Consider the following 1153433-nt stretch of genomic DNA (forward strand, 5'->3'; position numbering starts at 1 on the left):
TACCCTGACCCTGCCTGGGTCCAGTTCTTGAGTGCGTGCTGATCTTTTCTGTGTCGTGTGCCGGTTTTCATCAGAATGGTCACAGCTGGGCGGGTGTATCCATGACAGAGAATTCCCATTCTGTTTGCAAGAGTTCAAAACCCTCTCTTTGTGTTCACCTTCCTCAGCTGCACTTATTCTTGTTGCTAATCTGCTGCTGCACAGACCCGCGTGGTGCCGGGACTTGAGGAGGTCTGCTTTCCTCCGTGCGCCCTTTGCGGGCCGGCCTCACCTCTGCTGAATGGCTGCTCTTTCCCTGCGGTCTGACAGTGGGAGGGCTGACAGGGCCCACCTGATTTCTGGCAGGGCAAGAGCAACTTCTAAAGCAAGTTGCTATAGTTACCAAGTCTTCCCCAGTGCATAGCAGTTGCTGACTCTGTGCTCCCTTTTTTGCATTTCTCTATCAGGCACTCTCCTTGGTACGGCAGCTTGGGGTTTTGTGAATAATCACTTCATGCCCACTTAACACGTGGGCCACGCACAGAGTGAGATGCCCAGGGACTCTATTATGGGGAGCACACACATGTACACCCACATGCCCATACATGCATATTTCAAGTTTGACATGCCTTAAATCACAGATGTTTTCAACCAGGATTTCTTGCACTGAATCCATTTTGGAAGGCTTTCTACAATGATAGCATATTGTATATGGAATCATTTCGTACATTCCAGAGAAATGTTTGTTTCTATGTTTCTGAACACAAATTATGTGCGTGGAAAGTTTCCCCAATTCTCTTCACAGTAACTATCTATTCTATCTCTAGAAGAAAAATAAAATAAAATAGAAGTTGATTGTAGATTAAATGATTCATTTGTGAGCATTTTTGAAAGTTAATGTTTCAAATCAGACCCATTGTTGAGCACTTTCCATTGTTTGTGCACGATGGTAATTACTAGAAATGGTGACATTTGGAGCCTAATTGAGCTCCTCTCTTATCTGGCAGGCACAAATGTTCTAAGTAGAAATTCAGAAAACTAATGTGCTGGGTGATGAAGATTATATGACCATTATAGAGCCTTTCGCTTTACCCAGCTCTCAAGGAAAACACACACCCAGACCCCTATCTGGAAGTGGAGTTAGTTAGCCTCTCAAGGCAGCCATGGTGCCAGGGCTGTGTGTGCTCCTGGATCTCCCCTCCCAGGCTTCCCAGCCCCGTCCTCTCCTGTCCCTCCCAGGCTCCCTGGCCTGGCAGGGCACATGTGCTGCTAAAAGTGCACAGGCCACCAGCCCACCCTCTGAGCTGACTTTCTAGCCGCAGATTCCTGGCTTTGTATCACACTCAGGTGGCACTGCTGAAGTGAGGCATTGGTGGCAGCCCTGGCTCTTAGGCTCGTCATTCATGTGTCCCTCCTCCTGCAGCTTCCCTGACGGCCCAGCTGGTAAAGAATCTGCCCGCGATGCGGGAGACCTGGGTTCGATCCCTGGGTTGGGAAGATCCTCTGCAGAAGGAAATGGCAACCCATTCCATGGACTGTATAGTCCCTGGGATCGCAAAGAGTCAGGGACATGACTGAGCAACTTTACTTTTCACTCCTCCTCTGGCAGATTGACTTAGGGATCACTTCCTCTGTCTGAAAGTGAAGGCTTTACCTGTCACCGACTCTGAAGTATGCCAGCTGGGCCACCCACAGGGAAGGTCAGCCTGAGGACTGCATAAATCACGACATGCTTAAGTGACTGGGAGGGGAAAAAAGGCAGCTGTGTCTCTCTTCCACAGGGGTGGGGGTCTGCATCTGGAAGGTGGGCTTCGGAGTCTGGCGACGGGGTTTCAGTGAGCTGTCTCTCACAGGAAGTTAAAAAACACAGGTGTGAAAACAAAAAACAAAACACAGGCGTGATGTTGAATTTCCAAGATAGGTTTCTCCAAAGACAAGCCTGGATAAGAGTGACCCCAGCAGGGGAGGGGAGGAACCTGCAGTGGCTAGCACCCGAAAGTTCCAGGCTCCTCTGTCTATGGAATTCTCCAGGCAAGAATACCGGAGCGGGTAGCCATTCCCTTCTCCAGGGGATCTACCCAGGTCTCCTGCATTACAGGCAAATTCTTCACCAGCTGAGCCACCAGGGAAGCCTGAATGTCTCAAGGGAAGGGGTGGAGTAAATCCATTCAGACCTTGTCGTCCCTGCCCAGCCCCTAGCTGTCAGGGAGGCTGGCCCTCTTTCCCTCAGACTTGTACTCTGCAGTCAGAATGGGGTCCCTCTGTCACTCTCCCATCCAGGCTGCATGCCCCATTTTTACTGGCTCACTAGGCTACTTTTGAAGCTAGTTTCAAACTGTCTGCCAAGAGTCCCCCAGCCCCCAGGAAGGCCCCATGTGAGACCCAAATTTCAAAGCACTTCAGGCCCTCTGGAGGAAGAAAAGGAAAAGACCAAATCAGTCTCCTCAAACTCTTATTCCTGTTGCCTGCGCCAGGAAGACCATCAATGTCTGCTCAGGGTCCCCCTCCCTGCTCTGCAGCCTGGAGCTCTCTTCAGGCAGCTGACTGCATCACACGTTGGACTCACCTCCTGTATTTCTCCTCTCAGGGATGGCTGCCCTGCATTGCCTGCTTTTCAGTGTCTGAAAACCATTGTTTCATGTACCTTGCCTGTTTTAATAGGGCTTTAAGGCAGGGGGACGATCTGGACCTCACTGCAGTCAGAATCAAAATCCTCTTCTTCATGAACACATTCTTTGCCATTGGATTCTGTGACCTGACATCCTCTTGCTTTGACTCCTATTCTCTGGGAGCTCCTCTTAAGTCTTCCAAGCAGGCTCACGCTCCCCAGCCTGCCATGAACTGTTGGAGCTCCTCCATCATCCAGCACCCTCTCCTCTCCTTCCACTCTAACTGCTCCCTGGACAACCTTGTCCAGGCCCAGGGATTTGGTAACCACTCATATCACAAATGAGGTTCCTAGTCCAGAGCTCCTGTCACAAAAGCCCAACTGCCTCTGACTACACAACCTGACTGTCCCCTCAAATTACATGTGTTTGAAATGTACTAATTACCTTTTCTCAAACTTGATCCTCCTCTTATTGTATAACCAGTTATGAAGGCAAAACCCATGTATCTCCCTTGACGCTTGCTTCTCTCAATCCAAATCTCTCAAATCCACCAAGTGTTTGTTAATCCTTCTTCCAAAAGATCTCTAATACCTCTTCCCTCTTCCTCATCTGCACACTGTGGTCCAAAGTGGTAACTCCTAACTGACCTTCACCATCTCTTCCTATTTTATTCTCTGCTGCAGGCAATAGTGATTTTTTTAATAATGTAAATCTGCTTCAAATACTTTAAAGACTTCATTGTTCTCCCCATCTGGCCCCTCTCTAGCTTTGGCTCACAGCACACCTGTCGGTCTCCCCTTCCCACTCTCACTGGCCTTCTTCCAGTCCTCAGAAGCCTCACTCCTCCTGCCCCTGCTGTTGCCTGCCCAGAACAGCCCTCGCTCACTTTGCCTGCTACTCCTCCAGAGTCAGGGCAGCCTGACTAGATCAGGGCCCCTGTTACATGCTCTCACACTTCCACCTACCTCCTTTTCCTGGCACTTGGCACAATTATAACTTTGCTTTTATTGGTTAATTCTGTGATCAGTGTTGATCTTCTCCCCAGACTTGATAAGTTCCATGATGGTTTTTAAGTCTTCCCTCCCCCCCATCACTACCAACATGGTACATCCCAGCTCTAGTGCTCAGGGTTGGGACTCCGGAGTATTCTGTGAGGTGCCCGAGTGCAATGGTGAGCGCCCAGGACGCAGGAGGAGCTGCCCAGCTTCCGCGCCCGGGGAGGGACTCTGCGGGAAAGTCACAGACCAGGGTAGAAGGACCACAGCTGTCCACCAAGAGGAAGAGTGAACAAGCACCCTGGGGAGTATCATGGTCTGGGTGAGGGTTGGAAAAGAATTTCCAGACAAGAGACAGAATGAGAGGGAAATAACATTTATTAGAATGGGAGTCGCTGTTAGCGGGCCAGTTCAGTGGGGAACCGAGGTTGAAGAGGAGTCCTTACTCCACTTTTATAGCCAGGGTACAAGGAGTGGGATAGGGGTCTTGTGGGTCACGTGCTGTTTGCATGAGGCATGTATACTGGGTAGGGGGAGGAGTAAGGCAAATACCTTCTCCCTATGGGGTAGGAAGGGAGACAGGGTATACTGCTCAGGAGGACCTGAAATCCATTAGTAGTTATAACTTGGGGGAGGGAAGGACGATAAGGGTTTGGTTTTTCCATTCCTGCATTCCAAGACCCTCTGGGTTTTATCTGCACTTTCTTCCTTGGGTCACCACAGGGAGGCCAGGGCACCACAACGTGCTGCGCCTCAGACACTGGTGGTGTGTTTCTGCTATGTGACAGAACTCTCCTAAGCTTTCAAGGTGATGTCTTTGTCTTTGTCTTCCCAATATTTTAATAAAACCTTTAGACAAAAAGGAGAGAGAGAGAGAGAGAGAAGGCCAGGCTCGACAGCTGGAGCCATCACCTCAAAGACTCTCAGAGCAGGCTGCCACGGTGGTGAGCTGCGGGCACGTGGCTGGCACAGGGGCAACACCCACCGGCTGCCAGTGCGGAAAGCCGGGCTCTGGCTGCGATTCCTCTGCTGACTGACTGCACCTCGCCGGCCCCGCCCGCTCTCCTCCTCTGCCCTGTCACTGTTCCTCTCGGGGGGGAGAGGAACCGAGCCAAGCACCCGGTCTGAAACGGCCCAGGCCCGAGACCGAGAAACCACACACAGGCCCTGGGTAATGGGGGGCCCATTGCAAGAAATGAGCCACACGGTTTGTGCAGAGCCGGGGGTTCTTTGCATTTTCTCCTTGATGCCGCAGCCCAGCAGGCTTTTGCTGAGGGAGAGCCGCAGGCCCTCTGAGTGAGGTGGGGTTGACCTCACTGCACAGGGTGCCTTTCTGACAGCAGGCAGGCTCAGGGTGTTTCTGCGATAGCAAAGAACACAACCGCCTCTTTAAAAGGTGCTAGGCAAGGACCTTACACTTCAGAGGATATTTCAGCGCACAGACATGTTAAATGTGGCCACGAAGGGGGAGGGAGGGGGTGTATGTTACAATGAAGGCCCCAGAGGGAGCGTTATTAGCTCTGCTCTGACAGCAGATGCCATTTGTTCTTAAAGAACGCACCAGTTCCTGACTCTGCCTTGGAATCTGAAAAGCAGCACGCCGCCTCCCGCCAGCCCCCCCAGCTGTGAGGTTTTCAGGAATGGAGAAGACTGAGGTGGAAGTCTAGCGAGGAGAAGGAGCCCTCCTGGGACAGCCATTCCCGGAGCCCAGCTAGCTGCCCTTCCTCCTCTGAACCTGGCAGGGGAAGCACAGCCTCAGCCCTGAGGGGAGTGCCAGTCAGCCGCAGCCCTCTTTCCCAGCCCTGGAGCCTGGCCTCATGCCACTGAAATTGCAAAGGCATTTGAAGCGTACCTCTGTGGCCTGCAGCTCCTCACTCTCTTTGGGAATTTTCGACATGGAAGAGATGGTAACCCTGGTGCAGAGGCGTGTGTGTGTGTGTGTGTGTGTGTGTGTGTGTGTGTGTGTGTGTGTGTGGTGTGATGTAACTATAGTTTTGGGGCATGGTAGGGAGGACCTGGGAAGAACAGTTGAATGAATGTTATTACCACACATTCCTGTCCTCACTGGACAAAAAAATTACAAAGGTTTGGAATCAGACAGATTTCTGTAATCAAATATCATGTTTACTATTCGACCAAGTTACTTAAGCTCCTGGAGCCTGTTTCCACATCTACAAAGTATGAATATATGCTATCTATCTCACGGGGCTCGTCTTAGGAGTTGGTCTGTGAGGCCAGGGTGAGAAATTGGGGCCATCAGCCCCAAGGTCTTAGCTGGTTCACAGGGAGCTCCAACAGTTGGCCTTTCAGAGCTGTACCATCTGAGTCAAGAGGGCTAGGCCCTCATATCTAACCCAGATCCCTCATCAACCAGCTGCAGGACACTACGGTAAGGAAAGTGACCCAAATCTGCCTTGACCTCACTACCAGCTTAGGAGGACCTGAGCAATGAACTGTAGCAACTGCTAAAGGTGTAGACATAGCATCTATATAATAAGGTAAGAAACATAAATAAACAAAACCTAGCAGGTTCATCTTTTCCCAGCCTCATCCTTGGAAAAAGTAGCCTTGTGTCATTAAAGTTCTGAGTTGTCCTCCTGAAATTCAAAACCCCACAGGGGAGAGAGAGAGCTTTTATATTTCAAATTCATTGAGTAATAAGATGACAGAGCATCTTTTGACTAATGAAGCAACTTCTGGCAAGCTCTTAGATAGCTTCTGGATGGGGACTGGTAGCCAGAAAGAAAAAAACCTGGATTAGAAACTTGGAACTTTGAACCTTACTCCCCAACCTCCAAGAGGGAAGAGGAGCTGGAGTCAGCCATGTCCAACTCTTTGACAGTATGGACTGTAGCCCGCCAGGCTGCTCTGTCCATGGGATTCTCCAGGCAAGAATACTAGAGTGGATTGCTCTGCTATCCCCCAGGGGATCTTCCCGACCCAGAGATCAAACCCAATACTCTTTATAATAAACTGTATTAGTAAATACAGTATTTTCCTGAGTTCTGAGTCATTCTAGCAAATTATCAAGCCTGGGAAAAGGGTTGTGAGAAACCTCTGACTTTGTAGCCAGAAGCTACAAAGCTTCTTTGGACAGAAGCGTGAGTATCCTGGGAACCCAAGTCTTGTGACTAGCATCTGAAGTGAGGGCAGTTTCTGGGCCTAAATCCTTAAACCTGTGGAATCTGACTAACTCTGGGTAGTTAGTGTCAGAATTGAATTGTAGGATGCCTAGAAGGTGTTAGGGAGTTGGAGAAGTAGTGTTGGAAAAGACTCCACGTATTTGGTGTCAGAAGGAAAAAACCTCTCTCACATAAAACCCAGAACTAAAATTCTATCAGCATGGTGAAGGGGGAACAGAGTGGGAGGGAGGCCAAGAGGACATGAGATTATGGTAAAGTAAGGTGGGGACAGATAGTGGTGAATTGGGGGAAACTTGATATATGCAGTAGAACTGAGGAACAGAGAAAAGAAAGTAGAACAAATAGCAAATAGTCAACAACATGGATGGATCTTGAGGGTATTATGCCAGTTAGTCAGAGAAAGACAAATACTGTATGATCTCATTTGTATGTGGAATCTAAAGAAAAATGAACAGAGAACAGATTGGTGCTTGCCAGAGGCAGATGAAATGAGTAAAGGTGGTCAAAGGAACAAACTTCCAGTATAAAATAAATCCTGGGGATATAATGTACACTGTGGTGATTGTAGAAAATAAATAAATAAGATAGTGGAACTAGAACAGCAAAAAGGTTAAACTCACCAAAGGCAGATGTTCACAGAGTGTATTAAAAAACAAAATATGATACAAAAATATGTAGTCTACAAAATTTATGAAAAAATAAAGTCAAAAATTAAAGTAGATTAAAAATATATACTAGGTAATTATGAATGAAAAGAAAACCGGAGTAGCAATATTAATATCTTACAGAATAAGGCAGAAAATACCACAGAGGACAGATGGTAGTACATCATATATGCATAAAAGGAATAACAGAAAACAAAAAATGATCTGTCCACTATGAGCATACATATACCTAATAAGAAAGCTTTAAAGAATAGCAGAAAAAAATAGATGATCCCACAATAGGATTTTTTTCAAGTACAAACCTGACAGGTCTCTGGCAAGACTGATCAAGAAAAAAAAAAAATGAAGATGACATAATTTTTAAATATAGGATTAAAAAGAGAAATAATATAATGGAGAGGTTAGAAAAGCACATGGACACATATCTACCACTAAATTTGAAGGTCTAGGTGAAAGAAATGAATTCACAGAAAAATATGAACTGTTAAAATGGGTACAGGGAAAAATAGCTTTAACTACATCAACAAGTATTAAATTGAGGAAAAGGTCAAAGGTCTACCTTCCAAAAAACCCCAGGCTCACACACCTTTCACCAAACTTTCAAGAAACAGATATTCCTATCTTAACACAAATTGTTCCAGAAAATAGGAAAAATGAAAGCTGCCTCATTTGTTTTATAAATTTATAAATTTGATTGCAAAGACAGAAGACAAAGAAAATTATAGACTCATTTCACTATGAACATAGATACATAAACAGAGAGTAAAATATTCACTGATACATCAGTTTATTTAAAAGAACTATACGTCAAAATCAAGTGAGGATTATCCTAGGAATAAAAGGATGGCTCAACATCAGAAAACTAATCAATGTAATTCCCCACATTCCACATATATAAAGGAAAATTATATAATTATCTCAGTCTCTGCAGGAAAAAGCTTTTGAAAAGGATCAATACTTATTTATGATTAAAAACTCTTAATCAAACTAGAAATGGAAGGAAACGTCCTTTAATTGATAAAGCTTCCATAGCAAAATCTTAAAGTAAATGCACACTTATGTATATTATAAAGAAACTCTAGATACAGTTCCTTTCATATAGGTATCAGAGCAATATCCCTTACATACTAACAAAGACAAAAATGAAGACTACTGCTACTTTTAGTACTGATACCCCCAATACTACTTTACAGAGGACTAGCAGTCCGGGACAATATTGGGGAAAAATACGTATGTGTAAAGATTAAAAGGAGGAGTTGAAACTTTCATTATTCTCTGTAGATATAATCATCTTTCTAGAAAAATAAATAGGAATTTACATTGTTGGCAGTACTAAAAATTTAGCAATACTATGGGATAAAGATCAACCTGTAAAAACTAATGGTATCTCTTACACCATATAATTAGAATTGAGATACCATTCGTAATAGAAACAAAAAAGTCATTAAGTATACAGGAATTCTTCCTTGACCAAAGCTAAATGCTAACTCTATGGAGAAAATGTTGAAACTGTTAAAAACACCACAGAATATGTCAATAAATAGAGATTACCCATACACTTAAATAATGTGATATGGTATTATAAAGATGTCAGTTATTCCTCAAACTAAGTTATAAATCAAATACAATTTCAATTAACATTCCAGCTGAATTTTTTTTTTTGAGGAATTTAGTTAACTTTAACATTTATATGAAGAAAAAATTCATGACTAATCAACCTTAAAAAAGAGAGTAAAGATAGGGAGGAAGAGGCTAATTCTACTAGACACTGGCATACTACAAAACCAAATTATTATTTTTTTAAGTTTAGATTTGGAATAAAAACAGACAGATCAAAGGAGCAGAATGGAGAACTCAGGGACAAATCCAGGTGTATGTGAAAACTACAGGATAGAGGTTAACAGTCAGCAGGCAAACGACAGACTGTTAAGTAAAAGCGTGTTTGGCGATCTGGTTCATTTCCTAAAGAAAAATAAAACTGGATTCTACCCAATGCCATATCACTCACTGGTGGACTGGAGATAAGCTAAAAGTGAAAATATAAAAGATAAAATTATAAAGGGGATCCAAGATAATACAGGAGCTATCTTCATGACCCAGAAGCAGGGAAAACCTTTTTAAGCATAACCTTAAAAGCACAAATCATGTTGCAAAAATAACAAACAACAAATAAATGAATTGGATTAACCCCAAGTTAAATGTTACTCTTCAGTGAAAAAATTAATGGAGAGGTGGTGGAATGAGAGCAAACAGTTTCAAAGTCTAAACTAAATCTGGGATTGACATTTAGCCCATACAAGAACCTTTGCAAATAAAAAGACAGAAGCCCCAGTAGAAAAATGGACAAAAGATAGGAACAGACATTTATAGCCAACCAGAAGATAATCATCTAACACTGGGCAATATATAGGAAGTGAAGCTTCAAATAATCAGTAATCAGAGAAGGCAAATGAAAACAATGAGATATTACTTTAACTGGGTCTTCCCTAGTAGCTCAGCTGGTAAAGAATCTGCCTGCAATGCAGGAGAACCTGGTTTGATTCCTGGGTCAGGAAGATCCGCTGGAGAAGGGATTACTTTAACTAGCTTGGCAAAAATATGAAGTTGGATAATGCCAGATATTTTTAAGAATGCAGGAAACCTTATGCACTGCTCAACAGAAGGAATGATTGGTTCATTTTTTCTGGAAAGAACAGAAAGAAGGTTTTTCTGTCCTACTTAGAAAAATGCAGCATATGCATTACTTATGACCGATCGGCTTTCTCCTGGGTGTTTATCCCAAAGAAACTCTCACCAGATCCATAAGGAGATTGCTCATTACAGTATTGTTTGTGGTGGCCAAGCACTGGAAATGAACTCAGTGTCCCTCACAAGGAAAGCAGAGATAAAATGTGATGGGGGTACTGCCTGGGTTAACTTTGCAGCAGTTACACTCATCCAGGTTACTTCCAGAGAACAAACTGGATGGATATTCAAATCAGTGCAAACAAAGCAACTGAGAGTGTGCTGTGGAACACAATATCACTCACTTAAATAAAAGTCCAAGTATATGGAACAACATAAAATTTATAGAATGCAAAAATACATACATGGAAAATATTAGAATGTTTGCCTATGTGAACGTGATAGGAGGAAAAATGGGTGTGGGTTATAAGGAAAGAGGAATGAATGTTTAAAATCAAAGTAACAAGGAAATAATATGTGGAACTCATAACCACTTGGGTAGAGGTTATTTTAATAGACACATTGCTAGAGACATTTCTGCTTATTAATGTCAATTTTGATAAATCTGCTTTGTGCAAAGATAAAAGGAAAAAATCACTATCACTTCCAATTGTTCCCAGGATGCCTCAAGATATCTCATATGATGAAGCTTAAAGGGTAATTCTAAACACAAAATTATATGTTAATCGGTTTAATTGAGATATAATTCTAAAAAAAATATACAGTATCTAAGAGGGAAAGAAAGAAAAATCACCAAGTCAAATGATGATAAGACAGCCCATCCCAGTATGGTGAAACATTTAAAATAATTACTGTCATCTGTAGTTTTTCCCTTATATCCTTTATACATTTCATGCTAAAATGTAAACTCATTTGTTCTCCTTTAGTCCTCTGCAGAAGGTGCTCAGCATTTATAAGAACACCAACATGTTTGACTTCTGTTTTAATCACCTTCTGTTTTAGTCTTGCTCTCTCAAGACTCCTGTCTGGGACGAAGCCCTGGCCTCCTGGGAAGGCAGATCAGCCTCTGCCCCCACCCGTCTGCACTGACTGCCGATTTCTTGAAGGCTTTTTTTGTCTCCACGGATCCATTAATAAAATGCAAATTGCTTTTTGAAGGGAATTCTTAGTCGAAGCAGACTGGCCAATCATCTCTCGTCTCGTGTGTGCGGATTAGCTGGAAGGCAGCCAGCAGCTGGACAAACGGGGAGAGGAAGGGGGAGGATTAGGATGGAAGAAGGAAAACACATGTTTGCCTCCTTACGACTTTTTCAGAGGCTGGTCATCTCCCACTAAGCTTCAGTGGCATTTGAAAGACTTGAGCCAAGTACATCGTCCACTGTGCTGACTTGACGGCTTAGCTGGGTCCGAATGAGGTTGATGTTCCTCTTTTCATGGATTCCTTGGGACCTTGCTTCATATCTTTCTTCCCTGAGGTGGGAGCTCACTCAAGTCACACTAAGGTTTGATGGTGCTGAGGGGGACTCACGGGGAATATGGATTGGATTGGGCTGATTCATGCATCTGGCATTCAGCTTGCTTCTCTGCAAGGGCTTGGCCCTGAGGAGAGATTTCGATTTGAGATGGACTGCTACCCAGCTCCTTTTTTCACCTTCTCTATACACATATTTACTAGCATCTGGTCCTCCTTTCCAGACTCTTCTCTCACTTTCCTGATTTTGCAATAATAAAATACATGACTCCCCTTTCTCTCACACTGCTGTTTTCTGCATCCGCAAGAACTGGGGAGACCCTCCCAAGGCTTTCTCAGGGGTATGTGTGTGAAAAAAACAACTTGTGTTGATGTTTTTGCAGATTATTAACACAATGTTTTATTTTACAGAGAATATTTTTTTACTCAGTATATACACATGTAGGAAAAATTTCTCTTTTAGAATTCATCAGTTTTGAACATGAGTTTACATTGCAGAGATGTGCTGGGTGGGGGTGGGAGTGGGTCTGCCTCTTGCCAGTTGCACATTTCTCTCCAACTCCCTGCTCAGTAACATCACGGTCACTTGAAACTGGCCACAGCAGAAGTATTTACACCTCATATATTGGTAAACACTGCATATCAGGGCTTCCTGGTTTGCAGGGCTCCAAGAATTACTTAATAGGGACTTGGAGAGACAAGATAGAAACCATGAAAAAGAGACTCTCATTTGGGGAGAATATGTCTCCAACTCTCACGTTATCACTGGGTGAGTCTTAATTGAGAAGAGAGATTTTCTGTTGGCAGGTGTGGCTGACAGGTTATTCTAACGATTGGAAACACTGAAGTCTGAAGCATAGGCTAACCAAGCCCAATTCAAAGGACATCTGAGGATGAATTAGGTGAAATAAGTAAACACATTTAAAAACTGAAAGATGTGTTTAGCGAGCATAGCAGTATTTTGGAAATTTTATAGGATAGGTTCTTTTTCATTACAGTAACTTAAAATTATTTTCTTATTTTGGCAAATGCTTAACATTTTTATTTGAAGAGGTACAAATTTTTATTAGTACATGTGACTGACTGTACATGAACCTCTGAACCCACTTAGTTCTCCCATTTCTGAAGTTGATTGTCCAACCTGCAAGGCCCTGTTTTACTAGGTGTGAGAAAAAGCCCCAACTGGTGCCACAAACCCTCAAAGCTCCAGGGCCATGTACCAGGGTGTTCTGGACACTATTTCTTCTTCCTATGGGGAAGCCCCAGTTCCTGAGCTCTCTGGAGGATCTGGGCTCCTAGTGGCAGCAGTAGCCATGGGTAGTTTGAGCACACCCTATCTTCTATTTGAAAGGTTGGGAAGGCACAGTTCAGAGAGGTGTGGGGAGAATGGGTGTGCAGCCATTTCCAGTCATTCTCCAGCTTGGAGGCAACTCTTTAGCATAGACCCAGTTAATTGTTGCAGAGTGGTAATGACCGACTGTGGAATGCCTCAAAGAGAGCTCTATTTATTTTTTATAAACCGAACTGTTGCAATATAATTTTTGATGTTATGCTTGATTCAAAAAATTCACTTACAATGTCTTGTATGTGTTATTAGGTACCCAAAACCATGTAGTATTGGAGTTGCAAGTCCCCACTTGCCCCCACCCAGCAGAGTGCCTATGAGGGGAACGCACTTGCCCAGGCCACAACTAATCAATAGTCAGGTGAAGAAAGAGCCCAGAAGCTCAAGACTCCTTTACTCCTCTCATCCTACATAACTTCCATAAATGTACAGTCATCCCTTGATATCTGCTTCTGGTTGGTCCTAGGACCCCGAGCAGATACTGCAAATGGTCCAGGCTCTCACAGTCCGCCCTCTGTGGGATGCTGAACCTGCAGATGTGGAGGGCTGACTGTGTATGAAATGGGCACAATGATTTTGAGAATACGGAACTAGAACTGAAAGGTATTTTTAACCCTATTTACTAGTTATTTGTGTAAAATGAACACATTGGGCAGAAACATAAGACACTAAATTTTCTGAGTGTCTAGCACAAGTAAAAGGCTAGAGTAATACTTATAAAACATGTGATAAAGGAAATGCTTGCACTCAAACAGGGATTCTGGTTGATCAACAGGTGGCAGTATTTCCCTGCCCAATACTGTTCATGCACCTCTGGGTTAAATGCTGATAAAGAGCTTTAGAAATGCTAGCAGGCTGAAAGGATGAGCTACTACCAGACAGTGAGCTGGGGGTGCCCCTGCACCTACCTGCCTGCATTGTAATAGAAGGGTCACCTGGCAAAGTACCCTCCGCCGAAACAATTTGCCCTCATGTCTCTGAGGTGAAAGAATTGAGGAGGAAGGAGAACAGTGCTGACTAGGCTAGATCGTTAGTTCAAGTGTAATTTATAAAATACTTTGAAATATATCTTTTCCATTTGCTTTTAATTTAAAAATGCAATGGGGCATACTTGAGACAGGAGGTGAGATTTGGGCAGGTGTTCCCAGTGGTGGCTGGTCCAGTGTGGGGGGCCACTGTCTTGTGACCAGGATGGAGCCAGCAGGGTCACTGGCCTAGAGGGGCAGGTTAGGCAGAGAAGGACGAAGGAGGACAAACCACACTATTGCACACATATCATTGCATCCTGCTGTGTGCCCCAGCCAGGCAAAAAAACTAAAAATAGCAAGAATAATAGTAAACACCTACTGCGACCTTTCTATGTGCCAGGCATTGTTATAAGCTCTTCACATTAACTGTCTAATTTCTCACAACCACCTGTGAGGTAGATACTGTTATTAAACCCATTCTACAGATGAGAAATTCAAGTTTCAGAGACAGACAGTTGACCGTGTAACTAGTAATGGGGCCAGATTGTGAATGGCAAACTCAGGGAGTCTAATTCTGAGCTCTGCCTCGGGTTGGCTGATTCCAGCTCTCTGATCCAAGGAGACCTTCAGGCCTTGTGGAGCCCAGGTCAGCTGCATCATTCAGGTCAGTCCCTGTTTCTTTAGAAAGGGTAGTGCTGTCTGTTGGAGGAGGAACTCTGTGGAGTTAACTTCCGGTGCCCAATCAGGGCTGCCAATCCAGGAGTATCATCACTGGTGAGAATTACACTCACCTTTTGGAATAACAAGCACAGATTCTTATATTTGCACTAAATAGCAGGGGTCTATACCCAGAGTAAAAGTGTTCTGTGTTTTGTGGGCAATCCCCCAGGGATGTATGTGATCCCCACTATCAAGGAGGCACCAGAGGAGCAACTGTCTAAGCTTTAATTTAGTGTAAACAACACTGAAACCATTTCAAGCTTGAGGAGCTCTTGTGAGGGTCTGCGGACTGAGAAGCAGCATTCTCTGGCAGACACCGATGAGCAGTGATCAATCTGGATAAAACACCTCACCTTGGTATTTGGGTTTTTTGTGCCTTATCTACTCCACCGAATCGGGTTTAGCTCTTCATTCATTCATCATTTTGAAAGCATTTACATCTTAGGCACCAAGCTCTGTGCTCAGCATGAGAAGAATAATAACAATAATAAGCAGGAGCAGCAACTAATATTTATTAAATGCTTATTATATACCAGGTCCTGGACCAGGTGTCTTTAAGTATTATTAAGCTATGTCTGCTCTGCTTTCATAGTGGGTGGCTATGGTCTCTCTGAATTCTTAGCAAACCCTGTGAGGAAGGCACTATTAGTATCCTTATTTGCATGTGGAGAAATTGAGGCCCAGAAAGGTTAAGTAACATGCCCAAGGTAATGTTGGCAGAACATATGGATCTAGGACTTGAGCTCAGTAGTCTGAGTCCTTGGGTTCAACCACTGAACTCTTACTATGCTGAATATGTATGGCATGTGAATGACTGTCCCTTAGGAAGGTCTATAAAGTGGTTATCAAAGAAGATGAATAGCAATCATCAGAAGAAAGCTAGAGCCATCTTTGTGTAGGAGCCAGGATTTGAACTCAGATGTGTCTCACTCCAGAGGCTGGCTCTAACCAGTTGTGCCATACTGCCTAGTGGAATGTGTACCAGGATGCAAGTTTGGGAACTGCAACAAAAGCTGGAATGAGCGTGGAAACGCAAGCTAGCAGTTTATTTCTCTTACATCACAGTCCAGGGCTGTGTGGTGGTTCTGTGCTGGTGGTGGACACTGGGCTCCTTTCATCTCAGCATACAGCTACCCTCAAAACTCTGCTTCCATCTTATGTGTAAGCTGCTCTAATACCAATGACCAGGTTTGTGTCCCAGCTTTGGGAAACGAGGAAGGGGAAGAGGAAAGCAGTCTCCTTCCCTTTGAGGCTACCATCTGGAAGTCGTTCACATCATTTCCTTTAATATGACCATTGTCAGCACTTAGTCATGTGGCTGTGCCAAACTGCAAGGGAGGTGGGGGCATACAGTGGGAATAACAGCTGAGGGTCTGTCAGAAGACTAGAGCTTAGAGAACTTGAGGCAGCCCGTAATATATCCCTAATAGATTATTACTATGTGCTGGAGACACAATGCAGTTTTGGAGTTAGGCAATGTGCCGTTTTTTTTGACCGCGCGTCTTGCAGGATTGAACCCAGACCCTTGGCAGTGAAAGCACTGACTCCTAACCACTGGACCACCAGGGAATTCCCAATAATCTGCCATTTTCTATCCGTGGGGGCTTGGTCTTTTTTAAAAAAGAAAAATTTATTTAGTTTCTTTCTTTTGCATGGTGTCTTCGTTGAGGCATGTGAACTCTTAGTTGTGGCATGTGGGATTTAGTTCCGTGACCAGGGGTCAAACCCATGCCTGCTGCATTGGGAGTGCAGAGTCTAAACCACTGGACCACCAGGGAAGTCCCAGGAACTTGGTCTTGATATGCCCTCTCTGAGAGCTTGTTTTCTCACTTGGTGAAGTAGGAAGGTGGGTCTTCAATTTCAGGGTCTCAAATCCCTTCAGAAATCCCAATTCAGAAATTCCAGGCTGGACCTCAGGAGTCTGTGTTTTAAGAAGCCTCCAGGTGATTTTGGGGGAGGTGATCTGGTGGCCTCAGGCTTGCTGGCCCTGCTCAGAGAAGCCAGTGGATTTTTAAAAACATAAGCATTGATTTCATTTTATTTTATAATAATTTTTAAAACTAGTAACTAATAGGGGACAGAGTAAGCCACTGGTCATGTAGAGCCGTCCCTGTGACCCAGTGAAAGTCCCAGTCTTCAACACTAACCTGGGCACCAGCCCCCTTCCCAACCTGCAGGAGTGTGGGCTTGTTGATTTGATTTTTTGTTGATGTTTCATGTCCCTGGGTGAGGAAGATCCCCTGGAGGAGGGCATGGCGACCCACTCCAGTATTCTTGCCTGGAAAAATTCCATGGACAGAGGAGCTTGGCGGGCTACAGTCCATGAGGTCGCAGAGTCGGACAGGACTGAAGCAACTTAGCACACATGCAGGCATGTTCCCAAATATAAAATAACTTGAAAAGAAAGGATGACTTACTTCTGACTTCACACATTTCAAACCTCAATTCTCCTTCACTACCCTACTCTTCCAGTGTGTGCTCACATTGCTACATAGCTCCTGACCTTGCACTTCTGTGTTAGGAGGGCAGGGGATAATGCCCAGTGAGCAGTGGCAGATTTCCTGCAAGCCCTTCCTCAGGGTAGCTAGCAAGAATCTAACAAGACATGGAAGCAACTGTGGACCACATAAAATGTCCCATGAAGCCCAATTAAATGTTTAGCCTGGAGCCCAGGACAGAGGCCCACCTCCTTTGCTAAGAGGTAGGAAACACAAGGGGCTTCCCAGGTGGTGCTAGTGGCAAAGAACCCTCTTGCCAGTGCAGGAGATGTAAGAGGTGCAGGTTCGATCCCTGGATTGGGAAGATCCCCTGGAGGAGGAAATAGCAAGCCACTCCAGTGTTCTTGCCTGGAGAAACCCATGGAGAGAGGAGCCTGACTGGCTGTGGTCCATTAGGGTTGCAAACAGTCAGACATGACTGAAGGGACTCAGCAGGCAAGTACAGGAAACACAGGCTCTCAAATAAAAACAGCTTGGGAAAGGGCTGTCTCCCCTTTATGGCAATTTCTGCCCCCAGGAGAAGGAAGGCAAACTCTCTCATGGTCCAAAAGAAGAGTGTGTGAGAGGAGGGGAGTTGGGGCCTGAGGTCTAGTGTGGGCTGGTATCACCGTGGTCCAGCCTGACAGCTCTAGTCTTGGGACTGGTTTCTCAGCAGAGCTGCCTGTGTCAGGAAATTACTTCTTGACAAATTAGAGGTGATAATGGGAGAATACCTGGCTGCGCTTTGAGAGCACTGAGAAGGCAGTGGGACAGAAGAGAGAATTTCTTTGCTTGTCTCTGCCAAGCCAAGAATGTAGGTCAGATTGGCTTATGCGGAAATTGGGGTTTAGGGAGTCACAAGGAGACATCCTGCTCAGGGGCTCAGTATTATATTTTACGTTTTGGGGGGCTGCAAATTGGCTGTTGGAGATGAAGAGTCAGGCTGGCTGGTTTGTAAGGTCCCTCCCAGGGCTAACTTTCTGGAATGATTGTGTGTGGGTTAAAGCACAGACCCTGCAGCAGGGCAAGGATCCCTGGGAGGGGTAACACAGCATCCCACCACCTTTACTATACACCGTGGTGAGAATTCGCTCATCAGCTCCATCCACAGACCAGGTGCCTGGAACTATCAGGAGGGAGACCAGCGCTGGCAAGTGTGAGCCGGTACAGGATGGGAGAGTTCAGAGCTCTGTCCGTGCCCTCTCCCCTTTTCCCTCAAGGCGAGGGGCCCCAGCAGCCTGTGAGGATCAGGAATGAGGGGCAGCTTAAAGTGGGGTGAAGTTGTAAGCGTGTCAAAGAGAAATTTTGTTACAGACCCACCCGTGTCAGTCCCCAGCAAGGATTCTCCTGCCCAGCGGTGCCTTCTCTTTGTGCCAATAGAATGAAACCAGGCTTCATTCCGAAGCAAAGGAAAGCTTTATTGTCCAATCAGAGAATGAATGGAGAGATGTGAGCCTGTACTGCAGCACAGGCTCTCCCCATGGGTCACGGGCAGGGCTACTTTATAAGGCTCTTGGAGCCATCAGTGGGGAGGGGGCGGGGTAGAGTTCTCGCGCCGCTGCGCTGCATCGCGATACCAGGCGCAGTGTCTCTGCCCGCTGCCGCCGCCATGTTGAAGTGCTGTGTTGTGCCCAGCACCTGTGTACACAACCTGCCTAGCTGAGGTGCTGGGCGCAGCTGGTTCATACTAGGAACTGTGGTCGGAAGCGCGGAGTGCACTTCAAGTGAAACTACACAAGCGCAAAGGAAAAGAAAACAAGGTTAGACTTTATTTTATTACCCAGATCCTATTTTTATAATATTTCCCAGGAATTGCTAATGTGCTTCACCGATGACAAATTCAGTTGTTTCATGAACTGGTCTACTGCTGACCTGGAGTCCCCTCAAGTCGTGTATAGCTTTTGTTGCCAGAAGCCTTACTGAGGTGGGAGGAAAGTGATGCCGGTTCCAAGATCTGGTGCTAACGTGACTGTCCTCAGGACTCCCCAGGAGCTGGGCCATCTCAAGAGGTAGCAGCACAGGCAGTGACCATTCAGTGCTCCAAGCTTGCCTCTTTCTTTTCCCCACGCCACATCCTTCACGTTTCTTTCCTTCCTCAAATATGCGTCGAACACCTGTCACTCTCCAGGTGCTGGGGGACAGACGTGAACACACACACACCGAATCCCTGTCCTCAAGGGCTTCCATTCACAGGAGATGAGATTCACAGACAGACTCCTTACTAGGTATTTGTCTCGAATCCTCCTAACAACTCTGCAAACTGGGATTACTATTTCCATTTTACCAACAAGGAAATATTACCTAGGACACGGTCTAAAGCATATTCTTATTCTGCAGGATGGATGAGTGAATAAACTACTGAACAAACAAATGAATGAACAGAGACAGCAAAGATGTAAATGGCTGACACAAGACCACTCAGCCCCTGGTGACATAGCCTTGGGCTGGCTCCCTGGCTGGCCTTTCAGACCAGGTGGGGGTAGAGTCGCTGATTCTGGAAATGAAGGCAGATAGACATCTCCCTGCTGAGTTCATTAATGATTTCACCCGTCCTTCTCCTTTCTTTTTGTCAATGTCTCCTTCTTCCTTCTTCTTTCCTGTTCCCCGTCCATTTCTTCGTCTTCCTTTCTGCTGCTCGGCCAACAGCACGGCTGTCCTTCCCAGGAGTCTTCAGGCCTATAGAATCAGCTGCCTCCTAGACAGTGGTGTGAGGGGATGAGGGAGCCAAGGAGAAGGAAAGAGAATCCAGTCATTCTCCCCTTGGTCCCACATACCCAAGGAAAGGGCATGAGACAAGGCTTATGAAAACTGATAGAACGGTTGGACTGGAATATATCCCCCCAAATTTACACATTGAAATCTTAACCTCTAGTACCTGAAAATGTGAATGTGTCTGGAGATTGTGTTTAAAGAGGTGATCAAATTAAAATGAGGCTGTTAGTGTGGGCCCTAATCCAATATGGTGCCCTTAAAAGAAGAGGCCCTGAAGACACACAGAGAGACTCCAAGGGCATACGTGTATGTAGTGGTGACCATTCTGCAGAGGCAGCAAGAAGGTGGCTACTTGCAAGTCAAGGAGAGATGTTTTAGGAGAAACCAAATCTGCCAATACCCTGATCTTGGACTTCCAACCTCTAGAAGTGAGAGAAAAAGTCTGTTGTGTAAGGCACGCAGTCTGGGGTGCCGTTTTGTAATGGCAGCCCTAGCAGACTAACATAACTCTCATTCTCACATCCTCAAATAGCTTATCTGTAGAATTAAGTGTCTGAAGAAATGACCACTCACACACACTCTTTGAGGCAGACATTCAAACTGAGCAGTTCCTACAAGTTTCATGTACTGGGAGCAACTCGTTTCTCATCTCAGCTTCAGATAATTGCATGAGTGCTGCTCACACTTCAGCAGACACTCCAGATCCCCCTGGAGGGCTTGATGAAACTGAGATTCAGGACCCAGTTTCTGATGCAGTGGGTATGGGGCACAGCCTGAGAATCTGCATTCATTCCCAGTTTCCAGGGTGCTGCGGGTGCTGGTGCTGTGGGCTGGGTACTTTACTTGGAGAAGCAAAGAATTGTATTTTAATTCTACCATTCAGTTTTTAAGTGGCTTCTGCTTGTTTAAAATGTCTCAGAGGACAGTTAGGAAGCCTTCTTCCCCAAGTCCTCTAGTGGGGAGTGGGCACTGTGAATCAGCATGCATAGCTGGGTGGTCTGGGACCCCATTTATCAGACCCCCTGGCCCTGCCCACAAGAGAGGGTTGATAGATGGTGTGGTCATCTGAAAGGGCAGGATAGCAGGGCCTGGGGGGCCCAGGAACAGGGTAAATGGCTGTCATGCATCCATGACTATTCTGAGGCCGGGAATTTATGTAACTGGAACACAGAGTCTTAACTCTCAGGGCCAGAGAGGGATTTGGGTCAACAGGAAGTTGAAAATGGAACTAAAATGAGCCCGAGGAGCTCCACTCACGTGAAGCAGAACTTTCTTGGCCTCCAAGTGGACAGTATGAACTAGGAAATAATTAAATGTTGTTTGGTGTTCATGCAACCTGCAGGTTGGGACATTCACTCAGGAGTGAATTCAACTCAGCTGGGAGCAGCTGCCAGCAGCAGTCATGTTCATTTCATGAAAGTTCTGACTAATTGAAATAACAGCTTATTCCAAGGTCAAAAACTTTTTTTCCATTTTGTTGCATATGAAAAGGAAGTTTACAGAGGTGTCATTTTTCAAAAACCAGAGGGACACTTAGTGCTTTGGTTGAATCTTTCACTGGTAAAGAATTCACTAATACCCCCATCTTGCTCCCCTCCCCAGAGGAAGCCACTTCTGGAGTGTTTCTTTTCAGACCTTTTCTATGCATTTGGTGTAACTAGTACCGTTAGAATATTTTTTGCCAGGCTGTGAATTTCTTGAGAGTATTAGCATGTCTTATTCATTTTACTGGACCTAGTATGAACTAGGTGTTCGACAGCGTGCCTCAAATGAGTTGAGTAAAGAAATATATGAAATGAGCTGATTAATTTTTAGCGAAGTGGGTAGGAGTGAGGCCAACAGGACTAGCTACTAAGAGGCCAGGAAGCATAGATACTCTTTCCTACTGAAGTAATGTTGATGTTAATTTCATTCAAAACAAAACCCTGACATTTGTAGAGCTTCACAGTGCACCTTTTCTTGTTGAAGAGGCCTGCCACTATTTCCACATCTCACAGACCCCTTTGTCACAACTTTACCTCATATGTGGGTCTGAGAACCACAGACGTGCATCCCAGCTTTGAGTGTGGCTCTGTCTGAAGCAGGTGTGAGCTGCCCCCCTCCCTCAAGTACTTGTCTTTTGGGGGGTGACTTTGAAAATGAGAGCTAGATTTCCATTGCTAACACCCCACAACAGCTCCTACTCAACCCTGTGACACTTTCACCTGGTGGAGCCAGAGATGTCTGACCCAAGCTCTGGTGGCCTGCATGTCTGACGTGCTTTGGTTCAGACGTCGGGCACTCTTGAAAGTTTCCTTTCTGTTCGGTGTGTGTTAGTGTGCATTTGTGTGTGTGTGTGTGTGTGTGTGTGTGTGTTTTATTATTTTTCTGACCAGTTTTCCTGTCGTGACAGCTTGCAAATACCTGTGGGTTAAACATGCCTGCTCTCTTGTGTTCTTTCAAAACACACAAAATATCAGGGGTGGAACACATGTTTCCCTTTTCTGCTTGTTCCAGGTTTCCTGCTCCTTTAATACAGAAAGGCTGCCTTTTATACACTCCCGGCAAAGGGATTAGTCTTAACCCCTTGTGCTGATTTTTCTTGAAGGCAAACATTTTGTGAAGGTAGGTGAGACTGCTTTGCATTTTAAAATCATTTTAAGAGCCATAAATCACAGGTGTGTGCTGGCCCAGTTTTCTTTCCTATTTTTACATCAGAGTGAGTTGAGGAGCCCATTTTTCCTCCACTGGTCTCCGTAAAGAAAGGGGACAACCAGCCAAGGGTGCAAGGGAGTGGGGTCCTTGGTGTCTCCTCTCTGAGATTTGAGTCTCTCTAACCGCATTCAATGGGCTTCCCGGGTGACACAGTGGTAAAGAAACTGCCTGTAATGCAGCAGACACAAGAGACATGGATTTCATCCCTGGGTTGGGAAGATCCCTTGGAGTATGAAATGGCAACCTGCTCCAGTATTCCTGCCTGGAAAATTCCATGGACAAAGGAGCCTGGTGGGCTACAGTCCATGGGGTTGCAAAGAGTCGGATGCAACTGAGCAACTTGAGCACAGCACAGCTCAGCAACCCCACTGAATAAATTCCCTAAAGGCAAAAGAAGCTGTAGCATTTACAGGCTAGCCTCGGCAAGCAAGCAAGGCGTAGGTAATAACCAAACTCCTGGAATACTTGCTTATTTAACCTCTTAACCAGTGCTTGCTGAATTCAGTTGAGCACCGAGCAAGACAACTCACAGGCACAGGGCAAGCATGCCTCTTCCACACAGCCCTCCCTGACTGCCTGTTTTCCCTATTCAGTGTTATTTCTCCTTTCTCCTCTCTGCTCTCAGAATGCTCTGCCTGCTCCCCCATTAGAGCTTGTACCATGCGCTATCCTGAGTTGTAGGTATTTGTTACGTATCCTATCCTGTCCTTGTAAATCTCTTAAGAGTGAAGACTATGTCACAGAGGACATACATTTGCAGCATAGTAACTGCCTGAGGTTTACTGAATTGAAATAAATTTTAAATTTTTACTATTTCAAATGCTTTTCAAAGCCACTTCCTGGGGTTCCTGGTTAGGGAGTGGAGAAGAGCTTCCAATACCTGGGAGCGGGGGGAAGGGGGTGTGTGGGTGTGGCTGGTCTAGCTTCACCAGTGTGTATGTGTCTGCATGTGTGTGTGGCTGGTCTGGCTTCACCAAAGGGTCTTCAGCCCCAGGTGGAAGTCCACCCTTATTTCTTCCTCAGGGATCTGGACTCACCCATGGGTTGCCTGCCCAGCAGATTTTTTCTCTTTCCCTGCTCTTCTTGGGAGCAAGGCTCCATCCTTGCCCTTTCTAGCGTCTGCCACGTGCTGCATGAGGCTTCAGACAGCACAGGTCTGTTTTTAGATTTCTGCCTCACGTGTGTTCAGTTAACTTAATGAGCTCTCTATAGGGGTAGCTTTCTTGAGAGACCGTTGCTAAGGGCCAGTCACATGTTTCTCACTGTGTTGTGATGGAAACGTGATGAGATGCTGATCCTAGCTTGGCAGGATCTGCTGGAGTGTTTGGTTAGAGTGGCCTCTTCTGCAGTAGCCTGTGGGATTTCACAGGCCAACAGATGCAAACTTGTGATTTCAGTGAAGGGACAGAGGGTGGTAAAATGCCAGGAGGGGGTGGCACAGGAAGCCTTCAGAGCCAAGCTGTGTGAGGGCACATGTCCACTTCACCTGCTTTGCCTGAGTGCCACCTGTGGTGAGCACCCAGAAGCAGGAGCCTGTGGCCTCTGCCCTCCCAGAGCATGGGAACTGGTTGGAGAAGTGAGAGTAGACAGAAATAGTTGGCAATCTGCAGATACACGGTCTAAGTGCAGAAGAGGGGGGAGTGGGGGGGTTGTGGATCCCAGAGCAGAGAGAGCATGGAGGGCTGGAGTGGTCAGGAAAGGTAGTCCATGAACTCGAAGGGAAGGATGGGCAGGATGGATCAGAATAAATAGTAATTGGAGGTGGTAGTGAGTCCCTTGGCAAAATGATGGTGATGGTCATCAGTCACTGACCTCTGTCTCTGGGCCAAGCCCCCTTCTAGGTATTACACCTCTTTCTGTCCTCATGCCCGCCAGAGAAGTTTGTGCTATTGTCCTGATTTTATAGGTGAGAACTGAGGCCCAGAGATTACATTCACTGTCCATGGTCACACAGCTGGTAAGCAGCCATCTGTAGTTAACCTCAGGTGTTCTGACTCCAAAGCATGTGTTGGGATGAAAGGGAGTATCTGGGAGACCTGTCTGAATGAGGATGAGACCTGGGAAAGCATGGAGAAGGTGACAAGTCCGTCTGTGGAGAGCCAGGACAGCCCCTGGGGGGCTTGGCCTGGATCCTGTGGTTAAGCGGTCTCCAGAGGAGGGGTGTACCTTCACGTGAACCACAAAAAACCCCTGGCATAGAATATATTAGAGTGTAAATACAGATTATACACACCAAATATAAAACCTGTTAAAGAGTGAGGGAAAACTCTCTCTCTCACACACACACAAAATGTATCCTTAAGGTGGAATTCTTAATGTAGAACATATAACAATGTATATTATGTAATATGTGAAGTGAAGTAAAGTGAAAGTTGCTCAGTCATGTCTGACTCTTTGAGACCCCATGGACTGTAGCCCGCCAGGCTCCTCTGGCCATGGCATTCTCCAGGCAAGAAAACTGGAGTGGGTTGCCATTCCCTTCTCCAGGGGATCCTTCCCAACCAGGGATCAAATCTGGGTCTCCTGCACTGCAGGTGGATTCTTTACCATCTGAGCCACCAGGGAAACCCTATATAATATGTTCTAAATATTAAACATATATTATAGAATCCTATAATTTATAATTTAACACTTTCCATATTTTTGTGCTTTATGAAGTATACAATATACTGCTATAGTACTATGACTTACATATAGTTAAATGTGCATATATTGGGGGGCACAAGTGCACAAATGTTTTACTGATGGGGTTTCTGATGAAAATGGTTGGGTATCTGCTGCTGATGTTGATTAAGGTGTGAAGTCAAGACGTGTCCCCATAAGTCTCAGAAATTTACACCTCACAGAACCCCAGAGGGAGGTGGAAGCTGCGGGGGTGGGCAGTGTGACTCCTTCAGGCCTGGAGTGTGGTGAGTCACGTAAGTACGAGGCTGTGGGCAAAAGGCCAGGACTCGGAATAGGATCCAGGCCCTAGCTGGGGAGGCAAAGGCCAGGAGGCAAACCCTGGAATCCCACTGGGTACTGTAATGTGTTCACAGCCCCTGCTGTGGCTCCGAGATGTCCAGGTGCAGGGCAGTGTCACACAGTGAGGTGGGCAGTGGGGTTGGGGATGGATGTCAGGACAGAGCAAGTTTCAGTCATGGGTTTGTGTCCAGGCCGGGAGAATCAGTAGGAGCAGAGCAGAGCTCCAGGCTCAGTGTGCTGAGAATCCTGGCAGCATCAGGACTGGAGCTAAGCCATGGATTTGAGGGTCACAAATGGTATAGCAAGTGGGTGAAGAGAGGTCATGTGGCCTATGGTTAGAAGCATGGCTTTAGAGTCAGAGCTGTCTGGGTTTTAAACCCAACTCTGCGTCTTGCAGCCTGCATGAACTTGGGGGAATTCCTCAGCCTCACTGAACTTCACTTTCCTTACCTGTAAAAGGATTAATGATGCCTACTTCACAAGGCAGTTGTGAAGATTGAGTGGAATCTACTGTGTGTGTGGTACCATGCAGTAGATGATAACTGCTATGATTATTTTAGAATTATTGTTATTTTAGTGAGTTTTGGGGGTAAGACAGCAGCCTGGAGATCATGACTGAGGCAAAGGCCAAAGGCAGGCCTGCCACTTGGGTAACTGGACACCAGTCCCTTCAATTCCGTTGGCCTCTGGTCAGGGGAAAAAGGAGGATCACAGATATAAAGTCCCAGTCCTGGTGTGACAGCAACTCTCTAAAACCTGAGTGAGCATGAATTGTGAGGAAGTTTTATATATATATATATATGCACATATACATATATATATAAAAAACTCCCTGATTGCAGTAATCTCAGGGCCCACCTCCCCTCTCAGGGTCTTTGCACTAGTTACTCCCTCTGTCCAGTCTGCCTGGTCTTTACCAAGTTGGTTCCTTTTTTGTCACCTTTGCATTATAGCTATGAAAACTGAAAGTGAAAGAATTAGTTGTGAAAATGAAAGAATTAGTCTCTTAGTTGTGTCCAACTCTTTGTGGCTCCCGTGGACGGTAACCTGCCAGGCTCCTCTGTCCATGGAATTCTCCAGGTAAGAATACTGGAGTGGGTAGCCATTCCCTTCTCCAGGGGATCTTCCCAATCCAGGGATCAAACCCGGGTCTCCTGCTTTGCAGGCAGGTTCTTTACCATCTGAGCCATGAGGAAAGCCCCAGCTTTAACTATGACTGTCCTGGAAAAGCCCTTCCTGAGCATTCACCCTAAAGCTGCTGCCATTTATAGAGCACCCCACCCAATTCCAGCAGAATACTCCTTTTCAAGTACATGTGGATTTTTCACCAAGTTTGGCTGTATGCTGGCCATTAACCAATAAATTCAAAGGAAAAGAAGGAAAGTCATGTGAGGGCTGGGTGGAAACACTGAGTAGCACTGACCATTGAAGTCCTGTACCCAGCAGGAGTGGACTGCAAATTGACTTTGAGCTTCCTAGCAACTAAAGAAAAAAGGGAGCATAATCGCAGTGGATATGAGAAAAAATTAGCCTGTTGCTAAAAATGGTATGTTTATCACATCATCTCTCTGGGAAGAGTTGTCAGGCAGAAAAGAGATTTTTTGATGTTAACTTTTCGAGGGTCTGTCAGGGAATCTGAATGCTTATTATTATCATCATAATTGCTTTAGACTTTGTAAAAATTCTGTCTTAGTCTGTGTGTGAGTTGGATACCATGACTACTGAATGCTTAGTTTTTTTCAGCTCCGAATCAAACTGAAAATCATAAACTTGGCAAAAGGTTTTGAACCCAGATTTCACTGTCCCTTGGTCTCAGAAGTATCCTTTTCTCCCCCAGCTTTAATAAGATACAATTGACGTAGATCATTGTGAATGTTTAAGGTATATAAAGTGGTGATTTTATATATGTATATGTTGTATATGTATATATATGTATATATGTATATGTATGTATATGTTGTATAAATATATGTATATATTTATATATGTATGTGTTAACTAACTTTATTGTGGCAACCATTTATACAATAAGGTTAGTTAACACATCTGTGACTTCACATGATTATAGTTTTGTGTGTGTGTCTATGTGGTGAGTAATTTTAAAATATACTCTCTTTCCAATTTTAAAATATACAATATGGTATCATTAACTATAGTAATCATGCTATATATACATCACATCCCAGAACTTACTCACCTTATAACTGGAAGTTTGTACCCCTTGACCACCTTCTCTAATTTCCCCCCCTGGCAATCAACAGTCTGTTCTTTGTTTCTATGATTTGGTTCTTTTTAGATTCCAAATATAACTGAGGTCATTCACTATTTGTCTTTGTCAGGTTAATTTCTCTTAGCATATGTGTTCATTTCACATCAAAAATGGCTGGGTATGTAATCTTCCACTTTGTCTGTGTATGTGTACCACATTTCTTTATCCGTTCATTTGTTGGTGAACACTTAGATTGATGGGACTTCCCTGGTGGCTCAGAATCCTCCTGCAATGCAGGAGACCCAGGTTTGATCCCTGGGTCGGGAAGATACCCTGGAGAAGGAAATGGCAACCCACTCCAGTATTCTTGCCTAGAGAATTCCATGGACAGAGGACCCTGGTGGGCTACATGGGGGTCCTAAAGAGTTGCTTCCATATCTTGCAGCTTTTGTAAACAATGTCACAATGAACACAGAGGTGCAGATAGATATCCCTTCAAGATTGTGACCTCATTGCCTTTGGGGATGTACCCAGAAGTAGGATTGCTAGATCATATGATAATTCTATTTTGAGAAACCTTCATACTGTTTTACATAGAGACTACACTAATTTACATTCCTACCAGCAATGTATAAATGTTCTGCTTTGTCCACACCTTTGCTCGCATTTGTTCTCTCTTGTCTTTTTTATATAGCCATCCTAACAGTTTTGAGGTGATATCTCATTGTGGTTTTCCTTTGTGTTTCCCTGATGAGTTGTGATCTTGAGTACCTTTTCAGGTACCTTGATGATTTGACCATCTTTGGATCGTCTTTTGGAATAAAATATATTCAAGTCCTTTGCCTGTTTTTTGTTTGGATTGCCTGATGGTATTTTTTGTTTGCTTTTTGCTATTGAGTTCTGTGAGTTCCTTATATATTTTGGACATTAACCCCTTATCAATGTGGTTTGCAAATGTTTTCTCCCATTCCTTAGGTTTCCTGTTCATTTTGTTGGTTATTTCTTTGGCTGTGCTGAAGCTTTTTAGTTTGATGTAGTCCCAATTATTTATTTTTGCCTTAGTTGCTTGTGCTTTGGGTGTCATATCAAAAAAATCCTTGCTAAGACCAGTGTCAAGGGGAGAAGTACTTCCTTATTGAAGTGGATCCCAGAGAAGAATAGACCTCTTGGTCTCCAATGCAGCCGAGCAGAGATAGCCTCTCTGGCATCTAGCAGAGAGTGAAGGATTGTGGGAATCCAGAGCTGGGGCACTGGATTCTTTCAGGGCATCATGAGCCACAGAAGGTATTCCAGCTGGCCTTGGTGGGAGAATTGGCATTCATCACTCAATTCTTCATTCTTAAAAAGATTTGCAATTTAAAAACCATATTAAAATGGACATTAATTCTAGGAAAGAGATCTTCCATTTTGCATTTTAACTTAATAAAAGAATAAAAAGTAGTAACTCAAATGAGTACTGATGTTCTCATATTATATTCCTGAGAAATCTATAATCCACAATGTTAGAAGATACCTGCATTTATTAGCTATAAAATTTTAAACTTTTAATTGCATTGACAAGATATCATTATCTATAGTTGCTAATATAAAATGGAAAAAAATTCACCCAAAATATTTTCACCACAAAATATCAAATTGTTTTCATTATTTTGTACTTGTATGCTGCTTTTATGGGCTTCCCAGGTGGTGCTAGTGGTAAAGAACCTGACTGCCAAAGCAGGAGATGTAAGAGATGCAGGTTCAATCTCTTTTTTGAGAAGATTCCCCCTGGAGGAGAGCATGGCAAGCCACTCCAGTATTCTTACCTGGAGAATCCCATGGAAAGAGGAGCCTGGCAGGCTATAGTCCTTGAGGTCTCAAGGAGTTGGACATGAGTAAGCTTTTTAGCATTGCATGCATGCTGCTTTTATGCTGAATGTCAGATCATATAAACATTTAATATTTGTACAAAGTATTGTCTTTTTAAATGATAATATTATATTAATTACACATAGCATGAGTTGATTAATTATTTCTATGCCAGTGTACACGTTGGTTGTTTCCAGTTTTTCACTATTATAGATATTGCTGCCGTAAATCCATTTTTTGTCTTTTGAAATAGTTCCCTCAAATGGTATTTCAGAGTGTTTTGTATTTTTTTATGAGATGATCAGTCATGTGTGGCCACAAGAGGAGAGAGGCTCAAGGTAAAAGAAAATGTATTATACTAACAGGTCGTAGAGACAGGAAGAACAGCATGCTGCCCCAAGACATGTAGAAAACACCAGCAAAGTGTTGATCAGGAAGCAAACGATGGAATGGAGGAGGATGCTTAGGCTTCAGCCTTCATTGGGGTTTCTAGGGGAAAGGCAAGGCAGGGCAGGCTGAGAAAGGTTGCTTTCTTTTATGGGATGGCAGGGATATCTCAGGCAGAATACCTAGCTAGTGCTGATCAGATGATTCCAGATTGACTGTTTTAAGATTCCATTTCTGAAAGAGGCTGAAACTATAATTAAGTCTTGATTTTGTGAAGTGGGGCTTAGCATAAGCAATGCCATTTTGGGCCTGTTGTCTTGTTTTTTAACACTTTGATCATTTCATAGCTTTAAGTTAATCCCTCAGAGATCTGATAATCACTCAGTTTTGTTTTCTGCTAGTTTTTCTGTGTGTTATGAGAACTGTTTAACTCTTTAGCATGCATATGGGAATTTATTTTTAATGTGCGGTATGAAGGGTTAATCTAAATTATCTTTCCAAATAGCTTATTCTATCCCAATAATATTGGAAGATTTCTTTTTTTTTTAATCATTATTTTGTGATGGTTCCTTTATAATATATTACTTCTCACAAGCAGAGTAAGTCTCCAATATACTCTATTCTCTATTTATTTACACATCTATCCTTTTCTCAGTAACCTGTTGTTTTTACTCATTGTTTTAAATCATACTTAAATACGTGGTATAACTAGTGTTCTTTGCTTCCCTTTAAAAATATGTTTTGTTTGGTTAAAATTAATTGATGATCATAATATATAATGAGTACTGACCCTGCTGTTGATATGAACCTTTCCATTTAATCGTTGCCATAACTCCATAAGGTAGAATTATTACTATCTTTAGTAAAAGCACAGTTGGCATTTTATTCATGATCTAGCAGTCCTCTCAGGCCCAAATTTGGGGCTTATATGAGGCCTCTTCCTTTGTCTGTCATAAAATCTCTTTGTTGTCTTTATACAGGTCTCACACATGGCATGCCAGACTTATTTCTCAGTACATTCTGTATTTTGTTGCTTTTGTGAGTAGTGCCCTTCCTGCTGCAACTGCATCACAGGATTCCTCTGGTAACAGCACCCCTCACACGTTTTAATTTCCACAAATTGCAGGCCCACACCAGGATCAGAACCCACCCGTGCATGACTCTAGCCTTGTCACAGCCAGGCACCCTTTCTTTCCATACTGACATAGATATGAACACGAATTATGTTCCTTTCTAATTATTAGGTTGGTGCAGACATAATTGTGGTTTCAGACCATGAATTTTAAGTCATTATAACTAGGCTCAAAGCACGTCTTTATTAATCAAAATGGGCACCATTTTTGCCAATGAGAAATAAGTTTGTTTATTTCTGTAGAGTAAATATCAATGCTCTGGGATTCAGTGGTCTCTTGCAAAGCATCTTCTGCCTCCTGCTGGTTGTAGGGGCGTTTTCCCTACAAAAAGTTGTCGAGATGCTTGGAGGGGTGGTAGTCGGTTGGGGAGAGGTCAGGTGAATGTGACACACGAGGCCAAACTTTGTTGCCCAATTCATTCAACTTTTGAAGCGTTAGTTGTTCGATGTGCGGTCAGGCGTTGTGGAAAAGAACTGGGTTGTTTCTGTTGACCAGTGCCAGCTGCAGGCATCACAGTTTTTGGTACATCTCACCGATTTGTTGAGCATACTTCTCAGATGTAATGGTTTCTCCAGGATTCAGAAAGCTGTAGTGGATCAGACTGGCAGCAGATCACCAAACAGTGACCATGACTTTTTTTTTGGTGAAAGTTTGGCTTTAGGAAGTGCTTTGGAGCTTCTTCTCAGTTCAGCCACTGAGCTAATCGTTGCTGGCTGTCATATAAAATCCTCTTTTCATTGTGCATCACAGTCTAAGCAAGAAATGGTTTGTTGTTGTATAGAATAAGAGAAGCTGCTGCTGCTGCTGCTAAGTCACTTCAGTCGTGTCCGACTCTGTGCGACCCCGTAGACGGCAGCCCAGCAGGCTCCCCCGTCCCTGGGGTTCTCCAGGCAAGAACACTGGAGTGGGTTGCCATTTCCTTCTCCAATGCATGAAAGTGAAAAGTGAGAGTGAAGTCGCTCAGTCATCTCTGACTTTTTTTTTCATCTATTTTTATTAGTTGGAGGCTAATTACTTTACAATATTATAGTGGTTTTTTTTTTTTTTTTTTTTTTTTTTTTTGGTTTAAAATCTTTTTTTTTTTTTTTTTTAATTTTTATTAGTTGGAGGCTAATTACTTTACATCATTACAGTAATTTTTGTTATACATTGATATGAATTAGCCATGGATTTACATGTATTCCCCATCCCGGTCCCCCCTCCCTATAGTGGTTTTTGCCATACGTTGACATGAATCAGCTGTGGATTTACATGTGTTCCCCATCCCGATCCCCCCTCCCACCTCCCTCCCCATCCCATCCCTCTGGGTCTTCCCAGTGCACCAGCCCTGAGCACTTGTCTTATGCATCCAACCTGGGCTGGTGATCTGTTTCACCCTTGACAGTATACTTATTTCAGTGCTATTCTCTCAGAACATCCCACTCTCGCCTTCTCCCACAGAGTCCCAAAGTCTGTTCTGTACATCTGTGTCTCTTTTTCTGTTTTGCATATTGGGTTATCATTACCATCATTTTTAATTCCATATATATGCATTAGTATACTGTATTGGTCTTTATCTCTCTGGCTTACTTCAGTCTGTATAATGGGCTCCAGTTTCATCTATCTCATTAGAACTGATTCAAATGAATTCTTTTTAATGGCTGAGTAATATTCCATTGTGTATATGTACCATAGTTTCCTTATCCATTCGTCTGCTGATGGGCATCTAGGTTGCTTCCATGTCCTGGCTATTATAAACAGTGCTGCGATGAACATTGGGGTGCACGTGTCTCTTTCAGATCTGTTTCCTTGGTGTGTATGCCCAGAAGTGGGATTGCTGGGTCATATGGCAGTTCTATTTCCAGCTTTTTAAGAAATCTCCACACTATTTTCCATAGTGGCTGTACTAGTTTGCATTCCCACCAACAGTGTAAGAGGGTTCCCTTTTCTCCACACCCTCTCCAGCATTTATTGCTTGTAGACTTTTGGATAGCAGCCATCCTGACTGGCGTGTAATGGTACCTCATTGTGGTTTTGATTTGCATTTCTCTGATAATGAGTGATGTTGAGCATCTTTTCATGTGTTTGTGAGCCATCTGTATGTCTTCTTTGGAGAAATGTCTGTTGAGTTCTTTGGCCCATTTTTTGATTGGGTCATTTATTTTTCTGGAGTTGAGCTGCAGGAGCTGCTTGTATATTTTTGAGATTAATCCTTTGTCTGTTTCTTCATTTGCTATTATTTTCTCCCAATCTGAGGGTTGTCTTTTCACCTTGCTTATAGTTTCCTTTGTTGTGCAAAAGCTTTTAAGTTTAATTAGGTCCTATTTGTGTATTTTTGCTTTTATTTCCAATATTCTGGGAGGTGGGTCATAGGTGATTTATGTTGGAGAGTGTTTTGCCTATGTTCTCCTCTAGGAGTTTTATAGTTTCTGGTCTTATATTTAGATCTTTAATCCATTTTGAGTTTATTTTTGTGTATGGTGTTATAAGGTATTCTAGTTTCATTCTTTTACAAGTGCTTGACCAGTTTTCCCAGCACCACTTGTTAAAGAGGTTGTCTTTTTTCCATTGTATATCCTTGCCTCCTTTGTTGAAGCTAAGATGTCCATAGGTATGTGGATTTCTCTCTGGGCTTTCAATTCTGTTCCATTGATCTGTATTTCTGTCTTTGTGCCAGTACCATACTGTCTTGATGACTGTGGCTTTGTAGTAGAGCTTGAAGTCAGGCAGATTGATTCCTCCTGTTCCATTCTTCTTTCTCAAGATTGCTTTGGCTATTTGAGGTTTTTTGTATTTCCATACAAATTGTGAAATTATTTGTTCTAGTTCTGTGAAAACTACCATTGGTAGCTTGATAGGGATTGCATTGAATCTATAGATTGCTTTGGGTAGTATAGCCATTTTCACAATATTGAGTCTTCCAATCTATGAACACAGGATATTTCTCCATCTGTTTGTGTCCTCTTTGATTTCTTTCATCAGTGTTTTATAGTTTTCTATATATAGGTCTTTCATTTCTTTAGGTAGATATACTCCTAAGTATTTTATTCTTTTTGTTGCAATGGTGAATGGTATTGTTTCCTTAATTTCTCTTTCTGTTTTCTCATTGTTAGCATATAGGAATGCAAGGGATTTCTGTGTGTTAATTTTATATCCTGCAACTTTACTGTATTCGTTGATTAGCTCTAGTAATTTTCTGGTAGAGTCTTTAGGGTTTTCTATGTAGGGGATCATGTCATCTGCAAACAGTGAGAGTTTTACTTCTTGTTTTCCTATCTGGATTCCTTTTATTTCTTTTCTGCTCTGATTGCTGTGGCCAGCACTTCCAAAACTATGTTGAATAGTAGTGGTGAGTCATCTCTGACTCTTAACGACCCCATGGACTGCAGCCTACCAGGCTCTTCCATACATGGGATTTTCCAGGCAAGAGTACTGGAGTGGGGTGCCATTGCCTTCTCCGAGAATAAGAGAAGACAACACTTGAAATGATTTTTTTGACTTTCAGTCAGCTCATGAAGCACCCAGTTATCAAACTTTTCACCTTTCCAATTTGCTTCAAAAACTGAACAGCTGTAGACATTGAGTTCTTGGGCAACTTCTTGTATAGTTATAAGAGGATCAGCTTCGATGATGCTCTCAATTGGTCATTGTCAACTTGTGATGGTCAGTCACTATGCAACTCATCTTCAAGGCTTTCATCTTTGGAAAACTTCTTGAACCACCACTTCACTCTACAGTCATTAGCAGTTCTTGAGCCAAATGCATTGTTGATGTTGCGAGCTCTCTGCTGCTTTACAACCCATTTTGAACTTGAATAAGAAAATTGCTTGAATTTGCATTTTATCTAACATATTTCCCTTAGTCTAAAATAAACAGCAAGGAATAAGTCATTAGCAACAAAACATAAAGTGAGAAATGACATTAAAATGATGTGTAGCATAACATTTATTTAAGAATGTATTCCAATATCAAACAGCAAAGTTCAACAATGCAAAACCGTGATTACTTTTGCACCAACCTAATATTTCATATTATGGGAAAAGCTGGTTTCCAGGCCGCTATGAATAGAGAACTGGGGAAGGTGTGGAGTGGGAAGAGGTGGAAGAATGGTGTTTTACAACCAATGCAGAAACGACTCCAGGTACCTCCTTTTGTAACCAAGGAAAACAGAGTGGTCCACGGACCCACTCCGCAGAGAAGGGAATGCTGCTTTTGTGTGTGCACTGGGCTAGTTCCTTGCTAGCATTCTAGATACAACCACTTATATTTGGCTGGAAGAGTCATTCAGTCAGAAACATTATGGAGCCCCTTTTCTGGTACCTTTTTTTTATTGTTATTTAGTCACTAAATCATGTGCAATTCTTTGTGACCCCTGCGGACTGCAGCATGCCAGGCTTTCCTGTCCTTCACTATCTCCCAGAGTTTGCGCAAACTCGTGTCCATTGAGTCAGTGATGCCGTCTAGCCATCTCATCCTCTGTCATCTCCTTCTCCTCCTGCCCTCAATCTTTCCCAGCATAAGGGTGTTTTCCAACGAGTCAGCTCTTTGTATCAGGTGGCCAAAGTATTGGAGCTTCAGCTTCAGCATCAGTCCTTCCAATGAATATTATGGGCTGATTTTCTTTGAATTGACTGGTTTGATATCCTTGCAGTCCACGGGACTCTCAAGAGTCTTCTCCAGGACCACAGTTCAAAAGCATCAATTCTTCGATGCTCAGCCGTCTTTATGGTCCAGTTCTCACATCTGTACATGACTACTGGAAAAACCATAGCTCTGATCATCTGGTACTTCTTAGGTACAACTTAAATGCAACTACTGTCCTCACAAAGAGAATCTGCCTGCAATGTAGGAGACCCAGGAGACATGAGTTCGATCCCTAGGTCAGGAAGATCCCTAGAGGAGGCAATGGCAACCCACTCCAGTATTCTTGCCTGGAAAATTCTGTGGACAGAAGAGCCTGTCAAACTGTAGTCCATGCAGTTGCAGAATTGGACATGATTGAGCACATGGCACATACTTTTGTTTTCTCTCTCCAGGGAGAGAATGGATTTTAATGAACAGTCTGGAGCATCTACAGCTCTTCAGACCCTTCCCAGGAAGACTGTTTATGGTAAAATAATGAATATTTTTTAGAGCAGAAATCCTTTTATCATTTCACATTAGAAAGAGCAACAGGAAGCCAAGGGTGGACAGGATGTTAATAGTACGCCTTTTACCCAGGCCAGGACTACATAGGGTGAAGACCACCCACATCACACCCAAAACTCCAAAAGAATCAAAACATGAATTTGCCACACTCATGGCAAGCATCACACATGGACTTTGTGGAGACTCCATTCAACTGTGGTGTCTGTCACTAACACGGTAACTATGGCAAGTTGGTTAATTTGGATGAGTCTCTGTTTTTTTTAGGTGTCAAGCAGTAAATGTAAGAAATTATAGCAAAAAAAAAAAAAAGTCAGCTCAAGTGCCTGACTGACAGGAATTTTGAAGGCTTCTATCCACTTTAAGAGGCACTAACATTTTAAAGTTGCACTGTCCAATAGAGTAGCCGCGAGCCATATGAAGCTATTTAAATTTTACTTTTTCAGTCCCACCAGCCACATTTCAAACACTCAACAGTCATGGTGGCTTGGTGCTACCGTATTGGGCAGACACACAGTATTTTTTATCATCAAAGAAAGTTCAATTAAACATTGAACAGCATTGCATTAAAGCAGAGGTCAACAGACTTTTTCTACAAAGGGTAAATAATATTTTCAGCTTTATGCATCATAGGTCTCAGCTGCAAGTATTTAGCACTGTTTTTGACTGAAAATAGCCATGGATAATATTATTTTTAAATAGGCATGGCTGTGTCCCAATAAAATTTTATTTATGAAAGTTGGCAGCAGGTCAACTCCTGCACCTGAAGAACTTTTGATTCAAGCCTCTTTGTAACCTCTAGTTCAGCTTTCTTACACTACAGATGTTTTCACACAACCCCCATTGATGGAATTCGTGGGCTGAGGTGATAAGTCACATCTCTAAGGAGAGTCACCCCGACTATAGTTCAGTTGAACTCATATATAACCATAGGATTATACAGCTACTTGGTGGCCTCATTTCTGGCCAGTGTGCTAGGGTTATTGATTGCTGAATAGTCAGTGCTCCCCTTGAGAGACATTGTGGCTGACACTGCTAGACACACACTCAGTATCTGTTCTCACTCCTTTTCTTACTGATACAGAATCCTTATACAAGGTGAAAAGAAGTCACTTCCCTCTAAATGCAGCATGAACAGAAGGTGGTTTTGAAGTCACACAACTTGGGTTGGGACTCGAAACCATGGGCTGGGACTTGAACACATGGTCTTTTAACTGAAATTGGCCATTTGGCCTCAGGACTTAATAAAGCTCAAGTTCTTTATGTATTGCTGTTGCAGAAAGAATTCAGTGACAGATAAAGTGATAGGTAAGAATTGGATTTATTTAGAGAGATGAACACTCTGTAGATAGAATGCAGTCCATCTCAAAAGGCCAGAGTGGCCCCAAAATATGAGGTGGTTGGCTTTTACGGGCTGACTAATTTCACAGAGCTAATGAGTGGGAGGATATTCCAACTATTTGGGGGAAGGGGCAGAGATTTCCAGGAATAGGGCCACTGCCCACTTTTTGGCCTTTTAAGGTCAGCCTCAGAACTGTCATGGTGCCTGTGGCTGTGTTGTTGAACATGCTAATGTATCACAATGAGTGTGTAATGAGGTTCAGGTTTACTGGGAGTCAAATCTTCTGTCATCTTGGGCCTAATCAATTCTAACCAGTTTTTGCTGTATCCTTAATAGCTATATCATGCTTTTAAAGGTTGTGCCCTGTCTTCTCCCCTCCTGATTCAGTTTGAATCCTGGGTTTGGATCCCAAATCTAACTCCTAGACAATTTACTCAATTATTGAGCCTTAGTTTTCTCATCTAAAACTTATTAATACAACTAATAGAAAAAAAAAGTCAGCTTAAGTGCCTGATTGACAGGGATTTTAAAGGCCTATATCCACTTTAAGAAGCACTGACATATTATCTTCACAAGATTTTTGCAAGAATCAAAATAAGATCATGCAGATTTTAAGCATATAGAAACTGTCATGAACAGTATCTCTCTTTTAAAGACACAAAAATTCTTTCAAAGTATTACCAAATTAAATCCAGCAACATACAAAGAAGGCCATCATAACCAAGTGGAGTTTATCCCAGGAATGCAGGTTTGGTTTAACATACAAAAATCAGTCAATATAATCCTATGACATTAAACAGACTAAAAATGAAAAGCAGTATGTTCATTTTAACAGATCTAAAACATTAAAACAATCGGGTAATAGTCAATACTGATTTGGTGAAGAAAAAAAAAGAAGCACCTCACAGTAAATAAGACATAGAAGAAAATATTCTCACCAAAATAAGGATTGTCAGCAATAGAAAAAAAGAAAAAACAAACCTATAGCTAACATTATATTAGATGGAGAAAGACTGAGTGCACTTGCCCTAAGATTGGGAACAAAGTAAGGATATCTACTCCTATCACTTCTATGCAACATTGTACTGATCCTCACCAGTCTAATAATAATAAGATTAGAAAAGAAATAAAAGACATACACATCATAAAGGAAAAAATAAAACTATATGTACAGATGACATCATTATCTATGTAAGTAAATCCTAAGAAAACTACAAAAAATCTGTTAGGATTAATAAATGAATTTAGCAAGTTTGTAGGATAAAAGGCCAATCATCAAATTTTTGTATCTGATCAATGAATAATTTAGAAACATATTTAATAATACTATTTATAATGGCATCAAAATTATGAAATATTTAGGAATTTAGCAAAATACATGGAAGACCTGTACAATGAGAGAAAATTAAAGAGGCCTCATGGGTTTGAGTAAACTCCAGGAGTTGGTAATGGACAGGGAGGCCTGGCATGCTGTGATTCATGGGGTCGCAAAGAGTCAGACACGACTGAGCGACTGAACTGAACTGAAGTAAATAGAGATGCATGCCATACTTATGGTGGAAAGACTAAATGTTATTATCATGTCCATTTTCAAATTGATCTATAGATTCAAAGCATTTCCAATCAAAATCCCAGAAGGAGTTTTGTAGAAATTGGCAAGTTAATTTTGGAATCTATAGAGAAATGCAAATGACCTAGAATAACAATAATAATTTTGAATTAAAAATTTATTTTGATTAATAAGAATGTATTTGGAGTTCTTTATTTATACTGCATGATTTTATAATTTAATATAAAATTTTAATCATGACAGTGAAAATATAGAAAAATTTGTAGTTCTGACAACTAGTGCACCAAGCATTCAGGAGAAAGTCAAATTGTGTGGGCTGAGGCAGAGAAGTCTTCATGGACCAGCAAGGGCAGGGAACTGGAGGAGGATACACACCCTATATCTAAATCTGAGTATCTGAAGTACCTAATAGAAATTCAAGGTGTAATTGTCTGGATTATCCAGAGAAACAGAACCCACAGAAGGTGTATATATAGTTATGGAGGCTGAGAGTCCCAAGATCTGTGGTCAAAAAGCTGGAGACCTGGGGAGAGTTGCTCAGTGGTGTCTGACTCTTTGCGACCCCGTGGACGGCAGCACGCCAGACTTCCCTGTCCTTTTCTATCTCCCAGAGTTTGCTCAAACTCATGTCCATTGAGTCAGTGATGCTATCCAACCATCTCATCCTCTGTCACCCCCTTCTCCTTCCTCCTTCAATCTTTCCCAGCATCAGGGTCTTTTCCAGTGAGTCAATTCTACCATTCAGGTGTTCAAAGGATTGGAGCTTCAGCTTCAGCATCAGTCCTTCCAATGAATATTCAGGACTGATTTCCTTTAGGATGGACTGGTTTGATCTCCTTGTTGTCCAAGGGACTCTCAAGAGTCTTCTCCAGCACCACAGTTCAAAAGCGTCAATTTGGGCTTCCCTGGTGGCTCAGTGGCAAATAATCCGCCTGCCAATGCAGGAGACACAGGTTCCATCCCTGGTCCAGAAAGATCCCATGTGCCGCAGAGCAGCTAAGCCCATGTGCCACAACTCCTGAGCCTGTGCTCTAGAGCCCGGGAACCCCAACAACTGAAGCTCATGTGCCCTGGAGCCTGTGCTCCTCAACAGGAATCCCCTGCAGTGAGAAGCCCGCCTACCTAGAGAGTAGCCCCCAATTGCCACAGTTAGAGAAAAGCCCTCACAGCAATGAAGACCCAGCATAGTCAAAAATAAATAAATAAAAGTATTTTTAAAAAAAGCATTGATTCTTCATTGCTCAGCCTTCTTTATGGTCCAACTCTCACATCCCTATGTGACACCTGGGAAAACCACTGCTTTGACTCTATGGACCTTTGTTTGCAAAGTAACATGTCTGCTTTTTAATACACTGTCTAGATTTGTCATAGCTTTTCTTTCAAGGAGCAAGCATCTTTTAATTTCTTGCCTGCAGCCACCATCTGCAATGATTTTGGGAGAACTGATGATACAGTTCCATTCTGAGTCTGACAACCCAAGGACCAGGAGAACTGGTCATGTAAATTCTAGTCTAAGACTAAAGGCAGGAGAACACTGGTGTCACAGCTCAAAGATAGTCCAGCAGAGAGAGTGAATTCTCTCTTTACTCAGCTTTTTGTGTCCTATTCAAGCCAATGAATTGAGCAGACACCACCCCCATGAGGGAGGGCAGTCTACTCAGTCTACTGACCCTAATCTAGTCCTAATCAAGAAAATTAGAGACAGCCAAGGAAACATTTCATGCAAAGATGGACACAATAAAGGACAGAAACAGTATGGACCTAACAGAAGCAGAAGATGTTAAGAAGAGGTGGCAAGAATACACAGAAGGACTATACAAAAAAAGATAATGACCTGGGAAACTGTGACGGTGTGATCACTCACTCAGCCAGATATCCTGGAGTGTGCAATAAAGTTGGCCTTAGGAAGCATCACTACAAACACAGTTAGTGGAGATAATGGAATTCCAGCTGGACTATTTCAAATCCTAAAAGTTGATGCTGTTAAAGTACTGCACTCAATATGCCAGCAAATTTGGAAAACTCAGCAGTGGCCACAGAACTGGAAAAGGTCAGTTTTCTTTCCAATCCCAAAGAAAGGTAATGCCAAAGAATGCTCAAACTATCACACAGTTGAACTCATCTCACATGCTATCAGGGTCATGCTTAAAATCCTTCAAGCTAAGCTTTAACAGTCCATGAACCGAGAACTTCCAGATGTACAAGCTGGATTTAGAAAAGGTAGAGGAACCAGATATCAAGTTGCCAACATCCATTGGACCATAGGGAAAGTGAGAGAATTCCAGAAAAACATCTACCTCTCTTTCATTGACTACAGCAAAGCCTTTAACTGTGTGGATCAAAACAAACTGTGGAAAATTCTTCAAGAGATGTAAATACCAGACCACCTTACCTGTCTCCTGAGAAATCTGTATGCAGATCAAGAAGCAACAGTTAGACCCGGACATGGAACCACGGACTGGTTCAAAATTGGGAAAGGAGTATGTCAAGGCTATCTATTGTCACTCTACTTATTTAACTTACATGCAGAGTACACATGCGAAATGCTGGGCTAGATGAAGCATGAGCTGGAATCAAGATTGCCGGGAGAAATATCAATAACCTCAGATATCAATAACCATCCTTATGGCAGAAGGCAAAGAGGAACTGAAAAGCCTCTTGATGAAGATGAAAGAGGAGAGCAGAAAAGCTGGCTTAAAACTCAGCATTCAAAAAACGAAGATCATGGTATCCAGTCCCATCACGTAATGGCAAATAGATGGGGAAACAATGGAAACAATGACAGATTTTATTTTCTTGGGCTCCAAAATCACTGGGGACCATGACTGCAGCCATGAAATTAAAAGACGCTTGCTCCTTGGAAGAAAGTGAAGTGAAGTTGCTCAGTTGTGTCCAACTCTTTGCCACCCCATGGACTGTAGCCTACCAGGCTCCTCTGTACGTGGGATTTTCTAGGCAAGAATACTGGAGTGGGTTGCCGTTTCCTTTTCCAGGGAATCTTCCCAACCCAGGGATCAAACCGGGTCTCCCACATTGCAGGTAGATGCTTTGCCGTCTGAGCCACCAGGCTATGACAAACCTAGACAGTGTACCAGAAAAGAGAGACATTACTTTGCCCACGAAAGTCTGTATAGTCAGAGCCTTGGTTTTTCCAGGAGTCATGTATGGATGTGAGAGTTGGACTATTAAGAAGGCTGAATGCTGAAGAATTGATGCTTTCGAACTGTGGTGTTGGAGAAGACTCTTGAGAGTCCCTTGGACAGGAAAGAGATGAAACCAGGCAATCCTAGAGGAAATCAACCTTGAGTATTCATTGGAAGGATTGATGATGAAGTTGAAGCTCCAATACTTCGGCCACTTGATGTGAAGAGCAGACTCGTTGAAAAAGACCCTGATGCTGGTAAAGACGGAAGACAGGAACAGAAGGGGACGACACAGGACGAAATGCTTGGGTGGCATCACTGACTCAATGGATATGAGTTTGAGAAAACTCTGGGAGATGGTGAATGATAGGGAAACCAGCCGGTTTGTGACCAGTTCTTGGGGTCACAAAGAGTTGGACACAACTGAGCAACTGAATAGCAACTGATTCAAATGCTAATTTCATTCAGAAACACCCTCACAGACACACTCAGAAAAATTTTAACCAGATCTGGGCACCCTGGGGTCATTCTTACAAAAAATGAACCACCACAGAAGGCCTTGGCTCTACCTTGGAAAATTCTGTTTCTATGGGTCTTGAATGAAACCAAGGAACTATATTTTTTAATAAGTTCCCCCAGTGATTCTGAAATGCAGGTGTCTTTAACTTTGGTTCTCAACCAGGATGCATAAGCAATGTGAAAAGTCAGCACTTGGGAAGGGTTCCTGCACGGATAAAAGGATAGTACTCACATCTGGAGATTAGTGAGCTTGATTAGACTGATCCTTTGTCGGAGAGGAGGAAAGAAGAAATGAGAATTGCTGGAAGAGGGATCAGATGATTTTTAAAATTTTTTGTATTTTATGCTTTGACATCTTAGGGCCTTGCTATTCCCAGTGTGTGCTTTCCAGGGCTAGCTAATTCCTAAAGAGAGTAAACAATTTGCTTGTGAGCATACTTTTCATATGCACATCAACCAATCCAAAGCCCATACCTCCAGTTACCTCCTTCATTAACTCACACTGGAAGCCAATATTCCCTCTACCCTAGGTCACCCAGGGACAGTTAGTAGACAATTCAGGACGAGACTATAGCCCAGATTTTTCAAACTAGCCAATCCTACACTGCTTACCTTGCTCATCCATTCCTTTCTATGAAAACCACAGTAAAGTCTTTTGTCTATGCTTTCCCTCACTCCTGCTGCCTCCTGACCAACCCTTGGTGCTTCCCTGTGTGGAAAGCTACACCTCCTGCTTGTAGGGAATTGTGAGGAAAAGCTTCTTCCTTCATAACTGTCATTTCGGTGTATGTCTGTCTTACCATACCTGTTTGGAGTAAATCTTAGGTACATTTTAAAACACTGTGTGTATAGACTAACAGGGAAGAGATCAAGTGTTTCTTTGCTAACACTCTGTTTTGATTTTTGTCTTCACAAGCTTTATGTATGAGAGGGAACCTTACCAACAAAGAAAGCCAGACTCAGGGTGGGCTGAGAGCAGTTATCACTATGGGCCAAGGACACAAGCGTGGACTCCTACTGGAGCATGCTGCTTGTATACCCAGCCAGACCCCTTATTACCTTTGTTGATGTTATAATGCAAGTGCTAAATTTGAGAAAGTGTTGGGGGAAGCTGTGCATAATTCTATCAGCAGTTAAGGGGCTTCTGACTCTTCTGAAAGGCAAGAGACAGACTCTTCCTTCACAAGAGCTGAAGATAGCAGGAAGACACACTTTTTATTTGATTTTTATTTGAAGCCGATTTTATTAGGTGACTGATTTAGGAGAAATAGAATGTAATCTCAGGCTTTTGTGACAATGAGTACATTAGATGTGCTGCTGCTGCTGCCCCAGAAGTAATCATTTGCCAAAGCCTCCAAGAGGTAGGTTAGGGGCTGTTTGTTCAATGCAGTAAAAAGAAATCTATGCTAGATAGTTGAATGTTAAGATCATTAAGATTTATGAGTTTTCCTCTCTCCTTCACTCTACTCTGTCTTTCAAATCGTTTTGAGCTGATACTGAATGAATACAGTTAAAAAACTTTTTTTTATTAGAGTATAGTTGACTTGCAATGTTGTGTTAGTTTCTTCTGTACAGTGTGTGTCCACTCTTACCTATATTCTTTTCCCACATAGGTCATCACAAAGTATTGAGAAGAGTTCCCTGTGCCATAAAGTAGGTCCTTATTAATCATCTCTTTTGCATATAGTGTGTATATAACAATCCCAGTCTCCTAATTTACCCTTCCTCTCTCTTTCCCCTTTGGTAACTATAAGTTTATTTTCTACACCTGTGACTCTATTTCTGTTTTATAAATAAATTCATTTGTACCATTTTTTTAGATTTCACATATAATCAGTATCATGATATTTGTTTTTCTCGTCTGACTTCATTTAGTATTGAATACAATTTTGATCTATGTTTTTGTTTCCATGGTCTAATTATTTTTAATAACTAATTGCATCGGTTCTCTCTAATATGTTTGGCTTGCTCCAATGGAACTTCGCTATTACAAGAAGAAATTTTTCCTTAGAGATAAAAGGCTCTAAAATCCACAGTGCTTGGAAGTGAGTAATGTGTGGATTGGGGATACTTTGCAGAGTTTAGATGGCAGCTGTAGATGGTGAGCTGAAAGTCATCTTAAGGTTAAAAATGAGTTGTCTTTGTATGAAGTTCTCAAAGACATCCAAAGTTTTCACTGCAGTTATTCTGTAGAAGTTACCTCATGTGTTTTCCTTTCTCTGCTTCCCCAAGGTATACAGAAAAACATCCTATAAAATGTTATTCTTTGAGAAGTTTGACCAGTTCTATCAATTATTTCCTTTGTAGCTTTGATACAAATTTGTAATTGGTAATTTGTATTTGCCTCTCTCCTTTCTGCTGTGAAATTTCTCAGTATTTGCAATGTCCACTTGAACCGTTTCCAAGTTGTTCTAATTTGATGAGTAATGAGAATAAAATGAGGAATTTTTCAGTTTGAGGATGCCAAGTGAATTCGCTGATTCTCTGCAGAATTTGGTCCTCATAATTCAAACCTTTCCAACCTTTAAGAAGCCCTGCTATAATGTCCCAGGCTTCACAGATGGTGCTAGTGGTAAAGAACCCGCCTGCCAATGCAGGAGACATAAGAGATGTGAGTTTGATCCCTGGGTTGGGAAGATCCCTGGAGGAGGGTACGGCAACCCACCCCAGTATTCTTGCCTGGAGAATCCCATGGATTGAGGAAGCTGGCAGGTTGTAGTCCGTAGGGTTTCCAAGAGCTGGACACTCAGTTCAGTTCAGTTCAATTCAGTCGCGTCTGACTCTGTAACCCCATGAACCGCAGCACGCCAGGCCTCCCTGTCCATCACCAACTCCCAGAGTCCACCCAAACTCATGTCCATTGAGTCAGTGATGCTATCCAACCATCTCATCCTCTGTCGTCCCCTTCTCCTCCTGCCCTCAATCTTTCCCAGCACCAGGGTCTTTTCAAATGAGTCAACTCTTCGCACCAGGTGGCCAAAGTATTGGAGTTTCTGCTTCAACATCAGTCCTTCCAATGAACACCCAGGACTGATCTTCTTTAGGATGGACTCTAGGGAGTCTTCTCCGACACCACAGTTCAAAAGCATCAATTCTTCTGCAGTCAGCTTTCTTTATAGTCCAACTCTCACATCCATACATGACTACTGGAAAAACCATAGCCTTGACTAGAGGGACCCTTGTTGACAAAGTAATGTCTCTGCTTTTTAATATGCAGTCTGGGCTGGTCATAGCTTTCCTTCCAAGGATTAAGCGTCTTTTAATTTCATGGCTGAAATCACCATTTGCAGTGATTTTGGATCCCCAAAAAATAAAGTCAGCTGCTGTTTCCACTGTTTCCCCATCTATTTGCCATGAAGTGATGGGACCGGATGCCATGATCTTAGTTTTCTTGTCCCTGGAGCTGGCTGTGTTTCTCTGATTGTAAACCTCTAACAAGTAAGAAACTCTTTCTCTTTAAAGATTCAAGTTTAAAGATTCAAGCTGTCTGCTGGCCTTGGTGCCCCTCCTGTAGCCCCTTCTCTGGAAATTGCTCACTAGTGCTAATGAGTCAGTGAGGTCTGGCTGTCCACTGTGTATTATGTGAGGATGGGCAAAGAACTTGCTTGTTGGGCTACATAACCACCCAGCCCACTAACCCACTCTGATTATGGAGTAGATATAGGACTGCATTGTATATGTTTTCTCAAAGAAGAAAACAGATGCAGGCATTCATTTTCCAATTTGGAACATTAACTGAAGTCTAACAGGGCACTGCTTTTGGGTTTGTTCAGTTTATGGGGTGTCAGTTCTGTGACCCGAAAATGCCCTTCAACCGGTAGGTGGGCTCATGCGCCACCACGGTGGTTACAGCCGGGTGATTTAGTCACTGCTTGCTGGCCCCCATCCCTAGTCTGTCCTTGGCCCCTCCCCTTGCGTGTTGCCGGGTTACCTGCAGCGTTCGCTTTCTCACCCTTCTGTCCTTGCCACTCTGGCCTGACCACTCCACCTGCCCTGGAGTCACTGATCAGTCACTGTCTGCACTCAGGCATTATTTTCATGTCACTGTCCCTCCAGATGCAGAGTTGACTCCCGGTGTTGACTCTCATATAACTTTTCCTCACCTCGTTTCTCTCCTTTTCCATTTATTTGGTTTGTGTCAATCCATTTTTATCCTTTTGTTGCCCAAAGGCCTGGAGTTCAATTTTCCTCCAGATTTTATGTTAAGGGAGTGGTATTAAGCCCTGTGAAACTTGCTTTATATGAAATAATAATTCTTATTCATGTCACTAAGGTGTTTTTGGTCTAACTGCATGATTTTGTTTCCTGTAAAAAAATGTAGCAACTTATGAAAATGTATTTTTATTAAACTTTAAAAGATAATCTTATTAAGATATTATTCACATACCATGCAATCCACCTAATTATAGCGTACAATTCAATGATGTTTAGTATATTCACAGATCTGTATGACCATCACCACAGTCAATTTTAAAACTTTCATCACCTCAAAAAGAAAACCTTCTAGAGGACTTGCCTGCTGGCCCAGTGGTTAAGAATCTGCCTTCCAATTCAGAGGATGCAGGTTCTATCCCAGGTGGGGGAACTGAGATCCCATATGCTGTGGGGTACCTAAACCCATGCCCCACAGCTAAAGAAAAGCCCGTGCCTCACAATGAAAGATCCTGCATGCCTCAGCAACTAACAACTGATGCAACCTTGAATAAGTAAATATTGAAAAAAAGAAAAAAAAAAAAAGGGCCATCTATACCCTTAGTGGGGCTTCCCTCGTGGCTCAGATGTTAAAGAATCCACCTGCAATGCGGGAGATGTGGGTTCGATCCCTGGGTTAGGAAGATCCCCTGGAGGAGGGCATGGCAACCCACTCCAATATTTTTGCCTGGAGAATCCCCATGGACAGAGGAGCCTGGCGGGCTACAGTCCATGAGGTTTCAAAGAGTTGGACATGATTGCGCGACTAAGCATAACACACACATACCCTTAGTTATCATCTCCTCATCTCTCCATCTACCCATCTCCCAGTCCTAAACAACCACAAGTCTATTTCTCCATAGACTGCCATTCCGTGGGAATGGAATCATGTAATATGTGGTCTTTCGTGATGGGCTTTTCTCACTTAGCATAATGTTTTTAAGGTTCATCCATGTTATGACATGAATCAGTACTTCATTCCTTTTATGGCTGAACAATATTTCATCATATGAACAGACCATATTTTGTTCATTTATCAGCTGATGGGCACTTGGATTGTTTCCACCTATTGGCTATTAAATTTTTTAGACACTTAGGGAGTCTAAGCTGGAACTGAAATGGTCTTTGAGATTGGGAATCCCAACCCTTTACTTTACAAACTAGATGCCAAAGGCTCTAGGGGTCCCAAGTTTAAACCAGACTTTTGTCCAAGTTCACTCTGTGACTCCCTGACAGCCCCCCCACCCCCCAACTTCCAGGTTGCTGTATATCCTCTTTCTGTGGAAATAAATCTGTTAGAAAAAATTGAAAAATTACTTAGTGTTTCCCAAAGCAGTTCTTGGCTTTGCAAATGTTTTGACTTCTACCTCCTTCCAACAGTCATTAGGAATGGTTGAAAGAAGTTATCGTTTTTTATGTGTATTCTTTCTTAACATTGTCACCTTCCATATTGAAATCAAAACTTGTATCCAGTAACTGCTTGTTCTGTGATGAAATGGAATAAGGATAAAAGTACTACTGGAGAGAGAACATCTGCTTTCATGCAATGCTTCTTCATTGAATTTACTTTTAAAAGGCCCCAAAATGGTTTTATGAAGACAAAGTACATCTTGAATAGAATCAGATAGGCCTCCTTTTACTGTGGCTTCCAGATCTTTCTCTCAAGGGTATCTTTCATGGTTCCCCCCTGGTCCACCCCACACACACCCCAACAAGCTCATCCCCTACCCTCTAGGACATCTCACAGGATCTAGGGTGGGAAGATAGCTCCTCTTCTCCCATGGAGGGTCAGGTAATCTTGATTTAATTCTCACAGAGTTTCTGCAGGAAAGGAACAATTAATTAAAGATGAGAAACAAGCTGCTTCTTGACTTCCCTTTTTCTTCTGCCGGCTATGGGAAAACCAGATCAGTGAGCCATGGAAATGACACAGTTCACACCGGGCAGGACAATGACACAAGAAAGCAAGACTGGGTTATTCTATCCTAGTGTGAAATCATGCAGTTTAGAGTGAAGAGGACGGGGCCCATTCATACAAGTACCCCAAATGATAACTTTAAGTAAATCCAAAGGTGCTAGTAGTTATTTTTACATGAGAGAGTAAAAATAGGATCAGACTGTTTAAACCCTGGGGATGTTAAAAAATACATAGGTGGAAATACTGAGGTTGGGTGGGGAATATGCATTTCTCAAACTTCCCAGGCGAGGCTGAGTTTGCCAGTCAGGGGCCACACTTTGAGAACTACTGGTCTGGAGAATTTTCCAGCCCCTGGTTTTCCCTTTGTTGTTCCCGATCTTTCCCCCTTTCTTTCCCAATAACAATATACTAGGGAAAGCAAAGAACATGCCCTCTTCTTTGAGTTGGCTTTATAAAATCATCCACAAATATTTCCCCCACATCTTACATTTCAAAAGGGACTCGTTACATGCAAAAACAAATCCAAAATTGTTTGTATTATCAAAGTGTTTGTAGTAAAATCAGTACCAGTGGAACAATGTAGCCTCTACTAAAATTTGCACCTTTGGATATAAAGGTTGTTTGGATAATGCTAGTAAAAAATTAGTAAAATAAAATCCCAGGGCCCATTGTCTTATAGTTCCTTCTTGTATTTAGTAAGCACCTTCCCTATTCATATGGGTGTCTCCAGAGAGTAGGGGCTGCATAGACTGATTAATCTCTGCTCTCACTTCTTCTGGCATCTTCCTTTGAACTCAAAAGCAGTGGGAACTGAATGAGGAATTGGGTGTATGGTTAAGAGGAGTAAGAGAGGGGACTATTTATTTTTACTTTCCAGTTCACTGGATGTTTCCTTTTCCCAACCTAAAAGCTCATTGGGAAAGAATGAATTTGTAGCTGATACTGAAAGAATTTTTATTTCTCTTAAGACTCAAAACCTTCGCTTTCAGTCATTTGTTTACTCATTTACAGGGGATAGAGAGACAGGAAAACCTGAGAAAAGATTTGTCCCCTTTGGCCTTAGTAATGGGGTGAGGTCACAACTGTGTTCTTAATTCAGGACACTCGTGAAGGGCGTGCCTGTTTGCTCCCCAGTCTCTGGAGGAGAATACACTGCATTTGACCTTGACCAAAAAAATAATAGTTCTAAATTATTAAAAAAAAATTTAAAACATCATGAAAAACTTCTTAACCTCAAACAGGAATTCATTTTGGTCTGAAAAGATGGGAATGTGATGAATTCCCCTCTTCACCCACTGATGTCTCGAGACAGTCCTTAGGTGAGCCTGGGTGGTCACACTGTCTCAAAATTGGGACTTCACTGGGTTCACATTTCTTAAAGGGCCTGTCATGCCTCCTAAGCAGGAAGCATTCACCTCTGAACAGAAATGAGGGCGGGGGAGGCTTTGTTGGTGATGTAGCTGTCATATCCTATTAGTGCATGGGTGGGTCTCACCGGGTACAGGAGGTATGTCATTTATAGACAGAAATTGCATAATTAGGTTTGATAGAATTTTGACGCTTTCTTGGCAGTGCAATTTGTTCATCAGGTAAAAAGCCTCTGGGAAGTTGGTCACATGGAATTTAGAACTCCTGAGTTCAAGACTTGGTGGAATTGGGAAACTCAGGCACTGATTTGATTTAGAGCAATCATAAAGGCTTCCAGAAAGACCCACTTTTGCCTTTGGCTTCTGACCTCATACGCTCAGGTTTCAGTGGGAAAAAGGACATAGAAGAAGCCAGATTTCTTTCCAAAATTGTTTGAGAATGTGGACCATGTGCATTGACTTTGGCTCCTTCCTATTAATATTTTTACTGAAGTAAGGTTGATTTACAATATTGTGTTAGTTTCAAGTGTACAGCACAGCAATTCAGTTATTTATGTGTAAATTCATATATGTATTCTTTTTCAGATTCTTTTCCCTTATAGGTTGTTACAAAATATTGAGTATAGTTCCCTGCACTATACAATAGGTCCATGTTGGTTATCTACTTTATATATAGTTCATTAATTAAAAAAAATCTTTTTTATTATAAAGTATAACTCACATACAGAAAAGTACAGCAAGCCCAAAATGTATAGCCCAGGTAATGACTGCAAAGTGACTGCAGTGTTTCTACCATTGGTAGAGACTTTTGAGCTTCATCATACAAGCAGACACAAACAACATGCAGTCTTTTTTGTCCAGCTTCTTTCATGAAGCACTGTGTCTACGAGATTCATCCATGTTGTTGTCTGTTGAAATAATTTTTCATTTTAATTTTTGAAATAGAATTCTATTCTGTGACTAGGCCTCAATTTTTTCCCATCCTACCATTGATAGACTCTATAGTTTCCGCTTTTTGACTATTACAAATAGTGCTGCTATGGACATTTTTGCATCTGTCTGCATATCTGAAGCATCTGATAGCATTGCAAAGCCTAAGCTCTGCTTCAGAAAATTCCAGTTCTGTGGCAGTGAAAATGACTGAGGTGTGGAGTAGGCATTGTCCCAACTTTAGTAGATGATGCAAAAATACTTTGTAAAGAAAGTATAACAATCGATCACCCAGTGAAGTAGCTGTATTCAAGATCTAACATCTTTTCTTACTAGTCAGGTCATTTTAGGATCATCACCACCAGGTGACCACTGATAACATACCTCAGGATATATGTGAAAACTCTTGCTTAGTAAAAAGACCTAGTTCTGCCTGCTTCTAATTATAGACTTTTAGAAATGTCTCCAGAAGAACTTATTGGAATGGCTTTGTTACAATAAGCAAGCAGGGGGAAAGGGTAACATCTGATATTTCACCTAGGATTTAAAATACCTCAGTGGTTTTCTAGAATTTGGCCATATGCAAGTTTTTATTTTTCTATAGACTGATAAGGAGGAAAAAAGTCCTGTTTTGAATTGCAACAGACTTAGAGGAGAAAAAACACACATTTCTGGCAACATGTTATTAATGTTGTGACATTATACTTGGCCCTTTTAAAACCTTTTTATGTATTTTATCCAAACAAAGAGTTTTGAGATAAGAAAGCAATAGAGCTCTGGGCATACCTGGTTCCTGTGAGAGCTGTCATTCGTATGGGGAAAAGACCATAGAGGTCTCCATACTCTGTCCTAGCAGATCCAGATGTTGATATTGGCATAGATGAGTTTACACAGCAGTTCTATGCAGAAAGCGAAAACGACTCATTCTCCTCTACACACAGTCTCAACAGTATGCACAGTTCCAACAACTGTATGCCAACATCAAACAAAAAAGCCAACAGCACTTTTGAATTCTCAGGGAAGTTGTGCTTTTTTGCCTCTGCATCTTTTTGGATGAGAAAGAGCGAGGATTTGTGCTTTGGCATCCTTGCATGCTACCAGCGATTCCTTAGCAATAGGAGCATTCACCACTTCCACGTGAGCTTTGGGCACGTGACTGTGTATACCCGTCTTCCAGCTGGCATTTTAATTTAAGATTATATGCCAGCCAAGGTGGAAGAAATCCAAAAGGCAGCTTGTGAAGAGGAGGAGGAGGAGGATTCTTCAAGTGGTAGCAACACACCTCTGAAGACTTTGAACAAAGCAGCACATTGACCCTGTAGCCCCCAAGCTGGGTAAGACCATGATGGGATCTTTTCTAGTGCCAGGAAGTTGCTGAATAACCAGATTGTTAAAAACATCCTAGTGTTTGTAAAAGCCACAGCACTGTCATGGATAAATTAATTGAGCTTCCACATTCTCAAAAGAGAAAGTTAATAGAGTTTCTTAAAATAGATTGCTGAACTAAAGAACTGCTTTTAAATATTTAGCAAACTCCGTTTGAGTTAGAGTACAATCAATTCACCTCTCAATTTGGTTGAGAGTACAATCAACCAACAGTGTGTATGAACAGCTCTGGAGGTGGGATGGTTCAGTGTTTCAGAGAACAGGCTCTGGAGTCAGATGCCTGGGATAGGGCCCTAGTGTTACCACTTCCTAGCTTGGGTGACTTTGGTAAATGCTTTAACTACTTTTTGCCTCAGTTTCCTAAGTTATATCTTCTTTATAGGGGTTGCTGAGGATATTAAAGGGTGAAGCTAGTGCCTAACACATAAGTAGGTGTTCAATAAATGTGAGGGTATTATTAATTTTAAACAATTATTAATACTCACATTTATTGAGGGTATGTATATTTGTATTATATTATACATAATATTTATTAATAAAATATTAATGTTTAATGCAAGAGTAAGGATGCTGTCGGCACTAAGGAGGTCATGGTCATGATCCAAAGAACGGCTTTTCAGGGTTACTTACAGCCTGGATCCCTCAGAGTCAAGTTCATGTTGATTATGTAGGACCCAGGTGACCTTGGGCTTTCCGGGTGGCGCTAGTGGTAAAGAACCTGCCTGTCAGTGCAGGAGACACAAGAGAAGCAGGTTTGATCCCTGGGTCAGGGAGATCACCTGGAAGAGGGCACAGCAACCCACTCCAGTATTCTTGCCTGGAGAATTCCATGGACATGGGAGCCTGGCAGGCTTCTCAGTCCACAGGGTCACATAGAGTTGGACACGACTAAAGCAACTTACCGCAGCACAGGTGACTGTAAATAATGTAATGTTTTCTGGCATCTTATTGAGACACCCCCAAACGCCCAGTGACTTCTTGGATGATTACCCCTGGGGCTGTCTGCCACGGGGCCGTTCTCACAAGTCTAGTGAGACTGTTGGCCTGTCGTCACTCAGAAAAGGGACCCCAACCATCTTCCCTCTGTGCCAGGGGGCTCTCTCTTCCTCCTCTGATCTCTCATCCCTTTAATTTCAGTAATTTCAAATCTCCCTCCTTTCTTTGCTCTGACTTGATAACCATTCATTTCGGTATATACTGGGCACTAACAATGTTAAAGACAGTGAGAAGTACTGAGGATACTATAGTGGGCTTTGCATTCTTGTGAGGGAGACAAATAAAGCCCCAGTTAACAGATAAATAAATAAAATAACAATAAAAGATGGGAGGTGCCATACTATGAAGGAAGCCAGAACGTGATGGAGAGAAATTTAACAGGAGAGCAGAGGTACGTGAAAGTGTTAGTCCCTCAGTCATGTCTGACTCTTTGCGAGCCCATGGACTGTAGCCTGCCAGGCTCCTCTGTCCATGGAATTCTCCAGGCAAGAATACTGGAATGGGTTGCCATTCCCTTCTCCAGGGGATCTTCCCGACCCAGGGATTGAACTTGGGTCTCCTCCACTGCAGGCAGATTCTATACCCTCTGAGCCTCCTTGATGGGAGGTGTCATACTATGAAGGAAGCCAGAAAAGGATTGAGAGAGATTTAACAGGAGAGCAGAGGAAAGGAAAAGCTGATTAAGATGGTCAGGAAAGAGTCTTTCAGAGAGGTGACAGTGATGGGCTCCTCCAATCAAGAGAGGTGATGTTTTCAGAAAGTGAGTGGGGTTGGGGGTGCATTCCAGATGGAGGGGACTCCTGAAGTGGGGACAAGAAAGAGAAAGGAGCCAGTGAGGTGGGGGCAGTATGAGTGTACAGGGCACAGGTTGTGGGGCCTTGGAGCCACAGAAAAGGGATGCATTGTTCTTAGTGTGGTTTGGCTGCCTGACTCTTCTGGCAGGGCATCTGCACTGTTTGTTTTCGTGTATCCCAGACCTCTACTCTCACCCAAAACTGGCCATATCACCTAGCACAATGCCATGGACTTAGCAGGTACAATAATACTTGCTGAATGTGATGGTAACTTCTGGTAGTTTGGTTCTGCATTAGTCCAGAAACAAGGAAAATGAGAGTTGGTAGAGCTCCTAGCTGATGATTTGTCTTTGCACTTAGTTTTTTTTTTTTTTTTTAGGAAAGATTTTTTATTTATTTATTTATTTTCCATTTATTTTTATTAGTTGGAGGCTAATTACTTTACATCATTACAGTAGTTTTTGTCATACATTGAAATGAATTAGCCATGGATTTACATGTATTCCCCATCCCGGTCCCCCCTCCCACCTCCCTCTCCACCCGATCCCTCTGGGTCTTCCCAGTGCACCAGGCCCGAGCACTTGTTTTACATTTGGAAATTTCTCTTTCGTAACTACGTGGCCTTGTCTAATGCAGGAGATAATTTCCTGAGTAAATTTTGTGTAGATTTAAATTCTATTTTACATACAGTAGAGGCACTAGCAGATTGAAAAAAATTCAACTTTGGATCATTTCTATAATTGAGATCTACTATGAAACGTGAATAATGAATTTTCCATCATTCAGATACAAGTTTGCATTCTTGTACATGTTCAATGCATGACCTGGGCCCAGAGTGCTTGAGCTGCCCTCACTGCCCAATTGATTATTAACATCTTTCACCTGAGCACAGCTCTTCTTGACCAAGGATGGGAGGGAGTTACTGCCTTTCATAGCAAAAAGGTAGCAGGGATGAGAATTTTTACTTATCACCATTTAGGGAAAGCACTGGGGATCTACAGACATCGTATTAAATGCATTGTATGCATTCTTTTTTAAATTTCTTTATTTTTTAAATTTATTTTTTTTCCATTTATTTTTATTAGTTGGAGGCTAATTAGTTTACGATATAATCCATGGCTGATTCATGTTAATGTATGGCAAAAACCACTACAATATATACATTCTTTATTTCATCTTCTGTTTAACAGATGAAGAAACCGGTGCTCTGGGAGATGAAGCGTTACTTCATACTTAATATTTTGGCACAAGCATGGACACACAACTCATAGTACACTATAGACTTGGCTGGAATGTTTAAGTGAGTCTATGCTATGAGTTGAGGGGAAACAGAAGGGAAATAAACACAGATAGGAAGATACTATTATTAGTTGTTTAGACTTACAAAATATAGATCACTCATCTTTAGTTCATAGTCCCCTAACTAAGTGATTTCCACCTAGGAGAACTTTATAAAAAGACAGATTTCCATCCCACCCTTAGAAGTTGGTCTCTAAGACTGGAGTGCAGCCTGCAAATTTGCATATTTAAAAAGCTCTACAAGGAATAAGATGTGATGTGAAAGAAAAATATTGCCTGCTCTATCAGTAAGCAGTGATGTTAAAGCCATCAAGCCATCACCTTACAGCTGCTGGCCCCATCAGTGAGCCCCGAGGGAGCTCAGGATGAAGAAAGATGGGCTGCCCACTGCCACGCCCTCATCAGTGCAACCACCCCCAACTGTGTACCCTGAGGGGATTCAGGATGGAGAAAAGCAGGTGATACTGGCCCCAGATAGCTGAGGTGCATATCACAGGAATGATTTTAGTGAGCCCAGACTTCCATTTTTCCATACACAGAAAAGTGCTAAGTTCCTTAACTGAGATATCTAGTTTTCTTAATTAACAGTAATCTTCTAATGTTCTTTCTTGGGCTTCCTTGGTGGTTCAGATGTTAAAGAGTCTGCCTGCAATTCGAGAGACCCAGGTTCCCTGGATTGGGAATATCCCTTGGAGAAGGAAATGCCAACCCACTCTGGTACTCTTGCCTAGAAAATCCCATGAATGGAGGAGCCTGGTAGGCTACAGTCCGTGGGATCATAAAGAATTGGACATGGCTGAGTGGCTTCACTTCACTCACTCTGATGTTCTGGATCGTCTTTGTTGCAAAAACTCCTATATATCCTGGCTCCAACCCTTGCCTCTTTGGAGCTGTCTCTCAGAGTTATCTGAGATGCTGTGCCCCAGGTTTGAAGTCCTTAGAATATCCACCAAATACAGCATAATTCTCAAATGTTTAGGTTGTGCATTTTTCTTTCAGTTGGGAGTAGGCAGGTTTAAGAATAGGAAGTAACTTGCTTGCTGCTCGGTCCCAACCTGGTGCACTGGGAAGACCCAGAGGGATCGGGTGGAGAGGGAGGTGGGAGGGGGGACCGGGATGGGGAATACATGTAAATCCATGGCTAATTCATTTCAATGTATGGCAAAAACTACTGTAATGATGTAAAGTAATTAGCCTCCAACTAATAAAAATAAATGAAAAAAAAAAATAAGAAAAAAAAATAAAGTATACGCAAGTTTTCTCTACAATCCAGACCATTCTCAAAGAACTTTGGACCCCTAGGGCACCTAATTAAAGAGAAAACAGAATTTCTCCTCCCACTGGCATCCTACTTGTTGCTAAGATCAACTTCTTCCTCAAGGAAAATAGCATCCATCTATTAGTCCCTAACCACATTTAAGTACAACGCAATCAAACCAACATTCAAGCAAGAGGCATATGCCAGAGCTTGGAACTAGGCATTGTAGTATCATCACAGACCAAAATCTGGAACATCCCAACCTCCTCCCCTTAACCAGAAATTTCCTTCCTGGGCTCCATTCACTAGGAATGCTGCTTTTTTGCTTCTGAGGCTAGCAAACTAGCCACTGAATTCTGTTACATCATGGTCAGCGATTCGAATAGCTGTTTTCCTTAGATGGGGTTTCCCTGGTGCCTCAATGCTAAAGAATCTGCCTTCAATGCAGGAGACGTGGGTTCAATCCTTGGGTCAGGAGGACCCACACAAATAATTTGGAGAATTATCTCTCGTCTGCATGATTAAACTCACTTTCTAGGCTATTTGGGGGCTTCCCTTGTAGCTCAGCTGGTAAAGAATCTGCCTGTAATGCAGGAGACCTGTGTTCGATCCCTGGGCTGGGAAGATCCCACTCCAGTATGCTTGCCTGGAGAATCCCCTAGGACAGAGGAGCCTAGTGGGCTACAGTCCATGGGCTTGCAAAGAGTTGGACACGATTGAGTCCGTAAGCACAGCACAGCACAGGCTATTTTAAATGGCTCTTGAGGGAACTTTATCAGTGACCACGTTTACTAACTTCTCATTGCCCATTGGTTAATCTACTAAGTGTTCCCAAGCTTCTGTAATGAGAATTACTCTAGTGATAGGACAAATTGCAAGTCTCAGGAGCACAGTGAGGGTGGGGACCAAGACTTAGGCATCCTTGACTTTTCAACAATGAGTGCCTAGCACTGATAGCTCTTCGTTAATGTTGGATGAAAAATATAATGAGGTTATAATTCCTCACTCTAGGTTAATTTGGTTTACAGTGACTTCCCATGGTTTCCCTGGTCCCTGAAGCCCTCTGGCTGGAGATATTGTGCCTGGAGCATGCCCTACCCTGATGTTACCCAGGCAGGTCAGGCTCTAAATGCCTGCAGATTGGTCATCCACTTGCAAAAGAATGAAACTAGCATACTTTCTAATACCATACACAAAAATAAACTCAAAATGGATTAAAGATCTAAACGTAAGACCAGAAACTATAAAACTCTTATAGGAAAACATAGGCAAAACACTCTCTGACATAAACCACAGCAGGATCCTCTGTGACCCACCTCCGAGAATATTGGAAATAAAAGCAAAAATAAATGGGACCTAATTAAAATTAAAAGCTTCTGCACAACAAAGAAAACTATAAGCAAGGTGAAAAGACAGCCCTCAGATTGGGAGAAAATAATAGCAAACGAAGCAATGAACAAAGAATTAATCTCAAAAATATACAAGCAACTCCTGCAACTCAATTCCAGAAAAATAAATGACCCAATCAAAAAGTGGGCCAAAGAACTAAACAGACATTTCTCCAAAGAAGACATACAGATGGCTAACAAACACATGAAAAGATGCTCAACATCACTCATTATCAGAGAAATGCAAATCAAAACCACAATGAGGTACCATTTCATGCCAGTCAGAATGGCTGCCATCCAAAAGTCTACAAGCAATAAATGCTGGAGAGAGTGTGGAGAAAAGGGAACCCTCTTACACTGTTGGTGGGAATGCAAATTAGTACAGCCACTATGGAAAACAGTGTGGAGATTTCTTAAAAAACTGGAAATAGAACTGCCATATGACCCAGCAATCCCACTCCTGGGCATACACACTGAGGAAACCAGATCTGAAAGAGGAACATGTACCCCGTGTTCATTACAGCATTGTTTACAATAGCCAGGACATGGAAGCAACCTAGATGCCCATCAGCAGAAGAATGGATAAAAAAGCTGTGGTACATATACACAATGGAATATTACTCAGCCATTAAAAAGAACACATTTGAGTCAGTCCTAATGAGGTGGATGAAACTGGAGCCTATTATACAGAGTGAAGTAAGTCAGAAAGAAAAACACCAATACAGTATACTAATGCATATATATGGAATTTAGAAAGATGGTAATGATAACCCTGTATGCAAGACAGCAAAAGAGACACAGATGTGTAGAACAGTCTTTTGGACTCTGTCGGAGAGGGTGAGGGCGGGATGATATGGGAGAATGGCATTGAGACACATAAATTATCATATGTGAAATGAATCGCCAGTCCAGGCTTGATGCATGAGGCAGGGTGCTCAGGGCCGGTGCACTGGGATGACCCTGAGGGATGGGATGCGGAGGGAGGTGGGAGGGGGCTTCCGGATGGGGAACAGATGTGCACCCGTGGCTGACTCACATATGGCAAAACCAATAGAATATTGTAAAGTAAGTAAATAAAACTGAAAAAATAAATAAATGCCTGCAGACTAACAGAAGAATTTCAGCCAAGCAGGATTCAATTTATGCAGTTATTATAAGAGGGTGTGATAGGGTAATACTCCTGCTTGTAGTGCTCAAACAAAACATTTTTTTCTCCAGTTTTTAAACTTTTGGATGGTCAAAGTCATCTTTGGAGACTTTGCTCCTTTTGCTTTAGCAAGGAAATTGCTTCCTTCTACTTTCTGATTCTGAGGCTTCTATTGATGATGGGTGATGAGATGATCAAGAGAGGGGGTAGACTCACCTGCAGCAGAGAGTGTATATGAACAACTGGACTTGTATGTGTAAATTTACAAGCTATGGAACCCTGTTTTCATGACTGAAAACAATCTGAGGAGTCCTGAATTGAGAATTTGAAGTGGATGTCACTGAGGAAAAGCAAAATACTTAACAAGACAACTTTTCTGATCTTAACCACATTTTAGTCAAAAGCAAATTTAACATTCTGTGTATAAATAGGACAGTTTCTCATCATGAACTTGAACAAAAGGGTCTCATGACAAGGTGCTTGCCTTTTCTATGCAAATATAAGATAAATATTCATGAAGCTTTATTTTAGGGAAAGAAATTTTAAATGGCAAAACTAATTTAAGTTTTATTTCACATGTGCACAAATATCTTAAATCCTTCTGGGAACAAGGTAGGGGTATAATTATACATTCTTAAATGTGCAGGTGTAGGTGTGCTTGTACATATATGCCCACTTTCAGCAAGAATCAGGTATTGAATCACGTTTACTGGGTTAATTCTTATTCAGTGAGGGGCCTGAGAACTTGGAAAAATCACAGAATTATTGTTATATGGAAATCTCATAGTATTCACCATGAATTCCTTGGCCCTACTAATATCTGGGTGACAGGTGGGCTGAGGGATCACCCAGAAGCTGTGGAAAGGGGACCTCAAACTCCCAGCATTCTGGGGATTGACTCACCCTTGCTTGTGTGGTGAGTACAGCGGGTCTGAAGACTCAGTTCTAGACCAAGCTATAGAAAACATCTGTAGATATTTGCAGTATAGACAGTAAAGATGTTAAAAATGAAACAAGGCTAACTAGCTGCAATTCAGCTTGACTTTTCCTTTTCTGATGCTAACTTAGTAATCAGTTTTGTTTTCTTTCTACTGTGTTTGATATAAAGTTCGTCCTTTTTATTATGGAAAATGTCAAACACACCAACAGTGGACAGAAGAGTATAACAAATCTTTATGTATTCAGCACCCAGCTGAATGTCAACTCATGGCACATCTTTTTCATCCGTCATAATCCACCTCCATTCTCAGATTAGTTCAAAGCAAATCTCAGATACATATAGTATTATTTAGTCAAAGTTTTTGGTTTTAAAATCAGTATTTCAATAACCAATCATTTAGAAATCAAAAGTACTAGCCAGTTATTATCTAGTTATAATCTATTGGACTGACCACATCCAGTTGCTAGAGAAAACAAGAAATAATTGTTTGACTGAATTTAGTTTCATTTTCCTAAATAGTTTGTGTAGTCAGACACAACCTCTGTTTATAAACTTTTCTGAACATAAAGTTGCAAGATGCTAAATAAGCTTTAAATTAAAAAATGTTAAATACTAACCCTAATCTTCCAGATACATCTCCTAGGAGACGTGTTCTACATGTTTTATCTATGTGAGCCACTCTGGGACTTCATTTACCTTATGAGACATTTGCAAACTTCCATGTCTGTAATTTCAGTCTTTCATCTGTTGTTTGTGATTTACAGTGTATGAAAATTGTTTTCCCAGTGTTTATAAATTAGACTATAGGAGAAAAATTAGGGTAATTGCAAACATTTGTGAAGCTTTTGTTAAGTTTTTCTGGGTGTTGAATATATTAGAGCCTGTTTCTCAATTTAAAATGGTGCTTGATCTTATCAATTTAGCGAAGAAAGGTTTTAAATATAATTTGTCCAAAGTGGTAATTGTGCCTTTTTAAAACACCATTTTCATTTACTCAAATAGCTTGAAAACTATTTAATTATTACTGATTTGATTATAATACAAGCCACAAGGGAAAAGAAAAAATTTTTTATTAATTTGGACACTCTTAGGTAATCAGTCTAAATTTTAAATATGCTTAAAGAAATATAATTTTTAAAACTATTTTTTATGTACATAAACCAAAGCTGAGATTGAGATGTTTCCACATTATAAACAGAAGAAAATAAATATTTGGGTAGCTTCTAATTGCATAGAATATTTCAAAGGACTTTATATTTTTTGATAAGCAAACTAAATATCTCTATGTTTAATTTGCTTGGCAAACACTTTCTTCGTAAATTAGACAAAGGCAAAATTTTAGTCAATCCAGCTGGGATTCAAAAATTCTAAATGAGTAGAATGCAAATTAATGAAAATTTAATTTACAAAAAAATCATAGATATCTGAATACTAGAAAGTCAGTTAGAGGAGCCAAGTTTGCTTGGCTCTCGGGTCGTTGAGGTTTCATCCCTTCAAGCAAGTTAGAGGGAAGTGGGAAACTTGTCTTAATCATCATGAAAGCCGGTAAAAAAATTAACCCATACACTTCCCTGTTTTCTTAAAGAGAATTAATCAAACATCATTTGTCCTTTTCTGTGTAATTCAAAGCTGATTTTTTTTTAACTTTCTATTTTATATTGGAGTGTAGCCAATTAACAATGTTGTCCTAGTTCAGGTGGAAAACAAAGGGACTCAAAGCTAATGTTTTGAATAACAGTTATTTCAGAGTTGTTCAGAGGACTCTTAAGAGCCTGGGGTATTCTTTATCCATTCAAATCAAGTCTCAGAAAGCATGTGCATATGAGTGTACCTGCTCACTGAGACTCCTTCATACCCCTTCTGCTCCAGGCCTTCACTATTGCTGCAGTCATGGTATCCACCTACAGAAAATTATTCCACACCACATGCCCCAACTTCTAACTCAATACTTCTGTCACCTCCTGTCTCCTTGGGAAATCAGATGATCACGTTTATTAGAAGGCATCTAAAGTAAAACATTGTGGCTCTGTGTGAGGGCCTATGGGTTCTCCTGTGAATGGAGTGCAGGATACTAAATGGGAATCTTTATAATCTCCTGTTTTGGATGCTCAGAGGTAGGCCCTATGTACTTCCTTGTTCTTAACTGGGTCCCAGAAAGGTGTGGGCTGATATTTGTCTTTCTCTGACTTATTTCACTTAGTGTAATAATCTCTAGGTCCATCCATGTTGCTGCAAATGGCATGATTTCATTCTTTTTGATGACTGAGTAATATTCCACCATATATTTATACTACATCTTCTTTGTCTATTCATCTGTTGATGGACATTTAGGTTGTTTCCATGTCTTGGCTATGAACACAGGAGTGCATTTATCTTTTCAAATTAGAGTTTTCTCTGGATGTATACCCAGGAATGGGACTGCTGGGTCATATGGCATCTCTATTTTTAGTTTTTTGAGGGACCTCTGTACTGTTCTCTGTAGTGGCTGCACCAATTTATGTTTCCACCAACAATCTAAGAGGGTTGCCTTTTGTTCACATCCTCTCCAGTATTTGTTGTTAGTACACTTTTTAGTGATGGCCAGTCTGACTGTTATGAGGCGGTACCTCACTGTAGTTTTGATTTGCATTTCAGAATAGTATTCTTGTATTTACCACCTTGTTGTTCCTCTTTAAACTAACAGAAAGGATGTTGACTAGAATCTTTCATTTATCACACACGTTGGAGAATGTAGTAATGGTAAGAAATTCTGAGTCCTTGGAATAAAATAGATTCATTACTAATCAAGTCAAGAAGATCCAATTTAATAATCACTTTAATTTAGAAACATATATTTTAACACTTAGAAAATTCTTGGCCTTCATAGCTATGAGACAAATGGTGATTTTATTTAAAATTTTTATCTCTCTCAGAAAAGTTAATGAAGCTATTAATAGCTATTAAATAGCTATTAAAATAGATGAAACTCATTTGAGCACTTTGGGGGGCATGTTATAGTATAACTATCATATATCACAGATATTAAAATTCTTTTATTAACTTAAAAAGTTTGCTCTCTATATTTTCAAAAGTTTTGAGTTGATAGCTGCTAAAGCTGGGTGATGAGTATACATAGAGATTTGTTGTATTCTTCTGTCCACTTTTGGTGTGTTTGATATTTTCCATAATAAAAAGGACAAACTTTATATAGAAGACAGTTGAAAGAGAATTTTGGTATAGTGTCATCAGTTGAATAATTCCTTCTCCTTCTCAAACATGTTTATGTCCTTGTCCCTGGGGCCTGTGTTTGTTACCCTACATGGCAAAAGGGACTTTGCAGATAACGATTAAGTTGAAGATCCTGAGATGGGAAGATGGTTGTGGATTATCTGTGTGGACCCAGCGTAATCCTTCCCAGGGTCCTTCCAAGTGGGAGGCAGGAGGGTCGGAGTCAGATGGAGAGGGTCATGTCGTGAAGGAAGCAGAGGAAAAGGAGGTGATGAGATACAGAGCAGTGAGGCAAGGAATGAGGAAATCTTCTAGAAGCTGGACAAAGCAAGAAATGGATTTTCCCCTGGAGCCTCTGGGAGAAAACAGCTCAGTGATTGTGGACTTTTGGGCTCTAGAACTGTTCAGAGAATACGTTTATGTTGCTTTAAGCCACTAAGTTTGTGATGATTTGTTACAGCTCCAATAGGAAACAAAATACACATAGGAAGTAAACATACTAAGGCCCTCCTGCTTAAAAATAAGCAGATATTAACTGAATGTGCAAATAATGTAGTTAGCTCAGATTTTACATCCTTATTCTGTTTATTCTTAAACATAATGGTAAACATGAGCTTTCTTACCTTTTTCAATTTCCAGATTCTTAATTTAGAATTAACATAACAGAAGGAAACATTCTCCTTAAGCCTTTTAAACCTGCGTGGATAAAAGCTGGCTTTGCCCTTCAGCAGGCTCCTAGGCACTGCGACTTCCACTATTTTATTGGTATGACTGTATAAAACTCCACCAGCAAGCGTATTTTTGAGTGAGTCATTCCTAGTCCTAAAATGTGTTGCGGGGTGGCTGTTCTTACAGAGAGATGATTGCTGCAGGCCCACGCCATCCCAGCTCTCGCTATGATGATTAAGAGTTGATTAAGAGTTGACCTTGCTGCTGCGTATTAAGAATCCTGGCAGGAAATTGAACTAGAAATTTGGAACAAGAGGCCAAGTGCTACATTTTTAACTTTTGTAAGAAGGTCAAAATACTATGTTGTCTTTAATAACTAGACAATATAGCCTTCATTTTATGTTTTCTTTACTACAAACCAATATTTCTATTATTAAATTTATGTGCTTCATCAAAAATAGTTTAAAATACTGAGAAAATAAAATCAAATGTGCCCCTAGCTTGACAGAACCACTCAGCGTTTGGTGTATTTTTCTTTAGCTGCCTTTGAAAATCTAAAGACCTTGGTTGCAGTAATGAAAGTGAAAGTGCTAGTTGCTCAGTCATGTCCAACTCTTTGCAACCTATGGAGCCCTCTGGGCTCTTCTGTCCGAGGAGTTCTCCAGGCAAGAATATTTGAGTGGGTTGCCATTACCTTCTCTAGGGCATCTTCCCGACCTAGGGATCGAACCCAGGTCTCCCACATTGCAGGCAGGTTCTTTATCTGCTGAGGCACCAGGGAAGCCCTGGCTGCAGTGTGTCTTTATGTAAATACTGTTTAATGGACACCTTGCTTCTGTGGACATGTGCTATTCATAAAGATTACAGTTAAAGAACCTTCAGAAACAGGTGTGTTTCTCAGGCTTCCCAGCTGGCCTCCTGGCTTCTCTCTGCCTCTGGGACTCCAGAATTTTCCCAGGAGTGTGTGATTTAGCCATGCTGTTTGCAGCTGCTTGAGGGCACTCTAGGATGCTGGCAAGGGAGGGGGAAACCTGCTATCCTAGGGCCTTAGACAGTTGGAAATTAACTTGATTAACGTGTCATGGGATCAAAGTGAAAAGGGTTTAATGCCCCTTTCATTTACAAGTTGGAAAGAGTCTCTTTCCCCTTTTTAACTAGTTATTTGATCAGCTGAGCCATTACCCTCTGCTGTGATGTGCTGACAGCATCTCATAACATCACTATCCCCGCCACCAAGATGGTTTGGAGCCCCATCTGCAGCCCTCCCAATTGCCACCAGACATCTCTCCATCATTTAGCTCTCAGCTGATTAAGCCACTTAACTAGATCATTTTCAAGGCTTCTGGGCCAATCTCCATAGCAGTGCCCAAGAAAGAAGGTATTTCTAATCATGAAGAGGAAGCAAATGCATTCCTTATCCCTCCTTCAACATGTATGTTTTAAATACCTTTTAAACACAGGGCTTGTCTCAGACCTTGAGATATGGTGGTGACAAGATGGACAGGGTCCCTTGGAGCCAAGAGTCTAGACAGGAGAGGCACTTTAGAGAAATAACTGCCAGAAAGAGTGAAGAATACCAGGGTGGAGGGTGCTCAGGGCACTTGGAGAATGGAGACCTAATCCTGTCTGAAGGGGAGCAATGTGTAAGCTAGGACCTGAGGTATTACTCACGAGTTGGGAAGAAGGTGGGAGGGCAGGGGTTGAAGGTAACAGAACATACAAAGCCTCGGAGATGGATGAGAACAGCATGTTCAAGTACTATAAGGCGTTTGGCTTGGCTAAGGAGAGGTCTGAGGGGAAAAGATGCCAGGGATTAGATGATGAAGGTTTTGGCTGGTCATGTGAAGGAGTCTGACTTTAGTGGCAGTGAGGGAGCTACTGAGGGTTTAAGCAGAGGAGCTGACAAGAATAGCTCACTTCTTTGTTCTTTATACACCTTCTTCTAATGCCATTGGAACCCTGTGGTCAACTTTTAGAACATGAAATTCCACTGGTTTTCAAAGCAATTTTGCCTTAGTCAAAACCAGAAAGCACAGAGCAGCCTCTGGATACAGTGAACCCTGCTCAAGTTATTTGAGCAAGGGATTCCCTGAGGAATAACTAGACAAGCTAGTTCTCAGCCAACACAGCATTTCTCTAAGCCCCATCACAGATGGGATCTTGGCTGACCGGCTGCTCAGAACAGAGTGGCAAGGCTAAAAGAGAACTCAGAACTTATCTCAGTCCAAACCCCTCATTTTGTAGATGAACAAGCTGAGACCCAGAGGGGTGAAGGGCTTCATCTGAGGTCTCATGGCCATGCAAAGGAATATTCAAGGCTGAGGCCTAAGTCTGACTCCCAGAGTGCCAGCCCCTAGTGAACAGAAATTATACCCTCTTGTAGTACAAAGGTCTTCAAAATATATTAGAACTACCATTTGAAGACTTTAGATGGGTCTCCATGTCTAGGGCTTTTGTCCTCTCTTACATCCTTGACACCAAAGATGGCTAGAACAATGATTCTAAAGGATAGGATATAGTTTAGGGTGGGCTTACTATGTGGCAAGGCCATCTGCAAAGAGGGCTATCTGAAACTCTGGCCCAGCCCAGCCCTGTGTGGAAGTGGGGAGAATGGGTCAGAGTCGTGGGGAGGTGATCAAGTGAAGTCTGGATGAAGATGCAGAGGAGAGGTGGCCCATCTCCACCCTTGTTCTAATGACTGGTGTCTAATGTGTCTAGCAGAACTGTTGAAATCCTCTTTGTACTTTTCTATGGCTCTGTTGCCAGCACTTTCCACAATGTGGAGGTGTTGGACCTGAACATTAAACTATGATTAAAATAACCAATAAGAACCTCAAATAAGAAGACTGAAAGAGAGACAGTGTGTCTAGATAGGTCCTCAGCAGAGCACAGGATGATGGACACTGACTCGAAAGGTCCATGTTCAAAGACAAAAGTGCAAAGTGAGAAGCTGTGGGGAAAGGAGAGAGAGGAAAGAAGGAACAAAGAGGAGAGGCTAACAGACATCTTAAGAGCTGACAGACCCAGGAATAACCATGGTGCCTCCATCCTACCCTAAGAACAGAAAGCAGTAACTATGCAGAGCAGAATGGTCCTTAAGGTGGGAGAGAGAGAAAACTAGTTGCTAGAGCATCATAGCTCTCTGGGGGCATTTTGTTGTTCAGTCGCCCAGTCATGTCTGCCTCTTTGCGACCCCATAGTCTCCAGCATGCCAGGCCTCCCTGTCCCTCACCATCTCCTGCAGTTTACTCAAGTTCATGTCCATTGCTTCGGTGATGCCATCTTAGTGTGTGGCAAACAGCCCTCTACACGCCTGAGAGCAGCACCAAATCAAGGCAGATTGCAAGAGATGATAATTGTAATGATGCCATTAGGTTAACGACAGACTAGGCTAGGGTCAGCAAACTTCTGTGAAGTGCCAGATGGTATTTTACACTGTGTGGGCTATACTCTAGCAACTCTATCTTCGTAGTACAAAAGCAACCACAGACAAGATATAAATGAATAAGTTGTCTGTGTTCCAAGAAAACTTCATTTACAAAAATTAACGTGTTCTATTTACTAAAGCAAGAAAATAGGCTATATATTTTTCTAGGAGCTATTTGGTTACTAGAAAGGTAGCTATTTAAGTTAGGTAAAGTCAGTTTTTTTAGAAAAAGAATTCAGTAGGTCTCTAACCTTGCAGACATCCAAAATGGAGAACAAAATTCAGCCAGACCGACAAGGACCAGATGCAAGGAGTCAGGAGATAAACTGCTTCTTCTGTTTCTAGTGCAGCTATATATCAGCTCCAGTCACTGCTTCTCTCTCTCTCTCGACTGATGCTCCCTGCTTAGTATCATTGCAAACGTTTTGTTAAATATGGGTGAAACACAGACGTTCTGACTTTAAACTTTCAGTTCAGGTGTCCACCACCTTCTGAGTGTTTCAGCGTCCCTATCCCAAGTTTTTGGTATAGAGCTTTGGTCAAGTATCTAGTTGGCTCAGCAGGGTTAAGGGTTCCATCCTTGTCTGATTAGCTGTGGCCTGTGGGGACAAGTTCATGTGGTAAAAGTAAGGAGGCCAGAACAGGAAGCAGGCGTGTGCATTTAGGGCAGATGGAAGTGGGGTGAGGACACAATGATTACGCATCACTACTGCATCCATTTTGCTTTATGGAAAATTTCAAATGCTCACACTTCTGTGATACTGGGCAATTAATATAGAGATAAAACCATTATGGAGAACAATAGATACTGCTTAGTCAATGTAGAACTTGTTTGACTCAGAAATCCTGGGTCAAGTGATCTAGTAATTCTACTCCTGAGTTTACATAGTCCAGAGAAATTCTCAATGGTCAATAAGGTGTGCCATTCCTGGGAGACTGGAATGTGGTGGAAGAGTACTGTGAGATTCAGCAGTCAGTAGCACAATCTGTAGAGTCTACCCAAGGGTCGCTCAAAGGCATGGCACTCAGAGAATAAGGTAAGAAACACAAGGGGCTCTCACACCACACAACACCACTAATGTAAGTTTAAAATACATGTACAGGAAACAGATAAAGCATACATTCTGCAGGAAAAACTTCCAAACAAAATGATGCTCATTAAACATACATGAGGAACTTCTGACTATGACGGACTAGCTTGTAAGAAACCAATTCTTCCACCGAGAACAACTGCAAATGTTGAATAAAATACACATTTGAATGTGACTTTATTTAGAAAAAGGATCTTTGAAGACATAATTAAGGATTTCAGTAGATGAGATCATCCCAGATTATCTGGGTGAGCCCTAAATCCAACGAAAAAGTCCTTGTAAGAGACAGAAGTGGAGAAGACACAGAAGAGAAGAACTCGTACAGATGGAGGTTGAGACTGGAGTTATGCAGCTATGGGCTAGGGAACGCCTGGAGACGCCAGAGCTGCAAGAGGCAAAAAAGGATTCTCCCCAGAGCCTTCAAAGGGAGAGGCCCTGCCAAAACCTTGGTTTCAGACTTTTGGCATCCAGAGCTGTGAGAAAATAAGTTTCTATTGTTTTTAAAACCACCCAGTTTGTAGTAGTTTGTTATGGCAGCCACAGGACACTAACACAGTACTCTTACCATTTCCCAAACAATGCAAAGACTGTTCATTTTCTCCATCATACAGTTTTTTCCTAATTCATAAATTTCTTCTCATACAATGAAATATTGTGTCTCACATTTTACTTCTACATATATTTCAAGGTCAACAAGACATTGTGGTTATTATTTTGTTGATGTCTGATATTTTCATTTAAAAAAGTACCTGACTTGCTAGATGTAACACAGCATCTTGCTATTTTATTCACATTTCTTGGGTAATATATTTAAACAGTTCACCTTCCTTTTTGGAATGTATTTCATATTTTTGTCGAATTTCCTATTAGCTTTGCTTGATTGAAAAATTCTTCAAATGTAAGGGAGTAACCCTCCTTTGTTTTATATATATATATTTTTTTCCTTTTTTAATAATTTCTCTACTGTGTTCTTTTTCTTTTAGTTTTTTTTGTGGCCAATGTGGCACATACTTTTAATTTCTTATGTACTTTTGTGACTTAGTTCATTACTTTCAGCTCAAAAGTTCTCCCTCCTCCAGAGATGTCCAAGATGGGTACTTGTATTTTCTTCTAATTTTTTAATAGAATAAAATTTTAACTTTAACTCACTAATCTATATTAAGCTAAATTGGAGAAGGTAGAAAACGCTTTTGACTCTTTAGGCTAAAACTTCACCTAAAGTCTTTAGTGGGCTTCCCTGATAGTTGGTAAAGAATCTGCCTGCAATGCAGGTGACCCTGGTTCGATTCCTGGGTTGGGAAGATCCCCTGGAGAAGGGCTTGGCTATCCACTCCAGTATTCTTGGGCTTCCCTTGTGGCTCAGCTGGTAAAGAATCCACCTACAATGCAGGAGACCTAGGTTTGATCCCTGGGTTGCGGCATGATTAGTGACTGAAGGTGGTATTTCACACATAAACAAAACACAGAACAAATCCTGGACTGAATTATAGGGCCCAGAGAGTTTGGCTCTGGTGTTTACAGCTGACAGCTTGTCTGCCAGTCCATTGAATGCTTAGCCAAAGATTGTCCTCCACAACAATGGAGCTGGGAGATGCCCCCAGACTGCTTCCTGGGTAGTATTATCCTGTCTTGTGAGCTCCAGTGAAAAGAAGAAAGGCAGTCCAACTCTGAGCTTTGGGAGAATAAACAGAGTTCAGGGTCAAAACTGCCTTCTTCCTCCACACTGTGGGGCCAGGGTCCTGGAGTGGTGGGACCATTCACTCTGAGACCGGACTTTGCAATTCAGAAGAGAAAGTGTCAGGCTTTGCAAAAACCTCCACCAAGTACCCTCCTTGCTGAAAATCCAGCCTGAATCCCCAATCCTAACTATACTCAGAGCTTTAGTCTAACTAGAGTTGGCCTGGAGTCCTGGTCCAGCTGCTTCTGGGTTGTAAGAAGGGGACATCTCTGAGAACAGAGGGAGGGGCAGAGAGAGGCTGACAGAGTGCCGAATACGTCCCGTGACAAGGAAGGAAAACGGGAAACCTGGGTAAATTGAGTTCAGATGTCTTCCCCATTTAAAGCTGTGCAATCTTGGGTTAACGACCCCTTTTCTCTCAACTGAATCCAAAGACAATATCACTATCTGAAACCTGAAGGACTTGGGCAACATGGTCTCTAAGGTCCCTACCAGGCCTGATTGGCACAGATGCTACAGCCAAAACCCCCAACAGGCCCAGTTGGCTCCCTTGACAACTGGAGAGAAAGGAAATCACAGATAGCCACAGGCTCCAGGAGTTAAGTGCAATCTGCAAAGCCCAGGCAGATTAGTTTTCATGTGCACACTGCGTGATATAGAAAGTTCTGTTGGTATGGTACCAGCCTGTCCAATGACACCAGTCACACACCGATTAAATTTCTCAGCAACAAAAGATAATGTTATCAGCTGTCAGTTGTTTCAGTAATAAAGTGGATGTGCATTCATAATGGTGGAAATGTAACTTATCAGTAAGTTATGAAACATGACTATATAACTGTCTTTACCTTCTGCTATCATTTTTACAAGCACCTTTGTGTTTTTACAAAACACAAATTGGCAAAACACAAGTTAACACACTTCCAGTGCAGGAAAGAATACTGTTTCATGTTTATTTACTGTGTGCTCCCATTAATGATAATCATGAAAATATCTAGGAGCAATTATTCTTTTAATACAAGGTTCACTGGAATATTATAGTAATACCCCACTACCAGGCACTGTAGTCATTCTTGAATTTGGTTTCACTAAGACTTAACCCAGCACATAGGAAGGCTTCCAGGACATGGCTCTCACTTGCATACTCAAATGGCCATAAACCCTTTTCCCCCAACACAACATGCCCAGACTGATAAGTAACTGTACTCGGAGGATTCTCTTCGTGACTGTAGGTCCTTCTCCCCACTTCCTTCCACTTACATGCATGTGTGTATTCAAATGTGTTCAGCCAGTCAATATTCTGAAAACGTTGGCTCCGTTTTACACCTCTGGAGTTGATCCAAATAATGCATTTCTTATAGCTGCATTTCTCTAGAAAATAAGCCAGTTCTGCAGAGCATCCTGGATCACAAACCACTTCTGGGTGTGTAGTATATCTTTCTAGTGAGTGAACCCTGCTAAATTACAGAAAATAGAGACTCCCAAGTGTGTATGTGTGTGTGTGTGTGTGTGTGCAGTTTGATTTTTTGTTTGGTTTTATGTACAAAAAATCTTGGTTTCGGGAAAGCAGAGATGATATAACCAGTATCAATGTTGCTTTGTTCAGGTATTCCTAAATATAATAATTCTATTTGAAAATTAAAGATCAATATTTTTTGGCAAATACATAGATTTAAACATTCACTGGAAAAAAAGGACATAATGCTGATTTGAATTGCTGTTTTGGTGAAAAATCTCAACTATGTATCAAAATGTTATATAAATAACATATGTTGTATTCGAATTACTTTCAAAGCAGTAACTAAAGATATTGAAATGGCACCTTTTGAGATTTGTAGATTACTGAAAACAGATAACATATGAAAACTATTTTATGGGTGCAACAGAAGGAAACTTGAAAAGCAGAATGCACTTCAGGATTGTACAATCTAGACTAGGTGAATTCAGTATTCATGAAGTCTGTTTCACCAATAGTGATAACAATAGCAGTTAAGGCATATATGGTGCTACCAGGTGCCAGGTACTTCTGAACTTTTTGTGTGAACCCATTTAACCTTTACAACAACCCTGAAAGGTAATTACTACTGTGATTCCCCACTGAATGAATACGAATTTTCCCAAGGTCTGACAGCTAGTTAAAAAGCCAGACAACTGCATCATGGAAAATGCTGTTTTCCTCACTCTCTCTCTCCATCTTCTTTTCTCTCTGCCCTTACTTTGCAGGAGCGCTGATCAAATTGGTTCATCTGGTTAAGTGGCCAAGTGCAGACTCCCTTCTTTCTGGCCGGAGTAGAAGGGACAGTACTGCTCCTTGTCTGGAGGACTGGCTAGTTCCTTCTGGATATCCTCTGAGGCAACCAGATTCAGGCTAATTGGCCACTGGGTTGGTCTCCCCACCCCACAGCCTTTTCTCTCTTTTTCTTTCTGATTCTCTTCTCATATCTGAAAGTTTCGTGTTGGTTTCGTTTTGTTTTGTAACCGGTAATGACAAGGTCTGAAACCTGGGTTTGTGTATCGAGGGCTTAAATTGGGCAAAGAAATCAAGCTTTGAACTGAGGCAGTTTACACTTGGTTTAAGAGAAAAAGACAATCTGTGCGACCCAGCTCAGTTTGTAACGATGCTCTGCATTTAGGTTATGTGCCAAAACCACAGCTCAGTCACAGCTAACTTCTCTCATCCACCCTTCTCTTGAACAGCTAATAATTTTGACTGGCTATTGTCCCTCACTATTTCTCTAGGGCTTCCCTGGTGGGTCAGATGGTAAAGAATCTACCTGCAATTCAGGAGACCCGGCTGCACAGTAAGTTTGTGGTAGAGTTCAGATATTTATGGATTCTCTGATCACTGTCAATTAGCACTCTGTTTCTCAGTTTTTCCCACAAAAATATCCACAATACAACCAAAACATGAGTTTGGGATTATTAGCCTGTTTATGGAGAAGGGTTTGTGCTAAACCTTCACAGTTCTCTGCTCCTGTGTGACCAGGGTCAAAGTCCGACTGAGGTTAGAAAATCAGGCTCCAGTCTGGAACTGCATTTCCTTCATTCTCACTTCGAGTCTTGACTGTTTTACACTATGTTCTACCAAATGAACTCAACAACCCCATAACATAAAGTTTTATTAAAGGAAAACAAACTTTTGTCTAGTCTTAAATAATTGAAAATTTGGGTCTGAATCTTGTAAACCTCTTCTGTCTGCAACTTGATGTTCAGTTTGGAATGGCGTGGACAATGTAGTTCCTCTTGAAATCTTGAATTTTTTGAATTCACCCATTTCTGATTTACCTTTCTTTCTGAGTATTCAGCATTACTATCTTTCCCCATGCCCTTATAGTTCGATGGGCTAGATGATTAGCTGTGCACATTGGGCTGTGAATGGAAGTGTCATTTATGGGCCAAAGCATTTCATTGCTGGTTTGAGTCCCTCCAGTCGTCTCTTGCTCTCGTGATTAGAGACGACCTCATTTTGTGGAGACAGAGCCAGAAGATGGATGGCTCCTCCGCTGCTTATGCAACAGCTGTCTTGGGAAGTTGCCCAGGCAGTGCAGTTAACCTTATGTAAGTGAGAAATCTTTGCTGTGTTCAAGTCACTGTGATTTGGAGGGATTGTTGTTACTGGAGCATAACTTATCCTGATTCATGAATCATGCCATGTTGGAACTTTACATTTTATTTTCATATGGTATTATTTTTAATTAGATTCTATTTTCCTATGGTTCTTTCTCTGACACATATTTATTACAGCTTTATTGAGGTATAATTGATGTATGGGGTTGCAAAGAGTCAGACACGACTGGGCGACTAATTCTGATGTATAATGTACATATTTAAAGTATATAACTTCATGAGTTTTGACATATGTATATGTCAAACCCATGAAATCATCATCACAATTAAGATAATGAACCTGTCTATCATCCCAAATGTTTCCTTGTGCCCCTTTGAGATCTCTGCCTCTCTTGCTTTCCCATCCCTGCTCCCCTAATCCCAACCACTGACCTTCTTTCTGTCAGTATACATTAATAAAAATGGAATCTTACAATATGTGTTCTTTTATTGCCTGATGTCTTTCACCCTACATAATTATTTGGTGATTTATCCATGTTGTTGTGCATATTAATGGTTCATTCTTTTTCATTTCTAAGTAGCATTCTATTGTATAGATGTACCACAATTTGTTTATTTTTATTCACTTACCTATAATGGACATTTGAGTTGTTTTCAGTTTTTGGCTATTGTAAGTAAAATTGCTATAAATGTTTACGTGTAAGTCTTTATATAGACATATGCTTTAATTTCTCTTGGATTAATACTTAGGAGTGGAATGACTGGGTCATATAGGAGGAGTATGTTTACCTTTTTAAGAAACCACCAAACTTTTTCCCAAAGTGATTGTACTATTTTACACCCCCGCCATCAATACAAGAACATTCCAATGGTTCTGCATCCTTGCAATACTTGATATGCTCTGACCTTTAATTTTGATTAAATGATTACACTATTCCAAGTTCACAGCTTTGTTCCCAATGCTATCAACTTAGGTTCTTGATACTTCTTGCAGTAGTCTTTTACCTGGCACTCCTCCTTCAGATAAATTGAGGGTGTCAGAGAGGAACTTTGTGAACTTCCTCCCACCATCTATAAACTTAGCTCTATCATTTCCACTCATTCCCACCTTGACTCCTGTCAGAGCAGAGGAGTCATGTCTCCACCTCCTCCTGTCTAAATCCCTCTCTCCCCCTCACACTACATTTTGGACCCCATTCTCCTGTGAAGGCTTCTTCTGGGAGCTTTCTCTCTCTGCTAGCTTCCACCTTTCCAGTTACAGGGTACCAGTCTTATATTCAGTTCTTGCCCATCTTTAAAAAACAAAACAAAGATTATCTTGTGACCTTATCTTCCCTCAAGCTACCACCCTATTTTTCACCTTCAATTTAAAGTTAAATATACTGAAAAAAATTAGAAAATTCCTATTGCCTCCACAACTTACTGCAGTCTAGCTTTTAACCCGCTTTCCATTTAAATTGCTCTCACTTAGGTCACCAATGACCACCATGTTCCTAAATCTTAGCACATTCCAAACTTCTGTTACGTGAACTCTGGGCAGCCTTTGCATAGCTGATCACTTCCTTTTTCTTTTTTGGTCATGCCCCTCCTCTGGCTTGTGGGATCTTATTTCCCCAGCCAGGGATTGAACCCCAGGCACTACATAGCGCAAGCACAGAATCCTAACCTCTGGACTGCCAGGGAGTTCCCAATCACTTCCTTCTTAAAACACTTTTCCTCTTGGTTTTCCCAGGGTATCCCCTCAATTCTCCTGCTTAGTTGTCTTTTCTCCTTTGCTTTCCTTCACTGTACTCCCATATGTTACTGTGTCCAGACCATAACTTTGGCCTTTTCTCATTCCGTCCTGTGGCTTTATTCTGATGTCTGACTAGCTCAGTTGGTAAAGAATCCGCCTGCAATGCAGGAGACCCGATTTGATTCCTGGCTCAGCAAGATCTGCTGAAGAAGGGAATGGCTACCCACTCCAGTATTCTTGGGCTTCCTGGGTGGCTTAGTTGGTAAAGAATCTGCCTGCAATGCAGGAGACCTGGTTTGATCCCTGGGATGGCCCCTGAAGAAGGGAATGGCTACCCACTCCAGTACTCTGGCCTGGAGAAATCCATGGACTGTATAGTCCATGGGGTCGCGAAGAGTTGGACATGACTGAGTGGCTTTCACTTTCATTTTCTTGTGGCTTCACTTACACCTTAAGGTCAGTGATTACTGAAATTCTGTTTCCATTCATGCCATTCTTACTAGCTCCAAAGCCACAGGGCTACCTGCCTCCACTTGGATATTTCCACAAATCCCAACATTTAATATGTAGAAAACTTGATTCACTACCCTCTTTGTCAAATCTGCCTTTCCTGCTATATTCCCATCATAGTGTATCCACCCTTTGAGCATCCTTGACTCCAAATTGTTGCTTAATTCCTACACTCACTCACTTAGTCAGAGACACTCTCTTCTTTGAGACCTCTTGGATCCATCCCCTTCTATGTACCTCCTTTGCCTTCTTAGCTGATGTTGACATCACCTCTCACCTGGATTGCTATAACTGGTCTCCAAAATAGTCTTTTGGCCGCCAGTTTTTCCCACCTGCAGTCCATTCCCAACACTGCTCTTTGTAACTGGCTCCTGCCTACCTCTCCAGACGTATCTCCTATTACTTCCCCTCTAGATTCTAGATCTTAAACACTCCAGCTGTGCTGAATGGCCTGCATTGCCCTGAATGGGCCACACTTCTGTGCTTCCTGTTGTCCTCTTGGTCTGGAGCACTCCCCTTCAGTGTCCTTTGCCTTGAAACTTGCTTTTTGTTCTTCTTGACTCTGCTCAGTATTGCCTTTCTAGTGGATTTCCACAGCATTTCCCTGACCTTCCTATGGTATCCTTACTCTCTATCTATGCCTTTATTATTGCACTTTTCATTAGTACTGTTCTCAGAGCTGTGACTGTTACCTTACATAGCAAAAGAGACTTTGCAGATGTGATTAAATCAAGAATCTTGAGATGGGGAGGTTATTCTGGATTATCTGGGCAAGTCCTAAATACAATCACAAATGTTCTTATAAAAGGGAGGTAGAAGGAGATTTGACTACAAAAGGAGGCAGTGTAAACCACTTAAGCAAGATAATACATTGACAGTTTTGAGGATGAAAGAAGGGGCCACAGGCCAAAAAAGCAACTCTAAAAGCTGAAAAAGTTAAGGAAACAGGCTCTCCCCCTAGAAGCTCTAAAGAACGTGTAGTCCTACTTAAATCTTGGTTTCAGACCAATGAAATATAGTGCAGACTTCCGCTCTTCATAATTGTAAGAGAATAAATATGTATTGTTTTAAGCTACCAAGGTTGTGGTCATTTGCTACAACATCAATAAGAAAGTAATATCTTGGGCCAAGTGAGGCCCAGCCCTGGGCCTCATGCTACAGAGACCTCTGTTCTATGCCCATTCCAGCTGTGGGGGTGAGAGTCTATGTCCTCACTTCCAGACCAGGCACCATGTACCCCAAGACTCCCAAATTCCTTACTAAAGAAATTCTCCCTCAAGACCTATTTATTGAGCCTAAATGCCTCTTCCCAAAGTTGGTTCTTTTGAGACAGACTGTACTGCCAGTGGGCTCATGCTCTGATCTGAAGGATAGTCAAAGGAGCAATTATTTGTGGGATGAACCACTATATAGACAATAGACTGAAGGGCACAAGAACTGAGGCTAGGAGACCAAAGAGAAGGCTGCCACAGTAATTCAGGTAAGAGATGATGATAGAGATGGTGAGAAGTGGCTAGAGTCTAGATATATTTTAAACATAAAGGCAACAGGCATCCATGTTGGATGGGAGGTATGAAAAAAAGGGAAGGGTGTGATTCCAAGGTTTCTGCTCTGAACAACTAGAAGGATGATGTTGTCATTAATTTAGATGGTAAAGAAGGGAGAAACAGTGCTTACTGAGGTAAAGATTAGTGGCTTTATTTAAATGTATTAAATTTAGATGCCTGTTACTTATCAAAGTGGGGAAGGTGTTGGATGTTGGATCTTTCTTTTTTCAAAGACTGTATGCTTCCAGTAATTATCTTGGGGTCTTAAAATAGAGGTTATTAATAGATGGGTCAAATGAACATGTGACATTCCTTCATAGAAATGTTTCAAGACATACTCACAGTTTTGTATCCTTATATCATCAGATAGGTGAAGATCCAGCCCATTGACATTACACAGCCTGACAAGCTGTGTAAGCCAGAGATATTAACAGCCTGGTTGTTTAGTATCTTCTTGTTCTTGGCTCTTTCAAACATTTAGGGCAGGTATTGAATATTGATACCAAGTGGATTGAAGTCAGATCCATGGTCTGTCTTACTATCTTAGTCTTGAACTTTCTTAATCTGCTGATTGCAAAAATTTTTCTCTGAAATTTTAACATGTATAATAATTTGACTTTGTTCCACCTCGAAATTATGTTGTTTTCCCTACCACATGTTTGGAAAGTTTACAGCCAGAGCTTTTGTTATTTCAGTCCCCTTGAATGCATCCTGGATACTAATAGGGCCTGAGAGAGTGTCTGATGTTGCTGAATAGTCTATAAAGGTTGTTCATTAGAAAATGTTCATTTGATGAATGAGCAATAATGCTGATCTTCCTGGGTCTCAATTCATAGACGCTATAAAACAATAAACCTATAAATCTTAGTGTGGTTTGTAGTGTTAAAAAGGTCACAGCTCTGTTGCAAGATATTGGAGACTAGATTGTTCATACATTTTCTCTTGTGCATTCTGTAATCAATACCCACTCCTCCCTTCATTCTCCTGAAGTTTCTCTTGTCAAGTTCGCCAATGATAGTCACATTACAAAATCAATAGTCTTTGTTTTTAATCCTCATTTTACTTACTCTCTCAGCAGAATTTGACCCAGTTGACTACCCCCTCCTGAAACACCTTTTCTCCTTTATTTTGGATCACTGTGTTCTGCTGGTGTGGTGGTTAATTTTACGTGTCAATTTGACTGGACCACAAGGTGCCCAGACATTTGGTTAAACCTTATTTTGGGTGTGTCTGTGAGGGTGTTTCTGGATAGGATTAACACTTAACTCAGTAGACTGAGTAAAGCAGATTGCCCTCCTAACTGTAGGGGGGCCTCATTGAATCAACTGAAGACCAGAAACAAACAAAAGAACCAAGTCCTGCTGCCTGATTGGCCTGAGATGGAACGCTGGTCTTTTTCTGCCTTTATGTTTCTAAATGAAACAACAGTTCTTCTTGAGTCTTGAACCCGAGGGCTTTCCTGGTTCTCAGGCCTCTATACTCAGATTGAAACTACACCATCAGCACTCCTGGGTTTCCAGCTTGTTCCTATTAACTGTAGACCTTGAGACTTCTCAGCCTCCATAGTAGCATGAGACAATTCTTTATAATAAATTTCTTCATATGTATTTGTTTGTTTGCTTGTAAACTATCTCCCCCACTAGAGGACAATGCTATGAGTAGAGACCTTTTGTCTATTTAGTTTGATTCTGTATTCCCAGCATTGGAACTGTGTCTAGCAGATAGTAGGCATTAAATAAGTATTTGTGAACTGTATAAAATTTTTTGTCTGTGTATATTTTCCTAAGGCCCAAGGCCAGTGACTACTTGTGCTTGTGTGCATATGTCTTCACAGGTGCTCAGAATTTGTCCACATATATTATTTATCCTCACATGACCTGTAGGAAGGGAAGGGGGGAACGATTTAACTATGATTCATACCCATTGGTGGAATGGGAAAGTTTAGTTCTTGAGGTTATTAATTTAATGCCCTGTGCTTTGCAGATAAGAGTGCCTCAAAGTGGGCTGCTGGGCTTACCTTCACTTACCTCATGAACACAGTATATCTTGAGGTCTTGTCTTTGAAGAATTTATTTATTTTATAAGGCTGTGCATTTTGCTACAACACCTGGCCAGTGACAATATACTCAGTCAATATGAATTTTCAGCATTTAAAATTCACCTAAAATCTGTGGCTTGAGGGTTTACAAGCACACATGTGGTTTGGTTTCAGACATCCTTTGGAGCTTGTCTTCCAAACCCAGTAACCAATTTGTACTGATATACAAATAACCCTTTAGTGGCCTGTGAATGCTATTATGTGAGTATTCCCTTCCTGACTTCCCCAATAATCTGGATTAGGTGTTTCAATGATAATTTATGAGCAAGTGTGTATGATTTTTTACATTAAGATTTTCACAGGATGGAGATGATACTTAATAAACTTTGAAAGTAAATTCACTAATAATTCATCTCTTAAATAGTAATTCTATCACCAGCCACATGCCAAAATTACATTTTTATAATGTGTTTATTTGTGTACAAAATATGTTGTAATTTACTGATGTATATGCAGCAAAGTATTCTATCACATACAACAAAAATACACTTTTTACCCCCTTCCCCCTGCCCTTGAAAATGGCAACACTGTTTTGGCAGTTCAGCAGCTAAAAATAAAGTGCTGTAATTAAGCAGTATTGGAATGTCTTCACTCAACAAATGTGATGTACAATTTGAGTATACAACCACATTTTTGTTAGTTTTTTTCACAGAACAGGAAATTCCACATCCTGAATACCTCCAGAAGATACAAATATTTGTATATATATGTACACATGTATACACTGTATATGTAAAAGTGCCAACAAGCCACTTTGTCTCTGTGAGTTTATTGTGTTTATGTTTATTCTGGCTTTCCAAAATCAGTCACACTATTGGGATCTCAGAGTTCATCAGCAGGCACTGAGAAGCTCACCAGAGGCTGGCTTGTTAGGGGTGTGGTGTTGTTAGAGGGTGGAGGGAGTCATCAGACCTCACTGGGGGACCTGGAGCGGAAGGGCACTTTGGACTGGAAACAGCCACAAAACAGGAGCCACAGAGCGCGTTGGATCTCCTGGTTGCGGAAGGCATAGATGATAGGATTGATCATAGAGTTGTAGGTGGCGGGCAGCAGGGTGGCGTAGGTGTAGACATCTGGGTCTTCGTGGCTACCTACCACGCAGTAGATGGCAAAGGGCAGCCAGCTGGCACCGAAAGTGCCCAGCACCACTGCCAGCGTACCCACACCTTTTCTGGTGGCAGCAAGGTGGGGCGGCGCCAGGCAGTGCTGCTGCAGCGCGATCTGGTGTGCGTGCCGCCAGACCACCTGGCAGATGCGCACGTACAGGTGCAGCATGATGCCGAAGACCGCGAAGAAGGTGGCAGAGAGCAGCGCCACGTGGCTGCGCGTCAGCGGGCGCACCACGCTGCAGGCGGCGCGCTCCGCCAGGCAGTTCCAGCCGAGCACTGGCAGCAGCCCGAGGCCTAAGGACACCGTCCAGGTGGCAGCAAGGAGGAGGTGCACGCCCAGCAGGGTCCGTCGCGAGTAGTAGGTGAGTGCGTTATAGAGGGACAGGTAGCGGTCCACCGTGATGGCCAGCAGGCTGCTGACTGAGGCAGCGAACGAGGTCACAAGGAAGCCCACAGTGAGCAGGCTCACGGTCTCTGAGGGCACCACGTATTGGAATACGAAGTGCAGGATGAGACCGCAGCCCGCCAGCAGGTCGGCGGTGGCCAGGCTGCCCACCAGCACGAACATGGGCGTGCGCAGCGCAGGGGTAGACGCGATGAGCGCCACTACCAGGGCATTTTCGCCTGCGATCACCGTCCCAGACACGCAGAGCAGTACGTCCCATGGATTCACTGCGGACAGCAGCAGCCCCGGCGGCCCCGCTGGCAGCTGCGAAGACAACTCCAGCGACGCGTTAGCTGCGCCGCCGCTCGCCAGCGCCGCCGCCGCTGCGGCTGCCGGGTGTCCCCATTCACCGGTGTCCCGCGCTCCTGCTGCGGTGGCCGCTGCCGCCGCACCCTCGGCCGCCGCTGCCACCACCTGGGAGTCGTTGAGCGAAGAGACGCTCGCGTTCATCGCGGCGGGACGTTACACCCTGCGTGGAGAGGGAGAACAAGTGTCAGGTGTGCGGTTCACTCCGCCAGGGTAATTCCTCGGGCGCTGCTGCCCCGCTCGTACTGCCCATCCCGCCCCAGAGCAGAGCGAGAAAGCAGTGGTTGAGAGCCAAAAATAAATAAACACCTGTTGAGTGAGTGAGCCAGTAAGAGTGAAACGCACAAGGGATGCCGCACTGGTATCTGAGTTTTTGCACAGATAAACACACGAAGGACATGCACTCACATTCACACAGATCACGTAAGCGTGCCCGTATTTGCAACCGCATCTTGTGCACCAGACTATTATTGGCGGCCCCAGCGAGTCCTGCCCCGGCTCTGACCCGCTTGATCAGGCGCTCTCCTCAACTAAGCGGCTGGATCGCTGTCCGCGGTGCTGAAAGAGAAGTTTCCGCGCTCGGGGAGCACAGCGCACCCCGTTGGCCTCAGAGATCCCTAGGAAAGGGGTTTGGGGGGAGAGAAGCTGAAATGTCTTTTTAGGTGGAGAGTGTGGAATCAGCTTGGCTCCATTTCTCCGGGGTGAGAAGGATTCATCCCCTGGCCATCCTTCACCCCTTCCCCTCTGCACACCCTCAAAGTTCCTTTAGAGAGCCCGGTTGCTCACCTGGGGAGTCAGGGCTTCAGGAAATCGCTGATCATGAGAGCTGCGGTGTGGCGCCAGGCTGCGCTCCCCGCGCGAACTGAGCCGACTCCAGAGGAGGTGGCCGGCCCGGCACGCAGAGGAGTGCCGGGAGCTTGTCGCTGTGCCGGTGCTGCGGAGAGTGAGAGATACAGTCAGTAGAAGAAAAGGTGGCTAAGAGCAGCGCGCCCACTGGAGATTGACAGGCAGGGTGCGGTGACGTCAGGTTCCTGGCTCCAGGGTGCAAGCCAGGCACTCGCTCTTCTTGCCCGCCCGTCAGCTACCTCCCTCACCATATACCCTCCCCAAACGATGTTTCAGAGGATTCATAGAAGGAGAGGTCGGAGGGCCGCCGCCAGCTCGGAACCTCCAGGAATAGATGGGAGAAAGAGGCAAAGGAGAAAAGAGTGAAGACTAAGGGAAGGCAAGGAGGGTGAAGAGGGAGGGGAGGGGTGGGGGGTGAGCTGCAGGCCAGGCAGCAAGACCCGGGGCCGGAGGTCACCGAGGGGGCCAGGTTGAAGAAAAAGCCCTGGAGAAGAGGGAGCTTGGTGCAGAGAGGTCCAATGAGAGAGGTGCTATCTTAAAAACAAACAACCAAACAAAAACTTAGGGGACAGGAATGAACTGGTGTGGAGGGGACAGTGAGGATTTTTAAAAGGATGTGTGTGGTACCCTTGTCAGCTGAGTGGAGCTAGACAAGAAAAGCTGAGTTGTGGGGAACAGAGAAAAGATGGGACATTTGAGGAAAGCAATATCTTTTGAAGGTTACCTGTGCAATCAATTCTTCTCTCTCCCTCCATTTCTTCCTCTCTCTCACTATCTATCTTGAACTCTGCACAGAGGGTTTCACCATGATCTTCCCAGCCAAATGTTCCCCGATTGCACTAGCTGATAGTGCTCTTGGAACTTGCTCTTTAATTAAAGACCAGGTCTGTGTCTTGTTAGAAAAGAAGAAAACAGCAAAATGTGATTTACTTTCCTGGCAACAGACTTTGCCCTGTTAATTAGTACCCTATAAAACAAATTACAGGATGAAAATAGTGATAACTCAGCTGCACCAGACTTCAGTAGGCAGGAGTTTTATTTTCAACTTGGATAACTCATCCTTTTGGTTTAAAGGTGTTTTGTTTTGTCAGTAAAATACAAGTATTAGACTTCTCCTTCTTTTTCTTTTTTTAGTTAGCCAAAATCTCCAATAGCTGTACTTGGGGGGGGGGGGGGCGGGGAAAGCTAGAATAGTTGACTCCACCTAAGGCTATGGAATAAATGATTTCTTATTGGCATGATGGCATTATATCAGAGCCACAGACATGATTTTCAGGGGCCATATGCTCTAGGCAAGGTGAAATAGACATTTGTTGTTGGTGCTTCCTCTATTTTTCCCTGTGTAACTTCTTCCCTCTTCTGGCTTCACTTTGCCTCAAAAAGAAATATATATATATTCAAACTTGTCTAAAGTCTGGAGTGGAAGGTAGATTTTTATCCTGGCCTTCTCCATTTAAATATGCCCCCTCAAGTCCAGACTCATCTTGCCCTCCTATCTCAGTTCAGCTGTACTTAACTAGAAAAAGAAGGAAAATTATAGGCCCATTCAAATCTTTAGCTGCAATAGCTAGTGTGGGTCCATAGAATGAATTTACACACAATTTCTCCATTGGGAGAGTTTGTAAAATTCTCATGAACTTGCAATTTGGCTAAAGTTCAAAGTGTCATTTTGAGTTTCAGTAGAAGATTATCAAGAATGTTATTTCAGAGCTGTCAAGCAAACTGTCAAACCGCTGTAATCACATGTTAATCGCAAATTTTCCAAACAATCAGATGAAAATCCAAGGGGAGGAGGATCTTTCTTAGTATCTGAATGTGTTACATTTTTATATGTCACAATGCAGCAGAAAGCGTGAGGTTAAGATTAAGCAGAGATCCTGTGTTTCAGACATTTTCAAGCTGTCACCATCGCCAAGAATGGATTGGCTTTTCAGTAGTTTCAGGAGGAAGATGATACATGTATATTCACATACATTAATGCTGCTTGTGAGGGTTTGTAGACTGTCTTTCAGTCATGCCAGTCTGTGGTTACCTGTCTCAGGTACTAAACTGGGTCCTGACAGCAGACAGGGCATTCTTTCAAGCTCCACCTTATTTCTCCCATATTCACCTGTCTCCTGGGAGGCAGAAGATGGGAAAGAAAAAAGGTGTGTAATTCATTGTTTATGGTCAGAAATTAGATGTACTTCACTGCCTTACTTTGCCCACAGTTCCCCTCAAAAGCTTGCCCTTCCAGTAGTCTCCTAGAATGTTCACCCTGTGAACTTTGTGACAATTTCCACTCCTGGCCCAGCTTATGGAAAGAGGCTGATGCCTGACCCAAGGTTAGACCAGATCAGCCATCATTCACTGGACCAGTGACTGGACATCATTCAGGACCATTCCTGAAAATTTAATGAAGAAACATTGTGACAGTTGTCAGTCAGTGCTGGGCTCTGGACCTGAAAGAGCATGAAAAGTTAGGGCTGGATCACTCATGTTGACTCTTGTGTGAAGTGAGAATCAGAGGAAGACAGCTGTAATAGAAGAATGAAGCAAATGTGTGGAGAGGAAAAGAGATAAGGGAGATCAAATGACTGAGATGTGGAAGGAATGACCTCAGTCCCTGAGTGTCTGATTGCCAGCTCTGGGAGTCTAAATCCCTGGGTCCCTTGAAGTTGCTGTTTGTAGTCTCTACTACAAACCTTTCAAACCTTGAGGTTCCTTGGGTGGGTTTCTAGTCTGTGAATTGTTGATACTTGACTCAAGCACACAACTAAATGTATTATGCATCCACCAGGTTGTCTGATCCAGGTTATGTTTTGTGGTGTGCAGATTTTGGTTTTCAGCTTATAGGCACAGTTTAAACTCATCATTACCACCCCCATGACAAACCCAACATATCCTCTGGTGCCTTTGTATTATAGCAGTATCCAAGCATGAACACAAGGAAATTTTCCTTCTCTAAGATTCTGCTCGGGAATTACAGTCTCTCAAGCACAACTCTGTCTCCCTTGGCTATTTCTTGCCTGTCTCAGTCTTGACCAGTGGTTCCCAATCCTGGCTGCATGTCCAAATTACCTAGAAAGCTTTTTAAAACTCCTGACTCCTGGATCTTTCACCCAGAAATTCATTTGATCTGGAGTGAGAACTTAGGCATCAAATTTCCTGAAGACTCTGATGGGAAACCAGGGTTGAGAACATTCATTTAAGTAATCATACAATCTCCTTGTGAGTTTAGCACGCAGTTTAGATTGGACTTTGGAATAGTTCCAATAAAGGAATTGTAGCAACAACCCAACTTCAAATCATTTGGTGTAATTTCATATTCAGGACACTAACCAATCCTCAGTAGACCTTTAATTTTCCACACTTACAAGGACCACCTTTACAGCCCAACACAAAGGCTGACATGTGGTCCCCTTTTGGCCCTGACAAATTCAATGGCTCCATCAAGGAGCTCTAAATTCTGGTTGCCCCAGAACCTCTGTTTTTCTGTAGCTTTCAGGTATTTTTCCTGTTCCTTCTTGTGGGTTCACAGCCACTTCCCAGGTGTGCCTTCTCATGGCCCAGATCTTTGCAAATCAATTATGTTTTAGAAAACCAGAGTTGAAGTCAGCCAAGCTGTCTAGACCTTATAAAACTAGGATGGAAAGACCCATACCAGCAATTCTGGTCTCTCTCTCTGAGCATCTACACAAATACACACACATTCCTTCCCCTTGGCTCTTAGAGACAAAAAACACAGTTTTCTACTGGGAAGTATAAGTCTGTTTGCTGGTATACAGATACTTGTGCTGACAGCTCAGGAAGAGAGCAGGTGCTTAGTGAGATATATGAAGCTGTTACTAAGAAAGATTATTGCTGAAAGAGGCAAGAATCACAAAGGGCCACTGAATACACTGTTTGGCCTAAACCAGGGTGTTGGGTGGAAATAATCTTTTGGAGACATATGCTGAGGCAAATAAATGATATTTAAAATATCTCCTTTTCTCTGCTTTCACCAGTCCACACGCTTTCCTCTCCCCATAAGGCATTAACGATGGATCATAATGTCCAAGGTACCTACTTTCTCAGCCTGTCCAAACACATCAGAGATGCTCCTGCTTCACGCCAGGTGAGCAGTCTTCACTTCAAAAGGCCATTACCCTGGGATCTCAGCATCACCTGATATTCCCACCAAATTTAGAAAAAGAGCAGACTACATTACTATCATTACCTGTCCATATGTTGCAGAACATTATGCAAGACAGTTGAAATGTTTTATTTAATTCAGTTGGTGAGAAGCACCTCTGTTTTTTGCATGAGAGAAAATCAGGAAAAATAATAACATTTAAAGACATATGTTTTGGTGGTCCAGTGACCAAGACTCCACGCTCCCAATACAGAAACCCCTGGTTGGATCCCTGGTACGGAAACTAGATCCCATGTGCTGCAACCAAGAGTTCACATGCGCACTGCAAGAAAGGTCAAAGGTCCCTCATGCAGCAATTAAGACATGGCACAACCAAATAAATATTTTTTTAAATAAACAAAATGAATGTTTTTGATAATATATATATATATATATATATATATATATATATATATATGTTTTCATATATGATGAAAATAGCTATTAAGTTTTGTGGAGATAGGTGTAATCTTGCAACTTAGATTACCTGCTGGATATGAGAATGATAAAGTTGGGTCTATTGGTATATTTGAAAAGTAACAAGGAGACAGTCTTTTAATCTGCTGTGCCCTACATTTTCAGAGTGCTTTGAAGCTCATACAGCGGGTTCAAACTCATTTTCTCATTTTATTCTTTGAAACAATTACATGGAGTTTGGGGTTATTTTCTTTGAAGATTGGACAACTGAAGTTCAGAGAGGTGAAATAAGTTATCCAAGGGCACACAGAACACCAAGTGTTTTGTGCACAAGACATCAACAGCTTCACAGGAAAGCAAACAAACATGGACTCAAGGTGTGCAAAGGTATGTAGACTCCAAAACTCAAAGATGCTTTACCTTGGATAGGTGTAGCCAAAATGAGGTAGTTTATAACTTGAAAATTACTATGAAAAGCATTTATAGATGACTTTTTCTGTTTTATAAGCTGCTTTTTAAAATGTATTGTTTAAAAAACTAAAGGGAATTTTGAAAGAAAAATTTTCACCCATATTCCCTTCAGCTAAAAAGGATTGCTTTCTCCACCCCAACAAGATTGTAAATTTCTTGAGGTGATACACAAGTTCTAATTAATCTTCCCATCAGTATGATCTGTCACAGAGGAAGTGTTCAATACATGCCTCATGAATGATTATTCCCAAAGCTTTTCCACATGCATATATATTTGATGTAGATGCATATTATTTGATGTAGATATATTGCCTAGTATGCATGTACTATATGTACAGTGCACAATTTCAGCTTTTACTTTGTAATTAAGGGTGTGTTGTCAATTTTTCTGTATGTTGTGTTATAATTATTTTTCATACTTTTGCCTAGCCATTCATTCATTCAGTATACCCTTATTGAGTACCTATTATTAGCTAAGCATTGTACTAGAAAATCAAGATGCCATAATAGTCTCTTGTTCTCAGGAACAAGTAAATGGATTCTGTGGGGAAAAGCGTGGTACATATTATAAAAAGAAGTCATCACAGGGGTAATGAGGGCACTTGGGAGAAGACTATCAGCCAGCATAGAGAAATCAGGAAATGCCTCTCAGAGGTGATGATGGAGATGATGCCCAAGCTGAATCTCAAAGGATGACTCACAGACATGGACGGTACGGAAGACATGGAGGTTTTTCTAGGCAGAGGGAGCTGCCTGTGCAAAAGCATGAGGTCAGGTGAGGCTGGTGCAGGTTGCTGGGACCATGGGCAGTTATTTGTGGCTGGCATGTCAGAAAAAGAGGGCAGGAGCAGAGACACAGTAGACAGGTGGGCCAACTCATAAAGGCCTCCTGTTTCATGGCACTAGTTGGATTTTATCCTGAAGGTAATATGGGGGGCCAGTGACAGATTTTCTTAAGCTAGGCAGTTGATATAATCAGATTTGGTCCCTCTTACAACTTATGGAGGCCCCACCAACAACTATACAGTGAATGGAGTAAAGAAAAGCAAGAATGGGTTTAGGTGAACCTGTTAAGAGTCTATTGTGGCCATCTGTACAGGAGATTATGAAGACTTAACAGTGGGTAGTGATGGCGGTGATTGGAGAAGTTGATGAGTCCTTCACATGTTTCATACATTATATTAAAGCATATCTAGCTGCTAAGATTGATAGTTCTACAAATCTTGGAGGCATAAGATACTAGAGGATTGTCCCTTACATAAAATTCAATACAGGTTTTCTGATCAGCAGACAGGCCTTTCACATTTTCAGTCAGAGACCCAGCTCCTTCTGTCTTCGCTCTGCCCTCCTCTAGGACTTCAGAGTTTTTAAGCATTCACCATTCTGGGGACTGGGAAATGAGCTTGGAGTATTTTGTGGGACATACCCGGAAGTGGGGAGGTAGAGAGACACAGATAAAAGGAGAAAAGTATGAAGGATGACTTCCAATTTTCATGTGTTGACAGGATTGGACTAGAGAAGGGCAGAATGGCTAATGTGATTATGGACATATCGAGTTTAGGGCAGACAGTCCAGTGCAGGTTCCCAGTATGACATCAAGCAGAGAGATTGTGCTGAAACTTAGCAGAGTCTAGATTGGAAAAGCTGATTAAGGTGCCATATACTACTAATAATGAGGCTGTTTACTGACACATCACCAAATGTGTACCATTTGCTAAGGTACCCTATGGAGTAGACCCTATTATTGTCCTCATTTTACAGAGTAGAAACAGGATTAAAGGGCAAAATGAGTTTCCCACATGGTTGGAAAGTGAAGGAATCAGAATTTGAATGTCATTTCTCTTGACTCCAGTTGAAGGGAACTAGTAAACCTAAGCGAAGAGAAACAAGGGCGGTCCCTTGAAGAGAGCAGTCTGTACAGTATGCGCAGAGGACAGGGTCACCACAAAGAAGTTGAGGTCAGAGAGGCAGGACATGTCATGGAAACCTAGCCTCAGTCAGAGAAAAGAGAGTGGGTATGGAGATCAAAGCGAGAGTGAGTTTCAGAAAGAAAGTCAAATTACACCCAGGGAGGTCAAATGAGGTAAGATCAGGGAAGGAAAATATTACCTGAATTTAGCCAGAAAGTTTTCAGTGACTTCAGTAAAAAGGGCAGGAATAGCAGGCAGCCAGGTGAAGTGAACAGGTTGTAAAGGAGAGGGGGAGAATGGGGAGTGCAGATGTCTCTAAGAAGTTTGGCTGGGAGGGGAGTGGTTGGCTAGTGATGTGAGTTCACGCTTTTCCTTTAAAAATGGGAGAGATTTGAAGGGGAAAGAGATGGCTGAGAGGCCAGGGTTGATTTCACAGAGAGTTGCTCTTTGAGGGAGTGAGATGGTGGAGAAGACGCAGACAGTCTGAAGACAGTGGAGAGATCAGCCTGAGAAAGGGACAGGACAGGAAGGGCCAGGAATGCAGGTGGGGCCATACATGTGAATCTTAAGTGGGGAGCTAGGGAATCAATGGATTGCCTCCTAATTCGTTGTGAAATTTGGGGAGGAGGACATCAGCTAATAGTGAGTTGACAAATGGAAGGGACTCTACAGTTATCATTTTGATTGCTGCGCAATATTATATACATTGAGGACATTGAGCAACATTTAACAGATGAATTCTCCTGTTAAACGACATTCAGACTGTTCATATGTTTGCTACTGTACAAACATATAATGATTACTCTCACACATATGATTGTTTTTATTCGTATGATTATATTGACATGAAAATTGTCAGCCGAAGGGCAGCAGCGTTTTCATGGCTCTTGAAATGCACTGCCAAACTGCTTTTCAAAAGGACTGTAACCAGGCCAGTAGTGCTTTGTCAGCATACCAATTTCTCTGCAGTTTTTGTAGCACTGGGTTTTACTATTTTAAAATGCTATTTGAACTCAGTGGGCATTTGTGGTACCTCATTAATGACTTAAGTTATATTTGATGACCACTAAGGTGATGGGGGCTTCCTTCATAGCTCAGTTGGTAAAGAATCTGCCTGCAATGCAGGAGACCTGGGTTCAATTCATGGGTCGGGAAGATCCCCTGGAGAAGGAAATGGCAACCCACTCCAGTGTTCTTGCCTGGAGAATTGCATACCAGAGGAGCCTGGCAGGCTACTGTCCATGAGGTCACAAGAGTTGGACACGACTTAGTGACTAAACCACCACCAAGGTGATGGAATTCCAGTTGAGCTATTTCAAATCCTAAAAGATGATATTGTGAAAGTGCTGCACTCAGTATGCCAGCAAATTTGGAAAACTCAGCAGTGAGCACAGGACTAAAAAAGGTCAGTTTTCATTCCAATCTCAAAGAAAGGCAATGCCAAAGAATGCTCAGACTACCACACAGTTATACTCATCTCACATGCTAGCAAAGTAATGCTCAAAATTCTCCAAGCCAGGCTTCAACAGTAAGTGAACCTTGAAATCCCAGTTCAAGGTTCAAGTTGGATTTAGAAAAGGTAGAGGAACCAGTGATCAAATTGCCAATATCCATTGAATCATCAAAAAAGCAAGAGAGTTCCAGAAAAACATCTGCTACTGCTTTATTGACTATGCCAAAGCCTTTGACTGTGTGAATCACAACAAACTGTGGAAAATTCTGAAAGAGATGAGAATCCCAGACCACCTGAACAATCTGTATGCAGGTCAAGAAGCAACAGTTAGAACTGGACATGAAACAACAGGCTGGTTCCAAATTGGGAAAGGAGTATGTCAAGGCTGTATATTGTCACCCTGCTTATTTAACTTATCTGCAGAGAGCATCATGAGACACGCTGGGCTAGATGAAGCACAAGCTGGAATCAAGATTGCCAGAAGAAATATCAATAATCTCAAATATGCAGATGACACCACCCTTATGGCAGAAAGCAAAGCACTAAAGAGCCTCTTGATGAAAGTGAAAGAGGAGAGTGAAAATTTTGACTTAAAGCTCAACATTCAGAAAACTAAGATCATGGCATCTGGTCCCATCACTTAATGGTAAATAGATGGGGAAACAATGGAAACAGTGACAAACTTTATTTTTTTGAGCTCTAAAATCACTGCAGATGGTGACTGCAGCCATGAAATTAAAAGATGCTTCTTGGAAGAAAAGTTATGATCAACCTAGATAGCATATTAAAAAGCAGAGACATTACTTTGCCAACAAGGTCCATCTAGTCAAAGCTATGGCTTTTCCAGTAGTCACGTCTAGATGTGAGAGTTGGACTATAAAGAAAGCTGAGTGCTGAAGAATTGATGCTTTTGAACTGTGGTGTTGGAGAAGACTCTTGAGAGTCCCTTGGACTGCAAGGAGATCCAGTCAGTCCATCCTAAAGGAAATCAGTCCTGAACATTCATTGGAAGGACTGATGCTGAGGCTGAAACTCCAGTACTTTGGCCACCTGATGGGAAGAACTGACTCATTGGAAAAGACCCTGGTGCTGGGAAAGATTGAAGGCAGGAGGAAAAGGAGAAGGGTTAGGATGAGATGGTTGGATGGCATCACTGACTCAATGGACATGAGTTTGAGTAAACTCCAGGAGTTGGTGATGGACAGAAAGGCCTGGTGTGCTGCAATCCATGGGGTTGCAAAGAGTCGGACATGACTGAGAGACAGAACTTAACTGAACTGAAGGTTGACCATTTGTCTCTCTCTCTTTTAAACAATCTGTATTTTCTTTTGTTTGAATTATCTATTCTTAACCTCTATCTATTAGGACTTAATGCTGTTTTTATATAGCTGACAAAGTCTCCAATAGATATTAATCATTTGCATATCCAAGTTGAGGGAAATTTTCTCCATTTTTCCTTTTTAGATTTAGTTTTGATTGTTTAGAGATATTGCATTTTTATAAAGTTTTTTTTTTACAGTAATGTAGACACATACATGGCTTTGTAGTAGAGTTTTTCTGTCTTTTATTAGGAAAGAGAGAGAACAGAGATTTTCTGGGGAGACAGAAGGTTCTGGGAGGGGAATGGGCCCTGAGGCAGGCCTCTGAGTGTCAGAAGCCCACCCTCAGGTAAAAGCCTGTATGATTTACTGCGGGAGGGTGTTGGCACATGAGGATGGCAGAGCCTTGGGCAGAGCTGGGAAACCATGGCTCTCAAATTTTGGCACAGATCTCTGCAGGTGTGGTCACAGGTTAGGGCTTCAGCTGCAAGGGAGGCCAGTAGGCTCTGGGCAATGAAATAGTCCAGTCCAGAGAGAGTGATACAGACCAGCCCCAGTAACGACCCAGTTGGAACACAGCCTGCTGCAAACTCTGAGAGAAAAGAAGCCCGAAACAGACGTGATGGGGAAAGGAACATCACAATCACTTAGACCCTTGCCAGGGGTCAGGCCCATAAACTAGTTTTACCACTGTGCAACTGTGGGACCATTTTTATTATTCCCATTTAACTTACCAGGAAGCAGAGGATCAAAGGGGTTAACTAACATTCACTGTTACCCAGCTTATGAGAGTCCATCTGGTTCTCAAATCTCGTGTTCCTAAACTAGGCCTCAGCTCTGAGAATGGGGCCTTAAGTGGCACTGGCATCAGTACAGTGTGTGGCCTGGGGAGAAGAAATCAGTCCAGTCGGTGAGCATCTTCTGGAGGATGCAGTCAGTCAAGTGGAGGAGTTTGGTTTTGGTGAAAGAGGAAATGGAGACCCAGAGGAGGATTCTCAACAGAGAGTTGGTTTAAGCTGATATTTTAGGAAGACAGTAGGGAGTGAAGAGCAGAAGCACGCTGTTTTTCTGTGCCACACTTGAGGACACCAAGTAAATATAGCATCCTGCTCAATGAGAGCAAGTAGGAACTTCTGAGTTGCTGCTAAGTCACCACTCTGGATGCCTATCTGAACTGTAATCCCTTCATCTTTCAAGAAGGATTCTGAAAATGAGGAGAGGTTGCTAGGGGAGATAAAGCTTAAGTATCATAAACAACAGAATCTATAAAATAGTTTTCCCAAATGAGCTCAATTCTCAAGCCAGGAGCAGTTGAGTGTTTGACAGGAGATAAGGAGGAAGCCAGCAGGGATCTGCCTTGACCCCCTCCCTCAGACTTTCTTCCCAAGTATCACAGAAGTAAGTCCTCACCAAGAGTCTTCTTCCAACCTGCATTCTCAGGATATCTACAGCCCCAGTGTTTCTTCAGCCAGGGACCCAACCCTCTCATAGATTTGTAAACTCTCCTGGCTCTTTACTTGATGTAGATTTATATCCCTACCCTGAACCCCAAACGGAATGAGTCTTCAAGCAAGAATAATTGATTTAAATGACTTACATAATATGCTTATTTTATAAGTGGATTAGATTTTTATTTTGAGCTTTTAAAAAAATAGATATCCACATTGGGACTTCCCTGGTGGCTCAGTGGTAAAGAATCCACCTGCCAATGCAGGAGATGCAGGTTCGATTCCTGGGTTGGGAAGATCCCATGGAGAAGGAAATGGTAACTGACTTCAGTATGTTTGCCTGGGACATCCCATGGACAGAGGAGCCTGGAGGGCTATAGTCCATGGATCACAAAAGAGTGAGATGCACTTAGTGACTAAACAACAGCAAAGAAAACTACATATAGCCATAAAAAGACATTCACAACACAAAAACACAAAAAGAGTGTATGCAATGTGAACTCAGTTTTATAAAATAAATTATATATATTTACATGTATATGCTATGTATCAAAGTGTTAATTAACAGTGCTTACCTCAGAATGGAGACTATATTCTTTTTTTTTAATGTGCGGCAGAAACCACTATCTTCCAATATCCATTCTTCCTTTATTCTATAGTAATAGGACCTCCAATTTTAGTTGAGCATCTAGAATAACTAGCATATATTTAGCTACTGTATGAATAGCCACCTAGAATAGATAGCATATTTTTAAGCCTCTCTTACAGCTAGATGTGGTCATAGTAACTGTTCTGACCAGTGAGATATATTAAGTGGATGTGTTATTTATCACCTTCTAGAAGGTGTCCTTGAAAGGAACAGACATGCCTTCTTCTCTTTCCTCCTCCTTGCTGACTGGAATGTGAGCATGATGGCTGGTGCTGGAACAGCCATCTTGGACTCTGAAGTGGAAGCCATAATGCTGAAGATGTTGGAGCAATTTAGAGAAAAGAAACTGGGTCCTTGATGACTGTGGGCCATTGCGCCAGACCTGGATGCCCTATATCTACCTGAGAATTATTTTTCCTCTTCATCTTATATAATTCACTACTATTTTGAATTTTCTATCACTTGACAGCTGAACCAACTCCTAGATATTTTTGAAAGCTGAGAAATACATCTGGGTATATTGAAAACTCTGGTCCAAAATCTTATACATGGAGTGATCTTCCTAGCTGTGAAATCTTTCACTGAAACCACTTGTCCGAAGTTTCACTCAGATCTTCTCTCACACTCCATTCAAACATATCGCATCTTGTCAACACTTAATACTGTGTTTAGTTTTCTTTTTTCTTTTTTTGGTGGAAGGGACACATGGTCTCATCCCTAGTCCATAGACTGTCTTAATTTTAATTCAAAAGTTTTCACAACTCTCCTGAGAATAAGGTATTGATGTAGCTCCATTGCAACAACTTGGGAATATTTGTAGTAGCCTCTTGGGCTCCCCTCTTGGCTCAGTGGTAAAGAATCCCCTGCCAATGCAGGAGACGCAGGAGACATGGGTTTGACCCCCGGGTCACGAAGATCACCTGGAGTAAGAAATGGCAAGCCTCTCCAGTATTCTTGCCTGGAAGTTCCCATGGACAGAAGAGCCTGGTGGGCTATGGGGTTTCAAGGAGCTGGACATGACTGAGTGACTGAGCATGCATGCATGCAGTAGCCTTTTAGGTTATTAGAGACCTGTGAATGGAGATAAAACCAAAGTTGAGAAGGTTTAGGCAGCCCTTTCCAAGCCCAAGTGAGCTGCTTCTATAACATATTGAGACTGTGGCCTGTGAAGACCAACAGGAACGCCATAGTGTGTGTGTGTTGCCCATGCTTTACATGGGTGTGTGGTGCTCATATGTTGTGTGGTGCTCATATGTTGTGTGGTTTTAACATTTGGGTGATAACACATGTGTTTGTGAGGTGTTTGTGTGTTCATGTGGTTTTGTGAGCTATGAATTTGCGCAGCCTATGTGTTATATAGGGGTGTGTATTCGTGAGGACATATATTGTGCTTCTGTGCCACATAAGGATGAGTGTGTGTGTGTGTGTGTGTGCATGCATGCACGTATATCATGTTGACATGTGTTTGCAGTGTCTGGATGTGTGATCTTGTGCTTGCACACACACATGTGTAGTCCTGTTGCATAACAGTGACAGAAGTCATTAGTGGGTCCTAAAGAAGGTTGCGGTTGTTTTAGGAGACATGCCAGAACCAGTCATATGGAAGAACCTCCACCTCCATCGTTCCACCTCCTCATACAGTTCTAGATCCTAGGTGTCCCCATTCATTCCTATTAATAATAGAGTGTTTACATTACATTTGATTACGTAAACTGCAGGCAGGCACCAGCAATTTAATTTTAAGTTGGCTTCGATTCAGCTGCTGCTTTTGCTTTTGCTGCTCGAAATGACTAAAAGCCATTTTAAGTTAATTTTTTCCCAGGCATTTGCTTACACTGTGAAGGGAAAATTATTCTGAAACATAAGGAATACTTAAAATAACAAAATAAAAGGGAGATATCAGATGAAGAAAAACATGTTAACGAAATATAGTGTTGACATTTTAGCTATTCTCATACTCTTGGTGTGAACAATATTCTTCGGCATCTTACTCGTCACTACTGTATCTCCACAAAGATTCCACCATTTCCTGCTCTCTGATTCACTCACTATGATGACTGTCATTCCTGAGCAGGTCTGGATTCACAGGATCCCCCTAAAAGGGGAAAAACCATGCCCGTGGGAATATTTACAGATTACATCTCTATGTACCTAGAGATCTCTGATTCTATGGGATCATCTGACCTCTTGAAGTTTTTCTCACACAGACCACAAAGATGCTCATGGCCTTGGAGGTTTCTGAGGAGAGGATGCCCAGACTCTGCATTTCCACTTTGTGCCAGGAAGGGCCAGGTGCCCCCATTGGTGGCGCTGTTGAGCACTGTCTGGGAGGGGCACTTGTCCCACTTCGCTGTGGGGAGGAAATGGGAGCCACAGGCAGGCATTGGAGGGTTTCTGGAGCCTGGTGTTCCTCCTGGCTGCTTTTGGCCACATCTGAGAATGTGCCTGGACTGCAAACATGGGATCACTGGCATGTGGCCATTATGCATACAACCCTGTGAGGGATAGACTGTTACCCTTATTTTAAACAGAGGTTGAAATTCCCTTGTCTAAGGTTATTCATGTAGTAAGCGTCCATAATGGGATTTGAATCCAGACAGTCTAGTTTCAGAACTCTGCTCTTAATTCAAGCTCCCTCCTGAACACTTGTAACATGACCCATGCAGAAACCGGGTGGAGATGGAGGCACAGATTTGCCACCTGTTCTGAGCGGTTTCGAACCAAGAACTTCCAGATGTCTGAGCTGGGTTTAGAAAAGGAAGAGGAACTAGAGATCAAATTGCCAACATGCACTGGATTATAGAGAAAGCAAGGGAATTTCAGAAAAACACCTATCTCTGTTTCATTGATTGCGCTAAAGTTTTTGACTATGTGGATCATGATTAACTGTGGAAAGCTGTTAGAGAGATGAGAATACCAGACCACCTTACCTGTCTCCTGAGAAACCTATTTGTGGGTCAAGAGGCAACAGTTAGAACCCTTTATGGAACAACTGATTGGTTCAAAATCAAGAAAGGAGTGTGACAGGGCTGTCTGCTGTCACTCTGCTTGTTTAACCCATATGCTGAGCACATCATGAGAAATGCCATCCTGGATGAGTTACAAGCCGGATTCAAGATAGGTGGGAGAAACATCAACAACCTCAGATGTGCAGATGACACCACTCATATGGCAGAAAGCGAAGAGAAACTAAAGAGCCTCTTGATGAGGGTGAAGGATGAGAGTAAAAAAGCTGCCTTAAGACTAAATATTAAAAAACCAAGATCTTGGCATCTGGCCCCATGGCAAATAGGAGGGGAAAAGGTGGAAGTAGTGACATTTCCTTTTCTTGGGCTCCAAAATCACCATGGACAGTAACTGCAGCCATGAAATCAGAAGATGATTGCTTTGGCAGGAAAGCGATAACTAACCTAGACAAGTGTACTGACAAGCAGAGACATTGCTGTGCCAACAAAGGTCCGTATATTCAAAGCTATGGTCTTCCCAGTGGTCATGTATGGTTGTGAGAGCTGGACTGTAAAGAAGGCAGGACGCCACAGAATTGATGCCTTTGAACTGTGGTGCTGGAGAAGACTCCTGAAAGTCCCTTGGACAACAAGGAGATCAAACCAGTCAATCTTAAGGGAGATGAATATTCACTGGAAGGACTGTTGCTGAAGCTGAAACTCCAGTATTTTGATCATCTGGTGAGAAAAGATGACTCATTGGAAAAGTCCCTGATGCTGGGAAAGATCAAGGGCAGAAGGAGAAGAGGATGTCAGAGGATGAGATGGCTGGACTGCATCACTGATGGCAATGAACCTGAACTCTGGCAAGCTCTGGGAGATGGTGAGGGACAGGGAGCCCTGGCATGCTGTAGTTCATGGGGTCACAAAGAGTCAGACACAACTGGGTGACTGAACAATGACAAGTGAGAGGTTGAGCTCATGAGTTGAGCTTGGTCAACAGCCTAGCAGCCTGGTATGATGTTGTTCATTTATTAGGAATAACCTTGTGAAATTAAGAAAACTCTCTTTCTGGAAAGTGTTTAAAATGTTGCCAGGTAGCATAGGGAGAAACTTAGTTCTCTAGAGAGGATTTCTGTCCGCTCTCACAGATAATGAGAGAAATCATCGGGACATCCTTTGGACTCTACTTGCAAAAGAGAACCGGAAACTGAACACTTCTCACCTCCTCTTTGGCTCATCCTTGAGCACCTCCATTCTATTCTCAACACTGAGGACAGAAAGAAGCTCTTTTAAGGTGAAAGTTTGATTCTGCCCCTCCTCCACTGTGACGACTCTATAATTGCACCTAGGACTCCCACCCTCTGATTTCCCCATTTCTACTTTTTCCTGCTCTGTATTTCCCCCCAGTCCTAATCGACTTCCAACATACTGTATAATTTCATTATTGGGTTGGCCTGTAAGTTTGTTTGGGATTTTCCATACGATATTACAAAAAACCCAAACAAACTTTCTGGCTAACCTAGTATTTATTATGTTATTGTTTCTTTTCCCCTCCCGCTAGAATGTAAGATCTTTGAGGGCAAGGATCATTGTATTGCTTACTAATGTATTCCAAGTGCCTAGACTAGGCTGAAAATAGTGGACCAGGGGACCCTTGATGTTTCTTTTGAGGAAAGGAAGTGCCAACAAACATGGACATGAGTTATGAGAGATTTATAAATCTAGAGTTCAGGGAAGGGCTCTGGGCTGGAGATATACATATGGGACTCACCAGCTTATAGGTGGTGTTTGAGGCCACAGGTCTAGATGGGATCACCAGGGCAGCAGAAGGTTATGGACAGAGAACAGAACTGGTACAGGCCTGAGCCATAGGACTTCCTCTGTTAAAAGGCATAGCGATGAGAAAGAAAGAACAAGGGAGGCTGAGAAGAAGGAGCCGGAGAGGTAGAAAGAAAAGTGGGAGAATGTGATGTGCTTGAAGTCAATTGATGGAAATGTTTCAAGGAGGAAATGATCAGCTACATCAAATGGGTTAAGTGAGGCAAGGACTGATTACTAGAGAGAAGAGTTCATTTGAGACGTTGATAACCTAGTCACCAAGTACTCCTGTTCTTTCTCCAAATTTTCTCTCAAATCAACCCCTGCTGCTCACCCTGTTTCAAGCCACCATCTTCTCTTGCCTTGAAATTGCTGAAGTCCCTTAACCAGCTCTGCTTCAGCCTAGACCTGCACTTTCCATTACAGTAGCCATTAGTCACATGTAGCTACTGAGCATTTGAAAATGAGGCCAGCATGATTTGAGATGTGCTGTAAGTATGCACTGAATTTTGAAGATTTTGGGGGGGAAAAAGAAAGAATGTAAAAATATCTCACTAGTAATTCTTTACATTCATGCTTGTCTTGTTGAGATGATAATAATTTGGGGTTTTTTTTAGTAAAACAAAATGTATTCTTAAGATTATTCCTGGATTTTAAATTTTTTGCATTTTTAAATGTGGCTGCTAGAAAATTTAAAGTTACATCTGTGACTTGCATTTGTGGCTCTTATCATTTCTAATGGATAGTGCTGGACTAAATCATTTTCCACACTGTACCCGTGGTAATCTTTTAAAAGGACAAATGAATCATGTCACTGCCATGCTTCTCCCCTTCAGTAACTTCCCACGGCTTTTAAGATAAAACACCATGTCTTTAACATGTAAAGCTTTGAGAAGGGGCCCTGCTCTGTTGCCCCATCTCCAGACACTCTCTCTCTTGTCGGGGCTCAGGGCACATTGGCCTTCCCTCCCACCTGAGGTCTGCTCAGATGCAGCTCTCTCTGACTGAAGTCCTCTTTGCACTGCTAACGCATCTCCCTAGACTCAGTTTAAATGTTTCCTCCTCAAGAATCTTTCCCTAGCCTCAGTCTAGGTTAGGTACTCCACTTCTCATCTCATGCCTCCCTCCGGAGCTTGTCTCATACAGCGCTGGTTTAACTTGCCCACCACTATTTGCATAATCAATTTTAATCTTTCTCCACCAGACTGAACATTCATTATTTTGTTTGCACTTAACACAATTAACAAAATTGAGTTCCGATGTTTTACATTATATTGATCCACCTTGAGATTACTTCTGCTCTGTCTTTTTTCTCTCATGAAAAAAAAACCAAAACACAGAACTTTATTTTAAAGCAGTTTTAGGTTCACAGCAAAATAAGAGGAAGGTACAGAGATTTCCCATATACCCATTGCCCTTACATGTGGGTAGCCTCCTTCATCATCAGTATCCCCCACCAGGATGGTACACTGTTGTAACTGGTGAGCCTACCTTGACACATCATTATCACCCAATGTCCACAGTTTATATTAGGATTCACTCTCGGTGTTGTACATTCTATGGGTTTAGACAAATGTTTAATGACATATATCCACAACAGATTTCCCAACCTGGGGGTCTGGCAAAGGGACTGAGAACCCCCAGGGAATTTGACTTTGGAGGACAGTGGGATTTGATTACAGAACTTACACAGGACTGGAGATAGAGACTCTTGGGGGGCACAAACAAAACCTTGTACCCACCAGAACCCAGGAGAAAGGAGCAATGACCCCACAAGAGACTGACCCTGACTTGCCTGTGAGTGTCCAGGAGACTCCAGTGGAGGCATGGATCAACAGTGGCCTGCTGCAGGGTCAGGGGCACTGAATATAAGACATTTTGAAGGAGGTCGCCATTATCTTCATTATCCCTACCATAGTTTGGTCTTAGGTCAAAAAACAGGGAGGGAACACAGCCCCACCCATCAACAGAAAATTGGATTAAAGATTTACTGAGCATGGCCCCACCCATCAGAACAAGACCCAGTTTCCCCCACAGTCACTGTCTCCCATCAGGAAGCTTCCATAAGCTCTCTTATCCTTATCCATAAGAGGGCAGACAGAATGAAAACCACTATCACAGAAAACTAACCAAACTGATCACATGGACCACAGCCTTGTCTAACTCAACACAACTATGAGCCATGCCGTGTAGGGCCACCCAAGACAGATGGGTCATGGTGAAGAGTTCTGATAAAATGTGGTCCACTGGAGAAGGGAATGGCAAACCACTTCAGTATTCTTGCCTTGAGAACCCCATGAACAGTATGAAAAGGCAAAAAGGTATGACACTGAAAGATGAACTCCCCAGGTTAGTAGGTACCCAATATGCTACTGGAGAAGAGTGAAGAAATGATTCCAGAAAGAATGAAGAGACAGAGCCAAAGTGAAATCAACACCCAGCTGTGGCTGTGACTGGTGGTGGAAGTAAAGTCCGATGCTGTAAAGAACAGTAGTGCATAGAACCTGGAATGTAAGGTCCATGAATCAAGGTAAATTGGAAGTGGTCAAACAGGAGATGGCAAGAGTGAACATTGACATTTTAGGATTCAACTAAAATGGACTGGAATGGGTGAATTTAATTCAGATGACCATTATATCTACTATTGTGGGCTAGAATCCCTCAGAAGAAATGGAGTAGCCCTCATAGTCAACAAAAGAGTCTGAAATGCAGTACTTGGGTGCAATCTCAAAAACAGAATGATCTCTGTTCATTTACAAGGCAAATCATTCAACATCACAGTAATCTAAGTCTACGCTCCAACCACTAATGCTGAAGAAGCTGAAGTTGAATGGTTCTATGAAGACCTACAAGACCTTCTAGAACTAACACCAAAAAAAGATGTCCTTTTCATCATAGGGGACTGGAATGCAAAAGTAGGAAGTCAAGAGATACCTGGAGTAACAGGCAAGTTTGGCCTTGGAGTACAAAATGAAGCAAGGCAAAGGCTCACTGAATTTTGCCAAGAGAATGCACTGGTCATAGCAAACACCATCTTCCAACAACACAAGAGATGACTCTACACATGGACATCACCATATGGTCAATACAAAAATCAGATTGATTATATTCTTTGTAGCTGAAGAAAGAGAAGCTCTATACAGTCAGCAAAAACAAGAACACGGGCTGATTTGTGTCAGCCACAACCACATGATCTGTGGTTCAGATCATGAACTCCTTATTGCAAAGAAAGAAAGGTTAGTCACACAGTCGTGTCTGACTCTGTGATTCCATGGACTGCAGCCTGTCCTGCTCCTCTGTCCATGGAAGATGTCCTGCTCCTTTCTGTCCGCTCCAGGCAAGACTACTGTATTGGGTTGCCATTTCTTTTTTCACAGGATCTTCCCAACCCAGGGATCAAACCCAGGTCTCTGGCATTGTAGGCATATTATTTTACCAGCTGAGGCACAAGGGAAGCATAGACATAACCTTAGGAGTGGGTTCCACTGGGGATCAAAACCAGGACCTTCTGCATGTAAAGCAGATATGCTAACCACTACACTATGGAACCATGAGCTATTCAGAGTTAAATTGAAGAAAGTAGGGAAAACCACTAGACCATTCAGGTATGACCTAAGTCAAATCCCTTATGATTATACAGTGGAAGTGACAAATAGATTCAAGGGATTAGATCTGATAGAGTGCCTGAAGAACTATGGATGGAGATTCATGACATTGTCCAGGAGGCAATGATCAAGACCATCCCCAAGAAAAGAAATGCAAAAAGGCAAGATGGTTGTCTGAGGAGGCCTTACAAATACCTGAGAAAAGAAGAGAAGCTAAAGGCAAAGGAGAAAAGGAAAGATATACTCTGAATGCAGAGTTCCAAAGAATAGCAAGGAGAGATAAGAAAGCCTTCCTAAGTGATCAATGCAAATAAAGGAAAACAGTAGAATGGGAAAGTCTAGAAATCTCTTCAAGAAAATTAGAGATACTAAGAGAACATTTCATGCAAAGATGGGCACAATAAAGGTCAGAAATGGTATGACCTGACAGAAGCAGAAGATACTAAAAAGAGGTGGCAAGAATACACAGAAGAACTATACAAAAAAGATCTTCATGACCCAGATAACCACGATGGTATGATCATTCACCTTTAGAGCCAGACGTCCTAGAATGGGAAGTCAAGTAGGCCTTAGGAAGCCTCACTACGAACAAAGTATTAGAATTCCAGTTGAGCTATTTCAAACTGTAAAAGATGATGCTGTGAAAGTGCTGCACTCAATATGTCAGCAAACTTAGAAAACTCAGCAGTGGCCACAGGAATGGAAAAGGTCAGTTTTCTTTACAATTCCAAAGAAAGGCTTTGAAAAAGAATGTTCAAACTGCCACACAATTGCACTTATCTCACACACTAGCAAAGTAATGCCAGACTGGATGAAGCATGAGCTGGAATCAAGATTGCCAGGAGAAATATCAATAACCTCAGATAGGCGGATGAGACCACCCTTATGACAGAAAGCAAAGAAGAACTAAAGAGCCTCTTGGTAAAAGTGAAAGAGGAGAGTGGAAAATTTGGCTTAAAACTCAACATTCAAAAAACTAAGATCAGGCATCCAGTCTCATCTCTTCATGTCGAATAGATGGGGAAACGATGCAAACAGTGAGACTTTATTTTCTTGGGCTCCAAAATCACTGCAGTTGGTGACTGCAGCCATGAAATTAAAATATGCTTGCTCCTTGGAAGAAAAACTATGACCAACCTAGACAGCATATTAAAAAGCAGAGACATTACTTTGCCAACAAAAGTTGGTTTGGTCAAAGCTATGGTTTTTCCAGTAGCCATGTGTGGATGTGAGTTGGACTATAAAGAAAGCTGAGCCCCGAAGAATGGATGCTTTTGAACTGTGGTATTGGAGAAGACTCTTGAGAGTCCCTTGGACAGCAAGGAGATCAAACCAGTCAATCCTAAAGGAAATCAGTCCTGAACATTCATTGGAAGGACTGATGCTGAAGCCAAAAGCCCAATACTTTGGCCACCTGATGTGAAGAACTGACTCATTGTAAAAGACCCTGATGCTGGGAAAGATCGGAGGCAGGAGGAGAAGGGGATGACAGAGGATGAGATAGTTGGACTGTATCACCAATTTGATGGACATGAGTTTGAGCAAGCTCTGGGACTTGGTGTTGGACAGGGAATCCTGGCATGCTGCAGTCCACGGGGTCACAAGGAGTCAGACATGACTGAGAGACTGAACTGAACTGATTCCCCTTTTAGTATCATACAGAATAGTCTCAATATCCTAAAAATTCCCTATACTACATTTAGTGACCCCTACCTCTCCCTGGTGGCTCAGAGGTTAAAGTGTCTGCCTGCAATGCGGGAGACCCTGGTTCGATCCCTGGGTCAGAAAGATCCCCTGGAGAAGGAAATGGCAACCCACTCCAGTATTCTTGGCCTGGAAAATCCCATGGACGGAGGAGCCTGGTGGGCTATAGTCCACGGGTCGCAAAGAGTCGGACAGGACTGAGCGACTTCACTTTCACTTTCACCTCTCTTTAAACCCCTGCCAACCATTGATTGTATTTTTTTAATTAATAACTTTTCCCACAGTTTTGCTTTGCAGAATGCCATATATTCAGAGTCATATAAAATGTAGCCTTTTCAGATAGGCTTCTTTCTCTTAACAGTATACCTTTAAGATCTCTCTGTGTCTTTTTGTAGATTGATAGCTCGTTTCTTTTTCAGTTCAGTTCAGTTCAGCTCAGTCACTCAGTTGTTTCCGACTCTTTGTGACCCCATGGACTGCAACATGCAAGGCCTCCCTGTCCATCTCCAACTCCCAGAGTTTACTCAGACTCATGTCCATTGAGTCGGTGATGCCATCCAGCCATCTCATCCTTTGTTGTCCCCTTGTCCTCTTGCCTTCAATCTTCCCCAGCATCAGGGTCTTTTCAAATGAGGCCAAAATATTGAAGTTTCAGCTTCAACATCAGTCCTTCCAATGAACATTCAGGACTGATTTCCTTTTAGGACGGACTGGTTGGATCTCCTCGCAGTCCAAGGGACTCTCAAGCGTCTTCTCCAACACCACAGTTCAAAAGCATCAATTCTTCAGCACTCAGCTTTCTTTATAGTCCAACTCTCATATCCATACATGACTAGTGGAAAAACCACAGTCTTGACTAGACGGACCTTTGTTGGCATAGTAATGTCTGTTTTTTAATATGCTGTCTAGGTTGGTCATAACTTTTCTTCCAAGGAGTAAGTGTCTTTTTATTTCATGGCTGCAATCGCCATCTGAAGTGATTTTGGAGCCCAAAACAATAAAGTCTACCACTGTTTCTCCACCTATTTGCCATGAAGTGATGGGACCCGATGCCATGGTCTTAGTTTTCTGAATGTTGAGCTTTAAGCCAACTTTTTCACTCTCTCCTTTTTCACTTTTATCAAGAGGCTCTTTAGTTCTGCCATAAGGGTGGTGTCATCTGCATATCTGAGGTTATTGATATTTCTCCCGGCAATCTTGATTTCAGCTTGTGCTTCATCTAGCCCAGGGTTTCTCATGATGTACTCTGCATAAGTTAAATAAGCAGGGGGACAATATACAGCCTTGACATACTCCTTTTCCTATTTGGAACCAGTCTGTTGTTCCATGTCCAGTTCTAACTGTTGCTTCCTGACCTGCATACAGATTTCTCAAGAGGCAGGTCAGGTGATCTGGTATTCCCATCTCTTTCAGAATTTTTCACAGTTTATTGTGATCTGCATAGTCAAAGGCTTTGGCATAGTCAATAAAGCAGAAATAGATGTTTTTCTGGAACTCTCTTTTTCGATGATCCAGTGGATGTTGGCAATATGATCTCTGGTCTGCCTTTTCTAAAACCAGCTAGAATATCTGGAAGTTCACGGTTCATGTAATGTTGAAGCCTGACTTGGAGAATTTTGAGCATTACTTTGCTCATGTGTGAGATGAATGCTATTGTGTGATAGTTTGAGCATTCTTTGGCATTGCCTTTCATAGGGATTGGAATGAAAACTGACCTTTTCCAGTCCTGTGGCCACTGCTGAGTTTTCCAAATTTGCTGACATATTGAGTGCAACACTTTCACAGCATCATCTTTTACAAATTGAAATAGCTTAACTGGAATTCCATCATCGCTGCTAACTTTATTCGTAGTGATGCTTCCTAAGGCCCACTTGACTTCCCGTTCCAGGATATCTGGCTCTAGGTGAGTGATCACACCATTGTGATTATCTGGGTCGTGAAGATCTGTGTATTCTTGCCACCTCTTCTTAATATCTTCTGCTTCTGTTAGTTCCATGCCATTTCTGCCCTTTATTGAGCCCATCTTTGCATGAAATGTTCCCTTGTTATCTCTAATTTTCTTGAAGAGATCTCTAGTCTTTCCCATTCTATTGTTTTCCTCTATTTGTTTGCATTGATCACTGAGGAAGGCTTTTTTATCTCTCCTTGCTATTCTTTGGAACTCATTTCTTTTTAGTATTGAGTAGTATTCCATTGTCTAGATGTACCACAGATTATTTGTCCATTCACCTACTGAAGGACAGCTTGGTTGCTTCCAAGTGTTGCCAGTTATGAATAAGTTTCTTATATACAACCGTGTGCATGGTTTCCCACTCTCTTTTCCAGGGGATTTTCCTGATCCAGGAATCAAACCCGGGTTTCCTGCATTGCAGGCAGATTCCTTACCATCTGAGCCACCAGGGAAGCCTTTTGGTGTGTACATAAGCTTTCAATTTCTTTGGGTGAATTTTTTAAATATTTTTAAGTTGGAAAGACTTGCTTGCTGCATTGTATTGGTTTGGTTTGGAGACTTATTTTTCTTATTTGTTTCAAACTGAAGTTATATTTGCACAGACAGAAATGCACATATATTAAGTGCTTCATCGACTTTTGACAAATTTGTACATTCACATAATTAACATTCCACTCAAGACATTAAATATTTCTGTCACCCGCACAAGTTCCCTTGGGTTCTTTACAGGCAGTCCCTGCCCTCTGACACAACCACTCCCTGATTTCTACTGTCATAGACTAGTGTTACCTCTTCATAATTTTCCTATAAATAGACGCATACAGTAATCCTTGGCTTATCTGTTTGTTTGTTTTTTCACTTGGTATCATGTTTTTGAGATTCATTCATGTCATAGCTTGAAATCAGTAGCTTGCACCTTTTTACTGCAGAGTAATTGACTGGAAATATTACAACTTATTTATTATTCACCCCTTGTTCGATATTTGGATTATTTCCTATTTGGGGCAATAATGAATAAAGCTACTATAAATAATCATGTATAAAATTTCACAGACATTATCATTTTCCTAGTAAATACTTAGTAATGGAATGACTGGATTATATGGTACTTATGTTTGACTTTATAAAAGGCTGTCAAAACAACATATGAAAGCTTCAGTTCTCTGTGTCCTCATCAATGCTTAGCATTTTCAGTCTTATTAATTTTAGTCATTCTGATGAATGTGGGAAATCTGATATCCTAGGATATACCCCCTGGTCATGATGTATCTTTTTTATATATTGCTAAATTCTATTTTCTAATATTTTACTGTGTTCATTTTTGCATCTATGTTCAAGAGGATTATTGATTTATAATTTTCTTACAATATCTTTATTGGATTTTTGTATCAGGATCATGAAGTTCTCTTAAAATGAATTGGGAAGTGTTTTCTCTGTATTTTTTGACGGATTTTGTTTGATGCTAGTAACATACGTAGAATTTACCAGTTGAACCATCTGGGTGTGGAATTTTCTTAAATGTTTGTAATTGTAAATTCAGTTTCCTTAATTTAGGAACTATTCCATTAAAAAATTATTTTTGCCTGTGTCAGTTTTAGAAAATGTTATACAAGGAACTTATCCATTTAATCTAAACTGTCAAATTTATATAGTGATACAAAATTGTTCATGTGTGTGCTTAATTGCTCAGTCATGTCCAACTCTTTGTAACCCCATGGACTGTAGCCTACCAGGCTCCTCTTCCACGGGGATTCTCCAGGCAAGAATACTGAAGTGGGTAGGCTATCCCTTTCCAGGGATCTTCCCAACCCAGGGATCAAACCCAGGTCTCCCACATTGCAGCCAGATTCTTTACCAGCTGAGCTATCAGTGAAGCCCAAGAATACTGGAGTGGGTATGCTATCCCTTCTCCAGAGGATCTTCCCAACTCAGAAATCAAACCGGGGTCTGCTGCATTGCAGGCTTTACCAGTTTACAGGGAATTCCCCTGTTACTCTTTTACTGTCTGTAATGTTGTCCTGCTTTTATTTCTGATACTAGTAAATATCCCTTGCTCATTATCTTTATCTCTTCCTCATCAGTCTTTTATGTTTTAAATTTTATTTATTTTTGGCTGTGCTGGGTCTCTGTTGCTGTGCACAGGCTTTCTGCAGTTGTGGTGGGTGAGCAGGGACTACTCTGGTTGTACTATGCGGACTTCTCATTGCAGTGGCTCTCTTGTTGTGGACTACAGGCTCTAGGCATGCCAGCTTTGGTAGCTGTGATACACGGGCTTAGTTGCCCTGTGGCATGTGGGATCTTTCCTGGCCAGGGATCGAACCTGTGTCCCCTACGTGGGCCGGCGGATTCTTAACCACTAGACCACTAGGGAAGTCCTCCTCATCGGTCTTCTAGAGGTTTACTAACTTTATTGAACTTGGCAAAGAATGATCTTTTGGCTTTGATGGCTTTTGACTTTTTTTTTGTTTTTTGTTAGTTTTCCGGTTCACTTTTGCTCTTATTCCCACCTTCTATTGTTTCTGGTTTAACTTGCTTTTCCCGAGTTCAAATGGAAGCTTAGGTTATTTTTAGATTACTTATTTTAAAACTTTCTTCTTTTCTACTGCAAGTATTTAAAGCCACAGATTTCTTTCTAAATTCTGTTTTAATGATATACCACAAATTTTGGCATGTTGTATTTTCATTAAGTTTGAAATATTTTCTAATTTATCCTGTGATTTCTTCTTTAGCCTAGAGGAAAGAGGTAAATTATTTAGAAGTATGTTGCTTAATTTTCAAATATTTAGGGAGATTTTCTAGATAATTTATTCTCATTAATTTCCAATTTAATTTTGTTGTGGTTAAAAAAACATATGTTACTGTTTCATTCCTTTGAAATTTACTGAGACTTATTTCATTATCCAGCAATTGATTTATTTTGTTGAAGATTCCATGTACACTTCAGAGAATGAGCATTCTGCAGTGGTTGATTGTAATGTTTATAAATGTAAATTTTGTCAAGTTGGTTGCTAGTATTATTTAAATATTTTATATTTATACTTTATTTTTTTAGTATAGTTGTCCCACCAATTAGTGAGAGAGGAGTGTTAAAATCTCTAACTGTAATTGTGAATTTGTCTGTTTCTCTCTTCAGTTTTGTCGTTTGCTTCATGTATTTCTAAACTCTGTTATTAGGTACACCTCCATTTAGGGTTGTTATATTTCCCTGATGAATTGTCCCTTTGTTCATGTGAAATATTTCTCTTTACCTCTGTTGCACGCTTACCATGAAATCTATTGCATTGTTTTACTAGGGCTGTCATAATAAGGTCCTACAGACGGGGTGGTTTAAACAACAAAAATCTATTTCCTTAAAGTTCTGGAGGTTTGAATTCCAAGTCAAGGTGTTAGGAGAGTTGGTTCCTTCTGAGGTCTCTTGTCTTGGCTTGCAAATGGCTATTTTCTACCTGTGTCTTCACATGGCCTTCCCTCTCTGTCCTAATCTCTTTTTATGACATTGGTCAGATTGGATTAGACCCATCTTGTCGACTTCATTTAACTTAATTACCTGTTTAAAGACTCTCCAAATGCAGTCATATTCAGAGGTTCTGGGGACTAGGACTTCAGTATAAGAAGAGTTTTTTGGCGGGGAAGGGAGGTGACACAATTCAGCCCATAACATCCACTTGGTTTGATGTTATAGCCACGCCGCTTTTTTATGTTTAACTGTTTTGCATGGTGTACCTTTTTCCATCCTTTTACTTTCAACCTGAGTCTTTGAATTCAAATGTATCTCTTATGGATAGCATATACTGTATCTTGGTCTTTTATCCATTTCTGACAAGCTTTGACGTAACTGGAGTATCTTGTTTTTTAACATTTCTTGTATCTGTTGGTATGATTGTGTCTGAGTCAGTCTTCTTGGTATTAGTTTTCTATTTTTCCCATTTGGTGTTTGTGCCTTTGTCCTTTTCTGCCTTCTTTTGGGTTAATTGGGTATTTTTACTGTTCTATTTTATTTCTCCTTTTGGTGTTTTAGCTATACATTCTTGTTTTCTTAATAGTTGTTTGGTAGTTTTAAATATTCATCCATAACTTACCACAGACTACTTAGAATATCATTTCATTTCACTTATAATGTAAGAATTTTACAACAGGATATTTGATTTTTTCCTACTTCTGTCCTTTATGTTGTTGTTATCATATATTTTACTTATATTTTGAACTGTACAAAACATTGTAATTTTTCTTTAAATAGTCATTTGTCTTCTAAAGAAGTTGGGAAAACGAAAAGGGTGGTCTTTTACATTTGCCCACACATTTGGCTTTCTAGTAGCTCTTTATAGATCTGAATTTTTAGCTTATATCATTTTCTTTAAGTCTGAAGAACTTCCATCAGCATTTCTTTTTTTAAATGTATTTTTAATTGGAATATAATTGCTTTACAGAAACTACAATTCTGTTAGTTTCTGCTGTACAAGATGAATCAGCTATAGTGAAAAGTGAAAGTCACTCTTCTTCAGCCCAACTCTTGAACTGATCAACCGTAAGTATGCATATAATCCCTCCCTCCAGAGCCTCCCTTCGACTCCCCTGTCCTACCCCTCCAGTCATCACAGAGCACTGGGCTGAGCTCCCTGCGCTATGCAGCAGCTTCCCGCTAGTTACCTATTTTACACATGGTAGTGTGTATATGTCAGTGCCACTCTCTCAGTTCACCCCACCTTCTCCTTATCCCCATGTGTCCACAAGCCTGCCCTCTATGTCTGTGCCTCTATTCCTGCCCTGAAAATAAATGTGAACCATCAGTAGCATTTTCCTAGATTTCATATACATGTGTTAACGTATGATATTTGTTCCTCTCTTTTTTCCTTACTTTACTCTGTATAGGTTCACCTTCAGCATTTCTTATAGCACAGTTCTGCTGGTGCTTAATTCTCTAAGAATGTTTTTCTGAACTTTCTGAGCCTTTATTTCCATTGTCTTTCTGGACTTCATTGTTTCTGATGAGAAGTCAATTAATATTCTTATTATTCCTCTGTATATAATACATCTTTTACTTCTGGCTGCCTTTAGTATTTTCTCTTTATCTTTGGTTTCATTCACTTTATTATGATGTGCTTAAGTGTGTGTGAGGAGTTTGGTTTGTTTTATCATAATTAATTAAAATGGGGTTAAAGAATAAAGTAAATCACATTTATAGTGCATCTCCTTTTGACAAATGCCACATCATGTCCTGATATATAAATGATCTTCTTTAGTCCTGTCCTTACATTATCCACAGCTCCTCATTGAGGCATTGAGGCTAGAAATTCTGTATTTAACCACAACAGAATGACTGACAATGGACTTATCTTCTAGCCATGAACAACAATACAATTGGACAAGAGGATGAAAGCAACTGATTCCCAGGAGACAACACAGTGCGTTCTGGAGGGAAGAGAAACACCCAAAGTCAGCTCCATGCCCCCCCCTCCCCTTCTTTCTGCTTGGGCGCCTTCAGACCTTGGCACAGAGAGGGGCAGGATGAGTGCAAAGCTAGATGGTCTAGTTAGGGGAGGCAGAGCTCAGAGTTCGGGCTGCCGAGTGGGGATAGAATATGCACACAAAGGGAGTGCCCTTGGGCCCTGGCTACCCAGTGCTGGAGGGTGTAGGATAAGACATCACCAGGTCTAAAGAATCCCGTGCTTGGGGGCTGAGGACTGAGTGTGGACACCGAGGCTCACAGTGCTAGGAGACACAGGAGTGTGAGCCCAGTCGGGACAGAGAAAATGTCCTGAGAATGACAAGTATTCAAGTGAGACCTAAGAAAGCTTACACCTTAACAGAAAGTACCATTTTCAGGGGTAAGGACTCTGCCCTAATGACACAGTACAAACCTGACACAGACATGTCCATTCCCCAAACTCAGCTGTTCTCCAAGTCTCCTCTTCTCCCTCTTTCTGTGCATCTAATCATACTAATAACAGCCAGAATTTGGGGGGTGAGGGTTACCATGAACTAGGCAGGCTCTTACAAGTGTTACTTTTGTTGGTTCATTTTTCACCCCAAGAACACTGTGAAGCAAGTAATATTTTCCTCTCCATTTCATAGATGTGGAAACTGAAATACCAAGAGATGAAGCAATTTGCCTGGTGATTTGAAGTTAATAAGGAGCAAAACTGGGTCTTGAACCCAAGCTAGCTTGATACAGTCTGAAAAATCTCTAGTTCACCTTTTCTTCATGTCCTGCCACCACAACCTTAGTCAGACTCTCTTCACCTCTTGCTTAGATTTTTATAATGATCTTCCTGTAGAGTTCCCTGCTTCTATGTTTAATCACAGAGAACTTCTAAATTTGAAAAGTTGATATACAATTTTTTTCTGCTCAGATTCCTTCAATTACATCACCTATAATCAACTATGATCTGCTGTCCACCTGTCTATTTAGAGTTTTTCCCAGCACTTTCTCCCTGCCTCTTTCTTTCTCTCCCTCATTCTTTATTCCCAGCTTTTATGATGTGTAATTGAAAAATAAAACTGTAATATGTTTTAAGTGTATAATGTGATGATTTCATATGTTGCTGTTCAGTCGTTAAGCCATGTCCGACTCTTTATGACCCCATGGACTGCCACACCTCAGGTGTACTTGTCCTTCACTATCTCCCGGAGTTTGCTCAGATTCACGTCCATTGAGTTGGTGATGCTATCTAACCATCTCACTTTCTGCTGTCCTCTTCTCTTGCCTTAAATCTTTCCCAGCATCAGGGTCTTTTCCTATGAGTCAGCTCTCTGCATCAGGTGGCCAAAGTGTTGGAGCTTCAGTTTCAGCATCAGTCCCTCCAGTGAATATTTAGGGTTGATTTTTAGGCTTCGCTGGTTTGGTCGCCTTGCAATTCTTTGGCAGATTTGATACTCATGTACATTATGAAAGGGCTTCCTTGGTGATGCTAGTGGTAAAGAACCCACTTGTCAGTGCAGGAGACTCAGGAGAAGCAGGTTTGATCTTTGAGTCGGGAAGATCCCCTGGAGGAGGACAGAGCAACCCACACCTGTATTCTTGCCTAGAGAATCCCATGAACAGAGGATAAAGTCCATAATGTTGCAAAGAGTTGGACACAACTGAAGCGACTTAACATACACACACACACTGTAAAAATATTCTCACAATTGAGTTGATTAGTGCACTCATCACCTATTTACCTCTTCTTAGGGGGAGAAGTGGTGAGAACACTTAAACTCCACTCTCTTACAGAATTTCATTTATAGTTAAATTTCAGTTATTATCAACTCTAGTGACCACATTATACATTGGATCCTCAGACTTGATTCATCTTATAACTGAATATTTATATCCTTTTGCCAACCTCTCCCTGTTCCTCACCCCAACCCCCGCTCCCCAGCCCCTGGCAACCACTGTTCTACTCTTGGCTTCTATATGAGCATGACGTTTCTCTCCTTCATTCTTTCCCACTTCAGCAAGACACACCTATATGGTTAAAAAATCATGTTATTTCACTCCACTCACATTGCTCCCTCTGCCTCAAACACTTTCCCTACTCATCAGCCTGGGTGTCTCTCCAGCATGAATCTTTCTTCCACCGCAAAGAATGAACATACATCTCCCGCCCCACCCCAGCACAGAGCGTGGCAAGACTCTCAGTCATGTTTTACTTATTACCCAGCACCTGGCACATGATGGGCACCTAGTAGGCACACAGGAAATGTGTGGTACATGTTTAATGTGGTACATGGCAAACTTCTACACAAGCTGCCCTCAGGTGGACGGGAGTGAGGGTGAAGGGTGTTTTGAGAAACTCAAATAAGCCAGGAAAGGAGAGGAGGAAGATGGCAGAAAGTTTGTTTTGCTTCACAACCCTCCATGGCCCTGCTTTATTAGCAGAAGGCCAACAGCCCACTTGGCCAGCATTCTCACAGGAACTAGAGATTTCTCCGCCTCGTTTTTAAACAAAGCTGAGTTCCAATTGACGATTTCATTGTTCTTTGCCTGCCTCTTTTACCTAATTGTTTCTCCTAGGAATTGTCTTTGTCTTGGGAGAAGGTTTTCACAAAACACAGCTCATCACAAAGAGCTGTGGACTAGTTCCTTGGGCGGGGGAGGGGGCGTCGTGGCCCTGCGTGTGTGGGTGGAGGAGCCGCGCGGTCCTGGAGTGATTCCTCTTGCCCACGGTGTGCACCTGATGAGGAAGGGAGCTTTGTTAACAGAGGTGTAGCTGAGCGAGCCAACTCTCCTTTCCACTCGACCTTGCCAGAAAATTATGTCCGTAGAATAACTATTGTTTTTGATCTTTAAAAACAATTTTCATCTTTAAAGAATTTTTACTAAGTCTCTGAGAAAGCGACTGTTTGAACAACATTCAGCTTTGGGGAGATGTGAGTATTTAACTTATATGCAGAGTACATCATGAGAAACGCTGGGCTGGAAGAAGCACAAACTGGAACCAAGATTGCTGGGAGAAATATCAATAACCTCAGATATGCAGATGACACCACCATTATGGCAGAAAGTGAAGAGGAACTAAAAAGCCTCTTGATGAAAGTGAAAGAGGAGAGTGAAAAAGTTGGCTTAAAGCTCAACATTCAGAAAACTAAGATCATGGCATCCAGTCCTGTCACTTCATGGCAAATAGATGGGGAAACAGTGGAAACAGTGGCAGACTTTATTTTTTGGGGCTCCAAAATCACTGCAGATGGTGATTACAGCCATGAAATTAAAAGACGCTTACTCCTTGGAAGGAAAGTTATGACCAACCTAGATAGCATATTAAAAAGCAGAGACATTACCAGACTTGGCAAAGCAGACTTTGCCAACAAAGGTCCATTTAGTCAAGGTTGTGGTTTTTCCAGTGGCCATGTATGGATGTGAGAGTTGGACTGTGGAGAAAACTGAGCGCTGAAACATTGATGCTTTTGAACTGTAGTATTGGAGAAGACTCTTGAGAGTACCTTGGACTGCAAGGAGATCCAACCAGTCCATCCTAAAGGAGATCAGTCCTGGGTGTTCATTGGAAGGACTGACGCTGAAGCTGAAACTTCAATACTTTGGCCACCTCTTGCAAAGAGTTGACTCATTGGGAAAGACCCTGATGCTGGGAGGGATTGGGGGCAGGAGGAGAAGGGGACTACAGAGGATGAGATGGCTGGATGGCATCACTGACTTGATGGACATGAGTTTGAGTAAACTCTGGGAGTTGGTGATAGACAGGGAGGCCTAACGTGCTGCGATTCATGGGGTCACAAAGAGTCGGACATGACTGAGTGACTGAACTGAACTGAACTGAGGGGTAATCAGCAGACCAACCTTGATGACCGGTGGAGGGGCAGGAGCCCTAGCCAGGACTTGTCCAGACCAGTTTCACTAAAGGTGTGCTGTCCTGGGGTGAACGGTCGTGGACTCAGGGTGCTTTCTGCCGAGGAAAGCCAATCTGTCATCTGACCCCACTAGTAATCTCCAGGTTCCTCTGACTGCTCTGCAGGGAAGCTCTCTGCCCTCAGCCCAGGTCAGGTACACCACGCATGGCCTTCTGCATCTGTATTTTCCCTCCACAGCACTATCAGTTTGCAAGGTGTGTTTGAAGGCTTCTCTTATTGACTACCTCCTCCATTGACCTTGAACTCCATAAGGAACAAGTGTGTCTGTTTTATCTAGTCTCCAGTCCAGAGGCACATGGCATGTGTTGAATAAATGTTGTTATGCAACCTTGGCAGCTCTTGGGGTTTTACAAAATTCTTTTCTCATGATGCATTATTCCTCATTCACTAGCATAACAAATCAGACCTCACCGGTTGAGACAAGGCCCCTTCTGAGCTGCATGTCCAGGAATGAAAGTAGTTGGCATTGACAGTCACAAGCTCAGTCTAAGCCAGTTTTCCTTCCATCTTTGCTGCGGATTGTGCCAGCCATTATGGCAGACTCCTGGTCAAGGCCAAACGGTGTCCCCTTAACATTCATACATTGAAGCTCCAACCCCCAAAGTGACTGTATTTGAGAATAGGGCCTTTACAGAGGTAAAGTTAAATGAGGTCATATGACCTAAATCAATTCAATACGGTCCTGATCCAATAGGTCTGGAAAGGCCATGTGAGGACAGAGAAAAGGCAGCCATCTGAAAGGCCAGGAGGAAGGCTTTAGGGGAAACCGAACCTGCCAACACCTTGATCTTGAATGTCAGCATCCAGAGCTGTGAGAAAATAAATTTCTGTTTTTTAAGCCACTTAATCTGTGATACTGTTACAGCAGCCCTAGCAAGCCAGTACAGGGCTTTACTATGAAAATAAGTGAATGGTACGGAAATGTAAGGGAGGGAAGCATTGCTTCTATGGTATCTTGGAAGTCTTTGAGAAGGAGGTTATGTTTAAGCTGGTCTTGAAGAAATGAAGGAACTTTAGCTGATGACTGTGGAGTGTCTTTGGGTACTAAGCATGACCAGAGGCTTTATTTGTGTGACCTCCCTTGGGGGTGGGTGACAGCATCCCTGGGAGATCTCTAATCTCCTCTTTAAAGGAGGAAATTGAAGCTAACTGAAGTTAAGTAATTTGTCTAAGGTCAGAAACCCACTCCAGTATTCTTGCCTGGGAAATTCCATGGACAGAGGAGCCTGGAGGGCTCCAGTCCACGGGGTCACTAGAGTTGGACATGACTTAGCGACAAAACTGCCACCACCACACCATTAATAAGTAATAGAATCATAGTTTGACCCCAGAACTAGATTATACCAAAGCTGCTACTCTTTCTATTACACTAGGCACAGTGTGTATCAGATGGTAATAATAACACCTACAATAACTATAAGCCTGGCATGCACATACATTATATGCATTATCCAATTTAACCATTTCCCAAAAAATGAGGGAGACACTCTGATTATCTTAATTTTATAAATTACAGGGGAAAAACACAGAAAGGCTTAATAACTCATTCAAAATCATACAATTAGTAAGGATCTAGGAATTGGACCCAAGCTGTTTAACCATTTCATTTAATTTTTTCATATGTGTACATGTATGGAGAGTTGGGGGAAGGGAGGAGTGGGACTGAATGTTGCCAGTTTTATTGTTTGGGGGCTGAAGGTCTTTTAGGATAAGGATTGATTGGCAAAATTCTGTATGAGCTGCAGTAATAATAGTAATAATCATTAATGTTAAATAGAGCCAAATATTTGCTTTCTCTGGGGAAAGCAAGGACAGTGTGTCTCCCTAAATCACTTCCACTCCCTTGAGTGGGTGCATCATCTCTAGTGGGTCTAGGATGGATTGAAACATCTGGTCTCAGTTCCTAGAGGTGGGTGCTTTGGTGACTAACAACCTCTGAGGACACTGCAGATCTCTGGGCCCTCAGCCTCACAGCTGTGTTTGCTACCAACTCTGTATCTAATAGTCATCCCTCAGCTTGGGAGTGAGAACCAGGTTGGAAGCCTAGGCTTCCGGGAACCTGAGGTTCAGGGAAAACCAAGCCTCAGTCTTATTCCTGCAGCAGCAGGCAACCTGTGAGGTTAAAGGAGTAGGACAACCACCTTTTGGCCATGGCAACTGGTAAACCTTCAGTGTTCTATCACTGCAGATTAATGGTCAATCTGTGTAGGATGGGCAGAACTTTGCTTAGCTCCGTGTGCAGAGTTCCCTCACAAACAGGCCCAGGGTCTCCCTGGCTTTCTATTTCTGCTCTCCTTACCTCTGCCACACCTATGGGCAGTACCTATGAAAGCCTGGAACAGTTGCTGGGCAGCAAATCATCTTGACATTCTTCTTGTAGTTTGTAGACTTCTCCTCTTGGATCCCCTGTCTCTGTGTCTGTCACCCCTGCAGCAGAATTGGCCAGACCTGGACCAGAGACTTGGCAGAATCCCATGCTCCCTCCAAGAAGATCCTCCCTGAGAACCAGTCACTGTCCTTTGGGAGCCTCCACATACCAGCATGGCTAACGTGTCCACTTTATCACATTAAAGTATGTGTATTCCAGTGGCAACTCTTTATGCGAGGGTTTACTAGTTCATCCATGGATTATCTGGAAGTTTTCCTCTTCTCACTCATGCTGTTATATTCTGGCCATTTCCTGCTAGGAGTCAGAGGTCTCTGGGTAGAGAAGAGAAATCTACGTGCTGCGATTTGGGAGTGGCAGGGACTAGAGCATGCATGACACCTCAAAATACCCCTCTTTGGCTTAAGGGTTATTTTGAGCTGAAGGCAATTGGAGAACCGCAAACATGGGAAAAGTTCTAAAAACAAAGCATGTTTCTCTTCTTTAAGGGAAGTTTTACATTTGTAAATGCAATTTGACTTCATAAAGGTGTCTCCCTCTCCTGAAGTAGGAAGAGAAGGACTCTTAATAACCCATCAATGGATAAGGCAAGGACTAACATCTGCAGAACAAACCTTTCCAAACAACCCTTGTTTACCTGCTTTTCCTGGTTACATTTCCAAACCTTATCCCCACTGCCCAGAAGCCCCAAACTTCTCTTTCTTGGGCTAGCTTCTTCTCCACACAGTTACCCTTTAGGGTGGTATATAAGCCCCTACATCCTAAACTCCTCCCTGATAGCAGCCATTCTGACTGGCCCACAATATTATGAAGTAATTAGCCTCCAACTAATACAATAAATGAAAATACATAAATAAATAAGTAAACTCCTTCTTGAGCCACATTTCCCTTTGTGAACTTCCACTATATATACACAATTAAATCTTTTTTTTTCTCTTGTTAATTAAAAAAAAAAAAATCTTTTGGCCACGCGGCATGGCATTCGGGATCTTAGTTCCCAACCAAGGATTGAACCTGTGCCCCCTGCCTGCATTGGCAACACAGGGTCTTAACCACTGGACCACCAGGAAAATTTCTTTCTTATTAATCTTTTATTAGTTTGACTCAAGGGTCCCAGACATTGAACCAGGAGGGGTTAGGAAGAATATTCTCCTTCTACTACAAAGCAGTGGTTGAGATACCCAGCTCACTCTGGAGGCTACAGCTGGAATCTTGGGATGTCAGACCAAGTCAGCAGAAGTCGAAAACTCTCACTACATTAAGACGCCCAGATTTCTGCCTATGGGGTTCAATTGATAGAGGGCAGCTAAGAATCTCTTCATGTTTTCCTTCCCAAATTCAGATTATCAGGAGAAAAATGTTGGTAAGAATTATTTACATTGTGACTCATGTGAATTTTGTTTTGAGTTGGGCTTCCCCGGTGGCTCAGCAATGAAGAATCCGCCTACCAGTGCAGGAGCCACAGGAGACCAGGGTTCAATCCCTGGGTCGGGAAGATTCCCTGGAGGAGGGCATGGCAACCCAGTCCAGTATTCTTGCTTGGAGAATCCCATGGACAGAGGAGGCTGGAGGGCTATAGTCCATAGGGTCACAAATAGTCAGAATTACTGAAGTGACTCAGCATGCAGGCATGCACTCATTGGTTATTGATTCTTTCCTTCTTAGGGACATTTACAATTTGTCTTGCTCCACATCCTGACAGCTTGGTTTGGCTTTCTGTGTACCAGTGGGCATAGGTTGGTAGGCCTGTGTCTGTAGATGGCAAACCGTTAGGTTGGAGGCCCTGAGTATTTGTAGATGGCCGTACAGAAATGTAGGGTACACCCACAGTGTGACTGATGTCTTCCTGACAGTTGCCTGTTCCAGAGAGTTCATGTAAATCTTTCTTTTAGTTATCATTGGGAGAGCCTCTGGGTCATGTGAGATATATCTTTTGCACTATCTTTGGGAACATGTCTGTGTCCCTGGTTAAGTTATGAAAAGGCTTATTGGTTGTCAGAACTAGAATAGGCATACTTTTGTTCTGTTTTAGAGCCCCAAATTCCTTTTCTTTAGTCTAGCCTCTTTTCCATCCTCTTTTACCCTTTGGAGTGGCATATAAACCCCCAAATCCTATCTCTGCACATAATTTTTAAAAACCATTTTTTCTTGTTAGTCCTTTGTCACTTTTAATTTCCAGGGCCCCAGATGGAGAACCCAGGAGGGCAGAGGGAAAAGTTTTTCCCCTCCCCTACAGGAGGGAATGTGTTATTGAGTATACTAAATTTTTTTTTCTCAGTTTTGTGGTCAGAGGTGAATAGTTTGCAGAATTACAGAGTGAAATATTAAATAAACCACACTCACCCCACCCCAGTCGTCTTCCTCTTCATGAATAGGAGGCATGTGGCAACTCCATGCCAAGACTGCCCAGTGCTGCTTCATTCCTGGTCAGTCTTTATTTAGTGTCCTCCTGTCCCCCTGGATTTCACACCTTGCTTCCACAGATCTGGTGGAACTATAAGCAACACAGGATTAAAGAAAATGTCAATTAACTAAGAAAGTGCTATTCAGCAGCCTTTAAAGAAGCCACCTGGAAGATTTCTACCAAAGATCCCAGAACATGTTCACGGGTCTTTTCTGGCTGGATGCCACCCAACACAAACCTCACCTCAAAGAGCAACATCCTTGGTGTCCACTGTCCCTCTTCTCTCCCACCCTGCTCATAAGGAAGCTCTCTTCTCCCCGGATTCTTTGCCTTTGTCTAGGGAGTCTGTCCTCCTGAGGAAGGTGTGGCTTTAGGACTGGAGTATCAAGGGGAAGAGAACCAGAGTGCATGGAGGATTACCACTGGCCAGGCACTGAACTGGATGCCTTCTTTACTTTTTGTACTAAATCCGTTCAGTAATCCTACAGTGTAAATCCTGTTTTAGAAATGAGGACTCTAAAATTCAGACAGATTAAGGGATCTCTGTTCACTGCCACACAGCTGGTAAAACCCTCAGCTAACTTCCCCGTACTCCAGTCAGTTTTTCCACTCAGGGTAGAGTCCCCAGAACAACAGGACCTTGCTAATCCTCACAGCTATTCATGACAATCTCATGGCTCAAGCATGCAAACCAAAGGAAATGGAGAGTGGCAGCTGGTGTTTCAAGCCCAGGTGCTGACACTTGCCATTAGCGGGAAAACAAAACAGAACTGATCAGAGAGCCCAGAATAACCGGTGTGTTAATGAAAGCCATCAGGAATGAGCAGGTTTCAAACCTCTTTCATTCCTTGGATGTCCTTGAAAGAGTTTAGAAATACTGCTGTGAAGACCTGGCTGTGTTTTCTGAACGGGCACATCTGGAAGCTAAGTGGAGGTTAAGGTATGCTTAAGAACATGATCATTTCCTTTTCAAGGAGAGCTGTGGTCTGAAGAAGAAGAACTCACCTGCTGCATTCTGTGATCCAGCAGGAGCAGCAGACTTGAACTGCCATCTGTTCGTTGCTATGGGAACAATTTCCTACACATTTACTGAAACACTCAGGTCTGGGTAAATGCTGCCATTGTCAATGCATGTCCTTCAGCTGTCTCATTCGGAGAAAGAATGGCGAAGTGGTGGCGTACCAAAGACAGAGCCTGAAGACTTCTTTCACCCCTTGAAAACTGATAGCCCCGTTTTTCTAATCATAGGGGTCCCTGCAGGCTCTGCCCTGCGGTACATTCAAACTTTCCCCTTGGGCTTGTTTCCTCGGTGAGCACTGGTTGGTGAAGGAGGTGCTGCTAGTTCAAGTCAAGGAATGCATACTGGTGACTCTCATCCTAGGAGCCGTGGTTCAGTGCAAGCACAAAGGAGCTATGGATGAGGAGTGGTGTGTGCCCATACTCACTCACACACCACACACACACACACACAGAGCCCAGTATAATTATTTTGTGCTCTGCTGTGTTCCCTTCCCAGAGGTCACATCACATTTGGTCAGCAGAAATCCACCAAACATTAGTTCTCAGGAAAAGATTGCTTCTTTCTGCATTGAGACCCCGAGTCTGCACACTATTTTTACTTTGCATTGCTGTGCAGGATATTTACTTTTTCTTTTTGGTTGCACCACACAGCTTGTGGGATCCTAGTTCCCAGAACTGGGATTGAACCTGGCTCCCCTACAGTGGACGTGTGAAGTCCTAACCACTGGACCACCAAGGAATTCCCTGGACATTTGAATTTTAAAGGAACATGAGGACATTTTGCCCAGGTTTGTTTTTCAGTTGCTGAGTTATGTCAGACTATTTGCAACCCCATGGCCTGCAGGACACCAGGCTTCCCTGTCCTTCATCATTTCCTGGAGCTTGCTCAAACTCAGGTCCATTAAGTTGGTGATGCCATCCAACCATCTCATCCTCTATCACTTCCTTCTCCTCCTGCCCTCAATCTTTCCCAGCATCAGGGTCTTTTCCAATGAGTCTGCTCTTTGCATCAGGTGGCCAAAGTATTGGAGCTTCAGCTTCAGCATCAGTCCTTCCAGTGAACATTCAGGACTGATTTCCTTTAGGATGGACTGGTTTGATCGCCTTGCAGTCCAAGGAACTCTCAAGAGTCTTCTCCAACACCACAGTTCGAAAGCATCAATTCTTTCCACTTAGACTTTGTGATCCAGCTTTCACATCTGTTCTTGACTACTTGAAAAACCATAGCTTTGACTCTATGGACCTTGTTGGCAAAGTTATGTCTCTGCTTTTTAATATGCTGTCTAGGTTTGTCACAGTTTTTCTTCCAAGGAGCAAGCGTTTTTTAATTTCATGGCTGCAGTCACCATCTACAGTGATTTTACAAGCCCAAGAAAGTAAACTCTGTCACTGTTTCCATTGTTTCCCCATCTATTTGCCATGAAGAGATGAAACTGGATGCTGTGACCTTAGAATTTTGAATGTTGAATTTTAAGCCAGCTTTTTCATTCTTCTCTTTCACCTTCATCAAGAGGCCCTTTAGTTCCTCTTCACTTTCAGCCTAATGGGTGGTGTCATCTACATTTAGTTCCTCTTCACTTTCAGCCTAATGGGTGGTGTCATCTACAAATCTGAGATTATTAATATTTCTCCCAGCAAACTTGACTCCAGCTTGAGCTTCATCCAGCTCAACATTTCACAGGATATACTCTGCATATAACTAAACAAGCAGGGTGACAATATACAGCTTTGATGTACCTCTTTCCCAGTTTTGAACCAGTCCATTGTTTCATTTTCATTTCTATTGCTTCTTTATATATATATCTTTTTATTTTTTAATTGAAGGATAATTGCTTTACAGAATTTTGTTGTTTTCTGTCAAACCCCAACATGAATCAGCCACAAATGTACATGTATCCCCTCCCTTTGGAACCTCTCTCCCACCTCCCACTCCATCCCACCCCTCTAGATTGATACAGAGCCCCCGTTTGAGTTTCTTGAGCCATACAGCAAATTTCAATTGGCTATCTACTTTACATATGGTAATATAAGTTTCCATGTTACTTTTTCCATGCATCTCACTCTCTCCTACCCTCTCCCCATGTCCATAAGTCTATTCTCTATGTCTGTTCCTCCATTGCTGTCCTGTAAATAAATTCTTCAGTAGCATTTTTCTAGATTCTTTATATATGCATTAGAATACAATATATATCTTTCTCTTTCTGACTCACTTCACTCTGTATAATAGGTTCTAGGTTCATCCACCTCATCAGAACTGACTCTAATGCACTCCTTTTTATGGCTAAGTAATATTCCATTGTGTATATGTACCACAACTTCCTTATCATTCATCTGTAGATGGATATCTACGTTGCTTCCATGTTCTAGCTATTGTAAATAGTGCTGCAATTAAAAATGGGATACATGTGTCTTTTTCAATTTTGGTTTCCACAGCATATATGCCTAGAAGTGGGATTGCTGGGTCATTCCTAGTTTTGTAAGGAATCTCCATACCATTTCCCGTAGTGGCTGTATCAGTTTACATTCCCACCAACAGTGCATATGTGTTCCCTTTTCTCCACATCCTCTCTAGCATTTATTATTTGTAGACTTTTTGATCTACTGGCTATTCTGACCAGTGTGAGGTGATATGGTAGTTTTGATTTGCATTTCTCTAATATTGAGCAATGTGGAGCATCTTTTCATGTGTTTGTTAGCCATCTGTATGTCTTCTTTGGAGAAATTTATGTTTAAGTCTTTTTCCCACTTTTTTTTATTGGGTTTCTTTTTTTTCTGGCATTGAGTTGTATGAGTTGCTTGTATATTTTGGAAATTAATCTGTTGTCAGTTGTTTCATTTGCTATTATTTTCTCCCATTCTGAGGGTTGTCTTTTTACCTTGCTTATAGTTTCCTTTGCTGTGCAAAAACTTTTAAGTTTAATCAAGTTCCACTTGTTTACTTTTGTTTTTATTTCCATTACTCTAGGAGGTGGGTCATAGAGGATCTTATTTTGATTTATGTCATCGAGTGTTCTGCCTATGTTTTCCTCTAAGAGTTTTATAGTTTCTGGTCTTACATGTAGGTGTTTAATCCATTTTGAGTTTATCTTTGTGCATGGTGTTAGGAAGTGTTCTAATTTCATTCTTTTACATGTAGCTGTCCAGTTTTCCTAGCACCATTTATTGAAGAGGCTGTCTTTGCCCCATTGTATATTCTTGCCTCCTTTGTCAAAATGAAGGTACCCATAGGTGCATGGGTTTATTTCTGGGCTTTCTATCTTGTCCCATTGGTCTATATTTCTGTTTTTGTGCTAGTACCATACTGTCTTGATGACTGTAGCTTTGTAGTATAATCTGAAGTCAGGAAGGTTGATTCCTTCAGCTCCATTCTTCTTTCTCAAGACTGGTTTGGCTATTTGGGGTCTTCTGTGTTTCCATATGAATTGTGAAATCTTTTGTTCTAGTTCTGTGAAAAATGCCATTGGTGGTTTGATAGATATCCTACTGAATGTGTACATTGCATTTGGTAGTATCATCATTTTCACAATATTGATTCTTCCTACCCAAGAACATGGAATATCTCTCCATCTGTTTGTGTCATATTTGATTTCTTTCATTAGTGTCTTACAATTTTCTATGTACAGTTCTTTTGCCTCCTTAGGTAAGTTTATTCCTAGATATTTAATTCTTTTTGTTGCAATGGTGAATGGGATTGATTCCTTAATTTCTCTTTCTGATTTTTCATTGTTAGTGTATAGAAATGCAAGTGATTTCTATGTATTGATTTTGTATCCTGCAACTTTGCTAAATTCACTGATTAGCTCTAGTAATTTTCTGATACTATCTTTAGGATTTTCTATGTACAGTGTCATATCATCTGCAAACAGTGAGCGCTTTACTTCTTCTTTTCTGATCTAGATTCCCTTTATCTCTTTTTCTTCTCTAATTGCTAAAGGTAGGACTTCCAGAACTATGCTGAATAATAGTGGTGAAAGTGGACATCCTTTTCTTGTTCCTGACCTTAGAGGGAATGCTTTCAGTTTTTCACCATTGAGAATAATGTTTGCTGTAGGCTTATTGTATATGGCCTTTACTATGTTGAGGTAGTTTCCTTCTATGCTCATTTTTTGAAGTGTTTTAATCATAAATGAGTGCTGAATTTTGTCAAAGGCTTTTTCTGCATTTACTGAGATAATCATATGGTTTTTATCTTTCAATTTGTTAATATGGTGTATCACATTGATTGATTGTGTATATATATTCCTTGCATTCCTGGAATAAACCAAACTTGATCATGTTTTGATGTGTTGAATTCTGTTTGCTAAAATTTTGTTGAGGATTTTTGCATTTATGTTCATCATGATATTCGCCTATAGTTTTCTTGTTTTGTGTTGTCTGTCTGGTTTTGGTATCAGGGTGATGGTGGCCTCGTGAATGAGTTTGGAAGTGTTCCTTCTTCTGAAATGCTTTGAACTAGTTTTAGGATAGGCATTAGCTCTTCTGTAAATGTTTGATAGAATTCTGTGAAACTATATGGTCCTGGGGTTTTGTTTTTGGGGAGATTTTTGATCACAGCTTCAAATTCAGTGCATTTAATTGGGTTATTCATAATTTCTATTTCTTCCTGGTTCAGTCTTGGAAGATTGAACTTTTCTAAGAATTTGCTCATTTCTTCCAAGTTACCCATTTTATTGTCATATAGTTGTTCATGATAGTCTCTTATAATCCTTTGTATTTCTGCATTGTCTGTTGTAACTGCTCCTTTTTCATGTCTAATTTTGTTGATTTGATTCTTCTCCCCTTTTTTCTAAAGGCTTGTCAATTTTGTTTATCATCTCAAAGAAACAGCTTTTAGTTTTATTAATCTTTACTATTGTTTCTTTCATTTCTTTTGCATTTATTTCTGCTTGATCTTTATGATTTCTTTCCTTCTGCTAATTTTGCAGTTTTTTTTTTCTTCTTCTTTTCCCACTTGTTTTAGATGTAAAATTAGGTTGTCTATTCGATGTTATTCTTCAGGTAGGAGTGTATTGGTATAAACTTCCCTCTTAGAACTGCTTTTGGTGCATCCCATAGGTTTTGAGTTATTGCGTTTTCATTGTCATTTTTTTTAGAAATTTTTTTATTTCCCTTTGATTCATTTAGTAACCTATTGGTTATTTAGAAATGTGTTGCTTAATCTCCATGTCTTTGTGTTTCTTACATTTTTTTTTCTTGTAATTGACATCTAGTCTAATAGGCATTGTGGTCAGAGAAGATGCTTGATATGATTTCAATTTTCTTAAATTTACTGACGTTTGATTTGTGACCCAAGATGTGGTCTATCCTGGAGAATGTTCCATGTACACTTGAGAAGAAGGTGTATTCTTCTGCATTTGGATGGAATGTCCTGAAGATATCAATGAGATCCATCTCATCTAATGTATCATTTAAGATTTGTGTTTCCTTATTAATTTTCTGTTTTGATGGTCTGTCCATTGGTGTGAGTGGGGTGTTAAAGTATCCTATTATTGTGTTATTGTCAATTTCTTCTTTTATATCCGTTAGTGTTTTTCTTATGTAGTGAGGTGCTCCTATGTTGAGTGCATAGTTATTTACAAGTGTTATGTCTTCCTCTTGGATTGATCCCTTGATCATTATGTAGTGTCCTTCCTTATCTCTTGTAATCTTCTTTTTTTTAGGTCTATTTTGTCTGATATGAGGACTGCTACTCCAGATTTATTTTGCTTCCCATTCACATGGAATATATTTTTCCATCCTCTCACTTTCAGTCAATATGTGTCCTGAGGTCTGAAGTGGATTTGTTGTAGACAGCATATATATGGGTCTTGCTTTTGTATCCATTCAGGCAGCCTGAGCCTTTTAGTTGGAGCATTTAATCTATTTACATTTAAATTAATTATTGATATATATGTTTCTATTCCCATTTTCTTAATTGCTTGGGGATGATTATGTAGATCTTTCCTTCTCTTGTATTTCTTGACTGTATAAGTCCCTTTACCATTTGTTATAAAGCTGGTTTTGTGGTACTAAATTCTCTTAACTTTTGCTTGTCTGAAAAGCTTTTGATTTCTCCATCAATTTTGAATGAGATCCCTGTCTGGTACAGTAATCTTGGTTGTAGATTTTTCCCTTTCAGTACTTTAAATGTATCTGCCATTCTTTCCTGGTCTGTGCAGTTTCTGCTGAAAGATCAGCTTTTAAGCATATGGGGTTTCACTTGCGTGTTACTTGTTGCTTCTCCCTTACTGCTTTTAATATTCTTTCTTTGTGTTTAGTCTTTTTTAGTTTGATTAGTATGTGTCTTGGCATGTTTCTCCTTGGGTTTATCCTGTATGGGACTCTTTGTGCCTCTTGGAATTGATTGACTATTTCCTTTACCATGGTGGGGACATTTTCAACTATAATCTCTTCAAAATTTTTCTTATGCCCTTTCTTTTTCTCTTCTTCTTCTGGGACCCCTCTACTTCGAATGTTGGTGCATTTGATATGGTCCCAGAGGTCTCTGAGACTATCCTCAGTTCTTTTCATTCTTTTTACTTTATTCTACTCTTCAAAAGTTATTTCTACCATTTTATCTTCTAGCTCACTGATTTGTTCTTCTGCTTCAGATATTCTGCTATAGGTTCCTTCTAGAGTATTTTTAACTTCACGAATTGTGTTGTTTGTGTGTGTGTGTTTATTCTTTGATTCTTCTAGGCCCTTGTTAATTGATTTTTTCATTTTCTTCATTTTGTTTTCAAGGTTTTTGACCATCTTTACTATCATTATTCTGAATTCTTTTTCAGGTAGTTTGCCTATTTCCTCTTCATTTATTTGGAATGTTGGCAATCTGACCTCTGGTTCCTCTGGCTTTTCTAAACCCAGCTTGTGCATCTGGAAATTCTCAGTTTACATCCTGTTGAAGCTTAGCTTGAAGGATTTTGAGCATTACCTTGCTAGCATGTAAAATGAGCGCAATTATGTGGTAGTCTGAACATTCTTTGGCATTGCCCTTCTTTAGGATTGGAATGAAAACTGACATTTTCCAATCCTGTGGCCACTGCTGAGTTGTTCAAATTTGCTGGCATAGTGAGTGCAGCACTTTCATCTTTCAGAATTTGAAATAGCGTACCTGGAATTCCATCACCTCCACTAGCTTTGTTTTTTCAAGGTGAAGTTCCCCAAGTAGTGGCAGCGTCAACATACACTGAAAATAAGACTGGAGTAAGACTTGAAAGTTTTATCCAGCCATTGATCTAGCTGTGGGACCTTGAGCAAGTCAAATGGCCCACATGGATGACATTTTTCTCATTTGTAATTAAGAGTGACCAAGCCTCCTTCACAGCCAGATTGATACAGTTAAATTAAATTGGTTCATCCATTGAACAATTGCCTAGAGCTGGAAATATCTCAAATGCACATGAGACAAAAATCTCTCCTCTCATTCTAAGGTACATACATAGATGAAAAATAATAAATAGGGTGTAACTAGTATGCAGTTGAGCTATTTCAAATCCTAGGATGCTGCTGCTAAAGTGCTGCACTCAATATGCCCACAAATTTGGAAAACTCAGCAGTGGCCACAGGACTGGAAAATAGATGGGGAAACAATGGAAACAGTGACAGACTTTATTTTTTGGGCTCCAAGATCACTGCAGATGGTGACTGCAGCCATGAAATTAAAAGACGCTTGCTCCTTGGAAGAAAAGTTATGACCAGCCTAGATAGCATATTAAAAAACAGAGACATTAATTTACTGACAAAGGTCCATCTAGTCAAAGCTATGGCTTTTCCAGTAGTCATGTATGGATGTGAGAGTTTGACTATAAAGAAAGCTGAGCACCAAGGAATTGATGCTTTTGAACTGTGGTGTTGGAGAAGACTCTTGAGAGTCCCTTGTACTGCACAGAGATCAAGCCAGTCAATCCTAAAGGAGATCAGTCCTGAACATTCATTGGAAGGACTGATGCTGAAGCTGAAAGTCCAATATTTTGACCACCTGATGTGAAGAACTGACTCATTGGAAAAGACCCTGATGCTGGGAAATATTGAAGGCAGGAGGAGAAGGCACAACAGAGGGTGAGATTGTTGGATGGCATCACCAAGTTGATGGACATGAGTTTGAGTAAACTCCAGTAGTTAGTGATGGACAGGGGAGCCTGGCCTGCTGTAGTCCATGGGGTCACAAAGAGTCAGACACAACTGAGTAACTGAACCAAATTGAACTGACATAGTATGCATATGAATAAACAGGGGAGTGTGGAAGAAGGCACTGGACATTTGCTTTAGACTGGGGTGGAGGTAGTCAGAGCACATATCTCTGAAGAAGTAACGTTTAAGCTGAGTTCTGAATGACAGGAAGGGACCATCCAAGCAAAGCTGATGGGAAGGTCAATCAGTAGAAGACACATATATTTCAAAGGTCCTTTTACAGTAACGAAGTATTCCAGAAACTATAAAAGGGCATGGCTGGAATGTGGTGAGTAAAGGGAAAGGGGAGTCAGGAGCCAGAGTCCTGCAGCCCTTTGTAAATCCAGGTAATAAATTGAGATTTTTTTTTCTAAAAGATACAGGAAGCCATAGGAATATTTTCATGAGAGAGGGGATATCATGGTTTTATTTTTGTTTTAAAAATATTTCTATGGTCACTCTGAGGAAAGTGAAAAGCAAGCAGAAAGAAGAAAAGTCAGGAGGCTGTTGCATGAGTCCAGGTAGATGATGATGATGAATTGGTCCAAGGTGATGGGAGAGAGATGGAGAAGAATAGATACTACTCAGTTATGAGCCTTCTTGATGGATTGGATGTGAGGGGGAAAGAGGAATAAAGGTTAGGTCAGATTCTTGGTCAGATTTTCTCTTGAACAGCTGGTTGAGTGAAATAGGGAAGCCTTGGAAAGGTACAGGTTTGGAGGGATCCGTAATTCTTTTCTTTTTTTAAGACATTTTCACTTTGCAATGTCTTTTAAGTATCCAAGGAGAAATGTTAGTCAGGAAGCTGGATATAGGGATCCAAAATTCAGGAGGCATGTAGGAGATGGAGATAGAAATGAGGAATTCACAGCATGGAGGAGTTGTTTAAAGCCATGGAGCTGGATGAGTTACCTAAGAGAGGATACACAGGGACTGAGCCCCAGAGCTCTTCATCATTCAGATGATGGTGAGGATGAGGATGCAGCAAAAGAGACAGAAGCAGTAGTCACTGAAGTCAGAGGAAAAGCAGAAGACTGCGGTGTCCCCGAAGGCAAGAAAAGAATGGAGTGTCTGACCAGGAGTGAGTGGTCAGCTGAGAGGCCAAGAGATAAGAAAAGTGACCCTGAACCTGACATTGTGGAAGCAGTCTCATCAAGCAGTTGAACAGGATGGAAAAGAGCTTTGAAAATCATGAAATGCTGTCAGTGCTTCTTCAAAGGAAGAGGTACCCAAAGAGAGCTTTCTCAAAATACACATGCCTGGACTCGGTCCCTGATTGATTGAATCCAAACCATCGGGTGCTTTTAAAACCTCTGAGGCCTCCCTAATAATAGCTTCCATGTAGCCAACTGTAAGTTATTGATTCTATTACCTCTATGTCTCCCTCCCAAGTATATTCTGTGTCACTCTTAAAAACCCTTCCTACAGATGTGTTGGAGGCATCTCTATGGAAGGACAGTTTACATTCGTATCACTAGTTATACTGGCAATATAAAGCAATCATGTTCAGTGACCCTACTGAGATATTTCACATACAAGAATTCTTTGCATTGTCCAAATAACCTTGGAGCTCTGGAATTAATAACTAAAGAATTCATAGTAAATTTTGCAGATAGGGGTTTCTAAATTGGTTAATGAAACCTCCCCTGTCAAACATGAATTCAAGTTGGTTTAGATGAGAAAATAATTGGTAATTAAAAACACCGTAACAGTCACTTTCAAGGCATGGCAAACAAGGTATGTTCCAACCCATGGCAGAGAGTCATTGGTGACCAGTGGCAGGAGGCTTGCTTGCCATTCCTATTCTCTTCATCCAGCTCTGTACTTTTGACTTTGTTTTCATTTTCTTCTGTTTTAGGGGCTCTGGATCAATGAGAAGATGTGGAGAGGGTGGGACAGTGAAGGGAATTTTTTTAAAAAATCTTTTAAGTGCTTTATTGATTTTAAAAATATGGTTTTGAGAGTAATAATGGTATGACAACTGCTTCTGAAGAGGCTGCTGATCTTCTGAGGAAATGGTTATAAACACATTATTATGTCGATTATCACACAAATAATCAAATGGCCCTCTTTTCACATTTATACACCTAGACGTGGCTTAGGCAGGCTGTCACAGGAATCTGCTTTGCTGTGATATCTTCATTAATGAATAAGAAGCAGAGGTAAACACTGAGCTAATTAAACCTACTGTGGATACTCATCTGGAAGGCACAGCTAGCCAGGGAGAAGCACAGATGTCACACTAACTCACTCTGAGCTTTTAACTATGTGGAATGAGAACAGCAAAATGAGTTTTGATGATAGAGAAGGAAAATGAGGGGGAGAATATCCTAAATGCAGACTATCAGAAAGATAATAATAAGAAAGGAATAGCAATTATTATCATATTTCACCAGGAACCCTGAATTAGCATGGCCTTGCCCATAAACCGAATCTCCAAAGAAAACGGAAATATTAGTTGGAAAATTAGTTTTCAAGGACAGGAAAGAGGAAGCCAGGTGGTTTGAGACTACGTTTACAGAATGGGGGTTATTGAGGTGTAATCACTTGAGCCCTACTAGAAGTGGAGTCCAGTGGAAGCACCCACCTTAGTGGGAGAAGCCCAGATGCAGTTGAAGGAAAAGAGAATTGTTAAGACCTCTTTCCCTCAAAATCGAATGGGTAAATGGTCAATAGGAGTCTCCTTGTGCAGAGGTTGACATAATGACTTCCCCAATGGCTTGGTGGGTAAAGAATCCACTTGCAATGCAGGAGACACAGGAGATGTGGATTCCATCCCTGGGTTGGGGAGATCCCCTGGAGAAGAATGACAACTCACTCCAGCGTTCTTGCCTGGAAAATCACATGGACAGAGGAGTCTTGTGGGCTACAGTCCATGCAGTCTCAGAGTCGGATATGACTGAGTGACTAATACACTATGGTGATTGTACCCAAGAGGGAAAGGGAAGAAATGCCTTTACTCCCCTGGTGATCTAAGCCACTTTTCACCTTTTCTTCCATTTTCTCTTAGCATTATTCCCCTCTTCTGTTGACTTTGGGCTTGGCCTCAAGAATGAGTGGGAAGAACATATTCACAGAAACCAGGAGAATTAACCTAACTTCTTACGTGCTCCTAGTAGTGCTTGCTAGGTCTAAGGAGACAACAGGTCCCTTTGACACACAGTTGGGGGTTTAGAGAAACTGAAAACATCAGCTCTTACATGGACCACTGTGTCCAACCTCCTTGGATGTGGAAAGTTTAATGGATATGGGGCCCACAAGAAAGACATGAGCCCTTCTCAGTAAGGACCACATTCACTCACTCATTGTCATTCTGTACACATTCAGTGGGCAAGTGCCACAATCAGGGTCTGTGTGAAGATCTTGGTGAGTAAGAACAAATCAACAAACCACCTCAACATGCAAAGTCAATAACTTGTCCTAAGAGTGTTATGGCACCGAAGAGGGTGTAAACCATTCATCTTTGGGCCTGAAGACCATCAGGGAGGGCTTCATGGAGGAAACAAATTCTAGGTTCCAAAAACCAAGTAGGAGACTTTCCCAGGAGATGTGTTGGCAGAGAAAGAAAGGCTAGGAGAAATGAGAAAGGAAGGAGGAGAGAGGCATTCCCGAGAGTGAGAACAGCGTGTGCAGAGGTTCAGAGGCATTTCACGGCAGGGTTTGCTAAGGAGGCCACAGCACATTGTGGATATTACTGCTGTTTAACAGTTTCTGGCTCTCTTTTCTTCCCTGAGCACATGAAAGGTTACACTTCTCACCTCCTTTGTGGGTATGTGGTCCCACAAGGGACTTGGCGTGAATAAGAAGTACATGTCTGGTCTGTTAAGCCACAGAAACTGGCAGGGATAGACCTTGGGGTGGGGAATTTGGGAGAAGTTTCTTTGTGTGCTGAGGAGTTTGGATACTCTAGTCCATGGGGAGATATGAAAGGTACTTAAAAAATGAGAGCGACATGATCAGGTTTGAGGGCTGAATGGAAAGAAGTGATAGGAGATAACTGAAGCAACTGAGTAATACCAAAGACTTGAACTAAGGCTATGGAGGTGAGTTGAGAAAGAATTAATATGGTGAAGCTAAGAGGGCTTAGTGACTGCTTAGATGAATGGAGAAAAAGAAAAGGAAGAATGTAGAATGACTTTCTGGTCTTTGGCTTGGGTGGATATGTGACCACTTCATCATTAAACATAGTTCAGAATGGTGGACAGGTTTGGATGATAGATTATTTATTGTTTTTTTCCCCTATAAATTTCCCAGAAGAGCTTAGCTTACCCTCAGTAGAAGGTTACTTAGTTACCTAGTTAGTTACTTTACTTAGTTACACTCAGTAAAAGGTTAAGTCCACAGGTTCAAGCTTCCATGTTCTTCCTCTAAAATGTGTCCCAACCACATCCTGGGTCCAGTACCACAAGCAGAATTATTCCTAGGAATCTTTCATAACATTGATGGAGAAAACTGCCAAGATATCCCTCCAGAATGTTAGGCTGTGAAGTCAGGGTCTACTCTGCCTTCACACTGCACACTGTGACTTCTGGTGAAATACCATTTGGAATAGCACGTAGAAATGATCCAAATGCTATTAGAGTCCAAAACCTTGGAAGGCAATGGCTGAGGAGGACAGCGCAAGCAGGGACAAAGGATGATCTCTGGGACTTCAATGAGAAAAATGAACCCATGGCACAAGCTCATCCCCCCCAACACCCTTTCTAGCATCCCCTTCCCCAGAGTGAAAAATACATGAAAATTAGAGGGTACAATGATTACCAGACCCTTGGAGCTTGTCCCCCTCACAGGCTTTGGATCTCAGTACAGGAGTTAAAGGCATAGGTTGACTTCACTACTTTCACAATATTTGCAAATGAGTCCATAACCTACACTTTTCTGAATCTTGTGTTTCTCACCTAGAAAGTGCAAATAATCTGCCTCATAGAATTATTGTTATGAGGATTAAATAAGATAAGTAGGGTAAGCGGAAGATTCCTACTCCCACCTATAGCTTCATGTGAAAAAGTGATCTAAAAAATGGAAAATGGGAGCACCTACCTGAGACAGTTTTTAATGATAGAAGATGAACTTGGAAAGCAAATTCAGGAAGGAGCTGGGAGCCATGGAGTTGGACTGTAAGGACTGTATACCTCTAGCCTCCTCCCAACTACAAATCTCTAGTATAAGCTTCATCAGCGTCTGTACCCAGAAATACTGATTCAGTTGGGGTTTTCTTTCATTCTTGGTTGCTGTGAATAAATCCCACCTGTGTGATAGATTTTATGTTTGGAACCATCTGTCTACCAGGCCTTTTATTGTTGCTTAGTTGCTCAGTCCTGTCCAACCATTTGCAAATCCATGGATTACAGCATGCCAGGCTTCCCTGCCCTTCACTATCTCCTGGGGTTAGCTCACACATGTATATTGAGTCAGTGATGCCATCCGACCATTTCATCCTCTGCTGCTCCCTTCTCCTCCTGTCCTCAATCTTTCTGAGCACCAGGATCTTTTCCAATGAGTTGACTTTTTGCATCAGGTGGTCAAATGATTGGAGCTTCAGCATCAGTCCTTCCAATGAATATTCAGGGTTGATTTCCTTCAGGATTGACTGATTTGATCTCCTTGCTGTCCAAGGGATTCTCAAGAGTCTTTTCCAGTATCACATTTTGAAAGCATCAATTCTTTGATGCTCAGCCTTCTTTATGGTCCAACTCTCACACCCATACATGACTACTGGGAAAACCATAGCTTTGACTATACAGACCTTCTTTTGGCAAAGTGACATCTCTGCTTTTGTCATAGCTTTTCTTCCAAGGAGCAAGCATCTTTTAATTTCATAGCAGCAGTCACCATCTGCAGTGATTTCAGAGCCCAAGAAAATAAAGTCTGTCACTGCTTCCATTTTGTCCCCCACTTATTTGCCAGGAATTGATGGGACCAGATTCCATGATCTTAGCTTTTTAAATGTTTTAAGCCAACCTTTTCACTCTCCTCTTTCACCTTCATCAAGAGACTCTTTTAGTTCCTCTTTGCTTCCTCCCTAATGAGTGGTGTCATCTGCGTATCTGAGGTTATTGATATTCCTCCTGGCAGTCTTGATTCCAGCTTGTGCTTCATCCAGCCTGGTATTTAGCATGATGTACTCTGCATATAAGTTAAATAAGCAGGGTGACAATATACAGCTTTGATGTACTCCTTTCCCAGTTTTGAACCAGTCCATTGTTTCATATCTGGTTCTAACCATTGCTTCTTGACTTGCATACAGGTTTCTCAGGAGGCAGGAAAGGCCTAACATATAGATATTATCTCTAGCTACAGATCAAAATCTCACTGGGTTGGGAAGATACCCTGAAGAAGGAAATGTCACCCCACTCCAGTATTCTCGCCTGGAAAATCCCATGGACAAATGAGCCTGGTGGGCTATAGTCCATGAGGTGACAAAGAATCAGACATGACTTAGTGACTAAAGAACAAGAACAAGCACAACTGTAGATGCGTTTGGCCTTTGACCTAGTCACCCCACTTCTAAAATTCTAACTCAAAGATGTTAGAAAAAACTACTAGATGATACATACATAAAACTATTCACTTAGCCCAATGTGTAGTAGCCAAGACTGAAAATAAACCAAGTGTCTATGAACAAAGAATTGGTTGAAAATCTGTGGACCATCCTTACAATAGAATACAATACAGCTGTCAAAGAGAATGCTAAAGATCTCCATAAACTGCTATGGAATAATATCTAGGACATACACAGACACACACACAACTGACCCTTGAACAGCACAGGTTTGAACTTCAAGTGTTTACTTATTTGTGAATTTTTTCCATGATAATACCATAGTAATTCTGTGGTTCACTGAGTTAGAGGATGCAGAACCTTGGATAGAGAGGATCCATGGATATGGAGGGCCATCCATAAATTATAGACAGACCAGGCCCAAGGTAGGTACCCCTAATCTTGTGTTATGCAGGGATCAACTGTAATTGTATATGATGATGTGTGTGTATCCACACATATAGGACTTCCAAGGAGGCACTAGTGGTAAAGAACCCACCCACCTGTCAATGCAGGAGACATGCAAGAGACGTGGATTCAATCCATGGGTAGGGAAGATCCCCTGGAGGAGGGCATGGCAACCCACTCCAGTATTCTTGCCTGGAGAATCCCATGGACAGAGGAGCCTGGCAGGCTACAGTATGTAGGGTCACTCAGAGTTGGACACGACTGAAGCAACTGAGCATATGTACATATAATATGTGTCACACATACATACATATATACACAAACACAAGCATTCATTTTAGAAAAAGTTTGAAGAGGAGAGAGAATCAGAGGCAAGGGAGTGGCTTGGGGACTTGGGGACATTGAGACCTCTCTGAAGGCATCTTGTTTGTGGTTTGATTTTAGAACCAGTAAATGTTTTATATAATTTTTCATCAAATAAAAAGAATCCCCTGAAAATGGACAGAAAACTGAAAGAAAAAGTATTTGTGTACTGGTGGGTGGCACAGCCACTTACTGGAGGCTTATTTCAAATCACTTTAAGTCACAGTATCTTCACTACACACCTCTAGTGGGACCTATCACAAGGACCTAAAAGAACCACAAAGATGTCAAGAAACCTGACTCTGCATTCAGTGGTAATATTGATATTATTATTTTCGAAAGCAGGAAATAAGATGAAACAAATATGTTTGCTCAAATCTTGTTAGGAAGGAGCCAAGATTTTCCATGTAAAAAGATGAAACATAGACATATAAATGAATGAAATCAGGAAGTTTAAATAAAATCTTGTAATTCTTCAAATTGAAAATATTAGTATTAACTCACAATTTACTCTCCTTTTTTCAAAACTTTGATATTTCCTAGTGACGTCCACTGAAAAGATTTAGAAACAATGGTAACTCAATAACAAATCACCGCTAGTCCTTAGATTGTAGTCTCTAGATTCCATTTCCCGCTAAAAGGAACAAGACCTTCTTGAGCTGGAACATCTTGTCATGCCTGAAAGCAAGGAAGCTGTCAAAGATTACTGTCACATCAAAATGGCATGGTAGCTAACCTGAAGGGGCCCCCCACTTACTAAAGATAAAACAGTTTGAACTTCAAGAAAAAAAAAAGACCCACGTTGAACAGATTGAAATACATTCATATGTAAATATCCCTGGGTTCATAATGATACTCCATACCCCCTATATACACTCCATACCCACTATATACACTTCATACCCCCAACACGCACTCCATACCCCCTACACACACTCCACACCCCCTACACACACACACCCACCACTGCCACAATAGAGGAAACCTCTTGAGTTACTTTGGAAGTTACCAGAACACCGAGTCATCATTCTGAAAATTGATAACGAAAGAAAAGGAATCAAGTAGTCATCCTCGAGCCTCGTGGTTTGTACCTCACAGCAACCAAATATTTGCTGTAGGGAAGTTCTTTATGTAAGCAACACAACTGGTAATGCAATAGGAATGATAAAATTGGGATCTCACCAGTGTGAAAATCCTGACAAAATAACAGTTCAATGTGACAGTCACCAATGGCAGCGGAAGCTGTTAGGTTAAAGATTGATGGGGAATTCAGTGACCCTGTTGACACCATCTGGACCCAAAGACCAAGGCTAGATGAACCAGGTGTTAGATTCATCCTGATGTGACACAAATGGAAGTACACAGTATCACCTATGAAGTTTTGTCCTCCATCTCCCCCAAAACAAAGAACCTGAATGTAATCAAACTCTAGATCTAATTCCCAGTTCTCAGGAAATATGGGACAAAAAAGGAACACATTAAATGACACGATGAGTCATTGAATCAGAAACATTAAGTGTGTGAAATTTTACAGGTTAAATCATGTAGTTTAATTCAAAGATAAATTATCCTTTTTTAAAAAGAAGTGAAACAATTGTAGATAAAAAGAGATTTAAGACATATCAACTTGAAAGATATACAAGTGTTCATTATAGTATTCTTTCCACCTCTCTGTTCAATTTTTTTTTAGAAATCAAAGGGAGAAAAAGACCTATTAGCCAAATGAGATGTGTGGCTCTTGTTTGGAGACAAATCTGAACAAATTTTAATTTAAAAAGATATATCTGAGACAACCAGGGAAAATGGAACATGTGCTTTATAGTAAATTATTGTTAATTTTGTTGAGTGTGAAAACTGTACTGTGATTATGGTTTTAAAAGTCATTATTAACATATATAATGTAACAGTAATAAATGAAAACTTATTGATACAGAGCTAAGGCACTAGGGTACAGGAGCAAGAGCATGTTAGGTGTTGTTAGAGCTAGGATTTGGGCTCAAATTCTCATCTTTCCACCTTTTAACCAGGAGGTCTTACTTGAGTTTCTTGAGTCTCTCTTAACTGTTGTTTTTGTTTAGTCACTGTTTCCACCAAATACCACCTTCCTTGTAGGACTTTAAGAATTAAATGAAATAATGTTCATGATAGTGCCTTACACATAATTGATATTTAACAGCACTTAAAAAAAATGCCGTTATCCCTTACAGATGGATTTGCACATAACCAATGTCAATATCTTTATCTAGTGTCTCATGATAGATTTTCAGGCATTCACTAGAAGCTAATGACTAAGTTACTCCTTACATCACATGATGCCTGTAGTTACTGGTCCTGAAAGAATTATATTATAAAGGGGAGAAATCAAGGAGAGATTTGAAGGAATGGGCAGTCCCTTACTGGCCATATCAATGAGGTGCTCATAGAGGGGTCAGATAAAGTGAGTTAATGCTTATAAAATGCTTGGACAATGCCTGGCTCATAGTAATATAATAAAAACAACAGTCAGTAATAATAATAATGACCTAGCAGAATACAAGCCAACTTCTTCAAATTCCTCCTTTTTCTGTTTCTCTGAACTCCCTCTCAGGTACTGAGGTGACAATCTATAAATTGATATATTTTTCCTAGGCTTAGAAAAGATGACTCAATCTCTTAATTCACAGATTTTGCTCTTGTCTTGGACTTGAGCCATTTTGAATTTCCATTTTGACTGCATTATCGCTAATGGGTCTTTGGCTCTCATAGTTAACAACTGCCTTGACCATAATGATGAGGGAATTGTGGCACCATGGGGTCCTCCCCCAGCCTCGTCCTGCTCCTCCAATGGAAGCCAATGCTCCTCCAATGGTGCTTATTGTAGCTGGTGGTAATCAGGGATAGAGACACTAGTCCTTTGCTAATATCCCTGAGAAATTCTCAAAGAAGAGCCTGGGCTAACTACCACCCTAGGAAGTCGGCCAATTTGTATCCTTTTTGCTAGAGAGGAGATTTCTATGCATTTCAAATTCTTCCCCTGACCATGGAGACAGTCTAAGTCTCCATGTAACATGTACTCAGTGAGTTGCTCTATGGATGTTCACTTTGGGCTTGGAGATGATCCAAACAGTGAATGTGGACTTAGAAATGTGACCTGTATAAGAACTTTGTGACATTGGTAAAACATCCAAAGAGAATTTGCAGTGAACCTATGGTCCTGGATCACATCAACCTTGGAGTAAAACATTCCATTGTGTTTATGTCAACCTGAAATTGCAGGAACCTCAGCCCCCTAGAGCTTCCCTGGAGGTTCAGTGGTAAGGAATCTGCCTGCCAATGCAGGAGGCGCAAGACACATGGCTTTGATCCCTGGATCGGGAAAATCCCCTAAAGAAGGAAATGGCAACCCACTCCAGTATTCTTGCCTGGGAAGTCACATGACCAGAAGAGCCATTGACTGAGCCTGTTACAGCCCGTGGGGTCATGAAAGTCGGACACAACTGAGTGACTCAACAACAACAAACAGCTCCCCTAGAGCCCACTGCATTCCCAGGCTACATCCTACTCATCCTCACAGTCCTAGCCCTCGTGGCAGAGTGGTGACCATTCTAGCCTCTTCTCTCTCTGGGTTCTCACCACAGTTCTGCGCTGAGGCCTCTCCTGCTCACTGTGGAGTGGGGGTGGAGATATCACTACAAGGCCTCCTGAAGGCCACTCTCCTGCTTCCTCTGCGCTGTGCTTAGTTGCACTCTTAACCTCAAGGACTGTAGCTCATTAGGCTCCTCTGTCCATGGGATTCTCCAGGCAAGAATACTGGAGTGGGTTGCCATGCCCTCCTCCAGGCGATCTTCCCAACCCAGGGATTGAACCCAGATCTCCCACATTGCAGGTGGATTCTTTACCATCTGGGTCACCAGGGAAGCCCAAGAATACTGGAGTGGGTAGCCTATCCCTTCTCCAGGGGAGCTTCCCGACCCAGGAATTGAACCAGGGTCTCCTGTATTGCAGGCAAATTCCTTACCAGCTGAGCTCCTGGGGAAGCCTAACTCTGATGCCGGCTGATCCTCTGATATCCCTTTGTTTTATTTATTTTTTAAAATATTTATTTTTTTGTTTGGTTGCACTGGGTCTTAGTTGTAGCACATGGGATCTTTGATCTTTGCTGTGGCATGTGGGATCTAGTTCCTTGACCCAGAAAACCTGGGCCCCCTGCGTTGGGAGCATGGAGTCTTAGCCACTGGACCATCAGGGAAGTCACCTCATTTTGCTTTCAATTAACAAGGATACAGGTCAGGTGAGGGGTTGTGTTGCCAGGTGGTTACTCCTTGGTGGAAAGCTTGTGGGTAAGATGACTGGGTGCTTACCCATCAGCTCAGCAGTAAAGAATCTGCCTGCAATGCAGGAGCCACAGGAGACATGAGTTCAATCCCTGGGTTGGGGAGGTCCCCTGGAGAAGGAAATGGCAACCCACTCCAGTATTCTTGCCTGGAGTATCCCATGGACAGAGGAGCCTAGCAGGCTCAGAGAGTCGGGCACAACTGAAGTGACTTAGCATGCACGCATGCAAGATGACTAGTTGGTGAGGTTCAGAGGCAGCGGGCCACACTGTCAGTATTGACTGATGAGGCCAGATCAGGGCTTGAGTTTCAGGGAGACAGGTCAATGGGAACGAAAAAGGACTTTGAAACAGAGTGAGGACTTCTTAGTATGACCCAAACAGCAGCTAGCAATCCTCTACTAAGAGAAGTCTAGCAGAAGCCCTCTGCTTGGGCTAAAGTTACCTGGCTTGGGTTTTCCATCCAGGACCCATTTTCTAGAAATGGACAAATCTCTTACCATGTATCACGCTGCATTTGTCAGCACCTCACATTACTTCTGTTTCATAGCTGTAGTCACACAAGTGTTGTTCACTCACTTGTGTCCGACTCTTTGAAGCCCCATGGATTGTAGCCGGACAGGCTTCTGTCCATGGAATTCTCTGGGCGAGAATACTGGAGAGGGTGGCCATGTCCTTCTCCAGGGGCTCTTCCTGACTAAGGGGTCAAACCGAGGTCTCCCACGTTGCAGTCAGATTCTTCACAACCCAAATGCAAATCCCAACTCTGCTACTTAACATACATGTCTCTAGACCTGTTATTTAACCTCACTAAGCCTCATTTTCCTCATATTTGTTTTAGGATGTTCCTTTCCTCAAGTGTTTTTTTTTTTTGGAACATTAAACGCTTGTAAAAATTCTTGTGCAGAACCTGGCACATGGTAAATATTCAACAAATATTTTGTATCATCACCACCACCACCACCACCACTATGATCACAACCATCAGCATTTTTATGAGCCCTAGAATTCTGTACAGTTTTGTATCTGACATTAATAAAACCTCACATGACCCCTTCTCTGCATGGATTTACTTATTGTCCAGCAGCCAATGTTAAATATAAAGGTATTCAAATACTTATTCACATTTTCTGAAGATCATTAAAGCCTGTATCCCACCACAGTGCTTTCCAAACCCTGCTTCCTATCCCACCTTGTTCCCTCACTGCCACCAGCTTCTCTAGAGCCTCTTCCTAGCAACCAACTCCCTGACCCTTTCCCCCATGAGGCAAGTTAGTCTTCTGTCTCCTTCCCTCCCACCCCTGTCTCTTTTTCAGTCTCTGCAGCCTCTCAATACAATGCATTTGAACTCTGTTCTCTCTCATAAGGGATGTAGACAAGAGATGCTTAGCAAGAGAGAATTCTCCTTGGGCAACAGCTTGGGGGATTCCTCAAAGAATAAAAACAGTAAAAATAATGTCACTGGACATGTACACAGTACTTTAACATGTATTATCTCTTTTTTTAAATTAATGTATATATATTTAATTGAAATATAGTTGACTTACAATGTTTTAGATGCACAGCAAGATAATTCAGTTATACATATACACATATATTATTTTTGAGATTATTTTCCATTATAGGTTATTACAACATATTGACTATAGTTCCATGTGCTATATAGTAAACCTTTGTTGCTTGTTGCATATCTATTTTTTAAAATTACAAATCTAACATTCTATTCATACTAAGTCAAACAAGTGGAATCAAAATGTCATAAATTTTTTAGTTAGGCAAAAGTTCGTAAGTTTTCTAAAATATATATACTATACATACTATTTAAATATATGTATGCAAAAGTTTTTCTACTATGCTTGATAAAGGCTTGAGAAATAACATAAAAAAGAGATGGAGAAATTAAACTAAGTGAAAACATAAATGAAATGGGGGCACTGAATATGAAATAGAAAAAATGAAGCATACTAGATAAAAATAAAAGGTCATCATATAGTCCAGCTGTTTTTAAACATGACTGCTCATTAGAAACATATTTGGAACTCTAGAGGAAAAAAAGGCAATACCTGGGCATTTGTATTTTTCAAAAAATTTCAAGATAATTCTGATATGCATCTGGATTCTAAAAAGTGATTACATGTTTTTCTATTAAATTGTAGTTTGGGTGATATCAGTTCAGTTCAGTCACTCAGTCGTGTCTGACTCTTTGTAACCCCATGGACTGCAGCACACCAGGCTTCCCTGTCCATCAACAACTCCCGGAGTTTACTCAAACTCATATCCATTGAGTCAGTGATGCCATCCAACCATCTCATCTTCTGTCTTCCCCTTGTCCTCCTGCCTTCAATCTTGCCCAGCATCAGGGTCTTTTCCAATGAGTCAGTTCTTCCCATCAGGTGGCCAAAGTATTGGAGCGTTATCTTCAGCATCAGTCCTTCCAATGAATATTCAGGACTGATTTCCTTTAGGATTGACTGATTTGATCTCCTTGCAATCCAAGGGACTCTCAAGAGTCTTCTCCAATTCCACAGTTCAAAAGCATCAGTTCTTCAGCACTCAGCTTTCTTTATCATCCAACTCTCACGTCCATACATGACCACTGGAAAAACCATAGCTTTGACTAGACAGACATTTGTTGGCAAAGTAATGTCTTTGCTTTTTAATACGCTGTCTAGGTTGGTCATAGCTTTTCTTCCAAGGAACAAATGTCTTTTAATTTCATGGCTGCAGTCACCATCTGCACTGATTTTGGAGCCCCCTCCAAAATAAAGTCTGTCACTGTTTCCTTTGTTTCCCCATCTATTTGCCATGAAGTGATGGGACTGGATGCCATGATCTTAGTTTTCTGAATGTTGGGCTTTAAGCCAACTTTCAGTCTCCTCTTTCACTTTCATCAAAAGACTCTAGTTCTTCTTCACTTTCTGCCATAAGGGTGATGTCATCTGCATATCTGAGGTTTTGATATTTCTCCCGGAAGTCTTGATTCCAGCTTGTGTTTCCTCCAGCCCAGCGTTTCTCATGATGTACTCTGCATATAAGTTAAATAAGCAGGGTGACAATATACAGCCTTGACGTACTCCTTTCCTGATTTGGAACCAGTCTGTTGTTCCACATCCAGTTCTACCTGTTGCTTCTTGACCTGCACATAGATTGCTCAGGAGGCATGGAAGGTGGTCTGATATTCCCATCTCTTTAAGAATTTTCCAGTTTGTTGTGATCCACACAGTCAAAGGCTTTGACGTAGTCAATTATATAGAAGTAGATGTTTATCTGGAATGCTCTTGCTTTTTCTATGTTCCAGTGGATGTTGGCAATTTGATCTCTGATACCTCTGCCTTTTCTAAATCCAGCTTGAACATCTGGAAGTTCATGGTTCACATACTGTTAAAGCCTGGCTTAGAGGATTTTGAGCATTACTTTGCTAGCATGTGAGATGAGTGCAATTGTGTGGTAGATTGAACATTCTTTGGCATTGCCTTACTTTGGAATTGAAATGAAAACTGACCTTTCCAGTCCTGCAGCCACTGCTGGGTTTTCCAAATTTGCTGGCATATTGAGTGCAACACTTTCACAGCATCATCTTTTAGGATTTGAACTAGCTCAACTGGAATTCCACCACCTCCACTAGCTTTGTTCATAGTGATGCTTCCGATTCAGAATTCTGTTATTTTTCTGTTGACCAATCATGACACAATGATATTAAGTGAGTAATATTTACATAATCACAATAGTAAAAGATGTTTATCAATTTTCACACTCAATTGCCAGACAAAAAATGAATGATATTACAACTGAAAGCCATGATAGGAACATGATTAACCTAACAATATAAAATGATTACATACAATTTTGGAGGTCAAGCAGAGTGATGTGGTAAGTGGAAGTGCATCTGGGCACATGTTTTCATCTGCCCAGCCAGTCTATATCTTTTGGTTAGTGCATTCAGTCCATTTACATTTAAGGTAGTTATTGATATGTGTGATCCTCTTACCATTTTCTTATTGTTTTGGGGTTTATTTCCTGTAGGTCTTTTCCTTCTCTTGTGTTTCCTGCCTAGAGAAGTTTCTTTAGCATTTGTTGTAAAACTGGCTTTGGTCCGCTGAGTTCTCTCAACTTTTGCTTGTCTGGAAAGCTTTTGATTTCTCCATCAAGTCTGAAGGAGAGCTTCGCTTGGTTGTAGGTTCTTCCCTTTCATCACTTTAAATATATCATACCATTCTCTTCTGGCTTGTAGAGTTTCTGTTGAGAAGTTGGCTAATCACATGATGGGAGTTCCTGTGCATGTTATTTGTCATTTTTCCTTTGTTGCCTTTCATATTTTTATCTCTAACTTTTGCCAGTTAGATTACTGTGTGTCTCGGGGTGTTCCTACTTGGGTTTATCCTGCCTGGGTCTCTCTGTGCTTCCTTACTTGGTTCACTGTTTCCTTTTCCATGTTAGGGAAAAGTCATGTCCGATTTTGCGACCCCATGGACTGTAGCCTGCCAGGCTCATCTGTCTATGGGATTCTCCAGGCAAGAATAGTGGAGTGGGTTGCCATTTCCTTTTCCAGGGCATCTTCCTTACCCAGGAATTGAACCCAGGTCTCTTGCATGGCAGGCAGATTCTTTACCAACTGAGCTACAAGGTAAGCCCTCCGTTATAAGGGAAGTTTTCAGCTATTATCTCTTCAAATATTTTCCCAGGTCCTTTCTCTCTCTCTTCTCCTTCTGGGACCCCTATAATGCAAATGTTGGTGTGTTTAATGTTGTCCCAGAGGTCCCATAGTGCAGTCTTCATTGTTTTTTCTTTTTTTTTTTTCATTATTTTTTTCTATATTCTGTTCTTTGGCAGTGATTTCCACCATTCTGTTCTCCAGGTCATTTATCCATTCTTCTGCCTCAGTTATTCTGCTGTTGATTCCTTCCAGTGTATTATTCATTGCTGTCTGTTCTTTTGTTCCTCTAAGTCTTTAGTAAACCTTTCTTGCATCTTCTCCACTGTTTTCCTGAGATGCTGGATCATTTTAACTATCGTAATTCTGAATTCTTTTTCTGAAAGATTGCCTATCTCTACTTCATTTACTTGTTCTTCTGGGGTGTTTTCTTTTCCCTTCATCTGGACATAACTTTCTGTTTTTTCATCCTGAATTACTTTCTGTAATGTGGTTTTGGTTCTAGTCACTGTGGGATCATGGTTCTTCTGTCTGCCCTTTGATGAAGGAGGCTAGGAGGTTTGTGTAAGCTTCCTGATGAGAGGGACTGGCTGTACCAGTTTCTATTTGGGTCTTACTCTGGTGGGGAGGGCCTTGCTCAGTAAAGATTTAATCCAGTTATCTGGTGATGGGTGGGGTTGTGCTCCCTCACTGGTAGTTGTTTGGCCTGAGGCAACCCAGCTCTGGGGTCTACAGGCGCTATGGTAGGGTTACTGGTGACCTCCAAGAGGACTAATACCAGAGGGGAACTTCCAGGACTGCTGCTGCCAATGCCCCGTCCCTGTGGTGAGCCCCTGCCAACCCATGCCTCCACAGGAAACCCTTCAACACTAGCACGTAGTTTTGGTTTAGTCTCCTGGACTGGTTCAGCAGTGGGGTCACTGCTCCTCTCCTCTGGGTCTTGGTGCATGCAAGATTTTATTTGCGCCCTCCAAGACTGAAGTCTCTGTTTTCCCCAGACCTGTGGAAGTCCTGTAATCAACCTTCACAACAATGGGAGAACTTCTTTGGTATTATTCTTCTCCAGTTTGTGGGTCACCCACTGGGTCACCCACCCAGTAGGTATGGGATTTGATTTTATCATGACTGTGCTCTTCCCACCATCTCATTGTGGCTTCTTGTTTGTCTTTGGATGTGGGGTATCATTTTTTGGTGGATTCCAGCATTCTTCTCTCAATGGTTGTTAACAACTTGTTGCAATATCTTTTTGACTTTTAATTTAATTCTGAGTAAATTAGTGATTCTGATTAAAGCAACATTCTCTTTAATGGACAGGTAGAGAAGACAGGAAAAGTCAGAAATACCAACAGGTATTTGGCCCCAGGAATGTATGAGTCTTCCCTGAGGCCATCACTGATCAGTCTAGGGTGGGTATTTGACCCCAAATTTTCACCAAGGGCTTTCAAGGGACCCTTGAACTTAGGACCAAGAGAGATTTTGAGTTCGAAATCTGATTTTGAAATCTGAAACTGTAGATGGTAAAACTGAGAAACTTTTATTGAAATCATGCTTTTTCATCAGTTTTATTGAAGTTGTATTTGTTTTGCCATGAAAATAAGCTAACACACAGCAAGACAAAGCATGAAGCACAAGAAAGGAAGTAGGCAGAAGTAAGCCGGTGGAAGAGTGCCCCTATCTTCCGGTGCTTCCAATCCATTGAGGGTCCTAAGACCCTCAGTGATGTTCCTGTCCCTTCTTTCCATAATTTCCTCCTGGTATAAACATGTTTGAGCTTTGCTTCTGTCCCTTATAACAGAAAAGTCTTCACCCCCACCCCTGGACTGAGTCATGGCCTGAAACACACAGGGGTTGCAGTGGGCAGGCCTCAGCTATAGGCAGGGGATCTGTCAAGCCAAAGTGAAGGATGATAGTGTCACAGGAGGCAGCAGTAAGGCAAGAAAAGGCCTCAAGTTTTCTTGAATGTGATAATGGTGACCAGCAACTTTACTTGTGGTGCTGGAAGAAGGCCAGGTTCATCTGAAGCCTCAGCAGAAGCCAATACTGAGCCGTGCACAGGGCGGGGGCGGGCCTGGGAGGGCAGTGAGAACCACAGCATCCACTCAGAGCCGGGGTGCAGGCTGTCCCCCCTCCAACCCCAGCCTCAAGCCCTGCTCCAGTCTCCACAAATCCTTGTTCTTCCTGCCTGCCTCTGCGGCAGCAGCTGGCTCCAGCAAGCATTTCCCCTGCATGGGGTTTTTTCCCCTGCCTCCTAGATCAACACATGACTCCTGCTTTCCTTCTCTGCCCCTCCCAGGCACTGAGTGGACCCTGGGCATTTCAAGGGTGTGTCAGGCAGAGAGCCTCTTTTGAGTCCAAGCAGAGTCCCTGCACATGTAAAAGTACGCTTGCCTGTGGCCTCCTGACCTGGCCCTCCCTCAAACTCTGGGAGTCTCCTAAGGGAACCTGCACACCCACTCTTCCAGCCATCATTGTCCTGTTTGAATGTGAGATTTGAGAGCTAAGCTAGGAAGCTCAATTTTCAAGTCACTTCCAAATATTGCTGTCTTTGGTTCAATCTGGGGCATGTTGTGAGTAATAGTCATTTATTCCTGTAGGTGTTACTATTAATTATAGAGTTTCCGGTATAGGAAAAATGAGTTTGACAGTCTGACTGTGTTTAATGATTTAGGTAAGCAGTACCAGCTTGATTCTACAATTGAGGTCACCAATCAGGAGTAATAAAAAGGAATAAGTAATGCTAACCAGGCGTATTTTAGACTGTGTGATTTAGACTTAATCTTTTAGAGCAGTTTTAGGTTCACAGAAAAATTGATAGGAAAGTACATAGTTCCAATATAACCCACCCCCCATATTCTACCCCCTACAGTCAATAACCCCCACCAGAGTGGTACATTGGTTATAACTGATGAACCTGCATTGACATATCCTAATCACCTAAAGTCCACAGATTACATTAGGGTTCACTCTTGGTATTGTGCATTCTGTGAGTTTGGACAAATGTATCATGACATATATGCACCATAATAGTTTCATATAGAACAATCTTGCTGCCCTAAAATTCCCCTGTTCTCCATCTACTTACTCTTTTCTCTTTGAACCCCTGGCAAGCACTGGATTTTCCACAGTCTCTGTAGTTTTGCCTTTTACTGAATGTCATGTATTTGAGATAATACAGAATGTAGTCTTTACAGACTGGCTTCTTTCACCTAGCAATATACATGTAAGGTTCTTCCATGTCTTTCCATGACTTGACAGCCCAGTTCTCTTTAGTGCTGAATAATATTCTGTTGTCTGAATCTCCCAGTTAATTTATGCATTCACCTGCAGATGGGTATCTTGGTTGATTTCAAGTTTAGGCTGAAATTATGAGTAAAGCTGCTATAAACATTCATGTACAGGTTTTTGTGTGGACATGTCTTCAACTCCTTTGGGTAAATACCAAGGAGAACAGTTGCTGGATCATATGGTAAGAGTATATTTAGTTCAGTAAGTGTCTAATACACACTTCTGGTTTTATCCTCGGGGTAAAGCTCTAATGTCACTTGGGTGACCCTCATGTTTAATGGTTTAGCAAACTGAGACTCCAAGAGGTGAAGTGACTTCCCCAGATCACCAGATTTGGAACCACAAATCTGTCTGGGAGGAGAACTCCTTCACCACTGCCGAGTCTCAGCCCCGGCAGGTGTTGGCCCCTGGCAGGCAGACGTCCCTGCTGGCTCCCTCCCCGATATGCCTCCTGGGCTGTGACTGGCCAGGATGCCCAGAAGGGGATGGTTCAGTGAACCCTGCTGCTCACCTTTGAGTGCTTGTAGCAAGTCTTGTCCATTGCTCACTGCTCCCTCCCCAACCCCATACTCCACACTCTTGACTTTTGGGGAACAGGATATGATTTTGTTTCTCAAAGGTTTGGGGAGCTGCCAGCTCCACAAGTATGGTTTGTCATTGGTTCAGACCCGTTTATCACGTAAATGGTAAAGGCCCTTATCTTATATCTGAGTCCCTGTAGGCCGTGTCGTTCTGTGGATGCCCAGGGCGTTCTCCTGTGAGAACCTGTGTGATGCCAGGGAAGGAGGCTGAGTAGTGAGAAGATGGTCTGTGGCCATCATGAACACGCTGAATGGCGGTAGGAGGGAAGTTTGGATCTGTTTCGTCCTTGAAGGACAAGCAACCCGCAGCAATAGGCAATCAGTTGCCTTGTGGGTTTCTCTCCTTTTTGAAAAAAAATTAAAAACAAAAAACTTTTGAGCTCTACTTTTCAGCAATTATTTGTTTAAAATCATTTCTTCAGAATTGCCTCTTTGTACTCCCCTAAACGTAGCATGTTGTGTTTCCTGTACTGTGTGTCCTCTTCAGGGGACACAGGGAAGCCGTACAAATAAGGACTGTGCACATTTTGTTGTTCTCTTAACAGATTATTTCATGCCTGAGAGGACAAATCACTCAGAACCTGGGAATTTTCTATTCGGTAAGATAGATGGGAAATTGCTGGTGGCGTGATTAGGATTGTCTTTTCATAATTATGACTGAGATCAATTTATCCAGCCTGGGTAGCTATAGAAAAATAGGAGGGACAAGCTGCCAAAGGACACAGCCCTTCATTTCTTCTTCACATCTTAATTTCTTATTTCATGCAATAAGGAGGCAGATACAAAAGAAGGCAACAAAGTGGCTTTTAAACATTACCTAAGCATCAGGTGTACCCAACTCCACAGGGCCAGAAGCTCCAGTACCCTCTCATGCCCTCAGACCTTGCCCTATTCCATTGGGTTCTTCCTGAGCTGTCCTTTATAATGAAACTGTATATGTTTCATATATAATTAAGCATCAGGATATGTTGACCACTCAGATGAGGGTGGTGAATATTTTTAATGTTCCCTTTGGGCAACCATTCCAGTGATTCAGAACTCCTAGAAAGCTGATGGGTAAAGCAGAAGGCAAGGACAGGGACAGTGAGTGACCAGCCTTGACTGTTCATCTGTCATCATGACAAAGCATCCTGCAGTGTGCAGATGTGGCACTGTGACTGTGAGTTGGGAGCAGTGAGCTCCAAGTTTTTGACAACATAGGTTCCTCAGGGCTGGTGACAGATGTGGGACTTCTGTGTGCCTACGTTCAGGGGAGCAGGAATGCTAACAATGAACTCCTTCATCCAGGGATCCAGACATCTGTGGACTCAGGGGCAAAGAAAGGACTGAATAAGAGACGCTGGGAGATTGGGTCTGAGAGGGCTTCGTGGTGGAAGTGACCTTTCTCTAGGATCTTAGTGCAGAGAGTTGGGACAGAGAAGAGGAGAAGGCGTCTCAGCTTGTGCTCAGGCTGGACATGCATCCTGGGATGCTCTGTGATGGGAGGAGTTTATGAAGCTATCTGGGCTGGAAGGAGAGATCCAGGCTGATGATGATCTTGTGGGAAAAGGGTGTCTGGAATGGAGTTAGATAGTGATGAGGGAAAGTGAAAGCACCGCCGTTCGTACCAGGTGAGCAAGTATCTCCGTCTCAGGCCTGGAACCTCCACCGCTTGAACATGCTTTGCAGATGGTAAAGTGAAATCAGACTCCTGCTCTTGCCCTCAGCCAAAGCTTTTTCTCAGACAGCACAGGGGGATTTTCTGCCCTTCTCTACTTTCTTTCTCCCACTGACTAAGAAAAATGTGATATATTCAACTGTGGCCAGAAACGGGTCTCTCTGAAATGAGACTCCTTGCCCCCTGTCTCTAGGAAGTCTTAACAATGTTTTTTAAACCTTCAAAAATGTAAGAATGATTCTATAAGAGAGCCTTTCAGGATGCTCATCTTAGTGGATATTTGTTTCAACAAATATTTATACAGACTTATTGCACACAAGGTGCACTGCTGGGTGCTGGGAACACGGGCACCCAGGGACTGGAGTGGGAGTCGGGGTGTGCACATACCTGCAGGGGGCAGGACCACCGATGCTGGAATGTGTGGACACCAGAGTGTCCTGGACATAGGGGAGCCACCTCGGCGCCTTCTCCTCTCTGGTCCTTCCCTGCTTCTATTAACTGACTCCAGGCTCTCCCTGCAGGAAAGAAAAATCCTCTCAATTCCTCACTCAAGACAGCACTGACTCTTCACCCCTCAGCATCTGAAAAATGGAGATAATAATGCCCATCTCCCAGAGTTGTGAGAGTTGAATAATTGAATACACACAAAGTAGTCAGAACAGTGCCTGACACATAAGAAGCATCCAGTAACCACAACTATTGTTATTAATTCAGTCTTGGGAGGGAGTGGGAGGCTAATGCATCTACTCAGACCATGAATCCTGAATCAGAACCTAATCAGTAACAATTGCCATAGAGACAGCACATGTTAAAGTCTTTAAAAAGCAGGTTATTAAATAGTAATTTTGTTGTAGTTCCTAATTTGGGGAAAGTGTGTATTTTTACAGAAAGATTAGTAGATGTTATGGGCTGGATTGCATACCCCTAAAATTCACATGCTGAACCCCCATACTTCAGAACCAGGTTTGGACTGTATTTGGAGACAAGGTCTTTAAAGAAGTAATTAACATGAGGTCTTTAGGATGTGTCCTAATCCAATATGACTGGCATCTTTAGACGACGAGGAAATTCAGACTCACACATGCACCCACACAGAGGAAAGATCATGTGGGACACAGAGTGAAGACACTCACCTGCAAGAAAAGGAGAGGTCTCGGGTCTCAGGAAAAACAAACCTGCCTGCATCTTGACCTTGGGCTTCGAGTCTCCAAGACTGAGAAAATAAATGCCTGCAAGAAGATCAAACCAGTCACTCCTGAAGGAAATCAAGCCTGAATCCTCATTGGAAGGACTGATGCTGAAGCTGAAGCTTCAATACTTTGACCAACCTGATGCAAAGAGCCGACTCACTGGAAAAGACCCTGATGCTGGAAAAGACTGAGGGCAGGAGGATAAGGGGATGGCAGAAGAGAGGTGGTTGGATGGCATCATCTCCTCTATGGACATGAGTTTGACCTAACTCTGGGAGATAGTGAAGGACAGGGAAGCCTGGTATGCTGCCATCCATGGGGTCACAAAGACTTGGACACAACTGAGCGACTGAACAACAATAACAATTTAAGCTCCAGTCTATGGTACTTTGTTATGGCACAGTCCTAGCAAATTAAAACAGTGGAGAAAAGTTTGGAAGAATCTGCTTCTAGTGGTTATTCTCAGAGTGGAGGAATTTCAGCAGATTTCAGTTTAATTTATTTTAGAACAACCTTATACTTCTCATACATGTTTTCACAAAGGATTATAAGACAAAGCAATGCCCTCAAGCTGAATTCACCTGCATGGTTAGATTTCAAATCGCTGTTTGCTGCTCCCGTGTCCCATGACTCTGTGCGGCATGTGTGCTGTGGACCAGCTGCTCCATTGACTGACCTGCAGGCAGCCTGCCATGGTCTGATGCAAGCACTGTCACAGAAATATTAAGGATCCGAATCCATAGGCTTTTACTGGAAATTGAGCAGGATTTCTGAAGATAATTCCATTCAAAAGAAAAGAGGGTCTCTTTTTACTTAATGAATATTTGAGTCTTGGTCACGTGTAAAATGTTAACTTTTCTTACGAAAATTATCCAAAGTGCTACCAGAAATCCTCCAGATCCCTGCATAGCCCAGCAATCTGTCCCAAGAGTTGATCAAGCTCCTTTGCCCACACTGATGATGGGTTTTCTATACCTGGTCCGTGGCTGTCACTCCAAATGAAAGAATTTTAGACTCTGAAATCTCTCCACTCTCAAAGCTTCCAGCTGCTTTTGCCTTCTTCTTCCATGAAACAACTCTGGCTCCTAGCTACCTGTGGCAATGGGACTTTAGACAAATGACAGGGGGAAGAGAGGGGGCAGCCAGACAGGAGGAGAGTTTTATCCCAGAAGCACAGCCAAAGAGATGAAAACAAGTCTGCGTGGAAGGGAGAAAACAAGAGCGCAGTTCTCGTCAAGGGCTGGGCCCCAGTCTGCTGCATTAACACCTTCATGAGGCAGCACAGAGAAGGACTGTGCTGGTAACAGATACCCCCCTACCTGCTCGTTTGCCCCTTTCTCGAGCTGGCAGCTCTCCCAGCTTGTCAGCAGTAGATGCACAAGGGGAATCTTCCCACCAGGCAGATCCTTCCCAGGGAGCCAGCCCCAAGGAGGGACACTCAGTTTCTAGCCAGTAGGGGGCACTGGAAGGGTGTGACCGGCTCTGCTGACCTTGCAAGAACAGGGCCATGATGGGATCAGAGGGGGTAATAGGAAAGGCTGTCCCAAGACAAGGCTGAGGCCCTGTGCCCCTCCTCCTGCTCACTTCTGGCCCAGGGCCCCAAGGGTGCTGCTCAGGGAGAGTGGGAAGAAGCAACTACTGAGCATTGCCTTGTGTCAGACACCCAGCTGGGAGTTTCCCACATCATGTCCTGTGGCCCCTGCGCTGGTGCTACTGTCCTGAACTCGCAGCCTGAACTTGTGACTTAGGCCGAGTCCTCAAGCCCTTGCATCTTCTGTAAAATATGAAAGCTTCATTTTCTGTAAAATACAGCTAAGAATGTATGTACCTCGTGAGTCTGTCATGAAGATAAATATTCAGTTAATTAGCCATGATTAGAGAGAATAAGGCAGAGTTATACGTACCAATGTGAAAACAGCTCTAAACTATCTTGTTTAAAAACAGGAAAGCGAGGAGGAGAGAGCAGCACAAGACTGGTGTAGTATGCTGCTTCTTGCATGAAACAAAGGCCATATCTGGTTATGTGTGTGCTTGTGTGGCTGAGGCGTAATTGGAGATTTTAACTTGTTTTCTGTACCCGTATGTTTTCCTCCTTTGCCTTGGGCTTGCCAGAAGGAAGAGCCGAATTGTACCCGGTGAAGGGTCCCCACCTGGAGACACCTTCAAGGCCCTGGAGCCTGGGGTGGGGTGGGGGAGTGATGACTCTGCCTGTAGCTGGTGGCTCAGTTGGTAAAGAATCTGTCTGCAATGTGGAAGACCTGGGTTCGATCCCTGGGTTGGGAAGATCCCCTGGGGGAGCACATGGCAACCCACTCCAGTATTCTTGCCTGGAGAATCCTCTCGGACAGAGGAGCCTGGTGGGCTACAGTCTATGAGGTCGAGAAGTGTCGGACAAGACTGAGTGGATTAAGCACAGCACAGCAAACCCATCAGAACCACTACGGCTATTCCTTAGGCCAGCAGCCTAGAAACAGGACTCCACTGTGTCACGGCCAGGTGCTCACCCGTCAGCCCCGGCAACTCCTGGCTGGGCCCCACAACTCCTGGCTGGACCCCTCGACTTGGCTCCATCTCTGACTAATTTAATATATACATGTATCCCTCATGCCCCTGCAGTGTCCCAGCAATCAATCAAGAAAAGTCGGTGGGACCTGGATACTTGGGGAGGGACGCTTGGATGCTCCCTCTTCCAGCTGTGGAAGGACATGAGGACCTCTCAGCTGTGGTTCTCTGGAATGGGGTGCCTGGAGCTGAGGGGGAAGAAAACTGATTATTGAAACCCCCACATCTTAGTCCTCCCCTTTTTGGCCTGCCTCCTGGGCGCCACCCTCCCCTGGCTTTGTTCCTCCTTCATCTCACAGCTGCTACATCCTAGCAGACGCTGAGGGCCTGATGGTTCTTGGTTTGAATCTCAGCTCCATCACCGCTGTGACCATGAGCAAGTCGTTTAATCTGCTCTCGTTAGTTTCCACATATATGAAATGGTGAGAATTATAATACCCACTTCACAGGGTGGTAGTGAAGATTAAATAAGGTAACATAGGTAAATGCACAGCACAGTGGCATGTGCATAGCAAGCACTTAGTGAACATTAACTAGAATTACTGAGGAGGAATCATTAAACTAAAGGGAATAGTTTAGTTACAAGGGTAATAAAAGATAGTAGACCCCTTATAACATTTGTTCTCTGAAAAGCAAGCCGATCATTGTCCATCAGAGACTGGCCAAAATAAGAGCTGAAGTTATTCTCCCACGGTACTCCCAACTCTCTGCTACAATGAGAAGGAAGATGGCCTGGCACAGAGCAAGTATTTAATAGCTTTTTATTGGATAGCATTGGGGAAATATAAAACAAGCAAAATGTCCTCTTAACCCAGAAAACCCCTCTACAAGAGTAGTAGAGACAAAACAAAGAAAACAAAAGTTTTGTTGTCGAATAAGCATTACACCAGAATGTGATGCACATCGAAGAGGGTCAGAGTATGTCACCCCAAAACATGTCACTCTGGCATAAGGATTATCTTGAGCTGGAGGCAATTGAGAAAAAGGAGACACAAGAAAAACTGTGCCCCCTCCTTCCTGCTGGGACTCAGCTGGGGCATGTGGGACCTAGTTCCCAGATCAGGGCTTGAACCCAAGTCCCCTACATTGGGTTTCCCATGCGGCACTAGTGAGAAAGAACCCGTGAACCAGTGCAGGAAATATAGATGTGGGTTCGATCCCTGGGTCGAGAAGATCCCCTATAGCAGGACAGTCACCCACTCTAGTATTGTTGCCTGGAGAATCCCATGTACAGAGGAGCCTGGAGGGCTGCAGTCCATAGGGTCACAAAGAGTTGGACACGACTGAAACGACTTAGCATGCATGCATGCATGCCCCTGCATTGAGAGCTCAGAGTCTTAGCCACTGGACCACTACAGAAGTCCCTAAACCCAAGCCCTCTTGATGTGTAGATTTATAAATAGAGGGACAGATGGATGAATTGAACATGGGAGGAAATGAAGAGTTTTTAAAACTGCAAATGAATTTGAAAATTGATGCAGGATGCTGTGGGAAGTCTGCAAGATATTATGCTTGTCGGAAGGGAGATATTATCTCTAAGTTCAGCAAGGTAATTCCTTCTCCATGCCCTTTTCACTCCAGTGTCTGGGTTCAGTACACATCATCTCAAAAATTCCAACATTGATAACAGTTTTTTATTCATTTCGATAATAAAATTGCAAAATCAAATGATTGCCGATTTTAATTTTTGCTCACAAGTCATGCCTTCAATGATTTGTTTTCTGTGTCTTCCCCAACCATCCCACTTTTGGAGGAAGAAGCTCGTGTGTTTCCCAGCACACAGTCTGTTTCCAGGAGACAAGTGCTGAGATTTTACTTTAATGCCCCTTTCCCTTTAACTTCCTTTCACCATCATTCAAAACCTTGTCAGAGGACTTTCTGGAGGGAAGAAATTTCCTCCCTTTCTTTTTCTTAGAAAGATGGCTCTGCAATTTGGAATGTTACTTTTAAAATATTTTTATGATTTAAAAAAATTTTTTTCCAAAGAACATAAGATTTTCTCAGTAGCATTCTGATATTGTGCAGTGTAGGTGGTAAAATTTTAGAATTGTGTCTAATCCTACCCCCAGGCTGGCGTTTCCATGCTCACTTAACCTGATTTACTATGAGAATTTTAGGGATACACACACACATGCGTGTGTGTATAATACATGTAACACAACTAAAATGCATTTACTAGGGCCCCATGGACATGAAAGGTTGCCATGGACTTGATCCTGAAAATCAGAGGAGTCGCTGTCCTGTCTACTCTCTCACAGGACAGTCATGCAGAAGACAGGCTGAGAGGGAGAAGAGGAAGGGCTAGAGGAAAAGAGAATGAAAAAGTGAGCCACTTTGCCAGAGAAAACACAGCCCAGTCACATGGACATGGCTTTAGAAATCAGCACAGGCAGAGCCTATTTATTGACATGGTGGACTGTTATAGGTAGAATTGTGTCCTCCTACTGGAAAAAAAAAAAAAACACCCTAAATTCCTAATTCCCCAATACCTGTGAATCTGACCTTATTTGAAAATAGGGTCTTTGCAGATTTAATCATGTTCCAAGGAGGTCGTTAGAATAGACTTTAATCCAATGTGACTGCATCCTTATAAGAAGAGGGAAATTGGACATGAAATGCAGGGAGAACACCATGTGAAGACACAGGGACATACAGACACAGAGGAAAGACTCCGCATGAAGATGGAGACAGACTGGAGCTCTGCTTCCACAAGCCAAGGAAGCTCTGGGACTACCAGGAACTGGAAGAGGAAAGGAAGGCTCTGCCCCCGGAGGCTTCAGAGCAAGCATGGTCCTGCCAGCACATTGATTTTGGATGTCTGTTATAGCAGCCTGAGGAAACTAACACGTGGATCCTGTAGGGTATAAGCAAAAACCAATTTTATTTTCTTCCCTCTACGGCTAGACCATTCATGCCCATCCCTGGATGAACTCGCTAGATCTCAATGCTTTTTCTGGTCATTTTGAGATATGAGTAGTCCAATTCCGTCTAAAATCAAAACTTCAGTCTTCATTCCCAATTGTAGACTTAACTCAAGGTCAGGAACCTGCAGTGGTAAAAGACAGCTAGCTGGCTTCTTCACTGTTTCCCCACTGATGGGCCACCTCGTTTTCTCTTCATTCATTTTATCGCCTCTGGGGTTGGAGTAAGGGGGCAAATAAATTGGGAACAAAAAAGGGCTTTATTTGATGTGTGCACTTATTATTAGATGGTGAACTCTCTAGATATAAGTCAAATGTTCAAAGTCTACGGAGTGCAGATTATAGTAATTCCAAATAATGAATCTACCCTGTAGACCCTTGTAAGGTAGAACCTTCTTGCTTTAGGGTACCCTACTGTGGAGGATGTTCTCTGAAGATCATTTATATCCTATGTCAGTGATGCACCACCAACCCCTACCAAGTGTGGTCACCTCTCCCCTTGCAGGAAGCCACAAAAGACAAAACACTAGCCACCTGTCATAGGCAAAGATCTTACATGGGCAGCCCTATAAAGAAGTGTGGTGGTGGTGGTGTAGTCACCAAGTTGTGTTCTACTCTAAAGAAATATATCACTGGTCAAAAAAGAAAAGAAGCAGCTTCTTTATCCATTCATTTGTTGGTGGGCATTTAAGCTGGTTCCACATCTTACGTATTGTGAATTGTTCTGCTGTGAACATAGCGGGTGCATGTATCTTTTTGAACTGTAGTTTTATCTATATGTATGCCCAGGAGTAAGACTGCTGGATTACATGGCAATATAATTGAAGAACCTTATACTGTTTTCTAAAGTGGCTGCACCAACTTGCATTCTTGCCAACATTGTGGAAGTTTCCCTAAGGAAAAGAAATATTTATTTCTTGATTAATTTAATTATTTCTAGAAAAAAACTAGTTTTGGGGTGTTTCTATAGTTACTAAAAAAACAAAGCAAAAACTATCTGTATGGATCAGTTCTGTTTTTAATGCTCTATTCTGAAACAATCATTTGCCACAGTTGCCAAAAATTCCTCTTTATAAGGAGGCAACATCTAAGCAATTCTGCCAGTTGGCTCATTCAGTTAAAATATCAGCTAAACAAAAAAGAGTCAATGAGTAAAATTTCTAAACATCTCACCAAAGATATACAGATGGCAAACAAGCATATGAAAAGATGCTCACCATCATATGTCATTAGGGAATTGCAAATTAAAATAATCATGAGATATCATTACCCACCTATCAGAATGGCTAAAATACAAAACATTGACAACACCAAACGCTGACAAAGACGTGGAGCAACAGAACTCTCCTTCATTGCTGGTAGAATGCAAAATGGCACAGCCTCTCTGGAAGACATTTTGGCAGTTTCTTACAAAATTAAACATTCTCTTACCATACAATCCTGCAATAGAGCTGCAATAGAGCACCTCAGTATTTACCCAAAAGAGTTAAAGACTATGTCCACACAAAAATCTGCACACAGATGTTTATAGCAGCTCCATTCATAACTATCAAAATTTGGAAGCAACCAAGATGTCCTTTAATAGGTAAGTGTATAAACAAACTGATACATGCATGTAATGAAATATTACTCAAAAATAAAAAGGGATGAGTGATCAGGACACAAAAAGACGTGGAGGAAAATTAGATGAATGTTGCTAAGTGAAAAATGACTATGCAAAGTCTACAGACTTTATGATTGACATTTTTTTTTAATATTTGTTATATTTTTCACTCATGCTGGGTCTTTGTTGCTGTATGCAGGCTTTCTCTAGTTGCAGAGAGTGGGAGTACTCTCCAGATGCCTTGTACAGGCTTCTCATTGCTGTGGCCTCTCTTGTTGTGGAGCACAGGCTCTAGGGCACTTGGGCTTCAGTAGTGGCTGCACGTGGGCTCAGTAGTTGTGGCTCAAGGGCTTAGTTGGGATCTTCTCAGACCAGAGACTGAAACGGTGTCCACTGCATTGCAAGGTGGATTCTTAACCACTGGACCACCAGGGAAGTTTTCTATGACTGAAAAAGCAGACTATGGAGACAGTTAAAAAAAAAAAATCAACAGTTGCCCAGGGCTGGCACAGGGGATATTTAGGGCAATGAAACTATTCTGTAAGATATTGTAAGGGTGGATACATGACATGCGTTTGTCAAACCCATAGAATGTGCAATATAAAGAGAATCAATGTGAACTATGGACCTTAATTAGTGTAACAATGCTTGTGCTTAGTTGCTTCAGTCATGTCTGCCTCTTTGGGACCCCATGGACCACAGCCCGCCAGGCTTCTCTGTCCACAGGATTCTCCAGGCAACAATATTGGAGTGGATTGCCATGCCCTCTTCCAAGGTATCTTCATGAACCAGGGATTGAACTTAGGTCTCCTGTGTCTCCTGCATTGCAGTCGGGTTTTTTTATCACTGAGCCACTGGGGAAACCCCAATATGATGATAAAAATTAATAATATATAAGTCTGTAACTACAATAAACATAAATACATAATAATAAATAGTGAAAGAACTAAAGAGCCTCTTGATGAAAGTGAAAGAGAAGAGAGAAATAGTTGGCTTAAACTCAGCATTCAGACAACTAAGATCATGGCATCTGGTCCCATAACTTCATGACAAATAGATGGGGAAACAGTGGAAACAGTGACAGACTTAATTTTTTTGTACTCCAAAATCACTGCAGATGGTGACTGCAGCCATGAAATTAAAAGATGCTTGCTGCTTGGAAGAATAGCTATGACCAACCTAGACAGCATATTAAAAAGCAGAGACATTACTTTGCCAACAAAGATCTGTCTAGTCAAAGCTATGGTTTTTCCAGTAGTCATGTACTGACGTGAGAGTTGGACTATAAAGTTGAGCGCCGAAGAACTGATACTTTTGAACTGTGGTGTTGGAGAAGACTCTTGAGAGTCCCTTGGACTGCAAGGAGATCAAACCAGTCAATCTTAAAGGAAATCAGTCCTGAATATTCATTGGAAGGACTGATGCTGAAGCTGAAGCTCCAATACTTCACATGATCTGAAGAGCTGACTCATTAGAAAAGACCTGATGCTGGGAAAGATTGAAGGCAGGAGGAGAAGGGGACGATAGAGAATGAGATGGTTGGATGGCATCACTGACTCGATGGACATGAGTTTGAGTAAGCTCCGGGAGTTGGTGATGGACAGGGAAGGCTGGCATGCTACAGTCCATAGGGTCACAAAGAGTTAGACACCACTGAGGGACTGAACTGAACTAAATGTATTACAATGACTCATCAATTGTAACAAATGGGACATGCTGTTAGTAATTTGGGGGAAGCTTTGTGTAGGGAAATGGGGAATGGAAAACTTTATTTTCTGTTTAATTTTTCTGTAAACCTAAAACTGCTATAAAAATAGTTTATTAGTTAAAAAAAAAAGAATCAAGCCAGCTGTTTCAGTAAGTTGACTCTCAGAAGACAATATCCAGTGTCTTGACATGGTCTTGGAGTAACTGTAATCTGTGGTACGTTACTGTTTTTCTAGGACCTTTGATAACGTGACTCTGTATTGTTAATTCTGTTGTGAAAATATCCACAAGTTTGCAGTGGTAAACTGGGATGTTTTCAGGACCTGCAACAGTGACGATAAGTGATTTCTCTTTGAATGCTTGGTCCCCAGTGCCAAGAGTCTCAGTACCCCTATGCCCCCTCCCCAGCACTCCATCCCATACTAACAAAGCCTACTCCTAGTGGTGGAATGGCATTGGTGTCTCTGCCCCCAAAACTTTTGAGCTTTTTTCCTCTTTTTCCTGTGCAGGAGAAAGAGTATTAGAGTCCTGCTTAGTTCCTAGTTCCTATAAAGACAGTCTGCTCCCACCCCAGAGTGCATTCATGCTGAGCAGAGAGTTGTAATTGTGCATGCCTTGGCACCGGGCAGCCCAGGAGAGTACCCAAACTGAGGGTAAATCAGAGCTCAGAGTGAACTGTAACGCTAATGGCTTCACAAGACGCTGTAAGACTGGACCTTGAAGAAGGGTCAGGGAGGGATGTGACAGTACTATCTGTGCAGACACATTGATCCTGGGCTTCCAACCCCATACACAGGCCACATCCCACTCATCCAATAAGACTAGGTCAGCCTGCCGGGGGGTCGAAATCCCAGACAGTCCTCACTGTGACAGCAGATGGCAGAAGACATGTGGCACATTCCTGGAGTTTTCCCCTCAAGTGTACCAAGCCTTTCCCAACGTCTTGTGCTGCTCTACAAAGACTCCCTGCCAACCTGGTTTTCCACCTACCCCTCCCACCTTTAGCTGTTCTATAGGTAGAACTGTTGTTTTTATTTCATTTATCTGTCTGTGTTGGTTGCAACACTCAGGATCTCTTGTCACATCATGCAGGATCTTTCGTTGCAGAACACTAACTCTCTAGTTACAGCACTCAGGCTTAGTTGCTCTGCAGCATGTGGGATTTTATTTCCCTCACCAGGAATCGAACCAACATCCCCTGCATTACAAGGTGGATGCTTAACCACTGGACCACAAGTGGAAGTCCCAGTAAACTGTTCTTTAGCTCCTCTGTCTTTTTTTCCCTCATGTAGCTCTTTTTTTCTTTTACAGTTTTCTAATTTAGAAACAAAAATTATAATTGGGAAGAAGACATTCAAGAAAGTTCACCTTATCTGAGTGAAGCTGACAAGTAAAGCAGAACTCAAAAGTGGTCTCTTAGCAAGGATGCCTCCCCTCAATGTGAATCAATGGCTTCACATGCATCAGAATCCATACTTGATGCAAAAGACAAAATAGTGCATGAGAAAATGCCCTCAAGAAGCTCATAGTCCATGGTAGAGACAGACACTAAAGAGGTGATTAGAATTCCAGCTCCAGTATCTATGCATTAAATCATTCCCATTTGAGGAAATTTAGATTCAGGAAGTAGAGAGGATAGGGCCTGAGGATGGGTGCAGACAAGGGAGATATTGTGAATGGTGAAGCTAAAATGGAGACATTTTTATTGCAACGTTGGGAGAGAGAGCAGAGAAACTGGGAGTCTCTCAGGAGAGAGAGAAGTGAAGATGTTTACCAGATTGGTGATCAGACAGGAAATGCATGAAGTTATCATGGACAGAGCAAAGGCTTTAGCCTTCTGCAATAGTGAGGAAGTTGAGATACTTCTATGTAGTCAAGCTTCCCAGCCCTCCAAGCTATTTTGAATTAATGAGAGCTGGAAGTTAGGAGCCAATTTCAAAATATAAAATCAGAAAGCCTTTGAACATTTGGGTAGCAAAGCAAACACAGAAGAGAATCCTTTTTATTGGGCAAAATATCTATGAGAAAGTAAAATTTTCACTTTTAAGGGTTTCATTGAAACAGCCAAGGAAAAGAGAGCTTAAAGATTTCTCTCTTAAATTAAAAACAATTATTGTATATTAACACATATATGTGAAATCGGAAAAAAAAATGGCCCATATGATTTTATTTACAAAGTAGAAGTAGAGACACAGAGGCAGAGAACAAATGTATGGGTACCAAGTAGGAAGGGGTGGTGGTGGAATGAACTGGGAGGTTGGGATTGACCTATATACACTATTGATACTATGTATAAAATAGATAACTAGTGAGAGCATACTGCACAACAGAGGAAACTGTACTTAGTGCTCTGTGGTGACCTAAACGGGAAGGAAATCCAAAATAAAGGGGATGTATGTGTACGTACAGCTGATTCACTTTGTTGTACAGGAGAAACTGTTGTTTAGTTAGTCATGTCTGACTCTTTGCGACCCCGTGGACTGCAGCATGCAAGGCTTCCCTGTCCTTCACTGTCTCCCAGGGCTCAAACGCATCCAACCAATGTTGGTGATGCCATCCAGCCATCTTGTCCTCTGTTGACCCCTTCTCCTGCCTTCAATCTTTCCCAGCATCAGGGTCTTTTCTAATGAATTGGTTCTATGCATCAGGTGGCCAAAGGATTGGAGCTTCAGCTTCAGCATCAGTCCTGCCAGTGAATATTCAGGGTTGATTTCCTTTAGGATTGACTGGTTTGATCTGCTTGCTGTCCAAGGGACTCTCAAGAGTTTTCTCCAGCCCCACGATTTGAAGGCATCAATTCTTTGTTGCTTAGCTTTCTTTATGGCCCAGCTCTCACATCTGTACAGGACTACTGGAAAAACCATAGCTTTGACTAGACAGACCTTTGTTGGCAAGTCACTTTTAATTTCATGGCTGCAGTCACCAACCACAGTGATTTTGGAGCCCCCCAAAATAAACTCTGCCACTCTTTCCACTTTTTCCCCATTTATTTGCCATGAAGTGATGGAACAGGGTGCCATAATCTTTGTTTTTTGAATGTTGAGTTTTAAGTCAGCTCTTTCACTCCCCTCTTTCAGCTTCATCAAGAGGCTCTTTAGTTCCTCTTCACTTTCTGCATTAGAGTGGTATCATCTGCATATCTGAGGTTGCTGATATTTCTCCCAGCAATCTTGATTCCAGCTTGTGATTCATCCAGCTCAGCATTTCACATGATGTACTCTTCCATATGGGCTTCCCTGGTGGCTCAGCTGGTAAAGAATCCACCACCATGAGGGAGACCTGGGTTCAATCCCTGAGTTGGGAAGATCTCCTGGAGGAGGGAAAGGCAACCCACTCCAGTATTCTGGCCTGGAGAATCATTCTGCATATAAGTTAAATAAGCAGGATGATAATATTGATGTACTCCTTTCCCAATTTGAACCAGTCTGTTTTTCCATGTCCATTTCTAACTGTTGCTTCTTGCCTCCTGCATACAGATTTCTCAGAAGGCAGGTAAGGTGGTCTGGTATTCCCATCTCTTTAAGAATTTTCCACAGTTTGTTGTGATCCACACAGTCAAAGGTTTTAGCATAGTCAATGAAGTAGAAGTAGATGTTTTTCTGGAATTCTCTTGCTTTTTCTATGATCCAGTGGATGTTTGATCTCTTGTTCCTCTGCCTTTTCTAAATCCAGTTGTTCTTCTGGACATTCTCAGTTCATGTACGCTTGAAGCCTGTCTTGAAGGATTTTGAGCATCACCTCCTAGCATGTGAAATGAGCACGATTGTACGGTAGTTTGAACATTCTTTGGGGTTGCCTTTCTTTGGGATTGGAATAAAAACTGATGTTTTCCAGTCCTGTGGCCATTGCTGAATTTTCAAAATTTGCTGGCATATTGAGTGCAGCACTTTAACAGCATCATCTTTTAGGATTTGAAATAGCTCAGTTGGAATTCCATCATCTCCACTAGCTTTGTTTGTAGTAATGCTTCCTAAGGCCCACTTGACTTTGCACTCCAGAATGTCTGGCTCTAGGAGAGTGACCACACCATAGTGCTTATCCAGGTCATTAAGACTTTTTTTTAATAGTTCTTCTGTATATTCTTGCTACCTCTTCTTAATTTTTTCTGCTCTGTTAGATACTTGCTGTTTCTGTCCTTTATTATGCCCATCTTTGCATGAAATGTTCCCTTCATATCTCTCGTTTTCTTAAAGAGATCTCTAGTCTTTCCCATTCTATTGTTTTCCTCTATTCCTTTGCCTTGTTCACTAAGAAGGCTTTCTTTTCTCTGCTTGCTAGTTTCTGGAACTCTGCATTCAGTTGGGTATATCTTCCCCTCTCTCCTTTGCCTTTTGCTTCTCTTCTTTCTTTAACTATTTGTAATATTAACAGGAGAAACTAACACAACTTTGTAAAGCAACCATACTCCAATAAAATTTTATAAAGATTTTTCTCTTAAATATATATTAATCATAAAACATATATTACTATTAAGGCAGAATGTTATTAATACTCTGTTTATCTAATATCCCATCTTTATTATTCTGTTTTAGTGAATGTAATAAATAGTGTCAGGGAATCACTTATAACCTCCACTACTCTATCTATATTTTCAAATAAGGTGGTAATTTCCTAGCTCTTGTATTCTCTAGGGGTTGTGGGTTTCTGGCACCTATGTTACAGAGCTGGAGAGCAATTTTGCAGTAGATACTATTGGAGAAGAAAGAAAGGCAAGTCCATGTTGATCTTGAGAATTCAAAGGTATCTTCACAGGAGGTGATTTTTTTAGTCTGGGTTTTGAAGGATGAGATAACATTGCCAGGAGACAAAGAAGTAGACATCATAGCCTTTTTCACATCCGGTCTTTTTCTTGGTCTCCTCCATAAGACCATTCTGCTCATTTTGGGTTGTGTCTCCCATGTTAGAGAGCTGAGTAGGAGTGTCAGAGAGTAGTAGGATCAATATTAACAAATCACCTGTATCTACATAACCTCATGTGAGCTTCACAAAACCCTGTGCAATAAATGCAAAAAGCTCAATTTGTAAATGAGGAAACAGATGCCCAAAGAAGCTGAAAAACTTGCCTAAAATCTTGCAGATAATAAGGAATGGAGCCAGGGTTTCAACCAGGTCTTTCAGTGCTCAAACCTATATACTTTCAATACTGGTTTACTGTTACCCTACACATGTCAGGAGGAATACACCATATCAGCATGGATGTGTTCTATTATGGCCAAAAAAACAGCTAGACGACATTTGGAACTATTTTGGAATGGAAAAATCCATTATTTGAAGTCTTAAAAAAAACATATTTTGACGTAAAAATGACTCCAATAAATGACGGTAAGCAAGGCAAGTGGGGAGAGAGACAGGGCTAATGCCAGCATTACATATTTAGAATAATGCTAGTTGAACCAACTTTTACAAACACCAAGGAAAAGTAAAGAGAGCATCAGAAATCAATAACACAATTTTAGTGTCAGCTGCATTTAAGTGAGACAGCTCTGACTCATTCAACATGTGATGTCAGGCCAAGCAGGTTACAAGGGGCAAAAATATATTTGGGGGGAAAGTTGGAAAGGGAATGATAAATTTGAATATACTACCTTGCAACTCATCCCTGTGGACAGAGATAAAAGAAATCATGAGATTTTCTTGGAATGCTGAGGAATCCGTATCCTTTCTTAAATCTTCAGAGCAGGACAGAGCAGTACCCATTGCCCTGTGTAGAAAGCCAAGGCCATTTTCAAATCACTGATGACAAAAAGAAGATGACTTCTAGAAAGCCAGAAAGGGAGAAAGTCCTAGGGACCAAAACAGGAAGTGTTCTTAAAGCCCCAGTACCTTTAATTCCTACAGGGAAGGAGTGATCTACAGCAGCACAGAAGGAATGTCTTAAATGCCAGGAAGAAGAGGGTCTCTGATGGTTCTTAGTGGTCCAGTCCACAGTTGATAATTTTTCCCTCAGGAAGGATCTTCTGTTATATCAAGTTAATCCCTTGTTATATACAATTGAACCAACTTTTCTCTGCCCTTGGAGTCCCCGATTTTTCCTTTCTCATCCTTTGTCTTCTTGATCTAACGTCTGTGGCAGGATCCCTTTGGTATTGCTGTTGGGAGACAGGGTTGACTTTATATCACAAAACTGATGTTGCTCTTCTACTCTGTTGTTGTTCAGTCACTCAGTAATGTCAGACTCTTGACATCTCCATGAACTGCAGCACGCCAGGCTTCCCTGTCCTTCACTATCTCCCAGAGCTTGTTCAAACTCATGTCCATTGAGTCAGTGATGCCATCCAACCATCTCATCCCCCGCTGCCCTCTTCTCCTGCCCTCAATCTTTCCCGGCACCAGTCTTTTCCAGTGAGTCAGCTTTTTGCATCAGGTGGCCAAAGGATTGGAGCTTCAGCTTCAGCACCTGTCCTTCCAATGAATATTCAGAGTTGATTTCCTTTAGGATTGACTGGTTTGACCTCCTTGCATTCCAAGGGACTCTCAAGAGTCTTCTCCAACACCACAGTTCGAAAGCATTAATTCTTCAGTGATCAGTCTTCTTTATGGTCCGACTCTCACATCCATACATGACTACTGAAAAAAATCATGGCTTTCACTATATAAACCTTTGTTGGCAAAGTAATGTCTCTGCTTTTTAATACACTGTCTAGGTTTGTCATAGCTATTCTTCCAAGGAGCAAGTGTCTTTTAATTTTGTGGCTGCAGCCACTGTCTATATTGATTTTTGAGTCCAAGAAAATGAAATGTGCCACTGTTCCCATCTATTTGCCATGAAGTGATGGGACTGGATACCATGATCTTAGTTTTTTGAATGTTGAGTCCTAAGCTAACTTTTTATTCTCTTCTTTCACCTTCATTGCCGGGAGCCAGCAAACGAGATCCCAACCATGACAACGTCATGAGGAGAAGACCTGACAAGCAAGGCAGATCAGGACCTCAGGGATTTCAAAAAGCTGCCCGGTGCTCACCTTAAAGATGACATCTGTCTTTCTTATGCTTGTTGTATTAGACTACTCCCTAATTTCTGTGACACAGATAGAAGGCCTTCCCCAATCTCTCTCCAAGCAGAATCAACTTAGAACTTTAATTAATATGTCCCCGGACGGTGGTATCCTATAAGATTATCCAGGATGAAAGGAGTGTTTCAATTTAGACCCCTTTGCTAGCATTCTAGCCTGCTTGGCAAATGCGTACTAATGCACATGACTACTCACAACACCTTAATCATAAACAGCATAAAGAACCTGATCACACAAAAGGCCCTAATAGGCACAGAGCCCTTTGGGGGTGAGGAAGCCCTATTAGAGAACACAAAAATATTATTCTAAAAGTGGTTATAATTAAAGATTTAGAAAAATAAGAGTTTAGAATTGTTCATTTTAACCAGGAATGCTAAACAGGAGCTGCCTCACTGGAGCTGCAGAGTCTTTGTGTGGTAAACCTTTTAGATAAATTTAACTGATAACTTCTGCAAAAGGACTGACCTTTGTGTTCATTAAACAATAGATTACAGAAAACAGCTTTGCATTCACCTAGGTCATAAAATGTCAATAGGCCCCATGGCCAGAAGATAATGTACAAGACTCTCACAAAGAAGTATGCAGAGAACACCCTGGTTTCATGAAGGATAAGCAGATGTAATATTAAACTATCTTCCCCTTAAAAATGTACTAACTTAGAATATAAAAGCTACAGCAAAAAATAAAGATTGGCCAGACTCTGCTGCACTCCCCGTCTGGTCACTCTCTCTCTCTCTCTCTCTCTTTCTCTCGCCGACGCAGTTCATCCTGAGGGTACCCCTGGATCCTGTAGAGGCTGGACCCCAGCACTTCATCAAGAAGTTCGTTAGTTCCTTTTCACTTTCTGCAATTATGTTCTACTCTAGAGGCACAATTTGACCCAAGACTCTCTAGAGCCATGTGACAGAAGGTATAGGTTTTATTGTTTGCATTTGTTGTCATCCTTGAATAAAATGATGCTTTATCCAACAACATTCATGAGTTTCTTCCCTAAGTTGTAAAAATTTCTGTTACAAAGATTACTTCTCTATTATTTCTCCCTGCAGAATTTCATGAAGCTCATATACTAGAAAAGCTTGTTAAGATGGGCTATGAGATTCCAGCAGGCCAGAGAAGATGGGCTCCAAGGCAAAAGATAGGTGCGCATGGTTTGGTTTATAACTAAATTTATAGCAAATTCTGAAGCTATGTCTCCAGGTACTGGGAGCCCCAGGCAGGGGAAACTTTAGAATGGGCACTTTGCTTCCTCAGAGTGAACCAAGCTTAAGTCGTTGCTGGCTCCCAATGTGCCTTCCAGCTATAAAGTGCCTGCAAAAGGCCATAGCAACTTAACTACATCAGTAACTGCCGGGGTTATTGAGCCAGTGAACTCAGTGTCCTTGTGATGCTTCCGTGCTGACAGACCAGGCCAACTGGGTCTTCTTACTTTCCTACTTTCCTACTTCTTACTTTCCTTACTTCTTACTTTCTTACAGGCCATCTTCTAACTTTCTAAGCCATTCAGGCTTCCTATCTCCAACACCCTCTTATTAGATAACCAGGGCCTTGGGTGGTCATGAAATAACCAATTTTATTTTGGAATTCATTCTCTCTTATTATCTAGGAAGGGGCAAACCCTTCCATATTTGTGGTTCAGGCTCTCAGGAGACTGGGAGTGATTCATCTCCACTGTAAAATGAAGAGTTCTGCAGGATATAAAATACTGTTGTTCAACCAGAAAAACCCTAGATTGTTTATTCTCTTTCACTTTATTGAATTTTTTTAATACAAAAGTTACCCGTGCTTGTTTTTACAAAGCAGACAGGGAAGAAGCTGCCATTTGACAGCTGGGTCCCCACCTCCACCTGACCCATCATCACCTTGTGGTGAAGTCTGTCCCAGCCTGGAGTGCATCCTTTCATGTCTTTCTCAAAGTGCTCCCACATACACACCAGCACTCAGACATCAGTGCAGCAGTGGACCATCAGTCTACCTCTTCCCGCGGGCATCTCCAAACTTCCCAGTTTGAAATCAAGTTTTTTACATTTCCTTCATCCTATGCATGTCCAGAGTGCTCAGCATTTCTGTCAGTATCCAATCTGCTGTGGAAATAGGATGAAAAGTGGTAAAGGAGACCCCATCCAGGGATGGGCTCCTGGAGTCAGTGCTCTCTGCTCCCTGAGGGGCCAGTGGCCAAATAAATCAGGTTGCTGAGTCCCTGTCTGGTCTGGGCTTGTTGAAGGTGTGAGGGCTGACAAAATGAGATAGCTCTGTTGACCCTGGTACAAAAAGCAGAATCTGGAGACTTCTGAGCCAGCAGGAGAAGCTGGGGAGAGGATGGTTGCTCTCCTTTGGTAGCTGGTTCTGGAATATTCTGCAACAGTGAGTGGATTATTCAGGACTCTTACTTCTCCACCTGAGTCTCCAGCTGAGGCAGTGCCAGGGCTCATTAGCACTTCCACTAGAGGCGAACCCTTGCTGCGAGAGGAGGTGAGAGCAGTCAATTTTGCCACTCATTAGCAACTCTGGACAGATGGGAAGTGGTGGGAAGGTTGAAGCTATTGGCGAAATGAGAGTCTGCTTCTCTGGGGGCACAGTTATCCGTTCTAGTCCTTTTGCCATCAGCTGGTCTCCCAGAGTTGACTGTCCGCTAGTCTCACAGGGCAATGAGCAAGGCAGTCCTTTTTTAAAGTATTAGTTACTTTATATAATAACTCAGTGAGTCACCAATATCTTAATCCTTTAGGTAATAGTGAGCTGCAGGAGGAAAAATATCTCTTGTAAATCAGACATCACAACCATCCTAGTTGTTGTCTTATTGTTCTGGACTAAAGGGCAGATTGTATTCAGAAATAGTTTGTGGTAAACTATACGTAACATAAAACTATCCATTTTAACCATTTTCAAGGGTACAATACTGTGACATTGCATACATTCACAAGGTTCTGCAACCATCAGTATCATCCATTACCAGAACTTTTTCATCAATCCAAACTGAAACTCTGAGCCCATTAAACAATAACCTCTCACTCCCCCTCTCCTCAGCCCCTTGATACCACCTGTTCTACTTTCTGCTCTATGAGTTTATCTCTTCTAGTTACCTTATCTATGTGGAATCAGAAAATACATATCCTTCTATGTCTGCCTCGTTTCACTTGGCATAGTGTTGTCAACTATCAATGCCACCTTGGGGCAACCAATTCCCTGAATGTAGGGTTTGCAAATAAAATATAGGACACCCAGTCAATTTTAATTTCAGATAAGCAACTAATGCATTTTTAGTATAACTAAATACAAATTTTTAGTATGTTTATACAACATTCTATTAAACATACCTATACTAAGAATCTATTTGCTGTTTATCTGAAATAAAAACGTTTCTGGGTATGCTGTATTTTTATCTGCTAATTCTGACAGCCTTGCTTGAATGCAACTGAGGGATACAGGTTGTAAGTGCCAGAACTCCTCAGAGAAGGGAGAAATCATGCTCAAACTCATGTCCATCAAGTTGGTGATGCCATCCAACCATTTCATCCTCTGTTTTCCCCTTCTCCTCCTGTCCTCAATCTTTCCCAGCATCAGGGTCTTTTCTGATGAGTCAATTTTTCACATCAGGTGACCAAAATATTGGAGTTTCAGCTTCAGAATCAGTCCTTCCAATGAATATTCAGGACTGATTTCCTTTAGGATTGACTGGTTTGATCTTGCAGTCCAAGACTAGCGAGTGGGACACTCTCTGTCCCCCTTCTGATGTCTATGTCAGAAGCTTTTGCTGTCCTTTTTCACTGTAATAAAACTTCTGCCACACAAAAGCTCTGAATGATCAAGCCTGGTCCCTGGTCCCGAAGTTAAATCTTCTTTGGAGATCACGAATCTGACACCGTTCACCATAAGCTATCAGGACCAGATGCCATGATCTTTGTTTTTTGAATGTTGAGTTTTAAGCCAGCTTTTTCACTCTCCTCTTTCACCCTCATCAAGAGGCTCTTAAGTTCTTCTTTGTTTTCTGCCTCAAGGGTGGTGTCATCTGCGTATATGAGGTTGTTGATATTTCTCCCAGCAATCTTGATTCCAGCTTGTGCTTCTCGCATTACTCAATTCCCGTCATTGCTCATCTACCAAACTGATATTGTAAACAAGAATGTATGATTTCTAACTGTATTGTACGTGTGCTTCATTCTCCTGTGCAGAATTCTGGTAGCAAAATATTACTAAAGACTGATATAAAATAAGAAAAGATTTGGAAATAGGCAAAAAAGATCACTGGCTATCCTTTCAGTGATGTGCTGGGCCCTGTCTAGTGGACTTGTGTCTCTCTAATGATCAAGCAATTTCACAACCCCAGTAGAAGTAGAAGTTAAAGAAACCTGAGAGTAATGGTTCTTATCCACAGCAATGCAAATGAATATTGTCCTGTAGGGCTAAGTTGCTTCTGCATGTTTGTCTGTGTCTGTGTTCTTCAGATTCACCTTTGAGCCTGTTTTAACATCTTCCTGGTACCCTAGCTAATTAAAATACCTAATGTGTTCATTTCAAATCTGTATGAAAGTGTGATTTCATCTTTTTGGAAGTTATATCTCAGGAAGTTCAACTCGAATTCAGCTAGCAGTTAAACCTCCCAGGCTCCACAGTGAATTCTCCCGTCTCTGAGGAGCTCTGGCCCTTACAACCTGTATCCCTCAGTTGCATTCAAGTAAGGCTGTCAGAATTAGCATAAAAATTCAGCATACTCAGAAACATTTTTATTTCAGATAAGCAGCAAATAGATTCTTAGTATAGGTATGTTTAATAGAATGTTGTATAAACATAGTAAAAATTTGTATTTACTTATACTAAAAATGCATTAGTTGCTTATCTGAAAATAAGATTAACTGGGTGTCCTGTATTTTATTCGCAAACGCTACATTCAGGGAACTGGCTGCCCCAAGGTGACATTGATAATAATTAAAGTGAGAAAAAGCTAACATACATAGCGTACCACATGCACTGCTAAGCATTTTTATCCTCTTAACAACCCTATAAAGTGGGTACCATTATATGTATTTTACAGTAAAGTAACCAGTGTTGATAGAAATTTAGTGATATGCCCAATACATAGTCAATGGTAGGTCTCTGGTTCCAGAGTGTCTGCCCTTCACCACCATGTTAGCTGCCTCACTAACCCTCTCTGGAGGTACTTAAGCAGCAGAGGGATGACTGTCCATCAAGGGGTGATTATCCATCAAGGGGTGACCAGGGACCGGCAGAAAAGTTGCCTAAATCCTTCAGTTTAACTATTCTGTCACGTGAAGCCTTGCATTCTGTCTTTTCTTCTGTATATTTTCCTCTTGTCTTTGAGGATCACAACCATATCTTTGACCTCTTGTGTTCATAGAGTACCTCTTAGATATTGTCCAGTATCACTGTTGAATAAAAATACTCTGACTACTAAGGAGAAACAAGAATGTGTATGTGTGTGTGTGTGTGTGTGTGTGCGCGCGCACGCGCGCAAATATGTGCAAGTACACATGTGTGTGTATTTTGCAAAAAGAAACACAAGAAAAATAAAAACTAGTGAAATTGGTTACTTACAATGAGGGATAGATAGAAAGGAGCAGAAGAGGTATACGAGGGAATAATGTTTCTCTGAGTATAGCATTTTACCTAGTTTTCATTTTGAAAGTGTGCTAATGTTTATTTCTAACTAAAACAACAGGGATGGGAGTTGGGGAAAATTGAATTCAAACAGAAACAAATAACTAGGTTTCAAGTGAGTAATGTAATCACACAGAAGAGAAATAAAGAACTAATTCAATTAATTTTTGAAGGCAATATTTTAACTATATATCCTCAGTCTAAAGACAGAGAGATGCCTGGTTAGTACTTGGATGGGGGGGAAGACAGAGAGATGTACAAACAAATCTCAAGCTCTCAGTATGTTTTTTGCTGGTAGAACTAAGGATGTAGCAATTCTGAAATTATTTTGTGTATATTGTAGAACTGAGCAAAAACATAAATATTTTGATTTGGATGAAGGATTCAGTATTATCACTATGTGATACCATATTTTCAGTGAATGTTCAGTGTTTACATTATTTTGATTACAAGGCTGTCCTTCACTGCAACCCAAATTGTAAAATAAAATTCAGTGTACTTTCTTGTACAATTTTCTTGTTTTCCCAGTATTAATTATCTTTTTCTTTTTTAACTTGGTTTTTATTTCATTATCACAACTTCTTCAAAAACTCCTCTAAATGCTATTTTCCATATAATTAAATCATTATGTACCTCATTGTTTCTGCTAACATTTTTAATGCTGATGAGTTTTATATCATTCTCCCAATTTTCCTTTTTTTTTTCTCCTTTTGGTCCTCTGCTGCTAGATTTAGTGCTTTATGTACATTATATAGATGAATCTTCTCTGCAGTATAGTTATTATCACCACTTTGTAATGATGAGGAAATGGAGGTTCAGAGAGGTGAAGCAAGTAACTTAAGGTCACACAGCTAGTACAGGCCAGAGATGAGTTTGCTTTTTCAAAAATATTATAGTAAACACATGAGCACACACAACGAACTCTACCCTCTTAACAGTTCTAGTGTACAGGACCAGTACTATTAACCACATCTACATTGTATGGCAAATCTATACAACGTTTTCACCTTGAGTGACTGAAACACTATGTTCACTGAAAGCGGCTCCTCTCATTTCCCCCGACCTCTGGTTTCTGGGAACCATCATTCTCCTTTCTGCTTCTATGGAGTCTGACTGCTTTAAATACCTCTTAAAAAATGGAATCATGCAGTGTTTGTCCTTCTGTGACTGGCTTATTTCAATTAGAGTAATGTCCTTAATTTTCATTTATGTTGTAGCATATGACAGGATTTCCTCCTCTTTTAAGAATGGAAAATAATCCTTTGTATGTAGTTTATGCCACTTTTTATTCATCCATATATTTGTCTATGGACATTTAGTTTGCTTCTACTGCCTGGCTATTGTGAATCACATTCCTTTTTAATAGCAAGTTCTTTTTGGCTTAGGGGTGCATTCTCTCCAAGCTATTAAGATTTTTTATTTTTAGTTTTCCTATCTCTTTCTGTTGAATTTGATTTTTGCTATTTACTTATTTTGAATTCCATTTTTTATGTTAAAACATTTCTCCAGTGTCTGAGTGCACTGGTTTTCTGTTTGTTTGTTGTTGGCCACAGGACTGGGGATCTTAGTTCCCCAACCAGGAATTGAACCCGAGTCCTCAACAGTGAAAGTCCTAACCACTGTATCGCTAGGGAGTTCTCTGAGTATGCATGCGTGTTCCATCCCTGCAGTCATGTCCGACTCTTTGTGACCCTTTGGACTGTAGCCCATCAGGTTGCTGCATCCATGGAATTTTTCAGGCAAGAATACTGGAGTGGGTTGCCATGTTCTCCTCTAGGGGATCTTCCCAACCCAGGGATCGAAACTGAGTCTCTTATGTCTCCTGCATTGCAGGCAAATTCTTTACCCACTGAATCCTCTGGGAAGCCCTCTCTGGGTATACTGTTCACTAAACCCTACAAGGTTGATGGAAGCTCTGTGTGTGTATTGGGGGAGGGGCTTGTCCATGTATGTGTAGACTTTAGTGGGGGATCTGTAGGACAGTAAAGTGATTCAGGGAGGACTTGGATTTCTTCTTCCCTCCCCCTCCCTCCGTCACCCCAAACGCCATCTGTGCCATCCGCACACCTGGTGCCAGCCTCCTGGAAGTGGGGACAGAGCACGAGTGTGGGGCGTCCCTCGGTCTGGGTGTAGATGTTCGCCGTCAGAACAGCACTTTCCCCCACTCTCTACTGTGCTGCGGCCCCTCTCTGTCCTGCTCTCCAACGGTACGTCTCCTTCCCTCTTGGGTGGAGATGGGTGGCTCTCCTCTTAGCTGCTCCAGCTGGCAAGTGACTTGAGATCTAATTTCTCTTCAAACAGAATTTCAGTCACACCTCTTGTTTTTCACCACCACTGCCTAACACAGAAGGCATGCAGTAATTCTTCATCCGGTTGAAAGCAGCTTAATTTACATAGTTGGCGCTGCCCCAAAAGCTAGGAAATAAATGGCCCCTTAAGGCCTCAGTCACCATCCTCCCATTTTGTGTTAAAGATAATCTTGGTGAAAGAAGGTTTTCAAAGTTGAAGCAGAAATCGCAAACTCCTGTTCATATAGTAGTTTGTTTACAATATGTACAATCTTTTCTGACTCAAACAAGTGCTTGTTTTACTTAGAAGTCATTGCTTTTCAAAGCCTGGCAATTCTCATTAGTTAACAGGTGAGTGACTGTTAATAAAAAACATCTGCCTAAACTAGGAAAAGCAACGGAACAAAATGTATAGTGGTTTTTTTTTTTTTTCCGACCTTGCAAACCAAATAGCTCCTGCGCCATACATATTGAAAGAAAATTGACATGGATTATCTAAGATGTATTTTTTCCATGCACACAAATAGAAGTGGGCATGCAGAGGAGAGACCTTTGAGATCCAGAAAAGAGCTGTGCTGAGGAGAGCATTTCCCTCTTACAGAGATGTAATGGCGGCATCGCTTCTCTGCTTCCGGGGAAGACTGTGGAAGCAGCCTGGATGAGTTTCCTACGGCTGCTGTAACAAATTATCACTAACTTGGTACTTTAAAATATCAGGCTTATTTTCTCATAGTTCAGGAGGCCAGAAATCCAAAACTGAGATGTCAGCAGGGTTGGCTGCTTCTTGGAGGTTCTGAAACTCTATTCCCTGCCTCTCTCCTAGCGCCTGGTGGTGCCTGGCTGTCCTTGGCATTCATTGGCTTATAGATGTATAGTTCCCATTTCTGTTTCCACCCTCACATGGCCATCTTCCCATCACGTGTGTCTCTATCTCCAGATCTCCCTCTTCTTATAAGGACACCAGTCATTGACTTCATTGTTGTTTAGTCAGTAAGTTGTATCTGACTCTTTTGCAACCCCATGGACTATAGCCCACCAGGCTCCTCTGTCCACGGGATCTCAGGCAAGCATACTGGAGTGGGTTGCCATTTCCTTCTCCAGGGAATCTTCCCAGCCCGGGGATCGAACCCTCATCTCCTGCATTGCAGGCAGATCTTTACCACTGAGTCACCAGGGAAGCCTCGATGCCAGTATGATTGCATCTTAATTTGATTGTATCTTCAAAAACTCCCTTTCCAAATAGAGTTACATTCTATGGTTCCAGGTTGACATAAATCTTTTGGAGATATTATTCCATTCAGCATAAAGCTTGCAATCTTTGTCTTCCTGCCACCTACTTTTAGTATAGTTCGGGGGACTATGTTTGTAATCAAATACTTTCAGACAATTTATATAGGAAAAGACACAGGAAACTCCCACAGAAGGTGCAGGAATAATGAGGCAAACAGGCTTGCAGGTGGGGCTCCCACCCAGGGGCTAGGGTTCTTAACCTGGGCTGCACATTGGAATCACTCTAGGTTTTTACTCCTTTTGCCCGATATCAGTTGGTTTTAGAGCATCCCAGGTGTTTCCAATGTGCACCCAGATGCAACCTCTGCTCCAAGCACTCTTCCTCAAACAGTTGTTGATGAGGCTGCCTTATCTGAGCTCCACCATCCTTTGTTGAAGCAGGTCCAGCAGGTGTGTGCTTTTGCTGACTGCTGGGAATTTAGTACTAATGTATGTGGCTTTCATTTCTGCTCCATCATTAGCTTGGAAAGAGAACAGCTTCACTGGTAGTGAAAATTCAACAGTTAATAAGGAAAAAGAACATTTGTGGGGGATGTGAATAGGAGGGAAGTTAACATTTAATTTTATTTTTCAGAAATAATTTTTTACTTATCAAAATAAATATTAATAATGTGTCCTTATAGAAATGTAAGAACTCCCAAAAACACTGTGAAGAAAATCACTTATGATTCTGTCCTTCTGGGAAGACAATGATGTGAATGTTCCTCTAATGATTTTTTTTCTGTGAATCTATAAATATCAAATATGTATTTTACAAACATGGGATTATGTGGTTTTGGACATTTAAGTTCTTCATTTAGCAAAAGCCATTAAATATATATCAAATGCATTCAATAAATATTTCCCATTAAGTAGTCTTCAGATTTCAAATAGTTACTAAGAGGATTCTGTGCCCAATCCCCAATTTCAGTGTGTAGATGTATCGAGGAGTGTGAGTTGCCTGTGGCCAAGTGGATGCTGTGGAAGGAAGCCAAGCTGTACTGCTTTTCTGGATCCCTGCCCAGGGGATGACCAGCAGCAAGAACCTGGGGCTGGACTTGGAGTGGGGCAAGGTCCAGTGGAAGCACATCTTCATGTGGGGTAACTGTTGAGAGGAGGCAGCCCATAGACTCTTGAAGAACTCACCACATGCTCAACAAGACAGCGAGCATCTGGATGCCCAATACCCAGAGGACAAAGACCACACCAAATACTAAGACTTTTGCTCCTTGTCTCTCTTTTGCACAGCTCGCCACCTGCTGCTCTGGAGCACCTGGAAGCAGCAGAGTGTTGAAAGAGTTAATTGAATTCTTAGGTAGGTTGATAAGAAGTCCAGGGTCCCCAAGTCCCACGACTGAGCGACTCCACCACCAATGATTACACAACAAAAACACTCATCTTGCTCAAGGGTATGTTTTTCCTTAAGCTCTGTGAAAGAAAGTGAAAGTGAAATCGCTCAGTCATGTCCCTTTGCGACCCCATGGACTGTAGCCTATCAGGTTCCTCCGTCCATGGGATTTTCCAGGCAAGAGTACTGGAGTGGGCTGCCATTTCCTTCTCCAGGGGATCTTCCCGACCCAGGGATCGAACCTGGGTCTCCTGCATTGTAGGCAGACACTTTACCTTCTGAGCCACCAGGGAAGTCAAGCTCTGTACTAATGATTATATAACAACATCGAATCTTGCTCAAGGACATGTTTCTCCTTAACAGGAACCTTCTGACTAATCTTGATTATCTTATGTGGGAGTGGGTCTGGTAAGACCTTTCTGTTGTTAGTTCTAATCTTGTTAATTTAAGATGTATGTTGTGGGAGTGGGTCTGGTAAAAGTATATAAGGCCTTGATAAGACTCTCGAGGGGCACACTCTCCTTCCCCCTTCTGATGTCTATGTCATAAGCTGTCTGTGTCCCTTTTTATACTTTAATGAAACTCTGCTACACAAAAGCTCTTGAGTGATCAAGCCTGGTCCCTGGTCCCAAAGGTAACTCTTCTTCAGAGATCACGAATCCAGCATCGTTCACCGTAAGCTATGAGTGTGAGGGAGGAGGAAGCAGGAGAGAGCAGTACAGGCCCTCTCCCCAGGTGGGTCCCCAAGCCTTGGAGGAGAGCGGACATTGAATTAGACAGTCAGTACAGGAGCTTGTTTGTGTGAATCAATAACAGCTCTTAAAATATGCATGGTCCCTGATCCAGCAGATCCCTCTCTAGAAATTTATCTAAGAGCGTAATCAAAGATGTATAGAAAGATTTATGTAGTAAGAGAAATGCCATATATAAAAAATATTTCACCATATCCTTTAACGTGTTTTTAAAATTTATTTATTTTAATTGGAGGATAATTACAATATTGTGATGGTTTTTGCCATACATCAGTATGAATCGGCCATAGGTATACATGTGTCACCCCCATCCTGAACACCCCTCCCACCTCCCTCCCCACCCTATCCCTCTAGGTTGTCCCAGAGCACTTGGTTTGGGTGCTCTGCTTGCTTCATGCTGGAACTCACACTGGTTGTCTGTTTTACATATGGTAATATATTTGTTTCAATGCTGTTCTCTCAAATCATCCCACTCTCACCTTCTCCCACAGAGTCCAAAAATCTGTTCTTTACATCTGTGTCTCCTTTGCTGCCCCGCATTAACATAAGTTTTTACATTAAAAATCATCTGTTTCTTAATAACAGCTAACAGAATTCTGATGGTCTAATTTGTATGTACAGTTGCAATATACCACAGTGCTAATAATAAACAGAATTGCTCAGAATCAAGAATAAATGTTTTAGAAAGCTGACCATTAGAGTTAAGGACACCGTGCTCCAGCTGGGTGCTGGGACTCTGAGGGGGAAGAAGGTACAGCACCTGCTCTTGAACAGTTCTGAACCTTGTGGAGAGAAAGGGAATAAAACACATTTCTTCAAGGCCTGTGAAATATGCATCCTACTGGGACTCAAAGGAAGAGTGACTAACTGAGCTAGGAAGCAGGTGCTTGTGGAATTGTTTTTCCACTAAAGAAGAAATTACTTACTTGTTAACATTTGCCCTACTGTTCAGAAGAGTGCCATAGGGGTTTTATCATCAGCCTACTGCTCATAAAGTAACTGCTTCTCACATGACTATAGGAGCACAAGGCATTTGCAAGTCAAGGGTTGGAAAATCTGATTGGAATGAATAGAAACACTTGACAAACAGAAGTGATCTCTACACAGCTTCTTCAGAATAGGCAATAAAAATGCAGAAAGGCCCTTGGCATGTGAGGATAGTTGGGTTGTGTGTTTTGCACAGGGAGTAATGTGTATACATCACACCATGGACCTGCACGTAGGAGCGCAAAGGAGGGCCCGTACCCCCCAGGTCTAACTCTGCGGAAGTCATAAATCAAGCTCATTAACTGCCTTCTCATTTTGACAAATATTCTTCATGATGGCTTGGAAGGACCAACTTCACATTTAGGATCTCAGTGCGGTGTCTGAATGTGGTGGGACAGCAAGGCCTGCGTATGGCACACCCTGTCCTGTTGTGCCGCCTATGTCTCCATCTCCACACAAGCGGCACTTCAGCCAGCAGCTACTCTGGGCCACCCACCAGGCCCCTGGGAGACAAGTGCCAGCAAAGCAGATGGCTGCGGGACAGCAGCCTGGGGCAGAGGCCCACTCAGGGCCCAGCAGGGGCTCGGGGACTCTGGGGTAGTGTCTGTCTGCTCGGACTGTGCTAACAGAACACCATGGACTGAATGGCTAGGTCAACAGACATTTATTTCTCATACTTCTGGAGGCTGTGAAGTCCAAGATCCAGGTGCCAGCTGATTCAATGTCTGGTGAGGACCCTCTTCCTGGTTTGCAGAAGGCCACGTTCTTGCTGTGTCCTCACATGGTAAAGAGAGAGTTTTTCCCTCAAGTCTCTTGTAAGGGCACTAACCCCATCATGAGATCTCTCTCTCTCTCTCTCTCTCTCTCTCTCATAACCAGTTAATTAACTCTCAAGGACTTCACCTCCTAATACTATCACATTGGGGATTAGGGTTTTATCATATAAATTTGGGGGGACACAAATATTCAGTCTATAGCAAGGAGGGTATACTAAGTCCTGAATACCCAGGGCCTGGCACAGAGCGGGAGGGCCTACGACTATGAGCAGGTTCCCCTCCATGACCCATTGGGTTCCTGGCCCAGGGGGAGGAGCACAGTGGGACCCGGGCCGGAGCTGGGCCCTCTAAAGCTCAGCACCCAGGATGTGGGAAGGGTGTGGTACCATCTAGCCCACCATGTCTCCAGACACTCACTCACTGATTTCAGAGCAGATCGAGAGACCAGAGATGAGGCTGTTTGACAGAGAGATAGAGCAGTTTCTGGGAAAGCCACATTTAAGAATGAGGTCAACTTCTGCTTATTGTACTTAAGTATCCCTTAACACTGCTAATGTCTTAAAACATAACTGGTGTTTTTGTTGTGATTGTTGTTGTTTTTAATCTCACATGGAGACAAGGTTGTTTCCAAAGCAATGGTTTAATTCTAACTTTTTTTTTTTTAAAGCATCTGGCTGACAGCCTGTTAGTAACTGTAAAGATCAAGCCTTTTTTTTTCTTTTTTCTTTTTTCCCCACTGAATTTCCTGAGCTCAAACCAGCATCACTCACTGAGTCAGAGACTTTACAGGTTTTTGTTGCTGTTCACTCACTCAGTCATGTCTGACTCTTTGTGACCCTGTGGACTGCACCACGCCAGCCTTTCCTGTCCTTCACTGTCTCACAAAGTTTGCTTACACTCATGTCCGTTGAGCTGATGATGCCATTCCAGCCATCTCATCCTCTGTCGCCCCCTTCTCCTCCTGCCTTCAATCTTTCCCAGCATCAGGGTCTTTTCCAGTGAGTCAGATCTTTGCATCAGGTGGCCAAAGGATTGGAGTTTGAGCTTCAGCACCAGTCCTTCCAATGAATATTCAGGACTGATTAACTTTAGGATTGACTGGTTTGAACTCCTTACTGTCCAAGGGACTCTCAAGAGTCTTCTCGAGCACAGTTCAAAAGCATTAATTCTTCAGCGCTCAGCATTCTTTATGGTCCAACTCTCACATCCATACACGATTATTGGAAAAACCATAGCTTTGGCTATATGGACTTTTGTTGGCAAAGTGATGTCTCTGCTTTTGAATACACTGTCTAGGTTTGTCATAGCTTTTCTTCCACGGAGCAAGCGTCTTTTAAATTCATGGCTGCAATCACTGTCTGCAGTTATTTTGGAGCCCAAGAAAATAAAATCTCTCACTGTTTCCATTTTTTTCCCCATCTATTTGCCATGATGTGATGGGACCGGATGCTATGATCTTAGTTTTTTGAATGTTGAATTTTTGGGGAAAGATTGAGGGCAGGAGGAGAAGGGGACAACAGAGGAGGAGATGGTTGGATGGCATTACTGACTCAATGGACATGAGTTTGGCGAAACTCTGGGAGTTGGTGACGGACAGGGAGGCCTGGCATGCTGCAGTCCATGAGGTTGCAAAGAGTCGGACACAACTGAACAACTGAACTGAACTGAACTGAGTTTTATGCCAGCTTTTTCATTCTCCTCTTTCACCTTCATCAAGAGGCTCTTTGCTTTCTGCCAATAGTGTAGTACCATCTGCATATCTGAGGTTGTTGATATTTCTCCCAGCAATCTTAATTCCAGTTTGTGATTCATCCAACCCAGCATTTTGCATGATGTACTCTGCATGTAAGTTAAATATATGGGTGACAATATAGAGCGTTGACATACTCCTTTCCCAATTTGGAACCAGTCTGTTGTTCCATGTCTGGTTCTGTCTCTTGCTTCTTGACCTGCATACAGGTTTCTCAGGAGACATATAGTTTCTAAACTTTACAGATTAGAAAGTCAATTTATCCAAACTTCTGACCTACTCAGAAGTTTTTGAGAAATTTTGATGCTACAGGCAATAAGAAGCATGCCTCATTCAGTCCTGGATTTACCCTAGCTCCCCAGCTCCCAGCTCAGGCTACCCTGAAGGACCCCCTGGGACACTCAGAAATGCTGGTGCCCAGGCCCAGCCCCTGACCAATTAACAGAGTCCGGGGGCAAAGCCAGGGCCTCAGTATTTATCAGAGCTCCCAGCTGGTTCTCACTCGCCTTTTTCCACTCCCCCCACCCTGCCCCCCAGCTACCAGGGTCATGAGAGCAGATACTCTCTCATTTTGCCAAGGAGGACAGTGGATATCTCACAGGACCAACTCAGAAGCAGAAGCGCCCTGTTAGCAGAGGGGGCAAGTGCTACCCGCTCTGCTTTCAGCAGGGGGATTTGCATGAACCTGCAATTGTGCAATCAGGCTGGTGCCAGGGATTCTTCACCAGCTCCTCCTCCCAGCACTGACTGCTCTTGGATAAATAAAATATTCTAAAAACAAAAATTCACAAAACTATTCTTAATGGCAGCAAGCAAACTGGTAAACAGGGAGGGGAGGGAGGAAAAACACCTCTGAAGCAAATATAAATCTAGCTCACATGAAAAAGCACAGCTAAGATCAGTTGCTGAGACAGAAAGTTGTTTTTTTTTTTGTTTTTTTAAGGTTACAGAGATATGCATAAAGCAACAGGACAGAGCGGAAATTCAACTACTTAACTGCAAGCCATTTTTGGAAAAGAAGGTTTTGAAGAGAGTGCTGAAATTGAAGAATAAACTCTAACCCATAAATTAATAGCAAATCCAGCTAATCTCAGAGATTGAAGCTATCTTCTTTGATGAAAACTTTTCCTGAGACTGCAGAGTGAGTTGCTCAATCAGAATCTTCTGGGAAGTAAGATTTTTTTCAGGGTCTGGAAGCCCAGCCAGAGAAAACCTGTGGATCAGCCATCAGCCACTGCTCTGTGCCCAACAGTCCACACACAGGCTGAGAACAGGTGAGAGTTCGGGGCCACAGCCCACAGTCACCTGCCTCTCCAACTGCACCTCTAGAACAACCACTGGTCACACACTCGTCCACACACGTTCCTTGAAGGCCTGTTACATAGCAGGTATGGGTTATGTGCTGAGATAGATACAAAGAAATAAAACCAAGTCCCCCTAAAATGAAGTTCTGCTGAGCTTACCATTCTTACACCTGTTCCCCACAGACTGAGGAGTATCAAAGAAAAGGGGGGATTGAAACCATGTGGCCCTTCCAGATACAAAAGTCTTTCCATGTGCCCCATTTCTTGTTTAGGTGACAGCCTTCAGCCTTCTAGGCCTTCCCTTAGTTTCAAAGGGCAGGACCGAACAGTTACTAATTACGGAAGGGAGGGAATGCAAGAACAAAGGAAGAGCAGTCACCAAACAATAGCACAGCTATGGGGCAGGGTCCCGGCTCCCTCCAAGGAATACATAGAATAATACATCTTTGAGATCCTCTATAGGAACTAAGACCTTCCCACGTGAAAGAGAGAACTTCAGGCTGAGCACAAGGACATGGACCCCAGATTGTTTAAAGTCTGAAGGCTGATGGTTGAGATCCCTGGAAACTGGTATCTCACCCCCAACCAATCAGAGGGAGGTCACAAACCCTGCAGCCCTTCCCCCACCCCGCTCTGGCCCCACGGTGACTGGTTCCCATCCTCGGTGCAGCGCTGTTCTCAAAGGTGGAATCAAGTCCTTTTCCTGGAAGAGAAAAAAGTTAGGAAGGGCCTGGATGGGGCACGAAGGTCTTGGGAAGAAGAGATGCCTTCAGTCATTTGGGACTTCATGTTCCTTGTATAGTCAATTGTGTGTGTGTTTTGCTCTATTCCTGTGCTTTATGTGACAATACAGAAAAAGGTTTTTTATTCGCCCTGCTTTTGTGTTACTGGACCAAACTTGGGTCTGCTCTCCCATGTGCAGTAAAGTCATCTACTGACACCAGACTGTGAAGGAAAGCAGGACACCACACAAGGAGTCCAAGACAGCTAGGGTTGAAACGCCTGAACTCCAGATGGATTTCAGCAAAGCATTTTTAAAGGCCAGGTGAGGGAACAGCATCTCAGCGTGTGATCAACTTGTGCACAGTTCTCTGATTGGTTGATGGTAAGAACAGGGCAGGGTCACAGGAGTGACCCTGGATGATATTTCATCCATCCTCAGGCTCCAGTATGTCTGGGGACTACGTGTTCACGATCCTGTGAACACATAGTCAAGTAGTTAGTTAACTTCATCCACTTGGTCAGAGTTTTAGCATCTGTAAAACAATTCAGAAAATGTGTATCAGATACTGTTACCTTTTAGAGAGGAGCTAAAGCAGAGGATATGGGGGAGGGGTCTGTCCTGGGAAGGCCCAATAGGGTTCTGCTTGGTTCCATTTGGACAACTGAAGTCTTCAGACCCTACTTGAATGTTCGGCAGAATTTCCCTGCACACACAATTCCTGTTCCCACCCAGGAGTGTGCACACTGCCATGTTTAGAGCTGAAGTGCTCTGGGTGACCATCAGTGGCTCATGGGAATATCAGCTCCAGGCCACGCTCTTAAAGACCTGTCCCCCTTGCTTTTCTCTCCCTCTTTTGCCTTTCTCTTCCACCACACCTGCCAGCTCTAATTTTATATATGTATTTCCCACACTTGCCAGCTATAATCTTATACTCCCCCTGCCCCAACCCAATGCTGGGAGGTCAGAAGCTAGATCACCCATCTTGGAAATACCTCCCCAACTCTAGAAAACGTGGTGTGCTCTGTGGAGGGGAGCTTCACCCTCAGTAGCCATGTGGACACAGTAACCATGTGTCAATATCATCTTTCTCCATGCTTGTTGGTTCACACATTGCATTATTCATGAAAAAAAAAAAAATTAAAACTCATCATCTCCCTCAGAATGAGGCTGCAGAATTACAAGAATCAGAGAAAGCAATGACATTTTAACTATCATATTTTTTCCTAAAGGAGTTTTACCTAATTTGATACAGTGCTTTAAAGCAGCATTTGAATTTTTTCCCCAAGTGAAGCCAGAGCTGGAAAGTCACTGCATAAGGTTTTGAGCACCCAGGTAGCTGTCTGATGTCAGAATCAAATATCAATTTTTTGTGTTACCCTCTACTCTGATTGTTTTGCTTTGTTGTCTCTTGTTAATGGTTTGGCCCAAGTAAAATATTTCCCTTGACTTTGTCCCAAACAGAACTAGAGAAGCTCACCATGTTCATCTCAAAATGGACTCACCCACAAGTTCTCTGACCAGAGGCAGCTGCAATATGATATTCAAATGAAAAATTTAGAGAACTGAGCATGAAGATTAGAGGGAAGTAAAGTTTGCCACCTCCAAAATGGCACATAGGTTATTTTGATCATGAAAACAATCAGCATTCAAAAGACTTAGAAAGAACCTTTTAACCTTCCTTCTAACTCCTTAAAAAAGTTTAGATAGAGGGCCATTTCTGGAATAGAGCTATCACCAGAGATGTCTGCGAAGAATATAGGCTAGGTGTGGCGGGCGGAATTCTGCAGGTCCCAGAGATCAGGCAGAGATCAGATGGGACCTAGAGATGCAGACAATCTCTAGTCTGTCCAGACTCAAAGGGAGGGTACATAGACCCCACCTGTCTTTGGGAAAACTGTCACAGTCACATCGTAAGGACAGCATGTGGAATGGGGGACATTGCTATGGTGGAACAGCTTTGAAAACGATAACCTGCCACAGCTGCTCTCTCCAGGACCCTCCAAAGCCTACACTTGCTTCCCTGTCATTTTTCCTGTGTGTGTGTGTGTGTGTGTCTGTGTGTGTGTGTGTGTGTGTGTAGAGCGGGCACGAAGCCCACAGTGGGGAGGGGAAGCAAAAGAGAATTTCCGCTTTTTCAAAATCATCAGGCATTTTGGCAGCTCCAACAGCCCTCTCCTCTCTCCCCTGTCACTGGCTCAGGGACATGCCGAGAGAAATGCTCCCATCATTTCCTTCGTCATGACTGTGGTCCCTAAATGGCCTGGCTGTGAGGAAAGAGGAGAGTAAAGAGGAGTGAGCAATCAGGGGAGAAGGTTATTCTCCCTGAATATTCTCCCACGTGGAACGTAATGATTGTCTCACAGACTTTCTGTGAGCATTCTCGTGAGAGCGTATGCAGAGGCCTGTTAATCAAACCTGCACGGCACTTGCCTGCCTGTTTGCTCTGCAGGGACGGCCCCTAGCCCAGCAGGACCCGCCCTCAGAGTTGCTGTCTGTTGCTGGGCAGGGTTGACTCGAGGAGAGTGAATTAAGATAAACCTGAGCTTGATGGTAGGGATACCTAAGTGGTCCTTTAAGAGCATCTGGAGAGGGAAAAGCTATTTCCTCAGGCCCTTTATGGCTCTAAACTGCCTCTCCAGCTCTCCGAGTCCATTCCACTGACCCACTTCCCGGGGCCCCAGAGTCCCTCCAGCAGCTCCTCGCCTCAGACTAGACTGTCTGTGTGACCTGAGGGGAAGCATCCTCTGGGTGCATTTGGCCAGGCTTGGTGCAGAGTGAGCGGTGCTTCTTCAAATTCAGTGTCTGAATATCCCCAAAGAGTGGAATCTTCAAGCAGTCCAGCCTGTGAGGTGACTGCTAAATACCACCCCAGAGGACCAGAAACATAAGAACCCCCCGTGGTAAGGAGAGGCCTCCCCGCCTCAGGCTGCCAACCTGCAAGGAGGCTGTGGTCCTGGGCTGTGTTTGCACAGGGCTCCAGCCCTGAAAGTTTTTGTGGATCATTTGTTGCCTGTAGTACCAAAGAATGTTAATACCTCCTCTGCCCTTTCTTCAGAGAGCAGGAGTGAAGTCAAACTCTCACAATGAAAACAGTTTTTCAGAAAATGTATAGAGAAATCACTTTGTCATTCATGGCAAAAGAGGAAGTTTGATTAAACCCTTTCATGGGTTAGCTTTACCCTCTCAGACCAAGAGAGTGGCGTGTGATGGGCTCAGACTAGGTTGTTTGTTGTTACCGAGGCTGGAAGCAGAAAAGGCAGTTCCTTAGCTTCTCTGAGTCTTAGACGATAATGAAGCAATTTTCAGTGTGTGTGTGTGTGTGTGTGTGTGTGTGTGTGTGTGTGATCCCAACAGTCTTTATAATACCAAAACCTTTGGTGATATATGTAAAGGTGTTGAAACGATAACAGTGCAAAACTGGTCAATAATCTTTGCAAAACAAACCTTCCCATGACACAGCCTAGTGATTGTCAGATTCCTGTCATTCCTCCACAGCGGCCTAGTGTTTGAGCAGAGCGATTGCTGCCTGAGCTACCTGTCCAGGGGTCTGGGGCCAGCTTCTCCTACAGCCCATGTGCAGGAGCTCTCCCTTTTGAAGGGACTGGACTGAGCTCCACCTCTGTCTCTTACCTGCAACAGTGTAACCACTCCACACTGTGTCGCCCAACCAGCTGAGCCCCATTTCAGTCTGATAACACAGTCCTGCTGCCTGAACACTTGGGGGCCAATGAATGAGTTGGACACACTGGTTAAAAATCAATAGCACATTGGTGAAGGGACTCCTGCACACTGATGGGGAACCGATGGATAAGGTGTCCACATAAAGTCTTTTTTAAATCTTGTCTTTACTTACCAAGCAAAGTCCTGCTGGCCTGGGTGCCCTCATTTGTGCCCTCCCCGATGCCCTGTACTTCCAACCTATACCACAGTTACCATTACAGATCCAGGGTGCCCCTGTCTTGCCTCTATTGTTTACAGACTATAAATTCCTTGAGGAAAGAACCTATGTTTTGTTTGCCAGTATATTTTCAGTCTCTAGCAAAGAGCTTAAATGGAGCAGGTGGTCAGGTCTAATCCTATAATGGTCCTGCTTTGCCATATAGCAAGCTGCCTTTTCCTTTCTGGCAACTGGCAGACACACTTGGGGAGACCTGGCCCCTAATTCTACACTATACCTAAGTCTCTGTGCTTCTATCCAATCTTGCACATGGCACATGTACCAAAAAAAAAAAAAAAATGTTGACTGAATTAGCTGGAGATGTGCTTAAACCAAGGAATAAGTGAATGCATACATTTTAGTTAGGCAGCCACCTTCTCATAGCCTTTGGAGGCCTCAGTTGGAGGAGGGAGGGAGCTTTTAAGACAGGAAGAGCCATATAAAAGGTTGGTGGTTATCTGGTTGCGGATGGCAAGGATCAACGGCCAGAAGTCTTGCAGCTCACTTCTAAGGTTGAGGATTCACTCTGGAGCTTGAGCATCTCTATCTGTGCTCCTTCCCAGATGGGGGCTCTCATCAGCCTGGATGTCAGGGCTCCACCTTCTGCAGGATTCCTTCCTTCCTGTCTTTGTCCTAAATCCCCACCCCAAGGCTGGGCAGAGTTCCTCTTTCTATGTGGGCCCCAGAGAGCACTGCCTTCTAACTGAAGAAGGAAGCCCTACTGCATGGTCCTCCATAGGAAATGTTTGTCCCACTAGAGGTTTCAGTGGACTATTTCTTGAACATATTTCCCTAATAAAGAAACAGCTATCATTATTGGCCCTGGAAGTTCCAATCAGAAAACTTTCTCATGTTGAGGAATGCACACCTGTTTTTTCAAATATGAAGACCCTGTTTAATTTGAAACCAACCTCTGTGCATTATTATATATAAAATAACTGCCTCCTAATCAGGTTTTACTAAAAACCCGTAGTGTTGGCATGTATTAAATGAAAGAGTCACAAAACCAGGCAACCTCAGCCTTTGGACAGTGCCAGCCACCATTTCCCTGCTCCTACTAGTGCAGAGGCTAGCCACAGCCATTCTAGGTCCAGATCTCAGCCCATCTCTAGTTCAATCAGATTCCAGTTGCTAAAGGGGGAGACAAATAGATATAACTTTAAAAATGACCTAAAGATTTTCAGCAATAGGGTTTTCTGGGCACCAGAAGACCTTACCTTCAACCTTAACAGAATTACTTTATTTATTTTTGGATGCACTGGGTCTTCATTTTATTGCTGAGTGTGGGCTTTCGCTCATTGCGGTGCACGGGCTTCTCACTGCAGTGGCGTCTGTCGTTGCAGAGTCCGGGCTCTAGAGTGCTGGCTCAGGAGTTGTGGTGCACAGGCTTAGTTGCTCCTCGGCATGTGAAATCTTCCCGGGCCAGGGATTGAACCCGTGTTCTCTGCATTGGCAGGTGCATTCTTAACCACTGGACCACCAGAGAAGTCCAATCAAATGACTTTTTAAAAGGAAGATGAGGTGGTCTCTTTGAAGTGTTGAATCAAGTGTGCCTGGTGTGCATTCCTGCTCCCCTTCTCTGGTCTCTATGACCCTAGGCTTAGCTTTGCCATTGTCGGCAGCCTGGGCTTGCTGGCCTCCTCCAGTTACTCTGTTACTGGGTTGCCCTGCCCCCACCCCCAAAAGAGAAGCTGTTTTTCTCTTCATATGCACACACCTCCCCAGGAGTTGGAATCCTTGTTTGCTGAGCTGAGGTTATTCTTATTCCTCTCAGTCACCTCTTCCTAACTTCTCAGCCGTGCACGTCTTGGTGGAAAGGGCCCATGGGGCAGACCGCATCCTAGAGACTGGAAAGCATCTTACTCTGTCCTATTGACATAACCTTCTGTGTTACACTGTCTCGGTCAGAATGGAGACCAGGTCATTTGAAAGTCATCAGCAACCTAACAGCTGAGTCTAGGTATGTCTGACCAACAACATACCCTGAAATTAGAGTCCGCTGGCACTATATGCGACTGCTCCATGCTGCAACAGGATTATTTCCTCATGGTTTTCTTCCCTGCTCAACCAAACCAAAAGGTCCTGAGTGCAGGGGTGTTAGTAGGTGTTACTCACTGTTGTAAGTCCCCGCAGTGGCACAATCATGGGTATTTGATAAATGGTGCAGAACCTGCCTAGTGGTGACTGGTAGCCATGGAGGTGCACCATTCAGACCTCCCTTCAAGAAAGAGGGTGCCATTCAGTTGTGAGGACTATAGCTGGCTGACACCCTAGTTATATCAGGGTAGCGTTGGAGCTGAGATCTTGCTGCTGGTGGATAGCTACCAGCCAATGACAGGGCAAGGTGAGGCTGCTAAGGATAAATCATTTCCACTCAATGAGGCAATGGCTTTCTTTTTATGGAGCTCTGCATCAGGTTGGGGTCTTATCAGCATGGCAATATGATGTTCATTGTCCGGTGTTTTGTCTTTCACAGACCTGTCCTCCAGTAAACCGCTCACATTTCTAACACAGCATCTGCTTCCTAAAGAACTTGAATTGACAGAGTTACCAATCTGTTGCCATAAACCCTGAGAAAACGCACCATTCAGATCTCCTGCTATGTCGGGCATACTTGATTGACACCTCAGCTACTCCGCTCTGGGACCACTGCATTTGTCCTATGGCCACGTTCCTGCAGGCTGCTCCCAGATGGTACTGAGCAGGGGGAGGGGAAGTTACTTCTGAAGAGTGACTGGCTTAGGACTCCCCAGCAGCCTGGCCAAACCTTCCTCAAACTGTGCAAAGTCTGAAATTCTTCCTACCTGATCCTACTCCCATGTCCCCTCTCCTTCACAGGTGCTGGAGACTTCGCTGGGCTCCTCTCCTTTATCTTTTACAAACGTGTTCCCAATACATCTCTGCTGCTTCCTGGAGAAACTGAACCAACACAAGTGGTATCAGGAACATGGTTGCCAAATTAGCAAATTAAAATACAGGCTTTGTTGTTTTCCGTCTCTAAGTTGTGTCTGACTCTTTGTGATCCCATGGACTGCAACACACCAGGCTTTCCTGTCTTTCACTATCTCCCAGAGTTTTCTCAAACTCATGTCCATTGAGTCGGTGATGCCATCCAACCATCTTATCCTCTGTCGCCTCCTTCTCCTCCTGCCCTCAATCTTTCCTAGCATCAGGGTCTTTCCCAGTAAGTCAGCTCTTCGCATCAGGTTGGCCAAAGTGTTGGAGCTTCAGCATCAGTCCTTCCAATGAATATTCAGGGTTGATTTCCTTTAGGATTGACAGGTTTGACCTCCTTGCTGTCCAAGGGACTCTCGAAGAGCCTTCTCCAATAACACAATTCTTCAGTGCTCAACCTTCTTTATGGTCCAACTCTCACATCTGTACGTGACTACTGGAAAAACCATAGCTTTGACTATACAGACCTTTGTCAGCAAAGAGATGTCTCTGCTTTTTAATATGCTGTCTAGGTTTGTCATAGCTTTTCTTCCAAGCATCTTTTAATTTCATGGCTGCAGTCACCATCTGCTGTGATTTTGGAGCCCCCCAAAATAAAATCTGTCACTGCCTCCACTTTTTCCCCTTCTATTTGCCGTGAAGATCAGTAGATGTCATAATCTTAGTTTTTTGAATGTTGAGTTTTAAGTCAGCTTTTTCACTGCTCTTTCATCCTCATCAAGAGGCTCTTTAGTTCCTCTTTGCTTTCTGCCATTAGAGTGGTATCATCTGCATATCTGAGGTTGTTGATTTATCCCAGCAATCTTGATTCCAGCCTGAGCTCCATCCAGCCTGGCATTTCACTTGATATACTCTGCATACCTAGTCACATTTGAATTTTAGATTCACAATGATTTTTCTTAGCATAAGTATGTCCCAAACATTGCATAAAACCTTACACTGAAAAAAAAAAATCCTCATTGTTAATCTGAATTCAAATTTAACTGGATATTCTGCATTTTATCCAGCAACAGTAGAGGAACAACCTAAGAAAATAGGCATTAAGTTGAATTCATATACCTGATAGGGGGCAAAGAGGACACTGCACCCCACACTCCTGAGCAGTGCACAGTCGCTAAAGATGTCATTAGTGGTGACCTGGGAAATGTCCTGGTAGACTCAACTGTCCTTGCAGATGCCACAGTGGAGGCCTTTGCAAGGCATGGATAGAACAGTGTCTCCAAGGACAGTGATGTTAGTTGGTTATTGCTCAGTTGTGTTGATGCTCTGTAGAGGGCCAATGAGAAAATGTAAGACCATGAACAAGCCATTTAAGTCTAAATATGAGCACCAGAAGGCCTCTTGGGAGGAGCTAAAAGGAGCCCCTTCTCTTCTGCTGTAGAGAGTGTGCACAGTGGCGCAGCCTGCTGAAGACTGGAGAGTTGAGTTGAGCCACAGAACTCCAAAAATGTCAAAATGCTGAGTCAGGGCAGGTTGGTTATGCTAAAGTCAGAACCCCAGTTGAGAAAATCTGGACTCTGAACTATAGGCTAGGGATATCTGGATGGATGCCCCTGAAGATACCAGCTCTGCAGACCGCCTGAATGCACAGAGCTTGCAGGACTTACTCTCCTTGGTAAAAGCTAGCACTTCCCCATTCTAGAAGATGCTGCAAAAGCCTCTCCTTAACAAGGCAACTAGCAATCCCTCATGGGCTACCCCTAAAGTTTCTGGCCTGCTCACCAGGCTACATACAACAAGGGTTAGTCCCAGCATAACCTGGCTGGGGATGTGCTAGGCCGGTAAGGGAGGAAGGACAGTGTACACCAAAGGAGCTGTAATAATTAGCGTGTGTGCATGGCTGGAGCCAGGAAAGTGCCTAGGATTGGATCCTGATTCTTATATCATCACATCTGCAAAGGCTTTTGCCCCTCCCGCGTGGCTGGTCAAGAGGCTGGAATGTAAGACTGGGTAAACAAGAATACATTGACTTGGGGATACTTTATTGAGATACAGGATTTAATACCCTGGCAAGAATCCTATACAATGAGACAAAGTTACTCAGGGTGGTTATCAGAAGCTCAGGGAAGAATCAATGATCCATGTGCTGAGCAAAGTGGAAATACTTGAATTGCCCTGGCAGTTGTTGGAGGAAGTGATAAAGAGGCTGAGGGAAGTGAGAATGCTGGCATGTATTCATTATGTGAGGGCTGAAGACATACCCCTCAGCAAGACAATCAGGAATGCATGAGTGAAGAGGCACCAGCCACATTCAGAAGTTCCGGGAGGGTCTCTTCTGCTGGCCAGTGCTTAGTGTTCACAGGAGAGGTGGCTACAGAGCTGGGCTTCTTGATAATCACAGGGACAGAGGAGACCCATCCTGCAGAGGTCAGGTCCTGCTACAGCCAGGAAGCTACTAGTGCTATGCTTGCATGCTAAGTCGCTTCAGTCATGTCTGACTCCGTGTGACCCCATGGACTGTAATCTGCCAGGCTCCTCTGTTCGTGGCATTCTGCCGGGAAGAATACTGGAGTGGGTTGTCATTTCCTCCTCCAGAGGATCTTCCTGACCCAGGGATTGAACCCATGTCTCTTGGGACTCCTGTATTGGTAGGTGGATTTTTTTACCACTAAAGCCATCTGCACTTCCCTGCCTAGCTCAGATGGTAAAGAATCTGCCTCCAGTGCAGGAGATCCGAGTTTGATCCCTGGGTCAGGAAGATCCCTCCAGAGAAGGGAATGGCAACCCACTCCAGTATTCTTGCCTGGAGGAATCCGTGGACAGAGGAGCCTGGTGGGCTATAGTCCGTGGGGTCACAAAGAGTTGGACACAACTTAGCACACACGTGTATACGTTTTTTTCTCTCTTATTAGTGCTGTGCTGTGTTCTGTGCCTAACTGCTCAGCTGTGTCTGGCTCTTTGTGACCCCGTGGACTGTAGCCCGCCAGGTTCCTCTGTCCATGAGGATTCTCCAAGCAAGAATACTGGAGTGGGTTGCCATACCTTCCTCCAGGGGATCTTCCCAACCCACGGATAAAACCCAGGTCTCCGGCATTGCAGGTAGATTCTTTACCATCTGAGACCAGGGAAGCCATACTAGGGCTGAAATGAGCACTCAGTTGGGACAAGGACAAGGAACCTGACCCACAAGGTGAAGATGATTTGTAGAGTGTGGTGTTCCTTGGCGGAAAATGGGCAACCAACAAGAGTGCTGCTTAACAACCAGAGTGAGAAGGAAGAAGCAGGAGGCTGAGGACACCCTAGGAAAAAGTCACAATCCCTTTGCTCAGTTCCCAAACCTGAGCAATTTTCACATCGAGCACCTACCAGCTGAAGAAAGTGAAAAAGTGAAAGTCACTCAGTTGTGTCCGACTCTTTGTGACCCCATGGACTATACAGACCATGGAATTCTCCAGGCCACAATACTGGAGTGGGTAGCCTTTCCCTTCTCTAGGGGATCTTCTCAACTCAGGGGTCAAACTCAGGTCTCTTGCATTGCAGGTGGATTCTTTACCAGCTGAGCCACAAGGGAAGCCCAAGAATACTGGAGTGGGTAGCCTATCCCTTCTCCAGGAGATCTTCCCAACCCAGGAATCAAACCGGGGTCTCCTGCATTGCAAGTGGATTCTTTACCAACTGAGCTATGAGGAAAGTCCTGCCAGCTGAAGAAGTGCACAGCTATATATCCTGTGTTGATTCCCCTTGTCTTTCCCTAAAGTGAACTATGGCCATTTACATCAATGACTAGACACTGGGGAAAGGGAACTACTCAGACATTTCAACAACCCTTACAGATCTGAGTTGACAGTGATTCCTGGAGATGTTAAGTCTAAAGTTTTCCCTGTTGGAATGTAGATTCCCAGAGGTCAGGTAACAAATAGAGAGGGCCAAGCTATGGTGGCAAACTGTGGACCCAGTGGGTCCATGGTGTTTTTCCAGACCCTGAGCATATAGTTGGAACAGGTATACTTGGTAGTTGGAGTAACCTCCACATTAGATTCTTGGGCTGTGAGTTAGAATTCTCAGAGTGAGGATGGCCAAGTGGAAACCCCTTCTCAAGGGCCAGAATTGCAAAACAAAAAATATCACACCCAGGGCATAAGGTAGAGATTAGTGCCACTATTAAAAAATAGTTTTGTGCAGCCCTGGGTTGTTCCTGGTGCCCTAGAAATGATATCTCCAGGGTAAGTGCAGGCATGAACAGCCAGTTCTGACCCAGGTCCAGAGGACCACCTTCAGGATGGCCTCCAACACCCTGCAAGTGGATTTTGTTAAGAACAGTAATAAACTCATCCTTGTAATTTTGTCAAACAAGAGCCCTTAGAGCAGGTCACTATTTGAGTTTCCTAAATAGACATTTGTTTTTAATGCAGAAGACTCTCCGAAGGTTCACAGAGACATTTAATTCTACTATCCCAATGATTTAAATCTTTGTCCCAAAAATTTCATGAGAAAAAGATAAAATAGATTTTTTTACACAAGCTTAATTGACTTGAAATGATGGTTAGAAAGGTCATATACTTCCATTTACTAAATGTTTTCTGTGAACAAGCTGACCTGTGAATTTCTGTCTCCTTAGATAAAGACAAAATTAAATGTTTTATTGAACTGAGTTAAAGATGACTTCATAATCAGGGAAGAGAGATTCATAAAGGTTTTACCCCACGTGATTTGCCAACATGTGGTATCTTTTCTCAGCTTGATTTTTCAGAGGCTTTAGATTTTATTGAGTCAAAACCAGACTTCACAAAATGGTTATCCGTATCTCGGAAAAAAACCAGACCCCTGCAGCTAGTCATCTGGAAGTGGAAAGTTACATTATGATTCTCCACAGTTAAGTGGGGAAAAAAGTATATTAATATAATTTCTAGTCTATATTACCCTGCTAAAAAGCCATCAAAAGTCAATAAAAAGGGATGGAATAGTACTAAAAATAGTTAAGAATTTTTAACGTTATCAATACAATTTTTAGTATATTACAATCACCAAATCCAAAAAACCTAAGGTTCTGCACTAGCTGATCATTTTGGATGTGATAAACAAAAGCAAATTCTCTATTCACATGAGTCTCTTCTCCAAAAAAGCAAGGCATATTGTCTGTACTTAGAACATCCCTGGTTGGTAGCAGACAGTCATGAAACAGGTTGAGGTTAAAAGAAGGTACAATCAGCACTTCCTAGGACAGCTTTTATTTTGTTATTTATTTAACAAGAGAAAAGGCAGAGTTTTATACATATGGGAGTTCACGAAGAAATATGATCCAAAGTTCCAGTTAGAATCAGAGGGTTACATACCATCTTAATGGGCTTCCAGGTGGGGCTAGTGGTAAAGAACCCACCTGCCAAGGCAGGAGGTATAAGAGATGCAGATTGGATCTCTGGGTTGGGAAGATCCCCTGGATAAGGGAATGGTAACCCACTGCAGCATTCTTGCCTGAGAATCCCGTGGACAAAAGAGCCTGGCAGACTATACCCTTAGACAGCTTTGTAAGAAGGAATGAGCTTACACTTTTCTAAATGGGCTAAACACTCCTAGGCTAGAGGATGATTCAAGTTACCTGCTGGTTCTGAGCCGCCACAGTATCACAATGCAGCCAGACTCACCCTCAGAGCAGTCAGGTGGCAGTGGTTATGAAGTCCCAGCTGGGGGGGGCTCTGGACTTTGAGGTGCAGCTGAGTGCAATATGGATCTCTCACAGGATGCTGTCTTCTTGGGGACACAGGTACCCAACACACCCTGCAGAACACCATGGTAAGTACTGTAAGAAGCCCAGATGCTGTGAGCGCCCCAAGGAGGGCATGTCCAACCAAAGCACCTCTTTAAGACCCTAGTGGGGCCAAACTGTCCACTACTGACCACCTGAAGCCTGTAATCTCTCAGTGCAATAGTCTCAAGATGCAGGGTGAGACTTCCCAGGACCCGTGAAAGGAGTTGGCCAAGTCAAACTCTTCTCATCCTGATACTAGGATATAATCTGCCTCTCTCACTGTGTTAACACTGATGCTGATGGTACAAAGGCAATGGGGATAGAACTGCTAGAGCCTCCACACCCATCCAGGCAGGAGGGCCGTCTGTATCTTCGGGATGGTGTGCTTCACCATCACACACTCTCAGTAAACAACCAGCTTCACTTGAGTGTCCCCAGTAAAGTAGCAAAAATGATTCATTGTAGTAAATCTCCACCCTTGAATACCGTCTTTTGAAGTAGTGCATGTGATGATATGGGAAGTATACCTAAAGAACAATGGTTGTCTTGAGGAATATTGCAATTGTTTGAGTTGTGAGCTGACCTAGCCCCTTTTCATGGAAGACCATTTTTACTTGAAAGAAGGACTGTCAAACAAACTATAATTATGAGGCTTGAATATTTAGCAACTTCTCTCCCCCCCCCATCCCTTCTTTTGAAAATGAATAAAGGGAGCCTGCCTGTTATTACTTAGAAAACTGGCAGTATTTGTTGCCAATGATAACATTTGAGCTTTCAAGCAGAGATTAGAATTTTGGGAAACTTGTATCTACACTACGGGCTTGGCAATTTCCCAGTGCTTAAAAGCTTTTCTAGAGGATTGGTTGGCTGTAAAGGAATATGTCAATATTTGGAAGCTCTGCCTAACTCAGTGAGCCAGTTCTTCCCAAATAAGCAATGCACAGTGTTACAAAATCAAGCGTGGATAAAATAGCCATCCTAAGTGCAAGACGGACCGATGGATTTTAATGTCACAGACTGAAAACTTCAATTACACAATTTCAGATTCCACAGTGTAACTAATCCTTTAAGACGTGAAAGTGTTAGCCCCTCAATCACATCCCAGCTTGCTGTGACTCCAGAGACTGTAGCCTGCCAGGCTCCTCTGTCCATGGAATTCTCCAGGCAAGAATACTGGAGTGAATAGCCATTCCCTTCTCCAGGGGATCTTTTGGACCCTCAGATCAAAGCTGGGTCTTCTGCACTGCAGGCAGATTCTTTACCATCTGAGCCAACAGGGAAGCCCAATCGTTTAAGAAAATATCACTTACTGAGTTTTGGTATAGTAAGAAAAAATATCCACAATTATCTAAAAAGATGGTTAAAATATCCCTCTTTTATCCAAATTCATATCTGTATGAAGATTGATCTTCTTCATAAGCTTTAGCCAAAACAATTTATCAAAATAGATTGAATTCAGTAGAAAACACGGAATCCAGCTGTCTTCCATTAAGCCAGATGTTAAAAAGATTCAAAAATGTAACACAACGCCAATCTTCATTAAGTATTTTGTTTGTTTGTTCTGGAAAAGTTAATTTTCATAAACAATGCTGTTTTTGCTAACATCTGATGGTTTTGTTATTAAGGTTTTTTGTTTTGGAAAAGTTATTTTTTCATAAAAATACACTGTTTATGTTATGAAGATGAGATATTGTTGCTATTTTAATGAATTAATTAATGAATTAATGAATTTTCACTTTTGATCTCTAACTGCAGTACATACTGATAGACAGCTACTCATATAAACAAAAGTTCTTGGGGTCTTCAATAATTTTTAAGATTGTGATGGGGTTCTGGCAGCAAAAGTTTGAGAACCACTGCTTTAGCCTATTAGGCCCTTCCCCATCTTGCTTGACCTGTCTTTCCAACTTGATTTCCTGCCTTCTCCCTTCCCTTCATCTCCCCCTCCTTCCTCAACTGTTCCCATTTCTCACAACGTCTGATGTCCCCTAGGCAGACAGTACCCCTTATTTCCATGGTTCTTTTGAATACTGTCTCTGCTACCCTTATGTGTCAAGTTCCTGCTCATTCTCTTAAAACCAAGCTCAGGAAAAATGTCCTCATTACCCTAGAAGTTAGTAGTGGGCCCCTTCTCAGGGCCCCTGCGGCCTGACGCAGTTCCATGACCTTGAGAAATCATTTTGTACGAGGTTGTTTACACATCTGTCTTTCCCTTTATGCTTCAGGCTCCTCAGGGCGAGGAAGGCATTCCTCCCCCTATACTCATAAACTCTAGGAGCTAGCACGGCCCCCAGCACACTGGTGATGTTCACTAAATTCAAGAAAAGGAAGAAAGGAGGGGTGGAATTTCATCTCATTGCCCTGCCCTGACCTAACAACTCTGGGGCAGAAGGAGGGATAGTGGCAGTTGGTATAGGGTGGGGCACCCCTCGGAAGGAGGGACACACTAGACAACACATCAGGCACACACTGACTGCTCAGCGCACACACACACCTCCTCGCTTCCTCCAGCCACTTCTAGAAACATCTGATATACACCAGAGATCTCCCACATAAATTTAAGCATGCACTCCCTCCCCACAGGAAATCACCCAGAGCCTCATCCAGCTACTGTAACCAGAGGCATGTCACTATGCCATCTCCATCATTCCCTGAATGCAAGATCTCTGGGATGTTCCTGCCTTAGATATTCTGCTTCCCTGGAACCAGACAGTTAATTTTATCATAAGCCCAAACACATCTCAATTATAAGGATTGGAGGATGCAGAGAAGGGCAAGGGAGATAAGAACACTTGGTTTCAAATTATAATTCCCATTTTAAAAGACAAAAATAATCATGTTAGGGGAATGCCAGAATGACTTGCCTTTCAGCAGTTATTAATTTTAAAAATGTAGATTGAGGCATTTCCTTTTTTCTGCAATCAAATCTTGAGGCAACAGTATCTTTGATCCTCTTCCTATCATCCATGCCATGTCTCACTTGCCTTTGACCAGCATCTTGACTGCTACCTAGTTTAGCAGCAGCTATTTCCCAGTCCTTTTCTCTCTTTATAAACTAACACTTAGTTTTGTAATTTTCTTTGTGACCCAAGTCTTTGCTAACTACAGAGGATCAATTCAATTGATCCAATTTTATTTACCAATTGGATGGCTATTACATGGGAGTCCATTCAGATGAATATATTGAGGAAATGAACCCCAGAAATATTTTGTGTGTGGGTAGCAAGAGTTAAATGATAGCTTACTGTTCTTTATTAGTAAATGGCCCTCCAGCTTCTGGATATGATAAGGAGAATCAAGAGCTGATTGAAAAAAGCTGCTCGTGTGCACGTAGAGACCCCTGACCTACCTGGGAGCACATGGCCACACGTGCAGCTTCCAAAACAATCCATCACCTCTTCCAAAGGGAGGGAATTAAGTCTCAGTAAGGAAGTAAAACAGATCATTCTTCTTTCAGTGAAGGATTTATTCAGCTATAACAATAATAAGTTAGCTCTATTGTTTGTCAAGCAGGAGAGATTCTGACAAGCCTACTTATCTCAACAAAACAAATCAAAAATGCCACGAGGACAAACCAGTGGAAGGAAACATATCTTTAAACTCATTTTAAAACAGCAAAACGTGATTTCGAGAACAACATGTTTGGAACACGAGGACAGCTTCACCTTCTCTGTCCACTCTAGAAATTTCATTCTGAGCAGCCAGCCCCAAAGGCACACATAAGGACAACTGTGACGCACGTTTTTTGAAAGAGAAAACACTCCAATTCGGCATCAGGTAAACTCTAGGAAGGAGAAAACTGAGTTGGGGAAGAAGCCTTTACTGTGAGACATGGTGAGGTACAGAATGATTCTGGACTTCCCTGGTGGCACAGTGAATAGAAATCTGTCTGCCAATGCAGGGAACACAGGTTCGATACGTGGTCCAGGAAGATTCCACATGATGCAAAGCAACTAAGCTGGTGTACCACAGCTTCTGAGCCTGCACTCTAGAGCCCATGAGCTACCGCTCTTGAAGCCTGAACACTCTAGAGCTGCACACTGCAATTACCAAGCTGGAGAGCTGCAACTACTGAAGCCCATGCGCCTAGAGCCTCTTCTCTGCCACAAGAGAAGCCATTGCAATGAGAGGCCTGCACAAGGCGATGAAGAGCAGCCCCTCACTCGCTGCAACAACTAGAAAAAGCCCTTGCAAAGCAATGAAGACCCAGTACAACAATCACAACAACAACAACAAAAGGATGTTTTTCAAACTCTCCACCTGCAGAACTAAAGTTGGCATCTCATTTTCAAGTGGCAATTAATTTATTCACATGTAAGAAAGAACAACTTCAGAGAGGAGTCACTATTTGAATTCAGAGAGGAGTCACTTTTCTATGGAGAAATGAATTTCATGTAATTTCAATTTGTATTCACGTAATCTAAAGTTAAACTCTTCTGAGGACAGATTCAGTTCAGGTCATTCGCTTAGTCATGTCCTACTCTTTGTGACCCCATGAATCGCAGCATGCCAGGTCTCCCTGTCCATCACCAACTCCCAGAGTCTGCTCAAACTCATGTCCATTGAATCGGTGATGCCATCCAACCATCTCATCCTCTGTCATCCCCTTCTCCTCCTGCCTTCAATCTTTCCCAGCATCAGGGTCTTTTCCAATGAGTCAGTTCTTTGCATCAGGTGGCCAAAGTATTGGAGTTTCAGCTTGAGCATCAGTCTTCCAATGACTATTCAGGATTGATTTCCTTTAGGATGGACTGGCTTGATCTCCTTGCAGTCCAAAGAGACTTTTTTTGGGGGGGACACAACCCTACACATTTTATTCTCGCACCACATAGAGGAAAAATATTCTATTTCTTTTAAAATAAGTTGGTTCCCATACAGATAGCTATTTTTAAATGTACAAGTAAGGTTCAAGAGATAAAATCTAGCTCTGGGTCTGGCGGTGAGGGAAGAGGAGATGGGGTGTCTTGGTGAAAGTTCCCGGAGTGCCATTTGGTTGGGGGGCACCAGAGAGGATGCCCCACCCCCCGCGCCAAAAGAGGTGGGGCAGCGGGACCCACTCCTGGTCTCTGGCTCTAACCCAGCTCCAGCCAAGTCCAGCATAGCCCCAGGTGCCCCAAGAGTCTTCTCCAACACCACAGTTCAAAAGCATCAATTCTTCAGCACTCAGCTTTCTTTATAGTCCAGCTCGCACATCCATACATGACTACTGGAAAAACCATAGCTTTGACTGGACAGACCTATGTTGGCAAAGTAATGTCTACTTTTTAATATGTTGTCTAGGCTGGTCATAGTTTTTCTTCCAAGGAGCAAGCATCTCTTAATTTCATGGCTGCAGTCACCATATGCAATGATTTTGGAGTCCCCAGAAATAAAGTCTGTCACTGTTTCCATTGTTTCCCCAACTATTTGCCATGAAGTGATGGGACCAGATGCCATGATCTTAGTTTTTTGAATGTTGAGTTTTAAGCCAGCCTTTACACTCTCCTTTTTCATTTTCATCAAGAGGCTCTTTAGTTCCTCTTCACTTTCTTCCATAAGGGTGGTGTCATCTGTGTATCTGAGGTTATTGATATTTCTCCTGGCAATCTTGATTCCAGCTTGTGTTTCATCCAGCCTGGCATTTCACATGATTTACTCTGCATATAAGTTAAATAAGCCAGGTGACAATATACAGCCTCGAAGTACTCCTTTCCCAATTTGAAACCAGTCCATTGTTCCATGTCCAGTTCTAACTGTTGCTTCTTGAGCTGCATACAGATTTCTCATGAGGCAGATAAGGTGGTCTAGTATTCCCATCTCTTTCAGAATTTTCCACAGTTTTTTGTGATCCATACAGTCAAAAGCTTTGGTTGTAATCAATAAAGCATAAGTAGATGATTTTCTGGAATTCTCTTGCTTTTTCTATGATACAGAGGATGTTGGCAATATGATCTCTGGTTCCTCTGCCTTTTCTAAATCCAGCTTGAATATCTAGAAGTTCACGGTTCACATACTGTTGAAGCCTAGCTTGGAGGTTTTTGAGCATTACTGTGCTAGAATGTTAGATAAGTGCAATTGTGCAGTAGTTTGAGCATTCTTTGGCATTGCCCTTCTTTGGGACTGGAATGAAAACTGACCTTTTCCAGTCCTGTGGCCACTGCTGAGTTTTCTAAATTTGCTGGCATACTGAGTGCAGCATTTTCACGGCATCATCTTTTAAGATTTGAAATAGCTCAACTGGAATTCCATCACCTCCACTAGCTTTGCTAGTTGTGATGCTTCCTAAGGCCTACTTGACTTTGTATTCTAGGATGTCTGGCTATAGGTGAGTGATGACACCATTGTGGTTATCTGGGTCATGAAGATCTTTATTGTATAGTTTTTCTTGTCATCTTAATATCTCCTTAATATCTTCTGCTCCTGTTAGGTCCATACCATTTCTGTCCTTTATTGTGCCCATCTTTGCATGAAATGTTCCCTTGGTACACCCTTAGGAGGGTCAAAAACAGTGAAAGTGGATGTCGCTGAGTCATGTCAGACTCTTTGTGACGCCATGGACTGTACAGTCCATGGAATTCTTTAGGCCAGAATACTGGAGTGGATAGACTTTCCCTTCTCCAGGGAATCTTCCCAACCCAGGATTGAACCCAGGTCTCTCGCATTGCCGGCGAATTCTTTGCCAGCTGAGCCACAAGGGAAGCCCCTTGTGGAGGAGGGTCACACTGTATATTAATGTGAACATCTCACTTGGCTCTTAGGTGTGATGACAAAATTTTATTTCATAGGATTTTATCATTACTTGCTGATATTTTAATTTATCATTACTATGTTTCAAGGTTCATTCAGATTGCTTCTTTTAAAGGATTTAAATATTCAATATCCAGCTGAAGTAGGAAGGCTTCTCCTTTCTCAGTGACTAGGGCATGGTGGGTGGATACGTGGTCCTGGTTTGAGATGATGCTCAGGCACCAGGTTGTTAAGTGCTGGTGATTACACAATATTGGTGATCTTTTTAAGCTGAACTTTAGTGAATGTTTACTATGTGATAGACCATGCTTTATAGGTATAAGGCTATTTCTTTCAACAACTCCTAGATCAGATGAGAAAATTGAGGCTTAGAGACACTGAGTCATTGTTCAAAGCCCTGTAGCAGCTTGTAAGTGATGGAGGCCACATCTCATGCTTTTAACTTTTAACCATTAGATATCTCTCCTCTTTGGGTCTGAAAATTGGAGCAGCCTCTCTACTTTCTATTGCATGTCAGCTTTTTAGTGCTTGCATGTATACATTCTTTCCATTTATATGCTCCTTGAGGTCATTAACTTCTTTCTAGAGGTTAAATATTGTATTTACTTTGCTATCAATTTATAGGGGCTTCCCTGGTGGCTCAGCAGTAAAGCATCCACAAGCTAATGCAGGAGGTGTGGGTTTGATCCCTGGGTGGGGGAGATCCCTGGAGAAGGAAATGGCAACCCACTCCCAATATTCCTTCCTGGGAAATCCCATGGACAGAGGAGCCTGGCAGGCTGCAGTCCATGGGGTCACAAGAGAGTCAGAGAAAACTTAGTGGCTAATCAACAAAATTAGTTTGTAAGGGCTTCCATGTACAGCTGAAGTTGAAATAATCTGAATTAATGCCAAAGTTAATAGTTCAGATACCATCTTATGTCAAAACCATGTTACCTATGAGGACACAGGCAGCTGCCTTAAGGGGAGAACACCAAGGTGTTCATAGAAAAGCACCATCATTGCCACCACCACCACTGCCCACCACTGTTGTATCAACAGCAACTATCCATTCAACTAAGCATTTATGTGCCAGGAACCACAGCCACCTGTTTTACACACGTTACCTCAAAACTACATTATACTAACAGAGTAGAGTTATTATCCTTACTTTACAGCTAAAAAAAGGCTATGAAAGAAGACTTGGGTTCCAGATCTTCATGAAGCCTCCATTCTTTTCATAAGGAGATGGACCCTGGAGAAGCCATGTTAAAAATAAATTTTAAAAATGAAGATCCATGTTTGGTCTATAACCTGACATCTCCTTGGCAACTTGGGAGTATTCTTGGATTTAGGGAGACTAGGGTGAGACCTCACACCATAGCAGCTATTACAATATCTATAGCTATTCCAATATCTATAGCTATTGCAATATCTACTGCTTGTAGATATCTGACCAGGCCACCCACGATGGCTGTTCTCTTGCTCTATGTACATCTCCTGCTTGACCAGCACCTACTTCACCTACATTCTATTCACATGACTGACCTTCCTACATACTGGATTGGCCAAAAAGTTTGTTCAGATATGTCATGGAAAAACCTGAGGAAATTTTTGACCAACCCAAATCTTAACCCTGACCCTGCCTCAGCTGGTGACTGTTCTAATTGAAAAATTAGAACAGCTCCACCTGATAGCTTCTCAAAGGGCTGGTGAGGGGCCTGCCCCTCTGTTAGTTTCCTTGGTAACCCATGAGCCCAGCTGACACCAATTCCCCCTATAATAGGTAACCTCCTCCCTCCAGCTGAAGGTAACGTCTGCCGCCATGTCTGCCTTGTCTGCTATCTGCTGCTCACAGTGTCACTCCAGGACCTTGCTTCAGACGTGTAAGTTCCCCCATCCGTGAAACCATTGATGTCTCCGTCACGGACTTCAGGCTCTTTCTTTCATCTCAAAGCTGCGGTGTGCTGCCCAGGGGACAGAGAAAACTTTCATGAGCACTGAGATGCTGGGAAATAAGGATGGGGAATGGAAAGCTGTGGGGATGTCCACTAATGTTTGGGGCCTAAAGGTTCCACGGGAACCCTGGAGTGGCCGTCCGCTAGTATGTGGGGCCCTGGTGTGGCTGTCCTTGATGAGTAGGGGTGCCAAGAGAGTATGGAGAGCTCATAGACACCCCTAAGGCTGTCTTGGAGATACTGGCTGCCATTATGTTACTGAATTAAGTTGCAGGGACCCTGCTCAGGCCCTAACCTGGCCGAGGCTCTCTGTCTTGGCAAGGAGAATTTTTTTTTCCATTGAAGTTTGAGTAGGCGAATAACAAAACTGAAGGTGAGATGGACACAGCACAGGCTTTATTCAGTGGCCAAAGAATAGAGAAGCGGGAACTAAGTTCACCTGGAGAAAGGGGGTTAATTTTAAAGACTGAAAACAGAGGAGGAGTGAGGTCAATGACGGGGCATGTGTGTGTGGTCAGTCGCTAAGTCCTGTCCGACTCTTTGCGACCCCATGGACAGTGGCCTGACAGGCTCCTCTGTCCATGGGATTTCCCAGGTAAGAGTACTGGAGTGGGTAGCCATTTCCTTCTCCAGAGGATCGTCCCCATCCAGGGATCAAACCTGCATCTCCTGCTTGGCAGGCGAATTCTTTACTGCTATACCACCTAGGAAGCCACGTGCCAAGCAGATGGGGAGGCACACACACATTAGTCTACTAGGGAAGGGGCAAGGCTTTCTCTGAGGCAGTGGGGTCCCACCCCCTTTTCATCCTATTTTGGTCTTTAATGTCCAATCATGGCCTTTGGTTAGATGCGTCATTTAATACATGAATGTAGTAAAATCAAGGTATTATAAGACTTGGAGTCTGTTAGAAGTTAGATTCGTGGCCATGTTGGTCCCAGCTGGTTCTGTCAGGGTTGTTTTTTTGTTTGTTTGTAACTTCATTATCTCTGGACCCTTTAAGATTTATGTTAACTCCTGCTAAAGGTGGGGTGAGTGGTTGGCAGGTTTTGAGCAAAGGCCTGGAGCAGCTCTGGCAACAAAGTCTCCCTGTTGCACCTCCTCATTCTTGAGGGGCTCTAAGGGTGAAGGTCTGGCTTCTGAAGCTGCTCTCTGTTGAACATGAGTGTGGTTTTTCCCTGGTTAGAGGAGCAGAACTGTTTCCTGACTGGCCTAAAATAAGTCTGATTGTCACCCTGCTGCAGCCCCAGTTGCTGGTGCCCTTGTGTTAGTATGATCTGAAGTCTGATGGCTTCAAGCTATTTGCTAATGAAGTTGACAAGGCTGTTAAAGAGGCAAGGCCCCCAAATAAGCAGGATAATAGCAATTAGTGCGACTAGAAATGAAAGAAGCCAAGTTAAGATGGAGAGGCTCTGTTAGACTGTATTCCAGATGGATCTTGGACCTGGACCGTGTGTGTCATATCTATGTAACCATTGAGCTTGCTTGTATATCTTATTTATTTGAGTATCACACATGCGCAGTTGCTTTACAACGTCGTGTTGGTTTCTGCTGTACACCAAAGTGAATCAGCCACATGGATACACATGTCCTCTTCCTTGGATTTCCTTCCCGTTTAGGTCACAAAAGAGCATTGAGTAGAATTCCCTGTGCTATACAGTCAGTTATCATTAGTTGTCTACTTTATCCATAGTAGTGTATATAGGCCAATCCCAGTCTCTCAACTTATCCCCGCTTCCTTCCTTAGTCTCCATATATTTGTTCTTTACATCTGTGTGTCTATTACTGCTTTGCAAATAAGTTCATCTATGCCATTTTTCTAGATTCCACATATATGCCTTAATATACAATGTATATTTTTCTGATTTATTTTACTCTGTATAACAGTTTCTAGGTCCATTCACATCTCTGCAAATGACATAATTTTGTTCCTTTTGTAACTGAACAACATTCCCATGTTATCCTTTGTAGTTATGTACCACATCATCTTTTTCCATTCCTCTGTTGATGGACATTTAGGTTGTTTCTGTACCCTGGCTATTGTAAACAGTGCTTCAGTGAACATTGGAGTGCATGTATCTTTTTGAATTATGGTTTCCTCTGGGCATATGCTCAGGAGTGGGATTGCTGGGTCACATGGTAATTCTATTTTTACTTTTCTAAGGAACCTCTATACTCTTTACCATTTTCCATTGTTAACTACACAGTTTACATTTCTTCCAATAGTGTGCGAGGGTTCCCTCTTCTCCACACCCTCTCCAGCATTTGTTTGTAGAATTTTTGATGATGGCCATCCTGACCAGTGTGAAGTGATACGTCACTGTAGTTTTGTTTTAGTAATTTTATTTATTTATTGGTTGTACTGGGTCTTCATTGCTGCTCTCTAGGCTAGGCTAGCGAGGCTATTCTCGGGTCGTGGAGAGTGGGGGCTAGCCTTCATTGCAGTGTGTGGACTTCTCATTGCAGTGGCTTCTCTTGATGCACAGGCTGTAGGCACACAGGCTGCAGTAGTTGCAGAATGTGGGCTTGCTAATTGCAGTGTGCAGCTCTAAGGTGTGCGGGCTTCAGTAGTTGTAGCGCACGGGCTCTAGAAATGGGCAGAGAAGTTGTGCATCAGCTTAGTTGCTCCACAGCATCTTCCCCAAACAGGGATTGAACCCCACTCTCCTGCATTGGCTGGTGGATTCTTTATCACTGAGCCATCAGAGAAGCTCCTCACTGTAGTTTTGACTTGCATTTCTCTAATAATTAGTGGTACTGAACATCTTTTCATGTGTCTGTTTGCCATCTGTATGTCTTCTTTTGAGAAATTTCTATTTAGGTCTTCTGCCCATCTTTTGATTGGGGTGTTTGGTTTTTTGATACAGAGTTTCTTGAGCTGTTTGTATATTTGGAGATCAACCCCTTGTCAGTTGCTTCATTTGCAAGTAGTTTCTCTCATTCTGAGGGTTGTCTTTCCATCTCGTTTATGGTTTCCTTTTGTGCAAAAGCTTGTTTATTTATTTATTTTGATTGCACTGGGTCTTGATTGCAGTGCATGGGGTTTCTCTAGTTATGGTTATGTTTGTTGCTCAGTCATGTCCGACTCTTTGTGACCCCCATGGACTGTAGCCCCCCCCAGGCTCCTCTGGAATGGAGGAATTTTTCAGGCAAGAATACTGGAGTGGGTTGTCATTCCCTTCTCCAGGGGATCTTCCAACCTGGAGATTGAAATTGGGTCTCCTGCGTTGCAGGCGTATTCTTTACTGACTGAGCCACCAAGGAAGACCAGAAATTCCAATACAAAGAAGTTCTTGGCCCTAAAACAAAAGTTTGACAGATGAACGTACACTTCTACATTATGTTAAAATGAAATCTCTGTAAGACACCATATTTACATATGTATGTATGTGTTCTGCCCATAGTCCGAGTCCCCCGTCGGGAAAGAAGACTCCTCGAAACAATGCAACTTGCAATAGGGGAATTTATCACTGACTCGAGCCAGGGCCTCCCGCCCTCACCAAGGATGTGAGGACGAAAAGGCCCCAAGCCCCAGTTCTCTCCGGTATTTATTAGGTCAAAAAAAGCAGCAGGTAGTTGGCGCAAGCGGATTGGTTAAACAGCGGGTAGTTGGCGCAAGCGGATTGGTTACACAGTTGCAAGGCAATTTTTGTTGGCCCAGCGTGGGGCTTTCAGCTTTCCCCTGATAGGTTCCCTTTTTCTTGCTAGGCATATGCTGATTGGCTAGCTCCAGGAGGCCTGGTAATTATGTTACCCCGGGAAACCAGGCCTCCTCCTAATCTAGGCTGCCTGTCATGGCGTTAGCCCTGACAGCCTCACCATACGTATCATTTGAGTCCCACTTAATGGGCTTTTTTACCTGATTGAACAACTGTTCATCCGAACAGCGAGCAGGGTCTACTCTGTTGTAGTGCACAGGCTTCTCATTGCCGTGTCTTCTCTTGTTGTGGAGCACAGGCTCCAGGGCATGCAAGCTTCAGTAGTTGTGTCACATGGGCTTTATTTGCTCTGTAGCGTGTGGAATCTTCCCAGACTAGGGGTTGAATCCACGTCCCCGCATTGGCAGGCAGATTCTTATCCTCTGTACCACCAAGTACACCTGCTATACAAAAGCTTTTAGGTTTCATTAGGCCCTACTTGTTTATTTTTGTTTTTATTTTCATTACTCTAGGAAGTGGGCCAAAAAAGATCTTTCTATGTCAGAGTGTCCTGCCTACGTTTTCCTCTTAAGAGTTTTATAGTGTCAGGTCTTACAGATAGTCTTTAATCTATTTTGAGTTTATTTTTGAGTTTATTCTTAGGTATGGTGTTAAGGGGTTTTCTAATTTCTCTAACATGTAGCTGTCTAGTTTTCCCAGCACCATTATTGAAGAGACTGCCTTTTCTCCATTGTAGAGTCCTGCCTTCTTGGTCAAAGTTTAGGTGACCATAGATGTGTAGGTTTATCTCTCGACTTTCTATCCTGTTCCTTTGGTCTATATTTTTTTGTGCCAGCACCATTCTGTCTTGATTATTGTAGTTTTGTAGTATAGTCTGAGGTCAGGGAGATTGATTCCTTCTGCTCCAATTTTCTTTCTCAAGATTGTTTTGGCAATTCAGTATTGCTTTGGAAATTCAAGGTCTTTTGTGTTTTCATACAAATTGTAAAAATTTTTTCGTTCTAATCTGTGAAAAATGCCATTGGTAATTTTATAGGAATTGCATTGATTCTGTAGATTGCTTATAGTCATTTTCACAATATTGACTCTTCCTACCCAGGAACATGGAATATCTCTCCATCTGTTTATGTCATCTTTGATTTCTTTCATTAGTGTCTTATAATTTTCAGTGTACAGTTCTTTTGTCTCCTTAGGTAAGTTTATTCCTAGATGTTCTTTTTGTTGCAATGGTGAATGGGATTGATTCCTTAATTTCTCTTCCTGATTTTTCATTGTTAGTATATAGAAATACAAGTGATTTCTGTGTATTGATTCTGTATCCTGAAACTTTGCTAAATTCACTGATTAGCTCTAGTAATTTTCTGATAGTATCTTTAGGGTTTCCTATGTCCACTGTCATGTCATCTGTAGACAGTGAGAGCTTTACTGTGTCTTTTCCAGTCTGTATTCCTTTTATTTGTTTTTCTCCTCTGATTGCTGTAGCTAGGACTTCTAGAACTATGTTGAATAATAGTGGTGAAAGTGGACACCCTTGTCTTGTTCCTGATCTTAGGGGGAATGCTTTCAGTTTTTCACCATTGAGAATAATGTTTGCTGTAGTCTTACCATATATGGCCTTTGCTATGTTGAGGTAGGTTCCTTCTATGCCCATTTTTTAAAGAGTTTTAATCATAAATGAGTGCTGAATTTTGTCAAAGACTTTTTCTGCATTTACTGAGATGATCATATGGTTTTTATCTTTCAATTTGTTAACATGGTGTATCACATTGGTTGATTTGAATATTTAAAAAGTAATTTATTTATTTTAATTGGAGGCTAATTACTTTAAAATATTGTTTTTTTTTTTTTTTTTTTGCCATACATTGACATGAATCAGCCATGGGTGTACATGTGTCCCGCATCCTGAAACCCCCTCCTACCTCCCTCCCCATCCCATTCCTCAGGGTCATCCCAGTGCACCAGCCCTGAGCGCCCTGTCTCATGCATCAAACCTGGACTGGTGATCTATTTCACATATGATTTTCCTATTTTGAAGAATCCTTGCATTCCTGGAATAAGCTCAGCTTATCATGGTGTATGAGCTTTTTGATGTGTTGCTGAATTCTGTTTGCTAAAATTTTGTTGAGGATTTTTGCATATATGTTCATCAGTGATACTGGCCTGTAGTTTTCTTTTTTTGTGTTGTCTTTGTCTGATTTTGGTATCAGGGTGTTGGTGGCCTCGTAGAATGAGTTTGGAAGTGTTCCTTCCTCTGTAATTTTTTGAAAGAGTTTTAAAAGGATAGGGCATTAGCTCTTCTCTAAATGTTTGATAGAATTTTCCTGTGAAGTCATATCGCCCTGGGCTTTTGTTTTAGGGGAGATTTTTGACCACAGCTTCAATTTCAGTGCTTTTAATTGGGTTGTTCATAATTTCTATTTCTTCCTGCTTCAGTCTTGGAAGATTGAACTTTTATAAGAATTTGTCCATTTCTTCCAGGCTATCCATTTTATTGCCATATCATTGTTCTTAATAGTCTCTTGCAATCCTTTTTATTCTGCATTGTCTATTATAACTTCTCCTTTTCCATTTCTAATTTTGTTGATTTGATTCTTCTCTCTCTCTCTTTTTCTTTTTTTCTGATGAGTCTGGCTAAAGGTTTGTCAATTTTGTTTATCTTCTCAAAGAACCAGCTTTTAGTTTTATTAATCTTTACTATTATTTCTTTCATTTCTTTCTCATTTATTTCTGCTCAGATCATTATGATTTCTTCCCTTATACTAATTTTGGGTTTTTTTTTTGGTTCTTTTTTTCCAGTTGTTTTAGGTGTAAAGTTAGGTTGTCTATTTTTTTTTCATTTATTTTTATTAGTTGGAGGATAATTACTTTAAAGTATTGTAGTGGTTTTTGCCATATATTGACATGAATCAGCCATGGATTTACATGTGTTCCCCATCCTGATCTCCCTCCCGCCTCCCTCCCCATCCCATCCCTCTAGGTCTTCCCAGTGCACCAGCCCTGAGCACTTGTCTCATGCATCCAACCTGGGCTGGCGATCTGTTTCACACTTGATAATATACATGTTTCAGTGCTATTCTCTCAGATCATGTTTTTTTTGTTTCTTGGGGTAGGATTGTATTTCTATAAATGTCCCTCTTAGAACTGCTTTTGCAGCTGGAGATAGAACTGCCATATGACCCAGCAATCCCACTTCTGGGCATACACACCAAGGAAACCAGATCTGAAAGAGACACGTGCACCCCAATGTTCATCGCAGCACTGTTTATAATAGCCAGGACATGGAAGCAACCCAGATGTCCATCAGCAGATGAATGGATGAGGAAGCTGTGGTATATATACACCATGGAATATTACTCAGCCATTAAAAAGAATTCATTTGAATCAGTTCTAATGAGATGGATGAAACTGGAGCCCATTATACACAGTGAAGTAAGCCAGAAAGATAAAGACCATTATAGTATACTAACACATATATATGGACTTTAGAAAGATGGTAATGATAACCCTATATGCAAAACAGAAAAAGAGACTCAGATGTGTAGAACAGACTTGTGGACCCTGGGAGAAGGCGAGGGTGGGATGTTTCAAGAGAACAGCATTGAAACATGTATATTATCTAGGGTGAAACAGATCACCAGCCCAGATTGGGTGCATGAGACAGGTGCTCGGGCCTGGTGCACTGAGAAGACCCAGAGGGATCGGGTGGAGAGGGAGGTGGGAGGGGGGACTGGGATGGGGAATACATGTAAATCCATGGCTGATTCATTTCAATGTATGACAAAAACTACTGTAATGATGTAAAGTAATTAGCCTATAAAAAAAATAAATTAAAAAAAAAAAGAACTGCTTTTGCTGCATCCCATAGACTTTAAGTTGTCGTGTTTTCATTGTCATTTGTTTCTAGAAATATTTGATTTCCCTTTTTATTTCTTCACTAATCTGTTGGTTATTTAGAAATGTGTTGCTTAATCTCCATGCCTTTGTGTTTCTTATAGTTTTTTTCTTGTAATTGATATCTAGTCTCATAGTGTATGGTTGGAGAAGATGCTTGATATGATTTCAATTTTCTTAAATTTACTGAGGTTTGATATGTGACCCAAGATGTTGTCTATCCTGGAGAATGCTCCATGTGCACTTGAGAAGAAGGTGTAGTCTTTTGCATTTGGATGGAATGTCCTCTTGGGTATCAATGAGATCCATCTCATCTAATGTATCATTAAAACTTGTGCTTCCTTGTTAATTTTCTATTTTGGTGATCTGTCCATTGGTGTGAGTGCAGTGTTAAAGTATCCGACTATTATTGTGTTACTGTCAATGTCTCCTTTTATGTCTGTTAGTGTTTGTCTTATATATTGAGGTGCTACTGTGTTAGGTTTATAGATATTTACAAGTGTTATGTCTTCCTCTTGGATTGATCCCTTGATCATTATGTAGTGTCCTTCCTTATCTCTTGTAATCTTCTTTATTTTAAGGTCTATTTTGTCTGATATGAGGATTGCTACTCCAGCTTTCTTTTGCTTCCCATTTGCATGGAATATATTTTTCCATTCTCTCACTTTCAGTCTATATGTGTCTTGAGGTCTGAAGTAGGTTTGTTGTAGACAGCATATATATGGGTCTTGTTTTTGTATCCATTCAGCCAGTCTGTGTCTTTTGGTTGGAGTATTTAATTCTTTTACATTTAAAGTAATTATTGATATATATGTTCCTATTGCCATTTTCTTAATTGTTTGGGGTTGATTTTGTAGATCTTTTTCTTCTCTTGTGTTTCTTGACTATATAAGTCCCTTTAATATTTGTTGTAAAGCTGGTTTTGTGGTACTGAATTCTCTTAACTTTTGCTTGTCTGAAAAGCTTTTATTTCTCCATCAATTTTGAATGAGATCCTTGCTGGGTACAGTACTCTTGGTTGTAGATTTTTCCCTTTCAATGTAAAAAGCAGAGATGTTACTTTGCCAACAAAGGTCTGTCTCGTCAAAGCTATGGTTTTTCTAGCAGTCATGTGTGGATGTGTGTTGGACCATAAAGAAAGCTGAGCATCAAAGAATTGATGCTTTTGAACTGTGGTGTTGGAGAAGACTCTTGAGAGTCCCTTGGACTGCAAGGAGATCCAACCAGTCCATCCTAAAGGAGATCAGTCCTGAATATTCATTGGAAGGACTGATGTTGAAGCTGAAACTCTAATACTTCGGCCACCTGATGTGAAAAACTGACTCATTGGAAAAGACCCTGATGCTGGGAAAGATTGAAGGCAGGAGGAGAAGAGGACGACAGAGGATGAGATGGTTGGATGGCATCACCAACTCAATGGACATGAGTTTGAGTAAACTCCGAGAGATGGTGATGGACAGGGAGGCCTGGTGTGCTGCAGTCCATTGGGTCACAAAGAGTTGGACATGACTGAGCAACTGAACTGAACTGAATTTAAAAATATCCTGCCATTCCCTTCTGGCCAGCAGAGTTTCTGCTGAAAGATCAGCTGTTAAGTGTATGGGGTTTCCCCTGTATGTTACTTGTTGCTTCTCCCTTGCTGCTTTCAATATTCTTTCTTTGTGTTTAGTCTTTGTTAGTTTGATTAGTATGTGTCTTGGCATGTTTCTCCTTGGGTTTATCCTGTATGGGACTCTTTGTGCCTCTTGGACTTGACTATTTTCTTTTCTATGTTGGGGAAATTTTCAACTATAATCTCTTCAAAATTTTTCTTATGCCCTTTCTTTTTCTCTTCTTCTTCTGGGACCTCTATAATTCGAATGTTCATGTGTTTGATATTGTCCTTGAGGTCTCTGAGACTGTCCTCAATTCTTTTCATTCTTTTTACTTTATTCTACTCTTCAAAAGTTATTTCCAACATTTTATCTTCCAGCTCACAGATTCGTTCTTTTGCTTAAGATATTCTGCTATTGATTCCTTCTAGAGTATTTTTGATTTCAGTAATTGTGTTGTTTGTCTGTGTATGTTTATTCTTTAATTCTTCTAGGTCTTTTTTAATTGATTGTTGCATTTTCTCCACTTTTTTTCAAGGTTTTTGATCATCATCTTTACTATCATTATTCTGAATTCTTTTTCAGGTAGTTTGCCTATTACCTCTTCATTTATTTGGACTTCTGTGTTTCTAGTTTGTTCCTCGATTTGTGTAGTATTCTCTGCCTTTTCATTGTTTTTTTTTTTTAACTTATTGTGTTTGAGGTCTCCTTTTCCCAGGCTTCAAGGTTGAACTCTTTCTTCCTTTTGGTTTCTGCCCTCCTAAAGTTGGTCCAGTGGTTTGTGTAAACTTCTTATAGGGTGAGATTTGTGCTGAGTTTTTGTTTGTTTGTTTTTCCTCTTATGGGCAAGGCTGAGTGAGGTGGTAATCCTGTCTGCTGATGATTTTTCGTTTTGTTTTGTTTTTGTTTTGTTTCTTGTTTAGATGAGGTGTCCTACACAAGTAGGTGTGGTACCTGTGGTTGGATGATGCCGGGTCTCTATTCAGGTGGTTTCCTTTTGGATGATGCCGGGTCTCTATTCAGGTGGTTTCCTCTGTGTGAGTTCTCACTATCTGATGCTCCCCAGGGTCAGTTCTCTGAGTCTAGGGTTTTGGAGTCAGTGCTCCCGCTCCAAAGGCTCAGGGCTGATCTCTGCTCAGGAATGAAGATTCCACAAGTGATTTGTTATGGCAATAAGTGAGATTAAAACAAATATCCAAAGACAAGAAACCAAAGATGAACCTGAGACAAATGGCAGTTACAAAATCAAGCAAATAATAATTAAAATAATGGAATATACACATATACATATACTCCCATGAGCAAAGTGAAAACGGTTCAACAAAAATACAGTACAGCAGAATGACCCAGCAAATAAAGTAAATCAAAAATTATATTTACCAGTTAAGAACAAAACTAACTAAAGCAAAAACTGGAAAACAGAACTAAAGGAAGGTGCCAAATGGGGAATAAAGCAATGAAAACAAAACTAACAAATATGTTGTGAGGAAAGGAAAGAAAGAAAAGAAAGAATTGATATGTGAATTTAAATAGAGGTAGATGAAGAAGATTACATACATTAAAGATTAACTGCAAGGGGAAAATAACAGGAAAGACAAAGGGATAAATGTAGAAAAATATAATAGGTTTTTAAAAAATTAAAAATATAAAGAGAAAAGAAAAAAGGGGAAAAGAAAACTTCACAGAACTGCAAAAGCCCAATGTGAAGGCAGAGGTTTATAACAATAAGAAAAATTGTAACTGAATATACACATATACATATACACCCATAAGCAAAATCAAAACAGTCCAACAAAAATAAAGTACAATAGATTGACCCAGCAAACAAAGGAAACCAAAAATTATATCTACCAGAAAAAAACTAACTAAAGCAGAAACTGGAAAACAGAACTAGAGCAAGGTACCAACTGGGGAATAAAGCAATGAAAATAAAACTAACAAATATGTTGAGAGGAAATAAAGAACAGATATGCAAAGTTAAATAGAGGTAGATAAAGAAGATTTATATACATTAAAGATTAACTGCAAGGGTAAAAAATGGTAGGAAAAGCAAACAATTGAATAAATGTAGGAAAAAATAGGTTTAAACAATTAAAAATTAAAATTAAAATTAAAAAAAGTTAAAAAAAAAAAACCTGGCAAATTCCACAGAACTGCAAAAGCCCAAAGTAGAGGCAGAGGTTTATAGCAGCAATAAAAAAACAATGTGAGGGAAAAAAGCTCAAAAGCCTAATTAGATTTCATAGTGCCAATAAAATCAACAACTACAACAGAGGGGGGAAAAAAGGAAAAAAGAAAACATCCAAAAGAATCTACAGAGCAGGTCAAAACATAAGAATAATAAATGTTTTTCTTGAGTCACTGCTGTCAGAGTCCTTTCCATCACTGGGAGTCACAGTCACAGTCACATCACCTCATCTCCCGAGGATGCCTTTCAACACTGTGCTGATCTCCGGACCTGCTGTGGGGGCAGCTCAGATTCTAATCTTGTCCACTCCTATGTGTTTTTGCCTTCAATGTCCACAGCTCTCAGAACCAGTGTGTTTTCTTTTGTGGGCGTGCTCAATGACCTTTCATATGTATTCCATAGACAGTCTGCCTAGTTGATTGCGTGGATTTATTCTGAATCTTGTACAGATGGTGGGAAGGTTTTGGGTCTTCTTCCTTAGCCACACTGCCCCTGGGTTTCAACTGTGGTTTTATTTCCACCTCTACAAGTGGGTCGTCCATTGGGGTTTGCTCCTGAGGCTGCCCTGGAGGACACGGGTTTGCAGGTGTGGAGGTGGTGCAACTGCTTGGGTTGCAGAGGTTCTGGCAGCACCAGGTACTCAGGAGAGTTGGCAGCTAGGACAGCAGGAAATACAGTGCTCTAGGAGTGTATGGCAACAAGTATTGGCCAATACACTCTAGTATTTTTGCCTGGAGAAACCGCCTCCTTGACAGAGAAGCCTGGCAGGCTGCGGTCTACAGGGTCGCGACCCTGAATGCAGATGCAAGACTTTTTTGCCTGTGGCAGCTCTGCCAGTAAGTGTTGAGCATGAAGGTGGTGTAGCTGCTTGGGTCGCAGGGACTCTGGTGGGCCAAGTGTGCAGGGACATGGACTGCCTCTGCTACGGAATTATGGCCCTATCAGAGTCTTTTTTCGAGCCTCTTGTTGCTGGTGATCAGAAGACCTCTTTGGCCAGTCTTTCTCTGTAGCTCCGCCCTTTCAGGCACTTAGAGGGCTCCCTTGCCCGGGATCCTTCTCTTTTGTTTGGTGCCTCAGGCACATAGAGGGGGCCCCCCTGGCTGGGGTCCTATTCTGTAGATTGGACCATCAGGCACTTAAAGGGGCACCCTGAGTGGGGTCCAGCTCTGTAGTTCAGTGCCCTTAGGTGCGTTTGATGGGCCAGCCTCTCTGTTGTTCGGCTGTGGATGCTGGCATGTGGGGAGAGCGAGGCTATGGTGATGGTTCCACCACCTACGCATTACTTAGCAGTATCACCTTGCTTCCTTGGCTGCCCGCCTTTCCTCCACATGCAATTCCCATCACAGTCTCCTCCCTCCCCTCCCCTTGATCCATCTCTCCAAAGTCAACAGCAGCCTTCACCCTGGGATAGCTCCACACTTCCCAAACTCTAGCTCCCAGCCGCTGCACCTTCCAGGGGACCCTCATCCCTGTCCTGGGCATGTATGGCTGCAGCAAGGATTATCTGATTCTCATTCCATTTAGGCTGCCACAGATCAGCTGTTTCACTCTCAGCCTTAAATGTTTCTCCTCTGACTCAGACAATTGCCCTGATGTGGGGACTGGACCCCTGCTTCAGTACCCCCCCAACTGCCGCCACCACCGAGGACAGGCCCAGTCCTACTAACACTCCTGTTCCCCCCACCTAGTTCCTTCATTCTACCAAGTTTTACATGATTCTATATATTCTTTTCCTCTGGTCTGATACTCCTGTCCACTCTCAGCTGCTGTTCTGCATGTACTTCTGTGTCTGAAGGTGTATTCCTGATGTATCTATGGAGAGAGATGTACTCCACATCCACCTACTCCTCTGCCATCTTGTTCTCAAGGCGGATTCTTCCACCAGCTTGTTCTTGCTGTCCAAGGGACTCAGGAGTCTTCTCTAGCACCACAGTTTGAAAGCATCATTTCTTTGCTGCTCAGCCTTCTTTATGGACCAACTCTCACACCTGTACTTGACTACTGGAAAAACCACAGCTTTCACTATTTGGACCTTTGTCGGCAAAGAGATGTCTCTGATTTTTAATACACTCTCTAGGTTTGTCATAGCTTTTCTTCCAAGGAGCAAGCAGCTTTTAATCATGGCTGCAGTCACCATCCACATTGATTTTGGAGCCCAAGAAAATAAACTCTTTCACTGTTTCCATTTTTCCCCATCTGTTTGCCATGAAATGATAGGACCATATGCCATGATCTTAGATTTTTGAATGCCGAGTATCAAGCCAACTTTTTCACTGTCTTCTTCACCCTCATCAAGAAGCTCTTTGTTTCTCTTCACTTTCTTCCATTACCACCTGTAATATTTCTCTTGGCAATCTTGATTCCAGTTTGTCATTTATCTAGCCCAGCATTTCACATGATGTACTCTGTGAACATGATATAAGTTAAGTAAGCAGGATGACAATACAAGGCCATAATGTACTCCTTTCCCAGTTTTGAACCAGTACATTTTTCCAAGTCTGGTTTTAACTGTTGCTTCTTGATCTGCATACAGGTAACTTAGCCCAGTATTCTCATCTCTTTAACAATTTCCTACCGTTTATTGTGATCCACACAGTCAAAGGCTTTAGCATAGTCAATTAAGCAGAAGTCGATTTTTTTGGAATTCCCTTGCTTTTTCTGTAATCCAACAATGTTGGCAATTTGATTTCTGGTTCCTTTGCCTTTTCTAAATCAAGGTTGTACATCTGGAAGTTCTTGGTTCACACACTGCTGAAGCCTAGCCTGAAGGATTTTTTTTTCCCTAGCATCTTTGGCAAGCTACTTTTTAAAAAAATTTAATTGAAGGATAATTAATTGCTTCACAATATTGTGTTGGTTCCTGCCATACATCAACATGAATCAGCCATAGGTATACCTATGTCCCCTCCTTCTTGAACCTCCTTCCCACCTCCCACCCCTTCCCACTCCTCTTAGGCTGTTACAGAGCCCCGATTTGAGTTCACATTGGCTATCATATAGCAAATTCCCATTGACTATCTATTTCACTTATGGTAGTGTATATGTTTCTATGCTATACTCCCCATTCATCCCACCCTCTCCTTCCTCCCCCAAGCCAACGTTCATAAGTCTGTTCTCTATGTCTGTGTCTCCATTGCTGCCCTGCAAATAAAGTTCATTAGTACCATCTTTCTAGATTCCATGTATATATATGCATTAACGTATGATATTTGTTTTTCTCTTTCTGACTTCACTCTCTAGAATAGGCTCTAGCTTCATCTAGAGCCCATCAATTCTGATGACAGAATTGACTCAAATGCATTCCTTTTATGGCTGAGTAATATTCCATTGTATATATATGCCACAGCTTCTTTATCCATTCATCCATCAATGGACATCTAGGTTGCTTCCATGTCCCAGCTATTGTACATAGTGCTGCAATGAACACTGGGGTACATGTGTCTTTTTCAATTTTGGTTTCCTCAGATTATATAACTAGTAATTGGATTACTGGGTCATATTGTAGTTTTATTCCTAGTTTTTAGGGAAGTCTCTATACTGTCTTCCAAAGTGGCTGTATAAATTTACATTCTCACCAACAGTACAAGAGGGTTCCCTTTTTTCCACACCCTCTCCAGCATTTATTGTTTGTTGGTTTTTTGATGATGGCCATTCTGACAGGTGAGAAGTGATATCTCATCATAGTTTTGATTCACATTTTTCTAATAATGAGCGATGTTGAACATCTTTTCATGTGTTTATTAGCTATCTATATGTTGTCTTTGGAGAACTGTCTGTTTAGGTCTTTTGCCCACTTTTTGATTGTGTTGTTTGTTTTTCTGGTATTGAGTTGTATGAGCTGCTTGTATATTTGGAAATTAATCCTTTGTCAGTTGTTTCCTTTGCTATTATTTTCTCCTATTCTGAGGGATGTCTTTTCACTTTGCTTTTAGTTTATTTTGCTGTGCAAAAGCTTTCAAGTTTAATTCGGTCCTACCTGTTTATTTTTGTTTTTATTTCCATTACTCTGGGAAGTAGGACTTCGAGGATCTTGCTATGATTTATATCACACAGTGTTCTGCTATGTTTTCCTCTAAGAGTTTTATAGTTTCTGGTCTTACATTTAATCCACTTTGAGTTTATCTTTGCATAGTATATTAGAAAGTGCTCCAATTTCATTCCTTTAATGTAGCTGTCCAGTTCTCCCAGCACCACTTATTTCAGAGACTATCTTTTCCCCATTGTATATTCTTGCCTCTGTTGTCAAACATAAGGTGTCCATAGGTGCATGGGTTTATCTCTGGGCTTTCTATCTTCTTCCATTGGTCTGTATTTCTGTTTTTGTGTCAGTACCATACTCTCTTGATGACTGTAGCTTTACAGTGTAGTCTGAAGTCGGGAAGGATGATTCCTCCAGCTCCATTCTTTCTCAAGATTACTTTGGATACTCAAGATCTTTTGTGTTTTCCTATGAATTGTGAAATTTTTCATTCTAGTTCTGTGAAAAATGCCATTGGTAATTTGATAGAGATTGCATTGAATATGCAGATTGCTTTTGGTAGTATAGTCATTTTCACAATATTCTTTCCACCCAGGAGCATGAACTGTCTTTCCATCTGTTTATGTCACCTTTGATTTCTTTGATCAGTGTCTTAATAGCTTTCTGTATACAGCTCTTTTGTCTCCTTGTTGTTTTTCACTTGCCCAGTCATGTCTTAACACATTGTGGCCCCAGGGGCTACAGCATGCCAGGCCTTCCTGTCCCTCAGCATCTCCCAGAATTTGCTCAAGTTCATGTACATTGCATTGGTGATGCCATCCAGTCATCTCATCCTCTGCTGCCCTCTTCTCCTTAGGTAGGCTTATTCCTAGGTATTTTATTCTTTTTGTTGCAATGGTAAATGGAATTCGTTCTTTAATTTCTCTTTCTTATTTTCCATTGATAGAGTATAGGAATCCTAACAATTGCTGTGTACTGATATTGTATTCTGTAAGTTTACTAAATTCACTTACTAGCTCTAGTAATTTTGTGATAGTATCTTTCAAGTTTTATATGTGTAGTATCACGTCATCTGCAAACAGAGTTTTACTTCTTTTCCAATCTGTTGTTGTTGTTCAGTCGCTCAATCGTGTCCAACTCTTTGTGACACCATGGACTGCGGCACACCAGGCTTTACTGTGTGCTGTCCTTCACCATCTCCCAGAGTTTGCGCAAACTCATGTCCATTGAGTCAATGATGCCATGCAACCATCTCATCTTCTGTTGCCCTGTTCTTCTGCCCTCAATCATTCCCAGCATCAGGGTCTTTTCTAATCAGTTGGCTCTCCCACCATGTGGCTACAGTATTGGAGCTTCAGCTTCAGCATCAGTCCTTCCAGTGAATATTCAGAGTTAGTTTCCTTTAGAACTGACTGGTTTATTCTTCTTGTTCTCCAAGGGACTCTCAAGAGTCCTCCAGAACCATAGTTCAAAAGCATCCATTCTTTGGCACTCAACTACTTTATGGTTCAACTCTCACATCCATACGTGACTAATGGAAAAACCATAGCTTTGACAATACAGACCTTTGCTGGCAAAGTGATATCTCTTCTTTTGAATTCACAGTCTAGGTTTGTCATAACTTTTCTTCCAAGAAGCAAGTGTCTTTTAATTTCATGGCTGCAGTCACCATCTTCAGTGATTTTGGAGCTCAAGAAAATAGTCTGTTACTGTTTCCATTTTTTCCCCATCTATTTGCCATGAAGTGATAGGGCTGGATGCTATGATCTTCATTTTTTTTGAATGCTGAGTTTTAAGCCAGCTTTTCCACTTTCCTCTTTCCTCCTCCTCAAGATGCTCTTTAGTTCCTCTTTGCTTTCTGCCATTAGGGTGGTGTCATTTGCATATCTGAGGTTATTGGTGTTTTTCCTAGCAATCTTGATCCCAACTTGAGCTTCATCCAGCCCAGCATTTTGCATGGTGCACTCTGCATGTAAGATAAATAAGCAGGGTGACAATATACAGCCTTGACATACTACTTACCCCATTTGGATCCAGTCCATTGTTGTCTGGTTCTAACTATTGCTTCTTAATCAGCATACATGTTTCTTAGGAGGCAGGTAAGGTGGTCTGGTGTTCCCATCTCTTTAAGAATTTTCCAGTTTGTTGTGATCCATACAATCAAAGGCTTTAGCATAGTCAATGAAACAGAAGTAGATATTTTGTTTTTGGAATTCTCTTTTTCTATAATCCAAAAATGTTGGCAATTTGATATGTAGTTCCTCTGCCTTTTCTAAATCCAGCTTGTACATCTAGAAGTTCTTGGTTCATGTACTGTTGAAGCCTAGCTTGAAGGATTTTGAGCATTACTTTGCTAGTATGTGGAATGAGTGCAATTGTGTGATAGTTTGAAAATTCTTTGGCAATGCCCTGCTTTCATATTGCAATGAAAACTGATCTTTCCCAGTTCTGCGGACACTGCTGAGTTTTCCAAATTTGCTGGCATATTGAGTTCAGCACTTTAACAACATCATCTTTTAGGTTTTGAAATAGCTCAGCTAGAGTTCTATCACCTGCACTAGCTTTGTTTCTTAAGGCCCACTTGACTTGACACTCGAGGATATCTGGCTCTAGGTGAGTGATCATACCATTGTGGCTATCCAGGTCATTAAGACCTTTTCTGTACAGTTCTTCTGTTAATTCTTGCCACCTCTTAATATCTTTTCCTTCTGTTAGATCCATATCATTTCTGTCCTTTATTGTGCCCATCTTTGCATGAAATATTCCCTTGGTATCTCTAATTTTCTTGAAGAGATCTGTAGTCTTTCCTGTTCTATTATTATCCTCTGTTTCTTTGCATTGATTACTTAGGAAGGCTTTCTTATTTCTCCTTGCTATTCTTTGGAATTCTGCATTTGGATGGGTATATCTTTCCTTTTCTCCTTTGCCTTTCACTTCTGTTTTCTCAGCTCTTTGTAAGGTAACCTCAGACAACCATTTTGCCTTTTTGCATTTCTTTTTCTTGGGGATGGTTTTAATCACTGCCTCCTGAACAATGTAACGAACCTCCATCCATAGTTCTTCAGGCACTCTGTCTATCAGATCTAATTCCTTGAATCTATTTGTCACTTCTGCTGTATAATTGTAAGGGATTTGATTTAGGTCATACCTGAATGGTCTAGTGGTTTTCCCTACTTTCTTCAATTTAAGTCTGAATTTTGCAATAAAGAGTTCATGATCTGAGCCACAGTCAGCTTCCAGTCTTGTTTTTGCTGACTGTATACAGCTTCTCCATCTTTGGTCATATTCTTTGCAGCCAATCTAATTTCAGTATTGACCATCTGGTGATGTCCATGTGTAGAGTCATCTCTTGTGTTGTTGGAAAAGGGTGTTTGCTATGACCAGTGTGTTCTCTTGGCAAAACTTTGTTAACCTTTGCTCTGCTCCATTTTGCACTCCAAGGCCAAATTTGCCTGTTATTCCAGGTATCTCTTGACTTCCGACTTTTGCATTCCTGTCACCTATAATGAAAAGGACATCTTTTTTGGTGTCAGTTCTAGAAGGTCTTGTAGGTCTTCATAGAACCATTCAAGTTCAGCTTCTTCGGCATTAGTGGTTGGGGCATATACTTGGATTACTGTGATACTGAATGGTTTGCCCTGGAAACAAACAGAGATCGTTCTGTCATTTTTGAGATTGCACCCAAGCACTGCATTTTGGACTCTTTTTATTGACTATGAGGGCTACTCCATTTCTTCTAAGGGATTCTTGCCCACAGTAGTAGATATAATGGTCATCTGAGTTAAATGTGCCCATTCCAGTCCATTTTAATTTACTTATTCCTAAAATGTCAATGTTCACTCTTGCCATCTCCTGTTTGACCACTTCTAATTTACCTTGATTCATGGACCTAACATTCCATGTTCCTATGCAATATTGCTCTTTACAGCATCAGACCTTGCTTCTATCACCAGTCACATCCACAACTGGGTGAGCTTTGGCTCCATCTCTTCATTCTTTCTGGAGTTATTTACTTGTCCAGTAGCATATTGGGCACCTACCGACCTGGGGAGTTCATCTTTTAGTGTCATATCTTTTTTCCTTTTCATACTCTTCATGGGGTTCTGAAGGCAAGAATATGCAACTGGTTTGCCTTTTTTTTTTTTTCCCCCCCGGTGGACCACGTTTGGTCAGAACTCTCCACCATGACCCATCTGTCTTGGGTGGCTCTACACAGCATGGCTCATAGTTTCATCGAGTTAGACAAGGCTGTGGTCCATGTGATCTGTTTGATTAGTTTTCTGTGATTGTGGTTTTCATTCTGTCTGCCCTTTGATGGATAAGGATAAGAGGCTTATGGAAGCTTCTGATGGGAGAGACTGACTGTGGGGAAACTTGGGACTTGTTCTGATGGGCAGGGCCAGGTTCAGTCAGTTCAGTTCAGTTCAGTCACTCAGTCATGTCCAACTCTTTGCAACCCCATGAATCGCAGCATGCCAGGCCTCCCTGTCCATCACCAACTCCTGGAGTTTACCCAAACTCATGTCCATCGAGTCGGTGATGCCATCCAGCCATCTCATCCTCTGTCGTCCCCTTCTCCTCCTGCCCCCAATCCCTCCCAGCATCAGGGTCTTTTCCAATGAGTCAACTCTTCGCATGAGGTGGCCAAAGTATTGGACTTTCAGCTTCAACATCAGTACTTCCAATGAATACCCAGGTTCAGTAAATCTTTAATCCAATTTTCTGTTGATGGGGGGTAGGGGCTGTGTTCCCTCCCTGTTTTTGACCTGAGGCCAAACTATGGTGGAGGTAATGAAGATAATGGCGACCTCCTTCAAACGTCTGCACTTAGTACTGCACTCAGTGCCCCCAACCCTGCAGCAGGCCATCACCGACCCACGCCTCTGCTGGAGACTCCTGGACACTCACAGGCAAGTCTGGGTCAGTCTCTTGTGGGGTCACTGCTCCTTTCTCCCAGGTTCTGGTGCACATGAGGTTTTGTTTGTACCCTCCAAGAGTCTGTTTCCCCAGTCCTGTGGAAGGTTTGTGATCAAATCCCACTGCCCTCCAAGGTCAAATTCCCTGGGGTTTCTCAGCTCTTTCGCCAGATTCCCCAGGTTGGGAAATCTGTTGTGGGTCCTAGAACTATCTTAACAGTTTGAGAATTTATTTGGTATAATTGTTCTGTGTTTGTGGTTCATCCGCTCAGCGGCTCTATGGTGGGGTTAATGGTGACCTCCTGCAAGAGGGCTTATGCCACACCCAGGAGACTCTGCTGCACCCAGAGCCCCTGCCCCTGTGGCAGGCGACTGTTGACCTGTACCTCCATAGGAGACTCACCCGCTCAAAAGCAGGTCTGGCTCAGTCTCTGTGAAGTCTCCTGGGGCGCACAAGGTTTTGTTTGAGCCCTCCGAGTGTCCCTGGCGGGTATGGGTTTTGATTCTAAATGCAATTTCACCCCTCCTACCATCTTGCTGGGGCTTCTCCTTTGCCTGTGGATGTCGGGTATCTTTTTCTGGTGGGATCCAACATTCTTCTGCTGATGGTTGTTCAGCAGTGAGTTGTAATTTTGGAGTTCTCAAAGGAGAAGATGAGTGTGCATCCTTCTAGTTTAGGCTAGTCAATTTTCATCCTCCCATTAGATGGCCTTGTTTTCTTCTCTAATTTATTTGTGAGAAGGGAAAAGTGAAACAACTTCTTTTATTTAAAAGAAAAAAGTATAGTTTATAATAAGAGCAAATAACTTGTGTAAAACAATCAGAAAATAAAGAAACTTATAGTAAAGTAATGATCAAAAGTCTCCCAGCCAGGCTTCAAGAATATGTGAACTGTGAACTTCCAGATGTTCAAGCTCATTTTAGAAAAGGCAGAGGAACCAGAGATCAAATTGCCAACATCTGCTGGATCATCAAAAAAGCAAGAGAGTTCCAGAAAAACATCTATTTCTGCTTTATTGACTATGCCAAAGCCTTTGACTATGTGGATCACAAATGGAGATGGGAATACTAGACCACCTGACCTGCCTCTTGAGAAATCTGTATGCAGGTCAGGAAGCAACAGTTAGAACTGGACATGGAACAACAGACTGGTTCCAAATAGGAAAAGGAGTACATCAAGGCTGTATATTGTCACCCTGCTTATTTAACTTATATGCAAAGTACATCATGAGAAACGTTGGGCTGGATGAAGCACAAGCTGGAATCCAGATTGCTGGGAGAAATATCAATAACCTCAGATATGCAGATGACACCACCCTTACGGCAGAAGTGAAGAAGAACTAAGGAGCCTCTTGATGAAAGTGAAAGAGGAGAGTGAAAAAGTTGGCTTAAAGCTCAATATTCAGAAAACTAAGATCATGGCATCTGGTCCCGTCACTTCATGGCAAATAGATAGGGAAATAGGGGAAACAGTGGCAGACTTTATTTTTTGGGCTCCAAAATCAGTGTAGATGGTGACTGCAGCCATGAAATTAAAAGATGCTTACTCCTTGGAAGAAAAGTTATGACCAACCTAGACAGCATATTAAAAAGCAGAGACATTACTTTGCCAACAAAGGTCTATCTAGTCAAGGCTATGGTTTTTCCAGTAGTCATGTATGGATGTGAGAGCTGGACCATAAAGAAAGCTGAGCGCTGAATAATTGATTCTTTTGTCTTCTCAAAGAACCAGCTTTTAGCTTTGTTGATTTTTGCTATGGTCTCTTTTGTTTCTTTTGCATTTATTTCTGCCCTAATTTTTAAGATTTCTTTCCTTCTACTAACCCTGGGGTTCTTCATTTCTTCCTTTTCTAGTTGCTTTAGGTGTAGAGTTAGGTTTTTTTTTTTTTTTTTACTTTTTTCTTGTTTCTTGAGGTAAGCCTGTATTGCTATGAACCTTCCCCTTAGCACTGCTTTTACAGTGTCCCATAGGTTTTGGGTTGTTGTGTTTTCATTTTCATTCGTTTCTATGCATATTTTGATTTCTTTTTTTATTTCTTCTGTGATTTGTTGGTTATTCAGAAGTGTGTTGTTTAGCCTCCATATGGCGAAATTTTTAATAGTTTTTTTCCCCTGTAATTGACACCTAATCTTACTGCATTGTGGTCAGAAAAGATGATTGGAATGATTTCAATTTTTTTGAATTTACCAAGGCTAGATTTATGGCCCAGGACGTGATCTAGCCTGAGAAGTTTCTGTGTACACTTGAGAAAAAGGTGAAATTCATTGTTTTGGGGTGAAATGCCCTATAGATATCAATTAGGTCTAACTGGTCCATTGTGTCATTTAAAGTTTGTGTTTCCTTGTGAATTGATGCTTTTGAACTGTGGTGTTGGAGAAGACTCTTGAGAGTCCCTTGGACTGCAAGGAGATCCAACCAGTCCATCCTAAAGGAGATCAGTCCTGAATATTCATTGAGAGGACTGATGTTGAAGCTGAAAGTCCAATACTTTGGACACCTGATACAAAGAGCTGACTCATTTGAAAAGACCCTGATGTTGGGAAAGATTGAAGGTGGGAGAAGGGGACGACAGAGGATGAGATGATTGGATGGCATCACCGACTCAATGGACATGAGTCTGAGTATACTCCGGGAGTTGGTGATGGGACAGGGAGGCCTGGTGTGCTACAGTCCATGGGGTCGCAAAGAGTCAGACACTGAACTGAACTGATACAGAGAACAAACCGTACAAATACTTGGTGTGCCCACCCTGACTGGTCATCAAATATCAAACCATGTAATGCAACTGCTTACCACAAAAGCTATGCAGAGGAACACAGTTTTAATGTTTTATTTTGATCTAATTTTATATTTACAGAAATTCAAAGAACTTGTGTTTTGCTCTTTTTCAGATTTACCAATTATTAACATTTTGCTGCATTTGCTTTATCATGTGTTCTTTTTTCCTGAACCACTGGAGAGCACTTTGTTGACATCTTGTCTCTTTATCTAGAAATATTTCAGTGTTTATTCCCTAAGAACAAGTGCTTTCAAAATAAATTTTTATAAATTTTTATCAACACATAAAGTTAACATAAAAACCGTCAAAATAAATTTTAAGAAGTGCTAACTACAAAGAAAAATACTCTGCCTTCGTTTCACACAGGAGGAAAATCTGGATCTGTTTTGCTTACTGTGATATTCCCAGACCTGCCGAAGGGCCTGGCTTTTTTTTTTTTTTAAGAGTCATTTATTTTTGGCTGCTTCGGGGCTTTGTTGCTGGGTGTGGGCTTTCTGTAGTTGATGTGGTTGTGGGGGAGCTACTCTTCATTGCAGTGTGCAGGCTTCTCATTATGGCAGCGTTCTTGTTGCGGATCACAGGCTCCAGGGTTGGGCTCAGTAGTTGTGGCACATAGGCTTAGTTGCTCTGCCGCATGTGGGATCTTTTAGACCAGGGATTGAACCTGTGTCCCTGCATTGGCAGGTAGATTCTTCACCAACTGACCACCAGGGAAGCCCCACAGCAGGTCTTCAATAAATACTGTTAACATCTACATGTGATGTTGTGATACTACAGTAACCACATTTCTAAGCAAAGTATTTCTAAAATAAAGCAAAGACAATGATAGCATAATATTCAGTCATTTCTTTATTATTAATACCAATGATTAGTAAGTAACCAGTTATAAAAGAGTAAAAGACTTCCAATGTAAAGGACTGATGGGTACCTTTTTAAGATGAGACAAACAGGTTAGAATGTAAGTAAGTGGGATTTTGGTCCCCCTCTGGGCCACCTGCGGGGACCTGCTCTCTCCTCACAGGTAGCGGTTCCTGATGTATTCTCGATACATGGAGGTGTCTTCTTTCCCCAGGGGCTGCATGATACCTTGACTGGCCTGGATGTGGGCATGGAAGATCTCTGTAGACTTTCGGTCTACTTTTGGAGGCTGAACCTCATAGATGTTGTCTTGGGAGAAAGCAGAGATGGGTGTTCTGCAGAAGAGAAGGGAGGACAGAGCAACATTAAAGAAGATAAAGGACCACAGGGACCTGTGACCTCGAGAGAATTTGAGGGCCACTGACCTTGAACGAGTGGACTTAGCAACAAGCAGTGGTAGTGACCTCTTGGCTGGCTTCCTCCCCTGCGTGGAGGACAGCAAAAACAGTGCCTGCCCAGGGAGCTTTCCCCTGTGTAGGCTGGGTGGGCCCCCCTCCTCTGTTCCTGCAGCACACCCATGTCTGTGTGCCCATCTGCCTCTCTCCCAGGACTCAAGTAACTTTAAGTGGGGGCTGGACAGACTTTTTGCTCCCTTTCCCTGGTATCTGGTATGTACCCAGTAGTTTGTTTTTTTTACAGAAGACTTAGGAGGAATCAGTGAAGTATGGGATACTAATGTTTTCTACCTCACACATTGATGGCAGCAGTAAATGAGTTTATATCAGTAAAGTTCTCCCTTAGCCTAGTGCCTGGTACGCTATTAGTGCTCAGTAAAAGTAAACTATTGTTAACAATGACCAGTGCATAATTCCTTATCTGCAATCCAGAAATCCTCAAAGCTGTAATAACCAAACATGACTTTGCCAGCAAAACCTGAGCCAATTGAAACTCATCTGGCAATACAACATGCAAGTCATTCCATTTCATGTGAATATTAATGTGTTTAGTTATCAGCCTCAGATCATGCAGGGGATATTCTTATAAGGTTGCTAACACCCCCCAAATTTTGAATTCTGAAACACATCTGGCTTTAGGCTTTTTAGATGAAAAGTTGGAAATCTGTAATAGGCAGCTTCCTTCCTTTCTGGGATGATTTGAAAAGCACCCAAGAACCTGTCAATTCAAAAGCATCCCTCTATTCCTGCCCCACCTAGCCTGCCATAGTGCTTGAAATTTCCATCCACCCTTGGGGAAGGCACTATCTCCAAAAAAGACATTGTCAAAGTGTAGCTGGGTGCCTGACACATCCTCAGTTCATTGCAGTGTGAACACCTGCTAGTTACTATATCTTTGGCTGGGGGCAGGCCCTCTAGGAATGAGTCAACCACCAAATTAGGTGTGCTGCAGAGTAAGTGTGCATGGAAGGTCAAGATGAGGCCATGGGTAGGCGAGGATGGTAAGCTAGACTTTGTGAGGGACTGGGGGTACAATGACAACACACTCCACCACTTAGCCCAGGGCTGGCCCTGCAGGGGGAAGGGATAGTTCTCCACTTCAGAGTACTAAGATAACAGAGAAAACATCTGGAGAATCTGTTCTGCTGAGCTGAGACCTCAGCCATGCTCATGCACATCTTATCAGGGGAACAGAAAGGCATCCCAGATGCCTGGCTGTTGAGTTAGCTGGGACCCTTGGAGCTGGGGCAGTAAGGCGGGATTCCCTGCAGTCAGAAGCAGAAATGAACCTCAAGTGCAGCTAGGCTGTACTTGCAATGTCAGCATTTTGTGGGACACTAGGCAGGTGCAGTGAGTGACACACAGTCGGAGATAAGAGTTGTTTGTAGTAAAGCCAAACTTGGGTCTTTCTTACTTGGGGCTTCCCTGGTGGCTCAGATGGTAAAGAGTCGACCTGCAGTGTGGGAGACCCAGGTTCGATACCGAGGTCAAGAAGATCTTGGAGAAGGAAATAGCAACCCACTCCAGTATTCTTGCCTGGAAAATCCCATGAACAGAGAAGCCTGGCAAGCTACAGCTCATGGGGTCCCAAAGAGTCGGACATGACTGAGTGACTTTATTCTCTTACTCTTCTAAAAAAGTCATGTTATCGCTGTACTTTGCCTTTAGAAAACTTAACACATCCTGCCATGGCTGGAGACTCTGCTTTAAAAATGGCTTTGAAATAAAATATAACTCAAGGCGGAATGTGCTTTCTGGAAGTCAACCTCAACTGTTTGACCTTGGGGGTAACACAGTTAAACTCAAATTTGGTAAATGGTTTATGAAATATTCCCATTTTTCCAAAGCACTATAATAATTTCACACAATCTTAGACTATATCCTTACATAAGAAAATAAAAACCAAAGGATATAGCGATTTACTTAAAATTAAAAAAAAAAAAGGCCAAGGTGAAAGAATCTTGAGATGTCTGAATCTCGGTTTGAATGCCAGCTTGGCAGCAGTGCTTTTCTTCAAAATACAAGTTAGTTATTCAAACATCTGTGGTTAACATGAAGAATAATTGGGATGATTAATATGTGAACTCTTCTCAATTTTCCCTCACAAAAACATAGCAACTCCTCAGTCATTTACACAATTCAAAGCAAGATGCTAAAATCTTTTAACAGTTGATAATATTCAAGGTCAAGCCATTTTAACCTGAGCCCTTGAAAAAGGGGTTCCATTAGTGGTTTTAGAGATTGCCATCAAAGTGCCAGCCACAGCAACACCTCCTGCACCACACCATCCACACCTGTCTAGCGTCTACACCCTCCATTGTACAGATGAGACACTTGAAGTCAATTTAAAAATGGAACTAATGGCTTCTGATGAAGCCAGACCTTTGCTGGAATCCTGTGTACATTAACCAAGAGCTTTCTGGCAGGCATCACACCAGAGAGGTACCATCTGGGAACTAAACCTTAATGCAAGTGAGAAAGGGAGAATCCAGGTCATTGTTTTGTCCTTCAGAAGCTCAGCCGAGTACCCGGGTGGGCAGGCTGGAGGGAGAGCAGCAGAGCCGGGTCAACCATGAATGGGGCCACAGAACAGCCGCTTCCACCCAGTGCAAGGGTTTATCAGGAGTCCTCACTCTACTCAGTGAACGGTATCACTGCCGTGTGGAATAATGAAAAACGCATTACAAAGACTCGAAATGTGAAATGTCCAACCTCAGCTTTTAATGGTATCAGACTGAGTGGCAGACGGGTTTAGGGCTCCAGCACTACCTCAGTGTAGTTTCCAAAACAATGTAGGGAGTCAGAAAATCAGCCCTTTTGTCTTTTTCATTCAGACAAGATTCAAAATCTACATTAAACAATAAAACTGTAATGTTAGAATGTTTATTATTGGATTTGGGTCAGAAAGAAGCTTAAGACATACCCAACACTTTTGACATGATCAGAAAGAGGAACAGAAAGAAAGGGATTTACAAAAAACCCTTTGTTTCCTCATTGTACTTGAACATCAAGAAACCTATCCCAATGAGCTGCTCCTGGTCTTAAGGCAGAGGTTCTTTAGGAATGCTCGCCAGACCAGCGGCGTCTGTGTCACCTGGGAATGTGTTAGAAATACAAATTCTCAGGCCCTACTCCAGGCCTACTGAATCAGAAACTCCGGGGATGAGGCCCAGCAAAGGTGTTTAGTGATGGGCCCTCCAGGTGATTTTGCTACTCATTATTTTTTGGGCTCCAAAATCACTGCAGATGGTGATTGCAGCCATGAAATTAAAAGACACTTACTCCTTGGAAGGAAAGTTATGACCAACCTAGATAGCATATTGAAAAGCAGAGACATTACTTTGTCAACAAAGGTCCATCTAGTCAAGGCTATGGTTTTTCCAGTGGTCATGGATGGATGTGAGAGTTGGACTGTGAAGAAAGCTGAGCACCGAAAAATTGATGCTTTTGAACTGTGGTGTTGGAGAAGACTCTTGAGAGTCCCTTGGACTGCGAGGAGATCCAACCAGTCCATCCTAAGGGAAATCGGTCCTGGGTGTTCATTGGAAGGACTGATGTTAAAGCTGAAACTCCAATATTTTGGCTACCTAATGTGAAGAGCTGACTCATTTGAAAAGACCCTGATGTTGGGAAAGATTGAAGGCAGGAGGAGAAGGGGACAACAGAGGATGAGATAGTTAGATGGCATCACCGACTCAATGGACATGAGTTTGAGTAAACTCTGGGAGTTGGTGATGGACAGGGAGGCCTGGTGTGCTGTGGTTCATGGGTTGCAAAGTGTCAGACACGATTATGACACTTAGCCTTAACTGCTTCGCAGTGGTAAAGTACCCACCTGTCAATGCAGGAGACATGGGGGTTGGGTTGGGAAGATCCCCTGGAGTAGGAAATGGCAACCCACTCCAGTATTCTTGCCTGGATAACTCCAAGGACAGAGGAGCCTGGTGGGCTACCGTCCATGGGGTAGTAAAGAGTTGGACACAACTGAGCACGCACACACACACAAGAGAAACACTTTAGGCAGAAATTCATTAGACACACTACATGTTTTTAAAGAAGATCCTTATTGGTGCCCTTTTTTGCTCTATCTTCTTTCTTTCTAAAATATCTTTATTTGGCTGCTCTGGGCCTTAGTTGTGACACACAGGATCTTCAATTTTCACTGTGGCATGTGGGATCTAGTTCCCTGACTAGGGATCGAACATGGGCTCCCTGCAATGGGAGTAGGGAGTCTTAGCCACTGGACCACCAGGGAAGTCCTTATGCCCTTTCTTAAATATGCTGTGACTTGTTTGCTTATAATGTGACCATGTACTAAAATATCTGTATCTTATACTTGGATGTGTAACTACTGTTTGAGTCCCTTTAAAAGTTCCTATTGATGACTTTTCTAACTTAAACATATTGAGTACCCACCAATACTTTGGCCACCTGATGTGAAGGGCTGACTCATCTGAGAAGACCCTGATGCTGGGAAAGATTGAAGGCAGGAGGAGAAGGGGATGACAGAGGATGAGATAGTTGGATGGCATCACCGACTCAATGGACATGGGTTTGGGTAGACTCCGCAGTTGGTGATGGATAGGGAGGCCTGGCCTGCTATGGTTCATGGGGTCGCAGAGTCAGACACGACTGAGCAACTGAACTGAACTGAAGCATTTGCTGATTTGACAAGAAAATATTTAACTGGTCAGATTGAAATGTTTTCTGGATTTAGTAATGTCATGATGATTTGTGGTTGGTCATAGAAGAATTAGACAATACTTGCATAATTTCAATAATCTTATACGTGTGATACTTTTCCAATACACTGAAATCTTATACTTTTTCTACAATGAGCATTTTGTCACACATCAAATCCATTTGGCTTTTCCAGAAAATTTAGTAATGGTTCTAAGCACACGATATATTCCCCCCTGTTGCTACCACAAACACCAAGTTTTCCCAAGTTGCTATTTTCACATCACCAAATGGTTCTCTGTTGTTCATGACTGAGTGACAAAATTAAAAGAATATTTCAGTTGAAGAGGCCCTTATGTAAGACCCTGTCCAATGTCCAACAGCCTTACTTGCAGACAATGGCCATTAGGTCATTCATTAGGTCATTCCTCTCATTATTTTCCCGTTATCTACTTTCTGAGAGAAATCAATCATAAGGGCAGGATCAAAGTTAATCAGATGCCTGGTCTCAGTGTGGCAAAAACCTCAGCAAGTGTCTTAAGAGAATAAGAAAGCACGAATCCTTTCTTATTCTACCTCTCTTTCTGCCAGCTTTGTAATTTTTTTTAGGAAATAACATCCCTTATCATCCATCTGGCAGAGAGGGGCCTATGGCACACATTGCCTTGCAGTGATTTTCTCTCTTTCAAGCTTTTAATACTGCTCAGAGCCTTTAGCCTTCAGTTTGTGGGTACCATTCTAGCATCTTTTTGTGACCATACATTGCTTCTCTTTGGCCCCCTCATTAGGTTGCTTGATCTTGTACCTTTCCAACTAAGTACTCAAACACTGAAGTCTAGTCATGAATCTATTCTACAAAGATGATACAGTGAGAATGTGTTTGGTTCTTTGAGTTAAAAAAAAAAAATCAAGATACTGCTGCATATTACTCCCATTCTGTGTACAAGTATAGACACCTAAGTCCAAAATATAGCTCTCAAACCATGACTGTCCAATATGGTAGCCATTAGCCACATGTGGCTATTTACATTTAAATTAAATACAACTTAAAATTCCTCAGTAGCAATAACCACATTTCAAGTTCCTTAAAACCACATGCAGCTAGTGGCTACTGCACTGGACAGTAGAGTATAGAACATTTCCATCATTATAGAAAGTTCAACTGCACTTTTCTAGAAACTCTTTCCTGTTATTTTTTTTTCCCCTCGGGAATTCTAAGTATCTCTTTCTAAACACGTTGCCCTAATGTCTCTGCATAACACTTATCACTATCTGTTCTTTTATTGTTTAATATACTTTCAAGAATGTGAATTCTATCTTGTTTACCTCTTTATCCCCAATGCCCAGAAGAGTATCTGGCATATAGTAAACATTCAATAATTATTCCCTGAATGCATGAATGATGTCTGGTTAAGGAAGATGATTTTATCTTGAATTTCTAAATTCAGAATCTGAATGCAGTGTGATTTGGTTTACTCTGGATGATAGGGAGGTAGGATTCCCCAACAGAAGTCTGGCAAATTGTAAGTTCCTTTCCTCAGATAACCCATAAGGTGAGACAGGGGCTTTATGTCCTATCTAGGACACTGTCCACTTCCCTCAGGGGAAGTTGAGGTGCTGTCTAGTGGCACAAAATTATCAATGTTCAAGAAACAAGAGTGAGGAAGGAGAGGTGTGTTCTAATTGCCCATAAATCGACCATTTATGTTACTTATTGCATGCTAAGTCACTTCAGTAGTGTCCAACTCTTTGCAACCCTATGGACTGTAGCCCACCAGGCTCCTCTGTCGGTGGGATTCTCCAGGCAAGAATACTGGAGTGGGTTGCCATGCCATCCTCCAACAGGGATCCCATCAGGGATCCCATCAGGGATCATCTTGAGCCAGGGATTGAACCTGCATCTCTTAAGTCTCCTGCATTGGCAGGCGGATTCTTTACCACTAATGCCACCTGGGACACCCATAACAATGACTTAGAGAGATTAACAAATTCACTAAATGGTCTGAAATCAAGAGGAATGCATCAATCTTGAAACCACTTGTAATAAAACAAAAGGCAAAAGATGTCCCTATACCCTTGGGAGGCAGGCTCTGCCTGTGAAATTCACTTGTAAATACCCTGTCAGGCCACGTTCAGTGTTGGAGGTATGGGTAAGCACATTTGCTTCCTTCCCCTCCACAGGTTTCCCTCGTGGCTCAGGTGGTAAAGACTCTGCCTGTGACGCAGGAGACCTGGGTTCAGTCCCTGGGTTGGGAAGATCCCCTGGCGAAGGGAATGGCTACCTACTCGTGTCCTAGCCTGAAGAATTCCATAGCCAGAGGAACCTGGCAGGTCACAGTCCATGGGGTCACAAAGAGTCGACTGAGCGACTGACCCCAAGGGCATTTTCATGCATCTTTGGGTAGACATACATGAAATCACAAAGTTAAGGCCACAGGCTTGAGGGGCAAGCACTTATCTATGCATTAGGACATGAAACCATGTTATTAACTGCTGATAACATTCTAAACATCATCAAGGTAAAAATTAAAAAGGAATTATTTCTTGACAACAACTCTATCTCACACACACAAAATGCTATGAACCTAATGCATGACTTCCCCAAAGTCCAATTAAATTTTCAGTCTCATTATGCCGTTGAGAGTTGGCATGAACTTGATACAGAATAGTGTACAAATCTGGTTCCTTCAAATCCAAACACATTCCAAACCCTTTTAACAGCTGCTAATATAATGGATGACTGGACTGTCCTCCAGCAGGGACACTGGAAGGGAAGTTAGAAATTTCACAAGCAGGTTAAAATGCATTAAAGCAAAGATGACAATAATGCCAGTCCCTAAACAACCCACCATTAGAAGAAGCAAGAGGCATGATGAGAAGGAAGTGGAGAATATAATCTGTGATGATGAAACATAAAATGTACAACCTTGCAGACCCAGGGAGCAGGCAGCACTGTCTGTATATCAGGCCCTTCAAAGGCTCAGCAGTAAGGAATCTCAGCTCCTTAGACAGACTAGGTCTTTGTAGATTTTGATAGGAGAGGAGCAGGTGCCATTGGGTATGGAGTGTGAGGACAGCAGAACTTACTGTGTTTTCTCTCACACTTCTCTGCCTTCAATGTGTCAGGGAGGCGTGTCAGTGACAGGCCAGCCAGAAAAGCACTGCAGTCTCACCAAAGTTAGGATTTTATGCCTAAGCCTAAAAGCCACATCAACAAAAGAGAGAAGTTGTTTATAGGTCAAAGTACACAGGGACCTTAATATATCAGAGAAATTCATGCATTTGAATGTCTAAGGCTGCTAAACTCGTTTAAGGTACTGTTGATTTCATCAAATCCACTAGGTGAAAAAAAAGTATATAGTGTGTACACAGACACATATATGCTATGTACATAGATATATTCAATAAATAATATTTATATGTAACATTTATGCTTATATATATTAATATATGCATATGTTTTCTTTAAACATAATGCTGAGGAAAGGGCTATGTGTGTGTATATATATTTTGTATATATATTTCAACACTCCCCACTCATACTTCAAATGAGTCCATGGAACCTCATTTTTACAGTGTCCATTCCACTGTGCAGACACTGGAACAAAAGTATAGTTGATGAGTATTTAGGGTGCTGTGCTCAGTCACTCCATCATGTCCAACTCTTTGTGACCCTGTGGACTGTAGCACGCCAGGCTCCTCTGTCCACGGGATTATCCCAGCAACAGTACTAGAGTGGGCTGCCATTTCCTCCTCCAGGGGATCTTCCTGCCTCCGGGATTGAACCCGCATCTACTGTGGCTCCTGTATTGGCAGGCAGATTCTTTACCACTGCGCCACCTGGGGAGCCCCCTCGATAATGTATAACACTTATTCTTAGAATTGGAACATCTTGCTTTTAAAATGTGACTTTCTATTTTACACCGCTATACATAAGGGCCTTAGAGGCTGTTACAAGATTGTGAGAGTGAAGTTTTCGGTTGAAATGCCATTATATCACTGCCACACATGCATGTTAAAAACAAAAAGAACAAGGTTTATCCAATATTTATCATGAAAAACTGCTGTGCTTTAAATCTATCAATGCTTTTCACCTTTTTATTGTAAATAAGACATATAATAGAAAGCCACTCAAAACAAACACACAGAATTATTAGAAGGTAAACATAAGTTAGGTCAAGAAGCAGAAATTTCAGCAGCTGACCCAGAAACCCCTTTCCATGTGCTCCATCCTCATCACAACACCCTCTCTCCCCTTATAAGGAGCCACCAACCTGACTTCTACAGTATTCACTTCTTTGCACTTTAAAAAGATTTTTTTCATTCACATGTGCATCCCTAGACTATAGTTTAATCTTGCATGAGTAGCCTTTTCATCTACAGATTCTCCCGCCTTTCTTTTCCTTAACAATTTATCTGTCAAAGAAACCAGGTTGTAGAATTCCTCTCAGTCTGGGTTTCTAGGTTTTGCTGATGGCAAACTCATGATACAGTTTGAAAATGTTCCTCTATTCTTTATATTTCCTGCATGTCAGCAATTGGATCCAGAGGCCTGGTAAGATTTACAATTGCTATGGTGAACACACCGGAGGTAGAGTGCTGTGTCATCAGAAGGGCCACAGTGTCCAGCTGTTTTTTTATGACTTCCACAATCACTGATGCGTTATGCCTAGATCAACTCATCACACTTAAAAAAAAAATGTATTTATTTATTTGGCTATGCCCGGTCTTATCTGCAGCATGTGGGATCTAGTTTCCTGACCAAGGGTTGAACCCAGGCCCCCTGCACTGGGAGTGTGGAGTGCCAGTGGATCACGAAGGAAGTCATATGCTTGATTCTTTCACTTTATTTGCCCACTTTCCAGATAATGAAATAGTTCCTTATTATCCTTATAAGGTGACCATATTTTTAAAAAACTAATCATAAACTCATGGATTTAAACATATTTGAGTTCTATTCTATTGCAATTACTATTCTTTTTGAAGTTCAAATGGTCCCATCTTTGTCCAGGGAGGCAGCATCACTAGAGTATCATAGTGCATACCACTAGCCCAGGAAAAGATCAAAATTCAAAATTTGAAGCACAGTTTTCTGTTGAATGAGTATCACTTTCACACCATCGTAAAGTCAAAAAATTAACCATTGTAAGTCAGAGACCGTCTGCACTCCATTTTTTTTTTTTTTCCCTGACATAAAGCGTTGCATTTTAAAAGCCTGAGAATAATCCGACTTTCTTTCCCTTAAAAGACACTTTATCTTTTAGATGTCTAAAGGAACTTTTTCCTTTAAAGTCCAGTTAACTTACTACATGGTATTATTTGGGGTCAGTATTCTCAGGTATATGTTGTGCTCTTTGAATAAGTAGTTTTCAATTCCAAGAAAAAAGTTTTTTGGCATTATTGTTTTTAGTATTTTTTTCAGTTCCCTTGCTTTGTTTTTCTTCATCAAGCCTCCTCCTGTCCATGCTAAATCTTTCTTGCCTATTGCCTACATGTGATATTTTCTCTTACATCTTTTTAGTATCTTTCCTTATTATTTTATTTTTGGCTGTGCCGGGTGTTCGCTGCTCCAGGCCTTTCTCCGGCTGCGGCGAGCGGGGGCTACTCTCCAGTTTTGGTGCATGGGCTTCTCATTGCAGTGGTTTCTCTCGATGCAGAGCAGGGCCTCAGGGCATGAGGGCGTCAACAGCTGTGGCACGTGGGCTCAGTAGGTGCGGTTCCTGGGCTCTAGGGGACAGGCTCAACAGCTGTGGCACACAGGCCTAGCTGCACGTGGAATCTTCCCAGACCAGGGATCAAACTCGTGTCTCCTGCATTGGTAGGCAGATTCTTAGCCACTGTGCCACCCAGCGAGCCCCTCTCATTTCTTTTTGAATTTTAGAGTTTTATATTTTAAGCTCATTTTGAAATACTATGCTTCAGTGTTTCCTTTTTTAAAATAAAATTTTATTATTTTTTAACATTGAAAACATTTTGTATTGGGGTATAGCCAATTAATAATGTTGCGATAGTTTCAGGTGAACAATGAAGGGACTCAGCCATACATATACATGTATCCATTCTCCCCCAAACCCCCCTCCCATCCAGGCTGGCACATAACATTGAGTAGAGTTCCATGTGCTATACAGTAGGTCCTTGTTGGTTATCCATTTTAAATATAGCAGTGTGCATATGACCTTTCCAAAGTCCTTAACTATCCCTTCCCCCTGGCATCCATGAGTTCATTTTCTAAGTCTGTGAGCCTCTTTCTTTTTTCAAAGTAAGTTCATTTGTATCATTTCTTTTTAGATTCCACATATAAGGGTTGTCATATTTCTTCTCCTTACTCAGTATGACATGCTCTTGATCCGTCCATGTTGCTGCAAATGGCCTTAATTCATTCTTGTTGATGACTGAGTAATATTCCATTGTGTTTTTATATACACAAGCACACACACCCCCATGACTTCTTTATCCATTTCTCTGTTGATGGACATTTAGGTTGTTCCCATGTCTTGGCCATTGTAAATAGTGCTGCAATGAAAACTGGGGTGTATGTATCTGTTTGGGTCATGTTTTTCTCTAGATATATGCCCAGGAGTGGGATTGCAGGCTCATATGGTAGTTCTATTTTTAGTTTTTTAAGGAACCTCCTTACTGTTCTCCATAGTGGCTGTACCATTTTACATTCCCACCAACAATTATGCTTCAGTTTTGACCTCTTCCATCAAGTTGTCTTTCCAGCATGCTTTCGTCAGAAGGATGTCATTCTGCTCCGCGTTCTTTCATCTCCCTAATACCTTTTTATGAGCTTGGAAGTCGATACTTTTCTGTTGCTAATTATGCAAAATTAGCTTTTCTGAATAGTTAGAAGGAAGTGCAGTTAAAGAAAATCTCACTAACTTGATGGAACTCCCTCTTTGGTTATCACCGTGAAGTGTTTAAAACCATGGCCTCTTGCTTTCTGATATTCCCTGCTGTCGTTTAATCATTAAGTCACGTGGACTCTGCGACCCCATGAATTGTAGCCCACCAGGCTCCTCTGTCCATGGGATTTCCCAGGCAAGACGACAGGAGTGGGTTGCCATTTTCTGTATCTCTTCCTTTTCCCCACTTTTATCTGGACTTCCTCTTTCCCTCATGTCTCCTGACACTGTTGTGCTCAATTCTGACTCCACTGGCAGCATTTTCTCTTCAGACGGAGCCCTGGCCTGGAAGAGGACTTTGGTTTTAGGGTTCAGGAGTTCATGTGGCCCAGACTGCCTGAGTTCCTTTCAGCACCCACCAAGAACCCTTGGTACTCATCTGGCACTGAATTGGGTAAAACCCCTCCCAGTTGCTACTGTCTTTTTCCCAGAACCAATTAGGCACATCTATCTTCAAAGTCTATTTTTCACCCATCCCCAAAGCTAGTCCCTAAATGCGACATTCTGCTGCCTCATGGCCATACTGTCTTTGCTGCTGAAGTAGGCATTGCCACACCACTGCTCCTTACCCAGGGCTTTTCTCAGAGAATCTATCAGAGACAGCTGAAAACTGCAGGGCCCAGATGTGGCTGCTCTCGTAGTGATGCAGAGACTGGGGGGAAGTGGGGAGAACATGATAGAGCCTATAACCTTGTGGTTTATCTGCATTTAGCTAATCAAGCATTATTACCTCAGTGGCAGCAGAAAGAAGTATAAGAAGAGATAGGAAAATTAAAAAAAAAAAAAAAAAGAATGCCTATCAGCTTTACTTTTGTTGCAGCAAAATGGCTAGGATTTGGGTCATTGGCTTAACAGAATAAGGGAGCCCTTCCGCTGGCTAGCCAAAGTCCTCACTCTATCATGCAAGCAGGTGCTTTCACCATTCTTGCCTACTGGAATTTGATGACTGCTAATACAAATGAAAATTGTATGTTTCCATTTTCTCCCTTCCTGGAGACCTTCCATTTTCCTTTGCCTCCAGTGTACACTGACAGCAGACAGGCCATCTTTTAACTTACAGGTCACTAGGTCACAAGCAGCCTTGTCTGGACTTGATAAGGAGAGCTGCACAAAACCCAGATATCCTGGACTCTGAGTGGGATGCAGTGATGAATGGAGGAGGGAGCTGGTTCTACTTATAGCAAGAGGAATGTGTATGGATAACGAGAGGGGCAGACTGTGACAGATAACATAAATTAGATTCCTCAGTATCCATTTGAATTTCCTATCCTACATGCAGAGGTTGAAAAACAAACAAACAAAAAATAACATCTCAGACACCCTTGCAATCGAGGTTCAAAATGTGATTTAGATTCTAATCACCACTTACACTCACAGGAGTCTGATTTGGAATAGAGTCATACAGGAAGAAGCAATATGTAGGGTATTTATTTTGCAGACTGTGGCAAAGGCAACATGCTCTTGAGCTGGCCACCACAGTGGCAGCTTCCTGATTTTAGCTGAAGTGGCTGGTTTGTGGCCAGCAGCCGCTGGGATTCCTTCCTGACCTAGGCAGATGCAGCAGCCACGCTGAGGATTTGCCATGTGGTTTGGGAAATCATTCCTGGCAGCCTGGTCTACAATATGTCTCTTTAGCCCTCCAGGGATTCTGAAAGCCACTGAAAATCCTATGAAAATCACTTTTTGTTTAGTCTACCTAGAGTGGATTATGTTTTTTGCTACTAAACTCTGACCCACATAGCCTGCCAATGCACAAAGCAGAGGCAGCTCCAGCTCTCCTGCTTTACCCAGGTGCCTAGGTAACCCCATTTCTGGATGCTTCTAGCAACAAAGGGGATAATTCTTGCAGTTGGGCACGTGTTTTTGCTGCCCTAGGAGACAGGAGGGAGACAGTCTGCCACAAGCACATACAAGAGTGGCGATGGTGGTGCTTTTGATGTCTGGGCCATAGCTGTTGGTATTTTTATTGGTATGGGAGAATGATTCTCTTCTACATTCTCTCTGAGAACTGTAAAATGAAAATGTTTGTATTTTTTATTTTTAAATTAATTTCTATTAGAATGCAGTTGCTTTACAACATTGTGTTCGTTTCTACTGCACAGCAAAGTGAGTCAGCTATATGTCTACATCTATCCCCTCCTTTTTTTTTTTTTCTTCCATTTAGGGCATCACAGAGCACTGAATAGAGTCCCCTGAGCTACACAGTAGGCTCTCACTAGTTACCTATTTTATAGATAGCATCAACAGTGTATACATGTCTATCCCAATCTCCCAATTCATCCCACCCCCACTCCGCCTCCTTGGTGTCCATATGTTTGTTCTCTACATCTGTGTCTCTATTTCTGCTTTGCAAATAAGATTGCTTTGTGTTTTTTAAAAGGACTTTTGGCTTTAGACAAAGTAAGATGTGTCCTTCCAATTCAGGACACAATTTATAAATTGTAGGATTTCCCGCCCATTTTGTAGGATATGTTATCTGTCCTAGAATAAAAAGAAATGTCGTTTTTCCTCTGTTTCAGGCGTGTCTATGATTACAGACACGAGGGGCGCACCCAGAGACAGGTGGCTGCACGGTTTTGTAGTCTCTGTAGGTTTTTGTAGACCTGAACATTGTCAGCTGTTGTTTGATGAGAGCACTCTTGGCTTTGAGCCACTGGCCACAGGGACTGGTTACCGTGCACAGCACTGGGTCTGCTCTGCCAGTAAAGGTTGCACATCAGGCCCGTCACAGCTGTTCTCAAAGGGCAAAGAATACAACTGCCCCTCCCAGGGGCATCCTTCCTCCCTGCCTGTAAGCAGGCCCTCGGGGCAACTGGTCATCTATGGGACCTTGCGCGGGGACCTTTGGGAGCAGTCTGTCCCTTCTGCCCTTATATTTCCTGGAACAGCAGCAGCCCTGGGCTGTCACTCCTGGAAACGCAGACCAATGGGCTGCAATAATGGCCCTGTGTCTCACCTCCCACATGGAAGTGATGACCCCGATTTATATCCTTCATGCCTATTTGAATACTTTCATCTTTTCCTGATGATTTACAGAGTGCTATAATCGAGTTTGCCACATCACACCATTACATCCCCCTGTAAACTGCATCTTTTTTCCTAACACTTTTTATTGTAGAACCTCTTCAGATTGACAGAATTCTGTACAGAGTTCCTACATACCCCACACGTACCCCAGTATTCCCTATTAGTGATGTCTTCCATCAGGATGGTATGTGCTGCTGTCCTGGGCTTAGTTGCTCAGTTGTGTCTGACTCTTTGTGACCCTTTGGACTGTAGCCCACCAGGCTCCTCTGTCCATGGGGATTCTCCAGGCAAGAATATTAGAGTGGGTTGCCATGCCCTCCCCAGGGGATCTTCCTAACCTAGGGATTGAACCCAGGTCTCCTGCATTGCGGGCAGATTCTTTACCCCCCGAGCCACCAGCAAAGCCCAAGAATACTGGAGTGGGTAGCCAATCCCTTCTCCAGGGGGTCTTCCCGACCCAGGAATCAACCTGGGGTCTGCTGCATTGCAGGTGGATTCTTTACCAGCTGAACTACCAGGGAAGCCCCTAGGATGGTATATTACTTGCAAATAATGAACTGATGTTGACATTATTACTACCTCAAATCCACACTTCACTTTAACCCAAAGTCTTTTTTCTGTTTCAAGACTTCATCCAGGATACACTGTATTTAGGTGTCATCTCCCCTTAGGGTCCTCGTGGCAGTGACAATAGACTGTCCTTGTTTCTGATGACCTTGACAATTTTGAACAGCATTTAACCTGCATCTTTTCAGAGTTATCCTTCACTTTAGTAACAATAAGAATCAGAGAAAACTGATTTTTGGAAGGAGTTATCAGTAGGATCAAGAGCCCTCAAACCAAATCCTACCTGTCCTGAGTTTTCAGAAAGCGCATGTGGTTTTATCTCTATCAATGTCCCTCTGTGATGGACGGCTGGGTGCAGGCCCAGTGGATATTCAGACAGCTGCTGCAGGAGCCGGAAGAGTTGGTGGAGTGAGGGGTTCCCCAACCTGGCTGATCATTACAGTCAGTGGAGAATGTTGTAAAGCACAGATGCCCAGGCCTTAGCCCAGGTGTGCTGAGTCAGAATCTCCAGCCATAGGGTCTGGAATTCTATATTTTATATTGCTTAAAAAATAATAATCTTGCTAATTATGTTTTTAATATAGAAAATTATAAAAAAAACATGGGCCATAATTCTATGAATATACATAGAAGTATAAATGTAGAAAATGTAAAGAGGAACCAAAAGTCTAAAATGAAAAATGAAAGCCTCCCTATAATTTATATAACTATTTTAAGGACGTTTCGGTTTCTCCCTGTTTTTAGTGCTGTCTTTTGTTTGCTTGAGATTTGTATTTTTGCAAGCTTCCAAGGTATTCTGGTGTAACCAGAAATTTGGAACCCACTACAGATGAGATTCACAATTCACCTGGCCAGGGGTGGCGCAGGGAGAGAATGTTCCTTTCAGTGCTGACATCCATTATAAAATCGCAGAGGCCTACTCTTCCCCTTTCCCTCCCTGAACAAGTCAGCCCTAAAGCCATCAGTTTGGGCAGAGCAAGGGGAGGCAGCCTGTGACAGCCTGTCGGAGCCCAACTGGATGGCCTCCTACAGAGGACAGATCCCGCCTGCGGAGTTCAGGCCTGAGTGCGTGAGGCCGGCATCCACGGGTAGAGGCAGGCTGAACAGGGACCAGTGGGTGTGAGTATCCGTGTGGAGGGGTGGCCTGGGGCCCAAGGGTATAAAGAAGGCATTCGTGAGGGTGGTGTCTCTGAGAAGGAGCCAATGGCTGAACAGAGAGCGTCTTTGGCTTCCCTGCTGGTTCACATGGTAGAGTCTGCCTGCAATGTGGGAGACCTGGGTTTGATTCCTGGGTTGGGAAGATGCCCTGGAGAAGGAAATGGCAACCCACTCCAGTATTCTTGCCTGGGAAATCCCATGGACAGAGGAGCCTGGCGGCCTACAGTCCATGGGGTCACAAAGAGTCAGACACGACTGAGTGACTAATACTTTGTGGGGGGAGGGGTGGATGCAGTGATGACGGGAGGCTGGTTATACATGTGGGAATGAATTAAAGAAATATAATAAGGGGACCATGTTTCTTCTCACTGTTGGACAAGGAGGTCACTAATATGCAAAGGGAGAAGGACAGAATAAACCCAGAAAGAAAGTGAACTCCCTATACAGTCCATGGAATTCTCCAGGCCAGAATACTGGAGTGGGTAGCCTTTCTCTTCCGCAGGGAATCTTCCCAACCCAGGAATCAAACCCAGGTCTCCCGGATTGCAGGCGGATTCTTTACCAGCTGAGCCACAAGGGAAGCCCAAGAATACTGGAGTGGGTGCCTATCCCTTCTCCAGGGGATTTTCCCGACCCAGGAATCGAACCAGGGTCTCCTGCATTGCAGGCAGATTCTTTAACAACTGAGCTATGAGGGAAGCCCTAGAGTACCCTACAATTAGAGATACCGTGTGAACTTGTGGATTTAAAGATATAAATCTATATTTATATTATACTTTCATTTATGTTATAGAGTATATAAAATATATGTGGTATATATTTGTAGATACATATGTGTATGTTTGCATGGTTGTATATATTTACATATGTGAATATATTTAAATGTATATATGTCCTTTGAGTGGGCTTGGGAGCAATGATATTCCATTGGTAGTAGGTACACCCAGTGCCCACTCCTTGGCTATAATACCATTATCCACCAGAAAGAACCAGAGGTCCTTGGAGAAATGACTGATTTCAGGGCTGGGGCAGGCAGAGAACATGATGAGTTTAGTACATCTTGTGCCAGAAATCAAAGACATACTTAAAGAATGATGAGGACATGTCCAGAGAACACAGGAGCCAGGCTGAAAGGACTCAGGGGAAATTTGAAACAGTTTGAACATTAAAACAAATAATGACAGTAACACACTATATCCCATCCAATAAGATAGAAATCCAAGACCTCATACTGAGAACAATAAATGAAACTTTGAAGGAATATTTACATCGTTTCAAAGCATCTCCCACAAAATATTCATTAATTAAAAGAGAGGAAAAAAAAGAGCAACTTCACAATGAAAATCCCAGAAGATTCTACTTTAATCAAGGGACTAAAATAAAGATGACTAGCACTGAGAAGCACCCGCCATCACTTCTATGATATTCCTGCCTGTACGCATTATGTACCCAAAGCCAACAAACGTTTATTTTGTCACAGTCTCTGGGGTCAGGAATCTGAGAGTAGCTTCATTGGGTGACTCTGGTTTTAGGTCTATTATAAGGTACAAGTCCAGCTGTCGAGCGATAGACATCTTGGGGTTTAACTAGGGCTGAAGAATCCATTTCCATGCTCACTCACATGGCTGGCAGGCCTCAGTTTCTCCTGGCTATTGGCTAGACACTTCAGTTCCTTGCCATCTGGGCCTGTATGTAGGGCTGCTCACAACATGATGTTTGCTTGCCCCAGAACAAGTGATCCAAGAAATCACTTCTATAACCTAACCACTTTGGCTCTATGCTCTTCCTTACAAAGACCTACTCTGGTACCATGTGAAAGGAGACTCATGAGGGTTTGAATAACAGGCATGCATGTGCTAGGTTGTTTCAGTCATGTCCAATTTTTAGTGACCCCATGCACTGTAGCCTGCCAGGCTCCTCTGTCCATGGGATTCTCCAGGCAAGAATACTGGAGTGGGTTGCCATGTCCTCCTCCAGGGGACCTTCCTGAACCAGGGATCAAACCTGCATCTCTTATGTCTCCTGCACGGGCAGGCAGGTTTTTTACTGTTAGTGCCACCTGGAAAATCCTTAAATAACAGGAAGTGGGGCCAATTTGAAGGCTGGCTATCAAACTGCCAAAAATAATCATGACAAACTCAGATATGGAGCTGTTCTACAAAATCACTGATCTATATTTCTTCAGCATGTCAAGGTCATAAAAATCAAGGAGGAGACTGGGGAACTGTTCCAGAATGGAGACTAAGGAGACATGACTACCAACTGCAACGTGAAATGCTGGATTAGTTCCCTTTGAGATTAAGGACATTGGAGGACACTCGCAAAAGTTTGCATGGGGTTGAAGGATTAGCTGGCAGCCAATGCATTAATATTAACTCCCTGATTTTACTAGATTGTACTATTATTTTATAGAAGAGTGTTTTTTATAGAAAACACCCATTCAAACATTAGGGAGAGATAGGAAATCAGGTTTGTAACTTACTCTCAAAAGGTTTGGGGCAGGAAGTATTCTTTATTTTTTTTACTGCAACTCTGAGATAAGTTTGAGATTTCCAAATTAAAAATGTATATGCACTTTTTGCCCTTGGCTCTGAGGAACCTCAGGCAGCCACCCCCATGGGCACATGCCCAGGTGCTGTTCCTGCCCTGGGCTCCCTCCCTCTGCCTTTAACTTCTCAGCTGCCAAGATCCTGGAAGGCTGAATATTCCCCAGGTACTCCAGTTGTTCCTTATGTGAAGTTCAGAAGCCCCACTCTTATGGTTGCCATCCTGTGGGAGTGCTGATCCAGTAAAATTTTTGAAGAATGAATCAGGATTTTCATGACTAAGTGTCAGAGAAGACAGCCTTTTCTTCTCAGTTTCTGCTTTTTGTGGCCTGAAGTTGAGATCAAACCCTGAGCCTTTGGAGTGAGAGCACTGATTCCAAGACCCTAAACTACCAGAGAACTAACTCTAGGGAATAACAAATAGTGAGAACTCACACAAAGGAAACCACTTGAATACAAGACCCAGCAACACCCGCTGCAGAATGCCTCATCTAAACAACAAACAAAACAAAAATACAAACCCAATCATTAGCAGACAGGATTACCACTTCACTCAGACTTGCCCATCAGAGGAAAAGCAAACAAAAAGAAAAACAAGAAAAACTCAGCACAAATCTCACCCTATATGAAGCTTACCAAAACCACTGGACTAACCTTAGGAGGGAAGAAACCAAAAGGAAGAATGAATTCAACCTTGATGCCTGGGAAAAGGAGACCTCAAACACAGTAAGTTAAAAAAAAATAATAATGAACAGGCAGAGAAATACCACACAAAAGAAGGAACAAACTAGAAACACAGAAGTCCAAATAAATGAAGAGGAAATAGGCAAACTACCTGAAAAAGAATTCAGAATAATGATAGTAAAGATGATCAAAAACCTTGAAAACAGAATGGAGAAGATGTAAGAATCAATTAACAAAGACCTAGAAGAATGAAAGAATAAGCATACACAAACAACACAATTATTGAAATTAAAAATACTCTATAAGTAATCAAGAGCAGAATATCTGAAGCAGAACGAATCAGTGAATTGGAAGATAAAATGGTGGAAATAACTTCTGAAGAGCAGAATAAAGTAAAAAGAATGAAAAGGACTGAGGATAGTCTCAGAGACCTCTGGGACAATATCAAACATATCAACATTCAAATTATAGGGGTCCCAGAAGAAGAAGAGAAAAAGAAAGGGTATGAGAAAAGTTTTGAAGAGATTATGGTTGAAAATTTCCCCAACATGGAAAAGGGAAATAGTCAATCAAGTTCAAGAAGTACAAAGAGTCCCATACAGGATAAACTCAAGGAGAAACATGCCAACACACATAATAATTAAACTAACAAAAACTAAAGACAAAGAAAGAATATTAAAAGCAGCAAGGGAAAAGCAACAAGTAACATACAAGGGAAACCCCATACATTTAACAGCTGATCTTTCAGCAGAAACCCTGCAGGCCAGAAGGGACTGTCAGGATATATTTAAAGTACTGAAAGGGAAAAATCTACAACCAAGATCACTGTACCCAGCAAGGATCCCATTCAAAATTGATGGAGAAATCAAAAGCTTTTCAGACAAGCAAAAGTTAAGAGAATTCAGCACCACAAAACCAGCTTTACAACAAATGTTAAAGGGACTTACATAGTTAAGAAACACAAGAGAAGAAAATAGATCTACAAAAACAACCCCAAGCAATTAAGAAAATGGCAATAGGAACATAGATATCAACAACTACTTTAAATGTAAATGGATTAAATGCTCCAACCAAAAGACACAGACTGGCTGAATGGATACAAAAGCAAGACCCATATATATGCTGTCTACAACAAACCCACTTCAGACCTCAAGACACATATAGTCTGAAAGTGATAGGATGGAAAAATATATTCCATGCAAACGGGAAGCAAAAGAAAGCTGGAGTAGCAATCCTCATATCAGACGAAATAGACCTTAAAATAAAGAAGACTACAAGAGATAAGGAAGGACACTACATAATGATCAAGGGATCTATCCAAGAGGAGGACACAACAATTGTAAATATCTATGCACTCAATGTAGGAGCACCTCAATACATAAGAAAAACACTAACAGACATAAAGGAAGAAATTGACAATAATACAATAATAGTAGGATACTTTAACACCCCACTCACACCAATGGACAGAGCATCAAAAGAGAAAATTAATAAGGAAACACAAGTCTTAAATGATACATTAGATGAGATGGATCTCATTGATATCTTCAGGATATTACATCCAAATGCAAAGAATACACCTTCTCAAGTGCACATTAAACATTCTCCAGGATAGACTACATCTTGAGTCACAAATCAAACCTCAGTAAATTTAAGAAAATTGAAATCATATCAAGCATCTTCTCCGACCACAACACTATGAGACTAGGTATCAATTACAAGGAAAAAACAATGAGAAACACAAACACGTGGACATTAAATAACACATTTTTAAATAACCAACAGATAACTGAAGAAATGGAAAGGGAAATCAAAAACTTTCTAGAAACAAATGACAATGAAAACACAACAACTCAAACCCTATGGGATGCAGCAAAAGCACTTCTAAGAGGGAAGTTTATAACAATAAAATCCTACCTCAAGAAACAAAAAAGACATTGAATAGACAACCTAACTTTACACCTAAAAAAACTGGAAAAAGAAGAACAAACCCCCCCCCCCAAAATTAGTAGAAGGAAATAAATCATAAAGATCTGAGCAGAAATAAATGCAAAAGAAATGAAAGAAACAGTAGAAAAGATTAATAAAACTAAAAGCTGGTTCTTTGAGAATATAAACAAAATTGACAAACCTTTAGCCAGACGCATCAGAAAAAGAAGAATCAAATCAACAAAACTAGAAATGAAAAAGGAGAAGTTACAACAGACAATGCAGAAATATAAAGGATTATAAGAGACTATTATGAACAACTATATGGCAATAAAATGGATAACCTGGAAGAAATGGACAGATTCTTAGAGAAGTATAATCTTCCAAGACTGAACCAGGAAGAAATAGAAATTATGTTCAACCCAATTACAAGCACTGAAATTGAAGCTGTGATCAAAAAATCTCCCAAAACCCCAGGACCAGGTGGCTTCACAGGAGAATTATATCAAACACTTAGAGAAGAGCTAATGCCTATCCTTTTAAAACTCCTTCAGAAAATGCAGAGGAAGGAACACCTCCAAACTCATTCTACGAGGCCACCATCACCCTGATACCAAAACCAGACAAAGACAACCACAAAAAAGAAAACTATAGGCCAATATCACTGATGAACATAGATGCAAAAATCCTCAACAAAATTTTAGCAAACAGAATTCAACACATCAAAAAGCTCATACGCCATGATCAAGTTGGGTGTTTTCAGGGATGCAAGTATTCTTCAATATACAGAAATCAACCAATGTGATACATATTAACAAATTGGAAGACAAAAACCATATGATCATCTCAATAGATGCAGAAAAAGCCTTTGACAAAATTCAGCACCCATTTATGATTAACACTTTTCAAAAAATGGGCATAGAAGGAACCTACCTCAACATAGTAAAGGCCATATATAATAAGCCTACAGCAAACATTATCCTCAATGGTGAATATGAAAACATTCCCCCTAAGATCAGGAATAAGATGAGGTTACCACTTTAACCACTGTTATTCAACATAGTTCTAGAAATCCTAGCTGTAGCAATCAGAGTAGAAAAACAAAAGAATCTTCTTCAGAAAAGAAGAAGTAAAGCTCTCACTGCAGATGACATGATATTGTACATAGAAAACCCTAAAGATAGTATCAGAAAATTACTAGAGCTAATCACTGAATTTAGCAAAGTTGCCAGATACAATGACAATACATAGAAATCTGCATTTCTATACTATTCCATATATACTAACAATGAAAAATCAGAAAGAGAAATTAAGGAATCAATCCCATTCACCACTGCAACAAAAAGAATTAAATATCTAGGAATAAACTTACCTAAGGAGAGAAAAAAACTGTACACAGAAAATTTTAAGATACTAATGAAAGAAATAAAAGATGACATAAACAGATGGAGAGATATTCCATGTTCCTGGGTAGGAAGAATCAATATTGTGAAAATGACTATACTACCAAACACAATCTACAGATTCAATGTCATCCCTATCAAATTACCAATGACATTTTTCACAGAACTAGAACAAAACTTTCACAGTTCATATGGAAACACAAAAGACCCCAAAAGCCAAAGCAGTCTTGAGAAAGAAGAATGGAGCTGGAGGAATCAACCTTCCTGACTTCAGACTATACTACAAAGCTATGGTCATCAAGACAGTATGGTACTGGCACAAAAACAGAAATACAGACCAACGGAACAAGATAGAAAGCCCAGAAATAAACCCATGCACCTATGGGTACATTATTTTTGACAGAGGAGGCAAGAAAATACAATCGGGCAAAGACGGCCTCTTCAATAAATGATGCTGGGACAATCGGACAGCTACATGTAAAAGAATGAAATTAGAACACTTCCTAACACCATACACAAAGATAAACTCAAAATGTATTAAAGACCTAAATTTAAGGCCATAAACTATAAAACTCTTAGAGGAAAACATAGGCAGAACACTTGATGACATAAATCAAAGCAAGATCCTCTATGACCCACCTCCTAGAGTAATAGAAATAAAAAGAAAAGTAAACAAGTGGGATCTGATTAAACTTAAAAGCTTTTGCACAGCAAAGGAACTATAAGCAAGGTGAAAATACAACCCTCAGAATGGGAGAAAATAATAGCAAATGAAACAACTGACAAAGGACTAATTTCCAGAATGTATAAGCAGCTCATACAACTCATTATCAGAAAAACAAACAATCCAATAAAAAAGTGGGAAAATGACATAAACAGGCATTTCTCCAAAGAAGACATACAATGGCTAATAAACACATGAAAAGATGCTCAACGTCGCTCATTATGAGAGAAATGCAAGTCAAAACTACAATGAGATACCACCTCACACCAGTCAGAATGGCCAACTCCAAAAAGCCTACAAACAATAAATGCTGGAGAGGGTGTGGAGAAAAGGGAACACTCCTGCACTGTTGGTGGGGATGTAAAGTGATACAGTCACTATGGAAGACGGTATGTTAATTCCTTAAAAGACTAGGAATAAAACCACATGACCCAGTAATCCTACTCCTAAGCATATACCCTGAGGAAACTAAAACTGAAAAAGACACATGTATCCCAATGTTCACTGGAGCACTATTTACAATAGCTGGAACATATAAGCAACCTAGATGTCCATCAACAGATGAATGGATAAGGAAGTTGTGGTACATATACACAATGGAATATTACTCAGTCATAAAAAGGAGTGCATTGGAGTCAGTTCTAATGAGGGATGAACCTAGAACCTATTATATAGAGTAAAGTAAGTCAGAAAGAGAAAGATAAATATTGTATTCTAATGCATATATACTGAATCTAGAAAAATGGTACTGAAGAATTTATTTTCAGGGCAGCAGAAAAACAGACACAGAGAATAGACTTATGGACATGGGGAGAGGGGAGGAGAGGGTGAGATGTATGGAAAGAGTAACATGGAAACTTACATTACCATGTGTAAAATAGATAGCCAACGGGAATTTGCTGTGTGGCTCAGGAAATTCAAACAGGGATCTGTGTCAACCTAGAGGGGTGGGATGGGGAGGGAGATGGGAGGAAGGTTCAAAGGGGAGGGGATATATGTACACCTATGGCTGGTTCATGTTGAGTTTTGACAGAAAACAACAAAGTTCTTAAAGCAATTATCCTTCAATTAAAAAATAAAATTTTTAAATATATAAACTTACAAAGTCCTATGAGAGAAATTGTCTAAGTTAAGGTGGAAAATCCAAATTCTTTTAGGTAGAATTATATTGCCACAGATGTTTCTGTAGGTCAAAATGTATGCATACTGGTAACTTCATATGATTCAACTTAATATGAGAACATTCCAACAAACTACAAACTAATCAATAATGGTAATGCCATTTTCAACTTCAATAAAAAGGCAAAACAGTTCACAGTCCCCTTTTGAGGATCCTTCTCCTGCAGTTAACTACCAGCATCCCCAGAATCTGCCCCTCTGCTGACCCGCATCTGTCAGCACATGGAGCAACTGCTGTAGTAGCCCCTATTTTAGAAATGAGGCCTTGACTTCATCTCCTCCAAAGGCAGTCCTGCCTCTCAGCACCCCTCCGCAGCAGTTTTGAAAGAATGGTTTCTTCTCCGTATGTTCTCTTACTCACTTCCCAATGTTTCCTAAATTCACTGGAGAGGGCTTGCAAAGCTACCACCCATAAACAATTGCTCATCAAGGCCATCAATACCTCCAAGATAATTTTTCCCTATTCAGTAATTTTTCCCTATTCAAGACTGCTGCCTACTCTTTCCTTTTTGAAATATTTTCTTCTTTTGGCTTCTGTGAGACCACACTTCTCTTGAGTTTCCTCCTATTCCCCTCTTTGCTTACTCCCTGGCCCCTACAATTCACCCTCCAGACAGCACCTGGAGTCACCTTTGAGATACAGCATCAGAGCATGCCACTCACTGAAAATCCCCGGCCACCCCTAGACCCCATGCTTCTCACTGGATAAGTAACAGCTAAGCTCTGGTGAGACCTGGCCCCTATCTATGCCTTACTCCATCCCAAAGCACAACCCTCTGTGCTTCTCACTTGGCTTTGTTTGCTTCTTTTTTTTAATGCAATATTTTTTCTGTATTTTAATCTATATGCTTTTAAAAAACTAAAGTATAGTTGGTTTACAATGTTAGCTTCTGGTGTACAGCAAAATGATTCAGTTTACACACACACACACATTCTTTTTCAGATTCTTTTCCATTATGGTTTATTACAAGACATTGAATATATAGTTTCCTGTGCCATACAGTAGGACCTTATTTACTGTATATATTATAGTTGTTTAGTTGCTAACTTGTGTCCTACTCTTTTGCGACCCCCATGGACTGTAGCCCACCAGGTTCCTCCTGCCCATGTTATTTCCCAGGCAAGAATACTGGAGCGGGTTGCCATTTCCTTTTCCAGGGGATCTTCCCGACCCAGGGGTTGAACCCAAGTCTCCTGCATTGGTAGGCAGATTCCTTACCACGGAGCCAGTTGGGAAGCCCTATGTATAACTGTGTGTACCTGTTAATCCCAAACTCCTAATTTATCCCCCCTCCCCACTTTCCCCTGTGGTAACTGTAAGTTTGTTATCTATGTTTCTATTTTGTAAATAATCTCATTTGTATCATTTCTTTATATTCCACATATAAGTGATCTATGATATGTCTTTCTCTGACTTATTTAATATGATAATCTCTAGGTCTATCCATGTGGCTGCAAATAGCATTATTTCATTCCTTTTTATGTCTGAGTAGCAGTCTGTTGTATATATGCACCACATCTTTATTTATTCATCTGATGATGGACATTTGGCTGCTTCCATGTCTTGGTTACTGTAAATAGTGCTGCAGTGAACACTGGGTACATGTATCTTTTCGAAGTGTGGTTTTCTCCAGATATATGCCCAGGAGTGGGGTTGCTGGATCATATGGCAACTCTCAGTGTTTTTAAGGAACCTCCATACTGGCTGCACCAATTTACATTCCCACCAACGGTACAAGAGGGTTCCCTTTTCTCCACACCCACTCCAGCATTTATAATTTGAAGACTTTTTGATGATAGCCATTCTCACTGGTGTGAGGTGATACCTCAATGTAGCTTTGATTTGCATGTCTCTAATAACTACTGATGCTAAGGATCTTTCCACGTGCCCACTGGCCATCTGTATGCCAAGCTTGTCCCTGCCCTGGTCTTCCACACATGTTCTCTCCACTTTGAACACTCTTCCCTAGTCTTCTCAGGACAGATGCCTCCCTTGCATTTAGGTCTCAGTTCAAACCTCAATTCCTCAAAGACTCCCTCAAAGCCTAATCTAAAATGACTCTTGACCCTTCTCTGCCCTAACCACTCTCTCCCATCATCCTGGTTTGTATTCCACAAGGCATGTATACTAATATGAAATTGTTTTGTTTATTAGTTCAGTACTTGTCTGCCTACCCTAGAACATTAGTGCCTTAAGAGACCTTATCAGTCTTGTTCTTTACTGTATCTTCAGTATCTAGAAGAGTGACATATAAGTGCTCAATAAATCTGAATAAATCATGTACTCTCTGCTAATAACCCCAGCCAGCAGATGTCTGATGGCTGTGATAATAATTACAGAATCCTAGAGATGACCTTCCTTCCAAATAGTCTTATCTAAACTCAGATTACACGAAAAAAATTCTCCACTATACTGCTGGTAGAAGGTTATCCAGCCTCTATTTGAGGACTTTCAGTGATAGAATTTGTGACTTTTAGTAATGGAATGTTTACATGTCATTGTTGATAATTGCTGGAAAGATTTTCTCTTCAGTGACCCTAAATCTTCCTCCCTATATATTCTACTTATTGATCCCAAAACGACTTGAAAAAGGCCTGCTTCACCTGATAGTAATTCAAATACTTCTTGAGGGAATGATCACATGATTTTAAGCTCTGAGATAAATTCTCCCAGCTATCTCAACACTTCATGTGTCATGAAAAATTAACCAGCCCGGCACATGAGAAAAGTCTGCAAATGTTTAGCAGCTTGGTTTAAATAAATAAAGCCTTTCTAAGCATCTTATCTGAAAAATAAAACCTAAGTGTGCCTGTGGGTATTCAGAGAACATGGTCTCATTTCTCATGGCTGTCTTTCTGTTCTCTTAACAGCCTGTTTCTCTGCATCACACTCTTTCTGATGCTGAGGGAACTGCAACAATCACAGATAGGCCCGTGAGCATCTTCCCTGAGACAAAGACTTATCTTCTGCAGAAGATACTTGTGAGTATATGTCCTCAGTTCTGAATATATTTTGTATTTCAATAAGATGGAAGAGAACTTTCATGATGTAACTGTTCGCTAATGAGCTTTGTGGCAAGTGCTCTTTGCCAAAGGCAGTAAATTTATTCTACGAGTGAAAACAGTTTGGATCTTACACCCCTTGGGGCTATCAGTGTGCGTCGTATAGGAGGAAGAACATCTGTTGTGATTAAATGGGCAACATTCTAGTGCATATTTGTATCCTTCCCAGTGACTTCCGCAATAGAGTAAGCACTCTATGTATTTTAAAAACTTTACTGGAGGGACTACCCTGGTTGTTTACTGGTAAAGAATCCGCCTTCCAATGCCGGGGACATGGGTTCCAGCCCTGGTTGGGGAACTGAGATCCCATATGCTGAGCAGCAACTGAGCCCATGGGCTGCAACTACTGAGCCAGGGCCACAAGTACAGAATCCGTGCGCCTCCTGCCTCCCACGTGAAGCACCCATGAGCCGAAGCTAAGACTTGACACAGCCAAATAAATAATAAAATTTTTATTGGAGTATAGTTGATTTACAGTGTTGTGTTAGTTTCAGGTGTATAGCAAAGTGATTCAGTTATACAAATACATACATTCATTCACTTACAGATTTCTTTTCTTACATAGGTTATCACAGAAAATTGGAGGTTCCCTGTGTTCTACATAGGTTCTTGCCGGCTGGCTGTCTTATACATAGTAGTGAGTGTATGTTAATCCCAAGCTCATGAATTATCTCTTCCCTTTAGTAAGGATAAGTTTGTTTTTAGTATCTGTTTCCGTGCTGTAAATAAGTTCATTTGCATCTTTTTTTAAAAAGTCAGATTCCGCATATGATTGATACCATTATTTGTCTTCCTCTGTCAGACTTACATCATGTAGTATGACAATCTCTCGGTTCATCCATGTTCTGCAAGCGGCATTACTTCATCCTTTTTTATGGCTGAGTATTATTCCATCCCATATATAGGTATGTACCATACCTTCTTTATCTGTTCATCTCTCAATGGACATTTAGTTTGCTTCCATGTCTTGGCTATTGTGAATAGTGCTGCTATGAACATCGAGTGCATGTATCTTTTCAAATCAGTTTTCTCCAGATATATGCCCAGGAGTGGACTGCTGGATCATATGGCAGTTCTATTTTTAGTTTTTTAAGGAACCTCCATACTGGTTCTCCATAGTGATTGTACTAATTTACATTCCCACCAACAGTGTAGAAGGGTTCCCTTTTCTCCACACCCTCTCCGACATCTATTGCTTATAGATCTCATGATGATGGCCATTCTGACTGGTGTGAGGTGATACCTCACTGTAGTTTTGATTTGCATTTCTCTGATAATTTGTGATGTTGAACATCTTTTTGTGTGCTTTTTGGACCGCTATATGTCTTCTTAGAACTGTCTATTTAGACCTGCCCATTTTTGGATTGGGTTGGTGGTGGTTGTTTTTGATATAGAGCTGCATGAGCTGATGTATATTTTGGAGAATAATTCCTTGTCAGTTGCTTTGTTTGCAAATATTTTCTCCCATTCTGAGGGCTGTCCTTTTGTTTATGGTTTCCTTTGCTGTAGAGAAGATTTTAAGTTTAATTAGGTCCCACGTTTGTTTATTTTTATTTTCATTACTCTAGGAAGTGGATCAAAGGAGATATTGCTGTGATTTATGTCAAAGTTTTCAGCTTATGTTTTTCCCTAGGAGATTTATAGTGTCCAACCTTACACCTAGGTCTTTGATCCATTTTGAGTTTATTTTTGTGTATGGTGTTAGGGAATATTCTAGTCTCATTCTTTTACATGTAGCTCTCTAGTTTTCCCAGAACCACTTATTGAAGAGACTATCTTTCCTGCATTGTATATTCTTGCCTCCTGTGTCACAGATTAATTGGCCAGAGGTGTGAGTGGGTTTATTTCCAGGCTTTCTATCCTGTTTCATTGATCTATATTTCTGTTTTTGTGCCAGTACCATAACTAGCTTTGTAATGTAGTCTGCAGTCAGGGAGCCTGATTCCTTCAGCTCCATTTTTCTTTATCAGGATTGCTTTCAACTATTTGGGGTCTTTTGTGCTTCCACACAAATTTAAGAAACTTTTTGTTCTAGTTCTGTGAAAAAAGCCATTGAGTGAAGGAGTGAGTGAGTGAACAAAGAAACCAATGAATCAGAAGGCATCAGAACCAGTGCTCTAGTCCAAGCCCTCATGTTACAGAGGGAGCAGGGTCCTGCCAGGGACGGACCCATTCCTCAACAGTGCCAGCTGTGGGACCAGGCCCCAGGGCTCCTGATTCTCACGCTTAGCATTCTCTCCACTGGTTCACACTGCCTGTCTTACTGGGCACCTGTGAACATTTCCAGTTCACTAAGTACAAAAGGATTGTTTTGTTTTCCTTTTTAATAACTAAGTCATTGTGGATAACTTCCTTATATCCATGTCCCCCAACTGGTTATTTTACACCAGTCACAGTAAGCCCATGGATGCTGGCAGTGACAAATTTAGGGACTGGCATGTGACCCAACTCGGGCACTTGAGGCCCGAGAAGTAGTCCACTGGGCAGATTCTGACTTTTGTTCCTGAGGAGGAGTCATAGGGAAAACGTCCCTCTCCTCCCTCATACGCTACTTTGTCTGACTTGTACTTGGACCTGCTGCAGCCATCTTGCTGCCAGTCTGAAGATGGGAGAGCAGAAAAAAGGAAAGAATCGGGGTGCTTCTACATCAGCAGCTCTGGAGGCTGCCCCATCTGTAGTCTTTTAGTGAAACAGAAAGATAAATTATCTTATTTAAACCAGTTAAGTTAGATATTCTGTTATTCAGAGCTGAAAGTATCCTAAGAGGTTCAAACAATTTCCTTTTAAAGGTTTCTATATGCTTCCTTAATTTCTTAAACAATAAAAACAATAAAAAACTATAGAAAAATGAATATTTCTCCAAATAGGAATATCATTCAGCTGGCAAGGCTATAATGTAGTGTTGCCTTGATGCTAATACTGACATAAATTCTATGTCTTTTCAATCTATCTTATACCTTTATATTCTTAAAAACACTATTAAGGACCTCCACTAAACTTTGATTTATTGGGCTGTATTTATTGATTACTACTGTATGAGAAATTTTAAATTTCTATTATTCCATTTAAAAATAATAAGAAACCTAATAAATACTATTTTCCAAAATAAAACAATTTAAAAGGAAGCAGTGCTTTACATGTTAGGAAATCTCTTCAATGTTTGGTATTGTTGTTCAGTCACTCAGTCATGTCTGACTCTTTGTGACCCTATGGACTGCAACACGCCAAGCTTCCCTGTCCCTCACCATTTCCTGGAGCTTGCTCAAACTCACGTCCATTGAGTTGGCGACGCCATCCAACCATCTCATCCTCTGTTGTCCCCTCTCCTCCTGCCTTCAATCTTTCCCAGCATCAGGGTCTTTTCTGATAAGTCAGTTCTTCGCATCAGGTGGCCAAAGTATTAGAGCTTCAGCACCAGTCCTTCCAATGAATATTCAGGGTTGATTTCCTTTAGGATTTACTGGTTTGATCTCCTTGCAGTCCAAGGGACTCTCAAGAGTCTCCTCCAGCACTACAGTTCAAAGGCATCAATTCTTCAGTGCTCAGCCTTTTTTATTGTCCAGCTCTCACATCTGTATATGACTACTGGAAAAACCATAGCTTTGACTATACAGACCTTTGTAGGCAAAGTAATGTCTCTGCTTTTTAATATGTTGTCTAGGTTTGTCAATACTTTTCTTCCAAGGAGCAAGCATCTTTTAATTTAATGTTTGGTATAACAAGACAGTTGAATTCTCACATCTGTTTCTAGCTGAATTGGTCTTAATACATTGTTTTGGTTGAAATGGACATATGAGGAACATCTGAACTCAATGTAATTGAAAAGAAGTGTTTTAACAGTCTTTCCAGATAACTGAGAATATTTTTCATTGATACTACACCAAAACTTGACAAGTTTCTTAAAGGTTAGTTGCAATCTAGGATCTGAAATAATATCAATGAACTCTTCACATACTTTAATCTTAACACATTATTGATCAGGGGATTTTTGCAGAAACTAATGCCTGTGGCCAATGATTTGTTATGTAAATAATAAACACCTGTGTTTGAGTAAATATCAACTTTTTTTGCACTTAATGTACTTATTTGAAACTCTGTACATGTCTTACACTAAAGCATTCTAATACTTCTTTAGAGTGTGACAGGCAATATAGCAGGCACTTCTGTGCAGGAGAATAGAACATCTATTACAAATATACTGTGTTTCACTGCACTTTTCCCTGGCAGAACAGACCCTACACTTTCTAGCAGCATTTTGTTCTTTCAGTCCTGTGAGTACTATTTCCTCTAGGATATGTTCACTTATTTCATCTAGTAGTTGACAAGGTAGGTCTTTGTCAGGAGTTTTTTAAGAAATGCCACAAGAAGGACCAGGTATGAGCCTACAGTCACCAGAATGGTCAGTTACCCATTCTCTAGCTACTGCTAACAAAAACTGTCATTTTATTCTGTGCATTAAGGCTACAGTAAATTTGAAATGCATTGAATAAACCACAATTACTCAAAGAGAAACCCACTTTTTTATACCACCTTTTGAGTTTTCCAGAGGATATTGTCGTTTGCCAGGTATTGATGGGATCAGTCAACTTCTTTCATGTATTTATTAAACCCAAGTATAATATACAAGTGGGCTTAGTTATGTGATGGCCAGTCCTCCTGTCTTCCGTTCTTGTAGATGCTATGGAGGCAACATGAATAGTTGCCACCATGCAGACTAGCCTCTATATAAGAATAACCACTTCTCCCTTCTGTAAAAATGTCAATTCTCTTCCCTGTAGATTTTTAGATTTCTCCTTCAATTGGTTTGTAGAAACATGATTCTCTCTCTTATAGTCCCACAGACTCTGGTTTTAGTTTTCAACAATATTTCAGATGGACACTGTTGTAATATAATAATTGTCTTGGTAACTATAGTGCCAAGAACCAAGATAAGGTTGTAGGACCAATAATACTGTTTCCTACAGTTTCTTTCTTATACCTGTGTGAATCTCAAGGTTGCATATATATCCAGTTTTCACTTTCACTAAACTTCCTGACCAAAATTCCATGTTCTGTAAGTTTTCCGGGATTATAGGTTTTTGATCCTCTCCACTTTATCATTGCCTCATCAAGTAATGGCTCTTGTTTGGGTATATGTATATCGATTGAAATTTTGGTAGAAAATAATCCAAAAGAGGTTTGACTTTTGAAATTCTGTCTCCAGGAAGTGGAGTTTCTGAGTTACCATTAAAGTAAAGAAATGTCATTATTTGCTCAAACCTTCTCATCATAAATCTTTCAAAGATCAAATAAGGAATCAGTCGACCAATATTCTTTCCAGGGTGGCTTTATTTGTCCCATCAAAATTATTAATCTAAGAAACTTTTTCATGTCACCATTGGTTATATCAGTCCATTTTAAAGCCTTATACTTTTTATATGGTTTTTCACTCTGTTGGTTATACAAGTTTGTTTGAGAAGCAACCGACTCGAAAAAGTCATTAACTCTGGTATTTTACTAAGACTTTGTTGGTTATTACATCCAATAGTTACTTTACACTGACACAGCTGTAAAGTTTTATAATTTTCATGAAATGTTCTCTTCAATCCACTCTTTTGGGGAACCAAAATAGCATAGAGATAGAGATCACTGTGAGTTTCATTTTCACTTTCCATATCAGAATCAATCACTAAGGTTTTTTGTCTTTTTATTGGTTTAATATTCACACTGTCTGTATCAGAACTATATTCTGAGGAACTATCATCTTCTAAGACACTAGTATATATGTCGCTTGGACAACCAAAGAAAGTATCTGCATAAAATTCACTGAAATATTCTTCACTCAAAATTTCACGATGCATCATTTTTGAAAATTTTATGGTTAAAAAACTTGCATTTATAATATGAACAATGTTGGAATAAAAAACCTAATGGAGGATATGGGTAAACCTATGGCTGATGCATGTTGATGCTTGGTAGAAACCAATGCAATACTGTAAAGCAACTATCCTGCAATTAAAAATAAATTTAAAAAACCTAATGGAGCAAAATGTGAACAATGACAATCATAAGCTCTATAATGAACTCTTGATTAATTTTAAGCTTTAAAAACTTTGCGTGGTGATACAGTTAATGTGTCAGTCTCTAAAAATGTATTGATATGCCTCTGATCAGTAACATTTGGGTAACAAAAGATGTATTACTATGTCTCCAGTCAATAATGTGTTAGAATCCATTGGTTCATCTTACACTTGGAATAAGTTTTCTTATCCATGGATGATATTTTTTTAAAAGCATGCATTGGTCATTTCAATAATACTGACTCACTGAGTTATGAAGATCCTCCAAGTGGTAAGACATTTCATTATACAATATAAAAAAAAAAAATTCACGTTGGCTAAGATCATTACCAATCTCATCTCACCAGAAAAAATTTTTAAGTATTGCTCATGATGGTGGATACAGGTTTTCCAAAATTCTGATTTTGGCTTGAAATATCTAATATTATCACTGGTAACAAGTACTTTCAATTGTTTTTCTTGAAGTGACAGGCTTACTATATTCACTTTTGAAAACCTAACTGCCAAATACTCAATTCTGAAGACCCACGGTTTGTCTCTCAGTCATTATCTTAATTAGTGTTCCATGAAAAAAGCAATGGGTTCAGCTCTCATATGTGCTTTTCCTTGAGAAAATCTCCATATTTTGATACACAACAGAATTCTTTCATGCACATCTCCCATTTTGCCACAAAGCATATTAAAAAGACATGCATTCAAAGGTTGATACTTAAGTTTGATGAAGCACTACAAATTAAGTGGAACTAGCCTACCTGCCTCTCACTCTTACACACACACACACACACACACACACACAGACAAACACAGACATACACACACCCCTTGACCCTTCCCTCAGGGCCCCTCCAATCCTGAAGGCCTGGCTCGGGATAAAAGTACATTCATTTTAGGAGCCAGGCCAGAGAAGGACTTGACTCAGTGGGGGCTGGAGGATTCCCTAGGAGTTTGCAGACCACATCTGAGCCTCACTGTTTTATGCTTTTTATAACTTTCTTTGGTTTCAAGGTGCTAGTTGTCCCTATTTGTTACTGTCCATGCTGCCAGTGGTAGGCTCCTCCACTTTTAGATGCATCCAATAGGAGCCTGGGTTAGAGAAATTCCAGCTGCCTGGCTCAGGATTTCATGTTTTTGGACTTTGGGTTTAAGTCCCTAAGAAATGAAGTTCGAGTTCCAGATTCATCATTTAAGAATTCTGTAATCGAATGAACTGCAGATCCTCTGCAGGCCTTGTTTTCTTAGAAAATCAGAGGACTGAGTCCAGTGATCTCTAAACATCTTCCAGTCCACAAACGTTATGGTCCTAATATGCTAAACACATGTGTAAACAAATGGAACATTCTGAGTACGCTGTCTTGTTCCCTTCCTCACAACTCTGACTGTATTTCATATTTCTAGAAGTCATTACAGACAGGTTTTGGGAGGAAAGAAGTATGCAAAGAGTTCAGATGACATCAGCTGATTTTCTCATGATGAGACTTGGGAAATATCCAAGATCCCATCCGTAAAAACAGAAATTAAATGCTAAAATGAAATAATAAACTAGTAAACAATAAATTCAATTTAACTGTATCATCTACATGATATATAAAACCAGTAACTGATTTCATTACAGCATGAGAAAATGCAATTAAGAGTTAATACATACTGAAATGTTCAATGATATGTGCTAAAACCATTCAAACCAAGTAAAAGCAAAATATTTGTGCAAGAAAGAGTAATAATGAGTAGAAGAGAGTATAAAGGATGAAGTTATTGGTTTCAGAAGCTTCAAATATAATTCTATTTAGAGTTCCCAAAAACATACCTAAAGTTGTATTTTTGCTCTTTTTCTATCTACTAAATATTTACTGATGTTTTTGAGATGATCAGAATTTTTTCCCTAGCTCTGTTCTATTATTGAAAGTAAATGTATCTGAACATACTAACTCTATTTAGTCAATTTACTTCTCTATTTTCCAACCACATAATAAAGGAACTACTAATTTAGCTATTCATCTTTTGAAATAAGTCTAAGAGTTTTATATTTAAAGAGGTATAACTTTGATGTACAATGCTTAAAAAGCACTAATTGACTTTATTTTGACATTAAGTAATGAACTTCTAACGCAATTATAAATAGTAAAATAAAATGGTTAAGAAAGTCAAGATAGTCTCAAGGCCTTTTTTTTTCTGCATGAGGAACAAGATATATTTTATTCAGATATTTTGGGACTTAATTAGTGTTTTGGTGACATCACACATACAGAATAGAAATTGTGACCCTTTACTAACAGATGTAAACCATCTTATACAGAGTGTTTTTGCAAGCAAATGGAAAGTGGGTTTGAGAGGGAAGATTTTTTTCAATGTAAAAAGTTTCCTTCTTTGCAATTGAGATCAAACTGCCATCATTTTTTTTTTAATTGTAAGGTTCTAAGAGTAAGTTGAAAATAAAAAAGAAGCAAAACTTTCAGAGTTTCTCGTATTTGGAAACAACAGGCAAATGGAAATCAAGAAATCATGATTCAATTCTAGGCATATTGATCAAGGGATTCTTTAGCTTCAGCAATCTGAACTGAAAATAAGAAAATCACGGATCAAGATGGCAAGGCAGGTTGTCCCTAAAGTCACCCCCCTCACAAGGTAGGTACTTAAACAAGTTACTGTTGTGAACATTCCAGAACCCAGGGGGTGAGATTGGAGCACCCCCTTGGACCTACAGAGACCAAGAAGAAAAAGCATTACAAAGGTAAGAAGAATGTCTACACTCCAACTGCATTGCCCGTTCTCTGGATAGTTACAGGGCCACATGAGATGGCCCCTGGGCCTATAGCTTTTTGGGGGTGTGAGGGAAGGGGACAAGAAGGAACCCAAAGTAAAAATCCAGCTCCCTAGCACTGCAGGGTGCTTCCCAGAAGGTCCACTTGGGTTTCCCCTCACAGGAGTTACTGGGGAAATCTGTGGGGCTTGACCATGAAGACTCAGATAGACATGGAGAAGGGGGGCCAGGTTTATAGTAACCATCACTCAGATATTGGCAGAACACATTCCTCCTTGCAGCTACAACTGATCAGAGATTGCAGCCAGAGGCTCTTTGCATCTGCATAGCTGTGCTGGTAGCCCTGTCTGGCCAGGTAACTTGGTGGGCAGTGGGAAAAAAAAGGATGCTAATTTAACATTTCAAAAACCTATGAATGTGTAAATCTCAGTGGTAATAGTAAACACATGGTCAAAGTCAGATTCTCTAACATTGTATTGGTGGTGCATAATTCGCATGCAACTCTACTTTAAATGTTAAAACGTATTAAAAACAACCATAATTAGAATAATTTGTTATTGGGCACAGTGAGTCCCCTACATACAAACCTTCAAGTTACAAACTTTCAAAGATGTGAATGTGCATGTCCAATCATGTAAGTCAGTTCACGTGTCTGGTGTACACTGTCGTGTGCATGTATCCTCTACAAGTGATTGTGATTTTGTCTATTGTACAGAACCGTACAGAATACAGTAGTACACTACCTTTATTTCAAGCCCAGGATGTCCAGAAGCAGGTGTAAAAGCAGTGGTGATATAGCTGATACTACTATACTCTTCAAGGTACTGTGTTGTACTGTAAGATTAAAAATGTTTTCTCTTTTGTGTTTATGTATTTGTGTGAAAAGTATTATAAACCTAGTATAGTACAGTACTATATAGCCTACTGTGTTACTTAGATATTCTAGGCTAACTCTGTTGGACTTATGAACAAATTGGACTTATGAATGTGCTCTTGGAACAGAACTCATTTGAATGTAGGGGACTTACTGTATATAATAAAAAGATGTTAAATGGTATCATCCGCAGCCTAAAACACAATGGATGGTGGGGTAGATATAAAAGTACAAAGTTTCTTTATGCTGCTGAAGTTATTATCACAAATATATTTTATGTAAGTTTCATGGAACCATAGGGGGAAAAAAGTGGTCACAAAAAAGACTGAGTAAAGGAGTCTGAGTATATTGGTATAAAAAGTCATCAAATCACAGAGGAAGATATCAAGAGAGGAAGCAAGGAACAAAAGATCTACAAAACAGAAAACTATGAACAAAATGGCAATAGTAAGTCCTTGCCTATGAATAATTTCTTTAAATGTAAATGGATTGAATTCTCCAGTCAAAAGATACAGTGAGTGAATATATTAAACAAGAAGATCCAATGATACACTGCCTGCAAGAAGCTCACTTGAGCTTTAAGGATGCACAAAAGACCCCAATCACCCAAAGCAATCCAGAAAGAAATAAACCATACTAGCATAAAAACTGACACATTGGTTTATTTCTGAGCTCTCAATTCTATTCTATTGGCCTGTGCATACATGGTTGAATAATATTTGACTAGGGAGCCAAGAATACTCAATGGAGAAAAAATAATCTCCTCAATAAATAATGCTGGGAAAACTGGATATTCACATTCACAAAAAGTGAAAATGGACCCCTTTCTTATGCCTCACACAAAATAAGAACTGGACTAAAGACTTAAATATAGACCTGAAACCATCATTTTCTTAATAAAACACAGGAGATAAGATCCTTGATATTGGTCTTGTCAATGATTTTATGGATAGGACACCAAAAGCACAAGCAACAAAAGCAAAAATAAATGGGGCTAAATCCACCCAAAAAGTTTCTGTAGAGTAAAAAGTGATCATGAAGAGGCAACCTATGGACTGGAAGAAAATATTTGTAAACAGTGTATCTGATGAGGGGTTAACAGCCAAAATATAGAGGAACTCAAGCCACTCAACAGAACAAAAACAAATAAACTAAAATATGGGCAAAGAATGTGAATAGATGTTTTTCCAAAGAAGGCATAAATGGCCAACAGGAATGTGAAAAGGTTCATTGGTGAAATGAAAACCAAAACCATGATGAGCTCACCTCACAGCTATTAGAATAATACCAAAAAGGACAGATGACAAGTGCTGGCAATAACACGGAGAAAAGGGAACACTTGTTCATTATAATGGGAACATGAACTGGTACAGTCACTATGGAAAACAATATAAAGGTTCCCCTAACAAAAGGAGTACGTCAAGGCTGTATATTGTCACCTTGCTTATTTAACTTATATTCAGAGTACCTCATGAGAAATGCTGGGCTGGAAGAACCACAAGCTGGAATCAAGATTGCCGGGAGAAATATCAATAACCTCAGATATGCAGATGACACCATCCTTATGGCAGAAAGTGAAGAAGAACTAGAAAGCCTCTTGATAAAAGTGAAAGAGGAGAGTGAAAAAGTTGGCTTAAAGCTCAACATTCAGAAAACTAAGATCATGGCATCTGGTCCCATCACTTCATGGCAAATAGATGGGGAAACAGTGGAAACAGTGGCAGACTTTATTTTTGGGGGCTTCAAAATCACTGCAGATGGTGACTTGCAGCCATGAAATTAAAAGACGCTTACTCCTTGGAAGGAAAGTTATCACCAACCTAGACAGCATGTTAAAAAGCAGAGATGTTACTTTGCCAACAAAGGTCCTTCTAGTCAAGGCTATGGTTTTTCCAGTGGTCATGTATGGATGTGAGAGTTGGACTGTGAAGAAAGCTGAGCACTGAAAAATTGATGCTTTTGAGCTGTGGTGTTGGAGGAGACTCTTGAGAGTCCCTTGGACTGCAAGGAGATCCAACCAGTCCATCCTGAAGGAGAAACGTCCCGGGTGTTCACTGAAAGGACTGATGATGAAGCTGAAACTCCAATACTTTGGCCACCTCATGTGAAGAGGTTGACTCATTGGAAAAGACCCTGATGCTGGGAGGGATTGGGGGCAGGAGGAGAAGGGGATGACAGAGGATGAGATGGCTGGACGGCATCACCGACTCGATGGACATGAGTTTGGGTAAACTCTGGGAGTTGGTGATGGACAGGGAGGCCTGGCGTGCTGCAATTCATGGGGTCGCAAAGGGTCGGACATGACTGAGCAACTGAACTGAACAATTAAAAATAGAACTACCATATGATTCAACAATCAAAATTCTGGCTATTTATCTGAAGAAAACAAAAAACACTAACTCAAAAAGATATATGCTCCCCCCTGTTCATTGTAGCATTAGTTACAACAGTCAAGATGGGAAAGCAGCCTCAGTGTCCATCAATGCTTGAATGGATAAAGATGTGTTATATATACACAGAAAGGAATATTATTTAGCTATATTAAAAAAAAGGAAGTTTGCCTTATGTTAAATGGATGGAACTTGACGGCAATTTGCTAAGTGAAGTAAGTCAGACAAATACCATATGATCTCACTAATGTGTGGAATCTTAAACATCCCCACCCACCAAAAAACCCCAAACAGATTAGTGGATGCCAGAGGCAGGGGCTGAGGGATATGGGAAATGGATGAAGGTAGTCAAAGGTAAAAACTCCTAGTTATAAAATAAATTCTGGAGATGTAGTATACAGCATGGTGATTATAGTTAATAATACTGTTTTGTACACTTGAAAGTTGCTAAGAGTAATTTTTAAATGTTCTCACCACATATACACACACACACATAAAACTGTTACTATGTGAAGTGATGGTTGCATTAACTAACCTTATTATGGTAATCATTTTGCAGTATATACATCAAATGATTACATTGTATACCTTTAACTTACACACACTATATGTCAATTCTATCTTAATAAAGCTGAAAAAAATTTAAAAAGAAAATCATGATCCTATTTTAGCCTGTCATACTAACATATAAATTAATAAGAACATCAATGGTTTGTCAATTGAGACAATCATGAGAGAACTGCCAAGAACTCTGTGTTGTTACATCTAAAACTGAAAATATACTATAATGAATGAAAATTAACAAATATTTATCATTTGTCTTGCCATTTGCTTCAATTTGTTAACCCTGACATTTCTTTTTTTTCATCACACTTAACTATTGCATGACATTCCTTAAAGAAGTTAAACTACTGAATATTACTCATTCATAATTTATTTAATGCTTACTGCATACCAGGTATTATGCTATGAACTGCAAACACAAAGGCAGGTAAGCCTTGCCCTCAAGTAACTTAACAGTTTTTAAAAAAATTAATCTCAGATTAAAAATACCACAGTTTTTTTTTCATTCAAGGACTTTCTGTTCCATTAAATTGGGAGGGATGACAGAAGGATGGTTATAAAATGAATGGACCTTTAATTTTGAAAACATAATGCAACTGATTTCTATGGTAGTATTTCTTAAATTTCTTCATAAACCATATGAAAAATAATATTAAAATGCTAAACACAGAAAATTACTGATCCAACATTAAGACTATTGATGCCTATTGGTGGATTCTAAACACAATTAGGACTTAATGGGATTTGTACTTTATTTTTAAAATCATGTGTAAAAGCCCCAAAGGGTTCTGAGTCACACATAGGATGACAGATCTATATTTAAATATAAAATTGAAATGCTTTTATCTTGTATTGGAACCAAAATTTTATCTTAGCTGGAAAGACTTCTTGCAGAAGCTCAGAGAAGAAAAGGGCAATGAATACATCATACCTGGGCCCACATCGTCATCGTGCCAAAGGAAAGGCTGTTAGGAAGGCACGGTGACATAGCACCAGGCTCAGTAACCACTCCATCTGTCCACAACCATCCCACTCACCTTCCATCCACAGAATTGATGGTAATTTAGTAAACTAACAAAGTAACAAAAGGTTAGACAGTTACAAAATGTGATTCTTTATGCAGAGCTAAGAAAACCAATGAGTAATACTCTTCACTGTGGCCATATCAGATATGCAGATCTGTCCCCTCAGAATTAACCTGCTTGTTCATGTGAAAAAATTAGTATTTTCAGGGCTAAAAATACATTTAAACCCCTAAATTCTTCATTTCTATCAGTAATTGAAGGGTCCCCCTCCCTTTAATAGGACCATGAATCTCCAAAACATTTAAAAAGCACATATAATAATCTATTTAACTTGGATACCATCGAAGAAAGATACAAAATTTAACTTTCTTTTAAAATCAAGAGCAGAAAACAAACCAACCAACCCCACAAAATCATTGAATCTCTGTAAAACCTCTTGCTGTTGTTCAGTTGTGTCGACTCTTTTCAACCCCAGGGCTGCAGCATGCCTGGTCTTCCCTGTCCCTCACCATCCCCCGGAGCTCCAGACAAATCACCTGATCCTATCATTGTCCCAAACATGCATTTGTATTTTCAATTCTGGTGACCAGATCTACTCAACACAGCTAGAACACTCCTGCCTCTAACACACTCCTCATACCTAATTAGTTACCAAATTGTACCATGTCCTACAGAATCTACCTTTACAAAATAAATCCCTTATTTCAGCAGCCAAAAGCAGACTCTGATCACTTAGATGTGCTGTTTATCTCTTGGCCTCCAATCCATTCTCTATTGCTATTTCCACAGTACCTTTTATCGCTTCCCTGATTAAAACAGGCTTCTAGGACAAGGGTCACTCTCTCTAACTTAGCATCTCTTTCTGATTGTTCCTGTTGGTCTGTGTCTCTGGCCTCCTCACTGAAGATCCGCTTGCGTTAGACACTGAATTCTGTATGGGTCTCCAAAAGTGGTGTGTGGTATTGAAACTTTGCCCTTTCTGCCTTCTTCAACCAGATAACTCCATTTTCCCTTAAAATTTAGCCTGAGGGTGAAGCCTGCCCAGGAATCTGATTTGGATTCTTCTTTGCACTCCCACAGCTTCCTCTTCACACTACCTCCCACCTTCACAGCACCTCCCACCGCCTGGAATTTCCTGACACCAGGGAAACCCTCAGAAGCAGAGACACACACACTCTCTCTCTCATTCAACTATGTATTAAATGTACATATACCTAACCTGGCATATAGGGAACAGTCAATAAATACCTGTCCTTTAGTGCCTATAAGGCCTTACTTACAAAAGTATGCCTTGGGCTTCCCAGGTGGCGCAGTGGTAAAGAATCTGCCTAACAATGCAGGAGATGCAGGCTTGATCCCTGGAACAGGAGGATCCCCTGGAGGAGGAAAAGGCAACTCACTCCAGTATTCTTTCCTGGGAAATTCCATGGATAGAGGAGCCTGGCAGGCTACAGTCCACGGGGTCGCAGAGAGTCAGACCCAACAGAGCACATACACAAGTATATTTTACCTTATAGAATAACTAGCTAGGTTCTTGGAAAAAAAGAAAAACCTATATTGGTGGGGTGGAGACTCAAGTCCTCATGTGAACCTGCAGAATTTCCATAAATGGTATGCTTTGTAGTCACCAAAATAAATAGTCAATATACTACATTTTTAAAATATCAAAGTTATTTTAGCTACATTAATTACACAGTTACCTACAATTAAATTTCCATTTATTATTCCTTACATGCTAGAAACCCTTCAGGATAGCCTTCTCTGAAAGATTCAAAAAATTCACTGTTCCATTAAATTTTCTTGTTTAACATAGTATGCAGGTGGTATAATAGATGATATTCAGAATGCAGGTACTATTATAGATAATATTCAAAGAGGCATTCACTTTTCTGTCTTCCCTTTATACATCTAATAGCTTTTCATTTTGACTTTCAGCTGGAGCTTCCTGCTACCTCCTTCCTTTGCATGGGCATCCCAGTGCTCAACTCATTGTAAGTAATGAGAGTGTATTTTTCCAAAGCCTGCATTTACTTTACCCACTTTGGATACACCACAGAAAACCTCTTACACCTCTTTCTGATCCCTTTTCTTCCTGATCTCTCTCTTGTCTATTCCAAACAGAAATTATTCACACATGTTCATTCCAACAACAAACACTCATTAAGTGCCTGGATAATGGGAACAGTTAAGATTTTTAATTCATTTGGTCTCAGAAAAGGTGCATACATATAAACTCAATCTGTGACTGTTTTCCACCGTGAGAAATGCATTTTGCAGTGGCAGATTGGTACACAATGCTATATTTATGTATAGAAATAAAATTTCATGAAACAAGACTTAACCCCTGTGCCATGCACTAGAGCCTTCTACTGGACTCAGTTCAGTTTCGATTCTTTTCATTTTGTTGTGTGGAAGCCTACTAAATTAATTTCATGGCCCACTAATGAGTCTAGAATTACAATCTGAATAGCACTATCCTAAAATACAGGAAAGCAATTTGTGTTTTGTAGAGATTACTGCATTTTAAAAACTAAACAGAGTTAAAAATACCCTGGAGGGGTTGGAGAGAGGATGGCAAAGGAAAAAAGAGGGAGAAAGAGAGGAAGGTAAAGTAAACAGGGGGTTGGGGAAGCAGAGAGAGATAATTAGAAAAGTATATATAAGAAAAGCCAGAGAGGGTTAAAGAGAGAAAAATAAAGGCCTGAGTCAAAGAGAAAGAAAGATTTCTGTGGTAATTTCTGGGGTGAGAGAAAAGGTCACAACCTAGTTTCCTTGGGCTGAGGAATTGTCACCATCATCTCCCTCCTATGGAGCGAATGAGCTGCTAATCATTGATCACTGCTTCCCACCTGCTCTAATCCTTAAACTTTTAAAGATTGCACCCCTGGGTGTTTGGAAAAGATAACAAGAGTGACCCATTAAATACTTTTTTAGCCTGTAGCGGAGATGAGAGTATTATCTGCTAGGACTAGATGAAATCAATGGTGGGGTGGGAACCCCGGAGTGACATGTATATAGAGACACAGCATTGAAAATGACACCATGGAAAGTCAACAAAGTTGAGCTAACCATGGCCTAGTGTCATGCTCACTTCATGGGTGTGAAAACATGCCCTGACTCTGTGTAAGAGCATCCTCTGATGAGTGAGAGGATCCCCTAGCCGAAGCCGAAACCCAGGGGCATTCCCTCTAAGGTCAGCAAATGTTTATTGTGAGATGTACTTAGCAAATAAATTCAACCTATGGTCCTAATACAGTAACAAGTTATTTAGCTCATTCTCCACTGGAAGGATCCTAAATTAGACAGTTTTTACCAAACTCTATGTATTATACTTTGAACCATTTCTTAGAGACAAATGTTTAAACAAATGAGAGATATACCTGGAATAGATGAGCCGTGGAATAGCAGGCACTAATAATACACATGTTCATGTTCTTCTTAACTTCCACTGATTGGCATATATTGCGTAGTTAAAAAGTGCTGAGAACTGGGAGTGTACGAAGAGGGCAGGGCGGTCCTGCATGAACACAGTGCCCCACCTGCCCGGGCAGAGCAAGCTCTTCCCTGCAGGCCTGTCTCGCTCTGCATCCGGTCACGGGTGCAAGTGGAGGCAGGACAGAGAGGAAGAGATGTTAAACCCTTGATGTGTTTACTTTTCTCCTCTCTTAGAAGGCAGTAGGGAAACAGGAGAGGGCAGAGGGTCTGTGAGCAAGAAGCAGAATAGGGGAACAACAGGTGATCAAGGATGGATGAGGTGGGCTGAGAGAGATGCTCACGGCACCCCACGCATACTCGGATAGTAATGGGGGCGGTGAGAGTCAGTACATCTCAACAGACATTTACTGAGCACTCAGTTTAGGTACAATTCAAGAGGCAGCAGGGGAACTTACAGCTTAGGATGGCAATGACCCTCAAGAGCAGTAACACTGTTCCCAGGACGTCTTAACCTCCATACCATGTTATGAATCAAGCAAAGTGTGCCTGCCCAGGAAGCAAGTCTACATTTGAGACAATATGCTTGGGACCAGGAAAAGAATAAAGGCATATTCTCTTTAGATATTAAAAAAAAAAAAAAAGTTCAAGCTCAACAGGGCAGAAACACTATGTTTGCATCTGGAGCTGCCTATAAACCAGATCATGTCAGAGGATCAAAATAAAGTCTGTTCACACTAATAACCCAGTATTTTTACCACTGTGGTTATAAAAGCAGTTGGTAACACTAGGCATTTACAGCTTAGTGATGGACAGCCAGCTCGTCTGGGTTTGAATGTCAGCTGCTGTTTGACCTTGGGCAAGTCATTTAACTTCTCTGTGGGGTTTTCCCACCTGTAAAATGAAGACAATAGTTAAGACTGACTTCCTAGAGTTACTGTGAGAAGTGAGTTGATACAGGTTAAGGTACTTAGAACAGTGCCCATCACACACTGCTCAGAAAATGTTGCCTGATGTCATTTTTCCCTAATCACCACCCACACACTGAGGGAGTGCCATGAGTCAAAGGGAGGGTCACACTCAAAGAGGATGTAACTGTGAGTGTTTGGGCTGACAGTGCAGACACTGACCAGTTTGGGGTTTAAGATCCACTCCTAAGAAATGTCCTGCGAGAGCATGGGTGACCATGTTCAGCGCCTCCATCCAGTTTTCCATACCCCTGCTTCAGGAGCTCCTGGTCCACTGGCTCCTTGACAGTTGTTCACTGTCAATATATTTTATATTGGTTGTTACATACCTCATTTAGAAAAGAAGTACTGGTTTGCCTCATAATTTCAAGAAAAACTGATAAGATTATGAATTGTCCAGAGATCAGTAGGCACAAATGTATATAAACTTAAAATAAACTTGCTATATTTTAAAATATACTAGAACCTGAACCATAACAAGATGAGAATTTGGAGCATCTCACATAAATCTAATTTCTCTTGGTTTTGGCACAGCTTTAAAAATCTAAAATTGAATAGCTGACATTTTAAGAACCTAGTTACAGAGTTTCAATTTAAAGCAAGTGCACACACCGCATGCGCACACACACACACCAAAAAACAACACTCTTGAGCAGTTACCATGACAACATAATACAAAGCCTACCAAGCTCTTTGTTATCCTGCTGAAGATGCTGTGCAAAGACACTCATGTTAGATTCTTTACTAATTAAGTAGAAAAGGTTAAAAAAATTCGAGATCCACGTGGTTTTTTTAATCTGTGCTAACACTCAGAAAGGCAAATACTAAATACTGTAAGAAAAAGAATTTAAAAGTAACGTATTAGCAAGACCAGTTACAGATCAAAGTAGATAGACACAATGTTGATGGAAATGGGAAAATGTTTTTCTTTTATTTTGTATGCTATATTCCCTTCAACTAGACCTAAGAGAGAAAACCTGTTTCTAAGTTAATGAGCTCTTATGTTTTTAAAAAGAGAAAAAAAAGAATAATGACAGAGGAGAGAAAGAAGGGATAAATAGACCTTTTGGAGGCTGTGATAAAATAATCTCGGTTTTCCTTCCCCTTCTCTGATTAGCCATCTCTGTGTCTCTTCTCAGTGTTAAACCCAGATCCCCTTAAGATTCACCTGTAGATCTTCTCAGTCTGCTATTCTCTTAAGTGGTGTCATCTTTGACCAATGGCTTCAGTTACCATCAATATGCATTCACAATCCCAGAGCCTCTTTTCTGAGTTCAGTTGATTCAACTGCCTCCTAAACATGGCCACTTTGGTTCCCCCTTTAAAGGCAAATGGGGTTCTCCTATAGTGCTCTTTATCTTGATAAATGGCAGGTCCTAATAGGTATTAAGTACCTATTTGCTAAGTGAATGAATGAATGAATCAATCAATCAAACCTACCGCACAAACCAAAAAACCTAACGACCATCCTTGGTAAGGCCTTTTTTCCATATTCAACTCCTCTCTATCTATTTCACTTCCTAAACATTTCCAAGAGTCATCCCATTTCCAAAATTCTCCCAGCCACTACTCTCTAAGCCACCAATCTTTGCCTGGATCACTATAGTAGCCTCTTAACAATCAGGAACACACAGATATAGTACAGACAGAAGTCGGGCAATCAGTATCAATGGTTTATTAAACTAACTGACAAAGTTGGACTAAGAAAAGGGAAGAGAACATTTACTAAATGTCAGCTCTATGCCAGACACTGATCTAGATGCATTACATATTCCACCTCACTTAATCACCACAGTGACCCATTTTCATAAAAGAAACTCAGCTGAGCACACGGCATTAGGGAGCCACTCCTGGTCACAACCCCTGCTTTGTTTGGTCCCAAAAAGCAGAGAACAATGATAAATACAAAGAAGAATGTGATGATGGTGATGATCACAACATAATGAGATCACATTCCAGACATGGAGCTAAGCACTTTGTATGCATTATCTCATTAAACGTGTCACCACCCTCCTATGAAGCAGGAATTATTATCACATTTGCAGATAAAGAGACTGAGCTACACAGGACTTAAAATTACTTGCTCAAGGTAAAAAAAAACCAAAAAGTGGCAGAGTGTTTATTTAATTTACTAAACAGCAAGTTAAAAGAACTGGTGAAGATACAGTGCTAGAAAAGACAAACCACTCCTGCCCTCAGCGGTCTTGTAGTGAACTTGAGGAGCTTGACTCCAGGGTCAGAGCTGTTTTTTCATCCTGGCCCTACCCACTGGAGGGAATCCCCCAGCAACTTCAATCCCATTTCTAAAGGATGTATTTCAAGCACAGGTCAGGCTGCCAGCCTCTTCCGCATCCCCATAAATACCCAGTTCTCGAACAGGATATCAGGAGGAGACGCTTTAGTGCTTATACTGATTTGGTCACAATATTTCTCTTACAAAGTCTTAAAGTCATGAATACAAAGATTATTTTTACAAGGTCTGACCTAGTACTTACAATTTTATAACTCCATCTGGGCACCTGGAACAGAACTGCTGGCTGCTCTTGTCTTGTTTATGTTGACTCTGCCCCAGCTGCACAAATCTACAAATTATAAAATGTAAAATACAAATGTATAAAAAAGTAAGCTAAAGGAACTACCCGCCACAAATTCAGTAGATCACACAAATTGTACGGGTGTGCGAATGACAGTAATATACTTCTATCAGAAAAGCTGCGCCACAAGATGTGCTTTGTAAATGACTGCCCGATGTCAGAGCGGGTTTATGAGACGTAGAGGAGGAGGAGCTGCTGAAAATTTAAGTCATGACCATGGATGTACAAATGAAAGAAAACGTTTACTTTGCTGCATTCTGTTTACTCGAACGTGATCGAGAACCCGAGCCGAAATGTTCCTGAAGCCAGGAAGATGATCGTAAGCCCTTGCGTATCTGAGGGTGACCGCAGCAGGAAGCAGAGGGAAACAAGGGGAGGGGGATGGTGCTTGCAGTGAGACAAACGACAAGGAAACGGCAGGATCCAGGCTAGAGATCCATCTCCTGAAGCAAGGATGCTGCTAAGAACCCAGGACAAGGACTTGGTTCCTCAGGACCACAGGAATCCCCACGCATACACCAGCCACTACTAAGGGTACTTTCAACAGAGATAGAGGGGACTGAGGAGACCACCTGCTGAACATCACTGGCCCACCAGCCCTCCTTAGAGAAGCCTCCAACAGCACTAATCTGGACTTGCAGCTAAGGGCCAAAGCAGACCTCAGGCCCACTCAGCAAGGTGAGAGGATGCCCACTTAGCAATGGGCCACTGATATTTCTCAAGTACACCCATCTGAAGTGTGGCCTGTACTCCATGCATCCATCTTACTCTCAGGGATGCAGCCTGTAGTTTTTATTAGGTTTTTTCAAGGTCAGGAAAAGTGCTTCAGAAATTACCAATTATTAACTCATTACAGTGCTATGAAAAACTTTTAGCTTAGTCTTGTCCAACTTTCATCTTCAGCAACTGAACAGCAAGTGACATGTATACTTATGCTCTCTGCAGTAAGTAGTGTCATGTTAGTCACTAACTCCAGATAATTCATTCTTCCAGACCATGTTGCTTACAGAGGTCTACTTCAACTACTATGAAAGTTGAGTGACAGAGTGTGACAGCTATTGTGAATGTACTGTGTGTCCAGGAGTGAGGAGGGTGTGGCTGAGTTCTGACTCAGTTGACTTCCAGTAGGACAGTGATACATAGTTATACCAGTGCTTCTGCAGTTAAGAAATGCTATATATTTCTATATTTTACATATTCTACAGCAGATCTTACTAATTTGAAGTAGAAAAATAATCAGCTCAATGGATTCTGCAAAACAAATACCCTCCTTAAAAAAGACCTGAAGACTAGTACTCATTCATATTACATTTTATGTGAGCCAAACTTATATAAGTGGGACCATGTTCATTTGAAATAATTAAGAATTCTTAATACATATATTAATACTAGGTTGAGAGGGTGTTTAAATGGGTGTTTAATCCTCAGGTTTTTGAGGATTTGGGGGTTAGGAATTCTTTAGAGAATCTGATAACTATTAATCTTCTCTGCAAACACACACAGACACATTTTTATGTACGTGATTTTATGGATACCTTTTGGTAGATTTCCACCTTTTAGCTAGATGTTCATAATAAAAGTCTATAACACTCTGAATTGGTCCCTTTACATCACTGCTTCCTTTTTCCTCCTCAGTCACCACTCTCACCAGCACCACATCCTCACCCTCCGCCCACCCCAAGCTAATTGAATACAAAGTCCTCAACTGCCAATATCCCAGGTTCGTTTTGTAAGAAGGTACTTGATCTTGAGAATTCGTTAATGCAGGAATGCAGAAATGCATGTGAACTTCAGTTTGCAGTTTATATTTGGGCAGTGAAAATACGTGTTAAGTATCATAAACGTTTATCATTCAGAGGCCCAAGAGTCTCAGGCAGTAAGTAGGCTTTTTAACTCCAAACATAAGTTGTTTCGGAATCTGACCTAAATGCTACTATTCCAAGTGGAATTCACTTCCTTCTGTATGGTTGACTACTTTCAATTTTTAAAAGTTATATTAGACATAAGTTATTATAATACATTTGCATTTGTCCTTAATTTCTCTTGAAAATACCTTACCTTAAATAAATGGAAAGATCTTCTTCTGAGGGGCCATCTGAGAGGTTGATTCCATACACCTCTTTCATGGGCTGCACTACATGCTGGGGTCAAAAAATAAGGGAGTCAGGAAGAGTTCTTAGACATCTAGCACATTAATAATTTCCAAAAATGAAGAAACGACCCTGTGAATTTTCCCATAAAAACCATCACAATGTTTCTTCAACATATTCATTAAATTTCTCAGTTAATGATTTTTTTAAAATTATATTTCATTTTCACTAAAATATTTTATGATAAAAAACTATTTGGTAATTACAAATTGCTTTTGTATAATGCAAGAGTTGGCAAACATTTTCTGTGAAGGGTCAGGCAATAAATACTTTAGGTTCTTTGGGTCACATCATCTCTGCCACAGCTGCATAATTCTGCTGTTACAGGGTGAAAGCAACCATAGATAACATATAAACAAATTGGTATGGCTGTAAATAGGTATGGCTGGTTGTAAATTAAACTTTACTTAGAAAAAATGGCAGCAAGCTGCTTTGGCCAATAGGCTGCACTTTGCCAATGCCCAGAATAACGGACTTAGTTCCCATATCATTACATCTTATTTGTCATGTCTACCTCAAATGACTTCTGGCTCTTTCTAGAAATCCAGTTCCCCTAAAGCTTAATTTGATTTTTCTATTATTCACTTGCCTTTTGTTTTCCCTCAATATACTGTCAATATCAAATTCAAGAGGATGAACTTCCCACTGGGATTAGGTAGAGACTGTGAGGCCCAGGGGCAAACCCTGCATTCCCGTAATGTGCTGAGCAAGGGAACAAATGGACCTCGAGTGGATGGGTTGCTCCAAGAGGGACAGGATTCTCTATAAGAATTCTGAAGTGACAAGAAAGTTACTATTACACGTGGAAGCAAAAACACCGATTTCAGAAACCATTTTCAGTAATATGTTTGCCAAATGCACTCGTCTCTGCAGCACCTCCACCACCGAACGTGAGGACGGTGGAGTGAGGTGATGTGCCTCTTGCTGGCTCTCAGCCTTTCAGCTGAAAGCGGGATTCTGGAGCTGGCTGTCCAGAGCCTCACTGGACCCTCACCTCTGTCGCTTTGGCGCTGTCGCCCGCGTCGGTCATCTTCACTGGCGTGGAGCGCTGGGACACGGAGCCCTCCTCCTCCCGGTCGGTCCCCGAGTCGTCCTCCGAGCTGCTGGACACGGCCTCCTCGCTGGGCGGCGGTGGGGCGCTGGCAGCCGTCTTCCGCTGTAACACAGCTTCTTCCCTGTTGCTCTTGTTTCTTTAAAAAGAGGAATGTGGGTGTGAAGCATCTGTAAACTGAACCCTCAATGCTCACCGCCTGTCACTCTGACCCAAAGCCTCAGTCCTGGAGAAGTGTTAAGAAAATTACTGTAGAAGCGAGCGCCTGGATTCAAGTTGTGCTGAAGGGAAAAGTTTAATATTTTATCATGTACATGTACTGACCTGTGAATTTAAGCTTTGCTATGAATTCAGAAAATAAGCAAGTATGTGCTTGCAGTGTGCAGAAAAGCCTTTCTACCACTTGGCTACTGTGTCTTCCCCTTTGGTAACTGAAATCAGGATTTTCAAAATTTATAGAACAAGACTGTTATGTTTGGGATATTAGTGAAATTACCTATAAATTGTAGAAGCATCAAGAGATGGTCAATAGCCAAATCCATGTGTATTTCTGGCCTCTCTATGAATTTTTATCAATCAAAGTGGCAGCGGATTACTTGCACCAAAGTAATGAGCAACTGATGAACATAAACTAAGATTTTAAACTGTTTTAAAACAATTAGTAAATAACTATGTTTGCTGAAGATATCTTCTAATAATAGGGAGTGGATGGGGGGAACAGAAAAAAGTACACATTATTTGCTTTTATTTCAGTGCCAAATTTGAGAGTAGTCAGAATACTGTTTTTTTCTTAATTTAAAAAAATATATGGTAATATTTTTGGCTTTTATGAAAAATATTTATTTAATATTCTTACTTGAAAAAATTCTCTGTAAGTGACTTGAAATATAATATTCTACATTTTCTAGAAAATAAATATGTAATACTATCTAACCATGGGTTAGATATTACAGAAAATAAATTCATTTCTGACTTTATGAAACTGAAAATTAAAGTTGATACATTTCAGCACTATACACTAAAATAAATGGTCATTTATGTATTTGTCCCAGGAACTCTATAAATTCTAAATGTCTTGAGGATGTTCCTTCTTTTAAATTCTTCATAGCACCTGGTCCAGGACACATATTTAAGCCACATAAGTGGTGTATCTGGGAAACAGTAATATCAATATATATCTCACTGTATAAATCACACATGTAGTCAGAATCCAATTAAGACCCTGTACACACTCCCAAATACAATTAGGACTCAGAATCCACAGTCTGGCCAGGGCCTAGGAGAATGCTCATCACTGGGACCACTCAGGTCAGCTGCAGTAACAGAGATGCATACACTAGGACACATTTCATTCCAGTCTCAAAGCATAAAGATTTAAACATGGTTTCTGCTCCTCCTCATACTACTGTATACAATAAAATAACAGTCATCCCCCGCACAATGTTAACGTAATACACAGAAAATCCATTAAGTCCTCTGTCTGAGCATTTGCTTTAATGTTTTCTCAGGATGCCAGCAAATAATAAACACAAATGAATATACATTTTTACATAAGTCTTTTATGTTGTGGGAAACAGAGGATGTGGAGTTATTAAAGGACATACATAAACATCTGTTACCTAACTTTATGCCATCTACGAAATTCCTAATTTAAGTAAAATGTACTGTGTTGCAAAAATTCCCATAAATTCAACTTTCAGTGTCAAACATGTTTTAATAATCCCAGTGCTATATATAAGCTACCTGTATAGATGCAGTGGGCTTCTCAGGTGGTGCTAGTGGTAAAGAACCCACCTGCCAATGCAGGAGACAAAAGAGATGCAGGTTCTATCCCTGGGTCAGAAAGATTCGCTCAAGGAGGAAATGGCAACCCACTCCAGTATTTGTGCCTGGAGAATCCCATGGATGGAGGAGCCTGGCAGGCTATAGTCCATGGGGTCACAGAGAGTCAGACATGACTGCAGTGACTTAGCACGCCCATAGATGCAGTGTATGTATCATGCTCTAAACTATATGACTTTAAGTTATTAGTTTTGGGTGAAAATTATATTGAAAGTGCTACATTATTTTGATTTGAATCTTTAAAATTTTATTCTACAAGGAAATCTTACCCCAATACTGATTTTCCAGTTTCATCTGGCTTACGTACAGTAAACGGACTTGGATCAATACCAACGGTCTTAGGCATGAAGTCACTGAAGAAAGGGGAAAAAAATTCCATGTGAATCACTGTTCATCCAGATGATATCAGCTTCCCTCTCTATCCACATTCTTATACTATTCCTTCTTAGCCTTCAGAGGTATGTGTACTCTAAGTGAAATACTCAAGGGACTTTAGGTGATCCGGGCCATAAGACCCCATGAATTAATGGCACTCGGTAACTTCAATGTTGGCAGTCTTCACTGTGAATTTTCTCTGATTAAGAGGCCCAACATTTTGAATTCAAGATTTTGTTTTCTGGAGCAGAGTTGGTATCTGAATTACTACTAAGATGCATCTCTGGTTGTATATCATGATTCATTTTCAAGTAAAATTAAACTCATAAAACTGATGGCAAGATACTAAGCTGCTCGGTTTTATGGACAATGTTTTTATTACACTATACCACCTACGGAGGCAGACACAGTTATCAAAAACACAGTGGTATGAACTGAAGTATCAACATCTGTCTCATTAGTCTGGAGTTAATTCATTATAACACTGGAACACTTTAAATAGAAACTGTTAATTTACCACTTACTGTGATAAGCTGAAGCTACTTCCTCATGATACAAGGGCCACCTTACTATTACTGCTGAAGCCATACAAAACTCCTTAATAGATGCCAAAGAAGCAATGGTTACATGATTTATGCAGATAAGACTCATAACTTCTGGCAAGGATACTGCTCCAAGCATGTGACTCAATATTACATTTTTTGAAGGAAAAGAAAGTAATATTGAATCTGACTCAAAATGCCTATGTAACAGTTTGAAAATGTTCCTTTCAAATGTAAGTGGTTTAATTTTTCTTTCTTTTTGAACTACTCAGTTGATCCTCATGATTTATGGATGATATATTTGAGAATTTGCTACTCACTAAAATTTATGTATAACCCAAAGGAAAATGACAATAACCTCACAGTTAAAACTGCTAAACTTTAACAAGTATAACTGAAAATCAAGCAAGTAAAAATTCCAAACTTTCTGTCTGAAACCAAAGCAAAACGTAGAGTGATTTCTAGGAAACAAACCATGCAATATGTTTCAACATGTACTATATTAAGTTTAGGCACACATATATCACATTTGAAGAAAATGTGAAACACAAAAGGTAAATACAAGAATGCAAACTTTAGTATAAAACATAGTGATCAAAAGCTGATTTTCTGAGCCTAATTTTCTTAATCTAGACCCATAATTTTCCTAAAAGGCCCCATTAAAGTCCAAAAGAGACAGAAAAATGACATATGTTCAAAGGTAACAGACCAGGATGGAGAGCTGTCCAACAATAGAAGGACTGTCTCCTGAGTAATGGGCTCCCAATTGCAGAAGGAATTTCAGAGGTTGGACAACCACCTGTAGCAGGCATGCAGAACAGTAAAGGAAGACATAGCTAAACAAACTAGGAAAACCACAGTTCCCAATGCTTCCAGTTTCAGAGAATTCACAACATACCGTGCTGAACTCGTCATAGCCAAGCAAAAGGTGTCATCAAAGCTACTCAGCTCGTATGGTCGAAAGAACTCATTGTGGATGTCAATCTCCTCTTCATATTTGTGAAATTTCTTCACTACTAACTTCTTTAAGTTTGCAGCACAGATAACTGAGAGAGATACTGCCTGTTACTCTTAAAAGTCTTCGGATTACATCTCATAAACATTTCTGTAATGTCAACTATGTTCACAGAGAGTACACTGAACAAGGCTCAGACTGTGCCTCTGGCACTTACACGCCTGGAACTGAAACCAGATGTGTGCACGGAATATACACTGCAAAGCTGAGCAAGACAATCTCTAAGGAGGCAGAAACCTTTGGGAACTGGGGTGGGAGTGGGAAATTATTTAAGAAATTGAATCACTCAATTCTTTAAATTCCATTTCTCTCTTCAATAAACACCCTCTGCCTTAGAGAGAAACATTGTGCAGCTATTTTATTAAATTTTCCACTATATTTCAAATCTTCTTTATTATGGGCAACATTAGGTTGTTAAATTCCTATCTTTTTTCCCAGAACAACTGAATCTTCTTAGCAGCAGTATGATTTATGATTTTGCCCAGAATTTCAAGGTTAACAAATGCTTTTTAAAAGCTAATTAATAATTTGTTAAGAACTCATTTTCAATCTATGGCCTTCACCATACCATCCAAAAATGGGATGGTCAAACGTGACTAGATGGAATCTTCAACTGGAGCGTTCCAGATTGGCAATAGATCGTCATATCCTTTCACAATTGAGAAAATTGGCTTGTCCACGGTCGGAAGAATCAATAATAGAATCAAAAATAAACTATTTCAAACTGGTCAATTATTCAACTTTGGAAACATTGTTCTAATATGTTAAAATACATTTTAAGGTATTCTTTGAATGTAAAAACTTCAAACTAATATATAATATAATATACTAATATATATATATATAATATATAATCTTCAGTGACTAAAATATAGTTTTATACATACATCTGTACCTTTTTGCATGGCTTAGATATAGGGAGAGTTTTCATTTCTCCTTGTGAATGGGTCCTCACTTCTTCTCCCTATTCCCCCCAAATATGTAGGAATATATTAAGTACTAATTTTAAATGATAAAATAATATATCCACTAAACATCTGAGTAACATACCTGATAACTGGTAAGACACAATACAAGGTATTGGCCTATTTAGACAAAAGAAGTATAATACAATCTCTACCCTTTAAAAAAAGCTAAGATGTTATAATCCTCCTATCTATTATAACATCAACATAACACTGAATAGTCTTTCATTTTTTTCTAATAAAATGTTATATGAAAAGAATGCTTCAAGATCATTTAAGAATAATTTCTAAATAGACTGGCATACAAACTAAAGGAGAAACAGCGTACCTACCTTCATCATAAGGCAGTGGTAAATGTTTTATTACCTCTGGTGTCCACCAGTAAGTGTAACTATTTAAAAAAAAAAAAAAAAGGATTAAAATGGGCCAAATGTAAATGTTGGTTTTCTACAATTCACTAGATAAAATGTGTTATCTAGACAAATGAACTATGGTGGGGGGTGGTTAGTACTAGAATAACAGGAAAGGCTCCTAAAGTTCTGCTTGAGGCTGAAGTTATGCTTTAGAGCAGTGCTTCTCAAAGGCAGCATACACAGGTATCACTTGAAAATCCTGTTAAAAGGCAGATTCTAATTCAGTAGGTGGGGCCTGAGATTCTGCATTTAAGACAAGCTCCCGGTGATATCAAAGGGGCTGGTCCTCAGACTACTTTTTGAATAGCAAGGCTTTAAAGCATGGAGGGGAAAAAGAAAAACAACAACAACAACAACAACAGAAAAGGGATAAGTCTGCTGCTTACAAAGAATTCATTCAGTCTTTCACCATTTATTAAGCACTTACTGTGTGTCAAACACTGTTCTATGCTTTAGAAATGCCATGTTGAAAATAAAGAAAAAGTAGAGCTACAGGATTGTTTCTATCTTCACCAGCACAAGTTTCATGCTGGAAAGAGAGATACACAAGATAAGAGGGAACTGTGCACAGCCCAGGAGGTGGAAGGAAACAGCACAGCATCTCTAGTAGGAGCACTCAGAGGTCCTGCTCGAGTTCCGATCAATACTCTTTTTAAAGAACAGAACTGACACTGGAAATGGGCAAATGTAGTTTTGATGTTCAAAAGTGAGAGGGTGAAAGACTCCAAAAACTATACAGCAATGAGTGTGATGTCAATGCAGGCAAGATAACTAATCAAGTATTTACTAGAGATGGGAGTAACCTAAGAAGATGACCAGTGACTTCTATGAATTAACATCTATTCGTAAAAACAAGCCACACCAGGCTATTCTCATTTCCTTTTCTAAAAAAATCAGATTATCAGATCAAAGGAATGGAAAAGACAAGGGCTCACTCATTTAAGAGGGTGTTTGTGTGTTAGACAAAGAACTCACCCACGAGGCAAGCACAGGCATAAATTCTAATGATGGCAGACAAAATTGTCAGTGGAGGAAAGCAGAGAAGGTATCAGCGCATATATAAATAAATTACTAAAAAATGGTTACTTAGGAAAAAGAAGAAAACATTATAAAGAACATGTTTTAACTCAGAATGCACCATGTGGAGAAAAAGAATTAAGACAGAATTAAGAGATCAGGCCATAAATTAAAAAAAAAATTACTAAACTGTATCTCCTTATACAAAATAAAGCTTAACAATACTTTTCAAAAAAGCTACAGTCATCAAGACAGTATTGTACTGGGCACAAAAACAGAAACATAGACCAATGGAACAAGACAGAAAGCCCAGAGATATACCCACACACCTACGGGCACCTTATCTTTGACAACAGAGGCTTACAATGGGAAAAAGACCGTCTCTTCAATAAGTGGTGCCAGGAGAACTGGACAGCTATGTTAGAAGAATGAAATTAGAGCACTTCATAATACCACACAAAGAAAAACTCGAGATGGATTAAAGACCTAAATGTAAGACCAGAAATTATAAAACTCTTAGAGGAAAACAGGCAGAATACTGTATGACATAAATAATAGCAAGATCCTCTATGACCCACTTCCCAGAGTAATGGAAATAAAAACAAACAGGTGGGACCTAATTAAATTTAAAAGCTTTTGCACAGCAAAGGAAACTATGAACAAGGTGAAAAGACAATCTTCAGAATGTAAGAAAATGATAGCAACTGAAACAACTGACAAACAATTAATTTCCAGAATATACAAACAGCTCATAAAACTCAATACCAGAAAAACATCCCAACCAAAAAGTGGGCAACTATGGAAGATGGTATGGAGATTCCTTAAAAAACTAGGAATAAAACCACCATATGACTCAGCAATCCCACTACTAGGCATATATCTTGAGGAAATCAAAACTGAAAAAGAGACAACACCCCAATGTTCATTGCAGCACATTCACAATAGCTAGAACATGGAAGCAATCTCGACGTCCGTTGACAGATGAATGGATAAAGGAGCTGTGGTTAATATATACAATGGAATATTACTCATCTATAAAAAGGAATGCATTTGAGTCAGTTCTAATAAGGTGGATGACCCTAGAGTCTGTGATACAGAGTGAAGTAAGCCAGAAAGAGAAAGGTAAATATTGTATACTAATGCATATACATGGAATCTAGAAAGATGGTACTGATGAGTTTATCTGCAGGTCAGCAATGGAGAAACAGACATAGAAAAGGACATGGCATGGAGCGGAGGAAGGAGAGGGTGACATGTATGTTGAGAGTAACATGGAAACTTACATTACCATATGTGAAATAGATAGCCAATGGGAATTTGCTGTATGGATCAGGAAACTCAAACAGGGGCTCAGTATCAGCCTAGAGGGGTGGGATGGGGAGAGAATGGGAGGGAGGTTCAAGAAGGGGACATAGGTATACCTATGGCTGATGCATGTTGATATTTGGCAGAAAACAGAAAAATTCTGTAAGGCAACTATCCTTCAATTAAAGAATAAATATTTTTTTCTTTAAAGGGGGCGAAAGACTTAAACACCTCTCCAAAGAAGATACACAGATGACTAATGTGCTAAGTCACCTCAGTTGTGTCCAACTCTTTGTGACCCTATCGACTGTAGGCTGCCAGGCTCACCTGTCCATGGGATTCTCTAGTAAGAATACTGGAGTGGGTTGCCATGCCCTTCTCCAGGGAATCTTCCTGACCCAGGGATTGAACCCGTGTCTCTTAGATGACAAATAAACACATGAAAAGATGCTCAACATTGCTCTTTATTAGAAAAATGCAAATGAAACTACAATGAGATATCACCTCACACCAGTCAGAATGGCCATCATCAAAAATCCACAAATAATAAATACTGCAGAGGGTGTGGAGAAAAGGGAACCCTCTTGTATTGTTGGTGGAATGCAGACTGATACAACCACTATGGAAGACAGTACAGAGATTCCTTTAAAAACAAGAAATAAAACTACTATATGACCCAGCAATCCCACTACTAGGCATATACCCCGAGGAACCCCAAATTGAAAGAGACACATGTACCCCAATGTTCACTGCAGCACTATTTACAATAGCCAGGACATGGAAGCAACCTAGATGTCCATCAACAGATGAATGGCTAAGGAATTTGTGGTACATATATAGTGGAATGTTAGCCATAAAAAGGAATGCATTTCAGTCAGTTCTAATGAAGTGGATGAACCTAGAGCATATTATACAGAGTGAAGTAAGTCAGAAAAACAAATATTGTATATTAACACCTATGTATGGAATCTAGAAAGATGGTACTGATGAACCTACTTGCAGAGCAGCCATGGAGATGCAGACATAGAAGAAAAGATTTATGGACACGGACTATGGGGAGGAAGGAGAGGGTGGGATGAATGGAGAGAGTAGTGTGGAAGCATATACAACGACCATTTGTAAAACAGATGACCAACGGGAATTTGCTATATGATCCAGGGAACTCAGACCGGGACTCTGACAAGCTAGAGGGGTGGGAAGGGGTGGGAAGTTCAAGGGGGCTTCAAGAGGGAGGAGACATATGTATACCTATGGCTGATTCATGTTGACGTACGGCAGAAATCAGCACAATATTGTAAAACAGTTATCCTTCAATTAAAAGTAAGTTTTGTTTTTTTTTTTTTTTTTAAAGTCCAACTCTTCTAAGTGGGTCTCAGAAGGAAAGAAACCCAAAGAAATACCTGCTCTGGGGAAGCTGGGCTGAGATGGATGGAGGAGGAGAGCATGTGAGAGGACCGAGCCCATGACTGGGAGGCAGCACCTCCCCTACCCGCACATTCACCCAGGGGAAGAGCCCCTGCATCGGGACAGAGATCTGCTTCCGGACCAGGTATCAGAGGACAGGAGATGGCAGGTGGGCGCCACTTCCTCCTCTGCATACACACCTAGCAAGTCGGCTCCTTTTCTCTGTTTCACTCGCCAGTATTAAGAGTGTTCAATTCCATTGGCTCACATAGAAAGGTTAGGAAGATTTTAAAAGGCTCTTTAACTCCACTAGTAAACTTGGGAGCTCTCTGAAATAACATATATGGATCTGAGCAAAGCAACTGATATACATGAACAAGACAGAGACGTGTGGGCAGGATGACAGGACAGTCAAGTGTTGACAGCATGGTTAGTTACAGCTGCTGAAATGATTCCAACCAAAAATCACATAACGGTGTCCAGGTTGAGGGAGTTGTTGGGTGGTATCCCACATGGCTCTGCTATCCACCCTCTTCTGTTCAAGGACTCACCCTACTCATCAAGGACTTTCATTAGGATCAAGACAGCCAACTGATTAATTCTGAAGAAGCTACAAAGCTAGAGGAAATAGCTAATAAATAGGATACTTGTTTACGTATTTTTTCTGGAAGCAGGCAAAGCATATACAAGCATGACAAGATGGCAGAGATAAGGCACGGCAATAAAAGTTCTAGTGCATAGAAAGCCCAGAGAATTAACACTACGGTAGCATTGCTGAAAACAGTCAATATAACTTTGTACTTCATGATAAAAAAAAAGTTACTCAGGACAAGGGGAATGATGGTACCAATGGTCCCACACTTGGCACAAATTAGACCAAACTCGGGCTACTATTGGACCCAGGTTTGAATTCCACAGTTTAAAAAGAGCACTGACATAAACTGGAATATGGAAGAAAGCCTTCTGAATGCTAAACAGACTTAAAACCACAGTATAGGAGAAACAGGTAAGGAAGTGGAGCTATTTAACCTAGAGAAGAAGAGACTTTGAGAATGTGTGAACCTGTCTTCAAATATTTAAAAGGCCATCAAGTGAATGAGGAAACTGTGTTCTTAAGGTCTCGGGGGGTTAAACTAAGATTAGTAGGTAAAGTTACAGACAAACGGATCTCAGCATGATATGAGAAAGAGTAGTGTGAGTGAACTGTCCAAAAACGACTACCTCCCAACCTGACAGGTGCTGGCTGACAAACCAACGCCAGTCAAGCGCAGTATAGCTGAGCCCCACTCGGGAGGACGCAGAGGGAACTCGTACATCAGACAGAAAACAGTGCCAGGAAACCTCCCAACTCTGAGTCAAAGAGATAATTAATGTATAACGCCTAAAAATACCCTGGTGACTTTGTTAACACTGATTCAAAAATGGCATCTGAGATGATATATGACATATTAACCTATTTCAGAACAAAGCTTCAATCAGCAGTTTTGAACAGATTCATAAACATGGGATTTTTGAGTCACAAAGTAGTTATCTCGAGAGAACTGGTTTGGATGAATTCCAGGCAAAGCTAGTTTATCCCCCCTTCCTTTGTCATTTTATAAAAATACTATTTCAGAATAAATCATTGGTAAACAGTGTAAAATATAGATGGTCACAAAGTTTGGAAACAGACAAATACACAATAAAGTGTTCACTGACAGTATGTTATAAAACAGATCTTAACCATTGGGATAATCATGATGGTATGGTCACTCACCTAGAGCCAGACATCACAGCATGTGAAGTCAAGTGGGCCTTAGGAAGCATTACCATGGACAAAGCTAGTGGAGGTGATGGAATTCCAGCTGAGTTATATCAAATGTTAAAAGATGATGCTGTTAAAGTGCTACACTCAACATACCAGCAAATATGGAAAACTAAGCAATGGGCAGAGGACTGGAAAAGATTAGTTTTCATTCTAATTTCAAAGAAGGGCAATGCCAGAGAATCTTCAAATTACTGTATAGTTGCACTCACTTCACCATGCTAGCAAGGTAATGTTCAAAATCCTTCAAGCTAGGCTTCAATAGTACATGAACCAAGAATTTCCAGACATACAAGCTGGATTTAGAAAAGGCTGTGGAACCAGAGATCAGATTGCCAACATCTGTGGGATCATAGAAAAAGCAAGAGAATTCCAGAAAAACATCTGCTTCTGCTTTGACTGTGTGGATCACAACAAACTGTGGAAAATTCTTAAAGAGGTGGGAAAACCAAACCACCTTACCTACCTCCTGGGAAACCTGTGTGCAAGTCAAGAAGCAACAGTTAGAACAGAACATGGAACAATGAACTGGTTCAAAATTGGGAAAGGAGTTCACCAAGGCTGTACATTGTCACACTGCTTATTTAACTTGTATACAGAGTACACCATGTGAAATGCTGGACTGGATGAATCACAAGCTGCAATCAAGATCTCTGGGAGAAATATCAACAACCTCAGATATGCAGATGATACCACCCTAATGGCAGGAAGTGAAGAGGAACTAAAGAGCCTCTTGATAAAGGTGAAAGAAGAGAGCAAAAAAGCTAGCTTAAAACTCAACGTTCAAAAAACTAAGATCATGGCATCTGGTCCCATCCCATCACTTCATGGCAAATAGATGGGGAAACAGTGGAAATAGTGGCAGAGTTTATTTTCCTGAGCTCCAAAATCACACTGCAGCTGTGAAATTAAAAGATGCTTGCTCCCTGGAAGAAAGCTATGACAAACCTAGTCAGCATATTAAAAAGCAGAGACATTACTTTGCCAACAAAAGTCTGTATTGTCAAAGCTATGTTTTTCTTTTCTTCCAGTAGTCATGTACAGATGTGAGAACTGGACCATAAAGAAGGCTGAGCACTGAAGAAGTGATGCTTTTGAACTGTGGTGCTGGAGAAGGTTCTTGAGAGTCCTTTGGAAAGCAAAGAGATTAAACCAGCCAATCCTAAAGGCATTCAACCCTGAATATTCATTAGAAGGACTGATGCTGAAGCTCCAATACCTTGGCCACCTGATGCAAAGAGCCGACTCATTGGAAAAGACCCTGATTCTGGGAAAGATTGAGGGCAGGAAGAGAAGGGACGACAGAGGATGAGATGGTTGGATGGCATCACTGACTCAATGGACATGAATATGAGTAAACTCTGGGAGATAGTGAAGGGCAGGAAGCCTGGCGTGCTGCAGTCCATGGAATCACAAAGAGCTGCACACGACTTAGTGAATGAACAACAAAAAATAAGTGATAAAATAATATTATCTAAGTCTCTATACTTAATGGTCATTCTATATGATTTTTAATAAGTATTACAACTAAGGAATGTAGTCATTTTAAAGAACACTAACACACTGATGAAAGAAATCAAAGAGGACACAAACAGATGGAGAAATATACCGTGTTCATGGAGAACACGTTCTCATGTGACAACATAGGCAAAACACTCTCCGACACAAATCACAGCAGGATCCTCTATGATTGACCTCCCAGAATACTGGAAATAAAAGCAAAAACAAACAAATGGGACCTAATTAAACTTAAAAGCTTTTGCACAACAAAGGAAACTATAAGCAAGGTGAAAAGACAGCCCTCAGATTGGGAGAATAGCAAACGAAGCAACAGACAAAGGATTAATCTCAAAAATATACAAGCAACTCCTGCAGCTCAATTCCAGAAAAATAAATGACCCAATCAAAAAAATGGGCCAAAGAACTAAACAGACATTTCTCCAAAGAAGACATACAGATGGCTAACAAACACATGAAAAGATGCTCAACATCACTCATTATCAGAGAAATGCAAATCAAAACCACAATGAGGTACCATTACACGCCAGTCAGGATGGCTGCTATCCAAAAGTCTACAAGCAATAAATGCTGGAGAGGGTGTGGAGAAAAGGGAACCCGCTTACACTGTTGGTGGGAATGCAAACTAGTACAGCCGCTATGGAATACAGTGTGGAGATTCATTAAAAAACTGGAAATAGAACTGCCATATGACCCAGCAATCCCACTCCTGGGCATACACACCGAGGAAACCAGATCTGAAAGAGACACGTGCACCCCAGCGTTCATCGCAGCACTGTTTATAATAGCCAGGACATGGAAGCAACCTAGATGCCCATCAGCAGACGAATGGATAAGGAAGCTGTGGTACATATACACCATGGAATATTACTCAGCCATTAAAAAGAATTCATTTGAATCAGTTCTAATGAGATGATGAAACTGGAGCCCGTTATACAGAATGAAGTAAGTCAGAAAGATAAAGACCATTACAGTATACTAACACATATATATGGAATTTAGAAAGATGGTAACGATAACCCTGTATGCAAAACAGAAAAAGAGACACAGATGTACAGAACAGACTTTTGGACTCTGTGGGAGAAGGCAAGGGTGGGATGTTTCAAGAGAACAGCATCGAAACATGTATATTATCTAGGGTGAAAGAGATCACCAGCCCAGGTTGGATGCATGAGACAAGTGCTTGGGGCTGGTGCACTGGGAAGACCCAGAGGGATCGGGTGGAGAGGGAGGTGGGAGGGGGGACCAGGATGGGGAATACGTGTAGATCCATGGCTGATTCATGTCAATGTATGACAGAAACCACTACAATATTGTAAAGTAATTAGCCTCCAACTAATAAAAATAAATGGGAAAAAAAAAAGTAAAAATACGGAAAAAAAAAATAAAGAACCCTAACAATACTAATATCTGTTGGACTACTATGTGCTAAGGATTTATATGATCTCATCTGATTCTCAGAAAAACCTACAGGTCAGACACTATCACTATTTTACTGATGTGGAAACTGAGAACTGAACCGGTTATATGTCTTGCTTCCAGTCACACAGGTACCAACTGTAGGCAGTCCCTCCAGAGCCTGGCTGCTTCCAGACTGTGTGGATCATGCGTCAGACCCAGTAGGAAGTACTTCCCATTCATATTTTATTTAATCCTTAAAGTGACCTGTGAGGTATGTGTAGTCATTTCCTTTCTATAATTGGGAAAACAAGATTTCCAGAGGTTTAGAAACAGGTCTAAGGTCACACACCTGCAGAAAATCCAACCCAGCTCTACCCTAGTGTCCATGCTCCAGTCTGGTTATTGCCTCTGGCTAATTCTGAGAATCAGCATACGGATTTAACCATCATAAAAATAACTAGTATCGGTGGGTGACTAGAAAGGCCAAAATAAAGTACTGAAATTTATCCTACAGTCTTTATTAGTACAGTTGATAAGCAGTTTCAGTTGTTGATGCCAAAAATCAATTTTTGGAACGTTCACATTCTAGAGAAAAAACAAAACAAGGAGACCAAGTCGACTGTGAGAGTCACAGTACCTACTTTGATAAAAGTTTATTCTCAGTGGGAGGTGTTTAGTTGATTTACTTACTGTACTGTCTAATCAGCTGCATAACCTCAGTCAAGACAAATTTTCTCTGCAACTCAGTTTCCTTTTTTTAATTTTAAAACTGGGAATGTAACATCAGCTTCGTTTTATTCCCACAAATAAGCACCAACACTGCCTGTCTCAGTTATGTAACTCTAGGTTTAACTTATGCTTGTAATTTACTAGCAATTTAATTTCAGCAACAGAAAATCAAGTTTTGCTTGTTCCCCAAGTTGTATCTTAATAGCTTCAATACTTTAATATAAAGTTGCAGAAAATCAACCATATTTACCCATAGTCAATTGCATCAACAAAGCTAAATATAGGTATTTACACTTATCTCTCATCAAATAAACATAATTAGCTCCAGATTTTTTTGTCAGCAAAAATTCATGGCAATCATTTTATTAATATAGTGGAAAAATCAGCACTGCTTCATTTATAGGGAAAGTAAGGTCAAGCATTAAGCTGGTTATTCCAAGAAAATGTACTTAAAGGAACAAAACTGAGAAACATATAAACTCTGACATTTTCTTAATATTTGAAATATTCCTGAAGTAACAGAGAACTTGGTAACATCTGTAACATTAGCACTTGCTAATTCACGAGTTGTTTGTGGTCTGTCCACACAATTAGCACAAACCAGCAATGAACCCTGGAGTGTTCCCAAGGCACTGGTGCACAAAATGAGGGATAGGTCACATGGATGCTTGAGAGGAGAGCCTTAGGAGCAGACTTGACATCTCAGGCCTTTGAGCAGAAGGGACCAGGCTCAAGTCTCATATGTGAAAAATGGCGCCCATTATTAGAACATGACTCTTCAATTAACAGTGGTAGAGAGTCCTCTCATTAAACCCTTACAATGACTCTGTAATGTGTATCCTGTCATTTACATTGTGCAGGGGAGGGAAATGAGACTTAGAGAGGTTAAATAACTAGCCCAAGGTCACACGGCTGCAGAGACGCCAGCTCAAGTCCCCTGACCCTGCAGCCTGCGCTACACAGGGAGTCCTGTCTAATCCTCAGGACACAGTTCATTTATTTGGGGACTACTGCTACCAATTTAACTGTCATCAAAACAGTCCACACAGTGAATGACTCCAGAAAGCCCAGGCTGAGCAACAGGCTGCTGGGACTGGGACCTGCCACAAGCACCCTGGCTCTAGCTTCCTGTCCTCCCCAGTGTCAGCAAGAGTTCCCTGTGCTTCCTGGAGGAAAGAACACTGGAATTCCAAAGTGAGGCTGCCTAGACACCACACTGAAACACCAAACGCGATTCCTTACATGTTAAGAGTTCTTTATCACCCCACATTTGTAGGAAGCACTCAAAAGTTATGTTACTGGTTTGCTCCAATGGAGCTTCAACCTAATGTTCAATGACGAACCTCTGAAACTTTGTATCTTATGAAAACACAAACCAACTGCATTTGTTAATGTCGATTTCCCCGATGTTGAAGCTGAAACGCCAATACTTTGGCCACCTGATGCAAAGAGATGACTCATTTGAAAAGACCCTGATGCTGGGAAAGATTGAGGGCAGGAGGAAAAGGGGACGATGGAGGAGGAGATGGTTGGATGGCATCACCGACTCAATGGACATGAGTTTGGGTAGGCTCCGGGAGTTGGTGATGGACAGGGAGGCCTGGCGTGCTGCAGCCATGGGGTCGCAAAGAGTCGGACATGACTGAGCAACTGAACTGAACTGAACTATAAGGACATCAACAATACTAAATTCCTCCTGGCAAACATGTAGCAAGGCTGACTACTTTAGCCTATATAATCACTTCTCAAAAAGAAAGTTCTCTCATATTCAAAATAACATCAAAGCTGAGTTTAACATAGTAGACCAGGAAGAAAAATACCTTCTTCTTGTTGGTAAAAGTCTCATGGTATTTTTATGATGCAAATAAAAATCTGTCGGGAGTTCCCAGAGATGAGGTTTCCCTTCAGTAGGATGGAAAACTCCCAGGAAGAGATTAATGGAATCTTGTCTGTCAGCATCTAAAAAGCAAAAATACATAATTCAGGAAATCCATTACTCACATAAGCAACCCAGGGGAATGCTTTCTTAGGAGGATTAAGGGTACATCTGGGATCTCATAGAACACTCCTCTGAAAATAATAGCGTTTATACTGTGAAAGTCATACACAACATCTAAAACACCCACTAAGATTTCGAGAATTAAAATCTTAGTTCAAAATGTTTCCTTTTTACTCTATACGTCTCATAACATAGAGAATAGTGAACATAAACTGCTTCTTGAATTTTGAGAGACTCTTAAAAAGTCTTTAAGAACTGCCCTAGTTACCTTAGTGATTGTATTTTTAGAATAAAAACATTCTCACCATTTGTTAGTTTACCTGAAACAAAGAACATCTTCACTTTATGGCAAAGACAGAGGAGAAGTCAGACAAATAAAGCAGTCCAATTCCTACCCATATCCTGTTGCACATCCTTGAACAAGTCAGTTTTCAAGTTTCTGCTTTTAATCCATGAAAAGATACTCCATTTCTTTAGGAGAGACAACGTTTACAACATTTTCCCCCTACAGCTGTGTTTGATAATGAAGGCAGAGTGTGCACACGGAAAACAGTGTCACTCTAACCATTCAACCTCTCTAAAATTACCTTTTCAACATAGACTACAAACTAATAAAACTGACCACACAGACACACACACACACACACATACAGTCTCTCCTCTTTTTCTCAATTGTATTTGGGTGAAAACGATAAGCACTGAAATGGTCTCCTGAGCCATCCTTCCCGTCCCGTCCTGCACAGCCCCCTCCCAAGCAGCCTTCATTCTTTCCATTCTGGTCTCTGAGCCCTTGTATATTCAAGTTAGAGGCAGACATCCACATTATAAATAATAATCTCTTTCTGAAATTGAGCACAGAACCAAAAAGACAACAGAAATGACTGCTTTTGAAACAGGATAACATCATCATAAAATCAATTTTCTTCCAACAGCTATAGTGAACACAGAAAAATCTGAAATTACTGTACTCACTGGGCTATTTGGTCATTTTGGCAGAAGCAATAAATGAAATTTGGTACATTAAACATGGTTTCCAGTTATATATTTTGACAGGAAGCATTCCATTAAAACAGCACTCACCTTTTATGCTACAAGTAATATATGAAAGGGATGTGTTTATATGATGAGTATACTTGGAGCCTTTTTTCCATTTGTTGAGAGAAAACATCAAGTATTAAATGATGCAGGCATTACCATCCCAATTTGCACCCTCTTAACACAATATGAAAGTAAACATACTGCTTTTATAGTAATTATATTCTTTATGGTTCTTGAATAGCCTTAATGGCACTTAATAATTCACACTATGCAGTACCTCAAAATATCTTAATTCTATCTAAAGAAGCTTTCCATTTTTCAGCATGTTTTCAAGGAGTTTCTTTTATCCCTAATTAAGCCTAGTAGTAGTTCCTTTAATTTTTAGCAAGTATGATAAAATGTAAGATTGAGAAACCGAACCAAATAACAGATATGCCTTCAAAGGATCATAGTGGAGAATCTTGAATGTACTGCTGTTCTTACAATGTATCTATGGTATTTACCTCACCTACTACGCTTGGAATCTAAGCCAGCCCTAATGAGCCTCAGGATCTTTTCCTGGCTACTTTTGACTGCAGATGAAGTTTTCGCCCTCTGGAAGACAGCAGTACTTTGGACACAGACAAAAGCTTAAAATAGGTAGGTTCTCTGCAGTTGCAGATAACAAGAGGGCAAAATAACTACCTACTTTTATATTCAATTGTGCTTTAAAGGAAAAAGGAATATGCACCTTTCAAACTCCATCCAAATGGTTAATCACTAATGCACTGTATTTCAATAGGTCAGACTTGAAGATAACAGTTCTTTTTAATTAGCCAAACGTTTTTATTTGGAAACTAGAATATTTGTTGACCTAGTATTAAATTAAGTCCATGATAAAGTGGCCTCTTAAATCAGTAATGAATTGGGATGCTATTCGATAAACAGTACTATTTAACCAGGGTGAGGAGCAGACAGTGAACTTAGTCCACTATTTCCTACTGTATGTTGAAATAAATACCAATTAAATGTAAGAAAGACAAAGATCAACACCCTAATAGAAAAACATGCAATTTTTAAAAGAAACAAATAGATGATAAACATTCAAAAACTCAACTTTACTATTATTCAATAAACACTGCAAACTGAAAACAATGCAAACCATTTTCTACTTATTAAGCTGGCAAATACTTTTCAAAATAGGCACTCCTATATTCCTCTGAGAGAGAAATGATTGCTACATCCTTTCATTAAGGTTATCTGGCTGTGTGTGTGTATATATATATGTGTGTGTGTATATATGTGTGTGTGTGTGTGTGTGTGTGTGTGTGTGTGTGTGTGTGTGTGTATATATATGTTTTTAAAGATCCTGAAAATATCTATACTCTGACCTAATAAATATGCTTCTGAAATTTTCATAAGATAAAAAACATGCAAAGAAGATGTTCGTTTAAAAGAAACATAAATGCATAATAAAAATAGGTAACCTCACTATGGTGCTTCTAAAGAAGCAAGCCGCAAGGCTACCAGAAATTAAGTTGTAAAAGAATATTTAGGGTCATAAAAGATTACTCACATTTATCTAAAAGGGCAAAAGCAGATATACATTACCTGTACAGTAACTAGAAGGATCATGTTCTACTAAATATGAACAAGTTGCTATCTCTGAAAGGTGAGGATTATATGATTTATTTGTGAGTTATTTTATACTTTTTATAATTAGCATATATTACCTTCATAACTACAAAAAAAAAAAAAGCACACCATTCATTCATCCAAGAGCCTACTATGTCCCACACTAGGGATACGGTCTATACATAACTGATTATCTGGCTTTCACGGGGCTTACATTCCACAGTGGGAAACAAAAATAATACTCAAGTAAATAAGGTACAGGGTATTTTCAGAGAATGTCAGTTCTATGAAAAAATAAGAGTGACATGAGAGTGATGAAGGACACTTAGGTCGGGTGGTCAGGGAAGCAGGTGGAGGCTGCACAATGTCAGGAACAGCACGAAGGTGGCGGGGGGAGCGGGGGGCTGGAGGTCAGGGGGCAAAGAAAGAGCAGGACTAGGGAGAGCAAGCAGACCACACACGGCCTCAAAGGTCATGGCAAAGAGTCCGATCTTAAATGTGATGAGAAGCCCTGGAAGGGATTTCAGAGCGGGGAGTGATATGATCTAACTCTCGAAAGGTTCACTGTGGCTGCCGTGAAGAGCAAGAACAGAAGAGGGGAGGCCGAGGGAGGAATCAGGAGGCACCGCAGCTGTTCAGAGCCACCAGCTGTCTGCACCAGCCCGGCCACAGTGAGGAGGAAACACGGAAGGATTTGGGATATACTCTGGAGGTGGAGCCAACCAGGTTTGCTGAGAGATGAGACCGGGGAGGATAAGGAGAATAAAGAAATTAAGGATGATTACTAGGATTCTGAACTGAACAATGGGAGCAGAGGGGAAAAAAGAAAAAAAGTAGAGAAACAAGTTTGGGGCAGAGTCAAGAGTTTCTGCTGGAAATGATTAGTTTGAGATTCTTCTCAGATATCTGTGGAAGGAAGAAAAGTTGACCTCATGACTTTCCCTCCATAGTTTCTCATGAATATTTCATCTTAGATGAAATATTATGAATATGAAAGGTGCAAAATATATTATTATGAATATGAAAGGTGGAAAAGTGCCTTTGTAGATGTAACTGAAATGACTAATCAATGACTTCAAGGTAGGGAAATTATCATGTCTTACCTGGATAGGCCACTGGAATCACAACAATCCTTTAAGGGCAGAAGAGGAAAGCAGACAGATTTGAGGCACAAGGGCTGATGCACCATCGTTCGCTTTGAAGATGGAGTGGACCACAAGTCAAGGAAGGCAAGCAGCCTCTCAAACCTGAGAATGAGCCCCAACCAACAGCACATGGGCACAGCAGTCCGAGAACCACCTGGGGTTCTGCCAACAACCTGAATGAGCCCGGAGGCCTCCGGATCAGAGCCCACATTCTGACTTCATTGCTCTCATTTGGACTTCGGCCAGGTGAGAGCCTAAGCAGAGAACACAGCTGGGTAATGCTATTCTCAGACTTCTGAACCACAGACACTGGGACATAATAAACGGGTGTTGTTTTAAGCCACTGAGTTTGTGATAATTGGTTACGGCACCTGTAGAAAACTAACACAATATTCAGGAGGAGATGCCTGCAAGGTAGGCATTTAGATAAGTAAGTCTGGAGTTCAGTGGAGGAGTCAGGGAAGAGATATATTTGAGTGTCAAACATATGGTATTTAAAAGTTGGGTGAGATGCCCCTAAGGTAAAAGTGTAGAAAGAGAAGAGGAGGGTTTAGAAATAGGGCAGGAGATGTCACCAGCGAGACAGAGAGGCAGCACAGAGGTGAGTTTCCTGAAAGAGGGAGTGCTCCACCGTGATACAAGCTGCCGATACGAGCAAGGTGAGCGTGATACGAGCAAGGTGAACATAGGAAAGGAGCCCCTGGTTTGGCAGTGGGACACTGTGGGTGATGGTGACAAGCCCAGGTTTGGGGACATGACAGGGCAGAGGCTCAGTGAAGCAGGTGGAGAGAACAGGCTGTGAGAGAGGGGACAGGTGTGCAGATAACTCTTCCAAGAGGTTTTGCTTTAGGAGAGCAGAGCTTCTGTGAGCAGTGGGTGTGGTTAAGAATAGAAGGAAAGGTTAGATGGAAAACATAAGGTGTTGAGCATATGATGACAGGGGTTCAGTCCCTGGGTCGGGAAGGTCCCCTGGAGAAGAAAATGACAACCCACTCCAGTATTCCTGCCTGGGAAATCTCATGGACAGAGGAGCCTGGCGGGCTACAATCCATGGGGTCACAGAGCTGGACATGACTGGGCAACTAAACAACAACAACAACACACACACACACACACATATATGTGTATATACACTTGTGTATATATATGTATATACAGCTGATCTGTTATTAACTGTGCAGGTACCTTATCTTTTTTTTCTTAAAATAGGATTTCAATTCAATAAGCTTCAGAAAAAAATATTCAGGTTTACCTACATATAAATATAAAAGAAAATTAGAGCTTGACAAGGAATTACAATTATAAACTTCCTCCCAACATCCAAAGAGAATGCCTAGGTACTTGTTCTTTTCTTACTGACATCCTACAACTGCTTATGTAGCCAGTTATAAGAGAAACCAAAGGACGTTTCCTAGAAAGAAACCCCAGAACATGGTAATAATATGTGAAAACTCAAAACAGTTTTTAAAATGAACCTGAAGGGGAGTCAGTTGGGTTACCCACACAGTATTCATCTGTCTATATGAACCAAGGATAAAATTCTTAACAACCTAATTTCAAGTACCTTCCTGTCTACCTCAGAGACATAACATGGGACTGATTCACAAAGTTATCTTGAGTGCTTAAAGAAAATGGCTCTATTAACATATAACCATTATATAATATCCATTGTAATTTAAAAGTAAGTTGTACACCCCAATGGCACCATGCTTCTCAAAATAAAGAAGTCTGTTTTAGCCATATTATTCATAAAATAATTCCTTTCATAATAGTTCCTCTTTCAGTTGTGCATAATTTTGCATTACCTTTCCATCGTGTGCACGTTACTTACTTATGACCACCTTATGTCTTTTAATTGTTCTCCTTTCATTTTTAATCAGGCACAGCTACACATTCACTCTCTGTGCTCTAATCTTACTGAGAAACACATGACTTGGTCCTTAAGTGTCTCCCGCACTGGAGGCAGACGCTTTAACCTCTGAGCCACCAGGGAAGCCCTAAGTGTCGATAACGACTCCCAATTCAGGAACAGCCCTGAACAGGAGAGGACAGCAGACTGGATGACCCTTTCCTCAGGGTGGTTTAAAGCCTTGTTCATGATAACACAGACCCAGAGGTATATGTACTTGTTGGCAGCTGTTGAAGCTGAACTGTGGTGTTAAAAGTCTTAAGCCCCAGGACCTGTGAATATGACCCTATTTGCAAATCAAGTCTTTGCAGATGTAGTCCTGTTAAGATACAGCCATGCTGGAATGGGGCAGGCCCTGCATCCAGTGTGACTGGTGTCTTCATAAGAAGAGACATGAGCACCCGGGGAGGAGAACAGCACAGAGACACAACAGGAGAGGAGAACGTCATGTGACGCCAGAGACAGAAATGAAAGCCCCCCAGTTTTAACTGCCAGACAAGGATCAGCAGCAAACCATCAGAAGATAAGGAGCAAGGAAGGCGCCTCCCCCAGAGCCTGCAGAGGCGCACAGCCCTGCTGACATCTGGGTTTCTAACTTAGAGCCTCCAGTGCCGTGAAACAGCACATTTCTGTCATTTTAAGGCACCCAGCTCGTACTGCTTTGTTAAAGAAGTCCTAGAAAACCAGTACAATAATAAAGCATAGCCAGTGAGACTGCCTCTAGAGAGACTACCTTAAAACATTCTAATTTACAAAAACAAGTGAAACCACATGTTATTTTTAGTGTTTTAGCTATTTATAATAATCATTTGCAATAATGTTGTAGCCACTTGGAATATATCAATATATATTAATATCATTGGGAAATACAGCAATAAGTGTAATAAAGGATGATGGGAATACTTCAATATTTTTGCTTTAGAAATCTAGAATGTCAACTTACACCACTGACCTGAATTTCTAAATTTGACTTTCCTAACTCTTGATTTTTGTTCAGATTAATATGCTTTGATTGTAAAGTTCCTAAATCCAGCTCAAGGAGTCATGCATACAGAGTAATATCCAAACACTCTAAAGGTCTATAGTGGCTTTGTGGTTTATGTTATGCATTGAGCTTTACCATCTGTACAATGGCCATAATAATTCTTAGTGAATTTGAAAGACATGATTTGAGAAGTCTAAGAGCATTACTGATAAGCTACATGTTATTAGTCTGATATACTTAGCCCTGTTGATTTCTGAATTCAGGGAAAAGGGGAAGCTGGGGAGGGCATAGGTAATGAATTAAATCATGTGCCATGAGCAAGGCGGCAGGGACACCATAGTGAACCAGTAGTAAATAAGATGCTCATGAGCTCTTGGGTCTCATGGCGGGGGACACGGGGACACACAACACAACTAATAGCACAGTTAAGGATTTAAGTGCAATTGTGCCAAGTGCGGCAAAGGTACAGAATGATACAAGAACAAAACCTGGAGTACCTTCCTTGCGAAAGTGAAAGCAGAGTGAGCTCTGAAAGGCTCAGAAGGCTGCAGTCTTATGTTCCCAGTTCCAAGGGGTAAGGAGGAACCTCTGGCAGAGGAAGCCTAACCTAGTCAGGAAAGAGAAGGTCCGTGTGCCTGGAGAGCCGTGGTGGGGGAAGGGGATGGCATGAATGGCAGAATGGCAAGGAGGCGGGGCCAGACCACACAGGACCTCTAGGTCTGTCCTGCACGTCCCCCCATACCCACCAGGCTGCCAACCAGCTTCTGACCCCTCTGCACGGAAACAGGGATGGTCCTACTTCATCTTGACTCCAAAGTGACTCCCACGCTCCTCACTTCCTGCTGTTCATGCTTTCCTGTGATAGATATCCTGGGTTAGGTAGTGAATTGTTTCTCTCTAAAAAGATATACTGAAGCCCTAAACCCCAAAATCCATTAATGTAATCTTATTTGAAATGAGGGTCTTTTCAGACATAATCAAGTTATGTGTGCTCAGTTGCATTCAATTCTTTGTGACCCCATGGACTGTAGCCCACCAGGCTCCTCTGTCCATGGGATTTTCCAAGCAAAAATACTGGGATGGGTTGCTATTTCCTTCTCCAAAGGATCTTCCTGACCCAGGAATCAAACCAGGTCTCCTGCGTTTCCTGCATTGGTAGGCGGATTCTTTACCATTACACCACCTGGGAAGCCTGAATCAAGTTAAGATAATGCCATACTGAATTAGGGTAGACCCTAATCCAATTAGGGCTTTGCAGGTGACACTAGTGGTAAAGAACGGGCCTGCCAATGCAGGAGACGTAAGAGCACGGGTTTGATCCCTGGGTCAAGGATCCCCCAGAGAAGGAGATAGCAACCACCCCAGTATTCCTGCCTGGAAAATCCCATGGACAGAGGAGGCTGGCGGGCTGTAGCCCATGTCACAAAGAGTCGGACACGACTGAAGTGACTGAGTGTGCCTGCGTGTGCCTGCGTGCTAATCCAATATGACTGCTGTCCTTACAGGAAGAGGGAAACTTGACACAGACCTAGACTCAGAGGAAGAAGACCGTGTGACAAATGGAAGCAAGACAGTTGCAAGCCAAGGAACACTGAGGACTGCTGGCAAAATATCAGAAGCTGGGAAGAGACATTCTCCTCTATGGACTTCAGAGTGAACTTGGCTCTGCTGACAACTTGACACCAACCTTCTACCATTGAACTGTGAGATAAGTTTCTATTGTTTTACATCACCTAGTTCTTGGTATTCTGTTGCAGCAGCCTTAGGAAACTGTCACAGATTTTGCTTCTGTGTGAGTGGGACCATGATTTGCTTCTGAGCAATGGTTATGGCAAAGTGATGGCATGTCACCCCACAGTTACATTATGTTATATAAGACTGTCTTGCCAGAAGACTCATTCTAGAGACCCTTTCCCATGCCAGTGATGAAGACGCAAGCTGCCATGAGCTCTACAAGGAACAAGTCCACAACGAACTGAATTCCCCCAACAAGCACATGAGCAGGGAAGCAGATCCTCCCCGAATGAGGCCTCTGGATGAGACCACAGTCTGACTGACATCTCCACTACAACATGGTAAGACCCTCTGCAGAGAACCTGGCTAAACTGTGCCTGGAATTCTGACCCAGAGAAATCATGAAATAATGAATAAATGTTTTAAGCTCTCAATTTTTCAGTAATTTGTTAGATAGCACAGAAAACGAATATGCCTGCACAGTAGTGTAGCAAATCACCTTTGCATTCTCTCTGGGCACGGAAAAGGCTGAAGGCTGACTCTTTTGTGGATGTTTTCATGTACTCTCCTGAGGTTTCCAGCACTGGGGACCCCTGCAGTTCCCTTGGTGTGGGCATAGGCATCTTCTCACAGCAGGCATTTTCCTGCGACTCCTTCCTTGGGAAGCCAGTGATCAATCACCTCCTGGTTCCTGCTGCTATGGTCCCTCTGGCCAGGACCTAGGCCAGTGCCATGCCAGCACCCTCCCCCACGGGGCCCACCTCTGGGCATCTGGTAGGCCTAATGATCCTTTGGCTTAACCAACTCTAAGAGGGGAGGCCATTCCCAACATGGCAACTCAGCCCGTGCCTCTGCTTCAGCTTTGCTACACAGCAGCCCGAAGCCAACAGCTCCCCCGGGTCCCTCCAACGAAAGAACACTACATCGAGCCTGCCCAGAGGCCGGTTCTCTCCAGGCCGGAGGTAAAGAAGCAGGGGTGGGGGACAGTCACTGCGTAGCGAAAACTCAAAGAATCTCTTTGCCGATCTCTCTTCTCTACATTTTGTAAACGTTTTTATCTTTAATCTAGTTCAAGAGTCCAAGACTCACAGAATCAACCTGAGCTCTTCCTTTAAAAATTCTGTGCATTGGACCTGTCTCACAATCACTTTGGTGGGTGACATCAGAATGGAGGCAGAAAAAGTGTCATTTTAACCACCTGTTGCTGTTAGTACTCCCAAGTCATAAAATAAGAAGAGACTAAAATTTAGTGTTAATGTTACTTCCCATTTCTAGCTGACATTTAAAAGAATCAGTGATATTCACATTCTTAGACAACTGTTAAAATGATGAACTCTATTTAAAAATAATGACTCAACACTCTTAAATTGATCTATGTATTACCAGGGCTTCCTGGGTGGCTCAGCTGGTAAAGAATCCGCCTGCAATGCAGGAGGCCTGGGTTCGATCCCTGGGTCAGGAAGATCTCCTGAAGAAGGAAAAAGGCTACCTACTCCAGTATTCTGGCCTAGAGAATTCCATGGGCTGTATAGTCCATAGGGTTGCAAAGAGTGGGACACGACAGAGTGACTTTCATTTTCATTATAAGCAAAAACTAGGAATAAGGCAGAAGCCAAGGAATTACAGTACTGAAGTATATAAAAGCTCCAGTTATGGGTGGCCCAAGTGCCCTACTTAAAATACAAAGCTTATTCATTCATTTACTGCATATCTACTGAGCACCTCCTAAGTGAGAGATTCTGTTTTATTTAAACTTTTAAAATATTTAACTTTGATATTACTTTTCCAGTTAGCTTTAAAAACAGGGATATGTAAAAGAGAAAAATATGCACCAGGATAAGTCTCAGAAATGCATATAACTCCAGAATTACCTGAAAAGGCATTGCTGTAATATCGAGATAGGGTCTGCATGATGTCTTTTGAGTGCTGGGTCCACGGTGCTATCTTTCTGTAGGTTTTTACACGATGAACAAGTTGGGAACCACCATACTGAAGGGACAGGGTATCCCCATGGTCTTCATAGAGTTCCTCAAACAACCTAAGAAGCCCAAGTAAAACACACAAACACTAAAGAATTTCATCCAAAGTATCATACACCTTATTCACTTAGCTACAAACTCAAAACAAGTCTTTTCCTACATGAATTCCTCTGAGCCTTTCTTTTCAAGTAGACTCTTCAACATCTTGAAGATAAATGCATATGCAAAATGTATTATATTTTATAGTAATAGTCCAATAAGCAACAAAATCACAGAAAACTCTAAGGAAAAAAAAAAAGCAGGGGACCAGAAAGGTATAACCCCACCCAAGCCTAGACCAAGGTGGTTCTACTCTCTTAAAAGACTCCTAACTTTCTGCAGCCTGCCAGCTCAATTTACCTCCCATGACAGAATTTCCTGTTCTCTCTGAATTGCCTTTGGAAGAAAGGACAAGCTCTTGTCACATCAAACCATATTCTTTCCTAGAAATACATGTTTGAAACTTACGTTTCTTCAAGTGCCTGTTAAGGTTTTTTAATGCAGTGATGGCTGAGATCTGGCCATTTGTGAGCTGAGCACTCTTTTGGACAGAGCCTTGACGACTATCTCAGAGGACTGATAATAGCCATCACTGCCTTTCAAGAAACAGTACTTCATGCACTGTCATGGACCCAATGGGCAGTGAAATAACAGTATTTCTTACCGAAGAACCAATCTTTTATCTATCTTACCTGTTTAATTCAAAATATATGAAGACATATTACTTTTTTCCTAACACAGTCTGAGATCTTTTTTTTTCTTAAAGAAACTCACTAGTTTGGATTTATCTAAAGTACACAGTGTTTTTTGATAATTAACATGAATAGGAAAACAAAACCATGGCAACAACACACAGGGCTTTAATAGAAATAGATGTTACCAAATTTAAATAACATCTTTTAACAACATAATTTTTGAGAAGCCAAAGGGGGAAATAAGTTCATAAAAGTCCTTTATGATTAATCAAGTTTGCTTTCTGTCATTACCAGCATTTGAAAGGCAAAAAAAAATAAGGCTTACCTAACTGCATCTGTATCAAATTGTAGATTCGGTTTGTCAATTAAGCCCAAGGAGTACAGTTGATAAGCCAGAGCACACTTCCCCACCATAAACTGTGCTGTGTTGGTGCGATCCAAACAGTCCACACAGTTGGTTCTAAGAACACCAGTCTAAAGAGAAACACCTTAAACGGTCAATCATTATTCAGTCATCAGAACTACTTCCATCCTACTCAAGATTTCTTTAAGACAAGCTGCAAGTAGGGTGTTATTCCTGAACAAATAATGAAGCTTTTTTTTTTTTTCATTATAAAAGGTTATATTAAAAAAAAAAAAGGTTATATTTGCTATTTACAATATTGCTCCAATAGCATCATTATACCTTCTAGTCTATATTTGAATTTTTCTATATGAATTTTTCTATTTGAATTTTAACAAGATAAAACAAATAGCTAACATTTTCCACATGTACCAATTAGTTAAATATGTGCTTTTCCTCCTGGTCTGTCTCCTTTACTGTACAAACCAAAATATTTAGTGACTGAGGGGCTGTTTCATTCTTAAAGCATAATTAATATATATAGTGATTATCTGGCTCATTTTCCAAAGTCCTTCTAATTTATTCTTTACACATTTCTGTTTATGTTTCTATTTCCAATAATTTTATATTATGTAAAAAAAATCTATGAAAGTGAAAGTTGCTCAGTTGTGTCTGACTCTTTGTGACCCCATAGACTATACAGTCCATGGAATTCTCCAGGCCAGAATACTGGAGTAGGTAGCCTTTCCCTTCTCCAGGGGATCTTCCCAACCCAGAGATCAAACCCAGGTCTCCCACATTGCAGGTGGATTCTTTACTAGGCTGAGCCACAAGGGAAGTCCAAGAATACTGGAGTGGGTAGCCTGTCCCTTCTCCAGTGGATCTTCTCAACTCAGGAATTGAACCAGGGTCTCCTGCATTGCTATCAGGGAAGCCCCCCCCAAAAATCTATGGGCTATTATTATTTCAGCCACACATTCTTTCCAAGAGTTAAACACTAGCTGTAAGGCATTAAAACTTGTTCTCAAATGATTAATAATGTTGCATTCAATAAGAAGTATCTCTCTCCATGGTTGCTTTCAGAAAACATCACACACAGTGAATACAGATTCTGTTCATTATTAACACAATGTCATCTATACCTGCAGGCGACCAGTGGGAATCACGCATCCTCCTAGTTCATTCCACCTGTGTTTAAAAATACATGCTTTAATTTTACAATATTTAATAACATAATCTATATTCATATTTGGTACCAGCTCTTTATTAAGAATCAAAGTAATAGGGCTGAATGCCCCTGAATAATCAGTTGATTCAGTTTACTTTCTTAGTAAGTGAATTTGCAAATAACAAAGATGGAATGCTACCCATGCTCTCCTCAAAGGGAGGCCAGGAAAGGAGCATCTTAGCCTGCTTCAGCCCCACACACTAGCATTTTGTCACCCACATTCATCCAAAATCTCTTACTTTAATTTAAGCCCATTTCCTGTTTGGTCTCTATAGACATGAATAATAATTGCAGATCAACTTTATAATACAATCTACCAGGCCTGATCCTTCTTCCCTCAACTTTAGGAGGTTCTACTTCCTTCAGCTTTTCTTCGTGGAGCTTTGCTACAGTCCTTTCATTGCTTTTACAAACTTCTTTATTATTTTCCTTTCCACGTGTTTTCTCCATGTGCCAATGAAGGCATGAGGAAATATTCTATTATAAGTACTATGTAATGACATTAATATTTTAATTATTTTAAAGAAGGTGCAGTGCAAAAAAAGAGTTAACACAGCAGGCCTGACTGCTATCCTCAGAAAGGCCCGCTTACAAGGCTGGCCCTTGGCTGGCGCTGGGAACTTTAATTTCCACCATTCCCAGAACAGACAAGCACGGCTCGTGGTGCCTAAGCTGTTTGTAGAAACAACGTGGTTTGCTGAACAGCCTTTCCTTCTGGGAGCCTGAAATTTTGGTAGCTGCCAGGCAGAGCTGCCTGCGGGACCACTTCTAGTAAAATCCCTGGCACCGAGTCGTTAATCACTTCCCCTGGCTGGTAACACTTCACGCTCGCTGTCACAAGTTGCTGGGGGAATTGAACATGCTCCGTGAGACTCCACCAGGAGAGGACTCTGGAAGCGAGTGCCTCATTTCCTCTGGACTTTGTCCCATGTGCTTTCTTCCTTGCCTAATTTTGCTCTGTTCTGCGTGTTCACAATAAATCATAGCCAAGAGGACACCACCACACTGCGACCCCTGAGTTCTCTTAGGAAATCACAGAGCCCGGGAGGGGTCTTAGGGACCCTGGTCACAGATGCCCTGCAAGTCAAACTATAACAGAAGGACTACTTGCAAAGATGTACACATTAATAATTGGTGAGGTGGTTTTTTTTCTTGCTTTTTGCATGTTTTTTCTTTACCATTATAGTTAATTTTGTTAACTGAAAATAAAATGCTGGAAATACATAATATTGGTTCTTTAAAGATAAATTAAGCACAGATGCTTGATCTGAACAAGCTCACAAAGTAGTAATGAAGAAAGATTTGTGAGCAAATAACTACAATACAGTGATAAATTTCATTAAAATGTTAGCATAGACTGGTCTGACTCTTTGGGACCCCATGGACTGTAGCCCACCAGGCTCCTCTGTCCATGGGATTTTCCAGGCAAGAATACTGGAGTGGGTTGCCATTTCCTTCTCCAGGGGATCTTCCTGACCCAGGGACTGAACCTGGGTCTCCTGCAGGCAGATTCTTTACTGTTTCAGCCACCAAGGAAGCCCCAATGAAGAAAGATCTGTGAGCAAATAACTAATACAGTGACAAATTTCATTAAAATGTTAGTATAAATACTAATCTATAGACAGGTGCACAAGAAAAAATTTTCCTGCTACTTAGTACTGAAACACAGAATTCATTACAGAAAGTTTTATTTAACAGAAATACTTTATGTAACATTTATTCTAAGAAACAAGAGATTCTGTGGCTTCTATCTCAAGGTATGTAGCTGCCAGGAGAATCTCCCACCCTCATGAATGTTCATTCCACAAACACATGGACAGGGTGTCGTCTCCCCAAAGGAATAAAGTCATCTATTTTCCTAGGAGTACAAATTGCTCATGTCTAGAATACTTTTTGTCTATAAGAGCTAACTTCTTGATATCTTTTAGGTTTTAAAACACCATACGTACTTTTCATCTGGCCGCAGAATGCTACAGTAAGAATCGGGACGGTTTACAAAGAAGCCTGTTTTCTTCACCACGCTTTCTGCAATCACATTCAGGCGATCTAGAACATTACACAGCTTGCTGAGAACAAGGAGGAAGAGTAAGAGAAGTGAGAAGGGCCCGACTCTTAACATGCACCTATGTTTATCCCTAAAGCAAAGGCTACAGTAATGACACTTGGGAATGTAATTTTTTAAATCTCTGGTTTGTACTCAATAGGGACATTGCATGAATTAATTTCTAGAATGCAAGGTGTACTCAATAACTAGCAAGATTTGGCACAAGAAGGGCCTGTAACTCAATAGCAACTGTGAGCAAGCCTTAAGCTTGGCACATGGCATCTCCCAGCAAGAGCCTTTTCCAAAGCCTTTCACTCCCCAAGAGTGGAGTCAGTGAAGTCAATATGCAGTCATGAAATGTGAAGAGAGCACAATGCTCAGTGCAGCTGTTCAGGAAGAAAACACTGGTAAATAAATTACTATGAATGGCACCAACCAGTAACCAGGCTTATACTCTGGGAAGTGTGTGTATGTGTGTGTGCACGTGCATGGATCTAACTACATAAAATGATTCAGAGAAAAGTACAATGAGTCAAGTGCAAAACAATACAGTGACATTAAGAAAATGAGAGAGAGAGAACTTGATGTGAACCTAGAGTTTGTATGACGCCCAGCAAGTGAGTCAAAGGACAGTGCAAGGTTAATGAGAGTTCCTTGGAAGAGATGAGTTTTGAATCAGAACTTGACGGTAAGAGAGGTGGGAAAGCAGCCTGGGGAGGAGGGAGGAGGCGTGGAAGGAGAGGAAACAACAGGAACAAAGGGTCCAGAACTGGACTCTGGCTGCTACACTGGAGACAGAACATGACGGTTAGCTTTTCAGAAGCAGAACAGCCCTGGGAATAAAGCAGTTATTACATTCTGGAACCAACCAGATGCTGGGGCTTTCACATTACACCAAGGGGTCTGGATTTACAATAAATGGTGGGAGTTAGTGCTGGCTCACCCATGAGTGAGAACATCTGAAAGTGGCGTCTGAGAAAGGAAATAAACAGGGAGATAGAATGAAATAGAAAAAAAAAAAAAAAGGTGAAACTAATGCCTTTGAGGAAAAGCAGCAGAGGAGAGGTGTTCTGAAGTCACTAGATACTTCAAAGAGAATTTGCAACTGGTAAAAATGGTGGGCAAAAAGAGTTTGATCAAGTAATTTAAGCCCTCTAATTATACACCAGCAGTTAAACAGCCCCTCAAGCAGGTTCACAAAGGAAAATAAGAGTAACTTTACAGGGGAGGTTGCTTCCTGCTATCCTATATCACAAGAAGAGGAAAACCTAAGCAGACAGACGAGCATCCGCTCACCTTTTGGTGTACTTCGCCATGTCCCACGGAATATAAATAATCGTGTGCTCGGGAGGCAAAAACTGGTTGAGGTAGGTCACAGCAGCTACAAGCTCTTCGCTCAGAATTCTCTCATGCTTCCTTTTTTCTCGTTCCTTTTCCAAAAATTAAACATTGTCAGTGTTCAAACTGTCTTAAATTGGAGGAACAAACTTTTAACATAACTTTGCCACTAAGGCAAAAGATGAAGTGCTAAATATAAAAAAATGAAACCTACCTTATTAAGGTTAAAATAAATGCAAAGAAATAAATATGCCACTGAATTACGATCAACAATGAGCACTTAAGGAGATCAGATTTCTTGCTCGTAATCTCCTGCAGTCCCAACAAGTCCAGCTCAGCCCACACAGGCCTGTCCTACACCCCCCACACCCCATTGTGGCAAAGGAAAACTCCCCAAAGACCAGAAGAAAGGACCCCCAAGCCCCAGCCAGCTAAGGACCAGACAGAAATCAACTGGGCTTGGATGAATAATCCCCAAACTGGCAGAGTGAAGAGCGCTTTCATAGCCTTCATATGCTTTTAAACTTGACTCTCATAAAATCCCCTGGAGGTAGCCAAGGCAGCCATGTCTTCCCCTTTTACGCTGTGGCTGAATGCACTGAGGCTGAGAGGCGTGAATGCGACTACATCTGAGCGGTCCACCTCCTCGCCTGCCTGCTGTAGCTCTGGAGAGACCACACTGCCTCCCATTCAAGAGGGGCTGGTGCGTTACTACTCAGCTGTGAGCTTGGAGCTCATTTTCTGCCTCCTACCAGCCAGTTGAGACCCTCTCAACTTTTCTGAATTTCCTCATCTATAAAATGGGTAACAAGAAGAAATACAGATGGCTAACAAACACATGAAAAGATGCTCAACATCACTTATTAACAGAGAAATGCAAATCAAAACCACAATGAGGTACCATTACACGCCAGTCAGGATGGCTGCTATCCAAAAGTCTACAAGCAATAAATGCTGGAGAGGGTGTGGAGAAAAGGGAACCCTCTTACACTGTTGGTAGGAATGCAAACTAGTACAGCCACTATGGAGAACAGTGTGGAGATTCCTTAAAACACTGGAAATAGAACTGCCATATGACCCAGCAATCCCACTCCTGAACATACACACTGAGGAAACCAGAACTGAAAGAGACACGTGCATCCCAGTGTTCATCGCAGCACTGTTTATAATAGCCAGGATATGGAAGCAACCTAGATGCCCATCAGCAGATGAATGGATAAGAAAGCTATGGTACATATACACAATGGAATGTTACTCAGCCATTAAAAAGAATTCATTTGAATTAGTTCTAATGAGATGGATGAAACTGGAGCCCATTATACACAGTGAAGTAAGCCGGAAAGATAAACACCAATACAGTATACTAATGCATATATATGGAATTTTAAAAGATGGTAATGATAACCCTATATGCAAAACAGAAAAAGAGACACAGATGTATAGAACAGACTTTTGGACTCTGTGGGAGAAGGCGAGGGTGGGATGATCTGAGAGAATAGCATTGAAACATATATATTATCAAGTGTGAAATAGACCACCAGCCCAGGTTGGATGCATGAGACAAGTGCTCAGGGCTGGTGCACTGGGAAGACCCAGAGGGATGGGATGGGGAGGGAGATGGGGATGGGGAACACATGTAAATCCATGGCTGATTCATGTCAATGTATGGCAAAAGCCACTACAATATTGTAAAGTAATTAGCTTCCAACTAATAAAAATAGATGAAAAAAATAAAAATAAAATAAAATAAAAAGGGTAACAGCAGCACCTCCCTTAAAGGATTAATGTGAGGTTTAAATGAGATGAAACATCATAATTTCTTAACAGAGCACCTGATGCATGGTAAGTATTAATACAAAACAGACCATTTGTATTATTATTCTGATCAGGACTTTACTCAGAAACAAACATGCAAACAAAAAGTAACTCAGCAATACGGACTATTACTGGCATCAGGATAGGTCTACGCTGTTTTCAACCATGGTGGTTACTTTTCAACTGTCATGAATTTAATTATATAATCACCAAGGAAACAAAAGAAAATGTATCTATTTTGCACAACTGTATATATCAAATGGAGGAATTAGAGTTAGGACCAGTGATAAATCAGTTTTAGGTGAACAAATATTAGCTTATTTTTACATCTGAGAAAATTAAATTACATACCTGGAATTTTTCTCAAACGTATTTTAAAGCAACTAGAGAAACAACAAGTTTGTGAATTTCTTATGTCAAATCTGACATTGAAGGAGATGCAGAGGTAAGGTTATTTCATCAACTTTGGATCATCTCTATGCAAAGAGCCTGCTTTATGCAGTCTGCCCACAGTGGATTCGTTACTGAATTGTCTAGTCAACTGCCTTTGGGTCACAGACCATTTAACAACCAGATGAAAACTACATAAGAAAGTGACTTTGTACATCATTTCAAAGGGTTCAGAGATCCTCCCAATAGCTGTCCAAGGCCCCAGATTAAAGTCCTCTGATGGAGAATGACATCAGACCCTTGGTTGGCTTCCTATTAATCATGAGCAGCAGCACTGACAGTGTAAGGATTGCTGCAAAATTTTTGTCAAGCAGTGTCTCAAACTTACACATGGCGGGGGAAGCAGGTGGGAAGGAGATAGTTCACACACAGGACCAAAGAGAAAAATCAAGAAAGGTGTTCCATTTTAGATACTTCATACGGAGGCAGAACAAAGAGTGACTATCCCTTGATCTCTACACACACACACACCCAGACACACTTTGACTAGTTAATATGGACTTCTTCCAAGTGAACTGAATAAACATCTTCTTCTATCCTATGAATAAAGTAACTGATGACAAAAAGCAATCAAACATTTTTTCTATTCTACAAAACAGCAACTTAATCTCCAAAGTATTTTCTCGTTATTGTCAGGATTTGTATGACAATGGAATAATAAACAAAAATGATTTTAAAATCTATTGACTGGCATTTAAATATTAAGAAGTAAATGTTCATTTGAGAAATCTGGGCAGGAACACTTTATGATCACATGTATCTGATATTATATTTTGAACCTGCATACTTAATAGAGAAATAATTTATTTCATACATCATGAATTTCCATTTAACCATAGCTTTTAACTACACTACAAGGACTCTATAATATATGAAGAAAATTCACTAACTTAGGCTGACATTTATATTCTAGTGATAACTTTTTAATTCAGTGCTTCAGCAATAATTTATTTCTATACAAACAATATCTTATTGCCTATACATTTATTAGAAAATTGTTCATGAAGGTTCTTGTTAGTAGAGTTTTGTTTCTTGAATTTTTTTATGTTTCTTATTGCTACTGTGTGATATCAGGCTGAGGTTATGGATCATCCAGCTATTGTGTTATATTATTCTGAATTGACAGCAAGAGAGATAAAATTTCTGAACTGATGTGAACAAAAGTCTAAAAAGTGATGTATTTAATACTTGATTTATTTTACAAAGTCAATCCCTGATTGTCATTATATATATAGTCATTATATTATATATTATTATATTATTTATATTATATTATAATTATATAATTTAATTAAATTATATTATTATATATATCATTAATATAATAGTTGATACATAATATATATTATGTTAATAATATAATATATATTATATATTATGTTAATAATATATAATATATAATATAATGACAATCAGGGACTGACTAAAAAAATCAAGTATTAAATACATCACTTTTTAGACTTTTGTTCACATCAGTTCAGAAATAATAATCAATAATTATTAATATTAATATAATAAATGTTATGAAATAATAAAATAATTATTAAATAAAAATTTGATATAAACATTAAATAAATTTATTTAATTAAATAATAAAACAATGGATAACTATTAATAATTAATAAAATAATAGTTATTTATATTATATATAATAATATTACAGGAGTTTTGGGTGTTGGCAGTCACCTAATTGAAGCAGATCAATAATTTCCTAAGCCAAAGAGCAACAAAGGGAGAACTAAAGCTTCCTGCCTCACTGTCCACGGCTCCCCTCCTCATCACCTTCCTCCTCTGACACACACACACAGACACACAGACACACACACACCCCCCACACCTCTGAACCCACGCACTTAGTTCTCTGGCCCTCTCCCAGCAACTGGCTCACAGTTTGCATCCCTAGCCCACGCTCTGCCTCCACTCTGGCCAGGCCATCATTCCCACCCTCACCACTCCAGCTCAAGCCATTCACCACAGGTAACTCCTCTGCCCTCACCATTTCTTACCCGGAACCTCTTTTATTTTCAGACAGCTTGTTTTAAACACCGCACCTCACAAGAACCCCAGCCCACTGACAGCTCTGCTTTCCCCACCACCCTCTCCATGATTCGCCCTCCTCCAGCCCAGGTTGCACGGTCCGCTTCAATTAGATGACTGCCAACACCCAGGACCCCTCTGATCTGTCCTTTATGTCACCCCTGTACGGCAAAACTAAAGGAACCCAATTATCTACGTCCTCTGTGTGTCTGGGCTTCCCTCGTAGCTCAGCTAGTAAAGAATCTGCCTGCAATGCAGGAGACCCCGTTTCAATTCCTGGGTTGGGAAGCTCCCCTGGAGAAGGGACAGGCTATCCACTCCAGTATTCTTGGGTTTCCCTTATGGCTCCGCTGGTAGAGAATCCACCTGCAGTGTGGGAGACCTGGGTTCGATCCCTGGGTTGGGAAGATCCCCTGGAGAAGGAAAAGGCTACCCACTCCAGTATTCTGGCCTGGACAATTCCATGGACTGTATAGTCCATGGCGTCACAAAGAGTCGGACACGACTTAGAGAATTTCACTTTCTGTGTTTATACCCATTCACTAGCACTGCCAGGAAAAGTCAGGCAATAGCACGACCTAAAAAATCCTGGAATTTGCCATCACCAACCTGGAATTTACCCTTAGCGTTGCCTGGAGGTCTCTGGTCAACCCACCCTCCCACATATATGAAGGTTGTGAAACTTCCACCACCCTCAAACTTTTGCTCTGAGCAGGCAACCTTCCCTCTGACCTTAAGGACAAGTTAAAGCCATCAGGAGGGGAAGTAAGTGCACGTACATGCATATACAACACACACACACACACACACACACACACACACACACACACACACACGTACCCTTACGATTCTGTCCTCCCATTAAAGTAACGCCTCCCTCCAGGTTTCAGATTTCCTCCTTTCCTCTCAAGTACATTATGCCCTGATCACCCCTTCTCTTTCCTGTATTCTTTCCTCTCCTTAAGGCTCTCAAACGGATCCTTCCCGAACACTTTTACACACATCACTATGATCTCTTCAAGAAACAACAACCAGATGAAAACACCAACTCTTCCACATTTCTCACTAGGTGCTTCATTTCTCTAAGAGGATCAAACCAGTCCATCCAAAGGGAAGTCAGTCCTGAATATTTATTGGAAGGACTGATGCTGAGGCTGAAGCTCCAATACCTTGGCCATCTGATGCAGAGAACTGACTCACTGGAAAAGACCCTGATGCTGGGCAAGATTGAAGGCAGGAGAAGGGACGACAGAGGATGAGATGGTTGGATGGTATCACTGACTCGATGGACACGAGTTTGAGTAAGCTCCGGGAGTTGGTGATGGACAGGGAAGCCTGGCGTGTTGCAGTCCATGGGGTCGCAAAGAGTCGGACATGACTGAGCGACTGAACTGAACTGAGCTCAGTCCATCCCACTCAGTACCCCTGGTGTTGGGAGTATCAATGAGTGTATTTTCTGTTTTCATCTTACCTGACCCATCAGCAGCCTTTGCCACTGTCAACTGCTTACTTGCTTCATCACAAAACATGCTTTCTCTTAGCTGTCATAGCACAGCACTCACCTGGTTTTCCTCCCACTTTTCCATCTGTCCTTTCTCTAACTCCTTTACGGATTCACCCTGTTCTACCTGGACACGAGGAGCTGGAGGTTCTCGAGTCGAGACCAGAGGCTCTTTGCTCTTCTCTCTTGGCAGCCTCGGTTGGGCATCCTCTCCACACCCACGTCTTCAAATATCGCCAGGACTCAGACGGGCCATAATATCACATCTCAGCCCAGACCTCTCTCCTGAGCTTTCACCTCACATAGCTACCACCTACTTTCCATCTCCTTTGACAGGACTCAACCCATCTCAAACCTCAACACATTCAAACCGCACTGACCACCTTCCCTCACAGACAGTCTGTGTTCCCTGGCTCAGTGAATGGCATCGCCACCCATCCACCTGAGTGAGTCAGAAACCGCAGGATCCAATCTCACCCCTGCCTCTCCCTCCTCTCAGACCCAGCTCATCACTGAGTCCACTGCCTGCGTCCACTCCTCTCCACCTCTACCACACCACCCTAGCTGAGGCCAGTTACCCTGTGCTGGATAATTATAACAGCCCTATGGGGTCTTCCAACATCGATTATAGGCTGTACCAGTCTATTCCTTCTCTACCTTGAGGCCAGGATAATCTTCTCAAAACAGAAATCTGATCACCATCTTCGCAACTCTACAAAACCTTCAATGGTTTTGGAAAGTCAAGACCAGACCTGACTCATTAACACACCCTACAAGGCTCTATAAGTCTGGCATAGCTAACTCTTCAGTCTCTTCTCACAACAGGCTCTCCTGCCCGATTCTCTGGGACCCAGTCAGAGAGGTTTTTCTTCCTCAAACGCACCTTATGCCCTCCCGTCCCAGGGCCTTTGTACCTGCTGCTCTCCTTCCTCTTGGCCCTGTAAAGGCCTCTTCATTCAGAGGCGTTGCACTGACTCATCACTTCTTCAGGGAAGACTTCTTTCCCGCTATAAGCTCTCACAGCGTCATAACCCTGTCTTGGTACCCCTGCATCACTTTACCATCTCCTGTTAGACTGTGAGCCCAGAGAAGGCAGGCACTGTTTTTACGATTGCCTTGGCACAAGGGAAACCTTCACAACTGTTAAACGGTGGCTTAAATAGATGTAGGATTCCTTGGTTTCTAATTAAATTGGATTATGCTTATTATAATTAATGATCTTGGTTATCCAGGTCATACAGTCAGCAAAAACAAGACTGGGAGCTGACTGGGACTCAGATCATGAGCTCCTTATTGCAAAGTTCAGACTTGAAGAAAGTAGGGAAAACCACTAGGCCATTCAAGTATGACCTAAATCAAATCACTTACAGTAGAAGTGACAAATAGATTCAAGGGATTAGATCTGATAGAGTACCTAAAGAACTATGGACAGAACTATGGACATAACATTGTATAGGAGGTGGTGACCAAAACCATCACCAAGAAAAAGAAATGCAAAAAGGCAAAATGGCTGCTGAGGAGGCCTTACAAAGAGCTGAGAAAAGAAGAGAAGCAAAAGGTAAAGGAGAAAAAGAAACATCCATCTGAATGCAGAGTTCCAAAGAATAGCAAGGAGAGATAAGCAAGTCTTAAGTGAACAACGCAAATAAAACAATAGAATAGGAAAGACCAGATATCTCCTCAAGAAAATTAGAGATACCAAGGGAACATTTTATGCAAAGATGGGCACAATAAAGGACAGAAACTATGAATAAAATAGAAGCAGAAGATATTAAGAAGAGATGACAAAAATACACAGAAGAGCTGTACAAAAAAATTCTTAATGACCCAGAAAACCATGATGATGTGATCACTCACCTAGAGCCAGACATCCCAGAGTGCAAAGTCAAGCAGGCCTTAGGAAGCAATACTATGAACAAAGCTAGTGGAGGTGATGGAATTCCAGGTGAGTTATTTCAAATCCTAAAAGATGATGCTATTAAAGTGCTGCACTCAATACGCCAACAAATTTGGAAAATCTAGCAGTGGCCACAGGACTGGAAAAGGTCAGTTTTCACTCCAAACCCAAAGAAGAAAAATGCCAAAGAATGTTCAAACCACCGCACAATTGTACTCATTTCACATGTTAGCAAGGTAATGCTCAAAATCCTTCAAACTAGGTTTCAATAGTACGTGAACCTAGAACTTTCAAATGTACAAGCTGGATTTAGAAAAGGCACAGGAACCAGAGATTAAATTGCCAACATCTGCTGGATCACAGGAAAAATAAGGGAATTCCAGAAAAATATCTACTTCTGCTTTACTGACTATGCCAAAGCCTTTGACTGTGTGGGTAACAACAAACTGGAAAATATTAAAGAGATGGGAATACCAGACCACCCTGCCTGCCTCCTAAGAAACCTGTATGTAGGTCAAGAAGCATCAGTTAAAACCAATTTCAAACTAGGAAAGGAGTATGTCAAGGCTGTATATTGTCATCCTGCTTATTTAACTTCTATGCAAAATACATCATGTGAAATGCCAGGCTGAATGAAGTTCAAGCTGTAATCAAGATGCTCAGAAGAAATATCAACAACCTCAGATATGCAGAAGCCACCACCCTAATGGCAGAAAGTGAAGAAGAACTAAAGAACCTCTTGATGACGGTGAAAGACGAGAATGAAAAAGCTGACTTAAAACTCAATAGTCTAAACACTAAGATCATGGCATCTGGTCCCATTACTTCTTGGCAAATAAATGGGGAAAAAATGGAAACAGTGACAGACTTAATCTTTTGGGACTCCAAAATCACTGCAGACAGTGACAGTAGCCATAAAATTAAATGATGCTTGCTCCTTGGAAGAAAAGCTATGACAAACCTAGAGAGTTTATTAAAAAGCAGAGACATCACTTTGCTGACAAAGGTCTGTATACTCAAAGCTATGGTTTTTCCAGTAATCATGTATAATAGATGTGAGAATTGGACCATAAAGAAGGCTGAGCACTGAAAGGTTGATGCTTTTGAACTGTGGTGTTGAAGAAGACTCTTGAGAGTCCCTAGGACAGCAAGGAGATCAAACCAGTCAATCCTAAAGGAAATCAGTCCGGAATATTCATTGGAAGGACTGAAGCTGAAACTCCAATACTTTGGCCACCTGATACGAAGATCTGACTTTTGGACAAGACCCTGACGCTGGGAAAGACTGAAGACAGAGAAGGGGGTGACAGAGGATAGATGATTGGATGGTATCACTGACTCAATGGACCTGAGTTTGAGCAAACTCTGGGAGATGGTGAAAGACTGGGAAGCCTGGTGTGCTGCAGTCCATGGGGTTGCAAAGAGTCAGACATGAACAAGTGACTGAACAACAACAACAAATACTTATAACCAACTTCTCAGAATAATCTCAGATACTAGAAAGTGCTGGCCAACTGCCATAGTCATAATATAGCAAAACACTTGCTTTTCACATCCAGGGTTTTCCTAGCCACAGAATGAGATTCCTCCACTTCATTTGGTTGCAATAGACACAGATATAATTTCCTACCTGGTCTCCCACCCTCCACGCCAGGCTTTTGACCTGGCTGCCTACTCATATACACAAGACACGCTGACCAGACAGTGTACTCTGACATAGAAGCACAGAATTATGAGACCAGGTCACCACTCTGTCCACCAGATTCCTGAGCCACAACTGCACCCCAATTTCTGAATCTAGTTCTTAGATCCTATTCCACATATTATCTTGCCCAGCAGATCTTCTGGATTGTCAAGGGAAGTTACTCTATCAAGGCTAGCCTGTGGGTGTTTGATCTCCATGCTTCCTTCTCCCAGATGTCCTAGAAACTGAGGCAGAATTTCACCCATACCTAGTTCACCCCAGGAAAGTAGAAGACAGACATGCTCATTTCTCTTTCCTAAGAAACCCACCACAGAGTCTGAGTTACCCAGGGAAAAGGCCACATGGACTCTGAGGCCAAAGGATAGAGGTTCAGACAGTTCAGACACAGTGACTCGTCACAGCACGATCCACCCACAACCCTCTCCTCCTTTAAAGCAGGCTAGTTAAGCCCCTTCATGTTGTCTAGGGTGATCAAATTTCATAACCAAACAGAGAGCATGTCATACCTTCACTAAATTCAAGACAATGATGGGCGAGCCAAACCTCTGAAGCATCTGGTCAAAGTGAAGGGCAGCCACGTGGGCAAACGGATCTGCCTGATCCACTGGGAGGAAAAAACAAATAAGTACCAGAATGAAAATTATACAGCAAGAATAAAAGCTGCACAGGGTCTTGTTTCACTTTATAATGTTTATAGAAATGTAAGTCAATTGATCTTCTGGTAGTTTCAGGTCTCAAATTCCTCTTAAGCGTATCATTCTTCATATATTCATTGAATTAGAATGATTCTTACATTTCTGAATATAATTAATTATATTTACATATTTTAAATATAAATAATTTTCTAGTGGCCAAAATTAAAAATAAATGTATATGAAGTTGTTGCATAAAAATATCAGTAGTCTTGATTCTAAAGTATCTACTTTTCAGTACTAAAACTCCATGCTTTTATGAAATTTCTGTTGGCAGCAGTTTACTCTCTAATGTGAGTAAAGGAGAGTTACTATTGAAAAGACTGTTCCACTCACATGTAATAGGTGGCTTAGGCATCATAGTTGAAATGTCCTGCGACCAGTATAAGGGAACTGATCCTCTAACTTGTACATAAGAAGAATAACTTCCTGCAGTGAAAGACATGACAGAAGCATCGCAGAGTATCTGTTCAGTTTCCACTTCATTTGCAACATCACCCTGGAAAGAAAGGTGCATTCACAGATGTTTTATATTCTCAGAATTTTTTAATGGAAAAAATTGTCAAGTACTGAATGAAAATATAATTCCTATTCTTAGAATATTTTAAAAGAGGTAAGTGCTGATCAATATTTGATGCACATATTAAAAAAGGAAAATCATTAAGATGCAATAAAGGAAGGCAATTAAAAATAGCATAGAATAGACAAGGGAAAAATCAAATTAAATAGCTAATAATACAGGTAATAGAGTGCACAGAAGGCGAGAAAAGGAAAACAATTACAAGATATTACAGGAGATTAGTAAGACCAGTGAAATATAAAAATTCAATTCTGAAGACCAAGGAGGAATGAAAGGACAAAAAGTAAGATTCAAATAAAATGCCTGATGGACAGAAGAAAAAAAATCTTGACAGCTTTACTTATAAAGTATATGAGGCTATAACAAAGAATAATTTTAGAGGTATTAACAACATGCCTGTTTAATTACCCTCGATATATCCAAAACTACATAACAGAGCTGCGAAACTCTGTTCTTCTCCAGTTGCTCAGTCGTGTCTGACTCTGTGACCCCAAGGACTGCAGCTCACCAGACTTCTCTGTCCACCACCAGCTCCCAGAGCTTGCACAAACTCATGTCCATTGAGTTGGTGACGCCATCCAACCATCTCATCCTCTGTCGTCCCCTTCTCCTCCTGCCTTCAATCTTTCCCAGCATCAGGGTCTTTTCCAACGAGTCATTTCTTCACATCAGGTGGCCAAACTACTAGAGTTTCAGCTTCAGCATCAGTCTTCCAATGAATATGCAGGACTGATTTCCTTTGGGATTGACTGGTTTGATCTCCTTGCAGTCCAGGGGACTCTCAAAGGTCTTCTCCAACACCACAGCTCAAAAGCATCAATTCTCTGGTGCTCAGCTTTCTTTATAGTCCAACTATCACATCCATACATGACTATAGGAAAAACCACAGCTTTGACTATACAGACTTTTCTTGGCAAAATAACGTCACTGCTTTTTAGCACGCTATCTAGCTTTGTCATAGCTTTTCTTCCAAGGAGCAAGCATCTCTTAATTTCATGGCTGCAGTCACCATATGCAGTGATTTTGGAGCCCAAAAAAATAAAGTCTATCACTGTTTCCATTGTTTCCCCATCTATATGCCATGAAGTGATGGGACCAGATGCCATGATCTTAGTGTTTTGACTGCTGAGTTTTTTTTTTTTTCCATTTATTTTTATTAGTTGGAGGCTAATTACTTTACAACATTGCAGTGGTTTTTGTCATACATTGAAATGAATTAGCCATGGATTTACATGTATTCCCCATCCCGGTCCCCCCTCCCACCTCCCTCTCCACCCCATCCCTCTGGGTCTTCCCAGTGCACCAGGCCTGAGCGTTTTAAGCCAACTTTTTCACTCTCCTCTTTCACTTTCATCAAGAGGCTCTTTAATTCCTCTTTGCTTTCTGCCATAAGGGTGGTGTCATCTGCATATCTGTGATTATTGACATTTCTCCCACAATCTTGATTTCAGCTTGTGCTTCATCCAGCTCAGCATTTTGCATGATGTACTGTGCATATAAGTTAAATAAGCAGGGTGACAATATACAGCTTTGATATACTCCTTTCCCAGTGATATACTCCTTTGGAACCAGTCCGTTGTTCCATATCTGGTTCTAACTGTTGCTTCTTGACCTGAATACAGGTTTCATAGGAGACAGGTAAAGAGGTCTGGTACTCCCATCTCTCTAAAAATTTTCCACACTTTGTTGTGATTCACACAGTCAAAGGCATTAGCATAGTCAATGAAGCCAAAGTAGATGTTTTCCTGGAATTCTCTTCTTTTTCTATGATCCAAAGGATGTTGGCAATTTGATCTCTGGTTTCACTGCATTTTCTAAATCCAGCTTGAACATCTGGAAGTTCTTAGTTCATGTACTGTTGAAGATTCGCTTGGAGCATTTTGAGCATTACTTTGCCAGCATGTGAAATAAGTGCAATTGTACAGCAGTTTGAATGTTCTTTGGCATTGGGATGAAAACTGATCTTTTTTCAGTCCTAGGGCCACCGCTGAGTTTTCCTAATTTGCTGGCATATTGAGTGCAGCACTTTAACAGCATCATCTTTTAGGATTTGAAATAGCTCAACTGGAATTCCATCACCTTCACTAATTTTGTTCACAGTAATGCTTCTTAAGGCCTACTTGACTTCACACTCTAAGATGTCTGGCTCTAGGTGAGTGATCACACCACTGTGGTTATCTGGTTCATTAAGACCTCTTTTGTATAATTCTGTGTATTCTTGCCACCTCTTAATATCTTTTGCTTCTGTTAGGTCCATACCGTTTCTGTCCTTTACTGGGCCTGTCTTTGCATGAAATGCTCCCTTGGTCTCTCTAATTTTCTTGAAGAGATCTCTAGTTTTTTCCATTCTATTGTTTTCCTCTATTTCTTTACATCGTTCACTTATGAAGGCTTTCTTATTTCTCCTTGCTATTCTCTGTAACTCTGCATTCAGATGGGTATATCTTTTTTTCTTAAAGCAACAGTTATAACTATGTTCATTGTTGATATGATTTTAAGAACGAATGTTGCTATATTAAGGCAGGATCAAAACCCAATGTCTTGCTCAGTCTATCTACTCGATTACACATCTGTGTAAGGCTCCAGTTGTCTGTTGCAGAAAGAGACAAAACACTCAAAGCAGGCTATATGACCAAAGGTAGAACAGATGAATATATATATATATATATGTTTTTTCCTAGGGATGAGCAGAGTCTGTCTTGAGCCAAACTGAAGCAGAGGGAAGTGGGTAAAGGGTTTCCAGGCCTTGTTCTACTCAGTTTTCTCATCAAGGATGCTTTTCTAAAGAGCGCTCCCTTCCATTTATTCTTTGGCTGGAGGTGCTTTGCTATTTTAGTCTCTCCACTAAATATGTACCGCATTTTTAAATCTATTACAGAAATGGCTCATCCTCCAAAACATTAGACATTTCATAACTCCCTAAGGCATTGCATAACACTAAGATAGCTGACTTTTCAGAACATCTGTACATTAGTCATATTCCTCACAAGTTTCAGAGACTCTAGAGAATTCATTATTCTCTTGATAATGTCCCAAACTAAGAAATTCCACTTTCTAAAATTCCACTTTGCTTTATCTGTCACCAGAGCTGAAATAAAAATTTAAATTGCCAGGAGCAATCTTACCTCACAGTTTGCACCTCTTTTGAGAAAACGGGTCCCAGCGAACTTACTGGATCTTCTAGCTATTAAAGTGACATACACAGGTCGTCCATAGATCAACAGCTCTTAGAAATCTAGTTAAAGTTGTTTAGCATTCATGACTGTCACACTCAACCAAGAGAATCATTCTACCTTAAATGTATTTTGTCTAGTAGGTTAAAGAACACCAAAAAGCTCCACCCAAGAAATGGAACAGCACTGGGTCTAACTGCTCTTTCAAAGTATGCAGATATTAAGGCAAAACTGAACCTCACTAAAGAGTGGTTTCCATGAATTTCAGAGGAAATGGTAACCAGATGTAGGGTCATTGGTCAAGGGAAGACCTGTGGTCCCTCCTTGCAGCCAGGTGAGAATGTAAAAGGTACAACTAATCCTTCTTTGTCTTCAGAGGCCATACACCTATCAAAGTGAGCACCTCTCCTTTAATAGGGTGTTTAAATTATGAAGCAATAGCTGATTCAGAGGGAATGGAGTTAGTGCAATACAGTGAGAGCACCCAAATTTGTCACCTAACTGCAAAACTGAACACTGGGAACTGTTTAACCAAAATAAAGTTTATTAATATTGTCACCTTAGTTAACTTTCTGAGCCTCAATTTCATCTTCTGTAAAATGGTGAAAGTGCAAAAAAAAATAAATAAATAAATAAAAGTAACCAATTTTATTAGGTGGTTGGGATGACTGGGTTAGGTAATGTGTGCCTGGCTTGTAGCAAATGTTCAATCAACAGCAATGACTGTTATCATCATATAGATTTCAGAATTCATTAAATGCTTGTTAACTGGGAGACTGGATTCATCATTTCAACTAATGAGCTTTAAAATTATAATCTATGGTGCTATTTACTACTTTAAAGAAACAACCATTTATTGTACTTAATACATACCAGGACCTGAGTTAGCTCTTGAGAAATAAAAGACAGTTTAGAATTACTTTTTAGAAACTGCCCTTAGAAACTGTAGCACCTTCTGTTTATAGAGTCCTTGGTGGTAGAAAGCATGTGTTTTTTTCAGGTTGATTCTACTTTTGGAAAAATATATAGTAATTTGGGGCCAAATCTCATTATTAGTGAATGATCAAGCAGATAATACCACTCACTGGTTGAAAATGAGTATAAGGTAACGAGCCATTTCATGTGTAACACATAAATCTCACCATCTTCATTCCAAAAGTCCTCTGCATCTTCATCTAGCCTCTTCTCACTCTCACTTGCCACAAAGGAGGCAGAACAGGTCCTCTCCAAGGCCAGCCTCTCCAAGTCTACCCTTTGACTCTCTGACCTCACTCCTGTCAATGTTCTGGTGCAAGAAAGCACATTATTGGTTAATCACATTCACCCACTCAGTGTTCTCAAAACAACCACTCCTTTAAAGTGTTCACTCTAGGTTTTTAACAAACCTAAGACACAAGGAAGAATGTCAACTAGAAAGCATGCTAGGTGTACAAATGTTCTTCAGGATCTCTAAAAGGGGCAGGAAAAAACTTAACACCACTTCTAAAAAGTAGACATTGCCTTCTTAAGGCTCATAAGAACACATTCAATATAGCTACAAATCAAATAAAATGACAAAAGATATTTATAAGATTGATTTACCAGCTTAACACCAAGCTCTATCCATGTCTATTTAATCTATTATGACTCTTCCCAATCCAGATCTTCATTACATTATGCCTGAACCACTGCAATCTTGTCCTAATGCATGTCCCTTGGTCTAGGGTGGATCAGATGGTAAAGAATCTACCAGCAATGCAGGAGACCCAGGTTTGTTCCCTGGGTTGGGAAGACACCTTGCAGGAGGAAATGGCAATCCACTCCAGTCTTGCCTGGAGAATTCCATGGACAGAGGAGCCTGGAGGGCTACAGTCCACAGGGTCACAAATAGTGGGACATAATGGAGTGACCAACACACTTTGAAAATGGTTACCCACCCAAGCTTCCTAAGTACTAATTTGCATGTTATCCTCTTGAAAAAAACTTTCAAAAATTCTAGCACCAAACCCAAAGTCCTTCATCTGACCACCAGAGTAATCTGGTGATTGGCAGTCTGACTCCCCCCAACCTATCTCCTCCCACTCCACTGCACTTCCCAGGCATTTTATACACAAACCACAAGTACACTCCCATGAACTTTTTCATCTCTGCACTCATGATGCTTCTCCAACCCACAGTCTCACTGCCGAGGCCTGCTTCTTGATCAAGTCAAGCCAAGTTCAACTCTTCCTATGAGCCTGGCCCCATCCTCCCCTCCTGTTAGCGATTCTGCTCCTGCTCTTAGGTAAGAATGACACTTGCTACCTACAGCACTTTCTGGGCACAGAGCATTTTCTTCCTTGTTATTTACCTGTCTATAGACATAATAGATCTGCATTCCTCATTGTATTTCAACCACAAAGAATGCATAATTGTAATCTATCTGGTGGATGCACACATAATTGTAATGATCTTATAATTAATATATAGCTTTCTACAAATTGGTATAGCATAAATTTAATAATATGTATCTTAATGTTTAAAAAAAGGATACTTGACTGCCCACAGAATCCATGAATAATGTATAGCAGCCAGTCACGATGGACAGTATTTTTAATTATATCTAGAAGTTCGCCGTTCCACACATACTTCATGTAAGGCTCACTAGAGATCCCAAATACACCTGAAAAAATAAGAGTTGGTATCAGGAAAATAAGGAAGTTGGTTGACATTCAATTCATTTTTAAGCTCTTAAACTTTTTTTTTTTTAATTTCAAAATGTCTGATAAATATCACTGCTGTTTTCAGTGGATAGAACACATCTCATTGCCCAGAACACTGTGCTGATTCTGTACAAAGTTCAAGAAAAAACACATTTTCTGATCTGTGAGAGTTTTTAACCTAGAGAAAAGCAAACAACTGGGAAATTAAGGACACACGTACAAATACATGAATAAGGCTGACAGACAGCAGGAGCAGTAACTAGGAGCGTGGGTCTGGTGTCACAGTGCCTGGGTCCACATCTGAGCTCTGCCTCACCAGCAGGTGACAGGTGTGACCAAGAGAGTCACTTACTCTCAGCGTCCCGTTTGCCTACTTGGGCCCCTTTCATGGGACTGTTGTAAAGGCAAGTTGATAATGCACATGAAACGCTCAGAACAAGTCTCGTGTCTTACTCATAATTCCATAAGTGGTAGTTATTATTATATCAAGCTTTTTTGATATGACAAAATTAATTTCATCAGCATCATTTCAGGATATCCAAATAAATTTACTAAATATCAATAAGTTTTACAAAACTTATATAAAGTACAAAATAAGTATAAAATAATGGCTTAAAAGATTGTAACAGTTCTGCTTAGAGACAATCAATACTATTTTTCTTCTCAAAATATGTATGTTAAGTGTTTATATACACTACGACAAATACTGTTTGGTTTTACTTATAAAAAATAAGCCTTCTCTGCCCCTTCAATGACATTACATTGAGCATGAATAATGGATAGGAGTTCTGTCTTTGTCATTGACCAGCTCTGTGACCTTTGGCAAGTCACATAACATCTCAGAACCTCAATTTTCTAAACTGTAAAATGATGATACCACTCACCTCAGAGATATAATTCAGATTTTTAAAAAATATAATATATGCAAAGTGACTAACATGCTGCCTGACACATTAGAGACTTTTTTAAAAATGTATTATTTTCCTTTTCTACCTACCCAGACAACTTTTGCCTTCGCTTTCTCTTTTCCTATCAGTTTCCTCCTATATAGTAGGAGGATAATGCGTCCCTTTCCCACAGAAAAAATATCTATGTTCTAATCACCAGAACCCATGAGTAAGTTATGTCACGTGGCAGGGAGAAATTAAAGCTGCAGATGGAATTAAGGTTGCTAACTAAGATGGGCGGACTATTCTGAATTGTTCAAGTGGGCCCACTCTAATCACATGGGCATTCTGAGTGAAAGAGGGAAACAGAAGTCAGAGTGTCAGAGTGATGTCTAGTGGGCAATCCTCAGCCAGCCATTGCTGGCTTTGAAGATGGAAAGGGTAAGGAAATGGCTTTTTCCTTAGGGTCTCAAGAAAGAAACGCAGCCTTACCAACACTCTAACTTTAGTCCACCAAGATCTCTTTTGGACTTTTGACTTCTCTAAGATAATAAATGTGTATAGTTTTAAGTCACTGAGTTTGTGGAAATTTCTTATGGCAGTCACAAAAACCTTATACACAGTTTATTCCTATCTATCAAGTAGAACTGTTCGACCAATAGTAAAAAGTTAGGTAGCTTTTGGAGTCTTAATTTGGATCTCAGTACAGATATTCACATTCAAATGGGAGGTTACACACAGTGCATATTTACTAATGCTTCTAGCTTTTCTATTATTAAGCATAATATTTAGAAGAAATGATGTGACAAATATTCAGGTACACGTTATCTTACCCCCCACCTGCCTCAAGTGGCACAGATTACAATTCAGATGTACCATTCAGATGAACCACAGCAAATTTCTGTGATCGAGATGTTCTGGGGTAGGGAGGGTGCACAGGGTTTTGCTTTAGCTCAAGTGATAGTCAATCTAATAAACGAACAAGAGTAAAGGCAATTAACAGAGATGGCATTCAGTTGAAGTAAGTCTCAAGTCTTCTTAGAGTGGACCAGAACTTCTGGCAAAAGGCTAACAGAGCACAGCCTCTTCCTGAGTGTCCTGCAAGGACAAACCTTCTGGAACTTACCTTCGACCTCTGCACCCGCATCTTCATCACTGTCACAGAAGTGGCACTGAGGAAGGGACCCTAAGACACTACAGACTTTTTGTTTCCACAGTAAGGCCAATTCAGCTGAACTGTCTTAACTTTACATTTGAAGCAATTCCTTCACAACAGTCATTCTGGCAATGTCTCTGGCCTTAGAGTGCTAGACCAATCCCTAAATCTAGGGATAAAGATATCCATTCTGCTGTGTGGCTGGTTAGTCCCAGATCCCCAGGGTCACCCTAGACTAGTCACACACAGGTCCTGCAGTAACCCCACAACAGTCCTGACAGAAGCAGGGTGTGGGAGGGACAGGTGGTCAAGCTGAGACCAATCAAAGTCAGAACAGCCTCTGACCTCCTGCAAACGTTCCTCTGGACACTGGCCTTGTGATCTTAACCTCTAGGTCTTGGCCTCCTACTTAGCCTTTATTTATTTGAAAGCAGCATTATACCTACTGAGTAGTCTTTTATGAGGATTAGAGATGTGATACATAAATGTCTAGGCTGCAATAGGCAACCCAGGGTAACTTTTTTCTACAATTCAACTCGCACACAATTGGTCTCTATGAAGAAAAATAGGTGGTAGTGTGTATTCTTCAATATTTAAAAAGAAAATTCTCCAGCCCAAGGCTAAAGCTGAATGTACTCCATAAAAGGTGCATGAAATTTTGCTAGAAAACATCAGCATACAATTTTCTGGCTTGCCCACAAATGAAATCAGTTTGGTGATATATGATCTCTGGACTTCCCTCGTAGCTCAGGCAGTAAACAATCTGTCTGCAATGCAGGAGACCCAGGTTCAATTCCTGGGTCGGGAAGATCCCCTGGAGAAGGAAATGACAAGCCACTCAGGTATTCTTGCCTGGAGAATCCCATGGACAGAGGAGCCTGGCAGGCTACAAGTCCATGGGGTCACAAGAGTCAGGCACTACTTAGCGACTAAACCACCACCATGATCTCTATAAAAATGAATTCGTTACGTTCATATATCTGAAGCAACTTCATGAAAGGACAAAGAGCAAATAGGAGAGGAGAAATATGAAGGAAATGTGAGTAAATTTAATGAGATGCTGTTTCATAGATGTCACATTAACATATATTGGATGTGCTGAAAACCACCTACCATTTCCACCCTGTGTAATCAATCCTTCATCTTCAAAGATGTCGAAACTCTCCTGGCGAGTCTGGGTGGTTTCTGACTTTAACATCTCCAGGGGCATTCGCAAGACTGTGAGATTATATTGAAGCGAGTGGGACAAATCATAGCTGTAACTGAGAAGAGAAAGCTTAATAAGAATTAGAAAAGCAAAACATATTTCATAATCTTGGCTCCCAGAAGGAATTAAAACCTATGAACTGAATTAGTTAGCACCTAATTATGAACTAAATTAGTTAGCACCAACAACGGAGGCAATGTTGTTCAAATAAGCACCTCAAACATAGTAAATCATGAATATAATTGGAAATTTAAAAATCATTACATGACTTAGGCATTTGCATAACTAGAAATGCACAATAAAATGTTAGTAACCTACATTCATTGATTTGCATATGCACTTTGTGCTTCATACTGAAATTAATCTAACTTCATAGTCTTGTATAACAAAGTCACACTTTTATATGTATCTGAATGGACTATTAAAAATGCTATAATATCCACTCTAACAGTATTATACAAGGTCTGTACTCTAGTTTGCCTATGAATGAAAATAATTATATTAATTACTAATGGTGGCACCATAACTTATTTAGTAATAAGAATAAGCAAATAACACAAACCACTAGAGTGAAACATGTTTGAGAAGCATGTCATTAAAAAAATTATAACAGTCTGTGCAATAACATTTGCACAAAATCAGCAACTTTTATAAGTATCTTAAGCTATATATTTTTAGCAAAGAATTTCAGACAGTGTCTAGAATTTCTTAAATTATACAAATTTGAAAGTATTATGCTATAGTCATACTTTAAAATGGTTACAACTTCAGAGGTTCTCACACATTATTATTTCTTCTTTAGTTTATTAATATAATTTGAACTTGATTTTTATTTAATCTGTTAAATTTAAATGTATCACATTTGCTTCATAGAGCCATTAATTTTATTAGCATCTGATCTCAGAGAGATAAAAACTGTATTAAGAAGTTGGTTTCTCAATCCCATATACAAGAGCATAAAAAAATCTTAGGAATAAATTTAACCAAAGAAGTAAAAGATCTGTATACTGAAAATTATAAGATATGAATAAAATAAATAAGACACAAATAAATGGAAAGATATCCAGTGTTCACGGAGTGAGAGTCACTCAGTCGTGTCCAACTCTTTGTGACCCCATGGACTATATAGTCCATGGAATTCTCCAGGCCAGAACACTAGAGTGGGTAGCCTTTCCCTTCTCCGGGGGATCTTCCCAACCCAGGGATCGAACCGAGGTCTCCCGCATTGTAGACGGATTCTTTACTAGCTGAGCCACAAGAGAAACCCAGTGTTCATGAAACAGAAGAATTAATACTGTGTAAATGACCATGACATGATCCTCTACATAGAAAACCCTAAAGACTCTACCAGAAAATTACTAGAACTAATCAATGAATCTAGTAAAGTTGCAGGATACAAAATTAACACACAAAGAAATCCCTTGCAATCCTATACACTAACAATGAGAAAACAGAAAGAGAAATTAAGGAAATAATACCATTCACCATTGCAACAAAAAGAATAAAATACTTAGGAGTATATCTACCTCAAGAAACAAAAGACCTATACATAGAAAACTATAAAACACTGATGAAAGAAATCAAAGAGGACACAAACAGATGGAGAAAGATACCATGTTCATGGATTGGGAGAATCAATATTGTGAAAATGACAATACCACCCAAAGCAATCTATAGATTCAATGCAATCCCTATCAAGCTACCAACGGTATTCTTCACAGAACTAGAAAAAATAATCTCACAATGTGTATGGAAATACAAAAAACCTCGAATAGCCAAAGCAATCTTGAGAAAGAATGGAACTGGAGGAATCAACCTGCCTGACTTCAGGCTCTACTACAAAGCCACAGTCATCAAGACAGTATGGTACTGGCACAGAGACAGAAATATAGATCAATGGAACAGAATAGAAAGCCCAGAGAAAAATCCATGTACCTATGGACACCTTATCCTCAACAAAGGAGGCAAGAATATACAATGGAAAAAAAGGCAACGTCTTTAACAAGTGGTGCTGGGAAAACTGGTCAACCACTTGTAAAAGAATGAAACTAGAACACTGTCTAACACCATACACAAAAATAAACTCAAAATGGATTAAAGATCTAAATGTAAGACCAGAAACTATAAAACTCCTAGAGGAGAACATAGACAAAACACTCTCCGACATAAATCACAGCAGGATCCTCTATGACCCACATCCCAGAATATTGGAAATAAAAACAAAAATACACAAATGGGACCTAATTAAACTTAAAAGCATCTGCACAACAAAGGAAACTATAAGCAAGGTGAAAAGACAGCCCTCAGAATGGGAAAAAATAATAGCAAATGAAGCAACAGACGAAGGATTAATCTCAAAAATATACAAGTAACTCCTGCAGCTCAATTCCAGAAAAATAAATGACCCAATCAAAAAATGAGCCAAAGAACTAAACAGACATTTCTCCAAAGAAGACATACAGATGGCTAACAAACACATGAAAAGATGCTCAACATCACTCATTATCAGAGAAATGCAAATCAAAATCACGAGGTACCATTACACGCCAGTCAGAATGGCTGCTATCCAAAAGTCTACAAGCAATAAATGCTGGAGAGGGTGTGGAGAAAAGGGAACCCTCTTACACTGTTGGTGGGAATGCAAATTAGTACAGCCACTATGGAGAACAGTGTGGAGATATCTTAAAAAACTGGAAATAGAATTGTCATATGACCCAGCAATCCCACTCCTGGGCATACACACCAAGGAAACCACAACTGAAAGAGACACGTGTACCCCAATGTTCATCGCAGCACTGTTTATAATAGCCAGGACATGGAAGCAACTTAGATGCCCATCAGCAGACGAATGGATAAGGAAGCTGTGGTACATATACACCATGGAATATTACTCAGCCATTAAAAAGAATTCATTTGAATCAGTTCTAATGAGATGGATGAAACTGGAGCCCATTATACACAGTGAAGTAAGCCAGAAAGATAAACACCAATACAGTATACTAACACATATATATGGAATTTAGAAAGATGGTAATGATAACCCTATATGCAAGACAGAAAGAGAGACACAGATGTATAGAACAGACTTTTGAACTCTATGGGAGAAGGCGAGGGTGGGATGATCTGAGAGAATAGCATTGAAACATATATATTACCAAGTGTGAAACAGATCGCCAGTCCAGGTTGGATGCATGAGACAAGTGCTCAGGGCTGGTGCACTGGGAAGACCCAGAGGGGTGGGATGGGGAGGGAGGTGGGAGGAGGGGTTCAGGACGGGGAACACATGTAAATCCATGGTTGATTCATGTCAATGTATGGCAAAAACCACTACAATATTGTAAAGTAATTAGCCTCCAACTAATAAAAATAAATGAAAAAAAAATAGTGTGTAAATAACCATAATACCCAAAGCCACCTACAGATTCAATACAATCTGTATCAAAATTCCAATTACATTTTCCCCAGGAATAGAAAAAAACAACTCTAAAATTTGTATGGAACTACAGAAGACTCCTAATAGTCAAAGCAATCTTAAGAAAGAACAAAGCTGGAGGCGTCAAACTTCCTGATTTCAAACTTCATTACAAAGTTACAGCATCAAAACAGCATGTTACCCAGATAAAAAAGACACCCAGACCAATGGAACAGAACTGAGAGCCCTGAAATAAAACCACTCAGATACAGTCAACTAATACTTGACCAGGGAGCCAAAAAGACAAGTGGAGGAAGGATGGGCTTCCCCTTGGTGGCTCAGACAGTAAAGACTCTACCTGCAATACAATGCGGGAGACCCAGGTTTGATCCCTGGGTCGGAAAGATCCCCTGGAGAAGGGAATGGCCACCTGTTCCAGTATTCGTGCCTGGAGAATTCCATGAACAGTGTAGCCTGGCGGCCTACAGTCCACAAGGTCTCAAAGAGTTGGACACTACTGAGCGACTGACAACCATTTTCCCAAAAGACAAATGGAGAAAGGATAGTCTCTTCAATAAATGTGTTAGGAAAACTGGACAACCACATGCAGAAGAATGAAACTGGACCCCAGTCTTACACCACTCACAAAAATTCACTCAAAATGGATTAAAGACCTAAATGTAAGACCTGAAACTATAAACTAATAAAAGAAAACACAGGGAAAATCTCCTTGACATTGGTCTTCACAAATACTATTTTTGGACATGACACCAAAAGTGCAAGCAACAAAAGCAAAAACAAACAAATGAAACATCAAAATAAAAAGCTTTGCACAGAAAAAGAGTGAGTGAGCAAAATAAAAAGGTAACTTTTTGAATGGGAGAAGATACTTGCAAACCATCTGTTAATGGGTTGACAGCCAAAATACATAAAGAACTCATACAACTCAACAACAAACAAACAATCCAATTTTAAAATGGGCAAACGACTTGAATAGACATTTCCCCAAAGAAGACATACAAATGGCCAATAAATGCATGAAAAGATGCTCACCATCACATTGGGAAATGCAAATCAAGACAACAATGAGATACCATTTCACACCTATTAGAATGGCTATTATTAAAACAAGAAATGGCAGGGTTGGCAAGGATGTAGAGAAAAGAGCTCTTTGCACTGCTGGTGGGAACATAAATTGGTGCAGCCATTATGGAAAATAAAATAGCAGTTCCTAAAAAATTAAAAACAGAACTACCATTTGATCCAGAAATCCCATTTCTGGTTATATATCCAAAAGAAAAAAGATCCCCATCTCAAAGAGCTATCTGCACCCCCATGCCCACAGCAGAATTAATCAAAATACCCAGATGTGGCAACAGCCACAAATGAACAGATTAATAAATTAGCAAAGGAACAGATAAATAAAATGTAGGGTATATAAAAAAAAATGGTAGTTGCCAGTGGCTGGGGGAAATGGAGAACTATAGGTCAAAAAGTACAAACTCTTAGACAGAAGATAAATAAGATCTGGTTATCTAAGGTACAGCATGGTAACTGTAATTAACAATACTGAATTATATGCTTGAAATGTGTTAAGGGAGTAAATCACGTGTTATCAGTACACACACACAAAATCACAACTATGTCATGGGATGAAGATGTTAACTAACACTGGGGTAATCATTCTGCAATACATCCATGTATCTAATCATCACCTTGTACAACTTGAACTTACAGATGTCAGTAATTCTCAATAAAGCTGGGGGCGGGGTGAGAAACTTGGCCTTTAACAGTCAACTTTTCCTATTTAAAACAACTGATTTATCCTAGCTGAATCTGAAGAATGTAATATAACCTTTTTTAAAGTCTTTAACCTCATATTCTTTACTTATGGAATAAGTTGATAAGAACTCAGTATGAGAATGCAGAAGAACTTGAGAAACATGAAGGAGAAATCACTTCTAACAGTCAGCTCCACTGAGCTTCAGTAATACCTCAGAGAGACTATAAACAATTAAGCAATAACGGCTGAAAAGCAAATGATGGAGGCAAATACAATGGAAATATACTTTCTATAAACATTCGTGGAAGTGAAAATTATTTCTTTAGAAGCCCTTCACTATACTACTGCTAAAGTAATTAACTTTCTTCAGTTTCACATCAATGAAGACATACTCCACTCTACATAGTAGACATGTTTTTCTTTCATAAATAAATAAATGGTTAACTATATTAACAGTTTAAATATAAATTTACAATAATGCAAAGCACCCTAACAGTACATAATGCCAACAGCTACAACACTCTGGGTCCTCTGCTTAGTCCTATGACTCAAGTCCATTGATATATGCTATTTGTGTTCTACACTTTACTTTGGGCATTGTAAGGGACGGAATTTTCCGTGCATCACAAGAACTTGCCATCTACCTGGCCTACATATCGGTCGCTTCTGTGATGGTATAACACTCTCTCAGGGTGCTCCGCTATAATTTACTTGCTTATTTTTCAATTCACCATATTTGGGTTGTCCCTGCATTGGTTGGTTTGCTTGTTTGGGCCATGATAGAGAAGCTATCTGTAAAGCTAGTGCCTTTACAAACAGGCACTAATATTTTCCCTCCTGATTTATTTTCTTCAGATATATTTTCATACATACTTGATGCTACATTCCTCTCCAGGAAAATTATTAATTTACAATGCCAACAACAATATGTTGGTACTGCAACAGTTCTCCCTATTTTGAGTTTATTTTTACCTAATTTTCACTAGACTGTCAACTGAAAACTGTGAAATGGTTACAAAACTCTGTATATAAACTTTTTAACAATTTATTTATTTTAATTGGAGGATAATTACTTTACAATATGGCAATGGTTCTTGCCATACGTCAACATGAATCAACCACAGGTATACATGTGTCCCCCACAACCCTGAATCGCCCTCCCACCTCCCTGTATATAGACAATGCAGATTTAATTTTTGTAATTCAAAATTATAAATAAGCCATTACAGTGTATTGAGTAGAGATCCCTGCGCTATACAGTGAGGTTGATTAGTTGTCTATTTTATATAATAGTGTCTGCACGTCCATTCCAATCTCCCAATTTATGCCTCTGCTCACTTAACCTTAGCGACATTAAGTTTGTTTTCTGTATCTGTGACCAATTCTCTGTAATGGCCTATATGGGAAAAGAATCAAAAAAAACCAGAGTGGATGCATGTATCCCCCTTCCCCCATAGAGCTGACTCACACCGCCGTACAGCAGAAATTAACACAACACTGTAGATCAACTATACTCCAATAAAAACTTTAAAAAATGTGCAGAAATGGACATGATTTGCAATATTTGTTTTGTTAATGTTTTATAGTTTGGCCCTTAATTAATTCAACAACTGTGTGTTTATGTGTTAATCTCTAGATTTAGTATCTTGTGACATTTTCCATTTGGTGTGCTAGATGAAAATGTATATTTGAGAACTGGCAATAATTATTTTTAATAGAGTGCTTCTTGCCAGTCCTACAGGAGTAATTTAATTTCTTCAATCTTTAATTTGCTCTTCTGTAAAAAATAAAAGATCAGTGTATAATTTTAAATTATTATTGCCACTCTCATTTGAATAAAGGATGCAGGAATTTTAAAATTTCCTGTTTCAGAGATGATGATAATATTGAAAACTTCAGAAGTAAATATCTTCAAACTCAAAAAAAATTACAAAAGTATTTCTTTAAAATCATAATGAAAAGATGATTTTTTATAGTAAGAATAATTACCATTTAATTTATCCATTCAAAATTTCAAAAATTTGATTTTTTAAAAGAAGGAATACTTGTATTTATATTATTTCAGAGGAAAAGATTTGGCTATTTTTTAAAAAAAGAATAATCAAAGTACTACTGTGTCCTCTGATTCTGGTTTTACCCTGTAGGAAATAATATAAACATTTAAGAGACTGACAGGAGCAAAACTAAGCTCAAACTTACCTAAAGTAAAAATTGCTGGATAGGTCCACATTTTGGAATATTCGTAGATACCTTAAAAAAAAAATGATTACTATAGTTAACAATATGATGACTACAGTTACCACTGCTATGATATATATGAAAGCTAAGAGAATAGATCCTGAAAGTTCTCATCACAGGAAAAAAAATGTTCTTCTTTTTATTGTGTCTTTATGAGATGATGGATGCTAACTACACCTATTATGGTTATCATTTCACAATATACATAAGTCAAATCATTATGCTGAACACCTTAAACGTACACAGTGGTATATGTCAATTTTATCTCAATAAAACTGGGAAAAAATGACAGTAAACTACATAAGATATAATTTTTTTCAGTTAGTATAAGACAAAATTCAACTTTATCTGGTAAACTCTACTTACTCTTGTCTGAAACAAAATTGTTTTTTTACCCCACTTCCCAACATCAAAGATGGTGTCACAAAGTTCCGGAAAACCACTATCTAAGAAGGTTTTTTTTTTTTTCCTAAGAAGGTTTTAAGCAAGAAAACCACATCACCTTTAAATTCTGGTTCATGTTCTAGAACAACACTATAAAGGTACAAAGTGTAATTTTAATTACACTAAGCTGCTATCTTCCCTAAAAACTCATAAACATGCCTAACTTTGTTCCATTTTGAGTCTTTATAATATCAAACCAACTCTAGCATTTTCTCTATCAATTTATTATTTATTAACAGTCTTTCTCCATATGCCCAAGGTTCCAATAATTTCCCCAAAAAACTTTTTTAAGCTTTCAAACACATAGAAAAATTGGGGGGGAAATAGTATAATGAATAGCAGTATGTCCTTCACCTGAATTCACTGTTAAATATTTCTCCTTATACATATATACATTCTCTCTCTTTAAATACACAAGTACATTTTATTTTTCTAAACCATTTACAGTAAGCAGCAAACATGATGACAGTCCTAAATGTTATGTATCTTAATATTATGTATCTACTGTGAACGAGGACAATATCCTAAATAACCAGAATGTCACTAATACACTCAAAATTTAACACTGACCCAACACCCCCTAGTATACAGTTCACATAAAACCATTCCGGTAAAGTCCGTTACAGCTCTGTGCCTATGTGTGTGTTCCCATTGTGTACATATTTTAATCCAGGATCCAACAAATTCAAGTGCTGCACTTTGTCATGTTTATTCTAAAATCTAACTCTCCGGCTCTTCCTGTATTTCACGACACTGACATCCCTGAAGGGTCCGGGCCAGTTGTCTTACAGAAAGTCCCACATATGATCTGTCTGATTACTTTACTCGTGCTTAGATCCAATTTAAATATTTTTACTAAGAAAACTACACAGGCTACTGGTGTCCTTTCCACTGCTTCATATTAAGAGGCAAATAATGTCAGTTTTGTCTCATTATTGGTGATGCCAAGTTTGATCATTTGGTTAAATATGTTTGTCATTTTTTTCTCTTTGTTAATAATAAAAATATTCACGGGGTATTAATGAAGTACAGTATGTCAACAATAACCTCTCACCTAATAGTTTTAGCAGCCATTATTGATTCTTGCCCAAATCAATTATCATAATGCAGGGGCTTCAATAGCGCTTGAACAAAAGCTGCAGCATTCTGAGCCAGTATTTACATTTTAACATTTATAATCTATTGACTATGTTTTGCTTTTCAATTGGTCTACAGACACAAAAACAGCAGTTACCACCAGTACATACCTAGCTTCATCAGGATGACTAATCCGTACAGAATCATTGGGTATATAGATCATATTTGTATCTTCAATCTTATATATTGCATGACCTCCAATATCTGCCATCTTCCTCCTTTTGGTTATTAACACAATATAATAGCCTTCTAAAAACCTGACAAAACCTACACAACAACAACAACAACAGAAAGATAAATACATCTTCTAAACTTAGTAATGTTATCAGATACATATTTAAAAGGCAAAAAGACTTTGGCTTATTTCCTGCTTTATTATTTCTCTAATATATAGCCATACAAATTTTCAGCTGTTTTAGAATTATTCTCTAGAAATGTTTATCTCACTTAAAAATACTACTGTGAACAATTTGATTATAGGAAGACCGTATGTGTTAAGGTTCAGTAACACTAAATTCCCAACTACACACTAGTTACCATACAGTCTTGATTAAAAATGTTCTGGCTCCCAGAACTTTTGCTTTGGGAGTTAAAACTAATTTTCTTGGTGGTTGGGGGAAGGGAGAGGGGCACACGTCTGAACCAGCTATGTGAGGAGCTCAGCAGACCCTCTCCCTAGTGGCTGGTGAAAATTATAAAACCAAAACACTGACAGTTTCTGGAAATTCTCCTAATGGCATACAGCAAATGGAGAAACATTTATTTTAAAAAATCTACTAGATCTTGGAAAGACCAGCCAGTCTGTGGCATCCGAACCATAGCTTGCTTCCCTCCTACACCCTTCTCCCAATTCAGTGTGATGAGTGTCTACTCCCAGCAGGTGTCCCCAAAAAGACAGTACCCCCTCTTCGCTCCCCAGCTCTCAGTCTAGGGCCCTGGTTTCTGCTCAGGAGGTACAGGCCACCAGCGTTTCTCACCCCCTCAGCTCTGTGCTGCAAATTCTTTATTCCAGGCAAGCACATCTGAAACTGGGGGCTCCTTTTTTCTACCCGTTTCTTACTCATAGAGTGAGGCTCTACCCCAGCACAGATACTGGATCCCAGCACCCCAGCTCACTCACTGTGGGAGTCAGATACGGTCACACACGGTGACTTCCTACCAAAAACAACGGAGGCCGTAAGGCTGTGGGATAACTTATTCAAAGCACTGAAAGAAAAGCTCAACCAAGGATCTTCCATATACAGCCTAACATTTTTTCAAAACTAACACTCTTGTGTGCGTGTGTGGGCCTCCCACTTACACTTGCCCTCTTTCTCTCTCTCCGAGTGTTGCACTCTATAGTCTGAGCTAGGATCTTGGGGCTAAAAATTTTTGCTCTAGAATTGGCAAATATCCATAGTCTATGCTGTGTTAGTCTTAGTTGAGATTAGCAATTGAACATACTAATGTAAATGAGCCAAAATATTTAAGATAAAGATACCATAAGGATTTTAATGAACCACGTTACTGCTATTAAAACAATGAAAAAATACTTACATTCTGGACAGCCACAAAGCATATTTTTAAAAAATGTTCATCTGTGCTCCTCCCCACTAGAGGGAAGTGGCAACCCACTCCCCATAGGAGCCTGGTGGGCTACAGTCCACGGGGTCACAAAAAGTCAGATGTGACTGAGTGATGCATCTGGGCTACTTCCACTTGGAGACTAGCCCCAAATTCCCTGACTAAAGCTAAAGGACATAAAATAGGGAAAAAAGTTTAATGTCAATCTCATTAAAAGCAAGTTAGGAAGCAGTTATCCTTTAAGAAGGCCAAAACCTACGAAAGCAAGGGTCTTGAAGCAGCATAAACACCCAAAATGGGAATCTAATTGAGTTTAAGTAATAAATATTTCCAAGACAAATAAGTTTTCCTTTTGTTCTTGTTATGTAGTTTTTATATAAAGAAAAAATCTCTTTGTAATAATTTGCCCCAACCTGAATTCCAATTGAATTTTATGTTTTCAGTTCTAGACTATTTCATCCTACATATATATCCCTTTATATTTTTAATAAAGCAAATATACTGTATAAAAGAACACTCTCTACCAGCATTAAGTGCTTTTTGCATATTATGAGATTATTTTCTTTTTACTACCAATTGGAAATGTCACTCGTTTTTTTAAAAGGTTCACATCAAATACAGCCGACAGTTAAAAGGCTTCAGTCTGGCACAGACCTCTGTCAAAAGTCAGCCTCATCATCATTTTAACACATGAAAGACCAGGATGGGTTTTTTCATCTTCATTCTGTGCACTTCTGATCCCAGACCAACTTCCCCAAGTCCTTCCCAGGAGTCTAGACGACAGTCACCATGCAAAAGTGGCTTTTTTCTCCAAGTAGAGAAGGCTGTGTCGTTTGTGACGGACCCCAAGCAAAGTCCATAACCAGGGACAGTGAGAGGATGGGTGGTGTGGGGTTCCGGTGGCCGGAGAGCATCCCACAAGCTCACCAGCAGGGAAGAGGCAGCATCCTGCTGGGTCATCCTGTCAGCTGTCACTGTCTTCAGAGCCCCTCTGCACGCTGACAGAGAGGTGTCAAAAACCACAAGGGGCCACAGTGACACCCTAACACCAAACCTGTCATCCCCGCACGAGTCGAGGCCCACGTGCCACTGCCGTTTTCCCTTTCTCTTGGATCTGCAATCTAAGGGTGCTGCTTTAAAGAACAACCAAGCCCATCATTTAGTCTACTATGAAGACACTTACTCTACCACTTCCCTTCTACCTACTAGCAGCTTACAAGAGTGTCCTCTCACTGGTGACACAGGCAGAAAAAAGACATGTATCAAAAGGAGCTGGATGGTCAGAGTACCGAGAGTAGTGAGGACTACAGGCCTCCACCCGAATGTCTCAGGACCACATTAAAACCTGGGTGAGAGCGACTGACACTTTTCACTGTGACACAGTCTTGTAAACACTGCTGAGATCAACATAATAGTTCCATCACCCCAAAAACATTCCCTCAGGCTCCTTTGGTGTCCATCTACTCTTCCCACCCCCAGCACCTGGCAACCACTGATGGATTTTGTGACCCTGCAGATTCGCCTTCTGTAGTATGTCATAGAAATAGGCAGGAGCATAGAAACAAAAAAAAACTGGGTGAGCGAGGCTCATGACCTATCTGGTGGCCTCCCAAACCTCCTGGCTGTCAAACCACAGGGGAACAAGTCATAAGTGGGCACCACAGCTACGGCGCAGACTCAATCCATGTCTAGGGACCAGAGATGGTCCATAAGCTTTCAGTACCAGTCCGTGAAAAGAAACACAAACAAACTGAAAGGAAAGGGTTTAGGAACAACAGAGTTCATGATCAACGAACCTGTCTTGAACAGACAAGACTAGTTTGGATATTATGAACTTATGTGATGAGTCACATGTGGTCCAAGCTGATGACAAGTTATGCCCAGAAGGCTCTTGTGTTGGTCTTGACACATTTCTGGAAAAAAGACTGGTCCTTTACTATAGACGGTTGACAAGCATAGCTCTAGATTCTTATAGATTGTGAATTAAATTAACCATGGTAACCATTCAAAACAGTTCAGCAAAATTACTATTCAGAAATTGGGCATGCTGAAAAAATTGAGAGAAAATACTTCAGCCGCAGAACAGAAGACAATCATTCAAGTCCTTTCACACATGTATTATTCTGACAATCAGACTACGTATTTTTCCAAGGTAAATATTTTGTGTTTTGCTATTTCAGTTGCCCTTATTTTGTGTTTTGCTATTTTAGTAGCCCTCATCTGTCTAGCCAATACTAGACAAACCATAGCCTTTTATTAAGAGTCCTTATTTACTCTTCAAAGATTCTAAGCATGGTTGAATTAGAATAAATAAAGTGCATTTCCACGAAAGTAATAAATGCTTACTTAGTACATTACTGTGTCACTTTACCGGCAAGTCAGCCTTATAGTGACTTCACCATCCAAGGAGAGTCTCAAAGGGGCCTCAAATTGTGACAGAAATGTACCACAATATCTAAGAATGCCACCTAAGAGAAACATGGCGACACCTTCAGTCCTCATCCAAAGTTTATTAATAGCTATGTATAAAATGAGCATTTGTCTATAAACTTGGTAATCTGTGGATTAAAATTAAGCTATGGTTTTACAAGCTTAGTTATCAATATATTTAAAATGAGGCAAGGAATATTGCTAAAAGCAAATATGCCCAGAACAATGAAGAATGATGAAAGTACCATTAAAGTGCATGCATGCTAAGTCACTGCAGTCGTGTCCAACTCTTTGCAAGCCATGGGCTGCAGCCCATCAGGCTCCTCTGTACATGGGATTCTCCAGGCAAGAATACTGGAGTGGGTTGCCATGCCCTCCTCCAGGGGATCTTCCTGACCCAGGGATCAAACCCACATCTCTTATGTCCCCTACATTGGCAGGCGGGTTCTTTACCACTAGTGCCACCTTCGAAGCCCAGGAGAGCATCTAGAGGCCACTTAATGTAAAAAGCAAACTGCCCAATACAATTCTAAAACACCCAAGGGCAGCTATGTTAAAATATAGTTCAATGGGCTTCCCAGGTGGCATTAGTGGTAAAGAACCCGCCTGCCAATGCAGGAGACATAAGAGATGCGGCTTCGATCCCTGGGTGAGGAAGATCCCCTGGAGGAGAGCATGGCAACCCACTCCAGTATTCTTGCTTGGAGAATCCTATGGACAGAGGAGCCTGCCAGGCTACAGCACACAGGGTCACAAAGAGTCAGACAACTGACGTAACTTCGCACACACACCCACAACTGATCTTCAACTCATTATACTTAATTACCAAGGAAGGTTCAAGTTTGAATATTTAACTCTGGCTAATTAGGCATTCAATATTACATATACCTTAGGAAATTTACATTTTTCAAAAGTTGTAATAAAGTATTTAGCATTTAAATACTATAAATAAAATATAGCATTTAAAGAAATGAGTTTAACCTATTAAGTATCTAATTAAGCCTAATGTATTTAAGAGACTTTTTTATTTCTAGATTTTTTCTTTGATTAAGAGTTAAGTAACACTTAAAGTGGAATTTAACATATATGGAACATATGGAATTGAAACACAGGAACTCACCTGACACACACTAACATGCACACGTTATCCATTAAACGCTACCCATTAAACACTTATCCATTAAACATGAAACCTCAAGGGATTTGTCTAGACTAAGCAGAAGGTACACAGAAGGTGCCAGTCCTATGCAGAAGAAGCTAATCATACTGACCACTCTCGACCTTCCCTGGCAGCCACCTTAGACACAAAATGGACCTAAAGGGATTCCACATGAAGGACTATGAGAGCACATCTAGAAAAACAAACTTCAAACACAGCAGAATACGCATAATCAAAGTCTCAACAAGTACACATTCACCAAATAGAAAGTGCTAATCAGAAAAATGAACATCCGAATATGAAACTATATAGCACAGGTCAGTCCATATTAATTTTGTTAACATCTACAGACATCACTAAGTAAATATTACAGACAGTTCAGGTTTAAGAAGCAGAAAGATAATTTTGTGTTGGGGGGAAGAAAAAAAAGACTTGCAATATGGCCATGCCGACAGGGAAGCTGAGATACAACTGCGCTCTGCTTGACCTCCAAGGCCCCAGTTATCTGGCCTCACCAACCGCTTGCCAGCATTCCAGGACCCGTAGGCATCTTCATACCGATGCTTCTGCCGTCACCCCCCCCGGAGCTCTCTCCTCCCTTCCCGACATCCATCCAAAGCTTGCTTCTCCTCCAGGGTCCAGCCTGAGTCTTATCTTCTCCAGGAAATCTTTCCTGGCCACTCCAGGTCCAAGGAGTCTCTCTCTTATGTAATCTCCAGCATTTACTACTGACTACACAACTGGGATCCAAATTCCAGTCCTGGAGTTGTTTCCTGGGCACTGGGCTTTGTCCCCCCACCCCACCCCGGTCCAATCCAATCATCCTAAGACTCCCCGGGACAAATCCAGGAGCAAAGATGGGTTTTCTGAACCACTGTCACAAGAGACAGCGCACCAGAACTGCGGGGCATCGCCCAAACGCCCCACAAGCTGGACTCCTTTAAAGGCCGAGGCCACGTCTGCGCTTGTTCATGAATAAGTAAAGGCGTTATTATAGGATTTGGGAAAGAGATTAGGTAAAATTGAAATGAAGAGCCTCAAACCAGAGCAAGACTGAATGTAAAGAGATAAACATCAGGTCTGGACTGTGAAGGGACTCGGGGCCTCATTTCCTTGAAAGCAATAAAGTGAACAGAGCCGCAGTCGGCCGCGTCCAGAAAGCTCTTATCTGAGGCTCCGCGCGCGCCTCGTCAACTGAGGCTGCCTTTCTGCGTCAAAATGACTTAGATCATCCAGGCGACGGGGGCATTTTTCTCTCACTGACACGATTTTAAAGAGCAAAGTTTCCAACTGTCTGATTTTAGAGAACAAAGTTTCTCTGAGAGTAAGAAAGCAGTTGTCACTCAGAGAAGGGGCTCGGGACACTTCACACTGCAGCGTGTCCTTGAGAGAAACTCCTCTAATTTAAAAGCTGCTTTTACTTGTACCTGTTTTTCCAGCTGATGTTTACAACTCCAAGCCAATTTCCACTTTTTCATTTCTTGCCAAGCCAGACTCCTTAGAGGTCCAAACCATCGCTACATTTGTTCATATCCTACACGAAACTGGCCACAGTCCTGAGTGTATGGCAGATATTATATAAAGGCTGTTTGATACCTCGTTGATAGATGATGCAGTTTTAAATAACCAAAGTCACAGAAAGTGGGTCACATTTACAAACCTATATAAATATGAGCCTTGCAAACTATCTTCAAGTAGTCTATATAGGAAAAAAAAAAAAAAGAGGTTGAAAGAGGGAGGCATCTTTCTTACCTACAACACCAAAAGCTGAAACAGCTCGAAATAACCCAGAGGAGCCTTTCTGTCCCATCTTTGTCCTGTTTCCTAGATCCAAGCGCCCAAGAAGTTCTCGCACTTCTTGTTGAGTATATACATGCTAGAAATAAGCAAATTAATCTGTAAGGTTGAGTTTGATTTTTAGATTATTTATTTACCTCTGAAAATTAAAAGTTTCCTACAGCTTTACATCATTAGCTATTTCACAGAGAAGCATATAAAAGTGCAGGACTAAGCTACAATTCTAAAAAGCTGACAAATTTTTTTAACATTAGCGGTTAATTAAGGGTGGTTATGGGATCACATGTTGCTGTACTTAAAAGGTATACCAAAATCGTATCTTCTGTATCATAGATTCAGAGGTATGAGGAATCCAGAGACAAGTTTCAAGAAATCTATAAACTCCTTAAAATTGTATGCAAAGTTTTGGTTAAACGTGCATATGTGTATTTTTATGAGAAGGTCCATAGCTTTTCTTAGATTCTCAAAGAGATTCCTGATCAACCACTCCTACCCCTAAGTTAAGCCACGTATCATTCAGTTCAGTTCAGTCGTGTCTGACTCTTTGCGACCCCATGAATCGCAGCATGCCAGGCCTCCCTGTCCATTACCAACTCCCGGAGTTTACTCAAACTCACGTCCATCGAGTCAGTGATGCCATCCAGCCATCTCATCCTCTGTCGTCCCCTTTTCTCCCTGCCCCCAATCCCTCCCAACATCAGGGTCTTTTCCAATGAGTCAACTCTTCACATGAGGTGGCCAAAGCAGTGGAGTTTCAGTTTCAGTGTCAGTCCTTCCAATGAACACCCAGGACTGATCTCCTTTAGGATGGACTGGTTGGATCTCCTTGCAGTCCAAGGGACTCTAAAGAGTCAAGTATCATTACATCGTATTAATAAATACTGCCAGATGGTATGTGTGTGGGCGAAGGAGGACCATGATACCCAAAAGTATGGGAAGTCACAAACACAATATATCCAAAATTATTATAACATAGAAATTAGTTTTCCAAAGAGCCTAGTGAAAATGAGTTCCAAACTACAGCTATTGATACCTTTGAAAAACCAGGAATCCACACGGATTCAGAAATATTCAGACAGGAACTTCAACACAAAGTGTTAGTTAGCTGCTCTCACCTGAGAGTTAAAATTAACTGTTCAATTCCACCTTACTATATTTCTCTTTTGACTAAAAGCCTCATATTTTTGTGCCACCTGAATTAAGTCCCAACTCTGAATAATATGACATGTGGATAAGAACAGCTTAACATTTCTCTAGCAAGTCATCAGAAGTGACCCTACCGATCACTTTTAGCAGTATAATAAAAAGTGCAATAGCGAAGTCCTTGTTGACTTCAAGGAGCTTCATATTAAAGAAGAAGAATAAATAATCTCTTTGGTGGATGCAATATTGAGAGTTATATCAGATCCTTAAAATGGCAACCCTGTAAGAAAATATATTCATTATCTTATCCAAAGAGTTTGCTTCGTAAAAAATCAAAATGAAGGACAAAGTGTAATTCTGGCAAACTTTCTGACTTCAGTAATTTTAGAAACCAGATTAGAAATTAAAAATTCTAGCCAGCCAGGAAAAACTGTCATTTTTAGATGTATGATAAAAAAAGTATACATCACTAGAAGCTGTAAGGATATTTCATATCCATTAAATAAGAAGTACAAAGGTTTCTGTCTGTATTCAGGTTGTCAAGATACTTACCCTGTCATCAATGACAACCAAATCTTTTGGTTCTGTTCTGTCAATTTTCAAAACACGGTATTTTGTTTCTGCATGATTGCTCCCAACTAGGAAGTATCTCTATAAAGAAAAAGAAATGTCATTAGTTTAAAACAGCTTGCCTTATACACATTTTATAATAACTTTGTTTTTTTATCATTAAATACATTAATTAAGTCAGGTTACTTTTAAAAAGAAATATTTCTGTTAAGTACTACTGGCAGATTAAAGAAAGGCTGATTCTAAAAGGTCAACTTTAAAATTGAAATATTCATCGTGGTGACATGATTAGCAGTCTGATATTTAAAATGTACCCAGTAACCAGGTCAGATGAATTTAATTATATTATACAGAGATTAACCTAACTGGGGACTGATGTTTAAACTTTGCCAGGAAACAGCAGTTCTGGTAAGAATTAGAAAGCTCAACACATAATTAGGAATGCTTAGACAATTATAGCTATTAAAATATTGATATTTTATCAAATAAACCTTTATACATTTTCTGTAGAAGACTAAAAATGACTTTAATATAGCAACTGTTAAAATCAACTGCAAACTCCCGATAAAAAATTAAAATGAATGTACTTTCCGAAATGGCTTTTTATAGATAAGCTACAGGAAATAATTAATATTCTTTCTTTTCTGAAACACTTCCTTGGAGCATTGTACCTGAACACATTAGTCTTCTTAAATGAATACTGAGAATAAAATGAATAATAAAAATACAGAAAAACAATCATCCTACATTGAAAGAAAATGCTTTTCAGAAAACCTAAACCAGATGAATAATTTTCATCTGTGTTTAAGAAAATATGTAAAACTCCATTAGGAAAAATATATTTTAAATATTTTGCTTCAAAAAAGTCCTTTAAAGTGACTCTTTTTCAACACTGCAAAAATTAAGAACACATTGCCACCATCAACTGGCATCCAACCATCTCATCAGTCACATAAGACACAGATAGACAAAGCAATTAAATAACAAATAAGATTCTTTAGATTAATGGCCAAACTGAAGTATAGGTACTGAGAGCAGGAAAGATTAATGTGAGCTACTAAAGATGCAGAAAACCTCAGAGGACTTAGGACTTAAAGTGAGCCTTGAAGGTTGGAGAAGATTTTTTAAGGTAAGATTTTATAATAGAAGATAGGTATAACAGAAGATACATATGTGCTCAGTCGTGTCCAACTCTTTGTGACTCCATGGACCCACCAGGCTCCTCTGTCCATGGGGATTCTCCAGGCAAGAATACTGGAGTGGGCTGGCATTTCCTACTCCAGGGAATCTTCTCGAACCAGGGATGGAACTTGCATCTCCTGTGTCTCCTACATTGGCCAGTGGACTCTCTACCACTGCGTCACCTGGGAAGCCCCATAACAAAATGAGAACTTGGTTATATCATTTTAATACTAAAGCTGTAAAAATGGATGAGCTTTTAAAGTAAGTATATATCTGTTTACAAAAGTATGATCTAGACTTTCAGATTATAAAGAACAAAACTGTATGTTAAAAGATGATAGGTTAGGGACTTCCCTGGCTAGCCAGTGGTTAAGACTGTGATTCCACCGCAAGGGGCATAGATTCGATTCCTGGTCAGGGAACTAAGATCCTGTATGCCACAAAGAGCGGCCAAAATAAAATAAATAAATACAATTATGTTCATTAAAAAAAAAAAAAAAAAAGATGATGGGTTAGCCCATGCTTAAGGGGAAAACTGACCAAAATACTGAACCCCTTGTGTTCTATGGAGAAATACAGTCTAGATGAAAGTAATCAGTTATCATGAGGAAGAAACTGAGCAGTTATAATAAATTAGTAAACTAAAACAGGACATCCAGTGACCAGGATGCACTGGAGGAGCAGCTGGAAGGGCAGGGACCCAGCAAGAGGGAGGAAGTCTAAGTTCTCAGGCTGGCCTCAGTGAGTTCCTCCCCGAGACCCTACCCACCACTGGGAGGAAAGTGGGGTCACCGGCCTAATAAACTCAACCACAGAAGGATGGCCTATAAACTACATGTTTGTTAGCAGGAAAGGAAACGACCTTCTTGATCACTTGAGGAAAAACAGGTTCCCAGGAAAAGAAACAGTGAGTGCAAAGACTAGAACAGCGAAGAAGCTCGCCGAGTCTGTTAGAGGAAGAAGATTAACGGAGACGATGCTTATAAAAACACCTAACACAGTGAAGTGTCCAACACACAGAAAGGCACTCCATGAGGGTTACTTTTCTTTGCTTTACTTTTTAAGATATTAGCAAGTCTATGTCATTGTATTTGAGAAAAAGACTCCAAAAAAAGGAAAAAAGAGGTAGCCCAGAGGGAAAAAAAAACATGCATGGGACCAGAATGGAACCAGAGTGGGGAAAATACACAAGTCTGTTAGTAATCAGTCTCTGTCCTCAGGAGAGAAGAGCATGCAATGTAACAGCCACAAACAGCGCGCTGTAACAGAGGTCTGAACTGGACAATGACGACACACGAAGGGCACTTCGCTCACCTGCGGAGGGACAGAGCAAGCGGTCCAGACAGGCTGGTGGTGTCCTGATGCTAATGGACCCTGGAGGATCTCTAAACAGGACTCCATGTCCTGAGCCAAGATAGAGCAGGTAACATTCCCTGCCCCCCACTCCTGCCCCTACCAGAGCTCTGTTTTGCTCAGAGCACTTCCTTCTGAGCGCACCGCTGAATTTGTTTGGGGCCACTCTATCCCATTCGCCTATTATAAGCACCTCTGGAGTCTGACTCCTGTGGTTTTTTAATTCTAGTCCAATAGTGCAATCTGGTTCTGCAGGCATTGAGTACGTGTTAAATGGAAGAACACTCACTCACCACAGGCTAACCATTTAATCTGCTGGGTAACTTTCTACAACATTCACACTAAGCCATCTTTCTTGGTAAACTGCACAGAAAGACAGTCCTTCTAAGTCAACCACGTCATGGGATTCTCCGGGCAAGAATACTGGAGTGGGTTACCCCTCCCTTCTCCAGGGGATCTTCACGCCTCAGGAATGGAACCTGCGTCTCTTGTATTGCAAGTGGGTTCTTTACCGTCTGAGCTATATATAACTGAATCACTCAGTAAAGAGCCACATCACAGCTTTAAGAGAGGTGAAACCGTTGAGTGAAATTCCTAGAATTTCAACAGATCCTAGGATACCTAAAGATGAACTGCGGTAGGACCATGACTTGGCAGTTTGTAATAAAAAGACTGAATTCCTGGGGCGGGAGTAGACAATGCACTCGGCCTTTGGAGCGCACACAGGAGAGCGGACCTGCACCCCTCTCATCCAGACCCTTGCGTGAAGTCTACTCCAGGAAGCGGCGGGGCCAAGGCAAAAATCCACAGAACTCAGAAGCAGGTCGGAGTGGGAAGAAAGAAACGGGAAGCGGTATAACTATCCACATTCTCTATTAAAGGGGTCCAAGAAGCCTGAAAACGTTTTGTGCAGAGAAGAGTGACCTCTTGTGGAATCAGTTATGTGGGGAGAAACCCGCAGCGCTCAGCAGGGAACAGAATGACGCTCCTGCACTGCCCCCTGGTGGGCGAGTCGCAGGCTTTCAGGCCAAATTTTTAAGAGGTAACTTTTCCAGAAAGGCCTTAATTTTACTTGGTTTGATTAACTATACAGAGACACACACACATATACATATATTTATCCTTAGGCTTTATTATATTTAACATCATGCTTCAAAATTAATTTCAGCATTTTGGGGCTTAAAAATAGCCCCAAAATATCTTTTCCTTAAATTCTTCTCCACTGTTGATTTTTTCTAACTTTTTTATTTCAAAAAATTTTCAAACCTACAGTAAAATAGAACGGTAAAATGAAAACCCACATTCCACTCAGCTAGATTTACGCATGGTTAACTTTGTGCTACATTTTTTTCTCCCTTCTTTCTAGAGAGAAGCTTTTTTTTTTTTCTTTTGAACCATGTGAAAAACAAGTTGCAGGTATCATAACACATCATCCCAAAAGCCCTCAACTTGTATTTTCTAAATACAAGGACATCCTCCCACACAATCATAGCAGCCATTGATACAACATTACCTATAATCCATCAAGTTTCCCCAAATGTCCCAATAGTATGCTTTATGTGCTAAGTCCATTCAGTCGTGTCCGACGCTTTGAGACCCCATGGATTGTAGCCCACCAGGCTCCTCTGTCCATGGGATTCTCCAGGCAAGAATCCTGGAGTGGGTTGCCATGCCCTCCTCCAGGGGATCTTCCTGACCCAGGGATGGAACCCGCATCTCTTAAGTCTCCTGCATTGGCAGGTGGGATCTTTAAGACTAGCGCCGCCTGAGAAGCCCAGTATCCTTTCTAGCTGGCTTTAAATAAAAAAACAAACATGGAATCCAATCAAGCATTCTGTATAGCACTTGTTACCAGGCCTTTATAAAATATCTTAATCTAGAACAGTCGCCCTGCCTTTACTTTCAAAGACTGTCTTTCAGAACATGTTAAGAGAGTCCACAATTTTAACAATTTTCCTGGCTTCCTATGGACATCACTCATCTGCCCATGTACCAGTGAATGCCTCCTGTGTGCCAGGCACTGGACTAGATACCTAAGGGCAAGGATACACTGAAGCTGTATTTTAGGCACATGCCTTGCTAGTGGATTAGACTGGGGGAAAAAGGAGTAATCAATCTGATTACTTTTGCTTGATGAGCAACTAGCTAGATAGTGGTGCCATGGAGGGTTGACTAGAGAAGGAGCAGGTTTGAGGGGAAAACCAAGACTTCTGTTCACACCATTCCCAAAGGGATGAAGTGGGAAGTAGAGTCTGGAGCTCACAGGAGAGATCTCAGAGGGCACCATCAGCACATCGGCGGTATGTAAAGTGAAGTCAGGGGACTGGACTAGCCAACCAGGGACAGCAAAGACACGAAGACCCCTTCTTCCCCGCAAAAAAAAAAAAAAAAAAAAAAAATCACCGAGCCTGAGGCACTCGAAATAAAATGATTTAGAGGCTGAATATGGAGAAGGAACCTTCTGGAAAGGCTTAGAAGGACCAGTGACGGAAAACACCAGGACAGCGGGAGTCATTACAGCAAGGGGAGGAACAATCTGGAAGAGAGGGCAGTGGTCACTGCCCATCAAACGCTGCGGACAGGGCCCACACAGGTGGGGTTTGAGGACAAGATCTTGAGAGTAGTCTTTCTGGGGGCAAGAGGCTGTCTCCACAATGGAGAGGGGGCAAAAATGCACAGCAGAGCTGGGTGATGAGCAAATGGGTAGCCTTCCAGGCAAAGAGAGGAGTGGAGGGCTCAGCTCACCCCTCCAAACACCTCACTAAAATCACAGTAAAGTTTTTTATGGCCATTTTCTTAGGAGCCTCAAGGGCAAGAGAAAGAGAGAAGCAGACTGCAGGGGGAAAAAAAAAATCATTTGAAACTGAAAAGTATACCCAAGAAAGAAAGCAGTAGCAAGTCAAGAAGCAATCCAATTTGCACTATAGAACCCCCAAAGGCAGGAAAATTTGTTGCAGCTCTTATCTCTGGAGGGAGAAGTGTAAAACTTCAGAAAACTGAAGATTAAAAAGGAGCTAGCACAAGCTTCTAAGGAGGGAAAAAAGGCTTCAAGCTAAAGATCAAGAATAGCATAACACTAGAAATTCTCGACAGCAAAACTGAAGGTGGAAGACAGGAACATAATGCCTTCAAATTTTTAAGGGAAAATTAATTTCAATCTTTAACTCCACATTAGGCCTATCAATCAAACCTGAGGGCCTAATAAGGGCATTTTCAGATATTGTTGTTGCCGTTCAGTCACTAAGTTGTGTCTGACTCTGCGACCCCATGGACTGTAGAATGCCAGGCTCCTCTGTCCTCCACTACCCCCTGGAGTTTGCTGAAATTCATGTCCATTGAGTTGGTGATGCTATCTAACCATCTCATCCTCTGCCTCTCTCTTCTTTTGCCTTCAGTCTTTCCCAGCATCAGGGTCTTTTCCAATGAGTCGGCTCATCGCATCAGGTGGCCGAAGTACTTCAGCATCAGTCCTTCTAAGGAATATTCAGGTTTCCTTTTTGGATTTATTTCCTTTTGGGTTGATTAGACTGATCTCCTTGCAATCCAAAGGACTCTCAAGAGTCTTCTCTAGCACCACAATTCGAAAGCATCAATTCTTCAGAACTCATTTTTTTTTTTTTATGGTCCAACTCTCACATCCTTACATGACTACTGCAAAAACCATAGCTTTGACTACACATACCTTTATCAGCAAAGTGCTATCTCTGCTTTTCAATACACTGAGTTTGTCATAGTTTTCCTTCCAAGGAGCAAGCGTCTTTTGTTTTCATGGCTGCAGTCATCATCAGCAGTGACTTTGGAGCCCAAGAAAATAAAATCCATCACTGCTTCCACTTTTTCCCTTTCTATTTGCCATCAAGTGATGGAACTGGATGCCATATTCTTAGTTGTTTAAATGTTGAGTTTCAAGCCAGTTTTTTCACTCTCCTCTTTCATCTTCATCTAAAGGTTCTTTAGCTCCTCTTCAACTTCTGTGATTAGGGTGGTATTATCTGCATATCTGAGGTTGTGTTGTTGTGTCGATCTTGATTCCAGCTTGTGATTCATCCAGCCCAGCATTTTACATGATGTATTCTGAATACAGGGTGACAGTATATAGCTTTGTCATACTCTTTTCCCTATTTTGAGCAGTCAGTATGTCCAGTTCTAACTGCTGCTTCTTGACCTGCATACAGGTTTATCAGGAAGCAAGTAAGGTGGTCTGGTTTTCCCATCTCTAAAAATTTTCCACAGCTTGCAGTCCACACAGTCAAAGGCTTTACTATAGCCAATGAAGCAGAAGTAGATGTTTTTCTGGAATTCTCTTGCTTTCTCCATGATCCAACAAATGATGGCAATTTCATCTCTGGTTCCTCTGCCTGTCTGGAACCCAGCTTGTACATCTGTTTTCAGTTCATGTATTGATGAAACTGAGCTTGAAGGAGTCTGGGCATAACCTTGCTAGTACGTGAAATCAGCACAACTGTGCAGTAATTTGAACATTCTTTGGCATTGCCCTTTCTTAGGATTAGAATGAAAACTGACCTTTTTCAGTCCTGTGGCCACTGTTGAGTTTTCCAAATTAGATTTCAAATATGAATAGCTCAGCTGGAATTCCATCACCCCCACTAGGTTTTTTCACAGCAATGCTTCCTGAGGCCCACCTGACATTCTACTCCACGGTGTCCAGCCCTAGGTGAGTGACCACACCATCATAGTTATCCAGGTCATTAACACCTTTTTCTGTGTGTGCAGGTCTTCTGCATATTCTTGCCACCTCTTTTTAATCTCTTCTGCTTCTGTTAGGTCCTTACTGTTCCACACATCTATGGATTCAAAAAGATTCCTGCTGAGGAACCCTTCTTCATGAAGCAACTGAAGGAGCTGCTCCACCAAGATGAGGGCATAACTCAAGAGAGAAAAAAACAATCCAGGATCTGGGAATGTAAGGAAATCATCACCGGAGAAGTGATGGGATGGTAGTTAAGGGAGATCCCAGGATGGCGGCTGAGCAGGAGGCCGTGGGAGCAACCAGTCCAGATCGGAGCCACTGCTTCAGGAAGATGAAGCCAGGAAGAATACCTACTGTGTGAATGTGCTGACAGGGGACTTACATATCTGGAAAGTTGGGCTGAAACCATTATAAATTAGGAATAACGGGGTTTTAGGAAGAAGGAAAGGTCATCTCAGGTACCTGCAGTCTGAAGTTCAAATGGTGAAGGTGAAACAGGAGGTAAACAAAATGCCCAAAAGCAACCAAGAGAAAAAGCGAGCAGTAACTGGAGTGTTCGGGCCTTTCATAATCGGGCACACGTCAGCTGGACTGCCTGAACGCAGGCACACACGTGGATGAAAGGAATCGACTCTGCTGGGGACCATCTGTGTGTGTCAGTAGATTCGCTGAGGGGCAGAGGGTTGGCAAGAACTGGGGTAGAGAATCAGGACACCAAAAGAAGCTGCCTTAAGATGCCCATTAAGACAGAAGATGCTCTGAGCTGACTTTTCCAAGTTACGTATCAAGAAAAAGCCTAAAATTTCACGATGCAACTTTAACAGTGGTGACTTGGTTTAAAGATGAACGTGTTTCTAAAATATATACACGAACTCCACACAAAATACAGAAGGTAATCCACTTAACAGGAAATGCAGTTATCTACTAACATTATCATCTTCTTTGATAATGACAGGCTAATTATTCACTCAGTTTTCAGCTGAGGGAAGAAAATCAGCTTTCTTGAAAGAGGAGACATTTTAGGTTGTCCTGACAGCTGCGATTAATGTTAAACTGCACTTGAACTTTCAGAATAAAAGGTATTATTTTTAAAGATCATCACAAAGTCACTTCTCACAATCTTTAACAGTCTTACAGGCCTGCCACCTCGCTGATCCCAGCAATCCTACAACCAGTAACACAGCCCAGGAGGAGAAAGGAGATTCTGACAGTCAGAGGGATGTTGCCAAGTTCATTCTTCATGGCGTCAGGGCTTTGCTGATGGGGAAGCATTAAATCTCCTCTGGAAACAAGTGGAAACTTTGTCACCTCCAACCACATGTTCTAAATCGGCCATCATCACCATGATTCTCTTTCCAACTTTACATCAACTGCTTCCCAGTTCCAGTCCCTTTAGGACCCACATCCTGTGATGTCCTCTCCTGTCCTCTAATTTCCAAATCAAAGCTAATTAAATGAGCTGCATTCCTCACAAAGTGGTTCATACATACTTAATTCTATTTCACGTGATGGGATGGAAAGAAGGGAAAAGTTGCCTTAATCCTTTTAGAACAAGGCAGGACTTGAAATAAACACAAACACGCATACATATACAATAATAATTTTGAGCTAGCAAGAGTAAAAATTATCTTAACAACCGTATACCCACAAAACACATAGGCAGAGACAAAAGCCTACCACAGTTCTGTTCAACTATCAGTTTTAAAGTTAACCACTATAATGTTCCTTCCTTTGTTATAAAATGGTCACTTATTGCAATGGTAAGACCCCCAAGGGTATTATGCATGAAGCAAGGACTAGACACTGGAAATCACCTAAGGTAAGCTAGTTTCTTCCCGGAAAGTAACAGGTTGGTAAGTCTCCAAGAGGAAACTCCTAGTTACACTGGGGTATATGAGCATCAGGGTGAGATATAGCCCAAATTCATCTGTAGGCCTGGGTCACAATGAGCTAAAGGAAAAATGAAGGTGCTTAGTGACAAAAAGAACAGGTGAGATTCTGGAGGGAGTAGAACCAGGCCTAAAGTGTGTAATCTATCAACATATCTCCCTTGCTACCCAAACAGTCCTCAAAATCCATCGTTATACACAAATAACAACACCAACATAAACATAACCTCAGGAACAATTCTACCCAGCTACCATTCTAAATGAAGGCTCAGGACAGGACTCTATCTTGCCCAGTGCATCTCTTCAATTAAGGCATCTCACCAAAGAATACACTGCCACCACCCAAAATAAGAATTCCTATTACATTCAGACACTTGTAAACAATAGCTTTGGTCAATCATTGCATCGATGCATATCTAACAAATGAAAACTAAAAATCTATTTTCATATTACTGCTGTACAATGGACCCAGCTATAATCATACTGAGGGAAGTAAGTCAGGAAAAAAAAAAGACAGACACCACAGGATGTCACGTATCATTGGACAACTGAGAATGGATACCCATGAAGCAACAAACGAAACAGAAAGAAACTCAAAAAGTTAGAAGACAAAATTGCGGTTACCAGAAGGGATAGATGGGGGAAGGGATCAATTAGCAAGGTGGGGAGGGGGCTAACTAATCTACTATAATACATATAAAATAGGTAATCTAAAGGAGCTGCTATAGATAGAGAGCAAGGGAGGGCTACACAACACTCTGTGATAACCTACACGAGAAAGAACCTGAAGACGAATGGATATATGTAGAACTGGAAAAGATTCCCTACATCTACAAAAAAAATGACATTTTAAAACTTTAAAATATAAAAATAAAATTAACTTTAAAAAAGACAAATAATGAGACACAAGCTTCTGGGTGACTGTGCTGGCATACTCCACACTCATTTACAACCCAGGAACACCACCACGTCCACTAAGGCTCTGATCTCTGTAGTAACTGGAAATGGGTGTGAAGTCCTGCTGCCTTATGGGCATCTCCCAAAGCAGCAATGTAAATCCATGGCTGATTCATGTCAATGTATGACAAAAATCACTACAACATTATAAAGTAATTAGCCTCCAACTAATAAAAATAAAGAAAAAAAACCAACAATGCTTACACTCACACAATATGCACAAGGATTGCAGGGCTTAAAGGACGTCTGCAGTCACTAAATGTCCTAAAGAAGGTAATCAAAAAAAAAGAAAAATCAACATATGGCCCACTTTCAAAGAGCCAATATCAACAAGTAGATTTTATTACAACCATTAAAACAAAAATGAACCCATGTGATGATGCACAAAACGCTCAAATCACGTGGTATACAAATCAAAACTACCAGGACTCAACTCACCCCAGTCTGACAGGCCATCATCGGTGAGCTGTCAAAGAACACTTGGTGGAGATGGCCTGGAGAAAAAGACAGCCTCCTGTGGGGCTGGTGGGATGGACCTGGTAACACTCTCTACACAGAAGAGTGTGCAGGGTCTGGAAACAAAAAGGAGAGCTACCTATGACCCTGCATCAAACGCCTAAGAGAGTATCAGGGGAAAACCAAAATTCAAAAAGAAACATGCTCTAAAGCTGCTGAGGGGCACAGTTACAATAGCAAAAACCTGGAAACAAAACAAAGTGTCCATCGAGAACAAGTTCACAAAGAGGAACTGCTACACGTCCACCATGGAACACATCTCAACCACGCAATGGAATGAAATAACACCAAAGGCAGCAACCTACATGGAACTCGTTCTAAGCAAGATGAAAGCGGTAACTCAGAAGAGATATCATACGATATCACTTATGTGAAACTGTTAGTTGCTCAGTTGTGTCCAATTCTTTGCAGCCCAGGCAAGAACACTGGAGTGAGTAGCCATTCCCGTCTCCAGAGGGTCTTCCCAAGCCAGGAATCGAACCCACTTTATAGGTAGAATATAAAAATTAATATCAAGAAACCAGTTGACTTAAAAGTAACAGACTCACAAGACTAGAAAATAAAATTATATCTAACAAAGGGGGAAGATGCAGGAAAGAGACAAATTAGGAGGCTGAGATTAACAAATTATTACTTATGAATACAGAATCAATAAGGAAAAAGGTATATGATAGGAGCTCTACTAGACTTTGTGGAATAACAGCTATGGGAAAATAATGAGGATCTCTCTATATATGTTTATGTGTAAATGTAAAAGTTCTGTAGACATACAACACATTTATCATTTTATGTTGCTGTGACTCCAAGCAAAATGACACATTACCAAGAAGTGATGAGACCTAAGCACTGGGGTGTTGCATCTGGCACATTACAGGCTAATTTATACCCCACACCACAACTTCCACTGAAGCTCTGTCTGCAGAGGGAGCCGAGCTGGGCTGTGCAGAAATGCTGCTGCCTTGTGACCATTTTCTGCAACAGCAACTTAAATGCAACAAGGCAAAATGGTTGGGGAGGCCTTATAAATAGCTGGGGAAAAAAAAAAGAGAAGCAAAAGGGAAACGAGAAAAGGAAAGATATACTCATCCAAATGCAGAGTTTCAAAATAAGAAAGCCTCCTTAACGGAACAATACAAAGAAATAGCAGAAAACAATAGAACGGGGAAAACTACAGAGATCTCTTCAAGAAAATTAAGAGATATCAAGAGAACATTTCATGCAAAGATGAGCACAATAAAGAAGTTTTATGGACCTAACAGAAGCAATAGATACTAAGAAGAGGTGGCAGGAATACACAGAAGAACTGTTAAAAAAAAAAAAAAAGGCCTCATGACCCGGATAACCACAATGCTGTGATCGGTCACCTAGGGCCAGACATTCTAGAGCATGAAGTCAATCGTCCCTAGGAATCACACTACAAACAAACAGTGGACGTGATGGAATTCCAGTTGAGCTATTTCAAAACCTAAAAGATGATACTGTTAAAGTGCTGTGCTTAATATGCAAGCAAATTTGGGAAACTCAGCAGTGGTCACAGGACTGGAAATGTTCAGTTTTCATTCCAATCCCAAAGAAAGGGAATGCCAAAGAATGTTCACACTATCACACAATTGCACTCATTTCACACGATAGCAAGGTAATACTCAAAATCCTTCCATCCAAAATTCAACAATATGTGAACCAAAAACTTCCAGATGTACAAGCTGGATTTAGAAAAGGCAGAGGAACAGAGATCAAATTGCCAACATCTCTTAGATCATAGAAAAAAGCAAGGGATTCCAGAAAAACATCTACTTCTGCTTCACTGACTATGATAAAACCTTTGACTGTGTGAATCACAACAAACTGTGGAAAATTCTTCAAGAGATGGGAATGCCAGACCACATTACCTAACTCCTAAGAAACCTGTATGCAGGTCAAGAAGCTAGAGTTAGAACGGGAAATGGAACAACGGACTAGTTTCAAATTGAGAAAGGAATACGTCAAGGCTGGCTACTGTCACCCTGCTTACTGAACTTCTACGCAGAGTACATCATTTGAAATGCCAGGCTGGATAAAGCACAAGCTGGAATCAAGACTGTCGGAAAAAATATCAACAACCTCAGATATGCAGAATACACCACCCTTATGGCAGAAAGTGAAGAAGAACTAAAGAGCCTCTTGATGAAAGTGAAAGAGGAGAGTGAAAAAGCTGGCTTAAAACTCAACATTCAAAAAACTAAGATTATGGCATCTGGTCCCATCACTTCATGGCAAGTAGATGGGGCAAAATGGAAAGAGTGACAGACTTTATTTTCTTAGGCTCCAAAAATCACTGCAGATGATGACCTGCCATGAAATTTAAAAATTCCTGCTCTTTGGAAGAACGACCACAATAAACCTAGACAGCATATCAAAAAGCAAAGATGTCACTTTGCCAACAAAGGTTCATACAGTCAAAGCTATGGATTTTTTAAATCTAGTAGTCATATACAGATGTGAGAGTTGGACTATAAAGGCTGAGCACCAAAGAATTGACGCTTTCCAACTCTGGTGCTGGAGAAGACTCTTAAGAGTCTTTTGGAGAACAAGGAGATCAAATCAGTCAATTCTAAAGGAAATCAACCCTGAATAAATAATTGGAAGGACTGAATCTGAAGCTCCAATATATGGTCACCTGATGTAAAGAGCCAACTCATTGAAAAAGACTCTGATGCTGGGAAAGATTGACAGCAGGAGGAAAAGGGGACAACAGAGGATGAGATGGGTTAAATGGCATTATCAACGCAATGGACACAAGTCTGAGAAAATTCCAGGTGACAGTGAAGGACAGGAAGCCTAATGTGCTCAATTCCTGGGTGCAAAGAGTCAGACATGATTGAGCAACTCAGTTCAGTTCAGTTCAGTCCCTCAGTCATGTCTGACACTTTGCAACCCTATGGACTGCAGCACGCCAGGCTTCCCTGTTCATCAACAACTCCCAGAGCTTACTCAAACTCCTGTCCATCGAGTTGGTGATGCCATCCAACCATCTCACCCTTCACCATCTCCTTCTCCTCCCACCTTCAATCTTTCCCAGCATCAGGGTTTTTTGAATGAGTCAGTTCTTTGCATCAGGTGGCCAAAGTATTGGAATTTCAGCTTCAGCATCAATCCTTCCAAGGAATATTCAGGACTGGTTTCCTTTAGGATGGACTGGTTTGATCTCCTTGCAGTCCAAGGGACTCTCAAGAGTCTTCAACACCACAGTTCAAAAGCATCAATTCTTCAGTGCTTAGCTTTCCTTATAGTCCAACTCTCACATCCATACGAGACTACTAGAAAAACCATAGCTTTGACTAGACAGACCTTTGTTGGCAAAGTAATGTCTCTGCTTTTTAATATGCTGTCTAGGTTGGTCATAGCTTTTCTTCCAAGGAGCAAGCGTCTTTTAATTTCATGGCTGCAGTCACCATCTGCAGTGATTTTGGAGCCCCCCAAAATAAACTCTGCCACTGTTTCCACTGTTTCCCCACCTATTTGCCATGAAATGATGGGACCAGATGCCATAATCTTAGTTTCCTGAATGTTGAGTTTTAAGCCAACTCTTTCACTCTCCTCTTTCACTTTCATCAAGAGGCTCTTTAGTTCCTCTTCACTTTCTGCCATAAGGGTGGTGTCATCTGCATATCTGAGGTTATTGATATTTCTCCCAGCAATCTTGATTCCAGCTTGTGCTTCATCCAGCCTGGTATTTCACATGATATACTCTGCATATAAGTTAAATAAGCAGGGTGATAATATACCTCCTTGACGCACTCCTTTCCCAATTTGGAACCAGTCTGTTCTTCTATGTCCAGTTCTAACTGTTGCTTCTTGACCTGCACACAGATTTCTCAGGAGGCAGGTCAGGTGGTCTGGTATTCCCTTCTCTTCAAGAACTTTCCACAGTTTGTTCTGATCCACACAGTCAAAGGCGTGGATGTAGGCAATAAAGCAGAAGTAGATGTTTTTCTGGAACTCTCTTGCTTTTTTGATGATCCAATGGATATTGGCAAATTGATCTCTGGTTTCTTTGCCTTTTAAAACTTGTGGTTAAGGGGATTAATATTCACAAGGAGAGTCTGGCTGTAAGATACCTATTGTAAAAATTTGCTGCAAGTAAGTTTTCTTAAAAAATAAAAAATTTTACAAAGGGCAGAATTTCATCAAGACAATAGCAAAAGGTAAATACTACTCATTATTTTCTTTAAAAAAGAACATGAACTAATGCAGACACATATGCACAAACTATGAGAGACATGCAAATCAAGATTACAATGAGGGATCACCTCACAGCATTCAGAATAGCCAGCATCAAAATGTCTATAAACAAGAAATACTAGGGTGAAGGTGGAGCAAAGGGGACCTTCTTACATTGCCAGTGGTATACAAACTGTCAAAGCCAAAATAGACCATAGAACAAAACTGTTTTTCAATGGGAAAAACAGAGTTGCCATACACATTTCCGCAGTCCTATTCCTAAGAGGACCAGCAAAGATAATCACAAGAGAAACTTGCACCCAACTTTGTACCACAGCACCACTTCCAAAAAAGCCAGGATCCAGAAGTAGGCAAAACGTCCAAAAACACATGAACACACAAATAAGAAGTGGGATGTGTCCACAAAATGGCATAATACTTAGTTACAAAAAAGAAAGAGACAATTCTAACTGCAATAATGTACATGGACCTTGTTGTAATTGTACCGAGTCAAGTAGGTCAGGGGAAAAAAAAAAAAAGACAAATACCATTATTGCTGGAATCATAAAATTGATGCCCATGAACCAAGTTAGCAAAGAGAAAAGACTCACAAAATTAGAAAACAGATTTAGGGTTACCTAAAAAGGGGAAAATGGGGAAAGGTAACAATTAGGGGGTTGATATTAGCAAATCCACAATAATGCATATGAAACAGGTGATCAACAAGGACCCGCTGCAGAGCACGGGAGGCCTCCACAACACTGTCACCCCCTGTGCACACAATCAACACGTGATGAACAGACACATGTAGGACTGGCAACGATTCTCCATACCTATACTAAACACGACATTTTAAAATAATTTATTACATCAAAAAATAAATTATTAAAAAAATTAATACATGGGACACAAGCTTATGGGTGTTGTGCTGGCACAGTGCACAAAAATTCACAACCCAGGACACCACTTCCCTTAAGACTCTGCTTTCTCTAGTAACTACCAGTTGGCAGGTGGAAACACTGCCACCATGTGGCTATTTTCTGAAACAGCAACTTTAAAACCAACGCTTACGGGCACACCTCTATTCTCAAGGACTGCCAGGCTATGACATCTGCTATCACTAAATGGCCTGAAGAAGGTTATCAAAATAAATTCAACACATGGCCCACTTTCAAGGAGCCAATTTCAACAAGTCACTTTTATTACCACCGTTAAAAAAAAAAAGAGCAAGCACATGAAATTGTGCACAAAAATGACTAGTTCTTCGAGACATGCAAAGCAAAACTACAGCTGAGGGGTCACCTCACCAAAGTCTGAATGGCCATCATCAAGGAGTCCTCAAAGAATCCACAGTGGAGAGGGCCTGGAGAAAATGACACCCTCCCAGGGTGCAGGGTTGAAATTGGGAACACCACCCACACAGAACAGTACACAGCTGTCTTTCCCAAAAAACACTAAAGCTACCAAGGATCCAGTATTCCCTAGCTTAAGAGAATCACCCCAAAGAACCAGAATTTGAAAAGAAACATGCACCGAAGCTGCAGTGGGGCACGGGTACAACAGCAAAGACCTGGAAACAAAGCGTCCATCAAGGAGAAATGTGTAAAGAGGAACCGCTCCATGTCCACCATGGAACAGACCTCAGAATGAAACAATACCAAAGGCAGCGACCAGCATGGACCTATTAATGCTTCTAACCATGAGAAAGGAACTCAGCATCAAAAGGCACAGATCAGATGATAAGACCTATAGGTGGAATCTAAAAATTAATACCAAGAAACCAGACAGACTGACCAGACAGACTCACAGGAGTCGACAATTATCGTTAGCAAATAGGAAAGGTGCAGGGGAGGGATAAATAAGGAAGTAGTGATTAACAAATAGAAACAATTTCATATGAGATATAAATTAACAAGGACATAGTATACCAAGAGAGCTCTACTCAACATTTCACAATAAGCTCTATGAGGAAATAATTTGAAGATCAATACATATATGTATATGTGGAAGTGTAAAAGATTGTGTACACAAACAACACATAGAACACTGTATATATCAGTGCTACTCCAAGCAAAACTATATATTAAACTGACAAAAAAAAAAAAGTGAAAAGACACAAACTTCGCGGTGTTGCTTCTGGCACATTCCACTCTAATGTAAAACCCCAAACCAGGACTTCCCCAGGCTGTTTGCCAGAGTAAGCAGAGCCCGGCTGCGAGGAAGTGCTGCCACCTCGTGTCTGCTTTCTGCAACAGCAACTTGAAAACTATGTCTTCCGGGACTTGAATTCACCAGGAACGGCTGGGCTATAAAGATACTTCTGAAAAATTTCCAGAGGTAAGTGTTCCAAAAGAAATCTTTTAAAAAAAAGGCTAGAGTTTCATCAAGCAATAAGGAAAGGCAGATACTACTGACACTATTTTTTTTAAGCACATGAAGTGATGCACAAAATCACTAATTATTAGAGACATGCAAACCAAGATTCCAAAGCAGGATCACCTTGCAGCAGTCAGAACTGCCATTATCAAAATGTCTACAAACAATAAATGCTAGAGTGGGGGTGGAGAAAAGGGGACCATTTTATATGCCAGTGATATTTAAATGGTAACAGCCACAGACAACAGTATAAAATTGTCCTTAAAAGGTAAAAATAGAGCTACCATATATTTCAGAAGTCACACTCCTAAGAGCATATTCAAAGGCCACCAGAATTCTAAAAGAATTTTGCACCCAAAGTGCACCTTAGCACCATTTTCAATAGACAAACTTTTGGAAACAATCAAACTATCCAAGGGTAGATGAATGCATATAGAAGTGGTACATGCCCCAAATGGCAATATTACTCAGTGGTGAAAAAATGAGAAAATGCCAACTGCAGCCACATACACGGACCTAGACATAGAAAAAGACAAATTATACTTATCAGTGGAAGCTGAAAATTGATGGAAAAGCCCATGAACCAACTGACAAAGGAGAAACAGACTCATAAAATTAGAAAACCAAATTAGGACTACCAAAAGGGGAAGCTGGGGGTAGGGATCAGTTAACAGCTTGTGTAACATTCCACAACAATATGTATAAAATAGGCAATCAACAGGGACCTACAATAGAGCAAGGGAGGTCTACACAGCACTGAGATAACCTCTATGAGGAACGTGGCCAAAGGGAACAGATATATACAGAACTGAAAAAGATTCTCTACACACACAAAAGCAAAACATTTTTTAAACAACTCACTAAATTAAAAACTAAATTAATAAAAACAAAAGGTAATGAGACACAAGCTTATGGGCGTTTGTCCTGGCACATGCCACACTTATTTACCACTCAGAAACACCATTTTCACTATGGCTCTGCTTTCTGTAATAAACAGAGTTGGGCATGAAGAAATCTTGCTCCCTTGTGGCCATTTTCCAAAACAGCAACTTCAAAACCAAGTTTTGCATGCACGCATGCTGCATGCTAAGTTGCTTAGGTCGTGTCCGACTCTGTGAATCTATGCATCAGAGCCCACCTGGCTCCTCCGTCCATGGGATTCTCCAGGCAAGAATAGTGCAGTGGCTTGCCATGCCCTCCTCCAGAGGATCTTCCCAACCCAGGGGTCGAACCCATGTCTCTTACATCTCCTGCATTGACGGGGGGGGGGGGGGGGGGGGGGGGGGGTCTTTATCACTAGCACCACCAGGGAAGCCAAGCTCAATGCTTATAGGCTGGCAATACTCACAAGGAGAGCAGAGCTATAAATGACACCTGCTGTCACTAAATGTCCTGAAGACATAATCGAAAAATTAAACACATTGCCCACTTTCAAGGAGCCAATTTCAACAAGTCAATTTATTACCACTTAAAAAAAAAAAAGCCACATGAAATGGTGCGCAAACTTGCAGGTTCTTAGAGACATGCCAATCAAAACTACAAAGAGGGTTGACCTCGCCCCAGTCTGAATGGACATCATCAATGAGTCTTCAAAGAATACATGATAGAGAGGCCCTGAAGAAAAGGAAAGCCTCCAAAGGAGCCCATGGGATGAAACTGTTAACAACCCCTACACAGAACAGTATGTGGGTACCTGAAAGGGAAACTAAGCTCCCTTTGAACCAGCAGTCAATACCTAAGAGAATATCCAGGCAAAACCAGAATTCAAAAAGAAAAATGCACCCAAATCTGCAGTGGACCACCAGTTACAATTGCTAAGATCTGGAATCAAACAAAGTGTCTGTCCAGATGAATGCATAAAGAGAAACTGCTACATGTCCACCAGGAACGTGACTCAGCCAAGAAACAGAATGAAATAATAACAACGGCAGCAACCCACTTGGACCTGGTTCTAACCACGCTAAGAAGGGCAACTAAGAAAAAAAAAGACAGATAGCACTTATAGGTATAGTCTAAAAATTAATACCAAGAAACCAATGGACCAAAGAGAAACAAACTCACAAAATTACACAATAATATTATTGTTATACAAGGTGAAAGATACAGGGAAGGGATAAATAAGGAAGTTGGGATTAACAAATAGAAACAATTTTTATAAAATACATAATTAACAAGGACAAAGGTATACCAAGGGAGGTCTACTCAACATTCTGTAATAACCTCTATGAGAAAAAAATTTGCAGATCTATATATCTATATGTGCAAATGTAAAAGATTGTGTACACATACAACATATACAATACCATATATCAGTGTTACTCCAGGCAAAACTAAACATCAAACTGACAGAAAAAAAAAAAAGGAGTAACGAGATCCAAGCTTTTGGGGTGTTGCTTCCGGTACATTGCAGTCTAATGTACAATCCCAATCAGGGCATCCACTGAGGCTGTTTGCAGAGTAAGCAGTATTGACATCGAAGAAATGCTGGCACCTTGTGGCCACTTTCTGCAACAGCAACTTGAAAACTGTCCTTAAAGGGACTTAACAGTCACAAGGAGGATTAAGCTATAAGATATTTGTCCTCAAAAATTTTCCAGGAGTAACTATTAGAAAAGAAATCTGTACAAAGACAGTTTCATCAATATATATGAAATGGTAGACACAACTCACAATATTTGAGGGGAAAAAAATGAACATGATATGATGCACATAATCAGGAATTATTAGAGACATGCAAATAAAGATCACATGAGGGAGCACCTCACAGCACTCAGAATGACCATCATCAGAATCCCTGCAAACTAGAGGTCACAGTGGGGTCCGTGGAAAGGGGGCTCTCTTGAACTGCCTACGGCATGCAAACGCTAGGAGCCACAACAGCAGAGTATGAAGCCGTCTCTCAAAGCTAAAGCGACCCACACATTACAGCCGCCCCACTAGGAGGAGCAGATCTGAACGCCACTAGAATTCTAAAAGGAGCCTGCACCCAAATCTGCACTACAGCACCACTTCCAATAGCCAAGACCTGGAAGCAACCAAGATGTCCAAACTGATTGAATGCAGAAAGAAAAAGGGGTACATGTCCACAATGGCATGCGGCTCAGTCATGAAACAATGACACGATGCCAAATGCAGTAACACATAAGGATTTCTTGTAATTATACTGAATGAAGTCAGTAGGGGGAAAAAAAAAGACAGCGCTTATTGGTGGGAGCTTAAATCATGCCCATAAACCAACTGAAAAAAGAGAAACAGACTCATAAAATTAGAAAAAAAGTTAGGGTTACAGAAGGGAAAGGTATCAACTAGAAGGTCTGGATTAACAAATCCACAATAATACAGATAAAATAGGTAATCAACAAGGACCTGCTGCAGAGAAAGTGGGGCCTATACACTGTGATGTCACTGTGATGACCTTTATGAGAAAAGAACCCAAAGATGAAGATATATATAGAACTGAAAAAGATTCTCTACACTAACAGAAGAAGATTTTACAATAACTTTTTACATTAAAAAATTAAATTAATAAAAAATTGCACATTCCACACTAATAATGTACAACTCAGAACACCATTTCCACTATGGCTTGCTTTCTGAGGTAAGGCAAAGAAATAGAGGAAAACAATAGAATGGAAAAGACTAGAGATCTCTTTAAGAAAATCAGAGATACCAAGGGACATTTTATGCAAAAATGGGCACAATAAAGGATAGAAACGGTATGGACCTAAGAGAAGCAGATGATAGTAAGAAGAGGGAGCAAGAACACACAGAAGAACTATACAAAAAAGATCTTAATGATGCAGATAACCATGATGATGCGACCACTCACCTAGAGCCAGATATCCTAGAATGCAAGGTCAAGTGAACCTTAGGAAGCATCACTACAAAAATCTAGTGAAAGTGATGGAATTTCAGCTGAGCTATTTCAAATCCTAAAAGATAATGTGTTGCACTCAATATGTCAGGAAATTTGGAAAACTCAGCAGTGGCCACAGGACTGGAAAAGGTCAGTTTTCATCCCAATCCCAAAGAAAGGCAATGCCAAAGAATGTTCAAACTACTGCACAATTGCACACATCTCACATAGTAGCAAAGTAATGCTCAAAATTCTCCAAGCCAGGCTTCAACAGTATGTGAATCGTGAACTTCCAGATGCTCAAGCTGGACTTAGAAAAGGCAGAGGAACCAGAGATCAAACTGCCAACATCTGTTGGATCATTGAAAAAGCAAGAGAGTTACAGAAAAATATCTACTTCTGCTTCATTGACTATGCTAAAACCTTTGACTGTGAGGATCACAACAAACTGTGGAAAATTCTTCAAGATATGGAAATATCAGCCCCCCTTACCTGCCTCCTAAGAAACCTGCATGCAGGTCAAGAAGCAACAGAACTGGACATGGAACAATAGACTGGTTCCAAGGTGGGAAAGGAGTACATCAAGGCTGTATATATCACCCTGCTTATTTGACTTACATGCAGAGTACATCATGCAAAATGCTGGGCTGGATGAAGCACAAACTGGAATCAAGATTGGCGGGAGAAATATCAATAATCTCAGATACACAGATGACACCACCCTTATGGCAGAAAGCAAAGAGGAACTAAAGAACCTCTTGATGAAGGTGAAAGAGTAGAGTGAAAAAGCTGGCTTAAAACTCAACATTCAAAAAACTAATAAGATCATGGTATCCGGCCCCATCACTTCATGGCAAATAGATGGGGAAACAATGGAAACAGTAACAGACTTTATTTTCTTGAGCTACAAAAATCACTGTGGACGGTGACTGCCACCATGAAATTAAACAATGCTTGATCCTTGGAAGAAATGCTATGACAAACTTTGACAGAGTGTTAAAAAGCAGAGACATCACTCTTCCAACAAAGCTGCATATAGGCAAAGCTATAGTTTTTCCAGTAAGTCATGTATGGGTGTGAGAGTTGGACCATAAAGAAAACAGTGCTGAAGAATTGATGCTTTTGAACTGTGGTGCTATAGAGGCTCTTGGAGTCCCTTGGACAGCAAGGAGATCAAACCAGTCAATCCTAAAGGGAATCAACTTGAATATTCATGCTGAACCTGAAATTTCACTACTCTGGCCACCTGATATAAACAGCTGACTCACTGGAAGGGTCCCTGATGCTGGGAAAGACTGAGGGTAGGAGGAGAAGGGGGCAACAGAGGATGAGAGGGTTGGATGGCATCACCGACTTGATGGACATGAGTTTGAGCAAACTCTGTGAGATAGTGAAGGCCAGGGAAGCCTGGGGTGCTGCAGTCCACGGGGTCACAAGGAGCTGCACACAACTTAGCAACTGAACTGATGGGTTAGCAGAATTTACAAGGACAGTAGAGCTGTAAATAACATCTGCTGTCACTAAATATCCTGAAGAAGGTGATCAAAACAAAAATTCAACATGGCCCACTTTCAAGGAGCCAATTTCAACAAGTCAATTTTATTACCAACCTTAAAAAAAAAAAAGAAAGCACTCATGAAATGGGTGAACAAAATCACCAGTTGAAAGAGACACGCAAATCAAAACTACAACAAGGGCGTATCTCGCCACAGTATGAATGAGCATCACCAGTGAGTCTTCAAACAACACATGGTGGAGGGCCTGGAGAAAAGGAAAGAAAGCCCCAAGGTGCTGGTGGGATGAAACTGCAAACAGCCCCTAAACAGAGCAGTACGCAGGTGCCCGAAAGGAAAACTAAGCTCCCTGTGAACCAGCAGTCAATGCCTAAGAGAATATCCAGGCAAAATCAGAATTCAAAAAGAGATATGTACCCAAATATGCAGTGCACTACCAGTTACAACAGCTAAGATCTGGAAACAAACTGTCCGTCCACATGAATGCATAAAGTGGAACGGCGACATGTCCACCTGGAACATGATTCAGTCATGACACAGAATGAAATAATACCAACTAGAGCAACCCACATGGACCTAGTTCTAACCACCTAGAGGGTTAGCAGCTAAGAAGAGAAAGACTGATAGCATTACAGGTGGAACCTAAAAATTAATACCAAGAAACCAACGGACCAAAGAGAAACAAATTCACAAGGCTAGAAAATAGAATTATCATTGTAATAGGGGAAAGACTTGGGGAAGGGATAAACAAGAAAGTTGGGATTAACAAATAGAAACAATTTCATATAAAACACATAACCAACAAGGACATACAAATAACAAGCGGCATTCTGTTACAACCTCTATGAGAAAATAATTTGAAAATCAATAGATATATGTATACTTGCAAACGTAAAAGACTGTGTACACATACTTGCCTGGAGAATCCCCATGGACAGAGAAGCCTAGTGGGCTGCAGTCTGTGGGGTTGCAAAGAATTGCACACGACGGAGCAACTAGTCACAGCACAGCTCAACATATACAACGGTGTATATCGTGTTTCTGCAAGAAAAACTATAAATTAAACTGACAAAAAAAAAAAAAAAAAAAGCGACAAGACACAAGCTTTGGGTTTTCAGTTTAATTTCCAACCCCAAACCAGGGCGTCCGCGGAGGCGCTGGTTGCCAGAGTACCTTGCGTCGGTACTGGGGAAATGCTGCCGCCTCGTGGACGTTTCCAGCAACAGCAACGTTAGAACAAGGAGAAGGGAATGGCTAACCACTCCAGTGTTTCTGGAGAATTCCATGGATAGAGGAGCCTGGAAGGCCCCAGTCTATGAGTCAGAAAGAGTCGAACAGGGCTTAGCAACTCACACACACACTCAGGAAACTGGGCTTCCCCGGTGGCTCAGACGGTCAAGAATTGGCCTGCATGGCGGGACACCCTGTTTCCACACTTGGGTCAGGAAGACCCCCTGGAGAAGGGAATGGCTACCCACGCCAATATTCCTGCCTGAAGAATTCCATCATCAGGGGAGTCTGGCGGGCTACAGTACACAGGGTCTCACAGGATGCAACACAACTAAGAGACTCACACTTTCACTTTAACAGGGCTAACATATTCACAAGGATGGCTGGGCTGTGAGATACCAGTCCTCAGGAACTGTCCAGGGTAAGTATTCTAAAAATAATTTTTCTTTTTCTTTTTTTTTTTTTACAAAGGGCTGAATTTCATCAAGAAAATATCAAGAGGTAGGCCCCTCTCGCACTACTTTTTTAAAAAGCACATGAAATGATGCACAAAATCACAAATTATTAGAGCGGAAATCAAAATTACAACGAGGGATCACTTTGCAGAAGTCAAAATAGCCTTCATTAAAATATCCGCACACAATAAATGCTAGAGTGGGGGTGGAGAAAGGAGACCTTCTCAGATGCCCGTGGTATACAAACGGTTACAGCCATAAAACAGAACAATAGGGAACCGTCTTTAAAAGGTTAAAACAGAGCTACCATCGATTTCAAGTCCCATCCTAACAGGATATTCAAAGACAACCAGAATTTTAAAAGAAACTGGTAGCCAAATGTGCCTACAGCAGCACTTAACAACAGCCAAGGGCTAGAAGGAAATAAAATGGCCAAGGCCAGATGAATGCTAAAGAGGTGGTACATGTCCATGATGGCATATTACTCAGTAATATGAAAAATATGAAAATATGAAAAAGAACGAGACAATACCAACTTCTAGGCACCAATACACATGGGCCTGGTTGTAATCATACTGTGTGATGACAGTCAAAAAGAAAAAAAAGACAAATGTCACTTATCTGTGGAATCTGAAAACTGATGCCCATGAACCAACTGAAAAAGAGAAACAGATTCACAAAATTTGAAAACAAAATCATTGTTCCCAAAAGGGAAACGTGGGGGGACAAATTAGCAGGTGGGATTAACAAATCCACAACAATACATTTAGAACAGGTAGTAACCAGGACCTGTTGAAGAGGGAGGGAGGCATACACAAGATTCTGTAGTAACCCATATTATAAAGAAAAAAACCTGAGGATAAATAGATACATATAAAACTGAAAAATATTCTCAACACATCTAAAAAAACAATACATTTTAAAACAACTTTCTATATTAGAAAATAAAAATTAGATTAGTAAAATTAACACACTAAGTCATGAGATGCAAGCTCAGGGGTGTCTGTGCTGGCACCTTCCGCACTAATTTATAGGCGAGGAACACCACTCCCATCAAGGTTCTGCTTTCTGTGGTAACTAGAGCTAAGCATGAAGAAATCCTGCCGCCTTGGTGGCCGTTTTCCAAAATAGCAATTTCATAACTCAGTGCTTACAGACATGCAATATTCACAAGGACTATAGGGCTGTAAAAGATACCTTCTGTCAATAAATGTTCTGAAGTAGGCAATCAAAAAAAAAAAAAAAAAAAAAAAACATCAACACCTCAACACATCAACGCTGACTTTCAAGGAGCCAATTACAACAAGAAGTCCATTTTATTATCATTGTTTAGGGGAAAAAGAGCACATAAAATGGTGCACAAACTCACCAGTTCTTAGAGACATGCAAACTCAAAACTACAATGAGGGCTCACATCACCAAAGTCTGAATGGCCATCATCAATAAATCTTCAAAGAATCCATGGTGGAGAGGGCCTGGAGAAAAGGAAACCCTCCCTAAGGCGCAGGTGGGATGAAATGGGTGCACTCTCTTTAGAGAACACTGTGCAGGTGCCTTTAAAGGAAAACTAGAGCTACCTATGATCCACAGTCCCATGCCTATGAGAATACCCCAGGAGAACCAGAATCCAAAAAGAAACATGCCTCCAAAGCTGCACTTCAGCACCATTACAAAAGCAAAGACCTGGAAGCCAACAAAGTTTCCATTGAGAGATCAATGTGTTAAAGAGGAAGCGGTACATGCCCACAATAGAACAAGACTCAGCCATAAAACAGAAGGAAATAATGCCAACGGCGGGAACCCACAGGGACCTAGTTCTAAGCATACTAAGAGATGTTACTCAGGAAAAAAGACAGATATCATATGATATCACTTATAAAAATTAATACTGAGAACCCAACTGACCAAAGACTCCCAACAGTCGAAAATAAAATTATCATTAATCAAGGGGAAAGATGTAGGGAAGGGATAAATAAGGTAATTGGGAATAACAATAGAAACTACTACATGTAAAACATATAATCAACAAGAACTTAAATATACCAGGGAAAGTCTATGCAACACTCTGTAAGAATCTCTATGAGAGAATAGTTGGAAGCTCAATAGATATATGTATATGTGCAAATATAAGAGATACTGTACACATATAACACGAACAACATAAATCACTGTAAATCAAAGCAAAACTATACAGCAAACTAAAAAACAAAAAAGGAGTGACGAGACCCCAGCTTTGAGGTACTGCTTCTGACACATTGCAATTCAGTATACCACCCTAAACCACGACTTCCACTGAGGCTCTCTTTGCAAAAGGATGCACAGTTGGTCTTTGAAGAAATGCCCCATCTGGTGGCCGTTTTTCCACAACAACTTGAAAACTGTTGCTTAGGGAACAAATATTCAAAAGGATGGCTGGGATGCCAGATATCTGTCCTCAAAAAATTTTCAGGAGGTAAGTATTCTAAAAAGAAATCTTTACCAAGGGCAGAATGTCGTCAAGACAATATGAACAGGCAGCTACTACTGACATTAGTTTTTAAAAGCACATGATATGATGCACAAAATCACCAATTACTGGGGACATGCAAATCAAGATTACAATGAGGGATCACCTCCAGGTGGTCAGAGTGGCCATCAACAAGCTATTTTACAAATGCTCAATGCTAGTGTTGGTGGAGAAAAGGGGACTCTCTTATGCTGCTAGTGGTATGTAAATGGTAACAGCCACAATACAGGACGATGAAACTGTAAACGCAGAGCTACCGTGTATTTCACCAGTCCCAGTCCTAACAAGGTATTTGAAGACAACCAGAACTCTAAAGGGATCTGGCAGTGTGCACTACAGTATCACAGCAAATAGCCAAGACCTGGAACAACTAAATATCCAGAGGCAGGTAACTGAATAAAGAAGTGCAGGGACATGTCCACAGTGGCATGTATCTCATCAAGAAAAAAAAAAATGAGACGATGCCAACTGCACCAAAATACATGGAGCTTGTTGTAATCATACTGAGCGACATCAACTGGGAAAAAGAAAGACAAATATCACTTCTCGGTGGAATCTGAAAATTCATGCCCATAAACCAACCGACAACAGAACAAAATTAGAATTACCAGAGGAAAAGGTGGGGGAAGGTGCCAATTAGCAGGGTGGGATTAGCAAGTCCACAATGATACATATAAAATAGAATAAAATAATACATAAAATACAGCATATAAAATAAAAAATCCAAAAATACCTGCTGTAGGGCAAGAGAGGACTATTCTATACTCTGTAATAATCTAAATCAGAACATAACGCAAAGATGAATAGGTACATATAGAACTGAAAAAGATTCTCTACACCTACCAAAACCACTTTTTGAAACAACTCACTAAATTAAAAAATTAATTTAAAAAAACAATAAATATTGAGACACAATTTATGGGGTTTCTGCTGGCACATTCCACACTAATTTACATCCAAGAACACCACTTTCACCAGGCTGTGCTCTCTGTTGTAACTAGAGCTGGGCATGAAGACATCATGCCTTCTTGTGTCCATTTCCCCAGAGGGCAACTTTAAAAGTCAATGCTTCTATGGGCATACAACATTCACAAGGACTGCATGGCTGTCAAGTGACACCTGCTGTCACTGAATGTCCTGAAGAAGATAATCAAAAAAGAAAACTCAATACACGGCCCACTTTAAAGGAGCCAATTTCAACAAGCCAATTTTTTTTATCACCGTTTAAATAAAAAAAGAGCACATGAAATGGTGCACAAATTTGCCAGTTTTCAAGAATCATGCAAATCCAAAGTGCAATTAGGGCTCAACTCATTCCAATCTGAATGGGCATCATCAATAAGTCTTCAAAGAATACTGGTGGAGAGGGCCTTGGACAAAAGCGGAGCCTAGAAGGTGATGATGAGATGAAACTGGTAAAAGTCTTGACACAGAACAGGATGCAGGTGCCTTTAAAGGAAAACATGAGAAACCTATGATCCAGAAGTCCCACGCCTAAGGGAATATCCGAAGAAGATTCGAGAAAGGAACATGCATCCTAAGCTGCACTGCATCACCAGTTATAACAGCAAAGGCCTGGAGGCAAACAAAGTGTCCATTGAGAATGAATGCATAGAGACAGTTGTACAGGTCCTCCATGGTCCATGACTCACCCATTAAACACAGTGAAAAAACAACAATTACAGCAACCTACATGGAATTAATTCTAACCATACTCAGATGGGTAGTAAAAAAAAAAAAAAGCCATATTACACGTTATCAGTTACAGGTGGATTCTGAAAGCAACCAAGAAAACAACTGATCAAGAGAAACAGTCACAAAATAGAAAATACAATTACCATTAAGAAAGGGGAAAGATGTGGGCAAGGGGTGAATTAGGAAGCTGTAGGAACAAATAGAAATCATTACACATAAAAAACACAAGGAAGTTTGGATTAACAAATAGAAACTATTGCATATAAAATATATAATCAACAAGGACCTAGGTATACCAAGGGAGGTCAACTCAACATTCTGTAATAACCTCTATGGAAAATAATTTGAAGATCAATAGGTATAAGCATATGGGTAAATATAAAATTTTCTGCACACATCTGACATTGTGCATCATTGTTATGCCCCCAAAAACATAAACATTGAATTAAAAGAAGAAGGCACAAGACACAGGTTTTCGGGTGCTGCTTCTGGCACACTGCATTCTATTTTCCGACTTCAAACCACCACGTCCACGGAGGCTCTGGTTGCCAAGTACACAAAGTGGGCTGGGAAAATGCTGCCACCGTGTGGTCATATCCTGCAACAGCAACTTGAAAATTTTTAAACATAAGAGAAGGCAATGGCTACACACACCAGTATTCTTCCCTGGAGAATTTCATGCTCAGAGGAGCCTGGCGGGCTACAGTCCATGTGTTGCAAAGAGTCGGATGGGACAGCAACTAACACATACACACAGGGTACTGGGCTTCCTCGGTGGCTCACACGGTCAGGAATCTGTCTGCAACGTGGCAGACTCGGGTTCCACACCTGGATCAGGAAGATCCCATGGAGAAGGGAATGGCTACCCACTACAGTATTCCTGCCTGGAGAATTCCATGGACAGGGGAGGCTGGCGGGCCACAGCCCAAGGGATGGCCAAGGAGTCAGACAGAACTGAGCAGCTAACACCTTCGCTTTAGGTGGAGAAAAGAGGACACTCTCAAATGCCTGTGATATATAAACTTAACAGCCACAGATATAACAATAGGGAACTGACTTTAAAAGGTAAAAACAGAGCTACTATCGACTTTGGAGTCCAACCCTGATAGGAGATTTGAAAACAACCAGATTTTGAAACATGCACTCAGACGTGCACTTACAATAGTCACCTGCTTGGAGCAACTAAAATGTCCAAGGACAGAAGAATGCTAAGGAAGAAGGGGGACATGTCCATGACGGCATACTATTCAGTCATGAAAAAGAATGAGGATGAACAGATACATGATTTGCATGGCTGAGTCCCTTCGATGTACACCCGAAACTGTCACAAATTGTTAATCGGCTATACCCCAATACAAAATGATTTTGGGGTTAAAAATATAAATTAAAATGTTAATAAAATAAAAAATAAAATTAGATGCTCAGTTTGAATGCTTAAAAAAAGATAAAGAATGAGACAGTGTCTACTATAGCAACATACATGGACTTAAGTGTAATCATACTGAGTGATGTCAGTCAAAACAACAACTATCACTTATCTGTGGAATCTGAAAATTGATGCCCATGAACCATCTGACAATAGAAAAACAGATGCACAAAATCAGTCACCAGAAGGGAAATGTGAGAGGAGAAATGAGCAGGTGGGATTAACCAATCCACAGTAACGCACATAAAGTAGACAGTCAACAAGACCTGCTGCTAAGCAAGGGAGGTCTACACAACATTCAGTAGGAACCTATATGAAAAAAGAACCCAAACATATATATATATATATATAACAGAAAAACATTCTCTACACTTACAACCAACTCAACATTTTAAAACAACTTTCTCCTTTAAAAAATAAAAATTAAACTAACAAAAAAACAGTAATTAATGAGACATGAGCTTAGGGGTGTTTGTGCTGGCACGTTCCACACTAATTTACACCCCAGGAACACCACTAGCACTAAAGCTCAGCTTTCTGTAGTAACTAGAGTTGGCCAAAGAATTGATGCTTTTGAACTGTGGTGTTGGAGAAGACTCTTGAGAGTCCCTTGGACAGCAAGGAGATCAAACAGTCAATCCTAAATGAAATCAGTCCAGAATATTCATTGAAAGACCTAATGCTGAAGCTCCAATACTTTGGCAACCTGATGCAAAGAACTGACTCTGGAAAAGACCATAATGCTGGGAAAGACTGAAGGCAGGAAGAGAAGGGGATGAGAGGATGAGATAGTTGGATGGCATCACCGACTCTATGGACATGAGTTTGAGCAAGCTCTGGGAGTTGGCGATAGACAGGGAAGCCTGGCGTGCTGCAGTCCATGGGGCCGCAAAGAGTCCAACACGACTGAGCAAATGAACTGAAGAGTTGGGCATGAAGAAATCCTGCCACCTTGTGGCCATTTCCCAAAACAACTTCAAAATCAATAACCTATATAGAAAAGGCAGAGGAACCAGAGATCAAATTGCCAACATCTGCTGGATCATCGAAAAAGCAAGAGAGTTCCAAAAAAACATCTATTTCTGCTTTATTGACTATGCCAGAGCCTTTGACTGTGTGGATCACAATAAACTGTGGAAAATTCTTAAAGAGATGGGAATACCAGCCCACCTGACCTGCCTCTTGAGAAACCTGTATGCAGGTCAGGAAGCAACAGTTAGAACTGGACATGGACCAATAGACTGGTTCCAAATAGGAAAAGCAGTACGTCAAAGCTGTGTATTGTCACCCTGCTTATTTAACTTATATGCAGAGTACATCATGAGAAATGCTGGGCTGGAAGAAGCACAAGCTGGAATCAAGATTGCCAGGAGAAATATCAATAACCTCAGATATGCAGATGACACCACCCTTATGGCAGAAAGTGAAGAGGATCTAAAAAGCCTCTCGATGAAAGTGAAGGAGAGTGAAAAAGTTGGCTTAAAGCTCAACATTCAGAAAACTAAGATCATGGCATCTGGTCCCATCACTTCATGGGAAATAGATGGGGAAACAGTGGAAACAGTGTCAGACTTTATTTCTGGGGCTCCAAAATCACTGCAGATGGTGACTGCAGCCATGAAATTAAAAGATGCTTACTCCTTGGAAGGAAAGTTATAACCAACCTGAATAGCATATTAAAAAGCAAAGACATTACTTTGTCAACAAAGGTCCGTCTAGTCAAGGCTATGGTTTTTCCAGTGGTCATGTATGGATGTGAGAGTTGGACTGTGAAGAAAGCTGAGTGCCGAAGAATTGGTGCTTTTGAACTGTAGCGTTGGAGAAGACTCTTGGGAGTCCCTTGGACTGCAAGGAGATCCAACCAGTCCATCCTGAAGGAGATCAGTCCTGGGTGTTCATTGGAAGGACTGATGCTGAAGCTGAAACTCCAGTATTTTGGCCAACTCATGGGAAGAGTTGACTCATTGGAAAAGACCCTGATGCTAGGAGGGATTGGGGGCAGGAGGAGAAGGGGACAACGGAGGATGAGATGGCTGGATGGCATTACCAACTCGATGGACATGGGTTTGGGTAAACTCCGGGAGTTGGTAATGGACAGGGAGGCCTGGCGTGCTGCGATTCATGGGGTTGCAAAGAGTCAGACACAACTGAGCAACTGAACTGAACTGAACTGATGGGCATGCCATATTCACCAGGACTACAGGGCTGTAAATGATACCTTCTGTCACTAAATGTCCTGAAATAGGTAATCAAAAAGAATTTTTTTTAACTCCTGGTCGACTGTCAAGGAACAAACTTCAATAATTTATTTCTACTGATAAGAAATAGAAAAGAACACATGAAATGGTGCACAAATTCACCAGTTCTTAGAGACATGCAAACCATAACTACAACAAGGGCTCACATCACCAAAGTCTGAATGGCCATCATCAATAAGTCTTCAAAGAATCCATGGTAGAAAGGACCTGGAAAAAAGGAAAGCGTCCGAAGGTGCAGGTAGGATGAAATGGGTGCACTCTCTTTAGAGAACAGTATGCAGGTGCCTTTAAAGGAAAACTAGAGCTACCTATGATCCACAGTCCCATGCCTATAAGAATATCCAGGGAAAAACAGAATTCAAAGAGAAACATGCCTCCAAAGCTGCACTTCAGTACCAGTTACAAGAGCAAAGACCTGGAAGCCAATAGAGTTTTCATCAAGAGATGAATGCATTAAAGAGGAAGCGGTACATGTCTACAATGGAATGAGACTCAGTCATGAAACAGAAGGAAATAATACCAAACAAGCAACCCACATGGACCTAGTTCTAAGCATACACAGATGTGTTACTCAGAAAAAAATGGACAGATATTGCCAAGAAACCAACTGACTAAAGACAGACAGACTCACAACAGTCAAAAGTAAAATTATCATTAATCAAGGGGAAGGATGTAGGTAGGGATAAATGAGGAAATTGGGATTAACAATGGAAACTATTACATACAAAATACATAATCAACAAGGACCTAAGTATACCAAGAGAAGTCTAATAAACATTTTGTAATAATCTCTATAAGAATTTGAAGATCAATAAGGAAATGGCACCCCACTCCAGTGTTCTTGCCTGGAGAATCCCAGGGACGGCGGAGCCTGGTGGGCTGCCGTCTACGGGGTCGCACAGAGTCGGACACGACTGAAGTGACTTAGCAGCAGCAGCAGGGCTTCCCTGGTGGCTCAGAGGGTAAAGAATCCGCCTGCAGTGCAAGAGACCTGGATTCGATCCCTGGGTTGGGAAGATCCCCTGGAGAAGCGCAAGGCTGCCCACTCCAGTACTTTGGTCTGGAGAACTCCATGGACTGTACAGTCCATGGGGTCGCAAAGAGTCGGACACAACGGAGCGACTTTCACTTTCAGACATATGCATATGTAAAAGATTCTGTACACATACAACTAAAAAAAAAAGTAGTGACGACACCCAAGCTTTGGGGTATTGCTTCTGGCACAGTCCGATGTGCAACCCCAAAACACAACTTTCACTGAACCTTTGTGTGCAAGAGTAGGCAGAGTTGGCTTCAAAGACATGCTGCTTTCCTGCGCTGTTTTCCACAAACACAACTTAAAAACTGTTGCTTAGGGGACTTACTATTCAAAAGGGCAGCTGGGCTACAAGATACCTGTCCTCAAAAGTTTTCAGTGAGTAAGTATTCTAAAAGAAATCTTTACAAAGGGCAGAGTGTCATCAAGACAATAGGAAAAGGCACAGACTACTGACACTATTTTGTAAAAAAAAAAAAAAAAAAGAAAAAAAGCACATGAAATGGTGCACAAAATCACGTTATTGGAGACATGCAAATCAAGATCATAATGAGGGATCGCCTCCAGGTGATAAGAATGACCACCATCAAAATGTCTGCCAACAATACATGCTAGACTGGGGGTGGAGAAGAGGAACCTCCTTATGTTGCCAGTGGTATGTAAATGATAACAGTCACTATATAGAATGATGAAACTGTAAAAGCAGAGCTACCATATATTTCAGCAGTCCCACGGCTAACAGGACAGTCAAAGACAACCAGAATTCTTAAAAGAATCTTGCACCCACAACTGAACTACAGCATCATGGCAAATAGCCAAGACCTGGAAGCAACTAAAATGCCCCAAGACAGATGAATGCATAAAGAAGAAGTGGTTCATCTCCACAATAGCATATCATGCAGTCCAGAAGAAAGTGAGACAAAGCCAACTACAGCAAAATACATGGAGCTCGCTGTAATTATACTGAATGACACTGATCAGAAAAAGAGAGACAAATATCATTCCGCAGTAGAGTCTGAAAATTCATGCCCATAAACTAACTGAAAAAAGAGAACAGATTCACAAAGTTAGAAAACAAAATCAGAGCTACCAGAGGGAATGGTGGGTGAAGGTGTCGATTAGGAGGTTGGGATTAACAAATCCACAATACTATATATAAAATAGGTAATCAAAAGGACCTACTGCTGAGCAAGGGAGGGCAACACCACACTCTGTAATAACCTATAGGAGGCAAGAACTCAAAGATGAGAAGATACATACAGAACTGAAAAGAATTTTCTACACCTACAAAAAAAACTTTACAAAACAACTTACTAAATTACAAACTAAAAATTAAATATATTTTAAAAAACAAGTATTGAGTCACAAACTTCTGGTTGTTTCTGCTGGCACTTTCCCTACAGATTAACACCCAGAAAGACCACTTCCTCTAGGTTCTGCTGTCTCTAATTACTAGAGTTGGGCATGAAGAAATCCTGCTTCCTTGAGGCCATTTTCCCAAACAGCAAATTTAAATCAATGCTATGGGCATACAACATTCACAAGGATTGCAGAGCTGTAAATGACATATGCTGTCACTAAACGTCCTAAAGAAGGTAATCGGAAAAAAAAAAAAATCCAATACATGGCCCACTTTCAAGGAGCTAATTTTACAAGACAATTTCATCACCAATGTTAAAAAAAAAAAAAAGCATATGAAATGATACACAAAATTACCAGTTCTTAAGAGCTATGCAAATCTAATCTACAACAAGGGCTAATCTCACGAAGTCTAAATGGCCATCATCAATAAATATTTGAAGAATGCTGGTGGAAAGGGCCTGGAGAAAAGCACAGCCTCCTAAGGTAATGGTGAGATCAAACTGGTAAGAACAGTTATGCAGGTGCCTTTAAAGGAAAATAAGAGCAACCTATAATCCAGCAGTCCCACACCTAAGGGAATATCTGGAGAAAACCAGAATGTGAAAAAGGAACATGCACCAAAGCTGCACTGCATCACCAGCTACAGCAGCAAAGAGGTGGAGGCAAACAAAGTGTCCATCGAGAATGAATGCACCAGGAGACAGCCATACAAGTCCACAATCATACATGACTCACCCATTTAATAGGATTAAAAAAACCCAAAAAACCAGCTGCAGCATCCTACAAGGGTACAGTTCTAACAAGACTCAGAGAGGTAACTAAAAAAAAAGAAAAATACATATCACATATCTCTCACATGTGGAGTCTAAAATATAACCAAGAAAACAACTGACCAAGAGAAACAGTTACCAAGTAGAAAATAAAATTATCACTAAGAATGGAGAACAAGATGGGGAAGGACTAAACTAGGAAGTTAGAGAAACACATAGAAATCATTATATATAAAATACATGAGGAAGTTTGTATTAACATACAGAAACTATTACATTTAAAATATGTAATCGAAGGACTTCCCTGGTGGCTCAGATGATAAAATATGTAATCAACCTGGTATACGAAGGGAGGTCAACTCAACATTCTGTAATAACCTCTATGGAAAATAATTTGAAGATCAATATATATATATATATATATATATATGTAAATATAAAAGTTTCTGTACACATCCTACATTATACAACATTGTTACACACCAAAACACTAAACTTTGAATTTTTTAAAAAGGATGCAACAAGACACAAGTTTTGGGGTGTTGCTTTTGGTATATATCAGTCTAATTTCCAACCCCAAACCAAGATGTCTACTGAGGCGCTGGGTGCCAGAGGACAGAGCTGGGCTTGGAGAAATGCTGCCACCTGTGGACATCGCCCACAACACCAACTACAACCTGTTATGGAGAAGGGAACGGCCACCCACTCCCATATTCTTGCCTGGGGAATTTCACGCACAGAGGAGAGGAAGAAATCCAGTCCAAGGGCCACAAAGAGTCAGACACATCTGAGCAACTAACACACACCACAGGAAATTGGTCTCCCTGGTGACTGGGACAGTAAAGAATCTGCCTGAAATGCAGGAGGCCTGGGTTCCACAGCTGGGTCAAGGTAGATCCCCTGGAGAAGGAAATGGCTACCCTACCCACTCCAACATTCCTGCCTGGAGAAGTCCATGGACAGAGGAGCCTTGTGGGCTACATTCCACGGCGTGACCAAGAGTCAGACACAACTGAGTAACTAGCACGTTTCACCTTAAGGGACTAACATTCCCAACGATGGCTGGGCTATAAGGCATCCGTCCTCAAAAACCCTCCTAGGTAGGTATTCTAAAAAATTTTCCTTACAAAGGGCTGAATTTCATCAAGGCAATAACAAGAGGTAGAAACTACTCACACTATTTTTTTAAAAAGCACATGAAATGATGCACAGAAATCACAAATTATTAGAGACATGGAAATAAAAATTACAATAAGGGATCACATTGCAGTGTCAAAATGGCCATCATCAAAATGTCCACAAACAATAAATGCAAGACAGTGGGTGAAGAAAAGGGCCTGTGGTATATAAACTTAACAGGCACCAGAGATAACAATAGGGAACTTTCTTTAAAAAGTAAAAACAGAGCTACCACTGATTTCACAGTCCCATCCTAACAGCACTTTTTTTTTTTCCATTTATTTTTATTAGTTGGAGGCTAATTACTTTACATCATTACAGTAGTTTTTGTCATACATTGAAATGAATTAGCCATGGATTTACATGTATTCCCCATCCCGGTCCCCCCTCCCACCTCCCTCTCCACCAGATCCCTCTGGGTCTTCTGAAAACAACCAGATTTCTGTGAGAAACATGCCCCCAAAAGTGCACTGCAGCAGCACCTGCCATTGCCACCAGCTGGAAGCAACTAAAATGTCCAAGGAGAGATGAATGCTAAAGAAGAAGGGATTTGTGTCCATGATGGCATAATATTCAGTCATGAAAAATGATATGTATGGCTGAGTTCCTTCACTGTACACCTAAAACTGTTACAAACTGTTAATCATTTATATCCCAATATAAAATGTTTTGAGGGTTAGAAAACTAAATAAATCTTATTTAAATAAAGAAAATAAAAATAAAATTAGAGGTTCTGTTCGAATGTTAACAAAAGAGAGTATGAGAATGAGACAGTGTCTACTGCAGCAACAGACGTGACCCAGGTCTAATATACTGAGTGATACCAGCGATGTCATCAACAAGGTCCTACTATAGAGCGGGGGAGGACTACGCTCCACTCTGTAATAACCCCTATGAGAGAAGAAGCCACAGAGGAATAGATACACATAGAGCTAGAAAAGATTCTCTACACAAGTAAAAACATTTTTTAAAATAATAAATTTAAAAACTAAATTAATAAAAAACAAATATTGAGCCACAGCTTATGAGTGTTTGTGCTAGTACACTCCACACGAATTCACACCCAAGAACACCACTCCCACTAGTCTCTGCTTTCAACTAGAGTTGGGCATAAAGAAATCCTGCCTCCTTGGGGGCTTTTTCCCAAACAGCAACTTTAAAATCAATGCTCATGGGCACACAACATCCACAGGATTGCAAGGCTGCAAATGACACATACTGTCACTAAATGTCCTGAAGAAGGTAATCAAAAAAATTCAACACATGGCCCACTGTCAAGGAGCCAATTTCAACAAGTCAATTTTATTAACACTTTTTTTTTTTTAAATTTTAAATTTGCCAGTTTTTAGGGCCATGCAAATCCATACTACGATGAGGGCTCACTTCATCCCAATCTGAATGGCCATCATCAATAAGTCTTCAAAGAATACTGGTGGAGAGGGCCTGGAAAAAAGCAGAGCCTATAAGGTGATGGCGAGGTGACACTGGTAAGAGTCCTGACACAGAACAGTACGCAGGTGCCTTTAAAGGAAAACAAGAGCAACCTATGACCCAGCAGTCCCACGCCAAGGGAATATCCAGAAAAAAACAGAATCACAAAAGGAACATGTATCCAAAGCTGCACTGCATCACCAGTTACAGCAGCAAAGACCTGCAGGCAAAGTGTCCATCGAGAATGAAAGCACAAACAGTGGTCCAGATCCACAATGGTACATGACTCACCCATTAAACAGAATGAAAAAATGCCAATTACAGCAACCTACATGTTGAAACTCCAATAATCTGGCCACCTGACATGAAGAACTGACTCAATGGAAAAGACCCTGATGCTGGGAAAGATTGAGGGCAGGAGGAGAAGGGGATGACAGAGGATGAGATGGTTGGATGGCATCACCGACTCGATGGACGTGAGTTTGAGCAAGCTCGGGGAGCTGGTGATGGACAAGGAAGCCTGACGTGCTTCAGTCCACGGGGTCTCAAAGAGTTGGACACGACTGAGTGACTGAACTGAACTGAACAGAGAAGTATTTCTAACCATACTCAGAGAGCCAACTCAAAAAAAAAAAAAAAAAGACACATTACATGATATCACTCAAAGGTGGATTCTGAAAATTAACCAAGAAAAACAACTGACCAAAGAGAAACAGTCACAAAATAAAATCATCATTAAGAAAGTGGAAACATATGGGGAAGGGGTAAACTAGGAAGTTGGTTTAACAAATAGAAATCATTACATGTAAAATACATAAGGATGTTTAGATTAACAAATAAAAATTATTACATATAAAATATATAATCAACAAGGATCTAGCTATATCAAGGGAGATCAACCCAGCATTCTGTGATAACCTCTATGGAAAATAATTTGAAGATCAACAGACATATGTGTATGTGTAAATGTAACAGTTTTGTACACACCCAGCCTTGCACATCACTGTGACACCCAATAAAACCTAAACACTGAATTAGAAAAGAAAGACGTGACAAGACACAACTTTTGGGGTGTTGTTTCTGGCACATTTTGGTCTAATTGCCAACCCCAAATCACGATGTCCACTGAGGCTCTGTTTGCCGGAGAACCGAGTTGGGGGTTGGAAAATGCTGCCGCCTGGTGGCTATACTCCACAACAGCAACTTGAAAATTGTTAAGGAGACGGGAATGGCTACACAATCCAGTGTTTTGACCTGGAGAATTCCATGGCAGTGAAGCCTGGCAGGTTTGAGTCAAGGGGTCACAAAGAGTCGGACACAACTGAGCAACTAACACACGCACACACAGGAAACTGGGTTTCCCTGGTGTCTCAAACTGTGAAGGAATGGGCCTGCAAAGCGGGAGAGCCGGTTTCCATACCTGGGTCAGGAAGATCCCATGGAGAAGGGGAAGTGCTACCCACTCCAATATTCTAGCCTGGAGAATTCCATGGACAGAGGAGCCTGGAGGGCTACAGTCCATGGGGTTACAAAGATCGAACACAACTAAGCGACTAACGCTTTCACTTTATGAGGACTAACATTCACAAGGATGATGACTAATGATAGGAGTCCTCAAAAATTGTCTAGGCTAAGTATTCTAAAAAAAAAATTTTTTTTTTTTTAGAAACGGCTATATTTCATAAGACAATATCACATGGTAGATACTATTCACATGATTTTTTTTTAAAGCACATGAAATGATGCACAAAGTCACAAATTATTAGAGACGGGGAAAGTAAAACTACAAGGAGGAATCACTTTGCAGCAGTCAAAACTGCCATCATCAAAATGTCCACGATAAATGTTAGAGTGGGGGTGAAGAAAATTCCAGTGGCATATAAACGGTAACAGCCACAAGACAGAACAATAGGGAACGTCTTTAAAAGGTTGATACATGGCAAAAACCATCACAGTATTATAAAGTAATTATCCTCCCATTACAATAAACTAATTTTTTTTTAAAGGTGAAAACAAAGCTACCATAGATTTGAGAGTCCGATCCTAACAGGATTTTCAAACAGAACCAGAATTCTAAAAGAAACTGGCACCCAAATCTGCACTACAGCAGCACTTACAATAGTCAAAATAATAGTTATTAAAAACTAAATTAATTTAAAAAACAGTAAGTAATGAGACACAAGATTAGGGGTGTTTGTGCTGGCACGTTCCACACTAATTTACGCCCAGAAACACCGGACCTCTATGGCTCTGCTTTCTGTGGTAACTAGTTGGGCATGAAGAAATCCTGCCACACTGTGGCTGTTTTCCAAGATAGCAAGTTTAAAATCAATGCTTATGGGCATGCAATAGTCACAAGAATTGTAGAGCTGCAAATGATAACCTTCTGCCAATAAATGTCCCGAAGCAGGTAATCCAAAAAAATTCAACACCTGGTTGACTTTCAGGGAGCCAACTACAAGTCAATTTTATTATCACCATTTAGTTAAAGAAAAGAACACATGAAATGGCGCACAAATTCACCTCTTCTTAGAGACACGCAAATCAGAACTACAATGAGGGCTCACAATGCCAAAGCCTGAATGGCCATCATCAATAAGTCTTCAAAGAATCCATAGTGGAGAGGGCCTGGAGAAAAGGAAAACCTCCTAAGATGCAAGTAGAATGAAACTGGGTGCACTCCCTTCAGAGAACAGTATGCAGGTGCTTTTTAAGGAAAACTGCAGCTACCTATAAGATCCACAGTCCCATGCCTATGAGAAAATCCAGGGAAAACCAGAATTCAAAAAGCAACATGCATCCAAAGCTGTACTGCATCACCAGTTACAAGGTCAAGGACCTGGAAGCCAGCAAAGTTTCCATTGAGAGATGAATGAGTTAAGAAGAAGTGGTACATGTCCACAATGGAACGAGACTCAGCCATGAAACACAAGGAAACAATACCAATTGCAGGGACCCACATGGACCTAGTTCTAAGCATACTGAGAAGTTACTCAGAAAAAACAGATATCATATATCACTTAAAGGTAAAATGTAAAAATTAATACCAATTAACCAACTGACCAAAGACAGACTCACAACGCTCAAAAATAAAATTATCAACATAAGAGGAAAGATGTTGGGAAGGAATAAATGAGGAAATTGGTATTAACAAATAAAAACTATTACATATAAAATACATAATCAACAAGGACTTGAGTATACTAAGAGAAGTCTACTCAACATTCTGTAATAATCTCTATGAGAGAAGAATTTGAAGATCAAGCAATATACGTATATGTGCAAATGTAAATGATTCTATACACACAGAACACCGTACATCACTGTTACTCAAAGAAAAACTATACATCAAACTAGAAAAAAAAAGGAAACAAGATCCAAGCTTTGGGGTGTTGCTTCTGGCACAATCCAGTCCAATATACAACCCTAAACCATGACTTTCACTTAGGCTCTGTTTGCAAAAGGAGGCGGAGTTGGGCTTCGAAGAAATGCTGCCGCCTTGTGGCCGTTTGGCGCAAAAACAACTTGAAAACGGTTGCTTAGGGGACAATATTCAAAAGGACGGCTGGGCTGCAAGATGCCTGTCCTCAAATTTTTCAGTAAGTATTCTAAAAGAAATCTCTACAAAGGGCAAAGTGTCACCAAGACAATATGAAAAAGCAAGTACTACTGACACTAATTTTTTAAAAATCACATGAAATGATGTACAAAGTCACAAATTATTAGAGACATGCAAATCAAAATTACAATGAGGGATCATCTTCTGGTGTTCAGAATGGCCATCATCAAAATGTCTACAAACAATAAACGCTAGAATAGGGGTGGAGAAAAGGGGATCCTCTTACATGGCTAAGTAAGTAAGTAAGTAAGTAAGTGTTAGTCACTCAGTTGTGCCTGACTCTCTGTGACCCTATGGACTGTAGCCTGCCAGGCTCCTCTGTCCATGGGATTCTCCAGGAGTAAGTGAATGATAATGGTACAATACAGAACTATGAAACTGTAAAAACAGAGCTACCATATATTTCATCAGTCCCACTCCTAACAGGATATTCATAGCAACCAGAATTCTTAAAAAAAAACGAACAACAAAAAAAAATCTTGCACCCAAATGTACCCTACAGTACTACTTCCAATAGCCAAGACCTTGAAGCAACAGAAATGTCCAAGGACAGATGAATATATTAAGAAAGAGTGGTACATGCCCACAATGGCGTATTACTCAGTCATGAAAAAGAATGAGCCAATTCCTATCGCAGCAACATGCATGAAAGTAGTTGTCATCATAACGAGTGATGTAAGTCAGAAAAAAAAGACAAATATCACATATTGGTGGAATCTGAACATTGACGCCCATGAACCAACTGACAAAAGAGAAACAGAGTCTCCAAATTAGAATACAAAATTATGGTCACCAGAAGGGAAAGGTGAGGGAAGGTATCAATTGGGAGATTGGGATTAACAAATCCACAATAATACATATAAAACAGGTAATCAACAAGGACCCACTGTATAGCAAGGGAGTTCTACTCAACACCCTGTTGCAACCTATTTGAGTAAAGAATCTATATGTTGAACTAAAAAAGATTCTGTACACCTACAATAAACACAACATATTAAATCAACTTCATTGCAATAAAACATAAAAATTAAAATGAATTTTAAAAAAGAAGTAGTGAGATCCACTGTACCTGAGTGTGATGAGAAAAACACTATTTTGAGTTGTTCCTAGGCATTTTTCAGTATTCTTCCCTGCTCATACCAACAGTGTGGACGTTTAGACAAACGAGTGAGCTGAGGAGTCCTACCATAAATTCCTGGTTTGCTTTTCCCAGAACACCTTTTAGAATAGCCACTTAGAGGTCAGCCCTCAATAAGTTAGTGACCTCCACTCCAACCACCTTAAACATACTAGTGTGTCTGCTACCCTGCTTTCTATCTCCCGTCTGCATGTGACCTGAGACGGAGGACAGCCCTTCCCCTGGTTCATATTGCTTCCCTGGCCTACACCTCTGACACATGTAAGTAATAGACAACAGTCTAAATGTAGTAACATTCTAAGTCAATATTGTTAAAGGATAAACAAAGCTGTGGAATATGTATACAATGGATGAGTACTCAATGAGAAGAAGAAACTAACTACTAATACAACATGGACAAACATCAAAGACATGATGCCAAGCAAAAGACACTAGACTCAAGACAGTATGTACTGTACAGTTCTATTCATACAAAATCCTTTAACGGGCATATCTAATCTAACACTTAAAAAACAGAATATTAATTGCCAGGAAGGGAAAGGGGCAGGTGATGGATATGGACACAAGGGAATTTTCTGTGACAACACATGGGTGTGGTTATACATGTATGCTTCTGTCCAAATTCTGTAGCTTAGATTTGCACATTCAATTCATGTAAATTTTAGAGAAAAAGAACCACATAAAATAATATGTGGTGGGTGGGAAGTGGAACAAGTTATAGGTAATAGAGGATGACAGAATGTTGGTAATTTTGGAACTGGGTGATGGCTAGATGGGAGTTTATTATTCTGTTTATTATTCTGTCTACTTTGTATTTTCTTGAAATTTCCATAATAAAGTTGAAAACAAAAAACCAAAGACATTATCCACAAGCCCTATATTTATCTGATTCACCTGAAATATAATTACTCTAATTGCTGTAAAAATTTCTAGTCATTTACTCTCAATTTATATATGCAATTTGTTGCCATCCAGTTATACACTATCTACGCCTGGCACCAGTTACCAGCCCACACCATTCAATGTCCTAACCTTTCTTTGCCTCATTTTTTCATTCACCAAATAATAATAGTAATAGCAACAATATTTGCATCAGAAGTTTTATGAGGATTAAATAATGAACTATGTAGAGTGTTTTGACCAGTGCCTGGACTACATAACTCTTTCAAGAGTATTAGCTATTATTCTCATTAATACAACCTACCACCATTTTTAAAAATTTCTTGGATCTATTTAGTTGCCAGTAACTAAATGGCAACTTAAGGAATGCAGAGTTTCCTCTCCTCAGAATGGGAGCCACTGAAGTTTCTGAGCAGAAAAGCCCTATAATATGAATTTTGCTTTAGAAAGAACATTCACATATCAGCCAGTTCTCAGGCATGCTCGGTTTAATCGGCTGAAATTGATGTGTTTTAAACGTGGTATGTATGTTTCTAACTAGGGACATTGATCAGCATTTGTACAGAAACCAGCAGCTTTTGTTTCAAAATGATACTTCTCTATGGCTCTCCTCAGGGGACAATTGAAGGTATCTGCAAACACAGTATATTAGGTAAGTTCATCTTCTGGTCTGGATCTAATCAGAAGAAGCTGTCACCAAAATTAACTAAGGGTCAACATTGTTTCTACATTAATGATGGCCTCAGGTAGACATGGCCTCTATTATAACCAAGAAAGTGTTAGGATAAGTACCTTCTGATACTCTCCTAATAGAGACAACCTACGTTCGACTGATGTTGCCTAAAGTTTAGGGAACTAGTAACCTAAAAATGAGTCTGCTTATTCTACGAGTAACTATTTTCATGGCGATTTGATGAAATAAATAAAATCAAGGGAAAGGCAAAACAATGTTACCCAAACAAATCAACTGTCTTTATTTTTTTTTTCTGGAAGAATAAATCAAAGTCCAACATGTGGAGGTGGCTACCGAGTCAACAACAGTAACGGCCTCTACCTGGCCCTTCTTTTCAAATCAAAAGAAATACGTCAGCAAGTACAGCGCACGAAATTAACAGCAATCTCAGCAATGCTATGCCATGATCAAAAATACTCTCCATACCGCTACCTGCACTGCAACCAGTAACTGCAGAACTCTTAAGCCTTTCTCCAAGTTGAAAAGAATTCAGTAACTCGTATAAAGCTCCATTAACAGTTTCTGAGATACCACAAACACCTGTTGCCCGCGTGCTCCGACCGTGGCTTTTTAAGTGGAAATGTTTGCATGCAAAAGCAGCAGTGCCCTGGGTGCGATTACAAGGCGAAGACCGCCCCTACCCCCAGCCCCAGCCCCGGACACACACCCCTCTGGGGGGATGAGGGAACTGAGAAAACGGGGGACAAGGGGGGAGAATGCTGTCTCTGCCCCACACCTACTCGGCCGCATCCTCCCGCCGGCGCCCCACGGCGCGGGGTACTCACAGCTCTAGTCTCGTACAGGACCAGCTTCTGAACCGAGCTGATGATGGGGGCAGCAGCCGCGGGCATGGCTCGAGCTGATATGGGGGCCCCCACGGCAGGGCACCAGGCCGCGGCCCAAACTGCGGCAGCCTCTGGGCTGCCCCTGAACGATTCGAAGAGAAGACGCTTTAGAAGTTGGACGCCAGGTTCAGCCGGGAAGAAACACTGCCTGGACGCTAAATTTATAAGGGATTAGCTAACACGGTTCAGGTGTTTCCGGATCCCTACGCCCCACCTCCAGGCAAGCCCCGCCCAAGACGCCCGGGGGCGGGGCTGGAGGATTTACCAAGGAGAGGCGGGGTAGCTTTCCGGAACCTGCGTGCTGCCGGGGGAGGAAGCCAAGAGCGCCATATTTGGTGCTGGCAGGAGGAAACGTGGGCGGGAAAGAGCGTTCCCGGTTTAATTGAATTTCTCGCTTCTGTGGTCCTTTTCTTTGAAAAAGTGGATAATTTGGGACTGGATTGCTTCTTTTGAAGCGGTTCTCCGAGTTGCCGACAGATTCATTCCCAAGTTGGTCTGTTTTCCCTGCCTACTTCCACTTCATTGAGTGTCTGTTTTTCCTTCCCATCTTTTTGTTGTCTATTTTTACCCTTAGGAGACTCAACAGAATTCGTACTATCCAGAGGGTGTGTGGTTCAGATAATGTAATCACCCAAAGTTGGTTTCCAACTTTGCCACATATTTGTTTGTGCATAAGTTTAACCATTCCTAAATTCTAAAAGTGAATTGCGGAGTGTAACGTAGTGCGATGTAGCAATGGCTTTGGAGTTCTGCGTTAAAATAAGATTTCTTTCTTTTGATGTATGTGAACAAAGACAATGCATGTACCCTCCTTGATCATCACCTTCGATATTTGTGAAAAGGAGTTTATTATAATTATGAATACAAAATTGGGTACAAAAGTGAATATTTAATAAAAAGAGAAAATAAGTCAGTAAATCATAGACCCCCATCCATAGGTCCCGCCCCCCCAAGAGGCTTTGCGCTCTTCTCGGCCTTGGGTTCCCTCGGCAACCGCTCAACAGATCCCTAGGCAACCGCTCAACAGACAGTCCGGGGAGGCGGCTGCGGCCAACCGGTGGGGTCTGCCGGGGTCTGCCGGGGTCTGCTGAGGCCAGGTAAGTAGGGGTCAGAATTCACCACTCAGATGCATGTTGGTGTCGCATGAATGGAATCCCACCTCCTGCGGGGACGCCAAACCAGTGCCTTTTCTTGCAAAACTAAACTTTGGGATTCCATAAATCCCGCTTTTTACCCACTTCCCTTTTCAGGGGATAATGTCTTAATTCCGCAAATATTTACTGAGCACCTACTGTGAGGTGTTAGATGCACTGGAATGGCAGCTAACCTAGCCTAGGTAGAAGTGCTAGGTTTCCCAGCAGATGGGCCCCCTGTTAATCGCAGAACTCACTGCTAGAGGATTTTCCAACTGCTAAATGTGTTCCCTTCAGTTGCTCAGTCGTGTCCGACTCTTTGCAACCCCGTGGACTGCAACACGCCAGACTTACCTGTCCATCACCAACTCCCAGAGCTTGCTCAAACTCATGTCCATCGAGTCGGTGATGCCATCCAACCATCTCGTCCTCTCTCATCCCCTTCTCCTGTCTTCAGTCTTTCCCAGCATCAGGGTCTTTTCCAATGAGTCAGTTCTTTGCATCAGGTGGGCAATGTATTGGAGCTTCTGTTTCAGCATCAGTCCTTCCAATGAATATTCAGGACTGATTTCCTTTGGGATTGACAGGTATGATCTCCTTGCAGTCCAAGGGACTCAACAGTCTTCTCCAACCACCACAGTTCAAAAGCATCCATTCTTCAGCACTCAGCTTGCTTTATGGTCTAACTCACATCCATACATGACTACTGGAAAAACCCCTGTCTAGCTCTAACTAGACAGACCTTTGTTGGCCAAGTAATGTCTCTGCTTTTAATATGCTGTCTAGGTTTATAATAGCTTTTCTTCCAAGGAACAAGTGTCTTTTAATTTCATGGCTGCAGTCACCATCCACAGTGATTTTGGAGCCTAAAAAATAAAGTCTGTCACTGTTTCCATTGTTTCCCCATCTATTTGCCATGAAGTGATGGGACTGGATGCCATGTTCTTAATTTTCTGAATGTAATTTGGATCTTTTTGCAGTCCAAGGGTCTTCTCCAACACCACAGTTCAAAAGCATCAATTCTTCTGTGCTCAGCTTTCTTCACCATCCAACTCTCACATCCATACATTACTACTGGAAATGGTCCAATATTATGTCCTATCTGTCTGGTTTTTGCAGAAACTCAAGACTACAGAATTAAACAGGACTGTGCATCTTTTAAGGGCTTCTCTGGAGGCTCAGTGGTAAAGAATTCGCTTGCCAATGCAGGAGACACAACTTCGATCCCTGGGTTGGGAAGATCCCCTGAAGAAGGAAATGGCAACCCGCTCCAGTATTCTTGCCTGGGAAATCCCATGAACAGGGGAACCTGGAGGGCTACAGTCCATGGGGTCACAAAAGAGTCAGACACGAGTAAGCGACTACAACAACATGCTGCTGCTAAGTCACTTCAGTCATATCTGACTCTTCGTGACCCCATGGACTACAGCCTACCAGGCTCCTCTGTCCATGGGGTTTTCCAGGCAAGAGTACTGGAGTGGGTTGCCATTGCCTTCTCTGATACAGCAACATGATGCATCTTTTAAACAGTTTGGGGGTAGCACTCTTCCATTTCATTCAGGATGATTTACTATTGTTTATCTTGGCCAGAAGCTAAGGAGTGGGTATGCAGTTTCAGGAGTTTCCACTTGCCCTTTTCTACACAGTGGCCCTAACTCTACAGTTAGGGAACCCCAGTGAAGGTTTTACCAGCTGCAGTCCCTGTTATGCACTCAAGAACCATGAAAATAACCACTGAGTGATCCTGCAAACACCTTGGATGCACTGTAAGATAGATTTGAGCCACGGCCCCATTTATCACTGGTTCTCCATTTGCCCTCATTCTCACAGGAGGCTATGATGGCATTTTGGATCTGCTGGTGTTGATGTCAGCTCAGATCCTATGTCCTATAGCTTGTGAAAGAGGAGAATATTCCAGAGTGTCTGTTTCTCTGGTTAATTGTTGTAGATTCTGTTAGAGAAAGTCTGGGGAATACCTATCATCAGTACTTGTTATAGAGTTTGCAGGCTCCATCCTCAAGAGCTCCTTGCCTTCCCTTCGGTAAATTGTCTCTGGAATCATGAACAAGGAATCATGATTTCCACCTCGGCTACTGACATCAGCCTTTGGTTCATTTGCCTTGTGTCATTTTAGAAATGTAATCAACATTTCAATTGACTGTGTATCTGTCTCACCCCTAGAAAGTCTGTGTTTATCAACACTGCCGCAGATCTCTGAGAGTCCTGCTTGTTCCCATTTGGGGCTTGCTGCCAGTATAGTAATTATACCTACTTTGTTTCTGACAGCCTATTGCTACCACCTGGCCTCTGCTCTTTCAGACCCTGTCAGCCCCTTTGACACATGAGAAACCAGTATCATAGCAGCCTCTCCTTTACCTTAAATCCTGGCCCCCAAAAAGGACAGCCACCTCTGAGCTTCTTAATGATGACAGTGTCCCCTTACCAGCTCATTCTTTAACGTCATAATGAGAAGAGTATACTCTGGCCATCCCAAAGAGTAGAGTTGGCTCATGGTTCTCTGGCCTAACATAAAAAATCGATTTAGCATGTCACTTCCATGAGTATTTAACACCTTTCTCTATGCCCTGCTAAGGCAGTCTGGCACTTTCACCTCGTTCACTATAGTCTATTGGTTTTTTCCAAGCATCAAGTCACCTTACCAGCAGTGAAAATTAGGACTTTCTTTGGGTGTCCTAGCTAGGATGTTAACTATGAGTAGTGTGAGAGAGCCCACATATCAATCAGCTCCTATCCAGTCTACATTCCCCGCACCTGACACCCTCAAGATCTTTCCCAGGCATTTTCTCCTGGTTCCTGTTGGTACATCACAGTCAGGCCCTGGAGCTCTTTAGTTGCATAACTTTCTTCCTGTCCAGCGCCTCCTGTTTGGCTGGGCTGACACTTAACCCCAGCTACTGCTCTAGAAGTTATGAGAGAAAATAAAGGTAGACCTTGTAAAGGTCAAGCATTGTTTTCTGAGGCATCTGCCTCAAGTGAGACAAGGAGAAGCCTCTCTTTTCCAGATATGCGAAAACTACTTCTGTTAAGGCAGAGCGTTTGGGGTTCAAGACGCAAGGTACTTAGGCATCCATCGAGATATCTCCATCCCAGGCTTTAGGGCCCTGACTTTACTGTATATCATGGAGACTCCCTAATAAATGCATGATCCCTTAAAAAGGTTTAGATGCATTTCCGCCTCTACAACTACATTTTATACTAATTTTCATGGCATTTTTTTTTTCTAATCTTGAAATTTCAGGCCTTTAGTTCATGAAGTTTTCATCTCAGTTTTTTAATATACTAGTAATATTTCTTACTACATCTTGTTTCATATTGTCATCTTAAAATAATATTGGTATTTTAAGCCTATTCGAATATTCTTAACTTGCACAGAAAATGTAACCATATCACATTTACCTGGAAGTATATAGTCCCCTCTGGCTTCCGCGGTGGCTCAATGGTAAAGAATTTACCTGCAGTGCAGGAGATGCAGGAGATATAGGTTCAGTCCCTGGGTTGGGAAGATCTCCTGGAGAGGGAAATGACAACCCACTCCAGTGTTCTTGACTGGATAATTCCATGGACAGAGGAACCTGGCGGGATACAGTCCACGGGGTCACAAAGAGTCGAACACAACTAAAGTGAACGGAGCGCATACACACACACACACATATTCCCCTCTAATCCATTTTTCATGGTTCCATGAGCAATTTCCCAGACCACTAGGACAAAGTTTTGGTCCATCTTTCATGGAAAGTCTGCTTATTAAAATATTTTCATAAGGTTTTATAACTTTTCCATAAAGGGCTTGTATATCTTTCATTCTGTTTAATCCTAATTAAATTATTGGTTTATGTTTTTGCTGTTAAGTCATATTTATCTTTGGTTACATTTTCTAGCTATTTTTGATTTATAGAAATACAACTGAATTTCATATAATGATTTTGAATTCAGCAAACTGGGCTATCTTATTAATTCTTAAAATTTATCTGTGGTATATTTGAGTGTTCTATGTAAACAACTATATCATCTGGAAATAATTATAGCTTTGTCTTAAAAAAGAATATTTTAAGTATTTAATCATTAGATATAATGGTTGTCTTTTTGTCTTACACTGTGCCAATAAAAGAACTTCTATTCTTAGTAGGTAAGAGGTTTATCTTTTAGTGATCATTAAAGGGTGCTGAATTATTTCATACTTCTATTAAAGTGAAAGCGAAGTCACTTAGTCGTGTCCGACTCGTTGCGACCCCATGGACTGTAGCCTATGACGTTCTTCCATCCATGGGATTTTCCAGGCAAGCGTACTGGAGAGGGTTGCCATTTCCTTCTCCAGGGGATCTTCCCAGCCCAGGGGTTGAACCTCCAGCATTGCCAGCAGGTGATTTTACCAACTGAGCTACCAGGGAAGCTCTACTTCTATTAAGATGATCATATAGTTTTTCTCCTTAAATTTATTTTAATATGAAAATTAATTTTCCCACATTAAACTGTCCTTGAATTCCTGGGGAAACCCAACTTAGTGTAATGATCTTATCTTCTTCATATATTGCTAAATTCAACTTGTTAACTACTTTGATTAGGATTTTTAAGAATCTTGTTCATGAATGAAATTGGCATATAATTTTGCTTTTTTGCACTATTCTCTGGTTTAGGTATGGAGGTTATATGAGACCCATAAACTGATGTAAGAAGTCTCCACTTTATCATTTTTCTGAAAGACTGTCTATATAATTTTAAGACTTGGAGCATTTCAATAAAACCATCTGGTTTTCTTGTGGGAAGACTTATAGTTACTGATTCCGTTTCTTTAATGGTTATAGAACCACTCAAGTTTTTCTCTTTTTCTTAAGAAACTGTTTTTTCTAGTAATTTGTCAGTTTTGCTTAAGTTTTAAAATTTATTTGGGATAACTTTATGATAGCATCTTATCTATCTGCAGCATTATTTTCTCTGTTTTGCTTCCTTCTATGTCTAATCTTGTTAGATCAACAATAAATCAGTAAGCATTATGGAAGACTTAACCAATGAAATTCACAAACTTGATGTCAACATTTAAAGAATACTACATCAAACAAATATAAATTGTTTCTTCTTCTCAAAGATTTAGGGAATTTTTTTGAAAATTATCATGTGCTAGGCCATAAGACAAGACTCGACAAATTTCAAAGAATTATTATAACATGGAGAACATTCTCTGACTACAATGAAAGAAATAAAAAACAAAAACAGGAAAATCTTAGCTTTGAGATGCAAGAAAACACACCTCTAAAAAATTAATGTCTAATATTGTCTGTGCTTTCTATCTTCTGTTCTTGATCAATCTTGATAGGGTTTTCTATTTCTAAATCTTTTCAAAATACCACTATTTAGCTTTGTTGACCTTCTTTGTATAATGTTTATTTTCTAATTTATTAATTAAAAATTTTTTTTCTATGTTTACTATTTTTCTTTTTCTAGCTTCTTAAATTGTAAGCTTATTTATCTTGTTATATATTAGTTTCATTGTTTTTCAGTTCTGCATGTTTTCTCATTTCCATTAGGATTTCTTTTAGAGCCACTAGTAGGCCCTACATACACACCCATAGACAAATTTTTTTGTGTATATACATATAGCATTTAATTTTATTTTTTTAAGTGTCTGCTATTGAGCTTTTTTTGGGTGATTGTGTGTACACTAATTTGACCTTTAATAGATACACACATCAAAACATTCATGTGTATATGTACATGTGTGTATTTTTTCCTTAATTTAGTCTTTCAAAGAGACTTCATTTTAGCTGTCTTTTATGTAGCATATATTGGCTTTTGCTTTCTGTCTCAAACTATGAACCAAGTATTGTTTTAATAAGTCAGTTAACTTATTTGCCATTACTGGCAAAACCCATCTCTCAGTGGAGTGGAATGGCTTCTGAGCTTAGTAAATTCACAGAATATTCTAGTTCTCCCCAACCTGCCTGTCTATTTCTCCTAAAATAGGCACTTTAACAATCTTACTCTTTCTTACTATAGTGTTTTGTATTATGACTTCTCAAGAGAAGACAGAAAAGCATCCTTTTTTGGACATATTTAATGAAGATGAAGCTGACATAAACTTTATGTTGTCTAAACCTGTTTGCTTTGTTGTATTTGGGAAACCAGTAAGTTATCTCTTCTAACTTATTATTTAATATAATTTAAAATTTTTAAAGTCATAATCTAATATTACCATATAAGAATGAAAACCACATAATGTGCTAATTTTTTGAGTGTTTTTTAGACTTTCATTGTATGACTTGAACTCTGATATAGTATTAGTTGTAAATTACAACTTTCTCTCCTCTTGTGCACTATTACTGAAAAGGAGCCTATGTTGTATTTATCTTTGCTTTTATATTATGAAAAAATTAACCCATCAAAGCACTGCTCCATGACAATTATTAATAGTATGTGATCCAAAGTTATTTCACACTCAATTTTCACATAAAACTTCTGTGAAATTTGTTGTGAGGCTCTCTGGATATGTGAAGGCAGAACACTAAAGAGACAAATGGAAGATTCTCCCATCCCTGTCTAAAGCTCCTGAGAGGGAATGTGCTTCATCTTCCCCCACAGTCTGTTAGTGGACCTATGTATCAGTTTTCCACAAAACAGGAAGAAACCAAGAATGGCTGTTGTAAGATAGCTTTCCTTCCTAGGCGGTTCTAGTAAGGACCTCTAGATGAGAACTGTTTTCAGCCACTGAGCTAGTTGGTGGCTGCCATTAAAGGGCCTGAGGCGGTTAATATAAAAGCCTCTCTGGAATAGCAGAGTCTTAGGACTGAACCCAATTCTTGACTTGCTTTTCTACAGACCCTGGGACAGAGTCAAGAAATGTTTCCAATAACTTTTATTATGTTTCTAAAAACATAATGGAGTTTTAAAAGTCAACAATGGAAGCAATCAGATGTAAACGTTACTTCATTAAAGTGAGCTTTTATCTTTAAACGATGATATTTTTCAAAGATATCTATTACGAAGCAAGTTTTTGCTCTTGAAAGTTACTATATGGAAGTCTTTACATTTAGTCATTCACAATCGTAAACTTTAGGAAGGAAATAAAATGATGAATCTCAATATTATCACAGTGATTTGTATTCAGAATTATAAAATTTAACAATTGAAGAGTGCAATAGCTAGAATACCATTACAGTACACCTTCCTGGTTTCAGGACTATTTTCTTAATTAAAAAAAAACAAATCACTTCACAAAATGTGACAAGTGGGACAGTGAACACAGAAAAATGAAGCTATAAATATTTCATACCTGGGGTCTATTCTTTATTTATTGTATGGAAAAAATTTTACTTGATAATATTTATGTAATTGCAGTACCTATTAATATAATCTTTAAAAATTGTGTTTTGTTGGCAAATAGCTATTCTCTTAGGTTTTACATAATGTCTTTCTTTTTAAGGGGGTTGGGAAGACAACATTAGCCCAACAGATAACACAGGCATGGAAATGTATTCGTGTAGAAGGTAAATTTTACCTTTCCCCCCAATATTTTATTATGAAAATTTACAAATATGCATTAAAATGTAAAGCATTATACAATGAACACCCATACGCCCATCTACTTACTATCTAGAGTCTATGATTATTTGCTGTATTTGCTTTATCAGACATCACTACCAACCCCATTTAATATTATCTTTAAAATAGCATCAAACATGTTTTGCCCTTCTGTTAGTCTTAATTTTGGTCATAGAATTTAAGATGTTTATGAAACATCTTTGACTTCATTCTACTGCCTCCAGTTCTCTGATTGCATAATTTAGAACGAATGGGGATACGTGTGTTGTGGGTATCTCCCTATGAAAGATGAGAAGAGAGGGAACTCTCACAGCTTCTCATGGGAAGATTTCCCAGGACTAAATTATCTTCAATGATTAATTTTATTTTTTGTCATTTGTAATTCGCTTTTCATTCTTTGCAATATATAAGACAGGGATTTGTATCTTTGTACATACATATTCATTTAATCAATAAAACCATTTATGCCTTAAAAGAAAAATAAGCAAAAAAATGAATCTAAAATTCATAAAAGTAGAAATAAAAATGGACAAATACATGAAAAAGAGTTTAACTTTGTTATTATTCAAAGAAATGCTAATGTAAATAATCTGATCCATATTTGCTGAATAGATTGGCAGTGAATCTTTACAGTTTCTACTATCATTGTTAGCAAGAATGTTATCAAATGAGCATTTCACATGCTGTTAGTGCAATGATGATCTGGTACAACTTGGGAGGGAGAACAGTTTGTTAACATGTAACACACACACACACAAAACTTTTAAAATGTCCCCTTTTTCATTATCAAAATAAAATCCACTTGTAGGAAATCTTAAAAAGCACCAAACTTATCATAGATTAACAGCAGATAGGGACATCATAGGTTCCTGGGTCCTCCACTAGGTTATGCCCCTGTCATTTCTGTCCTAGAATATCTTTCATGATGGGATTAAATGTCTCCTCTTGAAAAGGAACCAAGTTATTAGAATTTCACCCTCAGGACCCCTTTTTCCTAGATTAATTTCAGAGTTTTATCTATTTTTAACATTTCTTGATGTATAATTTCCTTTTATACAATCTGTGCAAAATTAATGGGCTGTAGATATAACTATGCATGGTTATAAAAGTATCTGAACTAGTAATGTTAGTACTAGTGTATACTTTGTATAATTCTTTCTAATTTCCAAATCATTGTCATTTGGAACCTCATTTCATATACAACCTCATTTCATCCGTATTCCCTGGTATACTACACAGAGCACAAGCATGCAAGACGCAAAGGTGTTTGGGAAGTTAGCTTCCCCAGGATCTTTTAGCTGGGTGAATGTCAGAGAGAAGTTGTTTATGGAACACATTCTGCTACCTTGTACTTTAGATAGGCTTAAATGATATAATGAGTGTAAATGTGCTTTGTAAACTCTAAAGTGATACAAATCTCAATCTGTGTTACTAGTTAAAAACATACAAATATGTTTCTTACTTGAAAATTCTCAGAACAATTTATGCTAATATTCTGAATTCATATTTTAGCTTTACCAATTTTGGAAGAACAGATTGCCAGTGACACTATAACAGGAGCTATGGTAAATCTAAGTTTCAAAACTGTTATGATTTCTTTAAAAGCTGTGTATCGCATGTACATTATACTGTCATATACAATATCTATGCTTGTTCTTAGTTGCAGTCACTGCTGGTCAGTGGCCAAAGCATTCCAGATGAACTTGTCACAAAGTTAATGTTGGAGAAGCTGAACTCCTCAGAAGTCTCTCACTTTGGTATGTTTCTCTTTTTTTTCTTTTTATTATTATTATTTTATTTATTTATTTATTTATTTATTTATTAGTTGGAGGCTAATTACTTTACAATATTGTAGTGGGTTTTGTCATACATTGACATGAATCAGCCATGAATCTACACGTATTCCCCATCCTGATCCCCCCTCCCACCTCCCTCTCCGCCTGATCCCTCTGGTTCTTCCCAGTGCACCAGGTCCGAGCACCTGTCTCATGCATCCAACCTGGGCTGGTGATCTGTTTCACCCTAGATAATATACATGTTTCGATGCTGTTCTCTCGAAACATCCCACCCTCACCTTCTCCCACAGAGTCCAAAAGTCTGTTCTATACATCTGTGTCTCTTTTTCTGTTTTGCATATAGGGTTATCGTTACCATCTTTCTAAATTCCATATATATGTGTTACTATACTGTAATGGTCTTTATCTTTCTGGCTTACTTCACTCTTATAATGGGCTCCAGTTTCATCCATCTCATTAGAACTGATTCAAATGAATTCTTTTTAATGGCTGAGTAATATTCCATGGTGTATATGTACCACAGCTTCCTTATCCATTCATCTGCTGATGGGCATCTAGGTTGCTTCCATGTCCTGGCTATGATAAACAGTGCTGCGATGAACATTGCGGTGCACGTGTCTCTTTCAGATCTGGTTTCCTTGGTGTGTATACCCAGGAGTGGGATTGCTGGGTCATATGGCAGTTCTATTTCCAGTTTTTTAAGAAATCTCCACACTGTTTTCCATAGCGGAAAACAGTACTAGTTTGCATTCCCACCAACAGTGTAAGAGGGTTCCCTTTTCTCCACACCCTCTCCAGCATTTATTGCTTGTAGACTTTTGGATAGCAGCTATCCTGACTGGCGTGTAATGGTACCTCATTGTGGTTTTGATTTGCATTTCTCTGATAATGAGTGATGTTGAGCATCTTTTCATGTGTTTTTTAGCCATCTGTATGTCTTCTTTGGAAAAATGTCTGTTTAGTTCTTTGGCCCATTTTTTGATTGGGTCATTTATTTTTCTGGAGTTGAGCTGGAGGAGTTGCTTGTATATTTTTGAGATTAATCCTTTGTCTGTTGCTTCGTTTGCTATTATTTTCTCCCAATCTGAGGGCTGTCTTTTCACCTTGCTTATAGTTTCCTTTGTTGTGCAAAAGCTTTTAAGTTTCATTAGGTCCCATTTGTTTATTTTTGCTTTTGTTTCTGAAATTCTGGGATGTGGGTCATAGAGGATCCTGCTGTGATTTATGTCGGAGAGTGTTTTGCCTATGTTCTCCTCTAGGAGTTTGATAGTTTCTGGTCTTACATTTAGATCTTTAATCCATTTTGAGTTTATTTTTGTGTATGGTGTTAGAAAGTGTTCTAGTTTCATTCTTTTACAGGTGGTTGACCAGTTTTCCCAACACCACTTGTTAAAGAGGTTGTCTTTTTTCCATTGTATATCCTTGCCTCCTTTGTTGAAGATAAGGTGACCATAGGTTCATGGATTTATCTCTGGGCTTTCTATTCTGTTCCATTGATCTATATTTCTGTCTTTGTGCCAATACCATACTGTATGATGACTGTGGCTTTGTAGTATAGTCTGAAGTCAGGCAGGTTGATTCCTCCAGTTCCATTCTTCTTTCTCAAGATTACTTTGGCTATTTGAGGTTTTTTGTATTTCCATACAAATTGTGAAATTATTTGTTCTAGTTCTGTGAAAAATACTGTTGGTAGCTTGATAGGGATTGCATTGAATCTATAGATTGCTTTGGTAGTATAGCCATTTTGACAATATTGATTCTTCCAATCCATAAACATGGTATATTTCTCCATCTGTTTGTGTCCTCTTTGATTTCTTTCATCAGTGATTTATAGTTTTCTATGTATAAGTCTTTTGTTTCTTTAGGTAGATATATTCCTAAGTATTTTATTCTTTTTGTTGCAATGGTGAATGGTATTGTTTCCTTAATTTCTCTTAAAAATAGGGAATGCTTCACGAATTTGCATGTCATCCTTGCACAGGGGCCATGCTAATCTTCTCTGTATCGTTCCAATTAGTATATGTGCTGCTGAAGCAAGCACGGTATGTTTCTTTTTATACATCAGTGGCTCTCAGAGAAACCTTAAGACTCATGGTTTATCTGAGGCACAAATAATTCCTGGAGTTGCACCTTTTATTTTTTCCCCTGGCGCAGGAATCCCAGAGGCTGAATTCAATTGAGTGACTCTGATAGTTTTATTTGCTTGTTTACTTGTTTTTGTTCTTCAGAATCTACATTTGTTTTCAAAATTTAAGTTTATGTGATTCAACCTTCTTTTAGCAACGTGTTACTCAGCAAAAGCATCAATAATCTGCTGTGGTCCTTCATGCAGCGCTGACAGCCTGTGCTAACTGCTTTCCTATTTGCCCTGAGTTTTATTATTAAGTCCTGTCAATGGTTAGGTTCTCTGCATTAATCCACAATCATAAGACCAGAATGGGAACTAGAATGACACCAACTTATCCTCTGGCTCCAGATACTTGCAGGCTTCAGCCTCTATCCAGTCTACCCTCTGGCTCTGGACCTGAGAAATCTCTCTGCGCTCAAACAGATGCTGAACTGGGACTTTGGACCTAATTTCCCAAGACAGCCTACTTAAGTTCAGAATGACTAAAAGGAAAAGGGCAAACTCTATGGCATTTGCCAAAGAAGGAAGAATAAAGATATGTTTGGGAGAAAATCATCCACCTGAAAGAGATTTACTGAATGAGAGAAAAAAATATAGAGATCTGCTTTATAGTCTCAGTACATTAACAGAGGGCGCTGTGACTATTAAGAATACAGGGGCACAAATAAAGTGCAGTACAATGAAAATCAATAGTGGAAATAGCAACAGCAGACTTCTCACTGAAGACTATATATGTGTGTGTGTACTATATATGTGTGTGTGTATACATACATAGTTAGTTGCAGTTGATGCTGATCAGTGGCCAAAGATGTAGATTATTATATATATATATATATAGTCTATATCTATATGTAGAAAGATCTATATATACAGAATGAACTATTTAATACATAAATATATTAATATATCCACATATCATCTCTTTTATTTCATATAAATACACTTCATCCATTTAACTATCTGCTACTGCTAAGTCACTTCAGTCGTGTCTGACTCTGTGCAACCCCATCCCTGGGATTCTCCAAGCAAGAACACTGGAGTGGGTTGCCATTTCCTTCTCCAATGCATAAAAGTGAAAAGTGAAAGTGAAGTCGCTCAGTCATGTCTGACTCTTTGCGACCCCATGGACTGCAGCCTACCAGGTTCCTCCGTCCATGGGATTTTCCAGGCAAGAGTACTGGAGTGGGGTGCCATTGCCTTCTCCGATTTAACTATCTAGTGATCAGTAATAAAGAGAATGTGTTTAGTTGCTCAGTCGTGTCTGACTCTTTGTGACTCCGTGGACTGTAGCCCGCCAGGCTTCTCTGTCTGTGGGGGTTCTCCAGGCAAGAATACTGGAGTGGGTTGACATTCCCTCCTCCAACAAAGAGAATGAACTTAGGAAAAACACTCAGAATGAGGAAAGTAAAATGAATAAATAGGTAAAAGAAAGACAATCACAGAATTCCAGTTTAGGTCATTAAATTACCTCAAAAAGTATAATGATTGAAACTGAAGAATATATATAAAGGTATATAGGCAAATATCTTTTTGTTTATTCTTTACTTCACCTTACCTCTTAATAAAATTTAGGGTGACTTACTCGGTCACAAAAAGATGGCATAAATTGTTAAGTACTGGCAAAAAGAGAAAGAAAAAAAAGAAATATTAGAAAAATAAATCTACTCAGCTTGCCATTCACAATGTTCATAAACTTTTTAACTTATTATGGAAAATGTCAAATGAAAGTAGAGAGACTGGTATAAAACCCCCCATGTGTCTCTCACCCAGATTCAACAATAACAGCTCTTGTCCCGTCTTTATTCACACTTCTGACTATACCCCTCCCCCAACCAACTTTACTTTGAAGCTAATCCATATCATATCATCTGTAAATGTTTCAGTTTGTATCTCAAAAAGATAAGGATTCCTTTAAAACTTATCATATTACCATTATCATACCTAAAAGTTAATAATAATTCATCTACTCACCCGTCTGTGGTCAAATTTCACCCAGTACCTCATATATTTTTTTTTTCTAGTTGGCTTTAATTTGCTTGTTTGTTTGTTTGTTTGAAGCAGGATCCAACCAACCAGGTTTCACATATTGCTATTGCTTTTTGTGTCACAGTTTCCTTTTATCTTTAAAATGCCTGTGCCTCTGTCTAGCATCTTGTGTTTTTTATGCTGAAGAAACTGGTTATTTGTCTTTGAGTTTCCTAAGCTTCTGAATTTTGCCAGTTATACCCCCTGGTATCATTTAATGTATGCCTCTTTCCCCTAGACTTCTGGGACCCTGGTACTGGTCCTGGGAGCTGGCAGAGGAAAAGTCAGTTGTATAATAATTCTTGAGCCTGAGGGCCACACTGTCAGCATGCAAGTGCATGGCCTCAGTCTAGGCATGCCCAACTGGGCTCATTTAGGGCTACAGTGAAGGCAGGATGTCAAGTCCCTTCTACCCAGCCTCCCTTCACCCATCCTACAGCAGCCCCAGAGAAATTTCTTTGGAACATAGCACTTTGCTAAACTGCTAAACACAGTTTGAAACTCTCTGCTAAGCAAGGATTCTTCTTGATGTTTGGTCTTATCCAGCAGCCTGGTAGATGGTAGAAGCGATATTGAAAGTGAAGGGCTTTCAAAATAGAGATTTTAACTTGGGTCAGGGCCTGGGTGAGGCTGGGTGATTGATGATTCCAAAATCCCTAAAGATGGATATGTGCTGCCAGGAACCCTGCACAGTAAAGTATTGTCAGATCCAATCAATGTTTTTCTGTACCAGAGCCCTTTTATACCTGGAACTTCTATCACTATTTAAAAAAACTTTACATTATCTATAGTTATAAACCTTTTATTCACAACCTGTCGTGCTGTGTTGGCCTTGAGCCAAAATCAGATGCCATGAGCTGCATCCTCACCTGAGACAAAAAGGAAGAGTCAATTCCTGGGTACCCTAAGAAGCCCCTCCCTGCTTTCTCTTTCTATATTCCAGAAAAAATCATTTTCCCAAGTGACTGATGGACAGCCCTGGTCTGGGCAGCCCCTGCCCCGGTGTGTCATGTTGTAGATGGTACTCTAAGTCATTGGTCACCAGTGCGTCCATTCATGTCAGGCTGGCATGAGGTGAGGTAACTATCAGGGCTGGCTGGACGCTAAGCCACCTGATGTCCATGGATCTCTCAACACTTCAGTCTAAGAGCAGTGGCGTGCCATCTTCAGTTTTGTGGGAATACCTTCTTCCCACTGTGCCAGAAAGTGGTGGCAAAGTGATGCTACAGGCCAGTTGGCTTCCCCTGGGCAGTGGTGTGGACAGTCTGAGTTGTTCCTTGGTGGGGGTGATGCAGGCTGGGCATTAACCTGCCTAGTGCCTATCTTGCCTATGATGGTATATGCAGAGCTTCCCAGCAAGGAGGGGGTGGGGTCTACCATTCTTCCATCTTTAGCACGGGGTGCAAGGGCTTAGTAATGGTGTCAAGGAAAGGTGGGATGGGATGATGGAATCCTCATCTATGCTTCCATCTTTACAACACATCTCTGGGATTAGAGAGGTTAACAGTGGGCTCAGTCGCTCTAAGAAGTATCCCCTTGAGATCTTCCCAGAATTGGATCTAGAGAACTAAGTTATTCCTCTAAATCTTCAATGGTGAGACAAGCAACATAACTATCTCTGCCACAATTCTTCCATAAATATATTTCTGGAGTCTGGATATGATGATACTGGCCACCTCTCAGTGGGTAAAGCCCCCAAATCCATTGCTCAGAACACTGAGACAGAACACTAAGAGCCAGACCCCATGGAAACAACCTGCTATTTCTGCTGGTCCCACCTTCCTGCTGGTTCCACCAGGAAAGAGACCAAGTAGGAAGTTCATTCGAATATACATGTATACGCAAGGTTTGGCATGCCTGCAGACAGTCAGGCTTGGAATGCCTGAGAAGCTCTCTGAGCAGTGGCATTGGTTGTGGTAGCGGGCAGGGTGCTAGAGAGCAAACAGAGTGCCAAGCATCTTTCTGTCATGCACTGCAGATTCACAGAGGTGAGCAGTGCTGAGCAGGGGGATGGGAGGGAGGTCTTGTGTAATCCCTTGTTGCTTAGAGTTGGCGGGGGGGTGGGGTGATGATCTCTGGGGACTGACTGGTCTCTGGATTTATCTGATCAGGATGGGTCAGCTGGGCCACGGTTGAATTCAGTCTAGGGCTAACTCATGCAGTCACCTTCACCACAGCACCCAGCCCTGCAGGGTGTCAGTCCAAGGGGTTAATGCCAGCCTTCATGTCCCAGAGGAGGCACTGGTCAGTCTTGACAACCTCACTACACTAACTTTTTATAAAATGTGTACCAAAAATCAAAGGTTAATAACCATAATTTGTCAGTTCCTCCAAGGAAAAAATATTCTCTAAAACAGCAGGAAAACTTGTCGAAGGCCTTTAATTTCCAGTGACAGAGTCAAGACTTTATTCTGTTCTATTAATAGAAAGGATTTCTGTATGGATCAGGAAACTTAAACAGGGGCTCTGTATCAACTTAGAGGAGTGGGATGGGGAGGGAGGTGGGAGGGAGTATATGTATACCTATGGGTGATTCATATTGAGGTTTGACGGAAGCAACAAAATTCTGTAAAGCAATTATCCTTCAATTAAAAATACATAAATTTTAAAACAGAGTAAGGTTTCTCAAACAAGAGAGTGACATATTAAATAAATATATTAAGGAAACTAATATGATAATGGTATCAAGGGTGAATTTCAATGGGCAGATATAGGTTTTGGGGTAGGGATGCAAGCCAATAAGCATACTAAGCCAAAATCGTATTAATAATGTTGTTTCTTAAACTGTATGAGGGTTACATGGATTTTTTTTAATTCTCTGTAACTTACATAAACACTGTATATGTATATTCTATTATGAAATATTAATTCAAGAAAGAAAAATAATATACCATGCAACCCCTACAATTTACCTTTACCACTCACCATATGAGTTTTCCTAAGATGAGTTAAAGAATTAATAGCATGGAATTTCCTTCTCTAGGCACCTCTTGTGCCTAAAACAAATTGATTTGGAATTTTTAAAGATGTCTCCTTTAGCCCAATAGTTTTATTGCCAGAGAAACATTATTCATAGTTATACTTCATGTGGCAATAACCTTAACTATTAATTTTAAATGTCAACAGATATTTTAAGATCAGCATTAGTATTCATCAATAAAGAAATTATGTTTTTATAAAGTAATAATAAATCCACTCACTCAGATATTGATAATATTATAAAACTTTTAAAATTATGTTTCACTTTACAGGCTATATTATCACTGAAATACCATCACTTTCACAGGATGCCATGACTACTCTGCAGCAAATAGAATTAATTAGAAATTTAAAATTGAAACCTGATATTATAATCAATATTAAGGTAAGAATATGTCTTTTTTTTTCATTTATTTTTATTAGTTGGAGGCTAATTACTTTACAACATTGCAGTGGTTTTTGTCATACATGGAAATGAATTAGCCATGGATTTACATGTATTCCCCATCCCGGTCCCCCCTCCCACCTCCCTCTCCACCCGATCCCTCTGGGTCTTCCCGTGCACCAGGCCCGAGCACTTGTCTCATGCATCCAGAATATGTCTTTATAGTATAGAGTATATAAACATTCTTTTTGATAGTAGTTAAATTCAAAGAATGTTATTAATTTTTTAAGAAGCTAAGAAAAAATAGCTTATGCATCAATTTTAGGGACTGAATTGTATTTTCTCATACCTCCGTTCTTTTGCTCCTGTAGCTCTGTCCACAGGAAATACCTTCTTGGCCTTTCACCAGGCTTAATCATAGTCATTCTTTGAAAGTCAATTCAGGCATCATCTCTACAGAACATTACCTGATGACCACCCCCTTCACATTAACACAAACGTTAACTGACTCATTCCTGTGCTCTCTCTCTCTCTCCTTACACCCCACCCTTTACTTACCACAGAAAAGTTAAATATTGTCTGACAACCGTTCATGTTGCTCTTTTCTATCATATTATTAATACTGCATTCTATTATAATTGTCCATTTTCTTCTAGACAAATGCCTTGCTTGGAGGCAGGAACCATGTCTTACTCCTGTAAACATCAACTAGTACAATAAATGGTACCTAATTACTCTGCCAGTTAAATAAAATGAAAGGATGAACAAATGATTCAGATGTATGAATGTTAATAATATTGCTAGGTTGGTCCCAGTTCTTTCCTTTAGCAACTATAGAACTTGGTAAATCACATTTAGGAGCCTCAATTTCCTCTTCACAAAGATGATACAAAGATAGCTGCCTCATAGGGTTGTGGTAAGAATACAGTGAGGGTGAGGATCACTAGTTTATAAAATGAATGATAACTGTTTATAATAATACCCTGCCTGGTCCCCCCACTCAGAATAAATAAATCAGATGGTTCTCAGCTCAGGTGCGGGAACTCAGTGGTGTGTTTGGGCCAGCCGTGAGAGACAGGTGGCATCCAGTGCTGGGTGTGGTGTCATCTGCAACCCCAGCCACAGATTATGGTTAGGGGCCAATCAACACCCCTTTGTGACTTTCAGAATGTCACCCAGGTGTATAATGGAGAGAAGAAAAATAATCTCAAAGATTTAACTGAAACCAAATATAAAGTCTAGGCCATGGAAAATAGAGAGTGTATAGGAAATTAAGACTTAGTGGAATAAGAACACACAGATATACAGGCAATAAGGCCCCAAATGCTCACTAAATTTGGGTCATGAATTTGGTTCTAAGTTTGGCGGGCCAAAGTAGAAGGGGAAATGTGACCAGTTATATAAAATTCACATTGTCCTTGAAAAGATGAGGAATTCCTCAGGAAAAACTAAATGAGAGATATATCTTAACATGGGTTCAATATAAGCGTTGTACTGTGTGTAGAGAATGGAGCCCTTAACCCCACTGATACAAGTGTGATGGTAGGTGTCCATGGCAGTTTCTATAGGTAGCTGGAGTGTAATCAGAGGACCTCGTGTGAAACAGAACTTCAGTACAGCACACACTTCTCTGATGGTCTGACTTTATTTGGGAATGGAGTCTGGGATTTCTAGACCAGAAGTTCTAAGCCTGGGGTCCAAGAACACTTAAGCACCCATGAACCATCTGAAATTATATGCAAATTTTATGTGTATGGGCATTTTCCTGAAGCAAAAGCTTATGGCGTTCATCATATTCTAAAGAGGTCTGTACTTAAAAAAAGAAAAAAAGCATTAAAGGCCAGTGATCTACTACAGCAGTGGTCCTCAGGGTTTGTTCCTAGAGCCAACTGCATTAGCAGCACTCAAGAAGCTTGTCAGAAATGCAGATTCTCAGGGAGCAACCCAGAACTACAGAAACTGGGGAGTGGCATCCAGCTGTCCGTGTTGAAAAAGCTCTCCAGGTGACACTGATGCTGCTGAAGTTTGAGGGCTGCTCTGAGGCACAGCCTCACCCTAAGATTGATAAATCACTTCCTGTATGTGAAAAGGACCATCTGGTCAAAGCTATAGTTTTCCAGTAGTCATGCATGGATGTGAGAGTTGGACTCTAGAGAAAGCTGAGCACCGAAGAATTGATGGTTTTGAACTGTGGTGTTGGAGAAGACTCTTGAGAGTCCCTTGGACTGCAAGGAGATCCAACCAGTCCATCCTAAAGGAGATCAGTCCTGAATATTCATTGGAAGGACTGATGCTGAGGTTGAAACCCCAATACTTTGGCCACCTGATGCGAAGAACGAACTCATTGGAAAAGACCCTGATGTTGGGAAAGATTGAAGGCAGAAAGAGAAGGGGAAGACAGAGGATGAGTTGGTTGGATGGCATCACTGACTCGATGGACATGAGTGTGAGCAAGTTCCAGGAGTTGGTGAAGGACAGGGAAGCCTGGTGTGTTGCAGTCCATGGGGTTGCAGAGTCAGACACGCCTGAGCAACGGAACTGAACTGATGCGTGAAAACAGGAGACGGCTAAAGGCAATAGTCTTTGCCAAGGACCCACAATGTGGGTATTTTAGGTTGCTGAATGAGGGCAAATATGCATATGTTTTTTTTAATTACCAGTATGAGTTGAAATCTTTTTTGTGTGTGAAAAATTAGAAAGCCTAAATAAAAGTCTTGCATCAATAAATTCCCATCCCATATAGAAGTAATCTGAGGAAATCAGAATATGAGCATGAAAAGTTCTAAAGTTCCTTGTCCCCTTTCTTTCTCACATGTGTGGTGCATAAACTGTTGGCATCAGAATCACTGAAGATGTTTGTTAAAATGTGTGCGCCTCACTCCAGACTTAATAAATCACAAGCAGAAAACTTTATTTATAGTCCTCTATATAGAGTTACACTCTGATGTTTTAAAACCACTACTAGAGAATGTCATCTGGAGGTTTTTATCCTGAAAAATATTCAGAGCAGGCTTTACAGCCCCAAGCCTTAGTTTATCATTAATAATGTGTTACAGAGCATGGGCTATGGAGCAGAAGGCCTGGTCTCAGGTTGTAGTTTCCCCTCATGACACTGTGACCTGATGCTGCCAGAGCAGTCCTTCTCTGATCTGAAAATGGTTTGAATCCTGATATTGTATTACTTCTCTGACAGGGTTAGTTTAAGAACCGAGTGAAATATTATACACATGGAAGCACTTGAAATGAAAAAATCACTCATAGACTTTGGTTTTGGCCTTTTTTGCTATCTGGATTCAGTTTTCTCATTTGCAGATGATATGGTTAGACTAAATCAGGTGACCTTTCAGATCCCATTCACTAATACTATTTTATGAAATACTTCATCCATAGAGCTGTATCTCATAGTAAATACTATAAATACATGATCTATTTTTTTGTTGGAATAATGTGGCTATCCCACCATTTTCATCCATTCTCAGCCTTTTCAAACTAATCTGACAAAGTCCTCCTGTGTACCTCTGCTAACTAAACAGATTTTCTATTCTACTTCTCTAGCTCTTTCTACTGTTATTCTAACTCTTTTTTTATTCTACAGCTTCTGAAACTTTGTCATATGTATTACTTTTGGGTAAAGAAACTTGTTGCCATAACATAAAAGTTGTATCTTGTGCATCTCTTGGCATGTGATGAAATCTGATTCAAAATACCGTTTATAGTCCTGCATTTGCTCAGGGTTTTGAGGAATTTGGGGGTTTATATATTGCATAATATATGAACAGAAAGTAAAGGTATACTCAAAATGTTTTGAGTAATGATTAATATTGTTCCTTAGTGCCCTGACTATGATTTATGCCAAAGAATTTCGGGGCAAAGGCAGCACAGTAGTACAGGATACATATACACAAGAGATCAGTGGGATCCTGAAGTCATTGAGAATCGTCGGAAAAAGAAGAAAGAAGCCCAAAAGGAAGGAAAAGGAGAAGAGGAGGGGGAAGAGGAAGAAGAGCAAGAAGAAGAAGAGGTAATATCTGTATACAAGATACTTTACTTCTAAAATTCCTGGTGCACTGGGAAGACCCAGAGGGATGGGGTGGAGAGGGAGGTGGGAGGGGGGACCGAGATGGGGAATACATGTAAATCCATGGCTAATTCATTTCAATGTATGACAAAAACCACTGCAATGTTGTAAAGTAATTAGCCTCCAACTAATAAAAATAAATGGAAAAACAAAAAATAAAAAATAAAAAAAAATAAAATTTGCTATAGGGACTTCCCTGGTGGTCCAGTGGTTAAGACTCCGCACTCCCAATGCAGGGGGCTGGGTTAAATTCCTGATCTGGGAACTAGATCCCACATGCCACAGTTAAGACCTGGCGCAGCCAAATAAATTAAAGTTTTTAAAAAGAGAAATAAAAAACACCTTGCCTGCTATATTGGTTTCATTTTTAAAAATTACTGTAATTAAATGACAAAATATGAATATTCTATACAGAAAATTATATTTTCCTTAAGGTTTGATTCAGTTAGAGGAAACAGCAAAAATATTTCATGTTTTTAAGAACTATTAGATCATAATATAAAGGTCATCAAGTTTAAGGTCATCCTTCTTGTCAGTGTGGAAGTCCCTCCATATCCTGACAGCTAATCTGCTTCATTTCATAGCAACAGAGAGTTACTGGTCACCTGCCAAGTGTCAAGCACTATGCAAGCTAGTGGGAAGAGTCAGAGCAACAGAAAACGTATGTAATTTGAGGAAGAAGGTAGCCCAGGTAGAATCCAATTTCTGAAGTTAACATAACCCCGATTCCAAACTCTGACAAAGAGAGCACATGAAAAGAAATCTATATCCGAATTCCACATATAATAACAATCCTAAAGTCAATACTAGTAAGCATAATGCAACAGGACCTCAAAAGAATCTTATACCAGACTTAATGAGGAAAATTTGATACTAAGTGTCAGGAAGATCCACTGGAGAAGGGAAAGGCTACCCACTCCAGTATTCTGGCCTGGAGAATTCCATGGACTGTATAGTCATGGGGTCGCAAAGAGTCTGACACAACTGAGTGACTTTCACTCACTCAAGAAGTTTGTTAATAGGTAATGGGCTGGATTTAGCCCACCGGGGTGAGTGAGACAGGTCATAGCTTGCCAGTCCTTGCTCTATTGAAATATACCTGTGATTTCTATTATAGATTTACTTATTTATAATGTTTAATAATTTTAAATAGTTTCTATAACTTATAAATTATCATGAATAAATACTATTTCTATTAGGGCCTAGACTTTGTTAAGTCTGATGTTAATGTAGAGAAGGATACATTGCAAATCATTTGTCTAGTAGAAAAGATAAACCCCAAAGGCAACAGTTTTATTGCCCTGAAGGATGTTAAGGATATTAACATCAAACTTTGCACTCTGATTTCAGTAATTATATATACTTCAGTTTTGTCACCCTGCTGTTTCCCTCACTAGTGGGTTAAATGAATTTTTGGCATTTGTTCTTTCATTTAAGCGCAGATCTTAAAAGTTCTCATCACAAGAAAAAAACTGTTACTATGTATGATGATGGGCTTCCCCAGTGGCTCAGACGGTAAAGAATCGGCCTATAATACAGAAGACCTGGGCTCGATTCCTGGGTCAGGAAGATCCCCTGGAGAAGGAAATGGCAACCCACTCCAGGATTCTTGCCTGGAATCTCATGGGCAGAGGACCCTGGGAGGCTACAGTCCATAGGGTTGCAAAGAACCAGACACAAGTGAAGTGACTTAGCATGCACACATGTATGTATGATGATGGATGTTAATTAGACTTATTATGATCATTTCACAATAAGTACAAATACAGTTGATTCTTGAACATCTCCAGAGTTGGGGCACTGACCCTTTGTGCAGTTGAAAATCCAAGTTAACTTTATAGTCAGCCTTCTATATCCATGGTTCTGCATCCTACCAACCACAGATCATGTAGCACTATGTATTTACTATTGAAAAATATCCTATCAGTGGACCCACACAGTTCAGACTCACAGTGCCCAAAGATCAACTGTATTGAATCATTCTAATGTACACCTGAAACCAATGTAATGTTATATGTCAATTATATCTCAATTTTAAAAACCTATTAATGTAAGAATGCCCATTTAAAAATATAAAATAATCTTCCCTGTGCAAATAAGGCATTAGGTAAATAACCAGCAACTATTCTAGGTAAATATTCTGAGAAAACCTCATAGCAAATAGGAATAAATATGTGTCATTTTAACATGAATAAAGCATACCATCATAATTAGTATAATAAATATGTGCGTGCATGCCAAGTCGCTTCAGTCGTGTCCAACTCTTTGCAACCCTATGGACTGTAGCCCACCAGGCTCCTCTGTCCATGGGATTCTCCAGGAAAGAACAATGGAGTGGATTGCCATTTCCTCCTCCAGGGGTTCTTCCTAACCCAGGGATTGAACCTGCATCTCAGTCTCCTGCATTGGCAAGTGGGTTCTTTACCACTAGCACCACCTGGGAACCCCAAATATGATGATAATAATGGGGTAATAAATATGATACAAATGTCATTTTTTTCTGTGAACCCTTTCATAACCACCTTCCCCCATCACTCTCCATCCCTTCTCCCCTGCCATTATCTTTCTTCTTAGCTCTTACCACCACAGCCTAACCTGTGATGTATTCATTTGTCTACTTGTTTGTGCTCTGTCTTCCTCAATTGGGATGTGTGCTGTCTAAGCCCCAAGCCCTCAGTTTTGTTCTCTGTTATACTTCAAGCTCCTAGAACAGTGCTGGCATGGGGTAGGCACTTAAGCTTTACTATTAATAAATGAATGAATCAATAAGTGAATGAACTACAAGCTCAGGTACTTAGAGAAAATCCAGCTTCTTTATTTTGTCTCTAAAAAATCTAGTGTTATTTCCATACTCTTCCCTACTCACTGGGGGGCAAAAGAAATGAGTAAGTATCCAAGTCAATTTAAAACTTTATTCCATCTGATAAAAGACCTTCAGGGTATTCAATCTCTCTAAAATAAAAATCCTATTTCCAATCTCCCCTGTACCCTGCTTCTTACCCCAAAATGACATGCAGGTATAGGGAGAGAAGAATATGACTTGCAAATGAAGTAATCATTAACATAAAGATATTCAACATAACTTCTTTTCCATTTAGGCATTTATTGCTGAAATGCAGATAGTGGCTGAAGTTCTTCAACACCTCGTTCAGAGACCTGAGGATTATTTGGAAAATATCGAATACATTGTTAACCTTTATAAGGAAATAATTCTTCATCCTTTAGAAGTAAGAAAAAAGATATATTACTGAAAAAGAAATGTTGATATTTGTGTTTTGCGTGCATGTGTGCTAAGTTGCTTTGGTTTATGTCCAACTCTTTGTGACCCCATGGACTGTAGTCCACCAGGCTCCTCTGTCCATGGGATTCTCCAGGCAAGAAGAGTGGAATGGGTTGCCATTTCCTCCTCCAGGGGATCTTCTCAACCTAAGGATCAAACCTGCGTCTCCTGCATCGCAGGCAGATTCTTTACTGCTCAGCTGCCAGTGAAGCCCTATTTGTGTTTTATCCCTGGTTAAATAGCTTTCACATTTCTTCACCTTGTGTATTATCTGCTTCTTTCTCCTCCTCTTGAGCTTGGTAAAATGCTATCAGAATAAGATTGCATTCCAAAGGCTGTTTCACAGAGCAACATTATTTTACTCTTACAAAGCAACAATACTGCTGAAAAGTGATAAATGAATTGCATTTTTCAAAAGTCATTAGGGGAATTTATTTATGGTTGGGGATTGGAAAGTCCATATTAAGACATTGTTTTGTGAAAGCATTTTGAATCCAAAATGTATGGGTTTATAAAAACAAATGTACACTTAAGGTGCATCTTTTATTCTGAAAGGAACTGTTAATTTAATTACAATCTAAAGAAAGCCATCCAAGATTGGTTTCTCAAGGTATCCTATTCAAAGTTTGTTATTTGTAAATATGATAAGGCTATTATATATTGTAACAGGAAAGTTATAATTAAAAGAATTAGCATTTTAAAAGGATAATTACTAAAAAAAAAAAAAAAGATCATTACTGAAAGTATGATTATTGAAAAGCATATTTTTATGGTTAAAAATCCAGGGCAGACTCTGCCCAATTTCTATTGGAGATTTATTCAACAAACATTTATTATATGGTATTTGGCCAGATACCATGCTAAGCAACAGAATTACAAAGACAAATGAAAAACAGTCCTCAAATTGCCTCTTTCCATCTGATGGAGAAATTAAAAGAATTTGTTTCATGATGTTTTATAATGTTTATGTATTTTTAGAGACAAGTGAATCATTTTCATTCTCACTGCCCACCCCCTCAGTGAGATCCAAATTGTTTTATTTTTTAAATTTATTTACAGTATTGTGTTAGTTTCAGGTAGGCAGCACAGTGATTCAGTATTTTTGTTTTCTTATGTATGACTTTGATTCCTCCCTTCTTTCTCTTCTATCCCTGGCCTCTAAACATAGCTTCTGAAGGGTAATTTACATGTTTATCTATAACATTCTTTCTCCTTCAACAAAAATATTCTACATATTCCTTAAGCGGCTGGCATTGGGTATGAATAAAGCATAATTAAAATCAGATTCAGAAGATTATAAAATTATATTCATGGGCAGGGAGTTGGGAGTGGAAAGCAGAGGTAGTCTCTTCAAGGACGGGCACTTCCAGCATCATCAAAGTCCAGTGCAGTGCCCAGAGTTTGGCAAGTGGTAAATGCTTGACAGATGTTCAGTTGAACAATTGATTAGATCACAAAAGAAAAAGAACAGCTTCCATTTCATTGCATGTAAATTTCTGGACATAATTTTAAAAATCTTTACTCAAAAAGAAAAATATCCACATCGACTATGATAAAATATTTAAAGCTTTAATATGTTGAAAGGTCATAGACTCACAGACATAAAGAACAAACATGGTTGACAAGAGGACAGTGGGTAAAGGAGGGATGGATTGGAAGTTTGGGGTTAGCAGATGCAAATTAGTATTAATATATATAGCATGGGTAAATAACAAGGTCCTAATACATAGCACAGGGAACTATATTCAATATCCTATGATAAACCACAATGGAAAAGAATTAATACATGTACATATATAACAATCATTTTGCTATACAGCAGAAATTAACATAACATTGTAAATCAACTATCCTTCGATTTTTAAAAATGTAGGAAAAAATATCATAGATACGATTTTTCTAAAACCTGTAAGGTCTTACCCTCCAGATGATAAATGGGTAACAAATATGAGCAGACAATTCACAAAAATTAATGACAAAAGAGTAGCAAGTCTATAGAAAAATATTCAGCTTTACTGATAATAATTAAATGCTAAAGAAATATTTCCTCAATTAAATTTTAAAAGGTGGACAAGGAAAAAGAATTCCTAATTCTAGCAAGTACATATGGTAAAGCAAACACTCCCATGCCCTGCTGAAAGGAATATAAATTAGTATGGTGGTTTTTAGATAGCTTGCCTGAGAAAAGCACAGAAGTGGAGAATTTCTATGCCCTGCAGCAAAGCATAGATAAGAACTGACTGCTCAGATAAAAATTTCTAGGCCAGGAACCTAGACTTCAGGTCTAGTGATGCTTGCTGAATAGTGTATAGCTTGCCTTGTATGGTAATTCCAGGGTGCTGGTATGTGTGGAGGGAGGTCAGGAAGAGCCTTGAAAGGCAGGAGCCTACAATTCTAGTCTCTGATCTGGCTGAGATGTGGATTCACTTGGGAGGCCAAGACCACCAAAATTCAGTGTTCCTCTAAAAGACATGAGGAAAGCAAGTAGGAGAAAGTAACTGCATCAATGTCTGATTTCTATCCTGCTTCAGGAGTAATCCAAGGCCAAGTCTTCATTCTTGCCTCTCTTCAAATCCCAGCTTGACCTGGTGTTTGTGTCTTTAGCCTTAAGAGTCTTCATACCTCTAGACTTAGTACACTAACTTCATTCTTAAGAAGCTAGCTTAGGACTTCCCTGGTGGTCTAGTGGTTAAGACTTTGAGATTCCACTGCAGAGGTTGTGGGTTTGATCCCTGGTCAGGGTGCTAAGATACCACATACTGTGTGGTACAGCAAAAAAGTTTTTTTTAATTTAAGGTAAAAAGGCTATTAAATAAACAGAATCTAGTTTAAGGAAAGCATTTTCTGAAATGCAGAAAAGCATAATGTACATCCTTGTTTAGAACATCGTAATGTATGGTTGGATTCTTGTATTCTACTAGAAGAATTGATGCGTTGAACTGTGGTGTTGGAGAAGACTCTTGAGAGTCCCTTGGACCGCAAGGAGATCAAACCAGTCCATTCTAAAGGAAATCAGTCCAGAACATGCATTGGAAGGACTGATGCTGAAGTTGAAACTCCAGTACTTTGGCCGCAGCACTTTGGTCAGATGTGAACTGACTCATTGGAAAAAAACCCTGATGCTGGGAAAGATTGAAGGCAGGAGGAGAAGGGGACGACAGAAGATGAGATGTTTGGATGGCATCACTGACTCAGTGGAAATGAGTTTGAGTAAACTCTGGGAGTTGGTGATGGACAGGGAGGCCTGGCATGCTGCAATCTGTAGGGTTGCAAAGAGTCAGACATGACTGAGTGACTGAACTGAATTTATGGTTAAACGATGCAGGCATAATGGTCCTTCTGTCTAGAAGTAGAGAAACACTTAGAACCTAACCTTGCACTGTATTATGAAAGACAAAATGTACTGGACATTTAAGTAGGTGATTTTGTTCAAACTATGGCAGCAGGGAAAATATTCACTAATGAGGACTTTATCAAAGAGAGGGGCTAGGGTTTTATGGAGGCAAGTAAATAAGGGTCTTATGGAAACCATGAAAAAAGATGGAGATGGATCTTATCCGAGTCTTTGAGGAAGGGTAGAAGTGGATCTTATCTCTCCACCATCCCTACTTCATGGGAATGGAAGGAAATTTATAAGAATATTAATCCAAAAAAAAAAAAGAATATTAATCCAACCTTGAGATACAGAAAAATCTAATTTAAAGAAGAAAGGAAATTCAGAAACAATGATAACAAATTTCATCATAAATATATTTTATAATACAGTAGATACCATAAACAAAGTCAAATGGTAAATCATAGCCAGGTAAAACATTTGCAAACCATATGGCAGATAAAGGTAAAGACTTTCCATGAATGTTAAGGAAAAGAAAGGTCTAACAAAATGCACAGAGGTTATGGTTCAGTGGTTTACAGAGATGGATTTCTAGATATTGAACATCACCCACAGCCAAGGGAATAAAAAGTGAAACAAACCAAGACCATTCTTTACCTAGCAGTTTGGCAGAAATTATTCTATGAAAATATGCAGAGAGATGGATGCCCCCAAACATTTCTTCTGGGAAAGACTGGCTTCACTGTAGAGAAAAACAGAAGAAACAGAAAGAGCAGAATTCATGGTATGACTAGTTTAGGCTTTTGGAAAAGTTCTCCTGAGCACTGAAAATAACACCAGTATGTCATGTATAAAGCAAATAATTTAGCGTTAAAGATTTCTTCATGGTCTATGAAGACTGAACTTTTGCCAATGATCCTGAATGATAAGGCCTCTTTTTGATTATCTGCAGGAAGTAATGGCTGAACATGATTCCCAGTATCTCATTGAGCTAGATGGAAATAAGCCCCCAGAGGAGCTGTTTATGGTAAGTGCAATGCTCAGTAAGAATATGTCACAGTTTGGAAAATAAAAAAAGTGTTGACTGAATGATACTTATTTTCATATCAGAAATAGATTTCTTTTGAATACCATTTTTTAATTCATTTTGACACTTAAAATTTGATATGACATTTATTCATCTGTCCATATTTAAATCAAAACTACATTTGAATTTAAAACCTCTGTGTGACAAAAAGTATCTTGAAAAAAAGTAAAAGCAAAGAGCCATAAACACATGATACAATGCTTAACATGAGTAATAGGGAAATGCAAAAGAGCTATAAGGAGATATCACTTCAAATCCACTAAGACGACTAAAAAAGAAAAGCAAAAAAACCCAGATAATGAATAACAAATGTTGGTGAGGATGTAGAAAAATCAGAACATTCATACACTGTTGTGGTAGTGCCATTAAATCATGTCCAACCCTTACAACTCCATGGACTGTAGCCTGCCAGGCTCCTCTTCCTGGACAAGAATACTGGAGTGGGTTGCCATTTCCTTCTCCAGGGGATCTTCCTAACCTTGGGATCGAACTGGAATCTCTTGCGTGAGAGTCTCCTGCACTGCTGAGGCACCAGCAAAGCCCAATATACATTGTTGGTAGGACTGCAAATGGTGTGGCCACTTTGGAAAACAGTTTGGCAGTTCCTCAAAAGGTTAAATATGGAGTTACCATATAAGCCAGCAATTTAACTCCTAGGTATATGCCCAAAATAATTGAATACAGGTGTTTAAATGAAAATTTGTATGTGAATATTCATAGCAGCACTATTCACAATAGCCAGATGGTAGAAACAACCCCTGTGTCTAACAATTGATGAATGGATAAATAAAATGTATATTCATACAATGGATGTGTTAGTCGCTCAGTTGTGTCGGGATGGGAATGGGCAAATTTAATTCAGATGACCATTATATCTACTGCTGTGGGCAAGAATCCCTTAGAAGAAATGGAGTAGCCCTCATAGTCAACAAAAGAGTCTGAAATGCAGTACTTGGACACAATCTCAAAAATGACAGAATGATCTCAGTTTGTTTCCAAGGCAAATCATTCAAGTATCACAGTAATATAAGTCTATGCTCCACCCACTGATGCTGAAGAAGCTGAAGTTGAACAGTTCTATGAAGACATTTAGGATCTTCTAGGACTAACACCAAAAAAGATGTCCTTTTCATCACTGGGGACTGGAATGCAAAAGTAGGAAGTCAAGAGATACCTGGAGTAGCAGCTAAGTTTGGCATTGGAGTACAAAATGAAGCAGAGTTTTGCCAAGAGAATGCACTGATCATAGCAAACACCTTCTCCCACCAACACAAGAGATGACTCTACACATGGACATCACCAGATGGTCAATACCGAAATCAGATTGACTATATTCTTTGCAGCTGAAAATGGAGATGTTCTATACAGTCAGCAAAAATAAGACCAGGAGCTGACTGTGGCTCAGATCATGACCTCCGTATTGCAGAATTCAGACTTACCTTGAAGACAGTAGGGAAAAATACTAGGCCATTCAGGTATGATTTAAATCAAATCCCTTATGATTATATAGTGGAAGTGGCAGATAGATTCAAGGGATTAGATCTGATTGAGTGCCTGAAAAACTATGGATGGAGGTTCATAATATTGTACAGGAGGCAGTGATCCAAAACTTCCCAAGGAAAAGAAATGCAAAAAGACAAAATGGTTGTCTGAGGAGGCCTTACAAATATCTAAGAAGAGAAGTGAAAGGCAAAGGAGAAAAGGAGAGATACACCCATCTGAATGCAGAGTTCCAAAGAATAGCAAAGAGATAGAGCCTTCCTAACTGAACAATGCAAAGAAAGAGAGGAAAACAATAGGATGGGAAAGATTAGATATTTCTTCAAGAAAATTGAAATTTACCAAGGGAATATTTTATGCAAAGATGTGTACATAAAGGACAGAAAAGGTATGGACTTAACAGAAGCAGAAGATATTAAGAAGCGGTGGCAAGAATACACAGAAGAACTGTACAAAAAAGATCTTAGTGACCTGGATAACCACAATGGTATGATCACCATTGTGAGCCAATACCTAGAACCAGACATCCTGGAGTGCAAAGTCAAGTGGTTAGGAAGCATCACTACAAACAAAGCTAGTAGAGGTGATGGAATTCCAGTTGAACTATTTCAAATCCCAAAAGATAATGCTGTTAAAGTGCTGCACTCAATATGCCAGCACATTTGGAAAATTCAGCAGTGGCCACGGGACTGGAAAATGTCAGTTTTCATTCCAATCCCAAAGAAAGGCAATGCCAAAGAATGTTCAAACTACCACACAGTTGCACTCATTTCACATGCTAATAATGTCATGCTCAAAATCCTCCAAGCTAGACTTCAACAGTATGTGAACTGAGAACTTCCATATGTACAATCTGGATTTAGAAAATGCAGAGGAACCAGAGATCAAATTGCAAACATCCATTGGATCATAGAAAAAGCAAGAGAATTCCTGAAGAACATGTAATTCTGATTCATTGACTACGCTAAAGCCTTTGACTGTGTAGATCACAACAAACTGTGGATAATTTTGAAAGATGGGAATACCAGACCACTTTACCTGCCTCATGAGAAATCTGTATGCAGGTCAAGAAGCAACAGTCAGAACTGGACATGAAATTACGGACTGGTTCCAAATTGGGAAAAGAGTATGTCAAGGCTGAATATTGTCACCCTGCTTATTTAACTTAAATGCAGAGTACATCATGCAAAATACCAGGCTGGATGTAGCACAAGCTGGAATCAAGATTGCCGGGAGAAATATCAATAACCTCAGATGCAAATGATGCCAGCCTTATGGCAGAAAGCAAAGAGGAACTAAAGAGCCTCTTGATGAAGGTGAAAGAGGAGAGTGAAAAAGCTGACTTAAAACTCAACATTCAAAAAATTAAGATCATGGCATCCGGTCCCATCACTTCATGGCAAACAGATGGGAAAACAGTGGAAACAGTATCAGGCTATTTTCTTAGGTTCCAAAATCACTGTAGATGGTAACTGCAGCCATGAAATTAAAAGATGCTTGCTCCTTGGAAGAAATGCTATGGCCAACCTAGACAGCATATTAAAAAGCAGAGACATTACTTTACCGACAAAGGTCCATATAATCAAAGCTATGGTTTTTCCAATAGTCATGTATAGATGTGAGAGTTGGATCATAAAGAAAGCTGAGCGCCAAAGAATTGATGCTTTCAAACTGTTGTGTTGGGAAAGACTCTTGAGAGTTTCTTGGACTGCAAGGAGATCAAACCAGTCAATCCTAAAGGAAATCAACCCTGGATATTCATTGGAAGGACTGATGCTGAAGCTAAAGCTCCAATACTTTGACCACCTGATATGAAGAGCTGACTCATTGAAAAAGACCCTGATGCTGGGAAAGATAGAAGGCAGGAGGAGAAGGGGACAACAGAGGACGAGATGGTTGGATGGCATCATCAACTCAATGGACATGAGTTTGAGCCTGCTCCGGGAGATGGTGAAGGACAGGGAAGCCTGGGATGCTGCAGTGCGTGGGGTTGCAAAGAGTTGGACACAACTGAGTGACTGAACAACAACACTTGTGTCCAATTCATTGCAACCCCATGGGCTGCAGCCCATCAGGCTCCACTATTCATGGGATTTCCTGGAAACTGGAATACTGGAGTGGGTGCCATTTCCTTCTCCAGGGAATCTTCCCAACCCAGGGACCAAACCTGAGTCTCCCACATTGTGGACAGATTCTTTACCATCTAAGCCACCAGGGAAGCCCCACAATGGATATTATTTAACAATTTAAAAGAATGAATTATTGGCACATGCTTCAACATGGATGAATCTTGAACACAGGCTAAGTAAAAGTTATCAGAGATCATACATCATATGATTCCACTTATTGAAATGTCAAAAATAGTCAAATCTGTATAAAGACAAAAAATGGATTAGTGGGAGGGGGTCATGGTGGTGGGGTACGACTATGGGAGCTCCCAGGATAAATGTGAAGTGACCCTAATGGGTAAAGGGTATCTTTTGGAGGTGACAAAAATGTTCCAGGATTAACTGTAGTGGTGGTTGCACTGATTTTACTAAAAACCATTTACTTATACACTTTAAGTGGCTTATGAATTACAATCCAATAAAGCTGTTTTTTAAAAAAATATATATGCATATTTGAAAATACAATATTATTTTCAGTATTAAAAAAGCCAAATGACAATGAGGGGAAATAGTTCCCATACTTATTATAAACAAATGTTGAATATCTTTTGTTATTTAAATATTTTAAAAATTCTGATATTTCAATAGGAAAAAAACAAATACAATACAGGAAATAGGCAAAGGGCATGAGCAGGTAATTTAGAAAGAAATGTTTAGTAATTATTTTTTAAACTACTGTAATCCAGTTGTGGGGCTTCCCAGGTTGCACTAGTGGTAAAGAACCCTCCTGCCAATGGAGGAGACATAAGAGGTGTGGGTTCAATCCCAGGGTTTGGAAGATCCCCTGGAGAGGGCATGGCAGCCCACTCCAGGCAGTATTCTTGCCTGGAGAATCCCACAGACAGAGGAGCCTGGTGGGCTACAGTCCATTGGTTTGCAAAGAGTCAGATATGACTGAAGCAATTTAGCGATCAAATTATTATTCAAAGAAATGCAATCAGCATAAAAAATAAAGCAGCATTTTCTTAGCAGTTTTAACAAATTTATCCGATATATAGGATTGTGGGGAGCATTTGCAACATGCTTTCATGCCCTTTCAGTAGAAGCATGCAGGGTACAATTTTCCTGAAAAATTATAGGGCACATATATATCCAAAAGGTTTTTTTAAATGTCTATTGTCTGTCCAAAGACCCCCAACTTCTAGTAATTTATTCTAGATTTATTCTAATTTATTCTAGCCCAAATTGAAATATAACTGACATATAACATTATCTTAGTTTCAGATATACAACATAAAACTGAAATCAGGAAAGAATGAGGGGACAATACTACAGATAGTACAGAAATATAAAGGCCTATAAGGGAATTCCATGAATAATTGTAGGCAGAACAATGGTTCCTTTCTCCCCAAATAAGTCTTTGGGCTCCCCTTGTGGCTCAGCTGGTAAAGAATCCGCTTGCAATGCGGGAAACCTGGGTTTGATCCCTGAGCTGGGAAGATCCCTTGGAGAAGGGAAAGGCTATGCACTCCAGTATTCTGGCCTGGAGAATTCCATGGACTGTATAGTCCATGGGGTCCAAAGAGTCAGACATGACTAAGCGACTTTCACTATCACTATCACTATACAGCATAATGATTTGATATTTGTTGAAATCATCAGCACAGTAAGTGTAGTTAACATTTGTCACCATACAGAAAGTGTTACAGAAATTTTTCTCTTGTAATGAAAAATTTTAAGATGTGTTCTCTTAGCGACTTTCAAATAGGTAATATAGTACTATCAACTATAACCACCATTCTGTACACTATATCTCCATAACCTATTTATTTTATAATTGAAAGTGTATACCTTTTGATGTCCTTCAACCATTTTGCTCACCTCCCATCCTCCACCTCCCACCTCTGGCAGCCACCAATCTGCAATGTGTATCTATAAATTTGTGTTTTTTTTAAAAAAAATCTTCATTCTGATTCTTAAAGTCATACACACTCATTGTTTTAAAATAACCAGAAAGTACAAAATACAAAAATAATACAAAATAATTTGCATTATAAAAATTATAAAATGCAAAAATGTACAGTATAATACAAAATAATACAAAAGTCATAACGTATTTCTTAGATGGGTAGCATTATGATAAATTCTAAGGATACACATGGGAAGGGGTCAGATGAATCCCTTCCCTCATGCTATATTTAATATACTGGGGGAAAATAAGTATTTAAAGGACAGTTTGTGTTTTGATCTGGGAGGTACAAAGTATTGAGTTGGCCAAAAGTTTCATTTGTTCATATTTTTTCTGTAAGATGTTATGGAAAAACCTGAATGAACTTTTTAACAAAATCCCAATACTATAAGAAGAACTCATGGCAGAAGGGCAGGACCTAACCTAGTGAGGAAGGCCATGTGTCTGTAATTATTTCTAAACTGAAACTATAATGTTGAGTAAGAATCAGACCCTCAGGGCTGGGAGAGAGAAGGGAGCTGGGACAGTGTTCTAGGATGAGGAAAGAGTCTGTGTGAAGCCCCAGAGGACAGAAAGAGCATAGTGAGTTCTAGGTACTGAATGCAGGATTAGAAGATGGAGGAGTTTTTAGGGAGCTGAAGTAGGAGGGGTGGAATAGTGCCAGAACTCTAGGAATAAGCAGGGGTTGAATCAAGAAAGATCTTATAAGCCTCACTAAAGAGCTTACACCACATCATGAGGGAGTGGGCAGCCAGTGAAAGGTTTTAAGCCCAAGAGTGAAAATGGTACTACTTCCCTTTAAGAAAGATCACTCAAGCTGCACAGGAGAAAATGAGAAGCAGATTGCAGTAGATCAGTAGATGGTGGCCTGACCCAGGGTAGTGATTGTGGGAATGGACAGAAGTGAGTGAATTAATCTAGGAGGACAGGGAGAGAGAAAAGTCAAAAGCAATGCCCAGATTTTTAGTTTGATATGATTGGTGGCCACATAAATAATAAGGCTGGTGGTGTAATCAGATTAGGGAGAAGCTCCTCACTTAGAATACACTGCTGCCAAGATCATCTGTGATCTCCTGACCTAAGCCAGTGGTGACTATTACATCTTCATCAAATTCACCTAGAAGCAACATTTTTCATCATTTCTTTTTTCTTGCTCCTTTCTTCCTTTGTCTTCTGGGCTCTCACACTATTATAGCTCATTCTGCTTCTACACTCCACATCTCTAACCACTAGAGTTGGAGGATCCCAGAGCTCATTCCTTGAGCACTCTTCTCTATCTACCCTCATTTCTTGAGAGACTTCTCCAACCCAATGGCTCTAAATGCTTTCTAAATGCTGGCAATTCTTAAATTCATATTACTATTCCAGACCTTTCCCCTGAATTTCACACTTGTATAATCAACTGCTAATCAACTGCTACTAAATATATCCAATTGGATGTCTGATAGTCAGTTCAGACAGTTAAAACTTCTGACCTAGAACCTCCCTGGTGGCTAAGACGCCACACTTCCAATGTAGGGGGCCCGACTTTGATCCCTGGTCAGAGAACTAGAGTTTTGCCAAGAGAATGCACTGGTCATAGCAAACACCCTCTTCCAACAACACAAGACTCTACACATGGACATCACCAGATGGCCAACACCGAAATCAGATTGATTATATTCTTTGCACCTGAAGATGGAGACGCTCTATACAGTTAGCAAAAACAAGACCGGGAGCAGACTGTGGCTCAGATCATGAACTCCTTATTGCCAAATTCAGACTTAAATTGAAGAAAGTGGGGAAAACCACTAAAGCATTCAGGTATGACCTAAATCAAATCCATTATGACTATACAGTGGAAGTGAGAAATAGATTTAAGGGACTAGATCTGATAGACAGAGAGCCTGATGAACTATGGACGGAGGTTCATGACATTGTACAGGAGACAGGGAGCAAGACCATCCCCAAGAAAAAGAAATGCAAAAAAGCAAAATGGCTGTCTGAAGAGGCCTTACAAATAGCTGTGAAAAGGAGAAAAGTGAGAAGCAAAGGAGAAAAGGAAAGATATACCCATTTGAATGCAGAGTTCCAAAGAAAAGCAAGGAGAGATAAGAAAGCCTTCCTCAATGAGAATTAGAAAGAGAAAGACTAGAGATCTCTTCAAGAAAATTAGAGATACCAAGGGAACATTTCATTCACAGATGGCTCAATAAAGGACAGAAATGGTATGGACCTGTCAGTAGGAGAAGATATTAAGAAGAGGTGGCAAGAATACACAGAAGAACCGTACAAAAAAGATCTTCACGACCCAGATAATCACGGTGGTGTGATCACTCACCTAGACTCAGACATCCTGGAATGTGAAGTCAAGTGGGCCTGAGGAAGCATCACTACAGCATCACTAGTGGAGGTGATGGAATTCCAGTTGAGCTATTTCAAGTCCTAAAAGATGATGCTGTGAAACTGCTGTAGTCAATATGCCACCAAATTTGAAAAACTCAGCAGTGGCCACGGGACTGGAAATGGTCAGTTTTCATTCCAATCCCAAAGAAAGGAAATGCCAAAGATTGCTCAAACTACTGCACAATTGCACTCAGCTCACACACTAGTAAAGTAATGCTCAAAATTCTCCAAACCAGGCTTCAGCAATACATGACTCGTGAACTTCCAGATGTTCAAACTGGTTTTAGAAAAGGCAGCGGAACCAGAGATCAAATTGCCAACATCCGCTAGATCATCGAAAAAGCAAGAGAGTTCCAGAAAAACATCCATTTCTGCTTTACTGACTATGCCAAAGCCTCTGACTGTGTGGATCACAATAAACTGTGGAAAATTCTGAAAGAGATGGGAATACCTGACCACCTGACCTGTCTCTTGAGAAACCTATATGCAGGTCAGGAAGCAACAGTTAGAAGTGGACGTGGAACAACAGACTGGTTCCAAATAGGAAAAGGAGTATGTCAAGGCTGTATATTGTCACCCTGCTTATTTAACTTATATGCAGAGTACATCATGAGAAACGTTGGTCTGGATGAAGCACAAGCTAGAATCAAGATTGCTGGGAGAAATATCAATAACCTCAGATATGCAGATGACACCACACTTATGGCAGAAAGTGAAGAAGAACTAAAGAGTCTCTTGATGAAAGTGAAAGAAGAGAGTTAAAAAGTTGGCTTAAAGCTCAACATTCAGAAAACTAAGATTATGGCATCTGGTCCCATCACTTCATGGGAAATAGATGGGGAAACAGTGGAAACAGTGGCTGACTTTATTTTCTGGGGTTCCAAAATCACTGCAGATGGTTATTGCAGCCATGAAATTAAAAGATGCTTACTCCTTGGAAGGAAAATTGTGACCAACCTAGACAGCATATTAAAAAGCAGAGACATTACTTTGCCAACAAAAGTCCATCTAGTCAAGGCTATGGTTTTTCCAGTGGTCATGTATGGATGTGAGAGTTGGACTATAAAGAAAGCTGAGTGCCAAAGAATTGATGCTCTTGAACTGTGGTGTTAGAGAAGACTCTTGAGAGTCCCTTGGATTGCAAGGAGATCCAACCAGTCCATCCTAAAGGAGATCAGTCCTGCATGTTCATTGGAAGGACTGATGTCGAAGCTGAAACTACAATACTTTGGCCACCTGATTTGAAGAGCTGACTCATTTGAAAAGACCCTGATGCTGGGAAAGATTGAGGGCAGAAGGGGAAGGAGATGACAGAGGATGAGATGGTTGGATGGCATCACCTACTCAATGGACATGAGTTTGGGTAGGCTCCGGGAGTTGGTGACGGATAGGGAGGGCTGGCGTGCTGCAGTTCATGGGGTTACAAATAGTTGGACACGACTGGGTGACTGAACTGAACTGACCAGGGAACTAGATCCTACATGCCACAACTAAGAGTTAGAATGCAGGAACTAAAGATCCTACATGCTGCAAGGAAGACTGAAGATCCCACGTGCCACAACTAAGACCCAGCACAGTCAAATAAATAAATAAAAGTATTTTCAAAAAATTCTGGTCCACGATCACCACCACCTTGCCCCAAATACACTCCTCCCACAGATTTCCCCTCTCAGTAAATGCCACATCCGTCCTTCCAGCTGCCATTTTTCTCATATCCCACAACCAGTCTGTCAGCATACACAGCCGGCTTTTTCTTCTTCAAAATACATTCAGAATTTGACTGCTTTTTACAACCTGGGAGATACTTTCCTCAAGGGAAAGGGCAGAAGTTCCAACAGGTCTGGTTGAAACTCACCAAGATTGTTAAGGCCCCAGCTGGCATTGGCACCCTGGTACTTCTGCCTACAGTTCAATGGCCAGAACAAGTTACATGGAGAAGCTCAATACCAATGAACTAAGTATTCTCACATAAACTAGGGCATTAATAAGGGAAAGGAGGAAAGGATGAATTGTGAACAAATAATACAATCTACCATAGATTACAATACAAAATCAAGACCTTGTCTATCTTGCCATCTCTTGTCTCAGACTCTGTTTCATAGTCTTCCACATAGTATATTAGTCTCTTAGTGCTTCCATAACAAAGTACCGCAAACTAGGTATTTCACAATGACAGATATTTATTACAGTTCTAGAGGCTAGAAGTCTAATATCAAGGTGTTGGCAGAGCTTCACTCCATTCGAAGCCTCTAAGTGGGGATCCATCCTTGCCTCTTCCAGCTTTTGGTAACACCAGGCATCACTTGGCTTGTGGTAGCTAATGCTAACATCTGCTTCCATCTTTACATGGCTGCCTTCTTCCCTCTGCCTGAAGACATCCCACAGTGTTAGACCTCAAAGGGCATGACTATTTGAGGACCGAAGGGCAGATTCTAGTGGGTTGAATAGTTTCCCCAAAAAAGAGAATATTGAGGAGCTAAACTTCAATACCTATAAGTGTGACCTTATTTGGAAATAGGATCTTTTCAGAAGTAATTAAGTTAAGATGAGGCCACAGTGAATTAGGATGGCCCTAATCCAATATAGCTAGCATCCTTTTAAGAGACTTATGAATGCAGGGAGAAAATGGCTCACAACAGAGGCAGAGATTGGAGTGATGCAACTACAAGCCAAGGAACACTAAAAATTGCCAGCAATCTACCAGAAGCTAGGAAGAACAAAGAAATATTCTGCTCATGAGCACATGACTTTTTCAAAATATTTGAAATATTCAAATGCCGATGCATTAAAAGACTTATTTTTTAAATTTAGACAGTTGTGGATCGACTTAAATATCTGAACCTAAAAAGAGCAGCTGTTATAACCAAACTTCAGAGTACAGAGGAAGATATTAATGACACAATGGAAAATGTAAGTTATTTTTAACTGTTTGAAAGTCTACCCTTTCCCTCTATGTTGTGCCCTTAATTTGTATCCTTTCAAGATTTAAAAGAGTCTCAGAATACCTTTTATAAAAGTAGATTTTTCAGAAGCTATAATATTGGCACAATATCCTTGTAAACACTAAACAAAAGTTTTGAAACAAAGAAAGACAATAAATCAGAACAATTTAATAAGTATAATAAGAAATAAAGAAACCCAAGTTTAGTTTTAAAAAATTGCAACACCAAAGACATACAACCCTCAATTCTTTAAATATTCATTCATTCCCTCCATCATTCAACCAATTTTTAAAATAACTACTAATAAGTGATGTATTGTGGATGTAACGGTCATCAATTATAATTGCCAGGTGCTAAAAGGGCCACCAGGACTTTTTAGCTTGAGGATTTAATCTATTCTGGGAAGTTTAGATTCACTTTTTAAAAAAAATAGGAACTGAACAACTAATGCCAGAATTGTAAGTGGATATTATAATTCAAATAAAATGATCTTTAAGGATAGAGGTTATTTTGTTTTCCTGTACTGTGTAATCCCTAGATTTTAAGGAGTGAACATAGCTGGGAATAGGTAACAAGAATTGATACTGAAGAGGAGGAAAGGTGGGCCTGATGCACACAGAGAGCCTGTACTGAGCCTCTTCTTCTAGGTCATTATTGAAGGAAAATTTTTAAGTATTCAGAAAACCTGGACGTTTTTCCAGCCTGCAGTCCCCAGGGTCTCGGCGTTAGGGAAAGGACGATGGCGTCGAGGAAGGTCCAAGCCAGGATAGGGCAGCTCCGGGCACCGCTGCAGCTCCGAGCATGGTGGGCGGCTGGCCACTGTGGCTAGTTCTCAAGTTCTCGCGGGAAAAGAATGAGAATGAGCCTGAGAGGCCCTGGGAGAGTGAACCCCAGGAGAGGAGGGCGCTAGCGAGGGAGAGGGCTAGTGGAGGGTAGCTTCACAAGGAGAAGCCAAATGGGCTTAAGCTTTCTCCTCTTTTGGTTCAGCCTCTCCCAAAGGTAAGCATCCAGGCTTTTGGCTGAGGTCTTCTGAAGAGGCAGTGGCTGACTAAGGGAAGTGGGGTGCAGCCCTGCCCACTGGAACCTCCTCTTAAAGACTCTCAGCCAACCCTGTCTTCTGCTGTCCATTCCTCCCCTTCAGAGGTGCCTGCTGTCAGGTGCTGAGCCTTTCTGGAACTGTGCAATGACTTGACTTGCTTCTTCTTGTCCTCAACCCATCCTCCATCACCCTCCCTGCCACCACTAAGCTTTCGCTTTCCTCTGACCTCAGTTACCACTAGTCCATCTGCTTTTTAGTTTACAGAAGTATGTAGCTGCAACTGCCCAGCTGTCAGCTTTTCTGGTCTCTTCTCTCCTGTTTCTCTGTCCATTTCTCATGAAATGAACTCTGCTATGATTTTCGCAAGGTTTTAGGAAATCAGCAAACCCAAATGTGTGTGTTCAGTCTGCCTTGTTTAACCAGAGGCAGTCCTGATTGTTTTTAAGGCTGTGATATCAAATTCATTTGAAAGCTCATCTTCTCATTTCCCCAATAGATACGTGGCCCAGAGACTTGAAAGGGGGGCATGGTCGGCTATCCAAACACTTTCCCCAAGTTTGGACAGGAGATAGGGATGGTGAGGAAAAAGCAGCTGCTTCCTGATGACTGAACTGTGTACCAAGGAAAAGGCTACCCACTCCAGTATTCTGGTCTGGAGAATTCCAAGGACTGTATAATCCATGGGGTCGCAAAGAGTCAGACACAACAGAGTGACTTTCATTTTCACTTTCCATCCCTAGCTCATTGTCTGTTGATTCATGGAGAAGGGTGGTTGCCCAGTGTACCACACTAACAAAGTTCTCAGTCTCCTGCAGCTCGCCTAAGCTTCCTTCAGGTTTAGCTTCTTGCAGCCTGCAAGTGGGGACATCCATGCAGGATCTCCACAACCGGCATGCCTCTTTGCTCTCTGATGCTGCCACAGTAGTGCTTAACTTCTTTGGAGGTGATGAATGGAAGATTACTTTTATATTTAAGAAAAATGAAAGAGCTAAGTCAGTACAAATCTGCCTATGACATCTTACTATTTTAAAACTTAGATAAATTAACTAATGTAACTATTCTCAAAACTTTTCAATAACAATTTTTCAGACTTTCCTGAAATAGATAATAAAAAACACTTTATCCACCTTATGCTCATTCTACCCTACAAGAGAAAATACTTGGTAAAATTTAAACAAGGTCTTAAAATAGAAATAAAAACAATTTATCTAAGTAAATGTTGGACAAGTGCAGATGGCTGCAATTAAGAAAAAAAAATTTCCTGTCCTAATTATTTCTTAAATAGTAGAGCATGGTCAAATAACAAATGAAATAATAAAGTGAATTTCAGCAAAAACTTATGCCCACATGTTTAATGTTTGTTACTAACAGGATGAACTGTTCCGTACTCTCGCATCTTGTAAACTTATTGCACCAAGATATAGATGGCAGAGAAGCAGATGGGGACGTACATGTCCTGTAACTTTAAAAGAAGGTAACATTTTTCAAGGATTGCCAGATTTTTCTGTGAGGTAGGTAAGATTTTCAGAATTTAATTTTAAAATTTGCCCATACTTCTTTTCAGTTGTTTATGATAATGACATATTTTTAGTTTTCTAGGTAAAATGTACTGTCTTTCATCAGAAGAAGCATTAAAAACATTTCTATTGAACCCACGTCCCTATCTTCTTCCACCTATGCCAGCACCACCATTTAAAGTATTCATATTGGGACCTCAGTCTTCAGGGAAAACAACACTCAGCAATTTGCTTGCAAAACATTTCAAAGGAAAGGTAACTACTTAGTTGATTTAATTTGCATTTCCCTTATGACTAATGAAGTTCAACATTTTTTATATGTTATTCATGTATTCTCTTTTAGAAGTGTGGGTTCAAGCTTCTTGCTCATTCTTAACTTTTTTCATCATTATTGGCAGAAGTTCCTTATGTTGTATACATACAAATTTTTTGTTATAGGCATTATGAATATTTTTTACTATTCTGCTTTGCCTTTTCACTTTGTAAATGAAAAATGTACCATAATATATTCATTTAAAGTAAGTCATTAAGTCCTGCCTAACTGAAGAAGATGGGAATTAGCCTTTACCTTCTGAAGAAAAGAGTATTAAAGGATTTGTGGATATATTTTAAAACCATCACAGTATGTGTCAGACAAAAGAATTATAATTTTAAAATGTAAAGCATTTTTACAAATCAATATTTAAAAACCCCAGTGGAAAAGTTCAGCAAACAGGCAATTCATGAAATAATTGATCCAAATAGCCTTTACACATGAGAAAAGGATTATCACCTTAATAATCAGGGAGAAGCCAAAAAACCTGGAGATACATTATGTCAACCTCACTGTTGAAAAATCACCCAATACTGATGTGTGGCTAGGATTAGGAAAGTACACTCTCATACATTGCTGGTTAGAGTGTAACCATTCTGGATAGCTATTGGACATATCTATAAAAGTCTAAAATCAATGCATATCCTTTGAACTATAGATTTTTCTTGAAGAAACTATCAAAGATATATACATAGCCATAGCCTAGTTTATAATAGGAAAATCATGTATATCTGAATATGTATTATTGTTACTTTAAATAAGTTGTAACATTTTTATCTAATATAATACTTACATCCATTAAAAATGATAGGGCATATATTCATGCATATTTAATGAATCTAGAAGAATGGTACTGATGAACCTATTTGCAGGGCAGGAATAGAGATGCAGACATAAAGACAAGACTGGACACGGCAGGGACAGAGGGTGGGGCAAATTGAGAGAGTAGCAGTGAAACATATACATTACCATATATAAGCCAGATAGCTAATGGGAAGTTCTGTGTAACACAGGGAGCTCAATGTGGTTCTCTGTGACAATCTAGAGGGGCAGGATGGGGTGGGGGGTGGTAGGGAGTTTCAAGAGGGAGGGGACATATGTATACTTAATGGCTGATTCACATAGTTGTGTGGCAAAAGTCAATACAATATTGTATTAATAAAGCAATTATTCCCCAATTAAAAATAAAATTTTTTTAAATTAATGGATTAATTTAGCTGTGTGAGTTGGATGGTACATCTCAATAAAGCCATATTTTTAAGTTAAAAAACAGTGGTGTGAAGAAAATGATGGTGTGGATGTATTTTTATTGGCATAAAATAAAATAATACAAGCATATTGAAGGAAAAGAAAAATGGAATCTAGAAATATGAAAATATTATTTAAACTTAAAGGGCATATATAGAAATCTAACATCCCAATATTCAGTATTAAGTATATTATCTACCAAAAGACTTATATTCAAAATATATGTAGAATTCTAACCTAGTTTTTTAAAAGTTGAACTGCTTAAAAACATATGGGTAAATGAACTACCAATACACTCATTAAATTGTTAGTGATAGGGATAGTTAAATTTACAATACAATGAGATTTCTCACCAACTAGGGTGGCTAAAATGTAAAAGATTTACAAAATCAAGTGCTAATGATGAGGTGGAATAACTGCAATTTTAATACTTTGCTGCTAGGAATATAAACTAGTTTCACCACTCTGGAAACAGTTCAGTGGTTTAGTATAAAGTCAAACATACACTTATCATATGACCTAGTAATTCTACTCCTCGCTGTTTATCCAACAGAAATGAAGACATAGGTCCACCAAAAGACTTTCTCACAAGTGTTCATTGCTTCTTTATTTATAATAGCCCAAACTAGAAACAACCCAAACGTCCATGATGAATGAATTAAAAAACAACATATTCATACAATTATACTGCTCAAAAATACAAAGGAATAGATTACTGAGACATATATTTATATTGTTGAACCTCAAAAACATTATGCCAAGGGAGAAAAGCTTGGGGAAGATTATATACTGTTTGGTTCCATTTATATGAAATTCTAGAAAAGGCAAAACTTATCTGTATTTGATGGAAATCAAAGGGGTTACTAAGGGCCAGGCACTGACTATAAAGGATGATGAGGAGACTTTAGGGGGTGATAAAAATGTTCTATGTTTTTATTGTAGTGGTTTTTATGTATGTATTTGTAAAAACTCATCAAACTCTGTACTTAAAATGGGTGCCTTTTATTGTATGTAGACTATAAATAAAATGTTGATGTTTAAAATATATACGTAATTTGAATACATATTACATGATCATACATATATAAATATATATACTAGCTTTCTTTGAAAGCTAGCACTTAAAAATCGGTGAATTCTGAAAAATAACATACTTCAAGCAGCATTAAGATTTTTGAGATACATAGGTATAGCTGTAGAAATAGATGTTGATGAGCAATGTGCTTAGTTTTCAGAGTAACTTGTGCTTATATTGATTTTCTCAAATATTCTTTGCAGGTAATTGACTATGATAAAGTAATTCAACCACGTTTTGATAAAGCCCTTGAAATGTTAACCAGAAACACTATAGCGGAGGCCACTGAAGCAGCCATTAAAGTTGTCAAAGAACGGCTTCTCTTAGAACTACAAGCTAAAAGAGGTGAGCCATTTTTTTAATGTGTGTTTTAGCAGTAGTTAAGCCTGGCTACCTGAGGGCAAGGTCTTGGTTTGTTTGTCTTGATATCCCTGGCATCTTGCCCACTGCAGCCTCAGAATAAGTGGTTGAAGAAATGAGCATACACTGAGAAAAAGATTCCAACTCTGGACTTCTAAGGAAAGGAATCACAAAGAGCTTTCAAATTTAGATTTCTTTTCTTTTATGGATCTGCTTCCTGGGCAGAATTGACACCTTTATTTACACCAGTGGCGATGACAACAACAGTTTGTCTGACTCGTGGAGTTTGTGTTGCTGCTGCTGCTGCTGTTCTAGGCCTCTGTGTCAGCCTTGATTGTAATTCAGTGTTTTTATTTGGGGAATATTATTTTCAGATACAAAACGTTATACATGGAAAAGTCATCGATGAGGAGACAGAAGATGGTGGCATAGCTAAGACATGAACATCCTCTATTTGTCAGAATCTGCTATCAGGATTTCACTAGCTTTTTACATACACTGGAAAGCTTCCCATCATTTCCTATGCTTGAAACTATTTAAAGATCAAGGAAATTACTTCTTCTTGCATGGCAATATTGAGCTTTTGCTAGGAAAGAACACAGGTTTTGCCTAATAAATCTGCCTCTCTTCTTTCTCATTAACCTATAATTAAGTAAGAAAGTCCAACCTGATGCCTGGGAGATTACAAAAAACAACCACAAAAAGACCAGCACTGAAATAATATGCCATCCAAATGATCATGGATCAGTGGTAAAGAATCCGCCTGGAATGCAGGAAACGCAGCAGACACAGGTTCAGTCCCTGCGTTTGGAAGATCCCCTGGGATAGGAAATGGCAACAAACTCCAGTATTCTTGCCTGGGTAATCCCATGGACAGAGGAAAGTGGTGGGCTACAGTCCATAGGGTCACAAAGAGTCAGACACAACTGAGCGATTGAGCACAGATAATAAAGAATGAATTTATCTGTTTATCATATTATCTTCAGAATTAATACCAAAATTAAAAAATACTCTTAGACAACCTGGAAATATTGATCCAAACTTGGCTTGTCATTCAATTTTGAATAACAGAAATGGATAACTGACTCAAAAATGAATTTTTGAATTCAAAATTGAATATTTTGAAATGAATTCAAAATTCATTAAAAATGAATAATTTTTAAATTAAAAATGAATTCATTCAAAAATGAATAATTCTTTCAACAAACACTTGAGCACCTTCTTATGTTAGATATCATTCTAAACATTGAGCTACAGAGGTGAACAAGACACCTGAAGCTCCTGTCGTTGAGGTAGTTACATGTTAATAGAGGGTGTGTGTGCCCAGTCCTGTCCAACTCTTTGCAACCCCATGGATTGTAGGCTGACAGGCTCCCCTGTCCATGGGATTTTCCAGGCAAGAATACTGGAGTGGATTGCCATTTCTTCCTCCAGGGGATCTTCCCGACACAGGAATTGAATCCACATCTCCTGCATTGGCAGGTGGATTCTTAACCATTGAGGCACCTGAGAAGCCCTTAACGGGTACAGGGTAAAAATAAACCAAAACACATGTAACACAGTAATGGGACAGGTGGCAATTGGGTTATGGACACTGGGGTGTTAGGATGATCAGGAAAAACCTCTCTGAAGAGGGAAGAACATTTAATTGAAACCTGATTGGACAGAGGAAGCAAGGCTCCTTAAAGATGAACGGTGATCTATAATGTTTTTCAGAGTCTGTAGTGATTCCTTTCACATCAAATTGTGGCATGATATCACAGATTTTACAGCTTTCCACAAATTGTCTTTTCTCACCAGAATATAGAAATAGATGATATCTCTCATATGCTGCAAACCAAAATCTCTTTTCTTTTTCAAATTCACTAATTATTCCAAATCTGACAATAAGGTCAGTGTTAGTCACTTAGTCGCGTCTGACTCTTTGTGACCCCAGGCACTGTAGACCACCGAACTCCTCTGTCCGTGGGAGTCTCCAGGCAAGAACACTGGAGTGGGTTGCCATTCCCTTCTCCAGGAGACCTTCCCAACCCAGGAATCCTGCATTGCAAGCAGATTCTTTACCATCTGAGTCACCAGGGAAGCCCCCAGACAATAAGGTTAACCCTTCTTAAAATTTAAAAAATTGGATTTTTTTGGCCAGGGATTTTACTCCAACATATTTTTTTAAGAAGTTTTGTCAGTGGAAAATATTGAGGCTTTTTAACATAGAAAGTTATATAATATAATAATACAGAAGATGGCAGCTAACTTGGAGCAGGCTTCCAAGTGTGCCAAGCCTTTTCTATGTTCCTTGTTGACACCCATCATCTCATTTGATGTTGCAACTGTGTTTTTAGTTGAATGATCCTCTTTTTGCCCAGTAAAAATTGAGACAGGAAGATCAAATGATTCCAACTGAGACAGGGAAAGCAAATGATTTGCAAAAATCACATTGACTCAGAACTCACATGCTCAAGGTTGTCTACCTGCCCCCAGCTACCCTTTGCTAACACAGTCAATTACTGTCTTACAGCTCAGTCAATTTCAAAAGAACTTCAAGAAGAATCTGAAAGGAAGGAAAGGGAAATCCCAAAGGATGGATATAGAAGTACAGAAGAATTGCAGTCGTCACTTGATGAAGATGGTAAAGAAAATGTTGCTAATGTTATTGGCCAAATCTTTCCTAGTATAAACAGATTAGCTGATAGAGTATATTATTCTTTCACTGCAGTGCTCGCTTTTGAATCCCAAAGAGAAAGCTCTTTAGAAGACAGTGAAGAAGCCAAAATGAAGTCAGATGATAAAGATGGTAACAACATGAGCTGCTAATGCCATGCTCGTGGAATTTATTTCCATTTATTTCATATGTTATCATGTTTATATTGAAGCTTAAGCTTATTCTCACCTCATCCTCAAATTGGAAACTTTAGGAGTAAAAGAGTTAAGTTTTCCTCTTACAGATTTAAACTGACCAACTGTAGAACAGAAATAAATCTACTAGAATGAAGAAGAAAACAGAACACAAGTCTAATACTATTGGAATGCTCTCTAAAGTTTTTTGTATCTTTCCAAACATGATACAATCATCATTGTACAATAATAAATTCTTTCTTAAAAGCTCTCTGCTTCCTTTAATGGATTGGAATCAGAGCATCATAAATCCAGAGTTGTAGCTGTGAAATGTTTATCATTTAGTGCTATTTACCACTCCAGTATTCTTGACTAGAGAATTTCATGGACAGAGGAGCCTAACAGGCTAATTGTCCATGGGGTCACAAAGAGTCAGACAACTAACACTTTCACTTTACACTCTCCTAAAACTTTTCCATTTATATTTTAACATAATCAAGAGCATACAAAGTAAACTACTTTTATTTTTTATTTGTGTTACATTTAATTGTATAATATCATTAGAAAATAATTTAACCATCATTTAAAATTATTGCATCATTTCTTTACTTAGAGGTATTAGTTTTAACTAGTTCATTTCGCTACTACAAAAAATTCAATGAATTTTTTCCATTGAATTTTTTACATAAAGTTTTGCCTGCATGTTGACACAAATGGAGTTACTACTTTAATGAGTAAGAAGTAACAGAAAGTCAAATTGCTTTGCATAAAGTTTCAATTTGTGTTCCCATCAGGAATATGCAAACTACATGTCCTAGTTTCCTCAGTATTTTCTCTTCTTAAATATTATTTTAATTTTTATTTGACTATTTCTGAAGTTTAGTGTTGTAATACTGTGTTAGCTATATATATTTCTTCTTTTCTGAGGTGACCACTTTTGTCTTTTGCCCATTTTTCTAAATTGTTGTATCAATTATATGGTTTTAGTATAAATGTTCTATATCAGTCACTTATTTTTCATATTTTTTTCCAAATTGAGTGGTTTGTCTTTTAAGTTGCCTTGCTGACTTTGAGGTAGCAGAGTTTTTCACATTTTCATAGTCAAATAATTACTTTCCATTTGTTAATTTCTTCCATTTACTTTCCAGCTTAAAAGTCTTCCTCTCAACCAGAGATTTCATATATACTTTTTTTTTAAAGTTGGCGCTGCCTTTTTGTATTTAGCTTTCAATTCCATCTACAGTTTATTGTGTTATATAATGTAGGGCTGATCTTTTTTATTTGGTTCCTCCTCCTGATCAGACAGATGTGTCTTTGCCTTGTGTTTATTTCAAGCTGAGTAGGAATTGAACTGGGCACTGGCAGAAAGATATACGGCATCCTCCTTTCCCAGCCTGCATACGCGCACACACACCCACACACTTCACAGAAGGACCTGGACATTAAAATTTTTGCCAAATGGCATCTGGGAACCCCATCTCTGCTCCTGGAGAGTTCTCAGCACTGATATGTACACAGAGAAGCTCCCCCCCACCCCACCCCACCCCCGCCCCATACTATCTGTTCCCTTTTTAGGGGAAGCTGTCCAATGTAGAAACATCATCAGTACCTCTACTCACTGCCAGAGGATTGCCAGCACTGCCGGCGTGCCATGGTAAAAGACAACCTCTCTCCCCCATGCGTCTGAGATAAGCACAGCTTTTCTTGGAGCCAAAGAGTCTGTTGTGACATCAGGAACGGAAAATTTTATTTTTTTTCCAATTTATACCCACTGGCATCATATGAAACTGAAATTACTCCTGGTTTTGTTATCTGACTTTCTACTGCTGATAAATATGTCTACCTATTTGATTATTATGGTTGTTATTTTAATTATTTAAGAAATTAGGAGCATTGAGTCCTGGGTCCTTGGGCCCATACCACAATCTTCCTTAGGAATCACCTACAGTTTAAGTACTGTTCTTTATGTGTTTAATAGAGTTTTATTTTCAGATGAAAAACAAATAAATGAAATGTTTACACTTCAAAGAAGTCAGCAAGACTCTAGTCGAGATCTAAAGAAGGATTCCAGAAAAGGTAAATTATTACTAGGGTGATTTGGTTTTCTTAGACTGTGGTAAAAATCACAAATAGTTCCTTCAGAATTTTGAAGGATAACCATGTACTTTTTTATTTAAAAATCTTATTAATATTCACTTACTCTATCTTAAGTCACTTGGTCATGTCCAACTCTTTCCCCACCCCTGCCCCATGGACTATACAGTCCATGGAATTCTCTAGGCCAGAATACTGGAGTGGGTAGCCCTTCCCTTCTCCAGGGGATCTTCCCAACCCAGGAATCAAACTGCGGTCTTCTACTTGCAGGTGGATTCTTTACCAACTGAGCTATCAGGGAAACCTTTACTCTGTCTTAAAGACTACTATAATATGAACAGTTGGACATGCAGTAACACAAATAGAAGAATATGTGATATACTGTTTTCATGAACAAGAATATTGGAAAGATAGGATATCTGTCTTTCTGTTCTGTCATTCCTGGCATGTGGCTGCAATAATAGTTCACAAGATGGCTGCTAGTATGCCAGTTATTACATCAATGGGCAAGAAGAGGGAAAAGGCAAGAGACAAGAAAATAACACTCCATCCAGCTGAGTTCAGTCAGTTCAGTTCAGTTCAGTCACTCAGTCGTGTCCAACTCTTTGTGACCCCATGAACTGCAGCACGCCAGGCCTCCCTGTCTATGACCAACTCCCGGAGTCTAACCAAACCCATGTCCATTGAGTCAGTGATGCCATCCAACCATCTCATCCTCTGTCGTCCCCGTCTCCTCCTGCCCCTAATCCCTCCCAGTGTCAGGGTCTTTTCCAGTGAGTCAGCTCTTCACATCAGGTGGCCAAAATATTGGAGTTTCAGCTTCAACATCCGTCCTTCCAATGAACACCCAGGATTGATCTCCTTTAGGATTGACTGGCTGGATCTCCTTGCAATCCAAGGGACTCTCAAGAGTCTTCTCCAACACCACAGTTCAGAAGCATCAATTCTTCGGCACTCAGCTTTCTTTATAGTCCAACTCTCACATCCATACATGACCACTGGAAAAACCATAGCCTTGACTAGATGGACCTTTGTTGGCAAAGTAATGTCTCTGCTTTTAATATGCTGTCTAGGTTGGTCATAACTTTCCTTCCAAGGAGTAAGCGTCTTAATTTCATGGCTGCAATCACCATCTGCAGTGATTTTGGAGCCCAGAAAAATAAAGTCAGCCACTGTTTCCACTGTTTCCCCATCTATTTGCCATGAAGTGATGGGACCAGATGCCATGATCCTAGTTTTCTGAATGTTGAGCTTTAAGCCAACTTTTTCACTCTCCTCTTTCACTTTCATCAAGAGGCTCTTTAGTTCATCTTCACTTTCTGCCACAAGGGTGGTGTCATCTGGATATCTGAGGTTATTGATATTTCTCCCGGCATTCTTGATTCCACCTTGTGCTTCTTCCAGCCCAGCGTTTCTCATGATGCACTCTGCATATAAGTTAAATAAGCAGGGTGACAATATACAGCCTTGACATACTCCTTTTCCTATTTGGAACCAGTCTGTTGTTCCATGTCCAGTTCTAACTGTTGCTTCCTGACCTGCATACAGGTTTCTCAAGAGGCAGGTCAGGTGGGCTGGTATTCCCATCTCCTTCAGAATTTTCCACAGTTTATTGTGATCCACACAGTCAAACACTTTGGCATAGTCAGTAAAGCAGAAATAGATGTTTTTCTGGAACTCTCTTGCTTTTTTCGATGATCCAGCAGATATTGGCAATCTGATCCCTTGTTCCGCTGCCTTTTCTAAAACCAGCTTGAACATCTGGAAGTTCATGGTTCATGTATTGCTGAAGCCTGGCTTGGAGAATTTTGAGCATTACTTTACTAGCATGTGAGATGAGTGCAATTGTGCGGTAGTTTGAGTATTCTTTGGCATTGCCTTTCTTTGGGATTGGAATGAAAACTGACCTTTTCCAGTCCTGTGGCCACTGCTGAGTTATTCCTCTTTAAAGAGAAAACAACAAGACTCAGCCCCAAAAAATTCTTCTTGCATTTTATCTACCAGTGAAACTATCAATATAAGGGAAGTTAGGAGATATAGTGTTTTTAAATAGCTAGGCACATTGCTGACCCTAACAAAATCAACATTCTATTACTAAGGGAAAGGAGAACTGGATATTGTGTAGGCAAGTAGTATCTTCTGGCACATTTAGTATTTTTGCCTGGCTATTTCTGCTTCCTCATGTCCCCTTTCACAGGCTATGGGAAGATCTTGGGTTCTTGCCTCTGACTATCCAGGAATTGCTGGTTTTCTGTATCTCTGAGAACAGACTTCTCACTTCGTGACAGGGAGGGCAGCAGGCAGCTGCTCCTCAAAAGTCCTTTTGGATTTTTTCTGGGAGAGGATCAATTAGGCTCTGGCGGGAGACCCTGATGGATGGAGCTCAGAAAGTACTACTGGAAAGGCCGAGGTAGAAGAGTCTGGTGGAGCTGCCAATCTCTTGTCCTGTTAGACACGTGGATGAATGTTTATATTACAGTGCAGCCTATAAGCCAGCTCAGCTACGTAAGAAAGCATTCAGCACACGGTGAGGCAGGAATCAAGGCTAACACCTGAAAACCCAGCCTAAGCCACGTATGCCTCCCATCCTCTTGCCCACCTCCTGTCCTTTTATTGTCCCATGTAGTCTCATGCATGTAATTTAGGGCTTCCCTGGTGGCTCAGTGGTAAAGGACCCGTCTGCAAGTGCAGGAGACATGGGTTCAATCTCCGGTCTGGGAAGATCCCACATGCCGCAGAGCTACTAAGCCTGTGCACCACAACTATTGAACCTATGCCCTAGAGCCCGGGAGCTGCAATTAATGAGCTCACGTGCTGCAACTACTGAAGCCCACATGCCCTAGAACCCATGCTCCACAAGAGAAGTCTTCACAAGTAGAGAAAAGTCCCCACTAGAGCTCTTCCCCAACTAAATAAAAGCCCACACAGCAACGAAGACCTAGCACAGCCAAAAATAAATAATAAATGCAATTATTAATTGAAAGTATTTGTTTTGTTTTCTGACTCATTCTTTAGTTGGCTGTCTTTTAACTTGACTCCTGGAAGCCTTTGGTTCCTACCTCTTCTCCCTGGTTTTCTAAGTTTTTACTGCTGCCTGACATGAGTTTTTTTCTTGCCTCATATGCTTTCATTCTGATGCACTGGCTTTAAGCCACTGTTTTACTATTTTGTGATTCCAGATTTATTTCCTCCCTAGTCTATTTCTCCCTTTTTCTGGCATGTTCAGCAGTAACACCAAGAGTGCTTCCTTGGGTTAGGTATTTATGATCATGTTCTGTTGCAAATAACATTGTCTACTAAAATTATTAATGGCATTAGTTTATTGATTTATTTTACTTTAGATGTAACGGACTATGAGATAGAAGAGGTAACTGCTGATCATCCAGAAGTTCTTTCCATAATAGATGAAACAGTAAAAATGGCAAAGGATATGAACTTTGAACAGCCACATGAAAAAATTGCTGAAATCTTAGATGAAGTTCTCCAAGAGGTAAGAAATCCAGAATCTTTATTTTTATCTCTGATTTAACAGTATCTGAGAAAATGTTAACCTGGTATATGTACAATTATTTTTGAATCCCATATGACAGTGTGGAAATCTATAGCCTTCTAATTCATGTGCATTTTACAGTAACACTGTTAGTATGTAATGTACCCTAGTTGCTTATAAATTTTCCATCAATGCATCTGCATGCTTAGTCATGTCTGACTCTTTTCGACCCTTTGAACTATGGCCCACCAGTCTCCTCTGTCCATGGGGTTTTCCATGCAAGGATACTGGAGTGGGTTGCCATTTCCTTCTCCAGGGGATCTTCCTGACCCAGGGATTGAACCCACGTCTCCTGTGTCTCCTGCGTTACAGGTGGATTCTTTACCCACTGAGCCATCAGGGAAGCCCTTATCAACAGTTTTACAATATAATTGCATAGCTGTGATGTTTCTTCTTCAGTAACTTTTATTATCTTTAATTCAGCTTAGTTGGTTAAAAGATAGTGCATATTAAGCAAGTATCGAAGGTAGACTTTTCATCTATGAGCTAATTATATGTAAACCAACACAAATTTTGTTCTATAGCTAACTAATCTCTTCCAACCATATTGAACATGTGTTCATGGAAGAGATAGATGGACACACCATTGATTTTCCAATCTAAGGGGAAAATAAAGCTTCAGGTCCTATGTCCTACCCATGGTAAATCAGAATACTTATGAAGACTGTATGGATCCGTTTTGTACAGAGACCTTGTGTAAGCATTCAGAGCAAAAGTCAAAGAGAACAAATAACTTTGGGTCTTTCAGTAAACTTCTTCTGTATGTCTCTGTAATTTGAAAATTATATAATTTGAAATTATGACACAGTGGGTAAAACCCTCAAGCCCCAGGCTATATCCAAGGCAAGCTGTTATTCCCCTCTGAGCTTCCCAGAGAGATCTTTCAACCTCTATATTTCTTTCAGTTGTGCTGTCATCAATTTATTCCTTTAGAAATATTCTGAACACCTGCTGTGCTAGAGCCAGGGGATATGAAGATGAATTAAACAAAGCTCTTCCTGTTAAGGAGCTATAAGTCAGGTAGGGGAGGTGACATAGAACCCAATAATTAACTATCATGTGCTCAGTGGTAACTAGATATGTGTGTATGTGTGGTGAGAACTTTCAAGATCTACTCTCTTAGCAACTTTCAAATATACAATACAGTAATGTTAACTGCTGTACATTATACCCTCAGTACTTATTTATCTTTTAACTGGAAGTTTGTACCTTTTGACCATGCATGTGTGCGTGCTAAGTTGCTTCAGTAATGTCCAACTCTGTGACCCTGTGGACTGTAGTCTGCCAGGCTCCTCTGTCCATGGGATTCTCTAGGCAAGAATACTGGAGTGGGTTGCCATGCCCTCCTCCAGGGGATCTTCCTGACCCAGGGATCAAACCCGCATCTCTTGCGGCTCCTGCTTTGCCAGTGAATTCTTTACTGCTGAGCCACCGGGAAAGCCCTACCTTTTCACCGTTTCACCCATTTTCCCCCACCTCTTCCTCTGTCTCTGTCAGCCACCAATCTCTTCTCTGATTTTATGAATTTGGTTTTTCTAGATTCCACAATAAGTGAGGTCATATAGTATTTGTCTTTCTTTAACTTATTTCACTTATACTACTTCATTAGAGCTTTTCCCTCCTAATTCTCTTATGTGAAACTGTTCAAAGTGTTTAAAATTCTTTATTTTTTTTTCCAAAATACTCTTCATTCACATGGAAATTTCAAAAAGCTGGTAAATCTGCATACGCCAAACGGCTACACTGGTCCTCTCAAGATTTCTTTCCCTTGACTTCTAATATTCTATGACTTCCTGATTGCATACAGATTTGTTTAAAATCTTCAGAATTGGTGTATTCACAGATCCACATCACTAATCTCCACATTTGTATTGAAGTTGTTATAATTGGGTGGCAGGTGGGGGATAGTTTAGCAGAACTCACAAAGCACCTGCAAGATTTGTTTTGAACTAGTTTCTTTCTACAGCTGTTAGTAAACATCTCAGGACCTCTCAGCTCTCACATTAAAGGCTAAAAATCTAAAGGGAAGTAAAGAGCATTGTCACTTAAAAAGGCAGGCTGAGCACGGACCTGGTGACTCAAAGAGTATACCAGGGACCATTGTCACCTGAGACCATGTTAGAAATACAGACTCATGGGCCCTACCCTTGACCTTCTGAATCAGGACCTAGGTTCTGTAATATGGAATAAGATATAGCAAGCATGTTTTGTTATATTTATTTAGCAGAGGCTTTTGCTTCTTGTTCTTAATGTACAGCTTTAGTGCTTTCAAATTGTTTCTCTTTTAAAATTAAGTGGCTCTTTTTTTTTTCTTCTGAAAGTCAGAAGAACTCAAAAGATACTTGGTTAACATCCAGGAAAGTGATGTATCAGGGTAACGTCCTTGACTTGGGTACCTGTGATGGTAATTTCAGAGTGCCATTTTTCACAGGTAGCTGAAGAAAACAGGAACAGGTTTTATGGTGCCCCCAAATATGGCGGATGGATAATAGACAACTTCCCTCTTATGAAAGACCTCTGGATGGCCTTAGTCGACAAAGGAGTTCTACCCGATTTGGTCATCTGTTTATCAGACACAGAAAACAATGGTTGGTAAATACTTATCATGTCCATTCAGAGTGAAGTTTTTACTGCTGATAATATTTTTAGTTTATATTTTTGTGAAATATAAAATGGGAAACTCTCCACCTTCCCTGGGTACAACAAATACCACCCCCGAAGTCCCTTCATGACCTAGAGGTACACAAAAGGAAACATCCCACCACTGAGTAAGTGGCCACGGGTGATATGCTAGGTCACTGGATGCTCCAGCAGGCTCTTGTCATTATTCCTTGGGACTGAGGAGTTAACAACCCTCTTCCCAGTCAGCATTATAACTTCTGAATGAAAAATATATAAGGCTGAGGGCAAAGCTATCTGTTAATCCTTTTTCCCCTCAAATGGGAAATACTAAGTACATAAAGATAGCAGAACTAAATTTTAAGTATTCTGTCACTGTGTGTAAAGCTATAATAATAAAAGATTATGGCACTACCAGAAAAAAATGACATAGACCAGTCAAACTGAATAAAGAGCCCAGAGATAAACTCACACATATATAGTCAACTAACCTTTGACAAGGGAGCCAAAAATATTCTGTTATTTTGCATCTTAAGGAAATAAATTTGAAAAGAAAATTTCCAGGGGGGAGGCTATATTATACTATTTTTTATGTTTTAGTTACTTAAAGTATGTCAACATATACCTTTTTAAAAGGATTTAAGATGGTCTCAAAAAATCTGGGCTCTATTTAGATAAATACTTAAAGGAAAATATATTTGGATATAGACAGAAATAATTTTTCATTTCTAATTTCCAAAATATATCTCACTATATTTTGTAGAGCTTCAAAATTAATATTACTCTTTATCTCTATTTCAGGAAAATATTTATATAATAGACTGTATTTAAAGAATAAACAAGAAATTGACTCTAAGATTTTAGAAAGATTATTAGATGAACTACTAAAGGAAAGAAAAGAGGAAGAAGCAACAAGGTAATCTGCCTGGGAAAATAAATGAGATTAATTAACCTCTTACAACTGTTAAAAATCTACTTATAATTTATATTTATAAAATGTCTTTAACATCAAAACGGGCCTACTAACAAGATCCAATTCTAATTCTAAGAAAAATAGTAATTTCACAAATATTGCCAGAATCTCTAAAGTATATAGCTGTGGATGTTTTTACAGTCCCAAGTCAGATATTCTAAAGCAAATATTTACCTTCAAAAGACTTTGTGGAAAAAATGGCCTGGTGGTCCAGAGGCTAAAACTTCGAGTTCCCAGTGTAGGGGGCCTGGGTTCGATCCTTGGTCAAGGAACTAGATCCCATATGCCTCAACTAAGAGTTTGAATGTTGCAACTAAGACCCAGTGCAGTCAAATAAATAAATATGTTTTTAAAAATGAACATAGAGGGCTTTGGGTGCAGGAGGGGGTGGAGGAAAAAAAAAAAGAAAAAAAATAAAAAGAAAAAATAAAAATGAACATAGAGAAAGTATAGTTTTTCTACTGTATTTATCTGTGACTTAATTTTACTAACTAGAATCCACAGGTCAAAGAAATAATATAAAAAGCGAAAATACACTTGTGTCATGTGACTAAAATTCAAAGCTTGACTAAGTTCTACATAAGGTAAAGAATAAGACTAGTTATTTATAACTAATAGGTTCAACATCAAATGCTTATTCTTGGGACTTCCTGATGGTTCAGTGGCTAAGACTCTGAGCTCCCGATATGGAGGATGTCAACTCAATCCCTGGTGGAGTAACTAGATCCCACATGCCACATTAAGACTTGGTGCAACCAAATAAATAAATAAATAAAATACTTTGAAAAAAATTGGTCAGAGATGCAATGCAACTTGGTTGGAAAAGAGATAAAATTCATAGGATTTAGAATTATATTTTTGGCCAAATATCTACAGACATGCTGATTCTACATGTTTTCCAGCATCAGTTTCCGAATGTGCTGGTCAAATGCAAGATAATTTCTTTTATCACCATTTGTCTTTGATCTCCCCAAGTAGTATATGGAAGTAGCTAGAAACTGGCAGCAAAATTCTTCCTCCTCCTTGTCAGATCTTAGATTATTAGCAGCAGCAACATATAGTATCCAGGTTTTGAATGAGGAAAGCATCACAAAAGAGCCCTACCTAACTAGGATAAGTAGAAGAATTGCCAATTCACACGCTATCAAGTAGGGAAGGCATGCAGAAATAATGCTCAGTAGTCTCAAAGGTCTGGGTCATGAACAAGAAAACTAAAATTACACTAAGACTTCAGTCTGGATCACAGGGTCACAGGGTTTAGAATATAGTGAGACAATACTTCCTATTAACAAGAAACAGGATTTGTGGTCCAGTGGTTACGAATCTGCCTGCCAGTTCAGGGGACCACCGGTTCAATCCCTGGTCTGGGAAGATTCCACATGTCTCAGGGCAACCAAGTCCATGTACCACAACTATAGAACCCACAGTCTAGAGTCTGTGAGCTGCAACTACTGAAGCCCACACACCCTAAAGCCCATGCTCTGCAACAAGAGAAGCCACGTCAATGTGAAGCTCAAGCACCGCAGCTAGAGAGTAGCCCCCTGCTTGCTGCAACTAGAAAAGAGCCCGGGCGCAGCAACAAAGACCCAGCACAGCCAAAAATAAATAAAACAAGATACACATTGTTGGGAGGAGAGGTGTAGTAATATATTTGAAGAGACTATGTATAAAGATTTTCAAAGGAAGGGGGAAAGGACACCAAAAGAACACGGAGTAGGAGAGAATGACCCACCTACAGAACAGTCTGAAGAAGACTGTCCAGAGTGGCCTACTCATGACTGGGCTCTACTCCCCTTAACTGGTCCCCTGTTGGTGACTGCTTGATACAGTTTTTTGATACTGTTTTTAAAGATGCAGTCAACATTCTTATACATGTTTCTTTGTGTAATAGTATGTCAATACCTGAGGGCTAAATTCCTAGTTCTTCAACCCTAATGAAAAACAGATTCCTTATCCCAAATGTCTTAAAATTTCATCATTACTTTGTTGAAAAGAAAATAAATTAATTTTCTGAATACAAAGAAAATTTGCAAATTTTCTACTTATTCATACAGAAAAAAATTTAAAGTGCAAAAAATGTGAAGTAAAATTTAAAAACTATCAGAATGCCACCATCCATAGATAATTGCTATTAACAGTTTGATTTGCTATTTTAATTAGTTTGCTATTAATTTAGTTAAGTTGGTATTAACAGTTTGATTCATTTTATTCTAGTCTTTTAATCTTCATTTATATACATTTTAAAGAAAAAATTTGTATTATACATAGTTTTATACTATACCTTTTTTCACTTAACTCTATGTTGTGAACATTTCTCATTTAATCAGAGGGAAAATGATACAAATTCTCCCAGCTTAGAGTTAGACAATCCTTTATTACTTTTTCCAGGTTTCCTAATTAATAGCCAGAGTTTTAAAAAATACATTTTAATTTTTCTTACCAAAAAAAATCCCCAAAACACACAAAAAATTCTGAAAATTAACTAGCCTCAATATGAGTAAATTAAATATTTATGTGGTAAAGTAAAAAGTATAGTGAATATTATAAATGACTTATTCTTTATTTTTACCATTATAAGCCTTAAAATCTATGATATTGTAAGATATTTGAATTTCCAAAGGTAACTACATTTTGGACCTTTTCATTTCAGAAAAGTCAAGGAAGAGGCATTGAGAATAGAAGAAGAAAATCGAAAGCTATTGGAAGCTCTGGCTGCAAAAGCAAAAGGCAAACACAAGATTATATGATTAATAATGTGTCATTTGATTTTGTATTGTGACTGCAAAGTTGCAGTATTTACAGAGAATTATAAACAGAGTGACCATATTTCCCAGTTTGCCCATTAGAGTCCAAGTTTATGCCCAGGTTCCTGAAATATTTGTTTGACTTCCTCTCTGTCTCATTGTGTTCCAATTTGGATAATACATTGTGTGGTCACAGCAGTAATGAATTCATAGAAAATGGATTCCTGACAGAGACACCTACTCATCCACCTTGTAAGATGCATACACAGCAGGACCAGGATGTACAACATGTCTTTAAACTTTCTAGTAGGCACATAAAAAAATAAAAAGAAACAAATGAAATTAATTACAGTCATCCCTCAATATCCATCAGGAATTGGTCCCAGGACTCCTGCAGATACCAAAAATTCATGAATTCTTAAGTCTGTTATATAAAATGGCATATTATGTGTGTATAACCTAAACACATCGGCATATACTTTAAATCATCTCTAGATAACTTATAATGTCTAATAAAGTGTAAATGCTATGTAAATAGTTGCCAGCATGCAGCAAATTCAAATTTTTCTTTTTGGAACTATCTGAAAAATTTTTTAAAAATATTTTAAATATGTGGTTGGTTGAATCCATGGATACAGAACCTGAAGCTTCAGAAAACCAACTGTATATTTTACTTAATATGGATTGGGATGGGGAACACATGTAGATCCATGTCTGATTCATGTCAGTGTATGGCAAAAACCACTACAATATTGTAAAGTAATTAGCCTCCAACTAATAAAAAATAAATGAAAAAAATATATACATACTATATCCAAATTATTATTTTAACATAATGCAAATTATGTTAAACTTAATTAACATTGATTAATGCATATAATCAATGCAAAAACTAGTGATATATTTTTATATTCAGTTTTTCACACTAAGTCTCTGAAGTCCATTGTGTATTTTACACTCACCGCACATCTCTGTTTGGACTAGCCACATTTCAAGTGCTCAGTAGCCACATGTGGCTTGTGGCTATGTAACGGAGAGTGTAGGAATAGCCATTCCCTATTAAATGGAGTGTGGAAAATTCTGAAAGAGATGGGAATACCAGACCACCTGACCTGCCTCTTGAGAAACCTGTATACAGGTCAGGAAGCAACAGTTAGAACTGGACATGGAACAACAGACTGGTTCCAAATAGGAAATGGAGTACATCAAGGCTGTATATTGTCACCCTGCTTATTTAACTTATATGCAGAGTACCTCATGAGAAATGCTGGGCTGGAGGAAGCACAAGCTAGAATCAAGAATGCCGGGAGAAATATCAATAACCTCAGATATGCAGATGACACCACCCTTATGGCAGAAAGTGAGGAAGAACTAAAGAGCCTCTTGATGAAAGTGAAAGAGGAGAGTGAAAAAGTCAGCTTAAAGCTCAACATTCAGAAAACTAAGATCATGGCATCTGGTCCCATCACTTCATGGGAAATAGATGGGGAAACAGTGGAAACAGTGTCAGACTATTTCTGGGGCTCCAAAATCACTGCAGATGGTGATTGCAGACATGAAATTAAAAGATGCTTACTCCTTGGAAGGAAAGCTGTGACAAACCTAGACAGCATATTAAAAAGCAGAGACATTACTTTGCCAACAAAGGTCCATCTAGTCAAGACTATGGTTTTTCCAGTGGTCATGTATGGATGTGAGAGTTGGACTATAAAGAAAGCTGAGTGCCAAAGAATTGATGCTTTTGAACTGTGGTGTTAGAGAAGACTCTTGAGAGTCCCTTGGACTGCAAGAAGATCCAACCAGTCCATCCTAAAGGAGATCAATCCTGGGTGTTCATTGGAAGGACTGATGCTGAAGCTGAAACTCCAACACTTATGGCCACCTGATGTGAAGAGTTGACTCATTGGAAAAGACCCTGATGCTGGGAGGGATTGGGGGCAGGAGGAGAAGGGGACAACAGAGGATGAGATGCCTAGATGGACATGTGTTTGAGTAAACTCTGGGAATTGGTGATAGACAGGGAGGCCTGGCGTGCTGTGATTCATGGAGTCGCAAAGAGACATGACTGAGCGACTGAACTGAACTGACTGACTGATTAAATGGATATTTGGGCTGTTTCCTGTCTTTTGCTATTATAATATTTGTGACTGCTGTATGCTATGGCATATATTTGGGAATATATTTTATATTCCATTTTAATAGATATAACATACAGAGACTGTATCCCTCTTTTTCATTAAGCATCATGCTCCAGGGGTTGTTCCCAATTAAATATCTGCTGAATGAAACTAAATAATTTATTTCTTCTCATTTTTTTCTAACAGCAGAAGAAGATGAAGCTGAGGCTTTTGAGGATATTGAAGGTGAGGAGTCTGAACTTCACGAAGGGTCTGAGGCCCCTGAGGTTGCTGAGGAGACCAGGGGGGTCTTACACAAAGAGTCTGACATTTTTGAAGTCCCAGAAACAGAACGCGAATCAGGTTAGACTTTTATTAAAGAGTGTGTCCTTAATTCCACTGCTGCCTATGGGCATGTTTGTGTGCATGTGTGTGTATGTGTGTTGATGTGGTATAAAGTGGAAGCAGGCTGAGATTGCAGAGATGTGCCCCCAGAGAGCAGCAGGTGGCTAGAAGTATAGTAGGAAAGCTGAGTGCTCTGCCCTGGTGCTGGCACTCTTGTCAGGGTCTGCTATATAATTTGGGGGGCACAATGTTCAAAAATCAGGAAAAAAGACAAATTAAAAGTACAAAAATATAAAGCTCTTTCTTTCCTTCCTTGGTCTCTCTTAACTTGTCATAGTACTTTATGTTTGCTGTTTAAAGTCATTCTAAGTAAAGAAAAATTAAAATTTTAAGTTCTTAAGCATGAATTTTACCATTCATCTTTATGTTGCCCCAATGCCACTTTTAAATGCAAACCTAAGAAAGGATGTGATGAGGTTCCATGGTCATTCATGCCTCTTTAAATGCCATTACCTTCATTCTGCATCTGGAGCAAGTTCTAATTTGAAGGGGAACCATGGTCAGGCCTGTCAGCATCTTCCCATCCCCAAATCACTAAGTCACACTTATTCCCACACATTTTGGGTCCTCTTAGAATTCTGTGCTCATGATGGGGTATCAGGAACGCTCATGGGAATGAGATGGCAGAGAATGGCGCAGATCGCGCGTATCTCTGCTCACAGGCATGCCCTATTGTCCCGCTGGAGTCCCTTCGGATTTTGCTTACAAAACTCAAGTCAAAGACCAAAATGACAACCAAAGTGCTTTAAAGTATGGGGCCATTCTGGGCAAGAGTTACAGGACACCCGCGCCACTTATATACCCATGAAGCCAGCCTCCTCAAATGTCCAGTTCGGTGGGTTGGGACAGGGCCAGAAGGAGTCAAAAAGGCAACAAAAATCACTCTCAGGAAGAGACTGGACTTAAGCAGCAAGATTGGGCACTTCACCGTGGGGGAAGCGAGGCTCTTAAATACCTTGAAACACAATTAGTATTGAATTACTCCCTCTTCTCTTGAGTATTAAACATTGTAGATTCTATAGAAAGAGGACCCAACTATTATTTTAGCTAACTTGCAGGACAGTTTTCACAGTTTTACGGAATGGCTATATATAGATTTTTTAAGTATATATGTGTGTGTGTGTGTGTGTGTGTGTGTGTGTGACACACAAAACTTGTGTCTCAGAACTAGGAAAGACTAAGGGGAGAAAAGAAAGATAATTAGTCCTTCCTTCCCTGAAACTATCTACACTAGATCTGTACGTGAATCATGTCTTTTGCTATCCAGAAAAGCAGTTGTTGATCTGTATCTTCAACAGTGCTATTAGTTGAGATTCTCCTCAGTTTCATCACAGCTACACCCACAACTGAGACTTTGGCCACTTTATGGTCTTTTTCATCACACCTACACCCACAACTGAGACTTTGGCCACTTTATGGTCTTTTGGAATATCTTTATGGGTATCTCAAGAAATTAAAAGAATGCTCAGGCAGTTTTGATGCCATGAACAGAAGTTTGAATGATATTTAACAACAGTTATCAGAACTGTATGTATCAATTATTATTCTGGTCAACGTCCTTTTGTGTATTTAAGAATATTCTTCATTTTCTGCCTTATTTTATTGTGTATTTTTATGCCCCCCTGGAACTGAACAGTGGGTTCGTGTGTTTGCAGTGTAGAAAACTAAACTCTGACCACAGATGTCTGCAGCAAAGTAAGGGCCTAGCGGTAGGATGCCAAGCAAGGGAGTGGGAGACAAGCCTGAGATCCACTCCAATTTGGTCTTTGAGTTGGGGGGACTTAAGGAGGAGAGGGCTTCCCAGGTGGCACTAGTAGTAAAAAACTCACCTGCCAACGCAAAGGATGTAAGAGACATGGGTTCGATCCCTGGGTCAGGAAGATCCCCTGGAGGAGGGCATGGCAACCCACTCCAGTATTCTTGCCTGGAGAATCCCATGGACAGAGGAGCCTGGTGGGCTGCAGTCCATAGGGCTGCAAAGAGTTGGACACGAATGAAGCAACTTAGCTCATGCACAAGGGGGAAGAATAAAGAATCTGCAGTTAATCATCATCCTGTGACATTTCTTTATCATTGTTTTGGGGGTCAGGATGCCTAGAGTTTATGAATCTTTTTATGAGTATCTGGTGATTCATGATCCAGGGATCTGTTAGCTCATCTTGCCCTGGAGAAACAACCTGAATATGTACATTAATGGTGTTATCTGATTCTGGTTGATTAGTGTTCACCTAGCACAGAAATGAGGTCAGAGGGGACAAGAAAGGGAATAACATTTTGAATAAAGAGATTAATCATAAACTCAGCAGGGGAACTCGGTTTTAGGGGAAATCAGTACTTTACCTAATTGGAGAAGGTACCAGAGACCCACTCCAGTACTCTTGCCTGGACAATCCCATGGATGGAGGAGCCTGGTAGGCTGCAGTCCATGGGGTCGCTAAGAGTTGGACATGACTGATCGACTTCAATTTCACTTTTCACTTTTCGTGCACTGGGGAAGGAAATGGCAACCCACTCCAGTGTTCTTGCCTGGAGAATCCCAGGGACAGAGGAGCCTAGTGGGCTGCTGTCTATGGGGTCGCACAGAGTCGGACACGACTGACGCGACTTAGCAGCAGCAGTACTCTACCTAATGAGAACTGTATTATCAATTTGACATAGTATATACAATTTAAACTTTCAAAATTTTCTTTGTGCCAAAATTTTCATAAAGGAATAATGTTTTTAAAACTCGAACACTAACTATTAGATATTTTTTTAAGTATCTGAGCCTCCTGAGGATGCTACAGTTGGAGCAGAATTTCCAAAAGGATCCGGAGAGGGCCTGGAAACTAAAGAATTACCTGAAACAGGTTAGATTATAAAATAAAAGTAGTGCATAGAAGTGCTTTTCATATTCTCTTACAATTTAGGCATAAAACCAATTTCCTACTTATTTCTTTCTATGCCAGTTGTATGCAGGTTGATGTGTGTTATATTTATCTGACTTATTATGTTAAAAGTGTATCTAGCCAACTTATAACAGTTTTTCAACAAATTTTATGTTCTACTTTTATTAACAAAGTTGCCATATGAAATTCATGTTAATTATCTAAATAATTTGGATTTTATTTATAAGTAACAATTCATCTACAGCCAAAACAATGAACAAAGCATAGTTGAAATATGAATTTATAAATGCATATTATTGCTTAGAACTCTAAGTTTATTTTTTTCAAATGTTTAAAAAGTATTATAAATTATTTTGGCAATATAGCTAAAGATATATGCTTGAAGGCTCTTTTTTCTTTTAACCTTTACTCCAAAGTTCTACTACCTGAATTTCCAGAAGATGGTTATCCTGATGTTCCTGAAATGGATTCAATTAGAGAGAATGTCAGCTCTTTCTATGCTGCGTGGAAACAGGTGGAAACAGCTATCGGTGACTCTTCTACTCAAATTTTAAACCTGGAGATTGCTGGCAAAACTCCAGAGGAACTACTTCAAAAAGTCGTTGAAATTATGGAAAGTAAGGGCTGCAGTAATCATAACACTTATTGTCATGAGCAAGCCATATTATGAAAAGTACTGTGAAAGTTTAAAGCCTATGGTTTATGAAGTAAAACATTCAGGATACCCAGGGATGATATTTAAAATATTTAACAACTGTCCTAGAACACCCATCAGATTAGCCATGAGACACACAGCACTGACCAAACTGGCCACTCGTCATGTAAAGAATTTGTAAACGCCTGTTTGCCTACACATGTAAGCTAAGAGACCAGCCCTATAGTTAATTTTCTTAATCTTGCTACCGTAATATGTTCATATGCTTTTATCCTAAAAATGTCTTCCCAGCTGTTTGTTTGTTTGTTTTTGAAAGAACCCTTTCACCATGCTGGTTGGGAGTTAACTATGGAAGATTATGATGAAGAAACAGAAGACTATCAGGCTGAAGCCGATGTCGATGAGGAGTTAGAAGAGGAAGAAGAGGAAGAGGAAGAGGTGGGAGGCTTTTCTCCTGCTCACTGCCCGTGGTCACATCACTGAAAGTGCACATATCCAGAGTGGTAACTGGCACTTCTAGACTTCAAGAAAACAAGCAGGCATCTTCAGATTTGTAAACATTTTCAACACATTTTGCCTCCACTCAGCTTCCTTTGACCTCTGAAATGCCAGAGCTACTTAGACAGTATGTTACACCCATGAAAAAAGGAAAGAGAATAGAAAAATCTATACATATTAGAGATAGAAATATTTTATACATTTAACAGAAGTGGGTGTTTTATGTAAAATACAACAGTGGCATCTCTGAAGGGCTGCTGGCATGAAAACGAGTAGTTTTCTCAAAGAGGAACAACTCATTTTAGGCACCAATCTACTCCCTTGGCACCACAATTCTGATAACTATTTTCAAGTGATAGCCTCCTAGTTAAGGCATCTGTCAATAATAAAATAGGAAGTGATTTTTTTAATTCTGGTCTTTATCAATAAAGCAAAATAATAGGTTAGATAAACACTCATTTGTAATTAACTTGTTGCTTGACTTAAATCCAAATACGTATGTGTCAAACAAAAAATGTTATGCAGTGTGATTCTGCTAATAGCTTTCAATACATTATCCTAAGAAAATGCTGAGATTCTCAGGGTGGTTAAAGGGTGTGGGTTTTGTCCCAGTAATGTTCAGACTCTCTTTTTTCAATCAACCTTCTGCTGCCATTCTTCTGTGACCTGCTGTGGTCTGCAAGAGCATGGTGTCTTTCTTACACCTGCAGACAGTTCTCAAGCTGTCTGTAATGTTCAAAACTTAAATTTTTAAGTATGGTCTTATTGATAATATAGATAATTTTCTATAGATATTATCTATAGATAATATAATAATTGTCCTCACTTTTACTCTTCCTAATTTGCCATCCCTTCTTCCAGTGTGTGTTAGGCTTCCTGAGAGGGGTGGTTGTCTTCTTTCTTTCTTTTATTTTCTTTTCTTTTTTGGCTCAGTGGAGTTCAGAACTCTTGCTGGGGTGCTTTAGGTGACAACATTCTCAAAATTTATGAAGGGCAAACTGATTTTTCTCCTCAGCATTCAGGAATGTAGTGCCAGATAGGCCACCTATTCGTTGCTGAGGCCTGAGACAAGCCCAGTTACCGGAATTGCTCATACTTGTGCAGACGCAGGGTCAGGGGAGACTCTCCCACCCTATACCTTCTCCTTGGTCTCTTGCAGGCCACAGAGACCACCAAGTGTGGTGGTTGCTGACGCTAACATTCCCCAGGAAGTCCACAGACTTCTACAGGAATAATTCCTCCTAAGACTTGCCATCTCAATGCTCTGGTCCCCGTGATGCTTGTCTCCAGATACTCATCCAGACCATAGTGGTAAAGAGTGTTGGATGGTTGTCTGCCCTCAGACGTCTACAGAGGCCAACCACCGCCTGCTGTAGCAGTTGACACTGAGGAGGTGGAAGAGAAAGGAGGAGAGTCTTTAGAGCACCATTTTCCCAGAATCCCTTGCTCCAAGACCCCCCCCCCCAACCCTTATCACTATTACACACATACCTCACATTTTTTTAACTGAAATTCAAATGTAACTGGTGAGCCTTCATTTTTTTATTTGCTAAAAGTCTGGCAACCTTACTTTAAGTGCATTTATTGAAAAACAAGAAAGACTAGAGAAATTAATTAGGCATTCAAGTCAAGAACCTAGAGAACAAGAGCATAACACAATAGACCAAATAAAGTAAAAAGAAGGAAATTAAAGGCAAAAAATTAATGAAATAGGGAAAAAAGACCAAATAAAAGCAGTAGGCCTACCTTCAAAAAAATGAAAAATCGGTTTACTGATAAGAGCAATAAAATAAACCTCTGGCAAGTAAAATGAGGTAAAAAGAAGGAGTAGTAAATAACATTTGAAACAGAAATCAGATTTTGAAAGAGGTTCATTTTAAATTACAACTTTATACTAACAAATTTTAAAGTCGAAATGAAAAGCAGTTTCAAAATACAAATTACTAAAGTATGATTAAGATGAAAGATAAAAGCTGGACAAACAAAAATAACTGTAGGGAGTTATAGAGCTTTTCTTGTTGGTTAAATAAGTCTTATGTTATAAATTTTCCATAGCATAGAAAAATTTCAATACTTTCCAGCTCATTTTGAAGCTTGCATAACCCTGACACAAAAATTGAATGAGTGACACAAGAAAAGTAGAGATTAGTTTTGCACACTTACAGAAAGTTGTTTTTTACATCTTGTTTGGGGGGAGAAAAAGTGTGTTGTACAATAGTCATGCAAAGTATTATTTCATTGTTATCTTAAAAAATAATGTATTTGTGCCTGAATTTGTGTCTTTGTATGTACATATGTAAGCTATACTGAGAAAAATGTGTCTGAAAGGATACACATAAAATGATTAAGTGTTAAGACAGTACTGGAAGAGAAAGGTGAGAGGAAATGGTCACTCTTCATGCATTGTGGTTACGTTTTGAATATTTTTACAGCAAACATGCATTGTACAACACAGAAAATTATTTTTAAAATATACTTTACTTTAAATATAGGGCTTCCCTCATAGCTCAGTTGGTAAAGAATCTGCCTGCAATGCAGGAGACCCCAGTTCGATTCCTGGGTTGGGAAGATCCCCTGAAGAAGGGAAAGTCTACCCACTCCAGTATTCCTGGGCTTCTCTTATGGCTCAGCTGGTAAAGAATCTGCCTGCAATACAGGAGACCTGGGTTTGATCTGGGTTTGATCCCTTGGTTGGTAAGATCCCCTGGAGAAGGGAAAGGCTACCCACTCCAGTATTCTGGCCTGGAAAATTCCATGGACCATCCATGGGGCTGCAAAGAGTCGGACACAACTGGTCATCTTTCACTTTTACTTACTTTAAATACATTGCAAGAGTCCCTACGGGACTTTACACATGGTTTCTTCACCTATTGCATTCCAATGGAACAAAACAAATTTTTTTCCAAATTATTTGATTACATATCCACTAAGTAGGAAATAAAGCAAATCCTGAGACATCTCCCATTTTTGTTTTCAATGAATAAGAAGTTGTGACCCTGACTCAGCTTTTACTTCTTGGAAATAATTTTATTTTAGAAACTGACTTCACAGTGACCCTGCATCCACACATTATGGGGTTTTTTATTACACACTTGTCTATAGAGGGCTCGGGACACCGTCATTCTCAGTGCTGCTTCATTTTCTTTATACAACAAAGACACTTGGGATTTGAACTCAGAGGAATATAAGAAACCAATTTTTTGATGAATTCAAATAGTATAAAAACTGGTCTTTTGTGGATTGTTTTAAAGGGATATTGTTATGGATTAAATACTATTCAAAGATGCATTTTTATAATTCCCTCTTTAGTATTATGAGAACAGTGCATTAGTAGTGTTCTTCAAACTCTGAATGATATTTCTAGAATGAAGATATAATTAAGGAGAAGAGAAGGCATTTGGGAGATACAAAGCACTTCTGTCCAGTGGCTCTCAAAGAAAACTTCGTCCTACAACCAGGCAACCCAGAAGAAGCAGCTAAATATCGAGAAAAGATCTATTACTTTTCAAGTCCTGAGGCTAAAGAAAAGTTTTTGGAGCAACCTGAGGAGTATGTGGCTCATGATGAACCATTAAAGGTGAAAACAATATCCCTATCCTGACAACTGGTCCTGCATCCTTGTTTAGAGACTTGCTACCAGTCTCCACCATTTTACTCAATAGTGAAGTCACCGATATAATAAAACAGTATGGTGGCAGTATCTAGGTTTTAAGAACAACTTTTTGGAATATAACATAATCTAATTATCTATGTGATATCTTCAGTAATGCCTTACATCAAACCAACACATATTTTTTTAGCTGAAGTATTTAATAAGAAGTCACAGTTGAATTTATTGCTTGTAATTTTATTGGATTTATTTTATTGCCTAATCATTTTGATGTACCATTTTAACATCTAATTTCTTGTTAGACTTTTTTCTCCACAATATTGTGATTTTTGTCATTGTGGATATGAAATAGTACTTAGGAAATCTTTGGGCATATCATTCTTTCTTTCTCTTAATTATTTTATTAGTATAATTCCATTGGGATTACAAGATCAAAATTATAAATCATAGTATATTGTCATGGGGCTTCTCTGGTGTCTCAGCAGTAAAGAATCTGCCTGCCAGTACAGGAGAGGTAGGTTCAATCCCTTTGTATGGAAGATGCCCTGGAGAATGAAATGCCAACCCACTCCAGTATTCTTGAAAATTCCATGGACAGAGAAGCCTAACAGGCTACAGACCATGGGGTTACAAAGAGGTGGGCACGACTCAGCCACTAAACATATTGTCAAGACTTTCAATAATACTGATGCCTTGCTAAACAGAACATGTAAAACACAATTTAAACTCTTCCAGATAATTTGGACCATTTTCATGGCTATTGCATACACCTTTAAACTCTTCTCTGAACATTTCCTTCACAAGGACAAAAGGTGATGAGGCTGTGCTTGCTTCCCTTTGCTGCTCAAAATCCACTACTGCCAGCCCCTTTGAGGCTCATTCCATCCAAATATATCACCATCTCCCACTCCTGCTGTCACCTATAAATATCAGAGTCATTGCCCCACATTTACAAAAGATTTATCTGCTCCTTCATCCCAAACCTCATCATTGTTCTTGACCAGCTTGAGCATCAATGGACAGTCCATACACCTGGATCTCTGTGGATTCTCTGGTTTGGGGGCTTCCCTATCTCCCATGGACAGAGGAGCCTGGTGGACTACAGTCCACACAGGTCGCAAGAGTCAGACTTGACTGAGCGACTAACACTTTCACTACTTTCACTTTATCTCCAATACAGAGATTACAGATTTAATGAAGGTACCTCTAACATTCCTGTATCAGTGGGCTTTTTGTTTGGTAGAGAGGTTTTGGTGGTGGTGGTGGTGTTTTTATCGTACTAAGAAAATGTCTTTGCATTCTTCCATAATTCAAACTTTTTAAAAGAAACAAAATTAATTTTATTTTATTAAATGTCTTTTGGCACTGGATCTCAAGATGCTCTGTATTTGTTGATGCTCCCTGAGGATCATGGTTGATGCCATGAATCATGTTAATTGGTATCCTAATGTCAAAACATCCTTGAATTTGTGAAGTAATAATTCAGTCTTAGGGAGAGCAGTTAATAAGCCTTAGGTTCTCTAAATTCTTAAAGCTGCTTCTTCTTCACTGTTCCTCTCCTCTACTCCCATCTTTGATTTATCCCCTATTTCAGGCTCCACCATTAAGAATATGCCTTCTCGGCCCCCATGGCTCTGGCAAAACTGTCTGTGGAAGACAGCTGGCAGAAAAATTGGGCATTTTTCATATTCAGTTTGAAGAATTTCTTCAAGAAAAACTAATGCTAAAAACTGAAAAGAAAGTTGGACCTGAATTTGAGGACGATTCTGAGGATGAACAACTTGTAAAACAAGAACTTGAAGAGCTTGCAATTAAGGCCAATGTTACAATTGAGGAAGAAAATACAAAGAAGCTGGTAGGAATATTAATACTTTCATTGCAGATAATTGTGCTTACTGGTGTTACTTTGAGGGAGTAGAATATAAGTAGTATAAAACTCCATATATAAAATTTCGAAGAAGTAAAATAAAAAATAGCCCATAAAAGTAATTTAAGAGTCATCTTCTCAATATATTAAATACAGATCTTGCTACTCATCTAGAATATAGAGTACTGAGTTTTACATGACTCCAGTGAAAAACAGAAAAGTGTTCCCTGACAAGAGTGTTGTATAGCATTTATTTGGGGCTGTTATTTGATGGACTACCCAGATGGGTAGTCCTGCATGAGATGCAGGTTCAATCCCTGCATCAGGAAAATTTTCCTGGAGAAGAAAATGATAACCAACCCCAGTATTCTTGCCTAAGAAATCCCATGGACAGAGGAGCCTGGTGGACTAAAGTCCATGGAGTTGCAGAGTCCAACACAACTTAGTGACTAAGCAACAATATTATTTGAGATGTCTGATCTAGATGATAAGATTTCTGTTATTGTGTTCTGTTTTCTATTTACTAATAATACTATAAAAAATCTGCCCCCACACCAGTAGAAATCTCAAAATATTAATTTCTAATAATCCCTCATAAGAAAGTTTTTATGTATCTTTTCTTTGTTCTTCAGCACTCAGTCGTGTCTGACTCTTTGCAGCCTCATGGACTGCAGCATACCAGGCTTCCCCGTCCTTCACCATCTCTCGGAGTTTGCTCAAACTCATGTCAATTGAGTCAATGATGCCATCCAACCATTTCATCATCTGTCACCCCTTCTCCTCCTGCCCTCAATGTATCTCTTAGGTGGTTTCTATCTGGGTGTATAGAGAAAGTTCATTATTTTAACTCGCCTTTTAATCATTTCTGATATATCTGAACCCTTTTTTTCCAAATGATCTTCTATAAATGGACACATGTACAGACTATATTAGATGACTGCCTGCCTGGTCCATTCTCTAATCAGGATGTAGAATGAGTAGTTATAAGATAGGTGACAAAAATCAGTTAAGCTTTATAGGTGTGTGATATAGACTGATCTTGGTTTTAGTAAAAATGATGAGACAATCAAAATTAGTCATGCTACTTGCTAGTAGCTCCTCTTAGCAATAATAAATATAATTTCATATCCATCCTAAAGGAAATCAGTCCTGAATATTCATTAAAGGACTGATGCTGAAGCTGAAACGCCAATACTTTGGCCACTTGATCCAAAGAACCGACTCATTGGCAAAGACTCAGATGATGGGAAAGATTGAAGGGAGAAGGAGAAGGGGACAACAAAGGATGAGATGGTTGGATGACATCACCGACTTAATAGACATGAGTTTAAGTAAACTCCAGGAGTTGGTGATGGACAAGGAGGCCTGACGTGCTGCAGTCCATGTAGTCACAAAGAGTCGGACATGACTGAGCGAATGAATTGAACTGAACTGATATTAAGTATTAGTTTAAAGAAAAGAACTCAGATTTTTAAATGCTTACAAACAACAGTATAAAAAATGACCTGAAAAAAACAGGTCTTATATTAACTATGTAACATATTACTATTTATCAATATACAATTTTAAGTTTTGCTTGTTTTATAATTTTTGTTTGTAGCCTCAGGAAGTGCAACTTACAGACGAAGAAGAAGCAATCAGATTAAACCTAACAGAAAATGAGCCATTGCCTCCTGAAATCCTTGAAGCAATTCTTTCTGAGTGGTGGTTTAAGGAACCCATATGGTATCTTAATTTATATAGACTTTTATACACCTATTGACTTCCATTTGCTTTATTCTTAAAAGTTAAAAATGTAATCCAACATAAAGTTAGGAATTTTCTCCTTTAATGTAAACTAGTGATTTCACACATTAAAAACATCTAGGAGATTATTTTTAAAATACTGATGCCAGAGACTCCAAACAATTGAATTAAAATTTGAGGTGCAAGGTTGGGACCTAGGCATTGGAGCCTCCCAGGGGATTCTAATGTGTGGTCGTGACTGTGTGTGTATGCTTAGTAGCTCGGTCATGTCTGACTCTTTGCAACCCTATGGACTATAGCCCATCAGGCTTCTCTGTCCATGGGATTCTCCAGGCAAGAATACTTGAGTGGGTAGTCATTTCCTTCTTCAGGAGATCTTCCCAAGACCCCTGACCAGGGATCGATCCCAAGACCAGGGATCAAACCCAGGTCTCCTGCATTGCAGGTAGATTCTTTGCCATCTGAGCCACCAGGGAAGCTCAGTCATGATTAGGAAATACATGCTTAATACATGTATTAAGCATACATCTTGATAAAAAGATTACTGCTAATCACGAAGAACAAATATCCCAAGTTAATGATTTTAGTGCTTTCTCTACGTATGGGAAAATGCAAGAATCTGGGGTCATTGAAATCCTTCCTGAGATATGCAGTCTACTATCTAGGGGCCCATTTATCCAATAGACAGAATGCCTCACCCTATTTTTTTCATTCTGAATTCTTCTCAGGGTGCATTGTCAGTAGGTGACTGCAGTGGGTTGTGATTTAACCCCCATGTTACTGGTTGGTGAGCAACACTCTTTGTTTATGTTTATTTGTTGTTCACATCACTTAATAGCTGTCCATAGTCTTATACCTTTACCAAAAGCCAGGAACAACTTAATCCCAGACAGAACAAATTTAAGAGTTACAGGTCACCTGAATGTAAAACTTTGCCTCAATTTTCTAACCACAATTGATATCCACCAGAAGAAAGTGAAATGATATTTACAGTACTGCTAATAGCAAACACATATATGGAAGTTACTGTGTGTAAGATACTGTTCTTCTATATTGTATTTATATTAATTTCCTTGATCCCTATAAATACCCTATGGGACAGGAACTTTTATTTTCTCATTTTGGAGATAAGGAAGCTATATCAATGAGAATTAAAAAAACCTAGCAGGTCCCAGTGCTCCTCTGGTCATTCTCTTTTACTTAGTACCTGATCTAACTGAGTAAGTGAGATTATTAGTCATTTTAATTTTAATTTCTTATTCCCTTAATTAGATCAATAGTTGAGGTAAACTTAGGCATGTTGCTTGCAATAACATAACCATGGAATGTTCTTTATTAACTTAGCTCTTAATCTCACATCATACACACACACAAAAAAAAGACAAAAACTTATGGATTGAAGAAAAGTAAAAAGTGAAATTCTAAAAGCCCAAATAAAATAGCTGAACATTAGCGCTACCCTCAAAACTTAATATAATGAAAAGTTTGTAACAGCATGAGAAATTTTAATATATAATGTTAAACTAAAAAAAGAGGATACACAGGAATTACTTATGATTCTTTGCCATCTGAGCCATCAGGGAAGCTCAGTCATGATTAGGAAAGATGTATTTGTTGAACAAATGAAGAACAAACTAGAAAGAAGCAAAACAAAATGTTGATAACCTCTTGGATGTGAGATTATTAGATAATTTTGTCCTTTCTTTGTGCTTTTCTTTATTTCTTGTTTTCTATCGTGAAATATATTGCTTTTATAATTAGGAAAAAATCAGCACATTTTAAAAAGGCCTCAATCCTAGAGAGAGCTTATTAGTTACTGAGGTATAGCTAATTACATTACATTACTGAGGTATAATGGTAGAAATGAAAATGTTGATTCAGAAAAGGGTTTGCCGAGACGTAGCTACTGTATGTGAGAAGCAGGAGGGAGTTGAAGGGTGTCTGAAGTTTGGCCCCGGACACTAGTGAGTCAGAGGAAGAGCCATGTATAAGGGTAACAGTGAGCATGATTTTTGATAGTATGATGCATATGTAACTCCTGAAGGGCACTCAGATAGAGAACCTAGGCAGTTTGTAGAAAATTCTAAATAAAAATTAAAAAAAGAGCTTGGATGTAGAGGTAAAGATTTAGATGTCATTAACAAAGAAGTGACAACTCGAACAGAAGAGATTTTGCTGAAGGCATCTCTGAAGAAAAGGAAAGATATCTTAAGGCAATATATATAAATTTGCCCATTTAATTAGAAAGGATACAACATTTCTAAATGCCAGTTAAGAGCTAAAACTATCAAATGTTCTTGAAAACCCTATTCATATGAAGAAGAAAATGTATATTTAAATATAAATAATTAAACCAAATTTTAGAGAGACAGAATAAGTTCATTCAAAAAGGGACCAAACTAAACCAAGCCAAGTTCTCCAAGCCTGTGTATGTGTTCAGTCACTGATTTGTGTCCAACTCTTCGTGACCCCATGGACTGTAGCCCACCAAACTCCTCTGTCTGTGGGATTATCCAGGCAAGAATACTGGAGTGGATTGCTATTCCCTCCTCTAGGAGATATCCCTGATCCAAAGATCGAACCCATGTTTCCTGCATCTCCGGCATTAGCAAGCAGATTCTTTCCCACTGTGCCACCTGGCAAGCCCTCTCCAAGCCTGATTGTATTATAAATATTCCCTAGTGAAAATGTGTTAACATTCCAAGTTATTTTCTTGATTCTTAAAGTTTTATCATACTTGGGCAAGTTTGATGATCCTATTTGAATATAATCGTCCTACACATATGAGCTAAGAAAACATTAATAATTGTCACTGGTTACAAAAAGAGTGAGGGAAGAGGGTATAAATTGTCTCATGAAAAGGAACATCATTAGAAGAAAAATGACTAAAAGAATTCTCAATAAAGAGGGGTGGGGGTAGAGAGGCAGCCAAACAAACTCTTTACATAAAGGGTGACACCTTCATTAGGCTGGGCACTCATCCCAAGCAGGGAACTTACTTTCTCCTTCCCTGTGATCTTCTCACAACTTTTAGTAAGCTTGTATTTAACAGTAATTGTCTATAAACTGATTGAAATTTTATACTATAAATATCAAATATTATAACTTTAATTTGATACATTTGGGAGAAGAAGCAGCATGTTTATACAAGTAGAACTATTAAAAGAAATAAAAGATACTACAGTAAACTAAACTTTTTAAAAGTTTCATTGGACATCTAATATAAAGTTGAGATTTAGCAGTACTTTTTTTCATTTTTAAATCAATATTTATAATAGAATAGTTTAAGCAAATAAAGTAAGTTATGAAATTTCCACATAGTTCCACAGGTTTTATATTAGATGGTTTCCCACGGTATCCAGATGAGGTCCAGTTCCTGGGGGAACATGGGCTTTTCCCAGATGCTGCTGTGTTTATACAAGTTGATGATCAAGATATTTCTGATCGCCTCCTTCCTGTCCAAATTGGAAAGTGGAAAGTGAAACAAAACAAGAGATTGGAAAGGAAAAAACTCATCAAAGAAATGAAGGAGAAAATCAAGGTATGTATCCATTTGAAAAAGCATGAGGGTAAATGTGTTCAGCAACTATCCAATTTCTAAAGTGACCTTTACAAAAATGTAGTTTTCTGATTTTAATACCACATTCAGTATGCAAACTATTTTTATCAAATTTTGACAATTTATCATGAAAGAGTTAAGAATTATTTGAGGCTTTTGTGATTATCTACATGTTAATGCTTCTCTCTTCAAGGCAAATAAAATTAAAGATAGTGGCTGCACCAAAGTATCCTTGTATTAGACATGGGAGCACAGTGAACGAGGCAGCAAGTAGAGCAAATCTTAAAACACAAAGACAAAATTTTCATTGACTTTCATTAGCTCCTGGAATGTTGATACCAACCATCAAGGTCATTTTAGTCCATAGTGAAATAAATCCAGGTATTAGCTTAGAATATCTTTTCTTAAACTGTATTCTGAGAAGTTTCCATAAAATGTTCAAAAGTGTCATAGGGAACCTATGTGATTGCACTCCTAGGAATCTATGTAACAAAAATGAAAACAGTCCATGTAAAAATGTGTTTGTGAAAATTTACACAGCATTGTTCATGATAGCCAATAAGTGGAAACAACTCAATGTCCATCAGCTGATGAATGGATAAACAAAATGTGACAAATATCCAGATAAGTTCCCTTGGGTTACAACTCCAGGTGGCAACATAGGAGTCTTCTGAACTCAGTCTACTCTGAAAGAAATCCAGAAACTAGTTGGAGAAACTAGTCTAGGAGAAGCTAGATTCCTGCATATTGGGTAAATGAGAAAATACCCACATCACCTATTAATACATCAAAACAGCTACTACCTGAAGATCTTGGCTTCCTATCAGTTTATACGGACTGTGATCCTCCCGTTTGGAACACTGATAGGTCATGGCACACCCTTAACTACAGGAACTGCTGAAAACCAAGAAGATGGCTTACACAAGCACAAAGGCTTGAGAGATGGCCAGGACCTCAGGCCAACCTGAGCTGTATTCATCTGCTACACACAAGACCAGAAGAGGTGGCTGCTTTATCTAATGTGCAGAAACCAACACAGAGAGTCAAAGAAAATGAATAAACAGAGGAATATATTCTGAACAGAGGAAGAAGATAAAACTCCAGAAACAAATCTTACTGAAACAAAGATAAGTGATTTATCTGATAAATAGTTAGAAATAATGGTCATAAGGATGCTCACCAACGTCAGAAGAACAATGCATAAACAAAGTGAAAAACTTCAACAAACAGAAAATAAAGGTACCAAACAGAAGTTATAGAGCTGAAGAATATAGTAACCAAACTAAAAAATTCAGCAGAGGGATTCAATAGCAGACTCTAGACACATAAAGCAGTGAAACAAAGTAGAAAGCACAGAAATAATCCTACGCATATATTGTCAGTTAATTCATGACAAACTAGCCAAGAATGTACAATGGAGAACAGATGGTCTCTTCAATAAATGGCATTGGAAAAACTGTACAGCCATATGCATAAGAATAAAACTTGACACCTATCTTATACCATACACAAAAATCTACTCAAAGTAGATCAAAGACTTGAAACACAAGCCCTGAAACCCTAAAACTCCTCTAACAAAAAGGGGTAAGCTCCTTCACATCAATCTTGGCAATAACTTCTTTTATTTGACACCAAAAGCAAAAATAAATAAGTGGGACTACCTCAAACTAAAAAAACCTTCCAAGCAAAAGAAACCATCAACAAAATAAAAGACAGTCTAGGAAATAGGAGAAAGTATTTGCAAATCATATACCTGATAACGGGTTAAAGTCCAAATTACATAAAGAACTCACACCACTCAGTATCAGAAAACCAATTACATGGAACTCCGCTCAATGTTATGTGGAAGCCTGGATAGGAGGGGAGTTTGGAGGAGGATGGGTATATGTACAGCTCCGTCCCTCTGCTGAAACATTGTTAATGTTAATTGTTAATGTTAACAGCATTGTTAATTGGCTATACACTAGTACAAAATAAAAAGTTTAAACAGAAAAAAACTATGTGAAGGACTTATATAATATTTAATGCATACTAAGTACTCAATATATGTTCATTCATTCTTTCATTCATTGAACACATACTGTGGAACACTTATGAGTCAGGCTGGAGATAAATAACAGTAGACAAAGCAGACAAAAATTCTGTGTTTGTCACAATACCATTTCAATGAGAGATGAATAAGTAATAAATAAATTGAAGTCTTATATTCAATTGTAATAAGGGAAATAGAGAACAGTAAATTGTGGGAGGGGAATAGGGAAGAGGGAGTTGAGAGAGAAAAAAAAAAACAAGCAATCTAATTTTTTAAGTGGGCAGATGAACTGAATAAACATTTTTCCAAAGAAGGCATGACCAACAGATACATGAAAAGGTGCTCAACATCAGTAATCATAAGATAAATGCAGATCAAAATCACAATGAGATATCACCTCTCACACCTGTTAGGGTGTCTAAATAAAAAAAGAGAACAGAGATAAAAGCTGATGAGGATGTGGAGAAAAGGAACCCTTGTACACTGTTGATAGGAATGTCACTATGGAAATCAGTATGGAGGTTCCTCAAGTAATTAAAAAATAGAATTACCATATGATCCAGGAATCCCACTTCTGGGTATATGTGTCCAAAGGAAACAAAGTCACTATCTCAAAGAGATATGTCTTCTCCCATGTTCATAGCAGCATAATTCACAATAGTCAAGGTATAGAAACAACCTGTGTCTGTCAACAGATGAATGGACAAAGAAGATGTGGCATATGTATGTATACAATGGGATATTGTTCAGCCATGGGAAGGAAGGAAATCCTGCCATTTGCAACAACACAGGTGAAGCTTGAGGGCATTATACCAAGTTAAACAAGCCAGACAGAGAAAGACAAATACTGCAAGGTATCACTTGTATGTGGAATCTGGAAAAAAAATCAAACTCATAGAAAGTATAAAAGTGGTTGCCATGGGCTAGGGGGTGTGAGAAATGAGGAGAGGTTGGTAAGATGATATAAAAAAAGTTCAGTTATAATATGAATAAGGCCTGAGGATCTAATGTATAACATGATGACTATAGTTGATAATATTGTACTGTGTAATTGAAATTTGGCAAGAGAGTAGAACTTAAATGTTGTCATACACACAGGATAAGTATGTGAGGTGATGGATGTATTACTTAACCAAATGGGAGAAGAGTCCTTTCACAATGTATACGTACATCAAATCTTTATGACACACACATTAAATAGCTCCCATTTTTACAAAGCTGGAAAAATAATAAATATAGTATATTTATATAATGGAATAGTACTCAGTATTTGAAAGGAATGAACTATTGATACTCCCTACAAAAGATCATTATGCTAAGTGAAAGAAACCAGGCAAAGAAAATAGTATTATATGTACTCTATGATCCATTCCATTTATATGACAAGTCTTGAAAGGACTCATTTACAGATCTGGATTGAGTAGAATGAATGGAACTTTCAAATCTGGAACTGAGAAGACCAAGATGAGGCATGAGCACAGTGGTAAATTATGTGATAGTCTTCTATACTGAAGAGAAATTGTTGTGTTCCATGTGGCCATAGGCAAAAGAAACAGCACTGGTAGGAGAAAGGTACAGGAAGATGTATTTCACTTTTAGTAAGACTTTCCAAAAAGAACAAAGACCGAAGGCAGTTGAGCTACTTATCGAAGGCAGATAAGCATAGACTAAGTAGACATTTGGTAGGGAGAATATGGAAGAAAGCTCTCTAGTGTCAGAGAGTTAATCAGTTAATTCCAGTTCTGAGATACAATGAGTTAAATTATTGGATACATTATCACAACCCAGTACACATTAATGCATTACGTGTTAAAACCATGAAGATCCTCTTTCACTGCTCAGACACAGTTGTCAAATTCTTTACATCCTGGACTTAGTTGGAGGAAATACCTCTAAAGGCATTTCCATCCATCCATTTGCACCACCACAATAAGACCGCATGCCCTGGAACTAAGATTGCATGCCCTGGAACATGGACCTGGTGATCCAGTGGCTAAGACTCCACGCTCCCAGTGCAGGGGGCCCAGGTTGGATCTCTGATCAGGGAACTGGAACCCACATGCTACAACTAAGAGTTCATGTGTCACAACAAAGATGGAAGATCCTGTGTATAGCAACTAAGATCCTGTGAAGCCTCCCCCCCAAAAAAAAGGATTGCCTGTCCCAGGCCATCCGTGGCCAGCACAAAATCAAGGCAAGCCCAGCTCTCAGTCTTCCAAGAACTATGAAAGTAAGGAGGGAGATGTGGAGAGACCCCAAGCTTCACACACTGCTGTGTGACATCCTTCGCTTTTCTGCTGCTGATCTCTGAAGGAAATGGGCACAACTGTCTGCTAAGCAAGAGGCTCTGTAAGCTTGAGAATGGAAAAGAGAGCAGAGGGCTTACCAAAGCACAGATGCTTGTTACCTCCCTGTGGCACCCGGCACCTCTAGACCGGTGTTATCTTAGAACTCTCTGCTGAAGGAAATGTTCTGTCTCTTCACTGTCCAGTACAACAGCCACTAGCTTTGCTGCTATCAAGCACTTAAAATGTATTTAGTCAGTGAGGCTGAAAAAATCAAATGTTTAATTTTGTTTAAATAGAAAAGAGCTGCAGGTGCCTTTGTTGTTGTTCAGTCGTTAAGTCATGTCTGACTCTTTGTGACCACATGGACTGTGTGTAGCGCACCAGGCTCCTCTGTCCTGCACTATTTCCCAGAGTTTGCTCCAATTCATATGCATTGAGTTAATGATGCTGTCCAACCATCTCATCCTCTGCCAGCCCCTTGTCCTTTTGCCTTAAATCCTTTCGCAGATGGCTAGTAGCTGCCCTATTGGACAGAGGAGCTCTAAAGCAATCAAGCCCCATCCTAGCCATCACATGCCCTAAAATTTGTAGAGCATGTAGAACAGGAAAGAGCAGATTTCTGGAGCTAGTTCATAACCTTATGCATTTGCTCCTTTCTTTTCACACTCACAACTCAGGCAAAAGAGATTGTATTTTTATAGCTTTACAGTTAAAGTACCTATGGTAAAACTTTGGTTTAAAAAAAGGCAATAAGAGTTTTTATAATCCTCACCTTCTGAAAAGCTACAGAATCTCTCTGGGATTCATACATGAAATTAATTTGATTTCATTTGATTTTACAATTCTTTCTTGAATGTCAAGCAAACATACATTATCTGGGATGTACACTCAGTAACTGCCAGATAAAAGGAGCAAGGTGCTACTGGCCTAGACCAGAGCCCCCAGGGCATGTCTTTAAGGCACCTCTCTGATCTCTGAGTATTTAAAGGGACTATAATTTCAAGAGTCATGAGCCAATGAGCCCCAAAACCCAAGGGTAGCTGACTAGCTTTCATGCAAACCTTAAGGTCACATCAGAGGACCCATTCATTGCGTTAGATTTAGAGGCCCCCAAAAAACTAGAGGACTACCCATATACCATATGTGTGAAAGTATCCAAAGTACAAATTCTTTCCTCATAAGCATATGTGGTTTTAGGGTTCTTTAGACAATTACATCTTAATAATATGATGAAAAATTATCAGACATTTTCAACAAATAGCCTCCCTATTTCTTCATGTGCAAAATCCACCTCTCCACCAAGGCAAACAAATAAGTAATACATTTTGAAAAGGGATTCTAAAATTTGAAGAAAAACTGACTGATCCCAGCACCACTTATACCTCTGGAGGGAAACAGCTGATCAAGAGGGCCAGAGGTCCAAAGATACACATGACGTAATTATCAACATCACAATCTTTTCTGGAAAGTATCCTTCTAACCAAATGTAATTCCCATTTGGGAAAAAATATTAATACATAGAATGTAATTTTATTATTATCTGTTGACATTTTTAATGCTTCTTTCTTTAACAGGATGATATGATTGCTAAAAGAAGGGCTGAACTTATAACTGAGAGAGAAAAAAGAAGGAAAGGAGGAGTGGTAAGTAAATAAAATGGCTTTTTTCAAAAAATAAAATGGACACATACACACACAAACACCCACACGTATATAAAATATGTATTTTACATATATATTTATATAAAACCTCAACCATGTAAAATGAAAAGATGCCTAGTAGTCTTTTTTAATTTTTATTTTATATTGGAGAATAGTTGATTTCCAGGGTTATGTTAGTATCAGGTGTGCAGCAAAGTGATTCAGATATACATATACATATACCTATTCCTTTTCGGATTCTTTTCCCATACAGTTTATTACAAAGTATTGAGTAGGGTTTCCTGTGCTACATAGTAGGCCCTTGTTGATTATCTATCCTTCATATGATAGTATGTATCTGTTAATCCCAACCTCCTAATTTATCCCTCCCCTAAACCTTTCTCCTTCGCTTACCATAAGTTTGTTTTCTAAATCTGTGAGTCTTTTTCTGTTTTGTAAAGAACTTCAGTTGTGTCACTTTTTAGATTCTGCATATAAATGATATGATATTTATCTTTCTCTGATTTACTTCACTTAGTGTGATAGTCTCTAGGTCCATCTCAGTTCAGTTCAGTTCAGTTGCTCAGTCGTGTCCGATTCTTTGAGACCCCATGAATCGCAGCACGCCAGGCCTCCCTGTCCATAACCAACTCCCGGAGTTTACTCAAACTCATGTCCATCGAGTAGGTGATGCCATCCAACCATCTCATCCTCTGTCGTCCCCTTCTCCTCCTGCCCCCAATCCCTCCCAGTATCAGGGTCTTTTCCAGTGAGTCAGCTCTTCACATCAGGTGGCCAAAGTATTGGAGTTTCAGCTTCAGCATCAGTCCTTCCAATGGACACTCAGGACTGATCTCCTTTAGGATGGACTGGTTGGATCTCCTTGCAGTCCAAAGGACTCTCAAGAGTCTTCTCCAACACCACAGTTCAAACGCATCAATTCTTCGGCACTCAGCTTTCTTTATAGTCCAACTCTCATATCCATACATGACTACTAGAAAAACCATAGCTTTGACTAGACGGACCTTTTTTGGCAAAGTAATGTCTCTGCTTTTTAATATGCTGTCTAGGTTGGTCATAGCTTTTCTTCCAAGGAGCAGGTGTCTTTTAATTTCATTTCTGCAGTCACCATCTGCAGTGATTTTGGAGCCCAAGAAAATAAAGTCAGCCACTGTTTCCATTGTTTCCCCATCTATTTGCATGAAGTGATGGGACCGAATGCCATGATCTTAGTTTTCTGAATGCTGAGCTTTAAGCCAACTTTTTCACTCTCCTCTTTCACTTTCATGAAGAGGCTCTTTATCTAGAAAGATTAGGAAACATCAAATTAATCAGAAGATTGCAGGCAAGAGATAATGAGAGGGTAAACAGTAGAGCAGGACTAGAAAGGAGGAGAGAGTCTTAAGTACTCTGTCCTTGGAAATGAGATGTACAATAATGGGGAGTGAGGAGTTGAGGTAACTCCCAGGTTTCTGACTGGAAGGCAGTTTTCCAGTTGGGTGGGACAAGGACTACTTCAGGGCAACATGCCAGGAGACAGTGCAGGAGAATAAATAGGATAGGATTCAGTTTTATGCAAATTGAACCACAGTACTTAAAGCCTCTACAATACCACTTAGTATCAATATCCTGTCACAGTCTTTAATAATCATTTATCTGTTATTCTTGTGTCCTAAGATAAGCTGCAGCCTCCTCAGGGGCATGTACTATTCTATTAGAACAGTGCTTTATACAAAATGACAATAATATAATAGCTATAATAACTTAATAATAGGAATAATAGCTATCATTTGCATGCTTACCAGACAGTTTTCGAAGGGCTTTGCATGTGTGAACCTATTTAACTCTGCCAACAATCATGTGAGGGAGGTCCTTTCATTATTCCTGTTTTATAGATGAGGAAACTGATCTTGTCCACGCTAACACAGCTTGGAGTGTTTTATACTCTTTGAGTTGCATGAAACTTTGTTGCTGAAGACAATGAAAAACATGTAATGTTCTGATGACCATAGCACTAAGTGTTAGAAGCTAATATCTTGTCTATGTATTTATCTAGGGATCACTGTAGTGTTAGTCTTGAAGGCATTACATTTCTGGGTACCAGATGTTTGAAATTTTACTGTATCAGTTGATGAATGTTACATACCACACTAACCAATATCCACTTATTCCATAATATCCAGATGAGTAGTTATCCGTGACATTTGTTCCATATTTCAGCTTTATAGCAAAGGGGAATATTTTCTTCCTTAGACTGTTAGAGAAGATGAAGACATGAGTGAGGAAGAACCTGATAACGATGAAGATGATATTGATAACATTCTCGAAGATGAATTTCCAAAAGATGAGGAAGTGATGAGTGAGGAAGAGGAAGAACAGGAAATTGATGCTCTCGAACGCCTAAGGGGTGAACTCGGAGAAAAATTTGAAGCAGATATGAGTAATTTACAAATAATACAGGTTATTACTTTTTCATAATTCAAAAATTAACATGTGAGAAGGAAACAAAAGCAATTTGGCTTATTCCTTGGTTTCTTTTCAACATTTCAAAAGAAATTTATATTTTTAGGGGTTAAGCCCCTCAGTACCACTTACAGTTATAAAAACTAGTTAATAAATCAAGGGCAACACGGAAACCATAGAGGGTCAAAAGTTTTAGCTGCCACCACAGAGTCACCTGGAAGTTTAAAAATATTTGTTTTCTAGACTGAAATAGTCTATGCACTGTGACTGAATACCACCAGCCTCCTTCCCACTAAAAATATTTGGTTTTATGATTTTTCTGATCAGGAAGAATTTGAGAAGTTTTTGATACCAGTAATTCTCATTAATGGATCTCGAAAAATCCACATTGTCCAATACACATTGAATACAAAACTGAAACCACTGGTAGAGAATCGTGCAAGCATTTTTGAGAAATGTTATCCAATATCATCACGCCTTGCCCAGAAAATGCTCAGCTTTACCTACAAGTATATAAGCTCATTCGGCTACTGGGACCCTGTAAAGGTAATGCATCTGAAAGTCACATTTCTTCTTTTATTTCTTTTTGAAGTATGTCTAAGAAGACAGTGAATAATTTTAAAAAACTGTAAACATTATACAGTATTCTTAAATAGCTATAAAAATATGTGTTGTTGTTTTGCCTTTCTGAAGTAGGAGATAATTCAGTTCCAACTTGGTTCTAACTCTGCAGCAGAAGTTCATATTAAAAATATTTTCAAACAAGACATCTAGTGAGCTGAGCTTCAGCACTAATTTGCTATTTAATTTTAGGCAAGCCATTTAAATTCTTTGATTCTGTTTCCTGACCTTTAAAGTGGGAAAATGCCATCAGGCCAATGTGATCAAATGCAAGAATTTGAAGTCCTCTGAAAAGTGTGCAATACCAAACAAAATGTGCCTTTAATGTTCATCACAAACTTACTGCCAAGTAGGATATTTTTATGTAGTGTGGACAAACAGATTTGATGTAATTGGAATTCAGTGACTTCAAATGTGGGATGATTTTCAACAACTTTTAAATAAGAACCTTGTAGCTGCTGTTCCAGTCCCTGGGAACAGAGCAGTGAACAAAACAGGCAAGGTTCCTTTTGTTGTGGGCTTTATATGATAGCTGGGTTGGAGAGGATGAACAGGCAATAAATAAGTAAACAAATAGGTTCTAGTTGGGTTTATTAAGTGCTATAAAGACAGTGAAGAAATGCCTTGTAAAGGTACACTGGCCCTCTCGACAAGCGTACCTTCGTATTTCCATCAGTGCGGTGGCGCAGTAGTACAGTGGAGAAGACATGGCTTCTGGGGTCAGGCTGCCGGAGCTTAAAACCACTGCTTCCTAGCTGAGTGACCTTGGACAAATTCCTGGACCTCTCTGAGCCATTCCCATTTGCACAATGGGAATAAGAATAGTTCCTACCTCACAATATTATTACAATTATTAAATCAGTTAATTATTGGAAAGTGCTCACAACCATGCATGGTTTATTGTGAGTGCTCAATTAATATAAGCTGTTATTATTAATGGGCTTCCCTTGTGGTTCAGCTGGAAGAATCTGCCTGCAATGCTGTTATTAATATATGTTCATTACATATTGGTGGTTGAGTCGCTGAGTTGTATCTGACTCTTGGGAACCCTTGGGCTATAGCCTGCTAGGTTTCTTTGTCCATGGGATTCTCCAGGCAAGAATACTGGAGTGGATTGCCATTTCCTTCTTCAAGGGATTTTTCTGACCCAAGAATCAAACCCAGGCCTCCTGTATTGCAGGAGATATGTATATAATATGTATATAAAATTATATAATATACATATTTATGTGTATAAGTAATACATATATAAAATACGTAAAAGTAGCTCAGTTGGTAAAGAACCCACATGCAATGCAGGAGGCCCCAGTTCTATTCCTGAGTTGGGAAGATCCCCTGGAGAAGGGATAGGCTATCCACTCCAGTATTCTTGGGCTTCCCTTGTGACTCAGCTGGTAAAGAATCTGCCTGCAATGCAGGAGACCTAGGTTTGATCCCTGGGTTGGAAAGATCCCCTGGAGAAAGGAAAGGTTAACCACTCTAGTATTCTGGCCTAGAGAATTCCATGGACTGTATAGTCCATGGGGTTGCAAAGAGTTGGACACGACTGAGTGACTTTCACTTTCACTTCATAATATGTATGTAAAATATGTTTATAAAATTACATATTATAATGTATAAATACATACAACATTATAATAGTATAAATACATTATAACAATATAAATACAACATTATAATAGCAATATATATAATATATGTGTAATATAAATATATATATGTTTTATATATATATAACATATATAATAACAAAATATACAACAATAGTATGAATTATAACATTATAACAGTATACATCCAACATTATAATAACAATGTTGTTATTAATATGTATTACTCTTATTGGTCACTGATAAAAAACATTTTGGAGGAAGGGATCCAAAATAGAGCCATATGCATATTACTTGAAACCTTCTTGGTTGATACTGATACAATCATTTTCAGTTCTACTTAATTGTGATATTAATATCTTCTTTACTTAACCATAAGGGTGTCAAGAGAAATCTTTTTAAATATCATGCTAAAATATAGAAACACTATGAAAAGTCCCTCCATAAATAATCAGATAAAGTTAAGCATGTATTAGGATCGCTTAGAAAGCTTTTGAAAAATAGTCACACGCTAACCGTCTCTTTGAGATGGGCAATAGAGGGGAAGAAGCAGGCAAAGTCCGAACCCTATTCAAGGGTCCATGTCTGAACATAATTAGGACTGCACAAAAATGCCTTGTGAGTAAATGAGTGCATGGTCATAGGAAGGCTTTAAGCATATAAATAATCATTTTTTAGGGCTGCTGGGAATCTTTCCAGGTGCCCGACAACTTGATGTTTCAGATTTGATGACACCTTGGGTATTCTGACCTATAGAGGAGAAAGATACATGGTAGATATTTTGGGAAATAGCAGAAACCATTGCAAGAATTCATAGTTAATTTGGGAATTTGAAATGGAATCATTAAACTTTCAGCTTTTCTTTTACTACCAAATAAGAAATAGAGCAGACATTCCCACCCCATCCCTAAGCTTCTTCTTATTCCTAGCATTTACACTTAGCTGTGAACATCACTCCAGCCCAAAAATGATGATGCTGATAACTCCATTTACCTGTGACAACTGACCTGGTGTAACTCTCGGTGTGTGTGTTAGTCGCTCAGTCGTGTCCGACTCTTTGCAACCCCATGGACTGTAGCCCACCAGGCTCCTCTATCCATGGAATTCTCTAACTCCTCTGTCCATGGAATACTCTAACTCTAGGGGAGAAGCAATATTACCATACCATTGCCCACCTGCTCTGTCAAGTCCAAGGATGACTGATGCTGGGCCATCTGATGATGTAAAAAAAGATATCCATTAATTACCCATTTATCATCATTACCAGTGCAAAGATGTGGGACCAGTCCTTCCTCTCCATTCCATACCAACACGTTAGGCTGCTGTTTTGGTGAATTTTTCCCTTTTGTGGCTGCTATTCATATTTATGTGAGTGGGATTTTGTCTGTATAAAAATGTAAAAGAGAAGTCAGTGAGATTCATCTGACCAGTATACTCCCAGAGATATCCCAGGACTCCACCTGCCATATTGGAATACCACATACTTTAGTCTATCCATGCTGTCTTCCTGGAATGACATGTTTGGACAGCATATTGGAATGCTGTGTTAGTCTGCATTTGCTACCATGTTGGAATACCACAGACTTTGTGACTTAAATGACAGAAATGTATTTTCTTACTGTTCTGGAGGCTGGAGTCCAAGATCATGGTGCCAGCAGGGATGGTTTTTCTGGTGAGGCCTCTCTTCCTGGTTTGTAGATGGCCATTTCTCACTGTGTCCTCAATGCTTTTCCTTTGTGCTCAGGCACTCCTGGTGTCTCTCTTCTAAGGACACCAGTTCTCTTAGATTAGAGCCCCATTCTTATAACCTCATTTAACCTTTGTCATCTCCTTCAAGGTCCTGTCTCCAAATATAGTCACTTTGAGGGTTAGGGCTTCAAACCATGATTTTAGGAGGGCACATTTCCATACATTACACCACCTTAGGAATGGACCTGTTTATGAAGATAAATTGGCCTGTGAATATATCCAAACACCTTTACACTCCTTGGCAGAAACATTCAGTATACACTAAACACATTAAAAAGGAAATAGAACTATAATCATCAGAAACTGAAACCCATTAAAGAAAAATATTTATTGTATGTGAGTATAAAATAACTTGCTCTTTTTACTGTTTCTTATCAATATTCAATTATAATTAGTTTTCTTGTTCTATAAGAAAGATTTTACAAATTTGTTTTTAGAAATATATTTGGGGGAAACGCTGTTTAAAATAAGGCTAATTTGTTAATTCAATTGTGTATATATTGCAGCTAAATGAAGGTGAGACCATCAAACCAGTTGAAAATTCAGAGAATCCACTTCATCCTGTAATCCATCGTCAATATATTTATTTTTTATCTAGTAAGGAAACTAAAGAAAAATTTATGAAGAACCCAATCAAATATATCTGCCAACCCAAACCTAAGCCTACTATCCCCATTAGGATTGCAATTCTGGGGCCTCCAAAATCTGGAAAAACTACAGGTAAGAGTGTGTCTGCCTTTGCTATCTATCCTTAAGCATACAAGAATCTCCTGAAAGTGAGGACTACTTTTTTTTAGGAAGCTATCGAAACTGACTCAGTAAGAGGCAGAACAACTAAACAGACCAATAACCACTGAAGAGAAAGCATTCAAAAATATAACCCCACTCCAAAACAGGCCAGGATCAAATGGTTTTGAAGGGAAATTATGTCAACCTTTCAAAAATTAAAAATTCAAGAGATACTTCCTGTGATTTTATAAGTTTTTCCAGAGCAAGGGAAAAGAAAGTAAGCTGTCCAATTTATTTTCAGTTTTTTAAAATTAAGAATATAGTCCATACAATTAAAAAGGTATAAATACAAATTCATTTTTAAGTCAGCATGTCCCTGATATAAAAACTAAATAAAGATAATATAAGAAAAGAAATTACAAACTAATATTATTTATAAATATAATATAGTCAAATAACAATATATTAAGATTTTATTTGCATAAAAATTATATTTAAAATTTATAAATATAATCTACTGTATTAATAATTTAAAGAGTGAAAATTCATTATCTTAATCATTGTTGATAAAGACATTTACTAAACTATAATATTTGAATTTTCTATATTTTTTTAAATTTTTAAAAAAATTTTTTCATTTATTTTTATTAGTTGGAGGCTAATTACTTTACAATATTGTAGTGGTTTTTGTCATACATTGACATGAATCAGCCATGGATTTACATGTGTTCCCCATCCCAATCCCCCCTCCCGCCACCCTCCCCATCCCATCCCTCTGGGTCTTCCCAGTGCACCAGCCCTGAGCACTTGTCTTATGCATCCAATCTGGGCTGGTGATCTGTTTCACCCTTGATAATATACTTGTTTCAATGCTATTCTCTCAGAACATCCCACCCTTTCCTTCTCCCACAGAGTCCAAAATTCTGTTCTGTACATCTGTGTCTCTTTTTCTGTTTTGCATATAGGGTTATCATTACCATCTTTTTAAATTCCATATATATGTGTTAGTATACTGTATTGGTCTTTATCTTTCCGGCTTACTTCACTCTGTATAATGGGCTCCAGTTTCATCCATGTCATTAGAACTGATTCAAATGAATTCTTTTTAATGGCTGAGTAATATTCCATGGTGTATATGTACCACAGCTTCCTTATCCATTCGTCTGCTGATGGGCATCTAGGTTGCTTCCATGTCCTGGCTATGATAAACAGTGCTGCGATGAACATTGCGGTGCACGTGTCTCTTTCAGATCTGGTTTCCTCGGTGTGTATGCCCAGGAGTGGGATTGCTGGGTCATATGGCAGTTCTATTTCCAGTTTTTTAAGGAATCTCTGCATTGTTCTCCATAGTGGCTGTACTAGTTTGCATTCCCACCAACAGTGTAAGAGGGTTCCCTTTTCTCCACACCCTCTCCAGCATTTATTGCTTGTAGACTTTTGGAGAGCAGCCATCCCTGACTGGCGTGTAATGGTACCTCGTTGTGGTTTTGATTTGCATTTCTCTGATAATGAGTGATGTTGAGCATCTTTTCATGTGTTAGTTAGCCATCTGTATGTCTTCTTTGGAGAAATGTCTGTTTAGTTCTTTGGCCCATTTTTTGATTGGGTCATTTATTTTTCTGGAATTGAGCTGCAGGAGCTGCTTGTATATTTTTGAGATTAATCCTTTGTCTGTTACTTCATTTCCTATTATTTTTCTCCCAATCTGAGGGCTGTCTTTTCACCTTGCTTATAGTTTCCTTTGTTGTGCAAAAGCTTTTAAGTTTAATTAGGTCAATAGGTGAGTGTGGTATTTCAAAATGACATGATAATCACATGAATAGTGGTTGGTCACAATGAGAATAAAATGGGAATGGATAGATACCAGAAATATTTAAAAGGAAAACAACAGGACTTAATGACTGACGGCATAGAAAATGAAAGAGAGGGATGAGGTCAAATATTGATTTGTTACCAGAAATAATAAAAGAGAGTTTCGTGTTTTAGCTCTTCAGATGAAAAGTATATTTTAATGTATATTGACATTCAAAATAAGATCCTCCAACACAGCAAAACATAACATGTATACAGTACAATCAGATTTCTTGGTCTTTGTCAAAATAGAGGCTAATTTTTTAACAGAATCCCAAATTGTAAAAGTTTGTTTTTATAGCTGAAAAATAATGGGTCTGACCCTAGTGTTTGTGGCAAAGTTGAGATGAAGGCTTGCAGCCTTCACAGGGGCATCCCTCCCAGTGGCCCTAACTATGGCCAGTTAACCTGTATTCCCATGAGACCAGGTGATTCTCAATGTCCTCTATACACCCTGTCTCCAGACCATGATGAGGCAGGGTTTGTAGACTCCATCAGAGCACACCTGCATTTAACAGTAACTGGAAACCACTGGGCTTCCCAGACGGTGCTAGTGGTGAAGAATCTGCCTGCCAATGCAGGAAACATAAGAGACGGGTTCCATCCCGGGGTTGGGAAGATCCCCTGGAGGAGGGCATGGCAACCCACTCCACTATTCTTGCCTGGAGAATCCCCACCGACAGAGGAGCCTGGAGGGCTACAGTCCACAGGATCGCAAAGAGTTAGACACGACTGAAGCAGCTGAGCGCCCCCACACAGAGAAGCCGAAACTATGGCCTCACGTAGCAGGAACAGAGGCTGTGGCCGAGTCCCCTTTCAGCCCGTGGCAACATCTGTGTGCCCTTGGACAAACCATTCCACATCAGTGGGCTGCAGTTCTTTTACCTGTAAAACTGGAATTTCAATACCCGCTCTCCACACTTGATGGAATAGTTGAAAATATCAAATAAAGTCACAGAAGAAATACTGCCTTATAAACTGTAAATTATTAATAAAGTGTCAGATACACTCTATAATATTTAGAAAATAAATTTTAAAAATTATGTCCTAGAGGCTTAAGTGCACTTAATTGTATAGGGTAAGTTATCCTGATTGCAGCCTGAAGGCATAAATGTATAGATAGGGAAATGGGTTAACCCAATGACACAAGAACATTGAATTGTTATTTTGGACATAAAACGACCAAATATTAATAGTACACATAGGACGCCTTATGAAGCTCTCAAAATTTTTGCTACCTTGTACATCACTTCATGGGAAATAGATGGGGAAACAGTGAAAACAGTATCAGACTTTATTTTGGGGGGGCTCCAAAATCACTGCAGATGGTGACTGCAGCCATGAAATTAAAAAATGCTTACTCCTTGGAAGGAAAGTTATGACCAACCTGGATAGCATATTTAAAAGCAGAGACGTTACTTTGCCAACAAAGGTCCATCTAGTCAAGACTATGGTTTTTCCAATAGTCATGTATGGATGTGAGAGTTGGACGGTGAAGAAAACTGAGCGCCGAAGAGTTGATGATTTTGAACTGTGGTGCTGGAAAAGACTCTTGAGAGTCCCTTGGACTGCAAGGAGATCCAACCAGTCCATCCTAAAGGAGATCAGTCCTGGGTGTTCATTGGAAGGACTGATGCTGAAGCTGAAACTCCAATACTTTGGCCACCTCATGCAAAGAGTTGACTCATTGGAAAAGACCCTAATGCTGGGAAGGATTGGGGGCAGGAGGAGAAGGGGATGACAGAGGATGAGATGGCTGGATGGCATCACTGACTTGATGGACATGGGTTTGGGTAGACTCCGGGACCTGGTGATGGACAGGGAGGCCTGGCGTGCTGCGATTCATGGGGTCGCAAAGAGTTGGACACGACTGAGTGACTGAACTGAACTGAACAGAAGGAAAAAACACTTAAATGGTTTGGTTATGGAAAAACCTAACATAGTTGGCCCATTAACCAGATCTGTAAGCCACATGCCTGAAGTGCTAATAATGACTGACCTTTGAATAGTATTAATTCAATGAAGTGAAGTCAAAGTGTTAGTTGCTCAGCCATGTCTGACTCTTTGCAACTCCATGGACTGTAGCCCACCAGGCTCCTCTGTTCATGGAATTCTCTAGTCAAGAATACTAGAGTGGGTAGCCATTCCCTTCTCCAGGGGATCTTCATGACCCAGGGATTGAACTCAGGTCTCCAACATTGCAGGCAGATTCTTTACCATCTGAGCCACCACCAGAGAAGCCCATTAATTCAATAAAATGTAGCTATTTTAATTTTTGAAATTTCTTTGAAGAATGTGAAGATTAACTTGCTGTTGTTGTCAATTAACTAGAATCTGAAACTAAGGTTAACAGATGGGTTTGTGAAACAGAATAAGTTTAAAATTTTAATGTTTTTCAGTTGCCAAAAGTATTTCAAGTGAATATGGCTTAAAGCGTTTGTCGATAGGAGATGCTTTGCGTTATGTATTAAACAACCAACCAGACACAGAGCTGGCACTTATGCTAAATTGGCATCTTCATAAAGGAATGACAGCACCTGATGAACTGGCTATTCAGGCCTTAGAATTATCTCTGATGGGAAGTGTATGTAATACTGCAGGGTAAGTGGGGGCCTTAGGGATGGGGAGAGAGCGGGAGGGAGTTAAATCTTTAAGAAATTACTCATTGGAATTAATTAAAATACCTTAAACAGAGTTTAAAGCTGTTGTAAAGGGTGTGTGATCTGCTTCTCAAAGACTGTGCACTGATATGGTTGCATATCAATAATTTGATTTTCGGTCAGGCTATAATTTGGCTTAAACACTCACAGGCCAACTTCACTCCCTGCAGCAACCCCTGAGTTGTCCCAGTCTCCAGGTTTACACAGTCTATAAGAGACCCATGTGACTTCTACAGCCCAGTAGAACTTCTCACTGCCCGATGGAGTGATGGAGATGTGGCCTTCCCCTGCCCCCAGATGGTACTGGTCCAGTGGAAACAGTCTTTCACCAGTCCAGTCTCTGCACAGGTAGCAGCGCCCCTCCCTTAATGCTGCGTTTGGACAGGAGAGCCCTGTGCTTGGACTGGTCTTCAGTTTACACTCCTCCACTCAACCATGACTGCCCCAGCATAGCCACTGGTCACATCCAGTAGATAGTAAGTGTGTTAGACTCTCAGTCGTGTCTGACTTTTTGCGACCCCATGGGCTGTAACCCGCCAGGCTCCTCTGTCCATGGGATTTCCCAGGCAAGAATACTAGAGTGGGTTGCCATTCCCTTCTCCAGGGAATCTTCCAAACCCAAGGATTTAACCCAGGTCTCCTGCATTGCAGGCAGATCCTGAACCACCAGGGAAGCCCACAGGGAAACCACAAAAGCCCATAAAACCTAAGACCCTGCTCTTGAGCCCAGGCCATTGACTCTAAAATCTTGCCAAGTCACGCAAAGCTGTTTTATGTCAGGAACCTCCTTGCCCTTCCCTACCACTGGTCCTTAATCAAGTCCGTAACAGTTCTCCTAGTTCCTGTTATGGTGGGGAGAGATTCTGGAGTGTCAAGTATCCACCCCCACCCACACCCCCATCCCACCAAACCCCCCCATCCCCCCTGCAGAGAAAGTCCTGGGACTTTCTAGCAAATTGAGTTACCTCCTTCCTGACATTCAGCTTTGCATACGAGAGATCTTACTGAGGGCTACTGTGGACTCACAAAAGTTTTATTTCACTTTAATACCAGGACAGTGACTGCCCAGTCACCCTGAAGTTCCCTAATCCCGAGGGCCTCCCAAGTGATCCTGCACAGGACAAAGAAGTTGAGCCATTAAAAAACCAACAATGGCAGCTGCATACATTCTCTGGTTGGCTTTGGGGCTATGTTAATTTATAGTCCTCTCTGCCATGGAATGTAGAACTAGTTAGAGCCTAAATCTGGAGAACACCAAGGTAAAATGAACCAGCCCTTCCTGGTGACTGGCAGCTAGCATGCCCAACTGGGCCACCTCAGAGTCAGTTTCCTGACTTAGAAATTTGCAGATAACCTTTATTCATCTTGTCAGTTTGCTGATGACACTCATTACCTTAGACTGTTGGACTAACAAATTCCCTATCATTTTTGCCTAGAGGCCTGCCGGGTCCAGATGAAATGGTTCTCTCCAGAGACCACAGGGCTCTCTCACCAGCTCCTTATCTCCCCTGCCACACCCAGCTTCCTTATAGAATTTTACTACAAAAGCAAGTTTAGAACACAATGTTTCCCATATTTGCTTAAACTCTTGCTAAAATACTATTAATTGTGCAGGGTTTTTTAAATTTTAAAACATTTTAATGCACTTAAAATCTTGATTTACAAGACGTCTTATCTTACACTGACCTTTCTATACAAAAATATTTATACAGTTTGCTATAAAACTACAATATTAAGATCAGAGTTGGGTAATTCTTCCCATGCCAGGCATTCTATTATAAGGAATGTGAATTAGTCTGCTAATTGCTTTACACACTTGATCTACAGTCTTTAAGGTAAATCTAAGGGTTAAATAGGGCTTCCCTGTTGACTTAACTGGTAAAGAATTTGCAAGCCAATGCAGGAGACGCAAGAGACACAGGTTCAATCTTGATTCTGGAGTTGGGACGATCCCTTGGAGAAATAAATGGGAACTTGCGCCTGTATTCTTGCCTGGAAAATCCCACGGACAGTGTAACCTGGCGGGCTACAGTCAATGGGGTCACAAAAAGTTGGACATGACCAAGCACGTGCATACACACACAAAGGTTAAATATCATTATTTTACTAGTATTTTTAGTATTCCCTACTTTACTGAAAACTGAGGCTCAGAGAGGTCAGACCTGGTTTCACATTTAAGTCTCTGTGCCTCTGAAACCTATACTCTTTCCACCGTCTCATGCGAAGACTAATGTGTGCTGTGCTGTGCTTAGTCACTCAGTAGTGTCTGACTCTTTGCAACCCCATGGACTGTAGCCCACCAGGCTCCACTGTCCATGGGGATTCTCCAGGCAAGAATACTGGAGTGGGCAGCCTGTCCCTTCTCCAGGGGATCTTCCGACCCAGGAATCGAACCAGGGCCTCTTGCATTGCAGGTGGATTCTTTACCAGCTGAGCTACTAGCGAAGCCCCTCTTCCCACTGTTTCATGCTTAGAATAATAGCACCAATTAAATAACACAAGGTTCAAGGTATTATGTGTAATATCTCTCAAAGTCCATCAAAATCTAGCTCTGTGATGCTAAGTATTTATGAGTCAGCTGTATGTATGCAGCCCTCTTCTGTCTCTTGGGCTGACTGGGGTTAAAAATATAGAGATAAAGGGAGTTCTCTGGTGACCTAGTGGTTAGGATTCCAAGCTTTCACTGCCAGGGCCCAGGTTCAGTCCCTGGCTGGGGAACTGAGATCCTGCAAGCTGCAAGGTACAGCCCCCTAAAAATATATATGTATATATAAAAGAGGGCAAGGTGACAAGGTAAATCAAGTTATGGAAGGAATGGAATGGGGCTAATCCTAAAGACAGACTTTTTCTGGAAGACAGAAAGGAAGGTCTGAGAGTAAAGAAATCTGGAATTTTTATTTTCATGTTTCTCCTTACTAGTGTTGTCATTGATGGATACCCTGTAACTAAGTATCAAGTGAGTCTCTTAGAAGCTAAGTCAATCATCCCCATGATTATCTTTGAGTTGGATGTGCCTTCCAAAGAGATTTTCAGAAGATTGCTCCTGGAAAAAAAAAAGGAGTCAAGGTAATGTATGTGATGAAAACAGCGATAAAAGAGTGAACAGTAATCATCCAGAAGAAGAAACAGGTTTTTAACAGCTTTTTCCATTCCTTCTCTGTTCCTCTCTTAGTTTGCCTTATCCATTGCACAACAGCTCACAGATTATAGCTGTCAAGAACTCAAGGTACCACAAAAATATTGGTGAGATTAGGCAATATTATGAAGTACAACATCAGAACTGGTATGTGATTGATGGCTTTCACAGCAAGTGGTGGATATGGAATGAAGTCATTAACAAGGTTAAAATGGTGAATAAATACATGCAGATATATATGGAAAGAATAAAAGCAGGTAAGAAGACCTATAACTCTGAAAACAAACAAAAAAATGTGAATTTGAAGTCCACGCATGCCTGACTCATGTTGCCATAATTCATTCAATTTGAACATTTGTTCCCTTAATCAGTATTTAATGAGCCTTAACCAGTATTTTAAATATGTATTATTTCCAAGTTATTGTGGGCATGTACATTTGTCCTAATAAATGACTGCCTCTACTCAAGCTGTCATAAACTGAATGTCCATGTGAACCTATTACATAAAATAATACATGGTCTCTCACTAGAAAGAGTTTATAGTGTTTGGAATGCCACATGAGAAGCTAGTTTCAAGAATGGTAGTTATATGAGGGGAGGGGTCTGTGGTGTTACACTTGGCAAAGTTTTGTTTAGGAATCTAGAATTAATTATTTTGAACTATTTACATAATAAAATTGTATTATTATATAAATGTTGATTCTCTTAAAAAATTTTACTTGATAATGAGCTCCAGTTTCATCCATCTCATTAGAACTGATTCAAATGAATTCTTTTTAATGGCTGAGTAATATTCCATGGTGTATATGTACCACAGCTTCCTTATCCATTCGTCTGCTGATGGGCATCTAGGTTGCTTCCATGTCCTGGCTATGATAAACAGTGCTGCGATGAACGTTGGGGTGCACGTGTCTCTTTCAGATCTGGTTTCCTCGGTGTGTATGCCCAGGAGTGGGATTGCTGGGTCATATGGCAGTTCTATTTCCAGTTTTTTGAGAAATCTCCACACTGTTTTCCATAGCGGCTGTACTAGTTTGCATTCCCACCAACAGTGTAAGAGGGTTCCCTTTTCTCCACACCCTCTCCAGCATTTATTGCTTGTAGACTTTTGGATAGCAGCCATCCTGACTGGGGTGTAATGGTACCTCATTGTGGTTTTGATTTGTATTTCTCTGATAATGAGTGATGTTGAGCATCTTTTCATGTGTTTTTTAGCCATCTGTATGTCTTCCTTGGAGAAATGTCTGTTTAGTTCTTTGGCCCATTTTTTGATTGGGTCATTTTGAAGTAAGCCAGAAAGAGAAAGACCATTACAGTATACTAACACATATATATGGAATTTAGAAAGATGGTAATGATAACCCTATATGCAAAACAGAAAAAGAGACACAGATGTATAGAACAGACTTTTGGACTCTGTGGGAGAAGGCGAGGGTGGGATGTTTTGAGAGAACAGCAGTGAAACATGTATATTATCTAGGGTGAAACAGATCACCAGCCCAGGTTGGATGCATGAGACAAGTGCTCGGGCCTGGTGCACTGGGAAGACCCAGAGGGATCGGGTCGAGAGGGAGGTGGGAGGGGGGATTGGGATGGGGAACACATGTAAATCCATGGCTGATTCATGTCAATGTATGACAAAACCCACTACAATATTGTAAAGTAATTAGCCTCCAACTAATAAAAAAAATAAAAAAAATTTTACTTGAACATAGAATTTTTTAAAATCTATATTTGGAATCCATGAAAGAAAATGATTGTATACTCCTAGAAGTTTCTTGATTTTTCTCCAAAAATGCACAAAACAGAAGGAAAGTTATCAAAAAAAAAAAAAAAAAAAGGAAAGTTATCTACAACTCATGTCTCTAAAAAGAACGATGACGCCAAAGACTTTGTCTGGAGGGCTTTCACAGACATCTGATGACTTTGACTTTGGAAAATAGGGAGAACGTATACAGAGGTATGAGGGATCAACGTGACAAAGAGAATATTGTACGAGGAAAAACGCAGTGAGAATTCTGATAATAATGGCAGCGTTGAATCTTGATTTGCTTCATTATTTGGGCATCCCCAGTATCTCTGGTTCCTGTTTGCCTGCAGATTATAAGGCATGAAGATAAGAGTGCAAGTGAAAAGAGAAATGAGTTTAGAAGCCCATTCCCAATAAGTTCTGGATAGCATCACACTAGTAAAACATTCCACAGCTGACTTGGAAAGAAAAACTTGTGCCTCATTCATCTTGCTGTTACCTTGCTTCACCCTTCTTGCCTCAGACTTGGCTGCCTGAGAAGAGACTCAGGTTGAAAAGTTGTGTGCAGAATCTTTATCAGGAAGTACTCTCAGAAGTGGGCTTCCCAGCTGGCACAGTGGTAAAGAATCTGCCTTCCAATGCAAGAGTCACAGGAGACGGGGGTTCAATCCCTGGGCTAGGAAGATGCCCTGGAGGAAGAAATGGTGACCCACTCCAGTATTCTTATCTAGATAATGCTCATGGGCAGAGGAGCCTGCTGGGCTACAGCCCACAGGCTCGCAAAGAGTCAGATATGACTGAGCATGCATGCACACTCAGGAGTAGAGTTGGCAGATTAAGCAAATAAAAATATAGGATACCCAGTTAAATGTAAACTTCTGATAAACAACAAATAATTTTTTAGTCCAAGTATATCCCAAATGTGGTATGAGACATTTTTATACTAGAAACTGTTCATTGTTTATCAGAAATTCAAACTCAATGAGGCATCCTGTGCTTTATCTGTCAGCTCTAATTAGGAGATACACCAAGGCTAGTAGACCTGGCAGAGGGAGGCACTAGCCTGCAGTATGGTGGAAACAGAGGCCTTGGTAGGCCCTACAGGGAAGCACTGGAGCTAGGATGGACCTTGAGAATTTCCCAAACTGAGGGGAGAGGCCAGGCTTTTATCCTCCCATTGACTTGTCTAAACGTCCCTCTGGAAGGGAGTATATACTGTAACAGGGGCAATTACCAGTGCAGCTACAAGCCATCAAAACAGATATTTCCAGCAGCTGGGGGATGGATGCATCAGCCCTGACAAGGGATCTGGATGGGGCACCACTGTATCCACCATGTTATTCCAGATACACGTGCCTCTGCCTGGAAGAGTTTGATTAAAACTGCCCTCTTACTTTTCTGCCTCACCATCTACCTGGCAAGCTGTATCTGACTGTTTGAATTTAGTGTTGATTTAGTGACTAATTTATTATCACTAATGAGATAGAACGAGGTCAGGGCCAGAAAACCAAAGAGATTCCTCCTCATTCTGTCCCTTTCCAGAAAAGGATAGATAGACATTGTCAGATGTCATCAAGAATACCCCAGGAATCAGAAAAAGATATTTGAGTGTCTTTTAAGACTTGAAATGATTTGATTCTAAATGACCTTGTCACAAAACCTATGAGATGGGGTCAGCACATCTGAGCTAAAGAGCAACACACAATTGTAAAACTATAGTGCCATATAGTAGGATATTATAGCACTATACAATAGTGTATACTTTACCAACACTATTAATATACCATAATACTGTGCATTATAGTACTTTCAGTCCAGTTCAGTTCAGTTGCTCAGTCGTGTCTGACTCTTTGCGACCCCATGAACCACAGCATGCCAGGCCTCCTTGTCTATCACCATCTCCCGGAGTCCACACAAACCCATGTCCATCGAGTTGGTGATGCCATCCAACCATCTCATCCTCCGTCATCCCCTTCTCCTCTTGCCCTTAATATTTCCCAGCAGCAGGGTCTTTTCCAATGAGTCAGCTCTTCACATCAGGTGGCCAAAGTATTGGAGCTTCAGGTTCAGCATCGGTCCTTCCAATGAACACTCAGGACTGATCTCCTTTAGGATGGACTGGTTGGATCTCCTTGCAGTCCAAGGGACTCTCAAGAGTCTTCTCCAACACCATAGTTCAAAAGCATCAATTCTTCGGCAGTCAGCTTTCTTTATAATCCAACTCTCACATCCATACATGACCACTGGAAAAACCATAGCCTTGACTAGATGGACCTTTGTTGGCAAAGTAATATCTCTGCTTTTTAATATGCTGTCTAGGTTGGTCATAACTTTCCTTCCAAGGAGTGTCTTTTAATTTCATGGCTGCAATCACCATCTGCATTGATTTTGGAGCCCAGAAAAATAAAGTCAGCCACTCTTTCCTTATCTATTTGCCTTGAAGTGATGGGACCAGATGCCATGATGTTAGTTTTCTGAACGTGGAGCTTTAAGCCAACTTTTTCACTCTCCTCTTTCACTTTCATCAAGAGGCTCTTTAGTTCATCTTCACTTTCTGTCATAAGGGTGGTATCATCTGCACATCTGAGATTATTGATATTTCCTCTGGCAATCTTGATACCAGCTTGTGCTTCATCCAGACCAACGTTTCTCATGATGTATTCTGCATATAAGTTAAATAGGCAGGGTGACAATATACAGCCTTGACATACTCCATTTCCTATTTGGAACCAGTCTGTTGTTCCATGTCCAGTTCTAACTTGCTTCCTGACCTGCATACAGGTTTCTCAAGAGGCAGGTCAGGTGGTCTGGTATTCCCATCTCTTTCAGAATTTTCCACAGTTTATTGTGATCCACACAGTCAAAGGCTTTGGCATAGTCAATAAAGCAGAAATTGATGTTTTTCTGGAACTCTCTTGCTTTTTCGATGATCCAGCGGATGTTGGCAATTTGATCTCTGGTTCCTCTGACTTTTCTAATTCCAGCTTGAACATCTGGAAGTTCACGGTTCACATATTGCTGAAGCCTGGCTTGGAGAATTTTGAGCATTACTTTACTAGCGTGTGAGATGAGTGCAATTGTGCGGTGGTTTGAGCATTCTTTGGCATTTCCTTTTTTTGGGATTGGAATGAAAACTGACCTTTTCCAGTCCTGTGGCCACTGCTGAGTTTTTCAAATTTGCTGGCATATTGAGTGCAGCACTCTTACAGTGTCATCTTTCAGAATTTGAAATAGTACTTTAGAATAACAATATCACACCATTGTAGCATTATAGTAGTATAATATTCTTTGTAGGAAAGAACCATCTTAGCCTTTTCATCTGTATCATATACAATGGATGGAATCATGGATTCTTTTGTTTATTGCTTCATAATAAATTATTCCAAAATTTAACAGTTTAAAACAACACATACACACTTCCCTCACAATTTCTGTGGGTCAAGAGTCCAGGCACGGTTTAACTGAGTCTTCTGCTTCAGTGTCTCTCACAAGGCTACAATCAAGATGTTGGCCAGGATTAAGGTCTCATCTGAGGGCCCTACTGGGGAAGAATATGCTGTCGTACTCATTCATGTACTGCTGACAGGATTTTGTTCCTTGAGGGTTGTTGGACTGAGGGCCTCAGTTTCTTGCCAGCTGTTGACCAGGGGCCACCTTCAGTTCCTTGCCATATGGAGCTTTCCAACATGGCCGCTGGCTTTACCACGTGAACAAGACAAGGCAGAAAAGAATGCCAAAAGAACAGAAATCATAGTCTGTTGTAACTGTTCTAGTTACCCAAGGCTGCCATAGCAAATTACCACACACCGGATAACTTAGACAACAGAAATGTATTCTCTCACAGTTCTGAAGGCTAGAGGCCCAAAATCAAGGCATTGGCAGGGCTGTACTCACTCTGAAGATTCTAGGAGAGACCCTCTTCCATGCCTTTCTCTTCATGTCCAGCATTGCCACCAGGCCTTTTCATTCTTTGGATATAGACACATCACTGCAATCCTAAGGATCACTTTTATGCTTACACTGTCACATAATCAAACTAAACTATGATTTATGCTTCATAATTTGAGTTAGTGTTAGATGTTCCTTGGCATAATGTTTTTAAAAAAGAAAATTTTCACTGGTGAAAAGAACCATTAAGAAAATATATCAGGATCAAAATTTACTCATTATAACTAAGATGTATAAAGAAGTAATTTTATTTTCTGTAAAATCTAATATTGTTTTGAAGTCTCCATTCTAGTGGAGTCCTGGTAAGACAACTCAAATTTATCCATTGAATGAACTTGGGCCTTTTTTTTTAAATAGACTCTTTAGGGTAAACCCAGTCACTTTTGGATTAAATGTTTCTTTCTCTTTCTTGGATGTCATCAGGGAATAGGGAGAGTTTTATGTCAGTAACATTATGTCAACAAACTATATGTACTTCCTGAAATCTATCTCACAGAAAAATTTTAAATATGTAGCAAATTCATGTGTATGTGTGTAAGTGGACATGTATATATATATATGTGTGTGTGTATGTGTATATAGTATATAACATAAATAGTTTATAATAGCTAAGAATTAAAAACAAGCAAAACATTTATCAACAGATAATTGATTGAATAATCTATATGTACATTTATACAATGGAATACTATGCATAAACTAAAAGGAATTAGGTAAAAATCATATAAGCTGAAATGAAAAGATGTCAAAGGCTATAACTAACTGATAAAAGCAAGTTGCAGAATGCATAAGCATCCTATCTTCAAAAAATATATACATGTGTGTATGCAAATGTATAAAAAAATCTGAAAAAGATACAGACTCAACAGTGCTTACCTCTCAGGAGGGATGTTAGATTGAGAGGATGGAGGTGTGAAAAGAAACTTTTACTTTTTACTCTGTTTGGAATTTTATAACGTGTACTCATTGGTATAGTGCTAGCATAATTGAATTTATTTTCATTTTGAATATGATTGTGTTTTCTGTGAAAATATGTATTTATAACAACAGTTAATTTGTTAATAATAGGAAAAGCCGCCTGCATTGACAAGTTATGTATCTCACCCGAAGAACTGATTTCTCGCCTGGGCGAATTTGGACAGTTCTGCCCCGTCAGCCTGGCAGAATCATATGAATTAGTTGATTGCTCTTTAAATGATTCCTTGGAATTTGCAGCAGAGTTCAGAGGGCACTATTATAAAATGAGTTCTCTAGAGAAACTGAATGTAAGTTTGTTCTTAACTCCAGGTATTTACCAGGGAAAGAAAATACCTGTCTTAGAATTCATCAGACAGGAAGGGGTGGGCACAGCTGGGAACACCAGAAGCTGGGGACCAGGGACCCCATTTTTGGAAACTGTGATCCTTGGGTTCAATAAGGCAACTCAGAGGCCAGTCCTAAAACTGCATCCCAAGACTTCTGCTTCTGGCACTGACCCTGCTTCAGGGTCAGTGATGGCCCCTCCACCTGGGTCAGCGTAAGAGGTAGGGAGACCCAAGGGCGAGCCCAATCATGGAGGGGATGCTGAGCATCTGAGCTCAGGCCCCAAGTGGACATCCAGGACATTCCATTCAAAGGGTGCAGAAGGGAAGTCAGAGTCAGTAGAAATGACTACCCTGTGTTTTAAACTTTCTTCTGTCACTTTAATCTCTTGGGCACCTTATATTTCTATTTAATGGAACAGAATACAGATTTGTTGCGGTATTCCACTGACCATAATATGGTGACATAAAAAGATTGTATTTGAAAACTAATCAGTTGTCTCTGATCATTTTATTTTCCTCTGAAGAATCTGATTTTTTTTATCACTTTATAAAGAAGACATTACTTTCTTTCTGCTTATTTAAGAGATAATCACAGACTTTTAAAACTGGAAATGACATTAGAGACCATGTACCTGGTCTGCACCCTCCATCTGACAGTGTGATAACTGAAGCTGGAGAAGCTAACTCACCTGCCAAAGTGCACCCCCTAGTTAGTTACACTGCAGGACAGGTAGATAGCAGGGCAGGTGACTGTGCACTCCAGTGTCTGGCACGCAGTAAGAGCTCAACAAATGTTTTTCAGTATAGGTAGATGAGTGAGTGAGTGAAAGTATTAAAAGCAGAGAGACTGTAAGTGACATCACTTGCAGATATTCCTGTAAGGAACTTCCAGTTAGGGAAAGAGTTACTGTCATGCAGAAAGCTCCTCTTGGATGGTTTGCGGGACTGAACATTGCTGCGGAAAATGGGAAGAGCAGCAGGAGAGCCTAGGTGGGTTTTTGTTGGCAAAGTATTCCTGTTTCCAACGGTCATGTTTCTGTCATCTTTTTTTATAGAAATTTTTGGACAATCCAGAATTGTATGTACCTCCATTAGCACCTCATCCACTCCCACCTACCGACATGATCCCCAAGAGGCTGACACTGTCAGAGCTGAAGAGCCGGTTCCCTAAGTGTGCTGAGCTCCAGGGTTATTGTCCAGTGACTTATCAGGATGGCAGACAAAGGCAAGTCCTCACCCTCGTGCCAGTACAGGCTGATAACTCTACTTGGAATAAGTGATCTTTACAGCAATCGTAGCATTTGGATCAAAAGGTCACTATTGTTTAACTGGAAAGTATTGTTTTTCTTCCTTGAGCTGCGATGATAGAAAAATAAAATATTTATGACATTTATTTACATAGTTGTCATTGCTGTTGTTCACTTGCTAGGTCATGTCTGATTCTTTGCGACCCCATGGACTGCAGCACACCAGGCTTCCCTGTCCTTCACCATCTCCCTGAATTTGCTCAAGCTCATGTCTACTGAGCCAATCATACCATCTAACCATCTTATCCTCTGTCACCCCCTTCTCCTTTTGCCCTCAGTCTTTCCCAGATGCTTATTATACAGTACATAGTTGTTTTTGTTTGTTTCTTTGTCTTTCAGATACGAAGCCCTAGTACCTGGTAACATTCACTATGCTTTAGAATATCGTGATCGTATATATATCTGTGAGAGCAAAGAAAAACTTCAGAAATTTTTGAGGTGAGACCATTCACTAAGTCAAAAATATTCATTGAATATCTATGTTAAATGCACTATCCTGGGACAGAAAGATATGTGAGTTTACACACACTCATAAACACACACATACATGTACACATATACATACACATAGCTGAAAGGGGCAGCATTTACCTACTGCCACACATGTCTGTTTTTCAGAAGAAGTTGGAAACCAGATTTCTTCTTATGTTTATCTGATTTTTAACCTTTGGTGACTGATTCAGTTTTTTTTTTTTTTTTTAGGGGCTTCCCCGTGGCTCAGTTGGTAAAGCATCTGCCTGCAATGTGGGAGACCCTGGTTCGATCCCTGGGTCGGGAAGATCCCCTGGAAAAGGAAATGACAACCCACTCCAGTATTCTTGCCTGGAAAATTCCATGGATGGAGGAGCCTGGTAGGTTACAGTCCATGTGGTTGCAAAGAGTCGGACATGACTGAGCAACTTCACTTACACTTGCACTTCAGTTTTTTTAAAAAATGACAATGTGGATCAAATCATAAAGGAAAGGAGGAAAGTGAAGTTGCTCAGTCGTGTCCAACTTTTTGCAACCCCGTGGACTGTAGCCCTACCAGGCTCCTCCGTCCATGGGATTTTCCAGGCAGGAATACTGGAGTAGGTTGCTATTTCCTTCTCCAGGAGATCTTCCCGACCCAGGGATTGTACCTGTGTCTCCTGCATTGTAGGCAGACGCTTTACTGTCTGAGCCACAGGGAAGTCCATCAAATCATACATGCAGCTAGAATTTGTGCAGTGGTTTGTGACCTCTCATGAAACTGTTTGAGGAAATTTAATAGTAAAAAGAGAGGAGACATTAGTTGCTGAAAAGAATATAGGATTGAAAGAATAGGGTGGTTTTTCTTTTTTATCTTTTTTTCCAATGTGAAAGGTATGAACATATTTAAATGCAGGTACATGGGTGTGATCTAATAAAGGAAATGCCACGAAGGCAGAAGAGAGTTATCTTATATTGCTATTTAAGATTTCTGGAGACAGGGTGGAGTAGGCATCCAAAGAATGTGTGGAGATTGATCTTGGGTGGGAGGTAAGCTCTGCCATGGAGAAAGCAACCTGTGTTTGGTTCTGCTTGTGGTGAGTAGCCCAGGACATTCTATTCTGAAGACTTCTCTTTGTATAGCCTGGCACCTTGTGTTGGGGTGGGGGGAGGTCCCTGAGAGGGTTACTAGTGTGAGGAGAATTGTAGTATAAGATAAAAACAAGGCCAACATAGGAGTTGCTTCCCTTGTGGCTCAGCTGGTAAAGAATCTGCCTGCAATGTGTGAGACCTGGGTTCGATCCCTGAGTTGGGAAGATCCTCTGGAGAAGGGAAAGGTTACCCACTCCAGTATTCTGGCCTGGAGAATTCCATGGACTATAGTCCATGGGGTTGCAAAGAGTCAGACATGACTGAGCGACTTTCACTTTCACTTTTCACGCAGGAGTTACGTGTGGAATTAAAGTATCTTGTCAGTTTAAAATAAAAGTGTGAGGATAAAAGTATATTAAGAAAGTTTCATATAGGTGCTGTGAAAAGCAAGAATATTGAGAAGCGGTGAGCAGGTCTAGGGCCCCAGGTGAAATTGGTGGTCATGAATTTCTAGGAGCCTCAGTCTTCCTGCTTCTGTATCATTTTCTCCACTCAAGAAAAATGAGTAATGAACATTATCTTTTAGTTCCCTCTGTGTATCTATCTTCCTGTGTAAACACAATCAATACATTTGTGATCATCCATTTAACGGATTTGGTATTCATAGGTCACCACACAAATACTGGAATCAGAAGCTTCCTTACAAACTTCCCCCGTTGAAGGAACCAATGTATCTCACCAGTCTGCCTTTGCCTGGATATCTGGAACAGGTTCGCTCACATGGGTATCTCTGTTTAGATATTAGAAGACTACAGCTATCTCTTCTTTAAAAACCATTTTTATTTTGGTAACAATGAAATTCAAGGCAGAGTGTCCTGATTTTAAGCTGCAAATCCACTTTAACCTATTTTGGTTTTGAGTAGTTGTGAAAATAAAATGTAAGGAAAGCCCCCATTTCCATAGCTAATTCACAAATAACTGCACTAAAGTGAAGAAAGAGTAGGATGTTCAAAAATTATTTTCATTTGACATGTAGTTTGTTTCTTATTTTGAAATTTCAGCGTCTATAGAACTTTTCCGTAATGTGAAATATGCAAATTCAGTCTCTGAGAGGTTTTTATTCCCCCTTGCTTGAAAGAGTTAAGATGTCACCATAACTGAACCACCAAACATGTATTTTGCCCAAAGTCTGGATGAAGCTATCTACTCAAGTCACTCTTATTTCCCTAACTATAACACTTTCTAAATATAGTCAGGTGTATCAGTCACCAACCACTATTTAAAAGCCTTTTTTTAAAAAAATCTATAAAACAGATACCCAGGGCACAATTTCATATGTTTCTTACAAATTCTTAACGAGTTTTTTTTTTTTTCATCTCCCCTAGATGGTTAGCCTTTGATCAAGTTTAATATCAAAGGCAAGAGGACACTCACCTAGAGAAGAGTGTCCTCCTCTTTGCTTGCTCGGGGCCCCAGAATCTTGACGGCAGTGGAAACTGTGGTCTCTGGCGTTCCCGGGTAAGGTGGCCCGGGGTCCTGAGAGTAGGAAACAATTTGGCCAGTTCTGAGCAATGGAAGCAGATAAGGTCCAAGACAACCCCATGTCTCCTTCTTTCAACTTTTTTTAAACAGAAAATGTCAAGCATATAAAAATAGAATTGCATAATGAAACTGATGTATCCATCACCTAGCGGGCACTAAGCCAATCTGTAGTTTAAAATTTTTCCTAATCAAATGTATTCTGTGTTTCTTTTCTGTAGGCTAAGTGCTCATTTAACTATCTTTTTAAGCTCCATCCTCAATCCCGAGGAGGCTATTTGAAGCGAAGAATAGCCTCCTTATCTATTTGCCACAAGAAAAGAAAACAGACTCAAATATACACATAATTTGTTCCCTACCTGCAGGGTATTGCAACTGCTCTAATTAAAGCCATGAATGCAGCAGGATGCTTAAAGCCCAAATTCCCCTTCTTAAGTGTACAGAGATCTGCGCTACTTTATATAGCACTTCATCTGAAAGGTATGACTCTTTTTTTTTTTTTTTTTTGCTAGAAATGATATGCTACTCAGAACCAATTTAGCACTAATTGTGATAAATAGGATTGTCAAACTGGGTTGGTCAGTAGCATGCAGTGTGTGTGTGTGTGTGTGTGTGTGTGTGTGTGTGTGTGCTGGTAGCAAATATTTTAGCAAAACTGAGTTTCTAGTTTTTAAAGCAGGTACCATGAGTAACATAACCCCTCTCAATAATCCACACCGTACAAGAAGGTGAATAGTGACAATTATGATCTAAAATAGAATAATCCCCAAATCATATTTGGGATTTAGATATCTTCTCGGTCAAACTGTGCAGCTCAATCACACACATAGTTCTCCTTCTCTTTAATGATGCATTAACCTAACAGAAAACATTCACAGTCCTGTAAAATTTTCTACAGCCTTTAATCCCAATAGTTCTGAATATACAAGAAAAAAATACAAGAAGAAGATGGAGCAGTTTTTGGAGAGATGTGAACTCATTACATACCTGGGTGCCAAGATGACCAAGAAATACAAGGAACCTCAGTTTAGAGCCATTGACTTTGATCATAAATTGCAGACCTTTCTCTCTCTCAGAAATATAGACCCAGTCAATGGTTAGAATGTTTGCATAACTGCACCCAGAATCCTAAGAGTTACCTGAAAGGGATTAAAGGAAATTGAAAATCTGGGCCTCCCTGATGCACTTTTCCTTCCTGAGTGATACGCCTTGGCTTCTAGACTTCCAATGAATTCAGAGCTCTGCCAGCCAGGAAGGAGTACTCTTCTCTAAGCCTAAGTTCTCATATACTTGTAAAGTTTATTGCTCTTTGCCTGAACTTTGATGCTTCAACAAAAGTTATTCCATTGAGAATATTTAGGTAATGTATTTGACTTAATGAATCCTTTGTTCATTTTCCTTTTTAATATTTTTATTAGAGAAGTCCATCTCTGTTAAAGAAACTTAGGCAGTAAATGTTAGAGAGCTTCAAGAAAAGAATTAACATTGCTATAAATAAAATAGAAATATTGGTTACACTTTTAACTTAAAGAGTTGTTTGTAAACTTTGTGAACCTAAAGACACTTTATCACTTTCCCAACAAAATAAATGGATTTAGAGACAACTAAATGGCTTCTGCTTTTCTTTTTCTCAAGTGTTCAAGGAAACACATTTTATACATTATTTTGTAGTTAGAAATCACCGGATACTTGAGGATGAATGTTAGAGTCTTTTTATATGACATTATCAAGACATATATGCTAGAGGAAAATTACTATATTGAATTTGGATGAGATTTTAAAAATAAATTATCAATTTTTTGGCAGGCGTATAACAAATCTGGAATGTGAAATAGCAAGATTGGCTCTTTTAAAAAATAAAAAATACAACCATTATCTTATTTAACCTTAGGTAAATCTCAGTTTCTATGAGTTTTTGTTTCTTAATCTCTAAAATGAATGATTTAGCTTTTTTTAAAATCAGCTTTACTAAGGTGAATTGACAAAATTCTATATGTTTAAATTGTCCCACATGATTTTGATATAGGCATTGTGAAATATTTACCACAATCAAGTTAATTATTAATAACACATCCATCACCTCATCATTATTTCAGTGTGTTCCTGTGATTGTTTATGTATATGTATGTGTGTGTAATAAGAATAGTTAAGAATCACTCTCTTAGGAAATTTCAAGTATTATTATTACAGTATTATTAATTATATTTACCACATTGAACATTAGATTCTCAGAATTTATTCATCTTATAACTAAAAGTTTGTACCCTTTGATCAACATCTCCCTATGTGTCCCTTCCCTAGACTCCCAGAAACCACCATTCTACTCTCTGCTTCTATGAGTCTTTTTTTTTTTTTTTTTTTAGATTCCACATATAAGTAATACCATACAGTATTTGTCTTTCTCTGTCTGGCTTTTTCATTTAGCATAATAGCCTTCAGATTCACTCATCTTGTCTTTGATATCTATAATTTCAACATTAATTAAAAACTAGAAGCCTGTTTTAGATTTATTTTATATGATATATTTCATAATAAAACAATTTTTAAACAAAAGCTAAATGCCTATTGTCAAAGTTAGGATAAACCCCAAAAGCCTTTGAACAGTTACTGATACATACCCATAGATGGACTGCAAGTAAATCAAACCAGTCAATCCTAAAGGAAATCAGTCCTGAATATTCATTGGAAGGACTGATGCTGAAGCTAAAGCTCCAATACTTTGGTCTCCTGATGCGAAGAACTGACTCACTGGAAAAGACCCTGATGCTGGGAAAGATTGAGGGCAGGAGGAGAAGGGGACAATGGAGGATGAGATGGTTGGATGGCATCACCGACTCGATGGACATGGCTTTGGGTGGGCTCCGGGAGTTGGTGATGGACAGGGAAGCCTGGCGTGCCGCAGTCCATGGGGTCGCAAAGAGTTGGACACGACTGAGCAACTGAACTGAACTAAAGATGAACAGTTTTTCAGGAGACTGGGAGGTATGAGTAGCTACCAAGTTTAACCAGCCACTCACTCTTCTCTTCCTAGTTCGTAATACTTCTAATTAACCGTCTTCCCATAGTGTTCTTACCATGTCCACAGGCCTCCTCAGCCTATGAGTATAAGAAGTTTCCTTTAGCAATTAAATCCAAACTTTATTGCTTCAACTCTCTCACCTTTATAAAAAGCAGTAGTCATGCAAAGTACCCCCCAGGTATCTCAAGAGACAGGAAGTATGCCATAAGTTCCATAGCAAGTCCACACCCACTGGACATCTGCCATCTTCTGGGGATCTTGTTCTCTAACATATCTTCACTCTGAGAACTGTACCAACCCCTCACAGCTCATACATCATTGTTCTGGAGCTGCTGAGTTCTGCACAGAAGTGGGGTAAATGCTCCCTCTCTCCTAATGAGGGAGACGCATAATCCCTGAGCTGAGCAAGGGACCAAATACCATGTGATTCTCCCCTCCTCTCTCTCTGCACAGTCTCTTCTTCTGAGTAAATCTATTTAATAAAGTGCATCAGATAGGAGCATTGGATAGGGAATGGGGAATCAAATTTCCAGAGTAGCTTATAGCTCTGGACATTCTGGGTCCCTAATGCTCGAATGTAAATTACAGTTCATGATGTGTAGGACCCTATTTAGAATAACCACAAACAGGGCTACCATTCCAGGCTGTTGTCTGCTACTGGCTTTACATACATTATCTCATTAACTTCTTACACATGAGAAGAGTTTCTTACCCAAGATCACTCAAGTAATAGAATCCAGCTTCAGACCCTGATCAGACTAACTCCAGAGCCTTGTTCCTCCTTTACCACCTCCTCCATTAAGTCCATCTTGGAAACCACAATAATGGTGTCAGTATTCCTAGGGCATTTAATTGGTCAGAATCTTTTTGGGCACTCCCACATGCACATGCATGTGTGTATGTGTGTGTGTATATATACTTTAGAATATAAAAATATTATAGAAGACTCAGGAAAAAATTTTCCTTTGCGCCTGAGACTCCCTAGCCCTAACCCCTGCATGCACTCATACCCTCCCTGTAATGGTTGCAAGCTGTGTTTTCTTTAGCAAGTTAGGTCAAGAGGTCTGTGTGCCGAGGAAGGGAGAATGCCATTTCTGCAATGAGAAAGAACATGCATCATTTTAACCTGTTATGAATCTTCTTTTTGTTTAGAAATTATGCTTGCATATTATTATAAATGATCCATCAACTGATGGATGATGAAAGAATATTCTGACTGGGTGTCCAGGGACTCTGAATTTTTTCCCAAAGTGAAGCAGTAAGAGAGTGAGCAGTCCCAGGAGCTCACTGGGACTCATTACCCCAATCCTCAAGTCTGCCGCCTGACCACATCAGGAAGAGGCTGAGGCAACGCCCATCCAAGGGACCTGGAGACCGCTCAACTAGTCTGCGCCCCTACACAGCTTGTCTGGGTATCATTTTCTTTATTTTTGGTTTGTGCCAGGTCTTTTGTTGCTGTATGTGGGCTTTCTCTAGTTGCTGCAAGCTGGAGCTGCTCTTTATTGCTGTGCACAGGCTTCTCCTTGTGATGACTTCTCTCGTTGCAGAGCACGGGCTCTAAGCACATGGGCTTCAGTAGTTGTGGCTCGTGGGCTCTAGGGCGGTGGCTCAGTAGCTGTGGCACACAGGCTTTGCTCCGGCATATGGAATCTTCCCTGGCCAGGGATTGAACCCATGTCCTCTGCATTGGCAGGTGGGTTCTTATCCACTGGACCTCCAGGGACGCCTCCAGATGCCAATTTCACTATGATGAGAAGAATGCATAATTTCACCCAGGGAGAAGAGGTAGTGCCCATTTAACAGACCCTAAGACAAAAAGTAATACAATTACAGTCAATGAAATATGGAAAAGTAGGCAAAGGATTTTTGTACCTTTTCTCCATTTAACACTCAGAGACATCAAGTGAATATACTATATTTGACCACTCCTATTCCTGGACCATGTACTGTTTTACTGTATTTTTAAAAGCTGTGATGAACTTTTTTCCACCATATTTGGGATTATTAGCTTAAAAAAGTTTCTAAGAAACAAAAGTACAGGGTGAAAGGGAATGAATTTAAAAAACTAAAAATATAATGCTAAATGACAGTAAAGAAGTAATAAAAGTGGGAGGGGGGATCAGGATGGGAATACATGTAAATCCATGGCTGATTCATGTCAGTGTATGACAAAAACCACTACAATATTGTAAAGTAATTAGCCTCCTACTAATAAAAATAAATGGAAAAAAAAAAAGAAGTAATAAAAGTGATGCTCTTGGAAACACTCCTGGAAACATTGTGAATTGTTATTTGGAAGGCAGCTTTAGTATAGAAATTGTGACCCATAATAATAAATGGGCAGAAAGCAGAACCTTGTTACTTTAACTTGAATTAACACTGATATTGAACATTATTATATACGTTGGTCACCAGTTGTACTTTATTTTTTCATGCCTTTTGCACTTTAACTCATTGGTTGTTTTTCAATTCTTTTGTAAGAATTCTTTATGTAAAATACACACCAATCCTTGTATCTGCAGTAAATAAGTCTGATTTTTAAGGTATGAAAGTAAGTGCTGTTCATCTATATCTTATGATATTGAATCCTTTTCTAAGCTCTGGAAGTTATTCCATCTTCAGAGATTAAATAAATATTCTATTATGTTTTCTTCTACTATTGGTGTATGTGTTTATATTTAATTCTCTAAGCTGCCTAGAATTCATTTCTGGATATGTTATGAGCTGTTGTTTCAAATTCTTCAAAACTCATAGTAGTAAATATTATGAGTCTTTAAAAAATGTTTTAAGTTTTATATATTTCATTTTATTCTCAGTGCATTTATTGAAAGTTTTCATAAATTCATTGGTAAAGGAGAAGTTCAAGAACTTTCCCTAAAGAATGAGATATATTTTATATATGTATGCCTCAGTCTCATTGTGGGTGATTTTCTGTTTTATCTTTTTGGTTTGTTTTGCTTTTACAAATGAAAGTCTGAGTAAAGGTTTATCTACAAAGCCTGAGGGCTCTTAACTATGAATGGTTCTGGAATAATTCTTAGAAGGGCAACATCTGAATTAAATGGACCTTTCAAAATTGAGATTAAAAAAAAAAAAATTGAGATTCTAACCAAGAGTCAGGGATTTCCCTCTGTGGTTCAGTGGCTAAAAATCTGCCTGCCAATGCAGGGGACACAGGTTCAATCCCTAGTGTGGGAAGATTCTGGAGCAAAGTGCTGGAGCAAAGCCTGTGTGCCACAACTACTGAGCCTGTGCTCTAGAGCCCATGGTCTGCAACAAGGTAAGCCACCAGAACAAAGAGAGAAGAGTTTGCAACTGCAAACTCTCTGCAGCTAGAGAAAGCCTGAGTACAGCAATGAAGACCCAGCACAGCCAAATAAATAAATAAAATTTAAAAAGAAGCTAGTATGAAAAGACTACATACCATGTGATTCCAGCTATATATTCTGAAAAAGGCAAAACTCTGGAGATAGTAAAAAGATTACTAGTTGGACTCCACAAACCCTGGGGTTTAGAGGCAATTCAGGACAAAGAGGGAAACTTCAAAGAAGGAGCTAATTTTAATAAAAACTAGTAAAAAAAAAAATGTTTAAAGAGCTGGGAGGTAATTATACCTGCTTTCTCAAAATCTCAGAGACTAGAGATGGCATGCTGGGATCTGGGAGGGTGTATTGGGTGTCCTAAATTAAAAACAGTTAGGTGTTTGTGAAGCATAAATTGAGAGAAAATGCTGAAATACTTGAGTAGGAGGGGACTGAATTTGAGTAGTGCTTGTAGACCATATCCAGAAGCCGGGCCTTTCTCCTAAGGGTACATGGGAGCCACAGTAGATTCTATGCAAGAGAGTGACTCCAGTCTCTGGATGTGATTTGCATTTGGGAAGATCTGTATTCCTGTGTATTAGCAGGAATAACACTGTAACTAAGGCTAGTTAGAAACCTTTAATAGTCTACTGAAAAAAGATGTTGAAAGTCTGAATAATAACAATCATTTAAATGATAGCAGACATGAATTAAACCAATAGGCCCGTTACATATTTAATCTTGTTTACCCCAAAGCCACCCAGTGTTGGGCTGGTGTCAGCTTCTCCATTTTACAAGTAAGGTAAAGAAGGTTGAGAGGATAAGTACAAATAACTGGATCAAGATCACGCATCACCCAGATCTGTTTGACTGCAGTATTCCCTTGGATGCTGATGCTGATGATCACTGTGATGACGGTGAATGTAAAAGCGTTTTCATTCATTCCTCATACATTCGAAACCTGAAAGCCCGCTTCAGCATTCGGGAAGCGGAAAAGACAAAACTGATGAAGGTGTCAGTGAGCAGCTAACAGGATATAAAACTTCCCTAACTGCAGAATGATGACACCATTACCGCCCGCTGACCCCCACTCACACCAGACGCATGCCCTGCCGGGACTGTCCCGGCAGCGCCTCCAGGGATCGCAGGCCCCACCCCTCCTCTCCCCGCCCCGCTCCGCCCCGCCCCGCCACGCCCCCTGGCACCTCCTTGTACCACGTGGTCAGGCGTGCGCGCAGCAGGATCCCGCGCCGGAGCTTCCGGGTTGGCTGCGACTACGGCGGCGGCGTAGGGACGCCAGCTGCTAGCCGGGCGGAGCTGGGAGCCTGGGCGGGCCCGGCGCTAGTGCGCCCGCCAGGCAGCCAGGGGACCGGCGGCGATCCGGACCCTGACGGGCGCCCAGATAGGTAGGTCCGCCACCAACCCTCTGTCTGTGGGCGCTGCACCCGTGCGCGCATCGACTTCTCTCCAGCCGGCGGCTCCCCGGTCGGTCCCCAAGGGTCCAGGCTTGGAGGTGGGGGGCCTCCCTCGCGGCCCGCTCCCCGCTGGGTGGGCTCCGGGGAATCGCCAGCCCGGCGCCTCGCGCCGCGCGCGGTCGGTAGATCTGTGCCGCCTTTCCAAAGCGAGGGCCAATGCGCCTTACGTTATTGTCCATTGCAGCCACCTCCAGATTTACATCGTACCTGTACGTTTTCTTCTCCTTTTCCATTTTTGCTTCACAGACAAAATGGCTCCTAATATGTGAAATCGAGACTCCGTAGTTTTCATTCTCTTGTTTGTGCAGCTGTGGAAAGTTAGCGCAGTGAAGGACTTTAGAGATAGTTGATCCCAATTCCTTCATTTTACAGAGCAGAAAACAGACCCCGAGAGGTCACGTGGACTTCGGAAGTTCACCCAGCTGGATAATGGTACAATAGGAATAAGAACCCCAAACTATAAGTTTTTACATAATCTTTTAAAAGTGGTAAAAGATTAGCTAACAAAAGTGAATAGTTCCTTTGGGCTGGGATTAATCTTGCTAGAGAATGTCTCCCTTTTAAACATTACTTTCTTATTTCAGGCTTAATCCTTCCTGAGCTTCTAAAGAAAATGGCAGAAACATCGTCAGAGCCTCCTGGGCGGCTGGTTGTACACTCAGACACACACAGTGACACTGTCCTGGCCAGTTTTGAGGATCAGAGGAAGAAAGGCTTTCTCTGTGACATTACTTTAATCGTGGAGAATGTGCATTTCCGGGCCCACAAAGCCTTGCTTGCTGCCAGTAGTGAATACTTCTCAATGATGTTTGCTGAAGAGGGGGAGATCGGCCAGTCCATTTATATGCTAGAAGGCATGGTTGCAGACACATTTGGTATCCTGCTAGAATTTATCTACACTGGTTGTCTCCAGGCTAGTGAGAAAAGTACAGAACAGATCCTGGCTACTGCCCAGTTCTTAAAAGTCTATGACCTGGTAAAGGCTTACACGGACTTTCAAAATAATCATAGCTCCCCAAAGCCACCAACTTTGAACACAGCTGGTGCTCCGGTGGTTGTTATTTCTAATAAGAAAAGTGAGCACCCAAAGCGAAAACGGGGAAGACCAAGGAAAGTCAACAGTTTGCAGGAAGGGAAGTCAGAACTGGCTGCAGAGGAAGAAATACAGCTGAGAGTGAACAATTCTGTTCAGAACAGACAAAACTTTGTGGTTAAAGAGGGAGACAGTGGTGTGCTGAATGAACAGATCCCAGCAAAAGAACTGGAAGAATCTGAGCCAGCTAGAGGGGAGGAGATGCCAGCTGAGAAAGATGAGAACTGTGATCCCAAGACCCAGGACTCTGGGCAGGACAGCCAGAGTCGGTGCAGCAAGCGAAGGATTCGGAGGTCTGTCAAACTGAAAGATTACAAACTTGTAGGGGATGAAGATGACCAGGGTTCAGCCAAGAGGGTCTGTGGACGGAGAAAGCGCCCTGGTGGGCCTGAGGCCCGTTGTAAAGACTGCGGCAAAGTATTTAAGTACAATCACTTTTTAGCAATCCACCAGAGAAGCCACACAGGTAATTATGCTTTTGCAGCTTATTGGAGAAGTAACATAATAACAGCATACATTTATTGTGCAACATCTATATGATGGGCATTGTAACAAAGTATATGATACTGCATTGAATTCTTCAAACTGTCTGGTGAGATATCCCATGTTATCCCAATTGTACAGTTGAAGAGACTAGGTTGTAGAAAGCTAAAAGTACTTGCCAGGACATCCATATAGTGACAGAGGTGGGATGTGAACACAAGGAACCTGATTCCAGAACCTCTCTTCTTTTTTTTTTTTCACAATGAACCTCTCTTCTTACTTGAAGTTGTTGCTTCAAGGCTTGAATGTTCAGGAATCGAGCTCTAGCCAAAATTAATCTGCTTTATGATTCTTGAAGCTTCCTCATCTTGACCATAGTTGTGTTTTTGCTCGGATATATCTGGACAGTTCTCTTACTCAGCCATCTGTCTGTAAGCGTTGTTTGCTTTTTGATCCCTCTAGCCCAAGGCTGGCCAATAGACCCTTTTGTGAGGATGGAAATGTTCTGTATCTGTGCTGTTCTTTTTGGTGGCCTCTAGCCACAGGTGTATTTTGAGGGCTTGACATGTGGGGAGTGTGACTAAGGATCTGAATATTTTAATTAAATAGCCACCATGTTGGACAGTGCAGCCCTAGCCAGAAACCCCTTCCTCCTTTGAGCTGTCTCTTATGTACCTACCTCATTCTGCTTTGGATCAGGCAGTATTTATATACCCTTCAGCCTAGTTGTAAGCATTAAGTATAGAGTCTGGTACTTAAGACTTCTTGTTATCAAGCAACCTGTTGCCTTAAGAGCCAGCAGCATCCAGCACTGTGGTTCTCAACCTGGCTGCATGTTACAGTCTCCCAGGGAGCTTGGCCTAGCCCCAGAGCTCCTGGTTTTATTGAGCAGTGGTGTTTTTAAAAGCTCCCTGGAGCTTTTAAAGCACAGAGACCTGAGAACCCTGAAGTTGGTTCTCTGAACAAAATAGACACTTAAGAAATATTTGCTTGTCTGTGACAGAAGCTAAAGAGTTAAATAGTTCTATCAATTTTAAGGAAAACAAAGTGTAGGCTCTTCCCTTTCCCTCAAGGGGTCTTGCAGTTATACATTGAATCACTTTAGTGTCGGTCTGTTCTTCCATTTGAGTGGATACCAGTAGATCCATACAGTATGGAAACTCATCTTTTAGTTCCAGGAAAATTTCCTGAATGATTTCATAGTAATCCCTGCTCTCTCTTTCTGGAACTCCTCCTATTTGGATGTTGAAACTCCTGGACTCATTCTCTAACTTTATCTTTTCTCTATTTTCCATCACTTTTTGCTCTACTTTCTGGGAGATTTCTACTTTATCTTTCAACTTTTATTTTTCTCTTTCTACTTCTTTTTTTTTTTTTTTTAACTTCTGGGAGCTCTTTTCAAAATTCTCTTGTTTGTTTTTAAGTAGAATCCTCTTTTTGTTTCACAGTATAACGTCTTGCCTCTATGAGCCTCTTAATAACTTTTACTTATTTGTTATTTTTTAATGTTTTCTTCACTCTGGAAAGTCGCTGTTTTCTGCAGGTTGCTTTTTCTCTTCTCTGTTTTGTTATCTATTTCTACTGTGTCTGGTGATTTTTTTGTTTTTTTTTAACTCATATTTAATTATATGCAAGAGTGGTTTGCTCATAGCTCCTTGCAGCTCTGCAGGTGTGGAGAGGGCCTGTAGACATCCTGGCTGATACCTGGCATCACGTCCTCAGTTCTTTTACTGCAGGCCCTTTGTATTCAGGAAAAGATGCTCCAGCTCCCACCTGGAGCCGTAGACCTGGCTGCCAGTGTCCAGTGCAGGAGGAGGCAGAAGTTTTGGGGGTGGTCTCATCATCCCAGATGTAAACTTTGACTTGCTGTCCCCATGGTAGCCTTGTTCCAGTGCGCTGGGTGACCTCTAACCCAGAGACCCCTAGTCTGGAGATCCTTTGTCTGATTTACCCTCTTCAAGAACAGTCTCCATCTTCCATTGGGGAGAAGGCCAGTCTCCTGGTTGCATGGAGACTGGATCTTTGGGTGGGGGTGGGAGTAGGGGTTGGGGGGACTAACTCCCTTCGAAACAGACTGTCATTTATTTCTTCCTCACCCCCTTTTCCAGAGATAACAGATGCTCCCAGTTCCTGACCTCGTGAAGGCTCTGTCTTCAGTTAGGCTGTGTATCAGTGCTCCTCACCGCTGGCGTCACACTTGTCAGCTCCCACTTGCAAAATGTTATTGCTGATGTTGTCGCTCCTGCTCGTTGTGATTTTCATTTGGGAGGGAACAAAAAGATGTGCAGATTCGTGCCCACACCACGTGTCGCTCTTCTTCCAGGGGAGCGACCTTTCAAGTGTAATGAGTGCGGAAAAGGCTTCGCCCAGAAGCATTCCCTGCAGGTCCACACCCGGATGCACACGGGCGAGCGGCCGTACACCTGCACGGTGTGCAGCAAGGCTCTCACCACCAAGCACTCGCTGCTGGAGCACATGAGCCTGCACTCAGGTACGGGCCCGCGCTCGGGAGCCTGGTGCCGCCAGGGCCGCCTTCCCGGGCTGGGCAGTACCTTGCTCTCCATGGTCTTTTCTCAGTCTCAGATCATTCCCCACGTGGTTTCATTTAAAGGCAGACTTGTGTATCTCTCAGAGAGTAGTTTAGAGTTCTGCCTAGCCTTGAGCCTTAAACTAGCATTTACAAACTGGCCGTTGAAAGTTCAGTGTATAATCAGGATGTGTTTAAGCACTAGTCTTCAGAATTATTTTACTTTGGACAATGTTGGGGGGAACTTGAATTCTCTAGCACTGCCCCAGTCTCCACCACTCCCTATTGCCTTACATGCCTTTGCACATTGGTGACTCTGAAGACATTTGGGTTTGTAGACAAGTCACTTGTGTTATTTGTAGAAAATGGGGACCTGGGCCCACTGTGATACTTAATTACTTTATTAGTGAGCATTCTAGTTCTTTATAGTTTTTTGCGTGTTTTGTTTTTTACTTGGCAGGACAGAAGTCTTTTACCTGTGATCAGTGTGGAAAATACTTCAGCCAGAAAAGACAACTAAAGAGCCATTACCGAGTTCATACAGGTACAATAAAGTGAGATAAAATTTGGATTGGTGGGGGAGAAATGCAAATACAAATTGTTTCTAAAACAGTAGGTTCATGTTGTAAAAGATAAGTGAGTTTTTAGGGAAGCAGTCTAAATTAGGTGTCCTTGGGTTACTCTTACCACCTTGCAATTTATATTGAATTTTTATATTACAGTTTCTGTGCCACACACAGAAACCCTACAGAATTGGTACCATTCAGGGCGCTACTTGGCCAAGAGGGCACCAGTTGATTGGTTGTTAGTTGTGTCTGGACAGAGGTGTCACCACCCCATAGCTGTCAGTCCAGGCTTTCTCCAGCTTGGCCCCACCCATTGTCCTTTTTTTTCTTTCCTGCAAACTGCTGAAAGATGAAGAGGGGATTGGGAGCATCATTTGAGATTAGTTGGCCACAGTCGCACCAGTACTTTGAGGGAAAAAGGAGATTTATACTTAGGGAGATGGGAAGGGTCCCACCTTTGTTTGGGAAGCAGTGAGTTGAGATGCGTAGGAAAATATTAACTGTTACCAAAATTAATTTAACAATTGTTGTTTTATTAAAGTACCATATTTAAAGTGATTATTTTTCAGGGAAGTGCTTTAACACAAATCACTGAAGAAATGCAGGGACAGCATATATGCACTGACACTTTTTTTATTGTTGCGACAAGGCCACTCATTACCGGAATGCAACGACTGCCACCGCAAATTCATGGATGTGTCTCAGCTAAAGAAACATCTGCGAACACACACGGGTAAAAGTCCATCTCACCCTTTCTTTCTAGTCTATTTCGTGTTTTCAGGAGACCAAGAAATGAAATACTCAGAATCCCTTCCTCAGGCTGTGCTTATTGTGAATTGTGTGGGCCCTTCCTCAGGCTGTGCTTATTGTGAATTGTGTGGGAATTTTTTAAGTAGACTACTTTAAAAGCCCAGGCAGAATGCTGTCGCACTGTCCTGTGGGGAAATCACATCTGTGTAGGTTAGCAAGATGAAATATACTTACTGAGCACTATTCATAATGAAACCTCACTTCATATCACAGAAAATTGGGTTGGCCAAAAAAGTTCGTTTGGGTTTTTCCCTAAGTTATCCAGGGGTGGACTATACAGGAGCAAATGTCTCCTCCACAGAATTGCTTACGTCCTTGCTTCGGTGTTTACATGTTTGAGGGAAAGAACCACACCTTACTTTCTCTGTATCCTCCTGACACTTAGGACACAGTGCTTAGGTACACAGTAGGTGCTTGCTAAGTGCTGCCATTTAAGTCACTCACGCTTATTGAGGGTTCAAGTGGTATTGCCTTTGTTCTTTTTTATATTGTGAAACTGGAGGGGGGGTGGTTTTCGCCGTTTGTTTTATCTTGGTTTTCCCTTTTTTTTAAGGTGAGAAGCCATTTACGTGTGAAATCTGTGGCAAATCTTTCACAGCAAAGAGTTCTCTTCAGACCCACATCAGGATCCATCGGTAAAGTTTCCTTCATACTTTTCTCCCATGGAGTTCTCATCCAGCCCTGGCATTCAGCAGGGTGACATCCATTACCTATATAGTGTGTATGTTAATCACTCAGTCATGTCTGACTCTCTGTGACCCCATGGACTATAGCCCACCAGGCTCCTCTGTCCATGGGATTCTCCAGGCAAGGATACTGGAGTGGCTTGCCATTTCCTTCTCCAGGGAATCTTCCTGACCCAAGGATCAAACCTGGGTCTCCTGCATTGCAGGCCGGTTCTTTACCATCTGAGCTATAGGGAAGTTCCAACCTGTATAGTGCTTTCCCCCAAATTATTACTCTACTAGAAATTCTTGGGCAGCTTGTTATTTTGCTTTAAGAAATTCCTCATGCAGGCAAACTTAGAAAAACTGATTCTGACCAGCGAAAGTTTGAGTTATTGATACCATTTGTTGAGAATTTTGATTTTGGCCTTGGGGGATGATCCAAAACTTAAATCTTCTATCAAAACTAAATTAAATTAAAATATATTTATTTATTTTTGGCTGTGTTGGATCTTTGTTGCTGTGTGAGGGCTTTTCTCTAGTTTTGGCGAGCAGGAGCTACTCTGTAGCAGCAGAGGTTTGGTTGCTCTGAGGCTTGCAGGATCTTCATGGACCAGGGATCAAACCCATGTCCCCTGCATTGCAAGGCAGATTGATAACCACTGGACTGCCAAGGAAGCCCCTAAAACTAAATTAAACTTAATATTTTCTGAATAAATTTTTTGTTCATGTAACTTGTTCCCAGAATTGATTTAGTAGTTCCTCTAACACAAATATATAGGGGCTACTCATATTTTTAATATTGAAATCAATCATATATATACTTGTTTGGCATCTAGAATCTAAAAATTGGCTGTGAAAACTAAAAACAAAAAAAGAACTTTTGTGACATATATTAATATATACCTTCTTATCTGAAGTACACACTGTGACCATAAAATTTTATCACTTCTGCCCCACAGCCCCATCCTTAGACATCCTTCCCCCCCCCCCCCCTTTTTTTTTAAGATTAGAAACTGAAGCCCTTGGCAGATGTGATACTTGCTCCAAGGACTTAAGTTAGTAAGAGAACCCATGACTTAAGCCTCCAAGTCAGGTTAATTTTCCTCTCCTCTGGACTGCTTCTCCCTAAATAGTCAGGAAGTAGTGAAATCTTTCTGTTTTAAAAATAAAATGTATGTTTTCTCATAGAGGAGAAAAGCCATATTCCTGTGCTGTGTGTGGCAAATCCTTCTCTGACTCGAGTGCCAAAAGGAGACACTGCATTCTACACACAGGCAAAAAGCCTTTCACCTGCCCTGAGTGTAACTTACAGTTTGCTCGCTTAGACAACTTGAAGGCTCACTTGAAAATCCATAGCAAAGAGAAACACGCGTCTGATGCCAGCAGTATTTCTGGCAATAATAATGCCGAAGAGGTCAGGAATATTCTTCAGCTACAGCCCTATCAACTCTCTACCTCTGGAGAGCAGGAAATTCAGCTTCTCGTAACGGATTCCGTACATAACATCAATTTCATGCCAGGTCCTAGCCAAGGAATCAGCATCGTCACTGCAGAGAGTCCCCAGAACATGACTGCAGACCAGACTGCGAACCTCACCTTGCTCACGCAGCCGCCAGAGCAACTGCAGAACTTAATTCTTTCAGCTCAACAGGAGCAGACAGAACACATCCAGAGCCTCAATATGATTGAAAGCCAGATGGCGCCCTCACAGACCGAGCCGGTGCACGTCATCACACTCTCCAAGGAGACTTTGGAACATCTGCACGCCCATCAGGAGCAGACAGGGGAGCTCCATTTAGCGAGCGCTTCAGATCCGGCTCCGCACCTACAGCTGACGCAGGAGCCGGCTCCGCCGCCAGCCGCCCACCACGTGCCCCAGCCCACATCGCTGAGCCAGGAGCAGAGCTGACCAGTTCGCAGGCTTAGCTGCTCTGTCGGTGTCTTCTCCGTCAGCCCGCTGTGACCGGACTGTGTGCTTGAAGTTAAGCTTTCTGCAACGCTCCCTTACGGATTCTTACAGAGAAGCAGTAGCTCGCTAAGCTAGCCGGTAGCTTGCTGCTTTCCATCCGAGGAGCAGGATATGTGTATCATGTCTTATATCTAATGTTGATTTGGACTTAGCATTTCGATATTGATGAGTAGTTTTCATTTACTACTTTTCTTAAAGACTTTGGGTAACTTTTCTTTGAGGGCATCGCGTTAGACTTTTTCTGAGTATTAAATATTCACAGCCATAGATACAGTCTTGCTGATCTTTCTAGTTATATTTTTTATTTTTTAGAACAAATGAAGTCATATGTTGAATTGGGTAAAACGGTTGGTTCCCCTTCCTTATTTCTCTTAGGCAACACAATTGCTACTACAAGTTGGGGCTGAATGTAACAGATTATGACTTCCGGGGACCCTGTCCTTTTAATAACTTTCAATCCCGTAAGACAAAGGAACTCTAAAATTTAATCTTTGCATGTACAGTGGGCTCATCATATCATGTTTAAGATAGATTCAAAGACATAGAAACTAAATGTCTATTTTAACTTGAAATTTACAAAAGAGGAAAGCCAAAAGGATAGGATTATTTTTTAAATTCTAAATTCAACTTTTCTGAAAAACATAGATTGACGTGGTTTTTAAAAGCAGGTTGTTGAAAATTTTATAGTGTAATTAAGGTATGAAATTGGACAGGATGTTCACCCCAAATTCTGAACTTTTTGTCAGCATTGATGTTAATCTCCATGATGAAGATAAATTCTTAATTATCCTGGAGTGTAAAATTCAGTGTAATTTGTGTTAAATATACTCTACTGGATTCTAATTGATCTCTAAAAATGTTGATTTGTGTATTGTGTCTGGTAAGTTTTTTGATAGGAACTTATTACAACCTATTTTTATCACAAAGTAGGTTAAACCTCACAAAATAGACACATAATTTTTAAAAGTAAATTCTCCTAATTTTAAAAATACTTTTTGAGCCTCAGCATCTTAGTAAGCCAGCATTGTCTATAATAGTGTGATTTCAAATAATCATCAGAAGATTAGATTATGTTTTTGTTAAGTTTTCCAACCCAGCCTATTTTATTGAATACTTGACCACTTTCTCTCAGGTAAACTGGTAGAGGATTATTGAGAAAAGAAGGTGGGCACTAGTGTATGTAAATTAGCAATGCTGATGGAGAGTAGCAGTAATCGCCACTAAAATTAACAGGATCTTCACATCAGTCACTTCTTTGTTTTAGAGATTTTTTATTTCTACCCGAGTCAAATAAGTTTTTGGAGAAAATTTAGAATTGTGCAGGTTGAGAGAAGATGAAAGTCTTTTTCTAATATATCTACCAAACTATAGTTGTTTTATTGTATATAATTCAAAAATTCTTAAATGATATATGTATCAGCCAAAGTATGTTAAATCAGGCCTGACTGGAGACAATTTTTATAAATACAGTTATGTCTTAAATATCACTTCAGATTCTTGACTTAGTCATTTAAACTATTTATCTTAACCTTATTGTTAAAATGCGTTGTTTTTACTAGCTTTTCAAAACCTACTGGCCCACATCTTTTTCTCCCGGAGATATGTAATATTAAAGCAGATAAATGCTTAACTACTCATTTTGGGTAGCTGGATAATTAGTAATTAATTAACCAGGAAGTATGATCATGATCATATGACTATTTCCAAGTGAAGTTTAACTAGCTTAATGACAGTCTGCCTCTAAGAGAAATGTAGTATGAGCCACATGTATAATTTAAAATTTTCTAGTAGCCACATTAAAAACATAAAATGATGAGATTAATTTTAATAAAATCGCTTACTTAATCTAACATGTGTCAAGTATTGCAGCATGTAAATATGCAATATTAAAATATAATCATACTTGACAAATTCTTTTTTTCATACTATGTCTTCAAAATCTGGTGTGTATTTTACATTTACTGCACACTCAGTGGGGATGCTAATGTTCATGGCACACTTGATCTGTTTTTAGGGTTCATACAGTTTACAGTTGAAAACCTAGGTTCACAAAAGAAGAAAGAAAAAAAAAAAGAAATGAAAACCTAGGTTCACATATCTAGGTTACAGATAGTTTTTCCCCCCAGTAACTGAAACAAGTGTGTTTAAAAATTTGTATTAGAATTAGTTAAAAATAAAACCTAGTTCCTCAGTCACACTAGCTGCACTGTCAGCGCTTGGGAGCCACACGTTAGCTAGTGGCTCCTGTAGCACATGTTACCCATCTCTAGCATGAGAGCCAGGCTCAGCAATAAAAATCTCTTCTGGAAGATTCTGGGTTATTTGACCAGCTGTCAAAGGGAAGTGAGAAAAGGAAAGCTTTATAAATCAAGTTTCTCTTCTGTGTCCCAAATACACATTCTGTCCCTTTGAATGAAATCCTTAATTTTAAGGTTTCACTGGTTTTTGTTGGTTGTTTTTTTTTTTTGGCCAGCCCAGGTGTGGGCACACAGAATCTTAGTTCCCCAATCAAGGATTGAACTCTTCCCCCCTTGAAACTCTCATCCCTTGCAGTGGGAATATGGAGTCTAAGCCACTGGACCACCAGGAAAGTCCCTGAAATCCTAATTTTAAAGTTCAGTGACTGCAACCAAAGGAAATGACATGTACAGAAAAATGTTTCTATTGTCTTTGAGAAGTTGTTGGCTCATTGTTTCACAACTTATTTTGTATTAAGCTTGTGCAATTGAAATAATTTTTTTAACAACTACAGAAATACAAATTGCAGTTCTTCGGGACTAGTAGAGAAGTAGTTCTAGGAGAAGCCTAGTAAGTCTTCCTGGTGGCTCAGACAGTTAAGAATCTGCCTGCAATACAGAAGACCCGGGTTTGATCCCTGGGTCGGGAACATCCCCTGGAGAAGGGCATGGCAGTCCGCTACAGTATTCTTGCCTAGAGAATTCCATGGACAGAGGAGCCTGGTGGGCTAGTCGGTGGGGTCGCAAAGAGTCGGACATGACTGAGAGGTTAACACTATAGAACTATAGCAGAGTATTGTGCTTCCAGACTGCTGAAACGACTTTATCACTTTTGAAGGTGAATCTTTGGTTTTCTCTCAGTAGAAGGCTAGCCTGGGGAAGACTTGAGCTCTTGCCATCAAAATGAGCTGCCTTTGAGCTTGCCCTGCGTGTTTCGTGAAACTCCTCTTTCTGTCTCTCTTCGGTGTATTTTTCTGCTTCTGGCTCTTGTGCTGTGAATGTGAGCAACTGGTCCACATGATGCTGAGGGATATGAGAGTCTCATAGATGCTTACACCTAGGTTTTCATAAACTGGAGAAATAACAATAGCCGCCATGTTGAATCTTTACTGTAGGCCTTGAGAAAAGCCAGGTGTTTCAAGTCTGTATTTTAGGGCCTCTGAAACCTGTTCTATATCAGAAGGTCTTATATGGTGCCCTTCAGTTATAGGACTCCAGGCATCTCTGGCCATGATTGGCATATTAGTTTGCTAGGCAGGGCTGCTATAACAAATACCACAAACTGAGTGGCCTAAATGATAAATTTATTTTTTCACAGTTCTGGAGGCTGAAAGTCTAGTATGAAGGTGTTGGTAGGACTGGTGTCTTCTGAGGCCTCCTTGCCATCTTCTCCTTCTGACTTCACATGCTCTTCCTCTCCGTGTTTTTATCCTAATCTCCTTGTAAGGACCCTAATATTGGATTAGGGCTTACCCTGGTGACCACATTTTACCCTGGTTACCTCATTAAAGGCAGTATCTCCAAATAGTCACATTTTGATGTATGGGGTGTTAGTGACACCTGGCATCTGGAGTGAGAAGGGAAGTAGTGTCTGGGACACACCCATAACTCATTTGAAGCACAATCTTACTTAATTATCATGACGTTTCTATATTATTATGCCTATTTTACAGATGAGAACACTGAGGCACCAACGGATTACGCCCATTGCCCAAGGTCATACAGTAAGTGGCAGAACTGGAACTGGGGCACAGGGCTGGCTATTCCTACCAGATAGGCTTAATATCATCAGTCTTTTGAAACATTAAGCTGGGTTTCTCTTTACATATGATCTGCTTCATGTAGTAGAACCTTATTGACTAGAGGATCTGTTTATGAAATTTTAGCATACAATCATAAGCCTTTTACATAAAACAATAATAGTAAAAGTTAGTCTCTCTCCTATAGAAATGCAGTAACTACCATATTAATAATACTCATGTTAATATTTTACTACTATTAAGCTTCAAAGCTTAATCGGCACAGTTTGCCAATTGAGTAGAAGTTACTACTAAAGTGAAATAAGTATTAAGGTAAATGTTCATCCTTAGTTTCCAAACTAAAATAAGCTTAAGTTCTCAAGAATTTAAAGAAAATACTTTGTCCTGCTTTTGTAAAGAGTAGATATGGAGGAGTTGCCCTCCCCCCGCCCCCCCAACCAAAAAAATCCCCTTTGCCTTTTGTAAACAGCAGGTATAATGGAATGACCTCTAAAAGAAGCTAGAATGTCACTGCGATAGTTTATCTTGCTTTCAGATTGTTTACACATAGTTAAGCAACAAACACGAGTTGACTAGAATATATATACGTATCGTTCTCACTGGAAACGTACCACACTAGGAGAGCTTTTGGGCGTCACTGGTGGCTCAGACAATAAAGAATCTGCCTGCAATGCAGGAGACCTGGGTTCAATCCCTGGGTGGGGAAGATCTCCTGGACAAGGGAATGGCTACCTACTCTAGTACTCTTGCCTGGAGAATTCCATGGACAGAGGAGCCTGGCAAACTACAGTTCATGGGATCACAAAGAGTTGGACATGACTGAGTGACTAACTCTTTCACTACTTTCAGAAGAGCTTTTATACTGAAGCTCATTTGATCACTTTCTCAACATAAAGTGCAGGAACTTTAGATAACATTAGGAAGAGATCTTAGCTTTTTTTTCCTTTATAATATAAGTGAAAAATAGTACTATATCCAGTGTGACATATAGAAAGGGAAAAATTTGAGCAAAGGTCAGGGAACTTTCTTGGTCTCAGAGCATATATTTATTGTTTTGAATTATTTTTTTTTTTGGCCACATCATGTGGCATGGAGGATCTTAGTTCCCCAGCCAGAAATTGAACCCTCACCCCTTGAGGTGGAAGCATGAGTCTTAACCACTGGACCACTAGGGAAGTCCTAATTTGTTTTGAATTCTTAATATCCATGATATTGTTATTCACTCAGTCTTATCTGACTTTTTGCAACCCCATGGACTATATAGCCTGCCAGGCTTCTCTGTCCATGGAATTCTCCAGGCGAGAATACTGGAATGGGTTGCCATTCCCTTCTCCAGGGGATCTTCTTGACCCAGGAGTTGAATCCAGGTCTCCTGCATTGCAGGCAGATTCTTTACCATCCAAGCCACCAGGGAAATCTTATCCATAATATTAGATCACTTAAGATATGGATTTGAAGATATTCCAAAGGAATAGTTTGGCTTTTGTTTTAGTTTGTTTGTTTCATCCTTGGATGAAAAGTTAAATCGAAGCTTCCTTAGGTTAAATTAGAGTTATAAACAAAAATGTCTACATTAAAAAAAAAATCTACTTCTTTTAGATAATTCTAGTATGATTCAGTGGCTTCTGGACAAATTTTCCTATAATCTTAATATCTGAAGTATGAAAGTATTCCCTTAACAAAAATATGGGCAAGTATTTATTTATTTTTTTTTTTTATGGGCAAGTATTTAAACAGATCTTGAGCCTATTTGTGTTTTTAATCTCTGTCCTTTGTGTTATCTCAGAGTATATGAAATCATCATTGATTTCTGGGGAAGGTATTTGAATAAAAAGCAGCATATAGAGGATGAGGTTTCAGGGCAGAGTAAGAAAGGATGAGGGACCCAAAAGTCACTCACTCTTACCAGCCAAAAGAGAAAGCTGAGATTCATTCTTGATGGGCCTCTCCTCACCCTCCACTCCCAATCCATCATCAAGTTATATCAGTTTCACCTCAGACTGTATTTTGAGTCCATCCACTTCTTCCATCCTATCTGCTGCATCATCAACTTGTCCTCTGGCCTGTACGCCTGCCTTTCTTCCCCTCCCCACCCCTTTTTCTGCTGGAAATGGTGATCCATCTGGGCTCACTGCTCTGTCCTGAGCATCAAGCACAGCGCCTTGCTAAATGCATGAATATTGTGTTCTTAATGCAAATATGATCATTACCTCTGCTCTGCTTATAATCCTTCTGCAGTTTCCCACTGCACTCAGAATAAAATCCCCAACCCATCTTCCTCTTCGGTCCCTTCCCCATTCTCACTTCCAGCCACACTATCTTCCTTGCTGTTCCTGAAACACAGCCAGCAACTTCCTGCCTTGGGCTTTGAAGCAGGCAGTTTCTCAGGCTTGAAAGGTTTCTGCCCCTCCTCTCCGTCTCAGTGTCTGCACATCTGTCAGAATTCAGTGCAAGTGTCACTTCCTCACCCTCTAATTCTCTCCGACCCTTTAATCTCAGTCAAGCCACCTTTCATATCTGTCCACAGCACGCTACACTTTGGACTCAGCTGGTAATTATTTTTACATTAGGAGCTGTGTCTGCCTGGTTAGATGGCAGCTGTGGCTCCTGACCCAGGACTGTGGGTGTGGCGTTTGAACACACTGACCTACAGGCGTAAAGCTGTATATAGGATGGCTTAGAACCATCACCTGCAGTATTAGGGATCCAGTTTCTGACTCCAGGTTTAGGAGATGAAAGGATGGGAGGTGAGGTAGGGATAGCATTGCAGAAAGACAATGTGGTGTAAATTAGAGGAAAGGAACCCAGTTTTAATGGCTCAGGTTTTTAACCTAGGCCACTACTCGCATGATTCATTTGCAAAACCATTATTAGAATGGGATTCTTTTATTGTTTTTTTAAATGTGTATTTATTTTTGGTTGCACTGGGTCTTTGTTGCTACACAGGGACTACTCTCTAGTTGCGGGAGGGGGTTCTCATTGTGGTGACTTCTTTTGTTGGCAGAGGACAGGTTCTAGGTGCGCAGGCTTCAGTAGTTGCCGCTTGTAGGTTCTAGAGCGCAGGCTCAGTCACGGTGGCCCACAGACTTAGCTGCCCCACGGTATGTGGGATCTTCCCAGGCCAGGGATAGAACCATGTCCTCTGAATTGGCAGTCAGATCATTATTCTGTGATCTTTTTTTAAAAGACAGATTTTACCATCTGCCAGTTGGAGAGTCAGATTCTTAACCACTGAACCACCAGGGAAGTCCTGGGATTCTTTTAAAAGTGACTTTTTGTGGAATTCCCTGGCAGTCTAGTGGTTAGGACTCAGCACATGCACTGCTCGGGTTTGATCCCTGGGCAGAGAATTAAGATCCCACAGGCCATGTGCCACGTGGCCAATTAACAAAACACCCAACTGACTTTTCATGTATCAGCCACTTATTTGACCCAGTATAAATTAGCCAGTGTGTTTGTGCCAGTATTTTTAGTTTCATACACACATGTAATAGGGATCATGACTCAGTAATGTGGATCATGACTGAAGAAAGTCTAAAATAGAATTTGTTTTGGGCCTTCTAGACTGTACATTTCTTAGAATCACCAACATTGAATAACAGAATTTTAGAATCAAAATGGGTTGAAGAGGTTCAGTAATTAAAGTGCCTCCATTTGGAGCTGAGACTGAAACATAGTGGTTGGTGACTTTTCAAGGTCACTTAAGTTCATGTGAAGTAAAGCTGTCATCTGGCCAGATCTTCTAGATTACAAACCATTCCCCATTGCTCTTTGCTCCGATGTGTATCTTTAGTTAACATAGAGTGAAACTCAAAGTCAGCAGTTGTTTTTAAGCATTGATGAAGTCATTATTCTGTGTTCTTTTTTAAAGACAAATTTTACCTTCTGCATTTGGAGAGCTGCAAACCCCTATTTGGTTGAGATGCAAGTCACTGAGTCAAGGGCCCGACCATGCTGGGCCTCTGCTAACCTCAAAGTCAGAGCTGCTGGTTATTTACCATCTACTCATGAAAGGGAAATGGAATGATTCTAAAACAGGTAACCCATTCAGAGTGGACTTAGAATCCTTCTGACACAATGTATTTAAATATGGGTGTGTCTCATATTTGGCAAATTGATTTCAAGCCAAATGACTAGTCATGCTCAAGAGCTCCGATGGGCCCAGCTAGGAGGCTGCCCTGGTTTCCTGAGCTGGACCTGGCTCAATTCCCTGCCTCCTCCGGCAGAAAGCAGGCATTTCCCCTTCCCTGCCTGCTTCTCATCTCAAGCTGGGAGCAGTGCGTATATAGGTCTTACTGGGTCTCAGAGGGTTTCCAGGCAATGTAAAGTGAGAATAAAGAGAAGGGGAGAGCCATAGGGTCCCCAGCTCTTTCCAGTGCCATTCATTCCGCTGTTTTGTGTGTTTCCAATGTAACGTGTCACTTCCTCTAAACAAGAAACAGCCTCTCTGGATGCCAGCCTTTCACTTGTCACATTAGATCAACACTGGTGTGGTGTTAGATAGGCTTGGGGCCCATACCAGCTCTGCCACCTACTGTGTAACTTTGCCATGGGTGACCCTCAGTTTCCTTTTCAGTAAAACAGGACATTTGTGATCATTGAGTTTAATATTCATCATAGTAGACGTTTAATAAAGGAAAACGGATGTTTTATTAATATTAACTAGTTGAATGACCTTAGAAGAGTGCCTTCACATTCAGCTGTTTCTTCATTGGGAATAGGAGGAAGTTGGTACCAAACAGTTCTGTGGGTCCTTTCTCCCAGGCATTCTTGAATATTGGGGAACCAGCCTCTCATTTACACCCTTCTCATTTACGTCTGTCTTAGTAACTGTCCAACACCCCCAGCCCCACCCCAAGACCTTGCTCTCTCACTTCTGCCGCTGTGGAAGCTGCAGATTGCCGAGTTCCCAGGACTTTGCATCCGTGCCGGATGCCCTCAGCCCGGGTCTAGGTGCAGACTGGTTGCAGGGTAGGTGGACACCGAGCTTGGATCCATCGTGGAGTACCCGGGCCGTGAATCTCCTCGTAGGAGAGGTGAAAAGGACGCAGATGCTTCGGGGCTACCCAACAGCTTCTTCAAACTTCTTGCTCAGTGCGAGCTCCTTCTCCGCCCAGGGCTCGGAGGCAGCAGCTCAGTAGGTACTGCGCAAGGGCGGGTTGCCTCGCCCGCCTGGGAAGGACAAGCTTTTAGGCGCAGGCTCCGAAACGGAGCCGGAGGCCGCTGGTGTGCTGCCGGGCTCCCGGAGCCTCCGACCCTCGGATGGGCCCGTAGCCGGAACACTGCGTCTGCGGCGCCACGCCCTCAGGCACCACCCTACAGCCGTGGGCGGGCCCCTGGCTGCCCCCAGCTGGGAATCGCCGGCTAATGAGATGCTAATGAGGCTCCCATAAAGTCTCTGCCGGCCGAGCGTGCTTGGCCGAAGCCCACGCCCAGCTAGGCTCCCCGGCCGGGCGCACCCGCCCGCAGCCCTCAATCCCGGGTTTTGGTCCGCGCCTCCTCTGCCCCCCCCCCCCCCCACCCCCTTCCTCCTCCTCCTCCTCCTCCTCCTCCTCCTCCACCCGCTTCTGTCCCCGCCTCCCAACCCGCCCGGACTGGGACGCCCGCCTGGCAGGAAGAGACCCCTACGGGCTCCCAAGCCCCCGGGTAAGTTGTCCAGCTGCGCCAAATGTGCGCCCCCCGGCCCGCGGGGTCCCGGGGTGGGGGTAGGGACGCGCCTCCGAGGAAATGTGGCTCGAGGCCCTCGTGAATCCCGCCTGGCCCGTCAGGCGCCGTCTCTCCGCGCCTCCGTCCTGCCCAGCCCCTCCCAAACTTTACGGTCCAGAGTCTGAGTACTCCCAACCGCCCGCTGCCAGTGGTCCAGCTGCCTCCATCCTTCTGGACCGCCCTACCGCTCGCACATTCTTTGTCCTGGTGTTTCCAGACCGGCTCGCCCCTCTCCCCACTTCGCTGAGGTCTTCCTCCTTTCCACCTTCCAAGAGAGACCTTTGGTCTTACAGACTTTTAGTCCGCCTCTCCAGGTGACCTATGGCGGTGATTTTAATCTCCTGCCTGGGCCTGGCCTCCTGCCCTCCGGGCTGGGACCGGGGAGGCGACTGATTGGGGTCAGGGGGATCAGCTCAAGGGTCTTCCCCCGTCCACGCCACCACCGTCCTTAACTCCCCCGTGGGCAACCACATCCCTGTACCCTCTATTCCTCCTGGTCCCAACGTGAGAAAGCTCTGCCACCCCTCAAGTTGCGTGGGTGGCCGAGCGAAGGAGAGGGGACAAAGAGAGGCCTTGTCTGGGGAGATTCCTGAAAGAGCGAGCAGGGATGGGGTGGGGTGTCTATGGGAGTGAGAAAAGCTGGGCGGAGCGAATCCTGCTGCCCTGTCGTCCCCCACAACCCCCCAACAGTCTTGTGGCCCACTGGAGCAGTAGTAAGTCACAGGGGAAGTATTTTGACCACAGTGAGTCAGAAATAGACCCAGTTGTTTGTCACCAGACAGATGCAACATCCTGGGGCTGTCTTGTAAGGTAGTTTGGTGGTGAGAAAGTGGATCCTGTGTAGTTAGAGAAAGGGCTTCCCTCGAGGCTCAGTTGGTAAAGAATCTGACTACAATGCAGGAGACCCAGGTTCGATCCCTGGGTCGGGAAGATCCCCTGGAGAAGGAAATGGCAAGCCACTCCAGTGCTCTTGCCTGGAGAATCCCATGGACAGAGGAGCCTGGCGGGCCACTGTCCATGGGGTCCCGGACACGACTTAGCGACTAAACCACCACCACCACCATCACCCCCACTTAAAGAGGCGATGGCAAGTGCTAAGGAGGAAAACTTTGCCCCCGGCATAAGACACCACACCCAACAGCACACTGAGTCCATTTGAGGGCTGCCAGGCACAGCGAAGCATGGGGTGAGATGGGGCAGGATGTGTGCCTGGCAGCTGGGGTTGCAGATATTAGATCTGTCCCTGTCTGTACTGCAAGGTAAGCCCATTTCTCTGACACCCTGCCTTCTTCATATCTGAGAAATTCCCCCAGCCTGCTTGCAGGGCCTTGCTGAAGGCCAGGTAAGAATGCCTGTCCCCCAGGGATGGAGTAGGGCCTGGAGATACCTGGTTGAGAAGGCTGAGCCAGAGGCTCCCTAGCTTTCTGCAGCCCCCCCCCCCCCCCCCGGGCTCAGGACTGCTGATTTTTCATTTCCAAACTTGGCAGATTTCACTTGAAGTGGGACGGATTGCGGCTGTCTGTGGAGCAGCTGGCAGAGAGGTGAGGAACCCATCTGGGTAGGACCCAGAGCTCCCTGGGGATACCACACTGCCTTCTTCTCCTCTTCCTTTTCCCTTCCTCCTTTCTTCAGCCTCTTGCAATCTTTTCCTTTCTTCTTTGCAGCAACCACGCGTCTCTGACCCTCCCCAGGGTCCCCTCCCAGGGGTCTCCATGGCCTCACCCACCTCCACCAACCCAGCGCATGCTCACTTTGAGAGCTTCTTGCAGGCCCAGCTGTGCCAGGATGTGTTGAGCAGCTTCCAAGGGCTATGTGGGGCCCTGGGGCTGGAGCCTGGTGGGGGTCTCTCCCAGTACCACAAGGTCAAGGCCCAGCTCAACTACTGGAGTGCCAAGTCGCTGTGGGCCAAGCTGGACAAGAGAGCGAGCCAGCCGGTCTACCAGCAGGGCCGGGCCTGCACGGGCACTAAGGTGTGTCGCGTAGGCGGTGCCGGGGGTGGGGCTTGGAGAGTGGGCGGAGTCAGAGGAGGGGGCCCACACCAGGCCTGTGCTGCGTTGTGTGTTCGCAGTGCCTGGTGGTGGGTGCGGGACCATGTGGTCTGCGGGCTGCTGTGGAGCTGGCGATGCTGGGCGCCCGAGTGGTGCTGGTGGAAAAGCGCACCAAGTTCTCTCGCCACAACGTGCTCCACCTCTGGCCCTTCACCATCCACGACCTTCGGGCACTCGGCGCCAAGAAGTTCTATGGGCGCTTCTGCACAGGCTCCCTGGACCACATCAGTGAGCACCGTGTAGTGGCCTGGAGGGGCGAATGAGCCTGGGCCTAGAGACAGGCCAGTAGGTGGGGGTGGGGGGCTGCTGGGCCAGCCCAGAGGCAGGGTGGTCAAGATTCACTGCAGTCAGATGGCTTTCAGGACTCAGGTCCCTCACCTGTAAAACATTGGTGTTTGGGAAGGCTGTAGGATCCTGGGGTCCCTGTTGCTAATGTCCTCTCCCTTCCAGGCATCCGGCAACTACAACTCCTCTTGTTGAAAGTGGCATTACTGCTGGGGGTGGAAATCCACTGGGGCATCACTTTCACTGGCCTTCAGCCTCCTCCCAAAAAGGGTAAGTACTTTTCTGCTCTTGAGAACCCCCATGTACCAAGGATACCCTGGCCTTGCAAAAGAAAAAGGGTGGGTTTGGGAGTCAGCTGAGTCTCCCTTTCTCACAGCCTGGCCTTTTGCAAACCCCTCTGAGCCTCATTTTGGACTTCTGTAAAATGTGAACTGTTTCTTTCCTCACCTGCTTTCCATGGCTGTTATAAAGGTGTCATTTGATAGTGTGTCACTGCTTTGTAAACCACAAAACCCTTTAAATGTTTGTTTATCTCATTGGATTGTCCTGGGAATATAGACACCCCTTCAGTTTTCTATGTATTTGTGCCACTCTCATCCTCTGCCCCAGGGAGTGGTTGGCGCGCCCAGCTCCAGCCCAGCCCCCCAGCCCAACTGGCCAAGTATGAATTTGATGTCCTCATCTCTGCGGCTGGAGGTAAATTCGTCCCTGAAGGTGAGTGATCCCTTCCCTTGAAGAACCCAGCGTCCTGAGCTCCTCCTGGGCCTTTCTAGGCTGTTACACCCCTCATCCTCCGGCCACTACCCACCTGTCCCCATCTCTAGGCTTCACAGTGCGAGAAATGCGCGGCAAACTGGCAATTGGCATCACAGCTAACTTTGTGAATGGGCGCACCGTGGAAGAGACACAGGTGCCCGAGATCAGTGGTGTGGCCAGGATCTACAACCAGAGCTTCTTCCAGAGCCTGCTCAAAGCTACAGGTCAGGGCCCTTCCTCACAGGGTCTCCCTTCCAAGTGCCTGACTGTGGCCTAGTTCCCGACTCTCCCTCTCAGACCTGTCTGCAGTCCAAAGAATCCCACACTTGTCCATCTTTGTGGTCCTGGCAGCAAAGAACCTGAGCCCTCAGGGAGTCAGCAGGCATAACCGCACTTGGCCACCCAGCATGACAAGTCTTAGAAATCTCTTGCCAAATGCATGGGCTTTTGTTTTGTGCTTCTGTACATAGGCTTTAATATAAAAGTGACATAAATTCAAAGTGCAAGCGGTACTTCCAGAAGGTGTTCTGGGTTTTCTTTGGCTTCACACTACCACGCCCTTTGGAGTATATGCATCTCATTTGGAGAAGCCAGGCTGTCCTCTGCAAGCTTGTGACCATGTGGTACACATCTTCCCGCTGCCACTCCACCCAAGTTTCTCTCTTTGCTCCTCCATCTGCTGGGCCTGAGATAGATGGTCCATGGTGCCACCAGAACTCATGGGTCCCTGTGCAGGGAGGACCCACTGCAGGCTAAGCTGTGATCCCAGCTCAGAGGTCAGGCACGTCTCGGGTATTTGGAGAAGTGACACATAATGAGAAGAGACACATCCTGTGCGCCCTGCCCTAACCCCACAGGCATAGATCTGGAGAATATCGTGTACTACAAGGATGACACCCACTACTTCGTGATGACAGCCAAGAAGCAGTGTCTGCTACGGCTGGGAGTGCTGCGTCAGGTGGGGCCCAGGCCCATGCAGGGAGGGACTGAATGGTGGGCCCTGGAGGTAGGGTCCAGGCCTGGACGTGGTCTCCCATGGGTGTGGAGGGAGTCCGTCCTGTCTGCAGCAGCATTTTCTCTACCTCAGTGAGCTCTTCTCTGAGACTTACATGGCCACATGAATCCTGTTCTGGGCTCAACACCGTATACCAGTCACAGCACTGCACTCCATGAGGACTAAGCTCCACGAGGGTTGTCTGTCTCTTCCTTGCTGATGATTCCCAGAGCTTAGAATGGTGCCTGCTATGTAGTAAGCACCCTGAAGATATCTACTGAATGAACTAGTTGAACACATGTAATGATGCTGGGCCTGGGAGGCAGGATGTTCAAAGTCTAGTCCCAGCTCAGCCTCCAACTGCTGTATAATCTGGGGAAGCCTGTTTCTGGGGCCTCAGGATGTGTACCTGCTATACCTGAGGGAACGGGACACTGATGGTTCTGATCTGTTGGCCACGCAGGACTGGCCCGATACCGAACGACTGCTGGGCAGTGCCAACGTGGTGCCTGAGGCTTTGCAGCGCTTCGCTCGGGCAGCTGCCGACTTTGCCACCCATGGCAAGCTTGGGAAGCTGGAGTTTGCCCAGGACGCCCATGGGCGGCCGGATGTCTCTGCCTTTGACTTCACAAGCATGATGCGGGCAGAGAGCTCTGCTAGGGTGCAGGAGAGGCACGGCACCCACCTGCTGCTGGGGCTGGTTGGGGACTGCCTGGTGGAGGTGAGGGCTCTGTGTTCCCTGATTGGGGAGTGGCTCTCTGGGTTCCGCATAAGGAGGCATGGGGATTCCCTGGTTGGGGGAGGAAGCGGCCTCATAGGAAGGGGAGGGTAATAAAAGGTTTACTGTTGTAAAGAGGAGCTTGAGGGTGGCTTGGTGGTGTCAGGGGGCCCCCCGGCTCTGGCCCCAGGGGCATGTGGGCTTGGGCAACCCTGTTGGGGTGGGCCCCCCGTTGGACTCTCACTGAGCTGTTTCTTGTTCTTCTGACCCTGCAGCCCTTCTGGCCCCTGGGCACTGGAGTGGCCCGGGGCTTCCTGGCAGCCTTTGATGCCGCCTGGATGGTGAAGCGGTGGGCAGAGGGCGCTGGGCCCCTAGAGGTGTTGGCAGAGCGGTGAGGCCTGAGTTGGGGGCTGGGGCAGGGCAGGGCTGGATGTGGGACAAGACTCGGGAGTAGGTTAGGAGACACTGGGTGAGTACATGGGGGAGTGGATAAAGGAGAATGGTAAAGGCCCGGTGGCTGTTGAGGGGTGAGCGCTAATGGTGCCCTCCTGCTCATGCCCGCCCCTCACCCTCATCCTCCCAGGGAGAGCTTGTACCAGCTCCTGTCGCAGACATCCCCAGAGAACATGCATCGCAATGTGGCGCAGTATGGGCTGGACCCCGCCACCCGCTACCCTAACCTGAACCTCCGGGCTGTGACCCCCAACCAGGTCAGAACTCCTGGCATCACCCTCCACCCCAAGCCTTCCCAGGGCAGCTGTCCTACCCCAGGTCAGGCCTTGCCTCCTGGTTCACGCAGTCACTGTCCCTCTGGGTGAGCCCCACCCAGGCCGCCCTCCCCCATGGGCTGAGTGGGTGTGTGGTCAGCCGCCTGAAGACCTGAAAGGGGCTGCCGTAGGTACGAGACCTGTACGACGTGGAGGCCAAGGAGCCTGTAAAGAAGATGAGTGACAAGACAGACTCTGGAAAGCCAGCCACTGGTGAGCAGACCTCCTCCAGGGCCACGTCTAAAACACTGACCGAACAGTGATGTGTAAGCACCGATAGCAGTTGCAGCCGCTGGCAGCAGGGAGCAGGGTGCTGGAGCCCTGCTGGGTTTGGGGGGGGCATCCGGGAGAGCACAGGGCAGCGGGCGCTTGGCAGCAGCCATTTGGCAGCCAGTGTGGAGTATCTCAGCACTTTAACCACCGCTGGAACACTGGATGGCAGCCGTGCTGCGCTGTTCCCAGCTGTCCTGCCCCTTCCCACCTGGCAGACCCCAAACCTGCCTCTCCTTTTAGCCTCTGGGCGTCCCTTGCCCTTCAGTTCATAGCCTGCTGGCCTCTCTGTAGCTAGCAGTGATTTCACTTTATTCCCCCAGAAGATTTTTTTTTCAAGTGAGAAAATGGGGATGAAGGAGGTGCTGCTCACATTGTTAGGCTGGGGCTCAGTCGGGGTGGGTCCCTGCTTCTGGCTCCCAAACAGACCCCGCAGCCAGCAGCTGGGCTCTCTCTGTGGGCTGGGGTGCCCTGGGTATAAGTGTAGCCTTCTCTTCCTAGGGGCGGCGGGCTCCCAGGAGGAGCTGCTGCGCTGGTGCCAGGAGCAGACGGCTGGGTACCCAGGTGTCCACGTCACTGACCTGTCTTCCTCCTGGGCTGACGGGCTGGCTCTGTGCGCCCTGGTGCACCGGCTGCGGCCCGCCCTTCTGTGAGTCAGGGATTGGGCTTGGGGGTCCCTGACGGACCCTCCCTCTCTTCCATGCCTCTGCACCTCCCCCTCCAGTGTGGAATGGCAGGGGATCGCCATGTAGGAGGTGGCACAGCCACTGAATCCCAGCACCATCGCTTGCTAATAATCCTGCTCTAGTCGCTTCACCTGCCTGGAGATCGTACTCCTGCCCCTCTGCCCATGAGCATGCACTCAATAGGGAGAGCTCTGAGTGCTGGAGGCCCCCCAAAGCCAGAAGCCGTTGGCATTGGGTGGGTGGTGGTGGGTGTGCAGTAAATAAAAACCCTTCCTGCCCTCGCCTCCCTTTCCCGCTCTTCCTCCCCTGCTGCTGTCTCCCCTTTCCGTGGGGTCAAGTTCTGGTCTCCCACTGACCTTTCTCCCTGCTGCCCCATAGGGAACCCTCTGACCTCCAGGGAATGGGCGCTCTGGAAGCTACTTCTTGGGCGCTAAAGATGGCAGAGCATGAGCTGGGCATCACACCAGTGTTGTCTGCACAGGCGATGGTGGCAGGGAGTGACCCACTGGGCCTCATTGCCTACCTCAGCCACTTCCATAGTGCCTTCAAGAACATACCACACAACCCAGGTGAGCTGGGAGACTAGGGTGGGACGACAAGGGTGTGTGTGTGAGAGAGGGGGACAGAACACAGCGAGGGAGAGCGCCCTATCAGGGACGTCCTGGGAGAGGTATCCTTTTTCCCCTGGGCTGGCTCATAGCTCTCTCTTCAGGGGATATAGTATCGCCCCTGATCTCCACGACTCTCCTCACAGGCTCGGTCAGCCAAGGCTCCCCAGGCACTGCCAGCGCTGTACTATTCCTTGGCAAACTGCAGAGGACCCTGCAACGGACCCGGACTCAGGTGGAGAGTTTGGGTGGGGTTGGGCTGGGCAGTGGGGTTCTTGTGGGGGTCCCTGAGATGGAGGATGACATCCAGAATGGGGGGAAAGGAGAAGTGGGGGCTCAGAGCCCATGCTTAGAATGTAGGACTTGTTGCAGGAAAATGGGGAGGATGCTGGTGGCAAGAAGCCTCGCTTGGAGGTAAATGCATGCAGGGGCTGGACAGTCCCTTCCCTGAGGTACTCTCCTACGTCCTGTCCCCCAGGTCTTGCTTGCTACCCAAGCTCCTGTACCCAACCCCCCATCCAGTCTCACGCTTTTCCCTTCCAGTTCTTTCATCTGCACACATGACCCTGTCCCTCTAGCTCTCGGCCTGAGCACTTACCTTTTCAGGAGGAGGCTGAGACCCCAAGTACTGAGGAGCCACCTGTCCCAGAGCCTGATGAATCAATGACACCGCCATCCCAGCAGCAGGACGTGAGCACAGGGGCCCTGTCTGCAGGCAAAGGCCTGGGAAGGGCAGGGAGGTGTGTTTCAGGGGAGGGGCAGACCTTGGCTTTGACTCCAGCTGACCTGGGACCTGGGGGTCACTGCAGGCCAGTGCTGAGGATCTGTGTGCAATTTGTGGGCAACGGCTCTATATCCTGGAACGCCTCTGTGCTGATGGCCATTTCTTCCACCGGAGCTGCTTCCGCTGTCATATCTGTGAGGCCACATTATGGCCAGGTGGCTATAAGCAGCACCCAGGAGATGGTGAGTGGGCCTGGGAGGCATTCAGAGGGACTTTGCGTTTGGCCCTACCAGTCAGGGTCAGGAGCTTGAAAGTGGAGAGGAACTGGGGTGCTGGGCATGAGGTAGAAAAACAAGCTGAAAATTACACTTTCTTCTCCCAAACTCATTCTTCTCTGTCCCCTCCAAAGCCCCAAATGTGGGGTTCTGAGAAACCAGGAGGCTGGTAGAAATTCACCAGCAAATGCAGTCTTGTCACCCCCACCTTCCTTGATAGACTGAGTATCTGATCCTTGGTCTGCCTACATCTGATGCCTCTTTCCCTCTCCCACCTTCCCAGGATATTTCTACTGCCTCCAGCATCTGCCTCAGACAGGCCACAAAGAAGATGGCAGCGAAAGAGGTCCTGAGAGTCAGGTAAAAGCTGTGGAAGTGTGTGGTGGCGGGGTGAGGAGGAAGGGGCTCCCTGGCCCAGCGGAGTGCTACTAGAGTGTAAACTCCACGATGGCAGAGACCTTTGTCCTGTTTTATTTACTGATGTATTTCAAGTATCCAGAACAATGCCTGACACTGTTCAGTAAATGGCACAAACGGATGAATGCCAGGGCCCACATCTGTCTCAAGGGGCAGCCTCAGCCCACGCTGGACAGGTCACTGACCAGAACATTTGGTGGCTTTTCTAGGACCTTCTCATGCCGAGTGAGAATGACATGCCCTCAGGCCCTGCGACTCCCATAGCCCTCCACCAAGGGACCAGTCCTGTCCCAGGCCCCAGCCAGCCCACCCGTCGACTGATCCGCCTCTCCAGCCCAGAACGCCAGCGTTTATCCTCCCTTCATCTCACCCCTGACCCAGAAGTGGAGCCTCCACCCAAGCCCCCCCGAAGCTGCTCTGCCTTGGCCCGCCAAGCCCTGGAAGCAAGCTTCAAGGGCTGGGGAATGCCAGTCCAGAGCCCTCAGGGTAGGGGATGGGCTGGGTGGTTTTTGGATTCCTGGACAGGGATATGGGGCATGGGGAGGGAGGTCATGGGGATTCCAGCCCATGTCCATGTCCTACTCAGTTCTTGAGGCCATGGAAAAGGGGGAAGAAGAGAATTCCTCCTCCAGTGAAGAGGAAACAGAGGAAGAGGAAGATGTGCCTTTGGACTCAGACATGGAACAGGTGAGCGGGAGGAACCTGGCCACCTATTCTGCCCAAGCCAGCACACATCCACTAAACACACGCCTCCCTTCACCCAGGAGAAACCCACAGCACCCAGCCTCTTCTGAGCCCAAATGTCTCCAAATGCCTTCTCACCTGGCCTGACTCTTTCATGTCTCTAAGCCTCTACGTTTTCTATCAGAACTTACCCCACTTCCAGCCTAGGGTCTTTCTGGTCCTTCTTAAATGGAGCTTCCCCAACCCCTATCCACCTGACTCTGTCACAGTTTCTGAGGAACCTGGCTAAGAACTCAGGCACCATGAACAATTATCCAACATGGCGTCGGACTCTGCTGCGCCGGGCCAAGGAGGAGGAGATGAAGCGGTTCTGCAAGGCTCAGGTGCGGCCTCAGGGTTCCCAGAGGTTCTGATGGGGTCAGAGTCCTTAGACTGGGGATCAGAGCTCCTCTGGGACTCTGTTCTTGAGCCATCACCAGACTCCTGGGCTCCCTGTCTTATACCCTTCAGGCCATCCAGCGGCGACTAAATGAGATCGAGGCTGCTCTAAGGGAGCTGGAGGCCAGAGGCACGGAGCTGGAGCTGGCTTTGAGGAGCCAGAGCAGTGAGTGAAGACAGGGGAGGGATAAACTAGACCACCTCTGCCTCCTGGCACTGTGTTCTGCCCCCAGCAACCCCCAAACTGCTAGGTCTGGCTCACGGCAGGCTCTATGCCTTATGCCATGACTCCTATGATCCTGGCTGGAGGCCTGACTGGCCCCCTCTCTTCCTTATCAGGTTCCCCCGAAAAGCAGAAGGCATTATGGGTGGAACAGCTGCTACAGCTCGTTCAGAAGAAAAACAGCCTGGTGGCCGAGGAGGCTGAGCTCATGATCACGTAAAGGGTGTCAGGGCTGGGGAGTGGGGGACAGTGGCATTGAGTCAGGCAGGCCCCAGCCAGGTCTTTGCTCACCCTAGGCATCTGTGCTTTTTCTATTCCTGCCCTCCACAGAGTGCAGGAGCTGAACTTGGAGGAGAAACAGTGGCAGCTGGACCAAGAGCTGCGAACCTACATGAACCGGGAAGGTAGGCAGAATGTGGGGAGAGGCTGGTATTTGCACAAGCCTCGTGACTGCAGATACTGCCCAGCAATAGTCATCCAGTCTGAGTACCTCTGAGGCTGAAATGCCTCCTGAATTGCCTCTTGAACTGAAGGACGCCAGAGGATGGGGCTTCAAGCCCCTACTCTGCACCTTCAGTCAGAGTGTACAACTGAGCTTTTACACCAGATTTCCTTTAAGAATGATGTTGCAGCTAAACAATACTAGAAAACCATTAGTGTTGATAAGCCAATCTCACAGGCGGGAAACAGCAGGGGCTGTAGAAGTCACACAGGCCAGGCCTGTGCCTCTTGTGCCTCTCTGCCGCATCCTCTGTCCTCTTTAAGTTTCATCTCCTCCCTCCAGAAACCCTAAAGACAGCTGCCGATCGGCAGGCTGAGGACCAGGTCCTGAGGAAGCTACTGGATGTGGTGAACCAGAGAGATGCCCTCATCCGCCTCCAGGAGGAGCGCAGGCTCAGTGAGCTGGCCTCAGAGCCTGGGGTCCAGTGCTAGAAGACCGCCTTACCCCAGGACAGCATCGTCCTATGTTCATCTGGGCTGCCTGGGAGAGGGCCTCATTGTTTACAATAAAGTTTCTGACATAAACAGGACTTCTGGCTAGCCGCAGGTGTGAGGTGGGGACTGAGCAGGGAGGGCAGACAGGTGGGAGCCCAAAGGTCTACACTGTGACAGTCACACTGACCCTTGGCCCCAGTCACTGCCTCTACAAGGAAATAAGCCGAGCCACAAAAGTGTCAAGCTTTATTGTTCCTCAACTCTGTCTCCCTCCTGCTGCCCTAGAAGCAGGGCTGGCTGGGATTCTGGGCCCAAGTCCTGGGCCTCCCTTGCCCTTCCCAGCACGTGCTGAAGCTCGGTCCGGGTCTTACACAAGCTCTTGGCCTCCTGCACGTGGAAGAGGTAGAAGGCACCTGCCCCCAGCACCAGTCCAACACTGGGGGTCCAGAGCAGTAGAGCAGCTTCCCTGATCCATCCTCCGGCCGCCAGGGCACACAGCAACGCCAGGAGAAGAAGCCCTAGCCCAATTGCATAGCCGGCCACGGTGGCCCACCAGCGAGCCTGAGCCATGCCCTGGTCCACTTCTGCCCAGGCCTCCCTTAGCACACTGGTCAATGGCGAGCTCTCTGCTGGTCCTACAACAAGGCAGGACAGTGGGGAGGCAGAATAATGGTCAGAGTGGAGGTGGTGCCTGTGGTCAGAAGGGCCAAAGAAAAGGATGTGGATGACTCACCATGGGTAGGGCTGGGGTTGTGCTGGGGGGGGCTGTGTCTCACACACAGGGTAGCCATCAGGGCCTCATGATCAGAGAAGGGGGGGCCGCTGTAAGGGTCATGGCCTGTAGTAGTTTTGAGAGTCTTACAGGAGATGTATAGCCCAGATACTGCCTAGGAAAAGGGCCAAAGAGAAACTTCTATCTGGAAGTATGTTTCCAGAGAACCAGTTCCTGGCTATCCATTCTCCAGCTGCCAGTAATGTAAGACTAGACCAGCTGGACAAAGGATCAGCACAGGCTGGTGAGACATGAAGAGACACGGAGGGTGCAACGGGGAGAGGCCTGACCTTATAAAGTACATAGTCGATGCGGATGCCCAAGGGAAATGGCCCCAGGTCCTGTTGCTTGACGTAGCAGTTCTTGGGTACCATTGTACAGCCTTCTTCAGAACCCTAAGTGAAGAGTGGGCTTGAGTGAGGATGCAGGGGAAGGAGGAGGGAATGATGCTGAGGGTGCAGGTGGATAAATAATTAGACAGGTCCTCACCTTGAAGTCCCGGGTCTCCAGATAGGCATCATGCAGCCCGGTCCACTCTTTCAGCAAGCGGCAGCCCAGGTCCTTTGGGTGCAAGTTGAGGTCCCCACACAAGAGAACCACATCAGCCTTCTTGGATGTGTGGCTGGAGGAACCAAGATGGTGAGGCAGGAATTCTTCCCTCATCAGTTCTGCCCTAAAAGTGGGACCTTACAGCCACCCTTCAGTCCCTGGATCCCACCCTATTTTCCCTGTTAAGCCCAGGCTCACACACTGGATGAACTGGGCCAATTCCCAAGCTTGGGCCACGCGATGTGCTAGGTAAATGTCCTTCTGTCGATTGTACTCGGCATGGAGCTGCGCAAGATAAAGGAGACAGTAACAGGTGAGACTCAAGGTCCCAAGGGCAGGTATAAATCAAGTTTGTCACCTGGCATGGTGCTTGGTAAAATATGTGTGAACTTTGCCTGCTGGCCTTAGGAATCCTGCCCCTACAACTCACCTCAAGGCAACTCCACCAAAGGCGTCCCCTCTCTCCCTCCCAGGACCAGGCTGCCTCTCCCAGCCCTAAGCACTGTGGGCTTCACTCACGTGGGTCACGTAGGCATTGAGCACCAATCCACTTAGATGGAGTACCAGCAGCCCCACAGCCTTCCCACAGAACCAGTCACAATGATGGATCTGCAGGCAGGAGTGGGACAGAACTCAGAGCACTGCCCCCCTCTCTCTGCCCATCCCTTGCAGTCCTAGGAAGGTTACCTCCTTTACCACGTGTTAGTGGAGGTGGGGGAGGGTGGTGGAAGAGTTCCAGATCAGGCTCACCATGTAGGGGTAGCCATTGAGGGTGAAGACATGCTGGGTGAATTCCTGGATCGAGTGTTTGGAGAAGACACAGAGACCGCTGCCAATGATGCCGCTGAAAGCCAAATCCTGGTTAGCAGTCACAAAGCAGGCAGGTAAATACCCAGGCCTTTCCCCCTCCCTTGTCTCCCAGCTCTTAGCAGCTACATTTTTTTCTCTCTCTGCAGCTGATGGAAGCTCACAAAGTGTTAGTTGTTTGTGTGGGGTGATAGGACGGCCTGATAGTAAGTCTGATGAGCTGCAGAGCTAGATCTTCCTCATTCCACCTTCTCCTGTTTCCACACCCAGAGGAGAGGATGCTGGGGGAGAGGAAGCAGGGTGCAGGCAGCATAGGGAGGAGGGGCTGGCAGGGCCAAGCACCTCAAGGTGTGAAACTAGGCTTCCAGGCCAGTTGGCTGCTTACCTCCTGAAGTAGTGTGCAGCTGGGTAGGTGGGCAACAGCTTCTGTCTCAAGTACTGGAAGTCCTGTTCACTCCACACCTGGGGGAAGGGGTTAAAGATACCTTCCTGGCCCTTCCCCCTGGGAGAGCGCCCCCACCCTAGCTGCCCCCCTGCAGCCCGGTTCCGCACGGCCCCACCTCCTCCAGCAGAGCTAGGTCGAAGCTCTCCAAGTTTAGAAAGTCTCCCAGGCGCTTCACGCGGTCGGCGCGATGCTTGCTCAGGTACGGAATGCCCCTGAGGACGAGACGCGCAGGGGGGAGGTGACGGCTGCGGGCGCTCGGCGCTCCGGGGCAGTACCGGAGCTGGGGCCAGGGGCCGGCCGTGGAGGTGCGGGTTGCCCCCCGGACCCCGAAGCTGTAGGGCAGGGGAGCGCCGTGGCCCGGATGTGAGGAAGGCCTCCTTCCTCTGGCAGTGCGGGTGCGGGCGGGACGCGGGGCTCACTCACCAGCAGTTGAGGTTAAAGACCCTCAGTCGCAGGGTGAAGTTGGGCTTCATGGCGGGGACACTCGGCGGCGCGGGACGGTTCGGCCTCCAGAGCGACGGCCGCGGCGGGGACACTGGCGGGCGGCGCTGCTCCCGGGGCACTGCGTACAGGTGGCCGCCCGGCTCCCGCGCTCCCCGGAAGGCCGCGGCGCTCAAGTGCACGCGCCTGGGGGCGGATTCCCGCGTTACCCAGGCAACCGGCCGGCGGGGCCCCAATCTGGCGGCGCGCTAACCCGGAAAGGCGCTCTGCGGTGAAGGCTGGTGCTGACCGAAGGCAACGGCCGTGACGGAGGACCCTGGGCGGGGACAGAGGGATCCCAGAGGCGAGGGCGGGTGGGGGCTCCCAGAGGAGGTTCCAGAGAGCGGCGAGCCGGACTAAGGCACGCGGGACGTGGGATCCGCGTTCCTTTTCGCCGGAGCTCGTCCCTGGTGGCGGCCGCCTATGGGTCCTCTCCCGCCTCTCTACCGGCTCAACAGCAACAGGCGCAAAGTTGAGGAAAGGCCGGGACTTCGCCGACCGGGGCCCTGCCCCTCGCCCGCCCCGCCCCCTCTTCCCCGCGAGCGGCGGGGGCGGGGCCGCGCGGTGGTTGTCCTGGCGACACGCAGTGTTTGTGACCCGAGGAGTCCCCGCGCGCAGGCATGGCGAGCCAGCAGCCGTCGGTTCCGTGCATCTCGCGGTCGCCACCCGAGCAGCCGCTTCAGGTGAAGGTGGTAGGGCTTTTCAAGAGCTCCAGCTTTCAGATCGCGAAGAGCGCCGCTGAGGTAACTGCGAAGACACCGCAAGTGCGACCCGCTTCCCGGTCTTGCACCACCTGGTGGCGGGGGTCGAGGTTCAGGGAGGGGTCGTCCCGGCTGGGGATGGCTGTGTCGGAATGGATCGGAGCGTGCAGGTGGCAAGTGCCGGTCTGGGCGGGAGTTCCACTTCGAGAAGGGCTGCCTTTAACGGGAGATTCGAGTGAAGGAATCGTTCAGAACCTTGCTGGGAATGAAAGGTGATTCCTGTCTATACATTAACACACATTTTATTCCACACTAATTTTTAATTGAAATCATAGCTTTTGAAACTCCGTGGGAAAAATATTACCATATAAATTCATAAAATACTTAACAAGCAACATTATCATTAATTGAATGTCACTGAAAACACAGTTGATTAGATCTGACTACTAGATATTTATACTAAATTAAAAATATTCTAATCTAAAAAAATATTACTATATAACTAGCTGATTTTTTTTACAAACTCCTTCCCCAAATGGTTTTTGAAAGCTATTCATTCGGGGGGGGGGGGGGGAGTTGTTTTTTGTTTTTTCCTTTAAATTTTCTATAGCAGTCACTACATCCCAGTCGAATTAGCTGCTTAAGGTATTTCTTAACAAATGACCCCCAAGTGCTCTGGAGAATCCAGACATTTCTTTGTAAACATGCAGAACACTGCAAAATGAAAAACACTTTAAGTAACTGAAAGAATTTGGCCAGGTCTGCAATGCTGCAGCACTCCTATAACCTGAACACAGGAGAAATGTAGAAGTATGTGAAATATTGAAATGTAAAATTCAGCATGTCTTTGGGGTTTGTTCCAGAAATGCTTTTATAAGATTAAGCCAAGCTTCTCTCCTTCAAAACTACACTAGACTACAGGACAAAGCCTTATTAAAGTTTGTATCTCCCAAAGTACCCAGCTGGATCACTTCACACAAAATGTTCCCAAGTAGAAGAAATCTTAAGAATTTCCTAACTTCTTGCCTGCTCCAAGTCCACAGAGTTACAGATTTGAGTTTGTATCAAATCAGGAAATAGTGACTAATTTGTGATGTAGGTGAAGTCTTAAGATGAAGAGAACAAGTGATAAGAAGTCTGTGAAAATAGTCTGTGTTAGCTGGGCTGATGGGATCAGCAAAGTTATATGGCCCACGGCTGTATTTAATGAGTTGGAGGGATTTTTTTCTCTTGCTTTTTCTTAGCTCCTTATCTGGAGGAGCACGTTTTCTTCACAGTGCAGAGAAGATGTTGGCAGATCTTTTTCTGTAAAGTCCATGCATTAAACTGTTGAGGCCTCTGGAGCCACAGGCTCTGTCATGACTACGCAACTCTGTCCTGTGCAAAAGCAGCCACAGAAAGTGTAGAAATGAATGGTGGTTTTCCAGTAAGACTTTGATTCTGGACAGTGAAATTAGACTTGTATATAATTTCACATGATGTGAAATGATTCTTCTTGTGATTCTGTTTTAACTGTGTAAAAATCTAAAAATTATTCTTAGTTCTCAAGTCTTAGAAAAATAGGCAGTGGTCTAGATTTGGCCGACTGATCAGCTTGCCAACCCCTGTCAGAGGGGACACTAAGTCAAGAAAACAATGTCTTTATTATATTAATTATGTTGTTTTTCACTTAAGCTTTTGCCTACTGTAGCTCTATATGAGTATGAAAACATATCAGTGTAAATTCAGTTACTTCTGTGTTAATAAAGGATCCTTGGAATATATTTCCAACATGATCACTTGCAGGCAATCTCTGATACCTAATTAACTGATAGATTTATAAAGAGTAGTATTGCATAATACAGTCAATTCTGGAACAAATTATGAAGAAAGTATGATTAAGTATGCTTAATTTGAAAACTCTTAGGCTTATCAGTTACACCAGGTGGTCCCTCAGTGAAAAACAGCAGTCATCTTGCATGACTGCCTCAGAGCACAAACACTAGAATTGAGAAAAAGGACGCATCAGCTGTTGGTTGGGTGCAGTGGTCTAGGAAGGCAATGGCCAGATTGCTGTTGCCCTCTTCTGCTACCCCTGGTCCCAAGGCAGGGTACACTCCTGGCCTGGCTTTCTCCCCCTCGGACTATCCACCCTTGAGGAAGTGTGCTAAGCCAGTGTCCCCTTAGACTATGACAGAAGCAGCCAGCTGACACTTTTCCCTGTTGGTTCATTTACTCCTCAGACCTGCTCAGAAAAGTGCTGCCTAAATATTATTGCTTCAACTGCCTTCTCTTGCTTTAGAAGAAGACAAACTATAACATTAAAAGGAGCATTAACATTAAAAAAAAACTTAACAGGTATTGTTAACTAGAAAGAATTTTCTCTGATGCATACAGACAAAACAAAATAGATTAAGTCAATACATGCTCAATATCTAGACCAAGATATATTTAATATTTACTTCTCTTTTCCCCAGGGGCTATAACCACAACCATATCTTTCGGTTATTCTCCATGTCAGTGAATTAAAGTAATAACTTTTTTTTTTTTTTAGTTAAAAGTACCCATGGCTCCACTGAGGTGTAGTAAGAGTTAATTTAGGGAAAAACTGGTCCTAAAGGAACATGGCAGATCACAAAACTGTTGGCATAAGCTCATTTGTTCACTTGTTTATGCAGTTGCTATGTGTGGATGGTCTACTATGTACCAGATATTGAGGCCAGTGGGAAACTAAGACATAGTCTTTGCCCTCGGGGAGCTTATTCTCTTCAGATGAGAGACAAATAAGTGTGGCCTGGGGAGGGACTTAATAGAGGTAAGCACAGGGCCCTCTGGGAGCTGGCAAGGGGCATCTAAGCCAGACTTTGCGACTTGGGTGTACACTGTGTAAAACTTCCTGAGCACTCCATAAAAATCAGGGGGAATGATTTCTACTTTAAAAGAGAATGTACTCTAAAATAATATTCTGTTTTGAAACCTAGAGTCTGAAGAGTAATTATCCATCCAAATTTGAAGATCCTATAATAATTCCTGTTCAAGAATTTGCATGGCATCAGTATCTACAAGAGAAAAAAAGGGTAAAGGATATTTTGGGTATGGGAAATGAGCAAAGTTTTGCCTAAATTATTTACCTATGCATTGCTTTGGAAAAACTGAAGCAGTAATTTTCATACAACTAGATTTTATTTCTCTAAATTATGCACTTTGCCTAAATTGTTTCAGTCATTTTACCAAGCTGATATTAAGAAAAAGTAAAACACTTCTAGGATTTTCTTTTGGAAGGCAAGCAATAAAGGTAAGTTTGACACTGTCAATGCTGCTATTTACTCTTGCTGATGACTACCCCCCTTTCCCTGCATATCACTTAGTCCTACTTCCTGTGACACCCTGGCACTCAGGTCACTGTGGCTTGGCACTGTTCTAGGCCTGAATTCTGGAAGGCTTCAGTGGTGTCCAGCACAGATACAGCAGGAGAGCATGTGGGGTTCCAGGGGAGCTCTGGGGGCAGGCATCAGCTTCCCACAGGATAACCATGTCCAAATGGGAGCTTCCTTCTCCGCACTCTCCCCGGTAACAGTACCCCTTGAGGACCCCAGACCCTAAGGCTGGCAGAGATGATCCAGAGATGGCAGACTGGTTGAGTGCCAACCCTAATTAACTGGTAGTGCTGCCTGGACCGTGCGATTTGAAGGATTCTGAGGTGGCATCCTGGCTCTGTTACAGCTCGTGTTGGGGGCGGACTGGAATGGATACATCTCCTGGCCCAGTCCTGTAGAGAGTCCCAGTCTTGGTTTCCCTGCCACACCCCGTCTCTCAGTGGCTGATGAGATCGCATTTCTCCTGATGAGAGCAGTTTTGATTGTCCTGTGTGTGACTGCACGAGGATGTCCTGTGATTATCATGCAGACTGTGTTGCTTTACAAGATCACTGTCTCAGTCACATGAATAGTGCAAGATAAAGTCACGAATACCATTTAAGTCTCATACCATTTTCACAGCAACAGTACATTTTCATTGTAATTCAAATAGAAATATAACAAACACTTAACCTCTGGTGCTTATTATATGCCAGGCTCTATTCTAATGACTTCTGTAAATATTAACTCTAATCATTACAGCATCTATGGTGACCAGTGGTTCTGGTTTGCCTGGATTGGAGGGGCTTCCTGGGATGCACAAATTTAATTGCTAAAGCTGGGATTGTTGTTGTTATTGAGTTGCTAAGGCATGTCTGACTCTGTGAACCCCGTGGACTGTAGTCCCCCAGGCTTCCCTCTCCTTCACTATCTCCTGGAGTTTGTTTGGTCCATTGAGTCGGTGATGCCATCCAACCATCTCATCCTCTGTTGTCCCCTTCTCCTTCTGCCCTCAATCTTTCCCAGCATCAGGGTCTTTTCCAGTGAGTTGGCTCTTTGCATCAGGTGGTCAAAGTACTGGGGCTTCAGCTTCAGTATCAGTCCTTCCAATGAATATACAGTTTTAAGCTGGGATGGTCTGAGGCAAACCCAGACAGTTGGGCATTCTAATGTAAAACAATGTTTTTCTTAATTTTTATCATCAAACTTCCTAAACTGCCTATCATACCATGTTCTCCACCTACAAGAGAGCCATGATTTCATGCTTTGAGGTTTGCACCCACTCTCTTCCATATTCCCACCATACTGGGAAGACTGGAATGGTTTCCATTCCGCAGTTTCTGACCCTTGACAGTCTGGGTTGCTGACGTTGAGATGTTTTGTGTTCTCTTCTGCTTTTCTCATGGGGGCTGAATGAGACTTCCTAGATCATTACTGCTGCTTCTTCCCACATACCCTTTAACTCCTGTCTTTCTTTTCTCCACCTCCACCCGATCCTCATCTCCTGGATACTTGCCACCTTAACCTCTTCTTCCTCTTCAGTCTTTTGTTCTCCTACTGTCATGGGACTTCCCTGGTAGTCCAATGGCTAAGGCTTTGAATCGCCAGTGCAGGGGGCCTGGGTTTGATTCCTGGTCAGGGAACTAGAGCCCCACGTGCTGCAACTAAGAGTTTGCATGCTACAACTAAAGATCCTGCATACCACAACTAAAAGGTCCCGTGTGCTACAACTGAGATGCAGCACAGCCAAATACGTAAATATTTTTTTAAAAAGAGCACTGTCTTATGTTATACATAGTGCTTCTTAGCACATATGAGGTTAGTCTGAGCTGGCCTTATGCTTCAGCAGAATGTAACGCCAACTCTGAGGGATGGCTTCTGAACCTTCGGGAAGGCCCTTCCCCCACCTCCAAAAAAGGGAGCATCATACATCTTAGTGCTGGGAAGTCCTAGAAACCATCGGGTCCAGCCCGCTATCTTGAGGCAGGTGATGAGGGCTCCTTAAATGTAGAAGACACCCAGACGAGGCATGTAATGACCTTCAGCTTCCCAATAAAGTCTGTCTGCTCCTACATTTCTCCTACCAGGCTAACTAAAACATCCACAGTTAAACTTTTCCTCTCCTTTTTCAAGTTTTATGTCCTATAAAATGTGAGACCCCTGATAAATGTAAACATTCCAGGGAGTACTGACTCAGTGGCTCTCTCAGTGACTGACAGTTCAGCATGAACAAGCGAGGAACTGGAAGTGAGCTCCTCCTGAGACAGGAGCCAGGAATGGAACATGTTGGCAGCCAAAGGCAACACTGTTCCCCAAACTGGCATTTCTTCAAGTGCGGTCTCCAGACCAGCAGCAGCAGCATCTCATGTTCAGTTCAGTCGCTCAGTCACGTCTGACTCTTTGCGACCCCATGAACCACAGCACACCAGGCCTCTCTGTCCATCACCAACTCCTGGAGTCCACCCAAACCCATGTCCATCGAGTCGGTGATGCCATCCAACCATCTCATCTTCTGTCGTCCCCTTCTCCTCCTGCCCTCAGTCTTTCCCAGCATCAGGGTCTTTTCTAATGAGTCAGCTCTTCGCATCAGGTGGCCAAAGTATTGGAGTTTCAGCTTCAACATCCATCCTTCCAATGAACAGCCAGGACTGATCTCCTTTAGGATGGACTGGTTGGATCTCCTTGCAGTCCAAGGGACTCTCAAGAGTCTTCTCCAACACCACAGTTCAAAAGCATCAATTCTTCGGCACTCAGCTTTCTTTATGGTCCAACTCTCACATCCATACATGACCACTGGAAAAACTATAGCCTGACAGAATGTGGTCCACTGGAGAAGGGAATGGCAAACCACTTCAATGTTCTTGCCTTGAGAACCCCATGAACAGTATGAAAAGGCAAAAAGATAGGACATTGAAAGATGAACTCAGATGGGTCAGTAGGTGCCCAATATGCTACTGGAGATCAGTGGAGAAACAACTCCAGAGAGAATGAAGGGATGGAGCCAGAGCAAAAACAGTACCCAGTTGTGGATGGGACTGGTGATAGAAGCAAGGTTCAATGCTGTAAAGAGCAATATTGCATAGGAACCTGGAATGTTAGGTCCCTGAATCAAGGCAAATTGGAAGCATCTCACAGGATGCTGGTTAAAAAAAAAAAATGCAGTCTCAGGCCCCATCCCAGAATCAGAAACTTGGGGTGGGGCTCAGGAATCTGTGATTCTGACTGCCCACTAAAACTCGAGAACAGCTGTCCCAGAAGATGCATGGTTTTGCCAGGACTGGCACTGGGTAATAATAAACCAGATTTCCTCCAAGGTGACGTTACCCAGCGGCCACACACTGAAGTTTAGCACATTGGCCGTCACTGTTGTGTGGATGAAAACACTTACACACTTAATTTTGAAGGGCTTAGGACTTAAAAATGTTAAAGAAGGTGAGTTCCCTTCCTCATGGCCCCTCACGTGTCCCAGAAACCCTGCTGACCCTCAGGAGGCATTTCTTCACCTGGTCTGACTTCCCTCCATCAAAAAGCACTCTCCACCCTTGGCATTGAAAACTGTCTTATTTAGGACCCCTAACCAAGTATGCATACAGTAAAATGTGCTCCAGAAATGAAGCTAGAGGACTGCATTTTGTTTTTACATTCATATATAACAAGTATGCTATGCACACTGACTTTTATTACCAGATTACCATCTATTTTCTAAGATTGTACCATTTTAAAGATTACTTTTAGGTTATTGATTTCAGCACCTTCAGAGTTTTGAAATGTTCTTAAATTCCCTTTGAGAGCAAAATTCTGAAAGATAGCAAAAAATATATTTTTTTAAAGGTTCAGTCCTGGAATTGATCGAAGCTCTGGCTTGTGGGTTTAGCAAGGTTCACCCCCCACCCCTGTGCCCCATTAATTTTTTTTTTTTTTTTGGCCCTTTTCCTTTACAGGAACTTAAAAATGAAGTCTGGGAATATTCTTCTTATGTGATGTGTTTTATTAATGATGAGCTCCTGGGTGATGCACTTGATCTACAGAAATGGGCCCACAAAGTGTGGGATATAGTTGATTTTAAGCCTCCTGCACTTTACGAAGCACTTACTATGGATTATTCTGAAAAATTCTTAAGAGACACCAAGGCAAGTTACACTAATTTTTTTAAAAAGGAAAATAGTGGAATCTTGGAGCATTTATATTAAGCACTAATTACTGATAAACCTAGCAAAGGGAATATAACAGAGTACAGGATTAGGTTAAGTTCTCAATGAACCTGTGATCTCTAGTTGCAAAGACCTGGTGGGGTTTGGCTTGGTGGTGTGTAAAGCCAGCCTAGCTCACAGCAGGTAGATGACACAGGCAGAAGAGCATCCCTGTTCAAACATTTCGACTCCCCACGAGAAGCTTATGTGTGTTAATTGGCATCTATTTAAAAATATTAAGACCTCCTCCCTCAGACAAAGACAAACCTATCCTTTACTCACTTTGCGCAGGCAACATTTTGATTAGTGTGCTGTAACACCTAAGTGGGAGCTACTGCACGGAGAGACTGGCAAGTGTGAGAAGAAGGGTGGCACCCAGGTGGCAGGAGGAGGGGCAGACAGGCTCTGGCCCTGGGGGCTTTCCAGTGGTAGGGGACAGTCATGAAGCCTGAGGTCCAGCAAGCAAGAGACAGACATCAGGGTGGAATGGGCAACCTCTGCGAGGGGGTAAATGTATGCCATTTTGCTCAGGAACCTTGTTGCGGCAACAGCTGCCACATGCTGAAAATCATGTCATGCCCATGGTGGCCTGTGCCTACATAAAGACCCAGAGCTAGGATCTGAGCCATGCAATGGCAAAGACCTTGTCTCGTTCACCCTTGTTCAACCACTGCCTTGAACAGAACCTGAAACATAGGAGGTGCTCAGTGAATATTTTGTTGAATAAACAGTACACTTACAAAATGCTCTAAACTGTAAGGTGTGGAGAGGAATTTAACATTAATAGCAGTTCATTTCCAAAGGGCCAGGAGTCTCAAAGTACATGGTGTACTCTGGGGATGGCAGAGGACAGCAAGGAGGCCAGAATGAGTGGGAAAGGAGGCTGGGGAAATGAGAGTACCAGTTGGGATTCTTGCTGCCAGCAGTACCAAGCTGTTCTGATTAACTTAAGGAGAAAAGGCATGTACTGAAGGGATGTTGGTAAATCCACAACTGACAGGAAAGTTGGAGAGCCAGCTTTGGAAAGCAGGCAGGAACCGAGGGAGACCTGGCAGCAGGAAAACATGCCCAGAGTCACGCCCCAGGAAGGTGCAGCCGGTGTGCTGCTGGGGGTGCTGCCGGGGGTGCCTGCTGGCCCTCAGGTCTCCCTGCCGCCTTCACTGGAGCATAACTTCTCTGCTCTCCTTGGGTCTGTGTCGCTCTCCAGAGGTCGAAGGCCCCAGGCAGAAGCACCTGACTAGTCAAGCCCAGGTTATGTGCCCACACCCTGGCTCTCACATGGTGGGGAGAAAGAGAATGTTCTGCAGAGGCTGGTGCAACCCTGGGAGGAGTTTCCCAAACAGGGAAGGTGCTTTCCTTTCCTATTTTTTTTTTTGTTTTATAATAACAACAACAACAAAAAAAAACCCCAAAACCAGGTCCACTAAAAAAAGGTTGAACTTACTGTCCACTCTTAACCAGGGAGTTAGATTTTACCTAGAGGAAAGCAGGCCAACAGAAGTTTTCATCAGAAGTATGACATAACCTCCTTTGGTGGTTTTTTTTTTTAATTTTAAAATTTATTTATTTTTCCCAATTATTTTTATTAGTTGGAGGCTAATTACTTTACAGTATTGTAGTGGCTTTTGCCATACATTGACATGAATCAGCCATGGATTTACATGTGTTCCCCATCCTGAACCCCACTTCCACCTCCCTCCCCATCCCATCCCTCTGGGTCATCCCAGTGCACCAGCCCCGAGCACTTGTCTCATGCATCCAACCTGGGCTGGCGACCTGTTTCATACTTGATAATATACCTGTTTCGATGCTGTTCTCTCAGATCATCCCACCCTCGCCTTCTCCCATAGAGTCCAAAAGTCTGTTCTATATCTTTGGTGTTTTAGAAAAAAGTTTAGGGCTGAGGCCAAACAGGGTGGAGTGGGGAAAGCTTGATGGCAGGGTGGCCATTTGGAAAGCTGCTGGAGTAGTGTGGGCCAGAAATAATGGCAGCCTGAATTAATTAGTGGGTGAGGAGACAGGACTCAGATTCTACCTTGGATTTTTTGCCCAGAGGCTAGATTTTTCATGCTGAGTTAAACCCAGGGAGACTTGTTTACTTCTGGTTTGGAATAATAGAGTAGATAATTAGGTTTGGCTGATAGGTGACATTACCTTGTGTTAAAAGTCACTTGCTCTGTTTTCATCAGGATTTCTAGAATTATCTACTCTTGACAACTACATAAAGATAATATATTGATGCCCAGGGAAGTTTAATAATGCCTGAATGGACTCACGCATTTTAGAAGTCAATCTTAACTTCCAATATGTCCTCTTTTCCCTTCTAAACCTGTGAAGCTTACCATATTATGCCTCTTAAAGTTATAATATTCATTTATAATTAAGAACTTGTAATACAGAAACAGAGAGGCACAAACATAATCATAATTATTAATAGTATGGATATAAATACTTCATTCCTGGATACCAGGTATTATAATACTATCTTAGTCTTCAATTAAAAAAGAGCTTAGAGTGACATAAAATAATGATAGTGATATATTTTAAAGTGATTTATGCTTCTTAAATTCTTAAGAAACAGGGCAGGGCAAATTATGTACTTGTTAAATCAGGCAGCATTTTTATGTAGGAGAAGGATGCCTAAGAGTTGCAATGTATTCTATTAGATGTGGTTTGCTACCAAAATGAATGCCACTGTGATGGAGAAGAGTTTTCATTTTGGGTGCCTCTTTATAGGGCTAGACAAGGGCTCACAAATGTTAGCTGCTTCTACCAGAAAGGATGTCAGTTGAAAATAAGAGCTTGGAGCATCTGGGAGTATAAGGTCATGAAAGAAAGAACTAAAAAGTACAGTATCCTCTCTTCCCTACCCCTGGCATAGTACCTATGCATACAGTGGCCTTAATTTTCCACTCAGAAAGACTGTGGCCTGGAGTCTGCTTAGCTAATCTGTGCAGTCTTTGAAAATCCAGAACACACAGTAACCAAATCTATGGGCTCATGTGGATCTTTTTCCAGAATTACTCAGGAAAGAAAAGGCTTCCCAGTCTGCCCTTTTTTCCCAAAGGGACTGATCAGTGTTCCTTTCCACACCCAGTTTGTGGTGTGGTTGCTATCTAGGCCATGTGTTCTCAGTCTTGTGTGATAGGTTAATGTTATTTACTACTGAAGGTTTTTAAAAGCATGTTATTTAGGTTATAAAGTTGCAGTATAATAAAAAGGAAGAAACAAACTTTTTAAAGTCATTCGTTTAATTTTGCTGTTACATCATCTATGTTAATGCTGTCAGTCATCTTAACACTGAAAACATTATTGTTATATTTTTGGTCACTTCTAAAACTTTCTTCCAAAACACTGACCTGCATTACCTTCTTCTCTAATTTTAATAGCATAATTTTGTGTTCTTGGACATTTCTATTGATCTTTATCCAATTGGAAGATTGATTTTTGAGGTAAGAGGATTTTGGTGGTTGTTTTTTAATAAGTTGGGGAGAGTGAGAATCTCTGTCAAAATGTTTAATCTTTGAAAACTTTTATCTTTATTTTTAGCTATATTCTGATACATGTCCCAAAACATGTAAAAATTTTCAGATCTTGTGCACAGGAAAAGCAGGGTTTTCCCAAAGTGGCATCAAGCTACATTACACAGGTTCCATTTTCCATCGAGTGGTACGGAATGGCTGGGTACAAGGAGGAGGTGAGTTTGAAACCTTAAATACAACTTAGTTGTAACATCAAATCCGAATATCCAAACTTCTGTTTATCTGCCTCTTTGAAATTCATATAGAATTAGAATATATTTAACATTAGATGTTATATAGATATATTTAAAGGATGGTCAAATGATGAATTAAGATATTCATACTCTTTTTAAAAATTCCACCATTATTAAAATAAATCTAAAGTGTGTTACTAGGAATATTGCAGATTAAAAAGTGATATACCTAAAAGTAGAGTATATACAAAATACAGTGCTTTTAAGATACATACTAAAGGTAGGAATTTGAAAACAGAATAAATGAAAAACAGCTTATTTCTCACCAAAGATGTTACCCTGTTATAACTGAAATAAGATCAAAAGCATTTTGGTCTCCATCTTTGCTTTCTTTCCAGGTCAATCCTTTGGCTTTACACAAAGGAGGTACCTTGATTAGCAACACAAAATTCAATTTTAGAGGCCTTTTAGGAGATATCCCATAGGGAGCAATCAGGCAGCAATTTAGAAATAATTGGTTTAGTGTGGAAGGAGATTTTCTTGAACTTGATGAAATATGCAAAGGCTTAAATTAATAATGTTTGATTATTTTTCTACAATCTGGAACATTCTCAGGCTGATGAGGAGAAAAATATAGATTTAATCTAAGTATCCTGCATGTAAATCAGCTCTTATATGTAAATCAGTTTCTCCAAAATGAGATATCACCACTACTATTTCTAATCCAGTTGTTTTTCTACTTAATTTTTATGGTGTGTGCTAAGTCACTTCAATCGTGTCTGCCTCCTTGTGACCCTATGGACTGTGTAGCCTGCCAGGCTCCTCTGTCCATGGGATTCTTCAGGCAGAAATACTGGAATGGGCTGCCATGCCCTGCATGGTTGGGGATGTTCCCAACCCAGGGATAGAACCCATGTCTCTTACATCTCCTGCATTGGCAGGCGGGTTCTTTACCACTAGCGCCACCTGGAAAGCCTGGTCATATGTCAGTGTGGCTCTGTGCAACCCTTTGGACTGTAGCCTACCAGGCTCCTCTGTCCATGGGATTTTTCAGGTGAGAATACTGGAGTGGGTTGCCATTTCCTCTTCTTAGGTGTCTTCCCAACCCAGGGATCAAACCCAAGTCTCCTGCATTACCCCTGAGCCACTGGGAAAGCCCACATCAGTACACATAAATGCATAACATTTTTATGGGCACTTTTGAGCATTGTCTTATACTAACAAAAAATGAAAGACAGTCTAAATGTTCACCAATGGGAAATTAATTAAATCAGCATAGCAGTATAATGAAAAATTGTGCTATGCTGTGCTTAGTTGCTCAGTCGTGTCCAACTCTGCAACCCCATGGACTGTAGCCTGCCCGGTGCCTCTGTCCATGGGGATTTTCAAGGCAAGAATACTGGAGTGGGTTGCTATACCCTCCCCCTGGGGATCTTCCCAACCCAGGGATCGAACCTATGTCTCCCGCATCTAAGCCACCAAGGAAGCCCCTAAAAATTTTATGTGGTTATGTATATTGACATATAAAATGTTTAGGATCTGCCTAGATTTTCATCATATTGCTATGCCAGTTGAAGTAATTTCCCACTGGTGAACATTTAGACTGTTTTTGATTTTTTGTTAGCATAAGATAATCCTCAAGAGGGCCCATATCCATGTCTCCTGATACTTAGTTCAGTGTTGTCACTGATCTTCCAGATGCGGTGTTCTGTTTTGGTTTTAGCTAGACCTCCACTCACCCCTGTTAGCCAGGACAGGATTTGGGGAAAGTGGACCATGATATTTATTTATTTGAAGTAACATTTCCAAAAAGTGCATAGGTCTCAGTTCATGTTTTCAGGTAACAAAGCAATGATGTTTAAAGAGTTTGGAAAAAAATTCTGGTTAATAAATTCAGATCCAAACTGACATGTATAAGTTGTACCATGTTGGATAAGGAACTTGTCATCTCTGAGTCAGTTTCCTAATCACAAAATGGGGTTAATTATAATATCACAGGATATGGTGAGGATTCAAGGACATGGCATATTGAAACCACTAAGCTCCATAAGCACCCTCCTCCTTCAGATGTCAGATTCTCAGAGGGCTTTGCGTAGAATTTTGGAGTACAGGAACTGATTGTGGTTTGGTGGTGTGCCTTAGGGTGCTTCCAGGCACTACTGCTTGCTCTCTGGGACCAAAAGGCCCTACAAAGTCTTCTTCCTCCCTCGACTCCCATCTCATCATCTGACCTCTCCCCCTTGCTAACTCTGCTTCACACACAGGGCTCCTCGCTGTTCCTTAAGTATATCAAGCATATGTATGCCCTGAGGTCTTTCATTGTTTCTTGTGCCAGAGATACGTACACCCAGCTATTTCTCTGCATATCCCCCCTGCATCACCCCTGGACCTGTTTCTGGTTTTTGCTAAGAGTTTATCTCAGGAGGGACTTACCTGACCACCCTATTCAAAAACTGCCACCTTCCTCTCCATATACCTCTCCTCACCCCTTTCTGGGCTGCTCTCCTGTCCCCTTAGCTAGCTTTATTTGTCTTTCTAGCACTTTTCACCACAGGACATACTATTAATACTTCTTTGTTAACTGACTATCTGTTTCTTTTCAATAGAATATAAGTTCCATGAGGGCAGAGATTTTTATCTATTTCATTCACTGTTACATCCTCAAGTTAGAGAACAGTGCCTAGCATACAGTATTAGTAGATGCTTTTTAAAAGTTTGTTCAAAGAATGAATGCACAGATAAACAGGAAACATACATTTTGTTTGTGTCTAAAGTTGAAGTTAATGAAGATACCAAGTTGTTAAGTCACTTTGGCAGGATCCTGTTTGTGGCTCCCACAAGGCCTACTGCCTTGAGAAGGATCTCCTGAGATTTACTTTCACATATTTGATCATCATCATGGTCATCAGAATGATGGTGAAAATGACAATGAGAAGATGCATTCCGTAAGTGTGTGATGCTGCACACTAATAATGGCCACTAATGAAGGAGCATGGTGCTCCGCCAGGCACCATACATGTGCTCTCCCTACATGGCTGCATTTCACACTCAGAACTACCTGGGAGGCACCTCCCATCATCACTGTCTACAGCAGATGAGGAAACAGTGTTGGGAAAGGTAACCAACATCAAGGTCAAAATCAAAATCATCTGACTTTGGAGTTTACTTTTAACCAATGTTCTGCATTGCTCAATCTGTTGTCACAAGTATAGAAGATATCCAGAGCTGAACCCAAACGGGTGGGTTATGGTCACAAAAAATATTAAATACTGACTGACATGGTGTCAATATAAAATATTCACCTGGGAGATCAGAAGCAAAGGGCGAGAATAGTGGCAAGTGTTGGAGAGAGAAAACAAGGGAGTGTCACTGGTGTTGACATAAGTCAGCAGACGGGAATTGCCTGGGCCGGTTCACCAAGCAAAGCAAACTCTGGGAAATTCTGGGAAAAGGAAGGAATTGGTGCGAGAGGACATTCAGCTTCTCCAAACCCGGATCTAGCCTGCGGCTACTGCAGCAGGCTTCTGAGAACAGCCTTGGGCTGTGTGGTGAATGGGGTGGAGGTGGCAGGAAGGAAGTCTGTATCTGGCAGAATAGGTTAAAGACTTAAGGTTTATCAGTTAACTTTTGAACCAGCTTTATGAGTAGTATAATTTAAACGCTATATGCCCCTTTCCTGCATAAATTCTCTTCACATGCTTGCTGTTGCATCAGATTTCTTTAAATAACACAGACACTTTTATTATAAAGTGCTCATACTGAGTTTAAATGGGCCAGTTCTTCAACATTTATTTATTGCACATTATTCAAGGAGGGCTGTCTAAAGAACTGAAAGAAAAAAGGGGGTGATGGGGAGAACACAGACCTCAGAGACCTCTAGTTTCACTAGAGTTAGCTTTGGTTCTGCTGTAGCTGTGCAGAGAGGAGTTTTACAGTAGGATCATTGCCTAAGCCAAAATATGCATATAATGCATATAATGTGAAATAGGTTCTATAAATACCATTAAAAAAAACTCTTTATATTGCAAAGGAACTTCAGTTCTGAAATACCAGATAAATGAGTTATCACTCTAGAGTTCCAAAGAATAAAAATTTGAACATTAATTCTCTCTAGAGCATCTACTTTCAGTTCAGTTCAGTTCAGTTGCTTGGTCATGTCTGACTCTTTGTGACCCCATGAACCGCAGCATGCCAGGCCTCCCTGTCCATCACCAACTCCCGGAGTCCACCCAAAGTCATGTCCATTGACTCAGTGATGCCATCCAACCATCTCATCTTCTGTCGTCCCCTTCTCCTCCTGCCCTCAATCTTTCCTAGCATCAGGATCTTTTCCAATGAGTCAGCTCTTCGCATCAGCTGGTCAAAGTATTGGAGTTTCAGCTTCAACATCAGTCCTTCCAATGAACACCCAGGACTGATCTCCTTTACGACAGACTAGCTGGATCTCCTTGCCGTCCAAGGGACTCTCAAGAGTCTTCTCCAACACCACAGTACAAAAGCATCAATTCTTCGGTGCTCAGCTTTCTTTACATTCCAACTCTCACATCCATACATGACCACTGGAAAAACCATAGACTTGACCAGACGGACCTTTGTTGGCAAAGTAATGTCTCTGCTTTTTAATATGCTGTCTAGTTTGGTCATAACTTTCCTTCCAAGGAGTAAGCATCTTTTAATTTCATGGCTGCAATCATCATCTCCAGTGATTTTGAAGCCCAGAAAAATAAAGTCAGCCAGTGTTTCCACTGTTTCCCCATCTATTTGCCATGATCATGGGACTGGATGCCATGATCTTAGTTTACTGAATGTGGAGCTTTAAGCCAACTTTTTCACTCTCCTCTTTCACTTTCATCAAGAGGTTCTTTAGTTCTTCTTCACTTTCTGTCATAAGGGTGGTGTCATCTGCACATCTGAGATTATTGATATTTCCCCTGGCAATCTTGATACCAGCTTGTGCTTCCTCCAGCCCAGCATTTCTCATGGTGTACTCTGCATATAAGTTAAATAAGCAGGGTGACAATATACAGCCTTGACATACTCCTTTTCCTATTTGGAACCAGTCTGTTGTTCCATGTCCAGTTCTAACTGTTGCTTCCTGACCTGCATATAGGTTTCTCAAGAGGCAGGTCAGGTGGTCTGATATTCCCATCTCTTTTAGAATTTTCCACAGTTTATTGTGATCCACACAGTCAGAGGCTTTGGCAGAGTCAATAAAGCAGAAATAGATGTGTTTCTGGAACTCTCTTGCTTTTTTGATGATCCAGCGGATGCTGGCAATTTGATCTCCGGTTTCTCTGCCTTTTCTAAAACCAGCTTGAACATCTGGAAGTTCACGAGTTACGTATTACTGAAGCCTCACTTGCAGAATTTTGAGCATTACTTTACTAGCGTGTGAGATGAGTGCAATTGTGCAGTAATCTGAGCACTCTTTTGGATTGCCTTTCTTTGGAACTAGAATGAAAACTGACCTTTTCCAGTCCTGTGGCCACTGCTGAGTTTTCCAAATTTGGTGGCATATTGAGTGCAGCACTTTCACAGCATCGTCTTTCAGGATTTGAAATAGCTCAGCTGGAATTCCATCACATCCACTAGCTTTGTTCGTAGTGATGCTTCCTAATGCTCACTTGACTTCACATTCCAGGGTGTCTGGCTCTAGGTGAGTGATCACACCATCGTGATTATCTGGGTCATGAAGATCTTTTTTGTACAGCTCTTCTGTGTATTCTTGCCACCTCTTCTTAATATGTTCTGCTTCCGTTAGGTCCATACCATTTCTGTCCTTTATTGAGTCCATCTTTGCATGAAAAATTCCCTTGCTGTCTCTAATTTTCTTGAAGAGATCTCTAGTCTTTCCCATTCTACTGTTTTCCTCTATTTCTTTGCATTGATCACTGAGGAAGGCTTTCTTATCTCTCCTTGCTATTCTCTGGAACTCTACATTCAAATGGGTATATCTTTCCTTTTCTCCTTTGCTTTTTGCTTCCCTTCTTTTCACAGCTATTTGTAAGGCCTCCTCAGAGAGCCATTTTGCTTTTTTACATTTCTTTTTCTTGGGGATGGTCTTGATTCCTGTCTCCTGTATAGTGTCACGAACCTCCATCCATAGTTCATCAGGCACTCTTGTCTATCAGATCTAGTCCCTTAAATCTATTTCTCACTTCCACTGTATAGTCATAAGGGATTTAATTTAGGTCATACCTGAATGGTCTAGTGGTTTTCTCTACTTTCTTCAATTTCAGTCTGAATTTGGCAATAAGGAGTTCATGATCCAAGCCACAGTCAGATCCCAGTCTTCTTCTTGCTGACTGTATAGAGCTCCTCCATCTTTGGCTGCAAAGAATATAATCAATCTGATTTCGGTGTTGACCATCTGGTGATGTCCATGTGTAGAGTCTTCTCTTGTGTTGTTGGAAGAGGGTGTTTGCTATGACCAGTGCGTTCTCTTGGCAGAACTCTACTAGCCTTCGCCCTGCTTCATTCTGTACTCCAAGGCCAAATTTGCCTGTTACTCCAGGTGTTTCTTGACTTCCTACTTTTGCATTCCAGTCCCCTATGATGAAAAGGACATCTTTTTTGGGTGTTAGTTCTAGAAGGTCTTGTAGGTCTTCATAGAACTGTTCAACTTCAGCTTATTCAGCGTTACGGGTCGGGGCATAGACTTGGATTACCGTGATATTGAATGGTTTGCCTTGAAAATGAACAGAGATCATTCTGTCGTTTTTGAGATTGCATCCAAGTACTGCATTTCGAACTCTTTTGTTGACTATGATTTCTACTCCATTTCTTCTAAGGGATTCCTGGCCACAGTAGTAGATATAATGGTCATTCTTATGTTAAAAAGACCTCACTGCTCCTGTTTCATCCTCAGCTTAATCTTTCTGTTTTTTCCTGAAAAGTAAGATCGACCATGGAATAACTTGGAAGTAAGTCGAACCTATATGAACACAATTATCATTTAATACTTCATCATTTCAAAGGTTTTACATTAAATTTAGCCTACTTGGGAGTTATGAGGGGGAAAAAATGGGATCATGAATGTTAAAGAACTTACAAAATACAAGTGAAATAATTATAGAAATATTATCATGGTATAGATACTGAACAATTAGGTCACTTACTCTTATTATTGTTATAAGTGGAATCATAATTTAAAGCATTTTCCCCCTGCCGTTATCTCTTTTTTAGTTTCAGAATTTTAATTTTATTTACTGCTATTTCTCAGATATAGTTGCTGGAAAAGGAGATGATGGAGAGTCAATTTATGGACCAACATTTGAAGGTATGTGTCTTTAAATTTTATCAGTCATATTTTAATTGATTATTAAAATTCAATAGGACTGGACAATTTTACGATCCCAAATAAGATAGCATTTGGAGTAATACACTACAAGGACACATGCCTAGAAGTGGGGAGTTTAAAATGGGATGGGTGGGAAGGCACCCCAATTCAGTTCAGAACAACTTTGTACATACAGTCTTTTACTTGCCTCATTGTATTATTTATTCAGAATAAGTTTCTAGAATTAGGATTGTAAGGGTAGAAGGGAATTTATATTTTTAAGGCTTGTACTTTGCTATGCTCATACTTAGAACTGGTACCTGATAATCATCCTACTAAGACTGCCATTGGGAATCCTAGGAAGATGGTAGTGGTAGTGGCATAGTTTTTTTAACTTTTTGAAATCCCAACCTAAGAATAGACAAAAAACTAGATGGGAAAACTAAAGTCCCATGGATAACATAACAAAACTACGTGCAAGGTATCTACACGAATTTCAAATATAAACAGGTGAGGTCAAACTACCAACAGTCACACAATCCACATGGTATCAGCATGGATGTGAGCAAAAGCAGGACATTTCTGTCAGAGCTGAGGATATAAAACCCCACAATAGGCAAGAGCAGGGTAGTGTATGGGACCCCTCATTAGGCTTGAGGCCAGAGCAGTCAAACCTCTGTGAACTCTCAAAACTGATCTGAAAGCCCTCTGTTCTAGGACAGGCCCACACTGAGGAAGAAGTTAGGGGAATGGAGTCAAAATTATGCAGGTATTGGGATAACAGGGATGAAGAGGGAAAGGGAACAGAGCCAGGAATCCCAGAAACCAAGCTGCCACATAGATGAACAGCACATGCAAACAGCACTAGAGGGAGTTTGTGAAGTTGGGAAACTGCCTGCCTTCTAAAGCCATACCTCCTTCTAAACACTGAGGGAGACTAATTTTACATAAAAATAAAGTTGCATTAGGAAGCAGCAGAAATTTTCTTGAAGAAAAAAAAAAGGTGCATAGTCATATAACTACAGATAATGAAAGTACCATAGAAAGAAAGCTCACAGGTCAAACTGATTTCAAAATGAGCTACAAGACATAAAGAAAATGATATGACAGGAAAGAACTTGTAAATCAGAATTAGAAAACCTCAGATATGAGGCTGTTTACAGAACTGAATAAAAGAGCTAACAGTAAAAGAAAATTCCAGAAATGAACAAATTATAAGGAACACAAGACCAAATAAAAACAACTGATATGTGTATTAAAAGAAGCAAAAGGCAGAAAGAGAAAAACATTTTTTTAAACCAAAATGAGATGAATAAAGATGAAAAGGATTTACAAGAAAGTGATATAGAAAGAAGATCCAGCATACAGATGATAACTATCCTTAAGGAATTAAACCAATAGAATGGAATGGAACAGATGCTAAGAATTATAATTTTAAAAAGCTTTCCTGAAATAAAAAAGGATCTGATATTCTGTATTTTGTTTGAGTGGTGGTTACACCACTATACCCAACTGTCAAAATGCATCAAACCAAACATCTCAAATATATATATTTTACTGCATGTTCATACCTCAAGTAAAAAATATCTTTTTAAAAACTTGAAACTACTTACTGAAAGAACAGACAGCTACCTGACAATACTGAACCAGAACAACCAACACCAGACATATTTTACTAATATTATTAGACATTAAAGAAAAAAAAAAAAAGAATCTTTGGGCAGTTAAACAAAAACAGTAAGTAATTTATAAGGGAAAGAAAAGTACATTATCATCATATTCTTACACCAGAAGAAAACAGAATAATATATTTATGATGCTCATTAAAATGAAATGTGACCTGGGGACTTTATATCCAGTCAAACTGAATGTGAATTTTAAAGGGCACACAGGGTTATCAATGTGTAAAACTTCAAGGAATAGTGTTGTCATGAGTCGTTCTGAGGAATCAATGATTGCAGAATGAGTTTCATTCAGCCAGATTACAAGAGGGATCCTGACAGAAGAATTGGTGGTGAACATTAATCATATAATTACTTATAAAACTAAAATTTAATGATGGATAAAAGGGTGAGAGTATGATATATAATGACTATATGCTTAGTCTAACAATTTTTTAAAAATGAAAGAAATAGGGAGAATATACACAAAATTTTAAACTACTTTCAGTTAAATTTTACTGGTGATAGTTGTATTATACTGAGATTGTTTTATATACAATGTAGGAAAAAACAAGTAATTATGAGATATTCTAATTTTATAATTTCCTGTCCTTAAGAATTAGAATCTTCATTGTGGAAGAAAGGAAATACAGATGAAATATGATAGAGGTTAATAAGTAAAATATTCCATAGTCCTGAATTTGAATTGGAAATATCCTGTTAAACTCAAGAAGTATCATATCTATATTTTAGTTCTGGCCATGAAATTTATCTACAGTGACCGGCCCAGTAGTGATACATTCTCCTAGAATTTAGATTGTTGTTTTGAAATGTCATTTCTTGCTTAAAGAAACTAGGGTCTCTGGAAAACATGGCAGATTCCAGTTTTGAGACAGGAAATTTCAAAATGAGCGTGGAAGCTCATGTTCAGTCATGCTATCATGACCTAGCCAAGAGCACTATTAAAAGTTTACTGGGGTCATGGCAAAGGGCTCAGGAGTCAATTTGAAGAGTCTCTCACTGGTCAAAGATGGAGTAATTTGAGTGCTAATTGCAGCTAACTGAAACCCAACAAAGATTTTAAATCCCTGAGTTCATAATGATATTGTAAAATAAATCCTACTTGTTTACCTTCAGGGAAATGATAGGAAACGAATTCATTATCTTGAAAACTGATGAATATAGGTAAAAATCAAGCATTTCTCTTGCCTCTCCTATAGGAACTATATTAAATCATATATAAGGGGAAACATCTTGCTATAAAAAGTATTCCAATTAACAGTGAAAAGGAAATTAGAATGTCACTACTTTGCTGCCCCCAGTGAAATAATGGATGTGGGCATTTGCTGCACTAGTATCTGCTCCCTTCACAAGAACAGGGACAGTCAGACAGTGTGGGCCTTCTGCTGAGAGAACGCACTACCAAAGGGATAAAACATGAGCCTGATGAAGCTTTTGGGCCCAGCATCCAATTTGTGAGAAATGCAACCAGTTCTGCTAGTAACATATTCTTAAAAGATCTCTGTGCTTTATCAAACCACACAGTAAAAACCACAGGGCTGACTGATGGCAAAACTGAGGTTAAAAAAAGAAACTCCTCAGTGACACATTAACAAATAAGTTCGCAATATAATAAAAACAGTAACCTAGTTTTGTATGTTTTATGTGGTCAAGAAACACATCAGTGTGATAATAAATACGGCACCTTACCCTGCAAAGCCCCTGATGTCTGTGGAGGCGGTGTGGGAAGAGCTGCAGCTTGTGAATGATCTGAGGTGGCGGAAGGAGCGGTCTCTGCAGCTGGAGGGAGGCTGTCACTCCAGGTGTGGGTGGACGCGGCTCACACGCGGTGACCACGGGGGTTGGTCACGTCTGAGGTGTCTGTGCTCCTGGGCAGCTGGCTCAGCCCAGTGAAGGCCGTCTTCCTACATTACCTGGTGATTCTCCTGCAGGGAACGGCACATTAAAGCAGGGGTGAGCTTCATCATGCTGAAGTCACTCCCTCCCTCACACGTCAGTCGAAGTGAAGCAATGTGCATCTTCAGCACAAGCATTAACACAGACCTGACAGGACGGGGAACAAGAGAAACCTGTTGAACTCTACCGTGTATGTGCAATCGGCAGACTCCAGCCTGGCAGAAATCCTAAAGGGGAACGAGCTCAGGTTCAGTAACAGATACAGTGCGAGGAAAAGAAAGGGACAGAGAGAAAACCTGTGGATTGAGAGGGATTTAAAAGGCATAACAAGTCCGGTAAAATGAGAGGGAGTGAACTATAGTGCCTAGGGAGGCACACTTGGATGGCAAAACTCTACTTGAGTTAACATAATACATTAAATACCTGCTTTTGGAGGGGGAGAGGGACTTGACAAGAGACTCTGGGAAAGGCTGGCAAAGTTCTTTTTCTTGGCCTGAATGGTATTTAAAAGGGTATTTGCCTTATAATAACCTTAACAATAATGCTAACTATACATTAGTTTTACAAGGCTTTTTGTGTCTATATTTTAATATAAAGGTTTTTTTTAAAAAAATCATATTGAATCAATGGCCAAAGAGAACAGGAAAAGTAAGAGCTAGTTTTCCTTTTAAATTCATGCGGAGACAGCTTTATCAAATGAAATCATGCCAGTGACACCACTCATTTATTTGTTCATATAACTTTAAATTCCTAGCCAACATGGTGCTAGGACCTCAGGAAACACAGATGTATGGCCGAGTTTCCACCCTTAAGGATTTCAGTGTTTTTGCCCAGACAGATGTTTAAACAGATAAAAGTACTGGAGCGGTGCCCAGTGCCTTTATAGAGTAAGAAGCCAGGGCGCCAGGAAAGAACAACTGCCTGGGAGATTAGGGTGCTGACCAGAGAGGCTCTGAGCTAGGTCTTAAAATAAGACATTGCAGACGAGGAAAGGGCATTTGGGCAGCTTTCCTGAAATCCTTAATCTCCGATCAGGGTCCACCAAACTTCTCCACCCCACAGTCATTATCAGATCACCCAAACTCTTTCTGCTTGGAAGTGCAGTCCCAGGCAGAGCCTGGGTCTTCTGTCCAGGAGATCGATCTCTTGGCTCATCTCCTCACGTGTCCCTCTGGACATCCCCATGCCTCCGTCCATTCCCCTTTCGCTCCCGTTAGATACCCTGGGGATTTCCTCTCCAGCTGGAGGCCTGGCTCCTCTGGTGCCCAGGGAGCCTGGTGGGCTTAGGGAGGCTTTCATTCCTGGTTGTCTGGCAGTGCAGAATCAGGAATTCAGTACACTGTCAAGTGAAAAGGGATGCTCCCAGGGGAAAGATAAATGGCTGAAAGAGAGAATGTGGGGCCAGTATTCAAAACAGCTACGGCCTGGGTTCGCGCCTCATGTAGACCCGCCCTCCCCCGGCCCCATGGAACGTTAGTTATTACATCGACAGTCAGCCTTCTTCCACGTTCTCTCACTGGACCGTATTTCCATGAGATGCACAGGTAAAACGGAGGGCTTCTTAAAAAGTCATAACCACAAAAATCACTTTTTATTAAGCTTAACACAGTGAATTTATTTTTTTTCATAAATTGGTTAGTCTGTAGCTTGAGGAAAGGCTGTTCCGCTTTACTCTGAGTAAGTTTTCGTTACTTCTGGCGGTGCTGGGTCTTCTTCGCTGCTGCTGGGTCTTGCTCTAGCTGCGGCATTTCGGCGTCTCCTATGGTGGCTTCTCTGGCCGCACGGCGCGGGCTCCGGGGGCCTGCGGGCTTCGGGAGGCTGCGGGGCTTCGGCTCAGGAGCCGGGGGCCCCGGGCTCTAGAGCACAGGCTCTAGTTGCGGCCTGTGGGCTTAGCTGACCCACAGCCTGTGGGATCTTCTCGGACCAGGGACTGAAGCCGCGTCTCCTGCACTGGCAGGTGGATTCTTAACCACTGAGCCACCAGGGAAGCCTTGTTTTGCTTTATTTTGAATCACAGCTTTTCTTGTCTTCCCAGACCCTGTGGTGAATGTTAGAAGCTAAACATCAACTCTTCCCCTGCTTTGTATTCCTTGTATAACATCCCTAATCCTGCCCACTCTCAAAGGACTGGGGACTCCATGGCTTGGGCTGACTAGAGAAAAGGCTATGTATGTGAAAAGCAGAAGAAAAGAAAGGGTATATATATACTTTAATTTTACTCATTTAGGCTGTGCTGGGTCCCTGATGCTTTGCGCGGGCTTTCTCTAGCTGTGGCGGACAGGGGCTATTCCTGATTGCGGTGAGCAGGCTTCCCACTGAAGTGGCTTCTCTTGTTGCAGAGCGTGGGCTCTAAGCACGCAGGCTTCAGCAGCTCGCACGCAGGCTCGGCAGTTGTAGATCACGGGCTCCAGAGCACAGGCTCAGCAGGTGTGGTGCACAGGCCCAGCCTCTCCGCAGCATGTGGAATCTTCCAGGACCAGGGATTGAATCCGTGATCCCTGCCTTGGCAGGTGGACTCCTAACCACTGCGCCACTAGGGAAGTCAGTAATGTATTTAAATACTGGATTATCCTTATTACTTTAAGTAGACCAGTTTCTTAATATTAGCATGTGCTCTAATTAACAAACAGATACAGCACTTAAAATCCATTTGTCTAATTCCGAGATCTCCTTTAAATGAAAGTAGACATTAACAAAAAGCAGAGAGCCTGATGCACTGTTAATACTCAATAATGCAACTGAAAGTTGTACAAAAGTATTTTTTGGTGGAATTAAGAACTGAAGATAATATGGCTGGGTAGCCACTTAAGGGCTATTTTTTTAAATTCTGAGATTTATAATATATATGTAAATTTCATCTGTACAATTAAAACTAATTATAAAGCAACCCTCTATATTACCATCCTTGTCAAGAAAGGACCACCGGCATGCCAGAAGCACCTCATCTGTCCATCCTTAATAATAACTCCATCTCCCTCTTAGAGGTAACCTCTAACCTAACTTTTTCCTTGCTTTTCTTGTTAGTTTTACCATTCATGCGTGCGTGCGTGCTAAGTCACTTCAGTCGTGTCCAACTGTTTGCAACCCCATGGACTGTAGCCTGCCAGGCTCCTTGGTCCATGGGATTCTCCAATCACTCATGCATAAATCCCTAAATAAAAAAATTAAGTTTTTCCTCTTTTGAGACTTTATGTGAAGTGGACTTGGGCTTCTCTTGTGGCTCAGACTGCAAAGAATTGGGCTGCAATGCAGGAGACCCAGGTTCAACCCCTGGGTCGGGGAGGGTGGAGATCCCTTAGAGAAGGGAATGGCTAACAAATCCAGGATTCTTGCCTGGAGAATTCCGTGGACAGAGGAGCCCAAGGGCTACAGTCCATGGGGTCACAAAGAGTTAGACATGACTGAGTAACTAACACTTCACTTCAACCCTGAATATTCACTGGAGGACTGATGCTGAAGATGAAGCTCTAATACTTTGGCCACCTGATGTGAAGAGCCGACTCACTGGAAAGGACTCTGATGCTGGGAAAAATTGAGGGCAGGAGGAGAATGGGTGACAGAGGAAGAGATGGTTGAATGGCATCACTGATTCAATGGATATGGTTTGGGCAAACTCCAGGAAACAGTGAAGCACAGGGAAGCCTGGCCTGCTGCAGTCCATGGGGTTGCAGAGTCTGACATGACTTAGCAACTGAATAACAACAATGAAGGGACTCACATGGCAGGTGCTATTTGTGTTGCTTCTTTTGTTCATCACTGCCTATGAAACTGATCCATGTTGTCTATAGCTGGAATTCTCTCATTTTCCTGGTTTAATATTATGAATATTCTTAGAGAATTTATCCATTCATGTATTGATGAACACTTGGCTTTTTATTCCTAATATCATGCACAGAGTCAACATGTTTTAAAATAAATAATTCCAGTGCCAAAGAATGTTCTGCCCATGTCCTCTTCTAGGAGTTTTATGGTTTCAGATCTTACACTGAAGTCTTTAATCCATTTTGAGTTTATTTTTGCATATAGTTTGAGGGCATGAGGGTGTATTCTAATCTCCTTGTTTTACATAGCTGTCCAGTTTTCCCAGCACCACTTATTGAAGAGATTTTCTTCTCTCCGTTGTATATTCTTGCCTTCTTTGTCATAGATTAATTGACCATGGATTTATTGCTGGGCTCTTTACTCTGCTCCATTGATCTCTGTGTCTGTTTTTGTGCTTGTACCATGGCTGTTTTGATTACTGTAGTTTTATAGCATAGTTTGAAGTTTGAGAGGCTGATACCTCCAGCTTTACTCTTTTTTTCCCAAGGTTGCTTTGGCAATTTGGGATATTTTGTGGTTCCATAAAATTTTTTGTTGTTCCACAGAATTTTTTCTAGTTCTGTGAAAAATGTCATAGGTATTTTGATAGGGAACGCATTAAATCTGTAGGTTGCTTTGCATCTTTGTATCTGTTTCCTAAGGCAAAAGAAATAAAAGTGAAAACAAATAGCCTAATTAATCTTAAAAGGTTTTTTGCATAGCAGTGGAAACCATCTACAAAAATAAAGAGACAACCTACTGAATAGAATAAAATATTTGCGAATGATATGACTGACAAGGGGTTAATATCCAGAACATATAAACAGTTCATACAATTCAGTTTCAAAAAACCCCAAACAACCCTATCAAATGGGTAGAAGACCTTCATAGACATTTTTCCAAAGAAGATATACAGATGGCCAACAGGCACAGGAAAAGATGCTCTATATCACTAATCATTGGGGATTCCCTGGTGGCTCAGGAGGCAAAGAATTTGCCTGCAGTGAGAGGAGTAGGTTCGATCCCTGGGTCAGGAAAATCCCCTGGGGAAGTGAATGGCTACCCACTCCGGTATTCTTGCCTAGAGAACTCCATGGACAGAGGAGCCTGGCGGGCTACAGTCCATGGGGTGGAGAAATATAAATCAAAATGATTGATTCATTGAGATATCACTTCACATCAGTCAGAATGGCCATCATCAAAAAGTCTACATATAACAAATGTTGGAGAGGGTGTGGAGAAAAAAGAACACTTGCATATTGTTGGTGGGAATGTAGCTGGTATAGCCACTATGGAGAACAGTATGGAGGTTCCTTAAAAAACTAAAAATAGAACTACAACATGATCCAGCAATTCCACTCCTTGGTATATGTCCAGAAAAAAAGCAAAAACACTAATTCAGAAAGATACATGTACCCCAGTGTTCAAAGCAGCACTATTTATAATAGCCAAGATATGGAAGCAACCTAAGTGTGCATCAACAGATAAATGAATAAAGATGTAGTGTATGTGTGTAAAGGTGTGTGTGTGTGTATATATATATATATATATATATATATATACACACACATATATATATATACATACACACACACACACACATATATATATACATATATATATATATATATATATAAAGAGATGTAGTGTATATATGTGTTTATGTAGTGTATATGTGTAATATTCCATTTTGAGAATATTGAGAATATTGGTTACCATAAAAGTAACCACCATGGATATGGCTTGTTTCATTGACTTAGCTTTGAAACTTAAGAATGGTCAGCAACTGCAGTTTAGAAAATCTTGACAGTCAATATTCATCTCTCAATACACACTCAGTCATAAAGAAGAACGAAATACTGTCATTTGCAGCCATGTGGATGGACCTAGAGAGTATTATGCTTAGTGAAATAAGTCAGAGAAAGACAAATACTGTATGTTACATTTATATATGAATCTAAAAAATAATACTAACAAGTGTATATAGCAATACAGAGAGAGATTCATGGATATAGAAAACAAACTGTGGCTACCAGAGAGGAGAGGGGAAGCAGGGGAGGGACAAGGTAGGGTATAGGATTAAGAGATACATACCACTATGTATTAAAAAAAAAAGGATATATTATATAGCACAGGGAATTATAGCCATTTTCTTGTAATAACTTCTAATGGAATATAATCGGTAAGAATACTGAATCACTATGCTGCACACCTGAAACTAATATACTTTAAATCAACTATAATTTATTTTAAAATATAAAAAAAATAAAAAATGGTAGGTAGCATACATACTTTACTTTTATATAACAATAGTGAACATCTTAAAGATGCTGGTAAAACTAGAGCAGTAAGTTTAAAAAATTTATGTTGCAGGATTCAAGTCCAATTTCTACTTGACATTACTGTCTTCAGAAAATTATATGGAAATGCCCCTAAACTGTCTGATCATTCTCTTACCAGAGAGAATGCAAGGCAATTTCCCTAAACCTGGTAAAGTAATAGTTGCTTTCATTATAAACATCAGAATGAGTTTTATATTAAATTCAGAAACTGAATTTCAGCAGTTGAATTCTGATTTCTAGTTCAAACAAAGTTACACCTTTCATGCTTTAAAAGTTCTCCCATAATCGCAGAATTTTTGGTAAAAATGTTACAACTCTATAAATTTTCTTTCCAGCTAATTCCAGATTTTAAGAAAAATTGATCATAATATCTAAAAGCAATGACAAATATCATTTTGTTAAAACTCTCTGAATCTTTGCTTGGGCAGATTTCTTAGGCCATGCCATTTTCTGTGAAATGAATGGGTTACTCTCTATTCCACCAAAATGAATATGGAGTATCAATGTAATTATAAAGATACATTTGCACAATAATACTTCATTTGCATTTCGTAAGATTTCAGGTCCTTATTCAGTGTGCAGTTTAACAAGCTAAAAGTAACCACCATGGGGATGGCCTAACTGTTTCCTTGGCTTAGCTCTGAAACTTAAGAATAGTCAGCAACTGCAGTTTAGGAAAATCTTGACAGTTAATATTCATCTCTCAATTATCCCCAGAATTTGATATAGTTCCTGAATGAAAACTTTTACTGAATTTCTCTTCTATTACTTCTGTGTTTTTGAGTTTGGAGGCAAATCTTATTTTATGCTGGAAATGGTTCTTCCTGCAAATGGTCTGATAATCACTGTATAATTCTTTTTACTTGTTAAATCTGCCCCCCAAAAAATCACTTTCCACAAAATCTTGGTCAATCCATGTAAGGTTTGAGATGAAAATTTACTTAAAGACTACTAACAACAAGCACAAATTATTTTCATTATCAATATTTAAGGCCACACATGTGCCAAGTAATGTGCTAGGTGGCCCTGGGGATAAAAGGTATGATGAGATAAAGTCCCTGCCTTCACAAACAAGAAACAACCTGTGAACAATTACAGAGTATTTTAAAGACTACAACAGAAGGGAAAAAAAAAAGACTACAATAGAGGCCTGTGACGGGAAGGGTCTGTCCTTGAAAGGTATCTCCAAGGAGGCATTTTTAATAGTCACATTGGTAGTTTGAATAAAATATTACTGTCAAAACAGTACAAGAATGTTTACTGAGTTTAATATGCATACCTAAAAAAGGTATGCATTTCCTTTTACATTTTTAATTTCAAGTTTTTCCTTTTACGTTACCAATTTTCTTACCACACTTGTTTTTAACGATGTTAATGATAAACTAAAGCTAAATGTTTAAATAGTTCTAATAAGACTTTCCAGCTTATCTTTTTTAACAACCCAGTTGAGTGAAAGTTATATGAAACAAATAGAATATTTACAATTTGGAATATATTGATAAATATAATTGAGAATCCATGTAACCAAGCATTCTGTTTGTGCTCTATGTGTTATAATCAGTCAAGAAAATAAATGTTTTAATGACCTACTATGTATTGTCTTTCCTAGATGAAAACTTCTCAGTTCCTCATAATAAAAGGGGAGTTCTTGGAATGGTCAACAAAGGCCGTCACAGCAATGGGTCACAATTCTATATCACACTACAGGCTACTCCGTATCTAGATAAAAAATATGTGGCTTTTGGGTATGTGCATTTTAAGTTTGCTTATGTGATATTTATATATGTTAAAATGTGGTTCAAAAATATTTGGGTGAGTATTGTACATAGTCTACGAGTAAACTAAAAACAATTAAAAAACAAAAGTAATACAAATACTATAGACAAATATATTTAGAAATAAGTATTTCATGAGAAGCTTGCTTGGAGAAGGAAATGGCAATCCATTCCAGTATTCTTGCCTGGAAAATTCTGTCGACAGAGGAGCTTGGCAGGCTACAGTCCATGGGGTCGCAAAGAGACAGACATGACTGAGCGACTGAACACACAAGAAGCTTGTTATCTATTAAAAACACAGAAACTATTTAGCCATCACAATGTTCTGTGCATCCATTCATCCATCCTTTTGTGGGTCTTTAGCCTCAAGGATACTGTCAATTAAAGTGAATAATACCATAGCTCTTAATAATGTATATATATTTAGATGCAGAAGTGAGGCAAAGCCATTTAAGGAACTATCCATGAACACCGTGAAAAGAAAGATGACAGTCATCCAAGTTACAAGTAACTTTTTGTTACTGAGCAGTTTAAACTGTGGAACGTGTATGCATGCTTAGTCGCTCAGTCATGTCTATCCAATTCTGAGACCCCACGAACTGTAGCCTGCCAGTGTCCTTCATTCACGGGATTCTCCAGGCAAGAACAGTGGAGGGGGTAGCCATTCACTTCTCCAGGGGAATCTTCCTGACCCAGGGATTGAACCTGGGTCTCCTGCATTGCAGGTAGATTCTTTACCATCTGAACTACCAGGGAAGCCCTTAAAATATAGAAATGTCTCAGGTAATAATTATTAGAATATTATTAGCAAGATGCATATAGGCATGTGGACCTAAAATGAATGGTGATGATACTATTATTTATCACTCCTGTGTTTCATATCTCTATTTGATTACTGAAATGAATATAAGTTGAAGCTTACTTAGTCTTTCCTGAAATGCTGTATAAAGTGTCAGAATGTTTCTGAATATTTAGATTATTCCAGCTACTCCATAGGGATAATTACTGACCCTTCATTCCAAGGAAAACTTCCAGGCCAATTTTAATTTTAAGCACAATTATTCCTTCAGGGTAATGTGGATGATATTTCCAGGTTGAAAAAGTATAAAATAAAGTATATTTTCAGCCAAAGGAGATTTCTTTAAAAAGGTAATTTTAACAGCTACATAAGCTAAAATAATGCATTTTCCTCCATCTTCCCTGGATTTAATCAACTATATTCTGATTTTGAAAATGCATTTTTCAGTATTTTTTAAGTCCAGATAATTCTCACAATTTCTTAGATCTTTTAAATATCTTCCTGTCATCTTCTGGTAGTATCACTGCCCTCAACCTATACTTAGATGATTCTTTATATCCTTCTGAAAAGAATCTTTCTCAAACACAGACTGTTTTGCAACATTACTGCCTCTTTCACCATCTCCACCCCCAGATGCATACAGCATCAGCATACAGTTCAGAGTGGCATTTTAGGTCCTCCACCCTCTGGCCCCCCATCTTTTTTCAGCCTTCACTGCTGCTGGCCTTCTGACCTATTCATTCAACTAGCATTTTATTAGGCTCCCACCAAATGCTAGCCCCAGTGCTCAGTCCCGGGGAAGGAGTGGTGAGGCACAATTTCTGCCTTCAGGGAGCCTATAATATGTTAGAAAACCCAGCAACCGTGAGACGGTGAACCATGCGACAGCAAGCTCTGTAAAAAGTGCGCTGGGAATACAGAAGGGAGGGCAAGGCAACAAATACCCTCCAGCTCCCTAGTAAAAGCCAACGCAGATCCTTACAGGACGGTAGTGAGTAGAGGAGTGTTTGGTCTCCTTTTGATGATTGCTTTTCCCATGTGATTCATCTTTGGGGGAATCTCTCCCCTGAATCATTATCACCAACACACTGGCCTCAGAGAGGCAGCTGCACCACTTTATTGCTCTAGCCTAAGGATAATCTCATTTTTTTCCCCCTGAAGCCTCCAAATAACAGCTGAGTCTGGGCTGAACTATTTAAACAAGACCTTGAGAAGGTTAAGGGAGAAGCAGAAAAGTAATACCAGTGTAGGCAACTAGATAATCCAACAAAATAGAACCAACTCCTTCAGAGATATCCTCCTTCCCTGCTGTGGGGCTGCTTTTTCTTCCCTGTCATCACAGAGCACCCCCAGCTTCATCTGAGCTTCCAGAAGCTCAGACATGGCTGGCAAAGTCCAGAGAGATACAGAAATTTCCTCTCCCATTTGAGATAGACCTCCATCCAAGCTCTCGTTTCTGGTATATTACCTTGCCTTGTCTTCAGAAGGATAACACTGGGAATGCCCTTTGGGGAGGCTGTGTCAACCCACAGCCGGTCTTGTTGATGCCCTTGCCCAGTGGTTTCATGGGGAAAGAATATCAAAATACAAGTCCATTCACACAAAGGTAGAAGGGATATATGTTGGGAATAGTGCTAGGGAGGAATTAATTGCACTATAAGGGACCCCTAAAGTGGGGAGGAGTCATAGAAAGTTTCATGAGAAGGTGAAATGAGGACTGAAAGTCATAGAGAAGTTAGGCAGATAGAGCACACTGGACATCAAAATGAGTAAAATCAATTTTGGAAGGAATGAAGAGCCTTTGCAGACGGACCTGAGGAGTAAGGAGAGTGTCCTACCTACCAGTCACTTAGCCTGGCTAGAGCTCAGTGCCCAGGGGAAACGGAGAGAGCGGTGGCTGGAGAAGATGAGACGGCCAGGGCCCAGCTCTCCCAAGGGCTGCTGAGCATGGACCCCCACCTGAAGGCCCTGGGAAGCCAGGGAAGAATTTTAAATTAGGAGCAACATGACCAGGTTTTCATTCTGAAAAAAAATATCTTTTGAGCAGAAGTGAGGGATTAATTAGCAAAGGATGAAAATGAAGGGAGAAAGGCCAGTTAACAAGTGATGGTAACAGCAGGCCATGAAGTTTTCATTTAAGGCACTGGAAGTACATATGAGCAGGGGATAAATGAATACAAATTCAAGAGGTATTTGGAACTTAGATTCAACAAGACTTTATGACTATTTAGATGGTGGTGGTGAGGTTATGGGAAAATTCTAGAGCAATGATACCTAATAGAACTTTCCACAGAGATGGAAATATACTAGGATCAGTGCTGCCCAATATGATAGCCCCTAGCCATATAGAGCCACTGAGCAGTTGGAATGTGGCCAGTGCAACTGAGGAACTATATTTAATTAAATGTAATCACCACCTGTGACTAGTGGCTACCATACTGGGCAGTGAAGAGCTGGAGGAACGCCGAGGATTTTGGAACTGGTTGGATGGTTGGTGCCATTCACTTCAGCAGAGAATACAAAAAGGAAGATATGGGAGAGAAGACCATGAATTCAAAATGGACAAGTTATGCTTCAAGTGAGGACAGCTCTATGACAGGCAGGTGGCAACACCTCAATACCAGAAGTAAGGGATTCAAGCTGGGCCAGGGCTGGAGATGTACATTTGGAAGCTTTGAACATGGCAGCTGAGCTGCAGCCAGACCCAGAGTACCATCCCTCCCAGAACACCCTCTGGGCCTCTGCTTGTCTTGTTACTTTCTGCCTTCCTTCAGTCTGCCAAAATCCCATTCAGGGCTTAGGTCACAAATCCCCACCAACTACCAAAATCAAACTGCATCCTTGTCCTCTTTGGCATAGTGTGAACAACTGGAAATAGGGGCTGGGCCTCACTTACCTTGTGCCCTAACACCTGGAGAGGTGCATACAGTAGGTGCTCATTCCATGTCTATGAAACCAATTTGGAGACTAGGCTTCACATCCTCTTTGGACAAAGGTGAGTCTGTCCATTTCTTCCCTGCTCTCTATCTTGAGAATATACTTTTTGTCCTGCTCTGTCATGTTTTCTAATTGGGATGGAAAAAATACACCCCTCCACCAAAAGAAAAAAAGAGAGAGATGACTAGCACATGGTCAGTGTCAGCACTGTGTCCCCATAAAGGATTGTGAAATGGAAATCACCCCTTCTCCTCAACCGCTGCCTCAACCCAAACCCTGGCAGGGGGCATAGTCCTATGTTTAGGGCTGACTCTGGCCCCTGCTGCCTTTTTTTTAGTTGCGAGAACCATCAGATGTCTAGTCCCACTCAGGGAGTTCTGGCTTGTGGCCACTGAATGAGTACAGAGACTCAAACTAGCGCGGCTTTGGGCTGCCTTTAATTCATGTGTTCAGTGGATGCCGATGAGGTGCCTCCTCTGTGCCAGGCACTGAGCAGCAATAAGCGACAGCATGATCTCTGCCCTCAGGGGAGAATCAGAAATTAACTCATGAAGCATAGAAACAAGTGTCAAACTTATCCCTGATCACTCCTACAAAGAAGGGGAACTTGATCTAAGTAGGGTGGGGAAGCAGGGTAGTGTCTAGGAAACATCCCCTATATATGACATCCCACCCGCTATACACGTGACATCACAGCCACTCAGCGAGTGGCTGGGTGAGAGCCGAAGGCAGGCAGAGGGGGTGGGAGGCAGGACAAGGCAGACAGCCGTGGCAGGAAGGGCACATGGGGGGCTGAGGTGCTGCCAGCTGGTCCAGCTGGTGCCGAGAGCGAGGGAGCATGCTGCAGGGCGCCCTCAAGGGAGCGGGGAGGTGGGTGATGGTAGAGACCTTCGGTCTTTAGCCTAAGGATAATGGGAAGTTATTGAAGTGGGGAGGTGAGACTACATTAGCATTTTTAAAAGATCACTCTGGTGGCAGGGAGGATAACAGACTGAAAGAGACCCGGAGCAGGTGTGGAGAAACTGACAAGAGTACACACATCTAGAGCAACTCAAGATATTTATGACTGAGGTTAGTTTAATTTGTAGCCTTGGCTAAGCTAGACAGGACTCAATTTAGGAATGTAAGGTATACGTGAAACTTGACAGGTTTTTTTTTCCATTTTTTTTCTCTGACATAGGCAACTGATTGAAGGAACAGATGTTCTTCATCAACTAGAATCGGTTCCAACAGAGAATGAAAGACCAATACAAAACTGTGTAATTACTGACAGTGGAGAGCTTTATGCCTGACTTTCCTATCAGTATTTTCTGACAGTTTTATTATTATATATCTGATCAGCTGTTTCTAGATTTAATTAAATGGTGCTTGATAAAATTTAATTTGAAAGCTGTGGCAGATGCTGTAGGGTAGCTCTCCAACACCCACTCCCTCCCCATTTTCCTTTCTTATCTAAAGCAAAATACACAATTTTCCAGCTTTCTTTGTGTCAGGAGTAGCCATAAGATACTGTATCGGCCAGTCAGACAGGAGTAGGATGCCAGTGGTCCTGCCCCTTCCCTCCTATCCAGTCTTGAATGCAGAGAGGCTGGAGCCATGAAGGAAAGGCTAAGAGAACCACAAAGATATTAGCTCCAGTTCTTGATCTGTAAGGACCAATACCAGCACCTATTTATGTCTCGACTTCTTACTATATGAGACAAATAGACTACTGTTTGTTGGTTGGTTGATTTTGTTACTTGTAGCCAAAACCATTCTTAACTTAGCAGCACTACTTAATGGCCTTGAATCCTAAAACATTTGTAACTATAATAGAATTATGTTGCTGTTTATAATTATATTTCTCCCATAAGAAGCTTGGTAAATAATCAAATATGAGAGGCAACAGAATAAAATTCATTGTAATATTTGTTTATAACAAAGCATTCAGAAAAGGGTATACACTTTGGATGTTTTTATGCGTAAAATGCTTGTCTCTGAGTCATACCAACCATGTGAAAACCAGGCACTTGAGTTACAGTCCCTATGGTGGTAGATTCCTGAGATGCTATTGAGATCCAGTTTTATCAGCTGCTCCTTAAGCTGCTGCTGTTAAGTCACTTCAGTCGTATCTGACTCTGTGCGACCCCATAGACGGCAGCCCACCAGGCTCCACCGTCCCTAGGATTCTCCACGCAAGAACACTGGAGTGGGGTGAAATTTCCTTCTCCAATGCATAAAAGTGAAAAGTGAAAGTGAAGTTGCTCAGTTGTATCCAACTCTTCGCGACCCCACGGACTGCAGCCCACCAGGCCCCTCCGTCCATGGGATCTTCCAGGCAAGAGTACTGGAGTGGGGTGCCATTGCCTTCTCCAGCTCCTTAAGCTAAGAGCTGTCAACTAGGGAACTTTTTCAACACAGGTGGCTGGAACGTATCCTTGAGCCACAGTCTCTAAACATGGGACACAGATCCTTGGAATGCACGCAGCTCTCTCCCCAGAGGTTCTTATTTAGTTGCCTGAGCACTGGTCACTTGGGAATCACTGCAAGACACAAGCGGCAAGTCTCAGCCCCTCCTTGGTTAGTGCACGCTGTCTGCGTCGGTGGTGACCACTGTTTGCACCACCGCTGCCACACTACTGCTCTGCCCAGAGCCACCACACTTTTCTTGCGCCTAACTGAAGGTTTGTCTTCCAAGAGCAATCTCTCTCTGAGCCAATCTTCAGGAGACAGCCCTCTAGTTGACTTGGGTTTTGCCAAAGGGAGGCCAAGGATTTAAAAATTTTTTTTTAGTTTGAAATGGTTATAGATTCACAGGAAACTGCAAAAATAGAGTGGTCCTGTGTACTGATCACCATTTCCCCAGAGGTCCTATCTTTATGAGTGAAAGATGCTCATTTGTGTCCGACTCTTGGCGACCTCATGGACTGTAGCCCACCAGGCTCCTCCATCCATGGGATTCTCCAGGCAAGAATACTGGAGTGGGTGCCATTTCCTTCTCCAGGGGATCTTCCTGACCCAGGGATTGAACCTGCGTCTCATGCATTGCAGGCAGATTTTTTACCATCTGAGCCACCAAGGAAGCCCATCTTATACTAAAGTACAATATTAAAACCAGGCCATTGACAGAAGAGTTGTCATTTTATCCTGTGTAGATCTGCATGACTGGCACCACAATCAAGACACAGAACTTTTTCAGCACCACAAAGACCTCCCTTTGCTAGCCCTTCATAGTTACACCAACGCCCCTGCTTCCCGCCATCCCATTCTGCCAACCGGTATCTATGGATCTATCCATCTGCCTCTCTCCCCCTCCCTCTCTTCCTTCCTAATAACAGCTTCACTGCTACTGTGATGGGGCTCCATCCTCAGCTCTGAGGTGGATGAGGAAGACGCGTGCTGCCTGTGTCAGACTGTCAATGATCTGGGGGTTGCAGAGTACGAAGAATGTGTGTTCTGGAACCAGAGAGCCAGAGTTAGAGTCCTGGCTCTGCCCCTCCCTCGCTGCATGAATGTAGGCAAGAACTTCGCTATCTTTTTTGCCTCATCTCAAAACAGTAGAACCTACCACACAGGGCTGCTCTGAGGGTTCAGGGAATCAGTACTTTGCAGACAGGATCTAGAATACTAACTGTTATGCTATAAGTGCTCAACATATGTATGATTGATAAATTCCTGGTGTATGACCTTCAGAGTGTTGTCAAGGAACTTGCATTTTAAAAAACTCCTCAAAGACTGATTAACAGCAGATTTGGAAAACACTGAAGAGGCGGTATCTCCTTTTTCTCTACTCTGAGGACTTGCCCCCTACCTAAGCACCCCAGCTCTTTGTATTTGGAGGGGTTCCTCCGGTCACACTGGTGACACCTCAAACAAAGGGGTGCTGAGCTTGCCATAGAGAGTCTCAGCAACTCCTGAAGCATGTGATAAATCAAACTGACGCTGTGCAAAAGTCCTGGTTAAAACAAATTACAAGCATTAGTCATGTAATAAGCAGCAGCAGAACAATTCTTACTGACAGCGAGAATTAAGCATCTAATATTGTCAAAGAACTGGGGTATCGGCATGGACATAAGAAACTCTTTATTTTTCAGTTTAGCTGCAATGTAAAGGTAAAACCCCAGTGACCATCTAAAGGACGGCAAGTCCACGGGCCCTCTGCTCTCACTCCCCACTTGCAGGGTGTGTGGAAACTTTAATCACAGATCTGTACATGCAGTGGTTCTTATTATCATCATTTAAAGGTACACACACTGATACTTCTGTATTAGAATATATTCTCTCTTAGAATGATTTATATGTTTAACCATAACATTTGGAGAAACTGTTACAAAGGACACAAGCTTATCCAACTAACTCCAAATATAAGACTTTGATTTAACCAAACTGAAAAGATTTTGATTTGCTTAAACAGAAGGAATTCTAAATTTTTCCAAGTCCAAAAATACAAGAGTAAGGGCATTCTGATGATTTTATACAAAATGCTAGTTATGCAACCTTGTCCTAATTGCTGATATGGCAACGGCAAGTACATATGCTGTATCTTACAGCAAGCCATGTTGATAAGCAGAGTGTGGTATCTGTTCATTTTGGAGGGGGAGATTTGAGATAAACGTTTAAAGTTCTAACCTAAAGAACATGTTTTCCTCAACTCCAAACAATGCCAGCTATTTGTTAATGAATGAATAGGCTGGCAACCTCAGGATTCCATGCTCAAGAGTATTTACATTTTGTATATATTTAAAATCAGGTGTGTTTGTTTTAGTCCCAGTTAGTTAGCAAAATGGTGGCCAAATCACTTAACTTTGCATTTTCTTCATTTGTTGAAAGAAGTAAAGAAGCTTGTCAGCTCCCCTCTGGCTCTAATACTGTGGTGGTTCCCTGAGTACATTTACATGATAAATAACAACACTATAATTTACTTTTGGGCTTCAGTTTCATTAGTAAAATCGGGGCACATCTCATAATGGCTTGAGGATTGAGCTAATTTGTGAAGACACCTCTAATGATGCTTGACATAAAGCATAAATTCAACGAAAGCTGGTTTCCCTTCTGGAATGTCAACCCACAAAAACCAGAGAAACTGCCACTGGCAGAACATTATTATCATTTCAAGAACAACAAATCCCTGTTACGCTCAGGGTTAGCTATTCTCACGAACATACTAATTTCCAATTGACTGAATTAACTCAAAGGTATATCCTCAAAATTAAAATCAATCTCTATCAACCTGTGATAGTCTCTCCCTCATGGAAACTCACTTTTTAAACTACTATATTGCTTATACCATCCACTACCCTTCCCAAATGGAATCATGCCTTAAACTAGCAAATCTAGTCAGTCCATATCTCCAGTAAGTTTCATACATCATACAAAATATTTGTAACAAACTCAGTAGTAACACAACATGAAGTCTGACACTTGAAAGGGGGCTTTAAAAATGTGATGAATCGTAACTCCTTCAGTGTGCATCAAAATGCTGGAGCCTATAAAACCACAGATTCTTGGGCCTCACACCAGTCTCTGGTTCAGTGGATTAGGAGTGAGTTGGAGAATTTGCATTAACATGTTCCAGGTGATGCTGATCTGGAGACCACACATTAAGTACCACTGGGGACTTCCCTGGTGGTACAGTGGACAAGAATCTGCCTGCCAAAGCAGGGGACACGGGTTCAATTCCTGGTCCAGGAAGATCCCACATGGCGCAGAGCAACTAAGCCCGTGTACCACAACTACTGAGCCAGCACACTTAGAGCCTGTGCCCTGCAACAAGAGAAACCACTGAAATGAGAAGCCTGCACACCGCAAGGACGAGCAGCCCCTGCTTGCCGCAACTAGAGAAAGCCCACTCGTAGCAGCAAAGACCTAGTGCAACCAAAAATAAAAATTAATTAAAAAAGAACCACTGGACTGTACTGAAGTCATAGATACACGAGAGACTTGGGGCATACAAGTATGCAGAACAAAGATAAAAGTTACTAAACACTGAAGTGTGACAACAGAAAAGAATGAGAATTCCCTGCTAGTCCAGTGGTTAGGACTCCGGGCTTCTACTGCAGAGGGCTGGGGTTTGATCCCTGGTCATGGAACTAGGATCCTGTAAGTGGCATGGCCAAAAAAACCCCAAACCACACACACACACAAAGAAAAGAATGAAAAATGATAAGACAAGAAACTGCTTTTATCAAGGCAGAAGAGAGGGATGCAAACACTAGCCGATCACAGGGGACAGCAACTAGAGGCCTGATGCAGGGTCCCAGAGCTCTTGGATGGGTTGGAGGTGAGCCCTCCATTGGTGGAGAGGCAACGGGGCCAAGTGTGGTTAGAGAAGGGGGGTACCCTTGGGCTGCTCAGGGTAGTGCCCTTCACCATTCAGAACAGAATCACTTGAGTATTTTTAAGCAGAATATGCATCAGGGTGAGTTGTGGCTGAAAAGCAGCACTCCAAAATTAGGGTTAGTTCAGTTCAGTTGCTCAACTGTCTGACTCTGCGACCCCACGGACTGCAGCATGCCAGGCTTCCCTGTCTATCACCAACTCCTGGAGCTTGCTCAAACTCATGTCCATCGAGTCGGTGATGCCATCCAACCATCCCATCCTCTGTCGTCCCCTTCTCCTCCTGCCTTCAATCTTCCCCGGCATCAGGGTCTTTTCTAATGAGTCAGTTCTTCGAAACAGGTGGCCAAAGTATTGGGAGTTTCATCTTCAGCATCAGTCCTTCCAATGAATATTCAGGACTGATTTCCTTTACCACTGACTGGTTTGATTAGGAGGAACACAAAGATGCCTGGACACAGGAGAAGGTAGCAAGTAATGCTGGGTATCAGAAAGCTGCCTGAGTATAGTTCAGCTTGAACTTTGGGGTTGTTCCTAAGGAATGAGTTTTGTTTTTTTGTTTTTTAGTTCTACCATTTTATTGCTACCAACCCATCTCCCTCCACCCTCATGCACACATGCTCAGTCATGTAATCCCATGGACTGCAGTCCGCCAGGCTCCTCTTTCCATGGACTTTTCCAGGCAAGAATACTGGAGTGGGTTGCCATTTCCTTCTCCAGGAATGAGTTATTAACAAGACTTTCTCTGTTTCCTAAAGGACTGAGAGATATAATGGGAAAAGTTCTAGCCTGCCCAGGATTTAAAGCAGTATAGAAAAAAAAATAAATGCATCTCAAGTGCCAGTCTACAGAGAACCTAGGCTGGGCTCCAAGATTCCTGCACATCCAGGAGTTTTGTATTGTTTGTACCCCAACCTTACATACATTTGTAAAACAAGTAAAAACCCAAACAAACAAAAAATTCACAACATGTCCTGCTCGATGTAATTTTGTAGAGGATTCACCCCTACATACCGCAGCCACTCAGGAGGGTAGAATAGTTCTCCGTGGGTTAAAGTGTAAAGCAGTCTTCTTAGACTTTAATAGGTGTATGTTTTGATCTGCATATGGAACAAAAATGCAGACTGTGATTCAGGAGGTTTGAGGTGAGGCTTGACATTCTGCGCTTATAACAAGTCTTCAAGGGCCATGAATGGTACAGGTTCATGAGCCACACTTTGAGAAGAAAGAGTAAAGCAGTGCTTTGCAACCTAAGCTGCAGAATAAAAACATCTGCAGAGCTTTTAAAACTCCTGATACCCGAACTTCATTCTGCTTTTCAAAACTTGCTAGTGGTTCTTATGTGCAGCCAAGGTTGAGAACAACTGCTAGAAAATGTAATGCTTCCCCATGAAACCCTGGAACAATTATCAAAGCAATATCCACACAAAGTAGAGAGCATCTCTAATATTTTATCACCAACTCTAATCACAATGTTAACATTAAGAATCTGAATATAGAGTTTTAGCTCACTATTAATTTTTGACTTATTACAATCCTTCACAAAATTTGTTGAAAGTTAAGGTTTAAAACATGTTAAAACTGTATTATATGCATGTAAATCAATGAAGTTGGAACACTCCCTCACACCATACACAAAAATAAACTCAAAATGACTTAATGTCATGACACCATAAGACTCCTAGTAGAGAACATACGCAAAACATTTTCTGACATAAACCGTAGCAATGTTTTCTTAGGTCAGTCTCCCAAGGCAATAGAAATAAAAGCAAAAGTAAACAAATGGGACCTAATAAAATATATAAGTTTTCGCACAGCAAAGGGAGTCATAAACAAAACAAAAAGACAACCTATGAACTGGGAGAAATTATTTGCAAACAAAGCAATGGACAAGGGCTTAATTTCCAAAATATACAAACAGCTCATACAACTTAATAACAAAAAGAATGAACTGCATCAAAAAATGGACAGAAAACCTAAATAGACATTTCCCCAAAGAAGACATACAGATGGACAACAGACACCCGAAGAGATATTCAACAATTACAGAAACATAACTAACTATTACAGAAACATAAATCAAAACTACAATGAGGTATCACCTCATACCGGCCAGAATGACCATTATTAAAGTCTACAAATAACAAGTGCTAGAAAGGGAAAAAAGGGAACTCTCCTACACTGTTGGTGGGAAAGTAAACCGATATAGCCTCTATGGAAATGGTATGGAGGCTCCTTAAGAAACTAAAAATTTAACCGTAAGATTCAGCAATCCTACTCCTGTGCATGTAACTGCAGAGAACTGTAACTAGAAAGGATACATGCACCCCACTGTTCAGAGCAGCACTATTTACAACAGCCAGAACATGGAAGTAACCTAAATGTCCCCTGACAGAGGAGTAGATAAAGAAGACATGGTGCATAGATCTATTAATACAATGGAATATTACTCAGCCATAAAAAGAATGAAGTAATGCCATTTGCAGCAACATGGATGGACCTAGAAATTATCACACTAAATGACGTCAGGCAAAGACAAATATCATGTGAGATCACTTACATGTGGAGTCTAAAAAATTGTACAAATGACGTTATTTACAAAATGAACTCACAGACATAGAAAAGAAACTTATGGTTACCAAAGAGGAAGGGGTTTGGGCAGATAAACTGGGAGTATGGGATTAACACATGCACACTGCTACATGTAAAAGAGATAAACAAGAACTTAGTGTATAGCACAGGGAACTATAAAAAATATCTTGTAACAAACTATAATGGAAAAGAATAAGAAACATATATACATATATATGTATAATTGAATCACTTTGTTCAGTGAAAAAGCACAACGCAGTAAATCAACTAAATTTCAATTTTTAAAAATCCTGTATTTTAGATGCCAGTCCTTGATCTGAAATGGTGAAAAAAACTTTTGTTGAAGTTCTTGATCTAGCTCAACAGATGCCATGTAAAAAAAAAAAATTAAAAAGAAAAAAAACTGGTGATGCTTTTCTAGTCTTAATTCAAGAAAGTAAAATGTCCCCCTAAAAAGACTAACAAAAATGTGAGGACAAGAGGCACACCGAGATGGCAACTTTTAAAACAATGGCCTCCACAGTGAGGTGTGTTCATTTTAGCTTGTAAACAAGACAATCCATCGAGCTATTGGAAGAAAAGAGAATTTATATTTTTAACCTTAAAAATAATAACGGTTGACTAGTGGCCTTCATTTGCTCTAGAGTCAGGTTATGCTCTAAATAAACACCGTGTGAGGGATATCCTAAGAGAAGAGATACCTTTTTTTGTTTGAAGACGGATGAGGCCTCACTTACTTGGCTGTACTCTGATGCTTCTTGCCATTGGTTGGATCAGTCAAAAACTGAGTTTCCTGTTTACATCCAAGCAAATCTCCAACTAGCGTAGTTGATGGAACAAAAGTTCATAGTCGGGAGGGTACTGATTGGATTTTAGGGTTGAGTTAGGAAAGACTTCAAGTTTAGATTTTAAAAAAAAAAATGCATATGCAGTCTTTTTCGGGGTTTGCATAGCAAAGCAGATCTCACAAAAGCAACTGATGTCCTATTATTTTAAAGGGTTAATGTTTGTAAGAAAACTAGAGGATAAATACAAATAGTTGAAAATAAGAGTTAAATAGAGCTTTTATGACCGAACCTTAACCACTTATCAAGCATGGCTGCACTTGTATATATTTTTGTGAGACTGGACATCAGATGGCGCTCATCCTCACTAAAAGGCTGAGCCGTGATAGGCAGTTTGAAACACAGCCCTGAGGCTAAGCAACTGCGCCTTTCGGTCACGTCTCTTGAATCTCGGGTGTTTTCACCTGTAAAGTGGGAGTGGGAACAGACCGGATGAACCTCCGACCCATGCTGTCTTTGATTCTTCGACTACAAAGGTGGCACTGACTAGCTGTTTCTACCACTGGCTGAAACCCCCACGATTTCAGGGTGAGAAAGCGTGACAGAAATAGTGTGCGGCACCGGCAGACTGCTTTAGGTGTTTCAGCCGCTCTCACTACGTGGGCGGCGGAGCACAAACTCCTTAAACGCGTGGGGTCTCCATCTCCCTGGGGTGTCCAAACACAAGGTTACTTTCAGCGAAATCGACTTTCAAGGGGTAATGCACGGGTCCTACGAAGGATACCTATGCAAGCACGCTGGGAACGCCGGAGGACAGTAAAAACTTAACTCTTGCCGGGGTTCTAAGCGAAACGCTCGGAAACAACTTCCGCCCAGCGCGAATCCGGCCGGGAAGGCACCGCCCCAGAGGTCACATGGGGCCTAGCAGGTCTTTCGCGAGGATGCCGTCGCCACGTCATGTAGGTTGTTCCGAGTCGAGGTGGGATCCTTCTCTATTGCAGGAACGAGAAAAGCCCAGCGCGCCCTGTGTGGCAACCTGAGGGCAAAGTAAAGAGTTTCCCGTATTTGGCCAGTTTCTTCGATTGGCCAGTACAGTCTGCTGAGAGAAAACCTTTCCTCGGTTTCCTCTCGGTTCCTCCATCCCCCCCTCCAAGAGGATTCCACTTGGTATCGCCGGCGCCCCGCCTTCGCACGCCGCCCTCTTGTGACGCCGGCGCGCTCCCGCTGGGGGAGCGGAGTCTCGGAGGCGGCGCTGCAGTGGACAGAGGGACGGACGGACGCAGCCTAGGGTGTCCCAGCTTTCGCTCTAGCGCCAGCGCGGAGGACGCAATGTCTGGGCTCTCTCGCCCGCTGCTTTTGGCCGTCGGCTGCCTGGCCGCGCTCTGCGTAATCACCGCGGCTGGGAACACCACCCTGGCCCCGAACGTGACTACACCCTCGTCTCCACCGCCCACCACCACGACAGTCCCGGTGTCACCGACGACTCTCACGCCGCCGCCGGTCACCACTCCAGCACCAGGTGGGCGCCGGCCCAACGGGCTTTCTGCGCTCGCCCGCCCGCCAGTCGGGCCGAGCCGCCCTCTCTGTGTGGTGCGCGCGGGCCGGGGCGGGCCGCGGTCCGGCAACATGGCGGCCCGTCCGAGTCCGGCTGGGACCGGGCCGAGGTGGCCGCGGTTGCGGAGTGCCGTGGTTGGAAGGGTTGGTGGAGCCGCGGGGGCGTAGGTTTGTTTGCGACCCCACAGTGTTCCGCGCCGACGTGTTGTTTAAAAGCGCCTCGTAATCCCCAGCCTCACTCCGAAGAGAGGACGTGGCTTCCTTCTGCGGTGGCGGCAGTGAGGTTGATTGTGGGGCGAGGCGACCGCCTCCAAAGTTGGCGATGAGACCCAACTACCTCTCCCCGAGGTTAGTCGTTTGTGTCCACTCGGGCAACACAGGTCGTCTTTTCGAAGGGAGGTTTCTCCCGAAGTTGGCGAAAGAAGGAAAGAGACGCTGGGAGACAAAAATACTCGCTGGTGTCTCAGTCCTGGGTCTGAAAAAATTAGTCGCTTGAGAGTTAATTATATAGATTTTGCAGGGTATATCCGAAGTTTGAGCATTTAATTAATTAAAACTTTATACTCGGTGTTGTGTGCAAAGGAGGAAAAGGACCCGTTTGTGTACCCGGTGTTTTGCGTATATCTGTTAGTATTTTAGGCTACACTGGAAGATAGGTGGTGAAACCTAGGAGCTGGATGGAGATAAAGTAATTCTACTAGAACCGTGTGTTTAGAGATTGTGAAGCTGACATTGGAACCCAGGTCTATCGATTTTTCAGAACCCGATCGGGACCTTCTGTTAAGCTCTGACTCCATTTGGGGACTGGTACGCTGAGTCTTGCAGCAAAGTCAGTGTCATGACAACACGCGCAACAGAGGGGGAGATAAATCTGAGTTAATAAAAGTGAAGACCCTCCCTAGATATTTAAAACTTGGAGTCCAGTTTGATTGGTTATCCTAGTTAATACTGGGTAAGGTGCAACGTTGACCTAAGAATTGCTGCAGTCTAAGAATTTTTACCTTTTCCCCCCAGGCCGATCTATTTGAAAATATCTTCTCTAGTTTTTGTGTTTTATAGGGGTTTAAGTAAAATATATAATGAAAGATTTTAAACGTCTTTTAATGAGGAAAGTAAATTGCAGTACAATACTGGATATTCTAACCGCACTATTTCCGAGATGATAGAGCAGAATTTGTTTTGTGCTCTTTTAGTAGTTTCCTCCTAAAATTTTTTTATTTTTTGGTAGGGTGTGTGTGTGTTTGAAGAGAGGTTTGGAGATACGTTAATTGCATTTGTGTATTTTGAAATGAGTGCAAAAGAGATGATTAGTCTCTTCTGTTAAGTGGTGGTTGGATAAGCTACAGTCTGAAAGGCAGCAGTTTAGTTCATTGTAACACACACTATGCTAACCAGATATTCATCACAAGCACAAAAGATTTTAAACAGCTAGCGTTTTTCAGGTGTATACAAACCTCTGAACTTATTTCTACTTTGTGACTCTCCTCCTACCCCCCCCAAAATACGATATTTGTTCCAATTTCTGATAAATATTGAAATGCAATTCCTCTTTGCAGAACTCTTTTTTTTTTAGGCAGGGGGAAAGCAAATGAGAATATTTTTGGAGGCACCTAGCTTCTAGGAAAATGTGTAGAGCCCAGTTCTATAGTCCAGACACTGAATTGTATTTCACCTTCTACGATGTTGTTTTAGAACTGTTTGGCTTAAATTATTGACAAAGACCATGCTAACTTGTTAAATTTTGTGAATGTAGCCCCGTCCAGGTGAGTTGTCTCTTATCCTCTCATGGAAAACCCCAGAAAGCGTGGATCATTTGTGAGTTTATGATCTCAGGTTTTTCAGAATAGACATCATCGGAGCTTGGGTTCAACCTATAATAAATATTTATTACTATTAAAAATTCCAGTTCACATCTGATATTTGGGGGTGGTGATTTCCCTGTATGTAGCCTTTTTTCCAATATTTTTCTTTTTTAGAAATGCGTCAAGAACCTGAGCATCTGAACCTTTTGCTGTGCACAAAGGGGTTGTTTAGATGGGACCATGAAGTACTGAGCATTACCACTAGCTTGAGCTTTGTCCCCCCTTGTCTTGAGTTGCCTTCTGGTTTCATAAGTCTTTTATAATGATTGGAAAGAATTTTTGAGTAAACCACTTTATAGGTTTTTTTTTTTTAATGTGTCTAGTTTAAAAACACATAAGATCTACCCTCTTAATAGCTCTTTTAAAGAATATTTTTATTCTTTATTTTTGACTCTGCGGGGTCGTCCTGCTTGCTAGGTGCCAGCTTTTTTCGTCCCTCCAGCGGGAGCCCCCTCAGTGGAGTGACTTCTCTCGTTTCGGAGCACAGACTCCAGGTGTGCCGTTTTGATGCCGGGGCTTAGTTGCCCTGAGGCATGTGGGATCTTCCCTGGTCAGGGATGGAACCAGTAACCCCAGCATTGCAAAGCGGATTCCAAACCACTGGACCAACAGGGAAGCCCTCTTAAGAGATTTTTAAGTGTACTGTACCATAATAAACTATAAGCACAGATCTCCAGGAGCTTTCGTCATGTTTGAAACTTTGTACTCACTGAACAGCAAACCTCCTTTTTCCCTCTCTCAGCCCCTGACAGCCACCATTTTACTTTCTGCTTCAGACTTTGACTATTTTAGATACTTTATGTAAGTAGAGTCATTCTGTGTTTGTCCTTCTGTGACTGGATAATTTTATTCATCATAATGACCTCAAGGTTCATCCATGTTTTAGTGTATAACAGGATTTTTTTTTTAATGGCTGAAGAATAATCTATTGTGTAGCACATTTTTATCCATTCATCTGTGAGTGAGTTATAAAGTTTTATGATTTCTCTGAATAAGTAAGTTTGATAATGTATGCAGTGCTTGCTGTTGTTTAACAAAGGTAAGTAGTACAAACTTGAAATTAGATACCAGTTGATTGATTTTATATGTTTTAATTCCCACCCCTAGATATCTGTGGAAGCCGAAACAGTTGTATTTCCTGTTTTGATGGTAATGCTACCTGCTTTTGGATAGAATGTAAAGGTAAGAATCTTTGGGTTTGCTTTAATTTTGAGAATGCTATATTGTTTTGTTCTAACATTTTAAAAAATTGCTGCAAGGTATTCTTGAACATTTGGAAATGTAAAACATTTAGGATGGTGGGCACTATTTGTTTTGCAAATCAAATACTTTCCCTTTAAAATATCAGTTGCTTAATACTGCCCCTAAAATCTTCTGTTGTCTCCCATGCTCCCCCCCTTTAATTTCTTAGACTTGATAATTAAGGCTCAGTAGCTTTAAAAGGAAGAGAAATTTTAGACCTTTGTGGTTAGGGTAAGTGTACTAGTACACTAAAATTAGCCATGAAAGAAAGTTGTGGGATTTTCCCCTGAAAACTGTTGCCCTGAAAAATGTTTGAACCATATTTATCTTCTGCAAATGTAAGAAGGTTGAATTTTTTTCTTATTGGTAAAATAATCTCTCAGGTTTCCTTTCTATGTAAAGAAAAATCCAAAACTACATGGTATTAAACTTTGTTATTCTTCATTGAAAAATTTAAGAGTTCTGGAAATTATATCACTATGTAAGAAAGTTTAAAAATAAGGAATTAGCCTAAGTTTGAATTAACTTTTTTGTTATATAAGGGTCACTTTTCTTTAGGTCATAAAATGGAATTTAAGAGTGCGCCCCTCCCCTCTTGTATGACAGGATCAGCAAGTTGTGGAGATTGGATGCCTTACCATTGAATATGTTCGGGAAAACTTTATCTTACTCTTGCTACACATCTTCCCATCCAGGAAAGTGTAGAAGACTAAAGCAGAGGTCTGGAACAGCGCTGCTGCTCTGGGGCACCTCCCATGTTTACTAAGCCTGTATTAGTTTCTAAGCACCTCTCCCTACTGACTCACCCTCTTGTGAATTCTAGCAACCTTCGTTGTACCACACTTCTGAGGTCTCTGTGTTTCTGATTTATCTGTTCAGTATATTCATGTGGATTTTGGAAGGATGTTTGGAGAGAGTGTAGTATGTTTAAAACAATGGGGGAAAGATAATGAGTATTTGTGGACTTCTAGAGAGTTTGTACTTGAGTTCTATTTTTGGGAGGAACTCTGGAGCATAGTAACAAAGTCAGAGATAATATAAGTGAGTAATTGATATTCTTTTTTTTTCCTCCATCCCACACCACCCTCACTCCCCATAACAGGTAAAAGCTACTGTTCAGATAATTCAACAGTTAGTGATTGCAAGGTGGTGAACACCACAGGATTCTGTTCTGGTAAGTGTTCGCTTTGGTATCTGAAAAGAGGAGATGAGAAAGATCATTGCCTCAGGAAACCTCTATATTTGGTTTGAAGCATTTCCATAATTCTATCTTGTAAGAAATTTGGATCTGTATAGCATATTCATACTCACTGCTTTCAGACTTGATTTAGTCGTTTGGTGGTACATCCTGTGGAATCTTTTAAGTACAGATATCTCTTCTACTTTATTTTTCTTTAACCTCTTCCAGATACTCATTGAATTTTAGACCCTCTCTATTTGCATTTTACAGGCTTGAGCAACATTGTTCTGTCACTTTCATTATTATGGTACTGGTGATTCTCACAGTCTGCAGCTTAAGTTCGTACTGTGATTAAATGAATCCCTGCTTTATTCATCCATTTTCTGTATTTTAGTTTGAGAAACTTGATGGTTTAACCTTTCATCTTTGCCCAGGAAATAGTTAAAATTCCTGGATGAAAGCTGATTTTTCTAACAAGATTATAAATTAATGGGAAAGTCAAATTCCTTATTTGGTATATAGATAATAATTAAATAGAATAAAAGATTTTTCTAGAGTAAATAACCTTTCACATCTACCTGTAACTAGTTTCAGTAGTCACTTCTCTTTCCCTTCCCTCACCCCAACTTGAATTTTCTAACTGAAACTCTCCTTAGTATGAGAGCAGTTATATCCTACATAGAGTCCATAATGTGGTTTAGGTGGTAAATAAATGAACAGTTTTAGTATCTAATGTAATTTTATGATAATATTGCTTAGAAATAAGAGTATAAAATTTTAAAATATGTTAAGGAAAAATTGAATAATTCTATTCATTTGGCCATAAAGGACACAAAACTCCAAATTAAAGTGGTTTGATTGATAGATTAATTTGGCTCTCATGTAAAGGAGAGCGGGGCTTGAGTGCAGTTAGCGGGCTAGAGTAGCATCTGCAATCATTAGAGAGCCAGGCTCTTCCTATGTTTTTACTGTCATTCCTCAGAAGTGGCTTTGCCCTTATTCTCCAAGGTGAATGCTCATGTTCCAGCCATCAGAATGGTTTTTCTGCCAACAGGAAGAGGAAGGGAACGTGAGAGACCTGTATCTACCTTATAGATGCTTTCTAGCAGTTACACATGGCTGCCTAGCTGCAGGGGAGACTAAAAAATGTTTTTGCAGGGGAGGGTGTCACTAAGAATTGGTTCTGTTTCTAAAGAATGGAGGACCAGTACTGGGACAGAGCAACTATCTGTCTCCTCCATAGGTGGTACTAAAATGAAAAAATAGTAAAAGTTTTCAAATGACTGCAGGTTGGGAAACAGTGTTATAGATTATTATATTTTAGACAACTTTGACTTACATGTTTGTTTTTTAAATAGCGCCCACTGCCACACCAACGCCAACCAATTCTACAGGTAATACAAGATAATTGACTCTTTTCCTCCTCCTCTGAAGGTTTTTTAAACTTTTGTTGATGAGTAACTTTAGTAACTAATATCTAAAAATCATTAGTTTAATTTTTAAAATGAGTAGATATATTTAATCTTGGACTGGAATAATTACATTAACGTGTACTGTTGGGGACAGAGACGCATAACGATAGTGTTTCACGTTCATTGAATCTGAACAGATTTGTTGTAGTTTTGTACATTGAGTCTGAAAACTGCACTTTGTGGATTTTGTGGAACTCTTAAGGAAATACAGAAGCCTAAAGGAAATTAATTCTTGTCATCCGTAGGTACACCAAAATGTCTTCAGTTCTTCAGAACTAACTAAATATATTTATATATATAGATTCCTAATAAATACACTTACTAGGAAATTGGTTATTATGCCCATGCACATTTGAATTGCCTTCTTACTGCACACATAGTTGTATGCACTTTACCCATCTACTCTTAGTTGAATAGGTCATCTTTCATTTTCCATTCTGTGAATATCTTACAGGAAAATACTTGCTGTCATCTCTGGTAGGATTGATTGAAACAGCATTCTGGGTGAGAGGATATGATTATCTTAAGGCTCTTAATACTGATTGCTTTCCAGAAACCAGAAAGTTTTTAAACCACACCTTCAAAAGCATTCCCCAGTGGCTCAACTGGTAAAGAATACGCCTGCAATGCGGGAGACCTGGGTTCAATCCCTGGGTTGAGAAGATCCCTGGAGAAGGGAAAGGCTACCCACTCCAGTATTCTGGCCTGGAGAATTCCATGGACTGTATAGTCCATGGGGTTGCAAACGAGTCGAACGTGACTGAGTGACTTTCACTTCACTTCAACAGCATTAAATATTATCTCCTTGTATAAATTTTTACCAGTTTAATAGAGTAAATAAAAACGTCTATTCCAGGACTAGGTGTTAGAAAATAGGGATATAGGAACAGAAGTAAGACAGTGTTTTGTCTCTTGTAGGAACTTTGAAAGGTCAGGAAGCACAGTGTGTTGGGGGGTTTGTAGGAAGGTGTGTGTGTTGAGTAATGTGTGGTGACAACTTCCTGGGGATGTTGACAGACTTAAGTCTTGAAGTTACCTGGTAAAATAAGAGGGGAACTTCCCAAGTAGAGCAGGGCAGACCGCACATGTGAAGGAAAGGTGACAGAGTGTAATATAATGCAGGCAGGGAATTGCATTTGGAGTATCCAGGAACAAGATGAGAACAAGTTAAGCACGATAGTCAACAGGTCAAGAGCCAGACTGAGAAGTGCCATTGTATGCCTTGCTGGTATGTTTGAAGCATGTAGATTATATGATGAGATTTGCATTATAATAACTTATTCTGTGTAGAGAGGCTTTTGGAAAGAGGCAAGATTGAACACAGATGGGGTATTCTGTTGTGGTAATTCTAGAGAACTGTTTTAAAAAATGAGGGCAACTTCTACAAGTTTCTAAAAATTATATCTCATAGCTCTGTCTTCATTGATTATGTAGTGGGCTTCTAGTGCTTCAGAGATTGAAACCAGTGCAAATTAAAAAATAATTTTTTTGCCATGTTCAGAGGGTGAATAGTGAGAAACAAATGGCAAATTTGTGAATTTTTTCTGCCAGTGTTGTCAGACAAAATCACTAATAATATTTTAGTATTGTACAGGATTTGGTAACATGTTTAATTTATAAAGTATATTTTTTTGTGGTTTCACAGAAGGTACAAGCAAGGAAAACTTTGAACGGATTATGAGTTAAAATAACCATACCCTCTAATCTGGGAAATCTGTATAAGAATCTGTCCTATCAGAGAGGAGATCAAATATTTCCCTGTGAGATGTTCATAGCTTGGAGAAATGAAAGATGACCTAACTGTTCGACCAAGAGTGGGACCACAGTGCTTACAATGAAAGAGAAAAGAGTATAAATAAGTGTGTGAACACATCATAGTGTTTACTAATGTTTATTGGTAGTATTGATACTGTCTGAAGTCTCTTTTAACATAGTGCTGTAGTTCCTAAAATGTATTTACATTCAAACTTATTCTTCCCATGAGTATGCATTTCTTTAGAGACACCAGCAGATAATTATTTGAACTCATGTGCTACAGTAGAGGAGAGCTTACCCTTGGGCTCTTAACATCATTTAGATGAGGGAAATTAGGGCCTCAGGGCACCTGTTCTTATAAATAAAATTTTTTGGAACACAGCCATGTGGATTCATCTGCTTGTTGTCTTTGCCTGCTTGTGTATTACACAGTGCACAAAGTCTAAAATGTTTATTGTCTGCCTCGTTAAGAAAAGTTTGCCAAACCCCTGAAATGAACATAAATCTTGGTATCTACTTTAAGAAATACTGAATTGTATTTATTTCTTACCGTGACTTACTAAGTTAATGGTTTTTGTCTTAGAAGCAAGATTATTGAGAAAGAACCAGTAGTTCCCTCACCTAAATTCTTGCCCACCTGTGTGTCTTTTTGCAAACTGTATCCAGGTGTATATATAAATTTTTATACTTATATATGTACATAGATGTTAACATAGATACAACTTTATGATTGCTTAATGTTTTAGAATACACTTCAGAGCTGATGTTCTGAATGTGTAGATATGTTAGTAAACCATTAACTGAGATTTGACCTTTATTCTGTTAAAAAAACAAAAAACTGGAAGCATGTTGAAACGGTAGTTATGTTTTTAAAAGATAGATGCTAGATAATTGAGAAATTTAAGTTTTTAATACATGTCATTTGCATTCCAGCTAAAACCACAACTCTGCCTTCCACTACTACAGCTTCCACCACAGCTACTACATCAGGTAATTGTGGTTTTTAAAACTAACAGTGAGATGGGATGTGTGTGCTGTGTTAGCTTTTACTATTTATTATCACTTTCCAATTTTATTCATAAATAGTTAGGAGCTGAAATTCGCCTCTTAGATTTGGAAGACCAAGGTAGTAGGCTGTTAAAGCAATAAGGATAGGTTTGCTGAGAGTACATTTTAAAATGGTAATCACATATGGCGTGACATGTTAGAATTAAACGGGAATGGTTTTCCAAGACCCTTTTAGTACAATCTGTAGGTAAAATCTAATTTCTTATAACTTAAATACTGATTACTATTAGAGATTGGTTGTGTGCTGTATTAGACCGTGTCAATTTGAAGATAATATAGCCATCCTTTTTACTTTTAGGTCTAAAAAGCTGAGATAACTAACAAATGTACACCTTATTCATATTTCTTACCATTTCTTATAATTCCTTTGTAACTTTTGATAGTATGTGTGAAAATAAAGTTTTATTAACTAATGTTTTTACATGTTATTAACTTGTCATATTTAGGTTATGCCACAGAACACTGTAGATACACATAGGTTAGGAACCCTTCCCTCCAGCCATATTTATAATACTGAAAACTTTGATTCTGTGAATTTTTTTGGCTTTATTAAGGTTATTTTTGTAATTTGAAAACCTGTAATCAAACTTTGATTTACCTTTTATAAATTTAGAAAAATGCAAAGTATGAATTTTAAACACAAATAGTAATATTTACTCTAGCAATTAACTAAGCTATGTAGTCTGAAGAAACTGCAAATTTTAAAAGTGCTTGATACGTTCACGGCATACTGTGCCAAGAGAATAAATTTTTGTTTTCATATTTGAAATTACGTTAGCACCATTGGCCACTTGATGTTGTTGGATAGAATGAAGAATGGGATTGATAAGTGGTTGTCTTCCTCAATTAGGAAGCTGTTGACACAAGAGTAAATACTTTATAGAAACACATGGCAAAAAAGAGGCTCAGATGAGTCTTGAAATTGAGAATCACGAGACTTACTAAGTATTTTACTAAGAATTGTTATTTCTTTTATTTCATTTAACCAGGTACAACTAATACCACTTTAACTCCAACTACACAACCTATGCGGAAGTCTACCTTTGATGCAGCCAGTTTCATTGGAGGAATTGTCCTTGTCTTGGGTGTGCAGGCTGTAATTTTCTTTCTCTATAAATTCTGCAAATCTAAAGAACGAAACTACCACACTCTGTAAAGAGACCCACTAAGTTAACAAGGACTGGCGTGTAACTCACTGAAACCAAAATATTATCTTTCAAGATGTCCCACATGGAAGACGCTATTCTAGGATCTTTAATTTTTCAAAGGATGCATATAGGAGCATCACCCTTGAAGAAAAATCAGTTAAATCATTTTGCTCACTGGGAATATTTAAAATATGCTGCATGAATCCTTGTGGCTGTCTTCTTTTATTTTGAATGGCTGCTGCTGTGGGATTATGCTCTCTCTTCTTGACATGCCAAATGCAACTGTAAGTGATGGGAAACACTGTCCTGCGCAGACAACCTCATGACTCTTTTGGCAATTTAAATGTAGTCATTTTAAGCCTGAAAGCTGCATTATTTTCATCCTAACTCAGGATGTAGTTTAGTGACCAGAATTGAGAAGAATGTGCCAAATGAGCATCAATCAGGTGGATTTTTGGCTATCATTTCAAAAGTGGAATAAATTTATAAATTTAGTATCCGTAGAGTAAAATTTTGTGCTTGATAACAGTTATTTTTTCTACATTAGAAAAAAGATGCCACACAGGGAATTACATTCCAGATTTAAAGAAATGAGAGGATACAAAACATGAAAAGTATAGCAGGTTATTGTTCATACTTGTAAAGCACCTTATGTCATTGAGAAAGAACAGTGCCTTAAAAGACAGACTGAAAGGTAGACTGTAACTTTTAAAATGTTGGTGATTTGTTCTTTTACGTTAATGAAGGGAAAAGTTGGTCTGAGGATGTAACTTGATGTGAGCAGTAGTAAACCTGCTTTTAGATACCACACTGTTAGTATTTAATTGAAAACTTACCTACTTTATTTCAAGCCTGAGTAACTTAAATGATGTTCTACAGAGTCGAAAGCCTTCATCTATTGGACCTCCCACCATTTTTGTTATGGCTGTTAAAAAGTGTAAAGTTGATTTAATTATGTTTCCTTTGTACTTCAAAAAGGTAACCTAACACTGTTGTACCTTAAAAGGATTTCCACTGAGCTCTCTTGAAAAGTAACTTCTATAAGGCAAGGAAGAAATAAGTTGTTTTAGAATCATTTACTAACTCTTTAAATGAGACAGTCATTTTAAGTTTTGAGATAGCAAATGTGAGCAGTATAATTTCAGAAAAAATTTTAGTTAATCAGATGACTAAAATTTTATTGATAATTGCCCTGGATAAACAGATTGAACTTCTTGTTTCTCCTCTCCCAGCCTTTCTTCTTAAGTTTTGATTCCTGTTGTAGGAAAAGCATGTGTACTTTTATTTTTTAGTTTTCTTGTGAAGCACTAGTTTTTTTGAGGTTGGGGGGTATTTCTTCCCTGCCTTTGACGCATTGGATTAGTTCGGGGGCTTAAATCAGTTTAAAATGAACTTTTGCTTTTCTAGGTCATTAAGATGTTTTGTTTTAGTTTCTTTAGCCTGTAGTGGCCGATTTTAGTACTGGTTTTCAATATTTTATAGTAAAAGACAAGTTGCTTTGGTCCATTTCATAAGCCAGAATTCCTTATATTTAGATAATTAAAGGTTCTTAAAATGAAGATTTACTGTTTCTTTGTTACTTGCTGGTACAGCTAAAGTTTGTTTTACTTGCACATTTGTACATATACCTAATGTTTTCAAGTGCCTTAATTGTTTAAAATCTCTGGCTTCAAAGGTTTTTGGGAAAAGGTAGGCTTACCTCACATTTTTGTGTTTCCCTCAGTAGTGATATTCTAGGTACCTCACAGAAATTTTTATTACGGTGCCATAGCTGTTAGCTTTTAGTGATTGCTTTAAGATACAAAATTGAGTTGAAAATACACAGAATTTCCATTCTCCAAAGGGGTAAAAATTAGCTACAATGGTGTAATTGTCATTTACTTAGATACAAATACCTTGCCACACATTAATGTTAATGCTATAGCTATTTCTGTGAAAATGTAGCTGATAAAGCCTCTCATCTTCTGTAGTTTTGAATACTGCTCTGACAGAATCATAATATGGAATTAGATTTTACAAGAAGAGCTCTTACAGTGAACTCACCGCCTTTTCCCCTCTTTAGCAGTTTAGTATCTTGAGCCATTAATGATTTGGGTTTTTTTTTTTTTAATCCAGAAGGTATATAGAAACATTTTCAGATTTTTCACAGGATTTGTTCATGCAGATTGTAATTCTATTAAAATCCCGTACCTTACCTTACAGATAATTGTTGCACAGGCAGACACTGCTGTATTTAGAAATTTCTATTTCAGTTCATTAAAAACTGCAAAACCAATCTGTATCATGTACCAAACCAATCTAAAATAAATCTACATGTTTATTGGGTTAATCTGCTCTTTTTTTTTTATTAACTAAAGTGTGCGTTTATATTTTAACTGAAATTTAATGCTATGAATTTACCTTAGTCTTGTTGGAAATGGCTTGTCTACTCAGTGTTTCCTGCTCCTCAAGACCAGCAGATAGTGGCTAAGGGATGTCTTTATCAGTGGCGAACGGAGCCTTAGAAAGGATAGTTGGAGGGAAGACTTGGTTTGCCTTGCTACTGACAAAAAAAGTTGATCTTCCTCAAATAGAAATCATCTACTTATGTGCTAGTTTACCAAGTATTTATGAGAATACCATCTGTTGTTAGATATCTGAAAGCTTGTTTGTGACTTTCTGCCTTATTCAGATTGCATGTAAAGTAAAATTGGGTTTCTGTTCAGGAGTCTTTGGTATAAATATTTAGTACCAAGCCACATGCTGCTATGTGAAATCTGATTCTGTAGGCCCATGTTTTGGGCAAAATTACATTCTATATGAAATTGCAGAACTTGGACTAAAAAGATTAAATACTCTTCTATCAGCCTTAAAGCCCAGAAGAGTGGACTGAAGACTCCTAGAACATTGCTAAAGACAAACTTATTTTGATGAGCATGGTGTTCACAGTAGGTGGGGTGTTTTTTTTTTAATGTTTTAATGATTCAAGTCCTGTGTATTTACCCGTGTAGTAACTCTCCCTGTGCTCTTCCTTAATTTGTGTAGATAACATGTTGCTGCTGGTATTCACCATCTGCCTAAAGGATGTCTTTTAACCTTCAACATTTCTAGTTTTGTTAGTACAGATACTGGTTATGAGTTCTTACAGTGTTTGTGTGCTTTCATTTTTGAATGATTTCATTGGATATAGAGTTCTAGGTTGACATTTTTGCTTTTAGCCCTTTAATGATGTTGATCCAGCATCTCACATGCATTGTGTCCTATGAGAAATCTCATCTTTATCTTTTGTTCCTCAGTACATGTGTTTTTTTTTCCTCTTGCTTTTACAAGATTTTTCTCCTTATTGCTTATTTTGAGCATTTTGATTGTAGTGTGCTATGCTGTAGTCTGTCTGGTCAAAACTGTGGTTTTTCCAGTAGTCATGTATGGATGTGAGAGTTGGACCATAAAGCTGAGGGCTGAAGAATTGATGCTTTTGAACTGTGGTGTTGGAGAAGACTTGAGAGTCCCTTGGACTGCAAGGAGATCAAACCAGTCCATCCTGAAGGAAATCAGTCCTGAATATTCATTGGGAGGACTGATGCTGAAGCTGAAACTCCAATACTTTGGCCACCTGATGCGAAGAACTGACTCATTGGAAAAGACCCTGATGATGGGAAAGATTGAAGTCAGGAGAAGAAGGGGACAACAGAGGATGAGATGGTTGGATGTTATCACCTACTCCATGGACATGAATTTGAGCAAGCTCCAGGAGTTGGTGATGGACAGGGAAGCCTGGCGTGCTGCAGTCCATGGGGTTGCAGAGTCGGACACGACTGAGTTGAACTGATGCTGTTTTGTTTCCTGTGGTTGAGGTTTGTTGAGTGTCTTGGATTTGTGGTTTTTCATCCGATTTGGAAAACTTTCAGGTATTATTTTTTCAGATATCTTTTTCTGTCCTTTCCATTCTCTGTGTTGGGGACTTCAGTTCCACAGAGGCTGCTAGAAGGTGACTTAAAATTTACCCATGCACTGTTTTGGTTTTTAAAAAACCTTTTTCTACTTTGTGTCAGATTATTACTATCTTTAAATTCACTAATACTTTCTTCTGCGATGTTTAATCTATTGTTACTCTTACTTGGTGTCTTTTCACTTCAGATGTCTTCATTTTTAAAAGTTTAAAAGTTCAGTTTGGTTGTTTTTCATATTTCCACATATTCCAGCTTTACGTTTTGAACATGTAACAATTTTTAACATCTGGGTCAGTTTCTATTTTCTCTCAGTATAGGTCGTAACTTTCCTCTTTCTTTGTATGCTTGGTAGTTTCTTATTGCATGCCAGATGTAAATTTTAACTTGTTGGGTGCTGGTTATTTTTGTTCTGGGACATAGTTAAATTTCTTGACAGCAGTTGGGTCCTGTCAGATCTTGCTTTTTAAGTTTTAAGAGCAGAACATTTGTCCTAGGATTAATTGTTACCCAGTTCTGCACTGGCTAATTATCTACCCAGTGCTCCCTGGATTAAGAGGCTTTCTGGTCTGGGTTAGTGGAAACAGCCTCTATTCTTAGCCTTGTGTGCATTCCAAGTACTGTTTCCTCTAAACCGCTCCCCTGCCTTGGATAGCTTCCTCGGATACCTCTTGTGTACCTGTCCTGACCAGTACGTTGTTGAATACTTGAGGGGTACCTTCTGCAGGTCTCTGGAGTTCTCCTTTGTGTAGTTCTCTTTTCTGTGGTCCTCTGCCCTGGGAACTCTATCTGCTTTCATCTCCCTTAACTCTCAGCTCCATCTCCTCAACTCAGGAAAGTCCACTGACCTCTGCCTAGGTGTTGCCTTCCTGCATCATGGCTTAGAAATTCAAGGCAGTAAGCTGGGTTGGTGGTTTCCTTTTTTTCAAGGATCAGTGTCCTTTGGCTGAAGTCCAGTGTGTTGAAAACCACTGTTTAAAGTCTTCATTTTTAATTATTTAAGTAACATACATATTCTTTTTTTCTTCTTAAACTATTACAGGTAAAGTCTGCTTTGATCATCCCAGCCCCTTCCCCATCTTTGTCCTTCTCCACTTTCCAGAGATAATTACTAGAACTGGTTTGGTGGTAAACTGTCCCCCTCAGCGTTTATATACACACAACTAAACATCCCTTTAGAAAATACATAATGTGGGTTTTTATTTTAGTATTATCCTGCAACTTTTTTTCACTCATTAGCTATGCCAATTTCTTAAATTCTCTGTTGGTATATGTAGTATGACTATTGTAAGTATGTACCTACTGAAGAACAGTTAAGTTGTTTGTAATTTGTAGATTTTACTGTTTCCTAAAGAATATCTTGGTACCTGCCACCTTGCTTATATGTGTGAATGTTTCTCAAGAGCAAACAAAAGTGGACACCTGCACCCAGGGTTTCCACTTTGAAAATTTTAACACACTGAGATTGCCTTCCATTTCCTACCAGCAGATCAGAATGTTCTCTTTGTCCTTTGACTTACTATTACCACTTGTTATTTCATCACTGCCCTTGTGCATCACTACCCTCCTGAGCTTATATCTGCACTTCATTGGAGAAGATGTGGCCAAGGCTGAATAGCAGAGTTCACTGCGGCTGTGAAGGGTGGGGTGGTGGGGCGGGGGCAGGGGAGGAGCCCCTTCACAGGAGGTGCCATGCCAGTGGCACTCCACCAGGAAGCTGCGTGCACCGCTGGAGTTGGGCACTGCAAAAGCTGCAGGTGCCTGCCTAGGTGAGGAGCCCTGAACCCAGGAGAAACCCTTCTTCCTCCAGCACCCTCTACTGCCAAAGCTTAACATCCTGCCTGGTGGTAAAGAAGACGTATGCAGGGTCCAGATTCATTACTTGATAGAAGACAAGAGTGAATTTGGACCTGAGAAACTTAAGTGGTATCTTACCTGGTCATGCTGATTTTTTAGTCTTGATCTCAGTCATCAACCTTCCTTTTTGTTTTTTATGTCATTTCAGAAATAAATGTGCATGTGTGTGCATTTAGATATTTAATATATGTTTATGTCTGTAAAATATGTTCGTTCCATTTATCTATCTATTGATGTTTATTCCTTTAAGATAAATTTTCCTGTCTCAACAAAAAGACTTGGATTAGGACTTTACAAAAATCTGAAGAGGGTTTTGCTGTTTTTAGGAAGAATAAAAAGACTTGAGAGAATGGTGTTCTTAAGTGAAACAAATAGAAATAAGTGCTTTAGATTTACTTAGTCTCTGACCTGGTTTTTCACTTGTTAATAAATACTGTCTGGCCAGCAATGCCCTCTCTCTTGGTTCTCCCACTTAATCAGTAACTCTAGAACCCATATTAAGAGGCTGCTGGTTGACCAGAGGCAAGCCTAGGATGTAGAAATGCAAATCAACTATTAAAATTTAGGGTCAAATCCTACTTCACTTGGGACATTCAGCATATAATCTCAGTCCTTCCATACTATCTTCACATATAGTAAAATTTAGATAAAAGGCTTAATGGAATTTAGAATCATTTTTATTCATTCAAATGCCCATAGAAATAAAACTTGGAAAAAGGCTATATGATTACCAATCAGGTCTAAATGGGATTCTGGATGGAGCTGTTTAAACTTGAAAAGCTGAAAGTTGAACAATATCTGCCACATTGGGTAGGAAGACACGGTCAGTTCCTTTTTTGTGTTTAATAGTTACCTGCAAAAAAATAATTATTAGAGCCTTTTAAAAAGATGATGAATAATAATTATAGCATCATTACAAGTCACTAATGAGACCTAGATCATTGGTTCAGTCTGGGTTAGACTAGTGTGCCTTGTCATACATATTTTGCCCCTTGTTTATAAAGGAAACTAGTCAGGATGAATCCATTAATGGAAAGCCATATCCAGCTAAGGAAGGAAAGATATATTTGGAGAAATCAATAAATTCCTTAATGTTTTATCATTTATGTTAGTGCAGTGCTACTTTTAAAAGATCAGTGGTGGTCTTATATTTCAGCCCTCTATAAATTCCTCCCAGTCTGTATTTATCCGACTTGTCTCATAGACCTTGTTTAAGAAGTCAGACCTTAAGATTTGAAGAGGTTCCAGATGATTCTGTGGCTTTCCTGGACCTCAGGCTTTTTACCTGTGGTCTCTACTATGCACAAGCCAATGGGCCCATAAGACACTTCCTTACTTATTACAGTTTATTTATTTAATAGGGTAATGTAGCCAACAATTGGTATTAGACCATCAGCCTTCTAAATCTGAAACCTAGTGCATCTCCGCTAATGTACTAACTCCTTAGCAACTTGTTCAACCATAAGAGTCGTGATCAGCAACCTGCCCCATAAGGAACATTTGCTTTGGGGAGTGAAATAGGGATAGAGTAAAGCTTAAAAGCCGTTGTCCCATACAGGTCAACATCGCTTCCTTTTGGAAAGGGCTTTTGCAGAAGCAAATAGACATGTAGTAGAATGTCACCTTTTGGTGAAAGATGACTGCACAGAGATTGGTGGGTCAAGCCAAAGGCAGGCATTGATGACGTGGCCCTACTTGGTCAAGGTTCTCAGTGGGGTATGTTCCTGACCTGCTTCTTCCCTCTGTGTGTGTCTCCCTTTAACTGTATGTCTGGGAATACTGCAACAAACTTTTGGTTCAATAACTAGACCATTGGCTTCAAAAGAGGCCTTAGGATGGCATATTTTCTGACAGAATGATCGTATTTTTTCCTCTTAACTTTTCTCAAGGTAAGAGGAGAAGAATTCTTAAGTGTGTTGATTAGATATATACCTCTCTGGAGGAGATTCTGAAAAACAATGGAGCAAAGAATGTAATACTTATTAAAGCAGCATAGAGAAGATGGTGGAAGAGGATTCAAATGGTATCTTACATAAACCAAGAGGTGAAACAGTTAAAGAAAAATTCTTCAAATATGTGCTATACCTCAACCTAACCTGCATTCCAAGCATTTCTCACATGTTTTAAGGCTGACTTATGAAATTATTTCTGCTCTGCCAGGGAACACAAAGGCTGTGGCACTGCTAGTTAATTACTGTAGATGATTGAAAAAAAAAATTGAGAGAACATGTCTAGGTGTTGTACTGACTTTCACACCCATTTACTGAATTGTAATTGAGTAAGTGCTTTTGGGCTTGTTTCAGCATTAGAATTTTATTATTGAGGAGCGATGCCATCAAGCTGGCAGAATAGGAAACCCTAGACCCTCCTTCCTACAGGAACACATTGATTCAGCAATAACTCATGGACAAATTCCCTTAGCGAGAAACCCAGAATATTATTTTCTAAGATCCAACCATTGAGATAAGATCTTGATACACAATTTTTTAATTTTGAAGTGACCCTAAATCCATGATTTCATATTTATATTTTTCATTGTTTCATATAATCAAATTTATCATTACCTACAGTCTTTGGCCTTTGAATCCTTGTTATTTTGCTTCCCATGAGTTGAGTCTTTAAAAGGTGTTGCTGGGTGTATCTGGATGATGTGGAAGCAGAACTTAGGGAGTAGTGAGCTTGGGATATAAGGCCTGTAAAGTGAAAAATGCTAAATTATATCTCTGCAATGTACAGGTCTAGGTTTAATTCATAAAATTTTAGAGCTTAAAATGGGTATCTGATTCAGCTTCATCAGTTTTGAGTGAAGATGTCAAAACATGGATAGTGTCTTTTGCCTGAGCGTCTATGACCAAGTGAAAGAGATGATGGGTTACTTGAACCTGTGGGTAGAAGTAGACAGACTGAGATATTCACATTAATGGGACTTGGTAATTAGTTGGGTTTGCAGGGTAAGGAAGAATAGCTTTCCGATTTCTGGCTCAAGCAACTGATCAGATATTAATTTTATGGTGGATTTTATGCTGATGGCACATACATGCTCAACAAGTCATTGTTCACTGCAAGGTCAGGATAGATGGGTGGGAAATATGAATGTATAAAGATTAGCTCAAGGCCCCTGATATGATAGAAGCCCATGGGATGCTGATCACAGTGATTGTCCCAGGGAGGAAAAGGAACACCTTTTCCATTTTAACAGGAAGGAAGGAGAAGCAGCTGAGCTTAGGTTTAGGTAGGCCAGGGACAAGAAGTAGAGGGAGTTCCCATCTGATAGGGGAGGAGTAGGACAGTGTCGGCAGAGACCATGGAGATTTAAAATAGTTGCTGTATTATAATAACTTTTTATAAAGTATAATCTCTAAAAATACTGAATCATTATGTTGTATATCTGAAGCTAACATACTGTAAATAATACTTCAATTAAGAATAAATAAGAGAAACTAGTTGCTGTGAAGAGAAGGAGAGAGTGAGCTGACCTTTCCGTCCGCTCCCGGAGAACATGTGAGCTGGGCCTAAGCCTACCAGGCATCTCAGTCTCTGGCTTCAGTGCTTGGTTCAAAATTGGTCACATGACCTGAGTCAGCCCAGTCTCTTCCCCACTCCGGCCACGTGAGCCTGAACGGAGGGTCCCTTCCGCACTCCCGCCACGCGAGCCTGAATGGAGGGTCCCTTCCCCACTCCCGCCACGTGAGCCTGAACGGAGGGTCCCTTCCCCACTCCCGCCACGTGAGCCTGAACGGAGGGTGGACGCTACAGAGGCGGCAGACATCTTGCCTCCCAAGGGGCTCTACTTCCTGTCTGCTCCTAGCATGCTCAGGGCCCAGAGACGCAGAGAGAAGTCAGTCCTCAAGAAACAAGCCTTGATCAAGCCCACATGTATCAGTGGAACAGAACAGAGCCCAGGAATAGACTCATGCATCCATTCTCAGTTAATCTTTGACAAGGGAGGCAAGAATATACATTGGAGAAAAGAGAATCTTTTCAGAAAGTGGTGGTGGGAGAGCTGGACAGCTACATGCAAATCAATGAAGTTACTAGAACATTCCCTCACACCGAACACAAAAATAAAATGGCTTAAAGATTTAAATATAAGACATGACACCATAAAACTCCCAGAAGAGAACATAGTCAAACATTCTCCGAAATTGTAGCAGTGTTTTCTTAGGTCAGTCTTCCAAGGCAATAGAAATAAAAATAAACCAATAGAACCTAATCAAACTTTAAGTTTTTGCATAGAAAAAGAAACCATAAGACAGATAACCTACAAACTGAGAGAAAATATTTGCAAATGGATATGATTGACAAGGAAGGGCTTAATTTCCAAAATATACAAACAGCTCATACACTCAATGACAAAAAACCAACCCAATAAAAAAATGGGCAGAAGACCTAAATAGACATTTCTCCAAAGAAGACACACAGATGACCAACAAATACATGAAAAGATACTCAACATTGCTAATTATTAGAGAAATACAAATCAAAATTACACTGAGGTATTATACTAGTCAGAATGGCCACCGTCAAAAAGTCTATAAATAATAAATGCTGGAGAGGGTATGGAGAAAAGAGAACCCTCCTACACTATTGATGGAAATGTAAATTGGTACAGACACTATGGGAAACAGTATGGAGGATCCTTGAAAAGCTAAAAATAGTTGCCATATGATCCAGCAATTCCACTCCTGGGCATATACACAGAGAAAACTATAATTTAAAAAGATAGCATAGCAGCAGTATTTACAACAGCCAAGACATGAAGGTAATCTAAGTGCTCATCAACAGATGAGTGGATAAAGAAGATGTATATGTATATGTATATACATACAATGAAAGACTACTCAGTTATTAATAAGATTCTTGCATCTTCCCATACATAAACACTAAAATCATTAACTTGTTTTTTTGTGATTAGCAGTAATGTTATGATGTTCAAATACATGATTTTTTTTTCAGCAAAAACTCTAGTAAGCTCCCCAAATAAACCTTAATCACAACTCTTAGGTGGTGCATTTCTTCCTCAATAGACAACGTGTAGAAAGTCCTGAGCAAACCCCCTCCCATCACTGCAGAAGGGGACAGATAGGGGCTGAGACCAGCGAGTAACTTCTACCTCTGCTTCCTGAAAAAGAGACTTCTCTTTCATTCCTGCTGCATTCCTATCCTGGTAATTAGGGTTCTCCCCATGTGCCTCCTGCCTGACTCTGGTCCTCCTTTGTAAATGTGCAGGTCTTAAAGGACACAGATGGCAGTTTGATTGGATGTGTTAACTCGGAGAAGGATTTAAAAGATATTTGGCTAGGCTGGAGGCATATGGAGGCAGAGGGGAAAGGGAGAAACAGAAAACCCCAGGGAGTCTGTAGAGGATAGTGGAAGGTACAGAATCACTCAGGGTGATTGGTCAAAATAGGGCCCTTGACACTCTTCCTCTTTGGATCTGGGCTTGGGTGGGGGACGCCAGTCCCACTATTAGGGCCCAGGCCGCAGGCATGGGCAGGGAGGGGGTATCCTTGGGCTTTACTAACAAGTCCAGCCTTTTTCTTAGAAAACATAAACTATCTTGACCTTTGAAAATGATCTTTCTGCTTCTGACAGTGTTTGCTCACATCATTCACACCACTGTAAGTGGCCAAAAGAAAACACAGATAAAGGAGGACACACATGTATGAAAGTATAATAACAAACATTTGCACAATGACCTAGTGTTACTCCACTCTGTGGCAGACACCCACTGTTTCATAGAGTCCTCAGAATTCATCTTTGAGGTGGGTATTTTACAGAGAGGTGAATTAACCTGTCCAGGGTCACACAGCTAGCAGTGACAGAGACAGGATTTGAACCTTCGCTGTCTTATTTCAAAGTCCATATTGTCAACCACCAGACTGGGCTATGGAACAGAAAGGAAAGGCCCAGCTGACCTTAATAATAGGCTGATTGTAGCTATTGATGGGGTAATATTTTTGATAGACCTAGAAGAGAACTTGGAATTTATTTAGTCCTCATCTTACAGAAGAGGAAGCTAGTTTAGAGACATCCCAGGTTCTGGCCTCCATTCCATTGCTGCTCGCTGACTGTGTTGTCCAGAATGCTGTTTTGATTGTCATTTCCGTAGGACTCCTCAAGCCCCTAAGACCCAAGAATCATAATGTACTTTATGAAGAACATCTGAGAAATGTGGTCACTAGTATCCTGTCAGGAAGGAAGAAATTTTCCTTTACCCTTCTAGGTTCTTTTGGCTGGTCTAAGAACTCAATTGATATGAGATTAACAGGAGAAAATAACACAACAGTTTATTCGCCAACATTTGTTGGATCATGGAGAAAGCAAGGAAGTTCCAGAAAACATCTATTTCTGCTTCACTGACCACACTAAAGACTTTGACTGTATGGATTACAACAAACAGTGGAAAAATTCTTAGAGACCTTGCCTGTCTCCTGAGAAACCTGCATGCAGGTCAAGAAGCAACAGTTAGGACTGGTCATGGAACAGCAGACTGGTTCAAAATTGGGAAGGAGTACGACAATGTTGTATGTTGTCACCCTGCTTAATTAACTTATATGCAGAGTACATCATGAGAAATGCAAGGCTGGATGACTCACAAGCTGGAATCAAGATTGCTGGGAGAAATATCAACAACATCAGATATGCAGATGATACCACTCTAATGGCAGAAAGTGAAGAGGAACTAAAGAGCTTCTTGATGAAGGTGAAAGAGGAGAGTGAAAAAGCAAGGTTAAAACTCAACATTCAGAAAACTAAGATCATGACAACCAGACCCATCACTTCATGGTAAATAGAGGGGGGAAAAGTGGAAGCAGTGACAGATTTTATTTTCTTGGGCAAAATCACTGCAGATGGTGACTGTGGCCATAAAATTAAAAGACACTTTCTCCTTGGAAGAAAAGTTATGACAAACCTGGACAGCATATTAAAAAGCAGAGACATCACTTTGACAACAAAGGTCTGTATAGTAAAAGCTATGGTTTTTCCAGTAGTCATATATGGATTTGAGAGTTGGACCATAAAGAAGGCTGAGGCTGAAGAACTGATGCTTTCCATTTGTGGTTCTGGAGGACTCTTGAGAGTCCCTTAGACTTCAGGAGACCTAACCAGTCAGTCCTAAAGGAAGTCAGCCCTGGATATTCACTGAAAGGACTATTGTTGAAGCTGAAGCTTCAAAATGTTGGCCACCTGATGTGAAGAGCTGACTCACTGGAAAAGACTCTGAAAGATTGAAGGCAAAATGAGAAAGGGACATCAGAGGATAAGATGGTTAGATAGCATCACCAACTCAACGGACATGAATTTGAGCAAACTTCAGGAGATAGAGGAGCCTGGCGGGCTACAGTCCCCGGGATCACAGAGAGTCAGACCTGACTTAGTGACTGAACAACAACAAGCACATAGGAGAGGCCTAGGAAAACTGAGTAATTTGGCAGCATTCCTGAAGCTCTCAATTTAAATGCCATCCTCAGCTAAAGACAGAAGAGGATGTTGAGGATGGGGAAAAGTCAGTTATGAGAGGTTATCAGGAAAAGCACAATAAATAAGGGTAACATTGTTACACAGATTTGTCTTTTCCATAAACTTCTAGAGATTTGGTCATCCTTCTCTTCCTTGTACTGAAAAAAAAGAGATGCTCTTAAAACTCTAAACTTTTCTTACAAAAGGGAAACTCCCTTCCCATGTCTGCTTTTTCTCAAAAATAATCAGCTTAAAACTTTATGCCAAAGAGACACATTAGGATGGCAAATTCTACTCCTCTATTCTCCTAAGGTGTTAGCTTGCTTCAAAATCTAGTGATGTACTAGTCTTCTTTAGGTGACATATTTCAACTTGAACTAGTTTTTATGATTGAAACCTTTTAATACAGAATATCAATACTCCCAAGGTGAATTAAAATAGAAAGTTCTAACTGCAAATGAGAATAAAGGTTCATTCATTCATTCAACAAATATGAAGCACTTCCTTTATAGCCACTGGATTGTTATCATTAGTCCCCAGGACCCTCTTTCAATCCCCACCCAAGACCCTGGGAGCTTATTCTACCCAGAGAGAGGGTATCCTTACCTCCAGGTGAGTTCCTTTGGGTGGAGGATTGCTCAACATCATTAAGCTGACTTTGTAGCTCTTCTACCCACTGGAAAGCATCCAGCTTCACACTACGCTCATGGGCAAGCCGGCTTCTCACCTGAGTGGAAAAGTGCTTGAGAAGCAGAAATGCTTTGGGGAAGCAGAACTATTCCATCAGTTCACTGTGAAGGGTGGGGTAGGGGGATTGCCAGGGAGAGTATGAGACCAAAGCTATCCCAGGAATATAAAAAAATTCCTGGTCAGGCTCAACTGAGCCTTATGAAAATCAGCAGCACCAGGGATGTCAAGAACTTAATCAGTGAGGAACAGAGGCAGCCCTTGGAACACTTTATCCCCTTACAATAGAAGTTTACTCACAAAAGTTATCTTTTATCAGAGGACAAGCAGGGAGGGGAGAGGAACCAGTTTACAGAGGACCTTGTAGGCCAAGCCCCAGTGCCTGTGGGACCCCTGATGGCTTCAAGCAAAGATTTGATCTCTCTCCCAGACCTCTAAGTTCAACTAATCATCTGCAGGAATGCACTGAGCACCATCTCCAGGCCTGATACAAGGCCCACATCCAGAAGACAACTTCATGTTTGCTCTCCCCTTGCACCCCTGATCCAGAGTCCATTGGTCAGAGTCTCTATGTCCAAAGTGACTCATCTGCATAGATCACAGGCATTTTTTTCTTTTTAAATTTATTTCTTATCATCTCCTAATTGTTTTTAATTATGAAAAAGTAATAGTGTAACAGGTTGAATAGTGTCTCCCACCAAGTCATGGACACCTGGAACCTCAAAATGTTACCTTATTTGAAAATAGTTTTTGTAGACGTGATTAAGATGAAGTCATACTGGATTAAAGGGAGGGCCCTAAATCGAATGCTGATGAATTCATAAACAGTGGAGCGAGCACAAACACACACACAGATTTAGGGAAGAAGGCCGGATGGAGAGCTGCAGCTGCCCGTGGAGGGACACCGGGGACTGTGGGCAGCCGCCAGCAGCCAGGGGAGCCACGAAGCAGGTTCTGCCTGAGCCGCCTGGAGGGACCCACACCTTGATTTCAGACTCTGGCCTCCTGGACTGTGAGAGGTTACATTTTTTAATCCTTTTTTGGTCATTTATTTTGTAAAATTCCCCTTACTGACTTCCTTCATTTAACCTGATTTCTGTTTCCTAATATATCTGGGGAATTAATTGACCTATTTGTTCAATGAATATATGTGAAACACCTGCCCCAGAAAGTGCTGTTTTGGTTTTTTTATTTCTCCTTTTGTGTTGAATTTTATTCTGTGGTCTCCTTTGTTGGAACTTGCATTAGTCCACATGTACATTATTTCCTTTTTTTTTTTTTTTGCTGTGGGGTATATTGAAAAACATACTGGGTCTGGAAACCACTTCAGCCTTTCCTTTTTTATTTCTACAATTCCAGAAACACCATGAATAAAATTCCCTTACAGTAATACTTGCTGCTTTTCCAGATTACTTGCCAGGATTTTCTAAAAGATCCCTCCTAGCTCAAAGATTAGAGCCATGTGGGGAAATATGCTTTCCAAGTGGGTGACAAAAATGCCAAGATTCTGGGCCTCATGGCACTCAAGCCATCATCTTTGCTCACAAGCAGCCTGAACAATCACCAGGTATAGATATTTCCATTTCCCTGCTATTCCTGGGGGTGACCAAGGTAAGGAACACTGCTGTGGAGGCAAGAGAGGTGTGGAGAGGAAGAAGGAAACCACTCTGGCTGGTGCGCCCTGACTTGCTACCTCTCACTGGAGTTACCTGTCGGAGTTCTCTCTGAATTTTCTTCTGCTGCAGCTGGCCCAGTTTAGAAGCCCTCTTGGCATCTTCAGTAAGGAGCTGCAGGTGCTGTTCCTTTTGCTCCACATCCTTTAAGAGCTTCTCCATGCTGGAGGCTTTCATTAAATCCAGCTGCTGCCTGTGGAGAGCTTCCTGGGTCACTCTGTGTTCTAACTCTTTCAGCAATTGTGCCTGCGGCAGGAAACAGCCAAAGGAAACAAGAAAGGCACATGGTCTTTCTCAGCAGAGGGAATGACACGTTGGCCAACACAACTGTCCCGTCAATTAAAACCCAGGGGCAGAATCGTGTGACGTGTTCTTGGGTTCAGGTCCTACCTCCCAGCCATTCTGTCCTGTCTTGTGCCAACCAGCAGCAAGACCAAACAGTCATACCTACTACAGACTGCATCTGCGTGTCGCTACACCTTTATCATGTGATAGCAATGGAAGGGCTAGACCTGGGGAGAACGGGGTGATGCAATACGTACAGAGAGTGGGCAAAGGAGGCACTAATCTTGCCTCTGTTTTGACTTCTAGAAAAGTCTGGGAAAAAGCCAGGTTGCAGATGGTTGAAAAGAGCAGTAATAATTTGGTTCTGTTCTGAAATTTTTCTAATCAACAGTTACCAGAAGGTCGATCCTTACTTATAATATTATGTTAATAATGAGGATTAATATTTGTAGGGTGACCTCACATAATTATACATCATAGCTCACTGGCACACCATAATGGAGGAATTAGGGTCCAAAAGGAACAGATTATATTTTATGTCTTAAAATACACCCAAGCTGTTTCCTAGGCTGTTATTTAAACTCAGCTGTTGTCTCTCTAAACCTAAGGTCTCTGCTTCATTTATGCTCAGAGGGTTGGCACAGTTATTAAGAGCTTAGATTTTAAAAAGCCTTTATTTTGGTGCCAGTTCTTCAGAGCAGCAGTAACGTCTGAAATTAAGATTTAGTGTGGGTCACCAGGAAAGGAACCAAGACTCTCTGCTTGGGGCATAATGCTGATGGCTGGACCACACCCATAGAAAACATTCTTGGAGTATGAAAGGAAGGTGTTAGAGGCAGAGATTCAGACCCCCAGATGCTCTCTGGGTTAAAAGAATACTCAGAGAAACACAGACAGAGAGAGAGAGAGAGAGAGAGCGATCAATCTTAGATATGAGCAGTATTTCACCATTTTAGCCAAATATGAATAACAACAAAAGCCTTTTGGCCACTGCCCCTGATCTCTGGGCTGGAAAGGAGGGAGAAGGGAAGCTGGGGTCCAGGCCCTCTTTCTCCAGCAGCGCCGTCTGCTCAGCTTCACACTGCGGCACTCTGGTAACTGCTACAGGCAGCTCAGTGCCCTGTCTCCTGGCCAGAATGTGTTGACAGAGAGGGAGGAAGAGGGGTTCTGAGCTCAGATACCTGATTCTCCTGCTGCCTGCACATCTTCACATTGTCCGCCTGAGCCCTAGCCAGGGCCTGTCTTAGAGCCAATAGCTGCTGACGAAATAAAACTACCTCTTGTTCGGCCATTAGCTTGATGTTCAAACACTCTTTTTTAGTTTGCACAGCTTCCTGTGAACATCCCAAACACAGTAAGGTAGGATATGAGTTTCCTTTCCACATTTTCAGTTTCACAAGCAGTCTCTGAACCATCATCCATCATTCTTTGAAATTTCTGGAAGCATAGAGCTCCCGCTGGCCACTGCCTCCTTAATTTCAGTTAAGAACAGTGTGACAGATCAGAGTAAATAAAGACTTTCGGAAACAGTAAGTCAGTTTCCAAACCACTACTGATATGTGCTTTGGTTTCAATTTTCCTTAAAACAGATTTTCAACTTACTGTTACTGCACTTCCCACTGATAATCATGTTTGAAACCCAAAGATTTGCAGTGCTTTGACAGTTGGCCAACTCCATCTTTTCCCTTTCCTTGTGCTAAACTCTCTGATCTGTCCTCTCATTTGTTTCTTTGCCATTTGCTTCTGGCTCTTTCCCATTCCTCCCCAGGCTCTGATACTGCCAGTTCCCAGGAAATCCGCAACTGTCAGATTCTTTAAGGTGGTCCGTGGGTCTTGCTACCTGACACCAGTGCGGCAGCTGCATCAAGGGAGGCCAGTGCCACCCTTCCCCCTGGCTGGGCGGGGCCTCCCTCCCACGGCGCTCACCTTCTCAGCCCTGCTCAGCTGGCCCCGGAAGTGTGCCTGCTGCACCACCAGCCTCCAGTGGCCCAGGCTCCTCAGCTTGCGCACCAGGGCGGCCAGGCCGCAGTTGTCCTGCTCCAAGGCCTGCAGCTGCTCCTGCTTAGAAGGCTCAATTTCAGAAAAGGCTGCCCCCAGCACTTTTCTCGGGAAGGACATAAATCCTAACATCAGAAACATGCCTTCCAAAACATGAGACAATTGTGCAGTGGGCCCCAGTGCCCTTTTAAAATGCCTGACACAGGCTTTCTCTGGGAAACAGAACAGGAATGCAACCCAAGCAAGCGGCAGGGTCAGACGCTAGGATGAAGTGCTGATACCCCACTCTTAAGTGAGATCACATACTTTGGCTGGATTTTCTTTCATTTCTTCGTCAGGCCTGGCAGAGCCCCACTTCTTCTTTAGGTTTTTCATGTTGTCAATCCCTTCTGTTCTTACTTCGCCGATGAGCTCACACACTTTCTGGATCAAATTAAGCTGATTCTCATCCAACTTCTCCTGCGAAGTGCAGACTCAGGTTTAGGAAGGGCAGTTGAGGAAGAGTCATTCTGCCTTCTAAAACTCAACTTTTAGGAATGATTTCACATTAAAACGTCATTGACCAAACAATTACTCCATCGGGTATTGTCTGAAAGTGTCACTTGTGGCCCCTTTAGTCCTTTAGTGTTGTCCTCAATCTGCAGGGCTTCATCATCTACACATCTTAGAGCCTGTGGTTGTCAGACGCCAAGGAGGCAGAATAATGGGATGTCACAGGTGGAAAAGCAAATCACCCTCCCATTCCCCCTCACCAGAAACACACACAAAGGGTTACTTGGGAATTTGAACCTAGGGATTTTTGCTATGAGGTTTACTCAGCAGAATCTGAGCAGATAAGACACTTTCCATGAGCCACTAACAAGGAACGCCATTAAAATATACACATTAGAGGAAGGAATCAGGCCGGCTGTCTTCCCCTCTAGGCTCCAGCAGAAATCTCATTATCAAACAGCCCGTTCATTCTGAGTGGCTGTGGCTAACAGCTTATGGTGAAACAGCTTGCTCACTGCTTAGCACAACTTGAAGACCCAGCATCCTTGGGTAAGGAGTGACTGTGGGGTGTCCTGTCACCTCTGAACCACTTCCCTGGAGGGGAAGCAGGAGCCAGAGAGACACAGCAGAAAGCTTGGCTAGTGACCACACAGCAAAAGCTTCACCACCTTCTTGGGACCCTGGGGTAAAACAGGATTCCTTACCTCCAGGGGCTTGTGCAACTATTTGAGCCTGAGACAAGTAGAGAATTTCTTGTCTTGGAATCTGACAGAAGCTAAAAGGAACCTAAGAAATTTTTTTAACAATTTCACACCTGAAAGATGGCTTAGTAAATTCTAGACTTCACTGTCTGCTTACAGTTCGCTGCAGTGCCACGCCCAATGCAAGTTGGTTTGGATCCCTTAATATTTGTAAGCACTTTATGGACACATCACAGCAAGAAGCAATGTTCAGTCCTCTCTGGAATAACCAGATAAAGGCAGAGAGGCTCAGTGGAAACTCCTCTCAGTGGAACAAGTCCAGGAACCACCCTGGAATCCCCTGGGAGGAGGGAGTAATGGAAGGACCCACATGCGGCTAGCTCTGGGGAACATCTGATAGCAGGGAAGGGGGCAGATTTGGGGGAGGTGTGGCTGTACTGAAATTCTCACTTGTGGGGCAGCTGGACCAGGCTCAATAATGACCTGTTTTAGGCATGGGTCTCCATCTTACAGCTGCTCAGAAGTCATAAGACAGTGACAGGCTTCCACGGTGCTGTGGGCACATGTGCACCCATCATTCCTCTTCTGAGTGGACCTTTACCGACAGGTCAACAGTTCCCTGACACTGTATATGCCCAGCTAGTGGGAGTTTTGAGGGTTGTAAAATTTTCAAAAGCTGATTCAAATTCTGAATCTGCCCAGTGAGCTTCTAGGAGGTAGCTGTTGCTACCTACACTGGGGCTTGGCCAGGCCCAGGGCACTGCCCTCTCCTGTTTTAGATGGTCATTCAGTAGACAAAAGAGTAACATAAAACTGTTGGGGTTTGGAAGAAGAACTCCCCGTTGCCTCAACAGCAATCAGATGGTAACAATGCAGTAGAGTGAGGAAAATAGCAAATATCTACATTATTTAAAATTCAGTGTCTCTTTTGGTAAAATAATGACCTCCCATCTCTGACTCACTTTCTTCAGTGAGAGCCTAGAGCTGGAGCATTCTTGGACCCAACAATCTCTTGTCACAAAGCCCACTCTGTTATTGACCCCTCTGTATAGCCACCATGGAAGTCAGGTACACCTGGGTCTCCATGGGACTGTCCAGACATCCCACCCAGGTCACTTACTTTGATGTGCAAACATGTCACAAACAAAGCTTGGACTAACGCTTCATATTCTTCTTGGACCTCTTTTCTAATTTGCTTTTTGAGATTTAGATTCTCCTCCTCCAAATCCGTGAGTCGGGCTCTCAGGGCAGTGATTTCCATGATCATATTATGACTGAGTTCTGCAACCTAGTGGCAGAAATATTTTTTTCTTAATGGGAAATAACTCAGGAATTCCAAATAGCCACTGCAGAAAGAGTTCTTTGTATATCAATGTTGAATTGGCATTCTGCTTTGGGCCCAATGAAGAAGGTGAATATCTTGTTGTGCAAGTACAGGCAGAAGAAGCTAAGGAAGGTTTAAGGGTCCCAGAACAGTCCCAGACACAGAGTAGGTGCTCAACAAATGGTTGATGAATGAATGAACTCAGAAGAAATGCTACTTAGGCACTTTTCATATGGAGAAAATACTTCAACTGTCTTGGCTTCTATTTCCAAACTGGCCTTCCCTGGACACCTTAGCCTAACTACCTTTTCCTCAGATGGTATGCTGACCTGAGAAGAAAACAACCCCCTCCCCCAACCAATAACAATAAAAAGAAAAAACAAAACAATAAAAAATAACAAGAGTCACCAAAAAAACTAAGGGAAAAAAGTCTCATTGCTTAAAAAGTACAAACACACTCTTTGGATGTCTCTGCAGGGGACCAGTCATTGACGGGATTTCTACAGGAAGAGGCACAAGAAGATGAGAGCAGCATGTCCCATGTCTCACTACTGATGAGACTGTGGATTTGAAAAATGGAGAAGAAGGCTTTTAGAGTAATAACTGGCCTACCTGACCAGCCTTGTCTTCAGGTGGACTTTGACCTCTTCGTATAATGTCTAATTCCTGAAGAGGAAAAAACAGCGCACCGCCGAACTCAAACATTTATTCAGTACAACATGCTCCAGACTTCTCTTATTTGTGTTACTGGTGCTTCGTTTTGAGATCCGCAAGCTCCAACTGGAGCCAGGACTGTACTTGTTGCCCCACTGCACTTTGGGATAGGATCTCATTTTAAGATGGTCTCATCAGTGAGACCCATGATGCACATCCTGAAGACAGTTTACTCAGGGATCCTGGCTTCTTGCTGGACCAGAAACAGCACAAAGTTCCCTGTGTTTGCTGAGAGTGGGAAGGTCAGCTGAGGATCTTCTCCAAAGGGCCAGCTGCCTTGTTGTTCACCTCTTATATTCCCCATTAGAAGCCTCCAAAGCATACAACCCAGTGCTGCTGGGGCCATCACCATCCCAACTGAGAAGACCAGAGCCCAAGGAAATAAGCCAATAAGAAAAGAAATTTGGAGAGTACCAGTTACCCTCAATTCTTACATTAAGAACACCTCTTGCATTGTGGAGTCACTCCTGGGCCTCCCTACCCACACCTTCCCCAGTGTATTTCTCATCTGTCTGGGAACATACTTGCTCCTTCTGGCAGAGCTTCTGTCTAACGTGCTCCAATATATGCTCGTAACACATGGAGTAGCTCTCAAAGTTGCTGCGTTCTCTGGCCATCACATCACAGCCCAGGGAAAGGAGGCAGGCCTCAAGGTGGTCTTTCCTGAACGTGACCTGAAAGGGAAGGGGCATCACTCAGAACAGCTACCCCAGGGCAGCACCACCACACGAGTGCTCACGGCACACAATGCTTTGGCTCACAGACCCACGTCCATTCATCCTCCATAGGAAAACATTGGCGTCAGCCTTGCAAGCTTCTCTTTGAGGTCTGGGCCTAACATCCGCAGGGTCAAGGATAAGAGTACAAATGAGACATAAAGAACAGACTTATGGACACGGCTGGGTTGGGGGAGGGAAGGAGAGGGTGGGATGTATGGAGAGTAACACAGAAACATACATTACCATATGTAAGATAGATAGCCAATGGGAATTAGCTGTATGACTCAGGAGACACAAACCGGGGCTTAACAACCTCGAGGGTTGGGATGGGGAGGGAGGTGGGAGGGATGTTTAAGTGGGAGGAGACGTAGGTAAACCTATGGCTGATTCCTGTTGATGTTTGGTAGAAACCAACACAATACTGTAAAGCAATTATTCTTCAATTAAAAAAAAAATACAGATGGAGGCTCACATTCCGGATAGGTCTAAGTGTCTTAAATATTTAATGGTTATAAACCAAACTAACTATTAAACTGAAAATGTTTAATTCTTCCACTTTGACAAACAGACCTTCAAATGACTTGGGAGACCAGGTTTGATTTTATCATTCTTGGACAACTCTGAGTTCAGTGCTGAGATATGGTTACTTGGGGGAGAAGTAGGCCCCAATGCATAGTTTACAGTTTGACCCTCTTGCTCTCTACCTTTGCCCTCACATCACATGGTGGGACTGGTTGGGGGGAGGGTTGTATATGTGTAAGCAGACACCCCAGCTGTCCCTGCCCTTGCATAGCTGTCCTCGTCTACACCACAGGCCAGAGTGTGCACACAGGTGGTGAGGTCCACTCTCTCTCTGGGGAGGATGATCTGGGAACAAGGCCCTGGATTCAGGGAATCCCAGGGCCCCAGGTGTCTGGAGCATGGTCCAGAAGGGAAGCCAGGGATCTGAGTGGGTGCATCCCCTTGGCTGTGAGGATTTCCTGTGGGGAACAGTGGGGCTGGAGCAGAGCCAGAGGGGCCTCTGAGTGGGGCATCTGACAGGCGCTCCTCTTGCCTTGGTCAAAGGGCCATAGTGCTCACTCTCTAGGCTGTCCCATTTCTTCCCTTTCAACACCTTTTTGAAGAAATGGCCATTAAGGAACAGAGGAAAAGCCTACCCCTCCAGGGCAGACTTAGTTTTAGGTTCCAAGAGAAATGGGAGCCAATATGTGGGCAGTAGGGCAGCTCTACCATACCAGCACCTGCATGTCCACGGGAGGGCTGGCGTGTCTCTGCATGTCTGTATCAGCCAGTGTGCTGTGTCCATCTCTATGTGTGTCTGTATTCACAAGTGCATGTCTGTGTGTGTCTGTATCTCTCTGCGTATGTTTCCATAGGTATAGGTCTGCGTATAGGTTTCTGCGTATAGGTCTCTATGTGTCTCTCTACATGTATCAGTAAGTGTGTCCATGTGTGTGGGGCCCACTCCAAGATTCAGCCTGCTCACTTGATGCAGTGACTACCTATGACACCTCCAGTGTCAGGACAGCTCTAGGCTCCCTGGAAGTCTGCTGTAGAAACTAGGTTCCCTTCCAGCCTGGGGTGGTCCCCCTGGCTCTGAGTTGATTATCCTGGTGACACTGTCCCGTCAGTGCAACCTCCATGCCGTTGACCTCCAGAGAGAGCAGAGACAGGCTTTGCCAGCTGAGTTGTTGAGGCAAATTAACAGAGGTGGCACATAGTGATAAAACCCAGTACTGATGGAGTAAGAAAAATGGTTTGCTCATCACTGCTGATGGGAGGGGAAATCAGCAAGGTATTCTGGAGGGTGGACTAGCAGCATCTATGAAAAGATTTTAAAATATTCATGCTCTTTGACCTAGCAATCCCTCTTCTAGAAATTTATCTTTAGAGAATGATAAAAGTTATACACAAAAATATATGTTAACAGATGTTCTTTATAGTAGTCCTTCCAACAGAAAAGAAAATTGGAAACAACCTAAAGTGCTTAATAATGGAAAACAGGTTGAATCTGCTCATTCATCTATACAGGGAAATACTAAACAGCCACCAAAAACTGTGATGTGGATGTATGTTTGTTGACAACGAAACATATTTATAACATATAGTCAAGTACACCATAACAGAAAGGCAAATAGAATAATCTTATTTTGTTTAAAAAGTACAAGAATTCTGAAAAGTTACAAATAAAGCTTGGAAGGAAAGGCACCAAAATAACAATAGTGGTTATCAATGAGGGTAAGCTAATGAGTGTGTTTTCTAATACATATTTCTATTTTCTAATATACTCACAAAATGTATATATAATTAAAATAATTAGATATAAAATATATGTATTAATAAAACATATATACTAATTAAAAAATAGCAAAGCTTTGGTAAAAGTTATCAACTGCAGCAACTTGGCAGGAATGCACTCAAGACACGCAGAATGGAATGTCTTAGAAGATTTTATGAGCTGAAGCCAGGCAGTCAGGGGTGGTGCTCAGCCTCCCTCCCTCACTCTCCGGGGCCTCCTCAAGGGGGTCCCTCAGCTGAGGGGGGTGAGGACAATTCATCCTGCCCCTGGCAAGTAAGCAGTAGGACAGCCAGAGTCAGCTGCTGCCTCCAAGGCAAAGGATACCAAGATTCCGTCCCCTGGACCTCGTCTTCTTTATGGTGACAGGGCCAAGGCTACGTGGATTAGCATCCACAGAGGAAATACTTCTCGGACCGAGTACAATGAAAGCCTGAAGACTTGAGAAGTCATGAGACTGCACTGGAGGCCAGCAGGGTGTGGCCAGTGACCTCAGCCAGGTGGGTGGGGCCCAGTGCTTGGAGTCAGCCACAATTGACTCACCCCTCGCTGCCCTGGGCAGTGCAGTGTGCCAACAGGGCCTCCACGGCTCTTCAGCAGGGCACACTTCTCCAGCTAACCCTCCATAACCACTGCAGATAAAGGATCCCAAACAAACAGAAACGCAGGCTCGAACCACCGTGGCCCTCTGCCATCCTCTCTTAGCCAGCATGCTATTTGAACCAGCCCAGGTTAAGGAAGCCTTGGGTGAGTCCGTGTTATACCAAAGAAGTGAGAATGGCCAGGACTCCCCAGAGCATCTCCAGGGGCCAGAGAAATTGTGTTGCTTCCTTCCCTGCAGTGGCTCAACTAAGGCCTTAGGAGCCTGGGCTGAAAGATCAGCTCAAGGGGGTGGCAGACAGAGGGTGAGTGTGCGGGCAGGGAGAGGCGTAAGGGCCCCGCCAGCACATCTGCAGTGGGCACTTGGAATGTGGCCCATGTCTGAGCGGGGCAGACAGGCAGCCATGGCTGACAGGTGACCGAGAGGTGCAGGGAGACGCCCAGTTCCTGACAGTCCCTCTCTGCACATGACCTTTGCTTCTGCAGACGGTGCCCGGCCCCCCCGCGCAGCAGTGGAGCCGCCAGAGAAACATCTATTGTGGGGCTGGAGCCTACGTGCTTCTCTTGGCACAGTCCTTCTATGAGGTCTCAGAGAAATTTGCTTCTCAAAAGTTGTTCTGCAACTCATCCCTGCCTTCCTTGGCCACTAAGAGTCAGCTCAGTGTCAAAGTGCAGCACCAAGGGCCTTCATCTGCCAACTTCCCCTCCAAGGCAGGCCCCTGGGTTCCATAAGAACCAGAGTGATGACCATTGGCCTGGTGCCCTCCAGGTGTCACCAACACTTAAACCTGAACTGTGTCGGATGGCACCAGCTGGAAGAGCATCACAGTATCCCATGGATTCTTCTGGAGACCCAGCCTGGGTGAAGGATGGCAGGTGCCAGGCCTTGTTATGGCAAAAGTATAACCCTGCTGAAACAAACTGTGCTTCTCATAGCAATCCATCTAACATCAGGCACACACACGGCGTTTTGACGATATTTCTAAAACCTACCTCTGCTGACAAAATGCTTCAGTGACTTCCCACTGACTCTGGGATGAAATCCAAACTCATAAGGCTTACACACAAGGCCATTCAGCATCTGGCCCTACTTATTTTTACAACGTCCTCCTCTGAACTCTGCTAGAACTCCCTTCCTAGATTGCTGCCTTCCCTCCCCTGCCCTTTTTCATCTGGCGAATACTGATTTATGCTTTATAACTTGGCTCAAACAATATCTCCTCCAGGAATTCTTCCCTGACTACTTCCCATGTCTCCTCCCCCTAGCTAGGTTGTGTTCCCCCTTCTCTGAGCTAACACAGCACCCTATTTGTGCTTCTATCAAAGTGCCTAATGTGAAGTACCTTTTCTGGACATCATTGGTTCACCTAACTTTTTCTATACGTTCTTTCAGGGCAAGGACTGTGCTCTTTACATTTATATCTATAATAAAGCGTTTGAAAAAAAAAAGGAGATCCATAAATACTTGCTGAATGAGGGAATGACTTTCAGCATGTGAATGAAAAAGGCTCTGAAATCCACAAAATAGACTATCTCAGTTCTGATTTCCAAAAAAGGTCAGTCTCTAACTTCAGGCCAGTGTGTTTGGTATAAAATTTGGCCAATATATTAGAACTGATTGTGAAAGTCTGGTGTTCTAGAATTTGGAGAAGGAAGCAAAAATCACGAGATACTAACACGGGTTCAAGAATAGTCAGATCAGATTAATCTTTTCCCTGAGGAAATACAGCAGATGCAATCTACCTGGGTTTCAGCAGGACATTTGAGAAGGTTTCTCATGATGTCCTTTTGGACAAATGGAGAACATGAACTGAGTGACAGGACAAACAAATGAGCTTCTGGTCAGTGCAAGGCTGTGCCCAAAGCAACTGTTCGGTGTGGAGGGGACCCAGGGTGGGTAGCCCTGCATTGGGACCCATCTGTCATACATTGTTATTAAAAGCTTGAATGAGGATACCAAGGGTAAGCTGATGTGAACCCGGGAGGGTGACAGAGTATGCTAGATGATAAATCCAGATTTTTAAAGATTTCGAGAGGTTCAAAGAGTGAGCCAGGCTGAAAAAGAACAGGACTAATAATGTGGCAGCAGTAGGATGCCTGAAGGCTTTGTGTGGGCTTCAGGTGGCTATTAGCCTAATGAGTCAGCTATGACAAAATCCAACACACTCATGGGCGCTATCAAAGCACAGCACCCAGGACAAGGGCACTCTAGGCTGGTCAGACAACCATGAAATTAGAGGAGCCTGACCAGGAGGGTGGGGCGCGCCTATAGAGGGACTGCAGGATAGGAGGCTGGTGTGGTCTGAAGAAAGGAAGGCGGGGCTTGGATTTTCCTTGCACACTAGTGTGGTCTGCTCTGCACAGGGGCACCCAGGCCAGGTGACCATGATGCCTCCTTCATTTCCATGTCTGTGTCCCTGGTATAGGCTGCACTGCCCAGAGGAAGGGGTAACAATTTGTTACCCACCACCCGGAGAAACACCTATTTGGGTGTGTCCTCCTGGAGCCCATCCCACTTGTAATTTTACAGAAGATTCACACGTGCTAGCAGTGGCACTAACTGAGCTTCTCCGACTGACTTTCCCTCAGATATTTAAAGGCTTGTTGTGACGGGCTAGAACCATGATTTGTGGTGTCCCAAGGACAAGAACTAGGATCCATGGTGGAGATGGTGGGGAGGCCAAATTCAGCTCAGTAAGAGCTATCAGAAACAGGAGCTGCCAGGAATGGATGGCATGGTGGGGGGGCGGGGAACTGAAAGAGACACTCCCTGTCACTACAGATGATCCAGAAGAGTCTTGAGGCCCACCAGGCACAGATTTTGGAGAGACTTAACATCCTGGATGACCATCAACTGATACCAGCCTCATCAGTGCACCCTGAGTTTCAGCTGTGCATGATGTTATTAACACCCATATTTCTTTCCTAGAAGATCCTGTCTTCAATGTTGGGGTGATGTATATAGATAAAGGACAAGCAGATCTTAAGCCACAAATTTTTTTTGCTTTTGTCATGGTACAATATACATGAGATTTGCCATTTTATCCATTTTTTAGGTGTACAGTTCAGTGGCATTAAATATATTCACACCGTTGTGTGATCAATCTCTAGAATTGTTTCCATGTTGCAAAACTGAAAGACTATATGTTGACAAATACCATTCTACTTTCTGTCTCTTTGAACCTGCCTACATTAGATACCTTGCATAAATGGAATCACACAGCATTTACGTTTCTGTGATTGTGTTATTTCACTTAATAGAATGTTTCCCATAATGAAGCATGTGTAAGAATTTCCTTCCCTTTAAGGAAAGTCATAAAATTTTTTGATTCAAACATTTTTCTGCACATGTCCCACCTTAATCACCTCTGTATCTCTGATTGAGAACCACTGACCTGCAGGGACCCCGGAGGAAACACTTTACCCCCTCATCAGAATACATAGTGTTACAATGGGTATAACTGAAAGCTTAAAGCAAATACATGTAAATCACATGTGAATTCTGAGGAAGAGTGTACCTTTAACCAACCTTGTGAATTCTCTACAAGTAAGAACTGAAATGCTTATTATAAAATTATGGAGAATATTTGAAGAGCTTAGAAAAATGTAAATGTGGATAAAATGTTTAAAAAAACTGAGCACATTTTGCTAAGGCAGGCTTTAAAAATGATTGAATTTCAAAGGAAACTAGATTCATAGCTACTTACTGCACTTTGACGTAATTTGTTAAAGATCCTAAAAACTGTTATGGCCAAGTATCTACATATACATTCCTATCCTGCCCTTTCAGTAGATTCTTTTGATTTAGAAAGGTACTTTCTATCAATTGTAAACAGTTAAAGACTCCAAGGACTATATGTATGACTGTGGTATGTATTAACTATATATTATTGTTATATACATATTATATAGAGTTGTTATGAATTCAAATACCGATAAATACATAAAAATTATTGATACTGGCTTCCTTTGGGAGAGGAAACTGGAGATGATGGAGTGGATGACAAGTGAAAATGCTACCTTTTGGAGCTGTTGTTTTTTTCATATTGTTCATTTAAAAATGTTTTCTAGGCAGCGTTTTCATAGGCTATTTTGTTTTTCTCTTAAATTTTTTATACCAAAAAATCAACAACAGGAAATGTTGCTAAAGATAACTCATCCATAAATAAGCTCCAAGGTTATGTTAAAAATTGGCCAAATCTGAAATTAGCCACCATGCATATTATAATTACTCTCCCATCTTAGTTAAAAATCAGTCTTTTTCCAAAATTAAAATAGTAACATGTGATTTCTACTTTGAGTTCAGGCTCAGTTCTCATATCTTCACTTTAGGGGAGAAAGGGAAGCATTAGGAGATGTACTGAAGAGAAAGTCTTTCTCATTTGGGTTTGTTTTTAAAAAAAAGCAAATGACACTCTAGAATGACCAATTTTCACCTCATACCTCTAATCCACCATCCTGGTAGTTCTCCAATAATCTCTGTACAAAATTTTCAACTATTTGCGGCCTGATAATTGAAAAGTTTTCTTCCATGACTTGGTGTTTCCAAAGGTCTAGGGAAAGAAATACCAATAATAGTATCAGGAAACATTGAACAACTATTAGTAGTTACAAGTGGCAACTGTCCAAGACATAACACAAGGTGTCATTTCCAAATACACAAAAACTAACGGGTGAAGGAGGGGAGTTGGTGGTTGAGGATACAGGATCCTCCAGAACATGGGAATAAGGACGATCTCTAACAAGACTCCTAAGAAAAGATTTGGAAAACACCTCTGAATCCCAGTGGACAGTATTTTGTCATAACTAAATATCCCAAATCAAATGTAATTATTGACTTTATATGACATCTGTTTTCATAAAGTCCCTACATGTAACTGAACAATTATTTTGAGCTAACACAACTATCAGAAATAAATGAAGAGCTATTATATTTATCTATTGAAAAACATTTAAGTGTTACAAATTCAAGTAAGTCGAATACAGAGTTAATTTTAAAAGGTCAGGAAATTCAAAAGAAAGAAGAAAGAGTCACAGATTAGAAATGCAGAGAGCTGCAGAATATGAGCTTAACTCCTGTACTGAAGCAGCAACAAGGCTGACACACGTGTGATAAGTGAAAAAGTGAAAGTGAAAGTCGCTCAGCCGTGTCTGACTCTTTGTGACCCATGGACTATACAGTCCATGAAATTCTCCAGGCCAGAATACTGGAGTGGGTAGCCTCTCCCTTCTCCAGGGGAATCTTCCCAACCCAGGAATCAAACCCAGGTCTCCCGCATTGCAGGCGGATTCCTTACCAGCTGAGCCACAAAGTAAGGATGTGATAAGGCATATACACACTTAATAAGAGTAGCATTGTTTAGGACATCAAAAACTTAGAAACAACACACAAACCATGGTATATCCTTCCAATGGGATAGTATGCAACTGTAAAAAAAGAGAAGAATTTCTCCATGTACTGATGTGAAAAGAATATTCATGGATTGTTAAGTGGAAAATGCAAGGTGTTAAACAGTGGATATAAATAAAATCCTATCTTTTATAAGAAAGATACAATAAATACAATAAAGGGAGAGGCCACCCCCTCAAGGCTATTCAAGGTCATTGCTCCAAAAATTTGGCTTTCTCTGATATCATCATTTCTCCTGTTTCCCTGGATCCTTCACAATAGCACACATTATTTCTTCAACCTCATACAAATCTTCCACTTGACCCTGTTTCCCATGTCAACCTTTGCTTCATTCCTTTGCTCCTTTCTCAGCAAAACTCTCCAAAAGAGATGTCTACACATATCGTCTGTGACTTCTTTCAAAATCCTTCTTAGACCCGCTTACCCAGCTGTTACTGTCACCATTCCACTGAAAGTGATCCTGTCATAAACAGCAGTGACCTCAACATGGCTAAAGCCAGTGCTTTCACTTGACTTTCAGTAACATGTCACAAAATTTGCCACTTCCTCTTGCTTGAGAAGTTTTCACCACCAAACGTTGGGGGACCGCTCTGTCCTACTTTCTCTCTACCTCACTGTTCCTTATAGGCTCCTTTTTCTGACTTTCCTTCTACCCACCCACCCCCAACCCCACCCAGCTCTTAACTTTAGTGTCCTAGGACTCAGCCCTTGGTTTGCCTTTATTTTTTTCTATCTATATTCACCCCCTTGACTATCTCATCTAGTATCATGGCTAAATACCATCTATATGCTGATAACTCTCAAATTTAGATCAAATGCCCACTTGGCGTCTCTTCTTGCATGTCTGAAAGGTATTTCAAGCTTCACTTGTGCATAATTAAACTTGTGATCTTCCCTCCCTAACTTGCCATCTCAGCAGATGGCAATTCAGTTTTCCCAAATGCTCAGGTCAAAAATCTTGGAGTCATCATGGACTCTTCTCTTTTCTCCAAACTCTGTACCCAATCCATCAATGACTACTTCAAAAATATGCCCAGAATCTTTACCACTTAATACTTCCACTGCTCCTAACTTTGTTGGATTCACCATCTTCTCTTGCTTGGATTAATGCAATAACCTCAAAACCAATCTCTCCCTTCTTCCGCCTTTTCTTTCCAACATAGCAGCCAGAGAAATTCTATTCTAAAATGTCAGATCATGCCACTCAAAGTCTGGGACAGGTTCCCCATCACATTCAGAGTAAACACTGAAGTCCTCATGAGACCCTACATGATATTGCCCTTTCGTGTTTCCTCTCTGACACCTACTGCTCTCCACTCTCTCCACTGCAGCTACACTTGGGTCTTTGCTGTTCCCTAAACATGACAGGTATGCTCTGCTTCAGGGCTTTGTATGGGTTGCCCTTCTGTCTGGAATGCTCTTCCTCCAGATACCCTTATAGCTAACTCCTTCACCTGCTTCAATTTCGCTCAAAATGTCACTTTCTCAGTAAAGTCTATCCTGACCTCCCTATTTAAAATGACAATGTGTCCCTTCAAACCACCACACCACCATCCTCCTCACTCCACTATTTTCTTATTTCTTACATGCCTTGATTATTTTCTGTCTATCCCCTACAAGATGATAAATTAATTCCATGAGAATAAGGATTTTTTCTCCATGACAGTTAGGATGTACAACAGTCCTCCCTCATTCATGGTTTTGCTTTCTGCAGTTTTAGTTGCCTGTGGTCAACTGCAGTCTGTAAATACTAGACGGAAAATTGCAGAACTAAACAATTCATACACTTTAAATTGAGCACTGTTTTGAATATCACAATGAAATCTCGTGCCATCCAGCTATGTTCCACCCCACCTGGGGTCCCCAACCACTAATATAGTCTTCTCCTGGCATCAAAGCATGGACATTACAACAGCTGATGATCCAGGATCACCCAAAGCAGATGATCCCCCTTCTGACCTATCATCGAAGCTCAGTGGAAGCCTGAAGAGTGCTAAATCACAATGCCGATGTCACTTTCTCTTGTCACATAGGCATTTCATCATCTCATACCATTACACAAAGAAGGATAAGAACGGTACACTATTTTGGGAGAGACTACATTCACATAACTTTTATTACAATATATTGTAATTTTTCAATTTTATTATTATTGTTAATTTCTTACTGTGCTAAACTTACAAATTAAACTTTATCACAGGTATGTATAGAAAAAACATAGTATACTATATATATGTATATATAGTAAAGATACTATATTTACTGTAGTACAAATATATATATATATATATATATATATTGGAGCAGGCAATGACAACCATGGGCTCAGATGGTAAAGAATCCGCCTGCAATGTGGGAGACCTGTGTTCAATCCCTGCGTTGGGAAGATCCCCTGGCGGAGGGAATGGCAACCCACTCCAGTATTCTTGCCCGGAGAATTCCATGGACAGAGGAACCTGGCAGGCTACAGTTCATGGGGTCACAAAGAGTTGGATACGACTGAGTGAATTTCACTTCACTTTATTGTTAATTTCTTACTGTGCTTAACTTATAAATTGAACTTTATCATAGGTATGTATGTATAGAAAAAACATACACTATGTTTACTATAGTATACAATGTATTGGAGCAGGTAATGGCAACCCACTCCTGTATTCTTGCCTGGAGAATCCTATGGACAGAGGAGCCTGGTGGGCTACAGTCCATGAGGTCACAGAGAGTTGGGCATGACTGAAACAACTGAGTATATACGTGTGTGTGTGTGTGTGTGTGTGTGTGTGTGTATGTGTGTGTGTGTGTGTGTGTGTGTAGGGTTTGGTACTATCCCCAGTTTCAGGCATCCTCTAGAGGTGTTTGAACATGCTCTCCACTGAAAAGGGGGGACTACTATATGCCCAAAACAGTGCTTAGAATATATAGCCTAGAAAATAGCAGGTGCTTAGGAAATAGGTATTGAATAAAAGGATGAATTAGTACATGTATAAAAAGCACTGAAAGGATACATTAAAAACTGAAAAAGATGATTACATAGGGGTGGCAATGAACCTTCTAAATAAATGTTTTGTGTCATTTTGAGTTTTGAACCAGGTGAATGCATTATCTGTTATCAAGTTAAATATATGACAGTGCTGCAACAATGAAGTATGTCAACACTCTAACTTCCATTTGGGAGAGCAAAAGTACCTGTGCGTGGTAATTATGCTGGGTGGGGCCTATTTCCTTCTGCATGGTGCCAGGAGAGTCATTTTTTTTTTTAAATTAAGGTATAATTGACACACAACATTGTGTTCGTTCCACATTCAAATAGTGACTCAATATTTCTATCGATCACAAAATGATCACCACCATAAGTCTGGTTACTGTCTGTCACCATACACACTTATTACAATATTATGAACTATGTTCCCTATGCTGTATATTTCATCCCCGTGACTCATTTATTTTGCAACTGGAAGCTTGTACCTCTTAACCTCCCTCGCCTATTCTCTCCTCTTCCCGCTCCAGGGGAGTCTTGAAACTAAGAGAGACCTATGGCATCAGAGGTAGGAGCCCAGCCCCGTTCCTCCGCTCCCTTTTCTGTTAGGGGTGGGACTGGCCCTCAGCAAGTGCACCCACAGGGTCTCTCCCTGCCTCCGGCTGTTTCTAATTTTAGATGGGATCTCCTACTCATACTTCCATTTTTCTGACAGGAGACTCAGTACACACAAGAGAAAGCATCCAGCAAAATCCTCCCAGAAATGTGATATGACAGAGCAGGAGTCTCTGGTATTTATATTTACTGTTATTTATTGGGGGTCCTGGTTTTCAAAATGGCACTCCACATTTCTTCTACAATTGGCTACCTTCCATCATAAACAAATAAATCTGATTTTGTTTTTTTCTTTAGGATAATGAAAGTAAATAGACTTATCGCCACTCTCCTAATATAGTTGAAGTAGGAAATCCAAAAGAATTAATGCTGTGAGTACAAGTTCATGCTTCTAAGAAGTTTAAGACTTTCACAAATCTAAACTTTGATAGGACAGACCTCATGTATGCTTCAGAAATTCTCAGATAAGGAAGTGTGTATAGGGTTCTTCTTCTAGGGTACTCTCCTGGCAGGTCACTGGCTCACAGATAAGCCTGGCCAGGGGCTACACACTTCTAGTTTGGAGACCTTCCCCTGCCAAATGCCTACAAAGCTGGTTTGGGGTTTAGCTTTGGACTTAGCTGAGGGGGAAATATTCTATTTACTAAAGGGTTGGGTTTCATCTGGTCCCATCACTTCATGGGAAATAGATGAGGAAACAGTGCCAGACTTTATTTTTTGGGGCTCCAAAATCACTGCAGATGGTGATTGCAGCCATGAAATTAAAAGACGCTTACTCCTTGGAAGGAAAGTTATGACCAATCTAGATAGTATATTAAAATGCAGAGATATTACTTTGCCAACAAATGTCCGTCTAGTCAAGGCTATGGTTTTTCCAGTGGTCATGTATGAATGTGAGAGTTGGACTGTGAAGAAAGCTGAGTGCCAAAGAGTTGATGATTTTGAACTGTGGTGTGGAGAAGACTCTTGAGAGTCCCTTGGACTGCAAGAAGATCGAACCAGTCCATCCTAAAGGAGATCAGTCCTGGGTGTTCATTGGAAGGACTGATGCTGAAGCTGAAACTCCAGTACTTTGGCCACCTCATGGGAAGAGTTGACTCATTGGAAAAGACCCTGATGCTGAGAGGGATTGGGGGCGGGAGGAGAAGGGGACAACAGAGGATGAGATGGCTGGATGGCATCACTGACTTGATGGACATGAGTTTGAGTAGACTCCAGGAGTTGGTGATGGACATGGAGGCCTGGCATGCTGCGATTCATGGGGTCGCAAAGAGTTGGACATGACTGAGTTACTGAACTGAACTGAACTGGGAAATCTTCACAGCATGCTTCTTCTTCCTGAGTTCAAGTCAGACATGTGTCTGCATCTGTGTGCAGGAGTCAGGGGAAGTCAGGGTGAGTAGAATTCATCCAAGAGAAGCACTTCCTGGCCAGGTGGTGTTCGTGGTCTCCACATGTGTTTTATTTTTGGTGTGTGTGTGGCCATGGCTTCTCTAAGAAGAAATGTAGAGGTGGGAGGGAGATAGCATACTGGGGGTTCAATTAGGGCTTTTTCTTCCCTTTTACTCTGTTCCCAGATCATTTGACTGAAGGAAACTTCGACTTCCTGGTGGCCAAACCACTTCCCCTCTCTTCTCTGAACACCCCACCTGCCCCACCCCCCATACAGTCCCCTTCCTCTAGGAAGGGCACCTTGATTTGGCAGCACTTCACTTCTCTAACCCCTGGAGAAGGAAATGGCAACCCACTCCAGTATTCTTGCCTGGGGAATCCCATACACAGAGGAGCCTGATGGGCTATGGTCCATGGGGTCGCAAAGAGTCAGATATGACTAAGGACACAGCACAGCACTTCTCTAACATAACCACAAACTCACTGTGCCTGAGCAGCCCCTGTGTCCTCAGCCAAGGCAGAACTGGAGGCACACAACTGCCAATAATCACGGCTATTTTCTTGACCAGTAGGGTGGTGGTGGTGGGGAGTGGGTAGATTGAAAGCCTTATTGCTTCAAGCATATGCGTGGATTCTGTACTGCTTTGCTTCTCAAAATGCTGCCCAGAACACTAGTTCTTTGAGTTGATGAAAGATCGTCCCAAGGTTCTGTGGTCGTATAAATTCAAAGAACATTTCATGCTCTCTCTGGAGATTCACAATACACAATAGGACAGTAAAGGCTCTGAGAAGGTCTGGAGTAAGGGAACCTTTCTAACATTATTTACTCAGTTTCCCAAACACTTTTAAAAAGCTAATAAAACCCTTACCTTTTTCCCTAACCCCTGCAAGTAGAAATCCTCCTGTCCAAGGCAATCAAGAGTAAGAGTTGGTTGGTCAATCATAAAAAGTCTGTTAAACCAGAGAATGCTTTAAAAATGACATGCACTATCTAAAAAATTTTAAAATAAAAATTCACAAATATACAAACATTTGTCAATCTTCTAACATGGACTCTAGGCTTTTTCTTTGTATGCACCCACTCATTGGAATTCTGTACCATAAATCATAATACAAGGTGTGTGGTCTACAATTTTGTGTGTGTGTGTGTTTTGGTTGCTTTTTATGGAGATAAATCTTAAAGACCATGAAATAACCCAAACGCCTCATTCTTTGTTTTTTTAAAGAAGTTTTAGGTTGACAGAATAATTGGACAGTTCAGCACCCTCACTCAAAACACACAGCCTCCCTGACTATCAACTTCCCACACCAGTGGGTACAATTGCTACAACTGATGAACCTACATTGATACATCATTGTCATCCAAAGTCCATAGTGTACATTATGACTCACTCCTGTGAAACTATGGATTTGACAAATGTATAATAGCATGTATCCACTATTATAGTATCATACAGAATAGTTTCATGGCCCGAAAAATCCTCTGTGTTCTGTTTACTCCTTCTTCTCTCCACTCCCAACTGCTATCGATCGCTGAACTTTTTCCTGGCTCCATGATTTTGTCTCTTCTTGAATGTCACATAGTTGGCATCACACAATATGTAGTCTTTTCAAGTTGACTTCTTTCACTTAATAATATGCATTTAAGTTTCCTTCATGTCTTTTCATGATGTGATAACTCATTTCTTTTTACTGTTCAGTAGTATTCCATTGACTGGATGTACCACAATTTATTTCAGTTTAGTTTTTATAGAACAGATCTTTCTTTTTGTACTATTTCATTAGTTTACATAGTAAGTAAATTACTCAAACACAATGACAAGTAAAACTGGCACAAACAGGTTTGGAGCAAACAATGATCAGTGATGCTAGGTAAACATATGCAACCCAAAGGCTGTAATTAGTGAGCACCTTGCTGGCTTGTATTACTAAGAAAATGGAAAGATTCAGGTAATCCATGAGTCTGTGGTTGGGAGAACTACTGCATTAACATGTTGAGGAGTTAGTATTCTAGGGCACACTGCTGGGGAAATGCTGACTCAGCCCATGTTCTCCCAGATGTTTTGATTGTGCTTCTTTCAAGAAAAGCATTTTTGTTGATTCACCTTTAACATGTCTTTTTATGTATTCATAACTACCTCCAGTACTACCACTGGCTAATATTGCAAAACATGCTGCACATAGGGTGAGATTCACCAACAGTGAGAGTGAATCTCAATCCACATTCCCAATAGTTTCTTTGACTTAAAAAAAATTTTTGTCTGACTCCTTAGATGTGATTAGTCTATCTTTTTAAACCTCATAACATGACTGAAGATAAGCATGAACTAGGATTAAAACTGTCATCTCTATTATTTCTTATTATTCTCTTGTGGACTGCCTCCCCATGGTCACGTTAGGATACCTTACTAAAGAGTGTAACATGGATTTCTTATGTACGGACTTTATCTATTTAGAAATTCTAGTATTTTCTTCCCCCATCCCTAGGCTATATGTCTCTACTCTGGAGACTGCTGGCCTTATAACTGCTCAGAGAAATTGAGAAAGTCAATTAAAATTTACTTCAATGCCAAAATGTCAAAGATGGGGAATGCAGAGCCTCTTTGAATCAGTGGAGCCTATCTCTCTGTTAAGCAAGGCCTGAGGCTGAGCGAGGATGTCTGGGGCTGCTCTTGATTGCTCTCAGGGGGAACACAAACTACCAAGAACTAGGTGTGGCTGTGACATTTTCAGATGCTCTCAGACAAACTGGAAGCTCATTCAGAAGCTTATAAAAAGATTAAGCTCCAGGACAAGGTGGAGAGGAGGGAAGTAAACAGGAGAAATATTTAAGCCTGTGATGTCCCCTGTTCTCAATACTCTCCATTTCCAGCTCCCTCTGGAGAAACCCCTAGCCCCAAGCTAGCCTTGACCACAAAGCGTGGCCACTGCATGAAGAAGCAGGACCTGTTGGAAGCCCCGATTCACTATGGCTGCTTCCTACTGCTGAGATGAGCAATAGGTGAATGAGATACCCAAGGTTTTACCATCTTCTTCCTCTGTGAGACCCAGCCCACAGTGGTCTCAGGAAGACAAAGTCGAAGAATATAAAAGCACCCCTGGTACACAGTGGGGACTCCATCACTTGTACTGGGGGACACTCAGCAGAGGAGGAGATCCAGGCCTCCGCACCAAAGCATGCTGAACAGACCCCAAACAAAACCAGCAATAACAAAACACTCTCACTACTGCTGTTTATTTTAAAAATCTTATGAGTACAGAATCTGAACAAAACTTTAGAATTGGCCAGTATATTCTAGCCAGAGTAAGGTTTGCTAATATCAACCTTACCACCATTAAAAATAACTCAACCCCTCCCCTTTGCCTGACTCCCACCAGCTCCTTACTGAAGGCCCTTGACAAGCACAGCTGATGAGCGCCCTGCACAAGGCAACACACAGCTCAGCCGCAAGGCAAAGACACTTCCTCCCCTGGGCCCCCACCTGGCCATCTCATACGAACCACGGCCCTAAATCACACAGATGGCTGCACCTGCTGTATGCTTGTGGATTTTCTCCAAGGACTCAGAAGGAAGCTACCTAGATGCAGCAAACAGCATAAACACCAGAGACTTTGTGCCTGTGAAATGCTCTGTAACTGGAGCTCAATCACACCTGGCTCTCTGGTGACATTCAGAGATACTCAGTTGGTGGGGCTTCCCCTCTTGCCACACAGCCTTTCCCCAAAGTCCTGCTTGCAGAATTCAGTTACTCGAAGCACTGATAAAACCACAGGGTCTTAGTGAGGACAGAGGTTATTAATTAACATTACAATGTCTGTGGACCTTGTCTCAAAAGGAAACCCTAATTAATTTTGTCGGTCAGACAATTCTCCTTAGCTCAAAGATCGGGGATTTTCCTACAGAATTAGTAGGAGTTAGGAACAAACACTGTAGTTCAGAGAAGACCAGTCACACAATCTATGGTGCCCCATGAAAAATACAAATTCAGGCTTGTTCAAAACACAGGGAAAAGGTACCATTAAAGGTACTAAAATATAAAATATTTTTCTTTCTTCTGTGGTCTCTCTTTTGACCTGTCAGGGTGTTTTTGTTTTAATGTTGAACTCCCAGGCTTGGGGATGCTGGCAGGGCAAGTGCAACCTTCACAGCCATCAGGGCCCCTACCCTGTGATGGGGGGCATGAATACACATGGTCTACCAGCTACTGGACTGAGGCTTCATGCCCTAGCCAGGGGCAAAGAAGTTGAGCCAGGTATCTCCTCTTCCCACTGGCCCATTGCTCCTATCCACCACGGATGGGCAACCCCAAGGGTACTGCATCCTCTGCCCTGGGTTAGTCTAGGTACACAGGGATGGGCAGCAAGCTCACTTTCACTAAGTTGCCCATCAAACACACCACAGTGTTGTCAGGCTGGAGTCCCTGAGATGCTGCCAGGTACACATGCCCCACACATGCCCTCACCACGCTCAGGCCCCCACTGGTGTGGGGAGTGGCAACAACTGAATGGGGATGGTGAGGGGGAGGTTAGTGATGCCTGGGGTGGCAGAGAGCAGAGGACTGGGCAGAGAGAACTCCTCCTGGCAAGGTGGGGAGGCAGCAGGAGGTGGGACTGTGAGCCTAGGCACCAAGCCTTTGGTGCTTACTCCATTGGTTCACTGGACACCACTGACAGATTACAAATTCTAGGTTAAAATAAACAGTGTCAAGATGGCACCAGTAGAGCGTGGTGCCACCACTCCCCATGTGGCCCTGTGGGAGTCCTGTGAGAGTGCATGGGTCACTTGCCCACGAAGTCCTCCTGACTTTGGACCTCAGATGAAAGGAAACAATTTTGATTGCCTTCCCACCCCAAGTTCGTGTATTTCTAAGACAGATATGTATTTCCTCCATTTCAACTTTATTCTTTATTTCAGTTAGGAGTTAATCAGAAGAGACTGAAGTTTACAGATGTTCTCTATTTAAAAGCCCTCTAAGTGAAGAATACATATTCTTCAAAACATGAAAAGTACTCCTTTCTGAGCACAGGTAACTATATTCAATAGTTAGTAACAAATTACAGTGGAAAACAATCTGATAAAGAAGATACATAACTGAATCACCAGATACTGATACAACATTGTAAATCAACTATACTTCAATGAAAATTTTTAAAAAGTACTTATTTGAACTCCCCTGGTGGCCCAGTGGCGAAGAATCCGCCTGCCAGTGTGGGAGACACGGGTTTGATCCCTCGTCCAAGACGACCCCACATACTGTGGAGCAACTGAGCCCGTGAACCACAGCCACTGAGCTCTCTCTCTGGAGCCCACAAGCCGAAGCCACGAGAGCTCCTGCAGCAATGAAGACCCAGGGAAGCCAAAAATAACATAAATAAATAACTTTTAGATACTATTTTCTGGGCATTGCAGTGCTTTTGTTTTTCCATGAACATGGATAGATACATGGATTGCTTTTATCATTAGGAAAAATAATTAAAATGTTATTTTCTAAAGTAATAAACATACTTTACCTGTAGGGAGAGTATGCTGCTCCTTGGACTTTTCTGATACAACCAGTGTTATCTCTTTGTTAACTTTCCTTATTACCTCCTGGATCATATGAATTTCGAGATTTTCCAGAAGTTTCTGAAGCTAGAGTAAGCAGTTTGAGAGTCACTCTTCACTATTAGCTTATACTCCAGGCTCCTAAATTCTTACATGAGGGCCTTGGGCTGGGTCCTGTCCTTTAGCTACTCTCTACTGAGGAAGAAGAAAGGATTCTTTTTTTGACGTTCCCAAGTGGGGTAAAGGCATCTTTTTGGCGACAAATATCTCTTCTTCCTGGCTCATATCTCAAAGGGTTGATAAAATACAACCCTTTTTTTTTTACCAGGTTCTGCTAAATTGCAAAGTGCTCAGTGTCTGAAGTGACCTCTTATGTTTTGGAGTCTCTAAATATGGCCAGGAATTTCATGACCTGTTTTATAAAAAGCGAGAGTGTCTGAAACTCAATTTAGATACCACGGAGGATTTCACAAGAAGATATTAATCCATACACGACCAAGAGAAAACTCTGATCTAATACCCATGAGCCCTTACTTTACCCTTTATGCTTACAAAGCCCATGTTTCTCCCTGGTGCTAGAGAGGAAGCAGAGTTCAAAAGGGTAAGCAATGGTCACGGGACTGGGGTGTATGTGGAGAAGGGGCAGTGCTGAGTTCTCCTGGATGCTTAGCGGACATGCATCTCTGTACTTACACCCATGTAACTAGAGTCTTTGTTCCCTGTTATAATAAGCTCAGCCAGGGACAGCCTGTGTCCCAGGACCAAAGGGAACAAGCACTTGGAAAAACAACCCCTCCACACACCATCAACACACACCATCAACACACACCAAATAGACTAGTACATAAATTGTGTTGTCTTATTCTCAGAAAAACAATCGTGGAAGCTATTTTAAATATTCTATTTCTGTGAGCATGTGTTGGGGTGAGAGGATACTTTTCTCCTGAACTTTATGTTTAAGATGCTAGTGGTTATGTTTCCTGTTGTCTTTTGTGGTGGTGCACTTTAATTTGAGGAAAATAAGAATATGAAAACCTTGAATTACAGAACTAAGACATTAAGGTTAGCTATTTGCTTAATTAAAGCCCCACATACCTTTAAACACTTAAACAGCCTTAGAGTCTGTTCAACAATTTACAAACCCTCAATTTACACTTAACTTCTAGAAGAAAAACACCACTTGGGTATAGCCATAGTTTTACATGCTAATGCCATAAAGCAGATTTTCAAGCCAAGTTCAAAATAGCTTCTACATACCTGTTGAGTTTTTATTTCAATTTCTGAAGCTCCTTTGGGGGGAAGAATACACTGACTAGTTATTAAAATTTCTTCAAATTCATCTTCTTTCCCCATCTGCCTAGCTATAGCTTTCATGCTGGGGTAGAGAATATCAGTTCTATTAAAGAAGAGCAACAGAAATTAGCAAACAAACATTTTTTTTCTCTTTTAGATTTTCTGACAATTCTTTTCATTCATGTTCTGTTTCCTGTCATCATGCATAAACCTCCCAACTTGTCATAGACACTCACATCAACATCTAAATTCACCATAGTTGCCACTCCCTTAGTCAATATGTTGTGTGTTTTCTATGCCTTTTCACTCAAGCAGCATATTATCAACACTGACTTTTTCTTTCTTAGATAGTTTTTAAAAACCCAATTTTCTTAAGAAAGAAAGGGATTAAAATGTTTTTTTTCCCTAAATCTTTCTTGAAGGTCAGGGGCTTTATCTATGAAAAAGTAGTAAATAGTTATTTGTGACCCACATGAAACAGCAGCCAGCCTTAAAATAGTCCTTTCCAGCCAAGGATTAGAATAATGGGTCCTAGTGTTGGGCTGCTCTTAGTTTCTCTTATTCAAACTTACTAGATGGTAGAGTTCACTAACTTGTTACACGTTACTACTTGGTGTACTGATATTGTACTGATAATCACTGATAAAGACTGTTGCATTCCCTCGTAAAAAAAAAAAAATATTAAATACCAAGGCCTTTTCTCACTGGCACATTTAATTTCTTTGTTCTTCAAAATATTGACATGCCTTTTCATTCTCTATTTACCAGGAAAGCTGATTATCATAACTCATAAGATAGACAATTTGGATTAGGCCACCAAAGTGGGCCTTAGGGTCCTCAGTGAGGTCCAGCGTGGCGGGTGGGTGCTTAGTGAATGCTTGTTCAGTAACAGACACGTGGCAGAAGCCACCTGTCTTTCCTGCCAGCTAAGGCATCCCAGCCAGCTCTTGAAGCTGAAAAAACAACATGGACCACAGACTGAACACCTCATGCTGCACCATGCTGTGCCCTGGCTGTGATGCTGAAGCTCTCAGAGACTCATTAGACCTCAGTCCAACATGGCAGAGTGGGCAGCAGGTCACAGCAGCAGCACTCCCTACTCAATACTCACTGGGATCCTATAAGCTAAAACGCTTAGTCAGTACCAAAGGGACACTTCACGAGCACCCGTTTCCAGGGCCAGAACTCTGGGTCAATGACATTCAGTGTTGCTCAGTGGAATCCAGTGCGATGCCTGCAGCCTACAGAACTCAGCTTTTCCTGGAAAGCACTGTTGGTAGAGACACACTGCCCAGTTTCCTTGGTGATCAGTGGGGCTAGGCACACCAGATTCAAGGACCAAATGTAATGTCACCCTCAGAGCAAGGGCAGTAATCTGCCAGAGCCCAGGTTCCACTCCCCCACATGAACTTCCCCCGAGCCACACTCACCCGTAGAGCTCCGAGAACTGCTTGTGGAGGCAGGGAGAGTTGACGTCCTGGACTTGGAGCTTGAGTCGGCCCCAGTGCTCCTTTAGCACTTCCAGTTGCTTCCACAGCACCAGAAATGATCTCAGCAGAGCAAGGGCCATCACGGCATCACACGGGCCCCCCAGCAGCCTGGAGGCCCTTGGGCTGCTTTGGAACTGACTTCTGAGTCCTGGCACTCTGGACAAATCTGGCTGAAAGCATCACAGAAATTCTTCCTCATTCACCATAGACCACTACAAGATCACCTTCTACATGCAGCTCACGCACAGTGAAGACTTGGGAGAACGACTCTTCATCCCCGGAGGAATGGTTTACAGGCCAATAAGGATAAGCATCCTTCCTGAACACAGGTGGTATTCAGAAAGGAGAGAAATGTCTCCATTTCAAATTTCTGCTTGAGTCATGAACCACTGACTTTTAAAACTCTTTTACTTGGGTGCTCACATTTTTATCTGCCTTTGAAAAATTGAGCCTTTTATGTTTAGTCTCTGCATTTTGAAAAGCACTCTTTAACACACTCAAGATTTAACAGCCCGTCATGGTAGAGCTATATTATAATCTTAAATTGAAGATTTTATCCATTTTATGGGTAAGGAAATGGAAACTTAGGTTTATCTTATCTCCTATTCCTCCTCCCGTCCTCTAAAATTTAGGCAGGGAATATGTCACTTGATTTGAATTTATGATTCAACAGGCAATTTTACTGGAGAAGGCAATGGCATGCCACTCTAGCACTCTTGCCTGGAAAATCCCATGGACGGAGGAGCCTGGTAGACTACAGTCCATGGGGTCGCAAAGAGTCAGACACGACTGAGCGACTTCACTTTCACTTTTCACTTTCATGCACTGGAGAAGGAAATGGCAACCCACTCCAGTATTCTTGCCTGGAGTATCTCAGGGACGGGAGCCTGGTGGGCTGCCGTCTATGGGGTCACACAGAGTTGGACACAACTGACTTGACTTAGCAGCAGCAGGCAATTTTACTTTAAAATCATGATTTGTTCATTCGTTCACTGGTGTTTCCTTAAACAAGGGTTGGTTGAGGGGCTGCTGTGAGCCTTGGAGGATGTGGAGGGAACAAGGTTTTCAGGTCCCTGATCTCCTTTACACCAGCGATACAAAGGCCAGGGCCACCCAGAGAATGACAGACAGAATGGGGACCTGTATCTCACCCATGGCCTGAAGATAGTACTTCAGTTATAGGGAAAGGAGCTTTCCTTTGCAGACTCGGACCAGAGGACATTCAGGTAACAGCACCTTGGACGCTCAAGTTTCCTGGCCATGAACAGGAAGAACCACCACCGGGGTGTAACTGGACCCTAGATCATAACATATGGGATGGGGTGGAGGTGGGGCTGCCAGAAAGAGAGTTGGTCAGAAGAAGAACTGACAGGCAAGTCCCAGGGGAGAGTGAACTCCTGCCAATATCTGGCAAGCCCTCCACCTAGTAGTCTACCTCCTCAACAATCAGCTGATTCATGCACTTCTGGATTTATTTTATCCTCAGAAACTTATAGCAAATGAAATCTTACTCAGTGACCCAAGATATCCAACAGACCAAAGCCAAGCACTGTGACAGGAGCAGGCAGCCTACAGGCCACAGAGCTGGACCCCTCCACTCAAAAAGCCCCAAGCTCTTGCCACCATTTTAAAAGCCCTGAGCTGAGACTTCCTTGGTGGCCCAGGGTGAAGAAATTGGCCTGCAGCACAGGGAATGCTGGTTCTATCCCTGGTCAGGGAACTAAGATACCATGTGCTGTGGAGCAACAAAAACCTGTGTACCACACTAGAATCCGTGTGCTGCAATGAAAGATTCCACATGACACAGCAAAGATCACATGAACCCAACGCAGTCAAATAAATAAATATTTTAAAAAATAAAATAAAGGCCCTGAGCTAATCCATCCCCTTTACTTGGGAGTCTTGGAGATGGAAGTCTAAAAGGTCACAGAACTGGTGACATAGCTGGGACAGGAAACCTAGAGTCCTAGGTCATAGGCAGTATAAATTTCAGTGCTGCCCATTGTCTATGAACATTGAAATGCTATTAAATAGAAACAATCATAAAATAAAACTAATTAACAATCATCTTAAAGCAAACTTACCTCCTATTAAGAGAAGTCATCTCTTCCTAAGCTTTGCAGAATGGGTGAAGGAACAGAAGGATAAAGACAAGGCAGAGGAGACTAGGAGGTCAGGGAAAGATGATAATCCATCAGAAACAGGGCCAAAAGAGGGAAAATAGAAGGACCAGAGAGCCTAGCACGCTTCTTGCTCTTGGTATTACTTGGTCTATATCCAGTTTTGTAAATGCTCCTTCTAGGAGAAGCACTGAATCCTGTTATGGAATTCAGATGGCACTCTAAACACACTTCCTTTTCCACTAATTGGCCTGATAAGTACCCGTGACTCGGTTTTAGCCAGTGAGAAACAAGAAAAGTCTACTGGAAGTTGTCTGGAAAAGATTTCCCTCCTTGACAAAAAGACAAAGCCCCTTAAGGGGAAAGCTTTTTCACTCCCGTCTTCATCTTAAAAGGATGAGGGAGACATTCTGCTGACACACCCAGATGGCACAGGTGCCTCCACCAATGTGAACTGCCTCCTTTAGACTTGCTTTGAAAAATTAACACACTTTGTAGTTTAAGTCATGACTAGTTACTTACAGCAGGTGCACCCTTACTGGCACAGAGGGGCATTGGCCCAAAGGTGGAAGATCAGATAAAGCTTCTAAAAGAGTGTTTAGAAGCGGAAATCTGAACGACAAATAGGAGTTAATCAGATGAAGAAGCAGAGAGTGGGAAGAGAGGGAAGTTTTCCACCAGGGAGGCTGGTTTGCATGAAGGTACTGAGGAGAAAGCATGGTGCATTTGACAAAATGAAAGAAGCTGAATATGAGGGAGTTCCAGGGCCAGACTGTTAGGCTGGAACCTGGGTTTCTTTTCTCTCTCGGCAAGTGACTTTAGGCATACCATTTAACCTTTGTGAGTTGGTATTCCTATCTATATAATGAGAATATTGATAGTACCTCCCTCATGGGATTATTGTGAGAATTAAAGAAATTAATAAAGCACTCTGAATAGATCTCAATCATAGACATTATTAATTAATAATGTTCTATTAATAGTGTTCAGGGCCAACTTATTGACTAGACACCGAAATGCTTAGGGCCCACAAAATATTTTAATTTCTTTTAAAATCAGAAAAAAGAATGCTTAGGTTGAATAAAATGCTACAATTTATGATATTAATATATTTTTCTTTATGTTAACACAATTATAAGCTATAACTTCATGTTTTTCAATGGAGAAATGAATCCTCAAAGGCAAAAGGGGTAGTCATGGAGGCCAAAATGCAGCCCTGGCAGTGGTAGAAGTGGGCCGGAACCCAATAAATAACATTTTCAGGATTAGCAGAGGTAGGGGAGTTGACCGAGAAGTCTGAGAAGGCCTGGCCCATGAAGTCAGAGGAAGACTGGAGACAGCTGCGCTTTAGAAGCTAAGGGCAGACAGTTTCAAATGCTGCTAAGGCACCAGGTTGGAAGGGGACTGAAACATACCTATGGGATTCATGGCAAGGTCCATGGTACTCTTGATGAGAGCAGTCTCAGTGGTGAGATGAGAAAGAAGGCAGAGTGCAGTTTTTAAGGAGTGAATGGAAGGTAAGGACATGGAGATGGCTGGTGCAGTTTGGCTCTGAAAAGGGGGCTGTTTAAATGGGGCGGTGGCTAGTTTGCCCTGTGTCCACACAAGTATCTGTCTGGTTCCAGATATATGCAGAATTATTTCAAGCCATAATACTAGGGGGACCACAGGCTCCTGGTACCTCCTAGCTTCAGAGGGACAAGTCTGGAGAAGGGAGTGCTTGCCCTAGGGGTCCAGGAGCTAGCTGAGTGATGACGACAGGAGCCAGGCTGGAGCTGTTCACCTGGAGCCTCTATCATACCCTTCCAACTCCAGTCCTAAATGTGTGACTCACAAGGAAAAAGAGCCAGTTGGAGTATTTGTTCACACTGGTTTCAATGGACCAACCCCCCCACCCCCGCCAATGTCTGTTGTACTTTTAAAATTAAAAGAAATTGATATACCATTGATCATGGGATTTACTGTGAAAGAAAGCACTTTGGAGAGAGTCTGACTGGCTACTGCTGCGTCGGTGCTGCTCCCGTGTGGCATTAGGACAGTCCTGGGGCACTAGGAGAGTTTATGGGACAGATGAAGCTCTCTAGTCCATCTCCCAGATAGAAAAGTCCTTCATTACAACACACCACCGGTCAAGTGTGTGTTACTTGACCCGTTCACCAAGAATACCTGTGTATTTTTGTCTGGTGTGGCTTGCTGTCCTGGGAGACCCTCCATGATCATATGATAGTTACTCAGAAGAACATCTTCCATTAGCAGTTGCATGCCTGCCAGCTCTCCATGAGCCACCTTGAGGTCATGGCCACTCAGTCCACAGAGGCATAGCTAAAAAAAAAAGAACAAAACCAAACCAAACACCCATTTTGAATACTTCTATGTATCCTTTACGTGTCCTGGGGGGAGAAACTAGGAGTAGTTGTGTTTACAAGCCCCTTGCTCTCAATTATTTAAAAAATCCATAAAAATCAGAGTAACACTTTTAGTTCAAAATCCGCCTTGAACATATTAGACATTTGGCTCTGTATGGAAGTCCAAGTTCCCCACACGTTATGGTGGTGTCTGTATGTGGTTGTATGAACAGTGTGATACACGTATGCACAGGGAGAACACAGGAGAAAAACCAATATGATCTGTAACCATACCTCAAAGTGAGGGACTCTGATTAATATTTTTAAACCATTTTTACTATTTTACTTTAAAAAAAGTTTACTTTTGGAAAATTTTGAGCATATGCAAAGGCAAGCAGAACAGTTTCCATCACTCAGTCCCCAAAACCACCAACCTATGGCCAGTTCTGCCTCATCCTCATCACTCCCCACCTCCACATTATTTTGAAGCAAATGTATCATTGATTTTCATGTTGTTGATAATACTTTTAAAAGTATTTTCTATTTTAAAAAATGAAAATACAGTAACACTTGCTTAAACAATCAGAGGGAAACATACAATTGAAAGAAATTCTCCTTCTGAGTCCTGCTTAAGGAGTTTTCTTCCTACCACTGTAGGTGGGTCACAAGTCACACATCTCTGAACTGCTAGTCTGGGAGTTACTCTGAGAGGCCCAGAGAGTGACCAGAAATGGATGACCACTCCCCAAGATCATTATTAGCCAGGAGAATTTCAACTGATTCAAGTCTGATTCCAGCTGCAAACATGATTTTTTTCTGTCATAAGAACACATGATTCACCCTGCAGCACTGGATTTATAGCTTCATAATAAAACACCTTGCTTATCTCATATTAATAAATTATTCACCACTGGCTAGAGTATGAAGGATTGGACCTATTGGATGCAGTGACATCTGCTTTGCAGTCTGTATTCAGTTCTCTCTGTGACAAGTAGGAAGAACCATCTTACCTGCATGTGATATTCTAGGGTATCTGGGCTGCTACTTGTAACTGGAAATGGTCCTCCATCTTCCAGAAATGCTCTCCAAGGGAACAGCACAAATGACTAAAAGAATCAAATAATAAATATAATAATGCTGCATAATAATGTCCACAAGTAATATGCATTTGTATATGAACAAGATGTCTTCCATCCGTACACTAAAACACTATGGGATTACTTCTCTATTATATAGAAATAGTTCTTGATGAATAGTCTCTGATGATGCAGAGGAGAGAGTAATAATCTTGTTTTTTAAACTGATTTTTCAGAAAGTAACTAAACATAGAAGGGTACTTAAGGTTTCAGTGTAAATAGTCAGCACTAGTGTTTGGAAGTCCCAGAATAGTATAAAACCAATGATACACATTTATAATCAACAAAAGTAAATTTACTCAATTTTTTTCAGTATTACAAACCTTAAATATTTGTCCTTTATCACCACTGTGCTCCAGTTCTAGGCAACAACTCAAAACCAGTGCTGTGACATTACGCATGGGCCTCCATCTTTTCCACATCACTGTTCAACAGCCAAGGCATCCCTACTCCCTGCGGCATGACATGCAGCCCAGGATAGAGTGGGCTTGTCCATCTGATCCGATTCTACAGTTTCAGACCCGGTACTGGCTTCAGACAATTCTCAAAGTTGGAGTTGCAGGTGGCAGGCAGCCAGGACACCTGAAACTACTTAATGCCAGGCAATGCCCAAAGGCAACAGGAGCAGGCCCAGTAGTCACAATCCAACCCTGTCTTCAGGTCTTCATGAGGGTCAAGGCTTGGGCCAAGAGTCATTGTCTTATAGCTAGGGAAGGTAGAAGTGTTAGACTTACATGGGGTTGATGCTGGAATTACTTGCCTTAGCTTTGTAACATAAAAACATTAAGTTGGAGGTTTTGGAGTCAAAAGATATGGGCTTGTGAGGTGATTTTAAAGATATGTCCACAGGGACTTCCCTGGAGGTCCAGTGGTTATGACTCTGAGTTTCCACTGCAGGGGGCATGGGTTTGATCCCTGGTTAGAGGACTAAGATCCTGAATGCCATGAAGCGTGGCAAAAAAAAAAAAAAAAATGTGTGCATAAATTCTTTGATTCTGTTTCCACTAAGAGGTGGAGCACCCTGACCTTGACCACAGCCCCATGAGAGATTGTGAGCTGGAACTAACCCAGCTAAACTGTGCCTAGACTCCTGAGCCTCAGAAACTATATGAGATAATGAATGTCTATTGTGTTAATATGCTATAGTGAAAGTGAAGTCGCTCATCGTGTCTGACTCTTTGCGAGCCCATGGACTGACTATAGCCTACCAGGCTCCTCTGTCCATGGGGTTTTCCAGGCAAGAATACTGGAGTGGGTTGCCATTTCCTTCTCCAGGAGATCTTCCCCACCCAGGGATTGAACCTGGGTCTCCCACATTGTAGGCAGACGCTTTACGGTCTGAGCCGCCAAGGATAATATGCTATGTTTGGGGGTAATAAGCCATAAAAAGTTAATACAGTTTGTGACCTAGTGTTGCCAGGACTGCATAGCAGTCTGATCTCTGGCTTTCCTGAACTTCAAACTCTTTAGTTGTAGCAGGTGGGTAATAGAGTTGGTGCCTAGGAGCAATAATAGTTGCCAGGATTACATTTGATAACACATACTGTTGTCGGGCTGTTCAAAACTCAGCTGCTGACCTAATATATGTATCATAATTGCTATCATTATTATTTATTACATGAAAGAGATCAGGTGTTGGTTTTGCTACCAGCTGTGAGCAGATAAGCTGTTATCCCAATTAGCCTGTTAAGCGGTTTGGAGACAGAGCTCCTGACGAGAAATAACAGCAAGCCACAGGGGCCCTCTCTACTGTATGAGTGAAGGGGAGCTTACCAAGCCAATGGGTATTTTGACAGGAAAAGCCTCCTATGCACAGTGCACATTTTATTACAAAATGTGCTCTCAACACATCTCAGTACAAAAATAGCTCTCAACATACCTGGAGGCTCTGTGGATCCAGTGGTTGTGGTAGGCTGAGCTGCGAAGCAAAAATGCTCTTCATTGGAGAGTTGCTCAGTGGTGGCAACCCATGGTACATGCCGTCTGTGACAGACTGGTAGGCAGAAGCATTTCCAGCTGCCAAAAACCTTCGTCTACCAAAACAGGAAAGCAATCTCATTAAAAGCAGTTACTCACGTTTCTAAAGCTCAAAACTCTCTTCAAGGCTATTTGTGGCAAGATAACATTTTGAGATATAAGCAGGTTTCTTCTTTGGTGACATCGTCTCTCATTCATTTTTCTTTACCACTGCCCTTCACTCTCCAATTCACAGCTCTCAGGGGAAAGATAATTATTCTCTAGACAAGCGCTGTCTAACAGGATAAGTTGAGGGGATCCAAAAGGTCCCCAGGAAAAAAGGGATCTTTTGCCTAAACCTTCCATAGACTTGGATCAAGTCATGCATAAAGAGACATCAAAAAAGAGATTAGCAATGACTGAGGGAGATGTTATCACCAACGTGAGTGAGGCAGTCTCTCAGACATTAGCAGATAATCAAGTGTTGAGGAAAGACCTGGGGAGTGCCTAAGACCCCACAAGGCAGTGTCCAAGTGGGGAGCTGAGCAGGAGGCCAACCAGAAGAGATCTGGGGTTGAATAGAGATGGGTGAGGTACCACTCCTCATCAACTGCTAGGATGACTTATAAGCACCCCAGAACTTAGATCACCTCTGAGAAGCATAAAAGAGGAGTAGGTGTGGTATAAGGCTTAAGTTATGGTCCATTATTAGCGCTGCCTTGACATCTGGTAAAACTGGGAGGGCCTTGAATGACCTAACTACAAGTTTCCCTCCCCATGGAGGGAAGGTCCCCTAGTCAAACATAGGGACCTATGTTTATTTACCTTCCTTATCACAGGGACCAAGTGTAATTCCTGCTTATCCATCCACAAGCAGTGGTTTCCAGTTCCCTGCCAGACCACAAAATCATTCGAATGAACCAAGCACATCCTCCTATGGGAACCAATAGGCACCACATCCTCTTGATACTCAAAGCCTGCCTCTCAAGCCCCTAGCTGTTCACTCTGTTCACAAGTACAAATCTTTTGTGGCCTTACATGGCATGTAATGTTCTGTTCCCCTTGGCCACGAATATATGTAACTAGTAAACTGCTGTTGATCTCATCTGTCCCATATTTAAAGTTATGTGTTTGGTCATCCCCATAACCTTGGGGCAGAATCTTTCCCTCACCAACAAGGTGAAAAGGAGGCATTTAAAACAAAGGTAAAGAGGGATGATTTTGAAGTAATTGATTTTATATTTGAAATTCACCACTTTAAATTCTAAATATGGCTGAATGACATGGAATTGAAAAAAGAAGTAGGGGCTTATGAACTTAAGTTCAAAGACAGATAAAGGGAGCTCTATATTTGCATATCAAACCATTGTACTAGTACAAAAGTCATATCACCCTTTTCACATCTTTGTGAGAATTAACAAAAGATAGTTGCATACAGTTATATACTGAGACACTGAATAAAAACTCTGATTTATCCTGATAGCTCAAGGATGGAACTTGGAGTTGCTCATGCTCAATGGATATAACCATTGTCTCCTGTTTCTCATATTGTTCACATGCTTTCTCATGATTCTCAATGGGCCCTGCCAAGGGACCCATGATTCACTCAACACTCATGTGACAGTGATGTATCAAGCATCTACTATGTACAGTATACTATGTCAGGGACTGAGATACAAAGATGCTGCTGCTGCTGCTAAGTCGCTTCAGTCATGTCTGACTCTGTGCAACCCCATACACGGCAGCCCACCAGGCTCCCCCGTCCCTGGGATTCTCCAGGCAAGAACACTGGAGTGGGTTGCCATTTCCTTCTCCAATGCAGGAAAGTGAAAGTTAAGTCGCTCAGTCGTGTCTGACTCTTAGGGACCCCATGGACTGCAGCCTACCAGGCTCCTCCATCCATGGGATTCTCCAGGCAAGAATATTGGAGTGGGTTGCCATTTCCTTACTGCAGACAAAAAATATTGCCTGCCGTACCAGTTAATAAAGAATGCTGCCTGCCACCAAGCCATCAGCAAATGCAGCTGCCTTCCAATGGTGCACTCTGAGGGGAATTCAGGATAGAAAAAAAACAGGAGACTGGATCTAGATAAGACACATAGCTAAGAAACAATTTTAATGAGTCCAGATTCTTAAATCTTCCCACACATAGAAAAGCACTAAAATCACTAATTGTGATATCTGTCTTTTGTGATTAGCAGTAATCCTTCGATGTTTGATCACATGAGTTTTTCTTGTTGCTGTTGTTCGGCCCAAACTCCTCTATATCCTAGCTCCTCCCTTACTTCTTCAGATTAGATTCTTAGCTATCTGACAAATTGTCTCCAGGCTATAGTCTTCAGTAAGGCTCCAGAATAAAATATTTACAACCTCTAAGCTGTGCCTTTTTCTTTAGTCAGTGGCGCTAAAAAGCAGAGTACTTTAATGGAAACATTTCTTTTCCGTCCAGAATCAGAGCACAGAAGCCCAATATCCCAATAAACCTCTCCCTCCTGACTCCTTCAATGTCCCTCCTGTGCATCTCTCCTACCAATCCACACAATTATCTCTCTCTCTCAGCCTCTGGGCCCAACTTTGTTCACATCTTATTGTTTAATCCTTGACTGTATTGCTCATATTTTAAAATTCCCTTTTTGTTTATTATGATGTGAGCCTGCCATCTATGGGGTCGCACAGAGTTGGACACAACTGACGTGACTTAGCAGCAGCAACATCTTTAAAAAAAAACAAAACACAAAAACCCTGCTGGCTGGGGAGAGATTGTTCCTTCCTCTGTAGCCAGTTCTTAAAGACAACTGAAGGCCTAGCATGCTTTTGATACCCAAACAAACCAGTCTGAGCCACACCTCCTCTGATCCCTGCAACCCAGGAGGCAATATTCCTCTCATTTAATCATCCTAGGGCTAATTAACAGGCAACTAGAGACTAACACAGGCTTGTCTGGCGGCTCAGACAGTAAAGAAACTGCTACAATATGGGAGACCTGGGTTTGATCCCTGGGTTAGGGAGATTCCCCTGGAGGAGGGCATGGCAACCCATTCCAGTATTCTTGCCTGGAGAATTCCAAGGACAGAGGAGCCTGGCAGGCTATAGTCCATGGGGTCACAAAGAGTTGGACATGACTGAGCAATTAAGAATAGAACAGAGACCAACAAACAATACACCCCAAAGCCTGCTGGAATTATTCAAACTAGCAGATCTTAAAATGTTCCCCTGCTCTGCCTTGCCTTTCCAGGCCATGGCCTAAGCACTCTCTTTGCTCCTGACCCATGGCCCTGTGCGACGTGGCATGATGGATGTGTCTAGGAACTGAATATAATTTTATTTCCCCGAGTCTCTCCTGTATCTCCTCCTGTGATTGCACTAGATTGATTATCACATAAAAGAACACAGAACAATGACTTGTTCTTTTATCTTGCTAAGTTCGTGCAGTTTTTAACTAAGGGCCACGAACAACCACAATTCTTGGGAGAGTTTTAGAGCCCCAAACATATACTAGGTCTATTAATTTATACATACTTGGAGACTATTTAAGAATAACACAGTTTAGATGTAAATATGACTGCTACTCTAAGTGACAGAATCATAGCATATGATACATTGTCTAGAGAGACCAGAATCAGTCAGAGTCTAGGCATCACCACTGATCAAATCATTGGTCATCCCATTCCCACTTTCTTAATTCTTCAGTCAAGATCACTGTCCTTGGTAGGTCCCACCGCCCCTTTCTCAATGGAACTGTTTATTAGGAAGCTGAACAAAATAATGCCATGTAAAGAAAGGAGTTTCAAGATGATACCTAACATTTTTAGCACTATATCCTCTTTTATTTCCTTCCTCTCCATGGACCCCATATTTTGAAAGTTTCTTTTTTTTTTTTTTTAACCAAATTAAGCATTCTCCTGTTTTTAACTCAAAGCCACATAAGCACCTAGCCTAAGCTCTGAGCTGCAGGAAGAGATAAAGAAATATGATATAAAGGAAAGAACAGGGCCTTGGAGTCTGACAAACTGTGTTAATATAAAGTCTGCTACAACAAGCATGTGACCCTGGGGCAATCATGAGACTTTCCTCTGTTCCCTCATCTGTAAAGATGGTGATGTAACTGCTATCTCACAGAGTTGGCACATGGTAGGAGTTCAACCAAAGCAAGTTTCCTCTCCTCCTTTTCTTACCCATTCTTATAATTCCAGAGTTTATAAAAGAAAGAAATGTGACATTTTCTTTACTGCAAAACTTTTGGACAAATATGTCTTTTCCATCATGCCTTTAGAAATACTGAAAACAACTTATTGTGACAGCTCACTCAGGCCCTCAGTTGGTAAACCCTGGCCTGACCTTCTGCTGGGGTAGCTCTAACCAGTGCAGCTTGCCAGCAGCACTCAAGATAGGGGGAAACCCATAGGAATGAAAGGTAAATTTGCTGCTTGTGCCAGTGGTACACCTGCCAACTGCCAGCTCCTAATAAAGTCAGGTCTTCCCAGCAGCCCGCTAAAATACAAATACAGATGCCTCACATTCTCCAAATGGTTTTGCCACACTCCAGTTGCCTTACTGTCAACAAGCAGTCCAGGGTTTCCTAGAATGCCAGTCATCTTGTGTGTGAGTTACCCACAGTGTGATCCCAGGTAAACTGGCTTTAGACATAGGGAGCAGGGAATTCATGGAGCACGTGCTAGGTTTTTTCCTGGATGCAGGAGATATAAAAGAAAACAAAACCCAAAAAACAGCTGCAAAGTAGTCCTGAGGAGGCCAGGAAAAAGCTGTGGCTCTTCACTTCTCAGACGCTGGAGCCCAGGACAACATGAGGGCTTCTCTGTATCTCTCAGAAATCCCCAGATAACTCTGAAGCACACTTTAATATCTGTGTGTTCAGAGACACTTAAACTAGATGAGCATAAAAATAAACTGAAAAATGAAGAGAAAACCAACACAAATTCAAGGGCTAAAAAAATGGTGTTGCTTCTTCAGAGATTCCCTGATGTACTCCTAAATAAGGCTTATGGCAGGAAGTTAAGGCACCTTTGATTTATTTCCCCAAACTCCTCCTTTTTACAGTAATCACTCTGAGCATCAATAACACATTCAGTGGCACTTTTCAAGGCATATGTTTTATTCCTATAGAGTTCCTCTGAGGAACTTTTTTTTTCTTCTTCTTCCTCTCCATTCTTGAATTTCAAAGGAATTCAATCCTTTAAATCAGGGAGTGGCAAACTCTTTCTTAAAGGGTTGGATAGTAAATATTCTCAGCTTCATGGAGCGCATGATCTCCACTGTAACTATTCAACTCTGTGGTTGTAATGTGAGAGCAGCCAGAGGTTATCCATAAATGAATAGGCAGGGCTGTGTTCCCAAAAAAACCCTCCATTTCTGGACACTGAAACTTGAATTCCTCAGAATTTTCATGTGTCACAAAATACTACTCTTGAATTCCCCCCGCCTCAACCACGTAAACACCAGCCTTAGCCCGCAGGCCTTACAAAATCAAGCAGAGGCCTATGATTCCTAACTTAAACAGATAATATTGATTAAAATCACTGTACCACATAAGCATTTACCTTTGGCACAAATTAATTCACCTGAAATTAAACATAAACTCAATTCTCAGGCATTTCTTGCATGGCTAATAAATAACTCTTACAGATGGTGGACACGCCCAGAAGGTGAATGGCAGGCCTTAGGCAATGTGATTCTGACACCATTAGAGGACACACCAATTTGCACCAGGTTCTTGCCTGAGCTTGGCCACAGAGGCAGAAACTTTAGTGCTTAGAAACATGTATCTTTCTGGCAACCTAAGCTGGTCTGTGCCACAGTGAAGCAGGTGCCAGGTAAAGAGGACTCCATGGGGCCACTGTCTTGAGCTATATCCTGCCTCTCCTCCCCTGGTCTATGGAAGTATACTGCTTTCATTGCAGGTGAGAGTTCTTTCTTTTCAAACTCTGGAGATGGCTTTAGGTTACATAAGAAAAAAGTTTCCTGGAATAAAAGTCATATTTACCCAGAGTTGGCGAGCTCTGGGAAGAGCAAGGGAACTTCCTTAAGCTTTCTGTCTCTTTTGGTTATCTAAGGACTTATTGCTAGCAGGTTCAGCATAAAGTATTAATAAATTCCTCAAGTAGAATGACATTGATCTTTCACTTCTCTTTTTCTCCTGCCTCCTGTCTTCTCTTGAGAGTTTCCCTTTCCATCCATCCTGTTGCTGTCTGGCATCCATCCTAGTTCTCAGGCTTTGGAGTCAAATGCACCTAGGTTCTAATCCTGGTCTGCAGCTTACTAGCTGTGTGACTGCAAACAGACACATAAACTAAAGGGCTCTGAAGAAAAAAAGGGCTGGGGGAAATGCTTTAAATGAAGGACTCCTGGTTCCTTCTGAGGTCCTCTGAAAAATATACTGACTATACAATACTGAAACCAGACAAAGGACACATGACCCTCCATTCCTGCAGACTGAGTATGCCAGGGCAGAGAAAGTCCCCAAAAGCAATTCCTAGGGGAAGCAGAGCGATTTCCCTGGGAGAACAGAAGCAAGATGAACTCCGTGGAGCTGGAGTTCAAAAGTAATTTCTGGGGTATAGTCCTATTTCTTCAATCTATGTAAATTCCTTGTAAATTCTGACTTAAGATTCAGAGCCCATAGGGCCAATGAATGGCCATCCTGACAATTAGTCAGATCCTTTATATCCTACCTGCTTGACAAAGCTATAGCTCCCAAAGCAATCTGTCAATAAAAAAACCAAACAAACAAAAAAACAAATAGCCTGATTTTTTTGTCCTGCTGAATTTGCATTCTAAATCCAGAGTCCTCTGATGCTCAGAGTAAAGAAAAAGCAGAGTAGAAAGAGCAAACATTAGGTTAAGTAAAAACTCCACATTTCCATTCTCTGTGGACACTCATGCCAAACAGTTGGAAATGATTATAATCCACAGATAAAAGTACTGCCCTCCAAGATCCTCCTCAGTTCCCCTAAATACTCGCACTGGGAATTTATCAAATGAAATCAATTTTGACAATTTAAGAATAAGCAGGGACTCTCAGGTCTAACCTCTTCCCTTCCCATGTACAACTTATTATTTATACAGGAAACATTGTGATTCTTAATTCAAACTAGTTTTTTCATCAATCATGACTCATAAAACCAAACAAACACTCTTATTGATGCAGAGTATTTAATGCCTACAAGGCCAGAGGTAAATTATTTCTAAATTTAACTCAGGTAGTCAATTTTGTTGGTTTCAGATGTGCAGTGAAAATTCTGTTCTTCTGCAAGGTAATTAAGTGCTAAAAAAAAAAAAACTTGGTAGGAAGAATAATCTTCAGCAGTATAAAAAATATGATTCCTCATGAAACAGTCTGTTATGCAAACTAACTACATTGGAATCACATTTAACAAAATCAAGAATATTATTATCTAACAAGAACACAGTCCACCTGGACAGCCTTCGCAGCAGAACACATTTGGTAGCCGCAGTGCTCTGGATCAGGTTGTGCCCTTGACTATTTTAAACTCATTATCTAATCATGCCAAGAGTGGCCTCCCTCCATGGATGAGCACTCAGGAACACCTGCCCCACAGAATTTACTAGACAGGAATAGCCCTCCAGCCCTTACCGGATGAGGTACCTCACTGCAGCGTCAAACTGAAGAAGCATAACCTCCCTTTGGAGCAGAAGGACCTGAGATACCAGAGTGGGGTCTTGGGGGCTCTGGAGGCTGTCAATCATTTTCTGCAGCTCTTGAAGTTCAGATCCTAGAAAACAGATGACATTTTAAGTCAAACAGATTGAAATACAGTCTACCCCAGCTACCCTGTGAACCATCATTTCACCTCCAAAGCTAACTTTTTACCTAAATCGACTTCTGTTTGTTTGTGAGTATACTAATTAAATATTTTGCAAGATCAGCAGAGCCTTATGTTCTAGAACCTAAGGCCTGATTTATCTTTTCTTCCTTCCTTCCTTCTTCCCTCCCTTGCATTGCTTTTCAGCAGAATAACATACTGCTGAAAGTAAGTTTCAAAGTATACAAGGCTATAGACTCTAAATAGATTGAAAAAGAGGAATTATAAGGAATGGGAAAGGTATAGGTCTCAGTAAATCTATTAGGGGCTTGAAATTATTATAAACAAGTGGTCATTTCTTACAGCCCTACCATTCAAATCAACTCTGGCATAGACTCATCCTGTCAATGGCTCGTGGATTAAGAAGACTCAGGACCATCCAAGGAGGCAAAAATATGTATACATATATGTATACACAAACATACATCCTTCTAGGAGATTCACGTCATTTCAGGAGTAGATGTGAGAGATCCTCAATAGGCTTATTTCTTGGACCCTTATCCTAAAGGATTTATATGTGTTTTGGATGGAAATTCAAGCTAGGGGCCTTTTGCAGTATTCAATACTGGTTTGAGGAACCTGGCCTGGGTCTAGATGGCTGTACTAGCATCTCTATTATCTCAGGAAATGAGCCACTCGGAATGGGAAAGCACAGAAAAAAAAATCATGTTCCTTAGGGAACATTGGTGGGGTGGGTGGGTGGGCCCTATTTCCAAGTCTACAGAATGTTGGCTGATGTGAAATGCTCATCAGCTCCCTGCAGAGACAGCAATAGTTTTCTACTTGAGAGGACATCCCTGCTATGCAAAGAGAAGAATTGTGGAAACTGGTCACCATCCCTGATTGCAGCCCAAAGTGAGACGGGAAACCTATGAAGCATTTCCAAAGTTACACTGTATAAACAGCTCACCCAGACTTGAGCAGCCTTGTACCCTAACTGGCCTGGTACTGGAACTCTTTCTATGTTTCCGGCATGGAAGGCAGGGGACTGAGAAAAGGGAGGCTGTCCATGAGAACCTGATCAGGGCAGAACCAGGTCTGAGAATGGTTGCCAATATTACTTGCAATATGGGCTCTTGACTTTAGAAAAGGATGAGCAGTCCAGATTTCATAACCATTTGATGTTTTACACATAACAGAAGAATGTTTGGGGGATATTTTTCCAACCACAAAAGAATTGGGGTCAATCAGTAGACTTTTTATGAATCCTTTATAAATCTGATGGTCATATCGGGCTGAAAAGAAACTTCCACCAGAAGAGGAGTCACAGGAAATTGTACAAGAACTCAAAGAATTTTGTGGTGGATAGGAGGAGGGGTAGTTGGTGAGCCTTATTTGTTCAAGGTCTAGTGTGCTTGGTCTACAAGCAATACACTCTGTCAGGCTATGCAGTAACCAGTAGAAAAAGTTTATAATCCCCTGCAATGACAATGAAAAAAGAATATAAAGTTGCACATACCCTGTGATTAAAGCTCTGTAAACTGTATTTTACAGTTCAAGGTCAGGAGGGGTGACCTCGTACAAGGTAAGGAGCAGCGGCTGCGCTTTGCTGGAGCAGCCGTGAAGAGATACCCCACATCCAAGGTGAGAGAAACCCAAGTAAGACGGTCGCTGTTGTGAGAGGGCATCAGAGGGCAGACATACTAAAACCATAATCACAGAAAACGAGCCAATCTGATCACAGGACCACAGCCGTGTCTAACTCAATGAAACTAAGCCATGCCATGTGGGGCCACCCAAGATGGACGGGTCATGGTGGAGAGGTTGGACAGAATGTGGTCCACTGGAGAAGGGAACGGTAAACCACTTCAGTATTCTTGCCTTGAGAACCCCACGAACAGTATGAAAAGGAAAAATGATAGGATACTGAAAGAGGAACTCCCCAGGTCAGTAGGTGCCCAATATGCTACTGGTGATCAGTGGAGAAATAACTCCAGATAGAATGAAGAGATGGAACCAAAGCAAAAACAACACCCAGTTGTGGATGTGACTGGTGATAGAAGCAAGGCCCGATACTGTAAAGAGCAATATTGCATAGGAACCTAGAATGCTAGGTCCATGAATCAAGGAAAATTGGAAGTGGTCAAACAGGAGATGGCAAGAGTAAATGTTGACATTTTAGGAATCAGCGAACTAAAATGGACAGGAATGGGTGAATTTAACTCAGATGACCATTATACCTACTACTGTGGGCAGGAACCCTTAAAAGAAATGGAGTAGCCATCATGGTCAACAATAGAGTCTGAAATGCAGTACTTGGATGCAATCTCAAAAAAGACAGAATGATCTCTGGTCGTTTCCAAGGCAAACCATTCAATATCACAGTAATCCAAGCCTATGCCCCGACCCGTAAGGCTGAAGAAGCTGAAGTTGAATGGCTCTATGAAGACCTACAAGACCTTTTAGAACTAACACCCAAAAAGATGTCCTTTTCATTATAGGGGACTGGAATGCAAAAGTAGGAAGTCGAGAAACACCTGGAGTAACAGGCAAATTTGGCCTGGGAGTACAGAATGAAGCAGGGCAAAGGCCAATAGACTTCTGCCAAGAGAATGCACTGGTCATAGCAAACACCCTCTTCCAACAACACAAGAGAAGACTCTACACATGGACATCACCAAATGGTCAACACCAAAATCAGATTGATTATATTCTTTGCAGCCAAAGATGGAGAAGCTCTATACAGTCAGCAAGAAGAAGACTGGGAGCTGACTGTGGCTCAGATCATGAACTCCTTATTGCCAAACTCAGACTGAAGTTGAAGAAAGTAGGGAAAACCACTAGACCATTCAGGTATGACTTAAATCAAATCCCTTATGATTATACAGTAGAAGTGAGAAATAGATTTAAGGGGCTAGATCTGATAGACAGAGTGCCTGAGGAACTATGGACGGAGGTTCGTGACACTGTACAGGAGACAGGGATCAAGATCATCCCCATGGAAAAGAAATGCAAAAAAGCAAAATGGCTGTCTGAGAAGGCATTACAAATAGCTGTGAAAAGAAGAGAAGCCAAAAGCAAAGGAGAAAAGGAAAGATATTCCCATTTGAATGGAGAGTTCCAAAGAATAGCAAGGAGAGATAAGAAAGCCTTCCTCAGTGATCGATGCAAAGAAATAGAGGAAAACAACAGAATGGGAAAGACTAGAGATCTCTTCAAGAAAATTAGAGATACCAAGGGAACATTTCATACAAAGATGGGCTCGATAAAGGACAGAATTGGTATGGACCTAACAGAAGCAGAAGATATTAAGAAGAGGTGGCAAGAATACACAGTAGTGAAGTCACTCAGTCATGTCTGACTCTTTGCGATCCCGTGGACTATAGCCTACCAGGTTCCTCTGTCCATGGGATTTTCCAGGCAAGAATACTGGAGTAGGTTGCCAATTCCTTCTCCAGAGAAGAACTGTACAAAAAAGATCTTCACGACCCAGATAATCACAATGGTGTGATCACTCACCAAGAGCCAGACATCCTGGAATGTGAAGTCAAGGGGACCTTAGAAAGCATCACTACAAACAAAGCTAGTGGAGGTGATGGAATTTCAGTTGAGTTGTTTCAAATCCTGAAAGATGATGCTGTGAAAGTGTTGCACTCAATATGCAAGCAAATTTGGAAAACTCAGCAGTGGCCACAGGACTGGAAAAGGTCAGTTTTCATTCCAATTCCTAAGAAAGGCAATCCCAAAGAATGCTCAAATTATCGCACAATTGCACTCATCTCACACGCTAGTAAAGTAATGCTCAAAATTTTCTAAGCCAGGCTTCAACAATACGTGAACTGAGAACTTCCAGATGTCCAAGCTGGTTTTAGAAAAGGCAGAGGAACCAGAGATCAAATTGCCAACATCCGCTGGATCATCCAAAAAGCAAGAGAGTTCCAGAAAAACATCTATTTCTGCTTTATTGACTATGCCAAAGCCTTTGACTGTGTAGATCACAATAAACTGTGGAAAATTCTGAAAGAGATGGGAATACCAGACCACCTGACCTGCCTCTTGAGAAACCTGTATGCAGGTCAGGAAGCAACACTTAGGACTGAACATGGAAAAACAGACTGGTTCCAAATAGGAAAAGGAGTACGTCAAGGCTGTATATTGTCACCCTGCTTGTTTAACTTACATGCAGAGTACATCATGAGAAACACTGGGCTGAAAGAAGCACAAGCTGGAATCAAGATTGCCAGGAGAAATATCAATAACCTCAGATACACAGATGACACCACCCTTATGGCAGAAAGTGAAGATGAACTAAAGAGCCTCTTGATGAAAGTGAAAGAGGAGAGTGAAAAAGTTGGCTTAAAGCTCCACATTCAGAAAACTAAGATCATGGCATCTGGTCCATCACTTCATGGGAAATAGATGGGGAAACAGTGGAAACAGTGTCAGACTTTTTTTTTGGGGGCTCCAAAGTCACTGCAGATGGTGATTGCAGCCATGAAATTAAAAGATGCCTACTCCTTGGAAGGAAAGTTATGACCAATCTAGATAGCATATTAAAAAGCAGAGACATTACTTTGCCAACAAAGTCCGTCTAGTCAAGGCTATGGTTTTTCCAGTGGTCATGTATAGATGTGAGAGTTGGACTGTGAAGAAAGCTGAGGGCTGAAGAATTGATGCTTTTGAACTGTGGTATTGGAGAAGACTCTTGAGAGTCCCTTGGACTGCAAGAAGATCGAACCAGTCCATCCTAAAGGAGATCAGTCCTGGGTGTTCATTGGAAGGACTGATGCTGAAGCTGAAACTCCAATACTTTGGCCACCTCATGTGAAGAATTGACTCATTGGAAAAGACCCTGATGCTGGGAGTGATTGGGGGCAGGAGGAGAAGGGGATGACAGAGGATGAGATGGTTGGATGGCATCACATACTTGATGGACATGAGTTTGAGTAGACTCCAGGAGTTGGTGATGGACAGGGAGGCCTGGCATGCTGTGATTCATGGGGTCGCAAAGAGTCAGACTTGACTGAGCAACTGAACTGAACTGAAAATGTATTTGAGCAAGGGTTAGAAGGAAGTAAAATTATTTCACTTGTTAGAATAGTTGGATTATGCGTGATTTTTCTCTTTTCATTATTTCCATTATTGTTTATAAAATGCTGTGTGTGCACTTTCACACGGTCACTTCCCAGCAAATCTGTTATGTGCTGGCAGCTGGCATTACATTAAAATACAGGTACAGAGGAGGGCCTACCTTTTCTCAGTTACACTCTGATAATGCTCCTCCTTTGGGCCTTTTTCTGTGGGGTTGCACTGCTCAGAGGGAGCAGGGATGGTGGGCACGGGCAGGGAAGGCAGCCTCTCCGGGAGGATGGGGCAGGTGGTTGCATGTGGTCGTGGAGGGGGGCGGTAGTGGGGGAAGGAGGAGACTCTCCACTAGGAAACAAATGAGGCTTTTCTGTGCCTTTCCACAGGAGGGTTCCGTGTGGGAAATCAGAAGGAGAAGCATCACGGTGGCCCAGCCTCCACGTGAATACTCAGAGCCAGTACCTTTTGTTCCTGAAACCCTAAATTCAGTGTGTAGTGTCTGGGTTGCTTTGGTCTCCTAATCCTTTATAAGGAAATCACAATGTAAACTCCCACATTCTGATTACATCCTCTGCTTCACACTGACTCCAAAGGGAGCTGCTGGCCTTCAGGGAAGGAGAGAATTTGGCCGGGTCCACAGAACCAGTCCACAGTGTCTAAGAGCTGCTTCTTCTGTCAAGTGGGAGGACCACAGCTGAAATTTGAAGTGTTTCTTTAAAAAAAATTTTTTTTAAGTACATAAGTCTACCTAAGTCCTTTTATCTAACTCCAAATAATTCTGAAATGGCTAAAGGGAGTTGGGTGGGTATATGATCAGATCCATCTCATCTTTTCACCTTAGTTCTCCTTGCCTCCTCTGGGAAGCAGGCCAGGAACTAAGCAGCCTGGCCTTTAAAAAAGATGATTATCTTACAGTGGAATTTTTTTTAGTTCAGTTTGCTCTTTATCTATTTTCAGCAAAGCAAAGTATGTAAAACTTTGTACATTCTCCCTGGAGCACAAATGTTTTTACTGGCAACATGACAACACATAGGTCTCTAATTGCACACCTCGGAAAGCCTGGACCCCCGGATATTTCAATGGTTTCCAGTTTAAAAGCATATAAATAGTAAGAAACCAATTTCCTTCATCCTCAATTCTAGGTCCTCAACAATTGGGCCTTATTTTGTACTATCCCTCAGTGTTGCACTGGTGGGTTCGTCCTTCTGGACTGGCCACGTGTAGTCCTGCCTGTTACCTTCACCAGCATCCTCTTTTCTTCCTCCTCCAGAACAAGCCCTCTTATTTTACTCCATTGATTCAAGTGGGGGTAGGTTCCCCCAGATCATCTCCACTGTGGGCTTCTCCCCTCCCAACTGCTTTAGAACTTCCTATGCAGGGACTTCTTCTGGAAACACAGCTCTGGCTCTTTCTCACCTCCATATAACACCTGTCTCCCCTTCTCAAGGTGGGGGTGGCATTTTTCCTGGCCTATCCTCCTTTCTTCTTTTCCTCAACTAACGTCCAGCTCTATACCCTCCCAACATGCAGCTCTACTGAGAGCATTTTAGTTTATTTTCTGAGTAAACCCCTTTTACAACAGTCCCCAGATTAGCAAAAGGAAAGGAGCTAAGAGTGTTTTGGAACTTCTGTAATTTTTTGGTGCTTATTGAAGACTTGCTAGTAGGCCTGCAGTAATTCTGAGCTTTCTCTGCTGGGGCAGCATCAATCCCATTCCTTCATGCTGGCTCTCCTCAGATACAGGCATCAGTTTTCCTCCTGGAACAAGTCAGAACCTCCCACAAACACTTCCTTGATGCACTGGCCAGAGAGGAATAGATTCAAATTATATCACATTTGTTTTAAGATCACTTTAAATAGGGATTGTACCTCATTGTTTTGGCTCTTCTCACACTTTAAAATCCTTGGCTACTATGTTATAATATATTGCTATCAATTAATTAATATTTACATGACTAATGACATAATTTGGATGGGAGTCAAATTATTAAAATAGTAAGACTAGTTTCACTGCTTCTGATAAACCCAGTTTACTAAGCATCCTCAGTGTCTTTATCTCATGTGTTTATCTGAGAAATTATGCTGAGTTGGAGTTCCTGGATTAGCAATGGGCATACAAAACTAAAAGCTCAATTGTTCTTACTAATAGGACTACCAACTAGGTCATTGTTAGCTACCTAAGGGCTGTCTGCAAGCTTTTGACAGTGAATACTTGGCTTTGACCTTGCCACACTAGTTCAGGAAGGCCAGGAGGGGAAAGCAAATGAAAGCAAACTAGTATTTAAAGGGTACTTGTACATCCTTCTAAACTTCTTCATATTCTAATCCGCAGAACCACCTTCTAAGACAGGTATCATCAGCCTTATTCTACAGATGACAACAGAGACCCAGAGAGTAAAGAGCCCAGCCTCCAGTAATCAAGTGACAGAGGCAGGGCAAAACCCCAGGCTCCCCAATTCTGACTTGGCATACTTCGTGGTTTAGCCAACAAATGTGGAATCAATCAGTTTGGAGACAGTATATGATGGAACTTTCCCTTTGCCATTCTGTCATTTATGAGGAAATATTTTAGTCCTGTCTTTCTGAGCATTCCTGGTGGCTCAGACAGTAAAGTGTCTGCCTGCAATGTGGGAGACCTGGATTCGATCCCTGGGTCAGGAAGATCCCCTGGAGAAGGAAATGGCAACCCACTTCAGTACTCTTGCCTGGAAAATCCCATGGAGGGAGGAGCCTAGCAGGCTACAGTCCATGGGATCACAAATAGTCAGACGTGACTGAGCGACTTCTCTATCTTTCTGAGCATTAAGGGCTTCACAGTAATTAATTAGATGGGGGAAATCTTTCCATAGTGTATACTGTATATGTATATCAAATATTACATTGTTCACTCAAATTTTATTCTTCAACTATGCCTCGATAAAGCTAAAAAAAAAAGCACATCATGGAATTTCAACTGAATATTGAAGGCAATTTTAATCACCTTTAATCACTTACCAATACCCTCAGTTCCTCCCCAGTCACCTCTCAGAGGGTTAGGACTCAGAGGAAATTCAAAACATGCTGGACAATTTCCAAGTTTAGCAAAACTGAAAAGGTAGGCCACAATGTCATGAAGAGGGGCTATGAGCTGCAGAGTTAGCTTTAAGGCTCTAAAAGCTGCCTGTGAGTAAAATCAATACAAAGAAATAAGTTTCAAGACATTTCTAAGGTGATACAAAAATATATGAGCATTGATTAGGGACAATATATTTAAGAATTTTTAAATAAACATTTTCACAGAATAATACATGATAATAGCTACAGGATAGTATCTGAAAAAGTGAACAACAAACTTTTCATGAACTCGGGTTATATATGTCTTTTGACAAGGTAACTCCTGCTAGGGAATTAAAACAATGTGTTTCTCTTTCTTTAAAGCCATTGGTGGCCAAAAACACATCAAAATATGATTGTATTACCAATGTCAACGAATTACAAAGTTCACAAATAAATTCCTAGCAGGGACTCATATTCAGACAACATTGCCCTGAGGGCTGTTATTTCTTCCTTCCTGTAAGGAAAACATAACTACTTGTCAACATAGTTTAAACACAAGACTAAAAAACAAACAATGAATCTTAAATATCAACATTCAGCAAAGGAAAAGAGAAAAATTATGACTTAACTGCAGAAAGTAGCAGCTTTATATTTTTTAAAAGCCCTAAAAAATTTTCATGGTGAATAAATGAAGCAAAGTGTAGTTCTATTTCTAATTTTTTGAGGAATCTCCACACTGTTTTCCATCATGACTTCACCAGTCGTCATTCCTACTAAGAGTGCACAAATGTTCCCTTTTCTCCACAGCCTCACCAACAGCTGTTCTCTTGTCTTTTATAGTAACAGCCATCCTAACAGGTGTGAGGTGATATCTTATCACAGTTTTGATTTGCATTTCCCTGATGGTTAGTGATGTTGAACACCTTTTCATTTATGTGTTGGTCATTGGTATGTCTCCTTCGGAAAAATGTCTATTTTGACCATTTTAAAATCAGATTATAGGTTTAAAATTTTTTTCTTTGTTTTGTTCTTGCTTTTGCTATTGAGTTATATGAGTTCCTGACATATTTTAGGTATATATAGCTTGCAAATATTTTCTCGCATTATGTAGGTTGCCTTCTCTGTCCATTGATTTGTTCCTTTGTCAGCAGAGGCTTTTTTAGTTTGATATTATCTCACTTGTTTATTTGTGCCCTTGTTACCTATGCTCTTGTTGTATCCAAAAAAATCATTGCCAAGACTGGTGTCAAAGAGTTTTTTTCCCGGTTTTCTACTAAGATTTTATAGTTTCCAGTCTTAACAGTTATCTTTAATGCACCTGAAGTTAATTTTTGTGATTGGTGTAAGACAGGGATCCAGTTTCATTCTGTTGCATGTAAGATTATCATATATGATCCAGCAAACCCACTTCTGGGGATATATCAAAGGAAATATATCAATATGTTAAGGAGATTATCTGCACTTCCATGTAGCATTACTCACAATAGCCAAGATATGGAAACAACCTGAGTGTCCAGTGTATGGATAAATAGATAAAGAAAACATCACACACACAAGCATACACACACACAGGAATATTATTCAGACATAAAAAAGAACTGCCATTTACAACAACATGGGTAAACTCGAATGACATTATGCTAAGTGAAGTAAGCCACAGAGAAAGACACACTATATGCTCTCACTCTTATGTGGCATCTAAAAATGAAGGTCAAACTTACAGAAAGGTAATTTCCCCCAGGGGATGGGGGAAATGGTGTGATGTGGTCAAGAGGTACAAACTATTTATAAGATAAATAAGTTCTGAGGATCTAATGTACAGCATGGTGACTATAGTTAATAACACTGTATTGTATACTTGAAATTATGTTAGAGTTGGATAAGCATTCTTACCTCCAAAAAACAAAAAAAGTAACTATGTGAGGTGATGAATGTATTAACTGTGGTAATCATTTTATAATGTATATCAAGTCATCAGCTGTACAATTTAAATATATACAATTTTATTTGTTAATTACACCTCAATAAGTATTAGATGGGAGAAGGAAATGGCAAGCCACTCCAGTATTCTTGCCTAGAGAATCCTGTGGACAGAGGAGCCTGATGGGCTGCTGTCCATAGGGTCACACAGAGTCGGACACAGCTGAAGCGACTTAGCATGCATGCATGCATTGGAGAAGGAAATGGCAACCCACTCCAGTGTTCTTGCCTGGAGAATCCCAGGGACAGAGGGGCCTGGTGGGCTGCCATCTATGGGGTCGCACAGAGTCAGACACGACTGAAGCGACTTAGCAGCAGCAGCAGCAAGTATTTGTTGCTCAGTCACGTCTGACTCTGCAACCCCACGGACTGTAGTAGCCCTCTGTCCATGGAATTCTCCAGGCAAGAATACTGGAGTGGCTTGCCAATCCCTTCTCCAGGGGATCTTCCTGACCCAGGGACTGAACCAGGATCTCCTGCATTTCAGGCAGATTCTTTACCATCTGAGCCACCAGGGAAGCCCCACACCTCAAAAAAGTTGGGGGGGGGGTGGGCGGGAGAAAGGGTGAGAAACCTAGATTGCTAAACAGGTTTTCACTTAAAAAGAAAAATCAGAATGTTTGCAAATTGCCATTTTCAAAACTGCATTTTATTTAGTTAATACTTGAATGCATTATGTATTTCTATATCTATTCTTTTTTTTTTAATATATCTATTCTTTTTAATGGTTACCCTTTATCAGTAAATGAGACATTTAGACGAACTCCTCAAAAAACAGGAACCAGCTAATTACTGTGATTAAGTGTGAGCTCAGCTTCAACACATCAGGGTGGGGTTTTCTTGGCGCTGGGGAGGAAATTAAGGATTAATAAGGAGTCTCAGAAGCTCCATTAGTGTTCAGTAATGACCACGGAGAAGGAGGACGATGAAATAACGAGGCACAAGGGAAATTATAATAAAGCAAGCAAAAATATGAGAAGCTGAGAGATTTCAGCTATTAAATGTTCCTGGGAAAAAAAACCCAACAAGAGATATTCTCTGAAACTGACATGTTTAACTGGGGGACATAAAAACAGCCAGTTTCCATTCTGGCACACATAAAAAAATACAAACCTTTTCTGGCAGAGTTTTGAACATAACCAGCACTTCAGAAGGATGGGGTATGAACCATAAGTTGAGGAAGACTTTCCCATCAGCAGACAGCAAACGCCGTGGCCGGGGCTGAAAACTCCTGCGGTGTGAGAAGAGATTTCCAGTAGCACAGTGTTTCTCTCTCTAAAGGGGGCTCCCAGTGTGAACTATTTATACCTCCACCCTCCAGCCGCAGTGCCAGAGCCCGCACTGCGGTGACACACACACCCAGTGTCTAAACCCGAGGGCAGCAGGACTCCTTTTCAGGCAGCTCACAAGGGGACACAGTTATAAATAACTCACCGGGAGAAGAGCAGTTGGGCTGGTTTTAGCCTCAGCTGTGTTGGGAGGAAAGCGTGGGCACAGACGCAGGGAAAGGTGTGATAGGAAAGGAAGCAGAGACGGCATGAATTAGGTGCTGACACCATACTGGGGGTGACAATTTTCTCACCTAATTTTTATGACAAACTTGGGACGTTCCAATGCTGTTCTTGGTTCATAGAGGAGAAAACGGAGGCCCTACCAGGTTAGAGATGAGATGGTTGGATGGCATCACCAACTCAATGGACATGAGTTTGAGTAAACTCCTCGAGTTGGTGATGCCATCCAACCATCTCATCCTCTAACCTGGTAGGGCCTCCATTTTCTCCTCTATGAACCAGGAACAGCATAGGAACTGTTTTGATTGAGCATCACCAACTCAGTGGACATGAGTTTGAGTAAACTCCTGGAGTTGGTGATGGACAGGGAGGCCTGGCGTGCTGCAGTCCATGGGGTCGCAAAAAGTTGGACACGACTGAGCGACTGAACTGACTGACTGACTGACCAGGTTACAAAGGTCTTGCTTAACCAACTCGTTAGAGAAGTTGAGATTTAAGCACAGATGTGTCCAGTTCTAGAATTCAGGCTCTGGAGACCAACCTCTGTTTTCCTTCCTTCCCCACCAGATTCCTGTCAAGGTCTCCCTCCTCCTTCCTATATTGTGCTAAGCCTCTTCAGCTGTGTCAGACTCTTTGAGACCCCATGGACTGTAGCCTGCCAGGCTCCAGTGTCCATGGGATTCTCCAGGCAAGAATGCTGGGCTGGGTTGTCATGCCCTCTTCCAGGGGATCTTCCCAACCCAGGGATCAAATCCACATCTCTTAAGTCTCCTGCATTGGCAAGAGGGTTCTTTACCACTAGCTGCCACCTGGGAAGCCCCTCTTCAAATATTGGGTTGGCCAAAAAGTTGGTTCAGGTTTCCCCATAAGATGTTACAAAAACTTGAATGAAGCTTTTGGCCAACTCAATACTTTATCATTTCTTAGGCACTAGTATAGCAGTTTTTTTGTTACCAACATAATTCATATATGTCTGGATTAAGGATTCACACAAGCCCAGTTGCCTACTGTCTTGCCTGGGGTATAGAACATGGCCAGCTCCTCTGAAGCCCTACAGTTCCTCAGTCCCAACCTGCTCCACCTTGGCTGGCAGTGACTCAGACCACCTCAGTCCAAAAGGGCAAGAACTGAACTCCTCACCCCCATCCCCACCCTGATCCTGGGCTTCGTCCTGTGTTAAGAGAACCATAACCTCCAAGTCCTCAAAACCAGAATCCAGGGGTTTTAGATGCTTCCTTCTTTACCCCTCAGGTCCTATTGACCCCACAGCTCTCTTCTGCACAGTTTCCATTCACACTCCTTGTCTATAGCAAGGACTCTCAATGGGAGGGTTTCACCTTCTAGAGAGCATTTTGGAAATCATTGGGCCAGTTTTTGATTGTCATTATTTCTGGGTCCTTAGGAGAGATTCAGATGACTCATTTCATTTCCTAAAATAAAATGTAATTCATTTTAACTGAGATCTAATGTTTTCCATATCAAACATTCTGAATATGAAACCTAAAATTTTTAAAACACTGCTTGGGTTAGTCTCAAGCCTCAGGGTTTTAATTAGGTGATTTGAAGTTCAGAAACAAAGTATGGTGGTGTTAGCTTGGAGAACTCTTATTTCAGCCACCAAAAGTCAGACTATCCTGTCCTGGAGCAGATCAAAACCAGGTTAATCTGGTTTTGTTCCTATCTCTGAAATTTACTCAAAGGTGCTCCAAAGAAACACTGACAATCAACAAGGAGCACAGCCAATCACGTGAACTACACTCCCACTAGCACATTCAATTCTTTATTTCTTTGTAGTTACAGCCCATCTAGCAAAACCCCAACTCTGGATCCCTCTAGCTAGTCTGCTTTCTGCTTCTAGGCACATGTTGCTGAGCACAGCTGGAGGAAATCACACTGCTAATTTTATTGATGCAACAAATAAATGGCTTCCAGTCTGAGCTGTGTCACGCCAGGAAAAACTGGTTTCCTTTCCTTTGATCAGCTCTCATGTCCATTTCCTTTTTTCAGTAACTCCAAATCTTCCTTAAGCCTCATACCAGATTCCTAGCAGCAGATGATGACATGGTCTATTATTTCATAATTGAATCAAAGGGTCTGGAACTGCCTCCACTTCCTGAGGGCTCATTTTCCCCCCTCCCCATCCTCTCTTTCAAGCCAAGGTCCAAGGCAGAGGTACACACCCAGGGTATGAAGTGAAGATAGGCTCTGCCCTCAAGGATCTTACATTCCGGAGGCAGCTAGACCTGCAAGCATGATGCTGTGATGGATGTGTGGAGGAATGGAAGTATGTGAAAGTGAATAATATCTAGAATAAGAAGAGTCTGAGATTTGTTGGGAGACCAAGGGAAGAAATTCATAGCTGGTGCCTCTGAGCTGTGATTCATTATCTCCCCTTCCACATCTGTCCTCTTAATGGCATGACCATTCTTTTTTCCCCCCATTAAAAAAATGTGATAAAACATACATAACATAAAATTTACCATTTTAACTGTTTTTAAGTGCACATTTCAGTGGCATTAAGTACATTTACACTGTTGTGCAACCTACCACCATTTATCTCCAGAAAAAAATTTTTTTCCATCTTCCAAAATTGAAATTCTGTATCCATTAAACAACAGCAAGACTACCATCTTTTTATTCACAAGCCAGAGGGACTCTGGGTAACATCCTAGATTCCTCTTCCTTCTCCTCATTCAGCTCTGCATTAAATCCAGCACCTAGCTGATTTAACTTCACTAAACATCTCCTGTCTGTGCAGTTTGAGTAGGTTCCTAAATGGTCACCAACAATCATCTTGCCCCCCTTCTCCCTGTTTGAAAGTGAAAGTGAAAGTTACTCAGTCATGTTCAACTCTTTGCAAGCCCATGGACTGTAGCCCGCCAGGCTCCACTGTCCACGGAATTCTCCAGGCAAGAATACCACAGTGGGTTGCCATTTCCATCTCCAGAGGATCTTCCTGACACAGGGATTGAACCTAGGTCTCCTGCATTGCAGGCAGATGCTTTGCCATCTGAGCTACCAAGGAAGCCTGTTTGTTGAAGGCCAAAGAGCAGACTTCTGGATCTTGCCCTTTGCACTATCCATTCTGCTTCCCCAACTCATCCTCATATACCCGGGAACAGGAGCCACTGGGAGGTCCACACGACTGTCTCATGTCATGAGGTATGCTGTCTCATATCTACGTGGGGCTCCCAGTTTGAACTGAATTTCTTTCCCTGTCCACCTGAAACACTAGTCTTTTCAAGACCCAGGTTAAGTGTACTCCCTTCCCTGAAGCCCACCTAGTTCTTCATCCCCACCTCCCTGATCCTTCAGATAATACTGAATATTTCTTGGTTCTTTCGTTATACTTTAATTTTATTCTTTATCACAACATTTGGTCATTGTCTATTTCCTCTTGCCTGAAGGGCAAGAACCATATTTAATTCACTGCTATACAGCTCTTGGCATCAAGGCTACCATGTACCATTGTTCAGTTTGTGTCCTGAGGCAACCAGCAGTAGCTAAAATCCAGTCTATACTTGACTTGCCAAACTCTGCACCCTGGCCTGGGACTACCCCTGCAAAAAGGAAACAGTACTTTCTTATAATCCTCATAAAGCAGCTGTGTGGGAGAGTGGTGGGTCTGCCTGTCACACAGTAAGGGCTTGAGTATTAGTGTCCTCTCTCTTTGTCCCTTCTTCAATCACCCATCAGCCAACACCACTACTCCTTGCTCCTGGGAGTATGGCCAAGTGTCAGCCTAGTCTCCAGACTCCAGTCTCCCCTAGAGCCATGAAGGGCACAGAGCCCTCATGAGGCATCCATCTTTGGAGGAGAGCTTCCCCTGGCCCCTTTTCTATTTAGGTTCTGGTTCAGAGGCAGGGTGTCTCTGCTAAAACTAAACACTATGTTTCAGCCCTTTAAGGATTAAGTAGTGTCTTAGACTTTTAAACCTATAGAATTTATGGGACTCTTCTAGTCAAGGAGATGGCCAATACAAGCAGGGAGGCCTCCTTTCTTCCTTTCCTTGACCATGGTCATTGTCAATCAATCACAACAATCTCACAAGCTTGGGGTGTCTTAGAATCCTTAGCAGGACACTAATACATTGTTGAATCAACATTTAATATAAAATATTTATTCTTAATATAACCCAACTCCTTATTTTAGGAATAAGGCAAGGACCTCTATCCATGACCCTCATTCCTCAACTCCGTCCCTTCATCTTTAGCTAATCTTGACCAGAGTCAATGACATATTTACCTTTGCAACTCCAATATTCATAGCAAAGTGCTTGATACTAAGTAAGCACTGAACAAACAATGGTTGAATAATCCATGAATGATAAGGGAGCAAAAGAGTGGTCTGATACAAGCGGTCTTTCAATTCCCTTCTATCTTTCTGTTCTGTGGTCATATTTATTAAGTATTAACCTTACTCAGCACTAAACTCTCTGCCATGCCATAAGGGAAAGAGTAAGGAGGGAGTCAACTTTACCCTATAGGGTGTTTCTGCTTGCTCTTGGAGTCTATGTAACTATGTAACACCCCCTTCTTTTCCTTAAAGGAAATGTGGTCACTTACAACAAACGTATGCCAACTCCTCCATCCAAGTGAGTGAACTCTAGGTAGGCTGAATTAAGAACATTTGGAAAACTGGACAAGGCATGCTAAGAAAGTATAGAAGCAGCTCCACTCTTATCAGTTAATATCTATCTATCTATGTATCTACATATGTATGCATGTATGTATCTATCTATATATCAGAGAAGTACAGGACATTGATTTACCCAAAGCACTGAAGTTTAGTTTTTTCCTGAATATTTCTTCTACTTCACTGAGTAAAATACTCAAAGCCACAACAGTTCTAGACTATGTCTACTTATTTGTTTGCTTATTTTAGATTTTGGCTTATGTAAAAGGGTGTGACTGATGAAAATTTCTGGGTACTCCAGGGCAAAACAAAACTTCATAGATTGAAAAAGCAATCATACAGCTCATAAACAAAGAACTCCCTCTGTATTCAAATACAAAGATACTCTTATTCTTAGAGTATTAACTCTTTCTTTTGCCCTTCTGGACAGAAGATCAAGGTTAAATACCAAACTTAATAAACCTCTCCCCTGGGAGGAGTGGGGGAGAGGATGGGGGAATAACAAGCTTGAAAGAAAATTCCACACCTAGGGTCATTCTTGAGGCCATCATTGGAGTCCCTCAACCCCTTCTTTTCTTGTCGTTGTCCCACCATGAAAAAAGTATCTCTGATGGTAGGGAAATCGTCCAGTAGGGCTCTCAGGCTGTTGCAGTATGCTATGATCTGCCCCCGAAGAGCATAGTGAGACATATGTTGGTTGAACCTGAAAAGTCAGAAGAAGAGATAACGTGCAGAGGTGAATTCAAGTTGTTCAGTCTCTCATAGAAGTTCGAGGATCCAACTCCCTGGAGACTTTTCAAAGAGAATAGAGGACTTCTGTCAGGAAGAAACTTCTGACTTGGTCAGATTGCTATTGCCTGAACACACAGGCATGAACCTCTTCCAAGTGCCTCTTATCTGTCATTTCTGATGCTGCTTCCTCTGTGTGTCAGAGGACAGTTCAATTTGCTTTCATCCAGGAAACATTACTATGAAAAAGATAGTGGAGGTGATGGAATTCCAGCTGAGCTATTTCAAATTCTAAAAGATGATGCTGTTAAAATGCTGCATTCAATATGACAGCAAATTTGGAAAGCTCAGCAGTGGCCACAGGACTGGAAAAGGTCAATTTTCACTCCAATCCCAAAGAAGGGCAATGCCAAAGAATGTTCAAACTACCCCACAATTGCGCCACATGCTAGCAAAATAATGCTCAAAATCCTTCAAGCTAGGCTTTAACAGTATGTGAACCAAGAACTTCCAGATGTACAGACTGGATTAAGGAAAGGCAGAGGAACCAGAGATCAACTTGTTGACATTAACTAGATCATAGAAAAAGCAAGGGGATTCCAGAAAGACATCTACTTCAGCTTCATTGACTACACTAAAGCCTTTGACTGTGTGGATCACAACAAGCTGTGGGAAATTCTTAAAGAGATGGGAACACCAAACTACCTTACCTGCCTCCTGAGAAACCTGTATGCAGGTCAAGAAGCACCAGTTAGAACCAGACATGGAACAACAGACTGGCTCAAAACTGGGAAAGGAGTACGTCAAGGCTGTATATTGTCACTCTGCTTATTTAACTTATGTGCAGAGTACATCATGAGAAATGCCGGGTTGAATGAGGCTCAAGCTGGAATCAAGACTGCTGGGAGAAATATCAATAACCTCAGATATGCAGATGATACCACCTTAATGGCAGAAAGCAAAGGAACTAAAGAGCCTCTTGATGAAGGTGTAAGAAGAGAGTGAAAAAGCTGGCTTAAAGCCTAACATTAAAAAAACTAAGATCATGGCATTCGGTCCCATCACTTCATGGCAAATACATGGGGAAACAGTGGAAACAGTGACAGACAATTTTCTTGGGCTCCAAAGTCACTGCAGATGGTGACTGCAGCCATGAAATTAAAAGATGCTTGCTCCTTGAAAGAAAAGCTATGACCAACCCAGACAGCATACTAAAAAGCAGAGATATCACTTTACTGACAAAGGTCTGTCTAGTCAAAACTATGGTTTTTCCAGTAGTCATATGTGGATGCAAGAGTTGGATATAAAGAGGGATGAGTGCGGAAGAATTGATGCTTTTGAATTGTGGTATTGGAGAAGACTCTTGAGAGTCCCTTGGACAGTATGGAGATCAATCCAGTCAATCCAAAAGGAAAGCAACTCTGAATATTAATTGGAAGGACTGATGCTGAAGCTGAAACTTCAATCCTTTGGCTACTTGATGCAAAGAGCTGACTCACTGGAAAAGACCCTGATGCTGGGAAAGACTGAGGGCAGGAGTAGACAGGGACGACAGAAGATGAGGTGGTTGGATGGCATCACCGACTAAATGGACATGAGTTTAAGTAAACTCTGGGAGATGGTGAAGGACAGGGAAGCTTGGTGAAGGACTGTGCTGCAGTCCATAGGATTGCAAAGAGTTGGACATAGTGTCTGAACAACAACAATAGGACTGTTAAATAGGCTTATTTAAACACAAACCAGCTAACTAATTGTCCAGATTTCTATATAATACTGCTGTTTATTGAGTTCAGAGTCAGAAATCAGATTGTATAGTTTACATATATTATACTCACTTCTGGCAATATTCAACTATAACATCTCTCTTGACTTTCCCAATTTCATCCTGTGATAAAAGAGAATGACAGTTTTCCTATTAGACAATTGGCTGTAATAATTCCCCAAGCTAATACATGTGCACAAACTTATAGCCAACTTAAAGTGGGAGAAGGTCACACAGTTGAGATGTTCTTTCTGAAGGTCAACCTATTGGGAGGTACTCCCACTATGGGTCTTTTCTACTCCTGCACATCTTGTGAGCACACCAAGAATTCAACGCCCTGATCATTCTTTACCTGAACCATTTCTCAGGGTTATGTTCGAAGAGAGCAGTCTGGAGGGATGAGGTATTGTCTCCCTCCATGAAATAGAGCAAGTTTGCTATAATAGAGGTAGATGCCTAAACTCAATATTCTTCAACTGCGACACAAAACTGTGTACAACCTCGGCTCCTCCATGTTGCCCCTGTGGGACTTGGGAGGCAGAGAAATGACACAAACATGAGGCTCATGACGCTGGCTCTGCTGTGAGTAACAAAGTTCTTTTTCTCTGACCTAAGAGTCTAACATTCGCTGTCAGCATCCTCAGAGAAGTAACAGGCTACCTTCTTAGCTTATAAGTAGGCTAAAATCCCAGACCTTGAGAAAACTGACAATGATCTTGCCTGAATCCTTTCTAATCTGATAGACACTGGATATTACTGAAGGGCAGTTAATGAGCTAATACATTTTCACTTGGTCAGTATTTTTTTTAATATTATAAAGAGTAATTTATGTATCAAAGTAATTTACTTAAGTACTCATCAGAAGGAGTCGTTTGCCCACATCATTGCTGAGCAGTAATCTAGAAGGCCTAGCTTCCATCACAATCAATTTGTAGAACTGGATTAGGTAAATTGAAGTCCTTCCTTTTCAATCATAAAAGAACAAAGCCTAGAGATGATAAACCTCGTCATTTCATTCCCAAATAACTATATATTAGCCTAAGGACTTCCTCATCAAAAAAGTAATGAATAATGAAATAATATTCATAAAATTAAGCAGCACTTTTAATTGACTAAAGGTTTAAATTTTATGGAGAAGGAAATGGCAACCCAAAGGTTGCTGTCGCTGCTGCTAAGTCACTTCAGTCGTGTCCGACTCTCTGCGACCCCATGGACTTCAGCCTACCAGGCTCCTCTGCCCATGGGATCCTCCAGGCAAGAGCACTGGAGTGGGTTGCCATTGCCTTCTCCGGTACCCACAGGTTAGGTTAGTATAAAACCATTAAATAGAAACATGGTCGTAGTGTCCGAAAAACATAGTGGTTATATCACCAACCTAACAGGTGAATTCTAGATGGCAAATGCCCTTGCTCACCTTGTCTAAACCCCCTAAGTACCTGTGGGTCACTGAGGAACCACCAGATGTTTCCAAGTAGGTACTGAAATTCTTTGTTTAGAAAGTGGCAAAGCAATACGTGCCCTTGGAAAAATGTACATATTTTTAAAATTAGACTGCAATTAGCTTGATTTCCTTCCTTTCTATTTCTTATTGAACTTTTCCAGTTCTTTATATTTTCAATGGTTTTATCCAAATAGGCTGAAAGCAACAGGTTCCAAGTTAAGGATTTCTTACTTGCTCAAATGTAAAAGATGATGAGATCTTTAGGGAGCCCTTCTTACTATACTCACAAGGTTTTTCATTCTGTCAGCCATGGCTTGTTTCCTGAGGAGGAAGGCATTCAGCATCATGTCCCGCAGCCCCACCTTTTCTAGTTGAATAGACACGAAAGCTTCCGGAGCCCTGACAAGTGAACAGAGGCATGTGAGTCCAAGGCAGGAGACGAGTGCACACAGAACCAGAAGACAACTTGAGGTTCTCTGACTGACAGGAGCACCCGGGGATGCAAACTAGGCACTGCGGCAGGAGAGCAGGTAGCTCTGCCTCTGTGGTCCTCACTTGCTCCAGGTGTTTCACTGTTGTTCACGGGGCATGCTGCTGTGTCACCATCCTTCTTGGGGACCACACTGTCCCTAGAGCATGCACCAGCAGTCCGTCCCCACTCCCAGACTTCATAGCCTGGCCCAGTGTTTGTACTCCCAGTGTCCCTTTGTGCCTTCCTGGTCTGAACTGTAGGGGTCCCTGGACTGATGTGGCCTTGTAAGGTTCCTCTTGACTAGACACATTGGTCTTAATTCTCCCATCCACACACTGGAAATGTGGATTTAGGACACTTGAACTCTGGCCATGTGTCAGATTAATGGCATCTTGAGGAGTAGAGAAGATTTGCCTGTCATTTTCTTTTTCATTCTAAATTTGCCAGGATTAGACTAGAGTGTCATTGGTATGCCTTAGTTATTCAGAGTATTTGTAATTATTACAGAATACAAATCTCTTTCTTTGTCACAGTGAGAAGAGATCAGGATATAACAGGATGTCCCTAGTTTATAGATACATATCTGTAGAGGCCCTGCCTCTCTTGACAGTTACCATTCTATTATTCTAAGCAATGGAAAAAACCCTTGGTAGGATAGTGAGGGTAGTTCTGTCCTTTTCTGTTTAAAATAGAAGTGGAAAACTTGTACATGCTCATACTCTTCTTCCTTATGTTCTACCTTCTTTGGAGTTTGAAAAATAGAGAGGGAAGGAGGGAAGTCAGGAAGAGAAAGATAAAGGAGAAGAGGGAGAAGAGAAAAGAGGTTGAAATTGGGAACTGTTGACTCTCCTTCATAGACTGGAGCATATTAGAAGAAGCTAAGCCTTCTTAGTGTTCACACAATGTTTTCAGAAAAAGTCTTAAAAATTTTAACACATGCTGGTCACTCTGGGAGTTTAGGCATACTTCAATCCCATAATACTTGTATTAAATGACTTAAAAGAGGATACTTTTGTTATTATAAACAACCCCCCACTGCTCCCCCCATGCAGTACCTTTTGGTAGCCTGGAATCTTTTTGAAGGATGAGTAAGGGCATCTGGGACTTTTGGAATTGGGGCTAACAGCATGCCTTCTATGCCATTCACAATTCTGGAATTTCTTCTTCTGGTTGGACCCACTCCATTATGGTTTCTCAGATCAGAACTTATTTCCTACAATATTTCAAACCAAAGTGAATAAAATTTGTTGAATTTTTAAGTCTTGCGGTACTGACGGTAAAATTATCTAACAGCTATAACTGATCCCAAATACATGTAAATGGCTGGGTACCCTAGGGGTGAGAGAGAGTGTAAGGGAGAGAAGAGAAGAGAAAAAGTAAGGGAGTGCATGGAAGAGACACCACTGTGTACAACGAAAGGGCGAGGCACTAAGTGTGCCTATTTCCAGAACAGAGTTGTCTAAAGTGCTCTCGGAAAAATTTCTCCATCTTACAAGGTGGCTAGCTGGAGTGCTTTGTATAGGGGCCTCTCAAGAAACACAGCTGATGAACTTCAGGGCACAAGATCTGAAAAATCATCTCAGGGTGCCATTCTGGTACAACCTAAGCAGACGGAGGTGGGCTGTATATGCTGTCCTGTACAATGTAATAATGAAGGAGGGAGAGGTGGCGGGAGAGTGGGGGAGAGGGGAAGGAAGAGTGGGAAAAAAAAAGGGAAATCTGTATCTTCCAATATTCCTATTATTTATGGAGCTACAAGGAAAGATAGATAGGATTCTTTTACATTTTTCTAAAATACTAACTAAAAGAAAAACATTAAGCCTTCAAAGGAAAGCCCATTCTTTTTCAAAGAAAGAAAGTTTTCCACAGCTGAATTACTGACGGAAAGGAAAATGAGACAAAAGAAAAAAAATCTTGAGTTAAAAAGTCTAAAGTTTCCATCTTGATTTTTTCTGAAGACTCTTGGGCTATCCCAGTCTCCTGAAAATAGTAGAGTATACTAGTTCAGAAGACACAAGGGGCCTTAGAAAGCATATGAGTGAGCTAAGAGGAAAGAAAACAAGCTCTGTAATCAGAGTCCAGTGCTGACACTCAGAAGGTGATCTTGGCTCTGTCCCTTAACCTATCAGCCTGTTTCTTCACCTGGAAAGAAAGGGTAATGTCCTCCATCTCCTAGGGCTGTTCAGAGCATTCCATGAGTCCAGGCTCATCCATCACTTAGCTTACCACCATGCCCGGACAATAGAAACTGCTAAATTGAACCCTTAGTTCCTTGACTCCCTCAACTGCATTGAAAATCCCAACTATGATGATCTTTTGTTTCTATCCTCAATTTCTTTTCCAGTCCCTTCCTACAAATATGATTACATCTATTTTATTCTTAATTCTCCTAACCCTCAAGTTTCTTTTTTAATTCTGACCCAACTTCTTAAAGAGTTATGATGGACTAAATGTTTGTGTCTCCTCATAGATTCTTACGTTGAAGCCCCAACCCCCAATGTGATGGTATTTAGAAATGGGGCCTTTGGGAGGCAATTAGGGTTAGATGATGTCAAAGGGCAGGACCCTAATCTGATAGGGCTGGTAAAGCTGGTATAAGAAGAAGAAGAGACACCAGGACTTTCTTTCTGCCTTGTGAGGACAGTGAGAATGTGGCCATCTGCAAGGAAGAGAACTCTTACTAGAAACAGACACGCTGGCTCCTTGATCTTGGACTTCTAGCCTCCAGAACTGTGAAAAAATAAATTTCCATTGTTTAAGCTACCAGTCAATACTATTTTGGTATGGCTTCCCTAGCAGACTAACACAGAAGCTGTAAATATTCTGTGCTTCTACGTTTCTGTCATTCTCTTACTTCTCTACTCTGGTAGTCTGGCTTTCACTCCAACCCCATTAGAATAGCTCTCTCAGAGTCAGCAATGAACTTCTGAGAATGTAAAATAGCCTAATTTTAATTCCTGCTCTTCTTGTTCTTCCCTCTACATTAAATTCAACTTCTTCCTCCTCCTCCTAAAATATAATAGCTTTATTTAGGTATAATTGACATTTAGTATACACAAAGTATACAGTAAATTAAAGTATAAAGTAAATTTAGATAAGTTTGGACATAAGTATACAACTGTGAAACCATTACTGCAATAAAAATAAAGACCATAGCCATCCCTCCTACCTAGCCCACTTCCTCAAGCAACCACTGCCCTGCTTTCTCCAACTATAGATTAGAATGCATTTCCTAGAATTTTATATAAATGGAATCATGCAATTATACATATATATATTTTTGGTTTGGCTTCATCCATATTGTTGTATATGTCAACAACTCATTTCTTTGTATTGCTGAGCAATATTCCAGTGTAAAATATACCACAATTTATTTATCTATTCACCTGGTGGTGGACATTCGGATTTTTTCTAGCTCTTAGCTGTTTTAAATAAAGCTGCTATAAACATTTACATATGTCTTTGTATGGACATGTGCTTTCATTTCTCTTAAGTAAATACCTAGGAGTGAAATGGCTGAATCATATGGTAAGTATATGTTTAACTTTCTAAGAAACTCCCAAGCTGTTTTGCAAGGTAACCATTTTGCATTCCCATCAGCAGTGTATGAGTTTTAGATCTTCCATGTCATGCCAAGACTCAGAACAGTTAGTTTAAATTTTAGCCATTCTAGTGGGTATGCAGGGGTTTCTCACTGGACTTTTAATTGCATTTCTTGAATAATTAATGTGGTTGAATATTATTTATGTGTTTTTCTGTCACCTGTTCATCTTCCTTGGTGACTCATTTCTTCTTGAAACACTCTCCATCTTTGGCTTGGACACAGTAACAATTTTATTTTCTCTCTGTTTCTTTCCTTCCTTCCTTCTTCCTTCCCTTCCTTTCCCTTCCTTTCCCTTGTTCCCTCTCAATGTCTCCATCATTTATTCTTCCTTACTATATCATTAGACTTCTTCCTGTCCCACAGGTGTAGAAGAGCACATAAATATACACACACACATATATAAAACTCACATGTATTACTATATATATTCATGTATTCATATATATATATGTATATACACACACACATATATAAAACTCACATGTATTACTATATATATTCATGTATTCATATGTATATATATATATATACACACACATATATATAACCCTAGTGCCTCTCTACCCCTCCTTGTGCTATGTCTTTTCAGGCTATTACTCTAAATGCCTTCCCACCCCTGTCCTATCTTCCTATTTGGTGACTTTCACCACTTACTTCCTAGAGGAATCTCAGGAAGTGACTTAAAAGCCTCTCAACCTGGAAAAACCCCATTTATATCTGTTTTACATATTGGTGTTATTCATAAGATTAATTGAAAAAAAGATTCCATATGTCAACTATGCATGAAAACCTGTGGTTTTCATGCAATGGGGCCCCATTTTCATGCAATGGGGCCAAGCTGGGCATCCATTTTTTCCTAAGACTCATTTATCTTTTCATACTATGCTTGAGCATCAGAAGGTCTTCTCTCTTCTCAAAATGATCACATGGTCATCTCTGCCAGTCAAAACACTCATCCTTCAAGTTTTTCCCAATGTCCCTACTCTGTGCTGTCCTTTCTGGTTCCCCAGATGTGAGCCCTCTTTTTTAAAAATTTCTTCTATAGCTTGTTGAACTTCTATTATTCCTTGTATCTGAACCACTTTGAGCCTGTCCACATTTAATACACCAGATATAATTTCTCTAGTATTCTTGCCTGGAGAATTCCATGGACAGAGAAGCCTGGCAGGCTATAGTCCATGGGGTCACAAAGAGGTGGACACGAGTAAGTGACAAACACTTTCATTTTCACTTAATGAATCAGATCTCAGTGTTATCTGATGAGTCTAACTTAAAGTAGGTACTGAATTAAGATTTGAGGGGTTGAATTTTTAAAAATCAATATAACCTACTCTATCCTTATTGTCTACTTCAGTATTCGATTTCTATGGGAATTAGTATTTGGCAGTAGAAGTGAAGATTGAATATCCTTGCCATACTTATGAACGTATACTTTTTTGTTAATGTAAAGAGCGAAACTAGAGAAATGAGCTAAGAGGTAAAATGTGGTAAGCTGTATAGAATTCATATATCAAGAATATAGATGCTGGGAAAGATTGAGGGCAGGATAAGCAGGTGAGCGGATGAAATGATTGGATGGCATCACTGACTCTATGGACAAGAGTTTGAGCAAACTCTGGAAGATACTGAAGGACAGGGAAGCCTGGCGTGCTGCAGTCCATGGCGTCACAAAGAGTTGGATATGACTAAGCGACTGAACAACAACAATATAGAATTCATAAGGCTTAAAGAATGGTTAAGACCATCTGGAAAGTTGACTTCCTAAAGTTATATTTAATTTTGCACCTAAATTATATTCACAAGTATATACACATAAGAGAGAACTATACAGTTGTTTTTAGAAATGGGGGGAAATCTCTGAATTAATTCAGAGTGATTTCTAGGATATACTGTTAAGTGGAAAAAAATGCCTTAGAATATTACATACAGATAAAATCGAAAACCCCTTCATGACAAAATCATCAAAAAGCTAGGAATAGAAAGGAACATCCTCAACTTGGTAAAAAAAATTATCTAACAAAAACTCATAGCTAACATCATATGTAATGGTTAAAGATTGAAAGCTTTCCTCCTCAGATAAGGAATAAGACAATAATACCCATTCTCACATTTCTATTCAACCTTGTACTACAGGGTCTAGCTAGGGCAACTGGACAAGAAAAAGTAATAAAAGGCATCCAGAATGAAGAAAGAATGTTAAATTTATCTCTATTTACAGAAGATACTAAGGAATTTACAAGCTTAGCAAGATTGCAAGATAAAAGATCAATTGTATTTCTATAAACTAATAATGAACACTGAAAATGAAACTAACAATTCTATTTACAATAATATAAAAATAATAAAATATTTTGGAATTAATTTAACAAGAGAAGTACAGAACCTGTACACTGAAAACTATAAAATATTGTTGAAAGAAATTAAAGAGGACATAAATGAAAAGACTTTCCATGTTCATGGATCAGAGATTTAATATTGTTAAGATGGTAATAGTATTCAAAGTGATTTACAGGTTCAATGCAATCCCTGTCAAAGTCCCAAATGGCTTTATTTTTTCAGAAATTGACAAGCTGATCCTAAAATTCATGTGAAAATGCAAAGGACCCGAAATAGCAAAAGCAATCTAGAAAAAGAACAAAGTTAGAAGACTCGTACTTAATTTCAAAACTTACCACAACTCTACAGTGATCAAAACACAGTGGTACTGGCATGAAAACAAACATATAGACCAGTGGAATAGAATTAAGAGTCCAGAAATACACTCTTATATTTATGGTCTATTGATTTCTGTTAAGGGTGCCAGGACAATTCAGTGGGGAAAGATGAGTCTTTTCAACAAATGGTTTTGGGATAGCTGGATAACTACACTCAAAAGAATGAAATTGGACCCCCTATCTCATGCTACATATAAAAATTAGCTATAAATGCATCATAGACCTGAAAGTAAGAGCTATAATGTCAAAACTTTTAGAAGAAAACAGGAGTAAATTTTTGTGACTTTGGATTAAACAATGGTTTCTTAAATATTAATGTAACACCAAAAGAACAAGTGAAAAAAGAAACATAGGTAAATTGGACACATCAAAATTAAAAACTTCTGTTTCAAAGAATACCATCAAGAAAGTAAGATGATTCTCATAATAAAAGAAACTATTTGCCAATCATATACTTGATAAGGAACTTGCATTCATAATATGCAAATAACTCTTACAATTCAGTAACAAAAAAATCCAACTTTATAAAAGGGCAAAGAATTTGAATAGACATTTCTTTAATATATATATATACAAATAGCCAACAAGCACATGGAAGTATGCTCAATGTCATAAGTAATTAGAAAAATACAAATCAAAGCCACAATGAGATATCATTTTACCCTACTAGGGTGGCTAAAATTAAAAAGACAATAATAAGTGTTAGCAAACTCAAAACATACATATGTCCTTAGAAAAACTTATACTTAAATGTTCATGGCAGTATTATTTATAATAGTCAAAAAGTAAAAACAACTCAAAGTCTGTCAATTGATAAATGGATAAATAAAATGTGGTATATAACATACACTAGAATACTCTTCATCAAAAAAAACCAATAAACAAAACAAAAAGAAAATGAAGTACTGGTACATGCTACAACATGGATGAAACTTGAAAACACTGTGCCTAAGTGAAAAAATTCTGACATAAAAGGCCATATGTTGTACGATTCAATTTATATGAAATGTCTAGAATAGGGAAGTCTATAGAGACAGAAAGTGGATTACTGGTTGCTAGGAGATGAGGAAAGTGAGGGATGGGGATTGACTGCTAGTAGATACAGGATTTCTTTTTGAGAATGAGGAAATTCTGGAATTAGATGGTGGTGATGATGGTATGATACTGAGAATTATATATTAAAGGGGTGAATTTTATGTTATGTGAATTATATCTCAATAACAACTAAAAAGTTCAAGAGAATATATTTTATGTTACCTTTTGTGACAAAAAGAAGGGCAAATGTATGCTTACTTTTGCAAAAAGAAATACAGGAATGATAAAACAGAAAACAATGAAATCATTTATCTACAAAGGGTAGGAGTGGAGGAACAGGCTATTTTCTGCTGGTTGATTCTAGCTAGTCAATATCACAGCAGTACATACAACAGAAAAATTAAAATTATTAGCAAATCTCTATCAATTAAGAGACCCAGTAAGAATCTAATCATGTGTTACTATGTATTAGGAAAGGAGAAAGGGAGGGGAAGAGGGAAGGAAAGAAAATAAAAAGATGGGGGAAATGGTCAAAAAGGGAGAAAGAGAAGGAGGGAAATGGAAGGATGGGAAGAAAGAAAGGAGGGAGGAGTGTCAAAGTGAGGGGAGGGGAAGGGGGATGGAGGGAGGATGGGGCAGCCTGACAGTAGCATGCCTCCGGCTTCTCTGACAGCTGACCTTGACATCAGCGGGACAGCTCCCACGGGGAGTGTGATAGCAGGATGCCTGCTGAACAGCCACCATTAAAGCATTCTTCTGAGTAGCCTGGCATGCCAGGGTCACTTGCATGTTTTCCACTCCTGAATGGCACAAGAGCTAAAGGAAGAAAATGTGAAAGTAATTAGGAATTTCTCTCATACAGAAAGAGAGTGAGTTGAGGGTGGGGATCACCACTCACTCAACACGTAAATATATGGATCAAACTGTTGGATTTGCCGAGACCCTTGCTCCTCAGCGACAAGCCTAAAGCTGCTTTCTCCCTAAGAAGTATTTCATCCTATGAGGCAGGTTCTAGGCCTAATTGCTCTGTATCTGGACACCATCAGGTTTCCCCAGTTGTCAGATAAAGGATGCATAGGCTCTGATGAACTAGCAAACATACACTCAAAGGCAGGCTCTTGTAAAACTGCCAACATTAGATTAATGTTTAAAACATACACACACAAATACAAACCTGCACATATACATACAGAAGCAAAGAAGTCCATCTGAGTGGCAGGGAAATAATAACACCAGGTTTGAAAATATCGCTGGACTGCCAGGGAAGCCCCAACATGGGTTTCTTTTTAATACCGAACAGAGGTTATCTCAAGAGGTATTACATGTCACACAAGGCAAGCCATCATCATTATTAATGAAGGTGGAACCTTTTCTTGTCTATGGGGTCAAACTAGTATGAATTAAACATTATACTTTTTAAGGAATACACAAACAAGTTGCTTAATATTACTTTAGTTTCCTTTTGAGAAAAAAAATAATTTACCTTAAGAATGGCTTCCTTTGTATAAAAACTGAATTTGCCAATTTGGTTATCATCCACTTCAGAGATAGCTAAGACAAGAGTAGCAGGAGAATATCTGCAAGAAGAAACATGATGTTGTTTTGATGTGCCACACAGTTAGCCAGGAGATGCCTGTTCTGAAGGGACAGAGGCACGTATCAGCTCTGAAATACCAGTAGTAACAGCAAGGACAGAGTTTACACAAGACTTAGTAATTCTACCCAAAAGCTGAAGGGCTCCAGGGTCTTTTCAGTCCTTACTGGCCTCAATCTTCTTGCAGTTTGGGTGTGGTAGCCATCTATCTTAGACTTTCTGAAACTATTCTGATCACTATTCCTTCCATATTTCCTCTTACCTTCTTGACCTCATTTGCACAGGCCCCTCACTGACGTGGCCCCGTTTATTCACTTCCTAAATGCTATCTCATTCTCTCTCCCATGGCTCCAACAATCATCTAAATGGTCTTTGCAGCCATGTTTCTGCCTTGGGACATGGTTCTTTATCCATAACTATAAGACTGTCAAGTAATTTAATATCTAGGAATCTTGGTTTCTTCATCTGTAAATGGAAATATCACCTATCTCAATGGAGATAAGCATGAATGTGCTTCTCAAAATGTAAGTCACTATGCTCATGGTTGGATGGCATCACTGACTCAATGGACATAAGTTTAAACAAGCTCTAAGAGACAGTGAAGGACCGGGAAGCCTGGTGTGCTGTAGTCCATGAGGTCACAAGGAGTTGGATTTGATTTAGCAACTGAACAGCAACAATAATGCTCATGTTTGGTATATGTTGTTGTAATGGCACTCCAAAGTGATAACTTGAAGGAATTAACATACATAAAGCAAATGCAAATTCAAGATACAAGTTCCTTGGATGTAAAAATCTTCCCCTGGTAATTCAGAAAGTGCTTCAGATCTTGAAGGATCTCTGGGTCATCATTGGGAGGACCAATCACCACTTGGCCAGGCCACAGAATATTCAGACAGTTTGTGTTGATTGGTTGATTCTGGCTGAACAGAAATATGGCCTATTTTCACAGCAGTGTAAAATACCAGCTCTGGCAGGAGGCCCTTGATGATCCAGAGAACAGCTTGGCTCCAGGTTGGAGACCTAGCCTCGTTTGAGGCCCAATCACACTTCCTGCCTTCAGCTTCTGTGAGATATCTTTGTATCTTTACAATAAATCACCTTTTTGGTTTAGGTTATACGACAGGATACAGCATGGGGAATTTGCTTTCAGGGGACAAGTGGCAATGGCTGGAGACATTTTTGATCATCGCAAACGAGGGAAGGCATACTGCTGACATCTGGTAGGTAGAGATTGGGGATGTTATTAAACTACCTCTGATGTAAAGAACAGCCCTCTCCAAGAAACAGTTTTCCAACCTCAAATTTCAAATTTCTCAGGTTGAGAAATTCATTCTGTGGTCCTAACCCCTTCATTCCAGCCTATGCTCTCTCCTTTAGCATACTGCTATACTTTGAGCCATGATACACAATAGCAAAGCAAAGGTGACCTTCCCTCCTTTCCTCAAGTCAGCTCTGCCTTCCTTGGGGTGGGACTCCTACCAGGAATCTCCAGGACAGAGCTAAGACCCTCGGGGGAAGACAGACAAGGAAAGAAGAGGGAGATGAGTTTATCCCTGGTACACGTCCAAGACTGACTTTGTATGGGGGGAAAAGATTCCCTTCCCCCACTGAGTAGATTCTGGTCTGTTACTAGTAAGAGTGTTTTCTTTTGGGCAATAGGCTAAACCTATGGGGCATGAAAAAGAGGTTTCACTGGTTTGAGTTGGCTTCTTTTATTGACAAACAAAACAGCCTGACAGAAATATTGTCATACATGTTAGATATACATTGCATTAGAGTTTTAAGGAAATGGTCACTAAAAAACCTTGAATGACTTTTTCCTGGTCCCAGGGAAAGTAAGAGCAGGGACCTGGGCAGGGATCCATGATTCTTGCCCCATCAGACCAACCCCCACATCCCTTTCTATCTGGAAGCAACATGGTCACCCTGGGCAGCTGCTGAGCCTATGATTCCATCCATGTGAGCTCTCTAATCTGATTCTTCCATTTTTCAGTTATTCACTGTTTTTAATCCAATAATCCCTCTTGATTGAGATCTTATTTTTCCCATCCTATCAAAAAAAAGAAAGGAAAAGAAAATATTGACATCATGGCAGATAGAGGATAAGGGAGAGAATTTAGAATGCAATTGCATTTGTGGTGGTGAGAGAAATTATTTTTCACTGCCATTCTACTGCGTCATTATTTTTACGTTGACTCTCTCAAGGCTCACCTGTCTACGCAGTCACTGCCCCCCAGCAGAGAGGTTATGAAGACAGGAGGTGGATGGACCACCTTGTCCTTGTGTGATGCAGATTCAAAGTGAACAGGCCTCAGATACAAATGGAACTCTTCAAAACCCATCTCGCACGCCAAATCCTTATAGAGACTAAAAGAGAAAAAAAAAAAAAAAAAAGCCAAGAACATTTGCTGTTATTTTCCATAAAAGGAAAGTAAGTGGCAAGAAAACCAAACCATCTGAATAAGCACAAAGCAAAAGTCAAAACAAAAGTAAGCCAAGTCCGGTGTGAAATGAATGACTCACAAAGGTTTTGAGTCTGCCCTCAGCTATGATGGTTAAAGATAGTAGTTAAGGTAGGAGGAGATATGCTTGGGCACTTCCCCAACTCTCATTTCCTGCAAGCTGGCTTCTGTCTTCCGAGCGCTCCTGAGGTCACCATTATTGCTCTCAGTAGAATGATCTCTGACCATTTTTTCTCAGAGATCCTCGGGGCTGGCCTGTCTGCTGCTTGAACCATTTTGTTCTCCTGAATCCAGGATCTCCATGTTTCTGCCTCATAACCACTGTCTTCACTGGCTTCTTTTTTTTTTTGAAGCAGCCCTCCCCCGCCACCTGTGCCATGCCATTGGCCTTGTTGGAGACACTGCAGGACCCCATACAGGTCACCCAGATGGCTTGGGAGGTGGCCCCCACCAGCCACTCCCTCAGGCTGTTGATGACACAGTTGCTCATTGCTCTGATGGACCTCAAAGAGCTGCACCCATGCCATGCCAGGGCCCTGGCTAGGGCGGGCCAAGCATCACTGCCCACATCCCGCCACTGGTGCTGCCACTGCTTTGTGGCTTCTCCTCTTTATTTTCAAATTCCTGGTGTCTCCTGAGGTTGCAAACCCAGTCCTCTTCTCACCTTCCCCATGTCCTCCTTGGGAAGTCTGTCATTCAACTCTGGGCCATTACCATCTCCCCTTTGTGTAAGAACCTGTGACCCCATCTCTGTCCTCCTTCAACTCTGAGCTCTACTCCCCCATGACTTGCAGCCAGGCTCCATTCAGGTGTCGCTGTGGCATTTCAGCCTTCTGTGTTTAGAATTCCTTCCTTTCTTCTCTTATCCCCATTTTAACACATTTCTTCATCTTGAGAAGTTGGTACATTAAGGCTGAGTTCAAATGGCACCTACATTAGTTTGTCAGGCTGCTGTGAAACAGTACCATGAACTGGGGGTGGTGGTGCTTAAACAACAGAAATCTGTCTCAGTTCTGGAGGACAGAAGTCCAAGATCAAAGAGTTGCAGGGCTTGTTCCTTCTGAGGGTTTTGAGTGAAGGATCTGTTCTAGGTTCTCTCCTCGTCTTATAGATGTGCATCTCATCCTTATGTCTTCACACAGTTTTCCTTCTGGATATATCTGTGGCCAAACCAGCTCTTCTTAGAAGGACACCAGATATACTACATATGAGCCCACTCTAAAAACTTCATTTTCTCTGCCAAGACTCTATCTCCAAATAAGGTCACATTCTGAGGTACTAGGGCTTAGGGCTTGGACATTTGAATTTTGGAGGTACACAATCATCCCTAGGCCTTCTGTGGAGCTTTCTCTGATTCACTTACAAAGAATGAAATACTCCACTTCCTGTGCTCCCATAGTATTTTGTTCATATGACTAGAATATCATATTAAACTTTATTAGGGGTAACTTTTACATTGTGAACTCCCTGAGAACAAGGATCAAAAATTATGAGGAGGTAGTATCATAGTGGTTAATATTATCTTGGCCCATAGTTTGATTTCTGCTTCTACTACTTTCTGGTTATGTGATCTTAGGAAAATTACTTTTCTGAGCCTCTACTTTCTTGGTGGTAAAATGTTTACAAGCTATATCATAATATCATATCATAAGGACATCATTAATCTATTATAACATAAGAATATTCTGAGAATTAAATGAACTAATACATGGAAAGTTCCCAGTACAGACCCTGGACACAGTAGGCCCTGGATCATGGTTTATGGTGGATAATTGGGCTCTCTGTGTCTTCAGGGACTCTCATGGAGCAGAAAACAACAGAACTCATATATGTTTGCAACAAATCCTCAAGTTCCATATTTTTCCTGTTTAGGGAACATGTTCACTTAAATGTCTTACCATCCTCTCACGCTCAAAGCAAAAACAGAACTCAGCAAGCATTCTCTCCCCTTACCTGCTGAACATTTCGTACTTCCACCAGACCTGGATGCTATCACTGACTCATTCTTTCCTTTCTGAAGGCCCTCCACTGGTTCTGCTCTGCTATTCAACTTCATTATATTTGAGCACTCAGTATCATTGGGTGCTTGATGAGGGTTAGTCTTCATACCCAACAGGATACTATGGAAAACAACACGGACAAAGCTCTTACATTTAGGGAGCTTACATGAGCAGGAAAACTAATAAACCAACATCAAGCACCTAATTAAAAGGCAATGGCTGAATGGAGAAAAAGCCCAGGTGCTTAGAGGAGAACCCAGACTAGCTGAGTAGTCAGAGAAGCCTGTTGGGAGACCTGAGAAGAGAAACAGGGAGGGAGGGAAGGTGGAAAGGAGGTCATCATTTCAGTCATTTACAAAGCTCACTCTGGTTACTCTGGGGGCACAGATGGGGCAAGGCTTGCAGTAGGAAGATTCATAGTCTATCACCCTCCATGTGGATCGTGAGTCCCCCTACTGACCGTGCCAAGTGTACACTCTCCAGACTCATCTCTATCAGCCTATGCCGGAGGGTCAAGAGTTCCAAAAGTTTGGAAAACATCTCCAGGAGCAGCATTTGGGAATCTTGGCCTTGGTTCTGTCCTTGGTCTGCTGCAGATTTGAGTGCAAGCAGGCCTGTCTCCCCCACAAGAAAGGGATCACCCATCACTTTAGTTGAAAATAGCTGAAAGAAAACAGAATACTTTAAAAAATACAAAATAAAGAAAGAAATCTGAACATATTAAGAAAAATATGTCAGCAGCACAGACTCTGGATCCAGAGTTCCTAGGCTTGAGTCCTAGCTCTGGCACTTACAAGCTACGAGATTTAGGGCAATTCACTCAATTTAACTGTCTCTCAGTTTCATCATCTATAAAGTGGCAGTAAGGATAATAACAGCACCTAACAGGAACTAATAAATCATAACTGTATCATAGGGTTGGTTGAGAGGGTTGAGTTAAATATATACAAAAGCGCTTGGTACATAGCATTTGCTAATATCATTATTATGAATGTTTTAAGCCAAAATAAAGAGAGAAATGACACAGATGACCTAAATAGAAGCCTCTGATACATTTCAAGTATTTTAGTGACCAATGATAATAATGATAATTTCTTATAAACTCTAATTGAAGTTTCAAAATTTTCAAGTATTTTCATGTATATTAACTCATTTTTATTTTCACAAGATCCCCATGACTTGGGAATCACAGATACTATTATGTCCATTTTATCAGTTAGGGATCTGAAGCAACACTGAAATTTTCTAAGGTCAGACAACAGTATCAAGAATAAATTTAGTTTCCCTAGTTCCACGCTGTAGTTTTAGAGTATACCAAGCTGCGTCTTCAATGCTCCTCTGCTCAACTCACCCAAGCCCTGGGTGATTTGTGAAGTTACTACATCGTTCTTTAACATCCTCCTGCCTTGGTCACCGCCTCTGCTCTGACATTTTTGCTAGCTTTTTATATACCACTTCCAGCAAGCACCAAGTCCGGGGACCACCTCTAGTCTGTCTTTCCTGGTTTGGCTTCCCAAGAGTAGATAGACTTATCTACCAAAGGCCTTGCCTACTCAAGGATGCAATTTCTAGACACCTGAAGTCTTCCAAAGTGATGAAGAGATTTATTAATTTCCTGATTGTCTTCTGAGTGCAAGACCTGCCCCATTTTCTGTCCCAGTACAAAAGATTAATCTGAGTATTTATCATTTCTAAGTCCCAATTTGAACATATTTAAAAAGAAAATAATTTAAACTGTATGGCAAATTCTCTGGCGGTCCAGTGGGTAGGACTCGGTGCTTTCACTACTGAGGACCTGGGTAGAATCCCTGGTTGGGGAACTAAGATTCTGAAAGCCATGCAGTGTGATAATCCATCAATCAATAAAAAATAAAACTGTGTGGCATCAATGAGAGATTAAATAGGTAGCCCAGATATTCACTACATTTTTTAAGAGAACTAAAAATACATTTTAAAAATCTGGTATCATAGTTGCCACTGTTTTAGTCATTAAATCGTGTCCAACTCTTTGCAACCCCATAGACTGTAGTGCACCAGGCTCCCCTCTCCATGGGATTTCCCAGACAAGAATACTGAAATGGGTTGCCATTTCCTTCTCAGGGGATCTTCCCGATCCAGGGATCAAACCTGGGTCTCCTGCATTGGCAGGCAGATTCTTCGCTATTGAGCCACCAGGAAAACCCTGGTACCATAATACAGTGTGAAAATAATCCTCAAAAAATGGTAGTGGCTACATGGGTGATAATGTGGGGAAAAACTCTGTTTTGAGCCATATCTTACACCACATATTCACTTATACACACATATACACATGCACACACAGTCCAGGTGGAATACTAAAAGGAGTTAAATATTTTTGAAATAAAATAAAAACCTTAAGAAGTTAGAAGTTAGAATAAAGGAAGACAAATATGAAACATCTGGAGGAACTTTGGCTTTCTGAATTTAGGATAGAAGAAATCACAAAGGAAATGATAAACAGATTTAACTATATGAAAATAAGTTTCTGTTAAAAATTTAAAAGACAAATTGGGGAAAATAGTTGCAGAAAATATTATGGACAAACAGTTAAAGTTTTTTTAAGAAGAGCTCATGTAAGTGGATAGGAATGATATTAGGATTCCAAGAGAACTATAAACTAAGGAGAGGAACAGAACATTCATAAAAAAATACAGCTAGTAACATGACATTTGGAAGAATATTTAATCTCAACAGATAGCAAGGAAAGAAAATTAACAGTGTAATGCCACCTTTATATATCATATGCATATATTAGCACAGACATTATATGCTTACACAGAGTATTGCAGAACTGGTACCCTTAGACACTATCAGTGGTATTACAGTTTGGCACGACTTTTCTGGAAAGTGATCTGCCAACATGTATCCAAAGACTTAAATTTTGTTTCAGTAAATCCAATTCCAAGAAGCTATCCAAAGGAATTGATTCAAAATATGGTAAAATCTGTGAGCATAGAGATGTATCTTATGGAATTTTTAATAATAATAAAACATTGTAAATAACTTGAATGCCCATTGATAGGGAAATAGTTGGATAAATTATCATTCACCACTTAAAGGAATTTTGTGGTCATAAAGGTTAAGTGTGAAGACTATTAGCAACATGGAAGAATTTATAATATGATGCAACTGAGAAAAACAGGAGATGGTATATGAAGGATATGATTAAAAAGAACTATGTAAAATAGGTATATAAAGAATACTTGAATTCAGAAAAAAATGATTACAAATGCATTTGAGTGGTTATATTTAAGGTAATTTTCTGTTTTCCTGTTTGGCTAAAACTCTGAATTCTATTTTTTGATCAACTTTAATTTAAAAGAAAATAAACTTTTGTTTGAACTGGAGATGATAGGTGACTGAGATAGGCCTGGGGAACAGATATTTTTGGCAGCTGAAGCCTTGAAATTTCCTTTATCTTATAGCAAGTACCCACACAGAGTAAGGTCAGATTAGAAACCCAGGTCTCCTGCATTGCAGGTGGATTCTTTACCAACTGAGCCATCAGGGAAGCCCAAGTTCATGGCAGGGCTGAGCTTAGTCCTGATCACTGACTCCTGCTCTCTCTCCTCTACCAGATTTTAGCTCAGGACAAAACAGTACATTTTAACAAGAGTCTTAGAAAGAAGAAAAATTAATTAAAAAATATATATTGTTAAACTATAACCAACCAGAAAATACTTTCCCCCTAGCTGTGTACATTTCCCTTTAAATGATAACTGTAGCAGCACCCCGATAAACTGGAAACGTTGACCAAAATGAACAAAAAAACCCATAAAAATGTTGGCAAGCCCTAGGACTATCTCTGGCCAAACAGGAGGGAAATAGAGCCAAACAAAAACAAAGCTAAGTAGTAACATCTGGGAGGAAACAATCTCTTTGCCAAGGACCCACCTAACCCCTTCAGAGAACCTACATCTTTCTGGAGCTGTGCACTGTACCAGGACTCGGGCTTGGCTGGGGTGAGCCACGCATCCAGGGCCAGCTGCAGCACACGTCTCTCCAGCAAGGTGAAGGCAATGGCTGATGTGGGCCTGCAAGTGTGGCGGGCCTCCCTGAGGAGGTGCTCGAGGGCCCTGGGGATACAGGAAGCCAGGCCCAAGGAAGGGTGGAACTCCAGCAGATAAATGTTTTTCAAAGCTGAGCTTAATGAAAAGAAACAATTAATGACAATTTTACATGATGAAGAACTTAATCTGTTTCCAGATCTTATATTTTTCAAGACCAATAAAACAGTCTTACAATCCAGGGCATTATAAAAAACTGGAAGCTCAACAGGGCCTTAGAGGCTGTCCAGGGAGCCCAACAGATTACACAACATGCTTTTTGCTTTAATATGAACTTTTTTAAAGACATAGTTTACTCTAAAATCCAGTAAGAATAAGATTCATTGTACATCACATCATTATGCTGTACACCTTAAATTTATATATGCGTGCATGCTAAGCTGCTTCAGTTGTGTCAGACTCTTAGCGACCCTATGGACAGTAGCCCACCTTGGGATTCTCCAGGCAAGAATACTGGAGTGAATTGCCATGCCTTCCTCCAGGGGATCTTCCCAACTCAGGGACTGAACATGCCTCTCTTATGTCTCCTGCATTGGCAAGCAGGTTCTTTACCACAAGTGCCATCTGGCAAGCTCAAATTTATACAGTGCTGTATGTCAATTGTATCTCAACGAAATAGAAAAAAAAAACCTAAAATTGTGTATGTAAAACCTGTCAACATTTCATTAGCCAAATATTTGAGAACAAGATAACTTCAAAGTGTCTAAATATTAAACAAATACCTTCCATGACTATTTCTATTTTTCACCTGATTCTTGATCCCTTTTTCTTCCCAAAATGATAATGAAGATGGTTTTTGAGTTCTGTATACAAGTATTGGAATCATTCATGCTTGCCATAAAAACGTTATATTGTATAAATGAATGGGGTCAGAAACAATAAAACACTTGTCTGTGGGTTATCCCTTTGGAAATAAAGGGTATAGTATCAGTCAAGTCAAGGGCCTTTCTATACCTACATGGAACACAAGCTCCAAACCAGCTTGGAGCCTGTCACCAGCTTCTTGGTTCCTCTGTACCCTCAAAGCCTGGGAAGGCACTGTAAGGGTGAATCACACTGCATATCAAGGAGGTGACCTTATGTACTCTCTCCAGGTGATCTCAGGAAATGCAATCTACTACTTAAAGCGGTGGGGTGGGGGTCACAAGATGAGTCTGCTGAAACCTTTCTGCTGACATTTGCTAGAAAAAAGAAATTCCTTTTTAAAAATTTTAAGCACATCTATGTTTCATATATGTTGACCTGCATGGCACCTCTAATAAATCCTTTGACAGCATTTTAAGAGCAACTGCGTTTTTCAGGACTTCTCATGGGAATGAAGATTCTGCACCCAGGGGCATAAGTGTAAATTCTGGCCTCCTATTCCTTATTTGCAAAGTGAATCAAGTTCACAAAGGAATCCCTCTTCTATGATTGTTATATTTACTTCTCTCATCACCAAATACTTGAGAGGTGCTTTGTAGAATAGCAGTAGACTTAACAACATACCCTTTAATTATCCAGAAATTAAATGTAAAATGTCTAAAGACAACACCAACTTACCAGCTATTGTTGATGGAAATGAGTTGTTTGCAAATGATGTTAAGGGGAAGTCCAAATGTATTGCTAGCATCTGGATGGCCTTTTTGCCAAAGCCTCTGGACATACTCACGCTGACACTCTATCTAGAAATGTCACATAAAAGTTAAAATTAGAAAAGTTAGACTTTCCCATGGATGTGAGTTATGAGCCTTGGCGTGAGAAGAACAGATCATCAGCCCTTTGCGTATCTTCATTATTTGACTAATTTTCGCCCAGACATGAGTTTTAGGGATTCCCTCACACAGAGGCATGGTTGTTTTTTAGTCTCAGGCAAGGATCAGCCAGGAAAAGCAAAGGCAACCAGCTTTAGGCAATCTTAAGAAGCACAAGAAAACTTCTTTCTGTAAAATAATTGACTACAAGCAAAAAATTCTAAGCAGGCCTAAGGAACTGTATTAGCTTTTCCCTGGAAGTCATAGACTGTGACCATTTCCTATAGTGTTATAGAAATAGTTGCAACCTTTTAAAAAATAAATATAACTTTACACATTTAATGTCTTACAAAGGGGTAGGCTTAGTCCTTTCACTATAGATGAACTGTGATTGGATGAAAATAGGTTGCCAATTCTTTGTGGATCATTAAATGTAATTAGGATTGGAAACCTCCCTTTAAGACTGTAGTTATGCTTGAAATTCAACAATGCAAATAAGCTTACAAAGAAACATTGTGTACATGCTGTCCTAGAAAACCCAGATTCTGAATCGGTACTGAAAGGAAAATACAGTTTTCAGTTTTGACCTGTGTTTTCCATCCCCTTCTCACATGGAATCTTAAAAAACCCAAATATACTCACGTGCTGGTTGAGGATGCCCCTCACCAGCTGCAGGTGAAGCCTCAGGCAGGTGCATTCCTCTCGGTAGGCCTTAATGAAGTAAGGATGACTGAAGTCAAACCTTGGGCACCTGTGCATGATGTCTGTGATCACTTGTGCTAAGGCAAACCTCTCCTCTGGGTCCAATGCATGCTGGTAGGCTTCAAAGTAACTGTCAAGAAGCTGTAAATAAGGTTTATAGTCAGGGGACAGGGCCCACAAAGGAAGAGAGGTGAGCTCCCAACCATTTCCATGCTTTGGAAAGCCCCCCCGCCCCCATCAATAGGCGAGACAGCCCTGCACCTCCGGGTACCAGCCCTGGGTGGGCAGCCGCAGCACCAGTGCAGCACAGACCAAGTTAGGGAGGGTGAGGGAGAAAGCACTCATCGCACCTCTGTCCCCCCCTCCTCTGCTCTCTACACACAAAAGGGGAGTGATATCATGAATAATACAACATCTAACAATTACAAGTTCCAATGAGACAGTGCATTCAGTGTCACTTCATCAAATACGTTTATCTTCAACACCTTTTCCCACAGGCCCACTTTCCTCCCTCTATTTTATTCTATTACCAAAGGTAGGCAGGTAGCCTCCACCCCTCTTCTACATCATCAGCCCCATTTATGACACCTTCTCTTCAATAGCTTGCCTATTTAAGTTTCACATATGTAGAAGTGGTGGGGGAGGGGTTAGAATGGCAAGTGGAAGATGCAAGTCCCCTCTAAACATAAAGGTATTTATTCCAGATTACACTCCACTGCTGCTGCTGCTGCTAAGTTGCTTCAGTCGTGTCCGACTCTGTGCGACCCCATTGACTGCAGCCCACCAGGCTCCCCCATCCCTGGGATTCTCCAGGCAAGAATACTAGAGTGGGTTGCCATTTCCTTCTCCACACACTCCACTAGGAAGGGCCTATGTACAGAACTCTCAAGAGCATCCGGGAAGTTTCTGTTTTACTAGAGTTCACAAGTCTTTTCTAAAAACTGAAGAAGGCTTCCCCACACTAACTATTGAAGAAACTCAGAAAGATATGCTCTTTATTTTGTTTTTACATTTGTTTATGAAATTAGGGAATTTCTGTTCTGCGTGTAAACTTTATTTGTGTATAATTAGTCATGGTGCTAATCAGAAAAAGCTCTTCAGAGTTCACTGGTCTGGAATCCCAAACAGTTACCTAAGAGCTGATATGCAAGTAGTTCTAAACAATGTAGTTACTCTTTTTGGGTTGTTTTTAAAACTTTCATAGGCCTTAGACACACTTACTTTTGGAGACCCCGTCCCATACTGTCAGGCGAGTGTACAGTTTTTGTCTCGTCACTACAAAGTTTTGGAGTGACAGACATTAAAGCCCCCCTCGGCGTGTCACAGCTCCCGGGTCTCGGACAGACTAAACGCTGAGTCTATATCACCTGATGGACAAAATCAACTCTGGCTGAAAGCTTCTGAACTTCTGCTCCCACCAGTCTCACAATGCAATGGATTCCTTTCCTCTGCCCAAATAATCCAACATCATCCCTAGAGTTTCAGCTCAACATGCCCCTCCTCAGTCTTCTCTGACCCAGTCCTCTAATGCCGGCTTCATGCTCCCGAAAGGCCTCAGCTCCTAGGGCGGCTGTAGCACAAGGACACAGGTGTGCCCCGTGAGTTCACGTAGTTGACAGCAAGGAGTGGACTGTTGAGTCTGCAATTTTTGCCAACCTGATAGCCAAGCACACTCTGAGATGCATTAGAGCATTTTTTGTTTCCTTGGGTAGTGGTCTTCCTGGTGGTTTGAGGCCTGGGAGCCAGCCCACTTCTTAACAAACTAAGGAATTTCCTAAAAGGAGACAAAGAGCACCTTTCATTGTGTGGAGTCCATAGCTAAGAATGAAAGACCAGGAAGAACCGAGAGGGGGTAAGCACTGCTTGAATGTAGGTGGCAACAGCTCAGGAGGACGTAAAGGACCCCAAGTGGTAGGAAAAGCCAGGAGTGTCTCCATCTTGCAATAATAACTCCTGAGGCTCCTAAGAAGGGAAACACTTGAGAATCAATTGAAGCCTAGGAATCAAATACTGCCTTAGCAATAGATGTCCAGTGTCTGAAGGCTATTCAATGCTAAGGCTCAAGGAGGGAGAGCCTGGGGCACTTTATTTAGCATCCAGTTTTGCACTTTGGGAAACACTGGTCCACGGGAACGTGGGTCAACCTTAGTATACAAAGGATAACACCAGGAGAAGCTAAAAGCTTAGGACACAGAGTGTGCTCCACAAGTTAAAAACTCACACACCTCAGAGTGTGAAATGAAGAAAAGTGCAGATCCCTTGTCTTTAAGTGAGCCTCAGGGAAAATGAAGCCAGCAGAGTGATCTAAATGACCTTATTCCAACCACAGAGCTCTCTAGAGTAGCATTCAGTTATTAAATAGCAGAAGACAAAGCGGGAACAAAGGAGTGATGGGGTTAAGAAGGCTGTCACTCAATAGCCTAGTGGAAGATTAGGAAAGAAACAGTAACTTCCCTAAATCATTCTCAATGAATCTAAACCTTTTTGGCTGGACCAGGGCAATCCCAGGAGCTGGTTTATAGAATTTGTACTGCTGTGACCTGTTTTTGTACAATGAGCCCTATTGTTTGGTTACTTGGCAGGGGAAGATTGTGGGGAGGGTTCTTGCTAGTGATTCTCATCTGGTGATACCAGGTTGCAGAGGTAGGTGCTAAATTGCCATCATCACTTTGTTGTTGGTAGAATTACCAGGTTTAACAAATAAAAATACAGGTCATCTAATTAAATTTGAATTGCCGATAAACAACCAATACTTTTTTTAGTATGTCACAAATATTGTCGTATTTTACCTGGCACCCCCAGTTGTTGAGAAGGAAAATGTGGCTCTTTTTAAATGGACAAGCCTTTTTTCAAGCTTTGCCCTCCACCTTGAAAAGCTCTCAGATGGCCCTTTGCATAATTTTATTATGAATTCTTTCTCATCAGGGGTAGGGCCGTGATCTTTACACCTCACAGGTTCTATTTATTATCTGTTTGCTAACTGGCTCATTTCCATTTGAACTCTGGACTGGCATTTGTCTAAGAAGTCTTCCTAGCCTGTCAAATGTCACCTGTGTATGTCAAGGGCCAACTTGCAGGCAAAATAATGTGTGGTGCACACTGATGGTAGGCATCAAATATTGGAGAAAATAGAAAAGAGCCTGAATGAATAATCTCAAACCATACTGTGTTTATAGACTTTTTTTTTAAACCTAAGCCTCTTTTTATTTCTTGGATTTAAAAAATCTTTTAAAGACAGTACTTTAGATCAAATGAAAGTGTAAAAGAGAAAATCAGTGTCAGACACATCTTGTCACAGAATTTTCTGCCCCCCACGCCCAGCCGCCTTTTTTTTTACTGCTCTAAACACTAATTCAAATTATCCTGAAAATGTGTCCTCTGGTGGCTGTGGAGAGAATTAGCAGTTGGTATAAATGTCACTTAGGAACTGGCACAGCTGATGCCTGGCTTTTGAGTCTCTTAATCCACCTAAAATCATACCAGCTCTATTTTTATGAGCAGTTTATATAATATGGCTACTTGAAGGATTTAAGGCAACCTAATGTGTTTGAGCAATTTTTAACTTTAGCGATTCTAATATATTTAACAATCAAAAACAGCTGAAGACACTTAGCAGTAGAATCAGTACTGGGAGAATCAATTGTATTCTAGGTAAAAGTCTGGTTTATCAATTAAAAATAGGCTCTTTTGACAATTTCTGGAATTCCAGAAATTGATTTGGAAGGCTTCATTTTCCAGTTTTTGGCACAGATAAGTCAGTTTCTACAGGGAACTTATTTTCAGGGTAGAAAGGAGGGAGATTATTTTCAATGGTTGTTTTAAGTTCAAATATTTTCATGTACCATAGAAGAAACTAGTAGACAGCCCTGATAACTTAGCACAGAATGAACACTAGGCCAAAGTGAGGAGAAATTGGTTTGTTTATTTATTACTCTCTGCCTTCTGTTCTTCTCTACCATCAAGTCCTCTATAGGAAGCCTAGAAGAACTAAAAACAGAGGTGGGGAGAGCACAGAAAAGGGGTACTGCCTACAACTCATGTCTGGCCCAATAAACATATCAAGTTTGAGGATTTTGTATTACTTACATTTAATGCAGCCTCTCCAGATTCTATACTATGAGGCTAAATCTCCCATTTACTCAGTAGATCACAGTAAGCTTCTAATTGACAGATCAAGTGTCCAGATGCACACTCTAGAGGTCAGTTGTCTTTGGAAAGAGGAACAATTTTCAAAGCTACAGCTTGCACCCTGTAAGTCTAGCCAGTTGTTTTCCAAAATTGGATGATCTACATCTCCATGAGTAACAGACCGGAGAGTAGATGAAATGGTAAAATCCTCTACTAGAAAAACAAAGAAAACATTTCCACTTCCACATTCTCTTACCACATTACAGTGTACTGTAACCTGGTTCCCATCTCTGTTACTCTTTTGACAGACTCCTACAAAGCTAACAATGACTGCCTGATGGTTAACCCCACTGTCTGGTTTTTAGGACTCACATTCTTTGATGTTTCAACTGTTCTCCACACAGGTAATAATCCTCTCTTAATTAAGACTCTTTTCTTTCTGTGGGATTTCCTAATGTTATCCTTTTCTTTTTGCTGCAGTCTCTCTGGCTACTCCTTGTTCTTCTCATGGATTCTTGTCCCATGACCTTCCCCTTAAATGTAAGTGTTCTCAGGGACCCATTTCAGACATCTCTTTTACTACTCATTTTGATACATTACTATGGTATGACTTCCACATTTATACCTCAGCTCATACCTGCTCCTGAACTTCAAACCTACAGCTCCCGTAAAACATTCATGCATGCATGCTAAGTTGCTTTAGTTGTGTCCAACTCTGCGACGCTATGGGCTGTAGCCTGCCAGGCTCTTCTGTCCATGAGATTCTCTAGGCAAGAATACTGGAGTGGGTTGCCATGCCCTCCTCCAGGGGATCTTCCCAACCCAGGGATCAAACCTATGTCTCTTAGGTCTCCTGCATTAGCAGGCAGATTCTTTACCACTAGTGCCACCTGGGAAGACATTCACACCTGGGTTTTAGCAAACTCTCCTCACACGCCTTGTGTCCTAGACTCAAAAAAACCTTCCCCTCTAAAGAGGCCCCTCTTCTTTCATTCTGTTTCAGTTAACAGCCTCCTCTCTGAGCTTGAGGAAGTCATTTTAATTCCACCCTCATTCTCTCATGCCAACATCTAGTCTTCAAATCCCGTCATTTCCATTTCTGGAAATCCTTGCCCAACTGCTCTCACCCACCCACGTGTGGCCTACCCTTCTAAAGACCATAATAAGGTCTGTTGGTTTGTCTGCATTTAGCAAAGTGAGGCCTGTCCCTGACAGCACAATGAACACGAATGGAATCATCACGCCTTCTCACCAGAAGCATACATGTCATAAAAGGGCCTAAATTATACAGCCCTCTAACAAATTTCCCTTAAGCTGAAGCCATATCCTTCACATTTCATTTTTTTGTAACAAAGAAGCACAGTAAAGAACATAAAATTGATTATATACTTACAACTAGCTAAGATTTTTAAAATACTTATTCACTTCATTGGGAGTTGCCCTATAAGACCCACGGGGTTTAAAAAAATATATTGGGTTTTATAGGAATGTTCTTAATAGGTGTTTTGTTTTCTAGGCAAAAATACCTGACGCTTGCTTTCTAGAAGAGCTGCTTCCCAAGTCCACATGTCATACAGCACAGCAAATCTGTCCACACCTGCATGGGTCCATCCCCAGTCCTGGTCAATATGTGACTTGCTGCCCTCTTTGTGACCTGGGAGAGAAAAGGATGAAAATGATTAGAGACAGGCCTCACTACAGAGGTATTCCTAGTAGAAATGGAGCCCTCAGATTGTCAGCTCCCCTTCAGGAATGAAAACACTGAAGGGGTAACGGATTCCTAATAATCTGCTAAAGAGACATGGGCAAGACTAGGTAGGCCTTAAGTTCATACTTGCTGACTTCTAGATCAACAGAGGTTTTTGCTTTTACTTTTAGTTTGAAAAGACTAATTTTAGAAATATAAACCAAAATTCAGTTAACATGAAAGATTTACTAAAATCTCCTCAAACCTGTAATTTAAAAGCAAAACATACATTTCTCCTCTGTAAAAACAGGTTCCTGGTGGTTTAACTACAAACCTAGTTTAAACTGCTGTATCAGTTGATGCCAACCAAGTCAAAAAATTTCAGGGAAATTTCTAAGGTATTTCTTAGTTGTGCTAATTACTAACAAATCAGTAAGGGTAACCATTGCCATTATTTAGCTAAAATATTTTCCCACTATAGTACTGTAGGTTTTCATTGACAGCATTATTATTGCTTAAAATTTTAAGCAGTCTGTTTCAGAATAAAATATTAAGAAGTAAGGGATTTTCGGGTTTAGTGATTATCAAGTATATGGTGGGTACTGAACAATAGAAAGCCATTGGTCAGGAATTTCTCCAGCAGCAGTTGGGAAATCATTTCACAATGAATGACCGTATACTCACTAGTTCAGTGAGACATACTCATGTGACTAAGTATTTCAGTCAAAGTAAGTTCCTAGTAGCTAAACACAGTCACATCATATTATAAATGAACATCAGCAAAAATGATGCGTTGGTATGTAGGATCACCAATAAAGATAAAAGCTAAAAGTTGAAATTAGGTGCCCTGGAATGTTGGATGTCATCACTGCATCCCATGATTCAGATCCCAAGTGGTCTGTGGCAAAGGGAGAACAAAGAATTCAATCTAATACTAAATTAATTCTGTCTGGGATCTGAAAGGTTAATTGTCAAACAGTCTTAGAGCAGCATTTTATAACAATATGAACATGAATTATCCTTAATTAAAGTCTACATATATTACAAAATAGCACAATCTCTTGCTAAATTTTCCTCTAGGTATTGCAATTCATCTAGAAACTCTAATTTCTTTACAAATAGAATACTAATGCCATCATATTATTCCAACAGGAATATTCTTACCTCTTCGATTCCTAAAACTGGATAAATTTGAGTGATGCCAAAAGAAAGACAGAATACAGATTATGGGTTATTTGATTACCCTGACTAATGATTTCTCCCTCTGGGGCTTGTCTGACATTTTCCTAGACAGGTCTTGCATCCTGGTGGTTTTTTGTTAGGAACTCAGAAATATCTCTGCTTCTAACTGCAGTTTCCCCAAGGTCAATTATTTCTTTTTTTTGTCACTTAGAAAAAAAAGTCATTAATTTCACTTGCTTACTTTGCTTCCCTCAGGGCCCTGCACCTAGTACGTAATGCAGAAATGCTACTGGGCAACAAGTAGAGTCTAAACAACAATAAGAACTATAACCAAGTTACAGTTTCCAACAAATGGGGGACTTGAGCTGGAAACAAAACATTATCTTTTTTAGGGTGGTGTGTGTTGGGGAGGTATAAATGCTTGTTGGATTTTCCAATACTATTATACGTGTGTTATAGTTTAAGGTGGGAGGTGTTATAGAGCCCTTGATGTTTTTTGTCTGTTTGGATAGGTAGATTTTTGTCTGGTTGATTTTTAAAAATCTGACTTCTGACCTTTTTCTCTCTCAATGTAATGGCTGGCTACAAGCAGCAGTTCTGTCTCTAGGTCCTTCAGATCACTCAAGGCTTCATCATACATGACATACACTCCCTGCTGGTCCTGGGTGTGGATGTAACCAGCATCCATGCTGTAGTAATCATCCTGGTTCTCCACTTCTGAGAACTCCATGAATTGGATGCTCTGGACCTGGGAAAGAAAGCCAAGACTGGAAGTTATCAGAACAGGGAGAGAAATATTTTGCCAGCTCAAATGGACAAAATGGTAGGTTTCTGTTCCCACAGAGTGGGCTGTCAGCATGGAGCTGTAGACACAATGAATGCATAAAGAGCTAGCTATATGTAGGGGAAAAGACAAGAACAAATGTCAGGGAAGAGTAGTTCCTAAGATGGAGAGATTAACCAGTTGATTAAATTTTATAATTAATTCAGGATTATCTGGGAAAAGGTAGACAATAGAGCCAAGGGATAAGGGTGGTCTCTGAAGCCAGAGTGCTTGTGTTTAGGTCCTGGGGCTTCCCAGGTGGTGCTAGAGGTAAAAGAACCCGCATGCCATTGCAGGAGGTGTAAGAGATGTGGGTTTGATTCCTGGGTTGGGGAGATCCCCTGGAGGAGGGCGTGGCAATCCACTCCAGTATTCTTCACCCCACCCCAGATTTCAAACTATATGAGAAAGCTATAGTAATCAAAACAGTATGACATTGTCACAAAAAAATTGGATAAATGAAACAGAATATAGAGCCAAGAAATAAACCAACACATATATGGCCAATTAATTTACCACAAAAGAGGCATTCATATACAATGAGATAAGGACAATCTCTGTAGTTCTTTTTTCCTTACTGGGAAAAATGAACAGCCACATGCAAAAGTGTTAAACTGGACCATTAGTTTACATTATATATTAAAAACTTACTCATAATAGATTAAAGACCTAAATGTAAGACTAGAAACCATAAAGTTCTAATGAAAAAACATATATGGTAAATTCCTCGTTATCACACTTGGCGATATTTTTATATCTGACCAAAATAGTAATGGCAACAAAACAAATACGTGATTAAAAAAAAATTTTTAATGAAGAATGTGAATTCAGTGAAAAGAACATTTTTTTTTTTTTACAAGAAATACAATTTATTATTTGTTTGCTTCTCTGAGGGCTCAACACGTGGCATAATGTACCATGCGATACCCAGATTAAAAGCATGGCTTTGGTGGTTAGGGCTTTAAGTAAGAATAGAAAATTCATCTTCATCATCATGTATGCATGCATGCTCAGTCATGTGTGACTCTTAGCAACCCCATGGACCATAGCCCATTAGGCTCCTCTGTCCATGGGATTCTCCAGGCAAGAATACTCGAGTGGGTTGCCATTCCCATCCATGGCCACTCCAGTATTCTTGTTTGGAGAATCCCATGGACAGAGGAGCCTGGCGGGCTACAGCATTTAGGGTCACAAGATTCTGACATGATTGAAGCAACTGAGCACGCATGCACTCTGCCAGGACCTCACTTTAAGCAAGTTACTTAGACTTTTAGACTCCATTTCTTCATCTATCACATGGGGACAGTGGAGACACTACAAGGTTTGTTGCATATGATACCATATGTGTATGTTTGGCCTCACATGTATATGAGGCCCTTGAGATCTATAATCAGCTATTTCTTTTAATCTTATAAATACTTCTAAAGTGCATTAACACAGTCTCATGACTTGGTGTCCTCTCAAAATTTACGTCCACTTGAAACTTGTGAATGTGGCCTTATTTGGAAATAGTTTTTGCAGATGTACACAAGGTAAAATGGGGTCATACTGGATTAAGGTGAGTCTCAATCCAATGACTGGTGTTCTTGTAAAAAGAGGAAATTTGGAAACAGACACATAGGAGAGAAGGCCACTTGGAGGCAGAGGCAGAAACTGGAATAATGCATCTATAAGCCAAGGAACACCAAGGATTGCTGGCAACTATCAGAAGTCAGAGAGGTAACGAGGATTTTCCCTTGGGGCCTTCAGAGACAGCATGATCCTGCTGACACCTTGATTTTTGGACTGTTTTCAGAATCTAAGAGAATAAATTTCTCTCCCAGCTGTTGTGAGCCACTCACTTTGTGGTACTTTGTTACGGCAACTGTAGGAAACTAACACAAGTTTCGAGTAGTCCAATCATAATTTTATTTTTAGATGACCAAGGGCCTATCACTTCCTGGGAATCATTATTCTCATAACAACTCTCATAATTTCAAACTCCTCTACCCTGTTCCTCACTCCCAATGTCCAGCCTCCCTCAGTCTCAGCTGATGCCCCTCCACTTCTCCATTTACACACAAACCCACCACACTGCCCCTCTTCCATTGCTCCCTCTGCACTGTAGGGGCCCATTACACTCCCCTTCCCGAAGGTCATTCCCGCCTGCTCTGCAGCATCTCTTCTCCTTGGACAGCCAACTCATCTCAAACAGAGATTTCCCAGCTGACACTGCTACATGCCCCTGGCCCTCTTATTTTAAAACATCCTCACACCCTTCCACCTTATGTCCCTCCTTCTCACAGTCCAACCCCTCCTATAACATCATCTGTCTCCTTTTCCTCATCTCCTACTTCTCACCCATTCCCATCTACTCCTGTCTCCATCAAGCCACCTGAACCACTTTTACAAAGACCAACAAGGACCATCCAGCAGACTTTCTATAGTTATCTTTATGTAATCTCTCAGGAAGATTTGACACGGTTTAGCATTCCCTGCTTACTGACCCACTTTCTGTGCTGGCTTTCTGGGATTCCACATTTTCCTTGCTATCACCAATTTTTCAGCCACTTCTTCTTTATCAGGTCATCAAATAGTGGCCCACACTCAAGCTCCTAGGACTTCCATCTTTTCTTCCAATAGTCCTTCACCTGAAGACTGTACACTTTCACAGCTGAGATAACCATCTTTAGACCATTTGCTCCCCAGTTTATATCTCCAATCCAGACCTCCTAGAATTCCAGACCCACATATACAATTATCTATTTAGCGTCTGTTCCTGGGCATCTCAAAAGCCCCTCAAATTTAACATGATCAAATCATGTGCTCTCCCCCACAAACCTAGGCCGCCTCCAGTTTCCCCATTTAGTAAATAACACCACCACCCATCTACTTCCTCTAGCATGAATCATTCCAGATGTCTCTTTCTATCTCACCCTACATGTCCAATCTATCACTAAGTCCTGTTGATTTTACTTCCTATGTCTCAAATCCATCCAATTGCATCTCCACCACCCACCACCCTAATCCAAGCTGTCACTATCTGGCACTAGAACTAGTCTAGCAGCTTCTAAACAGGTTTAGTCTGTTAAATGGTCTGTCCACTTTCCTTCTAGCATGGGCTTATTCTCCCCTCCATTTTATTCACTACTAGCAGAGGATCTTTTATAAATGGAGCTTAGATTATGTTATCCATTGTTCCCTTTAACAGCTAAAGCCAAAAAAAAAAAAAAGCCAAAACAAAAAAACCCAAAAAACCCCACATCTAAAGCCTCTAAAAGCTTCCCATTGCTCATAGTACAAAACAAAACTCCATAAAAGGACCTACATGGTCTGCTCCCTGCCTATCTCTTTCCAGTGGTTTTGAACCAAATGTGATTTTGCCCTCAGAGGACATTTGGCCATGTCTGGAGACTTTTTGGTTATTATAACTTGGGGGAGATGCTATTGGCCTCTAGTGGGTAGGGGCCAGGGGTGCTTCCAAATGTTCCACAGTACACAAGACAGTCTCTCACAGTAAAGAATTATCAGGCCCAAAATGTCAATAGTGCCAACGTTGAGAAACCTTGGGTTACTTTCGTTTTATACCACTTTCCACCTGGATTACTGTGTCCCAGCCATTCATGTATTCTTTTGATTTCCTCTGGGTACCATGCTTCTCTGGCCACAGGTCCTTTGCACAGACTATATATCCTTTCTTTGTGGAATTGCTAGACATTTGTTGTTCACTTGCTCAGTTGTGTCCAACTCTTTGTGACCCTATGGACTGCAGCAGACCAGGCTTCCCTGTCCTTCACTATCTCCCAGAGTTTGCTCAAACTCATGTCCATTGAGTTGGTGATGCCATCCAACCATCTTAGCCTCTGTCATCCCCTTCTCCTCCTGTCTTCAGTCTTTCTCAGCATCAGGGTCTTTTCTATGAGTCAGTTTTTCACATCAGGTGGCCAAAGTATTGGACTTCAGCTTTAGCATCAGTCCTTCCAATGAATATTCAGGACTGATTTCCTTTAGGATTGACTACCTTGATCTCCTTGCTATCCAAGGGACTCTCAAGAGTCTTCTCCAGCACCACAATTTGAAGACGTCGATTCTTCCACACTCAGGCTTTTCTATTGTCCAGATCTCACATCCATACGCTACTGGAAAACCATAGCTTTGACTATACGGACCTTTGTAGGCAAAGTAATGTCTCTGCTTTTTAATATACTGTCTAGGCTTGTCATAACTTTTCTTCCAAGAAACAAGTGTCTTCTAATTTCATGGCTGCAGTCACTATCTGCAGTGATTTTGGAACCCAAGGAAATAAAGTCTGTCACTGTTTTCATTGTTTCCCCATCTATTTGCCATGAAGTGATGGAACTGGATGCTATGATCTTAGTTTCTTGAATGCTGAGTTTTAAGCCAGCTTTTTCACTCTCCTCTTTCACCTTCATCAAGAGGCTCTTTAATTCCTCTTTGCTTTCTGCCAGAAGGGTGGTATTATCTGCATATCTGAGGTTATTGATATTTCTCCCAGCAATCTTGATTTCAGCTTGTGATTTATCCAGGCCGGTGATGTACTCTACATTTAAGTTAAATAAGCAGGGTGACAATATACAGCCTTGATGTAGTCCTTTCCCAATTTGGAAGCAGTCTGTTGTTCCATGTCTGGTTCTAACTGTTGCTTCTTGACCTGCATACAGGTTTCTCAGGAGGCAGGTAAGGTGGTCTGGTATTCCCATCTCTTTAAGAATTTTCCACAGTTTGTTGTACACACAGGCAAATGTTTTAGCATAGTCAATGAAGCAGATGTGTTTCTTTTTTTATTCCCTTGCTTTTTCTATGATTTAAGATATTGGTAATTTGATCTCTGGTTCCTCTGCCTTTTCTAAATCCAGCTTGTATATCTGGAAGTTCTATGTTCATACACTGTTGAAGCCTAGCTTGATGGTATTTGAACATTACTTTGCTACCATGTGAAATGAGTGAAATTGTATGGTAGTTTGAACATTCTTTGGCATTGCCCTTCTTTGGGATTAGAATGAAAGCTGACTTTTTCCAGTCCTGTGGCCACTGCTGAGTTTTCCAAATGTGCTGGCATATGGAGTGCAGCACTTTCACAGCATCTGCTTTTAACATTTGAAATAGTTCAGCTGGAATTCCATCACCTCCACTAGCTTTGTTTGTAGTGATGCTTCCTAAGGCCCACTTGACTTCACACTCCAGGATGTCTGGCTCTAGGTGAGTGATCACACCATCGCAGTTATTCGGTTCATTAAGACCTTTTATGCATAGTTCTTCTGTGTATTCTTGCCACCTCTTCTTGATATCTTCTGCTTCTATTAGGTCCATACTGTTTCTGTCCTTTATTGTGCCTATCTTGCATGAAATATTCCCTTGTTATCTCTAATTTTCTTGAAGGGATCTCTAGTCTTTCCCAATCTATTGTTTTCCTCTCTCTTTGCATTGTTAACTGATAAAGACTTTCTTATGTCTCCTTCTATTCTCTAGAACTCTGCATTCAGATGGGTACGGCTTTCCTTTTCTCCTGCCTTTCACTTCTCTTCTTTTCTCAGCTATTTGTAAGGCGTTTCTTTTTCTTGGGGATGGTTTTGATTACTGCCCCCTGTACAATGTTATGAACCTCTGTCCGTAATTCTTCAGGCACTCTGTTTACCAGATCTAATCCCTTGAATCTATTTATCACTTCCACTGTATAATCATAAGGGATTTTATTTAGGTCATACCTGAATGGCCTAGTAGTTTTCACTACATTCTTCAATGTAAGTCTGAATTTTGCAATAAGGAGTTCATGATTTGAGTCACAGTCAGCTCCCAGCTTTATTTTTCCTGACTGTATAGAGCTTCTCTATCTTAGGTTACAAAGTATATAATCAGTTTGATTTCGGTATTGACCATCTGGTGATGTCCATGTGTAGAGTCATCTCTGTGTTTTTGGAAGAGGGTGTTTGCTATGACCAGCACCTTCACTGGGCAAAACTCTGTTAGTCTTTGTCCTGCTTCAATTTGTAGTCCAAGGCCAAACTTACTTGTTACTCCAGGTATCTCTTGACTTCCTACTTTTGCATTCTAGTCCCCTGTGATGAAAAGAACATCTCTTTTGGTGTTAGTTCTAGGAGGTCTTGTAGATCTTCATAGAACTGTTCAGCTTCAGCTTCTTCAGCATTATTAGTTGGTGCATAGATTTGGATTACTGTGATATTGAATGGTTTGCCTTGGAAACAAACCAAGATCATTTTGCTGTTTTTGAGACTGCATCCACGTACTGCATTTGAACCCTTTTGTTGACTATGAGGGCTATTCCATTTCTTCTAAGGGATTCTTCCCACAGTAGTAGATATAATGGTCATTTGAATTAAATTCACCTGTTGTAGTCCATTTTAGTTCACTGATTCCTAAAATGTCAATGTTCACTCTTGCCATCTCCTGTTTGATCACTTCCAATTTACCTTGATTCATGGACATAACATGCCAGGTTCCTATGCAATACAGTTTTTATAGCATCAGACTTACTTTCACCACCAGATACATCCACAACTGGGCACTGTTTCTGCTTTGGCTTAGCCTCTTCATTCCTTTTGGAGCTATTTCTCTGCTCGTCTCCAATAGCATATCGGACAACTACTGACCTAGGGGGTTCATCTTTCAGTGTCATATCTTTTTGCCTTTTCATACTGTTCATGGGGTTCTGAAGGCAAGAATGCTGGAGTGGCTTGCCATTCCCTTCTCCAGTGGACCACATTTTGTCAGAACTCTGCACCATGTCCTGTCCATCTTCGGTAACCCTAGACAGCATGACTCATAGTTTCATTGAGTTAGGCAAGGCTGTGGTCCATGTGATCGGCTTGGTTGGTTTTCTGTGATTGTGGTTTTCACTCTGTCTCCTCTGCGATGGATGAGGATAAGAGGCTTCTGTAAGCTTTCTGACTGGGGAGGACTGACTGGGGGGAAACTGGGTCTTGTTCTGGCGAGCAAGGCCATGCTCAGCTCAGTTCAGTTCAGTCGCTCAGTCGTGTCCGACTCTGCGACTCCATGAATCACAGCACGCCAGGCCTCCCTGTCCATCACCAACACCCGGAGTTTACTCAAACTCATGCCCATCGAGTTGGTGATGCCATCCAGCCATCTCATCCTCTGTCGTCCCCTTCTCCTCCTGCCCCCAATCCCTCCCAGCATCAGGATCTTTTCCAATGAGTCAACTCTTCCCATGAGGTGGCCAAAGTATTGGAGTTTCAGCTTCAGCATCAGTCCTTCCAATGAATACCCAGGACTGATCTCCTTCAGGATGGACTGGTTGGATCGCCTTGCAGTCCAAGGGACTCTCAAGAGTCTTCTCCAACACCACACTTCAAAAGCATAAATTTTTTGGTGATCAGCTTTCTTCACAGTCCAACTCTCACATCCATACATGACCACTGGAAAAACCATAGCCTTGACCAGACAGACCTTTGTTGGCAAAGTAATGTCTCTGCTTTTTAATATGCTATCTAGATTGGTCATAACTTTCCTTCCAAGGAGTAAGCAGCTTTTAATTTCATGGCTGCAGTCACCATCTGCAGTGATATTGGAGCCCTAAAAAATAAAGTCTGACACTGTTTCCACTGTCTCCCCATCTATTTCCCATGAAGTGATGGACCAGATGCCATGATCTTAGTTTTCTGAATGTTGAGCTTTAAGCCAACTTTTTCACTCTCCTCTTTCACTTTCATCAAGAGGCTTTTTAGTTCCTCTTCACTTTCTGCCATAAGGGTGGTGTCATCTGCATATCTGAGGTTATTGATATTTCTTCCGGCAATCTTAATTCCAGCTCGTACTTCTTTTAGCCCAGCGTTTCTCATGATGTACTCTGCATAGAAGTTAAATAAGCAGGGTGACAATATACAGCCTTGACGTACTCCTTTTCCTATTTGGAACCAGTCTGTTGTTCCATGTCCAGTTCTAACTGTTGCTTCCTGACCTGCATACAGGTTTCTCAAGAGGCAGATCAGGTGGTCTGGTATTCCCATCTCCTTCAGAATTTTCCACAGTTTATTGTGATCCACACAGTCGAAGGCTTTGGCGTAGTCAATAAAGCAGAAACAGATGTTTTTCTGGAACTCTCTTGCTTTTCGATGATCCAGCAGATATTGGCAATTTGATCTCTGGTTCCACTGCCTTTTCTAAAACCAGCTTGGACATCTGGAAGTTCTCGGTTCACATACTGCTGAAGCCTGGCTTGGAGAATTTTGAGCATTACTTTACTAGTGTGTGAGATGAGTGCAATTGTGCAGTAGTTTGAGCATTCTTTGGCATTGCCTTTCTTAGGGATTGGAATGAAAACTGACCTTTTCCAGTCCTGTGGCCACTGCTGAGTTTTCCAAATTTGCTGGCATATTGAGTGCAGCACTTTCACAGCATTATCTTTCAGGATTTGAAATAGCTCAACGGGAATTCCATCACATCCACTAGCTTTGTTCGTAGTGATGCTTTCTAAGGCCCACTTGACTTCACATTCCAGGATGTCTGGCTCTAGGTGAGTGATCACACCATTGTGATTATCTGGGTCGTGAAGATCTTTTTTGTACAGTTCTTCTGTGTATTGTTGCCACCTCTTCTTAATATCTTCTGCTTCTGTTAGGTCCATACCATATCTGTCCTTTATTGAGCCCATTTTTACATGAAATGTTCTCTTCATATCTCTGATTTTCTTGAAGAGATCTCTAGTGTTTCCCATTCTGTTGTTTTCCTCTATTTCTTTGCATTTATCGCTGAGGAAGGCTTTCTTATCTCTCCTGGCTATTCTTTGGAACTCTGCATTCAAATGGGAATATCTTTCCTTTTCTCCGTTGCTTTTTGCTTCTCTTCTTTTCACAGCTATTTGTAAGGCCTCCACAGACAACCATTTTGACTTTTTGCAATTCTTTTCCACGGGGATGGTCTTGATCCCTGTCTCCTATAAAATGTCACGAACCTCTGTCCATAGTTCATCAGGCTCAGTAAGTCTTTAATCCAATTTTCTGCAGATGGGAGGAGCTGTGTTCCCTCCCTGTAGTTTGGCCTGAGGCCAGACCATGTTAGGGACAATGGCGATGGCAAACTCCTTCAAAGACTTACGCCAGCATGCTGGGACTCCCAGGACTGCTGCAGTCAGTGCCCTTGACCCCATTCCAGGCCACTGTTGAACAATATCTCCGCCAGAAACTCCCAAGCATACACAGGCAAGTCTGGCTCAGTCTCTTGTGGGGTCACTGCTCCTTTCTCCTGGGTCATGTATGCACAAGATTTCGTTTGTGCCCTACAAGAGTTTCTGTTTCTCCAGTCCATGGAAGTTCTGTAATCAAATCCTGCTGACATTCAGAGTCAGATTTCCTGGGGATACTCAGTCTCTTTTCCAAATCCCCAGGTTGGGAAGTCTGTTGTGTGGCTTAGAACTTTCATAGCAGCGTGAGAACTTCTTTGGTATAATTGTTCTCCAGTTTGTGAGTTGCACCCCCTCCCCCCCCCCACCCTCCCCCACCCCCGCCCTGGCGCCTCACCGGTGGCTTTGCAGTGGCGCTAACAGTGATCTCCTTTAAGAGGACTTATGCCTCACGATGTGCCTCCCAGGACTGCTGTTGCTAGAGCCTCTGTCTCCGTGGCAGACCACTGCTGACTCATGCCTCCACAGGAGACCCTCAAACACTCAAAGGCAGGTGTGGCTCCATCTCTTGTGGGGGTCACTGCTCCTTTTCCTTGGTCCTGGTGCACACCAAGTTTTGTCTGTGCCCTCCAAGCATCTCTGGCTGGTATGAGGTTTTATTTTAAACGTGACTGCACCCCTTCTACCATCTTGTTGCAGCTTCCCTTTGCCCTTGGTCATAGGATAGCTGGTCATATGATATAACTGCTAGACATAAGGTAGTTCTATTTTTAATTTTTTGAGGAACCACCATACTGTTTTACACAAGCAGTTGCCCCACTTTACATTACCACTAACAATACACAAAAGATACAATTCCTCAACATCCTTACCAACATTTGCTATTTTATATATGTATGTATTTTTCTCTTAGTTGTTATATTCATGGGTCATTTAAACTATGGAACCAATGGGTCCCAATCTTTTATTCCCTATCTATTCATTCTTATAAAAACTTTGTTCAGTAATCAGTTGTTGGGTAGAATCCATTTATCTATAAATTTTAAGCAGTCATTGTATGCTGGCTCTCAGAAGATGTGTCATTTACTTTTTGTAAACAGGGCAGATGATTACTTGTGTTGATGGCTAATTGTCAGTATCAGAAAGGTGGATGGAGTGTACTCTGTGGGCCCTTTCAATACTCTGGCTCTGTATCAGTTTTTATGTCCTGTTTTAAGTGCACCAGTAATTAAATATTTAAAGTCCCTGAAAAGACTCCTCTTTAATGAGTCACTCATTTAATTATAGATTTTTAAATATTCAAGCTGAAACTCAGAAATATTCTAATAAGTAAAACTAGGACCATTTCTAAATAATAGTTACGGTTCATAATATTCCATCAAGAAGATATTTTATTGTTAAATATTTTTATGGTAGGTGGTTGTTTTTGGTTTACTTTTTTACTATTCTTTTAGGCAAAAAGCTTTTTGATAATTAGGAACTTCCTTTGTCTAGGAGTGCCAAAAGTGAACATATTGTTTTTTGTGAAATGATAGGTACCAGTGGAAAACAGAAATGATGCTGAGAAAATTACATGTAACATATAAAAATTAAACAGTTTGCTTAGATTTACATGTTGACTTCTATTGGCATTTAGCTCCTAAAGCCTGTTATGCAAAATGAATTCTCCTCTGAGGAAAAAAGGGACAACTTAATATGGTATGTTTCATCCACTTTACTGGAAAAGACCTTTCTTTCTCACTATCCTTGTACAGCACAATTTTCTGAGCCATTAAAGAAATGGCAACTGGATTAAGTTCTAAAGCTGATGGAAAGCAATAACAGAGTCAAGACACTGACTCTAATGTTACCAGCTATTTAAATAGTCTCCCCCCGACCCACTTTCCCCATACCCAACTCATCGTTTGAGCCCTTTAGATAGACGCACATATTTTCCCCTTTCCCTCCCTGAGTTCCTGTGTCTGAAATGCAAGCTTGTGTCCATAGACGATGAACCTGAAGACCAGATGGCCAAATTACCTTATGTAGATTTATGGCTCAGTCATTATACTATTTCCTTTTTATTTTAGTTTCTTCCATGGCTATATAGAAGACCTTCCTTCTAATGTTTTTTGTGTTGTAGAAAGTTGATCCTTCAATATTATTCTTGGAGGAGTGGCAAGAAAAGGAAGGCAATAATTACCTGTTTGGCTAAGGTATAATCTGACCTTTGGGATAATTCATATGCTTTTAAGTCTGCAAATTTACTGATGCCAAGGTAACTATTTGAGTATAGTAGTTACAGGAAAATTGGTGGCCATCATTAACTCTTTTCACTATTGGTTTCTGCTATCACTTGTTAACAAAAAGTTTAGGCTTTTTGGAAATGTAGACAACACTTCTCTGACTAACTTGCCTTTTTCTAAATCATCTTTTCATTAATTTCAAATAATAAACAGTACTACTACTAATAATAATATTAATACAGTCTAAGAACTCATCAAACTTTGTTGGGTGAATGACTCAATCTTTAGGCTCAATATTTTAAATCTTTTAAAAGGAAAACAAAAAATACCTCCTAGTCTCTGCCTCACTTGCAGAGTATAATACTTAATCAAAACTATTTTTTCTGAATTTGAACAGTATGATAGACTCTGCAAAGCACTTTCATTTACATAGAATTTTTGTGACCTCACAACTATTCTGTTATGAACAGAGTCTTTCTTTTGTTCAACAAACATTTATTAGATACCTACAAGGTGAAAGATATATATGCAGCTCTCTATTTGCTTTTTGCCACCTGAACATCTGTTAAGAATGGCAAAGTTTCAACGCCCTTAACCAAGAGCCTGATCTTCCCAACAAACTTGCACTAACCACATCATAGATGATGGCAACTCCAAACTTACAGATATTCAGGACAAAACTTTGGAATCAACAATGATTTCTCTCATATTCTATATCCCAACAGCCTGGAAATCATACAGAACCTAACCATTTCTCATCTTGTGTCTTCTAAAATGTAGTGTCTCTAGTTTGATCAATGTAGTAGCTAGTCTCTGCTCAGCCCTTCAATCTATTCCCAATACAGCAGCAAAGATGTTAAAAAAAATAAAAAGTCAAATCACACCTCACAATGATCCACAAGGCCCTGTATAATGTGTTCCAATCTCTCTAACCTCATTTGCTTCACTAAGCTCCTTGCTGTTCCTACAACACTGCTGGACAGAGTTCTGCCTCGGGGCCTTCGCACTGGCTCTCCCCTCTGCCCGGCACTCTTCCCCCAGTCAGTCACATGGTCTGCTCCCTGACTGCCTTCAGGTCTTTACTCAGACTGTACCTTTTCAGTAAGGTCTTCCCTGATCACCTCCCTTCCACCTGCAATATCCTATCAACAACTCTCTATCCCCTCATCCTACTTAATTTTTCACCACAGCTTCTATCACCATCTTTACCAGTCCACAAAGCCTAGGTTATTCTGTGACAAACAACCTTAAAGCTCAGTAGTCAACACTTCAAATTAATTTCTAACTCAGGCAGAGCCCACTGCAGGACTAGTTGCTTTCTAGGTTTTTCTCTTCTAGCAGTGACCCAAGGATCTAGGACGTTTCTATTTCGTGGCTCGACATGTGCCTTCCACTGGCTGCAGCAGGGTAAGAGAGCTGGAGGGTCATGGGTCAGCCCTTACACGCTTTGGACTGAAGTGACACATGTCACTTCTGCTCACAGTCCACTGGCACCTCCCAACTGCAGGGGATGAGGATGTTTGGAGAAACTTTGGTGTCAAACCTTCAGTCATTCTACAATGTCACGTATTTGTTTAATTATCTGTCTCTTTCCATTAAATAGTCCCATAATGGCAAGAATTTGTGACAGTTTTGTTTACAGCTGTATGCCCCGTGCCTAGTATATTTATCAGTCAGAACATTTGTGGGGTATATGAATGGGAGAATGAATGAATGATGGGCTCATGGCCTGTGGGAGTAGATAAGCCAACAATCTTGGAATGAGTCATGTGCTGTAATATAGGTAGGTAAAATCAGGGGAAGAAGCACTAAGCTCTGTAGAGAGATGTAAGAAAGACTTCTCAGAGAGGTAATGTTTGAATGGACTTGAAGATCAAGCCTTTATCAAGGAGAGGCGGTGAGAGACAAAAGGGCTGTTATATACAAGACTCAGAGGCACGAACAGCTCTGTCCCTTCAGAGGAAGGGCAGGCCCTGGTCCGTAAGAACCAAGGTACAGCGACAGTTGGGGAGAAATGAGGTCTGAGAGGTTGGCAGGGGCCAGCTTGCACCCAGCCTTGTAAACTTCACCAAGGGGCTTGGACTTTATCTTGAGAAAATAGAAAAATTCATGAACAGTTCAACCAAGGGAATAAACACGATTATGTCTGGGTGAAGATCTCGAGAAATTTATAAGGCAAGGAGGAGTGCCATTTTCTTATTTAAAATTCTCTCTTCCTCACCAATCTTGGAATTAGTCCCATATCCTGAGGACAGCCTAGCCTTTCATGGTCTCCTTTCTTCGGCAGCTTCATCTCCCACTACTTGCTTACAACAGTCTCTGATACCAGCATGTCAAATCCAGGCAGATCCTGAACATGCCATGATGTGTCAGGCCTATGTACCTGAAGAAACATGCTCAAGGTCAAACAGCCAGGAGAAGCCTGCTGCCTCTCATTCTGGGGCCCTTTCTACTCTGCCACGTGCCTAAAGTAGGCATGTGGCAAAGTGCTCATGACAGGTTGTAGGGGCTTTCCTTTTTTGGTATTATCAGTGAGCAAATATGTGTTAATACTGGCCTAAGATGTTCCATGTGAGATCAAACACACTGGGCTCAGAGAAGAGGGTTTCCATCTCAGTTGCTACTTCTTTACCTCCACTGACTGGTACACCCAAAAATCTTGCTCCAGGTAGCCTCAGCCCTGGCCTGGCAAGATCAACCCAACAAATTAGCATCTGTTCCTTCCATCCTCTACATGAAAAAGAATCACATAGTTAGTCTGGACATTCTAGATTAAATGCTGACATGGCCACATGCAAGGAGTGCAGTTAAACCACTTGGTCCTGTTAAAGACCTCAAAGAAAGGCTACCTCCTTGAGTTTCTCACACTAAAGTAGTAGCTGCAGGCAGTTTCTTAAGGGTGATGTTATTCCTACCATTTGTGAGACCATAGGAAAGAAATACTGTATTACCCTTGAGAAACTTCTCCTATAATCAATGGTACAGGATAGGATTTTTCTCCCCCCTCCTCCTTCCCTTCCACCCTACCCCAACCCAGAACAAACAAACGGGGAGAGGGGCACAGTGGTAAGAAAGATCTTTTTTAAATCTATTAGCAAATAACACACCCAGATATGGTATAAGACAGGCCGGATATTAGTAACACAAAAGATGTATTTGTTTTATGGGAGTGTTTGCTTCAAAAGTGTCTTAACCCTCCTCTCCAGTTCCACTGAGGGACATACTAACTGGACTTGGCTCACCATAAATTAGGATCAAGGGAAGAAGGAAGGGTAAAAAGGGAAATCTGTGTACAGTGAGGAGTGGGGAGGGGGAAATTGATAGGGAAGACCAAAAAGAAGAATCTCCCAGATACTGAGTAAGTTGGACTTGAAATGACTAGGCAGGAAGAATAAGAAAATGTTTTCTAATATCCAGAGCCGAATTGTTCAATACAGTAGGCTCTAATCACATGTGGCTATGGAGCACATGAAATGTGGCTTGTCTGAGTTGAGATGTACATACTAACAAGAGGTTTTGAAGATTTAGTATGAAAAAATATATAATATCTCATCAATGATTTCTTTATATTAATTATATGTTAGAAGGATGATATTTTAGATACACTAGGTTTAAATAGAGTACATTATTAAAATTAATTTCATGTTTCTTTATGTTTTTTAAAATGTGGCTTCTAGAAAATTTTAAATGACATCTGTGGTTTGTGTTATATTTCTACTGGACAGCACTACTCCAGACTGCATATGAGCAACAATTGGTAGTAAGATTTCATACCCTTAATAAGACATGACAATCATATGTCAGGGGTCATACAAGTTTAAAATATGACCTATTTAGTAGCTAAATAGATATTATTTTTCATATTTGTCAAGTTAGTATCTTTTAAGAAGATAAAAATTCATATTAAATCCTACCATCAAGAATAAACTTTCTAGAGATTAAGATGAACATACTTCAAGAGTGTCTACAATATTTCAAAAAAATGTATTTTTCAACTTTACTCCCAAAGAAAGGGATTTTTATATGAGATTTAATATGAATTTTTTTAGATTACATAAAAGTATATCCAAGAGATATTAAAAGCACCAAGGGACTAAGCAGGTTTTGGGAGGGATAGAAGAATTCAATGTTTGAATCTTTCAAGTTTTTTTTCCTACATTTGTTTTTTAATCTATTTTTTTAAAATTGGGGCTTAGAAAACAGAAAAGAGGCGCAAAAAAAAAAGTACTTCTTGCAATGTCAAGGAGGGTCTTATAAGAATTTTTCTGTAAGAACATGTGGTTCTCTGAAAGGGCTCCTCTTGGTCTGTTTACTATAAAGCAGATAAACCAGCAACTGAAATGCCTGCCTTCCTTCCTATTGTGGTTTCCAGGGCATCGTGTTCTCTGCCTGTGTCCTGCTCTCAAGTGGACACTGTATTTATTGTGGTTAAAAAGCCATTTCCCTTTTCAATGCAATTTTTCAAAAAAGTTATTTCCTAGAAACTCCCACCTGTTACTTCATCATTTTAACTGATTCCAAGTGCTAAGAAGAAGTGGCGTGGGAGACAAGATGATAATGGGAAAAAAAACTGTAGCACAATCCTCACCCTGTGCTCGGCAGGTGTCCCGTGGGCATAGTGGTGAGTGCCTAGGCCTTGCGAGGTGCCCATGCCTCCTTTTGCTTTATTTACCCAGGAACTGTCTTCTGAGGTAGGCACCAGGCTCCCTGAAACCAAGGTAAGGCCTGAAGTGTTGATCGTCAACGTTCGCTCAACGGATCTAAAATAGTTCAGAATTCCTAAGCAGATGCGCTGAAACAAAGAAAGAACAGGATCATGACCCTGCCTTTGCTGGCCCATCCTACAGAGTGAAACTTACTGGGTCCCAGAAGTTGGCAGGTCAACCCTACTGCTGGAAAAGGAACACACCACCCTCCAAAAGGCCTGATTTCATGGAAGAATCAGAACAAAGTGTAAAAATGCATGTTACTGGAGCAGCAGGAAAGCCCCCCTTACAGACAACCAAACAATTCAGATGCATGCAAGACCATTCACATACCTGCAGCTCCCGGATCCTCAGGTGACGCAGATACAGAAAGGACAAGTAGGTCCCCCTCAGCAGGACAGGATCCCTGTCACTGGGCCCAGTCCTGTCATCCAAGCCCAACAGCTGTAGGGCCACAGCATAACTGTACCTTTAGCAGGCAGGAAAAACAGAATAAATGCCTTTCACCTCAAAGTGGTTCAGAAAATTCACATACAGCATACTGAAGTCATTTTATTTAATTTCACAATAGCTACTCTTTTAAAATCCACTGGAAGGAAAATAAGGGCTCTATATACACAAATTTAAAAGAAATTTCTCTTAGCAATCACTCTCATTAAAAAAAAAATTCAGTCCTAGGGTGAAACGTTAGTTATCTGGTCAGCTGTAACACTACTTTTATTTCAGCCTTAAATATTTTTTAGTTAACTTGTAACTGACATATTAATCAATCATTCAGTTTTCTCCACAGTGTTTAATCCATTTTCTCAAGTCACCATTAAGTGATTTCATTTTACCTTGTCTCTTTCTTCTGCTCCACAGGCTTATTAGCACACTGGCTAAGATTTATTGGTGCTGGGTCATTTTCATCTCTTTGCACCGAAAGGTCATCTTCCTTAGTGTTTTCAGTCTAGGAAAAAAAGTAGCATTAGTTGAATTACATAAACATTTGCAATCTTATTAACAAAATCTAAGTTGGGTTATCACAAAAGTAAATCTCTTGATCCAAGGCATATTTACATGAACAAGTAGGAGAGCATTATGATCCATTTCAACCTGACATATGAAAATCTGGGTTTCTAAAATAAGTTAGAGGTCATATTTTTACTATGACTCATTTTATGAAAAGATGACCCAAGCATTTGTAGATGTTTGGAACCCTGAACCTCTCTAATCTAGTCTTGTCCCAGGCTGACAGAGATCAGTGGATTAAACTCTTCTACTTTTAACCTATATGACTTAATCATTTAAAGTCTTGATCCTTTTTTCACATTTGTAAAATAGCATAAAATTAGAAAATAAGTTGCTGGTACCTCATAGGTGCTTGGTTTTCTCCTGGCCAGGGATGGCATTAGTCAGTCAGCCCTATAGGACTGATCATAGAACCTGTGGTTTACACTTATTTCCACAGTCACCTTTCCTAATTTCGAGAAGGGGGAGGTCATGAACCCAGGGCCCTAAGGAAAACTGTGAAGAAGGTAATATTGATGTGTGGTCCCACTCCTGCCTTCTGGGCAGGCCCTCTCTGCCTGTCCCTGGGCATATACCCCACTCTCATAATATGTGCTCTTTTATAGTGGGACTGATCCTCATGAAAAAACTGAGTGTCAATGGCTTGCTTGGGTTACTTGTCTTCTAACAGTGGTTCTCAGAATTCCAACAAGTCCTTATGGTAGAAACCGGGTTGCTCCCCAGTGTCCATCTTCTTTTCCCATAGTACCTAAACATTTATTTTGGCACATGGCCACCCAGATAAAGATGACATTTCCAAGCTCCAAGGGGTAAGCTAGGAGACATAGCATTTCTCTGATAGGTTTGTGACTCTTTCAGCTGCTTCTAAAATTACCCAGAATTACACAGGAAGGAATAGAAAGTGATGTTGAGTTACAGTGAATGACTTTGAAGGAATGACTGAACAAGTTACAAAAATACTGTTGGACTGGCAGGCTGCTGGGAAAAAAGGAAAGGGGCACAGCGGGCTAGGGTGAGTAAAGACAGAGAGCCCAGCATCCTCCAGGAGCAATGAGCTAACCATAGCCCACAGAGACAAACTGCTCAGGAAATACTGAAAGTCCACAAGTGTATTTCCCTAAGAGAACTGGAGTAAGCAGAGGGCTGATGAGAAACCAGAATGTCACCACCAACTATGTTCTTTCTCTCTTCCTGGGTAGGTACCTTTGACATTTATTCTACCTTGTGTCTGGATCTTTTGCCAGAATGGCTGAGTTCATGTATTTTGACAGTTCTGATATTTCCACTGATTGCAAATCTCATTTTCTCCTGGAAAACTGGCAGGGACAGTGGAGTGGGAGGTGGAGTGGAGGGAATAAATAGGGGGAAAGTAAGCCTATTAAGTATTTCCCACCTGCCCAAATGTCTCTACAGTTTACTTGTGTATACCCACAGAATAAAAAGACTAGAAGGATGATATAGATCAAATGCTAGAAACACTGTTATATTTGGGTGATAAAATAATGGGTGATCCATACATTCTTCCTTGAACTTTTCTATATTTTCCAATTTTTCTGTGATAAATACATGTCACTATTATCACAAGAAAATGTTTCTTTTTAAAATGTTCTATTGAACTTAATGAGGGAAGCCAGGAAAAAGGTGTTTCATGTTTCCATGAACTTCCTGTACAAGTTCAGGGAACATACAACGCCACTTTTGTGAGCGCACACCACATACTCACGGTAACATATCGCTGGAGATGGAGGGGAATAAGAACATAGATAGGCGAAAATGGCTGTCCTCTTCTTCCCTCTTTGGTGTGGCCAGTGAGAAGAAGCAAAGGATACAGTGTTTTCTGCCACTTTACCATAAAGTTAAAAAACAGTGACCAATTTAAACCATATCTTTAGAAATATGATGATCAATAGCAGTATTTAATGTCCATACAAAGCCATTTTAATAAACAGGTGTTTAGGGGGAGAATGGCATTGGACACATGACTTAATTACAGGCCTGGGAGGATCCATGCAGGGCTAGCTGATTCTTCTTCTGATCAGGACTGCAGTTAAATTATTTTAAGTTTTCTTCAAAAGAATATCCAAAAATGCAGTCCATTTGGATCAGAATTATCTCTTTCTAGTTATATACTTTTATCAATTAACAATGACATGAAATTTTGATATTGTTTCTTTAACTCCCAAACCTAGATCTTTACGTGAATGTCAAATTAGAGTTGTGTTTATAAAGAAAAGAGTGGCCAGTCTTCCATGCTAATATTAAATAAAAGGCCAATTTACACTGTAATAGAAACATGACAAACATTATCAATATTTAGACAAGTATATTCAGTGTCAAAATGGATGTGGGAAAACAGGTTTTCTTATAACTTGCTAATTAGGAAAAATGGTATTACCACTTTGGCAGGATTTATGAAAAATTCCAAATGTGCATATTCTGTAACTTAGAAAATCAGCTTCTAAATAGCTATGCAAAAGAGACACATCTCTGCACAGGAGGCATAAACAAGAAAGTTCAGTAACCATGGTTTCTATTAATAATAGGGGGGGAAATTGCAGCAAGCATCCATAGAAGGGTGGCTGTGAGATCTATAGTATGTAAGAAAATATAATGCAGCCATTAAAAAGAACAGCAGAGACAGGCCCCTAAGACATACTGTTTGGTGGAAAAAGTACATTGCAGAAAAATATCCATAGGGTATGACAGATGGTTCATATAGAAAACTAAAATATAAACTTATACTGTGTATATATACATATATGTTTTCTTCAATAGGGACATATGTATGGATGAAAATGCATTGAAAAGGCCTGAAGCAATATCAGTATAAACCTGAGGTAGTGAAACCGGGGGCACCAGTACTAAAGTCCCCATTAGTTCATTTAGTTTTTACTTTTGTAGTTTAAAGTTGATTTTTCAGAAACTCCTTACAGAGAAAAATGGTAACTTTACAATGAAGAAACCTGGCAAACATTACTAGCTTAACCATGTGGTCAAAATGAACATCCCGGTGATGTCTTGATGGCGTTTGTCCCTGATACGAGGTGATGAGAAGGGCACTTCACCTCTGGGATGTTCTTACCTAAAACCTGTAATCCCAGTGTAACCACTAAAAATACATCTGACAAACTCAAATGAGGAAACATTCTACAGGTTGCCTGGCCAGTACTGCTAAAGACTGTCAAGGTCATAATAAACAAAGGCAGACTAAGAAACAGGCACAGACCAAGGAGACTGGGGAGATGTGACAATCTAATGCATTGTGGTGCCCAGAGAACTCTTAGTACTTGGAAACTCTTAGTACTGTCTTTGCAACCTTTGTATAAATCTAAAACTACTCAAAAATTAAAAAAAAACCCACAACATTAAAAAATTCTCTAAAGAGAGGTTACTGGCCAACAGTATCCACTAAGAATTTTTCAAAAACTGTTCTGAAGTGCTGTACAGTTAGTGCCTGTATTCTCTCAGAACTGTCAAAATGAACAGTACTGTGAGGTTTGCTTTCCTCCATGCAGAAGGGCCTTAAGAAAGTTATTTTCCATAGGATATTAGTGTTCAGAATCAGGATGCTGCTCAGCATATACACACTAAAATTCATACTTGACTGCTATGAGCTTGCAAAATAGTAACAGAACTTTAAAATTCATACCCACATTCCCAGTTGCCACCTTTTACTTAATCCTAATTTCATCTCACTAGTATTCAACATTCAGAATGGCAACAACACTACCACTGATGCTCTGATACTATATAAAGTGCTTAACCAAAGCAGAAATACTGGAGGAGGTCACAAAGTAACACCCAGAGGAAAACATGAAGGAAGGTGGCTGCTGCCTATTGGTTGTTGCCTCAGGATTTACTTTTTAAACCCTGTCCTGTTTTCTGTTCCCTACTTGGATACCTCTTTTCCAGCTTGTGTGCATGGCTGATTCCTTGTTCATCAAATTTCAGCTCAGATGCCCCCTTTTTTGAAAGATCTTGGCTGATCTCCCTACCAGAGGGTGCTCCTCTCTACCTCACTGCCCTCTACTTCTTGGTTTTCTGCATGGCACCCACACATTAGAGATGCAGATTTACTTCTTTGTTCACTTGTTAATTGCATGTTTCATTCCCTAAGCCAGCACAATTCCTGGCACTAAAGCAGTACCCATGCAATTATTACTGAACAAATGAACAGGCAACTGAAAAACTTGTATTACACTAATGTAGGGTAATTTGTGTGTGTGTGTGTGTGTGTGTGTGTGTGTGTGTGTGTGTTATGTTTCCCCCCATGTTCCACTTCTAGACTCTACAGATATTCTAAGTCTCTTTGGGTCTATTTACCATAAATCAGCTTAAAAATACAGCACTCACATTTCTCTTCCTTTGGTCAATTTCAAGAATAATTTTACAAGTCAGTAACTAGCCAGAAAAGACATTTTCATTTGAAAAGACCCTGATGCTGGGAAAGATTGAGGGCAGGAGGAGAAGGGGATGACAGAGGATGAGATGGTTGGATGGCATCACTGACTCAATGGATATGAGTTTGGGTAAACTCCAGGAGTTGGTGATGGACAGGGAGGCCTGGCATACTGCGGTTCATGGGGTTGCAAAGAGTTGGACACAACTGAGTGACTGAACTGAACTGAACTGAACTAGCCAGAAAGTGGTATTCTTTCTCTTCTTTCCACCCTCCTTTCATCCTATTGGCTCCCAGGAGTTTAGTTTCCCCTGCTCTCATAGCCAAGGAGGAAAACAGTTTCATGGTGATGGCCCTCAGATGTTAATACCAGAACTTCCTGGGTAATTTAATCAGCATCTTTGACTATCAGGATCCTAGGAACAGAGGTCCTGTTCAGAGATACCTGAGCTGACTCTGCCTTCATTCCACTCCCTTCTTCCATACTCTTTGTCTCCTTCCCCACAAGTCTGGTTCAAGAAGCAGAAGAGCCAGAGGATTTTAAAATGTCCCCTTGTTAGTAGAAGGTCTTCTTGAATGCTGAAATATACCTCAGTGTGAAATGGCAATGGAATATGAACCGTGTGGCAAATTTCTCAACTCTGGCAGGATATTAGCTGAGGAGGGGCTATCACTGGTAGCTGCACACCCTGTCGGGCAATTCAGGCCATGGAGAGCCATGATATTGTAGGCTGCATCTCTTCCTTGTCTGTGTGGCCAACTCATTATTCATTAGATTCTCTAGAGTTTCTAGATTGAAAAGGTATAGAAGGTGCGTGTGTGGACATGGGCATGCTTCCAGCCCGTGTTTGCTTACAGTCAACCTGCAACTCATTAGATGCATTTCAGGTTTCAGTTTTCCCCCATGCCCACCCCCAGAAGCTGGACCATGATAGTGCTTCTTTCTCTAGCATTTTACTGAACTTCTCTATACCTGTGACTTTATGTGTAATTTTTAGTCACTCTATAATTATCTTTAGGGGTGAAAGTAATAATTATGCAGAATGTACTCACTATAAATTTATGCCCTCTTACTTCGACTGGGCTCTGTGAACTACACTGTCATCTTTCTATTTTTTTCTCACTGGTGGTTCTGTGGCATCCCCATAGTGACACACCTCCTCACATGTCACTCACACCTTCTACCTTACTAATGCAGACCTCTTCCTCCTCTCTCTGAGCGAGCCAGGGCCATTCACAAGCTCCTGTATCTTATCTTTATGCACCTGAAAATTCTATGTACCACCTTCACCTCAAGGGAAGTGACGCCATTCTCCCTTTCTCAAAATTACTCCTCCTCCTGGTTTCTTCATCTCATTCCCTCTTCCTTCCTCATCTGTTTCTCAAATTTACTCTTTCATGTCTTTCATCTCTTCTCCACTGCTCCTTCCACTCAGACCATAAGCACACTGGTATTGCTATCTTAAATAGCAAATGAAACAAAACTCTTCTTTTAGAGCAACAAACAAATAGCTGATTACAGCTTCAAAAAATCTTATAGCTCTGGGGCACCTTGCTGGTGGTCCAGTGGTTAAGAATCTGCCTTGTGGTGCAGGGGACATGGGTTTGATCCCTGGTTGCTGAACTGAGATCCCACATGCCTCAGGGTAACTGAGCCCCAGTGCCATAGCTACAGAGCCTGTGCTCTCTGGAGCCTGAATGCTGCAACTAAGATCCAACATAGCCAAATAAATAAATAAGTAAATTTTAAAAGAGCTTATAGTTACATTGCAAAAATAAGTATCCACTAGCTTCATATAGAAACTTTTCTTCATTGGTAAACTCCATGCCTATCCTATATAGTAGCTACCTATCTGACTTCCCTGCCTCCAATCTTTCCCTCTTTCAATCCACCTGATACCCAGCTGCCACATTAATCCTCCTATATATAGGATTAAGCACAAATTCCTTAGTCTGGAATTCTGGGCATTCACAAGGTACCTCTCCTCCCTGCTAAAAAAAACTTCTCTTCACTCTATTTTCATATGAATCTTCCACTCAACCCAGCTGAGCTTGAACACTCCATATACAGTATCTCCTCTGCATTGTTGTTCAAGTTTCTCTTCTAGAATAGGTTGCCTACTTCCCTCTCCACCACCACTTTCCTAAGCCTCATGCTTCCTTCAGAAAGAGAAAGTGAAGTCGCTCAGTTATGTCCGACTCTTTGTGACCCCATGGACTGTAGCCTACCAGGTTCCTCCATCCATAGGATTTTCCGGGCAAGAATACTGGGGTGGGTTGCCATTTCCTTCTCCAGGAGATCTTCCCAACCCAGGGACTGAACCTGGATCTCCTGCATTGGAGGCAGACGCTTTACCATCTGAGCCACCAGGAAAGTCCCTAGTGGCTCAAAGTAAATTTCTAAGGTCTATAAACAGGTGGTGAGTTGAACAGAAAGGCATATTGGTTATTTCTTCCTATTGTACCTGGTAGAGGTTGATGTTGCTATAAATAGTCTCCCAGATTTGGTCATAGTTGCCCTGGGAAGTCACACATGTTGGATGAGACGAAGCCAGCAAGACCATCTTCGTAGCATGATCCTGGAGCACTTGCATCACTCGCTCAGGGTTGGAAATCTCGAGTAGAACACAGAGGAGAAGAGATGGTTGGAAGAAGGGTTAGTCCCTTCTCAGCAAGAATTTGGTCACATACACATTAATAATAAGAAGTCCCAGGTGGGACTTTATTCATTTAAAAAAATATAAGTAAACTCAAACATCGTAGTTCGCTTAGGCATGTTCCTCCAAAGAACACTGAGTATGCAAATATGCATAAGCAACTAATTAAAAAGTTCTGTGACAACCCCTGAAACACAGTAGCAAGTAGCACCCCCACACATGTTGTGGCACCAGTGAAACGATAAACTCTAATCAGTTCTGGGTTTGTCTACTCTTAGGAAGTTGCCAGGAGATGGAGGGTGAGGCAGCTGGGTAGTGTGTGAAAAACACAGGCTCTATAAGGACAGAGCCCTGGGCTCATATTCCTGTTGAAATCCTGGCTTTTCATGTAGAGCAGGATAAGAACACTAATGAGGTCTCTCCCAGAATTGCTGCAATGTTTGGCATGTAGTAGATGCTGAATAAATGTTCCTCTAGAGGTAAAAACTCAGACAGTCCCAGAGCCGAACTTCTACTTCAGTGATACACATTACTGTATTTCAATTATTTTAATACCACAAGGAACCTTCAAAGATTATTTAGTCCTATCTCTATCAAAATTCCAATGGTGTTTTTTTTTTTTTTGCTAAAGGAGAAAAATTCACCCCAAAATGCATATGGGATCTCATATTCAGTCATGTCTGACTCTTTGCAACCCAATGGACTGAAGCTCGCCAGGTTCCTCTGTCCATGGGATTGTCCTGTTAAGAATACTGGAGTGGGTTGCCATTTCCTCCTCCAGGGGATCCTCCCAACACGGACTGAACCTGCATCTCCTGCGGCTCCTGCACTGGCAGGTGGATTCTTTACCACTGAGCCACCTCAGTTCAGTTCAGTTCAGTCGCTCAGTTGTGTCCAACTCTTTGCGACCCCATGAATCGCAGCATGCCAAGCCTCCCTGTCCATCACCAACTCGAAGAGTTACTCAAACTCATGTCCATCAAGTTGGTGATGCCATCCAGCCATCTCATCCTGTCATCCCCTTCTTCTCCTCCCCCCAATCCTTCCCAGCATCAGGGTCTTTGCCAGTGAGTCAACTCTTCCCATGAGGTGGCCAAAGTATTGGAGTTTCAGCTTCAGCATCAGTCTTTCCAATGAACACCTAGGACTGATCTCCTTCAGGATGGACTGGTTGGATCTCCTTGCAGTCCAAGGGACTCTCAAGAGTCTTCTCCAACACCACACTTCAAAAGCATCAATTTTTTGGCGCTCAGCTTTCTTCACAGTCCAACTCTCACATCCATACATGACCACTGGAAAAACCATAGCCTTGACCAGACAGACCTTTGTTGGCAAAGCAATGTTTCTGCTTTTTAATATGCTGTCTAGGTTGGTCATAACTTTCCTTCCAAGGAGTAAGCGTCTTTTAATCTCATGGCTGCAATCACCGTCTGCAGTGATTTTGGAGCTCCAAAAAATAAAGTCTGACACTGTTTCCACTGTTTCCCCATCTATTTCCTATGAAGTGGTGGGACCAGATGCCATGATCTTAGTTTTCTGAATGTTGAGCTTTAAGCCAACTTTTTCACTCTCCTCTTCTGAGCCACCTGGGAAGCCCCAAATAGCCAAAATAACTTTGAAAAATAAAAACAAAGTTGGAAGACTCAAAATTCCTGATTTCAAAACATATTACAAAGCTACCTTAATCAAAATGGCATGGTACTGGTGTACATTGGACATACAGACCAATGGAATAAAATGGCAAGCTTAGAAATAAACTTTTGAGTGCCTAATCAAATGATCTGAGTAAAGGTGCCAACCCCACACAAAAGAGAAGGAACAAGGGACATATGTATAACTAGGACTGATCCATGTTGATGTATGGCAGAAGCCAACACAGTATTGTAATTATCCTTCAACTAAAAATAAATAAGTTAAGAACAAAAAGAGAAGGGACAGTCTCTTCAACAAACGGTGCTGGGGAAAAAATGGATATTCACATATAATATAATGAAGTTGGATCCTTATACCATATATAAAAGTTAACTCAAAATGGATTAAAAATCTAAACATAAGACCTCAAACTATAAAAGTCTTAATAGAAAATGGGGAAATTTTCATGATACTGAACTTGGCAACAAATTCTTGGATATGATACAAAATGAACAGGCCAAAAAAAAAAAAGTAAAAATAGACAAATGTGATTCAGCCAAACTTAAACAATTCTGTGTATCAAAGGAAAAAATTAAGACTGAAAAGACAACTTAAATAACAAGAGAATAATTTGCAAATAATGTATCTGATAAGGTGGTAATGTCCAGAATATGTAAGGAAAACTCCTACAACTCAACCATAAAAAAAAATCAAATAACTCAATAAAAAATAGGCAAAGACCTTTAAGGAAAAAGAAAGAACTTCAAAGGAATTTCTCCAAATATGATATACAAATGGCCAAAAAGCATATGAAAAAGTGCTCAAAATTACTAATCATTAGAGAAATTAAAAAAGGAAAAAAAACACATTGAAACATCACTTCTTATCTACTAAGAAAACTAATATTTAAAAAGGAAAGAAAATAACAAGTGTTAATGAGGATATGGAGAAACTGAACACTTTTGCACTATTGGTGAGGTTGTAAAATGCTGCAACTACTATGGAAAATACTATGGTGCTTCCTCAAAAAGAGTTAAAAGTAGAATTATGTTATGGTTCAGAAATTCTACTTCTGGGTATATATACAAAAGAACTGAAAGCAGGATCTCAAAGAGTTATTTTCATATCCATGTTAAGAGTAGTCTTATTCACAATAGCCATGAGGTGAAAGCAACCAAAATGTTCAACAACAAATGAACAGACAAAATGTGGTGGATACATACAAAGAAATATTCAACCTTAAAAAGGAAGGAAATTCTAATAAATTCTACAACACGAATGAACCTTGAGGATACTATGAAGGGTAAAATAAGCAGTCACAAAAAGACAAATCCTGTATAATTCCATAATATGTGCTGCCTGGAGTAGTCAAACTCACAGAAACAGAAAGCAGAATGGTGGTTGCTAGAATTTAGAGGGGGAGAGGAATGAGGAGTTATTATTTAATGGGTAAAGAGTTTCAGTCTGCCAGAGGAAAAGAGTTCTGGAGATGGATGTTGGTGATGGCTGTATAACTTTATGAACTTACTTAATACCACTGAACTGTACACTGAAAAATGGTTAAAATGGCAAATTTCAGGTTACATATAATTTTTACCACAATTTGAGAAAAGACAAGGAAAAAATAATATAAAAGGACGCCATGAAACCCTCACTTCATTTTTTCCAATGTAATTTCTTGAAAAATCATAGTACAATATCACAACCTAGATACTGGCATTGAGACAGCATCTTGTATCACGTCAAGATATGGTACAGATTCATCATAAGGATCCTTCATATTACCCATCTATAGTTATACTTCATCTCCTTCCCCACCATTCTCTTATTAATCCCTACAATCCATGAATTTGTTCTCCATTTCTATAATTCTGTCATTTTAAGAGTTTGCAGGGCTTCCCTGATAACTCAGTTAATAAAGATTAACTGCAATGCAGGAGACCCCAGTTCGATTCCTAATAGAAGCAGGAGATATTAAGAAAAGGTGGCAAGAATACACAGAAGAACTATACAAAAAAGATCTTCATGACCCAAATAACCACAATGGTGTGATCACTCACCTAGAGTCAGACATCCTATAATGAGAAGTCAAGTGGGCCTTAGGAAGCATCACTATGAACAAAGCTAGTGGAGGTGATAGAATTCCAGCTGAGCTATTTCAAATCCTAGAAGATGATACTGTAAAGTGCTGCACCCAATATGCCAGCAAATTTGGAAAACTCAATAGTGGCCACAGGACTGGAAAAGGTCAGTTTTCATTCCAATCCCTAAGACAGGCAATCCCAAAGAATGTTCAAACTACCTCACAATTGCACTCATCTCACATGCTAGGAAAGTAATGCTCAAAATTCTCCAAGCCAGGCTTCAACAGTACATGAACCATGAACTTCCAGATGTTCAAGCTGGATTTAGAAAATGTAGAGGAACCAGAGATCAAATTGCCAACATCCGTTGGATCATCAAAAAAACAAGAGAGTTCCAGAAAAACATCTACTTCTGCTTTATTGACTATACCAAAGCCTTTGACTGTGTGGATCACAATAAACTGTGGAAAATTCTTAAAGAGATGGGAATACCAGACCACCTTACCTGCCTCCTGAGAAATCCGTATGCAGGTCAAGAAGCAACGGTTAAAACTAGACATGGAACAACAGACTGGTTCCAAATTGGGAAAGGAGTATGTCAAGACTGTATATTGTCACCCTGCATATTTAACTTATATGCAGAGTACACCATGCAAAATGCCAGGGTGGATGAAGCACAAGCTGGAATCAAGATTACCAGGAGAAATATCAATAATCTCAGATACACAGATGATACCACCCTTATGGTAGAAAGCAAAAAGGAACTGAAGAGCCTCTTGATGAAAGTGAAAGAGAATAGTGAAAAAGTTGGCTTAAAACTCAACAGTCATAAAACTAAGATCATGGCATCTGGTCTGATAACTTCATGGCAAATAGATGGGGAAACAATGGAAACAGTGACAGACTTCATTTTCTTGGGCTCCAAAATCACTGAAGATGGTGACTGTAGTCATGAAATTCAAAGACGCTTGCTCCTTGGAAGAAAGGCTATGATCAACCTACACAGCATACTAAAAAGCAGAGACATTACTTTGCCAACAAAGGTTCGTCTAGTCAAAGCTATGGTTTTTCCAATAGTCACGTATGAATGTGAGAGTTCGACAATAAAGAAAGCTGAGTGCTGAAGAATTGATGCTTTTGAACTATGGCATTGGAGAAGACTCTTGAGAGTCCCTTGGATTTCAAGGAAATCCAACCAGTCCATCCTAAAGGAAATCAGTCCTGAATATTCACTGGAAGGACTGATGCTGAAGCTGAAGCTCCAATACTTTGGCCACCTGATGCAAAAAAAAAAACCCCGACTCATTGGAAAAACCCTGATATTGGGAAAGATTGAAGGCAGGAGGAGAAGGGGATGGCAGAGGATGAGACGGTTGGATGGCATCACCGACTCGATGGACATGAGTTTGAGCAAGCTTCCGGAGCTGGAGATGGATCAGGGAAGCCTGGTGTGCTGCAGTCCGTGGGGTTGCAGAGTTGGACATGACTGAGTGCCTGAACTGAACTGAACTGAAGAATGTTGTATAAATGGACTCATGGAGTCTTTAGGGGCTGAGTTTTTTTTTGGGGGGCGGGGGCTGAGTTTTTTATTCACACAATTCTCTGATGACTCATCCAGGTTTTGGGGTCTATCAACAGTTTGTTCCATTTTATAGCTGATTGCTGTTTCATGGTATGAACATACTTCAGGTTATTCACCCACTAAAGGACATCCAGGTTGTCTGCAGTTTTTGGTTATTGTGAATAAAGCTGATATAAATGTTCATGAAAAACAAGAAGGAGGGAAATCTGGTCACATGTTACAAGGTGGATGAACTTAAGGATATTCTGGTAAGTGAAACGAAGCCAGCACAAAAGGACAAATACTGTATATCCTATTTATATAAAGTATCTAAGAGTAGTCTAACTGAGAAACAGAAAGTAGAATGGTGGTTGCTTGGGGCTGGGAGGAAGAGGAAATAGGGAGTTGTTTAGTAGGCAGAGAGTTTCAGTTTTGCAAGATGAAAAAGTTCTGGAAATCTACTTCACAACACTGTGAAATATACTGAACACTGATGAATCATACACTTAAAAATGGGTAAGATGATACATTTTATGCTATGTGTGTATATTTTTTTTACCACAGTAAAAGTAAGATAGTTCAATGTTTAGTCCACTAGTTTGGTTTCACAATGAGGAAACGAAACTGAAAGAGATTATGTGACTAGAGCAATATCACACAGAGACTTAGTGTTAAAGCCAACTCTTTTGACAACTGTCACTAATGAAAGCTAACAGGATATAAAATCTGGCAACTAGATTAGACAATTTCCAAATAGAGCCTTCATAGTGAATCCATGGCTAATATTTGGCTAAAATGGAAAGAATTCAATTTTCTGAGACCAGAATTTTATCTACAAGGAAACATGGTTACTTTTTTACCTTCAGAAACTTTGCTTGGAGTTGCATTAATACATCTATTCTTCTCCGTTCTTTTAGCTTGGTCAAAAGCTTCTTTTGCCAAGGATCACATTTTGGCTTAATCTAGTGGACAAACACGTACACACAAACTTAAATATAACAGAATTGTTCTCAATAAAATTTGCAAATAAAGAGAACCAAGGATTTTCTGAAATGGGATCTGGCCTCAGTGCTAGGTAGTTTTCTAGAGCATGTGAAGTCTTGGCAAGGGTCCATGTGGATTCTCAGATCTGTGGAGGGAGAGAACAACAGCAGTTCCTGCTGGTACCTGGCCTGAGATGCAGTAGCTCCATCTAGAATGACACAGCACCATTTGCTGGCAAAAGGGACCCTAAATCCATCAGTGTTGGGCACTGCACTAACTTTATGGGGCAAGAGAAGTTTGCCCACAAAATCTCCTTGTGGCTCCACATGTAAAACTTCACCTTTCATATTAAGAAGCTGTATTTCAAAAATTAGTTCTATGGCTGTAAATACTTCAATGTACTCGTAACTTTCAAATTTAGAACTAGCTCTAAGCTCCAGCCTGTTATATCCAACTATCTCCTTGATATTTATACGTGAATGGCAAGTATAATAATCTAAAACACAAAGTCCGGCTTTCCCTACACCAACCACCTATTTGCTCAAGCCCCAGATTTAGGAATAATCTGTGATTTCTCTGCTTTCCTTCTATCCATTTTTATCACATAAGATGTTTCCTTCATGACACAGTTGATCCTCATTATTCATGGATTTTGTATTTTGTATTTGCCTACTCACTGAAATTTGTTATCCCCAAATCAATACAGAACTTTCCTGGATATTCATGGACACGCACAGAATGGTGAAAATTCCAAGTCGCCCAATCCCACATTCCCAGCTGAGGACAAACAAGGTGATATTTCACCTATTTACTACTTATTTGAGTGTGTACTACAAACAAATGTTCTTTTTATGGCCTAATTAGTGCCAGGTTTTTATACTTTTTGTGCTTTTCATTAGTAATTTCACTATTTAAAATGGCCTCCAACAGGGGGCTGAAGAGCTGTCTAGTGTTCCTAAGTGTAGGAAGGCTGTGATGTGTCTTACAGAAGGATAAGTGTTCAAAAAGCTTTGTTCAGGTATGAGTTATAGCGCTATTGGCCATGAGTTTGATGTTAATGAATCAACAACATATATTGAATAAAGTCTCTTCAAATAGAAACACATATAAAACTAGTTATGTATTGATCAATTGATGAACCTAACCTTTTATTTCCCCTATGAGCAGTGGCTGAGGATCTGTTAATTCAGCGTTCGTGGCAACTTTACGGAACATAACTACCCCCAAACAATGAGAATCAACTGTATTTACCACAATCTCACATCAGCTCATTTAAGCTACTCACTTTTGAATAACTGTGAATTGTGTATCTCTAGCACGAAGGGCCATGTATGACACGCAGAATGCAGTCAGTAAACAGTTTTTGACTAAAAAACTGGATTTACACAACTCAGTCATAATTTTGAATGTTCTTTATTCTTGCCAAGTAGCCCAGGTCACTAACAACAAGAAAGGAGTCCTGACTCAATAGAGAGGGGCAAAGGAATATTCGAGAACTTCCAGAAAAGGTAGATCAGCCTGGCTAACTTCAACCGACTCAAGGCAGGAAGGAGCTGGGGGATGGTGGTACACAAGCCAGGTTTTCTAAGCCGCCTCTCCTAAGTCAGGCAGGCACCTACCCTTGCTCCTAGGGCACAGTTTGCTGAGGGCATTGAGGAGAGGGGATAACAGGCATCTGACAGACCTGATGCTGCCAGGTTGTCTGGCCTCCTTGGAAGACACTTTGTGACATGGCTGACATCATTCACAAGTGTCCATCACCACAGGGCTCCTTACCTTTATAAAGGAAGTCCAGTTGGCTCTCTTTTTCAAGGCCCTACCAGGTCCTGTCAAATCCAAATTTTCCACTTTAGCTATCCCAGCATTATAGTCTGGAAACGTTTGCATTCTCTGTTGCTCCATGAAGATGCTTTGAAATTTTTGGGAAACCTAAACAGGATTGAGAAAAGAGAAGCCCAGGGGAAAAAAAAAAACAGATTCAGACTGGGGGCAATTTCAAGAATAGGTAGACTGCCTCTGAAAGGGTCTTTGAGTCAAACTATTTTATAAAACATGATTCTGTGACAGTAATAGGACTTAAATGTAAATACCTGAGGGGCACATGCATTCAGTCAGCCTATTACTATAATCATGTGTGTGTTACTTGTTCTGAATATCTGCTCCAAAGATTGGAAATAATGTAATATATTTATTTATATATATTTTTAAATGGACCCTCAACAGGCAGTAGACTATCTTTCGGAATACATTCCCTTTTCCTGACCACCTGGTAAATGAGAAAATTTAAGGGTTAGATAAATCCTGCTCCCAGAAGCCTGACCGGGATATTGCTAGAGAGACGAGTCCAGATGCTGGGACCTATTAAAGCTCCTTACAGTACATCAGTCACACCCCTCACATCTCAGTTCCAGACTGAGGCTGCCAGTGCTTTCTATGATATACCTGCCTACTGCTAAGATGCAGACACTGCGTCCTCCCTTCTCGGGCAGACCCAGGCCTCCCGAGCCTGTGCAAGTGCCTTCATCAGTGCACTGGCCACCTGTGTCATGACTTTCTCAGTGCAAGGAGAGTTTGTGGAGGGAATCTCAAGAATCTATCCCATGGGGATGGTTGCAAAACAGTGTGAATGCTCTTACCACCACTTAGCTGTACACTCAGAAAAGGTTAAAATGGTAAATCTTATGTATATTTAATTATATATAGAGAGAGAACCTGACACAGTGTTGGCACACACTAGGGCCTGAAAAAAAGTTTCTGGAATGAATAAGTTCAGTGAGTCACAGAGCTAAAGATTCTTCCAGTTAATGCTGGTACTTTCCAGGCTGTGCTATCCAATACTATTGTTCCTGGCCATATGTGGCTATTTAACATTTAAATGCAAATTTATAAAAAATTAGATAAAAGTTAGTTCCTTGTTTACACTACCCAATGTTTCACAGTCACCTGTGACTAGTGGTTACCACATCAGACAGACACAGATCATACCCATCCGTGCACAAAGTTCAGTGAGATGGTGCCAGTCTAAGCTAGAGTGGCAAACTTTTTCTTAAAGGGCCAGATGGTAAATATTTTAGACTTTGCAAACCACATGGTCTCTGTTACAGCTACTCAGTGCTGCAGTTGCAGTGTGAAAGCAGCCATAGACAGTACACAAATGAAACGGCATGGCTGTATGCCAATAACACTTTAACAAACACTAGGAGGTGGGCTGCAGGCTGTAGTTTGCTGACCCTGCTCTGGGGTTTTGGAAAACCAAAATAAACACTCTTCCTGTTTATAGAAATTCATCCTACACAAAAAAACTTGTTGTAATGTGATTATCTTGGGAGCACAATTAGCACGGCACATAATACTGTTACAAGAAAATCAAAAGTAGAAACTCTATGTGAAGAAGACAAGCTGTTCTTTGGGGAGGAGGCTGCTCTGTGGGAGAGTTCTGCAGCCTCAAGTTCTTTTGTTATCACTGTGCCATAACCTACCTATATTTATTTGGACTCTTTTTAACACCCTCTTGTTCTGATTCTGGTTTGGGTCTATCATAATACTTGCTGATAATGAGGGTGAGGATACTCCCATAGAAGCACTCTCTGCTGAAGAAAGTGCTGCTGCTGATATGAAAAGAAAGACAAAAGCTAAACATAACCGCCTTCAAAGAAACCGGAGGACATGTGATACCACTGGTTCCAGTGAGCTTGAAGAGTCCATGTTACATAATAATAGAAATAATCCAATTAAAATAATGCTGAAACAAATACACATGTATGTGAAACTTCCAGGTCAAAGTAAATGGTGATAGAGTAAGTAAGTAAGTAAGCAAGTCGTTCCTTCTTACACAAAGGGTGTTCAAAAACATACAGGTTTGATCTTTGCCTTTTTGGATTAATCAACTTATTATTTTTACCTAGCAAATACATACATTTACAAATATTATACACCCAGATCTAGAAAAATGTCTTTGCTGAAACTCTGGCTAAAAAGTTTATTATTGTAAATTTGAGGTTCTCTATGTATAATCCTATTTTTCCCCCTTTGAAACAAGTTCTAATATGGCTTTTGATAATATGATTTTTTTATTCAAGGAGGTGCAACACCATGAGATAGCAGACTATGACTGCTTGACTTTAAAAATCACTACACAATATACACTGTACTGAATATAAAGCATTTTGCTAACTGAAGAGCTATTGGTAGACTTTCTGAGAATCAAAGGGCTTTAGACAATAGACAACTCTATACTTGAAAAATGCCAAATCTTGGCTATATTTACATCATCTATTATGGACTACAACCTACCATTTTCTTTTCTTTTTTTTTTTTTTTTTCATTTTCTTTCTGTAGAAAAATAATCCTACAATCACTTTGGGTTGGATATTCAAGGGTTTCGAAATTCTAACAGAGAGAAAGTTAAACTGCTAGTCTAAATCTCACCTATTACTATTATATTTTATCACTGTAGAAACAATCGTGGCAGTGTGAATATCAAACTTCGTGGCAGATACTAGTATTTTCTTTCATGAACACCTATATTTGCATTAAGAAAGAATCCATGAAGTACCAAGGCAAAAAGTTCTGTCTCCTTAGAAGCATCCCTCAGCTCTTCCACGTCATATGAGATATTGAAATGGGAGAGCAGCAGCCTCAGCTGAGGTTTCAGTTCTTCTGTTTCTGTTGTGTGTTGGGGCAGAACGAAAGCAGTTTCTGTTCTCATTGGCCCTGAAAATATCCAAAATGAAGAGCATTAACACCAATGAATACTAGTCTCAGAGGGAAAAAGGAGAGTCCTTTGAGAAAACTGAAGCCAGGGCCTCTTCCGCGGATGGTGAGGGCCACTCTGCTGCATGCCCAGCCCTCTCTGCCACAGTTTGCAGACTGCACACACTCAGCGAGGCCTATGGGACAGACTCATGGTGCTGGTTTTCTGGGGAGGTAGCCAGGACTCCCCCTTCTTGTAGCCTGCGGAGAAATCCAACAGACCCTCTGGGGAATGACTTAGTGAGAACAGAACTATCTGTAGTCCTTTGGGGTAGACAAAGAATATGACTTAACAAGTTAACAAACAAATCAGGAGAAGCTGAGAACCTTCACCTCCTTTCGCCTGGCTCACTCTTACTCATCTCTAAGCACCCAGATTGGACTTCCCATTTGATATACCTTCTCTGATTCCCCACAACTGGGTTGGCTGTCTCTCCAGGTGCAACTGGTAAATTCATCACTCAGAGTAAAAACCTGATTAGATTTCTAAGTCATCTGTAACATAAGGTAAGGGTAAGAAGACTATTAAATTGATTCAGATAAGGGAAGTCTTTAAAGATCATGTAAAATCAAAAATGAAGGGACTCTGCTCGATGTTATGTGACAGCCTGGATGGCAGGGGGATTGACGGGAGAATGGATACATGTATATGTATGGCCAAGTCTCTTCACTGTTCACCTGAAAATATCACAACATTGTTAATTGGCTATACCCCAATACAAAATGTTTTTGGTGTTAAAAAAAAAAAGAAATGAAATGTTTTCAACCCTGGGGAAAAAAATGAAGGTGACCTTAGCGATCACTTAATCTAAAAGTTTTATTTTGGAGATGAGTAAATTGAGGCCCATGGAGATGAAATGACTTAAACATAGACTCACAGTGTAGGCCACACAGAATAGGCCTAGAGTCCAGTACTCCCAACTTCAAGTTTATTGCTTTTTTCCCCCCTCTCTTAATTGTCTAGCTATAAAGATGGAGATGATAATTTCTAAGAGAAGTGTTTTTTTTTTCCACCAGAAAATATTAGATTAACACTTGTTAATTAAGAAGATAAAACTTTTGAGAATTTCCTGGCAGTCCAGTGGTTAGGATCTGGTGCTTTCACCACTGGGGCCCAGGTTTGATTCCTGGTCATGGAACTAAGATCCTGTAGACTGCATGGCATGGCCAATTTTTTTTAAAAAGATATAATTTTTTGATACATAGAAAAATTTCAAGCAAGATCAGGTGCACACGTGCAAAATCACAATCTTTTCTCCACATTTCCCAAGGGGAAAGAAGACTTCTTACCTGAAACACTGGTATTCATAGAGTCTGGAGATGCATAACCCTGGATGTCAGGGTCAGTGTCATCAACAGGAACCTTTTCATTTTCCTGACCAACCTCAGGGACTTCATCAACAGCTACACTCAGAGCTTTGGAGATGGGTAAATATTGGAGGGCCTACAGAAGGGGACAACCAAGGGGTCATGTGTCAATTCAGTTCTCAAAGAAGTTTCCAGACTTTGTTTCAGGAGCAGCCCTTTGGTTTGATAGGGGAGGAAGGAGGTGGAGGTGGGCCTCAGTAATCTGCTCAATCATGAGGGGCTAAATCTGGAGTTAGGGACACTGTGTTGTTACCAATTCTAAGTGACCTTAACATCCAGGCAGGCCTACCTTGATCAATGACCCATAATGAGCAAGGCATCATGTGAGGTGCTAGAGACACAAAAATAAGCAAGACATGGACCAAATTCAAAGAGTTCAGAGTTTAGTGGGGGACCAGGACTTAGGAGCAGATCATTACTATGCCATGTAACAGGGGAGAGATGATTCAGAGGTAGACCTCACAGTGACTGATTGGGGAAGGAATGATGTCAGGATGATGGCCAGGAGTCATGGTTGGTGGTATCACTAAGATGAGGTGTAGCAGAGTAAGAAAAAATTAGGTGGCAAAACAGCAATCTTTCTAAAACAGAATGTGGTCACATCACTCCTTTCTGATGCCTGTATCTTGCAGTAGGGCCTCTCCTCTGTGACTCTCTTTACTGTGATTATACTCATCACATTGTATTTAAGTTAACTACTTGCTTGCCCTTTTTCCTATCATCCTGTGACTCACATTTTCCTGCTGCTGTTCAGTCACCAAGTCGCATCCCACTCTTTGCGAACCCATGGGTTACAGCATGCCAGGCCTCCCTGTCCCTCACCATCAGCAAAGATTACATACTCCCACATGGCTCAGGATATGTCCCTGGCATAAGTTAGACCCTCACTAGGGATTGCTGAATTTAAAAAGTGGATCTACATTGGAGAGCATAAATCCAGAACAAGAAGGTGAAAACAAGAAATCATAGAGTGGATACAAAGTAGTGTAACAGAGACATCTTTGGGAAAGCTAAATGGAGTGATTTCATTAGAGCAAGATTCTAAAGAAAAATAGTTTCAAAGGTCTCAAAGAAAAAAGCTAGTGACCCATTATTTTCCTGTCATTTGTAAGGCAGATGGAATACAGAAACTGACAACCCCAAATTAGGTGACAGGTGTGAAGAAAGCAATGTCCTGACCGTCCTGGGAAGGCAATGCATCACCATATAACTGTTTCACGTACCTGCACATAGTGGTGAATAATCTTGAGCGAGTGTAGGTGACACACTAACCAATTTGTGTAAATAGTCAGGTCTTCCTGTGTCACTAAGTTAGGAGGATTCTTTTTTCCCATAAGGAAGTTTTCTCGGGCAACAGACAATCGATCAGCTCTCTGAAGAGCATCATTGTATTCCTGCATAATGTAGACAACTTGTTTCTGTTTAAGAGAGATACAAAGACAGAAGTTGATGATTTGCAAGCCTTATTCTTTCTGTCATTTGCTTCCAAGTATAGTGTATTACTGTTTGGGAGCCAAATAAGAAGCTCTTGTAATATTAAAACTCTTCCATATTTTGAATTTGACTGATAAGGACAGCAATCAGTCATATTCTCACAACTTTGAAGGAAACTGACCCTAGCAAAGAGTCAGTGCATAAGGAAATTTAGTAACTGGAGTTGGCTTCTTAGATTTTTTAGCTATAGCCTATGAAGAAAAATAAATTTTCTATAATATAAAGCCACCCTCAAATCTCATTCTTAAAAACAGTACTGTTATCTTCTGCCACAGGGAGAAATGGCAAGTAAGGGCATCCATTAGTTCCTTTCCCATCTTTAACCAGCACTTAAAACAGTGACAAGATATATTTTTTGTGGAGATGTAAACTGGTGCATATAATGATAATATGAAAACAGTATAGAAATTTCTCAAAAAATTAAAAATAGAACTACCATACTGATAACAGCCACTATGGAGAAAAATACAGAGATTCCTTTAAAATTAGGAATAAAACTACCATATGACCCAGCAATCCCACTACTAGGCATATATCCTGAGAAAACCATAATTGAAAGAGACACATATACCCCCAATGTTCACTGCAGCACTATTTACAACAGCCAGGACACGGAAGCAACCTAGATGTGCATCAACAGATGAATGGATAAAGAAGTTGTGGGTACATATATACAATGGAATATTACTCAGCCAATTAAAAAAGGAACAAATTTGAGTCAGTTTAACTGAGGAGGACAAACTTAAAATCTGTTATACGGTGTGAACTAAATCTGAAAGAGAAAAACAAATATCACATATTAATGCATATATTTATATACGGAATCTAGAAAAATGGTACTGATGAAACTATTTGCAGGGCAGGAATAAAGACAAAAATGTAGAGAATGGATTTGTTTATAACACAGGGAACTCAGTCTGGTGCTCTGGGATGACCTCGAGGAGTGAGATGAGGTCCTGGGAGGGAGGCTCCAGAGGGAGGGGAGTATGTATACTTATATCTGATTATTGTTGTATGGCAGAAACCAACACAATATTGTAAAGCAATTATCCTCCAATTAAAAATAAAAATTAAAAAAAAATAGAAATACCATATGATCCAGCAATCCCATTTTTGGGTATATATTCAAAGAAAACAAAATCAGTATTTTAAAGCAATATCTATATTTCAACATTCCATTGCAGCATTATTCATAATAGTCAAGATATGAAAGCCTAAGGGTCTGTTGATGGATGAATGGATAAAGAAAAGGTGGTAAAAATACATATAATGGAATATTATTCAGCTATGAAGAGGAGGGGAATCCTAGTATTTGTAAAAACATGAATAAATCTAGAGGACATTATGCTATATGGAATAAGCTAGACAGAGAAAAGGACAATACTGTGTGGTATCCCTTTTATGTGGAATCTAAAAAAAAAAAAAAAAAAAAAAAGGTCGAACTCAGAGAAGCAGAGAATAGAACAGTGGTAACCAGGGGCTGGGGCTTAGGGGAAAAGGGGAGATGTTGGCCAAAGGGTAAACAGTTTTATGGAGCATGAATAAGTCTAGAGATATAATGAACAGGCATGATGACTATACTAAATAATAGCATTGACAAGCTTAATGGCCATTTTGTTTCATTATAGAAAATAGCCCATAGATTCTGTTCATGGGCTTCCTACCTTGTAAAAAGGATAAAGTTGCTCCATGATCTTACTGTGATGGCAAAATCTCTTCCATCTAAGCATATGTAAATATTTACTCTGGGCCAGCTGGGTAATTCTCTCTGTATAATGCTTTAACAACAAGAACAACAAAAATTAACTAGAATACAATTATAATAGGAAAGAAGGAAGGGTGTTCTCAGCCGTGACTGACTCTTTGTGAACCAATGGACTGTAGTCCGCCAGGCTCCTCTGCCCATGGGATTCTCCAGGCAAGAATACTGGAATGGGTTGCCCTTTCCTCCTCCAGGGGATCTTCCCACCCCAGGGACTGAACCCACGTATCCTGCATTGGCAGGCGGGTTCTTTACCAACTACACCACAGGAAGACTGGATTAAACCTTAAGAACAAAAATAATAGCAAAATAAGTTTGGCTGTTTTGGAAGGATCTATCAATATTTTCTACATGAAGGTCATAAAATTAAGAAACCTGGCTCAATATACCATTCAAATTTAAATAGGTACTTTGTCAGTCCAACAGATTATAATTTCATCTAACAGTTGTTGAAGTTTTAACAGTGACATAAAAACCTATAAAATTATCTAAAGCTAAGCTTAAAATTTTTTAAAAACTGAAGTTTATGAATCTAAAGTACAAAAAACATTATAAATGAGATTATAGCTTTTAACCTTAGATCTAGAATTTTACTTATATGTAAGTATAGTCAAAAAAGCCAATTCTTAAAAAATTTTATTTCTGATAAAAATGATACTGCTATGATGGAATAAGTAGGATCAGATGCACCCTTCCATCATAAACAATTAGAAAATAGGGCAGATTACACAAGGCAACTGTTTTCTGACATGCAACAACAGGCAATGCAGGACTCTTGTCCTTCAGAGAAAGGAAACAAATGAAATGAGCTCCGGTTTTCTGTCTGAAGAAGGCAGTTTTTGAACCAGAAGAGGAAATCAGAGCATGATGGTCTCTCTGAGTTAAGGATAGAGAAATCAAGTTTGGGAAGTTGAGTCAGCTGGAGTTCACAGGGCAGAGTAATGGAGAGGAGAAATTTATGCAGAAAAAGGGCTCCAGAAACCTACACAGAGATTTCTGAGTTCTTTGCTGACTATTAAGCACTGCATGCAGAGGGTAGAACTCCCTGAGGGTGTGCAAAGAATAGCAAACTAGGGAATTGTAAACTGGACATTTCTCAGAGTTCAAACAGAACTAGGACATGTTCAAGCTTCAATCTGACAGAGCGAAGAGTCCTCACTAAATACCTGGGGCATTTAGCAGAGACACAAAAGGGGTGACAATTTAGTAAGAAGAATAAACTACGTCTGGAGTAAAAGTTACTCTAAACCTGCTATAGCAAAGCTTCAAGACCAAGCTTTGTAAGTGTGAAACTGATCTATAACTTAATTGCCTGCTAGAATGAAGTATAACATCTTTAAAGGAATATAAAAAAAAAAAATCAGCATTCAGCAATGTGAAACTGCAATGCCCAGTGTTCAGAAAAATTACAAGACATGCAAATAAGCAGAAAAATATGACCCATAAGAAGGAGAAAAATTAATGAAGAGAAACAGGCCCAGAAATGGCATCGGTGATGAAATTAGCCAACAAAGACATTAAAAGAGTTTTTATTACTATGCTCAGTATGTTCAAGAATTGAAAGGATTGAAATGAATCAGCCATGAAAATGTGAACATAATAGAGAAAAGAAAAATACTTTAAAAAATTAAATAGAACTTCTAGAAATGAAGACTACAATATATGAAATAAAAAAATTCATTGGATAGGATTAACAGCAGATTAGAACTAGACATGGAAAAATGGACTGATTCAAAATTGGGAAAGAAGTATATCAAGGCTGTATATTATCACCCTGCTTACTTAACTTATATGCAGGGTACATCATGCTAAATGCCAGGTGGGATGAATCACAAGCTGGGATCAAGACTGCCAGGAGAAATATCAACAACCTCAGATATGCAGATGATCTTCTGCTTCAGTTAGGTCCCCACCATTTCTGTCCTTTATTGAGCCCATCTTTGCATGAAATGTTCCCTTGGTATCTCTAATTTTCTTGAAGAGATCTCTAGTCTTTCCCGTTCTATTGTTTTCCTCTATTTCTTTGCATTGATCACTGAAGAAGGCTTTCTTATCTCTCCTTGCTATTCTTTGGAACTCCGCATTCAAATAGGTATATCTTTTCTTTTCATCTTTGCTTTTTGCTTCCCTTCTTTTCACAGATGTTTGTAAGACCTCCTCAGACAGCCATTTTTCTTTTTTACATTTCTTTTTTTGGGGGATGGTCTTGATTCCTGTCTCCTGTACAATGTCATGAACCTCCATGCACAGTTCCTCAGGCACTCTGTCTATCAGATATAATCCCTTAAATCTATTTCTCACTTCCACTGTATAGTCATAAGGGATTTGATTTAGGTCATACCTGAATGGTGTAGTGGTTTTCTCCACTTTCTTCAATTTCAGTCTGAATTTGGCAATAAGGAGTTCATGATCTGAGCCAGAGTCAGCTCCTGGTCTTGTTTGTGCTGACTGTATAGAGCTTCTCCATCTTTGGCTGCAAAGAATATAATCAATCTGATTTCGGTGTTGACCATCTGGTGATGTCCATGTACAGTCTTGTGTTGTTGGAAGAGGGTGTTTGCTATGACCAGTGCATTCTCTTGGCAGAACTCTACTAGCCTTTGCCCTGCTTCATTCTGTACTGCCAGGCCAAATTTGCCTGTTACTCCAGGTGTTTCTTGACTTCCTACTTCTGCATTCCAGTCCCCTGTAATGAAAAGGACATCTTTTTTGGGTGTTAGTTCTAGAAGGTCTTGTAGATCTTCATAGAACTGTTCAACTTCAGCTTCTTCAGCATTACTGGTCAGGGCATAGACTTGGATTACTGTGATATTGAATGGTTTGCCTTGGAAACAACCAGAGATGATTCTGTCATTTTTGAGATTGCATCCAAGTACTGCATTTCAGACTCTTTTGTTGACCATGATGGCTACACCATTTCTTCTAAGGGATTCCTGCCCACATTAGTAGATATAATGGTCATCTGAGTTAAATTCACCCATTTCAGTCCAACTTAGTTAGCTGATTCCTAGAATATTGATGTTTACTCTTTCCATCTCCTATTTGACCACTTCCAATTTGCCTTGATTCATGGATGTAACATTCCAGGATCCTATGCCATATTGCTCTTTACAGCATCGAACCTTACTTCTATCACCAGTCCCATCCACAACTGGCTGCTGTTTTTGCCTTGGCTGTATCCCTTCATTCTTTCTGGAGTTATTTCTCCACTGATCACCAGTAGCATATTTGGCACCTATTGACCTGGGGAGTTCATCTTTCAGTGTCCTCTCTTTTTGCCTTTTCATGCTGTTCATGGGGTTCTCAAGGCAAGAATACTTAAGTGGTTTCCCATCACCTTCTTCAGAGGGAATAAAAAATTTAAAAAAATAAATAATAAAAATAGAGGAGGAGCCAAGATGGCAGAGGATTAGGACGGGAAGACCACTTTCTCCCCTACAAATTCATCGAAAGAACAATTGAACGCTGAGCAAACTTCACAAAACAACCTCTGATCGCTAGCAGAAGAGATCAGGCGCCCAGAAAAGCAGACCATCGTCTTCGAAAGGAGGTAAGACAAAATATAAAAGATAAAAAGAGAGACAAAAGAGCTAGGGATGGAGATCTGTTTTGGGAAGGGAGTCTTAACAGAGGAAGTTTCCAAATACCAGGAAACCCTCTCACAGGCGGGTCTGGGGGAAGTTTTCTAATCTCAGAGGGCAACCTAACTGGGAGGAAAAATAAATAAAACTCACAGATTACATGCCTAAAAGCAACTCCGAGCAAAAAAGTACCCCAGACGCCCACATTCGCCACCAGCAAGTGAGGGCAGAACGGAGAGGAGAGGCGGCATTGCTTAGGGTAAGGACAGGGCCCAAATGCTCTGAGGACAATCAGAGGGCACTAACTTGAGATAGCAACTTAAACTGTGGGATAGCAAGAGAGAGAGAGAAAATTAACCTGCTGGCCATTTGCAGAACAAAGGGACTGAGCAACTCCAGAGAAGAGCTAGCCGGGGGCAGACTGGCCCATCCCCGCCGGAGGCAGGAGGGAGGGGGGAGGGGAAACGGGCAAACTCGGCCCCAGAGACTGCACCCCCTACCACACTGCAAAAGGCCTCCAGTTTCTAACCAAAGACTTCCTGAGATTCTGGATGGTTGACATCCGCCAGGAGGGTCGCGGCTAGAGGCCAGCTCCCGAGAATAGACACAAGCCGCAGGCACCCGACTGGTGTGCTGAAACTGAGGCTGGGACTGCAGAGAGGAGAAGGCACACCGCACCTGGGGAGAGTGCGCCCGTCAAGCTCCTGGCAGCCTGAGCTGATCCTGCCAGGGAAGGCACAAAACGCAGGCCCAACCGAATCTGCGCTTTTGTGTAGTACCCGAAAACTGGAACTGCATGCAACGCAGGGCCCACTCCATATAGAGCAGCCAGGAGCCTGAGCAGTATAGACGCGGAGAGCACACACCCATGAGCAGCGGCAAACCCAGTGTGGCCGGAACACTGTGAGCGCTCCCTACACAGGCCAGCGATATCTGTCTGCAGCGCCCCTCCCTCCCCGCAGCAGGACTGAACTAGCGAACCTGAACAAGAGACCGCCTCCGCCCGCCTGTGTCAGGGTGGAAATTAGACACTGAAGAGATCTGAAGCCAAATAAACAAAGGGAACAGCTTCAGAACAGATTAAAATCCCTGTAGATAACACCGACTACACCAGAAGGGGCCTATAGATATCGAGAAGTATAAGCTGGAACGAGGAGCTATCTGAAACTGAACCAAACCCACACTGACCGCAACAGCTCCAGAGAAATTCCTAGATATAGTTTTACACTTTTTTTTTATTAATTAAATTTTTTCTTTTCTTTTCTTTTTTCTCTTTTCTTTTAAAATTCCCATGTTGGGTGCATATATATTTATAATTGTTATATCTTCTTCTTGGATTGATCCTTTGATCATTATGTAGTGTCCATCTTTGTCTCTTTTCACAGACTTAATTTGAAAGTCTATTTTATTTGATATGAGTATTGCGACTCCTGCTTTCTTTTGGTCTCCGTTTGCGTGGAATATTTTTTTCCAGCCCTTCACTTTTAGTCTGTATGTGTCCCTTGCTTTGAGGTGGGTCTCTTGTAGACAGCATATATAGGGGTCTTGCTTTTGTATCCATTCAGCCAGCCTTTGTCTTTTGGTTGGGGCATTCAACCCATTTACATTTAAGGTAATTATTGATAGGTATGGTCCCATTGCCATTTATTTTGTTGTTTGGGGTTCACGTTTATACCACCTTTCTGTGTTTCCTGTCTAGAGAAGATCCTTTAGTATTTGTTGAAGAGCTGGTTTGGTGGTGCTGAATTCTCTCAGCTTTTGCTTGTCTGTAAAGCTTTTGAGTTCTCCTTCATATCTGATTGAGATCCTTGCTGGGTAGAGTAATCTAGGTTGTAGGTTATTCTCTTTCATTACTTTAAGTATGTCCTGCCATTCCCTTCTGGCCTGAAGGGTTTCTATTGATAGATCAGCTGTTATCCTTATGGGAATCCCTTTGTGTGTTATTTGTTGTTTCTCCCTTGCTGCTTTTAATATTTGTTCTTTGTGTTTGATCTTTGTTAATTTGATTAATATGTGTCTTGGGGTGTTTTGCCTTGGGTTTATCCTGTTTGGGACTCTCTGGGTTTCTTGGACTTGGTTGGCTATTTCCTTCCCCATTTTAGGGAAGTTTTCAGCTATTATCTCCTCAAGTATCTTCTCATGGCCTTTCTTTTTGTCTTCTTCTTCTGGGACTCCTATGATTCGAATGTTGGGGCGTTTCACATTGTCCCAGAGGTCCCTGAGGTTGTCCTCATTTCTTTTGATTCTTTTTTTCTTTTTTCCTCTCTGCTTCATTTATTTCCACCATTTTATCTTCTACCTCACTTATCCTATCTTCTGTCTCCGTTATTCTACTCTTGGTTCCCTCCAGAGTGTTTTTGATCTCATTTATTGCATTATTCATTTTTAAGTGACTCTTTTTTATTTCTTCTAGGTCCTTGTTTAACATTTCTTGCATCTTCTCAATCTTTGCCTCCAGGCTATTTATCTGTAACTCCATTTTGTTTTCAAGATTTTGAATCATTTTTATTATCATTATTCTAAATTCTTTTTCAGGTAGATTCTCTATCTCCTCTTTTGTTTGACTTGGTGGGCATTTTTCATGTTCCTTTACCTGTTGGGTATTTCTCTGCCTTTTCATCTTGTTTAGATTGCTGTGTCTGGAGTGGGCTTTCTGTATTCTTGTGGTCTGAGGTTCCTTTTTATTGTGGAGGTTTCACCCAGTGGGTGGGGTTGGACGATTGGCTTGTCAAGGTTTCCTGGTTAGGTGTTCTGGTGCATGGAACTGGATTTTTTCTCCCTGGAGTGCAATGGAGTGTCCAGTAATGAGTTTTGAGATGGGTCTATGTGTTAGGTGTGACTTTGGGCAGCCTGTATGTTGACGCTCAGGGCTATGTTCCTGCGTTGCTGGGGAATTTGCGTGGTATGTCTTGCTCTGGAACTTATTAGCTCTTGGGTGGTAGTTGGTTTCAGTGTAGGTATGGAGGCTTTTGGAGGGTCTCTTTTTACTTAATGTTCCATGTAGTCAGGAGTTTTCTGGTGTTCTCAGGTTTGGGGCTTAAGTCTCCTGCCTCTGGATTTCAGTTCTATTCTTCCAGTAGTCTCAAGACTTCTCCAGCACTGTTAATAAAACTTCTAGGTTAATGGTGAAAAGATTCTCCACTGTGAGGGACACCCAGAGAGGTTCACAGAGTTACATGAAGAAGAGGAGGGGGAGGAGGGAGATAGAGATGAGCAGGAGGAGAAAAAGGGGGACTCAAGAGGAAAGAGACAGATCTACGCAGTTCTCTGTTCCCAAAGTGTTCTCCATAGCCCAGACACCCACAGAGATTCACAGAATTGGATTGAGAAGAGAAGGGGAAAGGAGGAAATAGAGGTGTTCTGAGGTAGAAAACGGAGAGTCAAAAGTGGGAGAGAGTAATCAACACACTCCTGAGTAAAAATGGGTACTGAATATTGGATTCTTAAATATCCAAAATTGATATCACATACTGAAAAACAAAGATTAAAAATCTAGAGTAGAGGTTAGACTCTTAAAAATACAATAATAAAAACAAAGACAAAAACAAAAAATTTTAGAAATATATATGAAGTTCGGTTTAAAAATAGGGCTTCTTTTTTTTTTTTTTTGCAAGGTTATAGTGAAATGCAAATGAAAAGGAGTAATAGAGGAGTAATAGAGGACTTTCAAAGAAAATAAGAGAAAAAAATATAACAGGAAAAGAATTTTTTTTCCTGATTAAAAAAATAGTAAAAATATATGAAAATGAAAGTTAAGGAGTAATGGGGGAGTACTAGGGAATTTTAAAAGAAAAGAGAAAAAAGAAAAGAAAAGAAAAAATTTAATTAATTAAAAAAAAGTGTAAAACTATATCTAGGAATTTCTCTGGAGCTGTTGCAGTCAGTGTGGGTTTGGTTCAGTTTCAGATAGCTCCTCGTTCCAGCTTATACTTCTCGATATCTATAGGCCCCTTCTGGTGTAGTCGGTGTTATCTACAGGGATTTTAATCTGTTCTGAAGCTGTTCCCTTTGTTTATTTGGCTTCAGGTCTCTTCAGTGTCTAATTTCCGCCCTGACACAGGCGGGCAGAGGCGGTCTCTTGTTCAGGTTCGCTAGTTGAGTCCTGCTGCGGGGAGGGAGGGGCGCTACAGACAGATATCGCTGGCCTGTGTAGGGAGCGCTCACAGTGTTCCGGCCACACTGGGTTTGCCCCTGCTCACGGGTGTGTGCTCGCTCTCCCGTCTATACTGCTCAGGCTCCTGGCTGCTCTATATGGAGCGGGCCCCGCGTTGCGTGCAGTTCCAGTTTTCGGGTATTCCACAAATGCGTGGACTCGGTTGCACCTGCGTTTTGTGCCTTCCCTGGCGGGAGCAGCTCAGGCAGCCAGGAGCTTGATGGGCACACTCTCCCCAGGTGCGGTGCGCCTTCTCCCCTCCGCGGTCTCAGCCTCCGTTTCCGCACCCGCCAGTCCAGTGTGTGCGCCTTGTGTTTAGCCGTGACCCTCCTGGAGGATGTCAATCATCCAGAATCTCAGGAAGTCTTTGGTTAGAAACTGGAGACCTGTTTGTAGTGTGGTAGGGGATGCCATCTCTGGGGCCTAATTTGCCCCTTTCTCCTCCCCCCTCCGTCCTGTCTCCGGGGGGGGGGGGGGGGGGGGGGATGGGCCGGTCTACCTCCGGCTAGCTCTTCTCTGGAGTTGCTCAGTCCCTTTGTTCTGCAAACAGCGGACAGTGTGTTCGGGCCGGTTAATTTTTTCTCTCTCTCTTGTTATCCCACAGTTTAAGTTGCTATCTCACGAAAGCTCCCTCCAATTGCTCTCAGGGCATTCGGCCCGGTCCTTACCCTAAGCAATGCCGCCCGCTCCTCTCCATTCTGCCCCGACTTGCTGGTGGCGGATGCGGGCATCTGAGGTACTTTTCTGCTGGGAGTTGCTTTTAGGCACGTAATCTGTGGGTTTTATTTATTTTTCCTCCCAGTTAGGTTGCCCTCCGAAATTAGAAAACTTTCCCCAGACCCACCCGTGAGAGGGTTTCCTGGTGTTTGGAAACTTCCTCTATTAAGACTCCCTTCCCTGGACGGGTCTCCATCCCTAGCTCTTTTGTCTCTCTTTTTATCTTTTATATTTTGTCCTACCTTCTTTCGAAGACAATGGGCTGCTTTTCTGGGCGCCTGATGTCCTCTGCTAGCTATCAGAAGTTGTTTTGTGAAATTTGCTCAGCGTTCAATTGTTCTTTCGATGAATTTATAGGAGAGAAAGTGGTCTCCCCGTCCTATTCCTCCGTCATCTTGCCTCCCCCCGCCCCATACTGTTTTTCTTAACTCTCCTATTATTAGACATTTAGGCAACTCCAATTTTTTCACTTTTATTATAATGCTGCAATAATGATCTTTACAGAATATCTTCCCCTCACTCCCCATGTTGTGAGTTATTTTCTTAACAGAGATTTCCAGAAATATCTTCCCTAGGTGAGCCAACAGTTTTTGAGGTCTGCAACTATCTTAGTCAATGTTACATTGCTTCATAATATCAGCACAGGGAGTAACTAGTAGAAACTGTGCCAATTGTTTAGTGGCTGTAACTAACTAAGCTGAATTTAAATGGCGTGTTGTAGCTGTTGTTCAGTTGCTAAATCATGTCTGACTCTTTGTGACCCCCATGGACTGCAGCACATCACGCTTCCCTGTCCTTCACTATTTCCAGGAGTTTGGCATGGGTCTCTAGCAAAGAAGAGCATTTATATTAACCAAATTCTTCAAACCATACATATAGAGAAGATTGTACCCTGGCCAGAGGACATACCAGAAAGCCAGTTCTGTGCATACATTTCTACTAAATTTCAAATCTGCTTTTCAAATTGCAAAATGACTCTTACCTGCAACAGAAGCAAAGGTAAATTTTCAGGAGTGTACTCTCTCTTTAGGCAGCTCTCTAGCTCCCTCTGCATGACATCTGGTTGAATAACAAGGGACTTTGACTCGGCCACCTGAACCCCAGAGAACAGAGCAAGCAAAGGGAAAGAAGGAAACAAAACAATCAGTGTCTATGACAGGAAATGACACACAGTTTCTGATAGCTTTCGTATGTTATGCTGTTATACCTAAGATTTCAAATAATTATTTTTAACATCATAAAGCAAGGAACTGTAAAGTTAACACTCCACAAAAATCAGATATCTCCAAAGGATTGGCCTCTTGTCCAGCAGTGAGCTGAAAGTTTTTTCTTTGTAAACACTGTCAATAAGACCAGCAGCTTGTTTACAAAAAGAAGTTCTCCTTGTCAAGTTTCCAACAACTTAGCAAATTCTAATTTACTGTTGTATTGAAATAGCCCATTGTTTTACTCACCTGTAAAGTTTTCTTTAGGGCCAGTTCCCTTTCTCTTCTAAAGTAAGAAATGTCCTTTGGCATTCGAACAGAGCTGCAGAAAATTTTAGAAGTTGTAATTATAGAAGCTATTATAAATCAGATTAAAAACTGTTGCTATTGTTTAGTCACTAAGTCAGGTCTTACTCTTTGCAACTGCAGGGCGCCATGCTTCCCTGTCCTTCACTATCTCCTGGAGTTTGCTCAAACTCATGCTCATTGTGTCAGTGATGCTATCTCATCCTCCGTCACCCACTTTTCCACCTGCCCTGATTAATCTGCAACTCCACAACTGCTCATTTCTAAATAAATATATTATACTGGATTATTGGTGGCATGTAAAGGCCACAGGCTTCTGTCTTAGTCAGAACCTCTCTTGTGTATACTTCACTCTTGTTAAACCTTAACCTGGGCCAGTTGTCCTCTCCTTCTGCTCACAAATACACAGTCTTTCCTTTTACCCCAACTTTTCTCTTTAGAAACAGAGACAGTGGTGAGGACGTTTCTTACCCCTACCCATAGTTCCTTCAGTAATCTCATTTCTAACAATTACTGTGCTTATCAGACCTCTATCTCATCTATTTTATTTGACACATAAAATCAGTATTATTCAAACAAAATGTTTTTGTGTTCTAGCTCAGTTATCTGGAGGGTGAAAATGATCCTTAAATATCAAACATGAAATACTTTGGAAATTATCTTAACCAAACTTTCTGCTTCAAAAAATTTATTCATCTCTAGGAAACACACTGCAGAAGTGCTTGCTCAGGCACTCTCATTGACTGTTGTCCAAGCCTAACCAGGAGGAAGGTGTTTGAACCAGGGACTCTGACATAAGGAAGTACAAGCACTGCCCTGGGGCCTGATTAGAGGTGGGACCCTGGGTCAGAAAGAGGGGCCCTCTCCCCGTTGGGTGTAACATACACCCCAGGGCTTGGCAGCTTTGGGAACATTAAAACCATGCTGAAAATGTTCCTTTATTAAGATGGGACTCTGCAAACACTGGCAAGGTGCCCACAGGAGAGAGTTCTGGAATACATGTGAGAAACGAGATTTGAAGGGGATTGTAGTCAGTAAAGTTCAGATTAATATTGTTCATGTGACCATTTACCAGTCCTCCATGGATAAGTTTTAAGGGAAGATGAAAATAGATTGTTAGTTTATACACTTGTCAGCAGTTCACCCCACTGGCATCATGGTCCTGTTTCTCAAAGGAACACCAGCTGACAGTCAGAAGGCCTCTCAATCACATGGGACTAAGCAACCCATGAGCCAGCTGTGTTGACTTCCCAAATGAAGTTGGAATAATGCCTTCTCTTATCTCCTCACATCTTGGTTTTGATGAAAAAAGATATAAGTTTTGAAAGGGACTTGAGGATAAAAGCATTCATAAATCAAAGGTGTAATTTCTGTGATTACTGGGTACCTGTATCCTGGCTACAGCCTCACAGAAATGGAAAACAAGTAACCACCTAGAAAGGGGATCAGCTACTAAACAGGCAGTCAGGGAAACAGAAGAAACCCATTCTTTCCCTGCCTTCTTGTCTTCTAATTCTTTGGCATGCTGGGAGTTTGGGTGGGATTCAGGGCTCAGCTCTCTGACCGTCTCTTGCTCAGATCATGCCTTTCCTCTCAGTTAACCTCAAAGTGCCTGTGAATGACCTAAAGAGTTTGTTTGCTATCATTGGCAGCATTTACCTATAGAATAGTCCCTAAGAGAACATCATTTTGCAGAATTCACTATCAGATACCTCATATTATTTTCATTTTTAAATTTCTCATCAAAATCAAAGTCAAATTCAGTTAAAATATCATTGGAGAAAATAAGATTTCATTGACTATGGTTTGTATAATAGCTTCTGGAATCTTAAGACAATGATATGTATGAGATAGAAGAGCACTTTTTCATTTTCTTTGGTAGCAACATTGCCTCTAAATGCCTTGACGATTCTAGAATATAGGAAAGCCTTAAGGGCAGCAGTCAAGCCTGAGCTTGAGATGATGCCAATTGTCCAAGTAAAAAGGAGAGGGGGGCTCTGATGGAGATTATGGGATGTGAGTAGGGGTTGAAGCTCTTGAAGACCGTGCCTTCACACTGCCACTATTTACCTGTAAGTTTGATGAGCTGACCCTTGGAGAGTCCATTGTTCTTCTATCTCAGACTTCAGTTCAGTCAATTGCATAGCCAGTTCTTTTTCCAACACCTGGATCCTTTCTGTGGAAGCAGTCTTATAAATTTCATCCATGGTTTGCAATTACTAATTTTCCGATCCCTGAAAAAAAGAGCACAAAACTCGTGGCCGATTCCCTTGGTGACCATTACCCAGTGTGTGAGACTTTGTCTATCATTGTCCAAGAAATCATGTCAACTTTGTGGAAATGTATGCTTTTGTAATTTGAAGAAACAGCTGGATTAGACTATCATTTATGAGTTAATCACTGTTTGGTAAATAGTAGAGAAAATATAGGTTATATCTCCATTGATCATCTTTGTTCAGCCCAGTTCACCTTTAGAAGTATCTCTATTCCAGCTTTGATTGTGAGGATTTATTAAATGAGGTTGGATCTCCCCTGCCTGACCTCCATTGTCTTCATTAAGGCTTGTGGGGCTTACACACTAAATGTTTGAGTGGTGGTCACTTCTGCTCTCTATCACTTCTGCTGGAACAAATAATAGGTATGTACAGGATCTCTCTACATGCCTAAAGCATATCTCCATAACTTTTTTGAAGGCATGAGCTTCTGACCAGAGGGAACAGACTGTGGGTGGAGAGCTGTATAACATGATCATCATCCATGTACTTTTGGACTCAGAAGAAAATCATGCTTATGTATATGAAAGTGCTTTCTTAATTTTAAATGCTTATATTTGTCCTATAGCTTTTATAAATACAATAGTTGATAACCGCACCCCACCCCCTACTCCCCACCACCACCCCAGTTCACAGCTTGTCAGATTCAATACAACTGTATGCTAAGTACTTAGTGTCAATATTTTTATTAGCAACATAAGATTAACTTCATGACCCAGAATGAGACACATCAATTGCAAGAGATTCAGTAGATGACGTGTTTCCTCTGCTACTGCTGCACTCATCTGTCCTGGACAAGGGGGTAAAGTTAATCTTGGGCCACCTGAAAGAAGTTTAAAATCTTTAAATCTTCCTTTTAAGATTTTCATTATTCATTTTCAGAGGTGTTTCCTCAAGTTAATCTGCTGGATTTTCAAAAAAATATGTGAGATATAGAGGGTTTTTTGTGTGTAGAGGCTACCTTTGGAAGCCTATTTATTCTTTTTATAAATATTAAAAATGCAAATGAGCATCATGTTCAGTCGGGGTTGTGAACCTGCAGAGTTATAAATCTGTCATGTTTGGCACACTGCTGGAGCTCAATAAAATGCACTGTTGTTGTTCTCAGCAAAAGCAAAATGCTATGAAAAATATTTGCCACTTGGCAGTGAGTGTCCTTTCAAGTTGGGCAAACAGTTAAACAGCTGCCTTAACAGCTGCATTCCAACGAGCAGCCGAGAGCGGCAGCAACACAGACTGACATTTTTCTCCCAAAGGGTGGACATTCTGCTTTTATTTTCTGATCTATTTTCAACACTTCACAGCTCAGAAATGAGAACATTTATTCCTGCATCATTTAGCTTGCCACACAGTCAAATACAGTATTCATAAAATTAACATAAGGAGAGGTTGGTCATTGCCAACTGTCCATGAAATGTATCCAACCCAGAGGAATCCACGCCTACTGAGCACTCATGACTAGTGTTAAAGAGACAAACAACTGTTTATTCTGGGAGGGGGAAAGGTGGGTTCCTTTTATTGAGCACCTACTCTGTGTGAGGCAGGCACTGGGTTCTCATTTAAAGTCTCAGAAAAGATTCTCAAGAATTGTTTCAATAGTGTTTTTTTTTATTTTAAATAAATACATTTAATTAACTATCAATTGTAAACAAACCAAAATCCCCTTTATTAACTGTGTTTAAAAAGTGATAGAATCTAAGCTGTAAGGAAAAGATGGTAAGACTACCTTAAGCAGGGTGTGAGGGTGTTCAGTGCGTAAAGCGGGCTTCAGTGGGGTTAAAGCAGGGATGTTTAGAAGAGAAATACTTAGTAACTTTGGAGTATTATAGGAAAATGTATAATGCATGTCAAAAACTTCAAAGTGACTACAAAAAGAATGGAAATGCAACACAGATCTTCCCAAGCTAGTGGGGCAGGTGGGGGCAGTGAGGGATAGGAAATCAGTCTTTTAAATCCAGTAGAGGGTAGGGAAAGAGAAAAAAAGAGAAAGAAGTATGTAATAAATGAAGTCAACTATTTTGGTAACTATGATAAATGTAAATAGCTAAAGCCCATCTATCAAAACACATGAATCAGCAGTTCTGAACATTTTTAAAGCCACTAACATTTGGTAATGTGATGTGTACCAAAATAAAACAAAGATTTTTTATTCTAGCAAATGCCAGAATAGAATTTAAACTGTAAGCAAGTCTCCCCTGTATCACCATGGGGAGACAATTCAATCTTACTCATGAAGACCTGCAGTCTATAATTTCCTAGGTAAACTACTTTTAATACTTGGTCATCTTTGATCATCAACATGTTGTTCCTCTGCACAGATGAAATTTCTCTTGTTATACATTATATGCCGTCTTCTGGATCAGTAGGAGTAAGACTGTTACAACAAAAAGTCATAGCCATCAGTGGCTTAAAGAACAAAATTGCTTAAATGTGACTAATGTATTTGGAAATTGTGTTTAACGTTAATGTGTCTGCTCCTCTTGGACATTCAATGACCCTGGTTCCTTCCAAGTCAGTGCCATCATCCCCAAGGCATTGCTCAAACAAACATATTAGTGTCTTCTCTTTAGTGTGGCTATAGAACATGACCTTTAGTTGGATGAAGGGAGACAGACAGATATATTTGATGTTCTGAATGGGTTAACCTGCTTCTACTTCTAGTTTTTTGTTGTTGCTGTTCAGTTGCTCAGTCATGTCCAGCTCTGAGACCCCATGGACAGCAGCATGCCAGGATTCCCTGTATTTCACCATCTCCCAGAGTTTGCTCAAACTCCTATCCACTGAGTTGATGATGTCATCCAACCACCTCATCCTCTGTCACGTGCTTCTCTTCCTGCCCTCGATATTTCCCAGCATCAGGATTTTTTCCAGTGAGTTTACCAAGAGCTTTGTTTTTCTTGAATGGGTACTGAATTGTGTTAATTGTTTCTTTGGCATCTATTGAGCTGTGCTGGGCTTAATCACTCAGTTTTTGCAACCCCATGGACTATAACATGCCAGGATTCTCTGTCCATGGGGACTCTCCAGGCAAGAATACTGGAGTGGGTTGCCATGCCCTCCTTCCAATCCAGGGATTGAACCCAGATCTCCTGCATTGCAGGCAGATTCTTTACCAGCTGAGCCACCAGGGAAGTCCAAGAATACTGGAGTGGGCAGCCTATCCCTTCTCCAGGGGATCTTCCTGACCCAAGAATCAAACCTAGGTCTCCTGCATTGCAGGCACATTCTTTAACAGCTGAGCTACCTAATGAAATTAACATGTGATTTTATTTTTTAATATGGTGAATTTCACAGAATTTCTATTGTTAAAGGCAAAACTGCTTTTTTGGAATAAATCCCACTTGGTGATGATTTTTTTTTTTTTTAAAGAAAAATGAACTCACTTTGCTACCACAGTGTTTAGGATGTTTGCATTTATGTTAAAGCAGGCTTGAAATTAAAAAACCTAAGATCATGGCACCCAGTCCCATCACTTCAAGAAAAATAGATGGGGAAAAAGTGGAAACGATGATAAATTTTATTTCCATGGGCTGCAGAAATCACTGTGGATGGTGACTGCAGCCATGAAATTAAAAGATGCTTACTCTTTGGAAGGAAAGCAATGACAAACCTAGATAGTGTACTAAACAGCAGAGACATCACTTTGCTTATGAAAGTCTGTATAGTCAAAGCTATAGTTTTTCTAGTAGTCTCATATGGATGTGAGAGTTGAACCATCAAGAAGGTTGAGCACCAAAGAATGATGCTTTTGAACTGTGGTGCTGAAGAAGACTCTTGAGAGTCCCTTGGCCTGCAAGATCAAACCAGTCAATCTTAAATGAAAACAACCCTGAATATTCACTTGGAAGGACTGATGCTGAAACTGAAAGCTCCAATACTTTGGCTACACAATGCAAAGAGTTGATTCATTGGAAAAGACCCTGATGATGGGAAAGATTGAGGGCAGGAGAAGAAAGGGGCAATAGAGAATGAAATGGTTGGATGGCATCACTGACTCACTGGACATGAGTTTGAGCAAACTCAGGGAGATGGTGAAGTACAGGAAAGCTTGTCGTGCCACAGTCCACAAGGTCACAAAGAATTGGACACGACTGAGCAACTGAACAACAACCTCTATATTTCAATATAATTCCTTATTACAGCCTACCTTAACCTTAGAATTTTGTTTTCATGCTGGATTCCACTCTAAAGCTAGCACATTTTTTTTGCAGTCTACCTTTTACTATCCAAATGAAAACCTTATAATGATTTAAGCCATACACCTCCTTCCTATAATTCATGCAAATATTTACTTTAAATACTTCTAAATAAAACTCCACAATATATTTTATTCTTGCTACTTTGAAAGTCAGTTATTTTTACCCATATACTTGTCTTTCCTGTTGCTCTTCTTTCTGGAAGGTCTGTGCTTCCATTTGAGTTCATTTTCCTTTACCCTGAAGAACTTCTTTTAATATTTTTCATAGTGTGGGTCTGCTGTTGATGGATTCTCTCAACTTTTGTCCGAATAAGTCTTTATTTTTACTATGATCTCTAAAGGTATTTTATCTGGATACAAAATTGACAGATTTTTTTTTTCTTTCAGCACTTTATGTCTTTTGGCTCCCATAATCTCAGTTCAATAGTCATCTGCTTTATTGTTCCTTTGTGATAAAGTAATGTGCCTGTTTTCTCTTGCTGCTTTTAAGACTTTATCTTTGTCAGCAGTTCAGCTACAATACACTTACTTAATCCTCTGCATATATCCTTGCTGTGTATTAAGGTTCATTGAACTTCTTTAATGTTTGAAATGATGTCTATCACCACTTCTGGAAATTTCTTGACTATTATCTCTTCATGTATTGCTTCTACCCCATTTTCTAATACTTATCTTTCTATGACTCTAATTAATATGTTTAATTGCTTCACCGTATTCCATGTATCTCTTATACTATTCTTTTTGTCTCTGTGCTTCAGTTCTGTGTATCATCAATTTGTTTGTCCTCAGGTTCACTCTCTGCTCAGTCTAAGCTATTGTTAAAACTATAAATGAATTCTCAATTTTAGCTATTATATTTTTAAAATCTATAATGCACATTAAATCATTTTTATAGATTCTGTCAAAATTACCCATCATTTTATCCATTTTGTCCCATATTTTCCTTTTCTTCCCTCCACATAAATAATTATTTTAAAAACCCTGCCTGCTAATTCCAATATCTGGATAATCTATGGATCTGCTTTTATTATTTGTATTTTCTCTTATCACTCACATTTTTTTTTACCTCTTCTTAAGTCTTATAATTTATTATATGCCATTTTTTGGGTATAAAATGAACAAATGGGACTTGTAATGATGTTATTTTCCCTCATAAAGGTTCTCCGTTTCCTCTGTTATATACATAATTTGAAGGGCTGATCACCTTAATACAACAAGGAGCTGAACTAAATCGGTGCTGGATTCCAGTTTTAGACTCAGTCTACCTCTTGCTTTTTTCCTTAATGTGTGGCTCACTTGGACTTCTGATCAGTAGCTTGGGGGGTCTATTTCTTTTCAATACTTAAACACTATGGGAGATTCAGTCTGCCCTTTGGAAGCTTTGTTTAGCTCATTAGCCTCCCACCTCATGTAGCTTGAAAATCTGGCAAAGTATTGAGAGGAAAATTTATCAAGTGTTTCATGTTGATTTCTGTCATTAGTAGAAATTTGTCTTCAAAGCACTATGGATAGATTTCACCATGACCTTGCAGTCCACCTTATTTCTTGGATACGGCCTTCTAAGGCTTCTGACTCAAAGCTGGTCATTTCCCTTCCTTCTCATGCCTGAAATTCCCTCCTTCAAAAGTTATGAGCTTAGCCTCCCATTCCATCAAGTTCAATATCTGGCAAAAACTTGAAGAAAGACTTGTCATATGCTTGATGCAGTCCCTTTTTCTTGTTGTTCAGTCAGTCAGTCATGTCCAACTCTTTGCAACCCCTTGGACTCCAGCATACCAGGCATCCCTGTCCTTCACTATCTCTTGAGTTTTCTCAAACTCATGTTCATTGAGTGGGTGATGCCACTCATCCATCTAATTCCTTTGTTGCCCTATTCTCCTCCTGCTCTCAGTCTTTCCCAGCATCTGAGTCTTTTCCAATGAGTTGGCTCTTTGCATCAAGCAGTCAAAGTATTGGAGCATCAGCTTCAGCATCAGTCCTACCAATGAATATTCAGAATTTATATCCTTTAGGATTGACTGGTTTGATCTCCTTGCAGTCCCAGGGACTCTTAAGAGTCTTCTCCAACACCACAGTTCAAAAGCATCAACTATTTGATGCCCAGTCTTATTTATGGTCCAACATCTGTACATGACCAATGGAAAAACAATAGCTTTGACTAAATGGACCTTTGTCGGCAAAGTATCTCTGCTTTTTTATACTCTGTCTAGGGTTGCCACAGTTTTTCTTCCAAGGAGCAAGCATCTTTTAATTTCAAGGCTGCAGTCACCATCCACAGTGATTTTGGAGTCCAAGAAAATAAAGTTTGTTACTCTTTCCATTGTTTCCCCATCTATTTGCCATGAAGTGATGGGACTGGATACCTTGATCTTCAGTTTTTGAATGTTGAGTTTTAAGCCAGCTCTTTCACTTTCATCAAGAGGTTCTTTAGTTCCTCTCGACTTTCTGCCATTAGGGTGGTGTCATCTGCATATCTGAGGTTACTGATATTTCTCCTGGCAATTTTGAATCCAGTTTGTGACTCATCCAGCCTGGCATTTCACACGATGTACTCTGCATATAAGTTAAATAAGCAGGGTGACAATATACAGCCTAGATATACTTCTTTCCCAATTTTGAACCAGTCCATTGTTCCATGTCCAGTTCTAACTGTTGCTTCTTGACCCACTTACAGATTTTACAGGAGGCAGGTAAGGTGGTTTGGTATTTCTATCTCTTTAATAATTTACCACAGTTTGTTGTGATCCACACAGTCAAAGGCTCTAGTATAGTATATGAAACAGAACTAGGTATTTTTCTGGAATTCCCTTGCTTTTTCTATGATCCAACAGATGTTAGCAATTTGATCTCTGGTTCTTCAGCCTTTTCTAAATCCAGCTTGTACATTTAGAAGTTCTCAGTTCACATACTGTTGAAGACTAGCTTGAAGGATACTTAACACTACCTTGCTAGCATGTGAAATGAGCACAATTATATGGTAGTTTGAACATTCTTTGGCATTGCCCTTCTTTGGGATCGGAATGAAAACTGACCTTTTCCAGTCCTGTGGCCACTGCTGAGTTTTCCAAATTTGCTGACATATTGAGTGCAGCATTTTACAGCATCCTCTTTTAGAATTTAAATAGCTCATTTGGAATTCCATTACCTGCCCTAGCTTTGTTCGTAGAGATGCTTCCTAAGGCCCACTTGATTACACACTCCAGGATGTCTGGCTCTAGGTGAGTGATCACACCATCATGGTTATCCAGGTCATTAAGACATTTTTGTATAGTTCTTCTGTGTATTCTTGCCACCTCTTCTTAATCTCTTCTGCTTCTGTTAGGTCCATACTCTTTCTGTTCTTTATAGTGCCCATCTTTGCATCCAATGTTCCATTGGTATCTCTAACTTTCTTGAAGAGATCTCTAGTCTTTCCCATTCTATTGTATCCCTCTATTTCTTTGCATTGTTCACTTAAGAAGGCTTTCTTAACTCTCTCTACTATTCTCTGTAACTCTGCATTCAGATGGATATATCTTTCTTTTTCTCCTTTGCCTTTTGCTTCTCTTTTCTCAGCTATTTGTAAGGCCTCCTCAGACAACTATTTTGCCTTTTTGCATTTCTTTTTCTTGGGGATGGTTTTGATCACTGCCTCCTGTACAATGTTATGAACCTCTGTCCATAGTTCTTCAGGCACTCTGTCTATCAGATCTAATCCCCTGAATCTACTTGTCAATTCTACTGTATAATCATAAGGGATTTGATTTAGGTCATACCTGAATGACCTAGTGCTTTTCCCTATTTTTTTCAATTTAAGTCTGAATTTTGCAATAATGAGCTCATGATCTGAGCCACAGTCAGCTCTAGGTCTTGTTTTTGCTGATGAAATAGAGTTTCTCCATCTTTAGTTGCAAAGAATATAATCAATCTGATTTCAATATTGACCATCTGGTGATGTCCATGTATAGAGTTGTCTCTTGCATTGTTGGAAGAGGGTGTTTGCTATGACCAGTGAGTTCTCTTGGCAAAATGCTGTTAGCCTCTGCCCTGCTTCATTTTGTACTCCAAGGCGAAACTTGCCTGTTGCTCCAGGTATCTCTTGACTTCCTACTTTTGCATTCCAGTCCCCTATGACAAAAAGGACATCTTTTTTTGGTGTTAGTTCCAGAAGGTCTTGTACGTCTTCATAGTACTTGTCAACTTCAGCTTCTTCAGCATTAGTGGTTGGGGCATAGACTTGGATTACTGTGATGTTGAATGGCTGTCCACCAAGATGGTGGAGAAGAAGGACGTGTGCTCATCTTCTCCTGTGAGAACACCAAAATTGCAGCTAGCTGCTAAGCAACATTGACAGGAGAATGCTGGAACCCACCAAAAAAGATACCCCGTGTCCAAGGACAAAGAAGAAGATACAAATAGATGGTAGGAGGGACACAATCATGTTTAAAAATCAAAATACCTGCCAGAGACTCTTACAGGGCACAAACAAAACCTTGTGTACTCTAGGACTTGGGGAAAGGAGCAGTGACCCCCCCACTAGAGTCTAAGCCAAACCTGCCTGTGAGTGTTTGAGGGTCTCCTGCAGAGGCATGGTCAGCAGTGGCCTGATGCAGGGACACGGCCACTGGCAGCAGTGGTCCTGGGAGGTGCAGTGTATGACGAAGACCTTTGGAGGAAGTCGCCATTAGTCCCATCAAAGAGCTGCCGGGATGGCGATCCACAAACTGGAGAAAAATTATACCAAAGAAGTTCTCTCTCTGTTGTGAAGTTTCTAGACCCCACAACAGACTTCCCAACCTGGGGATCCAGCAAAGGGACTGGGAATTCGCACAGAATCTGACTTTGAATGTCAGCGGGATTTGGTTACAGAATTTCCACAGGACTGGGGAAAAAGAGACTCTTGGAAGAACAAACAAAACCTTGTGTGCACTACAACCCAGGAGAAAGGAGCAGTGACCCCATTAAGAGTTAGACTTGCCTGGGAGTGGAAGTCTCCAGCAGAGGCACAGGTCCATTGTGCATGGCTCAAGGTCAGGTTCACTGGCAGGAGCATTCCTGGGAGACATGGTGTGTTGGCATAAGTCCTCCTGGAGGAGGTCGCCATTAGGTTTAGCACAGAGACTATAGATAGTCCTTCATAGAGACTACGTACTGCAGAACTGGGCCGCCTCAGGACAAACCACATGAAGGAAACACAGACCTACTCATCAGCAGAAGATTGGAGTAAAGATTTGCTGAGGATGACCTTGCCCACCAGAGCAAGACCCAGTTTTCCCCACAGCCAGTCCCTCCCATCAGGAACTTGTACAGCCTCTTATCTACAACCATTACAGGGCAGATGAAATGAAAAACACAATCACAGAAAACTAACCAAAATGATCACATGGACCACAGCCTGTGTAATTCACTGAAACTCTGGGCCACGCAGGGTAGGGCCACCCAAGACAGATGGGTCACAGTGGAGAGTTCTGACAAAACATGGTCCACTGGAGAAGGGAATGGCAAACCACGTCAGCATTCTTGCCTTGAGAACTCCATGAATAGTATGAAAAGGCAAAACCATATGACACTGAAAGATGAATCCCCCATGTCAGATGTTCAATATGCTACTGGAGAAGACTGGAGAAATAGCTCCAGAAAGAATGAAGAGCCTGAGCCAAAGCAGAAATGATGCCCAGTTGTGGGTGTGTCTGCTGCTCAAGGTAAAGTCCAATGCTGGAAAGAACAATATTGTCTAGGAACCTGGAATGTTAAGTTGAGTCATGAATTAAGGTAAATTCAGTTCAGTTCAGTTCAGTCACTCAGTCATGTCTGACTCTGTGCGACCCCATGGACTGCAGCACGCCAGGAATCCCTGCCCATCACCAACTCCCGAAGCTTGCTCAAACTCATGACAGTTGAGTTGGTGATGCCATCCCACCATCTCTTCCTCTGTTGTCCCCTTCTCCTCCTGCCTATAATGTTTCCCAGCATCAGGGTCTTTTCCAATGAGTCAGTTTTTTGCATCAGGCAGCCAAAGTATTGGAGCTTCAGCTTCAGCATCAATCCTTTCAATGAATATTCAGGACTGATTTCCTTTAGGATGGACTGGTTGGATCCCCATGAAGTCCAAGGGACTCTCGAGAGTCTTCTCCAACACCATAATTCAAAAGCATCAATTCTTCAGTGCTCAGCTTTCTTTAGAGGCCAACTCTCACATTCATACATGACTACTGGAAAAACGAAAACTTTGGCTAGACAGACCTTTGTTGGCAAAGTAATGTCTCTGCTTTTTAATATGCTATCTATAGGTTGGTCATGGATTTTCTTCCAAGGAGCAAGTGTCTTTTAATTTCATAGCTGCGGTCACCACCTGCAGTGATTTTGGAGCCCCCAAAAATAAAGTCTCTCACTGTTTCCATTGTTTCCCCATATACTGTCATGGAGTGATGGGACTGGATACTATGATCTTAGTTTTCTGAATGTGAGTTTTAAGCCAACTTTTTCCACTCTCCTCTTTCACTTTCATCAAGAGGCTCTTTAGTTCTTCTTTGCCTTCTGCCATAAGGGTGGTGTCATTTGTGTATTGATATTTCTCCCAGCAATCTTGATTCCAGCTTGTGCTTTATCCAGCCTGGCCTTTTGCATAATATACTCTGCATATAAGTTAAACAAGCAGGGTGACAATAAACAAACCTGACATACACCTTTCCCTATTTGGAACCAAAGTAAATTGGAAGTGGTCAAACAGGAGATTACAAGAGTGAACACTGACATTTTAGGAATCAGTGAAGTGAAATGGATTACTATCATGTTGAATGGTTTGCCTTGGAAACGAACTGAGATCATTTTGTCGTTTTTGAGATTGCACCCAAGTACTCCATTTTGGACTCTCTTGTTGACTATTGAGGGCTACTCCATTTCTTCTAAGGGATTCTTGTCCATAGTAATAGATATAATGGTATAATAGATACAATAGAACTAAAATGAATGGGAATGGGGGAATTTAATTCAGATGACCATTTATCTACATGGACAAGAATCCCTTAGAAGAAATGGAGTAGCCCTCATAGAGAGTCTGAAATGCAGTACTTGGGTGAAATCTCAAAAATGACAGAATGATCTTGGTTCATTTCCATGGCAAACCATTCAACATCACAATAATCCAAGTCTATGCTCTTTCTCTAGCAGGAATTTATCTCTTCACCATGAGACTGCAGATCTTATTCTGCCTTTCTTGGACAGTTCTCCAGTTTCTTTTATACTCTAGCATTCAGCAAATACCAGTGGTACTTTTCAGAATTTAAATCAAATCTTTCATGTTTGTATCCATGACCTTCAAAGACTCTCCTGGCTTTATCTTTGTTCCAGGAAAGCACCCATGCTAAAAGCAGGGTCACTGTGACCAGAATTGGTAAATGCCCTAAGAAATAAAACAGGGATTGTCAAGTGACCCAGGAAGGCACTTCCCTTTCTAGAATTTTCATTCTTCTAGTTTTCATTGTGTCTATAATTTTCAAATGACTTTAAACATATGACTTTGTAATTTATCTGTTTTAGTGGGAGTGTGGTCTTTCTAAATCTTACCTGAAGTAGAAGTCTCAATACTTACTTGAGAGCAAATGTATTCTGGTATTTTCTATTCTATGTCATTACATCAAACTTTTAGTCACAACCCACTAATAATCAATGTTAGGAGCCACTAATGTATCATAATCTGCCTTTTGAGAAAAACTGCTCTAATAGATCTCTGGGAAAAACCAAGGTGTCTGGCTGTTTGGAAGAGTTCATCTAATAGCTATGGATTGAATGGACTTCAATCCTCTTAATGTTATATAAATTCTTGAAGTGTAGAATTCTGCATGTATTTTTCTTTGAAGTATGACAAGGTCAGCTTTTGCATAGAATTAACCTTCTCACTGAATATTCCGCAAATGTAATTTTTTTCTACCCCTTCTACAGTCTTTTTTGTCAAGCAAAATCAAATTCTTATGATTTGCCTTAGTCATTAGTATTTTAGCCCCCTACATTCTAAGTTTCCTTTATTTTGTCCACAATATGACAATTTCTTTCAAGAAAAGAGATCCCTCATATCTAAAGCACCTTCCCTCAAACTTTGGCTTTCCTCTCTGTATTACTGTCTTTCACCTTAAGTAATAATAAACCACCTCAGTACTTGTTCATGGAAGGATTTGTAAGTACAAGGACCAGGCAGAAAGGAAGCATGTGTGGAAGCAAGACTGACAAAATGCTTTGCTGCCATTATCAATAAATTTGTATATCATAATCAGAAAATAAAACAACTTGTACCCTGAGAGAACTAAAATAAGCAAACACAAACAGGGTCACTGTGCCTAGTTCAGTTTCGCAAAACAAAAGAATCCTTAGGTTTTGTTTATAAGAACTGACTTCCTAATAATGGTAACTTTGGGGACTTTCCTGGCAATCCAGTGGTTAAGACTGCTTTACAATGCAGGGGGTGTAGGTGCAATCCCTGGTTGGGGAGCTAAGATCCCACATGCCTTGGGACCAAAAAACCAAAACATTAAATATAGAAGAAACATTGTAACAAATTCTATAAAGACTTTGAAAATGGTCCACATCAAAAAATCTTAAAAAAAAAAAACCCTAACTCTGTCACCAACTTTTTGAAATATTGATAGTTGATGGTCTGTGCTAATCTTTGTGGCTTTAACAAATATATGAGATAATTTCTGTCTTTTCTACCATGGACCAACTAATTGCAAACTTGGTAATGTTGGTAATTTTGTGGAGTTTTCACCCTCTTTTTGTATATTTTAATTTGATGAACCAGTTTTTCTAAAACTCAAGATTGCTAGACTTCCCTGATGGTCCAGTGGTTAAGCATTCACGTGCCAATGCAGCAGATACGGGTTCAATCCCTGGTCCAGGAAGATTCCACATGTCGTGGGGCAACTAATCCTGTGCGCCACAACTACTGAGCCCATGCTCCAGAGCTTACACGTTGCAGCTACTGAAATCTATGTGCCCGAAAGCCTGTGCTCCACAAAAAGAGAAGTCAATGCAATGAGACCGCACACCACATCTAGAGAAAGCCTGTGTGTGGCAACAAAGACCCAGTACAGACAAAAAAAAAGAAAAGGAAAACCCTTGGAGTTTCTTGCAAACTTCTCTTGGAAGTAGACTTTTCTAAATGCTCGTATATGACTATTCCTTTGACAATTCTAGAAGTTCCATCAAGACTTTATGTATTTATCTACCACAGGTGTATTCATCAACCAGAGCCAAGTAAACTGCATTGTCTATGAGGAGCAACTCAAGGGTTTTTTGAGGTATATTTTTTTCTAGTTTTTTCTAGGGTGAATCTCCTGTGGCAATATTTTTTTTTAACTGAAGAATCGGTGAATTACTGTAGTGAGTTAGTTTCAGATGTACAGCACAGTGATTCAGTTATACACATGTACATATATTTTCAATTCTTTTCCATTATATGTTATTATAGGACATTGAATATAGTTCCCTTTGCTATAATAAATCCTTGTTGCTTACCTATTTTATATATGGCAGTATGTATCTGTTGGGGGCTGACCAGGTAGCTCAGTGGTAAAGAATCCACCTGCTAATACAGGAGACACAGAAGGTGCTGCTTCAATCCCTGGGTTGGGAAGATCCCCTGAAGGAGGAATAGGCAACCCACTCCAGTATTCTTGCCTGGAGAATTCCATGGACAGAGGAGCCTGGCGGGCTACAGTCCAGGGGCTGCAAAGAGCTGGACACAAGTGAGCAGCTAACACATAGAAGCACCTCAATATATAAGGCAAATACAGACATAAAAGGGGAAATTGATAGTAACACAACAATAGTAGAAAACTGGACAGCTACATGTAAAAGAAAGGGATTTGAATACTTCCTAATACCATACACAAAGATAAACTCAAAATGGATTAAAGATCTACATGTAAGACCAGAAACTATAAAACTTTAGAGGAAAACATAGGCAGAACACTCTTTGACATAAATCACAGCAAGATTCTCTATGACCCACCTCCTAGAGTAATGGAAATAAAAGCAAAAATAAACAAGTGAGACCTAATTAAACTTAAAAGCTTTTGCACAGCAAAGGAAACTACAAACAGTGAAAAGACAACCTTCAGAATGGGAGAAAATAGTAACAAATGAAACAAGTGACAAAGGATTAATTTCCACAATATACAAGCAGCTCATGCAGCTCAATAGAAGAAAACAAATAATTCAATCAAAAATTAGGCAGAACTAAACAGACATTCCTTCAAAGAAGATATACAGATGGCTAATAAATACATGAAATATGTTCAACATCACTCAGTATTAGAGAAATGCTAATTAAAACTATAACGAGCTATCACCTCATATTGCTCAAAATGTCCATCATCAAAAAATATATGAACAATAAATGCCAGAAAGAGTGTGAAGAAAAGGGAACCCTCTTGTATTGTTGGTGAGAATGTAAATTGATACAACCACTATGGAAAACAGTATGGAGATTCCTTAAAAAACTAGGAAAAAAACTACCATACAACTCAGCAATCCCACTTCTGGACATATACCCTGAGAAAACCACAATTCAAAAAGACACATGTACCCCAATTTCACTGTAGCACTATGCACAATAACTAGGATATGGAAGGAATCTACATGTCCATTGACAGATGAACGGATAAAGAAGATGTGGTACATACACACAATGAATATTACTCAGCTACAAAAAAATAATGCACTGGAGTCAGTCCTAATGAGATGGATGAACCTAGAGCCTATTACACAGAGTGAAGTATGTCAGAAAGAGAAAAACAAATATTGTATATTAACACACCTATGGAATCTAGAAAAATGGTACTGATTAACCTATTTGCAGGGCAACAATAGAGATGCAGACGTAGAGAATAGATTTGTGGATACAGTGGGGGATGGAGAAGATGGGGACGAACTGAGACAGCAGCACTGAAACATATACATTACTATATGTAAAACAGAGAGCCAGTGGGAATTCACTGTATGACAGAGAGCTCAAACCTGGTGCTCTGTGACAACCTAGAGGGGCAGGATGGGATGGGAGGTGGCAGGGAGATTCAAAAGGGAGGATACATGTATATACCTATGGCTGCTTCACATTGCTATATGGTAGAAACCAACACAAGAATGAAAAACTATTATCCTCCAATTAAAAATGAATAAATTTTAAAACATTCAGAAAACTAAGATCATGGCATCTATTCCCATCACTTCATGGCAAATAGATGGGGAAACTATGGAAACAGACTTTATTATTATTATTATTATTATTATTATTTGGCTCCAAAATCACCACAGATGGTGACTGCAGCCAAGAAATTAAAAGACACATGCGCTTGAAAGAAAAGCTATGACCAACCTAGACAGCATATTAAAAAGCAGAGACATTACTTTGCCAACAAAGATCTGTCTAGTCAAAGCTATGGTTTTTCCAGTACTCATGTATGGATGTGAGAGTTGGACTATAAAGAAAGCTGAGCACCAAAGAATTGATGCTTTTGAACTGTGGTATTGGAGAAGACTCTTGAGAGTCCCTTGGACTTCATGGAGATCCAACCAGTCCATCCTTAAGGAAATCAGTCCTGAATATTCATTGGAAGGACTGATGCTGAAGCTCCAATACTTTGGCCACCTGATGTAAAGAAATGACTCATTTGAAAAGATCCTGATGTTTGGAAAGCCTGAAGGCAGGAGGAGAAAGGGATGACAGAGGATGAGATGGTTGGATGGCATCACTAACTTGATGGATATGAGTTTGAGTAAACTCCGGGAGTTGGTGATGGACAGGCAGGCATGGAGTGCTGCAGTCCGTGGGGTCTCAAAGAGTCGGACATGACTGAGCGACTTAACTGAACTGAAATTAAAAAAAAAAAAAAACCAATCTGGAGACTACTTATTGCCTACTCTGTCCAGAATATACTTTTTATCTCAAGGTGATCATTAAGTAAATCTTCATAACATGATTATGGATTATGAGTTATTTCAGGAGAAAAGGGATTTTATTCTTCATTAATTTATCATTGTTGACTACGACAAATTAATATGAGTCACCGAGTCTTCTCCAGGCTTCCCTTTTGGCTCAGCTGGTATAGAATCTCTCTGCAATATGGGTAACCTGGGTTCGATCTCTTGGTTGGGAAGATTCCCTGGAGAAGGAAAAGGATACCCATTCCAGTATTCTGGCTTGGAGAATTCCATGGACTGTATAGCCCATGGGGTCACAAAGAGTTGGACATGACTGAGCGAATTTCACTTTCACTGAGTCTTCTCCATAGACAGTTTCTGCTTTTTCCTTACATTTGCCTAGTCTGAAGTCCCTATTATGAGCTACAAAGACCAGAAATTGGGTCTTCTGGCAGAAACATGAAAATAGTGAAAGCCTCAGTAAAGACTTTTATCATACTCATAGCTACTGACTCTATAGGGAGTAGACTATGGAAACAGACTCTTCAGTGTAAGCTGATATCAGGATGACAGATAGATACCTGTCAGACTACCAAAAGATCAGAGTCAGGATTTCTAGGATTCTTAAATCCAGAAGCAGGTGACTTTGTGAAATTGATTGCTTCATCCAAAATCAGAAAAAAAAGAATTGTTTACCCAGGACTAAATTAGTGAATTATGACTAATGTCCTATATCTAATGGACATATAAGAAGAAATCCATTCTTCTTTATTTCAAACTCTTGTTTGGCCACACTTGTACAAACTGGAATAAAACACTCTTTAAATGGCTTTGTTCTAAAGGAGGTTTTGGAATTCAGAAAAAAAAATTCTGTGGAAATCTTAATATAGCTTATTGTTCAGTTCAGTTTAGTCAGTCGTATCCGACTCTCTGCGATCCCATGGACTGCAGCATGCCAGGCTTCCCTTTCCATCACCAACTCCCAGAGTTTGCTCAAACACACGTCCATCGAGTTGGTGATGACACCCAACAATCTCATTCTCTATCGTCCTCTTCTCCTCACACCTTCAATCTTTCCCAGCATCAGGGTCTTTGCAAATGAGTCAGTTCTTTGCATCAGGTGGAAAAAGTACTGGAGTTTCAGCTTCAGCATCAGTCCTTCCAATGAATATTCAGCACTGATTTCCTTAAGGATGGACCGGTTGGATCTCCCTGAAGTCCAAGGGACTCTCAAGTCTTCTAAAACACCACAGTAAAAGCATCAATTCTTTGGTGCTCAGCTTTCTTTATAGTCCAACTCTCACATCCATACATGACTACTGGAAAAACCATAGCTTTGACTAGACAGACCTTTGTTGGCAAAGTAATGTCTCTGGTTTTTAATATGCTGTTTATAGGTTGGTCATAACTTTTCTTCTAAGGAGCAAGCGTCTTTTAATTTCATGGCTGCAATTACCATCTGCAGTGCTTTTGGAGCCCCCAAAATAAAGTCTCTCACTGTTTCCATTGTTTCCCCATCTATTTGCCATGAAGTGATGGGATGAGATGCCATGATCTTAGTTTTCTGAATGTTGAGTTTTAAGCCAACTTTTTCACTCTCCTCTTCATCAAGAGGTTCTTTAGTTCCTCTTCACTTTCTGCCATAAGGGTGGTGTCATCTGCATATCTGAGGTTATTGATATTTCAATCTCAAAAACGACAGAATGATCTCTGTTCATTTCCAAGGCAAACCATTCAATATCATGGTAATCCAAGTCTATGCCCCAACCAGTAACGCTGAAGAAGCTGAACAGTTCTATGAAGACCCACAAGACCTTCTAGAACTAACACCCCAAAAAGATGTCGTTTTCATTATAGGGGATTGGAATGCAGAAGTAGGAAGTCAAGAAACACCTGGAGTAACAGGCAAATTTGGCCTTGGAGTACGGAACGAAGCAGGGCAAAGGCCAATAGACTTCCGCCAAGAGAACGCACTGGTCATAGCAAATACCCTCTTCCAACAACATAAGAGAAGACTCTACACATGGACATCACCAGATGGTTGACACGGAAATCAGATTGGTTATATTCTTTGCAGCCAAAGATGGAGAAGCTCTATACAGTCAGCAAAAACAAAACCGGGAGTTGACTGTGGCTCAGATCATGAACTCCTTATTGCCAAATTCAGACTGAAATTGAAGAAAGTGGAGAAAACCACTACACCATTCAGGTATGACCTAAATCAAATCCCTTATGACTATACAGTGGAAGTGAGAAATAGATTTAAGGGACTAGATCTAATAGACAGTGCCTGACGAACTATGGGTGCAGGTTCGTGACATTGTACAGGAAACAGGAATCAAGACCATCCCCAAGAAAAAGAAATGCAAAAAAGAAAAATGGCTCTCTGAGGAGGGCTTACAAACTGCTCTGAAAAGAAGGGAAGCGAAAAGCAAAGGAGAAAAGGAAAGATACTCATTTGAACGCAGAGTTCCAAAGAATAGCAAGGAGAGATAAGAAAGCCTTCCTCAGTGATCAGTGCAAAGAAATAGAGGAAAACAATAGAATGGGAAAGACTAGAGATTTCTTCAAGAAAATTAGAGATACCAAGGGAACATTTCATGCAAAGATGGGCTCAATAAAGGACAGAAATGATATGGACCTAACAGAAGCAGAAGATAATAAGAAGAGGTAGCAAAAATACTCAGAAGAACTGTACAAAAAAGATCTTCACAACCCAGATAAGCACGATGGTGTGATCACTCACCTAGAGCCAGACATCCTGGAATGTGAAGTCAAGTGGCCTCAGAAAGCATCACTACAAACAAAGCTAGTGGATGTGATGGAATTCCAGTTGAGCTATTTCAAATCCTGAAAGATGATGCTGTGAGAGTGCTGCACTCAATATGCCAGCAAATTTGGAAAACTCAGCAGTGGCCACAGGACTGGAAAAGGTCAGTTTTCATTCCAATCCCAAAGAAAGGCAATCCCAAAGAATGCTCAAACTACCACACAACTGCACTCATCTCACACGCTAGCAAAGTAATGCTCAAAATTCTCCAAGCCAGGCTTTAGCAATAGGTGAACCGTGAACTTCCAGATGTTCAAGCTGGTTTTAGAAAAGGCAGAGGAACCAGAAATCAAATTGCCAATATCTGCTGGATCATCGAAAAGGCAAGAGAGTTCCAGAAAATCATCTATTTCTGCTTTATTGACTCTGCCAAAGCCTTTGACTGTGTGGATCACAACAAACTATGGAAAATTATGAAAGAGATGGGAATACCAGATCACCTGACCTGCATCTTGAGAAATCTGTATGCAGGTCAGGAAGCAACAGTTAGAGCTGGACAACAAGCTGGTTCCAAATAGGAAAAGGAGTACGTCAAGGCTGTATATTGTCCCCGTGCTTACTTAACTTATATGCAGAGTACATCATGAGAAACACTGGGCTGGAGGAAGCACAAGTTGGAATCAAGATTGCCAGGAGAAATATCAATAACCTCAGATATGCAGATAACACCACCTTTATGGCATAAAGTGGCAGAAAGCATATTAAAAAGCAGAGACATTACTTTGCCAACAAAGGTCCGTCTAGTCAAGGCTATGGTTTTTCCAGTGGTCATGTATGGATGTGAGAGTTGGACCATAAAGAAAGCTGACTGCCGAAGAATTGATGCTTTTGAACTGTGGTGTTGGAGAAGACTCCTGGGAGTCCCTTGGACTGCAAGGAGATCCAACCAGTCCATCCTAAAGGAGATCAGTCCTGGGTGTTCATTGGAAGGACTGGTGCTGAAGCTGAAACTCCAATACTTTGGCCACCTGATGCGAAGAGCTGACTCCTTTGAAAAGACCCTGATGCTGGGAAAGATTGAGGGCAGGAGGAGAAGGGGACAACAGAGGATGAGATGGTTGGATGGTTATCACCGACTCGATGGACATGGGTTTTGGTGAACTCCAGGAGTTGGTCATGGACAGGGAGACCTGGCGAGCTGAGGTTTATGGGGTCGCAAAGAGTCGGACACAACTGAGTGACTGAACTGAACTGAACTCTGCATATAAGTTAAATAAGCAGGGTGACAATATACAGCCTGGACGTACTCCTTTCCTGATTTGGAACCAGTCTGCTATTCCATGTCTAGTTCTAACTGTTGCTTCTTGACCTGCATATAGATTTCTAAGGAGGCAGGTGAGGTAGTCTGGTATTCCCATCTCTTGAAGAATTTTCCACAGTTTGTTGTGATCCACACAGTCAAAGACTTTGGCATAGTCAATAAAGCAGAAGTAGATGCTTTTCTGGAACTTTCTTGCTCTTTTGATGATCCAATGGATCTTGGCAATTTGATCCCTGGTGCCTCAGACTTTTCTAAATCCAGCTGAACACATGGAAGTTCACTGGTCATGTACTGTTGAAGCCTGGCTTGGAGAATTTTGAGCATTACTTTGCTAGTGTGTGAGATGAGTGTAATTGTGTGGTAGCTTGAACATTGTTAGAGAAACCTAAAAATTATGATTCTGGAGAAGACATATAAAACTATTCCAAAACAGTTAAAATGGTTAAAATTACACAAAATACTTTGCTTAGCTCCTTTACTTTTCATGGCCATATAGCTGTTCTACATCGTTGCTGCTGTTCAGATGCTAAGTTGTGTCCAACTCTTTGCGATTCCATGGACTATAGTGCACGTTTCCTTGCTATTTTACATAGGTTCAAGAAAAATATTACCTTTCTGCAAGGCAGTTATTTAATAACTGCTTTTGTAACCATGGTCAAGCCTCAAATCTCATTAAATAACATACAGAAAGCCCATTATTAAACAACAAGTTCCAAGCAACTTGCTTGAGTTGAACTGGATAGTTGTTGGTTTATTGTCTTTGTATATGAGCTGATAAGAGCAATATTTTACATGTAAAAATAATGACAACCTTATGAACTTTACAAAGTTTCCAGATAAAAATAACTCCTAAATTTTAGTGTCATGTGACTTTAATTTTATTAACCAAATTACAAGAAGCTTTTTTGTATATATGTGTGACCTTTCATCATATTTACATAATAAAAACAAAATATCCAAGTAGTGACACTGCATTAGAAAATCACTAAACAGATTTATGCAAAGTCATGCCTTAAGAGGAAATTTGAAGGCAAAATTGACACTGTAACTAGAGTTAGAAATGTACATCACATTCCAAAGTCAGAAAATGAAATACAACAACCCTGTGTTGTAAAGGATTAACCTTTCACATTCCAAAGAAAGATTTTACCCTTGCTCAACTCCTGGCAGATAACCTGTAAGGCCATGGAATAGCCTGCCTGATAAAAACGCTTTTAGTTTACCTAGGAGCTTCATGCTCTGCAAGATAGTCTACACGAACAATGTGGTTTATGATGGGGCTTTCAGCCATTTGGTACCAGCTTTGATGGCTCAGACAGAAAAGAATCTGCCTGCAATGCAGCAGTCCTGGGTTCAGTCCTTGGATTGGGAAGATCCCCTGGGGAAGGGAATGGTTACCCACTCCAGTATTCTTGCCTGGAGAATTCCATGGACAGAGGAGCCTGACAGGCTACAGTCCATGGAATGCAAAGAATTGGACATCACTAAGCGACTATCACTTTCACTTTTTCATAACCTCCAGAGGGACGGGAGACTGAAGGTCAGTCACATTGACAGTCACCCATGCTATGTGACCAGCCCACAATAAAAAAACTGGACACCAAAGCTCAGAGGAGATTCCTTGGTTGGCAATACTCCAAGCATCTCATACATCATTGCTAGAATTAAGTGCTATCTGCATGACTTCACTGGAAGACAAGTACTAGTTCATGCCTGGTGTTTCCTGGACTTCACTGTGCTGTACTTAGTTGCTCAGTTGTGTCTGACTCTTTGTGACCCCATGGACTGTACCCCACCAGGCTCCTCTGTTCAGGCTCCTCTTGTTCCCCAGGCAAGAATACTAGAGTAGGTTGCCATGCCCTCCTCCAGAGGAATCTTCCCAACCCAGGGATCAAACCCAGGTCTCCTGCATTGCAGCTGGATCCTTTACTGTCTGAGCCACCAGAGACGCCCAAGAATACTGGAGTGGGCAGCCCATCCCTTCTCCAGGGGATCCTCCTGACCCAGGAATCGAACTGGGATCTCCTGAATTGCCGGCAGATTCTTTACCACCTGAGCTACCAGGGAAGCCCTAGACTTTCTGGACTTTACCTTATGTCCTTTTTTGAGTTGCTAATTTAAATTTGTATGTTTTTGTTGTAATAAACCATAACCATGAGTATAATAGCTTTTCTGAGTTCTATGTATTCTTTTAGTGAATCACTGAGCGCAAAGGTGACCTTGGGGACCTTGGAAATTTGCAACCGAGATAAAGTAACATCAGCAAAAACAGTCAATTTGTCTGATTCTTGTTCCCTCAGTAAATGAAACCTTGAGTCTTTCATATAAGATATTCCCTGAAAGAAACAAATATATCCCTGATTTTGGCAATGCCAATGTCTGAAGATATGTGATGATCTTTTTTGGATATGTCATATCCAAAAGCTGCTGTTTTGTACCTTGAAGTGATTAACTGTAAACTTGATGACCCTGGTATACTTGTAAGTTTTTTTTTTTTTTCTGTCAAATACTTGTCATATCTTTAATTTGTGAAAGCTATCCTTCTATATCTTGGACTCCCTCACAAATCTTGTTGGCATACAAACTCCTTTTCTAAACACTTTAATCTCTGAGTGGTTTATGTTATACTTCAGCCAGTGGTAGTTTGTATCAACAGTATTTTACTAGACTGGTTAAGAGAATCAAACTCCACTATTTGTGGAATACCCACAGAAATGCTCAAAAGTGGATCTGAGAATTAGAAATCACAGGAAAACATTCTATCCATGGTATCTTTGGTATTTCAAAGGCAAAGCTCTCACTCTGCTTAAGAGCTATACTATAAAAGAACAAAGAGAAAATGACCCTCTCTGAAAATCTATTTAGGCTTAGGTGTCCAATATTTAAACCACACCACAAGAGAGAAGCAGAGTATATAATACTGATATAAATTCTTTCAAGTTTATCAAATCAAAGAGTTATATACATAAAATCACAGAATAAGCTTTTAAAAGACAAGTTCATTTTGAAATTAAAGTAAAAGTAGAACTTCTTAACCCAGAAATATTTCTTTTAATTCTGATATTGAACTTCCAAATTTTAAATTTGTGGCTTAGCTTGTTTTGGGGAAAATGAAGGTAATAATTTTGTGCTGTGTTCAAGCATTCAGTATTTTAAGATATTAATAGTGCTATTCTTTCACATGTATTATCACAAAGTCTGTGTTTAGCTATCTCTGAAAATACATTTTTAAGGTATTAAAGATACTTTTTCTTTTGCTATAAATTATAAAACCAAAAATGTTCCATGGAATTCTCAAGAGTGTTTTAAAATTTAATTTTAAATGGGTTTCCTGTGTACCAATAGGATTTATGTTTTAAATAACACACTTGTGAAGTTAAAAGAACCTACAGTGATGAAAAGTGAAATAGTTTCCAATTTAACGAGAAGATTCTGGACAACTGCCTTGTAAACAACAATCTTATATTTCAGGCAAGAAATGATTCACATTCTGTACTAGTTCAGTAATAGATTTTTCTAAGAAATATCCCACAAGTCAATGTACATTTAACTTTAAAGAAAATTAACCAAAGAAAAACTTGCAAGATTTTTCAAAACTTTTCCTAAAATTTACTTGATCAGATTAAGCAAAATTAGGTCAAAAGAATATTTTAGCTATGACTAGACGATCTGGCTCATTTTATAATCTTCTTTTCATAAAGGCTAAAATCTATTTAACAATTTAAGCACTTTTAATACTTTGTAGTGGTGAACAAACTTTTACAAGTGAGTAGAATCCTATTATAATGAACATCACTCTGATGTTCGCCTCCTTATGGCACTTCTTCCTATGTTCTAACCACAGCCAAAAGCTGATACGGCCTGAAGAAACATGTTGAACAGGATATCAAAAGTCACAGAAACACAGCTTCTGAGTTGGCAGTTATTTCATTTAATGAAGCTGTTTTTCAGGTAAGATATTTATATACTCCATTCACTCTTTTCAAAACATTTTATCAGTTCAGTAAAATGACATGTTTTTAAAGAGTGTTCTGCTGGTAGTACATCAGGTTTCAAACATTTTTAGTGTTGTTGACTGCTGATGCTCAGACAAACAGGGTTTCTCACAGGATAAATCTTTGCTCATTTCAGATGCAAGACATGCACATAGTTTTTCCTCTCACAAATTTCACTTCTTTATGCATTTTAAAACTGTCTCAAGCTCCTATAGAAAAGATTTTTTCCCCAATCATAAAACCCCCGCTTGGTTAGATTCCACAAGGAGGCAATGACAAGACAGAAACAATGGCTGAGGAGTAACTGAGGCCTTTTGTTAAGGAATTCATGGTGAATATATTTACTTGTATCCACATTAGAAAAACAACACTTTTCTAATGTAGGTTGGCTAGTGTTTGAAAAGAGTATTCTATAGACCAGCAAATGTAATGGTATTGACTAAAGCGGGACTTTTACCTGTAGAACATACAAAACAAATTTGAAATGGTATTTCTGGGATCAACAGTAGACTGCCACAAGTCATACTAGGGAACTTGAGAGTATTCCTATTTTATACTGGCTTCTCACTTTCCTCTACAACATTTTTCAAATTCATTCCCTTTGAACATTTATTAAAAGCTGGTTTTTCTTTTCCAAATAACATTTAGAAATTATAGTTTTACATTTTAAATTATAATTTTGCATTTTAAATTATAATTTAGTACTCACAAAATTTCATAACACAGTACTACCTTCTCTATGTGTGAAGAGCTCTGACAGTTTCAATGCTATTCTATATTATTTTTAAAATGTTGACAGTGACCCACTAAATTGATTTCACAATCCATTAATAGGATATGATCTATAGTTTGAAAAATACTGACTTGGCCTAAATGACAAACAAGATGAAGTATGAGGAAATTGAGAGGGTTAAATTCATAAGGAAAGTGATTGGAAATTATTTGCATAATTCTGTGAAAATCAATAATTGGCCTTTAGTATATAACTTGCCACTATATTATTTTTCTGTTGCAGTCTAAATCCTTATTGTTTGACTTTTGCCCCAATTACTCGCCACTCTCTTCCCATATACTTCAGTGTTTCATACCCATTCTTTTGACTTATGTCTTTGAATTTGGTGCTGGTTATGTGACAGTATGTGTTTGAGACTACTGGGTGAACTGGTTTCCTCAATCAATAAGTTATGGAAAATTAAGAATCTGAGACCGATTCTGCCATGAGGAAATAAAGCAGAGGAGAGTCATATATATCAAGATAGTGAATGAAGAAATACAAACAGGCTGACTTCATCTATGAATGGATGAAAACAAAGGTTTGGTAGACGAATATTTTTTGAGCATCTGCTCTGCGCTGATCATTATACCTCTGTGCCACCTACTGTTTTCTTTCTTATATGTTTACATATAAGTCTTATCTCTACTATCAGACTATAAGCAATTTAAAGATATAATCCATGTATAATTTCTTTGAATCTTCTATAGACACTAGCATAGTATCCTAGGATCAACAAATTCTTGATTATTAGAGATCAATACTTGCTGAATGAATATGTCAAACACACCAATATACAAGTAAAGAACTACCTTGATTCTCAAATGTCTTCCTCTTAGCATCAAATCAAAGAAAGCAACATCCTGAGTGCCTGTTGTCTGTGCTCCCCAAAAAACAAATAATAAAATACTTAAGTATTCTTAACTAGTGGTTATGTAAAATATGGTAACATATCCTTAAAAGATGGAACAGTAGAATAGCTGAACTGGTGCCTGAAACAGCAGTACTTGATCCAAAATGCTCATTCCAAGTGAGTTCACCAAATAAGGTTAATGTATTTCCATGCAATGTAATTATTAAATATTTATTGAGAGGCTACTCATGGGCCAAGTACTATGCTAGGTTCTTGGCTACAGTGGTGAGCAATAAATGATCTTGCCCTCAGGGAGCTTTCAATCTATGGGAAAACAAACAAACAAATGATAACAAGAAAATGTGCAAAGTGCAAAGACAGAGGAAGTACCTAGAAAAGGCAGCTAAGCCAGATTTGGGAGCAGGTAGGGATGTGGGCTTCCCTGGTGACTCAGAGGTTAAAAGCGTCTGCCTCCAATGCGGGAGAGCCGGGTTCGATCCCTGGGTTGGGAAGATCCCCTGGAGAAGGAAACGGTAACCCACTCCAGTATTCCTGCCTGGAGAATCCCATGGACGGAGGAGCCTGGTAGGCTACAGTCCACAGGGTCGCAAAGAGTCCGACACGACTGAGCGATTTCACTTTCACTTTCAGGGATGTGAAGGGGCTTCCCTTGTAGCTCTGTTGGTAAAGAATCTGCCTACAGTACAGAAGACCTGGGTTTGATCCCTGAGTTGGGAAGATCCCCCAGAGAAGGAAATGGCTAACCCACTCCAGTATCCTTGCCTGGAAAATCTCATGGACACAGGAGCCTGGTGGGCTGCAGTCCATGGGGTCGCAAAGAGTCAGGCATGACTGAGCCACTAACACTTACTTAGGGATGTGAAGAAGAGGCTTAAAGAAGGTTTCTTAGAGGTAGCAGTAAATTGAGATCTGAAGAATTAAGGGAAGCTAAATAAGCAAAATCTAGGCAGAAAGTATGGTGGATAACATCACACTTATTTTAAAAGATTTTTCTAGAAAGCTGATTATACCATTCAAAGAACTTTTTCTGTCTTTCTTTGATAGAAAATTCATAATGCCCAACATTCTGCCTACAGCCTGGATCCAGTCTCTTAACATTACAAACTGATGAACTGGCATTTATAAGTCTTACATGGTTGAAAAACAAAAACAAAAATACCTCAGATCATAAAGTAACAAGAGATCAATTTACTTCTTTTCTGTTAAAACTGTTAAACAGATATAATACAAGGAATATAATAGATCATGCATATATAATAAAAAATACATTTCTTCAGTAGGGGTGTCCTAGTTTATAATTTTAGTAATTGTCTATGGCATCTAATAGGCTTTTGAGAATGCAATGACACTCTACTGGTATGGAGAACACTCTCAAACACCCATCAGGATGGTTTCCCTGGTGTTTCAGCAGTAAAGAATCTGCCTGGCAATGCAGGAGACACAGGTTGAGCCCTGATCTGGGAAGATTCCACATGCTGGGGAGGAACTAAGCCCAGGCACCCCACAACAATGGAGCCTGTGCTCTAGAGCCCGGGAGCGGCAACCACAGATCCACATGCCACAGTTACTGAAGTCCACGTGCTCTAGACCATGCTCTGCAGCTCCAGAAGCCACTGCATGAGAGCCCATGCACTGCAACTAGAGAGCAGCCCCCACTCGCTACAACTAAAGAAAGGCCCTCTCAGCAATGAAGACCCAGCATAGCAAAAAAAAAACAAAAAACCATCAGGAGCAAAAATTGACCTGATTCTTTACGTAAACACCTCATAGCTATAATCAAAATAAACTCTGGTCTAGAAAATATTTTAAAACTTTAAACTTTACCATTTTGTTATCTCTAACTCTCCCTATATAACAAAACACCAAAAAAAAAAAAAAAAAAGGAGGGAAGTTAAACAAGTACACAGGTTATGAAGAATAAGGCTGAGATACTGGCAAGGTCTGTTTACCAAGAAGTGAATTTATTTTCACATTGGTGAAAGTCAATTATTATTTTTATTTATCCTCATTTTACTTTAATTAAAAGGTGCCATGGCACCCATAAAGTTTTGTTTTTTTTTAATCTCAAGATGCTATGCCTTATATAGGTTTGTATTGTTGTACATCTGGGAGTCAGCTTATACTTATCTAAACTTCACATACAATTAAATTAAATGCTCTCTGTAGGTACAGCTTTAGCTACAGATGAATAGAGTTCCAGGAAAACTCCATTAGGAATTTCACTATTTACACTATACCAACAATGGCAGCTGGTGCATTTTTGGCCACACTGAGCACTCCTTCCATTGCTCATGACCAACTCACCCTTTCCCCCTAGTTTGATTATCTCACAAATCAAGCTTTGATTTACATTTTGGTGTCTTATCATGGATTAAGAATACTACTCTACAGTTAACATTTTATTTTTAAAGGAAGAAAGCTTTACATATAACTAAAAAATAATTTTCAAGCATACCATCCCAGCCAGTTAGCACACTGTATTAAATATCTCCTTTAACCTTGTACTGTTGAAAATAGGGCATTTCCCTCCAATCTTCCTATCTTTAGCTACAACTTCATAAAAATGGTCATGTTACCAATGACCCACACAAATACAGTTAATTCAAGATTCCAACTACTATTTCCAGGATTAATATAGTCACAATACCTACTTCTTCAAACACTCAAACTTTCTAGTTTCACAGTTTCATCAACCTGTCTTGGATAAAAGTTCTAATTTCAATTTTTTCAATTTCTGATTAAATAAAAAACAAACAAACCTGTTTTTCACTTAAGTGAACAAACTCTGTGATATCCTACCGAGTTTCTGCTAGGCAGAGCACAGCTGCGGGGTTGCTACAGCAACTCTTGTACACTGACCATAGACAGCCCCATCCAGGAAGGAAATTGTTTGCTCCACCCCCTGAGGAGTCAAAGGCAAGCAGCAGTCTGTGAGCAGAGACACATTTTCAGTTCAGTAATTGTGATGGAGCAACAGGAGACCATTCTTTATCGTCTTTCCTAATACATGTCACCCCAACAACCCAAACAAACTTCAAATCAAGTTGCTATATGAGTACATATTTCCACATCATGGAAGGATTGTATTCTTTACCCAACCCCCACTAGAAACCTGAGCCAGGGAACAAATCAAAGCAATTTCATCCTAGGCACATAGAAAAAGAAAAAAAGAAAAAGAAAAAAAAAAAAGAAAATGTAGAATATTCTCACTTCTATGAAGAGTACCTTTTGGTTCTTGCTTTCAGGCTTTAACCCCTGCAAACTCAGGATCTATGACAATTTTTTCTCTTTTTGGCTGCTCAGATATAACATTTACTGAGTTTTTATTCAGTGCCAATCCTTCTGCTGGGTGCTTAGACATGTTATTTTATCTAATCTCACAACAACCCTATGACGTAGGTAGTAATACAATCCCAGCTTTACAAATGAGAAACAGAGGCTCCAAAAAGTTATTTGATTGTCTAAACTACTAAGTGGCAGAATCAACGTGAACCCAAGTCTCCTATTTCTGAGATTTATGTTTTTTCTACTACATTGCACTGATTTTGCAAGAAAATTCACAATTCTTAGTTAAAATATTCAAGTGTTCCTTAAGTGATTTTAATTTTTTATGGTAATTTGTTTTAGTAAAACATTTCCACAAGTAATGACTTTACAACTGATAAATTAAAAATATTCAGCCACCATCTTAAGTGCATAGAAAACAAAGGCATATCCTGGTGAGTTTTTTGCCAAGTATAAACTATGGCACTCACATTCTTGAGAAAAGATAAAGTCGAAAAATAGGTAAGGTGATGAAACTGAGTTTAGATAAAGCAATCTGTGGAGCATCTCTTGGGTTGAAGGAGCTGTTAAGGAATAAGGGAGTGAAAGTGGGTGAAGGACAACATTTAAACCAGAGAGAAAGACATGTTTATTTAAGTCATTAGTTACTTTCAAGGACAATTCCAAGTATAAATCTGCCCATTTTCAATCATATCTTCACTTCAGGTATGGAGAGGTCTTCAAGAAGCACCTCTTTTTCTCTTCATAAGAATGAATTATAGTTTTTCTCCTTCCCTCACAGACAACCCACAATTACTCTCTTTCTCCTACATACACTCTTTGGGATTTCCTAAGAGGATATAAAGACTACCTTTTAAAAAATTGCTTTTCCTGGTTCCCCAAGATCTTGATCTTTTTATTCTTCCATACCTATAGCTTGACTATCCCCCAGCTATAGATAAAGATGCACCTCCAAAACTGTCCTTTTAGAATCACCATTTTTTAAATTGCTATCTTATCTTCTGAGCTCCTCCCTTCTGTTACGCCTTTTGTGTCAGTCTTCTAGTTCTACTTCAGGTGATGACTCCAATTCTCTAGTTGCCCCAAAGGATTCTGGTGAGAAACAAAGTAAGTTCAGTAGAGTTGTACTAGTTTCCACACGTTTCTGGAAAGACAGGTCAACAAACATAAATTCACTATAAAGCATATATGTACAAAGAAATATCTTATGGCATCACTAATCAAAGCATAAACATATAGTTGTAAAGGAGTCAGATTTAAAAAAAAAAAACAAGAGCTAAATTTATAAAAGAGAATGGGAATAGCAGAGAAAGGCTTTCATAGTTGGATTACTGTCATCTAAAAGTTAGTTTACTATGAGTTCCTATTCATAATTGTCACATTAAAAACGGACTAAAGGCCTCTTCACAAAGCTTTTCCCTTTCCAAAGAAGAAAAACATTCCCCAGATCTAAAACAAGACAGGGAAGAAGCACAAGAAAAGTTAAAAGACCTGTCCATACTCTGTTAATTTTATATTTGTTCTTTATATAAGCTTCTTAAGGTTACAAGCCTACTAAATGAAAAAGTGGAATGGCCATTATATCTCAAATTCAACTCAATTTTAAATATCATCAGTCTAGTATAATGTTTTAAACTTAGCTTAATGTATCTGCAAAGTGAACAATGTTTCTAAAATACGGTATGCTGAGGTATTTTAGTCAATAAAAAAGAATAGGAAAGCAATCATTTATTATTTGGGTTTCTTAGGAGATCATTAGGCATTCATTTTAAAATACAATTTGATACTTTATAGAGGCTAGAAACATAATTCAAAATTTCATAAAGGTTATTAAATTAAAACCACTTTAGACAGTTCAAGATCTCATTGACAAAGTTCATTCAAGATGATAGTTTTGCTATTGTGTTACTGTTCCCACATAATATCATCTTGTCTCAATTTCATCTGAAGATTATGGACTCGTATTGGACGAAAGTTGCTGTTCTTCTGAAGAGAGTTAGTTAGCAGACATTTTCTGGGGCTATTTTTTATATTCTTTGTTCCTTTACAGTTGCTATCTTCTTGCTGAATAGCTGAAGTTTCACTCATCTTTGAATTCTGAACTGTTTGCTGCAGTTTGCGGACCTGGAAAGAAAAAAATCTAATATTTCAGTCAAAAATATACTTAAAATGTACCTTATAATAGAGGATTGGATTGATGGTTTCAAGATTACATGAAATTAAAAAGTTTGGTAAGTCTTTATTTATTGAATACTTATTGCATGCCTAACACTGAGATATTTATACAGAAACATAATGAATAAAACAATCATTGCTTTCAAGGAGCTTATTGCTCTTATTATTAAAGAAAAAAAAGCATATATGTGACAGCTAGAGAATAATTCAAGCCAGAATAACTTTGAGTAGGACAAAAAGTGTATGTCTAAGAAGGATAAAGGAGGACAAGATCGATGTGGGCTGGAGAAGCTGAGAGAAAGAAATGTTTGTTTTTGTAAGATAAGACATGGGAAAAATCAGGAGAACATGGAGGAGAGAGAAGGACCTTTCTGGTGACATTAACAACAAAGCAAAAATATGGTGCTAGGAGTGAACATCAAGTTTATAGAGTCTATATTTTTTCTTTAAAGTATTCCTGAATTTAAAGTAGCTAGTTTTGTTTTGTTTTTAAAGGCAAAGGAATAAATAACCTTATCTCATTGAGGAGTTTCTAGTAATGATTGGGTTGACGGAATTAAACAAAACAAAATCTATAAACTAGTTAAACCCTTTTCTTCCAAGTCTAGTCCATTACTGAATCTTTTAAAAAATTATTTATTTTGGCCTCATTACATGGCTTGTGGGCTCTCAATTCCCCAATCATGGACGGAACCCATATACCCTACTGAGGAAGTGGAATCCTGACCAATGGACCGCCAGGGAATTCCCCACATTACTTAATCTATTTCACTTAAGCATAACCTGATTGGTAGAGCTGGTCCAGACACTGGCAAAGTATCTGGTGTTATGTTTACCTAAAAATTCTTAAAAATTTTTACTTCTATAGCAATTTACTTCTATAGCTATTATAAATTATATATATATAATATTTTCAAAATATAATTTATGTACATACTGCCTAAATTTAAAAAATATGACTACTCTTCTATTCCTTTTAGGTTTCTCCTATGTGATTCTAAGAAAGTATACAAGTTACATAATTTTCACCCTAACACAATCATACAGAAAGCTTACTTACTATAGCTTTAAAAGCCAGTTAAGTGAAAATGTTTGCTTCAAAATTTCATTTCCTTCTGTCTTTCTTTATTACTTTCCTATAAAAGTGGGGAAGGCTTAATTGTGAGGTTAATATATTACCAACTTATATGAATGCTGATAATTCCATTAGCAGATAGCTACATGATATGACCTGAGGGTTCCTGGAAAGATTCCCTCTGCTTTCTTTTCCAGGAGCATAACAGTCCTAAGAGTGAATTCATTGTCTTGGGATGAAATATAATATTCCATGATTTTTTTGTCAAAACATTAAGATTGTTATGCCATTCTTAGTTATTATGAATTTATACACAAGGATAGAGTCCTCCTCATCACCTCCACTAGAGTGAGCTAAGCATAGGTCCCCAAGGAAAAAACACAGCATGGCTTGTTCTGAGAAACTGGAAATAGTGGTTTTAGAGATGGGTATGCTTGAGGAGCCAGGTTTATATATAAGATAGACACCTGTTGACCTAAGGGGCTTCAGTAAGGCATTAGGAAAGAGAGGGACAAGAAGAAAAGAATGCTAAAAGGACAGCTGGGAGAGCTGTAAAGCAAATTTAGCCTACCTCTTAATTTTCCTAAAGTTACTTCTGAATACATAACTAAACTTTCTCTTTTTTTTCTCCCTTTGGCTGTGCCGTGTGGCTTGTAGGATCTTAGTTCCCCAACCAAAGACTGAACCTGGGCCCCAGCAATGAAAGCACAGAGCTCTAACCACTGGACAGCCAGAGAATTCCCCATAACTAAATTTCTTTGTTCCCTTTTCTTTATATTATATTGAGTATTATGTAGCAGACCATGTTATTTCAATGTACAGATGATTCTATTTTGTCGTAAGTCTAAGTGACTCCTATCTATCATCTTTTCACTAAGCCACACAATCAGGCCTTAAATTTGGAAGGTCTAGAGAAATGTAACATTGAATCCAGATATATTATCTTTTTATTAAAATTTTTTACTAAAACTTTCTTACGCTATCTTGATGCTGCATTAGTTTGGAGATTTGTTCTCCTTTAATTTCCATTTTCTTGACTAAACGCTCTAGTTCACATTCTATATCTTCACAGACTGATTGGCTTTCAGTTTCTTTCATTTGATTCAGCAGGTCTTGGTACTCCCTATGAAAGAAAAGCAAGTATCAAGCACTATTACAGTTTATAGTATACAAACTATATATATATACACAATATATTATATATATATAATATATTAATCTTTGTCACAATTAAACAATATTCTGCTCAATCATAAATTTTAATCAGAGTTAAATATTAACCTTCAAAGACAGCTTCTTTTTGTAGAGTTATCAAATTAAATCTATGGTAATTATAAACAGGCTGTTATGATTTGAGATTAGATATATTTAGAAATATCTCAGACTTAGGATCTCAAAGAATCTTAAAAAAGTCTGAATTCTTAGTGTTTATAGTTAAATGTAGTAAAATATTCTGATGTCCTTAGCTAGAGGCATTAAGGGACTCTTTTTTATTCCAAGTTTGGAATTCTTAATGTAGATTCTTTGGAAGAATTTCAGCTATAGAAGTATTTGCCCGAGAAATTCCTAGATTTGGTGATAGCTTGCTCAAAAAAAACCACTGCTAATATAACTAGTATATCTTCTATGAGGTCTTAGTTCAACTAGTTGGCCACCCAAGTCACATATTTTCTGGAATATTTGTTGAAAAGATATTTAAACTTAAAGCTTAAAATATGTATCCCATACAGAATCTTTGAAGTATATGGATGCTTCAAACATGCAATGCAGACCAGCCAGAACGGAAAACAAGAAATTGCATTCCTATTTGTCAAATGAAATCATTCACTTACCTGAAAAGATTATAAAAAGCAGAAGAAGAATCTATCTTAGAAAAGCATTTGTGAATTATAATTTAAGGTCACCAGACCCCATTTGTTAGAATGACAGAAATATTTGTCTATCAGTTCAGATCTTGGGAATACAGAAACACTTTAAATAGAAAAAAGTAATCTTCAGATCAAAATAAGTTCAAAAGGCTAAGTAAGGCTTTTAGGAATTTGTAAGTGATATTCTTTGAAAGACTGAGAAGAAAAAAAGATACCTAAATTTGTCTTGCTCCTTCTTGTGATAAATACTTACCTAGTCATTTGGTCTAGCTCATCTTGCATTGCCATCAAAAGTTCAGACAAATTGTTGCAAATAGAAATGGACTTTTCTGAGTCAGAAGGTACCGCTTTACATTGAGAAGTTGTTCTAGAAGGCTTGTAGAGACATCTAAACTCAGTAACTTCAGCTGGTTTCTGAAGGATATGTGGCCCATAATGTGGCACTGTTTGGAGGTTTTGTGTACTTGCATTCGCAGAATGGCTTGCTCTGGCAGACTTTGGGGGAAAAGAAATAGCTGAGAATGATTTTAAATAACTGATGGCATTTAAATAGCACTTACATCAAAGCATGAATTTATCTGAACAAGTATCCTCATTTTTCCCTTCTCACCTTCTCAGCCATAATAGGCAGTGTTCCAAATTTTGAACAAATTTGCTGAGATGGTCCTCTCTTTAAACATTTAGTTTTCTAAATATTGACAAGGGGAAAAGTAAACAAAAAATATTTTAAAAGACATTTATCAAATTAACATCATTACACATTAGGAAATGCAAGTTACAATGAAATATCACTTTACACCTGTTAGAATGGTTAAAAAAAAACACCAAATGCTAACAAGGAAGTGGAGAAGCCAGATTGCTCATACACAAAATAATGCAGCCACTTTGGCAGACAGTTTGGAAGTTTCTTGTAAAATTAAAGATTTATTGATAGCTATCATATGACTCAGAGATTTCACTATTAGATACTTACCCCAGGGAAATGAAAAATATGTTCACACAAAAACCTGTATACAAAGTTTATAACTGCTTTATTTGTGATAGCCTAAAATTGAGGTAGCTTCCCTTGTAGCTCGGTCAATAAAGAATCTGACTGCAATGCAGGAGACTCGGGTTCGATTCCTGGGTTGGGAAGATCCCCTGGAAAAGGAAATGGCAATCCACTCCAGAATTCTTGCCTGCAGAATCCCATGGACAGAGGAACCTGGAGGGCTATCGTCCATGGGGTCACAAGAGTCAGACACAACTTAGCAACTAAACTACAACTACTGAAACTGAAATCCCATGGACAGAGGAACCTGGTGGGCTATATAGTCCATGGGGTTGCAAAAGAGTTGGACACAACTTAGCAACTAAACAACAGCAACACTGAAAACAACTCAAATCTCCTTCATCGGGTAAATGGTTAAACTGTGGTACATCCCTAACATGGGATACTACAGAGAAACTTTTAAAAATGCATCAATACTTGGATGGATTGGCTGAGTGAAACAAGCCTCTCAAAAGGTTATATACTATATGATTACATTTATATAACATTCCTGAAATAAAATTATAGAGATGGTAAACAGATTATAAGTTGCTAAGGGTTAGGGAGGATGATGTGTAACTCATAACACAAAGGGATAACATGAAGGAACCTTATAGTAGTGGAATAGTTCTGTATCTTCATAGTGGTGATGGTTACAAGAATCTACACATGTGATAAAACTGTATATGATCACACAAATATGCATATACACATACAACTAAGTGAATAAAAAACTGTTGAAATCTCCATAAGCTCTGTATATTGTACCAATTTCAATTTCCTGGACTTTATTATATTTATGAAAGATGTTACATTGGGGGAAGCTTGTTAAAGGTATATGTTGCTGTTGCTGCTGCTAAGTCTCTTCAATTGTGTCCAACTCTGTGCGACCCCATAGATGGCAGCCCACCAGGCTCCCCTGTCCCTGGGATTCTCCAGGCAAGAACACTGGAGTGGATTGCCATTTCCTTCTCCAATGCATGAAAGTGAAAAGTGAAAGTGAAGTCGCTCAGTTGCGTTCAACTCTTCGTGACCTCATGGACTGCAGCCTACCAGGCTCCTCCGTCCACAGGATTTTCCAGGCACTAGTACTGGAGTGCGTTGCCATTGCCTTCTCCAAAAGATACATGGGACCTCCCTTTATATTTTTTTTTATCATCTCTAATCTATAATTTTTCAAAATAAAACGTGAAAAACAAAAAACAAACAAAAAAAGGCACATGGTTAGGATATGGAAGAATGGTAACTGCTGACTGGAACATAAACTGGTCCAGTCACTTTGAATAACATCTTGTAAAGCTAAGGTGCATGACACTTATGGCCCAGTATCTCAGAGAAACTCCTGAACACTTACACCATGAGGCATGTACAAGAATGTTCATAACAGTGTTGTTTATAATAACAAAAAGTGAGAAACAAACCAAATGATCACTGAAAGGACAAGGGCAAAAGAAATTTTTAGCAGTAAAAAGCAGTGAACCATTCATATATGCATCAATTGGAAGAATCTCATAAACTTAATGTTGAGTGGAAAAGAAAGCTGCTGAAGAACACAAATAGAGTAAGTCCATTTATATAAAGTTCAAGTGTAAACCTAACAAATATATTTCTCATAAATACTTATTTGGCAAAGTAATTTTTTTTTTTTAAACCAGGAGAATGATGAAAACAAAGTCAGAATTGTGGTTACTCCTTGGATGGAGGGAATACAATTAAAGAAAGGTACACGCTGGGCCTTAACAGTGCTGGTAATGTTCTATTTTCTTAAGCTGTGTGGTGAGTACTCCAGTGTTAATGTCATTATTATCCTTTGAGCAGACATTTTTTGTTATATTAGGTTGGCCAAAAATTTGCTCAGGTTTTTCAGTAACATTTTATGGAAAAACCAGAATGAACTCTTTGGCCAAACCAATATGTACTCCTTCGTGAATCATTTTTAAAAAGACACTGCCAAGCTACATTCTTAAAAGTAAATTATTTCACTATTTTTGCTGGATGGATTGAATTAGGGTGACCAATTGTCTCAATCTGCCCATGATACAGGATCTTCAGTTCTAAAACCAGTAAAGTCATAGGCAAACTGGGGTGAATTGGTCACTCTATTTAACACTTTAGCAAGAGAATAATCAATAAGCTGAACATATTCCATAATAAAAGGAAAAAAATATTCCCAATTTCAAAGGATAATTTAGATATCTTAACTATTATAAACATTAATTTTTTTAATTAAAAAAATTAAATGACTCAGAGGTAGAGATATCACAAGTTTGTGAGTCAGTTCTTATTCACTCAGATTTTCTTGGTGATGCTGGACAATCATTCAAGCTCTGTACCTTAGGAATGATAATTTCAAGTAATAGAAAATGATGGTCTGATCAAAGTCTATTTTAAGCAGTTAAATTAGAACAAAAGAAATGTAATTTTTTTAGTCACTATACTGAATGAGATTTCTGACTGATAATTACAATCTATCCTTTCAAAAGAATAATGAAAACCTCACAGGACAGGCTTCCATTATCTTGCTTACAATATTCAGTCTGATTCTTTACTTCCAAGCTCACCTTATGCTGTTGTTGGTTACTATCTAGAAGCATAGTTCTAATCATGTCTCTATAAGCCTTCAATGGTACACAATGACTTATAGAACAAAAGTTCAAATTCTTAACATGGCCTTGAAGTCATAATGTCACTTCAAGCTATATTTTCAATTTCAAGTCTCATATGGTACTGCTGCTGCTGCTGCTAAGTTGCTTCAGTCGTGTCCGACTCTGCACAACCCCACAGACGGCAGCCCACCAGGCTCCCCTGTCCCTGGGATTCTCCAGGCAAGGACACTGGAGTGGGTTGCCATTTCCTTCTCCACATATGGTACTAAGACTGGACAATTATTTATAGTTTCATGTAAAAATCAACTATACTCTCAGACTGTAACACACCTCGCCTCATCTCTATCAATACTCACTCATTTTCCAAGTCTGCCTTTACAACTTCTTGTGTGATCTTTTCACATATTCTTTATGTGTACAGCACCTGAATACTTTGTTTATACCTTTATTAAGTTTTTAGCACACTCTGTCTTATATTTGTGCTTTTGTCTACTTCTCTGTAAATTCCCGTGTTATCTTTTTAACTACCTAAAGGTACTAATCTATGTAAATCAAGACATATGAGTTAAATGAACTATGTCCAGGATATGGAGTAAGTGTCAGTGAGACAAGCAGGAATCTCACAGAGGTCTCTTAAAAAAACCCAAATACTACCTTCAACGTTAGTGCTTCTGCTACCTTTAAAAGGAGGCATTATTACTTACAGATCTATGAACTTGGAACTTAAGCTAACTGCTTTTATAAAGTGGTTTTGCTGTCAATTATTTTTTCTTTTCTTCCAGGAGCTACCTTTTCTTTCCTTTGTTTCTTTTACCTTGATTTTCCCTGTACCTTATTAAAAAATCTTTTCTACCAGCTCTTCAAAGGATGTCATAAAACATAAGTACAAAAACAAGTCAGTGTTTTCCCACTTGTATAAATTACTTATAGTGATTCTCTATTTGGCTTTGCAGCTTCTAATCTTACTGTGGAGATAAGACACAAAACATACTTGAGGAAGGAAATAAACTAAAAAAAATCAACATAAACTGCATTGGGAAAATATTCTTCATTACTGTAGTTTGCAAATTCTTTGAAAGAAAAAAATGTGTGAAAAATGCAGCCAAACTACTGAATTCTTATTTATGGAATAAACAACTAGCTTAAGTTAAGTATAATGTTTCCTCCATTACTGTATACACAGGGTGAACCTATAGCAGTGGCCAGAATTCACAAATAGCATGCTTGGTTCATAGAGCAAATAGTACCCAGAAACACTACATGCATATTGAATAAATAGTAATAATGGTCATCAAAACTATAATTTCAGAATCATAAGATTAAAAGGGACTAACATTTTCTTTACCATGATAAATAAAAAAGTTTAATATAATAAATCCAAAACATCAATTTATCAAAACAAATTATTATTGGTAAAGCTATAAAGTACTCATTCCCCAATCTTTAAGCAAGTCCAAAGGATATTAGCATAAAAAAAAATTTCTCTAGAGAAATTACTATAATTATAATTTAATATTGTAATTTATAATACAATATAACTTAATAGTATATCTTGTCTTTTTATTGTACATGTATTATATAAAACTGCTTCCAGAATCTATTGTGTTGTATCTATTGTATTGTTTCGTGCTTCTTTTATAAACTATCCAAAATACATTTCTTTAACAGTTTAGTACTAGCAACATGTTTGCCTTTCTAGAAAAACTAGAATGCTTATTGTTATTTCACAAATTTAGATGTATTGCCCATTATATGTTCCTTTTTGCTTTGGGTGTCAAGCAAACTCAGAAGCTAGGTTTTGTGCTCAAATGCTGCTACTTTCTTTAACCTAGGTTTTATGGAATTTTCTGTCCTCACGCCCCAAACCATCATGACTTGACTTATGTTTTTAGGTCCATTTCATAGAATTATTTCATGTCTTATATTATAAATATCTTCAAATTCTTTTTGGAAATGCACAGGTATAATTACTAAAAGGATGAAGAACTAAGCACTAGCAAATAAGAATAAAGTATTTGCATACCTTTGAAGATTTCTTCTTTTCCTTGAAGTGCCTTGGATTTGTTACTGAAGACATTAAAATTCTATTGATTTCAAGTCCAGTTTGAAGCTGTAATAGTGAAAAAAAACCTTTACTATTACTTGAATTTTAACAAATTTCTTTTTCTTCAAAAACATTATAATGAGGGATTATACATCAGTTGATAAAGATAAAAATGCTTTTTTTTGAAGAAAAGAAAATCCCAAATATTATTTTTTTTGTGTTAAAGTCACCAAGTCTACTGGTAATTACAATCATTTTCTGTTTATAACAGAATGAGTTATTTTATATCTCAAACTGAAAACAATTGATAGCATGAGCTCTTTCAACTGAGAATATATATATGTTCCTCAGAATTTCAAAAGATCAAAAGGTCTTTGGCAATATATCCAAGTCTATGAATATACTTGCTAATTTACTGAGATTTCATTATTACAGCAGAAGAAGACAAAACTGGTAAGTTAGGAAGCAGAAATTAGAGTCCAGGGTAAGGCTTCAGTTAATAAAGTATAATAAAACATATGTGATTTTAAAGTGCCAGATAATATAGTATTTTGTTTACCTGAGAAGCTTTATCTTGAAAGAGCTTACGCTGATGTTCCTCTTCCTTTAGTTTTTCCTCTAAATGTTTAATCTTATCCTACAAAAGAATTGAAAAACTGGGATTATTAAACAAAAACTAGAGCCAAATATCTTTTATTTCTTTTCCAAATAGAGCCCTCAGGGTCTTGATTCTTAATAGTTTGGTAAATTAAAGCAGAAAGTATGAAGAAGGAATGGCAAAAGATGCTAAGTTTTCCTTGGCTTTCTTAGTATGATTCTTTACCTACTTTATGTAAGAAGGACAAAGGAGAAGCAAAGAATGTATATGCATAGGCTCTATTAATTTCATTAAAAAAATCATAATACTGAAAATTTGGGAGGTTTTAATGGTCTAAAAGGTCAAACAATATAGTCTTGGGTCTCAACATTTCATTCAAAATATGGACAACTTACAATAAAAGACTATGCTGTACTTAGGGAAAAGTGAAAGTGAAATCGCTCAGTCATGTCCGACTCTTTGCGACCCCATGGACTGTAGCCTGCCACGCTCCCCTGTCCATGGGATTTTCCAGGTAAGAATACTGGAGTGGGTTGCCATTTCCTTCTCCAGGGGATCTTCCTGACCCAGGGATCGCACTGCAGGCATACTCTTTACCATCTGAGCCACCAGGGAAATAAGACTAATATACATGAAACAATATGATTTGACCCAGGTCATGAACATATATGTATAACCTTATATACAAAAGTATTTCATCTTATATCCATGGTATAGTTTGGAATAGGAAGACAGTACTATCTCAAAGGGAGAACTTCCTGAGTACTCGAAATCTCACGGAAGGCTTCATAGAGAAAGCAGGAATGGGAGAATCCTACAAAATGGATAGGATTTGGTTGGAAAAGGAGAGGGCATTTCAGGATAGAATCTAGAATAGGTGTAACTTACTTGCAAGTGGTGAAAGGCTATCTTTTCAATAACATTTAGGTAAATCACCTAACAAATGAAAATATTCTACCACTGCAGAAGAAGGTAAAACTACAATTTCACATCAAAAAGCAAACTCATTTATGCTGTGATCTATAGGCAATAACTCATATCTGGATTACTAAAATCTATTAATGAAGTTTTACAAATCTAATTTTATTGCATATTCATATACAGGGTAATTACACATAACACTAAATATTTATTCCTGGTATCACCACTTCAAAGAAATAAGTTGAAGCTTACCTCAGCAGTTTTCTGAGTTGTTGTAAGCTTAAAACATTCTTTTTCTAAGACATCAAGCTTTTCAAGTTTTGCATGAAGCTTCATATGATCCTGTTCTTTTTCCCTTTGAAGCTGGGCCTGGAAAGGAAAAAAACAAAACCTAAATTTGGCAAGTGAAGCCAATTGCTCAAGAATAATACAATTTCTGAGAATTCAAAGCACAATATAAATTGTCATAAGAAACACATAACAAACATGCACATACTTTAGGTACTTTAAAAGCAAAAAAAAAAGAGAAAATAAAATACTTTTCAAAAACAAAGAAACTGCAAAAAAAAGATATTAGATCAATGGAACAAAATCTTCTCTGTATCTTTATATAACACTTCTACTATGGAAAACATCATCAGTGAAACATATTAAATAAACAAGGTGTTATCACAAAGTGATCAAACCTACTTATTGACTTACCCTCTCTCTAACTATAACACAGAAAAGCAGCTATCAAAGGACTAAAGCATACAGAGAACTTGGAGAAAAGGAAAGTTACACATATATATTTGTTGGTGTTGAATTGCTAAGTTTTGTCCAACTCTGTGACACCATGGACTGTATAAAGTCTGCCAGGCCACTCTGTCCATGGGATTTCCTAGGCAAGAATACTGGAATGAATTGCCATTTCCTTCTCCAGGGGATCGTCCCGATCCAGGGATTGAACTTGTGTCTTCTGCACTGGCAGGCAGATTCTTTATTGCTGAGCCACCAGGGAAGCTCTACACATATATATGCATACCTACGAATTGTCTTGTAATGGTATTTATTACCACATTAATGCAAGATGTTAATGACAGGGGCAACTATGAGGGGACAAGAAGCATATGAGAATTTTCAGTATTATCTGACAAATCTTCTATAAACTTGAGACTCCTCTTAAAAAAAGTTTATTAAAAATAAAAAACTGAAAAAATAAATAAATAGAGTTTTGGTGACCAGTGGTCTAACATTCTATTGGAATTACAGAAGGAGGAGAGAGAGAAGTCAGACAAGAATAACTATTTGAAGGCTAATGCCTAAAAATGTTCCAATTCTGATGAAAAATATTAACTGACAGATTCAAGAATCTAAAACGAACAAACAAAAAATAATCCAAGCAGAATGAATACAAAGAAAACCACATTTGGGCATATTATCAAATGGTTGAAAACCAGTGATAAAAGGGAAAAAACAACCTAAGAAATAACACACTATGCACAGAGGAATGAAGATAACAATTCTCATTAGAAACTATGAAATCAGGCTTCTCTGGTGGTCCAGTGGTTGAGGATCTCCCTGCCAATGCAGGAGACACGAGTTCAGCCCCTAGTCTAGGAAGAGTCCATGTGCCGTGGAGCAACGAAGCTCACGCACCACAGCCACCAAGCCAGTGCTCACAGCTTCTAAGCCCATGCACCGCCCCCAAGAGCCTGAGCTCCGCAGCAAGGAAGTCACCACACGAGAAGCCCACAAGCTACAACTACTACAGTCCCCAGCCTCCAAACTGGAGAAAGCCCAGGCACAGCAATGAAGACCCAGCACAGCCAAAAGTAAATAGATAAATCTTAAAAAAAATAAACCAACTAGAATTTTATACCCAGTGAAACTATCCTTCAACAGTGGTGGTGAAATAAAGCCTTTTCCAGACAAATATATGCTAAGAGAATTCCCAGCATACTTTAAAAAGCACTAGAAATGGTAAAAATGTGGATAAATATATATTGCTTCTTGTTTCTTAATTTTCTTTAAAGGAAAATTGATTATTTAAAGGAGAAACAGAAACAATGTATTCTGAGCTACATAACACACATAGAAATAAAATATATGAAAACTTCAGCCCAAAGGGGGACAAATGGAATCATTATGTAGTAGGATCTTATATTACATGTGAAATGTTTTCATGCTAATTCATGATAGACTGTAGTAAGTTAAGAATACATAACTTTAACCTATACAGTAGCTACTAAAAAGGAGAAGGGGAAAAATACCTGGAGAAAGAAAAGTCAGCAAAATTTAAGAAGAAACCACTAGGGAATAGGGAACTTAAAAAATATTTTTAGTTGAAAGATAATGAAAATATAAAATGGCAAAACCTGTGGGATGCAGGTAAAGCACAGTTTAAAGGGAACTTCATAGTTTTTAATCATAATATATTACATTTAAAAACAAATTTAAAGTTTTAAAATCAATAATCTAAGTTTCCAACATCCAGAGCTAGGGAAAAAATAACAGATTAAATCCTACGTTAGTAGAAGGAAGGAAATAATAAAGATGAAGTGGAAATCAATGAAATAGAAAATAAAAGTTTTTATAAAGACTTATTTTTTAATATCTATAAAATTTATAAAGTGACATGTAGGTTGATAGTTTTAAAAAGAGCACAAATACAATTTACTAGTATCAGGGATGAAAGAGGGGACATCTCTAAAGACACAAGAGAAACAGATAATCTGAGTAGCCAAATCTCTGTTATAAATAAACTGAATTCATAATTAAAAAACACTATATACTTAAAGAAAACTTCAGTTCCATATGGCATCTATCAAATTTGAACTCTATCAAACATTTAAGGAGGTAATAATACTATTCTTATACAAGGTATTTCAGAAAATAGAAGGAATCTTCCCAACTAATTTTATGAGGTCAAACAAAACCATAATACCAAAATAAGACATTGTAAGAAAATTACAAACCAAGATCGCTTAAGGACAAAGTCACAAAAATTAAGTGAAATCTTTGCAAGTTGAATCAAGCAATATAGAAAAATGATACTACATCAAGATTGACTGGGGCCTATATCAGGAATGCAATGTTGGTTAACATTTGAAAATCAAACAATGTAACTTACCATGTTAACAGAAGAAATGAGAAAAATCATATGACCCTTTCACTAGATGTATAAAAAGCAAACTGCAAAATCATTCACAGTAAAAGTTTTCAGCAAAATAAGAATAGAAAGTAATTTCCACATTTGATAAGGGATAACTAAGAGATGGCTGGATGGCATCACCGACTCGATGGACATGAGTCTGAGTAAACTCTGGGAGTTGGTGATGGACAGGGAGGCCTGGAGTACTGTGATTCATGGGGTCGCAAAGAGTTGGACACAACTGAGCGACTGAACTGAACTGAACTGAACTATGAAAAACCTAGAGATAACAGTCTAGTGAAAGACTAGCATCTTTCTCCCAATGATCAGAAACAAAACAAGGATGTCAGTCTTTATCACTTCTAATTAACACTGTACTAGCTACAATAACCAGTGCAAGAAAGTGCAAAAAATAAAAGCCATAAAAGTTGGAAAGGGAAAAATAAAACTTTATTCACAGATGACATGATTATGTATATAGAAAATCCCTAGAAAATACTGAGTTGCAGAAATAGACATGATCTCTCTTTGTCAATTGTTTGTTGACCAAGGTGCCCAATCAATTCAATGAGAGAAAAGAAATCTTTTAACAAATGGTGCTGGGACAATTGGGAATCCACATGGAAAAAATTTAACGTTGAATAATTTTCTCTCACTATACAAAAATTAATCCCAGATGGGTCACAGAACAAAATGAAAATTAAGAGCTTTCAGAAGAAAATATTTTGGAAAATACTTTGATAGTTTCTTATAAAAATACACCTACCCCATGGTTCAGTAATTGTACTATTAGATATTTATCCAAGAGAAATTAAAACATATGGTCACAAAAAAGTTTGTACAAGAATGTTTGAAGTATCTTTACTTATAAGACCTCCAAACTGGAAACAGGTCAAATATCCATCAAAGGAAAAATGGATAACCAAATTGTGGCATATCTATATAACGAAATTCTACACAGCAATAAAAGGAATGAACTACTGATACATGTAACAACATGGATTAATCTAAACAACTTTATTTTAAACCAAAGAATCAGACATAAAAAGAACATTTTCTAGCATCCAATTTATATGAAGTTCTAGGACAGGTAAAATTAATCTGAAGTAAAATAAATCAGAATAGTAGTTGCACTGTTGGGAGTGGGGAGAGAGCAGGGAGTAACTTGGCAGAGATATAAGAAAATTTCTGGGGTGATAAAAATGTTCTGTTACTTGGTAGGACTATAGATAACATGAGCATATTCATTTATCAATAATCACTGAACTACTGTATATTGTCACCTTGCTTATTTAACTTACATGCAGAGAACATCATGTGAATAGCCAGGCTGGATGAAGCACAAGCTAGGCTCAAGACTGCCAGGAAAAATATCAATAACCTTAGACACCACCCTTATGGCAGAAAGCAAAGAAAAACTAAAGAGCCTCTTGAAAGTGAAAGAGAAAAGTGAAAAAGCTGGCTTAAAATGCAACATTCAAAACACTAAGATCATGGCATCTGGTTCCATCACTTCACTGCAAATAGATGGGGAAAAAGTGGAAACAGTTGACAGATTTTATTTTCCTGGGGTCCAAAATCACTCCAATGGTGACTGTAGCCATGAAATTAAAAGACACTTGCTCCTTGGAAGAAACATTATGACCAATATTATGACCAATATGCTAGACAGCATATTTTAAAAGTAGACATTTTGTTTTGTCGGCAGAACAAAACATCTTGTTTTGCCAACAGAGGTCTGTCTAGTCAAAACTATGGTTTTTCCAATAGTCATGTACGGATGTGAGAGTTGGACCATAAAGAGAGCTGAGCACTGAAGAATTGATGCTTTTGAACTGTGGTGTTGGAGAACACTCTTGAGAGTCCCTTGGACAGCGAGGAGATCAAACCAGTCAATCCTAAAGGAAATCAGTCCTGAATATTCACTGGAAGGACTGACGCTGAAGCTCCAATACTTTCGCCATCTGATATGAAGAACTGGCTCATTGGAAAAGACTCTGATGCTGGGAAAGATTGAAGGCAGGAGGAGAAGGAGATGGCAGAGGATGAGATGGTTGGATGGCACCACCCCAACTTGATGGACATGAGTTTGAGCAAGCTTTGGGAATTGGTGAAGGACATGGAAGCCTGGCGTGTTACAGTCCATGGGGATCACAAAGAGTCAGACACGACTGAGCAACTGAACTGAACTGATAGACTTAAGACCCGTGCATTTCACTGGCTGCAAATTATACTTTAATAAAAACATTCTAAAAATGGTTAAAACTCACTCATCTACAATATTTATCCAGGATAGGAATTTCTAGGTTTTTTTTTACAAGACAAAATGTGAATAGATGACTAGGTGCTAAGTAGTATACTGTGCTTTTAATTGGCATTTCCCTGTGACTTCTTTTATCCTGCAAAATGCCTCTTCATAACTTGGCCCATTTTTCTACCACTGCTTTGTACTTTTTGTATCTTGCTTAAGAAATCTCTCCTAACTCCAAGGTCATAAACCATCTGGAAATTATTTTTGTGTATGATGTGAGGTAGGCATCCAATTTCTTTCTCTTTTTCTCACATAGATAATCAATTTCCCCTAAATATCTACTGAAGTCTAGCATTTCAACAATGTTATGCAATGGCATCCTTGTTTTATATTGGCTTTCCATATAAGTGGGTCTGACTATACCCTAATCCTTTATTCTGGCTGTCAGTCCATACAAATATCATGTTAATTTTGATAGTATCAATATGTCATAGGGTAAGACCTCATCTTATTCTTCTTCATAATAGCTTGGCTACTTTTGGACCTTTCCTTTTCATATGAATTTTTGAATCAAGTTTTACAGTTCCTTGAGAAACCTATTAAATACTTGGCCCATTAAAATCCAATACTGACTGGTACTTTTACCCATTTTCAACATAAAGCAAAGATCTTTCTTAGAACACTTAAACTATATTTACCACTTCTAATTTATAATTTTATTCTCATTAATTTTAATCCTTTATATATATAAATATATAAAATAAAACATAATTATTGCTGTTATATATTTATTTACCTATATATTTACCATCTTCATTGTTCTTCATTCCTTGCATCTCTGACCTTCCATCTAAGATACTCTTCCTTCATCTGAATGATACCTTCAGTGTTTCCTTTAGAATGTATCTCCTAGTAGCAAACTACCTCAGATTTGGTCAGTCTTAAAATGTCTTCACTTCACTTTTATTTCTGGAGGATATTTTCACCAGGCATTGGACTCTTATTTTTTATTTTGGACAGTTATTTTTTTTTAATATCTTAATTATAATCAGTTTGTTTTCTTCCAGATTCAGTATTTTCTATTGAGAAGTCAGCTGTCAATTTAATTGTTGTCTTTTTGAAAATAACCTTTTTATTTTCCCCAGCAGCTTTTAGGATTTTATTCTTGTCTTATTATTTATTTGATTTCTTTTTATTTTTCCTGCTTTGGTTTTATAGGATTTCTTAAATTTGTGGTGTGATTATTTTTTGTCAATTTTTTAAACTTCCCAGCCATTATATCTTCAAATATTGTTTCTGCCCTATTCTCTCTCTTTTCCTTTTGGAATTCCAATCACACATAAATTTGACCTCACTCTAACTTATGTCTCTTGCTCTCTTTTATAAACTTACCATTGTTTTGTCTCTTCATTGATCTGGATGGTTTCATCTTTGAATTCACTAATTATCTCTTCTGATCTGCTGTTAGATGCACCATTAAGTTCTCAATTCCATTTACTGTATTTTTTACAATATTGTAATTTTTATTTGGTTCCTTCTCAAATCTGCTTTGCCATTTTATGGTTTCTAATATTCTGCTGAAAATTTGATCCTATTTTCTATCTCCTTGATTATAGCAAGTGTAATTATTTTAAAGTCTGTGTCTTCCAGAGCCAGGATCTAGCTCGAGCTAACTTGTGAGAGTGTTTATATAGAGTCTGTTATGTATGCCATTTCTTTTGACAGTGTTTTATCTCCTTCTGCCTGGTTATCTTTCATTAAAAAGTTTCTCACTGTATAGAAGAAAGGTTTATAGAAATAATTTGAGGACCCTGGGAACATTAGCCATCAAGGATCACTTTAATCTAATTTCAGGGACTAAGATTTTCTAGATTATTCTAATAATCTAGAGCTGAGCTATAATTTGTTCTCCTTCTTGTTCATCATTACAAAGCATTCAGAGTACAGAATATTTACCAGGGTTCCTACCCTTGGTAGATCCTGAACTCTTAACTTCTTTAGCCCCATAATGATGGCTTGCAAAAGCACTATTTAGCCTTTCAACTGACTCTTCTGGAATCAAAAATGTCCTGAAAACAAAGGGACCCAAAACCAACCACTCTGGAGGTCAACTTCTTTGAATTTAAGTATGCACACAGATTTCTGAATTGGTGACCTTTCATCACCTTGTTAACTCTCCACCACTTCTGTGTATTTTCTTTTCTTCCTTTCTTTCTCCCTCCATCCCTTCCCTCTTACTTTTTTAATATTCTGTCCAGGGTTTGTGTTTTCCTCTATAGAAAAGTTGATTCAAATGACTTAGCATGCATCACTGTAACTGGAAATTTCCTATATACAGCTTCATATCCTATTTAAATTACAATATGACAATCTTCCCATGATATTAAATATTCTTCAAAAACATATATTACTATAGAAAATATAGTCACCTGTTGTTCTAGGATCATATTCTTCTCTCGTTCTACATTGAGAACCATTCTCTTTGTATATTCTAGTTGCTTCTCTAGGAGGATGCAGCGAGACTGGGCTGAGCTTAACTGCATACTTATATCTATGAAAAAGAAAAAGTAATAATCAATATCAGAGAGTTATCACAAGAAATTTATTATATGAATTCAATCAAAAGCCAGAAGTTTAAAACTTCTTTACTTCTAAATAATGACTCTTCCGAAATTATTAACATAAATTTTGTGAATATCTCATTAATTATATATAACTAATTTAACACTGACTCATAAAGACCTAGAGAGTATACTTCTGAAAGGGAAGGATGTCAGTGACTTGTGGGATCACAAAAACCTGACTGGAAACACCATCTGGAAAACAGAAGACCTAAGGGAACATTTCATACAAAGATAGGCACAATAAAGGAGAGAAATGGTAAGGACCTAACAGAAGCAGAAGATATTAAGAAGAGGTGGCAACAATACGCAGAGAACTACACAATAAAGAGCTTCATTACCCAGATAATCATGATGGTGTGATCACTCACCTAGTGCCAGACATCCTGGAATACGAGGTCAAGTGGGCCTTAGGAAGCATCACTATGAACAAAGCTAGTGGAGGTGATGGAATTAGAATTGCGCTATTTCAAATTCTAAAAGATGATGCTGTGAAAGTGCTGCACTCAAAATGCCAGCAAATTTGGAAAACTCAGCAGGGGCCACAGGACTGGAAAAGGTCAGTTTTCATTCTAATCCCAAAGAAGGGCAATGCCAAAGAATGCTCAAACTACCGCACAATTGTACTCATCTCACACACTAGCAAAATAACGCTCAAAATTTTCTAAATGAGGCTTCAACAGTACATGAACTGTGAACTTCTGGTTGTTCAAGCTGGATTTAGAAAATGCAGAAGAACCAGAGGTCAAATTGCCAACATCCACTGATCATCAAAAAAGCAAGAGAGTTCCAGAAAAACATCTACTTCTGCTTTGTTGACTATGTCGAAGTTTTGACTGTATGGATCACAACAAACTGTGGAAAATTCTGAAAGAGATGGGAATACCAGACCATCTGACCTGCCTCCTCAGAATTCTGTATGCAGGTCAAGAACCAACAGTTAGAACTGGACATGGAACAACAGACTGGTTCCAAATTGGGAAAGGAGTATGTCAAGACAGTATATTATCACCCTGTTTATTTAACTTATACGAAGAGTACATCATGAAAAACGCTGGACTGGAGGAAGCACAAACTGGAAACAAGACTGCCAGGAGAAATATCAATAACCTCAGATATGCAGATGATACCACATTTATGGCAGAAAGTGAAGAGGAACTAAAGAGCCTCTTGACAAAAGTGAAAGAGGAAAGTGAAAAAAATTGGCTTAAAACTCAACATTCAGAAAACAAAGATCATGGCATCTGGTCCCATCACTTCAGGGCAAATAGATGGGGAAACATAGAAACAGTGAGAGACTTTATTTTTTTTTTCCATTTATTTTTATTAGTTGGAGGCTAATTACTTTACAATATTGTGGTGGGTTTGTCATACATTGACATGAATCAGCCATGGATTTACATGTATTCCCCATCCCATTCCCCCCTCCCACCTCCCTCTCTACCTGATCCCTCTGGGTCTTCCCAGTGCACCAGGCCCGAGCACTTGTCTCATGCATCCAACCTGGGATGGTGATCTGTTTCACTATAGATAATACACATGTTTTGATGCTGTTCTCTCGAAACATCCCACCCTCACCTTCTCCCACAGAGTCCAAAAGTCTGTTCTTTACATCTGTGTCTCTTTTTCTGTTTTGCATATAGGGTTATCGTTACCATCTTTCTAAATTCCATATGTGTTAGTGTACTGAAATGGTCTTTATCTTTCTGGCTTACTTCACTCTGTATAATGGGCTCCAGTTTCATCCATCTCAATAGAACTGATTCCAATGAATTCTTTTTAATGGCTGAGTAATATTCCATGGTGTATATGTACCACAGCTTCTCAAAAAATGGGCCAAAGAACTAAACAGACATTTCTCCAAAGAAGACATACAGATGGCTAACAAACACATGAAAAGATGCTCAACATCACTCATTATCAGAGAAATGCAAATCAAAACCACAATGAGGTATCATTACACGCCAGTCAGGATGGCTGCTATCCAAAAGTCTACAAGCAATAAATGCTGGAGAGGGTGTGGAGAAAAGGGAGCCCTCTTACACTGTTGGTGGGGATGCAAACTAGTACAGCCGCTATGGAGAACAATGTGGAGATTTCTTAAAAAGCTGGAAATAGAACTGCCATATGACCCAGCAATCCCACTTCTGGGCATACACACCGAGGAAACCAAATCTGAAAGAGACACGTGCACCCCAATGTTCATCGCAGCACTTTTTATAATAGCCAGGACATGGAAGCAACCTAGATGCCCATCAGCAGATGAATGGATAAGAGAGACTTTATTTTTTGGGGCTCCAAAATCACTGCAGATGGTGACTGCAGCCATGAAATTAAAAGACGCTTACTCCTTGGAAGAAAAGTTATGGCTATCCTAGACAGCATATTAAAAAGCAGAGATGTTACTTTGCCAGCAAAGGTCCATCTAGTCAAAGCTATGGTTTTTCCAGTAGTCATGAATGAATGTGAGAGTTGGACTATAAAGAAATCTGAGAGCTGAAGAACTGATGCTTTTGAACTGTGGTGTTGGAGAAGACTCTTGAGAGTTCCCAGGACAGCAAGGAAATCCAACCAGTCCATCCTAAAGGAAATCAATCCTGAATATCATTGGAAGGACTGATGCTGAAGCTGAAGCTTCAATACTTTGGCCACCTGATGCGAAGAACTGACTCATTTGAAAAGACCCTGATGCTGGGAAAGATTGAGGGCAGGAGGAGAATGGGACAAAAGAGGATGAGATGGTTGGATGGCATCACAACTCTATGGCCATGAGTTTCAGTAAGCTCCAGGAGTTGGTGATGGACAAGGTAGCCTGGTGTGCTGCAGTCCACAGGGTAGCAAAGAGTCAGACACGACTGAGCAACTGAATTGACTGAAATTCTCTTCCCTAATATGTATATTTATATAATATAATATAAAATAATAAATATATTTCTTCTCTTTCAGAAAACTCAGATATATGCATTCTACCATTTCCATTTTCCTTACTTCTCAACTACTGATCACATAGTTAATTCTGTAAGAAGTAAGCAACCTCATTCTAATTCTTTAGCTTCCTTGGCTCTTTATTCTGTGTTCGTTCAGTTACCTCAGGACTTTTTCTTCTCCTCATTTCGTCTATTTTTCAGTTAAAACACAAACTTGAACCTTGTTTATGAGGGTGATATAGTGTTACAGGAGGAAAAAATGCCACAGTTTTGAAGTGAACTTTATATATAACTTATGTTCTAAATCTCTAAAATTTGCGTCCAGAAGTCCTTTTCCTAATTTCCTCAGAAAGCACCTACCTGTCCACTTCTTCCAATTAATCTTTTAAGTTATTTTTATTGTTTTATTTTTATATTATTTAACTACTAGTATTGCTTTTATTTTCAAATTTTTAAAAAACTATTAAAAATAGGAAGCATTTAAATTATATTGCAGGCTAATAATATATATGATAATAATATATAATATAAGATATGATAGTATATTGCCTTTCTCAAAGAAAGGCAATGCCAAAGAATGCTCAAACTACTGCACAATTGTACTCATCTCACATGCTAGTAAAGTAATTTTTTAAAATTCTCCAAGCCAGGGTTCAACAATACATGAACCGTGAACTTCCAGATGTTCAAGCTGGTTTTAGAAAAGGCAGAGGAACCAGAAATCAAATTGCCAACATCTGCTGGATTATCAAAAAAGCAAGAGAGTTCCAGAAAATCATCTATTTCTGCTTTTGACTGTGTGGATCACAATAAACTGTGGAAAATTCTGAAAGAGATGGGAATACCAGACCATCTGACCTGCCTCCTCAGAAATCTGTATGCAGGTCAGGAAGCAACAGTTAGAAATGGACATGGAACAACAGACTGGTTCCAAATAGGAAAAGGAGTACGTCAAGGCTGTATATTATCACCCTGCTTATTTAACTTCTATGCAGAGTACATCATGAGAAACGTTGGGCTGGAGGAAGCACAAGCTGGAATCAAGACTGCCAGGAGAAATATCAATAACCTCAGATATGCAGATGATACCACCCTTATGGAAGAAAGCAAAGAAGAACTAAAGAGCCTCTTGATGAAAGTGAAAGAGTGAAAAAGTTGGCTTAAAGCTCAACATTCAGAAAACTAAGATCATGGCATCTGGTCCCATCACCTCATGGCAAATAGATGGGGAAACAGTGGAAACAGTGGCTGACTATTTTTTTGGGCTCCAAAATCACAGTACATGGTGACTGCAGCCATGAAATTAAAAGACGCTTACTCCTTGGAAGGAAAGTTATGACCAACCTAGACAGCATATTAAAAAGCAGAGACGTTACTTTGCCAACAAAGGTCCATCTAGTCAAGGCTATGGTTTTTCCACTGGTCATGTATGGATGTGAGAGTTGGACTGTGAAGAAAGCTGAGTGCCAAAGAATTGATGCTTTTGAACTGTGGTGTCGGAGAGGACTCTTTGTGAGTCCCTTGGACTGCAGGGAGATCCAACCAGTCCATCCTGGAGGAGGTGTTCATTGGAAGGACTGGTGCTGAAGCTGAAACTCCAATATTTTGGCCACCTCTATGCGAAGAGTTGACTCATTGGAAAAGACCCTGATGCTGGGAGGGATTGGGGGCAGGAAGAGAAGGGGATGTCAGAGGATGAGATGGTGGATGGCATCACCAACTCAATGGACATGGGTTTGGGTACACTCTGGGAGTTGGTGATGGACAGGGAGGCCAGGCGTGCTGCAGTTCACAGGGTGGCAAAGAGTCGGACATGACTGAGCAACTGAACTGAACTGAATAATACATGAATTCTGTTGGTATTCTGAAAATATTATAATTCCTAAATACAACTTGCCTAAAAACTTAATTTTTCTTTTAATCTCAATAATTTATGAACTGTGATAACAGATAATATACAGGCAAGTTTAAAATTATATCCATTTAGTGCAAATATCAAAATATCTGAGGACAAGCCTGCAAGGTTTGAATGCATATAAGAACAAAGATATTGAGTAAACCTTCTCAGATTGGGCTTTTTATTTTCAAGTTGTAAACTTTCGCAACCTCTTCCTCTGAGAATTACTGAATTTTCTTACCTTTTTTCTGCTTTATCAGTTCCTCATGTGCCAGATTTCTCTCACTTGTTTCATTCTCCAAGGCCTTTTTATATTGTGCCGCTTCTCTGGAAAGAATGTTCAGGTTATCTTCAGCTTGTGTTCTCTCTAACTCTAAACGATGAATCTTTTCCTGAAGAGTTTTTAATGCTAAAATAAGAGCTGTTGAAAAAATTTCCTTGATATTTTAAGTGAGAATTTTTGAGCACTTATAATCATAGCAGCATATAAGAGTGAGCAGTATATTTTTGCTAGTTAAGTAAAAAAAAAAAAAGCAATTTATATTCCTCATAAAAAAGAAAAATGACTAAAATTCTAAAGAGGGACAAATTCTAACATGTCTTATAAAAATAATATATTTATGATTTTTTTTTCCATTTATTTTTATTAGTTGGAGGCTAATTACTTTACATCATTGCAGTGGTTTTTGTCATACATTGAAATGAATTAGCCATGGATTTACATGTATTCCCCATCGATTATATTTAGTAATTTTCTAAGTTTGAGATGTGAGAAAACTAATAATCACATTTTAATTTAGCAAAGCAAATATGTTCAAAACATATGCAAAAAATGATATATATGTATATGTGTGTGTGTGTGTGTGTGTGTGTGTGTGTGTGTACAGAGAGAGGGAGAGAGTTAGAGAGATAGGAGTGTGGGGAGAAAGGGAAGAAGCAGGTGAAGAAGGAAGAAAGAAAGGGAGGAAGGGAGAAAGGAGGGGAAGTTTGAGGCATACAAGTCTGAGAATGGATAAGGAAAATTAAAATATGCTGTTCACTAATTAACAAGGAAATTTAGGTTTAAAGTTAAAATTTTTTCTCAGTTCTTGATGTATTCAGTTTCAGTCAAATCACAAACATTTTTTGTCCAAGATATGTTAATTTTTAGAACATATGAGGTAGAACACTGCTTCTTCTATCAAGTAAAAATTACAACCTAGTGGTTTAACTGATGTTAGGCTTGAAAGATTGTGTTACACATGTACTACTATGATTATTATTCATATATTAATATCTTCATAATTCAGGTAACCTCAAGTTATAAAATTTTCAAATATTATATGTTCTTCTAAGTTACAACTTCAAATTGTAAAACTAGAGATGAATGGAATATAAATAAATGTTCAAGATTAACTTTCATATAGTTCATATCCAATTAGAAAGATATTTGTTAGAGATTATTGTTTGGTTTGGATTAATATTTCTTGTAGTTGCTTTGTTCCACAAAGCTATAGTCTATTTATAATGGCAACCATTATTATAAAAGATTAAAAAACATGACTATCCGTATCTTAGGAAGTAATGTATATGGTACAGGTATGCCTGGAATCATAAATGTTTTTCTAATTAAATTTTAAGATTCTCTTAAACTTATATTTTAAAAGTTATAATACTTATATTTTGTAGTTACTCCAATGAACTGGATTCATGAAGAATTTTCAAGGGTAATTTCGGATATATGCAATTTCTGAATTTAACCCTTGACTAAGATTAAAATCAACTTAATTCTTTAATATTCTAACCATCTTATTCATTAGAAGGATTCTCCAAATCTGACCTTTTATTCTTCAGAATATTTTCCTATTTTGAATGACATTTTAATGATAAACCTGCAATATGTGCCTAGCTGGTTATATTAATCTTCATCTTATAGCAAAGAAGCCAAAATAAAAAAATGTTAAGTAACTTAAATTTACAGAAACTTTAAGCAATAGAGGCAAAATTAGCATTTTACTAAGATTAGTTAAATATACAATCATCTTATTTTCTACATAAAAGTGAAGAGTTTTACATAACATGCTTCCTAATTCCCCTAATTTTAAATATGATTTTTTTATTAGCATTACCTTGGCTATTTGGACTACGAAGCATTTTAGAAGATGTAACTTCTAAGTTCACAGAGTAGCGAGTCTGAGATGATTCATCACTCTGGGTGACTGATGGAACACACACTCTTTCTGGAGGTTTAAGATAGCTTCCGACTATACTATGCATTAATTCAGAATCCATTATCTGTAGAGAATAAAGGAAAGACATAGTATAGCATCATTTTTTTCCTATGTGGATAACAAAAATATCAGAAAAAATTCAGGTGGAACTTTTAACATAAATATATAATCATATACTGTGGAATTATGTCTTTATAAAGTTTATTATCACAAGTTCAACCATAATAAGCTCACCAGTAAAAGAAAAACATGACGATTTACTCTATAAACAGTATAGAAAATTCTGCCTGATTCTCAGAGTATATGCTCTTTAGTGAGCATTACATGAGTGGTGTGAATTTGCTGGTTTCTCACTTGATTGTAAGATCATCATCTGAGCATTCCTCTACAAAGAGTTTGACTCTAGCATTCAAACATAAAATACATATTCTAACAACAAACTCTGTTTTAGATATAGTTGAATTTGAGGTGCTTACGGACAAGAGCTATCTACCAAATGAATTGAAATACAGGTCTGGAGTTTAGGTGAGCAGTCTAGGCTAGATCTATTGATATAGATTTGGTTATCCATTAGATTACCCAAGGAGAGCATAAAGATTAGCATGTGTGTATGCATGAAAAGGGGTGGCTAAGATTCAATGCCTTTATCCATTAGAGAGCTAATGTTATGTGTCCACTGTGGTGCCCTTCAGATATGTTGAGGCAAAAATTTTAAAGGTCAAGAATGACAGATTTAGGAGATAAATGAGGAGCTCAAAATGCTGATGACCACCTAGCATTCAGAAGACAAATGAAGAATCAAAGGAGATCAAAGAGGAGGGAGCAAAAATGGAGGGGGCGGGGAGAAGCTGGAGAAAGTAGTAACAAAGTCAAAGTAAGAACAGGTAATTGTTTAGTATCTACATTAACATGGTATGCCTTGTAGAAAAGGCATAGGCTTATACTATGCAGGACATGGCTTCTGCAGTCAAATAGTCTGCCATCTCACTTTTGAAGAAAGATGAGTAAGAGACAATGAGAAGAGGGAAAAAACACAGGGGGTAAGTTCGCTAGCAGTATATCCAATAAAATTAGTTTGCTTATTTCATAATTATTAAAATTGTATTGAGCATTCTTCAACTCTATTATCCTAAATGAGTCTAAATAGAAGAAATATGATTACATTAATACAATACCCAGTTTTTGAAACAGTGCAAAGCAATGCCAATCTTTTATAACTTGTAATACATCATCTAATTGTTATGTGCACAATTAATTCTCAATGCCATGATATAAGTGCTACCTAATTTCCAAGAAAATGTAACAATTTGTAGATTTAAAACATCTAGACTTACAAACATTTTATCTAATAAGTAGAAAGTTAGATTTTTCCTTACCGAACTTGATTACAGCAAGTTTAAAACTTAACAATGCCGGAGATTATTAAGTGATTAGACTCTCTATTACCTTTACCTGTACTTTATCTTGAATATTCAGTTTGGAGAAACGTTCTTGATTTAAAATAAAGTGAATAAAGGATATAAAATTATATAATTATAGCTCGATTTTTAAAAAGGACAAAGATAAACATAGATAAAAGACTATAAATGTACTAAATAATAGCAAATAATATCCATTATATTATATAATAATAATTGCAAATATATTAAATGTTACTAGAGGGACAACAGATTTTTATTTTGTTATTTTGACAGAGGATGAGATGGTTGGATGGCATCAGTGACATGATGGACATGAGTTTAAGTAAGCTCCAGGAGTTGGTGATGGACAGGGAAGCCTGGCATGCTGCAGTCCATGGGGTTTGCAAAGAGTCAGACACAACTGAGCGACTGAACTGAACTGACTGATATCTACTTTCTTACACATTCTATACAATACATACATATTAGTTTTATAATAAGAAACAAAATTTATTAATTTCTTTTTAATTAGATTTCTGCAAAGGTAGAAAACAGCTGAAGACATACAGAATCAATGGTTTATACTGATATTTGTAGAGGCACTTATATCTTTTCATTTTTAAAGGTCTTATGCCTCTTAAATCAACATAAATTCAAGGAAGGCAATTATGTTATTTCTTCTGTGAGTTCCTACAATCTAAACTTCTATGCTCTGCAAGAGGGTACTTATTCTCAGGACCTAATCCAAAAAATACTTGTAAAATGAATTCCCTGAAACTAATCTGGTAGGTCAACAACTTTTCCCTACCTTCTTACACTAATGTTTGTCATAGTTAAACCGAACAATTCTATAAATACTGCCCTACATTTAAAAAAATCACACATTCAGTTCAGTTGCTCAGTCGTGTCCAACTCTTTACCTTGGTATATACTTTGCATACAGTGTTTAATTTAATATCATTTTATTTAAGAAAGTAAATCATAATTATTAGAATTTTAAAGTATTACTGATATTTCTTCAGAAAGTTTTCATTAAAAAAAGTGATTCTGAAAGGGTTTGAACATTCTTATGTTTATTATATTTATCTGTCGAACTTTGTTTCTAATCATTTGTCTTCTAAGGCGAGGGTGGGATGTTTCGAGAGAACAGCATCGAAACATGTATATTATCTATAGTGAAACAGATCACCAGCCCAGGCTGGATGCATGAGACAAGTGCTCGGGCCTGGTGCACTGGGAATACCCAGAGGGATTGGGTAGAGAGGGAGGTGGAGAGGGGATCGGGATGGGGAATACATGTAAATCCATGGCTGATTCATGTCAATGTATGACAAGACCCACTGTGGTATTGTAAAGTGATTAGCCTCCAACTAATAAAAATAAATGAAAAAAAATTAAAAAATAAAAAAATAAAAATAAAAAGTTAAGTAACAGAAATTTAATTAAGTAGAGTAGAGATCAGAAGGGGGAGCTCTCATGCTCTGTGACACGGCTGAGTCCAACAGGAAGAAAAAATACTCTTTTTTCCTGGCAAAGATTCAGCCAATGAAAAGCCACAGACTCCTGGTTTACTACAGCCCTCCCAACTTCCTTTTCCCCTCTATAAAAAGAGTTCTCCTTCCCTTGCCCTGCTGAGACTTGCACAGGGCCCACCACAATGGCAAATTCCAAATAGTAATTTTGTGCTGATCCCAAATAAACCCATTTTTGCTGGAGAAATATCTGGCAGTCTATTTTTTTGGGTCAACACCCTTTAGAATGATTGATGGCAAAGTTATTAAATGTATAAAGAAATTAGAAATTGAGTCAACAAATAATGAATTTTAAAGTTAACAGTACTCAGATTAGTTGCTATAAACCTTCCTTGGCCTTTACTTTTTTTCTCTCCCACAGATTGAGCACACTCAATATTTGGAATTAATTATGGGAGTACCGATTAGTCACGCAACCCAAGGGGGAATGAGCTATTGGACAATGATAAATAACTAGAGCTTATCTATTTAATTGCCAAATTTTATTTCAACTAGTTTTAAAAGAAATATTTCTAAAATGTTTAACCTATTTTTCTTCCTTTTAGGCAGAGTATACTCAACACAATTTAACCTTTGGGATGACTTAAGGATATCATAATAGCATTTTAATTATGCATGATGATACTTAGAGAATCACACTGATATTCGTTGATTTGCCTGCCCTTTTGCTGAAAAGTTCCAGTGTTACAGACTTTGTTTTCTGTCTTTTCACCTCTTGCTATCTCTTCCCTTCCTGTCTTCTTATGAACTACTCCATGCAAGTAAGTATCCTTCCCCTAATTACTTTCTGAACCTATAACAAATAAGAAACAATAAAACAATCATTTCATTTATTAGCCATTCAAAGATGAAAAACACAGTCCCTGGCAGTCCTTAAAACATTAACAGCTTAATTATACTAAAAACGGTGACTTGTGAACCCAGAGGATGGGCATCTAAAAAGTTTGGGGGTTTCAGAGATAGCTTCCTGGAGGAGCTAGTTCTCAAACTGAAAAACAAAGGATGAGTAAGTAGTATTTGACAGGCAAAAGAAAGTGAGAAAATGGACAGAGAGGAGGATCAAGTGTACAAGCAAAAGAAACAGCATGGTAATAATAAAAATAATGATACCTCACCTTTATTACTTGAGGGGTTAATTTACTAAAATCCACCTAACAACTCTATGAGGACAATTATTTTCATTTTATTTTTTTATTTTTTTTTTTTTCATTTATTTTTATTAGTTGGAGGCTAATTACTTTACAATATTGTAGTGGTTTTTGTCATACATTGACAGGAATCAGCCATGGATTTACATGTATTCCCCATCCCGATCCCCCCTCCAACCTCCCTCTCCACCCGATTCCTCTGGGTCTTCCCAGTGCACAGAATTATTTTCATTTTAAAGATGAGTAAACTGTGGCACAGAAAAATTGTTTTGTGCAAGGTAACACAACTAAAGTAGCAAAGTCAGAACTTGGGCAGCTTGACTCTGAAGCTCACACTTTTAACCACCAAGCTTTATTGCTTATTTATCCAAAGTTATGAAAGCTAGAGAGAAGGTGATGTTTTGGGAAAGCTACTACAAGAAATGTTGGAAGATTGCAAATATGCCTAAGTATTGCAGAAGAGAGGGCAGAAACCAGATCTGAGGAGCCTAGTAAGCCAGGCACAGGTGTTTGGATTTTATCCCATGGGCAATGAGAGTCACCCAACAGAGGAGTAGCAGTATCACATTGCCTTTGATAAAGATTTCTGAGAGTCAGAACAGAGAAAAACAACCAGAGGTTAGACTTCCAGACAGGAGACTATTCTAGAATGCTTTGTGTGAAAATAAAGATCTGAACCAAAGCAACAGAAGTGGGAATGAAAAGAAGGGGACAAATTAGAGATAATTAGGATATTGAATTTATAGAATGTATGGCTGAGATGAAGAAAATTAATGATAGGGAGAAATTAAATATAGCTCTAGTCAAAGCAGAAAACAGATTTTGAAGGGTGTCAAGGTTAATATAAAAGGTTAATTTTAGACATGTTTGAAGTGTTTGTCGGACAATGTGTGTGTGTGTGCGTGCGCACGCATGCTTAATCGCTCAGTCATGTCCAATTCTTTGTGACCCCATCTACTGTAGCTCACCAGGCTCCTATGTTCTGGCAATTTTCCAGGCAAGAATATTGGAGTGGGTTGCCATTTCCTACTCCAGGGGATCTTCCCAACCCAGGGATCGAACCTGTGTTGTTTGCACCTTCTGCACTGGCAGGTGGATTCTTTACCACTGAGCCACCTTGGAAGCCCCCTTTGTAGGACAATAGAAAGAAAGTGAAGGGGCTCAGTTGTGTCTGACTCTTTGTGACCCCATGGACCGTAGCTTACCAGGCTTCTCCTATTTTCTAGGCAAGAGTACTGGGGTGGGTTGCCATTTCCTTCTCCAGGGTATCTTCCTGATCCAGGGACTGAACCTGGGTCTCCCACATTGCAGGCAGACACTTAACCATCTGAGCCACCAGCAAAGCCCTTGTAGGACAATAACAACATAAAAATAGCTACCACTTACACTGAACTAATTCCAGCCACTAGTCAAAGAAATTTACATGTGCTGATCCACAGAATTGCCAAAGCAACCCTATAAAGTATTCACGTTAATTTCATTTTACTTGAGGCAACTAAGAGGTTAAGTAACTTTGCCAAAGGTCACACAGTTATAAGTGGCTGAGCTGGGACTTGAGCCCATGTACCCTAGATCAGAGTGTATTCTGCCTTTAATAGAGGATTCAAGGAAGAATGGCTTAGACTAAAGATAGGATTTGAAAGTCATCAGTATACATAGATAGAAGCTCAAGCCATGAATATTCACTTAGATACAGAGGGTGCAGTTTTTCTCCAAGTATGGTCCTTCAATCACTTAGGTATAAACACCTTGAGGATATTTTATAAAGTGAGGATTCCTGGGCATCCCCTAGGTCCATGTAAATAATCTCTGGGATAAGATGCAGAAATATGTAATTTTCACTTTCCAATTGATTCTTATGCAAAAGTTTGAAGATCACTGATAGGAATGAGCAAAGAACTGAGTAACAATGACATTGAGTTTATTAGAACTATGTCTACAATGAAAGTAAACAAGTTCTGAAGAAGTATAGTAAGGGCCTAAGCAAGCATTTGATGGATTTTTTTAATCAAATCTAAGCTACCATGTATTATAAGATGCAATAGTCTCTTATGTACCACAAGAAGAGAAAAATAGGAGACCTCTCATGTAAAGCCAGAACAACAGAAGAGTTAACAAATACAATGTAGAATACATGGAAACTAAAACCACAATGCAAAAAGAGACAGCAAGAAAACTTGCAAGTCTCTACCTTTCAAGTATTGGGCACTAGCTAGAGGGAATTTTATCCAAAAGACAGTTCTTACACAGGTTTATGATCTGAATTCACACTACCAGAGGGGTATGAAACAAAAAAACCTGCAATGCTCAAACAGAGAATTTAATTTAAAATGGTCTCAGGTAGCAGTGCAAATGACTGCTAGAGGCAAATGCAAGTCCTTTCTGAAGTAATCTGATTTCAATCTAGGACAATAATGACTACAAGATGTACCCCTATTTTGGAAGTGTTTTAAATGTGAAAAAAATATGTTTAAGAATCACTAAAATACAGTAAATGGAATGTAAATCAAGGACTATTCTGAATGCCCAGACACTTTGGGGTGGAGTGTTGGTGGAGTGGCTACTTTCTGGCTCTCGAGCGTACTTCACACATAATTTCATATAGGTGTTGATTTTTTTGTAAAAGAACTACCAAAAAGATTATTAAAAATTATAAAAATCCTTTTCCTCCCCATCGCAATAAACATTTTTAATAATCCTTTTAAATATAAAAAGTCTCATTGATAAAAAGATATAAACCAAACAAACAAAACAACCAACAAGTGACATCAGACAACTTGTACCCCAGAGTCCATGTAAATGCTTCAACATTCTCTGGAACTTTGAGAACTAGATTGCAAAATTCACCACAAGCCCTGGTAACTGTCCAGACACGGCAGGAGGAAGAGAAAACTTTGCTCCTGCCAAGGAAGATGATTTACTGTCCCAGTCCAACACTCGGGGTTCTTTCTTTCACTCACAGGCCACAAACATACTAACTTAATATTTTCATTATATCCAGAATATCCTGGCCCCTTTTAAGAAAAGCTGATCACTTCTCAACAAAGCTACCATGAAAAAAAATTTCTTCAGCACTTTCATAATTTTCCAGAAAAGGAGTGTATTCCTGGTTCAGACAATGCACTTTTCATCTTTTCCAAGGGTAGTATAAAACATTGCACAAATCACTTCCCATGACTGCTCTGGGATCTTATAAAACTGCAATTTCACTGAATAGCAAGCATATCATCCAAATAGGTTGTTAGAGGACTAAATGGCTTTAGAGTGAAAGTTAAGCACTAATTGATCACTGTGGGAAGTCCCCCAATTCAAATGTGTGACTTACAAATACACTAATTATATAGCCAAACTGCTGCCTTCTTCCTGCTTTTTTTTTTCATTTATTTTTATTAGTTGGAGGCTAATTACTTTACAATATTGTAGTGGGTTTTGTCATACATTGACATGAATCAACCATGGAGTTACATGTATTCCCCATCCTGATCCCCCCTCCCACCTCCCTCTCCACCCGATTCCTCTGGGTCTTCCCAGTGCACCAGGCCCGAGCACTTGTCTCATGCATCCAACCTGGGCTGGTGATCTGTTTCACTATAGATAATATACATGTTTCGCTGCTGTTCTCTCGAAACATCCCACCCTCGCCTTCTCCCACAGAGTCCAAAAGTCTGTTCTGTGCATCTGTGTCTCTTTTTCTGTTTTGCTTATAGGGTTATCGTTACCATCTTTCTAAATTCCATATATATGTGTTAGTATGCTGTAATGTTCTTTATCTTTCTGGCTTACTTCACTCTGTATAATGGGCTCCAGTTTCATCCATCTCATTAGAACTGATTCAAATGAATTCTTTTTAATGGCTGAGTAATATTCCATGGTGTATATGTACCACAGCTTCCTTATCCATTCGTCTGCTGATGGGCATCTAGGTTGCTTCCATGTCCTGGCTATTATAAACAGTGCTGTGATGAACATTGGGGTGCACGTGTCTCTTTCAGATCTGGTTTCCTTGGTGTGTATGCCCAGAAGTGGGATTGCTGGGTCATATGGCAGTTCTATTTCCAGTTTTTTAAGAAATCTCCACATTGTTCTCCATAGTGGCTGTACTAGTTTGCATCCCCACCAACAGTGTAAGAGGGTTCCCTTTTCTCCACACCCTCTCCAGCATTTATTGCTTGTAGATTTTTGGATAGCAGCCATCCTGACTGGCGTGTAATGGTACCTCATTCCTGCTTTTAAAAGACGAAGGTCCTCAAATCTCTCTCAGAGTGCAATCTATCTAGAGCAATGGATAAAAGAATTCTAATCTGATTCTCACTCTTGCCACTCCCTACCACAGTACTTCTTTCACAAAGGAAAACTACTTCCTTTCCCAGGAGCAAATGTATACATATACGTATGTACATGAATATAGAGATTTTCTAAGACTGCAGAAAGTGCGGTTTCCGACACCCCCACCTACAATTTAATGTTAAATTTCCCACAGAAAAAACAGAATAATGGTTTTATATAGTGCCATTACTATTCCAACCATGTCATAAAAATACTGTTTCTACATCTATCTGTGGAATTTTTTTTTTAAAAAAGTCATACTATTCACAGGTAACAAAACTTAAACAGCACAATAGAAAATCTACTCCTGGACCATTGATTCCCAACCACATTTACTGCTTTCCTCTCTCTGAAGATAACTACCAATAGCAGATTCTTGAGAACAGAAAGAAAAAAAATTACTCATATGCCTAAGTACTATTCTTTCAGTGACTCTCCTGTCATATACATAAATCAGCAGGAAAGAGTCATCAGATTCTAGAAGCTTGGCCATCTTTTCAATTACATTATTACTGGTTCATTCCTTACATTGCATCCTTGTTGCTGGTGCTACACTCTTGGATTTGATGATGACGACTAATTCTTTTCTTAGGCAATTCCCCCTCCATTTCTGTGGATCTGAGGACTGAATCTGCATGGTTCTATTAAGGAATATGTAATGGAGAGAGCTCTGGATTGAGACATACATCCTGGATTCTTTACTGTTTCTGACACTTAACTAGCAGATAATCTTGGTTGTCACTTCCTTTCTCTTAGCTTTGAAAAATATAAAATATTATGTAAATATTCAGTGGTAGAAGTAGCAGTGATAATGAATTCTTTATCATTCTTTTCTTGGGAGTTTCCTGTATTTCTATTTCAGAAATTTTTTTGACTTGTCAGGTTTTCCTTTCCCCTAATAAGCAGTGTAATTCCTCTCCCTTGCTAATATATATACGTATGTGTATACACACATGTATGCATATATATATATATATATATATATATATAGTCTTGACACTAAACTAGTTCTGAAGTTCTTACCACTTTACATTTCTAGAAATATTACTTTTATAGGGACTTCTGTTTATACAATGCATTTCTATTCTCCCTAATGAACAAAGGTACCTATAACCTGTATTGTTTAATAAGGCATAGTGGCTAAGAGGTGGATTCTGCAGCAAGACTCTTTGGAGGTAAACCCTGTATTATCTGAGGTAAGTTTCTTAAATCTTCTATGGTTTCCCCTACCTATAAAATGAGAATAATAAGTCTATATACCTATTTCAGAGAATTATATGTAATAAATCAATACAAAGTTCTTAAAATAGAGCTTGGCTCATAGGAAGCACTCAATAAATGCTATTGATATCTAAAAACCTTTATATTATGAATATTATATCTAAAATTTTGTTAGTATTATCATTGATGTCCATAATGATACTGAGAAACCACAAAATTCAAAAATCCATCTTAACTATCAAAACCTCAACTATATCCATCTTATTCTAATATTATGTCATACTATGAAGTTTTCCAATAGATACTCTATAAATGGTATATAAGATGACTTTTCACAAAGTGAATTCACAAAGTGAATTTCCCACAATATTTAACTTACTTATAGTAGTAACTTTACAATACTATTGTACAAACCTGATTTTTATACCTAAAGCCTTCTCTACATTCAGTCCTCCTCAAACAACAATATTACTTTGGGGGTTGTCCTAATATATTTGTTTTTTATTTCTACTCAAGATGATCATTTATTTCTTATCAAGTACTAACCACAATTTCTCTGAATTTTAAGAGTTCAAATCTACCCAGATATCCCAAAGTCACCTCAAATTCATATCTGAAACTTAGTATATCATCATTCCCCTGAAAACTTTTTCTTTTATGTTTTTAATCTCACTTAATGGTACCATTCTCCCTACCTCTAAACCCACAAATCCTGAGGATTTCAACACCTAAAACACTTCTTGAATCATCTATACCACTGCCTTCTTACCACCATTAACTAGGTGTCTTAGCCTAGGCCTTCATCATTTTTTGACTGGACTACAATTTGCCTAGACTCCTAAAGTGATTTCCCTGTCACTGATCTTGTCCCACTAAAGCTATACTCTTCTCTGACTCTAGAGTGATCTATCTAAAATTATAATCCAGTCATGTCACTTCAGAGAAGGAAATGGCAACCCACTACAATATCCTTGCCTGGGAAATTCCACAGACAGAGGGGCCTGGTGGGATCCAGTCCATGGGGTTTCAAGAGTCAGACATGACTGAACGATTGAACCACCACCATCACTATGTCACTTCAATGTCTAAAACACTTCAGTGACTCCTCACTGCTTTCAGGATAAAGATCATACATGTTCTCAGGGCATACCGGGCCCTCCATAACCCATTCTCTGTCAGTCAAGTTCTTTTCTTCTGCCTATACTACATGAACATATGTTTCTAGTGTTCATATTGTTCTTTTTTCCTAGAATATGCAAGACATAGTTTATCAGTTAATCTGTCCATGAAGCTTTCCCTTTGCATACCTATATGCTTAATATATTATATTGAAATAATCTGATTATGTCCTCCCCATTAAACTGAACTGAGAGGACAGGGATCAAGTCTCATTCATCTTTATGACCTTAGTACCTAATTCAATACCTAATAAATGCTTACTAAACTGAAATGAATTAAAAGCCTAAAAGCCATGCAGAGTTCCAAGATAAATCCTACTGACAAGTCATCTCAATATGAGGTAAAAGGATGATGTCTATGCCACTGAGACAAAAGAGGGTTTGAATGACTAACAGGAATGCCTGAGTTATTCTTTCAAAAAGCAACACACCTAGGATTGTCCCCTTAGCATCCAGAGCTCAATATTCATAATTCAAGTTCTTTTTCCTATCAGCAAGTTGCAGTATCTTAACCACATCGACTTTTAACCCATATGCCTGAAGTGAACAACTGTTCTAAAGGGCTGAAGTAATCTATTGATGGACAGAGCTGTTGACAGGCTAGTCTGTAAAGAGACACCATTAAGCCCTTATGTTTTTTTCAAACTGGACTTGTTGGCACAACTGTTAAGGTCTTAACATGAGAAATGGCATATGTTATTGAATAACACAGAGGGCAAAAGGACAAAACCAGATTTTCCTGCCTAGCTGAGGTAGAAGCTTAGTTAATATGTCAAAATACATTTTACTCAAAACGCGTTTGTGAAAATTTATATTACCCTCCTCTTAAATTTTCCAATTCTTCATTAGTTTTTAATGTGTATACTTTATTCTAGCTAACTTTATATATCATTTTAGCTAACTATAACTAGCCAAATGTAGATGTGCTGAGGGTCTCTCAATGTTTCACCAGCAGCCAAAGTACAAGAGGCATAGAGAAGACCCTATTATGATGGCTAAACATAAGATAGCTTCATTGTTCCTAAGAACTTTTCGTGCATCCAAACAGCCTACTCCTGTGACTGTGTCAACATAACTCACTTAAGACTCAGATGACTTTTTATTAAAGTTAATGCTAGGAATCTGCATAATTTTCAGATTTCATTCCACTTCAGTTCTAACACCATTTGCTGAGTGCCTAAATGTGCCAGATTTCGTGCTAGACATGGAGGTAGAAAGAGAAAAAGGTCACAGTCTAAGGGGAAATAAATTCAGTGTCTAACCAACATGGGCCTTTGAACTTAACTCTAAGCTAGTACGAAGCTGTTGTTGTTCAGTTGCTAAATTGTGTCCAACTCTTTGTGACTCAGTGAATGCTGCATGCCAGGCCCTTTTTGACTTTTCATACTGTTCATGGGGTTCTTCTGGCAAGAATTCTGGAGTGGTTTGCCATTTTTCTCCTCCAGTGGACCACATTTTGTCAGAACTCTTCACTATATAGACCCATCCATTTTGGGTAGCTGTACACGGCATGGCTTATATCTTCATTTAATTACCCAAGACCCTTCGTCAGACAAGGGAAATACTCCCCTTGTCCCTTTGCCTCCATGAAGGTAAGTACTAAGCTGGTGTCCCACAAAACTTGCGGTTGACCCTCCAATGCTGCTTTCACTGTGGTAACTGACCAGGTTTGCCAGTCTAGCTCAAATGAGCTCTGAGTAAGACAGACTCAATTTCCTTTAACAGGATCAACTCTCATCTTTGAACTAAAAACTTCCTATTGGCTGCAAACTAGATTTCACTGAAAGATATACAAGGGGTGCAGCACAGCAAAACCAAAAGGCACAGCCAAAAGTATTTGCAATGATAAGTTCAATAATTAATAATATCATTCTTATGTACATGAATATAGCTAACAACTTCTTATAATTACATTATATACAAATCCCTGATATTATGCTAGCTGAGAGATTAGAGTATTTGGAAAGAGGTTTGACAAAAAACCAAAAGCAACACATAAACTGTTTTATCCCTCTGATTACAAGAGTAATATATGCTCATTCTACAAAATTTGGAAGTCACAGAAGAAAACAACAATCACTATAAACTCTAGCAGTCTAAGACTGTTAAGGTATTTATATACTATTTTGGTATCTACAGTAGCTCAGACAGTAAAGAACCTGCCTGCACTGAAGGAGACCTGCATTTGATCCTTCGTTTGGGAAGATCCCCTGGAGAAGGAAATGGCAACCCATCCAGTATTCTTGCCTGGAGAATTCCATGGACAGAGGAGCCTGGAAGGCAACAGTCCATGGAGGTCTCAAAAAGCTGAACACAACTGAGTGACTTTCACTTTCTTTGGTATGTATTAAATCAGTCTTTATTACTTTAACCAAAGTTCAGTCAGTTCAGTTGCTCAGTCGTGTCCTACTCTTTGAGACCCCATGGACTGCAGTTCGCCACCAGGCTTTCCTGTCCATCACCAGTTCCCAGAGCTTGCTCAAACTCATGTCCATCGAATCGGTGATGCAATCCAACCATCTCATCCTCTGTTGTCCCCTTCTCCTCCTGACTCCAGTCTTTCCCAGCATCAAGGTCTTTTCTAATGAGACAGTTCATCGCATCAGGTGGCCAAAGTAGTGGAGATTCAGCTTCAAGCATCAATCCTTCAAATGAATATTCAGGACTGATTTCCTTTAAGATGGACTGGTTTGATTTCCTTGCAGTCCAAGGGACTCTCAAGAGCCTTCTCCAACTCCACAGTTCAAAAGCATCAATTCTTCGGTGCTCAGCTTTATAGTCCAACTCTCACATCCATACATGACTACTGGACAAACATTAGCTTTGACTAGACAAACCTTTGTCGGCAAAGTAACATCTCTGCTTTTTAATATGCTGTCTAGGTTGGTCATAACTTTTCTTCCAAGGAGCGTTTTTTAATTTCATAGCTCCAATCACCATCTTTGGTGATTTTGGAGCCCAAGAAAATAAAAGTCTCTGTTTCCATGGTTTCCCCATCTATTTGCCATGAACCGATGGGATCAGATGCCATGATCTTAGTTTTCTGAATGTTGAGTTTTAAGCCAACATTTTCACTCTCCTCTTTCACTTTCATCAAGAGGCTCTTTAGTTCTTCTTTGCTTTCTGCCATAAGGGTGGTGTCATCTGCATTTTTGGGGTTTCTGATCTTTCTCCCAACAATCTTGATACCAGCTTGTACTTCATCCAGCCTGGCATTTCACATGATGTACTCTGCATATAAGGTAAACCAGCCGGGTGACAATATACAGCCTTGACGTACCCCTTTTCCTATTTGGAACCACTGTTGTTCCTTGTCCAGTTCTAACTGTTGCTTCTTGACCTGCATTCAGGTGTCTCAGGAGGCAGGTAAGGTGTTCTTGTATTCCTATCTCTTTCAGAATTTTCCACAGTTTGTTGTGATCCACACAGTCAAAGGCTTTGGCGTAGTTAATAAAGCAGATGTTTTTCTGGAACTCTCTTGCTTTTTCGATGATCCAACAGATGTTGGCAATTTGATCTCTGGTTCCTCTGCCTTTTCTTAATCCAGCTTGAACAACTGGAAGTTCTCAGTTCATGTACTGTTGAAGCCTCACTTGGAGAATTTTGTGCATTACTTTGCTAGTGTGTGAGATGAGTGCAATTGTGTGGTAGTTTGAACATTCTTTGGCACTGCCCTTCTTTGGCATTGGAATGAAAACTGACCTTTTCCAGTCCTGTGACCACTGCTGAGTTTTCCAAATTTGCTGGCATTTTGAGTGCAGCACTTTCACAGCATCATCTTTTAGGATTTGAAATAGCTCAATTCGAATTCCATCACCTCCACTAGCTTTGTTTGTAGTGATGCTTCCTAAGGTCTACTTGACTTCGCACTCCAAAAGATGTCTCTTTGGTGAGTGATCACACCATCGTGGTTATCTGGGTCATGAAGGTCTTTTTTGTATAGTTCTGTGTATTCTTGCCACCTCTTCTTAATATGTTCTGCTTCTGTGAGGTCCATACCATTTCTGCCCTTTTTTGTACCCATCTTTGCATGAAATGTTCCCTTCATATCTTTTCTTGTAGAGATCTCTGGGGATTCTATTGTATCCCTCTATTTATTTGCAATGATTACTGAGGAAGGCTTTCTTATCTCTCCTTGCTATTCTTCAGAAGTCTGCATTCAGATGGGTATATCTCCTTTTCTCCTTTGCTTTTTGCTTCTCTTCTTTTCTCAGCTATTTGTAAGGCCTCCTCAGACAACCATTTTGCCTTTTTGTGTTTCTTTTTCTTGAGGATGGTTTTAACCACCGCCTCCTATACAATATCATGAACCTCCATCCATAGTTCTTCAGGCACTGTCAATCAGATCAAATCCCTTGAATCTATTTGTTACTTCCACTGTATAAATGTAAGGGGTTTGATTTAGATCATACCTGAATGGTCAAGTGGTTTTCCCCACTTTCTTCAATTTAAGTCTGAATTTGGTAATAAAGTGTTCATGATTTGAGCCACAGTCAGCTTCCTGTCTTGTTTCTGCTGACTGTATAGAGCTTCTCTATCTTCAGCTACAAAGAATATAATCAACTTGATTTCAGTATTGACCATCTGGTGATGTCCATGTGTAGTTGTTTTTTTTGTTGTTGGAAGAGGGTGTTTACTATGACCAGTGCATTCTCTTGGCAAAACTCAGTGAGCCTTTGCCCTGCTTCATTCTGTACTCCAAGGCCAAACTTACCTGCTACTCCAGGTATCTCTAGACTTCCTACTTTTGCATTCCAGTCCCCTAAGATAAAAAGGACATCTCTTTTTGGCGTTAGTTCTAGGGGGTCTTGTAGGTTGTCATAGAACCGTTCAGCTTCTTTGGCAATAGTGGTTGGGGCACAGACTTGGATAACTGTGATATTGAATGGTTTGCCTTGGAAACGAACAGAGATCATTCTTTTGGGTGCAACAGAGATTGCATCCAAGTACTGCATTTTGGATTCTTTGGTTGACTATGAGGGCTACCCAATTCTTCTAAGGGATTCTTGCCCATAGTAGTGGATATAATGGTTATCTGAAATAAACTCACCCATTCTGGTCCATTTTAGTTCACTGATTCCTAAAATGTCGATGTTCACTCTTGCCGTCTCCTGTTGACCACTTCCAATTTACCTTAATTTAAGGACCTAACATTCCAGGTTCCTAAGCAATTGTTCTTTACAGTATCAGACTTTACTTCCAATACCAGTCACATCCACAACTGGGCATTGTTTTTGTTTTGGCTCTGTCTCTTCATTCTCTCTAGAGTTATTTCTCCATTCTTCTCCAGTAGCATATTGGGCACCTACCGACCTGGGCAGTTCATCTTTCAGTGTCATATCTTTTTGCCTTTTCATACTGTTCATGGGGTTCTCAAGGCAAGAATACCGAAGTGATTTGCCATTCCCTTCTCCAGTGGACCATGTTTTGTCAGAACTCTCCACCATGACCTGTCAGTCTTGGGTAGCCCTAAACAGCATGGCTCATAGTTTCATTGAGTCAGACAAGGCTGTGATTCATGTGATGATCAGTTTGGTTAGTTCTCTGAGATTGTGGTTTTCATTCTGTCTGCTCTCTGATGGATAAAGATAAGAGCCTTGTGGAAGCTTCCTGATGGGAGAGACTGACTGTGGGGAATCTGAGTCTTGTTCTGATGGGCAGGGCCATGCTCAGTAAATCTTTAATCCAATTTTCTGTTGTTGGGGAGACTGTGTTCCCTCCCTGTAATTTGGCCTGAGCCCAAACTATGGTAGGGATAATGACAGTCATGGTGACCTCCTTCAAAAGGACTTATGCCTGCACTGTTATATTCAGTGCCTCTGACCCACAGCAGGCCAGCATTGACTCATGCCTCCACCAGAGACTCCTGGATACTCACAGGCAAGTCTGGCTCAGTCTCTTGTGAGGACATTGCTTCTTTCTCATGGTGCACCAAAGGTTTTGTTTGTGCCCTCCAAGATTCCATTTCCCCAGCGCTGTGGAAGTTCTGGAGTCAAATCCCCCTGACCTCCAAAGTCAAACTCCCTAGGGGTTCTCAGTCCCTTTGCCAGATCCCCAGGTTGAGAAATCTGTTGTGGGTCCTAGAACTTTCTTAAAAGTGTGAGAATTTCTTTGGTATAATTGTTCTGCAGCTTATGGGTCATCTGCTTGGTGTCTCTATGGTGGGACTAATCACGACCTCCTCCAAGAGGGCTTATGCCACATGCTGCGTGCCCCAGGTCTGCTGCAGCCAGAGTTCCTGTCCCCATGGCAAGCCACTGCTGACCTGTGCCTCCGCAGGAGACAGTCAAACACTCAAAGGCAGGTCTGGCTCAGTCTCTGTGTGCTTTCTGGGTTCTGATGTGCACAAGGTTTTGTTTGAGCCCTCCAAATATCTCTGGTGGGTATGGGGTTTGATTCTAAATGCGGATTGCAAAATACAAAATGTTTATGTAAATTGCCTTTCTACTTAATAATATATGATATTTCCTTGTATCATTAAATACTTTTAAATATATTTTTAGTAGCATTAGATAAGTATTTATGTAAACTACCTTTTTTTTTTTTTCATTAAGATACAGTCTAGAAAATAGTATTAAGTTAAAGACAGTTTTGATGCTTCTGATACTAACTGTCAGATTGCCTGGGGCTATTTTAGATGAAGAGGTTACTGTTGCTTAGACTGAGACAAAGTCTTACAGTTCATAATTCTCACCATGTCTTGAGACTATTTCTCCAATTTATAATATTCTATTTTAGGCAAAGTTTCTTATTAAAACTTTATGACAAATCAGATTAATAGAAAAAATAGAAACTGTACATATATAGAGTAATATAATACCAATCTGCCTACTACATTGTAGTAGTTAATAAAAGTATTAACATTTATTAAAGTATTACATTGTTAATAAAAGTATCTCTAAAAGTATTAATACTGTTATTATTATTATTAACATTGTTAATAAAAGTATCTCTAGTAGTTAATAAAAGTATTAACATTTATTAAAGTATTACATTGTTAATAAAAGTATCTCTAAAATGCTTAAACAGAAGAAAATGAGATTCTAGGAAGTACCTACAACAAATTTCCTTCTTCTTTAAACCTAAAGCTCGTATGTGTGCATGCATGCTCTGCTGCTGCTGCTGTTGCTAAGTCATGTCAGTCGTGTCCGACTCTGTGCGGCCCCATAGACGGCAGCCCACCAGGCTCCCCTGTCCCTGGGATTCTCCAGGCAAAAACACTGGAGTGGGTTGCCATTTCCTTCTCCAATGCATGAAAGTGAAAAGGGAAAGTGAAGTCGCTCAGTTGTGTCTGACTCTTAGTGACCCCATGGACGGCAGCCTACCAGGCTCCTCCATCCATGGGATTTTCCAAGCAAGAACACTGGAGTGGGTTGCCATTGCCTTCTCCATGTATGCTCAGTCATATGCAACTCTCTGCGACCCCATGGACTATAACCTGCTAGGCTCCACTGTCTATGGAATTTTCCAGGCAAGAATACTGGAGCAGATTGCCATTTCCTACTACAGGGGATCCTCCCAACCCAAGAATCAAACCTGTGTCTCCTGCAGGCAGACTATTATTTTTTAATTAATATATTTATATTAATTGGAGGATAATTACTTTACAATATTGTGATGTTCTCTGCCATACATCAACATGAATTGGCCATTGGCATATATGCGTCCCCTTCTTCCTGAAGGCCCCTCCCACCTCCTTCCCCACCCTATCCCTACAGGTTGTCACAGAGCACCTGCTTTTGGTTCCTTGGGAGTTTGGAGGTCATCAAACTCCCACAGGCTATTTTAAATATGGTAATACATATGTTTTAATGCTATCCTCTCAAATCATCCCAACTTATTCTTCTCCCACTGTGTCAAAAAGTCTGTTCTCTATGTCTGTGCCTCCTTTGCTGCCCTGCACATGGGATCGTTGGTACTATCTTTCTAGATTTCATATATATGTGTTAATATATGATATCTGTTTTTCTGTTTCTGACTTACTTCATTTTGTATTATAGGCTCTAGGTTCATCCACCTCATTAGGACCGACTCAAATGCATTCTTTTCATAGCTGAGTAATATTCCATCCCAACATTTCATGCAAAGATGGCCACAATAAAGGACAGAAATGGTAGGGACCTAACAGAAGCAGAAGATATTAAGAAGAGGTGGCAACAATACACAGAAAACTATACAAAAAAGATCTTCATGACCCAGATAATCATGATGGGGTGATCACTCACCTAGAGCCAGACATCTTGGAATGTGAAGTCAAGTGGGCCTTAGGAAGCATCACTGTGAACAAAGCTAGTGTAGGTGATGGAATTCCAGTTGAGCTATTTCAAATCCTGAAAGATGATGCTGTGAAAGTGCTGCACTCAATATGCTAGAAAATTTGGAAAACTCAGCAGTGGTCACAGGACTGGAAAAGGTCAATTTTCATCCCAATCCCAAAGAAAGGTAATGCCAAAGAATGCTCAAACTACCGCACAACTGCACTCATCTCACATGCTAGTAAAGTAATGGTCAAAATTCTCCCAGCCAGGCTTTAACAGTACATGAACTGTAAACTTCCAGATGTTCAAGCTGGATTTAGAAAAGGCAGAAGAACCAGAAGTCAAATTGCCAACATCCGTTGGATCACCAAAAAAGCAAAAGAGTTCCAGAAAAACATCTACTTCTGCTTTATTGACTATGCCAAAGTCTTTGACTGTGTGGATCAGAACAAACTGTGGAAAATTCCTCAAGAGAAGGGAATACCAGACCACCTTACCTGCCTTTTGAGAAATCTGTATGCAGGTCAGGAAGCAACAGTTAGAACTGGACATGGAACAACAGACTGGTTGTACAAGAAGTACATCAAGGCAGTATATTGTCACCTGGCTGATTTATTTTATATGCTGGACTGGATGAAGCACAAGCTGGAATCAAGACTGCCAGGATAAATATCAATAACCTCAGATATGTAGATGACACCACCCTTATGGCAGAAAGCAAAGGAGAACTAAAGAGCCTCTTGATGAAAGTGAAAGAGGAGAATGAAAAAGTTGGCTTAAAATTCAACATTCAGAAAACTAAGATCATGGCATCTGGTCCCATCGCTTCATGGCAAATAGATGGGGAAACAGTGAGAGACTTTATTTTTGGGGGCTCCAAAATCACTGCAAATGGTGACTGCAGCCATGAAATTAAAAGGCGCTTGCTCCTTGGAAGAAAATATGGCCAACCTAGACAGCATATTAAAAAGCAGAGACATCACTTTACCAACAAAGGTGTGTATAGTCAAAGCTATGGTTTTTCCAGTAGTCATGTATGGATGTGAAAGTTGGACTATAAAGAAAGCTGAGCGCTGAAGAATTGATACTTTTGCCTGTGGTATTGGAGAAGACTCTTGAGAGTTCCCTGGACAGCAAGGAGATCTAACCAGTCAATCCTAAAAGAACTCAGTACTGATGCTGAACCTGTAACTCCAATACTTTGGCCACATGATGCGAAGAACTGACTCATTGGAAAAGACCTTGATGCTGGGAAAGATTGAAGTGAGGAGGAGAAGGGGACAACAGAGGATGAGATGGTTGGATGGCATCACTGACTCAATGGACATGAGTTTGAGCAAGCTCTGGAAGTTGGTGATGGACAGGGAGGCCTGGCGTGCTGCAGTCTATGGGGTTGCAAAGAGTCAGACATGACTGAGTGACTGAACCGAACTGAACTGAATATTCCACTGTGTATATGTACCACAACTTTCTTATCCATTCATCTGCTGATTGATATCTAGGTTCCTTCCACGTCCTAGCTATTGTAAATGGTGCTACAGTGAACACTGGGGTACATGTGTATTTTTCAATTCTGGTTTCCTCAGGTTATATGCCCAGTGGTGGGACTGCTAGATCATACAGTAGTTTTATTCCTAGCTTTTAAAAGTAATCTCCATACTGTTCTCCATAGTGCTTGTATCAGTCTGCATTCCCACCAACAGCACTCTTTCCAGCATTTATTGTTTGTAGATTTTTTGAGGATAGCCATTCTGACTGGTGTGAGAGGATACCTATAAGAAGACACTGATGAAAGAAATCAAAGGTGACACAAATAGATGGAAAGATATAACATGTTCTTGGATTGGAAGAATCAATATAGTGATAATGACTATACTACCAAAAGCAATCTATAGATTCAATGCAATTGCTATCAAATTACCAACAGTATTTTTCACAGAACTAGAGCAAATAATTTTACACTTTGTATCGAAACAAAAAAGACCCCAAATAGCCAAAGCAATTTTGAGAAAGATGAGTGGAACTGGAGGAATCAACCTTCCTGACTTCATACTGTACTACAAAGCTTCAGTCATCAAGACAGTATGGTACCAGCACAAAAACAGAAATGTAGACCAATGGAACAAGATAGAAAGCCCAGAGATAAATCCACATACCTATGGACATCTTATCTTTGACAAAGAAGGCAAAAATAAACAACAGAGAAAAGATAGTCTCTTCAACAAGTGGTGCTAGAAAAGCTGGTCAACTACATGTAAAAGAATGAAGTTAGAACACCTTCTAACACCATACATGAAAATAAACTCAGAATGGATGAAAGACCTAAATGTAGACCAGAAACTATAAAAACTAAGTCTTAGAAAAACCATAGGCAGAACATTCTCTGACATAAATCACAGCAAGATCCTCTATGACCCACCTCCCAGAGTAATGGAAATAAAAACAAAAATAAACAAATGGAACCTAATTAAATTTAAAAGCTTTGCACAATGCAGAAAACTATAAGCAAGGTGAAAAGACAACCCTCAGAATGTAGAAAATAACAGCAAAGGAAATACCTGAAAAAGAATTAATCTCTAGAATAAACAAGCAGCTCATGTAGCTCAATAACAGAAAAACAAACAACTCAATCAAAAAAGTGGGCAGAAGACCTAAACAGACATTTCTCCAAAGAAGACTTACAGATGGCTACTAAACACATGAAAAGATGCTCAATATCACTCATTATCAGAGAAATGCAAATCAAAACTACAGTGAGGCAGGCGGATTCTTTCCATCCGCCTGCCTCTGTGCCTTTTTTCTGTGCCATCTAAGAAGCCCCTTGGAAATCACCTGGGAAGTCCCTGGGAAATCCCAAGGGCTGCAAGAGACATGGGTTCAATCCCTGGGTCAGGAAGAACCCCTAGAGTAGGAAATGGCAGATCCACTCCAGTATTCTTGCAGGGAAAATTCCACGGACAGGTGAGGTTGGTGGGCCTACTATCCATGAGGTCGCAAAAAGTCACATGACTGAGCATGTACTCCCAGTAAAGCTCACATTGTTGTTGTTATTCAGTAGTATCTAACTCTCTGTGACTGCATGGATTCATAAATACAGATAAATCAAAACTGCTAAACTCAATTCTGCAGAACATTTATAGTCTTTTATAGCATATTCTTCATATCTGTACTAAAAGGCAAAAATCTAAAAATTATCAAGCAATACTTGAAAAGTATTTACAATTATTTACAAACCCTTTAAGCATCAAATTTTGTTCTAACAAGTTTAAAAAGTGGCACTACTTTTATTACAGTTATTTTTTAACACATGAAGAAACAAGCAAGATTAAGTGACTTGTCTAATAAATGGTAAAAACAGTATTCAAAAACAGGTCTCCAGACTCTAAATATGGTACCCTTTCTGTTTCTGTACTGCTTTCAATAAATCATAGAGGATCTAATTCTCTCTATATTTGTCCTCAGATCACAAATAATATTAACAGATTTATTTTCCTAATGTTATTTATTTGAGCCAATATTAAAATAAGTTTGCAATCCTTTAGTACACACACTGATAATGGAGGGGGTGGTAACTAACACAACTGTTGATAGCAGACAGATGCGAGCTTAAGGTTAACACTTTTCCTTTGTTTAAATCCACACACAAACATGTCTGACTGAGTATAATTCAATTTGCAAATTCTTTTCTAAAGAAAACAAATATTTTATCTAAAATATTTTCCCTTCAAATACACTACTATGAAGATAACAACTGAGAAAAATATATCTTTAGAGTAAATTCTATTCTCGCCTTTAAAAAAAAAGCACACACATATACTCAAAAATAAATATTTCCTTCCATTTCTCCCTCCTACCCACCAAGCCCCCAACTGCCTCTAACAATGAAAGAATAAAAATATTAACAATAGATGGTTTAATTGGTGATTTTCAACTTTTACAAAGCCATCCACTGTCATTAATTTAGCATTATCTTTAATATACTTGCTAATATATTTTGTATATACTTGCTAATATACTTGCTAATTGTAGTTTGTGTGATTTAATTAAGTTGCTTTAAGAAACTTAGCTTTATTTTAGCAAGATCTGGACATATCTGCCTTCCTTTATAGTTCCTTAAGAGCAGAGACATTTCATTTTTCTATTATCCACTGACCTATTATATGATAGTCATTCAGTAAATATTTGTTGCAGTGATTCAATTAATGTAGAAATACATAAAATGAAACACATCTAATAAATAATAAACTTTATTAATATATGTAATGCATATATCCCACTACTTCAAAATCAGGATTTAACCTTAAATTATATTTGGCTTTTGCACAGCAAAGGAAACCACTGACAAAATGAAAAGACAGCCTACTGAAAGGGAGAAAATATCTGCAAATGATATGACCAATAGTATCCAACATATATAAACAGCTCATACAACTCAACACCAAACAAACAACTCCATTAAAAAATGGGCAGAAGAATAAACAGATATTTTTCCAAAAAGGAAGATGTTCAGCATAGCTAATCATCAGGGAAATGCAAATCAAAACCACAATGAGATATTACCTCACAGTTGTCAGAATGGCTATCAACTAAAAGAACACAAAAAACAAGTGTTGGTGGGGATATGGAGAAAAAGGAACCCTCATACACTGTTTGTAGGGATGTAAATCGGCGCAACCACTAAGGAAAACAGTACGGAGGTGTCTCAAAAACTAAAAATAGTACTGCCATATTCCTATATCTGAAATACATATATATATATCATATATATCTGAAAAAAATAAAACAAAAGCACTAATTCAAAAAGATATATGTACCTCAAGAGAAAAACAAGTACTGCATGATATTACTTATATGTGAAAAATTACAACAAACTAGTGAATATAAGAAAAAATAAACAGACTCAAGATACAGAGAACAAACTATTGGTTATTAGCGGGGAGAAGGAACGGGGGAATATAAGGATAGAGGATTAAGAGGTAAACCTATTATGTATAAAATAAAATACAAAGATATATTGTATAACATGGGGAATACAGCCAATATTTTCTAATAGTTAATGGAGTATAACCATCAAAAATATGAATCACTATACAGTACACCTGTAACATAATATTGTACATCAATTATACTGCAATAAAAAAATAGAATAAATAAATAGATGAGGCAAGCAACAAGAAAATGAAACCAAATGTTAACAAATTTTTCATTCCAGGAGGTAGGTGAAAGGGTTTTATTAATATTATGCTATTCTTATTTTTTGTTTGAAATATTTAGCTTTTAAATGACACAAACTTTTAATACCTTACCTCTATATATGTATATATTCACATAAAATATGTGGATAAGGAAAACAAGAATAGAAAAAAAGAAATGAAACCAGCAGTGAAATTTGTCTATAAAATTTGTCATAAATTGTGTGTAGCTGCCTAGTATTTCACAAATATTTCAATAAGGGCAAAGTGAATATAGATTTTTAAAAAAACAATAATTTTTAAAAATCTATTAAAGTATGCCAGAAATACAGGAGACTTAGACATTTAAAACATATTGCAGTAAATTTGGTAGGCTTTCCGATGGCTCAGTGGGTAAAGAACCTGTCTGCCAATGCAGGAGACACAGGAGACGCAGGCTCAATCTGTGGGTCAGGAAGATCCTTTGGAGAAGGAAGTGGAAACTCACTCCAGTGTTCTTGCCTGGAAAATCCTAAGGACAGAGAAGCCCAGTGGGCTACAGTTCAAACTGTCACAAGGAGTCAGACACAACTAAGCACGCAAGCATACTGCATAGTAAATTTGGTAACATCAAAGACAGATGAACTAGAGAAAATACTAAAAGAAAAAAATTACTAAAATAGTAAATCTGATTTAAGTGGTTCACTCATTTATTCTTGAAAAATAGGAACAAAATAACACAAAAAAGAAAAAGGAATGCTTTTCTAAGAATAGTATGTATGATAATGTTTTAGGAAATAGGTGTTTTAAGGATGAAAAGAACATAATTCAAATCAGTCTTGTTAAGGAAAGAATTCAAATCAATTTTGTTACAGACACCTTAAAAATAAAATTTAAAGATTCAAAATTTAAAAACCTTTATGATCCATCTGTACAACATACACGCATACACACCAAGGTACACACATGATAAATAAACGGTTGATAAAACTATTTTTCTACAAGCCAAGATTTTAAAAAAACACCTAGTATTTGGAAGTAATCTATTTATGTTACTAAATGATAGATGATTAGGAAAATTTCCTTTAAAAACATAAACTAAAGTCAGTCAAAATATAGAGAGATAATATTTACAGTTCAGATGGCTTCAGCATTTCACAGCATAAAAAGGTGAAACTACTACAGAGAAACCACAGGTGTGCTTTTGCAAGCCTGTATGACTAGGCAAGGGCTTTCCTGGTGGGTCAATGGTAAAGAATCCACCTGCCAATGCAAGAGACAAAGGTATGATTCCTGATCGGGAAAATCCCCTGGAGAAGATACGTTTAAAGCAAGACTGATTTGAATTACACTCTTTTCACCCTTAAAACACTCCAGTATCCCACTGACAGAGGAGCCTGGCAGGCTATAGTCCACGGAGTTACAAAACTTAGCGACTAAACAACGACGACTAGGCAAAGTTGCAAAGAAATCTCAATATGAACAAATAACAGGGGGTTTTGACTGAAGCAAAATATTCATAATTGTAGGCAGTCTTTCCAAACAATCTGCACATACACCACTCAGCCAGCTTAATATATAACAGTAGAGTACTGAAATGGAGCTGTTAAGTCCAGTCTCCTGATTGTTCCAGATAAAGCTCTCCCTGACCCCATCTTTGGATAGACTTCAAGTCTCTTGCTCAAGGAACACTTTGGAAGAACAAAACTTACATAATTGTAAAGATTCAGCATATTATTTGTTCTTTCTAAATTTCTGTCACCTTTTAATATTATTGATCAAAATGAATAATTTCAGATCAGAAGGGACTTTATTAATAAAAATAGAAGTGAATCAGGCACAAATCTTATAAGAAAAAAAAAAGTTGCTCAGTTGTGTCTGACTCTTACATCTTTCACCAAAAGCACTCTACCTCGAAACAGAAACCTGTAGCATAAAACACAAAGCTATAAAACTCCTAGAGGGTAACACAGAAGAAAACCTAGGTGACTTTGAGATTGGCAATGACTTTTTAGATACAACACCAAAGGCATAATCCATGAAAGAAAAACTGACAAGTTTGCCTCTATTAAAAACTTCTGCTTTGCAAAAGACACTGGCAAGAGAATGAAAAGATGAGCCACAGTCTGGAAGAAAGTATTTGCGAAACATACCTGATAAAGAACTTGTGTCCAAAATATACAAAGAACTCCTAAAACTCAACAACAATGAAAAACCAAACCAATCAGTTTTAACACTAATCCTTAAAAAGACCTGAACAGACACTTCACCAAGATATACAGGTGGCAAATGAGCATATTAAAAAATGCTCAACATCATATTTCACTAGGGAATTGCAAATTAAAATGAGATATCGTTATTTACCTACTAGAATGGCTAAAATCCAAAACAATGACAAAGACCAAATGCTGAGAAGGATGTAAAGGAAGACAAACTCTCATTCATTGCTGGCGGAGTGCAAAATGGAAGAGTCACTTTGGAAAATAGCTGGGAAATTATTACAGAGCTAACCATAAGTGATCATGGTGTGGCCTAGAGCTAGATATCCTGGAGTGTGATATCAAGTGGGCCTCAGGAACCATTACTACAAACAAAGCTAGTTCAGGTGATGGAATTCCAGCTGAGCTATACCAAATCCCTAAAAGATGATGCTGTAAAAGGGCTGCACTCAATATGCCAACAAATTTGGAAAACTCAGCAGTGGCCACAGGACGGGAAAAAGTCAGTTTTCATTCCGATCCTAAAGAAAGGCAGTGCCAAAGAACATTCAAGCTACCGTATAATTGTGCTCATTTCCCATACTTGCAAGTGAATGCCAAAATATTTCAGGCTAGGCTTAAGCAGTACGTGAACTCCCAGATGTATAAGCTGGATTTAGAAAAGGCAGAGGAACCAGAGATCAAATTGCCAACAATCACTAGACCACAGAGGGAAATAAAAGGGGGGAATTCCAGAAAAACATCTACACCTGCTTCACTGACTACACTAAGACCTTTAACTCTGTGGATCATAACAATCTGTGGAAAATTCTTAAAGAGATGGGAGTACCAGACCACCTTACCTGTCTCCTGAGAAACCTATATGCAGGTCCAGAAGCAACAGTTAGAACTAGACATAGAGCAACTGACTGGTTCAAAACTGGGAATAGGAGTACTACAAGGCTGTATATTATCACCCTGCTTGTTTAACTTATGTGCAGAGTACATCATGAGAAATGCGGGCTGGATGAAGCACAAGCTGGAATCAAGATTGCTGGCAGAAATATCAACAACCTCAGATATGCAGATGATGCCACTCTAAGGCAGAAAGCAAAGAGGAACTAAAGAACCTCTTGTTGAAGGTGAAAGAGGAGAGTGAAACAGCTGGCTTAAAACTTAACATTCAAAAGCTAAGATCATGGCATCCAATCCCATCGCTTCATGGCAAAAAGATGGGAGAAAAGGGGAAACAGTGACAAATTATATTTTCTTGGGCTCCAAAATCACTGCAGATAGTGACTTCAGCCACGAAATTAAAAGATGCTTGCTCCTTGGAAGAAAGGATATGATATACCTAGACAGCATATTAAAAAGCAGAGACATCATTTTGCCAACAAAGGTCTATATAGTCAAAGCTATGGTCTTTTCCAGCTGTCATGTACGGATGTGAGAATAGGACCATAAAAAAGCCTTAGAACCAAAGAACTGACGGTTTTGAATTGTGGTGCTGGAGAAGACTCTCGAGAGTTCCTTGGACAGCAAGGAGATCAAACCAATCAATCCTAAAGGAAATAAACTGAATACTCACCAGAAGGACTGATGCTGAAGCTGAAGCTCTAATACTTTGGCCACCTGATGCAAAGAGCCAACTCACTGGAAAAGACTCTGATGCTGGGAAAGACTGAGGGCAGAAGGAGAAGGAGCAACAGAGGATGAGATGGTTGAATGGCATCACCTATGCAATGGACATGAGTTTGAGCAAACTCCGGGAGATAGTAAAGGACAAGGAAACCTGGCTGCAGACTCCATGGGGTTGCAAAGAGTCAAACATGACTTAGTGACTGAACAAAAATAACCACCATAAGATTACCATATAATCTAGGAATCATGCTCCTAGTTATTTATCCAAATAAAAACTTATATCCACAAAAAACCTGCCCAGGTGAAAACTTATGTCCACAAAAACCTGCACAAAATGTTCAAAGCATCTTTATTATGACTGCCCAAAACTAGAAGCAACCAAGATGTCCTTCAACAGGCAAATAGATAAACTACAACCACACAATGAAATATTATTCAGTGATAAAAATAAATATGCTATCAAGCCATGAAAAAACATGGAAGAGCTTTAAATGTATATTTGCTAAGTGAAAGAAGCCAGTCTGAAAAAGCTATGTACTGTATGATTCCAACCACATGACATTTTGAAGCAGCAAAGCTACAGAGACAGTATAAAGATCAGTGGTTGCCAGGGGTTCAGGGAGGGAGAAAGTGTTAGCCATTCAGTCATGCCTGACTCTTTGCGACCCTATGGACTGTAGCCTACCAGGCTCCTCAGTTCATGGGATTCTCCAGGCAAGAATACTGTAGTGGGTTGCCATTCCCTTCTACTAGGGGATCTACCCAACCCAGGGATTGAACCCAGGTTTCCTGCACTGCAGGCAGATTATTCAAGGAGAGAGAGGGAAGTGTGAAAAGATTGGAGCACAGGGAATTTTTAGGGTGGTGAACTACTCTATATGATGCTGCAATGATAGATAAATGACATTATGCATTCATCAAAATCCATAAGATGTACAGGTGTGAACCCTAATGTAAATTATGGACTTTGTTAAGAAAAAAAGAAAAAATATATAGTCCAACTCCTCTCATTTTACAGCCCAAGTCTCTGAGGCCCAGAAAGACCAAGAGACGTGCCAAAAATTACACAAAAAAAGAAGAGCTCAAGCCACAGCTGCAATTTGTTTTTATGGATAAAATTCAAAAACTGCACTATGATGGATATCAGGAGTTGTTAATTCAGCCCTGTTAAAGCTTGAGTTGGGCTACTATCAAAAGTTAAGACCCTTGAGGCTTTCTGACAGTGCGATATTAAACACAATAAGGGTACAAAGGATAAAGAATTCAGCTTAAGTTATGATTCTTTCATTTTAAGCACAACTGTAAAGAAGAGGCTAAACAACTGGAACTGATGAGGTGGTACCTCAAGAAAGCAGAAAGCTTTTCTTCAGGGAAGGTTGAATGAACATCTGAGCTCTAAATTCGTATTTGAGCTCTACACTTAGGACCAAAAAAAATGAGAAAAAAGTTACCACTAACAGTTCTTTATCAGGAGGCAGATAGCTATGGATTCCAATCCTGGGCCTGCCATTTATTAGCTATGTGTTATGTGGAAAATTATTTCAACTCTCTCGACTGAGCCACCAGGGAAACCCAAGAATACTGGAGTGGGTAGCCTATCCCTTCTCCAGGAGATCTTCCCAACCCAGGAATTGAACTGGGGTCTCCTGCATTGCAGGCGGATTCTTTACCAGCTGAGCTACCAGGAAAGCCCATGCTGCTGTATACTCAGTGCCAAACACAGAGTGTGGCCATATTAGGTTCTCAATAAATACAGAACTGCTGTTTAGTCACTGTCATGTTGACTCTTTTTGACTCCATGGACTGTAGCCCACCAGCCTCCTCTGTTCATGGGATTTTCCAGGTAAGAATACTGGAGTGGGTTGCCATTTCCTTCTCCAGGGGATCTTCCCAATCTGGGATCAAAACCTTGCCAACTGAACAAATGAATGAAAATACTGGGCTTTCATTTCTCCATTCCCCAACAATGAAAAAGGTCACTGATGTAACTGATGAAGGAAAACGACATTGCCTTCTTTAATAAATAAAACTGAGATCTAAGGTTGACAATGAAAGAAGAATCTCTACAATCAGAAGGGCAATTTATGAGTTAAATCCATGAGTTCCAGTTCTTGTCTTCAATATTGACTTTCCTCTTGGAGATCTCATGATCACTGTCCCTCCTCACTGGCCTTATTGGGAGAAGAGTGTTGCGTCCCTTATAATGCTCGTGCCTTGTTAGATCTACGACTATGACTCCCTTATATATCTTGATATAGCAAAGATAAAGTTACAATATTTAAATAAAACTTTGCCAAGGCCAGAAGAAAACACAGACATCAAAAAAGAAATCAGGCAGTGAATCTTATAAGTTAGGATTTTTCTCTCTGAGGTTTTTAGGCCCTATTCTATGATAGTTCCTGATCTACCCACAACTGGTGAGTAAGAATCCATGCTTACCATAACCCCTCCTTGAAGACTAAACCTAGAAAAGAGAAGCCCAGAAGGATCCAGGGTTACCTATCCCCACCTAGTTAAATCATTTTACCCAAGCTGTAGTTTCCTGATCTGGAACCTAGATTTTTGGAAGAGCTGAACAAGAGAAATGTCAGTCCTTTAGGAGAGCTCTCCTATATTCAGGGAGCTGCTATGGTTTTACCCTATAGGCCATCCCAAGTCAATCAATCTTTATCTTAATTCAAAATGCGTGCATGCTCAGTCATGTCCAATTCTTTGTGACCCTACGGGATTTTCCAGGCAAGAATACTGGAGTGGGTTGCCATTTCCTACTCCAGGCAATCTTCCCGAGCCAGGAACTGAATCCGCATCCCTGTGTCTGCTGCATTGCAGGCAGATTCTTTACCGCTGAGCCACCAGGGAAGCTCAATATTGAATATTAATAATTCAATATTAATATGGGAATATATGCCAGATGCATACACTATAGGATAACAGAGACTACCTACTGTCAAACCATCCAGTAATTTAAGCTCTCTAGAAATGTTAGTAGCATTCTGCAAGTTGACTAGTCATTTCTTCTTGAAATTTGCAAATTGCTGGTTGCCCATTTCTGGGTTATTCTCTTTCTTCTCTGGTTAGTTTCAGATTCTCACTCATGCTTCTGTCATGCTCAGTCATGTCCAACCCTTTGCAACCCCATGGATTGTAGTCTGTCAGGTTCCTCTGTCTACAAATACTGGAGTGGGTTGCCATTTCCTCCTCCAAAGAAGAGCCAGGAATCGAGTCCACGTCTCCTGTGTCTCCTGCATTGGCAGGCAGATTCTTTACCACTGAGCCACCTGGGAAGCCCAGTTTCAGACTATCCTGGCTCTTATTCTGCATTTTCACATAGCCAATTGAGTTGTTCCTATGGTTAGAGTATAACACTAACCCAATGGTTATGAGTAAGCTTTGGATCAACGCTAGCATTTTTTTTTAAGCTATGCAAGGGTAAAATAATATATGTGCAAAGCAATTAACAGAGTGCCTGAAACACAGAAGCACATAGACACGGTAGGTTAAAAGCAAAATAAAACAAAATATTCTAATAATTTCCAAATATACATCTCTAGCTCAGACCTCACTGCTGAGCTCAAAATGTATCCCCATATGACACATGAGGTCTATGAAAACTTAGAAATAAGATTACACTCTAAAGGCTAAACTATCAATCCGTACGTAACGGACCAGAACAGATACATGCAAAGTTGGCTTATAGAGACAGAATGGCTCCAAGACTAGAGGCTAGGTTTCAATATAAATGTTTCAACACATTTAAAGACAGAATGTTTTCATCAAAAAGAAGAGTTGTCAAAGAATGGAAAAAGCAGCCTAGAGAGGCAAAAACTGGAGGCAATCTTAAGTTCTGCTGTAGAGGTTCTCATAGCTTAATGCTATCAAGTGACCACAACATATATCTAATTTCCTTTGTTTGGATTCTAAGCTCCTAAGCAATCTGGTGATTTCTCATATATTTTTCCCACAGAGAAAACCCCTTAGTCAGAGAATCAGTATGCTATCTACTTGACAAATATCTCAAAGTATATCAATAATTTGGCATCCTAATAAATTCATTGCTCAACTGTGTATGTGTATCTCACAAACTCTGGTGCACCTACCAAGACTGTGTTTGTAAGTGTACAAGACTTAGGAGCCTTGTACAAAGCCAAGAGATAAATCCATGCACCTACGGACACCTTATCTTTGACAAAGGAGGCAAAAATATACAATGGAGAAAAGACATTCTCTTTAACAAGTGGTGCTAGGAAAACTGGTCAACCACATGTAAAAGAATGAAACTAGAACACTAACAACATACACAAAATAAACTCAAAATGGATTAAAGATCTAAATGTAAGACCAGAAACTATAAAACTCTTAGAGGAAAACATAGGCAGAATACTCTCTGACATAAATCACAGCAAGATCCTCTATGAACCACCTCCCAAAGTAATAGAAATAAAAACAAAAATAAACAATGGAACCTAACTAAACTTAAAAGCTTTTGCACAACAAAGGAAACGATAAGCAAGGTGAAAAGGCAGCCTTCAGAATGGGATAAAATAATAGCAAATGAAACAACTGACAAAGAATTAATCTCAAAAATATACAAGCAGCTCATGCAGCTCAATAGCAGAAAAATGAACAACCCAATCAAAAAGTGGGCCAAAGAACTAAACAGACATTTCTCCAAAGAAGACATACAGATGGCTAATAAACACATGAAAAGATGCTCAACATCACTCATTATTAAAGAAATGCAAATCAAAACCACTATGAGGTATCATCTCATGCTGGTCAGAATGGCTGCCATCAAAAAGTCTACAAACAATAAATGCTGGAGACAGTGTGGAGAAAAGGGAACCCTCTCACACCGTTGGTGGGAATTCAAACTGGTACAGCCCCTATGGAGAACAGTGTGGAGTTAAAACACTGGAAACATAACTGCCATACGACCCAGGAATCCCATTGCTCGGCATATACACCGAGGAAACCAGAACTGAAAGAGACACATGTACCTCAATGTTTATTGCAGCACTGTTTACAACGGCTAGGACATGGAAGCAACCTAGATGTCTTGTCCATCGACAGATGAATGGATAAGGAAGGTGTGGTACATAAACACAATGGAATTTTACTCAGTTATAAAAAGAACGCATTTGAGTCAATTCTATTGAGGTGGACGAACCTGGAGCCTATTATACAGAGTGAAGTAAGGCAGAAATTTTGAGGAACACCAATAGAGTATATTAATGCATATATAGGGAATTTAGAAAAATGGTAATGACAATCCTAGATGCAAGGCAGCAAAAGAGACACAGACTCTTTTGGACTATATGGGAGAAGTCGAGTGTGGGACGATTTCAGAGAACAGCATTGAAACATGTATATTACCATATGTAAAACAGATGGCCAGTGCAAGTTTGATGCATGAAGCAGGGTACTCAAAGCCAGTACTCCGGGACAACCCAAACAGATGGGGTGGGGAGGGAGGTGAGAGGGGGGTTCAGGACGGGGGGGGGGGCCACATGTGCACCCGTGGCTGATTCATGTATGGCAAAAACCACCGCAATACTGTAAAGTAAATACCCTCCAATTAAAATAAATAAATTTATTTTTAAAAAAACACTGATAACAGATCAGAATAACAAATATAATAATAATGATTTTAAATACTGTGACAATTATCACAATGTGACAGAGACATGAAGTTAGCAAATGCTGTAGAAAAAATGGTGCCGATGTACTTGCCCAATACAATGTTGCTATAAATGCCCAATTTGTAAAAAAAAAAAAAAAGCATTACTTGTGAAGAACAACAAAAACAGGTATACCCATTAAAAAAAAAAAAAAGACTTAGGAGCCATGGTTTTTTACAGTTAATTCATCAATGAATTTCATAGTGAAGGCCTCTTGTTGGAGTACAGCCAGTCAGCCTTTAAAGTAGGAACTCCTCTATATATCTTCTACTTTGTGTTCAGTCATGCCGGACTCTTTTCGAGCCCATGGACTGTAGCCCACCAGGCTCCTCTGTCCATGGAATCTTCCAGAATACTGGAGTGGGTTACCATTTCCTACTCTAGGGGATCTTTCCAACCCAGGGATTGAACCCATATCCCTTGCGTCTCCTGCATTGGCAGGATTCTTTTCCACTAGGGCCACCTGAGAAGCCCCATCTCTATACTATAAATACATGTGACTATCTTATAACAGGGTATGTAGGAACATGGTAAAAATTATTAGCAAATCCAATTTCATGAGGGTGAACACCACAATTTACTAGCAATAAAAGTTTACTCTGTTAAGACTACTTTTCTAAAATGTTGCATTATAAAATACCTTCTTTCATTCATAATTATCTCATGTTTTTGAGAAGAAGAAAAATATCAACAACCTTAGATATGCAGATGACACCACCCTTATGGCTGAAAGTGAAGAGGAACTAAAAAGCCTCTTGATGAAAGTAAAAGAGGAGAGTGAAAAAGTTGGCTTAATGCTTAACATTCAGAAAACTAAGATCATGGCATCTGGTCCCATCACCTCATGGGAAATAGATGGGGAGACAGTGGAAACAGTGTCAGACTTTATTTTTTTGGGCTCCAAAATCACTGCAGATGGTGACTGTAGCCATGAAATTAAAAGACGCTTATTCCTTGGAAGGAAAGTTAAGACCAACCTGGATAGCATATTAAAAAGAAGAGACATTACTTTGCCAACAAAGGTCCACCTGGTCAAGGCTGTGGTTTTTCCAGTGGTCATGTATGGATGTGAGAACTGGACTGTGAAAAAAGCTGAGTGCCGAAAAATTGATGCTTTTGAACAATGTGTTGGAGAAGACTCTTGAGAGTCCCTTGGACTGCAAGGAGATCCAACCAGTCCATCCTAAAGGAGATCAGTTCTGGGTGTTCATTAGAAGGACTGATGCTGAAGCTGAAACTCCAGTACTTTGGCCACCTCATGCAAAGAGTTGACTCATTGGAAAAGACCCTGATGCTGGGAGAGATTGGGGATAAGAGGAGAGGGGGACAACAGATGATGAGATGGCTGGATGGTGTCACCAACTCAATGAGTATGAGTCTGAGTAAACTCCGGGAGTTGGTGATGGACAGGAAGGCCTGGTGTGCTGCGATTCATGGGATTGCAAAGAGTCGGACACGACTGAGCGACTGAACTGAACTGAAATATGCAACACCTTCGAAAATTCTGACTTAACATTTTTCTTCAATTCTTTCAAATATTTAGTAAGTTTATTCTGTGAGGTACTGTACTCAGAGCTGGAGGTCATTTGCAAAAACTAGCACAGCTGCTGCTCTTGCTTGCTAACACTTTAGAAGCAGATATATTTCAATCAAATTATCACATTAACAATTGTAAAACTACATTTGTAACTTACTAGAAGTAAAGGTGGAGAAGGCAATGGCAACCCACTCCAATACTCTTGCCTGGAAAATCCCATGGATGGAGGAGCCTGGTAGGCTGCAGTCCATGGGGTCGCTAGGAGTCGGACATGACTGAGCGACTTCACTTTCCCTTTTCACTTTCATGCATTGGAGAAGGAAATGGCAACCCACTCCAGTGTTCTTGCCTGGAGAATCCCAGGGACGGGGGAGTCTGGTGGGCTACCGCCCATAGGGTCGCACAGAGTCAGACATGACTACGGTGACTTAGCAGCAAATAAAGGTATAGGGCACAATACCTTTGTGTATTGTGTATGTATAAAAAAGAGTATGTAATAGGGGCATTTAATCAAATCAGGTAAACTTCCTGACCCAGGGATCAAACCCAGGTCTCCCACATTGCATGCAGATTCTTTATGATCTCAGTAACCAGAGAAACCCCAAGATTAATGGACTGGGTAACCATTCCCTTCTCCAGAGGATCTTCCTGACTCAGGGATCAAACCCAGGTCTCCTGCATTGCAGGCAGATTCTTTAGCATCTGAGCTATCAAGGAAGCCCATAAACTTCTCTGAGAAAGTGATATTTCACCGCTGATCTACAGCACAGGAGTCAGAGACTAGTCTGGACAAAGAAAATGGTACCAGAGGTGCTGCATCCATATTCAGTGTCTCTAGCTCTTCTCCTGAAAGTTGCTCAGTTGTGTCTGACTCTTTGTGACCCCATGGACTATACAGTTCATGGAATTCTCCAGGATAGAATACTGGAGTGGGTAGCCTTTCCCTTGCTCCAGGGGATCTTCCCAACCCAGGGATTGAACCCAGGTCTCCCACATTACAGGCGATTCTTTACCAGCTGTGCTACAAGGGAAGCCCAAGAATACTGGAGTGGGTAGCCTATCCCTTCTGCAGTGGATCTTCCTGACCCAGGAATCGATCTGTAGTCTGCTGCATTGCAGGTGGATCTTTACACACTGAGCTACCAGGGAAGCCCAGCTCTTCTTCTGTTCTCTCTTAAATAAAACACCCTTCTGGCTTTCAAGATCCTCGGTGAGCTCCATGGCTTCTAGGATGTCATGCTCTAGGTTTTTCTCTCGGTTTACTGGCCACTCTTGCATACTGATACATAGTCATCAGTTGCAGGTAACTCCAAACTGACCCAGACTCCATGGAGTGCCTCTTTCTGTGATATCAACTACTCTCAGTCTTTATCTACTGTCAAAACACTACTGGGGGGTGGGGGCAGGTGGGCAGGGAACTACTGTGAAATCCAAAATTGTGTCTATAGAAAGATCTTTACCCTCATCTCCGGACTCATTTACCAAACTTCCTACTCCGTATCTCTACTGTAATATCTCAGAGTCATCTCAAACATAAAATAGCCAAACTAAACTCCTGATCTACCCATTTACCCCCAAACACAAATCTGGACACTTTCCCATTACACTGGCAATTCCTTCCTTCTAGTTGCTCAAGTTAAAAAATTGTAATCATCTTTGACTCTTTTACTCTCAAAACCTCATAGTCAATCTGTCAGCAAACCTGTTGGCTGTACTTTCATAATACATCCTGACTCTGGCCTCTTCCTACTGCCTCCACTGTTATTACCCTGGCCCACTACCACTAACATTTTTCACCTGGACTATTAGCTTACTATTAGTGTCTCTGCTTCTATCCTTACTTCTCCGTGGTCAACGATTAACACAATTTAAAAGAAGTAATCAATTTAAAGTCAGATTATGCAACCCATCTGCTCAAAACCTTCCAACAGCTTCCTGTCTCAATCAAAAGAGTCAAAACTTCTTTCAGTCATCTACATGACCTCCATCCTCTATGAACTCATGCTATTCTCTCTTGCCACACTGCTATTTGTCAAATATGAGGACCTGCAGGTCTTTGTACTGGCTGTTCTCTTCATAGAAACATTCTTACTCCAGGCCTCTGCATGACTTTCCCCTCCTATTTCAGATCCCCTCAAATGTCTGCTTCTTGATTAGGTCTTCTCTGACCACCTTCTTTAAAAGTGAAACTTGCCCCCCAAAACCTGGCACTCTCTATTCCCCTTCTGAGTTGGTTCCTCTTTTTCTCCACTGCATTTGTCTTCATCCCCAATATGTCACATATTTATTGTCTATATCTCCTTAGTAGAATGCAAAATTATGAGTAAGGACTTTTGTACATTGTGCTCGGTAGTATAACATCAATGTCCTGCTACATAGTAGGTACTCAACAGATAGTTGTTGAGTGAATAAATGGACAAAAAGGAATAGGAGAACCAGTGACTAAAAGATCTGTATGACTGAAGCACATAAAGTTGGAGAGTGGTATGCTAGGTGAGGTGGAAAGGGGCCAAATGACATTAGGCTTTGTAAAGAAATTTTGCCTTTAAGATTAAGGTAAGATTCACAATTCAAGATGGCGGAGGAATAGGACGGGGAGACCACTTTCTCCCCTACAAATTCATCGAAAGAACATTTGAACGCTGAGCAAGTTTCACAAAACAACTTCTGATCGCTAGCAGAGGACATCAGGCACCCAGAAAAGCAGCCCATTGTCTTCGAAGGGAGGTAGGACAAAATATAAAAGATAAAAAGGGAGTCAAAAGAGCCACGGACGGAGACCCGTCCGGGGAAGGGAGCCTTAATAGAGGAAGTTTCCAATCACCAGGAAACCCTCGCACTGGTGGGACTGGGGGAAGTTTTCGGAAATCTAACTGGGAGGAAAACTTAAACAAGGCCCACAGATTACGTGCCTAAAAGCAACTCCCAGCAGAAAAGTACCCCAGACGCCCGCACCCGCCAGCAACAAGCGGGGGGCGGAACGGAGAGGAGCGGGCGGCATTGCTTAGGGTAAGGACCGGCCCGAACACCCTGAGAGCAATCGGAGGGAGCTTTTTTAAACTGTGGGATAGCAACTGTCAAAATCAACCGGCCCGAACACACTGCCTGCGGTTTGCAAAACAAAGGGACTGAGAAACTCCAAAGAGCCGGCCCATCCCCGCTGGAGGTAGGAGGCAGGGGGGAGGGGAAAAGGGCAAACTCAGCCCCTGAGAAGCCACCCCCTCCCACACTGCAAACAGGCCCCCGGTTCCTATCTAAAGACTTCCTGAGACCCGACTGGCGGCGCGCGCTGGGGCCGCGGAGGGAAAAAGCGCGTCGTAGCCAGGGAGATTGCACCCAAGTCTCTGGCTGCCTGAGCCGCTCGCCGCGGAGGGATAAGGCGCGCCGCATCCGGGGAGAGTGCGCCCAAGCCTCTGGCTGCCTGAACCGCTCAGGTCGGGGAATGCACAAAACGCAGGCGCAACCGAATCCGCGCTTTTGTGGAGTACCCGAAAACTGGAACCGCACTCAACGCAGGGCCCGCTCCATATAGAGCAGCCGGGAGCCTGAGCAGTGTAGACGGGGAAAGAACTGACACCCGTGAGCAGGGCAAACCGTGACTGGAAGATGGTGAGTGCTATCCACACAGAGCGGTATCTGTCTGCAGCGCCCCGCCCTCCCCGTAGCAGGACTGAACTGAACTAGCGAACCTAAATAAGAGATCACCTCCGCCCGCCTGTGTCAGGGCGGAAATTAGACACCAAAGAGACAGCAAACAGAAGCCAAATAAACAAAGGGAACCGCTTCAGAAAGGACCGGTGCAACAGATTAAAATCCCTGAAGGTAACACCGACTACACGGGAAGGGGCCTACAGATACCGAGAAGTGTAAGCTGGAAAGAGGAGCTATCTGAAATTGAACTGAACCTACACTGGCTGCAACAACTCCAGAGAAATTCCTAGATATATATGTATATATTTTTTTTAATTTGAAAAAAAAAATTTTTTTTCTTTCCTTTTTTTTATTTTTTATTTTTTCTCTTTTATTTTCTTTTAAAATTCCCTATTACTCCCCCATCACTCCTCAACTTTCATTTTCATATATTTTTACGATTTTTTTAATTAGGGGAAAAAAAATTTTTTTTCTTTTTTTTTCTTTTTCTTGTTTTTCTCTCCTATTTCCTTTTAAAGTCCTCTAATACTCCTCTATTATTCCTTAATTTTCATTTTCATTTCACTATAACCTTGCCAAAAAAAAAAAAAAGAGAGAGAGAAACCCTATTTTTAAACCGAACTTCATATACATTTCTAAATTTTTTGTGTGTTTTTGTTTTTAAATATTGTATTTCAAAGAGTCTAACCTCTACACTAGATTTTTAATCTTTGTTTTTCAGTATGTGATATCAATTTTGGACATTTAAGAATCCAATATTCAGTTCCCATTTCTATTCAGGAGTGTGGTGATTACTCTCCCACTTTTGACTCTCTGTTTTCTACCTCAGAACACCTTTATTTCCTCCTTTCCCCTTCTCTTCCCAATCCAATTCTGTGAATCTTTGTGGGTGTCTGGGCTACGGAGAACACTTTGGGAACAGATAACTGTGTAGATCTGTCTCTCTCCTCTTGAGTCTCCCTTCTTCTCCTCCTGCTCTCTCTATCTCCCTCCTCCCTCTCCTATTCTTCATGTAACTCTGTGAACCTCTCTGGTTGTCTCTCACGGTGGAGAATCTTTTCACCATTAACCTAGAAGTTTTATTATCAGTGCTGTATAGTTGGAGAAGTCTTGAGACTATTGGAAGAATAAAACTGAAATCCAGAAGCAGGAGACTTAAGCCCAAAACCTGAGAAAACCAGAAAACTCCTGACTACACAGAACATTAAGGAATAAGAGACCATCCAAAAGCCTCCATACCTACACCAAAACCAACCACCACCCAATACCACGCAAATTCTTTAGCAACGCAGGAACATAGACCTGAGTGTCAACATACAGGCTGTCCAAAGTCACACCTAACACATAGACCCATCGCAAAACTCATTACTGGACACTCCATTGCACTCCAGGGAGAAGAAATCCAATTCCATGCTCCAGAATGCTGACACAAGCTTCCCTAACCAGGAAACCTTGACAAGCCAATCGTCCAACCCCACCCACTGGGTGAAACGTCCACAATAAAAAGGAACCACAGACCACAAGAATACAGAAAGCCCACTCCAGACACAGCAATCTAAACAAGATGAAAAGGCAGAGAAATACCCAACAGGTAAAGGAACCTGAAAAAAGCCCACCAAGTCAAACAAAAGAGGAGGAAATAGAGAATCTACCTGAAAAAGAATTTAGAATAATGATAATAAAAATGATCCAAAATCTTGAAAACAAAATGGAGTTACAAATAAATAGCCTGGAGACAAAGATTGAGAAGATGCAAGAAATGTTTAACAAGGACCTAGAAGAAATTAAAAAAAGTCAATTAAAAATTAATAATGAAATAAATGAGATCAAAAACACTCTGGAGGGAACCATGAGTAGAATAACAGAGACAGAAGATAGGATAAATGAGTTAGAAGATAAAATGGTGGAAATAAATGAAGCAGAGAGGAAAAAAGAAAAAAGAATCAAAAGAAATGAGGACAACCTCAGGGACCTCTGGGACAATGTGAAACGCCCCAACATTCGAATCATAGGAGTCCCAGAAGAAGAAGACAAAAAGAAAGGCCATGAGAAGTTACTCGAGGAGATAATAGCTGAAAACTTCCCTAAAATGGGGAAGGAAATAGCCACCCAAGTCCAAGAAACCCAGAGAGTCCCAAACAGGATAAACCCAAGGCGAAACACCCCAAGACACATATTAATCAAATTAACAAAGATCAAACACAGAGAACAAATATTAAAAGCAGCAAGGGAGAAACAACAAATAACACACAAAGGGATTCCCAAAAGGATAACAGCTGATCTATCAATAGAAACCCTTCAGGCCAGAAGGGAATGGCAGGACATACTTCAAGTAATGAAAGAGAATAACCTACAACCTAGATTACTCTACCCAGCAAGGATCTCATTCAGATATGAAGGAGAACTCAAAAGCTTTACAGACAAGCAAAAGCTGAGAGAATTCAGCACCACCAAACCAGCTCTTCAACAAATACTAAAGGATCTTCTCTAGACAGGAAACACAGAAAGGTGGTGTAAACGTGAACCCCAAACAATAAAATAAATGGCAACGGGACCATACCTATCAATAATTACCTTAAATGTAAATGGATTGAATGCCCCAACCAAAAGACAAAGGCTGGCTGAATGGATACAAAAGCAAGACCCCTATATATGCTGTCTACAAGAGACCCACCTCAAAACAAGGGACACATACGGACTGAAAGTGAAGGGCTGGAAAAAAATATTCCACGCAAACGGAGACCAAAAGAAAGCAGGAGTCGCAATACTCATATCAGATAAAATAGACTTTCAAATAAAGGCTGTGAAAAGAGACAAAGAAGGATACTACATAATGATCAAAGGATCAATCCAAGAAGAAGATATAACAATTATAAATATATATGCACCCAACATAGGAGCACCGCAATATATAAGGCAAACGCTAACGAGTATGAAAGAGGAAATTAATAGTAACACAATAATAGTAGGAGACTTTAATATCCCACTCACAACTATGGATAGATCAACTAAACAGAAAATGAACAAGGAAACACAAACTTTAAAGGACACAATGGACCAGCTAGACCTAATTGACATCTATAGGACGTTTCACCCCAAAACAATCAACTTCACCTTTTTCTCAAGTGCAAACGGAACCTTCTCCAGAATAGATCACATCCTGGGCCATAAATCTAGTCTTGGTAAATTCAAAAAAACTGAAATCATTCCAGTCATCTTTTCTGACCACAGTGCAGTAAGATTAGATCTCAATTACAGGAAAAAATTATTAAAAATTCAAACATATGGAGGCTAAACAACACGCTTCTGAATAACCAACAAATCACAGAAGAAATAAAAAAAGAAATCAAAATATGCATAGAAATGAATGCAAATGAAAACACAAAGACCCAAAACCTATGGGACACTGTAAAAGCAGTGCTAAGGGGAAGGTTCATAGCATTACAGGCCTACCTCAAGAAACAAGAAAAAAGTCAAATAAATAACCTAACTCTACACCCAAAGCAACTAGAGAAGGAAGAAATGAAGAACCCCAGGGTTAGTAGAAGGAAAGAAATCTTAAAAATTAGGGCAGAAATAAATGCAAAAGAAACTAAAGAGACCATAGCAAAAATCAACAAAGCTAAAAGCTGGTTTTTTGAAAAAATAAACAAAATTGACAAACCATTAGCAAGACTCATTAAGAAAAAAAAGGAGAAGAACCAAATTAACAAAATTAGAAACGAAATTGGAGACATCACAACAGACAACACTGAAATACAAAGGATCATAAGAGACTACTACCAGCAGCTCTATGCCAATAAATTGGACAACTTGGAAGAAATGGACAAGTTCTTTGAGAAGTATAACTTTCCAAAACTGAACCAGGAAGACATAGAAGATCTTAACAAACCCATCACAAGCAAGGAAATCGAAACTCTAATCAGAAATCTTCCAGCAAACAAAAGCCCAGGACCAATGGTTTCACAGCTGAATTCTACCAAAAATTTAGAGAAGAGCTAACACCTATCTTACTCAAACTCTTCCAGAAAATTGCAGAAGAAGGTAAACTTCCAAACTCATTCTATGAGGCCACCATCACCCTAATTCCAAAACCAGACAAAGATGCCACAAAAAAAGAAAACTACAGGCCAATATCACTGATGAACATAGATGCAAAAATCCTTAACAAAATTCTAGCAAACAGAATCCAACAACATAGTAAAAAAGTCATACACCATGACCAAGTGGGCTTTATCCCAGGAATGCAAGGATTCTTTAATATCTGCAAATCAATCAATGTAATACACCACATTAACAAATTGAAAGATAAAAACCATATGATTATCTCAATAGATGCAGAAAATGCCTTTGACAAAATTCAACATCCATTTATGATTAAAACTCTCCAGAAAGCAGGAATAGAAGGAACATACCTCAACATAATAAAAGCTATATATGACAAACCCACAGCAAGCATCACCCTCAATGGTGAAAAATTGAAAGCATTTCCCCTGAAATCAGAAACAAGACAAGGGTGCCCACTCTCACCACTACTATTCAACATAGTTTTGGAAGTGTTGGCCACAGCAATCAGGGCAGAAAAAGAAGTAAAAGGAATCTAGATAGGAAAAGAAGAAGTGAAACTGTCTCTGTTTGCAGATGACATGATCCTCTACATAGAAAACCCTAAAGACTCTACCAGAAAATTACTAGAGCTAATCAACGAATACAGTAAAGTTGCAGGATATAAAATTAACACACAGAAATCTCTTGCATTCCTATACACTAACAATGAGAAAACAGAAAGAGAAATTAAGGCAACAATACCATTCACCATTGCAACAAAAAGGATAAAATACTCATGAGTATATCTACCTAAAGAAACAAAAGACCTATACATAGAAAACTATAAGACACTGATGAAAGAAATCAAAGAGGACACAAACAGATGGAGAAATATACTGTGTTCATGGATTGGAAGAATCAATATTGTCAAATGGCTGTACTACCCTAAGCAATCTATAGATTCAATGCAATCCCTATCAAACTACCAATGGTATTTTTCACAGAACTAGAACAAATAATTTCACAATTTGTATGGAAATACAAAAAACCTCGAATAGCCAAAGTAACCTTGAGAAAGAAGAATGGAACTGGAGGAATCAACCTGCCTGACTTCAGGTTCTACTACAAAGCCACAGTCATCAAGACAGTATGGTACTGGCACAAAGACAGAAATATAGATCAATGGAACAGAATAGAAAGCCCAGAGATAAATCCACATACCTATGGTCACCTTATCTTCGACAAAGGAGGCAAGGATATACAATGGAAAAAAGACAACCTCTTTAACAGGTGGTGCTGGGAAAACTGGTCAACCACCTGTAAAAGAATAAAACTAGAACACTTTCTAACACCATACACAAAAATAAACTCAAGGTGGATTAAGGATCTAAATGTAAGACCAGAAACTATAAAACTCCTAGAGGAGAACATAGGCAAAACACTCTCCGACATAAATCACAGCAGGATCCTCTATGACCCACATCCCAGAATTTTAGAAACAAAAGCAAAAATAAACAAATGGGACCAGTGAAACTTAAAAGCTTTTGCACAACAAAGGAAACTATAAGCAAGGTGAAAAGACAGCCCTCAGATTGAGAGAAAATAATAGCAAACGAAGCAACAGACAAAGAATTAATCTCAAAAATATACAAGCAACTCCTCCAGCTCAACTCCAGAAAAATAAATGACCCAATCAAAAAATGGGCCAAAGAACTAAACAGACATTTCTCCAAGGAAAACATACAGATGGCAAAAAAACACATGAAAAGATGCTCAACATCACTCATTACCAGAGAAATGCAAATCAAAACCACAATGAGGTACCATTGCATGCCAGTCAGGATGGCTGCTATCCAAAAGTCTACAAGCAATAAATGCTGGAGAGGGTGTGGAGAAAAGGGAACCCTCTTACACTGTTGGTGGGAATGCAAATTAGTACAGCCACTATGGAAAACAGTGTGGAGATTTCTTAAAAACGCTGGAAATAGAACTGCCATATGACCCAGCAATCTCACTTCTGGGCATACACACCAAGGAAACCAGATCAGAAAGAGACACATGCACCCCAATGTTCATCGCAGCACTGTTTATAATAGCCAGGACATGGAAGCAACCTAGATGCCCATCAGCAGATGAATGGATGAGGAAGCTGTGGTACATATACACCATGGAATATTACTCAGCCATTAAAAAGAATTCATTTGAATCAGTTCTAATGAGATGGATGAAACTGGAGCCCATTATACAGAGTGAAGTAAGCCAGAAAGATAAAGAACATTACAGTATACTAACACATATATATGGAATTTAGAAAGATGGTAACGATAACCCTATATGCAAAACAGAAAAAGAGACTCAGATGTATAGAACAGACTTGTGGACTCTGTGGGAGAAGGTGAGGGTGGGATGTTTCAAGAGAACAGCATCGAAACATGTATATTATCTAGGGTGAAACAGATCACCAGCCCAGGTTGGATGCATGAGACAAGTGCTCGGGCCTGGTGCACTGGGAAGACCCAGAGGGATCGGGTGGAGAGGGAGGTGGGAGGGGCGACCGGGATGGGGAATACATGTAAATCCATGGCTAATTCATTTCAATGTATGACAAAAACCACTGCAATGTTGTAAAGTAATTAGCCTCCAACTAATAAAAATAAATGGAAAAAAAAAAAAGATTAAGGTAAGACATCACTATATAGTTTCAAGAGAAATTTGCATTTCAAAAAGATTATTCTGGCCGCTGTGTGGAGAGCTAATCGAGAAACCCCAGGCTGAATAATCACTATTGCAGTGGTTTTGGCAAGAGATTATGGCAGTTTAGAAATGACTGCTTATGTCGATGCAGGGGAAAGGATGGATTTGACGGGTGTTTGGGAGATAAAATTGGTAAGACTTAACAATAATCTGGCTACACAAGTATGAAGGTGTAGGAGCAAATTAGCCAAGATGGTGGTGGTCAAGCTCTCTCGCCCCCACGGCCTCTCACTATTGCCCCATGTTTTGTAAATACATGGTTATGTAACGGCTGAGATCACTTACAGCACTGAGCATGCATGTCAAGATGTACCCGCTTGGCCACCGGCCACTTTTGCTCTGTAAACATATATAAGCTCCATCTGAAAAGCCGTTGCAGCTACATTATAGCAGTGTCCACTGGGTCAACCATGAGAGAATCCAGTGTATCTGCTGTTATGGTTGCTATGCCAGTCAGCAGAGAATAAACATGTCTGCAGTTTCTATGGCTCCTTGAGCTTTCTTCCAGCTTTCCTGCTCGCGCCTTGCCTACCCTGGGTTCAGTGAACAGTGTAAACAGTGAGGAACAGTGAGGCAGAAGCACATTAAGAAACCAAGAATAAAGATTAGATTTCAAATTTTCATCACAAGTGGTTGGAGTTACTTACTAAAGTGAAATATGGAACACTGGAGAACAATCAGAGGTGATAACCATGCATTTCATTTTAGGCCTGCTGAGTTTGAAGTGCTTGTGAGCTATCCAAGACCTATCTTGGAGATGCATATAACAAAGCTCAAAGGTAAAGCTGGATGGAGCTATACATTTAAGAGTCATAAGTGTGACATAAGTGGCAAAAGTCATAAGTGGTGGCAAAACCACAGCTATGAATGAGATCATATTCAATTACACAGTAAAAAGGAGATTTGGAGTTAAGAAACTACCCTACCCTTGGTGGGTTGGACAAAGGAGGATGAGTCCCTCAAAAAGAAAAGGAAAGGAAAAAACAGCTTTTTTGGATTTTGAACCATACTCGTAAGTTCTCATTTTTAAAAAATTTTGATTTAAACCAGTAATCTTAGAATGTTGAAGGCTTCCCAAATTAAACCAATTTATCAGAACTATCTTTTCAAAGATAGGTCACTTTCAGAAACCATCTGGAAAAATCACAGTACCATTCTACTTGCTGCTTGAAAATACATCAATATACAAAAAGCTATCTCTTCCAAAATATATATGACTTCGGCTTATTACAGTTTCCTGAAATTACCTTCTCTTTCTTTCGCTCAGGGCTTCACCATATGCTGTTCTTCTGGCCCTCTTTCCCCGAGATGAAGATTTCCCTAACTTTCCAAAACTTGGCTAAGTGATCTTTTTCCTGTCCATCCCAATAATGTCATAGTGCTGTATGTTTAATGTGTGTACTGTGTGTTTAACCATTAATTAGATGTCTTTTACACTGTTGTATATTTAGTACCTAATAAGGCTAAATTTTTAGAGACACATCTATTCTGCAACTTTAAAGAGTTAAAATCTAATTTGGTTATCAGTCCATCATCTGGCGTGCAGCAGTCCATGGGGTCGCAGAGTCAAAAAGACGGAGCCACTGAACAACCACTGACAACCCTTCAAACGTTGACCTTCCTCTAGAGGAATGACTCAAATGATAATTTGTAAACAAAGGACTGAATCTTTAAAACATGCTAAATTTTGGAGATTCTTTTCATACGGTATCCTTAAGGTCTGCAAAAATTCATATTTAGGAATACCAGAGATTCTTTCCCCTTTAGTCTCATACAAAATGGATTTGACAGCTCTCTTTGAATGCCTGGCTTGGGATGTCATCTCAGCAAGTAAAGCACAGAACACCCCTGCACAATGGCAAAGACGGCAAGTGCACAGGGATACCCAATCCATCAGGAGCCAGCCCGCTGGACAGGACGGAAGCAGAGGCAGCAGCGTGGAGCACCGGTTCCCACAGCATCCCCCCTGTCTGGCCTTACGCCGCAACCTCCGACCCTCAGGATAGCGACCATTTCCAAATTGTCGCCTCGACGCGGGAGAATTGGGCACCCGGACTAGTCCTTCCCAACGTAGACTACTCATAGAAGTCCCTGGACTAAGGCTTACAGTCCTGGATGGCTCGGTTTCTAAAATCCCAGAAGAAATGGAGGAAGGGGAAAAATCCTGTCAAAGAAAAGTGGCAGCCAAGCCCACAGTGCTCACCAAGCCGACGCTCTCAGTCAATCTTTGTCAGCGCTAACCGTTGGCTCGCAGGCCGCCAAAGGCAATGTCGCAGTGGCTCTTGGGGGCTGTAGTTTCTGTCGCAAACGAAAGGCTCAGGCAGAACCCAAACTACTTTTCCCAGAAGTCAATGCGAGCACTCCCTGCTTCCTCAAATCTGGGGTTTGGCGTAATAAAGACAGTGTTCTTATTTTTAGACTGACCTTAAACTTAGATTCAGGCACTTCCAGGTGTACGTCTGTGCACACTTTCTTTTCCCTGTTTGTGTTGTCTGTGATAGCGTACTTCAGCCTCCCCTTATTTTCTTTTTCCCCCCTTTTTCGGTCTAAAGAATCCAAACGCCAGGAGATAGAAAACGCTCCCCGGCGCAGATTAAGTGCCTTTTAAGGCGCATGCGCCTTGCTCGCTGTCACGCTTGCGTAGCAACCGGCGGCGGTTGGCGGCCGCGCGCGGACTTGGGGTCTGGAGGTAGCCTGTGGGTGGGCGGGGCTTTATCCAATGGCTTTGCCTCCGCGGGTCGCGTCTACTAGGGCGGGGGAAGAGGGCGCAGGGGCAGGGGCGGCTCCTACTTTGTGCCGGGCGGAGAAAGGGGAGGGGCTGGGGGGTGAGGACCCCGTCTTCCCTCCCCGCTCCCGCCCTCTGGGCCGAGCTCCACAGATGAGGCTGGGCGAAGAGGCGGGCTCTGCGCCGCGGGCCCCGCCGCTCCGCCAGCTTCGCGGCCCAGCCCCGCGCTCGGGGATTGCGGGGCTGCCCTGTGCCCGTCTGGCTTGGAGGGCGGTGGGCGAGGACGCAAGGATTGGAACAGGAGCGGCGTCTGCCCAGGGCACCCGGAACCGACAGGGCCGGAGACGCTTTTCCTCCAACGCTACCGAGACAGCGGCTGCAGAAGGCTACCGCCCCCCGGGAGTGTCAGGGTCTCTGGCCGTGGCGGCCAGCGAGCCAGGGTTCGGCAAGCCAGCGCCCGGCCGGGAGGGAGGAGCTGCGGAAGGCGGGGACTGGTGCCGGAGGAGGGGCGGGGTGGGAACGCTCCCGAGAACACCGTGGCTGCACTGACAAAAAACACCGAATGGCTGGAGAGCGTTCAACTGTTACCAGCCTTTTTGGGCAGAGCACGGGTTTGACAGCTCCCCAGCGTGAGGATATCCGCTGACCCCGCGGGTCGCAGGAGAACACTTTCCCGACACTGGCTGTGCAGCAAAGCCAGAGCTGTAAAGTTTCAACTTGCCAACTTTTTTTCCCCAGTCTCTGGCCAGAAGACTGCCCCTCCGGGTAGAACGAGAGGGCGAGCTCTGTCTTGTAGCTAGAAGAGACGCTTCTGGTTCCAAATGTCACCCAGACGTGTTTTTTCATGACGATTCTAGTTCTCTGATTTCATTCTTACGTTTCTCGTTTTAAAAAATATAAAGTGCTTTGGGGGGGCATGCTGAAAGTTAACTGAAGACGGCAAAGAAAAAACTCCACCGTAGTCATGGCTGAAGGAGAGAATGAAGTGAGATGGGATGGTCTGTGCAGTAGAGATTCAACTACTAGAGAGACAGCTCTGGAAAACATTAGGCAAATCATTGTGAGAAAAACCGAGTGTCTTCGTTTGATGAAAGAGACACCTTATCGTCCAGCAGACGGCCTTTCAAATGCGGTTTCTTTGGATGGATTGAATAAGCTTCTTGCTCATCTGCTTATGCTTTCTAAGAGGTGTCCCTTTAAAGATGTGAGAGAGAAAAGTGATTTTATCCTGAAGAGCGTCCAGGTAAGAAAGAGCATTTTAAGTACAACTGTTTATCTAGTACAGTGAAGTTTACTTGCAGATATATTCACTTTGTAATTGCTTCAAGTAAGTTGTTATAATTTGAATTACCTTAAATTTAGAACGTAATTTGGGATTAATATTGGACAAGGTGATCTAAAGTAAAAGTAATTTTCAAGTACAACTAAATAAGTATTGTCTTTCTAGACAGTTTTAGCAGAAATGCATTCTTCCTGGGAAAAATATGTGAAAATTACAGTTAATTACAAGAAAATACTTGCTTTTCTTTACATTCATTTTTACATGTTGTTGGAAACTGTAGCCAGTATGCTTTTCATATTGTTACAAACAGTGTTCTATGTGGAAAGTTTCACAGTTTAAAAGCTTCTAAAATGATAAAGAATGTTAAATGTTTCCTCGCCAGCTTGTTCGAGAGATAACTGGTGAAACAATTTTCTCTTGTTCTTAAAAACAAAACAAAAAACCCCAGAATCTGTTTCCTAAATGCAACCTTTCTTTTCTGAAAGAAAAAATTATATAAATAATAAAAGCCCGTGTTGTAAGGGAGCTGACATCTGCAGATTGAAAAATTGGATCCAGGTTGAGTGACTGATAGACTCTTATGGTCAATTACTTAACTAGCTTTCTCTGTGTTTGCCTAAGTTTGATTCTTTTCTTTCTCACATACATTTCTATTTAAGTTGTAAAATATTAAAAATGTTTTCCTTCTGCTTGTACCTATTCAGTTTATCTTTTTTTATTAGAAGGCTTTTTTTTTTTTTAAGAATAAGGTTTTTTAGAAATTAAGAGTGGTCAAAATGCTCTTTATGTTTCTCTGTCTAAATTACTCAATTCACATGTGTTCCAAGTCATGGTACGATAAGTTTTTTAAATGTATGATTTACTTGGGGGGTATATATCTATATATACATATATATAAGCTAAGATGAACAGTTTTTCTATTCTGGTTTGAATTCAGTTTAAATCAACAAAAAATAATAATGTGCATAAAACAAAGACTCTTTAAAATCTTGGATATTTCTTTTCACAAACACAGTGGAAACAGTCGTTACAATTTACACTTATTCAGAGTTACTAGAGAGGAATTATTATTCAGCACTTGAGGTTTACCCTTTTAAGCATCAAAAGTTATTTCTCTATCTTAGTGACTACAGCAACCATTTCTTTTTTCATAGTGGGGTCATCATTTTGCATATCAAGTACGTACTGTTGTACAGTTGAGGGTGGAATGTATGTATAGGACTCTATGATCCACTTTGAGCTTGTGTGTTCAATTTTTAGTTTTTCTGTTCCTTCCCTTGCTGTCAGTATTCTTCATTTTGGCCTCTTCTTGAATGCTTTATTTTGCTACTTTTAAAAAGTACTAGAATGGGGCCCCAGATAGCCAATTTTGTTAAGAGTTAGATTGAACACTGAAATAATTAGGCTCTGGAGATTACAAGGTCAAAGGATTGACATAATGGTAAGTAAATGGGTACTGGTATCAAACCTGGGCTCAGATTCTCCTCCTTTATTAATGTAATATATAACCTTGAATGAGTTATTTGACCTCTCTCAGCTTGGATTTCCACATCTATAAAATGGGTATAATAATACAGAGGTCTGTTACTATAGTAAATTAATATTATAGAGGAGATGTAAAATGCCCTATATGTAAGGGATGCTCCTGTCCTCTTCCTTATTTTTTTAAAAACATGTATTTATTTGTCTGCGTGGGTCTTCATTGCGGCACTCAGGACCTTCAATCTTCCTTGCAGTATGTGAGATCTAATTCCCTGAACAGGGACCTAAACCCAGGCCCCCTGCATTGAGAATGCAGTTGTAACCACTGGACCACCAGGGGAGTCCTTCCTCTCCCCTTTTATAAATGAAATACATGGCCTATGTGATATGTATTTTAAGACTCATTCATTCTGCAAAAGGAATCAAGAATCTCTACTATGAAGTTTTCCTGTCAATTCATACCTTCATTTTCATCTCTGCATCTATTGTACATCATTCCAGCCACAGTTCTAACAGGCACTTATGTTGGGTTATAATCACATATTCATGTGTCTGTCTCCCCTAGGAGGGCTATAAGTTCTCAAGAGTATTGACTGGGACTTGCAAGCTACTAAATAAATATTGCATCTTAGTTTGAATTGGTGAAGTTACTATTAATAGATATGGAATTTTCCATTCCTACATCATTCATTCCTGCCTTCATTCAACAAATGTTAATTGAACCCCTGCTGAATGCCATTCTAAGAACTGAGAATCAGTGGTAACAATTTTGACATTCTACTGAAGGGAAATTGACCATAAAGAAGTAAATGAATAAACAATGTAATTTTAAATAATATAGGAAGACTTCCCTGAAGAGATGGCATTTAAGCAGAAATGAATAAGTATTATCTAGGCAAAAATGAGATTGTGAGGGGGACATTCCAGATGTAGGGAATAGCATATGTGGAGGCCTCATGGTAAAAGAAATCAGGTGAATTTAGGAATGGAAGGTAACGCGGTTTGAGGAGAGTGTGAAAGTTTAGATACATGCTAGGAGTCAAAGCTGACTCCAATACTTTATGAACTCTGCAACCTTTGGTAAGTTACATAATCTCTCCTTGACTCAGTTTCCTCATCTGCAGAATGAGGATGAGAATAGTTCCTGCTTCACAGTGAGAATAAAATGAAATAATGCTTACAAAGCATAGCGCAGTGCCTAGCAAATAGGAAACACCATAAAGCTAGGAGTTCTTACTGTTTTTAGGCAGGAGCCAGAGAACAGAGGACCATGTTAAGAGTTACAGCCTTTACCCTAGGATCAATGAGAAGCCACTGAGGGGCGCTGAGCGCGATGGTGACGTGATACATGGTGTATTCTTCACTTTGGGAGAAATTTGGAGAATGGATTTCAGGGGTCGAGACTGAATGTGCAACACTAAGGAGGTTGTTCACTAGTCCAAAGCAAAAATGGTGGAGTAGGATGTAGTAGACAAAGTGGAAAAAGGTGACTAGGTTTGGGAGGTAGGTAGGAGTTAGAAACCATTGGATATAGGAGATGAGGAAGTAAAATGAAGGATGGCTCTAAAGTTTCTAGCTTAAACTGCTTGGTGAATAATTAAGTCGTTTCAGGAGACCAGAGTGGTAGAAGGTTAATTTAGGGGAGTGATGAGTTCTGTTTTACACAGGTTGAGATTAAGTTGCCTTTGATAAATCTGATTAGAAATAGCTCTTAAAGGGATTTCTGCCCCTGACAGCACTGTTCTACTTCTGACATTGATATCTCTCACTTTGCCAGACTTAACCGTCCTCCACTTAATTGCAGAGCTGTTTATCTAAAACAGAAATCTGACCATGTTTCTCTCCTCCTGAAAACCCCTTAGGTTAGACTCTAAACTCCTTAGTGCCCAGCATCACCTGGTCTCCACTTGATGGTGCAGCTTTACTGCTCACACTAGTTTCACAAGAGAGACCAGGTAATGGAGTGCTCCCTAATGCCTTCTGTTGTTCATTAGTAAGCGGCAAAAGCTGAACTGTATTTGCAGTTCTTGCAGCTATTCCTGATGGCCCCCTTAATTGCTATAGGTCATGTTGTCAGGGAGAGATGGTAGGATGGATTCAAGTCAAAATGATTAAACGTGTAAAAATGGACACTTTGAGAGGTAGCTGTTTGTATTCCTGTTTGTATTCCTGTTCTCAATTTATTGATTTCAAGTCAACATACTTAAATCTGTTCAACACATTTTTGAGAGCTCTTCTTTGTCAAGCACTGTACTCAGGAGTGAAAGATCAATTAGATTTATTCCTTGCTTTTGAAGAAGGTCTTCTGTTTTCATAGAAGGAATTGTGCTGTTTGTTTAAACCTATAATACGTTTTGGATATGCTTGATTCCCTAAGCATAGAAACAGACTGGCCCATTATACTAATATAGGCTACCTGTGAGCTATGGTCTTTATGATGCATGAAATTAAGGGAGAAAATGTGTGTGTGTATATTCATCAAAACATCATGAGGACTATCTGAAATAGCCAAGTATTTTTCCAAGAATAGTCATTTGATCCTTTTCATTTCTGTACCATGACAAAAGAAAACTTAAACTTTCTTATATGTCTGCCAGCAATGAACATTGTCTGAAAGTAACTTGGCTTAAGGTAGAAAATTTAGACCATGCAACGGAGTATTTGTCTTTGTTATGTGGGATGGAGGAGAAGTTCATTTAGTGAAGTGATTGTTACCAGCGTCTCCCCACCTGCCCAGGGAGAAATGAAACTTTAACTGTTGGGTATGGTGTGCATTTATAGTTGTTAAAGTTGCAGTTGAAGTATCCAGTTGGTATCCATTGGGTAATATATAGCTTGTGGGTTTAACAATAGAGGTTAATAAATCTCTTGTTCACATAGTGAGTCTGGAGGTTGGGCTGTTTCAAGCTTGAATGATTGATTCATTAGCTGAACTACATTACCCTTTCGCCTTTTATCATTTTGTTCACCTTTGCTCAGTGTAGCAAGGGCTGTCTTAGCTCATGGTTGCAAGGTTGCTAGAGCAGTTCCAGGCACCATGTGCAGTCATTGAACATTTTCAGCTTAGGAGGAAAAGAGTTTTTTCCTGTATCTATCAGGGAAGAAAAACTTTCCCCAGAAACCGTCCAGCAGACATCTCAATTTCTATTGAGCAGTGTCACATGCCCTTTACCAAGCCAGTAACTGGCAACGAAACTGGGCATTTCAGTTTTTGGTTTGGATTAATCCACATCCAGCCACTAAGAGCCGGGAGAGCCCCCATCATGTGAACAAAGATTTCTGTTCTTGAGGAAGAAGAGGGATGGAAGATAGATTTAGTTAGAGGCTGTCAATAAAACTTATATTTAAAACTAGGTAATATGCTGCATTGGTCTAGTTATGTGCTTCACTTTCGCTTTTCACTTTCATGCATTGGAGAAGGAAATGGCAACCCACTCCAGTGTTCTTGCCTGGAGAATCCTAGGGACAGAGGAGCTTTGGTGGGCTGCTGTCTATGGGGTCACACAGAGTCGGACACGACTGAAGCGACTTAGCAGCAGCAGTTATAATTTAGATTCTGTAAGATTAAGAACATAACTAATTTATGATACTATGAAATATAACAGATTGGGGACATTCTAGAAGCAGATTTGGCCTTTTAAGATGATTTTGTTTTTATTTCTGTTATACTGCTGTGACTAGTCAAAGTCACACATTTAAGGTAGTCCATCTGAAGCATTCACTGCTGACTCTCTATATATCACAGCAGATATGAAAGTGCTCTTTCATTATCTACACTGAATTTCTCTCTTCCATATACACTGGTTTTTGGCCTTCCTTACTTTATTGATACACTGAGAACTCACTCCCTTACCCTCAGAAAGCCTCCTGACTTGCTTCTCTCCTCTGTGCTTCCTCTTATTCCTATCTCTGACCACTTTCTTTGCTTTTGAGCACAGAGGAGACTACTATCTACCCTCAGGTTGTCTGGACTTCTTTGAATGAAAAATGTAAAGAAATTGAAGGCAAACCTTTAACTTTTTTCCCTAAATGGTCTGAAAACAAAGTGAAGAGCTGTGTTCTTTTTAGCTACTGGCTTACAAGGATGAATAATATCTACACTGTCTACCCTCAGTGTCCTCTTGAAATATATAAATCATCCTGTCCTCTTCCTTTGTTTTTACTTTTAAGAAAGATTGAAACTAACAAGGATTCTTTTTCTTTTAAGTTTTCAGATATCAAATGTTTTATTACTGTTTTAGTGTCCCAAATGGTCTCTAGCATAGAAACAAAAAGGCAGAATGATTAGTTTTTAGAATAGTTTTTTTTAACATGGTTATTGTTTTGTTTATAAATGGGATGTAGTCTTTGGTAGGAAAATGGAATGTTAAACGTTTGCCTATTAGATTTCAATTTAAGGTCTTGGATAGTCTGTATTAGGAGGACTTCCTGAAAAAATAGTTTAGCTTTATTAGTATTATTTTATCTTTAACACTTTGTGCCCTTAAAGTGCTGTACCGATCATTCAGGAGTAAAAGACAGCAAATAGATGTGCTGTTCTTTGTTTTAGAGTTATATTAATTTTCTTTTTGGTAAGCCATTAGAAGTTTGCAGGATATCTTTTAACTATTTGAGTAGATAATAACTCAGACAGCCAATTTAAAGATTTGTTGAAACTTTGATGTGACAGAAAGTAGCTGCAGACTCTTGGGTATAATGAAGAATTAGTAATCAGAGCCCTATTTGGTGTTATGTCTTCAGTTCAGTCGCTCAGTAGTGTCTGACACTTTGCAACCCCATGAACCGCAGCACGCCAGGCCTCCCTGTCCTTCACCAACTCCCGGAGTCCACCCAAACCCATGTCCATTGAGTCGGTGATGCCATCCAACCATCTCATCCTCTGTCGTCCCCTTCTCCTCCTGCCCTCAATCTTTCCCAGCATCAGGGTCTTTTCAAATGAGTCAGCCCTTCACATCAGGAGGCCAAAGTATTGGAGTTTCAGCTTCAGCATCAGTTCTTCCAATGAACACCCAGGATTGATCTCCTTTAGGATGGACTGGTTCAATCTCCTTGCAGTCCAAGGGACCCTCAAGAGTCTTCTCCAACACCACAGTTCAAAAGCATCAATTCTTCAGAGCTCAGCTTTCTTTATAGTCCAACTCTCACATCCATACATGACCAATGGAAAAACCATAGCCTTGACTAGAAGGACCTTTAATCATAAATAATTTCATATCTAAAAACTGTTTATAAGTATCAAATTAACATGTACTGGAGGAACCAGAGACATGGGAAATTTTAGAATTTGTGGAAGGACAGGGGAGATGCTGATGAAGGGAAGGCAGTGCCTACATTTCATAAAGAGATGAAAGTTATGCTGGATGTACATCAGTTCATATGTCCAGCCCATACGAGCAAGCCTCACCACAAGTTATAATCTTCTTTGTCACAGTTTCTGAAATCAGTCTATTTTTTTCACATCGTGGTAAAATATTTGTTTTTTAATTGAAATCAATGGAAAAAAGGATTTACTTTGACCCAGCTTTTCTAGATCATATTTATTACATTGAGAGAAAGACCTTAATTGACCTTGATGATATGACCTAGTACTTCAGTGACATTGGCACCGTATACTCTGGGGCACCTGAGGATTCTTCAGAATATTTGATGATGGTATTACTGCCTACAGTGGGCAAACTGGAAATTTAAGTCACAGTATGGCAACATTGGGGCTTCCCTGGTGGCTCAGAGGTAAAGAATCTGCTTGAAATGCAGGAGATCCGAGTTCTGTCCCTGGGTTGCTAAGATCCCCTGGAGGAGGGCATAGCTACCCACTCCAGTATACTTGCCTGGAGAATTCCATGGATGGAAGAGCCTGACAGGCTACAGTCCATGGGGTTGTAAAGAATCGAACACAACTTAGTGACTAACACACAAACATGGAAACATTATTTTATGCTTTGCTTTTATTCCTATTGGTTACTATACCAAGTTAATGTCATTAAAGATACATTTACCATGACATTAGTGTATAGAAAAAAAAGTGGTTTAAAAGATTCCAGTTTTGTTATTTTTAATGATTTTTCACTGAAGATACTTAGGGAGTTTTTGTAGGATGACTGCTAGGACCATTTATTGGATTTTCACAGTAGGCATTTTTATTGCTGAAAGCATGTGCACTGCTAACGGACTGTCACCATTTGTGACATGAAAAGTTTATATGAAAAAAACTTGTGAAATTTGGCTGTGAAAGAATTGTCTTCTCATATTCTAATCTTTTATATAATTACTTAAAATAATCTAATTTGATTGCAATGAAATATGGAATTTCCTTAGGAAAAAATGAGATACTTTTAGATTTATGCTAACTTTAAATTTTACTCTCTTAATTTTAAAAGGGAAATGTCTTCATAGGCTTATAAATTATTACTTATATTATAAAATTACCTTCAAACTACTTCCTAAAACTTATAAACCATACTAAAGGAAAATAAAGTTTATGAAGTGAGTTAGTCTTATTGCCCAAATAAACTTTCATATATACATATTCATTATTCATTAAATGAATAGTATTAGTGTTTTAACTTAAATATATGTATGTTTTTTTAAAAAGTTACCTAGAATAATTTGTCAGTTCTGTGTGTAATGGTTCAGTAAAGTCTAATTAGAATCTTAGTTTACTCTTTCTCTAATTAGAATTTTAGTTTACTGGTAAAAATGAGCATTTACTGTTTTGACACTTCAGTGTTTGACAGGCATTACACAATCATCTTTAAACTTTACATGATTTCATTTTCTAGCAAGTTGGCAGGTGTTAGCTGTCTATAATTATAACTGAGTAATTTTTCAAATGCTATTCATAGCCTAAACATGGTAAGAAATTCTTCCGATCATGTGATAAAGACCAAGCCTTGCAAAATAGTGGTAGGGTGATATGTTCAGTGGTACTAAAGGACATATTTAAGAGAAGCCTTTCTAAAGTGATTTAAATGATAGGGAGATGGGTTTTCTCAAACAATAAGATCTCTCAAAGTCTTTAATAGTGATTACACCTCACCAAATTAAGGTGTGTCTCTTTTTTCATCTAACAAGTAATGCATAATTTGACAGACTTAAAGAATAAAATCTGTATTCAGTTTTGTTGATGACAGAGATTCTGAGTATAAGAAATAATTGAAACTTTATTGAGGCAGTATAGATTTTATCATTGAACCTAGGGACTGATTTCTTCTCATTTTATGCATGAGGTATTTACTGTGTGCCTGCTATATGCCAAGCACTGCACTTATCTATCTATTGACTTATCAGAGGAAAGGCTGTAAACGTCTCTTAATTTTAATAATGATTCAACTTTAAAAGCTTTCTTCTCCCTGTTTTTTTTCTTTTTTTATCTTCTATTTTAAATATACAAGAGTTTCACTTTGACCAGAGATACTACTTCAGAAAGTTTAAAGATCAGGGATTTACTTTACTAGCTATATGCTCATGAATAAATTAACCTCTGTAGTCTGTTTCTTCAACTGTGAACTGACATAATTTTAATATATGCCTCTTGATGTGATTATAAAAGTTAAAGATCATATTGGTAAAGCATTTTGTTAACTTTAATATACTGTACCAACTTACTTACCGATAAATTTTGAGACTATTCATCTGCAATATGTGGGTAATAACAATAACACTCTCATACGGTAGTTTCATGAATTAAGTGAACAGTGAAGTATGTAGAAGTGGGCCTGGTTCATAGTAAGTGCTCAGTAGATACTGGTGGTGATGATGATGAATATTGGTGATAATGAAGGTGAAGATGATGAACTTGATCTAGGTCTTTTAATATGAGTGAAACTCCAAACTGGCATTACTTTAGGATTGTTATGTAATCGACTGTTGTATATCCCACCTTTTGTGTTCACATGTATTTACACCTCTAATTGCCTTTTGTATGGTAAATTTTAATATATTAGCTGAGTAATGCTGATCTCCACTTTACCCAAGAGTGCTTCTAACCAACCACTGCACAGGGTAAGTGGCAGACTTACCCAGAAGTCTGCTTTATGAGAGAGGCAGATCTGTGGCATCCATCCCCTCCTTGGAGTTCTTTACCATTCTAGTTTGTCAGCATGGCACCAGTAGGGAGGGGTTAAGTTACATATGTCATCCGGGTGGTTCACTGCCAAGGCCTATGCTTTAATATCTGTACAACAATAGAAGAAAATGGTCAAAACCATGAGCTTTGGTTAGTCAGACCTGGCTGTGAATCCTACTGTGCCAAACTTTGTGACCTTGGGCAAGTTATATAACCTCCTTAAGCCTCAGTTCCCTCACAGAGTTGTGAGGATTAAATGAGGTAACATGTGCAATGTTTACTGTAACTCAGTAAGCACTCAGTGAATATTAACTGTTAGTCTTCTGATCTGCCCTCACAGTGTGATTGGGGGAGAGGAGATGGGAAATTGAGCCCTCTGGTACCATCTGCCCTTTAGAGGACCAAGTCTCTGGGACACTGGAAAAGTTTTACCTGCTTTCAGGGCCGTTGGCCCTGTAGAATAGCACCTTAGAAGAAATAACACCTCTAGGAACCAAGGTAAGGGTTCTGTGAATACTGTTTTAGCACTCTTGGGAACTGGATTTCTCCCCTGAGATCATGCTTATGTATTATTCCACTTAGGAACATTTGACTTTTCAATGTATCTTCAAGGATATAAAATGTAGAAAAGCAAATGGTGGCTTGTATGCCAGTGCTGTCAGTAAACAACTGAATCCTCTGTGCCTCGTCCATTCACGTCTGATACTTCAGGCAAGTTTGCTGCAGAGACTGCTTGCCTTGAAGGTCTACTGAGGAGATTAAAGCTGCACCTTCAGTGTTCCTGCTCTGCCTCCCTCAATGGGAGCTTGATATATTAACCAAAAAGTCCCCCAAATAGTCCTTTCACTCTTGCGGGATAACTGGCCTGGCCTAGACAGCTTGATATGATTTTAGAAACAGAGTAACTAAGCAAAGATTACATTGCCCTAAAGACACCCCAGAAGTAACAAGGCTTGAAGAGACTTTGTACCATGTTTGGTTTGAATTTGCTTCATTGGTGTGGCAGGTGTCTCTCAGGTTCCTCTGGACTCAGACCTGCTCCCCCCGCCCCCACTCTGCCACACATCGACACAAGTTGTCTTTTCTCCAGCAATCTCAGTCTTTCTAGTTTTGTAGAATGTGTATTTTTGAATGTAATAAGGATAGGCATTCTGTATGTGAAACCTAGTTCTTAACTCTCTTCATATATTCTTAACCCTTTTCATTTAATCTTTACCACACTGTAAGAGTAGGTATTATTATCCTCATTTTATGCATCAGGGGAAAAAAAAAAATCAAGGCTCAGATGGGTTAAATAACTTGTCCAAGGTATCATGGCTTAGTAAGAAGAAGAGCCAGGTTTCAAACCCAGGCTGTGAGACTCCAGAGTCTAGGCTTTTCACTGTTATACTGTGTTATCTGAATAAAACGTTAATATACGCTTCCTAATAATGAAAATATATAATATTTTCTTTTCCAAATTATTTTTCCTTCAGGATGAAATGTGAAACCACATTTCTCAGGTCTTATTAAATTGCATATCAAAGTCTTATTTAAGCCCTGACCCGTCTTGAAATTGTATTTGAATCCTGATGAATCTTTGTGTTTCACTGTGGCACATAATTTTCATTATGTTGTCATTATAAATTTCAACTGAGTGCAAGAAGGCGCTAGACTGTGATCTTGGGAATATGATATATAAAAGGCTTATCTTTACATTAAGAGATTACCAAGTAAGATGATTTCTTTAGTGAACTGCCTAAAAGAAAATTTGGTATATTTCCATGGGTAATAGACTCAAGATTAGCTTTGAGTGTTAAAAGAGCATTCTCCTAGCTAGTTCATTGTTGCCATGACAGTGCTGGCAGTGCAACTGTTGTAGTAACTCCTTGCAATGATCTTATTTTAGACCCTAATGTTTGCAGTGCTGAACATCCCCTTCCCTGCCCCACAAGTAACTAGTGGAAAAGTACTGGTTTTATAACTGGCTTATGGCTTTGTAGCTGAAAGACTGCACTATTGTGGGCTTAAAAAAAAATAGTGTAGGAGTGTTGAGTGTTTTTCCCGTGGATTATAAATGTTTGAAATTTCCCAAAATATGGTATTGCATTACATGTCATACAGCAAGTTGTTTACAGCTAAAAAGAAAAGGGGCCTCTATTGTCTTTTTAAGAAATCAAGCCCAGATTATATCATTACTTTGAGCTCATGTATTAATAGAAATCATTTTTCCATTTGTATGTTTCATGTGCATATTTTAAAGTCTTTAGATTGTTTTATTTAGTTATTTTGGAAAATTGTCATTAGAATCATAAAGGATTATGTTTAAATAGTGTAAAAGGTATTTTTTTCTTGTCCTTTCCATAGTTCAACATTTATCTGACTGAATTGGAACATTTTAATCTTGATTTCTCAAATTATGAACTAGAGTTATGAAATGATTTTAAGAAATTACCCAGTTTGAACTGTGTACTTAAACTAACATAATTGTTTAGGCATTCTTAACTTTGTTGCCTATAAGTTATAAATTAGATTTTTAAACATTTCATTGATATTTTCTAATTGTAAACCCCATTATAACTATACTGTTAAGCACAAAATATTTTCAAACTCGTAATAGTAAGTGCCATTTTATATACTTCTGCATACCCTTTATTAGGTCAGAGTTTTGGTATCTATGGCATGTGCACTAAAAATCCAGTATAGCATAATGAAAATAATAATTATGGCAATAAATCTTATCAAAGAAGATGGAAAATCTAAATATTATACTTCCTTAGTTAGTGTGACAACTACTAACAAATGATTACATTTGCTTTTTTTTCCCCCTAAATGCTGCTTACTTCATTTTCCATAGATGCTGAAAATTTAAACAAATCTTGTGTGATTGGGCCTGTACTGAGTATTGGAGTATGGATGTCTGGCAAGCCCTTTTCTTTCTTTTTTCATTCTAACATACACATTTCTAAACAAAAACTTGACTCCAAGCTAGAGTTGTGTTTGGCTCTTCCATCAGGCAATCAGTATTTTAACCTTTATTTTATTATTAGTTCCTTTAGTGCATTTTATTATTATAAATAAATCCTTAGTGGTAATTGTTCTGATTAAGATGCTAATTCCAGTTTATACTGGTCTTTGGCTCCTTCTTTGAACTTGGAAGTAGTTGTGTAGTCAAATGTGAAGTCAAACCTGTACTACATATTTGTATTGAATGCTTTTTATTGTTGGAAGGAAACTAAATTATAGTTCTTTTTCCTTTTGTAAAATAATTAATAGCAGGATTTTTTTCCCTGAACCTCAGTATACCTCTAGCTGACCTCCCTCTCCATTCAAAGCTGAAATTGAAATACTTTTTTAAAGTAAGAGTTCATTTAAAATCTTTCTTTGTGCCTAACACTGTTACGAGATATAAGGAGAAGTTGAAAACACCACTACTGTCAAGAGTTTTGCAATGACTTGGAGAAAAGAGATTAAGAACAAATCAAGACTTTCACTAAAAATGTTAATTTTATGATAGTGTGTTGACAATAGTGTGACTCTTGGTGGAATTGTATGTGCATAGTAACAATTCCACGTCTAAGAAATCATCTGAATTAAGATTTATGTATGATAATCTCTATAGTCTCATTTATGATATAAACATATTTATGCATTATTATATGTAAGTTGGTAACCTAAATATCCAATCACTAAGTTATTAAATTATGGTGCACTATATAAAGGACTGTAACAGTTATTGAAAGTTGTTTTAGAACGTATAAGAAAATACATATACATATATTTAAGTGGAAAAGCAAATTTTAAAATAACAGGCCACATATATATTTATAGAGCAGGGAAAATGTCAGGAAACCTGCTTGTACTAAAATAATACTGAAAGTCTGGTTCTCTTTTAGAGGTGGGATTGTTGGAGATTTTAATTTTTCTTTTTATAATAATCATTAATAAATACTTAATTTTATTGAGTGCTTACTATATGCCAGCCTTTGTTATAAGCTTTTGGCATACAACATTTGCAAGATTTCAAGTGGGTTACAGGTTTTTAGGAAGCTATCTTCCCCAAACAAAAACAAATATACAAAATATGGATACCCCATTTGCTGTGAGATTAGATTAAGTTTCTGATTTATTTAGCTAAGAAAACAGGAACATCTCAAAAGCTAGGCTTTCTCATTGAGAAGAAGCACTTAGAACCATCTTGGGTGCTGCTTTCTCTGGCCCCTGGTGCTCCTAAAGATGGTGGAGCTGCTGGTCAAACCAGATCTGCAAAACTCACTTTTTACTGTATAACTGCCTTTTTGTATTTGAAGTTTACATTCTCATTCTGGAAGAATTTTTGCAAACTACTCATGCACTTCCCTTGAAGGCCCATTTCACTGCAATATCTAGTTTTGTAGATACAACCATTCTCTGATGTGAGTTTTACATTTTATAGATGAGGAAACAGATTAAGCAACTTAAGTAGTGAATACTGAGAGTCAGGAAGTGAAGTCTTACTCTTCATCCTCAAGCACTAATCTGTTTTCCTGTAGTTTTTTTGTTTTTGTTCTTGAGCACACATTACTTTCATATTGGAAAATGACTTAAAATCACTGTGAAAAAATTTTATGACATATAAAGTGTTAAAGCAATTCAGAGCAAGGAAAGATCAGAATGGGTTGGGTCATAAAGACAGCTTAATGGAGCAAATAAATTTTAATGTAATAATTAACTTTTCTTCTCAGCTTATCTATTTGTTTACACAAGTACACACTGCTTCTATCCCCAACATGCCCAAACCAAACCTCTCATGACTGGCTGTAACTAATGCTCCCTTGTTCTTTCCTACAGACTAAGTTTTGGCCTCATTTTTGTTTCCTTTTTGTGCCCCCCCCCTTTTTTCCTTTTGCTGTCTGTCAATGCATATTAGAATATATAACTGTGACTTTTGTCAAAGCTCCTTCTCAGTATACTGTTGGACATTATAAATAAAACCCCTTTAGCTTGGCAGTTTCCATGTGGTGATACTATCATAAAATAAAGACTGAGCTGGCTAAAAGGAGTTGTAAAAATTACATTAATTATGTTTAAAAACTCATTAAAGGAAAGAGAACTAAGATCTTGAATATTATCTGATGATCTAACCTTACAGCATAAACTAGAGCTGATATTCAGTCAGTATGCGCTGGCACAGCAGTACTTGTCAAAACACTGAAGTGTTTTCATACTAGTTGGTAAATAGTAAACAAATTCCAGAAAGCAACAAAACTAATAATATATAGTCAGGATGAGTGTTTGTCTTAGAAAACCACACATGCACCTTAGATCCATAGTTGGTCTGGTCACTAAAACATGGAGCTAGGAGGTTTGCTCAGGTGTTCTGTTATTTATTTCAGATGTTGAAGGTGCAAAAGCCCTTGGGTGGGACAGAAAGAGCAGGCAGGTGAACTGAGGAGAACCTAATCCGTGAACCCACAAAGGAAGTGCCCGGTTGTGCCAAGGGGACAAGGCAGGTCCAGGCTTCTGTGTGACTAGTGAGGCTGCCATAAGCCAGCGACAGAGACTCTCAGGGTATGTTCTCTCAGGTGGGCCTGAGCAGTCTCTTTAACAGCTGAACTAGTTAGTTATTGCTTCATGACAAATTTGGTGGCTTTAAAACAATACACTTATTATCGCATGATTTCTTTGGGTCAATAATCTGGCTGCAGTTTAGCAGGGACCTTTGCCTCAGGGTCTCCCATGAAACTGCAGCTAATATGTCAACCAGGGCTATGGTCTCATTTGAAGGCTCAAATGAGAAAGACTGTGTTTTCAAGTTCACATGCTATGGGAAGGATTCAGTTCCTTGAGACTGAAAACCTCAGTTTCTTGCTGTTAATTGACTGGCACCTCTCTCTATTCCTTGCCATGTGGGTCTCTCCACTTGTTCTTCAGAGAGAGCACCTAAGAAGAGCCAGAGAGACAAGGTACCAGCGAATGAATGCCCGTGTGACAGAAGTCAGTCTTTTGTAACCAAATCTTGGAAGAGACATGCCATCACTTCTACCTTAATCTGTTCATTAGAAGCAAAACACAAGTTCTGCCCATGCTCAAGGGGAGCATATTACACAATAGAGTGAATGCCAGGAGATAGGGCACAGATCCTTGGGAGTCATTTTAAAGTAACCTGCCAGGACAACTTATCTCCTAAACTAGGTGCTGGGGAGAATTGACCTCCCTGCCTACTATGAAGAGAGTTATGGTTTAGGTTATATGTCCAGGAACATAATTAATGCCTAGAAGAGAGTGTAGTCCAGCAAGTGGTAGTGTGAGGCCAGGCTCTGCCCCCCTCCTCAGCCTTGCAACCAGTCTCCAGATAAAGGAGCCTCACCCCAGGGCCCACCAAGTTTCAGTTGGAGACGCCTGCCCACCTCTCTCTGGCAGCTTCTTGGTCTTTCTTTCCTCCATCTTCCCCCACGACTCTTCTGACCCTGTTATTCCTGTGTGATCCTAGGAAATTCCCTGATTCCCACTCTTTGTCCTAAATATAAACAGCATTTGTCCAAAAGGTAGAAAGTGGCAGACAGCTTTCTTTTCATCTTTTAATGATTATCTAATAAGATATGAATCAACTCTCAGCTGTGTCTATGATTTGAGGGGAAAGGGAATTAAAAGTAAAGCCAAAAACTCTTATGTTATTGTCCAGTCGCTCAGTTATATCCAACTCTTTGCGACCCCATGGACTGCAGCATGCTAGGCTTCCCTGTCCTTCACTGTCTCCTAAAGTTTGCTCAGACTCATGAACATTATTGTGTTGATGATACCATTAACCATCTCATTCTCTGTTGCCTCCTCCTCTTGCCCTCAATCTTTCCCACCATCAAGTTCTTTCCCAGTGAGTTGGCTCTTTGCATCAGGTAGCCAAAGTATTGGAGCTTCAGCATCAGTCTTTCAAATGAATATTCAGGGTTGATTACCTATAGGATTGATTGTTTTGATCTTGCAGTCCACGGGACCCTCAGGAGTCTTCTCCAGCTCCACAGTTTGAAAGCATCAATTCTTCAACGCTCAGCCAAAATGGCAACCCACTCCAGTATTCTTGCCTGGAGAATTCCATGGGCAGAGCCTGGTGGGCTGCAGTCCATGGTGCCGCAAAGAGTTGGACACGACTGAGTGACTAACACACCAGCCTTCTTTATGGTCCAGCTTTCACATCCATACATGACTACCGGGAAAACCATAGATTTGAGTATGCTGCTGCTGCTGCTGAGTCACTTCAGTCGTGTCCAACTCTATGCAACCCCATAGACGGCAGCCCCCCAGGCTCCGCCGTCCCTGGGATTCTCCAGGCGAGAACACTGGAGTGGGTTGCCAGTTCCTTCTCCAATGCATGGAAGTGAAAATGAAGTCACTCAGTCGTGTCCGACTCTTAGCGACCCCATGGACTGCAGCCCACCAGGCTCCTCCGTCCATGGGATTTTCCAGGCAAGAGTACTGGAGTGGGGTGCCATTGCCTTCTCCAGATTTGAGTATACAGGACCTTTGTCAGCAAAGTGATATCTCTGCTTTTTAATATGCTATCTAGGTTTGTCATAGCTTTCCTTCCAAGGGGCAAGCATCTTTTAATTTCATGGCTGCAGTCACTGTCTGTGGTGGTTTTGGAACCCAAGAAAATAAAACCTGTCACTCTTTCCAGTGTTCCCCCATCTATTTGCCATGAATTGATGGGACTGGATGCCATGATCTTAGTTGTTTGAATGTTGAGTTTTAAGCTAGCTTTTTCACTCACCACTTTCACCTTTCACCCTCATCAAGAGGCTCTTTAGTTCCTCTTTGTCTTCTTCCATTAGAGTGATATCATCTGCATAGCTGGGGTCATTGATATTTCTCCTGGCAAGCTTGATTCCAGCTTGGGATTTATCTACCCCGGCTTTTCAAGTGATGTACTCTGCATATAAGTTGAATAAGCAGGGTGACAATATACAGCCTTGATGAACTTCTTTCTCAGTTTTGAATCAGTCTGTTGTTGCATGTCTGGTTCTGACTGTTGCTTCTTAACCTGCATACAGGTTTCTCAGAAAAATTTATGAGCATTCTCAAATTGAATAATAATATTGTTATTGAATATTATTTAATTGAATAACAAATAATTATCATTTAATTTAATAACAAACATTATGGCAAACCTAAATTTTTATTCAAACCTCCCAGATCCAAATTGGTATGCTTTACTATCAATTTTGTAGTTTCTGAGAGAGAAAAGATGAAATAATTTCTTTTTTAATTTTATAAGCCCCAGTTCTTATAGATTTTGACTATTGTAAAACCAGACCAAAATGATTACATAACTGAAAGCAATTTTAAAAAATTGTACTCCACTGAATACAATGTTAAGTTGAGGCTAGGTTTTTTTTTTTCCAATTGTAGAGAAATGTTTTAAGTTTAAAAAGATTATAATTTTTCTCATGTTTAATTTTTGATATTTTGGCCAAATATTTGGTGAAAATTAAAATATTTTCCATGTATATTTTAAATCAAGGATATATATGTAAAATGCTAACAATAGTTACCTCTAGGCTATGGTTCATACTCTTTTACATTTTTCCAAAATTTTTATGATGGATACTTCTGTTTATTCTCATAAGACCAATGAACACTTGCCATTGAAAGGAAAATAAGCTCAATGCACCCCTCGTAGCAGGATGACCTTTATGGTAAGTAGAACTTGAGCACACTCTCTGAAGTGTTTCTTCAAATATGGTCTATACTAAGCTTTACATCTTTAAATCCTTAATTTTCTATAGAAATGCCTTTCTTTTAAAGACCTTGGCTGTTGATAAAGCAGATTTTCTTAATGAATTTTGCATTTATAGAGTTTTTTGTCTTCACACTGAAAATTTACTCTGAATTCTCAGCTTGTTGTAGCTTTTATGAACACTAGATGGCACTCTCACTCAACTGAAATCCAACTTGTCGATCATATTTTGGTGCTGTGAGCCTTAGAAGGGTTGGATGTGCAACTGAAGAATGCTTATGTTTCCCTTTTGTTTTTAGAGGGAGGGAGTTTGGGGAGAAGGGGAAATTTTTCAAGTTTAAGTAGCTGAGCTTAAATGGTTCAGTTGTTTTTTTTTCCATCTATCCAGAAATCACCATGTTGATAATAGTGGTATCAGTCCTTCATTCCACAAATATTTATTGAGCACCCGCTGTTTTTAGCACTATTCTAAGCACTATGTACATCAGTGGGCAAAAGAGATTAAAAATCTGTACCCTCATATAGCTTACACATTCAGTGCTTGGACTTCTTCTTCGTGTGCCTTTCTAAGTGCTGTGCTGGTATTCATCCATTACCTCACCCATTTAATAAGACGAAGTTTAGGCACAGAGAGGTTATCTAACTTGCCCCTGTTCACCTGGCTAGTAGTCTAGAATTCACATTCAAGCATTTAAGTCTCTGAAGTTTATTCATCGCGACACTATTCTGACTCTCAAAACCAAAGAATATTTTATAACTGATTCTGTTGAATGTAAATAATGTAGATTTACCTGTTTGTTTATATTTGTTCTCTGCCCATGGAATTCTCTAGGCAAGAATACGGGAGTGGGTAGCTGTTCCCTTCTCCAGTGGATCTTCCCAATCCAGGGATCAAATCCAGGTCTCCTGAATTGCGTGTGGATTCTTTACCATCTGAGCCACCAGGGAAGCCCATATTTGTCACTAGATCTATCCAGTTCAAATATTATTGCCATTTTTATTGAAAAAACATGGGCTAAATAAAATGCCTATTTTTTAATGATTCTGTGGCCAAATATCAAAGTATTAATTCTCTTTCAAGATAATAGCAATCAAGTTACAAACACAGCTGTCCTTGTTGAAGCATGTATTTAAACATCTTTATAGCTCTATTTACTTTATATTGCCATATAATAATTTGGGTATGTTGTATTAATGACAGCTTAATCAGATTGTGATTCAATTGTTGTATAATGAAACATGGGGTATCAAGTGACAAGTTACAACTTCACTATTTGGTTTTACATTTTAGTAGTACTGTGTTTATAAAGAAAATAGAGTAAGGCCAACAGTACGCTATGAAAATTTCATGATTTGGGGGAGGAGTGGGCAAATTTACCTTCCTCTAATAAAAAAAGTTTTATGTAACTTAGGATAATTTATAATTATACTTGTATTTCTGAAGGACCAGAGTTGTATTTAACAACATACTTATTGTAAGCCACTGAGTGTAGAGGGAAAGTTAGCCACCACAGAATAAAATATTGATGACTAATTCATATACAGATAATTGATAGTAAAACTTGTCTTCACAGAAGTGGAAATAATTAGTTCTTAACAGCTAGTGAGGGGCCTTTTGTTTTTTGCTGCAAAACTGTATTAGATTACAAAACTGTATTTTTTATTTGGTTGGGCTTCACAGGTGGCTCAAGAGTAAGGAATCTGCCTTAATTTTGGGAGACTTGTGTTCAATCCCTGGGTAAGGAAGATCCCCTGGAGAAGGAATTGGCAACCCACTCCAGAATTCTGCCTGGGAAATCCCACGGACAGAGGAGCCTGATAGGCTACAGTACATGGGTTGCAAAAGAGTTGGACACAACTGAGTGACTAATGATAACATGTTTTTGATTGCTAATAATTAGAGTTTGCTATCTTTTAATTAAATGAAATAATTAGTAAAAGAGAATCACTGTTGTGATAGGTGGAAGTTTTTGGACAAGAGATTGATTTTGGCAGTTTATGGATTCTTAAATTGGGAATTTTGGCTTTTCTAGGGGCCTCTGTGCCCCATAGATTGAATGCAAAGCTGTGTACGCTGATGAGTTTTATTTTTTGGGAGAGAGCCCAAGATTTATCAGAATTTCAAAGAGGTTATAACCCTAATAGATTAAGAACTACTGCAAAAACTAAGTGACCTACTGCATATTAAACTTACTTTTCTTAAACTTTAGAGATAAGTTCAAGTGACTGAAACTTGGGAGTTTTAAACCAATAAAGGGAAAATTTTGCTGATTCAGTGTTAGCTTATCCCTCTTGGTCTGCTGATCCTCTTGTGGTATATCTGGTGATATTGGTACTTGAGTTACTTATGTTTGTCATAAACTGGGGCAGGCCCACACCTGGCAGTTTGGATATTAAAAGTTCAAGTCTTGCTTCAAGACTGTTAAGACCCAGCGAGCCCAGCTGAGCACAGCAGCGCTCTTGGCAGCCCCTAAAATTTGGGGGTTGTGGTTTTCCTCAGCAAAAGTTCATTAATACAGAAGTTGGAAATAGTCATACTGGCAGGGTCCACATCCTGGTTCTTCTAGCTGTTTAACCTTGGACAAGTTACTTAACATCTCTAGGTTTCAGTTTTATTACCAGCAAAATAAGACAATAGTGCATCATATCAGTGAGATAATAGCACCTTTATCTCTAAGGTACTCAGCATAATGCCTACCTTAGTACTTGGTATGGCAAAAACATTAAATCTACTCTTGTATATGACTCAGTTGTCTAAAATAGTGAGTCTTCTTACCTGCTAGCTCTTTATGTTGACTTATTTTTCTTCTTAGCCCCAAACACTACCTGACATAGTTACTAACTTAAGCTTACTTGTTGATTCTATCTGCCCTACTAGGTTGTAAGCTCCTTGAAGATGGAGACTTTTTCTTGTTCATTTCTGGGCTCCTTAGGATAGTGCTAGCACATACAAACAGATGTCAGTATTTGTTGAATGAACAAATGGCTACTATTACTAACTGGCAATGTCTGTCTACCCTCCCTTCTGCCTATATCAACTGCAGCTTCAAAATGAGGTAGGTAGACCAGGAGGAATGTCTCTTTCCCTAACTTGGATAGCTGAAATTATAACTTCAAAAGAAATAATCTCTTTAGGCCCTCTACTGTGGCCTACAGACCAATAGCATCTGTGTCATCTAGGAAGTTGTTAGAAATGCAGAATCTCAGGCCTCACCCTAGTCCTTCTAAATCAGATTTGAATCCCTAAGTGACTGTAATGCACATTATAGTCTAAGAAGCACCATGTTGACCATTTTAAGGATTTTGGATTTTATCTGAAAAGTAATGGAGAACCCACTACATTTTAGGCTGGAGATTACATTTTCAGATTTGTTATTTAAAATGATCACTCTTGGGTCAAAAACAGTGGTTGTCTTTGAAAAGGGAAACCTTTTGACTGGGGACAGACTTGGGACTGATTTTTTTTCAGTATACTGTTTCCCAGATTCACTCTGATACAGCCAGCATGTAGCCTGCCTACCCTGTCCTCCTATCCCAACCCCACTCTTTTGACTTATACCACGAAGGCTAGACACCTGCCCTCATATCAGGACGGTATGCACACCACACGTATAGCTACCCCTTTCCCACTTCCTGGGCCTAGAGGTGTGCTGATGGGCCCTGTGTTCAGCCAAAAGGAGGACAAGCCATAAGCCTTGGAAGAGGGCTTAGCTTGTTTGGGCAGAGAGCCCTGGGATTCCAGTACTTGGAGCGTGGTCTGGATGAGTATGTCCTTCACTCTGTGTGTAAGTGAAGTCGCTCAGTTGTGTCCGACTCTTTGCGACCCCGTGGACTGTAGCCCACCAGGCTCCTCTGTCCATGGGATTCTCCAGGCAAGAATACTGGAGTGGGTTGCCATTTCCTTCTCCAAAGGATCTTCCTGACCCAGGGATCGAACCTGGGTCTCCCACATGACAGGCAGATGCTTTACCCTCTGAGCCCCCAAGGAAGTATTCACCTGTTGGTGGGGTGCTCCCCAAAGAGGCCTGTAGTGAGCCCTCTAAAGGGCAGGGACACCACATCTTAGGTCTCCAAGATGTAATGCCTTTTCTATTACAAGATGTAATGTACCTTCTATTTTCAATGTATTTTTCAATGTGAATATATTACCTACATTAAAAAAATAAGATAAAATATTAAATCATAATAAAATTACATGGGCTCCTGTGTGGGAATGGATAAGAGGGGTACAACAATGGAAGCACAAAAAACAGTTAAAAAGCTATTGCAGTGTTTCAGTAATAATTGATATAATGTTTTGGACTAGTGGACTTCTCTGATAGCTCAGTTGGTAAAGAATCCACCTGCAATGCAGGAGGGGTTGGGAGGATACGCTCGAGAAGGGATAGGCTACCCACTCCAGTGTTCTTGGGCTTCTGCTGATGTGTTTATTCAGTGGTGGTGGTTCAGTCCCTAAGTCGTGTCTGACTCTTGCAACCCCATGCACTGTAGCCTGCCTAACTGTTCTGTCAGTGGGATTCTCCAGGCAAGCATACTGGAGTGGGTTGCCATTTCCTTCTCCAGGGGATCTTATGAACCTAGGAATCAAACCCGGGTCTCCTTCATTGCAGGCAGATTCTTTACCAACTGAGCTACGAGGGAAGCCCTGTTTATTCAGTAGTCATATTTTTAATTTTCAAGAATGCTTTCTTATTCTCTGATTGTTCCTTTCTCAGAACAATCAATTCTTGTATTATGAATATTTCATTCTCTGAAATCTAAGGATGCCAATATAATTTTTAATTAGCTTCTTTTCCTCCCTGCTGAATCAGCCAGGATTCTGGCAGGAAATGATGGCACACTCAGATGGGGTGTCTGAAGAGAATTTAATGAAGGTATAGGCAGAATTAAGGGAAACCAACAAGATAATAATCATTTTGAACTAGCTATGAACCTAAAGGGACAAGGTCTGGGAGAAGTTACTGGAACTCCATGAAATTTACAGCTATAGGAGAAGTCTGCCTGCCTAACAGGAATTGTGACCTTCAGTAGAGGAATATATTCATTGCTAGCCCTCAGCCTGGCAGAGAGTAAGTGGAAGAATAAATACTCTGACTATCTCCCCCCCACCCCCTTTCAATTTGTTAGTGCCTCTCACTGGAAGAGTGAAATTGTAAGCCAGATGGCAAGGGAACCCCAGTGATACAGAGAGATGATTTGGAGAAGCAAATAGAGAATATATGACATGCCCATATTGTATCAGTTTCACAGTGTTTAGGAAGACATCTTGATGGGTGGATTGGGGCTGTGAAAAGAGTAGCACTTTGGGCTGATGTGGTGTGGTAGAAGATCAGTCAGTTCAGTCACTCAGTCATGTCAGACTCTTTGTGACCCCATGGACTACAGCATGCCAGGCTTCCCTGTCCATCACCAACTCCTGGAGCTTGCTCAAACTCATGTCCATCTAGTCAGTGATACCATCCAACCATCTCATCTTCTGTTGTTCCCTTCTCCTCCTGCCTTTAATCTTTCCCAGCATTAGTCTTTTCCAGTGAGTCAACTCTTCATATCAGGTAGCCAAAGTATTGGAGCTTCAGCATCAGTCCTTCCAATGAATATTCAGGACTAATTTCCTTTAGGATTGACTGGTTTGATCTCCTTGACATCCAAGGGACTCTCAAGAATCTTCTCCAACACCACAGTTCAAAAGCATCAGTTCTTTATAGTCAAACTGGCACATCCACACGTGACTACTGGAAAAACCATAGCTTTGACTAGACGGACTTGTGTTGGTAAAGTAATGTCTCTGCTTTTTAATATGCTGTCTAGGTTGGTCATAGCTTTTCTTCCAAGGAGTAAGCATCTTTTAATGGTAGCAGATAGAAGGTAGCAGCAAGAATAAATTGTTTGGGTGAATAGTCAAGGTGAGAGCAGTTGGGAGGATTTTTTTTTTTTTTTAAAGATTTGAGGATTCAGAAACAAGGGAAGAGAGAGGGAGGATAAGATTGGAATATAGCTATTGGAATGAGAGTCTGCCAATGAAGTGGATCCCTTTGAAGTGTTTACATTCATTCTTATTTGTATTTGGAGAACAATCATTATTTAGCATTTAGTTTTAGGAGAGCTTCTCAATCCTTACAAGACTTTTACCTGTTAGTGATGCTTTGGAGATTGATGGTGGGGTGGGCACGGTGCAGGGGGAAGGCCATGAGAGCTCAAGGAAGTGTGTTACAGTGTGGAGGAGCCCACAGTAAAGGTGACACAATTCCATTGTGCCCAGATAAACTGGATCTCTGTGGATGAGAAGCAGAAGTTACATAGTTTGGGAGGTGTTGGGATTCAAGTTTTTGTTGAGTAATAAGGGCTACAAGACAGTGGGACATCCAGAATGCAGGCTCTTGTGGCCATATTATCTTTTATTCATCAGAAAAGCAGCTAGATTAAATGGTATTAGGATGAAGATTTAAAAGAATATATTTTAAGTAAATCTATCCAAGGGAACAATTGCTTTTCTTAGTATTGCACCAGAATAACTGTGTCCAAGGAGGTAAGATGATAATAGCTTTTTGTTCCCCGCCCCCAGATCTGTTGGTTTTGTATTCTGGTATGTCTTTGTTACTTCATATGTGATTTATGTTTGCTGTATTGCAAGTCTTCATTGATGCTTGACCCAAAGAAATCAATTTTTCTCTGCATGGACTCTCAAACTTTTAACACTGTTTCACTGTTGTAATGTGTTTCCTGTGAAAGCAGTCATTGTTTCTTCTTTTATCCTTTAAAAAAGTTGATTTATATCTATAGGATATTCAAGGAGTCTAAGAACTTTCACCATTTTAGACGTCTTCTTGGACCCTTTACAACCTCTATTTCCCTTTCGGTAGTTTTTAATGCTTGTTCGTTAGACTTAAGTTAACCACTTAACATTGTTGTTCAGTCGCTAAGTTGTGTCTCACTCTTTGCGATCCCATGAACTGCAGCAAACTAGGCTTCCCTGTCATTCAGTATTTCCCTGAGTTTGCTCAGACTTGTGTCTATTGAATCAGTGATGCCATCCAACCATCTCATCCTCTCTTGTTCCCTTCTCCTCTTGCCTTCAATCTTTCCCAGCATCGGTCTTTTCCAGTGAGTCAACTCTTCATATCAGGTGGCCAAAGCAGTGGAGCTTCAGCTTCAGCGTCAGTCCTTCCGATGAATATTCAGGGTTGACTTCCTCTAGGATTGACTGGTTTGATCTCTTTGCAGTCGAAGGGACTCTCAAGGGTCTTCCCCAGCACCAAATTGAAAGCATCAATTCTTCAGTGCTCAGCCTTCTTTATGGTCCAACTCTCACATCCATATGTGACTACTGGAAAAACCACAGCTTTGACTTTTGTTGGCAAAGTAATGTCTCTGCTTTTTAATATGCTGTCTTGGTTTGTCATAGCTATTCTTCCAAGGAGCAAGCATCTTTTATTTATTTATTTTTCCAAGGAGTAAGCATCTTTTAATTTCATGGCTGCAGTCACCTTGTTGATTGGAGTCCAAGAAAATGAAATGTGCCACGGTTTCCACTTTTTACCCATATACTTACCATGAAGTGATAGGACCAGATGTCATGATCTTAGTTTTTTGAATGTCGAGTTTTAAGCCAGCTTTTTCACTGTCTTCTTTCACCTTCATCAAGAGACTCTATTTCTTCTTCAGAGTTATATGATATTCTTAATTTTATCTTGTTACGTTTTGGTCTGCTTTTTATTGATTCTGGTAGTTTGGTGGTTCTATGATAGATTTTCTAAGAGTGAACATTTATTATTCCATCATCTTCCTAGAAATCCCATTGGCTTTTTCAAAAGAATTTATTTTAATTGGAGGATAATTACTTTACAATATTCTGATGGTTTTTGCCATATATCAGCATGAACTGGCCATAGTCATACATGTGTCCCTCTCTCCTGAACCTCCCTTCCCACCTCCCTCCTCACCCCATCCCTCTAGGTTGTCACAGAGCACCAGCTTTGAGTTCCCTGCATCATGCATCAGATTCTCATTGGCTTTTTTTTCCCCCTAAAATTAAATAACTTTGATAATTTTCTTGGGTTTCAAGTCTGCTGCTGGATTATTTAAGCACTTTGCATCATTTTTTTTTCATTAGTCTCTCTTTCAGAGTTCCCTCCAAGATAAATTCATTTTCTTTATATCATATCACACATTCCTGAAAATAGAAGACTATCTAGTTGACTTCTTTGGCTTCATTTTTTATTAAATTTAAAGGCCATCAGATAACCTCAGTGCTATGATACATGTCCAGATCTTAGTTACCAAATTGGTTTCATTTTCCTAAGGGAAATAGAATAGACCCACGTATGAATAATACCTATTTTCTTTTTCATCCTATCCCAGAGGGTTCACGTGTCTTTCTTATCCTCACTACAGGGAAGAAAGAGAAGTAGTAACCTCTGCTGCTGCTGCTAAGTTGCTTCAGTCGCGTCCGACTATGCGATCCCATAGACGGCAGCCCACTAGGCTCCCCCGTCCCTGGGGTTCTCCAGGCAAGAACACTCTACCCCTTCCTAAAAACAAAAGCAAAACAACAACAACAACAAAAACTATAGTAACTAATCTGTCTTCCTAAACAGGCTTATGCTTGATTTTCCCTTTATTAGGAAGCTATAGCAAAGGATCTAGGGAGAAACAGATATGAACAGAAACTGTAGGTTTGTGTCTTTTTATTAATTTACAGATATATTAACCTAAAAATCAAGATATATCTAACAAAGTATTACCTGTGAACATGAATATTAGAATTAATTTGGATGCAAAAGTAGAATTTCTAGAGTATTATCTTAGTTTCATAATTTTACCTTCCACTCTGTATGTATTAGTAATTCTTTTATCTGTTTGGAAAATGTCTCATTCAGAATTTGAGGGGCAATCTCATTCTTAGCTACCTTAGGTTTTTACCTTACATTAGACTAAAAGGAGTTCTTATAAAAAACCTTCAGTGTTTTGGTTTTAGACTATAATTATAGGTAGTATTTTGTATTATAACAGAAAAAAGGTATTACTATATTTTAAAGAAAATAAATTGTATTTTTAAGTTTTGTTATTAATATTTGTATTTCTTTAATAAATGGACAGTATTTTGTGATGCTGAGAAAATTACTCTCACTCTGTCTACACATGTCTGAAAGACAAGTGTGTGATTCAGAGCTTTTCTACACCTGAGTACACATGTACTTTATTTTTTGGCTTGTAAGCCTTGTCCCTGTTAAGCCCAGTAATCTTGTTTTTTCTTTTTTTCAATCCTTTAGTCATCTCATATTACCTTTGAAGCTACTTTAGAAAGAACAACTCTGCTTCAGAATTTCCTCCCCTTGTCTCCATGATCATAGAAAATGGAATGTGTGAGAGGGTCAATTAAATGATTTTAAAAACTTAAGTGAGTTTGTATTTTAGCTATATAGAGCACAGTAGATTACTATTTTTAAATTGAATAATACAAAGAAACAAGTCTATGAAGATTGAATGAGTAAGTGGAAATAGGAAAAGAAGTTACTAAATACCAACATTCTTAGAAAGCTGAGAGAGGCAGTATAGTAAATAATAACAGTATTAGGGGAAAACAATATTTTTATAAACCTGTAAGAACACTGATAATATTGGAATGGCCAGGAAGTTCTTTGGATTTTCCCATAAGATGGTACAAAAACCCTGAATGAAGTTTTTGGGCAACCCAATAATGATTCTCAAATACACCTATATAGTTTAGGAAAATAAAAGCTTATGGAAATTAAGGTAATCAATGTGAAAATTAGAGGTAATAGTTAAAGAAAATTTTAAAGGGTTAATTCTCTATTAATTTTGGGGACTGAAAAGGGAGAGATATTGAAATAAGTATAAGATATTAAGTTTGGCAGCTCAGGAAGTTGGTTCAATAACAGAAATTGGTGGGATACATATTAGGGTAAACTACCCAAGTTAATTCATGTGTCTTATTCAAATAACACAGTTTCATATGTGAAAGGTAACCTATATGTCACAGTTAATGAAAAAACTAAGAGCATGCAGTACTGTTATTGGTAACTATTTTTATATTGTCACAGCATATTTGGTAATCTGAAGGTTTGCAGATGATAGATGGATATATAAAGTTTAAAAGAGAGGCCCGTTTGTTGTTTTACCTCTGTTACATAAGTAGAGAACAGCGTGTTACTAGTTTATGAACACACAGATTTTGCCAACATTATATTATCAGTGATGCATATTTGTTACATTTGATATACTCTCTGTGGTTTTCTTTTTTCCTTTGCTTTCTTTTCTTTTCCTTCTCCTTTTCTTTCTCTCCCTCTGCCTCCCTCCCTCCTTTCCTCCTTCTCTCTTTTTCTAATATTTGATATTCTCTAAGCTTGTTAAAAAACTAGCTGGTTATGATCCATGATGTGATTTGGTGATTGATGATGGCTTGTGGCTTTCAGATCTTGCCTTTTGTTCTCAAGTCTTACACACTGTCTTAAATCACTTTCCATTTTGTTATCAATTAGTGCATCATGGGGCAGAGTATTATCGGCATAGCTGAATCCATGATGCTTTGGAGTCAAGTATACTACCTCCAAGTATAGCCTTACATAGAGCCTGTATCACCTTTAGGTTTTTTATTGACTCTAAGCATGTAATTCAAGAATATAAAGGTATAGTTGTTTAATTATTTGGAATGTTCATAGCCTATAGGAAAAAAGGGGGTTGGGAGAGGAATCCTCAAGGTTTGCAGATATCAAACCAGTTTAATGACCAGGCTAAATATTAGTTCACAAAGATCCTAAGACTATTTCATGATGATTTGACCATTCGTTGTTAATTTCCGTGTTGTGAATTTCAGTTAATTCTTTGGATCCAAAATTATGCACATGGCTCGGTCTTATTTCTTCTATTTAATTTAGCATTGATATAAATAGAGTCAAAGGTTGAAAGTTAGAGTGAAATAGGAGAAAACCTAAAATTTTCAAGGTTTTTTTCCCTCTTTAAAAGTATAACTATTTTTGGATAAGAAAGCTGTGGTACATATACACTATGGAATATTACTCAGCCATTAAAAAGAATACATTTGAATCCGTTCTAATGAGATGGATAAAACTGGAGCCCATTATACAGAGTGAAGTAAGCCAGAAAGATAAACACCAATACAGTATACTAATGCAAATATGTGGAATTTAGAAAGATGGTAACGATAACCCTACATGCAAGACAGAAAAAGAGACACAGATGTATAGAACAGACTTTTGGACTCTATGGGAGAAGGTGAGGGTGGGATGATCTGAGAGAACATCATCGAAACATGTATATTATCAAGTATGAAACAGATCACCAGTCCAGGTTGGATGCATGAGACAGGTGCTTGGGGCTGGTGCACTGGGATGACCCAGAGGGATGGGATCGGGAGGGAGGTGGGAGGGGGGATCAGGATGGGGAACACATGTAAATCCATGGGTGATTCATGTCAGTGTATGGCAAAAACCACTACAATATTGTAAAGTAATTAGCCTCCAACTAATAAAAATAATTGGGGAAAAAAAAGTATAAATATTTTCAGGTATTTTTAGATACCAGATGTGAAAGTTTCTTTTTTCCCCTCCATCAGTCAGTTTAGTTCAGTCGCTCATTCGTGTCTGACTCTGCGACCCCAGGAATCACAGCACGCCAGGCCTCCCTGTCCATCACCAACTCCCAGAGTTTACTCAAATTCATGCCCATCGGGTCTGTGATTCCATCCAGCCATCTCATCCTCTGTTGTCCCCTTCTCCTCCTGCCTCCAATCCCTCCCAGCATCAGGATCTTTTCCAATGAGTCAACTCTTTGCATGAGGTGGCCAAAGTATTGGAGTTTCAGCTTCAGCATCAGTCCTTCCAATGAACACCCAGGACTGATCTCCTTTAGGATGGACTGGTTGGATCTCCTTGTGGTCCAAGGGACTCTCAAGAGTCTTCTCCAACACCATAGTTCAAAAGCATCAACTTTTCAGTGCTCAGCTTTCCTCACAGTCCAACTCTCACATCCATACATGACCACTGGAAAAACCATAGCTTTGACTAAATGGACCCTTGTTGGCAAAGTAATGTCTCTGCTTTGTAATATGCTATCTAGGTTGGTCATAACTTTCCTTCCAAGGAGTAAGCATCTTTTAATTTCATGGCTGCAACCACCATCTGCAGTGATTTTGGAGCCCAAAAAAATAAAGTCTGACACTGTTTCCACTGTCTCCCCATCTATTTCCCATGAAGTGATGGGACCACATGCCATGATCTTCGTTTTCTGAATGTTGAACTTTAAGCCAACTTTTTCACTCACCTCTTTCACTTTCATCAAGAGGCTTTTTAGTTCCTCTTCACTTTCTGCCATAAGGGTTGTGTCATCTGCATATCTGAGGTTATTGATATTTCTCCTGGCAATCTTGATTCCAGCTTGTGCTTCTTCCATAAAGTGCTTTATTTACTTCACAGTATACAATGAATATCTTTCTACACAAATGTCTAAAGCTCCCCTGATAAGGATTTATAGTCCAATGATAATCAGATTAAAAGATGTAACACAAGACTCACCCAATGAAAAGTATATCAAAAGATTAAATCAGCAAAGGTACACCCAAAAAATACAAAGGGGAAACAGCAGTGGTCAGAGTATTAATCTCAGAGACCTCAGGATTCAAAGATTAGGCAAATGGCAGGACTGTGAGGATGCATAGAGAGTTCCTTGGTAGTAGTTCCCTAAACTTTCTCTTGATAGTTCTCCTCTCCTTCATGAACATTTCCACATCCTCTTCATCCCCTCCCATCCATCATTGTCATTGGACTGCCTGCTGGGAAAGGCCCATGAGAAATTTGGGGCAAATAATTGGTCTACTTCTTGCAGCCTACTGGCCTTTCCCCACCCTGGTGGCTCAGACGGTAAAGCGTCTGCCTACATTGCAGGAGACCCAGGTTCAATCCCTGGGTCGGAAAGATCCTCTGGAGAAGGAAATGGCAACCCACTCCAGTATTCTTGGCTGGAAAATCCCATGGATGGAGGAGCATGGTAGGCTACAGTCCATGGGGTCGCAAAGAGTCAGACATGACTGAATGACTTCACTTTCTTTCTTTCCATTAATGTCTGTCCTCCATTAGTGTGAGGCTTCATGTAGGTAGAGATCCTGCCAGGTTTTATCATCATTTATTTCTCCATCACTCAGTTTTTGTTGTTGTTCAGTTGCTAACTCATGTTCAACTCTTTGCAACCCCATGGACTGCAACACACTAGACTTCCCTGTCCTTCACCATCTCCCAGAGTCTGCTCAAACTCATGTCCTTTGAGTCGTGGTACCATCCAGCCATCACATCCTCTGTCACCCCTTTCCTCCTGCCATCAGTCTTTCCCAGCATCAGGGTCTTTTTCAGTGAGTCAGCTGTTCACATCAATGAGGTGGCCAAAGTAGTGAGCTTCAGTATCCGTCCTTCTAATGAATATTCAGGGTTGATTTCCTTCAGGATTGACTGGTTTGATCTCCTTGCAGTCCAAGGGAGTCTCATGAGTCTTCTTCAGCACCACAATTCAAAAGCATCAGTTCTTTGGTGCTCAGACTTCTTTATGGTCCAGCTGTCATATCCATGCGTGACTACTGAAAAAACTGTAACTTTGAGTATAGGGACCTTTGTCGGCAAAGTGGTGTCTCTGCTTTTTAATATGCTGTCTAGGTTTGTCATAGCTTTCCTTCCAAGGAGCAAGCATCTTTTATTTTCATGGCTGCAATCACCGTCTGTGGTGGTTTTGGAACCCAAGAAAATAAAACCTGTCACTGTTTCCATTGTTCCCCCATCTATTTGCCATGAATTGATAGGACTGGATGCCATGATCTTAGTTGTTTGAATGTTGAGTTTTAAGCTAGCTTTTTCACTCTCTACTTTCACCCTCATCAAGAGGCTCTTTGCTTTCTGCCATTTAGGGTGGTATCATCTGCACATTTGAGGTTGTTGATATTTCTGCCAGCAATCTTCATTCCAGCTTGTTATTCATCCAGCCCGACATATCAAATGATGTACTCTGCATATAAGTTAAATAAGCAGGGTGACAATATACTGCCTTGAAGTACTCCTTTCTCAATTTTGAACCAGTCTGGTTGTTTCATGTCCGGTTCTAACTGTTGCTTCTTGACCTAGATACAGGTTTCTCGAGAGACAGGTAAGGTAGTCTGGTATTCCCATCTCTTTAAGAATTTTCCACAGTTAGTTGTGATCCACACAGTCAAAGACTTTAGCCAGTGAAGCATAAGTAGATATTTTTCTGGAATTCCCTTGCTTTTTATATTCAATGAATGTTGGCAATTTGATCTCTGGTTCCTCTCCCTTTTCTAAATCCATCACTCATTTAGGCACATAGTAAAAGTTAAATAAATATTTGTTAGATTAATTAATTTGGAAGAGAAAGACAAAGTCAAGTTTATTATGTAGCCCAAAATATTTAGGGAAAATTAATTCTGATATATCCATTTAATTTTTTAAATAATTAATACATTTATGTTTATAACAGAAAGTGTTGAAAATTTTAGAATTTTTATGTTATACATAACTAAAGAGTTCTAAGACTTCAAATTTATTGGAGAAAACAATTTTTGGTTCAAGACTGTCTCTTATATAACACGCCTTTCAATCATTTAGGTTTAATCTGTGCCTTCAGATGCGGCCCACAAGGCTCTGTGTGACTAGTTGGCTCATCGTACTCTCTTTCTAAGGGAACTTTAAAAAAAATTATTGTGCTTTGATTTATATGCATATTTTAAAATCAGCTACACATCTGAGTTGTGAATAATATGTATAAAATATTTCAGAATTGATTTTATTTCAAAGAAAATGTTAACTTTCATTATTGTTATAGCAATTTTAATCACGTTAAATCAAGGCTCATGCACATTTATTGGATCAACCATTTAAATTTATTTGATTTGAAGTCAGTCTATCCTGATGGAAAATTTGGGAGGGGAAGTTAGTGTATACTTTCCCTTTTGAGACATTGAAAGTGTCTGGCATAAATTTAATGAAGAGGGGAGGAAAAGCATGTGATTATTTTTTATTATCTTGGTCACATGTCTTGGAGGAAGAATTGTTACCTGCCAGTAACAAATTTGCTGAGGCTTACTAAATTTCTTCATGACACAGTTAGTACTGATCTCATTTAATCATAATTTAAATAAGATAATTTAAAGTATTCTAGTAGTAAAAGTAGGATGGAGCATCCAACAGATACTGTACTAATTATAGTCATTAATGGCCTACTTTTTCTGACCTGAAAAGGTAAATGAAGGAGGGAATTGTCTTTGTTTCAGGGATTTTCCCTGTAAAAGATATCAGTTCACTGTTATTGCTCTTTTATTTTCACATGACGCTTACCTAAAATCCTTCTAAAACTCCACAGTACTGAACTAATCCATGGAAAAAGCAGAATGCATCTTCTCCCATAGAAAAAGACTTGGCAGGTCAGACCTCTCTCACTTCAATTAGAAATTGTGAGGTTTGGGGAATTTCCTGGCTGTCCAGATGTTAGGACTTCACTCTTTCACTGCCAAGGGTCAGGGTTCGATCCCTAGTTGGGGAACTAAGAAATTGTGAAGTTTTACAAACAGGCTTTTTATTAAAAGAACATAGATGTAGATTGGATCTACGAATCAGCAATCCACACATGAAGTGTTAGTATGAAAATGCTATTACAACTTTCTTTATAATACTTCCCTAAATAGTCTCCTTTTAACTGTTTTAGAATCTATTCCAGGAAAAAAAACTCAAAAAATTACACTTTGTTAATGTTTTATTTAGTAGTGTGAGCTTTTTCACAAATTAGGTGATATTTACTCCTTAATATAAATGTGCATGTGTGTTGTTATTGTTCTCTTTTATTAATGTGCAATGCTTAACCAAAACCTAGCTTGGGTACTTTTAGGCTCAGAACTAAAGGGGTGATTTGTAGAAAACCAAAGTAGGTCAAAGAGTACCATGATATCACAAAGGGAAAGTCCCCAAGCTTACTCATATTGTCTTGCCTCTGTTGGAGTTCACTTTCATTGTTATGGTCTAGATCTGTCTTCCTGTGAATGGAAGAAAAATGAAATTGAAGAATAATCTCAAAAAATTATCAGAAGTAACTTTTTAGAATAATATGTTATTAATTATTGGCAGGACTGATGGGGGCAACATAGGTGAGAATGAAAATTAGAACTGAGTTTAACCCTAAATTTTACAGATCAAAAGCAAAAGTATGCATAAATAGATAGCTTCTCTAAGTATAATACAAGGAGTGCTATGTGGGTCTGTGTGGAATGGGAATTATTAATAGTATTTCAAATGGAATTATGAATAGTATTTCAAATTTTGCCAGCCTGTTCTGCTTTTCTACATGTTGTAGAAGTGACCATGTTTTAGGATGAAGGAATCAACCCATTTCATATTAATTCTGAACATATGCAATTGAATGAACATTATAGGCAAATCTACTGATCATTGGAATAGCAACTATTACATGTCTATGAAACACTATTTTGTGCCTGCTTTACTTCACTAATCTACTGTTAGAATCTAGGAATGTACTTTAGCTAGGTTCAATCATCCTAGAATGCTTTTTACATCTTAGAGTGAAAATGAAATTTTCTTAAAATTAAATTTTAAGAAATTTGGGAAACTAAATTTGGTGTTTCCTCAAATGTAGTATGCTAGTATCTTGGATCATGTTTTCTCTTACAGTAGAAGGTTTCTTTCCTGGTTAAATTTCCGTTCTTGGGTCCTTCCCCTGCTTTACCTTTTTTAAAGGCAAGAGACCTGTGAGAAAGCTAAACCTTTTAGAGCTCAGAGTTGTTGAATGTACTTTCTCCCATCGATGTACTAACCAGGCTCAACCCTGCTTAGCTTCTGAGATCAGACGAGATCGGGCGTGTTGAGGGTGGTTGACCGTAGACGAACTTACTTTCTGTTCTTATATTTGCCAAGAACTGCTGACAACTTAAAAGCTATCATATGAGTGAATACCACTTGTCTGGTTTTTTCATTTTGGACAAGCATGAATCAGGAGTTCCTGTAATTTTTCTTCCTCTTCTGGGGCTGTGTTGCCTCTATCTCTGAGCAGTTTTACACTTGGAAAGAAAAAGCAAGGTCACTGAATCTAAATTACTTTTACTTCTGTGCCAAATGAAACTTTCCTTCTGTTATGTGTTAACAGTTTAGGTATCTTTTGGCATCTAGAGAGAGACTTATATTTGGAAAGGGGAGCATGGGGGTGTTTAGGAGAGGAGTTTGTTCTAGCTTAATCCTGACTTTCTGTGCTTCATTCAGGATAGAGACAGGCAGTCCCTGCTCTTTGGCTGACGCGTGGTCCTAGAATCCATATGATAGAGCAGAGCGTCCTAAGAGAAACCAGTGTTCCTGTGGGTTACAGAACCCATTCCTGAATTCTCTGTTTTGGGGTGTAGCTGAATGGATTTTTACAAAGGATCCATCAAAGGAAAGATTTACTTGAAGATTAGGTGTACTACTTAAAGAACTGTAATTACTGCCTAAGTGAAGGGGGTAATTCTAACCATTGCCTTCAGATACTAGGAGTATCTCCCACTCAGTCTGGATATTTTTTTCTGGATCAGGGAATGAACAGCTAGCTGGGTTCCAGAAGATAAGAGAAGTATGAACTTCTGAGCAGAGGCATCTTTGAATAAAAGGAACCTCTCTTCGAAAATTATAATTGGGTTGGGGGCACTGTTGAGTGTGCTGCTTAGGAATGTGTTTGGCTGCAGATAACAGAAAACTACCATGTGGCTTAAACAGATGGAGGTCTTCCTCTGTAAGAAATCTTAACTGAAGTAGTTCAGAGCTGATGATCATGCTTAACTATATTAATGATGACTCTCTACCATCCATAGAATGTGGTTCTCATCTTCAGGGTTACCAAATAGCTATTATATTTTCAGGCATCACTGTATTTTTTTTATCTATTGTCACATAACAAATTATCCCAAAGCATATCTTAAAACAACAAACATTTATTATCTCATACAGTTTCTGAGCATTGAGAATCGGGAGTGGTTTTTCTGGGAGGTTCTGGCTCAGGGTCTCTCATAAGGTTGCAGTCCAGATAACAGCTGGGACTATCATCCAGTTAAGGTTTGGCTGAGCTGGGGATCTGCTTCCAAGCAAACTCACATGACTCTTGGCTGGAGACTTCAACTCCTTACCATGTAGACCTCTCCATAGGGCTGCTCATGACTTGGCAATGGGCTGTGCTGTCTTGTGCTTAGTCGCTCAGTCATGTCTGACTCTTTGCGATCCTATGGATTGTAGCTCGCCAGGCTCCTCTGTCCACGGGGATTCTCCAGGCAGGATTACTGGAGTGGGTTGCCATGCCCTCCTCCAGGGGATCTTCCCAACCCAGGAATTGAACCCAGGTCTCCCTCATTGCCAGCAGATTCCTTACTGTCTGAGCCACCAGGGATAGTGGAGTGGATAGCCTGTCCCTTTTCCAGGGGATGTTCCCAACCCAGGAATCGAACTGGGGTGTCCTGCATTGCAGGCGGATTCTTTACCAACTGAACTACCAGAGAAGCTCTGGTAGTGGGCTACCCCAAGGCAAATGATCCAAAAGGGAAGGGGAGCAGTCTTTTTATAACCTCAACTTGGAAGTGAGATATCATCACTTCTGCCTTTTTCTGTTGGTCACACGCCCTGAAACAGTATGGGAGGGAACTACACAAAGGTGTGAATAAGTAGAAACAGGGATTACCGAAGCTGCCTGCTACACATCACAAATATGTTCCTGTCAATAAAAAGTAAAGGAAAGAAGCAATGCTAACAGACATATGTTTGTATCTCACTGGCCAGAAATGTGTAACACAGGTCCTCTCAAGGGAGGCTGAGAAATCAAGTGTTTAGCTCTTAGAGCCTCTGTTGTAGAGAAAGCCAGGGGAGAAGTGGGTGAGAAATGGAATTTGGGCTGGCCTGATGTCCATTGTCTGCCACTCCCAGGCGATTTGAAGACTATAACTACTTTTAATTTGTCTGTATTGCCTATTCTAAGAGTTAACAGTTTTCCAGGAGGAGATTTAATCAATAAAAGTATGAATAAGTGGCACCCTGAAAAACTTTTTTGAACTTTTTAATTGAGGTATATTTGACATGCTATAGTAGTTTCAAATATACAGTGTTATGAGTCAGAATTTGCATATATTACAAAATGATCACCACAATATATTTAGTTAACATTCATCACCATACAAAGTTATAGAATTAAAAAATTTTCTTTTTAATGTAGTGATTCCTTTAATTTTATAGAAATAAAGCTCTTATTGGTGGCTTGCTACCAGAAAATATCAGACATCTACTTAATTATGAATCATAATGAAGTTTATTATGAAGAAATTTTAGGTTACTTTCTCCTTGTATTGTTTTTTATTTGTTTGAACAAAATGTTCTGACATTAAAAGTTGTGAAATTTGAAATTATTCCTGGTGTCTGTATTTTCAGACCTAAAAAGATAAATGTTTCCCTGCAACAAACATTCATTGAGGGCTTATCGTATAGCATATACAATTATATTAGTAACATAAAATTTTTGGAAAATTTTAAGTAATCTCTGCCAGGCACTGTTTCACTTGGTGATCTTTTCCTTTTAATTGATTACTAAATTGGGGGGAACCATTTTGTTGATTGGAATAACCATGTTTGTATTTCATATTCTTTCAGTGGTTAATACCAATTAAACACCTGAAAAATGCCCTACAACTTGAAAACATGAGAGTAGAATCTGCACTTAACCTGGGGACCCAAGAAGGACTGGAGAGGAAGGTGGAGGAAGCTGGATGCCAAGTAAATTAAAGGGAGGTTAGGAACAGAGTTATCCTACACTGTTTTACCCAGAGAGCTATTTTCTCTCTTCAGAAAATAGGCTGTAAAATACACTGTAAAAATCTAATGGATGAATCAAATCTTCATTGTAAAATTTATGGTAAAAGAATTTATTTCAATGAAAGTCATTTCAGGAAATTGAAAGAGTTGGGTAAAATGTAACTATCAGTTCAGTTGTTCAGTTGTGTCCGACTCTTTGCCACCCCATGGACTGTAGCACTCCAGGCTTCCCTGTCCATCACCAGCTCCCGGACCTCGCTCAGACACATGTCCATCGAGTTGGTGATGCCTTCCAACCATCTCGTCCAGATGTAACTATACTATATAGATAATTGTTCATAGACTTCAGTTGCTTTAGAAAGTATACACTGGATGAAATTGATTATTATCATCATCATTAATAAAAGTTCAGAAGATAGAGTCAAAACATTCTGAACCTATGGGATCCAAAGGACTATGTAAATGAATATAGCAACTAATCTACATGTTAATGGAGATTACAAAAGATTTATTATCCACGGGTCAAATTCATTGAAAGTAACATAGTTTCTATATGATATACAATCTTGTTATATTAAGATTGTTGGCATATAGGGAGGGTATTTTAAAACTTATCTTGGAAGTACATTTTACTGTTTAACTTCCCCTTTACCCTACTTCCCACAAGCTGATGAATAGCCCAGGTTTTTCCAGCCTATTTTCAATGGTATGTTTCCATTTTCATAATTTGGATACCATCATTTCTTGATTCTATTAAGTCTGAAATCTGTGTCAACTTTTCCCTGCTTCTAGCTCAGATTTAGGGCCTCCATATGCCTCTGTATTAAATATCAGCTGACTGGCCTTCATCTATTACAACCTAGATCAGAGCCATTTTCTAGTAGTATCTCTTTATAAAATTCTTTTCTTTAGTTGCACATCAGATGCAGAAGGAAAAAAAAAACAAACCTCTTTTAAATTTGTCCATATTTTAGTTTATTTCTAAAGGTATTTGAAAGCCTACTTTTGTTCCTAAAGTATTCAGACTTATTGATACAGATATGACAGGTACCATAAAATATTTTTAAAACTGAGTAGATCTTTGTCCTTATATTCCTTCTTTCATTAATCCAACCTTTGTGAATTTTCCACCCTTAAGTTTTTAAGTTTCAAATAAAAGAAATAAAAATGTCTTGTGCCTTTTCATAGCATTTAGGATTAAAGCCAGTATTCTTGGTGTAGCCCCTGGGGGCTTTCGCTGCCTGGGTCCTGCCTGCTCTTCCATCAGGGGCTCATTATTGTTGCACACGGGCCCACATGCTGCACAGCGTGTGGGACCTTCCCAGACCAGGGCCAAACCTGTGTCCCCTGCACTGGCACGTGGGTTCCTATCACTGCACCAGCAGGAAAGTCCCTGCCTATGTAAAGTGAATCATTTGACTTCTCCCTGAGACTCAATTTCTTTATCTGGAAAATGGGGGAAAATAATTGACTCATAAGGTATTATGATTATTAAATGAGAAAATGAGAATAAGCCATATAATGTACTCAATTTAGGGCCTACCATTGAATAAAGTACTCAGTAAATGTAGATAAAAGTATTCCCAACCCACCTTCAACTCCCAGTTCCTGGTACATACACTAACGCTACCAAACAGTCTAGGCCAACTCTTTTGCTATTATGTAGAGACATATTATATACATCTTACTCCTAACACTTAAAGTTCACCACCACTGTGTTTTTACATTCATTTGTTGATTGGTTAACTAGTTTATAAGCTCAGTGGGAGCAGTAACTCTAGTTTTGCTTACTACATCCTTATGTTACTGTTGTTGTTCAGTCAGACTCCTGTTACACTCTGCAACCCCACAGGCTGTAGCACGCCAGACTTCCCAGTCCTTCACTATTTCCCAGAGTGTGCTCAAACCCGTATTCATTGAGTCAGTGATGCCCTCCAACCATCTGATCGTCTGTGGTCCCCTTCTCCTCTTGCCTTCAGTCTTTCTCAGCATCAGGGTCTTTTCCAAAGATTCGGCTCTTCACATCAGGTGGCCAAAGTATTGCAGCTTCCACATTAGTCCTTCCAATGAATATTCATGATTAATTTTCCTTTAGGATTGACTGGCTTGATCTCCTTGCCATCCAAGGGACTCTCAAGAGTCTTCTACAACACCACAGTTCAAAAGCATCAATTCATTAATACAGAGATCCAATTCCAACATCCGCTGGATCATCGAAAAGGCAAGAGTTCCAAAAAAACATCTATTTCTGCTTTATTGACTATGCCAAAGCTTTTGACTATATGGATCACAATAAACTGTGGAAAATTCTGAAAGGGATGGGAATACCAGACCACCTGACCTGCCTCTTGAGAAATCTGTATGCAGGTCAGGAAGCAACAGTTAGAACTGGACATGGAACAACAGACTGGTTCCATATAGGAAAAGGAGTATGTCAAGGCTGTATATTGTCACCCTGCTTATTTAACTTATATGCAGAGTATATCATGAGAAACACTGGGCTGGAGAAAGCACAAGCTGGAATTAAGATTGCTGGGAGAAATATAAATAACCTCAGATATTCAGATGACACCACCCTTATGGCAGAAAGTGAAGAAGAACTAAAGAGCTTCTTGTTGAAGGTGAAAGAGGAGAATGAAAAAGTTGGCTTAAAGCTCAACATTCAGAAAACTAAGATCATGGCATCTGGTCCCATCACTTCATGGCAAATAGATGGGGACAGTGGAAACAGTGGCTGACTTTATTCTTCTGGGCTCCAAAATCACTGCAGATAGTGCCTGCAGCCATGAAATTACAAGACGCCTACTCCTTGAAAAGTTATGATCAACCTAGACAGCATGTTGAAAAGCAGAGACATTACTTTGTCAACAAAAGTCCGTCTAGTCAAGGCTATGGTTTTTCCAGTAGTCATATATGGATGTGAGAGTTGAACTAGAAAGAAAGCTGAGCACGGAAGAATTAATGCTTTTGAACTGTGGTGTTGGAGAAGACTCTCGAGAGTCCCTTGGACTGCATGGAGATCCAACCAGTCCATCCTAAAGGAAATCAGTCCTGAATATTCATTGGAAGAGCTGATGTTGAAGCTGCAACTCCAATACTTTAGCCACCTGATGTGAAGAGCTGACTCATTTGAAAAGACCCTGATGCTGGGAAAGATTGAGGGCAGGAGGAGAAGGGGACAACAGAGGATGAGATGGTTGGATGACATCACGGACTCAATGGACATGAGTTTGGATGGACTCTGGGAGTTGGTGATGGACAGGGAGGCCTGGCGTGCTGCGTTCATGGGGTTGCAAATAGTTGGACATGACTGAGCAACTGAACTGAACTGATTTGCCATGAAGCGATGGGACCAGATGCCATGATCCTAGTTTTTTGAATGTTGAGTACTAAGCCAACTCTTTCACTCTCCTCTTTCACTTTGATCAAGAGCCTTCTTTAGTTCCTATTTGCTGTCTGTCATTAATATGGTATCATTCATATATGAGATTTTTCTATTTCTCCCAGCAATCTTGATTCCAGCTGGTGCTTCATCCAGCCCAGCATTTTGCATGACATAACTGCATGTAAGTTAAATAAGCAGGATGACAATATACAGCCTTGACGTACTCCTTTCCCCATTTGGAACCAGTTTGTTTTTTCACATCCAGTTCTAACTGTTGCTTCTTGACCTGCATACAGGTTTCTCAGGAGGCAGATCAGGTGACCTGGTATTCCTATCTCTTTAAGAATTTTCCACAGTTTGTTTTGAACCACAGTCAAAGGCTTTAGTGTAGTCAATAAAGCAGAAGTAGATTTTTTCTGGAATTCTCTTGCTTTTTCTGTGATCCAGCATATGTTGGCAATTTGATCTCTGGTTCCTCTGCCTTTTCTGAATCCAGATTATTCATGTAGAATTTCTTAGTTCACATACTGTTGAAGCCTAGCTTGAAGAATTTTGAGCATTACTTTGCTAGCATGTGAAATGAGTGAAAATGTTCTTTGGCATTGCCCTTCTTTGGGATTGGAATGAAAACTGACCTTTTCCAGTCCTGTGGCCACAGCAGAGTTTTCCAAATTTGCTGGCATATTGAGTGCAGCACTTTAACAGCATCATCTTTTAGGATTTGAAATAGCTCAGCTGGAATTCTATCACTTCCACTAGCTTTGTTTGTAGTGATGCTTTCTAAGGCCCACTTGACTGCACACTCCAAGTTGTCTGGCTCTAGGTGAGTGATCACACCTTCATGGTTATCCAGGTCCTTAAGCCCTTTTTTGTACAGTTTTTGTGTATTCTTGCCACCTCGTCTAGGTTCATACTGTTACTGTCCTTTGTTATGCCCGTATTTGCATGAAGTGTTCCCTTGGTATCTCTAGTTTTCTTGAAGAGATCTCTAGTTTTTCCCATTCTATTGTTTTCCTCTATTTCTTTGCATTGTTACTTAAAAAGGCTTTCTCATCTCTCCTTGCTGTTCTTTGGATTCAGATGGGTATATCTTTCCCCTTCTCCTTTGCCTTTCACTTCTCTTTCCTCAGCTATTTGTAAGGCCTCCTCAGACAATCATTTGGCCTTTTTGCATTTCTTTTTCTTGGGAATGGTTGTGATCCCCACCTCCTATACAATGTTACAAACCTCCGTGCATAGTTCTTCAGGAGCTCTGTCTATCAGATCTAATCCATTGAGTCTATTTGTCACTTGCACTGTATAATCATAAGCGATTTGATTTAGGTCATACCTGAATGGTCTAGTGGTTTTCCCTACATTCTTCAATTTAAGTCTGAATTTTGCAGTAAGGAGCTCATGATCTGAGCCAATCAGCTCCCAGTCTTGTTTTTGCTGCCTGTATAGAGCTTCTCCATCTTCAGCTACAAAGAATATAATCAATTTGATTAAGCCAGTAATAAATAATTTGTTGAGTGGATGAACAAATGAAAGAACAAGAGATATATCTTGTCTCCTCTCAAAACAGCATACTAGATATTAATTTTTCCTGTAGGATAATCTTGCTTTTAAGCCCATAAATCACAAAGTCAACACCAATGACTAGAGAATAAGCTAGTACCAGTACCTTAAATAAAACCTACTTGTCACTAAAAAAATGTTTTCAGTTCTTTTTGAATATAATATTTTTAAAATACTGATTAAGACCCTTGTTTTCATCATTAGAAAAGGCTTACAGAAACGTAAATGTACAATGAAGGCTAGATCAGTTCAGTTCATTTGTTCAGTCATGTCCAACTCTCTGCGACCCCATGGACTGCAGCATGCCAGGCCTCCCTGTCCATCACCAACTCCCAGAGTTTACTCAAACTCATGTCCATTGAGTCGGTGATGCCATCCAACCATCTCACCCTCTGTTGTCTCCTTCTTCTCCCACCTTCAATCTTTCCCAGCATCAGGGTCTTTTCAAGTGAGTCAGTTCCTCGCATCAGGTAGCCAAAATATTGGAGTTTCAGCTTCAGCATCCATCCTTCCAATGATATTCAGGATTGATTTCCTTTAGGATGGACTGGTTGGATCTCCATGCAGTCCAAGGGACTCTCAAAATTCTTCTCCAACACCACAGTTCAAAAGCATCAACTCTTTGGTGCTCAGCTTTCTTTATAGTCCAACTCTCACATTCATACATGACTACTGGAAAAATCATAGCTTTGACTAGACGGACCTTTGTTAGTTAAGTAATGTCTCTGCTTTTCAATATGCTTTCTAGGTTGGTCATAACTTTTCTTCCAGGAAGCAAGTGTCTTTTAATTTCATGGCTGCAGTCACCATCTGCAGTGATTTTGGAGGCCCAAAAAATAGTTTGTCACTGTTTCCACTGTTTCCTCTTCTACTTGCCACGAAGCGATGGGCCCAGATGTCATGATCTTAGTTTTCTGAATGTTGAGTTAAGCCAACTGAATGTTGGCTGAATGTTAAGCCAACTTTTTGACTCTCCTCTTTCACTTTCATCAAGAGGCTCTTTAGTTCTTCTTCACTTTCTGACATAAGGGTGGTGTTATCTGTATATCTGAGGTTATTGATATTTCTCCCGGCAATCTTGATTCCAGCTTATGCTTCATCCCGCCCAGCATTTCTCATTATGTACTCTGCATAGAAGTTAAATAAGAAGGGTGACAATATTACAGCCTTGACGTACTCCCTTCCCTATTGGGAACCAGTCTGTTGTTCCATGTCCAGTTCTAACTGTTGCTTCCTGACCTGCATACAGATTTCTCAAGAGGAAGGCTAGATAGATTAGTTTAAATAATATTTGATCTCAACTCCAAAAATAGGCATAGGAAAAAGAGCTGAGAGTAAATATATCAGTATGTTAGCAGCAGCTTTGTTTGAGTGGTAAAATTGTGATGTTTTAATAACATCTATGTTTATACACACAGATAACGTTCTGTATTTTCTTACAGCAAAAATATTAGTTTTACATCAACAAGAGTTATCTTTAAAACTTAAGTATTTCTGAAATGTGTAGAGAATTATTTTTCATTCAGTTGTTTATTCAACAAGTAATTATTGAGTTAGGTGCAATGTACCAAGCACTGTTCTAAGCCAAGTGGATGACCTTAGAATAAGCAAAAGTCTTTGTGGAATTTCCATTCTAATACATTGCAGCTATCTGTATGGCTTTGGTTTGAAACTTAAGTTTCACATCTTTCCAAAAAACTTTTCTACAGAAAAAAAAAAGAAAACTGCAATTTCTAAACTTTTTGCAATTCTTCAACCCTTCTAATGTTTTTCATACTTTGGAATCCTACCTTTGACATAATAATAGTCCTGTGTAAAGTTGATAAGAAGGACCCAATTTAAACATTCCTTAAAGGGTTACCTTTTCTCTTTCAAAGAATCCATTCAGTTATTAGCATACACTGTTGCAGTTTATCTGACTTCTTTAATGTTAAAAATAGTCAGCTGATTTGTTATATCATCACTAAAGTAGCACTGAAGTAGCCCCATTATAGTCTGACTCAGTTCAAGTGTTCAGTAAATAAAAAACTATTTAATCTCATTTTCTTTGAAACTTCTTTAAACCCTGCTACTATGTAAAACCAACTTTAAAGCTACTGATCCAAAAGAATTTTGAACTGTTAAACTAATCTCTGAAATGAATTCCTCTGTTTCTTAACAGGAACTAGTTTGTACATCAGCTATTTAGGACTCACTTTATATTTCTGTGTATAAGAGGTATTAATACTTGGTGATTAGTTTCAAGGATCAGCTCACACAAAGTGTTCAGCCCCTTCTTACTTGAAAAGTTATGATAATTGAACAATTTTTACCATAACAAACTACCGCTTACATCATTCCTGTGGAAATGTATGTTTTGAGGACCACATCTCCCCTACCTAGGCAATAGAAGCTGTGCTTTTGCTTCTTCCCTTTCCTTTCTAGACTGGGATCCAGAGACATGAAAGAGGGTTTGGAAAAGAAGGGAGTCCAGTGGTGAGTGATTATTTGTTGACACTAGTATTTTGTTAATTCCACATGCTTACTAAAAGAAGATAGCTCCCTTGGAAAGTTGCTTTTCCTATGGTCAAACTGGAAGACAGAACATTTACCCTTAGGCTTAGAAACCTTGGTTAAGGGTTGTGTATGTCTGCTGTTGGTGATTTGGGAGATGGAAGGGAACTACTACTGTTGCAGGGAGGGTGACCCCTTCCAGGGCCCAAGAGCAGGCAGGCTTTTGTCCAATTTTCAGAAATGAATTGTCTGAGGAGACACGTGCTGACAAAGCAAGAGACTTTATTGGAAAGGGGAGCCTAGGCAGAGAGCAGGAGGACTGCTCTGCCATGTGGCTTGCAGTCTTGGGTTTTATGGTGATGGGGTTAGGGTCCAGGTTGCCTCTGGCCAATCATTCTGACTCAGGGTCCTTCCTTCTGGTGCGTGCATTGCTTAGCCAAGATGGATGACAGCAAGAAGGATTCTGGGAGGTGGTAGAACACATGGCATCTCCTTCTGCCCTTTATCAAACTCTTCTGGTTGGTGGTGGCTTATTAGTTCCTTGTTCCTTATCTCCTGTCATAAAATAGCTCATGCAAATAGTTACTATTCGTGCCTGGCCAGGGTAGGCAGTTTCAGTCGGTGTTTCCCCTAACTGCTGCTTGCCCACTTGTAAAGACAGGGTATTTGAAAGTTGGAAACTGCTTTGGTATTTGTCTGCCTCCCTTAGGAAGTGAATGTCATCAATCTTTTAGATTATTCCAACTAACTTGATTCCTCTTGCAATTTAAACTCTGCTTTTTAATACTTAAAGGTTTGCCATACTGTCTCTATTCTTTAGCAAGATGGTAAATCTATGACTCTTTATAATTGAAATGATTTTTTTTTAAATCCATTTGTCTTTTCTAGGCTGGGGATGTATTCACTGCTACCTAAGGTACTGTTGCCGACAGACACCACCTCAGCTAATTGCACAGTTGATCAGTCTTTGGGTGGACCAATTATTACTCTTATTTGGACACATTTAGATTTGAAGTCTCTCCTTTCCACTGGCTGTCTCTAACATGTGATTAGAAAAAGATTGTGACATGCCACAAAACCTGTTGAAAATTGAAAAAGTAGTTAAGTCAGATGGCTGATAACCCATTTGACTTTGTCACTGAATTGGCCAGTATTTTTACTTCACATATAGAGAGGCTTAATGAAGATGCAGACATGGAGAACAGACTTGTGGACACAGTATGGGAAGGAGAGGGTAGAACAAATTGAGAGAGTAGCGTGGAAACATGTACACTGCCATATGTAAAATAGACAGCCAGTGGGAATTCTCTGTGACACAGAGAGCTCAACCCAGTGTTCTGTGACAACCTAGAGGAGTGGCAGGGGTGGGAGATGGAAGGGAGGTTTAAGGAGGTGGGGGCATGTGTACACCTGTGGCAGATTCATGCTGATGTGTGGCAGAAACAAGCACAGTATTGTAAAGCAATTATCCTCCAACAAAGATTTTTTTAAAAATCAGTTTTTCCTATACTTACCTTTCTTGCTTTTGTTGTATTTTACAACACTGTTTTATTTATGAATCATCATTTCAGAATTGCATTTAAAGCTGTTGCCTAGGTTTCAAAGTCAGTCGTATAGTTTTATTTATATATGTACTCTTCTCTGGATATTTATGTTTGTTTTAAATTTTATATTGGAGTGTAGTTGATGAACAGTACTGTTAGTTTCAGGTGTACAGTAGAGTGATTCAGTTTATATATATATATATATTTTTTTTTTTTTCAGATCCTTTTCCATTTAGGTTATTGTAGAGTATTGTTCCTTGTGCTATACAGTAGATCCCTTTTATTTATTTTACATATAGCAGTGTGGACATGTTAATCTCAACTTCTCAATCTACCCCTCACCCCTCACCCTTCCCCCTAGTAACCATAAGTTTATTCTTTAAGTCTGTGAGTCTGTTTCTGTTTTATAAATAAGTACATTGGTATTGTTTTCTTTTTTTAGATTTCACATATAAGCAATATCATATGATATTTGTCTTTCTTCACTTAGTGTGATAATCTCCAGGTCCATCCATATTGCTTCAGATGGTGTTATTTCATTCTTTTTAATGGCTGGGTAATATTCCATTGTATATATATACACCATATTTTCTTTATTCATTTATTTGTCGATGGACATTTAGGTTGCTTCTATGTCTTGTCTATTGTAAACAGTGGTGAAATCAACATTGGGGTGCATGAATCCCTTTGAAGTATGTTTTTCTCTGGATATATGCCCAGGAGTGGGATTGCTGGATCATGTGGGAGCTCTATTTTTAGTTTCTTAAGAAACTTCCACACTGTTCTTCAAAGTAGTTACCTACTTACATTCCTCCCAACACTGTAGAAGGGTTTCCTTTTCTCTACACTCTGATGATGGCCATTCTGACTGGTGTGAGGTGATACCTCATTGTAGTTTTTGTTTGCATTTCTCAAATAATTAGCAATATTGAGCATCTTTTCATGTTCCTCTTGACCATCTGTATGTCTTCTTTGGAGAAATGTCTATTTAGGTCTTCTTCACTTTATTTTATTTTTTGCTACTGAGCCACATGAACTGTTTGTAAATTTTGGCAATTAATCATTTGTCAGTTGCATCATTTGCAAATATTTTCTCCCATTCTGTGGGTTGTCTTTTCATTTTGTTTATGATTTTCTTTGCTGTACAAAAGCCCTTAAGATTAATTTAGCCCTATTTATTTATTTTAGTCTTTATTTCCATTAGCCTAAGAGATGGATTGAAAAGGATATTGGTGCAATTTTATGTCAAAGAGTGTTCTGCCTATGTTTTCCTAGTTTTATAGTGTCCAGTCTTACATTTAGGTCTTTAATCCATTTTGAGTGTTTTTTTTTTTTTTGTATGATGTTAAAGAATGTTCCAGTTTCATTATTTTACAGGTAACTGTCCAGTTCTCTCAGCACCATTTATTGAATAGAGTGTTCCCTCCACTGTATGGTCTTGCCTCCTTTGTCATAGATTAATTGACATAGGTGTGTGGGTTTATTTCTGGGCTTTCTATCCTGTCCCATTTTCTATGTGTCTGTTTTTGAGCCAATACCGTACTATACTGATGATTGTAGCTTTGTAGCATAGTCTGAATTTGGGGAGCCTGATTCCTCCAGCTCTGTTTTTCTGTCTCAAGATTACTTTGGCCATTCAGGATTTTTGTGTCTCTGTATAAATTTTAAGATTGTTTGTTCTAGTTCTGTGAAAATGCTACTGATGATTTGATAGGCATTGCATCTAATCTGTAGATTGCCTTGGGTAGTATAGTTGTTTTAACAATATTGATTCTTCCATTTCAAGAATATGGCATATCTTTCCATCTGTTTGTATCATCTTTGATTTCTTTCATTAGCATCTTATAGTTTTCAGAGTACCACTCTTTTGTTTCCCTAGGTATGTTTATTCCTAGGTATTTTATTCTTTTTGATGTGATGGTACATGGAGTTGTCTCTTTAATTTCTATTTCTGATCTTTTGTTTTTAGTATATAGAAATGTAACAGATTTCTATATATTAATTTTGTATCCTTCAACTTTACCAGATTCATTTATGAGCTCTAGTAGTTTTCTGGTATGTCTTTAGGATGTTCTATGTATAGTATTATGTCATTTGCAAACAATGACAGTTTTACATCTTCTTTCCCAACTTAGATTCTTTTTGTTTCTTTTTCTTCTCTGATTGTATGGTTAGGACTTCCAAAGGTGTATTGAATAAAAGTGGTGAAAGTGGACATCCTTGTCTTGTTCCTGACTTTAAGGAAATGCTTTCAGCTTTTGATCTTTGAGTTTGATATTAGCTATAGGTTTGTCATATATACTCACTGCAGTATTCTGGCCTGGAGAATTCCATGGACTAGACCATGGGATCACAAAGAGTCGGACATGAGTAAGTGACTTTCACTTTCACTTTGTCATATATGGACTTTATTATGTTGAAGTATGTTCCCTTTATACCCATTTTCTCGAGAGTTTTTATCATAAATGTGTGTTGAATTTTGTCAAAAGCTTTTTTTTTTTGCATCTAAAGAGATAATAATATGATTTGTATTCTTAATATGGTTGATGTGCTGTGTCACACTGATTGATTTATAGATATTGAAAAATCCTTGCATTCCCAGAATAAAATCCCACTTGATCATGGTGTATGATCCTTTTAATGTATTGTTGGATTCAGATTGCTAGTATTTTGTTGAGGATTTTTATATCTGTGTTCATCAGTGAAATTGGCCTGTAATTTTCTTTTATTGTGGTATCTTTATCTGATTTTGGCATCAGGGTGGTGCTGGCCTCATAGAAAGAGTTTGGGAGTATTACTTCCTCTGCATTTTTTTGGAATGGTTTCCAAAGGATAGGTATTGAGTATTCTTTAAATGTTTTATAGAATTTGCTTATGAAGCCATCTGGTCCTGGACTTTTGTTGGGAGTTTTTAGATCACAGTATCAATTACATTACTTCTGATTGTTCTGTTCATATTTTCTGTTTCTTCATAGTTCATTCTCAGAAGATTGTATATTTCTAACAATTTGTCCATTTCTTCCAGGTTGTCCATTTTATTGGCATATACTTGCTTGTAGTAGTCTCTTATTATCCTCTGCATTTCTGTGGTGTCTGTTGTAACTTCTTTTTTTATTTCTAATTTTATTGATTTGAGCCTACAGTCTTTTTCTCTTGATGAGTCTGTCCAAAGGTTTATGAATTTTTTAAATCTTTTTAAATAACCAGTTTTTCCTTTCATTGATCTTTTCTGTTGGTTTTGTTTGTTTCTATTTCATTTATTTCTGCTCTGATCTTTATGATTTCTTTCCTCCTACAAACTTTTGATTTTGTTTATTCTTCTTTCTGAAACTGCTTTAGGTATGAGGTTAGGTTGTTTATTTGTGATTTTTATTGTTTCCTATGGTAAGATTTTATTAGTATAAACTTCCCAATTAGAACTGCTTTTGCTGTGTCCCAAATGTTTTGGATCATTGTGCTTGTGTTTCATTTGTCTCTAGGTATTTTTTATTTCCTCTTTGATTTCTTCAGTGATCCATTGGTTGTTTACTAGCATATTGTTTAGCCTCCACATGTTTGTTTTTTTACAGTGTTTTTCTTGTAGTTGATTTCTAATCTCATGGTGTTGATATGATTCCCATTTTCTTTAATGACTGGGGCTTGCTTTGTGGCCCAGTATGTGATCTATTTTAAAGAATGGACATGTGCACTTGAAAAGCATGTGCATTTGCTGCTCTATAAATATGTTAAGTCTATCTTGTATAATGTGTCATTGAAAGCCTGTGTTAACTGATGTTCTTTCTGGATGATCTGTCCACTGATGTAAGTGGGGTGTTAAAGTCCCCCACTATTATTATGCTACTGCCAATTTCTCCTTTTATGGCTCTCAGTGTTTGCCTTGTATGTTGAAGTGCTCATACATTGGGTGCATATATATTTACAACTTACACTTCTCATTTCTTCTTGGATTGATCCCTTGATTGCTGTGTAGTGTCCTTCTGTCTCTTGAAACAGGCTTTATGTTAAAGTCTACTTTGTCTGATGTAAGTATTGCTACCCCAGCTTTCTTTTAATTTCCATTTGCATGGAATACCTTTTTCCATCCCCTCACTTTCAGTGTGTATGTGTACCTAGATCTGAAGTGGATCCCTTGTAGATAGCATATATATGAATATTGTTTTTGTATCTATTCAGCCAGTCTGTGTCTTTTGGTTGGGGCATCTAATCCATGTACATTTAAGGTAATTATTGATATGTGTGTTTTTATTTCCATTCTATTAATTGTTTTGGATTTGCTCCTGTAGGTCCTTTTTCTTCCTCTTTTGCTCTTTTCTCTTGGGATTTGAAAACTAACTTTAGTGTTGTGTGTGATTTCCTCTGTGTGTGTGTGTGTGTGTGTGTGTGTGTGTGTGTGTGTGTGTATGTATCTGGTTCCTGCCCACTGATGCCTGCCCACTGGTATGTTGACCTGGATCTTGTCCCTCTGAATGGCAGGACAGTGCTCAGGAAGACTTTAAGCAGCCTGTCTGCTGTTGAACATAGATGTGTTTCTGCCCGGTTGGTGGTTTGGCCTGAGGCATCCCAGCACAGGAGCCTGCAGGCTGTTGGGTGAGGCTAGGTCCTAGGGAGAAAAATGGCACCTTCAGGAAGGCTTATGCAATGACTATGCTCCAGGACTGCCACTGCCAGTCTCTTTGTCTCTGCGGCCAGCCACAGCTGCCCCCTGCCTCTGCAGGAAACCCTCCAACACTGGCAGATAGGTCTGGCCCAGTCTCTTACGTTGTTCAGTTACTAAGTCATGTACAACTCCTTGTGACCCCATGGACTGCAGCATGTCAGGCTTCCCTATCCTTCACCATCTCCTGGAGTTTGCTCAAACTCATGTCCATTGAATCAGTGACACCATCCAACCATCTCATCCCTTCTCCTCCTGCCCTCAGTCTTTCCCAGCATCAGGGTCTTTTCTTATGAGGTCACTGCTTTTTTCCCTGGGTCCTAGTGTGCATGAGACCTTGTGTGCACCTTCCAAAAGTAGAGTTTCTGTTCCCCCTCCCCATCCTGTGGAATTCTTGTGATCAAACCTTGTTTTCACTCCTATGGGAGAACTTCTGTGGTATATTTTCCAGTTTACATGTTGCTCACCCAGTGCATATTGGATTTGATTGTATCATGATTGCACAGCTCCTACAGTTACATTGTGGTTTCTTCTTTGTCTTTGGATATAAGGTATCTTTTTTGATAGGTTCCAACATTTTTTATGTTATGTTTTATGTTATGGCAGAAAGAGAAGAAGAACTAAAAAGCCTCTTGATGAAAGTGAAAGAGGAGAGTGAAAAAGTTGGCTTAAAGCTCAACATTCAGAAAACTAAGATCATGGCATCTGGTCCCATCACCTCATGGGAAATAGATGGGGAAACAGTGGAAACAGTGTCAGACTTTATTTTTTGGGGCTCCAAAATCACTACAGATGGTGATTGCAGCCATGAAATTAAAAGATGCTTACTCCTTGGAAGGAAAGTTATGACCAACCTAGATAGCATATTAAAAAGCAGAGATATTACTTTGTCAACAAAGGTTCATCTAGTCAAGGCTATGGCTTTTCCAGTGGTCATGTATAGATGTGAGAGTTGGACTGTGAAGAAAGCTGAGTGCTGAAGAATTGATGCTTTTGAATTGTGATGCTGGAGAAGACTCTTGAGAGTCCCTTGGACTGCAGGGAGATCCAACCAGTCCATCCTGGAGGAGATCAGTCCTGGGTGTTCATTGGAAGGACTGATGCTGAAGCTGAAACTACAGTACTTTGGCTACCTCATTCAAAGAGTTGACTCATTGGAAAAGACCCTGATGCTGGGAGGGATTGAGGGCAGGAGGAGAAGGGGTTGACAGAGGATGAGATGGCTGGATGGCATCACCAACTCAATGGACATGAGTTTGAGTAAACTCCGGGAGTTGGTGATGGACAGGGAGGTCTGGCGTGCTGCGATTCATGGGGTTGCAAGTAGTCAGACACAACTGAGCAACTGAACTGAACTGAACATTTTTTTGGTCAATGGTTATTCAGCAGTTAGTTGTGATTTTGGTGTTTTTGTAAGGAGTGAGCTCATGTCCTACTCTGCCATCCTGAGACTTTCTCCCCTTTATGCTTGATTAGATATTAATTGCTATTGATGGAGTTTTCTTCTTGAAAAAATAAAAGTTCTTATGTAAGTTAACTTCCTTTCAAGTTCTATATTATTAAAATATGTGTTAATATATATAATTGACTTCAAACACTATATATTAAATATTAGTGTATAGCACATTAATGTAAATAATAAATATCTACTCTCCTCTGTTTGCTGCTCTGATGTGCCAAGATGTTTTCCAAGTTTTACAGAAGTTTTGGCTATCATTCACTTATTCAAATTCAATCATTCATACATTCTACAGATGTTTGTTGAAAGGCAACTCTGAGAAGTATGCTAAGCAAAAGGAAGAGAAATACTATGTCCTAGCCCCTGTCCTCAAGAGACTAGCTATTTAGTGGAGGAGATAAAATAGTAAACAGTTAAAATGTTTTAAGTACTCACCCCCTCACTTTTTATAGCTCTCAGCTTCACAAATTGGAGTATTATTGCAGCCTAGAATATGTGGCTATATGTCTGTGGAGTAAATATATGACATTATAACTTGAATCTATTGCCTTGCCTTTATTACATGTAAATTTTGAATTTTGTGACCAGAGATGTTGGTTTTATTTTGTGTTTATAGGATTTTCCATTAATAATTAATGCACCTCTTATAGAGTACTTCTATTTGTATGTCAACAAATGCAAATTTTCTTCTTGTTTACCCTACAAACCTTTTGGTACACTTAGCAGTTGATTTCCTTTTTGTTGATGGTTCTGTGTCTTAGTGTTTTAAGTTGGAACCTAGTTTGCCTCATGAACATTTAAATTATTATTTTAAGTTTCTCCCAGATGAAGTACTCTCATCTAACATATGCTTGGAATTGTGCCACTTCCAGTCATATGCCAGCTATACCATCCTCTCCAGTATGATACTTCTGTTGCACCTTGTAGTGAAATCTGCATATCTTCTTTCCCACATAGAATAAATGCAATATATCTCCCTGGAATTTAAAGTGGGATGGCATTTACAGGGGGAACTAGTCTGAACAAGAGATAGGTAATTTAATTGTTAAGTAATTTTAAACATTATTTTACGTTAAAAATAAGAATGGCTATATTAGGGACTAAGATACAAAGTTTGACATAAGTAATTATCCTGCTTTGGGCTGGCTACTCCTGATTTGGTCACTGCTTTATCCCCTCTGGAGAGTTCTCTCCCCTAGAAGATTAGAAATGCCTCTGTGGGAAATTTTGAGAGGCTCTTCCTATCTGATCTTATAAACTTGTCGGTGTTAAAAGGAAAGGCTAGAGAAGGTAGCTGCCTTTTCAAAGCCTTATTTCTTTGATAGTTGCTACATTTTAACAACTATCCTATAGAAGTAGTTCCACTGCTTTGTTGACTAAATCCAGTGGAGCAGTACTGATGGTGCAGATCTCAAGTTGAATAGGCAAGATAAGCAGAGGAATGTCTGTGGTAAATTCCTACACTACCTATAAGCAGGGCCAGTTAGGGGCAGCTAAAGGTTTATTTAAAACAAAAGATGTGGGGAGGCTATTTATAATGGACATTCTTCTTATCATGGTCTCAGTGAATTTTGAGAACAAAAGTATTCCATCAGATTTTTTAAAACTTTGTAACTATAACATTTTTTACTTATGTTCCACATTAGATGAATTATTGAATGTTGAGGCACTGGTTTTTCTTTTAGAGCAAAGGATGTGATACACTTTCTTCAATCCATACAGTTTCAAAATAAAATTCTCATTTTCATTTAGGGTTTTTCTACATCATGCCTCACATGAATTTATTTATTTAAGAGACATTATTGAGTATTTACTCTGTGTACTGGGAAACAAATAAGGCAAAGGCTTCACTCTCAGGGAACTCACAGACAGGTGGGAGAAATGGACAGGTAAAAAACAGTTGCAATACATAGTGGCAAGTAGTCTGAAGGAAGGTAAACTCATCCAGGAAAATGACTAAAAGGGGGCAAGACCTCAGGTGGTACTGTGGTGTGAACATGTCCTCAACTCCAGAAGTATATGGGTAGTAGAGGAGGCTTTGGATGATTGAAAATGAGGGGACTCAGATAAAGAATGGTCAGAGGAAGGCTCTGTAGAAGAGTATATCCTCAACTAAAGCCTGACTGAGGAGTACCTGGCTGAAGAGGTTGGAGATAGGGTACTCTCATCAGAGAGATTAGCATGTGCAAAAGCACAGTCTTGAGAGTTAACATGATTCAGAAGGGAATTATATTCCATGGGAGGAATCTGGATTTCATTCTAAAAGTTAAGGGGAAACCTATGAAGGACTGTAACATCAGCAGACCTGCAAATTAGAAAGACTTTTCCAGGATGGAGAATAGGCTAGAAGGTGGTACAAACAATGAGACAGAAGGCTGTTCCTATAACAAAAGAGAGACTGGAGGTAGAAGGCGGCAGCCATGGAGTAGTGAGAGGAGGAAAACCCTGAAATAGCTGACAGATATTCACTGGGAACTATGGGGAGGCCAATCTGCAAACAGTAGCTGAAATTGAGAGGAATTTTGCTTATTCCCAAAGTAGATGAGTGCAAGAGATTATGTAAGAAGAACTGAAGAGACTGGAACAGCTTTTATGAACTCTTAAAACCAACCTTTCCATGACTTCTTTCCAAGACAGGATCACCTATTGAAAAACAGTTGCTAGGAGTGGAATAACAATTAAGCAGAATAGGGACAACAGAGATGAAAGGAAAAGAAAGTCTATGAGAGAGGAGAATGGAGCCCCCAAAATTGCAGAATGCAAGTTGTCACACTACTCAGAAACAACAGAAAATTCTATGTAGTTAGAAAATCTGTTCTGACCCTATCTCATTCAAGCTTATTTCACATAAAAATGAGCAACATAAAAACCTCGAATAGCCAAAGTAATCTTGAGAAAGAAGAATGGAGCTGGAAGAATCAACCTGCCTGACTTCAGACTCTACTACAAAGCCACAGTCATCAAGACAGTATGGTACTGGCACAAAGACAGAAATATAGATCAATGGAACAGAATAGAAAGCCCAGAGATAAATCCACATACCTATGGACACCTTATCTTCGACAAAGGAGGCAAGAATATACGATGGAAAAAAGACAACCTCTTTAACAAGTGGTGCTGGGAAAACTGGTCAACCACTTGTAAAAGAATGAAACTAGAACACCTTCTAACACCATACACAAAAATAAACTCAAAATGGATTAAAGATCTAAATATAAGACCAGAAACTATAAAACTCCTAGAGGATAACATAGGTAAAACACTCTCTGACATAAATCACAGCAGGATCCTCTATGACCCTCCTCCCAGAATATTGGAAATAAAAACAAAAATAAACAAATGGGACCAGTGAAACTTAAAAGCTTTTGCACAACAAAGGAAACTATAAGCAAGGTGAAAAGACAGCCTTCAGAATGGGAGAAAATAATAGCAAATGAAGAAACAGACAAAGGATTAATCTCAAAAATATACAAGCAACTCCTGCAGCTCAATTCCAGAAAAATAAATGACCCAGTCAAAAAATGGACCAAAGATCTAAATAGACATTTCTCCAAAGAAGACATACAGATGGCTAACAAACACATGAAAAGATGCTCAACATCACTCATTATCAGAGAAATGCAAATCAAAACCTCAATGAGATACCATTACACACCAGTCAGAATGGCTGCTATCCAAAAGTCTACAAGCAATAAATGCTGGAGAGGGTGTGGAGAAAAGGGAACCCTCTTACACTGTTGGTGGGAATGCAAACTAGTACAGCCACTATGGAGAACAGTGTGGAAATTCCTTAAAACACTGGAAATAGAACTGCTATACGACCCAGCAATCCCACTCCTGGGCATACACACCGTGGAGACCAGATCTGAAAGAGACACATGCACCCCAGTGTTCATCGCAGCACTGTTTATAATAGCCAGGACATGGAAGCAACCTAGATGCCCATCACTAGATGAATGGATAAGAAAGCTGTGGTACATATACACTATAGAATATTACTCAGCCATTAAAAAGAATACATTTGAATCAGTTCTAATGAGATGGATAAAACTGGAGCCCATTATACAGAGTGAAGTAAGCCAGAAAGATAAACACCAATACAGTATACTAACGCATATATATGGAATTTAGAAAGATGGTAACGATAACCCTATATGCAAGACAAAAAAAGAGACACAGATGTATAGAACAGACTTTTGGACTCTATGAGAGAAGGCGAGGGTGGGATGATCTGAGAGAACAACATCAAAACATGTATATTATCAAGTGTGAAACAGATCACCAGTCCAGGTTGGATGCATGAGACAGGTGCTTGGGGCTGGTGCACTGGGATGACCCAGAGGGATGGGATGGGGAGGGAGGTGGGAGGGGGGATCAGGATGGGGAACACATGTAAACCCATGGCTGATCCATGTCGATGTATGGCAAAAGCCACTACAATACTGTAAAGTAATTAGCCTCCAACTAATAAAAATAAATGGGAAAAAAAAAAATAAAATAAATGAGCAACATATAAAGTTATAAATGAGAATAAGGAGTTGAATATTATCTACAGACAATGAAAGCATACTTGAAAGATTAGTAAAATACTGTAACCTACTATTTAAAACAAAAGACATTAGGAAGACAATAAATGAAAGAACAACAAAAATCAGAATTAGAAAAACTCAGAAGTGAGGTAATATAACTCTTCAAAAAAAATAAAATAAAAATCATTTGAAGTAATGCATTAAACTGGAAAGAAATCCAAATAAATAATACCGTAAGAGAAATAGATGAAAAATAAGGAAGCTTTAAAAATATAAAAGAGATGAAAAAAAAATTGAAAGGATTTTTGAAAAGGGGCAGATATTAAGAGTAGACAGAAGAGCCAACATACAGATAATAGCCACTAGAAAAAAAAATTATAAGGGGAAAAAATGAGTACTAAAAAGTACAATTCAAGAAAATTTTCTTGAAATTAGAAAGAAAGAAGCTACATATTGAAAGATTATATTGCATGCCTAACAATATTAACCCAGAATGACCATTACCAATACATAGTCATACTAACTTATAAGGGAAAAGTTAGATTATCATCAGACTTTTCAATAGCAATACCAAAAGAAAATAGAGCAGCATATTTAATATATTCTAGGAAAGAAAATGTGAGCCAAAGGTTTTCTAACTTTCAAGCAGAAACAAAAAACATTTTCAGTATGTTAGAGCTGGAACTTCCCTGGTGATCTAGTGGTTGAGAATCCACGTTGCAATGCAGGGGATGTGGATTTGATCCCTGGTTGGGGAACTAACATCCCACATGCTGTAGGACAACTAAGCCTGCGTACCACAACTACTGAGCCCACAGGCTCTGGAAAGATCTTGCATGATGCAGTGAAGATCCTGCATGCTGCAGCTAAGACCTGTCACAGCCAAATAAATAAATATGTAAGGGGGAAAAAAAGCTCAGAGAATCTATTTCCTGTGGTCACTTCCTATAGAATCTACTTAAGAACGAGCTTCAGATTATTAAAATGACCAGAGAGACATCAGCGAGATGTGCCTATTGCTGCGAGGGTGTCCTTCATTGCTTTGGCAGACAGAGCAAGGAAGTATATGTGTGTATATGCACATGTGTGTGTGTGTGTGTGTGTGTGTGTGTTAGTCACTCAGTCCTGTCCGACTCTTTGTGACCTCATTGACTGTAGCCCACCAGGTTCCTCTGTCCTTGGAGTTCTCCAGGCAAGGATACTGGAGTGAGTAGCCATTCCCTTCTTCAGGGGATCTTCTGACCCAGGGGTAGAACCCAGGTCTCCTGCACTGCAGACAGACTTTTTACTGTCTGAGCCACCAGGAAAGCCCTATGTATATACATCTATAAATATTTCTGTATATAACCATCCATATCCGTATTAAGCTAAACATGAGTTTGTAGTGATATTTCTAACTCTAATCAGTTAGCACATGGATACCATCCTAGATTTCTCCCCTTATCTGTAATTTCCCTCCTCCAACAGTGGGACATCTGGCTCACACCAGTCACAATTCATTTACTTATTCAATTGTAGTATGTATGTATAGCAGTATAGAATTGTTGACCCATATTATATGGAAAACAACTTTAGCAATGACAGTACAGTGCTTACATATGATTCCTTTTGCTTTAGTCTTACAGACTCTACTTGTTTTCAAAGTTACCTTAGGTCAGCACATTTTTTCCTGTTATTTAAAAAATAATTTCTCAATGCTGTATTGATAGATTTTGTTATGAAATTTTTAAATAGTTCAGGAATTATGACATGGTTTAAGGGAGAAGAAATCCCAGTATTCTTAGTTAAGCAATTAATTCTGAACTTGTCACTGCTACATTATTAAAGTATTTTATATTATTCACATATTGATTATGGGTCCTGTTGTTTTCCCATGACATGAGGAATTTTGTGATTGAACCTTTATTTCTTATGTTCTGAAAACTTCTACTATGTCTTCATTGCCCTCAAAATCCCTCTTTTGGATCATTAGTTACTTGTTAGTGGCACAGGTACTTGCACAGGTAAATGCTGGGTTGTCTTTGGAGGGAAGAAATGGTAAAATGTTTGAGATTTTTATGTTTCAAATTAAAATGAACATTCTGCAAACTGAGGATATGTTATTTGAAAAAAATGTATACTAGTTTGCCATTTAGGTGGTTTTAACATTTCATTTATTTACTTGTTTTAAATTAATTTTTTATTAAACATTTTAAAAAGTGTTTGTTTATGTGGCTGGGTTGGGTCTCAGCTACAGTACATGGGTGTCTCTCTAGTTGTGGTGCCCAGGCTCCAGAGCTCACAGGCTCAGTAGTTGTGGTAATGGCTTTAGTTGCCCTGTAACTTATGGGAGCTTAGCTCTCTGATCAGGGATTGCACCCTTATCCCCTGCACTGGGAGGCAGACTCTCAACCACTGGACCACCAGGAAAGTCCCCACTTTTTTTGAAATTTATTTTTAAGAGGCTAAAATAAAATCAAGGAAGTGATACCAAGGACTTCTGTTTTAATTTAATCATCGTAGCAAAACACCTAGTGTAATTTGCTGGAGTTGCCTTAAGAGTCCTTGGACAAATGTTTACATGAAGAATAAAGTAGCACTACTAAAGTGATAAATTTGTCATAATTCCTCACATTTAACAACTAAGTTGGCAGAGAAATCAGAAGTCTGAACATTAAATTCAACCCTTTCATCCTTTTTGAAAACCCATCACCAAAAACCTTCAGTTTAATACCTTTGTGCCTAATTAAAGAAGTTCATTTAAGTACAATAAAAAAGGATATCAAATAAGAGACCTGACAAATTATTTCTTTTGTGGAAGGAAGAGTTACTTTTGTTGCTGAAATAATTTTCATTAGTGCTGTAGCTAAAGACTAGCAATTCAAATAATAATCTCTAATCCTATAGCTGGGGTTTTCATGCTAAAGATAACACCTGGTATCAATTGGTCATTTGTTTCCAGTAGTTGTTTTCCCAATCATGGTTCCTAAGTGAGCTCAGCCATATGTGGTACATACGCATTTGTGAAATCCCAGCCACAGCCATGGTGCAGTGTGTGGCCACAAAATAATCCCTCTCAGTGTGTTTCTCCTCTCACCCATCCCTGTTTCCTCTGGATTTATTTATTTGTGTTTGGCTGTGCTGGATCTTCATTGATGTGTGTGGGCTTTCTCTCTTGCAGTGAATGGGGGGGCTACTCTCCAGCTGCGAAGTGTGGGCTTCTTATTGCGGTGCCTTGTCTTGTTGTGGAGCACTGGTTCTAGGGCGCACAAGCTTCAGTAGTTGCCTAAAGCACAGGCTCAGTAGTTGTGGCACAGGGGCTTAATTGCTCCACGGCATATGGAATCTTCCCAGACCAGGGATGGTACCCATGTTCCCTGCAGTGGCAGGCAAACTCTTATTGGACCACCAGGGAAGTCCCTGTTTCCTTTTTAGATTTGAAGCCATAATAATTCACTTGACTAGTATCTTCTACATGAACAATAGTTTAATTAGGAAAAAAGAGGACTATCAACAAGCTTCTTGAAGAACTGAATTTGTAGCCAAAAGAACTCTTAATAGAAACTTAGTTTGTAAATTCATGAAAATACTTGTTCCCATTTCTGTCAACTTCATTTTGCTCTTTGGGTCAACCAGTTTAGAATCTGTACATGTAAACTGTCTTTATCTAATTTGGTAACAGGATTTTTACTACTAATGATAGGACTACGACCCCTCTACTTCAGATACTTTAGCAGTGGTTAGCTCTCAGCAAGAAGCCAGCACTTGCTGGCAGTACTCAATAGAGTAGCCACAAGACAACACTGTGATTTACAAACTTGATATTCTCACCTCCAAGTTCGATTTTTTAAATTGGACCTCATCTTGAACTGAAAACAGTAAAATATAAAGGTGACCTGTGTGTGTCCTTAGTCGTTCAGTCTTGTCCGACTCTTTGTGACCCCATGGACTGTAGCCCACTCGACTCCTCTGTCCATGGGGATTCTCCAAGCAAGAATACTGGAGTAGGTTGCCATGCCCTCCTCCAGGGGATCTTCCCAACCCAGGGATCGAACCCAGGTCTCCCACATTGTAGGCAGATTCTTTACCATCTGAGCCACCAGGGAAGCCCAGTATAAAGATGATACTTTCACACTAATAGTTACTGTGTGCAAAAATTCTCAGTAATCTATCATGTTTGAGAATGTTGGATATTATGGTTAGTAAACTCTTGCTACTTAAAAGCTTTATGCAGCATATGTGTACCTATACTCTAAACAGATTTGTGAGGTAGGCAAAATTTACCTTTGACTGTGGTAGGTCCACAGTCAAAGGAGTAGCCCCTCTGACTACTACTCCTAAGGAGTAGGTCCACCCTCCATGAGATCTTTCCTTGTTCACAAAGAACCTGTTCTTTTCTCTGTTGCCCTAGTAGGCCATCAAAACCTGGTCTTAAGGAAAGAACTGACTCTTAAAATAGAATTACATCACTCATACATTTAATTTATGTATTCTTACTCATCAAAAGAGTTTTCAATGTGAGGCAGAATGTATTTTAATATAAATATCATAGGCAATTCTGCCTAACATTATACTCAGTGAGCATATGCTCCTGAGTGAGTGTTAAATAAAAAGTAGAAATCTGCTATGTTCTTCCTTGGTCTGAGTTCCTGCTCACTTCTTATAGAATGAGCACCTGACCATTCTGAGGGTGTTTCAAGTATTAAAGACATATCTTTTACACGAGGCTTTTTTTATACAAGGTTCCTAAACACAAACCAATGACTCCAGCAGGTGTTGAACCAAATAAGCAGTCATCAGCTCTAATGCGGAGGGACACACTGCCTGTTTTGGACTTAGTAAGAAGTTGTTTAATCTATCTTCAGCCTGGTACCTTCTAAAGGGATTTTCAATGATAATTTTATCTACATGATTTTCATCTTACATGTCTATGTAAGGTTTGAGTCCATCATATAGCTTGAGTTTTTTCTTTTGTATGAGTTTTATATTTTCATTTTAATAGAAATTAACAGAACTGATCTGCTTAGAGAATTATTAAATCTCAACTAAATATGTAAAAGAAAGATAACTAGATATCATTTTACTGTTTTCATCTTGAGGGAAAATTTGGGTGACACATTTTTATGTGGTTGGGGTTTTTGTTTTTGTTTTTTGGTAATAGCACTTCTAAAATTACACCAAGTAAGCACTCATTTACTCTATAAAATCCAAAGAGCTGATTTTACACACAGTGCCCAATTTTCCCCAAAACTATTAATATGGTAAAAATACCTCAACATTAAAACTATGTATTTCACCTCTGGTTCTCAATTTTTTCATTTATAGAATGAAAGTATTTGTACTTAGACACTCTCCAAATTCCAATTCTAGCTTCAGTTTATAATTATTTTACCTCTGAAACCTATGATTATTACATAATATGTGGACTAGATGCTGAATACAATTGTGTTGTTTAATCAGATTAAATTAGATTAAAATCTAATTAGATTTTAAAATCTAATTAGATTAAAATCAGAGAATTTAACATCTTGTAGTACTACAAAATCATCCCCATGAATTAAGGTTGCCATAACTTTTGCTGTGCAAAGATACCAATTAGATTTATAGTTTTTAGAGCCTAATGAAGTTTACCACACAGTAAATAAAATGTACTTTTTTCTACTCCCTAAATCCAATTTGAAAGAATAAGAAAAAAAAAAAAACAGATTTTTAAAAATTTCTGGCCAACAGTTGAGCTGAGATTTTCATTGAAAGAATACATTTTTATAGAAGATAGCAGTGCACATCACAGAGTCTTAAATAGCATGGTTCATAAACGAGGAAACTTGTTCTTCTGAACTTATGGTCCATTGGGGAAGAAAAGGCTGTCTTTACTACTTAGAATGTTTTCATGCTTTTTTATGCTATATCAGGAATATATTAATAACAGTTGTTATTTTTTGGCTGCATGTTATGGACAAGGGACCCTGATCATTAAGTTTCCTGACTCAGGTGATTAACAAAAGCCAAAGAAAATTTTAAAGCATCCTATAAGCCTTTTGCTAGTACTTGTGGAACAGTGTTCCTGTTGTCTCTGTTTCAGATTTATAATTGTTTCATTATTTTACCATAGTTATTTCATATTAATTTTTATATATTGTAAAAAAATATATTAGGTTAGAGAGTAAACATATAATATTTTACTAATGGAGAAATATTGAGAATAATATTGCTCAAGTGGAAACAAAAAAGCTAAAATTGTGGTAGCACTTCCTCCAGGTATTTAGCTCAAGCTTAAGCACAGTTGTCTGAAAAGTTAACAGGAAAAGAAACTACTTGCGAAGTGTTAAAGCCACAATCTAAGAAAAAAATTCAAAAAGTCATATTATAGAGTATTAAGTACTAAATGTCACAAACTTGTTTAGTAGTATTTAATAAATATACTTTTCCTCACTTAAGATAACAACAGCAACAGAAAGCACCAAAATTCCAACATTGGTGGCTGAGTTGTTTGGTATTTTGTTTTTGTTTTTTCATTTTTCTGGAACCATGTGTCCAACAGGCAAAGAATGATTTTCAGGTTTTCTGTATCTGACAGTGGGGCGACAGTCCTAAGGTAAAATTCATATTAATTATTTGTAACTTTGAACTTATTTTTTCAGTCTGGCAAATCCTAAAGGCAACCCATAAAAGCCAATTTTAACTGCTTTATTGCCAGACAAAAGAGTTGGTAGCAAAAATGATGTTTACATTCTGTTTTAGCAGTGTTTGAATGAGCAAATCAAACCTAAATCTTGACTGGAGATTTCAACAATACTTCCTCCCCATTCTACTGAATCACTTCTTCCCTCAGGAGACACTGGCAGAAGAAGGTTCCAGTGAGAAGTGAGAAGGGGTGGAAGTTCTAAATAGGTTGCTGGGATTGGGAAGCAATAATGGGGAGCCTTTTGAGGATTTCTGAAGGTCTTTGCTTTAGCAATGCACACAGCAGATAGAATAAGGAGAGCAGTTGCTATGCTGGAAAGGTTCCAGAAGTGTAACAGTAAGCTTGTCCCTGTAAATCATTAACACATGAAAGAGGTTGTGAGGGTATATGAAGCCCCGTAAAACTCAGTGAATGTGTGTTCCTTTCCCTTCTCCCTTTGCTGTACAGTTACATCTTTGCCTTTGTCCCTGGGAATTCTCCTCCATCCCTCCCTATTTCCTGCTCCCTCTCCATATATCTGCTGTCTCCCTATCTTTTACATTTACTTATCTTTTTCACTTTGATCCTTTGTAAAATTTGGTACCATAGAGGTATAATGCATAAATAATAAAACACAGCTCAGTCTGCATTTTAAGATATTGTTTGACTTGGCTCTCTGAAGTCAGGGTCTGTTTTATTCATCAACTAACAGAATACAGTAGATACTCAAAATTTGTTGAGTGGGTAGTAAACAAATAAATATTCTTTCTGAGGACAGTTCTTTAATGGAGTTGAAATTCTAGGATGAAGAGGAAACTAGACTCTAGAGTGGATGGGGGGTAGACTAAAAGATAAGGAATATGGTAACTGAGAGTGATGAAAAGTAGGTGGGCTTCCACACTAAAGGACAGGTTGGGAATATAACAACTGATGGTGGTAGAGCAACTGAGTGAACTCTCTCTCTCTCCCTCCCTTAACACCATGGAAATGAACCAAAGGTAATATCTACACGGGTCCAGGAGTTTACAGAAGGAATAAGAAGAAAAAGGGTATAAAAAGACCAGGCATGTATAAGATGAGAACAAATCTGTTAAGGAAACAAGTGAGTTTAAATCTTGGCTTTCATTTTGTCTGTATTCTTTAGGACTGGATTACATTATGTTGCCAGTTTAGAAAATTCAATGTAAGAATTCTAATACAAGACAGTTTCTTACTTTCTCATATAAATGAAAGTAGTACAGGACTGATTTAGAAGCTTCATATAATCATCAGGTGCCCTTTTCATCAGCCTCAAGACGTGGCTTCCGTCTCTAAGACAGATGTCCAGAATGGCTGCCCCAGCTCTAGAATCACATCCACATTCCAGACAGAGGGAGAATTTACCAAGAGAATAAGCATATGCTTCCTCACTTTAGTGACATTTATTGTGCACACTCCATTTTCCTTTATAATCACATTGGCCAAAACTTTCCAACTTGATCACACCAAGGAAAACTGGATAATGTACCTTTATTCTGAGTAGCAATATACCCAACTAAAGATATGGGTTTTTATTAACCATAGAAGAAGCAGAGAATCCACACTAGGAACACCTAGCCATCTCTACCACATTGACCAGTGGATTTTCTTGGAAGAATAATCAGTAATAAAAGATGGACAAAGAGTTGTTAAAAGAAGTGTTGTATTGTTTTTAAAATATAGATTCTTTTTTAGAATTCATTTGAATCAGTTCTAATGAGATGGATGAAACTGGAGCCCATTATACAGAGCGAAGTAAGCCAGAAAGATAAAGACCATTACAGTATACTAACACATATATATGGAATTTAGAAAGATGGTAACGATAACCCTATATGCAAAACAGAAAAAGAGACTCAGATGTATACAACAGACTTGTGGACTCTGTGGGAGAAGGCGAGGGTGGGATGTTTCAAGAGAACAGCATTGAAACATGTATATTATCTAGGGTGAAACAGATTACCAGCCCAGGTTGGGTGCATGAGACAAGTGCTCAGGCCTGGTGCCCTGGGAAGACCCAGAGGGATCGGGTGGAGAGGGAGGTGGGAGGGGGACTGGGATGGGGAATACATGTAAATCCATGGCTAATTCATTTCAATGTATGACAAAAACTACTGTAATGATGTAAAGTAATTAGCCTCCAACTAATAAAAATAAATGGAAAAAAAAAAATAAAAAGAAAAAAAATAAAATATAGATTCTTTTTTAAAAAATTTATTATTTATTTTAATTGGAGGCTAATTACTTTACAATATTGTAGTGGTTTTTGCCATACATTCACATGAATCAGCTATGGTCCCCCATGTGTCCCCCATCCTGAACCCTCCTCCCACCTCCCTCCGCATCCCATCCCTCAGGGTCATCCCAGTGCACCAGCCCTGAGCACCCTGTCTCATGCATCAAGCCTGGATTGGCGATCTGTTTCACATATGGTAATATACATGTTTCAGTGCTGTTCTCTCAAATCATCCCACCCTTGCCTTCTCCCACAGAGTTCAAAAGTCTGTTCTTTACATCTGTGTCTCTTTTGCTGTCTCGCATATAGGGTCATCGTTACCATCTTTCTAAATTCCATATATATGTGTTAATATACTGTATTGGTGTTTTTCTTTCTGACTTACTTCACTCTGTATAATAGGCTCCAGTTTTATTCACCTCATTAGAACTGATTCAAATGCATTCTTTTTAATGGCTGAGTAATATTCCATTGTGTATATGTACCACAGCTTTCTTATCCATTCATCTGCTGATGGGCATCTAGGTTGCTTCCATGTCCTAGCGATTGTAAACAGTGCTGTGATGAACATTGGAGTACATGTGTCTCTTTCAATTCTGGTTTCCTCAGTGTGTATGCCCAGGAGTGGGATTGCTGGGTCGTATGGGAGTTCTGTTTCCAGTGTTTTAAGGAATCTCCACACTGTCCTCCATAGTGGCTGTACTAGTTTGCATTCCCACCAACAGTCTAAGAGGGTTCCCTTTTCTCTGCACCCTCTTCAGCATTTATTGTTTGAGGACTTTTTAATAGCAGCCATTCTGCCTGGTGTGAGATGGTACCTCATTGTGGTTTTGATTTGCATTTCTCTGATAATGAGTGATGTTGAGCATCTTTTCATGTGTTTGTTAGCCATCTGTATGTTGTCTTTGGAGAAATATCTGTTTAGCTCTTTGGTCCATTTTTTGATTGGGTCATTTATTTTTCTGGAATTGAGCTGCATGAGTTGCTTGTATATATTTGAGATTAATTCTTTGTCAGTTGCTTCATTTGCTATTATTTTCTCCCTAGATTCTCTTTTAATGTGTAAAATTGTTGAGGATAGGTTGTGCTTGACGTTAAATTATTTGTAGGTATTTAGTAAACATTGCAACTAGAAGAAACATAGCATTACAGATACTAAATTTTAAAAGTGTATCAATACCTAGTAATTTTAATCTTAATTGTTCTAGCCTGGAACACCAAAAGGAGGAGTAAATTTGAGTATTTCACAAATGCCATGCTAAAGAGTGATTTAATTAATGATTTACATTGACAAACCAATTTTGGCCACACTGTGCAGCATGCAGGATCTTAGTTTCTGAACCAGAGATTGAACCCATCCCCCCTGCAGGAAGCATGGAATTTTAACCACTGAACCACCAGGAGAGTCCCTTAATTTATATTCTCAATAAGACAGGGCTGCTGGTAGTTCTTACTGTGTAGTTCTCAAAGCTAATATTTACTGATGACTTACTATTCCAGTCACTGTTATGTGATTTCATGTAATCCTCTGGCCTTCTAAAGTCACTGAAGTATCATTCTCATTATACAGATGAGGACATCAAGACTAAAAGATTTAATTTTTCCTTGGAACCCAGGATTGTTGGACTCTAATGCCTGTGCTTTTAGTCATTATACTTTACTGTTTCTTCTTTATAAATGTCTAATAGTATAATCTGATTGTCATCTTGTATCTACATAGAAAAAGATCTCACTTTAAGTATTCTTTTCACTTAATCATACTGCTTTAAGTTCTAAAGATAATTGCAGAGGGACATTATGGAATAAAAACAGCTAGAGGCATTTGTTCATAAGTAAACCATCACAAATAAAAGCAACCTCAGTATCCTATCCAAAAACATCTCATTAAAACTGTCTTAGAGAATGCCACCTTTGTTTTATATGGTACTTGCTTAGTTACAAAGTGGAAAGAAGCAAAGGTTTCTTTGGAGATATATTTTCTTTCCATAATCCAGTTTTGAGGAGGTGTCATCTTAGGGATGACCCCCTAGGTAAAAATCTGAATTTTTACCTGCTAAAAAATTCAGTTCACATTAAGTAAGGATTCAGGCATTACTTTGACTCATTTTCCTTACTCATTAAGTTTAAGGCATTCATAACCAATTTTTAAGATTCTGCCTTCTTGACTTTCAGAATGTTTCCTACATTGCATTTCTACTCTCATCACTTTATCTAGACCATTACACTGTCTTCAAATCAACCTGCCCTTAGCTTCTCCTCACAACTCAGACTATCTTAGAGGCTTCTAATCTTCTAATATCGAAGACCAATCATCTCTTTCTCCCTGCTTGACAGACTTCTTTATGGTCTCTTGACTTCTTCCCCTCATCTGAATCTATAGCATTACTTATGCTTTTAAGTTAATTCTACCATATGTAGTTCTTTATTGGATTATAAAGCCCCTTAGGGCTGGAATTATGTTTCTTTCATCTTAGGATGCTCTGAAATACCTTGTGTGGGATCTTGCAAAGCACTGTGCTTCCTGTAGAGAGCTGTTAAATGAAAGTTGTTAAATCCTTTGTTCCCTTTAAGGCCAAAGTGTGGTTTTAAAAAATTACAGCCTGTTTCCCTCTAGCAGTGGTTATAAAAAGTATATCTTCTTCCTACCTTTGTCCTGACCCTGATTCAATCCTCCCCTTCCTTAAGGGGTTTAGGTAGATAGAAGAAAAGAAGGCTTGGAATGTCTCTTATTGAGATTGAGGTCATCTTCCAAATTACATTCTTCCTTATTTAAGCATGCCTCTACATGTATCTGTCTTTTTACTTGTTCATATAACTTTAAGGAAATGTATGTGTATTAGTTGCTTAGTCATGTCCAACTCTTTGCAACCCCATGGACAGTAGCTCACTAGGCTCCTCTGTCCATGGGATTCTCCAGACAAGAATTCTGGAGTAGGTTGCCATTCCCTTCTCCAAACTTTAGGGATGGTACGCCCTAAATCTGTTTCTTGATCTTATATCCCTCCTTACTTCCTCTGTTTCACTCATTATGTGCCAAAGGACTCAGTGCTGGACAACATGGGTCATTTCTTACCCTTGGAACTTTCAGTTTAATAAGAGAGACTGGCTAGCCCACTAGGGATTACAATTCAGAGATAAGTGCTGTAACAAGGGAAATATTTAAGGGAGATATTTTACCCCAGGGGTGGAGGGGTCAGGGAAGGCTTCTCCAAGGCAGTGACTTCTAACTTCAGACTAATGGTGAGAAGTGGGCTTGAATTAGAGGGAACAGAATTGTAGTCAGAGGTAAGAGCATGTGCACAAGTCTAGGAATGATCCCTGTGGACAGACTCTGAAGTTTGGTAAAGTTGTAAGGCTGAAGGAGGGGAATGGTTAGTCTCACTACCTCTTCCTTAGATGTGCACAGGTTTCCTTTGCCTCTGCTCATTGTGTACGCTTTGAGAGACACTGCTTTCACCACTTTATGCCACCACTCAGAAAGCTTTTAGGGCTCCATTATTGCCTTTTGCTTTCTCTTGTTTTCTCTTTCACTGGCTTTGTAGGCTCCCTAAAACTGACCCTGACTTATTTCTCACTGCTTACCAACTCATATTCCCTGCCAGGGACAAGACAGTCTCATAGTCTTTAGGAGTTCATCAAGCTTGTTCTTTACCCTATGCCATTCCCCTCTACCCATCTTTCAAGCCTTCACTGACACTCTTCCCGCATATTTCTAGTGTTGCCCTCATTGTTTCTGAGTCTTTATCATCAACTGGATTGTAAGCTCCCTGAGAGCTGGCTCAGAAGCTACATTTTAAACTATTGAGTAAGGGAAAGGAAGGGGCATTGGACCTGAAGTCAGACAGACCCACCTCTGACTCTATCTCTGCCACTTAAAGGTTGGCTGGTTCCTTGTTGGGTAATACAAGGATAATGAGCTCCATTTCACAAGGTTGTTGTGAGAAATTGCACAAGTCACTCCATATGAAATTTATAGACTATAACACTCTATATACACTTGCATTTTTGTTTCACAGTTCTATAGAGTTATAGTCATTATATAATGTGTGATTTTATGGTTCCTTCCAAGACTTTGGATCTTGAGAATTTCAGACAGTTATTTTTCCTTTGTGACATGAAGGAGTGAAATGAAAGTCACTCAGTCATGTCCAACTCTGCAACCCCATGGACTATAGAATCCATGAAATTCTGGAGAATTACTGGAGTGGGTAGCCTTTCCCTTCTCTAGGGGATCTTCCCAACCCAGGGATCAAACCCAGGTCTCCCGCATTGCAGGTGGATTCTTTATCAGCTGAGCCACAAGGGAAGCCCAAGAATACTAGAGTGGGTAACCTGTCCCTTCTCTGGCAGATCTTCCCAACTCAGGATTTGAACCCAGTCTCCTGCACTGCAGGCGGATTCGTTACCAACTGAGCTATTAGGGAAGCCCAGATATGTCCTTTGTGACAGATTTCTCTCTAATCCAGGTCCTGGTCATTTTTACTTTTTCTCTTTTTCACCTGTTTCTACCCTGTTCTCAAACTTACGGATGAAATCACTTTAGGCAGCCAAGCAAATAGGTTGAGACATGAAAAAGTTCAGTTTCCTAATTTATCAATACACTAATGAAATCTCCTACTGTCTTCTTCCCATAGCATACACCGCATGCATAAGAACCAATTACTTAGCATCCACACCTTTATATGAATGCTCTGGACATAGAGCACTGCTCAGGCCATTGTGGGCATTCATAGTCCTAAGTAGTTCTTCTGATATCCCTGCTTTCCCAGAACCCATTATTCTTATTTTTTTATTTTTATGCCTCTCCTCAGATGATTCTCAAATCAAAGGATTCTATCAGTAACTTCTTGTCAGGTACTAAAGCTCAGATTCTGAGGGTTCCAGAGCTAGGGATCTTGTTTATGCTTTTGCAGGACCAAAGAATGAGGAAATCCGAGGAAGCAGACACATGCCTCTAACCCCAAGTGTCAGGGAAAGCTATGGCCAAGTTAAAAGGCCATTTTATTAATTTTTACCTACCACAATACTAGAAGGAAAGAAGGGACCCAACATACTGATGTTGGTTACCTTACTAAGAGCTTATATTTTCTGTCAGTCTTTGACTATATCGAATAACTTTACTGAGGGGATTGAAGAAGCTCAGGAAAATAGACTTTAGTTGAATGCAGATTTATATAGGAAAATAATGAACACTTCCTTCCATACTAAAAAATCTGCTTATTATTGGGGAGAAAGGAGTGTTTCAGTGGGAGAAGAGGTGGTATAAAAATGGCAACATTTAAAATTCAGTATTCATGGCATTTTAGGCAATAATTCACCCTCAAGAAAAGTATTTAATAAAGCAGAATCAAACCTGCTGCTCATAAGAATTTTTCTGAAAAGTAAAATTGCCCTGAAGGAGACCACCTTTTTGGTACAATTACTGTATTTTAAACCATGGTTTCATTGTTCCTAATAGTGTCTTTAGTCATCAACAGCTAGGGAAAAAAATCTTTCTAGGACATGGAGCTTTGCAATCTTTAGGAAGTATAGCTCTCTGAAATCCCTCATCGAACTCAAGACCATTTTTGCCACTTTAGCCCCCCATTTACTGCTTACATTATTGCACATGTTTAAAAATAAATAATTTTCTTAAGCAGAGAGGATAGAAAGTAGCTTGAGTTCATCATTTTCATATGCTAAATGTGTTCGGGTAATCATGAAACTGTGAGAATTTTAGATTATCAAGTGAATTTAGACTCTAAATGTGTATGACAATATACATTTTCAAGGTAATCTTCAAACCCAGTTCAAAAATGCCTTCTCTCATGCCGCCAATAGGCACCACTGTGCCATTCCAGTACCATTTTTTCATTTCTTCATCTGCAGAGTTTTTTGAAATATTCTTGGTGGTATTATTTTCTGATACAAATAACCATTGTGTTTAAAAGTATCTCTTTGTTCGACATACTGCTTACATGCCCCAGTGTTTGTTCTGTCCCAGGCCCTAGGATTAAGCGAATCATTTTTAATTATTAGATTCTTTGTCCCTATGGTATGTGCTGCCCAGTTTTCCATGTGTTATCAACTAATACTGCTTTTTAGGAAGTGCTTTTTTATGACCCAAGGATTTTTAAAGCAAAACTGTGTTACTTAACCCAACCTTACTCCAATTTCTGCCTGCTCTAGTCTCTGGAAGAAAGATCACTTTACTTTTTGCCATATTGAGTTAATGTAGCAGAAAATCATCAAAACAAGACATAGACTGAAAGTATTTACACACATATATCAGATAAAGCACTTGTATACAGAATAAAGAACACTTTCATCTCAGTAACAAGAAGACACCCAGCCAAATTTTTAAAAAATGAACAAAAAATTTGAACTGACACTTCATGAATGAAGATATATAAATGACCAATTAGCATATGAAATGATGGTCAATATAGTTATCCAAGATATGCCAATTAAAACCACAATACATTTTAATTTGCCTTATACATAAGGGCTTCTCAGTTTCAGCACTTGACATTTTGAGCCAAGTAATTCTTTGTTGTGAGGGGTTGCCCTGTGTGTTGTAGGATGGTTTGGCAGAATCTTTAGCCTCTAAAAGTACATGTCAGTGTCAGCCCATCTATCCTACTAGTTGTGAAAACCAAAAATGTATCCAGACATTGTCAAATGTCCTCTCGCTGGGCAAAATCACCCCCAGTTAAGAACCATTGCACTACATCCATTTGATTGTAATGAAAAATATTGACTATGCTATTGGTGAAGACGTGAAGCCTCTGGAACTCTCTGGTACACTGCTGGCAGTAATCTAAAAATGATACAACCACTGTGGAAAACAGTTTGGCAGTTTCTTGCATCCCCGGTGGCTCAGAGGGTGAAGAATCGCCTACAGTGCAGGAGGCCTGGGTTTGATCCCTGAGTCGGGAAGATCCCCTGGAGAAGGGAATGGCAGCGCACTCCAGTATTCTTGCCTGGAGAATCCCATGGACGGAGGAGCCTGGGGGGCTACAGTCCACGGGGTTGCAAAGAGTCAGACACGACTGAGCGACTGACACATGCACGTGCTTATTATATGAGCTGACCACTCCACTCTAAGTGAAGAAAATGAATACATACATTTATACAAGGCTATTTCGGATCTTTAAGGAATATACTATCCTACTTAGGTGAAAAGCTTTTCATTTCACAGGTTTTTTCTTTGTTGACATATAGTTTCCTTACTAAGATCATTTTGCTTACTAGGATCATTTTGCTTCTTTTTGAACCAAAGCTCCTTCAGTGAGCATCTACTGATGTAGATTCTTACATTGTTTTTCTTTTAAAATGCGTTTCTTCCATTCACTTTCTTGAAAGATAGTTTCAAGATAGTATGTGAATACAATTCAAGAATGGCCATTTTCTCTTGGTTCTTCAAAGACACTATTTCCCAATCTACTGACTTCCATTGTTAAAATTAGGTTATCAGTTTAGTTTTCCTTTGTAGGTAATCTGACTTCTCTCTTGGATAACCTTTAAGATCTTTCCTTTTCCTTGGAATTTTTCAGTTTTACTCTGTCAAAAGATATATATTTCCTTTCAGTTATTCTGCATGGGATTCATTGTGCTTCCTGGAAAAATGAGGATTGGTGTCTTTAATCAGTTCTGGAAAATTCTCAACCATCATCTCTTAGAATATTGCTTTTCTCCTTTAAGAACTCATTAGATTTATATTGGACCTTCTATTCCATTGTCCATGATTTTTAATTTCTTCTTTCATATCTTCCATCTCTCTGTGTTATGTGCTACATTCTGGAGTATTCAGATTTTCTAGTTTATTAATATTTTTCTCCTCATCTATGCTAAATATGCTGTTTATCCATTGGATTTTGTTTTGGTTATAAAATCTATATTTAATCCATTTTTAAATCCATCTTTTTTTATGGCTTATTGTTTCTCACCCATACTTTCCATTTCCTTTAAAGATTTAAGAAACGTATTAAACTGGTATTCTGTATCATAATTCTAATACCTGAAGTCTTGAAAGTTTGAGTCAGGTGATCATTGTTTCTTCAGACCTCAATAATGTTTTTTTTCACAGTATGTTTTATTATCATAAGCACATATTCATTGGAATTTTATCTCCTTCAGAGATAATCTGCATTTCTGACTGGAGCCTGGGGGACATAACCAATCCACTTTAACTGAATCCTTGACTTTTTTGATCATTTGTTTTCAGTCCAGGTAGGTAAAGGGATTTTAGGCCCCAGCTCCTCATGTGTGACCCACTTTGTGTTTGTAAATTTTCAGGGGAGATTTCACCCCTTCTATCAAGAACAAAAGTTGAAACAGGAAAATTTTCTATTTCCTTTTGTAGATGAGGTGTTTTTCCTAGTTAATGCTTTCAGTGATAGTTTAGCCCTTTGAGGTTGGCATTATGACGGGGTCTCTTGCCCACCCTCCAGTTTCCCAAGTCCTAGGCTTTGCCATCTCTTCCCTATGTTGCTGCTCTAGCTTACTGGGGATTTATAGCTCCCAGCCTATGAATAATCCCTACTTCCTTGGATTCCTCCTATTGGTCATTTTTGACTTCTGAAGATTTCTGTTACTTTGCCAGTTCAGCTATACCTTTTAAATTATATTTCTTACAGAAATATTTGTAGGTGTTTTGTCCAACATGAGAAAGAATCATTATTTTGGAGGTTAGTTATTACCCTAATCTGTCAGAGAGTGGTGCTGTTAGAGTTCTTTAAGGCTTGGGTTAGAGTGCACTTTTAGTAAACGGCTTGTTACTGTGCTGTCCACGTTCTTATTTCTGCTTTTTAGAATTTTCCTGTTTCCTTGTGATCAAATGGTTGACTATCATTCTTTCTCTGTCACTTCAAACAGTAATCCCTACTTCTTTCTAAATTACTGTGGACTTAGAAACTAAATAAATAAGCTAGTTATAATTTTGTACAAAATAAAAGTAAATTATCATTAAGGTAAACCAAAGGTTTTCCTCTGAGTACAGTACATACTCTTTGGTATTAATATATATATACTGTGGCATCTATTTAACTTTTTTTTTCTTGCTTATTCTAGATCCTCAAGCTTGTCCAAAAAAAAAAGTTAATTCAGGTATAAAGAGATATTACTATATCAATAGTCTATAATAATAACCTATTTGGCCAGAATTACTGATTTTCAAATGTAGAAGAAAATATTTTAAGGGATGTGTATGTGTAAATAATCACTAGATATAATCCTACTAAATAAGTCACTCTGAATTCTATATTTCATTTTTTTTCAGTAGGCAATATGATATTTAGCCACTGAGAAAAGTTACCATATTTTCTTATGTTTGAAGTCTTTTATACTGACTGATAATGATGTGTGCTAGTTTGTCTTTATTTATGTTTTCATTTTTCCCTTTTTTATAAATTGCTATAATGTTTTTTAGATGTCATAGAGCATTTTTATTCTGGCAGTAGCCTCAGTGGCCTCAGTCAGTCTAGATTTCTTGGAAAGGGATGATGTTCTAATGAATTGGGTGGTCACAGAGAGCGGGCTGAACAGGCAGTTATACAAATGAGATTGCAGTGAAAATAGTACAGGGAAGATAGGAAGAGATGAAGAGGAAAGTTCATGGTCCATTGACCTCTTTCCTAATCGACATGCAATCACTGGGATATTAACAGTGAAAAGAATACTAAATCTATGAGACATCATCATGGTATAGTAGAAGGAACACGCCCTTGGAGGCAGATAGACTTTTAAGTTCTAACCTTCACTCAAGCCCCTTGTTTGCTCTGTAAACTTAGGTATTTAACCTCTTTGTCTCACAGTTTTTCCTTTCTGAGGGGCTTCCCTGCTGGCTCAGTTCAGTTCGGTCACTCAGTCATGTCCAACTCTTTGTGACCCTATGAACCGCAGCATGTCAGGCCTCCCTGTCCATCACCAACTCCCAGAGTTTAATCAAATACATGTCCATTTAGTTGATGATTCCATCCAACCATCTCATCCTCTGTCATCCCCTTCTCCTTCTGCCTTTAATCTTTGTCAACATCAGGGTCCTTTCAAATGTCAGCTCTTCGCATCAGGTGGCCAAAGTATTGGAGTTGCAGTTTCAACATCAGTCCTTCCAATGAACACTCAGGACTGATTTCCTTTAGAATGGACTGGTTGGCTCTCCTTGCAGTCCAAGGGACTCTTCAAGCGTTTTCTCCAACACCACAGTTCAAAAGCATCAATTCTTCGGCACTCAGCTTTCTTCATTGTCCAACTCTCACACCTATACATGACTACTGGAAAAAACCATAACCTTGACTAGACAGACCTTTGTTGGCAAAGTAATGTCTCTGCTTTTTAATATGCTGTCTAGGTTGGTCATAACTTTCCTTCCAAGGAGTAAGCGTCTTTTAATTTCATGGCTGCAATCACCATCTACAGTGATTTTGGAGCCCCCAAGAATAAAGTCTGTCACTGTTTCCATTGTTTCCCCATCTATTTGCCACGAAGTGATGGGACCAGATGACATGATCTTAGTTTTCTGAATGTTGAGCTTTAAGCCAACTTTTTCACTCTCCTTCACTTTCATCAAGAGGCTCTTTGGTTCTTCTTCACTTTCTGCCATAAGGGTAGTGTTATCTGCATATCTGAGGTTATTGATATTTCTCCCAGAAATCTTGATTCCAGCTTGTGCTGCATCCAGCCTGGCATTTCTCATGATGTACTCTGCATATAAGTTAAATAAGCAGAGTGACAATATACAACCTTGATGCACTCCTTTCCCAATTTTGAACCAGTCCACTGTTCTATATCTGGTTCTAACTGTTGCTTCTTGACTGCCTACAGATTTCTCAGGAGGCATGTCAGGTGGCCTGGTATTCCCATCTCTTGAATTTTCCACAGTTTGTTGTGATCCACACAGTCAAAGGCTTTAGTGTAGTCAATGAAGCGGAAGTTGATGTTTTTCTGGAATTCTCTTGCTTTTCCAATGATTCAACGGATGTTGGCAATTTGATCTCTTGTTCCTCTGCCCTTTCTAAATCCAGCTCGGGCATCTGCAAGTTCTAACTTCACGTACTGTTGAAGCCTGGCTTGGAGAATTTTGAGCATTACTTTGCTAGCAAGTGAGATGAGTGCAATTGTGCAGTAGTTTGAACACTCTTTGGCATTGCCCTTCTTTGGGATCAGAATGAAAACTGATCCTTTCCAGTCCTGTGGCCACTGCTGAGTTTTCCAAATTTGCTGCCATAATGAGTGTAGCACTTTCAACAGCATCATCTTTTAGGATTTGAAATAGCTCAACTGGAATTCCATCACCTCCACTAGGCTTTGTCGTAGTGATACTTCCTAAGGCCCACTTAACTTTACACAAAGATGCCTGGCTCTAGGTGAGTGATCACACCATCATGGTTATCTGGGTCATTAAGATCTTTTTTGTATGGTTCTTCTGTGTATTCTTGCCACCTCTTCTTAATGTCTTCTGCTTCTGTTAGGTCCATACCATTTCTGTCCTTTTATTGAGCCCATTTTTGCATGAAATGTTCCCTTGGTATCTCTAATTTTCTTGAAGAGATCTCTAGTCTTTCCCATTCTATTGTTTTCCTCTATTCTTTAGCAAAACCTAGAGTTAGTCTCCAAATATTTTTTAATTTCCCTCTAACTTCCTAGGGATGTATAGAATACAATGAAATATTGACAAGAAGTATACATATATACATTTTTGACAGCACCCTACACTATCAGTAGCAAATCTCCCTATGTTTATTTAGTACATGGTAAGTTCAGGAGACAACTGATATGGCTAGTCAAGCTGATGTATTTAAAGTAATTATCTTTTTAGGGAACTAAAACTTGCAAATGATTTAAGCAGTACTTGAAGAAAAAAACAACAACAAAAGTCATTCTTGAAGATTTTTAGGGAAAATATTAGAAACTGCTTTAGAATACTTTATAAATTTGGCAAGCCAAAAGCAGAATGAAGAAAATTCTTCACTATTGTTTCATTGTGTTTTTATGTTTCTACTTCAAGTAATCTGCTCTGACACTATGTAATTTAAAAACAAAAACACACACATTGAAGGCTGGACTTCTTTGGCATCTGGAGCGGTTGAGGCCTTGCCTGTTTGCTCTCTGACTGGCTGAGCACTGCTGCGTAGCTTGTCTCTTTGTTCTCTGGGAAAGTCAGAAGCTGAGTGTGACCTACTTGAAGTGTATCCTGTTGCTTTGGACTCTGCTTTTGCCTTCCATCTGATCCATATGCTTTTTTTCTGATATTTTCTGAAGTTTAGATTTTTTTTAACCCATCGATTTGTAAAGTTAGTGTTCTATATTTTAAGGTTTTAAGATTTTAGTTGTACCTTTATAATGCACAAATTACTATGGTTTAATTTTTTAAAATCTGGTTGAATACTTGAAAGTTGAATTTTCTGTCAGAAAGCATGTTCTCATTGTAAAGAGTAAGTACACTATTTAAAGACCTGCCTGTCACAAACACAAAAAATTAGCTTGGAGATCAATAATATCCTCATTGTTAATAAAAACAATCCTGAAGTTCATCACTGAAAAATTTGCTAGGTCAGCTTTTTGTGTTTTAGGTTAAAAACTACTATTGATCATATTGGCATGTATGTTACTGAAGGATAAGACTGACTTTATTCATGTTTCTGGAGAAGGGCTAGAAGGATTGACAGTCCTTTCAGTTATAGACCAAATCCAGGATAGCCTAAATAAAAGTTCTCCTGGAAGACAAGTTTGGTTTTTCATTCAGTAAACCGTAATCAAACCATTGTGGTTATAAGAGCCTTTCCTCTAAGGCTCTATTTGGCATTGATGGAATTGAGACTTTCAACTAGATTTCCTGTAGCACTCCTTTAGAACTGGCATAAATCCTGGGAACATTCTCTAAACCTTAAAGCCTGACCCAAGCCTTGGATGAACAACACTGGGAGCTACAGACTAGATGGATTTTCTAAACCTACTGGGAGTTCTAATGTACAGAACAGGAGATGTGGCATGTATATAAAAGTAATATTCACATGTCTTATTTTTTTTTTGTCAGCATAGTCTTTAGTGAAACAATATTATCAGGATTCTGATTTATATACAATATCTAAAACTGGTGTTTTACTAATAAATGATCTCTTTAAAGTTCATATAAGTTACATTATTAAGCCAATTAGTGAGACCAATGAAGTTATCTTATGTTTTAAGCAAATTTGAAATAAAGGGGTTATGGATTATAGTTACAGTATTTCTGTATTTTCTTATATTCATAATATCAGAGAAATCTGTATTCACACAGCAAAGTACCTACATGCTGTGGCAGCCCACTCACTACTATAGTTTTACTCATTGAGCAGAGACAGTCATGAATTTTTTTTTAAAAGCAAGAACACACAAACTATACCCTTCCTTGTCACTGACAAATTTGTAAGAATGTTCAAACGTATACTCACAGAGAAGATGGAAAAAGTTTTATTTACTCCAGTATCTAAATTATTATTTTGATGGTTCCCAGTGCATTTTATATGTTTGTAGGTTACCTTGGAAAAAAAAAAGCTCAAATCTAATATTTTATATCTTTAAAGTATTTGTAAGAAATGCAATTCTGAAATCACTAGTAATGTACAAAGAAGCCTGGTATAGGAAGATGCCAGGCCTGATTAGCTTAAAGCATATAATTCTTGATAAAATCAGGAATTATACTCACAGAGTAGAACTTTAAAGCTGAAGTAAAGTTTGAGAGCTCATGAAGTTCAGGAGCCCTTCATTTTAAATTTGAGGAGACTAAAACTAGAAGGGATATTAAGAAATTGCCATAACTTCTGGGCAACCCTGCCCCCCAGAGTTAGACAGTAAAGTAGATGATTCCCTATTTAATGCTCCCTGACAGAATCCCAAGCTATCTGCTAATCTGTGTGACTCACACAAGAGATTTTTAAGTCTAAATAAAATAGATGTCCAATCTCAAATTAAGATATTTCTGCTTTCCCACAGATTTAAGAAACTAAATGCATATAGTTGGCATTCAGTAAATATAGATAATAAATGACTGAATACTAAGTGTTTACATAGTATTAAGATTTCTGTTAATTGGTAAAATAACAGCACTGACATCCATACATAAATCTATGCCCAAATATATTTTTTTAATTCAACTAGAATGAGTTTGAAAAGAATACTACCTTCTCCAATTTGTAATGTCTGAATTAAATCCTATTTTAGTATTTCTCAATTATTTGCCAAAAATTAGGAAAATCAGATTTTCTATCACTACAAATGAAATGATCTTGAATTCTGTTCAAACTTAAACTCATGTAAAAAAATAATTTTTAAAGTTGCATTATTCTTTTTTTGAGTATTTTTAGCTAAACAGAAAGTAGTAACAAGTGAAAATAAATTTATTTGTTGAACTATGATATCCTGAATGTATTCACATCCTTTGGACAAAGGGAAACGTGGCCCACAGAGGTGTGCTGAGGGTTTTGGAGGGCAGAAAACAGATGATAAAGTACAGTGAAATGCCATTATTTCTGAAACACTTAATAGCATGCAAGTAGTTTATAGATGTGGCCTTGTACTTTGTGACCAAGTTAAAGATCTACAACTTAATACCCTCTTGAAAAACAGGAGATCTCAGAAGGAGGCAAAGAAAGAAGGTGATTTAAAGGATTATAGGACCTTCAACTAAAGATTATCACAAAGGAACTGAGTGGGGGTTCTTTGAGCTGTGTTAAAAAAAACATATATTACTGAACTCTATTCACTGCTTGGTAGTACTAATCATGGTGAAGGGGCATGGATAAAGAGGTTAGGAAACCTGTTATAAACAAAAAATAACTTGATTAAAAGATGTAGAATATTGTCATTAGGATTTTGTTTCTTTGAATGAGAATTATCTCTAGTATAAATAAAAGATTAAAAATTCAGACATGATTAAACTGATGACTTACTTAAATACATTTAACCTAAACTCTTTAGCTATGGGTAAATTCAGTTCCATAAAGTCTGTGGGCTCAGGATAAGTTGAAGACACTACATTTGATTTTATTCTGTTTTGAAAAGATAATTTTTTATATTATGCCAGAGCAATATATTCCTTAGACTTAAAATTATAGGTTACATATTTAAACCAGTTATTGCCTAGTGCCCACAAACAGAATCATTTTGAGAATTTAAAAAATATTTTCACATATGTTTTTAGGTAGAGATGAAATCTGGCCCCTCAAAAACTACCTTAAATATAACATATACGCATAGTCTGAGAAATATTTCTACGAACATGTCATACATGAAGATATTTAATGTATGCATACTTAATGTATCTTCCATTACTTTTTTTTTTTAGGTTGGTATCTTAAGTTCGTAAGTTGAACTCCTAAGAACATATGGGAAAAAGTCCTAACTCTCAATTTCCCACTATACTCACCTTTTTCCTGAACCTTGTCCTATTCCAAGTTAAACCTATTCCTTCTTATTTACCTCAAAACAATGCTGAAAAGTAATTAGCCTCTAAAATTTGTAATGAATGAATTCTCCCATCTAAGTTTGGTATCTCAGCTGGCACTTTCTTTCCTGTTATTTCACTTTCGATAAGCCTGTGGATGTTTAAAGCCAGACTTGGGCTTTAAAATGTTCATAAATTTGTCAAACAATGGCATGAATACAGGCGGTGTCTGACTTGTAAGTACCTGCCTGACTTAACAAGTGAGCCATATGTACCATTGCCCAAACCTTTGTAAAAAGCCTCTATCTGGGTAGTGCAGGAGAACAGGAACAGAAAAATCAAAGGAGCTTGGGAATACCTGGGGTTCCTGATGAGAAGAGACGATGAAAGATAGAATTTGCTTGTTAGAGCTGGAAAGGACAAGCTGATTCCCAAGCGGAGCCTGCCTGCCTGCCTGCATAGTGACCCCAAAGCCTCCAAGACTGTCTGGATGGCCCAAATCTTTTATAATATGAATGTTGAAATTCATTATTAAGCTTTCAGTTGAGTTAAACTTCTTTTTTAATGGAATCATCTCTGTGGAGTTCATTCATTACATTCTTATTGAAGGTCTACTGTGTGCTGGGCACTAAGACATTGGAAATACAGCAATGAACAAGACAAATATTCTGATTTTACATTCTATTGAGACAGACTAAATAAATTAGCATGGGATGCCAGTCCCTCATACAATAATATGTATGAGTTAGTTTAAGAAACCTATTCTTTTTCTAATACCGACCAGTTATTCTAAGAAAAACAGTGGTAATGTGAGGAGGTAGGGTAGACTCAGGTGAGTTATGCGGTAGGGGAGTTTGGGGCAGCATGAAGTCACCAAAGGTCTGGGAAGACACTGAGGAATGATGGGGATAGAGAAATAGAGGAAAGCAGCTCTCAAAGACCAAGACCACTGATTCCATGATTGCTTTTCACTTTTTTTTTTTTTAAACCAGATCTCACCCTGAGATAAATCTCACAAAAGGGATACATTTTTCTTTCTTCCTGCCTTCTTCTCTTGCTATCAGAATCAATAACTTAGGCTAACACACAATTATTCTAATTTTTAAAATATTCATTAAAAGCAGCAGCCTAGCTTCTGCTGCTTTGGATTCAGACAGACCTAGGTTCTAAACTCAGTCTACATTTGACTGCTTTTACAACTTTGGATGAATTACCAATATTTTATGTTTCTGTTTTACAGATTTTTAAAATAGAAATAACTATCTGCCTTACATGTGTAAAATCCTTAGTGTCTGATATTTGGTCTTCTTATCATTAGTCTGGAAAGCCTGACCATGACTTAGCATGCTTATTCTTTGAGGAAAGGGATTTTCTAATTTAAAACTACTGACACTATTTGGAGTATTACTTGTTTACAAATATGAGTGCTGGTCTGTTTCTAAAACCCTATATAAAATTTTAAAACTATGCATTTCTAAAAGAAGAAACCCCTAAGGAGAAAAGAGAGCAAAAATTTGTCAACATTCTTGTTTCTTTATAAGTAATATAATTCTAAAAATTAAATTGAAGAAGTGAAAAAAGTAGAGGACAAATAAGAGAAAGGATCTCAATGTACCCAAAACATGATGTTGAAAGGAAAAAAGTGCTTAGCAGGCAAGCTATATATAAGAAACAGGAAGATATCAACTAAAGGAGGAAAATCTAGACAAAATTAGTAAGCAGAAGTAATATTATAAACCATAATTCATTCCAAATAAAAAATGTTTTAAATGATAATAGGGCATTTTTTCAACAAGCTTAAACTACATAAATCTAACAAATCCCACTCCCATTCTTAAAGGAGTTGTTTGGTTTAATGGCTGAAATCATTGTTATGTGTGTCTAATCAATTATTAAATATTTCTATTCTGAAGACTAGATCTACATATCTACAGTACTTTAGTTAATAAAAAAAAATTCAAGGTTTAATATGTGGCCAATGAAAGTATAATTATACCTTTTGCCCTGACTAGTATTCTATTAAAATATATCTATTCTTTTTCATGAATTGACTATATTTTTAAAAGTCTAATGGGTTTAGGGAAGCCACTTGGTCAAGAGAGCATACAATTTGAGATTTATCTCCTGAATTTCAACAAGAGTATAGGCATCATTTCCTTTCTTAAGTGCGTGGTGGGTGCGTGCTCCATTGTGTCCAATTCTTTGTGATCCCATGGACTATAGCCTGCCATATTCCTCTGTCCTTGGGATTTCCCAGGCAAGAATACTGGAGTGGGTTGCCATTTCCTACTCCAGGGGATCTTCTCGACCCAGGAATCGAACCCATGACTTCTGTGTCTCTTGAATTGGCAGGTGGATTCTTTACCACTGTATCACCTGCGTAGCTCCAAGAGAGACAAATCCACCACCTTCATCCCTGCACTTTGCTTCATTCCCACTGTTCTTCAGAACACCATCTTGCCTTTGCCGTAGTTGCCTCAACAATCTTTGTAACACATCTTTCTCCCTCTAGTTTTGCCTGAACCTTAGCTGAAATGCAAATTTGATGTCATTACACTCTTTAAAACTTTTAGTAACTCCACAGTACTCTTAAGAATGAAATTTATTGTCCTTAATGAATTTAAACAAGGTCCCTCCTTACTGTTTGACTTAAACTCCATCCATTACTCTCCATACTGTCTGCTCCACACACCAGTGAGTGAGTGAGTGAAAATCGCTCAGTTGTGTCCAGTCTTTGCGACCCCATGGACTTTACAGTCCATGGAATTCTCCAGGTCAGAATACTGGAGCGGGTAGCTGTTCCCTTCTCCAGGGGATCTTCCCAACCCAGGGATCAAACCCAGGTCTCCCTCAATCCACTGGTAAAGAACCCAGTGGATTCTTCACCAGCAGAGCCATGAGGGAAGCCCTCCAGACACCAATTGTTGTTGTGTTAGTCACTCAGTTGTGTCTGACTCTTTGTGACCCCATGGATTGTAGCCCACCAGGCTCCTCTGTTCATGGGATTCTCCAGGCAAGACTACTAGAGTGGGTTGCCATTCCCTTCTCCACCAGACACCAGTGAAATTCCTTTATTCAGCTTCCTTCTCCCCTGCCTCTGGGCCTTTGCACAATGCTAGTTTCTTTGCTTAGAACTCTGTCTTTACTCTCCCAAACACTCTACCAGTTTTCTTTTCAAGGCCTCTCTATTAATCCTCTAAACCCTAGCTCAGATATCACTTACTTCAGGAAGCTCATCCTGAACCACCACTCCAAGTCTGGACTCTAATGCTTCATGGTTCTCTGCTCAGGTCAAGTCATTTGACACCACTCTTGATTTTTACATGGGCGTACCATCTTGTTCTGGGGCAATTAGCATTGAGATCATTACTGCTAATGTCAAGTGCAAAAACCTCACTTTGATACAGTTGAGTTGGGTAGGTTAACCCCCAACATTTATGTATGTGTGTGCTCAGTCCCTCCAGTCGTGTCCAACTCTTTGTGACCCCATGGACCATAGCCTGCCAGGCTCCTCTGTCCATAGGATTTTCCTGGCAAGAATACTGGAGTGGGTTGCCATACCCTCTTCCAGGGGATCTTCCAGATTCAGGGATCAAACCTGCTTCTTCTGGTCTCCTGCATTGCCAGGTGGATTCTTTACCACTGAGCCACAAGGGAAGCCCATTTATGTATGTATGTATGTAATTTTGGCCATGTCTCATAGCTTGCAGGAGCTTAGTTCCCCAGCCAGAGATTGAAAACACATTCTCAGCAGTGAAAGCATGTAGTCGTAACCACGTAAGCACCAGGGAGTGCCCAGAACATTTTTAGACAAAGGAGAAATTCAGAATTACTATTACTTCTTGGATTAGATGTAAGGATTCTTCACTGAAGAAATAAAATATTGAAATGAAATGTATAAATAGCAGACTTTGTAAATAGCTGCTAGCCTATAATGATAGCCTGTGGTAAATATCAAAAGCATAGTCCTTTCCAATTACTAATTGGTGTTCAGGAGGTTTATTACATGCTTAGCACTGGGAGTTCATTAAGAGAAACACCTTCAGGATATCTGGCCTACTCAAGTAGTGAAATCTTTGGAAAATATAAACTTTTTATTAAATGATTTGTCAAAAATCTCAAAAATGAGATCTGCATAATATTTGCAGGTCAGTACAGTTGTTGGAACTCCTGGTTAATAGATTTATTTGGAGGCAACCTTTTTATGTTATAGAAGAGAGTGACTAATTCAGTTACTGCTCTATCAAAAAGCAAAAATTAGTACTATCTAATGACTTGAAGGGCCTTGGTAGGACTGAATTAGAATATATTAAAATTATTTTTCTTTTTATGTAAGGAAGCATCAAAATAAACTGAAATTTTCTTTAAAAAAAAAAAGAAATCTAATGGGAGCTTCCTATTCAATTTCAACATATATATCTTCAAAATCTATGAAGTATCAGATACGAACATATATGTATACATATATACATATGAATATATACACATGTACACACACAGTTTGCAGTTCTAATTTGCATTTAAATGTTTTAAACCATTTTTGCATTAGCTAGATGCATGCTTTTCCCTTGCCTCATTAAAAAATAGTAAGGCAAACATTCTCCATTTTGCAAATAATATAATTTTAATATCATAGCCAAGGTTATGCCCTACTAGACAACTAACCCTCACTGTTGTTTTCTTTCCAGAAAATAAAATCACAGCTCAACTCTTCTAGAACCAGAGTCATCATTTTTCACATACTTCCTTCATTAAGTAGCTTTATCGCTCACAACCCCTACATCAAGTCATTTATGTTTCCAAGTTACTCATGTATAATCAGTTTATCTTGGAGGGTATGTCATATTGCTGCAAATTGGATGATTTTCTGTGTTTATTTTTGCCTGTTTATGGCTGAGTGGGCTTTAGATTATACTGTTTTGTTGTTGTTTTGTGGCTCTGCTCAGAGAAAGAGCACTTGGAAGCCTCTGTAGCCTTTTATTCTATGTTAATACTAACCTCCAATTGCTTTTCTTGACCAGATATTTGGGTGCTTCAGCAATTTATAAAAAGTATATGAGAACATATAATCTTATTTATCTGGAGAAGATAAATAAAAAGTAACCATTTTAACCTTCTGCTTTTAAAATGTGACAGTTTAAGAGCTAAAAAAGTAACTCAGTCTTCTCTGAGACATTGTAACCTCTCCTCTAAGACTGAAACTTATACTCATCTATGAGCCCTAGTTCTATGTCTGTCCTATTCATTGACTTAAACTCCACTTGTTTCTGATAGAATGTTCCAACTTTTTTTTTTTAACCTGAGCATGTAAGGTTGAAAATACAGGGCAAACATGTAAAAAGAGATCTAATTTAGGAGTTATTTCTTTAAAGAAGTTAATGGAGCCCTGTAAGCAAATAGTTTTGACAGAAGACTTGAGAGATTTGTGTTCCAGATCCAGCAATGTCAGTTGTGTGCCTTTATGATCTGTTTTTTCAAGTTCCTCATCGGGTTTCAGAGAGAGAGATTCTTTCTTTAGACCCAGGGCTATGAGCAAACATTGGAAATTTTAATGCTTTCAAATATACTTGGGAAGAAGAAAATTTAGAGATCTGCTACCAAGGCTTATCTGTGTAGGAGAGTTGATACTTACAGTTTCTACATAGTTTACCAAAAATAATTTTTAACTGAATGTAGGTCATGGTTTCCTGCTTGTTTCTGCATTTTATGGCCCAATCAGCTTTGGGCATTTTTGGAAAGAAAGAAGGGAAATTTCAAGACTTCATAAAATGTGAAGCAAATTTGATTTCCTCCTAGTGGTGTCGGAGTCAGCCTAGAGGTTGGTTGCCCTTTGGCAGGTAATTGGACCTGAAGGGGTGGATGGAGGGCAGGCTCTCGACTGCTGATGCTGGGTCAGGGGTACACATTTGCCTTTCACTGAAGCCCGACGGTACAGGCTGCATCTTCCAGCCACACTGTAGGCTCACATCCCGGCAGACCAAGCTCACTAGGGACCAGAGGATTGAGCTCCTTGGGGGAAGTACGGTCGGTCCCTAAAGGTTGTTTTTCGCCGGGCGGCATTGACTGCCCCGCCAGTGTCCGCCCCTCCGCGCCGAGGAGGCGGGGCGCCGCGGCGCTGAGGGCCCCCATTGGCGGTCGCGGCCGCCGACTCAGCTGAGTGACGGCGAGGGCGGGGCCGCGTGGCTTGTTTGTTTGCACCGCCCCGTCCCGCCCCGCGCCGCCTCGGCCGTCAGCGCTGACTGAGGCTGCAGCTCAGATCTAGGCTGGCCGCCAGCCCAGCCCTCTCCTCCGCGCTGTTGCGGTTCCTCTGCGCGTCCGCCACTGTCCCCGCGCCGACATGCGCCTGGCTACAGCCGCGAACGAGGCGTATACGGCGTCTCTGGCCGTTTCGGAGCTGCTGGGCTGCAAGCAGTGTGGTGGGAGCCGCGGCCAGGACGAGGTACCCGGGCGAGGGACCGGGCGAGAGGGCGGGTAGCCAGCCGACTGTCTGGGCTGCACGGAGTCGCTTCGCTTCTCTGCCCTCGCACCCTAACAGCTTCGGAGAACGCTCCCCAGGGAGGGCGCCTCTGGAGCAACTGCCTGGCCGGCGCCCTGCCCGGCGGGGCGTGGCAGGCTGGCCCGCGCTCCTCAGGTGAAGGGGCGGCCAGTGGTGGGTTGGGGGGACGTTTGCCACTGTGAGTCGTCCCTGGGCAGAAAGTGCCACGGCTGGACAAGAAAGCTGTCTGAATCATTTAAATAGAAGTCTCCACAATGTAAATAACGTTGTCTTCTGTACAAGCCTCCACAAGTCAGAAACCGAACAAACTCCAGTCCCGAGGTCGAACAGCCTGTGGGTTTTTTCCCCCCCTCGACGTCTTGTCAAAACAGATTATTTGGTGACCCTCACTCTTTGCCTTTTACTTTAAAAAAGAAGGAAAAAATGCATCTCGGTCAGTTTTGTCTAGAATAACTATGTTCTGCCAGCTCTATGACGTTATGCACAGCGTTTACTTTTATTAACGTTTCTTTTGTGTCTGAATTGGCCTTCAGAAAGAGCTATTTAATTGTGACATTTTGTATTTTTCCCAAGTGGTTACACGTAGGGCACCAATTGAATATCCTGCAGCATGCAGGCTCTAGTTCCCTGATCAGGGATTGAACCCAGGGTCCCTGCATTGACAGACGGGAGCCTTAGCCACTGGACCACCAGGGAAGTCCCACAGGGCACCAATTCAAAGTTACTAGTACAACTGTAACTCAAATTTTAGCCTTTGATTCAAATGGTAGCAAGGGCGAAAGAGAAATAGTAATTAAAATTGAATTGAAATCAGAATGGTTTAAGTAATTGACTTAGTTCAAGAAATGTAAATACGAGGTAATTTCTCTGCACTATTCCCCACTAAAATGACTGTTAGTATTTATATGTTTTTTGTAAATGGAGTCTACACTATGAGTATACCACATATATTCATATAAACTAAATGAAGACACTTTCTCCTGAAGGTTGTAGAACACCAAACACTTATGTATTTTAACATTCATGTTTACATAGCATGCTCCTTGTTTCCAGATAATACAGCAAAGTAAAGAGTTTCATGACTGTTGCTTTGAAACTTTACTATAGAGAGAAAACTGTTCAAAAGTATTGAAATAGCATTTACAATTTCTGTTTCCAGGCCATAACAGATCTTTTGTCATTTTGAGAAGTGAGCCTCTTGATTGTGCTTGAATCTGTTCTTTCTAATGGTATTTGTGTGTAGAATCCTGGTTCTTGCCCAGATCTAGAATCTCTAAATATAGCCATGTAAACTGGAAGATAAAGAGATACATTTTATCTTACACACTGATTACAGAGCCTATGGGATTGTGTTCAGGAGACCAGGCAGCTTTGTGTAGTTGTATTTCACTTTTAAAACATCCAACATGTGGGAAGATAAATTAGGAAGTTGTGCTTTATAAGAAAACGTATTCACTTTACAAAAGAATTAATAACAGAACTCTTTCAAATAGCAAACTTCCACAGTGCCGTTAAGTTAAAACACCTTCCAGAAATGGAACTTCTGACTAAAGTGTAGGGCACACATAAGAGCCTAAGTCAGCCTTATAAATCCAGTACTTCGAAGTCAGTTTTTATTTTTGTTTTTCTAGGATGTAGTTCATAGAATACCACACACTGGAAAAAGAGATACCTGAACTTTAAATATTTCTAAATTCCCTATAAGAGTTAGTGACAAATTTAGAAGAAGCACTAGTACATTTTGTTATAATAGGGAGATTTCTTTATAAGGCTTTTGAATTTCTTCATTTCTATTTAAAAATTTCAAATGTCAGAAGACTAGCATCCAGCTATAGGCAATGATTCCCCTAAACAAGGGAGAGTGGGATGGGAACTCTTTTATTTTTTTACACAGTATATTTTTGCCATGTTGAAATGTGTTTCAAAAAGAACTGCTTTTGTAATGTTTTACAAATCAAAGTTAGCATCATTGTTGCTATTATCAGTATTAAGACATCTAGATAGTTTTAAAATGTGCCAAGTGCAGTGAGAAAAAATAAAATGATTCAAGAGATCTGATTGTTTTTACTTTTCAACTAGTTTTGCAAATGGATAGATGTGTAAGCCAGTAAATGCTCTCATTTTGCGTTTGTGGCAAATTGTCCATTCCTTTGCTTAAAGATATTTACATAGATTCATAAATGTATCTCTGACAAATTTGAAAAATCTGATTAGAACAATACATTCAGTACAGAAACAGATTTACACAGTGAATGTATTACATACATCAGTCATTCTTTGGTACTGTCAACATTTGCTGAGAATTTTCATGTTGTGAAAATTAGAATGTTAGTGTCACACACTGGAGAGGAAACAGATACCACGTCAGATTTGCAGAAATGGTGTGATGGTAGAAGCGGTTGCTATCTCTTTCAAAGACGCTGATTAGGAGGACTGTTGAGAGGAGCAGACTGTTAGTTCCCATGTTAGATTTCCCAGCCACACCTTCACCAAGAGTCAGTGAGGTTTTGTGCTATGATTAGCATATACATCTGCTTCACAACAAGATCATTGGCTGTTGGCAACTTCTGCCTCCTTGAGTCTAAATTGGCCAAAATTTGTTCTAAATCTGTAATTCAGTTTCTTAGATACATATGAAGGCACAATTGAAGTAACCTTTAGGAAGTTACAAAAGGCACTTAGTTTGGCTTCCCATAAGCTAACTATTGAAGACCCATAGTGCCTTAAAAAATAATAATAATAATCAGCACCTACTAGAAAACCAGGGTAGCACTATTTTGTCATGTGACTAGGAAAAGAAGTGTTTCAAAAGGGAGTTTTCCAGAAATCTGAAACTTTTAACCCTTTAGAAGTTGAGAATACTATTGTGTAATAACAGTGGTATCTAAAAGGACCTTTAAGTATCAAAAACTCTTAAAGAAACTCTTGAGAGTAATTAAAGACACCAACTCTCTAGAAACAGACTTCATGGATGTTTTCAAGATAATTGTCACCTGTTTACTTTTTCCAGAAGTTAGAGAACAGTTTGTGTGCAACGGGAAGCTCAATGGAATCAATTATATGCTTTCTGATAGAATCTGAATTAGGATAAATTGAGATACAGCTCAGAGCTCATAAAATTCTGTTTTACCTAGAACTAGCCTTAAGTAAAATAATGAAATTAGAGTATTGAATATCTAAGACTCCTTTCCGTTCCTTTCGTTCAGTTTTTCTTTTCTGTCCCCTGCTTACCTGTTAGACTGGTGCCTCATCAAAGAATGAATGTGATCTTAACACTGAGAGGTTATTAGCATGAAAAGTGAAAGTGGCTCAGTCAAGTCCAGCTCAGTCATGTCCTACTCTTTGTGACCCTGTGGACTGTAGTCCATGGAATTCTCTAGGCCAGAATACTAAAGTGGGTAGCCTTTCCCTTCTCCAGGAGATCTTCCCCACCCAAGGATCGGACTCGGGTCTCCCGCATTGCAGGTGGATGCTTTACCAGCTGAGCCACAAGGGAAGCCTGGTTATTAGCATAGTAGGTGTATAATACATTCCTAAGAATGTTTACTTTCTCTTAACGTCCTGTTTTATTTTTTATTTATTTTTTTTTAATTTTTTTTCATTTATTTTTATTAGTTGGAGGCTAATTACTTTACATCATTACAGTAGTTTTTGTCATACATTGAAATGAATTAGCCATGGATTGACATGTATTCCCCATCCCAGTCCCCCCTCCCACCTCCCTCTCTACCCGATCCCTCTGGGTCTTCCCAGTGCACCAGGCCCGAGCACTTGTCTCATGCACCCAACCTGGGCTGGTGATCTGTTTCACCCTAGATAATATACATGTTTCAATGCTGTTCTCTTGAAACATCCCACCCTCGCCTTCTCCCAGAGTCCACAAGTCTGTTCTATACATCTGAGTCTCTTTTTCTGTTTTGCATATAGGGTTATCGTTACCATCTTTCTAAAGTCCATATATATGTGTTAGTATACTGTAATGGTCTTTATCTTTCTGGCTTACTTCGCTCTGTATAATGGGCTCCAGTTTCATCCATCTTAACGTCCTGTTTTAAAACAATTTTTCACTCTTAAAAAAAAAGTTTTCTAAAGGAACTGGGAAGGAAAGATTTAACCTGTGAAGGCAAAGATGAGGGGAAACAGTGGTACCAGTATAGCTACTAAATTTGGCTATAGGGATAGACTTTCAAAGAGAATTATGTAGAACCACTGGTAAAGACACTTGGCATACCTATAGGAAAATATTCCATTTCTGAAACATTGATAAGCACTTGCTTAGAATTATAAAGCTAGTGTTGTAATATTAATAGTTTGATATATAAACTGTCTATTTGGTATAGAAATAAAACCAAAATAATACACCTTAACCTCTTTGTTTTGAAACCTGTGTACTAACAATCTGGTCTTATTTTAAAAAATACACACATACACACAATCCACATGCTGCTAATGTATGTATAAGATAAAGTCCTAGAAATGGAATTTCTAATTTTTTTCCTTTCCTCACAAATAGTAACATATACACTTTGCCTTTTCCCCCCCTACATAATATACCCCAGAGATCTTTTAAAGCCAACTTGTATACAGCTGCTTCATTCTTTGTAAGGACCTCATGCTGTTCTGGAGAAGGCAATGGCAACCCACTCCAGTACTCTCACCTGGAGAATCCCATGGAAGGAGGAGCCTGGTAGGCTGCAGTCCGTGGGGTCGCTGAGAGTTGGACACAACTGAGCGACTTCACTTTCACTTTTCACTTTCATGCATTGGAGAAGGAAATGGCAACCCACTCCAGTGTTCTTGCCTGGAGAATCCCAGGGACGGGGGAGCCTAGTGGGCTGCCGTCTATGGGGTCGCACAGAGTTGGACACGACTGAAGCGACTTAGCAGCAGCAGCAGCATGCTGTTCTAGTCTATGGTCATAGTAAACTTTATTGAAACAGTCCTCTATTGATGAGCACTTAGGTGGTTTTATATCTTATACAATTGTAAGCAGGGTGACAGTAATTATACTTTTACATACGACATTTCAAAAATGTGAGCATAGGTTAATGTCTAGGATGGAATTTTCAATTAGGGTATGTAACTTAAATTTTGATCAGTATTTCAGATTGCCCTCCTGGAAGTTGCAGTAATTTGTACTTCTTATATATTTCTTGATCTTTTTTCCTTACATTTTAAAACACTCCCATCAGAGATGTATAAGTATTGAATAGCTATTTCTCCACCCCCTCTCCAACATAGTCTATCATCAAACTTTTTGATCTTAAGCAGTCTTTTAGGTGAAAAATTGTATCTCAATGTAGTTAAACAGCAGTTGTTTTGTGAAGATTGATCATTTTTTCAGACATTTATGTATCCTTTTCTTTGAAGTGTTTATGTCCTTTGTTCATTTTTTCTATCAGGTTCTTGGGTTTTATTAGTGATTTGTTATTATGTATTTTTTAAAAAGCCCTTGTCTGTGTGAGTTACAAACATATTTCCAAGTTTTCTGTTTGTTAAACTTTATATATGTTTATTTTTCCCATATGAAAGTATATTTGTCATCAAACTTACCAGTCTTACATTTTTTGACTTCTGGGTTTTGTTGCATTTTTAGATCTAACTCCACAAATATTTTCTTCTAATATTGTAATTTTTTTTTACTTACATATGATTTATTGTGTATGTAAAGTACATATACAATATGTACTTAAAGTATGATTTAAGGCTCCAGTTTCACTTTTTTCTGAGTGGGTCCCCAGTTGTATCAAAATCATTTGTTGAATAATTCATTTCTCTTTCTTTGAAATGACATCTTTTTGTATACTGAAGTTTCAGGAATAGTGTCTTATGTATAAAGTGAATAATAAACCCCTGAAAAGTAGGGTGTGTTGCTAAAATGCATTTTGTTTAAATAAGATAGTAAAGAAATTAAAAAGGATAAATATTAATTTTAGCCTTGAAATCTTGCGCATAATATTTTCTTTGAAATGTATGTAATTAGATCAGAAATTCAGCAGTTAGAAAAGCCAACAGTCATCATTTTATATAAATAGCTGCATTTGTGCCCAGATTGTGTATTGAATAGAAGGAATATGGGGTTGTTTCCTTGCATTTATTATAGGATATTAAACTGAGACACATACATAGCTGGACCAGCAAATTTAGTGCCTCCTCAGTGAAGGATATGGTTAAGAGACATTACTATCTTCAGTATAAGTAAGTGTGTAATTATCAGAGTAAAAAATCACTGACCTCTAATACAAAATTACTTGAAACCTATGTAAAATTTTAGATTTAGTTTGCAAATAGAGCCTACTTCAAATCTGAATCTTGAGTTCTACTGATTAAGATTCTCTTCGATTTTTTCCTGCCTGCCTAAATCAGTTCTGCTCAAAAGGTTTCCATTCACTTGGACCAAATTTCTTGAATTGCTGCCATATGTTCTTCTCTGTCTGTATCACTTCGCCGCCCCCCCCCCCCAACCTCCCACACCTTTTTTTCTCCTTTAAAAGAAAAGCATCTGGTTTATATCATGAAGGACTTTTGGAAGCAGTAAAGAGAGGATGGAAATAGTATTTGTATGTAATTATATAAGCAAGGGTTAATATTTAGTTGTTAAAGAAGGTGGGTTTGTTTGCCTAGAGACAAGACAGATAGGACATGAACTCAAAAAAAAAAAGGGAGGGGGGCCGAATTATATTTTGGTTTTGTTTCTATAAGCATATTGCATTGAGGGAAAAGCTGGTATGGTAATTGTCAGTTTTTGTTAACCATAGTACATTGTCACACAAAATACAGAATTCTAGGTTCCCTATGTCAAAGGGTAGAAAACCATTTCTTAATTAGTTGAGCTCAAAAATATAAGTGAAGTCAATGAGATCCTATAAATTAAAATTTTAAGGAAAACTCACAAAATTAATTTTTCTAAAATTGTTTTACTCAACCACAGAGAAACCATGTCCTGCAGCACTTTCTCTTTTGTGGGTTTAAATAACTTTTATTTTTCATAATATTTCTGTTCTTGTGAAGTATTATTATAGATGTAATAATAATTATACTTCTTTCAGTTTAAGATATCTAGGTGGAGATTATGACTTTTTCACTTCCTGACAAGATGCGCAGGGATTGATATTTTGGTTGCTTGGGTTTTGGCCGTATAAACACATTGGTCTTATTTTGTATCACTGACAGTCCACAGGGTTGGCTGCTATGTGCTGAACTTTCTGTCCTAGACTTTCTGCCAAGTACTTTATGCAAAACTCTGGTTTTAGTGAAACAGGTTTTATTGTTTTTAGTTAGATTCTTATTATAAACCGTTGTCAGCTATGTGATGCAAAAAGAGGACCATATATATGGTCATGAAAACAAACCACCAAAACAAGCCAGGCTCTGTTCAACTGGTTGTTTTTTCCTCCCATTCCTGTGCCCTCAGTTCATGTTGTTTACTGCTAGCGGCCTGAGATGGTGTAATTTTCTTTTCTAGGAACTTGGAATTAGAATTCCTCGACCACTAGGACAGGGACCAAGCAGATTCATCCCAGAAAAGGAGGTATGTTGTTTGTAAAAGTACATAGTGAACTGTATGCTTTTAAGGAAAAGCTTTCATGACCTACATCTTGGCATCTGAACAATTGTTGGTCAACAATATGCTTTACACAGAGTTGATCATTGTTAATCATCATGCTTTGGCAGTGAATCTGTAGGATTAGAAAGCTATTATAGTCACTTTGACTTCTAGTATTTCATGACACTTTTCTAACACCCATGATTAATCAAGCAAAGGCAAGACTTGTTTTTGACCAATGATATGCCGCCCGCTTATATTTAGATGTTGTTTAAGTGTGCCCATACGCTGAGTTACTTGGTCTTGGCCAGCTCCACAGGCTGGTATCAATGCTAGCTTAGATCTTTAATTCTAAAATGTGTAAATGTTTCTATGCTTTGTTTTCACAAGGATTGTTTACTGTTAATTTTGGTTCTCTAAGTTGTGGGAGTGTAGGTGTTGTTAAAAGGAAAGGCATTAGTGTCTGCAAGCTCTGCAAATGTGATAATCTAAATCTGCTTCTTTATCTGGATTCTGGCCAAGCCTACAAGCAGCCTATCTAGATGGCCTTTGTTGTTTCTCCCCTGCTACATGATATATGACTGTTTATTCTCCTATCTTGCAACCAGTTGAGTTAAATTTGTAGAATTATAACATCCTTTTCTTAAGCCAAATTTAATTGGCTTCTAAATGACACACACAATGCAGTGTGCATGCATGCTTTATTTCTCCCCCTTCCATGTTTTCTTTAACACCGATTTACAATTTCTGTAACCATGGTTTTCCTCTCTTTCATACAGATTCTCCAAGTGGGGAGTGAAGACGCACAGATGCATACTTTATTTGCAGATTCTTTTGCTGCTTTGGGTCGTTTGGATAATATTACCTTAGTGATGGTTTTTCACCCACAGTATTTAGAAAGTTTCTTAAAAACTCAACACTATCTACTGCAAATGGATGGGCCATTACCCCTACATTATCGGCACTACATTGGAATAATGGTTTGTAAATAATCTCCTTTCTCCCTGCTTTATTAATCTTTTTAAGATATGGTTAATGCTTCAAACACAGGAATAAATACTTATATTCCAACTTCTAATTGAATTCCTGTTAAGCAGTATCTGTTTTTCCTCTTTCTAAATAATAGGAAAACTAATATGTATTTACACTTTGTTGAGTCCATGGAATTCCCCAGGCCAGAATACTGGAGTGAGTAGCCTTTCCCTTCTCCAGGGGATCTTCCCAACCCAGGGATTGAACCCAGGTCTCCCCCATCGTGGGCGGACTCTTTACCAGCTGAGCCACCAGGAAAACCTAAGAATACTGGAGTAGGTAGCCTTTTCCTTCTTCATCAGATCTTCCCAACCCAGGAATCAAACTGGGGTCTCCTGCATTGCAGGCAGATTCTTTACCAGCTGAGCTACCAGGGAAGCCCTTATTGAGAACCATTTCCTACTAAATAAGAAAATAAAGTAGAAAACAAGATTATTTCACTACTATATAAATAGTTCAGGTTAACATAAGTGGTTTTTACTCATGTTCATTTATAAATAAGATTCCATTGTTTTATGGTTGGCATCTTAGGTGAAGTTTCTTCTTAATCAGGTTCTGACAATAGGTATAGAATTTTTCTAAGATTCAAATACTTTTATCAGATAATTTTTGTTCATGGGATATTTTTGAGGTGTTTTCTATAGCATATGTGAAGTTTTGAATGTTTGTATGAAAACTTCATTTCTGTAGTGTATGGAAAATTTGAGAACATACTAATCAAAAAATTAACTGTTCTGCACATTGTAAAGAAAGACTTGTTCAAGATTTTAATGTGTATAGTTAGAATCATCTTTTGTTTTCTCTTAAGGCTGCAGCAAGACATCAGTGCTCCTACTTAGTGAATCTCCATGTGAATGATTTTCTTCATGTTGGTGGAGACCCCAAGTGGCTTAATGGTTTAGAGAATGCTCCTCAAAAACTACAAAATTTAGGAGAACTTAACAAAGTGTTAGCCCATAGACCTTGGCTTATTACCAAAGAACATATTGAGGTAAGCAGAGAATATATTTAGGGTGTCTTTTTTATTTTAATTAATAGACTATTTTTTAAAGCAGTTTTAGGTTTACAGAAAAATGGTCCAGGGAGTTCCCATATTCTACCCACTTCAACCCTCCACCCCCTCCCCCACACACACATTGTTTTCTTTATTACTAACTTCTAGTATTAGCATAGTACATTTGCTTCAATTGATGACTTAATAATGTCTGTAATTTATTTTGGGGTTCACTGTGTTGTACAGTTCTATGGGTTTTGACAAATGTATAATGTTATGTTATCCATCATTATGGTGTCATACAGAATAGTTTCACTTCCCTAAAAATCTCCTATGCTCCCCCTATTCATCTCTCTCCCTTCCTCCTGAAACTACTACTCCTTTTATTGTCTTCATAGTTTTGCCTTTTCCAGAATGTCATATAGTTGGAGTCATACAGTATATAACCTTTACACACTAGCTTCTTTTATTTGTCAGTATGCATTTAAGGTTCCTCCATGACTTGATGGCTCATTTCTTTTTATTGCTGAAAAATACCCCAATGTGTGGATGTACTACAGTTGTCCATTCACCTGTTGAAGGACATCTTGGTTACTCCCAGTTTTTGGCAATTATGAATAAAACTTCTGTAAACATTCACATGCAGGTTTTTTGATGGACATTAGTTTTCAACTCAGTTGGGTAAATAACTGGGATTGCTGGATTGTATGGTAAGCTTGTGTTTAGTTTTATAAGAAACTGTGAAACTGTTTTCTGAGGTGGCTGTACCAGTTTGTGTTCCCACCAGCAATGGATGAGCATTGCTGTTGCTTCACATACTTGTCAGCATTTGCTGTTGTCAGTGTTCGGATTTTAGCCATTCTGATAGATGTAAAGTGGTGTCTTGTATATCTTTGCAAAATACCATCTTAAACTAGTTTCTTTTGGTTCTATTGAAAGTGTTACACACTCAAAAAAAAAAAAAAAAAAGTGTTAAACGCTCATTCATGTCCGATTCTTTGTGACCCCCATGGACTAGAGCCTGCCAGGTCCTTTGTCCATGAAATTCTCCAGGCAAGAAAACTATAGAGTGGGTAGCCATTCCCTTCTCCCAGGGATCTTCCCGACTCAGGGATCAAACCCAGGTCTCCTCTATTCCAGGCAGATTCTTTACTGTCTGATAATAAAGATAATAGAATAAAAGTAGATTGATTTTCTCTAAAAGAATCTGCCATGCAGTAGAAATTTTTAAAAATTTCTCTTTCTTTAATAATAATTTAATATATAATATATATAATATATATTATTATATATATATATAATATATATAATATTATATATATATTATATATATATAATATATATAATTTAATAATTTATTGGCCATGCCATGAGGCTTATGGGATCCTAGTTCCCCAACCAAGGATCAAACCTGTGCCCCCTGCAGTGGAAGTCAGAGTCCTAACCACTGAATTGCCAGGGAATTCCCAAGAGTATTTTAGATACTTTTATATAATTGAAGCATCTTATTTTCAAGGAGATATAAGATTTGAATATGATTAATGCAATGTCTTATATTGTCTAGTAATATAAAATTATACAATACTATAAAATAGATAATGAAGCAGAATGGAAACAGATTTGTAAGACTTTTAAGAATTGTAGACTTTACCTCGAGCATAATTTTTAAAATAAATATAATTTGACAATTTAGACATATTCAGAGTCAAGTTGTTCAAACCACTATCTTAAAAATTCTTTGAGGAAGCCTGATATTAAAGAAAAACAGGCATATTTTCCACAGTAGCTTCTACTTTAAACTCAAATTTATTACATTTGGTTTGAAACTTCACACTAACAACATAGTTAATGCATTCATAATCCATTGTGTGAAACACAGCAACTGCCTTAAACAAAATGTATTCTACTGCATTTTTAAATCAAGATTTCAGATAAAATAATAATGAATTAGTCATTATCAGATTATGTTAAGCTCAATTTTTTTTAAATGTATTCATAAAAATTAGTAAATTCTGAGTTCTACATGCCTCAAATTGTCATTTTATCCTAAGTTTTATACAGTAACTAATCCTGTTTTCAGTGGATTAAATACCAAGATGAACTATATTCTTTCACCAACACCATACCCCAGTATAAAAATATATTCTCATTTTTTTCCCCAAGGGACTTTTAAAAGCTGAAGAGCATAGCTGGTCCCTTGCAGAACTGGTACATGCAGTAGTTCTACTCACACACTATCATTCTCTTGCCTCGTTCACATTTGGCTGTGGAATCAGTCCAGAAATTCATTGTGATGGTGGCCACACATTCAGACCTCCTTCTGTTAGTAACTACTGCATCTGTGACATTACAAACGGCAATCACAGCATGGATGAGATGCAGGTCAACTCAGCAGGAAATGTTTCGGTAAGTATCTATTTGTTACAGGGTTGTTGTAAAACTAATCACAGTAATTGCTGTTGTATTATTTTTTGGCTTTTAGGAAAATTTACCCTGTTAAGTCCAAAAAGGTATTAGGCCCCCTGATCTATTCATTCAGCAAGTATTTGACTGCCTCCAAATGCTGAGCACTATAGTGTCTGATGCTAAGGGACATATACAAAATTATATGACTTATACATAATTATAAGACCCTTCAGGAGACTCCATTCGAATAACTTCAGGACTGGAAGCCACCAGGATGTGCCAGGGCCAGCTAGTGTTGAATGGCTACTGAATGTGAGATGAGGGAAGACTGAAGAGAGGGGAACTTGATGATACAAACTGCCTGCTGCTGATCACATCCCATTCTTCCCTTTTTCACAAAAGAAACAGGCTGTCATCTCAATTGTTTATCTTTTAGAAGAGTTAATCAGCTTTGATCTGGAATTTCTCCTTTTAAAATACTTCTTCACGTTTTAACTTCTCACAAATATATATAGAAGTGAATGTAAATTTATTAAAATGCTTTTACGTCTATTCCTTCTCTTCTCTGGCATTTATATTTTCTCAGCTTTGTTATTCCTTGGAAACAGATCACAATGAGTTGAATTTTCTGTAAGCAAGTTTTAACTCCTATATATGATGTGTCAAAATCCCTTCTGCATTCTTTAGCTGTAGTGAAAGAGCAAGGGTTTATATTTCCAAGTAGAAACAACGGTATAGCCTTCTCAATGCTTCACACAGATTTTCTCAGTTGTATTATTCCTTGAAGACAGATTTGGACAGGTTGAATTTATGTTTGACTTTAACAACTACTTGACTGTTAACATATTATTTGACTGTTGGCAAGTTATCTACCCTCCCTGACCCCCCATTCTTTCATTTCTAAATAAAGGTCAAACACAAGGTTATTGCAAAGTTTAAGTGAAATGTCTCTAGAGAGGTAAAAGGCCTACTACAGTGCTTAAGATTTGTCAGGTACTATATAAGAGGTAGCGTTTACATATGGTGAGATTAGCACAGGAAGGAAAATCATTTTCCCAAGGTTGGTTGCTGTGCTGTGCTGTGCTGATAAGGCCCAAGACCATCAGTTTCACCCTCTTTTGAGCTATCTGGATTCATGTGAGAGGCCCGCATATGGCCATTGATTATTTATCAAAGTTTAAAGGTTATAAGATGGAGTAAGGGTGAGTACATCAGTTGTTAGGATGCTGAGAATTGGATTCTTTGCCCACCTTTGATTTAGTACGAGGCTAAAGAAGTACTGTTCCTAGTTATCCCTCAATTAAATGAAATAATAGTGAAATAATATAATTTTTTTAAGTAATATAATTTTTTTAAAAAAGTTCTCTAGTAGATAAGCTCCCTATTCTCAGGTGTTAAGTATTTTTAGTAATGATTTTTTTAAGGTATGTACATTGTTTTTTAGACATAATACTATTGCACACATTAAAGACTACTCTAACTTTTTATATGCCTTGGAAAACCAAAAAAATTCTTGACTTGCTTTGTTGTGATACTGGCTTTATTCTAATGGTTTGGAACTAAACCCACAATATAGCTGACATATGCCTGTCTATTGACAATATGCCCAGTGTACAAAGTTGATGTAAAACCACTTTATATTTTGTATACCTTATTTGTTTTACTGAGCAAGTAAAAGTGTAACTCATTTCTGTTTTAAACTGACAGGTAGTATTAAATTTTAAGTTTTAAAACTTAATGACAGTAATATTACTAACTTTTGAAATAAAAATTTAAACATTAGAATGTGTTCTTAAAATCTTTCTATTGTTTTAAATTTTAACATTTATGTATCTGTATATATGATAGGCCAAAATAATTGTTTTTGATTCATTCATGTGCATTAAAGTTATAAGATCTATTTTTCTTGTATTAAGATGCAAATTCTTATGAAATAGACTTAATAAAATTCATTCCATGTTTGACATATGTAACAACCTTAATTGCACTTTTGTTTAAGGTAAGTGATTCCTTCTTTGAGGTTGAAGCCCTCATGGAAAAGATGAAGCAGTTACAGGAATGTCGAGAAGAAGAGGAGGCAAGTCAGGAAGAGATGGCTTCACGTTTTGAAATAGAAAAAAGAGAGAGCATGTTTGTCTTCTCTTCAGGTAAAAGCAGCCATTACATAGTCAATGTCTATTATAATTTCCAAAAAAGAGCCCAATTTTTAAAGACAATTTAAATAAGTTTTTCATGTTGGAATACAGTTGATTTACAATGTTGTGTTAGTTTCAAGTGTATAGCAAAATGAATCTGTTATACATATATCCACTTTTAGATTCCTTTTTCATACAGGTCAGTACAGAGTTTTGAGTAGAATTCCCTGTGCTATACAGTAGCTCCTTATTAGTTATCTGTTTTATATATAGTAGTGTGTATATGTCAATCCCAAACTCCCAATTTATCCCTCCCCTCCCCGTACCCCCACCCCTCCCACACCCCAGCTGCATCCCAAACCCTTGGTCACCACAGGTTTTCTACAACTCCACATATAAGCTGTATTGTATGATGTTTGTCTTTTTCTTTCTAACTTCACATAATAGGGTAATCTCCAGGTCCATTCATGTTGTGGCAAATGGCATTATTTCATTCTCTTTTATGGCTGAATAATAGTCCATTGATATATGTACCACCTCTCGATCTACTGCTGTCAGTGGACATTTAGGTTGCTTCCGTGTCTCAGCTATTATAAATAGTGCTGCTGTAAACATAGGGGTGCATGTATCTTTTTGAACTTTGATTTTCTCTGGACCCATACCTAGGAGTGGGATTGCTGGATCAGATGTTAGCTCTATTTTTAGTTTTTTAAGGAACTTCTGTACTGTTATCTATAGGGACTGCATGAATTTACATTCCCAACAACAGTTTTATAGCATTTGTTTGTAGATTTTTTGAAGATGGCCATTCTAACTGATGTGAGGTGATAACCTCACCGTTGTTTTGATTTGCATTTCTCTAATAATTAGTGATATTAAATATCTTTTCATGTGCCTAATGGCCATCTATATGTCTTCTTTGGGGAAATGTCTGTTTAGCTCTTCTGCCCATTTTTTTTGATTGGGTTGTTTGGTTTTTCAGTATTGAGCTGCATAAGCTGTATGTTTGGAGATTAATCCCTTGTCAGTTGCTTTGTTTGCAAATATTTTCTCTCATTCTGTAGGCTGTCTTTTTGTTTAGTTTATGGTTTCCTTTGCTGTGCAAAACTTCTAAGTTGAATTTGAATATGTCTTTCCTTTTAGAAAGGCTATTGCATAGGTAGTCCTACTTCCAGAAAAGGGAGTTAAAGTAAAAATAGACGAAGAGCAAGGATATTTGATTAGATTCTAAAATCACTGCTAATAAACTTTGTGAATGTTAAGTCATTTAGCATTGAGCATTCCTTTTTTTTTTTTCTTTAATATGAAGTTGCATTCATAAAGGCCTAATAGTTACTTCCAGCTTTAAAATTCTTAATTTGTGAAAAGGAACTACTTATTAGATAACTAACAGCTTAAACCCTTTGTTAGGCCTTTATCAAATGTTACCTATAGGATTTAATACGTAAACTAGGAAAGGAAAGAAGTTATAGTGTCAATATATTTTGACAATAATACAGTGGGACAAAGAGTACATATTAAAACCAAGTTTAATAGCAAAGAAAAAATCAAATTTGTATAAATGGAGGTTTGATGTTAACCTGAGAAGTCTTTGATTCTGTTTACTTGAAACTATAATCTCATCAACTCCTAAACATGAAAATAATCTAAAAAGGCTTAGAGTGTTGAGCCTCTTTCCTGTATTCATTTCAGAAGTGTTTCTGTTTGTGTCAGTTGCTCATTTGTGTCTGACTCTTTGAGATCCCACAGACTATAGCCCACCAGGCTCCTCTGTTCATGGAGTTTCTGAGGCAGGAATACTGGAGTGGGCAGCCATTCCCTTCTCCAAGTAACCTTTCTGCCCCAGGGATCGAACTCATGTCTCCTGTGTTGCAGGCAGATTCTTGACCATCTCAGGCATCAGGGAAGCTGTTAGATCATTTTACATATTGTATGACATTAATATTCAACTAAAACTAGTCCAAGTGCTAAAGTTTAGAACACAGATGATTTGTTAATAGCATAAAGATAATTTCAAAAGGGTATTCTTACTTGGAGTACATACTTTTAAATAGAGCCTAACATCTATAGAGAGGGGATACAGAGGAAGAGAGGATCTGTGAAAGAGAGGAATGAAAAGCACAGTAAATGCAACCATGAGTATATTTTTTAACCTTTATATTCCATTTACTATTAAGCAACTTCTTTATAATTTTAAGACTTTAGTTGATATTGGTTACTAAATATCAGAAAAAGGGTTATCCTATTTTTACTTGTTATAGGTAAAATGAATTTTAACTAGTATCCTGTTTTTGAAAAGCTTTCAGTAGCTTTTTTAAAAAATTATTTCAGATGATGATGAAGTTACACCAGCAAGAGATGTATCACGTCACTTTGAGGATACTAGTTATGGCTATAAGGATTTCTCTAGACATGGAATGCACGTCCCAACATTTCGAGTCCAGGTAAAATCACAACTTGTATGTACATGACTGGTTAGAAATATCTCAATCTAACTTAAAATTAGAAAGAACCATCTGGACTTGAGAAAAGAAAGAAATAACTTTTCTATGTACATGCAGTTCCTTAGATATATTTATAATATTGTTAAAGTTCATAAATCAGTTTCTCAGAATTCAAAACACTCACCCATAAAACAAAATTACAATAGTGGCTAGGTTCCCAGGTGGTATACTAAAACTCAAAGTTCATAATATAACTAAATAGTAAATAGTTGTGTTGGAACCTAGTTCACATTTATAGCATTGTTTTTCAGAGCACCAGTGTTAAAGTGAGGCCACTTCTGTGACAAGAGAAATGTCCTCACATTTCAGGCATTGTGTGTGTGTGGGTAGAAGGAAAGAGGATGAGAAAATCAGAGTGAAACGTGCTTAAATTAGAATTTTTAGGGACAGCAAATTTGTTTTTTTAATTTAGGTGAGTTCTTATAAATATCATATAAAATAAGTCATGGTGATTACAATAACCTAATTCCCTGGTAAAATATGAACTGAATGTCATTTGAAGCAATGAGAATTTTTGAGAGTTTCAAATTTAAATCTTGAAGAGGATTTTTATATAAATATATCTTATTCCAAAATAATGCCCATCTCTTAGAATAAAGTTTTAGTGAGGTAGGGAGTCAAATTATTGTTGGTAGACCCAGTTTGTTTAGCTCCATAATCATTAACTTTGAAATACACAGTAAAAATTCCCAGTACAATTATGTGTATATCGAGTCCATGGAAACTTACGGACTTGTCATCCTCCAGGATGCCAGGCCCCTCCTCTCTCTTTGCTTTGGCAGGAAGCTAAGTGCTTTGCAGGTATATTGTAGGAGCAACAACTGCTGTATCTTCTAGTTCCAGAATAAAAGCTGAGGATCATCAATTAGGGAACATTTATCTGTTCTATGCTGCAGTTTTCTAAGACTGCTTCCAATCCATCAGTAGACACATAGTGCATTTAAAATGTATTTCTTAAACAGTCTGGTTTTTTTTTTTTTTTTTTTTTAATTAAAACTCTTTATTTAAACATTTCGGTAGCGTCTTACCAATTTGGTGGCAGCAAAGAAGCTCTACCAAAGACAAATATGTTGAAAAGCATTTACAAAAATACATTGCACAAAGTCCTGTCTTGCATCTTTAAAAATAAATATTCAAAATATTTCCACCCCATCTCCCAAATTTAGCTTTATAGGAAATTTTGATTTATATATTTATCCTGTAATATATGAACTGTTATGAGTTGATAGTTCTAACTTGCCCAATTAGTAATTGGGCTAGTATTAAGTGATAACTTTTAGCAGAATTATGAAATTATTTGGGAACTATGAGTTTTTTTTTTTTCTTGGCTCAAGGAACTAACATTATTTAAGGAGGCAGATTAGGCACAGGAAGAAATATAGAATATGTTACTTGGTAGTGAAGTTGTGTCATGAAATATAAATTACAATTGGAGAGATCATGTGGACTAGAAAAATTTTTTGGAGGCAGATTAGGATTTGACAGACTTGAATAGTTGAAAAGCATGAGCATTGTAAAAAGATAAGACTGTAGGCAATAATTGAGCCTAAGTTGAAGGACAGAGGGAGGGAAGGTATCATAAACTGGCTGGGCTGCTGAAAGCTTCAAGCAAAGGATTTTTCTGATTAGTTGGAAGTTACTTTAAAATTGATCAGACTTGTAGGTTTTGACCACAGTGATGGCATAATATCAAAGAGGTGTTTTAGGAAAACAAATGTGGGAGCAACGTAGAAGTAGAGGCTTATTAAGTTTTGTTTGAGGTAGAAAAAAAGGAAACGGGGAGATTTAATGTAGGAAAACTAATTAGAAGATGTAACAGAACTAAGAGGAAGGGGGGTTAGGAGGAAAAAGAATGAGTGATGGATGTGTTGAATTAAAAATTTACAAAATTTGAAGACATTTGAATGCCTGCAGCAATATAAAAGGAGAGTGGCCTCCCAAGATGAGTCATCTCTGCAGGCTGTCCGGGGCAACAGTGAGAGAAAGCAGAATACGGGTGATGTGTGGGTAAAGCAGAGATCCCACTGGTTTTTAAACTAGGGGAGTTGCAAAATTTAACTTTTGCTCGTTGTGGTATAGAAATTGAAAACATCAAACTGGAATGCAAATGAAACAGAAAGCTAGGGATGTTCTAGAAAGAGAGTAGATTTCAACTGCCACTAGTCTCACTGCACCACAGAGCAATAGACATAGAACTATATTTGACCAGATTTTAATTATTCACGTTTGTTCTGTTCTCTGTATTTAGGACTATTGTTGGGAAGACCATGGTTATTCTTTGGTAAATCGTCTTTATCCAGATGTAGGACAGTTGATTGATGAAAAATTTCACATTGCTTACAATCTTACTTACAATACAATGGCAATGCACAAAGATGTTGATACCTCAATGCTCAGACGGGCTATTTGGAACTATATTCACTGCATGTTTGGAATCAGGTTAGTCTGTTTTCTTACATATATGAAGAGATATTTTCTTTTAGGGAAATCATTTAGGTGCTTGAAACACATATGCAGATATACATGTTAATATACTCAGAACCATCCCCTCCCTAAGAGCTTATTTTTATGCTTTTTATGCTTCAGAAACTTGATATTTTGCAGCTTAGTGTGTTTCCTCTCACCTAGCTAGGCAGGACGGAGAGTTAGGAATAAGAGTTAAACAACAAGCAAGGTTGTCCAGGAGCATGGAGGAAGAGGCAGAGTTTGTCTCTGAACATTTATGTGTTTGTATCACTTTTCTCTCCTGACACACTTGTAGTTCTGCCTTCGTGGAACTTAGCACTCTTAGAGTGCCCTTCTAAAGAATACCTACTCCCATGATACCTCATAAAATGCAAAACTTTCTTATCAGTATTATGCTATTTATATACACACACTATACACCACCTTCTAACATACACAACACTATGCTCCTTCCTGATTGTTTTAGCTGTAAAGTCAGACTTTTCTCTTGGTTATTCATTTTCTCAGTAGCCAGACTATTGACTTTAGACTCCTGGATGGTTATATAGGACCAACTTTACAAGAGTTTTCTCCCTTTTCCACTAAAAACCAAATAGGAGACAGAAGATCCTTGGATGTTGTAGAAAGTATCCTCCAGTGGGGCAGAGCAGACACAGGTGCCTACGACCATCCTGGCCTAAAGCAGAATGGCCTAAGTATAGATACTGTGAGGCCATCTTAGAGACCAATTCTTTCCTCTGAGACACTTCTACTCTTTTTTTCTCATCTGACCCAAGAACCCCTGCAAACATGAGAAAATATTTATACAAGTAGATTATAATTTATATATCATGGGATATATCAATATTATTGTCTAATTTGTTAATTTCTTAATATCATCAGTACTCAAACTGTTTCCAAAATTTGTTCCTCAGTGTGGTTGCTTACTCACGATTGTAAGTATATACTGTTACTTCAGCACTAGCAAATTTTTTGTTCATCTCCCTGACTTCTCTATTTCTTACTCCTTTATACTCATTCATCCACCCCCAATTAAATATTGTAAAGCTCTTATTTTAGGGGACAGCTGCCTATATAAAGAGAATTAAAGAATATATAACATTTACTATTGATGTCTGTACTTCTATAAGAAAACAGACTATACATAAAAAATATAGTAATTCTCACATTGTCTTATAACAGATATGATGACTATGACTATGGTGAAATTAACCAGCTATTGGATCGTAGCTTTAAAGTTTATATCAAAACTGTTGTTTGCACTCCTGAAAAAGTTACCAAAAGAATGTATGATAGCTTCTGGAGGCAGTTCAAGCACTCTGAGAAGGTATGTACCTGTTGTGTTTACTTTGTAACTTAGCAGTGGTTCTTATTCTCCTTCACCTAATCTAATGGGTCTCCAGCCCTTTCCATCACCTTTACTGACCCAGAGAAGAACATTCCGGAACAGCTGTCATAGATATGCCTTGGAAGGGAACCTTATTATGGTTTAAAGCAGGGGTCCCCAACTTGCAGGCCAGGGGTACCTGCTGCCAGATCAGCATGACATTAGACTAAATGTAACGTGCTTGAATCATCCAGAAATCGGTTCTCAATGCCAAAAAGGTTGGAGACCACTGGTTTAACGTAAAAGAAGAATGACAGGGAGAACAGATCTGCTGGCCTGTCTTCAAAGTTCAGGCTTAGGAGAAAGAAGAGAATCTTTGAATCATCTCTACAGAAATTATTTAATGATGATTCGGCAGGGAAAGTTTATTATTTTAACAAACCTTCCTAAAGAGATATGATCAAATATAAACTCAAAACATATTTCCAAGAAAGATCAGACGGCTTTTGTTTTGAGAACTTGATACTCTGTTCAACAAACCCAAGACTCATGTTAAGCTATTCAGTGGTACACATAAAACATTACTTATATTTGGTGTTGATTAAATGCACTGAAACTGATTGTAAATGCTTATAACCATATCTTAAATAATGTTGTGTTTTATATTCAGGTTCATGTTAATCTGCTTCTTATAGAAGCTAGGATGCAAGCAGAACTCCTTTATGCTCTGAGAGCCATTACCCGCTATATGACCTGATGCCTTTCCTCCATTAAAGATGATGGAACGATCAGCAGATATAGTCTACAAGGGGAAGGTACTCAGCCCCAGGACCAATGGTAGATAAAAGAATTCAAAATCCATTGTGCCATGATTCCTTTAGTTTCTGCCATTTTACTGTGGAAATGCCACTGCTGGCACAAGCAGTGAGTGCTCGGCAGCTTCAAGTTTAGAGCTGTGAAGAAGGGCTGCTGTTCACAGTATTTTGCTTTTTGACAGTACAAGATGCTGTATAACTGTTTTAATACAGCAAATAGTATCTCTCCAAATCTGTTGCTTTTATGTTAAAAAATAACAAAAATTGGAGCATGCAAAGAATGGGACTTTGATAATGATGTAAGCTTTTATACATAAAGAATTTTAGATATTGGTGCTGCTATTCCTGCTGGTGGAATGAATAGAGTGGCTGTTCCGGTTAAGCTATCAGTAATAAGGTGAACACTGCTACTATCTGAGCCTACATACATTAAATTTGTGTGGTTCCAAATTAAACTTACATATATGTTAATTTTTTTGCATCTAAAATTACTCACAGCTCATCAAAGACCATTATGATGGCAACAGCTCATTTTTTTCATATAGTTTTTTTTTTAATTCAGTTATTGGATGATATTAAATTACAGTGGCATTCTTAAAGACTTCTTCAAAAGGCAATCTTACATGAAAAAGGTTTAAATTATAAGAAAAAGCTGGCTACCTGTTGATATGCTGTTTCCCAAGGGTCTGTGACACTGGCGGGCAGCTGTCTTGTGCAGTGTGTGTTTCCAGCACCGACGTTATGGGGACTGTTGTGCAGCTGCTGCTCAGGCCCAGCTGCATTCTGCCCCTCTGCCCCTGCCCACCTCATGGCCCCCCTTCAAAGACTGTGCAGCTCTCTAAATAGTAAAGCTGGAAAATATTGTTAGTCAGGTTATCAAATTTGATTTACAAAAATGCTAACTTTGAAATGCAAACAGGCTTGAAAAATGTATTAAGTACTTTGTATTCTGGAAGCGTGAATTGCTTTTGAAGTCTGTCAGTATTATTAGTATTTTTCAATAAAGAATAATTTTTCTCCAATTTTATTTGCTGTCTCAAAAAGTCCTGACTTAAAAATCAGTCATTATTCCTAGTTTCTACTGATTTTTATTAGCTATCACACTTGGTCTCACCTAACTACAGAATTCGGAGAAGGCAATGGCACCCCACTCCAGTAACTACAGAATTATGTATTATTTAAATGGCAAGCTCTTGCAGTCATTTTGAGAGCTACAAAGAAAAGTTTTATCTTGGAAATAACTGATACAGTCCCATGCCTTGTCCATTTTGAACTGAGATTTTTAGAGATCAATTATTAAGAATTATTAGAAGCGGGTTAAATTAGGGAGTCACTACAGAACAAAAAATGACACTGTCAAACAATTAGTTCTGAATTTAATCAAAGCTTTTGTGATAACTGAGCTCAATAAATGTTTTGATGAGTAACAAGATAGTGCCTATAAAATTATAGTTTGGGATGGGAGCTGGGAGGCATAATTTTGAATGGAGGTATTATAGCTACCTTCATGGCTACATACTCTAGTGAGAAGATAATACTGTCACCTTAGATAAACACTGCCTTAAATATATTTTATAAAGAAATATATCAGCCCATTTCTAGTTAGCTTATAATAATATACAAATGGTCTTACCTGTTGAATTTGCATCATGCCTCTGCGCTTTTTTGTCTGCTGCTGGGTTATTTCATCATAGCAATACAGGTGAATCCAACAAGTAAGTCTGCACTGGATAAATTTCTACTCATTCTGCATCTGCTCTTTGTTCTTGGCACTTCCTCTTAAAAATACAACATTTCTAATAGAAGTTCTAATCAGTAGTAGGATGAGCAAGAAAAACTGAGTTTATTATCTTATTCCACTTAGAAATCATGAGACGAAATGAAAATTTTAATGAGTAAGAAAGTATGCTGGTACCTAAAGTAATAAAGGCATGCCTGTGATACAAAGTTGATGTTTCAACACCTCCAATTTAACAGGTGTTTCCTGTTAATGTTTTCTCAAAACTAAACATAGTGTTTTTAATATTGCTATTTATCTCTGAAACTAATAGTTTCCAAAATAATTGAAGGCAGTAAAACAGAATATGGGCTATCAAAACTTTTCCCCACAAGAGGAATTATTTTTCTTAAATAACCATGAATAGATTTCTGGTTGAGGTTTCCAAGATTCAATTTTTTAGATCACTTTTTTAGTAAAAATTAGGGAACTTTTTTATTAGGCAATACTTAATTCAGTATCTCTTTAAGAATGAGATTAAATTCTAAATACATTTACCACAGTTATTTAACTCCATATAAATACTGGTGATATTTTTAACTTAGAGGAATAAAATCTTAGTTTTTAAATGAATTTTAACAGTTTACCTATTTCACATTATCTTGATAACAGACCATTGGTAGATAAGTAAATAAAACTTGTTGGATAAGAATGTTTTCCAGGCACTTTTCACTCATTAAGATACTCTGAAATGTTGTTAAATATTTGTGACTAGTGAATATCAAGGAAAAGCAAAGGCAGGTAGATGGGGAGTGACATTACCTATGATGTACCAGGTCCTTATTCCCAATGGAGACACTGAACTAACAACAATAGAAGGACCAAATACCTTTGTGAGAACTCTAGAAACCACTTGGGAAGCTACAGCTCAGGCAAACACAAACCAGGAGGAGGGTGCACCAAACGGTGGAGGTAAATTTGGGGCATTTTGCTTGTCCTAACCTGGCGTACAGCACGGCAGCAATTGAGAGGAAACTCCTAATTCCCCGCTTCTCCCTCGGGAGCAAAAGAAAAAAGGTGAACGTTTGTGTTTGAGGGACTGGATTCTATCTCATCTGACTTGGAGCACTAGGAGGAGAGGTAGAATGGTTTGGATGCCAGTTGTAGATCACTGAGCACAGAAGTACATTAGAACAGCAGGGAATCTATAGTTATATAGGCAGGTGCAGGGGACCCAAAAGAATACAGATAGGAATAAAACAGAAATTGGAACAGGAAGCTCCTGAGAAGAAACAGAGGCAAGCCTCTTAGGGAAATTAAGACGACAGCTAAAAGCAGATGATATATCCTGGAATAAAAACATATACACTTGTCCAAAGAAGATACATCCCTGGAAATGGTAGCTATTTTTCAAATGCCCAAATCACAACAAACTGCAAGGTATATAAATATGTGTGTGTGTGTGTGTGTGTGTGTGTATGCAGGAGAATGTGGCAAAATCTAAAAAAACAAAATAAATCCCCAGAAACCAACCCTAAAGCAATGTAGGACTCTGAATTACCCCACAAAGAATTTTAGAAACTTCCCTGGCAGTCTAGTAGTTAAGAAGTCGCCTTCCAGTGCAGAGGGTGCATGTTCAATCCCTGGTCGGGGAGCTAAGATTCCACCTATCTCAGGGCCAAGACCCTCTTCCAAAACATAAAACAGAAGCAGTATTGTAACAAATTCAATAAAACCTTAAAAAAAAAAATTTAAACAATTGTCTTAAAGATACTCAGTGTACTAAAGAGAAAAAGAGAACAAGGCTGACATATCAGGAAAATGATGCATGAACAAAACGAGAATATCACCAAAGAGAATAAAAAAGAATCAGATTCTGGAGCTGAAGAATACAATAACTGAATAAGGAAAAAATTGACTACAACAGGCAATTTGATCAGAGAGAAGAAAGACCTTGGAGAGTTATTGATATTATCAATAATAACCTCAGAGTTTATTTGATATTATCAAGTCAGAGATAAAAATGAAAAGTGAGAGAGCCTAAAGGACTTGTGGGGACATAAAGTAGGGAGTGTGCAGAGCTGTAAAGGAATGGAGTTTTGTATGCAAATCAACTTCTTATCAAAATAAACTTATAACATTTTTAAACATAATCCCCATGGTAACCACAAAGAAAATCTCTTTAGAATTTACACAAAAAGAAATGAGAAGGAAATCAAAGCGTGTAACTCCAAAAAAAAGTCAATGAAACACAAAGGAGGAAGAGGGGGACTGAGGTACAAAAAAAGCTACAAATCTTGCAGAAAACAAAATAGCAAGTCCTTCCCTATTAGTAATTATATCAAATGTAATAAATGGATTGAATCCCCCAATCAAAAGACTCAGATTGGCTGAATGGATAAAATAAAAAAGAGGATCCAACTATATGCTGTCTATAAGAAACTAACTTTAGATCTAAGAACACATATAGGCTGAGTGTGAAAGGATAGAAAAAGACACTCCATGCAAATGGTAACCACAAGAGCAGAGGTGGCTCTATGAACATCGGAGAAAAGGGCCAATTCACCAGGAAGATAAAACAGTTATAAATATATAGTCATCCAATACTAACACTCCTAAACATAGGAAGCAAATGTTAATAGAACTGGGGAGAAACAGATTTGTTGTTTAGTAGCTAGGTCATGTCTGACTCTTTGCGACCCCATGAATTGTAGCCTGCCAGGCTCCTCTGTCCATGGGATTTCCCAGGCAAGAATACTGGAGTGAGTTGGCATGTCCCTTTCCAGGGGATCTTCCTAACCCAAGAATCAAACCCACATCTCATGAATTGGCAGGCAGATTCTTTACCACTGAGCCACCAGGGAAGCCCAGGAAATAGCAACACAATAATAGTAAGAGACTCAATATCCACTTCCAGGGACTTCCCTGGTGGTCCAGTGGTTAAGAGTACTCCTTGCAATGCAGAAAACACAGGTTGGATCCTTGGCTGGGGCACTAAGGTCACGCATGCCATGGAGCAACTAAAGACTGCATGCTGCAGCTACCGAACCCATGCACCACAACTAGAGAGCCCACGTGATACAACAAAGATCCTGCATGCTGCAACTAAGACCCAATGCACCCAAATAAATACTTTTAAAAATACTCACTTCCAAAAATGAATAGAACCAACATAAGATAAATAAGGAAAAAAAGAGGACTTGAACACTACAGACTAGTTGAATCTATCAGACGTATACAGAAAATAACAATAAGATATACAGTCTTCTCAGGGGCACACGGAACATTCTCCAGGATTGCCACATACTAAGCCACAAAACAAGTCTTAACAAATTTTAAAAGATTGCATGCAAAGTATCTTTTCTGATCATAATGGAATGAACCTAACAATCAATTGCAGAAAGAAAAGCTGGAAAGTCCACAAGTATATGGAAATGAAACAGCATACTCTTAAAAGGCCACTGCAAAGAAGAAATTACAAATGGACTTAGAAAATATCTTGAGATAAAAACATAACACCAATATTTACAGATGCTGTGCTAAGAGGGAAGTTTACAGCTATAAACTCTTAGACTATAAAAGCAAAGACAATCTCAAATCAACATTGCAACTTCATTTGTCAAGGAACTAGACAGAACAGTCCAAACCCAAAGCTAGCAGAAGGAAAGAAAGATCAAAGCAGAGATAAATAAAAAACACAATAGAAAAAATACAACAAAATTAAGACTTCTTTGAAAAGATCAACAAAATTGACAAATCTTTAACTGCATTAAGAAAAAATATTAAATCAGAAATGAAAAATGAGACATTCCCAATATTAAAAAAAAAAAAAGGATAGAGAATACTATACACTGTACATCGACAAATTGAATAACTTAGAAACACACAGCCTACCAAGAAGGAATCATGAAGAAATAGAAAATCTGAAAGAACGATAACTAGTAAGGAGACTGGAATCAGTAATTAAAAACTCAACAAAGCCCAGGACCAAATGGTTTCACTGAATTATACCAAACATTTAAAGAAAAGTCAACACCAAACTCATCCAAAAAATTGAAGACAAGGGAACGTTTCTATAAGGTCAGCATTATCCTGATGCCAAAGCCAAAGCAACTGCAAGAAAACTACAGACCAATATGTATGATGAATACTGTTGCAAAAATCCTTAATTCTAGTAGAGAAAACTCAACAGCACATTTAAAAAATGAAGTGGGGGACTTCCCTGGCAGTTTAGTGGTTGAGAATCTGCCTTCCAATGCAGGGGATGTGGGTTTGATCCCTGGTTGAAGAACTAAGATCCCACATGCTGCAGGGCAACTAAGCCTGCATGCTGCAACTAAGACCCAGTAGAGCCAAAAGTAAATAATAAAATACTTTTTTTAAAAAGTGAAGAGGGATATATTCCTGAAATGCAAGTATATATATTCAGTTTCTAAAAATTGATCAGTGTAAAATACCACACTAACAGAATGAAGGGTGAGGAAACAAACACATGATCATTATCAGTTGATGTAAAAAAATTATTTGGCATAATTCAGTACCCTTTTCATGATTAAAAAAAAAAACTCAACAAACCACAAGTAGAAGGAAACCATCTCAGTGTAATAAAGGCCATATGTGAAAAGCACATAGCTAATATCATACTCTGTGAAAGATAAACTGTTTCCTCTAAGATCAGGAACAAGAGAAAAATATCAGCTCTCACCACTCATAGTATACCAGAAGTCCTAACTAAGCAATTAGGCAAGAAAAAAACATCCAAATTAGAAAGGAAATGTAAAATTATATATTTGTATGCAAATGACATGGTCTTATATTAGAAAACCCTAAAGATTCCACTCCAGAAAACAAAAGCAAAAAAATCTGTTGGAACTATAAAAGTCAACACAGAAAAATCAGTTGCATTTTTATACACTAACAGAAATCAAATAAGGAAACTAAGGCAACAGGCTTCAGCAATATGTGAACCGTGAACTTTCAGATGTTCAAGCTGGTTTTAGAAAAGGCAGAGAAACCAGAGATCAAATTGCCAACATCCGCTGGATCATCAAAAAAGCAAAAGAGTTCCAGAGAAACATCTATTTCTGCTTTATTGACTACACCAAAGCCTTTGACTGTATGGATCACAATAAACTGTGGAAAATTCTGAAAGAGATGGGAATACCAGACCACCTGACCTGCCTCCTGAGAAATCTGTAGGCAGGGCAGGAAGCAACAGTTAGAACTGGACATGGAACAACAGACTGGTTCCAAATAGGAAAAGGCATATGTCAAGGCTGTATATTGTCCCCCTGCTTATTTAACTTATATGCAGAGTACATCATGAGAAATGCTGGGCTGGATGAAGCACAAGCTGGAATCAAGATTGCCGGGAGAAATCAATAACCTCAGATATGCAGATGATACCACCCTTATGGCAGAAAGTGAAGAACTAAAGAGCCTCTTGATGAAAGTGAAAGAGGTGAGTGAAAAAGTTGGCTTAAAGTTCAACATTCAGAAAACTAAGATCATGGCATCCTGTCCATCAGTTCACGGCAAAAAGATGGGGAAACAATGGAAACAGTGAGAGATTTTAGTTTTTTTTGGCTCCAAAATCACTGCAGATGGTATTGCAGCCATGAAATTAAAAGACGCTTACTCCTTGGAAGGAAAGTTATGACCAACCTAGATAGCATATTAAAAAGCAGGGACATTACTTTGCCAACAAAGGTCCGTCTGGTCAAGGATATGGTTTTTCCAGTGGTCATGTATGGATGTGAGAGTTGAACTGTGAAGAAAGCTGAGTGCTGAAAAATTGATGCTTTTGAACTATGGTGTTGGAGACGACTTGAGAGTCCCTTGGACTGCAAGGAGATCCAACCAGTCCATCCTAAAGGAGATCAGTCCTGGGTGTTCACTGGAAGGACTGATGCTGAAGCTGAAACTCCAATACTTTGGCCACCTCATGTGAAGAGTTGACTCATTGGAAAAGACCCTGATGCTTGGAGGGATTGGGGGCAGGAGGAGAAGGGGACGACAGAGGATGATATGGTTGGATGGCATCACCGACTCGATGGACATAGGTTTGAGTAAACTCTGGGAGTTGGTGATGGACAGGGAGGCCTGACGTCTGCAATTCATGGGGTCGCAAGGAGTCAGACATGACTGAGCGACTGAGCTGAAGGCAACAGCTCCATTTACAATAGCATCAAAAAGAATAAAATACTTAGAAATAAATTTAACCAAAGGAGTTGAAAGACTTGACAATGAAAACTATAAAATATAACTATAAGAAAATAAAGAAGACACAAATGAAAGACATCCTGTGTTCATAGACTGGAATATTTCGTATTGTTAAGATGTCAATACTACCTAAAACAATTACAAATTCAGTGCCTTTTTCTCCTGCAGAAATAGAAAAATCCATCCAAAAATTCACATGGGGTCTCAAAAGACTCTACACAGCCAAAACAATCCTGAAAAAGAACAGAGCTGTAAGTCTCACAATGTCCTAATTTCAAAACATTTTCAAAAGCTAAATTATCAAAACAGTATGGTACTTGCATAGACACATACCCAGAAATAAGCCTTCATGATCTTCAACAAGGATGCCAGGACTATTCGATGAGAAAAGAACTGTATGAGAAGAACTAGATATTCACATGCAGAAAAATGAAGTTAGACCTTTATTTTAGAAACATATACACAAATTAACTAAAATGGGTTAAAGACATAAGTGTGAGAACTAAAACTATAAAGCTCCTAGAAGAAAAGATAGGCAGCATAGCTTCAGGACACTGGATTTGGCAATGATTTATTGGACATAATACCAAAAGGCAAAAGAAAAAATAGACAAGTAGAACTACATCAAACTTACTTCTGTGCATCAAATGGCATGAAAGTGAAAGTCACTCAGTCGTGTGTAACTCTGCGACCCCATGGACTGTATAGATTCTCCAGGCCAGAATACTGGCATGGGTAGCCTTTCCCTTCTCCAGGGGATCTTCCCAAACTGGGGACCGAACCCAGGTCTCCTGCATTGCAGGCAGATTCTTTACCAGCTGAGTCACAAGGGAAGCCCAAGAATGCTGGACTGAGTAGCCTATTCCTTCTCCAGGGGATCTTTCCAACCCAGGAATCAAACCAGGTCCCCTGCACTGCAGGTGGATTCTTTACCAACTGAGCTATCAGGGGAGCCCAAAGGGCATGATCAACAGTAAAAAAAAAAAAAAAAAAAGAAAGAAACCTACAAAATGGGAGAAAATATTTGTTAATCATGTATCTGATAAAGTCTTAATATCCAAAATATATAAATAACTCCTTTAAATCAATGACTATCACACACAAAAAAAAGATAGTTTGATTAAAAAATAGATAAGCGTTTTCAGAATCTAGGTCTTTTGGCTCCTTAGACAGGTTTATTCCTAGGTACATTATTCTTTTTGATGTGATAGTATATGGAACTGTTTCCTTCTTTGTCTGTTGACTTTCTGCCTTTACTGTATGTTTACCTCTACTTGTGAACTTTTCTGTTTTACAATTTTCTTGATTTTAGATGTGGTCTTAAAAAAAAAATTATTTGGCCACACTGGATCTTAGTTGCAGCATGCAGGATCTTCAGTTGCAGCATAGAGAATATTTTAGTTGCAACGTGGGATCTAGTTCCCTGACCAGGGATTGAACCCAGGTTCCCGGGCATTGGGAGTGCAGAGTCTTAGCCACTGGATCACCAGGGAGGTCCCTTGATGTAGCCTCTACTATTTAAAGAAGTTCCTTTAGAATTTGTCATAAAGCTGGTTTGGTCATGCTGAATTCTTTAAGCTTTTGCTTGTCTATAAAGCTTTTGATTTCTCTGTAACCTCTTATGGAAAAACCCAAATGAGCTTTTTGGCCAACCCAATACAAGACCTGTACTCTGTAAACAGTAAGATGCTAATGAAAGAAGTTGAAGATGACACAGATGGAAAGATATACCATATTCTTAGGTTGGAAGAACCAATATTATAGAATGACCATACTAACCAAGATAATCTATAGATTCAATGCAATCCCTTTCAAATTACCAACAGCATTTTTCACAGAACTAGAACAAAACTTTTTTTAAATTTCTGTGGAATAACCAAAGCAATCCTGAGAAAGAAAAATGGAGCTGGAGAAATCACACACTCTGACTTTAAACTATATTACAAAGCTACATTAATCAAAGCAGTATGGTACTGGCACAAAAACAGACACATAGATCAATGGAACAGAATAGAAAACCCAGAAATAAATGCTAACATCTATAGTCAATTAACATACAACAAAGGAGGCAAGAATATACAATAGAGAAGAGACAGTCTCTTCAACAAGTGGTGCTGTGAAAACTGGACAGCTACATGTTAAAAAAAAGAAAAAGAATTTAAAACATTTTTTAACACCATAGACAAAAAATAAACTCAAAATGGATTAAAGACATAATGTCAGACCTAAATGTAAGACTGGATACTATAAAACTCTTAGAGGAAAATTGTAGTAATATTTTTTAATCCCTCTACTACAGTAATGGAAATAAACAATAAAATGGGAGCTAGTTAAATTTAAAAACTTTTGCAGAGCAAAGGAAATTATAAACAAAATGAAAAGTCAACCTATGGAATGGGAAAAAATATTTGCAAATGATGTGAAAACAAGAGATTAATTTCCAAAATATACAAACAACTCATACAGCTTAATGGTTCAGGAAACTCAAACAGTGCTCTGTATCAACCTAGAGGGGTGGGATGGGGAGGGAGATGGGAGGGAGTTTCAAAAGGGAGGGGATATATGTAAACCTACGGCTGATTCATGTTGAGGTTTGACAGAACACAGCAAAATTCTGTAGAGCAATTATCTTTCAATAAAAATAAATTCATTAAAATAAATAAAATAAACAGCTCAATCTATTTAGAAGCCTTAAATGGACACTTCTACAAAGAAGACATACAGATGGCCAACAGGCATATGAAAAGATGCTCAATATCACTAATTATTAGAGCAGTTGAAATCAGAACTAAAGTGAGGTATCACTTCACTCCAATCAGAATGGCCATCATCAAAAAGTGATCAAATGGTAAATGGAGACTGTGTGGAAAAAAGGAAGCCCTCCCACACTGTTGGTGGGAATGTTAATTGGTGCAGCCACTATGGAGAACAAAATGAATGTTCCTTAAAAAACAAAAAATAGAATTATCATATGATCTAGCAATCCCACTCCTGGTCACATATTCAGAGAAAGTTATAATTTGAAGATACACACACCCCAATGTTCAAAGCAGCACTACTTAAAATAGCAAAGACATGGAATCAGCCTAAGTGTTCACTAACACATGAATGGGTAAAAAAGATATGGTGATATATACACAATGGGATATTACCAAGTCATAAAAAAAAATGAAATAATGCCATTTGCAGCATGGATGGATCTAGAGATTATCATACTAAGTGAAGTAAGTCAGACAAAGAAAGATAATGATTTCGCTTATTGTATGTGGAAAGAATCTAAAATGAATACAAATGAACATATTTACAAACAGATTCACAGATATGGAAAGCAAACTTATGGTTGTCAAAGGAGAAAGTGGGGTGGAAGAGGGATAAACTAGGAGTTTGGGATTAACATATACACACTACTATATATAAAATATTGGGTTGGCCAAAAGGTTCATTCGGATTTTTCCATAGCATCTTACAGAGAAATCCAAATGAACCTTTTGGTCACCCCAATAGATAATCAACAAAGACCTACTGTATAGCATAGGGAACTATACTCAATGTCTTATAAAACCTATAACAGAAATGCATCTAAAAAATGTGTGTGTACCCGAATCACTTTGCTACACACCAGAAACTAACACATTATAAATCAACTACATTTCAAAAAAATTTTTTAATAAATTTTAAAAAATAAAAATTTGAAATGGCAAATGACTTGAATAGGCATTTCTCCAAAGATGATATATAAATGGCCAATAAGCATGTGAAGATACTCAATACCATTACTTATTAGAGAAATGCAAATCAAAACCAACATGAGATACAATTTCACAACCATTTGGATAGCTACTATCAAAACAACAACAGAAAATAATGCGCTGGAGAAGATGTAAAGAATGGGTGGCTGCTATCTAAAAGTCTATAAGCAATAAATGCTGGAGAGGGTGTGGAGAAAAGAGAACCCTCTTACACTGTTGGTGGGAATGCAAACTAGTACAGCCACTATGGAGAACGTGTGGAGATTCCTTAAAACACTGGAAATAGAACTGCCGTATGACCCAGCAATCCCACTCCTGGACATACACACCGAAGAAACCAGATCTGAAAGAGACAGGTGCACCCCAGTGTTCATTGCAGCACTGTTTATAATAGACAGGACATGGAAGCAACCTAGATGCCCATCAGCAGACGAATGGATAAGAAAGCTGTATATGTACACAATGGAATATTACTCAGCCATTAAAAAGAATACATTTGAATCAGTTCTAATGAGATGGATGAAACTGGAGCCCATTATACAGAGTGAAGTAAGCCAGAAAGATAAACACCAATATAGGGTACTAATGCATATATATGGAATTTAGAAAGATGGTAACAATAACCCTATATGCAAGACAGAAAAAGAGACACAGATGTATAGAACAGACTTTTGGACTCTACGGGAGGAGGTTAGGGTGCAATGATCTGAGAGAACAGCATTGAAACATGTATATTATCAAGTGTGAAAGAGATCGCCAGTCCAAGTTGGATGCATGAGACAAGTGCTCGGGGCTGGTGCACTGGGATGACCCAGAGGGATGGGATGGGGAGGGAGGTGAGAGGGGGGGTTTAGGATGGGGAACACATGTAAATCCATGGCTGATTCATGTCAGTGTATGGCAAAAACCACTACAATATTGTAAAGTAATTAGCCTCCAACTAATAAAAATAAATGGGAGAAAAAAAAGAATGGGAACCCTTGTGCACTGTTGGTGATGTGAAATGATGTAGCCTCTGCAGAAATTAATACAGACATTCCTCAAAAAATTAACAGTAGAACTACTATATCACCCAGTAATGCCGTTTCTGGGTATATATCAAAAGGAACAGAAAGCAGGACCTTGAAGAGGTAATCTATACACCCATGTTCATAGTAGCATTATTCACAATAGTCATGAGATAGAAGAACCCAAATGTCCTGATGAGTTAACGGATGGAAAAATATGATATAAACATACAAGAAAATATTATTGAGCCTTAAAAGGAAGGAAATCCCATCACACACCACAACATGGATGAACTTTGAAGACATTATGCTAAGCAAAATAAATCAGTCACAAAATGACAAATGCTGTATGAGGGATCTAAACTAATCAAATCAAATTCATGGAAACAAAGTAGGATGGTGGTTGCTAGGGGCTGGAAAGAGGAGGAAAGAAGGAGTTGTTTAATGGACACAGAGTTTCAGTTTTGCAAGATGAAAAAGTTCTGCAGAAAAAGTTCTGCGAAGGAAGAACTTTGCAGACAAATGTGAGTAAGCTTAACACCACTACAACATTCAAAAATGGTTAAGATGGTAAATTTTCTAACTGTAATTTTTAAGGTAGGCAGATAGTTCCAATAATAAGGTAGGCAGATAGGCAGAAGAAGCAGAGATCAAACTGCCAAAATCCATTGGATCATCAAAAAAGCAAGAGAGTTCCAGGAAAGTATCTACTTCTGCTTTTTTGACTACACCAAAGCCTTTGACTGTGTGGATCACAACAAACTTTAAAAATTCTTCAAGAGATGGGAATACCAGACCACCTGACCTGCCTCCTGAGAAATCTGTAGGAAGGTCAAGAAGCAACAGTTAGAACTAGACATGGAACAACAGACTGGTTCCAAATCGGGAAAGGAGTACATCAAGGCTGTATATTGTCATCCTGATTATCTAACTTCTATGCAGAGTACATCATGTGAGATGCAGAGTACATCATGTGAGATGCCGAGCTGGATGAAGCACAAGCTGGAATCAAGATTGAATCAAGATCTCAATCAAGAAACAGAATGACAGCACCCTTACGGCAGAAAGCAAAGAAGAACTAAAGAGGAGAGTGAAAAAGTAGGCTTAAAACTCAACATTCAAAAAACTAAGATCATGGCATCCAGTCCCATCACTTCATGGCAAATAGAAGGGGAAACAATGGAAACAGTGAGAGACTTTATTTTCTTGGGCTCCAAAATCACTGCAGATGGTGGCTTCATTACTTTGCCAACAAAGGTCTGTCTAGAAGCTACGGTTTTTGGTGTTGGAGAAGACTCTTGAGAGTCCCTTGGACAGCAAGGAGACCAAACTAGTCAATCCTAAAGGAAATCAGTCCTGAATATTCACTGGAAGAACTGATGCTGAAACTGAAACTCCAATACTTTGGCCACCTGATGCAAAGAACTGATTCATTGGAAAAGACCCTGATGCTGGGAAAGACTGAAGGCAGGAGGAGAAGAGGACTACAGAGGATGAGATAGTTGGATGGCATCACTGACTCAAAGGACATAAGTTTGAGCAGGCTCTGGGAGTTGATGATGGACAGGGAAGCCTGGCATGCTGCAGTCCATGGGGTTGCAAACAGTCGGACAGAACTGAGCAATTGAAATGAACTGAGATAGTTCCACATGGTTCAGCTTGCACATGAGTCTGAGGGAGAGGAGGTTAATATGAAGAACAAATGTAATGGTATTCTACTGTGAGCTATTATATTAATTACAAATACTGAGGGGGCTCTTTTAGGGGGAGAAGAGTTTTATCTTTTTCACTGAAAGTAGAATATATAGCCTGCTATGGGTAAAAATACTTAGATCTTCAAATGTTTTTGAGAGATTAGCCTATCAGACTTTTTAAAACTGTTTCCAGGGACTTCCCAGCAGGTCCAGTGGTTAGGACTCCACGCTCCCAATTCAGGGGACACGGGTTTGTTTGATCCCTGATGGGGGAGCTGGATTCACATGCCACAACTAAAACCCAGTGCAGCCAAATAAATATTTTTTTAAAAAAAGATTTCAACTGTTGGAGTGAATCTCCTAGCATAGATGCATGGATAACAGACTACAGTGAGTGTCTCTAGATGATTTTTCTGAGCCCCAACCTGGGATGAGACCCAAACTAGAGGAGCCCTTGGAAAGTCTATTTGTTTCTGGAAATTTAGGGTTTTTCTAATAGACTTATAAGACTATAAGACTATCTAGTCTGTTAAAAGCCTGCCTTTAACTTATTAGTCTTGGTATTTTGTTAGGGTAAGAGATGAGTTTTTATGTTATTAATGGTTCATCTCTAACCCTACAGAGCAGAGTATCAAATCTACTTTTATTCTGAATCTTTCTTGGGCTAAATAGCAATGGTTATCTCAATTTCTTTGGTGTTGATCATTTATTCAAAGACCAATCTTATCTTATGAAGGGTGGAAAACCATAATTTATTGAGTACCTACTACACATCAGTCAGCATACTGGACAATTTGCCCACTTTGTTTGTTTGTTCCTAAACTAGATGATTACATTGTACACTTAAGCTAAAAATATTAAGTTAGCTGCCCAAAACCTAGGCAGGGGAGAACTAGGATTCAAACTGAGATCTGCCATATATTTCTAGTATATTGGATCACCTCTATAGTCACAAAGAGTTATAAGTAGAATTGTCTGGTCTATTCAGTTTATTTCAAATAAAAATAAAAAGGGAAAATACTCTCTTTTTCATCTATGTTACTTATTTAATAAAGAGTGGATGGCCCAAAGCAGTCTTCTCTAAATTTTTCTGCCTCCCCCTCCTCTCAGTATGACAACCAGAAAAATAGTGGTACCTAACCAGGAGACTATTATTAAAAGCTGTAAGAATCAGTGCGGATGCTTATGTCATAATGTATTCCTAATAGTGTTGACCACCATTCTTTCTCTACATAAAATCTAACTGTCTTCATTGCCCAGTTCATTGACTGAACTGACAAGCAATTAAATTCTAGAATTGTGACATCAGGATTTTAAGACTAGAGCTAAATTATTCAATAGAGAATAGAATAAAAAGTCATTTACTTAGAAATACCATGAATATATTTTCATCTTAAATTTCTCATAGTAGGAAGCACAACATGTATATTCATTTTTCCACAATACCTACCACAAGAAATGCTTATTTCTTTTAATACACTAAGACTACTCACTAAAATAAGTACCTGAAAAACTTTGAATATTTGTTAATATTGAAAAAAAAAAGTTCATGCTTGTTACCACTTCTTAAGAATGATGGAGACCTGACTTTCTGTTTCTGTTGTTAATCTGCATCATGTTAGAAAGAAGGAATAGGCAGAGGTTCCAGGAAGGTGTGATGATTCTTAATTCGGTTTAGAAGCTGCTGTGCCACCGGTCTGAATTCTGTTTCCCAGTGGAGTTTGTGATAGTTTTTTAGGTCTTGGTCAAAACTCCCATTCAATGCTAGTTCTTCATCTGCATCAGAAAAATTAAAATTACAGCAATTACTTAGAAATGTAATCCTACTGAATGGTTTAATTTTTGATGGCATTGTAAACTCATTCTGAGTCATCTCTAATTGCAACAATGCTTTTTTACGGGAGTAGTTCTTTATAGAAAAAATTTTAAGTAAGTATATGATAGCTTCTTAATTAAAAAAAAAAAGATAATAATCTTGAGGACTTCCCTAGCAGTCCAAGTGGTTAAGACTCTATGCCTCCACTGCAAGGGGCCTGGGATTGGATCCCTGGTCAGGGAACTAAGATCGTGCATAGTGTGTGGCGTGGCAAAAAATAATAATCAAAGATAGCAATCTTCCTTAAAAAAAAAAAAAAAATCCTAGACTGAATTGAGTTCTTACTTCAATTTATCCCTAATGTTACATCTAACTTTATATCCAAAAGTCAGATCACAATTTCTCAGAACAAACTATGAATAGATTATTTCCTTATCTGCACATTAAAAATGTTAATTATTAATTCTTCAGTGGTTGACAAATATAAAAGAAGTTAGGAAATCTTTTGGGAAAGTAGCACAGTTGAATTTGACTGAAAATGACTGAAAATCAACTTTGCTCATTTCAGAGCAGCCTGGACAAACTTCGTTGAAAAGATAACCCCTCCCTCCCCCTGCCACCTTACGCTCACCCCAATAAAAGTGAAAAATGGAAGACTTTGAGAATCCTAAGCAATATTAGAATCCCAAGTGAATCCATGTATAATGCAGAAAAGCACTTGTTAAAAAAATGCAAAATTACAACATTGATTTGTTTCTTAATCCAACAGCACTTTCAATTCTGTGAATATCATGAAAGTATATCCAACCCAAGTTGGAAGACAAATGGCTACTGAGGTTTCTGCACTGACCCGCCACTGCATTTCTGTTTACACTGGAAACCATGAGAAGGACTTCAGGAAAATGCACTGGCATGCCAGTCAGAAGGTTGGCTCTACCACTTCCTAGGTCTGAGGCTGAGGCAGACTTCTTAAGTGGTAACCACTAAGTCCTAAATTGACCACAAATATTGCTGCTTGCATAATTTGCAAACTTCTTTCATAAGGCCCACTAAAATCCTACCATCAAATGCTTCCTTGGTGCTTACATCAAATTTCTTACCCTGAATATTTTCGGTACACACAATGTACACTGTGTGTACTTTGGCACTACTGGTGTTGGTGTCACCACCCAGAATAAGATAAGTCTGGAATCCCAGTTTGTACCTTCCCGTCCTTTCCCCTAGCCAACTGGACAGCTATGCAACTCTGAGATAAGTTCTGGGCAGACACAAACAATTCAACAAAGCTCTCCATGGAGACCCCTGTAAGCAAACCTAACTCTCCCCACCCATTTGATAATCAAGGCCTTGAAAGAAGGAGAATCCAGATGGTGTTTGATGCCTTAAAAGTCCTTCCTGTTGGGCTATTTCCAAACTAAAGTGGTCTGTGAGACTCTGAGTGCTCTTGAATTCCTAGATCTACTTCCTGCTCACTCTTCTGCAGATGTTCTGAGTACTAAACTTTTGTTAAAAATGATTTCTCTTTTTTATGCTCTTTTTCCAAAGCAGCTTAGACTGATGGCTGCCCAGGCAACCTTCAGTCTTTTTCTCTGTCCAGAACTTTGACTGGGTTTGATGATTTTAGCCAAGTCACTGTTTTGGTGTCTGGGGTTTCTTAATCTAACATCGAGACTATATTACTCTTCTTGAGGCTCAATGTATAATTAGTTAATCTACACTTGTACCCTTTTAATTGTAAATTGGGTTAGGCAAGATAACAAAAGTGGCCAAATAACTATAGATAAGAGAAAAGCAGTCTCAAGTTGCAAAGTAAATACAGCAAACGCATAAAATGTGTCATATTACACTAGATGTTAAATTTTGGAACTTGTATTACAATGAACAGCAGAGGCTAACCCAAGAAAAACTTAGATCTATGATTTTCAAACTTTTTTTTTTTTACTGTGACCTAGGAAGTCCATATTACATGATGACTATATACACATATTTATATATTTATAAACAAATAACAAATGCTTCATGATAGAATACTTATCTTTTCTACATGTAATATATTCTGATATTCTTTTAGTTTGCTGCTTCATTTTTCAAACTGGTCACAGTGTGAAAAGTACTGATTTAGATAACCAGTTATTGCCCAACTTTCTTTGTACACAGCACACTTCCAAAAACTAGAATTTTAGGTAAGGTTTTAGAAAGGATTAAAAGACAAAAAGGCAGAACACTGAAAGATGAACCTCCCAGGTCAGTAGGTGTCCAATATGCTACTGGGGAAGGGCAGAGAAATAGCTCCAGAAAAAATGAAGAGGCTGAGCCAAAGCAGAAACAATGCCCAGCTGTGGTTGTGTCTGGTGGTGAAAGTAAAGTCTGATGCTGTAAAGAACAATAGTGCATAGGAACCTGGAATGTTAGGTCCATGAATCAAGGTAAATTGGACATGGTCAAGCAGGAAATGGCAAGAGTCAATATTGACACTTTAGGAATCAGTGAACTAAAATGGATGGGAATGGGTGAATTTGATTCAGATGACCATTATATATCTACTACTGTGGGAAAGAATCCCTTAGAAGCAAAGGAGTAGCCCTCACAGTCAACAGAAGAGTCTGAACTGCAGTACTTGGGAGCAATCGCAAAAAAAGACAGAATGATCTCCATTTGTTTCCAAGGCAAATCATTCAACATCAGTGTAATCCAAGTCTATCTTTCAATCACTAATGCTGAAGAAGTTGAAGTTGAACCATTCTATGAAGGCCTATAAGACCTCTTAGAACAAACACCAAAAAAAGATGTCCTTTTCATCATAGGGGACTGGAATGCAAAAAGTAGGAAGTCAAGAGATATTCAGAATAACAGGCAAGTTTGGCCTTGTAGTACAAAATGAAGAAAGGCAAAGGTTAACAAGAGTTCTGCCAACAGAACACACTGGTCATAGCAAACACCCTGTTCCAACAACACAACAGATGACTCTACACATGGACATCACCAGACAGTCAATATTGAAATCAGATTGATTATATTCTTTGCAGCCAAAGATGGAGAAGCTCTATACAGTCAGGAAAAACAAGACCAGGAGTTGACTGTGGATCAGATCATGAACTCTTATTGCAAAATTCAGACTCAAATTGAAGAAAGTAGAGAAAACCACTAAGCCACTCAGGTATGACCTAAATAAAATCCCTTATGATAACATAATGGAAGTGATGAATAGTTCAAGGGACTAAATCTGGTAGACAGAGTGCTTTAAGAACTATGGGTGGAGGTTCATATCATTGTAGAGGAAGTGGTGACTAAAACCATCCCCAAGAAAAATAAATGCAAGAAGGCAAAGTGATTGTCTGAGCAGGCCTTACAAATAGCTGAGAAAAGAAGTGAAAGGCAAAGGACAAAGGGAAAGATAAACCCAACTGAGTGCAGAGTTCCAGAGAATAGCAAGGAGATAAGAAAGCTTTCTTAAGTGAACAATGCACAGAAACAAACAGTAGAATGGGAAAGACCAAAAATCTCTTCAAGAAAATTAGAGATACCAAGAGAATATTTCATGCAAAGATGGACACTATAAATGAAAGAAATGGCAAGGACTTAACAGAAGTAGAAGAGATTAAGAAGAGGTGTCAAGAATACACAGATGATCTGTACAAAAAAGGTCTTAATGACCCCGATAACCACAATCATGTGGTCACTCACATAGAGCCAGACATCCTGAATGTGAAGTCAAATGGGCCTTAAGAAGCATTACTATGAACAAAACTAGGGAGGTGATAGGATCCCAGCTGAGTTATTTCTAATCCTAAAAGATGATGCTGTGAAAGTGCTGCACTCAAAATGCCAGCAAATTTGGAAAACTCAGCAGTGGCCACAGGACTGGAAAGGGTCACTTTTCATTCCAATCCCCAAAAAAGGCAATGCCAAATAATGTTTAAACTACCATACAGTTGTACTCATTTCATACGCTAACAAGGTAATACTCAAAATCCTTCAAGCTAGGCTTCAACAGTATGTGAACCGAGATCTTCCAGATATACAAGCTGAATTTAGAAAAGGCAGAGGAACCAGAGGTCAAATTGCCAACATCTGCTGGATCATAGAAAAAAACAAGGGAATTTTTTTAAAAAGTCTACTACTGCTTCATTGACTATGCTAAAGCCTTTGACTGTGTGGATCACAACAAACTGTGGAGAATTCTGAAAGAGATGGCACTATCAGACCACCTAACTTGCCTCCTGAGAAACCTGTATGCAGGTCAAGAAGCAACAGTTAGAACCAGATACGGAACAGTGGACTGGTTCAAAAGTGAGAAAGGAGTCCATCAAGGCTGTATACTGTCACCCTGCTTATTTAACTTACATGCAGAGTATATTATGTGAACTGCCAGGCTGGATGACACTCAAGCTGGAATCAAGTTTGCCAGGAGAAACATCAACTTCAGATATGCAGATGATAGCACACTAATGGTAGAAAGCAAAGAAGACCTAAGGAGCATCTTGGTGAAGGTGAAAGAGGAGAGTGAAAAGGCTGGCTTGAAATCAACATTCAAAAAACAAAGATCATTGCAACTGGTCCTATCTCTTCATGGCAAATAGATGGGGAAAACGTGGAAACAGTGACAGATTTCATTTTCTTGGGCTCCAAAATCACTGCAGCCATGAAATTAAAATATGCTTGCTCCTTCGAAGAAAAACTATGACAAATCTAGACAGCATCTTAAAAAGCAGAGACATCACTTTGCCATCAAAAGTCAGTACAGTCAAAGCTATGGTTTTTCCAGTAGCGATGTACAGTGTGAGAGTTGGACCATAAAGAAGGCTGAGTGCCGAAGATTGATGCTTTTCAACTGTGGTGTTGGAGAATACTCTTGAGAGTCCCTTGGACAGAAACAAGGAGATCAAACCAGTCAATCCTAAAGGAAATCAACCCTGAATATTCATTGGAAGGAGAGATGCTAAAGCTGAAGCTCCAATACGCTGGTTACCTAATGTGAACAGCTGACTCATTGGAAAAGACCCTGATGCTGGGAAAAACTGACAGCAGGAGGAGAAAGAGGTGACAGAGGAAGAGATGGTTGGATGGCATCACTGACTCAATGGACATGAGTTTGAGCCAACTCCAGGAAATAGTGAAGGACAGGGAACCTGGTGTGCTGCATCCATGGAGTCACAGAGAGTCAGACACAACTGAGCGACTAAACAACAAAAGGAATTAAAACAACTCTGTCAGTGACCATTATAATATGGTCTCTACTACAGTTTAAGGATCCTGCACATCACTGCACTCTTGCCTACCCTGTTGTTCAGCACCAGGTAGCTACCATGGGTTTGATTACTGTTATAACTCTTATTACAAAGCACAGTTCTCACATATTCTAGAAGCACCTGATGACTCTTTGGCATAAGCATGATGATGTGACCCTCTACTTTGAACGCTGGGGCCCCCTCTATCCCTTATCACATAACCTAGGTTCTAAGTTCCACGTATCTTGTTATTTAGTTGCTAACTTGTGCTCAACTCTTTGCAACCCCATGGACTGTAGCCCACCAGGTTCCTCTGTCCATGGGATTTCCCAGTCAAGAATACTGGAGTGGGTTGCCATTTCCTTCTCCAGGGGATCTTCCTGACCCAGGGATCAAACCTGTGTCTCCAGCATTGGCAGGCTGATTCTTTACCATTGAGCCACCTAGGGAAGCCCTCCACGTACCTCAGATGAATATAAGATAACCTAGAGTCATTTACATTCACAACAACAAACTGCACATGCTAATCACCAGTGCATACTGGTGATCACCAGTTGCCAGCCACCCTGAGAGAAGCTCATGGTAGTGTGCCAGGGCATACCACCTAAGAACTTCAAGATAAACAGATTGCTCATGAGTTTATGAGGAGTGGCTGTAGCACATCAGGAAGTTTTAGACCACATTCTTTTTAAGCCACTTTCCTAAAAGACTGTCAACATCCCAACCACACTGAGTCCCATTACTTTCTTTTTCCAGCTTCCCATCAAGAAAAAGTTGGGTAACTTACATTGCTATATCAATTGCCTACCATGATTTCTAAAAACAGTGCTCACACTACATTGTGGGACTTTTGTGATATAACAGCTCATCCTGTTTTCAAAATGACCTGTTGTTTTCTTAACCTATCGCTGTAAAAAAATTGAAATTTTAAGTATACTCTCACTCATATACGCATTTCAACTGCTGCCCCACAGCTGGTCCGACACAACTACAGCCTGAGTCAGAAGTAAGGCTCTGAGGCCCACACTGTGGAGAGAGGAGCCAGGAAGTAGCCAGTCCTCACGGCTCATAAGCAGCACTCGTGATCACGTGAGAAGTGCATGCCACGCTCTGATGATGACCTGGCTCCCTGGTGGACTGTGTTTATTTTTTTACCAATGCCTCCATCCCCTTCCAGGGTTGGGTGGGATGGGGTGGGGTAAGGGCATCCTATGTAATGGAGCAGCAGAAAAACACGGGGGCTTGATGTTTACTTTCTGATGAAAGCCCTGGCTTTGCTACAGTATGATCTTAGACAAGTCACTTACTTAACCCTCCTAGAGGAACCTACCTCAACTGTCACCTAGCTGATGACCTTAGATCTTAGAAGGGTAGAATGAACGTCCTTTTAAAAGTATAAAGCACTATTAAAGATACCACTATTATCAGTTGATCCACAAGCATCTATCAAGAACCTGCTTTGCCCAAGGCAATATCCTCTCCTTAAAGTGGCTCCGTTGGAGTGGGGAAACAAAAGGTACAAAACAATAATACAGAACAAGTTACACAGCTCATGATTAATTGCTATGTAAGCAGCACAGCTTCCCTATGACTGTGGGCTGGGAAAGCTCACGAGAAGGGCCTGCCAGGACCGGCAGCCTTGGGCCAGGCAGGTAAGAGACCTGGCCAGAGCAAAGGTGCAAGGTTAGGGAAGCATGAGAGGAAGCCCAGTCCTGCTCCAGGCAGGGCTGACGGAGGGAAGAGGCAGGAACAGGCCCATTATAGTCAAGGGCATGCCAGGTGTGCTGCCCACCTGTGAAGCCAGCCATGCCCACATCCCTTCTTAGGTGGTGCCACACGGCCCCACCAGTTTGCTACATATGGTTGACTGCCCCAGACTGAGGTGCCAAAGGAAGCCACAGACAGCCTGCAGTGGAGGCAGCTGCTGCCTGAGGCACGAAAGCCTAAAGCCCAGGAAAATGACTCACGGGACCAGTCACATCTTCTCCCCAAATGGGAGACAGAAAGTCGTGCCAACAGCAGAGGAGAAGAGGCCCACTCACGACAGCAGCAAGAAGCGGCCTTGAGACAGCTGGAGCCACGGCCACGCAGGAGCCTCGAGGGGACGAGGGGGACAAAGGCTGTCTCCTTAAGAGCGGAGACAGAGCACTGCTGAGTCCTAGCAGGGTGGAGTAGATGATGCCTGCCTCCGATGGGGCCATCTTCCACATCCTGAGTGCTGGTCCAGCAGGCTGGGCAATGCACATGTTTCCCAGCTTCCTTCTTTCCGGGGCATCCTGCCCTTCAGCTCCTTCACTGACCGGGGGGAGTTCTCAGTGCTGCCCGAATAGCAGACTCACCTGTGGAACTTTTTAATGATGCAGATAATTGGCCTCCCCCAGAGTTCCTGAATCAGAATTCCTGGGAATGGGGCCAGGACAAGTGTGGTTTTTTTGACTGATTTTTCTTTTTAATTCCATATGTTCTGATTCCAATGTTCTGCCACAGTCGAGAACTGAATTAAAGCAAGTTGAACACACTTCTGCTCCCAGCAACCCAAGAAAACTTCAAGTCCACAGAGCAGAATGTGAACCTCAATGATTTTAAATTGTGCTCATTTTGAGAAGGGAACCCTCCGACATTGTTGGTGGGAATGTCAATTAGCACTGCCACTATGGAGAACAGTATGGAGGTTCCTTAAAAAACTGAAAACAGAACTACCATATGACCTCACAATCCCACTCCTAGACACCTATCTGGAGAAAAACATGATTCGGAAGGATACATGAGCCGAAATATTCACTGCAGCAAAACATGGAAGCAACCTAAATGTCTGACAGAGGAACGGATAAAGAAGATGTGGTACTTCATATACGATGGAATATTACTCAGCTATTAAAAACAAGGCTGTCTGTAGCAACATAGACGAACCTAGAGAGTGTCATACTGGGTGAAGTAAGTCAGACAGAGGAGAAATACAACATGATATCCCGTACATGTGGAATCTAAAAGGAAATGATACAAATGAACTCACTTACAAAACAGAAAGATACTCACAGACAGAAAATGAACTGGTTGCCAGGGGAAGGGACGGTTAACGGACCGGGGGAAGGTCATGTACACACTGCTATATTTAAAATGGATAACCTACAAGAACCTATTACATAGCTTTCTTTCAAATAGCTCTGGTCCGGAGTTCCCGTTTAATAACATATTGTTACAACAATAGAATTTACCAAGCATTTTCACAACCGTGTTTTGAGAACCAGCTATGTGTCAGGTTCTATGTGAATTTATTTGTGCATGTCTATTCATTTATCATCCTAACAACTCTGCAAGTGAAAGTGAAGTCACTGTCGTGTCCGACTCTTTGTGACCACATGGACTGTAGCCTACCAGGTTCCTTCATCCATGGGATTTTCCAGGCAAGAATACTGGAGTGGATTGCCATTTCTTTCTCCAGAGGATCTTCCCAACCCAGGGATCAAACCCGGGTCTCCCGCATTGAAGGCAGATGCTTTACCATCTGAGAAGCCCAACAACTCTGCAAAGTGGGTGTCAATCATCCCCATCTTAGACACGAGAAGATATACATTCAGAGGTTAATATGCACTGAGTTAAAACCCTGCATGTGATAAAGTGAGACCTTAACTCAGAGCTGCCTGACTATAGCCTCTCGGCTTCCTGGAATGCTCTCAGGATGCCTGTTTGATTCTCACAACTCCCTGCAACACAGCACAGACATAACGTCCCCATTTTACAGATGGAAAGACAGGTTCTGAGAGAGTCTTATGTCGAATCACACCATCCCAGAGAGTCAGGATTTGAACTCACAGCCTCTGGGTCACACTGAGCCTTTCCGCATGGCTTTGCTGAGCCAACACGGTGCTTGGGAGATGATAGGCACATCTTCATTTTGGAAAATGAAGATTTTCCGCTCACTTCTGACCTAAATCACTGCTGTTAGGCCTAACCCAGGATGAGGAGAACTATCCTAAAAATAGAAACTTTTGAAAAAAAAAAAAAGAGAAACTTTTGCAATGGAAGACACTCTCATCTTTCCTTTGGTTTGCATCAGTTACTTCCTACCTTTCAGTGTATGTCGGACGACACAGTAATATCAAATAATTTCACAGACTCTCCCCACATAACACAATCATATGTGCACAGGTTCATTAAAAGCATGACTTATTTCAGAGTAGCTTTTAACCATATTTTCTCAATTACAACAATGTCTATATACTTTTTAAACAACAGCAATACATTTATGCCCAGATTGTCTATTTATGCAGCTTATAGAAAATTCAAAAAAAAGGGGAAAAGCCACAAAAGAAATCATGACACCACCCAATGAGTTATAAGTCCTCATGTCCCCACTGTATATAAGATTCAGCCTCATCCAGGTATCTCCAAATTATAATCGTCTTTTAAGTTCTCTTGTTCCTTATCGAAAAAAAGCTACCCAAACGCCTACCAATCTTTATCCACACAGGCCACAGGAAATGATTTTTCTCATTTTGGTAAGATTCACAGATTCACAGTCAGGAGTCTTACCTAAAAATGATGACAGCAGGGCTAAGAGTGTGTTGGCAGCCTCATCTCCAAAACAGGATGAAGCATTGGTGATGTTTTCACTGAAGTTCCATAGCGTTTTGCAAACCAAGCAGGCCAGCTGCCAATCAGTAGGCCCAAAATCTCTTAAACAATCCACTAACCTAAGTGAAAAGTCAAATTGAGAAGTTATTAGGTCAGCACCTTTTTTATATTTTTAACATGATGATTAGCTTTCTTTGATACTGAATATACATTTTATATATAATTCAGTGTTATTAAAATAACTTCACATCTACCAATTTAAGTAATTAACAAATTTAAACAATAACCTACTTCTGAATTATTTTAAGCGTCCAGTGGAATCTAAATCCGCTCTTTAGCCTCGCTGGGCACTTCCAGATGCAGAAATCTCTCTGCCCGGGAGAAGTGAGGAGAGGGGCCTAAGCCCCGCTGTGAACCCTGACGGAGTCAGAACGCCACGCCTTGAACTTACTTTGTAATGCCACCTCCTTCTTTTAGGATGACTCGCTTGTCTCTATCCACGGTGAGGTTTAGGAGAACACCACAGGCAGAAAAGCAAATATCCTGATGCTTAGCACCCAGCAGAGCAATCATGAACTTGTGGACTGGAAGGGCAGAGCACAAATGCAGACCAGTGAGGCGCAGGGGCCCCAGCTGTATTTCATTCCACAAATGGCAGAGGGGAAATGGGGAGCAGCTTGTGAAACTGGAAACCCTGCCAGGAGACGCAGTCCACTCTCCGTACGGCTTCCCCACTGCCCAGTGGGGAAAGTGCCTTCACCAACACCCAACACCCGTCACTTCAGAACCTGCTCCCCACCCCTGCAGGGTCCCTGTTCGCAGGTACCGCAGCATCAGCTCTCCCTTCCAGGCAGGGGAGAGCCCCTGCCCGTTTAGAGGAGGGAACCACCTCCTTCCAATCACACAGGTGCCATTCATTTCATCTCTAACTTCTGGTTGTTCTCAAGGGCTCTTTTAAACCTCCAGTAGGAATTTTCTTAAAATACACAGCCCTGGAAGGGGGGGCGGGGAGAGTAGGCTTCAGTGGAGATCTTCCTGGGAAGTCCTCCAAGGCCATAGCTTGTAAGAGAAGACTTGCTCAGGCGACTGCTGGAAACCAGTCTGCAGGGAGGCCAGACTTCCAGTGTAGGGGACGTCTTATATCAGGACAGGCTCCCCCCGGACCCCACCGCCTTCCCTTACTCCTAGAAACGGAACTCTTTGTCCTGTTTGCTCATTGCCCCCAGCAGGGGTTGGGGGAGAATGAATGGGTGTGTGCTCCGGTTCCACTGTTCACTTGGGAGGCAGCCTTGGCCTACCGATGGGTCAGCAGTGAGCTTGGCAAAGGCTGAATTACATATGTTTTTAAGAGTTTAAAGAATATACATCGAAATGTTAACAATTATCTCTGGGGAAGTGTTTTTTTTTCAATCTGTATTATACAAATTTTCTATCATGAAAATGAATAATTAGGTATTTTTAGTTACTATTTTTACATGAGATATTTGAGAAAAACAATATGTTTAGTATACACTCTTATGTACCTGCTACACAGTTTAAGAAATAAAATATTACAGATCCAATTTTATATTTGGGGCATCCATTCAAATGTAACTTTGTCTTAAATGTGGAGTTTCTAATTCCAAATGCATTTATGCCTTATTCCATTAGCACATGAGTACATTACATAAACAATACCCAGGACCATTTCGCATGTTTTAATACAATATTAAGGTATTATTTCATATGTGTCCTCCTATTACTACTAGCTTTTTTGCTCCTATAGTATGTGTTGGAGGTTGATGCATGTTGATACATGAACTTCTAGCTCATTTATTTTAACTGCTGTAAAAGTTTGGTTGCATGAATATACCATAACATATTTATCCTCTTACCTGTTGATGGACATTTAGGTTGTCTACATTTTTCACTATTACAAGCAGTCCTATAATAAACATTCCAGTGCATGAAGGAGCATGTCTTTTGAGTCCATTCCCATGGACAGAAATGATGTGTATAGATTACTCATTTCACTCATTTCACTTAAACACAAACACATACACACACAATCTCAAAACTCAAAAGACCACTCATCAGGGAGAGGGAAACCCTGAGAACACAGCCCAGATCCATCTTGGCATCCTGAGCCAAGAGCCTTACAGATGGATGGAACAGAATGTAAAGCACTGCTTGTCCCAAAGCAGAAACAAGTGTCATGTTCTTGTGACCCAAGCTGCAAAACCACTCAGTTGTTTATTGCCAAGACGTGACTGTTTTTGAATGTATGTCATTAACTCACCATTTTTCTGCACTATGAAATCGCAGATGTCATGGTCCTGGGAGAGATTTCCAAAAACACGCACAGCCTCTAGGATTCCATCCATGTTGTTACTCACGAGGAGCTTTAAGAGCACTGGGTTTGGTGACCAGAGAAATAAAATCAGTGAATTTAAGTTGTAAGTTAAAGGCTATTAGAAACCAATATAATGCTAAATACTGTAACTTAAAAATTAAAAATGATAATAAAATTCCAATGATAGGGGACTTTAGCAAGAACTAAGAAACTCACGTGTCCCCATATTCACCTTTCTTAGAATTAAATCAGAATTAAATCAGAATTAAATCTTAGAGACTTGTACCAGAAGTCAGAAACTATAAATGCCTTTAGTTCTGTGTTTAGTTAGTTAATAAAGTCAAAACCTTAAATAAACATACATCTACCCAAACCCAACTCTGAACCTTACATTCAGCAATATATAGCTTTCTGTCTTGAATTATGGAATTCTTCACTTTGTAGTAAGATAAGTTGTTGATAGTTGCTGTAGTGTTGATCACCAGCTCCTCACAATCATCAATTGACTTGGATTCTGAAATAAAGTGAGCACAGGGTATCAAAGACTCACTGCAGGGCAGAAGCCACCACCTCCTGACTGCAGCCCAGCTGATACAGGGACCAGCCGCTGTCCCAGGCAAGGTCTACACGGACATGATGTTGCTGCTTTATTTCCCATGACTCTTCCTGCAGGGAAATGCGCCCATGGCAGAGGACCACTCCAAGCCAGCATTTGGAACACTCTAAGCTCAGTCCCTCTACCCAGGGGTCTGGAAAAGTCAGGCTGATCTAGTCCCTGTATGCAAAGGTGAGCAGAGCTGGTCTGCCCTGACCCAGAACTATCCTGGGGCCTGCACCTTGGGAGTCTGTTCCCCGGGCCCTCTAGCTCCCGACAGAAGGGCCCTTGGGTTGTAACCCATCTGTACTTCCTATCAGTGCTGCCTTCCAAACACGCAGGCTCTGACTGCCTCTCACTTCCTCTACCACCACCTCGTCCGTCTTTCACCTCCTCACTGGCTTCTCTGCTTCGCCTTTGCCTCCCTGAGCCTGCCCTCAATGTACAGATCCTTTCAAAGTCAGCCAGACAAAGCACTCATCTCCCCTGGCCCACAGGCCCGACCTGGCTGCCCAGTCCTTACCTCCCGGGCCTTATTTGCTGCTCCAGCCCCCACGTCCCTGATGCCAACCACACCAGTCTTTCCCTCTTTTTGAGCATTTCAGCCTGAGCCTGCCCAAGAACCTTTGCACTGCTAGTCGCCCTGTCTGGATTATTCCTTCCTCCAGTTATCCTGGCTCACTCCTCATGTCCTTCTGGCTGCTGCTTAGCTATCACCTTATTGGACATAGCCTCCTTAGCCACTCGGTATAAAACAGCATTGTTACCCACATCCCACTCCCCGTCTTTCCTGTACCACATGGGACCACCTGACTTCTGTGTTTAATGTCTATCTTCCAGCTCTAAGGTGTAAGCCCCATGAGACTAAGGACTCATTCGTTGCATTATCACATTCTCAGCATTGAGAACAGTGTCTGCACACAGTGATGCTCAACAGATAATGAGTAAGAACTTGCTGTATACCACAGGGAACTCTACTACACACTCTGTGATGACCTGTATGGGGAAAGAATCTAAAAAAGAATGGATATGGTGAATGGCAGTGAAGAGGCCCAGGTGTCCTCTGCTCCTGGGCCTTCTCCAACATTGGCTCCAGCCTTCCCAAGACCCCCATCCTGGCGACTCCAGCAGGGCCTCTGCCTCGGCCCCCGGGCAGCATGTAGACCAACATCCAACAGCCAGTGAAGGTTTACACACTCAGGGAGGACGAACGGTGGTACCAGGCATGTCATCTAGCAATGTGGAGAGGCTGAAGGGCATGTCCCAGCTAGTCAGGGCATGACAAAATGTGGTCCACTGGAAAAGGGAATGGCAAACCTCTTCAGTATTCTTGCCTCGAGAACCCCATGAACAGTATGAAAGGGAAAAAAGAACGCTGAAAGATGAGCTCCCCTAGGTTGGTGGGTGTCCAATATGCTACTGGGGAAGGGCAGAGAAATAGTTCCACAAGAAGTTTAAGAGGTAGAGCCAAAGCAGAAACAACACCCAGCTGTGGCTGTGTGTAGTGGTGGAAGTAAAGTCCGATGCTGTAAAGAACAACAGTGCACAGGAACCTGGAATGTTAGGTCCCTGAATCAAGGCAAATTAGAAGTGGTCAAACAGGAGATGGCAAGAGTGAACACTGACATTTTAGGAATCAGTGAACTAAAATGGATGGGAATGGGTGAATTTAATTCAGATGACCATTATATAGCTACTACTGTGGGCAAGAATCCCTTAGAAGCAATAGAGTAGCCCTCACAGTCAGCAAAATAGTCTGAAATGCAGTAGCTGGGTGCAATCTCAAAAATGAAAGAATGATCTTGGTTCATTTCCAAGGCCAACCATTCAACATGACAGTAATCCAAGTCTATGTCCCAACTACTAATGCAGAAGAAGCTGAAGTTGAATGATTACATGGAGACTTACAAGACCTCCTAGAACCAACACCAAAAAAAGACATCCTTTTCATTATAGGGGACTGGAATGCAAAAGTAAGGAGTCAAGAGATACCTGGAGTAACAAGCAAGTTTGGCCTTGGAGTACAAAATGAAGCAGGGCAAAGGCTAACAGAGTCTTGCCAAAAGAACTCATTGGTCATAGCAAACACCCTGTTCCAACAACATAAGAGATGATGCTATACATGGACATCACCAGATGGTCAATGTTAAAATCAGATTGATTGTATTCTTTGCAGCTGAAGATGAGGAAGCGCTACACAGTCACCAAAAACAAGACCTGGAGCTGACTGTGGATCAGATCATGAGATCCTTATTTCAAAATTTAGGGTCAAATTGAAGAAAGCAGAGAAAACCGCTGGGCCATTCAAGTATGACCTAAATTAAATCCCTTATGATTATACAGTTGCGGTGATGAATAAATTCAAGGGACTAGATCTGGCAAACAGTGTGCCTGAAGAACTCTGGAGGGAGGTTCATACCATTGTACAGGAGGTGGTGACTAAAACTATCCCCAAGAAAAAGAAATGCAAGAAAGCAAAGTGATTGTTTGAGGAGGCCTTACAAATAGCTGACAAAAGAAGAGAAGTGAAAGGCAAAAGAGAAAGGGAAAGATATACCCAATTGAATGCAGAGTTCCAGAGAACAGCAGAGAGAGATGAGAAACCTTTCTTAAGTGAACAATGCACAGAAATAGAGGAAAACAGCTTCCTCATCCATTCGTCTGCTGATGGGCATCTAGGTTGCTTCCATGTCCTGGCTATTATAAACAGTGCTGCGATGAACATTGGGGTGCACGTGTCTCTTTCAGATCTGGTTTCCTCAGTGTGTATGCCTAGAAGTGGTATTGCGAAGCTGTGGTACATATACACCATGGAATATTACTCAGCCATTAAAAAGAATTCATTTGAATCAGTTCTAATGAGATGGATGAAACTGGAGCCCATTATACAGAGTGAAGTAAGCCAGAAAGATAAAGACCATTACAGTATACTAACACATATATATGGAATTTAGAAAGATGGTAACGATAACCCTATATGCAAAACAGAAAAAGAGACTCAGATGTATAGAACAGACTTGTGGACTCTGTGGGAGAAGGCGAGGGTGGGATGTTTCAAGAGAACAGCATCAAAACATGTATATCTAGGGTGAAACAGATCACCAGCCCAGGTTGGATGCATGAGACAAGTGCTTGGGCCTGGTGCACTGGGAAGACCCAGAGGGATGGGGTGGAGAGGGAGGTGGGAGGGGGGACCGGGATGGGGAATACATGTAAATCCATGGCTAATTCATCTCAATGTATGACAAAAACCACTGCAATGTTTTAAAGTAAATAGCCTCCAACTAATAAAAATAAATGGGAAAAAAAAAAAAGAAATAGAGGAAAACAATAGAACGGAAAAGGCTAGAGATCTCTCCAAGAAAATCAATACCAAGGGAACATTTCATGCAAAGATGGGCACAATAAAGGACAGAAACGGCAAGGACTTAACAAAAGCAGAAGAGATTAAGAGGAATTGGCAAGAATACATAGAAGAACTATACAAAAAAGATTTTAATGACCCAGATAACCACAACGGTCACTCACATCCTGGAATGTGAGATCAAGTGGGCCTTAGGAAGTATTAATATGAACATAGCTAGTGGAGGTGATGGGCTTCTAGCTGAGCTATTTCAATCCTAAAAGATGATGCTGTTAAAGTGCTACACTCAATATGCCAGCAAATTTAGAAAACTCAGCAGTGGCCAAAGGAGTGGAAAAGGTCAGTTTTCATTCCAATCCCAAAGAAGGGCAATGCCAAAGAATGTTCAAACTATTGCACAATTGCACTCATTTCACACACGAGCAAGGTAATACTCAAAATCCTTCAAGCCAGGCTTCAACAGTATGTGAGCTGAGAACTTCCAGATGTTCAAGCTGAATTTAGAACAGACAGAGGAACTGGAGATCAAATTGCCAACATCTGCTGGATCATAGAAAAAGCAAGGGAATTCCAAAAAACATCTACTTCTACTTCACTGACTATGCTAAAGGCTTTGACTGTGTGGATCACAACAAACTTTAAAAATTCTTAAAGAGATGGGAATACCAGACCACCTGACCTGCCTCCTGAGAAATCTGTATGCAGGTCAAGAAGCAACAGTTAGAACTGGACATGGAACAACAGACTGGTTCCAAACTGTGAAAGGAGTACGTCAAGGCTATGTATTGTCACTCTGCTTATTTAACTTATATGCAGAGTGTATTATGTGAAATGCCAGGCTGGATGAAGCACAAGCTGGGATCAACCCTGAACATTCACTGGAAGAACCTGTGTTGAAGCTGAAGCTCCAATACCTTGGGCACCTGATGTAAAGAGCTGACTCATTGGAAAAGACCTTGATGCTGGGAAAGATTGAGGGCAAGAGAAGAACAGGGTGACAGAGGATGAGATGGTTGGATGGCGTCACTGACTCAATGGACATGAGTTTGAGCAAACTGCAGGAGATAGTGAAGGACAGAGAAGCCTGGCGTGCTGCAGTTCGTGGGGTTGCAAAGAGTGGGACACAACTTAGTGACTGAACAACAACAACATGTGTATAACTAATTCACTTTGATGTACAGCAGAAAGTAACATGACAAAGTCAATTAACTATACTCTAATAAAAATTTTTTAAAAAGTAAGAACTTGAACCTTCTGGAAATATCAACTTACAAAACAGAAAGCTGTAGCATTTCAGTGTCTTGGGGGTGGATCGTTTACACAAAAAATTTTTGAAGCTAATAATAATAATAGTAAACTCCATTGTTGTAAAAAAAAAAAAAGTGGTTAATAAATGCAAGAATGAGTGAATGAATGAATCCTTTAGCTTGGCACATAAGACCCTTAGTGGTTTTGTCCCTGCCTTCCACTCCACCTCCAGACTCATCTCCTGGTGAAGGGTGGATGCCGGGGATCAGCCAGGAGACTCCTGTGGTGTCCAGACGGCAAAAAAAGCTGAGGGGGGGGGTGATGGCAGAGAAGGAGCACAGAGGCCAGGCTGCAAAACTATTTAGTGAGGAAAACAGACAGGACGTGCTGAAGACTGGATTGGGGGATGAGGGAGAGCAACCACCCAGGATGACCTCTGGGTTTCTGGATTATCAAAGCGGATGGACAGCAATCCCACTCAGAATTAATGGGAGGAAGGTCCAGCTGGGGGTAAGACCATGAGTTAGATACCTTGGGGTACTTCTGAAGTATCCACAGTTGATGAGATTAGGTAAGGCAGTTAGGTGGACATACAGGTCTGGAAGTCAGAGAAAAAGTCAGGAGTCGGATTATACTAAACTGGCTACAGTAGCCTCTGCCTCTCTCCAGGCGCAGTGCATGGCCCCCAGGGCCTGGAGTACATACACCCGCCTCACTGCCTGGCCATCAGTCATCGCCTGCCTGGGAAGGAGTCACCTCAGTGCCCGTGCGTGTCTTGGGCCCTGATTTGCCCACTGGGTTTTATTGGTTAAGTAGTGCCTTTTACCTCTTAAAAAAAAAATAAAACTGAATATAATTGATAAACAGTATTACATCAAATGTAGAACAGAGTGATTCAATGTTTTTATAGATTATACTTCTAAAGTTATTACAAAACAACTGGCTGCAACCCCTGCACTGTATGATATATCCTGTTACCTATCTATTTTATACATCATAGCTTGTGCCTCTTAATTCCATACTCGTATCTTACCAGCCCCCCACCCCTGGACACTTCCCTCTGCCCACTGGTAACCACTAGTCAGTTCTCTGTTTCTGTGAGTCTGTTTCTGTTTTGTTGTCTTCATGTGTTTATTTTTTAGATTCCACAAATAAGTGAAATCATCACAGTATTTGTTTCTCTCCGTCTAACTTATTTCACTTAGCGTAATATCCTCCAGGTCCACCCACGATGCTGTGAATGGCAAAATTCCGTTCTTTTTTATAATTAAATAGTATCTTTTATCTTCTGTATGAAACCAAAGCTCCTCAGGGATAAGAGGGAGGTTGTGAGCTGACCAGGACTGTGCTAGCTCTTACACTTTCTGATTTAATTATCTCTCCTTTGGCCTTCTTTTCATTAAAGAGAATGACCTTTTTATACTCTACTCTATTCAAAGGGAAATTCAGTCTTTTGTTACCCTACAGAGAACACACTGGCCCTTCAGCCAGTGGTCCCTCTGCCCCACCCCACAGCAGCCAGCATGGGTCCTGTACCTGATAGACACTCAAAGAATACTTGGAGAAAGCAAGAATAAATGAGATCCTAATTGCCTGTTTTCTTAGTTCAAATACATGAAAGTGTTAGTCGCGCAGTCGTGCCCAACTCTTTGGGACCCCATAGACTGTAGACCTCCTGGCTCCTCTGTCCACAGGATTTTCCAGGCAAGGAAACTGGAGTGGTTTGCCACTCCCTTCTCCAGGGGATCTTCCCAACCCAGGTGCATCTGTCTCCAGAGATCCTCACTTGCTTGGCCGTGATTCTGGAGCTGGAATCCTGATCATCTACCTGTTGGCTGTGTGCTGTGTGCAGGTCATTTACCTCCTTGGGGCTCAGTTTCCTTGTCTGCAAAGTGGGGTAATAATCGCACCTACACTATGAAGTTTAAATGTGTTAATACATATAAAGGGCTTATAAAAGTGTATGGCACATTGCGGGTGCTAAATAAACATCTGTGAGATGCATGGACGGGCTATCCAGAAAGATGGCCCCTGGGGAATGGCTTAGGTGAGTGTCTAACACTTAGCAAAGAGGAAGTCTCAGCCCCAGTTCCCTCCTTCCTGGGACTGATAATGCCAGATCTTGGGCAGTGTCCAGGGATCTGTTTTTTCTCTTGCCTTGGTGGGAGAATTAGTTAGCTTGTCCAGAAAAAGAAGGGTAGCTCTTATGTATCATCACCTAAGAGGTGAGGTCCCCCTGTAGGACCTCACGTTTGGTAGCAGGAAGAACATCTGACATCCAGGACAAGAGGGGAGGTGTTCACAGCTACCAGGCATCTACCATGAAGGGCTCCAAGCACTTTACATGCATTTAACCCCACAAAAGTTCATTTTTAATAGTGCTTCTATTCAAATGCACTTAGAAGCATTTGTGCTGAGATTAGTCACTCAGTCGTGTCTGACTCTTTACAACCCCATGCACTGTAGCCTGCCAGGCTCCTCTCTCCATGGGGATTTCCCAGACAAGAATACTGGAGCGGGTAGCCTTTCCCTTCTCCAGGGGACCTTCCCAACTCAGGAATCGAATCCAGGTCTCCCACACTGCAAGCAGATTCTTTACCAGCTGAGCTACCAGGGAAACCATTTAAACCCACAGTAATTAATACTCTAAAGGTGTGGCTGTCTCAATCATTTAGGCTGCCATAACAAAATGCCATAACCTGAGTGGCTTAAACAACAGGAAATATGACAGTTCTGGTCACGAAATGTTCAGGATCATGGTGGAATTCTGGTGAGAGCTCTTTCTGGCTTGCAGATGGCTGCTTCCTCTCTGGTCCTCATCTAAACCTAATTGTTTCCCAAGGACTCCATCTCCAAATACTGAGGTTTAGCACTTTGACCCACTAATTTGGGGGATACAATTTAGTCCATGGTAGCTTTAGTCCATATCCCATTTTCTCCTTCTAGATGAGAACACCGAGGCTTAGAGAAGTTATACCTTGCCTAACTTCACAGAGCAGACATCTGAATTGAGGTCTGTCTGACTCCACCATCCTGCTCTTTCCACAGTATCTGGCTGAGTGCCCATTAGAGCTAGCAGCGGCAATAATTTGCCTCCAAAGGGCATGAGAGACCCACACAGCCCTAATGCAGCTGACACATGGATGAAAGAGAATCTGGAATTTGGAGCTTCTACTAAGGTAGCAAATCTCTGAATGTGAGGGCTTGCTGAGAAGGCTGGTTCTTATTAGAAATACATATGTTTTTTATTTCTAAAGATGCTTTGCAATGATCCTGGCCTCTGGAGGTGAGTCCTGGGGTACAAGCAACTCTTCTGCGAGGGGAGCAGGGCAGAGGAGAGGTGGAGGACAAGGTCCCAAGGGCTGCCTTTACCCTTGCGTCAGGGAGGGTTCAGCTCAGTTCAGTTGCTCAGTCGTGTCCAACTCTTTGCAACCCCATGGACTGCAGCACGCCAGCCTTCCCTGTTCATCACCAACTCCCAGAGCTTGCTTAAACTCATGTCCATCAAGTTGGTGATGCCATCCAACCATCTCATCCTCTGTCGTCCCCTTCTCCTCCTGTCTTCAGTCTTTCCCAGGATCAGGGTCTTTTCCAATGAGTCAGTTCTTCGCATCAGGTGGCCAAAGTACTGGAGCTTCAGCTTCAGTATCAGTCCATCCAATGAATATTCAGTACTGATTTCCTTTAGGATTGACTGGTTTGATCTCCTTGCTGTCCAAGGGACTCTCAAGAGCCTTCTCCAACACCACAGTTCAAAAGCATCAATTCTTCGGTGCTCAGCTTCCTTTATGGTCCAACTCTCACATCCATACATGACTAGTGGAAAAACCATTGCTTTGACTAGAGGGAGAGTGCAGTGCAGTAAAGGCAGCAACCTGGGAGGAGCACTCGGCACTGAGGACTACCAAGGCAGCAGCTGCCTTGCCCTCAGGTAAGCTGTGACTGGGACCCCTTCTACAGTCAGAGTCAAGCCTGGCCCTGGCCTGCCTTCCAATGCCACTACCGGGCCCTTCAGAGGGAGGCTGACACTCTGAAGTGTGTGTGTGCGCGCATGTGCACGTGTGTGCATGCACATGCTCAGTCCTGTCTGACTCTTTGAGGCACCATGGACTCTAGCCTGCCGGGCTCCTTGACCAGCTCCCTTCTCCAGGGATCTGATCGCTATCCTGCACCGATGCAGGGGTACCAGGTGGGAACCAGCAGGGATCAGCTGAGGGGACTTCACAGAGCTCAAAGCATGCATCCCCGCAGCTGAGCCTCCAAGGGGAGGGTGGAGGTGTATGATCCTCTATCAAGATAACTTTACCCCTTATCCCCATAAAGCTCTTTGAGGGAGGTCAAATCTTTCTGGAGACAGAAAAGACAAGGGATCCCTCTGCTTGCCCTAACGACTGCCCGCCGCCATGGACCAGGTAGAAGGCTTTCTTCACATGGGCTTAACCTCAGACGGCACTGAGCTCTCATGCACAGAGACTGAAGCATTCTCGGATGAGACCTCTCACCACCTGCATCGGGGCTGGCCTGGGACAGGGAGTTCTAAAAAGAAAATGCAGATTCCCGGGTTCCACACCTCACTTTATCAGTCACAGCCTCTAAGGGTGGGGTTTAGAATCTGTGTCTTTCATGAGCTCCCTGCATGATTCTTATGCACAGTTTTTGAAGTGCCTGATTTGAGTTTCATTGGTCACTTTTGAGCACGAAAGAAAGTAGGTTATGCGCAAGTACCAGTAACCTCAAGAGAGTATACTGGAGAGACCTCGCGTGGGAATTCCCCAGTGACAGAGGCAGAGTAGCTACCCTCCCAGAGGACTTGATGATGGAGGTACAGAGGGGACAGGCCCTAGCCCCCTGAGGACTCTAGCCAGGCCCCCTTGGCTCATTAACCCTTTTAGCTCTGGCCCAATATGCTCTCTGCCTCTTTTTTCTGCCTCCAAAGCATTACTTTCCTAGAATTCAAACTGAAATTACCCACTGTATTATATTTTTAGTTAATAGGTAGAAATGTAATTTCTAAGCTCATAAAATATATGTAAGACCAGGAACGTTCTCACATCACATATGAATAATTGCAATAAAATGAAACATGAAGAGCTTTCTTTCTTGACTATCCACAATGATGTGCCCCCAGTCCAGGTATCTGAGGGCAAGTCCTTAGGCTCTCCCAGGTAGCTACAGTCAGGTGAAGCGATTTGGCCTGCCAACAGATGAGAACTCATCCACTATGTTTCAGGCTCCTGGCCAGCTCCTCACTAGCCAGAGAGGCTAAAGGTGGTTCTCTGAGCACAAGGTCTCAACATTTAAGGGGCAGAAGAATCACCTGGGGTGGGGGTGGGGGGACTGAAATGCATATTTCAACGCATCCTGCAGGTGAAGCAAGGTAAGACCCAGAAACTAGAAAAGGAATCCTGATGAGCCCCACAGCTGATTCTGAGGCAGCTGGATCCCTGACTTCTGGGTGGAGAAGAACTGATCCTCCAGATGCAGAAATAAGACAGGGAGGTACTAGAGTCCAAGTCCTGCAAGGTTTGAAGTTGTTAGAGAAACTCAATTTTTGGAGCAGCTCAATGCAGATTTGCACAGGTGGTATAATGTGCAGTCAGCAGCTTGGAAGAGAGTTCTAGACTAATGTGTAGGTTGTGAGTTATCACATGGAAGTGATATGTCACAAGGACAGACCTGTCAGAATTTAAGAATCTTGGGAATTCTCTGGTGGCCCAATAGTTAAGAAGCCACCTTGCGATGCATGGGGAATGGGTTTGATCCTTGGTCGGGGAACTCAAAAGCCCATATGCTGCAGAGCAACTAAACCCATGTGCCCCAACGCGCCACAACTAGAGTCCACGCGCTGCAACGAAAGATCCCACACGGTGCATGAAGATTCCATGTGCCGCAACTAAGACCCAGCACAGCCAAATAAATATTTAAAAATATAAGAATTTAAGAATCCTTAAGATCAGCAACATGTGAGTAACCCTGCCACTTACTAACTTTGTGACTTTTAAACATCATTTCATCTCACTGAGCCTGTTTCCTCCTCTGTGAAAGGCCTAAAATAACAACCCACTCTCACGTGGCTGCTCACGTGAAGGAACAGATGTGAACATGCTTCTTAAACGGGGCAGCTCCAATGGTGGTCATTTTGTAATGCATAGAAATATAGAAGCACTATGTTGTAATCTGGAACTTACATAGTGTTCTCGTTCAATTATATTTCAAAAAACAAATATAGAAAAAAAAAGAAAAAAAGAAAAAAACTACGCAGCTCCGTAACAAGGGAAGGCAGAGTCAGTTACAACCCCACACACCAAAAGCTATGCTATGGGGCTCAGTACCCCCAGCCTTCATGCTCTGTATTTTGTTGTGGGCGCTTCTCATGAGCTTTTGTGTATACGCCTGATACTCCTCCACGATGTACTGTCTTCCTTGAAAGCAGATACCAACGTACACTTTCCTAAACCTTGTGATGGATGGAGTGTGTGTGTCCCCTTCAAATTCATATGTTGAAGCTCTAACCCCCAAAGTGGCTGTATTTGGTGATAGGGCTGGTGAGGTATAAAAGTTAAATGAGGCGGTGAGGGTGGGGCCCTCATCCGATACGACTGGTGCTCTGATAAGACGAGGAGGGACACCAGAGCTCTCTCCCCATCGTGTGAGGACACGTGAGAAGGGGGCCATCTACAAGCCAGAAACAGGTCTCACCAGGTATCAACCCTTCTGGCACCTTGACTGGGACGTCCAGCCTATGGGCTGTGAGAAATAGATTTCTATTGTTTAAGCTACCCAATCTGTGGTGTTTTGTTACGGCAGTCTGAGCAGACAAAGAAATCTCTTTTTATATGAGCACAGCACTGACTATCTAATGAGGTTATACAAAGGGCTAAAGTTCAAAGGTTACCCCCAAACATTATTTTCATCAGACATTAAAGCTTCTTTGACAACAACAAAATCTTTCAGAGTCTGGTAAGTAGTGGCAAAGTAGATATCTCAGGATGGCAGTTAATCTCCTTGCCCACTGGCAGGCAGAGGTGCCCATGGGAAATGACAAGGCCTAAAAAGTGGAAAGCAGGGGTGCTACGGACTGAACTGTGTCCCTCCCAAATCCATATGTTGAAGCCCCCACCTCTAATGCAGCTTTTAGGAGATAATTAGGGTTAGATGAGATCGTAAGGGTGGAGTCCTTTTCTGATAGAATTGGTGGCTTTAGAAGAGGAAGAGAAAGGAAAAATGCAGCCGTCGATGAGCCAGGAAGAGAGGCCTCACGGGAACCACGCCAGCACCCTGATCTCAGACTTCCAGTCCCCTGAAGTAAGAAGATAAGTTTCTGTTGTTTGAGTCACAGTCTGTGTTATTTTGTTATGGCATCCTGAGCAGATTAAGGCAGGTTTGGGTGCTTAGCAGTAGGGTGCTGCTGTAACAATTACCTAAAAATATGGAGGCAGCTTTGGAATTGAGTACTGGGTGGAGGCTGGAGGAGTTCTGAGGGGCATGCTAGAAATATGGATGTTAAAGGTTGTGAAATAAAATTTATATTTTATGGCAAGATAGGAAAAATTTAAACATAACAACTCTTCTTTCTCTCTCCGCACTGCGGTTTGGGTATCTGCCAAACCTCTCCCTCAGTAGGAATATCTGGTCAACCATAAAGAGCAACATTCTCCTAGCATCAAGACAAGTCCCTCCTTAAAAGACAACAGTCCTTCTTGACCTTGTAAGGTGTCACATGACATACCAGGATGATGCTTAGATCTGGAAGATGGAAACTGTCAATAACATATCATTTGGTGTAGAGCCCTATGTCTCAAAAAATCTTATACAACTGTGCCTTGATTTCTAACCAGTGGAAAAGTTCTCAAGAGCTTTCTGAGATGTTCTTCCTGGGTTACAATCCTCAAATTTGGCTTGAATAAAATTTCCCAATTCTTTCTTAGATTCACTGATCAATTTTTCATTGACAAGGTGATTCTGGCAAAGGGTGAAAGACAAGAGAAAGCTCCCATCTTCTTAGAGAACACAGAAATAGTCATGAGTACAATGCTCTTAGAGAAATGGACATAAAGGCTACTCTGGCAAAGTCTCAGATGGAAAGGAAGAACATATCATTGGAACTGCAGGAAAGGAGATCCTTGTTATAAGTGGCAAAGAACTTGGCTGAATTGTGTTCTAGTGTTTTGCAGAAAGTCTAACTTGCAAGCAATGATATTGGATGTTTAGCTAAGATTTCCAAGCAGAGTGTTTAAGGAGAGGCTTGGCACTTTCTGACTGCTTATATTAGCATGTAAGAAGTGAGGGATGGGCTTCCCTGATAGCTCAGTTGGTAAAGAATCTACCTGCAATGCAGGATACCCTGATTTGATCCCTGGATTGGGAAGATCCCCTGGAGAAGGGATAGGCTATCCACTCCAGTATTCTTGGGTTTCCCTTGTGACTCAGTTGGTAAAGAATCTGCCTGCAATGCAGAGACCTGAGTTTCAATCCCTGGGTTGGGAAGATCCCCTGGAGAAGGGAAAGGCTACCCACTCTAGTATTCTGGCCTGGAGAATTCCATGGACTGTACAGTCCATGGGGTTGCAGACTCAGACAAAACTGAGCGACTTAAATTTTCACTTTCACTTCAGAGAGGGATGAATTGAAGAAGGAACCTTCAAGAAACAGGAGCTAGAACTTGCAGACTTGGAAACTTCTCAGCCTGTCCATATTGCAAGAAATAAGAAAGCATGTACAAGAGGGAACACCACATGTGTGGTTGTCTTATTATCACTCAGTACAGAGTTTGAGAGATCATGTGAGCAGAAGCACTGCCAGTCTGAACTGAAGGGGGCAGAGGCAGGACCGAGTGAAGGAAGCTGTCAGACTCCTTGGACTTGACAGGACAGACTGTGGAGCTACTTAGTTGGGAATATGCACTATTCTGCAAGTAGAGGAGAGAACATCCCCAGCAGTGATTCAGAGATCACTGGGGCCACTGCCTCCATTTCAGCAGGTCACAATGGTCTTCATCCCAAATCCTTAAGGGCAAGACTGCCCTGCAGAGCCCTGGTGGCCTAACTGACAGAGTTGTTGGAGGCAGGGCCACTGCCCCCGTGGGTCTGGAGGGAATAGCATGTAACCAAAGAGGATTATTCTCAAGCCTTAAGATCTTATGGAATTCACCTCACTAGGCTTGGGACTTGGAGAAGGCAATGGTAACCCACGCCAGTACTCTTGCCTGAAAAATCCCATGGACAGAGGAGCCTGGTAGGCTGCAATCCATGGGGTTGAGAAGAGTCAGACATGACTGAGCGACTTCACTTTCACTTTTCACTTTTATGCATTGGAGAAGGAAATGCCAATGTACTCCAGTGTTCTAGCATGGAGAATCCCAGGGATGAGGTCGCAGAGAGTTGGACGTGACTGAAATGACTTAGCAGCAGTAGCAGCAGTAGGCTTGGGACTTGATGGGGACACATCACACTTCCCTTTTTTCCTATTTCTCTCTTTTGGAATAGGACCATCTATCCTGTGCTGGTCCTGCCATCCTGTTTTGCATATAACTTGCCTGGTTTCTCAGGTTTAAGCAGGAGAGGAATTGTTCCTTAGGATGTCTCATATCTCACAACTCATGATAGCTGATTTAGATGATATTTCAATGAGATCTGGGACTTTAGACTTCAGAGTCAATGCTGAAATTAATTAACAACTTTTGGGGCTGTTGAGATGGAATGAAAGCATTCTGCACATGGGAAAATCAGGAATCTGGGGCAGGGGGGATCAGAGGTAGGATATTATCAACTGCATTGTGTCCCCTCCCCCCAAATTTATATGCTGAAGCCTTAAACCCTAATGTGGTTATTTCTGGAGACAGGACTTTTAGGAGGCCAAGGTAAATGAGATCATAAGGGTGGAGTCTGTATCAGACAGGACTGACGGTCTGACAAGAAGAGAAAGGTCATTCTCTCATGTGTACCCACACACACGGAGAAAAAGCCACAGGAGAATGAAGCCACCTGCCCGTCAAGAAGAGGGCTCTCACCAGAACAGAATCAGCTGGCACTCTGATCGTAGAATCCTGGCTTCCAGAGCTGTGAGAAATATGCTTGTGTTGTTTAAGCCACCCGGCCTACAGTGTTTTGTTATGGCAGCTCCCACTGTCTATTACAGGGGGAAAGATGGGACCTGGAGACTAACTGTGGCTAATGTAAAAAGCTGAAAACAATAAAAAGGCAAATAAACTTCAATTATGTGGACTAATCCAGGAAAAACCTGGAATTTTAAACTCTGTGTTAAGTTGGCCAATTTTGATAATTTGATTGGCAAGCTTTTTTTAAATAGAAGTTGTGATATAATTCACATACCATAAAATTCACTCTTTTAAATTGTACAGTTCAGTGGGTTTTAGTAATAATTCTGGTAGCTCAGATGGTAAAGAATCTGTCGGCAATGCAGGAGGCCTGGGTTCGATCCTTGGGTAGGGAAGATCCCCTGGAGAAGGAAATGGCAACCCACCCCAGTATTCTTACCTGGGAAAACCCATGTACAGAGGAGCCTAACTGGCTATAGTCCATGTGAACACAAGAGCTGGACACGACTTATGATTTCAGGAGGATGTATTACTATTTTTTTTTTCCTTTCTTTAAAAACCTGGATTACTTTTGAGGCAGTTCTGAACAGAAGACAAATGAATCTCCTGTCACAACTGAGAAGGTTCATTAAAGCGAGCAGGTTGTACTGCTAAAACCCTCACAGAACCCCATCTAAGGCCGTATTTCTTACCCAGTGTGGCGAGGAGAAGACCGACGATGTGTGAGTGGGCGGCAATGGCCGGGCCCACGCCAGGGTGGATGGCCAGGTTGGCGAGCACACGGGTCAGTTTGATGAGCACGTCCTCTGCCTGGGCCGGCCTGGGTGCCTTGGGACGCTCATCTCCTTCCCCCCAGCGCTTCCCAGAATGCAGATCCAGTTTGTAGAACGTGTGGAATAAAGACAGCAGAGTTGGGATGCTCCCTTTTTCCTTGGAAAACTGCTCACGAGCCTGGTTATTTTTCGCTGTCAGATTGCCAAGAATAAAAACAATGCGAACAACTAAATCCTGCAATAAATTAAAGACAAAGAGTTATGAGAGCAAAGGGGCTGGGACAAGTTGTTGGGAAGAGGACAGTATTTAATTAATTCATGATTTAATTAATAGTAAGATGGAACACGTCTGGTTTCTGCTGACTTGTACAGTATTTGATTCCCAGGATTGGTGCAAAGTGACAGAGGAGATTAAAAGCATTTGGCAGCAATGAAAGAATACAAACTGATTGATGCTGTTAGCAAGGTCTATTAACTTCAGATCTTTCATCTGAAATTCAGGCTGGCTTTTTTTTTTTTTCTTCAGAAAACAATTAGTTGAGTGAGATGACATTACTAACAATGTGTTATATAAATCTAAGTCTTGACACAAACAGGTTTCTTGAGCACCCAAATCTTTTCCTAAAAGTTCACCTCCTGCTCAAGTCCTGTGTTTCTAAAAATGGGGTGTCTGTCCCATAGGGACAGTCAGTTTGTGTTACATCAGACTTTCTCAGCCAGGGCACTGCTAACTTTGGGGGTTGGATAATTCTTTGTTATGGGGGGCTGTTTATGTTTAGTGGCACCCCTAACCTCTCCTACTAGATACCAAAAGCACTTCCTCACATACCACAACCAAAAATGTTTCAATGTCCCGTGGGGGCAAAATTGCCCGCAGATGAAAACCACCATTACAGGGTATTTACCACTTTAAAGCAGTATTTGTTTCTCTTGAGCAGGGTAGTGGTTACGTTGCAGGAAGGGGGACCCCTTCCAGGGCCCGAAACTGGGCTCTTATCTAACACTCGGAAATGAACTGTCTGAGGGGACACACGTGCTGACAAAGCAAGAGGTTTTATTGGAAAAGGGCACCCAGGCGGAGAGCAGGAAAGTAAGGGAACCCAGGAGAACTGCTCTGTCAAATGGCTTGCAGTCTCGGGTTTTATGGTGAGGGGATTAGTTTCCGGGTTGTCCTGAGCCAATCATTCTGACTCAGAGTCCTTTCTGGTGGTGCAGGCCTTGTTCAGCCAAGATGGATGCCAGAGAGGAGGATTCTGGGAGGTGGTCGGACAGGTGTGTCTCCTTTTGACCTTTCCCAAACTCTTCTGGTTGGTGGAGGCTTATTAGTTCCCTGTTCCTTACCAGGGCCTCCTGTTGTAAAACAACTCATGCAAATGGTTACTATGGTGCCTGGCCAGGGTGGGCGGTTTCAATCAGTGTGCTTCCCGTAACAGTTACATGGCTGATGCTTTTATAACTGCTTGCTAAATGGTACATGTATGTTTTGTGCACTTTTCTGTATATAAGCCATTGTTGCTGTTTAGTCGCTAACTTGCACAGGACTCTTTGCGAGCCAATGAGCCGTGCAAGGCTCCTCTGTCCATGGGATTTCACAGGCAAGAAGACTGGAGTGGGCTGTCATTTCCCTCTCCGGTATATAAGCTATATTTAATAACAAATAAACGTTTCTTTAAAATCTCAGCTGAGAACAGTTTATGACCGAACAAGAAACAGAAGCAACAGTGGGCAGACAGACCAGTTCTGTTGTTAAAGGAACACTTGCTGAGGCGCTACCACGAGCCAGGGCGCTGATACTCATCATGCAGGTGCTGTTTACAGACAAGACACGGGCTTGGAGAAGCTGCCCTTGTCACAGCCAGTGAGGGGTGGAGTTAGAATTTGAACCCCGGATTACCCAGACCTGGAGTCTGGTACACTAGTGCCTCCCAAGTGGCTGTTATTTACCTCCTCCTCTGCCTTGCCTGCTTTCTGAGCAGTAAAGGAATTCTTTCCTTTCAAATGCAAATATAAGGAGGAATTCCACAAACCCTACCTTATCAGATCTGTAGTTAGCAGCAGCCTTAAGGAATTGGGACAGAGGGCAAAGGGCTGGGCTGGTTTTTCTCCAGGTGGGACCTGGGGGATGGGAGCAGCCCCAGCACTGCGTGTGGCCTAAAGAGTGGAGGATCCAGGACAAAGGGCAAGATGCTGGGGCTTGCCTGGGTCTGCTTTGCCAATACCAACTTGTTTCTGCTTGTTCTTGAAAATGTTTTCCCTTGCCCTGGTGGAGAAGCAGCCAGGCAGCTGCCTGTGCAGCTGTGAACCGTTTGCCAACATTAAGAAAGGACAGAGTCTAACACGATGGGCACTGGCCTGGGAGAGCGTTCACACCCAGAAAAACCTCAGCTGGGCAGTGTGCAACCCATCACGCAGGTGGTCCAGGCTGCCCCCACCATGCTGGGGTCTGGGGGAATACACACATACACAAACAAAGATGAGGCAAGGGGCTCTGAAGAGTTTGCCATCTATTTGAGAAGACAAGGCTAATAATGAGTGGAGAAACTGCAAAGACTGAAAGGGCTAAGGAAGAAACTAGACACCCAAGGGGATTATGGTTCCCAGCTAGAGAGCCAGGCAGCCTGGGTCACACTTCACTTGGCCTTTCTGTGTCTTGATTAACTCGTCTGTAAAATGGGGAAAACACTGTGATGCAAAATTAAATGAGACAAAACAGGTAAAGCACAGACTGCAGTTGAGTGATGATTCAGGCACTGTTCTGAATCCTTTACTATCAGTAAAATATTCGTAGCGTTAACCTACGTGGGAAAGACCAGTGGTCTTACACGAATCTAGGTAAGAGGAGGCTCAGCGAACAGGGGGTGGCAGCGGGAGAGGTTAGCAAAGTTAACAACCATGATGTTGAGTTCAACCTTGATAAATGAAGAAAAGCAGATATGTGGTGTGGAGGATAGGTGAGCCGACACTGGCAGAAGGAAAATGTCTTGAGAAAGAATACCTGGGGCGGTCCCTTTCTGGGTCTGGGGTCACCTTGTTTATCTCTGATCACCAGACAGCTCCCTAAAGAAGCTGAAGCAGGTAGGTCTTAAATCTAAACCCAGCTCACAAAGTTGTGCTATAAAACTCCAGTTTCCCTTCACGTGAAACCAGTGGTTACTTCATGTCATTCCCCGTGGGGCAGGCCTCTCCCTGGGCTCTGGAAAGAGAGTACTCCCCCTCCCTGGTCACACCCAACAGCCAAGCAGACCATTTTCCAACCAAGACAGAGGCTGTTTCTGAGAACTAGGCTCCTTGAAGGAAAATTCCACTGTGTTTTCTAAACTGAGAAGCATGAGTTTTTCCCATAAACTCTGATACACAATTTCTGATTAAAGGCACTCTGCACTAGCCCTACCTCTGAAAATTGTAATAATTACTGTTATTACTAATAGTAGTAGCAGCAACTAATAGTCTGTGTTAATGATGCACCAATCACTGTTCCAAGCACCAAGGTACACAAATTAACTCATTCTCTGAAGCGACAATTTGCAGTTCCTTAATTTGAACAAAATGTTCCCAGTCTCCACAATCCAGATAGCCACCTCCCTCATGCCTTAGGCAGTAGTTATGGCCAACATTTCTAGACTTCCCAGTGTTCCCTGGACTTGCTCTTATTTCCACAAAAGCACATTAAGCAAGACAGGAAAGACATGATCAGTGTTTTTAAATGACTTCTTAAAGCACACAATAAATAGTTGCATTCTGTTGGCTAAATCATCAAGAGAATTAATTAATTTACCTCCTAAGATTTGTCTTCTGAAGGATGCTAGACCTCTCCCTCTCTTGCTAGCTCTGCCACTCCACCTCTACCTCCAATATTTGTTTTTCTGGTTGGTCTAGCTCAGAAGACTTCTCTGGCCTTGTACCACCTCCAACTGTCACTGCTGATTTGCTGACCAGATCTCTGGCTGCAGGTAAAAGCAGGTTTCCCTCTAGGTCCTCATTCTTCAAAATTCAAATGACCTCTACCCACCATCACATTTGGTCCCACCTGGGAAGACTGGGTGCTGCTTTTCCTACTTGAAAACCTCCCTCAGGCCCCTGCTACTTTTAAAATTCTTTGATTCAAATATCTCTGTGGGTCCTAATATGGCACAGGTTATCAAGCCTGACATGGAGATAAGAAACTCTCAGCTTTAGTGCAGGCAGAGTTATAGCGCAGGAAGAGTTAATGCTGCCGCAGTGCCTCTCTCCCTGCCTTCAGATGGAAAAAGGAGGGGGTGGTTCCTGGCAGCAGTGGTGCCAACTGAAGGATGGCATGCAGAATCAACAAATGGGCTGGCAGATTGCATTGTGTGCACCACCAAACTTCCAGCAACTGCTACGCTTGCTGCTTCTGTCCCCTTTCTCAGGGTTGTCTAAAGCGTCGTCTTCTTTTTCTCCCCCCAACCCTTCTCAAATATGTTCTCCATGAATCTCGAGAGAGAATGGAATAGGCCAGAAGGGGAGCAGGCTCACAGGCGGCTGGCAGAGGTGGTGTTTCCTGACCTCCCTGCCGGTGCCTGTCTGGACTCATCGGGAATCCTGAACGAGGAGGCTGAGCAAGAGGACCCCTTAGCTCCCCATGGGTGGTCTGTACTCTGTGCAGTACCCGGCCCCTGATCGGTGTTACCTTGAGGTTGTTTATTGTTCCACAGCCCAATCAAGCTCTACCAAATATCATTTAATTAAAATCCTACAAAGATTTGAAAAATTACACAAAGGCCGAGATCATCAATTTGCAGAGAAACAACTCGCAAAAAACTATTTCATCATCATGCCATTCTCCTTTGAGGTACACAGCCTCTCCTTTATTCTAAGACAATATCTGAGAACCACCTATAAATCAACACTGTTATATAGCCTTTTTGTTAAACTGAACACAAAGTTGCATGTTCAGACCACAACTATGTAGTTTTGAAACAGCAAAATGAAGATGAATCAGGAGAATCTTTTTTTTGAAGGCAATCTAGTAAAACCAGTTCACATTGCCTTTCTAATTTTGCTTAAAAAGGAATCAGCCCAGCAACAGCTCTGGCCAACCAGAGCTCAGACAGGTTCACGTACTGGACGAAGCCTGACCTCAACTGTGCGTCCCAGGTATAGCCAGTAGAAGGCTGAATGTTCTCTTTAGTTTCGCATAAGCTGTGCCCTCATGAGCAAACATGTTACTCAATCTGAATGGGCTCCACATGCCTGTAAATCAAATTACTTTAACTGGAACAAAACAAGGAGCAGGACACTGCTGAACAGAGTGGTCCCTGTCAAGTTCCAGCAACGGCCTCTGTGTTGACTGTTATTTTCCATGTGAGAAACACTGGCCTAAAGTCAGTGAAGGAGATTTCTCCCTACTCAGAGATGTAGAAACTGAGGCTTCAAGAGGCTCCCTGGCCCCAGAGTCCCACACTGGTGAAAAGAAAAGGCAGGACTTGGGCCATCACTTCCGTACTCACAGATGGATTCCCAAACCACTTCAGCCCTCCTCCTCATTCCCATGACCCCCGTCTTCCCAGGCTCAGCCCCAGAGGCATCTTCTGTCCTTCCCTCTCTCACTCGGTCACCAAGTTCCCTCCCCTCTGTCATCTCAAACTCTCCCCTGACCCCCACTTCCCACACCCACTCTGGCTAACCCAGTCTGTAGACTCTTGTCAGAGATCCTTGACGGGCTCCTCCCTCCGTGACCAGGGTTAACAACATTTCTAGAAGTACAGTTCTTACATCACCCCCTTGCTCAAAATCATCCACTGCCTATAAAACGCCCAAGCCAGCATCTAATTACCATCCAGCCCCACGTGACCACTTCTGCCATTACTTCACATTACTCCCCACCCACTGTCCACTCCTCCGACTCCACACCCTTCCTACCCACAGAACCTTAAAATAACCCATGTGCATAATGTTGACCATGGGGAAGGAACCATATCAAGATGTCACAGAAAGAATCAACTATATTCAGCAGGTTCCATTACTTACTTCAGAGAATACTTCTCCTAAGTCAAGGAAAACATTTTAGAAAGACTTTCAAAAATGGGTTGAAATTGAAGGGGTTGCCTACTGTATGCTCCTGAACGCGGCTATCACTCAAAAGCACCAAGGTGATGCTAGAATTTCACTGGGCTCTGTTCTTTTTTTTTTTTTTAAGTCAACAGACATAAATCAGGCATTTGGGTTCTGTGCTGAGTCGGAGGGGGTGGGCGGGAAGAGCCAGCTCCACAAGGGCAAAGCAGCAGGAGCTGGAAAGAATGAACAAGCTCAGGGCTTTTTGTGCCGCCCGCCCGGTCAGGGGTGCAGACCGAGGCCAAGGCCGAAAAAAGGAGCGAGCTCAGCCAAACGCTCACAGCACCCACTGGGAATGTGGCTGCCGAGGGGCTGGGAAGACAGCCACAGGGCGCTCCTGCCAGGCTGGAGGCGGAGGGCGAGCGGGGAGCCAAGTCACCATATAAAGGCGCCGGGGGAAGGGGTGGAGGCGCCTCCCTCGCCAATCGTCTGCGGCCCCAAAGAGGATGGAGGGGGGCAGAAAGGTCGAGCTATCCTCTGGCCTGCCGCTCGGCTGTGGTTGCAATGGAGAAGAACAGCTCCAAAAGGGGCCAATATTTTTTGCTTTCAGCCCTACGCTCTCCACACATTCCGGGTCCCATTTTCAACACCAGGATGCGTGAGCACTCTGAATCAGACGGCGTTCACATGCCTGAAGACAGCCGCTTGCCCGGGACGAGAGAGGCTGAGCTTAACAAGCAGGACAAGCTCGGACACGCTGGGGGGTTCCCAGACAGTGTTCTCCGAGGCTGACGATTGCCTGGCATCAGGAAGTTCTGTTTCACAAAAGCAACACAAGAAACTGAATGTATCTGAAAGTGGGGAGGGGTAGACAGATAGCTGTTTAATGGCCAGGAGTGATGGGAATGTAGATAAAGGTTATTTTGGGGGGGGGGGGGGGACTGTGACCTTTGCAAAACATTGCCAGTCTTAAAAGTCTTATTTGAGGGATTTTACCTGATCTCCTGCCCAGTAGCTATTTATAGAAGAAATGGGGGGAAATCGTTTTGCGCGTTCTCCCAAAAAAACAAACCCAAACATATTTTGGTGAGCTGCTAAATGTGGCGACGCTGATGTCAGAGGCACCCCTGAGGGAGGTCTGCTTTGCAAGGCTGCCACAGACCCCGCTCACGCCTTCCACACTGAGCCCATCTGCTTGCACATTTGGTTGTACCAAATGCAGTTTACACCATAAAGCATACAATATGTGCATCGTTCTTAAATGAGATTTGTCATTTAACTGAATTTCGGTCAGCATTTTAAATAGATACATTTCTTTGTGCTCTAGTCTAACTTACAAACTGCACCCAGGCAGACTGCAGTGCTGTGTTTGGGTCTCAGTTTTTGTGTGTGTGGGAACTGGGAGTTACCAGTTAGACCATGGATCCTGGACAAATCAACCTCGTAGACAGACATGAGCCAAAGAAGTTCCCCTTGTTCTCCTTGAGGAAGTCCTTTGTGAGAGCTGGGAGGAGTGGATGCCTTTTCTCTGAGACTGTTGATGAAACACTTGGCTTGAATCACAGCCATCCTATTCTGACAAACCCATTGTCACTGAAGGGCTATGGTGGGCAGCGTTGTTGTGAACCCAACCATGCGTTATTTAAAGTGAACAGATTGTCCTCAGCTTTGTTGCAAACTTAACAAAGGTTAGGTATGGAGATATACTGAAATTTCTCAAGGCAGAAACAAAATTCGGTGGTTGCTTCATTAGCAAATAAATCAAGAACAACTTGTGGCTTGTCTAACTAACTGAGGATAATGAATCCTCCCTTCCGCTGCCAGTTCAAGGGTGCCCAGGGCTCACTTTTCCTGAGTAGCCCAGTGTGACCAGTGTCTGAAGCCCCATTAGTGCAATGGCCAAGTTATCAAACTGGGTTTGGTCTTGGCGCCATCTGTTTTGACACAAGCCTGGCAGAGAAAATCCCTGGAAGGGTCGAACGACCCATCTCATTTTCTCTGGCTAAGAAAGTGCTCCTCGGCTACCCTGTGCCTCAGCAAAAGGCACAAGGCAGACGGTTATCACCACTTACTGGGGAAACCTACACCAACTCCTGGCATGGCTTGCTGATTTGGTTCCTACTTTGTAAGGGAGATTCACTTTCAGCCACATGCCTGACAATGAAGATTGACCCTGTGTGGCTGCTTTGATTAATCACTTTAAAATCTCTTGAGGATTTGTGGAAAACCCTCCGCTGTCAGTATCAGGGAAAACAATTTGTTTTTAAGGGGCCATCTTAATAATTTACACCACAGGTTCCCACACCTGCTCTTCACCTGAGGTGCCTATTAAAAACAGGTTCTGGGGCCCTGCCCCAGACCTGAATCAGGCTCTCCCAGGGTGAGGCCTGAGAACCTGTATTTTTAAAACTCCCCAAGTTTAGGAAACAATGATTCGATGATTCAAATCAAGAAGGAATTCGATATCTCACCACCTTAATACCTACTGTTTTTATATCATGTTTAAAAACTATGAATCCATGTTTCTTGTAAATAATTCTCACAACACAGATGGGTAGAAAATAAAGGTGAAAATGCTCCCCCCACCACCTTTCATTATCAACTGACCTAATAACTGAGACAGATTAAGGACACTGCAAAAAGACCAATTTTCATATGCTGAAGTCAGCCTTTTCCTTGAAAAGAGATGAATATGAATAAGGTGTGAAAAAAAAAACCAGGAAAAAATTTTTTACTTTTGACATTTTCTCACTTTTTCTTTTTTTCCCTTTAATAGAATACAACACCAGATCGGGGAGGAAATATTCCACTTCTCCCAGCAGCCATCAGCTTTGGTGCTACCTGGTTCCAAGCAGGATCTCCCCCTGGTGGACGGGGGAGGCAGCTGGCCACAGTTTCCTGCTAAGCTCCTCACCTGGTAGATAAAAAAAACACTCAAAGAGGTGTGTGTAGGTGACAGTTCATTTATCACTAGAGAGGGGTTGTCTTTTTTTGAGATTTTTGTTTCTATGGTCTTCAAAAATACACTGAGTCATAACATGATTAAATTTAAAAATAAGTCCCAGAAAAATGAAATCTCTGCCAATTGTCAATGTAGCCTTCAAACTTTTAAGACAAAGGCAAAGCTAACCTCTCAGGACAAAGAAAAGGGCTACAGACTGATTACTGAGTCCCTGGGTGACAGTTCTGTACACTAAGAGACTATCACACGTCCAAAGTGTGCATGTGTCTATAATCCAAGTTAGCCTTGGAGAAACATTTCCTAGAACTGAAACAAAAATAGTTCTAGGAAGTAATAATTCCAGTTTAAAAGTTGCTGGAGGACTGGGGTACATTTCAAAGATCAGTTCAAAAGTCTCAATGTCCAAGTAAACCTCAGGTGGAGTAAAATCTGAGCCACCAAAGATAAATACACTCACGTCAGGATGTGGTGTGCGGTTTCGTTTCTGGAAATCACTTCTATCTCTCGGGAAAGAGGAAAAACAAATCTTATCCAGCTAGTCACCTGGGCCAAGGGGAACAGGAACCTAAGATCTGTGCTGGTCTGAAGTAATTTAAGTCCAGCATTTCTGTTTTGCTGCTGTGTATGGCAGCCCATCAACATGAAAAATGTGGGGGAAATTATTATTTCCTCCTCCAAAGTAGGAAGAGGAAAGTAAATATTTAAGGAAGAAGTATTAGAGGACTAGAAAAAAAATACTGTATAATACTTTACAGATTCCAAAGCATTTCACATACGCAAAATTCATTCTTTCAGCACTTATCATGAGTCTGGTATGCCAAGAATCATCTCAGGTCTATAAAGACAAAGCCTGTGTCCTTAGGGAATCCCAATAGTGCATAAGGCAGTTACACAAATGATAACCATTTAAAGAATCACAAAAGAAATATTTACAAAGATCTCTGAGAGCTTTTGGTTAACGATTTTAGGAAGTGGTTGGGACACATAACTATTTCCTTGTAGCCTGAACAATTTCCCTGCTCTTCTAAAGCATTCTGGTTTTGAGGAAAATGTAAAATATATATATTTTTCCTTACTAGAAAACATCAAAGATGATTCAAAACTGTAATATTTCCTTCTTTTGCATAAGTAAAAGACAATATAGAGTCAAAGTATAATTTATAAAAAGCTAACTTGGCTCTCACAGAAATATAAAATGAACACATTAAGAGAATTATTTATCTCATTAATGAGGGAAGCCAATACAATGGTAAAGCGGGCTCGAAGAACAAGAACTGGGTGTTTACAAGCATTAAAAAGAATGTTAGAATAAGATGACTAGGTTAGAATCATACCTGGCTAATGACCTTAAGGTAACAAACCATAACTCTGAGGTTATCTTGTCTACCAGAGAAAAAAATCTACAAATTAATGTGTAACTTTATAGTGTCTAGGTTCTAATCAAATAGTAAACAGCAAGTTTAAACAAAGATATATTCTCCTTGGGAATTAAGCCCTGTTGGCTAAACAGTGCCCCAATATGACTTTGTCAGAATATACAGGCTCCTACCCCACACTCTAGCTCTAAGTTTGGGATGATATTTCTTAATAATAGTGAAACAGTTAAGGTCAGAAACATACTGCTTGGGTCCTCAGCTCTGACCATACTAACTGGGTGTACTGGCTACATTAAAGGCTTTAAAATCATGCATGCAGTATGTAACATTTGGGGACTGGCTTTTTTCACTCAGTATAGTTGGAGACTTATCCAGGATACAGTATATATAAATAGTTCAGTCCTTTTTTAATGCTGAATAGTATTCCATGGCATAGATAATCCCACAGTTTGCTTAGCCATTTATCCAGAGGACATTTGGTTGTTTCTAGTTTTTTGACTATTACAAATAGAGCTGATACAAACCTTTAAAAAATAAAAATTAAGTGATACACTGATGAGGAAAAAATTGGCTGGTCTTAGAAGGCTTCATAGAGAAAGGAACACAAGAGCCACACCTTGAATATGAAATGGCTTTTGAAGATGAGAACAGTCGAGAGAAATTTCATCAAAAGTCCCTCAGGCTCTTCTCACTCAGAACCTATTCAAAGTCAGTATTTAGACTCATCAGGTGTTACTTTTAAGAAGGTTGGTTATGAGGTTCCCCTACTAATTACAAATAATTGCAAAAGACAGGTAATGATTACCAAAGCAAAGTTAATAACAATGCAAAGGGAGAGAGAAATCTACACAAAGATGACACAGACATTTAAAGAAGTTTATGAATAGACTCATGCTCCCAATGTAGGACAAATAACCTCTAGAGTAATAATCGCTGCTTGTAATATTGACCTTTGGCATCGATAAGAGGAAATCATTTTTAATATCTTCTAAGAGAGCAAGGAAATATGTAATATATTTGAATATGATTGTTACCACAATGACTAAAATAATTTTGGTGAAGGCTTCCCTGGTGGCTCAGTGGTAAAGAATCTGCCTGCCAATGCAGGGGACACAGGTTCCATCCCTAATCTGGGAAGATCCCACGTGACATGGATGTGCCACAACTATTGAGCCTGTGCTAGAGCCTGGAAGCTGCAACTGCTGAGCCCACATGCTGCAATTATTGAAACCTGTGCGTCCTAGAGCCTGCAGTGTGCAACAAGAGAAGCTACTGCAATGAGAAGCCCGTGTGTTGCATCTAGAGAGTGCCCCTGCTAGGCACAAGTAGAATAAAATGCAAGAAGCAATGAAGACCCTGCATGGTCTAAAGCAAATAAATAAAATTTTTTTGAAAGTTTAAAAAGGTAATAACTTTGGTGATTAAGGGGATAAATTGCACATTTCCTTGGTAGTTCTAAAAACAACATGTTACTGTACTTACTTTGCAAGATGCTCTTTATTCATCTTTGAACCAAAATAATTTTAATAGGAATACAAAATTATAATGTAAATCAATAGAGAAAAATATGGCCTTTAAATACCAATTTTGCTTTATAGATAACTACCAGTCCAAAGTGAAAAGTAGTTCAATAAGAAGTGTGGTAAAATTTTATGCCAATTAAACTTTAAGACATTTAGTCCCTTGAACCAGAAAAAGCATACCCTTAACTATACTCACATCTCAAGTATCTCATATTGTCAAAAGCCAGATGCCAGAACTTTCTACTTTCTATTAAACACAATCATCATTTAAACTACAATTAGAGAAATAAACAGTTATGTACCAGTAATACCATAACTAATAGGGCTATTTGTCAGTACTGAACTGATGGGTTTTCATCTTTTTCAAAAAAATTACAGGTTATGACATACCTTGAAATCAAACTGTTAAACAGAAATGTATTATTTAAATCCACATTTGAAAACATCTCCAGTTACTGTCTAAGTCATCCATGATCAAAACGCAAGTAAAAAAGAAACTATGATGGTAAATTAAAATTAAAACCCATAAAGTAATCCCATAAAACAAAATTAAAAATAAAATCCATAATTAAATCCCTTTATAAGTATAATATTGAAAAGTTTCTTTTAATGTTACAGCAAACTATCTTTTCTACCCTTCTAATTTTTTCCTTAAAAAAGAAAACCAGAACTAGGAGTATCTAAGCTCTGAGGGGTTAATTCACTTGTCTAATGATTAGAGTTCTGATAGTATATTTTACCAAAATCTAAATCAGTAAGTGCCTAGTTCAGTTCAGTTGCTCAGCTGTGTCCGACTCTTTGTGACCCCATGAATTGCAGCATGCCAGTCCTCCCTGTCCATCACAAACTCCTGGAGTTTACTCAAACTCATGTCCATCAAGTCGGTGATGCCATCCAACCATCTAATCCTCTGTCGTCCCCTTCTCCTCCTGCCCCCAGTCCCTCCAAGCATCAGGGTCTTTTCCAATGAGTCAACTCTTCACATGAGGTGGCCAAAGTACTGGAGTTTCAGCTTCAGCATCAGTCATTCCAATGAACACCCAGGACTGATCTCCTTTAGGATGGACTGGTTGGATCTCCTTGCAGTCCAAGGGACTCTCAAGCATCTTCTCCAACACCATAGTTCAAAAGCATCAATTTTTCAGCGTTCAGCTTTCTTCACAGTCCAACTCTCACATCCATACATGACCACTGGAAAAACCATATCCTTGACCAGACGGACCTTTGTTGGCAAAGTAATGTCTCTGCTTTATAATATGCTATCTAGGTTAGCCATAACTTTCCTTCCAAGGAGTAAGTGTCTTTTAATTTCATGGCTGCAGTCACCATCTGCAGTGATCTTGGAGCCCCAAAAAAATAAAGTCAGCCTCTGTTTCCACTGTTTCCCCATCTATTTCCCATGAAGTGATGGGACCAGATGCCATGATCTTAGTTTTCTGAATGTTGAGCTTTAAGCCAACTTTTTCACTCACCTCTTTCACTTTCATCAAGAGGCTTTTTAGTTCCTCTTCACTTTCTGCCATAAGGGTGGTGTCATCTGCATATCTGAGGTTATTGACATTTCTCCCGGCAATCTTGATTCCAGCTTGTGCTTCTTCCAGCACAGCATTTCTCATGATGTACTCTGCATATAAGTTAAATAAACAGGGGGACAATATACAGCCTTGATGTACTCCTTTTCCTATTTGGAACCAGTTTGCTGTTCCACATCCAGTTCTAACTACTGCTTCCTGACCTTCATAGAGGTTTCTCAAGAGGCAGGTCAGGTGGCCTGTTATTCCCACCTCTTTCAGAATTTTCCACAGTTTATTGTGATCCACACAGTCGAAGGCTTTGGCATAGTCAATAAAGCAGTAAAATAGATGTTTTTCTGGAACTCTCTTGCTTTTTTGATGATCCAGCAGATGTTGGCAATTTGATCTCTGGTTCCTCTGCCTTTTCTAAATCCAGCTTGAACATCTGGAAGTTCTTGGTTCACATATTGCTGAAGCCTGGCTTGGAGAATTTTGAGCATTACTTTACTAGCGTGTGAGATGAGTACAATTGTGCAGTAGTTTGAGCATTCTTTGGCATTGCCTTTCTTAGGGATTGGAATGAAAACTGACCTTTTCCAGTCCTGTGGCCACTGCTGAGTTTTCCAAATTTGCTGGCATATTGAGTGCAGCACTTTCACAGCATCATCTTTCAGGATTTGAAATAGCTCAACTGGAATTCCATCACCTCCACTAGCTGTGTTCGTAGTGACGCTTCCTAAGGCCCACTTGACTTCACATTCCAGGATGTCTGGCTCTAGGTGAGCGATCACACCATTGTGATTATCTGGCTTGTGAAGATCTTTTTTGTACAGTTCTTCTGTGTATTCTTGCCACCTCTTCTTAATATCTTCTGCTTCTGTTAGGTCCATACCATATCTGTCCTTTATTGAACCCATCTTTGCATGAAATGTTCCCTTGGTATCTCTAATTTTCTTGAACAGATCTCTAGTCTTTCCCATTCTGTTGTTTTCCTCTATTTCTTTGCATTAATTGCTGAAGAAGGCTTTCTTATCTCTCCTGGCTATTCTTTGGAACTCTGCATTCAAATGGGAGTATCTTTCCCTTTCTCCTTTGCCTTTCGCTTCTCTTCTTTTCACAGCTATTTGTAAGGCCTCCTCAGACAACCATTTTGCCTTTTTGCACTTCTTTTCCATGGGGATGGTCTTGATCGCTGTCTCCTGTACAATGTCATGAGCCTCTGTCCATAGTTCATCAGGCTCTCTATCAGATCTAGTCCCTTAAATCTATTTCTCACTTCCACTGTATAATCATAAGGGATTTGATTTAGGTCATACCTCAACTGTCTAGTGGTTTTCCTTACTTTATTCAGTTTAAGTCTGAATTTTGCAATAAGGAGTTCATGATCTGAGCCACAGTCAGCCCCCGGTCTTGTTTTTGCTGACTATATAGAGCTTCTCCATCTTTGGCTGCAAAGAATATAATCAATCTGATTTCGGTGTTGACCATCTGGTGATGTCCATGTGTAGAGTCTTCTCTTGTGTTGTTGGAAGAGAGTGTTTGCTATGACCAGTGTGTTCTCTTGGCAAAACTCTATTAGCCTTTGCCCTGCTTCATTCCGTACTCCAAGGCCAAATTTGCCTGTTACTCCAGGTGTTTCCTGACTTCCTACTTTTGCATTCCAGTCCCCTATAATGAAAAGGACATCTTTTTTGCATGTTAGTTCTAAAAGGTCTTGTAGGTCTTCATAGAGCCATTCAACTTCAGCTTCTTCAGCGTTACTGGTTGGGGCATAGGCTTGGATTACCGTGATATTGAATGGTTTGCCATGGTTTGCCTTTGAAACGAACAGAGATCATTCTGTCATTTTTGAGATTGCATCCAAGTACTGCATCTCAGACTCTTTGTTGACCATGATGGCTACTCCATTTCTTCTAAGGGACTCCTGCCCACAGTAGTAGATATAACGGTCATCTGAGTTAAATTCACCCATTCCAGTCCATTTTAGTTCACTGATTCCTAGAATGTTGACATTCACTCTTGCCATCTCCTGTTTGACCACTTCCAATTTGCCTTGATTCATGGACCTAACATTCCAGGTTCCTATGCAATATTGCTCTTTACAGCATCGGACCTTGCTTCTATCACCAGTCACATCCACAACTGGGTGTAAGGTAATCAAATTCATTCTTCAGCTGACACAGCAAATTCTTATGCCATGAAATCTTTCAAAGTATGTAATTTAGAGAAAATACAAAATACATAGGGGAAAGCATTTGTAGTCCAAATACTCAGAATCAGGAACTCAAGTGCATATCTGTAAATTGTTCTTTTAAAGTTAAATAGAAACATTAACACTTTCAGCAAAGTTTTTATCATCTTTAAAACGTACAGGTGGTGCTAGTGGTAAAGAATCTGCCTGCCAGTGCAGGAGACTCAGGTTCAATCCCTGGGTCGGGAAGATCCCCTGGAGTAGGAAATGGCAGCCTGCTCCAGTGCTCTTGCCTGGAAAATTTCATGGTCAGAGAAGCTGGCAGGCTACAGTCCTGCCGCAAAGAGTCAGACATGATTGAGCAACTGAGCACATAATACATAATGGTGTAATATGAACACAGAAACTTCTCTATCAGTATAACTAAAATGAGACTAGCAACCTTCTAATAAATAGCTGATAACAGTGTAAAATATGACAAATTTAGTCATTCTCAGCAGAAGTACTTGACTGGGTAAGAATAAGTTTAGCTCTATTTGTGGCAAACAGGAATTCTATTTTGAGGGGGTTTTTATATGGTTAATATAAACAAACACAAAGCTTTATATTAAAACCATTTTAGAATATATATAATATGATTTTAATCATTTTTTAATATGATTTTAAATATATTAAAACCATTTTAGAATATATATAATATGATTTTAATATGATTTTAGAGTATATATAATATGATTTTAAATATATATATATGATTTTATAATACGATACCTACTATGTAATTTTGAAAATTTACCATACTGGACATTAATACATATTTTCATGTATAAACCATCCCCACTAAAGAGTTGATGTCACTTTAATCATTTGTAAAGGCAAATAAAACTAGCCTGCAGTTAATGACTATTCGAAACTGATAATATCCTAAAAATCAATGTTTGTATTAAGTGTTATAATTTTATTAAGGGAAAGTCATTTGTGAGTTCTTCCTTTTTTTAAAACAGCTATTACATTTTTGTCCAACCCATTAAAACCAAATTCTTTCCTTTAAATACTTAACCTCAAAATGTCATCTTCTAAATACAACAGTGTCAAAAAATTAGAAAATTTCAGGGCTAGAAGAATCTTTGGAGTATACCCAGTGTAGGGGATCCTGAACTTTAGTTTGCATTAGAAGTCCCTGCAGTTCTTGTTAAAGGGCAGATGGCTGGGCACATCTGCACCCACCTGGCTCAGTAGGCCTGGGTTGGGGCCTGGAAATAACCAGTGTAACCCCACCCCGCTCAAAGGTGCCTCCTGTAGGAGGCGTCCTTAGAGCACTAGGAGGAACAGCACCCACCCTTCACCCAACATCGTGAATCCTTGTGCTGCATGCACATCCTTCTGAGGCCATCTCTGCCTCAAATTACTTCCTCCCCACCTCCTCCATGAAACTCTCTGCCTCCTGGAGGCAGCTCGTTACATATTTAATGGAAGCTTCTAAGAGAAAATTATACATTCAAAACACAAAGTCATTCAATGTGGCCTTATTACAAAATATATGAATGAAAAGACACAGTGAAGAATTAAATGTATAAAGAACTGACCTGCTTCTTCTGGTATTTGTTTATCAGATTCAAAAACAAGGCATAACATCTGGAATAGCTGGCCAAGGCTACACAGCAGTCATGGTAAGAGGTAAGTTTGCTGTAGAAATGTCAAATGGGAAAAATAAAAGTCAGTTTTGTTTTTCAATAAAACTCAAATATACCTAAGGTTGCTTTAAATGCAGACCTTCAAAGCATTGTCCTGTGCATGAAAAGCAGTCTGGAGATACTCTATACACTGGCCCAGAGATGCCTCAGGGAGCTGGTTACCTGCTCTAGATTCCAGGAGCATAGGGTGGGAGCAAGGAAAATTTCAAGTTCTTTGAAAAAGAGAAAGCTGAAACCTCTAAGGCAGGTGGTGATGGTTTAGTCACTGAGTCGCGTCCAACTCTTGCGACCCCGTGGACTGTATCCTGCCAGACTCCTCTGTCCATGGGATTCTCTAGGCAAGAATACTGGAGTGGGTTGCCATGCCCTCCTCTAGGGATCTTCCCGACCCAAGAATTGAATCCAGGTCTCCTAAATTGCAGGCAGCTTCTTTAACAATCAAGCTTGTGGTTCAGAAAACACAAGATAAGAAATTTACACAGTATCTGGTAAATTTCAATCTGGTAGAGTCAATCTCCTGGAACTCCAGCACAAACAAATGTTAAACTGCTCAAATATGCTAGGATATTAGTGGTATATTAATATCAGGCAAAATAGACCTTAAGGCCAAAAACCTTGAAAATAGCTTCAAATTTTCAAAAGTAAGCAAGCAAACTAACATAACCCACAAGGTGGAACTCACAAACCTATATCAAATTAACAGATGTTCATAAGCCTCTCATTAAGTGACAGATTAATAGAAAAAACATCATTAATATTTTAAAAACTTGATCATGTGCCAGGCCATTAACAATCTCAGTAAATTACCAATGTTTTAGATCACATTTTACAGACATACTTTTGGAAATTTAAAAACACATAACTTATGGGTCAAAGAAATAAGAAAATAAAAAATCACATATCTGAATAATGACAAAAAATACTACAGATCAAAATTTAGATGCAGCTGCAGCAGTAGAGGAAAATTCATAACCTTAAGAAAGCTGAAAGGAAAGGGATTTCTAACCAACATGGAAAGAAATATGTGCTGTGTTTAGTCACTCAGCTGTGTCCGACTCTTTGTGACCCCATGTACTGTAGGCCGCCAGGCTCTTCTGTCCATGGGGATTCTCCAGGCCAGAATACTGGAGTGGGTTGCCATGCCCTCCTCCAGGGGATCTTCTTAACCCAGGGATCAAACCCAGGTCTCCCCCACTGCAGGCAGATTCTTTACCATCTAAGCCACCAGGGAAGCCCAGAAGAAAATATAATATATCTAAAAAGAATAGAAGAATTACTAAGGCTAAGAATGAGGAATACAATAGGAAAGAAACTTACAATAGAGTGGTTTGATAGATCTATTGGTTCTTTGCAAAAACTAATAAATTGGCCAACCTTTGGCAAGACTGATCAAGAGAAAAAGAGAAATATCATAAATCTTCAAAATAAGGAATGAAAATCAACATCAAAATGAAGAGGCAGTGTGACGTAGCAGTTAACCATGTAAATTCTAGAGCCAGACTATCTAGTTGAAATCACAGCTGTGCAACTCTGCGAAAACTACCAAATTTCTCTATGCCTAGCCTCCTCATTGGTAAAATGAGGATAATAATAATAAGTACCTACCTCTTAAAGCCATTACAAGGAATAAATGAACTAGTATTTAGAAAGTGCTTAGAAAACTTCCTGGCACATAGTAGGCACTGCATAAATATTTCTTAAGTAAGTAATATAAATGAAAGGGGTATAATTAGAGAGGCAACAGAGATTAAAAGAATAACAGACAAGATCAGGCACATTCAGGGTGGTATGGCCATAGACGAGCCACATGTAAAAAAATGAAATTAGATCATTCCTCAACTCCTTACACAAAAATAATGGATTAAAGATTTAAATTTCAGACCAGACACTATAAAACTTAGAGGAAAACATAGGCAGAACACTCTCTGACAAAAATCACAGCATCTTTTTTAATCCAGCTCCCAGAATAATGGAAATAAAAGCAAAAATAAACAAGTGGGACCTACTTAAATTCCAAAGCTTTTGCATAGTAAAGGAAACAATAAACAAAAAGAAAACCCACAGATTGGGAGGAAATATTTGCCAATGATGTGACTGATAATGGATTAGTCTCCAAAATTTACAGTTTATGACACTTAATATCATCAAAACAAACAGCCCACTCAAAAAATGGGCAGAAGATCTGAATAGACATTTCTCTAAAGAGGACATACAGATGGCAAACAGGCACATGAAAAGATGTTCAAAATTGCTAATTATCAGAGAAATGCAAATCAAAACTACAATGAGATATCACCTCATACTGGTCAGATTGGTTATCATAAAAAAATTCACAAATAACAAATGTTGGAGAGGGTGTGGACAGAAGGGAACCCTTCTGCACTGCTGGCAGGAATGTAAATCGGTGCATCGACTATGGAGAGCAGTATGGAGGTTCCTTAAGAAACTAAACATAGAGCCACTATATGATCCTGCAATCCCACTCCTGGGCATATATCCAGAGAAAAACATGGCTCGAAAAGATACAAGTACCACAGGGTTCCATGCAGCACATTGTTTACAAGACATGGGAACAACCTAAATGTCCATCGACAGAGGAATGGATAAAGAAGGTGTGGTGGGCAAGTGCACGCACACACACACACACACACACACACACACACACTGGAATATTACTCAGCCATTAAAAAGACTGAAGTGAGGCCACTGGCAGCAACATGGAGGGCTCCCTGGTGGCTCAGTGGTAAAGAATCTGCCTGCAATGCAGGAGACCGGGGTTCAATCCCTGGGCTGGGAAGATCCCCTGGAGAAGGGCGTGGCAACGCACTCCAGTGTTTTTGCCTAGAGAACCCCGTGGACAGAGGAGCCTGACATGTGGTAGTCCATTGGGTCGCAGAGTCAGAGACGACTGAAGTGACCAAGCAGCAGCAGCGTGTGTTGACTCTGAAAAGAAAGAATACTAATGAACTTACAAGACAGAAAGAGACTCACAGACTTGGAAAACTCACGGATGCTGGGGCGGGGGTAGAAGGGAGGGTTAAGGACTTTGGGCAAGTCATGTATACACTGCTATATTTAAACCAACAAAAACCTATTACATAGCACATGGAATTCAATGTTAAGTAGCAGCCTGGATGAGAGAGCGGTTTGAGGGAGAATGGATACATGTATGTGTATGGCTGAGACTCTTCCCTGTCCACCTGAAACTCTCACAACATTGTTAATCAGCTAAATCCCAATACAAAATGTTTTTGGTGCTAAAAAATAAAAATAAAAGGATAACAGAATATATGGAATGCCCTTATATAGTTTGAAACTTAAATGAATGAATTCTTACAAAAATATAACTTTTAGAAACTGAACCAAGTGTAAATAGGATATGACTCGACCATTAAAGAAAGTGAATCAGTTGTCAGTGATATTCACACATGCATGCACACACACGCGTATACACACAACAGGATAAAACAGCTTTTCAAGCAAGTTCTACAGGCTTTTCAAGAGGCAGATAAGTTTAATTTTCAGAAATTCTTCTAAAATAGAGAAAATATTGGAATATATCCCAGTTAATTTTATGAGGCTGGTATAAACTGGACATTAAAACCAGACAAGGACAGTATAAGAAAGGAAATGTATAGGTCAATCTAACTCGTAACCATAAATGAAAAATCCTAAACAAAATATAAGCTGAGCAAACCTAGCAATATGTAATGGTTTAACATGAGAAAACCTGTTATTGTAATCTACTATGTTAAAGAATTAAACAAAGAAAATCCATATAATCAAAATATATTCAAGAATTCAAGGAAATTTAAAATTCATTAAAGGGAGAAAATTGTTCCTTAATTGTTAAGGGGTATCTACAAAAACCTACAACAAACAATTTCAACTGATTAAACTACAAAAACATTTCCCTTAAAGTCAGGAGAAAGTCAGTCAGCCTAATACTCTCACAACTTTATACTGGACATCCTAAGCAATGCACCCAAGGAACAGGTGAGGACAGGGGCAGAGCTGTAATAATGGGGGAAAAAAAGAACATACACACACACACACACACACACACACACATATATATATATATATTCCTGGTAGCTCAGCTGCTAAAGAATCTGCCTGCAATGCAGGAGACCTGGGTTTGATTCCTGGGTCGGGAAGATCCACTGGAGAAGGGATGGGCTACCCACTCCAGTATTCTTGGGCTTCCCTTGTGGCTCAGCTGGTAAAGAATCTGCCTGCAATGTGGGAGACCTGGGTTGGATCCTGGCCTGGGAAGATCCCCCAGAGAAGGGAAAGGCTACCCACTCCAGTATTTTGGCCTGGAGAATTACATGGATTGTATAGTCCATGGGGTTGCAAAGAGTCGGACACAACTGAGTGACTTTCACTTTCAAGCAATGCATCCAAGAAATAGGTGAGGACAGGGACAGAGTTGTAATAATGGGGGGGGGGGGGACAAACTATACTTGTTTGCAAATAATTTGCATAGAAAATCCAAGAGAATCTATAGATTCTTAGACCTAATGTTAATCAAGATGTTCTGGATAACAAGATTAATAAACAAACATTGATACTGTTCACATACACTAGCAACACTCATTGGAACTGTTTTCTTAAAAGATGCATTTATAATCACAGCAAGAGTCATGAAGGAATACATCTAACAAAAGATGTATTTTTTTTCTCCAAAAAGACAAAATTTTTTAAGAGAAAATTATAAAATTTTATGAAAAGAAGAAACATCACAACTGTTTATGGATGGACATCTTGATATCACAAAGATGTCAATCCTCCCCACTTCTGTCCAAGTTACCCTAAATACTGAGTATTGTTTCATGAAAAAAAAATCCAAAGTTCCTTTCATGGACTTTTTAGCTGATTCTCCAGTTCATGAGGAAGAGAAAATAAAAATTTGGATTTTAAAGGAGAAAAGTGGAGGATTCATCTTATTAATATCTTATAGCAAGACTTAAACCCATAACAGTAAAAAAACAATGTGTTACTAGTCTGAGGATGGGTCAGACAGAATGTTCAGAAACAGACCTGCAAATATATGGAAGCTTGCATTCTCTTGAGTAGGCATTCAAAAGCAATGAGAAAAGGATGGCGTATTCAGTAACATGTGGTGGGGAAACTGTCTCTCCATGGGGAAGAAAAACCAAATTGGATCTTTACATGCTGCCATACACAGAAATCTTTATGATTTTATGTGCTTCAAAATGGGACTAATTAAGTACCCACAATTAAGGACCCAGATAGGAAAGTACAGTGCTAAAAGATCAAAGCTGGACTCACACCCTCATGTGGGATCAATTACCAAATCAGTCTTCAGGAAATTTTGTATTTTGTTAAACAGCTACCATACTACAGTTCAAGAAAGGCCCGGGTCTCTGGAGAAGGATCATTATGTCAAAACACTGGTAAAAAGCAGTGAAGGGAGAAATGTAAGTACATAATTCAAAGACAGTTCTGAAATTTAGTCACATCTTGTTTTGAGACAGCCTAGATTCAGGTTATCTTTGCTTCTGCAGCAAAGAGGATATAAACATGACTACTGAATGTGTGAGCCAAAGTTCAGCCAAACAACCGAAAAAAAAAATAACCTGTGATTATAAATAAAGTCAGGTCAGACTTTCCTCTTTTCTGTTAGAATCCTTAAGCACTGTTTCCAAGTGCACCAGTAGGTTTGCCGGGTTTTGTGATACAGCTCTTTATCTCCAATAAGCTGAGAGTTTTGTTTCTTTTATAAAAACACTAGGACAACTCACAACTTTAAAGTACCTTAAAGTCAATAAGTTTAGAATCACATTAGAAAAACATAAGAAATGAAGTCAATAAAACAAGTTTTAAGTCACTTATTTTAAACTTGGGCCACTAGATTTACCTTTTCTTCTAGGTGACATAAAGAGCAAAAACCAGATTCTTTGCCAGTCACACACACAAATACTAAAGATAACCCCTGAATCTAAACATTAGCATTATTGTAAGGCTACTTTGTATTCCTACTCTACCTTACCTGAATATTCTGGCAATGTTGGTACAGACATCCTTGTCACCTATGTACTGTTCCATTACTGTGCAGAGCTGGGGAAGGGCATTGATGCTTAGCAACTTACTTCTTGCTAGTGGTGAATCAACCAAGTTTCGCAGTGTAGCAGTCATCTAGGGAAAAAAGCATGTTAGTGGCATTTTTTTTTTTTTTAAAGAAAACACTAATACAGCAATACTAATCAGTGCAGGAGAACCCACACCATAAGTTTTGTTACATCGGTAGCTAAACCAAGGCCCGTTATGCATCACCCATTAAAGAATCTGAGTCTATGCACAAGCAGCAAAAAATGAATACAAAGAAAGCCTACTTTGGTTCAAAAGTAATGAATGAAATATTCCTGTTAAGAAGTAATTAATATACCAAAACCTGAGGGTTAAGCAGATCACTGTCTGGCTTTAGTAGAAGGTAATAAGGTAATTAATTGACCCTGTGACATGCCACATGAGTTCCACAGATCATAAACTTCTTGTTCCATAGTCTTATAAATACCATCAAATAATAATGCTGCAGCCAAAGGATATTCAAGAATGTTAGTCTCTTTCTCTTCCTAGAGGCAAGAACTAACCTCTTGCAAATTTGTCTTGTTTTATAAAAAATAAAGCGTTCAGAAAAACTATGTACTTAACCCTTGTCTGAAAGTGGAGAAGAGAACAATTTAAAAAATCTATAAAATGAAAGCTGCTGTTATCTGATAATTTTACATCTATGCAAGGTGTTCTTTCCTCCTGAGATGGTACAGGCAGGCCACGGGTTCAGGGAGTCAGCTTGGGAGTTGGATGGCCTGGTCAAATTCCAGCCCCACCCTTCTTCAGTTTAGACTTACAGTTAACCTCCCAGAGCACATTTTTCTCATCAATAAAGTGGGGATGGTGACAGCTGTCCTGGCATTGTTAGGATTCAATGAGATGAGATGTGTGGCTGGCATTGCCAGTGCCGATTAATTAACAGGAGTTAAAAAATCACAGGTTCCATCCTCGCCTTTGTTATGGGTCTTCACATCCAAAACGCAGAAGGAGGGAGATTACTAGCCTTGGACTCAAATGATGAACAGTCAAGTCCCAAATCTCTCCCTAAATATGTGACTGAGGCACTCAGTCATTCTTCAACTCCCCCATTCCTTGTCTGTGAAAAGGGGATTACAAACTCTGCTCACCAGCCAAGGTTGCGTGTAACAGGTGGAAAAAAAGGTAACACGGTTTTTGTACACTGTTGAGGATTACGTAAATAAAAAGCACCATTACAGCCATAACAAATAAACTTTAACAATTATAAAGATGACATGTATGTTTGATTAGTTTTCTTTTGTAACAAATCGCAACAACAAAAATTTTTTTAAAGATATAACCAACCATGTTCTCTCTAAAGCAGAAAACGTAAACATAATACTTCAAACAAATGTGTGCAAGTCTTTTGTAGTTGATTCAATTACACAGTGATTCAGTAAATTCTTCCCTGAAAGGTTCAGTATCCAAAACACTGCAGGGGAAACAAACTATTCTAGCATTCCACTTAATCTACCAATGTAGTCTCTTAAGCTAAGGAAGGTTAACAAGCCATTCAAGGCATTCCAAGCCATCGCTGCCATAAAATGGAAAATTCTCATCATCTGTCCCCGACTCTAACCTGTCCACCCTCTTCAGAGACAGCCCAGGCACTGGAGCACTGCTGGTTTATGTCAACCCAAAGGATGACTCGCAAGCTTCCCCACTCCTTCACGAAAGAGCACAGACGCTCGCGTGGGTCCTGGCCAGAACCAGACAGGCAGAGACTGCGGCAAGACCGTGCAGCACTGATCCCACCCACTGTACACACAAACACCCCCTTCCCTGGGCCCCGAGGCTTCACAGATTCAGTACCTCAATCCGTTGTCATCTTCTCGCTCCCCACACTCAACCTCTGGCCGGGGATGCTGTCAGCAGGAGGGACCAGAGGTTTCTTAGGAGCTTTTATTTTCTTGTTTCAAATTCAGTTTGTTTTTTTCCCCCCTCTCCCTTTCAACCTTTCTCCTCAGATCATTAGGAAAAGTCAAGACAGTTCAAGGTTCTTTTGCCCCAAAGACATAACTTTTACAAATGGCCCAAATCAAGATGTGACATATCACCTGATTTTAAATCAGTATCTATTTACTGCCTGGACCACACTGTGTGGAGTGCGAGGAGTTGAGCACGATGTGATACCTGGAATGTTTCCATATTTCTTGGTTGTAATGCTGCTAGAATCACATACATGAAACATACACTATGCACTTGAAAAATACAGAGTAGTGATATCTCAGTTCACGACACTACCATCAACACAGCTGCTCAAGTTGCAAAACTCAGAGATATTCCAGAACCCTGCCTTTCTGCTTTCTGTTCCCCTAAGCCCTACTGGCTTCTTGTCCATTTCCTGACTTTTTTGTCTACAAGGCCTGGTGTGGCCTGACTCTGGCCAAGCCCTCAAACTTCATCTCATACCACATACCCCCACAAACTGCTTTATCTTAGGTTACTTTATGTTTTATTGTTTCTGTATTTCTCTGGACTAGAAGCTTCAGTAAGGTACACACTGGCTTTTCACCATTGTGCCCCCAGGTCCAACTCTAGTGCCTGGTACAGTCTGTCAGTTCAGTTGCTCCGTTGTGTCCAACTCTTGGTGACACCATCAACTGCAACACGTCAGGCTTCCCTGTCCATCACCAACTCCTGGAGTTTGCTCACACTCATGTCCATCGAGTCGGTGATGCCATCCAGCCATCTCATCCTCTGTCATCCCCTTCTCCTCCTGCCTTCAATCTTTCCCAGCATCGGGGTCTTTTCCAATGAATTGGTTCTTTGCATCAGGTGGCTAAAGTATTGGCCAAAGTATTCAGCTTCAGCATCAATCCTTCCAATGAATATTCAGGACTGATTTCCTTTAGGATTGACTGGTTTGATTTCCTTGCAGTCCAAGCAACTCTCAAGAGTACACAGTAGGTCCTCAATAAACATTTGTTGATGGAATGGATTACTGGATTAATATCTATAAATGAACCACTGGTATACATAGAAAGGTTGGGATTCAGAAAACTATGGATGAATCAGACAATATCTCTGAGGTAGGTGGATTTTAAGATGATTAATGAGTTTCAAAGAATTGATGCTTTCAAATCGTGGTGCTGGAGAAGACTCTTGAGAGTCCCTTGGACTGCAAGATCATCAAACCAATCAATTCTAAAGGAAATCAATGCTGAATATTCATTGGAAGGACCACTGTGGAAGCTGAAGTTCCAATACTTTGGCCACGTGATGCAAAGAGATGACTCATTAGAAAAGGCCCTGATGTTGGGAAAGATTGAGGGCAGGTGGAGAAGCGAGAGACAGAGGATGAGATGGTTGGGTGGTATTATCAACTCAATGGACATGAATTTGAGCAAACTTCAGGAGATAGTGAAGAACGGGGAAGCCTGGTGTGCTGCAGTCCATGGGGTCACAGAGTTGAACATGACTTAGTGACTCAACAAAAAAGGAGCAGAGGAATAAAAAAATAACTGATGAAAGAAAAACAGACTTCCTGGAGGGGCCCTAGTGTATTCCCTGTTCATTTCATCCATGACAGCAGCTCCTTCCTGGGCTCTTAACCTCTCTTCCCGCTTCCCTTCCAACACCTGACTGGTCACATTTCCATCTCTTCTTCCCACTTCCAGGGTTGCTGGTTCCATGTAAGACTACTTCATCTCCTTCCCAAAGTCTATATCCCCTGAATGGGCTCCTTCCACTCTCTCCTGTGGAGAGCTCACCTCCCCACAGCCTCTCTCTGCTGTCAGGGGAAGCATCCTGAAACCCAGCCTTCCCTGTTCAGGCTTCCTCCGATTTCCAGTGGCCTACTGGGCAAAATCCATATCCAAAAGGCTCTTTGCTCTGGAAAGCACAGCTCACCCGACCAGGCTCATCTCCCTTCCTCCCTTTCCCTGCACATGGGTCATCTTTCAGACTCTGCACCACACACAACCTCCTGGGCCTTCCACAGTTCCAAGCCTCTGAATGAACCATTGCCTCTGCAGAATATCCTCCTCCAACACTCTCCTCCGCTCCTTCTCCAATTTGTCCATCTCCTGCTCAGGATTCTGAACCCAGCTCAGGCTCACTTCTCCTCTGGTGAAGGCTTTTCAGTGGTTGATTGTTCCCCTTCCCAGCTAAACAAACTTTCCTGTTCACACCGGTTTCACACCTAGATCCCTTACAACTTGTATCAGACACTTTCTCTCTCACTGTGAGCTCCTCTAGGGTCCAAATAGTTTCTTATGCCTCTTTCTATCTGGAGGACAATAAATATGCTCATAAAAACTGGCTGGATGATATGCAGGAGGAGAAAGGAAGAGGGGATGAGGAGGAGAAAGAAGGAAAGGGGGAAGGAAATGAAGGGACAAGGGAGACAGGAGATGGAAAAGGAGGCCTTTCCCCTTTAAGAAGCCTCTGGCAAGAAAGTGCCGGGATTAGCAGAGGCCTGGTGGCAAACCAGAACTGAAACCCCCCCAGGGAGGAGGATCAGGAGGAGGTCACCCGGCAGATGCAGCAATGAAAGCCCCCCATTTTGAGGCGCTGGCTGTGAGCCAAGGGTCTCACCGTGGGTGGGGCTGGGACTGAATACAGCACACAGACAAGCAGCTTCTTCTGGGAAAAACATAAAGAGAGCGGTGGGAGGAGAGTCTAGCTAAATACCGTGGTAACACTAAAGGCAAATTCCAAGTCAGCCCACTTAACTCTCAACCCTGCTCCAACTTTTAACAGAGATATATTTGCAGAACTTGTTAACAGGATGTGTGCTCTGTAGCTGAGTATATTTTCCAACCCCCACCCCCCCACCCCCACCCAGGAAAGCCCACACACTGGGCCTGCCCCACAGAGCAGGAGTTCAAAGTCCAGGCTCCCTGCTTGGAGAAATACATCCATTTCTTTAAGTTTCTATTCTAGTCTATATTGTTCCTAATTCCGCTTAGTGATGTATTTTTCTATTTTATTGTATATAATCTTTTAAACCATCTCAAATACTTTATGACCCAAACGAACAAACAAACAAACAAAAACCCCCAAAGTTAAAATTAGCTGCATACATAGATGCTTGTTTAGAATCTAAAGGGCTTACTGGAACAATTCCCAACCTCTTAAGGGTCATCTCATCAAGAAATAGCAAACTGAAAAACAAGAGTTTCAATTATTCTTTTTCCCATCTTTTAATGTGCAGCTCCTTGGGACAGACATACTGAGTCAGAAGGCAACCAGTGGGAAGAAGAAAAAGCAGAAGAATATGGAACTAGTAATCCACAAAAAGGATGGATAAAAATTTAAGTGTCCTTACCAATTAGCAGTTTTTATTTGATGTCTGGGACAAAAGGGGATCTGAATGTTTGGTGTATATCAGAGAAGAAACATTCCAGCGTGATTTTGGTTGAAAATCTACTGCTAAAGTGACTGAGCCACACTCTACAACTTGGTGGTGCTCACTTTTCCCGAGGCAGCTTTTTCTCTGTAAGTGTGTGGTGTGTTAGTTGTTCAGTCATGTCCAACTCTTGGCAGCCCCCTGGACTGTAGCCTGCCAGGCTCCTCTGTCCATGGGATTCTCTGTCCCTGGGACAGGCAAGAATACTGGATTGAGTTGCCATTTCCTACTCCAGGGCATCTTCCCAACCCAGGGATTGTGGCTCCTGCATTGGCAGGCAGATTCTTTACCACTGAACCACCTGGGAAGCCCTGGGTTTCCCCAGATTCCTTGATCATTGTTAAGATTGGGCCCCACCCTCAATCAGCATCTCCAGGTAAAACACCTAGTGAGTTTGGCAAAGCTATCCCATCTCACATTGAATAGTCAGGCCTCAAAGTTCTCACTGTCAGTTAACAAATGGGAGACCCATTTTAAAGGGAAAAATTATAACAAGTAGTGATCAGATACTTTATAAGGGCTCAAACAGCGTTTTAGTAAAGCAAAATTAGAATTCAAAAGATTTAGCACTTAAAAAAAATCAATCTAGGTACTTTATTATCAATTTCAAATCATGTTTCCAATTATTAATTATTTGAAAAATCTTAGCAAACACATTGAAATCTCTGCCTTAAAGCATGAGTCCCTCCTGATTCAGATCACTGAATTTAAGGACGATAACTTAGGGTCAGCAGCTGCGGCCCCACCCCCAGCGTTCTCTACTGCACTGGAGCATGTGGGGAGGGCTGCTCGGTCCCCCGGAGCCTGCAGAGATGGCTCATTTCACCAGTGGATGACCTCCCTCTTCCCTCACACCCTCCCACCATCATAGTCCTCAGTCCCCAGGGAACTCACCGGATTCTGCCCCAGGAGGCATTCAGCCATCAGAGCTGGCCCAGATTAGAGGGGCTTGTAGCTCACAGCCCACCACAGAATTCCCATTTAGGTGCATCGGAAACTGAACAGGCTCTTTGACTAGCCCAGGAACTTTACCATCAGTCACGGCATTGTTCCTTGGAGAAATATTTTCCCAATTTCAAAGAAACAGCTTGCAAAGAAAACGTTGGAACATAATGCAATTGAAAATTGTACCACTAACAGTCTGAAAGTTATTAAGCTTCCTCTACCAAAACTGACATCAAGATTCATTTTATTTTTATACATTGAATGCTGTTGCCAAAAAAAAAAAAAACTGAGCAGCTTACTCTGTTTTTTATAAAGCTATCTCGTGAGCTTGATCTCGTTTGCTCCCTAAATTTGTGGACAGCAAAGGTATTCTGAGCCCTGCGTTTCAGATGAGGAGACTGAAACTCAGGAGGGCCGCCAGCTCCAGGTAGGTGGGCTTCCAGGACCCCGCCAACTCCTCATCTGTTGTCGCCCCTGCTACCTTTGACTGTCTCCTAAAAGCATTCATTTATTGCCCAATCATCTGGAATATCCATAACCAAAATCCCTAGAGCTTTATCTCAACTTGACTGCCAATTGCAAAATGGTTCACTTCCCGCTGATGACGTGAAAGAATAAAGACAGCCGCCAGAGACCACAAACAGTGTCAAATGATTTAAGACCAAAGCCACACCATTTTTCCAACCTCAGCAAAACCATCTCCCTCTATTAATGAAAGCATATTCAATTTTCTGGATTTGTGCCCAACTGAGACCACATATATGCCAAAACCAGAGCCTCTGTGGTAACCCAAGGAGTTTCATATTGTCTCATATATTAATATGAATAGTACAGTTCTGGCTGAGATAAAAGAAATCAATTATAAGATGCCACTATACACATGAAACTGCCAATCCCAAATATTCCTAAACCTTTCATTGGAGTTAAGATACATGTATGTGAAAGTAATACCAGTTCATAATCCTCAGTAATGCCAAGTGCCTGGCTCTGGAGCACATTCCTACCACAGGGGTCCTCCTTCAGCAGGCAATGTTTTTGCCCTCCTCAAACCCTACTGCCCTCCTACTTTGAGACTCTACTTAACATCAGCCGATGTTTATTACTGTTTCTCCATTTACCACCACTATGTCAGTTACCTTGATAAAATGAGTAGGCAGCTGATTCTTCCCGTTGTGGCTATCGTATGTATCAGTTCAGCAGAAATGTGAACGTCATCTAAACTATATAGAATGTCAGAGCAATAAAACAAGGAAAATGAGTCTGAAAAGATAATGCTGTAAGAACTACAGAGTAATAACACTGATTTTCAGAATTACCTGTTAAAGTTAGTGATATTTCTTTATTGCCACAACTAACAATGTCTACAATGAAGAGCTGAGACTGAGCAGATAGGACAGCAACTGAAAAGCGAAGGTTCTCCCCAGAAGCAGGTGGTGTAGGAATACTTATTTCCCACATTTGATGTTCCTTCCTTGTGAGGAGACATCCCCTAGCATAATCTCCTGGTCACTTCACTTCCTGCTTGGTGAGCACAGGTGTTCTGCTCTGCCCCACCAAGGCAGGCGTGGCCTGTGACCAGGTGGGCAAATCTGATTCAGGGGCTCAGGATTAGAAAGCACTCCCTCCTCAGCTAGAGGTTACAGCCTTCAACTTTCCTCCCCATCTGCCTTAGTCTCTCTTCATTTCCAAATTCAAAGGTCAATAGATGTTTGGGATCCCTGACTCTCCCCAGGTCTTTAGACATGCCATCCATGGAGAATCAAAGGAGAACACAAGTTGTTTAAATGTAGTCCCTTCCCAGGAAAGGGAAGAGTAGGCTCTGACTACCCACTCTCTCAGGCCAGATGGCTCAGTGAGTGATCAGTTATACTACTGGGTATTCCTTCATAGGAAGAAAACCTCATAAGCAGAAGTAGCTCCCCTTCCCACAAACAAATATATCATCAAACAATCAGCAAGGGACTTTCCCAGTGGTCCCCGGTGGTTAAGAATTTGCCTGCCAATGCAGGGGACACAGGTTTGATCCCCGGTCCAGGAAGATTTCACATACCAAGGAGCACCTAAGCCTGAGTGCCTAGAGCCCTTGCTCCATGACAAGAGAAGCCAGTGAAATGAGAAACCCACAAACCACAACTGGGGAGGACTCCCCGTTCACTGCACCTAGAGAAAGCCTGCACACAGTCACAACGACCTCGAGCTCCTGCCCAGTCCCTCAGTCATGCCCGACTCTTTTGCGACCCCATGGACTGTAGCCTACCAGGCCCCTCTGTCCATGGAAGTATACAGGCAAAAAATACTGGAGTGGGTTCTCATTTCCTACTCCAGGGGATCTTCCTGACCCAGGGGATCGAATCTGCATCTCCTGCATTGGTAGGCAGATTTTTTTACCACTGAGCTACCTGGGAAGCCCAATGAAGACCTAGAGAAGCCAAAAATATAAATAAATAATTTAAAAATTGGCAAGTCTAATAACCAAACTAAAGACTGTGACAAAAAAGTTTTACCCAATCGCAAAAACAATATGCAAATAAGTAAAATACCTAATTGCATTATACCCATCTCAGTTTCCTCCTTTAATAATGCCCTTTATGGATCACTGCCTTGTCATGATGAAGGGGTTTGCATAACTTAGTGAAGCTATGAGCCATTCCATGCAGGGCCACCCAAGATGGACCAGTCACAGTGGAGAGTTCTGACAAAACACGATCCACTGGAGGAGAGAATGGCAAACCACTCCAGTATACTAGCTTTGAGAATCCCATGAACTGTATAAAAAGGCAAAACGATACGACACCGAAAGATGGGCCCACCCCACCCCCACCCCAGGTCGGAACGTGTCCAATATGCTACTGTGGAAAGGAGGAGAAAAACTACTAATAGCTCCAGAAAAATGAAGCAGCTGGGCCAAAGTGGAAACAACACTCACTTGTGGATGTGTCTGAAAGTAAAATCTGATGCTACAAAGAACAATATTGCATCGGAACCTGGAATGTTAGGTCCATGAATCAAGGTAAATTGGACATGGCCAAGCAGGAGATGGCAAGGGTAAACATAAACATCTTAGGAATCAGTGAACTAAAACGGACAGGAATGGGTGAATTTAATTCAAATGACCATTATATCTACTATTGTGAGCAAGAATCCCTTAGAAGAAATGGAGTAGCCTCATAATCAACAAAAGAGTCTGAAATGCAGTACTTAAATACAATCTCGAAAACGACAGAATGATCCCTGTTCCTTTCCAAGGGAAACCATTCAATATCATGGTAATCCAAGTCTATGCCCCAAACACTGCTGCTGAAGAAGCTGAAGTTTATCAGTTCTATGAAGACCTAGAAGACCTTCTAGAACAAACACCAAAAAAAATGTCCTATTTATCATAGGGGATTGGAATGCTAAAGTAGGAAGTCAAGAGATACCTAGAGTAACAGGCAAGTTTGACCTTGGAGTACAAAATGAAGCAGGGCAAAGGCTAATAGAATTCTGCCAAGAGAACACACTGGTCATAGCAAACACCCCCTTCCAACAACACAAGAGATGACTCTACACATGGACATCACCAGATGGTCAATACCAAAATCAGATTGATTACACTCTTTGTAGCCGAAGATGGAGAAGCTGTATACAGTCAGTAAAATCAAGACCTGGGCTAATTGTGACTCACATCATCAGCTCCTCTTAGCAAAATTCAGGCTTAAACTAAAGAAAGCTGGGGAAACCACTAGGCTAGTCAGGCATGACTTAAATCAAATCCCCTATGAATATACAGTGGAGGTGACAAATAGATTCAAGGGATTAGATGTAGTAAACAGTGTGCTTGAAGAATTATGGACAGAGGTCCATAATACAGCATAGCAAAAAAAAAAAAAAAAAATACAGCACAACAGGCAGCAAATACCATCCCAAAGAAAAAGAAATGCAAGAAGTTAAGGAGTTTTACAAATAGAGAATCGAAAAGCAAGGGAGAAAGGGAAAGGTGCACCCAACTAAATGCAGAATTCCAGAGAATAACAAGGAGAGACAAGAAGGCCTTCTTCAATGAACAATGCAAAGAAATAAAGGAAAACAGCAGAAAGGGTAAGACTAGACATCTCTTCCAAGAAAACTGGAAATATCAAACAAACATTTAATCTAAAGATGGGCACAATAAAGGATAGAAATGGTAAAGACCTAATAGAAGCAGAAAAGATCAAGAAGAGATGGAAAGAATACACAAAAGAACTGTACAAAAAAGACCTTAATGACCCAGATAACCACGACAAAGTGAGAAGTCACATGGGCCTTAGGAAGCCCTGTTGCCAATAAAGCTAGTGGAGGTATGGAATTCCAGTTGAGCTATTTCAAATCCTAAAAGATGATGCTATTAAAGTGCTATACTCAATATGTCTGCAAATTTGGAAAACCCAGCAGTGGCCACAGGACTGGAAAAGGTTAGTTTTCATTCCAATTCCCAGGAAGGGCAGTACTAAAGAATGTTCAAACTCCTGGACAATTGCACTCATCTCCAGTGCTAGTAAGGTTATGCTCAAAATCCTGCAAGCCAGGTTTCAGCATTACATGAACAGAGAATTTCCAGATGTCCAAGCTGGGTTTAGAAAAGGTAGAGGAACCAGAGATAAAATTGCCAACATTCACTGGATCATAGAGAAAGCTCTAATTTCTGATAATAAAAGTATCATTTTCTGACTGACCCAGGGTCAATCTCTGTTTAATTCACTTTCCTTTTCCCCACACTTCAAAGCCAAAGGGGGAAGAGAGGGACTGAAAAAGGGTCAGAGGACTGACCTTTCTGAGAAACTTCACTTAGAAAAAGGAAGGATAGGAAGCTGGAGGTGTACAGAGCAAGAAGGGGGCAAGATTAGAACTTGAAGGACCCTCTGGGGAGAAGCGTGCAGGCTTAGGGGTCAGAGAAACCAGGTGTAAGAAGAGGGAAAGAAATGATGTCATCTGGGGTGGGGCAGGGGCATGCGGGACAGTTCCAATTTCAAAAATGTGAAATTCAAAGCAGGAAAAGAACATATTTCTCTAAGGATTAAACTCAAAAATAAGGAATAAAAGGCTGTAAAGAAGAAAAGATTGGAAATACAAAGGAATCCATAAAAATAGGAACTTTAGTTTAAGTCAATCTGGGTTTAATAGTTACGCTGTTATTCAGTCTCTAAGTTATGTCTGACTCTTCTGCTGACCCCATGGACTGTAGCTCACCAGGTTCCTCTGTCCATGGGATTCTGCATGCAAGAATACTAGAATGGGTTACCATTTCCTTTTCCAGGGGATCATTCCAACCCAGGGATTAAACCCTAGTCTCCTATGTTGGCAGGCGGGTTCTTTATCACTGAGCCACCTGGGAAGCCCAATAGTTATGTTATATACTTACAAGTTACTCAGCTGTAGATGTGAGTACCTTGAGATTTTCTTCAATTACTGTGTCCTCAAGACACAAGAGGACAGATGAGTCATTGGGGGATTGGGGCCTATTTGTGATTATGACACATACAAGAGACTCTTCCCTGGTGCCCAGGAAGGGGCATGATGGAAACCACAGCAAACTTTCTGATGGAGGTGACTCCAGGAATTATCCCCAGTTCCTTCCTAATTGTTGGCCCTTACAAGTCCGGCCAGACATTAATGTCTGGTGACTCAGACGAAAGAATCTGCGGGACACCCAGATTCGATCCCTGGGTCATGAAGATCCCATAGAGAAGGAAGTGGCAACCCACTCCAGTATTCTGGTCTGGAGAATCCCATGGACAGAGGAGCCTGGCGGGCTACAGTCCACTGGGTCACAAAGAGTCTGACACAACTGAGCGACGAACACACACAAGTCAGAAATGAACCCTAACATGGTCTAATAACCCTCTGAGATTAACATTGACAAACCCATATTTCATCTGCTGTCACCTCCTTAGATGATGCAATTTGCTGCTGGAATCTAGGGGGGCCTAACCTTTCAGCTGGTCTGTATTTCTTTTTTTCCAAGTTTTAAAGAGCTCTCTCAAAAGTCCAGCATTGTGGAATTAAGTGATCATGCACAGATTAACTTTCTTTATGCTTATGATTTTTCAGACAAACTCTTGTCTCTTGTTTTGCCAGACTGGGAGTATTAATACTTTTACTTGGTGGAAAGTGGTGCTGGCCCCTTTGAATATCAACAATCATTCTCTCAACCTTCTCAAAATGCTACTAACATCAAGCATCTGACAACTTGAACTGAACACATGGGTTCAGCTCAGAGTTTTGTAGAAGAATAGGGTGTCAGAATACTATTATCTGGACATGGGGATCACTAAAAAGGAGGCCCCTACGGATGTTTTCTTCACCACCCAGAACACAGAGCAGCCACAGAGCAGCCACTCCACAAATACTTGTGAGGTCAATGTCTCAATGTCAGGTGTGTGGTGGTAAACATATATTTATGTGTATACATATATGTAAGAAATAACACAGAGAAAACTTTTTTAAAAATCTCAACACTTCAGTAATTTCCTCTAAGCATCATTAGCCCCTATGCTGTGGAGGAGCTTTTTTATCCCTTTCACACCCATTTCTTGATCTTGCTCCTTTAGCTCCTTTATAATCAGCCTAAACTCTAATAACTACTGCAATGTCTTATTTGGGGCTGCTGTATGTGAGATCTGAATCCCCCCGCCTGACCGTACCCCTGACACACTCCCCTCCCATCACATTTCAGTTTTTTGGTCTTCATCCATTCACTGTCTTGTGCACACTCATCTTTCTGCCACTCTGATCTCCTCTGCTCCCCACACACAGACCTCCCAGCTGCTCTGTGTTACTCCAGGTCCACACTCGGCAGCCTGATATTCGAGGCCCATGACCATAGCCTTGGGATCTTACCTCCCAGGCCTCCCTCACGCCACTCTCCGCTCTGGACAGACCGCCTCTTCAGCAGCCCCCAAGCACACCTTGTCCCCTTCCCTTGGTACCAGCTTCCTACGTCCTACACGACTCTCAGAGTCCAGCTTCAGTGCTTTCTACTCACTCAATGGCCTCCAACAGGGCCGAGCAAGGGAAACAGGAGGGCTCCAGCGCCGTGCTGGGCAGAACACATGAAGTTTTACAGCACGAGGCAAAGCTACTGAGGTTTTGGGTTGAAAATCATAAAGGAGAGGAAGTCCTGCCTTTACCCTTTTGCTTTGCGTGTTCTCTCTGGTTTACAGATATTACTCCATTAGTACAGACACAGGTTATTTAACTACTTTTTCAGGTGAACAAGTCCAGTTCAGTTCAATTCAGTCGCTCAGTCGTGTCCGACTCTTTGCGACCCCATGAATCGCAGCATGCCAGGCCTCCCTGTCCATCACCAACTTCCGGAGTTTACTCAAACTCATGCCTATCAAGTCGGTGATGCCATCCAACCATATCATCCTCTGTCGTCCCCTTCTCCTCCTGCCCCCAATCCCTCCAAGCATCAGGGTCTTTTCCAATGAGTCAACTCTTTGCATGAGGTGGCCAAAGTATTGGAGTTTCAGCTTCAGCATCAGTCATTCCAATGAACACCCAGGACTGATCTTTAGGATGGACTGGTTGGATCTCCTTGCAGTCCAAGGGACTCTCAAGAGTCTTCTCCAACACCACAATTCAAAAGCATCAATTTTTTGGCGCTCAGCTTTCTTCACAGTCCAACTCTCACATCCATCCATGACCACTGGAAAAACCATATCCTTGACCAGACGGACCTTTGTTGGCAAAGTAATGTCTCTGCTTTTTAATATGCTATCTAGGTTGGTTATAACTTTCCTTCCAAGGAGTAAGCGTCTTTTAATTTCATGGCTGCAGTCACCATCCACAGTGATTTTGGAGCCCAAAAAAATGAAGTCTGACACTGTTTCCACTGTCTCCCCATCTATTTCCCATGAGGGAAATTTCTATTTCCCAAATTGGAAGTAGTCAAACAGGAGATGGCAAGAGTGAATGTCGGCATTCTAGGAATCAGTGAACTAAAATGGACTGGAATGGGTGAATTTAACTCAGATGACCATTATATCTACTACTGTGGGCAGGAATCCCTTAGAAGAAATGGAGTAGCCATCATGGTCAACAAGAGAGTCCAAAATGCAGTACTCGGATGCAATCTCAAAAACGACCGAATGATCTCTGTTCGTTTCAAAGGCAAACCATTCAATATCACAGTAATCCAAGCCTATGCCCCAACCAGTAACGCTGAAGAAGCTGCAGTTGAACGGTTCTATGAAGACCTACAAGACCTTTCAGAACTAACACCCAAAAAAGATGTTCTTTTCATTATAGGGGACTGGAATGCAAAAGTAGGAAGTCAAGAAACACCTGGAGTACCAGGCAAATTTAGCCTTGGAGTACAGAATGAAGCAGGGCAAAGGCTAATAGAGTTCTGCCAAGAGAACACACTGGTCATAGCAAACACCCTCTTCCAGCAACACAACAGAAGACTCTACACATGGACATCACCAGATGGTCAACACCGAATTCAGATCGATTATATTCTTTGCAGCCAAAGATGAAGAAGCTCTATACAGTCAGCAAAAACAAGACCAGGAGCTGACTGTGGCTCAGATCATGAACTCCTTATTGCCAAATTTAGACTTAAACTGAAGAAAGTAGGGAAAACCACTAGACCTTTGTTCAGGTGAACAAAGTTGCTTTCAAAAAAATATCTCATGAGCTACAGCTACCAGTTCCAAAAGCTGGTATAATCAAACAATTCTATCTGTGGCCAGATTGGTTTGGTTGTATATGCACAGGAGTGAGCTAATAAAAGGCCAGGCGGTGCGACACACTCGCTAGAGATTTTCATCTGTTCTTATAGTGAAGTCAAGTTGCTAACATTTTCTAATCCAGATGATTCAAAACAGCTTTTCTTTGTCTTAATTAAACACAAGGGAATGCCCAGTCCAGAAAATTCTGCCAATGAAATGGCCTAAAAGGATGTCTCCCTTCCCCCACATTTGTAAACACACACACATACACACACATAATGACCGTGCGCAGGGACACATGTGGCTCCGGGGAGGAGCATGTTCTCAGCTGGTGGTGATGAGGGGCCCCACTTTCTCCTGCTGGATGGGGATGTGAGTGCTGACTAGGCTCCAGGGAGAGGCCTCAGGCTGTGTAGTTCCCACACCCCCATGCCAGATGCCAGAGGTGGAGAGGAAGACCCTGGAGACATGAGAGTGCCTGGTGGGGGGTGGGTGGCGGTATGGACTACACCCTAGAGGGACGCATTCCCGCCCGGAGGGATGCACAGATGTCTGGAAAAGAAAGGGGCACCTGTCCTGGTGAGTCAGTTTGCACTTGAGGAGGCTGCAGCAAGCCAAGAGGGAAAGGAGAGGAACGTGGGGAGAAGCGCGCTGCCCTGACTGGCATGCCGGAGGTCCTAGCTCTGGATCCAATGTATTTTTGGTCACGGGTATGTGTGTGTGCTTAATCACTTCAGTTGTGTTCGACTCTGTGCAACCCTACGGACCACTGTCCACCAGGCTTCTCTGTCCATGGGATTCTCCAGGCAAGCATACTGGAGTGGGTTGCCATTTCCTCCTCCAGGGGATCTTCCCGACCCAGGGATCGAATCCATATCTCTTATGTCTCCTGCCTGGGCAGGCAGGTTTTTTTTGTTTTTTGGTTTTTGTTTTTTGTTTTTTTACCACTAGCGCCACCTGGGAAGCCAATTCTCCTTTATACCAACTGATTTTATTTGTATATTTTTATTATACATTACAGTAATCTAAGTCTATGGTCCTGATCACTGAGGCTGAAGTTGACTGGTTCTATGAAGACCTACAACACTTTCTAGCATACCAAAAAAAAAAGATGTCCTTTTCATCATAGGGGATTGAAATGCAAAAGTAGAAAGTCAAGAGATACCTGGAGTAATTGGCAAATTTGGCCTTGGAGTACAAAATGAAGCAGGGCAAAGGCTAACAGAGTTTTGTCAAGAGAACACACTGGTCATAGCAAATAGTTTCTTCCACTAACACAAGAGATGACTCTACACATGAACATCACCAGATGGTCAATACTGAAATCAGAATGATTATATTTCTTGCAGCCAAAGATGGAGAAGCTCTATACAGTTAGTAAAATCAAGATCTGAAGCTGACTGTGGCTCAGACCATGAACTCCTTATTGCAAAATTCAGGCTTAAATTGAAGAAAGTAGGGGAAACCACTAAACCATTCAGGTATGACCTAAATCAAATCCCTTATTCAGTGGAGGTGATGAATAGATTCAAGGGATTAGATCTGGTAGGCAGAGTGCCTGAAGAACTATGAATGGAGGTTCATAACATTGTACAGAAGCCAGTCACAAAGACCATCCCCAAGAGAAAGAAGTGCAAGATGGCAAAGTGGTTGTCTGAGGGGGCTATACATATAGCTTAGGAAAGAAGAGAAGTGAAAGACAAGGGAGAAAGAAAAAGATATTCCCAACTGAATGTAGAGTTCCAGAGAATAGCAAGGAGAGATAAGAAGGCCCTCTTTTAAATGAACAATGCAAAGAAATAGAGGAAAACAACAGAATGGGAAAGACTAGAGATCTCTTCAAGAAAACTGGAGATATCAAGGGAACATTTCATGCAAGGATGGGCACAATAAAGGACAGAAACAGTAAGGACCTAACAGAAGCAGAAGAGATTAAGAAGAGGTGGCAAGAATATACAGAAGAACTACACAAGAAAGGTGTTGATGACCTGGATAACCACAATGGTGTGGTCATTCACCTAAAGCCAGACACCCTGAAGTGTGACATCAAGTGGGCCTTAAGAAGCATTACTACGAATAAAGCTAGTGGAGGTGATAGAATTCTAGTTGAGTGATTTCAAATCCTAAAAGATGATGCTCTTCAAGTGCTGCACTCAATATGTCAGCAAATTTCGAAAACACAGCAGTGGCCACAGAACTGGAAAAGGTCAGTTTTCATTCCAGTCCCAAAGAAGGGCAAGGCCAAAGAATGCTCAAACTACTGTATAACTGTGCTCTTCTCACAGCAAGGTCATGCTCAAAATGCTTCAAGTTAGGCTTCGGCAGTATATGAACCAAGAACTTCTAGACGTACCAGCTGGGTTTAGAAAAGGCAGAGGAACCAGAAATCAAATTGCCAACATTCATTGGATCATGGAGAAAGCAAGGGAGTTCCAGAAAAATAACTACTTTTGCTTCACTGACTATACTAAATCCACTGACTGTGTGGATCACAACAAACTGTAGCAAGTTCTTAAAGAAATAGGAGTACCAAGCCACCATACCTGTCTCCTGAGAAGCCTGTATGCAGGTCAAGAAGCAATGTTTAGAACTAGACACAGAACAACAGACTGGTTCAAAGTTGGGGAAGGAGTGCAACATGGCTGTATATTGTCATCCTGCTTATTTAACTTCTATGCAGAATACATCCTGTGAAATGCTGGACTGGACGACTCACATGCTGGAATCAAGGTTTCTGGGAGAAATATCAATAACCTCAAGTATTCAGATGATACCACTCTAATGGCAGAAAATGAAGAGGAACTAAAGAGCAGTGAGCAAACTCTGGGGAATAGATAGATAGCATCATCGGACTCAATGGAGTCAATAGACATGAACATGAGAAGACTGTGGGAGATACTGAAGGACAGGAAGCCTGCAGTCCATCGGGTCACAAAGAGTCAGATACAATTTAGTGACTGAGCAACAATAATTACATATAAACACATTTCTACACTTATTTCTAAATTTATAAATTATATATAAATGTATGTACACATGTACAGTTGCCCTCGTATATTTTGCATCTGCAGATTCAGTCAACTATAGGTGGTACACTGTATCCACGAATACAAGGACCAAGTATGTGACCTGACCATCTGTGGACTTTGGTATCCGGGGCAGGTCCTGGATTCAATCCTCCGCAGATACTGAGGGACAACTATATACTTATGAAAGAATTTTCTAAAACAAAACAAGAATTCTACAAGCTTTTATGTAAAAATAAAAGCAGAGTACCTCGAGAGAAGAATGCTTGAGAATTTGAGGTATATTTTCATCACAGAATATTATACTACCAATAAAAAGAATAAAATAAGTGTATAGAGTTTTTACTATGTATTGTTAAATGAAAAAAGAAACGTGCATAGCATATTCCATTTTTGAAAACCTATGGGTGTATTAAAAGGCACTGAGCACATGTGTTGTGTGGACCAGGAGGAGAAACAAGGAGGAAAGAGGGTGATGCAAAATAAGCAAAAGCAGCTGTTAGAATGAAGAAGTTCTTGATCAAAAGCAAAAATTATATGTATGTAAGTATATATAATACATATGCATGTAAAATGCATGAAAGAATGGTTATTAAAAGTTGGAGGTACTTTACTTCAGGGTGAAAATAATTCAGCTGATTTTTCCACTCTTACTTTTTGCATTTTAACAAGAAATATAATTATATAACCAAAATAACCATTTTCATTGAGGGAAAGTTTGAATAACTCAATATACTATCAGCATGAAAATGTTTCTTATTTAAGTCTTCCTGGCCAAAAGATGGCACATCCAGTAGAATATTTAATCATTCATAACAGAAGGAGGTTTTCACAGTCTTTTTCAAAATGAAGACAGACCACAAAGTCCAAAATTAATAATCATCATCAACACCTCAAGCATCTTAAAGGCAGGAGAAAAAACTAATTTTTAACATGCTTTCCTGAAGGCTTCAAGCACTCAGTCCTTGAGCAATTCCTATTAATTGACAAGCACATTTCAAACCTCATAAATTATTACATCAAAGATACTATTAACTGATATTCAAATGTTATTAAAGAGTACAGTCTCATCTAAAGAATGGAGACCTGAGGCAGCTCCAACGAAAGTAATTCGACTATGAGATTTAATCTGCTACAAAAGTAATAAAACTGTAACACATAACACAGTTTTTCTTCCTGCCCTGGTCATTCTAAAAGTACCTGGCTTTGCTACCATCATTCCTGTAGTCTCTGGTCTATGTGTTGTCTACATATCCCCTCAACGGCTGTTCACTCAGTGTCATTAACTTCTGATCTTTACTGCAGATAAAAGATGCGTGACAGGAGCTACCAATCATCGGGAACAATCTCCAGCCTAGACCCGGCTTCAAAACTCGCAAGAGTTAGGGGCTTCCCTGGTGGCTCAGTGGTAGAGAATCCACCTGCTAACGTAGGAGACATGGGTTCAATCCCTGATTCGGGAGGACCCCACATGCCACAGAGCAACTAGGCCCATGTGTGCGCTGCAACTACTGAGCCCGTGCTCTCGAGCCCTGGAACCACAGCCACTGTTCCCTCGTGCCCTAGAGCTCATGTTCTGCAACATGAGAGACCTCTGCAACGAAGAGCAGCCCCACACGTCACAACTAGAGAAAAGCCCGCGCAGCGACCAAGACCGAGCAGTCAGAAATAACAACAAATAAACAAAGTTACAGAAAAGAATCTCTAAAAGTTCAAACTCTGCCTGTCAAAATTCTGATTATAATATGCAGTTGAAGAGGTGCTAAGCATTCATTCTTCAGGCCTGCTCTCTCTGCAGGGCAGCAGCAACAGTTGTCCACGTGCAGGAGACCTGCTCCAACATGTGGCCAACTGCATGTAAAAGCCACAGAATAGCTTTTCCAGAGGAAACAGGCACACAGGGCGGAGGTGGGGCTGGGACTGCCGCCCTGAGCCCCGAGGCCAAGCACTCGCCCCCGGGGGTGGATGACAGCCCGCCAGTTACACCCACCTGGCAACTCAGTGATATTAGATAACAAGAAAATTAATTTTACAAGTCTAACATTTTCAAGTAAAATACTTACTTGGACTAACAAGTGGCCTGAATTAGGCAAACATGTCCCAGATTCCTTGGTGTTCTCGTTTACTTGCTTTATCAGATTCATCAATATTTCAACGGCACCTTTGCCGATCATTTCATGAAGAAATTCTGGATTTCCAGAAATGAATTTGATGGTCCCCATGCAGTACAGGAAAGCTTCGGTGTTAGCTTGCAGGTCTTCACTTCTCAGGACCTCCAATAATGATTCTGTCAAAAAGATGAATTATTACAAATGTATGCGTAGAACCGCTGGAGAGAGAGGTTAAAGCACTTGGGTGTGAACATCAAATACGATTCGTAAAATGTGAGCCAGGATCCACATTCAAATGTTTGTTAAGAGTTACTCATAAGGCATAAAGAGGAAAGCTTATGAGACAAATCTCTGTAACATCAGTGACAGCAAAAGATGGGATTATTAATATGTAAATAAGAAAGTGTTCTTTTAACTGAATGCCATTCCTAGCCTCTTATTAATATTGGCTAACCTTTATTTTCAGTTACAGTTTATTACAGAATAACTAATAATTAAAGTAATTTAAGAGTTTTATTTCAACAAACCTTTAAGAATATACTGGCTGTTGTATGAATAGGAAGTTAATCAAGATAGGAACTTTAAAAAATATCTCAACCATAGAAAAGGATGCTTCAAATATAACATCTGCCCTTCCTAAGACAACTTAAGAACATCCATCCAAATAACATACAAGTACTAGCTTTTAGGATAATCCAGACAGCTCTGGTAAGGTTAATTATGCCTATCTCACGTTAATTTTTCTTAGTCAGTGAGATTATCTGTCAGAATCTTTATTTTTAATCTATTATTCTCAACAAGCTGATTCAGCATTATACATTTCTTTGAGTACTGGCTTTGTCCCTGTGTGCTGGGATTAAAAAAAAAAGATCCTTTATCCTTAACAAAGGATTTAGAGTATTTTCCATGTTGTTGCCTTAGATCAACAGTACTAATTCATAAAAGATTTCTGTTTAGGTAACTATTTAAGCATCTTAATTATTTAAGGATACATAAAGAGTTACACATTGTTAGCTAGGTAGTTAGGATGTATTACAATACCTAGCCACATATTTGAAACATTTGACACACTTTGATGTCAATTTTCTACAACAGTTACATATGTCTTCCAAGTTAATTATCCCTACCATATCAAAAGATCAAAAATGTCAGTTATGTCAAGTGCTATTAAATGTAATTTTTCAGTAGATCCAAGACCAGGAAATAAATTTTTAAATAGGAAACACTTTGTTACATATTGTTACTACAGGTATTTAAAAAAACAGCAGGTTATCCTCCTAGGATCCAAAGGATACATTAAGTGAAACATGGAAAACACAGAGAAGGACAGAAAAAAAACAGGCATTACCTAACTTCTGCATATGATAAGAAAATAAAATATTCCAGCTACCATTAATTATAACTTTGCTCTCCAAACTTTTCATTCATATTCAAGTGTAACATTTGCTGAATGGTCGTACTGAATAATACTCACCCAGAATGCTGTCATTTCGAATCAGAGAATCATTCTTCTCACTTCTGCTAATTTTAAATATAAGTTTGCAAACATTAAGAAGATTCTTTCCACTCACTTTAAGCTGTAGAGAAAGAAGTCACATTACCACTGGAGAAGGAAATAAAGACAAACGCTGTAATTTTTCAACATGAACATCTAATTTAGAAAGTGCAGCAAGAATGTATCTAAAACATAAAAAGAAGGGTCTAAAGAAATCAACTTTCAAAAGTTTTGGCCACATATTTGCCAACTATGGTATCTAATTAACTCACTTTATAGTAAATACAATATAAATGATATTTAGAGTAAGCACACTTTAATGATAAGCATTTATTTCTTATTTCATAAAGCCTCGTGCTTATATGTGAAATTATTACTTTTTAAAGAATATCTGAAGAAAAAGAAAGGGCCGATGTTGATAAATTTAATTAAATGGAGTAACTACTTTTCAAAATAAAGGAAGATGAATACTAAAATTTCAGATTAAACTAACCTAGAAAAGAACACATCATGGAGGTGAAGGAGAGAAAAGGGGAAAAGTACAATTCTATTTATCATTTGTATAAAATAAAATGAAAAAGTAATACTTTTGATTAGATAATACATATGTATTTATTATTTAAGCCTATTTCTGAAATGCCTTGAGATAATCACAAGTAACATTCAAAGGTTAAAACTACCTTCTAAATCACAGAAAAATATTCAAGTAAATTAAGCAATAAGGAAGTATACTCTTAAAAAAAAAAAAGTCTAGGAGGACTGAGTCAAATGGTCTAAATGAGCTGCATACTTACGTAAAGTAGTAAAAATTAAAATTAAAAATCCTAAATGTCCACTATTTGGGAACAGTTTAATAAACTGTGGAACATCAATACAATTCATGTTAAGCAGTCACAAAAGTATAACTGAACACTATGCATAAAAAGACATCTATAATCTACTGTAAGATGGAAATACTGTATGCTTTCATTGCAAGAATGTAAAATATGTTTGTAGGATGAGGTCATCCAAACAAATATATCTGTGTGAAAAATTTGACATATGGTTCATTATTTTGTCATTAAAAAGTATCCTTAAAATTATCTTCAATACTGTTTACTAATGAGTCTTCACTTAGTAAAAAGGACAAAGATAATGGAATTTGTCACACATATTTTTGAAAGATTCATTCTGTGTTTGACTCACAAATATGAATGAGCTCTTGCTGCCTACAGGCACTGTGCTATTCCCTGTCGTTCAGCCACTAAGTCATGTCTGACTCTTTGCGACCCCATGGACTGTAGCCCACCAGGCTCCTCTTCCACGGGATTCTCCAGGCAACAATACTGGAGTGGGTTGCCATTTCCTTCTCCAGCTGTTCCCTGTAGGAAATATCAAGGGGAGTGTGGTCGGCCCTGAGCTGGAGAGGAAGGGAGAGGTGAGTACTGTCCATGAAGCATTATCCATCATCTGTCTGACCCCTGCTCTGGCCCTTTTCATGACATCTCATAGCTAACCCTGCAGCTTAGGTTTACTTGTTCCATTTTGCAGCTGCGGAGTCTGCTCCTCAGACGGGTCATGTCATCTCATCTTGGTATCAGCTGAGTATGTATTAGAGATGCATGATCTCAGGTCCCAGAAGCCCTGCTGAACCAGAATGTGCCTCTTACAACTTTGCCAGGGGACTGAGCTCACATTCAAGTCTGAGAAGCTCTGTTGTGGAAGCCTCATAAACAGTCACATGGGCAGAATGGAAATTTCCTCTGTTCTCAGGATGAAAAGAGGAAATGGAAACTTAAAAAAAATTTTTTTTAATGATTAGTATTTTTAAATTGTTGTTTAAAAACCCAGAAAAAAAAAAAGTGACTAGAGAGAAAAAAAAAATCTGTATCAAGAGAAATATATTGCCCTTTATATCTGGCAATATAATCTGCTGGGAATCTTCCACTACATTATGAGCCTTTGAGGTCAAAACCATGGTTTATTACTCCTTCTGTGTGTGGAAGGTACCCTGTGCTATGTATTCAATCAAATTTGTGGAATAAATGAATGAATACAACTAACCTCACTCCCAAGTCTTACATTTTTAGTGAAAAGTGGCAGAAGACATATAAACAAAAACACCTAGTGTCAGAGTTGTCATTTAAAAAAAAAAAAAATCCCAACAAACTACCACTTCCAGGCCTGCTGTGAGGTCAGTTTACATTCAAAGCAGATTACTATACCTTCTCTTTTGGTAACTGTAAAATAGTGACTTTGAGACACAAAAAAGACTGTAAAACATTGTATGCAAGGAATGTAGAGTAATCTGAGTAAAACAGCGCTTCCTCCCAAAGCGGGCCATTCCCTTCACTCTGCTTTATTTTCTTCTCACAGTGCCCACCAGCCTCATTGGCACTTCAAGTGTTTACTCTTTCTGCTGCTACATGGCCAGCCTGGAAGGCAGGGGTTGTTTTATTCACTTTTATTCCCAGTGTCAAGAATCCCTGGTACCAAGTGGGTTCCTGCAGTAGGGTAGCTTACTTTTATGTTAAACATAGTAGGTTACTTGATTTAAAGCAAATTTGGAGAATTAAAGAAAAGGGAAGTTTAAAAATCACTCATAACACTGCCACTATATATAATCACTGCTGACTTTTCTGTTTTTCCCCTTGTATAGGGTGCTAGATTGTCTTCCTTTTCTGAATATAGTTGCATTCACATATTGCATATATGTCTGTACTCTTTAAAAAAAAAAAGTCATAAAATAGGCAGATACATTTTTGTAAGTTTTTCCGGTACAAAAGTTAAAATGACAACAGCTGTCTGGCAAAGCTCCACTTAACCAAAAATGCAAGAAACCTGAACTAACATTATACTCACTGGATTTTTTAAACCTGCAAATAACTAAATGTTTGAATTATAATAGTCAACTGGTAGATAAAGTCAATATTAGCAGAAAGAAGAGGCTATTACAAAATTTTAGTACTATTTATCTTCAGCTTTTTTGTCAATTTGTTTCTTTCAATAGCTTTTTATGATTTCTTTTAAAAAAAAATTTACATAGAACCCCATCACCAAGGTCTAAGGGAAGCAATGCCTTGCCTGCTGCATTATAGAAGATTCTGGTGGCAGATGGGAAGCTGGACTTGTTGGCCTTGCAGGTTGTTCCTGACCTTGAGGTTCCACAGTCAAGCAGAAGGGACGGCCTGCCCACCCCTGCACTCTGGACTGTAGCCTGGAGGAGCCTTGCCCCGGATTCAGCAAGGCGGTCAGTGTCACGGAAAGGGCTTTATCTAAACATGTTTCATTCAGAATCTGTTCACTGCCTGGCAGATCACTTATCCTTTTGCCCTAAAATAGTCAAATTGTGCCATGTATATAATTAATTTGAACGGCACCTTTAATAACGAAGATGATATTTTCTCTGCAGAGTATTAACAAATGCATGGCATTTTCCTTCTTTCTTTCTCTATTTATTTTTGGCTTGCTACAGAGCACAATGTCTCAGATCCTGATAAGAGACCAAGGCAGTCCCTGGGGAGCTGGCTGCTTGGGTCCTGCCCAGAGCAGTGATACCAAGAGAGCCTTCCAGTCTCACACTGGGGCTCTCCCGGGCCAGGAGGGGCCCCAAATCCAGGGCCAGAGAAGAAACTGGGCAGCATGCAGTCACCTTTTCATCTCTACTTATAACTTCTGACTGTACATCTTCCCGGTGCCTTTTCTTTCTCACTAAAGCTGACTGATCAATTATCACCAATGAGAGGGGATTAGACTACTACTAAGATCACTATTTCAAAGAAATGTTGCTTTCTGCATCACATACAATATCACCGTGTTTGCAAAGAGGGTGAACAGTTTAGGATGGCAGCTAAATAAGAATGTACCCCCTCCAAAACTGCAGAGAATATGTAAAGACTTTATGAAAGACTTCGAAATAAGGAACTCACTAAACCATCACTAAGTATACCAACGCTCACCTTCACTGTGTACTCTAAGATTTTAAATTATATGAATTATGTGTTTTTAACATAATAGCTTTTATTTTTCTGAAACCAGGTAAACAAAGCTTCATTCATTCGTTTTAGCGGCTCTCTTAGAACATTCTATAATAATTGTGTCTTATCTTTTGGTTCCAACTGTTTATGGCTGTGACCACAAAGGGCTGCACTCAAACAATGCTATCATTTTGTTTGAGACAGAGTTTCTATAGAGTTTTATTTGGTGTCTGGCCTCTTCTCTAACACCTCACAGAAGCTTTCTATGACCACCTTTCTGTGACCACAAAGCAGCTGGTTCTCTGTTTCACCCGGCCTCATAAAGCACCTGGCCACTATGTCCACAGCCCAAGTGATCTGAAGTTATTTATTAAACCATGTGACAGAACCATCAAACACCCAACAGAAACCATAGGGCAGAAACCACAGTCTGCACTCTCTGATACTGATCTCTAGTCAAGTTACTTGAGTTTCTGTTTTGAATGTGTTTGCCTATTGTCACCTTATTTTTTTAGAAAAAAAAAAAAAACATTGCCACAATCCACGTGTGAGCGTTTACTTGTTTGAACATTTTCTCTGTACTCAGCCTTATTTCCTCCGTACTTTCTGGTCAAAGTCTGGGATGTCAGTTCACCACCTCAATTTTGTTTTCAAGATTCTGAACGAACACACTGCATTTCTAATCTTCTTTGCAAGGTTTTACAAACACAGCATTTAACAGAACTTGTATGTGCTACAGTCTACAAGACCAGAGAAGAGAAAAACTTACTGCTAGAATAATTTTTGCAAGTTTAAGGCTCAGCAAGTCCGAGCCAACATCAACTAGTTTATATAGCGTCTTCAGGAGAATACTTCTTCTCTTAAATTTATTTCCAAGCATGTTTCCTTCCTCTAAAGCATGATGAAGCTGTGCGCAAATAGCACAGACCATTTCAATGTTTCCTTCTGTTGGGGCAAAGAGAGTAAAGCAGAACTTACTCACTGAGGTCAAGTTTTCTCAAACACAGTGTACGCAAAACCCCATAATTACCTCCCTGAACATCTTCAAATTCCTAAACTATGTTGTTTTCTTCCCCTTTTCATTTCCATCTATCTGATTTTTTTTTCTATTTTGTCGCTCCACTTCCTAGCATGTTGACTTCTTCACTAATCAGTTAGCTTATCTAGAACACACAGTCTTCCAGAGAGTGTACCGAGGAGGGGAACTCCCGATTTCACCGGCTCTCCTTCATTCCTGCTGCCCACCATCCACCAGGGCTCTGCTCAGGGCCCTGGAAGATTCTGCCTTGCATCTCCACCTTCACCCCTCTGTCACACAGTTCCAAGGGTCCAGAATGTTCTCCTTACCTTCATCCCTACTGATTTTGGTCCTTCGAGGCCCTGTGTATATTCTGGCTCCTCCAGAAAAGGTATAGAATGCCACATTCAACAAATACTATTATTTTTCACACATGTATGTATGCTGCTTATTTCTCATGCTAGTAAGGTTAGGCCCAAAATCCTTCAAGCTAAGCTTCAGCAGTATGTGAACCGAGAACTTCCAGATGTACAAGATGGGTTTAGAAAAGACAGAAGAACCAGAGATCAAATTGCCAACATTTGTTGGATCACAGAGAAAGCAAGGGAATTCTACTTCTGCTTCATTGACTACATAAAGCCTTTGACTGTGTGGAAAATTATTAAAGAGATGGGAATATCAGGCCATCTTACCTGTCTCCTGAAAAACCTGTAGGTGGGTCAAGAAGCAACAGTTAGAACTGGACATGGAACGACAGGTTCAAAATTGGGAAAGGAGTACATCAAGGCTGTATTTATCACTCTGCTTATTTAACTTACATGCGGAGTAATTATGTGAAATGCCGGACTGGATGAATCACAAGCTGGAATCAAGATTGCTGGGAGAAATATCAACAACCTCAGATATGCAGATGATACCATTCTAATGCCAGAAAGCAAAGTGAACCTAAAGAGCATCTTGGTGAAGGTGAAAGAGGAGAGTGAAAAAGCTGGCTGAAAACTCAACATTCAAAAAATTAAGATCATGGCATCAGGTCCCACCGCTTCATGTAAAATAGATGGGGGAAAAGTGGAAATAGTGACAGATTTTCTTTACTTGGGCTCCTGAATCACTGCAGATGGTGATCATAGCCATGAAATTAAAAGATGCTTGCTCCCTGGAAGAAAAGTTATAATAAACTTAGACAGCATATTAAGAAGCAGAGGTATCACTTTGTTGACAAAGGTCCATACAGTCAAAGTTTGGTTTTTCCAGTAGTCATGTATGGATGTGAGAGTTGGACCCTAAAGAAGGCGGAACACCAAAGAATTGGTGCTGCTTTTGAATTGTGGTGCTGGAGAAGACTCTTGAGAGTCCCTTAGACTACAAGATCACATCAGTTAATCCTAAAGGAAATCAACTCTGAATATTCATTGGAAGGACTGATGCTGAAGCTGAAGTTCCAATACTTTGGCCACCTGATTCAAAGAGCTGACTCACTGGAAGAGATCCTGATGCTGGGAAAGACTGAAGGCAAAAGGATAAGAGGGCAGCAGAAGATGAGATGGTTAGATAGCATCACCAATTCAATGGACATGAATCTGAGCAAACTCTGGGAGACAGTGAAGGATAGGGAATCCTGATGTGCTATGTAGTACATGGGGTCACAAAGAGTCGGATATGACCTAGCAACTGAACAACAAAAACAAATGCATGCTCTGTTACATGCCCAGTGCCCTCAAAGAGATATGCTGAGTAGGAACCGTGTCTTAGATATCTTTGTACTGACAGTGCACAGTACAGGGAGAATACTGTATTGACAGCCTGTAACACAGTTTAATGCAGATTCACTTTCTATTAATACTATGCCTATTGATGAAAACAATGATCAATATCTTCCTATGAGAACAATGTTCATTATCTGAGAAAAGAAGACGCAAGTGGAACAAAATCTCAAAATGTCACCATGTCCACCATTATTTGGAGGTGAGTATCAGCAACTTAAGTTAAATGAAAGTTGTTCGGTCATGCCCAACTCTTTGTGACCCCATGGACTATACAGTAAGGCCATGGAATTCTCCAGGCCAGAATACCGGAGTGGGTAGTCTTTCTCTTCTTCAGGGGATCTTCCCAACCCAGGGATCCAACCCAGGTCTTCCACATTGCAGGCAGATTCTTTATGAGCTGAACCATAAGGGAAGCCCAAGAATACTGGAGTGGATAGCCTATCCCTTCTCCAGGGGATCTTCCCGACCCAGGAATTGTACCAGGGTCTCCGGCACTGCAGGCAGATTCTTTACCAACTGAGCTATCAGGGAAGCCCCAAGTATTAGCAAAGAAGATAATAAAAAGTAGACTTTAGTTAGGAAGCAGGGGAGTACTTCATTTTATAATAGAATGCTGAGGAAAACAATTTTTGAAAGTGGTAGCTATACTGAAAGTCATACATGGAAGAAAAATAGCACACAAAATAGAACATGAGGGGAAATGTAAGGATCCCAAGTATAAGACATTCAGTTGAAAAATATTATCTCTGATAGATTTCGTCACAAAATTTAAAAGTAGGAAACCAATCTTAAATAAATACCATAATGTGCTCTTGAAAGCCCGCATAGAGGAAGTGTGCGCCTGCAGAAGGAAATGACTCAGGCCATTTTTAGCTCTTTTCAACAATAACATCTAAGAAAAAATTTTAAACCTCAATAGCTAAGTAACCTTCCATGCCTTTCAGTTAAGCACTTAAATAAAATGAATTGATGGGAAATGACTGAGACTAACTTTAAATCAAAGGAAAAAAACTGAGCTCTATTGTAAGAAAAATGCTTCTGTTTTGTTGTTTCATTCTTCTGTTACTGGCAGTTTCTTCACAAGCCCCAGGTCCAGGCTGCAGGCTACTCCGTGGCAGGGGGCAGACGTCAAGGTATTTTTCCAATACTTCCCTCCATGCTCTTCAGCCTGCTGGGTTCTACTCAAGAGTAGCTGTTTTAGCTTGAAAGAAATTAAAGAAGGCTCCAGGGTCAAATTCTAAACTACTAATCAAAATATTTCTTTCTACCGGTGGGTTTGTTATAACTGCCGGGTAGCCTCAAAAAGACAGCTTGAACCTAAAAACAATCAAGATCCTCAAGGGACTAAAGCTAGTGGGTGAAAGTCTGATGAGCAATAGAAAGCAAGGTAGACTCCGCAGTAACTTCTCCCCATAAGAGACCTATTAATTACAAAGGGAAAAATAGTAACTTTACATTGAAAAACCATGCAGACACCACCTTCCCCAAGTGATCAAAGTCCACAACACCAGTAATGGACCAACTCAGCATCCCGTGCCTCCTGATGATGATGTACCCAGGAAGGACACAGCACCACTCAGGCTACATGCCTGCCCAATTGCCTAACCGGCATAGAATGGTGAGAGAGTACCAGAAAAATTCACTGGGCAGGGGCAGTCTATGCAATAACTGGCCTGTGCCCAAGTACATCAAGATCATGAAAGGGACGTGACAAGTAACTGCATTCAGGATTTTCCTTTCCTATGAACAAAATCATCAGGATAACTGGCAAAATCTAAATTGGGTTTGTATAGTGTTGCATGGTGATTTCCAGATATGTAATAGGATGCCCTTACTTCTAAAACTACATGCCAGGGTACTTAGGAATATGGGGTGTCATAATGGCAACTTGTTCTCAAGTGGTTCGAAAAAGGGGGAAAAATGTGGTGTGTTGAGTAAGGGGTGTATAGAGAAAAAGAGAGCATGATGGAGAGAGGGAGGAAGGGGGAGAAAGAATTATAAAGCAAATATGTAAAAATGTTCGTATTTTTGGAATCTGGGGGAAGAGTATACAGGATTTCTTTGCACTATTCTTGCAACTTTTCTGTAAGTCTGAAATTATGTCACCAAAAAAAGTAGGAAAAAAAGGAGAGAGAAAGAAAAAGGAATGTCAAAGGGTCAGGTAACTTAGTCCTGCCACCGTTTGCTGTTTTTCAATTTGTCTCTGAAAGAGAGACCATTCTTCAGCATTTAATCATCCCCTGAGAAGGGAGATTCATCTGCATTTCGAATGCCAAACTCCTCAGTTTTCTCTGTGGTGACAAGAGCCCTCAGAAGCCTCTTAAAATCCCTCCAGCTGAAGACTTTCTCCAAGGCAGGCCTCTGTGCTGCTCCTCACCTGCCCCACTGTGCTTCCTTCTTTACCACCAAGCACCCTCAGAGAGCCCAGGATGGGTGAGGCCATTCGAGCCTTTAAGGAACTAGGTCTTTTGCACAGCTTTCCTGGTGGGTTGATGGCCAGGACTCGTTGACCCTGCTTCTCCCTAGGGCTTCTTCCTGTGGCTACCATGCTGGTTTGTTCATCCAAGGGGCCCTGGTTCCACGGTTGCTAGTGAGGGCCTCATGTGTGCTGTGGGCCAGGCTGCAGCTCCAGAGAAGCCCATTTCAACTTCAGAAGTGGAATCCCTTAAGAGCGACAAAGGGGTAGAAGGTAGGGAGCAGGGGCATTTCCCTGCCAAGCTTTCCACAGGTCACCCTGGGAGAGACACATGGGTTGCAGGCCTTGACTGCTGGGCATTCCAGAGTCCAAGTCCAAGCCCACTTCCCCGTCTGAGTGGCATCCCCGACAACCATGTTCAACTTTTGGAAAACTGGATATACAGCCCTCCCTCAGGAGTCACGGGGTATTTGTTCTGGGACCCCTGAGTAAACCAAAATCCATGGATGCGCAAGTCCCGTGTATAAAATGGCATTGCCCTCCATATCCACGGGTCCTGCATCTGAGAATTCAAACCACCACAGAATAAAGTTCCATTTATAGCTGGTTGAATCTGTGGATGTGCAGCCTGAAGCTATGGAGGGCCAACTGTATACACTTGGATCTAGAAAACCATGGGCATACCTGCCAAGGATGTCAATCTGTGAGACCTAGCCAATGTTTCAGAGGATTGAAATCTACTTTAATTTTTCACTGTTACTCATGAACTACCACTCCAGCGAGTTCAAACTGGCATTTCCTTGGGCAGAAGTAGTGGTAATTTATATTCTAAAGGGACTTTTAGAAGTAGGTTCTCTTGCGGTATTTAAAGTATAATTTTAAAATTAGGTTTACATGTAATATTGAATACATACATTACTGGGTAAATAGATGATTTCACTTGTTTCTGAACAAGTTCACAGAAAAACTGACAAAGTGTACTGAAAATATCAGGGCAATGGGGGACATACAAATAACTGCAGATATTTTCGATCTAAAGCGACTTTTTTTTTTTTTTACCTTTTTCTAAGTCATGCAAAATGGGTACAATCCTTGTATTCCAAAATACTTCATCTACTTCTATTTCTGTATTCTTTTCTTGCAAGTCGGCTTTTGAGCCTGCAACAGAAAAACAGAACAAGAGAAAGAGCTGTGAAAAAGGAGTTACAACTCGAGTACTGCCAATGAGACTTCGTTATCCATCCCTAAAATTAATAAACTCTGGAGTTACATTACACTCTGCCCCCCCAACCCAACTAATTCTAATGAGAATGACATGTCTTCTAATCAAATCAAATTAAACTCAGTAAAAATCATGTAAAGAAATCATAACCTTAAACTCTGATTGGGACAGTGCATCAAGTCGTCAGCTTTGTAAGTGTTGAAACTACTGTCAGTGAGGCAGTCTGGAGTTTTGGCTTGTTTGTTTTTTCTTTTTAAACATATCCCTCTATAACATAAAATAAATAGAAAACTGTAGATATGTAAAGAACAAAGATTTTGAAAATGTTTTAATGGAAAATTTTCTGAGAGGGAGGCCTGCAGGGACTTTCTCTCCTGCAGAAAAGAAAATGTTCACATTATTGTGGGGCCAGTGCTTCTCACACCAGTGGTTTTGTGTGGGGCAACAGGAAGCCTGAGCTCTGGGTGCTGACAGACCTCAGTTCAAATCCCAACTCTATTACTGACGCACTGGGTGACGGGGGTCTGGTTTCTTATCCTTTCTGAGCCTCATCAGCAAAACAGAGATTAAAATATTTGCCTTCAGGGTTATGAGAATTCAAAGACACGATGTAAGCAAAGCTCTGAGCCCAGTGCCTAGCATCTAGAAGCACTCAGTCCGCACGGTTTCACTTCCCAGGTTAAAAAAAAACCAGTAAACAGGTCATCCCTGTCTGAAGTGTATCAGGCTGTGCGTTATCACCAGATCACCGAGACAGAGGCTGCCTGAGGAGGCAGCTGTGGACGAGTCAGGACTCCCACAGCCGGTGTACCTTAGATCCAGCAGGTCTGCATTTCATTTTTGTCACAACACTCTCCAGAGGTCCCCACATTGTCACTGTTTTCCAGATGAAGACAGTGGGGCTCAGGGTTATTAAGTAACCTGGCCAAGGTCACAGAGCTCCACAGCATTACACTTGACCTCTTCGGGGGCCATTTTGCCCTGAAGCAAATTGGCAAACTAAAAGATAACTTCAGGGAGACATGTAAATTGTATTAGAAACTGCAAATCATGATTACATTTCACACAGGCAAGATCTCAAGGTCTAAAACAAAGACTGTCCAGCCAAAGGGGGAGCTGCCAGGCCAGACACTCAGAAGCAGTGCTAGAGACAAAATCCACGGCCTTCCTTCTCTGAAGGCCTCGCCCTGAGGCCCTCGGGCTTTCCAGGTGACATGAGTGGTAAAGAACCTGCCTTCCAATGTAGGAGACGTAAGAGATGCAGGTTCGATCCCTGGGTCAGGAAGATCCATTGGAAGAGGGCATGACAATCCACTCCAGTATTCTTGCCTGGAGAAACCCATGGACAGAGGGGCCTGGTGGGCTATAGCCCATGGGTCACAAAGAGCAGGACATGACTAAAGCGACTTAGCACAGGCACGCATGGTGCTTACACTGCTTTACGTATCACTGTCAGCACGGTCTCCTGAGGCAGCGCCCTGCAGCAAAACGTGACTATAACACACTAAAGAAATAAAAACGAGAACTGGACGCCCAGCAGTGCAGGTCAGGCAGTCACTAAACGCGTTTGTACAGCATCTCAGCTCTCAGAGCTCCCGCGGTTTACGAACTGCAGGAAAAGAACTGCAGACCACCACCTCCATCTTCTGGCTCATTACTCTTACAAATCTTCTCTGACACTGATAAATCACGGATACGGATCCTAAAAGTAAACACGACTATTCAAGCTGTATAAACAACATAGTTGCTCATATTCCCAGGTGTCGGACACACTCAAAGTCCAAAGTAAGAGAAATAAAATCAACATATATATCAAGGCAAGGGGAAAACCCAGAGATAAGCAGCCAGACAAATAAGAGACAACTATTCATGACAAACTTAAAGTTATTAGAAATACAGACTTCAATGAGTCCAAATTTCACTGATTTCAGTTGAAATTAGTTTTTTTACCTTCTATGCGGTATGCTCTCTTTAGCAGAACCACTCTGTGAGGAACCACAATTATCAAACCATTTGTCAGGACAAACAAAATTGATAACGTGTTCACCCCAGGAAGAGCTGAATTACAGGGGTGAGCCAGAAATCACAGAGCAGTTTGTTTAACCTTTGGAAAGGAAAGGCCTTCACAGGCCCTTCCAAGTGTTTCTGAGACTTGTTTCTTCTCAGAACAGAAGTTAGCCAGACACTGTGGCGTAAGAGTTTGCTTTCAACCCTCTCCTAGGAACCCCCATGTGAGGTGGGGTGTCCAGCCATGGCCTTTCCCCTCACGCACCTCCTCCAACTCTGCTGTCCAAAGGAATCCCATTTTATACACTAACCCAGCTCCTACCCTAGAAACGGAAACCTGGAGTCATGTGATCACTTTTTAAGATCCCCAGATGATAAATAAATATGGTTTGTCTCAGTCTTGGGCAACAACCTAACATTCTAGAGAGCACTTTCATCTAGGTTCACAGTTTGCTAAATATAAAAATTATGATTCAACAGGAAATTGGGTAAGTCAAGCAGAAATTTCAGCATGTTTTTTGAAGATTTTGCTGTCTCAGTGGTTATAGTCTTCACCACAGCTTTGAGTTCGGGACACAAAAAACTTGACACAATGTTTATTGGCTGCTGTTTTTAGCATGCACATGTAAGATGCTTAGCAACAATGCTGACTGGGAAATCAGTCTATCTAAGATTTTCCTGACTACTACAGAAATTCCTGCTGGTCACAAAAGTCATTTTATTGATAAGAAACTAGTTTGGAAGATAAGAAAATATCTTTTGAATTATTAGCTTGGTTTCATGAAAGTTCCTGTGCACCAAAAAAGTAACATGAAGAAGGTAATGAACACCTGCGTATCCACAAATAGTTTGGTCAAATATTAACTGTATTTTCATTCTCTTCATTTCAAAGAAATAAACATTACAGATATTGTTAATGCCCTCTGTGTGTCTCCCCCAACCATCCCCCTCCCCAAGGGTTACCACCACGCTAAACTGAATGGTTATTTTTATCACATTTACCACATATATCTGTTTCCATAACAACATATGCCTTTGTTTTTGCAGCTTAATTTTTTCATGTGATGTTATGTTTATATTCATTTCATTCAATATTATAAATGTACTCCAGTTCATTTTTCTGTTATATCCCATTGCACAAATACATTCTGTAGCATTTCTAGCCTGTGATTTATATTGTTACGTATTTTCTCAAACAGTTTAAAGCCTCAAAGGGCTGGTTTGATGTAGCTAATACAGTGTCATTTAAGTAAGCCATGATTTTGACTCCTTTTCAATCAACTTAAGAACTGTGTGAACGTCACGTTTTGCAACCTTCCAAATGCTTCTACAAAATAATTTCTGTGCAGTCATCAGTGTGGAATTATAAAATCATTTCTGTGTAGACTATAACCTGTAGATGCTTGAGGCACTGGAGTTGAGTAAGGGTGAAGTGCTAAGACTGTTCTGAAAATAATAAAAATTTATAAAAATAAATGTTGATGTGTGATCAAGCTGGATAAAGTTCCTGGAAATTTCAGAGTGAGGCCACATCAGACATCTTTAATGCAAAAGATTATCCTACAGATGGAGATGCTGAGGACAAAATGCTGGGGACCTCTAAGAACACAGGAGCCTCACCTGCTCTGATGTCTAGCCTGAGCCGGTCGGGGCTGTGGGAGCTCGAGGAGGCCCTCAGACGCCTCTTCCCCTGGTCTCTGTGAGGAAGAGGAAAACACACAGCGCTCAGCACAAAAGCCAAAGAGGTTCTCTTTCTGTGTCAACAGTAGGCTAAATGCGATTTCTGAAGAAACCACAGAGTCTTGCTTATGAAATGGAGTTTGGTGCTCTTACTACCGCATTTTAATCAATCTCTGATATTCAGCTGAGATTTACCTTTTAAAGACAAGTCAGATTTACCTTACAATACAAAATATGGTTACTAGAAACAACAAAATAAATCCAAAGTTTATTGCGCAAACCAAAAAAACTGATGAAGGATCTATACCACAAGAGGTCACTGTTACAATAAGAAAGAACTCCGCTGTGCTTGAATTAAAAAAGCCTAGCTTTCAGGAGACCTCTTTCTCTCACACTCAGGTGCACACGTGCTGCAGGCAAGAAAACTGTTCTGTTAGATCAGACGAACCCAGGAATCATACAGGGGGGTCAGATCTGGAACCCAGGTTTCATAATATCCAATCCACTGCTCTTTCCACCAAATCACTGTCTCCAGTCACTATTTGAAAATTAATTAATATGCTATGAAAAAATTTTTAAAGAAATATTTGAAGTGTTAAAAAAATAGAAAGTAAATTCAGGCAGACCCCAGATGACAAGTATTTTGTGTTTCAAATGAAAATTTGGTGGCTGGCGAACAGCAGAATTATATGCTTAGGTTTTGTTTGGAAGGTTATATATAATGTTTAAATGGTCTATGAAGGACATAACTTCTCTTTAGCTAGAGCTGATGCTTAAAGTACTTACTTTTAAATATCTGTACAAAATTCCAAGGTAAAAAAACACAAAACACTGAGAGAATAATAATGCAAGTTTTACAACAAAATTTCATTTTTACCATCAAATATAATATTTGCCACAAAAATCATAAAGAATGCACACACATGTGGCCATGGTCACCCATAAGCATCCGTATGTCTGTCTGACCACTGCTCCTGCTTCCGCTGTAGTTAAGATTCCTGGTAAATGTTCAGTGCTGTGTCTTGGCCCTTGGCCTTGACTGTTGCCCAAGGATTAGTTTCTCCAAATATCATTTCTTCCGTAAACATTTCCTTTTTCTAAAAAACACTGGATTTAACATTTCCTCTTATCGTGCAATAGAGAAAAGATCAAGTTGCTCTTCGCAGAGTCTGATTATTCAATACTCCAAAACAATTGCTTTATGTTTATACATAGCAACAAAACACAGATCTGGTAGCAAGAAGTCCTGGTCAGTCAAAGAAAGAAATGGGGATGGGATCCTTTTCATCAACACTCAAGCGCAGAGATCCAAACAGAAATCTCCATGAAGACAGAAATAAAGAAAATCAATCCTATGAAAAGGCTAAATGCCAAAAGTTTGCCAGGGTGTAAGGCCAAATATGTTCCCAGACTCAGCACTCCTAGAAATAACAAGAAAATCTGAGGACCATAGAGGCAAGCCTTTCTTTTCATTATTGTCCTAAATAGCTATTGAAATCAAGCAGGATAGTTTGCATCTAAAGGCTTCCCAAGCCCCTGATCCCTCCTCCCTGAGGACATGGCCATGACAAGGCTGCCCCCCAAACACATTTGTGTGTCCCCACTTGGGGGGATGTTTAAGAAGGGTTCTCCTTATCAACCATCAAACCTTGACAGTGTTGGATCCTACTGGTTCTCAAGAAGAGCTCAGGGTTGAAAGTGAAATTGTTGGTCACTCGGTCCTGTCTGACTCTTTGCAACCCTACGGACTGTAGCCCACCAGGCTCCTCTATCCATAGTATTCTCCAGGCAAGAATATTGGCATGAGTAACCATTCCCTCCTCCAGGAGATCTTCCCAACCCAGGGATCGAATCCAGGTCTCCTGCACTGCAGGTAGAGCACAGGTTGGCCTTGGAGTCCATTAATCCTCTGTGTGATCTTCATGGTACAGGGCTTGAGGGGGTGCAGGCTCTGGATCCAAACTACCTGGTGTCAAGGGGTTCAACCCTTGTCCGCCATGTGGCCTGTGTAAGTCACTGAACCTCTTGGCCTTGGTTTCCTTTTCTTAAAATGAGGGCTATGTTTCTACTTAACACACTGCTGTGTTTGAAGAACTTTAATAAAATTGTCAGGATTCTTTTGCTCTTTTGTTCTGAGTCAACAAACACTTGTCTGAGCAATCCAATGGTGGGTGTTACTGTGATAACGAACATGTAAGGTGTTGCCCAGAAGACATTCAAAATCTGCTTCAAGGAACTAAAGAAGCTTTTATTTAAATGGAAAACTCTAATTGAGTCTCTAATCAAATACTAGAATGAGAAATTCAGTAGGTTACAAGGACAAGAAAAGTGCTGAGGATGGACTGATTACTGAGATGGAGAAGTGGACCACAGGGTGGGACTAAAAGGAACAAAAGTCAAACCAACAAATGACAACACTGCTCTCAGGAGGGGAATAGCATGAGCGAAGGTAAAGAGGAGTGGGAGAAGCCGGGTGGGTGTGTGTGGGGAGTGACTGCATTGGGTCAGTAATCTAGGAATAAGTTTCTGCTGGGAGGAATTGGGAACAGCTGCTTGAAACCTTGGGTTGAATAAATAGACCCAATTTGATGGTCAGTAAGGATCTGCCCTAGGTTCTTAAACAAGGAAATGAGATCTGAAGTTATGTGATGACAGCAGTATTTAGGAGACTTGGAGGGAGGTAACAAGGACTAATTCTTTGAGGGTGATGGTGGGACTGGAGAAGAAGGAACAAATGCAAGAGACTATAAGTGAAAAGTCAATAGGATTTGGTGGTTGATTCCAGGCTAAAGAAAGACGAGAAGGCAGGCGTGGAGGAACAGGACAGCAGCCGCTGCAACAGAAATGGGGAGGTGAAAGAGCAGCAGTTTGAGGAGTAAAGCAAGTTTGTGTTTTGCTAGGTTGAGTTTCTGACGATAAATGGATCATTGGCAAAGGAGATGGGAAAATCAGGAAAGGAGCTCCGTTAAAGGTCAAAGCAATACACCAGGATGAGAAGCATCAGAACAGTGGCTCCAAAACCAGAATCTCAGGACATGGCCTTGTCTCAGACAGTCAGGGGTAAAGAACAGAAAGGAGAAAGGAGTCCAAAGGAAGGAGAGAGAGAAAATATGCTCCCATGTGGTCCAGCGCGTTAAGGAAGTGAGCATGATTAATAAGTCCAAGAAGATGAGGCTGGAGCAAGAACTGTCCAGTCTGGCGAGGATGAATCTAACAGGGTTTACTGCGGCATGGTACAGCGTGTGTCTCACAAAGCGCGTGAAGCAGGGAAGGAGGCATCCAGAAAAGAAAATTCCCTCTTTGCTAAAGAAGAAAAGACTAGATGGCCTTGTGCTCAAAGGAGAACTGTCTCGCGGTAACTTCTACCCACTGATCTTGGTTCTCCTAATGAAGCAAATCTTCATCCTTCTTCCTCTTGACAATCCTTCAGATATTCAGAATATGTCATGGTCACCACGTCAGTTCATCTCCTATGGCTTAAATCTTATGGTTCTGTGACTTCTTCGGGTAAGTTTTTAACCGAAGCTTTGGTTTCCCTATCTGATATATGTGAAAGTGGAAAGTCAAAGCGTTAGTCTCTCAGTCATGTCCCAACTCTTTGTGACCCCATAGACTGTAGCCCACCAGGATCCTCTGTCCATGGAATTCTCCAGGCAAGAATACGGGAGTGGGTTGCCATTTCCTTCTCCGGGGGGGTCTTCCTGACTCAGGGATTGAACCCAGGTCTCCTGCTTTGCAGGCAGATTCTTTACCATCTGAGCCACCAGGGAATATATGAGCGGGTGGTAAATGATAGTGCCCCTCAAAGTAAGATCGTTGTGAGGACTAAATGATGTGATGTGGAATCGCTTAGCACAGCTCTGGCACATAACAAGTACTCAGTAAGTTTTTACTGTTATCATGGCTGTATCAGTGATGTCATTAACAGACTTCAGTCCTTTCATCTGTTCCTCACGTGATACGGTTTCAAATCACTCTACCAGCCTGTCCAGTTACTCCGAGTGTTAGTTTGTCGGGATTCCTGTTAAAGTCTGCAACCCAGTGTTGAGCTAAAGGTGTGGCTTGAGGAGCAAAGAGAAGAGATTCTAAATGATGCAGCCTAAAATTGCATGAACAGTTTTGGTGGTGACATCATGTCTTGTCTTGTCTTCCATATGCAGCTAAAGGCAGATTTCCCCATCTACACTGGACTCCTTCTCATTAAATTTCACAGTTATACTTGGCAAAGAGTTCCTGCCTATTAGATGTTTCTAGATCTTGATTCAGTCATCCAGTATAATTGTTCTTCTTCTCAGCTGTTTCATGCTGTTAAAGACCATAATTAGATTTTTTGGAATATCTTCTGATATACCAAGAATAAAACAATTCCAGAAAATATTCCTTAAAGCTCTTTTGTGAAATCCTTCTTAAAGCCAGAATAAGACCATTTCACTGGGATATCTTCATCTACAAATAACAGAAACCTAATTCTGATACATGGAATTAATGGGCTCATGTAACCAATCGGCTCAGGGGTAGGTTTCAGGGGTGTGATCAGGGCTTTGGCTCTTTCCATCTGTAGTTCTCTCAGCTCTGCCCTTCCTCTGCTTTCACCTGTAATCAGGTTGGAGTCCTGAAGAAAGCAGAGTGGGAAAGGCATTCCCAAGCCCCTCCTCTGCAGCCCACGTTTTAAAGCAAAAACAAGGTTCTCTCTTCCCAATCACTAACAAGTCCCACCTTCCATTCTGAACCACCAGAACTAACCTCTGTAGACAAGGTAATGCCACATTCTGCCTGGGTTACTACTGCTCATCCACCCATCAGTCATGTTGGCAACATCTACTTCTGGACCATTTATATTCGAAAGAAAGAAAAGTGTATTTCTTTAAAGGTCTTCTAAAATTCACATTTTGCTATAATTCAGACAACTCTTCCTATTACTATGACTACGGTTCTTTAGGCAGGGGTCAACAAGCTTTTTCTTAAAGAGCCAGACAATATGTATTTTATACTTTGTAGGTCAGGTGGCAAAAGAGAGGCTATTATACAGATAGTCCTGTGACCATTTGAAATGTGATGATTTTTAAATGTAGGGAAAATTTTTTTTCAGCTCAAGGGCTGTAAAAAAATATAAACAAAATAGGTGGTTGACCAGATCTGGCTCTAGAGCTATAGCTTGTTGACGCCTTTTTTGGAGCAATAACTAAAAAAGATATTAAGAAGTAGATAAGTGGGAGGATTTGGAATTAGGGGGGAAATAAGCTTTTTCCATTTGGAAAACAATTACATGTGAAAATGGAGAAGAAACTTTTAACAGATACACATGGTAAAAAGAAAATTTAGCAAATTTTGAGCTAAAATGTTCCTTGCCCTGAGACGACGACTTTTCATTTTTAGAACTAGATCGAGCTGTATAGATTCAAATCAGGCAGCAAACATCTTAGGCTCTGCAGTCACGCAGTCTCCATCACCACTACTCAGCTCTGGGGCGGTAGCGTGAAAGATGCCAGAAACAGTAGATAAATGAATGGGTGTGGCTGTGTTCCAATAAAACTTTATTTACAAAAACAAATAGGCTGGATTTGGCCAGTGGGCCTTAGTTTGCTGGCCCCTGCTTTGCAGGCTCTTTGATTTTTTGACTGCAGTTCAAGAACGCCACCACCAAAAGGTGGTGGTCCCTTTATTATGTCTTCATAGCCTGAAACCCCAGACACACAGTTCCCAGACACTAGCACTCTGTCTTAATAACTAACACTAGAATTGAATTCTACATAAATGGTTACACAGAAACAGTGAAATTAAAGAATATGATTTTAGAGGAATGGTCATAAGATCAAAATTTTGAGAAAGTCCTCCAAGCTTACCATAGCTTTGAGTTGGTGGTCCAAGATTTAAAATATACATTTTCAGAGACTATGCATATACTCTTGCACCTTTTTCAGTAATCACTAACTGGTTATGGTTGTTCAGTTGCTCAGATGCATCCGACTCTTTGTGACCCCGTGGACTATAGCCTGCCTGGCTCCTCTGTCCATGGGATTCTCCAGGCAAGAATACTGGAGTGGGTTGTCATCTCCTTCTCCAGGGGATCTTCCCAACCCAGAGGCAAACCTGGGTCTCCTGCATTGTAGGTGGATTCTTTACCAGAGCCTCCAGGGAAACCCAAGCGGTTATTACTCAAGTTCTGTATGTAGAAAGTTGATTAGACACTGCTTTGTAGCTAATCACATTAGCTCAACTAAGGCTTAAATGCCCTTACTTAAAAGTCCACAGTTCCACACTCCCCTTCACCTTTTACACTTCTAGTTTCAAGGGGTCTCACATGAAGAGCCCTGTAGCTTCTCACTGTGGCAGCAATGAGTACATCAGCACAGTGCAGAGTTGCTGGCATTTACGCTCTTCCACGGTGCTCCTGAGGAAATGATTCCGCATGGTTTTGACGATCTGCTCTCCATTCCCATGTCCCAGTGGGCTGCTCCAGCTCACACATTATCATCTTCCTGCTGGAACAGCTACAACTGCTCTCCCCTCTCCAACTGTACCTCACGCAGCTGCCAGCATCACTCCCCTGAAAACCTCTCAGCGCTCCATGTACTAGCCTACAACATCAGGACCCATGTGTCCACTACAGCAGGCCATCTGCCTTTCTCTGAACCCACCACCAAGTCAAATCCCTCCTTGGTTTATGCTGGTCCTGTAGCAAAGAACACAGAGCCTTCCCACCTTCCTTTTGAAAATCAGCCTCATGGGGCATCCCAAACCCCACATACCCCAAGAAACCTTCCCTGATCTCCAAGTCAGAGATAGGTTCTCTCACCTCTAAACTCCCAAGGCACTTTTTTTCAGTTCTTTCACTCCTCTAGCATTAATCATTGAACAGTGCTTCTGAAACTTCCATGTGCATTCGAATCACTTGGATACCTTATAAAACGCAGATTCTAATTCAGCAAGTCTGAGATCCTGCACTTCTAGCAAGCTCCCAGGTGATGCAGATGCTGCTGGTCCAAGAACTGCACTTGAGAATCAGAGCCCGACATGTCAGGATGATCCTCATGGATGGGGTTTATTTGTGTATCTCCCAACCCCACTAGTCCAGGGCTTTGCTTATCATGAAATTCTTGTCAAAGAGATGCTGTCAAAGAAGGTGGGATTTCATAAAATCATTCTGGTCACGTCTGTCTTTTCCAAAGGGAAACGGTTTCTCAGTCACATTTACTTAATTTCTTAAAAGAATAATGACTTCATTATGTTTGGAAAAAATGATATATTTATTATTTTTAAGGCCAGGCAATTTAAGTACAAAGCAGGTTTAGAAAATCATCTAGGACCCCACCACCCAGAAATAAATAGTTAATATGTGGCATAAATCATTCCAGACATATTTTTGCATATATTCAGATGAAAAGACAAAAGAATGAAAGAACGGGCGGGTGACTTGGGGGGAAGGGCAGGTAAAAGATACATATAAATGGGATTTGACACACAAATACCATATGTGTCAATGTCATTAAAAGTATAAATTTTACTTCACTATGACAGAGAAACAGAAACTGAGGTGAAACTGAAGGAATTGTAGAGCTTCAGATGAATGGGTCTTCACAAGAGATATTAGTTTCTAAAAGATCTCTCTAAAGTTAAGAAAAGAAAACAAAAAGCATTAGGATGCAGAAACCACGCTTTTAACTACACATTTCAATTTCAGACAGCAGCTACTGACACATCTATTCCCTATCATGAAGTGAAGCAAGCAGTACTCACACTTTCTCCCAGGTACCAGTTTTGGTTATTTATGCGAATCTTACAATTGTTGAGGTTTCTGTTCCGTAACCATCATTTTCAGAGTTGTTTAGCTTTAATTCAATATGAAGACAAAGTCAATACTCACCATGGGTGCTTTTATGATAGCTTCGTTTCTCAGTTCTGAATTTTGACTCATCATTTTGTTGTCAGAGTTCTCTAGCGAGTGCATGGGTACTGTAGTCCCCCAATCCATTCACAATGAAAACGTCTCTCTGTTGCCTTTTAACTGAAGGACAGTGTGGCTGGAACCCAGGACTTCACAGGCCTTACTTCACTGTCTTCCAGCACTGGGAGAAACTCTAATAAAGCCAGAGGCAGCCTGCCTTTTTCTCCTTCTATGGGACTTGCACGTTCAGCCTGATCACCACAGGCCACCTTCTTGCATTCACCCACTCAGTCAGCAATTGCTAATGGAGCGTGCACTACATGCTGGGTACTGTCCTAGTGCCGAACACTGTTAGAAATGTCTTAGTGTGGATTATTCCATGTCAAATTTTGTTGGGACATGACGCGTCCTTTTGAGCTTCGGATTTGAATCTTTATTTCAGAACGTCATCTTCTATTATGTCAATATTTTTCTTGTTCCCATCTCTTCCATTCTCAGTGGGCTGTTGTGAATATCAAATGAGTTAATATATGTAAATCACTTGGAAGAGTGCCTGGCACTTAGTCAAAGTAAGATGGGGGAAGGGAAGAGAACTCTCCCCTTCAGGAATACAAATGCCATGCCTCTCATTTCTATCTCAGTCTAATCATTTTCCTATTTTCTCATTCACTTCTCTATGTTTGATTTCCTCTAGTTTAACCACTGTATCTGACTGCATTTTCAGCTGCTTTTACTTCTGATGTGGCTTTTCTCTCCATGTTTATACATTTTTCTTCCTTTTTTTTTTTTTTTTTTGAGAACTGTGAGTGAAGGCTCTTTCTTCACGAGATCAAGGACTTAAGATCTCTAATTTGCATGCTTACCAGCCAACGAGGAGCTCTTTTCCCTTCTGTAAAACTCTCCTTACTCTTGGGGGGCAGTTCCTTTTGCGGGCCATTTCCTTCATCTGTCTTTTGTTATGTTCATTACAAAGTTATGCTCGGGTTCCATGTTCACTCTTGTCCTAGCGTTATTTATCTTGAGACAGAGCCATGGATTTGCTGGAAGAATGAAAACAGTCCATGCAGGGTGAGAACTGGGGTGCTCTGTAGCTTCGACTTTGCCCTGACTGTCTATCTGAAAAGCCTGTTCTTTTTCTCAACCTGCAGTATGTGTTCTCTTGGCTTGGACAGTATGTAGCAGATTTCATGACTCACAGAAAAGCCCCTTTACAGGCTGGGTTCCTTAGGTTCTAATCCATCAAACTCCCTCCCCCATAAACACACAGACACACAACTGGCTGGATCACAGGAAATGCGGGGAGCATGTCATCCTCAGCTCCATTTCCCCTGCTCTGCGTCACACGTCAGCTCTCTGCACTCTGGCCACACCGCACAGCGTGTGGGATCCTAGTTCTCTGACCAGGGACTGAAACAGGGCTCTGAGCAGCGAAAGCGTAAAGCCCTAACCACTGGACCACCAGGGGGTTCCCCACACTCTGGTTCCTGAACGGGGCCTTGACTGTGGCTTCCCCACTTCTCCTGTGGCCTGCCCACATCCTTACATTTCTTTTCTCTAGATAAAGACTACTGGATACACCTTTCTTAAGTGAGAGGTTCGCTTTTAGTGAAATTTGTTTCTTCCTTTGCCTCTATTTCACAGAGTCTAGCAGGTTAACAAGACTCCCGGTTGCCACATTCCAAGCAACAAAAACCTAAAGCACCATAAGCCGTTCCTGTCAAGGTAAATAGAGGAAGGAAGAAAGATAAGAAAGGAAAGAAAAGAAAGAGGAAGGAAGGAAAGAAAGAAGAAACAAAAGAAGGGCCAGAAAGAGAGAGAAAAGAATGGTGGATGTGGTAGCCTCACGCACAGCTGGATTTAGGGGCCTACATGTCATCCTTGAACGCATCGCAGTCTCCATTCCTTGGCTCTGCTTGTTTATATGTCACTTCCCGTCAGTCACCCTCCACAGGCAATGAAACAGCCACTGCTGGCTCCAAGACCATGTCATTCTTTACAGCTTGTGAACCCGGAGGAAGAGCACTTTCCCCAAAGGTTTTGGCAGAAGTCCCAGGGAAGGATTCAATTGGTCTGGCTTAGATCACGTGCCCACCTCCAAACCAACTACTCTCTCATTTCACAGCTTTGAGTGAGTGCTGGGAAGAGACAGGGGTGAAAGGAGAACAGCTTATAGATTAGAAAACTGAGCCCTTGGAAGTGTTCAGAGGCTTGTCCAAGCACATAGAGCTGAGGACTTTCTCTGATGGTCCAGTGGCTAAGACTCTGACCTCCCAACGCAGGGGAGCTGGGTTCAATCCCTGGTCAGGGAACTAGATGCCATGAGCCTCAACTAAGAGTTCCCATGCCACAGCTAAAAAAACAGCATGCTGCAATGACAACTTGGCACAGCCAAGTAAATTAAAAAAAAAAAAAACTTAAAAAAAAAAAGAACATACAGCTGAATCAAATGGCTGAGAGAGAACTGATTCTGAATCCACAGATTCTGACCCCTAAAGAGTTCTTAACCCCCACAAGTAACTGCTCTTGGACTTTCCTCCTAAAAATCACATTTCCAAACCACAAGAAGTTGAGCAATATTTACACAGAAACTCTTAGAAGGTTTTTAAAAGCAGATATATAAAAGGGTTCATCAGACAGAACCACTGGATAGATGATGGATGGAGATACACACACACATATGTATTTTGAAGAAAGCCATTTTCAAAACATAGCAACATAAAGCAAGAGAAGATGGGGTGTTGCTAATTGCAGGCCTGCCAAACTTGGACTCCTCGCATGGACACACAGGTTGTCGTTGATTGGCACATGGTTTGAAGATGACGGTTCAGTGAGGGCTTGGAGAGTGCTTTTCTCGTCTGGAAAGTTAAACAGTGCCCAGTTCCCCGCCCCCAACCTTGTCTGCAATGATGCCTCGTCTAGCAAGTCCTTTTTCCATCACGACCAACATAAAGTTAAACTCCAGTTCATCCCGGGTCTGAGTTTGTTCTAAATTAAGGGTTTCCCTAAAATCAACACGGTTTCACCAAATTAAACTGCTCCTTTCTCTTGCTAGGCCACAAAGCACCGGCATGAAGGTGGCGGCTCCCACGCCAGGTCCGCAGCAAAGACCCTGTATGGAGCCTGACCTCCCTTCCTCCACTCTCTGCTTCTCAGCCCTCAACCCCGTCAGCTCCAATTACTCAATCCCTTTCCTCCCTTCTCCGGCCAGCTCAGCTCACTGACAAGAGTCTTCATTTCCCACTTTCTGGTCTAAACATGAAAACATGTTAATTGAGGGTAGGGCTTTACCATCAAGACTGGGAATACTCCACTGCATAGCAAAAATCATTTCTTGGAATTATTTGCTTAAATGTTTACCAGAAACAACCATCAAGTGTTCCAGATTGATTCACGAATGCAATTAATGAAAGAACTGCTAAGAGTTTCCATTTTCTGGTTTGTTTTAATCCTACTATATAAAAAAACTTTTTTTCTGGCACCACCTCAACAAAAATCCCATCCAATGATTAAAGGGGGTAAAGATTCATAAAGCCAAAATGTTACTGGAAATTAAACCTGCCAGGGTGTATGACAAATCTGGGGCAGACACAATTCACTGAACGATGCAGAAGACATCCTAACAAAGTGAAAAGAAAGCAACCAGCGCTGCTGCCCAGCACCTCCTAATTCTGGACCATCAGGAAGAAGTGCCACCAGTCCCTAACTGATTTCTCCTCTGCTATGTGTGAGATAAAATATGTAACCAAAAATGCCTTTGCTGTCCCAGACTGAGGAATAAATAATGAACCCTGGCTTGCTAGATTATTCCACAACATTTGAAGGCTTACAAAAGAAGAAAAGAAAAACAGCTCTTGTCTGGTTTTTCCTAGTCAACTTTAATTACTGTAAGGATGGGTGCAGCAAGATAAATGTTTCCGTTTCAGTTCAGTGCTGAAAGAAACACAAGTTCTCCTGCTGCCTTTTATGTTTAAGCTCTGAGGTTTGCAGCCTATTCTTATTCACCAACTAGAAAAGATTTGTTGCAATGGCCAGTTTGATGTTTTGTGCTCAACTCCCAAAGTCCCAACTTGAAGTCCTTCTCTTCCACTTAAGGAGACATTTCATTTTTCCTTTAATTAAAAAAAAAATGTTCTGAATGCAAAGTGACATGACAAGGACTACTAGGTTGCCTAATATAAATTCTGTGTGTGCAATGCTCTTCGGGCTGTGTCAGCAGACAAGGTCAGTTCAGCTAAACTAACCAACTGCCAAGCAGCCAGTAGGGGTGGAGGCAGTTTTAAGCACACGGCATGGGTACAAGCCAAAGTCAGACCCGAATCTAAAGTGAGGGCAACAGGCACTTGGTCTTAAAACGGCCCATGGAATTTAATCTTGTTAAGCAAACCCTAACTGGGCAGTTGTTCACAATGACCCAATGGAAAATCATAGAAAAATATCTCTGAGTGACCCTGTCCAGTTCAAGACCTCCTGCCTATCTTAGCACCACTACTGGCTGGGACTGGAAACCACAGCCTGCTCTCTTTCCCACCCTGGTTCCCCAGTTATCCAAGGCTTCCTTAGGAAAACACCAGTATAAGAATTCACAAAGTGAACACTTCTCTACAAATCCTTAATATGGTAGGAAAATTGCTCCTCTGTTTCCTAGGGGAAGCCCTGATGCTGCTGCTAAGTCACTTTAGTCGTGTCCGACTCTGTGCAACCCCAAAGATGGCAGCCCACCAGGCTCCCCTGTCTCTGGGATTCTCCAGGCAAGAACACTGGAGTGGGTTGTCATTTCCTTCTCCAGTGCATGAAAGTGAAGAGTGAAAGTGAAGTCGCTCGGTCGTGTCTGACTCGTAGCGACCCCATGGACTGCAGCCTGCCAGGCTCCTTTGTCCATGGGATTTTCCAGGCAAGAGTACTGGAGTCGGGTGGGGAAGCCCTAGAAAGCCGTATCTAGGAACATGGTATGAATTTAGGGGTTCTTACACAGGTGGGGTGGTAGTGAAAGGGTCAACACAGACTGGGGTGGGAATAAAAGCTTTCTCCAGGAATGTGGTATGAAACAGAGTAACTCCCAATCGTTCATTATATGAGGGATTAGTAGCAAGGTATCACAGATAAGAGGAAATCACAGGACTCTCCTGTTTTAACTCTAGTTTGCAAAATAAATATTTTAATCCAAGTTTCTACTGGAAAATAAGATAAATCAAGTTTGGTGGCGTCCACAAGAGTGGACTAACCTAAAGGGAGGTAGTGAGAAATTCCAGGCCGGGCAAGAATCCCACATAACACAAACAGTATGATCAGTCATCACTCAACGGCTGGCTGGAACAGCCCAAATAAAGCAGAGACTTTAGTCTGACATCCCTATCAAAGCAGCATTTTGGCAGGTATGAATAAATGTTTTCCTGAGGAGCGAAGAGGGAGATGTAAAATCAACCCCATTCAGCCCTGAGAAGAAATCTCTCCTACTCATGCATCATAAATTTAAAATTTGTTTATATAAAAGGGGAAAATGCAAATCAATCATCTACATAACAGAGAAAACAAACTGGTAAATGACACAGTCGCTCTGACCTGGAAATTAAGTGAAAAGAATACTGACCCTCCACTTCTGAGATGAAATGGCAAGGTTGTTGCCCCTTTAAACATTTCTTGCTCCGTGATTTTACTGAAGTCTCCATCATATGTTAGCTGAAGTGGGTGACTCTTTAAGTGGCCAATGGCCTTTGATTCTGTTAAGTAAATCCCATTTATTTTCACCACAGAGTCCCTTGTCGTAACTGTTTCTTCGGATTCCACTCTCTTTGCTGTAATAACCAAGGAAATGTTTTGTCAAAGCCATTTATTTTAGGATTCACCATCTTTCATTATTTTTTTTAATCCAAGAAGTTATACAGTTTAAAATTATATATTACTTATAATTGAGTCTGGAATTGTATGGACAAAACCTCCCTGAACAGCTTTACTTAATAACAATATATCAATATTGGCTCATCTAGTGTAACAAATGCATTACACTAAGGCAAGATTTTAAATAGAGGAAACGAGGTGGGAACGAGGTGGGAGGTGGAGGGTATCGGAATTCTCTGTACTTCCCACTCACTCTCGCTCTAAAATGAAACCTTAAACTGCTCTAAAAAATAAAATCTATTAATTAAAAAAAAATCTCCCTGAATGCACCCAAGACCTCATCACTAATTTAGGCTTGACATCATCACTTCAGCAGGTAAAAAGTAATAGATCTTAGCTCTATTAGCTTAGAGTTTTGTTATTGTTCAGCTGTTCCATGTCTGACTCTTTGTGGCCCCATGGACTGCAGCATGCCAGGCTTTCCCTGTCTTTCACTGTAGGCAAATACTCAAATTTAGGTTTATGAACTACCTAGTCCACATAAATACCTCTGTGTCCCATGGCAATGCTTCTTCCTGAATTTGATCATGTTGGAACTTTTTCATTCAGAAATATCGAGTGTTTTCTTGATGTCAGGCATTGTCCTAAGCACTTGGGGTGCATTAGTGACAAAGATCCCTGCCCTCACAGAGCTTACATCCTTACAGTACACCTGTTTACACAACAGACAATAAGTAACAGACCATAATAAGTGAAGTATGTAAGAGGGTAGGTGCTATGGGAAAAAGCAAAAGCAGAAATGTGGAGAAGGGGAAAAGGGGATTGGGATTGGGGATGGGGGCAGGGAGCAAATTTTAACAGGTGGGCATGGTAGGCAAACCCTTACTGAAGGGGAAGCATTGAGCTGTCCAGTGACGAGGGAGTGTGTTTCCAGCACAGGGAACTGGCGGTGCAGACACCCAACGGCAGGAGTGTGTCTGGGGCCCTCAGGGGACAGCATGAGTGACGTGTTGACAGGGTGGGGAGGAGAAAGGTGGTCAGCAGGAGCCAGCAGGAGCTGGCTCATAGGGGCCCAGTAGACCATTTCCCAGCAGGGATAGAGGAGGGCACCAGAACACTTGGAAGGCTTTCTCAAGAGAAATAAGAGTTGCAATAAAAAGATGTCTAGTCTCTGAACTGAAACATCTACTGTGTTTACAGTGGCAAGATCCTTAGATTTAAAATATCACACAGTTTCTTCATCAGCAAATTGACATTAGGAATAGCTGACCCATGATGCTGCTACTCAACTCTAGCTGGTGATAACATATGTTTTTCAAAGGGGCAAGGAGGATGAGCTATTTCTCATACAGAAGTAGTTTTGCAAGCTTTTCCAAAAATGACTCAAGGTTTCCTTTTCTGTGCTTGAACCATCAAACCAATAAAAACCAACAATAACAAAACCACCTAGTCTGCCTCTCTGACTAAGCTCTGTGCTTTCAAAACACTGAGTTTTACAGCAGAAAGGCACTTTAAAGATTGGCTAGTCTAGCCTTCATTTTTCAGATGAGAAAAATGGAGAACCCGAAAGGTGATCAGTCCAAGGTCACACAGCAGGTTTGGGCAGAGCCAGGACGTGTGTTAGGGAGAGGGCAGGCTGGGCGTTCTATCAGACTTGGGGTCGGGTACAGGCTGGGGGATGAGGGCGGCTCACTCAGCTTCTCTCCTCTTCCTCCGTGCTCCCCACCTCTAGAGACGTGGTGAGAATTAAGTGATCTGGCCTGGTAAAGTGACTTCCATAGAGCCAGCACACTCACCACCTGGAAGTCGTGGTCATTATTATTCATGGAACCCGAGAATCCTGATTGCTAGTCCAGGGCTCTCTCAGCACCACACATCCTTAAAGGTCTTGAGGACTGAATTACAAAGCACATGCTTCGTTTCAGATTACAAAGCATTTTGAGCCTGTCCCTATATTTTAGTATTCGTTTCTTTCACTTGTTCGCTCCATAAATATTTATGAAGCACACGCTGCCATGTGCCAGATGCTCCGTGGCTGGTGGTCTAGGGGTGAAGTGAGAAGTCCCAGACGCTATGGAGCTTCTGTTCTAGAGGGGAAAATGCAACCTTACTTGAAGACAGAGGAGCAGCAGCTTGTTTTCTCAATGGAGGAGGGGGCGGTCAGTTAGCCTGACAGTGAAGAGCAGCCGGGGCTCACTCTTAATCCTGCCTGAGGTCTACCATTCGACCGAGCCTGAGTGATGAAGCCCGGGTACCTCTGGCAAATACATGCAGCATGCTGAACTCATTTTGTAGTAGATCACAGGTACATTTATTTCAAAAGGATTCAACAATCAGTAGCCTTACCAAGAAAATAGCAACTGTCCTGTTTCAGGATATTTCTTTGGCACTTACTGCAGACTACACCCTGTTTCAGGCTCCTGGGCTTCAAACAGAGAAACCCCCTTTTCCCACTCAGTCTAGTAGGGGAAAACAGAGAGGCAGATCTGTCCAGAGAGAGATGCAGAGCAGCGTGGTCTGTGCCAGGTAAGGAGGCGTGCACAGAGAGCCCTGAGGGGCTGGAGCTGCTCAGGGAAAGATTACAGAGAAGGTGGAGCCTGAAGAGCATTCCAAAGGGTTGGCAGAAGGCCGTCCCCCCACCCCCACCAAAGAAAAATTTCTGAGAAAAAGGAGCAAAGGTCTGGGATGAGAGCTGGCTTCAAGTAGGTCCAAGCTGCACTGTCAAGCTGGGCCCCAGGCTTACAAGGGCCTCACGCTTGGCTTAAGGCTTTGCTGTTGCCATCATGAAATTCTAAGGAATTTTTGAACAAAGAACTCCACATTTCCTCATTTTTCACTGGGTCCAACAAATTATATAGCAGAGCCTCCATGAAGCTCAAAACAGCAGGATGGGTAAGGGGAACTGCAAGGGTTCCACACTGCTGGCGCATGGACCAGAGGCAGGGAGTGGGTGGGCAGGCAAGAGAGGACAGAGAAGGGCCTGGAATGCGAGGCTGGGTGGGGCTGTGCACACTGGAGGGTGAAGACTTCACCCGTGAATCACGGGTCAGTCAACTGCAGCCCCACCAAACCTGGCCTACCACCTGCATTTATGTAGCATGCAAGCCAAGAATGGCTTTTATATTTTGGGGTTGATCAAAAAAAAATCAAAAGAACAGTATTTTGTAATATGTGAAAATTATATGAAACTTCAAATTTCACTGGTCTACTGTTGCTTTCCCACTGCACTGGCAGAGTTGAGAAGGTTGACCAGAAGATTCTGAGGCCCGCAAGGTTTAAAATACTCACTTGCTGGCCCTTCACAGAAAAGCCTGCCAACTTCTGTGCTAGGTCCAACATGATTTTCCAAACTGTGTTTTCCAGACATAGTCCATAGCCAGGTAGGTCTGGGAAATGCTGGGCTAAAGTAAAACTAAACAGGTGACTTCACCAGATGGCTTTCCCCCATCCTGTAATTGCTCACGTGCATTGTAATGGAGCACGGGACCTTTACTCCAAGGAAAAGTTGTATTTTTGCCAAAAGTGTTCCCTGGAACTCAGTTTGGCAACCACTCCATTAGGCACAGCAAGGGCTCTCTGAAGGGTTTTCAGCAAGAAGACGAAGCAATCTGATTTTTATTTGCTTCCTGATCTCTCGTCCCTTATGGCACACAGAGAGAAAGTCATCATTTTTCACAGTCCACGAGGATAGAAGGACAAGGCCGCTGCTCACAGCCATGTCTGGGTGGGTGCTCAGCGTGATCAGACTCTGATACCTCCGAGGGCCAAGGGTTCCAATGCTGACCTACCTGCAACCCCCTAGCAACTGGAAGGTGGAGCAAGACAGGAGCGCTAGACGACCAGGGATAGGGTGAGAGGTGATAAACGCGACAAGGCATCAGTGGGATGGAGAACACAGACTCTGGGGACATTCAGGAAGCCCATGCAGGACGCCTGTCTGGGGTGGCTAAGATATAAGGGCTGTGAGAAGGTGGACCTGCTCGGAGGTCTCCATCTAGCTGGAATAACCAGAGCAACATGGTCACCTTCAGCCAAAAACTATCTGAACACAAGAGATCACACTGCTGGCCCCATGAACATGACTATACACATCTCTTCTCTCATTTTCCTCAATCAGGAATTCCAAACCTGCCACCACACACCCCCAGCTCTGCTGGGGGAGTTGTCAGCTACTAATGACTTCATACCAGGGGAAGGGACACACCCTCTGGCCCCGTCTGCACACAGAGCAGCCTTTACAATCTGTTTCCAACAAAAGATACCTTTTCTTAAACAATAGGGATTCTGAGACAAGCCCGGGGAGCTCCCGTACAAAGGACAAGGAGTCCAAGCCTGGGACGTTAGAACACTTTTTAAATTGGGTGATGTGCGCTTTCAAAAAAACAATGACTTTTTACTGCCACGATTTCCCGGGTGCTGACGCAGACTGCAGGGTTGGTGGGAACGGTGAAGAGGGCAACTGCCCACAGGGTGGATGCAAGAACCCAGACAGAGACACGCTTCAGCCGGTGGGGAAATGTCCACCTCTCCCGGTACCTTCACACTATATATGGGAACAGCTCAGCAAGCAGCCCCGTTCTCAAGTGGGAGCCAGCAAGAGTTAAATGTGTGCGGCATTTGGGTTTAGAAGCAAAAACATCGAATAAACAACAGCTCTGCCCTCCTGTTTACGAGAAGTGGCCCCGTTCCTATCTGAGTCTGACCTCACTCTGCACCGTGTGGCTGCCGGAGCCCATCCCTTCTCGACTTGGCTCCCGTAAGCACCAACCCTTTCTGATGTAACTGGTCTGATGGGGGCCATGGTGGAGCAACATCTGAAAAGTTCCCCAATGACTCTAAAATTGCAGCTACTATTGAGAAACAGAAGTCTCTCCCTTGCTTAAATCCTGCCCTGGCTTCTCACTGCAGGAAGAATAAAGCCCTGGCCGGGTCTTCCCACTGGCCTGGCCTCGAATGGCTCTGGGACCTCAGCTCCCTCCCCTTTCTGGCCACCTAGGCCTCGGGGCCCACCAGCTGAACTTGTGCCCACCTACGGCCTCACTGTCCCTTCAGCCTGGGCACTGGGCTCACAAATTTCTACCTGACTGTCTTCTTATCGTTATACACATTTCAACTCAGACACTACCTCTTCAGGGACACCTTCCAGAGTTGACACAATTCCTTCTGCCACAGTCACTCCCCATCCCAGGATCCAGCTTATCTTCTTCTTAGCACTCTTCAGAGACTAATTATCCTATATCTGGGTTTTCCTGTTTACTGTCTATCTCCCCTTTGAGGGCAAGACTCTGTTGGCCTAAACTGGTACCTGGCAGCTAGTAGGTGCTCAATAAATAGCCAATTGCCTATTGGAAAAGAAAGAAATGGGGACAGTGAGGTAACGCAGAATGTCTAATTACATACTTCTTACAGTGTCGAGCGGCGGCCCGCACACCCAGCGCTGCCTGCCTTTTCCTCTCTCCCTGATTCTCTCTTCAGCTGTGTCAGGGACCATAGCGACCAGACAGGAAAGTGAGTGGCAGTGCACTGGGGAGACCAGGAACTGCAGATCACATACCAAATCACATACCAGGGGGTGAGGCCTACTTGCATAAACGGTCATGCATCTAGAGTCTTCCATGAGATCTTCTACATTTATGCTGGTGACTGGTTAAGAGAAAAGGCTTATATGTCAAACAAGTAGGATGCTTAGGGAGTGGCTCCTACCATAACTTCCGGGATCATCTGCAGAGTGTCTCCTCTCTGTGAGTGTAAACCTGCCCGGTCTTCATCAATCTTTGTCGACGGAAGGAGTGCTGGATCTGTCAGACCCAGCTAAAGTGGATTTTCAACTTTCAGGACATGTATAATATGGTGTAATTTTAGTAATGAGAAATGTATAATATGGTGTAATATAAACATGATGCATAGTAAATTTATGATACTGAACACACATACGAGGCTGAAGTGAAATCCTTAAAGACAGACTAACGTTCACTATCTGCAATGTGCTCTGATAGTTTCCATTCTATTTTATTCTACTTTATATTGTTTTAAATGCTGGTGTGATCCACTAAATTGATTGTCACCCCACTAATGGAGCATTTGCTACAGTTTGAAAAACTCTTAGTATGCTGTGGACAAGGGGTAACTCCAATTACTGGGACATCAGAATCTGAGGTTTTTAGCTTCTCTGTTTACAGGTTTAAGATACCTGCCAACATTTCTGGGGCTGTAGGAAAAGTCCCATTCACGTTGTGCTTCAATTTTCACATAGGATCAGAAAAGTATTTTCATGAGTGTATATTATATAAATCTTAAATATGTCTAATGAAACAAACAACTTTTGGAATTCTAATTCAGAAATTACTTTCAGGGTAGGTGAACTCATTCACTAAAAAACACTTATCCTAAGATTCTTTTTCCACCAAGTAACATTTTAAAAAAAAACCCTAATATTTAGGTATTCTTTATAAACACCCAGAATAATATACGAACAATGTTTCTTAACCAGCTTTTGCACGATACTAAGTCTTAGTTAACATTAAAAATCACATAAACATAGTTCGTGTGTGTAAATTCAGGAAACACGTTTGCCCCCAGGTTTTAAAGTCTATTACGTTTTAAAGGTTTTAAAGGCCTTACACTGAGTGGGAAGAAGGGTCCTGGCTGGCAGAAGAGCCCCCTGCGAGGCCGCCCTGAATAAACGCGCCCGGGCACTGCTTATCCTTCTAATCTTCGCAGGGTCCACTGGGGGTTTAGGAAAGGAAGGGCAGAAATCTTCCACTGTGGCAGGAGATGCTGGAGCTTTCGGTTTCTGGAAAGAGATTTTTTTAAAATGATTGGTGTGAGTTTCTGTCTTGAATGAGACTCACCACCCAGAGCTGACCCTGACACTTCCAGAGGAGTGCATGGCTTCCTGCAGGGCTTCTCCCCAGCCCCTGATGCCAGATCTCAGTGCATTAGGTATATGACACTTTTTCATTGCTTTCATCAGTTATATCGTATTAAATACTCTACTGTCCTGCCTGGTATATTTGAAAAAAAAAAAAAAGAAAGGTTTACCCATGCCAGCAAACAAATCTGTATTAAGAGACTATAAAATATGGTATAGTACATTTAATCTACTTTGCAAATCTTTGTGTTCGATCTGATTCAGTTCAGAACACACTTACGGGGTAACCAAGAACTATGTGGAATATAAATATGACCTTTATATATTTTGGACTACACAAAAGTATTTTTTAATAATATAAAATTTTAAAAAATAATTTAGGCTAATAAATCACAAAAGAGCAAGTAGTAGTCTTGGACTTATGATATGTTTTATTTTCTACATCTTAAAAATTCTAAAGATCCATATAGTAAAAGCTATGGTTTTTCCAGTGGTCATGTACGGATGTGAAAGTTGGACCATAAAGAAGGTTGAAAACCAAAGAATTGATGCTTTTGAACTGTGGTGCTGGAGAAGAGAAGTCCCTTGGACAGCAAGGAGTCTAAACCAGTAAATCCTAAAGGAAATCAACTCTGAATATTCACTGGCAGGACTGATGCTGAAGCTCCAGTACTTTAGCCACCTGACCCAAAGAGCCAACTCACTGGAAAAGATTCTGATGCTGGGAAAGACTAAGGGCTGGAGGAGAAGGGGCGACAGAGGATGAGATGGTTGGATGGCATCACTGACTCAATGGACATGAGTTTGAGCAAACTCCAAGAGATAGTGAAGGGCAGGGAAGCCTGGCATGCTGCAGTCCATGGGGCTACAAGCAGTCAAACACAACTGAGTGACTGAACAACAACCACCATTAGAAAAGGGACATTACTGGGAAAATTCCAATTCCCTAAAGACTTAAGCATACCTGCACCAATCACTATGCCACCCAGAGCACCTTCGGGTCTAACCTCCAGATGGCAGTGACCTCTGACCCAACCTGGGGCCACAACCTCACAGAGGCCTGGACTCACACTTTTAGTATCGCCTGGTGGCCCCTCCTTCCTCCCACTCTATCCGGATTATCTGTTTATGAAAGAGCAATCTCATAGCAGCAAATGTTTCCAGCTCTCTAGTCAAAAATAATCAAGCTAAAACTTCCTGAAATCACTTACATAATAAATGAAGTTACTCTCAATCCAACAGATGAATCAACAAATTCTTTTTAAAAATCCAGTGTGACGTTCAAGTCAGATAATTTGGAGAACAGGTGAACTCATTTATCATGTGACACAACATTTCAAACACTGGTTTTCTCATATACATTAATAGGATAGACATCTATATCAGAGTTCTCTCAAGAAGTTGCTTATTTCAATAATGAAGACATTTTTCAAAAAAAATTTTACATCCTTCTGTTCATTTGCAATTGTAATCAGTTCATAAACCAAAACCACCCCCCCCTAAAAATCAGTTTTATGACTATAGAGATACATTCTTCTAAACATAGTTAGAAAAAACAAATAATCAGCATAATGGGCAGGATGAGTCATTGACTGGAATCAAACCCACTTGCTAGTTATGAGAACTTGGGCAGGCCATATACTTCTATGAACTTGCCCATCTATCAAATGGAGTCAGTAGCCCCCTTTTTGCAGGGACACTCAAGTATAGACAAGTCCTGTTACGGAGGCTTGAGAAATGCTAGCTCCCTCCCTATGTAAGCTGCTCACCCTTTATGTATTTACCATATTTGGTTCCAGGTTACTTTTAAGTCTCAAAAGCTAAGGCCCTAGACCCTGATGCAACCTTGCTGGAAAACAGATCCTGAATCCAGAGGGGTTTATTTTGAAGGAGACAACACTCACTCATAATTTAAATATAAATTATGTTATATTTAACAGTCCTTTCACTTTTTAGTCTCCTTAATTTGCTGCAAAATATTCATAAGAATGTGACTTAAGTCATGAAACTAATAGTAACAACAAAGCTAAGAGTATGATACAGGAAAATAAGTGCTTCACATGTAATTATGAAAGATGAAATACATAAGGATAATCTCAATACTGAATGTCGATTCAAGGTTTTCTTATCTCAAAATGTCTGTACTCTGCAGGTGCCTTGAATCTGAAACAAAGATTGACAAGTCTGTATAATAGTAATGCAGATCAAGTAAATGGCTGATTTTACAGATTCTTTAACTATTAGAAATGTTTGGGAGTACTAAATAAAAGATCTTATAAAATAGAAAATATGGTTTTGCAACACGAATTTCTAACCAAAGAGAATAACCCAATTATATCTGGATGGCAAGATAAATCCCTTTAACTGCTCCTTGATAAAAGGTATCATTTTCCTAGTGAAAAATTAGTCATTGTTTGTATAATAAAAATTAGTTCCATTTTACTACTGACCTTTACTAAATTATTCATTCCATTTAAACAAATATAAAGTGATATGTGTGAGCACTTTTAATTCTCCAAGGGAAAATGAAACAAGCCACCAGTTTCTATCACGCCAGGTTCTACAAAATGTTCTTTCACCTTGTGGAGCAAAATGGCTGTTTTGGAGCACAACAGTAAAATTTTTTTCTTGTAAAATTCACTTTATTTTAAAATAAAGAGAATGTTGCAAGTGGGTTTAAATCTTCACTTAAAAACTCCATTTCCCTCAAGTTCTGTACCAAGATACCAACCAGTGAGGGGGGTACAACCAAAATACTGGGAAAGTCAGATTTTAAGATCTGTCCTGGATGAGAAAATTGCTAGGGTTCCTAAAGACCAAAAGACTATTGTCATACAACAACACAATCAAAGAAGACAAAAATGTCTAGGACATTTAAGGCATCTGGCTGTCCTTGACTCTCATCTGAGCGTGGGGGCCAGGGAGCCTTAACCAAGTTCTGACCTAGCTCCTCCAGATTACCAGCTGGGAAGGGGAAACCCCACTACACATGAAGACTAGAAAAGGGGGTCCAAGATCTCCAGCCTCAGAAACTCACTGTGATTTCATTTGTAAAGCCACAGCACCTACATGTGCACACCCCACCCACCCCTCACCCCTCTTGGAAGTCCCAAAGCGAGTACATATTAAAAAGTCCCCCAAGGACATAGCCTTTGGATGTGGCAACTGTAGGTGCATTTCTATTATTATGATTTTCTCCACAGGTCCTCTGGGCTCCTCTGTCACCCTCAGCATGCGACTCACTGCAGTAATGTCACCATTTGTTTCAGAAATAGTGAAAGAAAAAAACAGTTTGACATTCTCATTCTGTACTTTCTTACCCCAGATCTCCCCCAGCCCAGAGGGACACATGGGCTCCTAAGTCACCTTCTCTTTAAAATATACATTCAGTTTTGTTCTACTTGTTAAATACTATAAAAGATATGAATGCTCCCCTGAGGGCTCAGACAGTGAAGAATCTGCCTGCAATGCGGGAGACCTGGGTTCCATCCCTGGGTTGGGAAGATCCCCTTGAGGAGGGCATCGCTACCCACTCCAGTATTCTTGCCTGGAGAATCCTCACGGTCAGAGGAGCCTGGTGGGCTACAGTCCATGGGGTTGCAAGGAGTATCAGAAATGACTGATCGTCTAAACACAGCACAAGATACAGAAACCGACTGGAACTAAACTATGCTGTGAGAAGTCAGGACAGTGGTTACCCTGGGAAGGTGGTTTCTGCGATGCTGGAAACTACATGTTACTTCCTTTTCAGTGCTGGTTACCTGGTATGTTGAGTTCGCATAAATTTGTGAAGCTGCACTCTTATGATCTCTGTCTTTTCTATAGGTCAATAAAAGGTTTAATAAAAATGTGTATGCTCAGTTGCTAAGTCATGTCCAACTCTTTGCAATCCCATGACTGTAGCCCACCAGATTCCTCTGTCCATGGGATTTCTCAGGCAAGGATACTGGTGTGGGTTGCCATTTCCTTCTCCAGGGGATCTTCCTGATCCAGGGATCTAACGCACTTCTCCTGTATTGGCAGGTGGGTTCTTTACCACTGAGTCACCAGGGGAACCCAACTTGGAGCTTAAATAACTAGGTTTTGTAAGTTTCATAAACATAAGGAGAATTCTGTTTTGACAATAGTGATGCAATAACTACCACCACACAACAGCCCCACGTCTCAGAACTGCTCTGAGAAAGGGGAGAGATGCTAACAGAAAGTCGTTTGCGGCTCACCTACATAGCAGGTCACCTACATAGCAGGTCACCTACATAGCGGGTGTATATAAATGCTCATGGCATACTACACACTGCAGTGCTTTCCCTTGACTTGACTTCCCTGGTGGCTTAGACAGTAAAGCGTCTCTCCTACAATTCGGGAGACCTGGGTTCGATCCCTGGGTCGGGAAGAGCCCCTGGAGAAGGAAATGGCAACCCACTCCAGTACTCATGGACGGAGGAGCCTGGTAGGCTACGTTCCATGGGGTCACAGAGGGTCTGACATGACTGACTTCACTTTCCTTCCCCTGACTTATAGGATTACAGGTGCTGATAGGAACCCTGGTGCGTGAGCCAGGCCCAGTGTGCCCTGAGTGTAGGCAGCCCACTCCTGCTGAAGGCTGTGGTGGAGGCGGGGCGGGGGAGCACAGGACTGACAGGCAGGGAGAAACAGACAGAGGGGTCAAAGTGCAAGTGTGAAGAGCCGAGAGGATTTGTTAAATGCAGGAACTGGAATGGGCTGCTCTTCCCAGGTCCTTCTTCCCTGCCTGACTGCTGGTTGAGGAATTATCAAAAGGCAAACCAGCCTGAGAACATGTCCCAGATCAAAAAAGGGCTGAAATTCAATTGCTGAGATCTTAACAAATTCAGCAACTGCATCCTTAAGAGACTTAAGTAGGCACCACCCTCCCCCCCCCTCCAGGGGTCACTACTCCCTTCCCTTTCCCTGGGCTCCCATTGCTGCAGATCTCCTTCCTTCTTGTTAATTTAGTGGTTGCAGCACCAAAGAATTCTTTAAAAGGTGATGTGGAAAGGGGCAAAGAAAGTGGAAGGGGAGGTAATTATGAGGTCACTTTCAGAGTTTTTTTTTTTTTTTGACTAAGAGCGCCAAAGTTTATTGTTTGAAAGGAAATATGCCTGAAAACCTTTACATAATTCAGTACAACCAAAAAAAAAAAAAAATTCAAACTAACAGAGTTACTCTTCGCCTGCTTTGACTTTGCACATAGCACCCAACCATCCTACAGTAAAGGAATTTAATCGCAGTGACCTTAAACAGGGGCAATTGCCAACATTATCTCTGCTTAACAGGGACCAAGTGAACTCTAGAAACTGAGATTTGTAGGAAAGAGTAGGCCCAAATTGAGTGAGTCCCCCAAAATTACAGCAAGATTAAAAACAAATCATAGGAGTCAAAAGGCAGAACTGTAGAATGGAGAGCCACTTAGCAACACGGCAGACTGACCACTCAAGGGGCCCTCCTGCTGTAGCTGCTTCAAAAACAAGTGGTTTCCAAGGCTGTAGGTGCAAGAAGACATGTGTCAACAATGGCTGACAAAGTACTTATTGCACATTGGTTCATGCTTGCTAATTTGGTATCTTATTTTTTTTTCATTTATTTTTATTAGTTGGAGGCTAATTACTTTACAATACTGTAGTGGGTTTTGTCATACATTGACATGAATCAGCCATGGAGTTACATGTATTCCCCATCCCGATCCCCCCTCCCACCTCCCTCTCTACCCAATCCCTCTGAGTCTTCCCAGTGCACCAGGCCCGAGCACTTGTCTCATGCATCCAACCTGGGCTGGTGATCTGTTTCACTATAGATAATATACATGTTTCGATGCTGTTCTCTCGAAACATCCCACCCTCGCCTTCTCCCACAGAGTCCAAAAGTCTGTTCTGTACATCTGTGTCTCTTTTTCTGTTTTGCATATAGGGTTATCATTACCATCTTTCTAAATTCCATATATATGGTATCTTATTTTTTGTCATCTGCAATATAAGAACAAGTACAGTCTTTCTCACAGAGGCATGTTGATGAGTATTTGGGAATAAAAGATGCATTTTGAAACAACTGGGGTCATTCGATATGGACTGTACATTAAATAACACTACTGAATAATGTTAACTTTCTGTGCTTTGATGATAGCATTGTGGTTGTGTGGGAGGCTGTCCCTATTTATGTGAGATGCACACTTAAATTTTTGTGGATGAAGTCTTCTAAGGACTGCAACTTCCTTTAAAATAGTTCACCAACAACAAACATACATACGTACAAACATACATTCACAAGCATGCAGACATAAACAGTAATAAAAATTGAGAAGCTGCTTGACTGACATTCTAATTCTATGAAAGTCTAAGGAACTGGTATCACCAGGTACTGAAATATCTGAAATATTTGCCTGAAAAAATGAGTCTGAAATAAGGAGAATTGGCTGTAAGTCTAGGTAACTGCTTCCCTCCCAGCTGCAGGCAGTCAGGCTAGTGAACCCAGGAACAAATAGGAGGTTTGTCCTTCAGAGAGGGTAAAACAGTGTCTCTGGCTAACCAGTCACTGTTGAGGGTCAGGGTACTTAATGTAAACATAGATATTAATTGGATGTTTATGCACTGAATACTAGGCATTCGTACCTTCTTCCTCTTGGCTCCTGGGAGTTGGTCAACGGTCAGGCCACTCAAGATGACTGTTCTCTATGTTCCCTGCCAGAATAGCATCTATCTTACCTGCACTCTACTCACACGACAGACCTTCCTAACTACTTGCTCCCTCCAAGCTGGTGACCTTTCTAATCTTTAGATCAGAATATCTCCACCTGATAGCTTATCAAACTGGCAGTGATGCGCACGCCCCTCTGCTAGTTTCCCTGGTAACTAATGAGCCTGGGCTTTCCCAGATGGCGCTGGTGGTAAAGAACCTGCCTGCCAGTGCAGGAGATATAAGAGATGCGGGTTTGATCCCTTGGTTGGGAAGATCCCTTGGAGAAGGGCATGGCAACCCACTTCAGTATTCTTGCCTGGAGAATCCCATGGACAGAGGAGCCTGGCGGGCTACAGTCCATGGGGTCACAAACAGTTGGACATGACTGAAGCAACTTAGCACGCGTGCAATGAGCCAGGGAAACTGCCCCCTAGAACTGATGTCTTTGTTGTTGACTCTGGGCTCTTTCTTTGGTATAAAAGCTGGACAATTACAGCCCAATAGTTAGCACTCAGTCTTTATACTCCAAGAAAAACTTAACAGAGAACTGACTAGCTCACAAGGAAAACCCTAAACAGATATGTTGTTGAGGGTTTTATAAACAACAAAGCCCAGTCAAACCCTGCTAAATGTAGGTTTGGGTAGGTATCAGCTAAGGATTGACCAATCTGTTCCACATGCTTCTACTCTCAAATAAGAACAGCCAAATAAGCAGCATGAGCTATCAGAGGAGAATCTCTGATAAGAAAAAAGAGAGACCAAGACAAAAATAAAATTGCAACAGAGACACAGAGGAAAAGACAGGCGTCTATAAGCCAAGGAGAAAAGCTGCAAGAAAGCACCAGTGCTGCCACCTTGATCTTGGCCTTCTAATCTCCAAAACTGTGAGAAAATAAATTTCAGTTGTTAAAGACACATATATATACAGCACTAAAGCAACAGAAGTTTAAAAAAAAACAATTAAAAAACCAAAACTACCATTAATATACTAAGAAAAGATGCTACTCTTGAGAGTCCCCTGGACTGCAAGGATTGCAGTCAATCCTAAAGGAATCAACCCTGAATATTCATTGGCAGGACTGATGCTGAAGCTTCAATACTTTGACCAACTGATGCAAAGAGCTGACTCACTGGAAAAGACTCTGATGCTGGGAAAGACTGAAGGCAGGAGGAGAAGGCGATGAGTATGAGATAGCTGGATGGCATCACTGACTCAATGGACATGAGTTTGTGCAAACTCCCAGAAAAGGTGAAGGACAGGGAAGCCTGGTGTGCTGCAGTCCATGGGGTCGAAAACAATCAGACATGACTGAGCAACTGAATAAGATGCTACAACCATGAAATAAGAACAGAATACAATTCCTAAGAAAAAGATAATTTAGAGAGGGAAAAGCTTTTGGAAATTAGAAATACCATCCTAGAATTGAAAAGGACCCAACGAAAGGATTAGAAGACAAAGTCTCATTCAAAAAATGATGGGAAACAGAAAAAAGAAAAATAGGAGAACTGAAGTGCCAGTCCAGGGGATCCTACACCTGAATAGTAAATTCCAGAAAGGGCAAACAGAACAGACAAGAGGGGAAAACACATCAAAATAACTCAAGGACATTTCCCAGAGCTGAAGGCCACTAGATACATCTGAAGTGCTCAGTAACAGGACATTTCAGAACACTGGGAACAAAAAGAAAAATCCTACAAACTTCCAAAGAGAAAAAGCAGCAACGAAGGTCTCAAATAATTTATAATCTCCCATACGTCCTCTCTGAAGAAGCTGCTGGAGGGAGTACTCTGCTAAACTAAGAGTAAATCAGCAAAGAGGAGGACTTGGGATACAGGAAATAGGAAAGCCAGTACTGGAAACAGGAGTGAGCTGTGTGCAAGATGCCAGGACAAGTGTTCCAGGAAGGGATTGTGGAAAGTTCTCCAAGGAGATGAATCAAAAAAATATCTCATGTGCCTGACCATATGAAGGAAATTAAGGCCTGAAGAATTTAGAACTGAAACAATAATAATATAATACTATTAAAGCAAGGCAACTATTAACACCAGGGAAGACAAAAAGTGGTACAGATAAGGAAAAGTAATCATCACCAATCATTAGTTCAAGGTTCAGCTATAAACAAAATTTATACAATCACAGTCAGAAAAAAGGGTTCTAACCAAAATTTTGCTGTAGCTATATAGTGAGCGGCAGCAGAGACAGAAACGGTGAATGTGTCTGAGGAGGCGCTGGAGGCAGACAAGAGTTAAATCTTCCTCTTTCCTACTGGGAAGTCATTAGATAATTCCTCAAGCTTTCAAGTCAGAGAGCAGCAAGACACTGCGTTATTTAAAAATCTAGATGTAAATACCAAAAAAATGTGCCAATAGAGTTTAAAATGAAAGCCACTGGGGAGTGGAGAATGAAAAATAAGCGGACAGGAGACTGCTGGAAGGTTGCTTTTTTTTTTGACTCTATGTACATGCGTCTATAATTTATTTGTGTACATAACTATTAAAAACATAATACATGCACACAACTTTAAAAATGCTGTGAAACATTCTGTTTGCCAGTTTTCATATATTTCTAAAATTCCTCTTTGTTATCAAACTATGAGTGTGTACATGCTCAGCCGCTTCAGTTGTGTCTGGCTCTTTGCAACCCTATGGACTGTAGCCTGCCGGCTCCTCTGTCCATGGGATTCTCCAGGCAAGAATACTGGAGTGCATGGCCATGCCCTCCTCCAGGGGTCTTCCCGAACCAGCAATCAAACTTGCATCTCCTGAATTGCAGGCAGATTCTTTACCCACTAAGCCACCTGGGAAGCCCTATCAAACCACTGGTGGATAATAAAAGTGTTTCATTAGGTACTAACGATTATATTTGGAAAGACATAAAAGAATTTTATCTCATATTAAATTATTAATACATTTAGGTCTATGTGATCATTCTCTTAGAATATGTGTGCCGATTCCAAGTACTGTGGCCAATTCCATTTCATGACACCCATGGTAATATAAAGTACTCACAAGTTCCAGTGGACTGAGACGTGTGCCAGAGATGGGCCTGGAATCAGAGAACTCAAAACTGGATGCATGAATGCTAGCAGGAGATGGAACAGAAACATAGGTTTGTGAATAATCATTTCTTTTATTTCTAGTATACACTAGTTAACTCTAACTCCACAACAAGTAAAAGCATTCAACGCATAAGCCTTGAGGGAGACAGAATTCTTAAAAATCATAGTTACTTTAAACATTTTTAATAACATCTCTCTTGCTTTTAGGAGGATTAAAAATAGTGAATAATTCAAAAATGGAATGTATATAGTGATTTTTTTAAAGCTTTGTTCACACGACTTTATAAAGTTGGTATAACAACCATTATTAGCCATTTCCAACCACAGCCAACTCCTTGGACCCAAGGTCTGGAATTATCTTTAGAAATCTTGGACAGATATAAGTGATATAATTAGCAGAAGTCAAACAAAGCAACTATCCAAACCTAGAATTAAGGGAAAATGTCATCTGGTGACACATACACATCTGAGTGTACAGACAAGAGAAGAGCTGAATACCTGAAGGAGGATGGAGGTCTGCTTTCTGGTGTTCTTGAAGATGCAGGCCCAAACAGTTTTCTTAGGTCTTCCCGCGGTGTAAATGGTCTCTGGGTCCTAACAGCTCGTAAGGCATTTCGCGCTTCACTTATGATTTCCGCACTGGTCTTCTGCTTGGACAGTGAAGGTCGGTAAAACGGATCCAGCTTTTCTAACTTTTTATCATTTTGAGACAGCATCTTTCCTTTTAAAGTGCAATGTTCTTCAGAAGACACCACACCCTGCACATACAGGGCACAAAATACCAACTATTTTCATCCAGTCATTTAGAAAGGAGTCCTCAAACCTACCCATACACACTTACACCATTCCTGTATATTAAACTTGAAAAAAAAAATCACAACTTTTAATTAAAAATCGACCAGGCAGTTACACTTTGAAGATCAGGATGGATGTGCACAGTGATGCCTTAGGGAATACATGCAATTGAGGGAATGACAAGCAGGGAGGAGACACAGAGTGAAAGTTAAACCTGGAGAGAAAGAAGGTAAGTTGTGAAAGAACACACCCTAGGAAGGGAAAACCATCTCAAGGTCTCCAATCGTTTTACAGATGGGAGATCCACAGGCAAGGTGGGAGGGGGGTTCTGTTAACTGAAGTACATGGTTCTACTTAACTGTTGTTTCCCTTTCTTTCCCACTGCCCTCCGCACAAAATGCCAGTATAAGATTAAGGTCAGTCAGATGCAGTCTCTATCCAAACTATACTAGCTTTTAGAATTGTAGATAGGTTCAGCCTTACATTCGCCTATGATATATCTGAATGAGTTGATTCAAACTGCCTTCAATTTGAGTTAATGTCCTACTTGAATAAATAACAAAATATCAAGTGATCTTTTCCCAAGACACCGCCCTCAGTTAAAGAGGTACAGTCACGCACAAGGGCCATGAGGATACACATCCCTCTTTTTAAATTATGAGACAAGTGCTCGGGCCTGGTGCACTGGGAAGACTCAGAGGAATCGGATGGAGAGGGAGGTGGGAGAGGGGATAGGGATGAGGAATACATATAAATCCATGGCTGATTCATGTCAGTGTATGACAAAAACCACTACAATACTGTAAAGTAATTAGCCTCCAACTAATAAAAATAAATGGAAAAAAAATTGGGGTATAATTGCTTTACAATGTTGTATTAGTTTCTGCCATACAACACTGTGAATCAGCTATAAGTAAACAGGCATCTCCTTCTTGCGCCTCCCTCCCAGCCCACCATCCCATCCCTTGAGGTTACACATTCTTCTTAAACGCTTGTGTGCCCCACAGAGGCCTGGGTAACTTGGCAACACAACTTTGACACTCTAAAATAGTTGAGATTTTAAAAACTTAATTCTAATTAGTATGTGGTATTAAGTATTCATTCATTTAAAATAAAAGAAAAACCAATCTTCTGAAAATGTATCTCTAGGGAGACTGAAGTCTGTAAAATTATTCATGTATTTCAGTTGCCCAATTTTAGAATAACTTCTGCAAAAAAATAAGGTTTTGTGAAATATATCCAAGGAAACTGAAAACAATCCATTTCTGTAAGTAGAATCAATAGGTGATTCCTTAGACAACCAAAGAGGATTTACTACATTATGATTCTGTACATTAAGGTGTTACTTAACAACAGACAACAAGAACATTTGTTTAGTTCTATCCACTCTAAGAGTTTTGGAAGAAAAGAATATAATGATAATTACAAACAATATGCCACTCTTTTCACAGGGGAAGGCCAGAGGGTGAAGTAAAAACAGTAAAAAAAAATTACTAGATAAGCAATACTATTCTGGAGATTTTCGATATAGGCATTTGAATGTAAGTAAGGTTTCCAGAATTATGTACATTAGAACAACTAACAAAAACTAGCAGGCCTGGCACATTTATTTCTAACATGATATGATAGACTCTTTACAAAAAAATATTCAATGCTAATATATATATTAATATTAATATAATGTTAAATTATATATCATATTATATATTATATTAATATAAAATATATATATATTTATATATTATATATAATATATTATATATATAATATATTTTATAATATATATATATATATAAAATACTAGTGGAAAAGATATACAGAAAGGGTTTAAAAATCTTTTTGTCTGTAAATTTTTACCATCAATTCTAACCCAACTTTCTCCCTTTTCCTCTCCTCTGCAAGTCTCACTTCAGCAGTTACACTTTGAGAAACCCTTTCAATAATGTAGTATCTGAACAGTTAATCTATTATCATATCAATATTAATATAGTATTAACCAAATCAAACATGGAAATGTTCGATAATGCAAGTGAACTGAGTTAGAAGTGGGTTTGAGGGGGTATTTTCTTTATAATTATTAAACTACAAATTCTTATTAGAGATGGTTTTTGCCAATTTAAAAAATGATCAGTTGTCTATTACAGTAAAGAATGCCTGAGCCATAACACAGTAGTATTACAGAAATTTTAACTTTACAAAAATCCTCCTGACAACTGGAACAAATCCATTCAGCTGTTTCCTCTATGTGGATCTCTGGGAATACAGACAGGAATAAACACTGTCTTCACTCTCAGAGAAGGACCACTAATTCTCGTTCAACATATACTTTAAAACCAAGCAGTGTGCTACGTACTCTCAGGTACATAATCTAATTCTGTGAGATGGATAAAGTCTTAAGCAATTGCATACATGCACACATGTTCCCAGAGCTGAGGATATTCAAACTACTACCCACTAGATTGGGTGGTGGAAGGTGGGGCACGCAGAGGCCTCAGGGCTGCAGCTATTTACACCCCAATACAGAAACATGCACGTGTCTTCACAAGCAGAATAGACTTCTCGGTGTGAACCAGCTGAGTATCAATGCTGCTTATGCTCACATGCTTTTAATACAAGATAGAAACTGATGGGGCAAAAAAACAAATAAAAATAAACTACCATGTGATTAGGAAAGAGCGAGAGATTTCTGATTAGGAGGTGTCAGACTTCCTGGAGGAGACGATGTTTGAGCTGGGTTCTGGAAAGTGGTCTGAATTTGAGCAAATGACAGTGGCTGACACTGAGGCTGGAGTAGAGAAGGAGTTTCCAGGCAAGTCAACGAGTGAGCCAAGGCAGAGTATCAAGGAGACGCCAGGTGTGTGCTGGATAAGGAGCAGCCCTGGAAATGAAGACTGGAGCTGTAGCAGGGAGAGAAATGAATGGCAGGTCAAGAAAGTAAATAAAAGCTGATAAGCAAATTAAAAGCTGTTGTGGCATGAAATGATGGCAGGGATGGGCAGGATGGAAAAAACTAGAAGGGACAAAATCAGGCAGTTTTCATATAACCCAGCTACCTCCTAGAGGTCCTCAAGAAAGCTTTCCTGGACAAGCCGCTCCCACCTTCCCAGCCTCAGTTAGGTGTCCCTCCCGCATGCTCCACAAGGTCCCCTGTGGTCTCCGTCCGTACACCTCCTCCCTCACCGGGTTAGAACTGCCTGCGCACCTGGTGTGCCCCACCAGACTCGGAGCCTGTTCTCCATGAGAAGCGCAGCTGAAAGTTGGCATGTGCATAATAACTGGACTCCAAATACAGACCCTAGCTAGAAAACATCCAGATGAAGGTTGCACGGCTTCTGAACTGCAGGCATTTGTTAGAGTGGATTAAGAAAATATATGGTGCTTTATTTCAAGTGGCAATAGGAGATCAAACTTAACCCCTTTTTGCTTTCTTGCTTTCATTTTGAGTTGCCCAGCATGGAGTAAGACTTGATAAACATCATGACTAGTGGATGAGGTATGAAAAGCCTGAAGTATAGGAGTAAAGGCAAAACAGAGGTAAGAAGAGAGATGAGAACAAGTGGCACCAAGAATGTGAGAACCATGAGAAGCAGGATCTGGCATCTGAGAGGGCAGGAAGGGGACAGAGATGACATGCAAACCTTGGGAGGGCAAGGTGACCTTTTAAAAGAAAACAGAAGGAGATGTGGACTACAAAGGAAAAGTAGCAGCTGAGTTCTGTCCTGCATCACTGTCTTGAGTTTATGATGTCCACAGAAACTCTAGGGGATGAACACCACCAGCAGAAGAAAATTTTAAACTGGAGACCTTTTCAAACAAAGTATTTCTTATTGGTTAGGGGAAAGGTTGTAAGTCATCATTTATAGTTTATACCTAATTATAAACATCTGTCTTTACCTCTGCTGTACATAGTCATCTGAAACAGAGCCTTCTTGCTAAATGCAACACTGCACTATCAGGATGTTTGCAATAGGAGAAAGACTTGTCATCTCCATATTCTTTATTTTTCCCTGCAAATCAAATGATTTACCATGATTCTGAATGACTTTTGTGATAATATGAGCATCCAAACAAGCAGTGGTTAAATGCTTAGATGCTGGAGTAAAGTTCAAATACTCTTAACAATTTGCAGCTGTGTAACCTTGGGCAGGGTTTCTAACATCTCTAAGCCTCTGTTCCCTCATCTATAAAAAGCATGCTGTAAAGAGTAATTATCTCATAGGACTGTTTGAAAATTAAATGTAATTAACATAAAGTGGGTTAGCATGGTGACTGGCCCTTAAAAAATGTTAACTACTGTCCCAAAGCTATGTGATAAAAGGATACAATAATTAATTTTCTCATGAATGAAAAGTCGCATTTCAAAAAAGAAACTGCAAAAGGAAATGCCATTTGTTCAGTGTTTTTTTTAATATATTTTATAAGTTTTAAAATTTAAACCAGGGTATTCTGCTTTGTGAAAAAAGAATCTTAAGTATTTTATTGACTATCAGCTGTGTCAAAACAAGCAGAATGTTATAAATCCACAAAATAGGATATAAATAAGGTGTGGTACCTGCTTTTCTACCACGTAAAATAATTCTAAATCAGGATGAGACGGAAGGTCTGCTGTGACACTAGTAGGAATGGATGATAAAAGACATTATATGTAATACGATATATTTAACGTATATTGTTACACATACGCTTATTTATTTAAGACCCTATCTGTTGCCTAGAGGAGCCCAAGTACAATTTGTGTGACTTTAGCTGGGTCACTGTCTGCCTAAACAAAGTCCCTTTGTCTATCACTCTCTCATTCATCAAATACTACTGATTTTCAACTAAGCACCACGCACTTAGCTAAACCTCAGCGTGTAGAAATAAAGACATCCGCGACCCGACCCCGAGAGCAAGCAGAGTTCACTGTCATCACCTCTCTTCCTGATCCAGGGACAGAAAGGCGACGACAGAAGAAGGGGTCCCCGGTGAACCCGCAGGTGAAGCCTCACCTCCCGCGCGGCCAGAGGCTCCCCGATTCCTGGCAATGCCCCCTCCTCCACCGGTCCAGGCCAGAGCAGAGCGCGGCAGCATCTTCACCCTGCCCGCCTGTCGGCCTGCCAGCCCGCTGGCCCGCCCGCCCGCTCCTCCCGGCCGGCCGGCCTGCGTCTCCATGGTAACCGTACACAAACTACTTGGGCGGCCCGGCCGCCTCCCCGCAGAGCCAGGTAGCTGCTGGACAGGCGGAGTGGACCAGAGACTGAGTTGGGATGGGCGCAGGGAAGGGGGCTTCCGGCCAGACCCAAAGTACCTTGTGGTTAGCGTTGGAGACACGTTTAACAACTGCGGAGATTCAGCTCATCCTCCAGTTTTCCCGCAGGCAGCAGCCTCAGCCGCGAAGGAGAGCAGGCGGAGCTCAGCAGGGTGGGGCTGGGCGAGGACGGACTGACAGGTCCCCCGGCGCCGCTCGGCCACTGGGCCTGCGCAGACAGCTCGGCGCATGCGCAGAAACGCCGGGGCGTGGGCGGAGTGGGAGGGGCGAGGGCCGGAGGCTGGGAGAGAGAGCGTCAGGTGCGGCGAGAAGGGCGAGGCGTTCCGCGTGGAAGAGCCGGAGTGGGAAGGCATCTGCTTTTAAATTAGCAGTTTACGGAACCACGTTCGTTGAGCCCGTGTGAGATCTCAGCGCCTCTATTAAATAACAATACACAGAAAAGGCAGCTTAGTGTTTAGGGGTAAGATTCAGGATTTACTGGTTCAGGTTGAACTAGATGCTTAACCCTCTCAGTCTCTCATCTGTAAAACGGAGGGAATAATAGTACTTAGCTAGGTCTTGTGATAGTTGTGAAGACTGAGAGAATAGATTTCAAGCGCTGTGCATGTGGCTGTCAACGAATGTTAAACTGCTGCTATTATTAAGGCCTTGCACGGGCGAAGCACTTCAGAGTTTACAAAGTGTTTCACTGTGTGTTATCATTTTGAGCGTCCCTGACACCCTGTTGAAGCCACCCTGGCATCCCTATTCACAGGAGAGGAAATACAGGCCCGAGGTCTAGTGAGTGACAGCGGTAGATTCAAGTCTAGGCCTCCGGTCGGCAGTTTTTGTTCTTAGTGTTGACTGGTGAGAAGAACTCCATTTATGTTTCTGGCTTAAATTCTGTTTTCTCCTGTTAGACCATTCAGCAACACTTTACAGTGCTAAATAGAAGTGAGACCATAATCACTCTCCATTCAGGATTGCACCACGTTTTTTAAATATGGAGATTTTTCAGCTGAAGTGTTGTCAACACTGGGAAAATGCCACATCCTTTGGTGCTAAGTATCTTGTAAAGAATAATTAAATTGAAAATATTTGGGGGCACATACTATGTGTAAGGCATAGTGTTAGGCAGGGGAAATGATATTACCGTGAATGAACTAAAGGGAGCTAAGTGGTTTTCAAAGTACCCAACAGGATTTCACATATAATAAAACAATAAATACTTATTAGTTCATTGGATAATTTTAGGGCCTAACACAAAGTATTTGCCTTCTTCAGATTTGAAATCTTTCCCGACTACTCTGCATGAATTACTGGTTGCTTTCAGTTCCTTCCCATCCCGTAGAAATCCAGGGTTTGCTCCAGCCCCTTTAGATGGGTCTCAAGATGGCCCCATATATCTCTTGTCCCTGAGACTCTCAGGATGAAGGCTCATGTCGTCCCCTCCATACTGTCCTTGGTTGGAGCTTTAGTTTTCCGTGGACCATCTAACTGCAGTCACTGGGAAGACCTCTCACTGAGTTTGAGATAAGGGAGGTGGTACCCTTACCCTCCTCTTCAAAGAAATTGTCTCATACATTCTCCCCTCTTCCACTCTCTGACTCCTTATTTTTAGCCTCAGCCTGGACCCTTAGGGCCAGGGAGCCTTCGTGTTTCTTTGTAACTTGCCCTATGGAGCTTTACCTCACTTTCAGTTTGGAACTAACAATTATACAATTATCATCTCAGTTGAAACTTCAGTTTAAAACCATGTTGTACCTCCAAGTACTAACTATGGTCTTTGCACCTAGGATCTTGGGCTAAAATAGACCTTGCAAGCACACTGCTGGAATGTGAAGCTAGCTGGCTCAGTCAGAAAATGTCTGCAGGGCAAGTCAGAACGATTGAAAAGAAGGACAAGGGCAGAATTATTTAAAAGCAAGGAAGCTGCCCAGCTTACCTCACTGAGGGACGACATGGGAAAATATTGCGGATATCATGGCAATGGCCTGGTATACTGACCTGGCTGTTACTCCATGGTTACCTGATGGCTATTTAACAGATTTGACATAGTTAAGCTTGGAAGTAGAATTACTGTAGAAACAAAATTGTTGACATTTCTTATACCTTAGATTAAAGAGGAAAACATTTAGTCTCTGACATTTACAAAGCACTTTATAGTTTCTAAACTGCTTCCATTTGGAGCATTTCCTTTTTATTACTTTATTTAGAGTTTATAATAGGTCTGAGAGGTAGTTGGTTTGGAGATTAGTATTCCAATTTGAGGGTGGACACAACCGAGGTTCAAAGATAGTAAATGACCCACAGTCACACAGCTAGTAATGTGGTCTGAGATCTGGTGTTTTGATGCCATCCACCACTATACATGAATAAATGTTATTTTTCAGGCAGAGGCCTCTTGTTCACAGCAGTGAGAAGTACCCCCTAAGCTGTTGACACTGTTAAGATATGCTTCTCATTTTCTCCCCTCTATCTCAACATATTTCCTGTATGGGGCTACGAGGAACAAGAATCTTTATGTTCACCTGAAAATGTCGGATTTCTGAGTTTAGAGTTAAGGTGACAATTATATAGGTGGTAGAACAGGTAATAATAAAATTTTACATACCCTAAGGATGCAAAAGTATAACAGAATGACAGCTATTTTTAACCACAGATGACCAGTGGGTTTTATAATTTATACTATAGTTTATATTACATATGCTTAATATTTAATATATATAGCTTATCTTTAAGAGTATATCATTAGACATACTCTTGAAAAGATGCAAGTTAAATAAATACTTCTTTCATGCTCACGATTTCCTCAGTGATTTTTATGACAATAACAAAGATGATTCTGAGAGAAAATCATTGCTTCTGGCATGGAATAAAAATCACCAGTTTAGAATTCAAATATTCAGTTTGAGATAGTTTCTGCTTTTGTCAATAAGGAATCTCAGTGCTTTAATTATTTTTATCACATAATTCCTGTGAGGTGTTCATCAAATTGATAGCCCATGCAGACTTTACATATAAATTTAAAGGTACAACTACATCAGAATGCAACTTGGTAAAAATCTACAATGCAATGGAAATTAAGTAATTTCATGGAACTAGATAGACACAAGATAGAGGAAAGGTCCTAAAATGTATTCACTGGGAAAAAAAAATTACGTAAAAAGCCCAATGGAACTCAGCTCTTACCTGTGCACCTTCAGTCTTACTTGCCTTTGATTACCATGGACAGAAGGGGGTTCTAGTTTTCGGGGATTGAGTTGGGAGTCTTAACTACAGATTGCTTTATTTTAAACAATTGCTGAAGTACCTCTACAGGAGAGACCATCAAAAACCCCCTATTCTTTGTCAGACTCACCTGTGAGGCATTACTGAATGAGATGTCTATATCTTTTGGAAGCTTTCAGCTGTGAATAACAGGATACCCACCCTCCTCCACCCCCATGAAAAGTAGTGTAAATAAATACCAAGGACATTTAGCATTTTATTTCACTATAAATCTCAAAGCAGGTTGTTTCAGGGTTGGCCCTGCAGCTGAGGAGTGGCATTAAGGAATATCAGTCACGTCTCCCCACCTGGTCCCAAGACGGCGGTAGCAGCACTGACCTGTACATCCTTACACAAGCCTCTCGGAGCAGGGGAGAGAGAGGAGAGGCCGAGCCCTTTTCACATGCTCTTTACACTGAGAAGGGAAAATTTCCCAGAAGCGCCTCAGCTGTATTCTTGTATTTCATGGGCCAGAACTGTGTCATACCACACGGCAGTCTCTGGAAGAGATGAAGAGGATTACTATGACCATGATTGATTAAATCAATCAAATTTCATTCCCTGGGTGTTGGGGGAGGAGCCCCTCTTCTCTGATGCCACAACCTGAACCAACTGGAGTCTGTTCAGCCATTGGATAGATGCTGACAGCATCCGCCACAATGTCTGGGTGAACTAATGAAGAATGTCTTCGGATAGGCAAGAGATTCTGAGGACTGCTCATCCAGACTGGAAAGAGAGAACTGAAAGAGTCATGCCCAGGCAGAGTGCTGTTTGGTGCCAAGTCCTGAAGTGAGACTGGTCTCTGGTCTGACTGCTTCCCAATCATGGCTGCCACATTAGAACCACCCAGAGAGCTGCAGAAAGTGCCTCTGCTCTGCATCCACCCCACTGCTGGTCCGGTTGCCAGGAGAGGAGAGCACAGGGGAAAGGTTTAAGTGTTTTTTACAGCTGCCGAGAAAGCTGTAACATGCAGCAGCCCGCAGGGAGGACCCCAGCTCTGGTGAAGGTCAGAGCTCCCCTGTCCGAGGGCCTCAGCCAGGATTAACAGGCGGCAGAGATGTCACTAGAATCCTTGGCTTCAGAGCAGGAGGAAAAGAGAGGATGCTAATGATGCATGACGCAGAGATGAGACTCACAGACCCGGGGTGCTGTCCTTGATGTCCCCCACTCCTGTTACCTTGCCTTCTTGGCACTTACCATGCCTTCTCCACCTGGTCACTGTGACCCCACTGCATTGTCCTCCTGCTCCAAGTGCACCCCACAGGAAGCAGCCCGAGTGACCCTCACAGACCGCAGTCCTGGACGTACCTCTCTCTGACCACAAGCTCTCAATGTCTGCCCTGGGTACTTGCAGGCATGTTCAGTCATGTCCGATTCTTTGAGATCCCATGGACTATAGTCCACTGTTCCTCTGTCCATGAAGTTTTCCAGCCAAGGATACTGGAATAGATTGCCATTTCCCCCTCCAGGGGTTTTCTTGCATCTCCTGCACTGGCAGACAAATTCTTTACCACTGAGCTACCTGGGAAGCTCAGTCTGACCATTGACCAGAAAGGACATCCCAGATCCTCTGGGTTCTGTACTGCGGCCTCTGCGTCTACCTTATTATAATAACTAGGATTTATTTGGGGGTTATAACAGGCTGTGTGCTAAGTGCATTCATGACTTTAAATGGGCAAATCTTTCAACCCTAAAGTTCTAAAATTATACTCATTTTACATGCACGGAAACTGCGGTTTGGTTTCTTTACTTGCCCAGGTCACACAGGTGGTAAAAATGGTGGATCTAGTCGGGACATTTCTGTGGCTTTCTGTACAATAAGCCATGGCCCAGGGAGATGGGCAGAAATAGTATGTATTCCTGGGGACAGCCAGAACTGGGGATGGCCCAGAGGATGGAGTCTGAAGGCACCGGCGACAGGCCCCTAGGCCGAGTGGGGGAGGAAAGGGAGAGGAGAGTGTGCTGGCCTGGGAGGTGTGGGGGAGGGCAGAGGTCAGAGGTCACATGAGGGCACAGATGGGATGAGGAGGTTTGAGGGGGGAATGAGAAGTGTGCTATGGCAGGAAGAGTCCCAGACGGGAGTCAGGAGGCCTGGCTTCACACTCCTTAGCCCTGCACCTGTGAGCACCTCCGTGAATAGCTGGGCTTTTCTCACCTCTGGGATGTGCAGGCTGAACTAAATGACTCTTGAGATCCAGCCAAGCCCTAGCAGTCCATGGCAGGAGGTCGTGGTCAGAGAGGCGGCTGAGGGTTAGATTTTAGAGGTGGCTCAGTGGTAAAGAATTCACCTGCCAATGCAGGAGGTGTGGGTTTGATCCCTGGGTCCAGAAGATCTCCTGGAGAAGGGAACGGCAACTTGCTCCAGGATTCTTGCCTGGGAAATCCCATGGACAGAGGAGCCTGGTGGGCTATAGTCCGTGGGGTTGTGAAAGAGTCGGGCACAACTTAGCGACTAAACAGCAACAGTTGTGAGAGCCAGACAGTGAGGTCCGAGGTGAGGCCTGGCTGGTCACCTCCGTGGGGAAAGTGAGAGGCCTGAGGGGGCTGGAGGAAGTGCTGCCGAGGTGGGGCTAAAGGGAAAGAAGAGCTGGCCTGTCAGACACTTTGTCTCTCCACACTCGTGCTGGTAACACCCGTGTACAGTGTCTCCTCACAGAGCCTGGCAGCGCCACAGAAGGCTGTGGCCCTGGGACCTGAGGATCTAGGAGAGAGAAACATCTCGGCTCTCTTGGGTGAGGATGGCAGTGAGCTGCCCTGAGGAGGAGCCCCCAGCCAGCCTGGAGGCTCATGGCTTAGAGGAGCTCACCCAGGAGGTGAGCTTACTTTGTCACTTCTTGGGGCTGTTTGATTTTCAAAACAATGTACTTCTGTTCTATTGAGTTACCAGCCCAAGGATATATTATCTTGGCAATATGCCAAGAAGGAAAATTTAAATAGAGGGCAAAGAGTTTAATTTAGCTTAATGTGGAGTTCAGGTAATCAAGGAAATGTAGAGTCCAGCTTTAGGTTTCAACATTCAGACAGAAGGGTTCCTAGCAGGTCCCAAATTTAGCCAATCACAGCTGGGCTGCTAATAGTAATATCCTTAAGAGCTAAAGATGCTAAATACCTATGTTCATTGTGATGAGAAGAGTCATACAATTCTTTATGCTATTCAGCTAAAAGTTATTACATACATTGGGTCCAATATATTATCTACCAAGAATGCAAAGTTATTAATAATAGCCAGGGGACTTCCCTGGTGGTTCAGTGGCTAGGTCTCTGCGCTCCTGATGCAGGGGGCCAGGTTCCCTTCCTGGTCAGTAAACTAGATCCCACATGCAGCAACTTAAAGATCCAGCATGCCTCAACTAAGACCCAGTGCAGCCAAATAAATGATAAGATAAATAAACATTTAAAAATACAACAGAAGCAATAGCTACAAAACAATGAGAATCTCATGATAATCACTGTGCACTTGAAAGCACTTTGCATCCGAGCTCCCAACACTTCACATTTCCCAGAGGTGAATACACAACCCCCTGCCCCCCACCAGAAATTGGGGATAAAAAAATTTCCATCTGAAACTTGAAAACATTGACCTTGCCTGATCAAGAAACTTGAAATTTCAGCACTGAAAGTCTCAGGGAAATTATTCTTTCTGTGTGTTTTCTGTGTTCACACTCAGAGATTGTTAAAACAAATGGTGTATTTTTGTGTTTTTTTTTAAACTTCATTGTGACAGTTCTTATTAGGGTATGGGTAGAAACAGAAGCTTTTCAGTTTTGGAACCATTTTGATTTTGAGATCTCAAACTCAACTAAGGGAAGGAATTTTCAGCATAGATGGCAGTGTTCAAAGCATTTTTTATCAGGAGTGGAGACCCCCTGGCTCCTCAAGCCCTTTGCTGCTCTGTCCATTGGCTGCAGCTGCTCCAGACCCCCCACTGGTCCTACCTTCCTCTGCCCTCTGATTAAGCTGCAGGAGCCAAGCCCCTAGCCAACCATTGCTCATGATACAATGTGCCGCCTCCTGTTTCAGCCTAGTACCCAATGCTAAAGATCTGCCAGGCTTTGAGCTAAGTGGCTTAAGTTCTTAGGAAGCCATGTGATTGCATCTTGTACCAGCTGGTCTCCTAAAACAGCTCCAGGCAGAGCGCAGTTGTCCAGATAGGACCCACTCTGAGGTCATGATTTGCCATGAGGAAAGCTCATCCAACGTGGAACAGCATCATTTTATGTCCTCTGAGCCCACAGTACAAGTCTCCCATGCTCCAAGAGTCCTTACTCTCAAGAATCTCACCAAAAAGAAAGATTAATGCCTCTGTAGGGAGTTCTTAAAGATGCTTCAAGCCATCTCTTTTTTGGTAATTATTTTTCTCACTGTATGTTACCCTCCTTGTTCACTAAGGTCCCAGAGAGGAGAAGCCCAAGTAGAAGAGAATGGAATTGCATAAGCTAAGCAGGATAGTAAGCACCTGAAAACAGAGGGCTTTTCCTTCTTGCTCACCTTTGGGTATCCTTGATACAAGAATGGTAGTCTATTGATTTGACATATCAATATAGATCTATACTGATCTATACTGATCTATATTGAGCATTTAGGTGTTTCATAAATACTTGCTGAATAAATGAACAAGTGAATGTGGGCTTGAGAAGATGATATTCAGGGTCAGTGTCATAATGTATGACCCATAGGTTCCAGGGTATCAGTCCACTGACAGTCACCCCCAGCCCCTCTAGCCCCAGTCACCACCAGTCTCTTGCTAGGTACTTCTGGGAGTGCCTACAGCTGTGCTGTCTTACCTGAGCTCAGAAACAAGTCCCATCACACCCTTGATTCACACCATCTTGAGAGCTCCTCACTGCCCCAGCTGTGGGAGCACTTCCTTTGGGAGAGTGTGGTCTGCCCTCCTGTCCACTCTTGCCACCCTGGGGTGGGAGTGCTAGGGTGGGCTCTCCTGATTCTGTGTGTACCTCATCTCCAGGCCCTGGGGCAGCACAGCTTCCTCCCAGAGTCTGACTCAGCCATTCACAAGTGGGGCATCCTCACTTCTCACCCGCTTCTCCCTCCTGGGGCTCAAAACCAGTCCACGAGCCTGGCTAAGGGTCGGAACCCGGCCCCTCTCCCCCCGCCATCCCTATCTTTTTCTTATCCTTCTATTCCTTTTGGCCCCAACAAACTCATTTCCCATCAGTGTCAATGTAAGCCAAAGAGCTCCTGCAAATCAGCTCCTGCAGGCAGGCACCTGCAGGGGTCACCAGCCTCCCAGTAGTCAGCCCAGGCCCGGTGGGAACTACCCAGGAAAGAGCGCTGGGCTTAGAGTCTGGAGTCTGAGGTCAAGCCTCACATCTTTCCCCTGACTGCTTTGTAACTTGGGAGAAAGAATCCATGGGAGATTACTGGGCCTCCCTTTCAGGGTCTGTGAAGCAAGTGGGTTCTAGTAGTCTGTGGTACCAGGTGATATCTGAAGGAGAAGACAGTGAAGACAAGAGGCCCATTAAGGAGACAAAGGTGTGAGAAATCAATGGTTAGCCAGGACAGGCGGGTAAGGGAGTGTTCCTCTGGGAGGAGACAGTCCACCGCTGAAGATGACAGGAGCAGCTTTTGTATCAGGTGCAGAGACAGAACACACCTCTTAGGTAGGGTTATGTCTTTGGTTCTGTGGTTCCAGGAGCTTCATCAGGATGAAGAACAGATGTCATCCTTTTGTGCAGTCACACAGGAGATGACCAGAGTGAATGTCAACATTTTATGAATCAGTGAACTAAAATGGACTGGAATGGGTGAATTTAACTCAGATGACCACTGTATCTACTACTGTGGGCAGGAACCCCTTAGAAGAAATGGAGTAGCCATCATAGTCAACAAGAGAGTCTGAAATGCAGTACTTGGATGCAATGTCGAAACTGACAGAATGATCTCTGTTCATTTCCAAGGCAAGCCATTCATTATCACAGTAATCCAAGGCTATGCCCTGACCAGTAATGCTGAAGAAACTGAAGTTGAATGGTTCTATGATGACCTACAAGACCTTCTAGAACTAACACCTCCCAAAAATGTCCTTTTCATTTTAGGGGACTGGAATGCAAAAGTAGGAAGTCAGGAGATACCTGGAGTAGCAGGCAAATTTGGCCTTAGAGTACAAAATGAAGGTCAAAGGCTAACAGAGTTTTGCCAAGAGAACACACTGGTCATTGCAAACACAGTCTTCCAACAACACAAGAGAAGACTCTACACATGGACATCACCAGATGGTCAATACCAAAATCAGATTGATTATATTCTTTACAGCCAAAGATGGAGAAGCTCTATACAGTCAGCAAAAATAAGACTGGGAGCTGACTGTGGCTCAGATCATGAACTCCTTGTTGCCAAATTAAGACTTAAATTGAAGAAAGTAGGGAAAACCACTAGACCACTCAGGTATGACCTAAATCAAATCCCTTACAATCATACAGTGGAAGTGAGAAATAGATTCAAGGGATTAGATCTGATAGACAGAGTACCTGAAGAACTATGGACAGAGGTTCGTGACATTGTACAGGAGACAGGGATCAAGACCATCCACAAGAAAAAGATATGCAAAAAAGCAAAATGGTTGTCTGAGGAGGCCTTACAAATAGCTGTGAAAAGAAGAGAAGCAGAAGGCAAAGGAGAAAGGGAAAGATATTCCCATTTGAATGCAGAGCTCCGAAGAATAGCAAAGAGAGACAAGAAAGCCTTCCTGAGGGATCATTGAAAAGAAATAGAGGAAAGCAATATAATGGGAAAGACTAGAGATCTCTTCAAGAAAATTAGAGTTACCAAGGGAACATTTCATGCATAGATGGGCACAATAAAGGACAGAAATGGTTTGGACCTAACAGAAGCAAAAGATATTAAGAAGAGCTGGCAAGAATACACAGAAGAACTATACAAAAAAGATCTTCATGACCCAGATATTCACAATGGCGTGATCACTCATCTAGAGCCAGACATCCTGGAACGTGAAGTCAAGTGGGCCTTATGAAGCATCACTATGAACAAAGCTAGTAGAGATGATGGAATTCCAGTTGAGCTATTTCAAATCCTGAAAGATGATGCTGTGAAAGTGCTGCACTCAATATGCCAGCAAATATGGAAAACTCAGCAGTGGCCCCAGGACTGGAAAAGGTCAGTTTTCATTCCAATCCCAAAGAAAGACTATGTCAAAAATGTTCAAACTACCACACAATTGCATTCATCTCACACGCTAGCAAAGTAATACTCAAAATTCTCCAAGCCAGGCTTCAACAATATGTGAACCGTGAACTTCCAGATGTTCAAGCTGGAATTAGAAAAGGCAGAGGAACCAGAGATCAAATTGCCAACATCCACTGGATCATTGAAAAAGCAAGAGAGTTTAAGAAAAACATCTATTTCTGCTTTATTGACTATGCCAAAGCCTTTGATTGTGTGGATCGCAATAAACTGGAAAATTCTGAAAGAGATGGGAATACCAGACCACCTGACCTGCCTCTTGAGAAATCTGTATGCAAGTCAGGAAGCAACAGTTAGAACTGGACATGGACCAACAGACTGGTTCCAAATAGGAAAAGGAGTACGTCAAGGCTGTATATTGTCACCCTGCTTGTTTAACTTATATGCAGAGTACATCATGAGAAACGCTGGGCTGGGGGAAGTACAAGCTGGAATCAAGGTTGGCAGGAGAAATATCAATAACTTCAGGTACGCAGATGACACCACCCTTATGGCAGAAAGTGAAGAAGAACTAAAGAGCCTCTTGATGAAAGTGAAAGACGAGAGTGAAAAAGTTGGCTTAAAACTTAACATTCAGGAAACTAAGATCATGGCATCTGGTCCCATCACTTCATGGCAAATAGATGGGGAAACAGTGGAAACAGTGACAGACTTTATTTTTCTGGGCTCCAAAATCATTGCAGATGGTGACTGCAGCCATGAAATTAAATGATGCTTGCTATTTGGAAGGAAAGTTATGACCAACCTAGACAGCATATTAAAAAGCAGAGATATTACTTTGTCAACAAAGGTCTGTCTAGTCAAGGTTATGGTTTTCCCAATAGTCATGTATGAACGTGAGAGTTGGACTGTAAAGAAAGCTGAGCACCGAAGAACTGACACTTTTGAACTGTGGTGTTGGAGAAGACTCTTGAGAGTCCCTTGGACTGCAAGGAGATCCAACCAGTCCATCCTAAAGGAAATCAGTACTGAATATTCATTGGAAGGACTGATGCTGAAGCTGAAACTCCAATACTTTGGCCACCTGATTCGAAGAACTAACTCATTGGAAAAGACCCTGATGCTGGGAAAGGTTGAAGGCAGAAGGAGAAGGGGACAGCAGAGGATAAGATGGTTGGATGGCATCACTGACTTGATGGACATGAATTTGAGCAAGCTCTGGGAGTTGGTGAGGGACAGGGAAGCCTGGCGTGCTGCAGTCCATGGGGTCACAATTAGTTGGACATGATTGAGCGACTGAACTGAACAGGGTGGGTGCCCATACTCCTAGTCAAGACTAGTTTTCTTTTGCTTAAGCTTTTGGTGTCATATCCAAGAATCCATTGCCAAATCCAAGGGCATGAAGATTTTTCTCCTCTTTTCTTCTAGGAGTTTTATAATTTTAACTCTTACGTTGTAAAGTCTTTGATCCATTTTGCGTCAATTCTTGTGTGGTGTAGGTAATGGCCAAACTTCATTCTTTTGGTTGTGACTCTCCAAGTTGTTCCAGCTGTTGAAGAGGGGTGAGAGACTTTTGTGAGGCAATAATACATTGTGTCACGTAAATGTCCTTTGATCCCGGGCCTAGGGAAACTGAACAGGGATCAGGAAAATGGGCTGTAAGATTCTAAGGGTACAAGCTTACCAGAGAGTGCACGGTGGTTGCCATAATGCATTAAAGAAACAAATTCCTTTCCTTCTCAGCAGGAACGGCTTCAGCTGACAACCAAGTTGGACTTGAAGGTGCAGGCAGCAAGGAAGGGCTGGTGGCTTTGGAGCAAAAGTTAAATGTGGAAGCTGCAGTTGCAGCCTGAGGCCACCAGGGGGCACCAAGTGGGAGCACCTTAAATGGCTACCATGATGCGGGTTATCCAGACGGGTATCCAGGCGGGTTATCTCCTAGAGGAAGAGAAGAACTTAGAGCACATGGGTTTTAACATTTCCATTGATGGACACTTGGAGCCAAAAACTATTTTTGTTACTTTTTGTTTATCCTCCCCCAAGATGGCATGAACTGGAAAAGCAAGAGTTACAATTAATCTCCCTGTCCAAAGTGCAGTTCAAAAAAGAACATTCTGTTTTTTAGGACCCCAGCTCTCTGTGAGAAATTCTGTACTAGCATTCAAAATTAAGCCATGTTTGCCAAAATGTAAATTTCTTTTAATGGCTAATTTTTTTTTTAAGTGACTGCTTATGTTTGCAGCAGAGAAAATAAGAGAAAAAGAGGAGGAATAATTTATCTAAAAAATAGCAGCTCTATTTTGGGGAAGGGATGTTACAGAGAATCAATGTAATTTTGTAATATTAATCTATTTCAAATTTTTCAAATGTCAAAAATGCAGTTTACATTTACTGCCACAAATTCAGTGAACATTTTTCATTATGCACTAAGCAGAAAATTTGAAATTAAATGTTCAGCAATGTTCAAACAAATGAAGAAATCCCCTCCCCCAGGCCATCCTTTGACATAACTAGGACAATCCAATATAATAACCCTCTAAAAGGATTAATTCTGCCTAAAACCAGCTCCTGAAAAAAACCACATGGCACTTTCTGAAACATTCTTGATAATGTGAACACCATTATTACATTTACAACCCAGGAGCATGGTGCTGACTCTGTCTTGGAACATTCTATGATAATGCTGAACAAGGGAGTCTTCACAATCAGAGTTGCAGGAAAACCTAAATAATAATTAAAATATACAAAATAAAAGCAATAAGATCGCATTTTGCTTCTATTAATTTAATAATATATTTTAAACATACTCACTGCTGGTAATGTTGTAGCAAAAATGGCCCACATGTATGCTGTTGATGGCAATGCAGATCAACAGTGCCAGGCAAAGTCATTCAAAATTTTATCTGATTCAGTGATTGGCATTATTCATCAGAATAACAATGTTTTACACCTGCTTAATGCAAAATTATTATAAGAATGTTTGTAAGCTTGGAAGCCTCCTAAATATCTAGTGGAGGTGGTTGATGGTTAGGTAAAACGTGAGGTACCCACTTAATGGGGGGATTCTCTCATTGCTCAGTTGGTAAATAATCTGCCTGCAATGCAGGAGACCTGGGTTCGATTTCTAGGTCGGGAAGATCCTCTGGAGAAGGAAATGGCAACCCTCTCCACTATTCTCACCTGAAGAATCCCATGGACAGAGGAGCCTAACAGGCTACAGTCCATGGGATTGCAAGAGTCGGACACAACTTACGACTAAACCACCACCACCACCCCATCTAATGAAAGGCTCGGGTATATGCAAGTGAGACAGTGTTACGAGGCACAAGTAGCTCTATCAAGGCAGAATTGTAAATGTATTTTCTTCTCTTGTTGAAAGTTTCCTTAATGTTACCATAAATTTATTTGTTGGCTTAATAAAAATGTTAAATAAATTGCAAGCAAAGTTCCTTACCTTTTGGTTATTTGTAAGAGGAGACACAGTCATGCGTATGACTGTATCATGCATCTCTTTTTTCTTAACCTTTTTATTTATGCTTGACTTAACTTGGCTAGACTGGTCTGTGATTTCTTCCACACAGTATTAAGTTACACCTACCCATTAGGCCCGGGGGGTGGGGGTGGGGTGGGGTGGGGGGAAATTCTCAGAGTATGAAGCCATTTGAAACTGCTTAAAGAGAAAGGCGGTAAGAGCAGATTTCCAGAGGAAAGGTAGTGATCCTGAAGCCATCCCAAGGAGGACAACTGAGAAAGGAAGCCAGGTCTGGCAGCAAGGCACAGCTCCTGGGGAGTTGTTCACATGGTATTTTCTGTAAGGGGGGTGTAGCCCCACAAAATCCAGCCCCCTGGTAATTTGCAGTGCTGGCTGCCTACTTTTTAAAAAGTATTGATTTAAAAAAAAAATAAAAAAAAAAAATAAAAAATAAAAAGTATTGATTTATTTGACTGCTCTGAGTCTTAGTTGCAGCATACTGGACCTAGTTCCCTGCCTAGGAATCAAACCAGAGTCTCCTGCATTTGGAGTGCAGAGTCTTAACCACTGGACCATCAAAGAAGTCCCCCAATTACCTACTGATGCCCTACTGTAGTAGACATGGTTTTGTGTACCCAACAGCCATTCTTTATTTCTTCCTTGCAGAGTTCCTGGTAATGAACAACAGCACCATCTCAAGCTAGTTTAAGCTAGAAAGGAGTTTATTTATGGATTCAGGGAGCTCACAGGACCCCCAGGAGGGCTGGAAAACCAGGCTTAAAGACTATATAACCTGGAACAATACTCAAATTATACTACCAAACTGCTCCAATGGAGATCTGTGACCACTGCCCCCTATAACATGGATGTGATGCATGAGATGTTACCACTCCGCTGTTTCTAAAACCTGCATTGTCTACCCAAAATGTTCCCCCATCTTCACTGGAAAAAAGAAACTGCGTGGCCCCTAATTCCTGCCTTTGCTCAGTTCTAAATTCAAGTCTTGTGCAGGTGTATGTGGTTGGTGGAGTCCAGGTAACATGCCTGCACCCAAGCTTTCCTGCTAATTGGGAAGGAGAGTTCTATTTCCATCTGGGATTCATAATGTGTGAAATTTCTCAAATATAAGGAGCCACCAATGTGACAAATGTCCACAAAATTTCACCCAGCTTTGTTCAGTTGTCGATTTTACTCTTTGTGGCCACGAGGTTCGGGGAAGGCCGGCCTCATATCTCGATTAAGCTAGTTGTGGCAACCCCATTTTCCTTCATGGTAACTGGCCCAAAAAGGCACACGACCCAATTCTGACCAATGAGGCACAAAAAGACACCTGCTGAGGGCCTTCTGAGAAAAGTTTCTTAGCTCTTAAAGAGAGACACAGGGACACAATAAGCCCTTTTTCTGTCTCTGGATAGTGGTATGTGGGGATCTGAACACCGGAGCTGCTGCCACCGTGCAGTGATTGACGCACTTAAAATGACGAAGCAGAAAGATGGGATTCATCTGGGTCCTTGATAATATTGTTAGCCTCTGACTCAACCAACCCATCCTATCTCAGGGTGACTTGCTCTGTGAAATGACCTTTCCTGTATTGTGTGAGCCAGGTGAAGCTCTCCATGCAGCCCAGAGTGTCCTGAGCGACCCACTCTGTCCACTGGTGCAAGGATGACTGAGAACGATCAGGATCATAAGACATGGCCATCTTCTTGGACTGGAGGAGCCTGAGGATGTATCAGCGTAGATGAAGTGGACAGGGAATGTGTGGCCATGTTAGAAAAGTCCCTTCTGAGCAGCTTCCCTTTCTCAGAAGTGGACCATCTGTCCCCTCACTGCAACAGCACCCTCTTGCCTCTTGTGAATTTCATTTCCTCCAGTATATTCAGTAACTGGAGACACCCTGTCCTGCCACTGAGAAGGCTGAAGGAGTTCCTGAAGGTTCTTCCTGGTAGAAACTTCCTGTCACCACCCCACTTCCATCCTCCACCCCCAATAGCCAGGGGCAGGCTCATGGCCTCACCTCAGGCAATCAGACTCTTTCTCTCTAGACATGACCTCTTCAACCAAATGACTCAATGATGGAAAACAGTAGGCATTCATTCATTCCGGAAAACTCTCCCTCCAGCCCTACTATCTGGCCAGGACTGCTGAGTCCTTCCCGCTGCCTGGTTGCCCTAAACTGCCCTGGAGGAATATCTGTTCTGTTTCTGAAACCACAGAGTTCCCAGGAAACAGAGATTTCAAAAGTACCCGAGTTGCCCAGCCAGAGACATTCCAGTATGAAAGCTTATACTCTTGAAGAACTTCCAAATTAAAACGTTATGAAAAGTCAGTTAGTTCTACAATGCCATATTTTCCTCTAAGGATTGCTTCAGTGAACTTATACTGAGATGTTCTTTATACATGAAAGCCATCCTATTTATTCTTTTTCTGGCCCTCCACCCCCAAACTGGGAGTTTAAATTATGAAATAAAAAGGCTGATATAAACAAGCTGCTAAAATTAAACTCATCACTAAGTTTACACATAAAGAAATGGTTCATGAAGCATTTCTGTTTATAAATTTCAGGGAATATTGGTATCCTGGATCTTTGCTTGTTGGGAACTTGAGGACAATTATTTGAAATATTTTTTAAAGTATTTCACTTCCCGGAACTGTAATAATGAGTACCATGTGACATCCAAGGGCAAGAGAAATAAATATTGAGTATGTGGAGGAGGAAAAAGAAAACCATTTTATCTCTTCACTTGGAACATTTTTGCTTACATAAAATTTTTAAATTGTGGTAAAAAAACACTTAGTATCCTAACCATTTTTTAAGTGTATAATTTAGCAGAATTTTTTAAAAAATTAGCCAATTTAATGCTGGAGTTTATCAAATTTTTCTTATACAACTTGCTAACATGAGCAGTTAATTTTCTGATAAAATTAGCCTTCTCTAGTCTGCTCTCTGAGGAAATGTCAGTAATAAAGTTTAATACTGAGACCACACTACAGTGATGACCTCTTCTATTTTTGAACACTGAAGCAAATGAAAATGATCCAAGAAATAAAGAGAAGCACATTCATGAGCAAAGCCACTTAACTTCTCGTTTTAACCTCTGGCTAATTAAAAATACTAGATAATGTTCAGTGGGTCTTGCTGTAGTCAAAAGGAATTGCATACCTATTATTATATTTTTAAACTTCTATTTTGTAAAATTTCCAGCATATACAAAGTGAACAGAAAATGAGCCCCCCTGTACCCAACCTCCAGCTTAACCAGCTGTTAATATTCTGACATCTTTGTTTCATCTGTTTCTCCACTCCCCACATACATTCTCAATTACAATTATTATCATTTATTCTTTTAGGTGATTTCTACACACTAAAATATACAATTTTTCACTGTACAATTGTGGCAAATGAACATGATCTACACTCCTATCACAATACAGAATATTTTCATCTTCCCAGAAATTTCCTTTGTGTCTCCTCTTACTCATCCCCCATTCAGAGATAAGACACTGATTTGATTTTTTTACTTGTGGTTATTTTTGCCTGCTCTAGAACTTCACGTAAATGAAACAATACTCCTTTGGATCTGCCATCTGTTATTCAGCATGCTATTTGTGAGACTCATCCATTTTGCTGAGTGATTCCTTCTTGATTATTGTTGTACGGTATCTCATTGTGAGAACGCTGGCTCTTACAGTGGAAGAACCATTATTAGATGGTATCTTACTATCTGGACATCTGGTGATGGACAGTGAGTTGCCTCCGTCTTCTGCTTGCCTGCTTCACTTCAGTTGTGTCCAATCCTTTGTAACCCTATGGACTGTAGCCCACCAGGCTCCTCTGGCCATGGGATTCTCCAGGCAAGAATACTGCAGTGGGTTGTCACTGCCTACTGCAGGGGATCTTCCCAGCCCAGGGATCAAACCCACATCTCTTGCATCTTCTGAATTGGCAAGCGGGTTCTTTACCACTAGCACAACCTGGGAAGCCAGCTTTTGACTATTGTTAAAAAAAAAAAAAAAAAAAGCTGCTAAGAACAGTCTCAAACAACTGTTTTGTTTGTGTGTGTGTGTTTTTCATTTCTCCTAGATATATACCTAGGAACGAAATTGCTAAGTGCAAGTATAGGTCAATATTAATTGTATGATACTGTCAAGCCATTTTTCAAAGTGGCTGTGCCATTTTAAACTCCCACATATATCCAACTACATATAGCAACATATGAGAATTCCAGTTAGTCCATATTCTCATTAACATTTAGCTTTATAAGTCTTTTAAATTTTAGCCGTTCTGATGGATATACGATGGCATCCTATACAAAACTCTGCATCTGACTTTTTAACCCAGCAAGACTGTGGATTTTTGCTGCCTCTAAGCTGTCCAGAGTTTAGGAAGTTAGCAAAAGCAAAAAGCTGCTGCAAATAGCAAATCTCACCAGGGTATATTCTTGTCTAGTTTCTCTCAGCTTTTGATTATTCTTTGGTGTTTTCTAATTGTCATTTTTAGTAAACATTTCCCCAAATATCATAGTTATTATTTGGGAAGGTTTGTCCAACCAAAATACTCTGTTACTATTACCTATTATTTTTAAATATATTAAAAATATTGGAAATCAGTTCTTGAGAAACTCAAAATTAACCCAGATGCTCATAATGAACCTAGCTACACATAGTGAAAAGTAAAGCATGATGTGGGCCTCAGTACAAAAAATTGCACAGTATGAATACACACACACACACACATCTATACACATACATGGGCTTCCCAGGTGGTGCTAGCTGTCAAAAACCCACCTGCCAATGCAGGAGATGTAAGAGATACAGGTTCGATCCCTGCGTTGGGAAGATCCCCTGGAGGAGGGCATAGTAACCCACTCCAGTATTATTGCCTGAAAAAATCCCATAGACAGAGGAGCCTGGCGGGCCTCAGTCCATAGGGTTGCAAAGAGCAGAGCATGGCTGAAGTGACTTAGCACGCACACATACACATACACCCCTCCCCGCCTCCCACACACATGTATCTCCATCCTCAAGGTGTTGTCTCTTGATGATTGCTGTTGACAGTTCTGCCCTCACTGACAGATGGACTACCTCTTGAGTGTTAGCAGTGAGTCCTCCATGGGTAGCCCCTTGGCACAACTAGCCAACCACCAGGCTTGTAGCCTTAATTATGGGCCAATATTAATCAGAGAGATGTATGTGGGAGTGGGACAGTAGACTGATAGTGAGCAGGCACTGTATCCTGTCCGGAAACAAAGCAGCTTCAGGCAGTGCTTTTGAGGACATACAATTTCAAGCATGAAACCAGTTGTTTTTCAGGTTTACGTTTGATGAAAGGATGAGGGAGGGAGGGTGACTAGTTACGTTCATGTCCAAATTCCCTGAAGTAACGTCTATTGTTATTCCCCTTTATCAATTAAGACAAGCGTCATGAGGTAACTGCTTAAGTGACTCCAACATGTTTCACATATCATTAGGGCAACAGTAGTCAGTTTTTAGAAGTTGGAGCTCAAGTTGCTAAATCCTTTGCTTTTGATGGATGATGAAATGGTCACTAAAGGCATGCAAGACATGTAAAGAAGGTGTCATTGTTTCAAAAGCTCTAGCTCTGCTTTGCACGTACAATCTGTTACTCAATCAACCCTCTAGTCAGTTAATTAGAGTTTTAAGTGGGTTAAAAAGCCACTCTTAAAAAAACACAATCTATTCCTGGGTGGTGTATATATCCGTCATGCATATCAATGTAGTAATTATTTTACTTACGTGACTTTCCTCCTAATGGCTATCTGAGAGAAAAGTGTGTCATCTTTCTTTTTTCCCTTTGGAAAAGAAAAAGGCAGTTGTGAAGCCAGGGCATTTGGCAGGGGATTCTGGGGAAAGCAGGGCTTTTAGGCAGCACAGAATATCATGGCTTCTGGAGGGCAGAAAGGAAAAAGGTTAATTGTCAAGAAGATGTTAAAGACTCTTTTGCCTCTTTGAACTTATCTAGGGTCTTTTTGGAGACAACCCTCATAAGTGTGATCACCACTGAAAACCCTGCCTGCGATGCCAGTGCAGAGAATGAGTTCATCTCCTTCTGATTTATCTTCCTCATCCTCACTGGGTGGACTCTTGAAATGAATGGGCATTGTGCTTACAGACAGTTGATCCGCAGGCTAAACTGAGGGCTCCTCCCTATCATACGATTTCAAACCCATGTCCACCACACCATGGTGGACACCAGAATGACTAACCCCAATGAAGAAAGCCATAGAGAGGTGGGGTGCAGTATCTGGTATGCAGACACTAAGGAAGCAGGCTTTGATTTTAAACACACTGTGAAACCTTTCAGTTGTGTTCTCTTCTTTGCCTGGGTCCCCAGGAAACTCAGTCCAAACTCAAAAGTTCAAGAATTTCTGACATGTATTTCTGCATACTAACTTTATCCTTATCTATCTTACTATTCCACTTTTATTTTCCTTTTCCCCTCTCTCTGTTTGTTCTTAGTTTGACATATTGGGCATTTGTATAAAGTTGACTCAGTTCCTTTGGGGAGTAAGGTGGGGGAAATAAGTAAATAAGGCCTCTTTAGATTGTCTTTTAATAGCCAGAGTGCGCATCATTACTTGGCAAGAAGAGCTAGAGCTGTTTGGTGTCCTTTGTCAAATGAGTTATTGAACAAGGCATGAGTCTTGCTTTTAAGTAGGAAAACAGTTTTTGTATGTGCCCATCTCAAAGCCAAGTCTTTTTCTTCTTTTTGATTCCTTCCTATTGAGACCCAATTGCTTACTAGCCTTTCTTAAAAAAAAAAAAATTCTTACGTAATACCTCTCTCCAAGCTTATAAAGGGTCAGCTAGGTTTTCTCTAACTTAATGGAAGTTGAAATTAGAGAAAAAATTTAAAATTTGCAGAAGCATTGTCCTTCAGTTTGCCAAAACAATGAAAGATTTGTTCTGAAAGTGATTCAGTTTAAAAGTGGGCTTACCTGGTAGGTTGTGGAATTCCTACTGTCTCTGGCTCAAACAATTAGCACAGATAAACTCCCATGATTGGTTTTTAGGTACAACTATCTTCATAATGTCCTTAATAAAATATTTCTGGCCCACCACTAACCAACATATATCTATCATCTTAACTACTTTCAAGATACTATTCTCCGCACCCAGGGGATTGCCTCTGGTGAAGGAAATAGCAACCCACTCCAGCGTTCTCGCCTAGGAAACCCCATGGACAGAGGAGCCGAGTGGGTTACAGTCCATGGGGTCACAGAGAGTCCAACACGATGTGGTGACCGAACCAAGGGATTGCAGAGATAAATAACCCCAGTTCTTGCCCTCTGAGACCCTATGATGTGGGGGCTGGGAGATAGTATGTGTGGGGAAATAGAAAGATAAGTAAATCCATATATTGCTAGACAAAATGAGAGCAGGGCCATGATGAAGAACATGCATTGTGAATGCAGGAGAGGGTCTGGTTCGGCAAGCAAGATGGGCGCTGGCTTCATGGAAGATGGAAGGGGGTTGTGGGAAACAGTGAGCAAGCGCCAGTGTGGCCCACTGAGGCCCACCATATGGATCCCGGAACCCAGGCTCAAGGCTTTTGTCCTCAATTTTGCAGGAAGGGGGATGGGATGTGGGTACTAAAGAATTTGCAACTGGAGAATCTGAGAGCAAGGACATTTTAATCTCATTTTATTTAGATACCACATACCTCCAGATTAGATTTTGGGGTGACTTAGGACAAAAACATAAAAGTTTGTTTTAAAAAGAAGTGGAATGAAAAGCACAAGTCCCACACTCCAGCAAACTGATAACAAGCCAGCCTGTTCTTGACCTACTATGGCCTTGTTTGGATTCGACAAATTACCTTCATAACTTGAATCATGGAGAGAAGTAACCAGAAGTCAGACAACACATATGGGAGGGCAGTTCCCCATGGCTCAACATCCTGACATTTCAACCTGTCTGCTCTCATTTCAGCTGCCTGGGTTCACCTCCAAGAAGAGTGCAGATGCTGTAATAGTATTGTTACACAGCAAACTTCCTTTGATTTTACCAAATTTTCCCCCTAACTTGCAACTTTCCTAACACCACCGAATTCCCCGTCAGGAATGGCCCTCTAATTAAATTGCTTCCTTCACTGCTCCAGCCCCTGAAGCTAGGGAAACAATATGTTTCTAATTTCTCTTTGGGGTTCTTATTCTCAAGTCAACCCTTCTGCTCTAGTCATATTATTGATGTGGCATTTTATGTCCCCAAAATACCTCGTGGCCTTTCCAGAAAATAATACCTCTATTAACAAAAAGGATGGTTCCAATGGCATTTCCTTGGCAGGCATTTTATTAGTAGAGGGAAAAATGAAATTGGGGGGAAAGGGGAGGTAAGGTATACGGAATAAGACCAGGAAGGTTAGTAGCAAGAAATCATTAAATATGACCGAAAATGCTGTCACTTATATGAGAATGTATGTGTCTAGGAGTCTCAGGTCGGAGAAGGACATGGCAACCCACTCCAGTATTCTTGCCTGGAGAATCCCGTGGGCAGAGGAGGCTGTTGGGCTGCTGTCCATAAGGTCGCACAGAGTCGGACTGAAGCAACTTAGCATGCATGCATGCATTGAAGAAGGAAATGGCAACCCACTCCAGTGTTCTTGCCTTGAGAATCCCAGGAACAAAGGAGCCTAGTGGGCTGCCGTCTATGGAGTCGCACAGAGTCAGACACAACTGAAGCAACGTAGCGGCAGCAGCAGTTCCAGGAGTCTCGGGGTTAAAGCAGGCAAGACATGGACAGATGGGAGAAGACAGGAAAGAGATGGGTCTGCCTTTAGGGAGGGAGTGAACATGAGAGACTGGCAAAGAGGCCCAGTTTCCCCCTCTCATTGACTCTCTCAGGGCCAGGCCCCATCCTGCTGGACCTCCTGGGCTGGAGGAAGCAGGGGACTCTCAGGCTCTGGCTCACTACCCAGGGTTCCCTAAAGGCCAACCTATCACCACCAGACCTGGGACAATTCCAGGAGCACCTAATGGCCCAGGGCCGTTGCCCTGAGAATGAATGGACACCTCCTCCCCTATCTACAGAGACCCAAAATCCTGTTAAAGAGGGAGACAGCCTTTCATTCCAGGTAATGACAGAAGTCTTGAAATGAAAGATTGGCAGCGTAACACTTTCTATGAAAAGACTGATTACCTTAACCTTCCCAACAGCCAAAAGCAGTTACAGGGAACTGGACATTGACCAGAGATGAGCTATGGAGATGGAGAGAGAGAGAGAAGCTTGTTAAGTGGAGATTCTGTGATGGAAGATGGACCTGGAAGGCATCTTGACTTTGGGGAGTCACCTTGTTACCCTGAGTGGGCCCAAGACAGCATATGCTGTGCCCGGGGTTGGTCTAGGGGAGAAGTGCCGGGTCACACGAACTTTCTCTTCTTGATTACATAAATTCACCTACTTATTGCAGGTATCAATGTTCCAGTAGGTCCTTCATCCTCTTCAGTCATCTGATGGCTGACTGCACAGTGACAGCACACGTGATGGTGCTGGTCCAGGTACCACAGCCCCAGGGCCCCCCCAGCTCATCTTTTCACTTTGGTTTTGCCAGAGAAGCAGCAAGTGCACTTGGCCTGCAGGTTAATTTCAACTTTCTTCATAATTTTCCTGAGACAGGCACCATAACCAGTTCCCTATTTGCAGATGACATGAACCTTCTGGGTGCATTCAGCCCTGCCTCCGCAAGCTGCCCCCTAGCCTAGAAAGGAAACAAGCCCCTTTATTGTAATGTCAACGGATCGATGTGTAGATTGACTTCATCTCCAGGAGACTTGACAGTGAGGTAACATAATCTCTGGGCTTCCCTGGGGGCTCAGCCAGTAAAGAATCCGCCTGCAATACAGGAGACCCAGGTTCAATCCCTGGGTTGCGAAAATCCACTGGAGAAGGAGAATCCCATGGACAGAAAACCCTGGCAGTCCATGTGGTCACAAAGAGTCAGACATGGCTGAGCAACTAACATAAATTCTCTGTTCCTAGGAATTCAGCTTTTTTAGATATTCCCCTTTTTTTCCTGGCCCCACTGTGCCTCCTGAACCCAGCCCACAACAGTAAAAACACCGAGTCCTAACAATTCAACCACCAGGGAAGTTCCCAAAATTGCTATTTTTAAAAATGCCTTATGGGTCAAATCAGAGAGTGGTATTTCAGTCATTGAAACATTGATAAACAGACTCAGAAAAAAGCAGAAACTGGGCCCACGCCCAGATCCAGCGCTGCATGGGGAAGAGGCAGGGTCTGGGTGAGAATTCTTAGGAAGGAATGCTACCACTACTGCTTCATTAGCGAAGGACACTTCTGTCCTCTACACAGTAGCTATCCTCCCTCAGAAAAGAGCTGTTTGCTTTACAGAAAATCTCATCGACTGTCAGCACATCCTCCGAGGTGGGTATCCTCCTCCTGGTTAGGCAGCGGTCAAGGCCCTGGCCCCGAGCCACACCACCGCTAAGTACAAAGCTGAGGCTGAGGCGGGCCTGTGATACCATGGAATCACGGTGCACACCGTGGGGACCTCCCCCGTTTGTGCCAGGGCCTGAGGAGGCAGCATGCTGTCTTGGGGGCGGGGGGGAGGTCTACCCCTGTGCCCCACCTCCAAGATGCTAAAGGCACAGGGAGAGAGAGGGTCAAGCTTGCTTCTGGAACACTTTTTTTGCCCCCCACTCCAAGCCAGGAGAGCTACCAGGGCCCCAATGTGGCCCCAATTTGCTGCTGTGGGGGGCAGCTTGGTCAGGGCCCTGGGGGGAGGGTGGCAGGGATTCAGGGGGGTCTGTGATGATGGAGAATGGCAAGGGGAGCCCAGATCCACAGGCAGGGGCCACAGGTCTACAAAGAGGCTAAGAAAGAAGACACCACGAATTCACAGGCAGCTGAGATCAGTGAAACACCAAACCAGCCCGACCACAGCCTAGGACGGGTCACAGAGGGTGTCCACACACGGACCAGCACAAGGCCAGGGGCCCATCTCACTCCCAACCGTCATGAGATCTTGAAAGGACTCTGCTGCCACCCATCCTTCTAAGAGAGGAGCTTCTAAGAGAGGAGCAGAGAACGGGCATAGGGGTGGGAGCTTGAAAGATTGAGCAACATGGAGACAGACATCGCCCTAAAGAGAGTTTAGTAATCATTGCATCAAAGCATAAACTGGTTAGACTCAATCTGGCTTCTCTTCACCAACATCCGGTGGGTAGGGGGCCTCAGCAGGACCACGACAGATATTAAGTTGCATTCGTGAGCTCCGTGAGCCCATCAGAAGTCCTGCTCCTCACTGCAGTCATGCCCTGGCACCGCCTAGGCCACACTTGGCAACCTCGTCTCGTTTATTCTCCATAATGTACGTCACGTGCCTCTCCTAGAGGAGACCTGGTCCCACCTGGGATTCTGTGTGGGTTGTCAGGCCTTCCCTGGTGCCAGCGCCCTGCTGTCTTCAGGATCGTGGTGGATGCAGGGTCCTAATGCCCCCCTCTTAGCAAGTTATACTTCCAACATGTCTTGAGGCACCAGGGCTCAATGCGTCCCTCTCTACTTGGGTTTCCAGAGGGTGAGGGTAAAGGGTGTAGAGAGCTCTGGGCTGCTAGGCAGGTAGTTGTAGGAGGCCCAAGTCACCAAGAATTCCAGGCCTGGCGGGGTTCATCTATGCCAACCCCGACACTTTAACAAACCAGGAAACTGAGGCTGACCTCATCATAAGGCCTAGACTGAGCCCCAGCGTGGGGCTCTCTGTCCTTGGCAGTCCTTCCCTGGGGTCCAGACAGGGCATGTGAGGAGGCCTCCTAGGAAGGACTAGTGGAGCTGACCTGCTCACCTTCCATTTTCCTTCAGGCCAGCCTGGACCATGAGATGCACTTACAATTCTAGTTTATTCTTCTCATCTTCCTAAAGAAAATTTTGAATGAACTTCACAGTGTTAATTAACCTTTCCCACTGTTTGGCGTCACCCTGGTCTCTGTGCTCTGTATTCCCCCAGCAACAAATCACACTGTTTGCCTATTGACTGGCTATAAATCAAACCCTTTACAGTCAATTAAATCATACCAGGGCGACTAGGTCGTCCTTGCAAAGTCAGCATTTTGGACGAGCAGGGTTGTTTCTTCTCCTCCACCAGTTTCAGAGATGGGTAGAGTTCTCCATGTGGGGACTGGGGGATGTTGACTTTGGAGCTGACCAGTGTTTGAGGGTCCAAGCTAAATTTAGTTGGTTGTTATTCCAGCAACTAAATGTGGGCTTGCCCAGCTGTATTTTAAGCTGAGACCCAATTTTCCTCTGTTTGGTTTTGTTGTATTCTACAGGACCTTGGTTTAGTTACCAAAAATATAAAGGGTTTTCTTGTGGGCTTTGAAGAAAGTTCAACCAGAGAGAGTAAGAACAAACCGTGTGGTACTGACGTGGGGTCATGTGATCTGAAGGGACTTGTCTAGCTAGTGTAGAACATTTTTTGACCCCCCTCCCAAGTTAATTGTCTGAGACCAGGCAAGAGGGAAGAGCATGATTGCTAATTTGCACATGCAGAAAGCTTACTATTTTTGTATGTCAACTATACCTCAACAAAACTGAAATTAAAAACAGAAAGAAAACTTATTATCAAGGAACTCTTCCAAAATTTTCAAAACCCTGTGCTTAAGTACTAAACCACATACACAATATGCTACCATCTGTGTGGGAAAATAGAAAATATACATTTGCATATGCAAATATGATTTCTGGACGCATTCACAAGGAACTGGCAATGCTAGTTGTGTCTGGAGAGAAAAACTGGAGGACTGTAGACCAGAAGGGTCGTGTTAGAATTTTTTCCTGTGTGCACAGGTTACTTACAGTTTTTATGTTTAAAAATGTATCATTTGGCCAATGCATTCTGTATACATACATGTAACATCACTGCTTTGTGATTCCATTATTGCCAGAGCAGTTTATAATATGCTGCTAAGTCACTTCAGTCATGTCTGACTCTGTGCGACCCCATAGATGGCAGCCCACCTGGCTCCCCCATCCCTGGGATTCTCCAGCCAAGAACACTGGAGTGGGTTGCCATTTCCTTCTCCAATGCATGACAGTGAAAAATGAAAGTGAAGTCGCTCAGTCGTGTCCGACTCTTAGCGACCCCATGGACCGCAGCCTACCAAGCTCCTCCGTCCATGGGATTTTCCAGGCAAGAGTACTGGAGTGGGGTGCTACTGCCTTCTCCATAGCACCTTCCAATTTGGAAACTCCAGGAAAGAGCAAGCAAAAAGCCACAACTGTTTGAGCAAGTATGTATGTGTGAATTCACATGGTGCACACACATAGTGACATACATCATATTTTTTATCACATAATTCCACAGTGTAGGTTTTAAAAACTGAGTACTAAATGAAAAGGCTGGAAACAAATGTGCCCACATTGTTAATAATACTTAATTCTGCATAATGGAAATACAAGTCACTACTATTTTCTTCTCTATATTTGTGGGCACCTAAAAAATATCAACCCAAAGTTTCTACCTAAACATAGATCCTGACCCTGTGTTAAAAAGCAGTATCTTAAGTACAGGAAGATGGTAAAGAAATTCCCATGACCACAGTCTCCAAGGGCTAATGTTCGGTCTCTTATAAGAAGCATTGGAATTTCTTCTCATTTCACTTATTTGACATCATTCAGGGATGACTCATATTTGTCCATGTCTTATCCTTAGATCTGCTCATTTCAGTTCAACAAATGCTTATCGAATGAGTGTGATGGGCTGGGTGCTGGGGGGCACGAACCACTGCCATTTCACCCATCTTAAAAAAGAGAAAAGAAAGAAAATTCTTTTCTGGACTCATCTTTCTCTCCAGCTCCATGCCTCCTACTCTCCTTTCAGCAAAATTCTCTCCATCAGTTGTTTACACTCTGATTCCTCTCTTCGAACTCTCTTTTGAACCTCCTTCAGTCACCTTCCCCCACCACATTCTTGTCTGGTCACCTGTGACTTGACCCGGGCTGAATCCAGTAGATGGTTCTCAGTCCTCAATGCCTTTAGCCCTGCTGTAGCAGTTCCTGTCCCTGGGAACACTCTGGGACACAGCTCACTCCTGCCTCGCCTCCTCCCTTGCCAACCACTCATTCATGCTTCTTTGCTGGTCGGCCTTTTTCTCCCCTGCTGTAAGTGTGAGGGGCTCCAGGGCTCAGGCTCCAGCCCCTTTTCTCCCTGCACTTTCTCTTATGTGATCTCATCCATTCTCACAACCAAAATGCAACTGATCTGCTGAGAACTCACCCATGTATGTATTCATCCTGCGTCACTTCCATGAACTCCAGTATCACACAGCCAACCATCTACTGGATATCTAAGCACTTGGGTATCTAAAGGCATCTCAAGATTAGCACATCTAAAACTGAGTGCCTAAATTCCTACTCAAAACCACTCTCCCAAAGTCTTCCCATCTCAGCAGCTCCATCCTATTGCTCATGCCCCAAACCATGGCGCTATCCTTGCTTCTCTCTTTCTCTCACAGTTAGTTAGTTAGTTAAGTCACTCAGTCATGTCTGACTCTTTGCAATCCCATGGACTGCAGCATGTGAGGCTTCCTTGTCCTTCACCATCTCCCAGAGCTTGCTCAAATTCATGTCCATCGAGTCGGTGATGCCATCCAACCATCTCATCCTCTGTCGTGTTCTCTCACGTGCCACGTCAAATCCACGAGTATATTATGTTGACTGCACTTACAAAATACATCCAGGATCCAACCTCTTCTCATCTCTTCCACTGCCACCACTCTGGCCCAAAAGCCCAACACCTGTTACTGCCATAACATCCTTAACGTTCTCCCAGCATCTCCTTTGTCCTTTATCCATCCATTATCAATGCGGGAACGAGACCGGTTAGTTTAAAACACAAGTCGGATTATGTTACTTACTCCTCTCATCAAACTTCAGGAGCTTCCCATGTCACTTAGAATAAAGGCCAGAGTTCCTCCAATAGTCGGCTGATGAGGCCTCATGTGATCTGCCCACCACCTCCTTTCTGCCTCTCGTCACCTCCCTGAACTCCTCTACTGGCCTCCTTACTCATCCTCCTTGCTACTACCGACCTCCTTGCTACTCCGCTACGCACAAGCGTGTCCCCGCCTCCAGGCCTCTGCCCTCTCTGTTCCCTCTATCCAGGAGTCAGAGTTACCAGGTACCTCCTTAAGGTCTTATGCCCAGATATTATGTCCTCAGCAAGGCCTACCTTGACTTACCCTGTCGAAAATGGCGACACCCAGTGTTCCCTTTCCTCTTCCATGTTTTTCCTCTTTAATACTATAGGATACTCTATTTTACTTATGTTTTTCACCATTAGTACTGTCTACCTCTCACCATAAAACATAAACTACTCGAGGGCAGAGACATTTGAACATTTCTTACTCACTCCGTCCCATCCATTAGTGCCTCGTATGTGGTAGGTGCTCAGTAAATAATTGTGGAATGAGTGCTGTTGGCAAAAATATTTGGACTTGGTCTTGCAGGGACAAGGGGGGGGGTCAGGATGAACCCAAAAGCCCATGTTCCCATCCTACCTCTACATATTCGACTAATCACCTCTATTTAGAGGAGTTTTTTTATCCCCATCTCTGATCTCCAAATTCATATTCCCAGTGTCCAATTAATGCATCTATGAGAAATTCAGAATGCACATATTCTGAGCTTATACTTCTTTTGTGTTTCTCATCGCAGAAAGAGTAGGTCATTATCTACCATCCATTCAGCTATTCAGATAAGGAGCAGTGGTAAATTACACTTGTGTAAATGTGTGTTGAGCACCTATCTTGGGGCATCCAGTAGGCTATACCCTAGTCACACAGGGCAGTGCACATAGCCCTTTCCTTCAAGGAGCTAAGTTTGGTGTAGTTACCACTATGATGACAAAATGTACAGGGTGCGATGGTTCATTTTTCCAAAGTAGAAATATCTAGTTTTTATGATTACTAAAATAATGTATGCTCATTATAAACAACTTGATTAAATAAATAAGTGAAATAAAAAACAAAAGTCATCTTGAATCTCACATTTGAGAGAGAACTGTTTTTTAACAGTTTGGTGTATATTCCTCCAGACAGTTTTCTATATGTATTTTAAGATAACTAACAGTAACTTCATATCATAAACTGAACATCATGCAATGTGATTTAAAGTTAACTCTTTTTAAACACATAATCATCCCTCTGAGGTAGGTACTATTATTATTCCCATTTTATATATAAGGAAACTGAGATTTAAAGAAGTTAAATAAGATCCCATTGGTTGTCAGATGTCTATAGTCAACCCAGACTGAGTGATGGCTATGGTAACAGCAGTTTTGATAGCTCAGTGTCTGACACTAACAAAGGTTTGTTTCTTGCTTATGCTAATGAGCCATGTCAACCACAGTTGGCTTGGCTCCCTGCTCTCTTCATCCCAGGACCCAGGCTGGAACCAAAGGAGCACCTCTATGCGGTACTTAGCTGATCACTGGAATACAGAGAAAAGAGAACACAGATGAAGCCAATGACGGCTCTTAAAGCATCTACTCAGAAGACACACACCTCGATTTTGCTCTCATTTCATTGGCCAAAGCAGGTCACAGGACCAGCCTGGTATCAATGAACAGAAAAGAATAACCTTCTCCCAGGAAGGCTCAGAAAATATTTTTAACAATAACACAATCCACTGAAAGTTCTAAGCTTAGATTTTAATCCAGTCTGCTCTTAGAGCTTAAATGTTCAACCACTATGCACACACATACATATTTGTGTGTATATATATATGTATTTAAACCCTAATTCTAAGCACATTGCTGAGTACCTCTCTTTAAGTAGTCTATTTTGGACAGTTTGCGCTATTTCTTCAGATAGACTCAGTTTTCTTTTTTGAAGGCTGCCGTTTCACATGTAGTATCCCCCATTCAGCATGCTGAAATCCTCATTCCTCAGGTTCATTCAGAGGCCTCACCCCTGGAATGAATCATTGCTTCTTCAGCTTTCTTGTTGCATTTTATTTACACTTTTACTTCTGCCACATATGTGCCTTGTCTTACAGTTACTTGTATACACATCTGCTTCCTTCACTAGATTTTGAGTACCTCGAAGCAGGAGTCGTGTCTATCTAGATATGAAGATTTTTATCTCTCTGTGCCTGGGTGTGTTTGGAGGAGATGAGATAATGTCTGTGGATTTTGCAATATCATGGAATTATATTCTCTTTCATCTCCATCATTTCATCGCCTATACTGATTCTCCTCTATCATTTAAATTTACTGACCTCTTCAGAATTCATGCAGAATTTCTTGGCTAAAGGGGTCTTCATATAGTTTCCCTTCTCGTACTTGTTAAAATTGTAGCAGCAGTAACAACATTAGGGAAACAAAATGGCAAAGAGATATTAATACATCCCTGCTTACGCCTTAAAGGAAGAGTTTTGCAAGAGAAACACAAACCAAATATAATTGCTCAAAATTCATATCATCATTAGGGTTTCCCCTCCTCGCTCTACAGTTACCAATGAAGGACAGTTCATCTTGAAGAAGAGGGCCGTCAGAACAATGCTGGGGTGGAAGCCTGGAACAATGCTCAAGTGCTGGGAGCACTTGCCCATTATCTTAGAGAGGGTCTTGCCACAAGTACTCAAACATGCAGAACACTGTCGGGGTTGAAAAGCTTCCTTTCTTGTGCCCAGAATGTTTATTTTTCAAGAGTGGCAAGTTAAAACGGATCCTTAATCTGCATTGCAACTCTGGAGCACCAGACTTGGAAGGAAAGCCCTTCCCTGACACAAAGGGCATGGCCATCTGGAAGAAAAGCCACCCTCTTAAGCAGATCAGCTGCGGGTCCCATAGCACTGGGCGGATTTGCCCGGAAACAGGCATCTCGCCATTATTAACTTACCCCCTTATTAGCAGTAATCAGCGTGTCCTCTCCATCTAATTCTTACTGAGCACCTGTGTAAGTGGCATGGCGTGGCCTCTCCTGAGACCCCTTGTCTGTAGACAAGCCTCTTGTCTACAGGAGGTGCTTTGGAAAAGCAGGAGTGAGCAGGGCTTAGGACAACCAAAACGGACACAATTTTTAGCTGCATGATGTGTGCACAGGTAGACTGTCAAGTCCTGGCTGACAAGAGGTGCTCTCACGAGCCTCGCCCCCCTTCCTTGTGGCCTGTCCCTCTGCCCGAGTCCCCCAGGGGCTTGGCCAGATTTCCGCTCTCACCCTGAAGTCTGATGAGGCTCCTGCTGCAGGGGGGGCTGCGGGGGTTGGAACTGGAGTGTGAAACCAGCTCCCTGCCAGGCTCCAGGGGCCGTTATCACCACTCACCACGCCGCTTCCGTCATGCATCCTGTGCCAGCGCTGTGTCAGGCCCATCTTACATTTTTCAAAATGCCTTTAGCATCATTTCCTGAGCCTGAACATTTTGCTCGTGTTGCAAAACGGCGTCTAAGCTGAGAACCATTTTTGCAAGTTTCACGCGGGGTTATTGGGACCACAGACTTCCAGAGGCGGGAACAAACGCTTTTCTCTTATCAGCGGGTGCGAGTTGGCCCAGCTTTCCGGTAAAACCCCAGCAATGTGCAAACCAGAGCCGGTTTGTGCATTTTTATCTAAGTAGAAAGCTGCTCTTCCAGTTGAAAAAAAAATCACGTAAGAATTAAGCTCTCCCCGTCTCATTTAGTGTCAAATTATTTTCTGCAGCCATCGTCCTTTCTGGAGGCTGAGAGGAAGCAGCTTGGAGGCGTGAGGAGTTTGGCTCAGGACACAGGTGGTGGGTGTGTTCTCTCTGCTTAGCCTCAGCCCGGCTCTCTGTAAATAATGCAGCCTGACAAGATTCCTCCTCTCCTTTAGCCTTGCTCCTAACCCTTTCAGCCCGCTTGCTGACATCATCCTGGATGGATTTAAATAGCTAACTGTGCCACATTCTCCTGGATACAGACCGCCCGATTGGCCACCTCCCCAGCTGGCCTCTACCTACTGAAAGGCAGAAGGTAGAGTTCTGGGGCCAATGGCTGCCGGCGCTCAGCTGCTGCTGGGGTCCAATGGGTTTTCTGTCACTAAGAGGGGCAGAAAAGTGGAATCTCCAGAGGTCTGTCCTGTGCGTGGCAATACTTGCATGCCCAGGCAAAGAACTGCGTTCTGCTAATCTTCCTGCATCCTGGGCATAAAGGGAAAAGAGCGTGTACATCTTTGGTTCCCTCCTGTTGAACTGCAAGCAGATTATAAAATCAGACTCGGTGGCTAACTGATGGAATAATTTCAGTTCAAAGAAAACAGAAAGAAAGAAAAGATGGATAGGAAATCTCAGAAAACTGAAGTCTTTCCCAAAAGGCTTTTTGAGCATAAGTTAGCTACATCCTTGGAGCAGAGAGACATTGCATCAATATCAAGCTGAGTTTAACATCTTTGTGCATAACAGTGAATACTTTAAATTATGTTAGTGTTTTCTTAAGTAATGAGTTAATAGTCAAGCAGTCTGCTGGGCTGTAGTCATCTCCAATAATTCTAGCAAAGAAAAATTACTATAAGAGAGAACTGACTGAGGAAGGTAAAAGTAAGACTAATGTAACCCACTGGAATTGTATCATTCTAGAATTTTAATTAAGTAATTTTAAAAGCAGTGGAGAGCCATTTACACAAATACTAGGCCGAAAGTCATGAGGCTGTATTTAATACTGCAAAATCATTGTTCTAAGGAAAACTAAAAAATCTTAATCCTAAATGTGCAACATGCAAGAAAGTGAACACAGTGGGAGCAGGGGATGGGGCACAGAGAGAACCCTGACTTCCTATTCAGAAAAGCTTTATTAAAATCCCTGAAGAAGGTATGAGGTCTACGATACACTATAATGGAAATTATTCCTACACATATGATTTTACACAGAAATTAAACCAAAATCAATTCAAAAAATAAGAATAAAAAGCTCATTCCATTGTATGCAGAGTAAAATTAATCCCTATGAGTCATTTGCTCACACAGCTGGATATTTGGGGTGGACTCTGTGTGGGGGAAACAGTCACCTCTTAGCTAACTCAGGTCTCTCGCCAGCCCCCACACTTTGTCAGACTAAGCCTCAGTCTTCTTGCTGTTTACGGTCAAGCACACCAAAGAATCATATTAAGCAACACACTGGTGATGGGTTAGAAACACAAGCCACGTTGGACATTGGTGAGGCCACTAGATGCAACACATGTACAATCCTAGCAACACTTGATACAGGCTTCCAGATCATAAAGCAAAATGAGATAACCTCCTCATTCCAAATCATTAGTACATAACCTATGAGTTAGTGATCATGTACTTCAGTGCTTCCTAAATGAAATGTGATTTTCCTGGCTGAGATGTAATAACACTGGGCAGAGTTAGTTACACTCAGTTCAGTTCAGTTGCTCAGTCATGTCCGACTCTTTGCAACCCCATGAACTGCAGCACGCCAGGCCTCCCTGTCCATCACCAACTCCCGGAGTCCACCCAAACTCATGTCCATTGAGTCGGTGATGCCAACCAACCATTTCATCCTCTGTTGTCCCCTTCTCCTCCTTCCCTCAGTCTTTTCCAGCATCAGGGTCTTTTCAAATGAGTCAGCTCCTTGCATCAGGTAGTCAAAGCATTGGAGTTTCAGCTTCAACATCAGTCCTTCCAATGAACACCCAGGACTGATGATCTTTAGGATGGACTGGTTGGATCTCCTTGCAGTCCAAGGGACTCTCAAGAGTCTTCTCCAACACCACAGTTCAAAAGTGTCAGTTCTTCGGTGCTCAGCTTTCTTTACAGTCCAACTCTCACATCCATACATGACTATTGGGAAAACCAGAACCTTGACTAGACAGACCTTTGTTCACAAAGTAATGTCTCTGCTTTTTAATATGCTGTCTAGGTTGGTCATAACTTTCCTTCCAAGGAGTAAGTATCTTTTAATTTCATGGCTGCAGTCACCATCTGAAGTGATTTTGGAGCCCCCCAAAATAGTCAGCCACTCTTTCCACTGTTTCCCCATCTATTTGCCATGAAGTGATGGGACCAGATGCCATGATCTTAGTTTTCTGAATGTTGAGCTTTAAGCCAACTTTTTCGCTCTCCTCTTTCACTTTCATCCAGAGGTTCCTTAGTTCTTCTTCACTTTCTGCCATAAGGGTGGTGTCATCTGCACGTCTGAGGTTATTGATATTTCTCCCGGCAATCTTGATTCCAGCTTGTGCTTCATCCAGCCCAGCATTTCTCATGATGTACTCTGCATATAAGTTAAATAAGCAGGGTGACAATATACAGCCTTGATGTACTCCTTTTCCTATTTGGAACCAGTCTGTTGGTCCATGTCCAGTTCTAACTGTTGCTTTCTGACCCGCACACAGATTTCTCAAGAGGCAGGTCAGGTGGTCTGGTATTCCCATCTCTTTCAGAATTTTCCAGTTTATTGTGATCCACACAGTTAAAGACTTTGGCATAGTCAATAAAGCAGAAATAGATGTTTTTCTGAAACTCTCTTGCTTTTTCGATGATCCAGCGGATGTTGGCAATTTGATCTCTGGTTCCTTTGCCTTTTCTAAAA

General features: G+C 40.7%; 12 protein-coding genes, 4 long non-coding RNA genes and 2 other non-coding genes across 47 annotated transcripts; 7 read left to right on the plus strand and 11 right to left on the minus strand.

Moving 5' to 3' along the window:
* The first annotated feature begins 18674 nt into the window (after nucleotides 1-18674).
* Nucleotides 18675-73519, plus strand: LOC139039620 (uncharacterized). The gene is made up of 4 exons (XR_011492954.1): nucleotides 18675-18817; nucleotides 22266-22373; nucleotides 44316-44355; nucleotides 73125-73519. It is a non-coding gene; the product is annotated as an uncharacterized lncRNA (long non-coding RNA).
* A 6285-nt stretch (nucleotides 73520-79804) lies between these two features.
* Nucleotides 79805-82701, minus strand: GPR6 (G protein-coupled receptor 6). Of its 2 annotated transcripts, none has more exons than XM_020899996.2 (2): nucleotides 82489-82701; nucleotides 79805-81865 (listed from the first exon to the last, which is right to left on the minus strand). In XM_020899996.2, the coding sequence occupies exon 2, from the start codon at nucleotides 81844-81846 to the stop codon at nucleotides 80749-80751; it is 1098 nt and encodes a 365-aa protein (XP_020755655.1). In that variant the 5' UTR covers nucleotides 81847-81865; nucleotides 82489-82701; the 3' UTR covers nucleotides 79805-80748. The 2 variants fall into 2 exon arrangements, with proteins under 2 accessions (XP_020755655.1, XP_070306073.1); XM_070449972.1 differs by lacking the exon at nucleotides 82489-82701 and adding an exon at nucleotides 82111-82273.
* Nucleotides 82702-102611: 19910 nt separating this feature from the next.
* TRNAV-UAC (transfer RNA valine (anticodon UAC)) lies at nucleotides 102612-102684 on the minus strand. Its single transcript has one exon. It is a non-coding gene; the product is annotated as a tRNA-Val (tRNA).
* A 127709-nt stretch (nucleotides 102685-230393) lies between these two features.
* Nucleotides 230394-397847, minus strand: FIG4 (FIG4 phosphoinositide 5-phosphatase). Of its 2 annotated transcripts, XM_070449973.1 has the most exons (23): nucleotides 397555-397847; nucleotides 352460-352558; nucleotides 350720-350843; nucleotides 343926-344082; nucleotides 342196-342246; nucleotides 334708-334856; nucleotides 331383-331511; nucleotides 328823-328923; nucleotides 325454-325616; nucleotides 324932-325029; nucleotides 314979-315112; nucleotides 313588-313704; nucleotides 311553-311598; nucleotides 310393-310541; nucleotides 309226-309392; nucleotides 298751-298889; nucleotides 287672-287730; nucleotides 286258-286405; nucleotides 284712-284795; nucleotides 282544-282739; nucleotides 281458-281540; nucleotides 279301-279387; nucleotides 230394-230750 (listed from the first exon to the last, which is right to left on the minus strand). In XM_070449973.1, exons 1-23 carry the CDS (start codon nucleotides 397618-397620, stop codon nucleotides 230573-230575), a joined length of 2724 nt encoding a protein of 907 aa, XP_070306074.1. In that variant the 5' UTR covers nucleotides 397621-397847; the 3' UTR covers nucleotides 230394-230572. The 2 variants fall into 2 exon arrangements, with proteins under 2 accessions (XP_070306074.1, XP_070306075.1); XM_070449974.1 differs by lacking the exons at nucleotides 350720-350843; nucleotides 397555-397847 and having other exon boundaries at nucleotides 352460-352542.
* Nucleotides 397848-397954: 107 nt separating this feature from the next.
* On the plus strand, nucleotides 397955-509699 carry AK9 (adenylate kinase 9). Of its 2 annotated transcripts, XM_070449975.1 has the most exons (42): nucleotides 397955-398107; nucleotides 398553-398711; nucleotides 404760-404887; nucleotides 406183-406246; nucleotides 407814-407866; nucleotides 407962-408058; nucleotides 415502-415614; nucleotides 419447-419635; nucleotides 422791-422919; nucleotides 427259-427333; nucleotides 438167-438265; nucleotides 440708-440847; nucleotides 440928-441108; nucleotides 443693-443834; nucleotides 446365-446475; nucleotides 446563-446640; nucleotides 448674-448757; nucleotides 452117-452265; nucleotides 454757-454913; nucleotides 455746-455860; nucleotides 458568-458644; nucleotides 460986-461141; nucleotides 463943-464032; nucleotides 464488-464688; nucleotides 465043-465164; nucleotides 468589-468801; nucleotides 470429-470689; nucleotides 472302-472426; nucleotides 475769-475988; nucleotides 481901-481969; nucleotides 484220-484426; nucleotides 484757-484975; nucleotides 488916-489129; nucleotides 493389-493590; nucleotides 496569-496715; nucleotides 496822-497042; nucleotides 503552-503748; nucleotides 504843-505012; nucleotides 505434-505532; nucleotides 507304-507406; nucleotides 508541-508655; nucleotides 509074-509699. In XM_070449975.1, exons 3-42 carry the CDS (start codon nucleotides 404771-404773, stop codon nucleotides 509274-509276), a joined length of 5724 nt encoding a protein of 1907 aa, XP_070306076.1. In that variant the 5' UTR covers nucleotides 397955-398107; nucleotides 398553-398711; nucleotides 404760-404770; the 3' UTR covers nucleotides 509277-509699. The 2 variants fall into 2 exon arrangements, with proteins under 2 accessions (XP_070306076.1, XP_070306077.1); XM_070449976.1 differs by lacking the exon at nucleotides 419447-419635.
* LOC139029738 (U6 spliceosomal RNA) lies at nucleotides 410034-410138 on the minus strand. The gene has a single exon (XR_011481943.1). It is a non-coding gene; the product is annotated as a U6 spliceosomal RNA (small nuclear RNA).
* Nucleotides 509700-515781: 6082 nt separating the features above from the next.
* On the plus strand, nucleotides 515782-532746 carry ZBTB24 (zinc finger and BTB domain containing 24). Of its 6 annotated transcripts, XM_070449980.1 has the most exons (8): nucleotides 515784-515902; nucleotides 516556-517530; nucleotides 519871-520038; nucleotides 520535-520618; nucleotides 521290-521373; nucleotides 522004-522085; nucleotides 527998-528048; nucleotides 531956-532746. In XM_070449980.1, the coding sequence occupies exons 2-7, from the start codon at nucleotides 516585-516587 to the stop codon at nucleotides 527999-528001; spliced, it is 1368 nt and encodes a 455-aa protein (XP_070306081.1). In that variant the 5' UTR covers nucleotides 515784-515902; nucleotides 516556-516584; the 3' UTR covers nucleotides 528002-528048; nucleotides 531956-532746. The 6 variants fall into 6 exon arrangements, 4 of the variants coding, with proteins under 4 accessions (XP_070306083.1, XP_070306082.1, XP_070306081.1 ...); XM_020900943.2 differs by lacking the exons at nucleotides 527998-528048; nucleotides 531956-532746 and adding an exon at nucleotides 523307-525574 and having other exon boundaries at nucleotides 515788-515902; XR_002315181.2 differs by lacking the exons at nucleotides 522004-522085; nucleotides 527998-528048; nucleotides 531956-532746 and having other exon boundaries at nucleotides 515782-515902; nucleotides 520540-520618; nucleotides 521210-521373.
* A 596-nt stretch (nucleotides 532747-533342) lies between these two features.
* On the plus strand, nucleotides 533343-544714 carry MICAL1 (microtubule associated monooxygenase, calponin and LIM domain containing 1). Of its 3 annotated transcripts, none has more exons than XM_070449977.1 (26): nucleotides 533350-533730; nucleotides 535278-535331; nucleotides 535455-535760; nucleotides 535859-536066; nucleotides 536289-536393; nucleotides 536733-536837; nucleotides 536948-537103; nucleotides 537737-537837; nucleotides 538337-538594; nucleotides 538867-538982; nucleotides 539175-539301; nucleotides 539490-539571; nucleotides 540130-540277; nucleotides 540693-540883; nucleotides 541069-541157; nucleotides 541283-541336; nucleotides 541529-541612; nucleotides 541732-541888; nucleotides 542205-542281; nucleotides 542548-542824; nucleotides 542925-543025; nucleotides 543292-543405; nucleotides 543533-543626; nucleotides 543800-543899; nucleotides 544014-544087; nucleotides 544468-544714. In XM_070449977.1, the coding sequence occupies exons 3-26, from the start codon at nucleotides 535503-535505 to the stop codon at nucleotides 544614-544616; spliced, it is 3225 nt and encodes a 1074-aa protein (XP_070306078.1). In that variant the 5' UTR covers nucleotides 533350-533730; nucleotides 535278-535331; nucleotides 535455-535502; the 3' UTR covers nucleotides 544617-544714. The 3 variants fall into 3 exon arrangements, with proteins under 3 accessions (XP_070306080.1, XP_070306078.1, XP_070306079.1); XM_070449978.1 differs by having other exon boundaries at nucleotides 533356-533730; nucleotides 541295-541336; XM_070449979.1 differs by lacking the exon at nucleotides 544468-544714 and having other exon boundaries at nucleotides 533343-533730; nucleotides 543800-543906.
* A 134-nt stretch (nucleotides 544715-544848) lies between these two features.
* On the minus strand, nucleotides 544849-547769 carry SMPD2 (sphingomyelin phosphodiesterase 2). 3 transcript variants are annotated; one of them, XM_020900937.2, is made up of 10 exons: nucleotides 547616-547769; nucleotides 547308-547404; nucleotides 547133-547209; nucleotides 546691-546784; nucleotides 546460-546549; nucleotides 546143-546225; nucleotides 545881-546013; nucleotides 545682-545786; nucleotides 545353-545506; nucleotides 544849-545254 (listed from the first exon to the last, which is right to left on the minus strand). In XM_020900937.2, exons 1-10 carry the CDS (start codon nucleotides 547663-547665, stop codon nucleotides 544866-544868), a joined length of 1272 nt encoding a protein of 423 aa, XP_020756596.2. In that variant the 5' UTR covers nucleotides 547666-547769; the 3' UTR covers nucleotides 544849-544865. The 3 variants fall into 3 exon arrangements, with proteins under 3 accessions (XP_020756596.2, XP_020756597.2, XP_070306084.1); XM_020900938.2 differs by having other exon boundaries at nucleotides 545881-545952; nucleotides 546139-546225; XM_070449983.1 differs by lacking the exon at nucleotides 546460-546549.
* Nucleotides 547770-548206: 437 nt separating this feature from the next.
* Nucleotides 548207-584058, plus strand: PPIL6 (peptidylprolyl isomerase like 6). Of its 8 annotated transcripts, none has more exons than XR_011481904.1 (10): nucleotides 548207-548415; nucleotides 551334-551429; nucleotides 555650-555838; nucleotides 559288-559350; nucleotides 559448-559595; nucleotides 566836-566892; nucleotides 576645-576761; nucleotides 578223-578358; nucleotides 582047-582994; nucleotides 583103-583189. XR_011481904.1 is itself a non-coding variant. In XM_070449986.1 (10 exons), the coding sequence occupies exons 1-9, from the start codon at nucleotides 548293-548295 to the stop codon at nucleotides 583167-583169; spliced, it is 996 nt and encodes a 331-aa protein (XP_070306087.1). In that variant the 5' UTR covers nucleotides 548207-548292; the 3' UTR covers nucleotides 583170-583195; nucleotides 583305-583391. The 8 variants fall into 8 exon arrangements, 7 of the variants coding, with proteins under 7 accessions (XP_070306087.1, XP_070306085.1, XP_070306086.1 ...); XM_070449986.1 differs by lacking the exon at nucleotides 582047-582994 and adding an exon at nucleotides 583305-583391 and having other exon boundaries at nucleotides 583103-583195; XM_070449984.1 differs by lacking the exons at nucleotides 582047-582994; nucleotides 583103-583189 and adding an exon at nucleotides 583305-584058.
* Nucleotides 563386-592920, minus strand: LOC139029695 (uncharacterized). Its single transcript, XR_011481905.1, has 3 exons — nucleotides 591769-592920; nucleotides 570264-570499; nucleotides 563386-566501 (listed from the first exon to the last, which is right to left on the minus strand). It is a non-coding gene; the product is annotated as an uncharacterized lncRNA (long non-coding RNA).
* Nucleotides 592921-593029: 109 nt separating this feature from the next.
* CD164 (CD164 molecule) lies at nucleotides 593030-609064 on the plus strand. Of its 2 annotated transcripts, XM_070449991.1 has the most exons (6): nucleotides 593030-593335; nucleotides 596340-596414; nucleotides 597577-597648; nucleotides 599013-599048; nucleotides 601815-601871; nucleotides 602939-609064. In XM_070449991.1, the coding sequence occupies exons 1-6, from the start codon at nucleotides 593146-593148 to the stop codon at nucleotides 603103-603105; spliced, it is 597 nt and encodes a 198-aa protein (XP_070306092.1). In that variant the 5' UTR covers nucleotides 593030-593145; the 3' UTR covers nucleotides 603106-609064. The 2 variants fall into 2 exon arrangements, with proteins under 2 accessions (XP_070306092.1, XP_070306093.1); XM_070449992.1 differs by lacking the exon at nucleotides 599013-599048.
* Nucleotides 609065-609539: 475 nt separating this feature from the next.
* CCDC162 (uncharacterized) lies at nucleotides 609540-759558 on the minus strand. The gene is made up of 44 exons (XM_020876610.2): nucleotides 759462-759558; nucleotides 749931-750044; nucleotides 747996-748190; nucleotides 746695-746848; nucleotides 745208-745365; nucleotides 742429-742581; nucleotides 740529-740630; nucleotides 734200-734349; nucleotides 727161-727273; nucleotides 726658-726793; nucleotides 726207-726410; nucleotides 710029-710221; nucleotides 708131-708258; nucleotides 702417-702617; nucleotides 701584-701705; nucleotides 699891-700119; nucleotides 696414-696616; nucleotides 693703-693858; nucleotides 691378-691471; nucleotides 690573-690710; nucleotides 683597-683754; nucleotides 682357-682468; nucleotides 680702-680751; nucleotides 678664-678840; nucleotides 673105-673222; nucleotides 669970-670135; nucleotides 661722-661860; nucleotides 654033-654186; nucleotides 652028-652123; nucleotides 650839-650994; nucleotides 646493-646722; nucleotides 645027-645165; nucleotides 643736-643856; nucleotides 632277-632386; nucleotides 624743-624892; nucleotides 624117-624170; nucleotides 623301-623468; nucleotides 621294-621446; nucleotides 620916-621047; nucleotides 620171-620323; nucleotides 618741-618950; nucleotides 616951-617071; nucleotides 611449-611573; nucleotides 609540-609733 (listed from the first exon to the last, which is right to left on the minus strand). Exons 1-44 carry the CDS (start codon nucleotides 759531-759533, stop codon nucleotides 609647-609649), a joined length of 6294 nt encoding a protein of 2097 aa, XP_020732269.2. The 5' UTR covers nucleotides 759534-759558; the 3' UTR covers nucleotides 609540-609646.
* Nucleotides 759559-791977: 32419 nt separating this feature from the next.
* CEP57L1 (centrosomal protein 57 like 1) lies at nucleotides 791978-867002 on the minus strand. Of its 4 annotated transcripts, none has more exons than XM_020876611.2 (11): nucleotides 866894-867002; nucleotides 818628-818793; nucleotides 816761-816940; nucleotides 811504-811625; nucleotides 803943-804059; nucleotides 802731-802808; nucleotides 802151-802237; nucleotides 797102-797179; nucleotides 796745-796986; nucleotides 795602-795746; nucleotides 791978-793497 (listed from the first exon to the last, which is right to left on the minus strand). In XM_020876611.2, the coding sequence occupies exons 2-11, from the start codon at nucleotides 818788-818790 to the stop codon at nucleotides 793279-793281; spliced, it is 1431 nt and encodes a 476-aa protein (XP_020732270.1). In that variant the 5' UTR covers nucleotides 818791-818793; nucleotides 866894-867002; the 3' UTR covers nucleotides 791978-793278. The 4 variants fall into 4 exon arrangements, with proteins under 4 accessions (XP_020732270.1, XP_020732271.1, XP_070306098.1 ...); XM_020876612.2 differs by lacking the exon at nucleotides 866894-867002 and adding an exon at nucleotides 866673-866769; XM_070449997.1 differs by lacking the exons at nucleotides 797102-797179; nucleotides 866894-867002 and adding an exon at nucleotides 866673-866770.
* A 716-nt stretch (nucleotides 867003-867718) lies between these two features.
* On the plus strand, nucleotides 867719-979240 carry SESN1 (sestrin 1). 3 transcript variants are annotated; one of them, XM_020876615.2, is made up of 10 exons: nucleotides 867727-868437; nucleotides 964454-964519; nucleotides 965314-965514; nucleotides 966375-966557; nucleotides 968724-968966; nucleotides 970966-971113; nucleotides 973433-973545; nucleotides 975854-976044; nucleotides 977254-977398; nucleotides 978069-979240. In XM_020876615.2, exons 1-10 carry the CDS (start codon nucleotides 868159-868161, stop codon nucleotides 978153-978155), a joined length of 1656 nt encoding a protein of 551 aa, XP_020732274.2. In that variant the 5' UTR covers nucleotides 867727-868158; the 3' UTR covers nucleotides 978156-979240. The 3 variants fall into 3 exon arrangements, with proteins under 3 accessions (XP_070306097.1, XP_020732274.2, XP_020732275.1); XM_020876616.2 differs by lacking the exon at nucleotides 867727-868437 and adding an exon at nucleotides 956724-956931; XM_070449996.1 differs by lacking the exons at nucleotides 973433-973545; nucleotides 977254-977398; nucleotides 978069-979240 and having other exon boundaries at nucleotides 867719-868437; nucleotides 975854-975940.
* Nucleotides 979241-993962: 14722 nt separating this feature from the next.
* Nucleotides 993963-1118245, minus strand: ARMC2 (armadillo repeat containing 2). 5 transcript variants are annotated; one of them, XM_070449993.1, is made up of 19 exons: nucleotides 1118069-1118245; nucleotides 1115440-1115678; nucleotides 1112485-1112744; nucleotides 1111937-1112009; nucleotides 1101988-1102159; nucleotides 1095119-1095323; nucleotides 1081587-1081663; nucleotides 1077797-1077895; nucleotides 1072307-1072482; nucleotides 1067561-1067663; nucleotides 1066039-1066262; nucleotides 1045879-1046024; nucleotides 1039755-1039854; nucleotides 1022510-1022825; nucleotides 1006945-1007067; nucleotides 1006500-1006613; nucleotides 1004673-1004805; nucleotides 1004180-1004340; nucleotides 993963-994378 (listed from the first exon to the last, which is right to left on the minus strand). In XM_070449993.1, the coding sequence occupies exons 2-19, from the start codon at nucleotides 1115440-1115442 to the stop codon at nucleotides 994221-994223; spliced, it is 2643 nt and encodes an 880-aa protein (XP_070306094.1). In that variant the 5' UTR covers nucleotides 1115443-1115678; nucleotides 1118069-1118245; the 3' UTR covers nucleotides 993963-994220. The 5 variants fall into 5 exon arrangements, with proteins under 5 accessions (XP_070306094.1, XP_020732264.2, XP_020732265.2 ...); XM_020876605.2 differs by lacking the exon at nucleotides 1115440-1115678; XM_020876606.2 differs by lacking the exons at nucleotides 1115440-1115678; nucleotides 1118069-1118245 and adding an exon at nucleotides 1117770-1117893.
* Nucleotides 1118246-1121471: 3226 nt separating this feature from the next.
* On the minus strand, nucleotides 1121472-1122970 carry LOC139029696 (uncharacterized). The gene is made up of 2 exons (XR_011481906.1): nucleotides 1122587-1122970; nucleotides 1121472-1121778 (listed from the first exon to the last, which is right to left on the minus strand). It is a non-coding gene; the product is annotated as an uncharacterized lncRNA (long non-coding RNA).
* A 6168-nt stretch (nucleotides 1122971-1129138) lies between these two features.
* Nucleotides 1129139-1130364, minus strand: LOC139039621 (uncharacterized). Its single transcript, XR_011492955.1, has 2 exons — nucleotides 1130124-1130364; nucleotides 1129139-1129988 (listed from the first exon to the last, which is right to left on the minus strand). It is a non-coding gene; the product is annotated as an uncharacterized lncRNA (long non-coding RNA).
* Between the last annotated feature and the right edge of the window lie 23069 nt (nucleotides 1130365-1153433).

This window comes from Odocoileus virginianus, chromosome 19 (assembly GCF_023699985.2).
Source record: "Odocoileus virginianus isolate 20LAN1187 ecotype Illinois chromosome 19, Ovbor_1.2, whole genome shotgun sequence".
NCBI lineage: Eukaryota > Metazoa > Chordata > Mammalia > Artiodactyla > Cervidae > Odocoileus > Odocoileus virginianus.

Bases quoted from the DNA above. Each gene is read 5' to 3' on its own strand.
- GPR6 (XM_020899996.2), bottom strand. From the start codon at position 81,846: ATGAACGCGAGCGTCTCTTCGCTCAACGACTCCCAGGTGGTGGCAGCG.
- FIG4 (XM_070449973.1), bottom strand. From the start codon at position 397,620: ATGCCCGCGGCTGCTGCCCCCATCATCAGCTCGGTTCAGAAGCTGGTC. The intron at 284,796-286,257 runs GTATGTTGTGAA...CCCTTTCTTCAG, and splicing joins GCTATGACGAGTTCAGCACG to TGACTTCATGCCTAAGACCG. The intron at 279,388-281,457 runs GTAAGGTATTTT...TATAATTTGTAG, and splicing joins GATCTTTCCATTTATTTAAG to ATTTGTGCAGCTGGGGCAGA.
- AK9 (XM_070449975.1), top strand. From the start codon at position 404,771: ATGACTTCTCAAGAGAAGACAGAAAAGCATCCTTTTTTGGACATATTT. The intron at 404,888-406,182 runs GTAAGTTATCTC...TTTCTTTTTAAG, and splicing joins TTGTTGTATTTGGGAAACCA to GGGGTTGGGAAGACAACATT. The intron at 493,591-496,568 runs GTAAGTGGGGGC...TCTCCTTACTAG, and splicing joins AGTGTATGTAATACTGCAGG to TGTTGTCATTGATGGATACC.
- ZBTB24 (XM_020900943.2), top strand. From the start codon at position 516,585: ATGGCAGAAACATCGTCAGAGCCTCCTGGGCGGCTGGTTGTACACTCA. The intron at 520,619-521,289 runs GTACAATAAAGT...TGTTGCGACAAG, and splicing joins CCATTACCGAGTTCATACAG to GCCACTCATTACCGGAATGC. The intron at 521,374-522,003 runs GTAAAAGTCCAT...CTTTTTTTTAAG, and splicing joins ACATCTGCGAACACACACGG to GTGAGAAGCCATTTACGTGT.
- MICAL1 (XM_070449977.1), top strand. From the start codon at position 535,503: ATGGCCTCACCCACCTCCACCAACCCAGCGCATGCTCACTTTGAGAGC. The intron at 538,983-539,174 runs GTGAGGCCTGAG...TCATCCTCCCAG, and splicing joins CTAGAGGTGTTGGCAGAGCG to GGAGAGCTTGTACCAGCTCC. The intron at 540,278-540,692 runs GTGAGTCAGGGA...GCTGCCCCATAG, and splicing joins CGGCTGCGGCCCGCCCTTCT to GGAACCCTCTGACCTCCAGG.
- SMPD2 (XM_020900937.2), bottom strand. From the start codon at position 547,665: ATGAAGCCCAACTTCACCCTGCGACTGAGGGTCTTTAACCTCAACTGC. The intron at 547,210-547,307 runs GTGGGGCCGTGC...CCCTTCCCCCAG, and splicing joins ACCTAGCTCTGCTGGAGGAG to GTGTGGAGTGAACAGGACTT. The intron at 546,550-546,690 runs GTGAGCCTGATC...TCCTGCCTGCAG, and splicing joins TCAATGGCTACCCCTACATG to ATCCATCATTGTGACTGGTT.
- PPIL6 (XM_070449984.1), top strand. From the start codon at position 548,293: ATGGCGAGCCAGCAGCCGTCGGTTCCGTGCATCTCGCGGTCGCCACCC. The intron at 559,351-559,447 runs GTAAGAGGATTT...CTTTATTTTTAG, and splicing joins TTGGAAGATTGATTTTTGAG to CTATATTCTGATACATGTCC. The intron at 576,762-578,222 runs GTAAAGTAATAG...TGTCTTTCCTAG, and splicing joins AGGCAATTTCCCTAAACCTG to ATGAAAACTTCTCAGTTCCT.
- CD164 (XM_070449991.1), top strand. From the start codon at position 593,146: ATGTCTGGGCTCTCTCGCCCGCTGCTTTTGGCCGTCGGCTGCCTGGCC. The intron at 593,336-596,339 runs GTGGGCGCCGGC...TCCCACCCCTAG, and splicing joins GGTCACCACTCCAGCACCAG to ATATCTGTGGAAGCCGAAAC. The intron at 601,872-602,938 runs GTAATTGTGGTT...TCATTTAACCAG, and splicing joins CACCACAGCTACTACATCAG to GTACAACTAATACCACTTTA.
- CCDC162 (XM_020876610.2), bottom strand. From the start codon at position 759,533: ATGCAGAGGGAGCTAGAGAGCTGCCTAAAGAGAGAGTACACTCCTGAA. The intron at 700,120-701,583 runs GTAAGTTGGTGT...CTTTTCATTAAG, and splicing joins ATTTCCATCAACAATAGCTG to CTCAGCTTTGAAAAACATTT. The intron at 623,469-624,116 runs GTAGGCCAGTTA...TTCTGCCACTAG, and splicing joins CTGAAGACAAGGCTGGTCAG to GTTGCAGAACTCAGTCATAA.
- CEP57L1 (XM_020876611.2), bottom strand. From the start codon at position 818,790: ATGGATTCTGAATTAATGCATAGTATAGTCGGAAGCTATCTTAAACCT. The intron at 816,941-818,627 runs GTAATGCTAATA...TTTTTTCAACAG, and splicing joins TCGTAGTCCAAATAGCCAAG to CTCTTATTTTAGCATTAAAA. The intron at 793,498-795,601 runs GTAAGAAAGTTT...TTTTCTTTCCAG, and splicing joins TAATGCAGCATCAAGATAGC to GTCCGCAAACTGCAGCAAAC.
- SESN1 (XM_020876615.2), top strand. From the start codon at position 868,159: ATGGCTGAAGGAGAGAATGAAGTGAGATGGGATGGTCTGTGCAGTAGA. The intron at 964,520-965,313 runs GTATGTTGTTTG...TCTTTCATACAG, and splicing joins GATTCATCCCAGAAAAGGAG to ATTCTCCAAGTGGGGAGTGA. The intron at 966,558-968,723 runs GTAAGCAGAGAA...TTTTTCCCCAAG, and splicing joins TTACCAAAGAACATATTGAG to GGACTTTTAAAAGCTGAAGA.
- ARMC2 (XM_070449993.1), bottom strand. The intron at 1,077,896-1,081,586 runs GTGAGGCTCCTG...TTTCTGTTGCAG, and splicing joins CAGGCTAGACATCAGAGCAG to GCTCAAAAGCCGACTTGCAA. The intron at 1,004,341-1,004,672 runs GTAAGTTCAAGG...CTTTTCACTTAG, and splicing joins GAAGGAGGTGGCATTACAAA to GTTAGTGGATTGTTTAAGAG.